This window comes from Toxorhynchites rutilus, chromosome 3 (genome assembly GCF_029784135.1).
Source record: "Toxorhynchites rutilus septentrionalis strain SRP chromosome 3, ASM2978413v1, whole genome shotgun sequence".
Classification (NCBI taxonomy): Eukaryota; Metazoa; Arthropoda; class Insecta; order Diptera; family Culicidae; genus Toxorhynchites; species Toxorhynchites rutilus.
Window position 1 is genome coordinate 327,843,062 of NC_073746.1, and position 1,147,699 is coordinate 328,990,760.

The 1,147,699-nt window shown below is 38.2% G+C and overlaps 25 protein-coding genes, 5 long non-coding RNA genes and 1 other non-coding gene across 70 annotated transcripts; 15 read left to right on the top strand and 16 right to left on the bottom strand.

The window, feature by feature from the left end:
- Positions 1–53,539: 53,539 nt before the first annotated feature.
- LOC129779420 (uncharacterized) lies at positions 53,540–54,931 on the top strand. The gene is made up of 4 exons (XR_008743642.1): positions 53,540–53,570; positions 53,625–53,665; positions 53,773–54,534; positions 54,598–54,931. It is a non-coding gene; the product is annotated as an uncharacterized LOC129779420 (long non-coding RNA).
- Positions 54,932–59,676: 4,745 nt separating this feature from the next.
- On the bottom strand, positions 59,677–62,322 carry LOC129775588 (nucleosome assembly protein 1-like 4). The gene is made up of 3 exons (XM_055780486.1): positions 62,007–62,322; positions 60,798–61,532; positions 59,677–60,738 (listed from the first exon to the last, which is right to left on the bottom strand). Exons 2-3 carry the CDS (start codon positions 61,489–61,491, stop codon positions 60,230–60,232), a joined length of 1,203 nt encoding a protein of 400 aa, XP_055636461.1. The 5' UTR covers positions 61,492–61,532; positions 62,007–62,322; the 3' UTR covers positions 59,677–60,229.
- A 4,281-nt stretch (positions 62,323–66,603) lies between these two features.
- On the top strand, positions 66,604–76,044 carry LOC129779151 (DNA polymerase alpha catalytic subunit). The gene is made up of 7 exons (XM_055786441.1): positions 66,604–66,753; positions 66,813–67,016; positions 67,079–68,268; positions 68,329–69,906; positions 74,332–75,429; positions 75,488–75,623; positions 75,691–76,044. Exons 1-7 carry the CDS (start codon positions 66,738–66,740, stop codon positions 75,945–75,947), a joined length of 4,479 nt encoding a protein of 1,492 aa, XP_055642416.1. The 5' UTR covers positions 66,604–66,737; the 3' UTR covers positions 75,948–76,044.
- A 7,864-nt stretch (positions 76,045–83,908) lies between these two features.
- On the top strand, positions 83,909–96,304 carry LOC129775205 (heterogeneous nuclear ribonucleoprotein 27C). The gene has a single exon (XM_055779598.1). It carries the CDS (start codon positions 84,364–84,366, stop codon positions 85,561–85,563), a length of 1,200 nt encoding a protein of 399 aa, XP_055635573.1. The 5' UTR covers positions 83,909–84,363; the 3' UTR covers positions 85,564–96,304.
- Positions 96,305–107,410: 11,106 nt separating this feature from the next.
- Positions 107,411–108,752, bottom strand: LOC129780027 (hatching enzyme 1.2-like). The gene is made up of 3 exons (XM_055787880.1): positions 108,638–108,752; positions 108,398–108,580; positions 107,411–108,339 (listed from the first exon to the last, which is right to left on the bottom strand). Exons 1-3 carry the CDS (start codon positions 108,750–108,752, stop codon positions 107,618–107,620), a joined length of 1,020 nt encoding a protein of 339 aa, XP_055643855.1. The 3' UTR covers positions 107,411–107,617.
- A 123-nt stretch (positions 108,753–108,875) lies between these two features.
- On the bottom strand, positions 108,876–110,116 carry LOC129780242 (astacin-like metalloprotease toxin 2). Of its 2 annotated transcripts, none has more exons than XM_055788294.1 (4): positions 110,003–110,116; positions 109,525–109,944; positions 109,311–109,468; positions 108,876–109,247 (listed from the first exon to the last, which is right to left on the bottom strand). In XM_055788294.1, exons 2-4 carry the CDS (start codon positions 109,751–109,753, stop codon positions 108,876–108,878), a joined length of 759 nt encoding a protein of 252 aa, XP_055644269.1. In that variant the 5' UTR covers positions 109,754–109,944; positions 110,003–110,116. The 2 variants fall into 2 exon arrangements, with proteins under 2 accessions (XP_055644269.1, XP_055644268.1); XM_055788293.1 differs by having other exon boundaries at positions 110,024–110,089.
- Positions 110,117–213,544: 103,428 nt separating this feature from the next.
- On the top strand, positions 213,545–803,266 carry LOC129778321 (uncharacterized protein CG43867). Of its 15 annotated transcripts, none has more exons than XM_055785172.1 (19): positions 213,545–214,683; positions 410,327–410,990; positions 411,060–411,152; positions 666,160–666,222; positions 738,510–739,301; positions 739,371–739,526; positions 739,596–739,845; positions 740,304–740,470; positions 740,531–740,953; positions 749,722–749,865; positions 749,927–750,071; positions 750,139–750,251; positions 750,318–750,527; positions 758,126–758,221; positions 758,629–758,741; positions 758,805–759,183; positions 759,250–759,424; positions 759,484–760,120; positions 803,041–803,266. In XM_055785172.1, exons 2-19 carry the CDS (start codon positions 410,385–410,387, stop codon positions 803,042–803,044), a joined length of 4,566 nt encoding a protein of 1,521 aa, XP_055641147.1. In that variant the 5' UTR covers positions 213,545–214,683; positions 410,327–410,384; the 3' UTR covers positions 803,045–803,266. The 15 variants fall into 15 exon arrangements, with proteins under 15 accessions (XP_055641147.1, XP_055641139.1, XP_055641141.1 ...); XM_055785164.1 differs by lacking the exon at positions 803,041–803,266 and adding an exon at positions 780,527–781,953 and having other exon boundaries at positions 213,546–214,683; XM_055785166.1 differs by lacking the exon at positions 803,041–803,266 and adding an exon at positions 780,527–781,953 and having other exon boundaries at positions 213,546–214,683; positions 750,318–750,497.
- LOC129774561 (uncharacterized) lies at positions 324,751–344,144 on the top strand. Its single transcript, XM_055778322.1, has 3 exons — positions 324,751–326,758; positions 332,889–334,791; positions 342,138–344,144. The coding sequence occupies exons 1-3, from the start codon at positions 324,813–324,815 to the stop codon at positions 344,142–344,144; spliced, it is 5,856 nt and encodes a 1,951-aa protein (XP_055634297.1). The 5' UTR covers positions 324,751–324,812.
- LOC129774562 (protein fem-1 homolog B-like) lies at positions 352,730–354,682 on the top strand. The gene has a single exon (XM_055778323.1). The coding sequence runs from the start codon at positions 352,730–352,732 to the stop codon at positions 354,680–354,682; it is 1,953 nt and encodes a 650-aa protein (XP_055634298.1).
- LOC129774563 (protein fem-1 homolog B-like) lies at positions 362,054–364,006 on the top strand. Its single transcript, XM_055778324.1, has one exon. The coding sequence runs from the start codon at positions 362,054–362,056 to the stop codon at positions 364,004–364,006; it is 1,953 nt and encodes a 650-aa protein (XP_055634299.1).
- LOC129774565 (protein fem-1 homolog C-like) lies at positions 371,293–373,245 on the top strand. Its single transcript, XM_055778325.1, has one exon. The coding sequence runs from the start codon at positions 371,293–371,295 to the stop codon at positions 373,243–373,245; it is 1,953 nt and encodes a 650-aa protein (XP_055634300.1).
- On the bottom strand, positions 421,063–421,169 carry LOC129781039 (U6 spliceosomal RNA). Its single transcript, XR_008744071.1, has one exon. It is a non-coding gene; the product is annotated as a U6 spliceosomal RNA (small nuclear RNA).
- LOC129778323 (protein arginine methyltransferase NDUFAF7, mitochondrial) lies at positions 791,203–792,590 on the bottom strand. Its single transcript, XM_055785180.1, has one exon. The coding sequence runs from the start codon at positions 792,499–792,501 to the stop codon at positions 791,227–791,229; it is 1,275 nt and encodes a 424-aa protein (XP_055641155.1). The 5' UTR covers positions 792,502–792,590; the 3' UTR covers positions 791,203–791,226.
- Positions 803,267–803,407: 141 nt separating the features above from the next.
- LOC129778324 (ATP-dependent Clp protease ATP-binding subunit clpX-like, mitochondrial) lies at positions 803,408–805,529 on the bottom strand. 4 transcript variants are annotated; one of them, XM_055785183.1, is made up of 5 exons: positions 805,395–805,529; positions 804,727–805,162; positions 804,304–804,664; positions 804,015–804,236; positions 803,408–803,954 (listed from the first exon to the last, which is right to left on the bottom strand). In XM_055785183.1, exons 2-5 carry the CDS (start codon positions 805,116–805,118, stop codon positions 803,751–803,753), a joined length of 1,179 nt encoding a protein of 392 aa, XP_055641158.1. In that variant the 5' UTR covers positions 805,119–805,162; positions 805,395–805,529; the 3' UTR covers positions 803,408–803,750. The 4 variants fall into 4 exon arrangements, with proteins under 4 accessions (XP_055641158.1, XP_055641159.1, XP_055641156.1 ...); XM_055785184.1 differs by having other exon boundaries at positions 804,727–805,191; XM_055785181.1 differs by having other exon boundaries at positions 804,727–805,220.
- Positions 805,530–811,359: 5,830 nt separating this feature from the next.
- Positions 811,360–939,469, top strand: LOC129779379 (1-phosphatidylinositol 4,5-bisphosphate phosphodiesterase). Of its 3 annotated transcripts, none has more exons than XM_055786812.1 (14): positions 811,360–812,308; positions 869,003–869,198; positions 869,282–869,341; positions 885,571–885,708; positions 903,726–903,805; positions 919,503–919,579; positions 919,642–919,801; positions 919,857–920,023; positions 920,094–920,398; positions 927,695–927,859; positions 927,920–929,331; positions 929,395–929,755; positions 929,815–929,904; positions 937,597–939,469. In XM_055786812.1, exons 2-14 carry the CDS (start codon positions 869,028–869,030, stop codon positions 937,663–937,665), a joined length of 3,255 nt encoding a protein of 1,084 aa, XP_055642787.1. In that variant the 5' UTR covers positions 811,360–812,308; positions 869,003–869,027; the 3' UTR covers positions 937,666–939,469. The 3 variants fall into 3 exon arrangements, with proteins under 3 accessions (XP_055642787.1, XP_055642786.1, XP_055642785.1); XM_055786811.1 differs by lacking the exons at positions 811,360–812,308; positions 903,726–903,805 and adding exons at positions 853,850–854,240; positions 896,652–896,731; XM_055786810.1 differs by lacking the exon at positions 811,360–812,308 and adding an exon at positions 853,851–854,240.
- On the bottom strand, positions 849,323–850,301 carry LOC129774566 (protein fem-1 homolog B-like). Its single transcript, XM_055778326.1, has 2 exons — positions 850,098–850,301; positions 849,323–850,048 (listed from the first exon to the last, which is right to left on the bottom strand). Exons 1-2 carry the CDS (start codon positions 850,299–850,301, stop codon positions 849,323–849,325), a joined length of 930 nt encoding a protein of 309 aa, XP_055634301.1.
- Positions 850,867–851,274, bottom strand: LOC129774567 (uncharacterized). Its single transcript, XM_055778327.1, has one exon. It carries the CDS (start codon positions 851,272–851,274, stop codon positions 850,867–850,869), a length of 408 nt encoding a protein of 135 aa, XP_055634302.1.
- Positions 939,470–947,119: 7,650 nt separating the features above from the next.
- LOC129779380 (39S ribosomal protein L33, mitochondrial) lies at positions 947,120–947,775 on the bottom strand. The gene is made up of 3 exons (XM_055786813.1): positions 947,627–947,775; positions 947,278–947,381; positions 947,120–947,222 (listed from the first exon to the last, which is right to left on the bottom strand). Exons 1-3 carry the CDS (start codon positions 947,665–947,667, stop codon positions 947,170–947,172), a joined length of 198 nt encoding a protein of 65 aa, XP_055642788.1. The 5' UTR covers positions 947,668–947,775; the 3' UTR covers positions 947,120–947,169.
- Positions 947,776–949,704: 1,929 nt separating this feature from the next.
- Positions 949,705–951,971, top strand: LOC129776509 (bifunctional lysine-specific demethylase and histidyl-hydroxylase NO66). The gene is made up of 2 exons (XM_055782193.1): positions 949,705–950,099; positions 950,156–951,971. The coding sequence occupies exons 1-2, from the start codon at positions 949,899–949,901 to the stop codon at positions 951,893–951,895; spliced, it is 1,941 nt and encodes a 646-aa protein (XP_055638168.1). The 5' UTR covers positions 949,705–949,898; the 3' UTR covers positions 951,896–951,971.
- Positions 951,972–952,655: 684 nt separating this feature from the next.
- On the bottom strand, positions 952,656–953,374 carry LOC129779238 (uncharacterized). 2 transcript variants are annotated; one of them, XR_008743598.1, is made up of 3 exons: positions 953,265–953,374; positions 952,928–953,199; positions 952,656–952,867 (listed from the first exon to the last, which is right to left on the bottom strand). It is a non-coding gene; the product is annotated as an uncharacterized LOC129779238 (long non-coding RNA). The 2 variants fall into 2 exon arrangements; XR_008743599.1 differs by having other exon boundaries at positions 953,261–953,317.
- Positions 953,375–953,737: 363 nt separating this feature from the next.
- LOC129778609 (uncharacterized) lies at positions 953,738–954,606 on the bottom strand. Its single transcript, XR_008743465.1, has 4 exons — positions 954,527–954,606; positions 954,322–954,465; positions 954,094–954,266; positions 953,738–954,032 (listed from the first exon to the last, which is right to left on the bottom strand). It is a non-coding gene; the product is annotated as an uncharacterized LOC129778609 (long non-coding RNA).
- A 685-nt stretch (positions 954,607–955,291) lies between these two features.
- On the top strand, positions 955,292–956,010 carry LOC129779242 (uncharacterized). 2 transcript variants are annotated; one of them, XR_008743603.1, is made up of 3 exons: positions 955,292–955,401; positions 955,467–955,738; positions 955,799–956,010. It is a non-coding gene; the product is annotated as an uncharacterized LOC129779242 (long non-coding RNA). The 2 variants fall into 2 exon arrangements; XR_008743604.1 differs by having other exon boundaries at positions 955,349–955,405.
- A 354-nt stretch (positions 956,011–956,364) lies between these two features.
- Positions 956,365–969,780, top strand: LOC129778808 (uncharacterized). Of its 2 annotated transcripts, XM_055785919.1 has the most exons (10): positions 956,365–957,244; positions 957,610–957,868; positions 967,066–967,913; positions 967,974–968,107; positions 968,175–968,250; positions 968,323–968,417; positions 968,478–968,639; positions 968,703–968,868; positions 968,927–969,028; positions 969,093–969,780. In XM_055785919.1, the coding sequence occupies exons 1-10, from the start codon at positions 957,130–957,132 to the stop codon at positions 969,515–969,517; spliced, it is 2,382 nt and encodes a 793-aa protein (XP_055641894.1). In that variant the 5' UTR covers positions 956,365–957,129; the 3' UTR covers positions 969,518–969,780. The 2 variants fall into 2 exon arrangements, with proteins under 2 accessions (XP_055641894.1, XP_055641893.1); XM_055785918.1 differs by having other exon boundaries at positions 968,175–968,417.
- A 1,703-nt stretch (positions 969,781–971,483) lies between these two features.
- On the bottom strand, positions 971,484–974,766 carry LOC129776418 (uncharacterized). Of its 5 annotated transcripts, XR_008743105.1 has the most exons (4): positions 974,149–974,766; positions 972,224–973,193; positions 971,927–972,026; positions 971,484–971,775 (listed from the first exon to the last, which is right to left on the bottom strand). XR_008743105.1 is itself a non-coding variant. In XM_055782050.1 (3 exons), the coding sequence occupies exons 1-3, from the start codon at positions 974,218–974,220 to the stop codon at positions 971,640–971,642; spliced, it is 303 nt and encodes a 100-aa protein (XP_055638025.1). In that variant the 5' UTR covers positions 974,221–974,766; the 3' UTR covers positions 971,484–971,639. The 5 variants fall into 5 exon arrangements, 4 of the variants coding, with proteins under 4 accessions (XP_055638025.1, XP_055638021.1, XP_055638022.1 ...); XM_055782050.1 differs by lacking the exon at positions 972,224–973,193 and having other exon boundaries at positions 971,484–971,770; XM_055782046.1 differs by having other exon boundaries at positions 971,484–971,770; positions 971,927–973,193.
- Positions 974,767–992,992: 18,226 nt separating this feature from the next.
- Positions 992,993–993,442, top strand: LOC129772844 (uncharacterized). Its single transcript, XR_008742657.1, has 3 exons — positions 992,993–993,126; positions 993,201–993,264; positions 993,331–993,442. It is a non-coding gene; the product is annotated as an uncharacterized LOC129772844 (long non-coding RNA).
- Positions 993,443–998,427: 4,985 nt separating this feature from the next.
- LOC129775446 (ras-related protein Rap1) lies at positions 998,428–1,046,907 on the bottom strand. Of its 8 annotated transcripts, none has more exons than XM_055780200.1 (6): positions 1,046,770–1,046,907; positions 1,038,136–1,038,487; positions 1,010,765–1,010,872; positions 1,010,576–1,010,704; positions 1,010,345–1,010,497; positions 998,428–1,000,758 (listed from the first exon to the last, which is right to left on the bottom strand). In XM_055780200.1, exons 2-6 carry the CDS (start codon positions 1,038,208–1,038,210, stop codon positions 1,000,669–1,000,671), a joined length of 555 nt encoding a protein of 184 aa, XP_055636175.1. In that variant the 5' UTR covers positions 1,038,211–1,038,487; positions 1,046,770–1,046,907; the 3' UTR covers positions 998,428–1,000,668. The 8 variants fall into 8 exon arrangements, with proteins under 8 accessions (XP_055636175.1, XP_055636177.1, XP_055636179.1 ...); XM_055780202.1 differs by having other exon boundaries at positions 1,046,779–1,046,904; XM_055780204.1 differs by having other exon boundaries at positions 1,038,136–1,038,371; positions 1,046,770–1,046,787.
- An 11,998-nt stretch (positions 1,046,908–1,058,905) lies between these two features.
- On the top strand, positions 1,058,906–1,060,251 carry LOC129774568 (uncharacterized). Its single transcript, XM_055778329.1, has 2 exons — positions 1,058,906–1,059,716; positions 1,059,773–1,060,251. The coding sequence occupies exons 1-2, from the start codon at positions 1,058,906–1,058,908 to the stop codon at positions 1,060,249–1,060,251; spliced, it is 1,290 nt and encodes a 429-aa protein (XP_055634304.1).
- A 1,720-nt stretch (positions 1,060,252–1,061,971) lies between these two features.
- Positions 1,061,972–1,109,828, bottom strand: LOC129775659 (uncharacterized). Of its 6 annotated transcripts, none has more exons than XM_055780649.1 (11): positions 1,109,706–1,109,828; positions 1,103,917–1,107,703; positions 1,094,990–1,095,156; positions 1,094,496–1,094,746; positions 1,070,805–1,071,097; positions 1,070,276–1,070,737; positions 1,070,040–1,070,213; positions 1,069,774–1,069,978; positions 1,069,438–1,069,711; positions 1,069,160–1,069,375; positions 1,061,972–1,063,945 (listed from the first exon to the last, which is right to left on the bottom strand). In XM_055780649.1, the coding sequence occupies exons 2-11, from the start codon at positions 1,107,504–1,107,506 to the stop codon at positions 1,063,539–1,063,541; spliced, it is 6,039 nt and encodes a 2,012-aa protein (XP_055636624.1). In that variant the 5' UTR covers positions 1,107,507–1,107,703; positions 1,109,706–1,109,828; the 3' UTR covers positions 1,061,972–1,063,538. The 6 variants fall into 6 exon arrangements, with proteins under 6 accessions (XP_055636624.1, XP_055636619.1, XP_055636620.1 ...); XM_055780644.1 differs by having other exon boundaries at positions 1,109,642–1,109,826; XM_055780645.1 differs by having other exon boundaries at positions 1,109,621–1,109,826.
- A 7,888-nt stretch (positions 1,109,829–1,117,716) lies between these two features.
- LOC129775727 (N-alpha-acetyltransferase 20) lies at positions 1,117,717–1,118,513 on the top strand. The gene is made up of 2 exons (XM_055780778.1): positions 1,117,717–1,117,884; positions 1,117,939–1,118,513. Exons 1-2 carry the CDS (start codon positions 1,117,832–1,117,834, stop codon positions 1,118,405–1,118,407), a joined length of 522 nt encoding a protein of 173 aa, XP_055636753.1. The 5' UTR covers positions 1,117,717–1,117,831; the 3' UTR covers positions 1,118,408–1,118,513.
- Positions 1,118,486–1,120,834, bottom strand: LOC129775726 (protein crooked neck). The gene is made up of 2 exons (XM_055780777.1): positions 1,120,699–1,120,834; positions 1,118,486–1,120,642 (listed from the first exon to the last, which is right to left on the bottom strand). The coding sequence occupies exons 1-2, from the start codon at positions 1,120,732–1,120,734 to the stop codon at positions 1,118,594–1,118,596; spliced, it is 2,085 nt and encodes a 694-aa protein (XP_055636752.1). The 5' UTR covers positions 1,120,735–1,120,834; the 3' UTR covers positions 1,118,486–1,118,593.
- Positions 1,120,835–1,137,771: 16,937 nt separating this feature from the next.
- Positions 1,137,772–1,139,977, bottom strand: LOC129778779 (protein giant). The gene is made up of 2 exons (XM_055785880.1): positions 1,139,310–1,139,977; positions 1,137,772–1,139,191 (listed from the first exon to the last, which is right to left on the bottom strand). Exons 1-2 carry the CDS (start codon positions 1,139,341–1,139,343, stop codon positions 1,138,014–1,138,016), a joined length of 1,212 nt encoding a protein of 403 aa, XP_055641855.1. The 5' UTR covers positions 1,139,344–1,139,977; the 3' UTR covers positions 1,137,772–1,138,013.
- Between the last annotated feature and the right edge of the window lie 7,722 nt (positions 1,139,978–1,147,699).

Below are 1,147,699 nucleotides of genomic sequence, written 5' to 3' on the forward strand. Positions count from 1 at the left end.
GTCGACCGCGAGTAATCGGTTTCCTATTTTATTAACCATAGAATTAAGGAAACATGTTAATATTTTATAGTAAAAATATATTTAAGAGCGTGGATCCTTTAAACCTATGTAACTGAGCCTGTAAAAATAAACGGATTAATAAAAAAAAAGGATGAAGCTAAACAAAAAGAAAAAATTACGACGAGGAAATCGTCAAAATTCGTGCTGTCTGAAAATAAGAACAAACCAAATCTTAACTTGGCTTCAGACAGTATTTTAATTAACACACTGCAATCTAAAAACTCTCAAACACAATCTATTGTCTTGCGGACTGAGTTCTTATGTCCTGTTCAATGCCATATTCAGTAAAAATTTCGAGATTATTCACAATTAAATGAAAAGCCAACGAAAACACGAAAAAATGGATGCATATGGTTCCGTTCAGTCAAGTCAATTCTGCAATTTTTACAGCAAATACACTCCTACCCAAACACTACAATGTAAGCACCCGTAAATGGGTGCTCTATCAAAACGTGTTTGCTTGCACTCAAACTACAATACCGTACCACTTCCGCTCAGTTGCGAACGTTTTCTCTCGTCTAAAAATGCCAGTCATATCCAAACCAAACATCCATCCACGGACTTCCGTTGATTTGGATCCGAACGAGGATTGCTGTAAAGTGAAGGGATAACGGAAAAAAAACGCACAAAAACAACAGAAAGTGGAAGTGGAATACTTGAAATGCACTCGGTGAGCAATCGAAATGTTGCAATGGCCAGAACAATGCTCGACTTCAACCCACGTGATGAAATGTTGGTTTGATTCCCTTCCTGGAAAATTTGCTCACATTGGTCTCTCAGATTATGTTATGTAACAAAATTGAATGATTTGGAAAATGGAATTCATTATTTATTTTTTTAACAAAATGACAACATCTGTTCGCTCCTTTGTTGCTGTTTCAGGCGGAGAAGAGAATTCACATCATCAAATTCAATTTCTACAAGTTTCTGCAAGTTTACACACAAAAAATCCGATGCTACCCAGCTGCCTGGTTGGGAGAAGTCATAAAGCTATCTTCTAAAATCGGAGGATGCTTCTACACAGCGTAAGCTATTCCATCGAGATGGAAATGAAAGAATGCTCATCTCGCTAAGTGTTCTCTTTATTGTCTTCCGTTGAGAGCAACAGCAGCGAAATGGAAATGATTGCACAAAACAGGTGCGAATCCGCCAGAAAGTCCTTCACGTTCGTAAAATTCTCGAGATTCTCGCTTGGCAAACGTCTGCGTTTGAAAGCCAATCAAGAAGACGGCAAACGAAAGAACGTCATTCCAAATTTCCTCAGCAGCCCAAGCAAACGTTCGGATTCGGCCATCCAGTCGAGAATTCCGTTCGTGACCGAACCACTAGGCACTATGGATGAAAATTTATGAACATACCTGACTTTTGCTGTTATCTTGCTCATGATTTTCTATGAATAAAATTCCATCACGTAGACGGAAGAATTCTTGTTGAAACCCAATTTACTTGGGTGCTGCAAATAGGTGATACAAGAATGCAATTATCAGAATTGTAATGCTTCGTAGAGCAATTCAAAGTAACGAATTTGTCAACCGAGAAATTCGAAATAAGTTTACTTCAATATCGCTGTATCGTGCGAACCACTCAACCGTATCCTGATTTTGTAACAAAGTTACAAGCGCAAAAAAATCTTATTGCCTCATGAGGGCAACAAAAAAATGGTACCTGTGACTGATTCCATATTCTCTGCAAGCTGCATTCCACCCACACAAAAAAAAGACGGGTGGGTAATGTCGGTGACATAACCGGAGTGACGTAGGACTATACAAAGGGGACAGCTTTTTTTTTTTATTAAATCGTTTATTTTTACAGGCTCAGTTACATAAGTTTAAAGGAGCCAAACTCCTATCTGTATTGATACAAGTATATAAAATCATTTTTCATTAATTCTAGTGTTAATGAAGTAGAGAACCGATTACTCGCGGTTTGCTCGAGTTTAGAAGGGTGACATTTTTTTCAGGAAAAGGAAGGGATATAAGGATATGTTGACAATGTTCACACTCACATTCGCACTCACATTCATCATACTCAATTCTTAAGCCTATCTTATATCTAATATGTATTTACATTTCACCTTATTCTATTGTTAGTAAGAAGGGATTTAATTTCTCGCGAAGGAAAAGGAAAAGGGGGACAGCTTTTGTTAAATATATATTTTAAATATATTGTTTCATTTTCTTCTCCTACGTGAATACCTACCTATCTACCTGAAAAATGGATTAGTTTACTGTTTACTCTTTATGAATATGTTGATGGTTCTGAAAAGATACTTTGGTGTTGTGTTTTTGTTATCACTCGATATTCCCATCTTGTTCGGCTAAACCTTCCTGTTTAGCGATTTGTTGCCACTCGCCACAGCTTTCACAGTTGGAAAATTTCTTCCCATCCAGCTTTGTGACATGTTGTACAGTAAATTACATTCAATGCGACGTGCCGAAGCGCCACTCAGTGTCGCATTGGAGGCGATTTTAACCTGTAATTGAACATTTGCGATGACAGTGGTACAGTGTCGACTTTCAATGTGGGGTCATAATTTGGATCTCTATGTTTACAAAAATGTCCAACTAAATAAGTTGCATTACATGTCCGTCCAATTAGCTAAATTTCGAACTAATTGTAAATTACTGTACTTTCAATCTGGAAACAATTTAAGAATTGGTGAAAATTGAATAATCAGGAAAGTCCCCAACTATCAATAAGCTCAGAACAACTGCCAAATTCACATACTCATCAGATCTTGGCAAACAAATTATGAAAAAATCAATGTGTTTTATTATTATTTTGGATATTATTTTAGAAAGCATTGAACTGTATTTCCTAAACTCTTTTTTGGAAGGTTTAATGGCCCTGAAAAGCGCCTTGTTTTATGGAATGGTTCTAATTTAGAAAACTTTAGTACTCGTGGTTTTGAAAAAAACCATTTCGAACGCCCTTGATGCCGCCTTGTTCTGGATTTGCCACCAAAGCAGTTTGTAGAAAGAACAAACTTTTTTCTTCTGCTACCTGGTGCCATTTTGCGATTGCGTTTGCCACTCGCCACTCGCTGCAACTGTCTGTTGTTGTCTTGATGTCCACCGAACCGAATGTGTTCTGTTCCGAATGCGGGTTTTCTTATCGTCGCGAGCAGCTTTGCCAGCTAACTCGATCACTTCGGCGGCCGAAACTATATAACACCGGCTAGGTGGACTGGTGCACTGGTACTAACGCGCTCGGCCTAGCTACCCTTGCGGGGAACTCCAGATCAACACGGTTCGAACGGGATTTTGCCTTTCCCTTCACTTTTCCTCCTTTACCATGTCCAGACATGGCTGCTTGGGTTGGTTTGTTGATGTGTTGTGATGCGAACCGATGTGGTGTACGGTTTGAATGAGAATGATCGTTACGGCAGCGGAGCGGGGATTTTTAAGCTGACTGGCTGGCTCGAGAATTACGCATGTGTGAGACTGCGACCAACGTTTCGTTCATTTTTTTCTTTTTCCTTTCCAATCGTGCTTCATTCTATTCTTCTTCTTTCTTTGTTTTTAAGAGGCTTTAAACTTTGCAGTTCATTCGCCTCTAGCTTCATTCTATTTCGCTGCTGCTCTGGTTGCCCGTTTTGGTCGGTCCGATTTGAGGAGCACAAAATGGACCAATCAAAAATGGGCACATAGTGCATTTTGACAATGCCTAATATTTCACAATTATTCAATTATTTATCTCAAGAAAAATGAAATGTTATTCGTTATGATAGATGCGTAGATATATTTCCTATCAATTGATGCAAAAACCTTTGCAACCTTTTAGAGAAACCTTTAGAGCTCGAGTTATAAGCGTTCCAAATCTTGCATTTTTTCCTACTTGTTCAGTGCCTAGATTTCCATTTCACCCCCTATATCTTCCGGTTAGACGTAGTCCTACGTCAAAAAACAAACACACCTTGTAACACAGTCCGGCGTTCCGTAAACCGATGGCTCGGACTCTACACGACCAATTCCCTCCTGGCAATATGGAACCAAGCAATAAATGCGTAAATACTGAACTCAACCAGGCAGAAAACGGTCCGATCAATATTCAGAACAGGTACGAGTTCCGAGGATGGGACAAGGATGTCGTAATAACACGGTCATCGTATGCACTTTTCGCTACCCCGTGAATGCATCGATGATAACTATGCAGGTCGCGGATACATAAAACCAACGTGTGGGAAGTATTTCGGTGTCACTGAGAGAACAAACGGCAATATTTCCGAGAGTTGAACCCCGCTCTCGGAAATATTGCCGTTTGTTTGACGAACGGAATCGTTTGCTCTATCTGAAATGTTTTCAATTCGTTTCGGGCTCAAATAAACAACGAGTAATCTTGAATTACTTATGACTACAAAATTCTTCAAAGATAGTTTAGCATTTCCAAAGTGAATGAAAATTTTTACAACTAACCCTTGCGATCGTATTAAATTTGGGCATGGGTGTCGTACTGGTCGGAATTATTTTTCTTTGAGAAAGCAGTGATACATGCAAAGTAATGAAAAATAAACTTTATTTTTTTATTTTTTTGTGAACCATATATACGTATTAACTTAACAATGTATTTCAATGTAAATGTGTAATTAATGCCAGCAATGTATATCCGAAAAGATCAGCACTTTTCACTTTTAACAAACAAATATTTTTTTACATGATATTATTCAAATGACATAAGACACTTATGCAAACCATCATTCTGTTCATTAAAAACAACTACTTCAACATAATTCAAACCAGTACTTACTCAAATAATGATTTCTGCGTATCCGAATTGATCAGAAGTTTTCATATGAGACGTACAAATATTTTGTCGCTTGAGACACTTTTACGATTATTCAAATAACATGAGACATTTATGCAAACAGTAGTTCGGATACTTATGAACAATCTTTTCCATCATACCAAGGTGTTAAAATGGCTAAAGTCTGTTGTAATGATTTTTGTCACACATTTCTATGCATTCAACGCACTGTGCGTTATTTTGTGTGAGTGACTACTTTGTTTGATATTGAGTACCGTTATCTATTACTTATAGGAGCACCGTATTGATTCGTGAACAGGTTCACTAGACACCGAGCTTCGTTTAGGAAAAACATAAACTGATACTCGGTTGAGTAAAATAGAAGATTAGCATGGTTTCTTGCTGTGGTGGCTGAGAGCAGACAAACAACCGGAACGGTAAAAAAAGGTATGGTGGCTGAGAGCAGACAAGCGACCACAAAGAGTTAACATTTGAAATATGTTCTAACTACCTTTATGCCCCAGACAGATTCAAACTTGCAAAGGAAAGTTCTAAACGACATTTACACAATATAATCTACCCTTCCCTCAATTTCACTAACACGTCCTTTCCACAAACACCGCTTCCGGAAAATTGACCTCGTTCGCTTAGCTATCTCTTCCTGACTGGAAGTAAGCATATAATCTGCCCGGTCGGAAAGTTTTTCACTGCAATCTATCAGTCGGGCGGGACGAAGGTGCAAGGGTTGTGTCAGTCATCTTCACCTGGATAATCGAAATTTTATCCTGCGACCCATTGATCGAAGTGAATAGATACTTTATCAACCAAGCGAAGTGTGTTGAACTTTGAATTGATACTGGAGACTCGAGAAGTGTGAATCGAAGTCTAAATCGATATGTTTCTCACAATTCTTCCGATAACAATCGGTGTAAGCTCATTGGGTTTCTGTGGTATAGTAAAGAAGACATATGAGCTTGAATTGCTAAAGGAAAAAGTTTTTCTCTTCCACTCAACAACGATTAGCAATTTGTTGACACTCCTATATTTCGTTTCGTCACCCCGTAGAACACATTCATCGAATGAACTTCCATGAATTTCGGTGCTGCTTACTCTAAAGCGCGCCTGGTTTTTAAATAATCTGATAATTTATTAAACTCAGTTCACGTGCATGATTCCCATCGATAGTTTATGTACCCCGGGCAACCTCTGTTCGGCTCGACCGCAAAAACCAATGAACCATTCAAGAAAGATCGCACTTCGGGGAGAAACTTTTCCTCGAGTCAAGCGCGGTTCCCAAATGCACAAGCGGGAAAACAAAGGGCAGGAAAAATGGTCTTCCGAGAACTTTTCCACTCAAAGAACTTCTCCTTACCAGCGTCCATTCATTCGCATTCTATTCCGCCCATCACGAGCAATGTATTAAATCAGGCGAGAAAATCTCTATTTATGCACTTCATTCATTCATTCAGTTTTAGATTGTCCCACTTACAGTACTGGACAATTGAAGTACGCACCCACTATTTTAATGTTGAACTCTCTATATCTTTTCTAATAGAAAGTATATGAACTCGATAAATTAAGATAATTTGAAGTATTTTGGATATACTAACGATTGGTGTGATAATTATGTCAAAGAATTGCTCATGTTATTCTCACTAAAGCATGATTGTATTTAAACTGTATTTTCGCTTGGTCAAAACAAAGTACGCATTTCTTATAACATAATCAGATTACTATCTGAGCAGTTTCAAATGAAATCGTCCTGAAAATGCAGATTTAAAAACCATGTGTTTTTGATTCGAATGAAAGTTTATATTCCGTTTGGGTTGGAGGAAATACAAGTTTTCCACAGTAATTGGGAATATTTTGACCCAAGTGTAACTTTTTCAATATTTGCCGACAACATTTGTGTTTGTGGCCAAGGTTACCACGACATCAAGCACGTTGTTTGGTCGTGCGAGGTGTATCTTGTCGCCAGATCGAATGTAGAAAACTCCCTACGGGCCCGAGGTTGGCAGCGCAAGGTGCCGGTGAGAGATCTGTTGGCTCGGTTAGACCTTGATTACATGTCCCAAATATATGTTTTCCTTGAATATATCGATCTTCGTTTGTGATTGTTTCTATATCCTATATCCTTTTCTTCCTCTGCGAATGGTAGGTCCCTTGCTATGAATAGTAGATTAAGTTAAAATGTAAATACACTATAAATATACGAATAGATTGAGGAATTAAGTCTGATCATCAACATTGTTACAATCCTTATATCTCATCCTTTTCCTGAAAAATATGTCACCCTTCTAAACTCGAGTAGACAGCGAGAAATCTACCCTACTAACCTTAGATTTAAGAAAATTCTTGATGTATAGTTTTAAAAATATAATAAGGAATTCGGCTCCTTAAAACTTATGTAACTGAGCTTGTTAAAATAAACGAATCAATAAAAAAAAATTCTATAGGGCGTATCTATTTTAGTAAGAGAAATCTTTGACGATTTATATCTCAAAAATGTTATCGTAACGAAATAGTATCTTAAGAAAGTTATAGAATATTATGTTTAAACGTAAAAAAATATACAATGAGAAAAAAAAATAGTACTCTTTTTTATTTACAAAAAAAACTTTAATTTGCAAATCTAAAATATGTATTTTTTATATAAAAAAATAATTTCATATACACACGACAAAAAAATTAGAGGAACAGATTGCAAAGTCGGAAATTTTAAGTGATTTTTGACATGCTGTACCTTCGTGAAAAATCAACGCATATCGATGGAAGACGCATTATTTTGAAGCTACAACTTTCAGATATTAGAATATTTTACGTACATATTTTTATATTGGTGTGTGTAGGTGTAGTGGGCAACAATATCGGGAAGAAATGAAAAATCGATTTATCTTTACTTTTTCAAGAATATTCTGGACTAACCCAATTTCTTACCAACCAACTCAACGGCAAATCCAATTAACCTTATCAATCAGTTTATTTCTTGGTTTCAACAACGTTTCTGTAGGACCTTCCCACACAGAGATATTTCAGTTTGAATGAAAAAACACCCCTTCGTCTTTGATGATGAATAATTCAATAAACAACTATCGCACCGCAAATCGAAAGGCAGTTTTGAAAACTCCAATAATTTCTGCATAAGGATAATTTATTACTTTGACGAAAAAAAAATAATTTAAATTTTTTGAATCGATTTAAAAAAAAGTGCCAAAAACAGGATTTTCATAGCGCTTTACAAAATTCACTGTAGTTCTGTAAATAACGCAGTAAGTTCTAATGTTTGCAGGCAAATTTTTAGCTTAGTGTATTCCCTAAACATCTGTGAACGTTTCATATTGATACGTTTAACCGTTTTTTCTAGCCGATTTTTCAAAGTTTGGAGTAAATTAGAGGAGCATTTGATCGTAATCGTATCAGAAGTACAAAATCCTACGCGACTCTCACAACGAACGATTCGTAACTTTCGTTTCATGCATTTGTAGGTACATACTCACACATATTCATACGCATTTCCACACATACACGCACTCTTCACCCACAAACTCATTGTTGCCGACATTGTTGCCCACTACACCTATACACACCAAGATAAAAAATATGTACGTAAAATATTCTAATACCTGAAAGTTGTAGCGTTGATCCATCGATATGCGTTGATTTTTCACGAAGATACAGCATGTCAAAAATCACTTAAAATTTCCGACTTCGCATTCTGTTCCTCTAACTCTTTTGTCGAGTGTAAAATAGAAGTCATGTAGAAAATATAAAAAATTAGTTCAAGATGGTAAAACAATTTTTACGAACTTTGTGGAACATCGAATTTTTATGAATGCTCGAAACCTACAATTTTTGCATATGAACATTCAATTTTAGCCACAAATTATGAATTCTGATGTGATTTAAAACAAAAAAAAGGTCATTATCAATCTCATCGAACCAAATATCAAATCTTTTTTTTTTATTTTAATACAAAATCATATTATTCGTGTTGCACAATCAAAACACGTACAGTAGAATTAAAATCCCAACAACAAAGTACAAAGTAGAATTAAAATCCCAACGACACAATGGGTAGAAAAATAATTAACTTGTTTACATAATGCTTAGATTGTACCTTAAGTCCAGTATCCCAATATAGTGGCTTTCGGATTTTCGTGAAAAGTAGTAGTTTTGTTACTTTTCGCAAAATATTAGACCCGTATTTTTTTATTTTTTCAACAGGGTGCCCACTTTAGGGTGCTCCGAAAAATCGACTTTTTCTCCTTTTGTCCAAAAATGACTTTTTTCAAAAATTCATTACTTGTGACTACTGAACCGATTTAGTTGGTCGACATATCAAACTAAAAAGAAATAATAGCTAATTACTATTATTTCTTGAAAAAATGTTACACTTGCATGCAAAAAACTTGGGTTTTGATTTTGTCATTATTGATTGCATTTGTTTTTCATAGTTTTCATGGTCTCGGGACCAAGGGCGCTATTATTTTATATTTTTTCTAGAAAACTGAGGATTTTCTACATAACATATAAAAAAAATCAGGAAAGCGTTATTTTTTGTTTTTAAGTTATGATTTTCCAAAGTTAACCGATGGTATAAAAAATATTTTTCCAATTTTTTTCGAGAATGACTTAAAAAAAATCATAACTTTTGAACTACTGGACCGATTTAGATGATCAATATATCAATTTGAAGCCAATGAGTTGGTTTTCTTTAAAAAATACCATACCAAAAAAAACCACACCATGAATTTTAATTGCATATGTGTGTGTATTCGCATAGGAATATTGAACGAAAAATGAAAACATGTTTACTTTGAAAAATCATAAAACGAAAAAAACACCTCTCTGATAATCGGATTATGTAAAAAAAAACTTTCAAGAAGAAATATAAAAAATATGGCGCCACTGGTCCCGAACCTATGTAAACTTTCAAACAATTACAATCAATAATTACGAAAACAAAGTCCGTTTTTTTCCAAGTGTAATATTTTTTCAAACAAGACTAGCTTTTCAAGAAAAAATATAAAAAAAATATAGCGCCCTTGGTCCCGAAACCATTTTTTTTTATTAATTAGTTTATTTTTACAGGCTCAGTTACTTAAGTTTAAAGGAGCCGAATTCTTAAATATAATTTCAAAACTATATATATAAACAATTTTTTTACATCTATGGTTAGAAAGGTGAGAAACCGATTACTCGCGGTGTTCTCGAGTTTAGAAGGGTGACATATTTTTAGAAAAAGGATGGGATATAAGGAAACCGTAACAATATTGATGAACACTCAATTCCTCAATCTGTTCGTATATCTATAGTGTATTTACGTTTCAACATATTCTATTGTTTATAGCAAATGGACGAATTACCCGCAAAGGAAGGAGAGGAGGGTGTAAGGATATAGGGACAATCACACACGGAAATCGATAGCTTTAAGGAAAACATATATATGGGACATGTTATCAAGGTCTAACCGAGCCAGCACATCTCTCACCGGCACATTGAGCTGTCTTCCTCGGGCCCGAAGGGAGTTTTCTAAATTCGATCTGGAGACCAGATACACCTCGCACGACCAAACAACGTGCTCGATGTCGCGATAACCTTGGGCACAAACGCAGAGATTGCTGCTGGCAAGATCGAAACGGTAGAGTAGTGCATCTAACAAACAGTGATTGGACATGAGTCGGGAGAAGGTGCGAATAAAGTCCCGACTCAATTCCAGACTTTTGAACCACGGTTTGAGGCTAACCTTAGGGATAATCGAGTGAAACCACCGGCCCAATTCATCTTCATTCCACTTGCGTTGCCAGTTAGCGATGGTATTTCTGCGGACTAAAGAATAAAATTCATTGAAGGCGATTTGACGCTGATAAATATCGCCTTCAATTGCACCTACCTTTGCTAATGAGTCAGCCCTCTCATTACCCGGAATGGATCAATGTGAAGGGACCCAGACAAAGGCAATGACATAACAGCGTCTGGATAAAGTACACAAAATTTCTCGTATTCTCTCAAGGAAGTACGGCGAGTGCTTTTCCGGCCTCACTGATCGGATAGCTTCGACAGAGCTCAGACTATCCGTTACAATGTAATAGTGTTCAACAGGTCGTGAGGAGACGCTGTCCAGCGCCCAGTGAATCGCTGCCAATTCAGCAATATACACTGAGCAAGGGAACTGAAGACTATGGGAGGTGCTGGAAATTTTGTTGAACACTCCAAATCCTGTGGATTCGTTTATAGTGGACCCATCAGTAAAGTACATATTATCACAATTGATACACCCATACATTGCATTGAAGATCGTAGGAACGATCCCCGATCGTTGATAATCTGATATTCATCTTGGATATCTTGCTTCATGGACAGATCAAAATGCACAGAGGAATTGATGTAGTCAGGAAAACAAACACAGTTGGGAATATACGAAGAAGGATCAACCTGCATGGAGATGAATATGAACTCATGAATCCGGAGTGAAAATTTAGCTCGATCAGCTGCTCAAAATTTCCGATCACCAATGGGTTCATGAACTTACACCGGATGAAGAACCGTTGAGATAATGAATTGAAGCGATCTTTTAGTGGGAGTACGCATGCCAAAACCTCGAGACTCATGGCATGTGTTGAGGGCATACATCCCAACGCAATACGGAGACAAAGACACTGAATTCGCTCGAGTTTAATGAGGTGTGTTTTGGCAGCTGATTGAAAACAGAAACTGCCATACTCCATTACTGAGAGAATAGTTGTTCGATACAACATTATGAGATCTTCTGGATGGGCTCCCCACCAGGTGCCGGTAATTGTACGGAGAAAGTTTATTCTTTGTTGTTTTTACTCAGATACCTAATATGGACCCCAAGTACATTTGGAGTCAAACCAGACTCCAAAATACTTGAATGACATAGCATGAGTGATCGGTTTACCCAAAAGCCCAATGGCCCAGGTTGAAAAATTGTTCAAAGTATCTTGTAAGGGTTCTTGCAGGTCGGATTCGTTTGATCCTACGACAGACACCACTCCATCATCTGCAAGTTGTCTTAGGCTGCAATTTTGTGTAAGGCAATTGTCGATGTCGCCTACATAGAAGTTGTACAAAAGGGGGCTTAAACAGGAGCCCTGAGGGAGTCCCATGTAAGAAACCCGACATACTGTCGAATCTTCGTGAGAAAAATTCAAATATTTTTCGCAAAGCAAGCTATATAACATGTTATTCAATAGAGGCGGAAGGCCCCGCGAGTGTAATTTGTCTGACAAAACCTCTATTGAACCAGAATCAAAGGCCCCCTTTATGTCCAAGAATACTGAAGCCATTTGTTTTTTTTTCGGCGTAAGCCATTTGAATTTCTGAAGAAAGCAACGCAAGACAATTATTTTTCCCCTTGCCCCTGCGGAACCCATATTGTGTATCTGAGAGTAAGCCATTCGTTTCAACCCAACGAGCAAGGCGAAACAAGATCATTTTCTCCAACAATTTCCGTATACAAGACAGCATTGCTATTGGGCGGTACGAATTGAAGTCGGACGCGGGTTTTCCGGGTTTTTGAAAAACTATAACTCATACTTGTCTCCAATCATCTGGAACAATATTATGCTCCAGAAACCGATTGAATGAATGCAACAAGCGATGTTTCGCCACATCAGGGAGGTTTTTCAACAAGTTGAACTTAATTCTATCCGATCCCGGAGCAGAATTGTTACATGAAAGGAGAGCAAGAGAGAATTCTACCATCGAAAACTCGGAATCAAGATCGCACCTATTTTGTGGTATATCTGGAACAATTTTTTGCACAGGAACGGAATCAGGACAAACCTTCCGTGCAAAATTGAAAATCCATCGATGTGAATATTTTTCGCTTTAATTCGTTAAAGCAATTATCCCGAAACCATGTAAGCTATAAATAATAAATACAATGAATAATTACGAAATAATTACGGTAAACTTTGAAAAATTATAACTTAAAAACAAAAAAAAACGCCTCTCTGGTTCCGAGATATGTTATGTAAAAAATTCTCAGCTTTCCAAAAAATATATGAAATAATATAGCGCAAAAGCGAGATCATGAAAACTATAAAAAGCAAATACAATCATCAATAACGAAATCAAAATTAAAATTTTGTGCAATTCTGGTATTTTTCCAAAAAAAGATCAGCTAATTGGCTTTAATTTGATTTGTCGATCATTTAAATCGGCTTAGTGGTTCAAAAGTTATGAATTTTTGAAAAAAGTGGAAAAATTTGATTTTTCGGACCCCTTTTAAATGGAAATGGTCTTCCTAACAAAAAAAAATTTAAAAAAAACGGGTCTAATGGTTTACGACAAAGAACAAAATTTCCACTTCCCACGAAAATCTGAGAACCACTCTATCGGTTTGACATGGAATGGCTGAATAATTAAAACAATTTTTGGATTTATACTACACAATACATAATTTTACGATAATGCTAACCTTATTGCCTTAGTGGTCGGTTACATAATGAATTTACACAACATAAGAGGTAACTAGTATCAAACATACAAACAATTGAGTCGATTGAAAAGAGATGCTCTCAAGAAGAATCTTTAGTTAATTCATTTGGCATACACAAGTCGATTGTTCCTCGTTTTTGGGTGACAAGGCAAGGAAGGCTAACCGTATAGACCTATGAAGAAAACCGCACCGATAATACATCGGTTAATCATACATAATTCCCAAAACGATTATTTTGCATCAGGATCCGAAATCAAGCGTAAATTAGGCTTAACAAAGATGAACTCGATAAAGTCAAACAGAATGGAGCCTACCTATTCATTCTGAAGGGAGGAATCTTAGGAACGGTCCGAAGGTAAAAACAAAAGCGGGAAGATTTTAGTGCTTCTATTTTACTGCGAATTCATTGAGTGTAATGAATGTGAGTGTGAATGTGAGAGTGAACATTGTCAACATATCCTTTTATCCCTTCCTTCTCCTGAAGAAAATATGTCACCCTTCTAAACTCGAGTAGACCGCGAGTAATCGGTTTTCTACACCATTAACATTAGAATTAAGGAAAAATGTTTATATATACTTGTAACAATACAGTCAGGAGTTTGGCTCCTTTAAACTTATGTAACTGAGCCTGTAAAAATAAACGATTTGATAAAAAAAAAGACGGGTGGGTAATGTCGGGGACATAACCGGAGTGACGTAGGACTATACAAAGGGGACAGCTTTTGTTAAATATATATTTAAAATATATTGTTTTATTTTCTTCTCCTATGTGAATACCTACCTATCTACCTGAAAAATGGATTAGTTTACTGTTTACTTTTTATGAACATGTTGATGGTTCTGAAAAGAACCTTTGGTGTTGTGTTTTTGTTATCACTCGATATTCCCATCTTGTTCGGTTAAACTTTCCTGTTTAGCTATTGCGTTTGCCACTCGCCACAGCTTTCACAGTTGGAAAATTTCTTCCCATTCAGCTTGTGACATGTTGTTCAGTAAATTACATTTAATGCGACGTGCCGGAGAAACACTTTGCCACTCACTGAAACTAATTGTTGCCTTGATGAGCGCCGAACCGAACCTGCTCTGTTCTTGATGCGGGTTTTCTAATTGTCGTGAGCAGCTTTGCAAGCCAACTCGAGCACTCCGACGGCCGAAACTCTATAATCGCTGTTAGGTATACTGGTGCTCCGGCACCAATCCGTTCGGCCTAGTTACCCTTGCGGAGCAATCAGTGAATGCGATCAACAGGGAACTGGAGACCTGCACGGTTCGAGTGAGACTTTGCCTTTCCCTCAACTTGTCCTCCTTTGTTACGCCCACGATACCGATGCCGTACAACCACACGGGTTTACGGTTTGAAAGAAAATAAGATATTTTTTTGGGGTCCGCGTGTTTTATACTCTAGCGGTACACACTCACAGCATAGAGACAAATCGGCAAACTCAGCCAGAGGGGCGAGTCCAACGAGACGAACGAATGAGCGTTAAAAGGGAGCGATGGCAAAAAATACATTCATTACGATTTGTTCGCTCGTTGGATTCACATGCAGGCTAAAAAGGGTCCTTTTCAGGATCACAAAATTATCTTCAATCTAAAGAGTTTATTGTTTTGTTATCACTCGATATCCCCATCTTGTTCGGCTAAACCTTCCTGTTTAGCGATTTGTTGCCACTCGCCACAGCTTTCACAGTTGGAAAATTTCTTCCCATCCAGCTTTGTGACATGTTGTACTATAAATTACATTCAATGCGACGTGCCGACGCGCCACTCAGTGTCGCATTGGAGGCGATTTTAACCTGTAATTGAACATTTGCGATGACAATAGTACAGTGTCGACTTTCAATGTGGGGTCATAATTTGGATCTCTATGTTTACAAAAATGTCCAACTAAATAAGTCGCATTACATGTCCGTCCAGTTAGCTAAATGTCGAACTAATTGTAAATTACTGTACTTTCAATCTGGAAACAATTTAAGAATGGGTGAAAATTGAATAATCAGGAAAGTCCCCAACTCAAGCTCAGAACAACTGCCAAATTCACATACTCATCAGATCCTGGAAAACAAATGATGAAAAAATCAATTTGTGTTTTATTATTATTTTGCATAATGTTTTAGAAAGCATTGAACTGTATTTCCTAAACTCTTTTTTGGAAGGTTTAATGGCCCTGAAAAGCGCCTTGTTTTATGGAATGGTTCCAATTTAGAAAACTTAGTACTCGTGGTTTTGAAAAAAACCATTTCGAACGCCCTTGATGCCGCCTTGTTCTGGATTTGCCACCAAAGCAGATTGTATAAAGAACAAATTTTTTTCTTCTGCTACCAGCTGCCGTTTTGCGATTGCGTTTGGCACTCGCTACTCGCTGCAACTGCCTGTTGTCTTGATGTCCACCGAACCGAATGTGTTCTGTTCCGAAAGCGGGTTTTCTTATCGTCACGAGTAGCTTTGCTAACTCGATCACTTCGGCGGCCGAAATTATATAACGCCGGCTAGGTGGACTGGTGCACTGGTACTAACGCGCTCGGCCTAGCTACCCTTGCGGGGAACTCCAGATCAACACGGTTCGAGCGGGATTTTGCCTTTCCCTTCACTTTTCCTCCTTTACCATGTCCAGACATGGCTGCTTGGGTTGGTTTGTTGATGTGTTGTGATGAGAACCGATGTGGTGTACGGTTTGAATGAGAATGATCGTTACGGCAGCGGAGCGGGGATTTTTAAGCTGACTGGCTGGCTCGAGAATTACGCATGTGTGAGACTGCGACCAATGTTTCGTTCATTTTTTTCTTTTTCCTTTCCAATCGTGCTTCATTATATTTCGCTGCTGCTCTGGTTGCCCGTTTTGGTCGGTACGATTTGAGGAGCACAAAATGGACCAATCAAAAATGGGCACATAGTGCATTTTGACAATGGTTGATAATTCACAATTATTCAATTATTTATCTCAAGAAAAATGAAATGTTATTCATTATGATAGATGCGTAGATATATTTCCTATCAATTGATGCAAAAACCTTTGCGATCTATTGAGAAATGCTCGAGTTTTAAGCGTTCCAAATCTTGCATTTTTTCCTACTTGTTCAGTGCCTAGATTTCCATTTCACCCCCTATATCTTCCGGTTAGACGTAGTCCTACGTCAAAATTTTTACTGCGAATAACGAAATCGCTTTCCAATACCAACAGTTAAATGGAAAACAATGCAATGCTATTTATTCATGAAGGGAAATTTTTCTACTTCTCCTTGGTGACAATCCAGCGAACGGAGAAGGAATTTCAATTTATATTCCCAACCATTCCACAGATCCGACTGGCCGTCCACTACATCTCATCCGAATTGCGTTCGGTTCAGACGCGCTTACAGGAAACTGAAAAATAATCCCAACAATCCAGGGCATATGCGGGTGTGACACATGTCAAATAAAGTTCTCAACCCAATGTTTGCCTTGCTCTTCCTTACTCTGAAAGGGTGCTGCGGAAGCCGGAAGAAAATGCTTGTGCTGGCGAAGGCGAAGCGAATGTTTCTTTCTAAGTCGTTCCGAGCAGCTGTGTTGCTTTCAAGTTTAATCAAAGTTTAATTGAAAATTTTCTTGCACAAACATCAGCCATATGCAACGTGTGTGCTTCAACAGAATAATCGTTCTGAAGTAATCAGAAGTCGAATGAAGCAATGAGTTGCACCGAAGACATCCCTCCTCCAAGGTGGCGTTGAATGTTATTACTTCTTTATCGTAACCGGTGCGATTGAACACATATGGAAGATTTGAAATAACAATCATGCCCTTGATGATGTCACTCGGAATAAGTGATACAGCAGATTGAAACATATTTCACGACCAGTTTATTGCATTACCTATCTGCTTCTGGTCAACAAACAAGTTCTTCGACCGAAACGATTACATCCACTTCATTTGATAGCATTACACGCAGAATCTGATTCCAATCACATCCATTCGAAGCTTGAGAAATTAATAATTGATCCATCTGTTCTCAGTTTACCAATGTTCCTTCCTTCTCCGAGTCATGTGCGGAAAACTTAGAATTCAATTTCCTGTACAAGTATACTCTGCATTTCTGCATATTGCTGCCAATCGATTGCTGTTCTGATCGAACTTTATCTTTTATGTGTGTGCAATAGGGAATATATACACACTCTCACAAATCTTTTATCTCTCTAGAATTACTGTAGATTTGTAGATTTGATTTTCAGTGCACTATAGACATAATGTCAACGGCCCTTTTCAGGAGCACCAAATTATTATCAATATGTTCAGCGATGCAATTATTCAAACATTTGCATCAGAATCAGCATCAAAAAAAAGTATGCAACAGATAGATTAACAGAATCTTACGTCAACTAGGCGGTTGTGTCTTGGACACAATCCTTATGTGACTTTTTGGGATTTCAAAAGTTTGCTTTCGAAGCACTTTTTAAGCTATTGAAACAAATTTTTGGATCGATGAGTAACAGTCATATAACTCTTAGATATCTTATCTTTCGAATGAAGTAAATGTCATACCACTTCGCTCAGCCGACAAAGAGATATTTTCGTACAAAGCCTTGTACCCCAAACGTGACGCTCTCGTTTTCGAAACTTTGACTTACATTCCGATATAGAGGGGCTGATTCTGATGCGCGAATGAGAAGTGACAGCTCGGAAAAATTGTCTCACTCAATTTCCGAAGGCGACTATGGTGAGATTTTTACCTTGAATGAACTCTCATGAACACTCACTCAATTCTCATGGGCGATTGCAGTCAAAAAACTTGTCATTTTGTGACTTTTGAAGTCGTATCCTCTTTTGTTATCGACTAGTACGAACAATGGAAGCCAAAAAATGAGTGCGATTTGCGTCTCCATTGATGATAGAATTATATATTTCAGGTTACGTGTGACAAATCGGAAGCAGTTTCAGGAGTTGATAAGGAGGATGGAGAAAAATCCTATTGTGACTAGGTACCACAAATTTTCTGAGATATAAAAAATGTCGAAGTCTACTTTTGCAGCCTAATTTTATTATCCTTATATTATTCTACTTTTACCGCTTTTTTTCTCTAGAACTGCAGCTTCAAATATGTAGGAATAATTACCCGACTCATATCAATATCACTTGTTGATTTTGGCCGAACAATGTACTCCTTACCCGAAGGCATGGGAACGCGAGCCCATTGTACCCATCCTTTGCTTCCGGATCATAATACACCCCTAAAAATGAACGAATTTGATTATAATAAAGAAGTTGCTTCCTATTATCATAATTCTTACTTATTAGCCTCGGTGAACAGTAAGCCCTTTTTGCTGGTACTGCTCTGACCCTGTGGGTCCGGCGAGGTTTTGCGTTTTTTGGACATCTGCTGCAAGTCTCGTTTCTGGCGTTCCTCACGTGATATCGCTTTGAAATCGGTGCTCAGGTTGAATATAGGTCGAGCCCATTCGGATATCAATTTTCCAGCGCGCTATCAGTTTAGTTTGGATTCTCGAGGGTGCTTGTAGAGGTACATCACGGCCTTTTCAATTCCTGGCTATTTGAGATAGGACTTTTCAATACAAGGAAACTGAAATCCAAACATTACATAATGGTAGTCTAAACACTGCAATCTCTCCGACAATCTAACATCGAAAAAAAGTTCCAGAACAGATTCTCGAATCTGCAAACAAGGCAACGATTTGTTCGGTAACGGAGCTTACTAATCCGTCAAAATGTATAGTACGTTATGCTCGATGAAGGCAGGCTGAAGATCATTCGTGATCAGCTGGGACATGGCGAACTTGAGATGGTAATTTTCTTGTCTGCTGGCTTATTCTCTTTGTTGAGTTGGCGATCTTCTTCAGCTGCATGTCATCATCTATCCAAAAGGCGAAACTGCTCATTATCTATGGATAAAATTTATCTTTTGGAATTTTATTAAATGCGATAATAAATATATCTTACCTGCATGGCTTTTATGTTAGGAGACTATAAAATTAAAAAGGAGGAGGAGAATCAGCCCCAGAAATAAAAGACTTGTTCCTACGACAAAATATTGAACACTTTATACATTTCATATTTAAACATTTGAGACACAAAAGAACACCACAAAAAACAATGCTGCACCTGAAACAAACTAATTAGTACATTTATATTTGTTTTGCACGACAAGTTGTGTGTTCGTCCAGTCGCAAATAAATCACCGATCAGTATAGATCAAGCATTTCTGACTATATTCGATCAATCTAGAGGTGTGCAGCCCAAGGCGCCTATATCGATGTATAACAGGTGAAGCAACATCATCATTTCAATAAGAAGGGGATTACGGTTTGTGGAGCGGGGGTTTTGACGTAGGACTACGTCTAACCGGAAGGTATAGGGGGTGAAATGGAAATCTAGGCACTGAACAAGTAGGAAAAAATGCAAGATTTGGAACGCTTATAACTCGAGCATTTCTCAATAGATCGCAAAGGTTTTTGCATCAATTGATAGGAAATATATCTACGCGTCTATCATAACGAATAACATTTCATTTTTCTTGAGATAAATAATTGAATAATTGTGAAATATCAAGCATTGTCCAAATGCATTATGTGCCCATTTTTGATTGGTCCATTTTGTGCTCCTCAAATCGTACCGACCGAAACGGGCAACCAGAGCAGCAGCGAAATAGAATGAAGCACGATTGGAAAGGAAAAAGAAAAAAAATTAACGAAACATTGGTCGCTGTCTAACACATGCGTAATTCTCGAGCCAGCCAGTCAGCTTAAAAATCCCCGCTCCGCTGCCGTAACGATCATTCTCATTCAAACCGTACACCACATCGGTTCGCATCACAACACATCAACAAACCAACCCAAGCAGCCATGTCTGGACATGGTAAAGGAGGAAAAGTGAAGGGAAAGGCAAAATCCCGCTCGAACCGTGTTGATCTGGAGTTCCCCGCAAGGGTAGCTAGGCCGAGCGCGTTAGTACCAGTGCACCAGTCCACCTAGCCGGCGTTATATAGTTTCGGCCGCCGAAGTGATCGAGTTAGCTGGCAAAGCTGCTCGCGACGATAAGAAAACCCGCATTCGGAACAGAACACATTCGGTTCGGTGGACATCAAGACAACAACAGACAGTTGCAGCGAGTGGCGAGTGGCAAACGCAATCGCTAAACGGCACCAGGTAGCAGAAGAAAAAAGTTTGTTCTTTCTACAAACTGCTTTGGTGGCAAATCCAGAACAAGGCGGCATCAAAGGCGTTCGAAATGATTTTTGACGTAGGACTACGTCTTTCATTTCTATACCGGGGTGTAAAATCAAAGTTTCGAAAACGAAAGCGTTACGCCGGAGACCGAGATTTTGAGCGTTAATAGCTCCTAAACAACTGAACGAAATGGTATGATAAACACTTCATTCGAAAGATAAAATGTCTACGCGTTATATACTTGTTACTTTTTGATCCAAAAACTTGTTTCAATAGTCTTAAAATTGCTTTCAAAACAGGCTATTGAAATCACCAATCGGTATATAAGCGAGCGGCGCTCGGAAATCCACTCAGTTCTAATTGAACAGCGATTGGAGCATGTTGTCGCTGTTGCGGTGAAGCTCTTTATTTATCATGAAAGCGCGGATGAACTGTGTCACCAAGAGCCTGTTTGTGCACCCTAGGCCAGAAGGGAATCTATCAGGAGGAGAGTGATGCCACAAACGGTTCCCTGGGAAGACATCGCTACACACACATACACGTGCGGCTATTAACAGGTGGTTATCGAGTTGGCATTAACCACTGGTGGGCTTCCAGTATCGAGGAAAATGTGGAAATATCTAATCGTTACTGAAAATAATCTGCCAGTTCCTTTGGGAATTTTCAAAATATATTCATGTTAAAGAGTTTATTTGAATGTTTTCTTTCCATGTAACACTGTGATCAAATACATTTGGTTTTGTGGTTTTTCAATCAATCGCAATTAACAGGATAGCTTCAGAAGATTATTCTTCCCTATCAGTAGGATATTTCCGTATCCAATATTGTATGCGCCCGCAATCGATTATTGCTCAGTCGCCGAAAGTTCCGAGCTCAGAGAGTTCATTCTCCTCTAGTTTGCCTTCCAAATTGCCATCGTAAACCACACCTTCTCTCGATTCAATCACACACAAAAAGCATACTTAAGCGATATTCTGGTGGTGAGACACATTCATTTTTCGTGAGGACATCGACAAGACATCATCTTTGCCTAACGTGCTGGAGGAGGTGGACGGCGAAGGATCGACACATACACGCGCAGAATTCTTTCCGTTTGGATGCCATTCAGCATCGAGAAAGTTCCGGAAAGATCTAATCATTGCTGGGAAATAATCAGCCAGAATGTTTTCTATTCATGTAACACTGTGACCAAATATTTTTCAATCAAGTACTATTAACAGGTGGTTATCGAGTTAGTATTAACCACTGGTGGGCTTCCAGTATCGAGGAAAATGTGGAAATATCTAATCGTTACTGAAAATAATCTGCTAGTTCCTCTGGGAATTTAAAATTACATTCATGTAAAAGAGTTTATTTTAATGTTTTCTATTCATAAAATATCCATATAATACATTTGGGTTTGTGATTTGTCAATCAAGTACAGTTAGCAGGTTAGCTTCTGAAGATTATTCTTCAGAACAAGGTTTTTCGTATCCTATATTGGATGCATAAAACCTTGTGCCTCCAACGTAACGCTCTCGTTTTCGAAGTCCCCCAAATATTCATATATTCATTCATTCAGAATGGATTTAGATTCAACTTCAAACAAATGATCTCTAAATCAACGATAGTCCTACGTCACCCTTGCGGTTATACCATAGATATAACCCACTTCCTGTTTTTTCAAAACCACGAGTACTAAGTTTTCTAAATTAGAACCATTCCATAAAACAAGGCGCTTTTCAGGGCCATTAAACCTTCCAAAAAAGAGTTTAGGAAATACAGTTCAATGCTTTCTAAAATAATATCCAAAATAATAATAAAACACATTGATTTTTTCATAATTTGTTTGCCAAGATCTGATGAGTATGTGAATTTGGCAGTTGTTCTGAGCTTATTGATAGTTGGGGACTTTCCTGATTATTCAATTTTCACCAATTCTTAAATTGTTTCCAGATTGAAAGTACAGTAATTTACAATTAGTTCGAAATTTAGCTAATTGGACGGACATGTAATGCAACTTATTTAGTTGGACATTTTTGTAAACATAGAGATCCAAATTATGACCCCACATTGAAAGTCGACACTGTACCACTGTCATCGCAAATGTTCAATTACAGGTTAAAATCGCCTCCCATGCGACACTGAGTGGCGCTTCGGCATGTCGCATTGAATGTAATTTACTGTACAACATGTCACAAAGCTGGATGGGAAGAAATTTTCCAACTGTGAAAGCTGTGGCGAGTGGCAAACGCAATCGCTAAACAGGAAGGTTTAGCCGAACAAGATGGGGATATCGAGTGATAACAAAACAATAAACTCTTTAGATTGAAGATAATCTCTATCCTGTGACCGTGTACCCCTGAAGTACAAAATGCGCGAATCCGCCGAGAAATATCTCATTCTCTTTCAAACCGTAAATCAGTGTGGTTGTATGGCATCGATTCACATCACATCGCATCAACGGATTGGTGCCGGAGCACCAGTATACCTAATAGCGGTTATAGAATTTCGGCCGCCGGAGTGCTCGAGTTGGCTTGCAAAGCTGCTAACGACAATAAGAAAACCCGCCTACAGAACAGAGCACATTCGGTTCGATGGCAACAACTAGTTTCAGCGAGTGGCAAACGCAATCGCAAAACGGCAGCAGGTAGAAGAAGGAATAAGTTTGTTTATACAGACTGTTTTGGTGGCAAAACCAGCCACCGTAAAACACGGCGCTTTTCAGGGCCATTAAACCTTTCAAAGAAGAGTTATTAAAAGTTTTTCACGATACCAATGCATTCTAAAGTGACATAATATGACATATAATATAAACTGATTTATTTTGTTTATGCTTGTTCTTGAATTTATTGGTTTGGGGTCTTTTAAATTGATCATTCAGTTTTCACAAACCGAATTAAAAGTGGCTTCAAATTACAACACATTGTATGTAGGATGGCATTAACGAATTTTCTCGGTAGCAAGAACTGCTTTCTTTGGTTGATAACTGATGTTGAAAATTGACTGACGTTACATCTGCATTGTATAGAAACATAACTAAGGAGCAACATGATGAGCTATGTATTTCCTGCTGCTCTGTTCTTATTTTAAAGGACTTTAATCCTGTGTTAATTTACTGTTGGTTTTTCAGAACGCGTATAGCTCGTTTAATTCTCGACAGATCGTAGTGTGCGTCTCCAAAACCTCAGTTCTTTTTCATTTCTATTTACTTTGTTTGCGGAGATACAAATCTTACAATTCATTCGTCTCCGAAACCACAGTTCAAGGTACGGTAATGTGCTCAATAGTGAAATATATGATAGTGAATGAGCTGATGACCACCTATGCATTCCCTATCACAGCCATCATTTTGATTGTACGATATGTGCATACGCCAAAAGATGTCCGGCGTTGAACATTTAATAAGTACAAAGCCTTCAGAAAAAAATCAAGGATCAACTATGAGATAGTGAGAAAAAATTGAGAAAGTTTGTAAAAAAAAGCAAAAACACAACACAAATGGTTCTTTTCAGAAACCCCAACATGTTCATAAAGAGTAAACAGTAAACTAATCCATTTTGCAGGTAGATAGGTGGGTATTCACGTAGGAGAAGAAAATAAAACAATATATTTCAAAAATATATTTAGCAAAAGCTGTTCCCTTTGTATAGTCCTACGTCACTCCGGTTATGTCCCCGACATTACCCACCCGTCTTTTTTGTTTTGTTATTGCTAGGATACGCCATTATTGCATTTGCACATGCGAGAGTAGTGGAAATGAGAATGAACCTCTATTGGCGATCTAACGTACAAATCTACACCTACGCGGCGCTGCGGTGAAAGTGATGATGGTTTTAAATTTTGCCATGGGATCTTATGGAAGGTTTGTAGTTCTTTCCATAAATTACAATGCTATAATCATAAAAGATTATTTGATTGCGATGAGTTTATAAGAAATTTAATTCTGCGCAATTTTATATATAACATATTATTTATTTACCTCTTTCAGTAGTGAAAATTATAAAAATGTTGACAATGGTTGAATTAAAGAAGGAAATTCGAGAGCACAATTAAACACAAGTAGAAAAATGCACGATTCCTGCATGTGAGAACTACCTTGGAAAGCCAGGAAGTAAAACATACGTGATTTGTTTTTCAATTTTAGGTTACCTTATCATCATTTTCTTAGTTCAAAAACAGAATCCAGATGTCTCACCGATCGTTTACGTTTTGCGTTAGATCGCCAATCAAATCATCCCTTCTTTTTCACATAAATTCGCGAAAGTCGAACATAGTAGGCATCGTTCGAAAAAGCGTCGTAGCAGTTTGTAGAGAGCCGCCGGCAGCGTTCTGATGCTGTTTGTAAACAATACCAACAGCAATTCCAATATGGCTGAAAGTGCATTTCATGATTGTTTCACCTGGTATATATAGAGGCGCCTTGGTGCAGCCCAGCTCATCATGATGAACAGCTCAGATCAGCTCAGATCAGCTCAGTTCATCTAAAAGAGCTGTTCTTTATGAGCAGCTCTTCAGCTCAGTTGTCAGAGTCGACGTCTGGTGGCGACTTTCAATTTGGGTCCCAAACGCGATAATGTAATCTCAGATTAGATTAGATCAGATTAGAAGACACGAAGCCAGTTTTAAAATGTTAGAATTTGAATGAAATTTTTCACACCACGTTATTTAATTGCTTGAAACACGTATTCCTGACTCTTATTTAACCATTTGTTTATACATTTCCGACATTTTTACTGAGACTTTCCATTATACATAATATGAAGTTGTTTTCAAAAACAATTTTCTCGTGAGATTATTTCACCGCCTACAAACAAAGTGTTTTTCATTTAAATAGAATACTAATTTGATACACAGAAGTTAATTTTCATTCATAATTTTAATTTTAAAAACGTGTTCATTTTGCCTGAAAATCAATTATTATCTTTGGCGTCCCCTAAACTGGTAAGCAAAGCTCAATGCCGTCAACGCGAATAAAACAGTTGAAAAGACGGGGAACAAATGAAACTGGACTGATGTCATAACACGAGGAACGAGAGGCGGTCAGTTCATTTGAATGTTACAGCTCACACACTCTCTGCAATTCTTGAGCTCTTTTCCCTCCTGCATCATTATCAAAGTGAGTTGAAGAGCTGTTTGTTTTTGACGTGGGACTACGTCTAACCGGAATATATGGAGGGTAAAATGAAAACCTAAACACAGAACATGCAGGAAAAAATGAAAGATTTCGAATGCTTATAGCTCGAACATTTCGTACTGGATAGGAGAGATGTTTGCATCACTTGATAGGGAATATTTCTACGCATCTATCGCAACTAACAAAATGTTGTTTTTCATTAGATGAACAATTGAATAACTGTAAAATATTAGGCGTTATCTAAACGCCCTAACTGCATCGTTTTGATTGGCCCGATTTACGGTTTCCCTAACACAGCCATCAAAACCAAGCAGCCTTGGGGAAATCGGCATTGCAAATACATGAAAGTAGGGGGACTTTTGTTCTCATCGAAAAATGTTCCCTAACACAGACTTTAAAACCAAGCAGCGAAATCGGCATTGCAAGCACACGAAAGAGCCTAGAGGCGAGTGAACTGAAAAGTTTAAACCCTCTTAAAGCCAAAAAGAAGAAAAAGAACACACGAAAGTAGGGGGAGCTTTTGTTCCCACCGAAATGTGTTCCCTAATAGAGATTTCTAAACCAAGGTGCCTGGAGAAATCGGTATTTCAAATTCATGCAAGTCGGGGGTATTTTTGTTCCGACTGGAATGTGTTTCCCTAACATAGACTTCAAATCCATGAAGCGTGGGGAAATCGGCATTGCGAATTCATACAAATCGGGGATATTTTTGTTCTGATTGAAATGTGTTTCCCTAACACAGACTTCAAAACCGAGGTTTCTGGGGAAATCGGCTCTGCAAATAAATGCAAACTGCGAGTACTTTTGTCCTCGCTTGCCTTTGTGCAGAGTGGAATATGTCTGTCCTAACATGATCTTCTAAACTTAGGAACCTGGGAAAATCGTGCAGCCACTAGAAGCGAATGAACTTCCCAGTTTCAAGCAAATTCGAGATTCGAGAAGTATGTACACTTTTGGGATGTAAACTTCAGAGGGAAATGTAAAATAAAATAATCGTTTGATAATTTTTTTTTGTCTTTATTGGAAAGATTTTCAGCCTTAGGCTGGTTCATCAAACGTTTGATAATTCTTCCGTACATATATTTTGTTCTAGTCATCATACCAAACGTAAAAGGTCCGCAATTAAATTTACTTGTAACGAAGAACAATCAATCACAATAAATGAATTGACTTTACACGGCATTTGTTCATTTTTTTCACTCACAGAGCAAATATATTGAACTCAATTGAATTTGGAAACTGTTTCATTCAATCAAGAATTTAATCAATACAAACGAATGATTGCTAAGCTAAGGTAGTTCCACGTGAACCTTGCGGTTATATCATAGATATAACCCACTATTTTTTTTCGCGAGCTTTTCCTTCTAAACTCACTTAAAAGAGTCGATTCTTCGGAACAGCTCATGAGCGGATGGCACATCTCTAGATCAATCTCTTCTGGAATTCTGCACAGAAACCTATCTGGGCGGAAACAGTAACGTCGTGGATGCCAGTAACAGATGAATTTAGCTGTATTGATATTTCATTATATTATTCGATAATGAATAATTTCTCGTATGATATTTACAGTTGATCGAGTTTGAGTTATTTGCTCAGAGTACCAAAGTGTGCATTAATCCGACTCATTCCAGAAGAATACAGATTAATATATTTAGGGATAAAAAGCGATTGTTTTGAGCTAAATTCTATGTAATTATTTTGTAATTGTCATCAGTTTCAGTTTTCATGATAACTAATTTGTAGCGAAGATACATTTACATAATGTTTTGTGATAAATTATGGTACATCCATGAACGTAATTCGGATGGCTGCTGCTAGTAGAAGCGGAGCTACTCAAAAGATCGTAAATATTCTAAAGAGAGATGTCTCATTTCAGATGTTACATATTTACCAAAAACATCAAACTGATCCTCGTTTTCATTCAACGTTTGTATCGCTTTTTTTCCGCAATCTTATATTGACTAAAGCGTCAATTGTTCTTCTCTTTTTGATGCTCTCAATTTTTTCGATGTTGGTGAGAATGAAATGAATGAAATGTTAAATAAGTGAAATACACAGGTGTGACGGGGAGACAGAGAGAACACCACAGCGGAATACAGCTTTCGGAATTCAGTACAGAAAATAATTACACACGCGAGAATACTCTAGGAAAACTATTTTATTGAACGCTGAAGAAAATGCATACGAACGAACTTGTTTCGTTAAATGCTTGGTTAGGAATGATTTTACTCTATCTACGAGGGGTGATATGTCAGGCATTAAAACATCAAGATTGAGCCAAGGTGTGTAAATGGTGAAGAGGTATTCGTTGGTTTCCGACAATGTGAACACTTAAATTTATGATAGATTATTCCTATTACTGATCTGTAGTCAAAAGATCCTTGCAGAAATAACAGCGAACTTTAGTACGGCCATTTTATAACGTACACTTCATCGGTTCCTTGGCTGGACCTTGTCGTTCCACTTTTCACAAAGTTCTGTATTGAACTTATTTCTCAAATTGTGAAGCTTCTACCGAACTGTGTCTACAGTTGTGTTAAATTCTTCCGCCATTTCATTGTAAGCAGTACAGTTTCTTTAAATCGATTTTTATAGTCAGCACATGTAACGTCCCACAATATTACTTACTTTAATATACACTGATGGGGGTCTCCGTAGCCACATTGGTTGCGCGTTCGCTTAGTAAGCGATCGATCGTGAGTTCAAAACTCAGGGCCCCCATTGACCATCTTTGTGTTGTTACAGAATGACTACGTCCACGCAACAATCATCAGCGATGGAGATCGATCCACGGTCGAAATAAGATCGATTCATCCATACAACTGCTCTGCTCTGCAGAAATATCGGGCTGCTGTTCTATAAATAACTCAACAATGGATCAACGACTGTCTCCGCTGTCCAGTCTTAACTGTGGATAATGGAAGAACAGATAGAAAACTCTTTCGCCTAAATGGCTACTGTGTAAATATGTACCATTTGCAATGGTATAGAAGGGAATACTCTAACGCCGGAAAATGGCAACTGTGTAATGTGCTAATTATAGATATGATAAATATGTGACATGTACACGATTAAAATTCGGCTCTGTTACAGCTAAAATGCTAATGAGCCTAAAATAAACAAAAGGGATAAAAAAAATATATATATACACTGATCAGTTCTTTTTAAATTTCTGCTTCCATTCAGCCATTACAACACAATCGATGAGAATATTACAACACGATCCGAGAAAAAATAATAAAAGAAACAGTAAAATTGCAATATTCAACAATATCCGAATCAACACGTGACATAGATAAAGACGAATCGTACCACACTATTTCTATTATTTTTTCCCCAAAAGTAGACAAGCCGTCATCTCGAATGTGGTGAATGAATCCTTTACGAATAAATTTATTTGATGTATCAATGTTTTGACGTGGGACTACGTCTAACCGGAATATATGGAGGGTAAAATGAAAACCTAAACACAGAACATGCAGGAAAAAATGAAAAAATGCTTATAGCTCGAACATTTCGTACTGGATAGGAGAGATGTTTGCATCACTTGATAGGGAATATTTCTACGCATCTATCGCAACTAACAAAATGTTGTTTTTCATTAGATAAACAATTGAATAACTGTAAAATATTAGGCGTTATCTAAACGCCCTAACTGCATCGTTTTGATTGGCCCGATTTACGGTTTCCCTAACACAGCCATCAAAACCAAGCAGCCTTGGGGAAATCGGCATTGCAAATACATGAAAGTAGGGGGACTTTTGTTCTCATCGAAAAATGTTGCAAGCACACGAAAGAGCCTAGAGGCGAGTGAACTGAAAAGTTTAAACCCTCTTAAAGCCAAAAAGAAGAAAAAGAACACACGAAAGTAGGGGGAGCTTTTGTTCCCACCGAAATGTGTTCCCTAATAGAGATTTCTAAACCAAGGTGCCTGGAGAAATCGGTATTTCAAATTCATGCAAGTCGGGGGTATTTTTGTTCCGACTGGAATGTGTTTCCCTAACACAGACTTCAAATCCATGAAGCGTGGGGAAATCGGCATTGCGAATTCATACAAATCGGGGGTATTTTTGTTCCGATTGAAATGTGTTTCCCTAACACAGACTTCAAAACCGAGGTTTCTGGGGAAATCGGCTCTGCAAATAAATGCAAACTGCGAGTACTTTTGTCCTCGCTTGCCTTTGTGCAGAGTGGAATATGTCTGTCCTAACATGATCTTCTAAACTTAGGAACCTGGGAAAATCGTGCAGCCACTAGAAGCGAATGAACTTCCCAGTTTCAAGCAAATTCGAGATTCGAGAAGTATGTACACTTTTGGGATGTAAACTTCAGAGGGAAATGTAAAATAAAATAATCGTTTGATAATTTTTTTTTTGTCTTTATTGGAAAGATTTTCAGCCTTAGGCTGGTTCATCAAACGTTTGATAATTCTTCCGTACATATATTTTGTTCTAGTCATCATACCAAACGTAAAAGGTCCGTCATTAAATTTACTTGTAACGAAGAACAATAAATCACAATAAATGAATTGACTTTACACGGCATTTGTTCATTTTTTCCACTCACAGAGCAAATATATTGAACTCAATTGAATTTGGAAACTGTTTCATTCAATCAAGAATTTAATCAATACAAACGAATGATTGCTAAGCTAAGGTAGTTCCACGTGAACCTTGCGGTTATATCATAGATATAACCCACAAATTTTTTTTTTTTATGTTTAAATTTATGAAATTGTGTTCATTCAAATAAAAATGGTCATTCTTCTAAAAAACCTATTTAACAGCTCATTGACAGTACATCAACGGTTCAATCCTTCAATAGAAATCATTCGTTTGGCAATGTCCAATTTACCAAAGTACAAATGAACGTGTTTTGAACCATCGTTTTACTGTATAATAATAACCGAATCACTAATCGTTTGAGCAAAACTTCAATTTGCGGTTTCGCTGTTTCCATTTTTCCAACATTTATCGGCTCTCTTCTGATAGAACTCTTCACATGCCATTGAAATGCCGAACAGGCAAATAACGAAAATGGATGAACTTGCATTTCCCAGGGGATAAGCGAATAACTTTTCCACCTAAAACTACTATCCCACAGCTTTTGCAGTAAGCGCAAATACAGACCCGTACCCGTACAGACCATGTCGTGTTTGTTGGTCGATCCTTTCATGCATGTCGAAAATTGTGGCCTTTTGCCATATCACTTTGTCGCCTTGGTAACACGGATGCCAAAAGCACGCTTGCATGGTGGGCCCGTGAACCGGAAATGGAGATCTTCCAGTACCGCTTAGATGCACGTTTCAACCGAATAGCCGTACACTACGTTGAGGGTGGTAGGGGAACCCGGGGCAAGAGTGCCACCGCGCTAATACGCGTTTTTGAATGCTCTTTTGTTATATTTTTTTTCATTCTTTTGCTGGTTTATTCATTTATACTCCTATTTAGGTGAAGCTATGCATCAAATTGTTCAAAAGTTATGTTTACTATGAAAATGTTTCATTTACAAAAATGAAGTTTTTGGCTTGTATACCAGTACGGGGCAAGAGTGCCAATCTTAGAAAAATATAATTTTTGATGAAAATAGACCTGTGAAATTCACGTTGGATCCAAAGAACGCAAACTCAAGTTCTGGCGGCGTTCACGAAAACCGGCAAGCCAATCTTCTCCGGCCAATTTGGATGTTTTGTCGAAAGAGTGATCTAAATTATTTCACTCTGCGATTTTATACCGTAGGTTCGGGATGTCGTGTGTTGTCAGCCCATAAAATAACTTCTGCATATTAAGGACGTGACTCACGAGTTACTCCTCTTGTTGTTTAGAAAACACAGTTTTAAAACGGCCTAACTTCTGCACATATTTGGCCAATGTTCTTCTGGGCAAACTATATTCCTCCGCAGCTCGTCTCCATGATTTACAGAACGTACGAGAACAACCATAGTTTCCATCTGCCACTGGTTTCGGAACGAAATCCGTTCATATTTACAAACCTTGACCACAACAAATACAACCAGGATTACATTATTTGCGTTTGACAGATCGAATTCGAGGTTACCACTATGGCATTTTTACCCCGGAGCCATTATTATACTTTTGTCCCGGAAGTTGAAAGATAACAAATTTATTTTTTATTGAATAAAAAGCGTACGATTTAAATTAGCTCATACAGCAAGTTGAAACAAAATGATTACACCCAGGTTTTTTTACGCGGTTTTTTTGCGCGGTTATTTTAGGAGTTTTTTTTTACGCGGATTCTCCAATTAACGTGGTTTTTTACGCGGATTTTCCAATTAAAGCGGTTTTTTTACGCGGTTTTTTTTACGAGGTACGTATCCCCCGCGTAAAAAAACCTGGGTGTATTCTATTTGTATTTATGGGTGGAGTCATGCAAACATATAGAAACTGAGGGTATTTCGTTAATTTGCACTTGTGAGTAATTCCAAATGAAATCGACAAATGACAAAACATGAGTATGTTTGATTCGAATGAAAGTGTGTATTCCGTTTGGGTTAGAGGAAATATGAGTTTTCCACAGCAATTGGGAATTTTTTGACTCAAGCGTAACTTTTGAAAAGGGCGTATCGATTTTAGTAAGAGAAATCTTTGATAATTTATACCTCAAAAACTATCAGTCGTACCGAAATAGTATCTTAGAAAGAATTATAGAATATTGATGGTTGAATATGAAAAAAATGTACACTGAGAATGTTTTTTTTTTATTTACAAAATAAAAATTCAGCTTGCAATATCCAAAATACATATTTTTTTATTTTTTTTTTAAATTTTCATACAAAATAGAAGTAATGCAGAAAATTTAAAAAATGGGCCCAAGATGGTAAAACTATTTTTGACAAAATTTGTGGAACATCGAATTTTTAGGAATTTTCGAAACTTCGAATTTCTGTATGTTAGCAATCATTCTTAACCACAAATTATAGATTCTGATGTGATTTAAAACAAAAAAGGTTATTATCAATCTCCTTCTAAATGTAGCCATTCTCGAACTATTTAAAAAAATATTTCTAATTTATTGTCTTTTTTATAGTAAATAATCCCTTTTAATATGTTTGTCGTGTTAATAACCTTTTTTGTTTCAAATAACATCAGGATTCATAATTTGTGATTAAAAATGACTGCTAACATACAAAAACTCGAAGTTTCGAAAATTCCTAAAAATTCGATGTTCCACAAAGTTCGTCAAAAATAGTTTTACCATCTTGGGCCCATTTTTTAAATTTTCTACATGACTTCTATTTTATATGAAAAATATAAAAAAATACATATTTTTTTATATAGCAGATTAAAATTTTATTTTGTAAATAAAAGAGTACTAATTTTTCTTCTCAGTGTATATTTTTTTCAAATTAAGTTAACAATACTCTATAACTCTTTCTAACACAATATTTCGGTACGACTCATATTTTTTGAGATATAAATTATCAAAGATCTCTCTTACTCAAATCGAGACGCCCTTTTCAAAAGTTACACTTGAGGCAAAAAATGAACCATGATGATGTATTTTGAAAAGTTGGTGGAAATTATAAGCAAATTCATAAAATTTCATGAACATAACGATAGAACACGACAAACATATTAAAAGGGATTATTTACTATAAAAAAGACAATAAATTAGAAATATTTTTTTAAATAGTTCGAGAATGGCTACATTTAGAAGGAGATTGATAATAACCTTTTTTGTTTTAAATCACATCAGGATTCATTATTTGTGGCTAAAAATGATTGTTAACATACAAAAATTCGAAGTTTCGAAAATTCCTAAAAATTCGATGTTCCACAAAGTTCGTCAAAAATAGTTTTACCATCTTGGGCCCATTTTAAAAATTTTCTGCATTACTTCTATTTTGTATGAAAATTTTTAAAAAAAAATAAAAAAATATGTATTTTGTATATTGCAAATTGAATTTTTATTTTGTAAATAAAAAAAAATTCTCAGTGTACATTTTTTTCATATTCAACCATCAATACTCTATAACTCTTTCTAAGACAATATTTCGGTAGTTTTTGAGATATAAATTATATTAACATATTTCTCTTACTAAAATCGATACGCCCTTTTAAAAAGTTACGCTTGGGTCAAAAAATTCCCAATTGCTGTGAAAAACTCATATTTCCTCCAACCCAAACGGAATACACACTTTCATTGGAATCAAAAATACAAGTTTTTAAAATCTGCATTTTTAGGACGATTTCATTTGGAATTGCGGCTGTGCGTTCTTATATAGATTGCAGTTGTAAGAAGCTCAATTAGTATTTAGATGTTTTCCAATAATAAATATTTAAGGTTCTGGCTGATAATATGTGAGATATATGCAGTATCTGTTCTGTAGTTAAATAATTGTAAAAAATGGAAATAGGCAAAATAATCAGATAGGCACTCTTGCCCCGTATGGCACTCTTGCCCCGGGTTCCCCTAACCGGTGGTGATATTACATTATGATGCTCATTTTTCCGAACGCCACACTACTAGAGATGTCTAAATTTTTCGTTTATTCGATTATCGATTAATCGTCGGATCATTTTCAAATATTCGATTCATTCAAATAATTGTCTTTCAGTATTCGATTAATCGAGCGAATATTTTTTTCTTGTAATAATTATGAACAGAAATCGCATAATAAAAAAAAATATGATATTATAATTTTAAAAGTTGCATTAGATATAATTGTAAAATAAACATGGAGTAGCATCATGATTTTTTAATGAAATGATATTTCAGTATATTGATAAATTTACCATTTCATGATTTTTTGTATCACGTTGTCTATCAGGTTGCCGATGTTAGATGGTCGCTGTTGAATAAAAAAACAGGAAGTGGGTTATATCTATGGTATAACCGCAAGGGTGACGTAGGACTATCGTTGATTTAGAGACCATTTGTTTGAAGTTGAATCTAAATCCATTCTGAATGAATGAATAAATGAATATTTGGAAGACTTCGAAAACGAGAGCGTTACGTTGGAGGCACAAGGTTTTATGCATCCAATATAGGATACGAAAAACCTTGTTCTGAAGAATAATCTTCAGAAGCTAACCTGCTAACTGTACTTGATTGACAAATCACAAACCCAAATGTATTATATGGATATTTTATGAATAGAAAACATTAAAATAAACTCTTTTACATGAATGTAATTTTAAATTCCCAGAGGAACTAGCAGATTATTTTCAGTAACGATTAGATATTTCCACATTTTCCTCGATACTGGAAGCCCACCAGTGGTTAATACTAACTCGATAACCACCTGTTAATAGTACTTGATTGAAAAATATTTGGTCACAGTGTTACATGAATAGAAAACATTCTGGCTGATTATTTCCCAGCAATGATTAGATCTTTCCGGAACTTTCTCGATGCTGAATGGCATCCAAACGGAAAGAATTCTGCGCGTGTATGTGTCGATCCTTCGCCGTCCACCTCCTCCAGCACGTTAGGCAACGATGTTGTCTTGTCGATGTCCTCACGAAAAATGAATGTGTCTCACCACCAGAATATCGCTTAAGTATGCTTTTTGTGTGTGATTGAATCGAGAGAAGGTGTGGTTTACGATGGCAATTTGGAAGGCAAACTAGAGGGGAATGAACTCTCTGAGCTCGGAACTTTCGGCGACAGAGCAAGAATCGATTGCAGGCGCATACAATATTGGATACGGAAATATCCTACTGATGGGGAAAAATAATCTTCAGAAGCTATCCTGTTAATTGCGATTGATTGAAAAATCACAAAAAAAAATGTATTTGGTCACAGTGTTACATGGATAGAAAACATTCAAATAAACTCTTTCACATGAATGTATTTTTAAATTCCCAGAGGTACTGGCAGATTATTTTCAGTAACGATTAGATATTTCCACATTTTCCTCGATACTGGAAGCCCACCAGTGGTTAATACTAATTCGATAATCACCTGTTAATAGCACTTGATTGAAACATATTTGGTCACAGTGTTACATGGATAGAAAACATTAAAATAAACTCTTACACATGAATGTAATTTTAAATTCCTAGAGGAACTGGCAGATTATTTTCCGGATATTTCTCGATGCTGAATGGCATCCAAACGGGAAGAATTCCGCGCGTGTATGTGTGTGTGTGTGTGTGTGTAGCGGCTGCTTCGAGATCTTCCCGGGGAACCGTTTGTGGCATCACTCTCCTCCTGATGGATTCATGTCTAGCCTAAGGTGCACAAACAGGCTCTTGGTGACACCGTTCATCAGCGCCTTCATGATAAACGAAGAGCTTCACCACAACAGCGACAACATGCTCCAATCGCTGTTCAATTAGAATTGAGTGGATTTCCGAGCGGCGCTCGCTTATATACCGATTGGTGATTTCAATAGCCTGTTTTGAAAGCAATTTTAAGACTATTGAAACAAGTTTTTGGATCAAAAAGTAACAAGTATAGAACGCGTAGACATTTTACCTTTCGAATGAAGTGTTTATCATACCATTTCGTTCAGTTGTTTAGGAGCTATTAACCCTTTCGTTTTCGAAACTTTGATTTTACACCCCGGTATAGAAATGAAAGACGTAGAAATGCAAAATCATAGCCTGACTCTTAACCTAAAAATGTATTAATCTTGAAATGGTTTCTTTGTCTATTAATCGCGATTACTGTGATAACTATTCGATGTATTCATATTTTGATTTTTAATTATTCGATACCAAATTACTCGATTATAATTGCAGATATTCGATTATTTGAATTAATCGAACGATTAACCGACGTCTCTACACACTACACACGTTCCGACACTGTCAAATGAGCCCTACACGTACCGTGTATGATATCGGGCTGCAAATATGGCCCCAAACCCACGAGAAAAGCAATAACAATCACAATAGCGATGATAACAGGTGGAAAATCATATGTACAAAAGTTTAGCCCAGTACGTCAGTCAGCCCCGAGAGATTTGCATCAACTCTGTTATTACTCGTGAAGCTACCCTGCAAAAGCATTTGATCTGGAAAATTCAGCTTCACTGTCGTACCGTGACCAAACAATGAGCGATGGGAAAGGCAGACACTTTTCTAATTTATATTCAACCTGGCTTCGTTCGAAATTCTCACAAAAAGTGAGTGGGTGTGTGTGTATGACCCACCCATTGCCGGGATAAATTCATCCCACTTCGAGCAGTATGGACACTTGGCGTCGTTTTCAGAGTTGTTATTGTTCTCGTCAGGGCTCCCTAACCTAACCCTAACCACCGGCGCGGTTAAATGAATAAATTTAATTAAAATTTGAGAATTGTGTTGTTTCTCAATTAAGGCCCGAATCCGGAAACCGCTTTTTGTTCCACTTATATGTACACGAAAGTTGCCTATTGACCACGGAAATTCTAATCCTTCGAAAATGGCCCGGTGTCCTGCATACTGGGAAGCGGTAATGCATGGAAATGTAATTAAATAATATACTTTCGAAGAATTTTGGATATTCGTTATTGTTCTTAGCCGTTAGTGTTTCGCAGCCATTAGGCGTCGTGCACGAATTACGTAACGCATGTACGGAGGAGGGGGGTCAATATTTTGTTACTTAATGTGACTTAATGTGAGGGGGGGGGGGGTAAGCGTGCTCGTTACGTAACAAAATTCAATTTTTATCCCTAAATAAATTCAGCGCCCCTATATGCTTGAGCAGATAGCTTCGATTCTGGGGCCGAATGTGGTGTGTTTCCTGAGTTAAGATGATAAAGCACGTGTTGTAATGGGCTAAACCGCGGTCAATAGGCAGGCACCGATTAATGCATCTCGAATATCGCGTTAGTGCTCCCGTGGCCGAGTGGTTAGCGTCATAACTAACATGCCGGGTGTTCGGGTTCGATTCCCGTTCTGGTCGGGGGAATTTTTCGTCAAAGAAATTTCCTCCGACTTGCACTGTGATCACGCGTATTCTAGAGGTTGCCACTCAGAATGCATTGAAGGCGTGTTATTTGGCATAGAAATCTCAACTAAGTACTAATAAAAAATGACGCAAGTAATACTACGTTGAGACGGCGAAGTTCCTCTAGGAACGTTAGTGCCATTGAAGAAAAAGAAGAAGATATCGCGTTAATCTTTCAGATCATTATTTACTACACATAAGGATATTCCATCGGTTATCACAGGTGCAGAAAGAAGCTAGGGCACTTTGGTCATTCTGAATCAGTTGGACACAGTGATCCAACGTACGTTGCAGTTTGTTCAGGAAGGCACTGTTCTTCAAATTCATGGGTTGGATTTGAAAAAAAGGTGGCGAGCTCCCTGAATTCGAAATTATTCGATATCGAACATTTATTAACCCAGTAATTATAATTAATGTAGATGGAGGACCAGACGAGAACCCTCGTTTTAAAAAGGTCATAGATATATAATTTCATCATTTTAATCAATTGAATCTTGATGCAATATTCTTTTTTTTACAAATGGTCCAGAACGCATGGCTTTCAACCGAGTTGAACGTCTGAAGGCTATTATTTTTAGAAGTTAGAAGGATTAATACATTCACATGATAATTATGGATCTCACTTGAATGAAAAACTCAAAACAATCCGAAACTGGAAGCGAAACATTTTGAGTATGCAGCGAAATCGTTAGATGATTTGTGGAATAACCTAGCAATCGATGGATATCCCGTTAAAGCCTAATATATTAAGCCCGAAAACTCCCAAATTGAGGAAGTGGAATTTGTAGGATATTTAGCCGAATTATTTTCCTCGTCACGTGAGAACATCCCAGTACTCTTTGCAAGTAGTCAAACAACAGAAACCGCTGCGTTGAAACAAGGAGTAGTCATTGTTGGAATTTATACAAAGTTGTTTAGTCCCGATGGAAACCAAATATGGCTCAATCTGACCATTCCCGATCATATCTGTTATTCTGTCCGCACACACACCCGCATACAAGATTAGGCATCTCAATGCGAATACAGCGCAGATGAATTGATCTGAAACAGGACCCAAATTTAGTCAAATATATAGGGGAAGATGGCCCTGATCAGACCCCTTAAATTGCAAATGCGTTCCGTTGATGTTAAACACATGAGGGAACGTGTTAAATAACTACGAAGCAAACACAGAGGGCTGGTTCAGGACCACCACAACTTTTTTCAATTAACGGTATGCCGTTTACTTCAAGCATCAGGTAAATTCAATCTATACAACTTGTCTTAAAGAGCAGACCATAAGCAATCGAAATAATTTAGTATTGTAATGTTTCATCGTCTGAAAGAACATTTAACTCATTCTCAGTACTGGTTAAAAATCTATCTTTCCATTAAAAATCTATCTTTTCAGTATTGAAAGCACGGAATGTCACCAAAACGCTGGTATAAAGGGTGCAAGAAAATGGTCATCGTACGTTAAAATCCTCAGTTTTATGACACCTTTCATTTGACTCTGCTAGAAGTTCGGTAGGTGGTGCCATTTCCGAGATCCAAGAAGAGGTCGGTTCTAGACCATCGGTCGGATTAGGACTATTTCCCTATATTCTTTAAATTCGAGAACGTATTTTTTAAATTCCTAAGAAAGCGACCCTTTTGTTGAGCAGTGACAGACCCCTGTTACGTAACGCAAAATCAAAGTTGTTTGAAAAATTTTCATAACATTTTATGAAAATTTTTCAAACAACTTTGATTTTGCGTTACGTAACATGAGGGGGAGGGGTTTGTCTTGCGTTACTTATTGTTACATAGGGGGGGAGGGGGTCCGAAAACCGCATTTTTAGCGTTACGTAATTTGTGCACGACGCCTTATGTAAAGAGTATTGATATAGCGGGAGACAATCGATTATTCTTTTTCGCATTCCCTCGTTTGTATTGATTCACCATGTTAAATCCGATATCCTAAAATCTTATCATAATGGATGTTTTAAAGAGGTAAAAATTGTGAGGGGTTGCATCTAGGACACGACCGCATATTTTCGACGTAGAACTACGCAATTATATTATGCAATCCACTTGTTTACCACTTCGAATATAATTTTAGAATGCATCGAAACTTTTGTAATAGATTATGTTCTACATTACAAATAAATTTAATGAACGCCCTTTTACGTTTGATATGATGCCTAGGACTACCAAAATATGTGAACAGAAGTTTAGTTTAGTTGGCAAACGATCAATGTATTTTACATTTCCATCTGAGATTGTTGCACATCTCATGTTTACTCTAGTATCTGAAATAACGATTTCCCCAAGTTTCTCAGTTTAAAAGTAGTTTTTAGGATAACGTATTCCGGTCTGCACAACGACAAGCGAGTACAAAAGTACTCAACACCAAAAAATAACCCCGACTTGCATGTATATTTGCTAAGCGGATTTCCATAGGTACGATTTTGAAGTCTGTGTTGGGGAAACTGTAAATCGGGCCAATCAAAACTTGACAGTGAGGGCGTTTAGATAACGCGTGACATTTTACAGTTATTCAATTGTTCATCTCATCATCATCTATCATCTATCAATTGTGATAGACGCGTAGAAATATTTCCTATCAATTGATGCAAACATTTTCCCGATCTGCTAAGAAATGTTTGAGTTATAAGCATTCGAAATACGGGTAGGGTTAGCACACAAATCGACAGAACAAACGTATGGGAAAAAAGGAAGTTCTTCCAGTTTTCATGAATTTAGACCGTTTAGACTATACATTACAATTCGCTAATCTATAGATTTGTAATGTATAGCATATCAAACAAATCTTAGAGAATGTCCGATTCGATTGGTATGCAAATCATGAGAATTCGTTCACAGTGAAACTAGTTATTAACGTTAACTTTATTTAATAAAAACGTGACCTGTTTTCTGATTTGGCACCCTTCCTGAAAGACGTAGTTCTACGTCAAAAACTGTAAGTCGACAATACTTGATATATGCACCATTTTGAAGCTTTCACGCGTTTTATGTTTAGTTTGATTTGCTATCTCATCATGTTTAATGGACGCGATTCGCAAAACAAGAAAGGTCTATTTGAGCAAATTGTTAAATTAACACTCAGCATCAACATGTACTGTTGATAGCTCGCTGTCTAGAGCGACAGTATTTTTTCAGAATCTCTTAGCAAAATTATATCTTCAATGGCGTTGTTCTGATTATTTTTAATACCTTTCAATGCAGCATTCGAACGCCAGCTTCACTACAACTCATACTTTGGTCCATACCAATTAAATTATAGATTGATTGAATGAATGATGAATAAAACTTATGTTTGATAGTATATAAATAATATTTAAATTTGGAACTTTTATGTTGGTTGCTTCGTGAAATTTCATAACAATGACCGATCATGCATTGTAAAACTTTCAGCACAAGTGTATGTGTAAAATTGTATATGGTAGCGGTTGTGTACGCACCATGTAAATGACTTGAAATATCAAACCATTTTTTTTCTCCCAAGAAAAGTTCATGCGACGAGAAAAATTAGAAAAATGAAGGAGTTCCGTGTTCCGTTGGGTTAAAAGCGAAAATGAAAATGGAATGAATGAACACTCAGAAAGTGAAAATTATAAATGAAATCGTTTTCCATTTCAAATATATTTTCTCTATAATAAAGTTTTTTCTGGCGAGAACAATTGATAATTTTGTTCGATAATAATAATTATCTTATATTACATTGATGAGTTTTTTTCTTCATTTCATTCATACTTCATCTTCGTCATCTCATTCAGGGTCACAAAGGGAGGCTTTCATCATATCTCATTCCACTGTGCCATCTTCTACCGTGATACGCACCAATCACCATCCTTCTATCATCATTACTCATCACGAGTGAACAAACAATACCTAACAACCAGACAAAACGGCCCTTTTCCGGGCCACCAAATCATTATCGAAGAGTTTAACAATCTAATTATTCAAACATATCCAAAACAACAGATAGTGTAACGGAATACTACGTCAACTATGCGGTCGTGTGTCGGACTCAACCCTCCTGTGACTTTTTTTACAAAGGAGATCATTTAACTTGCAATTATAACTCCGCCTGTGAATGACGAATCTCTACAGTAGCATGTCCGAAAAAGAACCAGAACTTATTGAGAACCAGAGCAGAGGGTCCAAATTCCCTAAGGAGGATGGCTGTAATAGCTGTTATCCATGGTTATTATGGAAAGAAAGAAATGGATGAACTCCCCAGCAAACATTAAGTCGTATGAATAGCTATAATTGGAGGCGATATACATACAACCAAGACACATTTGTATGATATATGATGCAGATAACTAGCATATACACACAAAAGTGGAGGCGATATACGTATATGCCATATTTTGTACGCATATAAAGCCGTATATAACGATATGCGATGCTTTTTGGACTGATATGCGATTTGATACGACAACGTTACCACTCAATCCATCGATGACATGGAAAATCGTGTTTTTGCATTTTATGCGATTTTAGATATATATGATCGATATTTTGATTGATATTTTATGCGATTGTGATTTGATACGAAATTATATGTGACTTATCATGTGCAAAGTTATACGATTTAATGTTTGCTGGGTCCTAATCATATCACTCACCACAGTGAATCCTGATTCTCAAACCAGTAAAGTTCTGTTCGCGCATATAGAAAAAGAACAATTTGATGCAGCGAAACTGTAAGTTTGATAACAATAAATGAAATGAATTGCATTTTAATTTTTGCATGTTTTGTGGGGTGACATGGGCACGTTTCTGTGGGGTTAATTGGTCCTACAGGATTGATGCTTTTCTGCGGTCTAATTGATTACATTGATTAAGTTGGAAGAAGGAGGAGCTTAAAAGAACAACACCGGCATCAAGGACAAATTTTCTTTGCCCAAGTATCGAAAGTGTTTGAAAATGCTCGAACAACAGTGAAAAGATCCATACAGAATCCGAGATGGTCTCAATCCAACTTTTCTGGTCTGGAATCTGGCTGAGACACCTGGTATCGATCCCAAAACACTTTACATAAACTTAACTATGTTTTTTTTCGATGAAACACACACTGGACCAAATCACCCCGCATCAAATTTTAATGTCCAAAAATCATCTCTTTTATTTTACGATATATTTGGTAATTTTTAGCTTGATATAATGATTAAACATTGATTGAAGGAAAACAACTGTAGCTCAGTATACAATGTGACATTTTTTATTTAGAGAGAAGAGAAGAGAAGCACGAAGCTCAATACTGTTAACCCATTAGTGCCCAGCGTATGAAATTTAATACGCAAAAATGCCCGTTTTTGAAAAACGGTTTTTGATGAAACTTAAGTGTTAAGCGCATTTTAAATGATACCACATGACAATTTTGTTTTTTGTGTCAGTGTCATTCTATCTGTCATTTTTGTTGTTTTGTTGTGCATTGAAGCTTGCAAAGTTCGAGTTTAATAGAGTCACAAAAGTAAACATAAATTTATCAAAGTTTTACCTCTTAAAGGATTCTAAATTGCTCAAATTTGTGACACAACACTACTAGACGAGTGTGAAAAATGATATTAGGCTGTCAAAAAAGTCCTGCGGTATTTTTTTTTTTAATTTTCATTTGTTCATAAAATTTGTTACAATCATCTGTTTTAAGTCAAATTTGCGCCGTTTTGTTCGATGACTTGTTCCCAACGAGATGCCAACTTCATAATACCCTTGTTATAGAAGCTCGCTTCCTTATAGGCAAAAAACTCGGATAGCCAATTTTCACAGGCCTCTTTTGTGGCTAACTTCTGACTACTTAGCTCGTTCGCCATGGACAAAAACAGGTGGTAGTCACTTGGTGCAAGGTCCGGACTATACGGCGGATGCAAAAGAACCTCCCATCCGAGCTCCCGGAGCTTCTGGCGCGTCACCAAAGAAGTGTGTGGCCTGGCGTTGTCCTGATGGAATACGATGCGGCCTCTGTTTATCAAAGATGACCTCTTCTTCATGAGTGCTACCTTCAAGCGGTCCAGTTGTTGGCAGTACAGGTCCGAATTGAGCGTTTGGCCATAGATAAGCAGCTCATAATAGATTATTCCTTGACAATCCCACCAAACACACAGCAGAACATTCCTGACCGTTAATGAGGGCTTGGCCACCGTCTGAACCGCTTCAGCGGGCTTCGACCACGACCGTTTGCGCTTCACGTTGTCGCAAGTGACCCAGTTTTCATCGCCAGTCAGCATCCGCTTCAGAAACGGGTCGATTTTGTTGCGATTCAGCAGCGATTCACATGCGTCGATACGGTCAAAGATGTTTTTTTGCGTCAACGTGTGTGGCACCCATACATCGAGCTTCTTTGTGAATCCAAGCTTCTTCAAATGGTTAATAACGGTTTGATGACTTATCCCCAGCTCTTGGCCGATGCTACGGCTGCTACTATGCCGGTCTTTCTCGGCTAATTCAGCGATTTTGTTGCAATTTTCGACGACAGGCCTTCCGGAGCGTGGCGCATCTTCGACGACCTCTACACCAGAACGAAAACGTTGAAACCATCGTTGTGCGGTGGAAATGGAAACTGTATCGGGTCCATAAACTGCACAAATTTTATTGGCAGCTTGAGATGCATTTTTGCCTTTGTCATAGTAGTACTGTAAAATATGTCGGATTTTCTCTTTATTTTGCTCCATATTTGCGACACTATAACTCACGAACGACTTAACCAAACAAAACACTGTCAAGGACTATATTATAGCGGAAAAATACCTTTCCAACAAGCTATAGTATGACTCGATACAATGAATATTGATATTATATTTATCAAAAAATGGGTTGGCTTGCGAACAGTTCGCATCGGTCGTTCTTTGTGTTTGATAGAATCCGCACCTTCCTGGTTCCTAATACTTTCCTGATTCGGGTCAGCGCGATGCTCCACTGGTTGGTCCCCACGCCCTTGAGACGTTTCCTCGGCTGAGGGTTCAACGGCACTTCTTGGTAATCTTCTAAGTTGTAGTCACATTTCGATGTAGAATCCGACCAGTTTCCATTGATCGCAAGCTTGCGTCCGATCCTTTTAGTTTAGTTATTTAAATTCTTCCGGTGAAAAGGTTGTGGATAGCTTGTTCACTTTTTGCATTCGTTTGACAACTACAACGTCCCCCTCTTTCAGATGAGTCTTTTCTGCATGACGGCGTAAATCGCAATACTCTGCGTCCTTTAGTTTCTTTTCCCAGTCCTTGTCACGCACTACCTCTTGATCTATACGTGCGCCTGATTCGCAAAAATTTGGAAGTTTATCACGGAGAATCCGTCCGAACATAAGCGATGAATGAGCTACTCCAGTTGTGCTGTGTGGTGTGGAGTTATACATAAGTAAAAATGATCGCAGGTCCCACATCCAATCTGAACCGCTAGATTCTTGGCTTATTTTCAGACGTTTAAGAATAGTTTTGTTGGCACGCTCTACCTCCCCGTTTGCTTGTGGCCAGTAAGGTGTAGTTCTACGTAGTACAATACCATACTCCTTGCAATACCTCTCGATTTCCTCACTGATGAATTGGGGCCCATTGTCAGATTTTACCGTTTCAGGGATTCCGAATCGACAGAACGTCTCATGTAACACCTGTACCGTGCGTTTTGCAGTGATCTGCTTCATGACTATTGCCTCAGTAAACCTGCTAAAATAGTCCACCAATACGAATAACGAGTGGCCAGAGGGAAGTGGCCCCATAAAATCTACAGCAATATCTGTCCATGGGCGTTCTGGCATTTGCGTACGCTTGAGTGGTTCTAGAGATCCTAATGCACGACTTGCAATTCTTCACACAAACCTCCACTTGTTTGTCAAGATACGGCCACCAAACCTTCTGACGTAAACGTCTTTTCATCGAAACAATCCCTGGGTGTGACTCATGCGCTAAATCAATTACACGTTCTCGTAAACTCGAAGGAATAACTAAACGACTTCCTCTTAACAGCACCCCGTTCGCACTGTATAACTCGTTCACGAACGGTTTGAATTCTTTCGGAAGTGTGTCCAATGATCCGGCTCGTAAAGACTCCAGGATTTCCTGGATTGTGCCATCCTTCAACGTTTCTTCTTTCACTTCATCAAATGTTACTGCAGTAGGGACTGCTGCCTGCACCACCGTGTGAATGTATCCTTCAATCACTTCGTCGACAGGTTCAGCCGTGCATTCGCTCATTCTGGAAAGGCTATCAGCAATATTTGCACTTCCTCGTATGTGTTCAATGTCAAATGCTTGCAGTCTGAGGACCCAGCGCTCAATGCGTGGACATGGCTTTGACCGCGGATTAAACAAAAATTTCAGGGCCTTGCAATCGGTTAATAAGGAGAATTTGCGTCCTTGGAGATAAAGTTGAAATTTTTCAACACCCCACACCAGTGACAGTGCCTCACGCTCTGTTTGAAAGTACTTCTTCTCCAATTCCGTCAGTGCCTTGCTTGCATACGAGATAACTCTACAGTTTCGTTGAGAATCTTCTTATAATAGTACTGCGCCTAGGCCCGTTGCGCTAGCATCAGTCATCAGCTTCGTGAGATCTTTCGGATTAAAGAAACCGAGGTGATGAATTTGACACATTTCGTTTTTGATCATCTGGAATGCTGCACTTTCTTTGGCTGTCCAGTTGAATCGACTGTCAGAACGAAGAAGTTGCCTGAGAGACTCGGTCTTTGCTGCGAGATTTGGCACGAATCTTCCGACATAGCAAACAAGTCTCAAAAAACTTCTGAGTTCGGAGACGTTCTGAGGCTCACGAAAGTTTCGAATAGCTCCTAGTCTGCTCTCAGTCGGTCGAATCCCGTGAACTGAAAGATGATGCCCCAAGAACTCCAAACTATCAACATCAAATACACACTTTTCTTCATTTAATAAGACGCCGTACTCCTTCAACCGACTCAATAGTGCTGTCAACCTGTGATCGTGTTCTTCTCTAGTCCTGCCATAAGCAACAATATCGTCAAAGTAAATAATCAACCCTTCAAGACCGGCAAGGATGGATTCCATAACCTTTTGGAATAACTCGGGCGCCGAGCTTACTCCAAACATCAATCGTTTATACCTATTAATTTAGAATAAAATTATAATAAACCAAACCAAAAACAAAATTCCTTACAAAAACAGGAAGTGGGTTATATCTATGGTATAACCGCAAGGGTGACGTAGGACTATCGTTGATTTAGAGATCATTTGTATGAAGTTGAATCTGAATTCATTCTGAATGAATGAATATTTGGAGAACTTCGAAAACGAGAGCGTTACGTTGGAGGCACAAGGTTTTATGCATCCAATATTGGATACGGAAATATCCTACTGATGGGGAAGAATAATCTTCAGAAGCTATCCTGTTGATTGCGATTGATTGAAAAATCACAAAACCTAATGTATTTAGTCACAGTGTAACATGGATAGAAAACATTAAAATAAACTCTTTCACATGAATATATTTTGAAAATTCCCAAAGGAACTGGCTGATTATTTTCCAGCAATGATTAGATCTTTCCGGAACTTTCTCGATGCTGAATGGCATCCTAACGGAAAGAGTTCTGCGCGTGTATGTGTCGATCCTTCGCCATCCACCTCCTCCAGCACGTTAGGCAACGATGTTGTCTTGTCGATGTCCTCACGAAAAATGAATGTGTCTCACCACCAGCATATCGCTTAAGTATGCTTTTTGTGTGTGATTGAATCGAGAGAAGGTGTGGTTTACGATGGCAATTTGGAAAGCAAACTAGAGGGGAATGAACTCTCTGAGCTCGGAACTTTCGGCGACTGAGCAATAATCGATTGCGGGCGCATACAATATTGGATACGGAAATATCCTACTGATGGGGAAGAATAATCTTCTGAAGCTATCCTGTTAATTGCGATTGATTGAAAAACCACAAAACCAAATGTATTTGGTCACAGTGTTACATGGATAGAAAACATTTAATTAAACTCTTTCACATGAATATATTTTGAAAATTCCCAAAGGAACTGGCAGATTATTTTCAGTAACGATTAGATATTTCCACATTTTCCTCGATACTGGAAGCCCACCAGTGGTTAATGCCAACTCGATAACCACCTGTTAATAGCAATTGATTGAAACATATTTGGTCACAGTGTAACATGGATAGAAAACATTCAATTAAACTCTTTCACATGAATATATTTTGAAAATTCCCAAAGGAACTGGCAGATTATTTTCAGTAACGATTAGATATTTCCACATTTTCCTCGATACTGGAAGCCCACCAGTGGTTAATGCCAACTCGATAACCACCTGTTAATAGCCGCGCGTGTATGTGTGTGTAGCGATGTCTTCCCAGGGAACCGTTTGTGGCATTACTCTCCTCCTGATAGATTCCCTTCTGGCCTAGGGTGCACAAACAGGCTCTTGGTGACACAGTTCATCCGCGCTTTCATGATAAATAAAGAGCTTCACCGCAACAGCGACAACATGCTCCAATCGCTGTTCAATTAGAACTGAGTGGATTTCCGAGCGCCGCTCGCTTATATACCGATTGGTGATTTCAATAGCCTGTTTTGAAAGCAATTTTAAGACTATTGAAACAAGTTTTTGGATCAAAAAGTAACAAGTATATAACGCGTAGACATTTTATCTTTCGAATGAAGTGTTTATCATACCATTTCGTTCAGTTGTTTAGGAGCTATTAACGCTCAAAATCTCGGTCTCCGGCGTAACGCTTTCGTTTTCGAAACTTTGATTTTACACCCCGGTATAGAAATGAAAGACGTAGTCCTACGTCAAAAACCGTTTATTCAAATGTTATCTACCTGAACAACCCGTATTTGGTTATAAACGTTGTGATCGGTCTGGAGCGCTCTGAAATTTCTACCTGATGGTATGCATTCTTGATATCAATTTTCGAAAATCTTATAGCGCCGTTGACTGATCCTAGTAGTTCTTCGACCAACGGCAGCGGATGTGTTTCACGCAAAATTGCTTGATTTGCTTGCCGCATGTCGAGGCACAGACGGATTTTACCTGAATCCTTGACCACTGGGACTACTGGAGAAACCCACGGAGAAGGTCCTGGTGACGGCTCAATTATATCCCGTTCCAAAAGCGATCGTAGTGACTCTTCGATTTTCGATTCCATAGCAATCGGTGGCCGCCTGTAGGATTGCTGAACTGGTTGCACGTCCGGATTGATAGGAATCTCCACCACAACATCTCGTATCTTCGGAAACGGAGTAACCTCATTCACTTCAATTGATCCTATGTCGAATCCCACCTTCAGCACGCGTAAATCTTTAGCTGTTTGGTCTCCCAGCAAACACCGTTGACCATCTTCCACTACATAAAACTTCGCAAAGGCTTTGTTGCCTGCAGTTTCAATCTCAGTACTGAACATTCCAACAATGTGCATAGGTTCATTTGAAGCATATGCGAGTAGTGAACGATCAGCCTCAGCGCTCATTTCCGACACCTCCACTTTTGCTTCCTTCATTTCATTCCACACAGTCTTTGTAATAATATTAGCATCGGCTCCAGAATCGATTATCATCGGTACATCTACTCCTCCAACTTTGAAAACAAACTCATTACGACCCATTGCATAAAAAATGTAATCTTTAGAGTTTCCTTTTTCGGATTCGTCGGATATAGCACGAATTCGCTTAGCTTCCGGTCCCGTTGATGGACTACCTGAGTGTCATTTCGTACCTCCGCCAGAAATGAAACAGCGTTTTGCCCAGTGTCCCATCTTCCCGCAGGTTGCACAATTCGTTTGTCTTGGTGGACACTCTATGTTGTTCTGCGTGTGGCCCCTACGCCCACAACCGTAACAGATGAACCTTCCAGTTTGCTGATTCCGAAACAAATTTGGAGCGGTAAATTTACCTGCATCTCGACCTGCATGTTGTGTATCATGTCGCGCATTTCGAAAAGTACGACGGAATGAACGGTTTACAGCGTTCACCTCATGTTGTGAAATCGGTTGTACACTCGATTTGCCAAATTTCTTCGATTGTTGAAGGGACTCAGCTAAACTTGTACCTAATGCAATCACTTCGCTCAAACTCCGATCCTTCTGCAGCAGTTTGGTACGTAAATCATCAGAAATACACCCTTGTGCAATGCGATCAGCAATCAACTCATCAACAACACATTGATCGTAGCTACATGTAGCGATTTGCTTCCGCAGCCGCATGACGAAATCGGTAAACCTTTCATCGGATTTTTGTACGATTTGATGGAAAAGATGCCTTTCGAATGTTTTGCGGCGAAATGGCTCGAAACAATCATCCAGACATTTTACTGCCACATCATAAAATGGCGGGTCTGAGGTAACATGCGGTACTTGATTAGCTCCTGGAAGATAACGAAGGAGATCCTGTAGACCAGGCCCACCCAGGTAGGCCAACTGAGCGCGTTTTTCTGATTGGGACTCAATGCGTTGTGCCAAAAAGAATGATTCCAAATCATTCTTCCATGAATCCCACTCGGATGGCAGGCGACTCGCTTCTAATGTCACATCAAACGGCTTAATTCGTGAAGAAGCCATCCTGTGAAATAACAATGGAATATTCTCTAGAATGTAGCTTATGTTAAACGCTCAGAATATGCCGCAATGTTGAGTGAAACATGAAAAGAATGCAAGAGGAATAATACACCAGAATTCTCAAATTAAATGATTTACTAATCAATAAAAACGCCAAAGTTAGTTTTTTTTTATCAGATTTCTTTTCCATTTTTTTTTTGTTTAGCCTCTCACTCTACCTCTCGTGATCCAATGTTGTTACCAATTTACCGTATTTGATCCCTTTTTTCCTTTTATTTTTTTTCTCAAATCTCTGAACATAAAACAAAAGATAACTTGCTACCATTCAAAAACTATAATACTGTTCGGTACAAAACCGTTAACCTCGAAGCTTATCGGGTACACAACCACAATTGTCCACTCTTGGTACAAAACCAGCTCATCAATCCAAAACTCAACCTAATCGGGTACACAACCACAATCTGTCGATTTTCCGTACCAAAAAAATCAGTGGGTTATATCTATGATATAACCGCAAGGTTCACGTGGAACTACCTTAGCTTAGCAATCATTCGTTTGTATTGATTTAATTCTTGATTGAATGAAACAGTTTCCAAATTAAATTGAGTTCAATATATTTGCTCTGTGAGTGAAAAAAATGAACAAATGCCGTGTAAAGTCAATTCATTTATTGTGATTGATTGTTCTTCGTTACAAGTAAATTTAATGACGGACCTTTTACGTTTGGTTTGATGACTAGAACAAAATATATGTACGGAAGAATTATCAAACGTTTGATGAACCAGCCTAAGGCTGAAAATCTTTCCAATAAAGACAAAAAAAAAATTATCAAACGATTATTTTATTTTACATTTACCTCTGAAGTTTACATCCCAAAAGTGTACATACTTCTCGAATCTCGAATTTGCTTGAAACTGGGAAGTTCATTCGCTTCTAGTGGCTGCACGATTTTCCCAGGTTCCTAAGTTTAGAAGATCATGTTAGGACAGACATATTCCACTCTGCACAAAGGCAAGCGAGGACAAAAGTACTCGCAGTTTGCATTTATTTGCAGAGCCGATTTCCCCAGAAACCTCGGTTTTGAAGTCTGTGTTAGGGACACACATTTCAATCAGAACAAAAATACCCCCGATTTGTATGAATTCGCAATGCCGATTTCCCCACGCTTCATGGATTAGAAGTCTATGTTAGGGAAACACATTCCAGTCGGAACAAAAATACCCCCGACTTGCATGAATTTGAAATACCGATTTCTCCAGGCACCTTGGTTTAGAAATCTCTATTAGGGAACACATTTCGGTGGGAACAAAAGCTCCCCCTACTTTCGTGTGTTCTTTTTCTTCTTTTTGGCTTTAAGAGGGTTTAAACTTTTCAGTTCACTCGCCTCTAGGCTCTTTCGTGTGCTTGCAATGCCGATTTCGCTGCTTGGTTTTAAAGTCTGTGTTAGGGAACATTTTTCGATGAGAACAAAAGTCCCCCTACTTTCATGTATTTGCAATGCCGATTTCCCCAAGGCTGCTTGGTTTTGATGGCTGTGTTAGGGAAACCGTAAATCGGGCCAATCAAAACGATGCAGTTAGGGCGTTTAGATAACGCCTAATATTTTACAGTTATTCAATTGTTTATCTAATGAAAAACAACATTTTGTTAGTTGCGATAGATGCGTAGAAATATTCCCTATCAAGTGATGCAAACATCTCTCCTATCCAGTACGAAATGTTCGAGCTATAAGCATTCGAAATCTTTCATTTTTTCCTGCATGTTCTGTGTTTAGGTTTTCATTTTACCCTCCATATATTCCGGTTAGACGTAGTCCCACGTCAAAAATCAAACCGTCACACCTTTAAAATTAAATCGGTACACAACCAGCCCAATCGATAGATTATCAACACTATTTGGTACACAACCAATTCTTATCTCACCGAGAAAACATTTGGTACACAACCAGCACTATTCAGGAGAAAATTATTTTGGTACACAACCAGCACTATTCATGAAAGAAAATGTTTTGGTACACAACCATTTCTATTTTGGTACTCAACCAATGCTTCACAAATTTTCGTCCATCTGCATCATCTCACTTGGATACTGCTCCTTCCGTAACTCACCGTTTGATCAATCGTTTAACTAATTCGCTTTTCATCCCCTCATTCCAAATACTTTATTCAACCGGAGTTGCCTTGAAAAAAACTTGTTCGGCCATAATATACGATTTGTAAACATCACCGAATACTATGTCGCTCTACAACTACTAGTGTATTCCTCTTGCATAGAAAAAAATACGAAGGGTAAACAAAACACTGGAGCTTGGCAGGATGACAAAATGTGTTTGTCTCTTTTTTCTCTATTATGCTATTTACTCACGTTTGTTTCCCAGACAATTCTAACCTCCAAGTATGCGCTGCTGTCTGTTGGCGCTCCGGATACTTCTGTAAGCTGGGCTTTTTCCTACTCTCAACACGCCACAGAATGCGACTATATATAAAGAAAAACTTGCAAAACAGTTCACTATAATAATTCATCCCAAGTCGCCAGTTTGTTGGATACTTACGGATTTATATGTATAAAAGAAAACAATCACAGTTCAACTTATAAAACACGCTTTATTTTCCCGACTTCTAAACACGTTCTTTCGCGTTGCTCACTAGCTTACTTCTACACTGGAGAAATATTTTAGTAAAAGCAGCTACCAAATCTTTAGTAGCCAAAACATTGGTAAAATATTCAAATGTTTTGTAAATATTACCAAAATTGCGTAAAAGCGATGTCAGACGCAATGAACGTTCCTACCAGAGATTCGTAGATTTTACTTCATACCATTAGTAACTTTGTTTTTTTGTCATACCTAACATCTGTGATGTGCGCACTTTGCAATTGCCATTTCTATTTTGGAGATGAAGCGATTCGGAGGTAAGCATTTTGTTGATGTTACGTTTCATTACATATATACATATTTAATATTATTAACATATGTATTTCTTTTCTTCATAGAGACACGAGAGAAGAAAATGCGGATGACACTCCCTAAATAATGTAAACTAGAGCGATGCAGCAAGAAGAGGAAAGGGAACTTTCCTCGTGTACGCTGCTCATAGAATAAGTTATATATTATTATTATAATGTATTCTAAGTATGTGGAGTTAAATGTAATCAAATAGAATTTTTTAAATTAAAAATAATTATTAAAAAACATTTTTATTATCCCTGGTGATTATCTCTCACAAATGAGAAGCAAAATTTTCACTGATATTGCACCAATGTTGGACCAACAAATCGTAGTTTGTTTGACGTTTGTGCCTACCATTTTTCTTTCGTAATATGTACCAATGATTAGTAGGGTAGAAAATGACTAGAGAATTGGTAACATGTACCAAAAAATTCGTCGTATTTACTGACTATTCCTCTCAGTGTACCCGTATTGTATCTCCAGCCGCCGTTCTTTATCAGCCGCCGTCGTTTGTTTGTCGCCGCTATTTAGAGAAGGGTTCCCAGTTCTACAGTGGTTACTCAATAGGGCCAATGATTCATCAGACACTACATGTGTAACCTTGATTATTTTCATTTCTGGCAACTGTGTGTATGCAACCGCCATTTCTCTAATGGAAGCGAAGCTGTACGGAGGTAAACATTTGGTTGTATTATGATTCATTTTATCTAAATATTTTCCTTTTTCAGCTTACAATCGTAGAAATCCATAGCACCGGTTTCACGCAGCCGTAAGTGTTCAGATACATCAGAGGCCAAAAACGGCGGATGTCGCCGTGCACAATTGATTGATGATCCGATTATTGTTTGATTTTTTCCTTTATTCTATTATCCACAGATCGCAACCAACAGCAGCAATGGATCGCCTCTCGATCGATTCGTTGTTCCAGGAAACGATGGACATCAGTTGGGCCAATCGTGCCGTCAGCAGCGAGGAAACCAACAACAACCGTTTTACATTGAGCAATCAACAGCTACCGATTCGGACAACATCGACTCGGATGGAAGCAGCAGCAACAGCGCAGATTGTCGGTGTTATTCCATATACTGTCTGCAGCAAAAACTCCACTAGCTGATGAACGATATGCTACGGCGAAAGTATCACAATTTCAAACACATCATCACGACAACATTAATTCTACAGCAGTACTTGACGACGGCACCCAGCAAAAACCATCATCATCACACAGAGATCCAAATCCATCGTCGACACGGCAGAAAAAAAAGCCTTGCGCCAAACCAAGTCAACTGCCCCTACTGGCATGTTCCCCTTGGACAACAACATCAGCATAGGATTGGAAAACAACAGTCCACTGGAAAAAAAAACTGTGATCTCTTCGAAGGTATTGCCCATGACAGATTCCACCGTGAAGAAGCATTTTTCTGACATCGAACTCTAGGGAGGAGGTATTGGAAAATCGAAAATAATCACATCTAATGTGCAGGGGTTCGAAGCTAACATGTGGCTGAGTGGAGAATTTCTTATCAAATTTAAAGAACAAGTTCTACCAATTTTGATCCACAATGATCAATCCGCATGTGACTGAACTGAATGATTTTTTCACTATGCAGCTTCCATTGGGATTTCCAGTAAAAATAGGTAAATGCTCAATTATTTTTAAAATATTTGGCACTATGATACGCAATTCGTTCTATTTTATAGAAATACCGCTGTTCCATGTGTTGAACGCGGTTATCATATTTGGCAACGTATTCGAATAAGAGACACCCGTGACCAGTGTAAGCCACATCAAAGAAAGCGAAGAGCGTACGGCATGCATTATCGAGGTTTACTGTTTCGATTTCCCGTTCGAGTACGTACGCCGCGGTGTCGATTTCCGGCGTTAAATCATCTTCGAAGATGTGAACGAATTGATGCAATTTGCGATCCAGCAAAATTTGGCAAGTGTCCGAAAAGCACATCTTTGAGTACTGTGATACCCAACTCACTCGCTAAAAGCATGCAGGAAAAACTTTTCAATATTTTATAAAAAATAGGAAAGGATTAAGAATATTAATAAAAATAAAAATATTTAAAATAAAAAAATTTTTTGAACCAATGGAGGACCAACAAATTAGCCATTACTAAAGCCGAAATTGAGCCAACATTGAACTTACAAACCATAGTTTGTTTGACATTTGTGTCTACCAATTTTTTTTCGTAGGATGTACCAATGACAAAATGACTAGAGAATTGGTAATATTTACCAAAAAATTGGTCATATATACTTCTTCTTCTTCTTCTTCTTTTAAACTTTGCAGTTCATTCGCCTCTAAATACATACTAAATTTTCCTCTCAGTGTATCGACGAAGCTATGGAGCCTATGGAGGAATTCAAGCAATTCATCCTAGGGAAGCCAATTCGTTTTGGCTACAAATTTTGGTGCCTTTATACTCATGAAGGTAAAACACATGTTTAGATTTGTATGAATTTTATAATGTTTTATTGATATATTGGGTTGGGGAAAAGAAATGTCCTATATTGTCAATATATGGCAACACTTAAACATATCTTGTGTTGTGCTTATCGCATCGGGTCATACTATACGGCTATTTAAAGACGACAATCTGTGCTACAAGTGTCGTTTTGACAGTGTTGTGATTGTCCTTTTCAATCTCAAGTTATAGCGCGTCAAAGATGGAGTCCACAAAGCAAGAAATTCGCCATATTTTACGTTTTTACTACCTGCGAGGTAAAACTGCAACGAAGGCGTCCGAAAAAAATCGTGTAGTTTATGGACTCGATACTGTAACGATTCGCACAGAACAGCGTTGGTTTGATCGATTTCGTTCTGGTGTAGTGGCTGTCGTGGAAAAACGTCGTGGTCGAAGCGCGGTGAGCTGGCTCAAACCATCGCCAAACCCAGATTGACGGCCAAGAAGGTTTTGCTGTGTGTATGGTGGGATTGGAAGGGAATCATCCACTATGAGCTGCTCAACTATGGCCAGACCCTCAACTCGGTTCTCTACTGTGAGCAGCTTGACCGTTTGAAGCAGGCGATTGACCAGAAGCGGCCAGAAATGATCAATAGGAATGGTGTTGTTTTCCACCAGGACAACGCTCAGCCTCACACATCTTTGATGACCCGCCAGAAGCTACGGGAGCTCGGATGGGATGTCCTATTGCACCCACCGTATAGTCCGGACCTGGCTCCAAGTGATTATCATCTCTTCGGTCCATGCAACACGCTCTTGGTGATACTAAGTTGGCCTCAAAAGAGGCTTGCGAAAACTGGCTGTCTGAGTTTTTTTGCAAATAAGGAGGGGGGGATAATGAAGTTGCCTTCTAAATGGCAACAAGTTCGCGAACAAAACGGCGCACATTTGACTTAAATTGGATAATTTTAAGTATGTTAAATAAAGCGTCAAATTTCGATCAGAAATACAACATTTCTTTTTCCCCAACCCTATACTTTGTAGGAAAAACTGATCGTGACCCTGGAGAACCATTAGGATCGAAGGTTGTGTCCAATTTGAGCAAAGATATTGTTTCTGGAGAAAGTTACGTGTACATAGATAATTTTTATACCTGTTTTGCTCTTCTTGAAGATTTTAGCAAGAGGGACATAAAAATCATTGGAACCATCCGTAACAACCACATTGAAAAGGCGCCGTTGGAATCCATGAAAAAGCAAGCTCGTGGATCATATGACATGAAACTGAAACAAACATCCCCATTGTTCGTTGGAATCAGGATATTGTTATACAGCGCAATTTATTAAACTTACTTTTAGGTTTTGAAGTTTATTTCAATTAATGTGAACATAGAATATATTGCGCAACTGCGAACTAAATTTTATGTGTTTAGAAATGATAATTGACTTGATAAACCGTTGATTGAGGTAATATAGACTCAGTTCTTCCACAAAAACGGAACTGTGATAACTCAATTTGTTTATTTTAGCTTTGAAGTTTTGATTGTAGCTCAAACCATATCCATAAACTAATTATTGAAACGGTATTCAGCCGGAGAACCTTCGATTTGTGAAGTGGTCGTTTGAAAGAAGGTTAATCTATTGTATGGCATAGGCCCAAAGTAAAAAAAAAAATACAATGTCACAATCATTCGAATTCTCGAGCGCAAATGAACTAATGTTTCTAAGAGCAATATGCATTCAGACCGCTGGAAGTTCTCTAGAATTTGAAGTAAAAGTCGCTTTGTTGTTTAATTCATTCTATATGCATGTGGATTTTCTGCTTGAAAAAGTTTGAAAAAAGCAAGTTAATCACCCCGAGACAAAAGTCTCCGTTGATTACTAAGAACAAAAGTGAACAAGTGACAATGATAAAAAAGCGAACAAAAGTCAAAAGCCCTACTTCTTTTGATGATATTTTCAGTCAATAATTATAATTTCATGGAAATAATATCACTCAATAACCCACATACGCTATCATACTGAAATGTCTTCACAAATCAAATGTCTTCACATTAGGTCAAATGTCCTCAAAATGAAGACATGTCTTCAAACCTGGCATCCCTGGTTGGAATGACAATAATGTTGTCAATATGGCTACAAATGTCAAAAACGACAACATTGTCCTACATGTTGGAGGTATGTGTAAAGGCTGATTTAGACGATGCCAGTCAGCGCTCCAGTTGAAGTATCCAGTGAATAGAGAACAGACACTCTGTTCAAGTTAGAGGCCAAATACTTGTTCGATACTGGTACAAGTAACTTGGACAGAGTGTCTGTTCTCTGTTCACTGGATACTTCAACTGGAGCGCTGACTGGCATCGTCTAAATCAGCCTTAAGAGATACATTAAGGCTGAGAAAAAATGAGGATCAATATTCCAACCCCATCTTTGCAAAATGTACAACAAAGGAATGGGTGGAGTTGATCTCTTCGATGCTCAACGAGGGCTATACCGCTGCGAGATGGAAAATGAAAGGTGGGAAGATTTTTTAAATCTGTGACGTCACAGATTTTGTTTATGTATGTTACTTTTCTTATAATAGCCCACTACATAGGAAAAATGTTGTTATTAGAAGTAAAAATTAGCAAATGAAATGAACGATCTATTTTTTTCCCTAAATCAATGCTAGCGTTCAAAATCATAAGGTCCCGACATTCTAACAGAAACTGAAATTTCAATATTTTTTAAGTGTTCTAAACTTAATTTCAATTCAATTTTACTTCTCGTTACGTAGACCAAAAACGTTAACGAACAAAGTCAGAGTTGTACAATCTTTTGTTCCTTTGACGGATAAACATTTGACAGAGCATGGGAAAAAGGTTGCAAGTTATTTCATGTAAAATGAACTTGAAAAATAAATTTAATTGACTCCGTATAACTTAGATTGAGACAAAAAGTTTTCCGCTTGCGTCTTAGCTTTAGACGACTGAAGTTTTCAGCACCCTAATTGTGAAAAAGTGATTACAATTGCTGACAAAAGTCAAACTTCCATGGAGTTACTCTTGAATCCATACACAGTAGACATTAGAATACTATTTCTGAAATAAAAAAAAAAAATTAAACATTTTAGTTCGTGATATGTTCTGATTTTTTCCATAATGCGAAAAATATGAATTGGAAATTTGTAATTAGCTTTTGTATATCCTCTTTCAACGTTATTCGATGACACATTCAATTTTGTACCATTTGAGTAACTGACTGGTATGCCTGGTATGTGAACTTCCTATCTTCCTGGCTACTAACACAATCAAAATTTAACACAACCAAAACCCGTGAATCTTCCCACCTTCTATTCTTCATCTCGATACCGCTGCACCATCCGTAACAAGAAGGGGTATTGGCCCTTATTCCGATTTGTGCTGAACGGTGGGGTTGTCAATCTTTGGCATATCTACAGAAAGAATCATGGAAATGGACCTTTGATTAATTTCGTCAGAGCTATCTGTGAAGGACTTCTAAGTGACATAAATCCAGCAAGGATCGAGTTCATACAGATCAAGCCTTAACACTCCGAAGTTAGGTTTGACGGAATAAATCATTACATTAATACGAATCCAACTGGTACCCAACGAAGGAGTGCGTATTGCAACCGATGTATGACGTATATTTGCTTGAAGTGTGATGTGGGTTTGCACCCTTCGGAGTGCTTTTACCGGTACCATACTCAGGGATACTAAATCCGATACACTGCCGTTCTACGCATAACTGTACTATGTTCTACGAATCCCTATGAACCGTGGGACAATTATGCGTAGAACGGCAGTACACTAATGCTAATAAACTAGTGCTAATAAACCATGAAAATAGTTGTTGAGGTTGAATTTTATGAAATAAAACCGTTTTCTTCGATATTCAAACGATTTCCATTTTTAATACTGTATCGGCTCAGCGTATGAAATTTCATACGTCAGATATCTCAACTTCCAAAGAACTCCAAACCACAGTATTGCGTTGCCCCCCGTTTCGGGACAAACCTAGATGGGCTAGAATGTTTCATCCCATTTGGATCAAGTTCTTGTATACCTGGGCAGTAATGGGTTAAAGTGAATGACAAAAATACCAAATGCAAACAATTTCTATCTTTGTATACAAGTTTGTATGCGATTCAGTGCATTGCAAGGATATTTGCGTTCAAATAATAACGGAACAAGAATGACACATTTTTAAAATATTTATTTCATTTATATTAGACCAATTATCGCAGTTTGTTTTCATTTTCGCTCAAATATGTCTGTTTTCAACAGCGAAACACGCTTCGTGCATTTTTTCATTTTCTAAAGGCCCCCACTAAATCAAATGGAAACAAAAAGGACACAAAAAGAACTGAATATCCGAGTTATAATTTTATTAGAAAATAATAATCCTACTAAATAAAGGAAACTACTTATTTCCTCTTTCCTGGAATTTGAAATAAGATGTCTGATTAGAAACCAACCGAGCGATAGCTTAATTTGTCACCATCATCATGCTTAAAGGTGTACGAATTTATCTTTTATGGGGAAGATTTCAATTTCCGTTAGTTACAAAAATAGAGTTAAAACACTGAACCAAAAAGACGCGTTAAACAACAAGTCCAGCTTCTCGTTTTGATCGGTTCTAGCAGAAACATCCAGATGCGTTTGTTGCAACAAATAGCTTAGGTTGGCTGCTGGAAGTTAGGCATCAACAGAAGATCGCTTATTAATTCTGCTAGGTTGACAGGATGGTTTCCGCGGTAGCAGTAATCCTCAAAGCAGTTCCGTATATATTAATGTAATGCATTTCGATATATAGATATGGTTGTGTGTGATTGAGTGCGTGGATATAGACGAAACAATTAAAAACATATTCTTCCATGTAAGCTGGCGAGGGCACAATAAGGACACACTTTGATCTCCCTATTGCTGCTGGCAGTCAGCTGGGGTCTGTCCTTCCTTCTTTTTGCTACCACCACCGCGTCCTCCAGTTTTCCGATTCTTCACTGGTGGTCGCTGCTCTTCCTCTTCCTCTTCCTCCTCATCCTCACCCTCACCCTCTTCCTCCTCTTCTTCACCTTCCTCCTCCTCCTCTTCCTCTTCTTCCTCCTCTTCGCCATCGTCGTCATCATCCATCACTTCGCCAGTGTAGTAAAGGATAGCCTTCGGAATGATGCGAGCGCGTAGGAAATGACCAATCTCAAAGTCCGCTGCCAGCAAAATCTGTGTCTCATCATCTACATTCTTCTCATCGTCCTGCACCTTGGGTGGGTTGAAAAAGTTGAAGAACGAATCGTTAGGAAGCGTTTTGGTTAAAGTGCGAATAATACCGCGCTGCTTGTGTTTCTGCTGTTTCTTAATGGTCTTGACCGTCACATTCTTGCTAGGATTCCACTGGATCGAGCAGCCGATGCACTTGTAAATTTCTGGACCTGGAAGATGAAAAGGATTAAATATACTGAGCCATGAACCTGTTGCCGGTGTGATTTACCTTCAAAACTGAAAGGCTCGTCTGAGTCAACCTGGCACCGCATAAAGTACTGCTTAGTCAGCACCGTATCCTTGAAGTATGGATTGGCCGAAAAGTGGAACTCAAGCACATAGCTCATCGGTTCCGTCTTGTACACGATATTCACGTTAGTCAAATGTGCCAGCACCGGTTCGTCATGAGGCTGAATCATATCGGCCATCGTCTGAGTGTTCCTGAAGACAGTCAACCAGAAAGCCGGAATGCCCTGCGAGTCCTTGACAATTTTTGCATGCTGATTTTTGTAGTTCAAAGCCATTCGCTTGAAACGTTCCGTTAGTGAAGCATCAATAGTCTCATCCTCTTTACTTTTATCCTCCCACTCTCCCTCGCCTTCCTCCAGCTCGGCTTCACCAGTTATAACGGCTTTCCTGCGATCGACCAGTGGCTGATACATCTCCTGGTATTTGCACTCGAGTGCATAAACCTCCTCGAAGAATTTAGTCTCCAACTTGAGATACTTTTGCTGCAGATGTTTCAAAGCGTTGATTCGGTGCTGCACCTTGTCTGGCAACGATTTGATGACCTCCTTCATCATCATCCGGCGCGAAGCCGAATTCATATAGGCCGGGTCATCCATAAAATCCACATCCATCTGATCTTCGCCATCGGAAGCGGATCCCACGGCCTTCACTGCGTTGTTCTCAGTTCCAGTCATGATGAACTTATTTGGCGGAACTCTAGTCGTTAGGAAAATATCTGACAGATGTAAAACAGAAAAAAAAATGAATGAGGACTGCAGTGATTTTTCAAGTAGCAAAATTGGTATCGATCTTTCCCTTTGACCGTGGCCTACTATTACTATTACGCGATAACAAAATATGGGAAAAAAAAAGTAATGACGCACTTTGTGCTCTCTGAGGAGATGCTTGCAAACCAACCCAATCAAATCAAGGTTATGTTCTAACTTCATTTCCAGCGCAGAGTAGTTCATTTACAGATGTTATTGAGCACAAATTTTTACTTGGCTACAGGCTTTTTGTATATTCAACCATACGCAAATCGCATGGATACGTTTGATATCGGAAGAATCACACCGAGCCTCGTGAACGCAGCGAGAAAACGTACGAGAAAAACGCAATTAAAACGTCAATCACGCGAGGACGAAATGAAAAACGTTTGAATCGAGAAAAAAAAGCACATGTAAAACGACTTCTCCATTTTGCTACCTACCCGAGGTCAAAAATTTCTTTCAGCGAATCGTCCTCACGCTACTGCGGACGGAATTTTCAGATCGAACACTTTTCCAGAGCGAGTTAAACTATCGACGGCAACGGCAGTGACAGTTGGGGAAAATTCATTCACTATCCGTCACTTCTTTTTCACTCGAAGAAAAACGAGACTCGCCTTGACCGGAGAAGTGAAAAACGCGTGTGTGCACACTTCCGAACGACGAGAACACAAAAGAAAACGAGCCAGAAGCGGCTGGCAGCAGACGATTCTTCCTATGCACAAACCGCGAGACGAGTAGCACTTTCCTTTACGCAAGTAGAAACGAGATGGCAAAATCCGTCGGCTCCCGGCGGCATGGAGAAAAAAAACTTTTTGATGACATACCGGTAGTGTTGTTCGCTGCAAAGGTCGACCGATTATACAACTGAGAAAAAACTGGTCGAAATACAGTGATGCCAACGTTTTAGCAACATCCCAAAAGTAACGTAAGCTTTTGATCAACTTTATTGACGTAGGACTACGTCTTACATTAAGGGTGCCAAATCAGGAAACAGGTCACGTTTTTTTGAAATAAAGTTAATGTTAATAACTATTTTTGCTGTGTACGGATTTCAACGATTTGCATACCAATTGAATCGAAAATTTTCTTAGATTTGTTTGATATGCTATACATTACAATCCCATAGTCTGCATATAGTTTAAATTGATGAAAATTGGAAGCATTCCCATTTCTCCATACATTTGTTCTGTCCATTTGTGTGCTTTCCAGAACAGAGCTGTCAATAACGAGTAACTTATGCAGCCACTAGAAATTCTCAGAATCTTTCTGTGCCCGAAACAACAAAGGTCGCTTGTTCTGCTCGTTTTGTGTTTTATGTTTCCTCTCGAACTGTGAACGCTTGCGAATATTTCACTTGAAGTTTATCGCTGCAACTGTGTACATCTGCTAGACACGTTTTTGATGCTTGTTGAATGTCGATGCACGGAAGATGCCTCTCGTTAAATCTCTCGTCAGTGCAATGCGTGCATTGATATAAAGAAACAAATTGCGACATATGACCAATTAGTGTATTGTTCTCGCGAAGGCAAGAAAGAATCGTTGCGTCTCTAAATGATTCTACAAACCACGCAAGCCATTAAACCTTTCCAGGGTCCCGGAACATTTTCCTAAGGAATTATTTATGTAATTTGAACGTATTCGTAAATTATATCCGAAATGATATACCAACAAATTTAAAAAAAAGATTGCGTAGTCCTACGTCTTAAGCGGTTGTGTCTCCGATACAACCCCTCGATTTTTGTTATCAAAAATAACAGTTTATTTTGTTTTATTAACATTCATTGTGTTTAGCAGAATCTGAAAAAGCAACTTAAATTCGGCCAACAGAGTTGCTGCAGGCAAAATTATCCGAGCCACAATAAACGCCACCAGATATATTCGCTTCATATCTAATTTCAGATGCATTTGTTAGTTAAAAATAGGATTCAAATGTTGCTCAAAGTTCGCTCAATGTTCATTTTAAATATGTCATTTGCGCTATTGTCCTTTATTTCTAAGAGTAAACTATTCGTAGTGTACAACGTGAAATGGAATTGACGATTGACGATAATAATAAGTAACTTGGACATTTTATCTTTTGTATGAAATGATTATCATACCATTCCGTTGATCCGAAACAGAATGATTAACGCTTCAAGAAGGAATGGATTCCTCCTTTGGATTACTCAGCAGAAATGCCCTTTCCCAACAATTAGAAACGACAAACGATTGCGGCATTCGTACACAAATAATTTTATAACGTTTTTCACTCCAAATACAGCCATTGGCACCCATCTGTATCGAGTTATCATCGATATCTCGGTTCTAGCTCCGTTCGACTCAACTGCAGAAAAGAAATGGAATTAAAAAGAAGAGCGTCTGAGTGCGGCCGTGCTCATCTCACATCGCCGCATCAACTGAATTGATTTCCAGAGAGTGTGCGAGTTTATATACGGTTTCAATAACCTGTTTTCAATGTAATTTTAAAGCTATTGAAACAAGTTTTCGGGTCAATAATTAACAATCATATAACTCGTGGATATTTTGTCTTCGAATGAAATGTTTATCATACCACTCCGTTCAGCCGGAAAAGAGGTATCAACGTTCAAAACCTTACAGTCCAGTGTCACTCTGTCGTTTTCGAAACATTGAACTTACACCCCGGTAAAGAAATGAAAGACGTGGTCCTACGTCAAAACGTCGTGATTGTGACTACGAATTGAAAAATTGCGTCAGTCGTGCGTTTGAACAATTGTTGACGGGTGACGCAAAGCGATGCATAACCTGGACCATGCGGAGTCAATGAAGCATTTTTTTTAAAGTGCGCTTTGCTTGAAAAAAAATTATCTTGGAACTTTTTCCCCCTCACACTATTTGTCAAATGTTTCTCCGATCAAAGAAACAAATATTTTCATGACTCGGACATATTTAATTTACGTTTGTGTCCGAAGCATAGTTTTACTCTAGAAAGTGGTCAGTTTGGTTAAAAATGTGTTGTTCATTGAAAATCTGTCCGAATACGGGTTAAAATATTCGCGTAAGCTTCATACAAATGCACTGGGTCGATTTTCGTTGAGACGACAAACTTATTCTGAACATCTCTGGGCCGATTACAGGTCGAAATCGCCTCTAATGCGGTATGTCCACTTAAAGACAAATCCCTGTGATTCATACCTGAGACCAGAAAACAGTGTCTGATCTCATCTTTATTTGAGGGTGAAATTTGACTCTGCTATGACTGAAATATAAATGATATATTTCAAAGCAAAACTTAACCGGGCAAACGTATGCCGTCCGACGCCTAACTAAAAGCCTAACTAAACCTAACCTAACTAAAAGATCGTCTCCTATGTTTCAAACTAACCGGGCAATCGATGGAACACAGGTTTGTGTGCGAAAGGCTGCCGCTTCCGACGGCGGGTCGGTGGCCGACTCGGATTGCGTCACCTCGGCGGCTTAGGGTGGCCTCTGTTCCTTAACCTCGATTGATGGGGACTATGTCCCCATTACGATGCTCTCAGAATAAATTTCATTACGAAAAAAAACATAATGAAAATTGCGCTCCGGTGGCGTTTATACTGAAATACCCCAAATCCCAAATATGCATTTTCGTAGCACTAAAAAATGACAAAACACTGCATACAACAAGGCAACAACAAAACAAATAATATATGAATGGCAGTGCGAACAATTATAATGCTATCTATTGTATTTCGGCTCCGGTGTCGCTAATATGAAAGTACCCTTATTTCTCTAGGCGCAAATGCACTGGATGGGAGAGTACCCCAGCAAACATTAAATCGTATAATTTTGCACGTGCCAAGTCTTACAAGAAATCCGAATAAATCATAATCGCATATAATATCAATCAAAGTATGTGTCGTGTATATTTGAAATCGCATAAAATGCAAAAACTCGATTTTATATACCATTATCAAATTAAGTCGCAATTCGGTATAACAAACATCAATTTTATGATGTACATTGTCGTAAAATATATTTAATCCGCATCATATGCGTATATTACGCTGATGCAGTTTGTGTGTCGTATAAGCGTATAATTTAAATCGATTCAGTACTGTAGTAAATCGTGTTGCATGCTGAAGAAAATCATGAAACAGTAAATCATATTAGATCCTAATAAAGAACATATTACATCATATTGAAATGTCAATGAAATTCTGATGCACTCGAAAGTTTCAACCGCTGTTGAATTAAATTTCAGATAGCCGCGCGAGATAGCTGGTGGATGATAATCCAGACGACCGGAGTTCAAACCCACATCGGAGCAGTTTTCACCAAACATTAATCTGTGCCATTTTAAACATTCATATTCCACGCCCAACACAAGTCAATCAAACAATTATTATTTCAACAAACATAAATACTCATATATAAAAATGGCGATTCGTGAGGCTATAATAAACATTTCACGAAAATATTTTGCGCCATTTGTTTTTTTCTATGTCTGTAATAATTCGTATATGAGTATTGCAAAAGTCGCTATTATAGCCGGTCAAAGTTGCATATTCATCCAAACAAATTCGGTAAGCATTTGCCATGTATGTATATGGCCTCCACTTTTGCATGCATATGCCAGTTAGGCGCATTATATGCCAACCAAATTTTAGGGCATATGATGTTGTATATACGCTTGTTATGCGATTTAATGTTTGCTGGGACAGATTGTTGTGCGAATCGACCAATCAAAACGTGGAATTTTCGTTTAGATAATACTTCACATTTTTCAATTGTTCGGTGGTTTCATAAAATATATAATTTTCTTAATTGTAATAAATTATTATGAAGTGCCCAAGTCGATTAATGCAAAAATCTCGTAAATCCATCAAGAACTGCCTAAGCAATAAGTGCTTGAAATTGAACAATTTTCGCGATGCGACCGATTTTCCGTGTTTCAATTTGCACCCCACAATGTTCCTGAAAAATGATTATAATTTTATACCATTCGGAGACCCACTGTTTCATTCCCAAACACAATTCGAACCAATTCTAACCCCCTTCAGAAGTAAACATTTGTGAGTGTGTGTTCGTTATCATTTGGCGCCAAACAAACAGAAGTGGACAGAGAGAGCATTCGTGAAATACCGTGTTTTGTTGAGGCGAATACAAATTTTTGCGTGATTTATCCCTAAATTAAATTGTGTGAATTGAGAGCATAACACATTGCCACCATGGCTGAATCTCCGGGTGAGTTATTTCATGATACCGGCGACGAACAATTTAAGCAGTAACTCTTCCTCCGACAGGTTCAGAACAGCGCAGCAAACGGCGACGGATTGATAAACATGGCCGTTTTGCGGCCCTGGAAAGACTCAAGAATCTGAAAACGGCCGGCACCAAAAATAAGTACGAAGTGGACGAGATCAAAAATGTGTACGACGAGGTGGATGAGTCCGAGTACGCGAAAATAGTGAACGATCGCGCGCGGGATGATTTTGTCGAGGACGATGGTAAGGTGCAAAATGCATCGCTTCCTGGGCAAGGTAATTTGATTGGATTAATTTGTTTTCAGACGGTACCGGGTATGGATATGTTGAAAATGGTCGCGAAATATTCGACGAAGATGAACTGGAAGAGCAGGGACCGAGTCGGAACAAGGAGAAATCCAAAAAGGGTAAAAAGCGGGGACGAGAAGAGTCGGCTCGGGTGCCCGGAAGGAAATCGCTTAAAAATTTCTTCAACAAGGAGCACGAATCGAACGTGAAAATTGCTGACGATAAAATTCTTGCGGATATTTTGAACGAGATCAAGTCTGAATCGGCAAGTGATACAACGACAGCGGGAGCGAATTCAAGGAAGGAGATTAAACCAATGCAAATGACACCGAAACCGAAACCGGTTGACACAGAAGAAGAGATGCGAAGATATATGGAAAACTTTAGCAAAAATATTAAGAAAACGGAAGAAGTGGTCGAAGAGAACGATAGCGATGAGGAAATGCTGAATCGAGTTCTCAAGCAAAGTTCAAGCACTAATAAATCGAAAGTTAATCAAATCAAGAAGGTGGCAGCTAAAAAGCAGGAAATTCCGGAAGTCAAACACATGCCTATTGAAACGATAACCAAAGTAGAAGTGAAAACGGAACCACCACCAGATGAGACTAGCTTTTCCGATCATTCTCCAATTTCAATCTCCGAATTCATGGACGATGACTTTGATCTGACCGCGGCAGAGGTTGAGTCTCAGGTGACTCAGAAACAACCGATGGATCCGGTAAAAGAAGAGATCACAACCGATTCCGCGAAACTTCTCAGTGGATGGGGAAACATTTGTGCGTCGGAGTTGGAGGATGACATGGATGCATCCGTCTTGGAAGGTGCGACTCCCCAGAACAGCGATGAGACTATCCGGTTCTGGTTTTGGGACGCTTGGACTGATCCGGCGAAGTGTCAGGGAGAAATCTACATTTTCGGAAAGGCGGCCACGGGCAAGAAACCGAACGAGTTTCAGTCGGTTTGTGTGCACGTGCAAAATGTGGATCGTTGCATGTATTTGTTGGCCAGAGAAAAGGAGTTGGATTTACCTAGTGGAACGGAAACGGATAAGGAAGTCAGTATGTTGGATGTATACAACGAGTTTTGCGATGATATCAGCTCGAAACTGGGGGTGACTAAATATCGGACCAAAGTGGTTACCAAAAATTTTGCCTATACCAGTGGAATGGGTGAGCTGCTGATACCCACTCAAAGCGAGTATTTGGAGGTGAGAGACGAGAGATGAAAATACGTGTCATTTATGATATTCGGCGGTTTTATATTTCAGGTTCGTTATAGCGCAAAGTTGTCAGCGCCAGCACCGGACGGTAAGTATCGCACCGTTTCCCACATCTTTGGTACGAATACCAACATCGTGGAGCAGTTTCTATTGGAGCGAAAAGTGAAGGGTCCATGTTGGATGGATCTGAAGAACTTCAAGAAAAATACAAGTCCCGCTAGTCACTGTAAGGTGGAATACATCGTCCCGGACATCAACTGCATAAGCGTGGCCCAAGATGCATCCACAGTGGCACCGCCCCCGTTGATTGCATGTGCGATTAACTTCAGAAGCATTCTGAACAAGGGAACCAACGAAATAGCCATGATTTCGGTTCTAGTCCACGATCGGTTCCCCTTGAACAAACCACCACCGAATCCTCCCTTCAATAGGCACTTTTGCGGAGTGGCCAGACCGACGGGCACTTCTTGGCCTCACGATTTCGACCCGAGCGACCCGAAAATCAACACAAAAGTGACCAAATGTGAAAACGAGCGAACCCTACTGAACTGGTTCCTCTCGATGTATGGCACCATTGATCCGGATTTGATAGTGACCCATGACGCGTATGATTTCCAGCTGGATTTAATTTGCCAGCGTTTGATGGCGATCAAAATTCCGCAGTGGGCCCGAATCGGACGGTTGAAGATGAAGACTCCTTCCAGCCGAAGGGTGGACGACTTTTTCGTTGGGCGGATGATTTGCGATGTAAAAACGTCGGCAGAGGAACTGATCAAATCACGCAGTTATGATTTGAAAACGCTTTGCGCGGAAGTGTTGAAAATTCAGGACGGAGAACGAAGGGATGTTCTGCTGGATGACATTCCGGGGATGTATGAGAAATCGGCGGATTTGAAACAGCTGATTGGCTTGACTATGCAGGATAATTTCTACACAATGCGGCTGATGTGCGAGTTGAATGTGTTGCCATTAGCGTTGCAGATCACTCAGATTGCGGGGAATTTGATGAATCGCACGTTACATGGCGGTCGTGCGGAGAGAAATGAGTTTCTGCTGCTCCACGCTTTCAACGAAAAAGATTACATAATGCCTGATAAGGCCCCGAAGGCTGGTCCAGGGTTCACCCAGGAAGGCGGTGAAGCAAACGATCGACGCAAACCTAAAAGCAAAGCCGCTTACGCCGGAGGCTTAGTGTTGGAACCGATAAAGGGTTTTTACGATAAATTTATCCTACTGATGGACTTCAATTCGCTGTATCCAAGCATCATCCAAGAGTACAACATCTGTTTCACGACGGTCTTGCCACCGGCAGACGGAGAGGACGAGAGCGGTGCCATCATTGTGCAAACCGATGAAATGGGAATTCTTCCACGGCAGATCCGCAAGCTGGTGGAGAGTCGTAAAGCGGTGAAGCAGCTGATGAAGGCATCCGGTCTGGAACCGGAGCTTAAAATGCAGTACAACATCCGCCAGATGGCGCTCAAACTCACGGCGAATTCGCTGTATGGATGTTTGGGATATACGCGATCACGATTCTACGCGCAGCATCTGGCAGCGTTAATCACCCAGAAAGGGCGAGAGATTCTGATGAACACCAAGAGCATTGTGGAGAAGATGAATTATCAGGTAAGGAGAATCTCAAAGTCATATTTGTTTGGGCATCTGTTTATATCTGTGCCAAAATAAAGCAGTCTTTTCTTTATATCCTATATCTGGATATATTGGGCCCTATTATTAAATCGAATCGAGAAGTATTGTATTGACTTCTGACACTATCACACCGAGTAAAATTTCGAGTCGAGATAAACTCTTACCGAGCTCGAACTTGATAATATATTTAAGGGTTTTTGAGCCGTTTCCCAAAGGAAAATATCAGGCAAAAAGTGAACCAAACAACTCGGAAAAGTATGACAGTCGCACCGACAGCTTTCACTCGGTCGATGCTATCGACTTGCTCGGTATCTCTTATAGTAAAATAGAACTAAAGAACAAAATTTTCATCGAATCAATTTCTATAATAGGGCCCATTTACTAGTGTTGGCTTAGTGGTTGATAGCTACAAGTTGTTTGATACTGACGGCTACAAACAACCGGTGTCAAGGAAGAACGTAGTGCGTAGTTTCTGATTCGTCCAGAGTGGATAATTGCCAGTTATTGGTTTACAATTTGCTTAAGCACCGAAAACAAGGGACGCCATGAGCTCATTCAACAGCATTTTGAATCATCTTCAAAAGAATTAAGCGATACGATAGTTTCTCTCTATAACAGTAATTGTCCGCTAGAGAGAGTTTTGTCGACAAGAAACATTCATTGTTGCAACAAAAGGTTTGAGCGGCTCGGCAAAACCAGAAATACATGAAAGCCCTAACCGAATATAGCAGAGAACTAAGACGATCTAACCGGAATCCTGGGCAAATAACTGCAAAAGTATTGAAAGTACCTCAATCGTTGCTAGACTCAGTAAGACTCTCACAAAAGACCACTCGAACGGGCTAGATTCTTTTTAAAGGGATCACGGTTCGTTCGTGGAAATAATTCTGATACCAGTTTTAGCTATAATTGTGACATAAAATGCCCTCGAAGGTGTCTCAGAACCTGAAAGTGCAAAGGAGGTCGCAAACACAGTTGCTATCTTGAGATCCTTTCAACCATACAAACCCGCAGGTGCCGACTGGATTTTTCCAGCTCTGATTCAAAAAGAAGAATCAAATCAAATTCCATCTCTAATCGATATTTTAAAGGCAAGCACATTTCATGCATGTCTTCATTCCAAAAGCCAAAAGCGTGATAAATCACTCTCAAAAGTATTCAGACCAATAAGTTTATCATCAATACTGTTGAAGACTACGAAGAAAGTATTACATGAGTATATAAAGTCGGCATTCATGTCCAAATGTCTTTCATCTAAATACCAGCGTTTCACATGCTTGCGACAAAAATTGAAAAATCTATTCCGTCAAAAGAAAAAGCATTATGTGCGTTTCTTGATATCGAAGGTGTTTTCGATAATGCTTCTTATCTACCAATGGCACAGACTATGAGAAGAAGACATTTCGATGGCTGTAGTCGAATGGATCCAAAGCATGCTTACAAATAGGCAAATCACCTCGGAACGACCCGCCCAGTTGATACGTGGGTCGTTCAAAAAATAAGTTTCTTAATCGCGGTTCTTAATCAGTCCAAAACTTCACAATAGTACGGTGATGAAACAGGCGTTCCGCGGTCAACGATTCGATAACACTGAAGAAATTCGTGACGCAGTTACATCGTACTTCAAAAAGTTGGACGCTACGCACTTCGCGCTCGGAACAGAAAAACTCGTGCCACGCTATGAAAAATGCCTCGAACATTACGGCGATTATGTAGAAAAATAGAAAATATAACGTATATTACGAAAATCACCTTGTTTTTCGTCCTAACTTTATTTTTTCGCGATTTCTGAGGCACTGAAACTTATTTTTGAACGACCCTCGTATGTGTGATTGCACCAAAAGAATGCCCACAAGGAGGGGGTTCTATCACCTCTCCTTTGTTCACTAGTACTCACTAAAGCTACTAGAAAGTTAACTAGTTACCTCTCTATCATATTCAGATTACCGAAAATGCATCGGTTTTCCGCTTGACATGCGGGGGATTTTTCCATCTACTTATATTTCTATCCTTCGCTCGTAGAGCTCGGCTATGCGTGTAGCGTGGGTCTCAATATAAATAAGTGCATTATTTTTTTTTCTGTATTGTAGTGATTTTCAACATTTTTGGCTAATTCGTCACTTTCGCTTCCATTTTTGGAAGAATATCGGGAGTGAGAATTGAACTCGTGATCTTGAGCGTGAGAGGTACGGATGTTACCACTACGCCAGATCGCCTCCAAGTGCATTATGCTTATACTTGAAATGCCCTAGTTAAGTGATATAGCTTGCTTGCGCTTTCCGTCAAGGTCATAAAATTATATTCTCATAAAAAAGCGAAGGAGAGAGAAGACACATGGTTTTCTTCAGATAATTTATGTTTACATCTTTTTATGTTTTGGTCCTGCTATGCGGGGTGATTGAACTTATGTTTTGATTTTCGGTCCCGCTTTGTGGGGTGATTGAACTAATTTTATCACGGCGGTAACAATGGGAGAAAATATTAGATGGGGACAAATCGGGCCACTTGAATATCCTGAATCTTTTACCCCTGAAATGAAATATCTTGGATATCTATCAATATTGAATGATACACAATGTGTCATGCAAGTAACCTCTCATGAATATATAACCAAACATGAGTGGATCATCCAGATACTTATAACGGTGGGTCACACCATTGAGGGTGAAGGCGGTTAGTCCACTCAGGCTAAGTCCCAAAAAGTCGATTTTCGGCCAAAATTTTTTTTTCGAGATAACACCAGATCTCGACGTTTTGTGCATGGCATCGTAAAAAAGGTGTAAGGCATCGAAAAAAAAGGTGCGATTTTCCAAATTTCCTTCCCCCCTTGGAAGATTTTCGTGGATCAAAAAATCAAAACTTTGAGAGCTTTGAGGCACCCCTAAATCATGTCCGATCGAGTTGAAACTTTGCACAGGTATTTCTTTTGGGCCAATAAACAAAATATACATGGTCGGTTTTTGTAATTTGACATGACCATTTTCGCTGCCACCCTAATGAACAGGTATGCCCATACAAAAGGATAATGAATAGGATGAATAGATGTGTGAATGTAATGTAGTATGTAGAAATATATCGTCTATTTATTGGGAACACAGCTTGTGATGAAGATGCTTCACTAGATTTTCCAATAAGACCAGAATTATTAACAGCATCAGGATCTAACGGATACAATCCACATCCCCGGAAACCGTTCATCAATTCGTAGGTACCTAAGTTCTAGGTAGGTAGGTTCGTCATTCTATCCACAGCTTTGAATGGAATTTTGTGGAAGACAAACCAGGATTATGTTTTTTTCGTGCATAGCAGCATCGTTTCATAAGAGACATGTGACTTATGTCCAAAATTTCAACACATTGGACAGCGCTTCTCCCTCGAAATACTTAGGGATTTCGTGCAACCAGCTCCTGATTTGACACTTCGAAACAGCTGCACGATGCTTTGACAATACGCTTGGCACCCGTTTTAATATTCCTGGATGCCGTTTAATGAACCAATTGATCCATTTACGAGCCGGTATCCCGTGTTTAAATGGATTGGAACGAGCAGATTTTTTCACTTAATGTGCTACAGTAATCTTTTTGTGTCCACGGGGAATCCAGCTTTTGCTTTGCCTAACAGCCATTCAACTATTCGTCCTTCATGCCACGGTCGCTTTTCCAGGACGTGGTCTGGATAACTTTCCCAAGACCATCCCACATAGTGTTGAATGCGGAATTCCGAGCATGTTGGCCGCCTTTCGAACGGGAAAACCGGTTCTCACTATTTCAACAGCGTCTGCTATTTTCGATCTATCCTATTGCATGCGTTTCTGACCGGCGTTTTTTATTCATCGCAATATAGCAAATGATATATGTTGGGTAGAATAAGAAGCAAGTAGAAATATGGGTATCCTTGTTCCAGCCATGTTTATTTTGGTGATTACTTATCGAATTTGCAATGAAAAGATATGAACAAACTAAAAATCAGAGCAGTGTACCTGTATTGTTCGGTTTTTATTGCTTTCTGAGATTTTCTATCGTTTGAACTTTTCTAAATTGATAACAGTGCACGAATCTATTAGCCACTTTACTAAGGAAAACAACAATATGGCGAATGATAGTGCGATGAATGATATTGGCTGAAATTCATACAGTTAAGCGTAACTAAAATTTTTCGAATAGTTATAGTTTTGCGAGTATACACAAAAATAATTTATCAGAAGAAATAAGACAGCTAGTGTTAAAAACAGTATTTTATGTTAAGTGAGCGGAATTATGCATTGGCTACTATATGAGAGCTTCACGGTAATTATTTATTGATTTCGAGAATGAGGCGAATGACAATATAGCGTTTATAATCAGATAAAAATGAAAAAATATATTAGTTTGAGAGAATTTAATAGGTATTCTTCCATCGAAGGTCATCTACGGCGACACGGACAGTATAATGATCAACACCAACAGCACCGATTACGAGCAGGTGTCCAAAATAGGTTCCAACATAAAACAGTTTGTTAACAAAACCTACAAATGTCTCGAGCTGGACGTCGACGGCATCTACAAATACCTCCTGCTGCTAAAGAAGAAAAAGTACGCGGCTGTCACAATCGCGAAAGTGGGCGAAGAATACAAATGCACACAAGAGCTCAAAGGTTTGGATATAGTGCGTCGCGATTGGTCCAAAATAGCGGTGATTGCCGGTAATTTCGTTCTCCATGAAATTCTGTCCGACAAACCGATGGACGAACGAATCGAAAATATCCACACGAAGCTGGAGAAGCTGAAGGATGACCTAATGAATGGCACAACATTCCCTTCGCTCCTGGAGATCACGAAACAGCTAACGAAACCACTGCACGAGTACTCGGATGCATCCCTACTGCCGCACGTGGCGGTAGCTTTGCGCATGAATAAGCAACGAAATCGTAACTTCAAACGGGGTGACGTCGTGGGATACATCATTTGCGAAGACGGAACTTCCGCTGCGGCGATGAAACGAGCTTATCACATAGACGAGCTTAAGGATCCAGCAAACAAGGACAAGCTGAAGCCAGACGTTGAGTACTATCTGTCACAACAGATCTTTCCGGTTGTCTTTCGCATCTGTGAACCGTTGGAGGGAACGGATGCGTGCCGTTTATCCGTGTGTTTGGGATTAGATCCGAAAAAGTTCCAAAACCTAGGAATGAAAGCCGGTGATAGGGAACATGCCGATGGGGATGCTGTTCAGAAGTCCATCTCCCAGAAATATCGCTTGTGTCATCGCTTTGATTTCACTTGTGTCACCTGTAGCACTAAGAATCCGGTTGCCAGTGGCTTCCGGAAGGATAGTGGAAAACATAAATCCGTGTTCGAGAAGTGCGCGAATGAAAGCTGCACTGTTCTTCCACAGCAGTACCTGCCAGCGATTGTAAACGAGCTGACGCTTGCAATTCGGGCGGATGTGAAGCGATTCTATCAACGATGGATGGTCTGCGATAATCCCATCTGCAATCAGAATACGAGGCTGTATTCACAGGTGAGTGTGCTATAGAGTCATTCAAAACACAACATTCTTTATTATTTATATCACTTAGGTTGCCACCAAAAATAACCCCCACTGCTTGCATTGTCTGAATGGTTTACTCGTGCAGCAGTATTCCGAGTCCGATCTCTACCTTCAACTGAACTATTACAATTTCATGTTCGACCTGAGCCATTATGACAGCAAAAGTATGTTACCCATCGAACATTATCCACCGTCACCATTGTAAATCCTATTCAATATTCGTTCTTTCAGTCACGAGGCTACTTCCGCCGGATCTGCGTAACATGTACACCGCGCTGAAAGCAATCGTGGATCGGTTCCTGTCGCGCTCGAAATATGCCACCGTCAAGCTGTCCACGTTGTACCTTAACTACGCGATTAATCCAAACTCTCGTCAGCCCAAAATTTACCCGGTGAAGGAACTGGCCGCCACAATCGGGACCAAAGAAAAGGTCTCACTGGCGGGAAGTGGGCAAATTAGATGGGAGCAATATCTTAACTACGACTAAAATGGAGCAGATGGCGTCTACTTCTATCATATTAATTATTTTCGATTCAAATCGTTAACAATAAACCCAATGCAAAGTAAAATTATCTATCGTCAAACTTTATTTCTTATTTTTTTGTGTAAATAATTATACAAACATGAAAGTTGCGACAGGTGGAATAAACAAAATCTTTTTCTATACATATAAAAATGGATTTCTGTCTGTCTGTCTGATTCTTATGGACTCGAAAACTACTGAACCGATATGTAGGGGTTTTTGGGACCGGGGAAGGTTCTTATGATACTTCGAGACCCCTCCCCCCTCTCTAAGGGTGAGCTGTCATACAAATACAACACAAATTTCTGCATTACTCGAGAATTAATCAAGCAAATGAAACTAAATTTGGCATGTGGAGAGGACTAAATTTGGCATACAAATGAAAGACAAATTTCTGCGTAACTCGAAAACGAAAAAAATGGAAAATTGGATTTTAATGTGATAAAACGCACTCCTATATCTTCTTCTATCTATATAAATAAAAATGGATCGCCGAATGTGTTGATAAGAGCAAAACTCGAGAAAGGAATTGTTCAATTTAGGGCTGTCTTTATTCTATAATATTTTCTGTATCAAACATTCATTCCATGTAACGGACATATCTTGCACGAGAATAGTGTCTGAAAATAATCTGATATTATAATGTCGAGTTTTGGTAGAAGTACTGAAATTTTATAGTGAAAAATAATTTTGAAGGGTAGATTATAAGGGTGGGTTTAGACTAGTGATATATTCATGTGAAGAAATATGATGAGATTTATAGAAATCGCATCAACCGTTGACACTAGCGTGAACTTCTATAATGAATATATTCATATTTTCGGTGAATTTATTCACCTCAAGTAGAACTGCATTCAACTTTAGTGATTTCTCACCAGTGAGAAATTCACAAGCGTTTACATATGCTGAATTTATTCAAGTTATATATACCTCGAATAAGTGTATCATATTTATTCTCACCCGTTTACACCTATTTTCACGTGAATAAATCCATCTATAGCTATAGATCTCCCTAGTGTAAACCCGCCATAAGATCAATCTATAAACAGTTTGAACGTGAATGTTTGAAGGTATTGATAACAAAAAATAAATTTTGGGCGGGACGAAGTTTGTCGCGTCAGCTAGTTTTAAATGAAAAATATGAATGGATCAACTTCCCGTATGAAAAATGTATGTAACAGTTCGTCTGAAATGTTTATAAGGTAACACAGTAAAACCATTTTTTTGCAAAACTCAATTTTATTATTCAACACAATTGCCTTCGAGGGCTATACAGCGATTATAGCGATCTTGCAACTTTTCGATACCATTTTTATAGTACATAGTAGTACTTTCGGTTTTTCCTCAAAATAGGCCTCAGTTTCGGTAATCACTTCATCGTCGGTCTTAAATTTCTTGCCAGCGAGCATTCTCTCCAGGTCTGCGAACAGAAAATAGTCGCTGGGAGCCAGATCTGGAGAATACGGTAGATGCGGAAGCAATTCGAAGCCCAATTCATGCAATTTTGCCATCATTTTCATTGATTTGTGACACCGTGCATTCTTTTGATGAAACAGCACTTTTTTCTTCGCCAAATTGGGGGCCGTTTCTGAGCGATTTCAACCTCCAAACGCTCCAACAACGCTATATAATACACTAAACATTCACTAACTGGGCGGAAAGCGAAGACCAGTTATCGACATTCGCGTTTCAACTGGTCCGGGAAGTAAAACGTAAAATAAAATCGAGGGGAATTCAATGAATTGTTTGATTCGCGTTGATCATGAAATTGGATAAACAAAAGGATTCCAATGGAAGTTTCGCATTGAGTGCGACAACAGGTATGATATATAATTTGAGGAAATTTTCAGTAAATTTAATCAATGTTTTTGTCATGCGAAAATAATGTCAATTATCATAACATTTCAAAATACATTCGAATGTCCCTCACAGCAAATCTTCCATTTGAATATGGCGTCGATTGTTTACGAAATTCTGCTTTTTAACTGGTCCACTGAATGTCGTCAGTATATTATAAGAAATTTGGAGTTATGTATATTTACGATGGTCTCAACACGCGATTTGACCAAAGTCATAGATAATCTTCGAAAATTTCAAGTTTGATAATGCATACCGGTTATTGATACTATGGATAATTGCGATGAAATCAATATCAAATCAAATTGGCTTATATAATTGATTATGTAGGGGCCGATACGAGAAGGATTTGCAGTATTTTTTGCGCAAAACACCCTATTCATCGTTTCCTTAGTTGAACAAAAATTAAAGTTCCAATACTTATAACAAGCCATTCCTTGTTATATACATAGCACATTGTAAAATGATGATTTTCTAACCTTTTCAGCGTGGAAAGAATACATGAAACCGGGAAATTTGAAGATAAATTCTGATTTTTCTAGAAAATTTGAACGAATTTCATACCATAAAAACAAAACATCATCATTTTACTCGCTCCGCCATCTGGTTGCAAATCTAACGTAAATTCGTCAATAGTGTGAGCTCACACACACAGTAAAATTTATGCTGGTAAAATTTCGCGCCACACATACACCAGTTGCACATTCTGAAATCCAGATGTCAGCGCATGTCAATGACGCCGTAGGATTTGTGTATTAACTTGGTGTAAGTGAATACACAAATCCAGTGATGAAATAAATCCCGTTTTATTCCTATCGGGTAATACTTACCCGATGAGCTACTTTCGCGAAGTTTATGACAACTTCTCACCGCCACTCACACGCATCAACCGGACACACGCACAACTTGTGTTGCCATGAATTTGATTTACAACTTTCTGTGTGCCCAGCTGTTCGCAGTCTGTAGGAATGAGCAAAATATTATGCGTGAAATTAATGTATGGTATATATATGATCTAGCTCTACTCATTTTTTTGGTAGAGACGAATGAACTCTCAGAGTTTAAAGTCTCTCTAATTCAATACCTTCCTTCCTTCATTTTTTTGGGTACAGGGTACATTTTCTTATATTTGTATTGGCGATCTAACGCAAAACGTAAACAATCGGTGAGACATCTGGATTTTGTTTTTGAACTAAGAAAATGATGCTAATGTAACCAAAAACTCAAAAACAAATCACGTATATTTTACTTCCGGGCTTTCCAAGGTAGTTCTCACATGCAGGAATCGTACATTTTTCTACTTGTGTTTGATTGTGTTCTCGAATTTCCTTCTTTAATTCAACCATTGTCAATATTTTTTTAGTTTTCACTACTGAAAGAGGTAAATAAATAACATGTTATATATAAAATTGCGCAGAATTAAATTTCTTACAAACTCATCGCAATCAAATAATCTGTTATGATTATAACATTGTAATTTATGGAAAGAACTACAAACCTCCCATAAACTCACATTGCAAAATTTTAAACCATCATCACTTTCACCGCAGCGCCACCTAGGTGTAGATTTGTACGTTAGATCGCCAATTGATTGTTAAACACAGACGGAATGTCAAGCAGATAACGAAAAACGGTGTTATTTGTCATTTGTCGGCCAATTGTATTGTTCAGGCGTATTACAGTACACGCTCGCTATTTGGGGGTTTTCTGGTTGGGTCGCTTTTTAGTCGAGAGCTCGCTAATAAGGGTGCGGTACAATTAAAAAGCAGAAATCCATCAGAATCTCAGCATGTCAGTTTTACTCTGGCGTTTCGATGTATCACTTAAACGAACAAAACCAAGAACCAAAACAAACAATCACACATGTCACTTATCACTTGTCGATATGAATGTATTTATTACTAGGTAGAAAATTAGATCTTTGATAATTTTTTTTCTGTTTTTGCACTTATTAATTTTTATTTAACATTTTAACATGCTATGCAATCGTTTGGTGGGGCGTTAAAGATTCGATTGTGGATTATACGAATTTGGAAATGAAATTATTTCAGACACTGCCTTTTTTATGAATGGGACTAACGGTTCTGGAAAATCGTAATGTAAGAGTTTTTCTTCTGTTCCTTAATTCATTACCATTGATCATTGTTGCGTTATTAATAGCATCAACAGCCCGATGTATTTTGTTGTAAGCAAAACCAAAAACAACGTTTCATTGAAGATAATTCGCTGCTAGTAATCCTCTCCAAAAATACGACCCACGGTTTAGCTTTGCTATGAAAGAACTTATAGTTCGTAATTTTCGCGTACTCTTGGGAGTTCTCTAAAGGTAAAAGAGATTCGGTTTTTACATCACGAGCAGAAACAGAATCGAAACCCGCACATAAGAAAACAATGTTTTTGCAGAATTTACTAATCAATATTCTTTTGTAGTTTCCTGATCCCGGCAAAATGAATAATCCTCTACTTCCAATGTAAATAAATCAATCACTGCCAGTTGAATTGATTTACATTTGGAGTAGATTTCAGTGAATTTGAACATGTTATGAGAAAAATAATTGATGTCATGAAAATCATAGATGTTCAAGTATCTCAAGCAACTCATCCATGCCTAACTTTTTTTTCGATTTGTTTGTCAAACCCGTTAGCACATGGTTATGTTACATTAGATATTTCATTCGAATATTTTTAATGTTCGATGTTAGACGTTGTTCACCACTGTTGATAATTGAAAGGTGGCAAACAAAATAGCGAACCGCCATCTGGAAGGGCCTTTCCGGAATTAAACTAATGGACCTCGATATCACACAAACCTTGCGCTAGATAATTGTTGTACGCAACTGAAGGATTTATGTTGTATAAAACGAAAACTTTGAATTTATTGTTCAAGTTGATTTAAAGCCACTCTTTACACTGAAGATCCTTTCATTTTTATACTAACCCTTTGCGGTCGGAGTTAATTTCCTTTGAAAAAGTTCCTCTTATCTTCCCACGCTGATAATATTTGGTTTATATCGAGTACCGTTACCGTACTCCGTATACATTCGTGAAAAAGTTCACTAGACATTGAATTTCGTTGAGGAAAAAGATTAACTATTACATCGTTGAATAAAATATTTAGTGTGATTCCTTGCTGTGGTGGCTGAGAGCAGACGAACGACCGCAATGGATTAAAGTAAAGAGAAAAAAGTTCAAGATAAATATTCAAAGTGTGAATAATAGTGAATAATAAAAAAATCCATTTTTATATTGTATTCCATGTAATTGAATTATATTTAACTTTTAGGGATTTTTAATCTACCAACGAATAGGCAAAGGCAAAGGTAAATTGGGTAAGTTCCTGTTTGATTACCTAACAAAACTTTATCTGTCAAGAAGTGTTGAATGTGCCTTTTTCATTTGATTTTCAAAAAAAAATGCTTTTAACTGAAACTTTTTTTTTATATTCGACGAAATAGCACATCTTGGTAACGTAAAACTATTAAACTATTTATTAATTGAAAAAATAAAGTGAAAAGCACATACAGTTTGCTGGATTATCATTCTCCAAAATTGTATTTGGCTGTATCATGTATCATCAAGATTATAAATTGTTTTCACAATGTGTCAAACAGGTTTCGAGGAGATGGTAATTTTATCAATCGAAGTGGTTTTCTGCAGTATCAAAACAATTTTTACATCGTTAATCGATAAATCAGTGCTTTATTTGAAGCAATTTGAATGATTATAACATCGTCAAAAATGCCCTTTTAGTTTCGCCTTAATATTTGGAAAATAAGAATAGTTAAATGGCACTCATTGATGATTAGATTACAGTGGATGTATTAAAGATCAGATTGAGATCAGCCGAGGAGTTTGACTTGAAGTAGGTATCCCTAAACAAGTTGAGCTTTTTGTGAGGAGAGTGTTGATCACTGGTACTGACAGATACGAAGTAAGAAAATAAAAAAAATATATGGTTTTGTTTTCGGATGTGTTACAAAATGTGACTACTTTCTAGTGGAATTTCCGACTATTTTTTATACAATACTAGCTGTACCCTGCCACGCTCTGCTGTGGCACATTGTGGTTGCATGATTGAGTTGAATTTTTCATTTTTTATGTTATAACAACAATCTTAGATGTGTTTGGTTGTTTTGTATATTGTATCATAGTTTGAGCTCAGTCGGTTCCGTACTTTTAGAGTTTTCAACGCGCACACAAACGAACAGAAAACTTTTATATATATTATATATATATATATATATATATATATATATATATATATATATATATATATATATATATATATATATATATATATATATATATATATATATATATATATATATATATATATATATATATATATATATATATATATATATATATATATATATATATATATATATATATAAAGATAGATGAGGAGAATCGATAAATTTTAAATCACTTCGAAACACAATTTCAGTTCATGAGTTTGCCAAACACGTGGAAAAAGATGTTTCCTTCACATAGAACACATATTCATTACTGAATAGTCGATTTTCATTAAAAGCTCAATTTCAGAAACGCATTTTTATGCCGTAACAACACTCCTTGCAGTGGATTGTATATCGTGTGCAACTTTGAGCTCAATCGGTTCCGCACTTTTCGAGTTTTTGACGCGTACACAAACGAACAGAACATTTTTATATATCGATACTGATATTGTACAAGTGTTCTTGATGCGGACTGAATGAAAAGCAAGAACATTTCGGGGCTCAACGTCTTAATGTGTATTACTCCTGAGTGTCTTTCTTCTTTGAGAAAAAAAAAGTTTATGCCACTTTTGTCTTAAAAAACATTCATCGCAGTACTTATTTTAGATCAATTCTCGCGTAACTTTTGAAAAGGTCCTATGTAACATTCACATCAACTCGAGAAAAACGGAGTTGAAGATCGGAATATTGTTCCGCGAATTGTTTCAAAAGGAATCGATCTTTATCACTACTTTTACCACTAGCAGTCAATAATAACTCTGAAAAACCAATCGTAACTGTTGTCATGTGATTTTAGTTAGAAATTCAAGCCTTCGAGCGAAAAATGTTACATTGGACGTTTTGACTGCCCGCTTTGTACATTGGACAAATAACGTTGCACGATGAGAATCTGAAAATAACTACTAAACAACGATCCAAATACTTGCACTTCGTGCTAAAAGCAGATCATTATTGTTATAACTCGTTGAATTGAACTAAAAACGATATCAACACCCGAAAATAACAAAAACTCAAAATGACCGAAGTGCGATTTCGTGTTGTACTGGTTGCTTTGTTACTTCGGATGTATCGAGCGTCAGAGGAAAGTGGTGTCCGAAGTAACAGTCGAGTGCTTAAAATTCGAATCTGTACATTGGTCATTTTTTGTATCGGCGATAAAAAGGTGAAAAGGATAGATACTTGAACGATTGTTTTCTCAATGCATTAAATGATTGATAACTAATAGTGTGAATCCATTAACTCGATTTGTTTACATTTGTTACTTAGGACGTTTTCAAAAGTTACGCGAGAATGTTTCTGATGCAATAAAATTTAATATCAGTTCTTTGTTCCTTGTTAAGGTTTCAACATTAGATAAAAACGATTTACGAGAACTCATCAGTTTTCTATCTGACAATCAAAAGAAACCAAATTTGACAGATGTTACACCTGATTGAATTATCAATAATTTATATTTCAATACATAATGCTTGTATATGAACATGCTGCTCAAACTACAATTCTTATATCTTCTTGAAATTGTAAAAAGGAAACGTATATTGAACATTAATCCTTTGTAAATCAACAATAATAAGTCAACGTTAAAATGATTCGATAATAATTCAATAAACCAAAAATAAGATATTCGCAGCAAGCTTTGTATTTTCAATTTCTTTCCCGGTTTTCAATATTTAGCCGTCTCCATAGAACGCACAACCCACTGGGCAGTTCAAATATAGCTGACGCGCACGGATTTTGCTGACGGAGGTAGAAAATTTCCCATTCACCGCGGTACGAAATCGGCAGCCATCTTGTGTTTTCGTGCACTTTTTCGTTCTAACCTAAAAATAAATGCCTACCCATGATATTCGCCTCACCACTCATCATAGCCTACCTACATGTTATTTAGATTTCTAAGAAGTTTAATCTTTTTTAGTTTTCTAATTAGTATTTAAGGCATTATTAAGGTTAAAGCAGAGATTTAAGTATAATAATTTTAATAATTGAAACGTAAAGAAGCAGATACCGATAAAATATAGACAGTAAGTAAGTTAGTTTTATCGTAAAAAGCAAAAATTTCGTGGCAAGTGTTCGGGCAGAGCCAGAAGAAATTTTTCGAAGAGAAAATTTTTCCCTGCGTGAAGTGATTTCGGTAAAGGGAAGAAGAAGAAGAAGCAGTAAGGGTAATAGGAAAGCAAGGCAAGAAGCTTGCTCGGAAATCCCCGCGCGTGTGGTGAAGAAGAAGCCAAGAAGTTTCGTTCGGGAGTGAGTGGATTATTGGTTCAGCCAAAATTAGTGCATTTAGGATGCATCCGTCGAAGAAGATGAACGCGGCGGAGTTAGACGATCACGAGAAGGGAAAGTTGTTTGTTGGTGGATTGTCCTGGGAGACAACGCAGGAAAATCTGCAGCACTATTTTGGCCGCTACGGCGAGGTCATTGACTGTGTGGTGATGAAGAACAACGAAACGGGCCGGTCTCGTGGGTTCGGATTTGTGACTTTCGCCAACCCGGATAACGTGGAGCGCGCGCTGGAAAATGGACCGCATACGTTGGATGGCCGGACGATCGACCCGAAGCCGTGTAATCCCAGGTCTCTGCATAAGCCGAAGCGCACCGGTGGCTATCCGAAGGTGTTTCTGGGAGGATTGCCGCCAAATATCACCGAGACGGATCTGCGCAGCTTCTTCAGTCGGTATGGTAATGTAATGGAAGTGGTTATTATGTACGATCAGGAGAAGAAGAAAAGCAGGGGTTTTGGTTTCCTCTCGTTTGAGAACGAAGCTGCTGTGGAGCGCGCAACGGCGGAACATTTTGTAAACATCAGTGGCAAGCAGGTGGAAATTAAGAAAGCTGAACCGAGAGATGGCAGTGGTAACAATAACAGCATGAATGCCGATTCCTATCAGTGGGGATCTCCGCAGGCTCCACCGATGGGCAATGGACAGATGGGAGGCCCGCCAATAAATATGCAGTCGAATATGATGCAGGGTTATCAGGGCTGGGGTGCCTCGCAACCTCAGCAGGGCTATGGAGGCTATGGAGCCTCGGCTGGAGCGGCCAACGCATACCAAGGTTGGGGAGCTCCTCCACCACAGCAATGGGGTAATTATAATGCTACCCCTCAGCAGACTCAAGGGTATGGTGGATATGACATGTACAACAGCTCCGGGGCTGGAAGTGCCGGTGGTTATGGATCCGGAAACTGGAACTCGTGGAATATGCCACCCAATACTGGCTCGACTGGTTCGGCGGATATGTACTCGAGGCCACAGTCTGGTCCGACGACAGGTCCTGCTGGATCGGCTGGCCCAACTGCGGGAGGCCCATCGAAGCCCGGATCGGAGTACGGCGGTGGTTCGGCGTATGGTTCCGGAGCGGCCGGTGGCTACGGAGGATACTATCAGAACGAGCAGAATACGGCGGCCGCTTACAACAACCGGCCTCGGTCAGCTTATGGCGGTGGTAACGATGCCACCTCGCAGCCACCTTATCCAGCATTTTGAGAGATGACGACGAGCAGGATGCAACCGCCGCAGCAGCCGCAGTCGATGCATTTTGCGCAGCCCCAAAACAACACAACCACGACGGCGGCGGCGGCGGCAGCAGCGGTCGCAGCCTCCTTCGATCGAAGTTTGATTGGAACGAAATCATAAGAAGAAGGAAACGATTGATTCTTATTTTTTAATATTGAAGAAAAGAAAACTAATTATACATATATATTAGAATGAAAAAGCACTATCTAAGGAAGGGAGAACAATTATACATATATTATTAAAAGAGAAGAAATAAAAAAACCGCAAAGAAGTTTAAATTAAATCATACACTCACACAATTGGAAAGAAGGCAAAGCATAAAAGCATAGACATAAATACACATCTATCTAATATATCTTTATTGATTAGTGTTAGGAGAGAGGCAGAAAGAAAAACAAAAACGAAGAAATTCAAAGGAGAAATTGTTTAAACTATTGATTACTTGATAAATAAAAAGAAAACTTGAAAATAAGATATAAACAGTTGTTCAGATGTTAATAAGATTCAACAAAGAGAGAGAAAAAACAGTACACTGATAAATGGAAGCAAACAAAACACAAACACACACACACAAACCCACACACTCACACAGTGACACATTTGAATTAGTAAAACAAATCTAGCACTCTCAGTAAAATACATAAATTCAATCGTATTTAGATGAAAGCAAATTTTTCGAGGGTAGCTCTCTCGTTGGAACTCGGCGGCTTGCTTCACAACACTTTCCAGGTGTGGAGAACCAGTTGAACAAGGTTCCATCGGGGCAGCTGCCCGAGGCTCACTCTTAAGCATTAGTCCCTCGTTATTGAAGTCGAAAATAAAGAGCTGACTGAGGAAAAATGAAAATGATGGCAAAAAAAAATTGTAAAAAGCGTCACTCAGAGAAAAAAAAACATGCAAAACTCTAGTAAATTTATTTCTTTTTCTAAAACAAACCATTTGCGACAACCCACTAAAATCCATTGCGCGTGGTGTAGGATGAGAAAACAAAACAAATAAAAAAAAACAGTAAAACCCCCAACACAACTTTTTTTTTCTAGAACGGAACGATAAGGATATACATTACTATACTTAATCAGGTACCCATAATAATAGCGAAAAAAAAGCGAGAAGAAAACACTATTCTTCCGAGGAGAGTGATGAGCGCGTCCTTTTTAAGTAATTGTGTAAAGAAAAAAGTGGCAGGTGATGATTGTTTCGCGTTTGATTTTACGACTTTTGTTTCTTTGTTATTAAGCTTACTCCCTAAGGAAACAATGAAGAGACTCAGAGCTAAAGCCTGTTTATTTTTTAATTTTTTAAGTTTTCGTCGTTCTTGTTAAGGACTTAATATTTATCCGGGATAGAATTAACAAAGTCCAGCGCCCGCCCCGCCCCCTCTTAATAGGACAAAAAAGCAGCAGACAAATGCAACACAACAGGCAAAGAAAGTTTTGTGCGCGCGAAAAACTCTTAGAGATATGTTTCATTTTTTAAATTTAGAACCCTCGCAAGCGAGTAAATCAACACAAAATCACACTCTTGTAATCTTAGAAGAAAACTGCAACAACGTAACATGAGGAATGGTAATGTGTTTTCAAAACATAAATATTAACGAAGAACTCTTTGATCACTCGTGTTCAAGCTTAACTTTAGAAGAAAAGGGATAATGTTTGTTTTTTTTAAAACTAACGATAACAAAATGATGAGATAATAGAGACAACCTGACGAGAAGAAAGAGAGTCTAGCGAATAATTATTATGGGTAAGTTTGATAAGACATAAGTAAACCTACAAAAATAAAAAAACTGAAACCAACAAATTAGTGATGCGAACGATAGGAAATAAAGTCTCTCCCCATTTTTTGTAAGGAATAAAACATGTAAACTACAAGTTTAAAATTAAAAAAAATTACAGCTGAGTCGAGTACACTTCAACTGATTAGTAATGCCAAGCAAATAGAACCGGAAACCGGAAGAGTTTTCTTGCGTTTTTGTTTTCCAAACGAAGAGAGATGCAAAGCTAGAACAAGAAATAAGTTACTTCTAATCCTAATCTAGAGTCTTTTGAAAATAGTGAAAGAAGAAGAAAATGAAAAAAATGAAGATAAAGAGGAAGACACACGATTACAAAACTGATTACACTAAGAGCATTCATTGATATACATTGATAATATAGAGCCAGATTAAGAAGACAGAAGAAGAAGAGCAGAGAGACGAGAGTGAAAATTCTATTGGAACAAAGTTAAACAACGTGAAGAGAAAAGCGGAAGAGCCTCCTTTTGTGTGTTTGATTTCTTCGTCGGGACTTGTACAAAGAGTGCGTTAAAGAAGAAGAAGAAGTGAAAAACAAAGTTCGATAAGTTGATGGATTAATGTCTTTAATTAGTTTTCTAACTTTCTGTTTCCTTTCTCGTTTACCTGTTTTGCTTTCCAAGCCGAAGGAGAAACATAACGATTAATTACAAGTAACTACAGCAGAAAATCATTAGTAATCATATTTAATAATATAAACTACAAGAAACAAAATAAGATTTAATCTATATTCACTATTTAGAAGAACAAGCTGGATGAGGGTGTGAGATTTTTTTCTCTTTATTTTATTTCTTTTTTTTTAACTGAATATACTACGTTTATCGTCACTTATCATTTCGTTTATTTTTTTTTGCTTTCTCTCGGTATTCCTGATATGATACATAGATATGAAAACATTATTTTTTGGTGTATTGAAGCAGTGGAGATAACCTAAATATTTTTGAAGATAATTATTCTGATTCTTTCCTTCTGTTCAATTATAACTAGAAGAAGGTTTAATAAAGTGAGAAAATGACAAAAATTCGGCTGCTTTTGTTTTTATTTTAGCAAAGAAATTCGTTTAGGTTTTTTTTTGGATCTTGATTTTTCTTTCTGTTTGGCTGGCGACAGCAGGCTTTGGTTTCGGATGGTGCGAAAAATTGGGCTGACCAAGATCATGGTGGGTAGAAGTGCGTACAGTAGCTGTTCAGTGATTAAGCTAGCAGTAGGCAGTGGACAGAAGAATTATAATGTGATTTAATAAGGTGAAATTGTTGGGAGTTCCGGTGAGCTGTACTAAGTAGTGTGAAAAAGTGCAGCTTCACAACATCGTCACAAATGTTTGTGGATATTGAAATCATTTTTTCGGCGAGTTTTTTCTTGAAATAACACAAAAACATATAATATAGTGATATTTTATTTTCTATGATAGCTTTTCCTAGCGAATAATTTGTTTTCTGCAATGTATATGAATCAGACATTCTTGTTCGAGGACGAACGACTCTATTGAGAGCTTTCTTTTCCAAATAAATATTCTTATTTGAACGCATTTGGCGTTAGGGAGTTAAATTTTTTCAACAATTATGCTTATGAATTGCGATAATAATATGTAACTGCTTAGTCGCGTTTGACTCGAGGTTATTATTTCAATGTGTTGTTTGTAATTATAATTTTGGTATCTCGCAATGCTCTGTGGCCGACACGGGATATTTTATTGAGATAAAGCTGACCATTAATCAGCAACGGACCCTATTTTGGAATTTTTTTTGGATGGTGGTTTAAAAATAAGACAGATAATTGAGTTTGATAAATTTCCCATGGAAAGTAATTATATTAGCTCACTTGCAAAAAAAATCTACGCCCTTGCAAGTGGCCTTCCGGCAGTTAGCCGGAACATTCGCCATGGCGGACGAAAACATGGATGTAGGCATGTTTTTGACTTATTTCTTTGTTTTATTAATCAATTCCTTCTCAGTGTTTGCGACAAAATTGTTGGAGTAGATCTTACGCTTCAGGTTTGCCTAGGAATTCTCGATGGGACGCAGCTGGGAGACGTTGGGCGAGTTCGCCGACTTGGGTAACACATCGATATTCAGCCGCTCCATCTTCTCTAATGATCGTTTCGAGTAGTGTGCCAACGTCAGATCCGGCCAGAACACTGCGTCTTCGCTCTTATGGTATTTCTCGATGAACGACGCAACTTCCGGCAGGCACTATAAATTTCCCCGTTCACGGCCAGTCCGGAGCTAAAGAAGAGCGGCTTTGACATCCGTTTCTCGCTGATTGTCAGCTACAGCAGCACCTTCTCAGGGACCTTGGTGTGTAAAATAAACTTCACTTCGGAGCTCACTTCCTTCGTGGGGGAAGTAAAATACGAAGTGCCATGCCAGTCGTTGCCACCCAGGGTGAGACAGGTCTCGTCGTCCATCACCACCGCCACGTTGCGATTCGCCGGGAAAATCAACTTGTTCAACTTGAGCTGCAGCTCCGATACCGGGCTTTCTTACGATGCTCTGATTGTTGCCCCGTAGTGCCAAGATGTTGTAGATGCCAGAACGGGCGTATCTGGCGTCCACAAAGTGCCACACGATGTCCGTTTTCGACGTGGCGGGGTACCGTTCTTTGAAGGCTCACACTTCTGAACGGAGTAGCTACACTGTTTTCTCCATCACAGTTAGAGTTCGATGGATAGAGCTGTCAATTTTTTTCTGCTGACACATGGGTTACTACAACTGATGCTGCATCGAGGGATCCAGGATAGAATGGTCACTGGCAATTTTGGTTTGCGTTGTTTGCGTCTGTAAAGAGTTGTGTATGTATTGACGTGACTAAGTAAATGTTTATCGATCGGATAGGAGGAATATGGGACAAGGATACAACGGATGAAACTTCATTAAGTGCGATTTACATATAACATCTACGTCGCGTTCACGCCACGTCACGTTACGTCAATTATTCTCCCAGGTAATTCTTATGAAAACATTCACAGACACTAGCAACGGCAAGTTAGCCGTCGGCAAAATAAGTCCAAGAGAATAGTTGATGGAACGGTGACAGGACGTTGTATGTGTAGCGCACATTAAACGTTGACATCGACGTTTCTGAGGAAAAGGTATAAATGTTTAGAGATATCACGTGAATGAAATCACGACCTACATTCATCCCTTGAACCATGCTCGACCGAACTCATTTTCACTCCACATGCGCTACCAATTTCGAATTCAGGCAGCTCACACTCCCTTTTAAAATCGAGCCCATGAGAAAAGGCGTTCGAAGGACAGTGGCTTCCCGACTAAACTTTAACACACATAGGATCACTGTATTCAACTGCTTTAGCATGACCAGGGTGCCCTAGCTTTAATTTGCATCCTGCGACAACAAACGAAATAAGCTTAGGTTTAGCAGCCATGACAAAATCATGATCCGATAGATTAGCGCGATATACGAGATGAATAAATAGGTGCCTGCTTAACGGCTGCTGTTAAGCTAATTACAACACGTGCTGTATCATCTTGGCTCAGGAAACATTGTATCAGATCTAACTTCACATTATTTCTCCAAATAGATCGTTGGAATTACATAAGAGCTTAAATGAATTGGGACTCCATTAATTTGTTGATGCACGGCTAGATAAAAAAATGACAGGAGAATTGTCCAAATACGGGAGATAAACTTGGTTGGAGATTCCTACTGAAGGGTGCACTTCTTGAGTAAAGTCCTTATAATATAAAGATTTGGAACTTGTCTGAGGAGTCAGTAGGAGTAGATTATCAAAGTTATCAATATCACTAATGAATTAATGATCTGACAACGGATGAGAAATCTGTAAGATAATTCTGTGAACCTCTGCGAAGCTCTGCCAATACTTCGAGACTCATCGTATGTGTCGAATGCAAAGATCCCATGGCTATACGTATGCAACGATATTGTATCTTCTCCAGCTTGAGCATATGCGATCTGGCAGCAGATTGGAAGCAAAAGCTCGTTGTTTTGTATAGCCTAATGGGTCTCCTGAATGGACACCCCAGCATGTCCCGGTTAGTGTTTGAAGAAAGTTGATTCTTTGCTGGCATATCTGTTTCAGATACACAATGTGTATTCCAGCAATCAATAGACAAACATAGAGAGCATGATTGTTTTGCTGGATAGGAGAAGCTGGAATCGGGCTGGATCGTGCTCTCTAGAAAAAAAACAAGAATTTCGGTTTTCTCCGTAGAGAACTCGATACCCAGTTTGAGAGCCCACGTCAACAGGTTGTTCAGAGTATCTTGGTCAGGAACCTTACGGTAGGCACCTAGAACTAATAGGAGTACCGGTAAGTTTCTTCATTTTTTATCAACAAATTATGCTTTATTCTGCAAAAATGGTTACAAATTTAATATTCAAAGTATTGCCCATCGGTAGTCACAACTTTTTCCCATCTTTCTGGCAATTCACGGATCCCTTTGCGGAAATAATCGGTCGGTTTGTCGGCTAACCACGAATCGATCCAATTTTTGACATCAACAAAATTGGAAATGCCGAACCAGGCAATGTTGCATCGATCGAAAAAGGTAGTAATCGGACGAAGCAATGTCTTGAGAATACGCCGGGCGGGATAGGGCCTCCCATTTCAGCGTTTCGAAGTATGTTTTGACCGGTTTCGCGACATACGGTCGCGTATTGTCGTACTGCAAAATAACTTTAACGTGTCTTTGCTCGTATTGTGGCCTCGTCGGTAGAGGTTCCCCGTAATGGTTTCGTTCGGTTTTAGCAGCATAGTACACCACACCCAGCTGGTCCCACCAAATAGACAGCATAACCTTTTCATCGCCAGTAACAATACGATGCAAAAACCCTTTCTTTTATGTGGTTGGAGCAGTTTTTCGCACGTGAAAAAACGGCGTTCGACGTCTCGTGGCTTCAATTCATACGGTACCCAATGTCCTATCTTTCGGATCATTCCCATAGCTTTTAAACGATAGGATTTGTGACGGATCTTGATCGAGTAGAGCCTCCAATTCTTCATCTTCAAACTTTTTTGGCGGTCCGGAAGGTTCTTCGTCTTCCAAGTCAAAATTACCACTTTTAAACTGTGTAAACCACGTCTGACACGTTCGCTCAGTTGGAGCATGGTCACCATAAACTTCCATCAATATGCGATGACTTTCCACAGATTTTTTCTTCATATTGATGTAATGAAGTAACACTCCCCGCAAAAACACACTACTTGAAGTGGCAAAAAACTATGTTGTTTACGCTTCAACTTTTTGACATATATGGAGATTTGATTCACTGGAATAATAATCATGTTACGCCATCTGTTGTAAAACCGAAGAAACTTACCGGAGCTGCCATCAGAGAAGATCATGTACTTTTCTGGCGTTAAAAACCTTTGCTGAAATCAAACTGCGTGGCTGACAGCAAATCGTTCGTTTTGATCCACTTGTCCAAACAAAGTAGAATTATTTTCTTTAACAACTTACGAATACAGGATGACATGGCCTATGGCCTAATCGACCTATACGAATTGTGATCGCAAGCCGGCTTGTTGGGGCTTCGTATGGATGTTACTCTTACTTGTCTCCAGTCGTTGGAATTCAAGTCGAACAAGTTCAGCAAATGCTGTTTCGCCAAGTTGGGAAAATTCTTCTACAAGTTCTATTTGCTTTTATCCGACCCCGGTACTGAATTGTTACATGAAAGGAGGGTAATTCAGAACTTCACCATCGAAAAATTCTTATTATCGTATCGCGACCTCCCTTGACAAACTATTGACGAACTTCCGTCAATATCTACGCTTTTTCGCCTCAATCAAACTATTTAGTTCTAGGATTCGGTACTTTCGAAACCACTCCACTATCCCATTTTTCCTGAATTTGAAAGCGGATAATTTCTCGAGCATTGTTTGTTCCACCAGAGTTAAAGGGGACGACGTTAAAAAATGGTAACAGGGACAGATCGATACTGTCTTATGATAATGATCGATGTTAAAAACGCTTTCAATAGCGCCATTTGGGAGGCTGAGTTGTCTCACCCAATGACGGTCTCTGGTCTGTGATCTCTGGAACCGATTTCTGATTTAAGAAACATCGCTAGGGCAGAGATCGATGGAGATCACGGAAAAAGTTTCACATGGCTTTTCATTCTTGGGCCTACGCTTCGGAACATACTGTTCGACGATGTGTTGACGCTGAAGATGCCCAGAAGTGTTGGTTTCGTGGATGACGTCGATTTAACAGTAGCCGGCATCATCTTTGCGAATGCTATAAACATAAAGACGTGGTATTTGTATGTGTATGTCGACCTATTAGCTTTAACAAAAAGTTATGTTAGTTTGAATTTTGGCGCTTGGAAATTGTTTCAAATCAACTGATTGACACATGGTCCACTCTGTCTGCACATGATATAGAGCCTTATCGCCATGGTTATTAGCACATGGTCTGCTCTGGCTGCATACTATGATAGGTTTTCGTTGATCAATCATAACGATTTCGATCCGTTTTTCGTGCTGTCTGCATGATTTTCCAAAATTGATGAATGTGGGGTGTAGTTTACGAAATGCTTATTCTAATGCAATCAATAACTCGATTTTTAAAATTTTGCGACTTGGTCCGCTCTGACTTAACACCAACCAATTGTGAATCATTTGAATCATCGAAAGGTGCATATCGAACATTCTATCAGGATTCTATTGTGGAGGATCAGACATTACCATTGATCAGGTCTATAAACTCGATCACCGTTGACTACTACGATTTAAACGAGGCTCATGTACCTGTACTGAAATAGTTGTCGCATGTTATGAGTGCGTTAATTAACTCCACTTGTCAGAGATAAGCAAAGGTACATCGGAGTAATAGTTTACAACCATCTGCAAAACAACAAAAGTACACATCTCTCCCAGTCTTTGTTGGAATGATTCACCGTAAAATCAATTGCACCGATTAGGTAGCTCTTTGAGGATTAAGTTTATCTTCCCTTCAATAGTTGTCGACCTGCTAAGGGACAAATTGTTTTTGTTTTTGTGCCCGTCGTCGCCATCCAAGCATATTGAGGGCGTCTCCAGTGCTCCGAGAGGTTGAATTAAACGATCTTGGAAAACTAACTAACCTACCTGTACCGTGAGTCGCCACCAGCCGGATAGAAACTCGTTGGGACAAAAACAATTCTTTCAGCTAATTGAAGCAAAAAAATATATTTCTAGACTTATTATATAAAAAAAAGATAATATTGCCACGGTTGAACACAATTCAGCGAAACATGAGGGTGAATGTAACAGATTCATGCCGATTATGGATTCGATTTTGTGTTCTGTAAAGCTACCCATCCATAAAAATTCATTTATTAAGTTAGCATATCCCAGATGGAACAGATTTAATGACAGAGGTAGTAGAAGCTAGCAGAACTAATACAAAAAACCCTACAAAATAATATTAAAAATGTACGCTAAGATTGAAGCTATAATCAAAATCAATAAAAAAAAAGAAGATGGAGTGTTTGTACAGACACGTTTTTGTTGTATTTTTTACAGGAAGCCAAACACAAGTGAGGTTGGAAAATACCTGAGACGATTTGGAATGAGGCGAACAAACAATTTAGTATGAAAATAGGGCAATTGAAAAGACTGGTTATTCTCAACATTTGAATTAAGAAATTGTACGAGACGGAGTAAAAAAACACTAGGGATAAAATAGCAGCATAAGGCAGTCAGTTTTAGGTTGATCTCCTGTTCCCCACAGATCTTTGAGTTTTGTTAGATAAAAATACTGTCAACGGAAGAAGTCAAGAGCAGATTGGCTAGATAACTAGAGCTAGGACAGTTTTTTGTGAATAAAGTTTGTTGTTTTTCTATCAGCAGGAGCCATTTCGTATCAAATAGGGAAATAGAATAACACATAATGCGAACGTGGAAGAACTCAACAGTGTTGCTTACGTTTTGCTTCACCGAACTTGTTTTTGGAAATCAATCTCCTGAACATATGAACTCTGATTGAAGATGTGATGTAAGTCTAACTTAAAGTATTTCAGAATCAAGCTAAATAAGAATCCAACTCAAGAAACATTAGCGATATCTAGGCAAGGTATGGATAAGACATTGTAGAATAAAAAACAACAACAACAATACAATGCAAATTTGCAAGTAAGTTCCGATAATGATATAAACAAGTAGTAAATCATACAGAAGACAAATTAGAGAATAACATAAAAAAGATTGCTGAAAGAATTGGTTTTTCCCTCGTCCGAGCGACTTTGACACTTCCAGATTTTGTTACCATCCCCTCAGACCAGAACCTTGACCGAATTCAAACAGAAAAACTTTGTAAATTGTTAAATTAGAATGTATAAGAGTTATATTGAACGAAAACTGTGAGATTAAATCTTGGTAAGATACATGAAAATTAACAAAATTAAGTGAAAGCTAAACATTTGAGCAAGAGGATTATTTTTTAATTTGACATTGCCTTATTAACTATAAAGAAACGAACTACAAGAAAGAGATATCGCGGAAACCTTATATATAATACACTGAGGATTACATTACACGTACACTGATGGACAGGCAGTGGCAAACGCACGCTCTTCAAAGGCGAAGGATATGCTAACAGAAAAATATAATATGGGGACAGAAATAATTATCATATTTTGATTAAGTATATCAATGTATTCTATATTCTGTATTAAATAAAAATTACGATATAATATATATGAAATATATGGGAGAATACTATTTTAAAAATAACTGCGTATAAATATGAATTAAAACTTGATGTAATAAAACAAAGCATATATATGAAGTATTCGAATGTGCAAACCAAGCAAAAAAAAAAACAATGAAGGATGTAAATGGTGTGTCTATATGCATTTTCAGTTTCAAGAATCTCTTCGTAACACTTCTCACAGGACAGTATAATGATAATTTAGTTCTAGTCGATTCATACCGAACTCAAGCAAATAAAATGGTGAAAATGCTCTACAAATATGTATAAAATGGACATGTAGGATTACGGATGGATGGAGCCAAAATCTTATACACACATCAATAAAATAGGATACAGCGAAAGCTGCGCTACCATTATAGAGGAGCGAGTGAAATAAATTTAAAAAAAACAGAGAAACGTAGTTTGAGGATCTGGGTTCATATACCTTTACGTCAACTTCTCATTCAATATTCATCTTCTTTGGTTATATCAATAAAAATACTGGTTGTTTGTATGAAACTTCATTGCACAAAAAGAACATCAGTTTGGCTGAGTATTTGTTGTCCGAACTTCAATTAATTGAAAGTTTTCCGTTTGTGAGCGTTATGAACGTTCGAAAATTTAAAAAGAAAACGTGGCATCCAATTTAATATCACCTATCAATTTGATTGTACACAGACTAGCATGCAAGAAGAATTAGATTTGTCGTCCTTGCACATAAGTACCGCATGCAAGTCATTCTTGGTTCGTCAGTTGAGAGAAAAATTTCGTTTACAGTATTAGCTGCAATATTTGTCACACAAATCTTTTTACGTGAATTTCTGGTTAAAAAAAATTTCACGTTTTGAGGAAATATCTGTTGCCAGCGGAATTTGATTATTTTGTTGTCAAACAATTTGTAAAAGATCGAAAAGCTGTTCGGCATTCGAAAAATAGTCACTTTTTAATAATTGAATATTTATCATTATTATAAATTGTTACGATGATGGAATCGAGAAACCTCCGAAGCGCTGGGAAAAATATGCAATGCTGCAGGAATAATAAGAAGTGTATTGAAAAGTAATGTTATGATTTTAAAAATTAAAAAAAATGCGAATAGGTTGTTTAATTTTTTAGAGTGAAGTAGAGTGAATAATTCACGTAGATCGATGATTTCTGTAGAATGATCATAAAGCTCATAAAGCCTTCGAGTCCTCGTTTTAGCACAATGTTGCTGATCCGGAGTTGTCAAAAAGAAGCCAATTTAATCTCTTCCTAATCAGTTGGATCATTCCGATTCCGATGTACCATATTTTTTGGCTATATCACGAACAGAGGCAAATCGATGCATATACTCTCAGAAAAAATTGTATATATGGCGAGTTTTTCGGTAAATACTATCAATTAAGAATCATTTCTTGCCGGACGAATTATTCGTACATATCTATACAGCCGTTCCATGCCAAACCGATATAGTGGTCCTCTGATTTCTATGAAAAGTGGTAGTTTTGTTCGTTATCGCAAAATATTAGACTCGTTTTTTTCTATTTTTTCGTTAGGGTAACCATTCTCATTTTAGGGTGGTCCGAAAAAACTACTTTTTCCAATTTTTCCCAAAAATGACCTTCTTTGAAAATTCATAACTTTTGAACCATTGAACCGATTTAGGTGATCGACATATCAAATTAAAGCTCTTTATTTAACTCAAGTGCATATTTAACTTGGATTTTATTTTTGTATTTATTGATTGTAACCTTTTTTATTATCTTCATGACTTTGGAATAGAGGGCGCTATATTTTTTAATATTTTTTCTTGCAAGCTAAGGATTTTTTACATAACATATCTCGATATCAGAGATGCTATTTTTTCGTTTTCAAGAAATGATAATGGAAAAATCGAAGATGGCGCTGATGATCATACCGCAAATCGAATACAGTCAACCAGAGATGCCAACCTTCCTGATTTTCAGGATTTCCCAGACTTTTTGGCTCGTATCCTGACATCCTGACAAACACTTGATTTTGCCTGATTTTTCTAAAGTGATCCTGAATTTTCCTGATTTTTTAGTTTGTTTATTTTATCACATTATAAAGGATCCTGGTTGGAAATGAGAACTGTCAGAATAGACTACATAAAAAGCTCTTTGGTTCTTCCTTGTATAGTGATTGCTCTTTCTTTCGTTTATTATTTATTATTACGTATTAATATTTATTTGAATGCTTAAAACACGTAGTGCGTTTATTCCACCTGAAAATCCATTATGTTTTTCGCTTCACAATGACAGAAAATGAAACCGTCAACGCCCATAGAATGAATGAACATTGAGGATAATTTTGCAAGATCTTTTTTCTCTCTCTCTCTCTCCCTCTCCCTCCAGAATCTTATGCCAAGGATTACAGAGTTATAGATATTTAGTAGTTTTTATTGTAAAGTATATAATTATAAATTATTCAAAAACTACAATAAATGTATTTGTTGATTTATTAACTAAACAAAAAGTTGATGAAGAGAAATCGATCAAGTCACTTACACCCCTTGCATTGTAAGCACCTCAATTCTTTTAAAGTGAATCGAAGGAGCCATGAAATCTATCGAATTAGGGAAAATATCGAGTTACAGAACATCGAGTTAGGGAGAGTTGACTGTATAATAAATGTTTCGAGGATTGGATCAAGCGCTGGCATAAGTGCGTTGCAGTCGATATGGAGTATGCTGAATTCATTTTCAGTAAGATGGCTCTAACTGGAATCCATCGTTGAAGGTTCATTGAACTGAAGCCACTCTTCAATTTCCAACAACGACTGAAAACAAACAGCGAAACAAATTTGAATCATTTGAATGACTCGATGACCAATCCTATTCTGTAGTTTTTGAACTACGTTATACCATTGATTGAAAAATAGAATAAAAAACCGAAATACTTGAATTAAGGGGGCATTCTAGTGTAGAGACACAAATTTCAGAAGTTTTTTCGAGTTCCGTATAAATAAAACAAATAATATTTTTACTATACATTATATCGTCATTTGTTCATCTATCGGTTAACAATAAAACCAAAATGGAACGGAGAAAAATATTCATAACTAGAATAGTTAAGAGCTGATGAAGTGAGAGGATTAAAAAAAGTTTTGCCATGGCGTATACGATTCCTGCCCTTCTGGTTATCTGAAACAAACAAATCGAACAGATTCTGAATCAGTAAAGATGCCGCTATCGCATGAACCTCGGATAAGTCGAAAACATCTTTTTTGACAAAATGCGGTTAAAAACGTTTCTTCTTGCGTTTCCCGATTTTTTTTTTAAATTGTAAAATTTAAAAAAATATTATTTTTTAAAGGTTCATGCGATAGAGAGATGTATGCAGATTGTATTCATATAAATTCGACATGAATCGGTTCAGTAGAACTTGAGATATCGTGTACGCCAGTTTGAAAGAACCAGTTACGGAAAAACGCGATTGAAGCTCATTGTTATGGCCGTAGCAGCATAGATACCGCATCACAAAAATGGCTCTAATTCGGTAAATAATAGGATTTTCGATACGTCCTTTCTAGGGTATATTCTTAAATGCCTAAACTACAGAAATATGAAGGATTTTTTTAATTTTTTTCAAAGTTCTAAACTAGAGTACTGCCTTAACTCAGATAGATTTGGGAACCAGAACACTTTATCTTGCTCTTGAGTGATAAATGACCAGAATAGTACATCAAATCTAACTTGTAGGGTAACACGGGGTGATTTGGTCATATGGGGCGATGTGGACCACCCCTTTATCTCAAAAATTACGGCTCAACTTGGATTTTTTAAAATGGCACCTCCTTCTATTGTTGAACCGTATGTACCTAAAGTAAAAAAAAACTTTGGTAAAACTTCACAAGTAGAGGGAAACGGTAGCATAAACACAGCAAGCAATACACAAATCAAAATGTGATCGTCAAAAAATGTGACTTTTCCGATAGTGGTTTTAAGGTTTTTCCCGCTAATTAAACAAACTTTTCGTGTATTGTGTAGTATAGTTCTGTTCGCCTACAGAAGAAGAACAATTTGATGGAGCGAAACTGTAAGTTTGATAACAATAAATGAAATTAATTGCATTTTAATTTTTGCATGTTGTGTGGGGTGACATGGACACGTTTTTGTGGGGTGAATTGGTCCTACAGATTTGAGGCTTTTCTTTGGTCTAATTGATTCCAGATGCCGCTGAATTACAAAAAGAGGATGGACAGACAACGTTGGAAGAAGGAGGAACTTGAAAGAGCAACGAAGGTCATCGAGAACGGATTTTCTTTGACCAAGCATCAAAAGTGTTTGAAAATGCTCGACCAACAGTGAAAAGATTCATGCAGAATTCGAGATGGTCTCAATCCAACTTTTCTGGTCTGGAATCTGGCCAAGACACCTGGGATCGATCCCAAAACATTGTTACTGATTGTAACATTATTCCAAAATACTTTACATAAACATAAGTATGTTTTTTTCGATGAAACACACACTGGACCAAATCACCCCGCATCAAATTTTAATGTCCAAAAATCATCTCTTTTATTTTATGATAAATTTGGTAGATTAAGGCTTTATATAATGATTAAACATTATTTATTGAGAGAAAACAAGTGTAGCTTAATATACAATGTGACATTTTTTATTCAGACCGTATTGGTTTAGAAATATTAGGCAATTCGCTTAGGTGGTCCAAATTCCCCCCTTTTCTCTTACCAATCGCTTGTTAAAAAACTGCTTCGAAAGCAAACTATTTAAATCATTATAAACAGCGATAGCTTCTTGAAATTTCATTTCAATCTTGATTGGTCTGCGATTGGTGCATGATGCATTATGCGTGAGCTGGCCAACCTCTGTCCGTTTCTCATTTGCTGCCGTGAAAAAGGGAAGGGGAAAAATATCCATTCATCCATTTAGTTAGAATTGATTTAGATGCAATTTCAAACAAATGATTACTAAGCCAATGGTAGCCTTGCGGTAATCTTGCGGTTATATCACAGATATAACCCACTCCTAGTTTTTTTTTCCTTTTGGGTTGGAAAAAATGCAGATTTTAATCACGAAATCTTTCAACAACTGTAAGGTCAGGGTTTAGTTTTTATGTCCGTCCATCCCATTCGCAGGCTATCGATCGCTCCAACCGTGTCAGGATCGAATGAAAGAGTTTCGGATTTGTTGAGAAAGCTAAACAAAAAATCCCTATCCATAGGGTTTGTAGACAATTCTTTGGGCTCATAAGGACAACATGATTTTGCTAAAAATCTGCGGTGTGTGACCTCCTCCCACCAGAAGTTTAAGATTTAATACTTCTGTGTTGTCTGTACCTCTGATGCATTGTACTACATGACTTAGATCTAGCGCAGAATATTTGCAAACCGAAAGACCATTTCTGAGTAGCGTTGTGGTCAGACTCAATGCACTAGTAATTTTTCTCGCTGTTGAAAGGAGCAGTCTAGACGAAATGGTCATTAAGGAGGTTTTATTGAAATACATCGGTAAAAAATTACTACTGAAAGGAGGATTTCTCATAAGATGAGTAATGTCATTAATGAGATTACATTGATTGTGTTACAGTTCATCACAAAGATTCGGTTCGGACTTCCAAGAATCGGTTCCAAATCGTACAGTGAAGCAGTTTCTAACCGTGTACGTTTCTGTGACATCTTGTGGAGAGGTTTATTGCTGCGCATTCCATTGAGCCCGCAACAAGAAAGCGAAAGCTTACTTAAAACGAAGATTTAGTTGAGTCACATTTCGGCATCCACAAATAAACCATTTTTTATTTATTTTCTTATTTTGTAACTGCTTGATTTTTCATTCGAAAACGAAAACTAAGTATTATAGAGGGGTGACACCCTAATAACTCGCCCCGGGTGTCACCCGGTCATGCAACGCCACTGCAGATAGCAATACAATATGTGAAAAACTAAGATGAAAAGATTTTCTCAGACCAAAAGCACAGGTTTTATTATGGCAACCGTGGTTGTTAGTCCACACAATGTTTGGGCTGACAAAATTGATCTTTGTTGGAAGGTGGAAATGGAATTTCAGGGGAAATAACGCACTCACTTATCTTCTATCTGTATAACTAAAAACGAAAGGCCAAATATGTTGCTAAGCGCAAAACCTGAAGAAGGAATGGTCCGATTTGAGTTGTCTTTATTTTGTTGTTTTCGTATGTTGTGTTCAAATGTATTCCATGTAACGGAGAAACATGTTATTTGCAAGTGAATCAAGAATCTTGAGCTGAAATTTATTTTAAAGGGTATTTCAATAGGGACGCTACAAAAGTAAACCGATAGGGACAGCAAACGACGCCATATTTTTTCCCGCTCTCTTGACATTTCCCTTCAGTAAGGTTTGCCATTTTATAATGAAAAAATATACGATCCAACAATGGGTCGAGATTATTAATATTTACTACCGAAATTCGGAGTCAATGGCCTCAGCTTTAAGAGCGCTACGTCCAATTTATAGTCATCATAATCGTCCTGCCAAATAAACAATTGAGCGTCTAGTGGGAAAATTTGAACCCACAGGCACAGTACAAAATGTTCCCGTGCCAGTGAGACAAAGAAGTGCCCGTAGTGTCGAGAATATTGCTACCGCTAGCGCATCAAATGAGGAAGGCCCAAATCAGTCCCTCACACGTCGTTCTCAAGCGTTGGGCATCTCTGTAACGCCGTCGTGGCGAATTTTGCGAAAAGATCTTGGCCTACACCCTTACAAGATCAAATTGACGGAAGAACTGAAGCCGCTTGAGTTGGGCTGAGCAACAACTTTAAAATGATCCGGATTTTCATCTTCAGCGATGAGGCTCATTTCTGGCTGAATGGCTTCGTCAATAAGCAAAATATGCGTTATTGATCCATGAGTCACCATTGCATCCCGAAAAAAAAACGGTTTGGTGTGGTTTATGGTCCGGCGGCGTCATTGGGCCGTACTTCTTCCGTGATGATCAAGATCGACACGTTACTGTGGATGGGAACCGCTACCGCTCAATGATAACCGAATATTTTTGGCCCGAATTGGATGCTATGGACTTGGACAATATGTGGTTTCAACAGGACAAGCCACTCAGCGAAGTTTACAATCGATTTATTGAAAATCAAGTTTGGTGGGCGTGTTTGACGCCATTAGACTATTTCCTGTGGGGCTACGTCAAGTCTATGTTCTATGCCAACAAGCCAGCGACGATTGATGAACTTCGGAGTGCTTAGTGCGCTACACCTTAGCTATTGAAGTCGAAGCTACTGTAAACGCACACCCATTGAGCCACTTTCAGATCCGGGGGCGTTAAAACCAACCGATCGTGAAGATGATAGATCTTGCTACTACAGTAGACAGCACTTTGGAAAATGATCCAGCACACCCTAGACCTCTTATGGAAACGATGGATTAAGGAGCTCAAAGAACAAGGTGGTTCGGAGAGACAGAGGAGGCAGAGATAATTTAGAACAATAAACAGGGCTCGGCAAAGCCATATTAAACTGAGGATAGTAAGGGGACTATGAAGCCATCGGCCTTCGTATTCAATTGGAAATGAGTTTTTGTTCCTTCAGCAGTTTCTCTGTCAACATGAATCAATAGTCCTTCGTGTTGGGAATGGATGGGTACCTGCCACCTTGGCTGAAGAGAGAAGGAAGTTTTTGTAAGCCGGCTGCACTGTAATCACTGCTGTTCATTCCACAATATATGTCATTCAGTAAAGACGCGTTGTTTTTGCTCTCCGAAAATATTCGTGGTTGTCAGTTTGCTCTCTGGTGTTTCCCTTTTGCTCGTTTCCCGGTATTCTTTGCGTCTATGTTGGTACCTCCAAGGTCAAAACTTCGGGCCCTCTCGTCGCTAACTGTACTAACGACGCTCCGTGCTCATTTCATTCCTCACCGTTAAATGGATTTCACAGCATATTTAAGTGACTCACGCCAGACTAAATTCGTTTCTCTCTCTCATGTATCATGTATGCATGTATCAACGTAAATAGAATACCAGGTATATTACATCGCCTCTCATAGCCACTCTCTAATACAAAGAAGCTAATTTTAAAAACACTGTACAACTGCCATGTTGAAATTATTTTTATATACCTGATATTATATTTACGTTGTACATGTATGGGTTCACGGTCTGTGAACAATGGAGCCGTCCATTAATGGTGTAACTACTTTTTGTTGTACGATAAAATAAAATTGTGTACGCCGACAACGAGGTCATCTCAGTGTGGAGTAGTAGTGGTGGATTGAAGTCAGGTTGAATGAAGAGACAGATTTGATTCATTCGTTACGTTAATTAATAGGAGTACTGGTAAGTTTCTTTTTTTCAAAAATTAATGCAAAAATGGTTACACATTTAAAATTCCAAGTATTGCCCATCACTAGTAACAACTTTTTTTCCATCTTCACTTAGTGTAAACTAAGTCTGTCACGTTCGCTCAGTTGGTGCATGGTCACCATAAACTCCCACCAAAATGCTATAACTTTCCGCAGCTCTTTTCTTTATATTGAAGTAATAAAGTAACATTCCCCGCAAAAACACTCTCGTTGGTATGAAATTCGACATATTCGTAATGGCAAAAAACTATGTTGTTTACGCTTCAACTTTTCGACTTATATGGAAATTTGATTCACTGGAATAATAATCAAGTTACGCCATCTGTTGTAAAACCGAAGAAACTTACCGGTACACCTAATATTAGGCTGTCAAAAAAGTCCTGCGGAATTTCCGCGAGGTGTCGTTGTAAGCGCGTAGTTCTAGTTGTATTCATTGTATCGAGTCATACTATAGCTTGTTGGAAAGGTATTTAATATAGTACTCGACAGTGTTTTGTTTGGTTAAGTCGTTCGTGAGTTATAGTGTCGCAAATATGGAGCAAAATAAAGAGAAAATCCGACATATTTTACAGTACTACTACGACAAAGGCAAAAATGAATCTCAAGCTGCCAATAAAATTTGTGCAGTTTATGGACCCGATACAGTTTCCATTTCCACCGCACAACGATGGTTTCAACGTTTTCGTTCTGGTGTAGAGGTCGTCGAAGATGCGCCACGCTCCGGAAGGCCTGTCGTCGAAAATTGCGACAAAATCGCTGAATTAGCCTAGAAAGACCGGCATATTAGCAGCCGTAGCATCGACCAAGAGCTGGGGATAAGTCATCAAACCGTTATTAACCATTTGAAGAAGCTTGGATTCACAAAGAAGCTCGATGTATGGGTGCCACACACGTTGACGCAAAAAAACATCTTTGACCGTATCGACGCATGTGAATCGCTGCTGAATCGCAACAAAACCGACCCGTTTTTGAAGCGTATGGTGACAGGCGATGAAAAGTGGGTCACTTACGACAACGTGAAGCGCAAACGGTCGTGGTCGAAGCCCGCTGAAGCGGCTCAGACGGTGATCAAGCCCTCATTAACGGCCAGGAAGGTTCTGCTGTGTGTTTGGTGAGATTGTCAAGGAATAATCTATTATGAGCTGTTTCCCTATGGCCAAACGCTCAATTCGGACCTGTACTGCCAACAACTGGATTGCTTGAAGGTAGGACTCATGAAGAAGAGGCCATCTTTGATAAACAGAGGCCGCATTGTCTTCCATCAGGACAACGCCAGGCCACACACTTCTTTGGTGACGCGCCAGAAGCTCCGGGAGCTCGGATGGGAGGTTCTTTTGCATCCGCCATATAGTCCGGACCTTGCACCAAGTGACTACCACCTGTTTTTGTCCATGGCGAACGAGCTAGGTAGTCAGAAGTTAGCCACAAAAGAGGCCTGTGAAAATTGGCTATCCGAGTTTTTTGCCAATAAGGAAGCGAGCTTCTATAACAGGCAGTGTTTGCCAAATGATCCACTCATTGAAAAAATCGCTTTCGTTCGTTCAAATATGATCTTTCAGGAAACATTTCCCCCAGCGGTATTCTTTTGTTGTTATGTGTTGCAAATCACGACACAATAGAGAACGAGACAACTCTGCATCGGCTCGCACTTTATTGCACACCAGCATGCAAGCAAAGCTATCATATACGCTTTTGGTCAGAAAGTTTATTTTCTTCTTTGCCTCTAACATATGCATATCGACCTCTCCATGCATCATGAAACAGCAGGATCGTACGGATCACGCAAAGCGAAAGATTCATATTCAGCTAATGTAGCAGGTCCTGATTTTTAAGTCTCAGAGAGTGCCAAACTATATGATTATTTAGCTCGATAGAGGCTAAGGGAGGGTAGTCAGATTATATTTTCCATTTTTAACGCCGCTATCCCTTGAAATATGTATATTCATATAGACCGCATAATTTTACTAGCAACACCGCTCCAGTGAGAAGCAAAAACTCTCGCGTTTCATCTCTTTTCCCATTCGCTGCTCTCCGCAAATTGTGACTGAATGATGACGTAATTTTTCTTGTATCATTTATTGCTTTGCACTTTTCTGTGCAGTGGGTTTCGCTATAGTGAAATGGGACGATATATGCGGTTCAAACTTGTATGCATGCTTCGAAAATGGTATGCGATGTTTGATACAGATCGGATATGCAATCAACAGTCTTTGTTCCTCTCTTAGTTTAATCACTAAATGTTACACAAGTGATTACTGACATTCATACAAGTATCTGAATGATCCTCTCATATTTGGTTATATGTTCGTGAGAGTTTACTTGCATGACACATTGTGTATCATTCGATTTTGATCGAAATCCAAACACTGATAACAGGGGTATTATGAAGTTGACATCTCGTTGGGAACAAGTCATCGAACAACACGGCGCATATTTGACTTAAAACAGATGATTGTAACTAATATTATGAGCAAATGAAAATTCAAAAAAAATACCGCAGGACTTTTTTGACAGCCTAATATAATAACCATTTGCTAGAATTAAATTGACTAGACTGCAATGCCTAGAATGCCGAAGAAGTCTTACTCGAATAATGGGTCTCATTATTTAAATCGAATCGAAAAGTCGATGCAATCGCTATCACTGTCACACCGAGCAAAATTTCGTATTTTGTAAATTGCGATAATCTCTTACCGATCTCGAACTTCATATGTTACAAATTGCATATATTTAAGCCTTTCTGAAACGTTTCCCATAGGAAAATATGAGGGACGCAAACCAAAACAAAATAATTCTTTGGAGATATGCGACAAGCAGACCAAACTACTCAAAAAGTTCTGATAGTTGCAGCGATAGCTTTCATTCGGTGGATGCTATCGACTTCATCGGTATCTATAATAGTAAAATAGAGCTAACGAGCAAAATTCTTACCGACTCGTTTTCCATATTAGGGTCTAATGTTTTAAAGGTGTGAACTTCTAAACCATATACCATACTCATGAAATAAATACATTGGAAATTAAAATCTTGTTTATTACAATTACTGTTTTATTACGATTTTTGGGTGTCCGTATTATTGCGGATACAGTCCATAACAGCCCATTTTGACAGACGAGTTTGGGCTATCATTAGAGCATAAGGCATGGTTCTAGACGATGACATATACGACTGGATGAAAACGACCAGGTACTAAATATGATTTTGGAAGGAGTTTTCGGTCAATACAATCATTTGTTTCTCACAATTTGCTGTTGATCACACCTTACTTTCTGCTACATTCTCCTCTTAGCTGTTGCTCCATTCTTTCTCTCGTTTCCTTAGTCATTTTACCGGACGTTGGTCTTCTTTTGATCACCTTTCTTAGCGTCGTCGATCGCTTCGGCCGAGCATTGTGCATCAGTGGTTCCGCCGGAGTCCATCTATCCGGCACCGGTAGCGGTTCCGTCGGCTCTGGCGTTCCACAGTACATGATGTTGATCAATAGTACATCGTATTTGGTAAATGTTTCACGCTGGCCCAGGTCACCATGCCAAGGAACTAGTGGAGCCAAAGTTTCGAGCTTGCCAGGTTTGGCGGAAAACGCATATTTCGTATAATGCATAATACTGCCTAAATCGTAGGGCACACTGAAGTTGGTCACGTCGCTATCTTCCTCCACCATGAAATTGAAGTAAATTGGAGGATCTGGATACATGTAATCGAATCGAACCTCAACGTAATCGTCGCGATCGGGTCGGTTATGTTCGTGGTAGAAGCCAAGCGAGTGCATCATCTCATGTATTGGAGTTACCAGTGCGTTGGCACATCCTGGCTGAAGATTGAGCACAGTTTTTCCCTCTCCGCGTCCCACATCGGCCCAGCAGCCATAGTCGGTGTTGCCTATCGATACATAGGCCTTTTCGTCCGTTCGCTCCCGGAAGCGGATGCATGTGTACTTTTCGAACTCACGCATCGCTCCGAATATGAAACCAAGCTCGGTTTTATCTGCGGATGAAAATCCATGATCAATTACGCTTGAAGACTGATACCATAATGAGCTCACTGAAATGTCCTTCGATTTGATATATCAACGTGGCGTTGGGCCAACGAACGAACGAGTTGCTTGAATTTGTTCTGAGGCCATTGCGGAGTTTGGGTAGTGGCAATCGCATATCACTTTCAACTAGGCTTCCAAGCTCCCATGGTTGAATACCGAGGGAATGGTCCAAATTCCTGATCAGTTTATCTACAATGACTTTTTGTTAGCGAAATATAGTGTTACACTAATTTGCCTCCACTTTACCAACGTTTGGATCAATCTTTCGGTACAACGAGGTGCCATAGTGGGACAGATCAACCGGAGGCAACTTTCCAACTGCGTAATGAATTAGAACCGCCAACACAATTGACACGTACATGATCGAAAAACTAATGGATCAGTACGCAATGAAACAACTGTTCTTAAATCATTTACAGAGCGGTGTGCTCAACGTTATGAATGAGATGATTGTTTTTTTGGCGAAAAATAATATGACGCAAATTCAAAGACAGTAAAGAAGGTTTATTGCGATAATATCAAACGCACTAAGATGATCACGTTGTCCTATCGGTTTTATTTTGGGTTCTCTAGGCACGATGGTTTGTAGTTTCTCCGGATCCCTGCTGAACATCGTCGCATTGTAGTGCATGATGCTGTCATAGTCGTACGGCAATGGGAACAATAATTCTGTCCACGGTTCAATTATTTCGAAATTGAACAGGATCTCAGGCCTCTGAATGACATTTTCATACAAGATCTCGATGTATTGATCCCGATCGGGGCGCGTGTGTTGGTGCAGGAAACCTAAGGTATGCATCAGCTCGTGGAGCGGTGTAGCAAGGGATGCTAAACAAGTCGGTCCAAAGTTTACTTGCTTGCGAAGGGGAATTACAACATTACAAGATATTGAACTAGTAGCGGTATATCACGGAATTACCGTCTTTTGAGACTGATAGCCTGTGTCTGCCCAGCACCCGCTGTCTTCTGATGTAATTTCTATGTGATGGGCTTGATTTGTTTTCTTCAGAAATAGAACGCAAGAATTCGCTGAAATTTGATCCATTGCTTGCTTAATAAAGTGTAACTCTTGGTGAGCTGAAATGAGAGAACCGCTTAAATTTGAACTCTTGCAATTTTGTTCATTCTCATACAAAAAACACCATCAAAATCGTAATATACTGTTGCGTTGGGCCATTTGTAATTTTCCGGAAGAAAATTGCTTATTTTGTTTCCATATTTTGATGACACCTGCCTGCTACCTAAATTATCACATTTCACTGAAAATTTTAAATCGTTGCAACTTTTCACATGTGGTCCTTCTGACGTATCTTTGTCGGTAGCAAAGCTAAAGAGCGAGATCACCGCAATAATAAACAACATATCAACGCTAGAATAGTTTAATACAACTTTTCTAAAGCCATCAACAGCCACATCGGTTGGTTACTGCTTACACCGATGGAACCAATCCAATTATTCCGTCGTGCCGAGTGAAAATAGTTTCATGACTGAAAGTTCACCGATGAACAATTTTCACAAACAACTCGAACTCGTAGGTCGAGGAAAGTTGCAATCTGAAATGAAAATATAACGGTCAGTGGAAACCCATTTCGTCAGCAGATAGGTATGTACCTATGTACCTGTTTCGCTTACCTTTCATTCACAATTGGAAAAATCCCCTAAGTACCGCAGAAAAATAGAACATGTATGACTGGACAGATTCGAAGCAACGAGGTAAAACTTTATTTGCTTCATATATGAATGAATAGATGATTGGATGGTTGGTTTAGTAGTTAATTTGGATCTGAGGTGGGAATAGCGTTGTTTTTGCTTTTCTGGGTATGAATCGTTCTCATTCTTCCAAAGCAGAACTTTGTGTTTTGGTGAATGTGTTTGTAGGTGTTTAATTTTGAATTTGCACTTCATGAAGAGTTTCATTTTTTACAATATTCATTTATGGAGTAGAAGTAGCAGTGTTTGTGCTGCTGACAGATTATTTACATAACGAGCGAAGCTTTCTGGTAATAGAACTTATACATCGTATGCGGTATAATTACTGCGCCATTTGGTAATGTAAATATTTTAGTATTGGACTTGAAACTAAGTTAATCGTCGATTTGGCTTCCGTTATCAGCAATAACCGTTTTTATACGCTTCCGGAACCATCGACATTAGCACAGACCTTAGTCTTCATGAAGCGCCATATGAAATAATTCAAACGATTGAGATCTGGACTGGAGGGGGGCCATATGCCTTTTGACCAAAATGGCAAATGCTTCTCCAACTATCTCTGTGAACGAATTGAGGTGTGGCAAGGAACCCCGTCCAGCTGAAAGACTACATTTGGCTTAGATCCATATTCGTTCCATCCTAGTCCCAAATCCTAGTCCTGTCCAATCAATCTAGTGTTAAATTTAGTTATTATTAAATTGTTTGTCTTAATTATATAGAAAATAAGTTTTATTTTAAGGTGAAATTCGACTATGTAAAAGTTAGATGATAAGTAATAGAGTCTGATAAATAAACATTTTTTTTAGAAAACCTCCGATATGCAGATAGCTTTTGCGAAGATAGTGGACGAACAACAGTTTTTCCATTGGTGCGCAGATTGCATCTCTGAAAACGTGTTCTTTACAGCGAAGTTCTTCTTCATTGAAGTGTGTTTTTTTTGGAATGCGCTTCCATTTTGCAAAAAATATGAAGAAGTACCATCGATGAAAACATTAATCACACCTTACTACAGATAAATTGTTTGAACTGGTTTAATTACAGATGCTGGATATTACCTAGATCAGTTTTATGTTTTGAAGAAGCGGGGATGTATCACCACCAGGGCCCGAAATCTTCGAAGGTGAAAAATGAGGACCGACTCTACTCTCACAGCTTCGCTTCGACTAGAACTGCTTCGACAGTCGCCGACAACAAAAAGTGACTTGACTAGAAAATGAATTGACTAGCGCTGACTAGCGAGGATGACTGGTGAACTAGTCCAGTCAGTGGTTATTTTAACTGACTCGACTAATGAATACAAATCTGCCTCTTCATTCAACTGACTTCAATCCACACTTCCATTTCCCCCTGACACTAATTCATACCCGCGTACACAATATTATTTTCATGTACATATAAAGAGGAACGAAAACATGATTTCTGATGCAAAAAAGAAGTTACCCCATCAATGGACGGTTTATTGTCTACCCATCGTGAACTCAAACCAACGAACTTAGACATTTATCAAGTATGCTATAAAGGTCCTCGCGTTAGTATTAGTTAGTATTAGGTGTGCAAAATAGTGCACACACACTGCACGTTATTTTATACGTGTAAGTATATTTCGTGTACGATACAAAAGAATCTAGCTCACCTGTAGCGTATGTCAAACCACGTTGAACTCAAACATCGTTGCACATGTACATGGGAGTGAGAAAGAGAGGAACGAATTCATTTTGGGGGAAGTCACTTCAAAATGCAATGAGGACAATTTGACTGGGATGAATAAAATGGTATAGTCGAGTCGGTAGATGAAGATAGCGACAAAACGCCCGACTGACTGTTCAGTCGTTTTGGCGGAGAAACTGCGTGAAGAAGCCAAAAGTCATTACTGACTATGGATATAGTCAGTCAGTTAGTCAGCTGACTATCCTCAGTTGACTATGACTATGCAGAGCCCTAATCACCACAGCTTATAAGAACTGTGGTTGGCTCGAGCAACTCGAAAAAAAATGTGTGCGTATGATTAGGGATTGTTAACCGGTTTTACCGGTAATACCAGTTCATTTTTCATTACCGAATTACCGGTAATTTTACAATCAATAACCGGTATTTGCGATTATTTTTTATTTTACACCATAAATAATATTTGCTTTTATGCCGCTTCAAAATAAGAACGGAACAGCACAACTGGCAGTGTTGCGTTGATTCTACGACCTCCGAACTTCAGTTCAAAAATCGCTGCTCGATCTGGAAACGAAACACTAGATAAGCCTCAGCGATGAAGAATTGACAGTGATGAAGGAATTGATTGATGCCCTCGAACCAGTTCTGATCACTGTTGAACTGCTATTGCGGAAGAATTGCACCCTCTATGAAGCTGACGTGGGATTGCAATTTATGCCAGAACCGCTAGAACAGCAACCATCAGAAATTTCGAAGCAGCTCCTTGGAGCCTTGGAAGCCTTGTAGGAATTGCAGAAAGACGTTTCGTATATGTGGATTTGTTCCCGTATATGAATAATCATTCTGCTCGTGGTCGTGACCCAATTAATGATGACTTTGGTGTCTTCTATCAAACGTCACGGACTGCATTGACCAAGCAGGCATTTGAAATCGTTCGTGACTTGATGATATTTGACGATTATTGATTCAGTAGCTAGACAACAGGAGGAAAAAAATCCACTGGATGATGCAGAATCTGCAGAACAGTTGAGCATCAATGAAAAACTTGAACGAAGATTGCAGCAATCAAAGGTATCAACGTCCAGCCCAAGCTCAACGTCTATAAACGGATTGATGAAAACATTCAGACAAGTGTTTTCATACAGAGGGCATCAGAGGCAAATACATGAGAATTGTTCGCGACCGACAGCGCGAAAAAGGAGCAAGTATCCCTACTTCCAAATTCCAATGTCCATCCCTATCCTTATTCCCATCCAACTCACTCCCTCCCATTCTAAATGCAGTGTGTGGTGTGGTGTCGTTCGCGAGATGATTGAATTAAAAGAACTATAATGTTGTACATAAAATACTCTAATAACTAAATGTATTCATCTTCATAAAAACGTGTATTGTACGGAAGACAATGATGAAGTGAACACATAGTGTGCTTCATCTACCCGGAAACGACAACGCTCCGCTCTATTGTTTCACTCGTGACGTCGATACAAGTGACAGTTGAATCTGTCACTGGCGAGCCCAAGTGGTAGATCCTCTGTGGTATTGCCTGTTGTCTCCAACAGAAAGTATTCCTATGTTTTAGTTCCAAAGTGTTAATTTTCCTGTGCCACATCCAATGGTCTTCCTGAAGTGCCATATTCCGTGTATTTCTGTGTATAATCCTGAGCTATCATCCAGGCCTCCTTCAGCCGAAGGAACCATAATTTTCCTCAGTGGTGTGATCCACCAATAATATTTTCAAAATAATCTCTTATTTACACTGAGTGGGGTTGAGAATAGGTCAAGCATAAAATTGAATTCTATGCCATACCAATTTTTTTAAATTTTTTTTTCTATCAGGGTGGCCATGTCCACTTTGACTTTTTTCAAAAATTCATAACTTTTGTACTACTGGACCGATTTAGATGATCGATATATCAAATTAAAGCCATAAGCTAGTTTTGTTTGGAAAACATGACACTTGGAGCATTTTTATTGATTGTTATATATTGTTATTATTGATTGTAATGGTTTTTCATAGTTTACTCTTGAAAGCTGAGGTTTTTTTTACATAACATATTCGAATATCAGAGAGGTGTTTTTTATCTTTTTCGAGTGATTTTTCAAAGTTAACATGTTTTCAACTTTCGTTCAATATTCCTATGCGACTGGACTACACCTATGCGACTAGAATCCAATTTTCATGCATATGTGGTATTTCATGTGGATTCAAATTAGTATATCGATCATCTGAATCGGCCCGGTAATTTAAAAGTTAAGTTTAAAAAATCATTTTTGGAAAAAAGGGGAAAATTATTTTTCGGACCATCAGTTAATTTTGAAAAATCATAACTCAAGAACAAAAAATAACATATCTCTGAATTTTGGATATGTTATCTAAAAAAATATTAGCTTTCAAGAAAAAATATAAAAAAATATAGCGCCCTTGGTTCCGAGACAATGTAAACTCTAAAACAATACGATCAATAATTACAAGACAATTTCTGCAAGTATAATATATTTCAAAAAGACTAGCTAATTGGCTTTAATTTGATATGTCGATCTTCTGAATCGGTGCAGTAGTTCAAAAGTTATGAGTTTTTAAAAAAAGTGATTTTTGGAAAAAATGAGGAAAAAAAAGATTTTTTGGACCACCCAAATGGAAATGGTCACCTATTGAATTTTATATGTAGACCATCCGAATCGGTACAGTAGTTCAAAAATTATGAATTTAGAAAAAAAATGGGAAAAATAATTTTTTGGGTAATCCTAAAATGGAAATGATCACCCTACTGATAAAAAAATACGGGTCTAATGTTTTGCGCTAAAGAACAAAACTACCACTTTTCACAAAAATCTGAGAACCACTACATCGGTTTGACATGGAATGACTGTATATAAACATTTCTGTCGCACTTCTAGGTGATTGACACTATTTTCGTAACTCAAATAATCATTCAAGACATTTATATGTTGTTAAATTATCTTGAAACTATTGAGAAATTGATTTCTAAACAAAATTCTTAATAGAAAATAATATTCACTACTTCGACCCATTGTCACCCCCTCTAAGAAGTGAGATTTGGTTTTTTTCTCTCTCATTCGCAAATTATAGATGAGTTCAAGGTGGGTAAACAATGGAGCCATCCATTAATGGTGGAACTGCTTTTTGCATCAGAAATCAAGTTTTCGTTTCACTTTATATGAACGTTAAAATAAGACTGTGTACGCTGGCAACGAAGTGCATGTCAGGGTGGAATAGTAGTGGTGAAGTCAGGTTGAATGAATAGGCAGATTTATATATTCATTTGTCATGTCAAGTAGTTCGAAGTAGTCTTACTCGAAGCGAAGCGAGTGAGAGGAAAGTCGATTTTCATGTTTCGTTTTCTAAAATGTTGGACCCTGCAAGCTATTATAGTTCACACTACCGAGGAAGGTGAATCGAAAACAGAGAGTGAGATGAACCAGCCTAACCAGTGATCAACGATTGGCCAATATTATCTGCCACATGTCAACGTGTCACAGTCAACATATGAAATGCGTCAACACATGCTATGCCACAGTCAATAACGTTTGCATTAAAAAATGAACTTTTTTCGGAGGGTGATAAAAAAACTAAGACAGATAATTGAGTTTGATAAATTTCCCATGGAAGGGCCCTTGCGAGCAGCCTCCCGGCAGTTAACCAAAACGTTCGCCATGGCGAACGAAAACATGCGTGTAGGCATGTTCTTGTGCTATTTCTTCGTTTTATTTATCGATTCCTTCTCAGTTTTCGCGACAAAATTGTTGGAGTAGATCTTACGTCTCAGGTTTGTCCAGATATTTTCGATGGGACGCAGTCGGGGGACATTGGGCGGGTTCGCCGGCTTGGGTACCACATCGATATGAATATCTCTATTGATCGCTTCGAGTAGTGGACGCCAGATCCGGTCTGAACACCGCGTCTTCCCTCTTATGGTATTTTTGATGAACGACGCAACTTCCGGTAGGCACTTCGTACTATGAATATCCCCGTTCACGGCCAGTCCGAAGCTCAAGAAGAGCGGCTTTGACATCCACTTCTCGCTGATTGTCAGCCACATCAGCACCTTCTTGAGGAACTCGGTGTGTGAAATAAACTTCACTTCGGAGCTCACTTTCTTCTTGGGGGAACTAAATACGAAATGCCCTTCCAGTTGTTGCCATCCTGGGTGAAATAGGTCTCGCCGTCAATCACCACTGCCACGTCGCGATTCGCCGGGAAAATTGACTTGACCATCTTATTCTGCCGCTACTTGCCTGCAGCTCCGAGACCAGTGGACGGGAATTCCGCTTCCTGACATGTTTGTCCATGTTCGCCAGATACTTTTTCACTGTTTGGCCGGTTGCACCGACCTCCCGACCAAGCGCACGCAGCTATGTAGCCACTTTTCCCTCGATTATCCTCTTCAGCATCCTTTGGAGATTCTTGATGCTCAGGGTCGTCGGCCGCCGAAAATTCTATCAGGATTACAATTTTCTTCCAATTTCCTTTTGCAACAATCGAGGCCGAGTAATGTTTACAAGAATCAATCGAACACAAACAGACTGAACAATAAAAAAATACAAAAAAATACTCTTAATTATCCGACTTACATAATTGGCTTGGAAACTGGTCGAGATAAACTTCAAGCTAATTACGGTAAATTACACAACATTACACCGAAAGAAAGAAGCCAATCATCCTTATCACCCGCCCTCTCGGATGGATCCCATTAGAGAACACTTTATATTCATTAAATTTTCCTCCGATTAGGAAGCGATATAATTTATTCCAATTTCCTTCAGCGGAGCATTAATTAGCCACTTTTTCCATCAAATGATTTAAAAACTTTCCCTCGCCGATACGCATTAATTGATTCTCCGATGTGGTAAATTCACTTGCCCTTCTAATATTAATTATCGCAAAGTTTGTCTCTGCCGCTCGTTCGATTTTCGGGCCGAAGATGGGCCCAGGACGAACCGGAGTCAGTCGAGCGGGGGATGAAAAAAGTAATGTGTTTTCCTATCGGACGAATTTGTCCGTTCGTTCGCCTGGTTGGTCAAAAACCGACCTCACAAGTTGCGCATGGATCGAGTTTTGTTTTCTTTGCGAAAGAACAACTTCTAAACTCTGCTCGAGGGGATCTCTGCAGTGTTTTTCGATTCGGGGGCGAGTTCACCCGCTTACGTGGGCCAGTAAAGTGGAAATTGGGCGACTGAAGGTAGGTTGCCTGCCCGAAGCATCCGAGAAATTTGCATAAATTATTCGGTGGAAGTGATATTTATAGAATTCTGTAATCAATTTGGATTGTTGGAAATGTGTGTGTGTGTGTGATATGACAAGCCTTCGAGAAACTAACCTCAAGACAAGAACATAAAAACTTTTGGGTACCGATTTCCAGCATAATAAGTTATCAAAAAGCAGTGGACTCTTCAAAACCAAAAGTTGTTCGCATAGAGTCGGCAAGCAAGAGCCACACACGAATTTCCCCGGGGGGACATTTTAGACGTTGAACCTGCACGAAATCGCACGCATGAACCATTCATCAAAATTTTCCCATAAATTATTGGGCTACGCATAAATGGCGCTAGTGTTTATGTGGGTACGAAAAGGAGGAAAAGTCAAGCGCAGACCGAAATAATTGAGATTTGGAACGCTTACAGCAATAGTGTTGGCGGGCGCTTGTTATCGAAAGTTTTCCCTGCCTTCTTCAGCTGTTGAGGTTGGAAACATGAACGATGTTTGGTTCGGAAGGGGAGAAGTTCTATTGTTTGCCAGACGCTTCAATATGCTATTTATCTTATTTGCGGCTCGTTGCGTTCGGTTTGGGAGTTGCGATGAGCGTGGCTGCACTGAAAATTATAAGTTTTGGATTCAAATTTAACAAATAAACCCACAGGCGAAGAATGATGGTTAAACTTAACTTGTAATATTACAACCTACAGTATTGTTTTACTGATTCAATCCCCGCTTTTCCTTTGCGGGATATAAGTATATATTCATGGATTAAGATTCGTATCTACCATGTGGTTAGGAAAACAACACAATACATATTCTGTAAGTATTCACGAATCAATCATAAGACAACATTTTTCAGCATTACATGTATTTCATCACGAATGTGTTATTCGTCACTTTTCCTCAAAGCGAGAATCATCATAAAATTCTGATCAAAACCTATTTCTAGACTTAGCTTTCAACTCAATATTTGCTCTCTAGCCGTATGCTAAAGGCATTAAAATGCCATTTCAGTTCCAATCAATGGCATTTTTAATATCGAAAATGGAGTTCATTTTATTCCTTTTCTGCAGAATAAGCCGAATATGATTGTCCAAGAAGCGACCTGATGGGTTTTTTCAGAGGCATAGAGCTTCAGGCTAGCTTTTTGGTATATGCTATAATTTGATCGTTGTCATTAGATTTGGGTTTAGTTTGATTTGCTATAATATATTGATGATATATTGATTGATGTCTCTGAGCAACCCCTGCAAATTGTGTAGAAAACAATGGTTCGGTTTGATAAACTCATCGCGCTCTTCGTCCATTTTATGGTCAACATAGTTGTCCATGGATCGTTTGTGTCCCATTTTTACTCTACAAGATAACACGCGTGTCATTATTGATTCATTGAAAGAAACTTTCAGCCAATGAATAATATCGCGTAATGGATTCGTCAATGACCTACAAGATCGTGGAAATTAACACCGTTGCTAGGCTAAGAATTGTCCATATGTGGCGACCAAACAAAATTTTCTTATATTTCACAAGGGCGTCATAACGCTCGCTCGTCTAACTAAATAAAAATTTTGAAAATAAAACTTGGATTAAGTCGATGGTTAGCGTGGTCAGCTCGGCAAAATTCAGCATTCTCTGGTTTTCTTACATTGATATCAACAAAAAAAAATCGTCAATCATTGGAAAATCCCCTGCCCACATACAGTCTTTTAAAGCACCCGGTACGTCAACAGACGAGAAACACCTCGAAAGAGAGAATGATGTTTACCTGCCCTTTGCGTTGAACGAGACTGGTGATTTGCCTTCTTATTCCATTTCTCCATCGTCGTTTTCTACTTTATTTTTGTCTTTTCGTATTACAGAGACTTCGATCTTTGAAGTTCAATGATCAATTAAAAGATCGGAACCATCTCTCTCATAACCTTTAAGGAGCCAATTTGGATATTTAAATGGAAAACTTTCAGTCTTAAGAAATACTGTTGACTGCTCGCTGGCTGGAGCGAGACTGGAATAGAAATCATCAATTACATCTCTTTATACTCTTGCTCCGGGAAATTTTTCTGCGAAGGTCACTTTCATGTTTCGAATGTTTCCCATCTACACAGTGTCATCATTGTTCAAAAAAATTATTGAACAATTGGAGATATGAGATATCGTGTTTTACAGTTTGAAAAAATCAAGTTTCGAGGAAAGCTCGTTTGAAGTTTTCAGTCAAGGTAGTAAGTACTAGATTAAATACCGCATCACTAAAAAGGCTATAATTCGGTAAATAATGGGAATCTCAAAAAATCCTTCCAAGGGCATATTCTTGAATGTTTGAGCTTCAAAAATATGCAGAAAAAAATACGATTTTTTCCAAATTTCTAGACTAGAACACACCCTTAACCAAATAAAAAAAGAGACCAGTATTATAAAAAATATACAGGAAGGCTGTGTCCGAGACATGACCGTATAGTTGACGTTAAATTACATGAAACTGTTTGTTGCACATTGCTTTTCCACGCCAAATCAGCCGGCCGCTGACCCAAAGCTTTCTGATTTTTTTGAAGCTGTTGTTGGGTTGCCACCATCATAAGTACCAATGATGGAAGTTACCCAACAACACAATTTTCATTATCATGTAACCAAATTAAATTACGATTGATTTTTTATTAGGACGTATTCAAAATCAAAATTTTTTTTAACAAAATCGTAACTAAGGATCCAGTTGTTTGATTAAAATATGATATTTAACAAAGTTATTTTGAAATTAACCTTCCTTAGGTGGGGACGAACAAAAGAAAATGAATGCTCAAATGAACCAATCCGTTCTCGCCAGGAAATCCGATCCGTTGTGAAAGGCAATAGTAACATTTTGCTGCTGCTGATATAATTTGTATGGTTGTCATTTTGTTTCTCTTTTTCTTGATTGACTGCGTAAACTGCCAACAAGACCGTCACTTTTATATATTTCTGGCTGGTTGATAAGTCTCTAAAGGATGAGGCTTGCGACGCTGTTTTCGTTTCTCTTCAGAAACTGAACACTTAACGATATACACAAAACCTAAACTTGAACTCACAAAAAATATATCGTCTTCAGACACAATATTATTATAAGACGGATTTCGCGTCAACTCGTCTATGGGATTGGAATGACCCTCTCAGAACTTTATTAAAAATTTTTTTTGCTGTTTTTTGGTTGTTCCATTTAGTTGTGAGTTACAGGGTGTTTACAATGGATGGCAAAAAAGTGAAAATTCGATACATTTTACACTTTTGCTTCATGATAAATACGAGAATGCAAGCTAGACCACTGAATTGCGATTTGTGTGTATGGTGTCGAAACTGTAAAATACGTGCAAAATAATATATTTATCAATTTTTTGACGTAGGACTACGTCTTACATAAAGGGTGCCAAATCAGAAAACAGGTCACGTTTTTATGAAATAAAGTAAACGTTAATAACTATTTTTGCTGCGAACGGATTTTCACGATTTGCATACCAATCGAATCGGAAATTTTCTAAGATTTGTATTATATGATATACATTACAATCCCATAGTCTGTATATGGTTTAAATTGATGAAAATTAGAAGCATTCCCATTTTCCCATACATTTGTTCTGTTCATTTGTGTGCTTTCCCGAACAGAGCTGTCAATAACGGGCAACTTATGCAGCCTCTAGAATAGAAACAACGAAAGGGAATAGCGAAAAGAGAATATTTGCAAACTAAACTCCACCGTTACTGGTAAGTAAGCTATCACTAGCGTATAAGTATTGCATCTCCTCTGGGGAAAATTCTCAAAATCTTTCTGTGTCTAAAACAACAAACGTTGCTTATTCTGCTCGTTTTGTGTTTAATGTTTCCTCTCAAGCGGTGAACGCTAGCGAATATTTCTCTTGAAGTGCACCTAGCATTGCAATTAACACAACCATCCGACTCAGTGCAATGAGTGTATTGATATAAAGAAACAAATTGCGACATATGACCAATTAGTCTTGTTCTCGCAAAGGCAAGAAAGAATCGTTGCTTCTCGAAATGATTCTACAGAAACACGCAAGTCATTAAACCGTAGTCCTACGTCCTAAGCGGTCGGATCTCAGATACAACCTCTCGTTTTTTTTCTAAATTGTTTTTAATTTTTTTTAAATTTTTGTTTTAGTGCAATATACTAAATTATGATATCTACTGTCAACAAAAGGACCGTTTGAAGCTAGCGATTGACCAGAAACGTTGAAAACTGGCTAACAGAAGAAGTTTTGTGTTCCATAAGGACAACGCAAGGCTACAGGTTTTCGAGAGCCAGAGTGATAAGAAATTGGGATGAAGAGAAGATTGTAAAAATATATTGCTAGAGTTTATCACCGATAAGAACCAAGGGCTCTATGAAAGAGATATTATGAAGCTACCTTTAGAATAGCAACAAATTTTGCAACAAAACGGTGCAAAGCTGACCAAAATCGGACAATCCGAAGCATATTACAAATAGTTTTGAATTTCACCCAAAAATAATGGAATTACTTTTTCCCCAACCTAACATGTTATATTATATACCATCAAATAGGAAATTCATTAAGCAATGCCATTCCATGCCAAACCAATATAGTGGTTCTCAGATTTTCGTGAAAAGTGGTTAGTTTGTTCTTTATCACAAAACGATATACCCGTTTTTTTTTTAATTTTTTCGTTAGGGTGACCATTTTTACCTATTTTAGGGTGATTCGAAAAATCAATTATTCCCACTATTTTCCTAAATATGCCTTTTTTTAAATTCATAACTTTTGAACCATTGAACCGTTTTAGATGATCGACATATCATAAATAACGAACTCTCACAAAAAAATGGATTTTGTTTTCGTTATTATTGATTGTAGTCGGTTTTTGTTGTTTTCATGGTTTTAGATTAGAGGGTGTCATATTTTTTTATATTTTTTCTTGAAAGCTGATTTTTTACATTACATATCTCGATATCAGAGATGTTATTTTTTTTTCGTTTTTAAAATTAGTTTTCCAAAATTAACCGATGGTTCGAAAAAACAATTTTTTCTCTTAATTCAAAAGCAATTGTCCTCAAAGACCTACGTAAAGTTTCCGTTCGTGCCTCTAGGCGCAGACCTTCCTACTTTTCGAATTTTCCTTAAGCTTGCGATCTTAGTGTTTTGCCGGTTCACAATCCGTCGCATCGCGAAAGTTGTCTTATTTCGAATGTTCATTGCTTAGCTATTTGCTGATGTATTTACGAGATTTTTGAATAAATTGATTTGGGCACTCCATAACAATTTATTGCAATGAAGAAATTATGTATTTTATGAAAATAACTATAGAACAATAGAAAAAGGTCAAGCATTATCTAAACGAAAATCCCGCGTTCTGGTTGGTCGATTGGCTCATTCAATACGAATACGGGCTTGTGCAAGCCTATGTGATTATTTTTCTTTTGATATGCCTTACACATATCATATGTTTGGAAGGCCTAGAGTTTAGTTTAAGGGGGTAGTACACTATGAACATCATTAAAAGTATGTGATTTTCGCGATATTTTTCAACGAGAAAATAAATTACTATGATCAATCTGATATCACAGTTTTATTAGGTATATTTTACTCAACAAACAAACAAAAATTGGTGTCAATTGGACTGTCTTCTGAATAGCCACACCCGGTTTGTTGAATCCTTGCAGCCAAAACCTTGTAAACTGGTGGGAGTTCTACAAGTTTTTCTAGTGAACCGATTTCAACCAGTGATTTTTTCTACGCAATGCCAAGGCAAAAACATTCACCAAGATTTCATTTTTCAAAATATCAAAAAAAAATCCTACGTATGATGACAGGAAATTTGGTGTAGAATCTGGGAAAAACTATTTCATCAAAATCAGATCTCGACCGTTTCGGAGGTAGAACTCCCACCAGTTTGCAAAACTTAGCTCCGAGAAAAACGCGTTTCAAATTTTGGATTCACGCTCTTCACGCAAATGCTTATGTCCGCTAATTAGCTTGTACGTTTGGAACGGAGCATCGGACAGAAACTACAGTAAAGTAGACCTCCCAGGGAACATTTCAGGCCAAAATTTTTTTTCAAGTTCCCATAGTGCCTTAAGTCGTTGTTTTGTTGTTGCTGGAAATTTCAAACGCGGAGAGTTCATTCCATTACAATATCGTGGAAAAAATATAGCACAGTTGTGAGATGTACGCAATGCTTAACATAGCATACTCTTCCCCTCAAGTAGTGGCATACGATGAAGTTGGGAACACTGCTTGATGCAATGTTGATTGACATTTTTTGTGTTGCCGCACAGTCTCGCCGGCAGAACAAAAGAGGTAAGACATATTGCGCCATCGCCACTTCCTGTGTAAATCGATCCATGTGCAATGCAAGAACGGAAACGCCTTACGCCTAACGATCAACGCTAACCGCTCAACACTTAACAATCAACGTTCAACGCCAAATGGTCAATACACAAACACAAACGCCCGTGTACGTGCACATGAACACAAACAGACGCAAATATATGCTTTAACACGTTCACGCTGCCGATGGCGGACGGGACTTCAAACGTCCAGATAGCACAATCCAATGCGTTCTCCTGGTAATGAGCATCGCCCGATGAGCCAGGTTTGTGTGAGCCATTGACGATAAGCGCCTGGGTGAACGTTTCAAATAATTACGAAGCAAAACAGGGGATCAATTTGAGACCATGTTATGGCAAAAACAGTACAGCACCTGCACTCCATGGCTTGTGCGTACTGGGAGCTCCATCCTGATGCGAAGAGTCCACTTTGAGTCCACCGGATACGCCCGTTACGGTATCTATTATATCCTTACACCTTTGGAGAAGAATGTAAGCATTGAACGGAAGCCTGGTTCCGGTCGTCCGACAGTGCAACGTGATCGTAAACTGCAGCAGAAGATGGAGGAAAAGGTGGGTGACATCATCCGAACGAGGATGTGGTGTTTTAGCCTAACCTAGAGATGAACCGCTTGAAGATAGATGTTGTTCCGAAGTCCGCCAACCCTTCGTACGTTCCACAGCTGCGTCGCATTAAGAATTTCTGGGCAACCTAAAGCGAAGGATCTACTCCAACAATTTCGTGGCCAAAGCGGTGGAGGAACTAATAAATAAAGCTAAGAAAAAAAACATACCAACAATGTTTTCGACAGAAATGGTTAAAGTTCAGACCAACTGCTGGAAGGCCGCCCAATCGATAGATACAAATATCTCCTAGATCTATTAAGGATCGTTCGAATGATGGGCGTTCGTAATCTTGTGACATTTCAAAGAAATTTTTCTGTTCATTGAAAAATCTCTACAATACCCTCTGAATTCCTGGGTAGTCCCTGGAAGATTTTTCCGTGCATTGATTAGCCACCCGATTTATCGGCTAGTTGTTTCGCTCTATTGGAATGTGTATCGTGAATACATGCCATCTACCGACGTTCGGTATGTCGGATAATATTCATGATGTACTATGCGGATATCAGAGGCATGCAATCGTTTTCTTCGACGCCAAATTCCTCCTCGCCCAGGACACACGATAGCGCCGCGCATTCGCTCCTCGTGGGTACGCAGCGTGCGGTGGATCCTTCCCTTCATCCTGAATAGTTGCACTGTCGCAGAAGCGCAATATCTAGCACTCTCTATCGCAGGCGTTGATTCGGAAGCAGGAGGACTACTCACTGGAGAGACATATATTACGTTTATGCAGAAATGTTACATATTATTGAGAATGTGTTTCAACCGGGGGGAAAGTGGGTACAATGGAATGACGTGTCATTTCGTATCTGGTGCCCGTGGCGCACATGTGTTGAAATGGTGGTTTTCCCTCAAACCACACCGTACGATACACATCCGACATTTTTCTCCCCTCGAGGGGGAACCGAAATGCGGCGCATTTTGAAGAAAAAGCAATTGCCGTTTTGGGAGAGTGAGAGTTTGGAGGAAATTAAATGTTTTTGTTGAAAACGGTTGATGAGCCGTTGAAAGGCGACAAAACTCGTCAAGGAATTTAAAAAAGAGGCCTAGAGGATAAAAAGGGGTTTCTACGCTTCAACGGTTCATTTCCATTTCGGGGAAAGCATGTGTCTCTCCCGGGTTTTTTTTGCGCACACGCCCCAGATAGTGGCAGAGGTAATAAAACGATATCCGTGATCACAGCCAAGGATTATCCACAATTACCGTTAGTCGGTGTGGAGGTAAGTTGAACATTCCAGGCAGCGTTGGGCTGAATGTACATAATTAGATCGGGGAAGGGATGATGACGTTTTACAACGGGGGAAAAAAGTCAACGTCAAATTAAATAATTTCACGTAATCTCATTAACTGGAATGGCACTGATGAGACTAAAAAAATGTACGACTATTCGGAAATTACGTTGTTTGCTGGTGTAGATCTTTTCTTCGCAATGATGATTTTATTGAGGGTGAACAATGTATGGATATTATTTGTATATTTGCCTTTATGGAATTTATATTAATAATATAAATGGGAAGCTACGAAAAAACATTTTTTGAATTTGCCTTTCACCTAGAAGATTATTTATTAATCGAAGTCATCCAAGTCAGAAAGTATTAAGTTGAGCAATAAGTTCATATCGTTTTTATATTTCTTTTTATTTTACAACGATTTGTTTGTTGTTTGGCAAAGTTTGGTCATTCGATAGAACTCTTCCTGCTCTACAAAACTATGTTAATTGTATTTTTGAGTAATTACATTTTTTATTAGTTTTCAGACTTAGAGATGAAATACCCAGGAGGAAAAAATCTACATTTACGTTACCTGCTCTTCTTTGCTTTTCATCGAGGTTAAAACGCTGCCGGAACAGCCCGGAACATTTGCGACGTGTATGGAGAAGGTACAGCACGGAAATGGTTTGCAAAGATCAAAAATGGCGACTTTGATGTTGATGGCACGTCTCTCCTGAATTCGATGAAGAACGTCTCAAATCACTTTTGAAGGATAAATGATTGATACAATTATTGTTCTTTGGTTAAATAAAAGCTACGCTACGAAATTATACTCCAACCCAATATAAAGAGCACATCTTCGCTACGCTAAATCGTTATCTGTATCTGCTGTTGTCCGAATCAGTATTGTCGTGATGAAACAATCTCCTAACTTTGTTGATAGTATTGACAGAGAATTCTAGAAATGCTTACAAATAATCGGCCATTCTTGCGATGTTTAATTTTTTTGGTCGCTGTACCAGCATATGGTTATGTATGCGAGCTATGTTGGACGCTTGTTTGGTGGGGCAACTTGTGCAGCTGGATAAAAATCTGTATCGAAAAATTTAGGGAAAAAAATGAAAATAAAAATTTATTTTCATTTTGAACATATTTTCTAATTTATATTCGCATCAATACAACAAAATAAATTATAAAAAAGTTTTCTCATAATGTTCTCGATTGAATAATGTTTTTACATAGTTTTGTTGAGCTTTGCCTTCAAATTTTTCGTCAATTTCATCCTTGAAGATACGCCGATACAAAGTTCTTCGCTTTCAGAATAGAGCCTATAATTGTGGGTGCCAAGCGATTTCCGGACTTTGTTTTGTTGGCAAAAAATCTTGTATCTTGTTATCTTGTAATGGTATTGAAGCAGTATTCTAGTCTAGAAATAAAAAAAAATCAAAATTTGTTTCCTTCATATTTCTGCAGTGTAGGTATTGAGTAATTCCAAATGAAATCAACAAATGACAAAACATGAGTATTTTTGATTCGAATGAAAGTGTGAATTCCGTTTGGGTTAGAGGAAATATGAGTTTTCCACAGTAATTGGGGATTTTTTGACTCAAGCGTAACTTTTGAAAAGGGCGTATCGATTTGAGTAAGAGAAATCTTTGATAATTTATATCTCAAAAACTATGAGTCGTACCGAAATAGTGTCTTAGAAAGAGTTATAGAGTATTGTAGGCTTAATTTGAAAAAAATATACACTGAGAAAAAAAAATTGTACTCTTTTTTTTTATTTACAAAATTAAAAATTAATTTGCAATATCCAAAATACATATTTTTCAATTTTTTTTTAATTTTTTCATACAAAATAGTAGTCATGCAGAAAATTTAAAAAATGGGCCCAAGATGGTAAAACTATTTTTGACGAACTTTGTGGAACATCGAATTTTTAGGAATTTTCGAAACTTCGAATTTTTGTATGTTAACAATCATTTTTAGCCACAAATTATGAATACTGATGTGATTTAAAACAAAAATAGACATTATCAATCTCCTTCTAAACGTAGCCATTCTCGAAATATTTAGAAAAATATTTCTAATTTATTGTCTTTTTTATAGTAAATAATCCCTTTTAATATGTTGGTCGTGTTATACCGTCATGTTCATGGAATTTTATGAATTTGCTTATAATTTCCAACAACTTTTCCAAACACATCATCATGGTTCATTTTTTGACTCAAGCGTAACTTTTGAAAAGGCGTATCGATTTGAGTGAGAGAAATCTTTGATAATTTATATATCAAAAAATATGAGTCGTACCGAAATAGTGTGTTAGAAAGAGTTATAGAGTATTGTTGGCTTAATTTGAAAAAAAATATACACTGAGAAGAAAAAATAGTACTTTTTTTTTATTTACAAAATAAACTTATAATTTGCGATATAAGATGTTCCACAAAGTTCGTCAAAGAATAGTTTTACCATCTTGGGCCCATTTTTTGAATTTTCTGCATGACTTCTATTTTGTATGAAAAATAAAAAAAAATAAAAAATATGTATTTCGGATATTGAAAATTTAATTTTTATTTTGTAAATAAAAAAAGAGTACTAATTTTTTTTCTCAGTGTACATTTTTTTCATATTCAATCATCAATACTCTTTAACTCTTTCTAAGACACTATTTCGGTACGACTCATAGTTTTTGAGGTATAAATTATCAAAGATTTCTCTTACTAAAATCGATACGACCTTTTCAAAAGTTACGCTTGAGTCAAAAAATTCCCAATTGCTGTGAAAAACTCATATTTCCTGCAACCCAAACGGAATACACACTTTCATTGGAATCAAAAATACAAGTTTTTAAAGTCTGCATTTTTAGGACGATTTCACTTGGAATTGCTGTATTCAAGAATATACACTAGAAAGGACTTATCGAAAATCCTATTATGTACCGAGTTAGAGCCATTTTAGTGATGTGGTATTCAACCTGGTACGGCCACAACAAAGGACTTCAAACGCGTTTTTCTCGAAACTAGTTTTTTCAAACTGGCGTACGTAAATCTCAAGTTCTACTGAACCGATTCATGTCAAATTTATATGAATACAATCTGCCGCCATTTTGTCAAACCACATGTTTTTGACTTGTCCAAGGTTCATGCGAAAGCTGATTCAGAATCTGTTCGATTTTTTTTTGTTTCAGATAACCAGAAGAGCTGGAATCGTGTACGCCATGATACAACTTTTTTTTTAACCCTCTCACTTCATCTGCTCTTAACTATTCAAGTTATGAATATTTTTTCTCCGTTAAATTTCTTAATATTCTCACATTCTTAACATGTGTCTTTACATCTTAACATTCTTAACATTCTTCTTGGGGGTCCGTTTTACCCCCACCTCCCCTATAGCTTGTATACATTTTATCTTTCGAATGGAGTAATAATGCCCAGAATAGCTTGCGAATCCCTGCTTTATATCTATCCAATGACCAATTGGAGCCACAGCTTCGTGAACTTAATTACAATTACACGTCAATACCGTGAAAAGTCACCTCCCAAAAATAGTCCGCCCACTCTGATCCTAATAACAAATCCCGTCCAAAAGATTTAGCCAATCGGCATGACCAATCTCTTGTATCTCCCCTCATCCATATCCTACTGGTCATCCCTTCAAAATGATTGATGGCTCGTTATTCGGAACATGCTACCCACTCCGTCGCTAACAGGAAAAAGTCCTTGTCCGTGAATCCAAAATCAACTTAAAAGCACATCACTGTCAGCAAGTTTTACCAGTCTAAGATTTTTCTGCTTCGCCACCGGCAGCCTGACAGCTTAATCCCCGCAACCGACGGCCAGCATCTAACCGTGATTGATTCGATGCCCTCTGTTCGAAGAAGCGGTTGCAGATAACGACTTACCCCACGCATTGTTTGTCGGTGTCAGGCTGGAAGATGACTTGTTAGGCGGTACAAAGAGAACGCGAAAATTCACCCAATTTCGAGGGTCGATCTGATTCTAGGACAGCACCACGAAGCAGATCTGAAGATACTAATAAACCAGTTTAAGTCGTGCCCGCCACAGCTCAGAATCAATTGGTAAAACAACGTAGAAGCTTCATGCAATCAAAACTGGCGCAGTCTATTCCGACCCGCAGACGAACAGACCATCATGGCCAATCACGGGCCAACGATGGTGACTGCAAGCTAACTGGAACACCCTCCTCCCACCCACCAGGAATGAAATGACATAAAGTGTAATGTATCGGAAATAATGGGATTGGATCATCATAACAGGCAAGTTACGATGGCAGGAGCATGAAAAGTTGAACAAAAGTGAACACTGACAGCAGACCATAACTGCCAGCGCCTCAGAGCACGGATGCGAAGTGAGTTTTGATGTCGAGGAGGAAACGAAATCTCGACTGAGCTACGGATTCTGTGGAAACTCAACCCACACACACACACACACTCGGCGGAATCAAGTGTGATAAGGTACGGTTCATTCCGCCTTATTTTTCACCGAAGGCATCAGCGAGAAAATATGCCCTCGGGTGTAGAAAATATCGCCATTCCCGGAATCAATGGCTGAGAGACCAGTGCTGCCGGCTACGATTTTTCCTTCGAATCAAATTGCCCGGTTAAATGCTGGCTCCAATGGCAACACTGTACCATCATAAGCTGCTTCCTTTGTCAATTATTGTTATCAGACCCACTTCCGGTCTGCTGGGCCCGTTCGGTTTGGTGGAAGAATTAGTCTATTTTCTCCTGAAACTAATCGAGAGCGGGTAGAGAAAGAAGAATTTCCAGTTGATTGGCTTCCAATGGCGACGAGATTCAACCACCGAACGAGCTAACAAGAATAAAAGGAAAAATAACGTACCATCCATATCCCCAGAAAATCCGCTTTCGGTTTGCTACCGAGCTGAGGGCATGATTTAGTTTAATTTTTATAATCCTCTCAAAGAGAACCACAGAACGAAGTGCCCGTATTCTTACGCTGCCGAAGAAATCCGGAACATGGCTATAAAAGTGCATCCACAAGCACCGATCATCGACAGATTAAATTTTACGGTCTCCGTCGTGCACTCCGGCCACTCCGAACATGGTGAAAATTTTATATCCTTTGCCGAAAAATTGGTTTGGCATGCTACTAGCTACCGCCGCCATCGTAGACGACAAGTACTTTCTCATTTATAGGTTCCAAGGATTACCGTTTTTATGGGCTAGACAACTATCGCTCTTGTAGAACTTGGCATCCCACCGGTGGATGCGGACCGTCCCAGTGCAAATAATTGCACTTTATACAAGTGTTTATGTACAATGTAGTGGATTTTGAGCAGTGATTTATTTGCCTGGTTGTCAACTTCAGGTTCGTTAAATGGGCTTCCGCTGGAATTGAGGGGTTTATCCGTCTGCAATAAAAAGAAAAATCGATCGCATCGTGTACCGGAACTTGGAAGCGGTAGAAGTATACGCTTTTTGGGAAAGGCGGGAAATAAATTGAGTTTCTCGTTCGTCTTTCAGTACCGCCGATGAAATATTGCTGGGAATGAAAACGCTTCATCCATCATTTGGTAAGCGGTAGTTGGTCATACCTGGAGCTCGGCAAATAAATGATACAAACTGTGATAGCTTAAATTGTTAGCGATGATACAAAGGTTAGCTAATCATTCGGAGTGCTTCCCTTTGATTAATTTGTAGATATCATCTCCGGGAAAGCTCAAAGAACACCATATTTCAGCTTTCGGTTCGATAAGTTTTTCTTTCCATGGGCAATTTTCTTGATGGCCAGCCGATTTCCCACGGAGTGGATTTTCGTAACTATAATGAAGGCTGATGGAAAGGTATCAGGAGAATGGATGTTTCTCAACTCTCAACCAGAAGTGGGGAAATCTGCCTCAAATAAAATCATTTCTCAACTGCCAGAAAGTTTTCCCTTTCATTTTGAACTTGGAGAAGGTGGAGACCAATATGAGAAGCAGATTGTGGGGACTGAGCCGAGTAGTCATTACAGTCTCGACGCGCAAATCCTTTCCTTCAAATGACCCATCTGAACGTGTTCTGAAATTGTCGCACGGAACAGGTAAGGGTATGTTCTCGTTTTAATCTGGAAAGAAATTTAATTAATTTCGTTCGCAGTCATTGAGAGAAGATAATACCGTTTCTTTGGTGGAAAGGTTCCAATTTGATAGAACGAAGGCAGAGCTATATGTGTTTGCTTTGCGAAAGAAATACAAGTACATTTGAAATGTTGAAGAAAACCAAATCTGTGAATAATCAAGAAAAAAAAGTATGGTCATTTATTTTTCTCCGGGTCGTCAAGGATTTGTGTGAATGAGAGAATTCGGCGAATTTTTGATTTTTGGATGTAATTGCTGGTACACTTTTTTGACAGTAATCACACTAAATAATAGCAAAAGTGTTGACTTTCTAAAAAAGTTTATTCTGTTCGGTAAGATGGTTCGGTGTTGCGTTGTGGTGACGCCGGCAAGTAGTTTGACTCACAGATCATTAAACCCTAATAATGTTTGACCGGAAGTCTTCGTAGCTCAGCTTTTAATAAGAAACATCGTGCTGTTGTACTATTAATAACAACACAATAATCTAACGATCTAACTGATAACAAAAAAATTGAACACGGAAAAATTCGGTTATTCATCAATGGGTTCTATGTTTATTGTAAGGTCATTCATTCGTTCGTTTGTTCGGGCCTTCCTCTTCAGTTTTTCCTTCACAATCGATTCGCATTTCTTAATCGGCTCTAGTTCTATGGTATTGACCGGATTCCACTTCTTGGGAACCACAGTGACGCAAATGTGGTTGTACCACTCTTTGGTGGAATTTCAAAAGTGAGAGCTTACCAAGTCGGTACAACTTGTACCTTTTCAAACCAGCCCTATTCTTTGTTGCGAAACTCCTGCAACTTTCGCCGAGTCTCAAGTTGACAACTTCTGGTTCAAATGCGTTTGCGTTTGCTTTTTAGTCTTTTTAGTTGCCATTTAGTTTTTTTCGATGGTTTATATGCATTTAAGTGCGAAAAAAGCATATTTGCGTCTCAATTATCCACTTCTGAAATCATTTCCCTGCTCCAATCAAATGCTCTAATTTTTCCTAAGTTTTTGCATGAGATGATATCTAAAGGTGCGTCCACATCATGCCGAATGATGCCGATCGGTCTGTTCCAGGCGGCATATTCGATTCGTTATGGAATGTGGACGCCCCATCGGGTGCACGAAGCCGAAGTCCCGTCCGATGCACGAAGTCGTCACGAGCACACAAAGCACAATGTCGTCAACGCTAATTTACTTCGTTTTGTTTTGGTTCGACTTTCTCGAACCGGACCCACTTGTTTCGGGTTGGGTTCGGTTTGATTCGAGTCTGTTTTCGGCACGTCGGCAAGCCCGGGCGGTACGTCCACATTTAGTCGGCTTTACCGGGCGGCCAAGGCCGATTGGCGTAATGTGGACGCGTCTTAAAGCATCACGTTTCGGCATGCAACTAAAAGCACAGAACAGCCGCGCGCAACCGAAAAGGCAAAGTGTCCCATCGCAAGGTAGGGAATAAAAGGAAATTGAACGATGAATGGCGTGGATTTAAGTTATTTTCTTGGGGGAAACTTTGTTTATGCGGTCCCTATCTACCGCACGAAAAAAGTTTTTTTTTCAAAATGTGTACCGAACACGGTTTTTAGAGCTACTGGTGAAGTTTTGCACGATTTGTTTTTATGCGATTTTTTATGCGTTCTCTATCCCTCGCACTAAAAAAGCTTTGCCTGTACTATGTAGTATGTACCAGCGTTTCGCTCTAACTACCGACCGAGAACTATAAGCCCCTTGGGCATAGCGTGACGGAGCGAAATGTAGGTTAACTTTGAAAAATCATTACATAAAATAGGAAAAGAACACATCTCTGATTTTTGTATATCTTGTGTATATGTATATGTTATGTCTCGAAATTCTCAGCTTTTAAGAAAAAAATATAGAAAATATAGCGTCCTTGGTTCCGAGGCCTTGTGAACTATAAAAAGCAAATACAATCAATAATTTCGAAAACAAAATTCATTTCAATTCATTCATTTAAAAAAAATAATAATATTTTTTTAAATTTGATATGTCGATCATCTGAATCGGCGAATCGGTAGTTTTTCGGACGATCGGTTTACTTTGAAAAAACATAGCTCGAAAACTTAAAAATGCCTTTCTGAATTTTGGATATGTTATGTAGAGAATCCTCAGCTTTCAAGACAAAATATAAAACAATATAGCGCCCTTGGTCCCGAGACCATGAAAACAATAAGAAACAAATACAATTAATAATAACAAAAATAATATTCAAATTTTCTGCAACTGTAGTATTTTTTCAAAAAAGACCAGTCAATTTGTCTTTAATTTGATATTTCGATTATCTGAATAGGTACCGTAGTTCAAAAGTTTTTGAAAAAAAATCATTGTTTGTGAAAAATTAGCAAAAAAATAATTTTTGGACCACCCTAAAATGGAAATGGTCACCCGAACGAAAAAAAAAAATACGCGTCTAATATTTTGCGATAACGAACAAATCTACCACTTTTCACAAAAATCTGAGAACCACTATATCGGTTTGGCATGGAATGGCTGTATACATACAAATAAAAAAATATATCTATGTATATAAAAATGGAGTGATGTCTGTCTGTCTTTCTGTCTGTCTGATTCTTATGGACTCGAAAACTACTGAACCGATCGACATGAAAATTGGCATGTATGTATGTTTTTGGGGTCGGGGAAGGTTCTTATGATAGTTTGAGACCCCTCCCCTCTCTCTAAGGGGAGGCTGCCATACAAATGAAACACAAATTTCTGAATAACTCGAAAACTAATCAAGCAAATGGAGCCGAATTCGGCATGTGAAGGTTTTAGGGGGCACGAAACGTTCCTATGGTAGATAGACACTCCTCCCCTCTCTCTGACGGAGAGGGAGCTGATAGTGTGATAAAACGCACTCTTATGTCTTCTTCTATCTAAATAAATAAAAATGGGTCGTCGAATATGTTGATAAGAGCAAAGCTCGAGGAAGGAATTGTCCGATTTCGGGCTGCCTTTATTCTATCATATTTTCTCTATCAAACATTTATTCCATGTAACGGAGAAACGTATTATTTGCAAGTGGTTGAAAAATCTTGCACGGGAATTGTGTCTGAAAATAATCTGATATTATAATGTCGAATTTTGGTAGAAGTACTGAAATTTTATAGTAAAACATAATTTTAAAGGGTAGATTAGAAGATCAATCAATGAACAGTTCTGCGATTGGACCCATGGACGAGCGCTTAGTATGAAAATGTGGATGTGATAACGAAGAATAAATTTTGGGCGGGACGAAGTTTGCCAGGTCAGCTAGTATACAAATAAAAATGGAACGCATATATAAATGAAAATGGTAAGCGCAAAACACAAGGAAGGAATGATCAGATTTATTTATTTTGTTTTTTTGTTTTTGTTTTGTTGATTCGTCTCTTCCCGTAAATCAATACTATGGAGAGAAAAATCGGAAATTTTCCGGAAAACTTTGAAGGAAGGACATACATTTCATGTAACGGAGAAACATGTTATTTACAAGTTAATCAAGAATCTTGAGAGAAAATTGCATCTGAAAATAAATTTATATTATAATGACGAGTTTTGGTAGAAGTACTAGAAAATTTATAGTGAAAGGAAAATGTGAATGCCCAACTAGAAGATCAATTAATGAAGAGTTCTGCGATTGAACTCACAAACGTTCACTTGGGAAGAAAACGAGAATGTTCCAAAGAGTTCATTTCAAAACATAAATTTTGGGCGGGACGAAGTTCACCGAGTCACCTAGTGTTTTCAAAATTTTCGTGCAATGAATTTCAGAATATTTGTATCTACCCTAAGAATGGTATTGAATTTGGATCTAAGGATATAAGGGAGGATAACCGAATATACGTTTGATAAAACATAATTGTAATCCCTTAACTACAATAAACATTACAGCTTTTAGCACTATTGCTGTCAAGATAGCACCGTGTTTGATTGCTCAAAAGAACATTTACTCCCGTTCCAACACAGTACTTTTCCCAGGAAAGCAACAGAAAATCCAAACCGAATAGATTGTGTGGCTGTCATGGCTGCGACAGCAACCGCAGCGAAACAATTTTTCATTTACAGTTTTCAACCGAAGAACAAAGCTCTCACCGCACAAAAATACCTTCTTCACATCCGGCTTAAACATGCTGCATTTTGGCACCACAATCGGAAGAAGTCATCAACAAGCCCGGAAACATTCCTGAATTCACACAAGTTTTCTATTTCGGTCGAAAATATAAATAATAATAATTAAATAAAAATCCATGTTAACTCTCAGTTTTCACATATGGTTTTCAAGAGAAAGACTTGAAAACGGTCGATTTTCGACGCAATCGCCACTGCCGTCGACTGGTTGCTAGCTGGATGATTGCCAAATCGTAATTACTGCTAAACATTTAAACCACAGAGCGAAACAATTTATATCACTTGCTGGTTGCTTTCGTTTAGATTCGTTTAGAAAAAGTATAAAACTGATACAGGGGAAACTTCAATATAACGTACATTTCAATTCCAAAATTGTACGTTATATCGAAACATAAAGAAAATTCAGAAATATAGCTCAGACTACTTCGTTTTGTTGCTGTTTGAGTATGGTTGGTGCAAGAAGATGATAAAATCCAACTAGGAGTTGAAGCCAACATTTTTGTCCGGGAACTTTTCAAATCAAGTAAATCAACTCATAAAAATGATGAATGGAACCATAATTTTGATGTTATCAGACTACATAATAAGTTTTTCTACATGCAGTGTTATTCAGGATGATTTTCCGTAGAGCACACTGAACAGCAAACTCTTCAAGGTACCGAACAAGAACATCGGCAGCATTCAGAGCAGAAATGTTAGATACGTTGAGATTTTCACCTTCAGGATCAACTGATGCCGAAATTCGGGGGATTTCCTCAGCATCTTGGTTCCAACTGCAAGAGTGAATATCAGCTGATGGGTGGAACACTTTCTCAACGATTTCGTTGTTGTCTTTTGGTACCTCAAACTATGCGTCTTCTTCATCATTTATATCCAGTTGTTAATTTTATTCGCTATGCTTGTCAGCTTTTTTGCAATACAGATAATTGCAACAATTTCCAGGATTTCTAGATGGCAGATTCCGGCACAGGTTCCTACACGTGTGCTATCCAGAACATAGTGTATTAAATATTGATGTGTTTCAAATTATGAAAAATTTTGCTTCATCTTAGAACTAATAAAAATAGTCATGATGTTTTTGTAATGAGCCTCCAGCATCTGTATCACATGCTAGTCCATCGGTTGGATCGCATTTTTCGATGTTTTGTCGTAAACTCGTAGCTCGTTAGGTTGAAATCCGATGATTGTTGAACTTTTCAATTAACATGAGAGGAAGCTTAGGACGTTCGTCCATGTTTGCGAAAGGCAACGTGAAGCGCTTCTCATTCACTTTTGTCTAAGGAGCACTTGACGAGTCTCTGTCGATGTACGTTATCAATGGAATCACTTTCCAGTATGAGCCCTCGCCTGCGCTGAATATTTGATATGGTGGCAAATTTCGGCTCTACATTTCCACAGAGAACTCTTTCATATTCTTCGCAATGGACCCAATACGATTGGGAAACTTGTTCCCGGTTATCATAAATAGGCGTATGTTATACCGTTTGATGACTTTGTCAACGTACCCACGACCATATTCACTCCCTCCAACCATTTGAGAATGAAACTTTTGAGCCCTTTCAATACCTACACGAAACCAGTTGTATAACGATTTGTCTACCTCTGGATGCTAGGTTCTTTGGAACGTTTCCAGTTTACTGCAAAACAATTAACAAACAAAACTTCTCTTACCTAGCCCGTTTAATGGTGGTGACTGTTGAACACAATCTGATGTTTTACTTTAGCATAATTAACCTAATTAACATTCCTTGATCCACATCCATGTGTACCACGTTTATGTTTTTTACAAAATCGAATAAAAAAAAACAGATCGCTTCCGTTTTCCCCCAGAATAGTCTTTATGAATTTGAAGCCATTTTCATTGAATACATTTCATATCAATCTTAAACTCAAATCAATATGTCATAAATAATGCAGTGCTACCAACATAAAACAATGGAACGAATCGACGTTGCATTTTGAAATAATCGTCGACGCAATTACGATGTCGGATCTTCCTTCGGCGGTTGGTACTTCCACTCTGATTGCGACGATGTCCCTTCGAATGAACTCTGTAATAGGAAAGCATTTAATGTTTGCATTTACTAAGACAGCAGCTCTTGGGGAGTCATGCTTGTCATCGTAGAACAACTTACATGAACCTGTTTGAATACCTAGTATTCTTCCTTTGTGAACCCAAGGCTCTTGGATAAGAGCTAGATCCACAGCGTCTTTTGTAAATCTCCTGAATAACACGCTCGATGCTGCTTTAGCGTGATGGAGGTTTATTTGCATAACTTTAGTGTTCTGCATTAGGTTGGGTTGACCGATCCGGGGTTTTTTTTTTGAAGAATCGGAGCCCCATCTGTTTTGTTGAAATTATGGTCAGGTTTTTTGCTTGTTCCAGTGTCCATGCTCGTTTTGGGTCTGGCGTGATGGGGGGTTTGAAGAAACTCACCTTTTTCACTTGACGTAGTTGAAGTTCCTACCCTTTTTGCGATTGCTTTGAAGTTTGAACCGCTTGGGCCAGGAACAGTCATATTGTCAAGTTCCTTATTTTTCGGGAAAACTTCTCGAGGAAACTTCGATTTACCAGAAACCCTGCTGATGACTTTTCGAGCATTTTGTGGTTCCTCAAGTATGGAGTCACTGGGCTCTGAAGACTTCAGATTACCTGGGTTTTTGGAGTTATGAAGTTTCTCGTTTCTTGACACCAAATCTCCTTCGAGCACACTGGAGTTTTTTTTGAGTTGTGGTTTGGCGCTGCTTTGGATTAGTTTTCCTCAGCTTAGTTTCGCCAAATCGGAAGTTTATTTTGAAGTGGTTGCTAACAAGTTGACGCATTGAAGCTTCGTCGACTGTTAGCGTCCAATCCGCGTGGATTTCATTGGGATTGGATCTCTTGAGTATTCGCCATTTATCGGTGGAGAGATTCTCGTTTTGGCTCTCAATGAGGCTTTTGAGACTCTCGCGTGAAGAATCTCTGGATACGGAATATTTTTTGCGTCTAGAGCAACCAGTTTTATGTTATATTATAGGGTTATCATGGGAACCACTTTCTTCAACCATTCCGAAGTTTGATGGTCTTTACAAGAAAGGATTAGATAACCCGACTTATATGAGCAGTTGAAAGACTTGGGTTTCACCGGTTTATTTCTTTGTTGCTCTATTGCAGTAAGTAGAGCAATCTGAATGGAATCTAGTTGAGCTGTAGTCAGTTCAGTGTTGGGATAGTTCTCCGGGAGAATACCAACTTTGATCTGCTCTAAGGCTTCTTTGAAGGACATTCCAGATTCGATAGTGGTTGTTGTGGTATTGTTTTGAAGAGTGTTTTGTGCAACTTTTTCTTCTGCTCATTCTGCCCGCTCTTTGTCGGTGGCAGATATTTTGCTTCGATTTTTTAGGAATCGGTTTTTCGTCACTACTAGGTAGCTCCGATCCTCGGGGGCGTTTTGTTGGCCCAGAGATATGCTGACTCAGTGCTTTCAGCCGAGCTTCCTTTGCAGGAATCCCAGCTGCGACCAAGTTCTTCAGTTTCCTTCTCTAACCCTTGGTGAGGTTCTTTTTCCACGAAGAGTGGACCTCGACTGAATCTACAACTTTAGATTCAGTTTTTATAGTGTTATAGTGACGCTACATTCGTCACTATTATCCTCTAGCGACTCACAACGAGTCGGTGTATTGAGGATGGAAGAGGAGCATGACTGAACATCCACAGGTGCGTCACTCAGTACTTCATCCTCTTCAACACACATAGAGTCGATCTCTATGGAGGTTTTTTCCGACAGAGAGAGGCTGCCGGAACCCGAAGTTTTATTATTGTTATCATTTGGATAATTCATAGAAGTCCCACGAGTCTCGCGGTAAAGAAGGTCCGCTGCATCAGTGACCGGCTTAATGCAGCAAGGGCAGGCGATACTGTGGAGGATGCCCTGGCCTGTGGCTCCGTTATCGGCAGGGTTTAGACCCCCCCCCCTAACATTCATCCCACGGCACGGTCGCTTTACAACTTGGATTAAGGGTGTATCCATTACTTTCTTTCCATAATAACCATGGATAACAGCTATTACAACCATACTGCTTTACTGGGGCTTTGAACCCACTGAACCCAATTTCAGGTTCTTATTCGAACATGCTATTATTGGGATCCGTCATTCGCAGGCGGATATCTCCCTCAAAGTTGCTTTTAGCGCTTTCTATCTAACTTACATTAGCGTAATCATGAAAAATGTTTTGTTTTTTATTCACTCTAACTTTCATATTTTAAATTCTACATCAAAACTGTCTTTGTACGACTTTTAAAGGGTGTGTCACATCAAATTGCATCACGGAAAAAACGCTGTAGAAATTTAATTTTTAGGAATTATATCTTCAGCTTTCGCTTATAATCAGATAAGAGTGTATAGATCACGTTGGCCATGCTTCACTGTCAATTTTTCGTAAATTTGGAAAAATGTCGTCGAACGAAAACGAGCGTCGTGAATTAATCTTGTGCACTCATTTCGAGAATCCGGAGTTGTCACATCGGGACATCGGTAAGATGCTGGGAATCGTCCAATCCACGGTCAGCAGAGTACTAAAACGATACTTCGAGAACCTAACCATCGACCGGAAGGTGAAGAACGGCAAAAATGGATGCTCCGTCAGTGAAAAAGATCACAAGCGCGTAGTTAAGCAGTTTAGACGTGATCTGAGAAGTTCGGTCCGGGATGTCGCCAATAAGCTGAATTTGTCAAGTTCATTCGTCCAGCGGACCAAGCAGCGGGAGGGCCTGTGTACATACAAGGTTCAGGAGGCTCCTAACCGCGACGAAAGGCAAAACATGGTGGGGAAGACGTGAGCCCGGAAGCTGTACACCGAAATGCTGAAGCAGCATTGCCTGTAATGGACGACGAAACCTACGTCAAAGCGGACTTTCGTCAGCTGCCGGGCCTGTTGTTCTTCTCCGCAGAGGACAAATTCAGCGTTCCGGAGGAGATTCGCAAGCAGAAACTATCCAAGTTTGCCAAAAAGTACATGGTGTGGCAAGCGATCTGCTCTCGCGGAAAGCGGAGCGCCCCCTTCGTGATGACCGGCACGGTAAACGGGCAGGTTTACCTTAAGGAGTGCCTACAGAAGCGCTTACTACCACTATTGAAGCAGCACGAGGGCCCGACCATCTTCTGGCCAGATCTCGCTTCGTGCCACTATTCACAGGACGTGTTGGAGTGGTACGAAGCCAACGGGGTCACCTTCGTGCCAAAGGAAATGAACCCGCCCAACGCGCCGGAGCTTCGCCCAATAGAGAAATATTGGGCGATTATGAAGCAGGCCCTCCGGAAGAACCCAAAAGTTGTCAAATCGGAGGCGGGCTTCAAGAGAAAATGGATTTCTGTTAAAAAAAAACTACAACCTGACGTTGTGCGAGCATACGGGCTTGGGCTCGAAGTATGAATAAAAAGAAAATGCCAAAAGTTGTTTAATAGTTTTTATTTTACTGTCTAAAATTTTCAAAAGGATCGGTCTATTGGGCGAATTTCTACAGCGTTTTTTCCGTGATGCAATTTGATGTGACACACCCTTTAGAGCTTATCAATACCAACATTTTGCGATGCAGAACTTGACAATATCTTAATCTTACTCAAAGTTATTCATGTTTTTCTACCCTAAAATTCATGATTTCAATTTTAATTTACTCAAACACGAAAAATAACATAGTTTTGAAAATCACACATCATGTAGAGTGAAATATGCTCTTTCAAATGCCGCCAATAAAATTTGTTTATGTTTGCCCCAGAAAGAATGACAAATAAATGAAGAGAGCGTATTTTTTGGGAAGAAATATCAATAACATTGAGTGAAGTTGAGATATTGAGAAGTTCTTTGTTCTACAAAGATGTCTCAAATAACTGGGACTATAACATTGTCGAACTATGTTTACCTCTATCTATAAAAATAAGAAAGTTATATTTTTTATTTCATCGACAATGAGCGCTCTATCACTTGTATCAACTTTGTCTAAGACAGTTTTTGTCTAGAGAATAACTGTCGAGCTCGAAATGCTAATTTCCACTTAAATGCATCTCCTGGACCATTGTGCAATGATCATATCAACTGTTTCCGCGGTCCGATCTGCCAATCAATGGATGAACAGAAGGAATACTCTTACGCCTGAATGGATACTACTGTGTAATTTACAATTTATAGAAACAATAAACATGTAACATGTACACGATTAAAATCCAGCTGTGTTACAACTAAAATGTTAATGAGTCTAAATAAATAAAGAAATGGGATTAAAAAAATAAATGAGTCTTATATTTTGGGAATGATATATATGCTTCAATAATCGATTTCATCGTAATACAAACAAAGTTACAGAGTCTAATTCTCAATGTTTCTGTAGATACAAGGTCAACAGCAAATAAAGTGTCAGTTACAGTACGATCGAATGACTAGACTATTACACACTCGTTTCCTTCTGATTCATGTGAATTAATAACATTTATCTGTGTTCCTTTTCAATTTATAATAATATGCCTCTAAAGCAGTCTGTATAAGAAAGGAAATATGGAGCTAGTGCAAGGTATACTGAACATCCATATTTAAAACTTCAAAATTATCAATATGAAATGCATGAACAAAATGACAGATCGGGAAGCACACTCTGGCGGAGTGAGTAAGTGCATCAAACAGTAAATAAAATCAAATAAACGCTCAAACAATTCTGAACGGAAACATTTCCTCCGCTCCGTACACAAAAAAAATCATCTCCGGTTGCTGCCAAGACCTTCCTACCGGAACGGTAGCACCAAACCTGATGACATCGCAATAAATAGCAACTCCTGAATACTCCAGGAGTGGAAGCAAAAAACACACACCGACTGGAGCGAAACTCAATAACTTCACTCGCAATATTTGCATCGCACACAGACTGCAAATATTGTGTCTTTCACTCCCCTCCCAGCATCGCGGAAAGAAATTCCAAACTCCAGCAGCAGCCATGCAGTCCCGGTACTCGCCCTCCAACTCCTCCCTCCAGATAGCAGGTTTGGGGAAATATTAATAAATTTCCAGTCAGCAGTTGGTGTCTGGCTCGCATCGATGTATGCACAGAGAATTTTTCCCGGATCAAAAGCTCGATAGCTTTCACATCGTCCGTATACCCGCTGAAATAATGCTTAATGTCAGCGCATTAAGGCAACAACTGTAAACAAGAAATGTCAATTTTTATGCAAATGTCCTTTTATCTCTGCCAACTGCTGCTTGTCTCGTGCAGAACGTGGATGGGAGGGGAGCGAGGTGAAGTAAAGTTGCACGACGGAGGAAACTTTTCTCCAAAGCATGCGATAACGATTTTCATTAAAAATTTACCCAGCAGAACTTGCGAGCTACTCAGCACAATAAATGCGGCAAACGACAAAGAAAAACTACAACCCAAGTAGCGGATGAAAATTGCGCTGGAAATTACACAAAGCTGTTTATTAATAACTACAGCAGCAGCACTGAGGGTGTAAAACGGTTATGCCACGGATGGGTGATGATGGTCGTGGGGATGAAAATTGTAGTAGCGGGCGAAGAGTGCACCCCCATTGAATGGATCGACGCTGATTATACCCCACAAAGCAAAGGATTTGGCGCACTTTGATGCACCTTGTCGAGGGTTACTGCTTGCAGCGATAACGGAGGGAAAATGTGAAGAAAAAAAAACCATTTAACTCGTCGCTAATGTGACGAGACACAATCTTGCAAGACCAGGGAGATCTGCGCTGCCTTGCAAATGTAGGGAAATTAGTCCGAACTTTGGCTTCTAGGACTCGGATGATGGTTCAAAGCAAGTGTTGACAAATACAACAAGATGTGTTTGAGTTGCTGTTGAATTAATGAACGGAACATGGAACAAACAAGCGTAACAAGTTGCTTCAAGAGTCAGTACTTCTTAAGTCAGTGGGACAAATTTTAATTGGATGCATAATTTATGTGTAACCCCGTTTCGTCCAGCATTCTCTACAGAAAATAAGCATTCATTAATTACGGAAAATAAATCGAATCTGTCAACCCCAAAGCCCAAACGTACACACTCATCAGCCGTTAATTTAGCGTCGCGACTGCTAATGTGAACTCATTGTAATGTCATAAATCAATATGCAACAAATGAGCATTAATTTTGCTGCAAATATGATGGCAAATATTTGTTTCACCGCACCATTAACCACTTCTCCCAAATGGACACCGACCGTCAACAATCAACAGCTTGTGTTCAGAGGGAAGCTGGAATAAAATAAATATTGCAGGGAAAGCAGCTCGCGGTTCGCGATCAAATAGGTGGTTGCAGCGTTGGTCGCCACTTTAATTATGCACCCGGGAAAAATCATAGAGCAAAACTCGCGATTGCAGGGCCATCGGTCCAGTAAAATCGATCCACTCACTCACTCTCTTTCTGGGGCCCTTAGGTGATAAGCGCCACACGTCCGGCACCGATGATGGTTCAAGTTCAATCGGTAGGAAATTTTATCACCATTATAAATTTTGGTGCCATTTTGAACGCTGTGGGGGACGACACTCGTGCAAAATCGATTCTCCGACAATCGCCGGAAAGCACTGAGAGTGGCTTTATTTAATTTGAATTCTAGAGTGCCAAAAGCCATAATTGATAGATTCAAACGGGCGCAGAGGGTAAAGGGGTAGGTTACTGCAGGGCGAGTTAGGAAAATGCAGTCGATAGTGGGTCCCATATGTTCATAGATTATCCCGACGATGTGACATTGTTCCACTTCTCACCCTCCCGGACCCTTCCGGGACTATCGTGTACATGTTAATTCGCTGGTGTATTCGGTTGCATCGTTTTCCCTTAGTGGTCCCCCGGGGCTGTTCTTATGCCTCATCAGGATGCGCCGGTCGGATATGTGCAGGACTGTGCACGCCAGTCGTGCGGTTTTAGCTTCACATCGTTGCACACTTGTTTATCTATAGCATTTCAATAAATCATGGTGAATAATGGGTGACCAAATGGATGCCATCCGGCGGCTGATTCTGTTATCCTTCAGCCGTAAATGATGCTATGACGAGGAAGACCTTGACTTTCGCTGCAGCAGCCGTATAGTTTAGCGATTTGCCGTGCCATCTGTGATAGTTTACATTTTCTATCATTTGTCTAACAATGCTACCGTCGGTGCCCCAGGATCAATATATCAATAGATTCGTCAGATGGCAAAAAATGTATTCATAATTCGTCCTCGACTCTCCATCAAAAATAAGCATCTATGCAATGTTAATACCTATATGAAATTCTCACTTTTTCATTGACTTGGAAATTACGAAAAAGTTTCACTTTATTTACTGTAGCTTATGAGCAATGCATCATTTTTGAACTGAATGTTGACTGTTACAGTAACTACTTAACCGATTAAACTAAGAAACATATTTTCTTACTAGCTGACCCGGCAAACGTTGTTCATATAATTTATTTCTAGTGAATATTTTGGTTGTCGATCAAAATATCACGAAGGTATCGTAAGTGTTTTTTGATGTTTCAATGATCTTTCAAATTAATCGAATGTGGTCGATAAAATATGAAATGAATCAAAAGATTTGAACGAAAGAGGGTTTGATGTTAATGATCCTAGAAATGACGATGCGCATTGTTATTCGATAGACAAACGTGAAACGTTCGTGACTCTTCTATTATATCCTCTCCTACTGTGTTCTATTAACCCTTTCCGGTACAACATCGAGTCTCACTCGTGGTGTACTTGGATAACATAGGCGCTAGAACACTTAGTAGAGTAGTGAAATCACTTGATGTGTGACGTATGAAATAATACGGGAAGGGGTTAATAAAAAAAATGTCGCCGCGTTATATCGTTGCGGGCAATCCAGAAACAGCAGAGCAATGAATTAATCCAATGTGTCGGTGAGAGATATGTTGGCTTACATGTCTCAAAAGAATGTGCGACCTTCGCGTGTGATTGTCCCTATATTTTTATAGACATTTTTTTCACGCAGGGAAACGTATCCCGTAAGAATACCGCGTAAATTGGAAAATCCGCGTTCCTTAATTAAATAGAAGTAGTAGTAGTAGTAGTAGTAGTAGTAGTAGTAGTAGTAGTAGTAGTAGTAGTAGTAGTAGTAGTAGTAGTAGTAGTAGTAGTAGTAGTAGTAGTAGTAGTAGTAGTAGTAGTAGTAGTAGTAGTAGTAGTAGTAGTAGTAGAAGAAGTAGTAGTAGTAGTAGTAGTAGTAGTAGTAGAAGAAGAAGTAGTAGTAGTAGTAGTAGTAGTAGTAGTAGTAGTAGTAGTAGTAGTAGTAGTAGTAGTAGTAGTAGTAGTAGTAGTAGTAGTAGTAGTAGTAGTAGTAGTAGTAGTAGTAGTAGTAGTAGTAGTAGTAGTAGTAGTAGTAGTAGTAGTAGTAGAAGTAGTAGTAGTAGTAGTAGTAGTAGTGGTAGTAGAAGAAGTAGTAGTAGTAGTAGTAGTAGTAGTAGTAGTAGTAGTAGTAGTAGTAGTAGTAGTAGTAGTAGTAGTAGTAGTAGTAGTAGTAGTAGTAGTAGTAGTAGTAGTAGTAGTAGTAGTAGTAGTAGTAGTAGTAGTAGTAGTAGTAGTAGTAGTAGTAGTAGTAGTAGTAGTAGTAGTAGTAGTAGTAGTAGTAGTAGTAGTAGTAGTACTTGTTGTTGTATTAGGTTGTAGTAGTGGTAGTTGTAGTAGTAGTTGTTGTTGTTGTTGTGGTTGTAGTAGTACTAGTAGGAGTAGTTGTTGTAGTAGTAGAGTAGAGAGTAGAGAGTAGAGAGTAGAGAGTAGAGAGTAGAGAGTAGAGAGTAGAGAGTAGAGAGTAGAGAGTAGAGAGTAGAGAGTAGAGAGTAGAGAGTAGAGAGTAGAGAGTAGAGAGTAGAGAGTAGAGAGTAGAGAGTAGAGAGTAGAGAGTAGAGAGTAGAGAGTAGAGAGTAGAGAGTAGAGAGTAGAGAGTAGAGAGTAGAGAGTAGAGAGTAGAGAGTAGAGAGTAGAGAGTAGAGAGTAGAGAGTAGAGAGTAGAGAGTAGAGAGTAGAGAGTAGAGAGTAGAGAGTAGAGAGTAGAGAGTAGAGAGTAGAGAGTAGAGAGTAGAGAGTAGAGAGTAGAGAGAGCAGAGAGATTTGAGAGTTGAGAGTAGAGAGTAGAGAGAGCAGAGAGTAGAGAGAGTAAAGAGAGTAGAGAACAGAGAGAGCAGAGAGTAGAGAGTAGAGAGAGCAGAGAGTAGAGAGAGTAGAGAGAGTAAAAAGCAGAGAATAGAGAGAGTAGATAGTAGAGAGTAGAGAGTAGAGAGTAGAGAGTAGAGAGAGTTACCCCCCGGTAACGGAAATTGGGTGACGGATAAAGTGGGAATGGCCGCCATCTAGGTTATGGGCCGATATCCCATTCAGGAGGTAGTCTCGAGGGCTCGCGAGGGTTTCGTGATCACAAAGATCAACGGAATTTTCATCTGCAGTTGCTACGCACCTCCCAGATGGACGATGGACCAGTTCCACTATATGCTGGATGTCCTCACCGAGGAGCTCGCCGAACTAAAACCAGTCGTTATAGGAGGGGATTTCAATACTTGGGCAGTAGATTGGGGAAGCAGATGCACCAATGCGAGAGGAACTTGCTTACTAGAAGCTCTGGCCAAGCTGGATGTTACCCTGTGCAACGAGGGTACCACTAGTACCTTCCGCCGAGATGGCCGAGAGTCCATCATCGACTTGACTTTCTGCAGTTCGTCGTTAATGACAAAAATGAGATGGAGGATATGCGAAGGATACACCCACAGTGATCATCAAGCCATCCGTTATACCATTGGCCAACGACACTCCGTGGCAGTACGGATAACTAGGACATGCCCACGCAGGTGGAAGACAAAAACCTTTGACAAGGATCTTTTCATCGAAGCACTACGCGTGGAGAGCGGCGTCTTGAACATGAACGCGGATGAACTGACGGAAACGCTAGCCAAAGCATGCGATATAACAATGCCAAGAAAAAGTGAACCCATGTATAAGCGACCTCCAGCCTATTGGTGGAGTGAGGCACTTGGCGTGCTTCGGGCCAACTGGCTTAGCGCCAGAAGACGTTTCCAACGGTCAAGCATAGACACCAGAGAAGAGCGGAGAGTGGAATTCAGAGAGGCTAGATCCACTCTTAAACGAGCGATTAAGCGGAGCAAATTTAATTGCTTCAGGGAGCTATGTCGGGACGTGGACGTCAATCCATGGGGCAATGCTTACCGAGTGGTGATGGCAAAGCTCAGTGGCCCAACGACTCCCTCCGAAATGTGTCCCGAAAAATTAAAAATTATCGTGGAAGGGTTATTTCCGCAGCACGACCCAACGACCTGGCCACCCACGCCATATGGAGAGGATGAGGATAGCACCGAACGCAGAGAGGTGACAAACGACGAGCTAGTTGCAGCTATGAAACGCCTCAAAACGAAGAAAGCGCCTGGCCCAGATGGAATCCCCAACGTAGCTTTAAAGGCGGCAGTCCTAGCATTCCCTGATATGTTCAGGACAGCAATGCAGAAGTGTCTAGACGAATGCTATTTTCCGGATCGATGGAAGGTACAAAAGCTAGTACTACTGCCCAAACCAGGGAAGACGCCGGGTGATCCACCATCGTATAGACCTATATGACTGTTGGACACTCTTGGGAAACTTTTGGTGAGAATCATCCTCAATAGGCTGACGGAATGCACGGAGGGAGTTCGTGGATTGTCCGATAGTCAATTCGGATTTCGGAAAGGGAGATCCACGGTAGATGCCATTCGCATAGTGGTCGAAAGAGCCAACAGAGCATCCAAACAGAAGCTCAGAAATCGATACTGCGCAGTGATAACGATCGACGTTAAGAATGCGTTCAATAGTGCCAGCTGGGAGGCCATCGCGACTGCGCTCCACACAATGAAAACCTAGACTACCTGTGTAGAATACTGAGAAGCTACTTCGAGAACTGTGTGCTGGTGTACGAGACAAACACGGGCTAGGCGCAGATTAAAACTACGGCGGGAGTTCTGCAGGGCTCTATCCTGGGCCCATCGCTCTGGAACAGTATGTACGATGGCGTACTAAAACTGAATTTGCCCAGAGGTGTGGATAGCATTGGCTTCGCGGATGACATCGTTATTTTCGTGACAGGGGAATCTTTGGAACGGGTCGAAATGCTCGCGACCGAGTCGATAGACATGATCGGAAGGTGGATGCAAAGTGTGAAACTGCAGATATCCCACCACAAGACGGAAATGCTGATTGTCAGCATCCGCAGGGCGGTGCAACGTGCAGAAATCACAATTGGAGAGCACTCGATAACCTCGAAGCGAGACCTAAAATACCTGGGGGTGCAGATCGATGATCGACTGAACTTCAACAGTCACGTCGACTACGCTTGTAAAAAAAGCAACGAAGGCAATCAATGCACTGACACGAATCATGCTCAACAACTTTGGCCCAAGCAGCAGCAAGAGGCACCTCTTGGCTAGTGTCTCCTCATCGACACTACGATAAGGTGGTCCAGCCTGGATCACGGCGTTAGAAACTCAGCGGAACACGAGGAGGCTGAATCGTACGTACCGGCTCATGGCGATGCGAGTCGCGAGTGCGTACAGAACCGTGTCAACAGAAGCGGTTTACGTCATAGCCAGGTTGGTCCCAATAGACATCATCTTGACGGAGGACAGCGAGTGCTATAGGAGGAGGGGAACCAGAGGAATCCGGAAGCTAATGAGGGCGGAGTCGGTGGCTAGGTGGCAGCAAGAGTGGAGTGCAGCGCAAAACGGCAGATGGACGCACATGCTCATACCGACACTAATGGGCTGGGTGAACAGGAAACACGGAGAGGTAAATTTCCACCTAACGCAGTTTTTGTCTGGTCATGGCTGCTTCAGGCAGTATCTGCACCGGTTCGGACACCCAAGATCGCTTCTTTGTCCGGAGTGTGGAGATGTGGAGGAAACACCGGAACGCATCGTATTCGTATGTCCCAGATTCACCACAGTGCGCGAGGGGCTGCCTACCCTTCAAAAAAAAAAAAAAAAAAAAAGAGAGTAGAGAGTAGAGAGTAGATAGTAGAGAGTAGAGAGTAGAGAGTAGAGAGTAGAGAGTAGAGAGTAGAGAGTAGAGAGTAGAGAGTAGAGAGTAGATAGAGTAGAGATTGATCGCAGAGAAAGAGTAGAAGTTTGAGGCCTAGAGACATTTGGACTAAAAAAAATTGAATAAAAGAAAAGAAAAAAAGTTGTGAGAGTCTATTCGAGTGCAACAGCAAAGCTATTCCAATGACTTTGCGGTAAACTTATTGAAACATAAAATTGGGCCGCTAGTCCGCGTACAAAAAACCGCGCAAAACAAAAACGCGTAAAAAACCTGGGTGTACCCTCCTTTTCTTCCGTTGCGAGTAATTGGTTCCCTTGCTATAAACAGTAGAATAAGTTGAAATGTAAGTACACAATAGATATACGAATAGATTTAAGAATTAATGTGATCATTAACATTTTTATAATCCCTCATCCCATCCTTGTCCTGAAAAAAATGTCACCCTTTTAAACTCGAGTCCACCGAGTCTTTCAAACTTATGTAATTGAGCCTGTAAAAATAAACGAATTAAAAAACTGCATTTCATGGCGTATCTTTCCAAGCATGATTATGGTCCATTCTTCGATCAAGATGAAACGATTCGATTTCCTCAGGGCGCATGTTGTCCAAAAAGGGTGCTCATACACTGTTTGACCGAAGCCAAATATTTGACTCTTTTTGACAGATAAAAATTTATCAACGTGTACTGATCAAATATATTCGACACAAAACACGACAAGCAAATATCCAGTGATTGGATGCCTAAAATATTTTCTCGGTCTATTCGTCAAACCTGTCCGTACATGGTTGGGTTACCTTAAATATTTCAGTCGATTTATTTCCATGTTCGATGTTTGACATTGATTGCCACTGTCTTTTGTGGTAAGTATTCATGACATCAAGCATTTCTTGACCAAGATTCAGTTGCAACTCAATCACGGATGGCGTAAGTACTGAATTTGACTCAGGAAGTGTTGAAGGCATGCGATGGTGAAAAATGTCTTCTTTATGCATAATTCAAACGAAATAGAATAAAAGATTATGTTCGATGTTCTTCAAAAATAAAACCCGGCAGTTGTCCAGGCTGAACAACTCAGATAATTCATCAATACAAACAATGTAGTGTGCAGTGGTTTCGACTCGTAAACTTTGTACAATAATCGTAAATTGAAATGAAAATGCTATGTCGGTTGTTCCACAATACATTAATCTGGTTTTTTCTTGAACCAATCAAAATGTCCTGGTGTTCGGTTGCCTCTTGGTGGGCAAACGACGAACTATGCCCGGTAAGTAGATGACAAGCTAATCGAAATTGGACGAAAATGTTTTATCGTTATACCGTTCCACGGGGTGGCGTAGTTTTTTATTGCAACAATTTGCGTGTCTGACATTGATGTGCCATCAATTGCATGTTTGGTTATAGAAGGTATTTGGGTGAAGCTAGGTCATATCGTAAGTATTAACGTGTTCTGACTCAATTTGTTTCAATTATCTAGTTGAATATGACGAATGATCGTTCAACTGTGGAACTGAATTTTCATTTTTTATCTGCGTCGCCTCGATTGATCATGGAAGTTTTGGAAGAGCAAAAAAATGTTTCAACGAGAGATCATTCATCGACGCAAAATCGCAAGCAGAGCTCAACAAGAAGTCAAATCTGCCAGAACGACCCGTCGTTAGAAATTCGCATCGCTAGCAAATGGTCATCATTTCTTTGCCGTAAAACTATCGCTCTTTCCCGGCAGACACCAACACCCCTCCTGAACAAACAAATCCTGCAACTTCTCGCCAAACTTTAACGATTTCACAAACAGCAAAGAAAAACCAATTTGAATAACATTTCCACCCAGCAGCATCCAAAGTTGCATTCTGGACCGAGCTGGTCGCGCGCATTTCTTTTGTCTCCTGCAGTTACTCGTTGGAGTCATTTCCGGGGTTTGTTTTTCGAAGCTCATGGATGTGGGGCGTGGATAAACTTAACCGGAAAACTTTTTTGCTTTTGGCGGGAGTTTGCAAAACCGTGCTTTATTGGCCCAACCGTCTTGCACGTTCCCATCTGCGCGGAATATCCGCGGCAGGAAATGAGAATAATGTTTTAAAAGCACAATAATCAGCGTAAAAGTTCCGGTCGTCCATTTATTTCCTGCCTGAATTGAAAATGGAATAAAAAAAGAGTGGAGGAATTTAATTTATAGGCCTCCGAACCATATTTGAATCAAAACGGAGATCATTTTATTATCGAGGCGGAAAGATGCGAACATAAACCAACATTCATCATTGACCAATGATGATTGCTTTGAGCCGAGATGCTCGTTGGGTGGGGGGATGGTGTTTTGGGGGTCGAGTTCAAGAAACACATCACAATCCGTTTCGTTTGCTTTGAGAACAGCTGAATGTGCGTCCAGACAAATTTTCCAGACTGTTAATCAGAGGAAATTTTCCGACTCCGACGGGGAAGCGGCAATCTGTTTTTGTTTTTCCAAAGTTTTCCGCTCATTCCGGAACAATAAACCAAATGAGAGCGAAATTGCAGCTAAGGATGCGGAGAACAAAAGCTATTGGAAGCGAAAACAAAAGAAAACGCTAAGGAAATGGAATCCGTTGTACGCAGTTTCGCTGTCCAGAGCAGAGCAGCAAAGGCAGCGGGATTTTAAAATTTATGGGATCGGATTGTAACGGTTGATTTCGTGCGAGAACGGATGAAATGAATGTTTTTCTATTGGCTTGGAATGAGGGAAGAAAAAGGGGCTTCCGAGAACGAAATGAAAAGGAAACAGCCCCTCGGCTCTGTTGTCCGATCGGAACCGTGAAACGGAATAATATTTTGTTGTTCTAAGTGGCGTTTTTGTTTTACTTGGAATGCTTCGAAAAAAAAGAGGCAATATATTCTGAGATTAGAAAACGCTTCCGCCAAAGCGGAGTCATTTGGTTCTGTTTTCTTTTGGAACGATATTAGGAATTATTTTAAAGTATTCGATTTAATTTTTCTTTGAGTTGAGTGTGTAACAGTAAAATTTAAATCGAACTACAAATAACCTATTCGGTGTATTAGTATGACTTCACGGATTTTCTTTAGAAATACTTTGTTCACTGGGACTGACAGTCACAAAATAAGGAAATATTGAAAAAAAAAATATGTTTTCGGATGTTTTACGATATGTGACTATTTTCTAGTCAAATTTCTGACTAAAAAGAAGATCAACAAATATCTTTGGGAGCGGGGACCGACAATGAAAATGGAAAACCACCGAAAAAAAAATTGTAAAGGGTTGTATCTAGGACACGACCGCATATTTTCGACGTAGAACAACGCAATTATATTATGCAATTCACTTGTTTACCATATCGAATATTATTTTAGAATGCATCGAACCTTTTGTAATAGATGATGTTTTTCGTTACAAATAAATTTGATGAACGACCTTTTACGTTTGATATGATGCCTATGACTACCAAAATATGTAAACCGAAGAATTGTCAAACGATCATTGTATTTTACATTTCCCTCTGAAATTATTGCACATCTCATGTTTACGTAGTTCTCGAGCCGCGAAAGTTCATTCACCTCTAGTATCTGAAATGATGATTTTTCCAGGCTTCTCAGTTTAAAAGTATTACGGTCTGCACAACGACAAGCGAGTACAAGAGTACTCAACACCAAAAAATTATAGGAGGTTGTTTTCAAGATACGACCGCATTGTTGACGTAGAACTACGCTGTTATTTTTCATAAGTCGCTTGTTTATACCTTCGGATATTATTTTATAATGCTGTGAAATATTAGAAACAACTGCTTAGAAGAATAATCTCTGAAATGGTTTTTTCATTGTAGAATCAGTTGACGATAATTGATTGATTATCCATTCTTGCCCTCGCAAAACAATACACTGTCGCAATTTATTTCATGTCAATGCATTGAAAATTTACATTAACACTTCTCATTATTTTGCGCTATTCTCAAAATAAACGCTTCTGTTAATATTACTGGCCTCGAAAAAAGTTGCATTACTTTCTCATGCTCGAGAGAAGCGCAGCTGTCATCTTTAGTGGAGGAAGTTTTCCTACTGGCAAACGAAACCTAATCACATACAAAATTCCAGAACGACATTTACTTTCTTGGTGACTAAACAAGCGAAATAAACTCTTTTTGTTGATATTAACAACCTCGAAAACAGTAGCAATGCTTCATTATGGTCAATATTAGCGCAAATGCAATCCTAGTTTGAAGGCAGTTTTGCGACTGGCACGCGAACCCAAATAACTTATAACATTTCAGTACGACATTCAAGATGCTTGGTATTCCCCAAATAATTTTTCGGCGCACAACCTTAACGCTTGCTTCGCCATAACGTCAGTTTAATGCATTGATGCATTCTCAAAGGCACCAACGAAGCCCTTATGATGACGGAAAACAAACTACGAAATACGTGTAGGGTTAGCACACAAATCAGCGGAACAAATGTATGGGATAAAAGGAAGTCCAGTTTTCATGATTTCAAACCGTTTTGAGATAAGCGAATTGTAATGTATAGCATATGAAACAAATCTTAGGGAATATCCGATTCGATTGGTATGCAAATCATAAGAATTCGTTCACAGTGAAAATAGTTATTAACGTTAACTTTATTTCATAAAAACGTGACCTGTTTTCTGATTTGGCACCCTTCCTGAAAGACGTAGTTCTACGTCAAAAACGAGACAAACAATTGGAAGCGCTTACCTTCTAAAATTATCACAGGTTAAAGATTCAGATAATAATTAATACATTTGAACGGAAGGCGAGCAGAATGAGTGAATAGACACGACAGTATTATTTTACAGCACATATTTACCAGACATTGCTTTATCCGATTACTATTTGTCCCGGTTCATGCTTGCTGCTTTGATAAAAGTTTTTTTTGATAAAAATAAAGTCGTACTTTTACAACTAATAATCGTAGGCGAATAATTTTATGAACTGCTAGGCGACCGAGCAAACGTTGTTCTGCCATATAGATTATTTCTGTGGAATATTTTGGATGTTAAATAAAAAATAACTACTGTATTGTAAGTGTGTTTCAATGGGTTTACGTTTAAAAAAATGTAAATTTTTTTTCGGATGTTAGGAATAAAATGATGTGTTCGGGTATTTTGGTTATTTTTTTTTGTTATATTTGAAGATGTATTTTCCATTTGTTGAGTGTTCGAATTAGGATTACTACGCTGTTAACAGATGGATGCGTAGATGCTGACTGAAAATTGGTATCTTGCTGGTGGTATAGGTTCTGGAGCAACGGGGTGTCAACGGCAGAACGAATTCCAATGAATATTTTGAAACTTTAGGACAATACCTAGAGCGTTAAATAGGGTTTTTTGAAAATTCAAAAAATTACGAAAAAGCTGGCCGGTTTTGTTTAAAATGAGTTATTATTCGTTATTTACTGAATCGTGAAATATCAAAAAACGGCTATGTAACACTTTAGATAAATTTCAGCCAAATCGGTAGAGTAGACCCTGAGATATTGATACCATCAGCTGAAAAAACATGGTTTCGAGAAAAATGCTGTATCACTTAAGGTGACCTCATACTTTTGGCTGTAACTTTCTAACAAAATCAAATATCGGAAAATCCTGTTAGGACTCTATTCCTGACGACATAAGCTTCCCAAAAATGCAACAACGAAAATACGATTTTTTTGACCTTCCAAACCGGAGTCCCTTCTTAATCCATTTTTTGATGAAGATCAAGCGAATATGGATCTATGACATTGAACGCTACAGACGATGACCGCCCACAACAATAAAAAAAAACATTCGAGGCATTATTTTTTATTTCATTTTAGTAACTGACATGCTTGATGTGAAGTGTTAATATGTTAAGTGAAAGAAAGTAATATATTTTTGTCTTAAAAAAAGAAAAATGTAATAAAGAAAATCAAGCGCCAACTAAACCGTATTCCGGAATCTGATTATTTTGAAAGTCGATCGGATTTCACGATTCGGTAGAAATCGACTTTTGCTTTCTGAAATCCTCAAATTTAATCGTTTTGTGCAAATGATACAACCTTGCCTTGATGAAAAATAAAATGTTAACAATGTTAACATTTGAACGTAAATTATTACTCGATGTGATTTCGTAATCCTGATCCTGATTTAACTTTAACAATTTTTTTACTTGGATTTCCGCCAAAACTTTATCCATAACTAGCTGACCCAGCAATTGTCCCGCCCAACATTTGTTTTTAGTTATCAATACCTTCAAACATTCACGTTTTCTTACTATGATCAAGTTCATGGGTCCAATCGCAGAACCGTTCATTGATTGATCTTCTAATCAACCCCGTTGAATTTACCTTTTACTATAAAATTCCTAGTTTTTTCAAACAAAACTCATCATTATAATATCAAATTATTTTCAGACACAATGCTCGTTCAAGATTTTTCAACCATTTGCAAATAACATGTTTCTCCGTTACATGGAATAAATGTTTTATACAGAAAATATGATAGAATAAAGACAGCCCTAGATCGGACAATTACTTCCTCGAGTTCTGTTCTTATCAACATTCGGCGATACTTTTTTATTGGTATATATAGAAGAAGGTATAGGAGGCGTTTCATCACATTAAAATCCATTTCCACTTTCGAACAAAAATCAATTTCGCTAGCGCAAACATCAAATGGACTAACAGCACTTGTCACTATGCAATTGTAGAACATATGGGAATTTAATTTTCCGAATTTTCCCTTTCTCCTTCAGAGTTTTCCGAAAATTTTCATTTGACAGACAGACAGACAGACAGACAGACAGACAGAAATCCATTTTTATAGATATAGATATAAAAACATTATCAGATACAATCTTCGTTTAAGATTTTTACCCACATGCAGGAAATGTGTTACTCTGTTACGTGGAATACATATTTGAAACGGTATAGCTAATTTTCATTTATATTTTTCGATTTTAAAATTTTATTCCACCCGAAAATCCGTTATCATTATTAGAGAAATGGAACATGAAACTCAATGTCGTCTATGTGATAACATCTCTATTAGACTTGAACCGAACGGATTACAGAATTAAAACATGCGATCCGTTCGGGTAACTCTGACTTGATCGTATTTCAGAGTACAGGTGAGACGGATTTGGAATTTCCGATCCAATTACACTAACGATATCCATGACAATGCATTGCGTTTTAGTCATGTATGCATGCGTTTTGGCCTGGCAGTAGCAAAGGCTGTGTCGATTTTGCTCATGATAGCGTCTCACAAGTGAATATATTCTTCTTCATGCCGCTTCTGTTGATTCTGTCGAATGAATCGCAGTCGTTCGCTCTCTTCTTTTGCATATACTTTGACCATGAATTGTTGACATAGCTCACGACATCGTAGAATGACGTTGTCCTTATCACGTCGAATCATCATACGATACATATATAATTGTTTGTTTCCTATCCCTTAACCATATCTTCATAAATGTTAATTCAAAATAAGTAATGATGTGTCTGTGGTGGGATCTCGTGACTTGCACTGTGGTCACACGTATTGTAGAGCTTGTAACCACGTTCAGACGGCAAACGTTAGAAACGTTAGTACTATCGCAGAAGAAAATAGAAATCATTGTATGAACGATGTGTGTCGATGATGAACTCCATATTATCGTTCCATCTTCGAATCATAATTTCTTGCGACGCTGTGTAGTCGCCAACAATGTCTTGAACAACATTCGCAGTGGATATACACACGTGCTCTTCTGCTGGTGTTTTATCAGGATTGATGATAATAGCATGATTTTCATTTTGCGATCCGAGGATGTGTGATTTGAAGAATTTCAATTAAGCATTGCGCACATTCAAAAATATCACCGGTGATCAGGGTTGCCATAATAAAATCTGTGTTTTTGATCTAAAAAAAATCTTTTTATCTTAGTTCTTTTTCAGAAAATCTGTATTGATATCTGTATTGAATTTATAAGTCCAATTTTCAATCATAATTTCAACTTTATTATTACTGTTTGGCATAGTTATTAGTAATATGACGCCAGCGAACATTTACACTATAATAGTTCGGCTGAAAAGTTCATAAGGTTGACGTCTAGATGGCGCCTCTTGCAAAAATCTACTTGACTATCACAAAGCACCATCTCTCAATGGATACGTGTCAAAATTTGACAGCAATCGGTCGATTGGTTCGTGAGTTACAGAATTGAGAGTGAAACTACTTTTGTTATTGTGAAAAAAATGGAAAATCACAAATCAATTAAAACGATGGCAAAATTGCATGAATTGGGCTTCGAATTGCTTCCGCATCTACCGTATTCTCCAGATATGGCCCCCAGCGACTATTTTCTGTTCGCAGACCTGAAGAGAATGCTCGCTGGCAAGAAATTTAACCCCTTCCCGTATTATTTAATACGTCACACATCAAGTGATTTCACTACTCTGCTGAGTGTTCTAACGCCTAAGTTGTCCACGTGTGTACGAGTAAGACTCGATGAAGTACGGGAAAGGGTTAAGACCGATGATGAAGTGATTACCGAAACTATGGCCTATTTTGGAAAAACCAAAAGAGTATGTACTATAAAAATGGTATCGAAAAGTTGCAAGATCGCTATAATCGCCCTCGAAGGCAATTATGTTGAATAATAAAATTGAATTTTGCCAAAAAAATAGTTTTACTGTGTTACCTTATAAACTTTTCGGCCGAACTGTTATATACTTTATTCAGGTGTAATGAAAGTTTAAATAGTTACCGGGGTTACTTTTTACATTGAGATGCGTGAATCTCTCATTATATCATATTCTGGAACATAGAAGGAAGATTTAAAAGGTAGTGTAATAAGGTAAAAATTCGAAATCTGGAAAACTGTCAACGAATGTGTCAATATTTAAATTCATATTTGAACTTTAGTTGTTCAACCGTCTGACGATTCATTCTAGTAGGTGGTTCTAAAAGTTATTCTCACCCAGTTCAATAGCTGTTTCTACAGTTTCAATTCGAACGAAAATATTATATGACTTCTTCAGATGTTGTTCAAAATCTTCAAAGTTTGATCCTGCGACTGTGATTTGACATATTGTTAAGTACCTATATTACTCATAACAGTAAGATAAACAGCTCTAGTTTCCAAATTGTTGTGTTTCAGTTTGAAATGTTTTGTTCAAAATATGAATCAATGGCAAAACTTAGTCAAAATAAAATAAAATAGGATTGGTCGAATAGGAGCCATCTTGTTGTAGGCGAAATCAGAATTATCAACGGTTTAAGCTTTTTTTGGTGTCCTTTGGGTTGTGCAAAGAATAACTATTCATCATATATATTTATAATATCTTCCAATAAATGTTCAATGTGGGGACGAATTTCAGCACAAGCGTATTCGGTGCACAGAGTGCACAAATGTGCACTTCACCACAAGTAAACTTGGAAATATTTTTGGAACAGGTGAAATTCAAACTCTCATTTCAATGCTATTTTAACATGTGACTATTGGAAGTTTTATAGTTTAATAATATATTGTAATGGATGAATGGGGTGTATCCAAATCGATTGCGACACTCATAAGTTCATCAAGAATGTATTGAGAAACAAGCGCTCAAAATGGACAATTTTCATAAAATGATAAATGTTCAGTTTATCAATTTATACTCCCAATATATTCCTGAAAGAAGTAATCCAAAGCGTATCGATGGTTCTTTCAGGTGTTCTCAATCCTTACAACAACAGTTTAGCAAAATGGAATTCAATGACAATATCAGCGCAAATTTAATTTACGCATTCACTATTCAATATGTTCTTTTTTATTCTATTATTTTTTAATACACGCTAAACGATTTATGTTCGACGCAGACTTTCGTATTTTTACATCATATGTCGAACGCGAGAAAACAGGACATCACGCTACATATGGATGTCAAAAAGAGATTGAGGCGAGCAATAAATTATTGACATCAAGCCATTAGTTATATTGGAACGTTATTTTAAAAAATCTGGAAATTATGTATGATATCCCAAAAATCTGTAATCTGTAACTACAGATTCTTGGTTTCAAAAAGTCTGAAAATCTGTATAAATACAGATTATTCTGTAGATATGGTAACCCTGCCGGTGATGTGCCTGGCTTTAAACGAATTGAGGTTACTGGTGCAAGTTCGATGAAGTGAACGTAGCGCCATCTGTCATTTAACAACGTAAATAAATTGGTTTATTGGAGAAACGAACGACGGTTTATTTCTTTGGATGTTGTTTATACAAAACTACTAAAGTCGAGATTAAAAACATATGTATTTAACGTGTTTTTTTGTATTTTAGAAGCCGAATTTGAGTAAAACGTAAAAAACATATTCAGAAAAAAATCGGGGTTCTCGAAAATTTTTTTTGATGCCAAATGTCTTAAAATTGCATGAAACGTCGAGATCTATTGTAATCTCGAGAAATTTTTTTTTGTCAAAAATCGACACTCTGGGACTTACGTTTTGTCTCGTATTCCGAAAAAAAGTTTTTTTGAAATAACACTAGATCTCGACGTTTCATGCAATTTTAAGACATTTCGCATCAATATTTTTTTTTTCGAAAACCCCGATTTCCTTTACTCCCCCTTCGGGTAATTTTTCAATTTTCAAAAAACTCAAACTTGGACCGCTTTGCGCCACTCTCCCTTAAGTCCGATTGAGCAGATATTTGGCATTCCCTCTTCAAAAGAGGGAAGTAAGTTTCATCGTCCGAAACAAAATACTTTCCGGAATAATTCATTGTCTACCAGCGGCATTCGTTTTTCAACGCGTCGAAATATGTTTCTCAGCGTATTTTGGGGCTCTTGTCTTTTTTCGGCATTTTAATTCTGACTCTTTTCTATGTACTGGTGAGAACAGTAGACCTTTATGCGGCATCTCGTGCGGCATACGCTCAGTGGATCCTTGTTGTTGAAGGCACGAGAAAAAGTACGAAGTCCTATCATTTTGGTTGGTCCTCCACTACCTTGCTTTCGAGTAGTTGTTGGGGATCTTAGGATATGGTCAACAGTCGAAGTCGCAACATTTTTGTTTTTAAAATATTGTACTGTATACATTTTGCCGAGATTTCTGCCCAATGCGAAATGCTTCATGTTTCGACGACATTTTGAGCAAGATGTTTTTGAGTTGAGATGTTAAGCTTAGGGGCCGCGAAAAAATTCCAAAATTTTAGTTGTCACCCATTATGTATCTTTATCAAGCTGCTAAAATCTTTTTTGTTTTGTAAAAGAATATTCCTATTTGTTGTCGTTCCAGTTTGATTCTGAGAACATTTTCACCTGCCCTCGTAAAAGTAATTTGAACTGAATTATAAACGCAAATATTATTAATCATAATATTCTTATTAACAACATCCAATCGACCAAAGACAAACCTCAAAATAAGCAGAAAACTGTTTGTTTTGCGAAGTAGAAATTTCCCCCCAATCCCAGAGACGAATCGTCATAAGCCAAGGAAAATTGGCGCAGGATGGATTACAGTGGACAACGTCTGGGAATTCTGCAGCTAGCCGGCAGCTATCGTTCTGCCGCTCTGAGGAACTCAACGAGGTAAAATAGTTTGAATAATTTATAAACCACTGCTCACCGGGCGACTGCACAGTTTCCAAAACTCCTGGGTCCCCGGGTGCAGATAAAACAGAGGAATTTTTCGTGTGCAAAGTAACTGCATGGGAAGCAGCGCGAGCGAGAAAAAGTGAGAAAAATCAAAGTCAATGAGCTGGAAAAATGTTTTATGCGGTTTTCCAACTGCCAATTTTCCCCCGTTGGCGTTAGCAACGCGGTTGAATAGTGGTGGGACGATCGGAGGAGGAGGATTCCACCCCACCACTTTATTATCTTGGAATAAAAATGTGGAAACTTGTTCCATTTCGCAATCTCGTGCATGTCAATTTCAAATCCATTTCGGTGTCGAGTCGCAGATAGACAGACACAGTCATGCGATCTGACGAAATACACTGCCCGGGACGATTGCGGAGGGTTCATGGCCTCTGACTGGTATTGTAGCGAAGTCGTGGGAACAAAACGAAATAAAAGTTTAAATTGATAGTTTTATGATGATTTGAGAGAACAGCAGACCGTACCAGACCCTATAAATCTTTTCCCTTTTATGATGCTCGACAATGTCTCGTCACTCAATCTGATTTACATTTACAAGCACTTTGACCTGTGCAATCGCTGAGAAGGTAACGAACTTACAATTGACTTCTTTCTCAAGAATTTTAGGTATTGTATGTTTCGCTCCCTTGGCCGATTGGTTAGCGTCATAACTAACATGCCGGGTGTTCGGGTTCGATTCCCGTTCTGGGGAAATTTTTCGTCAAAGAAATTTCCTCCGACTTGCACTGTGATCACGCGTATTCTAGAGCTTGCCACTCAGAATGCATTCAAGGCGTGTTATTTGGCATAGAAATCTCAACTAAGTACAAATAAAAATGACGCAAGTAATGCTACGTTGAGACGGCGAAGTTCCTCTAGGAACGTTAGCCATTGAAGAAGAAGAAGAGATGTTTCGCGTATTCAGACCGTTAGCGCAAATAGGTTTACGACACCTAAAAATATCCCACCTAAATAATATACGAATTGCTGCGCATTCTGTGCAAATAAAAAAAGTTCGGCGATGGAAATTCTGAAACCATTTTCAGGCAAAGCTAACGGCAAATTTAATTATTTTACGAATTCTAAATGAGCGTCCCTTACACATCCTGTTACAACTTTTCGGGACCGAAAAGCCAAACAATTCTCCTCGGAGTAAACATCCCGCCCAAGAAAAGGTCAAACTCACTCCGACTCACTGATTTTTCAAAAAAAGATAATATTTAGTACTAAATTATTCATTAAAAGCATGCTATTCCTCTTCCCACTGCCTGTGGAACGTAATATGAGAATTAGGCATTTTCTGGAAATGTAATCCATTTCAGGGTATGAACGCATACTGATGAGCAGACGGGAAGAACGATAAGTTGCTTTGAAATGGTAAATAGAACAACATTTCTCGCTGTTCTTGTCATTTATTAGCACCTCGTATATAGTGGCACTTTGTTCGCTGCCACGTGGCATCTAACCGACCCAACGTTTGCAAGTTTTTCTGCTTTGTCGTATGTATCCATATGGGGTGATAATGATGAATACTCTCAATTATGATAAAAGCATCTTCCCTCCGATGGGCGCATAAAATATTCAACGAACAATACAGTCACTTGCTCGTGTCGCTCCCTTTTTGCGCGAAGGAGATCTTTCCACGAGAGTCTATTTTTCTGCAATCACTCACTTGAAACTATCATCTTCATCTTACCCCCTTAGGCATGCGACGGTCGCCGAGCGATTTTTCCCCCTTGCACCCTTAGCTGTTTTCGGCTCGATTACGACTCAATTTGTTTCAATTTATCTGTCATATTCCTCAGACCCATTACTGCGTAACATAACGATAGTGGCGTTAATCAAATTTATTACTCGCTCAATTACAAACACTGTTCGTCTGTCGGTATGGCGGGGGAAATTAGAAAATTCTCTTAGAAAATTATCCCGGCCCTCGCGCACCCACTGCCACCGCTATTTAAAGGATGGTCGTATAGACACTGCCTGGGTAAATATTTGTCTAGCAACCACCGTCTCGCGCGCCCTGCGCTCTATCCCCGAATGGCAGGGACATCAGATTCATTCCGTGGCCCTGGCTGTGGTTTATCACCACAACAAACGATTTATGGCCTGATGAAGGTACGGCCGCAGGATGTAAATAACGAGCAGCCCCCGAATTCGCCTTTTGCCAATTCGTCCGCCATACATTCGGTTCAGGGTGGCGGTTGTTCGCTTCCGCTTTGCCGGCAAGAAAGGGAATTGAAAATGAAATTGACTGGAAGATTGATGGTAAGCGGGCGCAATTTATGACTCCTGGCGGGAAGATCCGACCAGGCCGAAGTGTGCTGGGAGTCCGGCCAGAGCAGTGGGGATATTTATCTTTGACACATTTTTTTCATTTTTGATGGGGTGATTTTATTTTTTTGGCGAACATTTGCAGAAGATTGGCCTAGGCGCAAAAAAATGCTGCATCATTTTAGTTAATAATCATTACAGAACATACAAAGACAAAGATGCTGCAGCAAATTCGGCGTATGGAATATGTCATGGAATAATGTTTCTGGCTTGATTGACCTTACAACGTGAGGTGAACTTGCGTTAGAGGTTAACGATCGGTTCTATGATGTGCATAAACTGGAGTGGCTTTTTTCGCGGGGATACGTGCCACGTAAACAAAAACCGCGTAAATTTCAAAATCCGCGTAAAAAAAACCGTGTAAATTCCAAAATCCGCATAAAAAATTCGCGCAAATTCCAAAATCCTCGTAAAAATAAACTGGGTAAATTTTTGCATAAAAATCTAACAAACAGTGAAATAGTTGAAAATTCAACCCATATTCAAACAAATGATTAACTGATTTTTTTTGCATGCTGTAATCATGATATCTGCATCTCCTTTTATTTCTCGGCTACTAATCGTTGATACGTGCTGTGTGAAAAAAACCGTGTAAATTTCGAAATCCGCGTAAAAAAACGCGTAAATTCCGAAATCTGCATAAAATAAACCGCGTAAAAAGAGGCGCGTAAAATAAAACCGCGCATAAAAAACCGCGTACAAAGCGACTTCAGTGTACTTGATTTGAACAAAAATTGGTGAGCAAGCTCCAAGCTCTTCTCGTAAAACCTTCGATTATGTATTTTTAAACATACACTCGACAAAAAAATTAGAGGAACAGAATGCGAAGTCGGACATTTAAAGTGATTTTTGACAAGCTATATCTTCGTGAAAAATCAACGCATATCGATGGGAGGCGCATAATTTTGAAGCTAGTTTGTGAAAGAGTTTTTGGGTGTGGAGTGCGTTTATGTGTGGAAATGCGTATGAATATTTGTGAGTATCATCACTCCTTACAATATTTGTACATACAAACGCATGAAAACGAAAGTTACGAATCGTTCGTTCAGAGAGTCGCGAAGGATTTTGTACTTCTGATACGATTGCGATTAAATGCTCCTCTAATTTACTCCAAACTTTGAAAAATCGGCTAAAAAAAACGGCTGAACGTATCAATATGAAACGTTCGCGGATATTTAGGGAATACACTAGGTTAAAAATTTGCCTGTAAACATTAGAACTAACTGCGATATTTGCAGAACTACAGTGGCTTATGTAAAACACTGTAAAAATCCTGTTTTTGGCACTTTCTTGAAATCGATGCAAAAAATTTAAATAATTTTTTTTCGTCAAAGTAATAAATTATCCTTGGGCAGACTTTATTGGAGTTTTCAAAACTGCTTTTCAATTTGCGGTGCGATGGTTGTTTATTGAATTATTCATCATTAAAGTCGAAGGGGTAATTTTTCATTCAAACTGAAATATCTCTGTGTGGGAAGGAACGTTCTTGGAACCAAATAAAAGCTGATTGTTAAGGTTAATTGGATTTGCTGTTGAGTTGGTTGGAAAAAAATTGGGTTAGTCCAGAATATTCTTTGAAAAATTAAGAAAAAACGATTTTTCATTTCTTCCCGATATTGATACCCACTACACCTACACACACCAAGATAGAAATATGTACGTAAAATATTATAACACTTGAAAGTTGTAGCTATAAAATGGTGCGCATCCCATCGATATGCGTGGATTTTTCACGAAGATACCGCTTGTCAAAAATCACTTGAAATTTCCGACTTCGCATTCTGTTCCTCTAATTCTTTTGTCGGGTGAATAATTTCCAAAACTCAAATGCAGTTTGTTGCAATTCAATCTACTGTTTCAAATAAATTGATTAAATATTTCACAAGAAACAGAATAGTTGAGCACTTTTGGTTAAGGAGATGTAATAATAATTTTTTTACACGACTGTGCTTGTTTTTTCTTGATACATTTTGATAAAATTGTCTATAGGACAATTATACTTCTAAACTGAATCCTTATTGGAAAGAAATGAACCAATCAAATCACATACTTTTCGCTATCCGCCTTATACAATGAATAAAACCAAAAAAAAAACGGGAATGGTTTCTCGTCGAGAAATTTGTTAAGGAACTTTTATCGTAGGACTATGTTTAACAGGAAGGCATAAGGTGTAAAAAGAAAATAAAAAAGATTTTAACACGATTTCAAATTACATTCTTCACAACATATCAGCCATCTAGCTAACGAACAGACTGCAGCGAGGCTTCCGAAATGAATTTTCTCAAGGCCTAGTGTTTAGTTTAGTTTTCCGAATTGGTCTTTTTCAGGGCTAGATGCGAACGAACTGATTAACTTTAAAGCCTCTATAATTCAAAACATCATCATCATCATTCAAGTCGTCTCGCTCCAGCTATCAGACAGCAGTCTTTTCCAAAGCTGATGTCACACACAGCGGTTTTTCTCGAGTCTAAGGAAGAATGAATGTTAGATATCGCCCAGTATGGTGCCATATAGGTTTGTAAGAGAAGCAGATCGAACGAAATTCAAAAACAACTCGAACGGAATACAGAATGGAATTTTATCAAGTTAATCGAAAAACTACGTAGATATTCAAGAAGTTCCGTATTTCAGTTCAGTGCTCTGGACAGCGAGCAATCAACAGTACATGTTAATGCTTAGAATTAATTTGACAATATACTCAAATTGCCTCGCGAAACATTCGCGCTCCTCACTTAGTCAAAGCATTATCTTATCAGCTCTTGTAACTGCTATCAAATGTCTGTATCGGAGAGGTTTATTATCAAATTTCTTTAGTGTCTGTTCTCGTAGTTTCGCAGTTCTATTTTCGTATCTTGGACATCACTCTAACACGTGTTTGTGGCCCCTATGAAAAAAAAGGATGAGTACCACTGGTGTAGATGGTTTATGTAGAACAATTGAAGAGTTGAACAGTAAACAGTATGCTAAATTGCTTGAGCATGGTAACACATGGTTTCTTTCTCTTGGATCTTTTATCGAGAGGAGTATTTTTGACGAATTGCGCTCCTAATTTCTTTCAAAGGAGAAATGTCCTGCGCGTTTAATTTGAAACCCCATGCCTCAAATGATGGTTGCTTTTTACCAGAGATCAGTTGGTGACATTTCAAACATTTATTGCCTCGTTGAAAAAGACGATGCATTTGCTCCTGAATTTTCTGTTATTTCTGATGATTTCATTAGTGTTCTTAATAGTATGGTTCTTTCAATCTAAATACTACATACTACCACATGGACTGCATCGAAAAATGGAAGACTAGCCTAAGAGCAACATTAATTTATAAATAGTAATTTATAAATAGGTTGTATTAAAGGCTTTTCAGATATTGTAAATTGTAAGCTTAGTGGATAATGATCAGAGGAATTATAATTAATGAGATAAAAAAGTTGGAACACAGCATCTGTGCTAGTTGCAAATCGTTGGGTGCAAATATTTTCAGAAATGGAAAACAAATTTCTAGAGCGTAAGGAGTTTGTGAAGCTTACTAATTATATTTCGTATCTGCCTGGTAGAAACGGACCAGTTGAAAGGAATTTTGTACGATGAACATTATGCGGGCAACGAAAAAGTTGCGACTGAATGTTGGATCCTTGATAGCTAAGATAACTGGGAAACAAAACTTCGATCTGGAATGTGACAATTTCTATGATAAAATTTAGAAAAATCTCGGTTGATCGCTGTCTAGAGTGACACTATCAGATAATGTCCCAATCACGTAATTTATATCTCTGTTCGATGCAACGTGACAAGTTGCATCATTATCGCTACATTACATGCTTTTTTGCAACACAACTGAGAGAGCTCAAATTACTCTGCCATTCGACTAATCAGAATGCAAGATTTTCATTAATATAATGCTTGACATTTCAGCTGTAAAATGTCAAGCATTATATTAATGAAAATCTTGCATTCTGATAGTTAGTTAGTTTTAAGGAATGTATAATTTTCCTTATTGTAATAGGTGCATAGAAACATTTCTTATCGATAGATACAAATATCTCTGCAATCTATCGAGAAATGGCAATATTTCTCATTGCCCGTAGAATGAACGCTGCATTTAATTCGTGTCATCACCGCCACCGTTTTTCGGGAGGCAGCTGAAATGCAAAAGATTGAGAAAAGATTATTCAATTCTCTGACATTAAATAATGCTCACTTGGCGGCAGTCAGTGCCGAAATTCGGACATAACAATCGTTTTGAGGAAATTCAGTAAATCCAGACGAAACGACATGAAAATCGATGCGCTGCTTCCACTGGACGAATTTGCACTGCAGTCTCGCAATATCTTCCATTCTTTTCATTCTTGTGTCGAGCTGTATGTGTATACGTGTGTGGTATCAGCATTAGAAATGAATGTTGTCTGCTCTCTAGCTAGATTGAGACTACGATTTCAAATCGCGAATGGAATATTTTTACCAAATAAGTTGAAAACGGACAGAAACGAATGTATTAATTGCCGTTATTAACGTTAAGAATAAGTAAATATGGAAAAAAAAGGAATGCTCCCAATTTTCTTTGATTTAAAACATTTACGGATTAGGGAATCGTTATTAACGCTAACTTTATTTCATTAAAACGAAACTTGTTTTCCGATTTGGAATCCTTAGTGAAACCCATAGTCCAAAAATACTAATTTATTTTATTTATTTATTTATTTTATTTATTGATACACAAATCATTGTAGCGTAAGGAATTCTCCTTTTCATGTACTACATTTAGTTTGAATTCATTGAGCTCTTCAATCTACTTTTAATTATCTATAATTTTAAATTTAACCAATTAACTTTGTTGATTCCTCCTGTTAAACCATTTAACGCATTCCCTATGAAATCCACTCACACTTTTTCTTTTTATCTTCGCTTATTTTTCGTCGGCCTATTTCCGCCACTTTAGTGCCAATCACCGACATCAGGGAGGCGACTCCACCTGTTCCTACCTATCAGACTCAACAACTCATGAGCCGGGCCAACTTCTTTTACTTCCGCTCCGAAGGAAGACGTAACCAGAGATTTTTCGCCTCAGAAAATCCCAACGACGCCAGCTGGGATTGAACCCAGGCCGATCGGATTGTGAGGCTGTTACGCTAACCATACAACCACTGGCGCCGTCATATCCACTCACACTATTAATACTCTTAATTTCGTTAGGTAACTGATCCCAAAAACCAATGCCCCTGACAAACAATGTATTTGCATAATGCGATGAATTATATCGTGGTATCACATAGTTCCTACTACGATTACTACGAAAGGCAGTCAGTTTTTCATATAAGTATGTAGTGGAACGAAAATGAATAATTTTGAACAAAGTTAGACATGCTCGCAACTTTACAAATTCATGGAAGGGAGTACCTTCCAGTAGAACATGATGCTTATGAGACACTCTAGAAAATCTACCTAAATTAAAAACATATCTAATACAACAGTTTAAAACAATTCTAAATCTGTCAATCGCTCGAGCAGATGCATTCAACAGAAAAACATCTCCATATATAAAATGAGGAAGAAGCAATGATTGAAACAGACGTAACTTTATAGGAGTTGGAAGCATGTAAGATGAAAGCCTCAAAAGTCGTAAACCAGCGAATATTTTGCTACATTGTTTATTAATGTGTTTGTCCCATTCTAGATTGTTTTGGATGATAAACCCTAGATTACAAGCCGTGTCAACGTAATCTAATTTCTCGGTGCCTAAGAACAAGGGTGGTAACTCGCTATTTTGATTATTTCTGACAATAAACATAGCTTTAGTTTTTGATGCATTCACTGGCAGCATGTTCCGAATCGACCATCGATAAATTCTACCCAAATCAAAATTTATGAAGTCAGATATCATAGGTACTGGTAAACCTTCTACGGCTAAGTAAAGTTGCACATCATCCGCGAACATGTGAATCTTGCAGTGCTTCAGAACAGATGGTAGATCGTTGATAAAGCATGAAAATAACAAGGGGCCCAAAATTGAACCCTGAGGGACACCAGACATAATTGGAATGTGTTTGGAATATTTTCCATTTGCAAAAACAGCTTGCGTTCGTTTCGATAGATACGAGTGAATCAAGCTAACAGCTGAACGAAATCTCAGAGGATAATTTTTTCAAAAGTTTAGTATGCGATACTTTATCGAAGGCTTTAGAAAAATCGATCAATATTACCTTTCCTATCAATAACCGAGTGAATATCATCGTGCACTTTCAAAAAGGCAGAAGTTGTGCTATGTCCACGGTGAAAACCTGATTGAAGATGGTGCATTAGATTATAACTATTAATATGGTTTTGAATTTGATTTTTTATCAATCGTTCAAAGACTTTTGACAGGGCGCACAGAATGCTTATCGGTCTTAAATTAGCCAAATTAACGCTTTTCCCTTTTTTTTGAATAGGAATTATTTTAGAAAATTTCCAAGCTTGCGGAAATTTAGAAGAAACAATAATAAGATTGAATATAAATCTCAATACAGGACAAACCGAAGGAAATAAAAGTTTGATGAATTTCAAAGGAATTTCATCAAAACCCACTGCATCAGATTTAATTGAGTTTAATGATATAAGAATATCGTTATCAGAAATTTCTGAAAATGCAAAACCATTCGTATTTACTGGAGGAATAGGGAATAATTCAGTGTCCGTAGAGAAATTGGAGCTAAAATATTCGTTAATTTCGTCGTTATTATTATCAAACTGTTCAACATGTTGTGAATTTTGACACACATTAATACTTTTCAGTTTTTTCCGCAAGTCCTTGCTCGAATGTGTCGAAATTAGCTGATTGGATGTATAATTAATTTTTGAAGTGTTTACTATGTGAGTGACTCTGTTTCGAAGACGCTTGAATTGATTTTGGTTATAAACAGATCTATCCGAGATCCATAAACGATACGTAATATTTCTTTCCAGAATAGCTTGCGCGATTTCATTAGTAAACCATGGATTCTTTTTAGCACGTGTTGTCCTTAATGGAGCAAAAGAATTGAACAGGTTTAATAGATTTACATTGAAAAAGCTCAAAGCCAAATCGACATCAGTTATGCTATAGAGATATGCCCAATTAATTCTCTCAAAAGCATCCATAAGAGACGACAAATTCAAATTCCGATAATCGCGGAAGGTATGGATAGAATCGACATGAGATCGACTTATTTTAATGGATGAAAATAAAACATCATGTCTTGAGAATGCTGGTGCAGAAACTTGGTTAAATTTAAAACAAAGTCTGCATTATTTGTTAAAAATAAATCAATTAACGAACTACCACTTGAGAAAAAATGAGTGTTCGTAGAATTTATGCATTTCAAACCATAAACATCAAGACAACTTTTCAATCTTTCTGATCTACTATCAGTTCTATTGAAGTTGGTATTAAAGTCACCCAAAAGTATAACATTTTGAAAATTTACAGATATATCACGCAGTTTGTCAAAAAGAAGTTCAGAACAATCCGTTCTAGGAGGGTTGTAACAAACCCCCAAAAGAAACTTCTCCGAATTATGCATTATTTCTAGAAACATATATTCAGTGCGAGACATGCTACCAACCCCGACAAGTATATCTGATGCGGAAAGTACTTTGCACTTCAAGAAGCTTCTGTAATAAACACAAACGCCCCCACCACGGCTGTAGTTGCGATCATTTCTAACGATGTTGTAACCATCAATTCCTATAAGAGAATCTGGGACATCAGCAGTCAGCCAAGTTTCGCTCAAACAAATTATATCGATTTTACTGTCATTACGAAAAATTACGTAGAAACTTCACATAAACCACTACAGTAGCCAGGTTACTCACTACTCTCGCTCATCCCTTTAGGAATTTTTATCTAACTTATCTAACAATAATTATATTGCCTATTCCAGTAGGGACTGCGACGCACCAATGCCATCGCGTGGATCCTCTTCTCTACTGGATCTGAGTTACGATGGAAAATTTGGAAAATTGTTGAAGAGCGACATTGGCCGGATGTTCTGTTTAGCGAACATTTCTACAAAGAAAATTGCGGCTAACACCACTAATATGAATCAGCCATTTCCAAGCATGTGAACTAGAAGGAATCATTTGAAAGCATGGGAATTGAGTGCGATGTGAACATAGCCCAAAAGTCGTCGAAATGTGATTTCGCATGTTTTATTTTTTATGTCGTTTTTGCATCGAAATGTAACTAGTGCCGAGAAAAGATTCATCTGTCAAACTGAAACACAAAAAAAAAACAGAAAGTAAAGCCCGATTCACCAGTAACATCAACGCCGAACATACAGAGTAATTTTCAGTATTAGTAATTAGTGAAATCTAAATTGGATTTCACAATACTCCTTGGGAATTATATATACAACAATTTATTCTTTAGAAGCATTGAAGACAATAGTCAGAATACGTGACTAGACATGAGGCTGTTATTTTTCATCATATCAAAGCACGACCACATGTCAAGAACAACTTTTTCCATACACGGATTGTAATACTTATACTACTAGTTTCGATTGATGCAGAGTGTTTTACTGAAATTATGATATTTCAGATAAAGGTGTTAACAGTTTTGATTTAACTGTTCAATCTTAAGCTTCACAAACACTTTTTCTATAAATCCATAAATTTCTTAATATACAATATATGTACATTGTACATAATAATGACATGCTCTTTTCAATTTTATCTAAATAAATCTTGTTGTTAAGAAATCCCACTGACAGCATGTTTGGAAGACTCTTATTAAAGCCCACAAAGGACAATTTTCATGCCAACTCGTCTTAGGAGTTGGCAGCACCATCTCAGATAGAGGTGAAACGTTGTGGGTGTAAAGACATAGGTTATTTAAGCAACTTTGCATTCTTGAAATATTCGAAAAATAATTAGACTACTTTTTGGAAAGAGCCAAATTTTTTTTCTTAATTTTTGACAAAAAAATTATAACTTAAAAACTACGATACCTACAACATTCTTGTCAAAGGAAGAAATGTAGGAAATTGTTCAAATTTTCACAAAAAATACCAAACATTTTTTAGAAAAAAAATTTTGCTGACAGAAAAATTATTTTAAAAATTAAAATTCATTTTTTCTCAAAAACGTATTTTTTAAATTCCCAAAAATATATATGAATAGCCCTTGCAATTTCCAGCAAGTCGTCTATACATCGGAAGATGGGCACTTTTACATGGAAAAAGTTTTTCGAACAACATCTTTTTCAAGTTCTTTTGCAAAAATACAACTTATACTAATTTTGTTTAAAGTCAAGATAGCGATATAGTGTATTCGACAAAGTTTTAGATCTTGTTAAAATATAAACTTTTGTGGAAGACATCAACTTTCTATATTATATAGTTTTTGGAATAGAAGTCATTTTTATTTATTTATTTATTTATTTATTCGACAAATCAACGGGTATACAGAACCCAAATGACGCTTACGTACTAAATTATAATTAAAAACTTAATAACTAGACGGAGTATTTGTGATCGAAGAGATGTATCTCTTTCTAAGTGATGTGCGTGATATCCCGAGGTCAAAATAAATACTGTGTCTATTGAACTCTCGACACATACTCGACATTTGCTCGTAGTATCCGTAATTCGTGCGTGTAAACGGTTTGTATGAAGACTCCTAAAAAAAAACAATGTTTTGCTCGTAACATTTTTGTGTGTAAATTCTCGCGTTTGACATGTTCTTGACATGTTTCTAAATAGAGAAAGGTTAACAGAGCATTTAAAATACGATTATTTTTGCATAAAAATGTAACGAATTGAACATTAATAGCATTTTTTCAAGAAAAACATGAAAAAGTTGTTGTTCGAAAAACTTTTTTCATGTAAATTTGTCCATCGTCAGATGTATGGAAAACTTGTTGGAAAGTTTAAGGGCTATTTACCTTTATTTTTTCCAGGATTTTAAAAGCATAAATTCGAGAAAAATGAATTTTAATTTTCAAAATAATTTTTTTTCAATGAAATTTTTGGTATTTTTTTTGTAAAAATCAAATTATCTACATTAGTGGAGGCGATCTGGCGTAGTGGTAACATCCATACCTCTCACGCAGAGATCACGAGTTCAATTCTCACTCCCGACATTCTTCCAAAAATGGAAGTAAAGGTGACGAACCAGCCGAAATGTGTTGAAAGTCACTATAAAAAAGAGAAAAAAAAATTATCTACATTTCATCCTTTGACATGAATTTTGTAGGTATCATAGTTTTTAAGTTATAATTTTTTGTAAAAAAATAAGAAAAAAAGTTTTGGCTTTTTCCAAAAAGTAGTCTTTTTATTTTTCGAATATTTCAAGAGTGCAAAGATGCCTAAATATCTTTACACCCACAACGTTTCACTGCTATGTGAGATGGTGCTGCAGTCGAGTTGGCATGAAAATCGTCAAAGGTAACAATAAAATAAACTTCAAAGTTGAAGCAAAATAGTTTTATAAATGGACATCGCTCAAGTGCACTTTTCATCCATCGCCATATATTTTTATGAGCATACCATTTTTTCTCCTTCGACTTACTAAATCGTAATAAAAATGATAAAAATCAAAGCATTGCAATAGAACATAATGCATAATACCGCATAGATATGCCACCTACCATTTCGAGCAGGGGAAGAAAGCGCCGGATGGGGACATTATTTCTCGCTTTCATTTGGCTTGGTGCATGCAAATTGGCTCAAATTGTGCGGTCTATGGCCTCCAGGGGGGGGGGGGGGGGTTTGTGGGTTGGTTGATGGGGACGGTCCGAAAGAAACTTGAGTGCCGCATAGCAGTCCGAGCAGATGAGACATTCGTTTCCTTTTCCCAGCTTTGCCAGCTGCGAGGCGATACATGTGTGTCAGCTTAGTCTAATGGTGTGTCCTCCGCTCCAAAGTTGGACTAAAGTGCAACGCTGTGTATGCAAAAGGTCCGCCCAAGTTGGAGGAAACGGTACGGTAATAATGGTTATCAGCAGCACATACAAAAAGCGCCATTATCTGGAGACTGGCGGGGTTCCGGTAATAAAGCGCAATAATAGAAAATAAACCGGAAATATGGGTATTACGTGGCGGACTGTAAATTCGATTGTTTTCACTTCCGCTCATCCCCTCCGGTCTCGTCGAATCGGTACGGTCTCCATTTTAAAATGGTACCAATCGTTTAGTTAATATTCGCCCGGATTGGCTTTGGGTTCCGAACAGATTAGAATCTATTTTTGTTTTGTTTCTGGTAATATATTTTTATTTCGACAATCACGTTTCAAGCGATGCCTTTTTGTTGTTTTTCCTCAGCCATGGCACAACACTTACGATGGCATACTCTCGTGCTATCGTTTCCGATCGGTAGTACAACTGCTCACTTGTTACCCCCAAGTGCCAATAATCGTTTCCTGATATGGGAATGAAATTTTCATTGTGTATATTGGCAATAAGGTGCACACAGGGCAAACTCTCCCGGCAATTCGAGGAAAACATTCAGCTTCGGAAGCGAAGGTACTCTAGAAAAAAACGCTTTTATTTGATCGAATTGCTCAGTTTGATTCGAAGGGATGAATAGCGCTATTAGGATCCAATTGAAATGCAATGACGGTCTCGCCGCAGACGCGAACCGATTGGAATTTGTTATGAATCTGTTGCATCAAATTCGAAACAGTCCAAGCAATTGAGTCTGAATGCAATATACAAAATGCAACATTTTTATTCAGCGACCGTCGACCACCACAAAGTCACAAGATGGTTCAATGTCTGTACGGTCCAATCACCCCAATCAATCAACCCAACGGTGACAATACTGTGAATGACACGGATGACCTGTTCATTTCCACAATTGCCATCAAGAAGAGTTCTCTGTTTGTTTGTTCTGTGGTTGGTGCAAATCAAACGCGTTCCAAAGGTATCGAATTTTCACCATACCCATTGTTGTCCAATCACCGCCCCCTGAAGGCATTGGTCATTTTGATTGGATGCACTGTCACTGCAAGGTTGGATTGGCTATCCATCCTGGATGTGTGTTTGTGTGGATGCAAAGTTCAAGATACGTTTGCCCTCCGGCTATGACGATGAAAGCTTCGCCCTCCTCTGTTTGGACTTTGTAATCGAATTGATGTGTATACCGACGTGATCAAAGGGGTTTCTAACGGAGTGAAATGTAGACTGCATTCATTTGTTGATGAAGGAAGGCTTTGCTGCGGTTTTGATTTGTGTAGAATCTCTCATGCAGACCGAGAATCGTAACCGAGAATGTTTGATACGTTTCATGCTTGCTTCCCAACAGAATAAATAAAACTTTTAACCTATTTTGAGAGTGGCTGTCCCACTGGAGAGTAAGAAAGCTTATTCGTACACCATCACGTTGTTCGTAAGTGGAAGGCATCGGAGCCTTCATGGCAAACAGGGAACGAGGGAAAAGTGGTTCAATTCCCCACTTGAGTGCGGCAACGGAACTTTTCCCATAACAAGACGAACTTTCTCCCCAGTTACATCACGGGCGGATTCAAACCGTAGAATGGGCCGAAGTCAGTCGTCAATAATTAATGCGGTGTTTAGAACTATCCTTCGAGCTGAACAAAAGTGACTTTGTAAAATACCGGGAGACTCCATCAAACTCGCAAACTTGGGACAGAGTTCAACCCTGACCCTGAATCCCACCGTTCCTAATCCCATTCGCTAGCTTCTTGTTTAAACATTGGAAAATTATATTGATTCTGTGGAAAACACGAAGTAAAACAAAAGCTCAAGCTCTACAAAACTTCTGATCGGAATGCTCGGCGCCACGTCATATATCGTGGTGTGTTCCACCTCCAAAGGAGGGCCGCTTCAACAGCTGCTGGAGCGTAGAGAAGAGGTACTTCTCATGCGAAACTGTTTCGTTTTACTTGTGCGCTAACGTTACCAGGAGAAATGTTACATTATCACTTGCCCCGAGGGGCTCAGCATCATCCGAGCCCGGGTGAACCTGGGAACAGGCTGCTCTCGAGCGGAGCTGATTGTTATCCTAGGTACAGGCGAGAGGTCCCTTGTCTGGCTCGGTTTGAAGATAAAAGAGGATTCTAGGTTTTTGACTTTTCCGAGAATGGTACAGTCTCCGGACGTATGTATGTGTCTTCCTCCGGATGTTGGCTGGGTTCAATTTTGGAAGGTAATTATCGGCATCACCTTATCGGTACACACTTTTGTTGGTTTGCTTCCAGTTGACTGACCAGAGCCCAGATCGATGAGGCGATACAAGTTTTGGTTGTGAAATGACTGCTCTTGATAATGAATGGAGTGCTGCTAATTGAACCGGGAGATTGTTTTTTTATTTTTTTTTAGTGCGAAACAAAAATTTTCAGATTTTGTTTTTTATTGGAAAAAGTACAACAAAACCCTTTCTAGATGACTTCGGGTTCAATTCCAGTTCTGGGTTCTAGGTATTATTAAGTATTAAAGTATAAAAAATTTAAAAATTAAAAATTTGAAAAAAAAGTTGGTGCATCCGGGACACAATCCCTTTATTGACGTAGGACTAAAAAAATTAATTCAATCAGTTCGTTTGTTTATCACTTTGGATATTTTACAATGTATTGAATTTTTGAATAATTCTTTAGTAGACAGTTTTGGTGGTCCCGAAAAGAGCCGATTGAGTGCGTGGATTTGTAATATCAGCTGAATATGGTTGATCCATGTTCATTCTTCCCTCATGAAAAATAATACGACGAACACGAGAATAATGAGCATGCATCACATGTGTTATTATTTTTCTTGATATCATAGCTACATATAACAGTTACCACGGAGGAAGTTTTTCACACGGTCACATACGGTTATACACTGTGTTTCACAACTATACAACCACTATTTTTTTCTGAGTTTCCAGAGATATATAAGAAGTCGGTTGAATTGAAGTATACAGTGTAGAATACAATAACTATCTTCATTTATAAGACTGGCCATTTGAACTTTATTGTTGTGTTCAGGCGAGAAATATTCAATAACTAAAATTCCAGTGTTTCATAACTATAGAACCAGATGGAAAAACTCTCACTCCTTTAAAAAATTAACGCCAATTTAACATGAATTACGATAAGTTTCTAATTCGTAGGTCATCCTTAGTTTTCAATCAGTTCAAATAACCCATTAGGGGTGGTTACGACCAAGCTGCGCCATGTTGTAGAGTGTATCTCGTTCTACGCAGCGGATATTGCTCGTTTAATCCCTGGCCTGGCCTGGTTTAGATAGCTTATCACCAACACGAATAAACAGTCAGAAGTGCAACGAAGTACTTCAGAATCAATTACTGCTGCTTTTGCATCAAAAACAATTTGATAATTGAGTAATTTGGCATCAATTCATAAAATCCAGAAGGTTATGGCATGGTTTAATGAATAGGTGCTTCAGACTCTGGACTGGTCAGCTTGTTTACTAAATCAAAACTTTGTCAGGAACTTATAAGGAGTGATCGAACGAATAGTAGATGCAGCTTACAAACAGTACGAGTGATTTGAAGGGATTAAACGAGCAATATCCGCTGCGTAGAACGAGATACACTCTACAACATGACGCAGCCTGGTCGTAACCACCCCCAATGGGTGATTTGAACTGATTGAGAACTAAGGATGACTTATGAATTAGAAACTTATCGTAATTCATGTTAAATTGGCGTTAATTTTGTGAAGGAGTGAGAGTTTTCCCATCTGGTTCTATAGTTATGAAACACTGGAATTTTAGTTATTGAATATTTCTCGCCTGAACACAACAATAAAGTTCAAATGGCCAGTCTTATAAATGAAGATAGTTATTGTATTCTACACTGTATACTTCAATTCAACCGACTTCTTATATATCTCTGGAAACTCAGAAAAAAATGAGTGGTTCTATAGTTGTGAAACGCAGTGTATGTTGGTTGGAAAAAGACTCATCTACTTCACTGCGGGACAGGTATTTGTATGTATTTCTGGCTGGCTTATGAATCACTAAAAAAAAGGTGAACCTTGTGATGCGGTATTATTTCATCGAGTTCCACATTGAATTGGAAATTGCAAAATTAAATCGCATCGTGTTTAATGCTGACTGTGTAATAGAAAATCTCTCTGCTTGTATGCTCTGATTGCCATCGGGCAGGGCTTAGATTGCAATATTTCCATCCTCCAAAGTGTCCGTTCACATGTGGTTGCCACATTTTAATCTGTACCAGAGGGGTGAAAAATCTTTCTCATCTGTACTTTTTCTTCCAAAAATTTGTACCAAAAATCTGTACCATCGAAAATATTTTTTATAGAAAAAATATATTTTATTAAAATGAAAGAGAAGCTCATTCATTTACTACAAATACAAGTAAACTACAAGTCATTCGTGTGTTTGATGATGCTTATACATAACCACCATGTTTAATCAAATCTTTTCATCTCAAAATAGCGTTCATCTTATCGATCCTGAGCCGATTTCGAAGCTTGCTAAGCGATACTGCAGCGTAAAAATCGTTAATGTTGATTTGTTCAAATTTAAGAAATTTCACGCGCGGAAAAGTTCTGTACTTTTTGATGAAAATCTGTACCCTGTACCGTACAGAATCTGTACCAAAAATAACGAAAAAATCTGTACATTTCCAGATAAATCTGTACGTGTGGCAACACTGGTGGGGGTGATTGTTTTCTGTGTATTCATTTCGAGCAATCAATTTATGTACGACTGATTCGCAGTTGTCCCTCAATGACGGTACGGACAGGTAAGCATACAAATGAGCAGAACAAATGCTAAAAATTCTTATTTCCATCAAATGAAACCATTCACCACACTCTCAAGTATTGTAATGTATATCATTTCAAACAAATCATAGATCACTTCCGTCGTGGAGCCGATCTGGCGTGGAGGTAACATCCATACTTCTTACGCTCAAGATCGGGAGTGAGAATTGAACTCGACATTCTTCCAAAATGGAAGGTAAAAGTGACGAACCAGCCAGAAGCGTTGAAAGTCACTCTAATACAGAAAAAAAAAGATCACTTCCGATTCTAGAAAGCAAAGATAGTCATTAACGTTAACATTATTTTAAAAAAACGTGATCTGTTATCTAATGTGAAACCCTTACTGGAAGGCATGGTCCTACGTCAACAAATTGATCAAAGCAATACTACGTTGAAAATCTTTTTTTATTTCTTTTTTAAGCCATAAGTGAAATACTGCAAAAAAGACTTTACTCAAAGATAAAAACAATCAATTTGTATTGAAAAACTGGTGGGTTATATCTATAATATAACCACGATGTTGACGTAGGACTACAATTTGCTCCGTAATAATTTGTTTATATTGATCATATTATTGATTGAGAGAGCGTTGTGTTCGTATCCAATTTTGAGTCCGTGTTAGGAAAACACATTCCGGAGTGCAAAAATGCATGCGAGTACGAAATTACCCGGACTTGCAACAATCAATAGCTTCAACTTTTTATACTACACAGGCTTTGACCCTTTGCGGTCGTTTGTCTGCTCTTGGCCACCACAGCAAGACATCATATTAAATTTATGCTTTATTCATCCTTGTATCAGTTTTTATTTTATCTTAACGAACACTTATGTCTAGCGGACCTATTGGAACGACTTGTATGTGATTCACGTGTGATTATATACAAAAAAGAATTATAAAATACAGTTTTATGTAAAACACATTGTTCAGTAAATACATATCTGAAGTTCACAAGAAATAAACAGATCCTATATTGCCGTTCTACGCATAGTTGTCCTATGTTACCTTTTGAAAATTTTCACTTTTCTTCTTAAAACGATGTTTTTATGCATAATCTATCGGAAAAAACACCAAAAAACTTATTGTTTGTTCCCAGCTTTTCAAAAAACTACATTAAGTTCAATTGTCCTATGTTGTTATTCCAGGCATTCCAGGCAGATTGATTCAATTGAGGGGAACTCTTCACATTTCACTAAACAATAGTTTACTGCTTATAAAAACCGGTATATTGCCAAACTGAAATACTTAAAGCTTCTGATAGACAAATATGCTAGAAAACTTTGATTGGGTTTTTCTCATTTGCTGATTTTGAAACATGGGACAACTATGCGTAGAACGGCAGTATATAGCTTATATATCTTATGTATCTTTACATTCCGACCAGTACGACAACAATAAAAATAAATTAATACGACCACAAAGGTTAAACATTGATAGTTCATTTGCCTCTAGTGTCTAGTATTTATGCCGATTTTCCCAGACTTATTGGTTTTGAAGTTCGTGTTGGGGAAACCATACTCCACTACTACTCAGGTTGCTCCTTTCGGTCGGTAGAATTTAAGGAGCACAAATCGTGCCAATAGAATTTAGGTAGGGAGTTATTGCGTTTAGATAATGCTTGAATTTTCACAATTGTTCAATTGTTTACATCAAGAAAAAAAATTTAATTCATTGCGATATATGCGTAAAAATATTTCCTATCAATTAATGCAAATATCTTTGCGATCTATGAGGAAATGCTCGAGTTATAAGCCTCCGAAATGTTTCATTTTTTCCTACATGTTCAGTGTATAGATTTTCATGTTCAGATTGTATACATTTCCTCTGTTAGACGCAGTCCTACGACAAAACACAGACAAAAAAGTGTGAATCGGTCACTTTGGCTCTAGAAAAGGTGAATTAAGAAAAAAGAAAAGCATTTTAATAATTAATGTGTCCTCTTTTGCCTTACAGGGCCTGCTGCAGATGCTTCGGAATGCTCCTTACCAGTTTTTAGGTGCTGTGCTCATTCGATAAACGGATGTTAATACACGAATCTACCGTCATTATCCCGTCGATTTTCACGAGGGAATTGCTATTGAAATCACTCCGGACTCCATTTTTCAACTGAATCAAATGTATCAATCGAGTGTACAAATGCACCAGGTCGAGCCGTTTGCTTCAAAACATGTCAAAATGTCAAAACATAAAAAATCGAGGAACCTTCCGATGGAAACTGATCAAAAACATGTCGCTTTTCGAAGTGAGCACCTTTTGACGTGGGACTATGTCTAACCGGAATATAACCGGAGTAGAACATGCAGGAAAAAATTAAAGATTCCAAATGCTTATAACTCGAACATTGCTTTCTGGATCGGAACGATGTTTTTGCATCAATTGATACGGAATATTTCTACGCTTCTATTACAATTAATAAAATGTTATGTTCCATTAGATAATCAATTGAATAACTGTAAAATGTTAAGCGTTATCTAAACGCCCTAACTAGCTCGTTTCGATTGGCTCGATTTACGGTTTCCCCAACACAGCCATCAAAACCAAGCTGCCTTGGGGAAATCGGCATTGCAAACACATGAAAGTATGGGGACTTATGTTCGCACCGAAATGTGTTCTCTAACACAGACTTCTAACCCAAGCAGTGTCAGATAAATCGGCATTGCAAAAACATGAAAGTCGGGAATATTTTTGTTCCGACTGAAATGTGTTTTCCTAACACAGACTTCAAATCCATGGAGCGTGGTGAAATTGGCATTGCAAATACATGCAAGTCGGGGGCATTTTTGTTCCGACTGAAATGTATTGCCCCACCAAAGACAAGGTGTCTGAGGAAATTGGCATTGTAAATTCATGCAGGTCAGGGGTATTTTTGCTCCGACTGAAATGTGTTTACCTAATAAAGACTTCTAAACCAAGGTGTCTGGGGAAATCGGCATTGCAAATACATGCAAATCGGGGGCATTTTTGTTCTGACTGAAATGTGTTTGCCTAACACAGACATCAAAACCAAGATGTTATCATACCAAACGTAAAAGGACTGTCATTAAATTTACTTGTAACGAAGAACATATTCAATTGCATGAATTGACCTTACATGGCATTATACAATCTTTTGACGTAGAACTACGTCTTTCAGGAAGGGTGCCAAATCAGAAAACAGGTCACGTTTTTTATGAAATAAAGTTAACGTTAATAACTATTTTCACTGTGAACGAACTCTCATGATTTGCATACCAATCGAATCGGAAATTCTCTAAGATTTGTTCTATACGCTATACACTACAATTCGCTAATCTCTAAACGGTTTAAGTTAATGAAAACTGGAAGAATTTCCTTTTTCCCATACATTTGTTCTGCCGATTTGTGTGCTAACCCTACTCATATTTCGAATGCTTATGTCTCGAACATTTCTAAACAGATCGGAAAGATGTTTGCATCAATTTATAGGAAATATTTTTACGCGTCTATCACAATTAATAAAATGATATTTCTCATGAGATAAACAATTGAATAACTGTAAAATGTAAAGCGTTATCTAAACGTCCTAACTGCCAAGTTTTGATTGGTCCGATTTACGGTTTCCCCAACACAAATTTCAAAATTGATATACCTGTGAAATTCCACTTTGCAAATATACATGCAAGTCGGGGTATTTTTTGGTGTTGAGTACTTTTGTACTCGCTTGTCGTTGTGCAGACCGGAATGTTTCCCTAAAACGTACTTTTAAACTGAAAAGCTGGTCATTTCAGATACTAGAGGTGGATGAACTTTCGCGGTTCGAGAACTACGTAAACATGAGATGTGCAATAATTTCAGAGGGCAATGTAAAATACAATGATCGTTTGACAATTTTCCCGTTCAAATATTTTGGTAGTCCTAGGCATCATAGCAAACGTAAAAGGACGTTCATCAAATTTATTTGTAACGAAGAACATAATTTATTACAAAAATTTCGATGCATTCTAAAATAATATTCAGAGTGGTAAACAAGTGGATTGCATGATATAATTGCGTAGTTCTACGTCGAAAAAATGCGGTCGTGTCCTAGATACAACTCCTTACAATTTTTTACTCATAAAGCAAATATATTGAATTCAATTGAATTCGGAAATCGTTTCATTCAATCAAAACTTTAATCAATACAAACAAATAATTGCTAAGCTAAGGTAGTCCAACGTCAACCTTGCGCTTACACTATGTAAAAAAATTATAGACACCCTCGTAATAGTATCAGCATTTTTGTTGAAAATATTGACACACTCCTATTATTCAATTTTTCTTTTAGCTGTAAGTGATGTTCCTTTTGAGTAAAGCAAAATGAGCAGAATAAATACATTTTCGTAATAGTATTTATTTACAGGCGCAGCAAATAAACATGGCCATCCCTACATATGATGCCAAAGAATTATGCACACCCCTTGAAAAATGACACTAGATGGTAGAGCTTTGATTTGATTTGTAAACATCCAACGATAAACAAGTTGAAAGTGGAAGTCTAGATCATTTTCTGTGATTTGCGAAGTTCCGTTGAATATCAAGCAATTGATAATTTCTCACCATGAATCTGAAAATGGTTACCAAACAATAAGTCAAATGGTCAATTTGAGCAAAAATACAATTGCGTCGATCATCCAAAAGTATAAACGATTGGGTACAATTGCTCGCCAGAAGGGACAAGGACGAAAACGTAAAACAACACCTAATATTGACAGATTCATCAAACGGAGGATTCAGGAAAACCGGCGACTATCTGCTCCAAAACTGGCAGCTAAGCCTCAAACCTTCTACAATGTTTCAGTACACCCTGAAACTGTCCGGAACAGAATAAAAGAGTTGGGTTTTGGAGGGCATGTAGCTGTAAAAAAGCCATGGTTGTCGAAGAAAAACATAAAACTTCGCTTGAAATGGGCTAAAGAACATGCAACTTGGACAATTGATGACTGGAAGTATGTGTTGTGGTCTGATGAGACAAAAATCACCTTGTTTGGCTCTGACGGAATCATTCGGACGTGGAGAAAATCAGGAGATCGCTTGAACTTGAAGTGTTTGCGACCTACCGTGAAGCACGGAGGAGGTATGACTATTTGAATAATATTTATTGAAGGAGTGAAGCTTTATTGATAGGTTATATTGTAGAACGAGTGATGGTGTTGGGTTCTATGTCCTGGAATGGTTGCGGAACGTTGGAATTCATTGACAAGATCATGACAAAGGAAGTTTACTTGGACATTCTGGAACGTAACCTCCACACCAGTGCCTGAAAGTTGAAGATGTCTCGGAATTTCATCTTTCAACATGATGGTGATCCTAAACAACCTCGAAACTAGTAATGCAATGACTTGAGAAAAATAAAATAAAGGTCCTGGATTGGGTTCCTCAATCTCCGGACCCTAACCCTATCGAACATCTATGGTCCATTCTCAAGATAAAAGTTCGAGAACAAATCCCAACGAAAATCGAGCCATCCGTTAAGGAGCTTGTGGAATCCATGCCGGATCGATGCCAGGCCGTAATCCAGGCAAAAGGACGCCACACACGATTTTAAATGCGCAAATATCTAAGGGTGTGTTTAATTTTTTGGTGTTGATTTCTCTTGTTATTTTTTCTAACATTTACCTTCTGAAGTATGAGAAAAGTTTGAAATGTTTTTATGTTACTGAATAAACGTCAAGTAATAAACGAGTAAGTTCATACTGTTTTTTGAGTTTTATTCATTGCCATTTAAAAGATGCCAGCTAGACTAAAACAGTCAAATATATCATACATATAACCCACCCATTTTTTAATTTTTCATTAAAAATTAATTTGTTGTTTCTTTAAGTAAAACTCTTTTGTTTTCAGTGTTTCATAAACCAAACTTCAAAATAAGAAAATATACAAAACATCTAAATAGTTATAGTGTGTTTACTGACAAATAAATGGAAGATTTTCGAAAAATGATGAGCCACTCTATTTTGCTCATCAGTGTAGAAGTAGCAGTAAAAGAAGTAAAAAAGCAAAAGAGGTGGAAGTAGTAAAAGAAGTAGAAGAAGTAGAAGAATTAGAAGAAGTAGAAGAAGTATTAGAAGTATAGGAAGTATAAGAAGTAGTAGAAGTAGAAGAAGTAGAAGAAGTAGAAAAAGTAGAAAAAGTAGAAGAAGTAGAAGAAGTAGAAGAAGTAGAAGAAGTAGAAGAAGTAGAAGAAGTAGAAGAAGTATAAGAAATAGTAGAAGTAGAAGAAGTAGAAGAAGTAAAAGAAGTAGAAGAAGTAGAAGAAGTAGAAGTAGAAAAAGAACTAGAATGTGGAAGACTTCATGAATGCTTAGTTCACTGTAGAGCTGCGTTCCATATCCTGACAATCAACCGGTGCATACATTGGATACATTTTGTTGGACCTCTCTCGAAGAGCTGCGAGGTCATCCCCATCAGTCGCTTTGTGATTTAATTAGTTATTGGCCTCCTTATCATCTCAAACTTCAGTTGACACTCGAATTGAATATTTTTCGAATAGTAGCATTGATTATTTTGTGAAACATTGATCTGAGGTGTATGTTCCCTTCATTTAATAATGCGTGTATTTTTGTTTATCTAATTCTTGTGATTGTTTTTTCTCTCCTTACGGTCGCGCAATAATAAAACGGACTCAGAAATATGAATTTGTTTTCAAATAAATATTCACGTGAGCTGAAGCAATAACAAAGTATTCTATCCATTATTGATAATTCCCCAATATGTTCACGATGAATGACCCAAATTGCCTCCGAATACGGCTAAAGCTCCCCGCCACCCCCGGTAGCATAGGCAGCGAACAACGCCAGATGGAGACTATGTGTTCCCCCATTGCCGGTTGGCGTTATCAACGATTTGAGTGGAATAAATTTCTGAGTCCGTATCCATATCCTCCCCCACGATACAAGTAACGAAACGTAAAAGAATAAGTGGACATTTGAAATGCACAAATGCGACCGGCTCCAATGCGGATGTGTGTGTGTGGTGCGGATTGTTTTGGCGCTCTGTTGTTTTGTGGACGAACTCAACAGCATAGCTGAAAATCGGGTCCCAAACCCCAAATCGCACAAGTGTCATAAATAATATTCTGCTTTTGTGCTCGATTCCGTCGCTGCTGTTGGCATGCGTGTAAACAAATTCAATGCTCTGTGTCACGAAACGTTTCAACACCAAGCGCGCGGCTATTTTGTTTTATGGGGTGGGTGAGCGAGTGGGCGGTGGGGTAATTCCACAGGGATCCTTCAAACAGGCGGGCGAATGATACCCCTGAATGGAATAGTTTGCTTTTGCAAATTGCAACGATCTTCTTGACACCGTGGAGCTGTTTGGATGTGGTCATGCTTGTCTAAACAATGCCCGCAAAAAAAAAACAAACAATGTCGAAGAAAAATGACACCTAATCAACGATGGTCGTAAATCATGGCCGCTGTGGTACCATCCCGGTGCAGCTGCAATCACATAAAGTTGGACGTCAGAGAAAAGCTTGGGGGAAAATTAAGCTGGAAAGATGTTGGATCGTTTATTTCTTATTAGTGGGGATATATCATCTGCGGATGGACTTGTTTGGAACGAACTAAAAACTGAGCTCCAATTCATCCGTTTCGCTGTGACTTACTTCACCAGATGTCGTATGCAAAATCCAGGACTACCAAATACCTTCGACTCTGCCTCCTATCTTCATCCGGCAGGCATTTAGCCTGACTCAGTCTGTGACTCACGAAGAAAACGAAAAAGGGAAGTCTGCAATTCGGAAAATTTCAAACAAAAGCACGAACGGTTGAAGAAGGAAAAAAAAGCGAACGAGTTGATTTATTACACTTTTCTTTAATCACAAGTGTTCATCTTTTCCACCCTCCTCTGTCTCTGATTTCCCTTCTAGGCTTATCAGTTTGCATCGGAGGCTCCGTCTAGATTCTTTTCCACTGTTGCGCTCTACACATCTGTGCGGAACTCGCATGGCATTGTGGCCAACACAACCCGCAGTAGGGGAGTAAATTCTGATGGGGAAAAAAAGCAAACATGTTTTATATATATCGTGCACATGAGGAGACAATGGAACGAAATCACAATCCTTCCTTCCTGCCTTCCCCCATATTGTGGTGGGTGAAGAGCCGATACGGGGGTGCCAAAGGATTGTGTAGATTTATCTGTCCTGGTTGAAAGATTGGGATTTTGCTAAGTGATTTGCAGAGTGATGGGCTGCGGAGAAAAGAAATTGCTGACAAGATGCAATTTTTTGTGTATCTCGGAAATGAACTCCATCTAATTTTATCCGTTGATCAATTTATTACACGTCTTGGCTCCAATCAATCAATTTAGAGTCCTAGTGGCGTGTGAAAGGATAAATGTTTCATTTGGTCCGATTGTGTATGGTATAAATGTATCACTAAAGCTGAACATCTTTTTAATTTATCACGTTATTCACGTTCAAATGAAATGTTTGTTTTAGATCCCACACACTCGTGTGGATCTTTTTAGAGAAGATAAAATAATTCGAAGTTTATTTGGTTTTGATTGCAAAAAAATGTTAAAATTACTAGTGTGAGGGTATTCAATACTCTCGCCAACAATCACCCATCCCAGTCCGAAAATTGTGCTTTGAAGTAGCACCAAAAGTCCATAATTCTCAAGAGGACTGTTGATGCGCTAATCGCTGAGTTGTGCAACCTACTCTCATCAACCCAAACATGTGTCGAGTTTCAAATCTAACCATCCTCTTTTATTGACTACAAGTATTCTTCTTCAAAATCACCCTAAGGCGTCGTGCACAAATTACGTAACGTGATAAGGGAGGGGAGGGGGGTCGTGGTTGCGTTACTTTCTGTGTATTGGAGATAGGAAATTGCGTTACGTACTTTGTGCACGACGCCTAACCTGCTTTTCATTGAAGTATATTTTTCGTAGAAAATCAAGAATTGTACTTGTACTCTGAGATATGTTGATGTAAATTACGGAAAAAAAAACTTTTCCATAATGTAATAGTGGCTCCGACTTCGAAATCAAACATTGTGTATTCACCACGAAGTTCTCGAGAATTTGAAGCAGGGTGACAACAAGGGTGATAATTTAGACTAAATTTTGTCAATTAACTTTTAAGTGATGCTAATCGATTATTTTGGTAATTAGAATACTTATCTTTATTCATCATGACTGATGCACTGACTGATGATATTTTCAGCTCAGATCGAACATGAAAATGCGAGACACAGAGATGTCAACTTTCCAAATTTTTCAGGATTTCCCAGACTTTTTGGCACGTTTTCTAATATCCTGACAAACACTCAAATTTCCCTGATTTTTCTGAAATGATCCTTATTTTTCCTGATTTTATGTACACTTCACAACTTTGTATATTTATTAAAAGTAGTTTTCATTCAGATAACTGAATGAAAACTATCTGTAATAAATATACAAAGTTTTCCTGGTTAGAAATGATGAATGTCATAATAGGCTTCATAAAAAAGCTGTCCGGTCCGAACTTAATAATATCTATTTTCCTATCCAATCTAAAGCAATTCCCGTTTTTGAAGATACACTGAAAGATGGATACTCCATCTGATTAGCACGCCCAGAGGCAGTTTCGAATCGTTATATTTTGAATTAAAATAATAATAATTTGTGATGCTTTTTGACGTAGAACTACGTCTTTCATTAAGGGTGTCAGATCAGAAAACAGGTCACGTTTTCATGAAATAAAGTTAACGTTAATAACTATTTTTGTCGTGAGCGAATTCTGGCGATTTACATACCAAACGAGTCGGAAATTCCCTAAGATTTGTTTGATATGCTATACATTACAATCTCATAGTCTGTATATGGTTTAAATTGAAGAAAATTTGAAGCATTCCCATTTCCTCATACATTTGTTCTTTCCATTTGTGTGCTTTCCCGAACAGAGCTGTCAATAACGAGCAACTTATCGACGAGGAACGAAGCGAAAATCGTAAGATGTAAAGTCTCCGTATCCGTAGAGTATAAACAGTGGATCTTGCTGAGGAAAACTTCATTCTTCGTGAGGACACCGTTGCTGAGCGAGCTGGAAGGCGAGGGATCGAATGGTTTTCGCATGACGAAGGGGGGGGGGGTGTATTAATATGAGGAAAGAGTAGAGTTTTCCAAGGACCTTTTTGAAGACTAGAGACGAATAAACTGAAGAAGTTTAAAGTCTCTTTAATTCAACAAGGAAAGGAAGGAAAAGCAAACTTTCAGTATCGTTCGAGATACGAAACAATAAACATCACTTGTTCTTCACTGTTTTGTGCCATCACATGTCTATGTTTCGGACTGAGCTGTGGACGCGACCAAATTACTCACTCGCTGGTGTCTCTGGCATTGCAATCATTGCATCAAACTGACACCATTGCATTAATGTTTCGAGCTACACAATTGTGTGGAGAATCATCAAGCTAGGCTATCGTCAGCTCACCAAGAAAATAAATGTTGTGGAATTTTGTCAGTGATTTGATTTCGCATGACGGTCGGAAAACTCTCTTCACAAAGGATGACAGCTGCGCCTATCTCGAGCATGTATTGTTCTGCGAGCACAAGAATGAATCATCAAACAATGATCGTCAAACAATTCTACAATAAAAAAAATCAGGGCGATCAAACTGGTAGAATGGTTATTTCAAAATTTTCGTAGCATTATAAAATAATATCCGCAGTTATAAACAAGCGACTTGAATTAGACTACAGCGTAGTTCTACTTCAACAATGCGGTCGTGTCTTGAACACAACTTCTCATAATTTTTTTTTATGCTTCAAACACATAGTCTTAACGTTTATATAACCACTTAACTTAACCACATACATTCTGATTTTTTCATAAAAACTCGTCATTATGATATAACATTATTATTATTATTATTACAGTTTTTGTTTAATATTTGTCACCATTTGCGAAAAAATGTGTTTCTCTATCAATTAGAATAAACATTCGATACAGAGAAGTACATTGTGATTTACAATTTTTATTCTAAAAGTGTACTTATTCCACTTGCAAATCTGATGAGATTTTCGTCTCTCAATATTGGAAATCTATATAACGTTTGCATTTAAAAAAATGAACAAAAATTGCCGATTTTTCATGGGTTTACCTTCACACGCACTGACGAAACTACCCAAGCAGCATCAATCATAGTAACCCATGAGTCAGCAGAAAAAATTCGACAGCTCTATCATTCGAACTCTAACCGTGATGGCGAAAACAGTGAAGCTACTCCGTTCAAAAGTGTGCGCGTTCAAAGAACCGCGTCGCCGCGTCGAAAACGGACATCGTGCAGCACTTTGTGGACGCCGGATACGCCCGTTCTACAACATATTGGCATTATTGGACCTTGGGCGACAAGAAGGATGCTGACTGGCCGGGCACTTCGTATTTTACTTCCCCCACGAAAGAAGTTAGCTCCGAAGTAAAGTTTATATCACACACCAAGTTCCGAAAGATGCTGCTGTGGCTGACAATTCGCGAGAAGGGGATGTCAAAGCCGCTCATCTTTAGCTCCGGACCACGGCCAGTCGGGGAAATTTATAGTACGAAGAGTCTGCCGGAAGTTGCGTCGTTCATCAAGAAATAACATGAGGGCGAGGATGCGGTGTTCTGGTTGGATCTGGCGTCAGCCCGCTATTCGAAGCGATAGTGAGAGGAGATGGAGCGATAGAATATCGATTTGGTAATCAAGTCGGCGAACTCGCCCAACGTCCTCCAGCTCCGTCCCATCAAACATTTCTGGGCAAACTTAAAGCGTCAGAACTACTCGAACAATTTTGTCGCGAAAACTGGGAAGGAATTGATAAATAAAACAAAGAAAGAACTAAAAAACATGCCTACACTCATGTTTTCGTCCACCATGGCGAATGTTCCGGTTAACTATCGGAAGGCCGCTCGCAAGGGCGTAGAATATTTTTGCAAGTTAGCTAATATATTTACCTTCCAAGGGAAATTTATAAAACTCAATTATCTGTCTTAGTTTTTGACGTAGGACTATGTCTTTCATTTCCATACCGAGGTGGAAAATCGAAGTTTCGAAAACGAAAGCGTTACGCCGGAGACCCAGATTTTGAGCGTTAATAGCTTCTAAACAACTGAACGAAATGGTATGATCAACACTTCATTCGGAAGATAAAATGTCCATGCGTTATATACTTGTTATTTTTTTGATCCAAAAACTTGTTTCAATAGCCTTAAAATTGCCTTAAAACAGGCTATTGAAATCACCAATCGGTATATAACCGAGCGCCGCTCAGTTATAATTGAACAGCGATTGGGGCATGTCGCTGTGTGGTGAAGCTAACTTCGTTCATCATGAAAGCGCTAATGAACGGTGTCATTAAGAGCCTGGAGAGTGATTCCACTGAAAAGGCGACCAAGAGAGTATCAGCATCGAAAAACGGTTCCGCTTGAGACATCGGAGCAGCCGCAACATACACACACATACACGCGAGGAACTCTTTTCGTTTGGTTGCCATTCAGCATCGAGAAGATTCCGGAAAGATTTTCTATACATATAATACTGCGACCAAATACATTTGGTTTTGTGATTTTTCGATCAAGTGCGATCAACGTAAGACCACGTCTTTCGGCAATTTATTAGAGGTGCAATGAATCTTAAGAAGGAATTCCCGCTCTACGCGCACTGGTGTTCTGAGAAAGGATGAGCGAACGCGAAAATTATGTATACTGATTTGATGCAACAGATATTTTGTCTCTTGGAAATGGAATACAAATCATATCACAATACAAGCGGTGCGTTATGTATCATACAACTTTTGATTGATTGCTTCTTTTGCTGAATATTGTGCATCAAACGTTCTCTCGTTCTCCAAATATTCATTTATTCATTCATTCAGAATTGATTCAGATGCAACTGAAAACAAATGATCACTAAATCAACGATAGTCCTACGTCACCCTTGCTATCATACCCGAGATATACCCACTTCCTATTCTTTTTTTCTCACCATCCGAAAAAAGTCCATTTTTTATGTAAACGTTATATAAAAATGAATTTCTGTCTTTCTGATTCTTATGGATTCGGAAATTACTAAACAGATTGACGTGAAAAATCGTAAGTAGGGGTTTTTGGGGTTGTAGAAAGTTCTTATGATAATTCGAGACCCCTCCCCCTCTCTAAGGGGTGGCTGCCATACAAATGAAACACAAATTTCTGCATAACTCGAAAATTAATCAAGCAAATGGAGCCAAATTTGACATGTGAAGGTTAAAGGGGACACGAAACGTTTCTATGGTGAATAGACACGCCTCCCTCTTCTCTAAGGGGTTGCTGCCGTACAAATGAAGCATGAATTTCTGCATGATTCGAGAACTAATCGAGCAAATTGAACCAAATTTGGCATATGGAGGTTTTAGAGAGCAACGAATGTTTCAATGGTGGTTCGACACACCTACCCCCTTTCTAAGGGGAAGGGAGCTGCCATACACATGAAACACAAACTTCTGGATAACTCAAGAACTAATCAAGCAAATGGAAACAAATTTGGGATGTGAGGGTTTTTGGGAATGTTTCTATGATGGTATGACACCCCTCGGAATAAAGAGGGGGTTCCGTAAAAATATTACACATATTTCAACCAAACATATTCTAACTAAACATGGCAATCGAAAATTTTCGGACAAACTCTGAAGGAAAGAGGAAAAATTCAGAAAAATCAATTCCCATATGTTCTACGATTACATAGTGACAAGCGTTGTGACAAGCGGTGTCCATTTGATTTTTGCGCTAACGAAATTGATGTTTGTTTGAAAGTGGAAAAGGATTTTAATGTGATAAAACGCACTTCCACTTCTATCTATATACTTCTATCTATATAAATAAAAATGGATCGTCTAATGTGTTGATAAGAGCAAAACTCGAGATATTGTCCGATTTAGGGTAATCTTTATTCTATCATATTTTCTGTATCATACATTTAAGGCTACATTTAAGGCCGAAAGCTACAAGATCTACGATATGATAAGTCAATTAGAGACATGGTTTGCAGCGAATCTCATGGACCTGCTCGACATGTTGATGTTTTTATGTCACATCAAGGTACACAAAACCCTAATGGATCGGGCTTTCATCTGTGGAGCCTTAATCAAACAGAACAGAATCTATTTCTTGAAAAGATGATGATTGGTGTTGACGAATGGGTTACATGCGATAGCATTGTGCGAAAATGATCGTGGTCAAATCGCGATGAAGAAGCTTAAGCTGTGTCCGAACCAGGTTCTGCTCATTTATTAGAAGCTATACAAGTATGGCCAAACACAAAATTTAGAACGGAGCATGAACTAGAAACGGCCAGAATTGTCAAACAGCAGAGGTTTTGTGTTCAATCAGGACAATGCCGGACCACACACGCCCATAGTGACTCGCCTGAACTCGGACCTATAACAAAGCGATTACCACGTTTTTTTTTCTCGCATTGGAAAACTTAATTTTTTTTAGAATGAAGAAATTATTGTAAAGTAAGCTGTTCCTTTTTTTTGCAAATAGGGGCGAGGAATAATGACATTACCTTTGAAATAGTAACGAGTCATCGTATAAATCGGTGCATATTTGACCTAAATCCGATCATTCTACTTATGCGAATGTATTAAAGTTTGAGTTCACCCCTACCTGGAACATAAATAAAGTAGTAATAATACGGTTTGTCAAAGTCTGGAAATAATGCTTCATTTATCTGATCAATGAAATGTTCAAAATTAACTGCAAGACCTTCAATAGCGCGAAATCGCTCTCGATGACGTATCGCTTCAACAATGTCTCCCATAAATTTCACCGGCCACTACTCGCCCACACTTCACACATCATCAGAGTCGTGACGGAAAAGAAGAAGAAAACTGCCCGTTTCCGGCAAACGAACAACTCCTACATTCGAGTACCCTTTGTGCAGAACCGGCGGACGTGACCCGAATCGGAAATGAGCGCATGATACAAGAAACAATTATATCCATTTCTTGCCATTTCCGCGGAGTCTGTGCGGGGTGCGGTTGCATTCTCTGTGGGTCAAAAGGATAAAACCACGCGTCAACGGAAGGAACGTGCGAACCCCGGGGCTTGGGCAGTCATCCTTGTCGTCGCCATCGCCGTCGTCACCGTCGTCGTCGGCCAGCCATTTGTGACTTATTTCACTTACCGCACCACCAATGTGTCTGCACCGCTTGAAAATCATGTGCTTCACTTTGCCCCATTGTGGAAGCTGGGGAAGCTCTGGGAAATTTCGAAACTCACACCCGCTCCCGACTTGCAGAGAAGTGAGCAAATTTACTGCGCTCCAGTGCTGGCTGCAAACTCTCGGGTTGGATGGTGGCTTCCTAATTGATTCAATTGTCTTTGATTTAATTTTTCGGAAAAAGTGGAAATTTTACGCTTACTCTAGCCGGAGACTGGTGTAATGTGAATGGGCGAAGAATGTTTCCATTGAACTCGAGAGAAAATTGGTTCACCGTCAATCATGGCACCTTTTGGAGAACACATTTCACTTCTTTCGGTTTCATTTCAGCCGGCGAAGCAATTTTGTTCCCTTTTTGATGTACCTGGGACTCATATTGCTTGGACAGAATAGTAAAGATCCGTTCGTTAGCTACAGGGAATTTTCATTTAGTTTAGCGAAAGATGAACAAGAAAGAATCGAGTCACTCTTGTCGCTGCTAATACTTTTATTTAATTAAACGGCTATTAAGTTATAAATTCACATTGTTCAACGACAGAAACAGAGCGCGCCGTTGTTTCATTAGTGCTCCTATTTTTTTTCTCCCAATCTCGAATGCGCACTCAGAAATATGTTCTAATGCTTTTATTCGCACCAAGTGTTGGACTTTATTCTTTCTAGTCGTAAAACTCACTGACGGAAAAGTGAATAAAAATAATTAACAGAGATGTCGCAGCATTGGAGCGGCAGGAAAAAGGGTGGTTGTAATTATTGAGCTTGCATACCCCAGGGGTTCATAGAAAAAAGTAGAGCTTTTTCTCCTCAATCGTCAGACACCACCGAATTGCTAACTTTTAAATCAAACTCAACCATCCGATGACCCCTGGGTTTGACAACTCTACCACTCCACTGTAATTAAAGTGAACTTTCGAAACCAGACGCTTTTCGACGAGTGACACAAATGCAACTCTCACCCCCGTCGTGTCCTGGAAGCATTCATCGTCAGCTCACCTAACATTACTTCTTCGTCACACTCTGGGACTGGGGGTGAAGGACGAAACCTAAGCTATTATCGCAAAATTATGTACCGTTTCTGGCAAAGTCGAAGGCATCAATCGGCGGTTGTGGCTCTTCGAGGGACTTCGAAGCTGGAATTCGCTAGAACGAGAATAGTGGTGAGTTAGTCGGTTTATAAATATGTAAATTGTTCTGCCACAAGTTCGTTCCCACATTCGGATCCGCACAAAGAAGAATGCTCCAACTGAAGTAATTTAAGTTGGAAATTCAATTTAAATAAAACAATAAAACGGGTTTACTGCGAAAGTTATGAAAGAACGAGGTGCGCTATTTGTATGACAAATAGCACCTTTATCCTTTGTGGTGTAAGCTGGGATTTTAATTTCAACGCAGTTATGTTGTGCGGGATTTATGTGCGAATGTCGGGAAGTTCTGGCTCGTATGCCTGGTTGACTGGGGGATAATGTCCGCTTTTAGAGCCTTTAATGAGAATTAAGTGGATCTCTTTTTCACTTAGTTCTAGTAACATTGTCAACTAGGAGTAACAACTCAACATGTTCGGATTTGATCATTTGTATGTAAAAAATAGGGTTTTTTCTCGTTTTGATTTATAAATCACACGATTTTCAAATAGTAAACGACGTCAAAGTGAAATTGAGAAAATTTCCTACAAGAATTTTCTGTTGGAGAATATGTCACAGTCGAATTCGCTTGTTGCCAGTCCAATACTTTTGTGACGAGACAGCACCTGTCTTTTTTGCGGTTTTCGGCTTTTGAACATTAATGTTGTATTTTCATTTCCGTTCAAAACAAACAAATAAACTTTGTTCTATGATTTGTCAACAAAAGATGAACGTGGATTCCTGTATATCCAGTTCTCAAAAAACTCACAAAATCTTCGCAAACATCGGCATGCATTTTGTGGCGTGACAACACGCTCTGTACCTTTCCCTTTCCCTTTCCCTTTCCCTTTCCCTTTCCCTTTCCCTTTCCCTTTCCCTTTCCCTTTCCCTTTCCCTTTCCCTTTCCCTTTCCCTTTCCCTTTCCCTTTCCCTTTCCCTTTCCCTTTCCTTTTCCCTTTCCCTTTCCCTTTCCCTTTCCCTTTCCCTTTCCCTTTCCCTTTCCCTTTCCCTTTCCCTTTGCCTTTTCGGGCGATTCACATAGAATGTTCCACTATTGAAAAAGAGGAATTTGCAGATAAGGAAACAATTTGCTATAAGACATCGTGAATTTTGAGACACCCTGTTCTTCAGTAGGGTTGTCACATGTCGTAATATAAATAAAAACAGAAATTGCTCTCTCGATAGCCATTCGGCCGTAGTTCTGTGCGCATGGTATCTAAGCAATTTCTCGAGAAATTTAGTTTATTCAATCTGATATGTTGGACAAAGCATCAGTTTGGACGACTGTTCACATATTCTAGGAGAGGTGAACATATATTTTGTTAAATCTCAGCGATTAATTAGCATAGAAATTACTTTGATGTTTGGTGGCAAAGTGATCATAGGTGCATAACGACTTACAATGTTCTGTTTACTAAAGCTAATATACCTCATCACATTCTGCTCTTGAAGAAGTTCCTTTTGTGGCCGGAAAAATATGCCACTCCAACTAAAGCAAGCCTTATTATGCGGAACGTTATGTGTTTCTTACAACGTTTTTGTATGCATGAGAATTGAGACTCTAGGTAAATAGGCCAAGCTTATTTCATACATGTACCTACTATATCAAATATGATTTGAGCAAATTTGGACGAACAAAACGCTTAAATCTATCCCATTTAGCTGGATATGTGCGAGTGACCATTTTACCTCCAAGCAAAAAAAAAGTGCGATTTTTGACTTTTTTTTCTCATGATGAAAAATGTACTTTTTTGAATTTTATAGTAAAAGCCGTATGCTACCTTGAACAACAATGAGTTGATCTATAATATTCTTAGAAAAACGGGAATTGTAGCGGTATGTGGACGCTGGAAATGGACATATTCCTTAGGGTGACCACTATGCCCCCACTTCCCCTATGTACAAAGCTAATTTGTTGCTTTGTCAAAAAAAAAATGAATTTTTTGCATCGTTTTTTCAAAAAGTGCCAAAACATGTTTTATAGTGTTTTAGAAAACCTTCTGTAATTTTGCAAATATTGCAATAATTTCTAATGTTAGCAGGAAAAATTTTAGCCTAGAGTAGCCCCTAAACTCCTATGAGCGTTTCATATTTATACGTTCAGTCGTTTTTTTCTAGACGATTTTTCAAAATATTAATTAAATCAGAGGAACACTTCATCGCAAACTGTACCAGAACTTCAAATGACCGATTCTTAACTTTCGTTTTTTGGATGGTACGCATAGGATTTTTTATTACAGAAGGTTGTTTTGTAAAACACTATAAAAACGCGTTTGTGGGACGTTTTTAAAATCGATGCAAAAAAATCAAATTATTTATACAAAATTTATTGGAGTTTTCAAAACTACCTTTCGGTTTGCGGTGAGATCATTACTTATTAAATTATTCATCATCGATTAATTTTGATTACTGTTTTTGCATTTCATAAATTAATAAGTTTCAATTTAGGTAATACATCCTTCCCAGACTATAAGGAGTCCCATAGCAATATCCACTTTGATTAGATTCGATATTTTGGTAGGACAAATCTTATTATTTTCGAACCACCTAAAAATAAAATGGGAAAAAATTAAAAAAAAATACGGGTGTAATATTTTGCTATCACGAGCGAAACTACCAATTTTCACTAAAATCACAAGGTGGGCTTGCGGAAATTTGAAACTTTTGAAAATGGTTTGATGACATCTCTCCTCGAATTTGTTCGATATCATTAAGTGGTACGCAAATGTTTGGCAAATTTTGAAGGATGCGGAAAAACTAAACGGACTTCGCACAAATCGAAGCTCTTCAATCGTGATAAGCGGAAAATGATACGAATTGTTTCAAACATCTCGAACTCTTTTATGCAAATTCGTTCAATAATAGATCTTCAAAGTTGAGCGTTTCTCGGGAGACAATTCGTCAAACATTGGTCGAAAATCTTTTTATAAAAATTACAAAAGCCTCTTCGCTGATGCTTGTCAATATTTTCATCTATCTATCTATCTATATATATATATATAAAAATGGAGTGATGTCTGTCTGTCTGTCTGATTCTTATAGACTCGGAAACTACTGAACCGATCGACATGAAAATTGGTATGTAGGGGTTTTTGGGGCCGGGGAAGGTTTTCGTGATATTTTGAGACCCCTCCCCCCTCTCTAAGGGGGGGCTGCCATACAAATGAAACACAAATTTCTGCATTACTCGGAAATTAACCAAGCAAACGAAACCAAAGTTGGCATGTGAAAGTTTTAGGGTGCAATAAATGTTTCTATGATGGTTAGACAGTCCTTCCCTCACTCAAAGGGGGGGCTGCCATATAAATAAAACACAAATTTCTGCATTACTCGAGAATTAATCAAGCAAATGAAACCAAATTTGGCATGTGGAGGTTTTAGGATGCAATAAATGTTTCTATGGTGATAAGATACTCCTTCCCCCTCTCTTAGAGGGGGCTTTCATACAAATGAAACACAATTTTTTGCATTACTCGGAAATTAATCAATCAAACGAAACCAAAGTTGGCATGTGAAAGTTTTAGGGTGCAATAAATGTTTCTATGATGGTTAGACAGTCCTTCCCCCACTCAAAGGGGGGGCTGCCATATAAATAAAACACAAATTTCTGCATTACTCGAGAATTAATCAAGTAAATGTGCGGGACGAAGTTTGCCGGGTTAGCTAGTAATAAATATAATTGTTATAATTTTGCTAGAGCCTGTCATTTGGATTGTGTATTCAATCCAGAAACATCAAAATTGGTCCTTCAAAATATGTGTACCCACCAGTTCCCATTGTTGATGAAATGAAATAGCGTTCGCCTGTACCGTTTTGAATTTTGCAAATATCAATTTGTGAAATAGCGCCCAAGTCCTTTGCAAGCAAACGAGCCGCACAACGAAACAAAACAATACATTCAAAAGATTTAATTACCTGAAATGTAATCATAACCATTCGACCACTACGTGCAGCTGCATACAAAATTCATCCGAGTAACCGAACAGCGTCAATCTGGAAAGCCTAACCTCCGACCCACACCGTCCAAATTCCACGCTGGAGCTCAGTTCCCAAACACCAGTAACCACTGACAAAACAAACCGCCGCGAGGGCTCACTTTATTAAATTAGCAAACTCCGCTTGTTGCATGATTTGATTAAGCCTCGCGTGGAGCCGCTTGCCAACAACTGAAATAAATTAAAATCAGCGAAACTCAATTTTGCAACCTCTTTTCAAACATTTTTTTTTCGTCTTGCTCATTCCCCACCCAATCGAGCCTACACCCCCCCAGCTAAACAATATTATCGTGCCATTATTTCCGGCAAACATGCGATGGAATGTGATGAAATCGATGTTATTATGGTCCGCGGCGATTACTGTCCGCACAAGATAAAACGCACTGATTAAATGATGAGTTGTGCAATTAATGTTGACACTGTTCGAAGCGCGATGAAAATCCATGGCTTTGATCGCTGGGAGTGACGGGTAATTGTGGCCCTTTTTAGAACAATAACAAATTACCGCTTCGATTGTTCCCCACAGAAGGTGTGAAAGCTTGAGAACGAAACGGAAACGCATCAATTTCCAAATCGGATTTCGTCGTAATCCGTTTTTATCCTGCTTATCTCCGGGATGCATTACGGAAGCGTGCACGGGAATCAATGGAAAATCGCACCTTTTTCATTTTTCGGGAGACTTTTTTTTATTATCCGCTGGACATCTCTTTTTTATATCGGTATTTACGAAATTTATTGCATCGGAGATAAAATTTCAATTTAAAAAAAGGGGGTCATCCAATCGGAAAGATTTCTCTTGCGATTTCCCGTCACACACACAGGGTATTGCACGTGCGACAGAGTGAGTGGGTGGAGTGGGGAAATGACTGCCCTTTTTATGGTTAATTGATATTGATGACACCCCAAATGGACGGAGGTTGAAGCTAAGAAGGTAATTTTGACCAATACGCGAGGGCAGGGGTTAAGTGTCGGGTAATTGCTCCATGGAGAGAAAAAAGGAAATCAGTTTGATTTGGGATTTGGGCTTTAATTTTCCTTGAAGGTGAAGCTTTGTCACTGATCAGATTGAAGTAGAACAAGCGTCAAACGAAACAAAATTGAAAGATATTCAAACTACTTGAACAAAAATAGGAAGTAACTACAAACTGATTTAGTTGAAATGTTCATCTCTAAATGCTGCGAACTAATCTACATCAGATAACCTAGTGTGTAAAGAATTCCAGTTAGCTACCCCTCGCACGAAAGATGAGTTCCGATTTCTTTGTGTGACTCATAATTTTCGTTTTTCGTCTTCGAGATTCTATGTAAGAATAAACAACAACCAAGCTGGCTGAAGTTTACTAAAGGGTATTCTATGAGGAAATATGGCACTTTCGTATTAGCGTCACCGGAGTCGAACATTGAAATATAAATGATATAGTCCAAAGCAAAGCTCGCTAACGCTCGGTCGGACCTAACTAAAGGACCGTCTCATATGTTTCAAACTAATCGGGCAATCGATGGAACACAGGTTTGTTTGCAAAAGGCCGCCGCTTCCTACGGCGGTTGGCAGATTGCGTCACCTCGGCGGCTTAGAGCCGCCTCTGTTCCTTATCCTTGATTGATAAGGAACGTTGCTCTCAGAATAAATTTCATGACGAAATATCACATAACCAAACAACATGCTCGCTATTATGACATCCTGGACCACAATTGAATAAATTGTTAGTAGCAAGACCTACACGATAAAAATGTGAATTGAGCACAAATTGGTTGGACAACATACAATATAATATAAAATTAATGCCTATTATCGGTAAATGGAGAATAATTCATTTTACGCATCAACTCACATTATGAGTTAACGCCCGAAAAGGCAAAAAGATTGCTCGTTGCGCCGGATAGTGCGAGTGGATAGTGCAATCGAAAGAAAACATACCCAATTAAATCGTCAAATTGTTTACTTTTTTACCATATTCACTGTTCATGTTTCAAGCAAAAATTCTGGATAAATTTCCTGTCTAATGATATATAACACAACATATGTCGCAATAACCATTTTGAGTAATATGCGTTTGAAAACCCTTAATAAATCGTTACATCTTTACTCTACGAAATACCCCCCTATATAGAAATCAAACACATAGTCCTATGTCAATAAATGTTTCTATGGTGGTTAAACACTCCTCCCGCTCTCTAAGGGGGGCTGCCATACAAACGAAACACAAATTTCTACATAATTCGAGAACTAATCAAGCACAATTTGGGATGTGAGGGTTTTCGGGTATGAGGAATGTCTATGATGGTATGACACCCCTCCCTCTTTATTATTTCAGGTAAGTCGTTAATGTACAAAAAAAAATAAAATTGGACTCAGAATAGAGCCTTAAGGAACCCGATTATACAAGAAGAAATAGGGATAAAGTTCCATCGCAACATACAGCCTGTGTTCGCCTCTTCAAAACAGATTTAATCAAATTTCAAGCACGAACGGGGAACCCAAAATTTGATCTTAGCTTCTGACAAAATCAGATTGGTTGAACGACTCATGTCGAGTAATAGTCCTATATCACAGCAGTGGAACTCCATACAATTCACTAACTAAATAGTGTCCACATTTTCATCGCTTGTTTACGTGAAGAATATAATTTTTTCAGGCACACTTGATTTGAGTGTGTATGGATTTCTAGCTGTCTTGACGCAAGGTCTTTAATGAAGAATGATAAGATGGGAAGGTTGATATAAACATGTTTATAATTAAATAAGTTTATTCAAATATTAATATTGCCCTTCTTTAATTATTCAGTGCAATTTTATCGAAATTTGATAGAGAAATTAAAAAATATTTTTCTGAGATGGTTATTAAAATTATTTATTAAATTAGTATTCAATTTCTGAGTTTGTTTGAATGACCGACTGAAGTTGATCCATAGAAGAATAAGATTTCATTTGATATGTCGATTTTTGAAATCGACTCAATGGTTGAAAAGTCATGACGTTTTGGAAGAAATCTTACTTACTTAATCATCAATAGGCCGCAGTGACAAGTGCTGTACACAAAAGCCGTCTCCATTCACATGAATTTTATATTTTTTTCCAATTCTCAACTTTCAAACTTTTTTTTAAGGATCAACATATCATATCTTTCTATTAATCCGCAAACATGCCTAGTAGTTACTTAAAAAAACCAAACTCATAAACAACAAAAAGAGTCTTCGATTGTATATTTTTTATATATTTTTTACAGTTTTACAGTACACATTCACTTATTGGCGCTTTTTTAGTTGGAGTGCTTTTTAATTGGCGGTTCTTTGCTAGTCTTTGAGTGTTAAACTCAAAAAATGAAGGCACAGTATAAAAGTTTTTAGTTTTGCAGTTTGTTTGACAAATATTTTAGTTTAAAAATATATAAACATATATATATACAAATATAAAGTGAATTATATCACATCCACTATTCAAGAAAGTTGATGATACTTTTATTTTCTAGCATCAATCCAAATGCAGTAATCCTAATCATTCAATTCAATCGGATACAGTGTACCATGAAGTAAAACTCGTAAACTTCTAAACGATAGTTTTTGACATTATGAGAGCTGTCTTTCTTGTGGACAGGAGCATGCCTCCAACTATCAGGAAAGATAACCTCACGCAGAGATTAGTTGTAAACCGTTGAAATCAGTACGACGAGCATCGTTGCACAGTTCTTGATAAAGACCGGAGAAATCCGGAATTTGGAAAGGAGATCCGGACCGGAGTTTGTCCGGAATCCGTGTCAAGTTCTTTCGGTAGGCACAGTTTAAAAGTTTTTAGTTTTGCAGTTTGTTTGACATATATTTTAGTTCAAAAATATATAGAAATATATATACAAATATAAAGTGAATTATATCATATCCACTATTCAAGAAAGTTGATGATACTTTTATTTTCTAGCATCAATCCAAATGCAGTAATCCCAATTATTATTATGGCCGCACTAAAAGACATGAAAAACAACAATAAAAACGCTAACTTTGAAATTTGTGAACTATTGCAGTATTACTTCAGTCATTCCATGCCAAACTGATATAGGGGTTTTCGTATTTTCGTGAAAATTGGTAGCTTGTTTTCGTTATGGTAAAACATTGTACCTGTATTTTTTTTTTGTGATTCGATTTTTTTTCACTTTTCTCAAAAATGACTTTTATCAAAAAGTCATAACATTCGAAACACTAAGCCGATTCAGATGATCGACACATCAAATTGAAGTTAATTAGCTAGTCTTTCATCAAACTTGCAAGAAATTTAATTTTGTTTTTCGTAATTATAAATTGTATTCATTTTTTATAGTTAACATGCTTTCGGCACCAACGGCGCTATAATTTTCTTTTTTTTTAAAAAAAAAACTGAGGATTTTTTACACATTTACATTTTTTACTCAGAATCAGATGTGTTCTTTTTTTCTTTTTTGAGTTATAATTTTAACCGAGAATCTGTTTTTTTGTAGTTTACATGGTTTAGGAACCAAGGGCGCTATATTTTTTATATTTTTTTCGTGAAACCTTAACACAGTAAAAAATCAGAGGTGTGTTCTTTTTCGTTTTTGAGTTATGATTTTTCAAAGTTAACATGTTTTTAAGCTTCGTTCGATCATCCCCCATTGCGTATAGAATCCCCCTTTTTGCAAGTGTGAAATTATTGACTTCATTTAACTATGTCGGTTATCTAAATCGGTTCAGTAGATCAGAAGTCATGAATTTTTGAAAAACGTAATTTTTGGAAAAAAGGAGAAAAATGATTTATTTCGGTTAAATTTGAAAAATCATAATTTAAAAACGAGGAAGAACACATTTCGGATGTTATATAAAAAATCCTCAGCTTTCGAGAAAAAATATAAAAAAATATTGCGCCCTTGGACAATGAAAAAACAATTATATAAAAAATAAATACCATCAATAATTAAGGAAACAAAATTATGTTTTCTCGCAAGTATAGTATTTTTTTAAAAAAGACTAGCTAACTGGCCAATTTGATATGTCGATCATCTGAATCGGTTTAGTTGTTCAAAAGATACGAGTTTTTGAAGAAAGTTATTTTTGAAAAAAGGGGAAAAACTAGATTTTTCGAACCACCCTAAAATGGAACGGGATTTAACATTTTGCGATAAGGAACAAAACTACTAATTTACACGAAAATCTGAGAATGGAATATATATAACACTAAAAAAATATAGTTTGGTGTTAATTTCCCCGGCAACTAAAAAGCTGATTATTAGAAACTAATTGATGTTAACTTTTCATTACCTTGTAAATTCTAGATACAATACCAACAGAGGGTATTGAAAAAAATCAATTTATTCAGAAATCATATTTTTATGTTGTTTTTTAAGCGTACATACGTTACCTAGTCATATAATTATTGTATCATTCAAATTATTTCGATGAGAATACTTTAAAATATTTCAACTGATGCTCTTGCCACATTTTAATTTTTTTTATTCAATGTCCAGTTTCTATGGCGAAGCTTCATTCGTAAATTACACATTTGTCATTATTGGTGGAATACGACCATAAAGGTTGTTATGAATAGCACAGCAAGTTATGATTACAATACATATGGGTTAATATTTGCATTATCAAAATAAACGACATTATACATAAATCGATAAAAATGCATTATAATATTTGTCCACAGGACTTTCAGCGTCTATATATATATATATTTTATTCAACTTTCATTTCGTAATTTCTATCCCATTCGCCGTGTTTATCATGATGATGCTAACATTAATAACATTATATACGAACCTATATATGACGTCTCCCACCGTTTTAGAAACATCTTAACATTATGTTCAATTTTTAGAGCGTAAACCATCTGTTTCTTGCCACAAATCGTTGCCACTTTTTTCTCTCATGTTCCACTTCTCTTCTCTGCCTATATCATCAACAATCTCAAACATAGTTGTTTTGGTAGTATACTTCATGCGATAACTAGAATTGAATTAATTTGATCGTAAAACGAAAATATAACAATTCGTTCGAGATCACACTCACCAAAGATGTGCCAGGTTACTGGTGGTGGTGTCTTTTAAGTATATCCAAGATCTATTTTCTATGCCCTCATACGACTAAAGGGTGTCCCACATCAAATCCTCAGATTTTACCTCCTTGGGATGCTCTGTAGTACCTACTTCATAATGGCCCAGTATTATTCGATAGGCCTTGGTTCCGGTGGGTTGGGGGGAGTGTTTTCATGTTTCTGGGTGACTCCGTTGGCTTTGTACCACTTCAGGACATCCTTTGAATAGTGGCACGAAGCAAGACCCGGTCAGAAGATCGTATGGCTCTCGTGTTGCTTCAACAGAGGAAGCAGTCATTGCTTGAGATAGATCTGTCCGTTTACAGTCCCGATAGTCACGAACAGTGCACTCCGTTTGCCACATGAGCAGATCGCTTCCCAAATCATGTATTTCTTGGCAAACTTTGAAAGTTTCTGCTTCCTCACTTCCTCCAGAACATCAAACTTGCGCTGAGCGGTGAAGAACAGTAGCCTCGGAAGCTGCCGGAAGTCCGCCTTGACGTAAGTCTCATCATCCATGATGAGACAATGAGGCTTCATCATCTTCTGGGCGTTCGTCACGATTAGGTACCTTCTGCACTTTGTACGTATGCAGTCCCTCCCTAGCTTTGACTCTGAAATCTGGAAGATTTGGACAGATTCAACTTTTTTGCCCACATCCCTGCTTCGGGCATTGGGATTCCGCTTAACCGCTTCCATGGCACACTTGTGATCCTGATCACTAATAGAACATCTATTCTGACCACATTTCTCCTTCCGTTCGATGCTCAAAGTTTCGTAGTAACGTTTTATCAAACGACTCACCGTTGACTGCACGATTCCGAGTTGTTTTCCGATGTCCCGATGAGAGAGTTGATAATCTTCCAGGTGCTTGCGCAAAATCAATTTGTGACGTTGCTTTTCGGATGACGCCATTTTTTTCCAACTTTCGAAAAACGAAAAAGCGATAAAAATACAGTGTAAACAATACACTCTAAAAAATACGCGTGATGCAATTTGATGTGGGCACCCTTCAGATGCCGCTATTGTATGAACCTCGGACAAGTCAAAAATATTTGTTATGGCAAAATGCACGTTTTTTGTTTTTCAAATAGAAAAATTAAAAACTTATATTTTTTATTGGTTCATGCGATAGAGAGATTAATGAAGATTTATTCACATCAAATTTGGAATAAATCGGTTTAAATAGGGTCTTACAAACGACCTTAGCAATGGATTCAAAAAATTCCATCACGCCATATGACATCCAGCAGCTAGCCTGAATTCGTTATCCAAACCTTGTCTATTACTTTTGAATTGAGGAAATTGGCATATCAAATCAATAAGGCTACCAAATCCAACAAATCGAATCAGCATCCTAGCTGAATTCAATACTTTTTCAGCTTTTTCTTCTCGATACCAACGTAAACATCCTCAGGCTTCAGACTTTCTGAAGTCTTCAAAATCTTTCACATCAAGGTCAACATCAGCGAATCGTTGCACATAGCTCTCAAAACATAAGTTACCCAACATGATCAACAATAACATACTTGTCTCATTATAAAGTTCGCAAAATTGGAAACTTTCTGATTGAAAAGTACAACTGACTTTATTGATGAACAAAGTAGAACAAAGTTTAGAAATAGTATAATCGGTTTAGTCATAGGATCGTTTAATTGAGTGATGAATAATAAAAAAAACACCTGTACTTATACTGGTTTTGTTTGTATGAGTCGTTGTATCATTGCTACCATGCAATGATGATGATACATCAAGTTAAGGGGTGTCTCGATCGACAATTTCGCTCACCAACCGATTTATTATGGTCATACTTAATTTGGAATGAAAAGAATAGTTTAAGCTCTTCAAACCGCTCAAGATTTCGTTTAACATCTGTTTCCGACGAAAACCATCTCGTTGCGTTGCGTTTTTATAAATCAATGCGTCGATGTATGCACTGTAATAAATTCAATATTTAGAATTTAATTCAAAAAAAATCTGCAAATTCTGTATTTTAGCTGAAAATCTGTAATTCTGTATATACAGATTCTGTATCTTAAATTTGGCGAAAAATCAGTAAAATACAGAATATTCTGTATATGTGGCAACCCTGGAAGTGAATATGCAAGACAATTGTAATCACTTTCTATTAGGGGAAAATCGGGAAAGACGGACACTCCTGTGTAATTGATAAATCACACTTTTATATTTAATTTCAAAGATGTACAAACTTGCAATACAGTGTATAAATACCTTCGACTCTTACGGTGTACACCCAGCTGGCTTTCTGTTAAAATTTTAAATAAAACAAAGAAGTAATCTACAGGGTGGGCCATTTAAAGTGGAAGCATCTGGCAACCCCATAACTTTTGACAGAGATGTCAGATTAACAAATGTCATACCGCGTTGGAAGCGTCATTTCAGTACAATTTTAACCATGGAACAATACACACCTAAACAACGCGCTGAAATTGTTCAGCTGTACATTCAAAATAACTTCTCAATTGTGTTAACTAAACGTGCGTGGAAAAATAAAAATAAAGTTAAAACATCGCCTGGAGACAACACTATACGTCGATTATATGCCAAATTTATATCGTCTGGTAGTGTTGGTAATGCCAGTCATCTGTCCAGACAACGACCAAGACGTTTCGACGAGAATATTGATGCCGTTCGAGCCAGTGTTGCAGAGACTCCATCGACATCAGGTCGCCATCGTTCGCAAGAGTTAGGCATCGCTCGAACCACTCTCCAACGCATAATTCGTGTTGATTTGAAAATGTTTCCGTATAAAATTCAAATGGCTCAACAACTTAACCCATCTGACTTACCACGTCGACTTGATTTTGCGAAATGGACCATCGAAATGGCCAAAAATGAACGTGGCTTTTGGCAAAAAATCATAATGTCTGATGAGGCGCATTTCAACTTGAATGGAGGAGTGAATAAACAAAATTGTCGGTTTTATGCTACTGAAAACCCTCAATTCATCGAAACGCAACCTCTTTACGACCAAAAAGTTACTGTGTGGTGTGGCATTTATGCTGATAAAGTCATCGGCCCGTACTTCTTTGAAAACGAAAATGGAGCAACGGTAACCGTGAATGGGGAGCGTTATCGGACAATGATAACCGATTTTTTATTGCCATTTGTTCGTGAAAGTGAATTGGACAATTACTGGTTCCAACAGGACGGCGCCACATGCCATACAGCGGCTGCCACGACTAAATTATTGCCCGAAATGTTCCCCGGAAGATTAATATCGAAAAACGGCGATTATGACTGGCCACCGAGATCACCTTATTTGACGCCTCCTGACTTTTTTTATGGGGATATTTAAAATCCAAGGTAAACCAAGGACCCTGGCTGCGCTGAAAGACAATATCCGACAAGAAATTGCTGCCATATCGGCCGAAACATTGGGCAAAGTGATGGAAAATGCCGAAAAAAGGGCACATTTTGCGGTCAAAGCCAGAGGCGGTCATTTACGAGATAATAATCAAAAAGTAGTTAGAACAAATCTCCTTGGACCAAAATAAATGAATTTAAAAAAAAAATAAAATTCCACTTCTTTACTTTGCTATTGCAAAAACAAATCCTTCCACTTTAAATGGCCCACCCTGTATAAAGAGCAGCTCGATGTAAGTTTTCGTCTGCAGAAAATAAGGTATTATTGATTATTGATATAGGGTTATTTTATTGGGGTATTTTTCGTTACGTGAATGTTTTACTTTTATTTGGTTATCTCCTCCTGCTCTTATTAACAGATGCCCACTAATTAGGTTTGGAAGTGCAACCACATATCATGGATGAAACAGCAGAGCGGTTTTTAAAACGTAATCCGAATTTGTCATTCCGAATGCCGGAAGCTATTCTAGAGATGAAAAAATGAGAAAAATTACAAGCCCTACTAGGGGATTTTAATCCAGCTTTTTTGTTGAATTATCTTTATGGCAAATTTGAATACCTCCAAAACTTATCGAGTACATAAACTTGAATAATAATAAACTTTCCCGACTTAATCTCATTTTTTCAAAGATGTCGGACACGTTCATTTTTTAAAATTTCTGCCAAATCAAAAAATTTTATTATAAAAAGAGACCTAGACTATCAATTTGTGGTGAGATAGCTATATTTTTTTTGTGAAATTCACGAGAAAAATCAACTTTTACTTAGGGTGTCCGCCTTTACCACCCTTCCCCTGATATGCAAATACTTTCTAGTAATAAAACTGGCGTATTTTTCATTCAAAAAGCGCATTTCGGTGATTGTTATAGTACAGGGGTTCTCAAACTATTTTGGACAAGAGACTCCTTTTCCAGAATGCAGTTGTATCTCAGACACCCATAGCTAAATTTCTTCGAAAACATTATCTTTAGTTTTTTCTTACTGAATAATTATCAATTTCAAAACATTGCAGTTAGTGAAATGAGTAAACTTAACATTATTTTCTGATGGAGGCGATCTGGCGTAGTGATAACATCCGTACCTCTCACGCAAAAGTCACGAGTTCAATTCACACTCCCGACATTATTCCAAAAAATTGGAAGTAATGTGACAAACCAGCCAAAAGTGTTGAAAGTAACTATAATACAGAAAAAAAAATTTTAGACATAAAATGTTGTATATATATAGTGTAATTAATAATTACTAATACAACTTACTGACAAATTATAATAACACTCAAATCGCAGACCAATCTATCCGCAACCACCAAAATATCAAAATACGGTTCAATATTGGTTAGTTAAAGCCTTAAATCTCCGTGTTCGTTGGTATTCAAATAGTTCCTCCGGTTTCGGGTTGTTTGTAACCACACTGAAGCCTTTATGGACAAAGTATGATGATGGAAAAACGAGAAGATATTTTTCAGCAATGTCCCACATCGCAGGATACTGTGTTTCAATGTTGCGTTGTAACCAAAACTTATGACAACCTTGGCTGTACTCCTGCTTGTGCTCCTCATCTGTGCTAATGATAATCAACTTTTCTTGCATTATCACAAAGACTCATTCCATGGCATTTGAATTTGAAAATTTTGAAAATCCCGAAACATCTTAATAAAATATTTGTGTAATGCGTCCAAGTGAGTGACATATGATAATATAACATGGTTTTGAAGCTCCCACTAAAAGATCGCTTCAATTTATTATCTCTTCGGTTCTTCATCCGGTGTAAGGTTATGAACCCATTGGTGATCGGAAATTTTGAGCAGCTGATCGAGCTAAATTTTCACTCCGGATTCATGAGTTCATATCATGAATTCATCTCCATGCAGGTTGATCCTTCTTCGTATATTCCCAACCGTGTTTGTTTTCCTGACTACATCAATTCCTCTGTACATTTTGATCTGTTCATGAAGGAGAAAATCCATGGAATTCCAGATTATCATCGATCGGGGATCGTTCCTACGATCTTCAATGCAAAGTATGGGCGTATCAATTGTGATAATATGTACTTTACTGATGGGTCCTCTATGAATGAGTTCACAGGATTTGGAGTGTTCAACGAATTTTCTAGCACCTCCCACAGTCTTCAGAATCCTTGCTCAGTGTATATTGCTGAATTGGAAAAGCACTCGCCGTACTTCCTTGAGAGAATACGAGAAATTTTGAGTGCTTTATCCAGACGCTGTTATGTCATTACCTTTATCTGGGTCCCTTCACATTGCTCAATTCCGGGTAATGAGAGGGCTGACTCATTAGCAAAGGTAGGTGCAATTGAAGGCGAAAATTATCAGCGTCAAATCGCCTTCAATGAATTTTATTCTTTAGTTCGTAAAAATACCATCGTTAACTGGCAACGCAAATGGAACGAAGATGAATTGGGCCGGTGGTTTCACTCAATTTCCCCTAAGGTTAGCCTCAAACCGTGGTTCAAAAGTCTGGACTTGAATCGGGACTTTATTCGCACCTTCTCCCGACTCATGTCCAATCACTGTTCTTTAGATGCGCTACTCTTTCATTTTAATCTTGTCGATAGCAATATCTGTGCTTGTGGCCAAGGTTACCACGACATCGAGCACGTTGTTTGGTCGTGCGAGGTGTATCTTGTTGCCAGATCGAATTTAGAAAACTCCCTTCGGACCCGAGGTAGACAGCCCAATGTACCGGTGAGAGATGTGTTGGCTCGGTTAGACCTCGATTACATGTCCCTAATATATGTTTTCCTTAAAACTATCGATCTTCGTGTGTGATTGTCCGTACACCCTTATCCTCTCCTTTCTTTTTCCTTCGCGAGCGACTGTTTCCCTTCTGACTAACTATAGAATAAGCTGAAATGTATATACATAATATATATAATAATAGATTTAAGAATTGAGTATGATGAGCGTGAGTGTGAATGCGAGTGTGAACATTGTACAATATCCTTATATCCCCTCCTTTTCCAAAGAAAAACTATGTCACCCTTCTAATCTCGAGTCGACCGCGAATAATCGGTTTCCTACTTTATTAACCCTAGATTTAAGGAAACATGTTGATATATACTAATAAAAGTATAGCTAAGAGTTCGGCTCCTTTAAACCTATGTTACTGAGCCTGTAAAAATAAATGACTTAAATTAAAAAAAAAAATGGTTTTGAAGTTTTTGTGATAATTTTGTCAAATGCGAAAACTGTGAGTATTCTTTATTAAATTTGTGTGATAAATAAAGTAAAACAAATCTACGCAGCTGTTAATTGAATCTTTTATCACTTAGTCTGAAGTCAAATCTAAGATCTTCCCGAGTTCGTCGACTGTTGAGCCAGAATCGCATCAGGAATACTCAAGTGATAAGGCGATCACGGTTTTATCGGGAACCTATCTTCAGTGTAAATCGAGGGATATTTTCACATTTCACATTTCTATTGAAACATCAAAGGAATTTAAAATTCTCAGAATGAAGGTCACAAAATAATTTGAAAGCCCAGAAAAACAGTACGTCCTAGGGCATTCATCTTGAATTGTCATGGAATTATTCAATTAAATAAATTAATTGAAAATTATTATCAGAAATTCAACAGCTAATATTCATCCAGAACTCCACTAACAATAATCTCATAAGATCCAACCGTGCCATATGTCCGGCATTTAGTCGAAATCTTGGTGGTAGTTCCAGTTTTAGAAAAGAACGCTTCGGCTCCAGCCCCTTGTCACCATCCAATTTCGTCACAATTCTCACTGTCAGAATGTGAATGTGTCTTCTGATGGTGTAAATATAACTTATGAACACTTGTTTTGTAATCACCAAATTTACCGATCTGCTTTTGTTAAATTTACGACCACTAATTTGACAACCTTGAAAGGGATCCAATGTTTATGAAATTCGCCAGGTTGTTGGGAGAGATTAAAATCAATGTTTTGTTGTGAAAAACGAAATTACAAAAATTTTCTACGATCAAATAGATAGGAAAGATCGAAAGGAAAAGATCGATTTTCGCGATTTTTTTAAGAACAAAGAATCGATCCAAAAAATCGGAAAGGAAAATATTGATCTATGAATATCTATCCAAGTTCGCCCAATGCACATGCACATAGGTAACCAAGCATTTTGTAAATTCTTTTTCAATCACATTATTTTTGTTCACTTTTCAGTTTTTTTACTTGTCGAATTTTTCATTTTGTACTTTTTGCATTCCTTTAATAATACTTTCTACTAAAATATTAGACATTCTAATAACAAAGTGGTTCACGTAACACAACTTGTGCAGCATCTTGAATATTTGAAACAAGAACTTGTGTTATTTTTAGGGGTCGATTTCCGGACCTCGTCGACCCCCAAGATCAATTTACGTTATTGTCGACCCTTGGGAAACCGGAATCGACCCCAGGAGATCGATATCGACCACTTTGAGAAACCCTGTTATAGCATCTGCAAGCAACAGTGACACATTCCTCGATTCACCGTGTCAGAAAACAGCAGCATTCAACGGATTTCCACCCATGTGGCACTTTTCATAGTCTCTCCAGCTGTATGACCGCTTCACTGCCGGAATGTCTCTCGAAGTCGTGGTCTCTCTACGCTCCCGTTTTGCTTCCTCGAAAAACCACTATGCATTCATCGGAATTTATTTACGCCACTCAGCTCAGGTGGTGGTGGCACCCAGCGCGGATTCAAAACAAAACGTCACTTGCCGTCGTCCCGAGCATCGTTTTGCTACGCTTTGCCTCTCAGCCAAAACAGAGAGCGCTCCGCTCTGCGCTTTCGCGAGTGGGATAAGAGCGTGAGATTCTGTTTTGGGAGGCTCGCCGATTCTTCAGTGCCTGTTTTCCAGTTGCGGGTAGTGGTTGTGTTTTGCGTGTTTTCAAGCGAACGCTATCTCGCTATCCCTGTGAAGCTGTCCAAAGTTTTTCAATGGGTGTTTCAATGTGGGGTCCGCTCTCACGTGCGTTTTTGGGAAGAAAGAGAGCCTGAGCGAACGTGAGTGAGACTAATGGATATGGTGCTTGGTTTGCTCTCACTCCTGGATTGGCTCGCGAAAGTGGTGTTGGTAGTGGTGTAGGAGTTGTGTGTTGATTACAATTGTCGATTGTCACACTCCAGTGACTCCAGTGAGGAATACTGCAGCTCCGTGTTTCGATCCAACGGGTCATCAAACCACTGTTGCATAGGGGGCGATATGCCGTTGTTTGGAAAAAGGAAGTAAATATTGACTCAAGTGTGGATGCGTAATGTCTAGCAGAAGGGCATTATCATAACGCAAACAAAAGTTTTATTCATGTAACGAAGATCTGTGGAGAGGAAAGTAAGATTTAACTGAGACTGATTTTTTATTACTGATGTGAGTGAAGAATCGCGAGAATTACCCCGTGGTGTCCGAAAGAGAGAAACAACGAGAGCGCGAGCAGCAGTGAACTGAGCAATAGATAGCTCTCTGGCGGGAGCGAAAGCAGCGCAAAAAAAGACCGATTCGTGTGTGTCGTGTTGTGTGTCGCCCAGCCTGGGTTTTAAACGGAAGGAATATCGGTCGGTCCGAGCGGTTCGCGATTGTTGAGTTTTTGTGTGATGTTTTTATTTGTTAAAACAGTGTTTATTTGATGTATTGTCTATTTGAGAAAAGTCTATTCTCCGATGGGGAGAAAGTAGTGTGAATTTCAGTGATTGTGATGGATATATCATGTGATTGGAGCCCCAAAGTGTCCCCTTTTCGGTGATTCGTCTGTTTTTTTCTCCTCTACGCATACACTGTAGAATGCTTGAATTCCCGTGGTTTGGAAAAGAATTATTGATCTGAGCCGCCTGAGGAGAGCGAGGCGGAGATTGTCGTGTGTTCGTGAAAAAAAAGAGTGCAGAGTTCGTGTCTTCTCGTCGAGCCACCGGGCGTTTTTGTGATTATCGATTTCAGGCGCCCAGGCCAAAGGGGCCATATGGATTAGAGAGGGGCACCTCGTTCACGTGGATTTCGGGAAAATGTGAGTACTGACAGTTATTGCAGTTTCGGTTCGTTGAAAATTGAATCGGAGGGGTTCCCACCTGCCGAGAGAATTGTGGCCCAAATTAATGAAAATGTGAACAGCCAAATTGACGAGGATGACGGAGGGAGGAATACTTGTTTGAGTCCGACAAAGTTGACTGGTTCCGTCCGAGTGACAGACCGGCCGGATTCAGCTCAGGAATGTCAGCCTATAATGGAATGAAATTCCTGTACATTCCATTCTGCATCTACCGTTCTGTTGTTGCTGCTGCTGCTGCTGCTGCTAAGTTTATTTCCCTTGACGACGACTCACCGCTAGTTGTAATCGATGTAGAAATCCGTATATACCTTCTCGCTCTCTTTTCTGCGGTCTCTCCCTCTCTACGTCTAGCGCAAGCTTCCGATTCAGTCATGCTTTTGCTGTTACCTTTCTGATTGTTTATTTCTGTGGACTCCTCTCGTCGGTAGTGGGTGCATGAAACCGATATGCGGATGTGTTAGTAGGCCTCCTGCTCACTGGCCTGTGAGAGACTTCAGTAGATTGGAAATGAGTCGAGGGTGGTATTCAATGGGAGCGGAATATGATTGGGATTATCAGACTTTGGAAAAAAACGTGAAGGTTGTAGACAATAATGGAAAATATTCTCATGAAGATTTGGTCCCTATTGATTGTATGATCGGAGGATCTTAACCAACGCACGATCAGGTGTACACTCACTGTAAAAATTATCAGTCTACCAGGCATATAAATATGAAACCGGAGCAAAAGTTCCGCTCTTGCACAAATGCTTTGGCTAGGTTGTAAATAGTGCATGTCCACTACGGTAAACTGTCAGTCTCGTTCAACACTGAAAGCAGTAATGATATTTCCTTCTACTTGTTACGTATCTTCATGAGGACTTCGTTTCTTCTCGAGTGTGATTTGGTTATGCAAATTGAACATATCAGTCGCAAAACTATCACTTTCACGGATGCCAAAGCCGTTTCCAACACCAAACAATCGGTGTTTTTCAAGTGCGGTAATATCTATGAAAATTATGATGAAACCTTTGATTGAATTCACAAAAAAATCGAGAAAGGTTTTTGCATAAAGGAATTCGTTCATTCTTGCAATGTTTCATTTCATTTAGTAAATACTAGAAACGACTCTCTTCAGTTACTTATCTGAATTTTACAAGAAACTACGTACATCTAGTTCATCTTTCATAATCTCACAAGTTATGCATATACCGCATATAATCTCAGAAAGTTATACATCACTGCTTTTTCAAGTCAAAATAATTCCGACCGCAAAGGGTTAATCCTTTCAATGTCACCATTGAAAGTCACGTCACGTCTAACATTCCAATATAGGGACCCATTTCAATATGTGTGAAAAAGTGTTCAGTTTTTGAACGCTAATACATCCTCAAATCATGAATGGATTTTGGTTCCAAATACACATATTGATAGGAAATATCCTCAGCAATTGTTTATATGCTACACAATACCGGTTTTCAGCTCATATAAAGTTTAAATTGATGAAAAATTGGAAGAAAGAATTCCCTACTTTCCCATACATTTTGTCTGCGCTCTCGCAGCAAACAGCTATTCATTACAAGCAACCACGGGTACGGACGAATCGTATGGACAAGGTGAAGGAGGGAGACTAGATTATAAATAAATATAGGCGGTCGTTACAACGTTAACTATATGGCTATATAAAGTGAGCGATGGTGTGGATAGGCCACATTCTATCATTGGACGCCAAGTAGTAAAGACGCTATCTTGCAATTGATTTTCAGCATAAGAGATATCGCTGCATTTGCCGGGGATGTATGCGGTGCGATACCGCAAGAGTGAGAGACAGGAGTTTCAATGGGATGTGGAGTAGGAGAGCCTATCGAAGTGTGTTAAAAGCGGCTGAAGCGTCGCGCCGAGTGAATTAGTGGCTAATCGCGCTAGATTTGATAGAATGCTGAAGTTTTGACGTAGGACTACGTCCTTCATTTCTATACCGGGGTTTAAAATCAAAGTTTCGAAACCGAAAGCGTTACGCCGGAGACCGAGATTTTGAGCGTTAATAGCTCCTAAACAACTGAACGAAATGGTATGATAAACACTTCATTCGAAAGATAAAATGTCTACGCGTTATATACTTGTTACTTTTTGATCCAAAAACTTGTTTCAATAGCCTTAAAATTGTTCTCAAAACAGGCTATTGAAATCACCAATCGGTATATAAGCGAGCGCCGCTCGGAAATCCACTCAGTTCTAATTGAACAGCGTTTGGAGCATGTTGTCGCTGTTGTGGTGAAGCTCTTCGTGTTTATCATGAAAGCGCGGATGAACGGTGTCACCAAGAGCTTGTTTGTGCACCTTAGGCCAGAAGGGAATCCATCAGAAGAAGAGTGATGCCACAAACGGTTCCCCGGGAAGACATCGCTACACACACACATACACGCGCGGAATTCTTTCCGTTTGGATGCCATTCAGCATCGAGAAAGTTCCGGAAAGATCCAATCATTTCTGGAATATAATCCGCCAGTTCCTCTGAGAATTTAAAAATACATTCATGTGAAAAAGTTTTTTTTAATGTTTTCTAACCAAATAACACAGCGACCAAATACATTTGATTTTGTAATTTTTCAACCAAGTGTAATTAGCAGGAAAGCTTCTGAAGATTGTTCTTCCCCATCAGTAGGATATTTCCGTATCCAATATTGTATGCGCACGCAATCGATTATTGCTCAGTCGCCGAAAGTTGTCTTCCAAATTGCCATCGTAAACCACACCTTCTCTCGATTCAATTACATACAAAAAACATACTTAAGCGATATTCTGGTGGTGAGACGCATTCATTTTTCGTGAGGACATCGACAAGACAACATCGTTGCCTAACGTGCTGGAGGAGGTGGATGGCTAAGGATCGACACATACACGCACAGAATTCTTTCCGTTTGGATGCCATTCAGCATCTAAAAAGTTCCGGAAAGATCTAATCATGTCTGGAAAATAATCTGCCAGTTCCTCTGGGAATTTAAAAATACATTCATGTGAAAGAGTTTATTTTAATGTTTTCTATCCATGTAACACTGTGACCAAATATTTTTCAATCAAGTGCTATTAACAGGTGATTATCGAGTTAGTATTAACTACTGGTGGGCTTCCAGTATCGAGGAAAATGTGGAAATATCTAATCGTTGCTGGAAAATAATCTGCCAGTTCCCCTTGGAATTGAAAATTACATTCAAGCGAGTTTATTTTTATGTTTTCTATCCATATAATACTGCGACCACATACATTTGGTTTTGTGATTTGTCAATCAAGTGCAGTTAGCAGGAAAGCTTCTGAAGACAATTCTTCAGCACAAGGTTTTTCGTATCCTATATTGGATGCATAAAACCTTGTGCCTCCAACGTAACGCTCTCGTTTTCGAAGTCCCCCAAATATTCATTCATTCAGAATGGATTTAGATTCAACTTCAAACAAATGATCTCTAAATCAACGATAGTCCTACGTCACCCTTGCGGTTATACCATAGATATAACCCACTTCCTGTTTTTACACGGTTTTATTTAGCTGTGACATATTTGTATGTTTGTATGTAACATGTTTGTCTATGGCGCTGTACCACAATTATTGAAATTTGACCCCTTTCCTGTTGATCGGTTGATCTGAAATTTAGAACACACCTTTATCTCTGCAGTCATTATAAATCTGGGTATTTCATGATCTTGAAAATTCAAGATAACGACCGCTACAAAATGGTGGATTACATATTTTCTCAAAGTCCCATCAATATGGGTATTAAATGTAAGGGATTGACTAGTAGAACCAGTGTCTTAGAATATCAACAAATATTCACGAGAAACGAATATGATTCTGTTCCAGTGTTAATGACTTTTTTTCAGCTTGAAACACACTGCCCTCATTATTTTGATGACAATAACAAACGAGTTCATTTTGTTCATATCCCTGTTGCATGAGCAAATTTGCTATAATGAATGAATGCGACATTGAGTGGGGATCATAACTTCGCTGTTATTTATACTTTGGATATCAAAAGCAACAAATTGATATTCATCACATCCGAAACGATATTCGTTCTGGCAGTGAATTTAAGTTCAAAATAAATTTTATTTGGCGAGACGGTAGCAACGGCATATACAGAATGGATACAACAAGTGGTTTTAGCTACCGTCAAGTCATTTGCGACATCGGGAATTTCATAAGGTATTTCCGATTGCGACATCCGGCAACTGCAAAACCCAACCGCACACAGCAGCCTCAGGTTAGAAGTTAACAACAGCTGATATTCATTTGGCTGAAATGAAATTCAGTTCTGACGTTTCCGATAATCAAAATGAAAATGACACTGGGTGGAAAGAATAAACATCAAAACATATTGAAGGACAAAAGTTCATTTGCTCATATTCAATGGTTGCCTGGATCTGTCATTTTATTTTCGTTTGGAATACTTAGGTTTTCGATGCAACCTTGCCCGAAAATCTATGCATTTGATCTTAGCGAAGATGATTTTTTCCAACACTGAGTAGAACACAGTTATTTATGAAAAATGCAAATCCAACATATAAAAGCCTGGCCCTTCTATTGAATCTCCACGCAGAGTTTCCATCCACAAAGGAAACATGCATCACAAGCTCCATCATTCCATCTTTCTTAGGCAAAGATATAAATACTTTGAGAAGCGATCGCTTCACCCATTTTTAAAGTAATTTTATGGGAAGAAACCCTAGTGATGAGTTGATGATAGAGAAGATGTCATGAATATACTGCTCTAACCAACAAGCAAACAATCACAACTCTCCGATACAGTTTCTAGTGTAGTTCAATCAACTCAATGAAATAACTGTAGTAGCCAGTGTTGGAAAAAATCATCTTCGCTAAGATCAAATGCATAGATTTTCGGCCTAGGTTGCATCGAAAACCTGTATATTCCAAACGAAAATTAAAATGACAGATCCAGGCAACCATTGAATATGAGCAAATGAACTTTTGTCCTTCAATATGTTTTGATGTTTATTTTTTCCACCCAGTGTGCTTTTCATCTTGATTATCGGAAACGTCAGAACTGAATTTCATTTCAGCCAAATGAATATCAGCTGTTGTTAACTTCTAACCTGAGGCTGCTGTGTGCGATTGGGTTTTGCAGTTGCCGGATGTCGCAATCGGAAATACCTTATGAAATCCCCAATGTCGCAAATGACTTGACGGTAGCTAAAACCACTTGTTGTATCCATTCTGCATATGCCGTTGCTACCGTCTCGCCAAATAAAATTTATTTTGAACTTAAATTCACTGCCAGAACGAATATCGTTTCGGATGTGATGAATATCAATTTGTTGTCTTTGATATCCAAAGTATAAATAACAGCGAAGTTATGAACCTCACTAAATGTCGCATTCATTCATTATGGCAAAATTGTTCATGCAACAGCGATATGAACAAAATGAACTCGTCTGTTATTGTCATCAATATAATGAGGGCAGTGTGTTTCAAGCTGAAAAAAAGTCATTGTTCCAGTGTACAAAAAAATATTCGTTTCTCGTGTATATTTGTTGATATTCTAAGACACTGGTAGTAACTAACAGAATACAGTACATCATGGGAGAAAATTGCAAGTCAAAAATGGCGTCCGAAACAATCTGGTAAATCGGTAAAGTTCATACAATTAGTACATTTGAACTGAAATCTAAATATCTAGTCAACTAAATGAAACTAAAATAGTTGCGGAATCGTGATTCAAGAATAAATTCCCACCTAATTCACCTAAGTGTTTTTCGTTAGGGTGGATGAAAATGGTGAAGTGTTGTGTTGATGTTGAAGTTTTCCCCTCAAAGCTTGAGCAAACCTTATTGTATAAAAGCCTGGCCCTTCTATTGAATCTCAACGCAGAGTTTCCATCCACAAAGGAAACATGCATCACAAGCTCCATCATCCCATCTCTCTTAGGCAAAGATATAAATACTTTGAGAAGCGATCAGCTTCACCCATTTTTAAAGTATTTTTATGGGAAGAAACCCTAGTGGTGAGTTGATGATAGAGAAGATGTCATGAATATACTGCTCTAACCAACAAGCAAACAATCACAACTCTCCGATACAGTTTTTAGTGTAGTTCAATTGTGAGATGTGATCGTTATCATTACGGTTCAAGAGGGGCGAGAGGTCACTTAACGGAGAATGTTCGCCCAATATTAGTGTAAATCCAGCGTGTTAAATCCAACGACTCTTCTCAACGGTCCAGAGCATTGATCAAACTAAAATAGAATAGTGGGGCTTGATCTTTTCAATTCATGTGTAATATTTATATACGTCTGTGGGGAAGCAAATTTAAAAAAAACTAGAAGTCGGTTATATCTGTGGTGTAACCGCAAGGTAGACGTAGGACTACCGTTGGCGTTGCAATCAATAAGTAACAAACATATAACTCTTAGACATTTTATCGTTCGAATAAAGTTATCATACCACTGCATTGAGCCGGAAAAGAATTATTAATGCTTAAAAGAGGAATTGATTCCTTCTCGGAAATGCCAAGTGCAAATCATATCTAGGTTGGGTCTTAGCAGAAAATATAAAAAATTGCGCAAATCAAATTATTACGACAGCGTTGTCGGGTGAGTAACATATATTCACATACAATTCACGATTTTTAAAGAACAAGCACCGTTTCTTTCCTCAGTAGAAAAATAATTAAATTCTATACAAGTTCTTGATGTATTAATACCGCAGAATGAAAGAGCGAAAGAATGGTTCAAATAAACTTGCTCACTTGGGTGAACGATTAGCGACTGAGCCGTTCATCAGAGTGTACTGCTTTGTTCACATTCACTCCATTGTCTGATTGGTTTCCTTATTCAATTCAAGAAAAGCAGAGAATGTCGAGTTTTTCGTGTTAAAGTAGAACATCTGTCTGATGGTCTCATCAATAATTTACTGTTGAATATAGAAAGTATTAATAATTAATGGTTCCGCATTCTTTCTATCACTACAATTCATACAACCCGTTTGAAGTTCAGTTCAGTTCATATAACTAACGGCTTTTCTAGGGTCACCATATATGGGATATTGCATGAGTTGAATTTACGGCTTTACAGTTACATTTACAGTTACAGTTACAGATTACAAACAATTCAAATGTCATTGTCCTCAAAGTCTTACGTCAAGTTTCCGTCCGTGTCTCTATGTACAGACCTTTCTACTGTTTTTTACTGCTCCTTCGATAATTATTCTCATACTCATCTGGTGCATATCACCCTTTTGTCGTCTGGTGGAAACCAACTGTAGTTCATGAACTGTTCGTCGTCTCTTTGTATTTGATATGTTTATTATGCTGTGCTGTCTGTTGCTGTTGCGTTTCTGCGTTCTCTTCACCGATGATATGCACTTCTTCCGTTTCGTGTATTGATTAGGGAGTGTTTCCCGCTACGGTCCAGGCTGGAAACCATACAACAAACAAAACATGAAAAAAACCAAGAGCAATCGCTCGAATGCCGACCACCGACGCGCAAACAGCGCAAATATCGCAGCTTTTCCAGCGTTCGAATCGCGTGGGTTGTCGACAGGCGGCGGGGAAATTACGGTTTCATGAAGCAGCTGATTTGTGTAACATCATGATTATCTGGCTGTGGTTGTCTGCTTAGTTGCTCTCTTTTGCGCCGTTTATCACCCTTCTCTCGTTCATTGTTTTATTCGTCGTAAATAAGCATGGGGAAGATACGGGAAACTGACCACGATTTTTTTTTGCCTCCCTCCCTTCCTCCGCCGATCGAGGAAGAATAATAAACTCGACATGTTTTTGGGGCTTCTGGTGCTGTAATTGCGTAATAGCGAGTCTGGGAATTGGATCAATGCGTGCCATTGTGTTTCCGCGAAAGGAGGATCGTCTTTGTGTCGGATAGCCTCGGAAAACAAACATCGGTTGTGGGTCGTTTATGGTGTCTAGTTTATAGTGTCAGATTTAGGAGGAGCGCGGCGCAATTTCACCGTTGATTTGATCAATTAACACTTGAAATACAACTGCGGCGATGTTGTTCGGGCATTCCATATGGCAGAATCATGGCGCGACCTCAGTTAAAGAGTGTGGGTTGAATGGGTTAGCGAAAAAGAAACCGGGTGTTAACATGAGAGAGCGCCACAAATGACTTTTACTTTGTGTTCTTTCAACCATTTGAGATACGCAACTAACACACGAGATGATGATGATGCTGATGCGGTATGTCATCGTTGGATAGTTTTTTTTTTCTATCGCCTCGCTATTGCCCTTTTATGACACTCGTCGCAAGTGTGTGAGGGAACAGAGATGATGCTGGAAATAAAATGAAATAAAAACACGCACAAACCAAGTTGAGCAATACGTTCCGAAGTGGCCACACCTTTGGTCACACGCGCCCTGGCTACTGTTTAGCTGTGTGTAGTTCATTACAAAGTAATATCAGTTTCACATCACGTTTTTGCGCTGTTCCATTCCTGGGAATTCTCCTGTTCAACATGAAAGGGTTGAAACGGTTTGGCGAGTCTTCTCGTGGCTATGATTATAACAAGTTCCAAGTCCCGCCTGAGGAATATCAACGTAATTGAAATTTACAAGCCAATAAACTAATTCAAGACTTCTGGGAGCTCGATTCACCCCTGACTCTTCTGCCCATTTTAGTAGTTGTTTAGTGATGATTAGGGCGAACCAGCTAGACAGGCCGAGGGTTCCATCTAAGGTTCTGTTGTAGGTGATGTTGTTATTTAAATTTAAATTTATTGATTTTCTGTCTAGTGCCTGCTGTGCGAGGTTTTCCTGCCGTCAGATTCGCTTACCTAGGAAGCCGGAAGGCGAAAACGTGCGGTGGAATCATTTTTCTTGTTACACAGGTTTTCCGTTTTTATTTTCCGCTCCGACAAGCTTTGATGGGAAAATTCCCGGGAAGCGACGAGCAAAATGATAATCAGGAATGCCCTCACCGGGGTGCAGCTGGGGAAGTGCTCCCACTGACCCAATTGACCTTTTGCGTTTCATTTGGGCTGACATTGACCGGAACTTTGGTCGCCACGTGTCAAAAAAAATCCAGTCTGACACTTGACCTAATTCTAATACAGCAAGATTGGGCAAAATGAGGGGAAAAGTTATTAAAAATTATGGAGCCCCTGATGCTTCCGTAAGCGAATTTAAATCCACACCGATGAAACTCCGCTGGAAACGGAAGATCCTATCATTGGCATGACCTTCTTCATTTCTGCGTTTTTTTTTGCATTTGATTACCATAAACCAGTTTCCAATCAACACAGCTGCCAAAAATAACAATATAAATCTCGCAAAATCAGGTTCTTCATACCGCTCATCTCGGCTTGTGCTTGTCTGCCTTCCATTTGTACTGTTTGGGAGACGTCAGCGGTAGACGGCAAGAGGCAGGCAAAAACGCGTCTTCAAAAACAAACCTTATCTCATCGCTGCTATTCCGGAACCCGTAACGACGCGAGGCGCCTTCCCAGTTATAACCCATAAACGCCGAGTTTCGTCCCATTCGTCAGCCCACCGTTGCGTTGCCTGCTCGCACGCTTTGTACAGGGTGAGAATGCCACGGATAAGATTGCAAAACCACCTTCCTCTGGGTCCTCAGCCTACCCCTCGCCCCCACCCAGCTGCGTCGGTGCGCCACGGTCGCGTTTTGGAATGGATTGCAATTCATCATTTCTTCAAACTCATAAATCATAACACCCTGGGCGGTGTGTTGCTTTGCTGCTCCCGCGTCGGGTTCTTGACTGCGACCAGTTTGTGTGTGTGCGTGTGTGCGCGCGTTCGCTCGCGTCAAAGAATGAAGTCTCACTGGATGCCATTTGGATGGAGAAGATAACCCTCCGACAGACAGATCTACGGCCAACAACCAACAACAACTGGTTTGCTCGAACACAATCAGCGTAAGCCTCGCGAGGGAATACTCTGTTGACAGACCACTGGAATAATTATTGAAATTGAGCGAAAAAAACATAACCGGGAGGCTAGTTCTGTTTGAATTTGATTATTTTTTTATTCCGTAACTTTGTGGCTGTATATCTCGTTAATTGGTGACAAACCAGAGATTTGAAAATCGTACAATATTCCAATGTGGTGGCTTTACCCAAATTTGAGGTTTCCTGAAATAGTTCAACATTTCTAAGCGTGTGTTTTTTTGGGAATTAGGAACAGTTACAATTTTAATTGTTGGCAAAGCGAAATTCAGTGATTAAAATACATCCGTTGAAAATCATAGTAGTCTTAAAAATTTAACTGATACAACACAAATTGAAAAGACAAAACGATCCATCGTTAACCATACCATATTGGGGGTTTTCGGAGCCACATTGGTTGCGCGTTCGCCTACTAAGCGATCGATCAGGAGTTCAAAACTCAGGTTCCTCATTGACCATCCTTGTGTTGTTACAGAATAACTACTTCCACGCAATAATTATCAGCCATAGAGATCGACACACGGTCGAATGGAGATCGATTCATCCATACAACGGTTCTGCTCTGCAAAAAATATCGGGCTGTTGTGCTATTAATAACACAAAAATGATCATATAAAATGGCTACTGTGTCATGTTAAATTTATGGATACAAAAAAACACTTAATATGTACACTATTAAAATCCAACTTTGTTACCACTTAAATGCTAAAATGAGCCTTAATGAATAAATAAATGGGATAGAAAAAACCATACCATATTATTATAGTGGTTCCTTGCATTCAGTATAAGCTGACGCCACTTTTACCCACGAAACGGCTTTCCTCAAGGCCGATAGTCTAATCTAGTTTTCCAAATTGACCTCTAGAGGCAAATAAACTGAGAAAGCTTCAAGCCTTGATGCCTCAATGTTTTGATTCATAATATCATCGTTATTATTACCAATGAGTCAAAATAGACGAATACCATTCCAACTCGACTTGTCAGCACCATCTCAGATTGCCGTGAAACGTTGTGGGTATTAAGACATTGATCATTTAGCGACTTTGCATACAAGAGAACCTCAGATAAATATTGGACAACTTTTTGAAAATGTCCAAAGTTTTTTTTCTTATTTTTTTACAAAGAATTCAAAATCAAAAACTATTAGACTCACACAATTTTGGTCAGAGAATAAAATAGAAGAAAAATGCTGATGAAAAAATACCAAAAATATTGCAAAGAAAAAATTGTACAGAAAAGAATTATTAAAAATATTGAAATCCATTTTTCTCCAAAACGTATTTTTTTAAATTCTCTAAAAGTCCATAAAATTGTCAATATGACATGTTGGCCATATATACAAAGGAATAGCATCTGTCTTGATTTTGAGAAAATTCTGGGGTGTTCTGATTTATATTTCATATTCTACCATTTTCATACGAAATTTAATTTTGTTAGCGAATCATATTTATTTTCAGTGTATTTCGTTTTTGAATACAATTTTGCGAGCGTAGAAATTTGAATATACAGTTGCATATTTCAGAAGATCTTTCATCCGTTTTCGTCCCGAGTTTTTGTTTCACCGGTCACGTTGTTGTTTTTGTGTTTGTCTCGATATTCCAAGTTGACTTGTAGGACTTAATGATTACTAGACTAAATGATGCATATGTGATTCATACGTGTCGGTTGTTAATAGCTGTAATGTAAATGTAATTTGTAAAAGCATTTCCAAGCATCGAAACATTGGAAGAATAATCAATTGCCATTAACTTACAAATCCATGCTTAAGTATGTAAGTATGTAGTACATAAATCAAACCCAGCCGTTTTTGGGCTGCAGAAGAAGCATCATAACAGCTTCAAATCCGTGGAGTACGGAGTACGCACTATTGCGCATGATGCTTAATAACTTGGAATCGCAAAAACATCTCATGTCCAAGAACAAAGACAGAATCCATCAACTCTGGAGTACTTCCACCGAATGACTAGTGCAATAAATATGTTAAATGAGTATTTTTTTAGTATTTTTGAGTATTTTGATCTTTTGGAATACAAATCATATACAGTATGTTTCTGTTCATTTATATCTCAAAGAATGATAATGGTTTGGTTATAATAGTGGCTGTGATTGGTGTCCTGATTTTCAACTTCGACCAAATGTTATCCTTATATATACATCGAAAGATGAGCACTTTTACAGGGAAAAAGTTTTTCCAATAACAACTTTTTAAGACTTTTTATTACAACTAATCCTAATTTAGTTTAAAGTCAAGATATTTATATCTTCCACCCATCTTGTTGACTCGTTGGTAATTGTATGGGCTATTCATATAATTTTTAAGAATTGTGAAAGAATACGTTTTTGAGAAAAATGAATTAAAATTTTTAAAACATTTTTTTAAAATTTTTTTAAAATTTTGTTTGGCATCTTCTGATGAAAATTTGAATAATTTCCTACATTTCTTTCATCTATCAACATTTTGTAGGTCTTATTATTTTTGAGTTAGTTTTTTTTTTGTAAAAAAAAATAGAAACACTTTGGCCCTTTCAAAAAGTAGTCTATTTTCATTGTTGCTTAACCTTCCTATAAGAGGCAAAGACCTCTGTATTGTCAGCTTGTATTGGCCTCCGAGAGCTGCGGTTAGCCGCAATCAACTTGTTGACATGTGCTCACTCCTTCCTGAGCCACGATTGATCTTGGGAGACTTCAACTCTCACGGAACTGCCTGGAGGGAACAGTACGACGACAATCGTTCATTGTTGATATATGACCTTTGTAACAGCTTCAATATGACCGTTTTGAACACTGGGGAAACAACACGTGTACCTAAACCTCCTGCTAACCCAAGTGCTCTTGACCTCTCGCTTTGCTCGAATTCACTATCGTTAGATTGCAAGTGGAATGTAATCCAGGACCCCAACGGCAGTGACCACTTGCCAATCAAAATTTCCATCACCATTGGTTCGAATTCTTCTGAATCTATAAACATGGCATATGACCTCACAAGACACATTGACTGGAAAAAATATGCGGACGCAATTGCTCTAGCCATCAATTCCAGAGATGGTTTGCCTCCATTGGAGGAGTATAACTTCCTTTCTCGTTTGATATATGACAGCGCGGTTCGCGCTCAAACGAAACCCATCCCAGGCTCCACTTTTCGTCAACGGCCTCCCAATCCATGGTGGGATAGCCAATGTTCCAAGCTTTATCAGGATAAATCGAACGCGTTTAAAGCTTTTCGGAAACGTGGAACCATTGAGAATTTTCAAACGTATTTGCACCTTGAAAATCAGTTCAAAAATTTGATCGAAGGGAAAAAACGTGCTTATTGGCGAAATTTCGTGGGAGGTTTGTCACGAGAAACGTCAATGAAAAAATTATGGAAAGTGGCTCGAAACATGAGAAATCGCTCTTCAACGAATAAAAGCGAAGAATATTCACATCGATGGATTTTTAATTTTGCACGGAAGGTTTGTCCCGATTCCGCTCCCGTGCAGAAAATTGTTCGAGATATACCACAAGACAGGTGCGATCTTGATTCTGAGTTTTCGATGGTAGAATTCTCTCTTGCTCTCCTTTCATGTAACAATTCTGCTCCAGGAACGGATAGAATTAAGTTCAACTTGTTAAAAAACCTCCCTGATGTGGCGAAACATCGCTTGTTGAATTTTTTCAATCGGTTTCTGGAGCATAATATTGTTCCAGATGATTGGAGACAAGTGCGAATTATAGCTATTCAAAAACCCGGAAAACCCGCGTCCGACTTCAATTCGTACCGCCCAATAGCAATGCTGTCTTGTATACGGAAATTGTTGGAGAAAATGATCTTGTTTCGCCTTGATCATTGGGTTGAAACGAATGGCTTACTCTCAGATACACAATATGGGTTCCGCAGGGGCAAGGGGACGAATGATTGTCTTGCGTTGCTTTCTTCAGAAATTCAAATGGCTTACGCCGAAAAAAAACAAATGGCTTCAGTATTCTTGGACATAAAGGGGGCCTTTGATTCTGTTTCAATAGAGGTTTTGTCAGACAAATTACACCCTCGGGGTCTGCCGCCTCTGTTGAATAATATGTTATATAACTTGCTTTGTGAGAAACAGTTGAATTTTTCTCACGGGGATTCGACAGTAAATCGGGTCTCCTACATGGGCCTCCCCCAGGGCTCATGTTTAAGCCCCCTTTTGTACAACTTCTATGTAAGCGACATCGACAATTGTCTTACACAAAATTGCAGCCTAAGACAACTTGCAGATGACGGAGTGGTGTCTGTCGTAGGATCAAACGAATCCGACCTGCAAGGACCCTTACAAGATACTTTGAACAATTTTTCAACCTGGGCCATTGGGCTAGGGATCGAATTCTCCACGGAGAAAACAGAGATGGTGGTTTTTTCTAGGAAGCATAGACCAGCAAAACCAAAGCTGCAACTTTTGGGTAAACCGATCACTCATGCTATGTCATTCAAGTATCTTGGGGTCTGGTTCGACTCCAAATGTACTTGGGGGGCCCATATTAGGTATCTGAGTAAAAAATGCCAACAAAGAATAAACTTTCTCCGTACAATTACCGGCACATGGTGGGGAGCCCATCCCGAAGATCTTATAATGTTGTATCGAACAACTATTCTCTCAGTGATGGAGTATGGCAGTTTCTGTTTTCAATCAGCTGCCAAAACACATCTCATTAAACTCGAGCGAATTCAGTATCTTTGTCTCCGTATTGCGTTGGGATGTATGCCCTCAACGCATACCATGAGTCTCGAGGTTTTGGCAGGCGTACTCCCACTAAAAGATCGCTTCAATTTATTATCTCTTCGGTTCCTCATCCGGTGTAAGGTTATGAACCCATTGGTGATCGGAAATTTTGAGCAGCTTATCGAGCTAAATTTTCATTCAGGATTCATGAGCTCATATCATGAATTCATCTCCATGCAGGTTGATCCTTCTTCGTATACTCCCAACCGTGTTTGTTTTCCTGACTACATCAATTCCTCTGTACATTTTGATCTGTTCATGAAGGAGAAAATCCATGAAAATCCAGATTATCATCGATCGGGGATCATTCCTACGATCTTCAATGCAAAGTAAGGGCGTGTCAATTGTGATAATATGTACTTTACTGATGGGTCCTCTATGAATGAGTCCACAGGATTTGGAGTGTTCAACGAAATTTTTAGCACCTCCCACAGTCTTCAGAATCCTTGCTCTGTGTATATTGCTGAATTGGCAGCAATACATTGGGCGCTGGACAGCGTCGCCTCACGACCTGTTGAACACTATTACATTGTAACGGATAGTCTTAGCTCTGTCGAAGCTATCCGTTCAGTGAGGCCGGAAAAGCACTCGCCGTACTTCCTTGAGAGAATACGAGAAATTTTGAGTGCTTTATCCAGACGCTGTTATGTCATTACCTTTGTCTGGGTACCTTTACATTGCTCAATTCCGGGTAACGAGAGGGCTGACTCATTGGCAAAGGTAGGTGCAATTGAAGGCGATATTTATCAGCGTCAAATCGCTTTCAATGAATTTTATTCTTTAGTCCGTAAAAATACCATCGCTAACTGGCAACGTAAATGGAACGAAGATGAATTGGGCCGGTGGTTTCACTCGATTATCCCTAAGGTTAGCCTCAAACCATGGTTCAAAAGTCTGGACTTAAGTCGGGACTTTATTCGCACCTTCTCTCGACTCATGTCCAATCACTGTTCGTTAGACGCGCTACTCTTTCGTTTTAATCTTGCCGATGGCAATATCTGTGCTTGTGGCCAAGGTTACCACGACATCGAACACGTTGTTTGGTCGTGTGAGGTGTATCTTGTTGCCAGATCGAATTTAGAAAACTCTCTTCGGGCTAGAGGAAGGCAGCCCAATGTGCCGGTGAGAGATGTGTTAACTGGTTTAGACCTTGATTACATGTCCCAAATATATGTCTTCCTAAAAGCTATCAATCTTCGTGTGTGATTGTCCTTATATCCTTACATTCTCCTTTTCCTTTCCCTTCGCGAGAAATCAAATCCCTTTTTACTAACAATAGAGTAAGGTGAAATGTAAATACATGTTAGATATAAGATAGGCTTAAGAATTGAGTATGATGAATGTGAGTGCGAATGTGAGTGTGAACATTGTCAACATATCCTTATATCCCATCCTTTTCCTGAAACAAAATGTCACCCTTCTAAACTCGAGCAAGCCGCGAGTAATCGGTTCTCTACTTCATTAACATTAGAATTAATAAAAAATGTGTATATATACTTGTAACTATACAAATAGGAGTTTGGCTCCTTTAAACTTATGTAACTGAGCCTGTAAAAATAAACGATTTAATAAAAAAAAATAACCTTCCTATACTCTCGCATACGGTCTGAAAGACCGAGAATCAATGAGGTGGCTGAACTATTAAAACTAAATAAAATTGAAGAAAAATTATTTTCTGATGTTTTTTCATTCAATTATATCTTTTTCATTAAATAAATACCACTAACGCCTAAAAATACACAATAGCGATATTACAGACACGCACAATCTGTGACCAATGTCTTTACACCCGCAACGTTTCAATGCAATCTGAGATCTGCAATCGTCTCTTGAGACGAGTTGCCACTTAAATTCATACAAGTTCTCTTCTGGCAAACAAAAATTGTAAAAATCAATTCGGTTTTTATACCTTAGGATTTTGGAATGCATCGATTTTTTCAAAAATAACTTATTAGTAGAAAGTTTTGGTGACCCTGAAAACGATGAGTTTGCGTGGTTTTGTAGAAGTAGCTGAGGACGATTGATCCATGATTTATTCTTGTTCTTACGAGAAATATGCACGAGATTTGTGTCCTTGTTGCCTTACGTACGTAGCACACTTACACACAGCCTCTCTTTTTCTAACGTTTGCATTTTAAAAAAAATGAACTAATTTCGGATGGCGATGAAAAAAACTGCAAAAAATAATTCAATGGACCAACATTTCTTTGAATGCTACATTCTTTGGGTATTCAAAATAATGATTCGATGTCCTGCCGGGCAGCCTTGCGGTATTTTTGACGTGGGACTACGTCTAACCGGAATATATGGAGGGTAAAATGAAAACCTAAACACAGAACATGCAGGAAAAAATGAAAGATTTCGAATGCTTATAGCTCGAACATTTCGTACTGGATAGGAGAGATGTTTGCATCACTTGAAAGGGAATATTTCTACGCATCTATCGCAACTAACAAAATGTTGTTTTTCATTAGATAAACAATTGAATAACTGTAAAATATTAGGCGTTATCTAAACGCCCTAACTGCATCGTTTTGATTGGCCCGATTTACGGTTTCCCTAACACAGCCATCAAAACCAAGCAGCCTTGGGGAAATCGGCATTGCAAATACATGAAAGTAGGGGGACTTTTGTTCTCATCGTAAAATGTTCCCTAACACAGACTTTAAAACCAAGCAGCGAAATCGGCATTGCAAACACACGAAAGAGCCTAGAGGCGAGTGAACTGAAAAGTTTAAACCCTCTTAAAGCCAAAAAAAAGAAGAAGAACACACGAAAGTAGGGGGAACTTTTGTTCCCACTGAAATGTGTTCCCTAATAGAGATTTTTAAACCAAGGTGCCTGGAGAAATCGGTATTTCAAATTCATGCAAGTCGGGGGTATTTTTGTTCCGACTGGAATGTGTTTCCCTAACACAGACTTCAAATCCATGGAGCGTGGGGAAATCGGCATTGCGAATTCATACAAATCAGGGATATTTTTGTTCCGATTGAAATGTGTTTCCCTAACACAGACTTCAAAACCGAGGTTTCTGGGGAAATCGGCTCTGCAAATAAATGCAAACTGCGAGTACTTTTGTCCTCGCTTGCCTTTGTGCAGAGTGGAATATGTCTGTCCTAACATGATCTTCTAAACTTAGGAACCTGGGAAAATCGTGCAGACACTAGAAGCGAATGAACTTCCCAGTTTCAAGCAAATTCGAGATTCGAGATGTATGTACACTTTTGGGATGTAAACTTCAGAGGGAAATGTAAAATAAAATAATCGTTTGATAATATTTTTTTGTCTTTATTGGAAAGATTTTCAGCCTTAGGCTGGTTCATCAAACGTTTGATAATTCTTCCGTACATATATTTTGTTCTAGTCATCATACCAAACGTAAAAGGTCCGTCATTCAATTTACTTGTAACGAAGAACAATCAATCACAATAAATGAATTGACTTTACACGGCATTTGTTAATTTTTTTCACTCACAGAGCAAATATATTGAACTCAATTGAATTTGGAAACTGTTTCATTCAATCAAGAATTTAATCAATACAAACGAATGATTGCTAAGCTAAGGTAGTTCCACTCAACCTTGCGGTTATATCATAGATATAACCCACTCATTTTTTTGACTGGGAACCTAGTTATTATCGATGAAAAGATGAATGTCAGTATGTTTTCCAGTTCTTTGGTGGCTTTGGCGATCATCTGCTTTTCTGTTTGACCATAACATTATTGAAGAAGATCCTTCGTTTGTGGTTCGCCCATTAATTTTGTATCGGGCGCAGCTAGAGGACTTTGAGAGAGTTGGCGAACTTTGGTACAATATATATTTTCAGTCGCTCATTCTGGTCGAAGCTTCTGCATAAAAATGCCCATTTTTGCCATATATTTGTTCAAAGTTTGGTCGGTTGTCCCACCTCCATGCCCAAGGCGCGAGACGATGAGGCTACCTTGCTCGCGGTCTCCCTCTTCAGTTTGTGTTGCGCTCTACGGTTGCGCAGCACCGTCGGACGATCAGTGCCAGGCTTCCTTATGAAGCTCTCGCCACTCTCCTGAAAAAAGAGAATGTTGTAAATGCCGGATCGGCTGTATCCGGTGGAAACGAAGTTCCTCACGATATCCAACTTCTTCGTGCTCTCGCGCGAAACTGGCACTACGAACAAAGCATCGGACGTAGTTATTTCACAATTTTCGCTAAGGCTGCCGCAAATCAACTTAATGCATTTTTGTAGGAGGCCAAATTAACACAGGATTAAATAATACATCAATTGAATTATATTTTGTAGTTTTTTTCACCGCCAACCAAAATTAGTTCATTTTTTTTCAATGCACACGTTGAATATACAGCTGACACAAACTGTACAATGCCACAGGCGTTTCTATATTTGTTCCAGCAAAAATGTTCAAAAATGCTTACGTTGCATTCAATCATACACAACCACTCTCAGACAACTCAGATTAACGGTATAAAAACCGACGCGGTATATCCTATATAATACTTCTCTTCTGCTTTACTTCTGTGCGTCAGTGCAAGATCCGCACTATGTTTGCTTCGTGCATATTCTGAGAATGAAGTTTGCAGGTCCGCTCAATACGGTAGCAAAATAGAAACTGTGGTTGGTCATAAAGAGAACAATAGCTCACGACATGTATCAATCGCTGGATAAACGTTAGTAGGAAGGATTGTTAAGCAATATTTATAGATTTTTGTGATCTTAACAGTTTGATGTTTTTGGGTCAATAAGAAACAGAAAGCTCTCGTTTTCGAAATTTTGAACTCAACCCCCAGAAAGACAAAGTCCTAAGATACCCTTGCTTTTTATTTTAAGAAAACTGAGACGATTATATAAAATATCAAAAAATCAGAAAATACTTATTTTTAAATGGTTTTATTTAGCTCGACCTGTTCGTATATACAGTGACTCAAACTTCAAATCGTACCCCACCATGCTAGGTTTTTATACTACTTTTGAAGGTCAAAAACAAACTTTCGAAACCTTCTACAGGGAAACTTGATATAAACTAAGCATTTTAATACTAAAACATGTTTTGTACCTTTAACCAATCCCGAAGTACAACTGGTTTTGTGATTCCGGATTCTAAATCAATCAAGCTTCAGCTAGTTCTAGTGTTAATAACGCTGTAAACAGACTGAATGACAGATCGCGTTCAAAAGTGACATTAAGACCACAGATAGTAGTACCATACAAATTGAAAAATGTTCAGCGGGAAGATTTAAAATTACGAATTCGCGGTATATATTTGATCGAATGTAGGGAAAGATGGGGTAAGACCACCCGGCGAGGTAAGACGGACCACACACTAATTTTGTAAGAAATCCTCTGTATTTTGGCAAATATGCTACGCAAGAAGCATTAATAGCATATTATTGCACCACTAGAGCGCACGAAATATCAAAATTGTAAACAAAACAAAGTTTTCGTCCATTGCGGTTGCAAGCGATCTCATTTTCAAGGTAACCAAAATAGGGATTTCTCCAGCAAAAACTGTATATTCCGTTAATTGCAAGTGTCCCAGTCCTTCAATAGATTGTTCCGGTTCTGCCTGCGTGAAAAGCTATGTAAAATATAATATAAAATGAGTGTAAAGTGCAAAAATAATGCAAAAGGTGCTCTGGGGGGGAAGACGGACCATTTTCGACGGGGTAAAAGCGCCACACGTTGTGATATTGAATGATTTTCATATCAAATAAAATACCATCTTTTTGCTCGTCTACTCACACACAAATGCCTCGAAAGTACATAAGGAAGTCGTCGCGGACGCAATGGACGTTGGACAAGCTGAATATGGCTATAACGGCAGTGGATAACAGCATGTTCATCAGGACAGCATCAGTCAATTTTGGAATTCCTAGAACCACAAACAAATCAAAGGCAATAAATCACCGACGATGAAGCTCGGATTCATTGATGCAGTTTTCACCACAACTCAGGAACAAGAACTGGTGGAGCATTTGCTGCAGCTGGAGAATCGATTTTACGCCATCACAATGAAAGTTGTCAAGGAACTGGCATTCGAGCTAGCTGAACGGAACTACATATCGAATCGGAACAGGAAATACCTACTTCCGGGTCATTCAGACTTCACGTGAACTGTTTTGAGAGATTTTACACCCACGTAGATAATCGCCCTTATAGATTCCGAAAATTTGGTAAATATTTCACGAATATTTTCAAAACTCTGTACGTGGAATATGGATGGCCTTTTCAGAAGTTTTTGTGTAGTTTAGGAACAACCCTAAACATTTAGTACCTTAGACAACACTGTTCCTGTTATTTTTACTAGACTAAACTGTTTGAAAAAAAGCATCGCATTAGTATTCAAAAAAGGTTGTAAATTAGTTTAAAAAAAATCCAAGAATTTCACCGGCCTTAACCACAGATGCCACAGATTTACGACACCAAGTAATTTGAAATAAAATCTTTTTACTTTTTTTTTTTTTTTACGACTGAGAAATGAGAAATGTGAAATGTGCTTTGAGGGGATTTTAGATTCAAAGGCTGAACAGAATAGTCGACCGAGCTTGGAGCTCGAGTTATAGGCAGCATCTGCGGAAAAGAATGTTCAGTTGAAAAGTTTTGCTTTAACTCAACTTGATTGTTTCTTGGGATCAACAAAGGTATGACGCATCACACTCTTGTTCCCGAGTTGCCACAGGCCATTATTTTGCAGGAAAATGAAAGACTAAACATTGGTGGTAAATGGTAAATATATGTGACAAAATCATGCCAGAATAAAAATATCTCACACTAAATACTGGCAAGGATAAATTATTTTAGAAAAATCAATTTCTATTTAACAACATGCGTTCAATACACCAAATTTCAATCAAAGCACGATACCTAATATAGAAGATGCCAGATAACAGTTTTTCGCCCAACCATCAGTACCATCAAGATGGCACATTATTTCAGGAACGGTATTCCCACACCATCTGATGTTGGCAAATCGATTCAATCGAAGGTAAATGAAAATGTGCAGAATATGGTCAGCGTTTTCACTTTCAGCCGTCGCCAACAAACATCAGCTGCTCGGTGGCTCCGCTCCCAATAGTCGAGAAGCTGAAATATTTATATTCTGTTTGGTTGGCTTCGACCCATTCCAATTCCCCAAGGGACGAACTTCAATACGAGACAAGCCACCGGCGACATTACTGCACTCCATCTTCCAACGGAGCGCAACTGCAAATCGACTCTATCGACTGTTGCAATTCCCCAAATACATGGGTTCTCTCACGTGTTCACATGATTGAGGAAAAAAACGCTCACTTTATGGTGGTATACTTCTGCAGAAAGGCGGGACAAAATCTACAGTCGTTTCCAATCGTCTCGATGGGGAAATTTACACTGCACTCATCCGTCGCGGTGCGCTCGAGTGAAAGCAACATTGAATCACAACTTTGCAGTTTTCGAATGCTGCGCGTGTGAGCGACAGCGGAGAAGTCATCGATTTCGACGACTAATGGTCTCAATGAAGAAAAAAAATGTCACTCTACCCAACAAACCTGATTGACGTCTAATTGATTGCTCGAAAAAAAGTTGGAGTAATATTCACCACGATAACTCTGGAATTCTCGCGTTCGACAATCATTAGCATTACTCAATCGTTTGCACTTTGACTCGAATCATTTGCAAAAAAAACTGTAACACAATAACATTCTTCTAGGTGATAAGAAAACAGTGAAACTTATTTGCTTTCACTGATTCAATGAACTCAGGGAACCAATACTCTTTGTGTGAATGTTTTCCGCTCCGCGTATTATGTAAACTATCACCAATTTCCGAGTTGGAGCGCGCACAACAGTCCACAAAAGCGAATACATACTTTGGCTTCGATTCCGCCATTCTAAACATCTCTGACAACAGTCACACCACAGTTTTCATACTCGGAGAATTAACCTTGTCTGTTTACGTTTATTTGTACGACTCAAATCGTACAAACAAACATGAGAGCAGAGGCTGCGCGAGATGAATGCATGCTGCCAACGTCCATTATTTAGTGCACGAGCGGCGGAGGAAGACACACTAACGTCAGATGACGAAATCACCGCCGCTTAGTGGATTTTGAGTTAGGCTACATCGACAGGATAGGAATCTTTAGGAAGTTTTTGAAAATGCTACCATGCTATCAGTTGCTTCCAGGTGAATCATTTTTCAGAAACGTTATATCGTATTTAATAAGCCAGTTGCCGTACATAAGTATATCCATACAGAAATAAATATTCTCTAGAAAGGCACCGGAGATTGGCTCAGCTGGAAAGTGTCATATTCCAAAGCTTGTTGATTAGTTTGTATGTCAAGCTCTTATATCCATGTCTCACAAATATTTACAATGCGCTTTATTAGCGTGGAATCGGAATTGACTTGAGCATGTTTTAGCGATATTAGCGATATTACCGTGCTGACCAAATATTCCGGGACGAGAAGCACCCCGTTTCTTTTTTAAACAATCGTATTACGAACTGATACATGAGACGCTGAGAGTTCAACTAAATCTCTTCCAAGCTTAGATGACGATTTTTGGTCTCTATTACCTTCATTTTATCGACGGTAGCCTCAGCGTTGATAACAGACCTCTTCCACCATTTCTCGATGGCTATTTAGGGCAGGATAATATTCACAAACACGTGTTCTTGATGAAGTAGATGCATCATAAGCCTTCTGCAGCAATACTAAATATACAAAGTATAAGGGAAATTGTATGTTCAAATTTTTATTCCAATGTTGGAAAAATCATAACTTTTAAAAAGTAATACAAAATAAGGAAATCATATGTAATATTTTAGATTACTTCATGAAGAATAGGTGTTGTAAGTTTCAACAAAAAAATAATCAAGTAGCATTTTTTTATTTATTTTATTTTCTGATTTCTTTTCACTGTATATAATCGAATCCTGTATATAATCGAGTCTAAAAAAATGTTTTTCATTCGTTTTTTTTTGGCATGTTTTTTCTCGTTTCTCGTCAGAAAACACTTTTCTCACATGAAAAAAATCATTTATCCAGATTCTCTCAGGAGGTGATATACGATCATATTTGATGAAAAAAACCCTTCTATGCATATGTTCGAATTTCAACAATAACAGAGTTATAGAAGTTTTTCTTTTGTTTCAGATTCTCAGTTGCCCCAAACTGAGTTTACATTAAAAAGTACGCTACGGAAGACGATTCTATTGCTTTCATTTGAAAGATAAGAAAATTTAGTATATGATATAGTAGTGGAACATCTAAATTAGTGTATTTTAATAACATTTTGGAAGTGAAATACTTAAAAGTTTATAATTTTTAATGTATTATTAATTTCAACCTAAAAAGAAATTAAAACTAGATTGGTTCTATCAATCAACTTAAAGTTCTCAAACCACTGTACAATTTGTTCTTTGACATCAAACTTCTATCTTTCTTACTTCGGCTGCAATATCGATATAAACAATTCCTGGTGGAAGTTCAAGCAAAATAATCAAAAATCATGATTTTTACACCACTGTGCATGTAATAGCCGCTTAAAATTCATTTTAACGTTGAAAGGTTATATTTCTTCTTGAAATAAGTCATATTTGAAATTAAAAAAAATTAAAAAATTCCAATATAATCGAGTCCAAAATTGTATATAATCGAGTCCGATCTGTATATTATTATCTGTATAGGTTTACAGCCATTCCATGTCAAACCGATATAGTGGTGGCAGATCGCAAACAAATTGATCCGTATTTAATTTTTTATTTTTTCGTTAGGGTGACCATTTCCATTTCCGAAAAATCACTTTTTTTTACTTTTTTCAAAACTTTTAAACTACTACTAAACCGATTCTAATGATTGACATATCAAATTGAAGCCAATCACCTCTTTTTGGGAAAAATTCCTCCGCTCTTAGACGTGGCTTTTTTCGGACCTATGAAGAGGAATTGGAGGCAAATTCTTCGCACGTATAAGGAGAGAAACGTTTCCTTAGCGACAACTTTGCAGAAGCCACATTTCCCAGAATTGCTGAAGCCGCTAATTGAAAGCCTTAATGACAATCAAAAGAGCAACTTGGGACATTTATCAAATTACTATGAAGTCGCTACTAAAGAGCATCTCACATGTTCCAAGTTCACCAGAAAAAAAAATTAGGACAGTTTTGAAGAATTTCTCAATTAGAAACAAGAAATAGTCAATGATAGCGGCACACGGAAATGACTATTTATTTATTTTGGCTTAAAGTTTTTACATAATGGCCTGATTCATAATGTCTTGTTGCTTGGCATTGCTTGGTGTTTTTGTGGTGCTGCTTGCAAGGCCTGGCCTGCGACCAACCCCACTATCTCGCAGAAGGATAATCGTGATACTGCTGTTTTACGTCCCGAGTACCACATGGACTAGGCAAATGCACTTATAGCGGCGTCAATTCTCTGTTTCCGGGTTTTTGCAGCTTTTCTTGGTAACTGGCAATGGCCGTTTGCTCTTCCCATGCCACCCTAGACAGTGTTCACCTTAACCAGTACAAGCCAGAAAAACGGCCTTCGTCGATAGAATTTCTGACCCGAACGGGAATCGACTCGATGTCCCTATCTTGGCCAGCACCACGCCAACCCCTAGGCCACGGGGACGTCACCTCATGAGCGAGACGAAAGTAACTAAAGAAGTTTGATATCTTACCAGGAACCAGCATCACGGCAGAAGACATAGTCGACGGCAGATTTAAGAAAAATCGTTATATATAAACATTTCCATCGCACTTCTGGGTTGATTTACACTATTTTCGTAACTCAAATAATCATTCAAGACACTTACATGATGACAAATTATCTTGAAATTATCTAGTAATTGATTTCTAAACATAATTATTAATAGAAACTAATATTCACTAGTTTGAACCATTGTCACCCCCTCTAAGGGGTGAGATTGGGTCAAGTTCAGTGCAGTGCGCAGTTCAGTGAAAAAAAATAATATTACTCAACAATTCCACTCATAAGTTCATCATTAGAGAACATATTTATGTAATCAGAATTGCGTTTTACTCCAATTTAGGATAGTTATTCAACAAAAAGTTCTAAAACAACCTCATTCTCACCCTTATCGACGGTACTCGATTATACACAATTTTGGACGTAATTATATATAGCATGAAACTTTTTTTTTACATCAATGTCTCATTTCTGTGGTGACATTTGAACAAGACGTTAACATAGCAGAATCGTAATAATGACGTGATACCATCTGTCTTAGAATTATTTTATTATTAGTTTTTTTTTCTTAAGAACTTCCGAAAATATAGCTAATATCCTCATTTAGATTTACTTAAGCAGCCAAAAAACACACAACACAATAATACACATATTATACTAGCACAAAAACTAGGTGCATGTTATTAGTAATTACTCGACTATTTGATAAACAATATTGACTTCTGGCGAATAACCGCAACGGTTCAAACCACCCAATAATTATGAAAAGACAATAATAAAATAACACAAATTAATCATAATTTACTTTACAGTACACTTCCAAAGTACAAAGATTCGAGGCTTCTCAATGCAAAATGAATAGACGACTTGACGTCTAAAATCAGGCCAATTTTTTATGCGCAAAATTTTAACACGTTAGTCACCCAGCGCGAAAGTATATCTGGATCTAGATCTTAACCGAAGACGTCCGCAAATACATACCAATACAAATTTCATATCATTAGCAGATTCGTCAATCATCCGAAATATAAATGAGTAGAAACTTTAGTATAGAATTTATGTTTCTATGATTGTTATTTTATGATTATTCTATATACTCTATATTTATTTTGAAATGCCTATTTAATCAAATTCCTATTCAACTTGAAAGAAAAAAATGTCACGTTCGATTCGCTCCCCCCAGAAAATATACAAAATCAAAGTAACAAAAGTTCAATGAACAACTATGAAAGCATTCGAATGAATAGAAATTAAAGATAGGCGTATATCATGAAGAAAATGTTACCTTACAATTTCATAGCAAAGACACACACAAAACAATGTTTTAGATGAATTTCGCCAATTTCTCCATATTGTTTGTTCACCAATTTGTCAACAACCTTCCATCATCTTCAGCGTAATCTTGTACTAAATGGATTTAAATGCGTCCAAAAAAATATCACAAATTATTACAGGATCAGAAATTTTGTTGTTTCAAATTTAGCTTTATAAAGTTGAATAAGCTGGTTTCACAATAGGTTGATGCTGGAACGTTTTACTCAAACAACAGCATTAGGATACTTTCGAACGAACATGAAATACCCAAAAAATTTACATTGCATTGACCTGAATATAAAGAGACGAATATCGCCAAATCGAGCGGAATAAGCTGTGTAACATTTGTACATACGACAGCCATTAGGGTCACATCCTCTCTAATTTATGCAAACGCTCCGTACCACCACTACCACACCTTGCGTTGCGCTTCTGAGTCGACGAGTCAGGCAGTCTATTCACATATATTCCACGCCCGGCTTCCCCATCTCCGTCAACCAACTACCCGAGCAACGACATCGCCATTACCACACTTCCACACTACTGCTGCCAATCGATACTTGAACCTGCGGGTCTCTCTCGTCACAACCCACGCACCAACGCAACGCTCCAACAACGATTCATAAATCCGACCGACCCTCGGCAAGCGCTTGGGAAGCAACACAAGAAGTAACCTGCCGTCAAACCTACGCCGGGAAGCTGAATGAATGTGGTTAGACTACCACCACCGTTCAAGCAAAACCTTTGGGGGGAAAGACTGACTGACGGAGTGACCCAAAAATACATCAATTTTTGCATTACACCCTTGCTCCTACCACCTATCCGAAGGTAAAGCAAGAATGTTTGGGTGCCTTACCGGTGGTGGTTTCTCTCTATCCCTAATGCCGGTCGCGTACATGCGAGCGAAAGAGCGCGAATGCGTATTAATTATCATTTTGTTCACATAAAATGCGAAATTTATTATAATAGTTCGGTAACATGGAATCGTTTGAGTTTATAAATAATTTATTAAGCGGCTGAGCAAGGCGAACAACAACCTTCGGTGGCAAACAGGGATCCGAATGGGAGATAGCGAACCGCGAAAGGTTGTCATGAGCCTTCTTAGAGCCTCAGTTGGAGAAGACATCTAGAGTTCTGAATGTTTGAGATTTGAACGCCATCCAAAGGGGTTTCCCCCGCTGGCAAAGATTCAGATGTCGCGAACTAACAGCTGTTTGAATTACCAAAAACCACTGCCGGCGCGTGCACTTATGGGTAACTGTTTGCAACCCTCGTTTCTTCGCGTCGATGCTTCATCGGAACATGACGAGAGGGCAAACATTGGCGCGCTAGAATCCACAGCACGAGTGAGTGGAAGCTATTTGCAATTGGCAATTTATGCGCTGAATATGTAATATCACCTCCACCATCGACATCATCCGGCCCCAAGACCCCACATACCCTCCGGTCAGTTCCGTTTCGTTCCGTTCCGATGTCGACGGGTATATGTCAACGCGGTTCTCCCCAACAGTTTTGGAAGAGTTGAGCTCGTTCACTCGTTGGAATGGACGGTAAGATTGAATATGAATTATGGAGAAACACGAGAGCGCACTCCTCTTCTGGCTTCTGGTTCTCTCGAGGGATGGGTGATTTTCTGTTGGTTTGCCCATTTTTTCCATACAAGTAGTTTTGCGTTCGTGGTGCTTAATGTGATGGGGGGAAAATGAGGAGAGGAAAGGGTGACTGTCGGAAGTGTAGGAATTTGATTTAATCTAATCGTGTTTCGTGATGTACGCTGTGTTGCAAGAATTGGGACAGTACAAGAATTCGAAATGACAGCCGTGACAGGGCTAGCCACTATAGCGGGGAGATCGGAACCGTCCGGCAATTTATTCAATTATGTGGATGCCCTGCGAGGTGAAAGACTGCATATAAATCACACAAGATATTTTCCATCAAAAGTGGGGTTAATAGGGATTTTTATTTCTATTTAAAGCTCTTTTCGAGCATAAAAGCAGAAAATTAAAATCTTATCGTCAGGTACAATCCGGCTGATAGAAGTGTAAAACATTGAAATCAAACAAAAACTTCCGGCGCGCCCCACACACTGCGATAAAAATCCTAAAGTTTAAGACAGCAAAAGTTATCAAAATCTAATCAACTCTTACCGATAAATATCTACACTTTCTTGCCTCGCTTCACTGTTATTCTCCTCCAATAGCGCGGTAGAGTATCTTCATAAAAATCAGCGGCAAGCACGAGTTCAGTTTCCGCCGGCAGACGACAGGCGAGGAAAGCCACTCCGCTTTGATCAAACGGTGAAAAAAGCACTCGCTATCATGAATATACAGACTCTTCACTTCTTCGGAGTCGACGACGGCAGCGGCGGCCGGCAGTTCGATTCAACCACTCGCAAACACTGACAGAAAAACATCCCACAACATCACCGTCATCATAATCATCATCATGATCATCATCATCATCGTCGTCGTCCTCCAAATTCAAAGTCGAAACCGCGAAAGGTGCAAAAAGGCTATATCTTTTACTCATCACGTTTTCGATATTAAACTTTTACTTTCAATTTCGTGAACATCTCTCACAAAAACGCCGAACCCTCGCGCCCTGATTCGCCCCGGCAAAGGTGTGAAGGGTGGTTTTTTTTTGCTTTTTGCACCCATCTTCAAGAGGCCCGAGAAATTCGTGTTGAGTGAGAATGGGGGGAGAGAGGCAAATCGATTTTTGTTTTCTCCACCACCGATCAGAACTTTTTGGTGTGTTATATTGTCTGTGGAACGGAGTTGTTGGTTGATTGTAGGCCTTTTTGGATAGTGCCACAGAAGACCTCTTCCCGATGAGCTGCTGCTGACAGCGGCGGTACACTTCCTCCACGCCAGGATGCGAGCCTATTCATGTATATGGACTGGAAACAATCTCGATTTGTTATTTACCTGCTAGAATTGGAATGATTATTTGGTTCGCAACCGTTCCGAAAGGGATGGAAAATAGTATATTTGCAATCGGAGATTTATTACGGAGGCCGGTGCGTGATTTTATGCGAGCTGTCTTGTAGTTCTTTTATTTTCTAGGAATTTTGGGCAACTGATGGGAGAACTTTGTTAATAAGAAAAGTAAGTTAAAATTAAATGTGTCGGTGATTTGAATATTTTCGGGGTTGATGCAAACAACTGATGTTATTAGCGAATTCGTTCAATTGTTAGTGAAACTATCTCTGAAAGAGGTTCGAATGTAACAAAGACTTGAATGTTTACCCGAAAGTAAAATTTTCCCAAATAAAGGAGAAAAATACAAAAAAAAAAGGATTGAGAGTTTTCAGATAAATGTAAGCCCTATTGGAAAAAAGGAAATAATGGAAAAAATTGCTAGGAATAAGTATACATTTTAATAAATTATTATACTATTTTCGTTGTTTTTTCTGAACACTAATATGGTTGCCTTTATTACAAACCCGGCAAACTTCGTCCCGCCCAAAATTTATTTTTCGTTATCACATCCACGTTTTCTTACTAAGCGCACTGTTCATTGATTGATCTTCTAATCTTCCCTTCAAAATTAACTTTCACTATGAAATTGCTAGTACTTCTACCAAAACTTGTCATTATAATATCAGATTATTAGATAGATTTTTCAACCACTTGCAAATAACATGTTTCTCCGTTACATGGTATAAATGTTTGATACAGAAAATATGATAGAATAAAGACAGCACTAAATCGGACAATAACTCGAATACTAATCAAGCAAATAGAGCCAAATTTGGCATATGAAAGTTTTATAGGGCAAGAAACGATTCTATGGTGGTTCGACATTCATCCCCCTCTCTAAGAGGAGGCTGTCACACAAATGAAACACAAATTTCTGCATAACTCGAGAACTAATCAAGCAAACGAAACCAAATTTGGCATGTAGAGGTTTTGGGGTACAATAAATACAGGTCGGACTCGATTATCCGGGATTCGATTATCCGGAATTTTAGACTCGATTATCCGGAGTGTTTTATTTTTGATTTTCGGAAATTTTGGATAATTTGTATAATAATTCTATATTGAATAGCTAATATGGGTATCAAAAGAAAGGGCTTGACTAGTAGAATGCAGTTATTAATGAAAAATGCAAATCCAAGATGGCGGCCACTACAAAATGGAGGATTTCATATTTTCTCAGAACCCCATCAATTTGGGTTTCAAACGAAAGGGCTTGAAAAAAAAGTTCTGTAACTCTGTCATTGTTGAAATTCGAACATATGCGTAGGAGGATTTTTTTCATCAAATATGATCGTCTATCACCTCCTGAGAGAATCTGGATAATTTTTTTTTTCATGTGAGAAAGGTGTTTTCTGACTTTAAGGGGATGAATCAAAAATCAAATTCCTCTTTTATTTTCAAAAAACGAAAAATACATGCAAAAAAAAAACAAATAAAGAAAAAAAATGTTTTGACTCGATTATCCGGAGGATTCGATTATCCGGAGTGAAAAAAAATCAATACTCCGGATAATCGAGTCCGACCTGTATTTCTATGATTGTTAGACACTCCTTCCCCCTCTCTAAGGAGGAGCTGCCATGCGAATGAAACACAAATTTCTGCATACCCCGAATTCCAATCAAGGAAATAAAGCCAAATTTGGCATGTGAAGGTTTTAGGGGGCAAGAAACGTTTCTATGGTGAGTAGACACTCCTCCCCCTCTCTCTAAGGGGGAGGGGGTGCTGCTGTCATATAAATGAAGCATAAATTTCTGCATAACTCAAAAACTAATCAAGAAAATGGAATCAAACTTGGCATATGGAGGTTTTAGGGATCGAAGAACGATTCTATGGTGGTTCGACACTCCTCCCCCTCTTTAAAGGGAGGCTGCCATACAAAAGAAAAACACAAATTTCTGCATAACTCGAGAACTAATCAAGCAAATCGAGCCAAATTTGGCATGTGGAAGTTTCTATCGTGAATCAACACTCCTCCCCTCACTCTAAGGGGGCTACCATACAGATGGAGCATAAGTTTCTACATAACTCAAGAACTAATCAAGTAAATTGAACCTATTTCGGTATATGGAGATTGTAGGGGTAATACACGCTGCATCACTCGAGAATCAATCACGCAAACGGAACCAAATTTGGAATGTGAGGTTTTATGGGTACGATAAATGTTTCTATGATGGTATGACCCTCCTCCCTACTCTGGAATGGAGAGGGGGTTCCATAAAAATAATACACATATTCCAATTTTTAATGTGTTATTATTAATTTTATCCTAAAAATTTATATTACACTGAGTGTCCATCAATTAAAGTGAAGTTCTTTAACCGCTCCACATTTTGTTCTTTGACGCACAACTTCTGTCTTCCTTAATTTGATTGCAATATTGATATAAACAATTCCTGGTGAAAATTCAAGCAAAATCTTCAAAAATCACGATTTTTACCCCACTGTACATGTAATAGCCGCTTAAACTTCACCTTAACGTTGTAAGGTTCCATTTCTTCATGAAAAAAGTCATATTTGAAATACAGTCAACTCTCCCTAACTCGATGTTCTGTATCTCGATATTTTCCCTAACTCGATGGATTTCATGGCACTTTCGATTTTACAAGCATTCTTCTCTCCATAACACGATACCTCCCTAACTCGATGCCTCTCTTACTCGATGTTTTTTGATTCATTTTTCCATGGATTTTCAGCTCCCTAACTCGATTGATTTTCGCGTACATGTTTTTGTGCGTTATTACCTCAGACTTCAATTGCCCTTGAAAGTGAAGACGGAGTGTTCGTGTCATCAAACAATTTCTTTTCAAGTATGGAAAACCACGAGAAACCTTTCAAGCGAACAATCAAAACGCTAACCATTGCGCAAGGTTTGAGCATCATCGAGCAGGTCGAAAAATATGGACGGAAGGGGTCTGAAGCTGCAAATAATTTCAGTATTGCACAAAGTGCGGTAACAACACTACTCAAACTAAAGTAAAAATGGAATCGTAATGGAAAATTGTATCTAGACCAAAAGCATATAAGGTTGGTCAGAATCGAGAAGCTGGAGCGGTCAATGAATTTTTGTCTTGTCAAGCTAGACAGAATAATTTACCCCTCTTGTATTCTTCGGGATATGGCTTGAGAATTTGTCCAAAAACTGGGAATTCCTAACTTCAAAGCACAACCAACATGGACGGGAGTGATATTCCGCTGGTATAATTAATGCGTCGTGAGCTTGCTGATGTCGACGGTACAATACCGTTCGATTGGTCAAAAAGTCAAAACGTGATTTGCTGTGATCTGATGCCAGATACCGATATACTGGAAAGTGTTGAAAAACCTGAGAAAAACGCTGAAGATAGTAGTTCTATTGAGATGTTAATTCGAACGTTTAATCAAACCTGAAGAATATGTCCGGAATATGGAAATCAACTGAAAATGTTCCTGTGAAACTATTCGAACATTTTTTTGTGATTGAACAGTTCCTGCGTGATCCCTACAATTCAGTTTGAGTAACATACTTAATCAATATTTTCTTTGTTAACCTAGTGCCTCATGCAAGTTGGACTCGATTATATACAAACTCGATTATATATGATTCGATTATGTAAAATTTAGGACTCGATTGTATACAGTTTGAAAAAAAAAGTTTTTTTTAATAATTCAAATATGAATAATTTCAAGAAAAAAAAATAACCTTTCAGCATTAAGGTAAAATTTAAGTGGCTTTTATAAGTACAGTGGGTTAAAAATCGCGATTTTTGAAGATTTTGATTGAATCTTCATCAGGAATTGTTTATATCGATATTGCAGCGAAATTAAGAGAGATAGAAGTTGGGCGTCAAAGAACAAATTGTAGAGAGGTTAGAGAGCTTTAATTTAATTGATAGAAACAATCAAGTTTAGTATGAATTTTTAGGATAAAATTAATAATTACAAATAAAAAAAAAATTTAAATTTTCCACTTCAAAAATGTTTAATCCACTAATTTAGATGTTCCACTACTATATCCTGTACTAAATTTTCTCATCTTTCAAATGAAAGCAACAAAATCGGATTACGTAGCATACTTTTCAATGTAGAGTCAGTTTGAGCCAACAGAATCCGAAACAAAGAAAAAGTTCTATAAGTCTGTCATCGTTGAAATTCTAACATATGCGTAGAAGGATTTTTTTCGTGAAATATAACCGTCTATCACCTCCTGAAAGATCCTGGAAAAAATATTTTTTCTATATGAGAAAAGTGTTTTTTCACTTTAAGGGAATGAATCAAAAATTCAAATTCATACCATAATTGGGACACTTACCCTAATATATGACAATTTGAGACATAAAAAAAATTGGGAAAAAATGTTCTGTATCTCGATACCTCCCTAACTCGATGGTCCCTTTGGATATCGAGTTAAGGAGAGTTGACTGTATAAAAAAATATTTTTTTCCAAACTGAATATAATCGAGTCCAAAATTGTATATAATCGAATCACATTTCATTGAGTCTGTATATAATCGAATCCGACCTGTACTGTATTCTATTAGTTAAAATATTTCATTTGATACCAATATTGAGGGGATTGCAAAAAATACATAGTCGACCATTTTGTGGCGGCGACCTTTTCGAATTTATGTTGTTCATAGTGTAGTGTATTCTTCAAATGAAGCCATTCCGCCATTTTTTTGCGGCTGCCAAATTGGATTTTTCAAGATCATGGAATACGCAGTTTTATAATGACAGTAGAATTAAATGTATGTTCCAAATTTCAGATCAATTATTCAACAGGAACGGGTCAATTTTCTATTAATGTGGGACAACCCAACAAACATTCAAACATACATAGAAACAGGTTAAGCTGAATGAAACCATTCAAAAAGTAATTAGTTGTTTGGGGACTGCGGCCATCTTCTACTAGTCGAGAACTTACTTTTGATACATTTTTGGGCATTTTTCATAAATAACTGTGTTCTACTAGTCAAGCCTTTTTTTTCAATCCGCCTTTTTGTAGCGAACGCCATCTTAGATTTGCATTTTTCATAAATAACTGTATTCTACTAGTCGAGCCCTTCCATTACATACCCATATTGATGGGGTTGTGAAAAAAATATATATGGCACCATCTTGCGGTGGCGATCATTTTGGATTTGCATTTTTCATAAATAATTGTGTTCTACTAGTCAAGCCATTTGATTTCATACCCATATTGATGGGGTTCTGAGAAAATATGAAATCCGCCATTTTGTAGTGGCCGCCATCTGGGATTTGCATTTTTCATAAATAACTGTGTTCTACCAGTCAAGCCCTTTCGTTTGATACCCATATTGATGGGGTTCTGAGATAATATGTAATCCGGCATTTTGTAGTGGCCGCCATCTTGAATTTGCATTTTTCATAAATAACTGCATTCTACTAGTCAAGCCCTTTCTTTTGATACCCATATTAGCTATTCAATATAGAATTATTATACAAATTATTCAAAATTTCCGAAAATCCAAAAATAAAATACTCCGGATAATCGAGTCTCCGGATAATCGAGTCCGACCTGTATTTAATACCAGTGTTATTTAAATGTATTTTTTTCTAAATAGCTAATTTATTTTGCAGCAATTTTATCGGACATTATATTTTAATCAGACATCTAGATTTTGAGTTACGTTTTTTTTTTTAAAGAAAGATCAATAATTTTTAAAACGCCCTTTTCAAAAACCAGTCATAATTTATATTGCTCATATTATAATGAATATTGTGATTTTAGGTAGTTTCCATCATAAGTACCAAATTTCAAAAAATCGGAGAGGGTCGGGTCAGCGGCCGAACGATTTGGCGTGGAATTGCTTTATAGTAAAAACAGAGGAATTTTCTCTGACATAAACTTGGAAAAAAATTTAATATAATCGATGTCTGCTGATGAAATAATAGTACTTGCTATGTCCAAATAAATGCCCTGAATACGATCGACTATCTTAATTTGCCAAATCCACAATAAACTTCTTCTGCAATTCCATTATGTAAATCAGCACACATTTACGCTTCCCTCAGATGTTTTTTTTCCTCCAGCCGTATAATTCTGTTCCCCCGCGCCAAAATGCGCCACATTCCACCAGTTCATCATTAGATAAATAGCAAATTCATTATCCCGAGAGAGCTAATTATTTCCTCCGATACGAAGGGAAAGCCTCCCATTAGTCACAAAATAGTTCCTCTTCCGCAGCTCCTGAAAAGAAGATCGCCTTACAAGGGCGGTCTAATTCGTGTGTACTCACGGTAGTCATCCATTTAACATGAGCGCTCCACCAGTAGATAACCGTTTGGCAGCAATCGATGGCGCCGGGACTAGAGAGTGTGGAAAAGATCTTTTCATGCTCCTTCGACGCTTTCGCTGCCCTCTTGGTGTTCGCCTTCCCTGATTGCCATAATACCGTCTGCCGATTTTGTTGTTTCATCGAGATTTTCCAAAGAAAAACCCTCCGCCACTCCGCCCACGTTCGCAACGGTTGGGGGATGTCCTTTTTCCAGTTAGACTCACTTGGGTGCCATTGAAAGCGACCGAGGCAAAAAGGAACAGCTCGTTTGGCTGAATTATTTATCGGAAAACGGCTTTCCGTTTTCATTAGAGACCAATAGTGAAACCGAGAAGACAAGGATGTGCGAGGGCCTCGAGGCCTCGAGAGGACCGAAAAAAGGAGGGAAATGTAAGCTAATTCGAAAAAGGTTCCTGCCTTCCTTTCTACAAGGTTAAGGACGTTTGGGTGCGTTTCTCTTCTTTGTAAGGAATTATCAAAGCGATTTCTCTGTTACATTTTCAATAGATGGAGGCATCACATTTTTTTCATGGAAAAATGTTCATTCGTCGATGGGCATTTAAGGCGGAAAATCGATTTTCTTCCAACCTCGAAACAAATCACGATCCAAGTGGGGGAGGGAGCAAACAAAACGAGACAAAAAATCCCATGTCACCGATAAAAATTATCTCAAGTATGAAGGAAGCTCGTAAAAATCCGGACGACTCGGAAAATTAAACTGCCAGCCGTTCACGCGCACTTTGAACCATCGTCAGCTCATATCGGCGAAATATTCACACGCACTTTGGACTCTGTCGCACAGACGCCGGGAACCTTTTTCATTCGTCTTGCAGCAACGGAAGAGAAGAAAACCCATAAAACCTCTGCCCGTCGGCTGGTGTAGAGATTCCCTGAAAGCGCAAAAAAACACGCTATATTCGTGTCGTACCTTTGAAAGAGACGGAACAAGCGAGCGAGCAAAGCGACAAGCGCCAGCGAATACTTTTATTATCCTCGCAAGTCATAAGCTTTCATGCTTTGTAATAAAGTTCCATGAAAAAATTATGTAAATATTATCGAGTCTACAGAAGGAATCCCTTCTTCAGCTGGAGTGTTTCGGCGCTGGTGACTGCCCGGTATGCGTTCCATCGCTTCCGTCTTTCGAGTCGAAATGCACGATGAGATGCTACCAGCATCACATGTGGATGTCTTTACCGACGTCGTCCCGTGAAAGTAAGAGGAGAAAAATATGTATAACAACGGCAAACTCAAAAGGTGCGAAAAGCCTGCGTGCAGCTGGCAAGAAAATAGCGACTCGAGCCATCGCCGCCTCCGGAAAGTTTTGGGAACATGGTTTGGATTGGGATAATGTGGATAAGCTCTCGAGCATTTCCGGCGAGGTGTGAATACTAGGACTTCATATTATTTTGAGAAAATTTTATTTAGAAATCGGATTCAAATAATTAGCATATTATTAATAGAGTGTCGTCAATTTGCAGTCCCATTGACGGCATTCTATTTCTAGTAATACCAGATGAATCTAGAATTCAGAAAATTGGACATAATCATAGTTGATGTAGCACGATCTCCGAATCCGATGTTTTTAGACCAAGTTTTTCATTCGCAATGCGATGAAACACCCACGAAATAACGTTCTTCATCGATGTTTTGCTCGGCAATCACACTTGATGGATAGCCTGTATGTTATCGTCATCCTCAACTTCTCGGCCTTTCATGGATTAAGCTCGGAAACATTTAAACACTTGTGTTATGGATAAAAAACTCTCACTAACACACTCAGGAAATCGAACATTTCAGTAACATTTTTACCAATGTTGGAACTAAATCCATTTTTATATATTTTTCGAACGATACACTAAAACTGCTGTCACTCATTTTACTGTATTCCGGATTCCACTGTACAAAATTTCATCAAACCTTGACAGTTGGTTAAGGATAGTTCACACTACATAAAACAATCACTAACCGAGAGATGGCATCAACGATACCATCTGTAGAAAATTTTAAATAGGAATTATCTCGATATAGCGTACATTATTGGGTTTTTCGATCCGATGAGGGTTATAAATACGGAAATGCATCAGTCAATTTTTTTTCCATTTTTGGTGATGAAATCCTATCCTTTGCCACTGATCACCGATTGCTCACCATTGAAGACCGTGAAGATCGCCATATGAACTACTGGAATGGTTCGTTCTTTTTTCGCTTATTGAAACATCAATTTCTACAATTTTCAATAATTTTCAACAAACTTCAATTTTCAATAAATTTTATTGACCTTATTTTCTAAATTATCGGCTCGATTTTATAAAAATCTGGATTTTAACTATCAAATTTCTTCACGAAGCAATCTTATAAGTAAACCAAAAATTTTGTACGAATATATAACTCATCATCACAAGAGAACGGATGGTCAGTTTTGAGCTGTCTTTATTTTTCTGTGTACGTCTTCACTCACTCACTAAATGATAGAATAACTCATAATTCAAAAACAATAAAAATCATATGTCTGATTTTTGGATTTGAAAACCATGTGAACTATCACAAACAAATACAATCAATTATTACGAAAGCAATAATACGATAAGTAGCAAAACTACCACTTTAACGAAAATCTGAGAATCACCTTAATCACTATTTGTATAGAATGGCTGTGTATGAACAGGTCTGGGCCTAAAAATTTGTGTCAATGTTAGAAAAGTATTAACATTTGAATGAATGCACTTATTGAGTAGCAACAACCTAGATATAACCGTTTCCTCCTTATTGTATGTATCTCTGGAACGGATACTTTGAGAATATCATTGGATTTTTTTATACACAATTGAGTATTAAATCCATTTTTTGTATTGAAATTACTTAAACTTTTTATTAATTTTTTTTATAGTTTAACAACTTTTCCACTGATTTTTATTTGCATATACAGCAATTCCATGCACAATTTGCCCAGGGCTCGCATATTTATTACGGTTCGAAAAAAAATTAAACGTGTTTTTTTTCATTTCGTCCTTGAAGTGCATCATCCCGAATTAGAGTTGTCCAAAAATTCGGATTTTTGCCGTTTTTGCCCAATGCACCCACTTTTAAAAACTTTATTTTGAACCGCTGAACCTATTTCTGATTTCTTGCCAGCAAAAAAAAGACATTCAAGTAAATTTTCTATAGAAATGCTTAACTGCACTCCAAATGTGTGCTTTTGGGCGAAACCTCCAAAAAATCTATTTTGAGGAGGTTTCGAGGTGTTAAGACCGAAGAGCAGTTAACATATAATTTTTGGAAAGCTGAGATCTTCTTACATAACATCAATTTTTGCTGTTTCTTCGATTGTTCCATCCAGTTGTGAGTTACGGGGTGTTAACAATGGAAGTCTACAGAGAGAAAATTCGGTACATTTACACTTTTTCTTTTATAAAGGTGAAAATGCAATTTTCGTGTGCTGAAGGGTGAAATGAACAAATAAAAGCACCTTTTTCAAAAGTATTAAAGTGTTTGTATGTATGGGAGCAGACATCTCTTTCTCTCAGACGTCAACTTGGGATTGTACCAAAAAAAAAAAGTCCGTATGTTGTCAACGGGGATCGAACCAAGGCTGGCTGGAATGTAAGGCTATTTTACACGACCACGACATCCACATAGCTACTGGTGCTGTTGCATAAAAGCGTGATAATATTACAGTTCATTATAAAATTAAGTTGAAAAGTGTTTTGTAAGAGTAAAAAGGAGAGCATATTCAATATCGCTTAGGTTGATCCTATGCAAAAAAAAAGTTCTGAATCAATTTGTTTTTTGTATTTTTTGCATAATTGGCTTGAAAAAATACATATAATCATACATAAACAATTTTCACATCTATTTTAATCGCGATATTTCTATTTTTATATGAACAATACCAAATAATTGATCTATCGTTCGTTTTTCAAACAGGACGTTGTTAAATATCAGATGTCACATCCTCCTTTTCATCGAACTTTTACAACACACACACGCAAGCAACCTCAATTCGACTAAAGCTATGCGCATCGCCGGCTGGGAGCTTTTTTGGATGAGAAAAATCAATTTTTGAAATTATTCTAATCACACACATGCTCGAAATGCAGATTATCAATCACGCTATTGTTGTCAATCTTGATAAAAAAAAAACGGCTGAAGAGCCGTATAGATCCAATGCGCCACAGTTATTTCATTCATTGAGAACATCATTACTCATTTCGAATGATATTTTGTAAACATGTGGTTGGAGGAGTCGGAACAAACTAGAGAGTATGCTCGATGGATTCTAATGTGTGTCGTTTGATGAATCGACACGGTCAGGACAACGTCATTCTACGATGTCTTGAGCTGTGCCAACCACCCATGGTTAACATACACGCAAAGGTAGAGAGCGAACGACAGCGATACCTATGATGCAATCAACAGAAGCGGTTTTGTTGTCAGTCCAAAACGTTTGCATTGCCATGACAGCACGTGTGTGTTCAAACAAAAAAAAAGTCTTTAATTAGCTCCATCACAAAATTACACGTATTCCGTCCAACATGTTGCTGGATTTATTCAGTTGAATGACAAAAGCGAGCATTGCCTTATACGCACATTTTTAGTTTGGTTTGTCGACAAAATACGTTCTGAACAAAACGATAGAGTAATTTCCTCGGAATTCTTGATCCATCTACTGATCAACTTCTCTCCTGTACACTGAAATCCGATCGAATCAGAATTACCCGAACGAAACTCAAGTTTAATCGAGTTGTGCAAATGCGACAGCCTCGCCATGCAATGCGACATTGAGCTTCGTGTTCCATTTCTGTGAAGCGAAAAGTGGTAAGGAATTTTCGGGTGGAATGAACTAGCTTTTAGAACAAACATTATAAATGAAAAAAGGACTCTACCGAAAAAAATTAAAATAGTCTCTAATATGTACAAAAGTAAAAGTAAAAAAATCTTTTTAAGTTAAACCTTCATTAATCTAGGGCAATTTTTTTTCCAAAATATATATTTTATTAGGGCACATATGGTGTTAGCTTGACGGGCCGGGAGTTCAATATTTTGACAATTTTTGTCTCACGACTAGGGCAACGATGAGACTAAAATAAAATCATGGGGCACGTTGGATTTCCATTATCCACAGTTAGTTGTTCCATCATATGCCCCACGATTATATTTTAGTCTTATCATTGCCCTAGATTAATGAAGAAAGGGATGTGATAACTACTAACTGCTACTTGTCTAATTATTTTCTAGCTTTTAGTACATTAAATCGTTTTATTTTTTTTCTTTATGAAAATCAAACAACACGCATGTATTTGAACCTGCGGCTCAAATTACACCCGAGGCGTGCTATTTTTCAACAGAATCGACCAAGCACTAACATAAATGAAAAGGCGCAAATCACAGCAGTGGAACTCCATACAATTCATTGACTAAAAAGTGTCCAGATTTTCTATCCTTGTTTACATGAAGAATAATTTTTTTCAGGCATACTTGATTCGAGAGTGTATCGATTTCTAGCTGTCTTGACTCAAGGTCTTTAATGAAGAATGATAAGACGGGAAGACAACATGTTCATAATTATTAAATTTATTCAAATATTAATATTGCTCTTATATTAACTATTCAGTGCAATTTTATCAAAATTTGAAAGAGAAATTGAAAAAGGAATGTGTTTTTTCAATTATCATTTGCCCTCCCTTATTTGTCAATTTTTCCTGCTTTTCGTTCTTTGACCTATCAGTTCAATTTGAAAGGTTCGAAATTGCAAGAAATTGCGACAAGATAGAAATTAATTTTGAAAGAACGAAATGTGAAAAAAAAGTGGAAAATTTTCTTAGCTTTATAATTTAAGTTTTCCTGTAGTGCTAAATTTCTGTGTTTGCTGAATGCCAGATTGATGTTGATTCATAGAAGAATAAGATTTCATTTGATATGTCGATTTTTGAAATCGGCTCAATGGTTGAAAAGTTATGAATTTTTGGAAGAAATCATGAGTTTCATGTGTTTTTTTTTAAATTATTTCAAAGATCGACATATCAACTGGAATCTTATCTTTCTATGAATCTGCAAACATGCCTGGTAGTAATTTACAAAACCTAACTTAAAACGACAAAAAGTGTCTTCGATATAATGATTGAAAAATATAATATGATAAAATTTAATTATATATAAAAAATATTACACTTGCGATGGTGATATCCGAAAAAATATAAATATGCATACAGTACACATTCGATTATTGGTATTTTTTTTTTAGTTGGAGTGCTTTTTAATTGGCAGTTCGCTAGTTAGAGTGGAGCACGCGTCAATCAAATGATTTCCAGGACCACCAGTTAACTTTGGAAAATCATATCCCAAAAAACGAAAGAAGCCTTTCTGATATCTAGACATGTTAGGTAAAAAATCCTCAGCTATATGAAAAAATATGAAAAAAACGCGCCCTCCAGTCAAAGCCATGAAAACAATAAAAAACGACTACAATCAATAATTACGAAAATGAGATCAATCTTTCTGCAGGTTTAATATTTTTAAATGAAAGACTAGCTAACTGGCTTCAATTTGATATGTCGATTATCTTAATCGGTTCAGTTGTTCGAAAGTTATGAGTTTGTAAAAAAAGTCATTGGGAAAAAGTGGAAAACATGATTTTTCAAACCACCCTACAATAGAAATGGGCATCCTAATAAAAAAATAAAGAGATACGAATCAAATATTTTGCGATAAAGAACAAAATTACCCCTTTTGACGAAAATTGGAGAGCTACTATATCGGTTTGGTGTGGAATGACTGATTACCTATATATACTTATAAATCCTTATTCTACAGAATTCAAGCCACTGAGAACAAAATTGACTAGGGCTATAAATAAATCAATGCGGTTTATCGTGTTTACATTCGATTGAAATTAAAGTTTTCCATCTTGCTATGTTATAAAATAAAACGTCTCTTGAAATAAAACCATTGAAACTTTCACAGTTTTCAACAGAACATATTTTCTTTTCCATTTTTGTGATTTAATGAATCTTTTTCGACAAACCTGGAAAACTACTACATACCAATTGTAATGTTTCCATTTTCAACAATATGTGATGATATCTGAACACAAAAAAATATAGATTGGTATCAATTTCACCGGCAACTAAGAAACTGATTACTAGAAACTAATTTATGCTAATGTTTCATTACCTTGTAAATTCTGGATACACGACCAACAGAGGATATTTTCAGAAATAAAAATGGTTTTTTTACGGAGTGTGTTCGAAATTTACTCAGAAATCATCTTTTTTTATTGTACTAGCTGACCCGACGAACTTCGTCCCGCCCGAAATAGATTTTTTGATTTGAATACTTTCAAACATCCACGTTTTCTTACTAAGTGAACATTAGTGAGTCCAATCACTGAACTCTTCATTGATTGATTACCCTTTTACCCTTTAACATTTCCTTTTACTATAAATTTTCTAGTACTTCTACAAAAATTCGTCCTTATAATATAAAATTATTTTCAGACACAATTCTCGTTCAGGATTCTTCAAGCATTTGGAAATGACATGTTTCTCCGTTGCATGGAATACATGTTTGATACAGAAAACATTACAAAATAAAGACAGCTCAAATCGGACCATTCCTTCCTCGGGTTTAGGGCACACCAACACATTTGGCCTTCCATTTTTGTTTATAAAGATAGAAGATGTAGGGATACGTAATTCCGTCTGAAAATCCTTTTCCACTTTCGAACAAAAATCAATTTCGTTAGCGCCAACATCAATTTTTTTTCTCTCCACAATATTGATCTACGGGAAGAGACGAATACTACAAAATACAGGAGGCTAGAATCGGACCATCCCTTCTTCAGGTTTTCCGGTTACCAACAGATTTTGCCTTACATTTTTATTTATATAGATTTTAAGCGTACATACATTGTTCAGTCGTATAATTATTTAAGCATTCGATTTATTCCGATGGAAATGCTTTAAAATATTTTTTTCACAACTGGTGCTCTTACCACGTTTTGATTATTTTATTCAATGTCCAGTTTCTATGGTGAAGCTTGATTTGTAAATTACGACACATTTGTCATCATTGGTGAAATACAACCATAAATGTTGTTATGAATAGCACAACGAGTTAAGATTAAACTACAGATGTGTTGATTTTGATAATGCAAATATTAACTACATTATACATAAATCCATAAAAATGCGTTATAATATTTGTCCATAACTCTTTCAGCGTCCGTATATATTTTATTCAATGTTCAGTTCGTAAATTATATCCCATTCGCCGTGTTTATCATGATTATGCTAACATTTATATGCGAACCTCCCCCCTTATATATGATGTCTCCCACCGTTTTAGAAACATCTCAACATTCTGTGAAATTTTTAGAGCGTAAACCATCTGTCCATTTTTTTCACTGTTTACAATTTCTTACCGCAAATCGTTGCCACTTTTTTCTCTCGAGTTCCATTTCTCTTCTCTGCTCAAATCTTCTATTGGGCGCAGTGTCATTGAAGAAAACAACAACAAGAGGGAACGCATTGAATGTGCTTCTGGAATAATTTAATAATGATAATGCATCATCCCATCCGCATCATCTCCCTGGGTCATCAGATTCCCACAAGTGCGGAACTAATTCGACATCTTGATGACAATGGTGCACACCGAAACCGAAACATACATCTAATCGGACATCCGGTCAGTGAGTGTATTCTGTCCATCGTGCAGTTCTCTCCCATCCCGAAGCATGGGATCAGCCGTTCGTTCTGGCAAGATATTGTGCAAAAAGCGACGACACCAATCTGCAACCCCTCTTCTCGTTCCCGCTCTCTCACTCACTCATTGGTCTCCTCCCACTTCCGCTGGCACACAGGTTCACAGTCGAGTCGAAGTGCACTCTTGCGCCTTTTCAACTGTATTGTCGCACCGGAAATATGATTATCATTCCTTTCGACACCACATTTGAAATGAGACGTTCCGTCGGGGCGAAGTGTACTCTCCTGCTTTTCGAGCCAACCCAAGCAGCCAGGCAGATTCGATCGGCGTCCGAAGCGCACATCATTGAGAATTTGCATAATAATGGCTGAGGCATGGTTTCCGGCGGAGCTTGGGAAAACGGGAGACCGAACAAATGGTACACCGGACACTTTTTTGAATTAATATTTATTGCCTCGATTTTGCGCGCCACTGCCAGAGATGTCACTCTCCTGATAAGACGTCGCGCCGTCGAACTGGATCCCCTTTCCTCGGGATGGTGGGGACTACGAGTTTTAATTGTCCGAAAAAGTGGAGAGCTGGACGCAAAAGGCGGATTGATATGAATTCTAAATGGGGTACGACGGAGACATTATGGAAATGAATTTTGATTCTGCGTCTTTTTGACTTTGTTGTGATCCCTCCCTGATTGACGTCAAACGGTATTAGGCGGTGGTGGGGTCGGGTGGAAATATTCCCCATCGAGTATATGGTTCCTTACCGTGCAATCTGTGACGCCGATAATCGTAACTTATGGGGCCTTTTGGGAAGCTCGTTTTACTGCACTGAATCCCGTCACATAAATAATTCAAAGCACTGGAAATTGGCCTCTTTCGCGGATTAGTTGAATCTGTCCCATCTGAAAGCGTGAAAATGCACTTGCAGAAGGCAACGAAAGGGGTCGGAAAAACGCCAGGGTGGCATTGGATTTTCTGTAGAAGTGGAGATGAAACGGAAGAGAGAGAGATGGAGGTTGTAAAGGCGCAAATATACAACCAAGATAATCCGTACCAAAAACACAGCTAAAATGTCATCGCAATAAAATAAATCGTACAAAATGGCAGGGAAGAAAGTGTCTCTGTCGAGTGGGTTTTTTTCTTCACTCTCCTCTGTGAGATCGTGAGCGACGAAGCACAAGGCAAACCAGAGCACTTGACGACGGAAAAAATTACCTAATAATTTTCCTCTGTCCCGCCTCAGCTGATGAAAATTGGCTGCAAGTGGGCTCAGTGGAGTATGGAGAGCACGGTAGAAACAGGGAAATTTATGTCGCTTTTTTTCCTGCTTGTTAGCAGAATCCAGCTTCCTGGAATTTTGATCTGGGAATTCTGATGGGAATAAGGACAACAATACGTTTGCGGAAATTGCACCCGAATCTCGATAACATCTTGAATGGATTGTTTTAATAGCTGCTGGTAATCTCTGCATCGGGAGAATTATTCTACCGTGTTTTTCGGTGTCGGGTAATACCCTTCCCACAAAAACTTGAAGTACTTATATATGCTAATTCCAAACATATGCCAGCATTCGCCGAACTTCAAATGGTCTGTTCAAGAGAAACACAACGGCGGTGTCACAAATCCCATGCATTCGTAAGCTCTCTCTTCATCTACCATTTCTCATTAAAACTTCCTAACGAGTATTATCACGAACAACATTTGAAGAAACACGACGTCGGAATTTGGCAACTGACAAATTTTGAGAAATGAAAACAGAAACACTTGTTCCCTCTAGAAGCTGGTAATGAGGCTCCGAACGATACCACCGGTGAGAGCAGATGCCCTCGGGGTTGAAGACGAGGCATTCACACACACTCCGCACACAAACCCACCCATATTCCAATTAGCACTATCACAAATAACACCTCGTCCGCCGTGGCTTCGTTTCGGAGAACTCTTCCCAGCCTTCCGGTACGAAATTTAACTTTTAGCTAATAAACTAACCGCCCGCCCGTCCGTCTCCTGCTTCCTTTTTTCCCAAAATGCCTTGGGTGAACTTCTGCCTGACTTTTCGCTCGGATTATTGCATTCATACGTGCCATATGACACGTTTCTTGCCGAAGGGCACCGAGAGGCTGAAGATGTGTATAATTCTTAGCCAAACAGTTTGAGCGTCGCTTCCCACCGTGAATTTAACAGCTTGTTATTCCAGACCACCGTTCCCGTTGTGATGAGTGGATTTTTCGTAGACGTTTGAACAAGTCATCACCCGGAAAAGGTCGGAACTTTTGCGTTAACCTTCGGCTGTCCGGACACTGCTGAAAACTACTACTTTAGAGGGTTTCTTTCCCCGAAGATAAGCCGTTTATTCTAAGTGTCAGGAAGGGTTCCTTCGGAACAGTTTCTCAGCTTTCCGTGCCCGTAAAAGTAGAACTCCGGGTGGGGGTCTTTTGCAGGGTCAAAAAGTTTGCGCAAAGTTTAGGCTTCGTTGGGGAAGAGGATGAGGATGAGGCGCTTTTGTTTCATGAATGATGTAGTTTTCATCTATCGATTTGCTTTTCGGTAACCAATGCCGACACACACACACAAACGCAAACTGTTATCTAAGCTGGTGTGTGTTGGGAGATAAGTCTGGGGATGAAAATCGATTGAAAACTTTGTACTTTAAACAGTTTTGGTTTTTGGTTTATTCATTCAAATGTGCTTTGATCAGGAAAAGCAAAAAGCTGGTGCGCCTCAAAACAAGCTGACAAACTTCGTTCGTTACAGTTCAATCGACAGCTGGTTTAATTGGTGATCATATTTTCTCTCCTCAGTCCGTTCTGACTGGCCAATCGACCCTTGGTGTCAAACATCCAATAAAGTATCCCCCGCTTGCCTTCTCCGGCCAACCATCGCTTTCTGTCTGCGCCAATGGCATTGAAGAACTATTATTGCTTCTCTCTTCTGGCTCGGTACGGATGTATGGTGCTGGGCAAGTGGTTTAATTTCATAAACGTAGTTACACACCCTCACTCTCTCCCTGGAAAAGATTGCTCCGTACGAAGTCGAGTGGAACGAGAGCAAGAATGCCAGATCGTTGCTAGGTTTGGGAACGCAAAAAAAGTTTCATTGGATTGCAAATTTAAGAAAAAATACAAAAAAAATCGTCCAATGAGGTTTTTATTAAATTCAATTTGTTTTAAAATACCTATGCATCGGTTTTGAGGTACTCTGTTAACGACAATCGTGTACTAAGATGTCTTGGTCTTTACATCATCTGGAGTCATATTGGCATTCCAATAACTTTCATTGCAGTTGACGTTTCCAAAGGCAGAATTCCACGGAGATATTATTTAGGTAACATGTAGCGTGAGCTTGAGCTTGAGCTTGAGTAGACTGTACACTTCGTAATTGTTCTCAGTGTCGACCTTGAACCAGCGAAATTCACAAAGAATGGACTGAACTGTTCAAGTTTCAATTATTCGAGCTTCACTAGTCAATAAGGACGCCGGCCAAGTCCTTACAGTCACCAGGAGAAAGGAAGGAATGTTAGTATGATATTTGCAGCCAGAAGAGTCGCCTCTATAGCGTTGTTCCCTTACGATTGTCATGGAAGGAAAAATTGTTAGTGGAAATGGGTAAGAAAAATCAGGATTTACTGTGGTGAGTGATGTGATTTTCTGACCTGATAAGGTCACTGAGAATACTTCTTTAAATACTCTCGAACTAATACAGGTTGGACTCGATTATCCGAAGTATAATCGAATTCTCCGAATAATCGAATCATAAAAAAACGAATTTTCTCTCGGTAAACTTAATATAATTATGGTTTGCACTTATTTATTAAACGGTTTCATCTAGCATGACCCGTTTGTATGTTTGTGGCATTGTAACTTTGTAACTTTATAGCTTTGTCTGTTGCGCTGTACCACATTAATAGAAATTTAACCCCCTTCCTGTTGACAGATTTATCTGAAATTTGGAACACATCTTTATTTCTGGTGTCATCATAAAACTGCGTATTCCATCTTGAAAATTCAAGATGGCGCCCGCTACAAAATGGCGGATTATGTACATATTTTCTCAAAATCCCATCAATATGGGGGGTTTTCCCAAAAACCCCATCAATATGGGTATCAAATGAAAGGGCTTGATTAGTAGAACACAGTTATTCATGAAAAATGCAAATCCAAAATGGCCGCCAACACAAAATTTTACCATATATATATATATATATTGTTTCAAAATCTCATCAAAATGGGTATCAAATGGAAGGGAACACAGTCACAAGAAAACCGTTCAGTAGAATTTGTTAAATAGTATGCCAACGCGAATTCTCCAGGTTATTAGCCGAAATAGCAATGTTGCCAATTGTTGACATGTAAATCAGCCAATCGTTTTGAAAGTTTCATTGATAATACTTACGAATTTTGAAATGGTTTTATAGAAACTGAACAGCTGAAATTATCATAATTAAGCGCAATAAATAAGCAAACAACATTTTTGAACGAAATTGACGTTAAATATACTTCATTCTAATCATTCTACAATGTATGAATGTATCTTGTTGGAATTCTAACTGTTTGTGTTGCAACGAACTATGATCAGGGTGGTTCTATAGGAGTTGGACTGAGTGTATTACAGTTCTTCGATCCTTCCGAATAATAGCTTTTCCGTTAACGGAAATGTTTAAGGGCACTACAAATGGTAGATTTAGACAAACTCAATAATTACGCATTTTACCCGAACATTTTTATCGTGATTACCCGAAAGATTGATGGGCGATTACCGAACCCTATTTACCCGAATGTGACATTCAACGAAATGGAACATTTACTCGAAATCAACATTAACCCGAATGTCATGCTTACCCGGATGTACACCCAAAATTGTTTTCTAGCTCATGTGTTGTCATCTCGATTTATGACATTAAATGAGTCATAACATAGCAGAAAATGTCATGACTCACAAATACTGGTAAGCATCTGTATAATATACGTGGTGCAGCAATATAAGATGAATACGAGCGAGCAAAACAAAAAACAAATAAGCTTTCCGCATACTTTGCCACATACACGGCCCAGACCGAGATAGCTATTGTTCTCCTTCATGCGCTCCTTTTTTACTCTTAGAAAACAATTCCCAACTTCACTTTATAATCGGGTGCAATATTATCACGTATTTGCTGAACAACTGCTGAAGTATCATTAACCATGTGGATAACGTGATCGTGTAAACTAGTTTTGCGTTCCAGTCGTCCTTGGTTCGATCCTCTTTGATGTCGTATGGACTTTTTTTTTTTGCACAATCCCAAATGAAATAAGAAAATAAAACAGAAAGAGATGTCTGCACGCATACATACAAACCATTTTTAAGCTTTTCAAACAGCTCATTATTTGCGCATTTGACTCTCCAGCACACTAAATAGCATCATTTCTGCCAAAAATGACATATTTTCTGCCAACGTTAGTTTGGGTGTAGGATTGGGTATTTTTGGTGCTCCCGTGACCGAGTGGTTAGCGTCATAACTAACATGCCGGGTGTTCGGGTTCGATTCCCGTTCTGGTCGGGGGAATTTTTCGTCAAATAAATTTCCTCCGACTTGCACTGTGATCACGCGTATTCTAGAGCTTGCCACTCAGAATGCATTCAAGGCGTGTTATTTGGCATAGAAATCTCAACTAATTACTAATAAAAATGACGCAAGTAATACTACGTTGAGACGGCGAAGTTCCTCTAGGAACGTTAGTGCCATTGAAGAAGAAGAAGGATTGGACGATCTCGGATCGATTCTTAGAAGATCGATCATTCCCATTCCGATTTCCGATTTTTTGGATCGATTTTTTGTACTTGGGAAAATCGGAAAAATCGATTTTTTTATTTCGATCTTTTCGATCTTAGAAAAACTTTTTGTAGATTTGTTTTTCAGTATACATCGATTTTTTATCTCACCAAAGGCCACCTAGCAGTTCTAAACATAACGTCTATATTTGAATCGTTTCTTCTACGATTTACTTCTGTACAAATGGTGACAGAGAAAGAAATGTAGCCAGTTGCGCATAGAATCACTGAACCTGATGTTGACATCAATTACAGGCGAAAGGTTGTTTTTTTAGAACTGACGCCAAAATCAAGAATCGGCTTCAACTAATGATGATGATGTATGGGACGATTGGCTTTTATGGAATCATTGTCAGCTGAGTTCTGGACGGTTGTTGAATTTCTAATAATACTTTTTCAATTAATTTATTCAACAAAACGAGTGCCTGACGGCACAAGATAAGTGCCCTGTGACTGAGGCTGAGACTGAGGCTGAGGAACAAATCAAAATTCTTTATGTTTGTATGATCTGTTTACAGAAAAGACGACCTTCATATAGAATAAGCAAATAAATCGAAAAAAGCTTTACATTTTTCAAAGATCGATTTAAGAAATATCGATTCTTTGGTACCAATTTAATCTGTAATCGATACCTACGCCGTTTGTAAAATCGATTTGACAAGATCGACCTTTTTATAAAGATCGCCCAATCCTACTAGGTTGTCGCAAAAACTCGAATATTTTATTATTTAGAAATATATTTCTAGATGTATTTCTAGTATACTTCTTGAAAGTTGAAGTAAAATAACGTATATGTAATGCTATAGAAAAAAATAGCGGCTTTGCTCACTGAATCATTCACCCACTACATCTTTGATTCTCTACTTCAGAGTACATAATTTGTTCAATTATTACAACTCAATCAATTAAAGATAGAAGAAAAATATAGCTTCCCGATATTGCAGAACATTTATAAGGACCTCATTCAATCGCACACCATTTATTCAAATGTCGCATGAATTCTAATGTAATATTTTCTCGAATTAGAAAGAACAAAAATACCCAAAACATTGATTACGATTTCTGCCAATTTTCTGGATGCCAAATAAAGTCTTCTCAATACAGCGTAAAAGCGTAAAGCTCATTTTTAAAAGAAATGAAATTATTGAATTTTCATACTTACCAAATTTCCAGTTCAAATATAATATCTAACGAAACAAGTGAACATAAAAGAACAGCTCATATTTAAAAGACAGAAAATTAGTAGAAAATATTAAGTTTTCTTGTCTATTCTCCTGATATTTCTAAGTCGCTTTTGATTTTATTATGTTAAAATCACATCTCATCATACAAACGTTCCGAAGTCCGTGGAGATGTATAAATGGTTTATCAATCTAAGCAAAGGGAATAAGGATGCGTATACATCATATTAGAACTCCCGCATTACCTTTCACATTTTTTTTCCATTTTAATGTTTGTTGCTCTTAAATGAATCCATTCAACAAAACGTTAATATAATTTTTTTAAGGCTGCGATGTTGTTTTTGAACAAAAAAATATCTACCAAACAACGATAAGGTAGCACTTTCGTGATGCAAAAACCATGAATAGTTTTTTCCTCCAAATTTCGAAGGTTTTTTGACGCAGGATTACGTCTTTTAATAAAGATGCCAGAAAACCAAAAAACATATGGAAAAAAAAAATCAAAAGTTGATAACTATTTTCGCTGCGAACGGGTTTTGATGATTTGCATACCAATAGAATAGAAAATTCTCTAAGATTCGTTCGACATGTTATAGATTGCGATTTTCTAGTCCGTAAACGATTTGAATTGACGCAACTTGGATGCATTTGGTGAATCGGTCGCTCGAAATGCAAATGCAGTGTTTGTCCTTCGGACACTGTGGAGAGAGGAAATATTGCACCTGGAATTTTGACGATTCTTTATATCGATTGAAAAAAAAATGGAAACTGGAAAAGTAGATATCAGACAAACCATGGCCTTCTTGTTCTTTTGACGTAGGATTGCTTTTTGAGTGAGGGTACCAAATCATAAAACATTTCACGTTTTCATGGAAAAGTTTTAATGTTACCAATCATTTTTGCCGCGAACGGATTTTGATGGTTTGATATTACTCGAATCGGGCATATTCTAAGATTTGTTTGATATGCTATATACAGGATGGACTCGATTATATACGAGGCCTACAAAAAAAACCCAAAATTTTGAAAAAGTGTCGGTTTATTTCTCAACATAGTCTCCTTTTAGCCCTGGAATTGAATTCTTGTATTATATTCAAAAAACGAAAAAAATATATATATAAAAATCGATAAATTAGTTTTTTTTGACGTGATTATATACAGGATTCGATTATTACAGTGAAAATAAATCCGAAGCCGTATATAATCGAGTCCGCCATGTACTACAATTCTCGAATCTGTAAATGGTAACTAATGCATCAGGGAGGTACATTCGCGAAAATCGATAGCTCGAAATGCAAATGCAGTGAATAAGCACTGCAACAGGTTAGCGGACACTGTGGAGAGAGGTAAAATTTCAATTTGAATGTTAAATTGCAATTTCAAATACACACTCTATGGCAGGAAGACAAAAGTATGTTCAGTGCTGATAGGGTTCGCAACAGGGTCCGAAATCATCGAAGGTGAAAAATCGCTTCGCTCTCAGTCGCTTCGCTTCGACTAGCACTACTTCGGCATGCGCCGTCAACATGATTTGACTTGACTAGCAAACGAATTGACGAGTGTTGAGAGCGAGGATGACTGATGAATTATTCTAGTCAATGATTATTCTCATTGACGTGACTAATGAATACAAATCTGCCTCTTCATTCAACTGACTTTAATCCACACTTCTACTTCCCCCTCGCACGAAGCTCTATAACCGCGTACACAATCTTATTTTTACGTCCATATAAAGTGAAACGAAAACTTGATTTCTGATGCAAAGAGTAGTCACCAACCAACGAATTTAGGCAGTCATCAGGAATGCTATAAGGGTTCTCGCGTTAGTATTAGTGAATAGCGTACAGTTTGGGAGGAATTCTAAAAAAAAATTTAGTTCACTTTGTCAATTCTGTGAAAAAAAAACATGCAGAAAAACGGGTTTATATCAACAAAATTCACATATTTGTCAGTGGTTCCGAACACAACACTGCACGTTATTTTATACGTGTGAGTAATTTTCGTGTACGATACAAAAAATCTAGCTCACCTGTAGTATATGTCAAACCACGTTGAACTCAAACCGCAATTAACAATCTACGATCGTTAAAAACAATCTTGCTATTAGGGTATTACATGAACTGAAAGAAATTCATTCAATAAAACGTATCGAAGTTTGCGGTATGCATCTCAAACGCAATGAATTCGATCCATTTTTGAAGCGAATATTTACTGACGATGAAAAACGAATTGTTTACAATAATGTCAATCGAAAACGATCATGGTTCAAGCATGATGGACCACCACAAACCACCTCGAAAGCTGATATTCACCAAAAGAAGATTTTGCTTTCAAAAAGTTCTATGATCGTGGAGTTATTAAGTTGCCAGAAAGATTGCAAAAGGTAATCGAACTAGAAGGAAATTAAACAATTGATTGAAGATCATTCTATTCAATCCGGTTTCCAATGGAGTTAGTATAGCTTGAACACTCCGTGGTTGCTCTCCTTTATTGACCTAAACCAGCAAAACTACAAAAAAAAAACACTAGATGACGCCTAGAAGATAAAAATCCATTCTCATTGTGCATGTTACGGTGATTATAACTTTAAATGGACGCCGACCACGTCCTTTCAGTCACCAGGGGAGGGAAGGAATGTTAGTATGAGATGATCGTGTCTATAAAATGGTTTAATTAGCATGGATGGAATAATCGTTAGTAGGAATGGATACGAATCAGCATTCACTACGGTAAGCGATGTAATTCTGGAAACAAAAAAAAGTTGTTGTTAGAAAAACTTTTTTCCTGTTGAAATGTCGATTACGGTTGATGTATGGTTAAATTGTTGATTATAATCTGTTCATATTTTTCAGAAATTTGGTACGTTTTTGAGAAAGTGATTTTCAATTTTTTAATTTAATTTAATTTTTTAATTGATCATAACTTTTGAGTTGTAGTTTTTAAAATTCTTTTTTTGTAATTTTGGACTTTGTTCTAATTTTTTGTTTTTTTTAATGGTTTTTATATGGGCTATTCAATTGTTTTTTGATAATTTAAAAAAACCTTTTGATACAAGATGAATTTCTGTTTTGAAAATATTTTTTCAATATCAATTTTTTTAATTGTTTTTCAATTACATATTCAACAATTTTCTACATTTCCTTCTTAGTCCGTAATTTCGTAGGTTTTATGGCTTCTGAATTGGAAATTTTTGTAGAATTTGAAGAAAGAAACTGGCCCTATCCAAAATGTAGTCTAATTTTTTGGAGATTTCAAGCATGCAAAGTTGTTTAAATCAGGGTGGCCACCCATTCGGGAAAAGCAGGAAATGAGGGAAAAAGTCGGGAATCAAATTCCATCGGGAAAGTCGAAAGTCGAATTTTTTTCCATTAAGTCGGGATTTTTTTGCTCAGTGTTTTTTTTTTCGGCGCTCTAAAATGTTAATATATGCTTTAGCTTTCTCTTTTTGATCGACATGTAAAAAGATGAAGGACGTCTTGAGAGGCGTTGCCTAGCGGTCTAGGCAACTGGATTTCTTTATGTTCTATTACGAGGGACAACGACCGTCCTCTTTCGCGTCTAACTACCGACTCTCTTTTATTTTTCTGCTTCATCTTAACGAAACCTACTTTGTTTATAATGAACAAAACGAACTTACGATAAGCTCCCCGCTATCGTAACACCAAAACATAAACAAAAATTCCTATCTTAAAACTAGACCTATGAATCACACGATCCACAAACAAGAATCGTGCGGGAGGGATGTATGTATTTAGGCCCGGCATCGACCGGCCTTATCATAAAACTGACTCACACGATCCTCAATAAGGATCGTGCGATAAAGATGTTTTTTTGTTTATTCAGGATTAACCAGACCTATCTATTTATGACTAACACAATCCTCAATATGGATCGTGCAAGAGAGATCTATTTATTTAGGCTCGAGCCTATTGATAATTTTGGGTATACAAAACCCGTCTGGTTTTTGGTTGCTGCAGTCTTGTTTTCATCTAAATTTGGTTCTGTCTTACTCGCACTGCTTTTGTTCAATGTCAATGTTAATGTCATGTCAATAGTGTCTAAAAAAGTTTTGTGATACGGCAGCATCGACAGTTGAATTGTTCTTGCGTGAATATCAGGACAGATGCACCGATTTTTTTTATTAAATCGTTTATTTTTACAGGCTCAGTTACATAAGTTTAAAGGAGCCAAACTCCTATCTGTATTGTTACAAGTATATATAAACATTTTTCATTAATTCTAGTGTTAATGAAGTAGAGAACCGATTACTCGCGGTTTGCTCGAGTTTAGAAGGGTGACATTTTGTTTCAGGAAAAGGAAGGGATGTAAGGATATGTTGACAATGTTCACACTCACATTCGCACTCACATTCATCATACTCAATTCTTAAGCCTATCTTATATCTAATATGTATTTACATTTTACCTTATTCTATTGTTAGTAAGAAGGGAATTAATTTCTCGCGAAAGAAAAGGAAAAGGAGAATATAAGGATATAAGGACAATCACACACGAAGATCGATAACTTTTAAGAAGACATATATTTGGGACATGTAATCAAGGTCTAACCGAGCCAACACATCTCTCACCGGCACATTGGGCTGTCTTCCTCTGGCCCGAAGAGAGTTTTCTAAATTCGATCTGGCAACAAGATACACCTCGCACGACCAAACAACGTGTTCGATGTCGTGGTAACCTTGGCCACAAGCACAGATATTGCCATCGGCAAGATTAAAACGAAAGAGTTGCGCGTCTAATGAACAGTGATTGGACATGAGTCGAGAGAAGGTGCGAATAAAGTCCCGACTCAAGTCCAGACTTTTGAACCATGGTTTGAGGCTAACCTTAGGGATAATCGAATGAAGCCACCGACCCAATTCATCTTCGTTCCACTTACGTTGCCAGTTAGCGATGGTATTTTTACGGACTAAAGAATAAAATTCATGGAAGGCGATTTGACGCTGATAAATATCGCCTTCAATCGCACCCACCTTTGCTAATGAGTCAGCCCTCTCATTACCCGGAATTGAGCAATGTGAAGGGACCCAGACAAAGGTGATGACATAACAGCGTCTGGAAAAAGCACTCAAAATTTCTCGTATTCTCTCAAGGAAGTACGGCGAGTGCTTTTCCGGCCTCACTGAACGGATATCTTCGACAGAGCTAAGACTATCCGTTACAATGTAATAGTGTTCAACAGGTCGTGAGGCGACGCTGTCCAGCGCCCAGTGAATCGCTGCCAATTCAGCAATATACACTGAGCAAGGGAACTGAAGACTATGGGAGGTGCTGGAAATTTTGTTGAACACTCCAAATCCTGTGGATTCGTTTATAGTGGACCCATCAGTAAAGTACATATTATCACAATTGATACACCCATACATTGAATTGAAGATCGTAGGAACGATCCCCGATCGATGATAATCTGGAATTCCATGGATTTTCTCCTTCATGAACAGATCAAAATGTACAGAGGAATTGATGTAGTCAGGAAAACAAACACGGTTGGGAATATACGAAGAAGGAACAACCTGCATAGAGGTGAATTCATGATATGAATTCATGAATCCAGAATGAAAATTGCTCAAAATTTCCGATCACCAATGGATTCATAACCTTACACCGGATGAGGAACCGAAGAGATAATAAATTGAAGCGATCTTTTAGTGGGAGTACGCCTGCCAAAACCTCGAGACTCATGGTATGCGTTGAGGGCATACATCCCAACGTAATACGGAGACAAAGATACTGAATTCGCTCGAGTTTAATGAGGTGTGTTTTGGCAGCTGATTGAAAACAGAAACTGCCATACTCCATCACTGAGAGAATAGTTGTTCGATACAACATTATAAGATCTTCGGGATGGGCTCCCCACCAGGTGGCGGTAATTGTACGGAGAAAGTTTATTCTTTGTTGGCATTTTTTACTCAGATACCTAATATGGGCCCCCCAAGTACATTTGGAGTCGAACCAGACCCCAAGATACTTGAATGACATAGCATGAGTGATCGGTTTACCCAAAAGTTTAAGCTTTGGTTTTGCTGGTCTATGCTTCCTAGAAAAAACCACCATCTCTGTTTTCTCCGTGGAGAATTCGATCCCTAGCCCAATGGCCCAGGTTGAAAAATTGTTCAAAGTATCTTGTAAGGGTCCTTGCAGGTCGGATTCGTTTGATCCTACGACAGACACCACTGCATCATCTGCAAGTTGTCTTAGGCTGCAATTTTGTGTAAGGCAATTATCGATGTCGCTTACATAGAAGTTGTACAAAAGGGGGCTTAAACATGAGCCCTGGGGGAGGCCCATGTAAGAGACCCGACTTACTGCCGAATCTCGGTGAGAAAAGTTCAAATGTTTCTCACAAAGCAAATTATATAACATATTATTCAATAGAGGCGGCAGACCCCGAGAGTGTAATTTGTCCGACAAAACCTCTATTGAAACAGAATCGAAGGCCCCCTTTATGTCCAAGAATACTGAAGCCATTTGAATTTCTGAAGAAAGCAACGCAAGACAATCATTCGTCCCCTTGCCCCTGCGGAACCCATATTGTGTATCTGAAAGTAAGCCGTTCGTTTCAACCCAACGATCAAGGCGAAACAAGATCATTTTCTCCAACAATTTCCGTATACAAGACAGCATTGCTATTGGGCGGTACGAATTGAAGTCAGACGCGGGTTTTCCGGGTTTTTGAATAGCTATAATTCGCACTTGTCTCCAATCATCTGGAACAATATTATGCTCCAGAAACCGATTGAATAAATTCAACAAGCGATGTTTCGCCACATTAGGGAGGTGTTTCAACAAATTGAACTTAATTCTATCTGTTCCTGGAGCCGAATTGTTACAAGAAAGGGGAGCAAGAGAGAATTCTACCATCGAAAACTCGGAATCAAGATCGCACCTATCTTGTGGTATATCTCGAGCAATTTTTTGCACAGGAACGGAATCGGGACAAACTTTCCGTGCAAAATTAAAAATCCATCGATGTGAATATTCTTCGCTTTCATTCGATGAAGAGCGATTTCTCATGTTTCGAGCCACTTTCCATAATTTTTTCATTGACGTTTCTCGTGACAAACCTCCTACGAAAGTTCGCCAATAAGCACGTTTTTTCCCTTTGATTAAGTTTTTAAATTGATTTTCAAGGTCCAAATAAGTTTGAAAATTCTCAATGGTTCCACGTTTCCGAAAAGCTTTAAATGCGTTCGATTTATCCTGATAAAGCTTGGAACATTGGCTATCCCACCATGGATTGGGAGGCCTTCGACGAATAGTGGAGCCTGGGATGGGTTTCGTTTGAGCGCGAACCGCGCTGTCATATATCAAACGAGAAATGAAGTTATACTCCTCCAATGGAGGCAAACCATCTCTGGAATTGATGGCTAGAGCAATCGCGTCCGCATATTTTTTCCAGTCAATGTGTCTTGTGAGGTCATATGCCATGTTTATAGATTTAGAAGAATTCGACCCAATGGTGATGGAAATTTTGATTGGCAAGTGATTACTACCGTTGGGGTCCTGGATTACATTCCACTTGCAATCTAACGATAGTGAATTCGAGCAAAGCGAGAGGTCAAGAGCACTTGGGTTAGCAGAAGGTTTAGGTACACGTGTTGTTTCCCCAGTATTCAAAACGGTCATATTGAAGCTGTTACAAAGGTCATATATCAAAGATGAACGATTGTCGTCGTACTGTTCCCCCCAGGCAGTTCCGTGAGAGTTGAAGTCTCCCAAGATCAATCGTGGCTCAGGAAGGAGTGAGCGCATGTCAACAAGTTGCTTGCGGCTAACCGCAGCTTCCGAAGGCCAATACAAGCTGACAATACAGAGGTCTTTGCCTCTGATGTTTGCATGACAAGCAACAGCTTCGATCCCTCCAATAGGTGGAAGTTCAATTCTAAAAAATGGGTGGCACTTTTTAATCCCCAATAGTACCCCTCCGTATCTGTCATCGCGGTCCAAGCGTATTATATTAAAATCGTGGAAAGAGAGATCATTTTGAGAAGAGAGCCAGGTTTCGGATAGAGCAAAAACATCACAATTGAATTTATGAATTAGAAATTTGAAAGTATCCAATTTAGGGATAAGACTACGACAATTCCACTGTAAAACAGTGATATCTCCGACCTCTCTATTTAAATTAGACATCAAGAGAGATAATCATTGCAAGGAGGGACCATGTTTGCATCAATTGCTGCAAAATTGTCTTTAACACTGGAAGCATTGAGATGACAATGGTTCTGATGGAGTCGGAAACGTTAAAACACGTGAAGATTTGATCCACAAGGTCAGTCAACTTTATAAATCCTGATTGGGAAGTTGAACTGGACGGAAAAACAGGGACAGTTGGGGTTTTTGATGTCCCCTCGAGTGCTGGGCCGTTCAAAGGTGAACCATTCCCACGGAAACCAGGAGGAACCTGATTTTGCTTGTCCGCTGCACTCGATTTTTTAGACATGCTAACAGGGGGTATAACCGGTGGGGCTTGTTCTTGAACTTTGGGAGTGGTCACATTTTTGCGCCGGGGATTCCCTTGGAAAATGAACGGTGTGCCCCCGTTAAACACTTATGTTCAGTCGCACTGCAGGATTCCCCCACATGTTGCTCTCCGCAAGTTGCACAGCGCTCCTTGTTGGCACAATAATCTGAAGTGTGACCAACTGACTTGCATTTGTTGCAAGTCATGGGCTTTGGCACGAAGAGTCGCACAGGCAGTCTCAATTTGTCCACCATGACGTAGTCAGGGAGGGCCGAACCAGCAAAAGTTACTCGAAACGAGTCTGACGGCGTGAATTTCGTTTTTCCCTCTTCTTGGGATACTTTACCTAGTTGGCGACTGTCCAAAATTTTAACGCCCAACAAAGGGAGTCTTTTGAATTCACCAACTCCTTCTTTTATCAATTGGCACGTCAGACCCGTTTCAGTTACCACCCCCGAGATTTCTACGCCATGGGAGGGCACGTAGACACGATACTCTAGGGTGAACCTCTCGTCGATCACAATTGCATTTGCGTGTTTCCGATCACTCACGACAACACGCAGTTTGTTCGGCCTAACCTTAGAGATTTCGACCACGGAGGAATAAAATCTTGCCAGATCTTTCGAAACCTGAATGACATTAATAGATTTTCCTTTAGGTTTGGGCCGGAAAAAAACAACCCATGGACCAGCTCCAGATGCGCCGTCTGGATAGACCTTGACACGAGGAGAGGAAACAACTGAGGGGGAGGACGAGGTCGATTGTTGAGCGGGAGCGGGATCAGTAGGACTGGGTGGCAAGTTCGGGAGTTGAGCGGAAGCGGGAGATTGAGGGGGCGAAGAGGAAAAGTTTGCCAATTCTTCCACTTCCGACTTCCCAGCCCCCGTTGTAGCTAGTGAGGAGGAAACAGTAGTTTCAATCTCCATTTCAACCATTACGACAGATATGAAAAAATATAATTTTGAATTCTTCTATCTTCCTAAACCTAATATATATATTATACCTAAATCGCACACCAATGCGAATGAAATGAAACGGTGTCCCAATCGAACCGCGTGGCAATCGCTCGGTACAGCTGCAACGGTAAATCGCACCACCACACGATGATGGAATCGATGACGATGATAAAGCACACACAGCGATAATACGGCACACGCACCGCGCCCGCGGTGGAGAACTTCCTCATGCTGGTTGTGATTGCTGCTCTTCTCACTCGCGCAATAAAGAGAACCCCGTTAGGGCGAAATAACTTCACCAGCCACTGATAACGGTATAATCTCCACTATATGATAGACGCGAACAAATTTGCGACCGATGTCTTCGGATTGCGCGAGCTGAATGAGATGCACCGATGGTTACTTTCATTTTCGCTGACCTAACGAAATTTGTGAGAGCTGTTGCCCGAACCCGAATCACTGAAGTGAAATCCAAATCTCTTGTTTAACTTGAACTTATAGAAACCAATTTACCGTTACTGCTGAAATCGGATTTTTATAACGAAATCTGTCATAAAAACAGGAAGGGATTCCGCCATAACTTCCGATAAAGATGTCCTAATATTTCGTACCAGCTGTCGTGAGTTCTACTGCGGATTTTCAAAGAAATTGTTCATAATCACCTTTGACATATCCCAGGAAGCAAAAAAAGAAGCGAAGGAACTTGAGCCTAACAAAATGAAGCTACTGGCTGACGCCCAAAGAGATGCACTCTGGATGGACGAGAAAACTAAAATGATCGGAAAGTGTTGAAAGTTGAACTGGATTAATAATGCTTAAAAAACATAATACGTTTAATTCACATTCTTTTCTCTTATGTTTTTTAATGGCATTCATAAATCAAGCCTCTGTAGTGAAAATGGGACGCATTTTAAAGATAAATATTCAGATTCAGAGTCATTGAGAAGTGCTGCGTATTTCATGTTATTTACTTCATCTCGTTTCATTTGCTCCTATTCTTGATAAGCATTTTAGAACAGCGTCATTTTAGCAAGATAGGTTTTCTGTGTAATTTTATTTGCGATATTTAATGAAATAACTACGCACTGGTTATTACTTTAAATAAAAACCTGAACAAATCCACATAACTTGCTGAATTACACAATGAACTTTAAAAACATGATTGCTTAATTTATTTTTTGATTCTGACTGTTCAGGCATGCGGATGAGATTTGATTCAAGTTACTTAATTACTTAATTTGAATCAATTTGACTTTAACTTACACAAATTAATTGTAGAATTTCGAATGCATAGAAGAGTCGCATTATGGGTTTTTGATTCAACTCAGTAACTGGTCCTCGAGAACATCCAAACATACTCGAAATATGTCTGGATTGTGATAAATGAGGTTCTGATCAGTTATTCTAAATTAAAAATGTTGCATTTCGAGTTTCAAGAATCAATTTCAACTAACGACACAATATTATTAACATTTAATTTTTTGAGAGACAGGAAAATTCGGGAAAAAAGCGGAAATTCAAAAGTTGAAATTGAGTGACCAGTCTGTTAAACGACCAATTTCTTTACACCAAAAATGCTTCACTACATTCTAACATTTATTCTATCTGATGTGTCCTAGGTGGAATCCTGGCCATCGTTCGCGGTATGTGTACCTGGTTTCGTGATCCTAGTTATATAAACTCCTCTCAAAGAAGCTAGTTTCAGAAGCTCGCAATAATAAAATGATTTGTCAATCACTTCATTAATGGGTCCTATTCTCAAAAGAGAGAATGGCACAAGGGCTCTTTTAAGGTATGTTTTTATATAGCTGATTTTATGAATCTTCCGACTCTTCCCTAACACATGATAGATAAATGAAGATAATGAATTTTGAATTTACTTTTCCGTGTTCTGTTTCCTCTCTGATGCTTTCCCCTTATCTTTCTGTCTGTTGCTCCTTCCATTCATTCTATTCATTGATCAATATCCATACGCATCACAATTTCCGTTTTATCCAACTTACCTCCATTTATGTTAGCATACTTGTGATTTTCATGTATTTATATTTATATATTTTCACACATAATTTCACACATAAATGTTAAACATTATAAAGTAACAAATTAACAATTAACGAATTATCGATCACCACCAGTAATTTCGTGCACAGAATAATACCTGGCAACTCGGGCCCAGAGCACCACTTGCGAGGCGCTTTTGTTTCCTATGGGCCCATACCGACTGTGTAATAATAATTCACGTGTTACACATATCGTGCCGTGCACGCCGCTCGGAACAACCAACCGATCAACGCGCAGCGGTTCACGCCTGAGTGTGTATAGTACACGCTTATAATTGCTAGGTTAAAACCGAAGAAAAATTGCATTATTACATGTTTCTGTTTTCGCCGCTACGTCGTCGTCTCGTTACGGAAAGGGACAAAATGACACCGCTTCTCGGCGGCTGCTGCTGCTGCTGGCACTACTGCCCCTGCCGAGATCGTGAATCACCTTGCCGTGTGGCGCAATGCTGGGGACTTCTCTAGCTAAGGTCCCCAGGAATATGACCATTGGCCGAACAGAGAGAGAGCGTGATTTTATCGAGACGATCGCGCGCCGTCGATATAAATTGTCCGTGAATTAATGGCGTTCCCGGTGCCGGTTCCTCGCAGCCAACATTGTGTGGATGCGGCGTCCAGATGCGGCAGCTGTAAATGACCACCGATAAATCATCCAAATTGGAAGTCGGTTATGTTCGTATGTATGTTTCGGTGGGTTCTAAAAGCGCGCTGTGCATCGCGGGGATTTCGTGCCGTGTTCCAGTTTTATTGAGTGCGCTATAAATGTGAGCAATTTCCCCTGTCCCGTTTCTTCCAGCAATCGACATCGCGAAAACATGTAATTTGTGGCGCAAGGCTCCCCCGCACCCGTTCGAGTGAACCTCGAGCCTAACAGATGCGAGTTTAGCGTGATTGAAAGGTGTGGCAGTTAGAGCCATAAATCAGTGGTTATCGATTCCTGGACAGCACTGTGTAGAGGAGATGAAGGAGGAAGGTTCAATTGGGCGTGAAAAGTGAAACGATTTCATTAAGTCATTATAAGAGCTTTCGGATGGTGCGGAGGTTTCGAAGGAACTTGGGTGGGACTCTGATTTTGCGATTGTAATCGATGATGTAATGATGATGAATGATCGGACAGGTGCGGGAAACAGGCAATTACCAGTTTTAAATTATTGCTTTGAAAACAACTTTATTTACAAGACGTGGGCCTGTTTCAAGTTTGTTGGCTTATTTCAAATGAGAGAAGACGTTTGATTCATTCATTCATTCGATCAACGGTCATTCATTTATTCGGTTATCATGCGATAAGCCCGAAAGCATTTGCTTGAATTAACAATCAAATTATTTTCGTTATCAAACTTTCCAATCTTAAGTGCTCTCAATCTGGCGGCATGCTAATCACCCGGCCATTAGAGCATTCAATTAGCGGCTCCCATCCTCAACACAACAATCGAAGGGTCTAAGCCTCTCAAATCTGCATGTATCTCGAAACAAAGCTAATCATCATCTCAACGCATAGCACTTCCGGATGAGACCGATAGAGAGGAAAAAAGTCCGTGAAAATCAGTCTGGTAATCCGATAATCCCCCTCAAAGCTGTTCCAGCCAGGCGCTTGAGAATAGGCACCGGGTTTGACATAAAAACGCACTGGACAGTTTTCGTAACTTTCCATTAGACGCAGCCAGCATTCTTCGACACGACGTCCGTTCGTCCGTACGTTCGTTCGATGTTTGCCTGGGTGTAATTTCAATACACTTTTAGCGATGTGATAATGGCTGCTGCTGTTGCTGATTACTTTTCTTCTCATCAGTGAAGGTCTGAGTCATCTTTGCGACGACACGAAGAAACCGAATCCCCCTGGCTGATGATGGGCTCAGGCCAGAGGTAGAGACGGGGGTGACAGATGAAGGTGGTCTCCCCCGCTGGCTCTCGTCATTCGATGGGGATAGCAGCGCTGGGAAGCAACAAAAAATAAACGGGTCATCGAGACGTCTTAGTTTTATGGATAGGAGACGATATTAATACCGAACGGGCGTCGTTGAGATGAGAAGTTAATTGAATAGTTTGTCGGGATAAGAAAGTGTTTGATGATAATGAATGCGATAAAAATTTGCTGTATATCTTCCACTTATGAGGGCGCTCATATATGGGTGTCCACCTAAAATGATCCCACTTTTACGATATGTTGATTGGGGCATTACTTGGTTCTACTGGCCTACATTTGATAGGTGCTGATTGTTTTGACTATTCGTGTGTAACTATTCCAGAATTTTTCAGTGTGATATACACATTAAAATTGTTGAATTCCAGGAATGTAGCTAATAAATCAAATACTTTTTTTTTGTTTAAAAGTTTGCTTCTTTTGAACTGAATAATTTATTTGTAAAAGAAATCTTCGCCGATAGCTATAACCTTCGTTCATCTTCAGGCAATTAAGGAAATCTTTCCTTGAAGAAGTCTTTAGTTTTTAGGGAACCCTGATAACACTAGATGCATATATAAGAGAAGAGCGGAAGATACAACATTCAGTCAAACCCCGACCAGCTGGATGTGTTGACGTTGAGAGTTTATTTGGGAATGTTGTTGCTATGTCCATTTTCGCGCCGCTCAAACTCGCAACATTCATCATGCTGGTCGGGGTGTGAATGAATGTTGCATCTCCGCCCTTCTCTTATATATGTATCGCGCTTCGATGCAACATGATTCTCTAAGCGGCGCGAAAATGGGTACAGCAATTACATTCCCAGAAGCCATGCCATGTAAGCTTACTCTCGAATTGAATGGAATGGAGGAAAATGGAAATGGGCACCCCAATGAAAAAAAAAAAAAAAAAAAAAAATGCGAGTCTGATAATTTGTGATAAGGAACAATAATTCTCAGATTATTATTTATATATTCTATATCGATTTGGCATAGAATGATTTGGAAAATGCTAGAACATTTAGCATACACAATGAAATATTGTACCTTGTGTGACTGAGCTCTATGAATATTTTGGGACATGTTCTGTTCCTTATTGTCCTTTTTTCGGTCTTTGTTTAGGTTTCTGGGCTTGTGTTTTTATACAAATCTGAAATCTTCATAAAATTTTGAATTTCTAGGATCGAATCCTTTTAGATTCTCATTTGTTGTCAACTTATGGGAGGATCAACATAAAAATGTATTCTAATCAAGTCACATTCAACTTTTTCTTTTCATTATTTTGAATAAAATAATCTGTGGAATTCTGAACGTCAAAAATTTTGAAATATATGCCAATACATGATTGAGCTAGGTTAGCGTGAACTTCAAATTTCATGTCGCTTGAATTTTCCGAGTGGAAGCCCATCCAAAGTATCGGTGAAAAAAACCATGAAAATTTAAAATTTTTAAAATTGTGACTCAAATTATTTTGTTAAAGTTATTGTTAAAGACATTATTCAAATTTTCACATTGATTAAATATTCGACAAAATTTGAACAATGGATCCATCAAACAAAATGATTTGAGCTATTTTAGCAAATGAGGCAAAATCAAAATTCACATAAATAAAATAGTTATAAAATTAAATCAGGCAATGACTTCAGCAAAAAAAATAATCGGAGTTAACAATAAATCAGTGAGCTTATAAGCTCCGGCTTAACCTATTCCGGAAGAATTGTAATGAAACCAAAATCGTTAGAGATCCACTTCAGGGAAAAATAGCTAATATTTAAATATTATGAATCTTAGTCCGCATTGAATAAAATTCCCCAATAAAAATTACGCTACATTTCATTCAAATTCTAGCTCGGTTTAGAAATTTCTGCCTGAAGGTGAAGTTCGTAAGGGGTGAAACGACAAAAATTTGGTCTAATTGAATTCCATGTATGTTTTAAGTGTGCATTTGAACACTTAAAATTGTATATACAGGTCGGACTCGATTATATACAGGCTCTATTATATACTGACTCGATTATATACAATTTTGGACTCGATTATATACAGTTTGAAATAAAAATATTTTTTTTTCATATTTCAAATAAGATTTGTTTCATGAAAAAATGTAATATTCGAACGTAAAGATGAAATTTAATAGGATATTTTAAGTATAGTGAAGTAAAAATCGTGATTTGTGAAGACTTTGTTTGAATTCTCACCAGGAATTTTTTATATAGTCAACTCTCCCTTACTCGATGTTCTGTATGTATGGCGCCTTTGATTTATTTTACAAGCATTTCTCTCTCCCTAACTCGATACCTCCCTAACCCGATGGTCCCTTGGATATCGAGTTAGGTAACGATATTGCATCGGATATTAGGTTGACTGTAACGATATTGCATCGGAATTGATAAAAGTAGAAGTTGGATGTCAGAACAAATTGTAGAGCGGTTTGAGATCTTTAATTTGGTTTATAGAAACAATCATGTGTATTATTTTGGGTTAGAATTGATAATAACACCTTCAAAACCACTGAAGTTTTTCACTTTCAAAATGTAATTTAAATCTACTAATTTAGATGTTTTACAATCATATCCTGTATTAAATTTTATCATTATTCAAATGGAAGCAATGGAATCGTCCTACGTAGCATATTTTTCGAAGAAGAACCAGTTTAGGGCAAACAGATTCCGGATCAATAAAGAATTTTAATAACTCCCCAGGATACCAGTAAGCACTAAAAAGTTGTCTTAAATCAGCACTGTAGCCACATATAGAAAACTGAATAAATGCTCATTACACTCTATAAACCAATATAGGTCGGACTCGATTATATACAGTTCGAAAAAAAATATTTTTTCTTATAATTCAAATATGGTTTATTTCAAGAGAAAATGAAATCGGTCAGTGTTCAAGTGAATGTGAATTGTCTATTACGAGTACAGTGAAGTGAAAATCGAGATTTTGGTAGATTTTAGTTGAAAATTTACCAGTAATTGTTGAAAACGATATTGCGGCGAAATAAAAAAAAAGATAGAAGTTAGGTGTCAAGGAACAAATTGTAGAGCGATTAGAGAACTTCAATTTGGTTGATAGAAATATTCATGTTTATTATGTTTTTTTTGCGTAAAATTAAGAATAACATATTTAAGAACACAAACATTGAAGTTTTTAAATTCTAAAATGTTAATTAAATCCACTTATTTGTAAATTTTATAACTGTATCCAGTATAAAATTTCCTTATCTTTCAAATGGAAGCAACAGATTTGTTCTACGTAACGTAGTGTTTGAATTAGAGCCAGTTTAAAGCAAACAAGGCCCGAAACAAAGAAAAAATTCAACAACTCTGTCTTTGTTGGAATTCGAACATTTGCGTAGAAAGATTTTTATCATCAAATTTGATCCTCTATCACATTCTGAAGTAATTAGTATTTTTTATATGAGAAAGGTATTTTATGACTTTAAGGGGGGACCCCGGTCTGGAAAATCGAAAAAATCGAATTTTCTTTTTTTGCATTTTTGGGAAGCTTATGCCCTCAGAAATGTTGTCCTAAAAGGATTTTTCGATATTTGATTTCGTTGGAAAATTACAGCCAAAAGTATGAGGTGACCTCAAGAAAAGTAGCAGTAGCCGTTTTGCTAGCTTTTTGGTTGCTCTCATACTCTCTCGAACACATACATACATACGCACACATACACAAACATACACACACATACAAATACACACATACACATACACATGCAGACTTATACACATACACATACACATACAGAAACACACATACACAGTTATAAATAATGGAGGATGTAGAAGGGTGAAGTATCAGCTGTTTTGCCGATTAGTGAAAGATGGTAATTTTAGTTTTTTCTGTACATACATATATTTATTTTGTTGGAATTGTATTTGTATTTGTGTAGGGAGCTTTCTAAATTGGTGTTGGTTATGCTGTTTGTTGTTGTTCAGTTGTTCACTCGCTTGTGTTTGACAGGTATAAAAATAGACAGTTTTACAAATTTTGCCTAAACATGAGTCCGAAAAGTGTGTATCGCGATACGAAAGGCTCAAGAATTGCGAGACCACACCGTGTATCCTTAAAGCGAAAAAATTATCCAATAAACAGATATGGAGGAAGAATCGAGAATACAAGTCGATCGGCGAAGAAGCTAAAAGCACCAAAGTTGTCTGACATTGCTGTGAATGATTCTTTCGGGTATCGCATAATCAATTTTTTGACAGTTTTTTCTGTCGTTTCGAAAGTTACGAAATGTAAAAAATGTGATGGAAATGTAACATTTTCCGAGGAAAGTTGCCGCGGACTTGGATTTAAACTGGTGATCAACTGTCCGTCTTGTAAACCAACATATGTTTTTTCGAGTCCTTTAATCCGTGGAAAAGCATATGAAATCAACCGCCGAATCACCTTCGTATTTAAGTTACTGGGACTTGGCTATGCTGCGCTGGAAAAGTTTTGTGGACTAATGGATCTCCCAAAGCAAGTCGCGGAGAGCACGTACGACAATATCAGTTCCTACATTTTCAAAGCAGCAGAAGTTATCGGTGAAAGTTCTATGGAAAATGCAGTCGCTGATGAAACAAAAATGAGTGGAGGAAGCAGAGACATCACGGTTTCTGGAGACGGCACTTGGAAGAAACGTGGGTATTCTTCACTATTTGGAGTGTCGTCCTTGATTGGGTATAACAGTGGAAAAGTGGTTGATATAAATGTAAAATCATCGTACTGTAAAGAATGCGAGACCTGGAAGAAATTGATGGGAAGCCCGGAATACGATTCGTGGTTAGAAGATCACGCGAACCACTGCAGCAACAACCACGAGGGATCAGCTGGAAGAATGGAAGTTGACGCGATTCGGGAGATGTTTCTGCGCTCCGAGGAAAAGTACTCCGTTCGATATACTAATTACGTTGGTGATGGTGACAGCAAGACTTACAAGGGAATTGTCGACAGCAATCCGTATAAAGGCGTCAACATTGTAAAGAAGGAATGCATAGGACATGTACAGAAGCGAATGGGAACTCGACTGCGAAGTGTTAAAAAGAACAACAAAGGCCTGGGAGGAAGAGGAAAGCTGACCGATAAACTAATCAATGAATTGACAGTTTACTACGGTCTAGAAATTCGACGCAATTCTGACAGTAAAGAGGAGATGAAGAAGGCGATTTGGGCGACATTTCTTCACAAAGTTTCGAACAACAGGCATCCACAACATGACTTATGTGATAGTGCCTGGTGCTCATATCTGAAAGCAAACGAATTGAACAGGATTATGATCACCACGAACCTTTGCCGAAAGATGTGCAGGACGCAATTCGACCAGTCTATGAGGACCTTTCGGCAGACAATTTATTGCAACGATGCGAAGGGGGGTTTACGCAGAACAATAATGAAAGCCTCAATTCAGTTATTTGGTCAATCGCTCCAAAATCCAAGCATAGTGGCAAACACACTGTTGACTTCGCTAGTTATACAGCAGTTAGTTTGTTTAACGATGGCTATATTTCTGTTTTGAAAATGATGCAATTAATGGGAATGCTGATTGGACCGAGCTGCCATGCGTTATATTTGCAACTGAACAAAAAAAGAATTTCCAAGGCAGAAGTGAAGAAATACGAGAGCAGTAAGATTGCTCGACAAATGATTGCTGCGGCCAGAAAAAGTGCTGCGGACAGCTTCCTGGAGGCCGAAGGCGAAGTGTATGGAGCCGGAATAGCTAACTAAAAGTTGATCATTTCTAAAAGTGTATTATTTTGTGTTACAAATACATTAATATTCCTCAAACATATGTTTTCCGTTTCTGATCCGCCATTTTTCATTCGCCATTTTGCATCCGCCATTTTGTTTTTTTTTCATAAATTTGTAACGGACAGGTATTCAGCTACTTAAAGAAAAAAAGAAACTCATTTCAATATAATCTACTTCATTTATTGCAACGCATTGCTGACCGAAAACTTGAAAAAAACTTTAAACGCGTTTTTCTCGAAACCATGTTTTTTCAACTGGTGGTATCGATATCTCAGGATCTACTCGACCGATTTGGCTGAAATTGGCATCTAAAAATGTAGAAATGAATTATCTAAAGTGTTACATAGCCGTTTTTTGATATTTCATTTTTTCGATTTTTTATGAATTTTTAAACAGCGATTTTTTATGAAAAATGACGTATTTTTAACAAAAATGGCCGCCATTTTGGAAATTTTTCGAATTTTAAAAAACCTCTATGTAACACTTTAGGTATTGTCCTAAGGATTCAAAATATTCATTGGAATTCGTTCTACGACCCCCCGTTTCTTCAGAACCGATACCACCAGTAAGGTATCTTTTTCAGACAACATCTACGCATCCAGCTCTAAACAGCGTAATAATCATTATTCGTGCACTCAAAAAATGGAAAAAACATCTTCAAATATACCTTCAACAATAACCAAAATACCCGAACACTTCACTTTATTCCTAACATCCGAAAAAAAATCACGAAGATTCATCATTTTTCGACCTTCCAGACAGGGGTCCCCCCTTAAGGCGATGAATCAGAAATTAAATTCTTCTTTTATAATCAAAAAACGAAAAATAATCCGGTCCGCGCTGTATAGGGTGGATATAATGCTAGAAAGGCGAATATTTAGGACTCTTTAAATGCTTCAGTTACAGACTTAAATAAGCATTACTAAAGCTTACTTAGGGCTAACTGAAAACGTCACCTGTGATGGCGGCCTTTACTGAGAAGTTGTTTTTTTTCTAGGAAAAAGTCTACGAACCTATCGGGACTCGACAGAAAATAAAAAATAAATAATCATGTATTTAATTGACCCACACAGATTTATTGCAGCCATTTTTTGGATGATATTGATACATCAATTATTTAGATTTACGGCGCACTGTTTGGAATGAGAAATAATTGTTATATTAAAATTACCTTACGAGATTCGAACCGAGGTACTTCTGCAACCAAGGTTGTCAACTATAATTTGAAAACATCAGGAAGAATGAAAATAAAAATCAGGTTAAACAAGGATAGCTCATATTGGGTTGTCCGAAATATTAATGTCATTTTTGGGAAAACAAGAACAGCATTTTCAAAGCATTATAATTTAATTTTATATCCATGGTTCTGTTTCACAATCTTTCGCCATCTTTCTAATAGCTTAAATATTCTATCATCCCAGAACATGTTTGCTCCCTCGTCAAAAACTGCTGCGAGCCATACATGTTGGAACAGGTTGCTTGGTAGTAGCTCATAATACAGAATCCATTCCAAATCCCAACAAAAACAGAGTATATCTTCCTTCAGTCGAAGACCGGATATGTAAAAGAATTAATGATCATGGTATAAATCCTCGCATAAACGGAAATGCTAGTGCTTCGCCTGACTTTTTGATCGTTTATATTTTTTCAGAAAAAACTACAGTCAATTGCAGAGAAATCAATATTCAAACTTACACTGAATTCATCACCCATGCTTTTGAATAAATCTTTACTCAACATATGAGGAAAGCATATCAGCAGTGGAAGACTTGTTGAATTTTTCTTAATTTTTATGATATTTAGTATGATTATAGATATATCTAGCATAGTCCCACCATTAAAGTTTATTCTACTTTGAATCAGACGAACAAATTACATATAAAATAATTTTATTGACTGTGGATTCAAACATTTTCTCTGGAATAATTTTACACTCTGAAACGTATTCCTACATTAATAACTCTGGGGATGCACATTATCCTTAATAAAGCAATGTTGTTCCTCAAACTTAATCTCGTTGTAATTTCATTAACTCGTCAGACAATCTGGTTTCATGAAATTTTCTAGCACTGTTTTGAGAAGCCACGAAACAATTGAGGGTAAAGATAAAAAAAGTTTATTTTCATGAAATTTTCTAGCACTGTTTTTAGTAGCCACGAAACATTTGAGGGTAGAGATAAAAAAAGTTAAGTACAAAGATTAACTTAATGTAAGATAGATACAAGTGCGAACCGGAGAACTATCATGACAGAAAACTTTGGCATGAAAGCCACTATATTTATTACGAATAATGTAAAGAGTACAAAAATCTGGGAAAATCAGGATCAATTCAGAAAAATCAGGATAAATTGAGTGTTCGTTAGGATATCAGGGAGCGTGCTAAAAAGTCTGGGAAATCCTGAAAAATCAGGAAGGTTGGCATCTCTGTCTGCAACATGTATATTTCTCTGTTGTGTCTTTGTTATCAGGACCACTGTTGATACATATAAATGAATGGAAAATAGTCCTATTTCAATAACCGAGCTCAGATACCTGCTCAAAAAGACCATGTATGTGTGGGTCTGGAAAAAAATGGTAGCATTAAATGCGCATATAGGGCTTTCATTAATGTTTACATGCACTAATAATGTTGATATAAGGCCTATAAGCATAAAAAAATCAGATATACTGCCATTTGGTATTAGAGATGCTGAATTAGTACTATAATAGAGCTATACGTTAATGCTTATGGTTACTTATTTAGGTCTGTCATTGTTGAAATTCTATCATATGCGTAGAAGGTTTTTTTGTCCACAAAATATGATCATCTATACAACTTTTTTTCATTTGAAAAACGTGTTTTCTGACTTTATGGGGATGAATATAAAATTAAATTCTTCTTTTCTATTCTATTCCAGGAACCAAAAATATTTGTCCAAAAATCAAATAAAAAAAATTGATTCGATTATATACAGTGAAAAGAAATCGGAGACTGGATATAATCGAGTCCGCCTTGTATATAATCATTTTATGCAGTTTATAAGCGTGTTCGTGTATAATAATTTCTCTATTTTGATTTTGATGTTTTTTCTTCATCGCCCAAATAAGAATTCCGATAGTCCGAAAAAATAATTTTTTTGGCTTCAATTCGATATGTCGATTATCTGAATCGGCCCAGTAATCTAAAGTTATGAATTTGTGAATAAAGAGGAAAACATGAATTTTTGGACCATCGGTAAAAAATTAAAAAATACGATGCGTGATGCGTGATGATAGTGCCCTACAGAGAAACAAAAGACATAAAGATGTCATTTTCAAAATTGTCAAGTTTTGCTCTTCTCGCTTGGGTACCATTCTGAGAACCGAAAAGAAAACGTCAGAATAAAAAAAAATCAAAATCAAAATTAAGTTGACCAACTTTTTATCGTTTCACTCCTAAGAAATTTGATCCATACTAAAGCCGAATTCCAGTCACATTTGGCGAAATGTTTAGCAATATTGGACTCTATTTTGACACAGATTTTATTTAGGTTTGTATAAATTTTTTCACCAAAACTAATAAAATAATAAAAAACTAATACAATCTATATATATAAAAATGGTTTTCTGTCTGTCTGTCTGATTCTTATGAACTCGAAAACTACTGAACCGATCAACATGAAAATTGGTAAGTAGGGGTTTTTGGGGTCGGGGAAGGTTCTTACGATAGATCGAGACCCCTCTCTAAGGGGGGGCTGCCATAGAAATGAAACACAAATTTCAGCATTACTCGAGAATTAATCAGGCAAATGAAACCAAATTAGGCAGATGGAGGTTTTATGGTGCAATAAATATTTCTATGGTGGTTAGACACTCCTCCCCCTCTCTAAGGAGGAGCTGTCATACAAATGAAAAACAATGAAATGTTTTTGAAAAACACATTACTCGAGAATTAATCAAGGAAATGAAACCAAATTTTACATATGGAAGTATTGGGGTGCATGAAATGTTTTTTACGGTGGTTAGATACAATGAAAGACAAATTTCTGCATAACTCGAAAACTAATCAAGCAATTGGAGCCAAATTTGGCATGTAAAAGTTTTAGAGGGCAACAAACATTTCTAAGGTAGTTAAACACTCCTCCCACCTTCCTAAGAGGGAGCTGCTATAGAAATGAAACTCAAATTTCTGCATTACTCGAGAACTAATCAAGCAAATGGAACCAAATTTGAAATATGGTGGTTTTAGGAAGCAATAAATGTTATTATAGTGGTTTGACACTCCTCCCTCTCTAAAGGGAGGCTCCCATATAAATGAAACACAAATTTCTGCATAACTTGAGAACTAATCAAGCAAATGGAGCCAAATTTGTGATGTGAGGGTTTCTGGGTATGAGAAATGTTTCTATGATTGAATGTTTCCTTTGGAAAGGAGAGGGGATCCCATAAAAATAATGCACATATTTCATCCAAACATTCCAATTGAAAATTTTCGGAAAACTCTGAAGAAAAAACAAGTTTTCTGTATCAAACATTTATTCCATGTAACGGATAAACATGTTATTTGCAAGTGAATGAGAAATCTTGCACGAGAATTGTGTCTGAAAATAATCTGATATTATAATGTCGAGTTTTGGTAGAAGTACTGAAATTTTATAGTTAAAATAATTTTAAATGGTAGATTAGAAGTTCAATCAATGAACAGTTCTGTGATTGGACCTATGAACGTGCGCTTAGTAAGACAACATGGATGTGATAACGAAAAATAAATTTTGGGCGGGACGAAGTTTGCCAAGTCAGCTAGTAATAAATATTATTCACAATTATCTAGCCTTTTTCAAGGCTAGCGTTAAATTATCTTGAGAATTCAAAATCCTTTAACACAAGAGATGAAAAAGATTTTTTGTTCGATGTATTGTGAAAAGTGAACGTTCTTATCGAAATTGTTGGAGAATTCTATCGAACAGGCGATCCACTCGCAACAATCCGTGCAATGATTGGCTCAATGTGTGTCATGTTGCGAATGAAATCATGGTGCGGTTTTTGTTCCCAACTTCGAACCGAAGGTGGTAATCGATGAAATGATACAGATCATCGGTTTCCATGCCGCTTGGTGCAGAGTGCTTGTGTATCCCTACATCACAGGTACACATTGTTAGTTTTGATGCATTACCAAATGTAGATTCAAACGGTTACCATCAATTGATTTTAATTTTTGGTTATACTACAACACGTTGTCTGTCACAAGCATTTTCCATGGTTTGTCCAAGACGCCAACGTGAATTTTGCATTACCTCAACAAGTCGAACGGGTGCTTTGTTCCGAAAGGGAGAAAAAATAACTCTCAACTCACTCATGGATCGTTGGGATGTTTGAAACACTCATAGATGGGTAAAATTGTGTTGTAATTTATATTTTGTAAAAAAAAGTTGAACAGCTGTGTCCGAGTCATGATCGAGTAGCTGACGTAGATTTATATTCCGACATTTGTTGCATGTCGATTTTGATTTTTTTTAACAAGATACGCTGTAGTCGCAGTCCACCATCTGTTTGGGAAACGTCTTGCAATCTACACAAATATATGAAAAACTAGAAGCTCTTATTTCAATCTTATTTTAATTTTTATAATTGTTAGAAAGTCTCCAAATCGATTGATAAAAAGGTCTCATAAATCCATCAAGAAATTATTGGGCAATGAGCGCTAAAAGTTGGACAGTTTTCGAGAAGCAACCGTTAGTTAGCAACCTCCAATATGTTTCTGGAAGACGTAATCCTACATCAAATAAAATTGACCAATCATTATTACTATTGCTGTCGTCATGAGATCGAATATTACGCGAAAACAGCATTAAAGATCTAGAAAAAAAAACAATGACATGGGCCACAACAAATTGAATCTTGCGGTTATTTTTGGCGGTTTTGCGGTTTAGGTATAACATTACAATTAAAGCCGACGGTTTCGCTGTGGTTAAGATGATATTCACTGTGGCAGTAACAAATTTCCGATATTGTTTTAGGAGTTCCGCATAGTGTTTCCACCTTGTGAAGGATGAGCCGTACCTCACTCCTATACTAAAGGGTGTGTCACATCAAATTGCATCACGGAAAAAACTCTGTAGAAATTTAATTTTTAGGAATTATATCTTCAGCTTTTGCTTATAATCAGATAAGAGTGTATAGATCACGTTGGCCATGCTTCACTGTCAATTGTCGACCGGAAGGTGAAGAACGGCAAAAATGGATGCTCCGTCAGTGAAAAAGATCACAAGCGCGTAGTTAAGCAGTTTAGACGTGATCCGAGAAGTTCGGTCCGGGATGTCGCCAATAAACTGAATTTGTCAAGTTCATTCGTCCAGCGGACCAAGCAGCGGGAGGGCTTGCGTACATACAAGGTTCAGAAGGCTCCTAACCGCGACGAAAGGCAAAACATGGTGGGGATGACGCGAGCCCGGAAGCTGTACACCGAAATGCTGACGAAGCCGCATTGCCTGGTAATAGACGACGAAACCTACGTCAAAGCGGACTTTCGTCAGCTGCCGGGCCTGTTGTTCTTCTCCGCAGAGGACAAATTCAGCGTTCCGGAGGAGATTTGAAAGCATAAACTATCCAAGTTTGCCAAAAAGTACATGGTGTGGCAAGCGATCTGCTCTTGCGGAAAGCGGAGCGCCCCCTTCGTGATGACCGGCACGGTAAACGGGCAGGTTTACCTTAAGGAGTGCCTACAGAAGCGCTTACTACCACTATTGAAGCAGCACGAGGGCCCGACCATCTTCTGGCCGGATCTCGCTTCGTGCCACTATTCAAAGGACGTGTTGGAGTGGTACGAAGCCAACGGGGTCACCTTCGTGCCAAAGGAAATGAACCCGCCCAATGCGCCGGAGCTTCGCCCAATAGAGAAATATTGGGCGATTATGAAGACGGCCCTCCGGAAGAACCCAAAAGTTGTCAAATCGGAGGCGGACTTCAAGAGAAAATGGATTTCTGTTCAAAAAAAACTACAACCTGACGTTATACAGAACCTTATGGACGGGGTAAAGAGGAAGGTGCGAGCATACGGGCTTGGGATCGAAGTATGAATAAAAAGAAAATGCCAAAAGTTGTTTAATAGTTTTTATTTTACTGTCTAAAATTTTCAAAAGGATTGGTCTACTGGGCGAATTTCTACAGCGTTTTTTCCGTGATGCAATTTGATGTGACACACCCTTTAATGCTATGTCACAAAACAAAGAAAAACAATCTTTTGCAAAATAATATTTATTTTCTTGAATAAACCACAATGTGTATAGTAATTGAAATATTTTTCCTTCTCTCTCTTTGTTTTAGGTAAGTTGTGAAAAACGAAATCGTACAGCCCAAAGCCAGCAGGTAATCCGCAGAAAATCTGCCCAATCTTCGTCACCGAGAGCATCTTCCGCTAAAGCACTGAACTCAATTTTATCCCAGCGGTCAAATCTTTGAGTACTGATGCTGATGCGATCAGGCGGCACCAAATCCGTCCCGATAGTGGAGGGATTCCCATCAGCAGTCGAGCGTGTTAAAGTTGGATTAAAACGCGTCTGTATGTATATCGTTCTCGCTCGAAGTCCGGATCGAGCAACTTTTGGTGGGATAAATTTCGTCTCGCCTCACCAAGGTTATGGCCGGCCGAATAGTAGTGTAGAGACGACGGAGCTTGATGGGCAGAACTCGAGAACACTTGAAAGTCACAACATTCTTGTTCTCTGCTACCCAAGTGCTTTCGCTTCAACGGAGAAGTAATCAAAATATTTTCATTCGAAGAAATTGCTTTCCCCGAGCAGATGAGCAGCGGAATGGCGACGCTGCAGCTGCTCGAAGATGTGAGCGAGGAGAGAATATTATTATCACAACGCAAGCCAGCAGTTAGTCCTTCCTTTAGGAGTCATAAAACGGAGGGTCCTTTCCCGCAGTATCGGTCCCACCGTTAGTGCGAGGGAACTTGTCCTCTGGACCGGAACTGTTGTGGCAGAAGATGCGCTCCATCTCGGAGGAGCGAGTCAAAGTCTCATTAAATTTTATTGCATTTAGATGAGTTTTAAAATACCATGAAATCTATCCTTCGCCGCTTAGCGGGAAAGTTCACTTGCTCTGGGGCTGGCGCTGCAAAACGATACTGTGGGGTTGATGGGCCGGCTAAGAAATCGGATATGGTTGCATCTGATGGAAAGGATGAAGAGGTACCGGCGGATCCGGTTACGCAATTTTCTAAATGAACTTTCATGCTGTAATGGGAACGCGGCACTTTGCAGCAATAAACTTCAATTATCGTCATATTTTGTGCTCATCAAGTGATTTACATTATTGCGCAAATTTAACAGAAATGGAAACATGTGAAAGGCGATAGCCATTGCCAGCTGTGTCCATTAGGTTGGAAAAGACATCTTTGCAGTTTTTCGCAGTGCAGCATTCAGATGCAATCGACTGGAAATCCAAACAAAACCGACACCGAGACTAACATTGTTGCTTGGTCTGCTTGCCCAAGGTTGTCATCTTAAATCTCTTTATCAGGTTCAATTATGGAATACTCCAAAGCTTCACAAGGTACGTGCTATTTGTGAAAGCTTCTCATTGATACATGTTGCATATGGTGTATTCGCCCGTCGTCCACCCACAATCGATTGTTGCTGCCGGGGAAGGACCGGTGAAAAAGTGGATCAATTCTGATTAATTTTTGAGCACACATCGAATGATCGTGCCAAAGTGGTCGGAGCGGAGCGGATTCGAAAATTCCGAGATTCGATCAAATCTAAATCACAAAAACGGACAGTCCGAGAGAGGGAGGAAAAAAAAAGAACCGGTTGGCACGTTTTCATAATTTTTTCCTTCATCCCTCGCACTCGTTCCCCCCGACCACACTGCCATAGCACGAAGGAGGAGCACCGGGATCCTCTTTCTAGTCATGCATTAATTCAATCCAATTTTTTTCCTGACGCCACTCTTTTGTTTATATCATTCAATCCAAATCAGTGCTTCTCACACGCACCGGGGTGGTGAGTTACGTTGCGTGTTTACGAGGTTTTTTTGATGTTATTGTTGTTGCAGAGGTGGTCAATTTGTTTGCCTCAAAATATTTGCATTCCTATATGAGATTTGAACTTGATTTCCAATTAAGGAAGAATGAGGTTGGCGGAAGAATGATATATAGATGAATTGGAAAATGTGTATTGTTATTTCAAATGGAAAAGAGTTGTCTGAAGCTGACGGAACTAAAATATTTCGCAGAAAGTTTTTCGAAATACGTTTCAACATTCTGTCAAATATATGGGAATTTGCAATTTTAAACCTTCTCGCTGAACATTTTCCATATTTTTTTTTTTGAGTTGGTACTACAGTCAGTGGTGAGCGCGATCTGTTATTTAGTTTGTTTACAGCGTAATTAACAACAAATTAACTTTAACTGCTTTTTTTTGCTCGGTAATTTTTATATGATGCTGTCCATTCGGAATTCCTTCCAAAGGGCCAAACGGTCATAGAAGAATATTACCTTAGCGTTATGAGGTGTTTGAGAGAGAAAATTTGTCACAAAATGTCAGATTTGTTGAAGTATAACACTTGGATTTTGCACCACGATAATGCAACAACTCATCGATCGATCATTGCGAACGAATTTTTTACCAAAAATGGTACGAATGTGATTGAACACGCACCGTACTCTCCAGATGTGGGCCCGTGTAACTTTTTTTCTATTTCTGAAACTTAAATTACCGCTTCGTGTAACCCGTTTTGATAGCATTGAAGACAGACAAACGAATCCGCTGCGTGAACTGAAGGCAATTCCGGAACATAGCTGTAAAAAGTGTTTCAGTGACAGAACTATTCGTTGGGAAAATTGTATTGCCTCACTGCCCGTTTTTGCATAGGTGACATAATCACCAAGACCATTAGTGTTGGGAAAACGCATATTTGCTGTTTTTTGGTCCAAAAAATAACCATGCACATTTCCAATGAAATAATCGGTGTCTGAAACACTTTGACAATGATAATGAATGCTAAACGAAACAGAAAGATATATTTTTAGTATTGAAAAAAAACTGATTTCACGATAGTCAACGATATCGCGTAATTAGAATGGCGACATTTCACAATTGAAAAAATGCTGTTTTGTTTTTGTATATTCAGTTGTGTATTACAGGATATTGATGTGGAAATCAATAAAGAAAAATCGGTCAATTAAAAAACTTATCTCTAACAAACGCGGAAATACAAGCCAGGTTGCAGAAATTGTGTACGGTATTTTTGGTACTGTCACAGCCAATAACGTGAAAATTTGGTTTGGAATGCCGTGAACCATTCCAAAAAAATCAAGCAGAATTGACTGTTTGTCAGGATATCACCAACCTTCCTGATTTTTCAGGATTTCTCAGACTTTTTGGGACGTTTCCTGATATACTGACAAAAACTGATATAAAACAAAAACAAACAATTCTGCCTGATTTTTCTGGAATGATCCTAATTTCTCCTGATTTTTGTACTTTTTACTTTATCAGAATGAAAATTATCCGTGAAAATATACTGGAATCCCTTTCAAAGTTTTCTTGTTTGTCCGGTCCGCACATGTATAATGCTTACATTAAATTAAATTTTGTTGATACCGGGGCATACTGGGGGCAAATTGATCACCGAGGAAAAAATTATCAAATGCGCTACTGAAAACTAACTGAAATTTTTGAAGGTATTATTTGGATAAATTTGAAACATTTTTATATGAGACGTTCAATCTGTAGATTCTTTTCGTCAGTGGTTCTCATCGAATCGCATATTGAATTGCATAAAATTGCACAAAAATCTTTTTCTGTACAGTACTTTTCCATTTCCATCAGAAACATTTTTTTAAACATATCAAAACGATATTAATAGACAATAAACATATTGATTCACACCCTGCCGATTCTTTACGAGTTGAAACAGTAATAAAATAATTTCAATTTCTATTGAAACAAATGAGCAAAATAACTTTTGTAAAAATTAAAAAAAATGAAAGACAACTTTTTTTTATTAGTTGTCTAACCAATGTTGCGGTTCAGTTTCCTGGGAAATGGCTGAACCGAACTTAACACGACAAGTTTCATTTGAAACAACACTTGAAAGTATTATCGGAATCGCTCCACGGATTTAAGAGATATGGGCCACAAATTCCAGAACTCAAAACTACATCAAACCCGAAATTTGGGGTATCAAACGTAATGATTTTTCAGAACTAGCCTTTTTGCAATGAATTCATTGACCTCACAACCTCATTGATGTGACCTGGATATGTTCCTGGTTAGAAGACACCTCTTTGATCGGAGCCTATTCCCATCATGCGACAAATCGAATTTCATGGTTCGATAGCTTATTGGTGATCATTTCAAGGATGTTTGGCCAAATTAGGATAACGCAGATGGTCGGTGTTAAGTCAGACCGGACCATGTGATAGTTTTATGATTTCGCGAAGAACGAATTTGAAGTTTGGGGTTATAAAGGGTTTTCGTTGATCATTCAAAACAATTTCGATACCTTATTGGTGCTGTACGCGTGATATTCCGAATCTGATAAATGTGGTACCGTTCTGAATCATATTTCGGACGCTTAAGGCATATGATGCAGAAAACAGATCTCAACTTTATGCAAAGGTAATTGTTTGGTTGATATTTTTAATAAATTAGTTCAATATGCTTTTACGCTTTCTACTTTGGTACCTATTTGATTGAAAACATAAAAAAAATCATCGAATAAAATGCTTTTCAAATCAAGCGAAAAAGAATCAAGCTTCGGACACTATTTATAAAAAAAATCAAATTCGGACAGATTGAATTAAAATTTTGGACACTTTATTTTGTAATTTTTTGAACGAAAATTACATTACACTTGATTGTATTTTATAGTCAACTGCGAAACACTTACCAAGCAATCACAGTAATCTAATCACGATGATGAGAAATGATGAAACACGAGAGAAATTTAAGTATTAATGAAGGGGTAAATTTAACGTGCTCAGGATAAGCAAACGTCAAACACAAACGATAATGAGTGGATTTTGGATGGATTTTTTCCTACTATGTAATAATTCAAATGTAATTCTCAAATGAAGTGATAGTGAAACCAAGGGATTACTCTAAAGAAGCAATTGTGATATTAGTGTTATAGTTATATCGTCAGCGCATTAAGCATTTCAAGATATTAGAACAAAGAGTCCGAAATATGATATTGTCCGAAAAATATTCAGAACGGTATATAGCTTACGAAATGCTCAACCTAATGTAAGTAACTCGATTTTTTTTAAAAACCGACCAGATGGGCTCCGTATGACCTGAAGATCGAACTTTAGATCGAGATATGAGAAAGGCATGATTACAACTTTAGGTGGAATCAATCAGGTTTTGTATCCTCGTATCCCTCATTACTCAAATGACCGTAAGTAAAGGAATAAGTGATTTTCTACAATTTTTCGTGCATACTACACAAGAGAATGATGAAAAATAGATTGATCAATTTCACCCCGAACCTATGTAATATATTCCGCTAATAAATTTCCATGTTTAAGGAATTTTTTTTACAAAACAAAATCATAGCGTTTTGTGACCTCAACACCAGTACTGGTTTCAAAAATAATAGTATATCTGGTGAACTGAACCAAAAAAGTTCGAAAATATTCACATTTTTTTAAAAATATTGATCAATTTGCCCCGGTTTACGGTACTTCACCTTCACTTAACTTTTTTATCAATATGTATGATCGTTACGAATTGACTGAATAAGCTTTTCCAGAGTGAAAATCCCGAATAATTTTCAATACGCACAGATGTTTCGAGGTTTTTCAAAACAGTACTAGGTAATTGCATGAAACCAGAACATCTGACGAATTTAAGAAATAATAACGAGATTAAATTTGAGGAATAACATTAACTCGTATGATGTTCATGTACAAGTAACCGCAAACTTATTGATGAATATACTTACTTTTTTTATTCATAGTAAATATAATAAGATTTTATATGACATTTGATCCTCAGATTGAAAGTAGAATCAACTTTAATGGTGAAGTTATAGTAAATATATCTTGAATCGAATCAAATAACATCGAAATCATCCTCACTCAACTCTTCATCCACTGCTCAACAATTCATCCACTGCTGATATTTGGAGATTTTTAAATTTTTTTTTCGATGGCGAAAACCTCAACTTTATGACCAGCGTAAAAAATACGGGAAAACAAACATGTTCTGGGAGAATAGAATTTTTGAGCAGCCTGAAGTTGCGAAAGATGGGAAGAGATTGTGGAATAAAACGATAAGATTGTAGAATGCAGAGTAAAATTGAATATATGTAAGTCGGCCTAAAAAAATTAGGCCGTTTCCCAAAAATCGGCGCTAAATTTCCGGACAACCCAATATGAGCTATCCTGATTTTTTCTTGATTTTAATTTTCATTATTCATGATTTTTGAAAATTATAGTTGGCAACCCTGGCCACAACAGTTAACAATTTAAGCCCAGCATCGGTCCGTAGGGACACAATCAACAAGTGAAACAAGTGAGGGGCTCAGAATGAAAGGGGTGTAAGTGACTTGATCGATTTTCTCTTCATCAACTTTTTCTTTCGTGAATAACTCAGCTGCAAAAACGTTCCAATTTGATTTTGCTATAGAAACTGACAATTGAGGTTCTGACCTGTCGTCCACTTAAATAAACTGGGAATGTGTTTGCAGTTATGATTAAAAGAGAAAGTTGATGAAGAGAAAATCGAACATGTCACTTACACCCCTTTCATTTTGAGCCCCTCAAGTAGTATAGGATAAATAAAATATGCGATTGAAGGTGGATTTTTTTTTTCGGATTGGAAAAAATTAAGAATACAAAATTCTATATTTTAAAACAAAGGTAAATGCAGTCAGCTAGAAGCCAGTAAATTTCTTCGACCAGTGCTTTTCTCGAGCTCAAACTGGTTACCGCAAACTGTTTCTAATTTTAAAAGTACAGTACCCAGGACGATTTTGTTAATTTTATTTAAAAGATGACGAAATTTGATATAGGTTGAAGTTGTAAAACATTTCAACTAGAGGAATGAAGAACCATTTAAGAAGAAAAATACTTAAAAGTTAGTGTTTTGGAGGTTTTAATTTTTTTCTTCCTAAAAATGTGATTGTTTTTATCAACCAAACTCAAGATGCCTAACTCTGTCTTACTTTCGCTGAAATTTTATTTTTATTTATTTTCAAAATATCTATAACGGTTTTTTTTATCAAATATGAGCCTCTATCACACCATCAGATAGTTGCACCGAGTAAAGTAACTCCCTGTAGGAATGAAGTTACTGATTTTGATGAAGATGAAGAATAAGAAGAAGTATGGATCCATTTGTTAACCGGAAATAGTAATATCTGAAGTATGTGATTTAATAGCATAGCAGAAGGAGATCACACACAGAACGATAGTTGAGTTATACGATTGAATGGGAAGAACCACTTTTATTTAGCTCATATATTGTTTTTCATTAGAAAAAAAAATGTTTCGAATATATCAAGCGAATTTTTTTTTTGAGCGTGATTCATTCGAGACGTTACCGTATCAGTTTTTTAAAATGGTTTCACAGATAATTTGAAAACAAAGTTTAAAATTTTGTGAAATTTTTAAGAAATCCATATCTTTACTTTGCTATTTGGCTTTATTATGTTGAATCCGACCCGGCACCACTATACGGTAAACGTTGTTGGATTGAAAGAGTTTTTTTTCCATAAAATTATTTAAAAAATATCGAATGGGGTACTTTTTAATTACACGTTATGTGACAAAACTGCGGGAAGCGTAGGATTTCGTCTTTCGGAATATTGGGGGCACAAATTGAAAAAAAAATCTATATTCTATCACATATTGCTCGTCCATTTTTCGATGAATTTTGCACCCATCCACCAGTCCACATAAACATAACCAAACTCATCCGCATTTTTTGCATATGCTCACAAAATTTGCTCCGCGCTATACAAATGAAACACAAATTTCTGCATTACTCGATAATTAATCAAGCAAATGAAACAAAATTTGGCATGTGGAGGTTTTAGGGTGCAATAAATGTTTCTATGGTGATAAGACATTCCAAACCAAAAACCCCCCCCCCCCCTTAAATGGGGAGGGGGGCTGCTTCCATACAAATGAAACTCTAATTTCTGCATTACTCTGCATTACTCGAGAATTAAACAAGCAAATGAAAGCAAATTTGGCATGCGAATGTTTTAGGGGACATGAAACGTTTCTATGGTGAATATACACTGGGGGTTACTGAACAACTCGAGAACTAATCAAACAAATGAAATCAAAGTTAAATATAGAGGTTTTAGATATCGATAAACGTTTCTATGGTAGTTCGACACTCCTCCCCCTCTCTTAAGGGGGGCTCCCATACAAATGAAGCACAAATTTTTGCATAAGTCGAGAACTAATCAATTGAGCCATATTTGGCATGTGGAGGTTTTAGGGGACACGAAACGTTTCTATGATGGTTCGACAAACCTACCCCCTTTCTAAGGGCATGGGGGCTACTGGGCCATGACGTGCGTAAGAAACAGTGGATGTGCTAACGGAACATAAATTTTGGGCGAGACGAAGTTTACCGGGTCAGCTAGAAAATGAATAAATAAATGAAATTAGAATTAAAAGTAAAATAGTGTTGGTATTCATGTGTTTGTTCGGGGAGAAAGTGAAAAACAATCATGTTTCCGTTCAACATATGATTTGATATTTTTAAGGTAATTTTCAATCACTTTCCAAATGTTGCGAACATTCCATTGCACTATGGCTGATTTCCATACAAGCTAGTCTATAGTTGGTGGGATCGAGATGTGTTGTTAAAAATAATTCTACGATCAAATTTTTAAAAGGGTTTTTTTGGCGATATAACATGTCACGATTTCATTCCTTTTGGTTATATGAAACAAAACAATCCAACGGATCCGAATTATTAAAGATGCCGCTCTGGTATGAACCTCGAACATGTAACAAAAAGTTTGTTTGTAAGAAAGGTGGCTGTTGATAAAACAAATTTTGAGTACGTTTTTTTGACGATTCCAATTTCTGAAATACTAGAATTTAGAAAAATATAATTCTTTTCAGTTCACGCGGAAGAAAAATGCATTAAGATGTATTCATATCAAATTTGATTTCGTGAATATTAGGGTACCAATGAAAATGGTCATCTCGAATTTCAAAAAGTTACCCCATAAAAAATGTTCACCACCTCGAAAAAACACCCTATGCAAAATATCAGCTTAAACTAACTTCCAGAGTGTCGATTTTTACAAAAAAAAATCAAGATGACAGTAGATCTCGACGTTTCATGCAATTTAAAGGCATTTGGCGTCATTTTTTTTAAATCCCCGATTTATTTTACTCCCCCCATGGGTGATTTTTCGATTTTCAAAAAACCCAAACTTTGACCGGTTTGCGCCACTCTCTCTTAAGTCCGATTGGACTAAAATTCAGCATAGAAAATAAAAAATTGAAAAAAAATAATAAAAAATTGAAAAAAACATAAAAAATTAATTGGACTTATTTTGCTCTTACAGTATCGACACCAACACCATTCACAATTTCAGCGGCCAGGCTGGATTTTCGCCTTTATAAAAAAGTGTAAAATGTACGAAATTTTCGCTTTGTTCACTTCCATTGTTAACACCTTGTACCTCATAACTTTTTAGCGTGAAATGTTACAACGAGTCTAAACTTGAAATTGTATGATCGATATTATGCGAGATATTGATCACTAAATTTAACTACCCAGAAAATAAAGGATTATTTTTTTCTCAACCTATTATAAAATATCTATTAGAATTGACCTATGGAATTATTGTCCACTTGATGGAATGGGACGCAATGGTGCAATGTTTGCAAAACTCAGTAAAGATCCACTATGCTAATGCTATATTGGAGAACATACCAATAATATGATGCTAATATAAACTATACGAAGAAAGTATACACGTATACACGTATACAAGTATTCACTTCAGACAGTGAATAGATATAAAGTTCATTTATGAATAACTTTGTAATGTTATTTAAATAAGAATTGTACACTGACTGTTTGCAAAACTTAACAATTTGAGTGAGTGAGTGAGTGAGTGAACGAGAACGAGCTCAGTATGCCAGCAGCAGCAGCCCCCCCACGAAAACAGGAATGAATTCAAATTGAGAATTTAATTCTATACGGTCATAGAATTTTGGTGCAGTAATAAATTTTACCAAACTCTTCTTCCCGTTCGTGTTCATGTTTTTTTAGTCTTCCGTTCTTTCGAGCCTCACCGAAAAATTCCACCGCTTTCGCTTTTTATTCCCCGAACCTCGGCCGTGTCCTGCTCTAACCCGCGTCCCATCCTGTGTCTCGACGGGCATGTTTCACCACTGCAAATCCGCCTCTAGGCCAGTAGTGGTGGTGGCATTTGGCACTTTTGGAATTCCATGCGCTCAATCCGCGCGCTGTCCTCCCCGTCCCACGGCGCACACATGTGAAGTGTTCCACTTTTAATCCTGCAGCAAGAATAAAAAAAGAAGGACCGAACAACTATTTTCACTGCTGCAGTTTGTACGTTCAATGTTGTATGTATGTGTATGCTCTCGTAGTCTCCGGTAGCAGCAGCAGTGGCAGTTGGCGTTGTTGATTTCCGCACCGGAACGTCTATCTGCTTCCGGTAGGCAGACACCACGTCGTCATTCCCAACGTCCACAACTTTGATTCGGGAATCGGGTTGAAGTGACGTGTGTCTATGGGACTCTCGCTCTGAGGTTCAGTTTTACATTTTGCTTCGACTCGATGATATCCGGTTTCCTCCAGTGGTGGTGCTGCCGGCCGCCATCCAAAACGGCAATGCCACTCATTGACTGTATCGGGTTGTGGTTGTACAACGGAACTCCAATAGGCGGGTGTCTGCGACTGTCAGAATGACTTCGTTTTACTAGGTGCACTCCGGTCGTTGCCCCGGCGGGAATTTGCTGTTGAAAGTTTCCGCCAGGTTTGGTTTGAGGATGATTTTCATGAGGCTGTGGTGTGGTGAGCCGTAGAGAAATTGACGAAATCTGTAAAGTTTATCGATGCACGTGGTTTCACAAATTAGTCGTTTGAATTGGAACAATTCTAAAAATCTCTAGAAAATACATGCCAGCGCATTCTTCTGAACAGTTATCGGCGATTAGAATGTACCTATTCAACCAGCGATTATGTGTAAAGGTGGTATCTTGATCGGTATTATTAATTAAGACGATATTCGTTCGTGTTTGCTTGGTTGCGTGCGCACGGATAATTAATTTTCCCCACCCTCACAGTCCGCAAGATGTTTACATTATTAGAACGCTTTGATATACTCTCCTCTAGTGTTTCGGATTGCGTGCTTAATTTCTAATAATTGAATTGTTATGCGAAATGGAAAATTGATTTTCTATCCAATAAGTGAGTAGGCTGTTTATTGAAGTCATTAGGACGAACATCAGAGCAAAGCACCGGTTGAAGAAGTTAAGTTTAATGATTTGATGTTATTTCATGTTGTAACCGAATTTTGCAACTGCATTTACAAGCTCCATTCCTTAGATTTTTACTGTTCAATATTCATTATATAACGAAACAAGATGATGAGGAATGAAAAATTTACCACAATTCTGAAGAGTTTTAGATATTAATGTGGACAAAACATGAAAATGAAACAATCAGTCCCGTTTTTCACGCCGTCCGACTCGTTTCGAGTCACCTTGCTAGTGCCGCTCTCCCTGATTACGTTATGGTGGACAAATTGAGGCTACCGGTGCGACTCTTCGTGCCAAAGCCCATGACTTACCAAAAATACAAGTCAGTTTGTCACACAGCAATTTATTGCACCAACAAAGAGCGCTGTGCCACTTACGAAGAACAGCATGTGGGCTAATCCTGCAGTGCGATTGAGTATAAGTGTCCATATTGCGGGGAACCCCACACGTGCTCTCAGCTTGTGAAACCTACACGAGTCGCTGAGAGAAACAGAAGCGCATCAGAAGCGCACATCAAAAACCCCAACTGTCCCTGTTTTTTCCGTTAAGTTTAAATTCCCAAACCGAATTTATAAAGTTGTCTGACATTGTGGATCAAATCTTCATGTGCTGTAATGTTTCCGACTGCATCATAACCATTGCACAATGGTCCAGGAAATACATTTAAGTGGAAATTAGCATTTAGAGCTCGACAGTTATTCTCTAGACAAAAACTGTCTTAGACAAAGTTGTTACTCATGATAGAGCGCTCGTTTTTATGTTGTCAAAAATAGGGTGACCAAAATTGTCGATGAAATAAAAAATCTAACTTTCTTATCTTTATAGATAGAGGTAAACATAGTTGTAGCTCCAATTATTTGAGACATCTTTGTAGAACAAAGTTTTTCTCTATCTCTTGAAATAACCGATATAGCGCCTTTTTTCTATGTTACGTCAGGGTCACCATGAAAAAAACTGTTTTTTTTTGCTCAAACTTTTATATTTCAAATTTTACATGCAAACTGTCTTCGAAAGACTTTTAGTGCTTACTTATACAAACATTTTGCGATGCAGAACTTGTCAATATCTCAACTTCACCCAAATGTATTGATATTTCTTCCCAAAAAATACACTCTTTTCATTTGTTTGTCATTATTTCTGGGGCAAACATAAAAAATGTTTGTTGACGGAATTTGAAAGAACAGATTTCACTCTATATGATATGTGATTTTCAAAACTATGTTATCTTTTGTGTTTGAGTAAATTAAAATCGAAATAATGAGTTTTTGGATGAAAACCTATCAATAACTTTGAGCAAGATTAAGATATTGACATGTTCTGCATCGCAAAATGTTGGTATTGATAAGCTCTAAAAGTCGTAAGAAGACAATTTTGATGTAGAATTTTCAATATAAAAGTTAGAGTAAAAAAACCCGTTTATCCATAGTTACCCTAATGCAATTCAGAAAGAAGGCACTAAAAACAACTTTGTGGGAGATATTTATTGTTGAGACAAAACTGTCTTAGACTAAGTTGATACATATGACTAACTTTCTTACCTTTATAGATAGAGATAAATATAGTTCAACAATGTTGTAGCCCCAGTTATTTTAAATAACTTTGTAGAACAAAGCTTTTTTCTATCTTTTAAAATAATCGATTTAACGCTTTTTTTTCTATGTTGCATTAGGGTGACTATGAAAAAACGTGTTTTTTCTGCTTTAACTTTTATATTTCAAATTCTACATCAAAACTGTCTTCGTACGACTTTTATAGCTAATCGATACCTATTTTGCGGTGCAGAACTTGTCTGTATCTTAATCCTACTCAAAGTTATTGATGGTTTTTTAACCAAAAACTCATGATTTCAATTTTCATTTACTCAAACACAAAAAATAACATAGTTTTGAAAATCACACATCATGTAGAGTGAAATATGCTCTTTCAAATGACGCCAATAAACTTTGTTTACGTTTGCCCCAGAAAGAATGACAAACAAATGAAAAGAGCATGTTTTTTGGGAAAAAATATCAAGAACTTTGAGTAAAGTTGAGATATTGACATGTTCTGCATCGAAAAATATTTGTATTAGTAAGCTCTAAAAGTCTTTCGAAGACAGTTTGCATGTAAAATTTGAAATATAAAAGTTTGAGCAAAAAAACAGTCTTTTTCATGGCGACCCTAACGTAACTTATAAAACAGGCGCTATATCGGTTATTTCAAAAGATAGAAAAAAAACTTTGTTCTACAAAGATGTCTGAAATAATTGGAGCTACAACATTGTCGAACTATGTTTACCTCTATCTATAAAGATAAGAAAGTTAGATTTTTTATTTCATCGACAATTTTGGTCACCCTATTTTTGACAACATAAAAACGAGCGCTCTACCATGAGTAAAAACTTTGTCTAAGGCAATTTTTGTCTAGAGAATAACTGATTGCATTGATTGTCTCCCTTGATGGCTAATTGAAATAGAGAGGTCGGAGATATCATTGTTTTACAGTGGAATTGTTGTAGCCTTATCCCTAAAATGGATACGTTCAAATTTTTGTCTTTGTCCGAAACGTAGCTTTACTCGCGAAATTATCTCTCCTCCGCCGCTATTCCAATATCATACTCTTGGACCGTGATAACAGATACGGAGGGGTGCTATTGGGGATCAATAAGTACCACTTATTTTTTTCGAATTGACCTGAAGGGATCGAAGATGTTGCTCATCATGTCAGAGGCAAAGACCTCTGTATTGTCAGCATGTATTGGCCTCTGAGAACTGTGGTTAGCCGCAAGAAACTTGTTGACATGTGCTCATTGACAGTTGCCTTACACAAAATTGCAACCTGAGACAACTTGCAGCTGATGGAGTGGTGTTTGTCGTAGGATCAAACGAATCCGACCTGCAAGTACCCTTACAAGATACTTTGAACAATTTTTCAACCTGGGTCATTGGACTAGAGTTGGGGTTGAGTTCTTTAATTTATTACTCGCCGTACTTCCTTGAGAGAATACGAGAAATTTTGAGTGCTTTATCCAGACGCTGTTATGTCATCACCTTTGTCTTGGTCCCTTCTCATTGCTTAATTCCGGGTAATAAGAGGACTGACTCATTAGTATAGGTGGGTGCGATTGAAGGCGATATTTATAAACGTCAAATCGCCTTTAACGAATTTTATCTTTAGTCCGTAAAAATACAATCGCTAACTGCCAACGCAAATGGAACGAAGATGAATTGGGCCGGTGGCTTTATCCCTAAGGTTAGTCTCAAACCGTGGTTCAAAAGTCTGGACTTGAGTCGGGACTTTAATCGCATCTTCTCCCGACTCATTTTCCATGACTGTTCGTTATACGCGCTGTTATTTCGTATAAATCTTGTCAGCAACAATCTCTACGTTAGTGGTCAAGGTTATCACGACATCGAGCATGTTGTTTGGTCGTGCGAGATGTATCTTGTAGCCATAATCTAATTAAACTTTCTTCGGGCCGGAGGAAACCAACCCAACCTGCCGGTGCGGGATGTGTTGGCTCGGTTAGACCTTGATTACATGTCCCAAATCTATCTTTTCCTCAAAACTATCGATCTCCGTCTTTAATCGTGTTTAATAATGATTTTTCAGTTAAGTCCGACTAAGACTCGATATTTATCTCAATATCACTTTTATTCGCACTGGAATATGATATATTCATATTCAAAACGTTTCAAAATCTATCAGACAAATTGAAAAACTACTTACGACAGCCGCTTCACATTAAAAACTATAACACTATAACATGTTGTAACACATGTGGTCTCTGCGGCACTCCGTAATGCGTGAGAAGTTCTCTCGTAATCAAATATTTATTATGCCTAGCGAGACGATGTACAGCCAAGTCGCTAAGCACGGGCACAGCATTATCCGAAGCACAGCTTCCGAAATGACAGTTTGAAAATTACCTTTTCCCTGTTTAACGTTGCTGTGTTCTGTGTCCTCTTCTGTTTGGTTTCGGGTAGGATAATTGCTCTCCCTTCCACCTACGAACGCGCACAGTTGAACGGAGGTAAAACTTCATCCACAATTCATCAGAGATTTTCGGGCGGGAAAAGTTAGGTGCCACTTTTCGTCGAGGTCGATGGGACACGTCCCGGGACTTAATGTGACGTATTGACGCGAATTTTCTGCCACCGCCGATGTCGATGGAAGGATTTGTTAGGAATAGTTGCGAGCGAACAGCCGTGGCGACAATTAATCTTAACGACAGACGGATGGCGAATCGAAGTTTGTGCCTGTGTAATTTTGACTGTGCGCTTCTTTCATGGATCTACATCTACCTAAGAGTGGTTTGATGGTGGGACAGTCTGCGGAAGAATTAATTGCCGCTCGTTTATCTTCGCCGAAGGAAGTTTGGTCGTTCTATTCGAAACCATCGAGCACGGATGTTACAGATTTGAACACTGCAAATAACAAATTAAGGCTCATCTGAAACAGAATAACTTCGATTGGATTGGACCCTCCCCTCTGCGTTCCGAGGATGAAAATACCTCGGATTTGTCAGTTTCACCACAACTGTCAGGCATCCCGAAATCTCGTCCCAAAGAAATCAGAGGCTGCTTTTCTCGGATTTTCGGCTCGAACCCATATTCCGGGCACGATTCCACACCTGCAGTGGGTTTATCGCAGCTCATATATTCTGAACCTACCTGAAGCGGCACTTGGTTAGTATCCTCCGTCTGTGAGCTCACGATTTCAATTTCAAACCACGTACCTTTCATTATTTCCACCTTTAATTTCATTAAATTTATCATCAATTTATTTCCCTACAAAACGAAACACTCCTTTTCCCCCTTTTCTTCAGTGGACCCTTTTTTCCCTCACTCAGAATGATCCAAACATACGGAGAAATGCCCGGTTTCGCGTAACAAAACGTGATTCACACCTCACGTCTCCTTTAGCCGCCGCCGCCCTCACCTCGTATCACCAGTATTGTTATTTACGAAAAAAAGAGCTCTTCAAATTCCATCTGACAGACGCGCTTTTCACTGAATTCAATTTAAACATCGAGCGCTCAAGAGGAAAAAAAAGAGATTCCATCGCGCGTACTCAATGAAGGAGGACGAAAAAGAACTCAAAGTGAGATAAAATAATTTATTCATTTAACAGGTGTTCCCTCCTCAAAATTTGCGCACCCTTCCTACTGCACCGTGGTTATGAACGAAACGAACGAAAAGAGTCTCGTAAATTGTCCCCTTTACTTTTTGTAAGTGGGTGTGTGCGTATATGTGTGGCTGTATGTGTGCAGCATTGGTGGACGTATTCGTGCGAGACGACGTAAACGATATGCACCAGCTGTAAGGACGCGTCGCAATGTCTCTCAGTCACTTGGCATTCAGCTCAGTCTGGCGCGATCGTCGTGTTTATGTATGACTGTGTGCCTACCAACCAACTCCACGCCCTTATCATTGGACATTTTTATGCTGCAGTGCTGCTATTGCTGCTGTTGCTGCTGTTGCTGCTGTTGCTGCTGTTGCTACTATCTCCGTTGCTCATTCATGCATTTTTCATTCGCTGGGTATATCTTGGTCTCGCGCGCGATTCACCTTTCCCGAACCGGTCTCGAGAAAGCGCCGCGCCCCTGCGAAGTGGCCTTTTCAATGTAGTTATTTAAACTTATCGATGATGATGGGCTTGTAATGCGTGTGGTGATTTGTGCATAACTATTTTGTGTCTACACTGTGGGAGTATTTCTGAACCGATGAATAATTTCGTTAGTTTTATGCTGCTCATGGGTTAGATATACTATAGTCTGATCAGACTGCAGAAAATGCATATCCAGTGATAACGCACAATCTTGGTAGAAAAAAACTATGGATGGGTTATACCTATGATATAACCGCAAGGTTGACGTAGAACTGCCGTTGGCTTAGTAATCATTTGTGTTTCTTCAATTATCTTTAATCGCACCTCGGATGTTACTCATTGGGTACGATATGCTGCGCAGAGTTATCTTTTGTGTGTATTGATTAAATTATTGATTAAACTAGTGGATGAATGAAACAATTTACGAATTCAGTTGCAAACAAATCCCAATTCAGGTCAATTCATGCATTATGGTAGTAGTTATCGCAGCAAATAGTTATCAACATTTTGCCTAATCGTCGAACGGTATGTGTAAAACGTCAGTGAGCTGGCAACATGAAGGGATATCTTCCAATGCAGTCTTGAATAACCGAGCCAAAGCTTGGCATTTGTACCCGCTTTTGTAGACCGTGTTAGCAAAATGAATTCCGGAGTGTAAAAATGCATGGGGGTATATAAGTACGTCTGACTTGCATGTATCTGCAATTTTCAGATTTTCCCAACTTCTTGGTTTCGGAGTCGAGTTTAAAAGTACCCGCAATTTGCATCTATTCTGTAATGCCGATTTCACTAGGCTCCATGGTTTTGAAGTCTGTATTAGGGAAACATCCATTCATTCCAGCGATCGTGCCTCAATCGTTGCGCAATCACAACTGAGTGGATTTCCGAGCGGCATTTGCTTATATACCGATTGGTGTGATTTCAATAGCCTGTTTTGAAAGCAATTTTAGGGCTATTGAAACAAGTTTTTGGATCAAAAAGTAGCAAGCATATAACGCGTAGAAATTTTATCATTCAAATGAAGTGTTTATCATACCATTTCGTTCAGTTATTTAGGAGCTATTAGTGCTCAGAATCTCGTTCTCCGGCGTAACGCTTTCGTTTTCGAAACTTTGAACTTACACCCCAGTATAGAAATGAAAGACGTAATCCTACGTCAAAAATTCAGTTGACTCATGCACTGAAAACACAAATTACGTAGGATCGGTTTGGTGTCTAAAATATGAAACATCCCAAAACGTGGTGAATGTAGCAGTGTTGTAGTCGAATAAAAATACGTTTCTTTTCTATGAAGATGGGTCAGACAACAATAGAAAAAAAAAACACTTTCTTTGCAGATACCTTTTTTTTGAATAACATAACAATAATAATGCCTGTGGAAATTCGCTTTGCAAATAAATGCATGTTGGGGGTATTTTTGTTCCCACCGAACTGTGTTTCCCTAACACAGACTTCATAATCAATGTGCCTGGGGAATCCACTTCGCAAATACATGCAAGTACAATACAATAATCGTTTGATAATTCTTCCGTTCACAAATTTTGGTAGTCTTAGGAATCATATCAAACGTAGAAGGACGGTCATCGAATTTACTTGTAACGAAGAACATAATCTAATACAATGCACGAATTGATCTTTCATGACAACTGTTCCAACGTTTTACTTACAAAGCAACCTTGAAAAAAAAATCCTATGCCAAATATTAGCTCAATCGGACTTAAGAGCGTTCAAAGCGTTCAAAGTTTGAGGAAAACGGGGTTTTCGAAAAAAATTGTGATGTCAAATGTCTTAAAATTGTATGAAACGTCGAGATCTAGTGTCATCTCGAATTTTTTTTTCTCAAAAATCGACACTCTGGGACTATTTTTTTCGGAGTACGAGACGCAACATATGGTTTTAAGTGCCAATAAAAAAAAAGTTATCTCGATTTTTCATTTGGAACTTGTTGCGAAATGTTGATTTGAACGATAATATGCCCTATGCAAAATATTAGCTCATACGAACTTCATTTATTAGTGTTTGCAGTCGTTAAATTTGAGTTTTTTGAAAACCGAATAATCACCGGAAATCGGAGTTGTGTCTTAGAATTGCATGACACGTTGAGATTTACAGTTATCTCAAAAAAGATTGTGAAGGTGAACATTTTTTATGGGGTAACTTTTTGAAATTAGAGATGACAATATTCAGTGGCACCCTAGTGTCCATTTATATGATTGACTCGTTAGTTATAGTATGGGCTATTGACGTTAAAGAATAATTGAGAAAAACTTTTTTTGAGATAAATGAATCATAATTTGGATTTTTTTGGGTAAATTTTTTTTTTGACATGTTTTAATGAAAATTTAAACAGTTATCTACATTTCCTTCTTTGACGAGATGCTGAAAAAAGTTGGTCTTATATTTTTTGAATTAGAATTTTTTGTAAAAATTTCAGAAAAAAAAACAATTTATCTCTATTCAGAAAGTTTTATTTTTTTGGAGGCTGTTCAAATGACCAACGTACACCCACAATATTTCACTGCAATTTGAGATGGTACTAGCAATGATCATTCGAGTTGGCGTGAAAAGGCCTGGCCGGGTAAGAGAGTAAAAAATGTTCCCAAATCACTAGCTGTATGGCAAATATTGTATAGGATATTAAACAAGGAATTTTGACGGTTTATTTGAACCCCTATGTGGTTTAACATAGGATCTATAGTGAAAAACGTACTTTTTCGTTTATTTCACGCCATTCTCAAAAGCTTCGAGATATAAATTTGATAAAATACTGAATGTGCATCTTATTACGGTGTATCAAGAAAAATTATAAAAAAAAAAATTCATCAAAAATTTTAGTACTAAAAAATATTGAAATTTTGAAAAAAAAAATTTTTCGGATTTATAAATTTAGTAATTCATATTTATTATATATATTCATATTAATATTTCATATTTTTAGGTATATGTGATTTTTTTTCAGAATTTTTAGAGTGTTTTTCGCGGTACAAAAAAAAATTATATATATTTTCAGGCATTTCGACCTTTTGAAAAAAAAAATACTCTGAGACCCAATTTTACTCTAATTTTTATTTAAATGCGTTCGTATGTGTTGTTTTTTCCCACATGTAGCGTAATTTTTTTTTGAATTTTCAAGAGGATTGCGCAAAAAATAAATTTTTTTGGCCTTTGCGCATTTTAAATTTATTTTGAATTTAGAGACCCAGAACTGCTCTAATATTTTTTAAATTTCGTTTTTCATATGTTTAAATTCTGTCGGTGTACAATTGTTTTTTTCGTATCTTAAAATATATGAGATTATCTTCACATTGAATTTAGATGGTTTACCAAATTCATAGGAGTCAGCAGTACGATAGAGCTCTGTGAGAAAAAAAAATAAAATCCTTGTCGGAAGATCATTCAGATTAATGAGAAGAACACTTGAAAAAATCCGAATTCTTTTTATTTTTTTAAATTTTAATCTTACAATTAAAAACCACGAATACAATAAAATAATCGATTTCAAGAAAATAAAAATAATAATGCAGACGATGAAGAAAATTATTTTTGTGTTTTTGTGGCTCTTAAAAATTCAGGAAAAATTCAGGAAACGCCAAATGTAGAAAAAGACACATACGAACGCATTTAGATAAAAATCAGAGCAGAAGTGGGCCTTAAAGTTATATTTTTTTTTTCAAAATTTCGAAATGCCAGAAAATATATAAAATTATTTTGTACTGCGAATTTAAGTTTTTTTTTAATTATTAGATTTTTTGATGAAAATTAGTTTGAAGATATTTATCGACATCATAGTAAGATGTACTTTCAGTATTTTTTCATATTTTTGTCCCAAAGCTATTGAGAATGGCGTGAAAAAAAAAACGAAAAAGTGCATTTTTCACCATAGATTCTATGGTGTACCATATAAATACTCAAATATATGGTACTACTGCCAAAATGTTTTATTTAGTACCCTAAACAATATTTTCCATACAGCTGGTGATTTGGTTTGGGGGACTTTTCACTCCCTTACCCAGCCAGACTCTTTGGAAATATAAAAAAAATATTTTTTTGAACCGCGCAACACTGAAAAAGTGTGCACCCGTGACCGAGTGGTTAGCGACTCACATTATCATGCCGGGTGTTCGGGTTCGATTTCCATTCTGGCTGGGGGATTTTTCGTCAGAGAAATTTCCTTCGACTTGCACTGTGGTCACGCGTATTCTAGAGCTTGCCCCTCGGAATACATTCAAGGCATGTTATTTGGCTTAAGAAATCTCAACTAAGTATAAATAAAAGATGCTAGTTAATGCATACGTTGAGACGGCAAAAGTTCCACAGGGAACGTTAACGCCATTCAAGAAGAACATTGAAAAAAATCACACATATAGAAAAGCCGTAGGAACACATTTAAATATGAATCAGAGTAGTACTGAATCTCTAAATCGCAAAAGAAAACAAAATTTCAATATTTTTTTAGTACTTCAATTTTTGATGAGAAATTTTTTTTTTGGATAATTTTTCTTGATACACCGTAGTAAGATGCACATTCAGTATTTTATCAAATTTTTATCTCGAAGCTTTTGAGAATGACGTGAAATAAACGAAAAAGTACGTTTTTCACTAAAGATCCTATGTTAAAACAAATAGAGGTTCAAATAAACCGCCAAAATTTCTTACACCCATACCTCGCTTTACGGCCTAGATACGTTCCACAAAATTCGGCCGCAAAGCGGAAAGCCGTATAAGGAATCAATTATTCTTATACATATTCATACAAATTCAATCAAATCGGTTCCAAATTTGTTAAATATGTAACATTGTTTAACATTCAAAATGCATTTATCTTTTTTATTTCATTTTAATAAAAAATACATACATAACATAAACAAAAAACATACAATACTTACAACATACATACATAAAAACCAACAATAATCTTTAACGAAAATGAAACAACTTCATGTTACATGGAATATGTGTATGTATACATACCTGATTTGTATGTTGCATAAGTTATTGTCTCGCAAATATTTTTTCACTTCTGTACGAAAGTAATGTTTGAATCAATCCTCGATTTTTTTGCCGTTATAACGAAACATTTTAAATCGAAAATGTGCCTGAATTGAAGAGGGCCGTTATGGCGAAATGCCGTATAAAGAGCGGCCGTATAGCGAGGTATGGGTGTATTTAATATGCTATACAATATTTGCCATACAGCTGGTGATTTGGTTTGGGGGCACTTTTTACTCCCTTACCCGGCCAGGCCCTTTGTCATTTTGCTTTATACATATATGATTCTAGTAATATAAAAGATAAGCGTATACACGAGTTAGCGAATTCTAGTTTTCTCTTTTCCGTGATTATTTTAACACATAAACTTGTCATTATACACTCAATGAATCAAAACACATTCCGTTAAAGTTGTTATTTCCCTCGTTTTCCACTGTTTTCGGAACTTGCATATTCCAAGTGGTCGTCTGCCAGCGTTGTTATCCGATCCACAATTTTACTAAATTATCGAGTTATTTCCTCCGCTTGCTGCACCATTGCCTGTTAAGCATAATGCTCTAAGGAGCGCTTAATGAAACGCCATAGGGGGTAGGTAAGAGCCGATATTCGCAACAGCCAGCAGCTCTTCGGGACATGAAACCGCAATCGCCATTTCCAATATTCACCTTTAATAACGTCAACTGCGAGAAGGGCTTCTTTGCATCGAAGCCGAAGCGTGCGTCGCAACTCAAGTACAAATAGCCGATTCGTTTAACGACCAAATTAATGGCTGATAATAACAATCATCGTCGTACTCACGTGACTATGATCTCTGGTGGTGTGATGCTGCTGCTGCTGCTGCTGCCGTTGATGCGATTCGTTGTCGTTGTCGTCGTTCTTGTTATAATTACGAATAAAAGATAATAATTATAAATGCATACTCTGGCAATAAACATAAATGAGAGGGAACGCAGCGCCCTTCTCGTCGTTTTTGGAGGGGACGGTGGCGGTTGCGCATCGGACAGAGGAAGGGTTTAGCAAATATTTATGTGCAGTGCTATATCATAAACACGCTTCGGTTGGGGATTGCTGCCGCCCCGGAAGATGCCGCCACAAACACGTACCACTGGACTACTTCAGCTCGGTGGCGGCCCGGTGTAGTAACGGCAATAATCCCAATGGCGATTATCGACATAGTTATACAAAATAGATAATAACGACTGGCAATAACTGTCGCCCCGAAGCATGCACACGGAGGTGACGGGGACACGAAAAAGGGACAGGAAGCGCTCGGAGTGTATTTTATGGCGCTACTTGCTCTCCATCGTGTGGCTCACGGATTGGACAATAAATTGGACAAGTTGTAATTGTAACCTTCACCGCTTCTCCGTGACTCGATATGGGCTCGTTATCCATCGAGCTGGCCGTGTATGCATTAATGGCCGATCATGTACATTAGTTTTTGCGCAAATTAAAATGTTTGCTAATTCGAATAATAATTAATGGGAAGCTATTGCAGCTGAACAGATCAAAGGAATGCGCGCCGTTGTATGTAAATATGAAATAGTAAATATTCATTCAATGTAAACGTTATTCATGTGGTCAATATACACGAACCCGTGAGTTAGTTGCCGGAATAATTGGTGCACTGTTCGTGTTGGCAAATATATTTTTCCGTATTCAGCCAATTATCTCCCCAATACGATCAATCGAGTAAAACAACAACCGTAATGTGTTGTAATCTATCCCCTGAGATATCCTTCCCAGCATTCATTTTGCCGGCGGTTGTTCCTGAAGAAAGGTAGAATATCTCTTTCATCACATCTCTATAAATATTACATTCGTTCAGTAATCTACAAATTCATATTTCTATGTTCTTGTGCCGCCTGTAGCCAACGTTAAGAATCGGATATATCTTCTCCACCGATGCCTCCTGAACCATCTCTCATATCTTGGCACGAAACTCTCCGACATACTCGTTATATGGTGCCTGCAGGGCACCAGTAAATCCAGATGATGATGTATATACCTACATCTGAAATCTGGCGGAAACTGCCATTTCGCAGGTCCAATCTCTGCTGACTCAGTCAGTCGTATGTGACTAGTGTCTGGCTGGAAGGCTCGACTTAGATTTCATGGTGCTGTGTCTGAAGCAGATCGTAAAAATGCTGCCTTAATCCTTACTGTTCGTTCAACTCTTTGCCACCACCACCCGTTCGTGGATGGATGGATCAACTCAACTGGAAAAAGCTTCCAGCTCGCAAAGCTCACAGCAGCTCTCGCATCGGATCCGGGCGGCAAACGATGCCACTCTGGCGAAGCACCTGAATATTTAAATAATTTAGTGGCTTTCGTCGTGAAATCTCGGATGCTGTCAGCGTTTACCGTAGGCCGTCTACACTGGCGGCGGACAGAGCTCAGCTCTCGTCCCCAAAAAGGTGAATTTAACGAGCGATTAGTGTAGAGTTTATACGTCACGTTTGACACATCAGCAGCGGAAAGTAGCAATCTTACCTCGAAGCTCACACGGGCGGCAAACTAAGTTTACTCGCACTCGCAGCAGTGGCGCTACAAACTAAGTTAATTAATTAAATATTCATAGGAAAGTTGGAACAGTTTCTGTGAAAGACGTGATTGAAGTTTAAATTGTGCGTAACAAAAAGGGGAGAGGAATTTTCAAACTATCCGCAGCAATTAGGTCAGCCACTGGTCCGTACTCAATAAAAATGTCAATCATGTCAACGATAACCCCCAAAATCCCTCTGTAGAAGTAGTCCAACACGACTAGGGATATGTAACACACATACACATCGATCAAATTCGCATTTGGGCCAACACAGATGACTTCCAACACTCATCCAACTCCAGTTCGTGACTCGGAAACTCGTCCAGCTGACAATGGGAATTAAAAGGATATCACTGTTTTCGTGCTAAACGCGCGGATCCTTTCCAGTTCCCTAACTTGGTGACATATTTTAGCTTCGTTTTTTTTCGTTTTCGCAAACAACATCACTTCCTTCCGCCTATTTCTGACCTCCCTCCAAAACTGCTCCAAATCATACGCATTCACTGATTTATTGGATAATGAATTTTCCTCTCACTTCTGATAGCTGTCACTTGTTCCGGGAGTCCCTCGTCCTTTTGCCGCCTCCGCCTCGGCCCACCCTTATGATGATGCTGTGGGAAAGTTATTCCATCGAAAGAAATCTCAGCAACCGGATTCCGGTGTGGAACTTCCGCATTTCGGGTTTTTTTTCTATTTCTTTTCTTCCCAAACAGTTGTACTTCGCGAAGAATTCCTTCTGCTCTGTGTGTGTGTGCATGTCGCCGCCATCGCCGCTAAGGAGAGGCTCATTTTGCGTTTGATTTATGTTTATAGAGCAGATGTTTCGATAACTTTTCCTATAAATCAAATTGATAAAAGTTGAACAGAATCAAATTTGTGTTAATGGATTTATTCGACGTTGGTGATGTGTTTCTGAGTCCTCTGCGAAGTCGCCACCGTTATTCGATGGCGGCGATGGTTAGGTTAGACCCGATTTTGACGTAGTCAAAAACTTTGATGGATTGAAGTTCGTTGATAGCGCGGCTGTGGTGTGGAAGGTGGAAGGAGAGGGTACAACACAAAGAAGAAGGTGGGTTGATTTGACTTTGACGACAGTTTCAGGGCGGGCGGCGATTATCAAAGTTACAATGTATTGCCCTTGGTCTCTCCGCAGTCTGGTGATGGCATTCTTATGGTACCTTCTGAATATATGACCGACGTTTTGAGAGGTAATGATGGCAATAGATTTCCGCAGTTTGAATCCGATCGAAGCCGTTGAAATATGGCTGCAGTTGCGAAACAATTCATAGAAGTTGTTCAGTAAAAAGGAGCACTTTTAACTCAGACGTAACGCTTAGTTAGAATTTTTTTTCTGGATCTCAAATCTAGACAGTAAAAAAATCTAGTAATCTAGAGATCTAAAAATTTAGGAATATAGAAATCTCGTAATCTAAAAATCTGGAAGCGGATGGATGGATTCTGGAAATTTAGAAACCAAGAAATCTAGGAATCTAGAAACCTAAAAATTTTGAGGTCTAGAAAACTAGAAATCTAGAAACCTTGAAATCTAGAAGTACAGAGCTTGAGCTTGGGTAGATTGTACACTTCATAGTCGCTCTCCGTGATTAACCTGAATCAGCGAAATTGCAAAAAAAAACACACTTGCTTGATATTCCCAGTTTCGATAATTCGAATGATTCTATTTAAGTAAAAACGACGCCGACCACGTCCTTACAGTCACCAGGAGAAGGAGAGGAAGTTAGTATGTTAGTTAGTTTGTTAGTATGATATTCGCGGTCAGAGGGGTCGCCTCTATAACTTGGTTCCCTTGCGATTATCATGGAAAGAAAAATTGTTAGAGGAAATGGTTAAAAAGAATCAGGATTCATTGTGGTGAGTGATATGGTTCTGAAGACCGAACTCTCAACTATTCGGCGATACGAGATTTCTAAAATAATATCCATTCTGATCTGAGAAGGCCACTGAGAAAACTCATTTGAAAATTCTCGAGCGATATATTTTTATTCATCACATTTCAAAAGACTTTCGATTGTCTCCACCGATGTTGTTTTTGACAACCTAAGAAGGTCGCCGAGAAGCTCCCTTTATATTTCTCGACTAGACGATATATTTTTCAACATGAGAAGGTCACAGAGGAAATTCCTGACATAGGGGTATATCTATTTCTTTCTTCGCATAATAACCATGAATAACTGCTATTACAACCATCCTCCTTAAAGGGGGACCTCGGTCTGGAAAATCGAAAGAATCAAATTTTGGTTTTTTGCATTTTTGGAAAGCTTATGCCCTTAGAAATATTGTCCTAAAAGATTTTTTTTTTGATATTTGATTTCATAGGAAAGTTACAGCCAAAACAATGAAGTCACCTCAAGGTATATGGTATTGCTGTACGAATTTTGAAACAATTTTCCCTCGAAACCATATTATTTCAACTGGTAGTATCGATATCTCTGGATCTACTCAACCGATTTGACTGAAATTTTTTATCAGCATGTAAAAATGAATTATCTAAAGCGTTACATAGCCGTTTTTGATGTCTCATTTTTTCGATTTTTTATGAGCTTCTAAACAGCGATTTTTCATGAAAAAATTACTCATTTTTAACAACCATTTTGGCAATTTTAAAAAAAAATTAAAAACCCTTATGTAACGCTTCAGGTGTTGTCCTAAATTTTTAAAAAGTTAATTGAAATTTGTTCTACGACTTCGTTGCTTCAGAGCCGATACCACCAGCAAGATACCGATTTTCAGACAGCATCTACACATCCAGCTGTCAACAGCGTAATAATCATTGTTCGTGCACTCGAAAAAATACATCTTCAAACATACCTTAAACAATAGCCAAAATACGCGAACACTTTACTTTATTCGTAACATCCGAAAAAATCCACGAAAATTCATTATTTTTCGACCTTCCAGACAGGGGTCCCGCCTTAACACATTAAGGACCGCTCGTTTTGGGGAAAACTTGAACGCTTCATTTGTTCGGATTCCACGAATGAGATCGTTTCCTTCGATGTGGATGAGACGAAGACGAGGCATCGGTAGGCCTTGTTAGATTCTTGGGAAACCAAGGATTTAACCTTCAAGTGTAGAAAACACTGATTATTTCGTGATCCATCCGTAACAGACGGAACGCGAGCGGTCCGCAATATGTTAAGGGCCATGGATCCTTTGTTTTAGTTCTATTAGGTTCTTTTTCGGACATGATCCTGGAATCAATTCAATCGAGTTCGAAAAGTATTTATGGCAACACTTCGAAGGGAAAGGATCCTCCTAGCGAGGAAACTTTTTATATTTTATCGCATATTTTATATATTTTTTTAAATCACTAAGGGGTAGGACTTGCGATGCAATATTTCACTTCTCTTCAGGAACTGCGCAGTGTGTGTTATGTTCTCCATTGTGTCTAGCTAAATGTGATATCAGCATTAGAGAAGACTGTTGTCTACTCGCTAGCTGGTCCGAGGCTGCGTTTGTCTAGAATGAGCCCAATATTCATATGACGGTTTCATTTTCTTATTTCTCTTGAATAAAATGCCATGTGGATAGCTAGATTTGTTTTAGCATGAACATGGATATATTTAATTGTATTTCGTTACTACTTTAGTCGCTCCTTTTGATCGGTACAATTTGAGGAGCACAAATTGAACTGATCAAAACGTGGGATTTGGCGCGTTTAGAAACAAAATTCAATGTGATATATGCGTAGAAATATTTCCAATCAAGTGATGCAAACATCTTTGCGACCTATCAAGAAATATTCGAGTTATAAGCATTCGAAATCTTTCATTATTTTGTACATGTTCAGGTTTTTGATTTTTATTTTACACCCCACTGGAAATCTTCCTGTCAGACGTAGTCCTACATCCTTGGCATCAGGGTTGCCAATTATAATTTTCAAAAATTAGGAAGAATGAGAATGACAATCAGGAGAAATCAGGATAGTTCATATTGGGTTGTCCGGAAAGTTAATTTTATATCCATAATAAGAATATGAGAAAGAATTAACTTAAGAATGATTGAACCACGGAATAGGTTCGCAGCTTAAATATTCTATCCTCCTAGAACATGTTTGCTTCCTCGTCGAAAACTGTTGCGAGCCTCACTTGTTGTATTACAGGTTTCTTAGTAGTAGCTCATAATACAGAACTTATTCCAAATACCACTAAAAACAGAGTATGACTTTCTTCGGGCGAAGACCGAATTTTGGACTCAATTTGCTTACATCAAGTTTTTGCCACTCACCGTTGTTGTGAATGATCTGTTTTCATCACAAGTCACGATTTTCTTCAAAAGGACATCTTCGTCACGTTGAGAAAACTTTGGTATGAAAAACAGTATATTTATCACGGATAATTTTATTTTGATAAAGTAAAAAGTACAAAAACCTGGAAACATTAGAATCATTTCAGAAAAATCAGGCAAAACTGAGTGTTTGTCAGAATATCAGGGAACGTGCTTAAAAGTCTTGGATATCCTGAAAAATTAGGAAAGTTGGCATCTCTGCTTGGCATTGCAAAGCAAAAGTCCAAATTGATTTGCGAAAAGAAAGACTGTTGACTGTTCATTGAATGCGAGACTAGAATGGCATTGTCTCGTCGCTACGTCAGGTGCTCGTTATCGACGGCTCTGTTTGGGAAGCACATATTATGTTTTGCTGTGATTATTGTTCTGTTTCTATATGAAAAAAATAGCACATAACTTTCTTTGTAACTATTCAGATGCTCTCTGTTGGATGAATTTGTTTAATTTATGATGTATGACTCCGTCCTTCAGTAAAGGTATCAAATCAGTGAACTGGTGACGTTTTTATGAAATCATTTTAACGTTAATAACTATTTCTGCTGTGATAACTGGAAGCATTTCCATGTTCCCATAAATTTGTTCTGTTCATTTGTGTCCTTTACCTACCCATATCGTCAATAACGAGCAACTTATGTATCGGTGCGGAACTATTTTTATTTACACTGAGAATCATTCACACGTAAATCGGTCGCTCGAAATGCAAATGCAGAGAACGAACAAGTTATCGCAATTTAAGCTCCGCCCGATGACAACCTATTGAAACGGCCGGAGCGTAAGAGCAGGGCATTCAAATTTTCCATTACACAGCCTTGCTGCTGCCAACGAGCAGTTAACATCAAATCCCGGTGCTATTTTGTTCGCAACTTCAATTCCAAGCAACTCGATGAAATGATACAGAGTGTTGGTTCTCATGCCGCCTGGTTTATTTTTACATCACACGCATACATTGTTGTTGTTTTTTTATGTGTTGGCTAATGTTAATTGAGCGGTTACCATTAACCGAAGTTATTGTTTTTTTTTTTAATGTGGAATTACGGTGGTGGTAGAAAAACCTAAATAATCCCCCGTGACCGTGTGTATGTCAACCTCAAAAGAAAGCCAAGATAACTATTACAGGGCGCACTCGATCATTTCAGTCTCCGATTTCTTTCACTGTATATAATCGAGTCAGAAAAAAAAATTATTTGTTTTTCATGCATATATTTTTCGTTTTATTAATATCAAAGATGAAATTAATTTTTGATTCATCCCCTTAAAGTCATAAAATACCATTCTCACATAAAAAATTCGAATTATTTCAGGAGGTGATAGAGGATCATATTTGATGGAAAAACTCCTTCTACGAATATGTTCGAATTTCAACAATGACAGAGTTATAGAACTTTTTGTTTGTTTCGGACTCTGTTGCCTCAAACTGGCGCTACATTAATAAGTACGCTACAAAAGACGATTATGTTGCTTTCATTTGAAAGATGAGGAAATTTAGTACAGGATATACTAGTGGAACATCTAAATTAGTGGATTTTAATAACATTTTGGAAGTGAAAAACTTAAAAGTTAATAATTTTTAATGTATTCTACACTTGCAGTTTAATATATTAATATCATCCTAAAAATTTATATTAAACTAGATTGTTTCTATCAATTAAATTAAACTCTCTAATCGCTCTACAATTTGTTCTTTGACACCCAACTTCTATCTTAATTAATTTGGCCGCAATATCAATATAAACAATTCCTGGTGAAAATTCAAGCAAAATCTTCAAAAATCACGATTTTTAACCCACTGTACATGTTATAGCCACTTAAATTGCACCTTAACGTTGAAAGGTTACATTTCTTCTTGAAATAAGTCGTATTTGAAATATAAAAAAAAGTTTTCCAAACTATATATAATCGAGTCCGAGCTGTACAGGCTTAAATCCTCAGGCCTTGGAAAAGGCCTGTCAGAAGATCAATCAATAAAGAGTCCTGGGATTGAACACGCGATCGTTCGCCTAATAAGGAGAAACATAACCATTGTGGCTACGGAAACCACCTTAAGTAGAATATTGACATAGGAATTCGTACCCACTTCTAGAAATTTTCCATAGAAAAACAAATCAATATATTGAAGAGCCTAATCTTCAAAACTGATTATCACATTTTACAAGACTCATCACATATTTCAGTACACAATTCAGATCCTGCAATAGATTTGCATTTCTGGATTCTATTTTTAACACTTTCTGAGAGAATCTAGATAAATTTATTTTTTTCGTGTGAGAAAGGTATTTTCTGACTTTAAGGGGATGAATCAAAATTCAAATTCCTCCTACACGCAATACACGCAAAAAAAACGAATAAAAAAAATTTGTTTTGGACTCGATTATATACAGTGAAAAGAAATCAGAAACTGTATATAACCGAGCCCTCGCTGTATAGTAGAAAAAAATAGAAAAAAAAACTTAAAAACTCGACCAGTAGTCGATTGAAACAGAGCTAGAAAGTGTTCCCTCAAGTAAAGGAAACAATATCGCTCTTTTGTTCATTTGTTTCATGGAAATAACACCTTTATCACATTTTAACACATACCATATCTTCTTCTTCTTCTTCAATGGCACTAACGTTCCTAGAGGAACTTCGCCGTCTCAACGTAGTATTACTTGCGTCATTTTTATTAGTACTTAGTTGAGATTTCTATGCCAAATAACACGCCTTGAATGCATTTTGAGTGGCAAGCTCTAGAATACGCGTGATCACAGTGCAAGTCGGAGGAAATTTCTTTGACGAAAAATTCCCCCGACCAGAACGGGAATCGAACCCGAACACCCGGCATGTTAGTTATGACGCTAACCACTCGGCCAAGGGAGCACATACACATACCATATACATTTTATAAAATACCAAGCCTTAAGTAGCATATAATAATTATATTGTTGTATTGCAAAGTTCAGCGTTCTACGATTAAATAGCTCAGGGAAACATGACTTTATTTTGAGAACGATTCGCTTAATTCAGTTTCAGATCACGTGATAACACACCTCTAGACATTTCCATCAGTAGTTGAGTTCGAAATCTATGGATGACCCAACTTTTGAACGACTGAAGACCACAATTTTCGAACCGTTCGAAAGCGTCAAATTGAGTATTCAGAATAAGTCATGTTCAACAAACTAAATCTGAAGATTCTATTCAGCCTCCTTAGCAAAGTTCAAGCCTAATCGCTCTTCGGAATCCACATCGGAAATCAGTGAGAGGGTACCTGCATGTTTTTCTGTTGACAGTGCCATTATGGATACAATTTAGCACAGTTAGGTAGTTATTTAATTCAAAAAGCTACCCCAGTTCATCGCAGGTAACAGTTCTAGATACTGCAGGTAGGTGTATATGTGTATAAATAGACAGCATTTCAACAAGTTTGTTACAGTTTATTTGAACTACTTGATAACACAAGTCCGAAAGCAAGCCTTTCAGTCATTCCGACTTAAATCTATTACTTAACTCAATCATGAATCCCATCAACCAAAATCAACTGATCGACGAAGAATTTGAGCATATTCGCTATGATGTATTCCGAGAAGTCAGCTCACAGGACGGACCGCTGTCCAAAAATCTCCGGACTCGGCTCAATAGTTTGCCCCGGCATATCCGCAAGCAGCTTGTGGAAGCAGAATATAACGGCTGTTCATCCCTGTTCACTGCCTGTTGCAAAGGAAACGTTGAAATCGCCGAGTATCTGATAACAAAGTGTGACGCCAACATCGAACAGCGGGGTATACTATTTGACTATGCGGATCGGAAGGATGAGGAGTTCGAGGATTATACGGTACACAACGTGACTCCACTGTGTGCTGCCTGTGGCGCAGGTCATCTTCATCTCGTGAAATGTCTTGTCAGACTGGGGTGTAATGTGAATGCTGTCTCCGGGATCGGCTCTTCAGCTCTTGAGGTTGCCTGCACTAACAAAGATCTCGAAATCGTTCAATATTTGGTAGAGAACGGAGCGAACATTCGAAAGCCAAGCTTCGATGGTGCAACTTACCTCATCGATTCGATCGAATCAGCGCCTATATGTAGTTATCTCATCAGAAAAGGGGCTGACGTTAATGCACGCGATGTGTACGACAAAACCGCTCTACATTATGCAGTTGAGAGTCTAAGTTACGGAACAATTCGATTGTTACTGGATCATGGAGCCGATCCGTTCGCCAGAAGTCGTTATGGGGATGACCCTCTTCAGCTAGCATGTATAACAGGGTCACTAGAGGTAGTGGAATATCTTCTGAGCAGAATAAACTACCCTCGAGAAAGATGGATCGAAGCTATCGAGCTGATGGGATCAACATTAATTCATTTCCATTACGATACACAAGACGTTCTTCTTCACTGGCGATTGGCTTATGATACGAGGACGAATAAAAACAATAACATCCAAGAGAGACCGCAAATCCCACCACGACCCGCTTATGGAAACATGGTCGAGTTCGCCACAATCGACGAACTGAACGCATCCGCTTGGGATGTGGATGCATTGCGGATGCAGGGTTTATTGATACAGGAGAGGTTATTGGGGATCGATCACAAGGTTACTTTACATCGATTAATGGAACGAGGAGATTTCTACAAAGTAACCAGACGCTACCAGGTTTGTATAGATCTATGGATGCTGGCATTGCGAGTGAGAGTTCAAAAGCATACCATATTGCACAGTGATACCTGCGACACAGTGAGGGCCATCGTGAAATTGATGGTGAATTTAATGGATGATAATGACCCAATGGTACCACAATTTAAGGATGCCTACACCATGTTCCAACTATTGACATCCAACATTTCTGAGATTCAGCAGCTACTTAGTATTCAACCGGTCAATAGGTCACAGCAAAAAAACTACGATTGTATACTCCGTTGTCTGCTGCACCTGATGTGCATCTTGCTCTCCGTAGCTAAAACCAAGGATGACCACAAATTGATCGAAAGCTCCGTCCTTGGTCTTGTCCTGAACAATATTCGAAGTGTACAAACCAACGAAACGCTACTGCATATGTCCGTTTCGAACATGGGTTTGATGAAAAGCGATTATTTCACGGATGAAGTAGACACAAAAAGATTCTTCCCCAATCTACCTGTTACAAAGTTGCTGTTGGACTGTGGCGCACCAGTCAATGCGAGGGACAATACCAGATCCACGCCATTGCTTCTTGCCGCCTACCCTTTCAATTATGAGAAAGATGTGATCCACACTTTGATCGAACACGGTGCCCATCTGGATCTACCGAATTTATTGGGTGACCGGCCATCGTCCATGCTCAGGAGAATCTCGATGAATGATATTTGTCTGGGCCAACAAATTTCGCTCAAATGTCTCAGCGCTAATGTAATTGTTAAGTCAGGGGTGTCCTATCGGAATGAGGTGCCTCGCATGCTGGAGGATTTTATTCGAGCGCATGAAATGTTTTAGTTTTATAATATCAATATATCTTATCGCTTTAATAAAAAAAAAATCATGTAATATACAACTGTTTGAATTTACTCTCCACATAATTTTATGACATTTTTATCTTCGTTAAAAGCTCCGAAACTCTCCGTCGTTTAAAAAATCATCCCTGGATGTTCGTTTCAATGGAAAACCCCAATGTTCAAGAATTATTATTTCCGGGAAATGACTGTCCAAAAATCTAACATTGGCCAAAACCTGCATATATTTCTGTAGGACGTCCATTCGAATGGTTTATGTCCTACATCACTTTCTCTATTGTTTTGGGATTTTTTTGCCTTTAACTGTCTAATTCAAAATACGCTACATACAACGATTCTGTTGCTTCCATTTGGGAATATTGAGAACATGAGAAATTGAAAATAATGATAATGAGTAAATTTGGTACATTTATGTAGCTGTGAAATATCTAAATTAGTGGATACGAGTAATTTTAAAAGTAAAGAACTTAAAATTTAGTGGCTTATAAATTTTCTCAAAAAAAAAAAATGCATAATAAACTTGATTATTTCTATCAACCTCTAAAGCTCTCTAACCGCTCTACAATTAGTTCTTTAACACCCAACTCCTATCCATTTTAATTTCGTTGCAATATTTTAAACAATTTCTGGTGAGTCTCATATTAGTCTCATATAAAATCACGATCTTTACTCTACTGTATTTAAAATAACCAGTTAACGAGTTTAATTTGTTTTAGTTTTTGATTTTGTTTGAGTTTTTGAATTTTATTTGAGTTGAGTTTGATTATTTTTAAATTTTTGATATATTATTGAGTTTTAAGTTTAGGTTTTTTTTTAAAGTCTTCATTTTTCGTGTTTTTTTAACTCCGCGTGCGAATGATGGATCTCTATAGTAGCATGTCCGAAAAAGAACCTAGAATCAGAGCAGAAGATCCAAAGCTCATAAGAAGGATGTTTGTAATAGCTGTTATCCATGGTTATTATGCAAAGACCAAAGAAAGAAATGGATGGAACTTTAGGACAGGAATTCCCCCTATGACCTTCTCTTTTAGAGTATATAGAAAGAGTTTCTCAGCGATCTTCTCCAGTTGCCGAACACATTTAAACATGATACGAGTATTGAAATCTAGAAACTAGAAACCTAGAAACCTTGAAATCTAGAAGTACAGAGCTTGAGCTTGGGTAGATTGTACACTTCATAGTCGCTCTCCGTGATTAACCTGAATCAGCGAAATTGCAAAAAAACACACTTGCTTGATATTCCCAGTTTCGATAATTCGAATGATTCTATTTAAGTAAAAACGACGCCGACCACGTCCTTACAGTCACCAGAAGAAGGAGAGGAAGTTAGTATGTTAGTTAGTTTGTTAGTATGATATTCGCGGTCAGAAGGGTCGCCTCTATAACTTGGTTCCCTTGCGATTATCATGGAAAGAAAAATTGTTAGAGGAAATGGGTAAAAAGAATCAGGATTCACTGTGGTGAGTGATATGGTTCTGAAGACCGAACTCTCAACTATTCGGCGATACGAGATTTCTAAAATAATATCCATTCTGATCTGAGGCCACTGAGAAAACTCATTTGAAAATTCTCGAGCGATATATTTTTATTCATCACATTTCAAAAGACTTTCGATTGTCTCCACCGATGTTGTTTTTGGCAACCTAAGAAAGTCGCCGAGAAGCTCCCTTTATATTTCTCGACTAGACGATATATTTTTCAACATGAGAAGGTCGCAGAGGAAATTCCTGACATAGGGGTATATCTATTTCTTTCTTCGCATAATAACCATGAATAACTGCTATTACAACCATCCTCCTTAAAGGGGGACCTCGGTCTGGAAAATCGAAAGAATCAAATTTTGGTTTTTTGCATTTTTGGAAAGCTTATGCCCTTAGAAATATTGTCCTAAAAGATTTTTTTTTGATATTTGATTTCATAGGAAAGTTACAGCCAAAACTATGAAGTCACCTCAAGGTATATGGTATTGCTGTACGAATTTTGAAACAATTTTCCCTCGAAACCATATTATTTCAACTGGTAGTATCGATATCTCTGGATCTACTCAACCGATTTGACTGAAATTTTTTATCAGCATGTAAAAATGAATTATCTAAAGCGTTACATAGCCGTTTTTGATGTCTCGTTTTTTCGATTTTTTATGAGCTTCTAAACAGCGATTTTTCATGAAAAAATTATTCATTTTTAACAACCATTTTGGCAATTTTGAAAAAAAATTTAAAAACCCCTATGTAACGCTTCAGGTGTTGTCCTAAATTTTTAAAAAGTTAATTGAAATTTGTTCTACGACACCCCGTTGCTTCAGAGCCGATACCACCAGCAAGATACCGATTTTCAGACAGCATCTACACATCCAGCTGTCAACAGCGTAATAATCATTGTTCGTGCACTCGAAAAAATACATCTTCAAACATACCTTAAACAATAGCCAAAATACGCGAACACTTTACTTTATTCGTAACATCCGAAAAAATCCACGAAAATTCATTATTTTTCGACCTTCCAGACAGGGGTCCCGCCTTAACACATTAAGGACCGCTCGTTTTGGGGAAAACTTGAACGCTTCATTTGTTCGTATTCCACGAATGAGATCGTTTCCTTCGATGTGGATGAGACGAAGACGAGGCATCGGTGGGCCTTGTTAGATTCTTGGGAAACCAAGGATTTAACCTTCAAGTGTAGAAAACACTGATTATTTCGTGATCCATCCGTAACAGACGGAACGCGAGCGGTCCGCAATATGTTAAGGGCCATGGATCCTTTGTTTTAGTTCTATTAGGTTCTTTTTCGGACATGATCCTGGAATCAATTCAATCGAGTTCGAAAAGTATTTATGGCAACACTTCGAAGGGAAAGGATCCTCCTAGCGAGGGAACTTTTTATATTTTATCGCATATTTTATATATTATTTTAAATCACTAAGGGGTAGGACTTGGGATGCAATATTTCACTTCTCTTCAGGAACTGCGCAGTGTGTGTTATGTTCTCCATTGTGTCTAGCTAAATGTGATATCAGCATTAGAGAAGACTGTTGTCTACTCGCTAGCTGGTCCGAGGCTGCGTTTGTCTAGAATGAGCCCAATATTCATATGACGGTTTCATTTTCTTATTTCTCTTGAATAAAATGCCATGTGGATAGCTAGATTTGTTTTAGCATGAACATGGATATATTTAATTGTATTTCGTTACTACTTTAGTCGCTCCTTTTGATCGGTACAATTTGAGGAGCACAAATTGAACTGATCAAAACGTGGGATTTGGCTCGTTTAGAAACAAAATTCAATGTGATATATGCGTAGAAATATTTCCAATCAAGTGATGCAAACATCTTTGCGACCTATCAAGAAATATTCGAGTTATAAGCATTCGAAATCTTTCATTATTTTGTACATGTTCAGGTTTTTGATTTTTATTTTACACCCCACTGGAAATCTTCCTGTTAGACGTAGTCCTACATCCTTGGCATCAGGGTTGCCAATTATAATTTTCAAAAATTAGGAAGAATGAGAATGACAATCAGGAGAAATCAGGATAGTTCATATTGGGTTGTCCGGAAAGTTAATTTTATATCCATAATAAGAATATGAGAAAGAATTAACTTAAGAATGATTGAACCACGGAATAGGTTCGCAGCTTAAATATTCTATCCTCCTAGAACATGTTTGCTTCCTCGTCGAAAACTGTTGCGAGCCTCACTTGTTGTATTACAGGTTTCTTAGTAGTAGCTCATAATACAGAACTTATTCCAAATACCACTAAAAACAGAGTATGACTTTCTTCGGGCGAAGACCGAATTTTGGACTCAATTTGCTTACATCAAGTTTTTGCCACTCACCGTTGTTGTGAATGATCTGTTTTCATCACAAGTCACGATTTTCTTCAAAAGGACATCTTCGTCACGTTGAGAAAACTTTGGTATGAAAAACAGTATATTTATCACGGATAATTTTATTTTGATAAAGTAAAAAGTACAAAAACCTGGAAACATTAGAATCATTTCAGAAAAATCAGGCAAAACTGAGTGTTTGTCAGAATATCAGGGAACGTGCTTAAAAGTCTTGGATATCCTGAAAAATTAGGAAAGTTGGCATCTCTGCTTGGCATTGCAAAGCAAAAGTCCAAATTGATTTGCGAAAAGAAAGACTGTTGACTGTTCATTGAATGCGAGACTAGAGACTAAATTAGTGGATTTTAATAACATTTTGGAAGTGAAAAACTTAAAAGTTAATAATTTTTAATGTATTATTATTAATATCATCCTAAAAATTTATATTAAACTAGATTGTTTCTATCAATTAAATTGAAACTCTCTAATCGCTCTACAATTTGTTCTTTGACACCCAACTTCTATCTTAATTAATTTGGCCGCAATATCAATATAAACAATTCCTGGTGAAAATTCAAGCAAAATCTTCAAAAATCACGATTTTTAACCCACTGTACATGTTATAGCCACTTAAATTGCACCTTAACGTTGAAAGGTTACATTTCTTCTTGAAATAAGTCGTATTTGAAATATAAAAAAAAGTTTTCCAAACTATATATAATCGAGTCCGAGCTGTACAGGCTTAAATCCTCAGGCCTTGGAAAAGGCCTGTCAGAAGATCAATCAATAAAGAGTCCTGGGATTGAACACGCGATCGTTCGCTTAATAAGGAGAAACATAACCATTGTGGCTACGGAAACCACCTTAAGTAGAATATTGACATAGGAATTCGTACCCACTTCTAGAAATTTTCCATAGAAAAACAAATCAATATATTGAAGAGCCTAATCTTCAAAACTGATTATCACATTTTACAAGACTCATCACATATTTCGGTACACAATTCAGATCCTGCAATAGATTTGCATTTCTGGATTCTATTTTTAACACTTTCTGAGAGAATCTAGATAATTTTTTTTTTTCGTGTGAGAAAGGTATTTTCTGACTTTAAGGGGATGAATCAAAATTCAAATTCCTCCTACATGCAATACACGCAAAAAAAACGAATAAAAAAAATTTGTTTTTGACTCGATTATATACAGTGAAAAGAAATCAGAAACTGTATATAACCGAGCCCTCGCTGTATAGTAGAAAAAAATAGAAAACAAAACTTAAAAACTCGACCAGTAGTCGATTGAAACAGAGCTAGAAAGTGTTCCCTCAAGTAAAGGAAACAATATCGCTCTTTTGTTCATTTGTTTCATGGAAATAACACCTTTATCACATTTTAACACATACCATATCTTCTTCTTCTTCTTCAATGGCACTAACGTTCCTAGAGGAACTTCGCCGTCTCAACGTAGTATTACTTGCGTCATTTTTATTAGTACTTAGTTGAGATTTCTATGCCAAATAACACGCCTTGAATGCATTTTGAGTGGCAAGCTCTAGAATACGCGTGATCACAGTGCAAGTCGGAGGAAATTTCTTTGACGAAAAATTCCCCCGACCAGAACGGGAATCGAACCCGAACACCCGGCATGTTAGTTATGACGCTAACCACTCGGCCAAGGGAGCACATACACATACCATATACATTTTATAAAATACCAAGCCTTAAGTAGCATAAAATAATTATATTGTTGTATTGCAAAGTTCAGCGTTCTACGATTAAATAGCTCAGGGAAACATGACTTTATTTTGAGAACGATTCGCTTAATTCAGTTTCAGATCACGTGATAACACACCTCTAGACATTTCCATCAGTAGTTGAGTTCGAAATCTATGGATGACCCAACTTTTGAACGACTGAAGACCACAATTTTCGAACCGTTCGAAAGCGTCAAATTGAGTATTCAGAATAAGTCATGTTCAACAAACTAAATCTGAAGATTCTATTCAGCCTCCTTAGCAAAGTTCAAGCCTAATCGCTCTTCGGAATCCACATCGGAAATCAGTGAGAGGGTGCCTGCATGTTTTTCTGTTGACAGTGCCATTATGGATACAATTTAGCACAGTTAGGTAGTTATTTAATTCAAAAAGCTACCCCAGTTCATCGCAGGTAACAGTTCTAGATACTGCAGGTAGGTGTATATGTGTATAAATAGACAGCATTTCAACAAGTTTGTTACAGTTTATTTGAACTACTTGATAACACAAGTCCGAAAGCAAGCCTTTCAGTCATTCCGACTTAAATCTATTACTTAACTCAATCATGAATCCCATCAACCAAAATCAACTGATCGACGAAGAATTTGAGCATATTCGCTATGATGTATTCCGAGAAGTCAGCTCACAGGACGGACCGCTGTCCAAAAATCTCCGGACTCGGCTCAATAGTTTGCCCCGGCATATCCGCAAGCAGCTTGTGGAAGCAGAATATAACGGCTGTTCATCCCTGTTCACTGCCTGTTGCAAAGGAAACGTTGAAATCGCCGAGTATCTGATAACAAAGTGTGACGCCAACATCGAACAGCGGGGTATACTATTTGACTATGCGGATCGGAAGGATGAGGAGTTCGAGGATTATACGGTACACAACGTGACTCCACTGTGTGCTGCCTGTGGCGCAGGTCATCTTCATCTCGTGAAATGTCTTGTCAGACTGGGGTGTAATGTGAATGCTGTCTCCGGGATCGGCTCTTCAGCTCTTGAGGTTGCCTGCACTAACAAAGATCTCGAAATCGTTCAATATTTGGTAGAGAACGGAGCGAACATTCGAAAGCCAAGCTTCGATGGTGCAACTTACCTCATCGATTCGATCGAATCAGCGCCTATATGTAGTTATCTCATCAGAAAAGGGGCTGACGTTAATGCACGCGATGTGTACGACAAAACCGCTCTACATTATGCAGTTGAGAGTCTAAGTTACGGAACAATTCGATTGTTACTGGATCATGGAGCCGATCCGTTCGCCAGAAGTCGTTATGGGGATGACCCTCTTCAGCTAGCATGTATAACAGGGTCACTAGAGGTAGTGGAATATCTTCTGAGCAGAATAAACTACCCTCGAGAAAGATGGATCGAAGCTATCGAGCTGATGGGATCAACATTAATTCATTTCCATTACGATACACAAGACGTTCTTCTTCACTGGCGATTGGCTTATGATGCGAGGACGAATAAAAACAATAACATCCAAGAGAAATCGCAAATCCCACCACGACCTGCTTATGGAAACATGGTCGAGTTCGCCACAATCGACGAACTGAACGCATCCGCTTGGGATGTGGATGCATTGCGGATGCAGGGTTTATTGATACAGGAGAGGTTATTGGGGATCGATCACAAGGTTACTTTACATCGATTAATGGAACGAGGAGATTTCTACAAAGTAACCAGACGCTACCAGGTTTGTATAGATCTATGGATGCTGGCATTGCGAGTGAGAGTTCAAAAGCATACCATATTGCACAGTGATACCTGCGACACAGTGAGGGCCATCGTGAAATTGATGGTGAATTTAATGGATGATAATGACCCAATGGTACCACAATTTAAGGATGCCTACACCATGTTCCAACTATTGACATCCAACATTTCTGAGATTCAGCAGCTACTTAGTATTCAACCGGTCGATAGGTCACAGCAAAAAAACTACGATTGTATACTCCGTTGTCTGCTGCACCTGATGTGCATCTTGCTCTCCGTAGCTAAAACCAAGGATGACCACAAATTGATCGAAAGCTCCGTCCTTGGTCTTGTCCTGAACAATATTCGAAGTGTACAAACCAACGAAACGCTACTGCATATGTCCGTTTCGAACATGGGTTTGATGAAAAGTGATTATTTCACGGATGAAGTAGACACAAAAAGATTCTTCCCCAATCTACCTGTTACAAAGTTGCTGTTGGACTGTGGCGCACCAGTCAATGCGAGGGACAATACCAGATCCACGCCATTGCTTCTTGCCGCCTACCCTTTCAATTATGAGAAAGATGTGATCCACACTTTGATCGAACACGGTGCCCATCTGGATCTACCGAATTTATTGGGTGACCGGCCATCGTCCATGCTCAGGAGAATCTCGATGAATGATATTTGTCTGGGCCAACAAATTTCGCTCAAATGTCTCAGCGCTAATGTAATTGTTAAGTCAGGGGTGTCCTATCGGAATGAGGTGCCTCGCATGCTGGAGGATTTTATTCGAGCGCATGAAATGTTTTAGTTTTATAATATCAATATATCTTATCGCTTTAATAAAAAAAAATCATGTAATATACAACTGTTTGAATTTACTCTCCACATAATTTTATGACATTTTTATCTTCGTTAAAAGCTCCGAATCTCTCCGTCGTTTAAAAAATCATCCCTGGATGTTCGTTTCAATGGAAAACCCCAATGTTCAAGAATTATTATTTCCGGGAAATGACTGTCCAAAAATCTAACATTGGCCAAAACCTGCATATATTTCTGTAGGACGTCCATTCGAATGGTTTATGTCCTACATCACTTTCTCTATTGTTTTGGGATTTTTTTGCCTTTAACTGTCTAATTCAAAATACGCTACATACAACGATTCTGTTGCTTCCATTTGGGAATATTGAGAACATGAGAAATTGAAAATAATGATAATGAGTAAATTTGGTACATTTATGTAGCTGTGAAATATCTAAATTAGTGGATCTCAAAAAAAAAAAGCATAATAAACTTGATTATTTCTATCAACCTCTAAAGCTCTCTAACCGCTCTACAATTAGTTCTTTAACACCCAACTCCTATCCATTTTAATTTCGTTGCAATATTTTAAACAATTTCTGGTGAGTCTCATATTAGTCTCATATAAAATCACGATTTTTACTCTACTGTATTTAAAATAACCAGTTAACGAGTTTAATTTGTTTTAGTTTTTGATTTTGTTTGAGTTTTTGAATTTTATTTGAGTTGAGTTTGATTATTTTGAAAATTTTTTGATATATTATTGAGTTTTAAATTTAGGTTTTTTTAAAGTCTTCATTTTTCGTGTTTTTTTAACTCCGGGTGCGAATGATGGATCTCTATAGTAGCATGTCCGAAAAAGAACCTAGAATCAGAGCAGAAGCTCCAAAGCTCATAAGAAGGATGTTTGTAATAGCTGTTATCCATGGTTATTATGCAAAGAACAAAGAAAGAAATGGATGGAACTTTAGGACAGGAATTCCCCCTATGACCTTCTCTTTTAGAGTATATAGAAAGAGTTTCTCAGCGATCTTCTCCAGTTGCCAAACACATTTTAACAGCATACGAGTATTGAAATCTAGAAACTAGAAACCTAGAAACCTTGAAATCTAGAAGTACAGAGCTTGAGCTTGGATAGATTGTACACTTCATAGTCGCTCTCCGTGATTAACCTGAATCAGCGAAATTGCAAAAAAAACACTTGCTTGATATTCCCAGTTTCGATAATTCGAATGATTCTATTTAAGTAAAAACGACGCCGACCACGTCCTTACAGTCACCAGAAGAAGGAGAGGAAGTTAGTATGTTAGTTAGTTTGTTAGTATGATATTCGCGGTCAGAAGGGTCGCCTCTATAACTTGGTTCCCTTGCGATTATCATGGAAAGAAAAATTGTTAGAGGAAATGGGTAAAAAGAATCAGGATTCACTGTGGTGAGTGATATGGTTCTGAAGACCGAACTCTCAACTATTCGGCGATACGAGATTTCTTAAATAATATCCATTCTGATCTGAGAAGGCCACTGAGAAAACTCATTTGAAAATTCTCGAGCGATATATTTTTATTCATCACATTTCAAAAGACTTTCGATTGTCTCCACCGATGTTGTTTTTGGCAACCTAAGAAAGTCGCCGAGAAGCTCCCTTTATATTTCTCGACTAGACGATATATTTTTCAACATGAGAAGGTCACAGAGGAAATTCCTGACATAGGGGTATATCTATTTCTTTCTTCGCATAATAACCATGAATAACTGCTATTACAACCATCCTCCTTAAAGGGGGTCCTCGGTCTGGAAAATCGAAAATTTTTGATTTTTTGCATTTTTGGAAAGCTTATGCCCTTAGAAATATTGTCCTAAAAGATTTTTTTTTTGATATTTGATTTCATAGGAAAGTTACAGCCAAAAGTATGAAGTCACCTCAAGGTATATGGTATTGCTGTACGAATTTTGAAACAATTTTCCCTCGAAACCATATTATTTCAACTGGTAGTATCGATATCTCTGGATCTACTCAACCGATTTGACTGAAATTTTTTATCAGCATGTAAAAATGAATTATCTAAAGCGTTACATAGCCGTTTTTGATGTCTCGTTTTTTCGATTTTTTATGAGCTTCTAAACAGCGATTTTTCATGAAAAAATTATTCATTTTTAACAACCATTTTGGCAATTTTGAAAAAAAATTTAAAAACCCCTATGTAACGCTTCAGGTGTTGTCCTAAATTTTTAAAAAGTTAATTGAAATTTGTTCTACGACACCCCGTTGCTTCAGAGCCGATACCACCAGCAAGATACCGATTTTCAGACAGCATCTACACATCCAGCTGTCAACAGCGTAATAATCATTGTTCGTGCACTCGAAAAAATACATCTTCAAACATACCTTAAACAATAGCCAAAATACGCGAACACTTTACTTTATTCGTAACATCCGAAAAAATCCACGAAAATTCATTATTTTTCGACCTTCCAGACAGGGGTCCCGCCTTAACACATTAATGACCGCTCGTTTTGGGGAAAACTTGAACGCTTCATTTGTTCGTATTCCACGAATGAGATCGTTTCCTTCGATGTGGATGAGACGAAGACGAGGCATCGGTGGGCCTTGTTAGATTCTTGGGAAACCAAGGATTTAACCTTCAAGTGTAGAAAACACTGATTATTTCGTGATCCATCCGTAACAGACGGAACGCGAGCGGTCCGCAATATGTTAAGGGCCATGGATCCTTTGTTTTAGTTCTATTAGGTTCTTTTTCGGACATGATCCTGGAATCAATTCAATCGAGTTCGAAAAGTATTTATGGCAACACTTCGAAGGGAAAGGATCCTCCTAGCGAGGGAACTTTTTATATTTTATCGCATATTTTATATATTATTTTAAATCACTAAGGGGTAGGACTTGGGATGCAATATTTCACTTCTCTTCAGGAACTGCGCAGTGTGTGTTATGTTCTCCATTGTGTCTAGCTAAATGTGATATCAGCATTAGAGAAGACTGTTGTCTACTCGCTAGCTGGTCCGAGGCTGCGTTTGTCTAGAATGAGCCCAATATTCATATGACGGTTTCATTTTCTTATTTCTCTTGAATAAAATGCCATGTGGATAGCTAGATTTGTTTTAGCATGAACATGGATATATTTAATTGTATTTCGTTACTACTTTAGTCGCTCCTTTTGATCGGTACAATTTGAGGAGCACAAATTGAACTGATCAAAACGTGGGATTTGGCGCGTTTAGAAACAAAATTCAATGTGATATATGCGTAGAAATATTTCCAATCAAGTGATGCAAACATCTTTGCGACCTATCAAGAAATATTCGAGTTATAAGCATTCGAAATCTTTCATTATTTTGTACATGGTTTTTGATTTTCATTTTACACCCCACTGGAAATCTTCCTGTTAGACATCCTTGGCATCAGGGTTGCCAATTATAATTTTCAAAAATTAGGAAGAATGAGAATGACAATCAGGAGAAATCAGGATAGTTCATATTGGGTTGTCCGGAAAGTTAATTTTATATCCATAATAAGAATATGAGAAAGAATTAACTTAAGAATGATTGAACCACGGAATAGGTTCGCAGCTTAAATATTCTATCCTCCTAGAACATGTTTGCTTCCTCGTCGAAAACTGTTGCGAGCCTCACTTGTTGTATTACAGGTTTCTTAGTAGTAGCTCATAATACAGAACTTATTCCAAATACCACTAAAAACAGAGTATGACTTTCTTCGGGCGAAGACCGAATTTTGGACTCAATTTGCTTACATCAAGTTTTTGCCACTCACCGTTGTTGTGAATGATCTGTTTTCATCACAAGTCACGATTTTCTTCAAAAGGACATCTTCGTCACGTTGAGAAAACTTTGGTATGAAAAACAGTATATTTATCACGGATAATTTTATTTTGATAAAGTAAAAAGTACAAAAACCTGGAAACATTAGAATCATTTCAGAAAAATCAGGCAAAACTGAGTGTTTGTCAGAATATCAGGGAACGTGCTTAAAAGTCTTGGATATCCTGAAAAATTAGGAAAGTTGGCATCTCTGCTTGGCATTGCAAAGCAAAAGTCCAAATTGATTTGCGAAAAGAAAGACTGTTGACTGTTCATTGAATGCGAGACTAGAATGGCATTGTCTCGTCGCTACGTCAGGTGCTCGTTATCGACGGCTCTGTTTGGGAAGCACATATTATGTTTTGCTGTGATTATTGTTCTGTTTCTATATGAAAAAAATAGCACATAACTTTCTTTGTAACTATTCAGATGCTCTCTGTTGGATGAATTTGTTTAATTTATGATGTATGACTCCGTCCTTCAGTAAAGGTATCAAATCAGTGAACTGGTGACGTTTTTATGAAATCATTTTAACGTTAATAACTATTTCTGCTGTGATAACTGGAAGCATTTCCATGTTCCCATAAATTTGTTCTGTTCATTTGTGTCCTTTACCTACCCATATCGTCAATAACGAGCAACTTATGTATCGGTGCGGAACTATTTTTATTTACACTGAGAATCATTCACACGTAAATCGGTCGCTCGAAATGCAAATGCAGAGAACGAACAAGTTATCGCAATTTAAGCTCCGCCCGATGACAACCTATTGAAACGGCCGGAGCGTAAGAGCAGGGCATTCAAATTTTCCATTACACAGCCTTGCTGCTGCCAACGAGCAGTTAACATCAAATCCCGGTGCTATTTTGTTCGCAACTTCAATTCCAAGCAACTCGATGAAATGATACAGAGTGTTGGTTCTCATGCCGCCTGGTTTATTTTTACATCACACGCATACATTGTTGTTGTTTTTTTATGTGTTGGCTAATGTTAATTGAGCGGTTACCATTAACCGAAGTTATTGTTTTTTTTTTAAATGTGGAATTACGGTGGTGGTAGAAAAACCTAAATAATCCCCCGTGACCGTGTGTATGTCAACCTCAAAAGAAAGCCAAGATAACTATTACAGGGCGCACTCGATCATTTCAGTCTCCGATTTCTTTCACTGTATATAATCGAGTCAGAAAAAAAAAATTATTTGTTTTTCATACATATATTTTTCGTTTTATTAATATCAAAGATGAAATTAATTTTTGATTCATCCCCTTAAAGTCATAAAATACCATTCTCACATAAAAAATTCGAATTATTTCAGGAGGTGATAGAGGATCATATTTGATGGAAAAACTCCTTCTAAGAATATGTTCGAATTTCAACAATGACAGAGTTATAGAACTTTTTGTTTGTTTCGGACTTTGTTACCTCAAACTGGCGCTACATTAATAAGTACGCTACAAAAGACGATTATGTTGCTTTCATTTGAAAGATGAGGAAATTTAGTACAGGATATACTAGTGGAACATCTAAATTAGTGGATTTTAATAACATTTTGGAAGTGAAAAACTTAAAAGTTAATAATTTTTAATGTATTATTATTAATATCATCCTAAAAATTTATATTAAACTAGATTGTTTCTATCAATTAAATTGAAACTCTCTAATCGCTCTACAATTTGTTCTTTGACACCCAACTTCTATCTTAATTAATTTGGCCGCAATATCAATATAAACAATTCCTGGTGAAAATTCAAGCAAAATCTTCAAAAATCACGATTTTTAACCCACTGTACATGTTATAGCCACTTAAATTGCACCTTAACGTTGAAAGGTTACATTTCTTCTTGAAATAAGTCGTATTTGAAATATAAAAAAAAGTTTTCCAAACTATATATAATCGAGTCCGAGCTGTACAGGCTTAAATCCTCAGGCCTTGGAAAAGGCCTGTCAGAAGATCAATCAATAAAGAGTCCTGGGATTGAACACGCGATCGTTCGCCTAATAAGGAGAAACATAACCATTGTGGCTACGGAAACCACCTTAAGTAGAATATTGACATAGGAATTCGTACCCACTTCTAGAAATTTTCCATAGAAAAACAAATCAATATATTGAAGAGCCTAATCTTCAAAACTGATTATCACATTTTACAAGACTCATCACATATTTCAGTACACAATTCAGATCCTGCAATAGATTTGCATTTCTGGATTCTATTTTTAACACTTTCTGAGAGAATCTAGATAAATTTATTTTTTTTCGTGTGAGAAAGGTATTTTCTGACTTTAAGGGGATGAATCAAAATTCAAATTCCTCCTACATGCAATACACGCAAAAAAAACGAATAAAAAAAATTTGTTTTTGACTCGATTATATACAGTGAAAAGAAATCAGAAACTGTATATAACCGAGCCCTCGCTGTATAGTAGAAAAAAATAGAAAAAAAAACTTAAAAACTCGACCAGTAGTCGATTGAAACAGAGCTAGAAAATGTTCCCTCAAGTAAAGGAAACAATATCGCTCTTTTGTTCATTTGTTTCATGGAAATAACACCTTTATCACATTTTAACACATACCATATCTTCTTCTTCTTCTTCAATGGCACTAACGTTCCTAGAGGAACTTCGCCGTCTCAACGTAGTATTACTTGCGTCATTTTTATTAGTACTTAGTTGAGATTTCTATGCCAAATAACACGCCTTGAATGCATTTTGAGTGGCAAGCTCTAGAATACGCGTGATCACAGTGCAAGTCGGAGGAAATTTCTTTGACGAAAAATTCCCCCGACCAGAACGGGAATCGAACCCGAACACCCGGCATGTTAGTTATGACGCTAACCACTCGGCCAAGGGAGCACATACACATACCATATACATTTTATAAAATACCAAGCCTTAAGTAGCATATAATAATTATATTGTTGTATTGCAAAGTTCAGCGTTCTACGATTAATTAGCTCAGGGAAACATGACTTTATTTTGAGAACGATTCGCTTAATTCTGTTTCAGATCACGTGATAACACACCTCTAGACATTTCCATCAGTAGTTGAGTTCGAAATCTATGGATGACCCAACTTTTGAACGACTGAAGACCACAATTTTCGAACCGTTCGAAAGCGTCAAATTGAGTATTCAGAATAAGTCATGTTCAACAAACTAAATCTGAAGATTCTATTCAGCCTCCTTAGCAAAGTTCAAGCCTAATCGCTCTTCGGAATCCACATCGGAAATCAGTGAGAGGGTGCCTGCATGTTTTTCTGTTGACAGTGCCATTATGGATACAATTTAGCACAGTTAGGTAGTTATTTAATTCAAAAAGCTACCCCAGTTCATCGCAGGTAACAGTTCTAGATACTGCAGGTAGGTGTATATGTGTATAAATAGACAGCATTTCAACAAGTTTGTTACAGTTTATTTGAACTACTTGATAACACAAGTCCGAAAGCAAGCCTTTCAGTCATTCCGACTTAAATCTATTACTTAACTCAATCATGAATCCCATCAACCAAAATCAACTGATCGACGAAGAATTTGAGCATATTCGCTATGATGTATTCCGAGAAGTCAGCTCACAGGACGGACCGCTGTCCAAAAATCTCCGGACTCGGCTCAATAGTTTGCCCCGGCATATCCGCAAGCAGCTTGTGGAAGCAGAATATAACGGCTGTTCATCCCTGTTCACTGCCTGTTGCAAAGGAAACGTTGAAATCGCCGAGTATCTGATAACAAAGTGTGACGCCAACATCGAACAGCGGGGTATACTATTTGACTATGCGGATCGGAAGGATGAGGAGTTCGAGGATTATACGGTACACAACGTGACTCCACTGTGTGCTGCCTGTGGCGCAGGTCATCTTCATCTCGTGAAATGTCTTGTCAGACTGGGGTGTAATGTGAATGCTGTCTCCGGGATCGGCTCTTCAGCTCTTGAGGTTGCCTGCACTAACAAAGATCTCGAAATCGTTCAATATTTGGTAGAGAACGGAGCGAACATTCGAAAGCCAAGCTTCGATGGTGCAACTTACCTCATCGATTCGATCGAATCAGCGCCTATATGTAGTTATCTCATCAGAAAAGGGGCTGACGTTAATGCACGCGATGTGTACGACAAAACCGCTCTACATTATGCAGTTGAGAGTCTAAGTTACGGAACAATTCGATTGTTACTGGATCATGGAGCCGATCCGTTCGCCAGAAGTCGTTATGGGGATGACCCTCTTCAGCTAGCATGTATAACAGGGTCACTAGAGGTAGTGGAATATCTTCTGAGCAGAATAAACTACCCTCGAGAAAGATGGATCGAAGCTATCGAGCTGATGGGATCAACATTAATTCATTTCCATTACGATACACAAGACGTTCTTCTTCACTGGCGATTGGCTTATGATGCGAGGACGAATAAAAACAATAACATCCAAGAGAGATCGCAAATCCCACCACGACCCGCTTATGGAAACATGGTCGAGTTCGCCACAATCGACGAACTGAACGCATCCGCTTGGGATGTGGATGCATTGCGGATGCAGGGTTTATTGATACAGGAGAGGTTATTGGGGATCGATCACAAGGTTACTTTACATCGATTAATGGAACGAGGAGATTTCTACAAAGTAACCAGACGCTACCAGGTTTGTATAGATCTATGGATGCTGGCATTGCGAGTGAGAGTTCAAAAGCATACCATATTGCACAGTGATACCTGCGACACAGTGAGGGCCATCGTGAAATTGATGGTGAATTTAATGGATGATAATGACCCAATGGTACCACAATTTAAGGATGCCTACACCATGTTCCAACTATTGACATCCAACATTTCTGAGATTCAGCAGCTACTTAGTATTCAACCGGTCAATAGGTCACAGCAAAAAAACTACGATTGTATACTCCGTTGTCTGCTGCACCTGATGTGCATCTTGCTCTCCGTAGCTAAAACCAAGGATGACCACAAATTGATCGAAAGCTCCGTCCTTGGTCTTGTCCTGAACAACATTCGAAGTGTACAAACCAACGAAACGCTACTGCATATGTCCGTTTCGAACATGGGTTTGATGAAAAGCGATTATTTCACGGATGAAGTAGACACAAAAAGATTCTTCCCCAATCTACCTGTTACAAAGTTGCTGTTGGACTGTGGCGCACCAGTCAATGCGAGGGACAATACCAGATCCACGCCATTGCTTCTTGCCGCCTACCCTTTCAATTATGAGAAAGATGTGATCCACACTTTGATCGAACACGGTGCCCATCTGGATCTACCGAATTTATTGGGTGACCGGCCATCGTCCATGCTCAGGAGAATCTCGATGAATGATATTTGTCTGGGCCAACAAATTTCGCTCAAATGTCTCAGCGCTAATGTAATTGTTAAGTCAGGGGTGTCCTATCGGAATGAGGTGCCTCGCATGCTGGAGGATTTTATTCGAGCGCATGAAATGTTTTAGTTTTATAATATCAATATATCTTATCGCTTTAATAAAAAAAAAATCATGTAATATACAACTGTTTGAATTTACTCTCCACATAATTTTATGACATTTTTATCTTCGTTAAAAGCTCCGAAACTCTCCGTCGTTTAAAAAATCATCCCTGGATGTTCGTTTCAATGGAAAACCCCAATGTTCAAGAATTATTATTTCCGGGAAATGACTGTCCAAAAATCTAACATTGGCCAAAACCTGCATATATTTCTGTAGGACGTCCATTCGAATGGTTTATGTCCTACATCACTTTCTCTATTGTTTTGGGATTTTTTTGCCTTTAACTGTCTAATTCAAAATACGCTACATACAACGATTCTGTTGCTTCCATTTGGGAATATTGAGAACATGAGAAATTGAAAATAATGATAATGAGTAAATTTGGTACATTTATGTAGCTGTGAAATATCTAAATTAGTGGATACGAGTAATTTTAAAAGTAAAGAACTTAAAATTTAGTGGCTTATAAATTTTCTCAAAAAAAAAATGCATAATAAACTTGATTATTTCTATCAACCTCTAAAGCTCTCTAACCGCTCTACAATTAGTTCTTTAACACCCAACTCCTATCCATTTTAATTTCGTTGCAATATTTTAAACAATTTCTGGTGAGTCTCATATTAGTCTCATATAAAATCACGATCTTTACTCTACTGTATTTAAAATAACCAGTTAACGAGTTTAATTTGTTTTAGTTTTTGATTTTGTTTGAGTTTTTGAATTTTATTTGAGTTGAGTTTGATTATTTTTAAATTTTTGATATATTATTGAGTTTTAAGTTTAGGTTTTTTTTTAAAGTCTTCATTTTTCGTGTTTTTTTAACTCCGCGTGCGAATGATGGATCTCTATAGTAGCATGTCCGAAAAAGAACCTAGAATCAGAGCAGAAGATCCAAAGCTCATAAGAAGGATGTTTGTAATAGCTGTTATCCATGGTTATTATGCAAAGACCAAAGAAAGAAATGGATGGAACTTTAGGACAGGAATTCCCCCTATGACCTTCTCTTTTAGAGTATATAGAAAGAGTTTCTCAGCGATCTTCTCCAGTTGCCGAACACATTTAAACATGATACGAGTATTGAAATCTAGAAACTAGAAACCTAGAAACCTTGAAATCTAGAAGTACAGAGCTTGAGCTTGGGTAGATTGTACACTTCATAGTCGCTCTCCGTGATTAACCTGAATCAGCGAAATTGCAAAAAAACACACTTGCTTGATATTCCCAGTTTCGATAATTCGAATGATTCTATTTAAGTAAAAACGACGCCGACCACGTCCTTACAGTCACCAGGAGAAGGAGAGGAAGTTAGTATGTTAGTTAGTTTGTTAGTATGATATTCGCGGTCAGAAGGGTCGCCTCTATAACTTGGTTCCCTTGCGATTATCATGGAAAGAAAAATTGTTAGAGGAAATGGGTAAAAAGAATCAGGATTCACTGTGGTGAGTGATATGGTTCTGAAGACCGAACTCTCAACTATTCGGCGATACGAGATTTCTAAAATAATATCCATTCTGATCTGAGGCCACTGAGAAAACTCATTTGAAAATTCTCGAGCGATATATTTTTATTCATCACATTTCAAAAGACTTTCGATTGTCTCCACCGATGTTGTTTTTGGCAACCTAAGAAAGTCGCCGAGAAGCTCCCTTTATATTTCTCGACTAGACGATATATTTTTCAACATGAGAAGGTCACAGAGGAAATTCCTGACATAGGGGTATATCTATTTCTTTCTTCGCATAATAACCATGAATAACTGCTATTACAACCATCCTCCTTAAAGGGGGACCTCGGTCTGGAAAATCGAAAGAATCAAATTTTGGTTTTTTGCATTTTTGGAAAGCTTATGCCCTTAGAAATATTGTCCTAAAAGATTTTTTTTTGATATTTGATTTCATAGGAAAGTTACAGCCAAAACTATGAAGTCACCTCAAGGTATATGGTATTGCTGTACGAATTTTGAAACAATTTTCCCTCGAAACCATATTATTTCAACTGGTAGTATCGATATCTCTGGATCTACTCAACCGATTTGACTGAAATTTTTTATCAGCATGTAAAAATGAATTATCTAAAGCGTTACATAGCCGTTTTTGATGTCTCGTTTTTTCGATTTTTTATGAGCTTCTAAACAGCGATTTTTCATGAAAAAACTATTCATTTTTAACAACCATTTTGGCAATTTTGAAAAAAAATTTAAAAACCCCTATGTAACGCTTCAGGTGTTGTCCTAAATTTTTAAAAAGTTAATTGAAATTTGTTCTACGACACCCCGTTGCTTCAGAGCCGATACCACCAGCAAGATACCGATTTTCAGACAGCATCTACACATCCAGCTGTCAACAGCGTAATAATCATTGTTCGTGCACTCGAAAAAATACATCTTCAAACTTACCTTAAACAATAGCCAAAATACGCGAACACTTTACTTTATTCGTAACATCCGAAAAAATCCACGAAAATTCATTATTTTTCGATCTTCCAGACAGGGGTCCCGCCTTAACACATTAAGGACCGCTCGTTTTGGGGAAAACTTGAACGCTTCATTTGTTCGTATTCCACGAATGAGATCGTTTCCTTCGATGTGGATGAGACGAAGACGAGGCATCGGTGGGCCTTGTTAGATTCTTGGGAAACCAAGGATTTAACCTTCAAGTGTAGAAAACACTGATTATTTCGTGATCCATCCGTAACAGACGGAACGCGAGCGGTCCGCAATATGTTAAGGGCCATGGATCCTTTGTTTTAGTTCTATTAGGTTCTTTTTCGGACATGATCCTGGAATCAATTCAATCGAGTTCGAAAAGTATTTATGGCAACACTTCGAAGGGAAAGGATCCTCCTAGCGAGGGAACTTTTTATATTTTATCGCATATTTTATATATTATTTTAAATCACTAAGGGGTAGGACTTGGGATGCAATATTTCACTTCTCTTCAGGAACTGCGCAGTGTGTGTTATGTTCTCCATTGTGTCTAGCTAAATGTGATATCAGCATTAGAGAAGACTGTTGTCTACTCGCTAGCTGGTCCGAGGCTGCGTTTGTCTAGAATGAGCCCAATATTCATATGACGGTTTCATTTTCTTATTTCTCTTGAATAAAATGCCATGTGGATAGCTAGATTTGTTTTAGCATGAACATGGATATATTTAATTGTATTTCGTTACTACTTTAGTCGCTCCTTTTGATCGGTACAATTTGAGGAGCACAAATTGAACTGATCAAAACGTGGGATTTGGCGCGTTTAGAAACAAAATTCAATGTGATATATGCGTAGAAATATTTCCAATCAAGTGATGCAAACATCTTTGCGACCTATCAAGAAATATTCGAGTTATAAGCATTCGAAATCTTTCATTATTTTGTACATGGTTTTTGATTTTCATTTTACACCCCACTGGAAATCTTCCTGTTAGACATCCTTGGCATCAGGGTTGCCAATTATAATTTTCAAAAATTAGGAAGAATGAGAATGACAATCAGGAGAAATCAGGATAGTTCATATTGGGTTGTCCGGAAAGTTAATTTTATATCCATAATAAGAATATGAGAAAGAATTAACTTAAGAATGATTGAACCACGGAATAGGTTCGCAGCTTAAATATTCTATCCTCCTAGAACATGTTTGCTTCCTCGTCGAAAACTGTTGCGAGCCTCACTTGTTGTATTACAGGTTTCTTAGTAGTAGCTCATAATACAGAACTTATTCCAAATACCACTAAAAACAGAGTATGACTTTCTTCGGGCGAAGACCGAATTTTGGACTCAATTTGCTTACATCAAGTTTTTGCCACTCACCGTTGTTGTGAATGATCTGTTTTCATCACAAGTCACGATTTTCTTCAAAAGGACATCTTCGTCACGTTGAGAAAACTTTGGTATGAAAAACAGTATATTTATCACGGATAATTTTATTTTGATAAAGTAAAAAGTACAAAAACCTGGAAACATTAGAATCATTTCAGAAAAATCAGGCAAAACTGAGTGTTTGTCAGAATATCAGGGAACGTGCTTAAAAGTCTTGGATATCCTGAAAAATTAGGAAAGTTGGCATCTCTGCTTGGCATTGCAAAGCAAAAGTCCAAATTGATTTGCGAAAAGAAAGACTGTTGACTGTTCATTGAATGCGAGACTAGAATGGCATTGTCTCGTCGCTACGTCAGGTGCTCGTTATCGACGGCTCTGTTTGGGAAGCACATATTATGTTTTGCTGTGATTATTGTTCTGTTTCTATATGAAAAAAATAGCACATAACTTTCTTTGTAACTATTCAGATGCTCTCTGTTGGATGAATTTGTTTAATTTATGATGTATGACTCCGTCCTTCAGTAAAGGTATCAAATCAGTGAACTGGTGACGTTTTTATGAAATCATTTTAACGTTAATAACTATTTCTGCTGTGATAACTGGAAGCATTTCCATGTTCCCATAAATTTGTTCTGTTCATTTGTGTCCTTTACCTACCCATATCGTCAATAACGAGCAACTTATGTATCGGTGCGGAACTATTTTTATTTACACTGAGAATCATTCACACGTAAATCGGTCGCTCGAAATGCAAATGCAGAGAACGAACAAGTTATCGCAATTTAAGCTCCGCCCGATGACAACCTATTGAAACGGCCGGAGCGTAAGAGCAGGGCATTCAAATTTTCCATTACACAGCCTTGCTGCTGCCAACGAGCAGTTAACATCAAATCCCGGTGCTATTTTGTTCGCAACTTCAATTCCAAGCAACTCGATGAAATGATACAGAGTGTTGGTTCTCATGCCGCCTGGTTTATTTTTACATCACACGCATACATTGTTGTTGTTTTTTTATGTGTTGGCTAATGTTAATTGAGCGGTTACCATTAACCGAAGTTATTGTTTTTTTTTTAAATGTGGAATTACGGTGGTGGTAGAAAAACCTAAATAATCCCCCGTGACCGTGTGTATGTCAACCTCAAAAGAAAGCCAAGATAACTATTACAGGGCGCACTCGATCATTTCAGTCTCCGATTTCTTTCACTGTATATAATCGAGTCAGAAAAAAAAAATTATTTGTTTTTCATACATATATTTTTCGTTTTATTAATATCAAAGATGAAATTAATTTTTGATTCATCCCCTTAAAGTCATAAAATACCATTCTCACATAAAAAATTCGAATTATTTCAGGAGGTGATAGAGGATCATATTTGATGGAAAAACTCCTTCTAAGAATATGTTCGAATTTCAACAATGACAGAGTTATAGAACTTTTTGTTTGTTTCGGACTTTGTTACCTCAAACTGGCGCTACATTAATAAGTACGCTACAAAAGACGATTATGTTGCTTTCATTTGAAAGATGAGGAAATTTAGTACAGGATATACTAGTGGAACATCTAAATTAGTGGATTTTAATAACATTTTGGAAGTGAAAAACTTAAAAGTTAATAATTTTTAATGTATTATTATTAATATCATCCTAAAAATTTATATTAAACTAGATTGTTTCTATCAATTAAATTGAAACTCTCTAATCGCTCTACAATTTGTTCTTTGACACCCAACTTCTATCTTAATTAATTTGGCCGCAATATCAATATAAACAATTCCTGGTGAAAATTCAAGCAAAATCTTCAAAAATCACGATTTTTAACCCACTGTACATGTTATAGCCACTTAAATTGCACCTTAACGTTGAAAGGTTACATTTCTTCTTGAAATAAGTCGTATTTGAAATATAAAAAAAAGTTTTCCAAACTATATATAATCGAGTCCGAGCTGTACAGGCTTAAATCCTCAGGCCTTGGAAAAGGCCTGTCAGAAGATCAATCAATAAAGAGTCCTGGGATTGAACACGCGATCGTTCGCCTAATAAGGAGAAACATAACCATTGTGGCTACGGAAACCACCTTAAGTAGAATATTGACATAGGAATTCGTACCCACTTCTAGAAATTTTCCATAGAAAAACAAATCAATATATTGAAGAGCCTAATCTTCAAAACTGATTATCACATTTTACAAGACTCATCACATATTTCAGTACACAATTCAGATCCTGCAATAGATTTGCATTTCTGGATTCTATTTTTAACACTTTCTGAGAGAATCTAGATAAATTTATTTTTTTTCGTGTGAGAAAGGTATTTTCTGACTTTAAGGGGATGAATCAAAATTCAAATTCCTCCTACATGCAATACACGCAAAAAAAACGAATAAAAAAAATTTGTTTTTGACTCGATTATATACAGTGAAAAGAAATCAGAAACTGTATATAACCGAGCCCTCGCTGTATAGTAGAAAAAAATAGAAAAAAAAACTTAAAAACTCGACCAGTAGTCGATTGAAACAGAGCTAGAAAGTGTTCCCTCAAGTAAAGGAAACAATATCGCTCTTTTGTTCATTTGTTTCATGGAAATAACACCTTTATCACATTTTAACACATACCATATCTTCTTCTTCTTCTTCAATGGCACTAACGTTCCTAGAGGAACTTCGCCGTCTCAACGTAGTATTACTTGCGTCATTTTTATTAGTACTTAGTTGAGATTTCTATGCCAAATAACACGCCTTGAATGCATTTTGAGTGGCAAGCTCTAGAATACGCGTGATCACAGTGCAAGTCGGAGGAAATTTCTTTGACGAAAAATTCCCCCGACCAGAACGGGAATCGAACCCGAACACCCGGCATGTTAGTTATGACGCTAACCACTCGGCCAAGGGAGCACATACACATACCATATACATTTTATAAAATACCAAGCCTTAAGTAGCATATAATAATTATATTGTTGTATTGCAAAGTTCAGCGTTCTACGATTAATTAGCTCAGGGAAACATGACTTTATTTTGAGAACGATTCGCTTAATTCTGTTTCAGATCACGTGATAACACACCTCTAGACATTTCCATCAGTAGTTGAGTTCGAAATCTATGGATGACCCAACTTTTGAACGACTGAAGACCACAATTTTCGAACCGTTCGAAAGCGTCAAATTGAGTATTCAGAATAAGTCATGTTCAACAAACTAAATCTGAAGATTCTATTCAGCCTCCTTAGCAAAGTTCAAGCCTAATCGCTCTTCGGAATCCACATCGGAAATCAGTGAGAGGGTGCCTGCATGTTTTTCTGTTGACAGTGCCATTATGGATACAATTTAGCACAGTTAGGTAGTTATTTAGGGGTATATCTATTTCTTTCTTCGCATAATAACCATGAATAACTGCTATTACAACCATCCTCCTTAAAGGGGGACCTCGGTCTGGAAAATCGAAAGAATCAAATTTTGGTTTTTTGCATTTTTGGAAAGCTTATGCCCTTAGAAATATTGTCCTAAAAGATTTTTTTTTGATATTTGATTTCATAGGAAAGTTACAGCCAAAACTATGAAGTCACCTCAAGGTATATGGTATTGCTGTACGAATTTTGAAACAATTTTCCCTCGAAACCATATTATTTCAACTGGTAGTATCGATATCTCTGGATCTACTCAACCGATTTGACTGAAATTTTTTATCAGCATGTAAAAATGAATTATCTAAAGCGTTACATAGCCGTTTTTGATGTCTCGTTTTTTCGATTTTTTATGAGCTTCTAAACAGCGATTTTTCATGAAAAAACTATTCATTTTTAACAACCATTTTGGCAATTTTGAAAAAAAATTTAAAAACCCCTATGTAACGCTTCAGGTGTTGTCCTAAATTTTTAAAAAGTTAATTGAAATTTGTTCTACGACACCCCGTTGCTTCAGAGCCGATACCACCAGCAAGATACCGATTTTCAGACAGCATCTACACATCCAGCTGTCAACAGCGTAATAATCATTGTTCGTGCACTCGAAAAAATACATCTTCAAACTTACCTTAAACAATAGCCAAAATACGCGAACACTTTACTTTATTCGTAACATCCGAAAAAATCCACGAAAATTCATTATTTTTCGATCTTCCAGACAGGGGTCCCGCCTTAACACATTAAGGACCGCTCGTTTTGGGGAAAACTTGAACGCTTCATTTGTTCGTATTCCACGAATGAGATCGTTTCCTTCGATGTGGATGAGACGAAGACGAGGCATCGGTGGGCCTTGTTAGATTCTTGGGAAACCAAGGATTTAACCTTCAAGTGTAGAAAACACTGATTATTTCGTGATCCATCCGTAACAGACGGAACGCGAGCGGTCCGCAATATGTTAAGGGCCATGGATCCTTTGTTTTAGTTCTATTAGGTTCTTTTTCGGACATGATCCTGGAATCAATTCAATCGAGTTCGAAAAGTATTTATGGCAACACTTCGAAGGGAAAGGATCCTCCTAGCGAGGGAACTTTTTATATTTTATCGCATATTTTATATATTATTTTAAATCACTAAGGGGTAGGACAGTTAGGTAGTTATTTAATTCAAAAAGCTACCCCAGTTCATCGCAGGTAACAGTTCTAGATACTGCAGGTAGGTGTATATGTGTATAAATAGACAGCATTTCAACAAGTTTGTTACAGTTTATTTGAACTACTTGATAACACAAGTCCGAAAGCAAGCCTTTCAGTCATTCCGACTTAAATCTATTACTTAACTCAATCATGAATCCCATCAACCAAAATCAACTGATCGACGAAGAATTTGAGCATATTCGCTATGATGTATTCCGAGAAGTCAGCTCACAGGACGGACCGCTGTCCAAAAATCTCCGGACTCGGCTCAATAGTTTGCCCCGGCATATCCGCAAGCAGCTTGTGGAAGCAGAATATAACGGCTGTTCATCCCTGTTCACTGCCTGTTGCAAAGGAAACGTTGAAATCGCCGAGTATCTGATAACAAAGTGTGACGCCAACATCGAACAGCGGGGTATACTATTTGACTATGCGGATCGGAAGGATGAGGAGTTCGAGGATTATACGGTACACAACGTGACTCCACTGTGTGCTGCCTGTGGCGCAGGTCATCTTCATCTCGTGAAATGTCTTGTCAGACTGGGGTGTAATGTGAATGCTGTCTCCGGGATCGGCTCTTCAGCTCTTGAGGTTGCCTGCACTAACAAAGATCTCGAAATCGTTCAATATTTGGTAGAGAACGGAGCGAACATTCGAAAGCCAAGCTTCGATGGTGCAACTTACCTCATCGATTCGATCGAATCAGCGCCTATATGTAGTTATCTCATCAGAAAAGGGGCTGACGTTAATGCACGCGATGTGTACGACAAAACCGCTCTACATTATGCAGTTGAGAGTCTAAGTTACGGAACAATTCGATTGTTACTGGATCATGGAGCCGATCCGTTCGCCAGAAGTCGTTATGGGGATGACCCTCTTCAGCTAGCATGTATAACAGGGTCACTAGAGGTAGTGGAATATCTTCTGAGCAGAATAAACTACCCTCGAGAAAGATGGATCGAAGCTATCGAGCTGATGGGATCAACATTAATTCATTTCCATTACGATACACAAGACGTTCTTCTTCACTGGCGATTGGCTTATGATGCGAGGACGAATAAAAACAATAACATCCAAGAGAGATCGCAAATCCCACCACGACCCGCTTATGGAAACATGGTCGAGTTCGCCACAATCGACGAACTGAACGCATCCGCTTGGGATGTGGATGCATTGCGGATGCAGGGTTTATTGATACAGGAGAGGTTATTGGGGATCGATCACAAGGTTACTTTACATCGATTAATGGAACGAGGAGATTTCTACAAAGTAACCAGACGCTACCAGGTTTGTATAGATCTATGGATGCTGGCATTGCGAGTGAGAGTTCAAAAGCATACCATATTGCACAGTGATACCTGCGACACAGTGAGGGCCATCGTGAAATTGATGGTGAATTTAATGGATGATAATGACCCAATGGTACCACAATTTAAGGATGCCTACACCATGTTCCAACTATTGACATCCAACATTTCTGAGATTCAGCAGCTACTTAGTATTCAACCGGTCAATAGATCACAGCAAAAAAACTACGATTGTATACTCCGTTGTCTGCTGCACCTGATGTGCATCTTGCTCTCCGTAGCTAAAACCAAGGATGACCACAAATTGATCGAAAGCTCCGTCCTTGGTCTTGTCCTGAACAACATTCGAAGTGTACAAACCAACGAAACGCTACTGCATATGTCCGTTTCGAACATGGGTTTGATGAAAAGCGATTATTTCACGGATGAAGTAGACACAAAAAGATTCTTCCCCAATCTACCTGTTACAAAGTTGCTGTTGGACTGTGGCGCACCAGTCAATGCGAGGGACAATACCAGATCCACGCCATTGCTTCTTGCCGCCTACCCTTTCAATTATGAGAAAGATGTGATCCACACTTTGATCGAACACGGTGCCCATCTGGATCTACCGAATTTATTGGGTGACCGGCCATCGTCCATGCTCAGGAGAATCTCGATGAATGATATTTGTCTGGGCCAACAAATTTCGCTCAAATGTCTCAGCGCTAATGTAATTGTTAAGTCAGGGGTGTCCTATCGGAATGAGGTGCCTCGCATGCTGGAGGATTTTATTCGAGCGCATGAAATGTTTTAGTTTTATAATATCAATATATCTTATCGCTTTAATAAAAAAAAAATCATGTAATATACAACTGTTTGAATTTACTCTCCACATAATTTTATGACATTTTTATCTTCGTTAAAAGCTCCGAAACTCTCCGTCGTTTAAAAAATCATCCCTGGATGTTCGTTTCAATGGAAAACCCCAATGTTCAAGAATTATTATTTCCGGGAAATGACTGTCCAAAAATCTAACATTGGCCAAAACCTGCATATATTTCTGTAGGACGTCCATTCGAATGGTTTATGTCCTACATCACTTTCTCTATTGTTTTGGGATTTTTTTGCCTTTAACTGTCTAATTCAAAATACGCTACATACAACGATTCTGTTGCTTCCATTTGGGAATATTGAGAACATGAGAAATTGAAAATAATGATAATGAGTAAATTTGGTACATTTATGTAGCTGTGAAATATCTAAATTAGTGGATACGAGTAATTTTAAAAGTAAAGAACTTAAAATTTAGTGGCTTATAAATTTTCTCAAAAAAAAAATGCATAATAAACTTGATTATTTCTATCAACCTCTAAAGCTCTCTAACCGCTCTACAATTAGTTCTTTAACACCCAACTCCTATCCATTTTAATTTCGTTGCAATATTTTAAACAATTTCTGGTGAGTCTCATATTAGTCTCATATAAAATCACGATCTTTACTCTACTGTATTTAAAATAACCAGTTAACGAGTTTAATTTGTTTTAGTTTTTGATTTTGTTTGAGTTTTTGAATTTTATTTGAGTTGAGTTTGATTATTTTTAAATTTTTGATATATTATTGAGTTTTAAGTTTAGGTTTTTTTTTAAAGTCTTCATTTTTCGTGTTTTTTTAACTCCGCGTGCGAATGATGGATCTCTATAGTAGCATGTCCGAAAAAGAACCTAGAATCAGAGCAGAAGATCCAAAGCTCATAAGAAGGATGTTTGTAATAGCTGTTATCCATGGTTATTATGCAAAGACCAAAGAAAGAAATGGATGGAACTTTAGGACAGGAATTCCCCCTATGACCTTCTCTTTTAGAGTATATAGAAAGAGTTTCTCAGCGATCTTCTCCAGTTGCCGAACACATTTAAACATGATACGAGTATTGAAATCTAGAAACTAGAAACCTAGAAACCTTGAAATCTAGAAGTACAGAGCTTGAGCTTGGGTAGATTGTACACTTCATAGTCGCTCTCCGTGATTAACCTGAATCAGCGAAATTGCAAAAAAACACACTTGCTTGATATTCCCAGTTTCGATAATTCGAATGATTCTATTTAAGTAAAAACGACGCCGACCACGTCCTTACAGTCACCAGGAGAAGGAGAGGAAGTTAGTATGTTAGTTAGTTTGTTAGTATGATATTCGCGGTCAGAAGGGTCGCCTCTATAACTTGGTTCCCTTGCGATTATCATGGAAAGAAAAATTGTTAGAGGAAATGGGTAAAAAGAATCAGGATTCACTGTGGTGAGTGATATGGTTCTGAAGACCGAACTCTCAACTATTCGGCGATACGAGATTTCTAAAATAATATCCATTCTGATCTGAGGCCACTGAGAAAACTCATTTGAAAATTCTCGAGCGATATATTTTTATTCATCACATTTCAAAAGACTTTCGATTGTCTCCACCGATGTTGTTTTTGGCAACCTAAGAAAGTCGCCGAGAAGCTCCCTTTATATTTCTCGACTAGACGATATATTTTTCAACATGAGAAGGTCACAGAGGAAATTCCTGACATAGGGGTATATCTATTTCTTTCTTCGCATAATAACCATGAATAACTGCTATTACAACCATCCTCCTTAAAGGGGGACCTCGGTCTGGAAAATCGAAAGAATCAAATTTTGGTTTTTTGCATTTTTGGAAAGCTTATGCCCTTAGAAATATTGTCCTAAAAGATTTTTTTTTGATATTTGATTTCATAGGAAAGTTACAGCCAAAACTATGAAGTCACCTCAAGGTATATGGTATTGCTGTACGAATTTTGAAACAATTTTCCCTCGAAACCATATTATTTCAACTGGTAGTATCGATATCTCTGGATCTACTCAACCGATTTGACTGAAATTTTTTATCAGCATGTAAAAATGAATTATCTAAAGCGTTACATAGCCGTTTTTGATGTCTCGTTTTTTCGATTTTTTATGAGCTTCTAAACAGCGATTTTTCATGAAAAAACTATTCATTTTTAACAACCATTTTGGCAATTTTGAAAAAAAATTTAAAAACCCCTATGTAACGCTTCAGGTGTTGTCCTAAATTTTTAAAAAGTTAATTGAAATTTGTTCTACGACACCCCGTTGCTTCAGAGCCGATACCACCAGCAAGATACCGATTTTCAGACAGCATCTACACATCCAGCTGTCAACAGCGTAATAATCATTGTTCGTGCACTCGAAAAAATACATCTTCAAACTTACCTTAAACAATAGCCAAAATACGCGAACACTTTACTTTATTCGTAACATCCGAAAAAATCCACGAAAATTCATTATTTTTCGATCTTCCAGACAGGGGTCCCGCCTTAACACATTAAGGACCGCTCGTTTTGGGGAAAACTTGAACGCTTCATTTGTTCGTATTCCACGAATGAGATCGTTTCCTTCGATGTGGATGAGACGAAGACGAGGCATCGGTGGGCCTTGTTAGATTCTTGGGAAACCAAGGATTTAACCTTCAAGTGTAGAAAACACTGATTATTTCGTGATCCATCCGTAACAGACGGAACGCGAGCGGTCCGCAATATGTTAAGGGCCATGGATCCTTTGTTTTAGTTCTATTAGGTTCTTTTTCGGACATGATCCTGGAATCAATTCAATCGAGTTCGAAAAGTATTTATGGCAACACTTCGAAGGGAAAGGATCCTCCTAGCGAGGGAACTTTTTATATTTTATCGCATATTTTATATATTATTTTAAATCACTAAGGGGTAGGACTTGGGATGCAATATTTCACTTCTCTTCAGGAACTGCGCAGTGTGTGTTATGTTCTCCATTGTGTCTAGCTAAATGTGATATCAGCATTAGAGAAGACTGTTGTCTACTCGCTAGCTGGTCCGAGGCTGCGTTTGTCTAGAATGAGCCCAATATTCATATGACGGTTTCATTTTCTTATTTCTCTTGAATAAAATGCCATGTGGATAGCTAGATTTGTTTTAGCATGAACATGGATATATTTAATTGTATTTCGTTACTACTTTAGTCGCTCCTTTTGATCGGTACAATTTGAGGAGCACAAATTGAACTGATCAAAACGTGGGATTTGGCGCGTTTAGAAACAAAATTCAATGTGATATATGCGTAGAAATATTTCCAATCAAGTGATGCAAACATCTTTGCGACCTATCAAGAAATATTCGAGTTATAAGCATTCGAAATCTTTCATTATTTTGTACATGGTTTTTGATTTTCATTTTACACCCCACTGGAAATCTTCCTGTTAGACATCCTTGGCATCAGGGTTGCCAATTATAATTTTCAAAAATTAGGAAGAATGAGAATGACAATCAGGAGAAATCAGGATAGTTCATATTGGGTTGTCCGGAAAGTTAATTTTATATCCATAATAAGAATATGAGAAAGAATTAACTTAAGAATGATTGAACCACGGAATAGGTTCGCAGCTTAAATATTCTATCCTCCTAGAACATGTTTGCTTCCTCGTCGAAAACTGTTGCGAGCCTCACTTGTTGTATTACAGGTTTCTTAGTAGTAGCTCATAATACAGAACTTATTCCAAATACCACTAAAAACAGAGTATGACTTTCTTCGGGCGAAGACCGAATTTTGGACTCAATTTGCTTACATCAAGTTTTTGCCACTCACCGTTGTTGTGAATGATCTGTTTTCATCACAAGTCACGATTTTCTTCAAAAGGACATCTTCGTCACGTTGAGAAAACTTTGGTATGAAAAACAGTATATTTATCACGGATAATTTTATTTTGATAAAGTAAAAAGTACAAAAACCTGGAAACATTAGAATCATTTCAGAAAAATCAGGCAAAACTGAGTGTTTGTCAGAATATCAGGGAACGTGCTTAAAAGTCTTGGATATCCTGAAAAATTAGGAAAGTTGGCATCTCTGCTTGGCATTGCAAAGCAAAAGTCCAAATTGATTTGCGAAAAGAAAGACTGTTGACTGTTCATTGAATGCGAGACTAGAATGGCATTGTCTCGTCGCTACGTCAGGTGCTCGTTATCGACGGCTCTGTTTGGGAAGCACATATTATGTTTTGCTGTGATTATTGTTCTGTTTCTATATGAAAAAAATAGCACATAACTTTCTTTGTAACTATTCAGATGCTCTCTGTTGGATGAATTTGTTTAATTTATGATGTATGACTCCGTCCTTCAGTAAAGGTATCAAATCAGTGAACTGGTGACGTTTTTATGAAATCATTTTAACGTTAATAACTATTTCTGCTGTGATAACTGGAAGCATTTCCATGTTCCCATAAATTTGTTCTGTTCATTTGTGTCCTTTACCTACCCATATCGTCAATAACGAGCAACTTATGTATCGGTGCGGAACTATTTTTATTTACACTGAGAATCATTCACACGTAAATCGGTCGCTCGAAATGCAAATGCAGAGAACGAACAAGTTATCGCAATTTAAGCTCCGCCCGATGACAACCTATTGAAACGGCCGGAGCGTAAGAGCAGGGCATTCAAATTTTCCATTACACAGCCTTGCTGCTGCCAACGAGCAGTTAACATCAAATCCCGGTGCTATTTTGTTCGCAACTTCAATTCCAAGCAACTCGATGAAATGATACAGAGTGTTGGTTCTCATGCCGCCTGGTTTATTTTTACATCACACGCATACATTGTTGTTGTTTTTTTATGTGTTGGCTAATGTTAATTGAGCGGTTACCATTAACCGAAGTTATTGTTTTTTTTTTAAATGTGGAATTACGGTGGTGGTAGAAAAACCTAAATAATCCCCCGTGACCGTGTGTATGTCAACCTCAAAAGAAAGCCAAGATAACTATTACAGGGCGCACTCGATCATTTCAGTCTCCGATTTCTTTCACTGTATATAATCGAGTCAGAAAAAAAAAATTATTTGTTTTTCATACATATATTTTTCGTTTTATTAATATCAAAGATGAAATTAATTTTTGATTCATCCCCTTAAAGTCATAAAATACCATTCTCACATAAAAAATTCGAATTATTTCAGGAGGTGATAGAGGATCATATTTGATGGAAAAACTCCTTCTAAGAATATGTTCGAATTTCAACAATGACAGAGTTATAGAACTTTTTGTTTGTTTCGGACTTTGTTACCTCAAACTGGCGCTACATTAATAAGTACGCTACAAAAGACGATTATGTTGCTTTCATTTGAAAGATGAGGAAATTTAGTACAGGATATACTAGTGGAACATCTAAATTAGTGGATTTTAATAACATTTTGGAAGTGAAAAACTTAAAAGTTAATAATTTTTAATGTATTATTATTAATATCATCCTAAAAATTTATATTAAACTAGATTGTTTCTATCAATTAAATTGAAACTCTCTAATCGCTCTACAATTTGTTCTTTGACACCCAACTTCTATCTTAATTAATTTGGCCGCAATATCAATATAAACAATTCCTGGTGAAAATTCAAGCAAAATCTTCAAAAATCACGATTTTTAACCCACTGTACATGTTATAGCCACTTAAATTGCACCTTAACGTTGAAAGGTTACATTTCTTCTTGAAATAAGTCGTATTTGAAATATAAAAAAAAGTTTTCCAAACTATATATAATCGAGTCCGAGCTGTACAGGCTTAAATCCTCAGGCCTTGGAAAAGGCCTGTCAGAAGATCAATCAATAAAGAGTCCTGGGATTGAACACGCGATCGTTCGCCTAATAAGGAGAAACATAACCATTGTGGCTACGGAAACCACCTTAAGTAGAATATTGACATAGGAATTCGTACCCACTTCTAGAAATTTTCCATAGAAAAACAAATCAATATATTGAAGAGCCTAATCTTCAAAACTGATTATCACATTTTACAAGACTCATCACATATTTCAGTACACAATTCAGATCCTGCAATAGATTTGCATTTCTGGATTCTATTTTTAACACTTTCTGAGAGAATCTAGATAAATTTATTTTTTTTCGTGTGAGAAAGGTATTTTCTGACTTTAAGGGGATGAATCAAAATTCAAATTCCTCCTACATGCAATACACGCAAAAAAAACGAATAAAAAAAATTTGTTTTTGACTCGATTATATACAGTGAAAAGAAATCAGAAACTGTATATAACCGAGCCCTCGCTGTATAGTAGAAAAAAATAGAAAAAAAAACTTAAAAACTCGACCAGTAGTCGATTGAAACAGAGCTAGAAAGTGTTCCCTCAAGTAAAGGAAACAATATCGCTCTTTTGTTCATTTGTTTCATGGAAATAACACCTTTATCACATTTTAACACATACCATATCTTCTTCTTCTTCTTCAATGGCACTAACGTTCCTAGAGGAACTTCGCCGTCTCAACGTAGTATTACTTGCGTCATTTTTATTAGTACTTAGTTGAGATTTCTATGCCAAATAACACGCCTTGAATGCATTTTGAGTGGCAAGCTCTAGAATACGCGTGATCACAGTGCAAGTCGGAGGAAATTTCTTTGACGAAAAATTCCCCCGACCAGAACGGGAATCGAACCCGAACACCCGGCATGTTAGTTATGACGCTAACCACTCGGCCAAGGGAGCACATACACATACCATATACATTTTATAAAATACCAAGCCTTAAGTAGCATATAATAATTATATTGTTGTATTGCAAAGTTCAGCGTTCTACGATTAATTAGCTCAGGGAAACATGACTTTATTTTGAGAACGATTCGCTTAATTCTGTTTCAGATCACGTGATAACACACCTCTAGACATTTCCATCAGTAGTTGAGTTCGAAATCTATGGATGACCCAACTTTTGAACGACTGAAGACCACAATTTTCGAACCGTTCGAAAGCGTCAAATTGAGTATTCAGAATAAGTCATGTTCAACAAACTAAATCTGAAGATTCTATTCAGCCTCCTTAGCAAAGTTCAAGCCTAATCGCTCTTCGGAATCCACATCGGAAATCAGTGAGAGGGTGCCTGCATGTTTTTCTGTTGACAGTGCCATTATGGATACAATTTAGCACAGTTAGGTAGTTATTTAATTCAAAAAGCTACCCCAGTTCATCGCAGGTAACAGTTCTAGATACTGCAGGTAGGTGTATATGTGTATAAATAGACAGCATTTCAACAAGTTTGTTACAGTTTATTTGAACTACTTGATAACACAAGTCCGAAAGCAAGCCTTTCAGTCATTCCGACTTAAATCTATTACTTAACTCAATCATGAATCCCATCAACCAAAATCAACTGATCGACGAAGAATTTGAGCATATTCGCTATGATGTATTCCGAGAAGTCAGCTCACAGGACGGACCGCTGTCCAAAAATCTCCGGACTCGGCTCAATAGTTTGCCCCGGCATATCCGCAAGCAGCTTGTGGAAGCAGAATATAACGGCTGTTCATCCCTGTTCACTGCCTGTTGCAAAGGAAACGTTGAAATCGCCGAGTATCTGATAACAAAGTGTGACGCCAACATCGAACAGCGGGGTATACTATTTGACTATGCGGATCGGAAGGATGAGGAGTTCGAGGATTATACGGTACACAACGTGACTCCACTGTGTGCTGCCTGTGGCGCAGGTCATCTTCATCTCGTGAAATGTCTTGTCAGACTGGGGTGTAATGTGAATGCTGTCTCCGGGATCGGCTCTTCAGCTCTTGAGGTTGCCTGCACTAACAAAGATCTCGAAATCGTTCAATATTTGGTAGAGAACGGAGCGAACATTCGAAAGCCAAGCTTCGATGGTGCAACTTACCTCATCGATTCGATCGAATCAGCGCCTATATGTAGTTATCTCATCAGAAAAGGGGCTGACGTTAATGCACGCGATGTGTACGACAAAACCGCTCTACATTATGCAGTTGAGAGTCTAAGTTACGGAACAATTCGATTGTTACTGGATCATGGAGCCGATCCGTTCGCCAGAAGTCGTTATGGGGATGACCCTCTTCAGCTAGCATGTATAACAGGGTCACTAGAGGTAGTGGAATATCTTCTGAGCAGAATAAACTACCCTCGAGAAAGATGGATCGAAGCTATCGAGCTGATGGGATCAACATTAATTCATTTCCATTACGATACACAAGACGTTCTTCTTCACTGGCGATTGGCTTATGATGCGAGGACGAATAAAAACAATAACATCCAAGAGAGATCGCAAATCCCACCACGACCCGCTTATGGAAACATGGTCGAGTTCGCCACAATCGACGAACTGAACGCATCCGCTTGGGATGTGGATGCATTGCGGATGCAGGGTTTATTGATACAGGAGAGGTTATTGGGGATCGATCACAAGGTTACTTTACATCGATTAATGGAACGAGGAGATTTCTACAAAGTAACCAGACGCTACCAGGTTTGTATAGATCTATGGATGCTGGCATTGCGAGTGAGAGTTCAAAAGCATACCATATTGCACAGTGATACCTGCGACACAGTGAGGGCCATCGTGAAATTGATGGTGAATTTAATGGATGATAATGACCCAATGGTACCACAATTTAAGGATGCCTACACCATGTTCCAACTATTGACATCCAACATTTCTGAGATTCAGCAGCTACTTAGTATTCAACCGGTCAATAGGTCACAGCAAAAAAACTACGATTGTATACTCCGTTGTCTGCTGCACCTGATGTGCATCTTGCTCTCCGTAGCTAAAACCAAGGATGACCACAAATTGATCGAAAGCTCCGTCCTTGGTCTTGTCCTGAACAACATTCGAAGTGTACAAACCAACGAAACGCTACTGCATATGTCCGTTTCGAACATGGGTTTGATGAAAAGCGATTATTTCACGGATGAAGTAGACACAAAAAGATTCTTCCCCAATCTACCTGTTACAAAGTTGCTGTTGGACTGTGGCGCACCAGTCAATGCGAGGGACAATACCAGATCCACGCCATTGCTTCTTGCCGCCTACCCTTTCAATTATGAGAAAGATGTGATCCACACTTTGATCGAACACGGTGCCCATCTGGATCTACCGAATTTATTGGGTGACCGGCCATCGTCCATGCTCAGGAGAATCTCGATGAATGATATTTGTCTGGGCCAACAAATTTCGCTCAAATGTCTCAGCGCTAATGTAATTGTTAAGTCAGGGGTGTCCTATCGGAATGAGGTGCCTCGCATGCTGGAGGATTTTATTCGAGCGCATGAAATGTTTTAGTTTTATAATATCAATATATCTTATCGCTTTAATAAAAAAAAAATCATGTAATATACAACTGTTTGAATTTACTCTCCACATAATTTTATGACATTTTTATCTTCGTTAAAAGCTCCGAAACTCTCCGTCGTTTAAAAAATCATCCCTGGATGTTCGTTTCAATGGAAAACCCCAATGTTCAAGAATTATTATTTCCGGGAAATGACTGTCCAAAAATCTAACATTGGCCAAAACCTGCATATATTTCTGTAGGACGTCCATTCGAATGGTTTATGTCCTACATCACTTTCTCTATTGTTTTGGGATTTTTTTGCCTTTAACTGTCTAATTCAAAATACGCTACATACAACGATTCTGTTGCTTCCATTTGGGAATATTGAGAACATGAGAAATTGAAAATAATGATAATGAGTAAATTTGGTACATTTATGTAGCTGTGAAATATCTAAATTAGTGGATACGAGTAATTTTAAAAGTAAAGAACTTAAAATTTAGTGGCTTATAAATTTTCTCAAAAAAAAAAATGCATAATAAACTTGATTATTTCTATCAACCTCTAAAGCTCTCTAACCGCTCTACAATTAGTTCTTTAACACCCAACTCCTATCCATTTTAATTTCGTTGCAATATTTTAAACAATTTCTGGTGAGTCTCATATTAGTCTCATATAAAATCACGATCTTTACTCTACTGTATTTAAAATAACCAGTTAACGAGTTTAATTTGTTTTAGTTTTTGATTTTGTTTGAGTTTTTGAATTTTATTTGAGTTGAGTTTGATTATTTTTAAATTTTTGATATATTATTGAGTTTTAAGTTTAGGTTTTTTTTTAAAGTCTTCATTTTTCGTGTTTTTTTAACTCCGCGTGCGAATGATGGATCTCTATAGTAGCATGTCCGAAAAAGAACCTAGAATCAGAGCAGAAGATCCAAAGCTCATAAGAAGGATGTTTGTAATAGCTGTTATCCATGGTTATTATGCAAAGACCAAAGAAAGAAATGGATGGAACTTTAGGACAGGAATTCCCCCTATGACCTTCTCTTTTAGAGTATATAGAAAGAGTTTCTCAGCGATCTTCTCCAGTTGCCGAACACATTTAAACATGATACGAGTATTGAAATCTAGAAACTAGAAACCTAGAAACCTTGAAATCTAGAAGTACAGAGCTTGAGCTTGGGTAGATTGTACACTTCATAGTCGCTCTCCGTGATTAACCTGAATCAGCGAAATTGCAAAAAAACACACTTGCTTGATATTCCCAGTTTCGATAATTCGAATGATTCTATTTAAGTAAAAACGACGCCGACCACGTCCTTACAGTCACCAGGAGAAGGAGAGGAAGTTAGTATGTTAGTTAGTTTGTTAGTATGATATTCGCGGTCAGAAGGGTCGCCTCTATAACTTGGTTCCCTTGCGATTATCATGGAAAGAAAAATTGTTAGAGGAAATGGGTAAAAAGAATCAGGATTCACTGTGGTGAGTGATATGGTTCTGAAGACCGAACTCTCAACTATTCGGCGATACGAGATTTCTAAAATAATATCCATTCTGATCTGAGGCCACTGAGAAAACTCATTTGAAAATTCTCGAGCGATATATTTTTATTCATCACATTTCAAAAGACTTTCGATTGTCTCCACCGATGTTGTTTTTGGCAACCTAAGAAAGTCGCCGAGAAGCTCCCTTTATATTTCTCGACTAGACGATATATTTTTCAACATGAGAAGGTCACAGAGGAAATTCCTGACATAGGGGTATATCTATTTCTTTCTTCGCATAATAACCATGAATAACTGCTATTACAACCATCCTCCTTAAAGGGGGACCTCGGTCTGGAAAATCGAAAGAATCAAATTTTGGTTTTTTGCATTTTTGGAAAGCTTATGCCCTTAGAAATATTGTCCTAAAAGATTTTTTTTTGATATTTGATTTCATAGGAAAGTTACAGCCAAAACTATGAAGTCACCTCAAGGTATATGGTATTGCTGTACGAATTTTGAAACAATTTTCCCTCGAAACCATATTATTTCAACTGGTAGTATCGATATCTCTGGATCTACTCAACCGATTTGACTGAAATTTTTTATCAGCATGTAAAAATGAATTATCTAAAGCGTTACATAGCCGTTTTTGATGTCTCGTTTTTTCGATTTTTTATGAGCTTCTAAACAGCGATTTTTCATGAAAAAACTATTCATTTTTAACAACCATTTTGGCAATTTTGAAAAAAAATTTAAAAACCCCTATGTAACGCTTCAGGTGTTGTCCTAAATTTTTAAAAAGTTAATTGAAATTTGTTCTACGACACCCCGTTGCTTCAGAGCCGATACCACCAGCAAGATACCGATTTTCAGACAGCATCTACACATCCAGCTGTCAACAGCGTAATAATCATTGTTCGTGCACTCGAAAAAATACATCTTCAAACTTACCTTAAACAATAGCCAAAATACGCGAACACTTTACTTTATTCGTAACATCCGAAAAAATCCACGAAAATTCATTATTTTTCGATCTTCCAGACAGGGGTCCCGCCTTAACACATTAAGGACCGCTCGTTTTGGGGAAAACTTGAACGCTTCATTTGTTCGTATTCCACGAATGAGATCGTTTCCTTCGATGTGGATGAGACGAAGACGAGGCATCGGTGGGCCTTGTTAGATTCTTGGGAAACCAAGGATTTAACCTTCAAGTGTAGAAAACACTGATTATTTCGTGATCCATCCGTAACAGACGGAACGCGAGCGGTCCGCAATATGTTAAGGGCCATGGATCCTTTGTTTTAGTTCTATTAGGTTCTTTTTCGGACATGATCCTGGAATCAATTCAATCGAGTTCGAAAAGTATTTATGGCAACACTTCGAAGGGAAAGGATCCTCCTAGCGAGGGAACTTTTTATATTTTATCGCATATTTTATATATTATTTTAAATCACTAAGGGGTAGGACTTGGGATGCAATATTTCACTTCTCTTCAGGAACTGCGCAGTGTGTGTTATGTTCTCCATTGTGTCTAGCTAAATGTGATATCAGCATTAGAGAAGACTGTTGTCTACTCGCTAGCTGGTCCGAGGCTGCGTTTGTCTAGAATGAGCCCAATATTCATATGACGGTTTCATTTTCTTATTTCTCTTGAATAAAATGCCATGTGGATAGCTAGATTTGTTTTAGCATGAACATGGATATATTTAATTGTATTTCGTTACTACTTTAGTCGCTCCTTTTGATCGGTACAATTTGAGGAGCACAAATTGAACTGATCAAAACGTGGGATTTGGCTCGTTTAGAAACAAAATTCAATGTGATATATGCGTAGAAATATTTCCAATCAAGTGATGCAAACATCTTTGCGACCTATCAAGAAATATTCGAGTTATAAGCATTCGAAATCTTTCATTATTTTGTACATGTTCAGGTTTTTGATTTTTATTTTACACCCCACTGGAAATCTTCCTGTTAGACGTAGTCCTACATCCTTGGCATCAGGGTTGCCAATTATAATTTTCAAAAATTAGGAAGAATGAGAATGACAATCAGGAGAAATCAGGATAGTTCATATTGGGTTGTCCGGAAAGTTAATTTTATATCCATAATAAGAATATGAGAAAGAATTAACTTAAGAATGATTGAACCACGGAATAGGTTCGCAGCTTAAATATTCTATCCTCCTAGAACATGTTTGCTTCCTCGTCGAAAACTGTTGCGAGCCTCACTTGTTGTATTACAGGTTTCTTAGTAGTAGCTCATAATACAGAACTTATTCCAAATACCACTAAAAACAGAGTATGACTTTCTTCGGGCGAAGACCGAATTTTGGACTCAATTTGCTTACATCAAGTTTTTGCCACTCACCGTTGTTGTGAATGATCTGTTTTCATCACAAGTCACGATTTTCTTCAAAAGGACATCTTCGTCACGTTGAGAAAACTTTGGTATGAAAAACAGTATATTTATCACGGATAATTTTATTTTGATAAAGTAAAAAGTACAAAAACCTGGAAACATTAGAATCATTTCAGAAAAATCAGGCAAAACTGAGTGTTTGTCAGAATATCAGGGAACGTGCTTAAAAGTCTTGGATATCCTGAAAAATTAGGAAAGTTGGCATCTCTGCTTGGCATTGCAAAGCAAAAGTCCAAATTGATTTGCGAAAAGAAAGACTGTTGACTGTTCATTGAATGCGAGACTAGAATGGCATTGTCTCGTCGCTACGTCAGGTGCTCGTTATCGACGGCTCTGTTTTGGAAGCACATATTATGTTTTGCTGTGATTATTGTTCTGTTTCTATATGAAAAAAATAGCACATAACTTTCTTTGTAACTATTCAGATGCTCTCTGTTGGATGAATTTGTTTAATTTATGATGTATGACTCCGTCCTTCAGTAAGGGTATCAAATCAGTGAACTGGTGACGTTTTTATGAAATCATTTTAACGTTAATAACTATTTCTGCTGTGATAACTGGAAGCATTTCCATGTTCCCATAAATTTGTTCTGTTCATTTGTGTCCTTTACCTACCCATATCGTCAATAACGAGCAACTTATGTATCGGTGCGGAACTATTTTTATTTACACTGAGAATCATTCACACGTAAATCGGTCGCTCGAAATGCAAATGCAGAGAACGAACAAGTTATCGCAATTTAAGCTCCGCCCGATGACAACCTATTGAAACGGCCGGAGCGTAAGAGCAGGGCATTCAAATTTTCCATTACACAGCCTTGCTGCTGCCAACGAGCAGTTAATATCAAATCCCGGTGCTATTTTGTTCGCAACTTCAATTCCAAGCAACTCGATGAAATGATACAGAGTGTTGGTTCTCATGCCGCCTGGTTTATTTTTACATCACACGCATACATTGTTGTTGTTTTTTTATGTGTTGGCTAATGTTAATTGAGCGGTTACCATTAACCGAAGTTATTGTTTTTTTTTTAAATGTGGAATTACGGTGGTGGTAGAAAAACCTAAATAATCCCCCGTGACCGTGTGTATGTCAACCTCAAAAGAAAGCCAAGATAACTATTACAGGGCGCACTCGATCATTTCAGTCTCCGATTTCTTTCACTGTATATAATCGAGTCAGAAAAAAAAAATTATTTGTTTTTCATACATATATTTTTCGTTTTATTAATATCAAAGATGAAATTAATTTTTGATTCATCCCCTTAAAGTCATAAAATACCATTCTCACATAAAAAATTCGAATTATTTCAGGAGGTGATAGAGGATCATATTTGATGGAAAAACTCCTTCTAAGAATATGTTCGAATTTCAACAATGACAGAGTTATAGAACTTTTTGTTTGTTTCGGACTTTGTTACCTCAAACTGGCGCTACATTAATAAGTACGCTACAAAAGACGATTATGTTGCTTTCATTTGAAAGATGAGGAAATTTAGTACAGGATATACTAGTGGAACATCTAAATTAGTGGATTTTAATAACATTTTGGAAGTGAAAAACTTAAAAGTTAATAATTTTTAATGTATTATTATTAATATCATCCTAAAAATTTATATTAAACTAGATTGTTTCTATCAATTAAATTGAAACTCTCTAATCGCTCTACAATTTGTTCTTTGACACCCAACTTCTATCTTAATTAATTTGGCCGCAATATCAATATAAACAATTCCTGGTGAAAATTCAAGCAAAATCTTCAAAAATCACGATTTTTAACCCACTGTACATGTTATAGCCACTTAAATTGCACCTTAACGTTGAAAGGTTACATTTCTTCTTGAAATAAGTCGTATTTGAAATATAAAAAAAAGTTTTCCAAACTATATATAATCGAGTCCGAGCTGTACAGGCTTAAATCCTCAGGCCTTGGAAAAGGCCTGTCAGAAGATCAATCAATAAAGAGTCCTGGGAAATTTTCCATAGAAAAACAAATCAATATATTGAAGAGCCTAATCTTCAAAACTGATTATCACATTTTACAAGACTCATCACATATTTCAGTACACAATTCAGATCCTGCAATAGATTTGCATTTCTGGATTCTATTTTTAACACTTTCTGAGAGAATCTAGATAAATTTATTTTTTTTCGTGTGAGAAAGGTATTTTCTGACTTTAAGGGGATGAATCAAAATTCAAATTCCTCCTACATGCAATACACACAAAAAAAACGAATAAAAAAAATTTGTTTTTGACTCGATTATATACAGTGAAAAGAAATCAGAAACTGTATATAACCGAGCCCTCGCTGTATAGTAGAAAAAAATAGAAAAAAAAACTTAAAAACTCGACCAGTAGTCGATTGAAACAGAGCTAGAAAGTGTTCCCTCAAGTAAAGGAAACAATATCGCTCTTTTGTTCATTTGTTTCATGGAAATAACACCTTTATCACATTTTAACACATACCATATCTTCTTCTTCTTCTTCTTCAATGGCACTAACGTTCCTAGAGGAACTTCGCCGTCTCAACGTAGTATTACTTGCGTCATTTTTATTAGTACTTAGTTGAGATTTCTATGCCAAATAACACGCCTTGAATGCATTTTGAGTGGCAAGCTCTAGAATACGCGTGATCACAGTGCAAGTCGGAGGAAATTTCTTTGACGAAAAATTCCCCCGACCAGAACGGGAATCGAACCCGAACACCCGGCATGTTAGTTATGACGCTAACCACTCGGCCAAGGGAGCACATACACATACCATATACATTTTATAAAATACCAAGCCTTAAGTAGCATATAATAATTATATTGTTGTATTGCAAAGTTCAGCGTTCTACGATTAAATAGCTCAGGGAAACATGACTTTATTTTGAGAACGATTCGCTTAATTCAGTTTCAGATCACGTGATAACACACCTCTAGACATTTCCATCAGTAGTTGAGTTCGAAATCTATGGATGACCCAACTTTTGAACGACTGAAGACCACAATTTTCGAACCGTTCGAAAGCGTCAAATTGAGTATTCAGAATAAGTCATGTTCAACAAACTAAATCTGAAGATTCTATTCAGCCTCCTTAGCAAAGTTCAAGCCTAATCGCTCTTCGGAATCCACATCGGAAATCAGTGAGAGGGTGCCTGCATGTTTTTCTGTTGACAGTGCCATTATGGATACAATTTAGCACAGTTAGGTAGTTATTTAATTCAAAAAGCTACCCCAGTTCATCGCAGGTAACAGTTCTAGATACTGCAGGTAGGTGTATATGTGTATAAATAGACAGCATTTCAACAAGTTTGTTACAGTTTATTTGAACTACTTGATAACACAAGTCCGAAAGCAAGCCTTTCAGTCATTCCGACTTAAATCTATTACTTAACTCAATCATGAATCCCATCAACCAAAATCAACTGATCGACGAAGAATTTGAGCATATTCGCTATGATGTATTCCGAGAAGTCAGCTCACAGGACGGACCGCTGTCCAAAAATCTCCGGACTCGGCTCAATAGTTTGCCCCGGCATATCCGCAAGCAGCTTGTGGAAGCAGAATATAACGGCTGTTCATCCCTGTTCACTGCCTGTTGCAAAGGAAACGTTGAAATCGCCGAGTATCTGATAACAAAGTGTGACGCCAACATCGAACAGCGGGGTATACTATTTGACTATGCGGATCGGAAGGATGAGGAGTTCGAGGATTATACGGTACACAACGTGACTCCACTGTGTGCTGCCTGTGGCGCAGGTCATCTTCATCTCGTGAAATGTCTTGTCAGACTGGGGTGTAATGTGAATGCTGTCTCCGGGATCGGCTCTTCAGCTCTTGAGGTTGCCTGCACTAACAAAGATCTCGAAATCGTTCAATATTTGGTAGAGAACGGAGCGAACATTCGAAAGCCAAGCTTCGATGGTGCAACTTACCTCATCGATTCGATCGAATCAGCGCCTATATGTAGTTATCTCATCAGAAAAGGGGCTGACGTTAATGCACGCGATGTGTACGACAAAACCGCTCTACATTATGCAGTTGAGAGTCTAAGTTACGGAACAATTCGATTGTTACTGGATCATGGAGCCGATCCGTTCGCCAGAAGTCGTTATGGGGATGACCCTCTTCAGCTAGCATGTATAACAGGGTCACTAGAGGTAGTGGAATATCTTCTGAGCAGAATAAACTACCCTCGAGAAAGATGGATCGAAGCTATCGAGCTGATGGGATCAACATTAATTCATTTCCATTACGATACACAAGACGTTCTTCTTCACTGGCGATTGGCTTATGATGCGAGGACGAATAAAAACAATAACATCCAAGAGAGATCGCAAATCCCACCACGACCCGCTTATGGAAACATGGTCGAGTTCGCCACAATCGACGAACTGAACGCATCCGCTTGGGATGTGGATGCATTGCGGATGCAGGGTTTATTGATACAGGAGAGGTTATTGGGGATCGATCACAAGGTTACTTTACATCGATTAATGGAACGAGGAGATTTCTACAAAGTAACCAGACGCTACCAGGTTTGTATAGATCTATGGATGCTGGCATTGCGAGTGAGAGTTCAAAAGCATACCATATTGCACAGTGATACCTGCGACACAGTGAGGGCCATCGTGAAATTGATGGTGAATTTAATGGATGATAATGACCCAATGGTACCACAATTTAAGGATGCCTACACCATGTTCCAACTATTGACATCCAACATTCATGAGATTCAGCAGCTACTTAGTATTCAACCGGTCGATAGGTCACAGCAAAAAAACTACGATTGTATACTCCGTTGTCTGCTGCACCTGATGTGCATCTTGCTCTCCGTAGCTAAAACCAAGGATGACCACAAATTGATCGAAAGCTCCGTCCTTGGTCTTGTCCTGAACAATATTCGAAGTGTACAAACCAACGAAACGCTACTGCATATGTCCGTTTCGAACATGGGTTTGATGAAAAGCGATTATTTCACGGATGAAGTAGACACAAAAAGATTCTTCCCCAATCTACCTGTTACAAAGTTGCTGTTGGACTGTGGCGCACCAGTCAATGCGAGGGACAATACCAGATCCACGCCATTGCTTCTTGCCGCCTACCCTTTCAATTATGAGAAAGATGTGATCCACACTTTGATCGAACACGGTGCCCATCTGGATCTACCGAATTTATTGGGTGACCGGCCATCGTCCATGCTCAGGAGAATCTCGATGAATGATATTTGTCTGGGCCAACAAATTTCGCTCAAATGTCTCAGCGCTAATGTAATTGTTAAGTCAGGGGTGTCCTATCGGAATGAGGTGCCTCGCATGCTGGAGGATTTTATTCGAGCGCATGAAATGTTTTAGTTTTATAATATCAATATATCTTATCGCTTTAATAAAAAAAATATCATGTAATATACAACTGTTTGAATTTACTCTCCACATAATTTTATGACATTTTTATCTTCGTTAAAAGCTCCGAATCTCTCCGTCGTTTAAAAAATCATCCCTGGATGTTCGTTTCAATGGAAAACCCCAATGTTCAAGAATTATTATTTCCGGGAAATGACTGTCCAAAAATCTAACATTGGCCAAAACCTGCATATATTTCTGTAGGACGTCCATTCGAATGGTTTATGTCCTACATCACTTTCTCTATTGTTTTGGGATTTTTTTGCCTTTAACTGTCTAATTCAAAATACGCTACATACAACGATTCTGTTGCTTCCATTTGGGAATATTGAAAACATGAGAAATTGAAAATAATGATAATGAGTAAATTTGGTACATTTATGTAGCTGTGAAATATCTAAATTAGTGGATACGAGTAATTTTAAAAGTAAAGAACTTAAAATTTAGTGGCTTATGAATTTTCTCAAAAAAAAAAGCATAATAAACTTGATTATTTCTATCAACCTCTAAAGCTCTCTAACCGCTCTACAATTAGTTCTTTAACACCCAACTCCTATCCATTTTAATTTCGTTGCAATATTTTAAACAATTTCTGGTGAGTCTCATATTAGTCTCATATAAAATCACGATTTTTACTCTACTGTATTTAAAATAACCAGTTAACGAGTTTTATTTGTTTACTTATCTCACTTCTTAACTAGGCGACCCTAGCCAGAATTTTCACCTGCCCCCGGGCTTCTGAATGCCAAAGGGGGACTAGGCTCTGCGGAATGCACGTATCTGCATGCTCGTGCTGTTTTAGTCCTGACCGAGGAATTGTCGGACAATCGCGCAGGTGCTAAGGATGACCGACTTTTGGATGCCGGCCAATTCCTTCTCGATGTTCAACACCTTTAGCGCTTCCAGAAGTGTCTTCGGGATAATTCCAGTTCCAGAGAGAACGACTGGAACAATTCTTGGGACCTCCCTTAGCCCCCACAGTTCCTTGAGCTCCACGGCCAATGGTCGGTACTTGCAGATTTTGCGACCGTGGGTCTCCTCCAGATTCTGATTCAGTGGAATAGCGGCATCGATGATGGTAACTTTGCGGTCGCTCTTGTCGTAAACCATTATATCTGGACGGTTGTGGTGGATCGAGAGGTCGGTCTGAACAGTACGATCCCAGTACAGCTTGAAACGGTCATTTTCCAGGACAGGTGCAGGCAGGTACCGGTAGTTTGGTACGTTGTCTTCCAGCAGAGCACATTGGAGCGCCAGTTGTCGATGAACAATACGGGCCACGTTGTTGTGGCGCTCGGTGTAGGCTGCGTTGGCCAATTTAATTTTTTAATATTTTTTTTGGCAGACTTATCTCACTTCTTAACTAGGCGAACCTAGCCAGAATTTTCACCTGCCCCCGGGCTTCTGAATGCCAAAGGGGGACTAGGCTCTGCGGAATGCACGTATCTGCATGCTCGTGCTGTTTTAGTCCTGACCGAGGAATTGTCGGACAATCGCGCAGGTGCTAAGGATGACCGACTTTTGGATGCCGGCCAATTCCTTCTCGATGTTCAACACCTTTAGCGCTTCCAGAAGTGTCTTCGGGATAATTCCAGTTCCAGAGAGAACGACTGGAACAATTCTTGGGACCTCCCTTAGCCCCCACAGTTCCTTGAGCTCCACGGCCAATGGTCGGTACTTGCAGATTTTGCGACCGTGGGTCTCCTCCAGATTCTGGTTCAGTGGAATAGCGACATCGATGATGGTGACTTTGCGGTCGCTCTTGTCGTAAACCATTATATCTGGGCGGTTGTGGTGGATCGAGAGGTCGGTCAGAACAGTGCGATCCCAGTACAGCTTGAAACGGTCATTTTCCAGGACAGGTGCAGGCAGGTACCGGTAGTTTGGTACGTTGTCTTCCAGTAGAGCACATTGGAGCGCCAGTTGTCGATGAACAATACGGGCCACGTTGTTGTGGCGCTCGGTGTAGGCTGCGTTGGCCAAAACGGGACAGCCTCCCATAATGTGCTCTATGTTTTCACCTGGTTGATGGCACATCCGGCAAATGTCATCAACGTCTTGATGCCAGACGTACCGCCTGCAGTTTCTCGTCGGCATTATCCTGTCCTGGATGGCTATCATGTCGGCTTCTACTACTGAAGAGAGTTCACCACGCGTTAGCCACAGATTAGATGCGGCCTTGTCGACGTGTGGCCGGTCCAGTTGATGGGGGTGGGCACCATGCACTGCCTTCTGCTTCCAAGCTGCAATCTTCTCCTCCACTGTCTGCAGATTGCAGTTGAGTTGGTACTCCGCTTGCGCCAAGTGCAGAGCGCTGTATCCTCTGTCGGCGGCGCAGACAGCCCGGTATAGCGCGTTTTGGTTGGCGCGTTCTGCGAAGTACTCGCGCAGTTGTCGTACCTGGGCAACACACAGTGCAGAAATGTCGACGATTCCAAGTCCCCCTTCTTTGCGTGGTAGTGAAACTCTCTCCAGTGCCGATTGAGGATGGTGCATTCCGGCCTCTTTGAATGCTTTCCTCATCCTCCTCTCAAGGTCCTCTAGGTTAGTTTTGCTCCATTTGACTACACCAAAACTGAAGGTCAGCAGGGGAACCGCGAATGTGTTGATCGCGCGTACCTTGTTCCCCGCGTTGAGGAAAGTCCTCAGGACACAGTTCACTCGACTCAAGAACTTGTCTCGCAGCTCCGTCTTGATGTCGGAGTGGCGAATCCCGGTGAGCTGTCGGAATCCAAGATATTTATAGGATTCGCCACGAACCATGTCTCTTATAAACTCGCCGTCATAGACCTCGTAGCCTCCGGATTCGGTAAGTTGTCCTTTCAGCAGGTGGACACAGCGACACTTGTCGAGGCCGAACTCCATACAGATGTCCCTGCTTATGTCTTCGACAACCCGGATAGCTACACCTAGACGCTGACGTGAATCAGCGTAGACCTTGAGATCGTCCATGTAAAAGGTATGGGTCACTTCTTCGTGGGCGCCGTCGCCATACCTTATTTTATAGCCATGACCGTTTCTATTGAGCGTCCTACTGAGGGGGTTCAGTGCCAGACAAAACCAAAGCGGGCTGAAAGAGTCGCCTTGGAATATCCCCCTCTTTATCTGCAGCGTTCTAGACTGCAACACATTTTCCCCATCACTGAGGTGCAGAGACGTACTCCACTGCCTCATCGCATGCTGCAGGAACCTAACGACGACGGGATCAATTTTGTAGAGCTCCAATACCCGGACGAGAAACGAGTGAGGTATGGAGTCATAAGCCTTCCTGTAATCGATGTAGGCCATACTTAGGTTCCGCTGGTTATATACCGCCTGGCCGACTATGGCTGCGTCGATGATGGCCTGGTCTTTGCAGCCATGCGTATTTTTCCTGCATCCTTTCTGCTCTTCTGCGATGATGTGATGCTGTTCGCAGTGAGCAGAAACTTTGGCGGTAATTATGCTGCTCAGTATTTTGTACAGACTCGATAGGCACGTTATCGGTCTGTACTTTGATGGGTTCAATGTGTTGCTGTCTTTCGGGAGGAGGAAGGTGACGCCACGGGTGGCGAATTCAGGAAGGTTGTGTGGGTCACGTAGCACCTTGTTGAAGCACTCAGCTATCTTTGGATGTGCGACGGTCAGCTTCTTGTGCCAAAAGTTCTGGACACCATCGGGGCCCGGTGCTGCCCAGTTCCTCAGGTACCGCGAGGCTTCGCGGACATCGTTCTCTCCGACGATGATAGCTGGCATCTCTCCAATTTCACCACAACTCTCCTCCTCCCGTCTTAACCACATTTGCCCGTCGCGATGTTCTACTGGGGTCTCCCAAATACCAGCCCAGAAGTTCGTCACATCGCTAATATCTGGCAAACCTTCGCGGTAGTCGGGCTTCTCGTCGCTAATGTGGTCGTAGAACGCTTTCTCGTTATCTCTGAACATCCGATTTTGTTCCTGGCGCTTTGCAGAGTCAGAGTAACGTTTCAGCCGTTTTGTAAGGACGCTCAATTGCTGTACCAGTGTGTCGAGTTTTTCCGTCAGCTGGTGAGCTCCCGCTGGCGAAGTTCAGTAGGCCGCACGATCACAGCAACTTGGCGACATAATTTCGCCGATCTGCTGCCTCTTTTGTACGCCATCAGTCTTCCAATTGCGGCGCGCTTGTTTAGGATCCGTTGCTCCAATCTCCTTCGCCATGGAGGCTCACGCCTTTCACGGAGATGTTGGAGCAGTCCGCCTCTTGGCCTAATACGGTATCCTAAACTTTTGGCGGTCGCCACAGCAGCACAGTAAACTTTCAGTTGCAGCTCCTCCATGTTCTCAGCATCAACCAAGTGCAGCGGAAGAACGTGCTCGTTCATGAGCTTTACTGCACTTGTCAGCCTGCGGGAATGCTGCAACTTCGGGATCCTGGGGCGCGACAAAGGGTCCGTGTCGCGGAACTGTGAGATCGCCTCGTCGTAATGGAAGACCAGATCGCGTAGTAGTTGTTGATCTGGCTGTGGATCTTCCGGCTCAGGGGGTTGTTGTACTGTGGCCTCCACTGGTGCTGATTCGCGTGCCCCACTCGCGAATGAATTGCTCAGCCGTACTGAACTTCGTCTCGACACATCGCTTGCTCTGCTTGTTCTGGAGCTTAGTTCTCTCTGCACCTGCTGCTTGATCTCGTCGACTTGCGTTTGGGAGAGCATATTGTTGCGTACAATCGCTCTACGCCTCGCGTTCATCGCGTTTTGGTCAAGCCTCCCGACGAACTCTGGATACGCTTCCTCGAACATTGCGAGTATTCGAGGGCGACCGCTCATGTCCGTCTCCAAAGCAGTGCAGATGTAATAGGCGCGGATCACGAATTCATTCATTTCATGTGTCCACATGATCCGTCGCCTAGTAGTACCCACAAGTGTGGACGACTGTCGTCTGACAGTCGCAACACGCCTCGTAGGCGCAGCGTTTCGTTGGTGATGTCGATGGCTGCTGTTTCCGTGTGGCGGTAGCTCTTCGGGTTGAACCCGGCTGGTGGCCCGCTCTTGCACATCGCCCTCCAGCCGCTGGCCGCTCGCTCTTACGCCCGTTCCAGGACCAGCTCCAGTTCGGGGACCCTCCTCGGGCGATCGCATTCTGAGTATTCTTCGTGAACGTAGCTCCATTTTCTGGGTGTATCTCCTTTGCCCGGGAGACAGCGGGTTGGCAAGGCCTCCATGACCCGGGAGGCCTTCCCCGGGAGAGATATAGCGCTCTGACTCGCTCGCACCCCCTCACTTAGCCACTTTCGACACCCGTTCTCGGAGCCAAGACCAGGTGTGTGTTTCCAGTTCACGCCCGATCTAAAAATGTCGTCATATGATCTTCGTGGAGGCGTGAGATAGGAACATTTGAGACCAACAGGTAGGCTCCTACCCTAGTGTTGATCCCCATTTGAGAACCAAATATATTTAATTTTTAATTTTGTTTTTGACTTTTTAATTTTTGTTTTTTAATTTTTGTTAATTTGAAATTGAAATTATCAATTTTTAATTTTTTTAGAATTTTCAGTTTTTGATTTTGAAATGTTTTTTTTTATCCCATTCATTTATTAGGCTCATTAGCATTTTAGCTGTAACAGAGCCGGGTTTAATCGTGTACATGTACATATGTTTATGTTTCTATGAATTGTGAATTACACAGTAGTTAGTAGTAGCCATTTAGGCGTTAAGTTTTCTGTTCCATTACATTATGGTAAATTACACAGTAGTAGCCATTTAGGTGTATGGGTATTCTTTCTGTTCATCCATTGTTCAACAGACCGGACAGCGGAGACAGTTGATATTGATCATTGTTGAGTTATTTATAGAACAGCAGCCCGATGTTTCTTGCAGAGCAGAGCAGTTGTATGGATGTATCGATCTTTGTTCCACCGTGGATCGATTTCCATCGCTGATGATGGTTGCGTGGACGTAGTTATTCTATAACAACACAAAGATGGTCAATTGAGGGCCCTGAGTTTGATCTCACGATCGATCGCTTGGTAAGCGAACGCGTAACCAAGTGGCTACGAAGACCCCCGATTTTGAAATGTTAATTTTTATCAATTTTCAATTTTATAAATATATTATTTTTTGCGTATGATTTTTTATTTTTCAATTTCAATTTCTAATTTTTTTTAGCAGACTTATTATTATTATTATTATTTAGAGTTATGGCACTTCTCAGCATTGAGCTGGAATATTCACCTACCCCCGGGCTTCTTAAATGCCAAAGGGGGATTAGGCTCTGTGGTATCTTTTTTTTTCTGTTTTTCTCTTTATAATAGTGTCTGCACAATCATCGTGTTCTAATTATGGTGATTCAGGAACCGTCGCACTATGTTACACGTTCCAAGAATCACCGCTTTCTGCATAACCGCAAGCTGCTCTGTTACATGCAGCTCCTCCAATGACTGCGTGAGAGAGTGTGGAACTAAACCAGTAGCAGAGATCACTACTGGTATAATACGGATGCCTTTCAAATGCCACATTTGTTTTAGTTCTTCTGCCAAGTCGTGATACTTGGTTATCTTGGCAGCAAACGTAGATTGTAGATTGTGGTCTAACGGTATTGCAATGTCTATTATCAGCACTTCTTTCTTATTTTTATCGTAGACCACAATATCAGGGCGATTAGCTGGTATTCGGACATCCGTAATAATCTCGCGATCCCAGTACAACTTGTAGCAGCTATTTTCCAAAACCGGATCCGGAATATACTTGTAGCAGGGTACCAACTGATTTACCAAGTTGCGTTTTGATGCTAGCTGTTGATGAACAATCTTGGCAACCGAGTTGTGACGATTGAGATAAGCTGATTCGGCTAGCGCTCCACAGCCGGCTATGACGTGTTCTATCGTCTCTCCTACTTTATTGCACTTTCTGCAACAGTCAACAACGTTTTCGTGCAAGATGTACTTCCGGTAGTTTTTGGTCGCTATTATCCGGTCCTGGATGGCTACCATAAACCCTTCTGTTTCAGAAAAGAGTTCACCTCGCACCAGCCACGTGTTCGATAATACTTTGTCGATATGCGTTTGCTCTTAACGATGGGGGTGTGTCCCATGAAGTTCCTTATGCTTCCATGATGTTATTTTTTCTTCTATGGTCTACAAATTGCAGTTAAGTTCGTACTGCTCCTGCGCCAGATGCAGGGCACTGAATCCACGGTCCGTTTCACAGACAGCGCGATAGATATCGTGACGGGTCTGACTTTCCACGAAGTAACTCCGCAACTGCTGGATCTGGGAACTGCAAAGCGCTCTAATATCAGTGACACCTCTTCCTCCTTCAACACGTGGCAAGGTGAATCTTTCTATGGACGACTTTGGATGGTGCATACGGTGCTTTGTGAACGTCACTCTCATTGCTCTTTCTATTGTTTCTAAATCGGTTTTCGTCCACTTCAGCACCCCGAAACTGTACGTGAGTAAAGGAACGGCAAACGTATTGACGGCTTTGATTTTTTTGCCGCCGCAGAGGTTTGTTTTCAAAACCTGGTTGATTCTGATCAAGAATTGTTCCTGGAGTTCCTTCTTGATTTTTGTCTGACAAATCCCTTTCAATTGCAGAAATCCCAGGTACTTATAGGATTCGCCTTTCACCAAATCTTGAATCACTTCACTCTCGTTAATGCGGAATCCTTCAGTCTCCACCAATCGTCCACGGTGGAGCTGTACTGCCTTACACTTTTCGATTCCGAGTTCCATCCGCACATCGGAACTAAAGTCGCTAACACACTGTAGAAGACTATGTAGCGCTTCTGTTGATTCCGCAAACAGTTTCAAGTCGTCCATATAGAAGGTATGGTTTATTGTCGTTGTTCTGTTGATATGGTAGCCATGGCTGCTTCGGTTGAGTGCTCTGCTCAAGGGGTTCATCGCAAGGCAAAACCACAAAGGACTGAATGTGTCACCTTGGAATATTCCCCTGCGAATATTGAGAGTTCTGGATCTCAACATAGTTGTTCCGTCGGTGATACTAAGCGAGGTGCTCCAGTTTACCATTGCGTGTTCCATAAACCTGATGACGCCATCATGTATCTTGTACATTTTTAGTACCTTTATCAGGTACTGAGTCGTATGCTTTTTTATAGTCAATGTACGCCATACTCAGGTTCCTTCTGTTTCGGCTTGCTTGTCCGACGATGACTGATTATTATTATTATTATTATTATTATTAGACAGACTATTTTTTTTTTTGTTTTGTTTTTGATTTGTTTAATTTTTTTAAATATTTCAATTTCTCAATTTTCTCGATGTAAATGATTTTGAAAGTAAATAATTTTTTAAAATTTAAAAGTTTTTTAATTTTAATTTTTGTTTTAAATTTTAATTTTCAATTTTTTCAAATTTTTCAAATTTTGAATTTTTCATATTTATTTTTTTTTTAATTTAAGTTTTTGAAATTTTTCATTTTTCAATTTCAATTCAAATATTTCAATTTTAATTTTGGTTTTTGTTTTTATTTCTGTTTTTTATGTTTTCTATGTTTATGTTTTGTTTTCTATGATTTTTGAGTTTTTGAAAATCTTTTATTTTTTTAAAATTTTTCAATTTTTTCTTAACTTGAATTTCTGAATTCATATCCATATCCGAAATATTCTAAAAACAAATATTCCGTTCCAAAGGTAATGTACAGAATTGTCATGCTGTTCAGTGAATTCTAAAACCATATACAAATTGATCGTGCTCTGAGTGATTAGTTTGACTAGTGAAACAAGAAAAACTTATGGATAAAGCAACATTTTTGCTACCCAAACTCGTTATTGGATGTTAAAAGGCGATTGAATTTTAGAATTTTTGAATCTTTGAATTATTGAATCTTTAAATCATTGAATCTTCGAATCTTTGAATCATTGAATCTCTGAATCTTTTTAAAAAAAATGAATTCATTGTTTTTGAAAATCATAGAATACTCCTGGAAAGCTACGAAATTTAACTTTGAGAAATCATACCTCAAAACAGGAAAACTCGACTTTCAAGAAAAAAATTAAAAATATACAGCAAACGTTGTTTCTAAGTAAGGTAAACAACAGAAAACGAATACCATCAAGAATTACGAAAACAAAATCCGTATTTTTTTCCAAGTGTAACATTTTTTTCAAAGAAGGCTGACTTTCATTTGATATGTCGATCATCTTGATCGGTTCAGTAGTTCAAAAGTGATGAATTTAAAAAAAAAAGTCATTTTTGGAAAAAGGTGAAAAAGTTGATTTTGATGGGCATACTTATGAAAAAATGGGTCTGATATTTTTCGATATGGAACAAAACGATGTGGAACAAAACTACCACGAAAATTTGAGAATCACTATATCGGTCTGGCATGGAATAGCCGGATAAGTAGATCGACCAGAACTTGTTGATGTGTTCAATACAATGTTATTATCACATTGATATTCTGATTATAAAGCGCCAGATCTATCGAGTCAGTTTTTATTGCCTTGTACCTTATGTCTCGTACCATATTTCGAAGATCGTTTACATCTGCTAGGCTATCCTTTCAATAAAAAAAAAACATAGGTCACACATAAAACTACAAGTTTCCATCCCTCTTCTAATTTTCTAGCTCCAATTTCGGTTCCCTAACGATAATGAAACCTCAGACCATTTAACACCTACCATACCGCGTCCGTAATCAGTCGCTTTTCATGTTGGAAAACCCCAAAAAAGTAATTATTTCGACAGGAATACTCACTCGGCTCTCGATTTTCCCTGCCTCGCCCGATTGAACCCATATTGATCGAAATACTCTCCAATTCGGGTTGAACAGGGACGGAAAGCAAAAAACCACATCCGCACCAAAGTAAAACAATAAAACGACAACTCCTCCCGAAAGCTCTCCTAGCAGCTCCCTGAGAAGATCGTTAATTATTTCTAATTGTCAACCGTTACAACTGCCGCAGTGCAATCGGGTCGGGGTATTACCCGCTCGGAGCCACAATTAGGTTTGACTCCTTTTATCCCGAAAAAGGGCATTCTCCTCGGTTTATTTCAAAATCGATACTCGGTCTCGGTCTCAGTCTCAGAACCAGAAAGCAATTCCATTCGCATTGGTTCATTAAACGTGGAAATACGCAGAAATAGATATGGGCGCTCTACACAAACGCCCATTTCCCCCTTTTGTGCTACCGCTGCTGCTTTCGTTCCCCGGGCAGAAGTCGGGAAAAACCTGTAACAGTGGAAAAAGGACATTCTGCGTGTTTGCTTGCTGGTGGTGGAGTTCTTGGGGCGACAAAGAGTGTGGAGGTGGGTTTCGCAGAGATTAAATCCTGCGGTAGGATTATGGCTGCTGAACACGCACTAATTGGGAGCAGGTTTTTGTGTCTGGCTGCGACACATGGCAATAAATTTCTAAACGAATTCAACTGCGTATCAAAGTACGAAACCGAGGAAAGATGGGTCCAATGGAAACGGAGCGGATTTCATCGTTCGCTTTTGCCCAAAAATAGCTGTCAATTAAACTCAATAAATGGGAAGGCAAATTTCTTTATCTCGTTTCAAGTTCAACAATTCCACTTCACGCTCGTAACCATTTCATAACACGTACCATCCAAAGATCAAGATGATTGATATTCAGCGTGACTAGCGGTTGAGTGTCGATGGTACCTATCCGCAATCTCGATGTGGCTGAACTGCCAAAATCGGCACAGATTAATAGTGTTATCGGTGTTATCGTATGTTGTCGCTTGCTATCTCCGCCTCCTTCCGTTTTCTGTCAAACACACAATCACCAGATCACCCGTATCGATCGACTCCGAGACCCATCCCTCCCGCCAAAAGTGTCGATTTAAATCATTACAACCATTGTAGTCGAACCAACGCCCCCTCACTTGCGCTCTTCCGGATTCGGGGGGCGCGCGCGCTTATCATACGAGCGTCAGGAATATTTGTTTGTTTACAATCAACGCCTGTATGAATGCGTGATCAGCCCCAGCAGGTTGTTATCGGATTTCGGATATCTGCAACAGCCACTGGCGCCCTCTCTCTTGTGTGTTCCTAGGCCTAGAATTTGGTACGCCTTGTGCCTTCCTGCCATACATTACCGTTGATCACCAGCACCGCGTGAGGCTGCTATGCGTGTCGTATGTAAATGCTTCCGAGCAAGTTGATTGTCGCACAGATGTGGCGCCTCCAGCCACCCACCCACCTACAGCCCCCCTACGATGGGGGTGGCAAAGAGGATTTTGATGACGGTTACAAATGATGATGGAAGAGGCACTTGAAGCGGCAGTATTGAGAAGACAGTCGAAGAAAGGGGAAAAAAGCTTAAAGAGGAAACGGCTGCACGAATGGCGGTTTCGGTGGAGTGTACTTGTTGTGGTTTTGGTGACAGGTTCATTTTCGGAAATACAAGAAATCTAGCGGGAAGAGGCGTTGGCAATTTTGTTTGCTCTCCCTGATATCTGCGTCTGAAAACAAGTCGTTGCTCAATTCTTGGCACGCTGCGCGTGCTGTATGTCTTATTTCTACTGCTGGAAGACAACGAAACCGTTCGAGGGGGAGGAGGGCATGGCGTTTTGAGGTGACGGTATTGCGGCTGAGGCGAATTAAGATGTACTGCGTGTGTTGGGTGGAATGATAAGAGATTATGTGTCAGCGTTGGCATTTTGGAGATCATGTGGATGTCTTTTTGTTTTGGAGCTGCCATTTTGCAGTTGTGCGAATCGCAAAATGTTAAGTGACACTTGTTGTTGTTATCTAGTGATCTTGGGTTGCTTGTGTTTTCGATGCTCACACTGTTTTTTTCTTCAACCAAACAAATTTGTCTGTTGTGCATAGGCGGTAATATGAAGCGTAAGTGGATACTGACATTGAAATGAGTGTGGGAATAACATGTTTTGAGAAGTTTGCAATTCAAAGCCAGTTGAATTAATAATTAACTTGACTTGGGGTTCTGGTCACAGTTTTGCATGAAAACATCCTCAATTATTCAGGTATCGGCTGTGTTTCTGCATTTGTAACTAAGCTGGTAATCATCAGAATACTTCGCAGACAGAAACGAGTTTCGATTGAATAATGTTGGCTAGAAGGAAAGATGTTTCATTAATATGTCGTTCATTTAATTTGCAGATAAAACCTTTATGCAAAATAATTTAAATCTAGTGAAGTGGATTAAATAAAATACTGTTATTCCCATAACATGTTATATAGCGATAGATCTACCTTTACTGTTAAATACTCACCTAGCTATTACATAATTCAATCATTCATTCTTTGGTTAAATGTTCGAAAAAAAGGGGATAATAATTTTGTTTTTTCCGCCTTTCAAAAAATATTTGAAAAAGTTTTCAATGACTGTAGAACATTTCAAGCCAGAAAGGCCATATCTATATATATATATATATATATATATATATATATATATATATATATATATATATATATATATATATATATATATATATATATATATATATATATATATATATATATATATATATATATATATATATATATATATATATATATATATATATACGAAAACGACTATTTTTTATTTGAATGGAACATTGCACACGCAATTGCTTCAGAGAAGCGAGTATTTTCCGAGTATTTTTTTGCAATTTTCATCTGTAAATTAGCTGTCTCGACGAATATCGTCCCGCCCAAAATATTTTGTTCCGGAAATTCACGTTTTCTTATCAAGCGAACATTCGTGGGTTCAATCGAAGAACTCCCCATTTATTGATCTTCTAATTGGCCCTTTACAATTTCCTTTTACTATGAATTTCCTATTACTTCTACCAAAACTCGTCATTATAATGTAAATTCATTTTCAGACACAATTTTCGTTCAGGATTCTTTATTCACTTGCAAATAACATTTCTCCGTTACATGGAATACATACAGATACATTTTATTTATTTATTTATAATGATACTACATCCCATTGAGAGATTAGATCTTCTTCACAATTTTTCGCCAATAGTCCCGATCCATGACTGCAGTTCTCCAACTCCCGGCTGCACCGATTCTTGCCAAGTCCTGCTCCACCTGGTCCAACCACCTCGCTCGCTGGGCTCCTCTCCTTCTTGTTCCTACCGGATTCGATGCGAACACCATCTTTGCAGGGTTGCTGTCCGGCAATCTTGCAACATGCCCTGCCCATCGCACTCGTCCAGCCTTGGCGACTTTCTGAATGCTGGGTTCGCCGTAGAGTTGCGCCAGCTCGTGGTTCATTCTCCTTCTCCATACTCCGCTTTCCTGTACACCACCGTATATTGTTCTGAGCACTCGGCGTTCGAAAACTCCAAGCGCTTATGAGTCCTCTTCAAGCATCGTCCATGCTTCGTGCCCATAGAGAACAACCGGTCGAATTAGGGATTTGTACATGGTACACTTCGTACGGGGTCGGAGTTTGTTGGACCTCAAGGATTTGCGGAGCCCATAGTAGGCACGACTTCCATTGACAATGCGTCTTCGAATTTCACGGCTGTTGTTGTTGTCAGTTGTTATCAACGAGCCAAGGTAGACAAATTCCTCTACCACCTCGAGCTCGTCGCCGTCGATCACAACACTACTACCAAGAAAAACTCTGTTGCGATCAGTCCCTCCAGCTAGCATGTATTTAGACTTAGACGCATTGATCCCAAGCCCAATCAGCCCTGCTTCGTGTTTCAGTCGGGTATACAAGTCGGCTACCGTCGCATGTGTTCTTCCGATTATGTCCACGTCGTCGGCGAAGCAGATAAACTGACTAGACTTGTTGAAAATCGTGCCCCGCATGTTGAAGCCCGCTCTCCGCATAACACCTTCCAGCGCCACGTTGAAGAGCAGACAGGAGATTCCATCGCCTTGTCGAAGTCCCCTGTGAGTCTCAAATGATTCCGACAGCTCACCTGAGATCCGCACACTGCACCGCACACCGTTCATCGTTGCCTGAATCAGTCTTGTCAGCTTTCGGGGAAAGCCGTGTTCGTCCATGATCCTCCATAGCTGTCGTCGGTCGATTGTATCATATGCGGCCTTGAAGTCGACGAAGATGTGGTGTGTAGGGACCTGATACTCGCGGCACTTTTGGAGGATCTGCCGCAGTGTAAAAATCTGGTCCGTCGTCGAGCAACCGGGCATGAATCCGGCCTGATAACTTCCCACAAATCTACTTACTATTGGCGATAGGCGGCGGAAGAGGATCTGAGACAAAATTTTGTAGGCACCATTCAGGATTGTGATGGCACGATAGTTCCCACAATCCAACTTGTCGCCTTTTTTATAGATGGGGCAGATTACCCCGTCCTTCCACTCCTCCGGTAGCTGTTCTGTGTCCCAGATCCTGACTATCAACCGGTGCATACACTCTACAAGTTTTCTCGGACCTCCCTTGAAGAGCTCCGCTACGAGGCCATCCTTACCAGCTGCTTTGTGGTTCTTGAGCTGATTAATGGCCTCCTTAACTTCACCCATCGTCGGGGGTGGTACGTCGTCGTTGTTCATTGCACCGGTGTAGTCCTCCTCAACGCCGTCTAGGTCTCCTGTCTGCGCGCTGTTCAGGTGTTCATCGTAGTGCTGCCTCCACCTTTCGATCACCTCGCGTTCGTTCGTTCCTTGTTTCTGCACATTTCGGCCCGCGGCACAAAGCCTTTGTGCGAGGCGTTTAGTTTCTTGAAGAACTTCCGCGATTCTCGAGAACGATAAAGCAACTCCATCTCCTCACACTCTTTCTCTTCCAGGCGGCGACATACAGATACATACAGAAAGTAAATTTTCATTCATAATTTTTATTTTCAAAACGCGCTATTACAGCTGATAATCTGTTGCCATTTCTCTTCACACCAACGGAACACGAAGCCTAATAGCGCAAACGCGAAATGTCATTGTAGTAGAATGTATGAGAATTGATTATTTTCGAGATTTTTTTTTTCCTTATAATAACATCGATCACATTCTTCGCCGATTGCCCGAAGTAACCAGACGAAGGAAAGTCGCGTCCAAGTTCCGTTATCGGTTACCGCGTGATTGTTGTTTTTTTTTGCCGCTGAAGAGTTCATTTCGCTATCTGGATAGTGAGTGAAGTGCCCTGCCTGCAAGTGGATAGAGGCTTTCATCCTCGGAAAGCCAAGCATTGGTTTTTGTTTTGTCGCTGCTTCGCCGACATTGGAGATTTCGCCGAGTCATCGTGCCAACAGGGACAGTGCGGGTAAGCTTTCACCGACGACTGTGTGTAGTGGTGTCGTAGGCACATTCCCACCACCAACGAGCTTTCAGCACGCTCCCGTTCATCTGCACTGGAGTGCGTTCATAGGTGAATAAGATTGAATATAGTGAGAGAAAATATTTATTAATTATAAGTTTTTTTTTTGTTTGTTTTTGTGAATTATTATTATTGTGAAATATTATTTTAAAAAAAATACTTAGAATATAAGTGCCAATTTCAAAATGGCAGAGGGTGGGGGACCTTCGGATATGGAGGTCTCTGACTCTAGTTCCCTCCTAAGTGATAAAAAAAAGTCACTCAAACGCGTACCAAATACGGAAGATAATTCTTCTGGGGACGAGTCAGCTAACCCTACCAAGCCTCCCTCCAAAAAACTAGCAAATCTCCCATCTGCCCTTAACGATCCCACTCTACCTTCAACCTCGTCTTCTCCCTCTGTTCTTCCCGCTCCTTCTCAACCTTCGTCTTCCCACTCTCAATCCCCGTCCACGCCTTCCCCCCCTGTTATTCCCACTCCCCGTGTAAAGGTCTATCCAGAAGATGCGCCCGGAACTGGTCCCTGGGTTGTTTTCTTCAGGCCTAAGCCAAATGGAAAGGCGTTGAGAGTCATGCAGATCGCGAAAGATCTGGCAAGGTATACCTCCGTTTCGGAAATTTCGAAGGTTAGACCAAACAAATTGCGAGTTGTCGTGAATGATCGAAAAGACGCAAACAAGATTGTTGTCGATCAGCATTTTACAATTGAGTATCGGGTCTACATTCCCTCTCACATAGTCGAAATTGAGGGTGTGATAACCGAAACGGGCTTGACGTGCGAATACATTACGAGTGAAGGTACCGGCCGTTTTAAAAAACTGCCCTCGACGACTGTTAAGATCTTGGGTTGCCGCCAGCTCGGAACAGTCTCCCATGAAGGAGAAGAAAAGAAATTTACGCCGTCCAACTCGTTTCGAGTCACCTTCGCTGGTTCAGCTCTCCCTGACTACGTGATGGTAGATAAATTGAGGTTAGCCGTGCGACTTTTTATTCCAAAGCCAATGACTTGTCTAAAGTGCAAGTCAGTTGGTCACACGGCTGCTTATTGTGCCAATAAAGAACGATGTGCCACTTGCGGAGAACAACATGAGAGGAAATCCTGCAGTGCGACTGAGCATAAGTGTCCATATTGCGGGGGATCCCCACACGTGCTCTCAGCTTGTGAAACATACAAGGCTCGCTGGGAGAAACAGAAGCGCTCTTTGTGGGAACGCTCTAAACGCACTTTCGCAGAAATTTTGAAGGGCGCTTCTCCACTGGCTCAAGAACAACAACCAATCAATACACACAATGTCTTCGCTACGTTTCCAGTTGACGAAATGGAAGCGGATACAGCTAACGGGGGCACCCGTTTATTTCTCAAGGGAATCCCCGGCGCAAAAATGTAACCACTCCCAAAGTTCAAGGACAAGTCCCTCCGGTGATACTCCCTGTTAGCTTGCCCAAAAAATCGAGTGCAGCGGATAAGCAAAATCAGGTCCCTCCTGGCCTCCGTGGTAATAGTTCACCTTCGAACGACCCAGCACTCGAGGGGACATCAAAAACCCCAACTGTCCCTGTTTTTCCGTCAAGTTCAACTTCCCAATCGGGATTTATAAAGTTGTCTGACCTTGTGGATCAAATCTTCACGTGTTTTAACGTTTCCGACTCCATCAGAACCATTGTCACCGCAATGCTTCCAGTACTAAAGACAATTTTGCAGCAATTGATGCAAACATGGCCCCTCCTTGCAATGATTATCTCCCTTGATGTCTAATTTAAATAGAGAGGTCGGAGATATCACTGTTTTACAGTGGAATTGTCGTAGTCTTATCCCTAAATTGGATACATTCAAATTTCTAATTCATAAACTCAATTGTGATGTTTTTGCTCTATCCGAAACCTGGCTCTCTTCTCAAAATGATCTCTCTTTCCACGATTTTAATATAATACGCTTGGACCGCGATGACAGATACGGAGGGGTACTATTGGGGATCAATAAGTGTCACTCATTTTTTCGAATTGACCTTCCACCTATTGGAGGGATCGAAGCTGTTGCTTGTCATGCAAACATCAGAGGCAAAGACCTCTGTATAGTCAGCTTGTATTGGCCTCCGAGAGCTGCGGTTAGCCGCAAGCAACTTGTTGACATGTGCTCACTCCTTCCTGAGCCACGATTGATCTTGGGAGACTTCAACTCTCACGGAACTGCCTGGGGGGAACCGTACGACGATAATCGTTCATCGTTGATATATGACCTTTGTAACAGCTTCAATATGACCGTTTTGAACACTGGGGAAACAACACGTGTACCTAAACCTCCTGTTAAACCAAGTGCTCTTGACCTCTCGCTTTGCTCGAATTCACTATCGTTAGATTGCAAGTGGAATGTAATCCAGGATCCCAACGGTAGTGACCACTTGCCAATCAAAATTTCTATCACCAATGGGTTGAATTCTTCTGAATCAATAAACATGGCATACGACCTCACAAGACACATTGACTGGAAAAAATATGCGGACGCGATTGCTCTAGCCATCAATTCCAGAGATGGTTTGCCTCCATTGGAGGAGTATAACTTCATTTCTCGTTTGATCTATGACAGCGCGGTTCGCGCTCAAACGAAACCCATCCCAGGTTCCACTATTCGTCGAAGGCCTCCCAATCCATGGTGGGATGGCCAGTGTTCCAAGCTTTATGGAGATAAATCGAATGCATTTAAAGCTTTTCGGAAACGTGGAACCATTGAGAATTTTCAAACGTATTTGGACCTTGAAAATCAATTTAAAAACTTGATCAAAGGGAAAAACGTGCTTATTGGCGAAATTTCGTGGGAGGTTTATCACGAGAAACGTCAATGAAAAAATTATGGAAAGTGGCTCGAAACATGAGAAATCGCTCTTCATCCAATAAAAGCGAGGAATATTCACATCGATGGATTTTTAATTTTGCACGAAAGGTTTGTCCCGATTCCGCTCCAGTGCAAAGAATTATTCGAGATATACCACAAGATAGGTGCGATCTTGATTCCGAGTTTTCGATGGTAGAATTCTCTCTTGCTCTCCTTTCATGTAACAATTCTGCTCCGGGATCGGATAGAATTAAGTTCAACTTGCAGAAAAATCTCCCTGATGTGGCGAAACATCGCTTGTTGAACTTATTCAATCGGTTTCTGGAGCATAATATTGTTCCAGATGATTGTAGACAAGTACGAGTTATAGCTATTCAAAAACCCGGAAAACCCGCGTCCGACTTCAATTCGTACCGCCCAATAGCAATGCTGTCTTGTATACGGAAATTGTTGGAGAAAATTATCTTGTTTCGCCTTGATCGATGGGTTGAAACGAATGGCCTACTCTCAGATACACAATATGGGTTCCGCAGGGGCAAGGGGACGAATGATTGTCTTGCGTTGCTTTCTTCAGAAATTCAAATGGCTTACGCCGAAAAAAAACAAATGGCTTCAGTATTCTTGGACATAAAGGGGGCCTTTGATTCTGTTTCAATAGAGGTTTTGTCAGACAAATTACAATCTCGGGGTCTGCCGCCTCTATTGAATAATATGTTATACAACTTGCTTTGTGAGAAACATTTGAACTTTTCTCACGGAGATTCGGCAGTAAGTCGGGTCTCTTACATGGGACTCCCCCAGGGCTCATGTTTAAGCCCCCTTTTGTACAACTTCTACGTAAGCGACATTGACAATTGCCTTACACAAAATTGCAGCCTAAGACAATTTGCAGATGATGGAGTGGTGTCTGTCGTAGGATCAAACGAATCCGACCTGCAAGAATCCTTACAAGATACTTTGAACAATTTTTCAACCTGGGCCATTGGGCTAGGGATCGAATTCTCCACGGAGAAAACAGAGATGGTGGTTTTTTCTAGGAAGCATAAACCAGCAAAACCAAAGCTTCAACTTTTGGGTAAACCGATCACTCATGCTATGTCATTCAAGTATCTTGGGGTCTGGTTCGACTCTAAATGTACTTGGGGGGCCCATATTAGGTATCTGAGTAAAAAATGTCAACAAAGAATAAACTTTCTCCGTACAATTACCGGCACCTGGTGGGGAGCCCATCCCGAAGATCTTCTAATGTTGTATCGAACAACTATTCTCTCAGTGATGGAGTATGGCAGTTTCTGTTTTCAATCAGCTGCCAAAACACACCTCATTAAACTCGAGCGAATTCAGTATCTTTGTCTCCGTATTGCGTTGGGATGTATGCCCTCAACGCATACCATGAGTCTCGAGGTTTTGGCAGGCCTACTCCCACTAAAAGATCGCTTCAATTTATTATCTCTTCGGTTCCTCATCCGGTGTAAGGTTATGAACCCATTGGTGATCGGAAATTTTGAGCAGCTGATCGAGCTAAATTTTCATTCTGGATTCATGAGCTCATATCATGAATTCGTCTCCATGCAGGTTAATCCTTCTTCGTATATTCCCAACCGTGTTTGTTTTCCTGACTACATCAATTCCTCTGTGCATTTTGATCTGTCCATGAAGCAGGATATCCATGGAACATCAGACTATCTTCGATCGAGGATCGTTCCAACGATCTTCGATGCAAAGTATGGGGATATCAATTGTGATAGTATGTACTTTACTGATGGGTCCTCTATAAATGAGTCCACAGGATTTGGAGTGTTCAACGAATTTTTTAGCACCTCACACAGTCTTCAGAATCCTTGTTCAGTGTATATTGCTGAATTGGCAGCGATACACTGGGCGCTGGACAGCGTCGCCTCACGACCTGTTGAACACTATTACATTGTAACGGATAGTCTTAGCTCTGTCGAAGCTATCCGTTCAGTGAGGCCGGAAAAGCACTTACCGTACTTCCTTGAGAGAATACGAGAAATTTTGAGTGCTTTATCCAGACGCTGTTATGTCATTACCTTTGTCTGGGTCCCTTCACATTGCTCAATTCCGGGTAATGAGAGGGCTGACTCATTAGCAAAGGTAGGTGTAATTGAAGGCGATATTTATCAGCGTCAAATCGCCTTCAATGAATTTTATTCTTTAGTCCGCAAAAATACCATAGTTACCTGGCAACGCAAATGGAACGAAGATGAATTGGGCCGGTGGCTCCACTCGATTATCCCTAAGGTTAGCCTCAAACCATGGTTCAAAAGTCTGGACTTGAGTCGGGACTTTATTCGCACCTTCTCCCGACTCATGTCCAATCACTGTTCGTTAGATGCGCTACTCTTTCGTATTAATCTTGCCGACAACAATCTTTGTGTTTGTGGCCAAGGTTACCACGACATCGAGCACGTTGTTTGGTCGTGCGAGCTGTATCTTGTCGCCAGATCGAATTTAGTAGTCACCCTTCGGGCCCGAGGAAGGCAGCCCATGATGCCGGTGAGAGACGTGTTGGCTCGGTTAGACCTTGATTACATGTCCCAAATATATGTATTCCTTAAAGCTATCGATCTTCGTGTGTGATTGTCCTTACACCCTTAGTTTTTCTTTTCCTTTTCCTTTGTGAGAGATCGGATCCCTTCTTAAGAATAAGATGAAATGTAAATACATATTAGATATAAGATAGGTTTAAGAATTGAGTGTGATGAGTGTGATTGAGAGTGTGAGTGTGATCATTGTCAATATATCCTCATATCCCCTCCTTTTCCTGAAGAAAATATGTCACCCTTCTAAACTCGAGTCGACCGCGAGTAATCGGTTTCCTATATTATTAACATTAGAATTAAGGAAAAATGTTTATATACTAGTAACAATACAGTAAGGAGTTCGGCTCCTTTAAACCTATGTAACTGAGCCTGTAAAAATAAACGATTTAAATAAAAAAAATAAAAAATAAAAATAACATCGAAAATAGTATTACGAAAACAAAATCTATTTTTTGCAAGTGTATTATTTGAATAAAGACTTGCATTTAATTTGAAATTAATTCGAATTGATCCAGTAGTTCAAAAGTTATGAATTTAAAAAAAAGTCATTTCTGGAAAAAATTAAAAAAAATTTTTTCTCGGATCACCTTAAAACAAAAATGAGCACATTAATGAAAAAAATAAAAAAATTACAAAATAGTATTTAAAATAATATATAGTCTAATATTTTGCGCTAAGGAACAAAACTACAAATTTTCAATGGCATGAAAGGGCTGTATATAAAAACACTAAAAAACATATTGAAATTAAAGTTAAAACAGCACTATGTCTAGAAATTGAAAAAATATATACAGGTCGGACTCGTTTATCCGGAGACTCGATTATGCGGGATTCGATTATCCGGAATTTTAAACTCGATTATCCGGAGTATTTTATTTTTGATTTTCGGAAATTTTGAATAATTTGTATTATAATTCCATATTGAATAGCTAATATGGGTATCAAATGAAAGGGCTTGACAAGCAGAATACAGTTATTTATGAAAAATGCAAATCCAAGATGGCGGATTACATATTTTTTTTACAATCCCATCAATATAGGTATCAAATGAAAGGGCTTGACTAGTAGAATACAGTTATTTATGAAAAATCCAAATCCAAGATGGCGGCCACTATAAAATGGCGGATTACATATTTTTTCAGAACCCCATCAATATGGGTATCACATGAAAGGGCTTGATTAGTTAGTTACAGTTATTTATGAAAAATGAAAATCCAAAATGGCCACCACCACAAAAAGGCGCCATATTTTTTTTTCAAAGCCCCATCAATATGGGTATCAAATGAAAGTGTTCGACTGGTAGAACACAGTAGATCATGAAAAATCAAAGTCAAAGATGGCCGCAGTTCCCAAATAAACAATTACTTTTTAATGGTTTCATTCAGCTTGCCCCGTTTGATTTTGAAAAATTCAATTTGGCCGCTGCTAAAAAATGGCTGAATGGCTTGACTTGGAGAATACACTACATTATGAACAACATAAATTCGAAAAGGTTGCCGCCACAAAATGGTCGACTATGTATTTTTTGCAATCCCCTCAATATCGGTATCGAATTAAATTATTTGACTAATAGAATACAGTACATCATCAAAATATTCCGAAGAAAGTTAGATAAGAAATAAAAATTTTGAAAAAAAAGTTGAATGATTTTATTGTAGGGAAGTATACTAATTTCCTTCTGAATATTTTCATGATGTATTGTATCCTTAGCGGCGGCCAAAGAATTAAAGTAGAATTATAGATATGTTCCAAATTTCAGTTCAATCAGTGATCAGGAACGGGGTCAATCAGTTAATGTGGAACAATCCTACAAACACTCAAATATACATACAAACAGGGCAAGCTGAATGAAACTATTAAAAAGTAATCAGTTATTTGGGAACTGCGGCCATCTTGCTCCCGTGGCCGAGTGGTTAGCGTCCCACACTATCATGCCGGGGGTTCGGGTTCGATTCCCGTTCTGGCCGGGGGATATTTCGTCAAAGGAATTTTTTCCGGCTTGCACTGCGGTCACGCGTATTCTAGAGCTTGCCACTCCAGAGTACATTTAAGGCGTGTTATTCGGCATAGAAATCTCAAACAAGTATTACTAATAAAAATGACGCAAGTAATGCTACGTTGAGAAGGCAAAAGTTCCACTAGAACGTTAGAGCCATCCAAGAAGAAGAAGGCCATCTTAGAGTTTGATTTTTCATGATCTACTGTGTTCTACCAGTCGAGCACTTTCATTTGATACCCATATTGATGAGGCTTTGAAAAAAAAATGGTGCCATTTTGTGGTGGTGGTCATTTTGAATTCACATTTTTCATAAATAACTGTGTTCTTCTAATCAAGCCCTTTCATTTGTTACCCATATTGATGGGGTTGTGAAAAAAAAATATATGGCGCCATCTTGTGGTGGCGGCCATTTTGGATTTGCATTTTTCATAAATAATTGTATTCTACCAGTCAAGCCGTTTCATTTGATACCTATATTGACGGGCTTTTGGGAAAACCCATATTGACGAGATTTTGAGAAAATATGTACATAATCCGCCATTTTGTAGCGGCCGCCATCTTGGATTCACACTATCATGAAATATGTAGTTTTAAAATGACACCAGAGATAAAGATGTGTTCCAAATTTCAGATCAAACGGTCAACAGGAAGGGGGTTAAATTTCTATTAATGCGCTACAGTCAAAGTTACAAAGTTACAAAGTTACAAAGTCACAAACATACATACGGGTCAACCTAGATAAAACCGTTCAATTATTTTTCAATTCAATTATAATTATATTACGTTTACCGAGAGAAACTTCGTTTTATTTTTATGACTCGATTATCCGGAGGATTCGATTATCCGGAGTGAAAATAAAATCAATACTCCGGATAATCGAGTCCGAGCTGTATATATCAAAGTTACATAAAATACTTGAAATAAAAAAAAAATATTAAAAAATACCATTCCCAAAAACCCAAAAACTAAAAACCATACCTACACATTGAAATTAAAATTGAAGTAGTACTGGGTTTCCAAATAGAAAAAGTAACAAAATTTCGACAATGATACATTTCTCAAAAAAATATGATAATGAATCAGACATATCATAAAATACGAACGAACACATTTGAGTTCAAAATTAGAGCAAAAACATTCTGCTTTTTTAGATCTTACTCGGTGCTGATGCTAAAAAAAAGAAAATAGTCAACACCAATTATTGTACTATTTTGCTCCATCACTAGGGGGTGGAGAGCTGTCATATACAAAGTGCAAACTACCATGCGTCTCTTGGTATAGTTGTTTAATCAGAAATGCGTTTTTTTGTGTCGTGATTTGTTTCGGTATGGATAGAAAATGAATGTTTTTGTTGTGTATCTGACGAATTTCATTCCAACTCGACTGGCCATTGGCAGCAAAATCTCAGATTATAGTGAAACGTGAAAGTGAAAATGTAATATACAGCAAAATTATCGCAAGATAAAAATGTACACAAATAAATTCAGCTCTGTTACAGCTGAATTGCTAAATGAGCCTAATAAAATAAATAGATTGGTTAAAAAAAACTTTCAATATTTAAATTTTCAAAAACGAATTAGACCACAAAGAGCCAAAGTTTTTTTTTCTTAATTTCTTACAAAAAAATCAATAAAACCTTCAAATCTATGGTCGAAGCATGAAACGTAGGCAATTGTTTAAATTTTCATAAAAAAATTCAATCTTTTTAATTACACAAACAAATGTTTTTAAGATCGAAATGCAAATCAATGCGAAATCAAAAACCTTTTTTTTTATTTTGAAGAGCCCTTATACACTAAAATGTGATGAGTTAAACATTAATAGTAATTTTCCAAAAAAAAAAACATGAAAAGCTGTTGCTAGGATAACTCTTTCCCTGTAGCAGTGTCCTGCTTCCGGTGTATGGGTCACATATTGAAAAATTGTAGGGACTATTCATATATTTGTTTTTGAGAATTTTAACTCTTCTTTGCATTATGGTGGAATCGTAACATTGACTGCACAAGAATTATTTAAAAAAAAACAAGTTCACATTAAGTTGATCGTGTCTGGACCTTGATTTATTTACTAATGAAGAAAAAAAATCATGCAAATTTCAATATAAAATATTAGGCTGTCAAAAAAGTCCTGCGGTATTTTTTTTGAATTTTCATTTGTTCATAAAATTAGTTACAATCATCTGTTTTAAGTCAAATATGCGCCGTTTTGTTCGATGACTTGTTCCCAACGAGATGCCAACTTCATAATACCCCTGTTATAAAAGCTCGCTTCCTTATTGGCAAAAAACTCGGATAGCCAATTTTCACAGGCCTCTTTTGTGGCTAACTTCTGACTACTTAGCTCGTTCGCCATGGACAAAAACAGGTGGTAGTCACTTGGTGCAAGGTCCGGAATATACGGCGGATGCAAAAGAACCTCCCATCCGAGCTCCCGGAGCTTCTGGCGCGTCACCAAAGAAGTGTGTGGCCTGGCGTTGTCCTGATGGAAGACAATGCGGCCTCTGTTTATCAAAGATGGCCTCTTCTTCATGAGTGCTACCTTCAAGCGGTCCAGTTGTTGGCAGTACAGGTCCGAATTGAGCGTTTGGTCATAGAGAAGCAGCTCATAATAGATTATTCCTTGACAATCCCACCAAACACACAGCATAACCTTCCTGGCCGTTAATGAGGGCTTGGCCACCGTCTGAGCCGCTTCAGCGGGCTTCGACCACGACCGTTTGCGCTTCACGTTGTCGCAAGTGACCCAGTTTTCATCGCCAGTCAGCATCCGCTTCAGAAACGGGTCGATTTTGTTGCGATTCAGCAGCGATTCACATGCGTCGATACGGTCAAAGATGTTTTTTTGCGTCAACGTGTGTGGCACCCATACATCGAGCTTCTTTGTGAATCCAAGCTTCTTCAAATGGTTAATAACGGTTTGATGACTTATCCCCAGCTCTTGGTCGATGCTACAGCTGCTACTATGCCGGTCTTTCTCGGCTAATTCAGCGATTTTGTCGCAATTTTCGACGACAGGCCTTCCGGAGCGTGGTGCATCTTCGACGACCTCTACACCAGAACGAAAACGTTGAAACCATCGTTGTGCGGTGGAAATGGAAACTGTATCGGGTCCATAAACTGCACAAATTTTATTGGCAGCTTGAGATGCATTTTTGCCTTTGTCATAGTAGTACTGTAAAATATGTCGGATTTTATCTTTATTTTGCTCCATATTTGCGACACTATAACACACGAACGACTTAACCAAACAAAACACTGTCAAGGACTATATTATTGCGCCCAAAAATACCTTTCCAACAAGCTATAGTATGAATCGATACAATGAATACAACTAGAACTACGCGCTTACAACGACACCTCGCGGAAATACCGCAGGACTTTTTTGACAGCCTAATTTATTTTTTAAGAAATTTTTTTTTTAATTTGTTGAAGTTTTATGAAAATATGAACTGTTTCCTACATTTCATTATTGGAGTAATATTTTTTAGGTCTTATTTATAGAATTTTGTTATGAGATGTACATAAAATTAAAAATAAACAGTTCGTTATTATAATAATAGACCCGTATGTTTTTATTATTTATTAGGGTGCCCATTTCCATTTCATAGTGCATCCGTGGCCGAGTGGTTAGCGTCTCATATTATCATGCCGGTTGTTCGGGTTTCCGGGGGATGTTTCGTCAAAGAAATTTTCCTTCGACTTGTACTGTGGTTACGCGTATTCTAGAGCTTGCCCCTCGCAATACATTCGAGGCGTGTTATTTGGCTTAAGAACTCTCAACTAAGTATTAATAAATGACGCTAGTTAATGCATACGTTGAGACGGCAAAAGTTCCACAGGGAACGTTAACGCCATTCAAGAAGAAGATTTCCATTTCAGGGTAGTCTGAAAAATCCGTTTTTCCCTTTTTCCAAAAATGATTTTTTTTTAAACAAAAATTCATAACTTTTGAACTACTGGACCGATTGAGATGATCGACATTATAACTTACGAAGACTTTCCCTCGTTTCCGATGCGGACGTCTTTTTAAGCCAGCCAAGCTAACTCACTCTATTATTCTCAGGGTCGACTGAAACGCGCTAGTGGAAACTCACCTGTCCCTTCTTTATACTGGAGCTAATCAAGCTGAAATCGTTTTCACAATAAAATATAGCAAGCAAAATTTATAGAAACGAATCAAAACACTTTATTCAATGATCCAACTACGTTTTTATTCGTAGTAAAGTTCTAAACGGGCTCACTCGCTCTGCTCGAATCTGCTTCCGCTGCTGCTGTGATACCGTCACCACGTGGTTATTACCTGCGGCTGTGCCGGCTTTCCGAGATCTGTTGCGTTGCGTTTTCCGGTTTCCAACCGGCAAGATAGGCGCCTTCGGCTGCTACGGTTACAATTGGTCGGAGGATTTGATGATGTTAGCTGGTCGTATGTTGATGGACGACCTTCAGCGGCCTGGATAGCGGTATGTGCACTCCGTGAGGAATTATCCCGGGTTTGTTCACTCGCGACACCTTGCATTCACGGTCGGATAATAACTTTTTTTTTTTTTCAGTATTATAGTGATTTTCAACTCATTTGGCTGGTTCGTCACTTTTTACTTCCATTTTTGGAAGAATGTCGGGAGTGAGAATTGAACTCGTGACCTTTAGCGTGAAAGGCATGGATGTTACCACTACGCCAGATCGACTCCACGGATAATAACTTAAATGTGTCGACTAACTAACTCTTCGACCGGATGTGACCTCTTCACCTATTAGCTGGCCTCAATGTTGGCTTTTAGGAGAACCAGGGCTATGTGAAAATAGCCTTACCAGCTACGCTCACTATCTTTGCGCACTGTAAATGTTTCATTGAACAAAACCACTGTTGCAAAAGCAATTAACTTTCTGTCAATAGTAGATTCACTGAAACTATATGAACAACATCAAGTTCGATTGTCCCATGTTGGTATTCTAGGCATTATTATCACACCATGATTTTTTAAGCCCGTAACGAATCTTGATTGATTCAAGTAGGGGGAACTCTCCACATTTCATTAGACAATAGATAACTGCTTATAAAAAACCCGGTGTATTGTTAAACTGAAATGCTTAAAGCTTCTGGTAGAAAACTTTGATTGCATTTTTCTCAGGAACATGGAGAAAATATGCGTAGAACGGCAACGTAGATGTCGAAATCGTACATACGGCATCGCGTATTATAGATTGATTGATTTTTATTTTTATTTCTTAGAAAGTTTAGACTTCAGAATTCATTCGACTCTAGCCATGAAAAATGCCAATTAAAATATCAATAAATTTTTTGTTCTGGTATTGAACCGGGAATGTTCCCTCAGTGAAAATACGCGAATGTTCGAAAGTATTCATATCAAAAAATCAATTTTGAGAGGACAAAGTCCACAGGGTCAGCTAGTTTTCAATAAAAGAACAATCATAGATTATAGATTCTTAATTAAACGTGTATTCCCCATTGGCAGCAATCCATTTGTCCGATATTCGTCGTAAAATTTTTGTATTTTCATGAATAAAAACCAAATTTTCTCTCAGATCTAAAGCAATTCTGCATTAAACACACACTAAACGAGTTTGTAAGTACTTTTTAAAATTTCCAACAACAACCTGAAGCTCTGATTCCTAGAGTCTATTCTTAATTCAACAGCCCAAATACTCAAATCTGTTATTCCATACTGCATGCAGGCATGTCCACAATGAAACTGCACTGAAACTTTGTGAACACTTTTACCGGCCCAGGTTCCGAATGCACATGAGAGGTATCATGTTTCATTGAAATAATTTAAACAAATTTAATGAAGTTTCTATAATTTATGCCATGTGCACTATCATTACGATTCCATCGGTGAAGCACCACCGCCGAGAGGGTAGGGCGCCTGGGCAGGCGGCCAATCCCCACCGGAGTCGTGCGCGTGTGAACAGTTGCATTGCAGGAATCTGATATTTATCGATGTACATTATGTTAATGCCACGCCATGACAGCGAAACGGTAGATAGCGCCATATTACCGTTCGCCATGCGACGACCTGTGAACCGATGCCGAGGAGGCACTGCACTGTACTTTGGAATGATGCATTTCTCGAATCGGGCTCCCCATCAGCAGTGGTGCATTTGACATTTATTTGTGTGTTAGGTCAGCCCGAAGAAATTGACCGCATTAAAAGCGTTTATGCAAATGATGGTTGTTCGTGCTTCCACTACATCAAGGGCAATTGAATTAACCTGCAGTGAACAAAACAAATTTACGGAGCATATTTTTTTCCCCCTTCCACACAATGTTGCTGTTTGTCCGATGACCCGGATTCACCTTTCCTTGTCATCCTCTCTCAACATTGGCAACGGCAAAAAGCCGACAAACATCGCCGCAAAATTTTAATCTCATTATTTCCACTTGTCAAGACGATAATGGACGTTCGCCGGGATCCCGAATATTTCCTGCAGTCGAGCGCCACTTCACTGTATTGCATAATTACGGCCACTTTTTGCGATCTATTTTCTCCATGGCGTGCGGCGTGGAAAACCTGCCAGCTGCTTGCCCGGCTGTAACCTAATTATTTATCACTTAACTTGATTTCGAGCAGCTCATCCATCCATTCACTCCCGACAGCTCCAGGAGGGAGCGAATATTTCAAGGAGCCGCCCAAAATTCATCAACTCGAAATTCAGCCGACGTCAGCTTTATGAAAACCATCAATATGTCATCAACAGAGCAACAGCAGCAGCTTTCGGATGGATTGGGAGCGCCGTTCTCTCATTTCGAGGATATTCATCAATTGTGCTGTGTTGGGATCTACACTTAGCGAGGCTTTCGTAACGGACTAAACGGACCAAACGAGCTAAAAAATGAAGTGGAAAGAGGCGCAGAAATCCAAATAATGGCCCACTTGTCCGGCTCCTATCTTTCGCTTCGGAGCCGGGGAAACAATACGCTTTTTTTGTTGCTGGCGGAAATTTGGTTCAGTGGTGCGGAAATGGGAACAGTGCCAGATAGCGCGGAAAATAAACAGGATAATAGCAAACAATGATGGAGTGGCCGGGCGTTGAACGAGATGAACGCGTAGCACAACAGAACAAAAAACAGCTCCTCAACTTTTGCACTCCAAGCATTGTTGGTCATTATCCTGAAGGGGGGGAAATTTGGTTTGGGGCGAGTTGATAAATTAAGTTGGCAGAGTTTTCAGCCGTAGCGCTGAGACTGGATTTATTGTACGGTTTTTTGTGTAAATTTAATTCTCAGCGACTTTAGCTTGAGAATATCGTTATCGTGTATTTCTCATCGAATCATCCCCTTACATATTACAAATACAGAATCAATATCAATATGCGTTGAACAACGATAGAACAATTTAACCCCTCGGATGTGTGATGTCGAATAAATCTACCTCTCAAATAGAAATTTATATCCTGCACCCTTATACATAACCTAGCATCTGTGCTCCACACGGGAAGCGATTACGCTTACCGTTTCACGCACGGATTAGTATCACACCGGAACAAAACGAGGAGACCTCTCCGCCGACGCAGACAAATGTCTCAAATATTTGTCATAAATCGCAATCCCATTCAACTCCACTCAAGTGGTTGGTACAATCATCCACTGCGGTGGGAGAGATATCCACCTTTTGTCCACACATCGAAATCCAATTCCGTGCGGAAGGCACCCGCCACTAAATTATATATTTATCGTCTTAGAATTCAAATAAAGCAATTCCGATTCCTTCGGGTGGGATTTTTTTTTGCATCCTGCGACAACGACATCGACGGCTCGTTCGTTTCGCCGTTCTCACGTATGTGTGTAGCGGTCATGTGTGGAACAGCCATTTCATACATATTTTAGCCCCACATACGCGCCACTGTGGTGAAACGTTTCGATAAAAGCGGGATATCGGGAAGCATATGCTCGCGATAGGCGTTGGGGGTGTCGAAAGCAAAAAAAAAATGAAATTGTGTGACACAAACCCCTACTACAACAAACGCTTTTGCTTATGTCGACCAAAATTAATAAAAACTCTTATAGATTTTTATAAATAATGATGATGTTCAGCGTTTTCCAATTTTTAAAATCGTTCCTCATCAGTATGGCGAGTCATTTCCAGTAAGAGCGATTATTTTATATTGAATTTAGACTATTTATTAATTTATCATTAATATATGACTCCATTTTATGTATATTCTCACTTTTTCCCTTAAAAACAAACTTTTCACAAGTTATTCAACAATGATTTCTATGAACCTTCATTTTCCTGATTGGTGGGTATTAAAATGGAACTGAGCTTGTTTCTTTCATTGTTATTTATTCATTGTGGTGTCTTTTTGTTATCTCTATATCCCAAACTATAATCTCATTCTTCGCTTTTATAGTATTCTTTGTGTCAATGTATCCTTACTCTACAATTATATTTTATACTGGTACACTAATGTGAAGCATTTTTGTAGCATCCACACGATCAAAAGGAAATTTAAATATCGCTCTATGGAATAAATCACTAGTTCAGTTTCCTCCCGAAATAAAACATTTAAAATTTATGTTATATGTACTATCACGATTTTTTTTCTTTCAGTTCGCTCGTTTATTCCTTCGATTTAAATATCTTAACTTCGTATACCTTCGATTTAACTCTTCTGTGTAAAATTTTGGTAGGTTCAGACTTGAAAAAAAGCTGATATCTTCCTGGCTAGAGCGAAAATAGAAAATAAATCTGAAATATCATCTTTTATGCCATTTTCCGGTGCAATTTTTGTGAAAAGGCGAATGTCACGAAACGCGGAATTATCATTTTAACGTTTTTGACGAATTTCTTCCCAACACGACTAGCTAGTTTTTCTTAAAACATGTTACCAGTAGAACATTAAATTTGACGTTGGACTACATCTAACAGGAAGATGTTGGGATAAAACGAAAATCTAAACACTGAATAGGTAAGAAATAATGAAAGATTTCGAACGCTTGTAATTCGATCATTTCTTGATAGATCGCAGAGATGTTATCATCAATTATCATTTTTTTCCGCATTCATCACAATAAAGAATATTTTTTGATAAAAACTTTCGAATAATTTTAAAATATAATAATTTCAAATGCATTATCTTGCATTTCTTCAATTAATTTCATTATGTGTCAGGAAAGTCAGTAGTCTTCTCTGTAGTCACGTCTACTGATAAATTTGCTGGTAAATGTTTGCAGTGTTTTCAATTTTCCACACTGTTTTTTAACCCTTTCAGGACCATAAGGTTACGGTACATTATTAAATCAATTTACCTAGATGTAATGAATTAATAGGCACCCTAAAAACATAATTTATACTAAAAATTCCAAAAACTTTTACATTTTTTTTGGAAATTTATGGGACAAATATGTCCCTATGGTCGCTAAGGGTTACTTTCTACTGAAACATCTAAATTTTGGTTTACTTGTTGGTAAGAGTGTTTTGTTATAAATAATGTACATTTGTTACTCAGTATACTTTTATTTACTTATTTATAGATAATATAAATATAATAGGGCAAGTTATTTGTGGTACTCGGCGAAAAAATTCCTGTTGTTAGTGTAGCAAAGGTGCACTTTACACAAAATACAAGTATTATTTGTGCGGTTTTCTTTTTTGTACTTGGCACAATGTACGCACCTCTTTCTGGCATTCGACTTTTCCATTGGGTGCGATGGTAATTGTCGTTTCACTGCTTTGCGTACTACACTACTTCTTGCAGTTGGAAGGCCTCTTTGTCTGTTGGTAAAACCATTTATCAAACTCCGAGCAACAACTTGTCTGAATTGCAAGGTCGACAACAGAGATCCTTCAATTTTTTTTTGTTCATGAAGCTTAGTGTAGACGGTATGTGCATTATTGATCGATATATCTAACAGATCAAAGAATAGGCGAAGATAATACTTTATTTTTGATCTCCGATCTATTTCATAGCACACTTTTAGTTGGTCCATTAGGTCCACTCCACCCATATTTTTGTTATAGTGTGACACAATTTTAGGACATCTCACGTCAATTTTATCTGCTGAGCCAGCCTGTCGCCGTTTCACGGTATCAGTTTCTACAGGTGACAGAAAGTTGGTCAAGAAATGTACCGCTTTATTATCCATCCATTTCACATACGATATGCCTTGAAAACTTGTGGTGTAAATGTCCCCACGCTTCATTTTTTTATCCACTGGTGCAGTTTTCGGAAGATGTTTTCGGTTAATTCGAACAGTCCCACATGCCTTGATATTCTGGTCAATCAGTCTGTACTGCAACAAAGGTGAGTTGAAGAAATTGTCAATGTAAATTTCACATCCCAAGCCGTCCAGCTTTGTCGTAAGTTTCAGCACTAATTCACCTAATCCATACTCAGTCCCTGAAGTTCGTTTACCGGTATATAAATCAAATTCAAATAAGTAACCCGTTTCTGCATCACATCTGCACCATAATTTGAAACCCCATCTTACTGGTTTATTTTTTATGTATTGCTTCATTACGTTGTGACCCTTGAATTTGATCATATGCTCGTCGATGGATTGTTTTTTCGTGTTATTGAGAGCGTTTTGAAATGAAGTATTCAAGTGATCCATAACTGGCCGGATTTTGTATGCTCGATCATAGTTAGGGCTGTTTATGTCTCTTACATCGTCATTGTTACAGAAATGTAGATTTCTGCGTATTTCTTCGAATCGCGTTCTTGGCATAACATTTGAAATGAATGGTACCGCCATGTCTGGTTCTGTAGACCAGTAATCTCTCAATGATGGCAAGATATGATAGCCCATAACCAGATTCACACCAAGAAATGCTTTCATTTCATCGATTTTGATAGTGAACTCCCGTCCATTTTGGTGAGCGTATTGTACTGACTCGGATACTATACGTTCAACTAAAATGTCGAAATTAGTTACTAAACGGAAAATGTCAAAAGGAGTCAATGTATCGGCTTCAACTTCTTGACAGATTTTCACCTTTCCGAATTCATATTCCACGTCAGGAAAAACATTTGGGTGGTATGTTCTCGGATTCCAATTGAAAACCGGTTGAAGGTTGGAATGTGCTTCAGTGACGATTTCCTGTCGAGATGTTGAAGGTTCAGGTGATTCTTGCCGTTGAAGAGTCGTCGTTCCTTCAATCTCGACATCAAATACCCCTTGGTCATCATCCTGTGTTAGAAGTCTTTGGTCTTCTTCATCAAGCACTAAGTCATCTTCCTCATCGCTATTGTCACCCATCAAAATTTGATGAATTTCATTTTCTCGAAGCTCAAAAACTCCACGTCCCTTACGAAACATATTCTGCAACAATATGAATAAGAAAATGATAGCATTTTGGTATAAATCACCAGGCCAAAAAGTTATGAAATTCCGTATAAAAAGTATTCCTTTACGCCGACAGGGACATCCGTGTCCCATAATCTCTATAACGATTTATCACAGAATACAACACAAATACATTACTACTGAATATTTAGAATAACAATTTACTTACCAGGTAACGATAATTTGACACTGTAAAAACTTGAAAAGCACTGCTACAATATCAATTATTTATTCCAAACAGCTGATCATTCGCGCCAAAAGAACTCTGACGTTCCGGTGACCATAGACAATAAACGGTGTTAGATATTATGTATTGCCAGTAAAAAATAATAAAAAGGTACATTCCGAAATATTAAAATAAAAAAGTAATTTACAATGGTTACGTAAATATTGAATTAATTCATGATTTTTGCTTGGGACATCGGCGTCCCCGTGGTCGTGAAAGGGTTAAATGCACTTTAAAAAAAATATTTTTTTTAATCACAATTCATTTTTGTCAAAGACATATTTCTTAAATTCTCTAAAATTTTACGTGAATAGGCCATACGTCATACATGCATCGGAAGATGGGCACTATAATGCAATTCCAAATGAAATCGAGCAAGAAATGCAGATTATATATGTTTAGGAGTTACGTTGAAAAACATTTGAAGACATGTGGGTTAATACAAAACGTAGCGATAATGTTTTCAACGTAACTCCTAAACATATAGTTTCACCATAGTGATGTGTTTGGAAAAGTTGTTGAGAATTATACGCAAATTCATAAAATTTCATGAACATGGCGGTATAACACGACATACAAAACTAAGACAATAAATTAGAAATGTTTTTTCAAATATCTCGAAAATGGCTGCTAAATGCAGAGGAGGAGGTGGATAAAGAGCTTTTTTGTTTTAAAACACATCAGAATTCATACTTCGTAGCTAAAAATGATTGTTAACATACAAAAATTCGAAATTTCGAAAATTCATTGAAATTCGAGGTTTTCCACAAAGTTCGCCAAAAATAGTTACCATCTTGGACTGATTTTTCAAATTTTCTACATGACCTCTTTTTTAAATGAACAAAAAGCTAAAAAAGTAATGAAAAACATATTTTAGATATTGCAAATTAAAGTTTGTTTTTGTAAATAAAAGAAGAGTACTATTTTTTTTTCTTTGTATATTTTTTTCACGTTTAAACATCAATGCTAGATAACTCTTTCTAAGACACTATTTCGGTACGACTCATAGTTTTTGAGATATGAGTTATCAAAGATTTCTTTTACAACAATCGATACACCCTTTTCGAAAGCTACACTTAAGTCAAAAACCTTCCAAATACTGTGCTGCCGTTCTACGTATAGTTGTCCTATGTTACTTTTTGACGATGTTCATTTTTCTTCATAAAACGTTGTTTTTAGGCACAATCTAACGAAAAAAACAGAAGAACTTATAGTTTGTTCCCAGCTTTAAAAAACCACATCAAGCTCACTTGTCCCATGTTGATATTCTATTCATAACTGTCTCACCACGTATTTTTTGTAGATCCATATAGAATAAATCGGTTCTAGTACAAGAATTTCAAGTCACACTTTCAGCAGGGCTAATGCACTCATTTCTGGTTTGGAAGAACGAACTAATTCTCAAACAAATAAGAAAAAAATAAACAGAACACGTGTACACCTTGTTAGCGAATGCCTAATAACAATGAGATTCATATTCTGCGGAGGTGTTGCAGATCATAAAACGATGTTTTATGCATATTCCTTCGGAAAAACACAAAAATACTTATTGTTTGTTCCCAGTATATTAAAAAAACAACATCAAGTTCAATTGTCCCATGTTGATATTATAGGCATAACTGTCCCATAATGAACTTTTACACCCGGAATCAAGCTTGATTGATTCAGTGAGAGGATCTCGTCACATTTCATTAAACAATAGTTTAGTGCTCATAAAAACCCGGTGAATTGCTTAATTGAAACGCTTGAAGCTTTCGGTTGACAAAAATGCTAGAAAACTTTGAATGCGTTTTTCTCAGTTGCTGATTTTGGAACATGGGACAACTATGCGTAGAACGGCAGTGTGAAAACTCATATAAAACTCCCCAAACGGAATAAAAGCTTTCATTCGAATCAAAAATACTCATGTTTGACCATTTGTCGATTTCATTTTGAATTGCTCAATTACATCGTGATAAGCGTTGTTAGCCCGTTTGATGTTTGGTGCCTATATGGATCGTCGAATGTGTTGGTAAGCGCAAGAATCTTGAACGAAAATTGGGATAATATTATACGAGAATATTAGAATGACGAGTTTTGGAGAGGTACTCTTCGTTATAGTAGAAGGAAATTGTAGAGGGTCAATTAGAACGTTGAACGTTCGTTTATTAAGAAAACGTGAATGTTTGAAAGTATTCATAACAAAAGACCCATCCTGGGCGGGACAAAGTTTGTCGGGTCAACTAGTATTTTATGGAAATTCGATGAATATTTTATAAATTATACTCATACGACACATTTATGTAAGAGTTGCTGGAACTTTCGTCCTTTCCAGAGGCTAGCCTAGGCTAATTTTGGAGAAATCGAATACGCAGAAATGCTTGATTAATTAATATATCCACACGCAAGTAGAATGAATGAATTCGAGGAAGGTGTTACCAACTCCGAGACGAGTTTATAATAAAATTTCGTAACTTGATCATGTCAGATTTCCGATGTCAAAAATCAATTTTCATCTTTTGACTTCCATTCGCTTCAACTTTTTTTTAAATAAATGAATCGTTACAATACTTTCAACACTAAAAAAGATAATTTTTCATTCAATCCAACTAATGCAATCAAAACACTCCGATTCAAATCACTAGGATTGCCAGTGCGTGTAGATTGTATGTGAACCGAGGTTTATTAATAAAATCAAAAGCATCTACTGATTCGCCTTCCAATGTAAAATTGCAATTCAATCATTTGGAATCTCGTTCCATTCGTTTGAGAATGTAGATTTATCTAGCGAATATTTCAATCTCCTCTTTATCGATTGAAGTATTTCGAATATGTGATATATCGATGATATAACGTTTTCCGATTCGCGAAATCCCATCTATTCGTTTCGCAAGATAACCTCATAATAACGAGTGATGAGTATTGCCTAATGCTGATTTTCATATTTACATATTTCAGAAATGTTACTTCCACCGTAATCCGCCCTCTACCGCTAGGAGAAGGTAGAGTCCAAGCAATGACCGATGAAAGTCCTCCCCGCCGTTTGTCCCAGATCTTCGACCCGTTGATGAGTTTGAGCGATGTCGAGCAAATTCAGCAGCAAATCCAGCACCTACAGCAGCAACAAAATCATCACAAGTATGGCCAGGGAGGACCCTCCAATTCCTCCTCCTCAGCAACACTGCTCCAGTTGCAGCAGCAGCAGCAGCAGCAACAGCATGCGTCGGGTGCTGGCGGCGGCGGAGGTGGTGGGTACAACTACAACACGGCTTCCTCGTCAACGTCACTATCATCGGCCTCGAATCAAAGTGCAAAAATGAGCTCTAGCAGCTCCACCAGCAGTTACATCGGGGGGCCACCCCCCGGCCTAAGCCGGATCGTGATGGGATCGAGATCGACACCCAACAGCCCTCGGCTGATGGCCCGCCGGGGTGCTGGTGGCTCCGGTGGGCCCGGCAGCAGCAGACCACCAATGATTCCTCCACGGGGACCGAACGCGTCGATGATTGCGAATCCCTCGATGCTAGCGCTCGATTCGGATGCTCCGTGGCCGGCATTCTCCAGCCTTACCGACAATTTGGACGTGCATCAGGTGAACAACTACCACCAGGGTCTACCGGAGGTGAGCGCGGATTCGGCAGTTGGCGCGTAGCTCTCGTAATACTAACATTTTTGGTGTTTCCGGTTGCAGATTAATTGGCAGGAACGCTGTTTGGAACTGCAGCTTGAGTTACATCGTTCGCGCAACCAGGCTGGACGGGTTCGGGACATGCTGCGGGAAAAGGTGAGTGATTCGTTGTGCATGAGAGGATAATTATGGCAGGCCGGAAAGGCTCTCATTTCAATCTAAAATTTTCGGATGTACAAAACAGTAGCTTGAAAAATGACTCACGTTAAGGTTTCCAACGAGGGGCAATATTGTGGAAACACTGTCTCAAAAACCAATCCTCTCTATCTAGTCGCCACAAATAGTAACCACTTTTTGCGAGTGTCACAACACTCAACGTGAAATGCATTCGCCACCCGATGGAAGCCGTGACATCCATCGAACAAAAGCTCAATTACAGTAAACACAATCCTCCTCGACCATTTGGTCTAACAATGCCGATGACAACTCCTGCTCCAATCCCAAATACCCCTTCCCCGGTTGGTGGTGGTGGTGAAAGCGGGGAAATAGGCAGCGAGGATGCAATATAATGGATCAATTTGTGGGTGGGTGGCTTCTGTGACCGGAAGGGTTCGCTGCGTTCCAAAGCACTCAAAATGGGAAACGGTTGCCAGGATTTACTACGACAGGATAAAGTATGTACAGTCCATTAGGAAGTAAATCGATTGCGGCAGCTTCAGTTCAATTGGGGTCCGGGTCTGACCATCTCAAATCGCAGGTTGGCTTCCATGTTTGCTTGGGCAAATACCCTTTCGGCTACAGGCCTGCTTGTCGAAACACAGGGGTTTGTGGTAAACTAATAAAGCATCCTCCCATTTTCGACCTCGGCATCGCTGTTGTTCCGAAAGCTCTTCCATCGAGTCTCACTTCCTCATGGGCCTGTCCTTTATTATGTTTGTTACGACGAGGACTATGATGATGATGATGATGCTGATACGCAAAAGGACCAGAGCAAAAAAGTAAACATTCGGCGTCTATAGAATTTCTCCTCATATTTCCAACCCACGAAGGTTTTGTGTATTCCGGGTTCTGCCTGCTCCCCCCAAAGATGCATCTGGAATCTGATTTCAGGTATGGCAGGCAGGCAGAGAGATGATGGTGGGGTGAGAGATGAATCGCAAGTCGAAAGCAGACCGACTCGATGGCTTCGGTGGCTTCACATGCTGCTTCTTCAGCACAAAACAGACACAGCGCTACAAGTTATTGATTTTCGTTCCGCTTCGACCCACTCCGGAAAGCAGTCTTCTTCACCTTAAGGCTGCACGTGGGGAGAAACATGTTCAACCAAAAGCGCCCCAAGCGTGCAAAATATATTGTCATCAAGTTTGCTCTACATCCTGAAGATTGGTGTGTGAGTGTTGATGTGCGAGCGCGGATGGTGGCGGAAGTTAAATGTCATAAAGTCAAATTTCGCCCCATTCACCGTCGCAAAATATCATAGTTATACGACTCGTCGATTTGGATTAATCTTTTATTGTTTCCAAAAATAGCAGCGAACGATGAATTCAAAGCACCCACAAAATCCAAAGGCACTAACAATTACTCAATCTCAGCATAGTGTTAGCTTGAATGCCAGACCTTTGAGTAGAGCGCTTTCGAAGCGGAAATTAAGCTCCCGCTTTTCCACGGTAAAATTTTAATTAAAGAGATGTGCATTCATTCGCATTTCGCACAGGTCAGAGGCAAGAGTGCGAAGCAAATTATCACAATCGGGGCTAATTAGAGGGAACCGAGGACCCGGGTGAGTTCTTGTGTTTCACTCCCCTTCTTGAATTTCTGCCCGTGCTTCTCGCTCACAACAGAGGCGCTGTAATTTGACGTGGCGCTGAAAACAAGGCGTTTTCCGTAATCAGTTTTCAATTAGCTGGTGCTGCTGCCGGCTACCTCCTCTGTTCCGTTCGGAGTACGATTCATTCCAGAAGGTTCGAGAGAAGGGGTGGTTTCAGAATGTTTACCACACTAGGGCTAAGCTTTAATCCAACGGGAACAAGGCGCGAGAGGTGGAATAGGTAATTTTTTGAATGGACCGTTATTTCACAGAAAAGTTTTAGAATGGGATAATTAATTACACAGAGCAGTACTGATTCCGTCGAGCTATTCGATAAAATTGGACAATAATCGACTGCGTAATAGGAGGTAATCAGAGGGTAATTGAGTGCAGGAACGAGATTTGGCTAAACGGTGGCCTGTAATTTTCAAATACCAATTACGTTGGGGATTGGATGAAATGCCACTGAAATAAATTTCAACATCAATTTCAATTAGATTCCCCAGGATTAGACTTCATTAACTGAGTGACAACTCATGCTATCTGTTGTGAAACTGTGAGACATTTTAATGTGTTTCTATGTCAACAGGAAATGAAAATTTGACTGTGATGATTTTTTTCATTCGAATATCTGCCACTGATAGCTATTTCTTATTTTATTTTTACTAGCTGACCCGGCAAATTTCGTCCCGCACAAAATAGATTTGTTGTCATCAATACATTCAAACATTCACGTTTTCTTACCGAGCGTTCATTGGGCCAATGGCAGAAATGTTCATTGATTGATCTTCTTATCGACCCTTTACAATTTCCTTTTACCATAAATTTCCTAATACTTCATCCAAAACTCGTCATTATACTATCAAATTATTTTCAGAAACAATTCTCGTTCAAGATTTTCAAGGGGGAAGAGTGTCGAATTACCATAGAAACGTTTCATGCTCCCTAATACCTCCAGATGCCAAGTTTGGTTCCATTTGCTTGATTAGTTCCCGAGTTATGCAGTAATTTGTGTTTCATCTGTATGGCAGTCCCTCCTTAGAGAGGGGGAAGGGGTCTTGAACCATCATAAGAACCTTCCCCGGCCCCAAGAACCTATACATATAAATTTTCACGTCGATCGGTTCAGCAATCCATGTTTATACATCGAGATTTATTTCCTAGTGGTTCCAAGTGAAGTATTAACTTTTTTTTCCATTCGACATTTCTTATATTTGATGAAGTTCTTCAACTCTCCACAAAAGAGGTTCTAGCATAGCAGCATAAAAAAACACGTTCTGCGATCAGTTTTGATTTTTGAATGAAATTGTTTAGCTAAATCTCAGTTCTCAGAGTGGTTCAAACATTCGAATACCCCCTAAATTAGAAATCTGGAGAAGTCTAGTATAGAGATTTGAAAAAAAAAACTTTTTTTTTCACATTTCAGAAGTTTAGAAGTTTAAGAATTTAAGAATACCCTTGAAAGGATTTTCTGCAATTCCAGTTATTTACCGAGTGATAGTCATTTTTGTGTGCGATATCGATCCTAATAGACCTTGACGTAAAATTTCAAACACCGCTTTCTCGAAACTAGTTTTTTCAAGCTTGCGTACATGATATCTCAAGCTCTTCTGAAACGTCATGGCCCATAATTAGAGTGATATTTCAAATTTGATGTGAATTAATCGTTGTACATCACATGAATCAAAACAAAATATTTTTTTTGTGTTGCTCTTTTTAAAATTGTAATTGTCATAAAAACAGCAATTTATTCTCCTCAAACGGCCGCCATTTTGTCTAAAAAATGTATTTTTTGTTTTTCCGAGATTCACATATCTTTACTGATTAGGAATCTATTTGTTTTTTTTAATTCGGATAACTAGAAGGGAAAAAATCGTGTACGCCATGTTATTTTTTTGATGTTTTTTTTATTCAAGATGCTTCAAACTACGAACTGCATTCGCCTCTAGATGTTTGGCTCGTTGTTATTGTTGTCTGGAATTATAGAGGTTCTATTTTTTCAGTTCATTCGTGTCTAGCCTTGAATAAGAACGTTTTTGAAAACTAAACCTAAATTTTAATTTCCCGGTCTTGGGAAAGACCATTTGGACGCCCTCACCGCCATTGACTGGTTGCTACTTGTGTGGCTGTTGAATGTGAATATTTTGGGGGGAGAGAAAGAGAGAGATAGAGAAAGTTGAATTTCGGAAGAATTAAACTTTTGAATTTGAAATTTAAACTTGTTAAACGACCAAATTCGATCTTGAAAGTAGTCATTTTGGACTCTCTGCCCGCCGCCGACGATTGCTTGCTAGTTGTATTATTGCAGAGTAGTAATGGGGAGATGAGGGTAAGGCGGACAGTTTAAGGAAAACCTCAATTGTATCTTTGGAAACTTTTCCAAAACATAAAAGCAGTTTCTTACAGTTCAATATACTGGTTTTCGAAATAATTGGCCAATTGTTTTGTAAAAATGTATTTTTTCATTATTTTTACTGAAATTAAAACAAGCCGAAAAGTAGAACATTTTTATCGATACGGGTATAATGGAAATGTAGTGGAGGGGGAATATGGACAGGTCAATAATATACGAAGCGTAAAAGTTTATCGCTCGCGAGAGGAATAATTTCGCTCTCTTTCAGTGTTTGTGCGTCCAGTAACTGAAAGAGGACAAAAAGAGAAAGGAATAAAAAAAGAGTTCAATATTCATCACTTCACTTTCCATCATGCATTGGATGTGATTATGAATATGACTGTCAACTTCGACCCCACCAGGGCTATTATTTCAATTATTTAAATTTACCACTCAAGAATGAATTTACTTTTATGTACATGCCTAATATAGCTTCTCTGTCAACTCACAAACCGAAATATAACCATCAGCGAATTCATCTTTGCAATTAAACCACTCAAAATGCTTAATATCGAAGCCGCAAAAATTACATCCACACGCGGAATCATGTTTGATTTTCTGCTTTTGTCTCCCTATTTCACTTTTGATCGGTATTCATTGTCATAGGATGGTTTAAATATTCTAAAATAGCATGTAGAAGGGGTTCCCATCAACAGAAATTTGAAATTCTTAATGCAACCATACATATCAACCACCTGTCCGTCTTACCCGCAGTTCCCCTACCTCGTACTCGATGGAAAGAATCGTTTCACTGATCGATCCGAGCAATCAGGACAACAGCAATATTCCCAAACTAACTCGCAGCTTCAACATATCGTGTTGGCTGATCTCTGTCTAGAGTAAAACTAAAAATCGAAACCATAATTTATAACTCTCGCTGAAACTTAAAAGCCATTTCTACCAAATATTTCACCATACAGCAATTCCAAATGAAATCGTCCTAAAAATGCAGATTTTAAAAACTTGTATTTTTGATTCCAATGAAAGTGTGTATTCCGTTTGGGTTGGAGGAAATATGAGTTTTTCACAACAATTGGGATTTTTTTTACTCAAGCGTAACTTTTGAAAAGGGCGTATCGATTTTAGTAAGAGAAAAAAGACAATAAATTCGAAATATTTTTTTAAATATTTCGAGAATGGCTACATTTAGAAGGAGATTGATAATAACCTTTATTGTTTTAAATCACATCAGGATTCATAATTTGTGGCTAAAAATAATTGTTAACATACAAAAATTCTAAGTTTCGAAAATTCCAAAAAAATCGATGTTCCACAAAGTTCGTCAAAAATAGTTTTACCATCTTGGGCCCATTTTTTAAATTTTCTGCATGACTTCTATTTTGTATGAAAAAATAAAAAAAAAATAAAAAATATGTTTTTTGGATATTGCAAATTGAATTTTTATTTTGTAAATGAAAAAAGAGTACTTTTTTTTCTCTGTACATTTTTTTCATATTCAACCATCAATACTCTATAACTCTTTCTAAAATACTATTCGGTACGACTCATAGTTTTTGAGATATAAATTATCAAAGAATTCTCTTACTCAAATCGATACGCCCTTTTCAAAAGTTACGCTTGAGTCAAAAAATTCCCAATTGCTGTGGAAAACTCATATTTCCTCTAACCCAAACGAAATACACACTTTCATTCGAATCAAAAATACTCATGTTTTGTCATTTGTCGATTTCATTTGGAATTACTCCATAGAATTCAGACTTGCGATGAATAATGGATTTATTTCTAGAATCCTAAGCGTAAGAGATAGATTGGTCCATCAATAATCAAACATATAAGACAATTTTCTACAACAAATTGATGGGCTCAGAAGGTTGCAACCAGTGTTGCCACACGTACAGATTCATCTGAAAATGTACAGATTTTTTCGTTATTTATTAAATTATTAAATTTCTCAGAGACCACTGTGCACCCGTACTCTAGCTACTCATTATTTTGACCGCACAGAAGTTGCACTGAACAAATGTATAGTAAAGTGAGGAAGCGTCCGATCTTTTCCAATTTGAATAATTCACGGACTATAGGATTCTAATTTATGTCATGTATATCAAACAATTCTTAGAAAATACGGGTATCTTTTTTTTCTGCATAACAATATTCTTTTTGTGAGAAATGGATCCCGAGATCATGAAACGACTGAAGTATCCCGAGCGATTTGATGTAGAATGAATTTTTTGGGGATTCTTACTCCTAATATTACAAGGCCATCATGTTATTTTTTATTTGTTTTTTTTTTATCTACAGCTGGAAATTCCTTATTAGACAGACCAAAAGTTTCCCGGTGAATTTATTTATATTATATATTATGCTAGAATGCTCACAGAAAATCTTAAAATCTTAAAAAGTTCCATCGTCCATATGGTCGATGTTAAGTCAGACCGTACCATGTGACATTTTTATGATTTCGAGAAAAACGAGTTTGAAGTTTGGTGCTATAAGGGGACGCGTGATTTCCCACATCTGATAAATGTGGTATGTAGCTTACGAAATTATTAACCTGATGCAATCAATAACTCAAAAATTTTAATTTTGCTACTTGGTCCTTTCTGACTTAACACCGACCATATGTGAACAAAATTGATACCTCGATGGACACTTGCTGTACTACTCCTGAACGTCTGTTCTGGCTACTGGATTCTGCCTCAATAACCTGTTTGGTTGTTTGCTGACACGTTGTTGCAAATTCGATGGTACGTTGGTACCTTGAGGAAAATTCAACGATATTGCAATTTTCGAACAATGAGAATGTCGGTTTTCTGACGTGGGTGTCAAAATCTTTTCGTATCCTTTTTCGGTTTTCATATGTCACTTCGTTTTAAAAACTAAATTCATACCGGAACGAGAAAAACTTCCTGAACATTTCTACTGTCAGAAGATTCTAGAATCGAATTCTGATTTTGTTTACTGGCTAGAGCTTTATTCTGAGTGTATAATTTGGTTTTTAATACAACTCATCTTACGCTAGTTCATATTTGAAGGTAAATATTACTTGTTAAACTTTTAAATTTTGATAACATCGTTATTATTATACAGAATCCATCAATCTTTCGAGGATAAATATCAATATATAAAACTTCTGAGTTCAAGTTGGAAATAAATAAACGAGATTTATGATGATTACGTGAAGTAGTTTTTGTAACAGGAAAAAAAACCCATTGATCCTTCATAATGGATCTGTTGCCGACAATCACTAACAGGTATTATGACTAATACCTTATACCCAAACATAGCAGCCAGTGGTTGACTACGCCATCACTTTCACGCACTGCATCGAACCGTTTAATTTGGGGATTTCCTCCGATACCACGAATGTTCCAAAACAAGTGTGAAATGATTCATCACCACCAAACATCACGTCCAACAGTCTGTTCCGTACGACACCAACCCTATCTACCCAGGCTCATCCGTGAGCATGAATTAATTTCACCGATTTGAATAGTACCTCCCTCTCATCGAGAGCTGGGCGTAAGCGTAAGTAATTTCGTCCTCACCACCGTAAGGAGAGGCGAGGCGATGATGGAAAATGTGTATTTCATTAGAACCCAAATTTGTGCACCCCCTTCCCATCAGAGCAGCATAAACGGCAGCCAGCAATATTTTCGGGAAACCTCAGCACGTTCGGGAGTGCAAAATTTGGCTGACCGTGTCAACCTTCGCTTCCACCCTCTGCATTCGTTCATGAGGATAAGGACGGAGAAAGGACGAAGAAAGGCTTATTGCAACTCGGAATGGGGCAGTAAATTAAATCTAATATCGAGATAAGGCACATACGGAAGTTTAACGCCTGTGCTAAAATATTTCATCTTCCACGACTGACTGTGGCGTTCTCGTTGATGAGACCGAAGGAGATCGGAACCGATGGGATTCGTCCCGAATGACAGAGCTCGGAAGTTTAGCTGTTCGGACGGCCAGGGCGGAAGTTACTGGTTGATATTAATGGGTGGATCCAATGGTGAGAAACTTGTGTGCATATGAATAATCATAAAATAATGAGGTTTATGGTCAATAAAAAAGATAATGAACTTCGGCTGAACATCTAATACTGGACTGGCTGAAGAAGGTTTTATTCGATGTCCGCATGTTGTAACATTAATTCAATTAAACAGAAGCAACCCAACGCGTAGTCATAAACAATTTCCACAAAATTGCACCGCGAACCGATTCCGCCGTCAAAACATAGCAGTTAACGATTTATGTTCCGCAATGCTTGTAATGTTATCATTGTTTACGTGCTAACACCAAAACATACTAGTCTACCAGCCGAAGAACCACCGGATTCATGTCGGAATGTCGCGTTTTTATTGATGACATTGTTCCAGTGGTCATAAATTTTCCGAACCAACAGCCACCAGACAATCTCATCGGGGTAATAAGCGCCTAACCAGTTTCGGTGGGCGTAGATTAATTCACCCGTTTTATTGTCACCCTTCGGCGGATGGCAGTAATTCCCTTCACTGGTTTTTATTAATTGTCGCCGACTTCTAAACGTGTTTATTGAAGAGATGTGTTCTGTTTTATGTAAATGTTTTGCTCTTCCCCACATGCTGCCAGCAGCAGCAGCAGCCCATTAAATCAATTCTCCCCTTTTTGCGCCCATCGTGACTTCCGCCCAGGAACCAGTTTGGATCGTAAAAAATGAACCCATCAACGGGACCATTTCCAATGGCCAGGAATGAGACGTAAATCGCCGTTTTTTCGAAAGCGACGAAAGACCGGGAGGGCGCTGCTGGTCGAATCTGCCCAAGGGCCATAGGTTTTCCAGGACCACCAGGAGGAGAGGGCGCCCGGCTCTGGAAGACATAAATTTAGCATATTTTTCTAGTTTTCCATTATTTTTTATGACGGCGACAGAGGTATAAAAAACGCATAAAAGAATATATACAAATCATTCCTGAAAAGTTCAGATATGGTGGAAGGTGGAATATACAAGGGCCTTGATTGTGTCGTATTTGGGTTGGAACTTCTTTATTTTACTTATATCTCAGTTCCATATGTGTGGCCGCGTGCAGGCAAAAGGGGGTCAACACCGTTGCAGAAGAAACTTTTTGGTTGAAAATAGAATGGATCAATAAAGCTATCAGCAGTTCCGCTTAACGGTAACATTTCCAAAAGGGATTTACTTGTCGGTTTGATGGTTGATAGTTTTGGTCGAGATTTCATCGATCTTTGAGTTTTATACTAGAAGCAAATAATCCTGGTCGTTTAGGTCGGATTAGGTTCCGTTTTTTTCATGATTACATGTATCCGATTGACTTTGGCTAGCATCATTCATTTCTGACGGTTTTTAGTGGTATTGGAGCAACGATCGGATTTGATGAAACTAAAGAGTTTTCTGTACACTTGTGTGATTGAAAAAATGTAGAAGATAATTTAGAAAAACAATTTTTTTTTTGTTTTTTTGTAATTTGGATTGCTTAATCTGTGATTTCATAAGTGCAAATGAAAGGTATTTTAGTAGACTTAAAAAAAGATTATATGGAACCACAAATATCTTCTTTAGGCAAAGGGTTTAAACATGTCGAAACATAAGATACCCTAGCTTCTCATATCATATAGAAAGTTGGAGTTTTTTACATAAAATATCAAAATATCAGGAACACCTATTTCACATTTTTATGCTAATTTTGAAAAATACATACACTCATTTTTCAAAATTTCCAACCTTCGAACCATCCTATCAATGTTAGATATTTTTACTCCAAATAAAAGAAATTTGAATGGGTTTTCTAAAACTGCGTCTCAAAAGTCTATTTTAAGACGGATATTTTGAAAAAAAGAAAAGAGTTTTTATGATTTTTGTGTCGAGATAAAAAAAAAGACCCTGGCTTATTATATTTTTTTTATTAATGAAAAATGTGGAACGCTTCACGATTTTGCGTGTCATCCTTGCGCAGGGGCCATGCTAATCTTCTCTGTATCGTTCCAATTTTAGTATATGTCCAGCCGAAGCTAGGACGGCTTATTATATGATTTTTGGGAAGCTGCTACCTTCCTGAATTGTCGATATGTTCTGTAAAAAAATCCGATCTCTTCGAATTTGGGAGAGTTGTATACATATTAGATTCGTGGAATTAAATAACATTTAATCATGTTTGTGTTTTCTTATGCGTTTCATTGATTTTATCCTAAAAATGCCAGATAAACATGTTTCTTTTACCCAAATTAAAGCCCTATAGCAGCTCTAAATTACGTTCTTCAATACCCGTCTCTCATCTTTTTATAATTTCGTTGCCATGTTATTTCAAACACTTTCTGATGAGAATCTTGAAAACTCCGTTTTACACAATTAATTTTCACCTTGTTGTTGAAATTTTTAATTTGTATAAGCTATGTTTAAAAGATGAATAATATTTACTGTATAGAATTTAGTCTGAGATTTTATACAATCGAGTTCATTAGAGTGCCAATGAAAATGGTCATCTCAAATTTTCAAACGGGACTTTCTCAAAAACGTTGAATCCCACGAAAAACTACCCTATGCAAAATATCAGCTCAATCGAACTTCCTTTACTAGTGTCGCACAGCTGTCAAAGTTTGAGTTTTTTTTGGAAACCGCTATGTCTTAAAATTGGATGCAACGTCGAGATTTACTGTTATCTAAAGAATTTTTTATGTCCAAAATCGACTTTTCAGACGGAGAAAAGACCAAGAGTCAAGAACTCAATTTTTTCGATATAACAGTAAATTTCGACGGCATCAAATTTGTTTTTTGAAAATCCCGATTTCATGTACTCCCCCTTTGGGTGATTTTTCGGTTTTAAAAAAACTTAAATTCTGACATCTGCGACACTAATAAATGAAGACCGAATGAGCTAATATTTTGCTTAGGGTATATTTAAGAATTCTTATGCATACTTCAGAGTCTAAACTGTATTTCTGAGCTCATGTAACTTATGCACATTATAGATATAGATTTTAGGCACAGTTTTCTATTCTGATACACTTTATTCCGAACAAAGACTCTCGTATACAAATAAGGATGTTATTGTAACTCTAGACTGTTACTTTCAATTTCCACATTTCAGATTACCCAAATTTTCATTATCACATAAGAAACCCTGTGAATATTAATTTTTACAGTCTCTCGTCACTTTTCACCGCGTTCGTATCCAAGTTTTCAAATCAATCAATTGTTTCAAGAAATTGATAGTTTATATGTAAAGTATATATGATTTTCTAATGCATCATGTATAGGAATCTTCGAAAACAATCGTGTATTTTGAATATTAGCTATTCAATCAAGTGGAAGGTGCCCCAGAACCTAACGCTATGGAAAATATAGGCTATCAGAATAAAAAATTAGATATTTTATGTTTTTGAATCTTTGTATGGTGCACCATAAGGACTATGGTGAAAAAGCGATTTTTCCTTTTTTTCTCGCCATTGAAGCTTTGACATAAAAATAATGGCGTGCCATGACATATCGTTAAAAAAACTCTAAAATTTAGTTTTATATTTTAAAATAATGTTTTTTTTTTAATTTGAAATTTTTTACTAAAATGTGTAAATGTGCATGTGTTTTTTATGTGTAAATGTGCATGTTTCAAATTATTTGAAATTTTCAGAGCATTGTGTGGTACAAAAAATGATTATATTTTCTTATTATTTAAAAACTTTGAATTTTGAAAAAAAAACCAAATAAAATATTTTTTTATCGTTAAATACTCGAAAAATTATGGAATAAAAACACGTATCACACATTCATATAAAATTAGAAAAGTGCCTGTTCTCAAAACTTTAAAAAAAATAGATTTCAAAATACAACTCTGACAAAAAGGAATTACGAGTCCGAACTCGATTATATGTGATTCGATTATATAGAATTTTGGACTCGATTATATACAGTTTGAATTTTTTTTATATTTCAAATATGGCTTACTTCAAGAAGAATTGTAACCTTTCAACGTTAAGGTGAGGTTTTTAAGTGGCTTTTATATGTACAATGGAGTAAAAATCGTGATTTATGAAGATTTTGCTTGAATTTTCACCAGGAATTGTTCATATCGATATTGCAGCCAAATTAAGAAAGATAGAAGTTGTGCGTCGCGGTGCTCAACATGTTGAATAACAATACGGCGAGATGGCGAGATATTCGTTGAATTTGGAGGCTCCAAAAAGGCTTTTCTTCTCAATTTTTTGAAAGGGAAAAAATTAGTTAAGCTCTGCAAAGTCACGAGAATTTTGTTCAAAAAATCAATTGAAGTATCTCAGAACGAAAATAAGAGTCACACATAACGATTGTACTTGATGAAAGTTCACGAGCAAAAACACTTTGGAGGGTCGATAGTGTTGTGAATGGAATATATCACACACAGCGGTGTAATTTTGTTCGCAATTGAAATATAGTATAAGACATGAATTGTTTTGTGATTGAAGGCGATGAAAAAAAAATTACAACAATTTCAGTGTTGATTAGTCTTCTAATAGTCTTCCTCAAGGTTAGAGGCGAAGAGAGCACTTTGTAGTTTAAAGCCTCTACAATAGAAAAAAAACGTTTAGAAATAAGTTTAGATTATTTTGCACATTTTGTTAACTAAGTTCTTTGGAAATATTTTTAATATTTTGGCATGGTAAAAACAAATTACCCGAAAGATGAAAACAGAAATATCGAGGAAGAAAAACGATAATTTTTTTTATTGTTTTTGCAAAGTTTTTTGTAGATTAAGACTCTATTTTTGTAACCGAACCAATAACTAATCCAATTAGCCGAATCATTCTCTTATTTAATGAATTTAAAATCAAAAATCACTATTTCTTCATTGATTATCAATATTTAAAAAAACGATCGCATAGAGAATCGATAGATAGATTTGGAAACATTACTGATTTCTCTATAACATCGAATTATTTCTTTGGTGAAAACAAAACGTTTTTTTTACCAATTTTAAAGGATGCCAAAAATGTGAATTTTTCTGTTTTTTCAATGTACAGTATTTTTTCCAAATTTCAAATATTCAAATTCAATGAATGTATGGGAAAAACTTGACCTTAAAATTTCAAAAGGTTGCTCCACACAAAATGTTCAAATTTTTGGGTGATTTTTCGATTTAAAAAAATCGCAAACTTTGACCACTTTTCGCCACTGTACCTTAAATTCGATTGATCGTAGGGTGTTTTTTCGAGGTGGTGAACATTTTTTATTGGGTATTTTTTTGAAACTCGAGATGACCATTTGCATAAGCACCCTAGGGAACACACATTGGTATTTATTTATGAAATCGTTTCATATTTGAAGTCATTTTTAACATAACCGCTACCGTATATAGTTTTACACTTTCACTTGTGCCAAACGTGATTGGTCATTGCTATGAATTTTCATGAAGCAACACTATAGCTCCAAATTTATTTTATTTGTTAGAATTAACCGTATCACTCGTCTTACTTGCAATATAAAAATTCCCCCGACTTGCATATACAATTTCGATTACCCCAGCCTCATTGGTTTTGAAATCTCTGTTAGGGAACACATTTCGGTGAGAACAAAAGCTCCCCCCTGCTTTCATGTATTTGCAATGCCGATTTTCCCAAGTACCTTGATTTTGGTTATTATTGCGAACGTGTGCTTTCCATTGAGATAATGTTTGAGGTTTTTATATTGTTTGATAGTTAGTTTCATGAAATATATTATTTTATTCATTTTCGCTGTAATAAATTGTTATGAAGTGCCAGAATCGATTAATGCAAAACTCTCGTAAATCTGTCAGGAAATGACTGAGCAATAATTGTGCGTACAAGAGGAAGCTTGTTTCTTCGATTTTGACCAATCAGACGCGGTATTTCCGTTTGGATGATGGTTGAGATTTTTCAATTGTTTGAAGGTTAGTTTCATGGATTACATTATTATTTCATTCAATGTAAAACATTGTTATGGAATGACGAAATCGATTGAAAAATGAAAATCTCATCAATTAATCAAGAGATGACTGAGCAAAAAGCGTTTGAAATTGGACATTTTTAACGATGCGATCGATTCTCGTTTTTCAATTTGTACTCCTAATATGTTCCCGAAAGACGTGATCCTACGTCAAAATTATACACAATATCATACTTGTACTTTTGAACTTGCCATTTAGAATATAATCAAGGTGTGTTGTTTGGCATGGACATCTCAACCAAATATTGCGAGTAATATAATTGTGATACGGCGTTACTTTAGGGAAGCACTTAATTCTACTTTCTTTCTGAGTAACTTTCGTTAGCGAATGTTCGAGCCCTAACACGGGAGGTGTTTTCAAAATTACTGACCAAGACTTACCAATATGATGCTCTGGGAATGGGAAAAAAACAGAATGAAACACCAAATCCTCGAAACCACCATCAGATTAATTTAAGTTTTAAATTGGACTTCGGGATGAACATTAAATCCAACGATCAAAACATGGATATTCGTGGAATAAACAGTTGCAGTTTTCAATCCATGAAAAAAACATAGATTTTGTAATTACATTCAGTAAGCTTGCGATGTAAGTCATTTTCGAGTCTTTATCAAGTTTCTTTGCATATATACTAGGGTGCCAATGAATGTATGGGAAAAAATCGACCCTAAAATTTCAAAAAGTTACCCTATACAAAATACTCACCACCTCGAAAAAACACCCTATACAAAATTCCAGGTCAATCGGACTTAAGGGAGAGTGGAGCAAAGCGGTCAAAGTTTGAGTTTTTTCAAAATCGAAAAATCACCCAAGGCTTTCGTTTCGTATTCCGAAAAAAACTCCAGTTCCAGAGTGCTGTTTTTTGACCAAAAAAAATCGAGATGACACTATATCTCGACGTTTCATGTCATTCTAAGACATTTGGCATCAAAACAAAATTTTCGAAAACCCCGATTTCCTTTACAAAACTTTACGAAACGAAATCGGGGTTTCCGAAAATTTTGTTTTGATGCCAAATGTTTTAGAATGACATGAAACGTCGAGATATAGTGTCATCTCGATTTTTTTTTTTTTTGTTAAAAAACAGCACTCTGGGACTGGAGTTTTTTTTCGGAATACGTAACGAAAGTATGGTTTACGGTGCCAATGGAAATAGTTATCTCGATTTTTCATTCGGAACATGCTACGAAATGTCGATTTGCACGATAATACCCTATGCAAAATTTACTGGTGTCACAAACGTTAAAAGTTGAGTTTTTTAAAAACCAAAAAATCACCGGAAATCGGGGTTTAAAAAAAAATTTGATGCCAAATGTCTTAAAATTGCATGACACGTCGAGATTTACAGTGTCAAAAAACTCAAACTTTGACCGCTTTGCGCTGCTCTCCCTTAAGTCCGATTGTAACTAACTAAGTTTTTGAAATTCAAGATAACTATTTTCATTGGCATTTTCATATATAATTGGCATTTTCATATATAATTTTGGAAGTTTTTTTTTGCTAAATGATTTGTGTTCATATAAACAATATACAGGAAACCCTTTTTTGTGCGGGGGATAGGGACCGCATAAAAAAAATCGTGCAAAACTTCACCAGTAGCTTTAAAAATTCGTAATCGGTACACATTTTGAAAAAAACTTTTTTTGTGCGGTAGATAGGGACCGCATAAAAAAAGTTTGCCCCAAGAAAATAACTCAAATCCATTCCATTCACCGTTCAATTTCCTTTTGTTTCACTGCTTTGCGATGGAACAGTTTGCTTTTTCGGTTGCGCGTGGCTGTTTTGTGCTTTTAGCTGCATGTCGAAACGTGTTGCTGTTAGAAGTCATGCGAAAACATAGAAAAACTTGGAACATTTGATGGGAGGAGGAGAATGATTTCAGAAGTGGATAATTGAGACGTAAATATGCTTTTTTCGCACTGAAATGCATATAAACCATCGAAAAAATACTAAATGGACGATAACTTCGTCAAATATGCTTCTTTTCATATACCGCACAAAAAAAATCGCACAAGAACAGAAAATCGCACAAAAAAAAAATCGCGCAAAAAAACCGCCAAAAAACAGGTTTTACTGTATATTCAGCCATCTCATGCTAAACCAATATAGTGGTTCTCAGATTTTCGTGAAAATTTGCAGTCTTGCTTCTTATTGCAAAATATTAAACGCTTTTTTTTATTTTTTCATTAGGGTTACCATTTTGATTTTAGGGTGGTCCGGAAAATCAATTTTTTTCCACTTTTTCCAAAACTGACCTTTTTCAAAATTTCATAACTTTTGGACTACTGAACCGATTCAGATGATCAACATATCAAATTGAAGGTCTTTTTTACAAAAATACTATACTTGCAGAAAATTTGTTTTCGTTATAATTGATTGTATTTGTTTTTTTATAATTTACATGGTCTCAATACTAAGGGCGCTATATTTTTTATAGTTTTTCTTGAAAGCTGTTGATTGTTTGCTTAACATATCCAAAAGACAGAGATGTGTTCTTTTTCTTTTTAAAGTTGTGATTCGAATGTTCCGAAAATTAATTTTTTTCTCCTTTTTCTCCAAAAATGACTTTTTTTTAAAATTCATGACTTTTGAACTACTACACCGATTTGAAAAAACATTACACTCGCTAAAAAACGGATTTTGTTTTCGTGTTTATTGAATGCATTAGCTTTTTATAGTTTACATGGTCTCGGGACCGAGGACGCTATATTTTGTTTATATTTTTTTCTTGAAAGCTGAGGTTTTTAACTTAACATATCCAATTGTGAATATTTGAAGAAAATGAAACAACATTTTTTATCGGACCACCCGAAAATCGAAATGGGAACCCTAACGAAAAATTTAAAAGAACAAGGGTCTAATTTTTTGACATATGAAACTAAACTGCCAACTTTCACAATAATCTGAGAACCACTATATCGATTTGGCATGGACTAGCTGGACTACGACCCAACATTCACCCTCCGATACCTAATTGGTCTGGATTCACGAAATCCGCCAGCTCTAAATTTTGAATTCACGTGCGGCATACACTCCCGGGACCTTTTCATAAATCCTATTAAGAACCCATCATCGGCAGAAAGAGCAAAGAACCGATGGCTTATGCCGTCAAGTGTGCCGGGACCATTCACTCTTCCACCCTCGCTTGTGGCAAAAGTACATTGTCTCTCCGTTTTCTGCCAAATGCTTCGAAAGTCAGGGGTATGTCGTACATTCGTTGTTGTTTGTTTTGCGCCGAAAAGCACAGTAAAAGTGAGTCAAATCCAATAAAATCTGATTCCAAACTGCCGCTGTTGCTGCTCGTTTGAGGTTGAGGGTGGGAGAATCTAACAGCGGATTTTTTTCTCTCTCTCTCAAACCATGCACAACCAGATAAGAACTGGAAAAGCGACCATGGAGATGTATTTAATTAAATATTAATCTTTCATCATCTCGCTCCGGTGTGCTCTGGATTTTTTTTTGTATTTTGGCTCACTTCCTTTCCGCATCGAATTGCAACAGCTCACGAAGGGAAGCGAGTAGAATATTAATGCTATGTGTTTTCGGAAGGGCTCAGAACGAAATAAGGATTATCACAGGATAAGTAATATGATGCGATACATTGGCTATGATTCATGGCGTGGCGAACCCATGTTGGGGGTAAGGACTCGTATCAGCGAAGGGATTTGAGGTGTTTGTGGAATTTCCACGGTTGTAAGCGAAGTTGAGTATTGGCGATTTATGCCACTTAATGAACAATTTTTGGCAATCGTTAGAGATCAACATGAATGGGTTATTTTCTTCACGGCAGACAGCACGTGAGCCCCGCATGCTATTAAAATATCGCTTGTGGGCGTAAATGAGCCAATTACATTCAATTGGCTTCGAGTGAACCACCGTTCCGTTCGGAGATTCGATTTGGATTTGACAGAGAACTGTAAACAAACTGGTCCCAGTTGCGACTAGCATTACGACGAGCAAAGGGAGAAGTGGAATGTGAAACGAAACAGGCGACTGTAATTTCCTTTCCTCGGACGATTTGTCCTCGGGGCACTCTGAAACGAGCGACGTCCGCGCTTTTTAACGCCAGGACCCTTCATTTCCGGCAGTAAATGAAACGGCGGGCACTGATAGTGGCAGGGTAAAAGGTTGATGGCCCATTTCTGCCCGATTGAAGTTCGATTAGGATTGGGTTGGATATTTTACGATTTGATTACAGTTCATGTTGCTCACCGAGATTGGTCGGGGAGACTAATGTATCGAATTATGGCCCTCCCGTTGTGGTGTCGAATTGGCCGTAAATAATTCACTGGATTCCGAAATGGTTTATAATTTTCCACCGCTTCGATATGAGTGGAGCGTATATGGCTGTATATTCGAGAATGTAATGGACTGTATTTTAACGGTAGAATGTTTTTTTTCGAATATGAGGATAATCTCATGATCTCGATTTTGTATTCATTGGAGCCAAAGCAGACGGTGTGTTGAGTTTGAAGTTCTCATTGTGGAATGTCAGAAAATATAAAACAAAAAACATTCTCTGTGGCACACCTCTTAATGAGTCTTGCTGCATTTGTTGTAAGCGACGATTACATTTAAATTGCCAACCATTCCGTTGACGACCGCAGTTTAGTCAAACATTGATTGTGAAGAACTGACATTCGCCTACCATAGGTCGTAGTGTTGCTCGAGAGTTAGCTCAGTATATGCAGTTTTACCATGAAGCTGTTTGGTATTTTGTACTTGACACTCGCCAGCATACAGTCATTCCAATCCGTTGTCCAAAGTACGATTTCCGATCAGATTCTCTCCGTCAAGCAACTGATTTGCCCAGAGAAATCGAACGTTATTCTTTATCTAAATAACGTCACCGCTCCGCCATTGATAGATATAATGATGAATCTGTTATCGAATGCACTGTTCTCAGTGGAAATCTCTACACATATCGATCTAGAAACGGAGGCTTCGTTTTCCTGTGCATTGATGTTCATTGAAAATACAGAAAAAGAGGTGAGATACTACCGTCCAAAAGTGCCCTCGCCATCTTAGTACACTCGTATTATTTCAGATACGAAACATCCCGCAATCCTTGCTTCGCACCATAATCGTCACATCCGAAGTGGGGTTCGATCACTTGAAAACATTCTACATTGGAAATGAATCAGCCAACACAGTTTACGTGATATACGATGCTCACAAAAATACCATTTATCACTTCGATCGATTTGCCGACAAGCTTAACGAGTACTCACAACTGAGCGTGGATCCGCTGCTGGAATCCGTCCAGGATTTCCACAACAACGAGATAGCCTGGATTGGTGCGCAATCAGTAGATTTGGAGCTGAAAGATTTGATTATCGGTCACACAAATGCCACTCAAGAATTTAGTTATTTCTCCGACATCATGATAATCTTCGAAGATCACCTGAGTTTTATCGAGGCCTCAGATATCTTCATGTACATATTCCACAACTATGCGTATCATGTTCTAGTGCCCAGAAGTAAGCAAAAGCCAGCCGTTTTCGTTCTGTCCGACGCTTTTGATCGGTACATTTGGATAATCGTCGTGGTCACGGCACTCGGGATATCAACCATCCACACCCTTCCCTGGAATCATCGATTGCCCCACGACATCGTAACTCATTTTGGAAGAATGTTTGCCTATGTTTTCATGGGCACTCCCGTATTGTCTCAGCGGAATGTCGAGCGCGCAATTATCGGATTGTATCTGCTGCTGAATGTGGTCCTGTTATCTGCATTTAAATCGCTTGTTATTTCATCCCTTCTCAGCCCGAGATACTATCCCGAGTTGGATACGGTAGAGCAGCTTAATGAATCATGTTGCTGGTCTATGGATCAACTGATTGAGAACGAGAACTTTCGTCACTACGGTGAATGTGCCCAGACTGATGAAGCTAGAATGGTTCAGTATGGCAAATTTCATCGAGCCGCATTTGAAAAATCTATGTGTTTTGTGTACGACACTGAGTTCAGCATGAAGTTCATAGAAAACCAGCATCCGTTGAATGAATTGTACCGATGGTCCAAGGGGTTGTCACGCTCGTACCCAATGCTAGCCTACGTGCAGGGTGGGCCGCTGGTCACTGTTCGTATTCAACACTTTGTTCAGACGTTCTTCGGCGAAGCAGCTCTCTATCGGCGCTTCACCTCTAGGATCCATGGACTGCCGGCTCGGGTCGAAAAAAAACGACAGCCTTTCAATTACGTAGACATCGGGGTTCATGATCTGTCCTCTGATTGGTGGACGCTAGTAGTGGGGTTGTTCATTAGCTTTGTTGTTTTCGTTGGAGAAATAATGTTTCATAAAGAGATGAACTGGAGGCATCGATTTCAGATCATAGCGACTTTTAGAGCTTACTAATACAAACATTTTGCGATGCAGAACTTGTCAATATCTCAACTCTACTCAAAGTTATTGATGTTTCTTTCCAAAAAATACGCTCTCTTCGATTGTTTGTCTTTATTTCTGGGGCAAACATAAACAAAGTTTATAGTGGCATTTGAAAGACCATATTTCATTCTACATGATGTGTGATTTTCAACATTATGTAATTTTTTGTTTTTGAGTAAATTAAAATTGAAATCATGAGTTTTTGGAAAAAAAAACATCAGTAACTTTATGTATGATTAAGATATTGATAAGTTCTCATCGCAAAATGTTGGAATTGATAAGCTCTAAAGGTCATACGAAGACAGATTGGATGTAGAATTTGAAATATAAAAGTGAAAGCTAAAAAACCCGTTTTTTCATGGTCACCCTAATGCACTAATGCAACTTATAAAAAAAAGCGCTAAATCGATTATATTAAAAGATAGAAAAAAGCTTTGTTCTACAAAGTTGTTTAAAACAACTGGGGCTACAACATTGTCGAACTATGTTTATCTCTATCTATGAAGATAAGAAAGTTAGATTTTTTATTTCATCGAAAATTTTGGTTACCCTATTTTTGATAACATAAAAATGAGCGCTCTATCATATGTAACAACTTCGTTGAAGATAGTTTTCAACTTAGAAAAAAAGCGCTATATCAGTTATTTCAGGAGATAGAAAAAAAAACCATTGTTGTTACAAAGATGTCTCAAATAACTGGGACTACAACATTGTCGAACTATATTTATCTCTATCTATAAAGATAAGAAAGTTAGTTTTTTTTATTTCATCGTCAATTTTGGTCACCCTATTTTTTGATGACATAAAAATGAGGGCCCTATCGTATGTAACAACTTTGTCGAAGATAGTTTTTGTCTAGAGAATAACTGTCGACCTCAAAATGCTAATTTCCACTTAAATGCATCTCCTGGACCATTGTGCACTGGTTAATGGGACAGGTTATAATTAATACGTTTGAAAAGAGCGTTGAAGGAAAAACGACCAGACGTGACGAGAAAATTTAACAGCATGACAACGCCGTACAACATGTCCATAGATCTGTCAAGAACTATCCAGATAAATTGAACTGACAGGTTCTATATCTCCTGGCATATGCTCCATACATCACAGATTCTTATTCGTTCTGGTCCATGGCATCGACTCTTTTTAAAAAAGCTGTTCAGATCTCATGAAGAATTCAACAATTACGTTGATAACTGAATCGTTCAAAACAACAAGACTTTCACCAGTTTTTTGCAATCGGTGCATCTGTCTGAAGGATGGGGCAAGACTGTGGCTTCAGATGAAGCATGCTTTGATTAAGTAGCAGTAAAACTTATATTTCAAACGAATGCCTTTGTTGATAAAAAATCTGTTAAGTCATTTTTACATAGATAATGTAGTAATATGTGGTATATGGTATATGTGGAAAAAAAAACTCTGGAGTGTATTTTTTTGTGTATTTTCTTTTAACTCACATTAGCGTTAAAAAAATACTTAAATACAATAGATTACAACTTTGGTCAAATCAAATAATTGATAAATGAAACCTATTTTAGTATACTTTTCAGAAAAATTGTGTGGTTCCTTATATGTCTATTTTTCTTGTACATAAATAGATAATAATAGTTTTTGGTAGTTTCAAAAAATCATCAAGAACAAAAAAAGAATTCCCGCATTTCCTTGGATTTGCCTTTTGTTCGAAACTGTTGTTTCGTTCGAGTTCTAGTTTTGTATTCCCTATTCCGAACAGTTTTGCGCATTTCTATCGATTTATTTTAAACTGATCGTAGGAAATTCGACCAAAAGTAGAAATGTCAAATTAACTAAAACAAACCTAAATAAAAGTTAACCCCTTTGTTCCGTCTTCACGGACGGAACACCCTTTGCCTATGATTTAATTCGGTCACACATCGAGTGATTGCACTACTCTGCTGAGCGTCCTAGTGCCCTAGGATATGCAAGTGCACCACGAGTTAGACTCGATGTTGTAGATGAAGGGATGAACACCATACCGGATGCTGAAATTTAAGTCTATTAAAATTGTTTCCGATTGAGATAGATTTGTTTCTGGGAAAAATTCGACAACAAACTGTCACTCGAACGAATACTATAATGGGTTTGATATTGGAGTAGAGTTGAACGGAATACATAGAGTAATTCCATGGCGACTTTGCTGAAAAACGGCCGATTTTGACGCAACCCTTTTCGATTTTTTTTATACTTTGTACATATGGCGGGAGCTACATGAAGTCACAATTTTCATTATCAGATGACCAATTTTAGTTACGGCCAGAGATGCCAACCTTTCTGATTTTGCAGGATTCCCCAGACTTTTTGACACGTTCCTTGATATCTTGACATAAACTCAATTTTGCCTGATTTTATAGAAATGATCCTGATTTCTCCTGATTTTCGTACCTTCCACTTTATCAGAATGAAAATCAACCGTAAAAAATATACCGGGATCTCTCTCAATGTTTTCCTGGTTGGATATGAGAACCGTTCGTAATAGTCGTAATAGAATTCTCCTGACACAAAGTTGTGATTGTTGCATATTCGAAAATCCCGATTTATTCGCACCACGCCCAAATATTTCGATGCTTATCATATAGTGCTAGATAATTTCATGGGCCCAAAATATTCGTCAGATTTAAAAAATAACTTGTTATGATGTGTCTGTCCGAGTAGCCACGAAGTCATTGATATAGAGATACGTTTTTGAGTGTAATGTTACTCAAGAGAAACATTTTGAATTCAACGCTAGAGGTGAATGAACTCCCAGAGTTTAAAGCCTCTTTAATCCAACACAATTCAATTCAATTGAATCAAAAGTCAATATAAGAAGATGTTCTATAATATTTACTCGTCAGATTCGAAGTAGAAACAGCTTTGATATGGTGAAACAAAAGTAAATATATCTAGAATCGAATCAAATAACATAAAAATTAAGAAAAAAAATTTCAAAAATTCATCCGCTGCTAATATGCTTTCCTCATTTGATGAATAAATGGACGATGAATTCGAATACCGTAGGTTTTGTGAAAAATATATAAACGATCAAAAGATCCCTACGAAATTCTCTCAATTCCAACTCTATGGCCAGCATAAACAATACGAGAATAAAAAAAATGTTCTGGGAGGATAGAATTTTTAGGCTACGCGGAAGATGACTTTGTAGATCAAAATAATCAAAATGTATAAAACTGTGTGTAAATCAACCTATAAAAGTGATGCTTTTGTATTCCCAAAAATCGGTTGGCAGCTTTAAAAAATCGTATTCGTTACACAATTCGAATGAAGCTTTTTTTGTGCGCTCGATAGGGATCGCATGAAAAAAGGTCTCCCAAGAAAATAGCTCGAATCCTCATCGTTCTCGTTCGATTTCCTTTTGTTTTCCTGCTGTGTGTTTTAATTGCATGTCAAAACTTGGTGTTATTAGAAATCATGTCATGCGTAACATAGTGCATTTGATGAAGGATGGAAATGATTTGAGAAATGGATAATGCTATGCTCTATTCACAATGTCAATTGCGAACAATTTATGCTTTGAAATAAATCTTGAACGTGGACGGCAATTTTTATTAGAATTGATTTTTTCGCCTTAATATGTGGTCTACTCACGTGCGTTGATCAGAAAATCAACCCTTCAATTCATTTAATAATAAAGTGACCAGATGGTCAGAGGTCTACCGTGGGACACCGAAAAAAAAACGTTATGCATATACGTTGTGTGAACATAAGACATAGCTTAGCGAGTCTCATTTATTCGTGAAAATTCTAACATGTGTTCTTGCAATTAAGTCAGATTGCAATAATGGTTTGAAAATTCCATTCCATCTTTAAACGATTTTATTGTTAACGCACGCTCTGGAAATGGCTAATTTCGGATGGCGATGGAAAAAACTACAAAAGATAATTCAATGGAACAAATTTTCCTCCAATCTTACGTTTATTAAGCCTTAAAAAATGATTCAGCGCTGTTGATTCGCAGCAGCAGCACAGTCGGGCAACTTGATGATTTTTTCATAATGCCAGCTCCACCCCACAACGAAGGAGTTGAACATCCTCAGGCACTTCGTGTCCACTGGATATAGCCGATCCGGTATTTATAACAGCCTTTACTTACAGCTCCTTAAGCCGGGAGATCGAAACAATCCCCAGCTGCGACTGATAGAAAATTTCTGGGGAACCTCATACGGCAGACTTCTTCCACTAATTTCATAGCCGAAACGGAGAGACAGCTGACCGCCAAAGCCATGAAAAGCTTAGAGAACATGCCGACATCCATCTTTCCTTCGGCCATGGTTAATGTTTCGGCCAACTTCCGTGAGGCCGCCCGGCACTTCAATTACGATACTTCATCAGCCAACTCTGCCTCTTCCTGTCCAGCATACACTAGTTCTTCCGGCTTATTTAACACGTTGAGCTCCGACCGAGCTAGGGGACGAAAAATGAACTTTTCGTCTGACACACGTCGGTCCCTGCGGATCAATAAAGGACTTTTATAGAAATCATTTTTCCAATTTTGTTGCTGTCGTTCCCAGTTGACACTCTCTTAACAAAAAGTCCACTGCCGATGCGATGAAACCAGCTCAACGTGTTAAACTTCGGATGCATTGGAAGCGCTCTTAAACGTCTGCCAAATAAAAGGTTTTGTGAGGTTCATCCATTTAAGACAATCAACATGATAAAATTGTAATATTGAAATATATTGATATCGTGGGACATTTTTGCTTCTTTTGCCAAATGTGGGACGTTTCGCAGGACGTTTTATAACGCGGGACGTCTTGTCAGTTTATTTTATAAGCTCCTACTTATGCAAACAACAAACAAAACAAACCATAATCCTGATGATTAGCAGACACAATATCTATGTACAGTGAGTATATCAAACATCGAAAAAAAAAACAAAATGGACGATAATTTTGCCATATATACTTCTTTCCATATAGTGCACAGAAAAAAATAGCACCAAAATAAAATTTTGCACAAAAAGGGTTTGCCTGTACATAACGTTTTGTCTTAGGACTAACCGTTCTTGAGATATAACCAAATAGCCCAATCTTTTTTTCTCATTATCCAAGTTATGGTACTTTAAATTGGCTTTTTGTAGAAAGTTTGTAATTTACAGACCGCATAATCAAAAATTGAAAAAACTGAAATATTTTCAGAAGATTTTACCATCAAACATATTCAATTGCACCTTGAATGTAATCTTTAGGCGGAACCTTAAAAAATTGTTCATTTATGGTCGGAAATATATTGTTTAATATTTGTGTCGAAAAGAATCGCTTTCTATCCGAAAGTCAACATATCGACGCGCTTCACCGTGCAACGGAATATCGGCTCTAGCCTTGACAAATGCTGTTGTTTGCTTGCTTGCTTGAGCGAGACTGATACGAAGATCTTAATACCTGGGTGCCCGATGCGAAAGCGGATCCTAAATGAAAATTATCTTCTGCCTTGCTTCGGTGCGTCAGTGCAAGCTCTGAATGCATGCATTTTGAAGCATGTTACTTAGAGGCGAATGAACTGCAAAGTTTAAAGCCTCTTAAAAACAAAGAAAGAAAGAAAGAAGCATGTTACTTAGCACGCCCGTTCAGAACAGTAGCAGCATAGAAACTAATAGTTTGTCACATTCATCACAGTTTGTCACATGTATTCTCAAATTGTGCCTCGTGTTCTAATTGTGCTACGTTAATTGCTTGTTTTGGTCGGCACAGATTGGACCTATCAGAACATCAAATTTTCGTTCAGATAATACACTACATTTTTTACTTGCTCAGTAGTTTGGATAGAAACGTACATATAATTTCCATCGATTGATGCAAACATCTCTGCGATCCACACTGAACATTAGGGTGGCAGCGAAAATGGTCATGTCAAATTTCAAAAACCGACCATGTACATTTTGTTTATTAACCCAAAAAAATTACCTGTGCAAGGTTTCAGCTAAATTAGACATGATTTAGGGGTGCCTCAAAACGCTCAAAGTTTTGATTTTTTTACCCTCGAAAATCTTCCAGGGAGAAGTACAAATTGGGGTTTTTAAAAAAATATTTGGATGCCTAATGTATTGAAACGTCGAGATCTCGGAGCCTTTTGGGACCTAGCCTGAGTGGCCAAAAATTTAAATTTTGAGTGCTTTGAGGCACCCCTAAATCATGTCCGATTGAGCTGAAATTACATGGTCGGTTTTTGAAAATCGATGATGATTTGTTAGATTTTGAATGTCAAATTTGTTAATGAGAACACCTTCTACATGTTATTCTATAATATTTAAGCCACCCTATGGCAATGAATATTGATCAAAAGTGGAAAAGGGAAACAAAAACCGAAAATCATACATGATTCCTCGTGTGGATGTAATTTTAGCTACTTCGATATTAGGCATTTTGAGCGGTTAAATATCAAAATTCATTTCGCTGATGGCTATATTTCTATTTGTGAGTTAACAGAGATTCGATATTAGGTATGTACGGAAAAGTAAATTCATTCTTGAGTGGAAAATTTAAATTATTGAAATAATTGTACTGGAGAGGTGAAATGGACAGTTGCCAGTGGGAGTGAGATGGACTGTGAAAAGTCTGTTTAATCTATTTCTAAGGAATGCCCTGCGTCTATAAATGGAAATCAAATCGCTAAATGTGGACTGTTTAGAAGCTGACTGGAACCAAAAGCAAAATAGTTGAGGATCTGTTCGTTTATACTGCCGAAAAGCACGATATCACTTCAAGGTGGATTAATTAGATTTTTTCATCATTTAACGGACATTCGTGATTAGTTCAGACCTTGGTTGAATAAAATTATTCCTATAGCGATCGATAAACCTCTACGCTTCATATATTACAAACTTGTCCATATTACCCCCACTGTATGTTCATTAGGGTGGCAATGGATGTATGGAAAAACTTTCATCAGCGAATCGATCATGTTTGTGTATTGGCTCAAAAAAATGACCTGTGCAAAGTTTCAGCTCAATCGGACAAGATTTAGGGCTGCCTCAAAGCACTCAAAGTTTTGATTTTTGGCCACTCAGGTTAAGTCCCAGAAGGTCGATTTTTGGCCAAATTTTTTTTTTCGAGTCAACACCAGATCTCGACGTTTCATGCATTTCTAAGTAATTTGGCATCGAAAAAAAATTTCGATTTTTCAAAATTCCTTAGATTTTCGAGAATCGAAAAATCAAAACTTTGAGCGCTTTGAGGCACCCCTTAAACATGTCCGATTGAGCTGAAACTTTCCACAAGTATTTTTTTGGACTAATAAACAAAATGTACATGGTCGGTTTTTGAAATTTGACATAGCCATTCTCGCTGCCACCCTAATGTACCTATCTTTGAAATATACTCACCTTGTCAAATTTCTACCCGGGGAAATGCTAATATGATAGATTCGTCGTTTGGCATAAAAAATATTCAACGTTCTTTATGTACATATGACCACAGCAACAACAAAAAGCAATCTTTATCAAAGTTTGACTATAATAGTCATGTGATATAGTGAAGAAAAAATATTTTTGTTGAAAATACCGAACTGGTTAAAGTGGACAGAAAGAATAGAGTCATTTATTTTCGATGATTAGCGAAACATGCGTTGCGCTACTGGCCGTTTCCAAGCCGTTGAAAGCTCAATGCAAAGAATGGGACTGAAAAAGTTACGTTTTGATTGCAGCGTTGGTGTTGGAATGACCGTAATTCACCGTCATTTTATTTGAATTGTTTATTTTTGATAAATCTGATATGAGTAAATTGCAATAATTGTCAGACATTTCTAGAACAAACGGTAGCTTACCATTCGCTCAAACGTTATTTTAAGAATAACAGCGCATTTGTGCTTCCACCATGAATCTGTTCGGAATTCTGTTCTTGATAAGCGTCACATTCGTCAGCATACAATCCATCGAATCCGTTAGCCAAACTATGATTGTTGATCAGATTCTCTCCATCAAGCAACTGATTTGTCCGGAAAAATCCAACGTTTATTTTTATCAGGATAACGCCACCTCTCCGCAGCTGGAAGATATTATGGTTCATGTGCTTTCGAGGGCACTGTTCTCGGTGGAAATATTAACCCATGTAGATCTCAGAATGGAGCCCTCGTTTTCGTGTGCGTTGATGTTCGTTGAAAATGCCGAACCTAAGGTATGACTGACTATGTGGACCATCGTAGCTTTTATAACACGCACCTGTTTTAATTTAGGTCCAACGCATTCCTTTTTCCTGGGCTCGCACCATCCTCGTCACATCCGAAACTGCGTTCGATCGCTTGAAGACATTCTACATTGGATCTCAATCAACCAACACAATTTACGTGATATACGACGCTCGCCAGAATACCATTTATCATTTCAATCAATTTTCCGGAAATCTCGCCGAGTACCCCCAGTTAAGCGACGACCCGCTGATAGAGTCTGTGCAAGATCTTCAAGGCTATGGACTTTTTTGGAGTGCAGTACAATTCATCGATGTGGTGCTGAAAGATTTGATAATTGCTCGTACGAATGCCACTGATGAACCTGAAGACCTGACAAACAGTATTGTCGTCTTCGAAGCATTCATTGAGCTGATGGTGGAGATGAATGACTGTTTGTACATGTACCACAATTATGCGTTCCACATTTTGGTACCAAGGAGCCAGCGAAAATCGATCGTTTTCGTCCTGACCGATCCGTTCGATGGTTACGTTTGGATCAGTATCGTGGCCACGGCTCTTGTGGTTTCAGTTGCTAGAACTTACCTCTGGAATCATCGAATTCCTCATGATATCGTCGATCACTTTCGCTGTATGTTTAATCATGTTTTCTTCGGATCCCCCATATTGTTCTGCCGAGATCTTGAACGTGAAATTGTGGGTTTGTTCCTGCTGTTGAATGTGGTTTTGTTGTCCGCATATCAATCGTTGGTAATATCATTCATTCTTAGCCCTAGAAATTATCCTGAGATCGATACGGTGGAACAGTTGAATGAATCATGTTGCTGGTCTATAGATATGTTGATTGAGGAAGAGAACTTCCGTCACTATGGGGAATGCGCTCAGGCTAATGCTGTAGAAACGATTAATCATGAGCAGAACTATTTGGCGGCGTTCGAAAAATCTATGTGTTTTGTGTTCGGCAATACATTTGAGGTGGAGATGATTGACAACTATCACGCTCTGAAGGAGTTCTACCGGTGGTCCAAGGTCACAGTCTACTCATTCCCGATGCTAGCTTACGTGCATGGTGGCCCACTGGTGCTGGATCGTATCCGAGGTGTTATTCAGGTGTTCTTTGGTGAGGGGGCACTCTATCGGCGCTACTCAACCGAGATTCACGATGTGCTGAGGCCAAGAGAGAAGAAACAGCCGAGTTTTAATGGTAGAACCATCCAAATGCAGGATCTGGTCCTGGTTTGGTGGGTGCTGCCGGTGGGTTTGACCATTAGCTTCGTTGTCTTTGTTGGGGAAATATTGATTTTCAAAGAGATTAAGAGTGGCGATTTCGAACCAACAAGCGAGAACTGCATATAGCGATGAAGGAAGTCCATCGAAATCGAAAGAAAATACAGTGTATTTGTTCGGTCAATAAGAAACTAAAAAAAATAATTTATCAACACGAAAACGTTCGTTTCCATGTCCATGTTATCTGCACCCTGCAGAAATTGTATTTTATGTCTTTGCACAGAAGCAAAGTAACAATATACCAATTTGAATTTTTTGAATGAACTCTCAGTCTTACCGTACAATGTTGTCAGCTCGCTGTCTAGAGCGAAACTGGGTTAGAAATCTTCTTCATACTATTGCAATATGCAGATACTTATACGGATCTCAGATTTTTACAAAAATTGGTAGTCTTGTTCCTGATCGGAAGATTATTTTACTAGTATTTTTTATTTCTTATTATTAGGGTGGACTACTTTCGGACCACTAGACCGATTCAGATGATCGACGTATCAAATTGAAACGAATGAACTAGTCTTCTTTGAAAAAATATTAAACTTGCGAAACAATTGTATTTAGTATCCTTCATTATTGATTGTATTTGTTTTTATATAGTTTACATGGTTACTGGACGAAGGTCGCTATATATATTTTTTCTTGTAAGGCGAGGTTTGGCATGGAATGGCTGTATAGGTGTAATAGGTGCATAGCGACCTATCAAAAAATGCTAAAATAAACTCGTTTCTATTGAACTTAGTCAAATTGAAAATAATCATCGAAAGTAATTTAAAAAAAATGAAGTCATTAAAATCGATTTCACCATTCATTGCATGTTCTGGACGATGATTTCATTTAAATTAGCAATCATTTCGTGATGACCGTTCTGTTAGTCAAGGGTCAAAGGTTAGACACAAGGGTTAGTCAAACATTCGCTCATCGTTCGGTCATAATTTTGTCCGACAATCAGTTCTGTATTGTGATTTTCACCATGAAACTTCCCGGAGTTCTGTTTCTGACAACCTCCGCGTTTGCCAGTATACAACCATTCCAATTCGCTGACCAAATTGGTACGATTCCCGATAAAATTCTCTCTATCAAAAAACTGGTTTGCCCGGAACAATCTAACGTTCTCGTTTACCGTAATAATGTCACCACTCCGCAATTGGTGCATATAATGATGAATGTGCTTTCAAGTGCATTGTTTTCAGTGGAAATCTCCACAAAGACAGATTTCCACATAAAGTCTTCATTTTCGTGTGCGTTAATGTTCATTGAAGATACCGAAACTGACGTAAGACAAGACCGTCGAAAACCGATCTTGCTTTTGTTGTCATAGATGCTATTCTGTTTTAGCTCCAAAACATCCCACATTCCTGGATTCGCAATATAATCGTCACATCCGCAGATGGATTCGATCGCTTGAGATCGTTTTACGTTGGAAATGAATCACTCAACACGATTTATGTGATATACGACGCTCAAACCAATCGTATCTACCACTACGATCGATTCCTCGGAGCACTGAACAAGTACCCACAACTACAAGTGAACCCACTGCAAGAAGCCGTCCAAGATTTCCACGGCTCTTGGATCTCCTGGATCGGTATACAGTCCATCGATTTGAGGCTGAAAGATTTGGTCCTCGCTCGTACGAACGCCACAATCAATTTGTCTGACGTTGCCATAGTTTTCGAAGAATTCATTGAGTTTATCAACGAGATGGATATCGTTCTGTACATGTACCACGACTATGCATACCACATTCTAGTGCCACGAAGCAAACAAAAGCCAGCCGTTTTCATTCTGACCAATGCTTTCGATTGATACATTTGGATCGGCATCCTGGTTGCGGCACTCGTGGTATCAACCGTTCAAACCCATCTCTGCGGTCATCGAATGCCCCAGGATATCGTAATTCATTTTGGAAGAATGGTTGCCTATGCTTCCTTTGACACTCCCGTATTGCTTCAGCGAAATGTTGAGCGCCAAATCATCGGATTATATCTGCTGTTGAATGTGGTTCTGTTTTCCGCTTATCAATCGTTGTTTATTTCATTTCTTCTCAGTCCAAGGTATTATCCCGAGCTGGATACGGTAGAGCAGCTGAACGAATCATGTTGCTGGTCTATAAGTGAGTTGATCGAGAAAGAAAACTTTCTCCGCTATGGCGAATGTGTCCAAAATAATGCAGCCAAAAAATTTCTGCACGAAAGTTTTTATCTGGCTGCGTTCGAAAAATCTATGTGTTCTGCGTACAACAATGAATTCGACATGAGGGTTATTGAAAACCATCACCCTGTGGGCGAATTCTATCGGTGGTCCAAAGAGTCGGGCCACTCATACCCAACACTAGCTACCGTTCGTGGTGGTCCACTGATTTTCGATCGTATTCAACGTATTACACAGGCTTTCTTCGGCGAAGCAGCCCTCTATCAACGCTACTCCCCTAGGGTCCACGGGATGCCGAGGCCGGCCGAAGGGAAACGGCACGCTTCAAGCTACAAAATTATTAGAGTCCAGGATCTGTCCTCTGTTTGGTGGACGCTGGTGGCGGGATTCTCCACTAGCTTTATTGTTTTTGTAGGGGAAATATTGTTCTACAAGGAGAGGAATTAAAGGCAGCGAATCTATGTAAATAAAAATGATTTGGTGTCCGTTCCTCACGATTTAACTCGAGAACGGAACAACGAATTTGAACAGTTAATATCAGGATTGATGTGTCTTAGTCTGCGTCAGGTTTATATGTCAAAAAAGAAATGATGTACCACGAATATAAATCGCGTACAGAAAAATAATTTTCGGGGAACGTGAGTGTTCGAAATAATTTGAATCAAAAATAGTAATTGTGGGCGGGATGAAGTTTGCCGGAGAGAAATAAAACACGTATAGTAATCTTTTGAGTCCATTGGATTGATCATAAACCTTGATTGTCCCATTTCATATTATTTCCAGAGCTGTCATTTTTTCGCACGCTACCTTCTGTTTTAAATCTTACTTTTTTCAATTGTGTATCTTATTTATCATAACCCTTCTACTTTTTCTTTTTTTTTATACTTGTGGATCGGTACAACTTCCAACTTTATTAATGTATTGAGATCTAAGTTCTTGTTGATGATGTTCTTCTTTCGTAAAAATGACTGTTGTTGTTGGGTGAGCAAACAGAAAGTTTTCCAATTTTCTAAACCTTTATTCTTTATTCGTTGGAAGATTAATAAAATTCTAAAAGTAATTATATATATATTATATAGAATCTTCACTTATAACAATACTTTAAAAAAATTAATTGTAGAATTGATTTTGACAAAACCTTAGGCTTTCTTCTAATAATTTTGATACGCAACTGAAAGGAGTCTTAAGGACTACCTCATGTTACGGCCTAGACGCGGATATCGGAAGGAAAACACTTTTTTTCAGTAGACAATTTATTGCACGCAGCATAACAACATAACACAAAAAAATACACTAAGAACACTATAAAAACACAGCATCCGGTATCCGCTTCTGTAAAACGAAAACAATTAGAGTAGATATACATGCGAATTTTATTCACTTATCTTTTTCATCTAGCTACAATTACCTACAAAAGCATTAAACATTATATCAATCACAATACAGAACACACAGTACTTACCACTCCCAAAACACAACACAACAGCACAATAAAACAATATATAGACAATCATAACAATAACAAGAGAACTGTCACAAGCTAGGAACGGATGGAAACGAACCCGCTATACAATGCGCAATTGTATTATAGCGAATATTCCAGACGCAATCCAAACAAACGCTATTCAAATTATTATGCTGCCGTTCTACGCACAGTTGTCCCATGTTCCGAAATCAGCAACTGAGAAAAACGCATTTGTCCATCGAAAGCTTTGAGCATTTCGGTTTAGCAATACACTGGGTTTTTCATAAGCAGAAAACTATTCTTTAATGAAATGTGAAAATATCCTCTCATTTGAATCAATCAATGTTGGTTACGGGCTTAAAAATTCATGTTGGGACAGTTATGCCTAGAATATCAACATGGGACAATTGAACTTGATGTTGTTTATTGAAACACTGGGAACAAACAATAAGTTTTCTCGTGTTTCTCCCAAAGATAATGCATAAAATCACGGGAGTGATCTGCAATGTTTTGCAGAATATAAATCTCTTTGTTATTAGACATTCGCTAACAAGTGTACACGTGTTCTGTTAAACTTTTTTTTTATTTGTTTGAGAATAAGTTCGTTCTTTCAAACCAGAAATGAGTGCATTAGCCCTGCTAAAAGCGTGACATAGAATTGTTGTACTTCAACCAATTTATTTCATATGGATCTACAGAAAATACATGGTGGGACAGTTATGAATAGAATATCATCATGGGACTTGATGTTTTTTTAAAAGCTTGGAACAAACTATAACTTTTTTTTGTGTTTTTCCGGAAGATTAGGTATAAAACATCTTATTGTGAAGAAAAGTGAAAATTGTCAAAAAGTAACATGGGACAACTATGCGTAGAACGGCAGTATGGGCCAATAGTATAAATAGGGCACGGAATGTTCAGAGCAGTAAGCAGTTCAGAGTCGTAATAAACTCATCGATCAGTATACATCAAGCGACTGGATTATATTCGATCTCATCTCTCTACATGATCATCGGTTAGCCACTCTACTCTCATCTCATCACTCTGGAACTCGGCTCAGATACCTCTCTGCGCGGAGACACCTCATTCAAATCGAATTGAACAATCAATTCAAACTTTTTATTCTATACAATTCTTGAGGTTACGTACAACAATTTTTCTGGCAGGTTCATGTATGTACCATGTGGTAAGGGCAATATCTGGTGAATACTAAACGTACTGTAGAACTTTCCCATTGAAGCGTTCCATAAAAAAAAATCATTTACAATATCTGAACGAGTATTGTCGTGTTGTAAAATCACTTTGCAGTTGAATGCCATAAAACCTTTTTTTCGGACTTGCCGGAAACAACATACAGAGATTGATTTACACTCTATGGTGCACCGAATCAGTAAAGCACCTCTCAGCTGAGTATTGAAGTCGCTTTTGGAGCAAATAAGTAGTTTTTTGACATGGGACTGCGTCTAACCGAAGTATATAGGGGTGGTATGAAAACCTAAACACAGAACATGCAGGAAAAAATGAAAAATTTCGAATGCTTATAACTCGAAAATTTCCTAATAGATTGGATAGATGTTCGCATTAATTGATAGGAAATATTGCTACGCATCTATCACAATGAATAAATTTGAATTTTTCATGAAAATTAACAATTGAATAACTGTGAAATGTCAAGCGTTATCTACACGCTCTTACTGTCACTTTTTTATAGGCCCGATTTACGGTTTCCCCAACACAGACTTCAAAATCAATGTACTGCTTTGCAAATACATGCAAGTTGGGGGTATTTTGTTATGTGTGTTTCCCTAACACGGACTTCGAAATCAATGTGCCTGGAGGAATCCGCTTCGCAAATACTAGAGGCGAATGAGCTTTTATATTTAACACTAGGTTTACGCGTCATTTTGACGCATTTCGATTTTTATAAGGAAAATTACAAAAATCGGCTGCATTTATATTCCACTAGCTGACCCGGCAAACTTCGTCCCGCCCAAAATTTGTTTTTGACGTAGAACTACGTCTTTCATTAAGGGTGCCAAATCAGAAAACAGGTCACGTTTTTATGAAATAAAGTTAACGTTAATAACTATTTTTGCCGCGAACGGATTTTGACGATTTACATACTAAACGAATCAGAAATTCCCTAAGATTTTTTTTATATGTTATAGATTAGAATCCCCCAGTTTGCAAATGGTTACAATTCTTGAAAACTTTGAGCGTTTCCATTTTCCCACACATTTGTTCTGACCATTTGTGTGCTTTCCCGAACAGAGCTGTTAACAACGAGCAACTTATTGACGACCAACGAAGGGGAAATCGTAGGATTTAAAGTCTCCGTGGACAAAGGAAAAGTGGAAGAATGAAGGGGAATACTTGTCTAGAGTATAAACAGTGGATCTCGGTGAGGCAAACTTTCATTCGGCATCGGACTGTTGAGCAATACAGTTCACTTTGCTTCGTTGCGCTTCGATCTAAGATTGAACCCCACCAGTGGTACTCCAACTTGGATATCGTCGTTTGGGTTTTCTGTTCGTTTTTCGCGTTATTAGTATCGTGTGTTTTTCTTTCCGCGTCGTAAATTGGACGCTTCGCGTAGTGTATGATAAGCAAGAAGAAGAGGAAGGCAGGCTCGAGCCCTGCAAAAAACGAACGCATTGCCAGGGGCAATAAAATTTCGAGGCAAGCGTCATCTAATGATGCACGCGATGTTGGTGCAGTGAAAAGCGCTCGCACTGAACCGAGCCTTCGTGAGTGTGACACCGCATCGAACAACAGCGAAGTAGCTACTGTTTTCGAGGTTGTTAATATAAACAAAAAGAGTTTATTTCGCTTGTTTAGTCGCCAAGAAAGCAAATGTCGTTCTGGAATTTCGTATGTGATTAGGTTTCGCTTGCCAGTAGGAAAACTTCCTCCACTAAAGATGACAGCTGCGCTTCTCTCGAGCATGAGAAAGTAATGCAACTTTTTTCGAGGCCAGTAATATCGACAGAAGCGTTACTTATGAGAATAGCGCAAAATAATGGGAAGTGTTAATGTAAATTTTCAATGCAGTGACATGAAATAAATTGCGACAGTGTATTGTTTTGCGAGGACAAGAATGAATCATCAATCAATTATTGTCAACTAATTCTACAATGAAAAAACCATTTCAGAGATTATTCTACTAAGCAGTTGTTTCTAAAATTTCACAGCACTATAAAATAATATCCGAAGGTATAAACAAGCGACTTATAAAAAATAACAGCGTAGTTCTACGTCAACAATGCGGTCGTATCTTGGACACAACCTCCTATAATTTTTTTGTGATCAATACCTTCAAACATTCACGTTTTCTTCACGTTGAATGTACCTTTTGCTATAAAATTCCTAGTATTTCTAACAAAACTCATCATTATAATATCAGATTATTTTCAGACACAATACTCGTTCAAGATTTTTCAACCACTTGCGAATAACATGTTTCTCCGTTACCCGTTACCCGTGTCCCCTAAAATCTTCACATGCCAAATTTGGCTCCATTTGCTTGAATAGTTTTCGAGTTATGCAGAAATTTGTGTTTCATTTGTATGGCAGCCCCCCCTTAGAGAGGGAGTGGAAAGTATAACCATCATAGAAACATTTATTGCACCCTTAAACCTCAATATGCCTAATTTGATTTCATTTGCTCCAATGCTCCAAAATGCAATTTGGGGGTATTTTTGTTCCCACCGAAATGTGTTGTTCTAACACGGTCTACAAAAGCGGGTATGAACACAACGCTTTGGCTCGGTTATTCAAGACTGCATTCGAAATGTGCCTGCGCATTGAATTTCTACGCATTCCGTTTGATGATAAGGCACAATGCTGATAACCATTTGCTGCGATAATGTCGATGGATTCAACGTTGGACGTGCATGTCAAAATCGAAACTGAGTGCCTGAAGAGAGATGCAATTATTTCAGAGGGAAATGTAAAATACAATGATCGGTTGACAATTCTTCCGTTCATATATTCCTCGGCATCATATCAAACTTAAAAGGACGGTCACGTCAGTCCCGCGTCAACTTTGCGGTTACATCATAGATATAATCCACTCCTTTTTTAACAAAGAATTTATTTTGATAAACAATTCATCGCAAATAAAAGGTTGAAAACAAAACTTGTTCAGTGTTTACTCCTCTCTTGTTATTTTGTTTTACTGAGATATCTATGTGATCTGCCCTAACTACAGCAACGGGTCATTTGACCCGTGCAAACATTCATATGATGTCAAAAATATGTGTATGTGTGATCGCGATACAAAACCATTACACATTTTTGGTATTGCTTTATACATTTTGTTATATTCTTGAATAAATAATGAATGATTAGAATTAATTAAAAAAAACTATCCAAGCTAGTTAACAGTAACCATTCCAAGCTACAGTGCTACTTTTCGTTTCAAGAATTGTAATTTCATTATTTTGCTAATAATTGTTATCATAAAAATGTCGAAATATAAAGGAGAAATATGGTATGCCACGTTTCTCAAAAAAACTATATAAATCGAGTAATTTTTCACTAACTATTCATAAAGGGTCACTTGACCCGCTGTGGTAGGGATAGGTATACATGAAACATCGGTAGGTTTAGTGTTAAAAAAAAAGTAACTAATAAAAAAGACGTAAAAGTAATGTCGGGGACATAACCGGAGAGACGTCAATTCAAATAACTTATATCATGTCTATGTTGTTTTTCTAGTATCTTTTAGAAAAATTACATATCCAACATACTACCAACATAACTATGAAGAAAATTTGAATATTTTATTTTTTTCATTTTCGAGTAGCACAAATGTTAATTTCCCCGAAAACTTAAACTAACTTATATAAAGTAATAATTTGCTACATTCATTGCAACGCATCATAGTATAAGAGTGATTAAAACGCTTTTTCTCGAAACTTTTCCTCGAATGCTTTTCTATAGCATTGAATATAAAAAGGAAACAAAAAGCAGTGACACGAATATGCAATGAATGTCTTCGTTTGTTTGTTTCTCTTGGATAGAGTATACGATGCGATGCGATACGATACGATACAACCACACTGCTGCAAAGTTTTAACGAGAATGATTGCTTCCGAATCATTCGAAGGAGAAATACCTGAGGTGTGGCTTACGACATAATTTTTCCCTTCTCTTTTCTTCTCATTTACTTTGGAAGAACGATATGTGTGGTGCTACGATTGTTTTCGCAGTGGTATTGATCAATTTAAACTATATTTTGCTGTTGCTCTAGTTGCTTCTTTTAGTCGGAACAATTTGAGGAGCATAAATTGTATCAATCAAAACGAGTGGACTTGAGTCGGGACTTTATCCACACCTTCTCCCGACTCATGTCCAACCACTGTTCGTTAGACGCGCTACTCTTTCGTATTAATCTTGCCGACAACAATTTTTGTGTTTGTGGCCAAGGTTACCACGACATCGAGCACGTTGTTTGGTCGTGCGAGTTGTATCTTGTCGCCAGATCGAATTTAGAAAACTTCCTTAGGGCTAGAGGAAGACAGCCCAATGTGCCGGTGAGAGATGTGTTGGCTCAGTTAGACCTTGATTACATGTCCCAAATCTTATATTTTCCTTAAAGCTATCGATGTTCGTGTGTGATTATCCTTATATCCTTATATCCTTTGCGAGCAATTGGTCCCCTTGCTACAAACAGTAGAATAAGTTGAAATGTAAATATACAATAGATATACGAATAGATTTGAGAATTGAGTGTGTGAGATTATCATTATTGTAACAATTTCCTTATATACCATCCTTTTCCTGAAGAAATATGTCACCATTCTAAACTCAAGTAGACCTCGAGTAATCGGTTTTCTACCTTACTTACCATAGATTTAAAAAAATGTTTATGTATAGTAATAAAAATATAATTAAGAATTCGGCTCCTTTAAACTTATGTAACTGAGCCTGTAAAAATAAACGAATTGAATAAAAAAAAATAATCAAAACGAAGCACATAGCGCGTTTGAATAATGCTTGACATTTCACAATTATTCAATTGTTTATCTCAAGAAAAATAAAATGTGATAGATGCGTAGAAATATTTCCTAACATCGCAAACATCTTTGCGATCTATTAAGAAATGCCCGAGTTATAAGCGTTCGAAATCTTTCTCTTTTGCTACTTATTCGATGCTTAGATTTTCGTTTTACCTCCTATGTCTTCCGGTTAGTCGTAGTCCTACATCAATAAAAAATATATATTTGAGTTTTCATGAAAACATTTATTGATATATTTACATATTGAATGAAAAATGTAATATATATATATATATATATATATATATATATATATATATATATATATAAATGTTCTGTTCGTTTGTGAACGCGTCAAAAATTCGAAAAGTACGGAACCAATTGAGCTCAAAGTTGGACACAACATACGACCCACTTCAAAGAGTGTTGTTACGGCATAAAAAAATGGAAAATTGGAAGAATAAAGGTATTATATACGACCAGAGTGCGTTTCTGAAATTGAGCTTCTAATGAAAATCGACTATTCAGTAATGAATTTGTGTTCTATGTGAAGGAAACATCTTTTTTCCACATGTTTGACAAAATCATAAACTGAAATTATGTTTCGAAGTGATTTAAAATTCATCGATTTCCCTCATCTATCTATATATATATATATATATATATATATATATATATATATATATATATATATATATATATATATATATATATATATATATATATATAACATTTTCTGTTCGTTTGTGTGCGCGTTAAAAACTCGAAAAGTACGGAACCAATTGAGCTCAAACTATGATATAATACAACATAAAAAAATGAAAAATTCCACTAAACCATGCAACCACAATGTACCACAGCAAAGCGAGGCAGGGTACAGCTAGTTCATAATAAATGATTTCAATCGAGTCCACCAAGTACACAGTAGAGCCTTCCTGGCCATTAGTCAACTTCGATTTTTTTTTGCAAAAAAAAAACAAACAAAAAAGCAAACGAGCAGAGCTTAGGTTGCAATATTGCTTTTCTTATCAGTGTCCGTAGAGCATGTGCATTTCAAACGAACTATTTACGCCGGACTCGCAGTTATATACAACAGTTTCGTCCTCGTCGCTACATTACTTGTACGGTATTGAAGGCACGAATAGAATGAGAATGCTTAAAAATTTCGTCAATTGGCACCATTTATCTAAAGAGATGGACCAGCCTACGGCTGAAAGTCTCTATAATAAAGAATAAAAAAACCATTTATGGACTAGGAATAGCGCATATCAAACAAATCTTAGAGAATTTAAAGCATGGTTTCATGCTGGATATCCAATTCAAAGTTCAATACAAATGGGATTTTTTTTTTCAACCTTCAAATCTACCGACCTAAGCGTGAATTGAACGCGAAGCGAGGAAAATTTTGGAATAATTTGCAATTATAAACAAAAAACAGTTGAATGGTCCCAATTCTTTTCTTCGAATGATTTTCCTAAAGATTGTGGAAGGAGCAGCTTTCATGTTTTCTAGTGTCAAAACTATTAATTTTCAATGGGTTTGTTGATGATCGTTTTGTTTGGTCAATTCAAATCCGATAAAGATTGTATACTTTGCCCGCTGATATTTGTCGCGCTTCTAATGTATCTAATGTTCTCGTTGAGGTGTTGAGTTTATTATAATTCACTGTAATTTACTGGATGCCATAATGACTGACATTTTTATGGTTCCGATAAAAGTGATAATGTTAGTGGTGGGCAAAGTTTCCATCTAAATTGCTAACAATTCTTTTGACGACTGTAGCTTAGAAGAATATTTATCTGCGAGAAGCATTGCCTACCATTCGGTACGTGAAAACAACTTCGTGTTCATGATTCCACCATGAAGATGTTCGGAATTCTGTTATTCGCAAACTTCGCACTCGCCAGTATACAGTCATTTAAATCACCTGTCCAAAGAACGATCTCCTATCAGATTCTCTTCGCCAAGCAACTGATTTGCCCGGAGTAAATCGAGTTTTCAAAGTGATCCGAAATGGAGGTGGACATACTAAATATTAGCTACCGATTGGACTCGAAATTTGCCGCACAAATTTTCTTCTATTGAAATTTTAGGATGCGGCTAAACGAATGTCCACCCTGATTCCACATATTCAAATTACTTAGGAAACAAAAAGTTTTATATAATATATAAATATATAATTTATACTTTTTTTAATGAATTCGAAGAAAATAAACAATAATAGTCTTTTATGAACAAAACTGTACAAAGAATTGACTTAGTTTTAAAAATATTGAGGAAAAATAGGGTGCGGCTAAACGAATGTCTACCACTGTAGACACAATTTCATGCAAAATAAATTATATTGTTATATTTTGCATGTTTTATTCGTCGAGAACAATGACACACTGAAATTGTGTAATGAACATAGGGAGCGAAAATGCATTCCTGTATGATGTGAAAATATTGTGAAATTTTTATTCCAAAATCATAGATTTTTTAAAGTTTCGAGCTCAAAAAAGGCTAAACCTGACTTCTATGCAGGCTTTTGTAGCGATCTACTAATAATGCAATGTAGCATCATGAAAAAAGATACATACAGGTAAACTTCGATATAACGTACATTTCACTTTCAAAATTGTACGTTGTATCGAATTGTACGTTATATCGAAGCATAATAAAGTACTCACAAACGTAGTCTATAATACATTATTCTGTTGCTGTTTTAGTAAATTTAATGAATAACTTCAATCAGAAGACGAAGCCAGCCTGTCTCATGATGTTTCCCTTCGTACTGTTGATTAAAGCCTGATTCATTTAGAATCCGGAATCACAAAACCAGCTGTATTTCGAGATTGATTGAAGGTACAAAACTTGTTTTAGCATCACAATACAGATAATTCATTGTTTTATCAGAAAAAAAAATTGAACAAAAATGTCCTTTACACTTTGGAAATGTGTACGTTATATCGAGTGACGTTATATCGAAGTTTCCCTGTATTATAAAAAACTTTAAAGTTACACCCCCGGTCCAAAGATTCAATACCAGCCGAACTCCACAGTTCATGACAACGAACCCGTCGTTCTTAAATTTCCATTAAGTCGCCCTTCTCTTCTTATCCGAAATCCCGGCTATGGAAAATTGCCACTATCGCCTAAGGGCACTCCGAATTACCCCTTTTTCGTCGTGGGCATCGTGTGTCACAACAACAACATCAACACAACATCGGAAGTACCGCCGAAAATCCATAAAACGTGTTTTCTAAAATTAGTCTCGCCTTTTAGATCGGACAATAAACAAAAAAGGGCTATGTGTGTGACTCCGTGTCCTGTGTCGGCTGTGGCGTTGCGTTGCATTGGCGGTGCTGAATAGAAAGGAAAGAGGGGAGAGACGCCCGACCAAACCGGAAAACATCAAAAACATGTTCCACATTATTAGATATCACTCTCCAGAGGCTGTGGGGGAAGCCGACCGGAACTGTGCGAGTCCTGTGTCTGAAGAGTGGAGGCTCGGGGATGGCCGTTTATCATCCGCACGAAACGCATATTCGTGTTCCGACGGCTGCTGGCCGGGGGAGGGCGCACTACCGGTAATTGAAGGCCACGTTCTTTTCTCTTGGTTTGTGTGCTGTGGAGTCATATTTGGAAATTTGAATATGGTCAACTTGGGACGTTTCGGAGTGGTAGGATATATTTTGGTAAAGTACTAAAATTGGTGGTTATGGCTAGACAATTTCCGGATTAACGGGGGAGGAAAACCCCGGCTTGTCTGGAAGAATGTTTTAGGATAAGTTTCGGTCATTAGGATACGCGGTGCTTTAATGTTTCAAATGTTTGGGCCCATATTAAAGTCCATTATTTCTTGAGCAAAACTCCCGGAAAACGCTTTTTAACTGGACTTCTTTTGAACTGTGTAGAACTCATTTAAGCTCATTTCCGGCGTCTGCCAGCTGTCGGTATCGATAAAGAGCACATGAAAGTGAGAGAAAAAAAGGATCAACAAAAAGAAAAACCAGAGCCAACAAACAGCATGGATCGACCGCAGCGTTGCGGAGAAAAGAGGCAATAACGGCATCGCTTAATTGATATTTTAATTAAAACTCTGCGGTTGCTAACGGCATGGTTCCCGGATGTCGAGCATTTTCCAATTAAATTCTTTGTCATTTTATCACTGCTGGAGGTGAGAAGACACAATTTCTGCGTTTTACCCTTCAGGAAGAATCGCAATTGATAGCAGCTGTCGAGGCGGGATGCGGATAGGGTTGATAAACGATATGTACGGATTGTAGAAACTAAATGAGCAAAGACGTCATACAAAGCAATACATGTGCAGAGCATTGTTTTACGAAAAAAAATGTAACATCTCGCAAAATTTTAAAACAAATCAATCGTCGATGATTGTGTTACACCATTCAGAAAATGTGGGAAGAGCCTTCCAGATAAACGTTTCTTTCTAAAGATGTTATTACCCGAGTCATTTTACACGACATATGCCGGAAGCCGGCTCAACAGAATAGTTCCCCAGAAAATGGATCTGAACTACAATCACAATGTGAGAGATTAGGCGATAATCACTCTACTGCAAAAGCTACGTGTAATATTCCTATGAAAAATCAAGTAAAAATGATAATTAATAACTATAAACACACAATCGACCTGCCATACAAATGAAATTACAAATTAAATACAAATGAATTTCTGAACTATCGGATGTGTTGATAGGAGCAGAACTCGAGGAAGGAATTATCCGATTTAGGGCTGTCTTTATTTATTATATTTTCTGTATAAAACATTTATTCCATGTAACGGAGAAACATGTTATTTGCAAGTGGTTGAATAATCTTGAACGAGATTTGTGTCTGAAAATAATCTGATATTATAATGATGAGTTTTGTTCGAAATACTAGGAATTTTATAGTGAAAGGTCAATTCAGCGGGGTCGAATAGTAGATCAATCATTGGAGAGTTCTGCGATTGGACCCATGAACTTGCTCATAGTAAGAAAACGTGAATGCTTGAAGGTATTGATAACAAAAAACAAATTTTGGGCGAGACGAAGTTTGCCGGGTCAGCTAGTTACAAATAAAAGACTAATTTTTTGTACATAAAATGAACGCATAAATGTACATCATTTTAAAGCTTAAACTCTCATGTTTTGGAATATTTTAAGAACATTTTTTTATATTTTTTTTTATGTGTGTAGATGTACAGGGAAACTTCGATATAACGTACCCTCGTTATAACGTACCCTCGATATAACGTCACTCGATATAACGTACATTTTACCTCGATTTTTCCTTTACACATTTCCAAAGTGTAAAGGAAAATTTTTTTCAATATTTTTTTTCTGATAGAACAATGAATTATCTGTATTGTGATGCTAAAACAAGTTTTGTACCTTCAATCAATCCCGAAATGCAGCTGGTTTTGTGATTCCTTATTCTAAATGAATCAGACTTTAATCAACAGTACGAAGGAAAACATCATGAGAAAGGCTGGCTTCGTCTTCTGATTGAAATTATTCATTAACTGTACTAAAACAGCAACAGAATAATGTATTATAGACTACGTTTGTGAGTACTTTATTATGCTTCGATATAACGTACAATTCGATACAACGTACAATTTTGAAAGTGAAATGTACGTTATATCGAAGTTTACCTGTAGTGGGCAAAAATATCGGAAAGAAATAAACATCGAGATCTTCCTGTTTTTCAAAGATTTTGTGGACTGACACAATGTTTTACCAACAAACTGAATGGCAAATCAAATAAGTCTAATCAGTCAGCTTTCATTTCATTTTCATTTTAACACTCCTTTGGGATATTTTTATTTGAATGAAAAATTTCCCCTTTGTCTGTGATGATTAATTGTTCGATAAATAATGATTGCATCGCAAATCGAGAGGCAGTTCAAATAAAAAGGAATGTTATTAGCGATGAAAAACATCGGCAATTATTCTTCGAGCAACCCAATAGAATCGCGAATTATATTGGAGAAAGCGAAAGAAATAGGGAGAAAAAAACGCCAAATTAGCCAGCCGCCTCTCCGAACCTTTTCGATTTTTTTTTTTTGAAACATTCTACATGTGGTGATAACTACTCAAAATCACAACTTTCATTATCATATGACCAATTTTGATTACGACTGATTTTTCATAACGGCCTATACAGATCAATAATCTTTTTTTTTTGTTGAAAAATCATGACTCGAAATCCAGATGTTCATTTAATACACGTTGAAACTTTATCATTTTTAATACATTGTTATAAAATTTACTCAAAGATTGAATTTAATATTGAAAATATTACTATCTCAAAACATGTCCGCTTCATGTTTTGAATATTGAATGTAATGTTTGAGCCATAATGTTCAACGCTGTGTTTGAAATGTTATTTTTTCTAAATAGTTAATTGATTTTCCAAAAACTTTTCCGTGCATCATCTTACAAATTTACAATTTGTGTAAAAAAGGTATTGATTCTGTATACGTCCTTACAAATAAAATGAATAAAGAAAACTTTGTAAGTCAAACGCTTTCATTGTGATTGAACATAATGATAAAATAGATAATGTACTGAAAGCTAAAAAATAATTAGGCAAGTAGCAGTTAGCAGAGAGTGTCGCGTTAAAATCGGTTGATTTGGCGAGGAATTGCTCGGAGAGAGAAATAGAGAGAGGAAAAAATGGAGAAAGAGGAAGAAAGAAAAAGAGAGAGAGAGAGAAATCTCTATTTCAAAAGCTTTAAAATGTTTGCATGTATGGGAACAAACATCTCTTTCTCACAGACTGGACCAAAACAAAAGACCAAACGATGTCAACGGAGATCGAACCAAGGACGACCGGAATGTAAGACTGTTTTACACGACCACGCTTTCCACATAGCTACTGGTGACCATTATAATATGAAGATGGAAAGTGTTTTCTAAGAGTAAAAAGGAGAATGTAAACGAGAATTTATATCCTTCTCGGTCTGAGCCGTGCATCTGGCAAACTATGCGAAAAGCTTCATTGCGTGTTGATTTCCAATGTGTCCCTTGTTTCGCTCGCTCATATTGCCTTGTATTGCTATAGCATATATATTATACAAATGATATATGCATGTCTTTTTTGACGCAGCATTATTAGTCGCAACAAAAAACTGCATTGAAGTCAGCTCTAGCCTTTTTTAGACGGCAAAATCTTAATCTGGAGACTAGATTTGGATTCGGAATATGAATTAAAAACTAGAATCTCGAAGAATATAAAAAATGTGACTTAAATGAGGAATCTGCAAGTTGAATAACAAAACAATAGAATTAAAACTTTTCGCAAGCTGGAATTTATAATATGACTCAGAAAGTGAAAGCTAAAAAAAGGGATCTGGAATTCGGAATAGAAATTTCAGAAATTGAATTCAAAGTCACACAATATTTTAATATCGAACAGGAATCAGGCTTTCCTAATATTCAATGAACAATTCCAGTTTGTCATGGTTCTCGACGAATAATATATACAAAATATAAGAAATCGATTTATTTTGCATGAAGTTGTGTCTTCGCATTAAAATCTAAAAATCGCTGCTTCCAATTCATTTCTCTATGAATCAATATTTCCCCTACAAAAACAATGAAACTCATGGAAAACCCCGCTACCAGCACCCACCACAAAAGGGACAGATCCTGTACCCGGATGGTTTTACCATCGGAAAACTGCCGCTTCTCCCATCTTGGCCTCCACACATCATTGATCCCGGAAGAAAAGCGCCGATAGAGCGCTCCTTCACCGAAAAAAGCCTGGACAATGCGTTGAATGCGCTTGAAGACCAGTGGGCCATCATGCACGTAAGCTAGCATTGGGTACGAGTAGACTGACACCTTGGACCACCGGTAAAAGTCGCTCAGAGCATGATGATTTTCAATTATTTCCACTTCAATGGCGGTGGCGAACACAAAACACATAGAATTTTCGAACGCTGCTAGATAAAATTTTTCATTCCGACCAATTGCTGCCGCATCAGCTCGAACACATTCGCCGTAGTGACGAAAGTTTTCTTCCAGAATCAACGTGTTCTCGTACCAGCAACAAGATTCATTCAACTGCTCCACCGTATCGATCTCGGAATAATATCTTGGGCTGAGAATGAATGAAATTACCAGCGATTGATATGCGGACAACAGAACCACGTTCAGCAGCAGGTATAATCCGACAATCTGACGTTCAAGTTCCCGACAGAACACTATGGGGGAACCCAGAAAAACGTGATGCAACATCCTAGTTAAATGCGTTACGATATCATGAGGCACCCGATGATTCCAGAGATGGGTTTGAACGATTGATACCACGAGTGTCGTGATCACGATGCTCATCCAAACGTAGCAATCGAAAGGGTCGGTCAGAATGAAACCCACTGGCATCTGCCGACTTCTGGGTACAAGAAATTGGTATTCGTAATTGTGATACATGTATAGGAAGCTATCGGCTTGCACGAAAAACTCAATAACACTTTCGAAGATGATGATACTTTCGGAGAGATCGTGGTATTCTTCAGTGCCATTCAAACGAGTTACTACCAAATCTTTCAGGTTCAAATCGGTGGGTTGTACTGCGTTCCATAAAATTCTGTAGCCGTTAATATCTCGCACGGATTCTGCCAGTGGGTCCAAGCTCAGTTGTGCGTATTCGGTGAGCTTTCCCATAAAGCGGTTGAAATGATAGATGACAATCTCGGAAGTGTCATATATTAGGTAAATTGTGTTGGCTGATTTTTCTCCGATGTAAAATGATTTCAAACGTTCGAACGCGTCTTCGGATGTGACGATTATAGTGCGGATCCAGGAATGTGGGATGTTTTGGAGCTTAATCAGTAAGGGTGTGTTACAAAAAAAGCAGAAATAGTAGTTGATTGTATCATCTCACCTCTGTTTCTGTATTTTCAATAAACATCAACGCACACGCAAATGAAGACTTTACGTCAGGATCTATTCGTGTAGATATTTCTACTGAGAGCAATGCATTTGAAAACACATTCACCATTATATCCACCAACCGCGGGGTGAAGACCTTATTCAGGTAGACAAAAACGTTAGATTCCTCCGGGCAAATCAGTTGCTTGACGGAGAGAATTTGATCGGAGACCGAATCTCGAGTAGCGAATTGAAATGACTGTATGCTGACGAGTGCGGAGCTTGTCAAGAACAGAGCTCCGAACAGCTTCATGGTGGAATCATGAATACGGAGCTGTTTTCACGTATCGAACGGTAGGCAATGTTTTTCGCAGATAAATATTCGATTAAATTCACGGTCATCAAAAGAATAGTTGGTGATCTAGATGTAATCGTTGCACACAATAAATATTATCACTATTATCGGAGCAATAAAAAAAAATGTGTTACTGTGGCATTCAGTAAATCACTGTGAAATTACAGTGAATTATGATAAGTTCAACAGCTCAATGTGAAAATTAGATTCATTAGTAGAGCGATCAATATCGGCGGGAAAAGCAAACAATTTACCCGACAGAACAATTTACATTCATCTGCACTGTAAGGGATAAAATCATTTTCATATGTAATTTTTCTTCAGAAATCTGTACCATAAAAATTGATGTTGATTTTTAGGCCTTATACGTTGAAAGATGATGAAACTGTATTTGACGAACAATAGTGTAGTATTCAGCAGCAGTACGCAGCCAAGTTCGTTGTTGCCCAAAAAATGATGCATCGACTGATTACTTTAGCCAACCAGTAACATTGTAACATTAGACTATAGCTACATTGTATCCGATAATTTAGTTCAGTACCAATAGAAAGCTTCACCGGTTTGGATGAAAGTTTTATTCAAATAAAATTACCCATAAAATTTACAAATTTAGCTTTTTGGTTAAAGAAGTTTCGTCTGGTGAGTGGGTATTGTGGATCATCGCGAATTTAAGTTAGACACAACGTAGAGATTTCTGGTTAGCGTTAACAGTATTATCCTCAAAGTTTCGTAAATTTTGGTTTAAAGGTATAAACGTTGATTGATATTTTATTTGAATGATGTTCAGGTTGTTATCCGATTATTATATGTTCATTTCACTTCTCTATGTATTATCCCCAGTACACAACAATATTTCATGGCTAAAGGCGAATGAACCGAGAAATTTGAAAGCCTCTATAACCCAAGACTCACTCACTCATTGATGATGCAAGCAAGTCGGTACACTGTTGTACCCGCATACATTTCTGGACTTCGGAATATTTTTCCCCAACACGCATTACGAAATAAAACTAGCTGACGAAATCGTCATTGCCGATACAATTACGATTAGGCAGTCATCCCGCTTTTTGACGTTTCACAAGGCCGAGAGTTAAAGTTGAGTTTTATAAATTGGACTTTTTCAACGCTAGAAGCAAATGAGTTGGAAAAGTTTAAATTCTCTATTGTTTACCTTAAAACTATTCTCTATTCTTTACCTTAAAACAATCTGTTAACGAAGCCACTAGAATATCTAAATATAGTAGAACTCTAATAGATCACGTGTATTCTAATTTTGCCACTGTCCATTCTTCTACACAGGCCAAATTAAAAATAACTGATCATGAGACAATTTTTGTTTACATTGAGAATGGACAGGATGACCGTGACGGAAATAGAATAAAAATTAAAAACTGGAATAGATATTCCAAAGAAGCCATGTCTCAGCTTGTTTCGACAAGCCTGGATTTTGAAGCAATGACGGGACACCTGAATGATAAAGCAGCTGTTCTGACCGATATTCTGAGAGAGTGTACCAATAAATTAGTGGTTGAAAAATATATTGAATTAAACAATTCGAACAGCTGGTACTCTTTTGATCTGCTGCGTCTCAAACGCAAAAGAGATAAAAAGTACAAAAAGTTTATAAAGACTAATTTAGAAAATGATTGGAATAGGTACACCTTCGCGCGGAATATATATTCACAGGTCTTGAAAAGGACTAGAAGTGAATATATACAGAGGAAAATCGATGAACATCAAAATAATAGCAAAGAACTATGGAAATTATTAAAAAAGTTATTAAATTCTAAAAATAGTACACCGCGATCCATAGTTTTCGAAGGGTCAGAAGAACAGTCAGACCAAACTATTGCCGATAAATTCAACAGTTATTTCGTCAATAGTGTTCTGCTGATCAACCAAAGTATTGACTTGGTCAGCGAACCTGACGAAATAATACAGCCGATTAATATCAATTGTAGACTAGATTGTTTTTCACCCATCACTTTTGCTGAGTTAAGAGATATTTGTTTTTCATTGCAAAAATCGGCTGGTATCGATAATGTCAACGCAAAAGTGATACAAGATTGCTTTCATGTCATTGGACACGATCTACTGGACCTAATTAATGAATCTTTACTAACTGGGCACGTGCCAACGGTTTGGAAGGGATCCCTTGTGATTCCGATCCCCAAAGTTAATGGGACGGATAAAGCCGAAGAGTACCGCCCTATTAACATGTTGCACACATTAGAAAAAATACTAGAACTTGTTGTGAAAGTCCAGCTGATGCATTTTGTAGATAACAACAATTTGCTAATACCGAAACAGTCGGGATATCGAGAGAGACACTCTTGTGAAACCGCTCTGAATCTGGTGTTAGCAAAATGGAAAGAGAATATCGAAGCGAAAGAGACTATATTTGCGGTATTTCTGGATCTTAAACGCGCTTTTGAAACAATTTCTAGGCCCTTATTGTTACAAACATTGGAGCGCAATGGAATTGTAGGAATGTCGTACAAATGGTTCGAAAGCTATTTGTGCGACAGAACTCAAAAGACTCGTTTTAATGATTCTATTTCCGATCCCATCGGCAACTCACTCGGGGTGCCGCAGGGAAGTGTCTTAGGGCCCATTTTGTTTATTTTATATATAAATGATCTGCGACGGGTTTTACGATATTGTGATATTAATTTGTTCGCGGATGATACTGTCCTGTTCATCGCAGCTAAGGATATAAAAGAAACCGAGGATCACATAAACGAAGATTTGCGTTCTCTGGCTCAGTGGCTTAAATTTAAACAATTGAAATTAAATGTTGGCAAAACAAAATACATGCTGATTTCTTCAGTGAACTCCAGTATTGACGTAAATTTTGAAATAGATGGTGAGACATTAGAACGCGTGAATGAAATCAAATACCTAGGAGTTATCATTGATGACAATTTAACCTTCAAGTCTCACATTAATAATGTCATCAAGAAGATTGCCAAGAAATACGGCGTTTTGTGTCGTTTGAAAAAAGAACTGACGGTGAACAGTAAAATTAAATTGTATAAATCATTGATCTCACCGCACATAGACTTTTGCTCGTCGATCCTATTCCTTGCAAACAATACACAATTAACGAGATTGCAGCGTTTACAAAATAAGATTATGCGTTTGATTTTAAGATGTAGTAGATACACTTCCTCTAATTTGATGTTGGACGCGCTACAGTGGCTATCTGTGTTCGTCTTCAAAATTTTAAACGGTATGCTGCCTCGATACTTGTGTGATCGAATTGAAAGAGGAAGTGATGTTCATAGATACAATACTAGAAACGCGGATGATGCAAGAACACCTAACTTTATATTCAGTAGGTCGCAGAACTCGTTGTTATACAAAGGAATACATTTTTTCAATTCGATGCCCAGAGAAATAAAACGTGCGGCAACAATGGCAGAGTTTAAGAGAATGTGTATTTCCCACGTAAAATCTGTTTTGTAAACAGGTTCTCGTAATTTTTAAAACTGACACATAATGAAATTTTTATATAGGGTCTGGAGTGGAAACTGGAATTGGGATAGCTCATTCGGAATTGTCGTAAACTATCTTTCATCAGATGGTTATATCGATTATTTCTGATTGTAGCAGATCTCTTTCATGTTCTAAGTAGAAACTTTTAGATATTGGGTTCAATTCCCAATCAGTCAAGGATCTTCCCGGGTTGGAAATTTTCTTGACATGCCTCAGAAAAAACATTGGGCCTGAAGTTGAGACTATGACTATGGCAATGTCAATATGGATAGGAACATTGTTTGTTTTTTCGCAGTTTGTGCCTATTTTTACTGTTCTATTAATAGATATTTATGCCTGCAACAGATCCAGTTCGCTTCGTTTTTTTTTATAATACTGGTCTCTTGATATTTTTAAACTTAATTATTATCTATAAGATAAATCGTCCTGCTCAAACCTTTGTAGGGGTATGAGGTGGGCCATCATCATCTTTAACACATTTTTTCTCTCTCTCTCTCTCTTTCTTGTATCCGAGTGAGAGAATGTAAAAAATCTCGCCACGGATAAGGTGAAGTAAGTAGTGACAAGGCCATTGTTGTTGGTGGTCGATTGTAGCGATTGTAACGTATCTTCTTCAACGGGTTTCTAAAACAGCATGCCACAAACATTGTAACATAATCCTGTCTCAACTACGCGGTCGTGTCTCGGACGCAATCTTTCAACATTTTTTAACAGTTGACTGTTAAAAATAGACAACTTTATAAAAGACTGAATCCCTCTACATCTTTAACTCTGACTAACCGTTTGAAAAATACCAGTAATCCCACAAACGGCTCTTATATGGGCCACTATTTTAAATATTCAAACGAAAAATTATTACAGATTTCTTTTTTTTTCACGGAATTCACGGGACAGTTAAAGGAACCCAACTGAAAAGCAGTTGTTCCCAATAAACGTTTTTATCGAAGTTCCATATTAAAAATAGGAAGCCGTAGTCGGCATCTACATAGAAAGATCTTGGTTGAAGATAAGTTCCAGTGATAAATAGTGGACGTTGCAGCAGATTGAATAACACATTTGATTACGCAAAATGCACAGAAGAGGTTGGTGATCCGACAAGTGCTCCGAATCCTGAAGAACACGAATTCTTTGAAGGAATCCTTATTTGTGTCTTGAAGGGTGAAATGAGCAAATAAAAGCATCTGTTTCAAAGGCTTTGAAATGTTTCTTTACTCTTTTTCATCTCTTTTGGGGTTGTATCCAAAAAATTCAAACGATGTCAACGGGGATCGAATTAAGGCCGGCTGGAATGCATTGTCACTGGTGCTGTTGTATAAATACGTAATAATATTACACCTCATTGTAAAATGAAATTGGAAAGTTATTTTATAAGAGTAAAATGGAGAGCATAAACGTGAATATACATCTTTCTTGGGTCGTGTATATAACAAAGTATGCGAAAAATTTTATCATATTGATCATTTATTACTATACCAGATCTAAATAGTGGTATAGCTTTACAAAAGCTATACCAGTATTTGAGAATCATGACATTTTCTGTTATCTTTTGGCTCATTTAATGTAATAAATCGGAGTAACATGTGCTAAAAATTAATTTTTGGTGTAGAAAAGGGTGCCAATGAAAATGATCATCTCGAATTTTTAAAAAGTTACCCCCACAATGTTCACCACCTCAAAAAACAAACACCTTATGCAACATATCAGCTCAATCGTACGTACAGTCAATCACAAAATTAAGTGTACAAATGCTACTTGACGATACTTTCCATTTATTTGGTATAAAATATTTTGAATACATTGATTCTTTTGATGCATATTAATTACTCACACATTTAACTAGCTGTACGTGCAATGAAATTCCGCGAAAAGTTTTCTGCTAATTGTTTATTCCTAAAAATTGAAAACAATCTCTATTCTAGGCATCGCAAATTTAAGTGCACCTTAAATTCCTCCGAACAAATTAGCCTTGCAAGTAAGATCTTTGCAAATACCGTACTTATTTTCGTCGGTGATTGGTATCAACACTTAACCACTGCTTGGGCAGTGTTGGTTTTATTTTTGATTGATGTTTGAAAAAGTTTTTATCAGAATGGCAAGTTAGAGAAAAGAAATAGATATTGCTACACGTACAATTATAATAAGTATGAATTGTCGTGGAAAGACATTGCAGTAAATAGCTGCTGTACTTGGAAGAACTCACTATACAGCAAAGAAAATCATAAACAAGTGGAAATACGAATGAATCATGAGAAATCTCCCGGGTAGCGAACGCAAACGGATCCTGTCTTCTGATTATGAACGAGAAATTGTGCGAACATTGCGCAAGAACACTAAAACAAACATTTCTAAATTGACTACCGAAGCAGCCGGCATGATTGGAAAACCTGTCAGCACAGACACTTTACGGAGAGTAGCATACAGGAATAATCTGAGAGGTCGTGTTGGCAGTGAAAAGTATTTTATCTCAAAGGTGAATATGAAAGAACGACTACAATTTGCTAAGGCATGTGTTAACAGACCTGAGGAGTTCTGGAACAAGGTCCTTTATACGGATGAGATGAAAACCAATCTGGCGAATCCTTCGGCTGAAGGAGGCCTCAACGTTGATAGCTCAGGAATTGGACTAATCTTGCACTTTGGGTTTTAGGGAGACCATTGGATACCGCTTGCAATGGAGAAATCGAACACTAAGGAAAATAAAAACAATGCAATACTTCTAAACACAAATGAAATGATTCAAGGGCTTGGAATAGAATATAGATAATCGATATGCTGGATTCAATTTATTCTACATATTCTCAACTAGTTATATTTTCTCTTATTCTTCTTTTTCTTGAACTCAAACGGTCATTCGCCGGGAATGTTTTGGTGACGATGACCATACGCGTTGAACTTTTGCATTTTATTCACCTCAAGCGTTGAAAAAGATCAATTTGGGAAATAAAAACTTCAATCCTCCGGCCTTGAAAAAGACCATTTGGACACCATCGTTAGCGCTGACTGGTTGTGTTTAGAATCGTGGATGGCGTTTTGGAGAGAGAGAAAAAAAGAGAGACAGAAAGAGAGAGAGAGAGAGAGACAGAAAAAGAGAGGGAGAGAGAGAGAAACAGAGAAAGAGAGAGAAAAGAGAGAGAGAGAGAGAGAGAGAGAGAGAAAGAGAGAGTGAAAGAAAGAAAGAAAGATAGAGAGAGAGAAAGAAAGAAAGATAGTGAGAGAGAAAGAGAAAGAAAGTGAGAGAGAGAAAGAGAGAGAAAGAGAGAAAGAAATAGAGAGAGACAGAAAGAGAGAGAGAAAGAGAGAGAGAGAGAAAAAGTGAGAAAAGAAGAAGAAAGAGAGAGAGAGAGAGAGAAAGAGTGAGAAAGGAAGAGAAAGAGAGAGAGAAGGCAAGGAAAAAGGAGAGCGAGAAGGATCAATTAGATGTTAACCTTCTGCAGTACATTCGCCTCTTGCAACTCCTCCTCCAATTGACGGATCTCTATATGTAGTAGCATGTCAGAAAAAGAACTTGAAACTTGGTATTGTGGGAGAATAGGAGAGAGGAAAAGGGTGACTAAAATTGAAAAAATCTACCTACTGGATTCGTTACGTTGTTTTATAAACACGTCTTAGGCAAAAAAATATTCTGCACACATTTTCTATTAATTTGTGTATTTGAAATAAAAATCCACCCATTTATTGATAGAATACTAACGGTCAAAATCTACACATTTCTTTCACTTGGAACATTGACTATATTGTAAAATTGCACGTAATCCTACGCCAAAAAAGTTCCTTAGTAAGCCACCAATAATTTTTCCTTTTCTTTTATTTTCAGGTAAGCGAATGAGCTACGTCTTGCGAGGTAAATCTCTCATCTTTTGCATTTGAAGTGCACAGAACGCCTCCACACAAGTGTTGGAACAGTATCTTCATTTGTGACCAGCTTAAACATCCACTACAATTTAGTTGTCGACATAAAATATGTACCGCTTATGCGAACCTAATCGGATTTACTCTTAGCAACATTCTAAAACAAGTACAGTAACGAGCACGGCAAAAATCTATTGCTCTCACGGCTGAATAATTGAACCCTGATCGCTGTTCGTGTTCGGTTGACCAGATGATGGGCTTCGTCGATGGATACCGCACCGTGTTCCGCCCCCACTAGTTGAATACACACAGACACCCACGAACACGATCTGATTAATATTGCAAAGCTCGTTTCAATTTGCTCCGAGAGAGAGTGTGCTGATGATTTCCACTGATTTTAAGCTATTCTTCCCCCTCTAGAGAGAGAGAAAGAAAAGGACCCAATGAAACGGAATGAAAGTGCTGGAAAATGGTCCGTGAAAGCCTGAATCCCGAGAGATACGACGAGACGAAGCGAGTCTTCCTCGACGATTTACTGACAAATTATTACTTGAAGCATTTATTACCGTACTGTTTTATAGTGTTTGTCGTTATGTGATACCAGGAATTTACGGGCTCCTTTATCTTCACCGGGCATGAACCGAGAGGACCTACCCAGTCTTTCTTATTAAATGGAATGCACTTCCTGAAGACGATTTCCTGCGGATTTGGAGGACGGGAGTATGCATCTTTGTATCCCCGTATCCCCAGTATGCGGGAGCTTGATTCCGGAATCTCTGACTGGTAGTGGTGCCCACGAGAGGATACATTTGTCGAACAGCAGCGAGAAGAATCGCAGTGGGATAGCAGCTATAATGGGAGAACAAATAAAAATAATTGTGGATAAAGTGAAGTGAGTGGAAATGATGACGTGAGAGGGTTGAGGGTGGAGAGGGTAAAATGTGTCCCCAGGACTTGCTGCAGATTACTGCCAAGAGTTATGGGTGTAGCAGTAAAAGCAAACCGGTACCAACCCACAATTCCGTGGGGCACTCAGGAAAATAATCTGAAATGCTTTGTCGGAAATCAACATAATAAAAATCTCGTATTTTCATAACAAAACATTTCTTTTGCGAGAATGCTAAGACAAAAATGTTAAAGTGTGAAAATCATGAACATCCCAAAAATTTTCTTCAGTGTTTTGATCCACAGTAAAAATCTAATATGTGACAGAACATGCTTCCGGACAGTTTTATTCCACCCTCTTTTCCGCATATTTTTATTTCTCAAATCTCGTATCTTTTACTTTACAATTTTTCGCTTGCGGTTTTTCCCGGAGACAAACGAAAGAGAGTGGAAAAATGACTGCAATTCGAAGTTAGAGGAAACCATTATCGTTGGCCAGAGTCCCCGAAGCATAATGCCCATGCAATTTATGCCGTATCTTTCACGCCCCGCTGAGCTTCTTCTGTTACAGACAGAGTGATGTCCTCGGAATGTCTTGTGTCTCAACATCTCTGGACATTTTTCGCTTCTCCCGGACCGGCGCTCGTCACTTACAGTCAACGCTTTCAACTTTGAAGCCTGAGTTGCAATCTTTAAGTAAGGTAGGAACAGGAACCAATCAGAAGTTACGTAGATGATGACAATTATATACAAATTCAGTCTAATAAACGTTCTTTTATGATGCCGCTGAATGCCGCTATTATGCATCGCAATAAATCAAATTAAATTAAATTCATAATAATGAAAGCAGCGTTAATAACTGAAAATCGCATTAACGAAAGCGGAGAGCGAATTGAATCAAAAGCCGAACCCGCACAAAAAAAATCGGAATCAAACGTGAAAAAAAACGATCCAAAAGTCATAACGCGAATCGGGCATTTCAGCCATTAGCAGCTCTCCAAAAAAGCGTGAAATCAAATTGAACAACAGCGAAATGAGAAAAACGCAGCAAATTAGCGTGATCGAAAAGTGTCTCTTCCGACACCCGTGACTTCCACTCCCATTCCTGTGGGTTTGTGTTTCGAGTGGCGTTCGGTGGTAACTACGCCCCCACCCCGAATTTCGCGATTAAATTGTAATTATTCATTTCAACTTTTGCTACACAGCGAATCGCATCGGAAAAAGCAGTATTGGTATACTGAGCGCGGGGGAAGCGGGAGAAGAAAGTTTTGCGATATGAATCGATATGACGACGCTAAGTGGTTGGTTAGTGGTGGCGGCATTATGCGATTGAAACGAGCATAACTAATTAACGAAGTCATTAGCTTGGGAAACGGGGAGATTCATCAATCAATAATGGCACACGAAGCGCAGGAATCGGTTACGAATGCCCAGCAATGTTTCCGTAAATTAGACGATTGCTGATATTTGAATAGATGGAGCAATTAATTTGGTACAAAGGTAACTTTATGTAACATAAAATTGATTGGTTGGAAAAATCATGAAAGCAAACTTCAACTTTATGGATGAAGATTGGTTGTTTCGATCCACTGTATCAAACCGAAGCTCCAAATAAGTTTGTATCTCTGATTAATTCCAATAAAAAAATTACATTTAAGGCTCTTCGAATTGAGAAAAATGGTAACTAGTTACTTCCATTTGTCGTCAAAGAGTTGACAAAATATAAAAAGTGACTTCGTTGACATGGTGAATTTTCAATTTTATATTTTGGTATAAATCTAACTTAATTCAATTACACATCAGTAATTTTCTTGGCAACTGTATATATTAAAAACAATCTTCTCATTTTCGTTGAAGTACAAATTGACACCCTGTGCTCATTCACCTTTGACAGCATACAGGATGTTAAGTAGCCTAATGAGAAACTCTCAGGGGTCTACAGATCTACCGAAAAATGCCCCTATGTGAATCAAAGTTTGTATTTTTTTACATTGGAAATTTTAAGAATTTTGTCGTAGGATTACGTCTTTTGGGAACATATTGGGATATATTTTTGAAAATCGAGAATCGAGCACATCGTGCAAATTGTCCAATTTCAAACGCTTATTGATCAATCATTTCATGAAAGATTGATGAGTTTTTTGCGACAATCGATTTCGGCACTCCAAAACTATTTTTTACATTGAATAAAATAATATTTGTCATGAAACTAACTATCGAACAATTGAAACATCTCAACCCCTATCCTAGCAAAAATACAAACTTCTGATTGGTCGAAATTGACGACACATGCGGCGGCTCATATACTTACAATTATTGGTCAGTTATTTCCTGATGGATTTACGAGATATTTGTACCAATCGATCTGAGTACAATGAATGAAATAATGTATTATATGAAACTAACTATCAAACAATCGAAAAATCCCGATTTATTTCAATTTTCATAAATAAAAAAAATTGTGAGGGGTTGTATCTAGGACATGACCGCATATTTTCGACGTAGAACTACGCAATTATATTATGCAATCCAACTGTTTACTACTTCGAATATTATGTTAGAATGCACCGGAATTTTTGCTATATATTATGTTCTTCGTTACAAATAAATTGGATGAACGTCCTTTTACGTTTGATATGATGCCTAGGACTACCAAAATATGTGAACGGAAGAATTTTCAAACGATCATTGTATTTTACATTTCCCTCTGAAATTATTGCACATCTCGTGTTTACGTAGTTCTCGAACCACGAAGGTTCATTCACCTCTATTATCTGGAATGACGATTTTCCCAGGTTTCCCAGTTTAAAAGTACTTTTTAGGGAAACATATTCCGGTATGCACAACGACAACTGAGTAAAAAAGCACTCAAAACCAAAAAATACCCCCGACTTGCATGTATTTGCAAAGCGGATTCCCCCAGGCACATTAATTTTGAAGTCCGTGTTAGAGAAACACAGCTCAGTAGGAAAAAAATACCCCCGACTTGCATGTATATTTGCAAAGCGGATTTCCACAGGTACATCGATTTTGAAGTCTGTGTTGGGGAAACCGTAAATCTGGCCAATCAATACTTGGCCGTTAGGGCGTTTAGATAACGCTAGACATTTTACAGTTATTCAATTGTTCATCTCATCAAAAATAACATTTTATAAATTGTGCTAGACGCGTAGAAATATTTCCTATCAATTGATGCAAACATCTTTCCGATCTTGTTCGAGTTATAAGCATTCGAAATACGGGTAGGGTTAGCACACAAATCGGCAGAACAAATGTATGGGAGAAACGGAAGTTCTTCCAGTTTTCATAAATTTATACCGTTTAGAGATTATTGAATTGTAGTGTATAGCATATCAAACAAATTTTAGAGAATTTCCGATTCGATTGGTATGCAAATCATGAAAATTCGTTCACAGTAAAAATAGCTATTATCGTTAACTTTATTTCATAAAAACGTGACCAGTTTTCTTATTTGGCACCCTTCCTGAAAGACGTAGTTCTACGTTAAAACCACTATGTGTTCCCGCTCGAGAACTGTCTGTTTTGTTGTGTTCTTTTTATCCAAGGAAAGTTAATACGGCGAGAAATATTAGAAAAATGAAGGAATATTCGAAGAAGTGATTTCCCATATGCTCTACATATCGTATTAATGCTGTTAGTCCAATTAAAATTCACATTGGGACATATAGCATCGTGTTACGTTGAATTTGAAGCGGAAATGGAAATCAACATTCAGAAAGAAAAAATTATAAAAGAAAAATATCTTTTCCATTTCAAATATATTTTCTATTGTAGAGAGTAACCCATTTTCACTGATGAGAAAAATTTATAATTGTGTTCGATATTGATAATTATCTTATATTACATTGGAGTGTATCATTTTTACGACATAATTGGTCTTGTTGAGCGATGTTGGCCTTATCCAATGGCTTGCGGATTGGTGCGGCGGGTGACATGTTCGACAATATTGGGGCAACTACGTCATTTATTGACGATTGTCATAATTCATCAGAATAATGGAGTAACAAAATATAAAAACAATAACATCAAGACATATGTTGGAACAGTGCGCGATCGCATGCTACTGTGTAGTGGCTGAGGTGGAAACAAAAATTAAAAAAACGCGCAAGTATCATATCAATTGTTGTTTACATTTATTTTGTAGCATGCATCATGTTGAATAGGTCGAACCCAGCCTTAACAGAATCGTACGTCAACTGTGCGGTTGAATCTCGGACACAACCCTCTTGTGACATTTTCTTACTTATTTTTTATAGTTCAAGGCTTTTATATTTCAAGTTCTCCTATTCGCCTATAGTTGAGATCGCCACCATTTTGAACTTGTGACAACTCGATTTTTAGCCGGGTATGATGATTTGGGAAAATTTATAATTTTTTATCATCATTAGGTGACTTTATTTTAATCACTTTTGGACCGATGTTCAATCTTTAAACAGTAAATGGAAGATATTCAGACGAACTTTCTATGAAAAATACTGTGCAACACCTCAAACTTTTACTTCCAGTCAGTGTTTGCCAAATGATCCACTCATTGAAAAAATCGCTTTCGTTCGTTCAAATATGATCTTTCAGGAAACATTTCCCCCAGCGGTATTCTATTGTTGTTATGTGCTGCAAATCACGACACAAAAGAGAACGAGACAACTCTGCATCGGCTCGCACTTCATTGCACACCAGCATGCAAGCAAAGCTATCAAAGCAAAGCTTTCGGTGCAGAAAGCTTATTTTCTTCTTTGCATCTAACATATGCATACCGACCTCTCCATGCATCATGAAACAGCAGGATCGTACGGACAACGCAAAGCGAAAGATTCATATTCAGCTAATGTAGCAGATCCTGATTTTTAAGTCTCAGAGAGTGCAAACTATATGATTATTTAGCTTGATAGAGGCTAAGGGAAGGGTAGTCAGATTATATTTTCCATTTTTAACACCTCTATCCCTTGAAATGTGTATATTCATATAGACCGCATAGTTTTACTAGCAACATCGCTCTCTTTCCCCATTTGTTGCTCTCCGCAAATGGTGACCGAATGATGACGTAATTTTTCTTGTATCATTTATTGCTTTGCACTTGGCTGTGCAGTGGGTTTCGCTATAGTAGAGCGGGACGATATATGCGGTTCAAACTTGTATGCAGGCTTCGAAAATGGTATGCGATGTTTGATACAGATCGGATATGCAATCAACAGTCTTCGTTCCTCTCTCAGTTTAATCACTAAATATTACACAAGTGATTACTGACATCCATACAAGTATCTGAATGATCCTCTCATATTTGGTTATATGTTCGTGAGAGTTTACTTGCATGACACATTGTGTATCATTCGATTTTGATCGAAATCCAAACACTGTTTCCAGTTAAAAGTCTCGTGATTTAAAAAGCACTCGTTCTTTATGGTTTCTAGACTTTCAAGGCGGTTTCCGACCCTTCAAAATGGAGACATTAGTTTTTCAAATAACATTAACACCTTATTCTAGGACTAACCGTTCTCGAGATTTAATCTATTTTATATAATGAAAATAATGTTTGTTAAATAATAAAAAAAAATGCATTCCGCTGCTGTAAATTACGACTAAGTTTCCGACAAATAAAATATTAATAAAAAACAGGAAGTGGGTTATATCTATGGTATAACCGCAAGGGTGACGTAGGACTATCGTTGATTTAGAGATCATTTGTTTGAAGTTGAATCTAAATCCATCCTGAATGAATGAATAAATAAATATTTGGGTGACTTCAAAAACGAGAGTGTTACTTTGAAGACTCAAGGTTTTATGCATCCAATATTGGATACAAAAAACCTTGTTCTGAAGAATAATCTTCAGAAGCTTTCCTGTTAACTGCACTTGATTGACAAATCACAAAACCAAATGTATGTGGTCGCAGTATTATATGGATAGAAAACATTAAAATAAACTCGCTTGAATGTAATTTTCAATTCCAAGGGGAACTGGCAGATTATTTTTCAGCAACGATCATTTCTTTCCAGGTTTCCTCTCGATAACCAGCAAACGAAAAGAGTTGCGCGCGTGTATGTGTGTGTGTGGCGGCTGCTTCTATGTCTTCCCGAGGAACCGTATTTCGATGCTGATACTCTCTTGGTCATCTTCTCTTCTCCTTCTGATCGATCGGCTTTTCTGCGCTCCCTCACAGTTAAAACAAACTGATTGCATTTCAGGTCAGGTCAAGCCAGGTAATGAATACCTCGATCCCTCGCCGTTCAGCTCGTTCAGTAACGATGTTGTCTTGTCGATGTCCTCAGGCGTCGTGCACAAATTACGTAACGCAAAAATCCGGATTTTGAACCTCCCCCCCCTTTCGTAACGCAATTTCCTATCTCTAATAAACAGAAAGTAACGCAACATCTAACCCCTCCCCCCTTATCGCGTTACGTAATTTGTGCACGACGCCTCACGAAAAATGAATGGGTTTCACCACCAGAATATCATTTCAGTATGCTTTTCGTGCGTGATTGAATCGAGAGAAGGTGTGGTTTACGATGGCAATTTGGAAGGCAAACTAGAGGAGAATGAACTCTCTGAGTATGAAAATTTCGGCAACTGAGCAATAATCGATTGAAAATTATATAATTTTGGCGATACGAAACATTTTCCGTTTTTCATGTTATGCATCCATTATTGGATACAAAAATATCCTGGGAAAGAATAATCTTCAGAAGCTTTCCAGCTAATTACACTTGATTGAAAAATTACGAAATCAAATGTATTTGGTCGCTGTGTTCGCCATATAATTAGAAAACATTAAAATAAACTCTTTCGCATGGATGTATTCTTCAATTCCCAGGGAACTGGCAGATTATTTTTCAGCAACGATTAGATCTTTCCGGAATTTTCTCGATGCTGTATGGCATCCAAACGAAAATTCTCGTTTCAGTTTGGCCTGCAAAAAACTTTTCTAAACTCTAATCCATCAAATTTGGAGCCCTGAAAAGGGCCGTTGATTATATGCTAAGCTAATATAGCACCCTCTCCTTGGATTCGACGGGCCAGCTGAATGTCCTTGGGCATGATGTGACGCGTTTTACGTGGATAGCACACAAATTTGTATCTTCGAATAAGCCTCCTGCAGCGTCATAACCGCGGAACTTTGGAAGCGCAAGTCGGTTTTGAAGTCCTGAGCAATTCCACGAACCAAAAGCTGCAAAGGTAGCTTGCGGATCAGCAATTCGGCCGACTTCCGATAGCGATGAATTTCACGCAAAGTTCCCGGTCGATAGCGATGTGGCTTCTTCACCTATCCTGCGGCTGGTGCGCTTCGTGTGCCTTACCACTGAAAGACTAACCTGCTATCTGCTTGGTCCCAAACAAACGAGTCGTCACGGTGCGAGAGTAGAGTAAGAAATGAACGAAAGCAAAGGAAGCGTCATTTTATAAACTGTTTTCGAAGCTATCATTAAGCTATTGAAACAATTTTCCGACTCAATAAATAGGAATCATATAACTCTTGGACATTTTATCTTTTGTATGAAATGATTATCACTGTTCCGTTGATCCGAAGCAGAATGAATCACGCTTAAAGAAGGAATGGATTTTTTCTTGGAATTTACTCAGCAAAAATAATGCCCTTTCCCAACACTAAAAAACGACAAACGGTAAACAAACTAAGCAGACAGCTCGTTAGTCATTCGGTGGTAAGGCACACGAAGTCAGCTCGGATAAGCGCACCAGTAGCAGGATAGGTGGAGAAGCCACATCGTTATCGACCGGGAACTTTGCGTGAAATTCATCGCTATTAGAAGTCGACCGAATTGCTGATCCGCAGCTACCTTTGCAGCATTTGGTTCGTGGAATGGTTCAGGACTTCAAAACCGACTTGCGCTTCCAAAGTTCCGCGGCTATGACGCTGCAGGAGGCTTATTCGAAGATACAAATTTGTGTGCTATCCATGCAAAACGCGTCACATCATGCCCAAGGACATCCAGCTGGCCCATCGTATCCGAGGAGAGCGTGCTATATTAGCTTAGCATATAATCAACGGCCCTTTTCAGGGCTCCAAATTTGATGGATTAGAGTACAGAAAAGTTTTTTACAGGCCGAACTGAAAGGAGCATTTAGCGAAAATCGTGGTTTCGATAATAATTCGTTACCGATAGGTGCCATGGATATGGATTTCTTAATGAAGGATATGAAATACATGACATGATGTAGTGAATATATCCGAAGAAATCACTTTGGTGAAACTGCATTATAAAATTATTTGTGTACGAATGCCGCAATCGATAGTCGACTCTAATTTGCGCTGGGTAATTTCCGCGGAGGACTCGATTCCTCCTTTGAACATTAATAATCTCTTTCTGGCAAAACGATGTGGTATGAATCACATTATTTGAATCATAGAATGAAGAAGTTTTCTGCCAATTTCCTTCAACCTCCAAACGTATCTTTCTCCCGTTTGTCGTTTTCGCGTTCGCTAATCCTTTCTCACAACACCCATTTCTCGTTTGAGAAATTGTTGAGTAAACATTGTTTGCCAGTGCGCGTAGAGCGGGAATTCCTAAAGATTCATTGCACCTCTAATAAATTGCCGAAAGACATTCGCATTCTTACGTTCATTACATTCTTACATTCTTACGTAGATCGCACTTGATTGAAAAAATCCAAAACGAAATGTATTTGGTCGCAGCATTATATGAGTAGAAAGCAAATAATCGCTCGAAAATTACTTGATTTTCGCGATGTGAAACATTTTCCGTTTTTCATGTTATGCATCCAATATTGGATACGAAAATTTCCACTGATGGGGAAAAAAAATATTCAGAAGCTTTCCTGTTAATTGCGATTGATTGAAAAATAACAAAACCAAATGTATTTGGTTGCAGTGTTATATGGATAGAAAACATTGAAATAAACTCTTTCGCATGAATGTATTTTTCAATTCCAAGGGGAACTGGCAGATTATTTTTCAGCAACGATGATAGCAACGAGAATTCCGCGCGTGTATGTGTGTATGTGTGTGTGTGTGTGTGTGGCGGCTGCTCCGATGTTTCAAGCGGAACCGTGGCATCACTCTCCTCCTGATGGATCCCCTTTTGGCCTTAGGTGCACAAACAGGCTCTTGGTGACACCGTTCATCAGCGTTTTCATGATAAAGGAAATTAGCTTCACAACAACAGCGACAACATGCTCCAATCGCTGTTCAATCATAACTGAGTGGGTTTACGAGCGGCGCTCGCTTATATACCGATTGGTGATTTCAATAGCCTGTTTTGAAAGCAATTTTAAGACTATTGAAACAAGTTTTTGGATCAAAAAGTAACAAGTATATGACGCGTAGACATTTTATCTTTCAAATGAAGTGTTTATCATACCATTTCGTTCAGTTGTTTAAGAGCTATTAACGCTCAAAATCTCGGTCTCCAGCGTAACGCTTTCGTTCTCGAAACTTTGGTTTTACACCCCGGTATAGAAATGAAAGACGTCCTACGTCAATATATGGAAAATAATGAATATGGAAACGAAAGAATCCGGACAGTGCAATAAATGAACAAACGAAAAAAAAACAGACGCAAAAAAATCGTTCAAACGAGAAATAAATCCGGACACAAGAAAATCCGGTCCACACGGGATACAAATATGCACCCAACAAAAATAGATCCGGTCACACAAAAAATTCCGGACACACGATCAGAATGAAAAAATGCCACGTGGATCAATTTCACGCCAAATCAGCCGGTCGCTGGCTCGACCCTCTCCGATTTTTTTTTAACTTGGTACTTATGGTGGAAACTACCGAAATTCAAAATTTTCATTTAAAAAAAAAATTAATTACGACTGATTTTTTTAATAGAGCGCATTAAAATTTATTGATTTTGCTTTTGAAAAAATGTAACTCAAACTCCAGAGGTCTGATCAAAATGTGATGTTTGTTACATGCGAAAGAGCATCATGTCAAAAATGGGGGACCAAAATCTGCAATGAAATAAAAAAATCTAACTTTTTTTATCTTTAGAGATAGAGATAAACATAGTTCGACAATCTTGTAGCCCAGGTTATTTTAAGCAGTTTTGTATAGACTGTAGCAGTCGTGCTACAAGTTAGGAATATTTTCGGAGGGTAGCAGTCCAAATAAAACGGACTGCTATCTAGCACATCTTGCACACAACGATGTGCATAAGTTGTACGCAATCGTTGTGTGGTTGGACGCAAGCGCAGCAATCATGTTCCGTCACACATACACCTTTCAAGGTTGAGTGGACGAAGTGCCTCGCAATTGGGTCACTTATGCGCGGCTTAGCGAGAGTTCCGAGTCAGGTTTCGAGAGGCGATTCTGAAACTCGCGAGAAGGCTGACTCAACCTGACTCATGAGAGCGGACAATCGTTTCTTTGCTCTGTTTCGAACCGTGGGCTGGGGGAAGTTCGCGGATTTGAAAAGAACATTATTTGCTTTAGCAAATATTGTTCTCCCGGGGGCAAAGATCGGGCACTAATTGTGTTCTGAGGAACTGGGGAATCTTTGCTCGTCCATTCCGATCTGATTCGTGGAAGAGGCAGCAGTGCGAGTATTTTTCGTTTGTCACGTCGCGGTGTGCTTTCTAATGTAAGACTTGTGCTGTGAAAGGTTTTTCTTTAAACGTAATTGGATTGTTCTTTCTTTTGATTTTCGTAGAATTATAAGGAATATTAGAAATTATAGAGATTCGTGTTCGTTAATAGTGAGTGCTCAGTAAAACAATAAAAGGTAATATTTTGAGGATTGAGTTAGCGAATTTTTTTTTTTCTAAATGCGTCGAACAGCCGTTCGACGGCTTTTTTTGTTAGATTTAAAATCTGCAGGATTGAGGCTGACCGGAAGTACAATTCCCAGTCCGTGCTCGGCGCACCGCAACTTCACCTCGTCATCGACCGCACTTCTGACCCCACGTGTTGGGTTGGAATATCCCGACGCAACGCCAACACTGTTGGAAGGGAGCTGCTCTGACAACACAGCGCTCCGGGCAGAGCCAGTCAGCAAAGCGTAAGTACCCTAACCCTTAAATACATGGCCATGTGGGTGGGTACTTTTTTGTAAAGGATTATACTAGTAATGAAGTGATCCCACGTTGTTGTGAATGAAACTGAAACAGTGCGGGAATGAAGGCCGGTTCGACGAATAGTTAGGATATTACATTAGGGAAATATATGTATAGAGTAGGTAAAGAATAAATGTTTTGAGTTGAGAAAATGTGTTAGTTGATTTTTGTAGTTATAATTTTGTGTTTGGAGTGAGTGGCCCTCTTACGATGTGGCGCTTAAGCCACTCACTTTGAATCCCGTGTGACGGAACCAGTAGCTGCGCTTCCAAGCTACAAGACCGACTAAGCGCTTTTTATTCTAAGTTGTGTAAGGGTCACCATAAAAAACGGTTTTTTGCAAATTTCAAATTTTTTTTTGCAAAAAAATGCAAATTTCAAGTTTTATATGAAAATTCGCTTCAGACGACTTTTTGAGTTTACCAAAATAAATATTTTACAATGCAGAACTTGTCAGGCTCAGGTTCGACGTTATGATAATGTTATTTGTTCGAAAACAGTAAGAAAGTTCCCAATAATATACCAGGTGCGCATGTTGAAATTCTCCGGTTGGTTTTAAGCAGTTGCTAGCAGGGTTGTATGCATTCCTTCGATTCAACATATGCCATTATTTTAATTTTTGAATCGCTTCTCCGATTTTTTTGTTTGTTTTATTTTGATTGTCTTTCGTTTATCCGGATTTATTTTTCATATGTCTGGATCAGTGTTGTAAACGGTCAACATTTCTCTCAACCATCACATACTGTTGCACGAGAGTCACGGCTCAATTTGTATTGAGAATGTGACCAAGAATGCATTGCTCGGTTCCAACCAGAGACGTTGGTTAATCGTTCGATTAATTCGAATAATCGAATATCTGAAATCATAATCGAGTAATTTTGTGTCGAATAATTTAAAATCAAAATATGAATACATCGAATAATTGTCACTGTAATCGCGATTAATGAAGAAAGGAATCTTTCTCAAGGTTAATGCATTTTTAGGTTAAGAATTAGGCTGTATTTTTTTTATCCGACCATGTAACATCGACATCCCGATAGACCACGTGACCAGAAGGACAAGGTGATACGTGATAATTACAAAAAATAAATATTTGCTCGATTAATCGAATATTGAAAGATAATTATTCGAATGAATCGAATATCTAAAAATGACCCAATGATTAATCGGTGATCGAAATGAAATATTTAGACATCACTAAATCTAACAGTCACCTCAGAAATAAACGCACAGCCGCAAACGCGACAATCAATTGCACGTTTATATATTCTCTCTTTCTGCCGAACGTACCCAGAAGAGTGGTGAAAATATGATATTTCCATCCTACCATTCGTGCTCATAACCATCCTTCAATTTCGGCTAATATGACTGTAGTTTTAATGTCATTTGACATTAACACTGTTGTTTAATTACGGGACGATGAATAGCTAATGAATAAGACGAAAAAAAACGAAATGTCATATGACATTTTTATTCGACGCTACTTTGACTGTTCATGTTATGATGTTGATTAATGACACAGCAGATACGGCTCCATATATAGTCACGATGGTAACCATTAGCAACACTGGTCTGGATATGTCCATTTTTTCGTTGATAAAAACTTCTTTTTCGTATGCTTTTTCGTTTGGTTTTTTTTTTCGTTTAGTCGGATTATTATTTATGTCATCAAATTAATTTTATTTTTCGGAATATTTTTCATGTGCGCAGATTTTTTTTCCGGGTGTTCGGATTTTTTTTCGTGTGCTCTAATTTCACTCAATTTATTAATTATTTTGTCAAATTTTGTTCTGCACGCTTCTGGTTTTTTTTCACTTGCTGGGATTTATTTTTGTTTGTCCGGATTTTTTTCGCTTGTTAGAAATTTTTATGTTTAATCTTTAGGGTACTTTCGAATAATGATATTGCCAGAAAATACAATACCAACAAAACTACAAAAGTATTTCAGAAGATCTGTGTGCGAGAAGGTTATTGCTATTTCCGCACCAATATTTCTTTTTACTAGTTTCTCTAACCATCTTCTACAATCAATTGGATTTTATTTTTTACATTCATCGACGAAAATATTCGTTTGTTTTTCATTACTTCATTAAATCATTTTGAATAGCCGGAACCATACTTATGTTATTTTTTACGAATTTCTGAGTTTATAATTTAATCTTTCTTTCCACCTTCATCATTTTTATTTATTCTCCTTTCGCTTTTTCTTTTCATTGTTGAATTCTCTGTATCTCTATTTTGGATTTTTTTTTATTTTTAAGCTTTGAAAGCAAATTTGCAAATTTACGTTGCCTTTGATATTTTAGTTTTTCATTTTCACCTTTCCTGGTTTTTTTTTCCATTTTCCTAATTTTTCACTTTTTCATCTTATATTTTTCGTCCTTCATATTTTCAAATTTATTTTTTTAGTTTTTATATGTTTTAAAAAATGTAAACTTATCTTGTTTACATTTTTTTAAATTTACATTTTTCACGTTTCTATTTCTTTATTTTTCAATTTTTGTATTTCTCAATTTCCAATTTTTAAAATTTTGTGCTTACGATTTTTATTTTTTTTAGTATTTCATTTTTCATTTCTTAAAATAAAGAACAGTGGAATTTTCAGCAAGTTCATTGAAACCTCGGGCCCACATGACAAAGCCAGTAAAACGTGCAGATTAAAGAGTTTCCGCCATGGATTGGCTGAGTCTGCAAGTAGTATCAGTAATCCATTCCAATACATCGGATACAGTCTACTCTACAGTGCTCAACATATGGAACAGATATACTGCCCACTCCGGGTAAGAATGACAAAAAATGCGCCAATAGGAAATCTTTCCTAATGCGATTCGATTAGCATAAAATTCCACGACATAATCATTACTTTTCACTAACATTGAAAACAAATTACTTTCAGAATAATCCAACAGCAGTATAATCTGATCTAATTTCGCAGAAGTAGAAACTGAACTCGAACCACCTCTGAAACGGAAATCTAAATCTTAGGCAGATATTTTACCTAAACTCCACTCGAGACGGGATTTGGAAAGGGATATCAAACATAGAATGCGCATGAAATTGTCCCCACAAGTGCAGCATTACGTTTCCCCAAGCTAAGGGGCGAAAGATTGTGTCTAACTTTTCACCTGACGAACTGAAACCTTCTTCGCATTTTCTCTGTCTCTACCTCTCTCATTCTCCATCTTCCGAAACAACGCCATTTTCCATTAGCACAAATCAAAAGATTACAGTGCAAAACGGTTCCACATTATAGTTTCCAACAATGCGAAAACTTGCGTGCTTCCGTTCGCCGTCCTCAGTTCTCTGCTACCGTGCAGGTAAGAACATCCTAACCAAGAAATGATGAGTCCTCGGAAGAAGCAGTGAATTAATCCCTGCCATAAAGCTGCAATATTACGGCCACTCCTTACTCGCCTGATACACGGTCGAGCACTTGGCTCCGGGCGTTTTATTGTCTACTTGCAATATCTGGTTGTCTCATTCCGACGATTTCTTATAGTTATGGTGTAAGGAAGGTAACTATCCATAGTTCTGCCAGTTCTCTTCCCGATGGGAGTCCTTTGCCGAATGCTGAGGAAGATTATGATGCTGTTGATGATATCGCCTATAGTCATCATTTATTCAAGCGAATCGTGTTCGCTTTTTACGCCGTTGCAGATTAACTCACATCTGAAAGCGAAATGCGAGATTGAGAACGGATTCCGGCTGGTTCGGAAAGTTTTTGGCAAGGTTCTCTCGCTTGAGTGAACCGTGGCGGCGCATACGACGGTTGATTCGCCGCTCGAAGTGACGTGTTAATGGTAGGGTAAAGAGCGTTCGTTTTCATTACCGTTGGCTCGGATGGTCTTTCGGAACGGCTTTTCATGGCGCTCGTGTATTTGTGTGTGTGTTTTGCTCTTGGTCAGTCATGTTTCTGACAAGGGTTACTGAAAATGATTTCTAATGGGTGAAAATTTCCGGTACACCGCATTTAAGCACTGAATGGCCTATGTTGAAGCTAATGTTCAGTGGGCAATATGTGGGGCAAGCGATTCACATTCGAATGCACTGTCTATGGAAGAATGTGGGCGGAACGATTTCCCAACAACACGTGAAGGATCATTTCATGCTACCTGATGATGGTTTACTTTTTCATTTCCGTGTTCTTTGTATCGAGTTTCCCTGGTTTTTACCACATTACACGAGCTTGTAAATCCCACCAGTACAAAGCATTATCCTCACTCGCGGCACTACTGTTCACTGAGCTGAATGGATGACTGGATCTTTACACAAAACTTGAGAGCTTCCACTTGATGTGAAAACTGTTTCCAGGATGATGCGCGCTTCAAAATTTGCTCCTGTAACCTGATTCCCGTCGTACTGTTCGGCACTAAAACTTTAAAGTTCGTGCACACAAAAAGAACTTTGAAACACAAGAAAACAAGGCTGAAATATTCCGGACAAGATGAAAAGAAACCTGAAAGAACCGCGTTGGAATATATTGCACCTCTTTATGAAGTGCTTCATTTTTCCCCTTCCACCTGAAAGAGAGACGCTGTGGAAAGCAGCCTTCAGTGCCAGAAATCATCGCCCTCGCAACCTGGATATGCTCGTCGCAAATGCAATCCGGACCAGACATGGAATGTTACTATCATCATCATATAAATTTCACGAACTTTCTTCCGCAGCACCCTTTCGCTTTTCTTCCGTGCTTTGGTTGGCGATGGAGAATGGACATGAGATGCAAAAAAAAAAGATCAGAAAAAAAACATAAACGGGAGAAAACTGCCAACTATCCTCCCATCATCGCCATCGGTCTGGAGTACTCATTTCCGTCAGTTTCCGCAGCAGACAGTTGCCTTGAATGAGTGAGCCGTTGAGAGATTGGAATGGGGAAGCTAGCGACAGGAAATGAAAGTAAGCTAACTACGCTTGAAGTTAACGATAAAAGCTTCCAACCTGATGGTCGCTGGCTGGTTGGATGGTTGCCAGCTGCGAATGGATTTTTAGGGCATGTTGGCTCGGGATATGATGATTATATCGCACGCCAGCAAATCGAGCGAATGGAGATGTTGAAGCTTCATCAGAACTCGGGACGAGTGTGAAAAGAATCTCACTCTCTCACTGGTCGGTGACGACGGAAAGAAGGACTGGAAAAATCACCTAGAAAAGGGGTTTGCAGGCTGCAAGATAGAAGGACGGCGAGTGAAAAACGAGAATTACCTGGTTGATAGTTCCTTTTTCTGTGCTGCCTGTGCGGCGCCCATATCGGGCGATAATTTCTTATTAAAAGACTGCGATAAGGATTTCGATCGACGTTATCGTAAATAAGAATGGATCAATTGATTACCGGGAACTTGAGACCATACGGTTTTAGTGTTATGAACTATTTTATAGACTATCTTATGGGTTTCCTTCGTTTAACTAAAAGACAGAGACGTTTGTTAGATTACCGGGTTTGTAATTACACGACCTATTATGGGTTGTGTTTAGAATGATTCTGATAAAAAGGAAATCGCAACAGAGAGCCAGTTTCATGGATGCTTTTTGAACTTTATTCATGAAAGGAATCGTTTTAGGAACCAAACAAGAGTATCTTTTTTTGCACCAAATTATACATGTTACATGAAGAATTTGAATGATCCTTACAGGCAAAAAATCAATTCCTTGCTGAGATATTGTATTTCATATTTGCACCTAATTTCTATTCATTTATTGTGTTATTATCCTTGATTTTCAGTATCCCTGGTGATCTTGCCACTCAATTCCGTGGATAAACGGAGCTTTGCTTTAGCTTCATGTCATACCCATTTTTCGAAACCCTTCTCCCTATTCATGCCTCAATCCCATTCATAGCTTTTGATTAATGATAGGCCGACTTATTTTGATACCTTCAACTACATTGTATTCAATTCAAATATATTTTCAATCACTTGAAGTTCTACGAAGGTTTGCCTTCATGAAGACCCAAAATTTCTCCAAAGGGGAAATGTTCCGGAATGTTTGAAAGATTGACCTCGACACCATTCAGAGACGAACAGCGTCCTACTACTATTCTGATTTACATGACTAACAATTTCTTCTTCCTAAATATGTTCGTTGATGGTCTCGGATAAATCCTGACCTCTTCTGCCATGCCTTCAGATCACTTTCCAGGCAAGGATTCTTCCGGTGAACGAATATCCTCTTTTCAGAGATAAACCAGCCTTCTGCTGGTAATCTCTTTAATAAAGAAAGAAAAAAAATATCCTCTTTGTTCCAAAAACGTTTATTAATCAGACTCAATTGCTTATTATCTAACGTTTACAAAGCCGAATTTAAGCTTAAAATATAACTTATTTTCTATATAATTAAGACAAACAATTTAATAATAACTAAATCAAATACTAGATTGGTTGGACAGAATTGCGATTTAGGACTAGAATGGAGCGGATGGGGTAGTTTGGTTTGATGAGGAGGGAAGGAATCAAACAGTGATATCATTTCTTTTAAAAAATTGGTAAGAAGAAAGCATAAGGTTGAGGTCGCGACTAGCTAAGATGTCTCTAACCGGTAAGTCAGATTGCCTTCCTAGTACCCTGAGTGAATCCGATAGATGAGCCCTGGCAAAATGAAAGTTTATACAAGACCAGACCACATGCTCGATGTCATGATAACCATCACTACAATCGCAAATATTACTATCAACGATCCCAATGCGATGCAGATGTGCATCTAACAAGAAATGATTGGACATAAGGCGGAACATCACGCGAATAAAGTTCCGACCTACATTCAATTCTTTGAACCATGCGTTTGTCGATACCTTGGAAATAATTTTATGTAACCAGCGACCCATGTTATCTTCACTCCAATTGTGTTGCCAATTGGAAAGTACGTAACTACGAGGAGTACAAAAAAAATCATGATAGGTTATTTGTCGTTCGAAAATGGTGCCTTCCAAGGCCCCGAGCTTAGCTAACGAGTCCGGGCCCAAAATATCCTCTATAGACCCTTGTTTCTCTCGCCCTGTCATCATTTAATTTTCACATGAGAAAAAAAAAACGATCGTTTAATCTATCTTCAGCATCAAAATCAATATTTTTGAAATGTTTCAAAATGTAAGTCGCGACATAAATCTGTATGAACTCAACTTGTTCGGATAAGTTTTCAGGCAGACGAAAAGACGATTTGATAGCAGCCTTTTCACAGCTTCAAAGCTGTAAATAGATTTGTTTACACTTACACAGCAATAAATTTAATCACTTACTTTTTAATGTTCCTTCTTTAGAATTTCTACCTGAAATGCTTCAATTCAATTCAAGACCTGTATGCTTCAATTCTAGCCAGAAATCACTACGACAAATCCTGTCGAAATTCAAATTCGCTTTAACTTGCTTACGATTTAAACAGAACGAACAGAATATATATATATATATATATATATATATATATATATATATATATATATATATATATATATATATATATATATATATATATATATATATATATATATATATATATATGTATATAACTCGATGGATTTCACGGCACCTTCGATTTTACAAGCATTCTTCTCTCCATAACACGATACCTCCCTAACTCGATGCCTCTCTTACTCGATGTGTTTTGATTCATTTTTCCATGGATTTTCACCTCCCTACTCGATTGATTTTCGCGTACATGTTTTTGTGCGTTATTACCTCAGATTTCAATTGCCCTTGAAAGTGAAGACGGAGTGTTCGTGTCATCAAACAATTTCTTTTCAAGTATGGAAAACCACGAGAAACCTTTCAAGCGAACAATCAAAACGCTAACCATTGCGCAAGGTTTGAGCATCATCGAGCAGGTCGAAAAATATGGACGGAAGGGGTCTGAAGCTGCAAATAATTCCAGTATTGCACAAAGTGCGGTATCAACACTACTCAAACTAAAGTAAAAATGGAATCGGAATGGAAAATTGTATCTAGACCAAAAGCATATAAGGTTGGTCAGAATCGAGAAGCTGGAGCGGTCAATGAATTTTTGTCTTGTCAAGCTAGACAAAATAATTTACCCCTCTTCTATTCTTCGAGATATGGCTTGAGAATTTGTCCAGAAACTGGGAATTCCTAACTTCAAAGCACAACCAACATGGACGGGAGTGATATTCCGTTGGCATAATTAATGTGTCGTGAGCGATGTCGACGGTACAATACCGTTCGATTGCTCAATGTCTTTTAATAATTAGTGCAAAAAGGACCAAAACGTGATTTGCTGTGATCTGATGCCAGATACCGATATACTGGAAAGTGTTGAAAAACCTGAGAAAAACGCTGAAGATAGTAGTTCTATTGAGATGTTAATTCGAACGTTTAATCAAACCTGAAGAATATGTCCGGAATATTGAAATCAACTGAAAATGTTCCTGTGAAACTATTCGAACATTTCTTTGTGATTGAACAGTTCCTGCGTGATCGTTACAATTCAGTTTGAGTAACATACTTAATCAATATTTTCTTTGTTAACCTAGTGCCTCATGCAAGTTGGACTCGATTATATACAAACTCGATTATATATGATTCGATTATGTAAAATTTAGGACTCGATTGTATACAGTTTGAAATACAAATACAAATACAAATGAAACACAAATTTCTGCATTACTGCGTTTGCGGTAACGAAATTGATCTTCGTTCGAAAGTGGAAATGAATTTTAATGTGATAACACGCACTCCTATATCGTCTTCTATCTATATAAATAAAAATGGATCGTCGAATGTGTTAATAAGAGTAAAACTCGCATTTGCTGTACGGTTGTACGGAATTCACTCAAGTGTACAGATTGAGCTCATATTTTGCATCGGATATTTTATCGTTTAAATGAACATTTCGCCCGAAGTTCCATATGAAAAATCGAGATAACTATTTTTATTGGCACCCAAAATTATACGTTTAGATTCGTATTGCGAAAAAAAAACAAAGTCCATAGTGTCGATTTTTCTCAAAAAAAAAATAAAAAATGAGAGATGACAGTAGATCTCGACGTTAATTTTTTTTTTCGAAAACCCCAATTTTCTTTACTGGGTGACCTTTCGATTTTCAAAAAACTTAAACTTTGACCGCTTTGCGCCACTCTCCCTTAAGTCCGATTGAGCTGATAATTTGCATAGGGTGGTTTTTTCGAGGTGGCGAACATTTTGTATGGGGTAACTTTTTGAAATTTTAGGGCCGATTTTTTCCCATCCATTCATTGGCACTCAAATATATACTATAGCAATACAAGAGCAATACGAGCGAGCGAAACAAGAGACATATTGCAAACGCATTATAGTATGGAACGAAGATGTTAAATGTTTCAATTAGAGGAACTAAGTACCATTTAAGAAGTTAAAAATCTTAATAGTGGTTTTCTAGGTTACGATCAACCAAAGGCTCTCTATCTGCGTTAGGGTCACCATTAAAAAAAAACTGTTTTTTGCTCTAACTTTTATATTTTAAATTCTACATACAAACATACAAGGACCGCATAAAAGAAATCGAATAAAAATCGTGCAAAACCAGTAGCTTTAAAAAATCGTTCGGTACACATTTTGAAAAAAAACTTTGTGCGGTAGATAGGGACCGCATAAAAAAAGTTTCCCCCAAGAAAATAACTCAAATCCACGCCGCTCACCGTTCAATTTATTTTTGTTTCCCTACTTTGCGATGGGACAGTTTGCCTCTTGCGCGTGGCTGTTTTGTGTTTTTAATTGCATGCCGAAACGTGATGCTGTTAGATATCACGTCATGCAAAAACTTAGCAAAACTTAGAGTATTTGATGGGAGGAGGGGAATGATTTCAGAAGTGGATAATTGAGACGCAATTATGCTTTTTTCGCACTGAAATGCATTTAAACCATCAAAAAAAAAAAAACTAAATGGACGATAATTTTGTCAAATATGCTTCTTTTCATATACCGCACAAAAAAACCGCACAAGAACAGAAAATCGCACAAAAAATCGCACAAACAAAATTCGCACAAAAAAAACCGCACAAAAACAGGTTTTACTGTACAAACATTTAGCGATGCAGAACTTGCCAATATCTCAACTTCACTCAAAGTTATTGATATTTCTTCCCAAAAAATACGCTCTCTTCAATCGCTCGTCATTCTATCTGGGGCAAACATAAACATAGTTTATTGGCGGCATTTGAAAGAATAGAGTTTACATAATGTGGGATTTTCAAAACTATGTTATTTTCCGTGTTTGAGTAAATTAAAATTGAAATCATGTGTTTTTGGGTGAAAAACCATCAATAGCTTTAAGTAGGAGTAAGAGTTGTCAATGTTCTGCACTGCAAAATATTGGTCTTGGTAAGCTCTAAAAGTCGTACGAAGACAGATTTGATGTACAATTTGAAATATAAAAATTAGAGCAAAAAAACGCTTTTTCATGGTCACCCTAATGCTACGTAGGAAAAAAAGCGCTCAATCGATTAATTTAAAAGATAGAAAAAAGCTTTGTTCTTCAAAGTTAATTAAAATAATTGGGGCTACATTATTGTCGAACTATATTCTTCTCTATCTATAAAGATAAGAAAGTTAGATTTTTTATTTCATCGACAATTTTGGTCACCCCATTTTTGATAACATAAAAATGAGCGCTCTATCATATGTAACAACTTTGTCGAAGACAGTTTTTGTCTAAAGTATAAATATCTCCCACAAAGTTGTTTTTTTATCTAAGCTGCATTAGGGTAACCATGAAAAAACCGGTTATTTTACTCAAAATTTTATTTATAAAAAATTTTATATCAAAATTGTCTTCGTACGACTTTTGGAGCTATCTTAATCCTACTCAAAGTTATTGATGGGTTTTCACCTGAAAACTCATGATTTAAATTTTAAATTACTCGAATACAAAAAACAACATATCTTTGAAAATCACATATTATATAGAGTGAAATTTGTTCTTTCAAATTCCGTTAGCAAACATTTTTTAAGTTTGCCCCAGAAAGAATGGCAAGCAATTGAAGGGAGCGTATTTTATGGGAAGAAATATCAATAACTTTGAGTGAAGTTGAGGTATTGACAAGTTCTGCATCGCAAAATGTTTGTATCAGTATGTTCTAAAAGTCTTTCGAAGACAGTTTGTATGTAGAATTTGAGCAAAAAACTGTTTTTTTTAATGGTGACCTCAACGCAAATTAGGTAAAAGGCGCTATATCGGTTATTTCAAGAAAAAAAAAACAATGTTTAGAGTTAATTTGCCTGTTTGCCTAATTTTTTATTGCTTTGCGAGTCATTCGTGCATTCCAGTGCAAGTATCCAATGAATAAACTAGTTATTTGATTGACGTGCAAAATTTGTATACGAAGTTTGTCAAATACGGCGAGCATTACTGTGATATCAGTTTTGCTGTATCTACTAAGAGGAGAGGGCTGTAATATGTAAATATTATCATGGCTTAATCATGGTTTATGTTCGTGTGCCCGGTATTAAATAAAAAAAATATTGATCTTATCATCGTGAAAATATGTATGCTAAGGTTTTCTGGTACGGCGAGCATGATTGTGTTATCAGTAATGCTTGTATTGAGCTAGGAGAGGACATTGGTTTGTCATTTACCGCATGCGTCATATTCCATTGAACGATATCAAAATTAAAAAAAAACTCAATAAAACATGTTTTTTTATTTAAAATGTGGTGTTTCTGAGAATCTTAAACTTTGTCAATCAGCTTTCATTTGTTGCAATTACGGCCTCCACACGCTTTCGGGTCGCATGGCAGGTCCTAATGTCGAATGCCTGGAAATTTGATTCACTGGAATAATGATCAAGTTACTGTTGTAAAACCGAAGAAAATTACCGGTGCACCTAATATTTGCAAAAACTATCGTGTTTGGATAAATCAATTGAGAATGAAGGTACTCACATGGGTTTTTTATTAGGTACAGTGGCTAATTAACGAACTTTCAATTTTTTATACCTAACATATCACACTGAATTTAATATCGGATATTTCCATTAAGGTACGTTTAGTTTTCATTCATCCTCATACAACGAAAGCGAAAGTTACATCCAACAGATAACACCTTCCTCTCATTATGAGTCCTGGCTCTAACCCATAGACAAGTCTCTGCTTATTCGTTTTCCCCACATCAAACACAATCAGAGATCCCCGAAGTCTAATTTCCACTTCTCTCACAATCAGGTTTTATTTTGCATAATTTGTCAAATGAATCTCTCCTGCACTTACCACCAAACAACAATGGTGACAGCAAAACGAGAGGAAGCAGGAAAAAAACCCAAAACAAATGCTCGCCTATTGAATGTGACAGAATCACCCTGAAGGGGAAAATCAAATATCTTTTCTCTCAATAGACAACCGGAAAATTTGCCATGTGGCCGCCGTTATCCTTCTTTTCGTTATCGTTATCGTTACCGATATGTCGATACTTTCCAGGGTCTGTGGCTCGCATTTATCTCTGACACACCGCTAATCAAGGCACTATTTTCTGGTTGAAGAATCAGTATTGAAATGGGCAGAATAAAATCTGAACAAGAAATACTTTGGGGAGATTAATTCTAAAATGTGTCATACCGTCCAACATTCCCCACTCCATCATTCGAACTGCACAACGGATTAAAACCCTGCAAACCGCTCAAATCAAACTTGTTATTTCCAAATTGCGATCTTATCGGAGCACCCCTTCCCCCTCCCCCTCCGGGGAATGCGAAAATCCGACCGGATTCAAATCCGTCTTTGCTGCCCGTTTGTCGCCCAAAAAAAATGTTCCGAAATATCCGGGCCAGTATTTCAAACGGCACAAGCAGACGGAGCGTAAGATTGCGACCCGATATTTCCATAGTGATGGGCTGCCGATAATCGGCTGCTACTTGGCCGGATATTGGCAGCCGGCAGAAGTAGCCAGGCCTCGACAAACCAGAAATAAATAATATCCTCTTTGCATCGCTTCCGACCATTCGCATGATCTCCGGTGGGGGATAGGTGGGGACGGGACTTCATATGATTCAACAATGCCAGCAGCAAAAAAAAAACGCTGTGATATAAAGCGTCCAAAAGGAAAGGGGTTGCCGCCGCCAGGAGATAAAGGCGACGAAGGCGAAGAATCATCGGGAGATACGATTGGAACACATTATTATCCTTTCATTTTTCATGTTACTTGATTATTTGTGGATCGTGTCGAAAGGGAGGAAAAATGCGTAGACCTAAACCGGTGGATGGAGTTCAAGGGTTAGAAAGAGAAGCAGCGAGAGACTGCCTACTGCCGGAAAAGGGTTTATTTGACTTTTGACGCAATTTCTCGGAAACGGGTTCTGTGTTCCGGCGAAGAAGGTCCATAGCCACGCGCGAAGCAAAGAGAAGTCACTGCCTCCGAACGTAAATGATGAGCCCGGCGCTAGCGATAGGATCTGGGGCCGGATCTCTGAAGGAATGTGCTCAGTCTATCGAACACGATTTGATTTGTGCTTTGGGGCGAAAATTTGGGTTGTAATCGGGAGGATTGAATGTGCGTTTATTTTGCATTTCCGAAACGATGCAAGTTTCGGGGGTTACTAGGACCGAACCGGGATATTGAGCCATTCTGGACAATTTTTCGGGTGAATCAATCGGATTTAGAATTTGCCTTTGGGTGGCATCTCTCGAGCAAATCTAAATTATGCTTTCGGGAAGAGAATGACCGGAACGTGAAACGAATCATCGACATACAGGGGTTGCCCAATCACCGGTTAATGGAGACGGAATATTGAGCAGCTCTAAGCTAAACGACTTCAATTCAGATGGAATTGTTTTCAGTGTGAGTTACTAAGTATTTTTCACGAGTAGGAACACTATTGATTTTTGAAACGAATAATAGCATAAACCTACCAAAAAAGCTCCTTTTCTCGGATTTCTGCTGTTGATTAAGAAGGAACCGAAAAACAACAAATCTTTACAAATTTGTGATCCCTTCTACATCACCCACTCCAACATTTGAAAATAATCTTCAAATGTGTCAACGAAAGAACTGCAGTCAATCGAACAGTGTTGAATTGCCAATTTCAGCCTCCGAGATTTTCATCTCCGAGTCTTTAAACAACCGACCGGTCGCAGGCGCATCTCATGCAATTCGTTGCAAAAAAAATGTATATAAATCAGATTAACCAAAAGCTCATTTTTATGTGCACTCGAGCATTCCTCTTTTGTCGTTATCCGCAGTGCCATAGCCAAGTACGAAAGAGGATAGTCATACCGGCACCTCCAAAAAAAAAAAAAAAAAAAATACGTCCCTTCTGTGGGAGGTGGATTATGGCTTAAGCCATATCTCACATCAATATGATTTTTATTTCGTGCGACTCTTCTGGTAGCCAGCCGGACAGTGAGCGAAAATTGGCCATAAAATAAATTTAACGATCACGAGCAGTCGACGGAGCAAACTTTCGGGACATGACAGAAAGTCGTTCAGAAAAACTGAACTCCGTTCGACGGGTTCCCCAACTATTTGCGAGTAATCTCACCTTCGGAAGCAATTTCATGTTCCTCCACAGGCGCACTTCTCAAACCAAAGATGAAGCGAATATGTAATTGTTTTTATCCTATCATTTTTCATCCCAACCGCCGCCTGTTCGTGAGCGCATATCCCATCGCCGTTTTTGCGTTTGTGTTGAATTATGGCAAGCAATAAAAGTTGAACCTAAAGCACTTGCGAGAGCCGCTCGATATCATCCCCGGCAAGACTGTCCTCTTCGCTCTCTGGTCCGGACGGGAGGTGTATTTATGGAAACCCTTAATAGCCCTGGGCGAAGCGATTTATGGCTAACATATGTGCTTCTAATGCACGAGCTTCCGTGCGTTTTTTTTTGTGGCATTTAGCAAAAAAAAAACCGGATATAAACCTCGACAGGCGAAAATCGGCCGAAAATTAGATATGCTTTTATTTTCTCCCGCCCCGCCGCGAGGTAAATAAAAACACCAACCCCAGGATGATAAATCGCGCTGGGAGAAGGAAATGTGTTGCGTTATTGTGCAAATGGGATCGAACGAAACACATATGTCTTGTGTTTGGAGGCGATGATTGATAAATCAACGTTCGATGTCTCGCTTGGAGGTTAGTTTTTGTTGTTGTTTTGGCAACAGGATGAACAACCAGGAGTCCCCTCGAAGAAAAAAAACCGTCAGTTTGGTCGCTTCTTCAGGAGAAAAACAGCCGATCAGATTTGGCGAGTTATCTATCGGAAGAAGTTCGGTTGAATGACATCTCTCTTTCTTGGACAATTCACGAATCGGAAACGAAATTTGCAATACCGGTCGTAGAAATATGAAATGTTTTTTACTGTTCAATTAGGATGTGAAAAAACTTTATTCAAAATATGAGCCATTGTTAGTTGCACTTTCTTCCATTTTTAAGGCAATTGTACACTTCGGAAGTAAAAATTTCGCATCGATCTAGTTTTTTTTACATAGTCGTTCGAACCAAAACGCTGCTTAGCAAGTACGTGATCCATCTTTACACTGGAAAAATCCAATTCTTTCGAGGAAGCTACATTGGATAGAACATGTGTATAATGTGGCAGATGTATTGCAGAATACCTCGGAGAAAGTCCCAAGTGAACTCCGGGTTGGAAATATGATGGAAATGCCCTGAGTTTGTATTTTTTTTTCCAGTTTTCGTCCACTGTTGCATTTTTATTGATCGCATGATTGAGGTAAATTTTCTTTAACTAAAAGACAATCGTTATGTTGAAACATTATCGTCATTGAATGAACCGGTTTCGCCGTATGCTAAAATATTTTTATTAAGTAAATAGTTTTTTTTTCTGTTTTGTATTTTATCTTTGTTTTATTTGGATCGTTGATTCTGATTTGTATAGACGGTAAATCGATAAATTATGGTTGATAAAGTATATTTTTAACTGTTTTACCAGGCTTCAACAGTCTTTAATGTACTACACAGATCATCTTGAATGGAGTTTACCCAAAATTTTTTGAACTAGGGATTCTCGTAATATAAAATAAAAATTGTCTTTCGACTAAATTTGCGCCTCTCCATCATTTAACTCATGTGGTGGCTCATCTGTCGATTTTTTTTAGATATTTATAACTCATTTTTTTTGTTCATTTTTTTTTCTTCTATTTATTTAAAATGATTGAAGTTTCTAATTTATTCGCCTCAATGAGTAAGCTTCCGTGTTTATGAATCATATTCGTCAAACAACGCTTATAACATTTTCCCGATACGCATTACATGTATACTAGAAGAAAGAGGTATATTCATTGGTCCAATGAGAATGACACATGTTCAGTCCCTGAAGAGAGAGCAAGTTTCACTCCACCTCCTTTTTGTGATTCTCTTGCCAGATAGCATAGCGACCTAGCAGCGATAAGAAAACGAGCAATGTTTCAACCACGAAGCCAACCACGATAGTGCCCGTGTGTTTTAATGCATGATTCTTGTCGCATCCTGTTTTTTTTTCGTTTTATCAATTAAACGATTCCCAAGAGTGGTTTCGCTGTGAACTTTATGTTCAAGCGTACATAGACACATTTCCACCGGTGAAACGTGTACCGTCCGACCAGAGCCTCCGCTCTCGAGACTATCGAAGTAACAATACACGAAAGCAATATGTTTCTTTCCTTTCTCTCTTCCATTATATTTCGGTCTCGCTCTATCTCTCTCTTTCTTCCTACCTCTTTCTCTCTCTTCCTTCCTCTCTCTTTCTCTCTCTTCCTTCCACTTTCTCCCTCTCTCTGTATCTCTCTCTATATCCCTATGTTTCTTTGACTATCTCTCGCTCAGGGTTTCTCTCCCTTTTTCTCTCTGTTCCTCTATTTCTTTATGTTTTTCTCTGTATCTCTCTTTATCTCTTTCTCATTCTCTTTCTGTCTCACTCTTTCTATCTCTCTCTGTCTCTCTCTGTCCCTCTCTCTATTTCTCACTACCTCTCTTCTTCCGTCTATTCCCTTTTTTCTCTATCTCTCTGTCTCTCTGTCTGTCTTTCTCTCTCTCCCTCTCTCCCTCTCTGTCCTTCTTTCTTTCTTTCTGTCCTTCTCTCTCGGTCGCCCTCTCTCTCTCCCTTTCTCTCCCTTTCTCTCCCTTTCTCTCCCTTTCTCTTCCTCTCTTTCCCCCTCTCCTTTCCCCCTCTTTATCCCTCTTTCCCTCTCTTTTTCTCTCTCACTCTTTTCCTCTCTCCCTCTTTTTCTCTTTCTATCTCCCTCTATTTCCTTCTGTTTCCCTCTCTCTCACTCTCTCTCACTTTCTCTTTTTCCTTCCCTCTCTCTCTCCTTCCGCCTTTCTCCCTCTCTTCTTTCTCATCTCTCCCTCTCTACCTCTCTCTCTATCTCTCTATCTTTCTCTCTCTCTCTCTCTCCTTTTTTTTCTCTTCTTATCGGTCTCCCACTCTCTATTTCTTTCCCTCTCTCTCTCCATCTCCCTCCCCACTTCTCTCTTCGTCTCACTTTCTCTCTCTCTCTCCCCCTCACTTTCTCTCTATGTTTTTCATTCTCTCTCTCACTCGCTCTTGCTTTCTATCTGTCTTCCTTTATTTCACTCTAACTTCTACTCTCTATTTCTCTCTTAATCTCTCTTCTTGCGTTACTCTTCCTCTCACGGATTTTTTTTTCTCTCCCTTTCTTTCCTTCTTGGGATGAAACAAAACTAATATACAGTACAGTAATGCTCGTTGTACTTGAAAATCTTTATATACAAAATTGCACGTTGATCGATTCAGTAGTTTTCGAGGCTATACAAGCCATACAGACAGACAGAAAAAACATTCGTTTCTATATCTAAGTCCGATAGCCGAGAAAATCGGTATACAGAGGTTATCGAATTACAACGTGCAAGAGAAACCACTTACCAGGTTCAGAGTGGGGAGTAGGGCTGTCATTGCCCTTCACAAATCAATAAGTTAATTTACAAAGTAAAAGGTTTAGATTTATAACAAAACATAACAATGAATAGAATTTCAAATGTTTCAATTTGAATAAGTTTATAATTACAGTGAAGCAGTAGAGCAGCTGATCTATTATTGAAGCAGAACAATCTAAGATCAGATCTTGTGTCTTATTTGTGTCCTTTTTGTATACGAAAAAATATTATATATTTCGATCATAAGTTTTTATTCTCACAGATACAATTCAGATACGAAAATTAGAATGAGGCTATGACGCTATGAGAATGAGAATGAGAATGAGAATGAGAATGAGAATGGAATATATTTATTGAAAATCATATTTTGATCCGACAGTTAGAATGCGAATTAGGATTTTTTCAAAAAAAAAAAAAAAGAAGATTGTGTTTACACACCTTTAGAAAATCAGTCGAAAACCAAATGGGTTATGAAGCCATTCGATGTCAAATCAGTCGTCAGTTTTCATTATTATATGATAACTCCCTCCGGGCCCGAGGAAGACAACCCAATGTGCCGGTGAGAGATGCATTGGCTCGGTTAGACCTTGATTACATGTCTCAAATATATGTTTTCCTTAAGGCTATCGATATTCGTGTGTGAATGTCCCTATATCCTTATACCCTCCTTTTCTTCCTTTGCGAGTAAAAGGTTCCCTTGTTATAAATAGCAGAATAAATTGAAATGAAAAAAAAAAACGCTATAGATATACGAATAGATTTATGAATTGGGTTTGATCTCCAACATGTTTATAATCTCCTAATATCCCACCCTTGTCCTGAAAAAAATGTCACCCTTTCAAACTCGAGTCAACCGCGAGTAACCGGTTTCCTACCTTACTAACCGTAGAATAAGGGAATTGATTATGTATAGTTATAAAAATATATTTAAGAATTCGGCTCCTTAAAACTTATGTAACTGAGCCTGTAAATATATACGAATTAATAAAAAATAATCATATGATCTTTTCAAATTACGACTGACAAGGATGTACCCAAAATTATCGACCTTTTTCCAAAAAATCGTAGTAATTTTCTTTTTAATTTTTAAATTCAGGTGCCAAATTGAAATATTATGAACTATTTTTTTAATACCCCGTAAAAAAATCATAATAGAAAATAGAATTTAATATAAAATATATTATATGTTCCATTCAAAATATCCTTTTTTGATATATTTTTTTATTAAAACACTTTTTAAGTGAGATTGAAAATGACAAAAAGGATGAAGAAATGAAAAAATTAGAAAATAAAAAAATAAGAATATAAAAAATTATTAGAGAACGAAAGGACGAAAGAACGAGAGAACGAGAAAACGAGAGAACGAAAGAACGAATGAACGAAAGAACGAAAGAACGAAAGAACGAAAGAACGAAAGAACGAAAGAACGAAAGAACGAAAGAACGAGAGGATGAGAGGATGAGACGACGAGAGAATGAAAGAATCAGAGAATGAGAGAATGAAAGAAATAGAGAATGAGAAAACGAGTACGGAAATAGAAATGAGTATAGAAATGATTCCGAATGGAACATTGAACATGTAGTATTGGGCATGGAATATGTGGTATATAATATGGAATCTGGAGTGTAATGTAAGTGAGATTGTAGTGGAAAAAATTAAAATAAATTGAGTGAGTTATACCTATGTTATACCTATGATATAACCGCAAGGTTAACGTAGGACTACCATTGGCTTAGTAATCATTTGAGTGTATTGAATCAACCAGTGATTTAATGAAACATTTTCCGAATTCACTTGCAAACAAATCACATGAGGAAACATCGTATGTCTCTGCGAACCCCACAACAGCGCAACGAAGCCACATCGCACCAAGGCAATTCGTTGGAATCTTCAGGACCGAAATGCAAGATGAGAAAGAAAAATAAACAATTGCTTAAAAAAAATTTCAATGAATTTCGAATGAACAATGCTTTTATTTTCACCATGCATTCAATTCAACACCGGCTATGTTTCGTTTACATCAAGAGTGAAGGTTACTATGTATTTATAAACTTGATCTATTAATAAAAAGAATTTTGTTTAAAATGCTGGAAATATTCAGATAACTCATATTTCAGTCTCTTCCTTTTTTAAAAATTTCCACGTGGTATGTGGATGGCCCGTTATCATATTTCTAGGCGCCAAGAATCAATCAGCACATAACAAAATCAAGTGCGACCTTAACAACCACCCTTTTCCACCCATAAAACATCATACAACATCCCCCTCCTCCCCACTGGATGGTGCCTACACACTCTAGGTATGATGCTTCTCTCGCTGGTAATGATAAAGCATTTGGCCCATTATGGGGCAAAAGTACGCATTTGTCATTTTGTATTAAAATAGGTTTTTGTCGAACTACAAACAAAACTCTACAAATTCTTGTACTACGTTTCGAAGGACATATATATAGTAACAATTTGGTAAGCAAACTGAATTTTATTTGCATTTATTTCAAGAGTTATTGGGCGACAACAGTTAGGTGCGCACCTTTGACTCTACACGCTCTCAAAAATCGTTCATTACGATTTTCTGTGGATTGAAATTTGTACAATTTTTCATTCTGTCGCAAAAATAAATGTGAATGAACATTTCCAGTTCATTTGAGGACCCCTTTTTTCAAAATAGACTTATTTGGAGCAACATAGCAACCGACAAGATTAAAAAATGGAAATAAATTGAAAGAAAATGAACGAGAGATGGAAAAAAAAATAGAAATAGAAAAAAAATTATAAGAATTATGAATGATCATTGATGATCATGACAAGTAATTTTATGAATGCTATGAGATTTTAAAACACATTTTGGGAAATACCATTTTCTCTATACACAATATTTCCAATGTATGAATCGCCAATAAATACATGGTATTACATTGTATGTTTATCGAATAATAACGACATGATTTTACCAAAATACCACATGCCATCGGCCATTCCTTTCTCCGAAACCGAATTCACCAATAAACAACCAGCGAACTAATGAAAGAAGTAAACCGGAAAAATATGACAACAATAACCCAGTGGACAGAACCACCCAAATGTCAACACACACACCCCCTTCCTCGAAGCGGCAATCGGGATCAGACGGGAAAAATGAAACTGTTATTACCCCTCGCTGTTAGCAATAATTTGATGTGATGTGTGCTCGAGCTTCTTCTGGCTTCCCACTTGCTCTGTCCCCCTCCGAGGAAGCCCGGAAGGAGACGTGTGTCGGCAAGATGGACAGTTTATCATGTCAAGTGTTTATGGCGATGAAGGAAATGGTTATCCCCGGTCATTGTGGGACTTTTATGGAACGCGCACCCGAATATGTGGCCCAATTGAGAGTCTGTTGAGTGACCGACCGGCTGTGTGCGATGATTTACAATACTTTTACCAGAGAGAGGAGATTCGGATGAAAACGAAGCAGACGAGAAAACATTTCCCGTGGAAGATAAACAGGCATTAAAAATATTGCTTCAACGGTTGGCGGCGTCAGAGTGGGTAATGAATTCAAAATGTACACAAAACTTTTGCCCTGTGGAGTTTTCTCAACCGTAACGTTCGCATTGATCGTTTACTTTTCATCATCGTTTCGCAAACGAAAACCAACATTTCATTCAGTATTCAAAACAAAAATTATGTATTTCAAAACTTCAACTATAAATATGTAATCGCACTCCTCGGGTGATCGATTGCCGTATGATTCGAGAAAATCTCTCCTGCTTGGAGGCAGCCAACGATGAAGAGAAAAAAGGCAACATACCACCGTCTCCTGGGTGACAACCCGAAGAGGCTTACGTCTCAAGTTTTCTTTTTCCCAAGCAGCCAATTTTCGATTGATTTTCCGGAAAAAAATCGAGGCGCTGGCAGATGATATTTCTTTCTCGGGAGAAAGTTGATAAGACATATTACTCGAAGCATCGCATCGAAGGTATCGTCTTTCCGAGGGCCACGAGCTATCGAGCTGAGCTGGGTTGAGATGAACTGAACTGGCACGATGATGATGGCAATGATATTACGACAACGACGACGTCCGAGGAAATATTAGCTACTGAACCGGTTGCAATTGAAAGGTCGAATTTCTGCGCTTTTCTCGAGCACTTTCAATATGTTTCATCCCGAGGAAGAGATGTTATGTAAGATTGAATAGAAATAAAATTGGTTGGGATTGTTAAATTTTCCGATGCTTCGAACGGAAAAATCATTTCGCACAAAAGCAATATTTATTTTCGAAATGGAACTCTTTCGACTTATTAATTTTAGCTCCAAACAATTAATTTAAAACTCGATCAGTTCGGATTGAATTCAATTACCGAACCGTCTATTGTCTGCAAATTTGTTCCCAAACCAATCATGTTCGTTTGGAAATATCAAATCACTCGCTACCCTCGTCCACAGGCAACTCATCTCACATTGTGATTCACATAAATCACAATCAGAGAACCAATCCGCTCCGGAATCAAAGCTGCTGCAGCCCTTGGTGCCGAAATGCATTTTGCAAAACACACATTCACACTAATTGGTGAAACAGCCCAATGAAAGGAACGGTTCGCCGCATGGCGATGCTCTCTATTGTCACATATCAAATCATATCGAATCAACACCGGCGGACAAAGTGCAACACCAATTCGCTCCCCGTGAGCCATTTCGGAATCGTTCTTCCATCAATAATTAATCATAATTACCGCGCTCACGAATATAGATGATGGTGATGATGTTGTGTTGCTTTGCTGTTCCGCCGAGGACTGACTCCAGCAGGATGAGCACTGATTTCGCGTGTCCCAATCAAGGACGACGTGTGACGACGGGGGGGGGGGGGGTTTCGTTTTCCCGCCAGGCACCCAGGTTGCTCACGTTGCAAGAGATGATGATGACGACAGTCGCATTGAGTTGAAGTTTTGCTTGTTCACGAGCAGCGATTTTCCACCGGTGGAGACGGGTGCGAATTTCACCACAAAGATGCTGACGAGGAGTTGAAATTTATAACAATTGTTAATGTTCTGTTCTGTGGATTATAATTAGAGGGATTCTGCTACTGGATTTTTATTCATGCGATCGACCACTAACATGCACTGGTTATTGAGCCGTTGGTATGTTTGATTAGCTACAAATACAACATTTAAAACAACTTACTACATACCTTCGTAGAAGGTCATACAGTTTATTCTCTTTCATGAATGATACAATTTTTTCATATGATTTGTATCAATTTAAATCACCCGAATATTAGTTATTGAATGTCTATCTCTTTGATCAAATCATTCTTGACATTTCTCAGAATTATTGCTAATGGTTGCTTCCAATCAATGGTCATAATTTGGAGGAAAATCACATCTAACGAGGTGTCAAAATAGTGTGACAAAGATTACTACAGTCATACCTCGATATAAGGCAACCTCAATATAAAGCAACTTTGATATAACGTAGCTTTTTAAAATGTCTTAGAATTAAGAATAAACAAAACAGAAATAGGTCTTAGAAGAGACATTATTTCGAATGAATGTTTATAGTAAGTTTTCAAACAAATAAGTACCGTAGAGTGGGGTAGCATTGGATTTTTTCTCAATATTTTGTGAATATGTCCTATCTAAACCCAATAATATCATGTTTCATATTTTCAAAACAAGAAAAAAGAAATAAAGCTCACATTTTTTAAACATTTAAACTTATTAAAATAAATGTTTAAAATTCAGTTTTCATTTGGGATCTCAATCTGGATAACGGAATTATTCAATAAAGTTGAATTAATATAGCTCTGGAGACTTCCGCTGCATATCGATACATGGTTGAATTAGTACTGAATGGAAATTTCACAAACGTAAACAATGACGCCGATCGGTACTTTGAGCCGATTGAAACATTTCAAGATATATGAGGGCCTTAGAATGCGAGGGGTGTAAGTGACTTGATCGATTTCTATTCATCAACTTTTTCTTTAGTTAATAACTCAACTGCAGTTCGCATATTGTCAAATACAACTGGGAATGTATTTGCAGCTAAGTTATGACCAGAAGAGAGAGTCGATGTAGAGAAATCAATCAAATCATTTACACCCCTTTCATTCTAAGCCCCTAATATGTTTATCGATTCGTGTTACTTTAGGCTGAATTTATTTCATTATTTATTAATAAAAAGGAATTTGTGGAAAAGCAATGCTTGCAACAATTTCTCTTATGAAATACGCATGCCTTCAACCTTATATTTTTGGACAATCTTATGATGGAATTTATATGGCATAACTTTGAACATGTTTCAAGAACAAAATTCAGAGGAATTTCCATTTGCAGATAAAGTAAGTCTAACATAGAAACTATAAAATAAACATAAATACTAGAGATAAAACGGATATCCGGCCTTTCCGGTCAATGTTTGCTAATCGACCGGAATTCGGATTTCGGAAAAAATCAACAATTACTCATTAACACAACATAAATCATAACAACATTGCTCATTAGCTAGCTAGCATAACAAAATCATTTATCCATAATTAAAAATAAGGTTTGGTAACTGAAATGCCAGATCGTTTCATAATTAAATTAATATTGACATTAACATTAATTTATGAACTGTACTCAAAATTACGCAGTGGTAAATTATGATGAATGTATATATACATATATGAAAATGGATTTCTGTTTGTCTGTCTGTATGTCTGTCTGATTGTTATGGACTCGGAAACTACTGAACCGATCAACATGAAAATTGGTATTAGGGGTTTTTGGGACCAGGGAAGGTTTTCGTGATAGTTTGAGACCCCTCCCCCTTCTCTAAGGGGGGGGGGCTGCCATACAAATGAAACACAAATTTCTACATTACTCGGGAATTAATCAAGCAAATGAAACGAAATTTGGCATGTGGAGGTTTTAGGGTGCAATAAATGTTTGTATGATGGTTAGACTCTCCAATACCTCCCCCCCCCCTCTGTAAGGGGGGCTGGCATACAAATGAAACACAAATTTCAGCATTACTCGAAAATTAATCAAGCAAATGCAACCAAATTTGGCATGTGAAGGTTAACTGTTTCTATGATGATTAGACTCTCCACCCCCCTCTTTAAGGAAGGGGGGTGGGGGGCTGCCTGCCATACAAATGAAACACAAATTTCAGCATTACTCGAAAATTAATCAAGCAAATGCAACCAAATTAGGTATATGGAGGTTTTAGGGTGCAAAAAAAGTTTTTATGGTGATTAGATACTCCTTCCCCTTCTCTTAGGGGGGGGGGGGGCTGCCATACAAATTAAAAACAAATTTCTGCATAACTCGAAAACTAATCAAACAAATGGAGCCAAATTTTGCATGTGAAGATTTTAGGGGGCACGAAACTATGGTGAATCTATGGTAAATTTACACTCCTCCCCCCACCCCCCCTCTCTATAGGAAGAAGAGAGGAGGGGTCTGTCTTTATTCTAACATAATTTCTGTATTAAACATTTATTCCACGTAACGAAGAATTTGAATTTGTGGTTGAAAAATCTTGAACGAGAATTGTGTCTGGAAATAATCTGATATTGTAATGTTGAGTTTTGGTAGAAGTACTAGGATTTTTTTAAGAGAAAGGTAAATTCAACGGGGTCGATTAGAAGATCATTCAATGGGCAGTTCTGCGATAGGACTCATGAACTTGTGCTTAGTAACAAAACGTGAATGTTTGAAGGTATTGATAACGAAAAACGAATTTTGGGCGAGACGAAGTTTGCCGGGTCAGCTAGTAAATAATAAATTTTCAGAAGTTGATGATAACAACCGATTACGCTTTGCTTCGTACACCAGGTTAACTTCAGAGAACTGTCTTCGCTAAAAGGAACTGAAAGATAGATTCTAGCAATCCTAGCCCTCGATTGACTGCTTAGATTTTAATGACCACCAAATGTAAGGATCGTGATCGATTCTAAATATTCCCACATTTCGTTAGCAACGGGATGTTTTCCTGAACGCGACGCTAAGTATTATTTTCATTTGTCACTTCGCTGAAACAGTCCCAAAAGGTGTGCCCTGAGTTTCGTGTATTAGGTTTGATTCAGTTTGGTCTCTTTTGTTTCATTTACAGGTCTTGAAGTCGACGATGAGCTGTTACTCTCAGAAGATTCATCGGAAGATATTTTATATACTCCAATAACATTGCCCGCAATTCTGTTTACGTTTCAAGAACTCAAGAAGAGTCTGACTTGGTCCTCGGGTTTAAAAAGTTTGCAATTAAGTTTTTCTGACCTTCTCATAAGTACTTGAATCCTTATTAGAAAAAAAAACCCCTGTTGAAGGTTCCTTGCAGAAAACTTAATACTCTGCTAAAGGATATCCATTCGAAACGGAAAAATTATTAATAGTTCATTATTTTTATGTAAAAATGTGTTTATTTCTTCTAAAATGTAATCCTTTATTCGCTTCATGCACACATGCAGGGTCTTCATGTTTCGTTATAAAAAGCCGAATATCCGTGTATCCAGTCTTGAAGTTTGCCGGATATCTGGTATCCGGTATCCAGCCAAAATACTATCCATTTCATTACTAATTGATACCAATTTCACTTCAATTTCTCTCTCAAAACCTCTACTTAAAACTGATCATGTTTGTCTACGAAAATTATTTCAAATGGGCATAAGAAAGGTTCATAAATACTGCTGGGTGATAGAAAATTAGATTTTACGCATTTTTGAGTAACCATAAACAGTTTTGTATCAATAAATTTTTTTTGCTTCGATATAACGTAACGAGAAAAAAAAATAAAGTTGCCTTATATCGTGGTATAACTGTATATTGTTCCGTCGTTACAACACTGATGCCCTTTTAATGTTTTATCTATATGTCTTATTTATTTATATCTGTTTTTTATATAAGTCAAATTTCGTTTTCATGATAGCTCAAATTTATAATTTATATAATTTCAATTGCGTATCCTTGGATTAGTAATGAAATATATAAGGCCTGGTTCTACAAGTTAGGTATAATTTTTTACTTTTGATTTGGTTTCAGTATTGCGCTTGTCTTCAAAATTTCCTTCAAACTTTATGGTTCTGATAGTTCATTTTGCCAAAAATGGTCTAGACTGTCTTCTGAATGTTGATACTTTTTTTAATTAATAAAGCAATATAACTAAAGAATGGATGAACGATTTTTTACATTACATTAAATATCATATCTAATTATCTAAATTTTCGTTACAAACACCGCCGTTCATTTAGGTTATTCAATATGTTGTTTCTAAAACTCAAAAAACTACAGCAATGAAGAACAAAAAACCAACATCAAAGTGTAATCAAATATTGAATACGATAGTGCATTAAAAAGGGAAGACTAGTCTACGGGAAACACAACAGTATAAAGAAGCATCAGTTAAAAAACTTTCATTAAAAAGATAAATGAAAACATTTTGTTTTAAGGGCGAAAAGATGGAAAAAATCATTTCATCCCAACTGGTGAGAAACGAATTTCTAGAATGCGAAAATTCGCGAAGCTTACTGGTTATATTTTATGTTTGCCAGGTAATATCTCGCTTGAAAGGATTTTTCTACGATAAAAAATATGGAAATTATGAGTATTGTCAAACAGAATTTTCATTTCAATTATAGCATGAAATGCATCACGTTTAAACTTATTTTATGATAAAATTTCCAAAAATCATAACTAATTGTCTCTTCATCATCCAAATATTCGTTGTAGAGTACAAAGAACGTATGTCTAAGAATGATTGATTGTTTGGTTTAATTCTTGATATTATCCTCCCAACAAAATTCTTCAAAAAATGCCTTGTCTTTTTGTTCCTTTTTTGCTTGCTTGTCCCGTTTCTATCCTAAACTATTTGGTATGTCTAGTTAACATAACACTCGGGGCGGGAGTGAAAGCCTCTTTAGCTTAGTTCCACTGTGGTTATAATGGACTAGATCGTTATTGTGGGATAATAATCAGCATTCATTGCTGTAAACTACGCGAACTCTCAACCAATTGACGAAACCAAATCCCGATAATGGTATTCAATACTCAATACGCGGCGAAGGAGATTATGTCAAAGGATGATCTAAAAGGAGAGCAGGGAAAGCTTCTCTGCAATAGATTGGTTTTAAAATTTTCGATATACTTTGTTCGAATTTGAATGAACTTTCAAGGAAAAACTGTAAACTGCGTCTCAAACGTCTACTTTAAGATCTAAAAATTCTATGTGAATTTTCAAACCGGACTTCGTGCAAAATGTAGATTTCAAAAAAAAACCCTATGTAAAATTTCAGCTCAATCGGACATCATTCAGGGAAAGGGTGGTAAAGATGGACATCTTAAGTAAACGTTGATTTCTTTCGTGAATTTCACAAAAAATATATAGCTACCTCACCACAATTTGATAGTCTGGGTCTCTTTTTATAATAAAATTTGTTTTGAGGCAGATATTTAGCAAAATGAATATGTCCGGCATTTTTGAAAAAAATGAAATGAGTCGGGAACGGCGGACTCTTGGCAGAAAGGATGGACATTTGGGGTGCGAAAGATGGACACCAACTGAAAATTCAAGTTTGTTTACTCAATAATTTTTGGAGGTCTTCAAATGGGCCTCAAAAATGATCGCACAAAAAAGCTAGAATGAAATCTAGAAGAAGCTTTTAAGAAGGGCTTGTAATTCTTCTCATTTTTCAATGTTTAAAATACGTTTTTAAATCCGCTCTGCTGATTCGTCCATGATATCTGGTTGCACTTGCAAACGTAGTTAGTGTTAAAAAAGAAGGGGATAATTCAAATTGTTCTCAAAACAAAATAACGTTCCCTTCGGTGGAGGGTCCGTCTTACCCGACATGATTAGTATTTGTTTTTTCATCAACATTTCTGGAGTCAAAATGAGGAAACTTCACCACTGATTCGATAAACTGGTAGAGAAGTGATAATAAAACACTTACGTAACGAAAAATGCCCAAAAAAACTCACTCGATAACAATGAGAATCCTTTTTTCTGCAGACCAAAATTTACATCAAGCTGCTCTTGGTAGATTACTTTTTTGTTTTTATTTACAATTTTAACAGAAGGCCAGCTAGGTGTACACAGTAAGTGTCAAAGGTATTGATACACTGTATTGCAAGTTTGTACATGATTAAAATATAAAATAAAAATGTAATTTATCAATCATACATAGGTGCCCGTCTGTCATATCCTATCCGTTTTTCCTGGCTTTCCCCTAATTCTATTTTTTTTATTCTTTACCATAACCACTGGACGATTTTTCAATCTCTTACGACCTCTTTAAGGTATTCGAGTGAACTTTCTAATAAAATATTAAACTGCGCTCCAAATATCTACTTTAAAACGAAATATTGATAAATTCTAATTTTTTGGTGGTTAATATTAGTTTTCTCTTTACATAAAGTATCGAAATTGAAGGAACAGTTATTTTTTTCGGGTATCCAGCATGATTGTTTCCCTCTATTCTCTGAATTCGACGATTTTCAATTTTGAATGAAATATATTTCTTGAATCGCACCAAAGAAAGATAATTCAATAAATTCTTAGAAAAAAAGAGTTGGTTATCGAGATGAGATTTTCGATGAATATATCAGCCATTCCATGCCAAACCGATATAGTGGTTCTCAGATTTTCATAAAAATTAGTAGTTTTGTTCTTCATCGCCGAAAAATCAGTTTTTTCCCATTTTTTTCCTAAAATGACTTAATAATATAACCAGACCAATTGAGATGGTCGACATATCAAATTTAAGCAAATTACCTGGTCGTTTAAAAAAAATACTCCTCTAAAAAAAATGATTTTTTAGTATTTTTTTAGTTTATTATTTGTAGTTTTTTTTATAGCTTCCATGGTCTCGGGACCAAGGTCACATTTTTTTTCATATTTTTCCTTGAAGGCTGAGGTATTTCTACATAACATAGCTAAAAACTATGGATGGATTATACATATGATATAACCCCAATGTTGAAGTAGGACTGCCCTTGGCTTAGTAATCATTTGTGTTTTTTTCAATTAGCAATAATCGCACTTCGAATGTTCCTCATTGGGTCCGATATCACCGCTGCGCAGAACTATTGATTAAATTAAAGATTAAACTAGTGAATGAATGAAACAATTTACGAATTCAATTGCAAACAAATCCTAATTTAGGTCAATTCATCCATTATGGTAGCGGTTATCACAGCAAACAGTTATCAACATTTTGCCTAATCATCAAACGGTATGCGTAGAAGTTCAGTGAGCTGGCGACATGCAGTCTTGCAGTCTTGAATAACCGAGCCAAATTGTTGCATTTGTACCCGCTTTTGTAGACCGTGTTAGCAAAACGCATTCCGGTGTGTAAAAATGCATGGGGGTATAAAAAGTACTGCCGAGATCTGGAATGCCGATTTTCCCAACTTATTGGTTTCGGAAACTGTGTTGGGAAAACACATTCTGGTTTGCAAAAACGCAAACGAGTACAAAAAGTACCCGCTGCTTGCATCTATTTTGCCATGCCGATTTCCCCAGGCTCCATGGTTTTGAAGTCTGTGTTAGAGAAACATTCCGATTTGCAAAAGCGCAAACGAGTACGAAAGTATCCGCTGCTTGCATCTACTTTGTAATGCCAGTTTCCCCTGGCCCCATGGTTTTGAAACCTGTGATAGGGAAACATTCCGGTTTGCAGAAACGTCTGCTCTTTTCTGTCTGTTTGTATCTATTTTGCAATACCGGTTTCCCCAGGCTCCATGGCTTTGAAGTCTGTGTTAGGGAAACATCCTTTCATTCCTGCGATGGTACCTCAATCCCTGTACAATTATAGCTGAGTGGATTTCAGGTTCAGGTTTTGGTTTTAAGGGACTTTAACCCGATGGTCATTCGTCCCTGACTGAGTGGATTTCCGAGCGGCGCTCCCTTATATACCGATAGCCGGTATCCGGTTCAATAGCCGGTTTTGTAAGCAATTTCAAGGCTATTGAAACAAATTTTTGGATCAAAAAGTAACAAGCATATAACGCGTAGACATTTTATCTTTCATACCATTTCGTTCAGTTGTTTTGGAGCTATTAACGCTCAAAATCTCGGTCTTCGCTTTCGTTTTCGAAACTTTGATTTTACACCCCAGTATAGAAATGAAAGACGTAGTCCAACGTCAAAATCAAACAGGCGTTATTTTTTGTTCTTGAGTTATGATTCCTCAAAATTAACCGATAGTCCGAAAAACGGTTTTTTTCTGTTGTGGAAAAATTGTAATGGGTAATCCATAACGAAAAAAAATCATAACTTTTTAACTATTGGACCAATTCAAAATATCGATATATCAAGTTAAAGGGAATGAGCTAGTTTTGTTAGAAAAAAATATTACACCACTTGGGAAGAAATCGGATTTTGTTCTCGTAATTATTGATTGTAATTGTTTTTTCACAATTCACATGGTTTCGGGACCAAGAGCAACTTACTTTTTTATATTTTTTCTTAAAAGCTGAGGTTTTTCACATAAGATATCCGAATATCACAGGGGTGTTGTTTTTCGTTTTTGAGTTATGATTTTTCAAAGTGAACATCGTGGAGGCGATCTGGCATAGTGGAAACATCCATGCCTTTGACTCTAAAGGTCACGAGTTCAATTCTCACTCCCGACATTCTTCCAAAAATGGAAGTAAAAGTGACGAACCAGCCAAATGAGTTGAAAATCACTATAATACAGATATAAAAAAAAAAGTGAACATGTTTGCAGTTTTCATTCAATATTCCTATGCGACGAGAACCAAAGTGTGATATTTTTTCAAAGAAGACCAAGACCTCATTATCTTCAACGGTATTATAGCTAATATTGTAAATTATTATAGTTTTTTTTTTCGTTTACAGTTGTATCTTGATGTATCTTGAAAATCAAATAAATTTTTGAAGCTTTGAAATTTTAGGAACGTTCTTCATTCGCTTTACGAAAACTGAATGGAGCTATTATGATTGGATAGTGATTGCCATGAGATCCCCATAAAACATATTATGGGCATTCAAGTTACCAACAAAGAATGACAATCCCCAAAATTCAAAAAAATGCCAATCCCAAAAACATATTTCTCGTGATGCGTGATGATTTCGTTAACTAAATTTATGGAAACGTCAATATGTTTCTTGGGATAAACAAATTTTGCAAACCTCAAACTTGACGTAAATGTCGTACCTATGGAATATTTATTTCAACTGAAGATTCACTGTGGAGGGGCAAGATTTTGAATGAGACTCTTTTATGTTTCGATAGGAATTTATAAAGGATGATTTTCTGTCGAAACATAAACGACAGAAAATCATCCTTTATAAATTCGCCAGGCTCCATGGTTTTGAAGTCTGTGTTAGGTTTAGAAGTCTGTGGAGGGGTAAGATTTTGAATGAGACTCTTTTATGTTTCGATAGGAATTTATAAAGGATGATTTTCTGTCGAAACATAAACGAATGAGATACGAGTATATCACATAATAGGTATATCCTCGCCCTTCGATAGTCGGCCTTACTGCGAACGAATCGATAAAATCTACCGAACCATCTCACGCGGACATGGATCCCATCATCCAGGATCCAAGAACAAAAGAAAGAAAAAAACAACGTTTTACGACTCGCTCTCGTTTTAGCGGAAACTTGTATTCTCTCACCATGATGTGCTGCTGCCGTCATAAAGGCATAAAATTCAAATTCTTCATTAAGTTACGGAGCGGGCACACCATCTCTCGACACAGGGTTTGCCCCGTGATTGGGAGGGACACGTACCCTTCAGTACGTGTCCCTCCCAATCGTGTTGGTGCTACCGGACGACGAAAGGGAGAGTCGATAAAACTAGACTTTTTATGGGCAAGAGCCGGAGTTCTTCCGGGTCGGAATTGGGTCAGGATGCCATGTGCGTATGGAACAGCACTTCTATTTAATCATATATCCAACACAAGGTTCGTTCCGTCACCAGAGGAACTGGCCGGAGCGAAGTTGATGATCTTAATCCGGGAATTTATTCGCGTTGAGTCATATAATTTAAAGCGCTCTATCGTTGTTCAGGGCGCAACGGGCGAATGGCTGCGGGAATTCACAGTATTCTACGTTGGAATGTTACACCACAAACGCACAGATTATTGTTAGTCCGATGCTAATGGTTGGAATGGAAATGCCAATAAATTTGTAACCATAGGCGGGACAACGACAATAAAATGTAATATTTATTGGATGTTTCTCCCCTCTTTGGGAATGTTACACAACCTGAAATTCAAAGGGACTCCATTGCATGACATAAGTTTCTTTCTGATTACACAAAACCCGAAAAATATGCTGTTCTCATAAGGTTCTTTTTTATCCAGGGCAACTAGTTAATTAAAAATTGTTCAAAAATGTATAACCTCCATTTTCTTTCCAGATAATGTACCGAATCGATAGCATTGAGACCCGCCCACGTTGCATTCGCTATTGAAATTGCGGCCTTAAACATCACTCCGCCGAAAGGGTTTCCTTAGGGTGAGCCCAGCTGAAGTAAAACAGAGCAAACAAAGGTCTGTCATTCCTGCGCCTTCCGAATCCACAATCCCTCCCGTCAGCGTGAACTTGTTAGTGAAATTATATTGTTGCAAAATATATACAACCGGCAAAGGAGAATGGAGGGAAGCACGACACGAGGGCACTTTCGGTCGCGCTTTTCATTTTCGTTTTCCCATAATTGCCGCAAGAGTTTTTGGCACCGGCTCGCGTCTCTATTCATGCCCGAGATGCATGAATGAGTGGGTGGTGACGACCTGCAGCTTGCTTTGTGTCTGCGCTCTCTTAGAATATCATGCACAAGGGTTCAATAGCGGGTTGTTCGCCGTCTGATGTTGGAAACACGATGCGATGCTGATGAGGATGACGGATCCGTTGCCCTTGCCAACGGTTCTCTTCTCGTCACCGTCGTTATCAGAAAATTAGGAAAATTAGCTCTGCGCGCTCTTGCTGTTGCGTTGATTGCCGCCGTCAGTACGCGGAATGTCACCGCGACCGAGTTCGTGTCCTTGCTGAAGTTCCATGGAATGTACCAAATACTCCGTTATTCATCGCAACCACCGCCCGATTCAGAGGAAAAAGGTGGTGTTGAAACTGAAATTGTGGAGTTTGATTACAAGGTTTCGGGGAAATTTTTATTTTTCGAGGAAAATACTGGCGTTCAAAGTGTTTTCGATTCACGACCGTAAAATGAGCCAAGTTTTTGAATTTTTAATTATATTTCTGTTAATTTATGTGGTTTTCTTAGTATTGCGTTAAACCATTCTGTAGAAAGGTTGTTTCAGTGCAAGAAATTGTTTACCTTATGTACCCTTATCTTGAAGCCGAGGAAAGAACCCGTATCGACTGGGAAGAGGAACTCGCAATCGGCGCACTGGGGTATAAGGATTATACACAACAGATTTGTAAACATCGATAAACTTTGATGGTAGTGGAATACATGTCTCTTTCCGCAGATAAACCTGTCATCATCGAATTAATACGAAGATTTCTTTTTTTGTCAGCAAAGCCTCAGCGAGACTTATGCAACTTCTGGACGAATGGCGTGAATGTATCGAAAATTATTTTATTTTATTTCCATATTCGAAATTCTTCGGGAACAGCAAATTGGTCTATAGGCAGCATAATGCTAGAAAGAAGTGGAATGTAATTACGACTAACATAAAAAAGTGATATAGAAATTAATACAATATCTGATCGTGTCTGATCTGTTTGTCCGGAGATCAAGTATTTGACATTTTTTGACAGATGAAGTATGGTTTGAATTTGTACAAAACTATTTTTTTGCAACTCTTCAATTATCAACAGCGACAAATAATGTCAAAAATCGAACATGGAAATTTTTTTACAGAAATATTTAAGGTAAGCATGTACCGACAGGTTTGCCGAACAGACCGAAAAAATATTTTAGGCATCCAATAATTGAATGCGGGCTTGTCGTGTTCTGTGTTGAATACATTTGATCAGTTGATCAAATTTTATCTGTCAAAAAGAGTCAAATATTTTGATCAAACATTGTATGATCCATTCTCCTCCCATTGTTGGTCTTGAAAAGGCTAAAAAACTTTTATTTACCCAATGTGGTTATTATTACTAACACGAAATATAATTACTAGAGATGAAGCGGATATCTGGCAACTATCCGGTATCCGGTCGGTCTATATTTGCTATCCGGCCGGATACCGGATATTAGAAAAAAAATCAATAATTTTTCATTAACACAAGATAAATCTTATTTTTTTCCAACATTAATTCCAACATTAATTCATTAACACTATTACTTTTATTATATTTTTTCTTAACCGATCGATTTCGCTTTGCTTCTTACATCAGACCATCTTCAGAGAACAGCCTTTTTTTTTCAATACTGTAAGGAGCTGAAAGATAAACTTTAGCAAACCTTGCCAATTGGGGTACTGCTTGAAATTTAATGACTATTAAACATTAGAAACGTGATTGCGATTCATTCGAAATGTTTTCGCATAACAGTCGATTTCGTTAGCAATGCGATTTTTTTGCTGACTAACATTTTTATATGCCACTTCGTAGAAACTGTCCCAAAAGGTGTCGTGAGCTTCGCGACAGTTTCGTCTCTTTTGCTTCGTTTAATTTGATTCGTGTCGAAATAAGTGTACCCTCTCTCAGATTTATTATCCCTGAAGACAGCTCCATGTTTTTTAATCTTCAATGAACATAATTGTTTGATGTTATTTGCTTATTGAACTCGTATTACTTACTCTAACTCGACTAGTATTAAATTATTTCAATATATCCACAAAAATTTCCTCATTGTAATAGAAAATCCTTGGCAGGGAACAAAAAATATTCATTCATTAAAAAATATCATTATTCATATACGGAAAGTTTAATCATAATTCATTATTTTTATTTAAAGATGTGTTTATTACTCCCTAAAATGTAGTCTTTTATTAGCTTCATGCACACATGCTGTTTCCCAGTTTCGTATTCGCAAGAAAAGAGCCGAACATCCGGCCGCCGGATATCCGGCTATCCGGCCTCGAAGCTTGTCGGATATCCGGTATACGGTATCCTGCCAAACTATTATCCTAACTAATTACTGTATCCGCAGCCTCTTAACAATCAATCTTTTTCATCGTTTCTCAGTTTACGAGGTGTTCGGATGAACTATTTATTTTGCAGCAAACTTTCGATTTACAGATTTTTATACTCACTCAAATAGTCTCTTCCTTCCTAACGATATTAACCCTTTGCGGTTTTAATAATTTTTTATATGAGTGTCATACTGGTCGGAATTTATTTCCGCATGTAACATGTAAGATTATGAAAGCCAAATAAGATCTGTTTATTTCTTGTGAATTTTAAATATGCATTTACTGAACAATGTGTTTTATTGTGATTTGATATAACAATTATATTTTATAATTCTCCTTCGTGTATATCAAACGAGAATAAACTACAAGTCTGACGAACCGATGAAGTTCTCTCGAATAAAGGCAACCTAAGTCATTCCACAGACTTTCGTACAAGTGTTTGTACTCATCCCGTAGCCTAATATAAAATTTGGATTACTAACATAGACGGTGCCGCCTCGTTTCATCCTTTTTACTATAACTGTTATGTCCAATGTATCGTACTTATTCAGCATCGTGACTATCCTTTTATGTTTCCACGATAATAATCATTTATTTATACTGAGTACCGTTATCCAATATTCAAAGAAGCACAATATTAACTCGTGAGCAGGTTCACCAGACATTAATATTCGTTAAGAAAATGTCTAAATTGATACATGGGTGAATAAAGTATAAGATTAGTATGATTCCTTGCGTTGGTGGTTGAGAGCAAACAAGCGACCGCAAAGAGTTAATCTTTCCTTGTCCTTTCCTAATTTCTCCGAATCCCTTCCCAGTGTATTTTCCTGCATACAATCATTTTTTTATTAATTATTTTAATGATTTTTTTTTTGCAATTGAACTAAACATTTTTTATTGTTTCGATTGTATAAACTGTGTCGAATTTGAATAAATTGTATCGATTTGAATGAACTTCAATAAAATTCTTATAAATTGAATTGCTCAAAAGTCTACTGATTTTCTTTTTCTGTTTATGTTTATTATTTTGCATCTCCTGTCACTGTAATCGGTTTTCGCCCATAACACCGACATTGTGAAATTAATGCCCAGCGGTGTGAACACGAGAATCTATAAATCTTGAACCCAATTTAATTCTCATTTTAAACAACATATTTGTCAATTAATTATTCTTGAAACTTTTCTTTTACTGTCGTTACAGGTAACATTTCTTGACATGCTGTTGGATGTAGAATTGTAGTAAGTAGACATCATCAGGAAAAGTAGTCTTCAATAACAAATTATCTGTGCTCATTTGAAGAATATTGTAATATGTAATCACAATAATTTCACATAAAATACCTATGAAACCTATGAAAGCTTCTATTTAATATTATATTTTTTGGCTGAAACATCCCTTCCGAGATACATATCAATACAAAAATTATAAGGGGTGGTGTCAAGAACACGACCACATTTTCGTCGTAGGACTACGCGGTTGTATTATTCAATTCGCTTGTTTATCACTTCGGATATTATTTTAGAAAAAAATATCTAAATATTCGAAATAATCTTTATATATAAAAAAGAGTTTTTCCCACGTACGTATAACTCATCATCGCGGGAGAACGGCTGATCAAATCTTCGTCGTCCATATATTTTGTGAGTTTGTCTTCACCCAAATTAGAATGATAGAGTACTTCGGAAAATATTTGAGATGTTTTGAAAAATTCGAAAAAAATTACTATGTACATCTTTATATATAAAAGAGAGTTTTTCCCACGTACGTATAACTCATCATCACGGGAGAACGGCTGATCAGATCTACGTCGACCATGTATTTTGTGAGTTTATCTTCATCCAAATCAGAATGATATAGTACTTTGGAAAATATTTGAGATGATTGGAAAAATTTGAGAAAATTGACTATGCATATTTTTATATATAAGAAGGATATTTAAAATAAAAAGGGAAAATTCGAAAATAAGAGGTTCGCATATATATGTTTCGCTGTGGAAATCATCATTTTGATCAATTTTACAGATCTGAACGATAACATACGAACTCTCTTGGAATATATTCGTTATTTTTACCAACCAATATATTCTCTAGAGATACATTATATGGCAGAACAACGTTTGCCGGGTCAGCTAGTTTTTTATATTTAAATGATATGAAAAGAGTCGTAGTTTTGTAGAATCAGTTGAGTCAATTCATTCCTTCTTTCGCGAAATTAATGTTTAATGCTGTTAAATGATCACTTTTTTGATTTTTAGTAGTCTTGCAGTCAAAATGGAAATTCTGTGGCTGGCGATGAGAAGCGACCCTATTCCGACAATCTCCGACCTAAAGTAGCAAAAAACATGAGTTCTTCACGATTTATAATGTCATTTGATATTTATTCAAGCATCTAAATCTCTTGAGGCGAGTTCTCCCGCCAAGCATTTTAAGTAAGTTCACATCGATACGATGTTAGGAATACACCAAATAGGTAAATTCAATTGTTAGTGAAAATGATAAAAAAATCTTACAGGTGAAGTGGAATAAAAAGCTTCTAGTGTGGGTGATGTAAAGAACATCCAACTTTCGCTCTCTTTCTCTCTCTCTCTCTCTCTCTCTCTCTCTCTTTCTTTATATCTGTATGTTTTCATTTCAGTCAGACAGAAAAACGATGAAGAGAGAAAGTAAATGAAATAATTCCTCTCGCGAGGGGTCGACCACCTTTGCGTATTACATTAGCTGTCCGTCTTGTAACCACTATTTATCCGTGCTACCGTACCACAAACAGTGTTCAACTTGTAGTAAGATTGGGCGATCTTTATGAAAAGATCGATCTCGTCGAATCAATTCTCCAAACGGCGTAGGGATCGATCTACTGATTAAACTGATACCAAAGAATCAATATTTGTCGAATCGATCTTTAAAAAATAATGAGCTTGTTTTCAATTAATCAGCTTATTCTAAATATAGGAGTGTCGTCTTTTCTCTAAATTCGTGTTTCTATTTGAACATCAAAAGCATTTTGTTCCTCAGCATGAAGCCGACAAAAAATTTCAAAGTCCAGGAAAAAAATGTCTCCAGGGCATTCATCTTGTGCCGTCAATCGGTGTTAAATAAATTAATTGAAAAAGCCTTATTAGCTTTTCAACAACTGGTATCTGCCCAGGACAACGATCCCATGAATACCAATCGTACCATACGCCTGTCATTTAATCGAAGCCGATTCTTGATTTTGGCGCCAGTTCTGAAAGAAGCCTTTAGCCTGGAGTTGATGTCGATATTTAGTTCAGTGAACCTATTAGCCACTGGTTTCAGGGTTGTGTCCCATTCACCCGAATACCATTCACCCGAAACCCGAAGTTTACCCGAAGCACATTTACCCGGATGACATTCACCCGAATGCGACAAATACCCGAACATTTATCCGAATGTAACAAATACCCGAATGCGACATTTACCCTGATGGAATGTTTATCCGAATGAAGAAAGAAAAATTCCGACAAATCGAGTTTTATCGAATCTCTTGTTACGAAGTAAAATGAGAAATTGTAATGAGGAAATTCTGACAGTATAAACTATGATGCAAAAGGTAGAAATTTATTTTTTTGCAGAAATTTTACTGCTTTCGAGCAGAAATACCTCCTTACGATAAGAAACGATGACCCAAATACGTTCAAAAATTTACATCGAGTAAATTCTAATTTTCCAGTATTGCACTTCGCATTGCTGTACTACGATATCAGCGCATGGCCTGACAGGAAAGTCGCTATAAAACCGCGTGGAACTCAACGTGTTAAATAAATAGGCTGCGTCACCCATATGAATGACTAAACTTCATAATATGTTATAAAACTGTATTATTTCACATTTCATTATTTTGAAAAGGATTTTATTCAACGCCACTATTCGTGATATTGCGTCCAAATTAGGGATTTGAGTATTTGAATATTATAGTAAGACAGGAAAAATATTACGAAACAGCTGAGGCAATTTTGATGTTTTGCCTGATGACCTGCGATTCCCCACTGTGCAGGGTTTCAACAATGTTTCAGGTTTGGTAATGAGAATGAATTTTAGAAAAAAATATTACAATACTTGTAGATTAAATTTTTCAAAGTTGTTACCTTTCCTCACGAAATACTTGTGGATAGAACAAGGGTTACGGTTTGTAATAGAAACTAGTTCAAAATCGGCATAAAAATAATACACCCAGTCAACCGACAATCATTAAAATTAGCATGTGATCACTTCCTTGTGAGAATACGAGAAATTTTGAGTGCTTTAACCAGATGCTCTTATGTCATTAACTTTGTCTGGGTCCCTTCACATTGCTCAATTCCGGGTAATGAGAGGGCTGACTCATTAGCAAAGGTGGGTGCCATTGAAGGCGAAATTTATCAGCGTCAAATCGCCTTCAATGAATTTTATTCTTTAGTTCGTAAAAATACCATCGTTAACTGGCAACGTAAGTGGAACGAAGATGAATTGGGTCGGTGGCTTCACTCGATTATCCCTAAGGTTAGCCTCAAACCATGGTTCAAAAGTTTGGACTTGAGTCGGGACTTTATTCGCACCTTCTCCCGACTCATGTCCAATCACTGTCCGTTAGACGCGCTACTCTTTCATTTTAATCTTGTCGATAGCAATATCTGTGCTTGTGGCCAAGGTTACCACGACATCGAACACGTTGTTTGGTCGTGCAAGGAGTATCTTGTTGCCAGATCGAATTTAGAAAACTCTCTTCGGGCTAGAGGAAGGCAGCCAAATGTGCCGGTGAGAGATGTGTTGGCTAGGTTAGACCTTGATTACATGTCCCAAATATATGTCTTCCTAAAAGTTATCGATCTTCGTGTCTGATTGTCCTTGTATCCTTATATCCTCCTTTTTCTTTTCCTTCTCGCTAACAATAGAATAAGGTGAAATGTAAATACATATTAGATGTAAGATAGGTTTAAGAATTGAGTGTGATGAATGTGAGTGTGAACATTGTCAACATATCCTTATATCCCTTCCTTTTCCTGTAGAAAATATGTCACCCTTCTAAACTCGAGTAGACCGCGAGTAATCGGTTTTCTACATCACTAACATTAGAATTAAGGAAAAATGTTTATATATACTTGTAACAATACAGTGAGGAGTTTGGCTCCTTTAAACTTATGTAACTGAGCCTGTAAAAATAAACGATAAAATAAAAAAAGAATGTAATCAGTAACAGTGTTATATACTATTTGAAACCACCCGCTTTTAATAAAATGTATGACGATTCTGCTGCTAACTGCAGATTTAAAGGGGGATCCCGGTTTGGAAAATTGTTTTTTTTTGCATTTTTGGGAAGCTTATGTCTTCAGAAATGTTGTCTTAAAAGGGTTTTTCGATATTTGATTTTGTTGGAAAGTTACAGATAAAAGTATGAAGTCACCTCAAGGGATATAGTATTGCTATACGATTTTTAAAACGCGTTTTTCTCGAAACCATGTTATTTCAACTGGTGGTATCGATATGTCAGGATCTACCCGAACGATTTGGCTGAATTTTTTTACTAGCATGTAAAAATGAATTACCTAAGGTGTTACATAGCCGTTATTGGATATTTTATTTTTTCGATTTTTTAAAAATCGCTATTTAGACATTTTTCATGAAAAATATTTAATTTTTAACAAAAAAGTCAGCCGTTTTGGCAATTTTACGAATTTTCAAAAACCCCTATGTAACGCTTTAGGTATTGTCCTAAAGTTTCACAATATTTATTGGAATTTGTTCAACGACACCCCGTTGCTTCAGAACCGATACCGCCAGCAAGGTACCGATTTTCATACAGTATCTACGCATCCAGCTGTCAACAACGTAATAATCATTATTCGTGCACTCAAAAAATGGAATATACATCTTCAAACATACCTTAAACAATAACCGAAATACCCGAATACTTCACTTTATCCGTAACATCCGAATGAATCCAAGAAAATTCATTATTTTTCGTCCTTCCAGACAGGGGTCCCCCCTTAAAGAATTCTAAATAAAGGGTGTGTCACATCAAATTGCATCACGGAAAAAACGCTGTAGAAATTCGCCCAGTAGACCGATCCTTTTGAAAATTTTAGAAAGTAAAATAAAAACTATTAAACAACTTTTGGCATTTTCTTTTTATTCATACTTCGAGCCCAAGCCCGTATGCTCGCACCTTCCTCTTTACCCCGTCCATAAGGTTCTGTACAACGTCAGGTTGTAGTTTTTTTTTAACTGAAATCCATTTTCTCTTGAAGTCCGCCTCCGATTTGACAACTTTTGGGTTCTTCCGGAGGGCCTGCTTCATAAACGCCCAATATTTCTCTATTGGGCGAAGCTCCGGCGCGTTGGGCGGGTTCATTTCCTCTGGCACGAAGGTGACCCCGTTGGCTTCGTACAACTCCAACACGTCCTTTGAATAGTGGCACGAAGCGAGATCCGGCCAGAAGATGGTCGGGCCCTCGTGCTGCTTCAATAGTGGTAGTAAGCGCTTCTGTAGGCACTCCTTAAGGTAAACCTACCCGCTTACCGTGCCGGTCATCACGAAGGGGGCGCTCCGCTTTCCGCAAGAGCAGATCGCTTGCCACACCATGTACTTTTTGGCAAACTTGGATAGTTTCTGCTTGCGAATCTCCTCCGGAACGCTGAATTTGTCCTCTGCGGAGAAGAACAACAGGCCCGGCAGCTGATGAAAGTCCGCTTTGACGTAGGTTTCGTCGTCCATTACCAGGCAATGCGGTGTCAGCATTTCGGTGTACAGCTTCCGGGCTCGCGTCTTCTTCACCATGTTTTGCCTTTCGTCGCGGTTAGAAGCCTTCTGAACCTTGTATGTACGCAGGCCCTCCCGCTGCTTGGTCCGCTGGACGAATGAACTTGACAAATTCAGCTTATTGGCGACATCCCGGACCGAACTTCTCGGATCACGTCTAAACTGCTTAACTACGCACTTGTGATCTTTTTCACTGACGGAGCATCCATTTTTGCCGTTCTTCACCTTCCGGTCGATGGTTAGGTTCTCGAAGTATCGTTTCGGTACTCTGCTGACCGTGGATTGGACGATTCCCAGCATCTTACCGATGTCCCGATGTGACAACTCCGGATTCTAGAAATGAGTGCACAGGATTAATTCACGACGCTCTTTTTCGTTCGACGACATTTTTCCAAATTTACGAGAAATTGACAGTGAAGCATGGCCAACGTGATCTATACACTCTTATCTGATTGTCTGATTATAAGCTGAAGATATAATTCCTAAAAATTAAATTTCTACAGCGTTTTTTCCGTGATGCAATTTGATGTGACACACCCTTTATATGCAATATGAATGCTGATTGCAGACAACAACACTGAACACCGGTACAAACATCGATAAAATGCCGAGAAATAACATAATAACACTATGATTCCAGATTGTATTATTACATGGGAACATTGATGACCATGTTCTTAGATTCAATTGATTGACCCATTTGAATGGCCTAGTAAATTCCCATTGCTACATTCAACAACGACTGATGATAACACTCATGGTTCCCTGCTAAAAATCACACTGATGATACCATCATAAAATCAAAAGTAGGCACCGGCAAACTCTTGTCTATGCATAAAGCATTTTCCACCATTAGCATTTTTGTGTTCATTGTGTTCTAATATTTCAGTTAGTGATGATCCTCAAAATGAAAAACTTCTGGGTCTTGGAATCTGGATTTCTCCTCAAAACTCTTCTATGTGTCCATATTGACTGAATTCGTAGTATTTTGACTAGAGCATGTTCTACACAGCATCGACGAAACACGAAATTAAAATAAAACAAATTCCAGGTGCCGAAACGTTAAATAATTTTCCGTAGAAAAACATAGAAAAGTAGATTCGCGTGAATACCACAATCTTTTCCTATTTTCCACTACCATCTCGCTCGACCTCTCTCCTTCGAAACCCAAACAGAAAATGAAAACCTGCTGATTCTCTAAGTGATGGTGGAGCGAAATTTCCCTTTTTGTCTAGCCGACACCGCTGAGAATTTCCCTTTTGCCATTCGCCAAAGCATTCCGACGGAGGATAATTTTATCCATTCTCATACTCCCAAAAAGTGAGAGAGCACGAGGAAAAAGTAGAAAAGTGCGTGTGGGTGAGAGAGCACAGCTTTGTTTATGTTTCGTTCGATCCCGATCCCGGGGAAGCAAATGACAATGCTGAGTGTGGGAGGTGAGCGAGAGAGCGCGAGAGTATCACCCCGCGTTATCCTGGAACAGGCAGGAGCATAAACGGAACGGAGCATACGTTTGCGTTAGGGTGGCTTTCCGCAAGGATATTTGCGATCCGTAGCTTGGCAATTTTTGGCAGCTGTGGGCCAGTTATGGGTTAGCCTTCGAACGTGGCAGATGAGTTTGTACTATTTATCGTCCCCCGTGGGGAAATCGAAGGATTGAGGATCGGAACGCTCGGAAAAGTTTCCTATTTCGGACAGTCAAATTCCCGGGAGTCAGTGCGAGTTTCAAACAAGAGAGAAAGCGTTTGGATATATACAAACGGACGGTGTCGCTGTTTTTTTTCTCCGGCTTTGCCTTTTTAGTTCGCTTTTTGGCTTTTCGAAGTGGACAGATTGCATCACCAAAGTTGTGTTTTTTTTGCTTTTCGCTTCTTTCGTATTACTTTGCCATCGAATCTGTTTGGCTGCCTGCTTATCTCGTATCGTTCGGACGCCAAGCATTCCGGTAACAGTGTGCACCGGGAAGAAGAAAATCCTGTGTTCTCGATTAAAAATCGAAAAAAGTCTGTCGTGTGATAGCTATTCAAATTGCAACTGAAGCGTCACTTGTAAAAGCTGACAAAAAGTGTGATTGTTTGTGAGACGTGTTCCAATATTAGCGAGTGAAAATTACACAGCAAGAAAAATATACGCAAAGTGTCGGTTCAATTTTAACGTTATCAATCACTCGAAGACGGTGCCAAAGTGTACAAACCAACCGAAGCCAGCTACTGCTGGGTGTGCTAAAACAAGCCAACAAAAGTCAAAAGATTAATCTTGATGAAATAGAATATTTGAGTTTCGCTGTTTCCTCGCTAGGGTTTAATGTGTAACCCAGTGTTACCCGTTGCAAATCGCTTCGCTTCAATAGTTTTTGTTCCGCCACCGCTTGCTCGCATTTTGCCACTATAATGGACCTGTCGACGATTCTGCTTGTGCTGGAGACGCCACCACCGAAAGGAGGCCACTCGCTACTAGTGAATCATCTGCACAATTCCGCCCGCAATACGCCAATTGCCGGCCGGAAGGTGTACCACCACAACCACCAAAATCAGCACCAGCATCAGGTGCTGCAACTCGAGCGGAAACAGCAGCAGCTGCTCAAGTCCAAGCAGTACTACTGCTCCAATCCCATGCTGAACAATAACAATCTCTACTGCAATCTCGACATGGAATCGCTGGAGGATATGCTGAATAAGGTGAGTTGCATGCATTCGCTCGTCGGTGACCCAGTTCTTCCGGTAGCGCGGCGCTGTGATCGCATCGAAGGTCTAAGGGGATGTGATAGTGACCTTGAGTGGGGATGCGGTTGGTTTTCTGAGAAATACTGTGAAGATGAAGTGTGGTGAAGCAAGAACAGGAACAAATCTTTTCTGGATTTAGAGTGAGTGTATAGACATAAAAATAAGAAAAGATATAAAAATTATTTGAAGATGTGAAAATTTTTGGTAAATATCCGTCCTAAGTACGAAGTGCTGCGATGAACTAGTATATAGAATACCATTTCTCATTAATACTTATAATGTTATTTTGTTTAAAGTGGAGGTATCTTCATTATCCATGACTATCGAAACGATTGGTGGTTACATATCGATAAACAGTACAAGTAAAATTGAAAATTTGTTCGTGCGATAAATCGTCTAATTGCAGTGTATTTTTAGTGAATTTTGGGAACACGAGCTCAAATCAGAAATTCATAAGAATCGCAACAAAATATTAATGCTGATCAGGGATGATATTAAAACACTCCCAACAATCAACAACCAACAATTTATGACAATGTGTCATCCCCATTGAATTTTCTTCAAAAACGGCTCCATGTGGAAGAATTACGAATGATTACTATAATTAACATTTTAACTATTATTAGAATGAAGTAGCAGTAACTATTTATACTCATTAACTATTTATACTATTTATACTCATATACTCATTGTTTTTACCATTTTCATTGACATAGTCAGTGTGTTCATTAAAGACAAATCATGAATGAAAAATAACGTTCAGTTGTAGTAACTGAATCGTGATGAGTGAAATCACACTCCATTACAAACTTTTTTTGAGGGTACTTCATCAGGCCTGGTCTGTCGAGAGTCGCTCTGCTTCAATTGGATCGATCTCTTCTTTTTCACTAGGAGAACTATTTTGTCTCTATTTCTAGCAGAAGCTTTTTCGTGGTTTTAATGGTCAAGTTGTCAGTGACAATTACATGAGTGGTTATAATAACTTACAAATTTCGTACGTATCAAAAAGCTGTGTGTCTTTGAAAGTTTTACACAAATACTTAGCTGTCGTTTCATGCTCAATTAATTTGTCCAATTTGATAATTTGTTCGTACACAGTGTGTCAATAAAGTTTCAGGACTGGCAGTAAAATAAACTTTGAAACAAGTTTTGAAAAATGTTCGTTGATTTTAATACTCAGAGTAGTCTTCTCCAGCTTCAATGCACTATTCACATTCACAACAACCCGAATTCCACTCACCCGAATGTAACAAATACCCGAATGCGACAGCTACCCGACTGTAACATCTACCCGAATTGACACTTACCCGAATGCAACGAATACCCGAATGTAACAGTTACCCGAATGTAACATTTACCCGAATGCGACAGTTACCCGAATGTTACAATTACCCGAATGCGAGAATTACCAGAAAAAAAAATTCGAAAAATACGCAAATTTTAGTATCAGGAAGTATTTGTATATTTATTTCTGATTTCTGATGAGTGATCATATTTGTCTTGTACGTACCATTCTTAGGATTTAAGAACAATAATGGCAAATAAATTAAAAATATTCATTTATTATTATTATATAGCTTTTCAAGCATACTATTGAACTCAACTTAGGGATTTTGTCAATTATATCACTTGAAGAAACAATTGAATAAAAAGGTTAAAATGTTACCTGCTTAATTTTCGAAATATTCCATAACCCATACTCATTTTTTAATGATCTTAGGGCCTTAAAGATCAATACGGAAAGGAAAGAAGACGGCATGTAAATTGTGCTCACACTAATTTTTAAAAATGACACCGCGAAGTCTTCAAAATCATTTTCAAATTTCTTCATTACAATTTTTCATTTCACTTCGTATTTTTGTTACTTTTTCATGTTGTTTTGATTTAATCTTATTTATCAACAAGAGATTCGACGGAACTTATAATCTGATTTGTCGGAATCTTTCCTTCTCACTCGTGTAAACATTCCATTCGGGTAAATGTTGCATTCGGGTATTTGTTGCATTCGGGTAAGCGTCCATTCGGGTATTTGTCGCATTCGAGTAAATGTCCATTCGGGTAAATGTGTTCCGGGTGAATGGGACACAACCTTCCTAGAAACCGTTTTTCAAAGTGAAACACACTCCGTATAGACAATTTTTTAATTCAATGAAATTTAATAACTGTTCTTTGTTTCACTTTGAGATTTAGACATCGAACGAGCATTTCTGATTGCTAGATATAGGTTGTGTCCTGGGATTTAACTGACACGCTGTGTGTATGCCGTAGAACCCCACAAATATTAATATTGCCGTTTTGCATTACCGTATACCTCTGAAAATCCATGTCAATTGGGAAAATATTTCACATTTAGAATATGTATCCAAATTCTCAGATAGCTCAAAAGTTGTGTATCAATTATACTTAGAAACATTGTGAAATGTCAAGTTCGACTAAACTTTAAAAAAATATTTATGGTAACATAAACAAAGCAATCTCAGAAATGAACCAGCCTTCTTCTGGAAATCTCTTTAATAAAGAAAAAACGAAAGTTCAATTTATGTTTGAAATTGTATGAAGGTTTATTTCCCAAATGCGGACACATTATTTCTTAGTTGACATTCGTGTGAGCTCATTCCTTAAAAACATAATAATAGTGAAGCAAGGTTTTTAGTTTTTGGATGATTTAAATATTTTTGCCTCGATGTATTTATGTTTAATAGACGAAAATACAAGAGATGCACAACACCGCGGCATCAATCGTGTTTTTCATGTAGAATCGCATGTAGATACCATTTGTCGTTGTTGTTGTTGTTTTTTTTTTCTTTATTATAGTGATTTTCAACACATTTCGGCTGGTTCGTCACTTTTACTTCCATTTTTGGAAGAATGTCGGGAGTGAGAATTGAACTCGTGATCTCTGCGTGAGAGGCATGGATGTTACCACTACGCCAGATCGCCTCCTTCCGTTGTTGTTGTTTTTCTTAAATTGTTAGGATTTCACAAAGTATTAAAATTTCAAAAATTTTTAAAAATTCATATCTCCATTTTGGTGAGTTTACCACAGCACCACTGTACGTCCAACTTTGTTAAATTGGAAGGGCCTTCCAAGAAAAGCATACAAAAAAATATCGAAGGGGGGGGGGTGTTTTGAGATATAAAAGGTTTTAATATTAAATTCAATTTTTGAGTAAGATTTTTTAACAGTAAATTAAAATGTTATTTTTCTTAAATGGTTTATTTATTTTTCAACGACTTTGTCATACATCAAATCAGTCGTAATTGAAACATATGATAATGAAAATTGTAATTTTAGGTAGTTTCCATCATACAGTACAGCTTACTCAAAACTTACCGTTAAACCAGTCTCATTGATAATGAAAACTTTGATTTTCGGATAGCTGTACATATCCGAAAATCAAAGTTTTCATTATCAATGAGACTGGTTTAACGGTGAGTTTTGAGTAAGTTTTTTAACGGTGTATATGGATTGTCATTTCTCCTAGAAAGTTCATCGACTTTTTGAAAAAAAGTGTCATTATTTCGCATACACATGCCACCTTATGTACAAAGTTTGAGAAATCGGAGAGTATTGGATCAGTGGCTAGCTCATTTTGCGTGGAATGGCTGTATATCAAAATTGTATCAAAATATGAAGTTGTATTGAACACTAAGCCTACCAACATTTTGTATATGTCCATCTCTACCGATGGCTTTCAAATAAACGCTACTTTTATTAGGTTGATCATAAGCAATACAAAAATTAGCATAGAAAATGATACACAAAATGATTATCTGGTGATAATTATAAAACATTTATTTATTTATTTTTATTTTTTCTAATATAATTGTCTAAATTTATTTTGATTACACTTCATCTGCGATATTTAACGCTCAATTAAAAAAAATTGATGGGCTGACGGTTCACTTATTTCCGAACGAAAATAACACAAATGAGAAAACACCAGAGAATCCAGAATAAAAGTGATAGTGAGTCTATGCATTAGGGCTAAGAATAAAACGATTTAAAAAGAGAAATTTTGGGTACCAATTTTGCCAATTTACCATAATTCCATTCACCCGATCAATATTAACCGAAATGTTTGTTTTTATACATTTTTTTATAATAGAAGGAACACAAAATCCAGATATCATATTGAAATATGATGTTTGACAAAGTTGTTGAAAAATAGATAAACCATTTAGGAAAAAATCACATTTTAAATTTACTATTAAAAAAATCTTGCTTAAAAATTTAATTTCATAATAAAAACTTTTATATCTCACAAGTAACATAAAAAATGGAATCTACATGCGTTCCTGCATTCTTCACGTAAAACACGACTTGTACTGCGCACGGAAAGTTTCATTCCGTTTTCATTCCGAATCTTATTTTGAGCGCCGAACGCGTTCGCGAACGGCATGGATGAAACTGGGTCTTTTGGATTATCATCTATACCAGCAGCAGTACGTACGGAACACGAATCGTTCATTGCGGTTTGAGCAGCTCGTGGATCTTTTCACCATATTTCCCCGCTTAAGTAACGCGACAGTTGCCACCCACTTCCTGTACAGACCTTCATCGTTGCTAGGGAACCGAGCTCGGCAGTGTCACCACCTTTTTCAGTTTTGAATTTCTTTACTTTCAGCAGTCTCAATTTCACTGACAGTACTTATGGCTATACTAGGTGGCGTTGTGAACATTTTGGAATGGCCCAAAAATCCCTGAGCGATCTTATTTTGAGTATTTCTTATTGGATTATCTGACAAATTGGAGTTTTGCTAAGCTAAGAATATGTTTCATATATTCATTTTATTTTACTAAACGAAATTGGAGTTTTGCTAAGCTAAGAATATGTTTCATATATTCATTTTATTTTATTAAACGAAAAATCTTGAAATCAGAACATATAATAACAACGGAAACGGATTTCTCATCTGGCAGCTGGTCTCGGTAGACTAGAATCTATACTTTCTGGAACTTGAATCTACAATTCACTGGAATCCGATATTAAAACACATTCGCACATCTTCTAACAGCATTCTAGACTGTTACTAGCATTTGAACAGTGTTTTGATATCTGTCAATATTGAATGATACCCAATGGATGAATAATTCAAATATTGACCGAATGACAGTATTCTCTTTTGTTGCACCAAATGAATATACGAAGCGAGGAACAAAGCCTGTTGATTGCATATCCAAGCTGTACCTAATATCACACACCTCTTTTCAACCCTGCATACAAGTTTGAACAGCATCTATCGTCCCGCGAATAACCACTGCACATACAGGTGAAGAGCGATAAATGATATATGGAGAATTACGTCATCATTTTGGAATAGCAGTGAAGGGGAAAAAAGCTAAAACGAGAGAGTTTTTGTTTTTTACTGGAGCGGTGCTGCTAGTAAAACTTTGTGGTCTATATGAATATGTATATTAGGGTGCCAATGAATGTATGGGAAAAAAACGACCCTAAAATTTCAAAAAGTTACCCCACAGAAAAATGTTTACCACCTCGAAAAAACACCCTATGCCGAATATCAGCTCAATCGGACTTACGGGAGAGTGGTCAGAGTTTGAGTTTTTTAAGAATCGAAAAATCACCCACAAGGAGAGTAAAGGAAATCGGAGTTTTCGAAAAAAAAATTGATGCCAAATGTCTTAAAATTGCATGAAACGTCGAGATCTAGTGTCATCTCGATTTTTTTTTGTCAAAAATCGATACTCTGGGACTTTTTTTCACATTTTTGACCAAAAAAAATTTCGAGATGACACTAAATCTCAACGTTTTATGCAATTTTAAGACATTTGGCATCAATTTTTTTTTCGAAATATAAAATATAAAAAAACAAACAACTAAATATAAATATAAATCATTTTATTTGCGTGGTCCTGCTGCTTCATAATACATGGAGAGGCTCGATATGTAATAAGTTAGAGGCAAAGAAGAATATGAACTTTATGCACCGAAATCGATCATGACGGTTTTGGGTTGCTGGCTCGTGCATCATTAAGAGCGAACCGAAGCAGCGTTGTCTCGTTCTCTTTTGTGTCATGATTTCTAGCACGTAAGAGCAAAACAATGCCACTGGTGAAATGATTTCTGTACGATCATATTTGAACAAACGAAAGCGAATTATTCAGTGAAAGGGTCAATCGGCAAACACTGCATTTGAAACAGAAACGTAAAATATGTTGTTCGAAGTTTCAATTTGAAATTTACATTTCAGATTTAACCCCGAAGCAGGAATCTGGAATTCGAATTTTAATACTGAAGTATGGAAATCGGAAACTAAGCACTGATCACAGTATCGGTGAAATTGTTTCTCTTCATTTCTGAGATAAGTGTGCTCATTTCTTGTGATACTTATTGTGGTCATCCGTTCAGTGTCCCGAGCCTTTTCACCAGATGCTTTATAATTGTCCAATATTTTTCGTTCGTGCGAAACTATTTACGTTCTTTCGATGAAGTCTTATCCATTGTCACGATACCACTGAATCTGGAGGTAGATGCAAATACTTTGCCAAATTATAAACTTCCAAGCACATGTTTCCATGAACGCAAACTCAAATCTGTTTTGGCTTCTTAAAAGTGTTGATCAGGAAGCTAACCTAAATAATTTCTCACAGAGGTTCCATCGTCAATGATCAGGCATTGTTGGAACCGTAAACCGGGGGCAAATTGATCACTAATTTCAGAAAAATGTGAATATTTCTAATTTTTTTTTGTTAGATTTATACCCAATTATTTTTAAAATCAGTACTGGTGCTAATATCACAAAACGTTATGGTAAGTTTTGTTCAAAAAAATCCTTAAACGTTAATTTGGAAAATTTTTAGCGGAAAATTTTGAAATGTAACTTCGGGGTGAAAATAATCAATCTATATTTTTCAGGATTTTCTAGTATCATATGCACAAAAATGTATAGAAAATCAATTATTAATTAAGTTACGGTCATTTTAAAGATATTTCAAGGGTTTGAGGTTACAATAACCTGATTTAATCCACCTAAAGGTGTGGTTACGCCTTTCCATAGCTCGATTTGAACACTGATCTGCAAGTCATCCGGAGACCATTCGGGTTATCCTTATGTGGTCAAAGACCCTTAAAATGGTCACCAATGAGCTAGTTTTGACAAACCAAGATGTTCGATATGTCGCATGATGGGATTCGGTTCTGGTCATTCGTAGTGCTTTTTTGTAAAATAGTTTTCTCTCACTTTTTTGAATAGTAACAACATGTATTACATTACTTATTCAACTCATCAAGTATCGGCTAGAAGTGAATTAACATGTTTAGCGTCTATTAATATTGTTTTGATGTGTTGAAAATATGTTTTTTACCATAGTAAAAAATGGAAACGAAAAAGCTATTCAGAAAAATGTTAATGTGCATGCATTCAATAAGTGATTCGTCGGGAACCATTAACAAAAAGAACCTTCATGTGATTATTGAACATGTCAGATTAAGAAAGTTTAAAACCAAATTGCATAATACCTCTGAAAATTTATGTTTGTTTTCAGTAAAGTCTGTCCACGTTAAATTTATTTCAGTGTAGTTTATGAAATATTTCAATAATCAATGAAATATTTCACTTACATGACAGCTGAAACCCTCCTCTTTATTTCGACATCCAACATGTTTACATTCTTCTTCAGTTTGGTAAAATGGCGTCGAATCAAGTGGAAGTACGCAAACGCATTTTGCGCGAACGGCAGCAAAATCCAACACTGTCGGTACGCCATCTCGCCAAAAAGCTAAAACTGCCGAAGAGTACCGTGTGTAGTGTGTGCAAATCGTTTGACCAGCGCCTAACTGTGGATCGGAAGGTTGGAAGCGGAACAAATCGAAAATTATGCGAAATTCATGCACCATAATGGGCGATGAAACTTATGTTCGCGAAGACTTCAAACAGCTTCCGGGTCTCGCTTTTTATACTGCAATGCGAAGGAATGCCGTAGCCGAGTGTTTCCGGACCAAGAAGCAGTCTATATTCCCAAAAAGTACTTGGTTTGGCAGGCCATATGCAGTTGTGGCCGAAAACCCAAATCTTTCGTCTCTACCGGCACTATCAACAAAGATGTCTACGAGAAGGAATGTCTCCAGAAGCGGTTGCTACCATTCATAAGAAGCCACGGCTCTCCAGCGTTGTTTTGGCCAGATAGGCCTTTTGTCACTATGCAAAATCCATCCTGGAATGGTATAATGCACATGAGGTCAAATATGTGCCAAAAACAGCAAATCCACCGACCAGTCCAGAACTTCGCCCAGTGGAAAAGTACTGGGCTCTGATTAAGCGAAAACTATTCGAAACTGAGAAGAAAGCGAATGGCATTAATGATTTCTAGAGGAGATGGGAAAGCGCCGCCGTCAGCATATCTGAGGATATTGTACGGTACCTAATGGCAGATGTTCCCAAGAAAGTACGTGAAGTTTACAGACAACGCAATTAACATCGAAGTAAGCTTTCCTTGTTTTAGATATAAGTCTATTTTACTGAAATAAACAATCGGTTTTGTTGTATTACGTAAATTTTTGTTTTATTGGCATTATCTTGGTGTCCGAAATTTAACGTGGACAGACTTTAATACGTTTGATCAATTTCATCCCGGTGATCAATTCGTCCCCGAATGACGGTACTCGTAACTCGAAATTCGGACGTTTTATTTGGATATGGTATACAACAAAGTCGTTGGGAAATCAATGAACTATTTAGTTATCACAATATTTTAAGTACAACGTCATCTCGCTCAAAAATAGAATTCAATTTCTAAAACCTTTATATTTCAAAGCACCCTCTTTTGATATTTTCAAAATGCAATGTTTTCATTATAAAACTCTTGCAATTTACCAACTTTTGACGTATAGTGGTGCAATAGGACTTATCAAAATGGAGATATGATTTTTTTTCTAAATTCAATAAGTTTCAATACTCTACGAAATTGTAACCATTTAAGAAAAAAAATAATCTATATGCGAATTCATATGAAAAACTATGTATTATGTTTTGTCGAGAATGTCAAAAAATATGTATTTCAAAATATATAATTCAAAACTATGCAGTTTATGCAGTTGAAACATTTATTCAAAGTAACCAAAAATGGAACTTCCTCCAGTCAGGGACAAAACCATTTTCAAGTTCAAGTTCAGCTTCGTTGCATCCCGTAAACTATCGATCGAAGAGGATGGAATGCTCAAATATGTCTCTTGATTTGCATGTTTTTTTCTCCTGCCACTTCTTTTATTTTTCCTCTGGACAAGCGTATTCGAAAAGTTTCGTTGCTACTTACGAAACGTGCAACAGCAATCCGTTGCAGGCAGTGTCGGCCAGAGGGCGGCACCGGGCGAACTCTCGTTTTAACAGTTTCGGTGGTTTCGGTACAATAAAAATTTCATTTTTATTACAAGGCTCCCGAGCCCAGACCTCGTTCACGCCATTTTGGGTACAGTGTGTTCCTGTGCGAAAGAAGCAGGAGAAAGTATCAGAGCCTGCGGCAATGGGGTGCATATACTGTCGCTGTGGTGGAATATAGTCAGCGCAACAGTAACAGAGCCACCGCCACGCCACGGATTCTGCTAACGGTCACGCGGGAGAGAAAACAATTTATCACAACGTTGCACTGCATTTTTATGCGACCCAAGAAAAGCGGTTCAGCGGGCTGGAAAAGTGGTTGTTGGTTTCGGGAATGTTTGTTATGGCGTTATTTTATTTTTGTTTTATGGGTCGGAAATAGTTGTTTTTGCGAGTTTACATAGCCGGAAAAATTCTTGGGGCATGCAAGGTATATTTTTTTTTTCTTGTTAAAAAAGATATTTCATATTTTTATCAGCTGTTCCCGAACAATCTATCTTCATTATCCTGTATCACAGGATCGATTTTGCACACACTGTAGCAGTTCAATGGCATGAACGAGGAAAATTGTTGGAAGCCGAGCTCATTTCCCATTAAAATTTATTATTTACGATGTTTTTAATTTCCTATTTTTCATGCGCCGGTTACAGACGAAGCATTCGGCATGTCCAGTTCCGGTTAGGCTGTGTAACACGATCAAACAAAACAACAACAAAAATCCAAAGCTTAATGAAAGTTTATTGGCGAAATGTTATTGTTCACAGGATATGGCTGCTGCTGGAAATAATGATGATGGATACGATAAGGCTGGTGCTATGGTTCCACAAAGTTTTTGCACTGTGCTTGTCCATTCATTTATTTTTTTTGTGGGATTTCGTTTAATTTTCAACTCATGAAAAATGGATATTCCATCAGGTAAGCGTCAGGTGGAAAGGCGGGTTTCGATACACAAGAAATTATCTGGGAATGGGAGACGGGGCCCAATTCGAGAGAGGCCAGAGCTCAGTGGCCCGAATATTCCGGGAAGGATAGCACAGCAGAAATTCACAACAACGCACAGCTTTTGTATGGTAATTGAACTCGACATTTTGCTCCGTAATGGGAAAACAAGTGACACACAAAACTCGGGCCCTGTTTGTTCGCTGGATTATTATTACCAGCGTTTACAAGGGGGTAATTAATGATATGCAATTTAAAATAACATTCCGAGTTTAACGCAAAGTTTTTTGGTTCTGTTAATTTCCGATATCATTTATCATACCCGTTGATTCATTGAAACGGTAATAGAGATTTTAATGATTTCAAACAAATAATTAAATACAGTTATAATTTAGGAGCAATAAGCTCATAATAATCACATAGTTTTATTAGTTTAAAATCGATGTTCACCAGCTTCAATTTCTCCGGGTTAAAACAAAAAAAAGCTAAAGCACGGAAAAAGTATTGGATATAATACAAAAAGACACAATATTCAAAAGGTGGCATTTTATATTAAACGTAGTTCTCAGATAGTTTTGTGTTTACTTGACTCAGTGTCGATAATGATAAAATGAGCCATAATTTACAATTTCACTTCAATAACGTCGAAAATGCAAACCAGACTGCAGAAATTGTGAATAGTGTTTATGGTCCTCATACTGTAACAGACAATCACGTGCAATTTAGCTCTCGTCGATTTTGATAGGCCAATAGAAAAATAATTGTGTTCCATTATGACAACGCTTGGCCACACACATTGATAGTACCTCGCAGGGATCCGGGCGCTTTGTCAGGAGGTTCTCATGCACTCACCAAGCGATTACCGCATGTTGTGAATATTTGGTTGGCGAAAATTTTGCCTCGGCTGAAGCTTATGAATTTTCTATTTAGACTGCCCGAGTTTTTGTTTTGCAAATAGGAACAAAGGATTACTTTTAGAGGGGCATCATAAAGGAACCTTCAAAGTGGCAACAAGTTATTGAACAACGCGATGATTTTACCTGAATCGGAACTTTCAAACTTTGCTAAATGAAGCCTTCGATTTCATGCCAAAATAATAATTTTAAATTTTTTATTTTTATATACTATTTCTATTTAAGTAAAATGTCAAAAATAAAATAAAATCAAATTGAAATTTTTTAAAAATCATGCCTTAACTGAACCATCATTAATCGTTATTTTCAATAAAAAAAAATACAGGGTAGGAAAAAATACGATCGCACTGAGGGAAAAGAATTGATATTAGATGTGGAAGACATGGAGCTGAGTTTACGTTTCGAGAACAACTTATTGATAGAAACACTATCGACTAGAAAACATAAAAAAATATGAAATACATAAAAATTCAAAAAATACATTTTCCAGGAGTTGTCACACTAAAATGTGAGTGGAGAAAATTTAATAGAAGAAAATTGGGACCACAAAACTGCATTCTTGAATTTGATATTTTCTTCGAACTAAGTCCACTAAAAATCGGAGGATACACAGCATACGTTATTTTTAATTTATCATGTTTTGGTCGTTCTTCTTAGTGCAGCCCTGTTTCGTCTTTATTACGCTCAAACTAGTGTTCGCAGAAATATATCATTGAAAAAAAAAATTGTTATGGGTTGTATCTAGGACACGACCGCAGTTTTCGACGTAGAACTACGGAATTATATTATTCAAAAACGAAATGACACTAGATCTCGACGTTTCATGCCATTTCAAGACATTTGGCATCAATTTCGAAAACCCCGATTTCACCCAAGGGGGGAGATTTTCGATTTTCAAAAAACTCAAACTTTGACCGCTTTGCGCCACTCTCCCTTAAGTCCTATTGAGCTGGAATTCGGCATAGGGTGTTTTTTCGAGGTGTTCAACATTTTTTATGAGGAAACTGTTTTGAAATTAGGAATGACCATTTTCATTGGCACCCTAATGTACATATTTTGAACCCTATAAATTATTTTTCCCATATTTTCGTAGGAATGAGGATGAAACACGGTATTTTCTTTACATTTTTGGAATTACTGCTATTCGTATCTTCCACAGTTCTGCGTTTATCCTGCCAATCCTTACAATAGCATGGAGTAGAAATGGAGAATATGGCAATGGCAATTTATTGTCTTTTGAATAGTTCCATACATAGTCATAGTTATTGATGAAATTGTATTTGGAATGTTTTTAATTTTTTTCAACTATTGGCCATAGTACCTGGTATATTGATGAATTTTTATCTCTTTTACACAGTATTCACCAACACGACAACTATTCCATGTTCATGGACATGGACTAAGTTAAATAAACGATGAAATAATGAAATATTGAGTGGAATTCATCATATAAATGATTATTTCCTGAAGTATTTAGGGGGAATCCTGTTTGGGTTCGGACAGAAACGATCTAAATCCATAATATATGGTCCTTCTTGTTTTACAGAGTGAAGCTCTTAAATTTGTGAAAGTCATACGTATAGATTTATTGACCTTATGTCATGTTATCTGTGCGAATTCATCCTCTTTTTGTTAATGATTGAATTATCCAGAATTAACATTGAACATAATTACGATAATAATCAGCCATTCCACGTCAAACCGATATAGCGATATAGTGGTTCTCAGATTTTCGCAGTTTTGTTTCTTAACGCAAAATATTAGACCCGTATTTTTTTATTAGAGTGCCCATTTTCATTTTAGGTCCGGAAAATGATTTTTCCCCTTTTTCCAAAAATGATTTTTTTGTTAAATTAATAACTAGTTTTCATGGTCTCGAGACCTAGGGCGCTAAACTTTTTTTTTTCTTGAAAGCTGAGGATTTTAAAATAACATAACATATCCAAAAATCAGAGAGGTGTTATTTCTTGTTCTTGAGTTATGAATCGAACTAATCGACGAAACCAAATGCAAAAAAATGTATATCAGACAAATGAAGTTCATGAGTCACATAAATGTATGATTCAAATCAATGCACCACTGCAAAAAAATCGTCTTGCATGCTGTGGAAAATCATATAACAGTGAATCATATTGGATCGTAAATGAAGACATACCTAATATTGTGAAAGCTTACATAACATATCCAAAATTCGGCGAGACGTTATTTTTTGTGCTTGAGTTATGATTTTATGACGTAGGATTACGTCTTTCGGGAACATATCGCACATCGCACATCGTGAAAATTGTCCAACTTCAAACGCTTATTGCTCAGTCATTTCATGATGGGTTGATGAAATTTTTGCGTCGATCGATTTCGATATTCCATAACAATTTTTTATATTGAAGAAAATAATATAGGTAATGAAACTAACTATCGAACAATTGAAAAATCTCAACCCCTATCCTAACGGAAATACCCACTTCTGATTGGTCGAAATTGACGCCACATGCAGCGGGTCTCTAACAGAGACATCTAAACCAAGCTACCTGGGGGAAATCGGCATTGCAAATACATGAAAGTAGGGAGAACTTATGCCCTTTTTCATTTCAAATATGTTTTATCTTTAGTTCATCCATACATAACACAGGAGGCGTCTCGTCTAGGATCATGAAGGACGGTTTTCATCATATCTCGTCCCACTTCGGTATTTTTTATCTGATACGCACCATCCAATGACTGTTCACCATCCTTCTGTCATCATCACTCGGTAAACACTGGTGGAAAGAACAAACAATACCCAACAACCAAACAAAACGGCCCTTTTCATTATGAAAGAGTTTAACGATATAATTCTTCAAACATATCCAAAATCAACAGATAGTTTAACGGAATCCTACGTCAACTATGCGGTCGTGTCTCGGACACAACCCTCCTGTGGGTTTTTTATGCGATTGTCCGAAAAATCAATTTTTATCCCTTTTTTCCACCACAAAGATTCAAACTTTTGTACTACTGGACCAATTCAGATGATCGACATATCAAATGAAAGCCAATGAGTTTCTCTAGGGAACACTTGGGAAAAATTGGATTTTGTTTTCGTGATTATTGATTGTAATTGAATTTCATAGTTTACACGGTTTCGTGACCAAGGGCACCATCATTTTTTATATTTTTTTTTTGAAAGCTGAGGTTTTTTACATAACATATCCGAATATCAGAGAGATGTTTTTTTCGTTTTTTAGTTATGATTTTTTAAATTTAACATGTTTTGCTATGCGACTAGAATCCAGTTTTTATGCAAGTGCGGTATACAGGAAAACTTCGATATAACGTACCCTCGATATAACGTCACTCGATATAACGCACATTTTACCTCGATATAACGTACACATGATCACAGTGTGAAGGAATAAATTTTTGAATATTTTTTTCTGAAGGAAAAATAAAGCATTTGTATTTTGATACTAAAACATGTTTTGTACCTTCAACCAATCTCGCAATATATCTGGTTTTCTGATTCAAGATTCTAAATGAATCAGGCTTCAATCAACAGTACTAAGGGAAACATCATGAGAAAGGCTGACTTCGTTTTCTAGTTGAATTTATTCATTAACCTTACCCAAACAGTTACACAATAAAGTAATATAAGCAACGTTTCTGAGTTCTTTGGATATAACGTACAATTCGATACAGCGTACAATTTTGAAGGTGAAATGTACGTTATATCGAAGTTTCCCTGTATTTTTTTACCAACTCATTAGCTTCAAACTGATATATTGACCATCTAAATTGGTGTAGTAGTTCAAAAGTTATGATTTTTTTAAAAGTAATTTTGGAAAAAAAAAAATGGGAAAATGATTTTTCGGACCATCGGTTAGTTTTGAAAAATCATAATTCGAGCACAAAACAGGATTTTTTTTTTTATTTCTGTATTATAGTGATTTTCAACACATTTGGCTGGTTCGTCACTTTTACCTTCCATTTCGGAAGAATGTCGGGAGTGAGAATTGAACTCGTGACCCTTAGCGTGAGAGGTATGGATGTTACCGCTACGCCAGATCGCCTCCTCAAAAAAAAAAAAAAACAGGATATGTTATGTAAGCTTTCACAATATGAGGTATGTTCTCATTTACGATCCAATATGATTCACTGTTATATGATTTTTCTCAGCATGCAATACGATTTTTTGCAGTGGTGCACTGATTTGAATCATACATTTATGTGACTCATGAACTTCATTTGTCTGATATGCATATCGTCGATTAGCTCGATTTTGCGACAGTGTATATCAGAAACCGATGTTTGTTATACCGAATTACGACTTATCCTGTCGTTATGAATGAAATCAGAGTTTTCGCACGACTTTAGAAAAACGCGATGTGTACTTTGATCAACATTATATACGATTGTGATTCGACCCCACTTTATATACGACTGAGAATATGCAAGTTATACGATTCAATGTTTACTTGGTGCTGTTTATTTGTTTATATGTTTGTATGTTTGTAACATATTTGTCTGTAGCGCTGACCCACATTAATAGAAATTTGACCCTCTTCCTGTTGACCGATTGATCTGAAATTTGGAACACACCTTTATCTCTGTAGCCATTATAAAACTGCGTATTTCGTGACCTTGAAAATCAAAGATGGCGGCCGCTACAAAATGGCGGATCACATATTTTCTCAAAACCTCATCAATATGGGTATCAAATGAAAGGGCTTGACTAGCAGAATACGGTTATTTAAGAAAAAATTCAAATCCAAGATGGCTGCCACTACAAAATGGCGAACTACATATTTTCTCAAAACTTCATTAAAATAGGTATCAAATGAAAGGGCTTGACTAGTAGAATTGTTATTTATGAAAAATGCAAATCCATCAAAATCCTTCCAAATGATGAACTACATATTATGTCGAAACCCCATTAATATGGGTATCAAATGAAAGGGCCTGACTAGTAGAACACAGTTATTTATGAAAAATGTAAATCTATTATGGCGGGCGGGCTGCATATTTTCTCAAAACCCGGTTAATATGGGTATCATATGAAAGGGCTTGAATAGTAGATCACAGTAGATCATGAAAAATCCAAATCCAAGATGGCCGCAAACACAAAATAGCAAATTACCTAATTAAACGGTTTTATTTAGCTTGAACTGTTCGTATGTATATTTGTATGTCTGTAGGGTTGTCCCACATTAATAGAAATTTGACCAATAGGAACTGACCGAATTTATAAAATACCTTTATCTCTGCTGTCATTTTAAAACTGCTTATCTTGAAAAATCCAATTTGGCCGCCGGTCCAAAATAGCTGATTCCATATAATCTAAAAAGATAGGTTGATTGAGATATGTGTATCAAACGAACGAACTTGACTTGGAGAACACACTATGTATTTTCTGCAATACACTCAATATCGGTATCAAATGAAATTTTTTAACTGATAGGATACAGTACAATGGTTTTATTGTAGAGAAATATTCTAATGAAACAGATAATGCACTAAAAACTAGAAAATAAAATAAGTAAAAAAAACTTTGTAAGTTAAACGGTTTAATTGTGATTAAACATAATAATGTACTAAAAGCTAGAACATAATTGGGTAAGTAGCAGTTAGCAGTTGTCACACATCTCCTTCATTAGTCTAGGGCATTTTTTTTTTTTTTATAAATTCGTTTATTTTTACAGGCTCAGTTACATAAGTTTAAAGGAGCCGAAATCTTAAATATATTTTTAAAACTATATATATGAACAATTTTCTTAAATCTATGGTTAGTAATGTGGGAAACCAATTACTCGCGGTGGACTCGAGATTAGAAGGGTGACATATTTTTCTCAGGAAAAGGATGGGGTATAAGGAAATTATTACAATGTTGATAATCACACACACTCAATTCTTAAATCTATTCGTACATCTATTGTGAATTTACATTTCATTCTCCTGTTTATAGCAAGCGGACCAATTACTCACAAAGGAAGAAATGGAGGGTATAAGGATATAAGGATAATCACACACGAACATCGATAGATTTAAGGAAAACATATATTTGGGACATGTAATCAAGGTCTAACCGAGCCAACACATCTCTCACCGGCACATTGGGCTGCCTTCCTCTGGCAACAAGATACACCTAACACGACCAAACAACGTGTTCGATGTCGTGGTAACCTCGGCCACAAACGCAGATATTGCTGTCGGCCAGATTGAAACGAAAGAGTAGCGCGTCTAACGAACAGTGATTGGACATGAGTCGGGAGAAGATGCGAATAAAGTCCCGACTCAAGTCCAGACTTTTGAACCATGGTTTGAGGCTAACCTTAGGGATAATCGAGTGAAACCACCGGCCCAATTCATCTTCGTTCCATTTGCGTTGCCAGTTAGCGATGGTATTTTTACGGACTAAAGAGTAAAATTCATTGAAGGCGATTTGACGCTGATAAATATCGCCTTCAATCGCACCTACCTTTGCTAATGAGTCAGCCCTCTCATTACCCGGAATTGAGCAATGAGAAGGGACCCACACAAAGGTAATGACATAACAGCGTCTGGATAAAGCACTCAAAATTTCTCGTATTCTCTCAAGGAAGTACGGCGAGTGCTTTTCCGGCCTCACTGAACGGATAGCTTCGACGGAGCTAAGACTATCCGTTACAATGTAATAGTGTTCAACAGGTTGTGAGGCGACGCTGTCCAGCGCCCAGTGTATCGCTGCCAATTCAGCAATATACCCTGAGCAAGGAAACTGAAGACTATGGGAGGTGCTGAAAATTTTGTTGAACACTCCAAATCCTGTGAACTCGTTTATAGTGGACCCATCAGTAAAGTACATATTATCACAACTGATGCCTCCATACTTTGCATCGAAGATCGTTGGAGCGATCCTCGATCGTTGATAATCTGAATATTCATGGATATCTTGCTTCATGGACAGATCAAAATGTACAGAGGAATTGATGTAGTAAGGAAAACAAACACGGTTGGGAATATACGAAGAAGGATCAACCTGCATGGAGATGAATTCATGATATGAGCTCATGAATCCTGAATGAAAATTTAGCTCGATCAGCTGCTCAAAATTTCCGATCACCAATGGGTTCATAACCTTACACCGGATGAGGAACCGAAGAGATAATAAATTGAAGCGATCTTTTAGTGGGAGTACGCCTGCCAAAACCTCGAGGCTCATGGTATGCGTTGAGGGCATACATCCCAACGCAATACGGAGACAAAGATACTGAATTCGCTCGAGTTTAATTAAGTGTGTTTTGGCAGCTGATTGAAAACAGAAACTGCCATACTCCATCACTGAGAGAATAGTTGTTCGATACAACATTATAAGATCTTCGGGATGGGCTCCCCACCAGGTGCCGGTAATTGTACGGAGAAAGTTTATTCTTTGTTGGCATTTTTTACTCAGATACCTAATATGGGCCCCCCAAGTACATTTGGAGTCGAACCAAACCCCAAGATACTTGAATGACATAGCGTGAGTGATCGGTTTACCCAAAAGTTGAAGCTTTGGTTTTGCTGGTCTATGCTTCCTAGAAAAAACCACCATCTCTGTTTTCTCCGTGGAGAATTCGATCCCTAGCCCAATGGCCCAGGTTGAAAAATTGTTCAAAGTATCTTGTAAGGGTTCTTGTAGGTCGGATTCTGTTGATCCTACGACAGAGACCACTCCATCATCTGCAAGTTGTCTTAGGCTGCAATTTTGTGTAAGGCAATTGTCAATGTCGCTTACGTAGAAGTTGTACAAAAGGGGGCTTAAACATGAGCCCTGGGGGAGGCCCATGTAAGAGACCCGACTTACTGCCGAATCTCCGTGAGAAAAGTTCAAATGCTTCTCACAAAGCAAGTTATATAACATATTATTCAATAGAGGCGGCAGACCCCGAGAGTGTAATTTGTCTGACAAAACCTCTATTAAAACAGAATCAAAGGCCCCCTTTATGTCCAAGAATACTGAAGCCATCTGTTTTTTTTCCGGCGTAAGCCATTTGAATTTCTGAAGAAAGCAAAGCAAAACAATCATTCGTCCCCTTGCCCCTGCGGAACCCATATTGTGTATCTGAGAGTAGGCCATTCGTTTCAACCCATCGATCAAGGCGAAACAAGATCATTTTCTCCAACAATTTCCGTATACAAGACAGCATTGCTATTGGGCGGTACGAATTGAAGTCGGACGCGGGTTTTCCGGGTTTTTGAATAGCTATAACTCGTACTTGTCTCCAATCATCTGGAACAATATTATGCTCCAGAAACCGATTGAATAAATTCAACAAGCGATGTTTCGCCACATCAGGAAGGTTTTTCAGCAAGTTGAACTTAATTCTATCCGATCCCGGAGCAGAATTGTTACATGAAAGGAGAGCAAGAGAGAATTCTACCATCGAAAACTCGGAATCAAGATCGCACCTATCTTGTGGTATATCTCGAACAATTTTTTGCACAGGAGCGGAATCAGGACAAACCTTCCGTGCAAAATTAAAAATCCATCGATGTGAATATTCTTCGCTTTCATTTGTTGAAGGGCGATTTCTCATGTTTCGAGCCACTTTCCATAATTTTTTCATTGACGTTTCTCGTGACAAACCTCCCACGAAATTTCGCCAATACGCACGTTTTTTCCCTTTGGTCAAATTTTTGAACTGATTCTCAAGGGTTAAATACGTTTGAAAATTTTCAGGGGTTCCACGTTTCCGAAAAGCTTTAAATGCATTCGATTTTTCTACATAAAGCTTTGAACATTGGCTATCCCACCATGGATTGGGAGGCCTTCGGCGAATGTGTCTAGGGCATTGATAAGACTAAAATAAAATTGTGGGGCACGTTGGATTTCCATTATCCACAATTAGCGACTTCATCATATGTCCCACGATTTTATTTTAGTCTTATCAATGACCTATGCTAATGAAGGAGAGGTGTGATAACTGCTTACTGCTACTTGCCTAATTATGTTCTAGCTTTTAGTACAATATTATGTTTAATCACAATTGAACTGTTTAACTTGCAAAGTTTTTTTTACTGATTTTATTTCCAATGTAATGGGAGAGTATGCCAATAGCTTCGTTTATATGTTCCGAAAAGCTGGCACTGTTTCAAGTTTCGTAAAAGTAATTCGGAGAACGTTTGGAACAGGTACACCTTCACGCGGAATATGCATTGACAAGTCTTGAAAAATCCTGGATTTGAATATATTCAGAGGACAATTGATCAACATCAGAACAATAGCACGAAATATTGAAAAGCTTACTTAACACTTAAAAATAATTTATCACGGTCCACAACTTTCGAAAGAACATGAGAATGTCAACTCAAAAGTGATTGCTTGAAAATATTGGCCACGATCTGAAGAATCTGATAACTGAATCATTGCAAACTGTACCTGAAGTTTGAAAGGAAGCGCTCTCATCCCCAAAATTGAAGGGACAGATAAAGCTAAAGATTAGCGTCGTATTGATATATTGCACCCATTAAAAAAAAAATGTTACTTGATGTGAAAGTGAAAGGCAAGTTTGTGCAATTTATTGATAGCAAAAAAACTAATACCAGGAGCAGTGAGGATATCGGTAGCGACACTCTTGTGAGACTGCCCTGAACCTGGTTTTAGCAAAGTTGAGAAAAATATCCAGGCTAAAGAAAGTATTTTTGTGATATTCTTGGATTTGAAACAATTTCCGGGCTTTACTGTTGCAAACTTTGAAGGGCATTGGAATTATAGAAACTTCATACAAATGGTTTGAAACCTATATGTTTAGTTGTATATGCTATTGAATTAATTTTCACTACCAGTCTCAAAACTTGAATGTTACACTGTATATTTCGCAGAAAAAAAAACGCAAGGTTCATTGTTAGAAGGATGTGTCTATTTATCACCAGTAAATGTTTTCAAAATGATCACATTTGTCTTGTACTCATTTCCATAAAAAAAATCGTATCCTTGTTGTATTCTTGTAACTTGTGAGTGAAAAAAATTATTTTTCTAACGTTGAACTTACTCAAATTTTTGTTTCTTCAAGTTCAGCTAACACATCTAAATTTTTACTAGACGTTATCTACGATCCTCCACGTAATGATTATTCCGAAATTTTATATAATCAGCTAAATGATTTATCACTGTATTATACAGATATTCTCGTGGCCAATACTCCAATACTGACTTACGAAACTCTACAACTCATTCGGTTGGGTTAGATAACACTTTGAATGCTTTAGGTTTAAATTGTGTTAGTTATGAACCAACACTCTTTTTATCTGGAGGATCCTCACTGATTGACCTGATGTTAACCCTCTACCCCACGAGTTTTTTATTTATCTAAAAAAAACCTACTCCACTTTTATCTCGAATTTCCGACTTTCAACATAAAATACTTCTAGCAGAAAGCTGCCAGCATAAAAACAATGTATATGTGTGATAGATGAAAATATTCTAAAGACGTTCAAGTGGGGGTGAACATTGAAAATAATGTCTGAATAAGTTGAAAAGAGAATCCGCGAAGCCCGTCTAAAGGCGGGCTTGGGCTGTAGAGGGTTAACCAATAATACTGATTTCATCTTAAATTTTAACCAGGTATCTGCACCTGAGTTCACAAAACATGACATTATTTTTTCGTCGATAAATATCTCTCGTAGTGGTACTGCCAACCAGTTGAAGTATTATAGAGATTAAAATAATATTGACTGGAAAGGACTACGTCATGCTTTTGAATCCATCACTTGGTCTTTATTATATTCTGTTTCCGACCCCAAAGTAGCACTCGATTTTCTCAATCAACGGCTTATTGAACTGTATGATTCATATGTGCCTTTCAAAGTGTTCAAACCAAAGAAAAATTCTTGGTTTAATAATGAGATTCAAATTGCCATGATTGAACGAAATGATGCTTATGGATTATGGATTTCTACCAGAAATCCTTCAAATTACAATCATTATAAACGTTTGCGTAATAAAGTAACTCAATTGATCAACACTCGAATAAACGCCTCGAACTCAAGTAAAGAGCTTTGGGAAAAACTAAAACATTTGAATGATGTAAAATCTGCTTCTAATAATGAACAGTTGGGATACTCAAGTGATGTAATCAATGATTACTTTGGATCAAACTTAATTACAGATAATGATCGCATTCATGTGATTTCTGCTCATGATAATGAATTCAAATTTTGTGATATAGCAGAACACGATGTTGTATCTGCCATAAGGTCAATTAAATCTAATTCGATTGGTATGGATAGAATTGCTCTTCGTTTCGTTAAACTTATTTTGCCGCTAGTTGCTTCGAAAATTAATTTTGTTTTTAATTTATGCCTGAGATCTTCTAAGTTTCCACGAGCATGGCAAGCTGCTAAGGTGTTACCAATAAGAAAGAAGCAGCGTAATTCACATTTGTCTAATTTGCGAACAATTTGCATTTTATGTGGATTATCGAAAGCTTTTGAAAAAATTCTCAAAAATCAAGTTCAAAGTTTCATACACACGTACCAGCTGCTCAATGAATTTCAATCATGTTTTCGACCTGGACAGATGTTTTTTAAGTAAAGCAGTAGTTGTACAACTACTGCTTTACTTAAAAAAACATGATGATGTCATTAAGATAATTGATAAAAAATGGTGTAGCACTTCTTTTATTGATAGACTTCTCAAAAGCATTTGATCGTGTATCATACTGTAAATTGTTACGAAAATTGTCAGAACAGTTTTTTTCTCTAACTGTTCGTTTCGCCTTATACAACCATATTTGTCTAACTGATCACGAGTTGTTTCAGTAGATGGAATTAATTCTCAACCTATCAATATAGTATGAGGAGTTCCACAGGGTTCCATCCTGGGCCCGTTACTGTTTTCTTTATACATTAACGATATACCTTCAATACTGAAATTCTGCGAAATTCACATGTTCGCTGATGATGTACAAATATATATAGCTTCTATTAATATCTCTATTGAAGAGATGACAAACCTTTTGAATAATGACTTGAAGAGAGTTTATAGTTGGCTTCTCCAAAACCTGTTGCCTATAAACGTAGATAAAACTAAGGTGATGTTTATTTCAAGGACTAGAAATCGTACCTTGTTACCCGATGTTATCCTTGGTCAAAACATTGTTTAATATGTTGATAAGTAACCCAACCTCGGTTTCATTTTAACTTCCAATCTTAATTGGGACTGTCAACTATTTACTATGTGTTCGAAGGTATACAATGTTCTTCGGCATCTACGACAAACGTCCAGTATGGTTAAAATCGAAGGAAAATTAAAGTTATTCAAATCTTTAATTCTACCTCATTTCCTGTATGGCGCAGAGTTCGTCTTGAATGCTTCAGCTAGAGCTTTAAATAAACTACGTATTGCTTTGAACAGCTTTGTTCGTTATGTATTCAATCTTAATAGATATTCTCATGTTAGTCACCTTCAAAAGCAATTACTCGGGTGTCCATTTAATGAATTTATTAAGCTACGTGTATGTTTGACTATATTTAAAGTAATCCATGTCCCATCTCCTAAATATTTGAAAGATAACCTACAACCGTTTAGAAGTTCTTGGATGAGAAATTTCGTAATCGCATAGTACAGTACATCACATTACGGCAATACTTTATTTGTGCGGGGATTGCTCTTTGGAATCTACTGTATTTCGACGAGATTGTGTGGCTTGGTTCAGCAGAGGAAATCAGCAAAACTTTTGATTTTTTTTAGTGGTTAAGTTGAGATTAGTTAATAGTAAATGTAGCTCTTTGATTATGAATTTCAATTGAAATGAAATAGGATGTGGTTATGGTAAATTAAAAGGTTTCACCTTACTCAACAACAATTACCATAAATAAATAAATTAATTAATTAATTAAAATTATTATCCATTCATTTAGAGAACACCTAAATTTATGTTCGTACCATGAAATACGAACTTTAGGACCTCACCCAATAACGCTTACTTGAAGCACTAAGTCCCATCTTTCCCGAAAGAAGGGTCTCTCGCTTAGTTTAATACTTTAAACATATAATTAAAGCAGTGCAACGGCTCGATGGGTGACGGCTGCTTACGCTTGCCTGCGAGAATCGCTGAAAAATCAATTTGACCTGATTTAAATCCCCCAAACGACGAGCATACGGATGAACAACTGGGATATCAGGACACGCTCCGATTCAGCTACTTGGATTCTCCTTTTTTTTCATTTTCTTTTTCTCATATTGATTTCAATTCGTGCAAGATGCGAGCAAAGTTTTAGCGTTCCAATCGCAGATAGTTGCGGGGAGAAGTTCACCCCGCGAGAAGAGCAGAGCAGATACAACTATATAAGTATTTTCACTTGCTGTAGATTTATATAGTTTGATCGAAAAAGTACGGTCGGGTGTTCTGTTTCGTCACAATGAGTTTCTTACTCTCTTCGATTTTTGGTAATCAGATAATTTATTTATGTCACTTTATGAAATCGGCACGAATCCTAACAAATGTCACTCAAAATTTGTATTCAAAACAATCAACTTCAGAGAGTGACTTATAGCCGGGAAACCCCTTGCGCTTTGTGGTGATTGCCAATGATACTCGAAAACCACCAAATATCACGTATAAAATCAATTTCATAGCTTATCAACGCCGGAAAGAAACTTTCTGCCATCCACCGATGCCTCCTTCCCCCTCGTTTTTTTTTCTTCTTCGCAACAGCTCATCCATCACCCACTGTATATTTTCCGGACGGGCACATTCTTCTTACGTAACGAACGAGTGATTTAAACTTTTTGATGAAATAATCCTCTTCAAAAGAAGTAGTGCACAGCAACAGGAACCGAAGCCGGGGTAGAAAAAATAAATAAATAAAAGAAACCACTTGCTCTCTCCCACAAACAATTGAGCGCTCACAATGAACAACGAGAAGAGGAAGCCAGGGCCAGGAATTCGTCGGTCTGAAATTTATTTCCCTGTCCGTTTTTTCCCCCGAATCAACTCGAACATAGGCTTAACGGTTGAGGCGCTCCGGTCACAAACTTCGAACGAGACGGAAAGAAAAATCATGGGAAACCCACGGAACGAAGAAAAGCGTGAAAATAGACAGCGTAACAAGCGCACACAAGAAGCAACAAAAAAGTTTATCCACAGCGACGCTTTTTTCCTTTTTTCTGTATTTCTCCCCTCCGTTTCGAAAGCTCGATCTTTTGCCACACAGAAATCCAGGGTAGAAAAGAAGCATTTTCTATTCGCTGCATGTATTCCAAGACTATACATTTATTGGGATAGTGTCGTGGCAAAGTGGGCGGCTGGCGTTGGCGCGTGAAGCGAAACTTATCCCTGGTTTTTTTTTCTTGTTACTAACCACGGCACTAGTTCATTCCGGAGTTCAAATTGATCGCAACGATACACCGGCTCCCGGCAGTTTCTCCTCCTGCTGAACGACGAATCCAAATGAAACACCTTCAGTTCCCTCGTTCGCTACAATCGATCGGTATTATGTCCGTATTTTTCTCGAGCGCTTCAATTTGATTTTAAAATGAAATAGAACAATTTCAATGCATCGCGCAGAGCTTCGTGGGATTTAAAATGGATCGAGCTCGAGCGGGAAGAAAGGGATTCGTTAAGTTGTACTCTTTTCGGAAACATTTCGTTTCAGAGCGAGAAACCGGGAGTTTGTAACATCTTGGATTAAGTTTTGCTATATGAGTAAAACATGAGTGAGTGACCGAAATTGGGCAGAGATATCCTTCCTCTATTAAAATGATATTCATTCGGAAAGTATCGACCGCCGCAATGGTTAAACCCAAGGTTGGACTATTTTTTCACTCGAACGCTGCCATCCGCGCTGAAATTGATTCCGTCATCTGCCACATTCGCTCGGCTTCCAAAACACTCGCAGCTACTGGAAAGATTAATTGATTTTATACAAAAAACGTTTATTCATTCATGAGCCCAACCCCCAATAGAAGCCTTCTCGTGACGCGCCAGATTTTGACACCGGCACCCATCATCAAAACGTCTAAAACTGGGACAAACAAAAAGCGCCAAATCCGCCGATTTTGCCCACCTCCTCCTCCACCGGATATAATGGCGCAAATTGAAAAATTATCTCTTCCGCTAAAGCAGCCGACAGTTTGCCGGGCTACATCCAACGACAGAGGAGTGATTTTCAGAGGGGGTAAACTTGAATAATTCCCCATTTACTACGAAACCGTGGAGCCGTGAAAATTCGATCCGAGCGAAGAAGAATAGAATATATCACCTTCCCCCACCCACATCCAATCCCCTCTCGGGGGCCAATCAATTTCGAAACGCAAACAAAAAGCGGAAGCGGAGATAAAGATGATCGGGGGAGGAAAAAAAGTTCTCAGTCGCGCGAGAAGCGATATTCATGAGATTCAATCAATCATAAAAGCGGCAGCCCATTTATACCCCACGCCACGCCTGACACGGCACAATCGGATAGATTTATCCCGATTCCGCCGAGTCTAAATTCCGAAGAAATTTCCAAATGGAGAGGAAAATCCCTCTTCACTTCAACCGATGCTGCTTCAACGAGGACAATCATGAAATCGTCAGGGAAAAAAAGGAAAAGAGCAGCCATTGTGTCTTGGATTCGATGGTGGCCACTTGTCGGAATGAGTTGTTACGTTGGGAATCGGCCATCGAACAAATGGGAGATGTGCAAAATTATCACCAGCGCGCGATATACGAGGATACACTTTTCTCCCCTTTATTTGATTTGCCTCTTGACTTCTCATTTGGATGGTGCATTACCACAAAAATCCAACAATTTCAACAATATTCAAATATCAGATGAGAATTTCAATCGGATAAATAGCATGGCTTCTGATACCAATGCAGTAGACACCTTAATAAAAAGAGTACTGCAAACTGTCCATCAAAATCCTTTACGTATCCTATCGAGCTAGATTTGAATAACGTATCTGTTCACAAAATTGCCTATTGTTTACATAATAAGCAAAAAAAAATAGTTTGATACCAGTTCTATTTACTATCGAAACAAAAAAAAAACAACATCTTCACTCAGTATCAGGGATCTGAAGCTGGGCTTGCCGTTATCGCAAAAAAAATGGTTCCATTCACTAGTTTGCTGGAGTCATTTTCACCCAAACTAGCGTTGGCAGAAAAAATGTCATCTTTGGCAGAAAAGATGCCATTCCGTGTGCTAGAGAGTCAAATGCGCAAATAATGAGCTATTTTAAAAGCTTAAAAATGGTTTGTATGTATGCGAGCAGACATCTCTTTCTGTTTTGTTTTCTCATTTCATTTGGAATTTTGCCAAAAAAAAAGTCCATACGACGTCAATGTGGATCGAACCAAGGCCTGCTAGAATGCAAAGCTATTTAACACGACCACGCTATCCACATGGCTAATGATGCTTCGGCAGTTGTTCTGCAAATACATGATAATATTGCACCTGATTATATGTATAATGAAGTTGGAAAGTGTTTTCTAAGAGTAAAACAGGAGCGCATGAAGGAGAACAATATCTATCTCGGTCTGAGCCGTGTATGTGGCAAGGTATGCGGAAAGCTTATTGTCTTTTGTTTCGCTCGCTCGTATTAATCTCATATTTCTGTACCATTTATATTATACAAATGCTTACCAGTATTTGAGAGTCATGACATTTTCTGTTGTGCTATGTCTTATTTAATGTTATAAATCGGAATGACAAAACATGAGCTAGAAATCTAAAAATTTTGGGTGTAGTAACGCTTACTACAGCACCGCTGTCTGATTACTCATGTTAACCTACTGCACAACTATCCACCTCACCTGTGTCATACTCCTCATTAGTGTCTGTGTATCTCGAATTTGATATTTGAAAAATGAAGCTCTGCAAGATTTAGAATTTAATTAAAAACTATTTTAGAATTTATTATAATATTATAATTTTTTTTTGTCCCGCGAAAAACACTCTAAAAATTCTTAAAAAGATCACATATACCTAAAATAGACGTAGGAAGAAATTTGAATACAAAGAAGAGTAGTACTGAATGTCAAAATAAAAAAAATTATTTTTTTTTAATTCGTTTATTTTTACAGGCTCAGTTAAAAAAATTATTTAAAATAAAAATAAAAATTAATTTCAAGTTTTTTTTTTAGTATTTTATTTTTTGATGAAAAAATTGTTTGAAAATATTGATGGATACACCTTAGCAAGATGTACTTTTTCACCATAGATCCTATGGTGTACCATATAAGAACTCAAATATATGGTACTACTGTCAAAATTTCATATTTAGTACCCTATACAATATTTTCCATACAGCTGGTGATTTGGTTTGGGGCCCTTTTTACTCCCTTACCAGGCCAGGCCCTTTGGCTCAATTTGCTTGATTAGTTCTTGAGGTCTGCAGAAATTTATGCTTCGTTTGTATGGCAGCCATGATTTTTCAAAGTTAAACGATGGTTCGAAAAATATTTTTTTTCAGCTTTTCAGAAAAAAATATAAAAATATATAGCGCCCTTGGTCCCGAAGCTATGAAAACAATAAAAAGCGAATACAATCAATAATACGAGAAAAAAGAGGAAAAAGTTGATTTTTCGGACAACCCTAGAATGGAAATGGAGCTCAATCGGTTCCGTACTTTTCGAGTTTTTGACGCGTACACAAACGAACAGAATCATTAGAAGCTCAATTTCAGAAACGCACTCTGGTCATATATAAAATCATTTTTCTTCCAATTTTCCAATTTTTTGTATGCCGTAACAACACTCCTTGAAGTGGATTGTATGTTGTGTACAATTTTGAGCTCAATCGATTCCGTACTTTTCGAGTTTTTGACGCGTACACAAACGAACAGAACATTTTTATATATATAGAGATAGAGATAGATGGAGGAAATCGATAAATTTTAAATCCCTTCGAAACACAATTTCAGTTCATGATTTTGTCAAACACGTGGAAAAAAGATGTTTCCTTCACATAGAACACATATTCATCACTAAATAGTCGATTTTCATTAGAAGCTCACTTTCAGAAACGCTCTCTGGTCATATATGAGGGGCTTAGAATGCAAGGGGTGTAAGTGACTTGATCGCTTTCTCTTCGTCAACTTTTTCTTTGATTAATAACTCAACTGCAAAGACGTTCCAATTTGAGTTTCCTATATAGTCGGAAAGATGAGGTTCTGACCTACCTTCCACATTGTCAAATACAGCTGGGAATGAGTTTACAGCTAAGTTATAACCGAAAGAGAGAGTCGATGTAGAGAAATCGATCAAATCACTTACACCCCTTTCATTCTAAGCCCCTCATATAAAATAATTTTTCTTCCAATTTTCCCTTTTTTTTATGCCGTAACAACACTCCTTGAAGTGGATTTTATATTTAGCTTTTTTACAAGGCTAAACGTATCTATTAAAGTACTTTCTTGGAATCTGCTAACTCTAGTAAAGAGATGTGGAAAAAAGTAAGTTGTTACTAATTCTAATAACAGCATCAAGTTTAACAGTTCTTCTGATGAAGTAAATGCATTTTTTGGTGAAAACTTCACTATAGACTGCGATACCACATGTGAACGCTGACGGTTTCAATTTTTCTCCTTGGAAAATTTGTCGGCTATTTTATTCATTACTTCCAATGCAATTGGCTTAGATGGAATTCCCTTAAAATGTATTAAGTAAATCCTGCCCTTCGTTATAGTCCCAATTTTGATTTTATCAACTGTTAAATTTCCTCGGACGTGGAAGATCTCAAAAGTAATTCCGTTCGAAAAAAGCAACAGGCACAAATTTGAATGATCATCGTACCATTAGCATCCTTTGCACTTTGTCTAAAGCTTTCGAAAAGATCCTTAAAAACCAGGTTCAAGAGTTATATACTCTCGATTTGAACGTTCAGTCCCTGCCAATCAGGCTTCCGATCAGGGCACAGTACAGGCAAACCTTTTTTTGTGCGGGGGATAGGGATCGCATCAAAAAAGGCGCATAAAAAATCGTGCAAAACTTCACCAGCAGCTTTATAAAATCGTGTTCGGTACACATTTTGAAAAAAAAAATTTTGTGCAGTAGATAGGGACCGCATAAAAAAAAAGTTTCCCCAAGAAAATAAATCAAATCCACCCCGTTTACCGTTCAATTTCATTTTGTTTCCCTGCTTTGCGATGGGACACTTTGCCTTTTCGATTGCGCGTGGCTGTTTTGTGCTTTTAGTTGCATGTCGAAACGTGTTGGTGTTAGAAATCATGTCATGTAAAAACTTAGAGCATTTGATGAGAGGAGGTGAATGATTTCAGAAGTGGATAATTGAGACGCAAATATGCTTTTTTCGCACTGAATTCCATATAAAACATCGAAAAAAACTAAATGGACGATAACTTCGTCAAATATACTTCTTTTCATACACCGCACAAAAAAAATCGTACAAAAAAAACCGCACAAGAACAGACAATTGCACAAAAAAAATCGCACGAAAAAACCGCACAAAAACAGGTTTTACTGTACAACCTCTTCATTGCTTAAAGTTCACGATGATATACACAAATTTATTGATTGAAGGGAAGTCGCTTTTTTACTAATGATTGACTTTGCCAAAGCCTTTGACAGGGTTTCTCACGTCAAACTACTGAAAAAATTATCCCACCAGTTCGGATTCTCTCGTAAGGCTGTACATTCGATTAATTCGTATTTAAGTGCTCGTTCTCAGGTGGTTAATATAGATGGTAAACTCTCTGCACCCATCAGTATATTATCAGGTGTACCTCAAGGATCAGTGTTGGGTTAAAATTTTTTTCTCTATTCATCAATGACCTTCCCTTAGTGCTACAAACCTGCAGGATTCACATGTTTGCAGATGATGATCAATCATATCATTGCTCAATTGATGCATCTGTCGACTAAATTATCTGCTTAATCAACAATGATTTGAGAAATGTTTCGCTATGGTCATTAAGGAATCTTCTTCCAATAAATTCTTCCGAAACGAAAGCCATGTTCATTTCCAAACGGCATTTACGTATTGAATTACCAAGCCTAAGGACCGTATCGTTATTTATGGGTACGCCTTAGAGTCTCCGTCTGAAAAAGACTATAGCTTGTTTTGACAGCTGTTTATTTTTCTCCTGTTGTTGACACAGTTAGCGTTCAGTTAGCATTGTTAAAAGATCGTTTTTTCCTAAAAGTGCAATCATGAGAGGGCTAACAGAAGAAAAACGAAAATCCATTGTGACCAGATACTGCTCCGAAACAGGAATATCAATGAGAAAATTGGCGAAGGCGGAAGGAGTAAGCGTCCATGCGGTCCAAAACGCTATCAAGCGATTTGGTATGTATAATACATTGAAGGATCTACCCGGTCGCGGCAGAAAACCTGGGCCATCCAAGCCAAACTTGGATAAAAAGATTTGCAGGCAATTTGAAAGAAAAAAGGAATTATCGATACGGGATTGCGCAAAAAAGTGTGGAACATCAATCGGTATGGTTCAACGTGCCAAAGAACGTAACTCACTGAAGGCATATAGAAAGCAAAAATGTCCCAAACGCAGCCAAATTCAGGCAAGTTCCGTGAAAACCCGTGCCCGTAAGCTTTACGATGGGATTTTAAGCAAACGCGAACTGTGCATCGTCATGGATGATGAAACCTACGTCAAACTGGACTACAAAACTCTTCCTGGGGCACAGTTTTACACTGTAAAGCAAGGAACAGATGTCCCGAACGCGGAGAAGTCAATTTTTTGCGAAAAATTCGGTAAGAAAGTGCTGGTTTGGCAAGCTGTTTGTCAATGTGGCATGAAATCATCTCCTTTCTTCACTCTCGGGAATATGAATGGTGAAATTTACCGGAAAGAATGTCTCCAAAAGCGTGTGTTACCGCTCATCCGAAAGCACACTGGTCCGACACTATTTTGGCCTGATTTGGCATCATGCCACTATGCACGTTTGACCTTGGATTGGTATCGCGAGAATAATGTCGATTTTGTGGAAAAGGAGATGAATCCTCCAAATTGTCCGCAAATAAGACCTATTGAAAAATTTTGGGCTTTGATGAAGGGACGACTGCGGAAGAAGGACAAGGCAGCCGATGACCTTGAGCAGTTCAAAAAGGATTGGATAAATGTGAGCAAAGAAGTCGATGAGACGGTTGTCCAGAACCTAATGAGGGACATCAAGAAGCAGGTGCGATCATTGGCGCGAAAATCAGAATCTTGATTATTTTTTACTGTTACTCCTTTCTTTCATTCATAAGATACAATATTTTGATATCAGAACTGAAAAATAAATGCAATATTTGAAATAAAGCTGTGTTTTGAGCGTACCCATAATTAACGATACGGTCCTTAGTAATTAATAGTGATATTATTGAATATGTTTATAAAGTTTCTAATATCGGTATAATTTTTCAGCATGGTTTAGAGTGGCATTCCCAAGTTAACTCCCATTGCTCGAAAATCTATGCCGGACTGAGACATTTGAGGTGTACAGGCTGTGTGTTATCCATTTCAACTAAAGTGAAGCTTTTCAGTTCATTTTTGAAGCCACCCTTTTTTTACGGGTTAATTTTGAATGCCTCTGCTAGTGCCTTAAATCGCTTAAGAGCTGCCTTGAATCATTGCGTGCGTTGGGTTTTTCACTTGTCACTATATGACAGTGTAAGTCACTTACAACAGCAGCTCCTGGGCTGCTCTTTATTTAAATTCATTAAAGTTAGAAGTGGTGTTACATTATTCAAAATTACCCATCAAGGTCCATACAACCTCTCTGAAAAGTTGCAACCATTCAGAAGCTCTTGAGTAAAACACTACATCGTACCGCAGCATAACTCCTCTCACTACAGCAGTACCTTCTTCGTTCGTGCAATTACTTTGTGGTGGAATCAGCTTCCAACCAACATTGAAACTATACAATCAGCTGCAAAATCCTATCCTGAGTGTATGGAATGGATAGGCAGAAGGAATTAGGCGAAATGGAATGGGCATCCATGATATATTTAATTGTTTGATTGTTTATATGTGTATTGAATTGTAATCAGTTTAGATTCAAATAATGTGGTGAGAACAACATGGACATCGATTGTAGAAATTTACAACATAAAAAAACTTACTCCACAATTATAGCAATGAATAAATGAAATGAATGATACTCTCCCAACGATACATTTTATTCTGAATACAAAATATTGAGTTTATGATTTATGTAGTTGAAGTTAGTTAAACTTAAATTATCCATCTTGCCTGGTGAACCTTAGGAAGGAATTTAACTTCATCGTTTTGAATCAACAAACACATGTCATAAAAAAAATATTGCACTGATCCAAACACGATGACAATGTTTTCAGAACTGCAAATTCATGGGCAGATAGACGCTCTTCCCAACACAACATGATCCCTGGTCAGCATTATTAACTTCATTCGCATTCAAAGCAAAACTATGCGAGGTATGTTCAGAAAGTGTCGCGAATTTAGAATTTTCGCGGGTTACGTATATTCGAATTTCGATTATTTAGTGGCGTTATGTTGGTACTCATGTCCTTCGTCTTCGATTTCTACCTTTTCAAAAAAACGGATCAAAGAACCTGTATCAAATTTTGTGTGAAAAACGAAATAAAGTGCGCGGATGCATTCCGAATGTTGACTGTGGCATACGGAGAAGCTACCTTGGACCGAAGCCCCGTTTAACGGTGCTACAAAATGTACTCAGAAGGCCGACAAGATGTGATCGACCGGACCCCCGAGCACTTCAATTCGATTTTTATCAATGATTTGGGCATGAGACGCGAAATTCGTCCCAAAATTGCTTGTTGCTTGTGCGCGACTTTTTGGCTAAATACAACTCACTAATGATGCCGCAGCCACCGTATTCCCCAGATCTGGCCCCTGTGACTTTTTCTTGACGACATAAAGACGACATCGAAGGAGGAGCTGAACAAAATAAAAAAAGGGATTTTATTATACACCGTTGGCACAAGTGTATAATATCTCATGGGGATTACTTTGAAGGGGACAAAATAGATATTCATGAATAAATAAATATTTTTTTGAAAAACACAAAATTCGCGATGCTTTTTGAACACACCTCGTATTGTTGGGACATTCGAGCCTCTATTGGAGCTTTTTCTATTGGTTCTGACGCAACGGAATATTGCGAAATAAAGGACATACTTTGCACGAACGATATCCGATAAAAGGGAGAACAGGTTTCTCCCTGTCAGCCAACGAGTTCACTCGGGAAAGGGAACAATTTTGTCAGAAACAAACAAGACACAGCTTCTTCCTTTCCCTTTTTTGTGTTTTCCTAGGATATAAACATATGGTTTCTCGTGCTCCCCGAACCAAAGCCGGTGGAAGTACGACTTTTTGACCAACGTTTTGTATTTCACGGCAGTAAAAAAAAAGAAACGAAAACAGCATCTCGATAAACATGGAACTTGAATTTTCATTTTCTTCCATTTCTTCCCTACGTTTAATGCCGGTCCGGTCTCCGACACTTTTAATTTTGTTTGTCTCGCGGGCTTCATTGCTGTTAGCGAGAATTACTAGTGCCGAGGGTTCATTTGCTCTCGGGTAATGCTGCTTTCATCTCCGTGCCAATATCCCGCGGGAAAAGTGGGAACAGTCGGAACAGGTTCTGGTCGTTTCTAAATCTGCTTTTTTTTGGAAAAGTTTTAATTCGCTTTTTCTCGTTAAGTGGAAAGTTTGTTTTGTTTCGTCGGTGGGACGAATTTCGAAAATTTTCAGCGCTGGAGAAACATTATTAAAATACTTTGCTTCGACAGAATGCAATTTGGATTGTGAAAGTTATTCATTTGAATCAGAAAACTATTTCACTCATTTTGCACACTCACCTTTATCCTCCCCTCCGCGGTCCACAGGGACTCAGCATCCAATCATGGAATCAATTTACGTCAAATCGTTCCATAATCCCCGAACGGTTCAATGAACCGATGTGCAATTTAAGGACGCTTCAATCAGCTTGTCATCGTGCTGAAAATGGGTTATTCGGAGTCGATTTCGAGACGGCAACGGCAAAGAAAAGAATCGTAGATTAGCATATGATGGTGGTGAACCATTGAGAAACATTTGGTTGACTAGGTATCGTACCACAGATGGCGATAGTGTTGCTACCGCTACTACTTTCCCACACGGTTATCTCCTGCTATTGATTCGCTGTCGAGGAAAATGTCGTTCGTCAAAATCACAAAATGTAGGAATATGCGAAAGAGACGACGCCAACGACGACGACGACGACGACTACGAAGACCCCGAAACGAGGGGCCTTATTCTCTATTCCGAAGGGAGGTGTGAAGCTCGCTCGAGCGAATCGACTCCTGTCGGGAGGATGCTTGAGAATCTCGCTTCTAAGCTGAAGTGTGTAATACTATTCGAGTTTCTCGGTACGATTGAAGAAAGCGAGAAAGCTGACAAAAAAAATACTTCTGTTGGTTTACATCGAAATCAAAATTCCTTCTCCCCCAAACGAAAAGGAAATTCGAGCAGCTTGAGACGACGACGACGAAATAAATCGAATATTTGTTCATCAATCTTATTGTTGGGGAAAAATTTTGTTTTTTACTCAGCGAAACCAGAGACAAAGGTATCGTCACTGACTGTGTCGGTATCAAATGCTGTGTTTCGACTGCAATCACAAATCAAACGAATTGCGCTCTGAGCTGTTGTTCGAGCGAAATGATTTAGTATTGTCTTCCAGGGCAAAATAATGATCTGAAAAGATGCAGTGGGAAGATGAGAGTCAACTTGATTATGATGAAATGATAAATGATCCTCCGGAAATGAAGCGTTGTCTCCAGGGAGCCAACCATTGTTATTTGGAAGATCAATTTCCTTGGTATGTTCTCAGGCCAAATTTGTGAAGACGTCAACCTATTGCTTTCTAAAAACTCAAACTATAGCGTGTTATTGTATTTTTTTATAATGATTCATTCTACCCAAATATACGATTGAGAATAATGGAATTCGAAAAATAATATTTTATTTTGATTGATAAATTTCAAATTTAGATTTTATCTTTCATTTATTTGACAAAAATATTTTTATGGTTGATGAGGTTCATATTTTACGGAAGCTTAGGAATTGTTGGATAGCTCATGTTAGTTCATGCATTAGATGTTCATGTGATAAATAAATAATCAGGATTTTTTTTGTCACAATATTTGTTTTCTAATTTACCTAAGTATTGTGAGTACAATGTGTCTCCATTAGTTCAGTTCAATAACAATCAACTCATGGAGATGCATGGTATATTGGTTTTCTGATATATATTTTTTTTTTCAAAAATATATATGGTTTTATATGAAACTGCCATGCGTCTCCATTGGTCCAGTCAAATTATATCCTGATGATGATACATGGTAGCTTTGTGTTTATGCCTAGAAGTAAACATTTGCGTTGCGGTTCAATATTGTTTCTAGGTTTTTATTTATTTAAATCCATTGTATAGATTCACTTGAAAAAATCGAAAATTGGTTAAGCGGTTCAAAATGTAAATCCTGAATAGTAATGAATAGTATTTTCGCCGAAATAGGTTTTTTTTAAATTTTTTTAGTTTAATCTTATTCACGATGGTACAGCCTTTAGACGGAATGAAAAAAAACGAGTATATAAGTTACCGTCAATTCCAAACGGCAACACCAGCCATGCACCAGCTCGAACAACCTAAACAGCGGCATCATCACTTTTGGCCAAACGTCCCATCTTCACTGAAATAACATATTCAACGTAGACACCACAACACGAATCAGCATAACAGGCAACGGTACGCAACTCGAGAATGTAGGTATCAAATTCCCTTCGGCTCATTGAGTAGGCATAAATCATAAGTCATGTAAACTGGAAGCGATAATAAAGTTAGTCTTAATCTTACAGTGAACAAGTGTAGTTCTTTTTTAAAAACGCTCTCCTTTAATTTAAAAACGTAAGTGGCGCAGTCGTGCGGATTGCGGTTTTAGTTAGAAGTTCGCGTGTGTGACCGAATCGACGGCTTATCGATTGTAGTGGCACCCCAAGGACAACTAACAAAACCAAGCGATCAGAACCAGCGAAGGAATATCGCAAAAATTAAGGTAAGCAAAAAGAGACTAGGTATAGTGATTTAATATTTAGTGATTTAATAACGAATAAAAAGGTGATTTTTTTTATAACCGGTACCAAGTGAAAAACTTTATAAAAAGATATTTTAATTTCCTAGAGACTAGGTGTAGTGATTTAATATTTAGTGATTTAATAACGAATAAAAAGGTGAATTTTTATAACCGGTACCAAGTAAAATACTTTTTTTAAATAAGGAAATTTTAATTTCCAAAATTAAGCGATTTAGGAATTTCAATCGAGGCCGAGACATGGCAGAGAACCAGCTCGAACTTCTCCAAGCGAGTTTGGAACAACTGGCCAGCCGTCTGGCCGAGAAGGATGAGCAGATCGCTCAATTACAAATCCAAGCAGCGCAAGGTGAGCGAAATGCTCAATCACTTGCCGCCCAACTGGCTGCCAACAGGCAAGCGAACCCCGTGCAGGTGATTCAAGTGCCGGAGCAAAGAACGGAATCGATACTAAAATCGTTACAGACGCCCCAAATTATTCGGGATCTTCCGTGTTTCGACGGAAACCCGTTAAAATTAAACTCATTTTTAAAGGGGATTGATAATATAATCCCTCTGCTGAATGAGGCACAGAATACTAACGTCTATAGAGTGTGGATTCAAGCGATCCGCACAAAAGTAATTGGGGACGCTGACAACGTACTCGAACTATACGGCACCAACCTAACGTGGGCCGAGATAAAACAAACCCTAATCACACATTACAGCGACAGGCGTGACGAGGTCTCCCTCACCAGAGACCTCTTCAAATTGAACCAAATCGGAAACGTGGAAGAATTTTACTCCAAGGTATCGCACATCGTTTCACTGCTCACAAATAATCTGAGCATAACAGAACAAAATGCAGCCGTGAAACAAGCAAAGAAAGAATTTTTCCAGGACATAGGGCTAAAAGTTTTCCTCGCTGGCTTAAGAGAGCCGCTAGGACCAATCATTAGAGCCCAATGCCCCACTACAATGAAAGACGCTCTCCGACTTTGTATGGAGGAGCAAAACTATAATTATGTAAAATCATATAAACCAATGCTACCACCGAAACCATTTAATCATCCAAGAGCTCCTATTCCTCCAAACATACCTACCCGGCCAGTGAATCCTTTTAAATTTTCAGCACCATACAATGGTCCTGTGAACGTACCCCGTTTTCCACCGAACCCCAAACCAATCAATTGGCAACCTAATTTCTCTCCAAACCCAATTCAGAGACCCCCAATTTTCAGAAATAATTTCACCCAGCAACCAAATCCTAATTTTCCCCGCAATCAGTTTGGACAAAACCATCAAAATAATTTTCCCAAACCAGTCCCTATGGAGGTGGATCACTCGATCCGAAGTAGGAACGTAAATTACATGAATAGAAACAATAATAACCATTTTAAACCACGCCAGAATTTAAATCCTTTTCACCCAAGTCCCAACTATCATTTCGAACATTGTGAAGAAACATATTTGCCCGATTATGGACATGCTGAAAATGACAATTATGCCTTAGCGAAGGTTGAGGGAAATTACCCAGACTATGACCCCCATAACAACATCTATTCAGAAAATGATCCAAACATTTTCGGAGGAAACATCGAAACCAATGAGACATCTGAGAACACAGAAGGAAATGTAGATGATTTAAATTTTCAACCGGATTCAGACAGTTCAAACGGGAGATAACAAATTTTATCCCATATGTAAAATTAAACACGAAAATAGGAGAGATGAAATTTTTGATAGACAGTGGCGCTAACAAAAATTACATCAATCCTGCGAAAATTGCAAATCTAAAAATTTCCAAACTAAATCATTCTTTCGTCAGAAATATCAACGGCACCCATTCCATTAGCGAATCCGTTGAATTTTCTCCCTTCGATGGAAAACCTCCCATCACATTCTTTTTGTTCAAATTTCATCCCTACTTTGACGGACTTATTGGCTATCAAACATTGACTGAACTTGAAGCCGACATAATCACTTCTTCTAACACACTTAAATTTCCAGACTATACCATCCAGATGAGTAGGAAATATCCTAATTCCTACGACATCAACTTGAATGCAAATGAAGAGGTTCCTATAAAACTTCCAATAGACATACAGAACGGTGACTTCTATATTCCAGAACTTTACTCCTTAACAAACGACGTGAATATCCTTCCAGGACTCTATCGATCAACCGATAATAAAGCTACTGTCATGATTAGAAATACTAGCCATTGTCCGGTGAAAGTTAATTCAAACAGACCTATTTTTTCCGAATTAAACAATTTTGACGAAGTCTCACCTCCTGATTCAATGAATAATAACCCTCAAGAACTGCTGAAACAAATCCGCTCAGACCACCTAAACTCAGAAGAACGCCAAAATCTGTTCAAAATAATAAAGAAATACAGCGATATATTTCATCAAGAAGGACTAAACTTGACCTTCACAAGTGCTATTAAACACGAAATTAACACCAAAGATGAAATACCGGTACACTCGAAATCCTATAGATACCCTTATTGCCATAAAGCTGAAGTGCAACAGCAAATAAGCAAAATGCTCGATCAGGGTATTATTCGTCACTCGAGCAGCCCTTGGTCTTCCCCGGTGTGGATTGTCCCCAAGAAAGAGGACGCATCAGGGAAGCGAAAATGGCGTCTAGTGATAGACTATAGAAAATTGAACCAAAAGACTATCGAAGACAAGTACCCTATACCCAATATAAATGAAATATTGGACAAACTGGGACGTTGTCACTATTTCTCTACATTGGACTTAGCTAGTGGGTTTCACCAAATTGAAATTCAAGATCGGGACATACCAAAAACCGCCTTCAGCGTGGAGCATGGGCACTATGAATTCCTTAGGATGCCATTTGGTCTTCGGAATGCTCCATCCACGTTTCAACGCGTGATGGATAATGTCCTTAGAGATTATATTGGCACCATATGCCTTGTGTATATGGATGACATTATAATTTTCTCCACCAGTCTTCAAGAACACATTGAAAGCCTTTGTAAAATTTTCGATAGACTTAAAAGATTTAACATGAAACTTCAGTTGGACAAAAGCGAATTCTTGAAAAAAGAAGTTGCTTTCCTGGGTCATATTGTGACTCCAGAGGGCGTTAAGCCTAATCCCAATAAAATACAAACAATAAAAGAGTGGCCTTTACCTAAGAATGAGAAACAACTCCGTGGGTTCCTCGGCGTGTTAGGATATTATAGGAAGTTCATTAGAGACTTTGCGAAAATCGCAAAGCCCCTAACAAACTGTTTGAGGAAAGGTGAGGAAGTCCATCATTCAGAGGAATTTATTGAAGCTTTTCACAAATGTAAAAATATATTAACAAGTAGCGACATACTGCAATACCCCGACTTTACACGAGACTTCATCTTAACCACAGACGCCTCTAACCACGCGATTGGAGCCGTATTATCCCAAGGCATAATAGGTCGAGACAAACCAGTAGCGTTCGCCTCGAGAACTCTAACCAAATCCGAAGAAAATCTCTCAACGATCGAAAAGGAATTACTAGCCATTTGGTGGGGCTGTAAATACTTTCGACCATATTTATTTGGCCGCAAATTCACACTATACACTGACCACCAGCCCTTGACTTACGGTTTAAATTTGAAAACCCCCAACAGTAAATTGATCCGCTGGAGATTAGATCTTGAAGAATACGACTATGACATTAAATACCGACCAGGCAAACAAAACACTGTTGCCGACTCCCTATCTCGGATTCCCCTAGAGATCAATCTCAACGAAGACACAGATAATAACGAAGACGAAAACGATACCGACGACGCAACCGTTCATTCGGCAGACACGGATGACTCGGAATTCATACCTATGACACTAAAACCACTGAATGCATTTTCAAATCAAATAGTTTTAAAAATTGGACAGACAGACAGTGAAGAAGTCGAAGAGATTTTTCCACGCGTGTTCAGAAAAACGATAACAAAATTACATTTCGGAGTTCCGACCCTTCTAAGAATACTACGTGATTACACAAATCCAAAAAAATTAAATTGCATCAATTGTCCAGAGACCGTCCTACCTTCTCTTCAAATAGTCTACAAAAACTATTTTAGCCGAAATAAAACTTTTAGAATGAGAATATCCCAAATCACCTTAGAAGACGTCACTACCGAAGAACGCCAGAACGAAATCATACGAGGACAACACGATTTCGCCCACAGAGGTATTCAGGAAAATCTTCAGCAAATCTCTCGAACATACTATTTCCCTAGCATGAAAAGAAAAATCAGAACGTACATAAGATTATGCGATCAATGCAATAAAGCCAAATATGATAGAGCACCTTACAAAATCAAACTAGGACAGACCCCCATCCCAAAACGGCCACTAGAGATTATCCATGTGGACATATTCATATCTCAACCGGATATGTTCTTATCCATTGTAGATAAATTCTCTAGGTTCGGAGTTTTAGTAAGTATCAAGTCCAGAACAATACAAGATATAAGAAGAGCCCTTCTGAAGTTCTTTAGCACTCATGGGAAACCTCAACTTATTGTATGCGATAACGAGCCATCCATGAGATCTATTGAGGTTCGAGGACTCCTCGATGACCTAGGCATACAAATATATTTTACACCGACAAATCATAGCGAGACCAACGGAATAGTGGAAAGATTCCACAGTACACTCGCCGAGATTTATCGTTGTAATAGGCATAAGTATGAATCACTATCCAACAAAGAATTATACAGAATTTCTTGCACTTTATATAATGAAACCATACATTCTGCAACTAACATGAAACCCCGAGAAATCTTTTTAGGTATCAAGGACCAAGATGAAAGACCTCTGGACGCCGAAGAAATATTGGCAAAAAGAGATAAATTATATGACGAAGTCGTATTAACACTGACCAAAACACAAAGGAACACACATAAACAACACAACCGGCATCTGGAAGACGAACCAAAATTGGTCCCAGATCAGCAAGTGTTACATAAAGTGCAGGGAATTCGGAATAAAACGAGAAAACGATATTCAACGGTTCAAGTTGTCGAAGACAGATTGAAAAGCTTTATTGACGACTCGAATCGTAGATTACACAAAAATAATATAAAAAGAATAAATAATAACTAATAATATTTTTTCTTTCAGATGGCACTTTGTCTGTTGATCCTTCTTGTTCTGCAAATGCAACTTTATTTTGGACAAATCATTCAAATTCAAGACATTTCAACAAACCCCGGACTATTGACCATACGAATGGAATCAACATTCATCAAAAACGGACATATTCACGTTTATCACGAAGTAGACCTCGACCTATACCAACCTATACTTAACCAACTCAACACCATAATCACCGGATTAGAAACCTTTCCTAACATCAGAGAAATCACAAGAATGTTGCGTAGTAAAATGCATGAAATTACAAACTTATACAGAATCCTTTCCCCTAAGGAGAGACACAGAAGAGGAGCCTTCAATTTTTTAGGGTCTACAATAAAATTAATTACAGGAAACCTAGACCAAGAAGATTTAGACAGAATTAACACGGAGATTGAACATCTCAAGGCAGGAAATCGACAGTTAATTAATGAAAACAATTTACAAGCAACAATCAATGAAAAACTACAAAATAGAATAAATAAAATAATCCAATCCATTAATGACCAACAAAGTAAGTTGGTAAAACAAATTATTTCAAATAGACAAGCTATATTAGATCCCAACAATGTAAACCAAAATTTCACGGCCCTCAGCAAAGTAATCAGAGTTTCATTTCACCTAGACCAAATACGAAACCACCTAGACACCGTATTCGAAACCATTCAATTAGCTCGCGTAAATGTGATTTCGAGGAACTTCCTAGAACCGGAGGAATTAAAAGTCATAGTGCATCAGTTAGAAAAACAGAACATTACATTGCTTAATTCAGAACAGGCTTATGAATTTATAAGTATAAAAATAGTCTTTAAGAACAGCAAATTATATTTTGTTATCTCAGTGCCATTTGTTAAAACGGAAATATTTAACGAGTTGCTGCTGGAACCATTACCAATCAACGGAACATCTCTAAAACTACCATCAAGGACAGCAATAGTAGGAAGCCAATCAACTTATCTTCTCAACGGGCGATGCCAACCTGTGGGACAAAATACCATGTGCGATCAGAACAATCTGATTTCCATATCGTGCTGAAGGACGTTCAAAAAGTATTCATACAAACGGATTGCAAACTGACAAACAGAACACTATCAGGTAGTTTTCTAATATACTTCTCAAACTGTGCAGTAATCATCAATGGCACAAAGTTTGACAATCGAGAAAGACACAACAAACAAACACCACTGGCAATATCGCTAGATGGTCTACAAATAGAAAAAGGCGCTCTCGAGGAGAATATAACTATAGAAAAACTACAAGAATTAAACATCCGCAACCGTGAACGAATGGATTCAATAGAAGAATCATTTGCAATCCATATCTCAACAAATATCGGAATATTTTCGATAATTATAATTTCTGGAATAGTAATAGCCATAACGAAAATCAACAAACGCACTAGTAACGTATTTAAAATTGGCCAGCATCCATTCCCAGAACCCCGCAGAACATTACCAGAGAAGAAGGAAAATTCAGAGAAACCAACATCCGCTAAAATCGAACCGGGACGGTTCGAACTTCATGAGGGAGCAGTTACCGTCAATTCCAAACGGCAACACCAGCCATGCACCAGCTCGAACAACCTAAACAGCGGCATCATCACTTTTGGCCAAACGTCCCATCTTCACTGAAATAACATATTCAACGTAGACACCACAACACGAATCAGCATAACAGGCAACGGTACGCAACTCGAGAATGTAGGTATCAAATTCCCTTCGGCTCATTGAGTAGGCATAAATCATAAGTCATGTAAACTGGAAGCGATAATAAAGTTAGTCTTAATCTTACAGTGAACAAGTGTAGTTCTTTTTTAAAAACGCTCTCCTTTAATTTAAAAACGTAAGTTATATGTTCTTAGTTTGAAAATACAAGGTTCATTAATATTGGGACTATTTTTTTTGTAGAACTTTTTTTCGCTGATAATTGTATGGTGCTTTTACGTTCCTTCAAATTCCTTCTAACTGAGAGTACGATATTCTTCTTAGAAGAACAAACCGCAAATTCCATTATATGCATATTTCTATATTTGCAAATTGTTTTAATACTCCCTATTTTTCGTTTCAGGTATTATGACGTTTTGACCTTTTTTCGTAAGTACTTGAATTTGGCATAAATTTAATAATTTGACAGATTCACTGGTTGTAATCACATTTTAAGAGTGAGGACAAACAATTTCGAGTGAATTAATTTGATACCCTGCTGTCATATTTGATCTTGAATCTGATGTAAAAGCAGCTTAAAGTTCTCGGATGAGAAAAAACATCATTATGAAATCCCGAAAACAGAAGCTTTTAAATGAATCCCTATTTGAATTCAATGCCAAATCTACAAGTAGCCGAAACTGAAATTCCACAAAAACAAACCAGAAAAACACAATAAAACCAGGAGTAAAAAAAAACTGGAAACCCCAGAATGAAGATCCAGGAAAAACCAGGAGAAAACAGGAAAACCAGAAGACTCAGAAAAACAAAAAAAACACAGGAACACCAGAAACACCACAAAAACTAGAAAATTCAGGAAAAACAAAACTAGCGCAAACAACAGAAAAAACAAAAAACCAAAAAAAAATCAGATAAACCACAAAATCCAGACAACGATAGGGGAATCCGAAAACTCATAACACACCATAAAAAAAAAGCAAAAAATTCCGAACAGGTAACAAAGAAAAAACTGAAAAATCAAAACCTTGGAATTTGGCATCTGTAATCTGAAGTCTAAAACTTCAAATCGAAAAAACATAAAACGAATCTGAATTCGTAGTTCATATCCTAATTATGAAGTTCTAGATTCCAGAATCCTCAACTAGAAATCAAAACATTCGCATAAGAAATTTTATTGAAGAAATTATTTGTCAAAAATTCATGATTACAGATTTTTCAATTCAATGTTCTATATTTAATGTCTCGGACTCGGATGTCTGCATATGGGGTCCCGAATTCTATCATATATTCCAATTCCAAAGACAGATTTATGTTTCCAATTTTTAATACAGGTTTCCATTTTTGTATTTCTTTTTTCTCATATTGAATTAGATTTGAAATTATAGTATATATATATTTCGATTTCAAATTAGAACAGTTGATTGGAGTTTACCGAGTCTGAAATCGAGAATCTTATTAAGGGAATCTAAAATTTCAAAATGTGCAATACATATTGGGAATCTGGAATTTAGAAATTTGAAATCTACACACAAAAATATGAACAGTAATCAAATTTAATTGAAATTTCATACTTGGGATTTAAAATCCGTGAAGTTCCAAACCGTCTGTATCCGAAATTCGAGTGGGAAGATATAGATATCGGAGTTCCGGAATATGAAATATGGAATCTGAATATGAAAATGATAACATTCGCAACCTGAAATTTGGATTTTGGAATCGACGATTCGCTATAGTAGTCGAAATAACTATCCCCTCTGGAATAAGAATATGCAGTTGGAAGGTGTCTAGAATCCAAATTCCCAGATTTGTTTATTTTTTCATCTATCTATATTCAAGACCTATGATTCCAAACTCGCAATGCGGGTTATGGGGGCTAGAAGAATCGAAATTTAAATGTTATTTGATTATATATTCAGATTCAAAAAATTGATTTAAAGTTCATATTCAAAATACAGGTTGTCGGTTATAAAATTCCGTTTTCTCTTATTAAATTTAAGATTCCTAATCACTCCAGACTATAGATTTCAGATTCTCGATCGCAATTCAGATTAGGTTATATGTTCAGGAAATAAGAATCTTAAATAAGAAAATTTAAAAATGAATTTAAAAAATCTAATCATGACTCTAAGAATTCGAAATCTTCAATCAAAAATCTGAACAAAAATAATGAAATTCGCAGCCTGACATATGGGATTTGGAATCCGTGAACTGGATACGAAGTTCGAATCTGTCTCTGCAATATGAATCCAGATTCTGAATCAGGTGTCTAGATCTCAAATTTGTGTACATATCTGTTATTTGAAATGGAGTTTTTGAAGCTCAGAGTCATAAATTGAATTTGAAGATTACAATGTTAAAACTAATATATGAAACTAGTAACTCCAAAAACTGAAATCTCTCTTTGAATTTTGAAACTGGAAACATTATCTGGAATCCAAACGCAGCGTGGAATTCAAAACTTCGAAAATTTGTAATCTATTTGAATAATCTGAAACTCTTAAATCTGGCATCTGAAATCAATAATCTGAATGTAGGACTGTGGGCTTTATCTGGAATCTATGCATTTCAGCTGAAAATCAGACCTCCGGTCAGAATTCGAAATCTGATTGCAGATTCAGTGTTTTGTAAATATGGAATTCATAATGAGGAAAGGCTACCCTAACCCGAACGATGGTCCTTGACCAATCAAAATTTGTACTCCTAATGAAAAATCTGGAATTCATTGCTTCGGAGTCTGAAGAAGAATCAATAATTCGAATACGAGATTTGCGGTATGAGCTGCTCTGGAAGCCGAATTGATCCTCCAGTCTGGGTATTCGACATTCGAAACTGGAATCAGAGATCGGAAATAAGGAATCTAGAATACGGATAATAAATCTGGTTTCGTTTTCCACATCTAAAATATGGATTTCTAGAGTCAAGGACCTAGAATCTAGAATCTGATACTTGAAATTTAGAATCTAATATTTATTTATTTTTTTCATAACTAATCTGGATTTCTGAATTCAGACATTCGAAATGAAGAATCAGAATTCTGAATCTTTGGCCTGAAATGCTGGAATAATTATTCAAAACTAGAAGCTTTCTGAAATCTCTAGAACAATCAGCTAGAATCGAACTTTCGGTCTGGATTCTACATCCAAATCAAGAATAATATAGCGAGAATATGGATAACAAATCTGAGTTCCATAAAATCTTAAATATGAAATTCTAGAATCAGGAATTTGGAGTCTAGAGATTCTAGTATTTTAAATATGGAATCCGAAGCATACATCTGGTTTTGGAATACGAATAATAATCTCCTGAAAATCCGATTCTGGAAGCAAAAGTGATAAATATAGAATCTTAATTTTCAAAATGTAACCCCTTATGAAAAAAATTGAAATTCGGACCATCGGATCCGAACAAAAATCAATAATTTAAATAAAAGATCGATTTCTGTTTCGAATTCTGGAATCTGTTTGGGAATCGAATCTCCGGTTTGGATTTGAGATCCCAATTTAGAATCAAATAGCATATATGGAATTTAAAATATGGATAAGAAATCTGAATACGTAATCATATCCGAAAAAAAAGGAATTCTAGAGTCAAGGATCTGAAGTCTATAATCTAGAATCTTATATTTGAAATCTGAATCCTATATTCGGAATCCGAAACATATTCAGCGCAAATCTCAAATATTCCAGTCCGAACCCAAAATCCGATTCTGCATCCGAATCAGATGTTATATGCATCGAACCTAAAATTGGAAAATTAAATTATTATTATATTATTATCTGGAATTCGGAATTTAGAATTTCATAATCGAAAATTAATGCTAGATTTATTTGGTTTTCAACTACAAAGTTAACTCAAATCGAAGAGAAGGTATGGAATTCTGGAATCTGTATACGAAACTGAGAACATTCTCTGGAATACCAATGCACAATCAGCTAGAGTCAAACTACCAGTCTGGATTCGACATTCGAATCTGGACTCAGAGATCGGCGATATGAAATATGGATAAGTTAAATTGGGAACATATATTTTTAACCCGAATCTGTCATAAGAATCAGAATACATAATCAGCTGAAATTCGAATTTCAAATCTACTTTTCGGACCCGACACCCGACTCTGGAATCACGAATTATAAATAACGAATCTAAGATTAAAAAAAAAACTATGAAAATTGTGGAATTCTGTTTTTCAGAATTCGAAATAAAAAATCTGAATTCGAGAAATTCTGGAATCTGAAGTCAGTGATCTGTAATCCGAAAATCTGAGGTTTGAAACTCTGAAATCTGGAATCAGTGACGTGCAGTCCAAAAATGGAATCCAAAACTACAACTGATGGATCGATTTCGTCAATTTAAACTATTTAGAGACCTGGGAATCATAATCCGTACCTGACATGGAATCTGAAGTTGCAAGCTGAAATCCAGATCGAAATTCTAAATCTGTAATTTGAAATCAATAATCTGGTATCACGATTTGGAACCGGAAATTCAGAATTGAATTTAGTATTTGTGTAAGTATAACTAATAAAATTCTGATTCTTGATATAAAGCAGGAATTCGGAATCTGATTTTGCGACTTGCCTCAGAAATCCTAAATTACAACTACTTATAAGAGACACTTTCTAAATTTCACAGTAAGTGGAATTTTTCAAAATCTCAATGGATTTTTCTATTTAAAATTTGGATTACATATCTCTATCTGTTGTATCTGTTCTATAGAATTTTAGTTTTAGAATCTGTAAATTCAAGCTAGAATGTAAAATCAGTAGTCCAAATAACGGCCTCTCATTTTCAAATCGAACAATTCATTCGTTTCATTCTTCATGTTGAAGCAAAGTTTTCAATCGTCATTTTCAGCGTGAATTGACGCTTGCATTTATTGGAGCAGTTCGTATTCGAATGAAAGTTTCGTTGTTGTTTTCAGAAAGTTTTTACTGAAACAAATGAGTACGATGAGATAAGAGGCTTTGAAGTAGGCCAGTATGAGTGATAATTTGCTGGAGCCGATGATGTAGTGGTAAGCGTGACTGCTGTGTTACCCTATGCATCTTTTGATACACTTTTTTTGGAAGATGGTCCGGGACAACCGATCGACATGCAAATTGGCATGTAGGGATTTTTGAGGCCTGGGAAGGTTTTCATGATAGTTTGAGACCCCTCCCCCCTTTCTAAGGGATGGGGGGGTTGCCATACAAATGAAACAAAAATTTCTGCATTACTCGAGAATTAATTAAGCAAATGAAACCAAATTTGGCATGTGGAGGTTTAAGGGTGCAATAAATGATTCTATGGTGGTTAGATACTCCTCCCCCTCTCTTAAGGGGAGCTGCCATACAAATGAAACACAAATTTCTGCATTACTCAAGAATTAATTAAGCAAACAAAACCAAATTAGGTATATGGAGGTTTTAGGGCGCAATAAATGTTTTCACGGTGGTTAGACACTCCACCTCCCTCTCTAAATGGGGGCTGCCATGCAAATGAAACACAAATTTCTGCATTACTCGAGGATTAATTAAGCAAACGTAACCAAATTAGGTATATAGAGGTTTTAAACCGCAATAAATGTTTTCATGGTGGTTAGATACTCCTCCCCCTCTCTTAGGGGGGACTGCCATACAAATGAAACACAAATTTCTACATTACTCGAGAACTAATCAAGCAAACGAAACCAAGTTAGGTATATGGAGGTTTTAGGGCGCAATAAATATTTTCACGGTGGTTGGACACTCCACCCTCCTCTCTATTAAATGTTTTTATGGTGGTTTGACACTCCTTTCTCCTCTCTAAAGAGGGGGATGGTGCTGAACAACTCGAGAACTAATCAAACAAATGGAATTAAACTTAGACTATAGAGGTTTTAGGGATCGATAAACGTTTCTATGGTGGTTCGACACTCCTCCCCCTCTCTAAGGGGTGAATAGGGGAGGGTTCTGACTTAATTTTATCATATTTTCTGTATCAAACATTTATTCCATGTAACGGAGAAACATTTTATTTGCGGTTGAAAAATCTTGAACGAGAATTGTGTCTGAAAATAACCTGATATTATAATGATGAGCTTTGGTAGAAGAGCTAGAAATGTTATAGTAAAAGGTAAATTCAACGGGGTCGATTAGAATATCAGTCAATGAACAGTTCTGCGATTGGACTCATGAACTTGGGCTTAGTAAGAAAATGTGAATGTTTGAAGGTATTGATAACAAAAAATAAATTTTGGGCGGTACGAAGTTTGCCGGGTCCGCTAGTTATCATTATAAATCATTTTCAAAAAAAAACGGTTTCAATGATAAGCCGTTGTCTAAATACCGTAATCTAATCTTGAAGTGGCATTTGAATTCTGAAAATGAAAAATATCAAAAACGTCATATTTGAGATTTCAGCAGTTTGAGATCTGATCTTGAATTTGCGTTCGATTAGGGCTCTGAATATGGAATCTGGAATGCAAATGAAAATAAAACACTGAAATATGTTCCTCATAAAAATGATATCGTTTGAACAAAAATTTCGTAATTTCAATTCTCATTCATTAAATCTCGAACTAATATTATTCCCTTTTTTAGGTGCTTGCTTTACTCAGATATCACATGCCAACTTTAAAATATCATTTACTAGGATTTCTCCGTTTAAACGGGATACACTAGAAACCAAACGTGATATGCAAAAACATATCTCACGAAAGTCACACGGAATAAAGTGGAAAAGTTTAATTCAATTTGTTGCCATACGTTCGGAATAAGTCAAACGATACTCTTCGCCCCCCCATTCTAGCAGCAGCAGCAGCAGCAGGTAAACTGTGCTCTAGCCCCATAAACACACCGTTCGGTGGATTTAACGAATTCACACAGCCATTTTTTGTCGTTGGTGTTCCTTCTCCCGAAAAGTTGCTCAACGCGGCGGGACCAAATGCTTAGCTTAGGATCCAAGTGACTCTTTTCCTTCCGCTCCAGTTAAGCTCAAAGCTAATTCATAACACCTGGTATCATGGTTTCAGCCGAACAGCTTAACAATATAGATCACTGCGAGTCTCTACTTTCCGCTTGCCAGACAAACTTCATATACATAAACTTTTTACTCTTTTTTGCTCCCTCCACTAGCTCCCGAAGCGGGAGGAAGAAAGGGACGCGCGCCGTTGGCGATGGAGGGATAAACCGGCACAAAAAGGCTGGCGGTATTATTAAAACACAATTTATTTACGAGAGCAGGAAGAAATTAATGTTTCCCGGCCAACCACAGACATGCAGACCTCCTCCCTGCTCTGTCCTACCAACCCACCAAAACACGCCGTCGGATCGTTCCCATGCAAAAGAATCAGCCTCACCGTGGAAACTTCGGGTGCCGCTTGGTAACGGGGAAATTAAAGAGGAAAATTCAACATTATCCAACTTTTCAGCACCGTTCGCATAACCACGCACTTCTGCACCAGGAGAGAGTGCCAGATGCTAACAGATTCCAGAGTATCTATCATTTCCCGTGTGGGTAAGAATCGAATCTGCTAATTCAAATTGCACATTGATTCGACAGTTTGTCATTTGTGCTTTTAGGTAAATTACTCCTTACACAGAATGTTTTCACTTCTGAAGTCATCATCGATCTGAGGTCGTCCTGAGTTGTTTTTCCTTCTCGGTCGATCCTAGACGCCTTGCGTCAACGAGACTCGCGTACTTTTGGTTCACAAAAGTCGGTGTTTACATTGTATCCAGAGCATGACGAGGAAAAAATGAAAGAAAAATATTTGCTCGCTGATTCCGCCATCCCCGGGTGGGGGCACCTTTCGAGGATCAGAGCTTCGTTCCACCTGGCCGAAGTTATATTTACCAGTGCCGAGCGTAAGTCACACAATGCTACGATTTCCCTCCGCCCGAGGTTTTTTCTCTCTCTCAAAATCGAGCCTGGGATGGCGGTTTGTTTGGAGCCTTTTCTCGGTTGCAACTTTCGCACATCCCCGCAGACAAAGTTAACTGCCAGCAATCGACATAATTTGCTTATACCGTTATTAATTTTTCATGCTGAAGCAGCACCAGGACAAACTCATTGGTAACTGGCGGCTCCAAAAGAAAAAAAAAATCCAGAGTCCCTGAGATGTAACGATGGTGATGATGATGATGCAATGATAATGACGACGGTTACGGTGATGATATTCGCCCTCATTATTTTATTTTTGTTCAAAACAACTTCAACGACCTTTAGGGCTGCTGAGCTTTGTGTTCTCACGGTTACTTATGGTCTGACCGAAAACACACAGGATGAGTAGTTGAAATCACAACAACCATAAAATGCATTCAAAATTCAAGGAACGGAGATTTGTTCCATATTGATTTTTTTTCATTTGTTTTAACTTCAAAAATACTTTTCAACTTTTTGTATTTTATACGTTTGTAAGAGAACCGTGAAAATCATCAATAGAGCTGATATTTGGCCTTAATGGTAGTAATCATCTTTCATTAAAAGTTTCCATGGGTCGCTATTTGATGGTGTCCATCAAACTACTCATTACAGTTAAGTGTCATCAATCCTGATGCTTTTGAAATTATTTCTTCACAGCCGGGCCGAAGTTCCTCTATCTAAATCATCTCTTCATTCATTTGATTGATTGCATCTTCCGCAGCACAGAATGAACCGATGCCAGATCGTCAATTTTCTCATAAAATGCAACGTAAAATAATCGTTAGAATGATTGTGTGTATCCTTCGGGTCTGCATTTCGAATTTAGCTTTGCACGTTGATTTTGCCACAGATGGATAATCACTTTCTACTCTACCCTGTCGACACGACACGGCGATCGATAAAACTCTGCATCTACCCCCCCTCAACGAACCTAACAATCCGAGGCGGCGCGTGGTGGAGGGTGGGTGATTTTAATAAAAATAAAATTTCTTCCATGGATAACAACCGCAGTGCCAGTGACAGCAGTCGTCGCCATCGTCGTAGTCGCAATGACTGATGACATTTGGGTTAAGTCGTAAAGCTGTGTCGCAGCTTTGTGCGAAACCTGGTAAACAATTACGCGTCTCCATCAGAAAAGCTCCCCCGTAGAAGGAGTTGATTTTCCGCTCTAATTCCGACATAGAACAAAAAAAAAGCAGGAAGCGATAATAAGAAGTGTGAATAAGAGAAAGAGAGAAAAAAAAATTCTAGAATTAATGCATGGAGTACGATAAAAAAAAGCACAAGGAACAACGCGAGATTAGAGGGGCTATCGACGTTTCGCGTAATAACGGTTGGGAAGTGGAGGTCAATAAAAATCATCGCTCCCGGATTGCGCTGATATTACAAATGAAGTGAAATTGAAACATTTGCATACTGATTCCGGATAATAAAAGTGGGGAAGAAATGGCGGAAAGCAATTAGGGTTCCCCTCCCTCTGAAGGAGGAACGTTTTGTCTTTTCCGCGCTTTTCGCCCACCAAAACGACGAGATGCTCCCGGTGATTAGCTTTTGCCACTTTCTGGGGGTGGGCGCGGAACCTCACGCGAATATGGAGAGCAAAAACGATTGGTCTGATGATAATGATGGTATTTTACCTCGCACACTCTCTCGTGCAGGAAAATGTGTCTCCATTCCGCTTGGACGTAACTACTGCAAAGGTCGATTAAATGGAGCCATCTGTATTTTTTATGTTGTGTGAAGCTGCTCAGATTTGAATATTCTATTGGACATTTTCAGTGATTTCTTGGGGGCCTTTTTGCGTAGGAAGCAATAGGGGTGTTCGTTTGAAAAAAATCGGTTATATAGTTTCGACGCAAACGAATTGGTTTTATTTTCATTATGATTAAAAATAATTACATATATTCCCTTTTAATCTGTTAATAGTTAATTTTCAGTTGTAATTGTATAAACAATAGCTCAAAACCAATAAGCAATGAATAGACAAAGAATGACTGATTTAAAAAAAATATTAAAGGGTGTGTCACATCAAATTGCATCACGGAAAAAACGCTGTAGAAATTCACCCAGTAGACCGATCCTTTTGAAAATTTTAGACAGTAAAATAAAAACTATTAAACAACCTTTGGCATTTTCTTTTTATTCATACTTCGAGCCCAAGCCCGTATGCTCGCACCTTCCTCTTTACCCCGTCCATAAGGTTCTGTACAACGTCAGGTTGTAGTTTTTTTTTAACAGAAATCCATTTTCTGTTGAAATCCGCCTCCGATTTGACAACTTTTGGGTTCTTCCGGAGGGCCTGCTTCATAATCGCCCAATATTTCTCTATTGGGCGAAGCTCCGGCGCGTTGGGCGGGTTCATTTCCTTTGGCACGAAGGTGACCCCGTTGGCTTCGTACCACTCCAACACGTCCTTTGAATAGTGGCACGAAGCGAGATCCGGCCAGAAGATGGTCGGGCCCTCGTGCTGCTTCAATAGTGGTAGTAAGCGCTTCTGTAGGCACTCCTTAAGGTAAACCTGCCCGTTTACCGTGCCGGTCATCACGAAGGGAGCGCTCCGCTTTCCGCAAGAGCAGATCGCTTGCCACACCATGTACTTTTTGGCAAACTTGGATAGTTTCTGCTTGCGAATCTCCTCCGGAACGCTGAATTTGTCCTCTGCGGAGAAGAACAACAGGCCCGGCAGCTGACGAAAGTCCGCTTTGACGTAGGTTTCGTCGTCCATTACCAGGCAATGCGGCTTCGTCAGCATTTCGGTGTACAGCTTCCGGGCTCGCGTCTTCCCCACCATGTTTTGCCTTTCGTCGCGGTTAGGAGCCTTCTGAACCTTGTATGTACGCAGGCCCTCCCGCTGATTGGTCCGCTGGACGAATGAACTTGACAAATTCAGCTTATTGGCGACATCCCGGACCGAACTTCTCGGATCACGTCTAAACTGCTTAACTACGCACTTGTGATCTTTTTCACTGACGGAGCATCCATTTTTGCCGTTCATCACCTTCCGGTCGATGGTTAGGTTCTCGAAGTATCGTTTCGGTACTCTGCTGACCGTGGATTGGACGATTCCCAGCATCTTACCGATGTCCCGATGTGACAACTCCGGATTCTCGAAATGAGTGCACAGGATTAATTCACGACGCTCTTTTTCGTTCGACAACTTTTTTCCAAATTTACGAAAAATTGACAGTGAAGCATGGCCAACGTGATCTATACACTCTTATCTGATTATAAGCGAAAGCTGAAGATATAATTCCTAAAAATTAAATTTCTACAGCGTTTTTTCCGTGATGCAATTTGATGTGACACACCCTTTAATAGACAAGCAGTTCAAACACTAAATCGTAGCTCAAACGAGAGAAGAACTCTGTTAATATGTAAGAACCACGATGAAATCGCGAACCCGACCGATGTCGATGAAAATTCCTAGAATTGTTGATCATGATAGTCACACATATATATATTTGTAATAGTGCTAAATATACATTTCATATCATCACCTGATGTTTATGCTCGAATCTTCTACTACTGATGGGATGATCGTAATAAACCCATTTAAAATTTATAGTATCGAGTAGTTTACCAATCATGATTATGAATGCCACAATTCAAATCTGATTTCTTTATTCTACACACTGGATTCAAAGCTCTAAATGAAAAATGAAATGAAATGCATCTGTTACGATATTATTAACCAATCTAGTTCTATGTATTCGGGAAGCGAATCTAGCATCTCAAACGGAATCTATAATATATATGCCGATGAATGCCGAGAAACCGAGAAATTTTAGTATCAATGTGTATTCTGCATATGGAATTAGAACTTGAAATCCGAAGTCTGGAAGTTTAATTTATGCATGAAATCTATAATCATAAAACTATCTCAGCAAGTTGATCCCATGATCAAGATTCAAAATATTAAATCAGAAAACCTGAACCAAATTCTACTGTTCAAGGCAGGAATTTGCATTTTGCATCCAACTTTTTTGAACTTGGAACCCGACATTTGGATATGCCACCGGCAACTGAATCAGGATTTACAATGTTTGTCTGGAATCTATTCTCCAATGTTCAAATTGGGTATTCAAATCTGATGTCTCTACAATCTGAAGTATAGATTCTGTAATCCAAGACCGAGTCCAACAATCCAAAACATGAATCTGAGTGTGAATGTACGTTCTGCATCCAGATTTTTTGTTTAACTTGATGACCCTCGAGGATCCGGAATATGAATTCGGTATCTAAATTTACAAATTGGAATATTCTGGAATTCTGAGCCGAGTCCAAGAATGCGGGAATAAAATCTGAGTGTTTTGGAATCAGAGTTTGTGCTTTGAATGTACTACCGCAATTTGAAATCGTTTTTTGAACTAGGGATTTCAATTTGCAGCTGAAATCTATGATCTGAAGTCTGGATTGGGGATCTAAATTAGGAACTTGAATATCACGTCTGCATCTGCAATATTAGGAATTTGATATCGCAATTTACAATCTGCAGTTTAGATTCTGGAATTCTGAACCGAGTCCAAAAGTGCAGAGCGGATCTGAATTTGGATGTGTATTCTACATTCAGAATATGATCTTAGAATCTGAAATATTGATTCGCTTCCGCTATTTGAAATAGATACCTGAGTTAGGACTTTAATTTGTGTTTGGAATCTATGATCTAAAGTCTGTATATGAAACCTGAATAAGTATGTTGTCATGTCATATTGTATCTGCATTTTGACCCTGAAGTCAGGATTCTGAAAACGAATTTGGTGTCTCAATTTTCAATCTTGAATAAATTGATTTTGGAATCCTGACCGAGTCCAGGAGTTCGGAACGGGAATCTGAGTATTCCGCTTTCAGAATTTGTGCCTGGAATCCGGAATTTGAATTTACTACCGCAATTTAAAATGGTTATCTGAATTAGGAATGTTAATTTGTGTCAGTAATTTATGATCTGAATTGGACCAAACAACATGCTTCGATTGAATTTAGTGTGGTAAATTCACAAGTGCAAGACGGAAATAATTTCTTTAGAGAAAAAATCTCCGATCTTGGCGGAAATCGCACCCGAATCTCTCACAACGACATGTGTGTCGCGATTTGTAATCTAAAATCTATAGTCCGAACACAAATCTGAATTAAGGACTACTTTCGGATGTGTTCCGGGATTCTGAATCTGAAATTTGGAATATATCTGGAATCTGAATCTAAAATCCGTAACTCGGATTTCGTAAAATGTCTACAATTTTAATTTTTGAAACTCATATTTTCTCAAATAACCCGAATCTGAAGTCTGGGTTCTTAAATACAGATATGGATGCTGGAATTCGAAATCTGGAACTTTTTTTCAGTCCTAGATCTAGAGTCTGAATTCAAAATACGAATCCAGTGTTCCCATCTTAAATTTTAAATCTGCAAACCGAAATATATAACTAACAGCGGAATTGAGAATTGAGAACTCCTAATGTATAAGTCTGGAATCTATAATTCAGAAATCGAATGCGGTAACTCATTATAAAATGTGAATCCTCAAAATGGATCATAAATGAGATTAATTTAATGATAATGATCTTGTTCTTGGACCCTGATAGAGACTCTGAATCAGTGATTCATATCTTGAAATAAGTTCCCAAAACTCTATTTGGCTGTAACTGAAACCAGTGTTTGCATCTTCTATTCAAAATTCGCTAACCGATATATATATATACTTAGAAGCGGTTTCTAACTATATTTTACTATTGGGCGCGAATAGATTCTGAATCGGGGATGTTAATCTTAAGGTTGTGCCAGTCATATGAAATCACTTTTTTTTATTCTATTTATTTCGATCTAAAATCAGTAATCTGGACGTTAGAGTTCCAAATCTAGCACTTTTGATCAATCATAAATTTAAAATATGTATTAATAATTGGAAGCAAGCGTTTCCATATTATATTAAGAATTTGCGATCCGTAATCTATATTTATACTCGTATATGAACCTAAATTATTCAGTCATTGGAATCTGGAGATCAGGAATCGATTGCGGTATCTCATTATAGAATCTATAGAATCTAGATTGCAGATCTATGTATATATATATATATATATATATATATATATATATATATATATATATATATATATATATATATATATATATATATATATATATATATGAAACCAACCTAGGCATATTGAGGTTTTAGGGTGCAACAAATGTTTCTATGATGGTTAGACTCTCCACCCCCCTCTCTAACGAGGTGCTGCCATACAAATGAAATACAAATTTCTGCATAGCTCGAGAACTAATCAATGGTGGTTCAACACTCCTCTCCTCTCTCTAAGGGGAGGGAGGCTACAATACAGATGAAGCATAAGTTTCTGCATAACTCAAGAACTAATCAAGCAAATGATACCAATTTCGGTATATGGAGGTTGTAGGGGGCAATGCACGTTTCTATGGTGGTTTGACACTCCTCCTCCCTCGCTAAGGGGGGGCTGCATTACTCGATAATCAATCACGCAAACGGAACCAAATGTGGGATGTGAGGGTTTTAGGGTACGAGAAATGTTTCTATGATGGCATGACACCGCTCCCTCCTCTGGAATGGAGGGGGAGGGTTCAGTCAAACATAATCCAACCAAACATGACAATTGAAAATTTTCGGAAAACTCTGAAGGAAATGGGAAAATTTGTGAAAATTCAATTCCCATATGTTTTACAATTTCATAGTGACAAGGGTTGTTAGTCCGTTCGATGTTTGCGCTAACGAAATTGATTTTTGTTCGAAAGTGGAAATTGATTTTAACGTGATAAAACTCACTCCTATAGCTTCTTCTATCTATATAAATAAAAATGGATCGCCAAATGTGTTGACAAGAGCAAAACTCGAGAAAGAAATTGTCCGATTTAGGGTTGTTTTTGTTCTATCATATTTTCTGTATTGCACATTTCTTCCATGTAACAGAGAAACATGTTATTTGCAAGTGGTTGGAAAATCTTGAACAAGAATTGTGTCTGAAAATAATCCCGTAATAATAATATTATAATGAGGAGTTTTGGTAGAACTACTAGGAATTTTACATGAAAGGTAAGTTTAAAGGGTAGATCAGAAGATCAATCAATGAACAGTTCTGCGATTGGACCCATGAACGTGCGCTTAGTTAGAAAACGTGAATGTGATAACGAAAAATAAATTTCGGGCGGGACGAAGTTTGCCGGGTCAGCTAGTAAAATATAAAAGATTCAAGACTCAAATGGAGAATCCGTACTGGAAATCAGATGAACCTTAAACAAAAAAATAAATTAAACATTGGACAGAATCAAATATCGAACTTAGATCTACGACTGAGATGGATTTCAAACTCCATTTATAAGATTTCGGCTACATATTTGATATTTTGAATTCCAAACTCTGATAGCTTTTACTTTCAAAGATTGAGTCCGCAATTTTCAGATTTGGAATCTAGGTTTGATCAAGAGCTCGTATGTTCATATTTAACATTCTAGTCTTTTTATTCCAGTCCAGAACTCCCGATTCCAACTCAAATCTCGGGTTACAGATTAAGGATTCAATACTCAAATTTAGATTCTGTAATGAAATTGAACAAATTGATCAAAATCATCGCTCTGATTCCCATTTGAGAGATATTCTAAACTCCATTTCCAATATTCCGTCTACATATACGACAATATAAAATTCAAATTCTCCGTTTCCAGGTTTCTTATTTCAAACTTTGGGATCTCAATTCTCAGATCCTAGATTTAGGATCGATCGATAGATGCCAAGTTCCAGGTTCCAGATTCTTGAATTAGATAAAGTCTAATATAGGAATTCAAGTTATAAATCATCGATTCTGATTCTATATCAGAAGTTCAATACCGTTCTGTTTAAAATTCCGATTACTTATGTTTTTACTCAAATTCCGAACACTTCATTATAAAAACTAACTTTACTGAACAATGTTATAAATAATTGAATAATGGAAACCCCCATATTCTGTAGGGTATACTCTTCCTTATAGGTATCAAAACAACATCACCATCAAAACAACATTGATGCTCAGTAAATTTAGTTTTGGAAATGAAGGGTTCGGAATTTGAGTCAAAAATTAGGTGTTCGGAATTTGAGACAGAACTGTATCTTAATATGGTTCTTAAATGGTATCTATTTAATGATAATGGTCTTTCACTTCTGATATAGAATCAGAATCGATGAGGTTTATAACTTAAATTCAGAGTCAGAATTTACATTTGACTTTATCTAATTCAGAAATTTGAATGCTAAAACCAGGAATATATCGATCGATCCTAGATCTAGAATCTTGAAATAGGGATCCCAAAGTTTGAAAATAGAAGCTAGGAAGCTTGGAGGATATGAATTTGATAGTGTCAAATATGTAGACGGAATATAAGAAATGTAGTTTATAATCTCTCTCAATTGTGAATCAGAATGTGTTATCTGAATTGGTTCAATCTGTTCACAGTTCACATCTGATTTTCTGTACAACATTTGTATCTGACTCTTGATTTGATGTGCTAATCTAATATTGAATAGTGTGTGGGATATAAGAACTGGGAAAGGAAATTTGTATTTTGATTTTTGGAACAATGCATTTTTATCTGGATTCGAAGTTTGAATCTGGAAGCAAATTTCTCAATGGTGTTATGTTCTTCAACCTTTAACGGAGCACTGCGCCGAAAAGTATGCACATCACGCTGGTGTGATCGATGTGCAGTATCACTCTCATGTCGTCTAAAGACGACGCTCGTACCCACAGCTCATAGCGCAGATGTCGTCTATAGACGACACTCGTAGCGAAAGGGTTAACTTTGTTTAGGGTGTCCATTGGAACATTCGATCTGTTGATTTATCCCAAAATGGAATATGAAAATTTAAAATTCAGTGCTAGGAATTCCAAACATCGAATCTTAGGAATCTTAGAGTCATAGAATTTTGTTCCTAATTATAAATAAGAGTGTGATATCTAAATCATTTCAATATGTTCAATGTAAACAGTACAGATCTGTATCTGAGTCGAATCTTTTATCTGTAACCCGAAATCTCAGATTAGAGTTTGAAATGTGGAGTTTGAATGTGCGGTTCGAGTCATAAAAACTGTATATCACAGTATATTTTCTAGTATTTCCACGACGAAAGCGGAAATGAAGCCAGTCGACTGGAAATATGATTTGTATTTAGGGTCATCATTCTGCAAAAGCTAATTTCCCAACATTGTTATGTTGTGGTTCTAGATTTCCAGGAATATTTTCATTCATTGCTAATGTGAAGAACAATGAATAAATTTTCTTATAACGCATATGTATGATCGTGATCATAAAAAGGTGAAATATTCGCGAATGTTTTCAAGCTGGACATAAAATAAAATCTCTCTCCTAAGAATGACAAGTTGCGTTTAACCTACCTGAACTTGTTATTTTTAGTGGAAACATACTTCATTCACCACTCTTCCTAATCTTACTATCGGAACGCACCGTAAGATGCATTTTTTGTTGTTGTTACACATTTTTAGTGTTCGCACATAAGCGGATTCCACCCCCTCTATCGAAAAAGAAGAGCATTTTCTTCGATAGGCGTTGTTCGTTTTTTTTTGTCTTCTTCTGCTGAATTCACATAAAGTTCAACTCGCTGAATAATAACTCTAATGGATTTTAAATCTTCTCAGGCATCAGTGCGCTGCTGCTGCTGCTGTGTGCCTAACCAACTTTTCCTTGTCGCACGGGAAAAGCGGAAAGCGGTGGCGGATGGGTGACCCTTTTACGAAACTTCTCCACCGGAAAACAAAGAAATCGCTCGGGTTGACAGGAAACGGAATCATATATGTGCTACGGCATCTTCATCGTTCCCAGGATGGGCGATGGCGAAGGCTGGCTGGGAAGTGAAATTATAAAACGCGCTGCCAGATGCTGACATCTGTTGAAGTGTGGGAAGGGAGGGAGTGGGAAGGCGAAGGAGGTTGAGTGGAGGGTAGCTGAGGCAGTTTGTGAAGTGTGCTTTTCCGAAAGGGGATACAAGGAGGGATCGTCGGATTGGGAAGCCAAACGAATTTATAATGTATGCACACTTTGCTTGTCGAGTTGAGAAAAAGTCATCAAACAGAAATAAAAGAATCGGAAGGAGGATACATTGAGCGTGTCGAGTGCTTGAGGAAATCTTGGCGACAATTCGGGTTGAGTGGGTGAGGTTTATCCAAGGGAGGATTCTTAGGATGTTTCCAAACAAGGATTAGAAGATCAATCCGGTTTTTAATATGGTTTAAGTAGGCTTGGAAAGTTTTTAATGAAGTGCTTTCAGGATTTAGCACAAATTGGATTAAACTTTTAGACAACATACAAGTTTATCCTCGTACGAAAAAAATTATGGATTCTGAATCTTTGTTCACATGCAATCCTGTATTAGTTACGAACACAATTCAACGAAACAACTTGTCTTTTAAGAGCACACACTATCTCAGATATAGCTGCCGTGGGAAATACCACAAAACCGAAAGCATTCACGTGTCTCATACGCACGTTGTGGCAAAAGTACATACAAACGCACAACACCAGTATCAGTTTTTTTTGAGAAAGCAACCCAGACATGAATGATAATCACGTCTAGCACTTCCCAAAGCCTTCGCCGGGGCTATAAAAAGGCGAAAGATGAACTATCGCCGCCACCGACGACATGACATTGTTTTATTCCAACAATTTCGAATCTTTTGATAAAGTACCGTAAATACCAGCCCCGGGATTTATGACACCCGAAGCTCGCGTCGTTTGTGGGCTCCTCTGCGCTTCACCTGCAAAACTTCTGCACAAGGATATAAATAATAGCCCGATGGTACAAAAACAACGACGGCGCAGCAAAAACAGGCACCTATTGCTGCGGGGAGCGTGTTTTCAGCGTGATTATCCTCCTTAGGCTGGATATGGTGGATGGCAAGTTGGTTTGGGGCAGCAAGAAAAGCAGCCAACGGCAAAAGTTCGTAGAAACATAACTTACAACTTAACCTAAATTTAAACAGACAAATATTTATTGTGCATTAACGCGCCACTAGCCTGCAAACTACTACCAGCCATTTGTGTAGTGTTTATCCGTACAGGAGGAAGCCGAACGTGTTTGGCCACTGTTCCGATAGTATGGGTCACGCCAACCGAATATGTTTTCCCTCTCCCCAAAACGTTGCTAAGTGGCGTCGAAGGGCATAGTGCAACGACGGAAAGCTTTGGAAGGTTTTACTTTCTGTAAGTTTTCACATAAGCGACACGAAGGTGCTGAACGGGGAACGCCGAATGTGGAATTTGGTGTGACTCTCGGGAAGTAATATTCGATTGAATGGAATAATATTCGATAATCGTCAGTATTTTTCCTAGATGAAGATGGTAGGTAAAAAAATTCAATTAAATTCTGGGCGCACTGTTAATTTCACGATAGCTCCTCTGGTGGTCGTTTTTTGAATGTTTTGACAGTGGATTGTTTCAAAAGTTTTTTTTTTAATATAGTGCGATTCCAAATGAAAACGAGCTAAAAATATAGATTTTAAAACTTGTATTCTTGATTTCGACGAAAGTTTGTAATTCATTTGGGTAAGAGGAAATATCAGTTTTCCACAGCATTTTGGATTTTCTTGACTCAAGTGTAACTTTTGAAATCGATTATAGTATGTAAATAGATTTTTTTTATTTACAAAAAAAACTTCAATTTGCAATTTCTAAAATATATATTTTTTATTATTTTTTTTTTTCATATAAAATAGAGGTCATGTAGGAAATTAAAAAAATGAGTACAAGATGGTAAACAATTTTTGACGAACTTTGTGGAACATCGAATTTTTATGAATTTTCTAAACTTTTTGTATGTTAACAATCATTTTTAGCCAGAAATTATGAATCCTGATGTGTTTTAAAATAAAAAAAGCCCCTCTGATCAATCCTCTTCTAAATGCAGCCATTTTCGAGATATTTGAAAAAAAATTATAATTTATAGTCTTTTTGATTTTTTTTATTTATTCTTTTATATAAAATCGAAGTCATATGGAAAATTTAAAAAATGGGGACAAAATGGTAAAACTATTTTTGACGAACTTTGTGGAACATTGAATTTTTACGAATTTTTGAAACTACGAACTTTTGTATGCGAACAATTATTTTTAGCCACATATTATGAATCCTGATGTGATTTGAAACAAAAAAGCTCATTATCAATCTCCTTCTGAATGCAGCCATTCTCGAGATATTCGAAAAAATATTTCTAATTTTTTGTCTTTTTTAAAGTAAATTTAATTCTCCTAGATTGAAGTATATTGTTGCTCTCACATATTGCGCATAACGATTGTAGCTAAATAGATAAAATTCATCAATTTAATTTTATCTATTTAGTTACAATCGTTATGCACAATATTTGAGAACAACAATATACTTCAATCTAGGATATTTTTCTTTTGTTCAAGATGAGTATGATTTTATGCATTTGAATATTTGCCGAGACTTATAAACAGAGTTTTAAGTACATAATTTGTTGTTCAAGTAGTAAAACAAAATTGCTGTTACAAATGTAGCACTGCTCGAGGATCGACTGTTTTTGATTAAAATATTTGTATTTCATTACGGAACTTGTTGTTATGTTGAAATTTGCTGTCCCTGCTCGTTCATTCTATGCCATCAGAACAGATAAAAATATCACATCGCATCACAATCAAATTACGTTACATCATAAAGGAATTGGCGCTTGCGCCACATCACAGTGGAAATGGCGTTTACGCCATTCCGTTTTCAAGCTTTTGCGTGGTCATTTTTTCACATTTCTGTAAAACTTTGCAGTCGTTTGAAAGGATATGGTATTCTTTATCGATCTATAACATAAAAAGCAAAAGGTCAATTTTGACGCTTGCGTCAGTTTGCGAGATCACGGCAGTATGCGACTGTAATCCAATCTTCCCGCAGGTGTGATTGTTTTTCAAAGAATGAAAGCTTATTGGTTTCAATTTAATATGTCGATCATCTAAACCGGTTCAGTAGTTCAAATGTTATGAATTTTTGCGAAAAGTCATTTTTGGATAACGAGGGAAAATTAATGATCTTTCGAACCACCGGTTAACTTTGAAAAATCATATCTCAAAAACGAAAAACAAGCAAAAAATCGAGATATGTTATGTAAAAAATCCTCAGCTTTCAAGAAAAAATATTGTTGGAATCAATCTTCGAATCGTGGAAATTTAGCTGTCGTAAGCGAAATGCGGGTAAATAATGAAAAACGCGTGTTTTATCTTCAAGATATAATTTCAGACAATATAACTTTATTGAATCGTTCCATACAATTTGGTTGTGAGTATGTATATATGACCATTAGATTTGCGGGAGAAAGTACCTCATCACGCTTTGTGTGCGTTTAGTACTGCTGCGAGTAATCGGTGGAAGTTCACGATTTCCACTCCGACAAATATAAAACAATATAGCGCTATTCCAAAGCCATGAAAACAATAAAAAAACGAATACAATCAGTAATTACGAAAATTGCTTTTGTAAGTTCAATATTTTTCCATAAAAGGCTGACTTATAATCTATAAATCTATAAATGATTGAAAACAGTCATTTTTTGAGAAAAGTGGAAAAAATTGATTGTTCGGCCCACCCTCAAATGGAAATACGCACCCTAACGAAAAAATAAAAAATACGGGTCTAATGTCTAAAAAATAATGGGTCTAACTACAACTTTTCATGAAAATGGTTGTATTAATTTAAAAAAAAAATTGAAAAAGACAATAAATTAGAAATGTTTTTTCAAATATCTCGAGAATGGCTGCATTTAGAAGGTGATTTATACAGAACTTTTTTATTTTAAATCACATCAGGATTCATAATTTGTTGCTAAAAATGATTGTTAACACACAAAAATTCGAAGTAACGAAAATTCATAAAAATTCGATGTTTCACAAAGATCGTCAAAAATAGCTTTTCCATCTTGTATCCATTTTTTAAATTTTCTGCATGATTTCCATTTTATATGAAAAAAGAAATAAAAATTAAAAATATATATTTTAGATATTGCAAATAGAATTTTTTTTTGTAAACAAAAAAAAGTCCTTTTTTTCTCAGTGTATATTCTTCCAAGTTTGGACATGAATACTTTATAACTCTTTCTAAGACACTATTTCGGTACGACTCTGTGAAAAACTCATATTTCCTCCAACCCAAACGGAATACAAATTCTCATTCGAATCAAAAAATCTCATGTTTTGTCATTTGTCGATTTCATTTGGAATTGCTCTTAGGAACCGAGAAAAGAAAATTAATTTTGGAGTAAATAATTTCAGTTTCGAATATGCGGAATCGTTCAGCGTAGAAATTGAATTTAATAATAGGCACACAACTATCTTGTGATGCTTTGGTTTTCATCAAGAACTTCAAGAAGACAATTGCTATTTCTTATTCAATTTTGAATTTCTATCTGAGGAAACTTAAATTAAAAAAACAGATACCATTTCTAAACCCCATCCTATGAACAGAGTAAATGTCACTTCGATGATAATAAACATTGTGCTCTCCCAGTATCCAAATGTTAACCAAGCTCTTGTCAGGATATTGATCACCAATTATCGACACTCTCGATGTCCACGATGCCGATCAGTTCCTCCTCCTACCTTGGCAGTGGCAAATCTAGTTCTCGGAGGATCGAAACAACAGCCTGCTAGCTCCCAATAATTAATTGATTGAATCCAACAGCTTCCCTTCGCCGCACGTCCCGCTCCGGAACGGAAGTGCCTGCGCTTCCCGAACTCTTCAGCCGGTAATTGAATTAGAAATCTATTTACTTATCTTTCCACTCATTAATTCGTCTGTTGCCACTCGCATCCGATGTGCTAGACGGGACCGAGTGACGGCACCGGAACCGGCTAAACCTATCGGATCCGTTGAAACGAATCGGCACTGGGAAAATGAGAGGGTGGCCGATTTCTCGGTGCTGTAAAACAGAGAAAATTTTCTCCGTTGCGTCGCGCGACGGCTCTTCAAAGCGAAAACTTTTCCAATTTTAATCAGAGTTTTTATTTCACAAACAAGTCGCATGAGCGGAGAGCGCCGCCGCATCCTTTCAGGAATGTTTCGCTTCGTGTGTCCGACGAGTAGCGAAGGCGTTGGTAACATCAAACGAGTTGCTCCGGAATGGATGATTCTTGTTTGCTCAACGGGGGGAATGTCTTTTCAGCATCAATCCACAATCAGTCTTGGCACTGGAATAAACACTATCTTTTTGGCTACTGGTACTCCAAGGAGAAGGTGATTAATTCTATTTACTATTACTGTTTACTTTCCATTGAATGCAAACGCATGGTTGCTTGTGAAAGTGAAATACCAAACGCTCTAGAAGTAATTCTTGTTTCAACAGCAGATAAATACCAGCTGCCACAATGCAATAAAATTAACCAGTGAAAGAGAAACATTGGATCGTAAAAGGAACAGCTGTGTACGAAAAACCGAACCGAATACGAGTCACCAAATCCAGCGATCGACTTTCGTCAGCTCGAGCAAAAGCTCCCTTCGATACAACTATAATTGAATCTAAATTGGATAATAAATAACAGAACTACTGCGAGTCCGCCCGAGCGAAGGAAGAAGCTTCGCTCCTTCACAATGATCCTTGTGTGGGATGAAAAGAAATTCAAGACAGACACACTCCCTTCCCCTGTTTCCCTTCATGGGAATCTCTTCCCATTTCGAGATCGAAGAATCCATCTTTTGCTGGAAATTGATTTCCCTTGTTATTTCCCATCGAGATGCTAGGGAACGATAGTCCCAGAATGAATCCTTCAAAACTAGTCTAGTGCACTCGTGCACAGTGCAGTAAATCATTTTAATAATCCAAACACTAATTTAAGCATCATGTATTAGCGATAAATCTCATCCCAACCTTACGAAATCGGTTGGCTGATAACATTAAATAGTCTTTATCGAGGGGGGATTTCTCACAGCTCAGCCCCAACACTCGTCTCGTTCTCGGGCAGGGAACGGTGATTTGACTTTCCGACTTCCCAGAAAGACGTAGTTCGCTTTCACTTTTTGTGTGTGTGGAATCCGGAACCGATTAGGGCGCCGGGTGATGTAAGCAGAAAGCTGATTCTTGCATCTTTGTCGGTCAGTTTTTTTGCTACATTGTTGCGGATCGAAACGGATCGATACGGATCCGGAGCTATTGCCGGGATGAAATGCAGAAAGGAGCCATTTTCGTAGAGCGTCTTGAGGATGATGGCTCGGGATGACTTTGCAAGACATTGCCAGAATCAATTTGTTATATATTTATTTCCAGAGTCAGATTTTTCAGGTTTAATTTGTTCCACTGACTGAAGCGCCTTTTTTTGTTCCTTTTCAGGTATGTGCGCACCTTCCATGGGATGTTGATAGGTTGGATCGAACGGATGTGAGTAAGAAAAGATGGTGGAATTTGATTTTTTTGTGGAGCAGTGAAGAAACCGTATTCTAATAAGTTTTAGGGCTGAAAGTGAATATTTAAATGCCCTTGAACAGGGCCGTTTGTTGTATAAACTAGATCCGGCAAACGTGTTGTAAGAGGTGAAATGTTAGGAATAATCCGGAAACATTTGCCATGAATGCGGTCTGTTTTCAATAGTCCACCACTGGTAACAACGCGAACGTTGTCGAGAACGGAAATAGGAGAGAATTACTCTCGCTCGGACAAAAAAAAATCATCCACTTTTGGAAGATTTCTATTTTTCTATCTCTACGGAAATGTCAACCGATCGAATCATTGTATCAAGGAAACATGTGAGAACGATAAAGTCTTTTTACTATACTTAAACAGTTGACTCATTAACGACCAGCTGTTCGAAAAATCGAACAGCAATTTTTATTTCTTTTTTTTTCATGTATTTGGATAACAATCTTATGATAATGTTTTTGCACCAAATAATAGCTTAATTTATTAGCTACCACTTACCATCAACTTCATTTAATTTTGTATAACTTTATTGGGCAATAAATTCGATATAACGAAACTATGCTCGGAAAGTGTTTCAATAAAATAACCTAACCAGTAACAAATACAGAAATATGTGAACTTTCTTTACAGTATAACTCTAACAAAAACACACAGTGTGATGAAGGAAAAAAATATTAGATTGAACCTCCTACAGGACAAAATGCAGGTTTTGGTCAATGTTAGTTTTTTTTTAATTTTTCGTCTTTTTCCGGAAAATTTAAAATTGGAAGAAAATCATTCTTGAACACCTCTTCAATAATCAAAATTACACCAAAGGCTCTCGTCATAAAATATTGTTGACATCTTGGTCATTAATGAGTTACATAGTTTAGTTGGTGATATGTTGTCACTTTTTCTACAAACGCTAAAAATGCTGGATAAATTTCTAAGGTTTTATTACATAACATCAGAATAACGATTTTACGTAGTGTGCGTCTCCCGTTTTTTGTTACATGTCTCATTTTGAATTTCATTGAGTTACCCCCCGTAGTGAAATCAAAGACATAGTCCTACGTCAAGTCAGAATTCCAAACACGCATATTGACCATTATCTGTTGATTGCTTCTATGGCGAAACTTTGCATTTATAATCATTTTTTTACAAACTGACGGTTGGTTGGCACAATAATGTTACGCGAGTAACATCTTGTTTCAGCTCACATTTCACCAGAAACATGAACATGTTGGTATGTTAGTGTCGAATTTATGGAATGTATGGTGGTGTTTTACTGCCAGACCGTGCATAAAAACTTCCAAATATCGTTTGCTTAAACACGCCGTGAAGAACTGTTGCCGTGAGTTTCGCTAGAACCGCTTAAATCCTGAAGCCTTATATTCGGATATGGAATTCAATTTTTGAGTGGCTGGAATCTGGAGAATGGAGATTCGAAAACTGTAACCTGAATCTAAAATTTACATACCGAACCTAAAAACCGAATCACTTTCTTCGAATTGAACAGTCTAAAATTTAAGTATTTAATTTGAAGCTGAAATCTATTTGTCGAATTTAGAATCTATAGTCGAGACCAAAATCTGAATATAAAGTAGATTCTCCATCATTTTCCATTATTTTGAACTATTGTGGTATGTCCCATTTTTTCTACTACGCTTCAGGCTTATCTACTGCTTATTGATGAAGAAGTAGACTGAATCCACATTTAGAAAATGAAATTCCAGCCTAAGTAATATTTATCTGCGATGTTGAATCTGCAAACTAAATCTTTAAAATCGGGAATCTACATCCAACCTGGCGTTGGCATAAAAAATGATATTATTGATTTTATTAGTTTTTCATAGTTTTCATGGTTTCGGGAACAGGGGCGCTAGGATTACCCAAATCTATCGCCTTTCACCAAAATCTGAGAAACACCATATCGGTTTGACATGGAATAGCTACATAACCATTGGTGTTATCTCATAAATGCGTGTTTATATTATACTACATTATGAAATGAAGTTGAAAAGTGTAATCTATGAGTAAAAAGGACATCATAAACGTGAACCTATACCCTTTTCGGTCTGGAATTGGAAAAGTATACGAAAAGGTAGAATGCGTGCTTATGTACAATGTGTATTTTGTTTCACTATGGCATTGCTATTGTTTACTATGGCATGTATTCACAAATGCTGTACCAGGAGAGTAGCACATTTTCTGTTATTTTTAAGCTCATGTAATGTGATAAACGGGGATGCCAAAACGTTTGCTAAACATAATTTTAGGTGTAGAGTCTGAATCTACAACTATGAAACTGAGCTCAGGATTCTGAATCTAACATTTGGAATATAAAATTCAATGGGCAGAAAAGTTGCCTTCAAATTTTGTTGGCTTCTTTTAATTTTATTAATCTAAGTAATCCCCTTCAGCTCTAAAATTTCTATCCAGAGATATTCCAACATGTCTATACCCTTCTTCTACACTGATGTGTTGTGGAACGTTTAGGTTCTTGATAAATTTTATTCTCAGAAGGGTATTGTTATTAGAAAACAATAAGAAGAATATGAACATACCTTTAATACATCATCGTTTGTTCCCTGAATTATCTTGCGGCAGAATCTTTAGAATTTGTTTAAAATTCGTGAAGAATTTATTGCTGAAATACCAATCTTTGATATAGATTTGAAATCTATATGATTTTAAATCGATAATACAGAACTCTAAATCCTCGGAATGTACATACTAAGTTGAAATGAAATCCTTATGAATTTAATATTTTTAATTGGAGTAAAAGTAAGGAATCCTAATTTAAGATTTGAAATCATCATTCAGAAATTCAAATTTATTTGTGTTTAGTCAACAGGTCAAATAATCACTCCAATGGCAAAAATACGAAACTTTGCTTTGGAATCTAGGACCGATGGTATACAAGGAGTTAATTCTCAAATTAAGGTTTAAAATAGTGTCTGAAAATGAATAAACGAAATAGCTTCGTAGTTCAACGTCAAAAATCTGGTTTTGTATCTATATATACTCTTTATACACTTGAAAAAAATTTGAATTGGAGCTTAAATCGAAATTTTGTTTCTTGGAATCTGACACTTAATCAAGAATCTGAGACCTCGATCCATGACCGTAACTTGTGCATGAAATTACATTCTGTGGAATAATGTCCATTCGGATTTCCTTTCGGAGGGTTAAAAGGTCAATAAAGAGAACTACCTTGGCGTTATGAGGCGTTTGAGAGAGAAAATTTGTCGCAAACCACCAGATTTTTGAATTTTGTACCACGATAATGCACCAGCTCATCGATCAATCATTGTGAACGCTATCAGAAATGAAAACGTTTTCTAGAATCTGATGATTAGAATCTACCATCTGAAACTGAAATCGGACATTCCAAACTTAAATTCTAAATCAATAATCTGAAATGATAAACTGAAAAAGTTTAAGAATAGGAAACCTATACTAGAGTTCATGTGTCGAGTTTTGATCAGAATTTGAAATTGATATTTGTTTCGATAACTTGATTTAGAATATTGCATTTAGGAAAATTAGTAAAAATGAACTATAATTGATCTAGAATCAGTAATCACAATCCTAAACTTGAAACTGAACCAGAATCTGTCTCTGAAATCCGTGTTTGAAATCTAAATTTGCTTCTGAAATTAGATTTTGGGATCTACATCTGGAATACACCCATACCTCGCTTTACGGCTTAGATACGTTCCACGAAACATTGCCGCAAAGCGAAAAGCCGTATAATGAATCAATTATTCTAATACAAATTCAAACAAATTCAATCGGATCGGTCCTAAATACGCAAAATATGTAACATGGTTTATCATTCAAAATACATATTATATTTTCATTTTATTTGTACATAAAATAATAACAGACTCCCAAAACCAACAATAATCTATAAACAAAAATGAAACAACTTCATGTTCCATTAATTATGTATTAATATCGACATCGAAAAAAAATTGTTTGCCGTTATTGCGAAACATTTTAGGCCGTAAATCGAAAACGTGCCTTAATTGAAGAGGGCCGTTATGGCAGAATGCCGTATAAAGAGCGGCCCTATAGCGAGGTATGGGTGTATTAAATTTATATGAGCATTCAAATAATACTTAATCTAGCATCATTCAACTCGACTATAACTGTTTACTGTAACTTTAGTTTGGAATTCAGAATATTAAATGTGGAATATGCACTTAGATACTGAAATACTTTTTATTCCTAGAATCTGATCATCTATAAACCTGAAATTTGAAGCAACAATTTGGGAATGATACGGAAATTCTGTGTATAAATTTTAAATTTGTATGCTGGAGTTCATGTATCGAATTTTGTTCCGAAATTAACAAATGATAATAGGAATCAGAAATCTCAATCTAAGACTATGCATCTGAAATTCGAGATTGAAATCTGAATTGATTTCTTAAAGTATTCTTTGGAATCTTCATCTAGAATATGAAATTTATATGAGCAGTTTGGCATCAAAAATTAATTATGGAATCGGAAATCTGGATTTGAATTATTATCTGGCATCCATATATGAAATCTGAATCTACAATCTGGCATCTGGAGTTTGGATGCAGGAATCTCTAAACTCAATCTAACATTTAGAACATAAATCCACAATCTGAATCTAGAATCCGTGATTTGAAATAAGTATACGAAATCAGAAATAACATCTATATCCAAAAATTGTATAATAAATACAGATTTATTAAATCCTAATACATCGAGCTTAATCTGCAATCTGGAATCATAAATCATAATCCGGAACAGGTACAAAAAACACTATTTTTTTTTTTTAATTCTGTATCAAGAGCACGTATTTTTTTATATTTAAAATCATAAACTGAAATTTTGATCCGAATCTGTGATATGGAATATGTAAACTGAAATTACTATTCGAACCTTTAAAATTTTTGAAATCTGCAACTGCATTCTTAACTAAAGATTTGGAAATCACATCTAGAATTTGGAATCTACTTGTTTAAACTGAAATCTGTATGGCATATTTAACATTGGAAAACTAAAATCTAAAAACTAGATCTAATAATCAAAGTTGGAGTCGTAGACCTGGAATCTTAATCCAAAGATTTAAATATGGCAAGAATACGTATCCTGGTGGACCTCATAGTGAGTGTCACTTCACGGAGCAAACGAATAGAAGTAAGCTCGAAACCTTATCACGAATGTCACCGTGGTGGTAAAATATTGAAGAGTTAATCGAGAGTGACAGTTTTATTCAACACCATAATAGTTATGGATACCACGTCGGTGAAAAAAAAAACACCGTGCTGTGTTTTTATTTTCCTCTTGTACTTACTTTCAAATCTATATAAAATAATAAAAACGGAAGGCCTAATGTAAAACCCGAAGAAGGAATGGTCCGATTCGAGCCGTCTTTATTTTGTTGTATTTGTCTCTGCTTATAGATCAATATAGGGAAGAGAAAAGTCGGAAAATTTTCGGAAAACTCTGAAGGAAGGTCGGAAAATTCGTCCGTCCGATGTTTGCGCAAACGAAATTGAAGGTGGAAATGGATTTTCAGGCGAAATAACGCACTCCTATATCTTCTATCTATATAAATAAAAATGGAAGGCCAAATGCGTTGCTAAGCGCAAAACCCAAAGAAGATATTGTCCGATTTGAGCGGTCTTTATTTAGTTATATTCGTTTCTGCCCATAGATCAATCTTATGGTGAGCAGAAATTTAAAATTTAAAGCTTAGTATTCCGTTAGTGTGAAGTTAAAATGATTCTCAGGTGAAAAATAAAAATTATGAATGAAAATTTACTTTTCTATATCAAACATGTATTCTATGTAACGGAGAAACATGTTATTTGCAAGTGAATCAAGAATCTTGAGCAAAAATTATCTCTGAAAACAAATGTCTATTGTAGTGGTGAATTTTGGTAGAAATAATAGGAAATATACAGTAAATGAAAATTGTAAAGATCAATCAATGGAGAGTTCTGCGATTGAACCCAATGTTCGTTCGGAGAAAACGCGAATGTTCGAAAGAATTCATATCAAAAAAGTTCTTTTTGGCCGTACGAAGTTTGCCGGGTAAGCTAGTGAGAGAATAAATTTGCATAAACGATGGAGCCAATTCAAATTTGTATTTATTTTGCTTTTTGCTAATATTGAAAATCCTGTCATACTTTTTGGGACCAAATAGATGATTTGTGGTTTGTGCATGTCAATGGCTGTATGACCCTGTAGAAGAAAAAATATAGAAACGAAAACATGTTTTAGAGATGAGATGGGCTAATGGAAAAATGCCGAAGGAGAAGGACATTGATGAATGGTTTATTTTCTAATTTCACGAAATACGAAATACGAAGGAGAGTCCAAAGGAATTCATTTCCGGAAGCAAGGTGAGAATACAAATTTCGATTTTAGAGACAAAATCTGCTTCATTTTCAAATTTTAAAATACGATTCCTAATGCTTCTACCAGTGCGCCTTTAGCCATTGAAGTACTTCTCTAGAACTAGCTCTTCGAAATCATATTATATTCCTCCAGGGAATTCATCTATGAGTTGTTCACGAACGAAACGAAAAATTCACGTTATGTTCACGAAAAGTCGTCGTTCCAGTGTTTTTTTTTGTTATACGGGAACATAGAGCTACGAATATGCCATCATCAAATGCAACGGTATTATTTTTTGCAAGAATTCGCCAAAATATCGTGGAGTGAGATAGAGCTCGATTCATTCAATTTGGTAATAAATCCTATATGTAATTGATTTTGATGGAATCACGAATATCCTTTCGAATACCCTCCATTCTTTCTTCTGCTGGTCAGCCGCTCCCGCTTGCAATTATCCAATATTACTCAATTGGGCGAAATTTTGAGAAAATTTGCTACAAGGTGTTTAGCTTTATAATGCGTTATTTTTTTACTAATTTTGAAATTTACCACAATCTTTACAGTGTTATTCAAAAATACAAAAAAAAATGGTAATTTGAATATTTTGTATTAAATTTTGCGTGGCTTCTGGGTTTGAGATAAATATTTGCCGAATTTCTTCCCTGTTGGTGGATTCCCGGTAAGATTCTCAACGCGCAGTAATCTCCCCACATCTATCGAATTCATCCCTCCCTTCTCGGGCGTGTGCTTTCTGGACGTAAGCACTGCCCGAGCACACCCCTTTTCTCCTTGCCTAACGTTCGCGCCCCAACTCATCTCAAGTACTTAACGGCTAATTGTTCGCCCTAAATGGACCGACCCATCAGAAGCACAAGCCCTGTTGAGTGCTGATGTGGCGGGGGAGGGGAAAAAAATACAAACGACGACCATGATTTCGCACTGATAGTGCACACAGCTAATCGACCGGCAACGTGAAACACGAGAAGAAGGGAAAAATCGCCGCCGCCACCACCATGACGACCAAACCGTCGACGGGTTTTTCTTCAGACGAGGTAAATTCATGATTTTTTGATTATGCACTAAATGTTTCAGAACCTCGTAAAACCTGCGACTGAGGTTTCCTGTAGCGCTTCTACGCGACCGACCGACTGAGTGGGAGAAATGACTCAGAGGCGTCTGGATAGAGTGCTGGTACCCAAGTACACCGTTTGTGGCAGAGATCGCAGTTGCGAAACGGTGTAGTTTATGACCTGTTATTAGCAGAGTTATTACAGACTGCTGAGGGCGGCGGCGGCGAGAGAAACTCTCGCGATTCGTTCGGAATTTCGGGCAATTACCAATGTGCGATTTCGACGGTTCAGCAGTGAAGAGTTATAGCCTGGAATTACTGTTTTGAACGTAGTCAGTCACCCGAAAATGGCAAATGGCAGCGATTCCGTTCGGAAGGAAGTGCTGTACTGATTTTCCGCTTATTCCCGCGTTCCTCTTTTCCGCTGGCTTGCTTGACACAAGATTGACGTGTGTAATTCGAGTTGTGTAAGGACCGTATCGTTAATTATGGGTACGCTCAAAACACAGCTTTATTTCAAATATTGCATTTATTTTTCAGTTCTGATATCAAAATATTGTATCTTATGAATGAAAGAAAGGAGTAACAGTAAAAAATAATCAAGATTCTGATTTTCGCGCCAATGATCGCACCTGCTTCTTGATGTCCCTCATTAGGTTCTGGACAACCGTCTCATCGACTTGTTTGCTCACATTTATCCAATCCTTTTTGAACTGCTCAAGGTCATCGGCTGCCTTGTCCTTCTTCCGCAGTCGTCCCTTCATCAAAGCCCAAAATTTTTCAATAGGTCTTATTTGCGGACAATTTGGAGGATTCATCTCCTTTTCCACAAAATCGACATTATTCTCGCGATACCAATCCAAGGTCAAACGTGCATAGTGGCATGATGCCAAATCAGGCCAAAATAGTGTCGGACCAGTGTGCTTTCGGATGAGCGGTAACACACGCTTTTGGAGACATTCTTTCCGGTAAATTTCACCATTCATATTCCCGAGAGTGAAGAAAGGAGATGATTTCATGCCACATTGACAAACAGCTTGCCAAACCAGCACTTTCTTACCGAATTTTTCGCAAAAAATTGACTTCTCCGCGTTCGGGACATCTGTTCCTTGCTTTACAGTGTAAAACTGTGCCCCAGGAAGAGTTTTGTAGTCCAGTTTGACGTAGGTTTCATCATCCATGACGATGCACAGTTCGCGTTTGCTTAAAATCCCATCGTAAAGCTTACGGGCACGGGTTTTCACGGAACTTGCCTGAATTTGGCTGCGTTTGGGACATTTTTGCTTTCTATATGCCTTCAGTGAGTTACGTTCTTTGGCACGTTGAACCATACCGATTGATGTTCCACACTTTTTTGCGCAATCCCGTATCGATAATTCCTTTTTTCTTTCAAATTGCCTGCAAATCTTTTTATCCAAGTTTGGCTTGGATGGCCCAGGTTTTCTGCCGCGACCGGGTAGATCCTTCAATGTATTATACATACCAAATCGCTTGATAGCGTTTTGGACCGCATGGACGCTTACTCCTTCCGCCTTCGCCAATTTTCTCATTGATATTCCTGTTTCGGAGCAGTATCTGGTCACAATGGATTTTCGTTTTTCTTCTGTTAGCCCTCTCATGATTGCACTTTTAGGAAAAAACGATCTTTTAACAATGCTAACTGAACGCTAACTGTGTCAACAACAGGAGAAAAATAAACAGCTGTCAAAACAAGCTATAGTCTTTTTCAGACGGAGACTCTAAGGCGTACCCATAAATAACGATACGGTCCTTAAAGCACATCAACCTGTCCCGGGAAACGCTGTTGCTGGCTTAGGTCTTCCACTTCGCGCTTTGATGTGGAATGTGTTAGACATGGATAATTATTTTCAGCAGTTTGTTATTTTTAGAATTTCAAACATATGTTGTCAGAAAGAACAATGGTTGCGATTGGTTGTTGCTTTTCAGCGCTTTGTAACTCTCTACGTAACAAATTGCTAAATTAATTGAATTTTGCAAAGTACAAATTGTGATCGGAATTTAATTTATTTCATATAAAAGCCAAAAACGTGCAAAAAAAACCAAAACTCGTACACGAATAATATCAAATATAATTCCGACTGTACCTGAAAGGTTGCAATAGCCGCAACATTCGATGCTCGTCTGTGCACAACATGATATTCTCCCGCAACAATTATGCAACGGACACTCAACTATTGACCGAAGCCGTTAACCCAGAACGCTCCGACAACCATTTCCATTATCAGTTCCGGAATTTTCCTCCCACATTTCGGTTATCTATTCTATTTAAATTTATTTATAATGTATATACCGACAGTTTCGATTTAAACTACTCCCTCGCCGGTGGGTGGTGGGAAGAGGATTTGTCATAACCAAACACCCACCACCCACAAATTGACTCGCAATCAGAATATGAAACCGGCGAAAATTACAACATCCGCAATAACAACACGGATGAACCGAACGGAGATAGAAGCCAGTGTTTGTCCAGTTGCGCTGGAAAGAGGCCAACGTGTGCAAATTCCCGAATCGTACATTTTTTCCCGCGATAAAAAACAGATTGTTTGCTTTGCTTGTTTCCATTCCGCATGTTTACTGCAAAGTAATGTATGTTTGTTCGCTTTCTACCCCCTGGTTACATGCCGCCCAGCGAACGCCATCGAAAAACGCCCTTTAAAGGGGCTGCTTTAACGCAAGAACAAAAGAAACCTTTTTCGGATGCTGTGTGTATTTTTAATTTGCTGCTGTCAAAACTGATGACTGCCGACGTGCGATAGGGATACATATCCTAGACGCAGTGACGCACGGCATCCGTTTTCCTCCTGTTTGTGAGAGGTGTCATCCACAGGAGCGTCGGCAACGGAGTGGGCGACAAAAAGAAATGAAAGCCGTCGCGACTGACGGAAACATATGTGACCAGACAGACAAAAGATATGGCTGGAACATCGTCGTCATAAACATATCAGCAGAAGGAAGAAGGAGTCCCGCTTTGCTTCAGTAACTCGGTCAAGTTTGATGGTGTGAAGGGGGAGAAGAGAGTGGATGGATGGATTACCGGGAATAAACCCTTGTCTGGGGATAGACGAGGCCTAGGAAGCTCCTAATGCGATGAGAAAAATATGTCATAATGTCACGGCAAGCACGCACACACACACCTGCCTATACGTGTCAATTTCGTTCCCTTAAACTTGAAAGTTTATAGATGATTTCACTATTGTTTACAACAACATTTTAAAGAAGATGTCTCCTTTATTGCATGCCTTTTCATATATCTGTATGGTTTCTTTCTAGCTCAAATCTTGAAGTGAAACGGAGGGTGTTAAATTGCTAGGCGGGAAAAAATTCGTCCTAAAAACAAATTCCACATACTTAGTTTACTAAAAAGCATACTTACTGATATAAGAAAAAGTTAGACTTAAAAAAAACCTCGCAAACTTCGCTTCCAAATATGAGCAGAATCCGAGACCTATATCTAAGAATACAAATGCTCGAAAGGAACTCCCTCTGAAATTTGTACTTTGGAATACGATATGAGGCATTAGTAATTAACAATTAGAAATCAAGAACCATTTCTTAGAAGTTTGGAAATTGAACTTCAGATCCTGAACTTTTGAATGTATTGTAATATCATTTATTTGAAGTTGAGAAGTTGTAATCAAATGTTTTTAATCTGGATTCTACTTCAGTTTCAAAACCTCTGTGTGAATCTCAAATCAGGATCGCAATATGAATCTAAGGTCTGAATATAATATAAAACCGGAAACTGGAATATGAATTCTGGAACCTCGAATTTGAAATCTGGAATCTGCGTTCTGAATTCTGGATCTTGGATCCTGAAGTCAGAATTCTGAATATAAATTCTGAATCTGAATTCGGAATCTGGATTCCGAATCTGAATATGGACTCTGAAACTGTACCATGAATCTGGATTCTGATTCGAATTCGAATTTGAATCTAAATTCTGAATCTGGATTGTGACCTTGAATTCTGTATTCTGTATTCTGTCTTCTGTATTCTGTCTTCTGTATTCTGTATTCTGTATTCTGTATTCTGTATTCTGAATTCTGTATTCTGTATTCTGTATTCTGTATTCTGTATTCTGTATTCTGTATTCTGTATTCTGTATTCTGTATTCTGTATTCTGTATTCTGTATTCTGTATTCTGTATTCTGTATTCTGTATTCTGTATTCTGTGTTCTGTATTGTGTATTCTGTATTCTGTATTCTGTATTCTGTATTCTGTATTCTGTATTTTGTATTTTGTATTCTGTATCCTGTATTCTGTATTCTGTATGCTGTACTCTGTATTCTGTATCCTGAATCTGAATCCTGAATGTGGATTCTGAATCTAGATTTCGATTCTGGATTCCAAATTAGAAACAGAATTTGAATAAGAATTCTGAATATATATATTGAATCTGTATTGCGAATTCTGAATCTGCATCTGATTTTATATCTGGATCTGAATCTGAGTTCTGAATCGGAATGTAAATTCTGAATCTATACCTTGAGTCTGGATTCTGGATTCTGCCTATGAAACAGAACCTTATTATGAATATGAATTCTGAATATGGATTCTGAATCTGGATTTTCAATCTAGATCCTGAATTTTGATTATAAATCTGGATTCTGAATGCGGAATCTGAATCCGGATTCTGAATCTGAATTTTGCACCTGGATTCTGAATTTTGATTTCGAATCTGGATATTTATTATGAATCTATTCTTTCATTTGTGTTCTGAATCTGAATCTGAATTTGAATCTGTATTCTAAATCTGGATTTTGAATTTGGATTCCGAATTTGAATTCTGAAACTGGATATAGTTTCTGAATCTGGGTTCTGATTCTGGATTTTGAATCTAGATTCTGAATTTTAATTTCAAATCCAAATTCTAAACCTGAATTCTAAATCCGGAATCTAAATCTGGATTCGGATGAAAATACTGAATCTACATTTTGAACCAGGGTTTTGAACCTGTATTACGAATCCGGATTCTGATTCTGGATTCTGGATATCTTTTGTTTGGGTTCTGAATCTGAATTTGAATCTGTATTTTTGATCTGAATTCTGAATCTGGATTTTGAATTTGGATTCCGAATCTGAATTCTGAATCTGAATATGGATTCTAATTATATATTTTGAATCTGGATTCTGAATTTAGATTCTGTATTTGAATTCAGAATCCAAATTTAAAATCCAGATACAGAATCTAAATTCACGATCGATATTCAGAATTCAATTCAGACTCAGAATCTGGATTCTGAACTATATCTTGAATTTGGAATTTTGTTTCTGGATTCTGAATTCTGAATTTGTATTTTTATTCTGAATTTGAATTCTGAATATGGATTTAGAATCTGGACTTCCAATCCGGATTCTTATTCTACATCTGGATTCTGAATTTGGTCTCTGAATTTAGATTTTGAATTTACATACCAGAATTTTAAATCTGGATTCTGAACATAAATTATGAGTCTGAATTTCGAATATGAATTTTGAATCTGAGTTCTAAATTTGCGTTACGATTCTGGATTCCGAACTAGATTCAGAATTTGAATATGGATTCTAAACCTATATCTTAAATTTGTATTGCGAATTCTGAATCTGATTATCAATCAGGATCTGGATCTGAATCTGAATCGGAATATAAATTCTGAATCTATATCTTGATTCTGGATTCTGGATTATGAGTCTTAATCAGAATCTTATTATCTGAATTATAAACTTATGATCTGAATTCTGAATATGAATTCTTAATCTGGGTTCTGAATATGGATTTTGAATCTAGATTCTGAATTTTTATTCTAAATCTAAATTCGGAATATGGATTCTGAATGCGAAATCTGAATCTAAATACTGAATCTAAATTTTGAACCTAGATTCTGAATCTTTTCCAAATTTTGAATTTGGTTTTCGAATCTGAATTCTGAATTCGGATATGGCTTCTGAATATGGGTTCTGAATTCTGGATTTTGATTCTAGATTCTGAATTAAAATATAAATTGTGAATTCTAAATTCGAAATCTGAATCTGAATTCTGAATCTGAATTCTGAATCTAAATACTGAATCTGAATTTTTGACCTGGATTCTGAATCTATATTACAAATCTGGATATGTATTCTGAGCGTATATTTCTCTTATTTGGGTTCTGAATGTGAATTTGTACCTGTATTTTGAATCTGTACTCTGAGCCTGGAAAAGGATTTTGAATCCGGATTCTTATTCCGGATTCTTAATCCGGGTTCTGAATCTACATCTGAATTCTGATCAGAATTTTGAATCTGGATTCTGAACCAGAATTCTGAAATTCCATTGAGGTTATCTTGAAGTAGCCTTTCTAAAAATCAATTTATTTTTTTTGTTTTCAAAAAAATATAAAAGTCTTGATAATTCAACTTTATTTGAAATGGAAAGTCTTGCAATTTCACGTGTAAATAAGGATTTCTTAATTTATTTCTTAATCCGGATTCTTAATCCGGGTTCTGAATCTACATCTGAATTCTGATCAGAATTTTAAATCTGGATTCTGAACTAGAATTCTGAATATTTCGTTAATTTTCCATATGAAATCCCACTCCCAAAATTCCATTGAGGTTATCTATTATCAAGTCAAAACCTAATTCAATAATAATTTCACATGGTTTCATATACAATATGATGTAAATTCAAGACCAATTTGCTAGGAAGTTGCACTCTATAAATAAATATACCGAAAATAGTTACAACTTCGACTTAAAATTCGAAGTTAAAGCTACGCTCTATTCTCTAATTCATCAGAATGCCCTTTAAAAATTTATTCTATCAGTCGAAGCATTGAAAAAGTATATTCAAACAAGCTTTTATTTTTAAATTTGAAGGAGAGTGTTTGATCCCCAAAGCCCGCCCAGGATCATGTCAAGGGTCCGCTGTTTTACATAGTAATTTCCCGAGCTTTCCATGTTACTTAATTTACCCCGTAGAAGAGAGACTGGCAGGCAGACAACTGAAATCGCTGACTGAAAGATTTTCCCGGGAAAAAGCTTTCGTCCCTTCGATAGGAATCTTCCACTTGTGTACGAGGGAATGGTCCGAGGTATGCATGTTCAAAGCGGCATCATCATACCAGAACCGGGGCAAAATTGTGTTTTCTTCCTCTGCTTGTTGTGCCATTACATCGGGTGGTGCCGCCACTCCTCTCGGACACGGCAGCACACGTGCGGCGGGGCCATTTCCACGAATGGCAACAGCAGCAGCAGCAGTAGCTCCGCAACATTTACTGCAAATGTCAGTAAAGTAGCAAATTTATTTGTCGAGATTAAAAATGATTTTAGCTTTTATTCCGGCTTTATCATTAACTTTTCCCTCCTCTCTGGCTGATGTTGTTGTTTTTTTTCTCCTCATGTTTTTCACTGTTTTGCTATGGAGCAGCAATTTTTGTTCTTTGCATCGTTGAGGTCAACCGATTCCGCCCATCAACCTCTCTCTCCCCCTCGCGAGGATCGTTTCCGTATGATTACACAACTGGTTCACAGCTCGGTTCAGCAAGGCAACGAATGCTAATTAGTCGTGCAAAGCAGAAGTTATGAAAGGATTATGAAAATAAACATTCTATCATCATTAGGGTGCTCTGTCTAATGCAGCTCATATAATCACGTTGGGCAAACGGTCGAATTTGCTCTTCCATCAGATTTTAATGTTTACTTTTCAATGGTAATTGAAAAAGGTTTGATCAGACTCTTGTTAACCCTTTTCGACATACTAATACGTTGCAAAACATATGCAATCCAATTGCCAAACAATTATCCGAACAATATTTTCCGGAAAGGATTTCCTCGCTGAGTATTTCCTTTCCAACCAGCTTTTCACAATTCTAAAATAGTCCCCGAAACGGTTCTGACATATGGCTTGGACTCAATCTTGAAACCCTCTCATCATAAGAGGCATTTCGTTTCCCTTTTTTATTTCACTTCAAAGTAGATGTTACGGAAGGATTTTAAAAATTAACATTCTCTCTTATCATAGCTTAGCCTCGCTTTTTTTCTGCTCCAACCAAACTCCGAGTTCGCAGCCTTCCAAAATAAACTGTTTTTGACATATGGTTAGGGTTTCATTTCGCATGGGATTCCGCTCGCTTGTTTTGCTTCCGCCGGATCGCAGGCAGATTCCCTCGAGCTTCCGAGGGTTGCAAATTGAATTTTCAAGAACCTGTGCGACGACCAGTGGACAGCGGAGGATTGTTTGGACAAAAAACAAAGGCAAATATCCCTGTTCTCTGGCCGGGAAGGATTTCGGCCTCCCGTTTTCTGTTGATGCTATGGGCCTTGGACAAATAGCGTGCACTTACCTACCCCGGCTATTGTAGTAGACCTTTTGTGGCACTATGCTCTGGCGGGTTTTGAAAAATTTTACCACTCTCGCAAGCCAAGCACCGAAAATCCATCAAGTTGGGGGTGGTTGTCACGGTTGATCATTTGGCTCGTGATGGAAGCCTATTAATCTGTGCGTTCGGCTCCATTGTTTGGTTGTTTCCGTGTGAGTGTTTGATGTTTCTTTTCGGTAATAGATGAGCGTTTCTTCTGTTTGATTTGGTATTGTTTATCTTGCACGGCTTCGGCGGAAGGACCTCTGAGCTCAGATCCCTAGCAATGGATTGTAGGTCAAAATAATGACAAACTGGAGCGCACATTCGTCTTTGGAATGGGTAATTATGTTATTCTTATCCGAACGAACGAACAAATAACTCATTTCAGAAAGGACACTGAAGCCAACCCGAGTTCTACATTATCCCCTGTCATGTTTCAATAAAATATTCCCATTAAACTAACATTGCGTTCCAAATAACCATTAAACAACATTTTAATTAATCCCATTCACGGTTCGAACAAAAGAAGTCCTTTACGTGCGCCCTCGCCTCTCGTGTTCCCCTTCGGGCTGAGCTGGTCCATGGTCCATGGTGCGTGCGCGTAAACGTGTCCCTTCCCAGCCGCCTTCGCGCTGCTGCCCATGTTGTTGTTCACTGCGGAAATGTTCCCTTCGTTCTTCATTTGCCTCTTGATGTTTTTTTCTTTCCTCCTGCCTCCTGCCACTGGCAGCGGTAATTTTACTTTCGCGTGAGAGCAAAGCATCTCTGATTTTTTTTCTTTTTATCGTGGAGATGTTACTTCACTTTCTTATAATGATATTGATTCCGGAAGTAGGATGTCTGTGCTATACTGATGTCCATACGCGTTTCCACTTTGAAGATACATTTAGCATCAATGGAGATAGAATTCATTTCCCGAAATTAACAAGCTTTTCTAACTTCAATTACAGATATTACTTAAAATAAATTTACTAAATTTGTTAATTTGCCTCTCGTTTGTGTACTTTTTCCCATAAAGATTTGTATTTTTGTATGTATGTAATTCTTCAAAAAAAAATTCAAACTTTATTCACTCAAAATCTCGTGGTCGAACTCCTCCGAAACGGCTCAGCCGATTTTAGTGAAATTATACACAAAACGTAAACGTTTTTAGGTAAACTATATTACATACCGCTAGACTACCGATTACCATATATTTATTAACGGTTAGGGTGACACTATGCAATCATTTTTCTGAATAAATTGAATTTTTTTTGTTTTTTTTTTAGAAAAAAACTGAGCACCCAAATTTTCATCCTTTTAACCCCGTCCCACTTTTTATTTTTTTATTTCGCTATTTTAGTAGTTATGTAAACACTATATCAAAATAAAAAAATTAACCGCCGCTAAATTTTCCAACAGGACGGATTTATTTACGTTGTTGAATGATAAAAATGCGCTACGTACGCTTCATCGAACTTTCAGCTACGCGTGCGGAAGTAACCCCAATTCGTCTAAAGCTAGAGGCATCGATCAGGTACTGGAACCCTTATCGAATAAGCACAATTAATTATTGAAATCCTTCAGATCACACATACTCGGATAGTAACATCTTAATCACAATGCACAATGGTCCAGGAGATGCATTTAAGAGGAAATTAACATTTAGAGCTCGACAGTTATTCTGTAGGCATTTTTCAAAACTGTCTTCGACAAAGTTGTTACATATGATAGAGCGCTCATTTTCATGTTGCCAAAAATAGGGAGACCAACATTTTCGATGAAATAAAAATTCTAACTTTCTTATCGTTATAGATAGAGGTAAACATAGTTCTACAATATTATAGCCCCAGTTATTTGAGAAAACTTTTTAGAACAAATTTTTGTTCTATCTCTTGAAATAACCGATATAGCGCTTTTTTCTAAGTTGCTTTAGGGTCACCATAAAAAACGTTTTTTTAAATTTAGCTTCTATATTGCAAATTTTACATGTAAACTGTCTTCATAAGACTGTTAGAGTTTACTAAGACAAATATTTCGCGATGCTGAACTTGTCAATATCGCAACTCTACTCAATGTTATTGATAGTTCTTCCCAAAAAACACGCTCTCTTCATTCGCTTGTCATTCATTTTAGGCAAACATAAAAAATGTTCGTTGACGGCATTTGAAAGAGCATACTTGATTCTACATAATGTGGGTTTTCCAAAACTATGTTATTTTTGTATTTGAGTAAACTAAAACTCAACTCATGAGTTTTTGGGTGAAAAAGCATCGATAACATTGAGTAGTATTAAGATATTGATATAAGTTCTGCATCACAAAATGTTGGTCATAATAAGTTCTAAAAGTCGCCCAAGACAATTTTGATGTAGAAGTTGAAATTTGAAAATTAGAGCAAAAACACGTTATTGCTCTAATGCAACTTAGATAGAAAGCGCTATAAACAACTTTGTGGGAGATATTTATTTTTCAGACAAAAACTATTTTCGACAAAGTTGTTACGTATGATAGAGCGCTCATTTTCATGTCATCAAAAATAGGGAGACAAAAATTTTCGATGAATAAAAATTCTAACTTTCTTATCTTTATAGATAGAGGCAATGTTGTAGCCACAATTATTTTAAGCAGTTTTGTAGAACGAAGTTTTATTATATATCTTGAAATATCCGATAAAGCGCTTTTTATTCTAAGTTTCATAAGGGTGACCATGAAAGAACGGGTTTTTTTCTCTAATTTTTATATTTCAAATCCTACATCAAAATTGACTTGGGACGACTTTTAGAGCTTATCAGGACAAATATTTTGCGATGCAGAAGTTGTCAATATATTAATTTTACTTAAAGTTATTGATGCTTTTTCACCCAAAAACTCATGATTTCAATTTTAGCTTACTCAAATATAAAAAATAACATAGTTTTGATAATCCCACATTATGTAGAGTCAAGTGTGCTCTCTCAAATGCAGTCAATGAACATTTTTTATGTTTGCCCCGAAAAGAATGACAAGCGAATGAAGAGAGCGTGTTTTTTGGGAAGAACTATCAATAACATTGAGTAGAGTTGCGTTATTGACAAGTTCTGCATCGCAAAATGTTTGTCTTAGTAAGATCTAGAAGTCTTCTGAAGACAGTTTACATGTAAAATTTGCAATATAAAAGTCAAACCAAAAACCGTTTTTTTTCGGTTATTTCAAGAGATAGAAGATAAACTTTGTGCTACAAGATTGCTTGAATTAATTGTGGCTAAAACATTGTCGAACCATATCTACCTCTATCTATAAAGATCGAAAATTTTGGTAACCCTATTTTTGACAACAACAGAATGAGCGCTTTACCATATTTTATAACTTTGTCGAAGACAGTTTTTGTCTAGCACTTCCTGGACCATTGCGCAATGTTGTCATCAATCGAGATATATTATCAGCTGGAGAACACGTGTATTGATTCAATGACTCGAATTAATATTTATGAATATGTAACTACAAGAGACGAAACAAACAAGAGGACTCGATGGATTCAACGCAGCTACAACGTCGTGAACTGTGCCAACAATTCTTGGTCGGCATGTACGCGAAGGTAGTGGGCGAACGACTGCGATTCCTACGACACAATCGACCGAAGCAGCATGGGGACGAATAAATTCACCTGCGAGAAGCTATTAAAAGCAACGCCGACACATCCTTTGCTACTGCCAGGCTAAAACGCAATGAATTGTTAAGAAAATCGATAGTGTAATTACCTCGGAAATTCCCGATTCGTCTACTGATCAACGTATTCTGAAATACGATCGAGTCAGAATAAATCGATAACGGATCGCATTTTTCATTCTGTAATCCGTTCGACTCAAGTCCATTCAAGTTGTGATAATGTGATAACGCATGAGAATTTGACAAAGACGACATTGAACTTCGCGTTCTGTTTCTGCCTATAGCCTATAGCCTGCCTATAGTTTCTAGCTATAGCCTTTCAAATATGTTTTGTGTGTAACACAGCAACACGTTTTCTGTAAATAGGTAAATTGTGTCTGATAATGTTTTATATTATGGATAAAGTTTTAGCGGAAATGTTGTTGAAAAATATAGAAAAAAAAAGCTGAGTTAGGGTCAGGACTATGTTATCCTATTGAATACTTAACATGAAATAATAACCTTCATTCAGATGTTAACAAGGTAAAATTGCTTTCGGTCTGCTAATGGGAATAAATTGCTCCACAACTTCCATTTTCCATCAAGGCAAGGTTGCCACATTTCCATAGATCAATTAAATTTGAATCGAACAGATATCAGAATGCAAAAGCCGATTTCGTTTATAGCCCCAGTTATTTAAGACAACTTTTTAGAACAAAGTTTTGTTCTATCTCTTAAAATAACCTATATAGTGCTTTTTTCTAAGTTGCTTTAGTGGCTTTTATGGCTTTGAACCTTGAAAAATATTCCACTCCAGCTAAAACAAGCATCATTATGCGGAACGATATGTGTTTCTTACTACGTTTTTGTATGCATGAGAAAAACGGGAATTGAAGCAGCTGGAAATGTTCATATTAATATATAATACTAGCTGACCCGGCAAATTTCGTCCCGCCCAAAATTTGTTTTTTTTTATCAATACCTTCAAACATTCACGTTTTCTTACTAAGCGCAAGTTCATGATTCCGATCGCAGAACTGTCCATTGATTGATCTTTTTCTGGGGGGAGGGGTCTCAAACTATCTTGAAAACCTTCCCCAACCCCAAAAACCCCTACATACCAATTTTCATGTCGATCGGTTCAGTAGTTTCGGAGTCCATAAGAATCAGACCAAATTTTGGCACTCCTCTCTAAAGAGGGGGGCAGGTTTCTGAACAATTCAAAAACTAATCAAACAAAAGGAATCAAACTAAGCATATAGAGGTTTTAGGGATCGATAAACGTTTCTTTGGTAGCTCGACACTCCTCCCCCCTCTCTAAAGGGCTCCTATACAGCTCCTATACAATCCTATACAAATTAAACACAAATTTCTGCACAACTTGAGAATTAATCAAGCAAATGAAACCAAATTTGGCATGTGGAGGTTTAAGGGTACAATAAATGTTTCTATGGTGGTTAGACACTCCTCTCCCCTCTTTTAGGGGGGGGGGGTCTGTCATACAAATGAAACACAAATTTCTGCATAACTCGAAAACTAATGAAGCAAATGGAGCCAATTTTAGGATGTGAGGGTTTTTTTGACACCATTCTCTTCTCTGGAATAGAGAGGGGGTTCCATGAAAATAATACACATATTCTAACCAAACATGAAAATTGAAATTTTTCGGAAAACTCTGAAGGAAAATAGGAAAATTCGAAAAATTCAATTCGCATGTGTTCTACAATTACATACTGGCAAGCGTTTGTTAGTCCATTTGATGTTTGCGCTAACGAAATTGATCTTCGTTCGAAAGTGGAAATTATGTGATAAAACAAACTCCTATATCGTCTTCTATCTATAAATCGCCGAATGTGTTGATAAGAGCAAAACTCGAGAAAGGAATTGTCCGATTTAGGGCTGTCTTCATTCTATCATATTTTCAGTATCAAACATTTATTCCATGTAACAGAGAAACATATTATTTACAAGTGGATGAAAAATCGTGAACAAGAATTGTATCTGAAAATAATCGATATTATAATGTCGAGTTTTGGTAGAAGTGCTGAAATTTTATAGTTAAAAAAATTATTTTAAAGAGTAAATTAGACGATCAATCAATGAACAGTTCTGCGATTGGACCAAAGAACGTGCGCTTAGGAAGAAAACGTGGATGTGTGAACGAAAAATAAATTTTGGGGGGGAATGAATAAATTTGCTCAAATGTTCATAACTTGCACCTGTGGAACAAAAATCAAGGTTTTTGTCACTGAAAATGCGATGAATTGGAAGTTGTACAAAAAAGAAAGCATCAGGAAATAAATTTTCACAAGTTTCTAACACTAATAAAACGACTCAAAACATTACACAAATGACCAGAATGTGGGACATACATTCAAAAAAGGCTGATACCACAGGTGTAAAACGCTATTGTATGAGAAATTGAAAAAAAGTTTCATTGCTATTTTTCTTTGAAAATGCACTAAAAACTTTGTTTTGATGGGTTACCTTATTCATAGGTCATTCCATTCCCGAAATACAGTAATTCCTTTGTTACGTATTCTAAATGGACATTGGCTTTAAATAACGCTATGGATTGCAAATAACAAGATTTGTACCTTTGATACTGACAGAGAATGTGGCATGGCCGTTAACGTTCGTTCGTGCCATAGGACAACTGTTGTACCAGCAAAATTCAAAGTGTTAATAAGCAGTAAAATAAGAATATGGGAGGATGAGATTCGAATGAAAACTGTACCATAAAAAGTAGCCATTTCGAAAGCCGTTAATCCGACACCGCTCCAAACTCCTCGTCTATATTGGTTTAACTTTCCGTTCTGAACACGGCAGCAAAATTTGAAAACATTAGTACCATGTCGAGCCCCATAACGGAGGCTACTTGTGAAAACGCTTCCGCTATACAAATGTTTGCTTTTATTAAATTTAGCACCTCATATTCACACAGTTGATCATCGATCCCAGGCGCGTGTGGAATACAGTTCGTACCTCTCCTTCCTGCTCTCAAACGCCATTGTCGGAACGGAAAAACTTTTCCTGCCATCGCACCTCCAATTTCGGTATCGTTACAAATTGTTTGTGAACGCGCTCTCTGCCACCATCCTCGTTCGTTTGTTCCTGTGGCACGAGAGTCTAGGAAAAAAAACAAACTTGGCGACTTGCTGTGCTCTCTCAAGTCGGTGTTGTAACCCATTCCTTACAGCTGTTTCCCCGAGTCCTGCGCACCGCCCACCATCCCATCCCCACACTTGGAGGATACCGAAGCTCAGAAATAATAAATGAATTACCATTTCGTGATTGTTGCTCAGCTTCCGGAAAACAGTGAGCCGGCTTCTTGCCGTTTGCTCCCCGCCAAAGTGCAGCTGCAGCACATGATTTCTCATGGGTAAATAGGAATGGAATCCAGATATTGGTGTGGCGGTGGCGGAGCGGATGAAAAAGTGAATGATGCAGGATAATATTTCTTTCCTGGCTCATGACTAGTTGGCTGCCGTTCGAGAAAACCAAAGAAACACTTCTGCCAAAGCCCAAAACGCTGACGCCAAACGCCATGTCGAAGCATGTGCGCTTCGGGGATAATGAATTACTTGCCTTTTGTGTGTTCGTTTGGTTGTGTGTGTGTCAGCTTGCATATTGTGTGTGTGCTGCAAAGATTTGCACTTTTCCGTGGTTCTCTCGTAATTGCCCTTTGTCACGTCAGGATCCCTTCTGGCCGTGAAGCACGTGCGTGTTTTCGGGAACCGCCTGGTTTTCGTGTCGCCACCGCTGTTTCTGGTCATCAATTTTCACCGAGTGGTCATTTTTCATTGCCTCTTATTGCTCGTTCTCTCGTTCTAAGCTTTGAAATCTTTTATCTTCGTCACAATCCCTATCGAACAGGAAGGATTCACACGAAGGGGAGCCGCTGGCCAGTGGAAATTTTGCGATGGAGATAAAGCACTGCCCGCAGTTTGTTAGCGAAATTCTTAAAGTAATTCAATACAAATTTAGTGGAATGTTTTCAAGGGCTCACCCTGTGATCTTCAAAGCATAAAACACATCCTCATTGCGCTAACGAGCGGTGGCAGATAAAATAACATGATTCTTACTTCGCTAAATGTGCCACGCTCAAGTGCATCGGAAGAATTGTGGTACACGAGTAAAGAAAAATATCTAACAAGCAATATTTATCACATGAAACACCACAGCGACATATATACCATTCTCACGGAGAAGAGAACCGTTTGAACACGGCACCGAGCACCGAGCCAAGGTCCCACATAAATCGTGTTTCGGTTGCTTTTACTGCCCTCGAACAGCAGCAGCATAACGACCGAAGGAGCGGCAACCATTTCGTCTTATTTTCCACCCGTGAGCGTGGAAGCGAAGGAAGCAGATCTTCCGGATTCCATCGAGTGTTGTGCTCAGTTTTGTGTTTCGATCAGAGTCACGCCAAGCCAAGAAGGGGGGAGGCGTGTGGAAATCGTCGTCGTTTCCGTTTGCCGTTGATGGTTAGTTATTGCTTGTGAAACAATCGAGACGAACTCGTGCACCGATAGGGACGAACAGTCGTCCAGGACAGGATTCCCAGGAGCTTCCTCCCGGAGATGCATTCTCAGTTTTATTCGATAAAATATGCATGAGTTTCACATCGTTTACTGCTTGGGGAGGAAGTTCCACGCGCGCTGCCGCCATCTCTTAGTTAGAGCTTTGCTTCTGCAACCGTGTTTGAGTCGTTTTCGCAGTTGACTAAAAGCTGAAACAAATTCGTACGGAGCTGTCTGTTTCAATTGAAGCGTACATCTTGCCCCGCGCCGCGGTGCGCCCATGAGAGGAGAAAGTTACACTTGCAAAGGAAACAAAATAAGGGATTCGCATGGCAGAGTCCAAAATCATTTTATTACTTTCACAATCATCATGTTAACCTTGTTTTGGGTTTGTGATGCGAGAAAGAGAGAAATAAATAGGAGATGGCGGGGTAAAGAAGTCGGTGAGGAGGACTGTGGCGAGTTAGTTCCGACCGGAAAGGAAAACAGTTGTTCCTGATGTTGTGGGTTCAGCTGTGCTGCGCTACGACCAAGAAAAGCATCCGGCAGCAGTAGCAGATTATTCATGTTTCTTTCGACTTAGAACGCCATGATAAGGTGGGGGTGGTGACGGTGCATTAGGCGGGAAGATGAGAGAGAGAGGCCACCTTGTGAGTGACGAGAAACGATACGAAATTAAAGGCTGCTTGCTGCTTTACATGCTTTACATCCCAAATGACTCGATGGAATTTATTAGTGCAGCTTATTCAATTAAGAAAGGAACCATTCTGAATGGGGACTAAATGATGATTAATAGTTGTGAATGGTGGGGGCGGAGTCCGTCTGATGGCAGCATAACAACGGCTAATGAGAATGAGATGGTTATTTCCACGATATTGATCAATAATGTTCGGGTTTATTTTTTGTGGTGAAACTCCTTCAGATGTAAACGTCAAAGTAATGATTACTTGCGTCTTTTAATAAGCACTGAATTAGGATTTATATGACAAATTACATACTTTGATTGTATCTTAAGGCGTCAGAGCAATCTCAGTTTCTTGGAATGGGATTTTTCACCTTCGAAAATGCTCTTTAATATGAATCGGATCAGAAAAACGTTTTTTCCTATGCATACTCTGTAATACTCATATTAGATTTCGATTACTTGTTAATTTATTCATTCCTGTAATGAGTAAAACAAGATCTGCAATCAGAGTTGTCATATCCACAGATCCAGATGCTGTAGACGTGCTGATTTTTCAGACTTTTTAAGCCAAAAATCTGAATTAGTAGATTACAGATTTTTCGAAAATTATTTTTCAGTATTCATTATGACCTAACAATGGCTTCTCATATATTTTATTCGTCTCTTATTGGAATTGAATACTCCATCTGATTGATTTATCATTCAATTTGTTTCAATGTGTTCAGACAAGTAAGATGTTTTTTTTTTGAGAATCTCTTCTTACCTCTTTTCATACGTTGACAGTTATCCAATTTTTGAATTGTTAGTTCATTATGCTACCTTTTAATTTATCACATTGTTTTTAAGATTTTGTATATATCAGAAACATATCCCAATAAGGGCATACGTGTAGTGCAGCTTGAACAAACATAACTTGTGCTACGTGATTTTTGTTTTTGCTAAATCTATGGTTACAAATCGGACTCATCCATTTGAAAAACAAAACTAAAATTAAAATTAGAAATCAGAATTTTTTAAATCGAAAACACAGATTTTATTATGGTAATCCATAATAACTTTTAAATTTTGCATTTAACAATTGTAAGGTATAGCAAGAGCACGTGAAAAAAATTAAAGGGTGATAATAATTTATTAACAAATTTTACGGGAAAATTATGGTAAAAAAACAATTCAAACAAAAACAAAGGTCTGACTCGATTTTCCGGAATTTTAGACTCGATTATCCGGAGTATTTAATTTTTGATTTTCGGAAATTTTTAATAATTTGTATAATAATTCTATATTGAATAGGTAATATGGGTATCAAATGAAAGGGCTTGACTAGTAGAATGCAGTTATTTATGAGAAATGCAAATTCAAGATGGCGGCCGCTACAAAATGGCGGATTACATATTTTCTCAGAATTCCATCAATATGTATATCAAATGAAAGGGATTGATTAGTAGAACACAGTTATTTCTGAAAAATGCAAATCCAAAATGACCGCCACTACAAAATGGCGCCATATATATTTTTTTTCAAAACCTCATCAATATGGGTATCAAAAGAAAGTTCTCGACTAGTAGAACATAGCGGATAATTAAAAATACAATGCCAAGATTGCCGCAGTCCCCAAACAACTAATTACTTTTTAAATGATTTCATTCAGCTTGACCTGTTTCTATGTATGTTTGAATGTTTGTAGGGTTGTCCCACATTAGAAGAAAATTGAACCCGTTCCTTCCACAGTAGAATTAAATGATTATCCGGAGTGAAAAAAAAAACTATTCTCCGGATAATCGAGTCCGACCTGTATTAGATTTATTAGTATTAGATTAGTATTACATTTGAGATATCTTTATTTCGTTGTGTTCGTCTTCACTCAAATTAGAATGATAGAAAGGAATGGCAAATATCGGATGAAAATAGTGAATTTCGAGGAAAACAGGAAGTGGGATTTCATCTCAGTCATGATTGTTATGCGAGTGATGCAAAACACACCTGGCAAAGATTGTTGTTCGTTTTGTGCACAAAGTCGTCGAATAGTTTGTATGTAGCGAAGCCAAATATTCAGCAGAAGGACTAATCACGCGAACTGGTGCAAAATTTATTCTCCGTGTTCTCATGTTTCTCACAATTTCTCAAACAACAACAACCAGTTCGAGAAATTGTTGAGTAAATCGTTTGCCGATGAGCATAGAGCGGGAATTGTCTTTCTTAAGATTCACTCTACCCCTTATAAATTGCTGAAAGACGTGATCTTACGTTGATCGCACTTGATTGAAAAAATTACAAAACAAAATGTATTTGATCACAGTAATAAACAAAATAAACTCTTTCGCTCCAAAGTAATTCAAAGTTCTAAGCAGAACTGAATTTGATTTGTTGGAAACTAAGCGCCTCTTACAGCGATCAGAACCGCTCAGCTCCTTTCTGTGGCTTCGGTGATTTTGGCTTCCGTTCAACGACTTTCGATGATTTAGTTGGTTTTTTCTTTGCTGCAGCCGTACCGACCGTACCGAAATTTGTTTTTTTATGACTTGATTATCCGGAGGATTCGATTATCCGGAGTGAAAAAAAAACTATTCTCCGGATAATCGAGTCCGACCTGTAACGGGTGTTAAATAAAAAATGAGAATTCTTTCAATACCTTTCAGTAACTCAAATAAAGAGCGTAAAATTTTCTTTCTCCAAGAAAATTGCTCTTTGGGCTCCCTAGAAACAGTAGGCGTGTTTGGTTTTGCTAGTTTGAATTTAGTCAAAGCAAAGGTGGCGTCGAAACAGCACGTGCTCCGCGAACGCATTGTACGGTTCTACGAAACGCATTTCCAGCAAGGAAAAAAGTTCACGGTGGCTCATTTTAAGGAAGATAATGTACCTGTCAGTACGGTATATCGTATCCTGGGTTCCCTGAACGTAGAGCGGAAGGTCGGAAGTGGTCGTCCGGTTACGATAATGACGAAGCAGAGGAAGACATCGTTAAAGAAGCTGTTTGACAACAAGGACGCAACCAGCCTGCGTGACGCCGGTCGGAAATATGGCAGCTCCCACGTATTGATCCATCGGACCCTCAAGATCGGAAGGAATCGTCTGCAGGAAGAAGACGAGGTCGCCGGAGTACACGGAGGAGCAGATTGAGACGGTTAAATCACAGTGTCGGTGGATGACCAAAAAATACCGCGGGACGTCTTTCGTTCTGGACGACGAAAGCTATTCCAGGAAATGATAATTACTACTCCAGCGACAAGTCATCCACACAGCCTGAAGTGAAATACAAGTTCAAGCACAAGTTTGAAAAAAAGGTTATGTTGTACATCGCCATTTCCGACCGGGGCATTTCAAAGCCTTGGTTTAAGCCGAGCGGTCTGGCAATCAACCAACAAATCTATCGAGAAGAGTGCCTCGATAAAATCCTGCTGCCGTTCCTGAACGAGCATCACGCGGATGGGAAGTACGTCTCTTGGCCGGACAAGGCGTCTTCCCATTACGCCAAGAAGACACTGGCGTATCTTGAGGAGAAAAAGATACCGTTCGTGCCGAAAGATCGTAACCCAACAAACTTGCCCCAGTGCCGCCCAATAGAGGATTTCTTTGGCTCACTCAGTGCCCTAGTGTATAAAAACAAATGGAGGGCCAAGGACACGAAGCAACTGACTACAAGAATCCGGAATTGTATACGGAAAATGGACGTAAGTGCCGTACAACGTTCTTGTGAGAGCATCGCGACAAAGTTGCGTCGAACAGCAGACCACGGCCCTTACTCAAACATTCACTGACATTTTTTTGAAGAAAATACATTATGTTATTAATAAAAAATACTGAAATCGATGAAAAAAAAAATTTTTTTTATATGTGATTGAAAAAATTTTCATTTTTTATTTAACACCCGTTATTAGATTTATTAGTATTAGATTAGTATTAGATTTGAGATGTCTTTATTTCGTTGTGTTCGTCTTCACTCAAATTAGAATGATAGAATGGAATGGCAAATGTCGGATGAAAATAGTGAAATTCGAGGAAAACAGGAAGTGAGATTAGCAGGAGCTTTTTTTCTTGTTGCTCACTTTCTCCACAGTTGTAAATTTGAGTTTTTCGGCAGCGGTAGCTGTTTTCTTTTCCTTTGTCAGCAACGTTGACATCTTTTCGGTTTCTTTCCCTCGACGCTCGCCGGCAATCAATACTGACTCGATGACCACCAAAGGAAAAGAGTTGAGCGCGTATGTATGTGTGTGTGTGGCGGTTGTCTCCAATGCCTCTCCAATGCCTCAAGTTTTTGCTGGTGCTTTCTTGGTGTCTTTCGTTCGATGGATTCCCTTTTGGCCTTAGGGGGATTGTTCAATGAACTCGACACCGTTCATCTGCCCTTTCATGGTGAACGAAGTTAGCTTCGCCACAACAGCGATAACATGCTCCATTCGCTGTACATTTATAACTGAACGGATTTCCGTGTCGATTATCTCTCTAGGCTCATTGGTTTTGAAGTCTTTGTTAGGGAAACACCCAGATTCCAGCGATCGTAATTCAACCGCTGCGCAATCATAACTGAGAGGACCGAGCAGACACTCGTTTATTTACAGATTTGTGTGATTCCAATAGACTGTTTTCAAACCAATTTTAAAGCTATTGAAACAAAATATCTTTCGAATAAAGTATTTATCATACAATTTCGTCCAGTTATTGAGGATGTATTAACACTCATAATCTTGTTGCTCTGGCGTATCTCTCTCGTTTTTGAACCTTTGAACTTACACCCCAGTATAGAAAAGACGCAGTCCTACGTCAAAATCGAATCGATTACCCCTATGCAAAATAGTTAGACACTCACTATAGGTGTGCTTGATTTTTTGAATCATTTGTATATTTTTTTTGGTTCGTTTCATTGCAGAGTTATATTTTACAGGAATACAAAAACGGAAAAACGTTTTCAAATTGAAGGGCTTAGAATGCAAGGAGTGTAAGTGACTTGATCGATATCTCTTCATCAACTTTTTCTTCAGTTAATAACTCAACTGCAAAAACGTTCCAATTTGAGTTTGCTATAGAATCCGATAGATGAGGCTCTGACCTGTCTTCCGCATTGTCAAATACAGCTGGGAATGCATTTGCAGCTAAGTTATGATCAAAAGAGAAAGTCGATGTAGAGAAATCGATGAAATCACTTACACCCCTTTCATTCTAAGCCCCTCAATTTTAAAAATTCACAACGTTGTGTCAAGCTCAGAAAAAAAAAACCTGATTCTGCACACCACGTTATCTGTGACAGTAATTTCGTGTATGACAAATTTAATTCTTAAAAGTCAGTATTGAATCATATAAACGATAGAAACAAAAAAAGGGATCAAAATACTCCCAGTTTCATGATATGCTCAAAATCAAAGAATGATTTCATTTTCAATAGAGGAACTGGTACAAATTCGGTACCCCGTGGGTAATTTGCTACCCACCCGGATCTCCGGCGGTAATGAGCGGTGAATGGTGGTGGTGAATAAAAAAAAGTGTTCTAGTAATGTAGTGACATACGTCAGATGCCAAAAACCCAAAATATATGTTTTTTAAAAAAAATTTTTTTTTGAAATCTCGATTTTTTTTCATGTGCGTCTTTTGAAAAATCATTAAAAATCCAAAAGTGAGCCGATTTTAAATATTAAAGCTGATTTGGATCAAGAAATTGATGTTCTTTAACGAATTCGAGTAAGTGTATCGAGATTTTAATCACGATTTTTTTAGATTTCATTCCAAAGTGAAAATGCGGGTTATTTGGCATCCCAATGTAAACATAGTGTTGATGATACACTATACAAAGTATTTTGCATGCATGCGTTTAACTTTTTTAGTTAGGAATAAATCGAGATGAAATTAGTTCACTTTTTCTTGAAAAAATCTTTTTTTTTTTTGTTCCTCTTTGTTTTGTAAAATTGCATGCTTTTTCGTCAAAGTTGAATTAATTTACGTAAGATAGTGTACTTCACTTCACTTCACTTTGTATGTAAATGTCAGAAAATACATTTTTCAGTGGTTTCAGGATGATTCTTTTAATTTGAAAAAAATAAAAAATGGGGTGCCAAATTTATACCCAGGTATCCGCAAATGTCCGCGAAAGATCCCTTCATAAACTGACGTAATATAAAGAAATTCCGAGCATTGGCCAAGAGCTAAGTCCAAAAAAACAAAATGGGGTACCGAATTTGTACCAGTTCCTCTAGATGAAAGCTGTTTTGTGACTTATTTTCATTATTGAAAATGACCAATTTTTTCCTGTCACATACACTGACATTGAGAGCCTTGAAAATATCATTATGATATCAGTGAAATAAGGAAAATCTGTGATAATAGCACACAAAAATACAATTTTTGCTCACGATTTTTCATCACCCGCAAAAAAAAACGTGTTATTCTTTTATGTCGAATACATATTTCTTACGAGAGAGTTAATTTTCATTCATAATATTTTTTTTATGAATGAAACCTTCCATGTTTCTTTCAAGTGGTGAACAATCATGAACGAAAATTATGACTGACAATACATTATAATGATAAGTTTTGGTGTAAATATTAGGTTATTTATAGAAACATGATTAGGCAAAGGTGTCTTAAGGCGTCTTAAGTAACATCAAGTAGCAATTTACCAAACAGGTAGTTGAACATTAATTCACGCATTCGTAAAGCACGAAGTATGACGTACAAATCAATTCGTTGCACCAAATGAACAATTACAGGAACGTTTGGGGCGAATTAGGGCACTCTTCATTTCACTGCCACTTATCAGAATCGACACATTTGTTGTTTTCAAATGACATCATGCGGACTCTTGAAGAATGTGAATTTAATCCGACTTTGAACGTAATTTCTTCTTAAATAAGTCTATACTAGGATTTACTCACCAACTTTGATATTACAGACAACTCTACAGATTCGAAAGAAAATTCTGAATTGTTGTTGCCGCCAGTGAATAGAAAAGGGAAATTCCTTCGAATTTATTTCGTTGGAAAGATAGAAACCGAAATAATTTATCAAGATACAACTAACCATGATCTGATTTTAATACGCTGTTAGTACCGTTTTGAATCATATTTCGGACACTTTGTTCTAATATCTTGAAATGCTTAACTGATGATATAACTATAAAATTAATATCACAATTGCTTCTTTAGAGTAATCCCTTGGTTTCACTATCATTTCATATGAGAACTACATTTGAATTGTAACAAAATCGGCAAAAATCTATCAACACTACTCACTATCGCCTGTGTTTGACATTTCCTTAGCATGAGCACATAGAATTTACCCGTTCATCAATAGTTAAATTTCTCCCGTGTTTCAGCAGTTCTCATCATCGTTAACAGTTTACTGTGATTGCTTGGTAAGTGTTTCGCAGTTGACTATAAAATATAATCAAGTGTAATGTAATTTTCGTTCAAAAAACTACAGAATAAAGTGTCCGAAATTTGATTTAGTGTCCGAAGTTTGATTTTTCTTCGCGTTTGCTTCGCGTTTGTTAAAATGCGTTTTCATTTTATTCGCTGATTTTTTTATGTTTTCAATCAAATAGGCACCAAAGTAGAAAGCTTAAAAGCATATTGAACTAATTTATTAAAAATATCAACCAAATAATACCAGAGCATAAAATTTTGACCTGTTTTCTGCATCATATGCCTTAAGCGTCCGAAATATGATTCCGAACGGTAAATTTATAATAGGAATTTGAGGCATTGGGTATACACATGATGTTTTTCCGGCGCCACGATATTTCTAGCTTACTACAAGTGGATGTTTCTGATGCAGTTGTTTACTGCGGTGATTTGGTGATTTATTCCGGTCACGGAGGTTTTATATTGCGATGACCCTAAAAGGTGAATATTTCCTGTGACCAATTATATTCCGGAGTGGGCAAAGAACAACACTCGACAAAAAAATAAAGGAGCAAAATGCGACATCGAAAATGCTGAGTGATTTTTAAAACTCTGTTATAAAATAATGCATTCGTCATCACTATTCCATGAAATAATCTGAATTCAAAATAAAATTTAGATAGAGAATACCTCTGCAGTAAAAGGTTCTACTGGAACTTTCTGTGAATCAAATGGAAGCGAAATAATCGAGATAAAATTGGGAATATATTTTCATAGCCTATAGAAACATTGAAGGCAAACCAAAAACGATTTTTTTTCTCTTGCGACGGGTTTTATCTACAACGCATGCACGCATCAAAGTAAAATATGTATGTACGATATCCCTAAACTAGAAATTTGTAGTTTGAAAATACTGTATTGTTCATCTTCATGTCATCAATTCAATATAAGCAACAGCGTTCCGAATTAACTTAAAAATTTCGATGTTCACTATTACTCCTCCTTTGTCCTTTGTCAAGTGTAAATCTATAGATGCTTCCTACTTTATCTTTTGTTCCCTTGAAATTCTTTCTTATCAATAACATTATTGGGGGTCTTCGTAGCCACTTGGTTACACGTTCGCTTCCTCAGCGATCGATCGTGAGTTCAAACTCAGGGCCCTCAATTACGTCCACGCAACCATCATCATCGATGGAAATCGATCCACGGTGGAACATCCATTCAACTGCTCTGCTCTGCAATTAACATCGGGCTGCTGTTCTATAAATAACCCAACAATGATCAATATCAACTGTCTTCGCTGTCCGGTCTGCTGAACAATGGAAGAACAGAAAGAAAAAAAATAACATTATTAACATTTTTATTAAAAACAAAAAACCTAATGGAATTAAATTTAGTCTCAATTCTGTTATTATATTTCAATTATTTTAATAAAAAAAAAGAAATTAGAAACTAGATTTTTTGTTTTGAAAAACACTAAATTTCGATTCTGATTACGAACTAGCTGCCATAATAATCCAATTGATAAACAAAAACCGCAATGTTATAAGTATTTTCGTTATCTTGCGAAAATTACAAGATGTTTATACTAGATTAAATTTCTCCGTAGAACGCTGAACCAAAGGGCCTGGCCGGGTAAAGGAGTAAAAAGTGCCCCAAACCAAATCACTAGCTGTATGATAAATATTGTATAGCATATTAAAGAAGAAATTTTGGCGGTTTTCGTTTATTTCACGCCATCCTCAAAATCTCCGAGATAAAAATTTGAAAAAAAAAATACTGAATGTGCATCTCACTACCGTGTATCAAGAAACATTATCAAAAAAAAAATTCATCAAAAATTAGAGTACTAAAAAAATATTTGAATTTTGAAATTTTTTTTTGGGATTTGGAGATTCAGTACTACTCTAATTCAAATTTAAATGTGTTCCTACGGCTTTTCTAGATATTGATATGTTTTTTCAGATTTTTTCAGATTTTTTCCAGCGTTGCGGGGAACAAACGAATATTAGTAAAAAAAATAGGGAGTAAAAAGTGCTGATTTTCAACAGCATACACCATATAAAATGCTGTTTTACAGTAATAAGCAGCTGAAGTGCGAAAAAATATTGTTCATGCGAATGCAGTTCCTGTGATTATGTGCAAAACTTTTTATGGAGCCCAACACTCATTTTGTTTTATTTGCGATTGAATTGTAGTGCTCTGATCACTGACCATTTTTCATTTTTTTTCAGCTTGATTTCAAATTTTCACGAAATTTTTTTGTCGTCCGTATATACAAGTAATCCGCACGAAATGAAAACAAGAGGGCTTCAAGCGATTCCAAAAGTATCTATCATCGGATAGGAGAGACTATTTTGAAAATGAACTATTTGATCACAATTTGGTTGATCTATCAGTTCAAATAAATTAAGCCAATTCAAAAGTCTGAGTTCAACTCGAATTGTTTGTAGTTTGGAGAATTATGAAGGAATATCAATGCGATCAAATGCTTTATGAAAGTCAGCGTAAAAAGCTTCTCATGTTTGCCATTTTTTTGGTCCATGAAAAGTCATACTGTTTACACGTTATTTTACTTACTTTTGCTTCTACAATTAGTTCGAATAATTTTGGAATATAGAAAAATAACGTAGGCAAATCTTTGAACCAAAATTTCATTTTCGAGTTTGTGTTGATATGCTGAAGATGGAAATTTTGTCTATTTATTTTATCTATTTTGTATTTTTATGTGTTCTGAGCTTTGCTTTGGTTCCTTACGTAGTAGTGATTTCATCCAACAACAACAAAATATCACAGCAATTAGGGTTCTGTATTCTACAACTTATTTTCGTTTTTATTAAACAACCCGTTAAACTTCAAATTGTTATATACGCATTAATTGTGTACATTGCTAATACATGAAATTCTGGTGCGCCCATAGGAAACGGTCAGTGTGTATGGCATTTGGCATCATGTTTTGCATATTTTCTATTACGTAGAGTTTATGTTGTAAATACTGCAAAACCTTGTAACGACTGAAAACGATTCCTTCAAACCGGAACCATTTGCGTGATTCTACAAACGATTATTACGAAATTATCAGCGTAAATTCTATTCGACAGGTCGCACCCAACGGCCCCTTATCAATTTCAATCATCCTAATTGCGGCAACAAATCTCCGAACAATGAAATACACGAAAACCGTCTTGAAATAATTCGGTTTCGAATACAACATGCGAATCCACTCTCAATTTCCCACCCCTTCAAAAGATGCGTTCATCCTGAACATCTTCTCAAATTTGCGTTCTGTTCTCCAGTTTCAAGCACCGCGTAACAACCGTCGAGGAAATCAACCGAATGTAACAATTCAACTTAAATTCAATTCTCTGCTCAGCGCTGTCGAATTTCACTCCTCGGGAGAGAAACCAAACGTTTCGTCAAAAGCCGCCCTTCAGCAAAACAGTAATCAAATTGTGAACTGAGTTTCCTCTAAGTACCAAAACTACGCCTCCCTCCCCCTCTTCTATTATTGCCACCACCCCCCGAGCACCCCCTCGGAGCGGTTAGACGAAACAGGTGAAACGTGGAATCGTCTGCGAAGGACTGCTCACGCTTTCGTACGCACGGAACGTTTCCATCGCGACACCTTTCGCCGCCAATAGAGCAGGCAGAAGCCGACAGCCGAGATATATAATACACATAAACGATTTGTTTTTCTGTCTCCTCGCGTTACCGCCCCGTTTCCACGGGTTACTTCATCGCCTGGGGGAGAAATTCGGGTTTGTGTGCGAGGGAAAAATCGAATTTTATCTCCTTTGATGGTCGTTTGCAAATGCGGGAACTTTCTCTCTTTGGTTGGCATTGACAGTGGTGGAAAAGCGGTGATTTTTTCTCGGTGTATGGCTCCAATAAAAGTAACTTTTACGCTATGAAAAGCGTAACGAAGGGAAGCTTTCCTGGCACCACCAAGGGTCACCTGGTGGAAAGTTATAAATAGATCAGGACGAAACATTTTGACAGCGGGGGAGTACATTCGGGGCAAGTGAATAGCAACGAGCGAAAGTTTCGCGGGGCTGCTGCTGGTGAAAGAAGTTTTCTTCTCCTTTCCTGATTGACACTGGAAAAGTTTTTCCTGCTGTGGAGGGTTTCTCCTTCAATCAATGTGGAATGTGTTGTTATGGGCTTGAAGTGTGTACGGAACGGTTTTATTGATTTCAATGTTTTGCACATATTTTTGATCGATTTGTCAGATTTTTCAATTAAATCATAAAACTAGTATGTTCATGGGGGTTCAAACGTGGATGGTGTGTATATTCATTTCTTCAGTTATTCTCACTGCAAATTTGAAGATTTTTCATGATCCAATCAGATTTACATGCTAATTTTGCTCTTCAAGTGCCACGAGAAATTTTTATTGTTGACAAAATACGTATCCGAAAGATCTGTCATTGATCGTGACTTTTGAAGATTTTGCTTGAATTTTCACCAGGAATTGTTTATATCGATATTGTAGCCAACATTAAGAAGTATAGAAGTTGGGTGCTAAAGAGCAAACTGTAGAGCGGTTAGTGAGCTTCAATTTAATTGATAGAACAATCAAGTTTATTTTTAGAATAAAATCAAAAAAATTACAGATAAAAGATCATTAATTTTTAAGTTTTTTCACTTCCAAAAAGTTATTAAAATTCACTAATTTAGATGTTCCTCTGTTGTATCCTATACTAAATTTTCTCAAATCCGAATGGAAGCAACAGAATCGTCTTCCGTAGTGTACTTCTTAATGTAGAGCCAGTTTGAGGCGACAGAGTCCGAAACACAAAAAGTTCTGTAACTGTGTCATTCTTCAAATTCTAACATATGCGTAAAAAGATTTTTTCTTCAAATATGATCGTCTATCACATTCTGAGAGATTTTAGATAAATTTTTTTTTCATGTGAGAAAGGTGTTTTCTGACTTTAAGGCAAATTCATTTATATTCAAAAATCGTAAAATTCATGCATAAAAAACGAATAAAAAATATTTTTTTACTGGATTATATACAGGATTCGATTATATACAGCGAAATGAAATCAGAGACTGTATATAATCGAGTCCGCCCTGTATTAGAACTGTATTATAGTTTTTTGGTTCTAGGTTTTTAGATTTTTGATTTTTTTGGTATTAATTTCTGGATTTTAAATTCTAGATTTTGAGATTTCAGTATTTTGGATTCAGAATATTAAAATTCAAATTCATATGTTTGGACTTCTGATTCTTGAATTTCAGAATCTGGATTTTGAAATCTCAACGTTTTGTTCCAGAGAATTTTAAATTTCAGGCTCCGAACTTTTAGATTTGTGAATAGAGTTTTTTGCATTCTGTAGGTATGTTCGGATTTTAGATTTAAGCTATTGAGACTTGGTTTTTTTTTCATTTAATATTTTAGGCATTTTTTAGTTGAGATTCAGATTATCAAGACTTTATTTTTTAGATTTTGGGACTCCATATTTTTCGTTTCTAGCTTTCTCAATTTAGATTTTCGATTTTTAGATTTCGGTTTTTTATATTTTTGGTTTTTAGAATTTTCGAAATTTGAAATTTAGATTCTGGATGAGTTTTTTTTATTTTATTCAAGCTTTTAATATTTTGATATATGAGATGAGATTCTAGATTTTGAGATTTTAGTATTTTGGATTCAAAATATTAAATTCCAAATTTAGTTTTGTTTCAGAAAATTTTAAAATTTAGACTCTGGTTTTTGAATTTAGATTTTTGGATTTTAGATGGATTTTTGAATTTTAGATTTTGGCTATTGAGACTTGGATTTCTAGATTTAAAATTCTAGGTTTTTTACAGTTGATTTTTGGAATCTACGGAATATCAGGATTCTATATTTTAGATTTTGGGATTCCAGATTATTGAATTCTAAATTTTTCAATTAAGATTTCCGATTTCTGTTTTTTTAATTTAGGATTCTAGATTTTGAGATTGAGCATTTTGCATTCGGGATTTTAAAATTTCAGACTCTGGATTTTCGAATTTTGAAATTTAGATTCTAGATGTGTTTTTGGATTCTAGATTTAATATTTTAATATTTTGATTAATGAGATACAATTTTTAAGATATTTGATTTTTGGGATTTAGATTCTGAATATTTTTTTTTTTTTTTTTTTTATCTTCGCTTATTTTTCGTCGGCCTATTTCCGCCACTTTAGTGCCAATCACCGACATCAGGGAGGCGACTCCACCTGTTCCTACCTATCAGACTCAACAACTCATGAGCCGGGCCAACTTCTTTTACTTCCGCTCCGAAGGAAGACGTAACCAGAGATTTTTCGCCTCAGAAAATCCCAACGACGCCAGCTGGGATTGAACCCAGGCCGATCGGATTGTGAGGCTGTTACGCTAACCATACAACCACTGGCGCCGTCATTCTGAATATTGGAATTCTAGATTTTTGAATGCTAGATTTTGGAATTTTAGATTCCAGAATCTTAGATTTCTTAGATTCTGGATATAAAGATTTTGGATGCATGATTTTAGTAATTCAGATTTTTGGGTTCCATGAATTTTAATTTAGATTTTTTTATTGTTTCGATTTCGTTTTTTTGAATTTCAGATCTAAAATTTTTGTTTTTTTTTCTATTTCTTTTATTTTGAATTTTAGATCCTAGATTTTGGGATTCCAGATTTTTTAAATTTATGATTTCTGGATTTCAAACCCTATATTTGAATTATAGGTTTTTGGTATTCAGTTTTGAGAATTTTGTAATTTCCAATTCTAGGTTTTTGGACTTCAGTTTGTAGACTTTTGGATTTAATAATTTTAATTTTTTAGAATTTAGGATTTTAGATTCTAGATTTTTTTGGATTATTTGTTTTCAGAGTTTTTGGTATATAGATTTTAGATATATTTTTTTAATTTCTTCGGAGACTTGGATTCAGAATTTTAGACTTAAGAAAGAAAAAGGAGCTTGAGCTTGAGCTTGAGCTTGAGCTTGGGCAGACTGTACAATTCGTAGTTGCTCTCTGTGATTGACCTGAACCTACCAAATAGCACAAAGAACACACAGAATGACGCTTGGGACTAGCAAATCATTCTCGTTGTGCAATTTACGGTGATTCGAGCTTTAAATGGTCAATAACGACGCCGGCCACGTCCTTACAGTCACCAGGGGAAGGGAAGGAATGTTAGTATGATATTCGCCGCCCGGAGGCCAGAAGGGACGCCTCTATAGCGTGGTTCCCTAGCGAATATCATGGGAGGGATAATTGTTGGTGGGAAGAGGTATGAATCAGGATTCACTGTGGTAAGTGATGTGATTATGTATACCTAAATTATTGACCGCTTGACGAAACGAAAATCAGAAAATCCTATAAAACATAACACGCGGGAAATATTATCTTTAAGTATCTTGAGAAAGAAAACCTGTGGTATTAAGTGGACCGGCTATATAGTCTATTATTCACCGCACGCATTTTTATCGAAGTCCAATCGCGATAGTGGAGAGTTAACTTTGGGAAACCTGAGAAGGTAACCGAGAGAATTCCGGTAATCGTCGGGCGTACTGTTATAGCCTTTCGTTATAGAGACATATTGTGAAAACACGCACCTTTGTGAAGGCATTCCGAAATATGTGACAAAATTATGGACCAACTAAAACTGTGTGGAAAACAACTAGAAGTAAAAAATCGCCTGGCATCCATGAATACCACAGAATATCAAACCCACGTACACATAAACATCTATGGAGGAGAAACAAACTATAAACAAAACACACAGACCTATTTTGCATTCCTAAAAATAATGCTACCATCCGTTTGATGTACCGTCGATGGGGGCGAGACCAGGCCAAAACGGAGAAAGCCACTACTAACAATATCCCTACAAATACCGCGAATACTTCCGAAAGCTGCGAACCGCCTAGTAGGAGACATATCCTCAACACTCCCAACGCACAGCACTCAACTGCAGTACAAATAGTTACCGTTGAATAACTCACCAAAGTTTGATGTATTTACACATCAAACCCTGATGAATCACCAAACAACAAGCACCCGCACCACAGCTAAGCTCTATGCATCGAAAGTAATGAAAACATGTCTCCCACCAAACGGCTCACAGCCCTCAAAAATACCCGCAATACCCGCCAAGACAATACCAACAGCCACCTCATTCGTTCCGGCCAAATCCCACCCCCGTCGACGGTATGTGAGAATGAAGGGAAAATTAATGAACTTAATTTAGACTTAAGAAAGAAAAAGAAAAGACTTATTGGAATTTTTTGAATTGTTGAATTTTGTATTTCGTTAAAATTCTATAAATTATATAATCCTATAAAATTCTATAAAAATTCTATAGTTTTATTTTCGTTATTATTGATTGCATTTGGTTTTGTTATAGTTTTCATGGTCTCGGGGCCAAAGATGCTATATTGTTTTGTATTTTTTCTGGAAAGCTGAAAATTTTTCACATAACATATCTCGAAATCGAAACCATTCTTGTGTTATAATTCTGAAAAATCAGTTTTTCTTCACCTTTTTTCCACCACAAAAACTCATAACTTTTGAACTACTTTGCCTAAATTCAAAAGTTAGGAGTCTTAAATCTTGGATTCGGATGGATAGAAGATATAAGGATAAGGATTTTAGATGTATAATTTAGGGATTTAAGTTTTTTTGGATTCTATGAATTTTAATTTAGACTTTTTTACTGTTTCGATTTCGGTTTTTCTAATTTCAGATTCGAGATTTCGAGATTTCAGAATTTTGGATTATGGGTTCAGGATGACGTGTAATTGTGACGCGCAACTGAAATAGAGTTGTTCCCAGTTAAATATCGTCAATGTGAAAAGGTTTCGTTTCATTGAATAAAAAATCCAGATGCTCCGTCAAATACTTTTGCTATAAAAAGTGCAACGTCATCAAAAAAAATCTGAAAACCCCTGTTCTATACTTTTGAATTTAATATTTCAAATTCTAGATAGATTTAAAATTTTGAATTTGGAGATTTAGATTCCCAGGATTTTAGATTTAGAGATTTCAGAGTTTGGATTAATTTTTTTCAAATTTCAATTTTATTTTCTGCTTCTTTTTTGTACTAGAGAGGCCTTAAACTTCGCACTTCATCCGCTTATGTTGAACTTCTAATTCTGCAATTTAAATTCCAGATTTTCAAATTCCAGAGTTTTGGATCTGAGATTTTGAAATTCTAGATTCAGCACTTTTGGATTCTTGAATCAAGGATTTTAGATTCTAGGTGGATTTATGGATTTTAAATATTAGCTTCTGAGACTATAGATTTTTGGATTATAGATTCTATGCTTCTGATTTCAGGATTCTCGATTTTCTACGAGGATTTTATATTTTTTGATTTTGGTATTTCAGATTTTCTGAATCTTTCTGAATCTGAATTTTAGATTCCCGAATTCTAAATTTTAGAATTTCGTATTAAGGATTTTGAAATTTTAGGCTTCAAGTTTCTGGATTTTTTAATTGATAATTTGAGATTCTGAATGGATTTTTGGATTTTAGATATTAGTTTGTGAAATTATTAAAATTTTTGGTTCGGAACAATATCAGGTGAATACTGTGGTTGTTAGATGATATTTTTTGAGTTTTCACTCAGAAAATCGATCAGAATGACAAAATCGAGCACAACAAACAGTTGTGCCAACTAAGCAAAAACAAAAACAGGGTTGTCATGCGGACTTTTTTAATGATAAATTTCTGGTTGTCTTTTGATAAAATGAATCATAGATTAAACTTATATATACTATTCCGAAAAATAATCATATCTTTGTTAAATACCCAAAGGTATCACGATATAGAGGCAAGTTACATTTAAAAATACTATCTCATGCAAACTGTTCAGTCTTAGGGCATCATTGGCGTCGGGATTGAATCATTGAAATTTTCATAATACAAATGCAAATTAATAATCAGAAACTTATTCATAATTTTATTTGTTTTCATATTCAAATTTCACACTAACGATGTCAGTGTCAAAGCTCATAAAATATAGAAACTATGCATGAACAATAGTATTGCTTCGATTTCCATAAAATTGATTTCTTTTGAAACAGAAGTTGTTCATTTTCGGGCAATAATATACATTTTTATACTTGATATCAGCACATTTGAAGATTATCGGTCATATACGGTGTCAATTTGAAAAATTCACACCTCTTCTGATCTCCTCATATTTTTATTCCGACATGTTTCGGTCTTACATCACGGAAAAGAAGTTCGTTATCGGATACAAGGAATACAATCGGATACAAGTTTTATTTTCTGACTTCTGCTCTCGGTGGACCTCCTACCAGCCAACCGACGAAGATAGAAAAAAAAAACTTTACCGGGAAATCCTTCCTTTCATGGCTCACAGCCCATTTTGCATCTCATCATCATACCCATAATGGGTTAGCTGCTTGCCATCTTTGCCCCTGTCTTCTGGTACCTGCCATATTCGGAATTCCCCAGCATCCTTCAAGTTTCTCCCTCGTTTTTGTTGTGTTTGTTTTTTTTTTCTTTTTGCGGATGCTTGGCTTGTTTGTTTGCTTAAAGAAAATTGGATCCTACTCGTCGCTTGTTCCCAGGATTTGTATTTTTTTGTATTCCTCAGCAGCACACACATACATGCCAACTTCATCCATCATCGTCAGCTCGAGACTGTTTCGAAAACGCTGTTATGTTGTTATGAACGATGACGGCAGAGCTTCCGGCCGATCCTCCACCACCACCCCCTGCCCATCAGAGCAGAGTTACAATTCCCTCAGGGCTCACCCTGTTCCCCTCGTCTTTCGTATTTGTTGGAATGTATGTGTGCGCGTGTGTGTGTCTATATTTTTCAACCCGACACGCCAAAAACATTCACAATAATAGATTTCCAGTTTCGCCGGCTTTCCCGACAGTAACAAGAAGCTGCGTGGCGATGGATTTTGGGCACAAATAAACAATTTTGGGGAAATTTTTAACGCTTATACAGCTCTGGAAAACACAATTTCAACTCATGCTCAACCATGTGGAAAATGACCCTTGCTTGGGTCGCACACAGAATCTTGCAGCCATAAATTGCAGACGACGGATTCCCCCTCATTCATTTGCCAACGAAAGAGAGAATCACAAAAAAAAATTAAGACCAAAACATTCTCTGCAATTTAGTTTCGATCCTGCGGAGGGAAAATCTTTAAACCATCATCTTTTCAGATTCAATTTGGTTTGATTGTGGTGGCGATCGACGATACGTTTGGATTATAACTTATTGAATCAACTTAAATGGTGATTTTTCGTGTTTGAGAGGGAAATAAAGTGGCGTGTTTTTTCTCAGCGTTGTAACGACCTGCATATAAGGGACTTATGTTAAATACTGTAATAAAAGCGTTAAATACTCATTAAATATGAAACTACGCTTAATACGAAGTACGCATGCATCGAAGGCTAGCAACCGTTTGTTGTTTAGCATGAATGCTTTTTAGCTCTTCCAAACCCTGTATCTCCTGCTTTTGTAAACAGAACCCGTTCAGTCCCAATTGCGAAACTTCATGTGAATGTTAGAAAACTTGCCACTGAAATTCACATTTATTGAAAACAATTTTTGGTTTGCTTCCGATCGCGGTTACCTTTTGCTTTGTCTAACTAAATTGAACTGAGGATTTGAACTAATTTATTGAGAAAGAATCCGGACTATATACAGACGTTGCGCTACAAATTTGAATTTTTTTATTCCATTTATTTATTCATTCAGGCTCATGAGTATTTTTAGCTGTAACAAAGTCGGATTTTAATCGTCTACATGTCACTTGTCGTACAAATAAATAGCACATTACACAGTTGCAATTTTAGGCGCAAGAGTATTCCTTCTATTCTTCCATTGTTCAGCAGACTAGACAGCGGAGACACTTGATATGATAATTGTTGTGTTATTAATAGAACAACAAGCCCGATATTTCTTGCAGAGCAGAGTAGTTGTAGGGATGAATCGATCTTATTTCGACCGTGGATCGATCTCCATCCTTCATTGTTGCGTGGACGTAGTCATTATGTAACAACACTAATATGGTCAATTGAGGGGTCTTAGTTTTGAACTCACGATCGATCGCTCACTAAGCGAACGCGCAACCAATGTGGCTTCGAAGACCCCCAAAAAACTCTGGTATCTATGCTGGATCCATAAAATTAGAAGAAGGATAATTGGCCATTGAAAGGTACGCATCACGAAAAAACTAAACCGAAGTAAACTGAGATATACAGAAAAACGTCCTCTGTGACCCTGGTGCTTCTGCGTTCTTCCCTACCGTATGAAGGCTGAATGAATAGTTTCTTTTGTGATTTCATTATGTAGTTATAACGTAGCTATATTTGATTTCGATTTCTTCCCGCAATATGTTCCCAAAAGACGTAATCCTACGTCAAAAGACGGTAAAAAGTAATCAAAATCATCTTTCTTTTTATGATGCATCCGGATATGTTGCGGTCCTAAAAAGAATCGTTTCGTCAAGTGTGTTTCTATCAGACAATGTTATGAAGCATCTGACTTCATCCTAACCGTGGCAATCTCTCTTATATCAGCAATTTCACAAAACAATATTTACTTAAACTAAATTTGTTCTGATTTTGCTCAAATCTCGTATATTTAATTTCTTTCGAAAAAAAACTGACCCGCATTTTGCTTATACGACTGTTCGTGAAAAAATGAACTATTGAACCGCTTAACCAATTTATGGGTGCAAATGAATTGTATTTTTATAAACTTTCCAAGAAAATATTCAATTACACCTCAAATGGTAGGCACATTTTAGGCGATAAATTCTAAAATATATGTTTTTTACGTAGGCCTACGTCTTTAAGTAAGGGTGCCAAATCAGAAAACTTTTTTCTATAATAGTTCTATCGATAATAATTTTTTTTTTGGCTGCGAACAGATAATTTGCATACCATCGATTGGAATTTAGGAATCAATCAAGAATTCTCACTTGCAACTTCTATTACACAACATTCACGATCCATTAGTCAACTAGCGAACAGGAGGAAAAACCGAGAGTTGTTTACAGTTTCCCTACTTGGCCTTTTTCAAGGCTAGAGGTGAAATCGCTGAATTCACACTTGCAATTTGTATTACACAACATTCAAGATCAATCAGTCATCAAACTAGCGAACAGGAGGAAAAACCGAAAGTTGTTTACAGTTTTCCAACTTGGCCTTTTTCAAGGCTAAAGGTGAAATCACCGAATTCGCTTCCATTACACAGTCTCGTTTCCCGCAGTCAACACAATTGCATTCTGATGCAGTTGTCACACACACAGCGTTTTTGATTGATAGGATGTGCAATATCACGTCGATTTTGGGTGCATCGGCAGCTTGTGTATTATTCTCGCGAGGGAAAAAATTAATCATGTGCCAATAGACTTCTGTCGATACCATAGTTAGGTACTACGTAAACAATGGGGCCGGGTCCTGGACGCAATAGACTGATTTTTTGACATAGGACTACGTCTTTGATTTCTCTATAGGGGGGTCACTCTACGAAAAATGTAACGAAAAATTAAGAGTTTTCAAATGCATATAACTCAAAATCGTTATAGCCATATATGTTATATTATTTACCATTAGATTGGAGTTTTTTTCAGCAATTTTTCATGTTCGCTTCACAATTTGAAAAACAAAAAAACATAAGAAAATAACTCAAATCCTAATGATTCCGTTCGTGAGCACCGCTCGATTTCATTTCGTTTTCCTGCTATACGTTATGACATGTTCCGTTTTGGTTTGCGCGTGGCTGTAGGTGTATTCAATGCGATATACTTTCAGTTGCATCTGAGAAGTTTTTGGTATTAAAAATCATGTCATGGCTAACATACTACCTTAAACGGAAGGATGAGAATGAGAATTGGAGTGGGAAATTTTGATGCAAACAAACATCAATTTATGCTTGGAAATAAATCTTATCGTAATGGTCCAGGATCGTGGAAGAGTGAAACAAGGACGGCAATTATTATAGAATTCAAAAATTGAAACATACATTATGTTCTTTTTTCACTTTAATAAGCAACCTGCACACTTGTGTGATTCATAAATATTTTTCAACTGTTTGCCCCCTTCAATAAACTCATACCTACGCGCTAAAACAAACAAAATATTAATATTTCTATAGGATTGGTTTTATTATTAAGGATTTTATGTACATTCATGAACATCTATAAGAAAAACCAGAGAATGTTTCCGTGTTGATGTTGGAATATCCATCTGATTTGTTATTCAACAGTTTGCTATTGAAAATGGATAGTATCAATGATTAACGCATTCTTTCAAGCACTGCAAGTCTTGCCCGTTTCAAGTTCAGTTCAATGCATAGGGGAAGTGGGGGCATAGTGGTCACCCTAAGGAATATGCCCATTTCCAGCGCCCACATACCGATTTAATTCCCGTTTCTCGAAGAATATTATAGTTCAACTCATTGTTCTTCAAGATAACAAACGACTTTTACTATAAAAATTCAAAATAGTACACTTTTCATCATTTGAAAAAAAGGTGGGGGCAAAGTGGTCACCCGCCCATATAAAGCTAAATGGGATAGATTTATGCGTTTTTTCGTCCAAAATTGTTCAAATCATATTTTTTATACTAGGTACATGCATGAAATAAGCTTGGCCTATTCACCTAGAGCCCCAATTTAAATTTTCTCTTGCATACGAAAGCGTAGTAAGAAACACATAACGTTTCGCATAATGAGGCTTGGTTTAGTTGGAGTGGCATATTTATCCAGGGTCAAAGCCACAAAAGGCTCTTCTACAAGAGCAGAATGTGATGAGGTAGATCAGCTTTAGTAAACAGAATATTGTAAGTTGTTATTCACCTATGACCACTTTGCTCCCAAACATGAAAATAATGTCTATACTAATTAATCGTTGAGATTAAACAAAATATCTGTTCACCTCTCCTAGAACATGTGAACAGTGGTCCAAACTGATGATTTGTCCAACATATCAGATTGAATAAACTAAATTTTACGAGGAATTCCTTAGATACCATGCGCACAGAACTACGGCCGAATGGCTATCAAGAGAGTAATTTCTGTTTTTATTTGTATTTTGACATACGACAGCTCTACCGAAGTACAGGGTGACTCAAAAGTCATTAAATTCTTCAAACATAAGGTGCCTATCAATACGGCATCTACAGTCAATAGTTAAACTACTAAACAAGCAGGTGACCAATTTGCCCCCACTACCCCTATGTCAAACGATATTTGGTGCATTGAATGAGTTTATTCTACAGTTTTCTGAACAGTTACAAACAATTCAATTAAAAAACAATTGTCCTACCGTCAAAATTCAATTGTCCTACGTCAAATTTTGCTTCCATGCCTCATGGCTCGAGTCAAATGACATATATTTTATTTATATTTTTTCGTAAGGTTCAGATATTTTTACATTCAGAAATTCACATTGAAAATTTCAGGTACACAATTTTTTCGTTGTTTCGGAAACGTTAATTTTTAAAAACAAAAAAAACTCCCCGTAATGGCCCTTCCAATGTATTGAATCAATGGAGACTTCTTCTTCTTCTTAAATAACGTTCCTAGAGGAACTTCGTCATCTCAACGTAGTATTACTTACGTCATTTTTAATAGTACTTAGTTGAGATTTCTATGCCAAATAACACACCTTGAATGCATTCTGAGTGGCAAAAGCTCTAGAATACGCGTGACCACAGTGCAAGTCGGAGGAAATTTCTTTGACGAAAAATTTCCCCGACCAGAACGGGAATCAAACCCGAACCCCCGGCATGTTCGGTGTGACGCTAACCACTCGGCTACGGGAACACAACTGGCCTCCTAAATCGTGCGAATTAACACGTTAACACGAATTAACAGTTCCACGTCTGTGCGGATAAACCTGCATCGATTGAAGCCTTTCGGACCTTCGGGCTTTCGCATGGACCGGACCACTTTGAAAGTAATTGTGGCCATTATTTGTATGAAACTGTTTTCAGAGTTTTATTGGATAACACCAAATGATTTAAAATCAATTTTTCATGCATTTTTATCCTTTTTTTGCGAATTTTTTATGTGTGTCAACTCATAGTATTGGAATGAAAAATAAAACTTATAACAAATCATCCATTATAAATAAAATGAATATAAATGAATACAGGTCGGTCTCGATTATCCGGAGTATTTTATTTTTGATTTTCGGAAATTTTGAATAATTTGTATAATAATCCCATATTAAATAGCTGATATGGGTATCAAATGAAACGGCTTGACTAGTAGAATACAGTTAACTATGAAAAATGCAAATCCAAGATGGCGGCCACTACAAAATGGCGGATTACATATTTTCTCAGAACCCCATCAATATGGGTATCAAATGAAAGGGTTTGACTATTAGAATACAGTTATTTATGAAAAATGCAAATCCAAGATGGCGGTCACTACAAAATGGCGGATTTCATATTTTCTCAGAACCCCATCAATATGAGTATCAATTGAAACGGCTTGACTAGTAGAATACAGGTATCTATGAAAAATGGAAATCCAAAATGGCCGCCACCACAAGATGGCGCCGTATATATTTTTTTCACAACCCCATCAATATGGGTATCTAATGAAAGGGCTTGACTAGTAGAATACAGTTATTTATGAAAAATGCACATCTAAGGCCACTACAAAATGGCGGATTTCATATTTTCTCAGAACCCCATCAATATGGGTATCAAATGAATAGGGCTTGACTTGTGAAACATTAAGAAAAATGCAAATCCAAAATGGCCGCCATCATAAAATGGTACCATTTTATTTTTCAAAGCCCCATCTATATGGGTATCGAATGAAAATGCTCGACTGATAGAACACAGTAGATCATAAAACATTCAAATCCAAGATGACCGTAGTGCCCAAATGAACAATTACTTTTTAATGGTTCCATTCAGCTTGCCCTGTTTATATGTATGTTTGAGTGTTTGTAGGGTTGTCCCACACTAATAGAAAATTGACCCCGTTCCTGTTGACTGATTGATCTGAAATTAGGAATATACTTTTAATTCTACTGTCATTAAAAGACTGCATATTCCATGTTTTTGAAAAATTTAATTTGGCCACCGCTAAAAAATGGCTGAATGGCTTGACTTGGAGAATACACTACACTATGAACAACATAAATTCGAAAAGGTCGCCCCCATAAAATGGTCGACTATGCTTTTTTTTGCAACCTCCTCAATATTGGTATCAAAATTATTTGACTAATCGAATACAGTACATTATCGAGATATTCCGAAGAAAGTAAGGTAAGAAACAAAAATTGAAAAAAACATAAATTTTTTGAATGGTTTTAATGTAGGGAAGTATACTAATGATACAGATAATTTTTTTTAAAAAACTAGAAAATAGAATAACTTTTTAAGTTAAACGGTTTAAAGTACTAAGAACTTGAAAATAATTTGGCAAGTAGCAGTTAGTAGTTATCACATCCGTTCCTTCATTAATATAGGGCAATGATTCTTCTTCTTCTGGAATGGCGTTAACGTTCCCTTGTGGAACTTTTGCCGTCTCAACGTATGCATTAACTAGCGAAATTTATTAATACTTGGTCGAGATTTTTTAAGCCAAATAACACGCCTTGAATGTATTCCGAGGGGCAAGCTCTTGAATACGCATGACCACAGTGCAAGTCGAAGGAAATTTCTTTGACGAAAAATCCCCCAGCCAGAACGGGAATCGAACCCGAACACCCGGCATGATAATGTGAGACGCTAACCACTCGGCCACGGGTGCACTTCTAGGGCAATGATGAGACTAAAATAAAATCGTGGGGTATATGATGAAACAACTAACTAACTTGGAAATCCAACGTTTATTTCTTACCTAATTTTCTTCGGAATATTTTCATGATGAGTATTCTTTATTCTATTAGTCAAGTCGTTTCATTCATGATAATCATCAATTCCTTGCCAACATGAGTGTTCATAAAGTTAATTGTCATAAAAAATACATCCATAATCTATTGCGCGCTGTATTCTCAATATCTCTGAGGCAATGGGACCATACATCGTTACAGAATCTTTTTCATTTCATTGTTGGATTTGTTTCCTTACAATGCATAAAAAAACATATATCGCTTCTTTAAGTACGTATGATATCCGCAGACCATTGCATCATCCGCAAGAAAATCTTAACGGACCCCATCATCAATCAAGAGAAAAATATTCCACCCATAACGCAACCGGTCGATTGTTTCCCCTCTCCGCTCAGTTCCACTCATCGCAGGTAATCCAACTCATAAAAGAAAGCGTCCCTTCCATTTCTCCCGCTCTTTATTGTCGCATTACATCATTACCTGAATGGGTGCGCTCAATGATGTTATCCTATTTTCCGCCCCCCGTTCCAAAGGAGCATCAATTTCCTATTTCCTTTCCCCCACCGACTTCCCTCCCACTCACCTCTCAGCACGTGTACCACTTTGGTGGAAACATCAGATGTTGTTGGCTCGGTTTTCTTCTGATGGGTTGTTCATTATATACGACCCGAATATCAACAACCCACGGAGATCCAGACCATCGTCTACTACTACTCTCGACGATGACGATAGGAATGAGTACACCTCCGGCAATGTTTATCTTTTGACATCCAAAGTGCCGAAGCGGCAAAGATGTCTATGTGCATCCTCGGAACACGCCCTATTTCAATAACAGAATGCTGCCGGCGGCGGCGGCAGAGAAAATGGTTCAATGGCGAACATATTCCAAAATATTTGTCTTTTGCTTGAGTGATATGATCACAAAATCTAGCGATCGTACAACACATTCAGGAATTCAACCCTCTCTTCGCAGAGTCATCTTCAAAGTTATCCACAGGATGCATGATTTTGTGCGCAGTTAGCATCGTTAAAACATTTTAGCATAATTTCACAAAAGCTTACCTCCGGGCGGTTCGTTTCCGGAAAAGTGCCTCTCCCACGCGCAAACAGAGGGAAAATATTACTTTTCCCGGGGAAGCGGGTTCCGTCAAAAATAAATTATTTCATTTTGTCGAAAATTTTGTGTTTTCTATCCGCCCTTCTTCATAATCTGGGCTCCATTGTGAAGAACGCGGGGAGTTGAACCCCAACAAGAACCGAAATTTACTGCTCATGAATATATGCATTGTTATCTCGTTTATTTATCTGAAGAAAAAGAGAAATGTATGCCAATGTATTCAGTGAATTAAATTGACAGATGACAGAGTGCAAGCTCAGCAAATTGGTACTAAGGAAGATACATTCGTCACTTTGCTTAATATTCTGTTAATTCGGCAACCGGGCAAAATTGCTGCTTCACAAGAGGTAACGTAACCTACATTACCCAAAACTACCCTCCCAAAAGAATTCTTTTTCCACACACAAAGGAACTGTCATCATGGCATTTTCCCCTCTATGGTCGCACCCAATAAAATAATCCATCGGGACAAATACCACCACCGGTTCTCTCCGTCGGAAAAAAGCCTTCGCGAAAATGAATAATTTTTCAATTCACAATTCACCCGGACCCGCTGCGTTTTCCTTTCTCCCATGTGGGCGGTTTCTCCTTTGCCCAGCTAGAAGATGATGGAAAACGTTGTCATCGTCATCGTCGTCCAACTTTCCCAATTGTCAATAGAAGTGCACATAGAAAAGCGGCAGCTTCAGGTGAAGACATCCAACCGTTCGCGTATATGTCGGAGGACCCCAGCAGCAAAAGAAGAGTAAGAAAGCAAAGCCCTTCTGATTAATAATGGAGTAATTTTTCCTCCCGCCTTTTTTTGTTCTTTGTTTTGTTCCTCGGAGGCTCCCCAATAAACGACTGCGGCTTTGCTTTCCTACCGTTCGAATGGCGGTTGTGAAAGAGAGCAAGCGACAGCATTTGTTTATTTATTCCCTATCATATATTAAGTCAAAGCATACAATTTCGTAGATTGCGGAATTGTTTGTTTGGGGGGAGGCACTCAAAAAAAAAAACAATCCGATGACTGCTAAAAATTCTCCATTTTTTCCGTCTCTTAACTTTCTTTCGTGCCACAATGAAACGAAAACGCGTTGACTTCTGCAGATCGTGCTGCTTTTGGAAATGTGTTTTTTTGTTTTATTTCGAGTAAAGTGCCCCCAACTGGCAATTGAATTGAATGGGCTGTCGAGGGAGCATTTGAGATTGAAGCCGTGCGTTTTGCGTTTACACCGACTGTATTACTGCGAGCCGTTTTAGGCTGATCATCGTTGGTTAGGCCACCGAATTGGCATCACAAACTTCGCCCGAAATGAATCGAAATGAGTTCCGTTTATCCCTTGATGGCAAAAGTTTTTTTCCGGTATAATTCCACGGCAGAAAATGTGAAGGGAGATACTCCGAGATGATCTTCGCTTGGAATGCTTCTTGATGAGACTTAGTAAGAGAACCTCTGTCTACTCAAACACTAATTGAAAGATTCCAGCTCAAAAGATAAAAGCATTATCAACCGAATCGATTAATAAAAGACTTGTGAGATTCTATAGAATATTTTGGTTGATAAATATAACGAATATATTTCAAGTTTGTGTGTTATCGTGATAATCTGTAAAATTGATCTAAATGATGGTTTTCACTACGAAACAAACATATGCGTACCTCTTATTTTCGAATTTCCCTTTTTATTTTAAACTTGGTGACCCGGCTAACTTCGTCCCGCCCAAAATTTATATGTATGGGAGCCCATTTTTAGAGAAGGGGAGGAGTGTCGAACTACCATAGAAACGTTTATCGATCCCTAAAACCTCTATATGCTAAGTTTGATTCCATTTGTTTGATTAGTTCTCGATTTATTTAGCATTCTCACCTCCCCCCCCCCCCTCTTGAGAGAGGGGAGAGGAGTGTCAAACCACTATAAAAACTATTCTATTCTATTGTTCTATTTTGGGTGAAGACAAACTCTACGATGTATGAACGACGCAGATCTGATCAGCCGTTCTCCTGTGATGATATTTTACACGTACGTGGGAAAATCCCTCTTTTATATATAAAGATTATTTAGCTTAAAAATATACATATAACCCCAAATTTTAACCCTCTTACTCCCATTCCCTATTTTTCAATCTATATTTTAACATATAGGTATAAACAACATTCATATAATTTAACCGTCATTCAGTTTTCAAACAGAGCGAATTTGTTTACGTTGTTGAATGACAAATGACACTTCGTTCGCTTCATCGAACTTTCATCCACACATGATCAAGTAATCTCAATTCGCTTAAAGCCAGACGCATCGCCGGTGAGCAAGAAGCTTTATTGAAAGAGCACAACGAATTATGGAAATCCTACAAATCACACATGTTCGGGTTGCAAAATGACGCTATCGTCATCAATCCTTATAAATCACCAGCCGATGAGCATGCAGATTCTGGAATCATGGTAGGTGACTGCACAGTGACGCGAGAAATTGTGATTCGAAGAAAAAAACACTAATCTGGATTTCATCGTCGACACACATCGTTCATACGACGCTCTCCATCTTCTTCAACGGCGCCAACGTTCTTAACGTTCGTCGTATCAACGTAGTATCACTTGTGTCATCTTTATTAGTACTTAGTTGAGATTTCTATGCCAATTAATATTTATGAACATGAGGTTAGTCCTTTAACGAAATAAATAAGAAAGTGCACTTGATGGATTTTTATGTGTATCGTATGATGATTCGACGCGGTTAGGACAGCGTCGAAGGTAGAGCGAGAAAGCGGCGTGATGTAGAATACATTCATTTGCGAGACGCTATCATGAGCAACGTCGACACAGTCTTTGCCATTGCCAGACCAAAACGCAATGCATTGTTTTGAAATTACCGCACGTTTGTTCAAACAAAAAAAAATGAGTCTATAATGAGCTTTCATTACAACATTCTACGTATCGCATCAGCATTAGGATTGGGCGATCTAGGATCAATTTTTAGAAGATCGATCGTTTCCATTCCAATTTTCTATTTTTTGGATCGATCTTTTGTACTCGAGAAAATCGAGAAAATCGATTTTTTGCTTTCGATTTTTTTCTATTTTAGGAAAAGTTTTTGTAGATTTGTTTTTCAGTATACATCGCTTTTAATCTCGCCAGAAACCACTTAACACATTTTTTGAACATAATGTCAGCATTTGAATCTGTTACCGTCTTAATATGGAACAATTTAATGTTAACCTTGTAGAATTTTGTGCTTGTTTTTTTTGTAGAAAATTTGTTTTTTTTGTGATTGGTCTAAATGATGATTGTCGTTAAATGTAATTTTTTTTGCCAATAAAAATTGTACCCACTAACTCAAGCCCACTGTGCCGCAATAACGGGGTAACGCTAGGGTGAATTATCAATCTAAGCTGTCAATGTCACTGCCTCTGACAGTAACCAGAAACAGGAAGGATGGAAGGAACAGAGAGAAAGGAGGAGGAGAACGGGGACGAGGAGGGAAAAGGAAGTTTTAAAAGGTCCAAGATAGAAAGCGAGATAGACGTGAGTTGAGAAAAAAAAAAAAAGGTTTGGAGACAGTGAGCAGCAGTGAAGCCAAAGTACGCAAGGAGTGCAAGAACGGATACCAGAGGGTATCAGGGCCATCACCTGACGACACGAGTTCTGCCTACGATTAACGGGGAAAAGCTATGAAGGTAACACCATTGGATCGACCTTCCCGAGGCAAAGTAAATTCCGCCGTTCGGGAACCCGACGCACCCACGAGGCAGCATCACCCCGCGTTTTAAAGCAGTCTTCGATCGCTGAGACCAAGCAAAAGGGACGGTATTGGCCGTGAGACGCAGCTGGAAGTGGAATCAATCCGACACCCCGGTATTACCGAGAACAACAGAAGGTACGCTATTCCTCCTCCTCCTTCCCAACCCCAACGACCGCCGACAACGGAGCACCTGGGCACTACTAACCCGAAAATAAAACTTATTACAGTAAATCCAGTCTTAAGTTAATTCACAATAAGACCAGTCCTTCTACTTCGGTGGCGTTCAATTGTCTTTCTTGATTACGCGTGTTAGTGTGAGTCCTCCCGAGATCGGAAGCCGACCCTGAGAAACGGTACAGGTGAGCTAGCTTGGCAAAGTTCCGAGAAAAAGGATTACTTTCAAATCACTTCTTCTACGATTTACTTCCATACAAATGCTGACAGACAGAACTAGCGGCAGCTACTGATGGGATGTACTGTAACCAGTGGCTCACAGGATAGCTGAACTAAATGTTGACATCAATTTCAGACAAAAGGTTTTTTTTTGGAACTGGCACCAAAATTAAGAATCGGCTTCGTCTAAATGACAAGCGTATGGCACCATTGGCTTTTATGGGATCATTGTCAGCTGAGTTCTGGACAGATACCAGTTGTTGAATTACTAATAATGCTTTTATTCAATAAAACGACTCCATGACGGCACAAGATGAATGATCTGGATTTTTTTTAAAGGACATCTGGAATTTTCTTGCGTTTTTAATGTTTCGAAACAAAACAAAATGCTTTTGATGTTTAAAAAGTAATAATCGTATTCCCCATTAAAAAAAAAGACTGCACTGCTATAGAATAAGCAGAAAAAATTGAAAAAAAAGCTTCTGATTTTTCGAAAATCGATTCGACAATATCGATCTTTTTTATAAAGTTCGCCCAATCCTAATCAGCATCCCAAGATGCTGGATGTATCCGATTGAATGTCGAAAGCAAGGATTACCTTATACACACATTTTTAACTTTTTTACTGTCGACAAAATGAGGGAAAATCTTGAACGAAAATAATATCTGATAATTATTTTATGTTATCGATAAAGTTTTGGCGAAAACACAAGGAAATTTGTAGAAAAACAGTTAAGTTAGGGTTAGGAATATGTCTTATAAGTATTCAAATAACATGGAGTAATAATTGTTTTAAAATACATTTGCAAGTCCGTTAATAAGGGGAGCAATGAGGTTTGTCTTAAATCCATAACACCGATGTGAATACTTCTCGATTGAATGACAACGACGTAATAATGCGCTATCAAATCCGCCGGCATATCAGCTCCAATGAAGTTGTCTGAAGGTTTCCTTAGTCTTGTGCGAACCCAAAAGTCATAAATTTAGCCAAAATGTTCTCTAAAAATAGTATATTCACTAGAAATAATGTATATGGCAAAACAACGTCTGTCGGGTCAGCTAGTAGCCTAATAAAAAACAAAAATACGTGGTAGTGAAAATCGTTTCCAAAAAATATGAGTAATATCTACTCTCTTCAAATATCAAAGAAATAGCCATACAAATGAAACACAAATTTCTACATAACTTGAAAAATAATGAAGTAAATGGAGCCAAATGGCATATGGAGGTTTAAGGGGGCAATAAAAGTTTCTACGGTGATTGGACACTCCTCCCCCTCTCAAAGGGGCGGAAACACAAGTCAATAATTAATTTGATGTGTGTTTCTTACATTAATTGAATGTAAGCTTAACTATATCAATTGGCAAGGTTTATTTAGAAGTGTGAAAAACATTGAAGTAACAGTGATGACTTTTTACTCGATAATCAATGAAATTATAAAGCAGGAGATACCAAAAAGACGGAAAAGAAAAAAAAATACACACGAAATATCCAGTTTGGTTTAATCAAAACATCAAAAATCTAAAAAACAAAAAAACCATAGGCACATAAAATTTATGAGAAATACAAATCTGGCGCTAATCTCGAAAATTATCTGAACATTTGCAAACAGCTCAACTCAACTGTTAAAGACATCTTTGGAGACTAAAATTCAAAAACAAAGTCCAGCATAAAGTCTGACCCAAAAAAAATCATTCAATTAAATGAAAACAAAATTAAAAAGCAATAATTTTCCATCACGCATCCACCTTGATGAAGCAGTGGGGAATAAAACAGGAAAAAAATCGCATTCTCTTTGCAACATTTCTTCAAGAAGTTTATATTGAAACATCTGATCGTGATCTCTTTGCATTTCTTCCAGAGTTTCCAAATGATGTTGGCGTCAGACAACAAACTTACAGTGAAATTTTGACGCATTAAATAGGCATTAATAGGCATTAATAGGCTTAATGTTTTTCCAATAGTTCATTGGGATCGGAAAGGTTCCCAAAAATATGAAAAAACTCCAATTTTTTTTTTGTACCAATCTTTAAACCCGGCAATAGATCGGATATAAGAAATCATCGCGGAGTAGCAATTACCACTTTTGTTCATTTTCTTTGTTAACGATGTTTGCTTTTTTTTGCAAGTGTCAAGGCACTTATCCACACAGATGATATGAAGCTGTATATGGAATAATGAAAGTAAAAGACTCCCAAGCATTCAAAAATGAAGTTCCCTTTTTTATACTTCTTGCACTAAGAATTTATTACAGCTAAACGTTAGAAAATACACTGTCTTTTACAAGAATAAGAACATCATTGAACAATGATATTAAGATGGGAAATCAACCCATAAATAGATGTCAACGAGTAAGAGGCTTAGGTGTGGTCTTAGATTCGAAACTAACTAAGAGCGAAACTAACATAGAGCAAATGATATGTTGAGCTTCATTAAACGTTTTAGCAACCATTTCCAGGATTCCATTTTCTCTTGAAGTCCGCCTCCGATTTGACAACTTTTGGGTTCTTCCGGAGGGCCTGCTTCATAATCGCCCAATATTTCTCTATTGGGCGAAGCTCTGGCTCGTTGGGCGGGTTCATTTCCTTTGGCACGAAGGTGACCCCGTTGGCTTCATACCACTCCAACACGTCCTTTGAATAGTGGCACGAAGCGAGATCCGGCCAGAAGATGGTCGGGCCCTTGTGCTGCTTCAATAGTAGTAGTAAGCGCTTCTGTAGGCACTCCTTAAGGTAAACCTGCCCGTTTACCGTGCCGGTAATCACGAAGGGGGCGCTCCGCTTTCCGCAAGAGCAGATCGCTTGCCACACCATGTACTTTTTGGCAAACTTGGATAGTTTCTGCTTGCGAATCTCCTCCGGAACGCTGAATTTGTCTTCTGCGGAGAAGAACAACAGGACCGGCAGCTGACGAAAGTCCGCTTTGACGTAGGTTTCGTCGTCCATTACCAGGCAATGCGGCTTCGTCAGCATTTCGGTGTACAGCTTCCGGGCTCGCGTCTTCCCCACCATGTTTTGCCTTTCGTCGCGGTTAGGAGCCTTCTGAACGCAGGCCCTCCCGCTGCTTGGTCCGCTGGACGAATGAACTTGACAAATTCAGCTTATTGGCGACATCCCGGACCGAACTTCTCGGATCACGTCTAAACTGCTTAACTACGCGCTTGTGATCTTTTTCACTGACGGAGCATCCATTTTTGCCGTTCTTCATCTTCCTGTCGATGGTTAGGTTCTCGAAGTATCGTTTTAGTACTCTGCTGACCGTGGATTGGACGATTCCCAGCATCTTACCGATGTCCCGATGTGACAACTCCGGATTCTCGAAATAAGTGCGCAGGATTAATTCACGACGCTCTTTTTCTGAATCGATGGATGCGAAAATCTCGTGAATTCGTCATGAAATTACTGAGCAATATGTGTTCGAAATTGGGCAGTTTTTGCAACGCAACCAATCATTCTCGTTGTGTATAAATTTTGATGATTTTCATTCCAATCGAATTTGAAATTTTCAAAGATTTGTTTGATATACAATTCCCTAGTCCGTATACGGTTTAAGTTAACGAAAATTGGAAGCCGGATTACCGTTTTTGTTCTCCTCGTTTGTGTGCTTTCCTACCCGTACCGTCGATTAAGAACAACTAATGTATGAACAAAGTACAATATACAGGGCGGACTCGATTATATACAATCTGTATATAATCTGTATATAATCAAATCCTGTAAATAATCGAGCTAAAAAATATTTCTTTAATTTGTGTTATGTATATATTTTTAGTTTTTCGAGTATAAAAAAAGAATTTAGTTTTCGAAAGTTTTCGTTGTTTCAGAAAACGAATTTCAATATTTCACCAATGATAGAGTTTATGAACTTTTTGATTGTTTGGGGATCTGTTTGCCTTAAACTGGCTTTGCTTCAAAAATTACGCTACGTAAGACGATTCTGTTACTTCCATTTGAAAGATGAGAAAATTCAGTACAGGATATAGTTGTGGAACATTCAAATTAGTGGATTGAAATTACATTTTGAAAATGATTAACTTAAAAATAATGGTTTTGAAAGCATTATTATTAATTTTAATCCAAAAATTCATGATAAACTTGATTGTTTCTATCAACCAAATTAAAGCTCTCAAATCGCTCTACTATTTGTTTTTTGACACCCAACTTATATCTTTCCTAATTTCGCTGCGATTACGTTATACACAATTCCTGATGAGAATTCAATCAAAATCTTCAAATATCATGATTTTTGCTCTACTGTATTTATAATAACGAATTAAATTTACCCTTAACGTTGAACTATTACGTTTTTTCTCGAAATGAGTCATATTTTTTTCAAACTGTGTTTAATCGATTCCGACCTGTACATATACCACTGGGAATCAGACGCACGTTAAACGCTCGAAACACACAGACGGTGTTCGTTCTACGTAGTATTCAGTTGAGGCCGGGCGTAGCATAAATCGCAATATTCCCTGATTTGGGTATAAATAAGCCATTCGCGATTTCAAATAAATGGGGAGTGGTGCTATTATTATTATTATAGAATTATAGTTATCATTATTATATTATAGAACAGTCAGGATCTTTCGACTTTAGCCTTGAAAAAGGCCTTTTAGAATAATGTCAATGGAGGTTTCCGGAACCAAGAATCAAGCCGAGTGCAATGTCATTTTTTGTTTTCTCCCCGACAACCCCGAACAGATTTCGAGTATTCCAACCTTTCAGAGCTTCTGAAACGTAGAGAAGGGAACCGTAATCAGAGGGTCAGAGGGTTGACAGCAAACCCCGGATCAACGAACATGTTAGCACGAAGATCAAAAAAGCCTTCAGGGCCCTTGAATTTATCCGACGCAATACATTCATCCCATAGACCAAGATTCAGTCTGTGAAATTCTTATAAAAATTTGACACGAAATATAAAATGCATAAGGAATAATGTGACAATCTTAAGAAGGAGAACAATTTATGTGATAATGCAGTCATTCGAATCGAAAGAAGTTTCTTTTACTCACCCGGAAGAGGTGAAAGAATTGAATGATTTGTCCTGAAAAAAATCCGATATTACAAGAAAATTCTTGCTGGACTTATCAACTCCTTACTAGAAAACAACATTATACCGTCTGTATTTCGCGACATTCTCCAGAAACAGTTATGTGGGTCTGCCCCAACGCTCATGCCTCAACCCTCATCACTTTATCACTTTATGTGAAAGATATTGATTCATGTTTGGTAGAAAAATGAACCTATTGTACGGTATCTTCTTCGCAGCGTATTATTAATCTACTAACTTAAAGTTTCGTACAGGCCGCAAGCAGGCAACACTCTAACGCTCACTACTCTGCTGCTGTATTAGAAATCCCAGCTTGTTTGTAAACAGCTCCCGTTAGTGGTCAACATGCTGAAAACTTGCAAAAGCCTTCGCAAGATTCCTTCAATAACTCGTCTTCTTGGAAGGAATTTAGGCATCGAATTATGGCCGCAGAAAGTTGAAAGCAGTTTCTAGCTCTTTTTTTGTTAGATAAACAAGAATAATTTAAAAACGCGGAGAGTAAACTATTATTTAGTAAATGCAAATCGATTTTTCTTCATGAAAATCACACATAATCGATACGAGTTTGGGTTTGTTGAAAAGCCCCAAGTCTCTAGTTGCTAATACTACCATAAGGTGTTGAAATTATTAAAAATTTTATGTTTTTTAACGATTTTCCTCGAAGAAGAAGTATGATCATGGTTTGACCACCTCTGATCATGGTTTGCCCAAAAAAATTATCATGGATTGTCCGGTTATAAAAATCTCCATTTTTGAATGAAAACATTCGAATTCACAATTAGATGTTGCATTTATCATTGCTTGAGTTTACTGTCATCATATTGATTCATTCATAATTTAGGCTTTCTTCAGAATATTGCCTTTTCTTGGGCATTTTCTGTGTTGATTGTGTTGGGTGTTCACCTCAACACAATCAACACAGAAAAACCATACTTCTGCTATGCGCGAAGTACACCATAAACAAACATAAACAAACTGCAGCGCGCCAAGCGGTTGCCATAGAAATCATGTGGACAAAACAACATTATTGAATTGGACAACTCATGATCAGATTTGAGTTCATCGAAATGCGTCATTTTAATGGTTTAGCTATGTAAATCTGACACAAATGGTGTGCAAGCATGATGTTTACAATATTTATAAGTGTTGTAATGCAGAAAAGGTCTGAATACGTGCCAAATAAACATCTGGTGATCGATTAAAAGTTAGCTCGAATTAGGGGCGCATTGACACAAATAGAAGGTGTATTTTATAATCCTTTAAAACATGTGATTTCGTGAAAATATACTATCAAACTACTATAAATCATGTAAAAGACAATTTCATTTATATGTTTCGAAACATTCGAAGGCCTTATTTGACACAGGAGCGCTGAATTAGAGCATTCAAAAAAGACGGGTGGGTAATGTCGGTGACATAACCGGAGTGACGTAGGACTATACAAAGGGGACAGCTTTTGCTAAATATTTATTTTAAATATATTGTTTTATTTTCTTCTCCTACGTGAATACCTACTTATCTACCAGAAAAATGGATTAGTTTACTGTTTGCTCTTTATGAACATGTTGGGGGTTCTGAAAAGAACCTTTGGTGTTGTGTTTTTGCGTTTTTTTTTTTACAAACTTGATTCTTGATTTTTTTCTGAAGGCTTTGTACTTATTAAATGTTCAACGTCGGGCATCTTTCGGCGTATACACATATCGTACAATCAAAATGATGGCTGTGATAGGGAATGCATAGGTGGTCATCAGCTCGTTCACTATCATATATTTCACTATTGAGCACATTACTGTACCTTAAGCTGTGGTTTCGGAGACGAATGAATTGTAAGATTTGTAGTCTCCGCAAACAAAGTAAATAAAAATGAAAAAGAACTGAGGTTTTGGAGACGAACTCTACGATCTGTCGAGAAATAAACGAGCTATAAGCGTTCTGAAAAACCAACAGTAAATACAGGAACGGATGACCTTCGGATTAAAGTCCTTTAAAATAAGAACAGAGCAGCAGGAAATACATAGCTCATCATGTTGCTCCTTAGTTATTTCTCTATCAATGCAGATGTAACATCAGTCAAAGAAAGCAGTTCTTGCTACCGAGAAAATTCGTTAATGCCATCCTGCATACAATGTTTTGTAATTTGAAGCCACTTTTAATTCGGAAACCATACATGGGTTTGTGAAAACTGAATGATCAATTTAAAGGACCCCAACCACCAAAAAGTTCAAGAACAAGCATAAACAAAAAAAATCAGTTTATATTATATGTCATATTATGTCACTTTTGAATGCATTGGTATTGTGAAAAACTTTTAATAACTCTTCTTTGAAAGTTTTAATGGCCCTGAAAAGCGACGTGTTTTACGGTGGCTGGTTTTGCCACCAAAGCAGTCTGTATAAACAAACTTTTTCTTTCTTCTACCTGCTTCCGTTTTGCGAATGCGTTTGCCACTCGCTGCAACTGCCTGTTGTTGTCTTGATGTCCACCGAACCGAATGTGTTCTGTTCTGAATGCGGGTTTTCTTATCGTCGCGAGCAGCTTTACCAGCCAACTCGATCACTTCGGCGGCCGAAACTATATAACGCCGGCTAGGTGGACTGGTGCACTGGTACTAACGCGCTCGGCCTAGCTACCCTTGCGGGGAACTCCAGACCAACACGGTCGGGATTTTGCCAACACGAGCGGGATTTTGCACTTTTCCTCCTTTGCCTCCTTTGTCCAGACATGGCTGCTTGGATTGGTTTGTTGATGTGTTGTGATGCGAAGGTAAGGTAAGGTATTGTATTATAGAGACTTTAAACTTTTGCAGTTCATTCGTCTCTAGCCTTGAGAAAGGCCCTTTGAAAACTCTACTTTACTCCAGCGCTACCACCTCCACCCTCTTGCCTTGAGAAAGGCACTCGATTCCTCGCCGTCCAGCTCGTCCAGCAACGATGTTGTCCAGTCGGTGTCCACACAAAGAATGCCTGGTAGCAGAAGAAAAAAGTTTGTTCTTTATACAATCTGCTTTGGTGGCAAATCCAGAACAAGGCGTTGTCCAGTCGGTGTCCACGCAAGATGATGTTGTGATGTGAACTGATGTGGTGTACGGTTTGAATGAGAATGATCGTTACGGCAGCGGAGCGGGGATTTTTGAGCTGACTGGCTGGCTCGAGCATTACGCATGTGTGAGACTGCGACCAATGTTTCGTTCATTTTTTTTCTTTTTCCTTTCCAATCGTGCTTCATTTTATTTCGCTGCTGCTCTGGTTGCCCGTTTTGGTCGGTACGGTTTGAGGAGCACAAAATGGACCAATTAAAAATGGGCACATAGTGCATTTGGAAAATGCTTGATATTTCACAATTATTCAATTATTTATCTCAAGAAAAATTAAATGTTATTCGTTATGATAGATGCGTAGATATATTTCCTATCAATTGATGCAAAAACCTTTGCGATCTATTGAGAAATGCTCGAGCTATAAGCGTTCCAAATCTTGCATTTTTTCCTACTTGTTCAGTGCCTAGATTTCCATTTCACCCCCTATATCTTCCGGTTAGACGTAGTCCTACGTCAAAAGTGGGCAAACCATGATCATATTTTCGACTGGACAAACCAAGATCATTTACCCTAATTTAAAAATTTATAACAATAAAAAAAAATTTGAAAAAAAATCAGAATGTATTCATTTACGTTCCTGATTATATGATGTTTCAGCTTAAGTTTGAAAACATTGTTATTGGTTATTGATTTCAAATCATTGGGAAGTAAACTGAATTTTAATGGACCGTAGCTCATAATGCGCGTGAAACCCAAGTTTGTGTATGCTCTACTTCTTGTTAACTCATTTGCATTTCCCGTATTCGGAAGGTTCACTCGAGTTGAAAAATTTATGTTATGATGGAAATTACGATTATGCAATGTATTATGTACAAACATAATCGTTTGAGTATCACACAACCCTAAAATAGCAATAATTCTGTGGTGTAAACTAGTGTAGATCGGAATTGTCGGATATCGGAACGGTAGATTAAAGATTACTTTCACACATCTGTTCTGAAGGGTTTGGTTTTTTTTAGTTTTGATTTGGCAGCATGACCCCACACAACGATTAAATATTGGAGTATGGATTGAATACATGCGAAATAAAAACGCAGCAGCGCTTCTTTAGGCACAAAACAACGTACTCTTTTCATGAGACCACATAGAGTTGAAACTTTTCTCGATACATGATTTATATGAGTGTCCCATGAAAGACAAGAATCTAATGTAGCCCTAAATATTTCAAAGATGTGACCTTCTCAATTGACAAGTTCCTGACAGACGGATCGAGATGTTGACAGATTTTCTTGCGTGGCGAATGAAAAACCATATATTCTCTTTTAGTAAGGTTTAGTGTGAGATGATTACCACTAAAATATTCCATGAGAGCCGCCAGATCTGATTCCATATCAATAACAATGGATTCAACATTAGGACGAGGGTAAAATAAAGCTCGGTATACCATGAAGTTTTAAATTTCCTAAATCATTGATGAACATCAAAAAGAGTAAAGGACCTATGTTACTTCCTTGAGGAACTCCCATGCCAATTGGGCATAAGTCACTGCGAACACCATCAAACATAACGAATTGTTTTCGATCAGATAGGTAGCTTTTCATCAAATCATTAGCAACTCCTCTTATACCATATCTTTCAAGTTTTTTCAGCAAAATTTCATGATCTAAAGTGTCAAAAGCTTTTTTAAGATCGATAAATAAGCCACCTACGATCTTTTTTTTTTTGATCAATTTCACAGATCAGTTCATCAACGAGCTCGATAACAGCGGTCATTGTTCCACAGCCTTCTCGAAAACCATATTGATATTCGTACATAGCATTGTTTATACGCAAGAAGCTTACAAGCCGTGAAGTTAACAGCTTTTCCAAAATTTTGTTGAGAACAGGTAATGTTGAAATCGGTCGATAATTCGAAGGATCGCAGAAGTCTCCGGATTTAAACACTGGTGTAACTTTGGCGAGTTTCAAAGCATTTGGATAAATTCCAGTTACGATTATTTTATTTAAAAAATTTTAAATAATCTCAGAAAACTGATCTGTGCTTGTTTTTATCAGTTTAGCTGATTTGCAAGGTTTTGGGCAGGAACATTACCCAGTCCTTCAAGTACCTTAGAGTATGATTTGATTCAGTACATTGTGCAAGTGCATTGGCATATCCATTCATAAAAAAAATACCAAAAGTGGGTCAACTGTCTTCAGCACATGGCGGGGAGCTCATCCGAGAGATCTTATAACGCTTTATAAAACAACTATTCTGTCTATTCTAGGGTACGGCTCGTTCTGCTTTCTATCGACAGTTAAAAGTTGTGTTCTTGATTTGGAACGAACTCAATATTATTGCCTGAGTGTGGTTCTCGGCTTTATCAACTCCACACAAAACATGAGTCTCGAGGTTCTGGCAGGAGTAACACCTGTTCTGGATCGATTCTGGAAACGCCGCGGAACCGAAAACTTGTTTTTTTTTTCAAAAGTCATAAAATCAGGCTAATAGTTATGTAAATAGTAATACAAAAATATAAAAAAGATAATCGATTTTTTGGATAGATAATAACCAGCGATGGATAGTAATAACCAGCGATGGAGAAAGATTCACGGTCGGAATCCTGGCCTCTCTCCATCCATACAAGCTCTGCTTGCTGACCAAACTGCAATGTTCAACATGCCAAAAACAAATTTGAACTATGAATGACTCAAAAGGAACTAATTGCTTCCTTCTCTGTAATCCCCTCCGATCGAGAGATGAGATACAGAGATCCAGCCTCGCCACTAATTTGTCTCCAACCCGTAATAAACCAGCTGCCTCCATCGCAATTGAAACAGTATCGCTCTGTGCTTACTCGGTGTTTCGTCTTCTGCTATGCCGCTGAACTCACCCGTTTGTCACCGGTTTTAAGCTTTAACAGCAGCCAACCCAACGTTCGCTGGAGCCGACTTCATTAAATCATTTCCACTAATCTAGGGTCCTTACGCTCTCAGATTACCGGAACTAAATTCACTTTCCGCTCAGGCTCAAGTTCACAACACTAGCGACAAATACCCGAGGCTCCCTATGCAGAGAAGTTGAACTGCTGCCATCTAATCTCGTCTGGCGACGAGAGTGGATCGTGCGACTTTACTCTCGTCCCTATCTTTCTTCGTTTTTCTATACGACAAAAGCTAATGAGAACGAAATTTTAATTAGCACTAATTGCAGTCATCACCATTTGTTGGGCTTTCCATTTTTATCATAAATAATCCTCCTAGCAGAGAGAATCTCATCCGCTCACTCTCCATGGGAGGACTGAATCCATTATTTGATGCATTAGCTTGAGCGAATTTCTTCCAACGCAACCCTTGAGTCGTGTCATACCATTGCCCTACGACACATCGCTCGAGGAAAAATCTCCAGTCTGGTCTTCGGAAAACTCCCCCCACAAAACGGCACATCTTCACGGGTTCCATCACAATCCACAAACAAACAAAAAATCAAGAAAGCAAAAGCATCACCCTTTCGAACGACAAACTTCTGATGACAATGATGCCATTCAGTGTTCGTTCCTCGTTTTATCGCCTCTAAAATAGACCATATCTATAAATTTGACTAGCTCTTTGTCGCATTCCGTGTCTCCGCTTCGTGCAATGCATTTTATATGACGATGATGGCGGTGGTGGGAAGGATGGAGAAAAATCCGGTCAAAATCTAATCCTACGAATTGCACAAACATCGTCAAACACATCACAGAGCAGCAGCAGCACCCTGCGGCTCACCACCACCCACTTGTGATCACGTCCCATCAATCCATTCGAAATTTATGTTTATATCCTCGTTTGAGTCATTCGAGAGAGCACTCACTGGTTGTGTGACGATTGCTGGCTGTTTTATGGGACGGAATTTGTTTCCGTTGGTTCCGCCTTTTGGACTGCGACGATGAATAGCGGGAAAATATGGAAAAGCTCCTAGGACTACCACCGAGCGGAGAATGGCGAAACTAAAATCGATGGTTCGAGACCTGAATAAAACATAGAATCGGCTCTATCTGGTAGGGATGTTCCAAAAGTAAGTTGCATAGTAATATAATATTATCACGGAAAATTTTCACTCAGAATTTCGTTCGAAACACGTTTTATTGTGAACTAGCTGACCCGAATTAAATCGTGAGGAACGGACACCAAACCATTTTTATTTATATATATATACTAGCTGACCCGGCGAACTTCTTCCCACCCAAAATCGATTTTCTGATATGAATCGCAGAACGTTTCATTGATTAATCTTCTATAGAAATATAAATAATATGTTTCTCCATTAAATGGAGTACATGATATCCATACAGAAAAGTAAATTTTCGTTCATATTTCTTTATTTTCAAAGTGCGTTATTCCACCTGAGAATCCAAAGCCATTTTCGCTTCACACTTATGGAACACGAAGCTTTACTCCACAAACGAAAAATCCAATTCGACTAACAACGACGTCTTTGTGGAACAATGAGATCGTTTAATTTTCCAAATTTTCTCTCCATAACATTGATCCATGGGTAGACACGAATAAAACAAAATAAAGACGGCTCAATTCCGACGATTCCTCCCTCGGGTTTCGCGCTTAGCAACACACGAGGCGACCCATTTTCATTTATATATACATAACGATTTTTAAAGAAATACTGCGATAGCGAGGATTTTATTATTTTGAAACATTTCATAGATTCGACACAGTTTAATTTTTTTTTAAATAATTTGCCCGAAGTAGCTGTTCACATACCTCGAGGACAGAAAAAAGTTTTTTTTTCTTTCAAAATTCGCATCGACCATTTTGCATTTAGTGTCCGGATAACTTGAAAAGTGCTCGTGAGGTAAAAATACATCAGACAACACTCGACTCATTGAAGTTATCGTACATCATTGGGCTATAGTGGGTTCTTCAAGACAACAAAAATGTTTTGCTTAAATAAACAATTCTTCAATTTTCCTGCCAAGTTTGCCTGAGAAGTTATTTGTAACGCTCCTTAGTTTCTACCAATTTCCATTCATGTTATCTTAACTTCCCCCATTAAATTCCGTACTAAAACATCGCTTAACACTTACTTTGCCCAGAGCGATTCGGTCGAGATTCTTGCGGGGCCCAAATTCAACTGTCGATGCGCTAGTGAAATAAGCGGGCAACGATAATAATGAATTCGCGTTCAATTCATGACTACTTTTCTGTTGAATCCGAAAAACTTATGAAAATAAGTTTTCAGTTTTTCAGTTTTTTAAGTTTTTTATACAGTGTTGGAAATAATAATCAAAAATGAAATTCGACCGAACGTACTTGCTTTATATACTATATTCGATGGCGATGAATAACTACAAATTTATTGGATAATATGGAATATTCTGTTCAATCGATTGCGAAGATTCTGTGAATATATCATTCTGAGAACATATGTCACATTGGTGGGAAAATAATCGTCATAAACTACATCACATTTGACAACTTCGATTTACGCTTGGTTTTTTTCGTCCTTAAAATGTTCACCGGACGTCGTAATAGTAAATCTGAAAGCGAGGAAAGCAGTAACGACGAAACAGTGCGAAGCGTTAGATCAAAAGTTTCCAGTATTATCTCATCGAGTTCCGATTAGGATTCTGAGGAACTACACGCAAGAGAAGACCTGGACGATATGTTATAAGATCTTACTATAGTCGACATAAAGATATTGATTTTTCAACAGTACATTTAAAGTGTGATTTTTCATAAATGAGTATTTTCTACTAATTTCTATTGATGTGGGACAACCCTGCAGATAAACATACAAACATATTTACAGTAAGTAATGCTAAATAAAACCGTTTAAAAGTATAGTATAAAAACTATATTTTTATGTTTTCGATTTTTTTATTATTCTTCATAACCCATAATTACATTTAAGTGCCCATTCTATCAAATTCCGTTTAAAAATCCTATTCAAATTGAACGAGAAAAGTGTCACCCACACCTGGGTGACGGGGCCTCCCAGGAAATACACCCGTCACCCAGATTTGGGTGACGGGGCGATCAAGGTGTTAAAAGATTCGTACCGTTTATTTTACAGTAATTCTACCCCATCATGTTTTTGGCATTTTTTACACAATTTTGAAAACTAAGTTATTATGCACAGAAATGTCCATTTTGTATTATTCATCTCAAAATAACAAATCGACATACGACAGAGCTGTAAGGGATTCATTCCGTTCTACATGCACATGTTCATGCTCTACAATTTTGGTAGGTTGGCTTTTTTCTTGAGGGCTGTCTACATACCACGTGGCCAGAAAAAGCACGATTTTAAACTTCTCCCCTTGAACTTCCGTGGACATTTTTTCATTTTTCAATAAAAAAAAATCGAGAAAATAATTGTATTATTCAGATTTGTTTTATTTTATATTTTAGGTTTTTTTTATCAATAAAAACAAAAAAACAAATTCAAGTAGATAAATTCAGTGGAAAATTCTATTTCTAAAGGTAACGCAAAATTGCTTTGCTTTTTGGGCCTCTAATGTAAATCTGGCGTAATCTTTTTATAATCTTAAACAAATTATCTTTATGAGCTTTAGCATGATCGGTAGTCGCGGTTGTTTGCTATTCTTCATTTTTTCATGAACATAGTAGCATTTTGTATCGCTATTCCGTTTTAGTTTGCTTTGCCCCGCAAAAATTTGCATTATAATACTACCTTGGCGTTTATTTTACTATTGGGCAATTCCACGTCATTGCCTCGATCCTCTACAATATTTCGTACATACGAAATGAAAGTGGTCTAAAGTGTATTCAAAATACGATATTTGGCGATGTCATAATCAATTGTATTGTCATCGAACTTTTACAGCATGTCTGGAACACGTTCGAAAGCAAAAAGTATGCCTATCTCTCATTATCCTGTTTGTAAAATAGATAACGCATCAGAAGCAAAAAATTTAAATTAGTGGCTTTTATACAGTTTTCATTATTTTTTCCTCAAAAATGCATAAAAAACTTTAATGTGTCCATTACCCTAATCAATCTTCTCAAATTGATTCGGTTTTTGACACCGAACTTATATTTATTTAACTTTATCTGCACGCAGTTCTAAGCATTTACAAAAACGACGAAAGCTGCTCCTTTTATCAAAGTTCAAATTCAAAGCACAACGCATGTCATTTTTAGCCTTTTATCGTATTATCCGCGATTTACCGTATGGGCTGTTGCCTTGCCACTCTATTCCGCGGATAATCGGGGTTCTACTGTAGATCAATTTTCAAATGGAAACCTATTCAGAACAAAGGGCCTGGCCGGGTAAGGGAGTAAAAAGTGCCCCCAAACCAAATCACTAGCTGTATGGCAAATATAGTAAAGGATATTAAATAAGAAATTTTGGTGGTTTATTTGAACCCCTATGTGGTTTGACGTAGGATCTATAGTGAAAAACGTACTTTTCGTTAATTTCACGCCATCCTCAAAAGATCCGAGATAAAAATTTGAAAAAAAATACTGAATGTGCATCTTACTACGATGTATCAAAAAAAATTATCAAAAAAAAATTTCATCAAAAATTTTAGTACTAAAAAAAATAATGAAATCTTGAAAATTTTTTTTTTGGGATTTAGAGATTCAGTACTACTCTAATTCATATTTTAATGTGTTTCTACGGCTTTTCTAGATATGTGTGATTTTTTTCAGATTTTTTTCAGTGTTGCGCGGTATCAAAAAATTTTTTTTTTATGTTTCCAAAGAGTGGTTAGGTAAGGGAGTAAAAAGTGCCCCCAAACCAAATCACTAGCTGTATGGCAAATATTGTAAAGGATATTAAATAAGAAATTTTGGCGGTTTATTTGAACCCCTATGTGGTTTGACGTAGGATCTATAGTGACAAACGTACTTTTTCGTGCATTTCACGCCATCCTCAATAGATCCGAGATAAAAATTTGAAAAAAATACTGAATGTGCATCTTACCACGGTGTATCAAGAAAAATTATCAAAAAAATAATTCATCAAAAATTTTAGTATTAAAAAAAAATTATGAAAATTTGAAAATTTTTTTTTGGGATTTAGAGATTCAATACTACTCTAATTCATATTTAAATGTGCTCTTACGGCTTTTCTAGATTGATAAATATCGTCAAGCTGTTTTTTTTTAAATATCTAATAATAAAAATAAAATAATAAAAAAGAAAAATACACAGTACAAAAAAATGTTATAGATTTTCTGGCATTTCGAAATTTTGAAAAAAAATATAACTTTGAGACCACAAATTCGATTTGTTTTTTTATTTTAATCTTTCAATTGAAAACCACGAATACAATAAAATAATCGATTTCAAAAAAATAAAAATAATAATGCAGACGATGAAGAAAATTATTTTGTGTCACACAATGCTCTTAAAAATTCAGGAAAAATTACGCCACATGTAGAAAAAAGACACATACGAACGCATTTAAATAAAAATTTGAGCAGGAGTGGGTCTCAAAGTTATATTTTTTTTTTCAAAATTTCGAAATGCCAGAAAATCTATAACATTTTTTTGTACTGTGTATTTTTTTTCATTTTATTTTTAGTATTAGATATTTGAAAAAAAAAACAGTTTGAAGATATTTATAAATCTAGAAAAGCCGTAAGAGTACATTTGAATATGAATTAGAGTAGTACTGAATCTCTAAATCCAAAAAAAAAATTTTCAAAATTTTAATATTTTTTTAGTACAAAAATTTTTGATGAAATTTTTTTTGATAATTTTTCTTGATACACCATGGTAGGATGTACATTCAGTATTTTTTTCAAATTTTTATCTCAGATCTATTGAGGATGGCGTGAAATAAACGAAAAAGTACGTTTGTCACTATAGATCCTACGTCAAACCACATAGGGGTTCAAATAAACCGCCAAAATTTCTTATTTAATATCCTTTACAATATTTGCCATACAGCTAGTGATTTGGTTTGGGGGCACTTTTTACTCCCTTACCTAACCACTCTTTGGAAACATAAAAAAAAAATTTTTTGATACCGCGCAACACTGAAAAAAATCTGAAAAAAATCACACATATCTAGAAAAGCCGTAGAAACACATTAAAATATGAATTAGAGTAGTACTGAATCTCTAAATCCCAAAAAAAAAATTTTCAAGATTTCATTATTTTTTTTAGTACTAAAATTTTTGATGAAATTTTTTTTTGATAATTTTTTTTGATACATCGTAGTAAGATGCACATTCAGTATTTTTTTCAAATTTTTATCTCGGATCTTTTGAGGATGGCGTGAAATTAACGAAAAGTACGTTTTTCACTATAGATCCTACGTCAAACCAGATAGGGGTTCAAATAAACCGCCAAAATTTCTTATTTAATATCCTTTACAATATTTGCCATACGGCTAGTGATTTGGTTTGGGGGCACTTTTTACTTCCTTACCCGGCCAGGCCCTTTCAAATGTGCATAGTTTGAAACTATAAATTGTTTTAATTTTGTAACAGTTGATTTCATGATACGCGTAGAATTTCCACTCTAAGAGATCCTTGATAGGTTATCTAATATCCCATATTTAGTGCTAGGGAAACTTGTAATGGAATAAATTTAAGAATGTCGACTTGGCTACGGTTACACATTAGATAGGAAAACATAGAAAAATTTTATTGCACGATAACTAAGAAAAAAAACAAATTATTTTGTTCGATCGAAGCGAGGGGAAGCAATGTAACCTCATCAAAACAATTCCATGTAGTTGCATACGATTGCATACGATTTATACGGCCACATTTTGCACAAAATCGTACCCAATGAAACTGTTACAATACGTAAACTAAGTTTTAGCATACCTAGATGAAGAAACTGCCAATCAGCGGGTTGTACAAAAGAACAATTCTACGCCAAATTAACCAACCATTTTATAAAACGTTGGAACCATCAATTTTACAATATCCTCTACTATCAATGGAAAAAAGCTCGATCGTTAACAACTGCTTTAAAAATACACTACATTCAATGAAAATGAAATCAATTATATGAGAAAAAATGGATGTTCGACCGCTATCAGACACCTAAACCCTTTTATTGATAAATACAAAGTACGGCAAGTGTGAACGGAAATGGTCAAAATGGAAAGAAGATTCAATTTAATTCAGAATTTAGATGGGAATACATTGTATTCGAATATTTATGTAACGTGTCCTCGTGGACATTTTTCTACCCCTACTCTCCCTCACCGTGGACAAACGTGGACAATCTCGTAATACGTAATGCTACAATTATGAATGCTACGATTATGGGTTGCGTTGCAGAGAACGTATTGAAATAATAAAATTCGAATTATATACGACATACCGATGACATCCCTACTGCAAACGGCAATCCAAGACACGCACCTATTTTCGCATTCGATGTTTTCCACCCTTCGCCAGGCGTCGTCTTCCAATCATATTTTCTATGCTGCGGCAATGTATAGCATAATAACAATTTCAAATAATCACCGTTCTTACCAAGTCCCCCTTCTCACTTCACTTGCAGCTTTCCGAGCTCGAGCAGAGGGTCATCGAAGCCGAGGAACGGGCCGAAGAAGCCGAAGATAAGGTAAGCATTGTATATCGCAAGCAAAAAAAATCACAAAAGAATCCCGTGGGAAGGGGGAAGCCAACCCAAAATGCTGAGTAGGGAAATCAAACATCGGAAACAGATCACAGATTGATTGAATGCTGGGAAAAGTTTCCCTCCGCTTCAGTGGCGGTTGAAATGCGTTGAAAAGAGACGATTTTTTCTTCGGGAAAGAGGGAACACAAGTAAATCGCTGTTTGTAAAAATCAATAATAAAATATCAAATCAACGTGAGTGAAATCTGGCGATAAGGTAAATGCTATTCGCGAAGGGTGATTGAAATGACTCTTTTTCGGCATTGAAGTATTTCCTTTCCCTTCGCGCTGGGTCGAATTGGGATAATTTACTGCAATTAATGATTCCGTGGAGCGGTGATGTAAAGCACGCAATAATAAAATGCATCTCGTCCCGTTTCGCCATTGTTAGATACACCCCTATCGGCAAAATGACTAGGGTTGATTTGGTCGACAGCATAGCTAAGTTTGTTCTTCCTTTTATTTTCACATGCTTTCTCATCCTAGCTTAACAAATGGATCTTCCCACAAGGTCTCGTGCTATCTTCGTTTGAGGATTTTAGAAGAGAATCCTGCGTCAGGCAGATGATGACAATAGATGAATATCAGGTTCAGTGGAAAATTTTGAATAATTAAAGAAGAAATCGGAGTCACTATTCTGTTGTTATTTGATGACAATATATTCGCGCATATTGATTCACGATATGTGATATTGGTGGCTAAGAATAGAGCTTTTGATTCACTTCACAGTATTTATTTTTCATAGAATGAATCTCTGACTGATTTGAATAACAATTTTTCTTACTGCGTTTTAGAAAAAAATAGTCGAAGAAAACAAATGCATTCTATTCATATAAAAAAAACCATTTCGATATCTCTATAAATAAAAATGATTTGGTATCCGTTCCTCACGATTCAACTCAAGAACGGAGCAACGGATTTAACAACCAGTATCAGGATTGATGCATCTTAGTCTGCGTTAGGTTTATATGGTAAAAAAGTTATGAAAACCATTCGAAAAGTTGGAAAAATTGAAAGTCATTTTTTAGCAAATTTGATAACTTTATTTGAACGGTCAGTATCAGGTTTAAAGTTATAAAAACCATTCGGAAAGATGGAAAATTGAAAAATAATTTTTTAGCAAATTTCGTATATCTATATAAATAAAAATGAATTGGTGTCCGTTCCTTACGATGTAACTCGAGAACCTAGCAACGGTTCTTACAACATTTAACACCATATTGCTCAAAGAAATTATAATTGTTTGTTTGGAGCAATTTTTTTTAAGTACGTTCACCCTGAGTACTCTGTATTCATCAATAAACAGACTGTGTTGCCTGAGAGTTCTGCCCGGTCAAACATCCATAATTTTTCTTTTGGCTGAACTTGTATATTCTTCTTCTTCTTCAATGGCACTAACGTTCCTAGAGGAACTTCGCCGTCTCAACGTAGTATTACTTGCGTCATTTTTATTAGTACTTAGTTAAGATTTCTATGCCAAATAACACGCTTTGAATGCATTCTGAGTGGCAAGCTCTAGAATACGCGTGATCACAGTGCAAGTCGGAGGAAATTTCTTTGACGAAAAATTCCCCCGACCAGAACGGGAATCGAACCCGAACACCCGGCATGTTAGTTATGACGCTAACCACTCGGCCACGGGTGCACCTGAACTTGTATATGTATATTCTGAAAAAATCGTACATGAACTGAGATCGATCAATTTATTCCAATCGGTAATGGAGGACCATGAATTCTGTCAGGATAAAGACACGAGGAATGTTGTAATTTTTGTAGTATTAAAAACCATTACGTATGTACGGGTTTCGATTCAGGGGGGTCCCAAGGTTTTCCGAAAATTTAAATGAACAACAAATTGTTCCATGGGTGCAAGGGCGGTATCTCTGGAGATCTGTTTCTTTCAATGATGTTTTTCCTTATTGATATCTGATAATTTTTGTAATACGCTTCTTGTGGGTTGTCTGGAAAGTTCATGCTGTTACTGATGGCAATTAAATTACGGCACTTATCAAGATTAATCCTCGGCACACGACACAATAATTAGTAGATTCGCTACAGATGTCTAAAATCGCTAATGAGCACCTGGGTAAGGATGGGCACGAAAAACGTTACAATGTATGGACTATATATCATCCCACATTTCCGATCGGATTTGACATATCGCATACCGAACGAGATCAAATTTTGCATCCTGCAATCCGAGTTATTACTTGCATTATATTTTTTAGTAGTACTTAGTTGAAATTTCTATGCCTACGCCTTGAATGCATTCTGAAGTGGCAAGCTCTAGAATACGCGTGACCTCAGTGCAAATCGAAAGAAATTTCTTTGACGAAAACCCCCCCGGCCAGAACGAGAATTGAACTCGAACGCCCGATATGATAATGTGTGACGCTAACCACTCGGCCACGGAAGAACGAAAATACGAATTATGAAGGGTAAATCATTAACAACTCGATGAATTTCAAAAAGTACTGCTCCCAGCTGAACATGTTAAAAGCAACGATCTAGATGGCATCAAGGGCTTCGAATAAATGTATGTCTATAAAAATTATGTTTTCGATTTTTTCCTTAGAATCGGCACGAATTATTCCAGACAATATTCAGCATGATTTAAGAATTAGGGCTTATAATTAGGTTAACGGAATCATCGATTACGATGATACTACAGATGCTAGATTTTGACTAGGTTCATTACAGACACCATCCATTACCGAACCTGTAAAAGCGAATATCATTGATGAGAAAATATTTCGCAATGTCGCGACATCCGTATATTGAGACATATTACTTTTTATTTCAATATATTGGCAGGCTTGAAGCAAATTAACATTTAAAAAAAATGAATAAAAAAGGTGACTTGGTGTTACTTGATTACATGAAACACGTAATGCTGACTCCAACTTAACTACTATGATCTTTGATCATTATAATATAAAATCATGATTGAATATAATTTTCCTTTAAGACTTTTCACCAGTCGAAAACTATTATAATTTACATTTACATAGAATACACATTTGATACGGAAAAGTAAATTTTAATTAATAATTTTTATTTTCAAAGTGTGTTTTATTCACCAATCTATTGTCATTATCCCTTCCCAAAAAGGGAGCACAAAATTTGATGCAGTCAACGCGAATAGTAAACTAATGTTACTAAGTTTTTCGAAAAGTCATAACTTTTGAACTGCTGTACCGATTCAGATGATTGACATACCAAATTAAAGCACTTTAGCTAGACTTCTTTGCAAAAATACCAGAGTATCGAATAAAATGGATCTAGTTGCATAGATTCAGTATAGTCACATAGAAATATTGAACGAAAACTAAAAACATGTTCCCAGCAAACATTAAATCGTATAATTTTGCACGTGCCAAGTCCTACAAGAAATCCGAATAAATCATAATCGCATATAATATCAATCAAAGTATGTATCGTGTATATTTGAATCGCATAAAATGTAAAAAGTCGATTTTATATACCATTATCAAATTAAGTCGCAATTCGGTATTATAAACATCATTTTTATGATGTACATTGTCGTAAAATATATTCAATACGCATCATATGCGTATATTACGCTGATGCAGTTTGTGAGAACATATTGCATCATATTGAATGGTAATGAAATGCTGATGCACTCGAAAGTTTTAACCGCTGTTGAATTAAATTTCAGATAGCCGCGCGAGATAGCTGGTGGATGATAATCCAGACGACCGGAGTTCGAACCCACATCGGAGCAATTTCCACCAAACATCAATATGTGCCATTTTAAACATTCATATTCCGCTCCCAACACAAGTCAATCAAACAATTATTATTTCTATAAACATAAATACTCATATATAAAAATGGCGATTCGCGAGGTTATAATAAACATTCCACGAACATATTTTGCGCCATTTGTTTTTTTTTCTATGTCTGTAATAAATCGTATATGAGTATGGCGAAAGTCGTATTTGGTGCTTTGACAATTCATGAATATATTCATATTAGATCGCAATTAAATTTCAACATAATCGCTATTATAGCCGTTCAAAGTTACATATTCATCCAAACAAAATCGGTAAGCATTTGCCGTGTATGTATATGGCCTCCACTTTTGCATGCATATGCCAATTAGGCGCATTATATGCCAACCAAATTTTAGGGCATATGATGTTATATATACGCTTGATATGCGATGTAATGTTTGCTGGGTTATGTTTGAAAAATCACTTAAAATCACTTAAAAACGAAAAAGAACACATTACTGATTTTGGGATATGTCATGTAAAAAAGCTCAGCTCTCAAATAAATATATAGAAAAATACAGCGCCTTCGGACCCGTGAACCATTTAAACTATAAAAAGCAGATACAATCAATAATCACGAATCAGTTCAGTTAACTCTAAAAAACAATAACTAAAAAAAAAACAAACAGAAAACAACTCTGATTTTGAGATATTTTATGTAAAAAAAAATATAAAAAATATAGCGCCTTTGGTCCCGAGACCATGAAAACCATAAAAAACGAATACAATCAATAATGACGCAAACAAAATTAAAATTTTCTGCAACTGGAGGCTTTAATTTGATATGTCGATCATTAGAATCGGTCCAGTAGTTCAAAAGTTATGAATTTTTGAAAATAATCATTTCAGGAAAAAAGTGAAAAAAAATATTTTTCGGACCACCCTAAAACGGAAATGTTCATCCTAACGAAAAAATTTAAAAAAATACGGGTCTAATTGTTTGCGATAAAGAACAAATCTACCACTCTTCACAAAAATCTGAGAACCACTATATCGGTTTGGCATGGAATGGCTGATATGCCAATGACTGTTTCAAACAAAGTGCTTGATTTCATTGTCTATTTCTTTAAAAACCTAAATAGTTAACCGGCTTTAATGAAAATATTCGAGAGTAGATTCACAAGTGATATTTTGATATGATCAGTTTAAAGTCAGAGGGGACCAAAAAAGTTTTAAAAATTTCGAGTTATTGATGGCATTTTGGTCAAGCATTACGTGAGCTACATATCACCCATATCATATTTGGAAAATCACGCGTACAGCAGGCGTAACAGCAGGTAACACCAAACTTCAAGCTCGTTTTTCCTGAAATCAGAAAAATGTCACATAGTCCGGTCTGACTTAAAACCGACCATATGGATATGGAGATAATGAGCTTACCGGACAATGTTGAAAAAAATCGAAGAATATGAAACAAACCGTTACTATGAATAAGGATATTATTTTTATCAATAAAAACATCTAATGGGAAACAAAAACAAGCTTGAAATGAAATTATATTAATCGAAAAGCATAATTTTTTTAATTTTTTTTCCAAAAGCTGGGTAAATGTCAACTTGCACAACAAAGGGAGGGGTATAAGGAATGTCCACGCTTGTCCACGGAGGGGGAGGGGGGTATCTGAAACCATGATTTTTCTGTCCACTTGGTATGTGGACAGTCCCTAATTGAATAATGTCTCTAAAACATTATCACAGAAACGTTTTTGTCAATAATTCCAAATTGAAACTCATCCCTATTTTCGCATCCCTGTGAGAATGCAGGACGAAATCCAACCCTAACGATTACACCGCCAGGTAGTCATTGGCTTCGTCGTGCCAGCCCTTAAACAGAACAACAACAAAAAATCGATTCCTCCTCACTTCACTGCGCTACCTTCTCTTTCCGAGCCTTGATTATGGAAACTCGCTCAGACGCCAATTTTCCTCTGCCCGACGGCTGTCGCCTGCCTTCTGCTCACCAAACGTCGTGTACGAGTTCGGTGGACTCACACACTTATTCTCCCACAAACAGTCACCACCACCCCCTCTTGCCATCCAGCAGTCAGCAGACGCATGAGCAATGGGAAAACACCACCGACTATCAAAAACGGGAGATCCTTTCTGCTGTCAAAATCCGCCATATTGGGAAAATGCTTTCCTTCGACACTCTGGCAATTGACTGTATGGGTTGCATCTCGTCCTCGCTGTTAGGATGTGTTGGTGAAACCAATGCAAATCGTCTTAAAAGTCGTCCACCACATGAACAAAAAATAACGCGTTTCCGAGCGAGAGTGTGTTACGCGAACTGTGCACAATTTCCCTTTTGTTGTTTGTAGATCCGTGATTTGTGTGTCGACGAGCGAGTAAATTATCGAATTACTATCCTCCCCCACCTTTGACTGGAAAGTCTTGACATTCGAAGGCTCGCTCCTCGCCTCCGGAAATAGTTTTCACGTGTTTCGTGTCGGCTCGATGAAGTTTCTCGTCCGCTGTGAAGTGTAGTGCTAGGGTTCGCGAAAGCCAGCTTCATCCCATCTCGATATCGTCGCAATCGTCGTCCCCTTCTGCGAACGAAAATAATAGCGAGCAGCCTCGACGGCGAAGGGTGTTTGTGTGGCAAGGAGTAACACGACACGGGAAAGTAAATTTTGGCAAGAATTGTGTGAAATATAGGTATCCAGCTTGTGCCCATTGTGATTGTGATGTGTTCAAAGGTTAATTCGATGGAATTTAATTCTATCGATTGGTGACGTGAGAAATGAATGAATCCTTGTCATCAGCCAGCTGATGGTGTTCCGATTCCGGAGGACTGTTGTGCATTGATGGAAAATCAACTACTTTCAGCTATGACCATCGATCGATAAGACGTTAAGGTATTTATTGAACATGAGAACCATATTTGCACAACGCTCGGGTTATCAATAAATCTTCATTAACCTTGACCTAAAAAAATGAACTCTATCGTGTTGCAGTGTGTGCTCTGATGACGACTGTCATCAGCCGAGCAGTAAACTCGACAACAAAATCGATATTACTCGCAAACCTCTTGCAGAGGACTCAAAATTTGACACTTCCCAAAGCGCATAAACCGTCGCAAAAGTTTTCCGACGGAAAACAATAACAATAACAGTAACCGTATTCTATTCCCACACATTAACCCTGTGGAAATGTCTTCCACATCATCAAACAAGAGTGCTTACATAACCTCAAAACACCACAGAAGCGAGACACATTACAGAACAACGGCCTCGTGAGACTGTCGACCTCAGAACAGGATCATCGGTCTGTTTTCAATGGGTTCCCTTAGCGTTCGTCCGAAATGGGAAAAAGAAGGGAAGGAAATCGACGTTATCAACAGAGCTGCCCGACAAATCTCAACCTAATGAGATACAAGCGCGCGAGGCTCTTCCGCCGCTGGCAGAACACGCGCCTAATCTTTGCCAAATCTTTCTGTCTGTTGTGCACCAGAACCCAGAAGCCAGAAACACTCCCTCCGGCAGGGAAAGTCCTTTTCGAAGTCCAATTAGTTAGCTCCTCCAATGGCAGGCAGGCAGCGGGCAGTGGAAATATCGATTTTCTGTCACAGAAAGCGGTTCCTTGTTCTTGCTTACTCTGCTTACTGCTGCGGACGGCTCTGTTGTTCCAGCAGCTGCACAGAAGGGATCGAAACACCCACCCCCGCGCGCGTCATAGGGCAACCCGACTTTTGTTGTTGTTGGGAATGAATGGAGGAGTTGCATTTGGACGGCAACGGCAACGGGATGATTGGGGTAGAAGTAGTACGAGAATAAAAAGACGTCGTGAACACGTGACAGGAAGAGATATTGGGTTTTCATTTTTCTCATTTGCTTCAAAATCATGGAAAACAGTTTTCTTTTGCCAGTGAAACATTTCAACATTGGATTATATTGATAAAAAAGATTTAACAACTGAAGTTAATTCAAAACTCTAAATATAAAATAGACAACTGAAGCTGTACAGGAAAATTTCGATATAACCGATTACTTTATTTTGTTGCAATTTGAGTATGGGTAGGTAGAAACCAACCTTTCTCATCATTTTTTTCCATACAGGGTGAATAGATAAATATCAAAAAATGAAAAAAATATATTGACAACAAAATCGATTTCATTTATCAAATCCAAGAAAAGTAAACAATTTTTCTCTGAGATTTTTTCACATCAAACAAACCAATTCATAGAAATGATAAACGGAAACATAACCCATTAATGACGTTATTAGACCACTTCTCAAATTTTTCCAACAGGAGGCGATCTGGCGTAATGGTAACATCCATACCTCTCACGCTAAAGATCACAAGTTCAATTCTTACTCCCGACATTCTTCCAGAAATGGAAGCAAAAGTGACGAACCAGCCAAAAGTGTTGAAAGTCACTATTATACAGAAAAATAAAAAGTTTTACCAAACGCAATGTCGCAAATGTATATCCAGTTTGTTAATTTCTTTCGCAACACTCTGCAGCCTTCCTTGAAAACTTATAAAATAAGACTCCATCTGTCGTTCGTAGTTCCTCTGCACTGTAATGTGGCGAGAATTTTTCGAGAACAAGAACGGCTTTAAGGATAACTGAATCGGGCTTCGAAAAAATGTATCATACGAGAAACGTTGTTCGATCGAAAAACCAGCTCTTGAAAAAATCTCGCATGGATTTTTGGATGCTTTGTCAAAGCAAGCAGATCGTTAAGGCTATCGAATCCTGATAATAGCTGAACTTTTCAATTAACATGAGCGCAAGCAAGTGCAAGAACCTATACTGAGAACACTTTAAACGACCTCTGTGAACCTGTGAGATTGACCGGATAGTTTAAATAATTGTTCATGAAAATGAATTCTGAACTGTATGTTCACACATTGAAAATGTGTACGTTATATCGAGATGAAATTTACGTTATATCGAAGTTCCCCTGATTAAGGTAAGACGGACAAGTTGAAAAGAACATCGACTGTATCTTTGGAAAAATTATATTTTTCAAAACCCAAATACGCTGTTTTAGCTCAATATACTGTTGAACAAGTTTTCAACAATTTATAGATGGTGGTGCGGATGAAACGGACATATGGTGAGGGTAAGGCGGGCAGGAGTGCTCCCTTGGCCGAGTGGTTAGCGTCATAACTAACATGCCGGGTGTTCGGGTTCGATTCCCGTTCTGGTCGGGGGAATTTTTCGTCAAAGAAATTTCCTCCGACTTGCACTGTGATCACGCGTATTCTAGAACTTGCCACTCAGAATGCATTCAAGGCGTGTTATTTGGCATAGAAATCTCAACTAAGTACTAATAAAAATGACGCAAGTAATACTACGTTGAGACGGCGAAGTTCCTCTAGGAACGTTAGTGCCATTGAAGAAGAAAGAAGAAGGCGGGCAGGAATTGTAATATGCAAACAAAAAAAACTGTTTACTGCTTTCTACGAGCATCGCGGTGTGATTCAGTAGAAGTTTCTTTCTAAAGACAAGATGCGTGGTGATCTCTCTCAATAACGTCATGTACAATAGCCTCTAATTCTTCGAGGTGTTCTTCTATGTATTTTCCCGCACAAAAAGCGAACTGTCTTGGATCTAGCAGCTTATTCGGCTCTAGGAAGGCCTTTAAGCGTCGATTCACTATCCTTTCTAGAACTATTCAGACAAAACTCAAATAGGTCGGAAATTATTTAGAATATTGATAGTTGTTGATGTTGATTTTTGTCTACATCCCATTAACTTATGTTTCTCAATCATCGACACGGTTAAGAAACGTTTTTCAGATGAACATTTCTTACCGTTTTTCGGAAATGCTCTACAACACGATAAAATTTGGTTGCAGTCTACAGTGGTATACTGTTATTCACTCTATAAGGAAGATTGTTCGACTGATAAACGATGTTTGAATCTGAGTAACTTTATATACATATACAAAGGTACCTTGAAGATACCTGACTTCATGTACAATCTAGGCATAACTTAAACAAGTTAATTATTTTTGTACCCATAACATCCAGTTGAATCAACGAGGTGCATTTGTGTTGTTGTGATTTCAATTCAACTTTGAAAACTGTTTATGTTTCGATTGTGCAACACGAATAATATGTTCAAAGTTTGTATTAAGATGTTTTTTTTTAATATCGCTACGTTTTGTATTAAGGCAGTATTCTAGTCTAGAAATGTGAAAAAAAATCATGTTTTTCCTTAATATTTCTGTTGTTTATGCATTCAAGAATACACCTTAGAAAGGACTTATCGAAAACCCTAATATTTACCGAGTTAGAGCCATTTTAGTGATGCGGTATCTAACCTGGTACGGCCATAACAATGAACTTCAAACGCGTTTTACTCGAAACTAGTTTTTTCAAACTTGCGTACACGACATCTCAAGTTCTACTGAACCCATTCATGTCGTATTTATATGGATACAATCTGCAGGCGTCTCGCTATCGCATGAACTTCTAAAATATGATATTTTTTAAGTTTCTCTATAAAAAAAAATCGGGAAACGTAAGAAAAAACCTTTTTGTACCGCATTTTTTTTCAAACGGCCGCCATTCTGTCAAAAAAGACTTGTCCGAGGTTCATGTGATAATGGCATCTTTACTGATTCAGAATCTGTTCGATTTTTTTGTTTCAGATAACCAGAAGAGCTGGAATTGTGTACGCCATGACACAACTTTTTTTTGTACCCTCTTACTCCGTTCAATTTTTGTTTTATTGTTAAAAGATAGATGAACAAGTAATGATATAATGGATCGTAAAAACATTCTTTGTTTTATTTTACGGAGCCCGAAAAAACGTCCGAAATTCGGGTCTCTACACTAGAATACCTCCTTAATCCACATGTCTTCAAACATATATTTTTACTATGTTGGAAATCATAAGCAAATTCATAAAGTTTCATGAACATGGCGGTATAACATGACAAACATATTAAGAGAGCCTATTTACTATAAAAAAGACAATAGGTTATAAATATTTTTTCAAATATCTCGAGAATGGCTGCATTTAGAAGAAGATTGATATTGATCTTTTTTGATTTAAATCACATCAGGATTCATATTTTGTGCCTAAATATGATAGTTAACATTCAAAAATTCGAAGTTTTGAAAATTCGTAAAAATCTATGTTCCACAAAATGCGTCGAAAATAGTTTTACCATCATGGACTTATTTTTTTAAATTTTCTACATGACTTCTATTTTATATGAAAAAATAAAAAAATAAAAAAATACATGTTTTTTTATATTGCAAATTAAAGTTTTTTCTGTGAATATAAAAAGAGTACCGTTTTGTCTCATATTCCGAACAGTCTCAAATTCCGAACACTTCATTGTTATATGTAAATTTACTACACTTCAATGTTATAAATAATTGAATAATGAAAGCCCTGACATTCTTTGAGGTATAGGCTACATTTTAACATCATTTACAGGCATTGGTTTAGCCTATAATTTAAAATATTAAACATTTGCAAAAAAAAAGTGACAGTCAAAACCAAAAATAAAACGCTTGCGTTAGCAAAGTGCGTAAAAACAAGCATCCTTATTTTTTTAGTTTTTGTAGTTCTTTCAATTTCTTTGTTTGCTTTTTTCCATGTTAAGTGCTAGAAAAGGTGAGAATCTACAATAAATGGATGAAAAAATGATATTTTATGCAGAAATATTCATTAAAATTAATATTGAAGTAGTGTTCGGAATTTGAATCAGGTTTCTTTGCATGATTCAAATTCCGAACACTTCATTTTAAATATAAATTTACCAAACTTTAATGTTATAAATAGTTGAATAATGAGAGCCGTGACATTCTTTGGGTTATAGGCTTCATTTTAACACCATTTACAGGTATCGATACAGCCTATAATTTATAATATTAGGCATTTGCAAAAAAAGTGACAGTTAAAACCAGTGATAAAATGTTTGCATTAGCAAATTCCGTCGAAAACAAGCATCGTGAAAATTTTGGATTTTTTTATTTTAATTGCTATTTATATGTTCGTTCGGTAAGAATCTCGTTACGAATCTACTATGAATTGTTAAAGAAAATCTTTTATGAAGAAATCTTATTAAAATTAACTTTAAAGTAGTGTTCGTTATTTGAATCAAGTTTCGACCCATGAATCGAATTAGGGTACAAGAACAATCCAATTCTGGTGCAACAGTATAAAAAGAACATTTGTTAACAAATGTTTGCGTGCTCTTTCCTTGCAAAACGCAGGTCGCAAACCAACGAGAGTAAAATAGATTTTCTTGGCCAGGTCTTCAACTAAAACCACAATAACAAAACCGGGGTCCTGAAGTAACAGAGCGAACTCGATTAATTTATTAAAATTTTTATATAACATATCCAAAAATCAGAAATGTGTTGTTTTTTGTTTTTGAATTATAATTTTTCAAAGTTAATCGTTGGACTAAAAGTCATGTTTCCCTTTTTTTTCCAAAAATTCATAACTTTTGAACTACCTAACAGATTTGGATAATCGACATACTAAATTTAAGGCAATGAGCTAGTGTTTTTGGAAAAAAATATTAAATTAGCCAAAAAAATGGAATCCTTCTCGCATAGAACTCGTCAAGTCGCATAGGAATATCGAACGAAGACTAAATCATGTTGACTTTGAAAAATAATAACTCAAAAATGATAAAAAAAACGTTGATTCTGATTGCTCTGATTTTTGGATATGTTATGTAAAAACTCCTCGCTTTCAAGAAAAAATATAAAAATATATAACGCCCTTGGTCCCGAAACCATGTAAACTAGAAAAAACGAACACAATCTATAATTACGAAAACCAAATCAAATTTTCTTGCGAATAGAATATTTTTCCACAGAAGACTAGCTTGTTCGCTTTAATTTGATATATCGATCATCTGAATCGGTCCAGAAGTTCAGAAGTTATGAATTTTCTAAACAAATGCATTTTGGCTGTTCGGAATTTGAGACAAAAGTGTTCGGAATATGAATCAGTGACATAAATGGTAGTCGGAATTTGAGACAAATGTGATTAATACAAAATACAAAATTTTCATTCGAATCAAAAATACTCATGTTTTGTCATTTGTCGATTTCATTTGGAATTGCTCTATTGAGAAGTCAGAAGTAGATAGAGTCCACCTGACGATGTCCATCCGTTGTCTTCATGTGTGACGTTGTGCAGCACCTCTCCTTTACAAACTCATGTTGGATATCTGATATGTGCAGGCGGACTGTGTTATACAAAACACTTTTGCAATACGGTGATTTTGAAATTCCACGGTAATTTTTGATAAAATGAGTGCCGACAGATTTATGCACGGGGGTAAGCCAAGCCGTCATCCGGGAAACGACCATTCTATCAAGGTTATAAAATACGACTGCACCTTTGGAAGCGCCAAGCTTCTTCAGGGCGCAAAATACATCGTGGTAAACAACGGTTGAAGACTTAAGACTTACTTAGATTTGTTATATTGAATACTCGTGGCCACACTTAGTGCAATAAAAATAACCACATAAAACGAATTATGATCCAATACTTATCCAATGTCCCAACGCCGACAAGTCCCATATTCAAATGTGATTCACGTCGTATTTTACTCTGGAAATTGCCATCGCCCACTGCACGTGAAACAGCTTACACCCTCGGAGGAGACACCGCCGCCGTCGTTTCTGGCGACGAACGACGTGTGTAACGTAATAAAGCCGCATAATCCGTCCAGTCTGGCTGGCGGCCAGGATCTGCCTACTCTCGCATCCGGCCACAGTGCTGTCGAATTCACCCGTTTTTCCCGCCACGACCCCGCCAGCAGCAAGAGGTGGCAAACAAGATCACGCTGGCAGCACTCTTTGCGTCGTTTGCAAGTCGGCTTTTCTTCAATTTTCTCTAATGATGCGCTCCCCACTGAGAGTGGCGGTGAGCTGGCGAGACCGAAACAGAGGGACGGATGGACGCGCGGAGGGGTTGGGAAAATCCGATGTGTCATCCAACTGCCGCCAGTCGGCTGCTTTGGTTTGCCGTTTTGGCTGTCTTCACGCAGTCGGAACTGCGAATCTCTTTCAGCAAGGGCCATAAGAACACCCGAAAAGTCCTCGTAAAAAAATGTGGAAAACTTTTGAACTGTTTCCATGCGATCTCTCCCTTCTCTTTCGGGAAATTGGAAATCGCTGTTTGGCGCGCTTGAACGTAAAAGTGGTGTAGAGATAAAAAGCAGAACAGAAGCTGTCGTTTGCTGCACCATGGCAAAAGGAGAGGAAATGCGTTATTGCTCTGAAATGTATCCAATAGAGCGAAATAGAACGCGCAAATATTTGTTCCGTTTTATGTCAATAATGCATTTTTGAGATCTATTCCAAGGAAGCTTTTGAGAGATATATTTGCTTCTGATTCACCCGACCACGACTCCAGGTGGACAAAATGAATAAGGAAACATAAACATATGCCAATTAACCCGCCCACATGTGGCACAGGCAACATTGGACTCCCGCTGAGATTTCACCTTTTACGAGGATACGCTGCCACGCTGTGAATGGATCCAATTGCGTCCAATCAACTTGACACTCGCAAAACGACAAATGCGAGCAGTGCCAACGACGGCTCCGACAAGAACGCGAATGGATAGCTGCCAAATGGAAGGTACCTTCATCGTCTGTTTTCTGTCACAAAACGTGTGAAGTCTTTGATCAGCCAAACTCTCGTTAGAAAACCTTTTTTTTTCTCAACGCCATCGTGAAAAACTGCCTCGTGTCATAAATTTTGTCGCATTTCCACTGGCGGCCTGTCTGTCTGTCTGTCCTGCGGACCGTCTCGACGTAACTCGGCCGGCGCGATCTTTGCGCGAGACTGTGTTTTCGTTTTGAAGGTGGAAAACGATAGTTAATTGATATTTATTGAGCCGACTTCCGGGAAGCGTGCGGTTTTGTCGAGTGTTATTAATTTATGGTGGATTAAGATGGGGCTTTTAATGTGGGACTACGTCTCTTAGTAAGGGTGTCAGTTGAAAAAACATTGAACGTTTCTATGAAATAGTATTAACGGGAAGCATTCCCATTTTCCCATACATTTGTTCTGTGCATTTTTGTACTTGCCTATCCGTGCTGTCTATAACGAGCAACTAATACAGCAGCGATGCTCACTTCTTATATACCACTGCGAATCAATCACTTGCTCGAAATGCAAATGCAGCGTTCGTTTTACAGATACTCTGTGAAGAGGGGATATATTGCAATTGATGCTACGCCCGTTTTTTTTTTTTTTTTTTTTTTGCATAAATTCATTTATATTTCTTATACGTTTTTGGTTAATACAAAGTTCTATACATTTTAATTGGCCAGCTAACGCTTCACATCTTTGTTCATCTTAATTTGCATAATAGAATGCTAGTATGCTACGCCCGTTTTCATCTTCTCTCCTTTCATCGTCGCTTGCTTATGCCGAAATAAGCCAATCGTGATTTAAAACTATCACTCTAGCGAGACCATCGTCATGCTGATATCACGCACAGTGATATTGCTCGATACATAGTAAAATCACTCCGGTGAATGCACCGCGGTGATTTTTAATCCGTCTGGCGAAGAGTGTTGCCATTTGTTTACATCACACCCTCACATTGTTGTTGTTTCTATGCGTTGCCAAAGGTAGATTGAAGTAGTCAAGGAACGCGAAATGGTGCTGATATAGCAAATGCGAAAAATGTAGATAGCATTCGCGATGAAACTTTGAGGAACGCGTGCGAACAAATTGTGACATATAGTCAGCTTCTTTATTGTTTCCGTGAGGGCAAGATTAATTATCAGTCAATCGTCTTAAACTGCTTCTACACAATCACATAAACCATCGGACCTTCCAGCACCAGAAATAATTCTATCAAAGAGTTATTACTAGAGGATTTTTTGCGGAATAATATCCGAAGTGAAATACGATAAAATGATGCACATTGGTTATTAAATTGAAATAAACATTGTTCGATTCACAAATATTAGACGTAGTTTAAGCAAACGGTATAAACTAAAGTGACCATATGACCAGAGGTCTAACGCGGGACACCAACAAAAAAAAACAACGTTGTGTATATAAGTTATGTAAACATGTACTGTAATGACATGAGCTGTAAAAATATACAAAAATAATTTAATCAGTCTCGTTTATTCGTGAAATTTTTGGCATGACAGATAATGCGATAAGCTCCAAAAAAACCTTCAGTATACATATATTTTTCCCCAAGAACTTTCAGTTCATTTTGTACATTTAATGGTACAAACTGATTACTTACGCTTTCACGGTGCTTAAACCAGAGATCGTCAATTTCAGACGCAACTTACAATTGATTGTAATATTGCCACTCTCCATCAGTATGGAAAACTGCACCCTAACAACCACATTTCAGATCATTTATCTTCGAAAAAGTCTCAAAGAACTCTTGGGCTGTTATCAATAGACAAAACATTGGATTTCAATGGTTAAAATATTTTGAAAACTCGGTTACTCAGAATTTTCATATACTCCACCTCTATTTCCTCATGAAAATCTTTCAGCGTCGACGGTATAACTGTTGAAATGACTCTAAAACTTGATAATTATCCCTTCAACATCTACGGGAAGTTGATCCGCAGCCGCCTGAATTGTGTTGCTGAAGATATAAGCAACGCGTCCTACAACTATTGTCGGTATTTAAGTTGATCCTTAAGCTTGTCATAGACGTCTTGGCCTTCCCTAAGAGGGCCGCCAAAGTTCGTGTTCATATTATCTGCCGAATATGAAGGGCAATGTGCATATAATATTTGATAAAAAATTCAAAAATAAATGTCGCGATGATTTCAGACGTTTCAGATGTTTTATTAAAGGGTTGTAGTCAAAAACAGAGGAAGAAGTTTTTTGTCTTGATGAAAGCATCGGAAAAAAATACGAGACGAGAAATATACGAGATACGAGAAATAGCCCAACAGAACACTGAATCAGAACATTCGTTTCAATCGGTAACGATTCCCAGATTCACAGATCACGAAAAAAATTTGGCTAATAGAGAAAACGATCTAGAACTAGCGACTAACTAAGTTTTGACAAACGCGGGACGTTTCGCGGGACGTAAACTGACGCGGGACACTTTGCTGAAACGCGGGACTGTCCCGCGAAAAGCGGGACGTCTGGTCAGTTTAGTATAAACATAATCAGCAATTTAAAAATATACTCGTCTTACACAATTTAGCAAAAAAGTAGCATTTTACCCTTTCATCTTCAACCGAAGCGCAAAAATCATATATTAAGTCAACAAGTAACACCAATGACCAAGGTTTCATGACTACTGATTCCCAATCAACAAATGATTTTCAGACCAGAACAGCCAACCCGAGTCGAGACGGTAATAGTTCAGCATGACAACGCTCTACCTCAATTTTATTTTAAAATTTTATTTTTTCACCGTATTTTTTCAATTTGTTTTTAGTTTAGTTTAGTTTAGAGTTCTTCATTTAAATCTAAACAATTTCCTACATTACATTCTTGGACCACATTTTTTGAATTCTGATAGTTTTTGAGTTAAAGTTTTGTAAAAAAGTTTAAAGAAACTCAAAGTTACCAAAAAAAATCTAACTCAAAATCTATAACTTTTAAAAAATGTACACTAAAAAGATTTCAAAAATTTAAATAAATTTGTCTCGAAAACGTATTTTCACAATTCTGAAAATTTTGAGAAACGTGTCATCAATACATCAGAAAAATGATGGCGAAGGATCGGTTAGTTCGGGAAAAGACGAGTGGGTGATATCGGGGCCATAACCGGAAAGAAGTAGGACTACACCTCGGGCTGTCAGTTTAAATATATAGTGCAATTCCAAATGAAATCGAACTAAAAATGCAGATTTTAAAAACTTGTATTTTCGATTCGAACGAAAGTTTGTATTCCGTTTGGGTTGGAGGAAATATAAGTTTTCTACAGCATTTGGGAATTTTTTGACTCAAGTGTAACTTTTGAAAAGGGCGTATCGATTTTAGTAAGAGAAATCTTCGATAATTTATATCTCAAAAACTATGAGTCCTACTCAAATTGTGTCTTAGAAAGCGTTATAGAGTATTGATGTTTAAACGTGAAAAAAATATACAACGAGAAAAAAAATCCTTTTTTTATTAACAAAAAAAAGTTTTAATTTGCAATATCTAAAATATATATTTTTTATTTTTTTTTTGTATTTTTTAATGATGTGATGTACATGCAAACCTTTTTTTGTGTGGGGGATAGGGACCGCACAAAAAAGTCGCATAAAAAGAAATCGTGCATAACTACACCAGCAGCTTTAAAAAATCGTGTTCGGTACACATTTTGAAAAAAAGTTTTTTTTTTTGTGCGATAGATAGGGACCGCATATAAAAAGTTTCCCCCAAGACAATAACTCAAATCCACGCCATTCACCGTTCAATTTCCTTTTGTTTCCCTGCTTTGCGATGGGACACTTTGCCTCTTCGGTTGCGCGTGGCTGTTTTGTGCTTTTAGTTGCATGTCGAAACGTGTTGCTGTTAGAAATCATGTCATGCAAAAACTTAGAAAAACTTAGAGCATTTGATGAGAGGAGGGGAATGATTTCAGAAGTGGATAATTGAGACGCAAATATGCTTTCTTCGCACTGAAATGCATATAAATCATAAAAAAAACTGAATGGACGATAACTTCGTCAAATATGCTTCTTTTCATACACCGCACAAATATAACCGCAAAAGAACAGAAAATTGCACAAAAAATTCGATGTTTGACAAGGTTCGTCAAAAATAGTTTTACCATCTTGTACCCATTTCTAAAATTTTCTGCATGACATATATTTTATATGAAAAAATACAGAAAAAAAATTCGCACAATAAAAACCGCAAAAAAACAGGTTTTACTGTATTTGGAAAAGTTCTTGACAATTATATGCAAATTCATAAAATTTCATGAACATGGCAGTATAACACGACAAACATATTAAAAGAACCTATTTACTATAAAAAAGACAATAAATTAGAAATATTTTTTTCAATATCTCGAGAATGGCTACTAAAAGCTCTTTATCAATCACCTTCTAAGATTGATAAAGAGCTTTTTTCTTTAAAATCGCATCAAAATTCTTAATTTGTGGCTAAAAATGATTGTTAACATACAAAAATTCGAAGTTTTGAAAATTCAATAAAAAATCAATGTTCCACAAAGTTCGTCAAAAATAATTTTACCATCTTGTACCCATTTCTAAAATTTTCTGCATGACTTATATTTTATATGAAAAAATACAGAAAAAAATATAATGTGTTATGTAATGTTATATGTTATATAATGTTATAAGATGTAATGTTATGAGACAAGTGAATATGCTGAAGCCTTTCTTATTAAGACTCAGCAGGATATTACCTTGTAATGGATCGAACTATTTGAAATAATTCTCGTAGCATAGCTAGCCTAGTTTTATAGAAGCAGCTGAAGATGATCGGTTCATGATTCTTTCTTGTTCTCGCGAGAACAATACACAAACAACCAGAAGACAAATAAAAATTTGTTTTGTTATTGACACTGCCCATGATGCGTCTCTTCTTCTAGGTACAGACATTACAACCACATGCTATTCTATTTCATTACCATTCTATATCTTCACCATAAAATTTTCATAAAATCAAAATGCTTCCGTGTGATTCAATCAGATACAAACACTCTCCTCTAAACCGTATGAAAACCGACCCGTATTTCAGAACAAAATTCAAAAAATTATCAGAATTGCAACACTGTGTGACATCTTTCATTCACTATACCTCATTCGAAAGCGATCCCGCGTCGAAACCTATGCTGACTGAAGAATGAATTTCTCGCAAACGTGATTTATAATAATTCCACACTGTCAAATATCGATTATGGAAAAAATTTAACTGAATTATTTTAGGTAACCTAACCATGCACCGACAGGTTCTGTTTCAAATATTTGGCTTCGGTCAAACAGTGCACCCGTGGCCGAGTGGTTAGCGTCTCACATTATCATGCCGGGTGTTCGGGTTCGATTCCCGTTCTGGCCGGGGGATTTTTCGTCAAAGAAATTTCCTTCGACTTGCACTGTGGTCATGCGTATTCAAGAGCTTGCCCCTCGGAATACATTCAAGGCGTGTTATTTGGCTTAAGAAATCTCGACCAAGTATTAATAAATGACGCTAGTTAATGCATACGTTGAGACGGCAAAAGTTCCACAAGGGAACGTTAACGCCATTCAAGAAGAAGAAGACAAACAGTGTATGATCATCCTAAGTTTTTTATCTTGAATTAAGATAATTGATTGATGTTCCTTGTTTATTTAAATTCGTGGTACTTATTTTTACCCGACCAGTACTAAAATTATTTCAAAATATCCAAAACAAACATTACATTGTAATAGAAAATCCTTGTCCAAAAAAAGATTTTTTGCGAAAATTCATTCTATACGGAAAATTTATTCATCGTTCATTATTTTTAAGTAAAAATGTGTTAATGTGTCTCTAAAATGTATTCCTTTATTTGCCTCATGCACACATGTAGTTTCTCCCCGTTTCCTATTCGCAAATATAGAGCTGAATATCCCGCTATACGGCCTCGAATCTTGCCGGATATCCGGCCAAACTGCTATCCGTTTCATCGCTAATTTTAAGTACACATTGTTGCCTAAATGATTAATGAAGTCTTTACACCTATAATGTTTCACTGCAATCTGAGATGGTACTACCAATGGCCAGTCGAACTAAAGAAAGCTTCAAAATTGGACTTGTAATGATAATACAGATTTTCTGAGAAAAAACTAAGATTAAAGGATTTTTTTTGGAACAAAAACACAGATTTAATCACAGAATATAATCAAAGAACTAAGCCGAGTGGAGATTGCTAAAAAATCATTGAAGGTTGTTAATGGTGACGGAATTAAGATTTATAGATATGATAATTAAATAAGATTCTGGTAGCCAGAGTATACAATCGTCTGAACAGTTCAGATCCGGAAGACGTCGAAAACATTTGGGACAGTAAATTGTCACCCTCATGTCTTCCGAAGTTTGTCGAACATCCTGCGATTTATATGTCTTCCGCCATACAAAAAAAAACGAAGAAATAACAAAGCGTGAAATTTGTTGGCATTCATGCTGGTCGAACAAAACGATGGCAGAGTACAAATCTCCGGTGCAATGGATTGCCCAACCAAGGTTGAATTGGTGTTTTCCCCAGTAGCCACCGCCTCCTCAATGGGGTAAGAGAACGCGAACTATTCGAGATTCGAGATTTTCGAGATCCTCGAGAGCATCGCAGAGGCATAAATTCAAACATCAAGTGGCTCCCCCCGGTGGATTTGCCTCTGCTGTGATTTCGGTTTTCATGAGCACTCGATGAGATGCTCTTCACAAACACCGAAAACACCGTTTGATGTGCTGCTGTTCGAATCGGTTTTCTGTTTTTTGGTTTTTGGCCAGAATTTGATCGTTTCGAATGGGGAATAACAAAACTTCCGAAATTTATTATTCACGATATCCCGTCGTTTTGAACACAGAGATGTGCTACCCTCGTGTCATGCGCGGAGCAGCGGGGAAACACTTGATCGGATCGGATTTTATACATCCGTCATGCAAAGTGCGCCCGCCCCAGGAGAGAGGACGGTTGCGGAAAGCAATGATGGCTGAAAAATTATGCCCTGCTAAACGCATATGTGTATCGCTAATCGCACTTTCGAGTGGTGACTCAAGTGAAATGAATAAATGGGGGAAGCATAATGACGTGAACTCATCTGGAATAACCGGGATTTCTGCGTTTAACGAATGTATTTATTTTTTTGTTGTTTTGACACGGTTTTTTCGCATGGTGTTAAGCATAGCAATTACAAAACAGAGCGTGTGGCGATTAAAAGTGAAATTATTATTGGGAGTGATTTCACACCTGCATTGTCATGTTTACGCTGATAGAACATGACTTTAATAATCGGTTAAGGCTTCAACTGGCTAATGTGGTATTCAATCTTTCTCTCACTTATATCCGAGCAGTTTCAAATCATTATAATTTGAATGAAAATAGTTTCTTGATGTGTTTCTAATGCTTGAAACTCTTAGTCTTAACTCTTACTAACCATTTGTCTGTACATTTTCTCATCAATTGCATTGAAAAATATCTGGAGTCCCTGCATAATCCTCCGCAATTGATCTGATGATCCATTCATTATTCTCCTCATTCATAAAATCTTCCAAATTAGTCGCTTTCGGAAAAAAAAAGTTGATTCTGATGAAGAATGAAGCGGAAGGAATCAAAGATTTTGGCAGTGCCACACAATTTGACCGAAAAACCTTAAATGGATTGCATCATCATAAACGTAACGAAAATTTGTGGAGTCTGGCTGAGATGTGCAAACCGGAAATTGCACCTACGATTATCACAGGTTCAGGTCCCTGTAAAATTCACTCAATGGCAAGAACTTGGGCTCTATGGACAGCATAAAAATACCTCTAACAGTTTTCGGCGAGACAGTTAACATATCCTGAGAGGATAGAGTTTCTAGGCTGCGTAAAATATGGTGAAAAACTGAAACAAACTGTGCATATAGAATTAAATAAGTGTATGTCTGCATATAAAAATGATGCTCTTGTTTTTCCAAATATCGCCCCGAGCTTTCCAGACAACCCAATATGAGCTATCCTGATTTTTTAAAATTATAGTTGGCAACCCTGGTGATGACTGTAATAATCTGTTATACAAATTGACTAATATTAATAAAGAAAGATATATTATGTTCTATTGTTCAAATAAATGTCCATCTCAAAGGGTTTGGAGAGGGTATTGTAGTCTTTTCCAAAATATTTTTCATGCATTGAATCTCAATCTTTATTCAAGATTTGAATCTTTGTTGGCGATTAGTTACTTAGACTATTTTTATTAATTATTACATCACATCGATCCATGAATCTTATACTTTGCCGTATAAGTGCTTCAAATGATTACTTCTATGCGTAAATTTTTTTAATGTTCGTTTTTTCTGTAGAAAACTGGGCTTTCATGAAACATCAAAATCTCGGGAACACTTATTTTTTCGCTTTTGAGATACATAATTTTCCCTCATTTTAATGAAGATTTTGAAAAACATATACTCATTTAAAAAAAAATTAACCTTCAAACCGTTTGAGCAATTTACGTTCTGCTCGCTCCAATTAAAATAAAATAAAATTTAAATGAACTTTACGCAAAAGTTATACTTTACTATTTCTTGATAGAACACAGAGATCAAAGAGATCGCATCAACCGATTGCATATATTTATTCGCATCAACACCCAAACGAGCATTGGCAGAAAAGATATCATCTTTGGTTGAAACGGCTTTTTCTTGTGTTAAAGGGTAAAAAGCACAAATAAAAGCATGTTTTTTTTTTCAAGAGTATTAACCCTTTGCGATCGTATTAAATTTGGGCATGGGTATCGTACTGGTCGGAATTATTTTTCCTTGAAAAAGCAGTGATACATGCAAGATTATGAAAAATAAACATTTTTCAATTAATTTGTGAACTATATATATATATATATATATATATATATATATATATATATATATATATATATATATATATATATATATATATATATATATATATATATGTATGTATTAACTTAACAATGTATTTTAATGTGATGTTTTTGTATAAAAATTATGTTTTATAATTCGTCTTCATGCGAAATCTTTCGAAACAGTCTCTAAGAGTAAATCATATGAAGTTATCCGTTGAATCATTTTTATTATCCGTTGAATATGAGACACTTTTGCAATCAATGCAATAAATGTATACAGGTCGGACTCGATTATATATAATCGCAATTTCACTTTCAACGTTAATTTTCGAATCCAATACATAATCGGATCACGAAAAAGCTATTTTTCTATTAATGTTTGACATTCATACATTAATGAAAAAATTGTTTTCTTGAGATTCGATTATGGATTTGAAAATAATTGTTGAAAAAAAATGGTCGACTATATATAATCGAGTCCGACCTGTAATTAATGCCAGCAATGTGTATCAAACAATTGATCTGCTCTTCAAAAACAACTACTTCGATATAATTCAAACCAGTAGTTACTCAAATAATGATTTCAGCGTATCCGAAATGATCAGAACTTTTCACTTTAGATGAACAAAGATTTTGTCGCTTGAGACACTTATACGATTATTCAAATAACATGATTCATGCAAACAGTAGCTCTGATATTCATGAACAATCTTTTCCATCACACCAAAGTATTACAATGGCTAAATTCTGCTATTATGATTTTTTGTCCCACATTCTTATGCAATCGACGCATTGTGCGTTGTTTTGTGTGAGTGACCACTTTATTTGATACTGAGTACCGTTATCTATTACTCATAAGAGCACCGGTTCAGGTTCATTAGACATCAAGCTTCGTTTAGGAGACGCATAATCTGATACTCGGTTGAGTAAAATATAAGATTAGCATGGTTTCTTACTGGTGGCTGAGAGCAAACAAACGACCACAAAGAGTTAAAATATTTGTATGTATGGAGCATACCAGACAAAATGTCAGCTTGGAATTGTACCTCAAAAAAGGTCCCAAACGATGCCAAGTAGGAAATGAACCAAGACCGGGTGGGTTGTGAAACTGTTCCACACAACCACGCTATCTACATAACCACTGGTGTTCTTATACCAATGCACGAGATTATTACACCACATTATAAAATGAAACTGTATCTTATAAGTGTACACGGATGAGAGCTTTTTTAAACGGTCTGTAACATGTTTGTATGTTTGTTTGTAACGTGTTTATCTGTAGCGCTGTCCCACATTAGTAGAAATTTGACCTCCTTCCTGTTGACCGATTGATCTGAAATTTGGAACACAACTTTATATCTGCAGTCATTATAAAGGGTGTGTCACATCAAATTGCATCACGGAAAAAACGCTGTAGAAATTCGCCCAGTAGACCGATCCTTTTGAAAATTTTAGACAGTAAAATAAAAACTATTAAACAACTTTTGGCATTTTCTTTTTATTCATACTTCGAGCCCAAGCCCGTATGCTCGCACCTTCCTCTTTACCCCGTCCATAAGGTTCTGTACAACGTCAGGTTGTAGTTTTTTTTGAACAGAAATCCATTTTCTCTTGAAGTCCGTCTCCGATTTGACAACTTTTGGGTTCTTCCGGAGGGCCTGCTTCATAATCGCCCAATATTTCTCTATTGGGCGAAGCTCCGGCGCGTTGGGCGGGTTCATTTTCTTTGGCACGAGGTCACCTTCGTGGCTTCGTACCACTCCAACACGTCCTTTGAATAGTGGCACGAAGCGAGATCCGGCCAGAAGATGGTCGGGCCCTCGTGCTGCTTCAATAGTGGTAGTAAGCGCTTCTGTAGGCACTCCTTAAGGTAAACCTGCCCGTTTACCGTGCCGGTCATCACGAAGGGGGCGCTCCGCTTTCCGCAAGAGCAGATCGCTTGCCACACCATGTACTTTTTAGCAAACTTGGATAGTTTCTGCTTGCGAATCTCCTCCGGAACGCTGAATTTGTCCTCTGCGGAGAAGAATAACAGGCTCGGCAGCTGACGAAAGTCCGCTTTGACGTAGGTTTCGTCGTCCATTACCAGGCAATGCGGCTTCGTCAGCATTTCGGTGTACAGCTTCCGGTCTCGCGTCTTCCCCACCATGTTTTGCCTTTCGTCGCGGTTAGGAGCCTTCTGAACCTTGTATGTATGCAGACCCTCCCGCTGCTTGGTCCGCTGGACGAATGAACTTGACAAATTCAGCTTATTGGCGACATCCCGGACCGAACTTCTCGGATCACGTCAGTTTAGACGTGTAGACAGTTTTTAACTACGCGCTTGTGATCTTTTTCACTGACGGAGCATCCATTTTTGCCTTTCTTCACCTTCCGGTCGATGGTTAGGTTCTCGAAGTATCGTTTTAGTACTCTGCTGACCGTGGATTGGACGATTCCCAGCATCTTACCGATGTCCCGATGAGACAACTCCGGATTCTCGAAATGAGTGCACAGGATTAATTCACGACGCTCTTTTTCGTTCGACGACATTTTTCCAAATTTACGAAAAATTGACAGTGAAGCATGGCCAACGTGATCTATACACTCTTATCTGATTATAAGCGAAAGCTGAAGATATAATTCCTAAAAATTAAATTTCTACAGCGTTTTTTCCGTGATGCAATTTGATGTTACACACCCTTTAAAACTACGTATTCCATAATCTTAAAAATCAAAGATTGTGGCCGCTAAAAAATGGCGGATTACATATTTTCTCAAAACCCCATCAATATGGGTATCCAATGAAAGGACTTGACTAGTAGAACACAGTTATTCACGAGGAATGCAAATCCAAATGGTCGCCGGAACAAAATTCGATTTTCTGGAATTTTAGACTCGATTATCCGGAGTATTTTATTTTTGATTTTCGGAAATTTTGAATAATTTGTATAATAATTCCATATTGAATAGCTAATATGGGTATCAAATGAAAGGGTTTAACTAGTAGAATGCAGTTATTTATTAAAAATTGCAAATCCAAAATGGCTGCCACCACAAGATGGAGCCATATGTATTTTTTTCACAACCCCATCATAATGGGTATCAAATGAAATAGCTTGACGAGTAGAACACAGTTATTTATGAAAAATGCAAATCCAAAATGGTGCCATATTTTTTTTCAAAGCCCCTACAATAAGGGTATCGAATGAAGGTGCTTGACTGGTAGAACACAGTAGATCATGAAAAATCCAAATCCAAGATGACCGCAGTTCCCAAATAAACAATTACTTTTTAATGGTTCCATTCAGCTTGCCCTGTTTGTATGTATGTTTGAGTGTTTTTGAGTTAAACGGTTTTATTGTGAAAAAACATGATAATAATACAGATAACGTACTAAAAGCTAAAAAATAATTAGGCAATTATCAGTTAGTTATAACGGGATAACGTTATCACACCCTTTCCTTTCATCTATTCGCCTATGATAAATATTAATTTTGGGTGTATGATAATCATAAGAAAATTATATATATTTTTCAACAAACTATTGGATAATTGTATTATCTGCTAAGCATTACCTAAACGAAAATCCCACGTTATAATTGATTCAATCTGTGTTCCAGAAATTGTGCCGGTCAGAGCGAGCAGCTAACACACAAAGCCAACCCGGTGCAGAACTTGCACTGACACAGAGGCAAAACAGAAGAGAAATGTAACATTACAGTATCCCATTATGATCTTTTTGAAATTTTTGTTCTAAAATCCGAGGTGAGGCTCGATGAAAAGATTTCATACTCTCAGCTGGAAAGTGTTTGTGTATGATTGAAACACGCGTACACATTGTTGATTGCAGTGATGCATGTGATACATACTGAATGCACTGCGTGCATTGGCACAACTTTCGGCCTATCGGCCACCGTGTGTATTGTTGTATTGAATTATGAACCAACCATCTTCAGACGCTTACTCGAAACCAAGCAAACCATCGGTCATGACTAGTGACTGACGATCATGATATAAGTGCCTCAATATGTTGTTTTTCATGTTTACGATATTTCATTCGGTAGCAGTCGAGAAAAACTACTGCCGCTGAACACGCTGCAGTCATCAGCGTTATTCCGGCTCAAGCCATCTCGATAAGGCTTAAGATTTGCCGGGCCCCAAGAAATAGGTCATCATCGTGCTCTTCCGCTGTGAATACCCGCTACTAGCGAATTTATCACCCACGGCGAACGAGATAAGTTATGGCACCACGAAAGTAGTATGAGGAAAGTTTTTCCCCCTCCTCCTGCAGAAGACGCTGGATTATCTCCAACCACGATGCGCCATCAGAGAGCTCGGGGGGAGAGATAGAGAGGAGCAAACACAACGGAAGTGGAAATATAAGAACCGATTGTATCGTAAAACAGTTTTATCGCCCTTCACGACACGACAAAACGTATCGATTACGACCCGCCGCTTGGCTCAGTGTACTCTCCGCCATAATTCAGTTTTTTTGCTTGCTTGCTTGCTTGCTTGTCACCCACCAAGCCATAACTCGAGAAGCGGAGAAACGCTTAGCGAGCTTCGTTACTGCATTCACAGCTCTCATCGAAGCACAACTTTCAAAGGATGCAAAATCTAAACGCGAGTAGAGGGAGGGAGCAGAGAAACTTTATGAAGTGACTTACATGGAAGAAAATACTCCGAACCAGATGAAACTTTTTTTTTCAAAAAAGTTTCACACTAATCTACTGGAAGACAGTGACATTTTCTGTCGAACGGTGGGGATTTTTGTTCTATTTTTTTGTGCCTTCAAAGGTTTTCCTTGTCGGTTGAACGAACGGACCTTTGTAATCTTATCGTTTTTATTACACACGTGAACGATAGTTACCATTTTGAACCCATTTTATTCTTCGGTCGATAGCGCTATCGAGGGAAAATGACAGGGTTAGTGAAGTTTTCGTCGAGACAAGTTAATAGGGGCTTCCGGTGTGGCCCTTCGACATCGCTTCCCGTGCGTGACGGTAAGTCACGAATGAGCCTTTTCGATGAATACACATGGCCGTCGGAAGAAAAAAAAACACCAATCAGTCGTTTATGATATGTGAAATCAGTAAACTCGTTAAGGAACCAAGGTTCATATAATGAGTTCCGTTCGCGAAAATAGCAAAAATGGGAGCGTCGTAATCAGTTGGACTCGGGAGCTTTTCCAGCTTCGGAGACATCGCACGCTATTCACGTTGAGTCAACAACTCGGATTCAATTAGTCCGTATTGCACAACGTGAGCAAATTAGAACAGCCGAACAAGTCACGCACATTAACCGGTAGACGCTCATTTCACGTTCGAAATCATCAACTGACAGTCGAGGTGTAGCTAAACTGAGCGCAAATTTAGCAATCTCATCCTTCGCATCACGCACCCACCCCCCCATCCTCCCCCCGGCAAATATCTTCTTCTCCAGAAACTTCCACCAAAAACTCCTAAATTATAACAGTCACACGTAATTTGGCTGTTGGTCTGTCCGTTTCCTCTGGAGGAAGCTTGGCAGGAGAAAAAACAAGAAACTTGACCCAACCAGCAACATTGGAAGACGCCTCGCTAATATCCCGTTTTGGACCACAACCAACGGAGCGCGTTGGAACCGTTCGGCTTTGGTGTGGAGTCAGGCCAGGAGTCGCCACCAGACAGCAGAGGATTTATGAATGGGTGAACGCGTCTCGGCTGCCCCAACATCACGGGCTATGGAACCGTAACCGCTCAGAATGGCAGAGGTGTGGCCGGCCGGTGATGTACGAGTATACCTTCGGTTGCGTTCAGACGACGTACGTCTACTATTCAATTAATAAATGTCAATCTTATTTGGCGTGTTGCAGAGAGACCAATTGTGCGGTGGTGGTGAGGATGGGTATTGGTAAAATGGTGTCATATCGTTTGACATGTACTTTTCATGACATTTCATGTGACAGTTTCATACTTCATCTATTATGGAATATGAGAAACGGTGGACTTCACGTCCATCATTGGAAATGCTGTGTGTCCGACCTTTTCCCGGCTTTAATTAAACGAAAATGTTATTTCATGACTACAACGTATGCTATGAAACGGATAGTGGTTTGGCCGGTACCGGATAACTGATATCCGACCATCTTTGAGGTTTTCCATTATAACAATGATTTTTTCTTGTGGATGTATTTAAATAATTTTACACCCTATATTAATTTTAGCACATGTTTTGTCATCTCGATTTATTGCACTAAATGAGCCTCAAAATAACAGAAAATGTCATGACTCTCAAATACTGCATTTGTAATAGGAGTACCAGTAAGTTTCTTGTTTTTTTTTAAAAATTAATGCTTTTTTTTAAAATGGTTGCAAATTTAATATTCAAAGTATTGCCCATCGCTAGTCACAACTTTTTCCCATCTTTCTGGCAATTCACGGATCCCTTTGCGGAAATAATCGGCCGGTTTGTCGGCTAGCCACGAATCGATCCACATTTTGACTCCATCAAAATTGGAGAAGTGCTGGTCAACCAAGCCATGTTGCATCGATCGAAAAAGGTAGCAATCGGACGAAACAATATCTGGAGAATACGGTGAGATATGACCTTCCATTTCAGCGTTTCCAAGTATGTTTTGACCGGTTTCGCGACATGCGGCCGAGCATAACTTTATCGTGTCTTTGCTCGTATTGTGGCCGTTTTTCCTTCAGTGCACGACTCAAACGCATCAATTGTCGTCGGTAGAAGTCCCCCGTAATGGTTTCACTCGGTATTAGCAGCTCATAGTACATCACACCGAGCTGGTCCCACCAAATAGACAGCATAACCTTCTGGCCGTGAATATTCCGCGCGGCCGTCGATGTTGATGCATGGCCGGGGTATCCATACGTTGCCCGACGTTTCGGATTGTCGTAATTTGTAAATTTGTAATTGTCGAAACCATAAACCATAAACTTCCACCAAAATTCCCGCAGCTTTTTTTCTTCATATTGAAGTAATGAAGTAACACTCCCCTCAAAAACACTCTCGTTGGTACGAAATTCGACGTATTCGAAGTGGCAAAAAACTATGTTGTTTACGCTTCAACTTTTTGACATATACTGAAAAAGACGCGCAATGACAGTGACTTTCCAACGAATGTCTGGAGATTTGATTCACTAGAATAATAATCAAATTACGCCATCTGTTATTAAACTGAAGAAACGCTTCAGGACACGAAAAAGCATTTTTTCTGCCGAAAATTAAATGTTTTCTGCCAACGCTAGTTTGGGTGTAATACTGGTCGAGTAAGAGTAAGAATTACGTGATTTAAGAAGAGCAACCAATTATTTTCATTGAGATTTAAAAAAAGACTTACTTCACTACAAATCAAAATTATTATGACCGGCGACACATTCAATAATTAGCAAACTCAACAACAGTTATGCTTGATGGACTAGTGCATTGGGCTTTTAAAAATCGGAGGTAATTTCGCATGTTGCTGCATCAAAATGTGTTTGGGCAAGGACGAAACTGCACAAATAACACCGAACACACTTCGTATGAAAGCATTTTGAAACGCTGGAGAGCCTAGCATTTTGAAACCTAGGAGAATATCAAAATTATCGGATTGCGATCTTATTACACCCGAGGTTCAAATCCATTTAGGAGTTCTCGAAGCGAATACAACCAGACAAAATAAACAAAATCATCTTGAGACGAATCTTCTGAGAGTGACAGCTCATTGCCTTCTTCAACACCTGGTAAACGAATCAAAAGTGACGAAACTGAGTGAAACATTACACGCTTAGCTTACGGCACCTTTTTGGACGTGTGAATGATGTTCATGTGCTATTGTGTTATGATTGATTCTATGTTAATAATTTTTTTTTGTTTTTCTAATATGCGGTATCCGGCGGGATATTAGAAAGCAGCCAGTGTTGCTACATATACAGATATTTCTGTAATGATACAGAATTTCAGCATTTTTTTACCAAGAATCTGTATATATAGATCACAGATTGTTGGAAACATATGCAGATTTTATACAGACTTAGTAACAAGAGCAATTGAAACTAATTTTTAAATATTTGATCATTTTACACAACAATTAAAAATCTCAATCATTTGTTAAAATTCGAGGGGGAAGTTCCTCAGTATAGTTGTCAAAAAACCATCAATGCTAAGCTCTGCAAGATCGTGTATAAACACCACGAGGAAAGTGAGAATTATTTATAACGCGAAACGAAATACTCTATAATATTAGGTTGGGGAAAAGTATTCCCTTATTTTCTCGGTAGCTGGCTTTAGTGATCAATATCTCGCGTAATATCGATCTTACAATTTCAAGTTTAGGCTCGTTGGTGACATTTGACATTTCACACCAAGAAAAATCTTTAGCTGTTTTTTGTTTGTTCCATTCAGTTTTGAGTTACAGGGTGTTGACAATGGAAGTCAACAAAAGAAAATTCGGTACATTTTACACTTTTCTCTTATAAAGGCGAGAATACAAACCAGACCGCTGATATTGTGAATCGTGTTAATGATGCCGATACTGTAACAGTAAAATACGTGCAATCACTTTTTTCAAATTTTTATTTTTTTTAAACTTAAAAAAAATAATTTTGCAGTGCAATACACTAAATTCAAACTTTTACAGTTTGCGATTGACCAGAAACGTCCAGAATCGACCAACAGAGGAGGTGTTGTGTTCCATCGGGTCAACGCAAGGCCACACAACTCCGGGAGCTTAACTGGAATGTTTTAATGCATCCACCATATAGTCAGCGGTTGTGTCCCATTCACCCGAATACCATTTACCCGAAACACCCGAAGCACATTTACCCGAATGTAACACATACCCGAATGACATTCACCCGAGTGCAACGTTTGCCCGAATGAAGAAGGAAAAAATCCGGCAAATCAGATTATGAGTTTTGTCGAATCTCCTGTTACGAAGTTACAACGTAAAATGAGAAATTGTAATGAGGAAGTTCGAAAGAGATGTTGAAGACTTCGCTGTGTCATTTTAAGAAATTAGTGTAGGCACAATTGACATGCCGTCTTCTTTGCGTTTGTGTATTACTCTTTAAGGCCAAGAGATCATTCAGAAATGAGCATGGGTTATGGAATATTCTGAAAATTAATCAGATAACTTTAACATAAAAAATAAATGAAAATGTGAAAATGTGTATTTACCACCGCAGCGCAGTTTTTATCATGAATTTATTATTTCGTGATGAAATTTATTCCCAGATCAATTTAATGGGGTGAAGTCCCCATTTAACGAAGATAAGAAACCGAGGAGGCACCAAGACGCTAAGGTGACGCAATCCGAGTTGGCCGCCGACCCGCCGTTGGAAGCGGTGGCCTCTCGCAAATTAACCTGTGTTCCACCAATTGCCCGGTTTGTTTGAAACATAGGAGACTATCCTTTAGTCAGGTCCCTGCGTTAGCGAGCGTCGGATGACATTAATTAGCCGTACTTGTCAGCATAAGTGAGAAACATGGGTACCAACATAATACCACAAAAAAAATCTAGAATCGAATATACGTAACCCGCGTGAATTCGAAAGTCGCGATACTTTTTGAACAGACCTCGTACATCTTGAAGGAGAGAAAATAAACTGCAGCGTTTCAGTGAAATATCTTGGCGTAATCCTAGATCCTAAACTGAACTGAACGCACACTTAGGTTCAATCACCAGCAAGGCCAGCATTGCCCTATGGACATGTTCTAAAATGATAGGAAGAACATAGGGCCTTAAACCAAAAATGATTATGTGTGTCTACACTGCCATTGTGCGGCCTAAGATAACCTATGCCTCATTGTTATAGTGGCCGAAGACTAAGGAGACAATGGCTACTAAAAAGCTAAACAAACTCTGGCATGCTATAGCAACGCACACCATCAAAGCCATTGGAGGCTATCCTTCACCTGTTACCTCTGAACCAACATGTTCAACTAGAGGCTATGGAAAGCGCTTTAATGTTCAAAAGATGGAAAAAAAACTAGACGGGGACAAAATTGGTCACTTGAGTATCCTGAATCTCTTACCCGTTGGACCAGCCTCAGAGATGAACAGTGATTGGATGGAGCCTAGGACCAATTATGACATTCCATACAGAGGGATCCAACTTTCTCGTTCAGTATGGGATGAGGGTGGTCCCAATGTTCGAAATGGTTCAATCCTGTTCTATACCGATCGGTCGAAAATGGGTAACAGAACGGGTGCTGGAGTGTATGGTCCCAGAATAAGTTTTGTTGTAGCTATGGTGAACTGGCTAAAAGTTTTCCAGGCAGAAGTAGCTGCAATAATATAACGTATAAATGTCTGCCTTAAAAGAAATCATAGATATGCTAACATTTGCATCTTCTCAGACAGTCGAGACGCACTTAGAGCCCTCAATGCTTTCAAGTACTTCTCAAAAATTGTCTGGGAATGCATTTGCCTTTTACGGCAATTAATTCAGATAAGTTCGGTACAGCTGTACTGGATTCCTGGCCATTGTAGTATAAGCAGATGAACCCGCAAGACGCGGCCCAAATTCACCCTTCACTGGCCCTGAATTGTTCTGTGGAATTGCTGAATGTGTGTTGAAGAGTGAGCTGAAGAAATGGATGGACCGGGAAGTGACGGCCAACTGAATGGCTGTACAACTTACCCAGTCAAAAAAAAATTATCATGCCGAGTAAAGGGTGTGTCACATCAAATTGCATCACGGAAAAAACGCTGTAGAAATTCGCCCAGTAGACCGATCTTTTTGAAAATTTTAGACAGTAAAATAAAAACTATTAAACAACTTTTGGCATTTTCTTTTTATTCATACTTCGAGCCCAAGCCCGTATGCTCGCACCTTCCTCTTTACCCCGTCCATAAGGTTCTGTACAACGTCAGGTTGTAGTTTTTTTGAAAAGAAATCCATTTTCTCTTGAAGTCCGCCTCCGATTTGACAACTTTTGGGTTCTTCCGGAGGGCCTGCTTCATAATCGCCCAATATTTCTCTATTGGGCGAAGCTCCGGCGCGTTGGGCGGGTTCATTTCCTTTGGCACGAAGGTGACCCCGTTGGCTTCGTACCACTCCAACACGTCCTGTGAATAGTGGCACGAAGCGAGATCCGGCCAGAAGATGGTCGGGCCCTCGTGCTGCTTCAATAGTGGTAGTAAGCGCTTCTGTAGGCACTCCTTAAGGTAAACCTGCCCGTTTACCGTGTCGGTCATCACGAAGGGGGCGCTCCGCTTTCCGCAAGAGCAGATCGCTTGCCACACCATGTACTTTTTGGCAAACTTGGATAGTTTCTGCTTGCGAATCTCCTCCGGAACGCTGAATTTGTCCTCTGCGGAGAAGAACAACAGGACCGGCAGCTGACGAAAGTCCGCTTTGACGTAGGTTTCGTCGTCCATTACCAGGCAATGCGGCTTCGTCAGCATTTCGGTGTACAGCTTCCGGGCTCGCGTCTTCCCCACCATGTTTTGTCTTTCGTCGCGGTTAGGAGCCTTCTGAACCTTGTATGTACGCAGGCCCTCCCGCTGCTTGGTCCGCTGGACGAATGAACTTGACAAATTCAGCTTATTGGCGACATCCCGGACCGAACTTCTCGGATCACGTCTAAACTGCTTAACTACGAGCTTGTGATCTTTTTCACTGACGGAGCATCCATTTTTGCCGTTCTTCACCTTCCGGTCGATGGTTAGGTTCTCGAAGTATCGTTTTAGTACTCTGCTGACCGTGGATTGGACGATTCCCAGCATCTTACCGATGTCCCGATGTGACAACTCCGGATTCTCGAAATGAGTGCACAGGATTAATTCACGACGATCTTTTTCGTTCGACGACATTTTTCCAAATTTACGAAAAATTGACAGTGAAGCATGGCCAACGTGATCTATACACTCTTATCTGATTATAATCGAAAGCTGAAGATATTATTCCTAAAAATTAAATTTCTACAGCGTTTTTTCCGTGATGCACCCATGTGTGACACACCCTTTATTAAATGTGACACACCCTTTATTAAAGTTACTCAACAATTGCTGAGTCTTAATAAGAAAGACTTCAGCACATTCACTGATCTTATAACAGGACACTGTCCGAGTAAATACAATCTCAAAAACGTAGGCTTAGTGCAAGATGATATTAGTCGCCTTTGTAATGCCGAAAGTGAAACCTCGGAACATTTGCTCTGCAGTTGCGGACACTAACAAGACGCAGATTTCGACACCTTGATAAGGCTATTCTGGAGCCCAAGGAAGTTTGCTTTCAGTAGCTTTCAGTCTACTTATTCATCAATAAGCAGTAGATAAGCTTGAAGCGTATTGGAAAAAATGGGACATACCACAATAATTCAAAATAATGGACGAAGTGGTTCACACCCAACAAGGGAAAAAAATGGATATGAAGAAAATGCAACGAATAGGAGCTGAAACAAAATACGAAAAACTGCCAAATTGACGTCTCCGTGCACTGATTCATGCAGCGATCTATGTGTTAGAATTCTGGAATATTTTTTCATTAGATCCCATAGTATTATAGTGCACCCATGGCCGAGTGGTTAGCGTCTCACATTAACATGCCGAGTGTTCGGGTTCGATTCCCGTTCTGGCCGGGGGATTTTTCGTCAGAGAAATTTCCTTCCACGTGCACTGTGGTCACGCGTATTCTAGAGCTTGCCCCTCGGAATACATTCAAGGCGTGTTATTTGGCTTAAGAAATCTCAACTTAATTAATTAATGACGCTAGTTGATGCATACGTTGAGACGGCAAAAGTTCCACAGGGAACGTTAACGCCATTCAAGAAGAAGAAGTATTATTCCGATACTAAAATGTGTTAACTCATTGGCCCTATGATCTATTGAATTTTAGAATGATATAACATGTTTATATGAACTCAAAACCATAATAGCACGTATGCTCTATGAATCATTTTGGGTAAGATTCCTAAAGCTTTTCAAAAAAATCTTTTTTTTTCAACATAAGATCTACGGGCAGAGACGAATACAACAAAATAAAGATGGCTCAAATCGGACGACTCCTTCTTCGGGTTTCACTCTTAGCAACACAATTGGTCGGGGTTCTGCCAGAACGAACCAAGCGCCAAAAACATTATTTTGAGATATTTCAATTTGTTTGGGCTCCCTCTAATTGACCGTAGTTGATCAAATCTATTATTTTATCGCTCAAGTGTTACAAGCAGGATGTCTACAAAGCACTATGAATGTCTGTAAAATAATGCATAATTATTAAAAAAATTACTTTCAGTATTGTACGCATGCACTCAGAATAAAAGTTAAAGAATATGGGTTTCAGTTCAGTGTGATTGGATGTATTTTTAGTCTAATTCAGACTAAAATAATACTATTAAAATGGTTGAGAAAAACTTAACATTCTTAGTCGCTGATCAGGTCGTAATCAATATCAACATTGTTTTGATAATCGGAAGTCACCTTCATGAAGAATTCATGGTTTACAGGAGATAAATATATATGTAAATGTAGATGTAAAAGATACATTTTGGCTTGACTAGAAAATGTGAAGGGCCTCCTAATCTCTTCCTCAAGTCTAACCCAAAGAATGGATCACTTGGGCCGTGACTATACTTAAACATATGTATACCGGGTTTCGATTTTACCACAAAAAATACTTTCATACTTAGACAGTTCACATTGCCTTTGTTCTTATCCTTTTTTCTATTGATAAATAACTTTAGCAACGCTTCAGTGGAGAAAAAAATCGTTGCTTATTATTTTATTAAAACTTTTTCTTGTTTTGCTTACAAGATGAGACAACTTCTCCCACTGATCTGGATAGGAAACGTTCCTCCGTTGAACTATTGAAACATGAGTTGATTTGGCAATAAATGCTGTTTGTGTTCCTCACGATGCTTTTTCGTAAAACTCTTTGAAATTTCACAGACGTTGCTCAAAAGTCATTTTGTTATAAACAATTTTTGGACCACAATAGAAGTAATTGGCATGAATCTTCTCAGCCGCAACTACCACCCCTCATATGTTGATGTATGATTTGCCTGCATTTATATTACGCTTACGTGATTTTTTCTTCCAAAATTGAGAATCAGCATGCTTTTGAGACACGGCCTCGAATCTACGTTCTCCTGATGAATATCCGAGATTTGTTCAATTGTTTTATTTCTTGCTTAATCTAAAGTGTTATGATCGGAGAAATTAAAAAAAATGTACAGCCAGAGTGAACCAAGTCGAAAAATGTCACCTAGAATATTGTTGTCTCTTAAATTTCTATCCTCCATAACCAAGTCTTTCTCAATAACATCCTCCCTTCCATGCTGTGAGTCCACATCGTTGTTAATTTTGGATCGAGAATCTTTAATAAAGTGAAAAACAAAATTATGTAGCTGCTGGATACGCAATACTTCTTTATCTATGCAGCCAGAGCGAACCAACTACATGCTACCTATTAATATAATATTATCACACAATATATTAGTATTTTGTAACGGCTCTTGAGTAATTTGATAAATAGTACATCTATTGACTCACTTTTGCTCTTTTTGATAAAATAATATCTCAATAAATGAAAATAAATTAAATTGAAAATGTATTATACTAGATTCATTATGGCTGAACGCAATTTTGAAAAATGCAGATCAGCCCTCTTGACACGATTTTACACTTCAGGGCAGCCCTCAGATTATCTCACTTGCCAGATCCCGACGACAACTGTTCCCATGAGCTGTCAGAAACAGAAAAAATTGATAGAGATTCGGACAAATAGGAAAAACTGCCTTTTTGGAGAAAACGATCACTATTGCCGATGCCATGATGTTGGTTTATAGTTCACTCTGGTTGAATGCAATTTCGTTTTTTTCACAGTCTGCTACACAGAATTTTTGTTTTGTAGCTGTTGTCAACTGTCCGAATGACACGGTCATTTTATAGTCGACAGATTATTTTTTTCTGCATCCAGCGGTGTTCATATCTCAGTTTCGAAAAAATTGGCGCTTGGTTCGCTTTGGCAGAACCCCGACCATTTGATCTTCCATTTTTATTTAGATGGATAAAATTGAAGCACACATAAAAAAACTGGAAAAACTGGATCATATTGCAAAAGACTGGAATATTTTAGGATTTATGTGTTTGACTGGATCGAGAAAAAAAACTGGAAGAATCCAGTTTGAACTGGAACATTGGCAACGCTGCCGGGGCGACACGACCACGCTTATTCGGCAGAATGATGCCGATTGGCGTAATGTGGAGGCGTCTTAAGAGATAAAAGTTCCGGAATTTGACTGGGTCGAGGCAGCTTTTAGACAAGCTCAGACCACGGAGATATCCCGCCCTGACGAATTTTGAGCTGTGTAACAGATTTCAAGACTACGTGAATATTACTCACAATATTGGATCAATGTAGAATATAATTCATTAATATAGAACGAAACACATACAATCATACCGCCGTAATTTCGCAAAGTGACGCAAGCGCCAGAGGGAAGATTTTTCAGTACGAGACTTCTCGCAAAATTGCATGTATAACCAGCATACGCGTACATTACGAAAATTTGATCTGTACAAATTGTGTACAATTGATGGAAAAACATTGCCATCGGCTTGATTTTTGAAAAAATGCAGTTTTATTTAAGCTATGTCACCAACGCCAGTTTGTTGTGGAAACATCAAATTTGGTCGCTGTTTCCACAACCGATTGGCGTTCATCCATCAAAGTATGCGAGAATCTGTTTCCAATTATTTTCTCCAAAATGCCGTCGTTGAGCGGAACATGAGAAAGCATCAGGGAGAAAAGTTCAACAGATTTTCCGACTTTGTAGCATGCGTCGAGCTTGAGAACGTACCGTTCTGAATCATATTTCGGACGCTTAAGGCATATGGTGCAGCAAACAGATCTCAACTATATGCATAGGTGTTTTTTGGTTGATATTTTTAATAAATTAGTTCAATATGCTTCTAAGGGTGGGTTTAGACTAGTGATATATTCATGTGAAGAATATGATGAGATTTATAGAAATCGCATCAACCGTTTACACTAGCGTGAACTTCTATAATGAATATATGCATATTTTCGGTGAATTTATTCACCTGAAGTAGAACTGCATCCAACTTCAGTGATTTCTCACCAGTGAGAAATTCACAAGCGTTTACATATGCTCAATTTATTCAAGTTATATATACCTCGAATAAGTGTATCATATTTATTCTCACCCGTTTACACATATTTTCACGTGAATAAATCCATCTATAGCTATAGATCTCCCTAATGTAAACCCGCCATAAGCTTTCTACTTTGGTACCTATTTGATTGAACACATAAAAAAATAATCGAATAAAATGCTTTTCAAATCAAGCGAATAAAAATCAAACTTCGGACACTATTTATAAAAAAATCAAATTTCGGACAGATTGAATTCAAATTTCGGACACTTTATTTTGTAATTTTTTGAACGAATTACATTATACTTGATTATATTTTATAGTCACCTGTGAAACACTTACCAAGCAATCAAAGTAACCTGATAACGATGATGAAAACTGATGGAAAACTAGAGAAATTTTAATATTGATGAAGGGGTAAATTCTACGCTAAGCAAACGTCAAACGCAAACGATAATGAGTAGTGCTGTTGGATTTTTTCCTACTATGCATTGATTCAAATGTAATTCTCAAATGAAGTGATAGTGAAACCAAGGGATTACTCTAAAAAAGCAATTTTGATATTGATTTTATAGTTACATCATCAGTGCATTAAGCATTTCAAGAACAAAGTGTCCGAAATATGATTCAGAGCGGTAGTTGAGAACCCGATTGTAACAATTGTGGACAGCATAATTTTTTTCCAATCCAAAATGCGATTGAAAACATCCGTGTTAAATAAGATAATGTCGTCCGAAGTTATCCGATGTAAAGTAAATACAGTTCACGCTAGGATGTTTTGAATTTTGTTATAAGATGCGTTTCGATGAAGAATTTAGAAGAGTGCAGCTGTGCACCAAATCCGACATTTACCATTCAATCAACACTCAGCTTTAATTAATCCGAAAGAGAAAATTGAGCAGGTGAGGTGAGTAAACATCGTCAAGAAGCTTTGTCCCTTTATTCCTGAAGATAAAGGACACTATTGGGAAATCCTTGTAATCAAGAACTAAATTGATGAGTTTTAACTATTTAGTTACAATCGTTACAATACACTTCAATCTAGGATATATTTTTTCTTTCAAGATGAGTTTGATTTTATGAATTTAAATATTTGAGACTATTAAACAGAGCTTCTAAGTACATGATTTGAAATTGTAAAACAAAATTGCTGTTATAAATGTAGCACTGCACGGGGATCGACTGTTTTTGATTAAAGTATTTGGCATTATGAGCTTTTCGGAAAAGTGTTTTTTTCACAAGAAAGAAGGTATGTGACTCTCATTATGCTAAAAGTCAATTACGGAACATGTTGTTATGTGAAATTTGTTGTCCCTGCTCGTTCATTCTGTGTCATTAGAACAGATCAAAAAATCACATCGTATCACAATCAAATTACGTTACATCATAAAGAAAATGGCGCTTGCGCCACATCACAGTGGAAATGGCGCTTACGCCATTCCATTTTCAAGCTTCTACGGGGTCATTTTTTCACATTTCTGTAAAACTTTGCAGTCGTTTGAAATGATTTGGTATTCTTTATCGATCTATAACAAAAAAAAAAGTAAAATATCAATTTTGGCGCTTGCGTCACTTTGCGAGATCACGGCAGTATAGCAACCTGTATGAGCTCATCAAACTTCTCTTCCTTTCACAATACTTTGGAAGCATTCTCGTGAACAATTGAATCCTGAAATGTAAATGTTAGCTCCTACTGGTGTATTCCCCCGTCAAAATTGTGCATCTAATTTTCCAGCAACGCATTGAAGAATACATTCGCACAACACCACCGAAACAAAAAATCATGCCCTGGACCCTCGGAAAACTACACTTAGCATCGGTAAAGGCGCCCCTCTACAGTTCGGATTGTGGAAAAACTATCGCCAACTGCAGCCGCAACAGCAGCAGCAAACGAAGTGTTGTGCACCACCCATCCGAACGACCAACCACGCGACCGACCCGATCGACGAAACGACGAACAGAACCGAGAACAGAACACTTGGTGTTCGGCGGCTGTGGGTTTTCAGGGTTTCCCTCCCGAGTTCGGAGCCAGTACTAGTTCTGTCTTCGTATCGTTCGGTTCGGTTTTACTCGCGCGCGGACATCATTGTCACGGCGCGTTGCATTCAGTCGGTCGGGCGGCGGTCCGTGTTGGTGCATCTCTCTTCCAGAGGGAGGAGGGTTGCTTGGAAAAGGGGTGCCATTAGGATACAACAACAGCAGAAGACACGAAGTGCAGATAGCATCAGGAAGAAAGAAGCAATACTGCAATTCGCACTGTGTACTCACTCTCCCACTCCCCTCCAGGGAACTGCCGTGAATTAAAAGTGGAAATTGTGAAGCTAATATGATGAAGATGTTGTAATTTTATCTTGGGTCGGCAAATCGCGGTGGAGTCGTACCCAAAGCAACAAAACGACCCATTTGGGAATATATACTTGATAATTGATGCACGCAACGTTGGGAAATCCGGGAAAAATGTGAGTGTTCTTTTCCAGGTGTGGTGTGTGTGCGCGAGGGAGTGAGGAGAAAATTAAATGTCGCTTCGATTTCTACCGTAATGATACTCGCTTCCCAACTGCGTGATGTGTGGAGGGGGCTGGGTTTGTGGGAAGTGGATAGAAGGAAGTTGAATTTAATGCCGTATGTTGCGGCATATTGTGGACACAGTGTGGATGGGTGAAATAGTAGCAGCAGCAGCAGCGGAAGGAAAACCCTCAGACTAGAGTTTCAGCAGCATTCGGCTGTGGATGTTCAACACTGGCAAACGCAGCTGTTTGATTAAAATTTAATTGAATAATCGCTGTCGTTATTGTCATCGACTTTCAGTTGTTGGGATATCGAGATTAATTTTATCGTGTATTGTGATCCAATGAATGCGGGAGAGAGCGGATGAAAACGATTCCGATATCGATAACAATATATGAAGCGGTACCTAAATACGAGAAACTCGGCTGTTTTAGTCATGAAACTTCCAAATCAGAAACACCACTTTGTTTCGGTTGGAAAAAAACAGGAAGTGGGTTATATCTATGGTATAACCGCAAGGGTGACGTAGGACTATCGTTGATTTAGAGATCATTTATATGAAGTTGAATCTGAATTCATTCTGAATGAATGAATATTTGGAGAACTTCGAAAACGAGAGCGTTACGTTGGAGGCACAAGGTTTTATGCATCCAATATTGGATACGGAAATATCCTACTGATGGGGAAGAATAATCTTCAGAAGCTATCCTGTTGATTGCGATTGATTGAAAAATCACAAAACCTAATGTATTTCGTAACAGTGTTACATGGATAGAAAACATTAAAGTAAACTCTTTCATATGAATGTAATTTTAAATTCCCAGAGGAACTGGCTGATTATTTTCAGTAACGATTAGATATTTCCACATTTTCCTCGATACTGGAAGCCAACCAGTGGTTAATGCTAACTCGATAACCATCTGTTAATAGCACTTGATTGAAACATATTTGGTCACAGTGTTACATGGATAGAAAACATTCAAATAAACTCTTTCACATGAATGTATTTTTAAATTCCTAGAGGAACTGGCAGATTATTTTCCGGATCTTTCTCGATCCAAACGGAAAGAATTCCGTGCGTGTATGTGTGTGTGTGTGTAGCGGCTGCTTCGAGATCTTCCCGGGGAACCGTTTGTGGCATCACTCTCCTCCTGATGGATTCCCTTCTGGCCTAAGGTGCACAAACAGGCTCTTGGTGACACCGTTCATCCGCGCTTTCATGGTAAACGAAGAGCTTCACCACAACAGCGACAACATGCTCCAATCGCTGTTCAATTAGAACTGAGTGGATTTCCGAGCGGCGCTCGCTTATATACCGATTGGTGATTTCAATAGCCTATTTTGAAAGCAAATTTAAGACTATTGAAACAAGTTTTTGGATCAGAAAGTAACAAGTATAGAACGCGTAGACATTTTATCTTTCGAATGAAGTGTTTATCATACCATTTCGTTCAGTTGTTTAGGAGCTATTAACACTCAAAATCTCGGTCTTCGGCGTAACGCTTTCGTTTTCGAAACTTTGATTTTACACCACGGTATAGAAATGAAAGACGTAGTCCTACGTCAAAATGTTCCCCTTTTCATTTCACCCACCGAGGAGCGAAGCAAACCAAACGGACAGAGGGAAACTTCGATATGGGAAGTGCGTGGCTGTGTGCGAAGAAGTGTATCAAATTGCTGTGCGGTTCGCTCCTGCATTCATTACGATAAAACACTGAATAATGGGACGGAAAGGAATGGAAAACAGCGAAGGAAAAAGAAAGAGAGAGAGAACAGGACAGGACAGAAGTGCACGAAAAGTTACAGTCAGTCGACTGACAATGTTCTAATTTATTCGAACGCACAGTCAGTTATATGGTAGTCGCGACAATCGGATCTCGGCGTAGAAAACAAGAGGGAAAACATATAAAAATAAATGATCACTCCATCAGTCCGTTTTATGTTGTGGTGTAGTGGAGCTTTATTTATGCTGCGAGAGTTGTGTTCACTGTTTTCGGCGTTGACACGTTTTCGAGTTCACTCGGTCGAAAAAAAAAAGGGATAAAGTTGCCAAATTTACGGTCACCGATTTGCATAGAATTAGAACGGGATTTATGGGAAAATGAACCACCGGCGGCGTTGGTTTCGGCTTCGGGCTGGTAAATTACCATTCGCTATGTTTATGGACAGCGAGAGTCTATCCTTGCTCCGTAATGAATACAATGGCAACGAAAGGATTAATTTGAGCGGGGGCTCAATGTGTTCCAGCCGTACAATTATGTCGTTTTGTAATTCAAAAGAGGGATTTTGCCGCAAAATACACAACTCTTCCAGACTTGATCAGATATCGGAACCGAAACTGCCACGAGTTGTTATTAGCACCGATGTCGCCGTGTTCTGAGTCATGAAAGCTTGAAGTTTGTCTCAATTCTATTTTGAGTAGCTATTCGAGACCTAATGCGAACTTTGAGCTTAGCACTAACTAACCGCTAAGCATAAAATCTACTAATGAGATGGCCTTTAGACACTTATTATTCAAATAGATTGTCAAAGAATATCTTACGACATCGAAAGAAGAAGCAAAAAAATACTTCGAATGTGGCACAAGAAAAGAAAACCGAAAACAAACTTCGTGCGGCCCAAAATTGTTTTTTTTTTGTTATCAATACCTTCAAACATTCACGTTTTCTCACTAAGCGCAAATGCATGAGTCCAATCGCAGAACTGTTCATTGATTGATCTTCTAATCGACCTCGTTGAATTTACCTTTCACTATAAAATTCTTAGTACTTCTACCAAAACTCATCATTATAATATCAGATTTATTTCAAACACAATTCTCGTTCAAGATTTTTTAACCACTTGCAAATAACATGTTTCTCCGTTGCATGGAATAAATGTTTGATACAGAAAATATGATAGAATAAAGACAGACCCTTCCCCTCTTCTCCCCTTAGAGAGGTGGGAGGAGTGTCTTCACCACAGAAACGTTCCGTGTCCCCTAAATTCTTCACATGCCAAATTTGGCTCCATTTGCTTGATTGGTTTTCGAGTTATACAGAAATTTGTTTTTCGTTTGTATGACAGCCCACCCTAAGAGGGGGGGAGGAGTGTTGAACCGCCATAAAAACATTAATTGCACCCCAAAACCTCCACATGCCAAATTTGGCTTCGTTTGCTTGATTAGTTCTCGAGTTATGCAGAAATTTGTGTTTCATATGTATGGCAGACAACCGTTTTTTTTTCAAATAACGTTCCGATTTTATTAATGAATTAGCTGACCCGACGAACTTCGTCCCGCCCAAAATAGATTTTTTGATTTGAACACTTTCAAACATCCACGTTTTCTTACTAAGTGAACGTTAGTGTGTCCAATCACTGAACTCTTCATTGATTGATTTCCCTTTGACCCTTTACAATTTCCTTTTACGATAAATTGTCCAGTACTTCTACAAAAATTCGTCCTTATAATATAAAATTATTTTCAGACACAATTCTCGTTCAAGATTCTTCAAGCATTTGGAAATAACATATTTCTCCGTTGCATGGAATACATGTTTGATACAGAGAATATTACAAAACAAAGACAACTCAAATCGGACCATTCCTTCGTCAGGTTTAGGGCACACAAACACATTTGGCCTTCCATTTTTTTTTTATATAGATAGAAGATATAGGAATGCGTTATTCCGTCTGAAAATCCTTTTCCACTTTCTAACAAAAATCAATTTCGTTAACGCCAACATCAAATGGACTAACAACGCTTAGCTATTTGTAGAACATATGGGAATTCAATTTTCCGAATTTTCCGAATTTCCGACGAATACAACGAAATATAGATAACTCAAATTGAACTATTCCCTCTTCGGGTTTTGCGCTTACCAACACATTTGACCTTCCATTTTTATTTATAGATATAAGATATGGAAATGCGTTATTTCGCCTGAAAATCCATTTCCACTTACGAACAACGATCAATTTCGATAGCGCAAACATCGAATGGACTAACAACACTTATTATGATGTAATTTTCGAACATGTGCGAATTCAATTTTCCAAGTTTTCCGACCTTCCTTCAGGATTTTCCGATTTTTCTCTCCACTATATTTATCTACGGGAAGAGACGAATACAACAAAATAAAGAAGGCTAAAATCGGACCATCCCTTCTTCGGGTTTTCCGCTCACCAACAGATTTTGCCTTACATTTTTATTTATATAGATAATACAGGTAAACTTCGATATAACGTACATTTCACTTTCAAAATTGTACGTTGTATCGAATTGTACGTTATATCGAAGCATAATAAAGTACTCACAAATGTAGTCTATAATACATTATTGTGTTGCTGTTTTATTAAAGTTAATGAATAACTTCAATCAGAAGACGAAACCAGCCTTTCTCATGATGTTACCCTTCGTACTGTTGATTAAAGTTTGATTCATTTAGAATCCGGAATTACAAAACCAGCTGTATTTCGGGATTGATTGAAGGTACAGAACTTGTTTTAGCATCACAATACAGATAATTCATTGTTCTATCAGAAAAAATATTGATTTTTTTTCCTTTACTCTTTGGAAATGTGTACGTTATATCGAGGTAAAATGTACGTTATATCGAGTGACGTTATATCGAGGATACGTTATAACGAGGGTACGTTATATCGAAGTTTCCCTGTATATGATTTTTTCCCCACCTCACCTGTTTCATGAAATTACGTCTTTAGGGAATAAATTGGGAGTACAAATTGAAAAACTGAACTGATCTGAACTGATCACTCCACGGAAAATGTCCATTTTGAGCGCTTATTTCTCAATGAATTCTTGATGAATTCATGAGATTTCGCAATCAATTTGGAGAGTGGAGAGATTTGAATATTACAATATAGATGATTATAAAATTCCCAATAGTTTACATATTAAAATAGCGTTGAAATGAGAGCTTCTATATTCTTATACTGTTGTGTAACTTGTTTCTCTAAAACGACCAGGGAATCAATATATAGTGCGTGTTATGAAAACGCATTTTATAGATCTCGAGTCGATCGAGTCGATCGATGTGAATCACAAATTAACTTAATTTACGATTATAAACTACTAGCTGACGCGTCAAACTTCGTCCCGCTTAAAATTATTTTTCGTTATCACATTCACGTTTTCTTGCTAAGCGCACGTTCATGGGTCCAATCGCAGAACTGTTCATTGATTGATCTTCTAATCTACCCTTCGAAATTACCTTTTACTATAAAATTTTAGCTCGACTCGACATTATAATATCAAATTATTTTCAGATACAATTCTTGTTCACGATTTTTCATCCACTTGTAAATAACATGTTTCTCCGTTCTTATCAACACATTTGGCGATCCATTTTTATTTATATAGATAGAAGAAGCTATCGGAGTGAGTTTTATCTCATTAAAATCAATTTCCACTTTTGAACAAAGATCAATTTCGTTAGCGCAAACATCAAATGGACTAACACACTTATGTCACTATGAAATTGTAGAACATATGGGAATTGATTTTTTGCAAATTTTCCCATTTTCTTAAAATTTTTCCGAAAATTTGTCATGTTTGGTTGAAATATGTTTGATTGAAATATGTGTTTTAATTTTTTGAAACCACCCCTCTATTCCAGAGGACGGAGGGGTGTCATACCATCATAGAAACATTTCTCGTACCCAAAAACCCTCACATCCCAAATTTGGTTCCGTTTGCGTGATTGATTCTCGAGAAATGCAGTCCCTCCTTAGGGAAGGGGGAGGAGTGTCAAACCACCATAGAAACGTGTATTGCCCCCTATAACCTCCATATACCGAAATTGGTTCCATTTGCTTCATTAGTTCTTGAGTTATGCAGAAACTTATGCTTCATCTGTATGGTAGCCCCCCTCTGCCTTAGAGAGAGGGGAGTGTTGATTCACGATAGACACCTCCACATGCCAAATTTGGATCGATTTGCTTGATTAGTTCTCGAGTTATGCAGAAATTTGTGTTTCATTTGTATGGCAGCCTCCCCTTAAAGAGGGGGGAGGAGTGTCGAACCACCATAGAATCGTGGCACTAACGTTCCAGTGAAACTTTTGCCTTCTCAACGTAGCATTACTTGCGTCATTTTGGTTGGTTGAGGTTTCTATGCCGAATAACACGCATTGAATGTACTCGGGAGTGTCAAGCTCTAGAATACGCGTGACCACAGTGCAAACAGGAATAATTTTCTTTCACGGAAAATCCCCCGGCCAGAACGAGATTCGAACCCGAACTCCCGGCATGATAGTGTGCTGACGCTGACCACTCGGCCACGGAAGCAAACTATTACTACATATATCCTAATATTAGAATTGTAAGATTAGTGCATCGAACTAAACTTAACCGGTAAAAAATGAGGGAAAACGAATTCGTAACGAATGATTTTCTAGGAAACACACGAAAATAGCCTCTCGAGGATATTTTACATTCTGTCAAATATATACTGGGAATTTGTAATTTTAAATACTCCGGTTGAATATTTTCGATTTTTTTCAAGTTGGTTTGGTAATATGGGTCTATCGTCAAAGATATCGTGTAAAATTCTGTGTTGCAAACGAAATTTCTTTTGCAGAAACGTTGAAAATACTACAGAATACGTTTGGTGACTCAACTATATCGAAAACACGGGTGTATGAATGGTTATGAGGCGTTCAAAAACGGGCGAGAAGAGATGAACGATTTGCAACGTTAAGGACGACGATCCACCTCTTCTACTGATGAGAACATCGGCCAAATAAAAGAAATGGTGCTCGGAAATCGTCATTTAGGTTTGAGAGAGCTAGCTCATAAATTAGTGCCTGAAGACATATTTGATATTAAAAACATTAGAATAGATCCGAATATATCAAATTCATACTTGACAAATACTACACTTGACCAAAAAAAATGAGTGGAACAGAGTGCGAAATCGAATCTTTGGGTGATTTTTGAAATGCTGTAACTTCGTGAAACATCGATGCACCAATCATGGGATATACATTATTTTGAAGCTTTAACTTTCAAGTTTTCGAATATTTAACGAACATATTTTTTTCTGGGTATGTATGTATAGATGAAGTGGACAAAAATAGCGGGAATAAATAAAAAAAACGATTTCTTTCTGTTTATTCATAAATTATTCTAGAGGATTTGCACTTAATTTCGTTTACTACAGTAGTAATTTTTTTTCTCGATATTCCTTATCGAGAAACAATGAACTTTAGAGCGTTTATTCCTTTTTTCCTTTTTTCAATCAGCCTTGTCTCCGTCATGAGTTCACTGTCTAATTGAAGAGAATAATGAGTTATCTTATTATTGGGATATTCTAAAATTGCAGTTTGAATATCTCTCGTTTGATTCGCATTAAATTTTATATCTAGTTATTTTTTACCCCAAACGATGGTAATGTGCAATCCGATATCTCTAGAGATCGTCATGAATGGCTGCCGGCTGCGCATTTGCCATATACACCGATAAAACGCTATCTTTTTAATGTTCATCGAACGAGATTAAGCGCCAAATTAGCGTAGCATCACAATGAAATCATCGTCATAAAAAATCGACGCCAGATGTGCTTATTTTTCGTGGAGATCCATAATCATCATTTTGAATTTCCCATATCGGGGCACATCATGGGGCAAAAATTCTGATATAAGAATGAACAACCATAAAATCCTTCCATTTGTATGATTACTTCGACGTCACAAGAACCACCATTACGGAAGCAAGGCAAAGTCATACTACCTCGGATCTTCGGAAGCCGTGGGAAATAATTATGTTATCCGAAGCTTCATAAAATTCAGAGCCTTGGCGTTCATATCAAGTGCCATCGAAAAACCAATATTGATAATATTAATCATTCTGAGCGTATCCCAGGAACAGAAAAAAAATACAAATTTAATTTGGCAACCTCATCCCCGCGCAACAACAAATCACTTTGGAAGCTGGAAACGATCCGTGTTTCACTCGATTATGGGACGCGAGACCCGCTCAACTTACACACAACATAAAATTCTCTCTCCCCCGTCCCATTCGCGCACTTGTCCACGTACATACGCGATGATGCAATTTCGCACCGAAATGCACTTTTCCTGTTCTTTTCGGGCGCGCAATAACGCGCGCCGTAATTGAACCTACAGGACTTCGTTGACATGGCAACCGGGAGACATAACTAAAAAAAAATACGAACACCCGAGTATAAAAGGGAATAATCATAAATTTCATGCGACCCTTCCTCGTCCTTCTGTTGCTGCTGCTGTGTTGTTGCACTGTGGGTGCTCCGGTTCGGTGTATTTTGATTAAAAGGGGAACGACTGTCACTGCCGACGCCGTATCAATGTGATATTATGTTTATGCTTAATTCTAGCCCGTTTGTGCCAGCAACATATTCGTCTTGTGTGTTTCGATGTGAAGAGGGCAAAGTTTGCAAGTGATAAGTGACAGTGGCAAGGTGACCAAACCAAACCAACGAATGAAATGAACAATAGTGACAGCGAAAGCAACACTGCTGCAGTTGAAGGAAAACCGCCATCATCCTACTCTCCCAGTACCCGTTCGTAACCGTTAGTGGCAGCGCAACAACAAACATGGACGAGATTAACGAGAAACGCGCCATTTGCAGCTACCGTGACAGCATCATGGCCCATAATGAAGACAAAGTGCAGCGAGAACAGGATGTGTATGTATCCGACAGGAAAAAAATAATGCTTTGTATTAAAATGAATTGTGTGTCGGAGAGAACTAAGAATGGTTATGTGTAAAGAACATTATCTCGCTCATCGGATTCTATTTTGTTATTTGTTATACATGTCATGTCATTTGCAGATCCAATAGAAAGTGGAAACTTTGAACTTTCTGTACTGTTTTTTAAAGAATGATGTTCGACCGAAGCAGCTATACTCAACCTGTGGAACACCGGGTTCTTTTGGTTGGTCCGTCTGACTCGTTACTATTTTGTATGTGTAACAATCATAAACAATCAAGAAATCATCTAGGAAAAATGAGATGAGAATAAGAGAACATGAGAAGAATAAAACATTACACATTATTACACATTACACATTTACACATTAGTTAGTTGTCTAGTTAAGTGGAATTAGTAGATTAAATATTTATTAACTCTTTGCGGTCGGATTTAATTTGTTTTGAAAGGAATCCTCTTATTTATTCATGCTAATAATATTTTGTTTATACCGAGTACCGTTTCCTATTATTCATAGAAACTTCGTATACATTCGTGAAAAAATTCACTAGACATTAAAATTCGCTTAGAAAAAATTTAAACTATTACATCGTTGAATAGTGTATTTACTATGATTCCTTGCTGTGGTGTCTGAGAACAGACAAACGACCGCAAAGGGTTAAATATATTTATTCCGATCTGAAAAGCCTTTAACCACTCTTCTTCAATTTTCGATACGGAAAAAACTCGCGACTAACGTTTTGGAAGTTAGCGGATTCGCTCGACCACGAATATTTGTTTAGATTTGTTTGGGAACTCGATTTTAGCCTTTAGAAAGGCTTTTTTTTTTGGGAAAATGCTGCTACACAAAAACGATGGTATGTCAATCAATTCATTTACTTTGGTTACTTGTTTCGATAGCTCAAAACTGCTTCGGAATCAAACTATAGAAATCACAAAAACCTTTAACGCTTTGCGGTCGGAATTAATTTTCCATGAAACAGTTCCTCTTATCTTTCCACGTAAATAATCTTTTGTTTACACCGAGTCCCGTTATCTAATATCCATAGAAACTGCGAACTAATTCGTAAACAAGTTCACTAGAACTTCAATCATTAGGTGAACCGGCAAGTTTCTTCGGTTTTACAACAAATGGCGTAGCTTGATTATTATTCCAGTGGATCAAATTTCCAGACATTCGTTGGAAAGCTACTGTCATTGCGCGTCTTTTTCAGTATATGTCAAAAAGTTGAAGCGTAAACAACACAGTTTTTGGCCACCTCGAATAGTTTATGGTGACCATGCTCCAACTGAGCGAACGTGTCAGACGTGGTTTGCACGGTTTAAAAGTGGTAATTTTTACTTGGAAGAAGAACGTTTCGAACCGCCAAAAAAGTTTGAAGATGAAGAATTGGAGGCTACACTCCATCAAGATCAGTCACAAACGCAACAAGAACTTGCAGATATACTTGGAGTAGCTCAGCAAACCATATACGATTGTTTAAAAGCAATAGGAATGATCCGAAAGATAGGACATTGGGTGCCGTATGAATTGAAGCCACGAGACGTCGAACGCCATTTTTCACGTGTGAACAACTGCTCCAACGGCATACAAGAAAGGGTTTTTTGCATCGAATCGTTACTGGCAATGCCACTTTTTACCCATTCCTAAACGTCGGGCAACGAATGGATACCCCGGCCTTGCATCACCATCGACGGCCGCGCGAAATATTCGCGGCCAGAAGGTTATGCTGTCTATTTGGTGGGACCAGCTGAGTGTGGTGTACTACGAGTTGCTAAAACCGAATGAAGCCATTATGGGGGATCTCTACCGACCACAATTGATGCGTTTGAGCCGTGCACTGAAGGAAAAACGGCCACAATACGAGCAAAGACACAATAAAGCTATTTTGCGGCACGACAATGCTCGACCGCATGTCGCGAAACCGGTCAAAACATACTTGGAAAAGCTGAAATGGGAGGTCCTATCCCACCCGCCGTATTCTCCAGACATTGCTCCGTCCGATTGCTACCTTTTTCGATCGATGCAACAAGGCCTGGTTGACCAGCACTTCTACAATTTTGAAGAAGCCAAAAATTGTATCGATTCGTGGTTAGCCGACAAACCGGCCGATTATTTCCGCAAAGGGATCCGTGAGTTGTCAGAAAGATGGGGAAAAGTTGTGACTAGCGATGAGCGATACTTTGAATATTAAATTTGTAATCATTTTTGCAGAATAAAGCATTAATTTTTGAAAAAAACGAAGAAACTTGTCGGTTCTCCTATTATATCTTTGGAAACATATGCTTTCCATAACTTTTACGTATTAATCGGCCAGTTTTCCTACACAAAAAGTGTTTTTCAATGTTTTTTACTGAAATTAAAACAGACCGCAAAGTAAAACATTTTTGTCGATGCGGGCAATATGGACATATAGTGGGGGGAATATGGACAGCTTTGTAATATGTGTAGCGTAGAGGTTTATCGCCCGCGAGAGGAATAATTTCGCTCTCTCTCATCGTTTGTTTGTCCAACAACTGATATAGAACAAACAGAGAAAGTGAGCGAAAAAAGAGTTGAATACTCTTTCCGGTTTTCATACCGTGGGGATTGTATAAATTGTTGATTTTGTGCGTTGTAAAATAGATAACGTTAGATAACGTAACAAATCGCCTGACGCCGTGTAGTACGAGAAGAATGTCGCGATGCATACTGAATCCATTGCGTATGTCATTCTGAGTGCGTGTGTCGAACAAGCGAGAACAAGAATGAATCATGAATCAACCATCTTCAACTGCGTCTACAAAACAACGCAAACGGCCACTGCCTTTTTCGATGCATTCTAAAAATCTATTTTATATTTATTTTTGGCCGAAGAAAGCTTCTGTGAATTTAGGAGTGTGTTTGAATTTATTGGTGCAATGATGTTGTTTTGAACCACAGAGGCTTTAAGCTTTCTCAGTTCATTCGCCTCTAGCATTGTAAACAAAACCAATTTGAAAAACTGAACTAAACAACTTGGCCTTGAAAAATACCATTTGGAAAGCCTTGCTACCGTCCGGTCGCTAGCTGGATGGCTGATAAATCATTTATTTTTAAGTTTTCTTAAATCGATCATTCTATTTTCGTGATTTTAATCATTGTTTCCAGGTTTAAAGGAAGGTATTTCTCAGAATTGAGAGTTGTGTTCTTCGGTGAAAACAACAGATTCGGTTCGGATTTTCTGTTGCCGTTCTGCGCCTTCTGAGGTGTTTCGTTCTGCGTTAGAGATGTAATTTTGCCAAGAGATATTGAAAAGCTACTAGAATATTCAAGAGGATCAGTTTTTCAGTTTCTGTGCTCTAGACAGCGAGGAAAAGGTAGGGGACAGTAGGGGAAAGTCGGAAAAGACGGACAGGACGGGTAAGATGGACACTTATGTATTATTGACAAATTTCATTTTAGTTTTGATTGAATGATGTACAAACTTGCAATACAGTCTATCAATAATTTTGACACTTATTGTGTGCACCTATCTGGTCTTCTGTCAAAATTGTGAATAAAAACAAAAAAATTATCTGCAAAGAACAGTTCGATGTAAATTTCCGTCTGCAGAAAATAAGGTTCCTATTGTTAACAAGTATTTTTTGTGTATTTTTCATTGCGTGTGTGTTTTACCATCACTTTCCTTCCTTTTTATCGAATCAGCGGTATTTTTTTCTCGTTTTTACTCCAGAAAAATTGATGTTAAAAATAGTAATCAAGTAACCAATGTTATTTTGAAAACAATTTGATCATCCCCTCCTTTTTTAACAGTTGCTCACTAACTACGTTTGCAAGAGCAACCGGAAGTCATGGACAAATCAGCGTATGGAAGAAACTTTTAAGGGAGTTTTCAGTTAGCAGCAGGAACAAGAATATTCAAATGGAAGTGACGAAATCGTTGTAAGTATCGACATCTTCTTGACCTAGAATGGAGATTCTTTGGAAATTCCATAACGGACTGAAGCATTCGTTCAATAAACCTGCTAGCTTAACGGATATTAAAGCGTGATCCGAGTCTGTCATTCCGGATGCCGAAAGCTGTTTGAGACACGAACAAAATAAGGAAAATTACAAGGCCCTTCTAGCTGATTTTAGTGAAGCCTTTTTGTTCAATCATTTGTTAGGCCTATTTGAAGACTTCAAAAACCTGTTGAATGTATCAACTTGAATTTCAAAAAAAGATTTTTCAGTTAGTGTCCATCTTTCCCTTCGAGCGTCCGTCTTTCCCGACTCTTTCTTACTTTTTCAAAGACGTCGCACACATCAATTTTGCTAAATTTCGGGCTCAGAAAAAGTTTTTATTATGAACAGAGACTTAGACTATCGATTCATGGTGAGATAGCTATATTTTTTTGTGAAATTCAAGAATAAAAAATCAACTTTTACTATGGGTGTCCGTCTCTACCGCCCTTCCTCTACATGTTAATGCTTAGAATTAATTTGACAATCTACTCAAAGAGCTTCATTATTAAATTTCTCCAATGTTTCTCTACATGTTAATGCTTAGAATTAATTTGACAATCAACTCAAAGAGCTTCGTTATTAAATTTCTGCAATGTTCGTTTTCGTCGGCAATAATTTTGTAATTCTATGTTAACAATGCGGTCGTGTCTTGCACATCACCCTTCTTTATTTGGTTGAGTCCCGCTGGATAAAGTGGAAAGACGGACAGGTTAGGTAGATCATCGACTTTATTTTAAAAGGTTATATTTTCCGAAAGTTCGATGCAGTTGTTCCAATGTTTTAACTAGAATGAAAACAGGCCGACAAGTTGACCCTTTTTTTTGGTAAGGGTGAAACGGACATACGGCGGGGGTACGACTGACAGGTAATGTAATACGAAAGGCGTAGAATCATCGCTCACGGGGAGAATAATTTTATTTTCTGCAACAATTGAAATATGAACAAATAGAGAGATAAAAAGATGGCATATCTCTCGTCGTTTGGGGTTTTGAGATTGAAAGATCGAATAAGTAGCTTTATTCCTGATCTAGTATATCTAGTGGTAAAAACCTCGGGTTTGTTTATTGTTCACGTTTTTTAGTAGCGAAAATAATCCTGATTAGCACGTGAACAGGCCATCCGAAATACAGCAAGCGCGTAATACTAGACATTGCAATTTCAAATAAATATAAATAAACTAAGACCACATCGAGAAACCAAAGTTTCACTAGGGAACGTCAGTGTCATTTGAGAATGACTGAACCGTTAACAATTTGATGGACAGAATTTCAATCTACAGCTCACTTCATTTGAACACCAATTCCAACGTCACGATACGATTGGAAACGGTTGAGAATATGCTCAATTTCCAACAACAATTGCTCCATTTCCGAAAACTATAATTCAAAGTGTTATGAACTGACAAAATTTCCATCGCATTGTTTCTGTTCCCTGGACAAAACGCACATCATCACCATCAAGCTCTGCACCACGATAAACCCTGTGTCCGGGGCAGTATTAATAAAGCATCGCTTCCTTCTTCCTGAGGGTCTAATCTGTCCATCGTTCAGATGCGATATTCTGCGCCATAAGCGTGTGAGATGAGCGGCATGGGAGCGAAACAGAGGCATGCATCGATTGTGGTTTCCGCAATCCACAATTCCATTGTCCGGGGAACTCCCGACGGGGACTGCGATAGGAAACACTTTCATTGGAATACACCACGATACGATCATCGTGCTTCTGGCTTTGTCTACTATTTCCCTGCCAGCTTCCCTTCTTCTATGCACGCACGCATCCTTATCGCGCTCCAAGTTGACCATTTTGTTTCGAGATGCAGTCGGGGCGATAGCGAGATGAGCAGTATCATACCAAGCGGATGTATTCATTTTGTAGCGCATAACATGAAAGAAGCCGGTAGAGAGTGCTGATAAAAGTGACTATTTATGCGTGAATAGCCATAATCGTCACGCTGGGATGGTCGATCAACTGGACAATGGAAACTTGCCGTTGCGCTTCCATCAACGTAGATAATCACTCACTTTAAGCTTATCTTCCCAAGCCGTTAGAAATCAGAACAATCCACTCAATCCCCTAATTAAATTAAAAATTCAGTAGCCTCTCATTATCTCCGAGCATCGGCGATGAAACAAAAACTACCACAACCAATTCCAATTAAATCCAAACAAGAACGAATGTAACAAAAAAAAAACCATAATAAAAAGCTCGTCAAGAAAAGAAATCTGAATCGTACCTTTCCGACGACAATACTCTCGAATAAATGGCTGCCAATGACTTTTCTTTCGAGTTGAGAAAGCTTCACGAATGAAATAGTGATAGGCGGCAAGGTAAGTGGCGACAGGGAGGATTACCTCCCATCACCATTTCCAGTATCTGTCGAGGTCCTGAGCTTCGCTTTATGCTGCTGCTGCTCCATGTCTATGCTAGACGACGACGACGACGACGCCGCGACTATGACACGCAGGAGACTGGCGCCGTGGGAAAGTGAAGACGCCAACACACGATGACAACGGGTGATGCTCTCTCTCATGAAATATTTAATTGAATCAGATGTAATTTTCATTGTGCGGGAACTCTTCGCACACATTTTAAATGGCACAAACGGCGCGCGAACGCCTTCCTTTCGCAGTGTGACTTCCTTTGTTCGCGCGTTTGGTTTTTGCTCTCGGGCCAAAGGCAAAGGGCGATGGTTTGTCTCGGGCAGCTTTTGGAATTGGGAGGAAAATTTAGTTATTGTTCCGGATGGTGGGAGAAAATATGGAGGAATGATCTCGAGCATGATTCGACAGAAAAGCGTGGAATTGGTATGCTTTAGTCACAATAACAGACAAATGTCACTTAAATTAATCAGAGCGTTTTTTGAAGGAATTTACAGTTCGGGGTGGAAGCTTTGTAATTCTTTTAAAAGAACTTTTCTGTTGGTTCGATGTATATTTGTGCCTTGTAAATATTTTTTTAAGATTAGAGCTCAATTCCAGCTTCTGGCTTTATATCTGTCATCCACAATGAATAACAAATGGGAGTGCTACTTGAAAACCGACATTGTATGCTTATGCATTGACGTATATTAATGACATATATACATGAAAAATACATCTTCCTTTTTCATTTTCTGATTTAGTGTTGTCGATTTCAGCCAAAAGAGTATGATTTGTTTAAATGTTGATAATTATTTTTGCAAGAAGTAAAATTTTGGAAATTGGCAAAAATTGTATTTTGATATTTCAAAAATATTTTTATATACAAATATTCTCGATTACGGACCATTTTCAAATTTTTATATTTTTTTTCAACAATGGACAGTGCATCTTTATTTGCGATAAATCAGATCTTCTTCAAGTACGTTTATCTTTCAAGCTATCATTCGAGAAAAAAATTCCTAAATTATAGTTGCCACCAGTAAGCATAATTAATTATGTTGCTTCCTATTCATATGAAGTTATAATGCAAGCAAACTGAATACTTGCAATGAGCGACGCAAAGCATTATCAAAGCAGCGAAGTAGTATTTTTTTCAATTCAACTCTCAGTCCCAGTATTAATTTGTACTGTTTATTGTTCGCTATCTAGAGCGATGCAAAGCCACTCAATTCATTGATTTCTCCATGCAGTTTTTCAGCAAAAGTTTCTCTCGCTCCAATGCCTCCAAGAACATCATTCTCAAAAAATAATTATAATATGCTGCACCATTCGCAGAACGGAAACAAAACATCCGAAAACGATTGGGTTGTGACGGCGAAGGTGATAGCAACCGCAGTGGAACGAAATTTCTCCTTTAGTTTTCAACCGAAGAACACAACAATAGAAACATTTTTTCTTAAATATCTCGAGAATGGCTGCAATAAGAGGGATGTTAATCATGAGGATTTTTGTTTTCAATTACTTAAATTATCTCACAAAAATGTAGTGAAATGGTAAGATGACTACTTATTTCAATGAAAGTATTTCCCATTTCGTTACATCAGGCGTGCAAGATGAAATCCGGCCATTCCATCTATATTTCAGGTTTGATTGCTATTTTTTAAAATAATTCTTGAAGAAATTGGCCGCCGTTAGTCACGACCTTTTCCCATCAGTCTGCCAGCATACGGATTTTTCGTCTGAAGTGATCCCCGAATATACCCAATCTCCAATTTTTTCATTAGAATAGAAGTGTTACCTGGGTAAGAGGTCCAATTCGAGTGTTTCCAGATTTTTTTAACGACTTGAGCAGCATACGGCAATGCGTTGTTGTGCAGCAATGCTACTTCATCGTGTCATTGCTTATATCGCGGCTGTTTTTCCTTCAATACTCGACTCAAATGCATAATTTACGTTCGGTAACAAGCTACTGTCATAGTTTCACCTATTCCAAACATGTGGTTTAACACTAAACCTACCGATGTTTCATGTATACCTATCCCTACCACAGCGGGTCAAGTAACCCTTTATGAATAGTTAGTGAACAATGACTCGATTTATATAGTTTTGTTAAAAACGTGACATAGCATTTTTCTCCTGTATATTTCGACATTTTGGGATAACAATTATCAGCAAAATAATGAAATTACAATTTTTGACACGAAAAATATCACAAATATCAGCTTGGAATGGTTACTGTGAGCTCGCTTGGATAGTCAGCAATATAATTAATTCTAATCGTTCACAAATTCATTCACAAATACAACATAATATTATATATGAAACAATAGCAAAAATGTATAATGCAATGGTTTTGTATCACAACCATACATACAAATCTTTCTGATATCATATGAATGTTGGCACGGTTCAAATGACCCATTGCGGTAGTTAGGGCAGATTACATATTTTTTTCAGTAAAAAAAAATAACAAGAGAGGAGTAAACACTGAAAAATTCATTCGATGTATGTTTTGAGAAAAGTAGTCTCAGCAAATGAGATTGTGACAACATAATTTGCCAGAAATTTTCGACAAAAAGTTTAAAATGGCTCCCTTGTGGTAGGTTTAGTGTTAAATTATATAACGCTGAACTGGTCTCTACAAATACATAGCTTGAACTTCGAGCCTTTTAGAACGAAGTTCTGACGTATGTAAAGTACGTAAATTTGTTTATTTGTATTCGGTAAATGTGCAATGGGAAGTAATTTAGGGCCAAAAATGTAGCTCCCGTATGATCTTTGTTTTCGTTTCTATTCTTAGGCTAACAGAGAGTTACAACACCATAAAATGATAATGGAAATCACTTAATAATCTCTTATTAGAAAAAACGATCATTGTTCAATCAATCGATTCATTATTATGATTATGTATAATATTAATTTGTTGATATTTCGAGTAGAAAATAATAACTGTAAAGTTTTTCCAACATTGCAGAGCTGGTTTTTGTAATTGAAACATTCGCAATTGGTGGACAAGACCCGAATCAGGAAGATAGTTATAACGAATAAGGCCATTGTTTTTTTTTTTACGTAATATATATTTTCAACGATATTGTTTTGAAGGCTAACTGAATGAAAGAATGTTAAAAAAGTGACGATAAATTTCAAGTAAAGAATAAATGAGTCTATCATTGCAAAGCATTCACAAGATACTGTTTTTAAATTCTTCTCTAGTTATTTTTCCATAATTTCAATATCCGTCTAAAGAAAATCTGAATCACTTTCTGCTTTTTGCAAATTCCTTGAAACCCATCAGATGTTTTATATGAAGATTATGCTTCTGACCAACGCTGCTGACCAATTTCTGTTTAAATAATCGAATCAAACTTCATGCCCCGTATATCAAATTACACGAGAATAGGAAGGGTAAAAGGATTGGAATTCAGAATCCCATATGATCTATACTAAATGCTTCTAACTATTCAAACGAGGAAGACAGAACTAAGAAAAAGAATATGCGAGATGTTCATTATTATACATAATAGTAATGTTTTACCTCTAGAGTAATTTATAGAAGGGAGAATAAAATTACATTCCCATATGTTCCACAACTACATTATTCACGAGCAACCAAGTATTCCTCCTCATCTTTGAACCAGCGTTTGATTCAGCAAACTAACGCACTAAAAAATTAATCATGGGATGAGCCCGAATAGTTGGCATTGAAATACCGAATCATCGAGGTATAATTGCAAACTTGTCATTCTAAAACATATTATGGAATATTATCTCATACACTGTATTAATTTGACCTACATAACGTTCAAATGTCCGAAATGATGCAACCGACATAACGTTCAAATGCCCAGAATTATGCGACCGACATGTCTGTTATAAATGGGAATGAACTCTTTCACCTCACGGAGTTTATTTTTACACGCAACTGTCCCGTGACAATGGTGATAGACACAAAAAGATTAAGTGAAGTGTAAGTGACGTGAAAGCGTACGTGGCAGTGATGTTCGTGATCAGGCCCCATATCATTTTTGTTTGATACAAACTTTTCAACACATTAAGTGATCAGCTATAGCGGCGGTGTTCCTTGTCTCCGATACTGAAATTTCCACTCCTAAAGCTTTGAAACCATTTGCGAGGTTTTTTCTACTATTTGTGGTCTCACTATGGATATCAATAATTATTCGATACACTTCAGCCGCAAATTTCTTCGAATTAAACACGAACAGCAAAACTTCCCGCAAATGACGCTTTGTTGGCTCGTGTGACTCCATTTTCTCGCACAAAATACAGCTGACACCTATGAAATCTCTTAATCGTTATGCTGGTGAATTATACCTCACATTGTAACGTTTTTGGTGGGACCTTTTTGACCTAATGAAACCTAATGAAAACCGACGAAACCCACCTTATAAAGCACTTGATACAACATATTTCCATTTCCATCGGAGACAGCAGCTTCTGTAACTCCTAGTTCATTTCCAAGTATCCAAGTTCTCATAACGTTCGAACAGAGTTTTCACGGAATAATGCTTGCAATTCATCGTCTTCGATTTTTTTTCCGCTGTCCGGTTTTCGCGAAATATCAAAACTGATGGAAAAAAAACTAGAAAAAAAGATGGTGAATCTTATAATTGCGAGCGGAAGATTGAGGTTTCACAGCCATTCCATGCCAAACCGATATAGTGGTTCTCAGATTTTCGTGAAAAGTGGTAGTTTCGCAAAATATTAGACCCATATTTTATTATTTTTTCAACAGGGTGTCCATTTCCATTTTAGGGTGGTCCGAATAATCGACTTTTTCCCCTTTTTTCCAAAAATGCCTTTTTTTGCAAATTCATAACTTGCGAACTACTGAACCGATTTAGATGGTCCACATATCAAATTAAAGCTAATTGCTAATTAACTAGTCTTCCTTGAAAAAATGTTACACTTGTAAAAACTTGGTTTTGATTTTGTCATTATTGGTTGTGTTTGTTTTTCATAGTTTTTATTGCCTTTAATTTGATATGTTGAGCATCGGAATCCGTCCAGTACTTCAAAAGTTATGAATTTTCGAAAAAAAGTCATCTTTGGAAAAAAGGGAAAAAATTGATTTTGCGGACCACCCTAAAATGGAAATGGTCACCCCAATGAAAAAATAGAAAAATACGGGTCTAATGTTTTGCGATAAAGAACAAAATTACCACTTTTCACGAAAATCTGAGAACCGGTATATCGGTTTAGCATGGAATGGCTGTATACAAGTATGCAAAAATGCGGACGATGCCACGTTGAGGAAATTTAACAAAAAAATACACTAAAATTCAAAACTTTTCCTTAATCACTTTTCTGCGATTTCTTCTGTTCCCAGTACACACCCCACTCAATCTTTCTCTATCTCTGATTTAAGCGCGTTCTTTCAAAGATAAACGCACAGGAACGCCATTATTACACCCTGGCTGGCTGGCCAGCTACCAAACCCCATAGCATCCAGAAGGATCTGCAGTAAATTTTCCCCGGTAGCTAAATCGTGCATCGCTGGCTGGTTCGCTGCATCGTAAAACGATCGGAAGGAACAGCATGCGGAGGAAATTAACTGCAGCTATCTTCGCGTATCCTTCAAGACATCGGCGCTCCCTAAAGCGAAGGAACGAACAGTGCAATTTGTTTTATTGTCGAGTGTCCTCGATTGTTACATCGACCGATGGGGGGAACCAGCCGGAAAACCATTACGAATGCTGTTGTTCGCCATAATGCATGCCCGGAATTAGATAAATTTTCGGCTCGGTTGCGATTTATTTGTACATTCAGACATATTTATTACTCAATTGTTGGGATAGCCAGATTAAAATTTTCAAACTTGCAAACGTGTTTTATGTATAGGCCTCCAAGGTTTGACTTCGCGTGCGCCGCATAAATTATATTTGCCACACAAAAAAAACCCCGTCCGTAAATAGACCTGACAGATCTCATTTTTCAAATGCACGTCTGCAAGGATGATATCGTGTTTGTGTTTTTCTCTACTTCTTTTCTTTGCAATACTTCCCCAGTCTCCAGTCATGCACAAAATAGACATCCGTCAAATTGGGGCGCCCCAACTGCTCGCTACTCCCAACAGCGCGAGTGGCGGTGTTATTTGTCCCCAAAAAAGAGGAGATAAAAATGAGTTATAGATGGGACAGGCAAACGCGTGCGACTCTTCGTGAAAAAGCGGCGCGTAGTGCTTCCCGAAAGGGCATCATGTTTAGACAGTTGGGTCGGAGAAGGAAAAAGCAATAAAGACATTATTGCTCTTATTACTGCCGTTATTAAGTGCATCTCGGATCTATTTGCGTAATGTATCTCAACGTTCCGCCTGTGCTTCGACAGATTTTGTGTACTACTTCGGATTTCGTTTCGTCTCCAGGGACAATTAACCAGAGTCGTTGGCCACATTTGCGTCGAACAACCATATTATGATGAATGTTAGTAACGTGTACCAACTCCAATTTAGATCAGTTTCACTCTCATCCATCATTCCTACAATCGCCACGGATTGTGACTCATCGAACGTGGAAGTATAATTAGCGAAAGTTTCGAGTGGTAAATTGAACACGATAAACTACTCCGCGTTGTTCGTGAGATTCTAGCATCTCTTGAACACCTAGGGGGAGGTGTAGCGAAAAAACTTATGTTTTCCTAGCAGATTGGTCCTGGTTTTTTCTTTTCTATGCTTTGTTTGGCCGAAAAAACGGCGTGGACGGAATAATTTGGCAAAATATAAGCCCAATCTAGATATAGCGTGCAGCTGCAATTCAGCAAAAATTGAACGATCCCAGTTTGGGTGCGGGAAAATGGCGAAGAAAAACTAGAAACATGTTTGGAGAAGCGGAAAAAACACCCACAAACAGCGTTGGTCGAACGTTATTTTATGTAAATTGGTTTTTGTATTACTATTGACGGGTGGATATTGTTGTGCTCTTTTATTTTGAATGACTAATAAAAACCAAAGGTCACGGAGGAAAATCAGTATGTATGCCAGGGATGGAAATTCCAACGAAAAATCTATCATTATGGCGAAGGTCACAAACCTGATCGAGGTCGTAGGCCATTTACAGTATTTTCTTCGTTTTGGAATGGATTTTCGCTGGGAACAGTAATAAAAATTCTCCCCATAAGATATAGGCAATGAGAACGTTTCGGAGTTTTTTCATCAATGTACAATTTACAGAAAAATTTGACTTCACTCTGATTATAAAAAATACTTCATTGATCGAGAGTAAGGATATATTAATGCCTGTGATATAAACGATTAATTGTAAACCCTGAATTGTATTTGTAAACAGCGTACGACGGAGTACTTTTACGGAGGCAGCTACTCAGGAGCTCAGGGTTCAATTAGGTCCAACTAGGCACATAGGACACTCCGAAGAAAGAGTGGCGGACACACTTTTCGGTGAAGAGAGAAACTCAGTTTCGTATGCTTCTGCTTTGTTATATTCTGAATGACTGACTGATATAATTGCTTTATATTTGAAAATTCTTCTATACAGACGTATATGTGCAAGTAATGCGGAAATAGACAACCGTGAACTACGATCTCGTTTTTAACACTTGGTTTACGGGACGCGTCATTTTGAAGCATTTCGAATTAAAGAAGGAAAATTACAAAAATGGTTGCATTTTTAAGTTATTTCTTGTAATGATTCTTATCCATTGATCGAGGTAAATATATATTGAAATCTATTTTTTTCGAAAGTGTTGAAATATAGAAATTTGCTATGCTATCGCTACGGATATGCGTCAATTTGACGCAATCGTAGTGTAGACAAAATGTTGTGTAAATATACAAACACCAATAATATATGAATAATATTAGGCTGTCAAAAAAGTCCTGCGGTATTTCCGCGAGGTGTCGTTGTAAGCGCGTAGTTCTAGTTGTATTCATTGTATCGAGTCATACTATAGCTTGTTGGAAAGGTATTTTTGCGCGCTATAATATAGTCCTTGACAGTGTTTTGTTTGGTTAAGTCGTTTGTGAGTTATAGTGTCGAAAATATGGATCAAAATAAAGAGAAAAACCGATATGTCGGTCAATAAAATTTGTGCAGTTTATGGATCCGATACAGTTTCTATTTCCACCGCACAACGATGGTTTCAACGTTTTCGTTCTGGTGTAGAGGTCGTCGAAGATGCGCCACGCTCCGGAAGGCCTGTCGTCGAAAATTGCGACAAAATCGCTGAATTAGCCGAGAAAGACCGGCATAGTAACAGCCGTAGCATCGGCCAAGAGCTGGGGATAAGTCATCAAACCGTTATTAACCATTTGAAGAAGCTTGGATTCACAAAGAAGCTCGATGTATGGGTGCCACACACGTTGACGCAAAAAAACATCTTTGACCGTATCGACGCATGTGAATCGCTGCTGAATCGCAACAAAATCGACCCGTTTCTGAAGCGGGTGGTGACTGGCGATGAAAAGTGGGTCACTTACGACAACGTGAAGCGCAAACGGTCGTGATCGAAGCCCGCTGAAACGGCTCAGACGGTGGCCAAGCCCTCATTAACGACCAGGAAGGTTCTGCTGTTTGTTTGGTGGGATTGTCAAGGAATAATCTATTTTGAGCTGCTTCCCTATGGCCAAACGCTCAATTCGGACCTGTACTGCCAACAACTGGACCGCTTGAAGGTAGCACTCATGAAGAAGAGGCCATCTTTTATAAACAATGGCCGCATTGTCTTCCATCAGGACAACGCCAGGCCACACACTACTTTGGTGACGCGCCAGAAGCTCCGGGAGCTCGTATGGGAGGTTCTTTTGCATCCGCCGTATAGTCCGGACCATGCACCAAATGACTACCACCTGTTTTTGTCCATGGCGAACGAGCTAGGTAGTCAGAAGTTAGCCACAAAAGAGGCCTGTGAAAATTGGCTATCCGAGTTTTTTGCCAATAAGGAAGCGAGCTTCTATAACAGGGGTATTATGAAGTTGGCATCTCGTTGGGAACAAGTCATCGAACAAAACGGCGCATATTTGACTTAAAACAGATGATTGTAACTAATTTTATGAACGAATGAAAATTCAAAAAAAATACCGCAGGACTTTTTTGACAGCCTAATATATAGGACTGTACCTACACTTCGATCCGCTATCTCCGTTATCCGATATAGTTATCTCAAATGAACCTTAATTTTACATATTTTCATTTTTTACCTATACTGCCGTTCTATGCATAGTTGTCCGATGTTACAAAATCAGCAACTGAGAAAAACGCATTCAAAGTTTTTTAGCATATTTGTCCACCAGAAGCTTTAAACATTTCGGTTTACTGGGTTTTTTAGAAGCAAAGAACTATTGTTCAATAAAATGTGAAAAGATCCCGTCATTTGAATCAATCAATCTTGGTAACAGGCTTGGAAATTCATGATAGGACAGTTATGTCTAGAATATCAACATGGGACAATTGAACTTGAATTGAAACAACAAATTTTTTGTGTAATTCCGGAAGACTAGGCATAAGAACATCGTTTTATGAAGAAGAGAGTGATCTGCAATACTTTGCAGAATATAAATCTCGTTGTTATTAGGTATTCGCTATCAAGGTGCACACATGTTCTGTTAAACTTTTTTTTTATTTATTTGGGAATTAGTTCGTTCTTCCAAACTTTTCAACAACTTCAACTTCTACTTTTTATACTATAGAGGCTTTAAACTTGAAAGTTCATTCGCCTCTAGTGTCTGCACGATTTTCCCAGATTCCTAAATTTAGAAAACCATGTTAGGGAAACATGCAGTCTGTGTTAGACGAACACATTTCAGTCACAACAAAAATGCCCCCGACTTGCATGTATTCGCAATGCCAATTTCCCCACGCTCGATGAATATAAAGTCTGTGTTAGGGAAACACATTTCAGTCGGAACAAAAATACCCCAGACTTGCATGTATTTGCAATGCCAATATCTCCACGCTCCATGGATTCGAAGTTTGTGTTAGGGAAACACATACCAGCCGGAACAAAAATGCCCCCGACTTGCATGTATTTGCAATGTCGATTTCCCCATGCTGCTTCCTTCATGTATTTGAAATGCCGATTTCCCCTGCTTGGTTTAGACGGCTGTGTTGGGGATATCGTAAATCGGGCCAATCAAAACGAAACAGTTATGGCGTTTAGATAACGCCTAACATTTTACATTTATTTATTTGTTTATCTAATGAAAATTAACATTTTATTAATTGCGATGGATGCGTAGAAATATTACCTATCAATTGATGCAAACATCTTTCCGATCTAGTAAGAAATGTTCGAATTATAAGCAATCGGAATCTTTCATTTTTTCCTGCATGTTCTGTGTTTAGGTTTTCATTTTACCCCTCATATATTCAGGTTAGACGTAGTCCCACGTCAATATCTTGTCCTATAAACTCGATAATAAATCTATGAATTTCAGATAGTTGCAGTTAAAATTGCATCAGCTAGATAAAACACTAACCGTGAGTCCACTCCATCAGGAATTCTAAATTTATAAAAAAAAATGTTAAAAGAATGAGCAAAATTTATTTTAATTTATTGATTGTCATGTTGTATGGTGCTCCTGTATATTTGTTACTTTTATGCGCGTGTGCTTTAGCTTCCGGGATCGTATTTTGGCCGTCTCGTTATATCTATCGTGGCGATTTGGAGTCACTACCTTCTTGTAAGTCGATAGTTGCGTATTATTTAGCTCAAAGCACAGTTGTAAACGACACTACGTCTACGTCTGTTCAAAAAGTAACGCGACTTTCGAATTGGCGCGGGTTACGTATATTAGATTCTAGATTTTTTGTGGCATTATGTTGGTACTCATGTCTCTCACTTATGCTGACAAGTAAGGCTGTTTTGAATGTTCAGTTAATTTTTTTCTGCTTTTCTTACACGTGTTTTGGTTCTTCATCGATTGGCAAACCTAATGCAAAAATGGATCAAAGAATCTGTATCAAATCTTGTGTGAAAAAAAAATAAGTGCGTGAACACATTCCGAATGTCGATTGTGACATCTGGTGAACCTACCTTGGAGCGAAACAACGTTTATCGTAGTTCGAAAAAATGTTCTCGGATGGTCGAAAAGATGTAAACGACGCATAGCGTGCCGGAAGCCCGAGCACGACAACAACTGAAATCGAATATAAGTAATCCGTGAGTATACAAAAATCGTGATACTTTCAGAACAGCTCGTGTAGATAGATGTAGGTTTTTTTTATGTTAAAAATAATTTGAAGTGCCGATTTTCCTTCAGCACTACGAAAGGATTTCTCTAGAGATAGGCAATTGGCAAAAATCGATGATGATCTAAAAACACGTGTAAAAAAGCAGTTGTCAAAAATAAACTGAACATTCAAAACAACCTTACTTGTCAGCATAAGTGACAGACATAAGTACCAACATAATGCCACAAAAAAAACTAGAATCGAATAAACGTAACCCGCGATAATTTCGAAAGTCGTAATACTTTTTGAACAGACCTCGTACGAGCTTGCTTACGATATATCGAACGGAGAGGTTTGGGTTCAACTTGAAAACGCTGGCCACATTTTCAGTCTTTCCGCTTTCGGATTTCTTTTTCCTCTCGATGCGTTGCTCCTCTAACTTTGACACCACTTTTGTAACTGGAGATCAAATGTAAAAATCAAAATAAAGACATTATCCTGCACGCTGCCAAGCCTACACTTCCGGCCTTTCATTATCGAGGTATGAATATGGCCATTGGAACACGCAATCAGATCTGCAACAACTCACTATAAGTAATATAGTTAGAGAACTATAATATAATATAGTTAGGGAACAGACAAGTTTTAAGCCTTCCTTTTTGGCTACTTCCATCATTGTTTCTGTGTTTACTTTAGACCCGCAAAATGATGTTTACCTCATTCGAAAACCTACACTACAGTCCCTTGCATAATGTTCTTTTAATGAACAATTTATGAGTACAACAAAGATAGTCAGCTCAAACCTTTGTGAGGTTTTTTTTCACCTAGGCATCGTAAATATGAACAAAAAAATTCTGTGTGAACACAAGTTAACCCTTTGCGGTCGTATTAAATTTGAGCATGGTTGTCGTACTGATCGGAATTTTTTTCCCTTGAAAGAACAGTGATACATGCAAGGTTACGAAAGATAAACATTTTTTTATTTTTTTTGTGAATGTATTAACTTAACAATGTGTTTCAATGTGATGTTTTTATATAAAAATTATATTTTATAATTCGTCTTCGTGTGAAATCTTTCGAAACAGTCTCCAAGAGTAAATCATATGAAATATAATCAATAAAAAATTTATTTTTATTATCCGTTGAATATGAGACACTTTTGCCATTGATGCAATAAATGTGTAATTAATGTCAGCAATGTGTATCCGAAGAGATCAGCACATTTCACTTTTAACAAAGATTTTTTGTACATGAGATTATTCAGACGACATAACACACTCATGCAACAATTATTCTGCTTTTAAAAAACAACTACTTCAACATAATTTAAACCAGTAGTTATTCAAATAATGATTTTTGCGTTTCCGAAATGATAAGAACTTTGCCCTTTAGATAAACAAAGATTTTGTCACTTGAGACACTTATGCGATTATTCAAATAAAATGAGACATTTATGCAAACAGCAGTTCTAATACTTATGAACATGTTACACTCCAAAGTGTTACAATGGCTAAATTCTGCTGTTATGATTTTTGCCCCACATTTCTATGCATCCAAAGCACTGTGCGTTGTCTTGTGTGGGTGACTGTTTTGTTTGATGCTGAGTACCGTTATCCATTACCTATAGGAGCACCGTATTGATTCGTGAACAGGTTCACTAGACATCACTCTTCGTTTAGGAAAAGCTTAAACTGATACTTGGTTGAGTAAAATATAAGATAAGCATGTGGTTGTGCTGTGGTTGCTGAGAGCAGACAGACGACCACAAAGAGTTAAAAGACCATTTCTCAACGGAAATTCTTGTTTTTTACGCGAAAATGAAACATCGAGCAATGGCGCATTAGTTTCTGTCTATGGGAACATGGATTTTTTTCCAAACTACAACTCATTGATAAGAATGTACGTTCACCCATTCATCCAAAATCTATATATGCGTTCCATTCGTCCATTTAGAAACATTATAAAATCAAATAGTATACCATTCTTTGAACACAACCTCAACGCAAATCTAAAAATGTGTTGATTTCAACCTCCATATATTTGTATTACTCGTAGGGGAGGTGGGGGCAATACGGACATGTTAAGAAGAACTTGAATTCTATCTTTCGAAACTCATGGTTCCCAAAACTTTAATGCAGTTTCTTGCAATTCAATATACTGTTTTTTGACTTAATCGGCCAAATGTTTTTCAATGTGTTTTACTGAAATTGAAACAGACCGAAAAGTATAACATTTTTTTCAATGCAGGTAATATGGACATATAGTGGGGGGAATACGGACAGGTTTGTAATATACGAAGCGTAGAGGTTTATCGTTCGTGAGAGGAATAGTTTTATTCAACCAAGGTCTGAACTTATCTCGAATGTCCGTTAAATGATGAGAAAATCGAATAAATCCACCTAGAAATGGTATTGTGCTCGTCTGCAGTATAAACGAACAGACCCTCAACTATTTTGTTTTTGGTTCCAGTAAGCTTCTAGACAGTCCATCTTTGGCGGTTTAAGTTCCGTTTACAGACGCGGGGCATTCTGTAGGAATGGATTAAACCAAATTTCCTCAGTCCAGCTCACTCCCACTGGCAACTGTCCGTTTCACCCCACCAGTACAATTATTTCAATAATTAAAATTTTCCACCCACAAATTAATTTACTTTTCCGCACAAACCTAATATCGTTAACTCAAAAACTTAAATATAACCATTAGCGAATTGAATTTTGATAATAAAATCACTCAAAATGCTTAATATCGAAGCCGCCAATATTAAATCCACACGCGGAATAATTTACAATTTTTTGTTTTTGTTTCCCTTTTCCACTTTTGAACAGTATTCATTGCCATAGGGTGGTTTTAATATTATAGAATAACATGTAGAAGGGGTTCTCATTACCAGAAATCTGAATTTGAAAATGTAACTATACAAATTACCCACTTGTCCATTTTCCCCCAACTGTTAAAAATGTAAAATTACCCGCATTTCCCCTACATAGCCATTCAAACGCAAACGAGAAGATTTTTATACGGAAAATGATGTGCTTGTGCAATACTCATCCGATGACATTATAGAAGTATAGAAACGCTTCAATCAACTATTCTATTTTTGGTATCATATCCACTCATATGGAAAAAGCTTAAATCTGATCCAATTTCATTTTGCAATTTGAGATCCGCTGATTTCACGTTGGTATGGCTTAATATCGGGTCGCACCAGTCGTGTCCAGAGCATCCACCTGATTACGAGCAATCGAAACGAGTAAAAACTGCTCACCATAGCGCGACAAACAAAAGAATTCAATTATTTCAGTTTGTGTATTATTCCGACACGGCGGAAAACAGTCATCCGTGATGGAGATGGGTTTTACTGTACCGCCCGGGTGTGCTTCTCCCCCTTCCCCCTCCCACAACACGATGTTATGTGTTTGCATTCTTCAATTTTTCATCCTCCCGTGTGCGGCAGGCAAGACGCATGCCGCGAACCGTTTGGCTGTTGTTTTTTTTTCTGTTATTTTCCCTCCGAACCAAGCTGACTTCTTCTGGTAGGCTATAAACTACTCCACATATATATCGTTCCATCACTTTGACATTGGTCTCGGCAGAACTGGGATGGGAAAATGCAGCGCATGATTTTCTGAACACTCGCGGGATGACACGAGTCACCCACCTTCCCCATTCCTTCGCCCCGGTCCATAAGAAGGGAAAAAACACTACTCTCTGGAGCTCGAGGAGATTCGGATTCAGCACAAATATTGTTCTTTGTTCAGCAGAAACGATATTTTACGAGCAAGAAAACACAGCTTAAGAAAAATAACGGCGAGTTTTGATGGAAACTTTAGTGCAGCCGCTTGAAATAATTTGCGGTTGTTGGTTTTTCGGTTTCAAACCCATTGCTACTACGGTATCCATTTGAAACAATGCGGAAATAACGCCCGAAACTTGTTTCTATTAACTGCTTTGTGCGCTAGCATAACACGGGGGAGCACGCACCGCTCATAATTGAAAAACTTCTGAGACTAATCAATAACACCGAGAGATACATGCTCAGCTTCCCCGTACATATAGTGGTTGCGGTGGTGGTCTACGGAACAGACTACGGAGGACGGGTTTCTTAGCCTCTGCTCATGTGTATCGATCCTGGGATAAGTTCGCCGTAACAAAGTTTTAATTGCACTGTGAAACAAGTTTTCCATGGATAACATGTATTTTGTAGATTCTCACACTCGATCTTCTTTCCGCTCTTTCCTAGGTCCGGGCCATGGAGCAGCGACTGTGTGACTGGCCCAAGTCACAAAGCATAACTGGGCCAGCCGGAAGCAGTAATAGCGCAGCAGGCAGTAGCAACGCAAAACCTTCGGGAAATTCTCCGGCCGTTCCGGTGAAAATTTCACAGCTCGAATCTGCCGTCGAGGAACAGAAACAGCTAAGGCTACAGGACGCTCGCCAGGTCGGAGCCAAAGCAGCCAAAATCAAGGAGTGGGTCACGAACAAACTCCGAGAGCTCGAGGAGCAGAATCAGCTACTGCGCGAGCAAAACATCAAGTGCAATCAACAGTTAGAGTTGTTAAGGAATCACATCGCCACCCAAAGCAGTAGACATAGTATACAGCAGCCAGTTAGATCTAGTTTAAGTTTAGACGTACAGGATTACAAACGGCGCAGCGGTCGTCGAAGGAGTGAATCGCTCGATCCGCCGGAACATCGCTCCCTTTTAACATCCGCAACCGTACATCACCACCGGCGGAACCTCTCGATGGAACCTCAGGAATTAGCTAGAGACTTAGCGGCCGCTGTCGATGGCCTTAACTTATTACCCCTCAATCCAGGACAGCAGCCGAGTCCCAACTCAGACGTAGATGCCGCGCATGATTACGCTGAGATCTACACGCCATCGCGGGAAAAGGCCCCCATATGGCTGAAAGCTCTTCCAAGCGGAGGCTCCAGCACAACCACTTCCGATTCGGTGGCTGACCTGGGGACTCCGCGGCCACCAACTCCTCCGCTTCACAGGTTTCCTAGCTGGGAGGCCAAAATCTACCAGGTATGTTAGCTTACTTTATCCACCTTTTCTCGATCTCTTGCGATAGTCGTATTTTTGAACTTCCCAAAGGTGGCCAATGATGGTTTGGCGGGGGATGAGAACGAATCTCAGGACCAAGAGTCTGGGTCCGGTATGACGTCCAGCATCGGGTTGAACTCACGCTCTCAGACTGTGTCCGGTGGATATTGTGATATTAGCGTACCGGTTTACGCCACCGTTAAAGGGGTAAGTCCCCGGTTCGCTTCGTTCCAGCGAAATTTCCACAAAAACTAACACTCGACATTGGTCTTTTAGCGTGCCTCCCAAATCCGATCGATGCCATTTACCGGCGATTCCAGTGATGACAGCAGTGACGGCGAGGAACACGGTGCCATCATGACTTGTGCGACGTCAACCCACAACTCGCACAACTCGACCAGTACAGACAATACCGAAACGAGCACTTCGGGCAGTGCATCTAGTCCTTCAAAAAGCCTGAAAACCTCTTCTAGTCTAAGCCCAGCCAAACGCAGCGGGTCCGAAAGTCCAAAGAACAAAACACGAGGTAAGTGAAAGATCTTCCGCTGACAACTATCCTCTGAAGCTTTTTTCGGCTTACACCATTGGCTTTCGTACACTGTTTTGATCCAACACTAATATTCCCCAACGACTCACAATCCCCACTGCAGGTAATTAGGTTCTTCCGCTTGAGCTTACCACTAATATTGCTGCTTCCAGATTTGAGACTTTGTTTTCTGTGTGCCCTAACAACCTGCGTTGCTTTGCAGTGTGTAAATCGACTTAATCCGCAGCACAAACCAATAAATAATAATGATTTTAATTTCTGTTTTTTCTTTATTTTCATCCCCCACAAAATTATCTGTCATTCGATCTCAAATAAAACCTCCCCATCCTTTGAAAACGACACAAAATCATTCCCCCCGATCCATCACCCGATTCGATCCGTGTAAATATTCGCACACGTGCAACACATTTTCGACGCCATCACCACCACCATCAAAGTAGTAATTTCAGAAATGTCCTTTGAATCAGGGCTGTCCGACGATTACGCGATACCACCGGATGCTGTGTCCGCGGTGGACACTACCTGCATGGACGCCTCGATGCCCTCACTTCTGATGCGCACCTCTTACGCCGATTCACCCAAAAAGATGGAAACACTCGAGAAGGTAAGCTTGGATCGCGATCTGACCCAACTCGAAGAAATTTACGAGAAACCCCTCTCCTAGGTTGGTCACCTGGCAAAGCTCGGTGGCAAACTGAAAACATGGCGCAAGCGATGGTTCGTGCTAAAGAACGGTCAGCTGACGTACTGGAAAAGTCAACAGGACGTGAACCGGAAGCCCCAGGGAACCATTGCGTTGGACGAAGCGTGTCGAATCAATCGGGCCGAGGGTGCGTCCACGTTCGAAATCGATACCGGCAAGAAGGTGTACTACCTGACGGCCGACTCGCACGCCACGATGGACGATTGGATCCGGGTTCTGCAGAACGTTCAGCGGAGAAACGCTACCAAATTGCTGCTTAGCAGAGACGATCAGAAGCCAACGGTGCAGGGGTGGGTTACCAAAGTGAAGAATGGCCACGCGAAGAAGTGCTGGTGTGTGCTGCTGGGGAAAATGTTCCTGTATTTCAAGGCTCCCGGGGAGACGGTGAGTACGCAATTATAGGACAGCAAAAGTTATAGGGACTTGTATCCGAAACGCGACCGCGTAAGACTACAAAATCAGTAGCACCGTAAGGACTACACAATGATTTTGTTTAAATTGCTGGTGTTATACACAGTGTCCAACTTGTATAAGACCACCCTGATTCTATTTGTTTGCAACACAAACAGTTAGAATTTCAACAAGATACATTCATATATTGTTGAATGCTTAGAATAAAGTATATTTAACGTCAATTTTGCTCAAAAGAGTTGTTTTTTTATTTATTGTGCTTAAATATGATAATTTCAGCTGTCCAGTTTCTATAAGACCAATCTAAAATTCATAAGTATTATCAATGAAACGATCAAACGATCGGTTGATTTACATGTCAATAATTGGTTACCTTGCCATTTCGACTAATAACCTTGAAAATTCGTGTTGGAATACTATTTACCAAATTCTGCTGAACGGATTTCTCGTTATTTTTTCCGAAAAGAACATATGTGTTATCCTTGAATTATGTTAAAGCTATCTTGAGCTTTCCGGTTGCACAGAATCCCGCCCAAACCATGCACGAGCCTCCACCAAAAATCCTGGTTGAAAAAAACCGTTCCTTCTTCCGTAAATCACGCCAGTACCCGTTGAAATCATGAGGACCATCCAAATTGAACTTTTTTTCATCAGTGAAGATACCCTATGCATTGAAGAATTTGACGAATTGTCACCCGAGCAGTTGAGTAGTTGAAATATTGCCTTATTTGCCCTGGTCAGAGGTCAACATTTTCTTGGTGAAATGCATCGATTTGTCTTTCTTCTCTCTCCGTGAGAACTTTTCCCTTCGGCATTTTCCAGTTTCAATTGATCAAAACAACTAAAACAACGGAAAATGTAACTGGTCTTATAGGCACTTGACAGTTGAAAATACGAAAACATTCGTTTACGCTCAGCACTTGCACACACACAAATGAAAATCATCCAGTGTATGGTAGTCACCAATACCTACACACTAGAACATAAATTGAATAATTGTTTATTTACAAGGTTGGACAGAGTGTATATTTGTTCCATCAGCACCGTCATTTCACATTCCTTAATTTCTTCAATATATTATTGGTACAGCGCGGATTGATTATATACAGTCCTCGATTTCTTTTCACTATATATTAGGCTGTCAAAAAAGTCCTGCGGTATTTCCGCGAGGTGTCGTTGTAAGCGCGTAGTTCTAGTTGTATTCATTGTATCGAGTCATACTATAGCTTGTTGGAAAGGTATTTTTGCGCGCTATAATATAGTCCTTGACAGTGTTTTGTTTGGTTAAATCGTTCGTGAGTTATAGTATCGCAAATATGGAGCAAAATAAAGAGAAAATCCGACATATTTTACAGTACTAATATGACAAAGGCAAAAATGCATCTCAAGCTGCCAATAAAATTTGTGCAGTTTATGGACCCGATACAGTTTCCATTTCCACCGCACAACGATGGTTTCAACGTTTTCGTTCTGGTGTAGAGGTCGTCGAAGATGCGCCACGCTCCGGAAGGCCTGTCGTCGAAAATTGCGACAAAATCGCTGAATTAGCCGAGAAAGACCGGCATAGTAACAGCCGTAGCATCGGCCAAGAGCTGGGGATAAGTCATCAAACCGTTATTAACCATTTGAAGAAGCTTGGATTCACAAAAAAGCTCGATGTATGGGTGCCACACACGTTGACGCAAAAAAACATCTTTGACCGTATCGACGCATGTGAATCGCTGCTGAATCGCAACAAAATCGACCCGTTTCTGAAGCGGGTGGTGACTGGCGATGAAAAGTGGGTCACTTACGACAACGTGAAGCGCAAACGGTCGTGATCGAAGCCCGCTGAAGCGGCTCAGACGGTGGCCAAGCCCTCATTAACGACCAGGAAGGTTCTGCTGTTTGTTTGGTGGGATTGTCAAGGAATAATCTATTTTGAGCTGCTTCCCTATGGCCAAACGCTCAATTCGGACCTGTACTGCCAACAACTGGACCGCTTGAAGGTAGCACTCATGAAGAAGAGGCCATCTTTTATAAACAATGGCCGCATTGTCTTCCATCAGGACAACGCCAGGCCACACACTTCTTTGGTGACGCGCCAGAAGCTCCGGGAGCTCGGATGGGAGGTTCTTTTGCATCCGCCGTATAGTCCGGACCTTGCACCGAGTGACTACCACCTGTTTTTGTCCATGGCGAACGAGCTAGGTAGTCAGAAATTAGCCACAAAAGAGGCCTGTGAAAATTGGCTATCCGAGTTTTTTGCCAATAAGGAAGCGAGCTTCTATAACAGGGGTATTATGAAGTTGGCATCTCGTTGGGAACAAGTCATCGAACAAAACGGCGCATATTTGACCTAAAACAGATAATTGTAACTAATTTTATGAACAAATAAACATTTAAAAAAATACCGCAGGACTTTTTTGACAGCCTAATATAATCGAATCCTGTATATAATCGAGTCAAAAAAAATTCTTTCTCATATAAAGAATTCTAATTACTTCAAAATGTGATAAAGGATCATATTTGATGATGAAAATCCGTCAACGCATATGTTCGAATTTCAACAATGACAGAGTTATTGAACTTTTTCTCTGTTTCGGGCCCTGTTTGCCTTAAACTGGCTCTTATTCAAAAGTTACGCTACGTAGGACAATTCTGTTGCTTCCATTTGAAAGATAAGAAAAATTTATACAGGATACAGTTGCGAAACTTCAAAATAAGCGGATTTAATTAACATTTTAGAATTGAAAAACTTCAATGTTTGTATTTTTTAATATATCATTCTTAATTTTATCCAAAAAATACATAATATACATGAATATTTCCATGAACCAAATCGAAGCTCTCTAACCACTCCACAATTTGTGGACACCCAACTTCTATCTTTTTTAATTTCGCCGCAATACCATTTTCAATAATTCCTGGTGAATCTTCAACTAAAATCTACCAAAAACACGATTTTTACTTCACTGTACTCTTAATAGCCAATTTACTTTCACTTTAGCACTGACCGATTTCATTTTCTCTTGAAATAAGATGGGTTAATCACAGATGTGTCTGCATATTTTCGTTTAGAGTGTATTCAAATGTCAACATCCCTTGCAAGTTTGGTTTTAATTTTCATTCGTTTAAGAGTCGTGGTAACCATGGACGCGAAAAGGGAGCTTGTGATAAGTCTGTTCTTGAAAAGTTTTCGACCGTGTGATATCTTAAAGAAGCTGAAACCACTCGGAATCAACGATTTTCATCTTTCGTACCATCAAGCGATACAAGGAGACTGGTTCTTGGAAAATACTTCCCAAGCCTGGTCGTAAACGCACTGTGAGGAGTTCGGAAGCCATCAAACGAGTAAGAGAGCGAGTTCGATGGAATCCTGCTCAGTCTGGACGTAAGATGGCCAAGGAGCTGTTGATATCGCAGTCAACCATGAAGACTATTTTGAAAGATGATCTTCGATTGATTCCATACAAAAAACAACGGGTGCACGGTTTGACTGAAAAGCAGAAGGCTGGAAGAGTCCAAAAATGTCGGCAGCTGCTCAAGCGGCACGGTGGTCGTGAAATTCTGTTTTCGGACGAAAAATTGTTCCTGTTACAAGATCACCACAATCAACAAAATGATCGAATATATGCAGCACATCTTTCTGATATTCCTCGGGACAAGCTGGCTGTTCAAAGATGTCAAAATGTTTCCAGGGTGATGGTATGGGGATGTTTCTCCAAAAATTTGAAGGTTCCCTTGCTGTTCATCGAACCTGATGTTAAAATCAACACTAAATACTACATCGACAATGTTTTGAAGAACCATTTGCTTCCCATTGTCAGAGAACACTACAAGAATACGCCATACTGCTTCCAACAAGATTCTGCACCGTCTCATCAGGCAAAAGCTACACAGGCTTGGTGTGAGGACAATTTTCCGGATTTTATTTCTTCGAAAGAGTGGCCTGCCTCTTCGCCTGATTTGAATCCTCTCGACTTCTCTGCAAGGGGTCACATGCTTGGCAAACTAGGGAGTACCAAAGGATTGACAGTGGACACTTTCAAGCAACGTTTGGAGAAGGTTTGGAATGAAATGCCTCAGGATATCGTGCGTGCCAGCTGTAACGCTTTCCAACAACGATTGCGACTGGTAGTCAAAGCAAAGGGAGGAAGATTCGAATTGGACTAATTTAAGAGAAATGTTATGGATGTACTTAAAATGAAATACACTCTAAATTAAAATTTATTCAAGCGTTTAATTTTTGTGACCATTTGCTTTACTGACAGTTATTACTACTCACCCTGTATATAATCGAATCATATATAATCGAGTCCAACCAGTAATCCAAATATATATACAACAAAAATGGCAATAGTTACAAGTATCATGTATCATGCTTCAATTATGTTCAGTGTTGCCTCAGTAGTATCGCACTCCCAGGCATCTTCCGTGCATCGTCATTCAATCAACACCAAACAAGCCTCCAACAGAGAAAGAGCACTGTAACACACGGGTGCAGCGATAAAAATGAAACATCGCGAGAATTATCGTTTATAAGAAATCGTTTTTCGATTTCTCTGTCAAAAGCGGCAACAAAGCTAAGGGTGCTCACAATGAGGTACATGTCGAAGTGGAGCAGTAGACGAAGCATATTTGTATTGGCAACCAAAATATGGAGTCGTCAATATTTGCATTCTATATAAAGTATATATGAGAGAAACTAAATAATGTTCAAAATACTCACGGCTTCATGATGATTTGAGCCAAATTCTTCATGAAATCTCGCAACTGTTTGTTTTTAAACAGATGACAATTGTATTGTGACTCATTTGCATTATTTATGTGGTATAAAACGTCCAGAGAACTGTCATATTCTAACTCCTCGAAAGCAGTAACATTTTCGGTGGAGTGCTGCTTAATCGAAGACTTTTTCCCACATTACACACACCGACTCTAGCAGCCTTAGAAATATCAATATGGTATCGTGAAAATAATGGAAGTTCGTTTGTTTCTATGGCCGTGAGGCAGTGGAAATGTAGAACCGCAAATCGGGGGCAAATTGATCACGATGTTCAGAAAAATGCGAATATTTTCGAAATTATTTGTTAAATTTCTACCCAATTATTTTTAAAACCAGTACTGGTGCTAAGGCCCCAAAACGTTATGGAAAATTTTGTTGAAAAAAATCCTTAGGCGTTAATTTGGAAAAATTTCAAAACGTAGCTTCGGACTGAAATTGATCAATCTATGTTTTTCATGATTTTCCAGTGTGATGTGCAGATAAATGTTTAGAATTTTTTTGATTTCTTCACCTACGGTCATTTAAATGATAATTCAAGGGTTTAGGATCAAAAAACTTGGTTTAATCCACCTAAAAGTGTGGCCTTGCCTTCCCATACATCGATTTAAAAACTGATCTGTAAGTCATCCGGGGACCATTCGGGTTAGCCTAATGAGGCTAAAAACCCTTGAAATGATCAACAATGAGCTAGTTTTGACAAACCAAGAAGTTCGATATGGCGCATGATGGGATTCGGTTCTGGTCATTCGCGGTGCTTTTCATAAAATAGTTTCACTTGTTTCAATAGTAATTACAAGTGTTTGATTACTATTTCAACTCATAAAGTATCGGCAAGGAGTGAATTAATATGTTTAGCGTCTATAAATAATGTTTTGATGTGTTGAAAACATGTTTCTTCACCATAGTTGACTGTCATATTTTGAGGAGGAAGCAGCTTTGGGGTGTTCTTGTGGGAAAACAATATGACTTGTGTTTTAACCGAATTTTATCTGATATCTGACGTGTATTGAAGTATGCAGTATGAAATATTAGTCCCAATATGGATCCTCGAGGAACACTTTTAGTTTTTTTTTGGCTCAACGTCTTTACAACATAGCCTGAATCACAATTCTTCTCCAATTAACTCGGTTTGTGGCTATATCTCTCCAATTCCACGGGCACCCAGTGCTCACCATGTCCTGTCTCAACTGGTCTAACCACCTTTCTCGCTGCGTTCCTCGTCGTCTCGTACCAGACGGATTCCCCATGAATAGTAGATACGACTCTCATTAACAATGCGTCTCCGGATCTCGCGGCTGGTGTTGTTGTTAGACGTTGCCATTGAGCCATGGTAAACAAATTGGTCCACTACCTCGAACTCATCGCCGTCGATCGTTACACTACTACCTAATCGAGCCCTGTCGTGCTCGGATCCGGACTCTGCTCCGTACTTAGTCTGTTGTAATATTCAGCTACCGTCATAAATGTTCTGCCGACAATATCTAAGTCACCAGCGAAGCAGATGAATTGGCTGGATCTATTGAAAATCGTACTACGCAAGTTAAATGCCGCTCGTCTCATTACACCCTCAAGCGCAATGTTCAACAGCAGGCAACCTTGTCGAAGCCTCCTGCGGGACTCGAATGATTCAGCTAATCCAGCTGATATTCGCACACAACACTGTATTCTATCCATCGTAGCCTTAATCAGTCTTGTCAGCTCCCTGGGGTAGCCGTTTCCGTCCATGATTATCCATAGCTCTTTTCGTGTTATCGAATCATATGCGGTTTTGAAGTCGATGAATAGATGGTGCGTTGGGACTCTGCACTCACGACATTTCTGAAGGATCTGCCGCAAGGTGAAGATTGGTCTACTATTGACCGACCTTCGATGAAGCCGACCTCACACGAATCTGTTTTTGTAAGTGGCGATAGACGACGGAATATGATTTGGGAAAGCACTTCGTAGGCGGCATTCAGGATGGTGATTGTACGAAGTTTGTCGTCTTTCTTGAAGATAGAGAAAATAACCCCATCTTTCCACTCCTCCGGTAGCTGTTCTGTTCCCCAAATTCTGATAATCAGTCGATGCAGACAATTAAACAACTTTTTCCGGGCCCAGTTTGATAAGTTCTGCTCCGATGCCATATTTTCCAATTGATTTGTTGTTGTTAAGCTGTTTGATGGCATTCTTCACCTATCGTTGGGGGTGGTACATCTTCATTAGTTATCTTGGTCCTCTGCCTGTATGCCATTCAAGAACGGTGCAGCTGTTCAAGTTCTTCACACTCCTCCTTCTCCTGGCGACGCTTCTTTTCCCTGAAGAGTTGGGTTTGCTGTCTTCGCTTCTGTCTATATTGTTCCTCGTTTTGACGGGTAGCTTGCCCAGCAATAGCTCCCGCGCAGCGTTCTTCTCATGTAATACTTGCTAACACTCATCATCGAACCACTCGTACCGTCGTCTGCGTTCCAGAAGTCCTAGTCGGTTCGCCGCTACGCTGTTTGTGGCTATTTCAATCATGCTCCAACAGTCCTCAGAAGGAGCTTCGGTAATTTGGCCCTCTTCAGGCAGCGCAGCTTCAAGCGACTGCGCGTAGTTTTCGGCGAAATCTGCTTGTTTCAGTCGCGTAAAATTGTATCGTCGTGAGCATCGGTACCGAATGATGTTCACAAGGGAGAGTACTGGACGCATCTTAACCATCACCAGGTAGTGGTCCGTATCGATGCTAGCGCTAGTTATGTCCGAGAAATGCCAACCGTCTGTCAGAATATGGTCGATCTGATCTGATTTGGTGACCTCAAGGTGTATTGGTGGAGGAATTTGTGTTGAAATAAGGTACTGCGTATGGCCATATTTATAGAGGTGGCGAAATCGATGAGTCTTAGGCCGTTTTCATTTGTTAACCGATGTGTGCTGTACTTACTAATTACAGGTTTGAACTCCTCCTCTTTACCGATCTGAGCATTGAAATCTCCGATGATGATCTTGATGGCATGTTTTGGACAGCGTTTGTATTTACGTTCCAATCACACACTTCTGCATATTACCCATCACAATGAAAGCAGTACCTAGCTCGTTTGTATTGTCGCAGCTCTGGTAGATGGTATGATCATCGCAAAACGTACGTACTGTAGATCCTCTCCAACACACTTCCTGCAGCGCTACGATGTCAAACTTGCGGTTCTACAATAGTTCGGAAAGCACACGGGTACCTCCGATGAAATTTAGAGATCGACAGTTCCACGTCCCGAGTTTCCAATCGTTAGTCCGTTTTTGTCGCCTGGGTCTATGTCGTTTAGTCCGGTTCAAATCTTCTTGTGTATCGTTCGTTGCTTGGTGTTTTAGTGGTGCGACTTGCAAGGCCTGCGACCAACCCCACTATCTCGCAGGAGTCCCATCGTGATACTGCTGTTTTACGTCCCTAGTACCACCAAAACTGGGCAAAGACGCCTACAGCGGCATCAATTCGCTTAGAGGAGGATTTCCGGGTTTTTGTGGCTTTTCTTGGGGACCACCACACCCTAGACAGTTCCCCTGAACCAGTGCAAGCCATAAAAACGATCTATGACGATGGAATTTCTGACCCGAACGGGAATCGAACCCGATGCCCCAATCTTGGCAAGCACAACACTTACCACTAGGCCATGGGGACCACCTGCATTCACAATTGATTTCTCTGAAGAGATATTGTTTACAGAAACATCGAACGTTCTACGAGAAAGACAATTTTTGATCATTTTTATCAAGTATGTGGGAAACCCAAAGCTTGAAGTTTGTAAATAAAACAATTATGCCAAACATTATCGAATGCTTTTTCTATATCAAGAAGTGACATGGCAGATGATTTTTAAACTGACTTGTCGATTGATATTTAAATCGCCAAAATCCATTCGCAGCAAAAATAGTTATTAATGTTAACATTATTTTTAAAAAATGTAGTTCTACGTCAAAACTGTTGTCCAAATCCATCTACATTGATCGATTCACTTTTCAGAATCCCTTGGGGCAGATAAATATGCGAGACGCTCGTGTAGAGGAAGTCGAGCATGTATCCGATTCCGATTCCGAAGAGCGTGAAGATCCAGCCCAAAGCCAAGCGCGGCTCACGGTGGCCATCTATCCCCAACAGCAAGGAGTGGTAAACTTATTAATGTACACATGCTCGGATAACACATTCAAATGAATAATCCTTTTAACAGGGTCCGACGTATCTTATACTCCCAGCGAAACAAGAGAGGGACAATTGGTTGTACCATTTGACGGTTGTTTCCGGGGGAGGACCAACGGCCGGTACCCAATACGAACAGCTTATCCAAAAGCTTATGGAAACCGATGGCGATCCAAGTGAGTTTTCTGCGTTGTGAACTAAGGATTTCAACAACTAAATATGACCTTTTCATGCAATTCACAGACTGCGTCTTGTGGCGACATCCGATTCTCCTGCATACCAAGGATAACATAACCTCCCCTCTAACTTCTTTACATTCCGAAACGCTGCAGGCGGAAGCCATCAAACTGTTCAAGGTAAGTTCAGCCCCCATTTTTCTAAACCATTAATCATCTTAGCGTAACTTCGTTCTATCGTCACAGAGCTGCCAACTTTTCATGTCGGTGGCGGTGAACCAGCCCGGTATCGATTACCACGTGGTGCTAGCCCAGAATGCCCTCCAGCAGTGTCTAGACATGACGGAGCTTCAGTCCGAACTGATCTGTACACTCATCAAGCAAACGTCCCGCCATGTCGGACAGAAACTGGGTGTAGGTGTCCAGGTAAACAAGAAACTGGGCATACCGGCTCGTGTAAGTTGTAGCACAGGAAAGAAGAGGGGAACGCGTGCTTCTTTTTTACCGTTGTTCTACGTGTTATTTAGTTCTAGTTTTTAGAATGTCTAGTCCATTGCATCGTTTAACAATGCTCTTCCAGAAGCAGGATTACGTAGAATAGCGATTTTAGTTTACTAATGTTTTCTAGAGTTTTAGTTAATTCCCCTTATCCTTGAAACCAAACCGTTACAGGTGATTGGCTGTGAAACCACATTGGCATGATTGGATATAGTTCTGTAGTTTTAGCCGACACTTAGTCTCAAATTCATACCACCTATGAAGAACGGAAAATGTTTGATATTTTAAACAATCCTTTTAACCAAGGTATCAAACCATTTCCACATACACATCAAAATTTAAATTGAAATTGAAATCCCCCTTAACCACCTCTCCCGTTATATCATTTGCAAGTCATTTTCTACCGCACGATGCAAACGAAACAAAATTAGCGATTCCCCTCCTTGAGTCCGAACAAATAATAGAGGAAAGAAACTAATAGTGCTAACGATAAACACCACTACACGAGTAGGTGTCCAAAAAGTTCAACCATCATTATATCGTATAACTAATCGACCATAATCATAACTTCATCACATGCTGCACATGCATGACATAGTTTAAACTTGTTTCGCTTAACAGTGCATTATACATTACAGTAACACTCTTTTCTATCACGCTTTCAATGCTTTGAACTTTCTGTTTTTTTCCGTTTCCAAATTTTCGTTTCCTTCTAAACAGAATTTATTTTCAAATTACTTTTTTTTTCGTTTCCAATATACACTCAAAAGAGTAGAGACAATGATCGAGAAGCGATCTTTTTAATCTGTTCTTCTTCTTCTTCTTTTTGGCTTTAAGAGGGTTTAAACTTTTCAGTTCATTCGCCTCTATTTTTAATCTGTTCTCGCCAACCAAAGGGCCGCTATTAAACATCAAAGCACTGAACTTTCATCGCCCCCAAAAGTTTTCCAAACACCCAACAACAACACACACTCAACAAACGAAAGGAAAACGCGCATTGCATTCGCGAGACATCCGCGCGAGAGAGATAGCGTAGGAAAAGGAGGATTGTTAATGCATTCCTAATCCGCTAATGGTGTTTTGGATGTGTTCACGTCGATTTATGTTGTGTGCGCTTAGTTTTCAGCGTGCGTTCGAATGAATCTTTCGCCGCCATTCATCTCCACACTAGAATTAGAAGTTTACGCGCTGCTTGAGGGGTGATGACTGATTGTCGCAACTCTCAATGCCATTTCCATCGGTGGTTGTAAACTAAGCGAAGATATAAATTTTGTTGGAAATGAAGCACTTTTGCATCTCAACGATCGGCGCAAAAAATACAATACTACCGTTGAGAGTTTGTTTAGTGATTTGTTCAGCGTTCAAAATAATCACCCCGATTTATTTTTACTCAAATATTTCGATCGACTTGGCATATCCCATTCGCTGTTTCATTAGAGTTGTTTTTAAATTCGAATATCTTTCGTTCGAACTGTTTTATTTTCAAACATCTTACGAGCAAAACATTCGAAATAGGAAACGGCAAATTTCAACCCGATCGAAATATCATTTCCGAACAGAATGTAAATCCGTCGGAATACAGAATATGGGTGAATACCAGCATTTGAAGGTTGTTTTTCTAAGTTTTTGTCATTTTTCGACCTTGAAAATTTGAGTAAGTCAACAATCGGTTCTGAAATATATGAAATATGAATTCCGCCTTTTCTGAAAGCCTTTTGAAATATTTTCTCTACCTATGGTTTCTTGGGTCATTTCTCTAGAACTCGCATGAAATTCCGATGTTCAATAACATACTGCCAACATGCCACTGGTTTCGATGTCCTCCGCTATATGCGCTACGCTTAACCAAGCTTCAAATAGAATACGACATGTACTCTCACAGAGTGTAATGAGCCATCTTTTTGACGTAGGAATCAGTCGCGTCACGATAATTGTCCAATGATGAGCGCTTATTGCTAAGTACTTCCTCGATGAACTTACGAGTTTTTTAGATTAATTTATTTATTATCTATTTGAATACGATTGAATTGTTTGAAGGTAATCAAAATCAACAAATATCATAACGCAGTTTTACGTCAAGTGTGCGGTCATGTCTCGGACACAACTATTAAACCTTTTTTGTCAGTGTCAGAAGAGACACGAAACATGGGAAACTATCGTTATTTATCGATTGTATTTATCTAAATTGCGTCCTCAAAGCGCTTTCGGAATATGCAACAGATTTTAATAATAAAATCTGCTTTAATTTGTCAGCGTTGTGTAGTGCACTGTATCTTACCATCGGATCCTTTTATAGACGAATTTCATGCCAACTCGTCTTTGGAATTGGCAGCACCATCTCAGATAACAGTGAAACGTTATGGGTGTAAACACATGAGTCTTTCAAGCAACTTTGCATACCTGAAAAACAGGAAGTGGGCTATATCTATGGTATAACCGCAAGGGTGACGTAGGACTATCGTTGATTTGGAGATCATTTGTTCGAAGTTGAATCAAAATCCATTCTGAATGAATGAATAAATGAATATTTGGGGGACTTCGAAAACGAGAGCGTTACGTTGGAGGCACAAGGTTTTATGCATCCAATATAGGATACGAAAAACCTTGTTCTGAAGAATAATCTTCAGAAGCTTTCCTGCTAAAAGCACTTGATTGACAAATCACAAAATCAAATGTATTATATGGATATTTTATGGATAGAAAACATTAAAATAAACTCTTTCGCTTGAATGTAATTTTCAATTCCAAAGGGAACTGGCAGATTATTTTCCAGCAACGATTAGATATTTCCACATTTTCCTCGATACTGGAAGCCCACCAGTGGTTAATACTAACTCGATAACCACCTGTTAATAGCACTTGATTGAAAAATATTTGGTCACAGTGTTACATGGATAGAAAACATTAAAATAAACTCTTTCACATGAATGTGTTTTTAAATTCCCAGAGGAACTGGCAGATTATTTTCCAGCAATGATTAGATCTTTCCGGAACTTTCTCGATGCTGAATGGCATCCAAACGGAAAGAATTCTGCGCGTGTATGTGTCGATCCTCCGCCGTCTACCTCCTCCAGCACGCTAGGCAACGATGTTGTCTTGTCGATGTCCTCACGAAAAATGAATGCGTCTCACCACCAGAATATCGCTTAAGTATGCTTTTTGTGCGAGATTGAATCGAGAGAAGGTGTGGTTTACGATGGCAATTTGGAAGGCAAACTAGAGGGGAATGAACTCTATGAGCTCGAAACTTTCGGCGACTGAGCAATAATCGAATTCGTGCGCATACAATATTGGATACGGAAATATCCTACTGATGGGGAAGAATAATCTTCAGAAGCTTTCCTGCTAATTACACTTGGTTGAAAAATTACAAAATGAAATGAATTTGATCGCTGTGTTACATGGTTAGAAAACATTAAAATAAACTCTTTCACATGAATGTATTTTTAAATTCCCAGAAGAACTGGCAGATTATTTTCCAGAAATGATTAGATCTTTCCGGAACTTTCTCGATGCTGAATGCCATCCAAACGAAAAGAATTCCGCGCGTGTATGTGTGTGTGTAGCGATGTCTTCCCGGGGAATCGTTTGTGGCATCACTCTCCTCCTGATGGATTCCCTTCTGGCCTAAGGTGCACAAACAGGCTCTGACACCGTTCATCCGCGCTTTCATGATAAACGAAGAGCTTCATCACAACAGCGACAACATGCTCCAATCGCTGTTCAATTATAACTGAGTGGGATTTCCGAGCGGCGCTCGCTTATATACCGATTGGTGATTTCAATAGCCTGTTTCGAGAACAATTTTAAGGCTATTGAAACAAGTTTTTGGATCAAAAAGTAACAAGTATATAACGCGTAGACATTTTATCTTTCGAATGAAGTGTTTATCATACCATTTCGTTCAGTTGTTTAGGAGCTATTAACGCTCAAAATCTCGGTCTCCGGCGTAACGCTTTCGGTTTCGAAACTTTGATTTTACACCCCGGTATAGAAATGAAAGACGTAGTCCTACGTCAATATTCAAAAAGAATTAGACAACATTTTGAAAAAGGCAATTTTTTTCATAAATTTTGACAAAAAATTTTAACTTAAAAACTATGATACCTACGAAATTCATGGCAAAGGATAAAATATAGGAAATTATTTAAATTTTAAGTTTAAAAAAATTTAAAAATACCAAAAAATTTTTGGAAAAAAAAGTTATTTTAAAAATTAAAATTCATTTTTCTCAAAAACGTATTTTTTTTAAATTCCCAAAAATATATATATATATGAAGAGCCCTTATAATATCCAACAAGTCGTCCATACATCGGAAGAACTCGCAAGAACTTTTTTATATTTTCTCTGAAAAAATTTTTTGGAATATAAGTCATTTTTGTATGAAGACTCCTGAAAAATTGCTCGTAACATTTTTGTGTGTAAATTCTCACGTTTGACATGTTCTTGACATGTTTCCAAATAGAGAAAAGTTAGCAGAGCATGTAAATTGCGATAATTTATACATAAAAATGTTACGAATTAAACATTAATAGTATTTTTTCAAAGAAAAAAATAGAAAGTTGTTGTTCGAAAAACTTTTTCCATGTAAATGTGCCCATCATCCGATGTATGGAAAACTTGTTGGAAAATCTAAGGGCTATTTATCTCTATTTTTTCAGAATTTTAAAAGCATATGTTTTCGAGAAAAATGAATTTTAATTTTCAAAATATTTCAGTGAAATTTTTTTCCAAAAAATTCTTTGATAATTTTTTATGAAACTATTTAGGCAGATTCTCGCAAAGCAAAGCGAGAGTATACTTTTCCATATGTGCCTCGCAGCGCCAACTGATATAGCGTACTTTATGGTAATTTTCCGGTAAGTTCACTCTGTTTTCGAACGCTAATCGCGAAAATTCTCATTTCAAGTGAAATCTCCATTCAACCTGACTTCACTCCACCACTACTACTACTCCTCGACATGTACCTCGTTGCCCACATACACAATCTTAGTTTAACGTTCATATAAAGTGAAACTAAAAATTAATTTCTGATGCAAAATAATAGTTACATCATCAATGGATGGCTCCATTGTTTACCCACCGTGAACTAATCCACGTTTTGCGAATGAGAAAGAGAAACTCGTCAGTCTGGGAGGGGTTCATTTCAATATGTTCATTTGACGGTGAAAGCTTAAAGGAACACGGACCGTCATAGAGCAGGTAGCGACGAAAGGGCCAGAATTTTGATTCATGTTGAAGAGAAACCGCTGGAAGAAGCAGAAACTCAAAGTCCCCTGACGATCCTCAGTTGAATATGACTTTACTGAGCCTTGGTCACGATACTTCTTACAACTAGTTACATCTTTCGCAATCTTGCCAAAGCTTCACAGGTTATACATGTGCTTTAATGTATGGAAGTACCCTTTTACAGGCACTCTTCGCATTCCATAGATCCGTTCTTATCGTAAAACTCGGCAACCTTCGACGGTAATTAAAAATTCAATGTCATCTTCTGGAACATTTTCTCGAGCCGTTGTCTTATAGAGCATTCGGTCTGGAAGCTGTTCAAAGGCCTTCTTCGCGTACAAATCCTAGTTGCTTCATCAGGATATTACTTTACAAGTTCCAATCGTGTGCTGTTGCTTAGTTGTTTACAGGCAAAACGATTCTTCGAACAGTGGATTGGTTCGAGTCGTATTTTCGGCGATATCACCATCCAAGAGCTTTGTGGGTAAACCTCCAATCGGCCTCAACATCTTCAAATCGATCGTATGTTTTATAACGAAGAGTACTTTGATCTAGTCTAAGGACAGTTTCAGTTTCTGTTTTCTGGATTTTAGTAGTTTTTTCATAGAGACCAGTAATATTCTTACGCCACCCTACACAATTTCCCCGAACCAGTGTAAGCCAGAAAACGATCTTTGGCGATAAATATTCTCACCCGAACGGGAATCGACACCGAAGCCCCCATCTTGGAAAATGCCACGATAAACACTAAGCCATGCCAGCCATTCTATTAAAAGTGAAAATTGTCTGTTCTGACGTGGGACTACTTCTGACTTTCGATATACGGATGGATTTTGATTCCGAATACACAGATTAAGAGAACAGATCCCCATGGATGTTTTGTCCGCGACATATAAAGTGGAAATAGTAAAACAAGTGAACAATGTAACGATGAAAGAAGCCGATTTTGCTTGTACATGCTTTCTAATGTAACAAGCAGCATTCCTACATTCCATTCAATTCGAGAGTAAGCTTACATCGCATGGCTTCTGGGAATGTAGTTGCTATGCCCATTTTCGCGCCACTCAGAGAACCATGTTGCATCGAAGCACGATGCATATATAAGAGAAGGGCGGAAGATACAATATCCACTTCTCGTTTGGTAGTCATCGGAGCGCAACATCGTTACCGGTGAGCGTCGAACGGGAATGAATTGTCTTTCTTAAGACAGGTGAAGAAGAAGAAATGGAGTAGTTTTCTATCCACAAGGGCCCTTTCAGGGCTAGAGACGAATGAGCTGCAAAAGTTTAATTTCTCTATAAACCAAACAAGGAAGGAAGGAAGGATACAACATTCAGTCAAAATGGACATAGCAACAACATTCCCAAATTCCCAAATTCAAAGTTTAAACATCTATTTTTTCATACGATACATTGATGAAGCCCTACCCTAACTGAACATACAGAGCAATGCACCGAGAACCATAACGTATGCTTGAAAAAAAAGCTAATATCGAATGGCGATGAAAAAAAATTACAAAAATAATGTAATGGACCAAATTTTTTCCACAAAATTTTTGGTGTTAAAAATTGATGGAAAAATTTCAAGAATCCAAAGTACAAAAGACCACAACAACCGCAAGGTCAAATCACTTTAAAAAATTCAATGTTATGTGTTTTTTGGGACCAGCGAGATGTAATCCCGTTGTGTTTTCAATGAAGAAAACCGGTTACTTGTGCTGCCACCTGGTTACTTGAAACCGGTAAAGTTTTGCACTCACCTTGTATAGCGAATCTCGATGCTGAAGACCTCAATATTGTTACTCAATGTCTACACTTCTGAAAGCAAACAAATGTTTTTAAATCTGCATTAGAATAATGCTAATTCTTCGGAAAAAATGAGCTCAAAGCGAAAAAGTTTTAGTTTATTACTTGTACAACTACTCAAATCCAACAGCATGACGATATAGAAATCGATTCTATTATTTTAGTGCCTATCTTCTCTTAGTTTCCTTTTTATACATAACATTCAGTTGTAGATGCCGTGTATCAAGCTAGTTTCCATTTTTCTTACGAATATACATGTCAGAATACTACAACTTACCACTAGTCTAGCCTGTCGATAGTCTGCGTTCAAACATCAAACACAGCATACGGAAATAGCCCAGAGTTTGAATCATAGAGATAGTCACAAACCGACCGAATTCGAGTTCAGCATTGCATTATTAATGAGATCCATTTTTTGTCGCCATTTTTTTCTTTCTCTCTTCCATTAACCGCTTCCAAAAACAATAAATCACAATTACCCGAACCAAACGAATATAAAAAAAAACTCAAATAAACAATAGCAATTGCTGTTATGTGCAACCCAGAGTTTGTTCACTTGCGATACACAACAAGGCAATGCAACTCAGACGAATGGGAGCTCTCCAACTTCCATTCAGGTAGGATGGTACTCTTGTTTTTTATCGATTTTATATTTGTTTTTCTCTTTTTTTTCTTTTTCCATGTGTTTTGTTTTGAACAATTATTTTTTTTAATTCTGTTCATTTTCTTTTGGGTTGAGGCGGCCGCTGCTAACAAAATTTCCCGTATTTATATATAAAACTCACAACATATCGATTGTAGCTAAAAGTGCGTAACTAACTTCCAATCAGTAGTTCTTATATTCACTAACACATTTTGTTCGTTTTATTGGGCAAACGCAGAAATTCTGATGTGTAATATTTGTTGCGCCCTTTCACTTTTAAGAAATTTCGTTTCCACCTTTATTGAAAAAGAGCAATATATATGCTTCTGTGATACTAATCGAAAATGTTGTAATCCTTCTGGACAAACCATACGTTCATAGGCACCGTCGGTTCCTCCGATTGACTGCAAATCGAATCCACCAGCCTATACCTTCATCCAGGGTTGGCAACTGTTGGCACTCGCCGTATCGCTGTTTGTGCCAAAAAATAACCGGTAAGTGCAAAGCCCCCCAGCTGGCCGTAATTCGTAACTGACCCGAACACGTGTTTTCTACAGCCTTCTGTGGTATCTCAAGTTGTACCTACTGAGGAATGCCGATTCCAAAACGGATTGTGGAAAATACGCGGCCTACTGTGAGCGTGCGTTGGAGCGAACCATGCAAAATGGCGGTCGCGAGACGAAACCTTCCCGGATGGAGGTGTTGTCTATTCTGCTTAAAAATCCGTACCACCATTCATTGCCACACGCGATACCGGTGCACATGATGAATGGCACCTATCAGGTGGTGTCGTTCGACGGGTCATCGACGATCGAGGAGTTCCATACAGCACTGGCACAGGAGATTGGTTGCCGGGACGGCTCGAACGGGTTCACCCTGTTCAGCGACGATCCGATCGAAAAGGATCTGGAGCACTACTTGGACCCGCAGGCGAAAGTAGGCTCTCTTTTAGGCTTTGATTTCAAATAATGTACTGATTATTGATGTATACATCCATTTCAGTTGTGCGACGTGATTTCCAAGTGGGAAACGGCTTTACGAGAGAAAGGATCCGGCAAATTCGAAAACTCCCGCGTCATCCAACTAACATACAAGAACCGACTCTACTGGAAGCACGCTGCCAAATTGGAAACCGAAAAGGAACGTCTTCTTTTCTGTTATCAAATAAACCAACAAGGTAATGAATTGAAGTTTTGTTCTACTGTAGAGAATCACCCAACTTATTTTCGTTCACAGTGGTGCAGGGTCGTTTCCCACTCTCCCGAGATCTGGCTTTGGAGCTATCCTCCCTGATGGCCCAGATCGACATGGGCGATTATGCAGCGGATAAGTCCAAGACCACCTCGCTGCAAGCTTTGGACAAATTCTACCCATACCGTTACCGGGACGCTTTGACACCAAACGGCCTAAAGGAACTACAGGAGCTGCTCGCGGGCAAGTGGTCCCTTCTGAAGGGTCGATCGATCGTCGATTGCGTCCGAATCTACCTAACCTGCGCTCGAAAGTGGCCCTTCTTTGGGGCAGCTCTGTTTCAAGCAAAACCTCGTCATTCCGACCAAGCGATGGCATGGCTGGCCGTTTCCGAAGACGCGCTCAGTGTCTTAGAACTTTCCTCGATGGGATCGATCGCCCGATATCCCTACAGTTCAGTCATGACTTTCGGGGGCTGTCAGGACGATTTCATGTTGGTGGTTAGCGCCGAAGACACGCTAGCAGGAAGTCCCGAACAAAAGTTACTGTTCGCTATGAGCAAACCGAAGATTCTCGAAATCACTCTGCTCATTGCGGACTATATGAATGCACTGGGCCATACACTGCCCGGAACTCCCCAAATGAACACCCTCACCCGGAATGGAAGCCATCGAAGTATTAGGTAATGACTAGGCCAATTAGAATAACTTTACGTCATTTGATTGCAACCCCTTGCTTGGTTCAATGACTTATTTTGACAAGACCCTCTCTCATCGGGCAGAGAGAACATGTCCCGAATTTTCAAACGGAACTTTCTTAAAAATGTCCATTTCCACGAAAAATTGCCCTATGCAAAATTTCAGCTCAGTCGGACTTTATTCACAAGTGTCACACAGTCGTCAAAGTTTAAGTTTTTGAACCGAAAAATCACCCAAGCGCTCAGTTAACGGAAACCCTTAAATCGAGGGAAACATAATAACTCCAATGAGATGCTTTCTTGAAATATGGTGTCCTCAGCAAAGTTAATCTCAGGATTCTGGCCATCATGGGAAGACAACGGTTTAGTTCAAAATATCACCGCTAGGGCGCGCATTGGTTAGAAAACAAAAACTCATAACGGGGAAAAATTGATATATGTGGAGGGGTTCCCGGAATAAATCGCCACAGAAAACGACTGCAACAGAAACCACCGCTTATAAAATGTGTAGTAGGCTATAAATATTGTGGCGCGGTATTGTATTTCAAAACAAGAATTAACCGGGCAAACGTATCGCCCCAGGCAAACGTAACGCCCCGGGCAGACGTATACCGTCCGACGCTCGCTAGAGCTCGGTCGGACATTGCTAAAGGATCGTATCCTATGTTTCAAACTAACCGGGCAATCAGTGGATCCCAGGTTTGCGTGCGAGACACCGCCGCTTCCGACGGCGGGTCGGCGGTGGACTCGGATTGCGTCATCTTGGCGGCATGGGCCGCCTCGATTCCTTATCCTCGCCAAATGGGGACTTCGTCCCCATTACATTGTCCTCAGAATAAATTTCGAAAAACGAGAACAAGAGAATAAATTTATAATAGAAATGTGAGGCACATGATGTTTTTCCCGCGCCAAATATTTCTAGCCTACTACACTTTTTCTAAGCGGTTGTTTCTGTTGCAGTTGTTTACTGTGGCGATTTATTCCGGTCACCATGTGGAGGCGATCTGGCGTAGTGGTAACATCCATATCTCTCACGCAGAGATCATGAGTTCAATTCTTACTCCCGACATTCTTCCAAAAATGGAAGTAAAAGTGACGAACCAACCGAAATGTGTTGAAAGTCACTATAATAGAGAAAAAAAAATTGATATCTGCTCAGGAATGCTTTCTAGAAACATGTTGTCTTCAGCAAAGTAGATTCTATGATCCCTGGCTAAAACGGAATAACAATGGTTTAGTTCACTAGGGCGCACAGTGGTCAGGAAAAACCAAACGGAAAAAAACCATAACTTCTCAGGAATGCTTCCTAGAAATATTGTATCTCATCCAAAGATGATCCTATGATCCCTGACCATAAAGGAATGACAATTTTGATAATCCCTCAGGAATACTTATTCGAAACATGTTATCTTCTGAATAGTTGGTCTCATGATCCCTGGCTAAAACGGGGTGACCAAAGCTTAGTTCATAATATCACCGCTAGTTCGCACAGTGGTCCGAAAAAAATAACTCCTCAGGAATGCTTTCTAGAAATCTTCTGCGAAGTAAATTCTATGATTCCTGGCCATAAAGGGTTAACAATAGCTCAGTTCAAAAAATCACCTTAACACATTAAGGACCGCGCGTTTTGGGGCAAACTTGTACGCTTCATGTGTTCGGATTCCACGAATGAGATCGTTTCCTTCGGTGTGGATGAGACGAAGGCGAATCATCGCTAGACCTTGTTAGGTTCTTGGCAGACCAAGGATTTAACCATCAAGTGTAGAAAACACGGGTTATTTCGTGATCCATCCGTAATAGACGGAACGCGAAACACGGGAAAACTCGGAGCGGTCCGCAATGTGTTAAGAGAAGCGGTGATGTACATTTAAAAAAACTAAAAAAAGTAAAAAATAAAGGGGAGTTTGTACGGAATGGTTTTTATACATGCAAATACAATTTGAAATCCGTAATTTGAGTCAATCTATTTGCATTAAAATTGCGATGAAAAAGAAATATAAAAAGTAATAGGAGGAATAATTTTTGAGCTATTTTATTTTTATTTACTTTATCAGTATAGAAGTGATAAAAAAAACCCACAAAAGACTACTTCAAAACCTTCAATGCTGATTCAGGAACTTCCTCGGAATTCTTCGGCATAATTACTCTGTTTGTAGAGAAATCCACATCTCCGATTAGCAACAATCTATTGCGTGCCTCCATTGTTTCTTCTGAATATATCCCCAAGAGTAGTTTCAGCGATTAAATTACGTCTGCTCCATGAATCAGAAAAAAATGTAGTGAAACAGGAATTTAAAACCATGGATACTTGGTTTCGAATATTTTCGCCGTATCTATTGCATACGATTTAAACTTTGCGAGATCTATCTCACAGCTAGATGCCAGTTCACTAAGAATTACTGAAAACCACTCAATTCACTCCCGGTCGAATCCTGTGATTGACAATACAGTTTCGGCATTTTTAGAAAACTTTCTCACTTTATTACCGTCATTTGTACAGTCTGAACCCTGTTTAACGACATCCACCAAAGGTCCTGGTCCTAGTTCCATCCGATGTTCATTTTGAATTCGTGTTTTCCTTCACTTACACGCCATTTTATTAGCACTCCACTTCTTTATATCCAACTTGTAAGACACTTTCAAGGAATCAAATGCGGGCGTGAAGAACGGATATCTTCTTAAATGGAACTCACGTTTCTAGAGGAACTTCGCTGTCTCAACGTAGTATTACTCGCGTCACTTTTATTAGTACTTAGTTGAAATTTCTATGCCAAATAACAAGCCTTGAATAAATTCTGAGTGGTAAGCTCTAGAATACGCATGACCACAGTGCAAGTCTCCCCGACCAGAACGGGAATCGAACCCGAACCCCCGGCATGTTAGGTGTGACGCTAACCATTCGGCCACGGGAGCATGAAGAACGGATTTGCCATATTTGAAAAATTCCGTATCAAGTGATCGCTCTATCATTAAAATGGTAGGCATGCATTTTGGGGTGACTTCACATTAGGATTGGGCGATCTCGGATCGATTCTTGAAAGATCGATCTTTTACATTCCGATTTCCGATTTTTTGGATCGATCTTTTGTACTCGAGAAAATCGATTTTTTTTTGCTTTCGATCTTTTCGATCTCATTGTAGATTTGTTTTTCAGTATACATCGATGTTTTATCTCACCGAAGGTCACCCAACATCTTTTGAAACATAATATCAACAAATGCTGACAGTACACATGCAGACAGAGACAAAACTAGCGAATAAGGAATGATCTGTAGCCGGCTGCGCATAGGATCACTAAACCAGATGTTGACATCAATTACAGGCGAGAGGTTGTTTTCTAGATCTGGCGCCAAAACCAAAAATCGGCTTTAACCCTCTACCACCCAAGTTTTTTATTTATCTAAAAAACCTACTCCACTTTTATCTCGAATTTCCGACTTTCAACATAAAATGCTCATAGCAGAAAGCTGCCAGCATGAAAACAATGTGTATGTGTGATAGATGAAAATATTCTAGAGACGTTCTAGTGGGGGTGATCATTGAAAATAATGTGTGAATAATTTGAAAAGAGAATCCGCGAAGCCCGTCTAAAGGCGGACTTGGGCTGTAGAGGGTTAACAAAATGACAGATGAATGACACGATTGGCTTTGATGGGTTTCTTGTCAGAGTTCTGGGCGGTTGTTGAATTTTTAATAATGCTTTTTCAATCAATTTATTTAATACAACGACTACCTGACGGCACAAGAAAAACGCCCTGTGGCTATGGCCTATATGCTGAGAAACGAAACAAAATGCTTCTGATATTTGAATAGAAATATGAAAATTTGTGTTCCCTGTTCAACGAAAAGGCGGCATTCATATAGGAGCAGATACATCGGAAATCGTTTTTTTCAAAAATCGATTCGGCAAAGATCGATTTTTTGGTACCGATTTAATCAGAGGATCGATTCCTACGCCGTTTGGAAAACCGATTCGATAAGATCGATCTTTTTATAAAGATCGCCGAATCCTACTTCACATGCCCAGCATGTTACTATTGAAGAAGTGTCAGTTAGAAAGTTCCGGGCTTTGCCATCTATCATAGTCAGTGATGTGATGTGAAGTGATGTTGCATTCTCAATGATTTTCTATTTTTTAGGTCAACACTGTAAACTTTAATGACTTTATTTGATCTTCTTAATATGCCTCTTGCTTTTTGAATGTCTCATTCGTCTCCATCAATCTTTGTAGCTTTACTTCCGCAATCATTTCAGTAACTATGATGGAATCCGGAGACAGATATGCTTTTTCTTTAGCCTCAAAAATTGTGTGATAAGACGGAAAAATGTCAGCATGACATTATTCTTCACTAGGTATTCCTTTTCCATACGTTTATTAATCATAATTACCTGATTTGGTCACCAAATAAATGCTTCCGATTAACAAACTTCAAACACCACGTCTTGTACTAAACGTGAAAAAAGCAAATAATACAGCTGTTTGACTTGAGTCAAACAGCGGTGCGCGGCTCGGGACATAGACGGTAGAGCGTCGCTGTCTACCATATTTTATGGTTGTCACCCTTAGGGCATCCATACACTGATACACAGCATTTGACAGCGTCAAACACTGTCACTCGCGAGAACTGCCAAACTCTCAAGCTGGTGTAAATCAAGGCGCTTAACATATTGCCGTGCACCCGTGGCCGAGTGGTTAGCGTCTCACATTATCATGCCGGGTGTTCGGGTTCGATTCCCGTTCTGGTCGGAGGGATTTTTCGTCAAAGAAATTTCCTTCGACTTGCACTGTGGTCACGCGTATTCTAGAGCTTGCCCCTCGGAATACATTCAAGGCGTGTTATTTGGCTGAAGAAATCTCAACTTAGTATTACTAAATGACGCTAGTTAATGCATACGTTGAGACGGCAAAAGTTCCACAGGGAACGTGAACGCCATTCAAGAAGAACATATTGCCAGGTGGGTCAAAATGTGAAAACCACTCTGCAGTAATCTGATACTTCACTACATATTTATCACTACATTTATTACTTTCATTACGTTTTACGCTGCAAGCGTTTCATCTATTGTATTTGTGTTGATGGCACTGCCATTTGCAATTACGATTTGGGCCATTTGGTGAACATTCCATTTTCAGGATGAAATTAACACACTTAAAATAAATTAAAATAAAATAAAAAAAATTAAAATAAAAAATTATGAATGAAAATTTACTTTCCTGTATAGAATATGTATTCTATGTAATAGAGTCAAACGTTTTCTCGCAAATTTTGAAATAATATTAAACTTCAATTCTTTCCTTAGTTAGCGAATGGGAGCACCTTGTTCCATAGATCTGTCTTGAGCTCACCGAGTAGTTTGAGAGGATTGGCAATGACAGCTAAAATTGCAGCACATCTTGACTCGCGGATCATATACTCTTGGCCGGGGCGTGATGGTTGTACGATGCAAATGTAAACGAACCATGTATTTTCCAACTGTACTTTGAGTTCCGTTTCTTCTCTAATTCCATTGAAGTTTATAAAAAAAAAACGAATACGTAGTGGTAGAGTACAAGCTGTTTTCACTTCAGGAACGGTTTTTTTCATATCGCTAATATATAATACAAAATCGAATAAATGTACTCTCTCTCTCAGATAGACATGCTTGAAGGCAGTTTCAAATTATCAAAGTTTGAATGAAAATTAGTTTTAAATGTTATTTGCTTTCTCAGATCACGTGAAGTTGAAAATATCTGCCACAGACCCACAAATACATTGCAGGTTGCATTTTCTTCCAATAATGGCTCCTCAAAAAACACGAAAAAAATCATTATCAGACACTATGGGTACTATTCTCGTTTCGTCTCGGCTCCAATCACTGATGAGAAGAGCAAAATATCCCATTCCAGTACACGAGTGTCATTGTTTTATTTAGAAGACTGGAAAGACTTCTGTCATTTTTTCTCGGTATGATCAGTAGTGTCAGATGTGAAGATATGTTTTTATTTCAAGAAAAACAACAGACATAGAATAATCATTTCTAAAATTGATCAATTGAGATTTTTTGCAATTGAGGTGCATCTGTGGTGCTTGTACGGCCCATTTCAAATTCACTAATCCACCGATGTTGTTCTCGAAGGAGCATAAGTGAAGTAACATTTCGTCAACCACTGCATTGATTGTTCAGGAGTTCTTCCCATCAAAAAACAATGCTCAGAATGGTCTGTTGAAAAATTCCAGGACAGCCCCTGTAGTACTTTAGTTTTTTTTTTACATTTATGGCAATAAAATTCGAAGCAACATGTACATGAAATGAAAATATATTTTTATCAGTGTAACGCGTTCATTTTGCTTGTCGATGCATCTGTCATTCATTCGACGGCAAACAAATTTACAACTGTGTTCATTCATATTCATTCTGTGCTATCTGATCTTTCTTTAAAGCTCGAGTCATGAGAATTCATTCACATTTATTCATTGCCATTGAATTGTCAGGAATGTTGTGACTGTTCATTTTCAATATCACGATAAGTGTGTGATTTTCTCATTAAGTCAATGCCTTGCTTATTCAGTTATTTTTGAAGTTACTCCGAAAGGATAACGCAAATCGGTGGCGCAAGCGGAAATGCCAACGAAAGAGCAAGATCTGCATGCACACTCACAGCTAAGGAATGCATAGGCTTGGACAGCGGGGAAGCATTCTGCAGAACCGATCCGAGTAGCGAATGCAAAATTCGTCAGCCAAAGCTGGATGTTGGCAATTTCACCCGCTAATGCTATAGCACAGTTTGATGCGTTTGCAAAAGGAAGCTCGAAAAGTTCCCGTTGCGGTCGTGTCTTGGACACCACCATTTTATGTTTGTGTGTTCGGAATTTGAGTCAAAAATTAAATGTTTGAAATTTGAGTCAAGACGGTATTTTTTACATCGAAATTGGAGTCTTTTGAATCAGTTCTGACAAGTGAAATTGGAATCGCATATTCACTATGTAAAATGAAAGCATTTTAACTTGCATGCTTGAAAAATTTAATTTCTTGTCATTATTATGAGCATTCTGTACTTCGTTATCTTCCTCAACGAATTTCTCCGTTCGGTCGGTGTCCGAGAACGATGCTGATAGTGAATGAATTGGTGCATTAATATCAATGAATGACAAAACTAGGGATATTTTCTTTTGCTCAAATTCCGTGAACGCAGAACAGGACGAAAAAGAGAATGAACAAAATTGGATGAATCAACTGTGAGGGGCTTTCTGTGATTGTGATGCCGATCGGTCTGTACCAGGCGGCATATTCGATTCGTTATGTAATGTGGACGCCCCATCGGGTGCACGAAGCCGAAGTCCCGTCCGATGCACGAAGTCGTCACGAACACACAAAGCACAATGTCGTCAACGCTAATTTACTTCGTTTTGTTTGGTTCGACTTTCTCGAACCGGACCCACTTGTTTCGGGTTGAGTTCGGTTTGATTCGAGTCGGTTTTCGGCACGTCGGCTTTACCGGGCAGCCAAGGCCGATTGGCGTAATGTGGACGCATCTTGAGGTTCGGCGTTGGTTCATTTTCGGTATCTCGAATGCAATGATCGAATGTGATCGAAAATTCAGCTGAAAAGATTGATGTGATACAGATATTTCCTAGCACTGGTCTTAACATATATTCAAAACAGTCATCTTGCATCCCCGGATATTTGTTTACATTTGATTGTGTTTTTTTTTTTTTGGAAAATGCCCATTTGAAAACCAGTAAAAATGTTCCAATTACTGAATAGAATTTGATGGTTGAAGTTGAAAACATACATTGCTTATGTAATTCTAGTTTAGCCGTGAAACAATTTCTGAAGATAGAAGCGGAACAAAAAAATACGAGGGGTTGTATCCGAGACACACGACCGCATTGTTTTTTTTATCTAATTTATTGGTTTATCATTTCGGATATTATTTGCGAATACGTTGAAATTTCATAAATAACTCTTTAGTAAAAAGTTACGGGGGCCCTGAAAAGGTTTAATGGCCTGCGTGGTTTTTAGAATCATTTCGAGAAGCAACGATTCTTTCTTGCCTTTGCGAGAACAATGATCTAATTGGTCATATGTCGCAATTTGTTTCTTTATATCATTACACGCATTGCACTGAGTATCAATCGAGAGGCACACAAAGCCAAACACTGATGCCTATACTCGCTAGCGTTTACAGCTCGAGGGGAAACATAAATCACAAAACGAGCAGAATAAACGACCTTTGTTGTTCCGGGCACAGAAAGATTCTGAGAATTTTCCTCAGAGCAGATGCAATACTTATACGCTAGCGACAGTTTAATTACGATGCATGGGTGGAGTTTACTTCGCAAATATTCTGTTTTCGCTATCCCCCTTCGTTGTTTGTATTCTAGCGGCTGCATAAGTTACCCGTTATTGACAGTTCTGTTGGGGAAAGCACACAAATGGACAAAACAAATGTATGGGGAAATGGGACTGCTTCCAATTTTCATCAATTTAAACCATATACAGACTTTTGGATTGTAATGTATAGCGTATCAAACAAATCTTAGAAAATTTTGGATTCTATTGGTATGCAAATCGTTTAAATTCCGTTCGCAGCAAAAATACAGGGTGGGCCATTTAAAGTGGAAGCATCTGGCAACCCCATAACTTTTGACAGAGATGTCAGATTAACAAATATCATACCGGGTTGGAAGCGTCATTTCAGTACAATTTTAACCATGGAACAATACACACCTAAACAACGCGCTGAAATTGTTCAGCTGTACATTCAGAATAACTTCTCAATTGTGTTAACTAAACGTGCGTGGAAAAATAAAAATAAAGTTCAAACATCGCGTGGAGACAACACTATACGTCGATTATATGCCAAATTTATATCGTCTGGTAGTGTTGGTAATGCCAGTCATCTGTCCAGACAACGACCAAGACGTTTCGACGAGAATATTGATGCCGTACGAGCCAGTGTTGCAGAAACTCCATCGAAATCAGGTCGCCATCGTTCGCAAGAGTTAGGCATCCACTCTCGAACCACTCTCCAACGCATAATTCGTGTTGATTTGAAAATGTTTCCGTATAAAATTCAAATGGCTCAACAACTTAACCCATCTGACTTACCACGTCGACTTGATTTTGCGAAATGGACCATCGAAATGGCCAAAAATGAACGTGGCTTTTGGCAAAAAATCATAATGTCTGATGAGGCGCATTTCAACTTGAATGGAGGAGTGAACAAACAAAATTGTCGGTTTTATGCTACTGAAAACCCTCAATTCATCGAAACGCAACCTCTTTACGACCAAAAAGTTACTGTGTGGTGTGGCATTTATGCCGATAAAGTCATCGGCCCGTACTTCTTTGAAAACGAAAATGGAGCAACGGTAACCGTGAATGGGGAGCGTTATCGGACAATGATAACCGATTTTTTATTGCCATTTATTCGTGAAAATGAATTGGACAATTACTGGTTCCAACAGGACGGCGCTACATGCCATACAGCGGCTGCCACGACCAAATTATTGCGCGAAATGTTCCCCGGAAGATTAATATCGAAAAACGGCGATTATGACTGGCCACCGAGATCACCTGATTTGACGCCTCCTGACTTTTTTTTATGGGGATATTTAAAATCCAAGGTATACACTGGTAAACCAAGGACCCTGGCTGCGCTGAAAGACAATATCCGACAAGAAATTGCTGCCATATCGGCCGAAACATTGGGCAAAGTGATGGAAAATGCCGAAAAAAGGGCACATTTTGCGGTCAAGGCCAGAGGCGGTCATTTACGGGATATCATAATCAACAAGTAGTTAGAACAAATCTCCTTGGACCAAAATAAATGAATTTCAAAAAAAAAATTTAAAATTCCACTTCTTTACTTTGCTATTGCAAAAACAAATCCTTCCACTTTAAATGGCCCACCCTGTAGTTATTAACGTTAACTTTATTTCATAAAAACGTGACCTGTTTTGACGTAGTCCTACGTCACGTCTGGTAGAAGGGGTGGTAGGCTGCCGTACAAATGAAACACAAATTTCTGCATAACTCGAAAACTAATCAAGCAAATGAAACCAAATTTGGCAGTAACGAAACATTTCTATGGTGAATAGACTTGAGTGTATCTTGGCGTTGTATTTGTGGAGCAATTAAATCCAACAGTTTTTCCACTTGTTCAGGTGTTATTCTCAACACTGCTCTGTAATCTCGGGGATCCTCATCGTAGAGTTCCTTCAATATTGTATTTGTTGCTCCTTTTCTTTGCATCCAATTCCTGGTCCGAATCCTTTTTTCTTTCTGCTTTTTCGGATAGTACCTTTACTTCAAAGAAATTCAGCACAAAGTATGTATTTTTAAACACGATCAGCGTGTGTTTCGCTATAAAATTGTGTAATGATACATTCAACTGAAAACCTAAGATGAAAACTGCCAATAAAGAAGTCGATTTCGGACCAATCATTTGACAAATTCGGACCTGATTGCTGTTTCTGACTATTTGGTGGACATTTGAAAAATCGCCTGGCATCCCTGGTAAACCCGTGCCATAGTATCTAGTTTCTCGCCAGCAACTCACACTGTGTTAACGGACAAGGCGAGTCAACCAATTGTCAAGCGAGTCCACCGGGTCAGTAGCTGCTCATTATCAAGTCAGCTACTAGCAACGTATAAATGGGCCTTTAGTGTTCAGTCCCTGAACAGAAGAGAGGAATATTGCGTCGCAAGTTCATCCCCTCCACCCTTTGTGATTCCCTGTCAGCGAGCATAGCGGCCCAGCAGCGAGAAGCAGGGCGATATTTTTCCATCCGTCAAAGAGTGTGCAACAAATGGAGCCAAGAGAGAAGCAAAGCCACAGCAGATTCAAACTGACTTATTCAAACCAAACGTGTTCAAACGTGTTTTCCTCCATAATATGTAAGTGATCGATTTAGAATCCCGTCGCAACGTGAAATAAAGAACATCGGATGTTTTTATGCTGCAAACCTGTCGCGTAGTGTTATTCTTTGTGCTCAAGCTGATTCTCAAGAGTGTTTCCGTTGTGGATTTCATGGTCAAGCGACCACTGGCACGTTTCACCCAGTGAAACGGTGCACCATCCGACCAGAACCTCCGCTCTAGAGCTTATCGAATTAACACATATAGAGGTTTTCTGGATCGATAAACGATTCTACTATAGTGGTTCGATACTCCTCCCCCTTTTAATGTATATAATCGAGTCCGACCTGTATTATTCTGGTGACACGACCAATATTTGATTTTTCAATTTGTCTTCTCGATATGTTACCGAAATATGTGGTCTTACGCCAGAAAGTATCGATTATTCTTTTAGATATTTTCAATCTTTACAACCTTACAGAAACATGGGCTTCAAGTTACATATAAATGTGAAAAATGACTTCAGGCCGATTCAAATGTTATGTTATTGAAATTCGTGATTTGGTAAAAATATTACACATCCAACCATAAATACACAAAAAAAACATTTTTTGACATCCTCATGCATTACATCGAATGAGCTTAAAAGTTTCGTTAGATGAGCCACCCTAGGATTGGGCGATTTTTAGAAAAAATATCGATCTTTGCTGAATATATCTTTGAAAAATCAAATGCCTTTTTTCCATTTTTTACTACTCATTCTATATGAGTGTCGTCTTTACATGGACATGGAATAAACATTTCACATTTCTATTCAAACATCAAAGACGTTTTATTTCCACTCTCAGCATGAAGGTCAAAAACAAATTTCGAAACCAAAAAAACAATTTATTTTCCAAGGCATTTATCTTGTTCCGTCATGAAACCATTTATTTAAATAAATTAATTGAAAATTATTATTGAAAATTCAACAACTGATATTTTTCCAGAATTCCGCTGATAATAATCCCATAAAACCCAACTGTCCCGTGTCTGGCGTTTAGTCTGAGTCTTGGTAGAAATCCCAGTTCCGGGAAAAGACGTTTCGACTGGACCTTATGTCACCATCCAATTTTGTCACAATTTTCACTGTCAGCCTAGTGAATGTGATGGTGCAAATATAATATGAGGCGCTTAAAATGCAAGGGGTGTAAGTGACTTGATCGATTTCTCTTCATCAACTTTTTCTTTGAATAATGACTCAACTGCAAAGACGTTCCAATTTGAGTTTGCTATAGAATCCGATAGATGAGGTTCTGACCTACCTTTCACATTGTAAAATACAGCTGGGAATGAGTTTGCGGCTGAGTTATGACCAAAAGAGAGACTCGATGTAGAGAAATCGATCAAATCACTTACACCCCTTTCATTTTAAGCCCCTCATATGTGATTACTTGATGGAACTTACAAAACTGCTTCCCCTAATTTACGAGCACTTATTTAACAACCTTGAAAGGGGTCCAATGTTTATGAAATTTTGTGGTTTTTGGTGTGATTAAAATCAATATTCACTGAAACACACATTAACAATAAAAAATTCTACGATCGGAAAGATCGAAAAGAAAAAAAATATTTTCTCGATTTTTTGGCGTACAAAGAAACGATCTGAACGATCGAAAATCGGAGAAGAAAATCCCTCAATCCTAATCCACCCATACTGGTATAGCATTTACTCAAATATTCGCATATAATATAAACGCCATAACAAAACACGAGCAAAATAAGAGATACTTTGCAAATGAGCACGCATCAAAGGTAACACAAATTGTTTACGCTCTAAGTTTTACTCTCAGCAGAAAAAGCTCTCTTACATGTATACTAGGGTGCTAATGAATGTATAGGAAGGAATCGACCCTAAAATTTCAAAAAGTTACCCTATATAAAATGTTCAACACCTCGAAAAAACATCCTATGTCAAATATCAGCTCAATCGGACTTAAGGGAGAGTGATGCAAAGCGATCAAAGTTTGAGTTTGTTGAAAATTGAAAAATCGCCCAAGGTTTTCGAAAAAAAAAGACGGGTGGGTAATGTCGGGGACATAACCGGAGTGACGTAGGACTATACAAAGGGGACAGCTTTTGTTAAATATATATTTTAAATATATTGTTTTATTTTCTTCTCCTACGTGAATACCTACCTATCTACCTGAAAAATGGATTAGTTTACTGTTTACTCTTTATGAATATGTTGATGGTTCTGAAAAGAACCTTTGGTGTTATGTTTTTGTTATCACTCGATATTCCCATCTTGTTCGGTTAAACCTTCCTGTTAAGCTATTGCGTTTGCCACTCGCCACAGCTTTCACAGTTGGAAAATTTCTTTCCATCCAGCTTGGGACAAGTGGTTCAGTAAATTACATTTAATGCGACGTGCCGGAGAAACACTTTGCCACTCACTGAAACTAATTGTTGCCTTGATGAGCGCCGAACCGAAGTTGCTCTGTTCTTGATGCGGGTTTTCTGATTGTCGTGAGCAGCTTTGCAAGCCAACTCGAGCACTCCGACGGCCGAAACTCTATAATCGCTGTTAGGTATACTGGTGCTCCGGCACCAATTCGTTCGGCCTAGTTACCCTTGCGGAGCAGTCAGTGAATGCGACCAACAGGGAACTGGAGACCTGCACGGTTCGAGTGAGACTTTGCCTTTCCCTTAACTTTTCCTCCTTTGTTACGTCCACGATGCCGATGCCATACAACCACACGGGTTTACGGTTTGAAAGAAAATAAGATAATTTTTGGGGTCCGCGTGTTTTATACTCTAGCGGTACACACTCACAGGATAGAGACAAATCGGCAGACTCAGCCAAAGAGGCGAGTCCAACGAGACGAACGAATGAGCGTTAAAAGGGAGAGATGGCAATAAAATACATTCATTACGATTTGTTCGCTCGTTCACATGCAGGCTAAAAAGGGTCCTTTTCAGGTTCACAAAATTATCTTCAATCTAAAGAGTTTATTGTTTTGTTATCACTCGATATCCCCATCTTGTTCGGCTAAACCTTTCTGTTTAGCGATTGCATTTGCCACAGCTTTCACAGTTGGAAAATTTCTTCCCATCCAGCTTGTGACATATTTTACAGTAAATTACATTCAATAGCACGTCGCATTACCACCACTCAGTATCGGATTGGAGGTAATTTTAACCTGTAATTGAACATTTGCGATGACAGTGGTACAGTGTCAACTTTCAATGTGGGGTCATAATTTGGACCCGAACTCTATGTTTACAAAAATGTCCAAATAAATATGTCGCATTACAGGTCCGTCCAATTAGCTAAATGTAGAGATAAGTGTAAATTACTGTACTTTCAATCTAGAAGCAATTTAAGAATTGGTGAAAATCAATAAGCTCAGAACAACTGCCAAATTCACATACTCATCATATCCTGGCAAACAAATTATGAAAAAATCAATTTGTGTTTTATTATTATTTTGGATATTGTTTTAGAAAGCATTGAACTGTATTTCCTAAACTCTTTTTTGGAAGGTTTAATGGCCCTGAAAAGCGCCTTGTTTTATGGAATGGTTCCAATTTAGGAAACTTAGTACTCGTGGTTTTGAAAAAAAACCATTTCGAACGCCCTCGATGCCGCCTTGTTCTGGATTTGCCACCAAAGCAGTTTGTATAAAGAACAAACTTTTTTCTTCTGCTACCTGATGCCGTTTTGCGATTGCGTTTGCCATTCGCCACTCGCTGCAACTGCCTGTTGTCTTGATGTCCACTGCCTGTTGTCTTGATGAACCGAATGTGTTCTGTTCCGAATGCGGGTTTTCTTATCGTCGCGAGCAGCTTTGCCAGCTAACTCGATCACTTCGGCGGTCGAAACTATATATCGCCGGCTAGGTGGACTGGTGCACTGGTACTAACGCGCTCGGCCTAGCTACCCTTGCGGGGAACTCCAGATCAACACGGTTTGAGCGGGATTTTGCCTTTCCCTTCACTTTTCCTCCTTTACCATGTCCAGACATGGCTGCTTGGGTTGATTTGTTGATGTGTTGTGATGCGAACCGATGTGGTGTACGGTTTGAATGAGAATGATCGTTACGGCAGCGGAGCGGGGATTTTTAAGCTGACTGGCTGGCTCGAGAATTACGCATGTGTGAGACTGCGACCAATGTTTCGTTCATTTTTTTCTTTTTCCTTTCCAATCGTGCTTCATTCTATTTCGCTGCTGCTCTGGTTACCCGTTTTGGTCGGTACGATTTGAGGAGCACAAAATGGACCAATCAAAAATGGGCACATAGTGCATTTGGACAATGCTTGATATTTCACAATTATTCAATTATTTATCTCAAGAAAAATGAAATGTTATTCGTTATGATAGATGCGTAGATATATTTCCTATCAATTGATGCAAAAACCTTTGCGATCTATTGAGAAATTCTCGAGTTATAAGCGTTCCAAATCTTGCATTTTTTCCTACTTGTTCAGTGCCTAGATTTCCATTTCACCCCCTATATCTTCCGGTTAGACGTAGTCCTACGTCAAAATTTGATGCCAAGTGTCTTAAAATTACATGACACGTGGCGATTTACAGTTATTAAAAAAAAAAATGTCACAAATCGACTAAGCGCCAAAAAATTTTTTTTGACAATTTCTCGACGAGAAATGCAATTTTAAGACATTTGCCATCTACTATTCATTCACGAGACGCGACACGGAACTAGGACACAACACTTACAATCCTTACAAACATTCAAAGGGTTAAAATTACCTTTTTCGTCGACCGGTTTCGAATTTTTACGTTAGTACATTTTTTACGTTAGCACAACCAAAATTAAGTGATTTGTCATCTACAATGTTTTTTTTGAAAACTCCGATTTTCGGTGATCTCTCGTTTTAAAAAAAAAACTCAAATTTTAACGTCTGTGACACTAATAAATGAAGTTCGAATGAGCTAATATTTTGCATAGCGTATATTATCGTGTGAATCAACATTTCACAGCAAGTTCCGAATAAAAAATCGAGATATCTATTTTAATTGGTACCCAAAACCATACGTTTCGTCTCGTGTTCCGCAAAAAAAGTCTCAGAGCGTCGATATTTGACAAAAAAAAATTCGAGATGACACTAGATCTCGACGTTTCATGCAATTTCAAGACATTTGACATAAAAAAAAATGTTCGGAAACCCCGATTTCTTTTACTCCCCCCCCTAGGGTGATTTTTGGATTTTCAAAAAAATCGAACTTTGACTGCTTTGCGCCACTCTCCCTCAAGTCCGATTAAGCTGATATTTTGCATAGGTGTTTTTCCGAGGTGGTGAACATTTTTTATGGGGTAACTTTTTGAAATTAGAGATGACCATTTTCATTGGCACCCTGATGTGTACTTATGAGATCTAATTTCATTTTATAATTTGGTGTAATATGATCGTGCATTTGTATTACAGTACCAGGGGTTATCTCCGATTTTGGAAATTAATCGTTCATCAACTAATCGAATATTTTTCAGCTGTTCGTTATTCGATACGATCAATCACTGAGAGAAATAATTAGTTACACTAATTTTACTATTAGCTAGATTTTTTTTGCAGTTATAATTGACTGTACAACAAACAACAAACTCTACCCGAAACAATGTTAAAATTATTGAAATTAATATATATATGAATTGAAGTTAACTTTACCGCATTCAACAGTCTTTCTATGTGATAGGATAACACGATTCTTTGCATTTGGTGAAAAAGTCATGAATACCACAAAATTTATAGGAAAATGGTTATGTCTTGTTTTTTTTTTGTGGTGCAAATTTTTTCATTGATAAAAGAGGTATTTTTTAAATTTAAATTTTGAAAACAGAATCAATTTTATTCTGCATACTATTTTATTCTGTATATTATTTATATTTATGATATACATCGCACAGCTCCGCATGAGTGTACGAAAACGCTTTAAAACTTCCACGAAAGTTCATATTTTAATAATATCTAAAACTTTGTCGAATACACTATATTGCTATCTTGACTTCAAACAAAATTAGGATTAGTTGTAATTCTTTCAAAGAAAACATGAAAAAGTTGTTGTAAGAAAAACTTTTCCCTGTAAAAGTGCTCATCTTCCGATGTATGGACGACTTGTTGGAAATTGCAAGGGCTATTCATATTTCTTTTTAAGAATTTAAAAAAATATGTTTTTGAGAAAATTGAATTTTAAGTTTTAAAATAATTTTTAGCAAAATTTTTTTTCAAAAAAAATGTGCTTTTTTTGAAAATTTAAATAACTTCCTACATTTCATCCTTTGATCCAAATTTGGTAGGTATTATAGTTTTTGAGTTCTAATTTTTTGTAAAAACTCAAGAAAAATTTTTGGCTCTTTCAAAAAGTAGTCTTTTTTGAATATTTCAAGTATGCAAAGTTGGTCAAAAGACCCTCTTGTTTACACCCACAACGTTTCGCTGCTATCTGAAATGGTGCGGCCAACTGCTACCACGAGTTGGCATGAAATTCGTCTATAGATAATAAAAGATCATTCATTCCACTAGGATGAAGAAATCGCCGAAATATTATAATCAATGGATGATATAGTAATTTCATGCCAAATGGACGGTCGCTTAACATAATTTCGAAACTTCTGCCGTAATGTCCAGCTGCAATATATATTTTCTATCATTTATTGTGAAATAAAAAAACGGATCATCTTTCGACACCAAATCAAAGTTTATCCACCAATATGAATGGAATTTTTGGCTTTCATTCCAACTAATAATGTGTTTGACAATAATTATTACTCATTACAAAATTTCGCATTCGGATCTGAAATAAATAACCTATTTGGATGAAACTCAGAGGCCTCGTAAAATTGCATCAAACCTCAATGTAATTTCAGACCAGATTTGTTAACATTGTTTGGTTGTTAAATTCAATTAGTACTGTTTCCTTTCTCAACTTGTTGTATCAATATCACACACGGATATGCTTCCAGTGGGATTCACAAAACACAGCCCGCACTGATGTCTCTCGAGACCAGCTTGTCAAGCAAGGGAAAACTGCTGTAAATATAGTTCTTAATGGGAGAATAATTCTTATTCGAAGTGTACTGATTCAGTAATGCGGAAAAGCTTTTCATGTTTGGCTCCCCAGTAAACAAATACATAGAAGGATGAGAGGACACTATAGCTGGAAACTATCAGCAATTTATTTTCATTAAAGTCTTTCATCTCCCAGCTCGTGTGTAGCACTCTGGGATTGTGTAGTGTGTGAGAGTTTATAGGATTGTCTGCTTGGATGAAGAGGTAAGTGGAGTTCAAGGAGGATGGGAAGCATAGTTCTCTTCCCACTTGAAATATTAAGCATCTTTTTGTGTTGATGCGTTCATTTCCTAGATATTTACAATATCTTTCTTATTTTCTGTACTATCTGATACTGGTATGGTAAAAAAAGCTGCTAATCTGTTTTATTATTTGTATACTGGATGTCAGGTACAATATTGAACATGCTTTGATTGATTTTTGCTCAACATTCAACGGTAGTCAAAATATATATTCGAGTCTTTCTTATTTGTTGTAGAAAACGTTGTAAATAAAATTGACACTTAACAGTCAGAGCGGTAGAATGGAAAAAAATATCGGATCAAATAGCTCTAATCATTTTTTTTAATTCTAATATCCTGACTGTCTAGTGTAATGTGATCCATCACTGGAGGCAGAGTCATGCTGCCACGTTGGAAAAGTATCTTAACTTGAAATCGTTCACAAGTGGAACGAAAATTTTCCAACTCAACGAGGATCTCATTCCAATCGATTGGCTTCGTGTTAGTCAATAGCTAGATTATGCAGTAAATGCAAATTCGCCTTTCTTCGTACAAATGGTACACTTGTACCATTGGACCAATTGCGCCCACACAGACAAACAATGCTCACACAATCTGAAACTTAATTCCATCGCTAACGAAATTAAAGATAATCTGCAAATTTACTCTGCTTCAAACTATGTTAATCCTTTAGTCTATTTAACCTTGAAATGAGTTTGCGCCCCCTTTTACCGGAGAACCATCGCTTTCGAAGCGAACAGTTTGTAGGGGCAATCAGTATGTCCTGACAGTGATGGGGGATGGGGAAGCTTGTTGCTCGCTGGCCTCGTAACACCCACACAGTAAATAAGCTTGGATGGTTATGGAAATCGTAACCGACACAACGCAAACGCTGCCATACAAATGAAGCACGCATTTCTACATAACTCGAGAACTATTCAAGCAAATAGAGCCAAAATTGGGATGTGAGGGTTTTTGGGTGCGATTAATATTTCTATGCTGGTATGACCCCCCCCCCCCTCCACTGGAATGGAGAGGGGGTTCCATGAAAATATTACACATATTTCAACCAAACAAGACAATTGAAAATTTTCGGATAACTCTGACGGAAAATGGAAAAATTCGGAAAATCCAATTCGCATATGTTCTACAATTACATATTGACAAGCGTTGTTAGTACATTCAATGTTTGCGCTAACGAAATTGATCTTTGTTCGAAAGTGGAAATGGATTTTAATGTGATAAAACGCACTCCTATATCGTTTTCTATCTATATAAATAAAAATGGATCGCCGATTGTGTTGATAAGAGCAAAACTCGAGAAAGGAATTGTCCGATTTAGGGCTGTCTTTATTCTATCATATTTTCTTTTATATCAAATTCCATGTAACAGAGTAACATGTTATTTGCAAGTGGATAAAAAATCTTGCACGAGAATTGTATCTGAAAATAATTTGACATTATAATGTCGAGTATTGGTAGAAGTACTGGACTTTTATAGTAAAATATAATTAGTTGATCAATCAATGAGCAGTTCTACGATTGAACCCATGAACGTGCACTTAGTAAGAAAACGTGGATGTGATAACGAAAAATAAATTTTGGGCGGGACGAAGTTGTCGGGTCAGATAGTAAAAAATAAATTCATTACTCGCGCAAAACTACTTGTTCAAATCAATCACTTTTTGTTTTGCGTTTCGTTTATATTTGCTTCATTTAAACTCGCTGTTAAACTCAGCTTCGATTTCGCGAACGCTTTGCCTTGAACGGTGTAGCAGGATGTAAAAAATGGCCGATGCGGTAGCGCGACAAAGCATTATTTTCTTCTTTTTGATTGTATCATCGTTTAGGCGAAAATTGCCCAGAATTTTTCCCAGACTCTATTAATACGTTCTCGCCGTTCCACCAGAGACCAGCACCAGACTGCCACATCGTTATTGTGACATTGTGTGATGATTCATAACATGTAACAACAAACGAATATCACTGGGGGAAACGACTTCTGCGAAATCATATTTGAACAAAAGAAAGTGAATTATTTAGAAAAAAAAAAACATTCAATCGGCAAACACTACCTTGAAAAGGTTCCATTCGATAGAACGAAAAGCATTAAGTAGGGTATTTTTTCATTGGAATCAACATTTTTAAGAAAGTCCCGTTCGAGAGTTCGGAGGTCCATTTTTTCCCATACATCCAGTGGCACTCTAATGCTCACCTATCGAGCCATTTGTTATATTGCTTCCGCCGCTCTTTCTAGGTCCCGAGCCCTGCCGGGTTCATGCACGGGAACGCCTGCGCATAACACGCTCAACTCATCGCACGCCAACACAACGCACGCTCACAACACGCTAACGTCCCATTCGCATACGCTCAATTCGCACGTTAGCCACACGCTCAGCTCGCACGGCCAGCCGGACATCCTCAAGAGCACTCCGGACCATCAGCGACGCTAAATCACCACCGCCGCGCCGAGTGTCTCCCGATAGACGACAGCATTCGACAACAACGGAGGTTAAACGCACAACAACTAGACATCACTATCATTACAATTACGAGTGTTGAAATTTTTGTTGTTTTGTGTAATTCTTGGGAGTCTATTATGATATTATTTCCGGAATGCTGGATTTTTAGCAATTACGTTTAGACCGCGAAAGTGATTTGGGAAACTACTTCCGCCTCACTCACTAGCATTAGCCGTTATGATATTAAGTTAACAAAAGCTAACCAAACTGATTTTAAATTGATTTCTAAGACGTTCTCTGTAAATAGTACCTATTCTTCATTCTAACCCTCCCCCAATAGTCGTGTGGATACGTCAAAACGCTAAGTCAAAAACTTTGTACTCAAGTGTAAAAATTACTGATAGTTTCTAACGAGTGCTAATCATCATTTGTTTGTAGTTTCCTGGTTTATTTCGTAACAGGAAGCATCTAACCAAAACTAAAACAAACCAACAAACGTGTAAATATGAAAAGAAAAACAAACGGATTATAACACATACTTCTTCCTGAAAGAGAGAGAGAGAGAGAGAGAGAGAGAGAGAGAGAGAGAGAAAGGCACAATTAAGTGAGGAAATGAGATGGATGCATGATAAGCTCCATACGCCAGGAACAAGCAAAGAAAGCAAAAATAAGACGAGCAACTATTGTGATTTTTATGACAAAAACACGTCTAAACGCAAGGGAATACAGGCAGTTAAAAATTACGTGATTGAATGCGAGAAAAAAACTAAGTCCATGCAATGAAATTACGCAGAAACTGTGAACGAACCAGTGAAGTGGTGAGAAAATAACATATAAGAAACAACTTGAGCTAAAACGAAATACATTTAAACAATGACGAAAACATATATACTGATTTAGGCGCTACTATAAATAGAAAATGATAGGGTCTGCATAATTTCCAAGCAAAAAAAAAACAGACAAATACTGGAGAGGAGAATGTATTCAACCAATCGTTTTATTTTTGTTCTCTGAAACCTCTATGTAATCGAAATAGAAGCAACTAGAATCGCATCTCTAGATGAAAGTGAATCGGTGTATTCTTGGCTTGTATAATAGCCTCTCTTGTAGTTGTGTTGACCGCAAATGGAAGGTAACTAAAAAAAAACACAAATATTGGACAGTGTTGTAACCAGGGTGAGGAAACGAGAATCAAACCAGAATGAGATGGAAAATAAAATCATCGATGATTGTTTACTAAGTTCTTTCCATCGTTATTTCGAAAGAACTCCCAAATATTTGTTGCAAACGTGTAGTGAAGAACTCATTCTTTGAGATGTAGGAAAAAGATCTCCTTCTGACGTAGGACTACGTCTAACCGGAAGATATAGGGGGTGAAATGGAAATCTAGGCACTGAACAAGTAGGAAAAAATGCAAGATTTGGAACGCTTATAACTCGAGCATTTCTCAATAGATCGCAAAGGTTTTTGCATCAATTGATAGGAAATATATCTACGCATCTATCATAACGAATAACATTTCATTTTCCTTGAGATAAATAATTGAATAATTGTGAAATATCAAGCATTGTCAAAATGCACTATGTGCTCATTTTTGATTGGTCCATTTTGTGCTCCTCAAATCGTACCGACCAAAACGGGCAACCAGAGCAGCAGCGAAATAGAATGAAGCACGATTGGAAAGGAAAAAGAAGAAAATGAACGAAACATTGGTCGCAGTCAGTCATGCGTAATTCCCGAGCCAGCCAGTCAGCTTAAAAATCCCCGCTCCGCTGCCGTAACGATCATTCTCATTCAAACCGTACACCACATCGGTTCGCATCACAACACATCAACAAACCAACCCAAGCAGCCATGTCTGGACATGGTAAAGGAGGAAAAGTGAAGGGAAAGGCAAAATCCCGCCCGAACCGTGTTGATCTGGAGTTCCCCGCAAGGGTAGCTAGGCCGAGCGCGTTAGTACCAGTGCACCAGTCCACCTAGCCGGCGTTATATAGTTTCGGCCGCCGAAGTGATCGAGTTAGCTGGCAAAGCTGCTCGCGACGATAAGAAAACCCGCATTCGGAACAGAACACATTCGGTTCGGTGGACATCAAGACAACAGGCAGTTGCAGCGAGTGGCGAGTGGCAAACGCAATCGCAAAACGGCATCAGGTAGCAGAAGAAAAAAGTTTGTTCTTTATACAAACTGCTTTGATGGCAAATCCAGAACAAGGCGGCATCGAGGGCGTTCGAAATGGTTTTTTTCAAAACCACGAGTACTAAGTTTTCTAAATTGGAACCATTCCATAAAACAAGGCGCTTTTCAGGGCCATTAAACCTTCCAAAAAAGAGTTTAGGAAATACAGTTCAATGCTTTCTAAAACAATATCCAAAATAATAATAAAACACAAATTGATTTTTTCATAATTTGTTTGTCATATGATGAGTATGTGAATTTGGCAGTTCTGAGCTTACTGATTTTCACCAATTCTTAAATTGCTTCTAGATTGAAAGTACAGTAATTTACACTTATCTCGACATTTAGCTAATTGGACGGACATGTTATGCGACATATTTAGTTGGACATTTTTGTAAACATAGAGATCCAAATTATGACCCCACATTGAAAGTCGACACTGTACCACTGTCATCGCAAATGTTCAATTACAGGTTAAAATTACCTCCAATCCGATACTGAGTGGTGGTAATGCGACGTGCCATTGAATGTAATTTATTGTAAAATATGTCACAAGCTGGATGGGAAGAAATTTTCCAACTGTGAAAGCTGTGGCGAGTGGCAAACGCAATAGCTAAACAGGAAGGTTTAACCGAACAAGATGGGAATATCGAGTGATAACAAAAACACAACACCAAAAGTTCTTTTCAGAACCATCAACATATTCATAACGAGTAAACAGTAAACTAATCAATTTTTCAAGTAGATAGGTAGGTATTCACGTAGGAGAAGAAAATAAAGAATATATTTAAAATATATATTTAACAAAAGCTGTCCCCTTTGTATAGTCCTACGTCACTCCGGTTATGTCCCCGACATTACCCACCCGTCTTTTTTTCCTTTCCCAATTTTTGCAGTTGCAGTTGCAAAGTGGCAGTTATGTCGTCGTGCCTCACGCAAGCTTGCCCATTCTTTCTCTCGAATCAGAACAAACCTTCGGTTTTTTGTCCGATTTCATATCAAGTCGAAGCTTATTTGACATAGGATTACGTCTTTCGGGAACATATAGGGGGTACAAATTGAAAAACGAAAATCGATCGCATCGCAAAAATTGTCCAAATTCAAACGTTTATTGCTCAATCATTTTAGGATGGATTTACGAAATTGTTGCATCAATCGAATTGGTCACTTCACAACAATTCATCACAATGAATAAAATGAATCTAACCATCCAACAATTTGAAAATCTAAACCATTATCCAATAGAAAATTCCTTGTTCTGATTGATCGATTCGCGGGGAAATCGGGGTTTTCAAAAAAAAATATTCCAAATGTTTTCAAAATTCATGAAAGGTCTACTGTAATCTCGAAGAAAAATTGCAAAAAAAAAAAAGACTGGGATTTTAGCTCAATCGGACTTCATTTACTAAAGCCGCAGACATCAAAATCAAAATGTTTCTTGAAAACCGAAAAGTCAAAAATATGTTTGGCGTATCGAACGAGCTTTTGGATCCGAAAAAAATTAAGCATTTCCGTCTCAACAAATTGTTGGTCGGAAAACGATGAAAAGTTATCCGGTATCGTGGGACGTGGCACTTCGACATTTTGTAAGAAGTAAAGAAAAACTGTTTTGTATGAAATCGATAAAATATCATATAAAATTTTACCTGCAGTGAAAATGCGGTACACTAGCATGATTATCGTCGGCTCGACATGCAATTTTGTCACTTTTTATGATTTTTAGAACTTTTAAAATCAAGAAACTTCAGAACTTCGAACAAATTGAGGATTTTTGATTATTAACTTCTTTGTGTGTGTAACACATGCGCTCTCCGTGTGTATATACAGGAAATATCCCTTACCTTCTATTCTACGTACTTTGGACCGCAAGGACGCATTGTTGGTGATCGGCTATATTGTTGAAGCTTAGAGGTGAGCGCGCAGGCCTAATAGGGTAGGCCAACACATTAGTTGATGATGATGATGTTGGATTAAAGAGGCTTTAAACTTTTCAGTTCATTCGTCTCTAACATTAGTTGACTAATGGTGTTTGGTTTTTAAATTGTTGCTCCAGAATTGGACTGTACTTGTGCCCCAATTTATGAGCTAGTGCTGTATTTGCTTGACAATAGGGTGTTCAAACTTCTGCTGTTCAACGTTCGAATCATGTGTCGAAACATGATTAAAATTCCGAACACTATTTAAATACTAATTTCAATGATGATTTCCGCCCAAATTTTTTTTTTCGTTAATTAATAGTATATTACTACGTTTCCTAGCACTTAACATTAAAACTACTACAAAAATATAAAAATTAACTATGCTTATTATTTACGGAATCTGCTAATGCAAACATTTTATTACTGGTTTTGACAGCCACTTTTTTGCAAATACTTAGTATTATAAATTATAGGGTATATCGATACCTGCTAATGATGTTAAAATGTTACTGTGGCTGCAGCTCAGGCGAATTTGCAACCCGGAGGAGAGATCCTCTCTGGGGCCACCAAATGTGGCTCTAGGTTGCGCTAACGCGAAGGTTTTCTGTATTAGCCACCGAATGTGGCTACCAACGAGCGCTGATTGTTCAATCGACCCAAAAGGGGAGAAGGAAGGCCCTTTATCGGACGCTTTCTGGTAGGCCAGATCACGTAGAGCACATAACAAGTATGCGCCTACTGATGCGATCCGGTGGTACCACGTCACTTAGGAATTTCTTGGCCGGGCGGAGCCAGAGTGGGAGGGAAAGGGAATAGGGAGGATGGATGGCAGAATTTCGGATTCTTTTGCCGAAGCTGTTCGGCACGTGATACTTACCAACGCCCGATGCGTTGGGTTGGTTCCTGTTTCCACAGCGTCCTTCCTGGTCTCGTCGATGCCGGTGTCCTTCCTGCCTACCCTATAGGCGTGTTGTGGATGTGATATTTGCTCGGTTTAGAAGAACGCGACTTCTTAACGCCACGATGCGTTGGCATCCGTGGTCTGATTTAGAGACAAGGAAAGTGCCACACGGCTAGGTTGGAAGCAGTGTTTGGATTTCGATTAAAATCAAATGATACACAATGTGTCATGCAAGTAAACTCTCACGAACATATAACCAAATATGAGAGGATCATTCAGATACTTGTATGAATGTCAGCAATCACTTTTGTAACATTTAGTGATTAAACTAAGAGAGGAACGAAGACTGTTGTTTGCATATTCGATCTGTATCAAACATGGCACACTATTTTCGAAGCCTGCATACAAGTTTGAACCGCATATATCGTCCCATTTTACTATAGCGAAACCCACTGCACAGACAAGTGCAAAGCAATAAATGATACAAGAAAAATTACGTCATCATTCAGTCACCATTTGCGGAGAGCAGCGAATGGGAAAAGAGATGAAACGCGAGAGTTTTTGCTTGTCACTGGAGCGGTGTTGCTAGTAAAATTATGCGGTCTATATGAATATACATATTTCAAGGGATAGCGGCGTTAAAAATGGAAAATATAATCTGACTACCCTTCCCTTAGCCTCTATCGAGCTAAATAATCATATAGTTTGCACTCTCTGAGACTTAAAAATCAGGATCTGCTACATTAGCTGAATATGAATCTTTCGCTTTGCGTTGTCCGTACGATCCTGCTGTTTCATGATGCATGGAGAGGTCGGTATGGATATGTTAGAGCCAAAGAAGAAAATAAGCTTTCTGCACCGAAAGCGTATATGATAGCTTTGCTTGCATCCTGGTGTGCAATGAAGTGGGAGCCGATGCAGAGTTGTCTCGTTCTCTTTTGTGTCGTGATTTGCAGCACATAACAACAATAGAATACCGCTGGGGGAAATGTTTCCTGAAAGATCATATTTGAACGAACGAAAGCGATTTTTTCAATGAGTGGATCATTTGGCAAACACTGGTTGAAAGAGAGTTTTTTTCAGGGTAAGCTCGCTTTTATATACAAAACATTGCCTCCTTGTGAGGTCTTATCTACCCCAGAAGGGCATAGAAGGAAGGAAGGAAGGTATTGTATTATAGAGACTTTAAACTTTTGCAGTTCATTCGTCTCTAGCCTTGAGAAAGGCCCTTTGAAAACTCTACTCTACTTTACTCCAGCGCTACCACCTCCGCCCTCTTGCCTTGAGAAAGGCACTCGATCCCTCGCCGTCCAGCCCGTCCAGCAACGATGTTGTCCAGTCGGTGTCCACACAAAGAATGGGGCGTAGAATAACAGATGGAAAACACAAATCTTTGTTCTATCTATACCAGACGGGAGAGCGAGGGCTGATTATTTACACGCACACAGGCGTGTTATCTTTTCCTTTTCAAACATTTATCGCGTAACTTTTGAAAAGGTCCTATGTAACATTCACATCAAATCGAGAAAAACGAAGTTAAAGACCGTAACATTGTTCCGCGATTTGTTTCAAAATGAATCGATCTTTATCACTACTTTTACCACTAGCAGCCAATAATAACTTTGAAAAACCAATCGTGACTGTTGTCATGTGATTTTAGTTTAAAATAGAGGCCTCCGAGCGAAAAATGGTACATTGGACGTTTTGACTGACGGCTTTGTATATTGGACGAATTACGTTGCACAATGAAAATTTGAAAATAACTACTGAACAACGATTCAAACACTTGCACTTCGTGCTAAAAGCAGATCTTTATTGTTATCACTCGTAGAACTGCATTAAAAACGATATCTACACCCGAAAATAACACAAACCCAAAATGTCCAAAGTGCGACTTCGTTTTGTTTTCATTGCTTTGTTACTTCGGACGTATCGAGCGTCAGAGGAGAGTGGCGTCCGAAGTAACAGTTGAGTGCTTAAAATTAGAATCTGTACATTGGACATATTTTGTATCGGTGATAAAAAGGTGAAAAGGATAGATACTTGAACGGTTGTTTTCGCAATGCGTTCAATGATTGAGAGCTAATCGTGTGCATCCATTAACTCGATTTGTTTACATTTGTTACTTAGGACCTTTTCAAAAGTTACGCGAGATTTGTTTATTATTCTTAGCGAGCTCTCTTCGAGATTCTCGCCGCCTACGCAATTGTTTTATTGCCCTAACTCGGAGATAGGCTCCGTTAATCGCACTCATTGTGCTCTCTCTGGGATTTCTCCCGTCCTTCGGTATTCTACGATCGGAGATAGGCTCCGACTGTAAACTCATTGCATCTATTTGTTCGTTTACCCGGCGGGTTATCGCTAGGCGGAGGGTTTTTATGCTATTTTCTGTGTATTTAGGATAGAGCGTGATCTAATCATCTACTCTAGGATTGGGCGATCTCGGATCGATTCTTAGAAGATCGATCTTTTCCATTCCGATTTCCGATTTTTAGGATCGATCTTTTGTACTCAATAAAATCGAGAAAATCGATTTTTCTTGCTTTCGATCTTTTCGATCTTTCTGTAAATTTGTTTTTCAGTATACATCGATTTTTTATCTCATAAAATGTCACCTAACATTTTTTTGAACATAATATCAACATTTGGATTGCTTCTTCTACGATTTACTTCTGTTCAAATGCTGACAGAGACGGAACTAGTGGCAGCTACTGAGGGGATGAACTGTAAACGATTGCGTATAGGATCACTGAACCTGATGTTGGCATCAATTACAGGCGAAAGATTGTTTTCTGGATCCGGCGCCAAAATCAAGAATCGGCATCGACTAAATGACAAATGTATGACACGATTGGCTCTTATTGTCAGCTGAGTTTTGGGCGGTTGTTGAATTCCTAATAATGTTATGCTTTTCCAATTATTTTTTATTTAATGAAACGACTACCTGACAGCACAATATGAAAGCCTTGTGGCTATGGCCTTCATGCTGAGAAACAAAACAAAATGCTTTTGATATTAAAATATGAAATTTGTATTCCCTGTTCAAAGAAAAGACGACATTCATATAGAACAAGCATATTCGAAAAAAAGCTTTAAATTTTTCGAAAATCGATTCGGTAAAGATCGATTCAGCAAAGATCGATTCTTTAGTACCGATTAAATCAGTGGATCGATCCTTAAGCCGTTTGGAAAATCGATTCGATAAGATCGATCTTTTTATGAAGATCGCCCAATCCTAATCTACTCTATCATTCTGCGTCGAATCATGCTCTAAAAGCGTGATCCGTGCGGCGACAGTTACCATAAAGAATGTCAGGATTTTCATTATTGAATTATTTATAACATTAAAATTCAGTAAATTTACATTGAAAAACTAGCTGACCCGGCGAACTTCGTCCCGCCGAAAATTATTTCTTTGATATGAATTCTTTCGAGCATACACATTTTCTAACCGAGCGTATGTTTGTGGGTTCAATCGCAAAACTCTCCATTGATCTTTACAATTTCCATTTACCATAAATTTCCTATCACTTCTAACAAAACTCACCTCTATACAGCTATTCCTTGTTAAACCGATATAGTGGTTCCCAGATCTTCGTCAAAAGTGGTAATTCTGTTCAAAGATCAATTTCGATAGCGCAATCATCGAATGGACTAACGATGCTTATTATGATGTAAATTTCGAACATATAAGAATTAAATTTTCCGAAAATTTTCCGATTTTGCTCTCCACTATATTGATCTATGGGCAGAGACAAATACAACAAAATGAAGACGACTCAAATCGAACCATTGTTTCTTCGGGGTTTGCGCTTAGCAACACGTTTGGCCTTCTAGTTTTATTTATATAGATGGGGTGTTCGGAATTTGAGACAAAACGGTAATAAGTTTCCTTTCGACTGAATAGTAAGAAGATATCTTAGAACTAGCAACAGAGTTCAGAAAACAAACGCAGCGCTGCGCTTGAGTTTAATTTTTATCAGTGCGCGCTCAAAGAAAACTCGTATTCTATCTTGGTGCGAAGAGTCCAAAATTCATAAGCACGACAGCGCAAAATGTACCCGGCGCAGAACTCAGATACTGAACATTTCTCGCGAAACTTTTGAAAAGGTCCAATGTAACATTTTCGTCAACTCGAGAAAAACGAAGTTGAAGACCCAAACATTATTCCGCGAATTGTCTTAAAAGCTTTCGATCTTTATCGCTACTTTCACCACTAGCAGTCAAGAATAACTCTGAAAAACCAATCGCAACTGTTGTTCCGTGATTTGAGATTAAAGTTGAAGACTAGGAGCGAAAAATGTTACATTGGACGTTTTGACTACCCGCATTTGCACATTGGACATATTACGTTGCACGATAAGGATTTGAAACTAACTACTAAACAACAATCCAAATAACAGCATTTCATTCTAAAGGCAGATTATTATTGTTATCACTCGTTGAATTGCACTGAAATCGGTAACAACACCTGTAAGAAACAAAAACTCGAAACGACCGAAGTACGACTTCGTATTGTTTTGACTGCTTTGTTACTTCGGACGTTTCGGGCGTCGGAGGAAGGAAGCGTCCGAAGTAACAACCAGGCGCTTAAAATCCGAATCTGTACATTGGATATTTTTGTATCGGCGATAAAATGATGAAGAAGATAAATACGTGAACGATTGTTTTTGTAATACATTCAATGATTGAAAACTAATAGCGTGCATCCATTAACTCGATTTGTTTACATTTGTTACATAGGACCTTTTCAAAAGTTACGCGAGATTTGTTTATTATTCTTAGCGAGCTCTCTTCGAGATTCTCGCCGAGATTTCTTCTCACTTGTGTGATGCGCGTCTCATTCTATACACACACACATACACATCAAATTCTAGCGCCCGCTTTGTCTTCGTTCGTTCTAAGCAAAGCATAAAAACAACAGCGCGCCCCCATTTGAACCGTATACGATTGTGTGAAGAAAAATATCTCAACAGAGAGAGCAATCCAGTTTCAAGCGCGCAGTATAGAAATAGGGTGCAAATTTCAGCATAAAACTCAGCTTAACACTGGGCGCAAATCTCTGCGTAAGAAAGGCGCTGACAACCAAACATTTCATCTGTGTTTCGGAGCGTACTCATTCGCCAGAGCGCATGTGTGCACAAGGAGTGGGAGCTCAACTGGGTACAACAATCTTGTTGCGCATCAACACATAACTTACGCATAACTTACCGATATAATGTCCTTGTATACTGATTTGAAATTATAATCGTCACTAATTTGACCCTCAAATCTCGCGAATGCACAAAAAGATGACATATTATCTAATGTCTTCAAACATGGGAGCTTTTGCTGGATACAACTATGGCCTACTAAGCAAATTTAAATGCATTGTGGATAATATTGTGCGGCGAATTAGAAATAAGTGCGGAAAAAAGTATAGATGGAAGTCAACTACCATGCGGTGAAATAAATCATAGAGGATGTTGGGTCAAATATTTTTATTCATAAAAATTTTCATCTTTTGCATTTTATGAACGTTTCTAGCTCCTTCGGAAACAGTGCGAAAAACTTGAATCTCTCCCCCATCTGCTCTGGGTCGGTTAACATTTTAAATCCATCCACCAATCGATATTTTTCTTCCTCACTTCCAGCACTCTTGAGTAAAACCCGCAGGCGTTCCTTCGCTCCGACCAACTCCATAAATGACCGTTGGCTGGTCGGTCCGACAATGGCAATTTGCGACGTGTTCCCACAAAAGTGGCTCAGAATCGAAAAGTCAACATCAGCGGTTAAATCGGCGTTGCCTGGCTCATCAAGCGGATCATGCAGTTGGTGGTTTTTGAAGGCACGGAACGTGTCACCTTTCTCTCCTGAATGACCATAGTCCACTACAAGCGCAAAGCCTCCGTTGGTGTGAAACCGCTGGCCAATCTGTCGCACGATGGTTTCCGAATCGAAGGAAACTTCAATGTGTTCCCTTTCTTTCACTAGCGTCGGGTAGTGATTCAGAAACAAGCGAAGCATTGGCGTCTCCGATTTTGACAAAATGAATCGAAATTTTTCACCATTTTTGGGATCGATATCGATTAGGACTTCCTTCCAGCCGTCTTCCTGCTTCGAGAACTTATGAATCGGTAACGCATCGAAGAATTCATGTGCTAAAATAATGGAAAAACACTGTGGGACATCATTAAGTTGTCGATACCAGTAAATTTTCATTCCACTGGGGGTGATACCAGACCGGTAGAATGGTTTATCTGAATATTCGGTGCTGCTACGGCATAACAATTCAGCCTGTGTTTTACTCAAGTGTTCGCTCATTTCAACCAAATGAACCGAAAGCCCGTCGCATGCTTTGAACTGATCGAACACTCTTAGAATATCACGCATCATAGTTCCTTTCCCAGGCCCAAGTTCGATCAATTGACAAGGCGTAACGCTGCCAAACTTTGACAACTCGTTCAGACACCAAACCGCAACCATTTCTCCGAATATCTGTCCAATTTCTGGAGAGGTCACAAAATCTCCTCTACTGCCAAATACATTCTCACTGGTCATGTAATAACCAGCCACGGGATTGGTTAGTACCTGCTTCATGTACGTAGCTATCGAAATAGGCCCAGTTGCAAAGATTCGAGATTTTAGCTCATTTTTGAGTGACGGAACATTGCTGTTTCTGTCCAATTTCAATACTGATGAACCTGCTGGGGGAAACTTCACTCGTTTCACCGGTTTATAGCTGTAGTTGCGGGTTTGCTGAACTATTATCCTTCGTATTTGCACGTTCATCTGAAATATCTTATACAACAAATTGTAAATCACTTTATTTCAGAAGCAGATGAAAGTTTATTTTGAACCTCATCAGGAGAACTGTCAAAGGTTTTGTTTGTAAACATTTTGGCTAGGGATGCAGCAAATTCAGATGTGGTGTTTGAGGGAAGTGTTGCCAAGTTTGAAGCCCATAATATATCATCACATTCATTAAATTTTTATTTCCAAGTCATGTTTCAATAATCGCGGCTGGTATGTCCAATTACAGGTCACAATCGCCCCTAATGTGACACTTAGTGGAGCCTCGGTAGGTCCAATTAGAGGCTTGCATTTGCGACCAGAACATGTTTGACGCTGTCAAATGTTGTGTATTGGTATTGGCGATCTAACGTACAAATCTACACCTAGGCGGCGCTGCGGTGAAAGTGATGATGGTTTTAAATTTTGCCATGCGAGCTTATAGAAGGTTTTTAGTTCTTTCCATAAATTACAATGTTATAAACATAAAAGATTATTTGATTGCGATGAGTTTATAAGAAATTTAATTCTGCGCAATTTTATATATAACATGTTATTTATTTACCTCTTTCAGCAGTGAAAACTATAAAAATGTTGACAATGGTTGAATTAAAGAAGGAAATTCGAGAGCACAATCAAACACAAGTAGAAAAATGCACGATTCCTGCATGTGAGAACTACCTTGGAACTAAGTGGTGCGGACTCAATCCACTTCATTTTCAAGCAAATTCATGCATTTTTTCAAGCGATTTCTTGCAATAAATTCTCAGACCACCAGAGATGCTAGATTTACAGATATGTTTGCAAATTTACAGACATATCTGTAAAATGTTTTTTAATGTTGTTGTAGACTTTTTGTATATAACAACATTTCACAGGTTTTTGAAAAATGAGAGGCTCTATTCATCACATCAAAGATATTTTTATATTTAGTTTATATCAATACACATGAAGTTAGACCTATTTTTTAAATCATTCATTAAAACTTTGTTGTCCGGCGTAACCATAATGGTTACATGCGCAAACTAACGCCTGACTGCCGGTGTCCCCACAGTGGTTACGTGCGCAAAATAGGTCGCACCGTAGGGATGTCGTGAGCATAGTATCCACTCGGTGGCCGACGACAGTACTTCAGAATCTTTTGCATTCTGTTGGTGTTTTGTTTGGTAACAATAACTTGTACACGTCAACGTTTTTTGTGATTGCATAAGTACTTTTGCCCTGACATAATTGCAGACGAAAGAGCCGATACGATTCTCCCCGATGAATGAAAAATTGCATTCATTTACTATACATACTATACATTTACTATACTATACTTCGAAGTTTCATGACAGTGAGGGAACAGAGTCGAGAACCTATGAAAACTATCGATGAGATTGGTAAAACTTAACAGATTGTAATTTCCCGATAATGTCAAGAACGGCCGGCAACAATACATGTTACGACCCCTCGGTCGGCGCGACTCACCTCACAATTTGAGGTAGCCTTGCAGACAGCACGAAAGAAACGTCACGGTGACGCAACGGGCTCTTGGTAGGTTAAACGTCATTTTGAGCAGCTACGTGGTAATTTGCGATAGCAGAAAAAAGAATTGTTCTTACAACGCGAGCACGTGAAGTGGGAAACTACAAGTTCATTATTTAGTCAAATTGAGGATAACCTAAAATACGAATTGCACATTGAAAACTATCGCGGATTGAGTCCATATGTTACCGTTTCGTCACTAACAGAACCAGAAAGAGAAAGTAGAAACCTGAAACGAGAAAAGATATAAAATTAGTATAAAAAATTCAATATTTACAGGAGAAATAATTTAGCAGAAGTTTAGCAACAGGCGGATAGTAAAGAAGAAATAGAAGAAAAAGAGAAAGAGTACTAAACGTAAGTTCACGGTTATGTCAATGTATGTATTCATTACTTACCATGATTGTATGCCTTTCTAGGAAGCTTTTAATACTCGTATCAATACATATTAAAACTCGGAAACCAGCTTACTCATTTTCTTCTTGTTGGGCTATCTCCAACAATTTAAAAGCTTCGTTTATCCACGTTTGGATAACGATGTCGAAAGGAAGCGGTGATGCGGGAAGTAATCTCTCTGATTCCCACAACGGTGCCAAGGATGCATGCAAAGCGTGTGGCAAAGCAGGTAACTTTCCGATGGTCCAATGCGATAATTGTGACTACTGGTACGACTTCGACTGTGTGGGGGTGAATCAAGACGTCGAGAACCACGATTGGCTTTGCCCAGCTTGTCAGAAATCGACGGTACCCCTTTCCCCAGCAGTACCAACTATCCAGTGCACAATTTCTCCGCCAGTACCGCCCGTAAGTGCTATTATAACAAACCAAGGACGCAACAATGTTATGTTACCCTTGAGTACAACGTTTGAAGCTGGAACTAGATTTCCCGCCACATCAGCAATGGTACCGCCAATGACTTTCTGTCCTCCGATGGGATCCAATGTACCAATGTCTATCATGCCACCCCACTCGTTAATGCAACCCTATTCGTGTATATCGCCTTACTATTTAATGCCACCTTTTCAATCGACGCAAATAAATAGTTATATGCCGCCAATATCCTCATACAGTCTGTCAAATCCTTACGTTTCGGTGCCAGTAATGAGAAATTATGATCCATGTTATACAGTACCGTCCAATGCCGGCCAGTCTATTCCGTCGTTACTGAACCCAGTTCCACCGAAGTCAGTTTCATTTGTATCAATCGCTGATGCTGAGGGAGGACCAAGAAAACAGATTTCGGAGTCACTACATTCAAATCATCTTCTAAGAAGCAAGCAACGAGTTTTGAAGGATAACCTGAGCCAGCATTCCGAAAGATGTTTAAAGGAGCCTTCCAAGCAGAAACAGCTGCAGCTGGAACTGCAAATCCTCGACGATGAGAGGAAACTTCAGGAAGCAGAAGAATCTAATCGACGTGAGTACCTGCGAAAACGACACGCACTGATGAAGGAGATGAGCAACAAGTGTGATTTTACGAGTGATTCGGAAGAAAATCGATCAAATGCGAGGGTTTTCGATTGGTTAGATGAGCATGTATGTATGGATCCACATGATGCGTCGACACACAGTACACCTGAGGCTCCACCGATGCCACACTCGTCCGGGAATCAGTGTCCGAATCTGCCAGTTTCTGTACGACAATCTGCAACCCGCGTGACTTCGGGAACTAGACAGCCGATATCCAACCAGCAACAGGGAAATCCAATGTCCGAAGTCGATCTGAGAGATCGCTTCACGCTGAGACCGACTCCAATTGAAGATGAAAACGACAATATCTTGACGCGTAACCAAGTCGCTGCTCGCCAGGCGATTTCGCGGGAGCTTCCGTTATTCAGCGGTACTCCAGAAGAATGGCCGTTGTTTTTCTCAACGTTCTCGACGACGACCAACATGTGTGGATATACACCGGAGGAGAACTTGATTCGTTTGCAAAAGTGTTTGAAAGGAAAGGCGTATGAAGCAGTGAAGTGCAGATTGATGCATCCGGCCAATGTTCCGGGGATTCTGTCTACATTGAAAATGCTGTATGGGAACCCTGAGGTCATTGTTCAAAATTTGATACACAAAATCCACTCAACGCCAGCTCCGAAGGCAGACAAATTGGACACGATTGTTGAATATGCGCTTGTTGTGCAGAATCTCTGTGCGACTATCGAAGCCTGTCAGCTAGAAGAGTATTCTTACAACGTTGCCCTTCTGCATGAGCTTGTGGATAAGCTTCCGTCTGGATTCAAGGTAGAATGGGCGAAACACCGTCACACTTTACCACGAGTACATCTAGCCGAGTTCTCAAAGTGGCTGTATGAGCTAGCCGAAATAGTGTGTCCGATTGCAAGACTGCAGTTGAGCGAAACGAAACCAGTCCGTGGTAGCCAAAAGAATTCCGCATTTCTCAACGCTCACAGCAACGATATGTTCAGCGATTTGGTAAATGAGTCACATACACAAGTGCTTGAACAATCCAGTTCGGAATCAAAATCATGCGTGGTATGCAAGGGAAGTTGTCATAATCTGGAGAAATGTAAACGATTCGAAGGATTGGGCTACAATGCTAGGTGGGCAACAGTGAAGGAGTTCAAATTATGCCGAAAGTGTCTTCGGAAGCACAACGGGGCTTGTAAATCCAAGCAAATATGCGGAAAAAGTGGGTGTACATTCAAACACCATCAACTTCTCCACAACAATCAGCGGGATGACGCGTCAACAAGTGGTTCCAATGCATCGGTAACAGTGGCTCAGAATACCTCCGTACGTGAATGTAATGCCCATCATAAGTCCACTAATAAAGGATTGTTCCGAGTTGCTCCGGTTATTATTCATGGTCCGGGTAAATCCATCAAGACATTCGCATTCTTCGACGACGGATCATCACTCACGTTAGTCGACTCCTCCCTAGTACGAGAGTTGAAGCTACAAGGAAAGCCAGAACCATTGTGCCTCAAGTGGACCGGCAACAAACGACGAACAGAGAGTGAATCACTGAGATTGGATATCGAAATTTCCGGAACAGGAGAAATTCAAAAGAAATATCGCCTCGCGGGAGCTCATACGGTTGCCAGTTTGGATCTGTTCCATCAGACAGTAGACATGCGAAAATTGTGCGAACAATATCCCCATTTGCAAGGAATTCCAATCGAGTCTTATAGAAATGTACAGCCCAGGATCTTGATTGGGATCGATAATGCTAATCTTACGTTTCCTCTGAAGGGAAAAGAAGGGAAAATGCACGAGCCAATTGCAACGAAGACTCGTCTTGGTTGGATTGTTCATGGAGGAGCAGAAACTGAACACGCGTTAGTTGGACATCACAGCCACAGCGTTCACCCTTGCACATGCAGTGAGCAATCCGACGAAATGTTGCAGCAAGCCGTGAGAGACTACTTCTCCCTAGATGGACTCGGGATCTACAAAACTGAGATGCTTTTGGTTTCCAGCGAAGAACAGCGCGCTCAGCAACTTCTGCAATCGGTAATTCAAACGAAGAGTGGTCGATACGAGGTACGGCTTTTATGGAAATACAACGAGTTTCGCTTACCCAACAGTAAACCTGTAGCGTTGCGGCGTTTCCACTGCTTGGAGGCTAGAATGAAGAAACAGCCAGTGCTAGCAGAAGCATTACGCGCAAAAATCGACGACTACCGACAGAAAGGGTACATCAGGAAGCTTTCCGACGAGGAGCTGCGTGCTTCACAAGAGCGAGTGTGGTACCTACCGTTATTTTCAGTATTTAACCCGAATAAGCCGGGGAAGATGAGACTTGTCTGGGACGCGGCAGCAAAAACCAACGGTGTATCTCTCAACTCTATGCTCTTGACAGGCCCGGATTTGCTTACACCTCTGGACTACGTGCTCTACCGTTTTCGAGAATTCAGGGTTGGACTTAGTGGCGACATAAGAGAGATGTACCTGCAGTTGCTCATGAACGAGACAGATCAGCATTGCCTCAGGGTGCTATGGTGTGATGACTCTTCCGGTAGCCCAAGTACCTATGTAACTCAAGTAATGCCTTTTGGTACCAGCTGTTCGCCAAGCTGTGCGCAGTTCGTAAAGAACCTCAATGCACAGAAGTACGAAAAGGAATATTCCGCAGCCGTTCAAACAATTACCAAGCAACATTATGTGGACGATATGTTGGCAAGTGTAGAAACGGAAGACGAGGCTATTAAGCTTGCCAAAGATGTGAAATTCATTCACGCCCAAGCTGGTTTCGACATGCGGAACTGGATTTCAAATTCGCCGGTAGTCATGGGAGTGATGAAGGAAGAGAAGACTGATGGAAAGTGTATGAATATTGCCATGGAGCTGGGAACAGAGAAAGTCTTGGGCATGTGGTGGTGCACATGTACCGATACATTCACTTATAAGCTCTCACCCAAGCATGATCGGGAGCTCATCGAAGGGCGGCGCAAACCAACGAAGCGAGAGGTGCTACGAACGTTAATGGCTGTCTTCGATCCGCTAGGATTGATCTCGAATTTCCTCATTTATCTGAAGGTGTTATTCCAAGAAATATGGCGATGCGGTATCGGATGGGACGACGAAATACCTGAAGGTCTACGCGTTAAGTGGGAGAAATGGTTAGATATTCTACCAAAGGTTCAAGACATCAGTATACCTCGCTGTTATCGTTCTCGAACGAAACTATCATCTGAAACCGACATACAACTGCACACTTTTGTGGACGCAAGCCTGTCGGGATACGCAGCGGTAGTCTATCTACGCTTTGAACAAGGTAGCACTGTGGAGTGTAACATAGTCGGCGCAAAGACGCGAGTGGCTCCCCTCAAATTTGTATCAGTGCCGAGGCTGGAGTTACAGGCCGCAGTCATTGGAGTAAGGTTAGCCGATAGAATCACAAAGTCTTTGTCGGTCAAGGCTCATCAACGCTTTTTTTGGAGCGATTCGCGGGACGTTTTATGTTGGATCCGGTCAGACCATCGGCGGTATTCACAATTCGTTGCGTTCCGTATTAGCGAGATTCTGGAAACGACGCATGTAGTGGACTGGGGTTATAAGCAGTCAAGAGAAAATGTCGCGGACGATGCTACTAAGTGGCAAGGTGATCCAGATCTCACCAAGAATAGCAGATGGTTCAAAGGACCTGAATTCTTATGGCAATGTCAGGACACTTGGCCACCCAATCCATACCGAGATGGAGAAACGAATGAGGAACTTAAAGCGCATCAGTTCTATCACCAAGTGGAACCTGCACCCGTTATGAACGTACTTGGTTTTTCCAGTTGGCAGCGTTTATTGCGGGTAACAGCTACGATTTATAGAGCCGCACATAACTTCAAAAGTCACCCAAATGGAACTGAACGCATGACTGGTCCACTCTCAGATAAGGAACTTCAGCAAGCAACCATTTATCTGTACCGTTTGGCTCAAGCGGATTCTTTCTCGGACGAGATAGCTGTCCTAAGCATGGAAACAGACACCAAGATGCTGCCAAAGTCTAGCTCAATCTACACATTAAACCCGTTTCTGGATGAACGAAAGATTCTGCGGATGCACGGTCGAATAAATGCTTCGGAATACGCCTCCATGGACGCTAAGAACCCGATAATTCTCCCGAAGGATCATCACGTTACATGGCTGATAGTACGGAACCATCACGAGAGATATCATCATCAAAATCACGTTACCGTTGTGAACGAACTGCGGCAGACATTTAGGATTCCCAAGATCAGGCAACTGTTTCAGCGTGTTAAAACGAGTTGTCAAAGATGTAAAAACGAAAAGGCAATACCGCGTCAACCTCCGATGGGCGATCTTCCAGAGGCAAGGTTGGCAGCTTTCACAAGGCCATTCTCATTTATTGGCATTGATTACTTCGGTCCGCTAGTAGTGGTTATAGGGCGTCGCACTGAGAAACGGTGGGGTGTGCTGATAACTTGTTTGACTACACGGGCGGTACATATCGAAATTGCACATTCGCTCAATGCGAGTTCGTGCATAATGGCATTGAGAAATTTCATGGCACGGCGGGGTGTACCAAGGAAAATCTACAGCGATAGGGGTACAAATTTTACCGCAGCGAGCAAGGAGATTATAGCAGCGAACAAGGAGCTTAAAGAGGCGCTTAAGAAGATGGATCAAGAGGAAGTCATGCAAAACATCATTAGTACCGAGACGGAATGGACATTCCTACCCCCAGCTTCACCACATATGGGAGGAGCATGGGAGAGGCTGATACAGTCGGTGAAGAAAAACCTCGCTGCGATGAAACCAGGGCGTAATCCCACCGACGAAACACTCCGGAACACGTTAACGGAAATTGAGAATATAATCAACTCTCGTCCGCTGACACACGTACCCGTGGAAGATCCTGATGCTCCGGTTCTGACTCCCAACCACTTTCTGTTGGGTTCTTCAAGTGGACTCAAACCGGCCACAGCCTGGGACGATAGTGCACTGGTTCTTCGACGGTCATGGTGTGCGTCACAGGTCGAGGCTAACATTTTTTGGCGACGATGGATGCGGGATTACCTGCCAGATCTAACCAAACGTACGCGGTGGTACAATGAGGTTAAGCCGATTCAGGTGGGCGATGTCGTAGTGGTAGTCGATCCCGGATTACCAAGAAATTGTTGGCCGATGGGACGGATAATCTCGGTTAATCGAAGTAAAGACGATCAGGTAAGATCAGCAGCGGTGCAGACTCTAGCAGGCATCTACGAGCGTCCGGCGACAAAGCTAGCCGTAATGGAGGTTCGACGCGATGAAGAGGTAAGCCACAGACTGGGCGTACCCGGGGGGGAGTGTTACGACCCCTCGGTCGGCGCGACTCACCTCACAATTTGAGGTAGCCTTGCAGACAGCACGAAAGAAACGTCACGGTGACGCAACGGGCTCTTGGTAGGTTAAACGTCATTTTGAGCAGCTACGTGGTAATTTGCGATAGCAGAAAAAAGAATTGTTCTTACAACGCGAGCACGTGAAGTGGGAAACTACAAGTTCATTATTTAGTCAAATTGAGGATAACCTAAAATACGAATTGCACATTGAAAACTATCGCGGATTGAGTCCATATGTTACCGTTTCGTCACTAACAGAACCAGAAAGAGAAAGTAGAAACCTGAAACGAGAAAAGATATAAAATTAGTATAAAAAATTCAATATTTACAGGAGAAATAATTTAGCAGAAGTTTAGCAACAGGCGGATAGTAAAGAAGAAATAGAATAAAAAGAGAAAGAGTACTAAACGTAAGTTCACGGTTATGTCAATGTATGTATTCATTACTTACCATGATTGTATGCCTTTCAAGGAAGCTTTTAATACTCGTATCAATACATATTAAAACTCGGAAACCAGCTTACTCATTTTCTTCATGTTGGGCTATCTCCAACAATACAAGTAAACCGAATTAGCGCTGCGGACGCCAGGCAAATCATGCGGACGGCAACATGTGCCTCACTAATTCCCTTAAAAATGACTCTCCTAGAGGGGTATCGACAAACGACAATGAGTTGATTCTCAAAGCCCTAACTGACCATCTTAGAGTAATACACCCATGCCTCGCTATACGGCCGCGCTTTATACGGCATTTCGCTATAACGGCCCTCTTCAATTATGGCACGTTTTCGATTTACGGACTAAATTGTCTCTTTATAACGGCAAAAAAAAACTTTTGAGGATTGGTTCAAAAATTCCTTTTGCACAGAAGTGAAAAAATATTCGCGAGACAATAACTTTATTGTAAATATGTATGTTTGTTGTATTATATGTTATGTATGTTTTATGTTTATGTTACGTATGCATTTTTGATTTGAATGAAATAAATTAAAATGAATTTAATTTTTAATTCAAATTAAATAAAACTAAAAAGATAAAATGCATTTTGAATGATAAACCATGTTACAAATTTAACAAATTTGGAACTGATCTGATTGAATTTGCATGAATTTGTATTAGAATAATTGATTCCTTATACGGCTTTTCGTTTTGCGGCCAAATTTCATTGAACGTAACTAGGCCGTGAAGCGAGGTATGGGTGTATTGAGATTGACTACATCCAAGCAATAACGGAGACCGTTTCATCACAGTCCTTGAGCATCCCTCCAACATCGCACTGTTAGCCTATGGGCCTGATTCTCGAATACACTTCACGGTGGAAACGAAATAAACGGCACGCCATTGAACTACGTTTTACGAGTTAGTGAAGTGTCGAAGATAATGATGAGTTTTCAGGCAGAATGAGCACTTTTCAAATGAAAAACCATTAATGAAAATTAACTTCTTCGTATGAAACTGGTATTCAATGTGAGTGGAAAACTTTGTTTTCTTCATGTGATATAATAATCTCACACAAAAATTTCATCTGAAGATAATTTGATATTATAATGATAAATTTAGTGGGAAACTAATCTCGCATCCAGATGTCGACACCGTACCGTTGTCATCGCGAATGCGTTTCATTCCGTTTCCACCGTGAAGTGTATTCGTAGTGTATTCGAGAATCAGGCCCATTGTGATTTATGGAAAGAACTACAAATAGAGAACCTTTTTCGAGATAACACCAGAGGGCCTGATTATCTCGACGTTTCATTTTTAAGTCATTTCGATTTTTCAAATTTACTCCCCCCTTGGAAGATTTTCGAAGACCAAAAAATCAAAACTTTGAGCGCTTTGAGGCACCCCTAAATCATGTCCGATTCAGCTGAATCTCTGCACAGATAATTTTTTTGGGCCAATGAACAAAATGTACATGGTCGGTTTTTGACATTTTGAAACCATTTTCGCTGCAACCCTAATGTATATAACGAAATAAAGCTAACGAGCAAAATTTTCTTCAACTCGATTTCTATAACACCCACGCAGTCAATTTGGTTACAAAAAGATTAACTTTATAAGAGCTTCAAATGAATGAAATAAAAATAAAGAGTATAAAACAAGAATTCCTTGGGGGGTCTCCGTAGCCATATTGGTTAAGCGAACGCGCAATCGTGATCGATCGTGAGTTCAAAACTCAGGGCCCTCATTTGATGACCATCTTTGTGTTATTACAGATAAACTACGTCCACGCAACAATCATCAGTGATGGAGATCGATTAATCCATACAACTGCTCTGCTCTGCAAGACACATCGGGCTGCTGTTCTATAAATAACTCAACAATGATCAATCAACTGTCTCCGCTGTTCGGTCTAACTGGATAATGGAAGAACAGATAGAAAACTCTTACGCCTAAATAGGCTACTGTGTAAATGTGTACCATATGCAATGGCATAGAAGGGAATACTGGCAAATGGCATCTGTGTAATGTACTAATTATAGATATGATAAACATGTGACATGTACACGATTAAAATTCGGCTCTGTTACAGATAAAATGCTAATTAGCCTAAAATAAACAAAAGAATTCCTTATTTGATAAATTCCATCTATTTCCAAATTAGCGTTTCACAATTACAAAACGCAGAAATTACGTAAAAAGTAGAATTCGGTATAACATAGTGTCATATCCATTCATTACAATTTTTCAAAGTTAGGTCAAGAATGTAAGGCAAACGAAAGGGATATTTATGACTATCAAAAGGCACATCACTCCAGATATACAACATTTTCTACACTTTACCCGATATTCGCAACTTTTCAATACGAATACACTTCTCGGTCATTCGGTACTCTGAGATCTCATTTTAAGTCAATGTCATTTTCAATCTCCATCAATAATAGAAAATAAACAAAAGTGATCACACATTATTAGAAGTTATCTTCTAAAAGTTCCTAGCATCTTCCTCGTTAGGCGGTTGGGACGTCTCGTTGCTGTTCGGTGTATCCGATTCACAGCCGGCTGAATTGAGCTTATTTCGACGGATGTATGTTGGCTTAGCCTGACCTTTAACGCAGTCCTCCGTAATGTGTACGGTCTGAATATCCGATCCGGGCATCTCGAACATTGGCTCCAGCAGGAGAGTTTCCTGAAAACAGCAAGACATGTATTGTGAAAAGTCTGATTAGTTCCAATCGGTAACATTTACCATTATGGATCTCAGCCCACGAGCACCAGTCTGCCTTTCCATCGCCAACTGAGCAATCTTTCTAAGCGCATCATCGGTGAAGGTTAATTCCACTCGATCCATGGAAAGTAAAGCTTTGTACTGTGATACCAGAGCATTCCGAGGTTCTGTTAGAATGCTAACCAACATCTCAAGATTAAGGCTATGAAACGGCACAAGTACTGGGAATCGTCCTACAAATTCCTGGAATGTTCGTTTAAAAAAGAATTTAAAAAACCTGCGATCGATCGTACTCATAATAAACACATACAGGAATCATTCCGAATTGTACTAAATCTTTTGCATGAACTTTCCGCAAATTGACATCATGTTCAGCTTGATCATCGTTCCCCTGCTCTGCAGATGTTTGACTTAATCTCGTCGCAATCAACCCATCCAAACCAGTATAAGCGCCGGACGCAACAAACAGAATGTTAGTTGTATCGACTTGTACAATGTCCCGTAACTTCTCTGTTTTCTGATCTCGTACATTTACGATTGTACCTTCCAACATTTTCAGCATACCGCGTTGAACTCCTTCGCCACCGACATCTGGACCGCATCCTCTTCGAACCGCGCTGATTTTATCCACTTCATCGAGGAACACAATTCCAGTTTGGGCACGATCAACGCTGAAAAGTGAAAGTTTTTTCCTTAATTTACACAAAAAAAAAAGAACACAACGCTTTCCTACCTATAATTGGCTTCTTGAAGTAATGTTGTGAGAACACTATCTATATCCTCTCCCACGTAACCAGACTGCGTTAATGTAGTACAGTCGCAAATAGCAAATGGAACATCCAAATAGCGTGCAATCATTTCTACAAGCAGTGTTTTACCCGATCCTGTCGGACCCAACATTAGAACATTACTTTTCTCCAGTTTAAGCTCATGTATTTTATTATCCAACAGTTCCAATCCCATATGATGATCTTGCGAGGCATTCGAAGGGGACCATTGATGTGTCCCATCGTCAGATGACGGAACAAGTTTGTGATAAATACGTTTGTAATGATTGTAAACAGCCACTGATAACACTTTCTTGGCCAGTTCTTGGCCAATTACATGCTCATCCAGATATTCCATTATTTTCTTCGGTGGTGGAGGAGGCTTACGATCATCCTTCGTACCTTTTGTGTTTGTATTACGATCGGAAAGGCTCATCATTTTCACGAAAGAATAAAATTACTTTCCAAGCAAATTAGTAGTTTGTTATTAACGCGTTATTAGTCTAAGTTGTATAACAAATAGGTTATATTTCAATTTGGATTGTAGGTTAAATAGTTATTATAAAGGTTATATTCAAATGGGGCTTTAGCTTTATATAAATGGCAACAAAATATGTTTGAAATTATTACTTACATGTGTTTATCTAATTTTAGTGCCTGTTCCAAAAGCAATCACGTGTGAGCATAAATATACGGATAAGTTTCAGAGTTTCTTGTTTCACTTCTTGTAACTTCAACGCATCAGAATATGTTATTCGAACCGTACCAATTTCGCTATGGTGTCGCGAATCAAATGATCTTTCACGCGTAGAAGACGCTCTCATTTTGAAACTCGTTTATCAAGCTCACAAACACAACGAATATATATTTTAGATGAAGGTGAAGATGAAGAAAAGTGTTGTAATCCGCGTTGACGGCATCGAGTTTCGAATAACAAGTTGGGGGACCTTGCATGGCAATATGGGCTTGCAGAAGGAATGAACACACTTAAAAAAAAATTCTGAATGAAAATTATTTTCCTCAAATCAAATTAGTACTCTATGAAAATCAATTTTACCTACAAGTGGCGAGAAAATGTCATACAATAATTGTGGCTAGAAAAAAATTATATTATAATGGTAAGTTTTGGTGAGAATATCTAAAAATTTAGAGAAAATAGTTTAAATTAGAGTCAGGAAAACGTAGTTCACGTAATTAAATAACGCCAAGAAAAAAATTTCATACAAATTTTAGCAATTTAAAACTGCTTTTGGGTCGGCTAATCTGATAGAGAATAGTTTGCCTCATACAGATTTCGACACCGTTCTGCCGTCATAGCGAATTAAGTGCGATTCACATACAACATCCATGTCACGTTTACGTCACGTCGCGTCACGTTACGTCAATTATTCTTCCATGGAATTCTTATGGAAGCACTCACATACACCAGCAACGGCAAGTCGAAGTTTCCGTTCCCGATGTATGTGAATGTTTTCATAAGAATTGCATGGAACAATAATTGACGCAACGTGAACGTGACGTGGATGTTGTATGTGAATCGCACTTTAGGCTGTTGTGTCTATGACATGCAACGAGCTTTAAGGCCCATTTATACGTTGCTAGTAGCTGACTTGACAATGAGCAGCTACTGACCCGGTGGACTCGCTTGACAATTGGTTGACTCGCCTTGTCCGTTCACACAGTGTGAGCTGCTGGCGAGAAACTAGATACTACGGCACGGGTTTACCAGGGATGCCAGGCGACTTTTCAAATGTCCATCAAATAGTCAGAAACAGCAATCAGGTCCGAATTTGTCAAATGATTGGTCCAAAATCGACTTCTTTATTGGCAGTTTTCATCTTAGGTTTTCAGTTGAATGTATCATCACACAATTTTATAGCAAAACAAACGCTGATCGTGTTTAAAAATACATACTTTGTGCTGAATTTCTTTGAACTGAAGGTACTATCCGAAAAAGCAGAAAGAGAAAAGGACTCGGACCAGGAATTAGATGCAAAGAAAAGGAGCAACAAATACAATATTGAAGGAACTCTACGATGAGGATCCCCGAGATTACAGAGCAGTGTTGATAATAACACCTGAACAAGTGAAAAAACTGTTGGATTTAATTGCTCCACGAATACAACGCCAAGATACAGTCATGAGGGATGCTGTACCTGCAAGAGTTAAATTAGAAATGACATTGATGTGCCTTTGTTTTGGAATATCGTTGGGATTGTTGTCGATATTTTTTAGAATCTCGAAAACATCCATAGCTCAGATAATTCCGAAAGGATGTGATGTTATAAATGGTAGTCTAAAAGATTTTTTTTTTTAATTTTATTTATTTTGTGAAATGAAAATGATAGTCGATTTGCAGGTGCAATAAATACGCTTCAAAAATTTTAATAATGAATGAAAATGTACTTTTTTAAATCGAATATGTATTCTGTTTCTTAGAACAATACTTTTTTTTGTAAGTTGTGATCTGATAATGATTCTATATTAGAGATTCTCAAGAAAACTATCTCAAAAAGAAAGCGTGCCCCGCCAGCGTGCAAAACGAAATAACAATTATTTCGTTTAGAAACTATGAGGGTTTTATTTGTTTTTCCAATAATTTTCAAGTCTATAAATATCTTCACATATTTTCAAATATCTTAAAAATAGAGACATTTCATTACATTTGGCATCACTGATTCGAACGCTAAATTCTGTTTTTGACGTTGTGAAGCATGCAAGTGCGAGTAAATTCAAAAAACTTTGAAGTAGCTCGCACGCCGGATCACACATGACAATAACTGGCATGATGTGTTCACACGGTGTGAGTAGCTGCACTGCAGTAACTGACTAGACCGACTCGTATGCTTACTCGCACCGTCTGAACCCGGCTTTAGGCCGAGGAAATAGTGAACGCGATGCGATGCGGGTGCGGATGCGGGCTCAGGCTCGTTTGCGGGGAAGTGCTTTCGTTCACGAATGCGGAGATCAAATGCAAACCGCCAGGACCTGACATAGTAAAGCTGATGTCACATAAGGCGGATTCGCCGCCGCGGATTCCGCGAGTAAAACCGCAGCGGAGGATCTACAGTGTATTGTGAATGAGCCATGTCACACAGAGCGGGGCGGTTTTGAAAGCGAATTCATATCGAGAAAAAAACCGTCGCGATATCCGCGGCGGCGAATCCGCCTAATGTGACATCAGCCTAAACGCGATGCGATGCGGATTTCAATGCGGCGAAACTGTTTGTGGAGTGTTTTGCCGCGAGTGAACGCAAGTGATGGTTGCCAGACAATTTATCTATAAATATCTTCACAACCGAACTCATCGAACGAAATTAAAAATTGAGTTGTTGAGAGGAAAGGTAACTAATTGCCACTGAGAAAAATGTTTCATTTGCTGTACAGTGGAACCCCAATTGTCTGCGAGCAGATGATCCGTGGTGCTGATTATTCGCGGCAGCTAGTTCCATAGTAAATCTATGAGCCTTCCCGGAATTCGTCATTGAGAGGAGGGCTCATACTCATTTGTGTTGGTCATAGTTTTCACATCATCTGACCACTGATGTACACGACCTCGTAGATAGATAGTTTAATGATTTCTGTATTGATAAAACACAGTCTTCATGGTGGAATATCTTATTCTCGTATTTGGACTTCATTTTGAACCTTTATGCGTTATCCGCGATTTTCGTTATTCGCGGTTACCTTACCAGACTATTCCGCGGGTAATCGAGGTTCTACTGTACTTTCAATTTAGATTTTCGGTTGAAGCTTGTTTTCGGACCAGCTGCTGTTTGGTCAATTTCGAAGGGTTGTCAATAATATTTGGAAATACACTTCTACATAATGTACTCATGGTATGTACTCTCACACTAGTTTTCATGATTAAACATAAGAGAAAAATACAATTTTTTGTGAAATACGTTAACAATTTTGCTTTACATCATCCAAATGTTGATTATTCATAGAATATATGATATGAAAACATATGTTAGGGACGTGAAAAAATAGTCTAGATAGAAACTTTATCTCATTTGGAGACCTGACATCTCGAGTGGATCGACATCTCTATTGCTCGCACTTGGTCGAAAAGTAAGATTAAGAAGCCAGTTGTCACGTCTTATCTTAGGTTTACATGTGGAATGGAGTGGAATGAAACATCAAAAAACGCGCGGTCTATAGCGATCAGTATGTCATAGCACGCGATGAACTCCAATTCATCGCTCCGCATTGTATCGTACCGCACCGCGTTTACTATGTCCTCGGCCTTAGGCTATGTTCTCATTGCAGCGGGGCGTCAGCGTGGATTGGGCTGGGTGTATGACGCTTACGATTAACACTATACTCTGGCGAAAAATCGTAACTCGTGTACTCACAAACTGTGCGCGTCTCTGTACTACTGCTATTGTATATTTTATTTTTAGGCGATATTGGTATTTATTCAAAGAAAAAGATATAATTGAATGAAAAAACTCCACAAAATATTTTTTCTATAACTTCATTCAGTTTTAATAGTCATTTTATTCAGCCACCCCACTCATTATCGGTCTGTCAGACCTATGTGCGAATATCGGAAGGTTAATCGTGTGTGTTCGTACCGATGTGTTCACATCAGGCTGACGTACCGTGAGCGAGGCTTTGGCGTGCGGCTGGCTTGCAAACGAAAACACTTCACGCCGGCGATATTTGTACTTCTCCGCTTTTCTCTAGCACACGTTTGTATGTAGTAGTAGCATTTTCAATAAATTCATCCTTATTTATCGATAAAGAGTTGAGCTGTTTGATATGGCTGCTCGGTTGAACTTCTATATTTTCTTTATATCATTGTACTTCTTTGCTGAGATTTGTATTCTTACGTACATAACGTACATGAACTTGATTGTACATGTACTTGATTTTGAAGGATCAGGTATTCCGGCAGGATAAAGACGCCAGCGAAGCATATTGGAATTTCGTAATTTCCTGTTTTTCAAGAACTTCCAAGGTTTTGGGAGAAAAAAAAACTACGAACAACAAATTATCTGAAAACTTTTTCCTTTTCCATGAAGTTCATGCCACCAGTGATGAAAATCAAATCGAGACGCCGATCAAGCATAATTCTCAGTCACGCCACATCACTTAGCAGGTTCATTGCGAATATCTATGTTCATGAGCACCTGGTGAAACTTGGTTAGGTAAAACACTACAATGTATGGGTTCTACAATATTTGACCCTAAAACATGTAGTGGATCGCATCTCACTAGCTCTATGAACGCAATGAAAACTCGCAGTTTTGAAGCAGATCGTGCCCGGCGATTAAAAAGTTGATCAACAATGTTGAGCGAAAGAAACATCTTTAGGAAAGCGAAATGGATCATCATTAGCTAATCCCGCTTCTTCAAATGGTTAATAACGGTTTGATGTCTTATCCCCAGCTGTTGGACGATGCTACGGCTGCTACTATGCCGGTCTTTCTCGGCTAATTCAGCGATTTTGTCGCAATTTTCGACGACAGGCCTTCCGGAGCGTGGCGCATCTTCGACGACCTCTACACCAGAACGAAAACGTTGAAACCATCGTTGTGCGGTGGAAATGGAAACTGTATCGGGTCCATAAACTGCACAAATTTTATTGGCAGCTTGAGATGCATTTTTGCCTTTGTCATAGTAGTACTGTAAAATATGTCGGATTTTCTCTTTATTTTGCTCCATATTTGCGACACTATAACTCACGAACGACTTAACCAAACAAAACACTGTCAAGGACTATATTATAGCGCGCAAAAATACCTTTCCAACAAGCTGACTCGATACAATGAATACAACTAGAACTACGCGCTTACAACGACACCTCGCGGAAATACCGCAGGACTTTTTTGACAGCCTAATATATAAAATTTATAATTTACAAATTTGCAATGTAGAACAAATTAAAAATATTCGACATACATTCGGATTAATATGTGGAAGAGGAGTTGAATTACTAAAAGTAAGTATATTATAATTGAAATGATTTATTAAAAAACACATTGTAATGACCCTTCCATTGGAATTTGTAACATAGTATTTACTCTCGGTAATAGAGTTAATGAATTCGGGTATTTCTGGCTACTTTCGCGACTTCCAACAGGTCTATGTATTGATAGAACATAGTTTTTATGCTAAAATATATTTTTCCTCTATTTTGCACCTCATTTTTAGTCGTTTATTGCATTATCCGTGATGACCTTGCCACTTTATTCCGCAGATAATCGGGGTTCTACTGTATCATACATTGTAATCATTTAAAGTTGTAAAAAGGTGGTCAAACAACGGCGATAGATGAATTACTCGCCGCACTCAATTTGGCGTTGCTCCAAACGATACTCTCCAAGTTTTTTTCTCGAATCTCCCGGAGAGTATGCTCCACTCTCCCACCGGGGAATGCGAGGCTGATATCACTGCCACCGAACCAAATATCAAATTAAATAGAATTTATTCCTACTAGACGCGCGACAAATTGGTGTGAGTTGTGTTCTCTTCCAACTCTCTCTCTCACTTCGTCTGAGGCCAATGTTCTTACGCTCTCAGTGAAACGCGGATACTTGACAGATGTTTTCGGGCCAGTCGCCGTAGTCGTCGTCGTTTGAGAGTTTAGTGTATCTACTTGAGCCTCGAAAGTTGCGGTGTTTGTCCGTAGTGGTCCCTCGTCGCTGAGCTGAATCAATCTGGGCTGCTACCGAATTCAGAGGAAAAGGCCCTGGCCACACAGTCTGAAATCTGGAATTATCGCACAGCAAAAAGTTCCAACAGGAAAAGTTGCTTCTCAGAATCCGTGAATGTGATCGCTGGGTGAGAATATTTCGTGGACATTCAAATCTGAGGTTAGTTTCGCTGGAACCAAATAAGCAAAAATGTTTGTGCAGCAAAGCAATCGCAATTTTGTGGCTACCAGTGTCATAAAATCAAAGGTTGCTGCGTTTGTGTTTTAAGCCTGGAAGTTGTGTTATGCATTTAGTGGTTTCTTTTTTTCTGAAGAAGCTGCCTATGCAGCGTAAAAGCCAAATTTAAGCATCATTCGGAGGAAGCAAATTTGCAAATCTGACAAGTGCGAAAGAAAGGGTGTATTTTCCAAATCGCATATTTTTTTCGGGGAGTGTGAGTTTTCCTTCGTTAATCAACGTGCAGAAGAAGAAGAGCTTCAAGCTTGCCCAAATAGCGCCCAAACGAGTCGACCGTGCGGCTGTGTTTGTGCAATATTGTATTGAGTGCGTGCGGGAAAATCGGAGAAGAAAGCTGAGAAATAGGAAGGAAAACTCGAGTTGAAGAAGTGCTTTCTGGGTGTTCGTTTCCCACCACATAACAGTGTATGCAAGTGGGAGTGATAATTCGCCAGTTCACCACTGAGAGCGAACGGGGAGAGTGCACATTTCGGGAAGAACTTAATTGAAAAGTGATTCATTATTATTATTGTGAGTTCAAGTTAGAGCAATTCACCGCCATCCAGCACCACCCACTCCTAGTGCAGCAGCAGGTTACTTCCTCCAGACTATTTGTGGTGGCTATTAGGAAATCTCTCTCGCCCGCGCGGTATTTAGTTATTTCAAGGTAAGTTTACAAATATTTACTGCCGCTCGTTCTGTCCGTTGCTTTCGGCAGTTGGCCACCTCTTGGGTAGAGGAGTGGCCTCACCAAAAAAAACAAGAGCGTAAACAAATGTACCGGTGGTTTCCTCTGCGTTTCCTCATCTCTCCAACGTATAAACACTATTCGCGCAATGTACTAAAAGAGGGACAGAGGAGAGTAAACAAAAGTGCGAATGCTGCACGTTTTTTACGGGCAACGATAGTGAAATGTGTTGAAGTTGATTAGCAGCAGCGGCTTGGGAATTTCAATTCTTGATATCGTTTAAATTTCCGCCACAATGTTGGTGACCCAAAATAATGAGAAAATCTATGTTTCTTTCCCTGCATTAGGTAATCTCGATAATTAAAAAAAAAAATGTTAAATGTCGCGTGGATAACGTTAGGGGTTACGAAAATTTCCACGGTGAGGCGGCAGGGGGTTTAGATAATGTCCACGTGGACACGTTAAATGAATGTTAAAAAAACAATCACTTCTGTAGTTAACAATACGTGAAACCTATTCTGAATTTCCAAGAAAAGCCATATTTATCAATCAAAGGGTTGAACTTTCTGATAGTCGAACATCCATAGTTTTTTCATGTCGTTGAACTTCTTTCCTGAATGTGTATTCTGAGAATAACGTTCATGAACTGAGAGCGATCGATTTACATTCATTTGTTTCAGAGAGAAAAATGAAAAATGAAGATACCAGGAAAGTAAAAACTACTTCGTTTCTGTTTTTTAGACCACCCAAGTTTTGCGAAAATGGAGCACGAACAAAAAAAAAGGGTACACAGACCGTATCTGTGAATAAGCGTCCCTAGTAACGAAGACAATTCTAGTTGAAATTGATTATTTTCTGGAATACACTTTTATTGGGCTGTACAGTACACGACACGTGAAATAGCAGATTCATTACAAATACAGGGAAACTTCGATATAACGTACCCTCGTTATAACGTACCCTCGATATAACATCACTCGATACAACGTACATTTTACCTCAGAACATCGGTTCTGTACACATTTTCAAAGTGTAAAGGAAAAAAAAATCATTTTTTTTCTGATAGAACAATGAATTATCTGTATTGTGATGCTAAAACAAGTTTTGTACCTTCAATCAATCCCGAAATACAGCTGGTTTTGTGATTCCGGATTCTAAATGAATCAAGCTTTAATCAACAGTACGAAGGGAAACATTATGAGAAAGGCTGGCTTCGTCTTCTGATTGAAGTTAATCATTAACTTTACTAAAACAGCAACACAATAATGTATTATAGGCTACGTTTGTGAGCACTCTATTATGCTTCGATATAACGTACAATTCGATACAACGTACAATTCTGAAAGTGAAATGTACGTTATATCGAAGTTTACCTGTACAGTGGAACCCCTATTATCCGTGAAAGCGAGTTCCATAGTAATTCTATATAGCTTCCCAAAATTTGTCAGTGTTGCGTAAAGACGGGCTCTTTTGTTTTGGTTATGGCTTTGATATTATTTGACCACTGGTGCACACAAACTTACAGATGGATAATTTAATGATTCCTATATTGATAAAACCTAGTTTTCAGGCTGAAATGTCCTTAATTCGTGTTTACACCTCGTATATCGCATTATCCGCGATTTTCGTTATCCGCGATGACCTGGCTCGACTATGTCGCGGATAATCGGGGTTCTACTGTATTTATATTCATGCGTGAACCTGGAATCTGGTAAACCTTGGTTGCGTAGAATGCTGCAATATACAATTTGACCGAAACATTAAATGAATGGAACGTGTCTCCATCAACGAATCGCTTTATAAACGCAACGAAAACTCGCAGTTTTCAAGCAAATCGTGCTGGGCGATGAAAAGTTTAATCATTTATAACAATGTTTTTTTTTTTATTAAATCGTTTATTTTTACAGGCTCAGTTACATAAGTTTAAAGGAGCCAAACTCCTATCTGTATAGATAACAATGTTAATCGAAAAAAATCTTTGGGACAAGCGAAATAAACCTTTTTTAGTTATTTTGTAAGCCGATCTTCACTTGGAGGCAGTCGTTCTTTGAGTCTGGTGGGATTGGGAATTCCGTTCTATGAATTTAGAAAATATCGACAGCATGTGGAGATGGTAATTCTGAATCTGGAGAAGACGTACAACCGAATTTGAATTACACTAGTTCTGAAGACACTGACAGACTGGGGGATAGACGGCAGTCTACTGCACTTTGTGAAAAAGCTCGCTTTCTTAGTTCCATTCAGTTGTTGGTTACAGGGTGTTAACAATTGAGGTCAAAAAAGAGAAAATTCGGTACATTTCACACTTTTTTCTTTTATAAAGGCGGAAATGCAAGCTAGGTCGATGAAATTGTGTTAATAGTGTCGATACTGTGACAAAATACGTGCAATTATTTTTTTTAATTTTATTTATTTTTTGTTAATTTTTAATTACTTTTGACGTAGGACTATGTCTTTCATTTCTATACTGGGGTGTAAGTTCAAAGTTTCGAAAACGAAAGCGTTACGCTCGAGAACGAGATATTGAGCGTTAATAGCTCCTAAACAACTGAACGAAATGGTATGATAAACATTTCATTCGAAAGATAAAATGTCTACGCGTTATATGCTCGTTACTTTTCGATCCAAAAACTTGTTCCAATAGCCCTAAAATTGCTTTCAAAACAGACTATTGAGATCACACCAATCGGTATATAAGCGAGTGTCGCTCGGAAATCCACTCAGTTACGATTGCGCAACGATTCAGTACGATCGCTGGAATGGATGGATGTTTCCCTAACACAGACTTCAAAACCATGGAGCCTGTAGAAATCAGCATAGGAAATTAGATGTAAGCTACGGGTGCTTTTCTACTCGCTTGCGTTTCTGGAAATTGGAATGCTTCCCTAACACAGATTTCAAAACCATGGAGCCTGAGGAAATCAACATTGCAAAATTGATGCAAGCTGCGGGTACTTTTGTACCCGCTTGCATTTCTGGAAATCGGAATGTTTCTCTAACACAGACTTCAAAACCATGAAACCTGTGGAAATCGGCATAGAAATTTAGATGCAAGCAGTGGGAACTTTCGTACTCAATTGCGTTTTTGCAAATTGGAATGTTTCCCTAACACAGACTTCTAAACCAAAAATACTCCTTCAAGGCTATATCCATATTATTATCTTCTTTGACACACGGGCAGATATGAAAGCTATGATAACCACTATAGTCAGAGTTGTACGCACCGGATTCTATTTCACAAAGTCCATATATTATCCAGCCAAGTCTTGGATACCATTGGCTCATTCTCACCTGCTTCTACACTTTTCAAGGCATAACCTAAACGGCAGTTGTTCATGCCTATAAGGATCCGTGGAGAAACATTCTCGTATGATTCCAGCGGCAGCCCTGTAAGGTGGCTGTACTTAGCAGTCATTTGCGAAACTGACATCGTCTGCTTCGGGAGAGAAAGATCTCGTAACGTGTGGACCTCTGGGAGCTCGAACACTTCACTGGCTTCATTTACCCCGTATATCTTCATGACCAGCATGACCGACTCGTTTTCCTGACGTTGTTGGCCACCCGTCCAATCGAGGCATAGCGGATAAGGAGTTCCTTTTAGTCCAAGTTCTCTCAGCAGTCTGTGCTCCATTAAGGTTGCCGACGACCCATCGTCGAGGAAAGCGTAAGTTGTCATTTGTTTCCCCTTACCATAGATGGTCACGGGTACGTAGCGAAATAAAACCTTTTTCATCGGTTTCGTATGCGTGTTGCAGCTCTGTGTTGCCGTACCTTCGTTCGCTGGCTTCGCAGATTCGGGTGTCGCAGGCTTACTGTACCGCTTGTCGTGCAGCAATTTACTATGCATAAACGTGCAACCATTCCTTCCGCATGGGGTTTTGACATGACATGCACCGAAGTGCCTACGAAGACACTTCCTGCACAGCTTCTGTTCTCTAACAACTGTCCAACGGGATCCAACATCCATGTCGAGGAACTTCCGACACTTCTCTGGACCGCTGCATTCGCCCATGCACAAAGAGCAACCTTTCGGAGCAGTGACTGGACGCTCTTCCGATGGAATTTCGATGCTAGATTCGCATTCAGAATGAACATTGATGAAGTTGTCCTTCTTTACTGACTGTTCTTTACTGACAGCCTGACGTGCCGAGAGCTGGCTTTGGCTCAGCGAAGGAATGCCGAGAAAACCACTAACACTCGGCTGGAACATTGTCGCTTGAGGATTCAATCCGGCACCACTACCTGTTACAACTCCGTCTACCTTCACTTGTCGCTGCAAAAGTAGATTTCGCTCTTCCAAATGCTTTCTTTCTAATGCGTGCACCTCCTCTAGCATTCTCAGCTCCTGTGCTAGAGCTTCATCGCCCTGACTCACATCGCGCACGTTGATTTGAGACAACGGATTGATCGTCGAGCTTGCCGTCGGTCCGAAACCAGACGTCCATTGTGTTGGACATTGATTTCTTATCAAACCCGCCGTTGACCCACCGGTTGCCATCTGCATCTGGATATTAGTGGAACTCGCCGCTAATCTGCTACCATACATCATTTGCGGGATTTGATGGTCAATCGAACACTCTGTAAGACCGCCGCCAGGCATCATTTGCCCAGGCTGATTCTCAGTTGAGTTCGTCACTAATCTGCTTCCGCCTGAGTTTTGGTGTCGCTGTTCCACTTGTTCTAGCACACGTCGCTCCGTGTCTTTTAAATCCTGTTCGTATTTCTTCCGTTGATCCTCGAGCTCCTTCATTCGCTGGTCATCCTTCTCCTTCAACAATCGTTCGAACTTTTTCTGCATCGCCGCTAGCTGCTTCTGTACATATTCCTCCAGATTTGAGTCCATTGGCTTGCTGATCCCCGACTTTGGTATCTTTCCAGTATTGGTATTAGGGGTAGATGTACTGGCTGGAAGAAGATTCGCCGCCTCGAGACATTTCTTGCAGCTCCAATCCCGATCCTGTACACTCGAGTCCTCACTAACACACGTGAAATGAAACCACAGTTCGCATGAATCACACGCTACCATATGATCATCATCCGGCTTCTGACATATCTCACAGCTCCCTACCGGCGATGGATTGTTCATTGGAAAAGTTCCCCGCTTCTGGTTGTCACCTTTCTTCGACATACTGACCAACACAAGCCCCCGATCGTAAACGGATTTTATAAATTGTTGCGTTAGCAATCGGACAGACAGAAAAGACGTTTTCCAGTTTCGTAACTCGTATATTTATAAAAAGGAGTTATAAAATCCCTTCGGGAAGAAAACACAGAATAAGGAAATATATAAAGTTATAAATTCACAATTTGTCAGGAGGATAATTTGTTTGCATAACTACGTAATTTTGGATACACGAGAAAATGATTTTTAAATACAAAATGTTGGCACTCACGTTTAGTGTCTTCTCCGTACTATTTTTTGTCCGTGCTAGTTGCAAAATTACGGTCCGTGCTATTCTCGTACTGAAAATTTATGTGGTTGTATAATAATAATTCAATATTTAAGATTTAAGTAGAATAAATAATCCAATTTATAGAATAAAAAATGATTTTGAATATACATACTTTTAAGTTAGATCTAAGTAGAATAATAAATTCAACGCAAATGGCTTTCTAATTCTTAACAATTCTTTTTCACCAACTCACTTAATCAATAAACTTTGTCTCTATATGCTTTTTTTTCTCTACACATAAACAAACATGTTGACAATAAATAGCCCAGGGTGGCATTTGGGAGTTGCTCAAATAAGTTGACGTAAGGTGCGTCGCACCCCGAAGGGTTGTGACACCTGGAATGTGTTTTCCCAATACAGATTCCGAAACCAAGAAGTTGGGAGAATCGGCATTGCAGATACATTCAAGTCGGCAATACTTTTCTACCCCCAAACATTTTTACACTCCAGAATTCGTTTTGCTATCACGGTCTACAAAAGCGGGTACAAATGCAACGCTTTGGCTCGATTATTCAAGACTGCATTGGAAGATATCCCTTCATGTCGCCAGCTCACTGAACTTCTACGCATACCGTTTGATGATTAGACGAAATGTTGATAACTATTTGCTGTGATAACTACTACCATAATGCATGAATTGACTTGAATTGACATTTGTTTGCAATTGAATTCGTAAATAGTTTCATTCATTCACTATTTTAATCAATAATTTAATCAATACACAAAAGATAGCACTGCGCAGCGGCGATATCGTACCCAATGAGGATCACCCGAGGTGGGATTATTGCTAATTGAAGAAATACAATTGATTACTAAGCCAACGGCAGTCCTACGTCAACCTTGCGGTTATATCATAGGTATAACCCATCCATAGTTTAAAAAAAAATTAAGTGCAATACACTAAGTTCAGATCCCTGCAGTCAAGAAATGGACCGTTTGAAGCTAGCGATTGACCAGTAACATCCAGAAATGACCAACAGAGGAGGGTTTCGTTCCATCAGGGCAACGCAAGGCCACACTACTCCTGGAGCTTGATTGGGATGTTCTAATGCATCCACCATATAGTCCGGACCTGGCACCAAACGATTACCACCTTTTTCTCGCATTGTAAAACTTCCTGGGTGATAAGAAATTGGGATCGAGAGAAGATTGTGAAAATCTATTGTTAGATTTTTCTCTAATAAGGACCAAGACTTCGATGAGAGAAGAACCATGAAGCTATCGTTAGAATGACAACAAATTTTACAACGAAACGGTGCGTATTTGACCCAAATTGGACAATACGAAGCATACTAAAAAAATATTTCGAATTTCACCCAAAAATAATGGATTACTTTTTCCCCAACCTAATATACAGTGTCGGACAAAACATTAAGACCACTGCTCGAGCAAAAAAAAAAATAAAGTGACAAAAGTTGGAGAAAAAATAGTCCAATCCAGTGCTTCAATTCATTTATAATAATTTATTTGCATTGTTCGAAGAAATTTATAACATCTGTAGTTAAAACAATAGTCATTAGGGTGGCAGCGAAAATGGTCATGTCAAATTTCAAAAACCGATCTTGTACATTTTGTTTATTGGCCCAAAAAATGATCTGTGCAAAGTTTCAGCACCATCGGACATGATTTAGGAGTGCCTCAAAGCGCTCAAAGTTTTGATTTTTTGATCCTCGAAAATCTTCCAAGGGGGGGAGTAAAGGAAATTTGGAAAATCGAAATATTTTTTCGATGCCAAATGACTTAAAAAGGCATAAAACGTCGAGATCTGGTGTTATCACAAAATAAAATTTTCCGAAAATCGACTTTTTGGGACTTAGCCTGAGTGGCCAAAAAATCAAAACTTTGAGTGCTTTGAGGCACCCTGAAATCATGTCCGATTGAGCTGAAATTTCGCACAGGTCATTTTTCTGGACCAATAAACAAAATGTACATGGTCGGTTCTTTAAATACGATAATTATTTTTTTGGCCATACCTTCATTGCCTCTCATGGCTAAGTCCCAAAAGGTTTTTCAGATTTTCGACCAAATTTTTTTTTCGAGATGATACCAGATCTCGACGTTTCATGCATTTTGGCATTGAAAAAAAAATCGATTTTTCAAATTTCCTTTCTCCCCCCTTGGAAGATTTTCGAGGATCAAATAATCTAAACTTTAAGCGCTTTGAGGCACCCCTAAATCATGTCCGATCGAGCTAAGTCTTTGCACAGATCATTTTCTTGCGCCAATAAACAAAAATAACATGGTCGGTTTTTGAATTTGATGATGCCGACAAAAATTAAGACAGGTTTTGAAATTCATGGTACAAAAAAAATTAAAAACAAGAAAATTCATTCCGTGAAATACTTCTAGTGTTAGTGCTTGGTCGTGTAACCTTTGTTACGCATCACTTCATGCACCTGGTTTTGCATGGATTCCACCAGCCTTTGGCACGTGGTGACCGGGATGGCGTACCAATAAGCTTGGATACTTAAACTATCCATACTTTCCCACAGTTGTTGCTTATTCTCCGACTTCTTCGTGTACATCGACCTTTTCACGATCTTCGATAGAGAACAGGGAGAACGGGGTCAGATCCGGTGACTGCGTTGGCCTCTCCATGACGTCGAGTTTGTTATCCTGGAACCACTTTTTGACGGTCTTGGCGGTGTGCTACGGATTGTTATCCTGCATGAACTGCCATTTCAGAAGCATCTCCTACTCGGCGTGTGGTAGCATAACATTGCTAAGGGTTTGGGGATTTCGCGTTGGCTGCTGCCTGCCTTTGACATTTTTCGGATGACCATCAGCTGTATTTCCGTGCAATTATGCGCGCGACCCATTTTTCGCTGACTGCAACTAGAATTCGAGAGTTAAAACCATACATAATTCTTGTTTACATGATGAATACCTACCAGGATCCGAAAATACAAAGTACCAACGAGAAACAATTGATTTTCTTCAGGAATCGGTCGAAACGACACTCGAAACAGCCGAAACGAGGAATTGGTCCTAAATTTTGTCTCGTCATTTTAGGTGGTCAGTAAGCCTAAAACGCATTTTTAATGAATGACTATTGTTTTAACTACAGATGTCACAAATTTCTTCGAACAATGCAAATAAATTATTATAAAGGGATTGAAGCACTGGATTGGATATTTTTTTCTCAAAATTTTGTCACTTTTTTTTTGGCTTGAGCAGTGGTCTCAATGTTTTGTCCGACACTGTATATAACCAATTATATTTTACCTTAACCTTAAAATATTACATTTTTCCTCGAAATAAGTCATTTAGAATATAAAAATAAATATTTTTTTTTCAAACTGCATATAATCAAGTCAAAAATTGTATATAATCAAATCATATTCAATCGAATCTGTATATAATCGAGTCCGACCTGCAACCCTGTTCCTGGGTGAATTTCATCAAACGCACTTTTTTGGAATCAAATCACTCATTCGATTCCATTGAACATATTGCAAACAGCAAATCTAGCCATTAATTCATTATTTGTCGCCGCTGAAATTACATTACCCTAATACAGCAATGCCGATCACGTTATAATACCCAGTTGCTACACATACTCATTATGAGCGACAACAAATAGTCATGCATTCCTACCGGCGAGTAATTAAATCACATTTCTATCCGTACATATTCCAATTGTTTACATTAACTTCCCCTCGGACGGAGGACCGGTGGTAGTGGTGGTGGCGGAGCAGTTTTTCCATCTAATTCACCGCCGCGCGGATCGTTGAGTCACTTTACACTCTTTGGCTGCTGCATAAGTGAGTAAAGCTGGGCAGAATTGGGAGCGTAAATTCACGGCGTGATATGCGATCGGGCACGGTTCGAGAAAGGGAAGCGAGGCGGAACACTAAACACGCTCGTTAACGCTGGCCAGAAAAGTGAGGATTATTAGAATAACAGTTTTCTGTGCGCTCGGAAGGGGCGCCTTGCGGGGGTAGAGGTGAAGAGAAATGTTAAAGCAACGCCCGCGAAATCGCCGAAAGGTTAAACCGGGAGCAAGTGCAAAGGGGGTGGGAGTGATGGTAAACGGGTGAAATATGATGAGCGCGAACGTGTTTTTGCGGTTCCGCTCGCTAATAGAAGGAGCAATAAAACCCGAACTCGAATGAGAGTGATGTTGAAATCTATCATCGTTGATTCCGGATTGGTTTTCGAAACTCGCATTAAAAATTGAAACATTTGGTATTACTTTTTCTCCAAAGCAATGAATTCATCGATCCCAGCAGTTTTGTGAGAAGCCCTTGAGCACGTTCCGAAATCGTAGTCGATAGGATTTCGCTGTTACGTTTCGAGGGAAGATGTTCTGCCTTGCGTCGACCTTGCTTGCTCGTCTCGTGTTTTATTGATGGCGGGCTTAATTATTGAGCAGATAGGAGAACTCTCAATGTGCTAGTTGTGTTAGAATCGCGTATCACGCACTTTTTCTCTGCTTTTCTTTCTCACCATCGTTTATTTCTCTCACGTCGTGAATAAACAATGCCTACATCAGTAGATAGTCTGAAATGGGAAAATATGACATTCAACAGAGGCTGACTTTTTGGCCGCCGGTGAAACGTTACAGAACCAAATGGAATGATTTATACATGTTGTGTTCAATTCCATCGGAAAATAAATGGCCCCAAGTTACAACTTCGGAAAGGTATTTTGTTCAGCCGCTAGCTCTGCTTACCGCCGTTTATATGATTTATTCATTTGGCTGGAAAGGTCTGGTTGACTTCGCCGAAAAAAATGTTCATATGCTTTTCAGATGCTTCTGTTGATGGGGAAATCTTGGTGGTATGTTTTGATGTGTTATTTGGAAACATAATTTATCTAAACTTTTGAGAATGTTTGCACTGATCGAATCATGCCTAACATATAATGCTTGTAACATATATCGTCGTATGATAACTATCCCAGGAGTGCAATTCCAAATGAAATCGTCCAAAAAATGCAGATTTTAAAAATATGTACTTTGATTCGAATGAAAGTTTGTATTCCGTTTGGGTGGGAGGAAACATGAGTTTTCCACAGCAATTAGGATTTTTTTGACTCAAGCGTAACTTTTGAAAAGGGCGTATTGATTTTAGTAGGAGAAATCTTTGATAATTTATATCTAAATAACTATGAGTCGTACCGAAATAGTGTCTTAGAAAGAGTTATAGCGTATTGATGTCTAAACACGAAAAAAATATACACTGAGAAAAAAAAAATTAGTACTCTTTTTTATTTACAAAACTTTAATTTGCTGTATATAATACATATTTTTTTATTTTTTTATATAAAATAGAAGTCATGTAGAAAATTTAAAAAATGGGTCCAAGATGGTAAAGCTATTTTGAATTTTTATGAATTTCCGAAATTTCTAATTTTTGTATGTGAACAATCATTTTTAGCCACAAATTATGAAAGAAAATAATGAGAAAATTAAATTATACACAACAAAATTGTTAGTTGATAAAAATAAATGTTGATAAAAAATAAATGCTAAAAATTCTAGTATTATTATTAGTATCTCTTAAACTCCGATAAATATCGGAATTGTAGAGAATTATATTTTTTCTGTTGGTGCAACATGTATAACATGTTAAAAGTTTGTATTAAGATAAAAAGACATTTTTTAATATCGCTACGTTTTATATTAACCCACATGTGTTCAAGTGATTTTCAACGTAACTCCTAAACATATATTTTTACCATCATAATGTATTTGGGAAAGTTGTTGGAAATTATAAGCAAATTCATAAAATTTCATGAGCATGACGGTATAACACGACAAACATATTAAAAGGGAATATTTACTATAAAAAAGACAATAAATTAGAAATATGTTCCAAAATATCTCGAGAATTCTGCATTTAGAAGGAGATTTATAATGAGCTTTTTGTTTTAAATCACATCAGGAATCATAATTTGTGGCTAAAAATGATTGTTAACATACAAAGCTCTACAAAGTTCGTCAAAAATAGTTTTACCATCTTAGACCAATTTTTTAAATTTTCTACGAGTAACTCGTTTCGAGTAAATTTGAACTCAAATCGAAATGGCTTTAGTATTATGTATATTTTTCAAGTTCATACTTTCGGTATGCTAGATTTAGAGCAAAATTTGTCTCGTAGAGAAATATAAAATTTCTGGGTTCGTAAAAAAAGCTGGTCCAAGGCATGTCAAAATTGTCGAAACGAACAAAAATCACTCGTTTCGAAATACGCAATGTCACCCCTGGTTTGTTAGTTACAATTTTTCGAAAGAAAGATCAATCATTTAAATTACGCCCTTTAAAAAAATAGTCGTAATTAAAATTGATCATATAATAATGAAAATTGTAATTTAGGTAGTTTTGTACCAAGTTTCAAAAAAATCATAGAGAGTCGGGTCAGCAGCTTTGGGGTGGAATTGCTCTGCTCTGTAGTTGTATGAATAAAAGTAATTGAACATTTTGGATTTTGATTTTTCATGAACTAATGTGTTCTACTAGTCAAGCCTTTTTCATTTGATACCCATATTGATGAATTGAAAAAAAAATTTTTCCCAAATTTCGGTACAATAGGTCATGCTAAATAAAACCGTTTAAAAGTATAGTATTAGAACTATATTTTTTATGTTTTTGATTATTCTACATATCCCATATTTACATTTAAGTGCCTATTCTATCAAAATTGAACAGAAATGTGTCACCCACATCTGGGTGGCGGGGCCTCCCAGGAAATACACCCGTCACCCAGATCTGGGTGACGGGGCGATCAAATTGTTAACACGTCGGTTCATGCGGACCGATAGTGGACTTTTCAAGACTTTCTAGATTTGTAACTGTTGTTCCCAGTGCTGTCGCTTTTTGAAACGAAAAATCCCTTGTCGGTTCAAAGAGATTGGGGAGGAACATACCAATAAAAAACTCTTCGTCCCCATAGACAACGAGGACGCGAGGCTTAGGTGCGCAACTTATTCGCGCTGTTTATCAATAGATGGCTGCAGCATTAAGCTATATTTCGAATGATTTATTCATAACCACTTTCTACAATGAACTACATTTTCATAAAAATTCAATAAAAATTATAGAGGGTTATGTCCAAGACACTACTGCATTGTCGACGTAGGACTACGACATTATTTTATTTATATCGCTCGTGTATCACTTCGGACTTAGTTTTAGAATGCATCGAAATTTTAGAAATAACTCTTCAGTAAAGTTGTGGTTGTGTTTTGCGGAAGCAGTTGAAGATGGTCGATTGACGATTCATTCTTGTTGACACACTCGGTCGTAGGTGATTATATTTTGTTTCATCACCACATGTCTATCTTTGGCAACGCTTGAACAGAACAACAATGTTATTTATACAAAACACTCCACCAAGCGGTACAAAAATCAACGCGGTGTCCCTCCTAGGATTGGGCGATCTCGGATCGATTCTTAGAAGATTTTCATTCCGATTTTCGATTTTTTGGATCGATCTTTAATACTGAAGAAAGTCGAGAAAATCGATATTTTTGTTTTCGATCTTTTCGATCTTAGAAAAGCTTTTTGTAGTTTCGTTTTCAGTATACATCGATTTTTTATCTCACCAAAGGCCACCTAACATTTTTAAAAATAAAATGTCAACATTTGGATCGCTTCTTCTACGATTTACTTCTGTACGAATACTGACAAAGACAGAACTAGCGGCAGCTAATGAGTGGATGTACTGTAATCAGTTACGCATAGAATCTGAACCTGATGTTGACATCAATTACAGGCGAAAGGTTGTTTTTCAGAACTGGCGCCAAAATTTAAAATCGGCTACGACTAAATGACAGATGTATGGCACGATTGGCTTTTATTGGATCATTGCACAATGGTCCAGGAGATGCATTTAGGTGGAAATTAACATTTAAACCTCGACAGTTATTCTCTAGACAAAAACTGTCTTAGACAAAGTTGTTACATACGATAGAGCGCTCATTTTGATGTTATCAAAAATAGGGTGACCAAAATTGTCGATGAAAAAAATCTAACTTTCTTATCTTTATAGATAGAGATAAACATTGTTCGACAATGTTGTAGCTTAGATTATTTGAAACATCTTTGTAGACCAAAGTTTTTCTCTGTCTCGTGAAATAACCGATAAAGCGCCTTTTTTCTAAGTTACGTTAGGGTCACCATGAAAAAAAAACTGTTTTTTGCTCTAACTTTTATGTTTCAAATTTTACATGCAAACGGTCTTCGAAAGACTTTTAGAGCTTACTAATACAAACAATTTTCGATGCAGAACTTGTCAATATCTCAACTTTACTCAAAGTTATTGATATTTCTTCCCAAATAACATTTTTTTTTTATTTGTTTGTCATTCTTTCTGGGGCGAACGTAAACAATGTTTATTGGCGGCATTTGAAAGAGCATATTTCTCTCTACATGATGTGTGATTTTCAAAACTATGTTATTTTTTGTGTTTGAGTAAATTAAAATTGAAATCATGAGTTTTCGGGCAAAAAAAGCCATCAATAACTTTGAGTAGGATTAAGATATAGACAAGTTCTGCATCGCAAATCGTTGGTATCAATAACCTCTAAAAATCGTACGAAGACAGTTTTTATGTAGAATTTGAAATATAAATGTTAAAGCAGAAAAAAAAAGTTTTTTCATGGTCACCCTAATGCAACTTAGAAAAAAAGCGTTAAATCGATTATTTTATAAGATAGAAAAAAACTTTGTTCTACAAAGTCGTTTAAAATAACTGGGGCTACAACATAGTTGAACTATGTTTATCTATAACTATAAAGATAAGAAAGTTAGATTTTTCATTTCATCGACAATTTTGGTCGCCCTATTTTTGATAACATAAAAATGAGCGGTCTATCATATGTAACAACTTTGTCTAAGACAGTTTTTGTCTAACCAATGAATATCTCCCACAAAGTTGTTTTTAGTGCCTTCTATTTGAGTTGCATTAAGGTAACTATGACATGTGCACCAGTGGCCGAGTGGTTAGCGTCTCACATTATCATGCCGGGTGTTCGGGTTCGATTCCCGTTCTGGCCGGAGGATTTTTCGTCAAAGAAATTTCCTTCGACATGTACTGTGGTCCCGGCGTGTTATTTGGCTTAAGAAATCTCAACTAAGTATTAATAAATGACGCTAGTTAATGCATACGTTGAGACGGCAAAAGTTCCACAGGGAACGTTAACGCCATTCTAGAAGTAGGATAACTATGAAAAAAACGGGTTTTTTTACTCTTTTTTTTTGGAGCTATAACATTGTCGAACTATGTTTACCTCTATCTATAAAGATAAGAAAGTTATATTTTTTTATTTCATCGACAATTTTGGTCACCCTATTTTTGATAACATAAAAATGAGCGCTCTATCATGAGTAACAACTTTGTCTAAGACAGTTTTTGTCTAGAGAATAACTGTCAAGCTCTAAATGCTAATTTCCACTTAAATGCATCTCCTGGACCATTGTGCATTGTCAGCTGAATTCTGGGCGATTGTTGAATGACCAATAATGCTTTTTCAATTAATTTATTTAATCAAACGACTGTGGTACAAGGTGAATGGCCTGTGGCTGTGTTTGAATAGAAATATGAAAATAGTATTCTCTGTTTAAAGAAAAGATGATATTCGCAAATTAGACGGCTTTACATTCGCACTGTTTTACTGGCATTTGGCATCAGTATCTGCAGTTCGGCTTCAACCAATTCCCTTCTTTTTCTTTTTCGAAAGCTGTCGATAAATTCATGTTTGAAAATCATAATTTCAAAGCTCCTGTGGTGCCTGGAAACAGTTATGTATCACAAATCACGCCACACTGCTGATAAAGACATGGTTGTATTGAGAAGAATGTTTCATGACAGCCAGAAAGCCGAGAAGGAAATGAGCTTTACGATGATGTTTGGCTCGATGAAACTTTGTAAGCTATACATTGTCGTTGGTTTCGACGAGTCTTTGAAGAACAAGACTACAAACAGGCTACAGGTGGATCTGAATGTCAGATTTTGGGATGAAGTAGGGAAGGAGTTGGTAAATCGTTACTCGTCCTTTTCGTCGTTACTCGTCAATGTTCTTGGGACGTTCTCAAGCATCAGAGATCAACTTGCAGCTTTTAAAGAAGGCCTGGGATTTATATATTTGAAAAAACTTCTTCTTGTGTCGGTGAACGGTGTAAATTGGGAATTCTGGCGTTGCGGATGATGGACTCGGCTGGTTGGGTTCGGCTGGATAGAATCGGCTGACTTGATCCTGATAGTTAACTTGATTTTGAGAAATAAATACGTCCTGGTTTACTTCCGAAATTGAACGGTTTGTTTCCTTGCTATCATGAAGCTTTTGGTTTGTCTAACAACCGCTTCGGTTATCTGCCCGCCTATTTGCTACATAAAATTCATCCCATCCTTCGCTATCGCTAAAGGGGCTTAATTTAGTGAAGTTTTACGACTTAACTATTTGCTGATTATCAGCATAGGAATTCCTATCTATATTTTCCTGTTCTCATTCTCCACAACGCCACCCGCTTGAGATCCTAAATAAATATTTTTGTTTCTTTGTCCGTGGCCGAGTGGTTAGCGTCTTACATTATCATGCCGGGTGTTCGGGTTCAATTCCCGTTCTGACCGGGGGGGATTTTTCGTCAGAGAAATTTCCTTCGACTTGCACTGTGGTCACGCGTATTGTAGAGCTTGCCCCTCGGAATACATTCAAGGCATACGTTGACACGGCAAAAGTTCCACAGGGAACGTTAACGCCATTCAAAAAGTTTCTTTGCCCTATTCCTTCTCTGCCCTTTGCGCTCATTCCATGCGCGATAAAGGACGAGACCTAAACAAAACAATTTGCATCACCTCTAGAGAGGCCCATACAGCGCTCTCGCCTTGGGTCTTATAAAAAAATGCTTCCCACGAAAAAGGGTTAATGTGGCACCATTTGCAAGTGTAACATTTTTCAAAAAAAACTGGCCAATTAGCTTTGATTTGATATGTCACCATCTGAATCGTTTCAGTAGTTCACAAGTTGATTTTTTGAAAAAAGTCTTTTTTGGAAAAAGTCGATATTTCGAACCAACCTGAAAAGAAAATGGACACCCTATTGAAACAATAAAAAATACGGGCCCAATATTTTGCGAAAAGGGGCAAAATTATCGCTTTTGATAATTTTCTGAGAACCACTATATCGGTTTAGCATGGAATGGTTGTATATAAAGTTGTGGTTCCGAATGCCGTATAACAAGTCTTGATTAAATTTACTAGAGATACGTGTACGAGACTGCTTTGTAAATCCTCTTCCCTCTTCAGGGCAGCAAACAGAACTCGACACTCACAACTTGTGTGATAAGCACTGCTGCCGCCGCTAACCACTCGGCCTCGCGATACACAGTTTTTCTAATTATATTCAGTGTCAAATCCAATCGGAGAAATCTATTTTCATTAATTGATCATACATTACATACATACATACATTAATTGATCAATACATTCGATGTGTCCCACAACTGCAATGCCATAACCTTTAAGCGTGGAATTTTCTTTGATTGCAGCCTCGACGGCAGAATTAGAAATGGTTCTGCATTCAATGATGCTAGCAATAAATAATAAAATTAATTATTTTTCCCTTCCAAACTGTCGAGAAAATGAATCATATCCGAACACGTTTCCGAACGCCACGACCAGCAGCAAACGGACGCTTTTCTTGTTATTTTCTTGCAACGGATCGAAGCAAGGACGCCTCATTCTGTGATGATTTACCTGTTGCTGCCGCAGGAGGGAATAACTTTTTAAAAGCTCAATTTAGCGTTTCCCATCAATAGATGGGGGACATCGATACGACGAAAATAGGTTGAAAGTGTTTTTTCCTTATTAAGAGAGGTGAGGCGGAGCAGAAATCACTTAACACTTTTGCTGTGTTGGTGTTGTTCCGTTCTGCGCAATTATGGGCTCTACTGGGTTGTAAACGGGTCCAGTCAGTTAACAACAACACGCCTTTGAGCAAAAATAGTTCCGCCTGAATCTTTTCATTGACCAATTTGAGTTCAGCTTAATGAAGGGAAAAAAAATTGGTAATAACACCTACCCATCACACAGACATCGGCTTTCAATCGATCGCAGCTATCAACAGGGATGTGTTTGAAAATAGATAAATTGGGCTCTCGTCCAACCGCCTATGTGAAGTGCTGGATGTGCTGGAACACCCAATAGCAACTTGTAGCATCTGAGATGACAAATTGTTTAATGAAGTTTCTCTGCCACCTGAATCGACAAGCCTCAATCTGACCAGTTTGTAAGATTGACCTCACATATTCTCCATCCCCATTCAACTTCTTGTGGTGGCTTCTGTTTGTATTCCTCTATATGAACTGGAGAAGGTGCTATTTTTAAAATCTAATCGTACTCCTGTGTGACTCTCCTCAACCCACCTCTCTGATGTGTTGCTATTCGTTTTTCATTATCTGACAAATAGATAGTAAAGAAATGCTAGCTCCAATGATCCCTGCGAAGAAAGTGAGCGCAAATAGCGACGTGCGATGTTTTGCATATATTTCATCGACGGGGAGGTTTGCATGACGTGTATCTTCCCGTCGTTTGGTGATTTACTTCGAAGAAGATTGGCGTTTTTTTGTGCTCTCGTTTCCTATTAAGGCTCCCCGTAATCTCTCGTTGAGAAGAAGATACCTCACGATGTTGATGATAGTATTTGTGTCTGAAACTCGTCTGATGAGGACGCGATTTCCTACTCAAGGACGAGCTCATGGCAAGAATCGGGTTATGGAATAATGTTCCGAATAATGTTGTCACAATGTAAATAAATATGCAAAAATATACATCAAATGACGTAGGCCACTCGTGTGTCATTGAAAAAAAAGGAACGTGTCGATTCAATTATTATGAGTTTAGAATTTGATAAGGGATTTTATTACTTGTCACGTTTTTGATCTAGTGTTCCTCCTCTGGTAGCTTGTGTTTATGGTTTTCATCAGCAGTTTTTCACATCATCCAAAAACCAATTTTCACCATTTTTTTATCACTTACCTGTTCTGAAAATTTATCCGTTTTACAATATTTTTCTGTGTCATTTGTCAAGATTTATATTTCATACATTGTTTCTACCTCTAAATTGAAAAATACCTGACCGTGTTTTCGCTGTTAGGAACGGCCATCCACGATAGAACCAGTTCTGATGATAGGATTACGGAGTCTACCTTTTGCCGTTCTTCTCAAATTATCTGTCCTGGTTTTGAAAGATATCAGTATCAGGATATCAAAATATCAAAAAGGGAGGCGATCTGACGTAGTGGTTACATCCGTATCTCTCACGCTAAAAGTCATGAGTTCAATTCTCACATCCGAGATTGTTCCAAAAATGGAAGTAAACTGACGAAACAGCCAAAACTGTTGATAGTCACTATAATACAGAGAAAAAGCTATCAGTATTCAGATCTGGACTCTTTATATTCCCTCCTACAACTTTTCAGAATCGTAGCTAGTTCGTCTTTCATTATTTAAATTTTTATTTCTTTTTAATCATATGAATAGGGTACACGGTTTTATTTTTCTGTAAATATTCCCACATAGCTAATTTAACCGAATAAATGTGATTTGCATTTTTTTAAATTTAATACGATGAGTAGAGATAGAACCTCAGACAACGCAAACGAACAGGTGACCAGTCACGAACCTCGGCCCATCTTTCAGCCAATACACGGATCCCACGCTGGTAGAAGTCTGGTTGTTTCGAAAGAATTCATTTAGCAAGCCATTTTATGATTTCTTCGTGAAATTGGAACAGCTCTTCAGACCGGACCATGACTCCCAGTTCACTCTTCCAAGATGATTCTTGACAGATTCTTGAACATGTGGTCTTGCGTTATCATGCTGTAGATTTATCTTGTTCTGCTCAAACGTATTAATTGCAATTGGTATCGTTCACAAGTGATAGGTTCAGATGATAGGTGCTTCCAATTGTGTCTTGAAAAAAAAAAATCATTCGATTTATATGTTATTTCTCATCCAAACCATTGTTTCTGAATCGTTCAAACCTCTTTTAAGACATCTTTACCGATGATGTTCCATTTCTTTGTAAGTTTTGCCAAGTAAACGATGACTATCAGCAGCACTTTTTCTAAAAAATTCATCCCGCAAATGGCGTTTATTCCAATACAAAATTGAACATAAGAAACAAAATTGAACATAAGAAAAAAAAAATATAAAATACATGCTTTTCAAAGAAATGTTTTGCAAACTTCAACATAATGCCAACGGCCACATGTTGTAAATCGAATAACAAAGCGAACAAAACATATATTTCTAACTAATAAATTCTTCTTTTGACGTAGGACTATGTCTTTCATTTCTATACCGGGGTGTAAAATCATAGTTTCGAAAACGAAAGCGTTACGCCGGAGACCGAGATTTTGAGCGTCAATAGCTCTTAAACAACTGACCGAAATGGTATGATAAACACTTCATTCGAAAGATAGAATGTCTACGCGGTATATACTTGTTACTTTTTCATCCAAAAACTTGTTTCAATTGCCTTAAAATTGCTTTCAAAACAGGCTATTGAAATCACCAATCGGTATATAAGCGAGTGCCGCTCGGAAATCCACTCAGTTATAATTGAACAGCGATTGGAGCATGTTGTCGCTGTTCTGGTGAAGCTGACTTCGTTCATCATGAAAGCGCTGGTGCGCTTATTACCTGACCTGACCTGACCTTATGTTTTCTAACCATATAACACTGCGACCAAATACATTTGCTTTTGTGATTTTTAAATCAAGTGCAATGAACAGGTGGTTATCGAGTTAGCATTAACCACTGGTGGGCTTCGAGTATCGAGGAGAATCTGGGAGGACGTTATCGTTGTTGAAAAATAATCTGCCAGTTCCCCTGGGAATTGAAAAAAAAAAACATTCAAGCGAAAGAGTTTATTTTGATGTTTTCTATCCATATAACACTGCGACCAAATACATTTGGTTTTGTGATTTTTCAATCAAGTGCGATCAACGTAAGACCACTCTTTCGGGATGTTTACCCAACAATTTCTCAAAAGAGAAATGGGTGTTCTGAGAAAGGATGAGCGAACGCAAAAATAATGTAGACTAATTTGATGCAACAGATATTTTGTCTATTGGAAATGTAATACAAATCATATCACAATACAAGCAATGTATTATGCATTATACAACTTTCGTGTGATTGCTTTTTTTGCCAAATATTGTGCCTTCAACGTAACGCTCTCGTTTTGGAAGTCCCCCAAATATTCATTTATTCATTCATTCAGAATTGATACAGATGCAACTAAAAACAAATGATCACTAAATCAACGATAGTCCTACGTCACCCTTGCGGTTATACCACAGATATAACTTACTTCCTGTTTTTGTATACAAGAAACGTTTGGAACCGCTTAAATAAGGCTGGGTACAAAAAAAAGTTCGAGTGCCATACAGATTAACGCAAGTGGTGAAGAAAAGTAGGTAACTTACGACAATGTCAAGCGATTTCCGGATTTTTCCAGATTGAATGTTTTTTCGTGGCCGAGTTTTTACGTATGATTTTGGTTGTATCGGAAATGATTATTTTGTGTATTATTTTTTGTTTGTCCGAATTTCATTTACTTTTCCTGGATTTTCTGTGTTTTCTTTTTTTTAATTCCATATTTCTTTTGTTTCTGTATTTTTGACATCCGGATATTTTTGTGTCTGATTTATTTCTGTGTTTTAGGATTTTTTTTTGAGTTTCCGAATTGATTTTTTTGTCCTCTCTGCGTTAGATGTTTTTTGTTTAGCCATATTAACAGAGTGGCCAGCGAACCGGGAAAACCTGGAAAACCGGGAAAAACCGGGAATTTGAAAATGACCCGGGAAAACCGGGAATTTCATAAGCAAACCGGGAATTTTATAATGTTGGAATCAAACACTCGCGTCTATATTTAAAACCAGTATTGTACTGTGTTTTTCGTTTGCTCTGTACATGGAATCAGTTGTATTAGTTCAAGGCGTTATACGCTTTCTCTCATCTCACAAATACTTGAAGCGACGGAGCAGATAATGGTGTCAACTCATTGAAATGAATGGATGTTTTGTTTTTCTCTCATTTGACCTTTCCATTCATTCGCATCGCGCTACGCAGCTGATTCATTGTGAGCGCCAATCTAACGTCAAAACATTCATACCAACTCACTTCACAAGGTTGGCATTTGATGTAATCTTGTCTGTGTGCGTTTTATAGTGATGTACTGGATTGGCGTAATATACTGATGCATTGACTAGCATCGATTTGCGGCCATTTTGATTTTCCATTCATTTCAAGAGGTTCGTTCAGTGATTCAGTTGTGTTAAGTTTGCTCGAGATAATTTTTGGAAATTTTTGAGAAAATGTCAACCAAATTTTCTACACGCTATAACGAACAGTTTCCGTGGTCCGCAGCGGATCCGAAAGACCCGAAATGTGCTCGTTGCACATGGTGCAATAAATCTTTAAAAATTGATTCCATGGGCCGTGGGGCATTGCTCAGCCATGAGAAGTCGAAAACCCACCAGCAGCAGATTGTGATTCACAGAACTAATTTGCCTATTAATTTTTCTGGCAAAAAAGGTATAATTAATGTATAATCAATAAATATGTATGTTTAATAATTAATTGAAATTTATTTCTAGATAACAAACGGAAGGAATCTATTGAAAAAGACGGACGTGCCATACTTCATCCTGAGCCTAGCATTTCCTCCAGTGCGCCGGCTCCGATTGCTGAGCAGTCATCCCGGACTACTGAAGCCGTTATGTCTAAATTCTTAGTCTCGGAACAAGTAACGTCAGCTGAGATACTGTGGACTATGGCATGCGTTTACAAGCACATTTCATTACGCGGTGCCGGAGAGTGCGCTGCGCTATTCAAATTAATGTTTCCGGACAGCGCTATTGCGGAAAAGGTAACCCTCGGAAGAACCAAGGTAGACTATCTAGTGAACTATGGATTGGCACCATATTTCACCAAGAAGTTGCTGAAAACTCTACTAGATGTCGAAGAAATAGTACTCGGGTTTGATGAAACGTTGAATAAAGTCTCACAGAAGCAGCAGATGGACATTTGTGTTCGGTTTTGGAACAAGGAATCCAATCAGGTGGACACGCGATACGTTGGTTCAGCTTTCTTGTCTTCTACAAGAGCGGTGGATCTCCTCAGTGCACTGAAAAGTTGATTCAAAACTGAGCCATCCATACTGCTGAAAACAACCCAAATGTCCATGGACGGCCCACATGTTAATTGGAAGTTGTTCCATGATCTTTCAGCTGATATTCAGCAGCAAAATTCTAAGCAAATTTTGAATCTTGGAAGTTGTGGCTTGCACGTAGTGCACAACTCGTTCAAGGCCGGAATGAAAGATACTAAGTGGAACATTCAGGGCTTTCTGATATCACTCTACTGTGTTCTGAAGGACATTCCGTTGCGGCGAGCAGATTTTGCAGCGGTAGCAAAGACAAGCATCCTACCCCTAAAATTCTGCGGTGTGCGGTGGGTGGAAAATCGGAGTGTGGCTGAACGTGCCTTGAAAATGCTGCCCGGCTTACGTAGATACATTAAAGCTGTGAAAACTTAGCAGGAAAAACGTATGAAAGAATCGGATCCGAACTACAAACGAAGCTTTCCAGCTGTTTACGAATCTAAGCATTTTTCTGTATTGACAAATGCATTAAACGATCGTTTGTTTGAAACTAAGCTGAGCTTTTTCATTCAAGCAGCATCAGCTATTGAACCCTTCTTAACCGTTTTCCAATCGGACAAACCAATGGCACCGCTTTTGTTCGAAGAACTCATTAGTTTGATTAAACCTGTCATGCAAAAATGTCTAAAAGCCGAATGCCTCAACGTAAAAACTAAGTCGCTGATTAAAGTTCCACTGACTGAAGACAACTTGTTACCTGCGGCAAAAATGGATCTAGGATTTGCTGCCAAGGCTGCTATTAAGAACGAGTTTGCGAAAGGAAAAATTTCTGACACGGATCTTCTGTTTTTGCGCATGGAATGTCGTTCTTACTACGTTGGATTTCTCAAGAAGATGTTCAATCGTTCACCATTATCGTACCCACTGACCAGATATGTTTCGTGCCTCAGTCCCAGTGTTGTATTGAGTTCAATGGATGTTTCCAAAAAGCGACTAGAATATTGCCTTGATGCCTTCGTCCAGAAAAACCATTTGACTGGATTTACTGCTGAGAAGATAAAAAATGAGTTTGATGTCCTCTCCGAAACAAAATCTTTTAAGCCGTTGCTATCTGCATGGCGGGTAGATGACCGACTAGATAACTTTTGGTGGCATGTGATTTCAAGCTGCGGCAAAGATTTACCAAATCTGGAAACTTTCATCAAAAAAGTTTTAATTTTGCGGCACTCGAAAGAGGCTTCTCTATTAATAAAGAATGCCTAGTGGAAAACTTATTAGATGAAAGCTTAGTAGCACAGAGGACCGTGTATGATGTAGTCAGCGTGGCTGGCGGTGTAACCAAAGTATGCATCGACAAAAGCCTTACTTTGAGTGCCCGTAACGCCTATGCACGATACAAAGACGCGTTGGAAGCGAAGCGTCGGGAAGTAGCAGACGAAGACACGAAAAAGGCGAAGAAGCGAGAAATGGATGACCGAGTTAAAGAGCTAACTGCGAAAAAAGCAAGGTTGCTGGCCGATACTGAAAAGGAGGCAGCGATTATTGACGAACAGATTAAAGATTTGGCAGGATAAGTTAATAAGGTAAAGTTTTATATATCGCAGTTCATTTACATTTTTTTTTACTATTTTGCATTTTATTTTTGTAATACCCTGCATTTTGTTTCAGGTCCGGTTCTCATTTAATGATTCTACATTTGTGCAGAGGAAAAATCATGGAAAGTTTTCATACCATTGGCATACAGACAAAACCACAACAAAAATGTATTTTTTTTTGTAAATAAACAATGTTGAACTTATTTATCACTACGTTTTAAAACCGGGAATATCATCTATTTTTAACCGGGAAAACCGGGAAAAAACCGGGAATTTGATTTAAGAAATTCGCTGGCCACCCTGTATTAATTGTGTACTTAGATTCTTTTTTATGTTGTCGATTCTTGTTTTGTGTTTCCGAATATTTTTTTTTCTATGTACGATTTTGTCTGGCTGGATTCATTGTGCTCGGATATTTTTTTCGCTTTTTTATGTTTCCGAATGTTCAAGGAGTTTGTATTTTCGGTTATGATTTTTTTGTTAGTTCGTATTTATTCTGGCTCGGATTCTTTTTTGTGTTTCCGAATGTTTTTTTGTGGTTTGATTTGTTGGTCCGGATTTTTTTTTTATCCAGATTTAATGCATTCTCGATTTTATCCGGATTTTTAGTTGATTTTCGGGATTTATTGTGTGCCCGCATTTATTTTTGTTTTCGATTATTTGGTCTTCGATTTTTTTATGTCTACAGTTTTTTTGTTCTTTTATTGGTTATGGGATTTTTTTGCAATTCTATTTAAATTCTGTTTAAATGCCTGTGGAATATCGATGATTCGATCAATTAATGAATTCTAAGCAAACACCAAGAAGCACCTGTTCTTTTCCCATTAATAAAAGAAAAATAAACTCCATTCAAATTAGATAACGTTCTATGTATGTAATCAATAACAGGACATGCGATATATTTATTACGACTCACTACAGGCAATGTTTCAGACAATATCGCCGAGGCAAGAAAGCTATTGAAACTTAAGTTTAAAAATGCACTGTGAGATAATGGATTACTATCCTGTTCAGTCAAATCGAAAAACAAAAGGAAAAAGGTAAACGATCGATTAGTATTTCTGTAGGGGCGGTTTGGGACATCGATACAAGAAAACCAGAGAATGCCGAGTTTTTCCTGTTAATGATGGAATCTATTGATATTTTTCATCAGTTTACTATAGAAAATAGAAAGCATTAATAATTAATGGTTCCGGATTCTTTCTATCACTACAGTTCTTACAACCCGTTTGAAGTTCAGTACAGTTCATATGACAAATGGGTTTTCTAGGGCGAGTATTGAATATGTAAAATTGTCCTCAAAGTCCTACGTCAAGTGTCCGTCCGTGCCTCTAGGGACAGACCCTTCTACTTTTTTGCATCGAATACCAGGGACGAAAAATGGATTCACTATGATAATTTAAAACGAAAAAGATCGTATGTAAAACCCAGCCAACCAGAAACATGCTCTGTATTTGGTGGGATCATAAGAGTGTGATCCACTCGGAGCTGCTAAAACCTGGTCAAACGATCAATGGATTCTACAGGCAACTTATGATACGTTTAAACGAGCTATGTGCCGAAAACCCGTGCAGATTATGCGACCAGGCACAAGTCGATGGTATTCCATCATTACAACGCTCGGCCACATGTTGCTGTTCGTGTTAAAAATTATTTGAAAAATAGCGGATGGGATATTATGGTTCACCCGCCTTATAGCTAGACCTTACCCCTTCAGAAAAGGGTTTCCAAAATTGATTGGATTAATTCTTGGCTTGAGAAGATGAACGCATCTTTCGCAACGGAATCTGTAAATTGTCAGAAAGATGGGTGCTAATGATGGCCAACACTTAGAATAATGTATTAATTAATTTTTTTATTCAAATAAATGTGTTTTTAATGCAAAAAAAACAGGATTAATTAAGTTGCACACCCAATAAATCGTTTATAAACTATGGTATTCTAATGTATAGCATATCAAACAAATCTTAGAGAATCTTCGTTTCGATTGGTTTTCGTATAATCAAAATATGTTCGCAGCAAAAATAGTTATTATGTTTACTTTATTTCATAAAAACGTTACCTGTATTCTGAGTCCATCCATTCTCAGCCAATAGTGAAACAACATGTTAATTCTGTCACTTAGTCGACGGTAACAGCGTTTACAGTTGACACGTGTTAGGGTGAGTTATTAGGAGATTTCATTATTCGTCATGATGAAACACTATCTCACACCGTATCAACCGTAGGAATTTGAGTTACCTACAAAGATACTAATCACAAAAAACATACAGATCACATTCGGGTAGGCCAGAAACACATCACATCACCAGAAAAGACTTGAAAACGATGAAAAGATAGTTAGAAGATGTGTCTGAATTCCAAAAAATAAAGGGTGTGTCACATCAAATTGCATCACGGAAAAAACGTTGTAGAAATTAAATTTTCAGGAATTATATCTTCAGCTTTCGCTTATAATCAGATAAGAGTGTATAGATCACGTTGGCCATGCTTCACTGTCAATTTTTCGTAAATTTGGAAAAATGTCGTCGAACGAAAAAGAGCGTCGTGAATTAATCCTGTACACTCATTTCGAGAATCCGGAGTTGTCACTTCGGGACATCGGTAAGATGCTGGGAATCGTCCAATCCACGGTCAGCAGAGTACTAAAACGATACTTCGAGAACCTAACCATCGACCGGAAGGTGAAGAACGGCAAAAATGGATGCTCCGTCAGTGAAAAAGATCACAAGCGCGTAGTTAAGCAGTTTAGACGTGATCCGAGAAGTTCGGTCCGGGATGTCGCCAATAAGCTGAATTTGTCAAGTTCATTCGTCCAGCGGATCAAGCAGCGGGAGGGCCTGCGTACATACAAGGTTCAGAAGGCTCCTAACCGCGACGAAAGGCAAAACATGGTGGGGAAGACGCGAGCCCGGAAGCTGTACACCGAAATGCTGACGAAGCCGCATTGCCTGGTAATGGACGACGAAACCTACGTCAAAGCGGACTTTCGTCAGCTGCCGGGCCTGTTGTTCTTCTCCGCAGAGGACAAATTCAGCGTTCCGGAGGAGATTCGCAAGCAGAAACTATCCAAGTTTGCCAAAAAGTACATTGTGTGGCAAGCGATCTGCTATTGCGGAAAGCGGAGCGCCCCCTTCGTGATGACCGGCACGGTAAACGGGCAGGTTTACCTTAAGGAGTGCCTACAGAAGCGCTTACTACCACTATTGAAGCAGCACGAGGGCCCGACCATCTTCTGGCCGGATCTCGCTTCGTGCCACTATTCAAAGGACGTGTTGGAGTGGTACGAAGCCAACGGGGTCACCTTCGTGCCAAAGGAAATGAACCCGCCCAACGCGCCGGAGCTTCGCCCAATAGAGAAATATTGGGCGATTATGAAGCAGGCCCTCCGGAAGAACCCAAAAGTTGTCAAATAGGAGGCGAACTTCAAGAGAAAATGGATTTCTGTTCAAAAAAAACTACAACCTGACGTTGTACAGAACCTTATGGACGGGGTAAAGAGGAAGGTGCGAGCATATGGGCTTGGGCTCGAAGTATGAATAAAAAGAAAATGCCAAAAGTTGTTTAATAGTCTTTATTTTACTGTCTAAAAATTTCAAAAGGATCGGTCTACTGGGCGAATTTCTACAGCGTTTTTTCCGTGATGCAATTTGATGTGACACACCCTTTATTCGCATTTAAATTAACTTCAAGCAGTTTCATGGCTTCATCGTCGGACATTGTGTTCATCCTTTGGTGGTCTTCGTAACCAAATTGGATGCGCGTTCGCTTACTGAGCGATCGATCGTGAGTTCAAAAGGAAAATGGCTCCTGTTTGTGTAATTTACAATTTAAAGAAACGATAAAACATGTAACATGTACACGATTAAATCCGGCTCTATTATAGCTAAAATGCTATAATAGTCTAAATAACTAAACAAATGGGATAAAAAAAAATATTTTCATCCAATCACCACATGTAAGGATTTCTTTGGGGCGCCATCTATTAATAAGTTCATTATTATATGGGTAGATGATACAACTTACTGTAGAATATCAGGCGGACCAAGATCTGAAAACAGACCAACCCAACCCTTTCTATTAATTTAATTTTGAAAACTTAATATTTAATTTTTTTAAATTTTATTTTTATTTTTAGTAACGAAAATCTTTTTTTATTTATTATTTATTACTTATTATAGAAAAAAAAGAAATTGTTTTTGTCCGCCTGTTTGCATGGAAATATTTTTCCTTTTTTTATTTTCCTCAGTTAAAACGAATAGGAATTTCCGACAGAAAGATTGGTGACAATCAATTTTTTATGAGAGTGTGTTTAAATTTTCGTATGTGAAGTAGGATATTTCCCCTTGGAATGTTAATGCCATTTTGTATTGGAGCGAAACATTCATAGTGAATATCTTAAAAACCAATTGTTCACAGTATCAGCTCAAACTTAAATATTTTTTTTATTATCAGTCCAATTTCTCAATACAAATTGTATAATATTAATTCATTTTACTCTCAAAGTATTTCATTTTTTCCAATTCTTCAATTTTTGAAATACTTTGTGATCAAAATAAAAATTAATATTACAGAATTTATCTCAAGGGGGGACCCCGGTCTGAAAAATCTAAAAAAAATTTTTTTTTTTGCATTTTTGAGAAGCTTATGCCCTCAGAAATGTTGTCTTAAAAGGATTTTTCGATCTTTGATTTCGTTAGAAAGTTACAGCCAAAAGTATTCAGTCACCTCAAGGGATATAGTACAGGTCGGACTCGATTGTCTGGAGACTCGATTATCCGGAGTATTTTGTTTTTGATTTTCGGAAATTTTGAAAAATTTGTATAATAATTCTATATTGAATAGCTTATATGGGTATCAAAAGAAAGGGTTTGACTAGTAGAATGCAGTTATTTATGAAAAATGCAAATCCAAGATGGCGTCCACTACAAAATGGCGGATTACATATTTTCTCAGAATCCCATCAATATGGGTATCAAACGAAAGGGCTTGACTAGTAGAATAACTGTGTTCTGCAAATCCAAAATGGCGGATTTCATATTTGCTCAAAACTCCATCAATATGGGTATCAAATGAAAGGGCTTGACCAGTAGAACACACTCATTTATGAAAAATGCAAATTCAAGATGGCGGCCACTACAAAATAGCGGATTTCATATTTTCTCAGAACCCCATCAATATGGGTATCAAATGAAAGGGCTTGACAAGTAAAACACTGCAAATCCAAAATGGCCGCCACCGCAAGATGGCGCCATATATATCTTTTTCACAATCCCATCAATATGACAATTTCAACGTTAAGGTGTACTTTAAGTGGCTATTATATGTACAGTGGGGTAAAAATCGTGATTTTTGAAGATTTTGCTTGAATTTTTACCAGGAATTGTTTATATCGATATTGCAGCCAAATTAAGAAAGATAGAAGTTGTGCGTCAAAGAACAAATTGTGGAGCGGTTGAAGAACTTCATTTTAATTGATAGAAACAATCTAGTTTAATTTAAATTTTTAGGATAAAATTAATAATAACACATTAAAGTTACAAACATTTAAGTATTTCATTTCCAAAATGTTATGAAAATTCACTAATTTAATTGTTCCACTACTATATCCTGTACTAAATTTTCTCATCTTTCAAATGAAAGCATCAAAATCGTCTTCCGTAGCGTACTTTTTAATGTAGAGCCAGTTTGAGGCAACAGAGTCCGGAACAAAAACAAAGCTCTGTAACTTCTTCATTGTTGAAATTCGAACATATGCGTAGGAGGATTTTTCTCATCAAATATGATCGTCTATCACCTCCTGAGAGAATCTGGATAAATTAATTTTTTCCATGTGAGAAAGATGTTTTCTGATCTTAACACTAGAACTACCGACGTTTAATATATACCTAGTTTAGTTCTACCACATCCGTCAAATTGACGGATTTCTTATTAGCGCGTTTGTTGTATTTTTTTACTTAGTTTATGTTAATGAAAGAATGTGATTTGACAAAAACAACATTTAATATAGTACTTCTGGTTATGTTCTCATCACAAGTCTCTTTGTATAAAATCCACAAATTGATTGCTGCCAAGTCCTAAATATAGTAGAACACTTGCAATGGCCATCTACTAGACCCTGCTTTTACGTAATATTTGTTTGCCATCTGGTCAACTACATCTACTCCAAACTTGGTTTTATTGTAAAACGATACAATTTTAGGTATTTCTATTTCTACAATCTAAATTTCGTAACTACTCCAAACTCTAATCATATCGGACAACTATTGTGCGTAAACTGCACGAAATTGCATGTCTAATTGAATGCAAATATTTATTGATACATAGATTGTTATACACTTTGAAATTGTTAATTCCTGATAATGATTGTCTAATAAGTTGTTATATTTAGCCTCAAGGGGGAAAATGGGGACGCATTGTAAGCCATCACTACAAATTTACTCCGCGTCTTCATTGTCAAAAACAAAGGGCCGTCGACACAGGTGGAAGAGTTAACTCCAGGTCTGTTGGCTACCAATTCTATGAGCCACAATTTTCAATTTAATGTTTATGTTGAAATGCATAAATCTTTTCTCTTGTAGAAATCATTCAATTTCAAAAGTCAAATGCGTGCTCAAATCGGAGCCATACGAATCTGTCCAATTTGGCGTGGAAATGCTTACTAAACTATCGGCCGACAAAAAGTCTACAGTCTGCGGGGGCTTTTTCGTATGAGAATTGCAGAAAAATCAAACAGAAATAAAATTATTGTTCTGTGATTTAATATTAATGGTTTTATCTCATCGCTCTAATTACTTAATTTTGATTTTTTCCGAAGTAGTTATTCATCAGGCTGAATCTGCGATGTGTTCGTTGCTCTTTTTGAACAACCGCTTCTGCGTAGCAACATCAAATTTTGCACAATATAACTGATGTCTACGTTTTGTCACTCACAGAATTTGAACAGCGGTTATCCTGCTCCTGGTACTACAACGGGTGGTCCGAACAAATAGTCACTCTGGAAGAACCCATCAGCGAATAACAAAGCGCCTCCTTAAGCCAGCTTCCGTCTGTGGCTTATCTGTGCACATTTGCATACAGCTGCTGATATATCAGATGAGCCAAAACGATAACCATAGCGACTGACGCTTTGGATATATATATTTCTGTACCAGCAAACCAAACCGCTGCAGGGCTAGTCAGTCTATTCACGCTTCTGTAGAAAAGCGAACGAAAAGAGCACATACATATTTCATGCGCTCTTCCCGCTTTCGTTTGTCAAAAGAAGAGCCTGTTTTGAATGAAATCCGGAAGTTGAAATGAAGCAGCGACGAACTGCCTCCAGGCGATGCTCCAGATTCCAAGTGGGGTTTCACATGCGGAGAAAACAGATTAATTTTAAATGTAACTCACAGCGAAATGATAAATACTCAAAGAAGTTGTTGAATGGTATTAAATAGCTGTGTAGCTCGGAAGAGGGATACTTTCCCAATTTATGAAGTCGATTGGAAATAATTTCAGTAACCGAATCAACCGCATCCGAGGGAAAACTAGAACTGAATGTCGAATAAATCGTCCGATATATGAACGATGAGCATGAACCATTCATTTCATGTTACGGCGAGTTCCCTCGAGAAATCATGAATTATTTCTGATTAGGTGTTGCATAATCTTGCCAACAACAACAACAAAAACTTTTGTTACATCAGGCGCATTTTGAGAAAAGAAAAAAATCAATGCTCGTAACAACTCATCCCTATTGCCATTAGCAACGTTCACCAATTAGAAAACATCAAACATTGGGAATCAAAACATGTGAGCCATGTCTCCGGTGGAAAGTGGTGGCGTTCATTCGCTCCTGGTTTGCCAGGTGGTGACCTGGAAGTTGAACCACACGGGTCTTCACACAACGAACAACGGGATTGTATCCAAGAAGGAAACCTTTCAAGAAAACATGAATTACAAAGGTATACACATGTATGTAACAAACACATCGCCACACCTGTGACGATGGCTTTGTAACAAACTCTGTGCATACTCTAGAGAAAAAATAACACACAGAGGAAACGGTCGACTCTCGAATCGGAACGACGGGTGAGCAATTCCAAATGAAATCGACAAATGACAAAACATGAGTTTTTTGATTCGAATGAAAGTTTGTATTCCGATTGGATTGGAGGAAATATGAGTTTTCCACAGCATTTAGGAATTTTTTGATTCAAGTGTAACTTTTGAAAAGGGCATATCGATTTTAGTTAATTTTGATAATATATATCTCAAAAACTATGAGTCCTATCGAAAAAGTGTCTTAGAAAGAGAAAATAATTTGCAATATCTAAAATACACATACAGTCAACTCTCCCTAACTCGATATCCAAAGGGACCATCGAGTTAGGGAGGTATCGAGATACAGAACATTTTTTCCTAATTTTTTTTATGTCTTAAATTGTCATATATTAGGGTAAGTGTCCCAATTATGGTATGAATTTGAATTTTTGATTCATTCCCTTAAAGTGAAAAACACCTTTCTCATATAAAAAATTTTTTTCCAGAATCTTTCAGGAGGTGATAGACGGTTATATTTCACGAAAAAAATCCTTCTACGCATTTGTTAGAATTTCAACGATGACAGACTTATAGAACTTTTTCTTTGTTTCGGATTCTGTTGGCTCAAACTGACTCTACATTGAAAAGTATGCTACGTAATCCGATTTTGTTGCTTTCATTTGAAAGATGAGAAAATTTAGTACAGGATATAGTAGTGGAACATCTAAATTAGTGGATTAAAATAACATTTTTGAAGTGGAAAATTTAAAACTTTTTTTTTTTATTTGTAATTATTAATTTTATCCTAATAATTCATACTAAACTTGATTGTTTCTATCAATTAAATTAAAGCTCTCTAACATCTCTACAATTTGTTCTTTGACGCCCAACTTCTATCTCTCTTAATTTCGCTGCAATATCGATATAAACAATTCCTGATGAAGATTCAATCAAAATCTTCAAAAATCGCGATTTTTAATCCACTGTACTTATAAAAGCCACTTAAATTTCACCTTAATGCTGAAAGGTTAATTTTTTTTCTTGAAATTATTCATATTTGAATTATAAAAAAAACTTTTTTTTCAAACTGTATACAATCGAGTCCTAAATTTTACATAATCGAATCATATATAATCGAGTCCGACTTGCACGAGGCACTAGGTTAACAAAGAAAATGTTGATTAAGTATGTTACTCAAACTGAATTGTAACGATCACGCAGGAACTGTTCAATCACAAAGAAATGTTCGAATAGTTTCACAGGAACATTTTCAGTTGATTTCAATATTCCGGACATATTCTTCAGGTTTGATTTAACGTTCGAATTAACATCTCAATAGAACTACTATCTTCAGCGTTTTTCTCAGGGTTTTCAACACTTTCTAGTATATCGGTATCTGGCATCAGATCACAGCAAATCACGTTTTGGTCCTTTTTGCACTAATTATTAAAAGACATTGAGCAATCGAACGGTATTGTACCGTCGACATCGCTCACGACACATTAATTATGCCAGCGGAATATCACTCCCGTCCATGTTGGTTGTGCTTTGAAGTTAGGATTTCCCAGTTTCTGGACAAATTCTTAAGCCATATCCCGAAGAATAGAATAGGGGTAAATTATTTTGTCTAGCTTGACAAGACAAAAATTCATTGACCGCTCCAGCTTCTCGATTCTGACCAACCTTATATGCTTTTGGTCTAGATACAATTTTCCATTCCGATTCCATTTTTACTTTAGTTTGAGTAGTGTTGATACCGCACTTTGTGCAATACTGAAATTATTTGCAGCTTCAGACCCCTTCCGTCCATATTTTTCGACCTGCTCGATAATGCTCAAACCTTGCGCAATGGTTAGCGTTTTGATTGTTCGCTTGAAAGGTTTCTCGTGGTTTTCCATAATTGAAAAGAAATTGTTTGATGACACGAACACTCCGTCTTCACTTTCAAGGGCAATTGAAATCTGAGGTAATAACGCACAAAAACATGTACGCGAAAATCAATCGAGTTAGGGAGGTGAAAATCCATGGAAAAATGAATCAAAACACATCGAGTAAGAGAGGCATCGAGTTAGGGAGGTATCGTGTTATGGAGAGAAGAATGCTTGTAAAATCGAAAGTGCCATGAAATCCATCGAGTTAGGGAAAATATCGAGATACAGAACATCGAGTTAGGGAGAGTTGACTGTATTTCAATTTATTTCAATATTTTTTCATATAAAATAGAAGTCATGTAGAACATCGATCCTCTGTAGGGGAGGGTGGCGGGACCATCATCATCATCAATAATGATGTATTTGGAAAAGTTGTTGAAAATTATAAGCACATTCATAAAATTCATGAACACGACAAACATATTGAAAGAGCCTATCTAAAAAAGACAATAAATTAGAAATATTTTTTTAAAAATCTCGAAAATTGCTGCATTTAGTAGAGATTGATAAAGAGCTTTTTTTTCTGTATTATAGTGATTTTCAACTCATTTGGCTGGTTCGTCACTTGTACTTCCATTTTTGGAAGAATATCGGGAGTGAGAATTGAACTCGTGACCTTCAGCGTGAGAGGCATGGATGTTACCACTACGCCAGATCGCCTCCTCGATGATAAAGAGCTTTTTTGTTTGAAATCACATCAGGATTCTTAATTGTTATTGTTAACATCCAAAAACTCGAAGTTTCGGACATTCATAAAAAAAATGATGTTTCACAAAGTTCGTCAAAAAAAGTTCTACCATCTTGGGCTCATTTTTTAAATTTTCCACCATATACAAAATTTTTTTTTTCTTGGTTTCTAATTGAAGCACACGCTCGTAAGTTGGCAGCGCATGTGGAGCGAAGATGAGTTCGGTCGTTGGTTACACACGATTATCCCTAAGGTCTCGACGAGTGCATGGTTCAAGGGATTGAATGTAGGTCGTGATTTCATTCGCGTGATATCTCGGCTTATGTCCTAAACGCGCATCTTTATCGCATTGGGCTCGCAGCAAGCAATCTATGTGATTGTGGCGATGGCTACCACGACATCGAGCATGTTGTCTGGTCGTGTATCCGGTTCCATGCTGCCCGCTCTCAGCTCTCCAGAGCATTGAGGGCACAAGGCAGACAACCGGATATCCCCGTCCGGGATATCTTAGGTAGCCGTGATGATCTTCTGCTCCATCTATACCTGTTCCTCAGAAACGCCGATGTCAACGTTTAATGATGTTTCCTTCGTGTTGTCCCTGTTTCATATCCCTCCTATCCAATCTATAAACTTTTACTTAGTCGCGGCAATACATACACACACTCTTTACAGATACACGGGCCGAAGGTTGTGCAGTCCACTGATGATTCAACAAGAGCCAAAGGTTGTATCGCTCATGACAACTCTACACGAGCTGATGATTGTGCCGGCTAGTGATCATTCTATCCTGGATTCCTCGAGTCGAGAAAGACGCACCACGCTAGATATGGGGTGCAGACTAGGGGGCGTTGCTGAATAACGGTCAGCTGCATCCCAATAGGAAGTATCTCATGTCGGGCACACGTACAGAGCACTGAAGACTGCAACATCCCAATTATGAGAACACCTGTAATACTAACCTCGAGCCAACCGCGAGTAATCGGTTACATATTACTAACATAGTTGTAAGCAAACATTGTCAAAATATTGAACTCCCGGCCCCGTTAGGCTGACGCCATATGAGCCTTAATAAAAATATAAATTTTGAATTAAAAAAAAACTCTTTCTAAGACACTACTACATACGACTCATAGTTTTTGAGATATAAAGTATCAAAGATTTCTCTTACTAAAATCGATACGCCCTTTTCAAAAGTTACACTTGAGTCAAAAAAATTCCAAAATGCTGTGCAAAACTCAAATTTCCTCCAACCCAAACGGAATACAAACTTTCGTTCGAATCAAAAATACAAGTTTTTAAAATCGGCATTTTTAGTTCGATTTCATTTGGAATTGCACGGGTACGAAAGTACACAAAAGTTTGTCCACACGCTTCAGCCAGTTACACACAGTCAAAGCAAAGCAGGAGGAACACCGAAGGGCGTGCGAAGTACTGAAAATAGCGCTACCGAAGCGAAGCCTTTCTAAGCAGGCTTAAGAATTGGGGAATGGTTTTAGGAAAAGATTTGTCGTATAGTCTAAATTGTAGATGTATGCCGTTTGATTGTTGTTTCGTAGGTTATAAAAAGTTTTTCAACAATATTTACTCCCTCATCAATATGTCTGAAAAATATATGAGGAAATAGCATTTTATTAATAATCGAGGAATGTAAAAATCTATCTTGACATTGTCGCGAGTGACCCACTTCTCAGCACCATTCGTTTCAGAAATCTCCATATTTTCGAAATAAATTTTTAATTTCTGTACCACAAACAACAAATGCTTCAAATCCAAAGAGAAACAAACAGATCCTGAATCAAAAGAGTAATCAATATATGAACTTGATTGCACAACGATGTTTAAAGAATATCACATCTTGCATTCGAAGAGATGAATTATTACGAAATGGGCTTCGAATAACAATGAAATAACAGAACTCTTCGCATAACATTGGTTATTGAATGTACAACATTAACACATCAAAAAATTCACCTTCTTTTTGATAAGTGTGTGATAAGTTTTTAAAGAGGAACCAATCTTTCAAACTCAGTCCGGAAAAAGTGAAATATTTTAGAGCCCTGGTCCTGGATCAACATATGAACAAATAATAAGGAGAACAATTTCAAACAGTAGTATATCAGATGATATTTTTTTTATTAAAGCGATGAAACATATGGATATCAGACCTAATTACATTTATTACAAAACTAGAACATTTCATGCGCCCGAATAAATTCCTCCAGCCTACGAGGCACTTCATTCCGATATGGAATACTGGACGCAACAATTACATTAGCACTAAGACATTTCAGCGAAATGTGCTGACCTAGATGAGTATTATTCATCGGATTTCTTCTGAGCATGGACGAAGGCCGATCACCCAACATATTCGGCAAATCCAAATGGGCACCGTGTTCGATCAAAGTGTGAATCACATCTGTCTCATAATTGTGTGGAAAGACGGCGAGAAGCAATGGCGTGGATCTGGTATTGTCCCTCGCATTGACGTGTGCACCACATTCCAACAGTAACCTCGTGACAGGTAGATTGGGGAAATATCTTTTTGCTTCTTCTTCATCCGTGAAAAAATTACTTTTCATCAAACCTATGTTCGAAACAGCCATATGCAGTAGCGTTTCGTTGGTTTGTACACTTTGTGCATTGTTCAGAACAAGCTCACAAACGGAGCTTTCGATCAATTTGAGGTCATCCTTGGTTTTAGCTACGTAGAACAAAATGTGCATCAGATGCAATAGACATCGGAGCACACAATCGTAGTTTAGTTGCTGGGTCCGATCGACCGGTTGGATACTGAGTAGCTGTTGAATCCCCGCGATGTTGGATGTCAAAAGCTGGAATATGGCGTAGACATCCTTGAATTGCGGCATCATTGGGTCATTATCGTCCAACAAATTCATCATCAATTGCTCTTGCTGTATCGCAAGTATCTCTATGCAGTATGGTATGCTTTTGAATTCTCACTTGCAGTGCCAGTATCCATGGATCCAAACAATCCTGGAAACGTCTGGTTTCTTTGTAGAAATCGCCGCGTTCCATTAATCTATGTAAAGTAACCTTGTGATCGATTCCCAATACCCTCTCTTGGATCAGTAAACCCTGCCTTCGTAATGCATCCACATCCCAGGCGGATGCGTTCAGTTCGTCAATGGTGCTAAACTCGATCATGTTTCCGTAAGCGGGCCGCGGTGGTACCTGTGGTCTCTCTTGGATGTTATTGCTTTTATCCGTCCTTGCATCATGAGCCAATCACCAGTGGAGGAGTACATCTTGTGTATCGTAATAGAAATGAATAAGGGTTGATCCCATCAGCTCGATAGCTTCGATCCATCTTTCTCGAGGGTAATTTATTCTGCTCAAAAGATAATCCACTAATTCCAGTGACCCTGTTGTACACGATAGCTGAAGAGGGTCATCCCCGAAACGGCTCCTGACGAACGGATCGGCTCCATGATTCAGTAGCAGTTGAATTGTTTCGTAACTTAGACTCTCAACCGCGTAATGTAGAGCGGTTTTGTCGAACACGTCACGCGCGTTCACGTCAGCCCCTTTTCTAATGAGATAACTGCATATAGGCGCCGATTCTATCGAATCGATGAGGTATGTTGCCCCATCGAAGCTTGGCTTCCGAAAGTCTCCTCCGTTCTCTACCAAACATTGAACAATTTCGAGGTCTTTGTTAATGCAGGCAACCTCAAGAGCCGTTGATCCGATCCCGGAGACGGCGTTCACATCACATCCTAGTCTGACAAGACACTTCACGAGCTGAAGATGGCCTCCTCCACAGGCAGCACACAGTGGCAGCACAGCACAGGCAGCACACCGTATAATCCTCGAACTCCTCATCCTTGCGATGAGCATAGTCAAATAGTATACCCCGTTGTTCGATGTTGGCGCCACACTTTGTTATCAGATACTCGGCGATTTCAAAGTTTCCTCTGCAACAAGCAGTGAACAGAGATGAACAGCCGTTATTTTCCGTTTCCACAAGATGCTTGCGGATATTTCGAGGTAAACGATTGAGCCGAGTTTGAAGGTCTTTGGACAGGGGTCCATTATATGAACTAACTTCCTGGAAGAGGTCATAACGGACCTGGTCCAATTCATCAATGTTCAGTTGATTATGATTGTTGGGATTCATTTTTAAATTTATTGATGATTAATACCCGGAGAACTTAAAAAACGGTATCGGATCGTGTGTTCTACTTCACATTTAACACACTATCCGGTCGTTAAAGAGTCCAGCATGCCAACGAAGATCCGGTCGGTGTTCGATGGATCTGCCAAGATGATTAGGAATTATTCCCCCAACAACGCAATATTGACTGATCAGGTTATCTGGAATTAGTTACTCAAACTGGTCTGACGTTTCCGTGAGCACGGTCAGAAGATTGTAAATTTGATCCCCCTTCACGCTGGCTTACGTATGACGCTCGCACAAAACTGCTAGGAATATTGGCCTCTGAATGGTATGTATCTGGAAAGTTTTATTTACCGTGATTGGTCACGCTGTTTCCGAAGCAACCCTGTCCCTGTAACCGGACTGCTACCTCGTCCTCAAACCCTTCCCGTTACACTCAAACAACAGCTTCCATTTCAATGGCCGCTGTCAAATCCACAAAGTTTCATTGGTTCAATGTTGCTTTCGAGTAATATTGGCTTCACTCTATTGAATCTCAGACTCACACCAGCTAGCGAGCAGACAACAGTCTTTCCAAACGGTTTACAGTTCAGTTCCGGGCGAGAAGTGAAACATTGCGTCGCATGCCCCACTTTTGTGTGATTCTGTTGAATTTTGTGTGAAGCTTTCCTTTCCTTTTCTAACCAGGAAGTAATTAATATCATTAACCTGAAAGAAGGACCTGAAAAGAAGCAGAGTAATCAAATCCAACATCGTCAGCAGGAGCGGTTGCATAGCATCAACATCAACAGAAACAACATCAGCAACAACATCGTCAGTAGCGGCAGCAAACGAGTTTCAATTTTCCTGTCACAATTTGAACGAAAATACATCACGTGTTTTTTAACTCCGCTCCTGATGCAACGTGGTTATCTACCGTTCACGTAGAAGTGGTTAATTTATCAGTTCTCTTCAGAACTGTTTTTTGTAAAAAGAACAATGGGTGGGTTTTACCTAATATAAGGTTGGCGTAGGACTAGTGTTGGCTTAGTGATCATTTAACCCTCCTGTACTCGCGTGCAAAAGCATAACACGTATACTCGTCACAGACCGTGTCACAGACCGAAAATTGAACTTCTCTGTTGCCATTGTATATTTTTCAGGCTTTATTGGCATTTATTTGAAGAAGAGGGTATTATTAAATGAAAAAAACTCCAAAAAATATGTTTTCTTCGTCTTTATTATATTTTAATAGTCATATAATTCAACCTCCTCAAAACATAGTAATTTTTGATACTCCAACACAAATAACGAAATGTATAACGACCTTCTAGATAATCACCAGATGACAAAGGTTCTGGAATATAATGTTTGCATATTTCTAATATTCTTTGTCTCTGTATTCTTGGTAAACTAAGAGTTAATGCCTTTTTTAAGATGGGGCATAAAAAGATGATATAAAAGGATTTCTAGGAACTTCCTTATCTTTTTCTTGTTTTCTTGTCGATATTGTTCATTATAAAAAAAATATTCCCGAAACTGTAACTGTTAAAAATTACCATAAGCCACCGATTAGTTTATAGTTTACTGTTTACCATTCTTCCACAAGTGAAATTATTTCACAAGTGTGTATATGTATGACCTTAAATTTAGCGAATAACTATACGAAAGTCAAACATTTATATTTCGTTTTTGAACGTATGAATCTAACGACGAATAGTTAATATATGGATCCGTTCAATCCAGTTACAAAAGGGACTGAAATCAAATAAGAATAGTCCGGTAATGATCTTATGCATTATATTCAATAAAAATTCCACGCCACTTACATTTTATTCAACAATATTCTAGAATATGAAAAAAGGCACTTGTCCAAAAAAGTTGCTCCTATACTCGCGTCGGTGTGTCAGTTACACCCTCTCAGCACACACACACCCCCACCCCAAGTGATCGATGATGCTTCTTCAGTACATCAGAATCACCAAAATGGAATCGCAAAACCCCAAATTGCACGTTTTTAGCTGTTACAGTATCCTGATCATAAACACTATTCACATTTTAGCTTGCTCTGGCTTGCGTTTTCGCCATTATCGAAGTACAACGGTACATTATGGGGTTTTTTTTGTTGGTGTCCATCTTTACAAAAACACAAAATACAATGTCAAGCAATCTCAAAATTTATTGTGTTTCTTTTTATTTTCCCTTTTTTAGTTTTATCTTATATATAATGTATTTTGTCGAGTGTCAAAACTGATACAATGGTGTATTGCACACCAAATTATACATTTATTTCACTAAGACACTTCTAGGGAAAAATTAAATAATTATGAACTACAAATGATTGGTTATCTGTGTGGCATGTACCTGCTCGATTGATTCGTCACAACGTCAATTCAAACAATTCAAACAGGCAAATCGAGCCGGTGACGAAAAAATGATATACAAACTAAACATGCTAAGCAACGACGAATTCTGGTATGTTGACGATGTTGTTTTTTTTCATGTTCGTCCTTCCCACAGGCGACAACACAGTTCACTGAATGGTATAAAAAGAAAGAAGCCTCTCAAAAAAAAAAAGGGAAAACACATGGGTCCGCGGACAAAAGCAACCGATATTCGTCCGTACCATCGCAGACGGCTTCCTGCCTTTGACGCAGTAAAGTCCATTCAGTGGTTCCGGTGGTCTTCACGGGGAGATCAGGTCGTTTGCGTTCATTACTGTTATTGAATCGGTAGCTAAACCAATCCGGTGGTGGCCCTTTGGCTTACACTGTACCGCATACTTGTATCTCGGGGCTTTTTGGTGGTCCGGTCTGCTGCGTGGTTCCGAGTGCTAGGGCGAAGGGAAAAAAGTACAAGTGTTTGACCAGTAACTGAATTGTGTGGGTGGATTTGCTAGCGGTACTCGTAGCGGAGGAGTGGCCGAGGCGCGGAGGGTCATAAATTCCCAACAGGACTGTGAGCTGTTTTATTAGCCCGAACGGAAGGTACTTACGATTGTGTTCAATATTACGCCATTTGAAATTGATGAATAATATATGAACCAACGTTTTGTGTGTTGTGTGTGCGTCTTGATGGTAGTCGTTTTAAAGTTGAATATGTGAAATTAAAATTAGAGCAAAGCAAACAAATCACCAAACGAGAAGAGTATTTTCCGCTCCAGTGTATAACAGCGATAAGAAGTGGTGTTGAATAATAAATTCTCTTCGCCCTACTGACACCGACCTTTTCCCGTGTGATATCATCTGAGCCCATGTGAGGAAATTCATGCCGTCGAACTCTATACGCTTCAACTGCTGACCCAAATTGGTTGGAATATCTGTGCTTGAACGGCACAACTCTCTAGCCAAATAAGCGACACGAATCGATCATTTACGTTTATGACATCCTGCTGGAGACGACCATCGAAAAGTTGTCCAGTGGAAAGACAGCAGCAAGCGCCATTAATGACGTCTGGGATTTTCGCAATAACGTCTAAAAGCTTACACAACCTTCCCAGTTCCCAGAGCTCCATTGATGCGAGAACGGAGGCGACAGAAGCTCTCGGGGGAAATCTGATAGTTTCATAATATTGTAATACGGAACGCAACGAGGGTGTCTGTCGACCCTAGTGGAGTCAATGTTCAGGAATCGAAATGTTATTACAATTGCATGATTATAAGTGATCAATTGCTTGTATTGAACGCCTAAATTGTATTGTCTGAGACCACCATTGAAAGACACAATGCCTTTACATAATTTCCCAATTCTTCAATTCATCTAATCCACGGTTCTGAATAGAACCATCGCCGCCTCTGTCATAAAGTACAGTACCAAAAACTCCTCCCTCCAACCCTCAATGTCGCTTAGTGCCTCAGTGAAGGAAGCTGGCAACGAAAGTAATGTGATGGAAGTACATTTCACCAGCGGGATGTTTTCGCGGAGATGTTTATTTTGCTTTATGCGTTTCACTGCCGTGGAACGATTCGCGCCTGTTTATGTTTTCTATGCCCGATTGTGTGCTTTTGTATGTCAAAATTATACATACGATTGTTTCGCGGCGCTGTGATCTATACAAACAAGCATTAGGGATGATGATTTAAGAGAGGGGCGGTGACAGGTAACTCGCTGGCTTTTGATTGATGCGCTATTCGGCTGTGATTATTTTGATAATTTGTGCCTGGAGATTTTCACCAAATTGCCAAATCATATGCAATATGCACATAAATATGAGACAACAATATTTTAAACTGGTAGGCCATGCATATTTATAATATGACCTGTTCAGAAACGAGTTGTCTGGAAAGTAGATTGATTTTTCTCTTATAAAGGGTGTGTCACATCAAATTGCATCACGGAAAAAACGCTGTAGAAATTTAATTTTTAGGAATTATATCTTCAGCTTTCGCTTATAATCAGATAAGAGTGTATAGATCACGTTGGCCATGCTTCACTGTCAATTTTTCGTAAATTTGGAAAAATGTCGTCGAACGAAAAAGAGCGTCGTGAATTAATCCTGTGCACTCATTTCGAGAATCCGGAGTTGTCACATCGGGACATCGGTAAGATGCTGGGAATCGTCCAATCCACGGTCAGCAGAGTACTAAAACGATACTTCGAGAACCTAACCATCGACCGGAAGGTGAAGAACGGCAAAAATGGATGCTCCGTCAGTGAAAAAGATCACAAGTGCGTAGTTAAGCAGTTTAGACGTGATCCGAGAAGTTCGGTCCGGGATGTCGCCAATAAGCTGAAATTGTCAAGTTCACTCGTCCAGCGGACTAAGCAGCGGGAAGGCCTGCGTACATGCAAGGTTCAGAAGGCTCCTAACCGCGACGAAAGGCAAAACATGGTGGGGAAGACGCGAGCCCGGAAGCTGTACACCGAAATGCTGACGAAGCCGCATTGCCTGGTAATGGACGACGAAACCTACGTCAAAGCGGACTCTCGTCAGCTGCCGGGCCTGTTGTTCTTCTCCGCAGAGGACAAATTCAGCGTTCCGGAGGAGATTCGCAAGCAGAAACTATCCAAGTTTGCCAAAAAGTACATGGTGTGGCAAGCGATCTGCTCTTGCGGAAAGCGGAGCGCCCCCTTCGTGATGACCGGCACGGTAAACGGGCAGGTTTACCTTAAGGAGTGCCTACAGAAGCGCTTACTACCACTATTGAAGCAGCACGAGGGCCCGACCATCTTCTGGACGGATCTCGCTTCGTGCCACTATTCAAAGGACGTGTTGGAGTGATACGAAGCCAACGGGGTCACCTTCGTGCCAAAAGAAATGAACCCGCCCAACGCGCCGGAGCTTCGCCCAATAAAGAAATATTGGGCGATTATGAAGCAGGCCCTCCGGAAGAACCCAAAAGTTGTCAAATCGGAAGCGGACTTCAAGAGAAAATGGATTTCTGTTCAAAAAAAACTACAACCTGACGTTGTACAGAACCTTATGGACGGGGTAAAGAGGAAGGTGCGAGCATACGGGCTTGGGCTCGAAGTATGAATAAAAAGAAAATGCCAAAAGTTGTTTAATAGTTTTTATTTTACTGTCTAAAATTTTCAAAAGGATCGGTCTACTGGGCGAATTTCTACAGGGTTTTTTCCGTGATGCAATTTGATGTCACACACCCTTTAAAACTGTTAAACTAGTCCGTTGGCCTCTAGCCTTGAGATAGTCCTATGATTGAACATACAATCGTCCGCGTGACCATTTGGCAGCGGAGACTGTCCAATTTTCAGTGAATTTCTGACAAATAACGATTTGCGAGGATAAAAGTATTCCGCTGATGGATTACGACTCTTGCGATAAAGTCAGAAAGCTAAATGCTAATGCTAAACTTTCGCGAAGTATTCGTATTCGAGATATTCCAAATTTAGTTTTATCAAGTTTAAATAAGTTGTAAGTTGTGTAGTTGTATGTTTTTCGCTCTTTGTCGACAAACAATTCATATTATTCTCTCAATTCATCATATTTATCTTTAAAATGTTTAAAGCTATCCGTTATTTTATCATAAACCAGCTGACCCGGCAAACTTCGTCCCGCCCACTTTTTCGTACTAAGCGCTGTTCATGGGTCCAATCGCAGAATTATTCATTGATTGATCTTCTAATCTACCCTTTAAAATTACCTTTTACTTTAAAATTCCTAGTACTACTACCAAAACTCGTCATTATGATATCAGATTATTTTCAGACACAATTCTCGTTCAAGATTTTTCAACCACTTGCAAATAACATGTTTCTCCGTTACATGGAATAAATGTTTGACACAGAAAATATTATAGAATAAAGACAGCCCTAAATCGGACAATCCCTTTCTCGAGTTTTGCCCTTATCAACACATTCGGTGATCCATTTTTATTTATATAGATAGAAGAAGATATAGGAGTGCGTTTTATCACATTAAAATCCATTTCCAGTTTCGAACGAAGATCAATCTCGTTAGCGCAAACGTCAAATGAACTAAAAACGCTTGTCAATATGTAATTGTAGAACATATGCGAATTGATTTTTTCCTATTTTCATTCAGAGTTTTCCGAAAATTTACAATTGTCATGTTTGGTTGACATATGTGTATTATTTCTATGGGACCCCCACTCCATTCCAGAGGAGGGAGGGGAGTCATACCATCATAGAAAAATTTCTCGTACATAAAAACCCTCAAAAATAAAAAAATCACTGCATTATCAGTTCTCGAGTTATGCAGAAGTTTGTGTTTCATTTGTATGGCAGTCCCCTTGCCCTTAGAGAGGAGGTAGGTGTGTCAAATCAACATAGAAACATTTATTGCACTCTAAAACCTCAATATACCCAATTTGGTTTCATTTGCTTGATTAATTCTCATGTAATGAAGACATTTGTGTTTCATTTGTATGGCAGCCCCCCTAAGAGAGTGGGGTGGAGAGTCTAACCACCATAGAAATATTTATTGCACCCTAAAATCTCAATATGCATAATTTGGTTTCATGTGCTCGATTAATTCCCGAGTAATGTAGACATTTGTGTTTAATTTGTAACGCAGAGCCCCCCTCCCCCCATAAAGAGGGGGGAGCGGTCTCAAACTATCACTCAAACTATAGAGATTTCATGACATTTCATTTCATATTGTTGGGCTATCCAACTCTTGACGAGGAAAGTTCAGTCTCGGTATTGTGCGTTGCCACTTTTGCTATTGTGCTACTGGTACGAGTGAATAGTGTACGAGTGAAGGTCATTGCTGTCCGCTTTCGACCTGACCTTTTGTGAAGTGGAACGAAGGAACAAAGGAAGCAGCGCTCTTGCAGCGAGCCGGATTGCGGCTGTTGAACTGAGTTGGCATAACGGGATCGCCATCGCGTGACTGCCGCAAACGGGATTCATAATCACGTGGCTGCGTAAGCTATTCTTGCGCTATTGTGTTGTCTCCGTAGCGCGTAGCCTCTGTCTCTCCCTGATTAGGGCAGTAGAGCGCATTATTGGAACAACTTATATATTAAGGTACACATATTTATTATTAATATTATTATTCAATTCATTTGTTCATTGTTTAATATTATTATCATAATTTTTTTTTTGACATTTTAACAATAATGTCAATCAATAATAAATTAGAAATAAGACAGAATTTTTTGTAAAATGGGGAATAGTGGAGGATCTCCAGAGATGGAGATCTCCGATAATGAATCTCATACAAGATCTGGGAAAAAACATAAACGAGTCCCTCATAAGGAAGATAATTCTTCTGGGGACGAATCCGCTCATCCTACCAAGCCCCTCTCTAAGAAAATTGCAAGCCTCCCTTCTCAACCCACTGTTACTTCCACTCCCCCTCTCCCATCATCGCTTCCCCCTTCTGATGCTTCCGATAAACCCAATCCTCGTCCTCATCCTCATCCTCGTCATCGTCCTCGTCCTCGTCTTCCCCCTCTGTTGTCTCCGCTCCACGTGTCAGAGTTTATCCAGAAGATGCACCTGGAACTGGCCCGTGGGTTGTTTTCCTCCGGCCAAAACCGAAAGGAAAAAACCTTAACGTGATTCAGATCATGAAAGATCTGGCCAGATAAACTTCTGTATCTGAAATTCGCAGGGTTAGACCGAACAAATTGCGAGTTGTCGTGAATGACCGGAAACACGCAAACGAGATTGTTGCTGATCAACATTTCACTCTCGAATATCGAACATTTATACCCTCCCATAACGTAGAAATTGAGGGGGTGGTAACTGAAACGGGTCTGACGAGCGAACAAATAAAAACAGAAGGAAAAGGCAAGTTCAAGAAGCTCCCCTCAATGGAAGTGAAAATCTTGGACTGTCGCCAACTCGGGAAACTTTCCCATGATGGGGACCAAACTAAATTTACGCCGTCCGACTCGTTTCGAGTCACCTTTGCTGGTGCCGCCCTCCCTGACTACATTATGGTGGACAAATTGAGACTACCTGTGCGACTCTTCGTGCCAAAGCCCATGACTTGCAACAAATGCAAGTCAGTTGGTCACACCTCGGATTATTGTGCCAACAAGAAGCGCTGTGCCACTTGCGGAGAGCAACATGAGGGGAAATCCTGCAGTACTACTGAGCATAAATGTCCATATTGCGGGGGATCCCCAAACGAGCTCTCAGTTTGTGATACTTACAAGAGTCGCTGGAAGAAACAGAAGCGCTCTTTAAAGGAACGCTCGAAGCGCACATTTGCGGAATTTTTAAAGGGCGCTTCGCCACTGATCCAACAACAAGAACAACCAATCTCAACACACAATACCTTTTCCACGTTACCAGTTGATGAAATGGAAGCGGACACAGCTAGCGGGGGCACACCGTTTATTTTAGGGAATCCCCGGCGCAAAAATGTGACCACTTCCAAAGAACAAGTCCCCACGGTTATATCCTCTGTTAGCTTGCCTAAAAAATCGAGTGCAGCGGACAAGCAAAATCAGGTTCCTCCTGGCTTCCGTGGGAATATTTCATCTTCGAACGACCCAGCAATCGAGGGGACATCAAAAACTCCAAATTTCCCTATTTTTCCGTCCAGTTCAACTTCCCAATCGGGGTTTATAAAGTTGTCTGACCTTTTGGATCAAATCTTCAAGTGTTTTAATGTTTCCAACTCCATCAGAACCATTGTCATCTCAATGCTTCCAGTATTAAAGACAATTTTGCAACAATTGATGCAAACATGGCCCCTCCTTGCAATGATTATCTCTCTTGATGTCTAATTCAAATAGAGAGGTCGGAGATATCACTGTTTTACAGTGGAATTGCCGTAGTCTTATCCCTAAATTGGATACATTCAAATTTTTAATTCATAACTTCAATTGTGATGTTTTTGCTCTGTCCGAAACTTGGCTTTCTTCGCGAGATGATATCTCTTTCCACGATTTTAATATTATACGCTTGGACCGCGATGACAGATACGGAGGGGTACTATTGGGGATTAATAAGAGCCACTCATTTTTTCGAATTGACCTTCCACCTATTGGAGGGATCGAAGCTGTTGCTTGTCATGCAAACATCAGCGGCAAAGACCTCTGTATTGTCAGTTTGTATTGGCCTCCGAGAGCTGCGGTTAGCCGCAAACAACTTGATGTCATGTGCTCTCTCCTTCCTGAGCCGCGATTGATCTTGGGAGACTTCAACTCTCACGGAACTGCCTGGGGGGGACAATCTATGGTGGGATAGCCAGTGTTCCAAGTTTTATCAGAATAAATCGAATGCATTTAAAGCTTTTAGGAAACGTGGAACCATTGAAAATTTTCAGTCGTATTTGAACCTTGAAAATCAATTTAAAAACTTGATCAAAGGAGAAAAACGTGCTTATTGGCGAAATTTTGTGGGAGGTTTGTCACGAGAAACGTCAATGAAAAAATTATGGAAAGTGGCTCGAAACATGAGAAATCGCTCTTCAACGAATGAAAGCGAAGAATATTCACATCGATGGATTTTTAATTTTGCGCGGAAGGTTTGTCCCGATTCCGCTCCCGTGCAAATAATTGTTCGAGATATACCACAAGGTAGGTGCGATCTTGATTCCGGGTTTTCGATGGTAGAATTCTCTCTTGCTCTCCTTTCATCGGCTCCAGGAACGGATAGAATTAAGTTCAACTTGTTGAAAAACCTCCCTGATGTGGCGAAACATCGCTTGTTGAATTTATTCAATCGGTTTCTGGAGAATAATATTGTTCCAGATGATTGGAGACAAGTACGAGTTATAGCTATTCAAAAACCCGGAAAACCCGTGTCCGACTTCAATTCGTACCGCCCAATAGCAATGCTGTCTTGTATACGGAAATTGATACACAATATGGGTTCCGCAGGGGCAAGGGGACGAATGATTGTCTTGCGTTGCTTTCTTCAGAAATTCAATTGGCTTACGCCGAAAAAAAACAAATGGCTTCAGTATTCTTGGACATTGATTCTGTTTCAATAGAGGTTTTGTCAGACAAATTACACTCTCGGGGTCTGCCGCCTCTATTGAATAATATGTTATATAACTTGCTTTGTGAGAAGCATTTGAACTTTTCTCACGGAGATTCGGCAGTAAGTCGGTTCTCTTACATGTGCCTCTCCCAGGGCTCATGTTTAAGCCCCCTTTTGTACAACTTCTATGTAAGCGACATCGACAATTGCCTTACACAAAATTGCAGCCTAAGACAACTTGCAGATGATGGAGTGGTGTCTGTCGTAGGATCAAACGAATCCGACCTGCAAGAACCCTTACAAGATACTGTAGCGTCTTAAATGCAGTGGACTGTAAACTGCTGGCTTAAACCCGCTGCGCGATTCCAAAGCTGCCTCAACGCAGCTTGCCCAGTGAGAGAACCAAATTCCCCCCCGTGGGCGCGATGCAAACTGCTTTCATTGCAGTGATGCAGCGGGGATTTTCCATTCGCATGGAAACTCCGCCACAGTGAGATTGAGGGACACGTTGTTTTGGAGACAAAACACAACACACACTTAAACTTAAACTATGTACATTGTATTTAACTTAACTTTACTATACATAATATAATACAGCTTAAATTACTTAAAATGTCTTCTGCCGTTTTCCTTCAGTTTCTGACTTCAATTCGTTGCTGTTGCTTACGCTCTGCTGTCTTAATTCGAACTGTGTGCCGTCCTTGTACAGCACAAAACTATCCTCCAGTTAGTTGGCGGAGCATGTTTAATCCTGTTTGCGGGAGAGTAGTGGATTGCGCTTTAGGGTGTGGCGTCGGGGGATCGCGTCGCATGCATCTATTCTCTCTTCAGTGCGCTTGCGACTGAGCAATACTTTGAACAATTTTTCAATCTGGGCCATTGGGCTAGGGATCGAATTCTTCTCCACGGAGAAAACAGAGATGGTGGTTTTTTCTAGGAAGCATAGACCAGCAAAACCAAAGCTTCAACTTTTGGGTAAACCGATCACTCATGTTATGTCATTCAAGTATCTTGGGGTCTGGTTCGACTCCAAATGTACTTGGGGGCCCATATTAGGTATCTGAGTAAAAAATGCCAAAACACACCTCATTAAACTCGAGCGAATTCAGTATCTTTGTCTCCGTATTGCGTTGGGATGTATGCCCTCAACGCATACCATGAGTCTCGAGGTTTTGGCAGGCGTACTCCCACTAATAGATCGCTTCAATTTATTATCTCTTCGGTTCTTTATCCGGTGTAAGGTCATGAACCCATTGGTGATCGGAAATTTTGAGCAGCTGATCGAGTTAAATTTTCACTCTGGATTCATGAGTTCATATCATGAATTCATCTGCATGCAGGTTGATCCTTCTTTGTATATTCCCAACCGTGTTTGTTTTCCTGACTACATCAATTCCTCTGTGCATTTTGATCTGTCCATGAAGCAAGATATCCATGGATATTCAGATTATCAACGATCGAGGATCGCTCCAACGATCTTCGATGCAAAGTATGGGGGTATCAATTGTGATAATATGTACTTTATTGATGGGTCAACTATAAACGAGTCCACAGGATTTGGAGTGTTCAACAAAATTTCCAGCACCTCCCATAGTCTTCAGTTCCTCACGACCTGTTGAACACTATTACATTGTAACGGATAGTCTTAGCTCTGTCGAAGCTATCCGTTCAGTGAGGCCGGAAAGGAACTCGCCGTACTTCCTTGAGAGAATACGAGAAATTTTGAGTGCTTTATCCAGACGCTGTTATGTCATTACCTTTGTCTGGATCCCTTCACATTGCTCCATTCCTCCATTCCAAATCATTAGCAAAGGTAGGTGCAATTGAAGGCGATATTTAACAGCGTCAAATCGCCTTCAATGAATTTTATTCTTTAGTTCGCAAAAATACCATCGCTAACTGGCAACGCAAGTGGAATGAAGATGAATTGGGCCGGTGGTTTCACTCGATTATCCCTAAGGTTAGCCTCAAACCGTGGTTCAAAAGTCTGGAATTGAGTCGGGACTTTATTCGCACCTTCTCATGACTCATGTCCAATCACTGTTCGTTAGATGCACTACTCTTCCGTTTCAATCTTGCCAGCAGCAATCTCTGCGTTTGTGGCCAAGGTTATCACGACATCGAGCACGTTGTTCGGTCGTGCGATGTGTATCTGGTCGCCAGATCGAATTTAGAAAACTCCCTTCGGGTCCGAGGAAAACAGCCCAATGTGCCGGTGAGTGATGTGCCGGCTCGGTTAGACCTTGATTACATGTCCCATATATATGTTTTCCTTAAAGCTATCGATCTTCGTGTGTGATTGTCCCTATATCCTTATACCCTTCCTCCATTCCTTTGCGGGTAATTCGTCTCCTTGCTATAAATACTAGAATAAGTTGAAATGTAAATACACTATAGATATGCGAATAGATTTAAGAATTGAGTGTTCATCAACATTGTTACAATTTCCTTATATTCCATCCTTCTCCTAAAAATATGTCACCCTTTTTATCTTGAATACACCGCGAGTAATCGGTTTTCCACCTTACTAACCATAGATGTAAGAAAATTGTTTATATATATAGTTTTAAAATTATATTTAAGAATTCGGCTCCTTTAAACTTAAGTAACTGAGCCTGTAAAAATAAACGAATTAATAAAAAAAAATTCATATTGAAACCACTTGACGACATTGAGCACATGATCAGATTTAAAACCAACAGATTATTATAATGAAAATTACACAAACGATGTTTAAAAAATAACAACAAACAACTAACATTAAAGTCCAACCAGTTAGAGTACTACATATACAACACATAGCACAAATCGATTTGTTTTGGCCGTAAACTGTCCGACGAACAGGAAAGCGATCGGAATTTGTGGATCGAAGAGCTCTCGAATTCATGTTTACGTTCAACTTAGCTAGAATACTGGGATCATCAATACTTTCACAGGTTCGTTCAGGGCAGGTTCCGAAGCTCAGACTCAGTGAACTTTCTCTCCACAGATCCGATCCGCGTGGACCAATTGTCAGTGAAAAGCCCCCACACAACTCCAGCCGCTGTTTCAGGGTTGAACTTGTAATAGAAATCTCTTAAACGCTGGGTCTCCAAACTCCTTTGTCACTCTAAATAAATAATAGATAAATGAAGATAAATCCGAAATTTTCAATTTGCTTCGGTAATGATGTGAGTGTAGGAACCTTGAAATGAGACCTGTATTCAAAAATATTCCAAAATCAGAGCCTTATGGAACCCCTCAGTGAGCTCAGAAAATCACGAGACTCAACGCATCTTAATTTAACCGCTAGTGAGCGGTGAGTAAGATAGAACTCCTTCTGGTTTACAAATAAATCGGAAGCCCCATTCCGGTCAACAGAATTAAATAGTCAATCCGTTTAAAAGTGTCTACAATCTACCTAACTGAAATCTACGATCCTATATTATTCCAATTGACTCTAATTCAATCTATCCAGAAGTTGAACATTCCCAACATGTGTGGCTCAAGCGAGCTGTTCCATAGTTTCGGGGAAACCAATACGACTTTTATTTACAATATGATTTTTTGTTGACCATTTGCGATAACACAATAAAAACTGCCATCAAGAGACGAAAAAGACAAAATATCTCTGAAAACTAGCTTTTTTTTGTTGGAAACACTATCGCAATTTACATTGCCATACATTTCGTAAAATGAATGATATTGTTTCGTCCTATTAACCCTTGCTAGGGTTATTCATGTGGCATATAACAAAATGATACTTTTGCCAAATAATCATTTCTTCCTAAATACTTATGATGTAACTCGCTTAAATCACGTGGATGAATCGTCGCTTCAACACAGTGCCTAGAACTACTTTAAGGAATATTGTGAAGAACAAATGAAAAATCCTTAGGGTATTCACAAATTATTTGATTGTCCCGAAAGGTTATAGTTTTCATAGATCGACTGATACTATGCCGAACCGATATAGCGATTCTCAGATTTTCGTGAAAATAGATAGTTTTGTTTTTCATCGTAAAATATTAGACCCGTATTTTTTATTTTTCCACTAGGGTGGTCCGAAAATGATCTTTCCCCTTTTTTCCAAAAATGACTTTTTTTTTCAATTTAAAACTGTTGAACTACTGGACCGATTCAGATGATCGACATATCAAATTGTTATATATTAATATTATATATTATATTAATATTATTAAATATTAAATTAGATTTTGTTTTCGTAATTATTGATTGTATGTGTTTTACAGCTTACATCGTTTAAGTACAAAAACCGCTATATATTTTTTCTATTTTTTCTTGAAAGCTAAGGTTTTTCTCACATAACATATCCAAAAATTAGAGAGGCGTTTTTTCGTTTTTGAGTTATGAATTTTCAAATTTAACTCATTATAATTTAGAATCCTCGACTGCCATGTTATACGTATTGACGAACATTATTTATTCACGCAAGGGAACTGTGGGTAAGATATACAAATAGAGAACTTTTGTTATCTATTCGACATTCGGTGCATGTTGTTTTCGAGTATCTTTGAAGGAGCATACGGCCTTGCCTTATGTTATATAGCATTACTTCTAATTATTATTTTTGTATAGTGTAGTTGCCATTCAAGCACACTGAATGCCTGGGATAACAACATAATATCAAAATACCAATTAGAAAATTTTCAATTTGACTCTCAGCTTTACCATACATTTGTTACCACTATCTGGAGCCAATTTGGTACAGACTTTAAACTTTGGCAGTTCATCCAAGGCCAATTAGAAAAACTAAAACTTATTCTCGGCCTTGAGAACGCCCATTTGGAAAGCCTCGAAGATCGCTGCTGTCTGGTCGTTTGCCGGGTGACTGATGAATCGTGAATGTTAAACAGAAATTTTGAGATCGAATCTCAGCACGGATACGGCGCAACCTGACATGTTTGCCAACGAACCACAAATGTATAGAAAATTAGAAGCCCTTTTAAACCTTATGTAAACATTTTAGCTTCTGAAAAGTTTTATTGTTTGAAGCAAAATATCTCTAATCCATAAAAAATAACTGAACAATATGCGCTCATCAATGGAAATTTTTCGTTACGCGACCGATATTTTGCAATGATGAAATCAGTTCGATTGTAAATTCTTCGATGATTGTTTCGATCCGTCATAACGACAGTTTCTCGTTCACGAAAACATTCGAGAGTACATGAACGTTCCTGGTGCTTCTTTCGGCTTCCATCATTCACTTAATTCCTGAATCGATCTCAGCTCCGGGGATTTGGCCGGATTCCACACAGCGACGTCATTGTTTAGTCGAATTGCAATCATCCTCATGATGCTCCAGAAAAGACAGCAGTCTCTTTTGGAAGCACTCATTTTAATAAATCTTCTTGGTACTTGGTATGGTATGGTTCAAGAATTGACGGAAGTTACTTTAAGTCCACATATACAGATCACTTGCCAAACGAGAAACGTTTTCCTGAGCTTCGACCTCTTTTCCGGGTTTCCGTTCTCCAAATCGTTTCAGTACATCATACACCGTGGATTTTGGATAATTCAACAGTTTAGCAGGATCGTATTTCAATAAAATTTGGAAAATGTTTGTTTACGAATAAATTGATTGCCATCTTTTTGTTTCTTCAGATTTTTTTTTGTGTTCAATCGTTAAATACGCACATTTACCTTTGAAAAAATAGCGTTTATAGAAATAATCATACAATATTGGTTTCGGATAAAATCTTTCATTATAATATCGATAGCGATACGAACGAAAATAAAGAATTATTAGTCGTTCAAATATGTTGTAGCCCCGGCAATATCCTAATCGATAAATCAAGAATCTCCCGCCACGGCGTAAATTGAGCACAAGGACGAACCAACTCTTCCCACCAATTGCAAACAAAAAACCACCAACGCGTAACATCTGTCAGGCTGCGTGATAAAGGTTACTCCTAAAAGTTTTATTATTTTCCGCTGCGGCCGCTACCGCTGCTGCCGCTCATGATCTCGTGCCAGGCATTCACTGTTCTGACTTTAGTGGTGGCTTTCAAACAATTATTAGCGCCACATCCACAACAAATCCGTTGCCTTTATCACATAAATAAAGTGTTCACGCTAGTTGCTACCCAAAATGGGGAAATGATTAAATGCGTTTTTTCCGTCCATCGGTTGGTCGCCGCTGGACATTGGTAGTTTCGGTGACAGTAGAGCATTTATTTCGCTCAGCGCAACTGTATAATTCAATTCGAGCATCACTTCTCGCGTAATTTCATTACCAACCGAAGCGATCCAAATAAATCCCTTTCCCATTAAATAATGGAAACCTGTGTTTGATGCTATAAAACAAGCTCTCTCAACTGACGGGGCACACACTTTCCTTCCTTTCCTCTTGCTGCCTGTCCGTCTCGTCCCATTTTGGGTAGCTCCTTTTCCGCTTCGAATTGCAGCTCGCGTTTCTGCGACTCAATCAATCGATCATACATGGCATGACGGCACATACCTCTACTCGGTACACGTTTGGAGTCGCTCGTACTATCGCAATAATTAGTCGGTGCCACCTTTTAAGCGCCGAAAACTAGTTCTCGTTCCAAGGAAAAGGAAAGCCGAGCGGTGGAGGTAACGGGGAGGATTGGAGACGCGCGCGCTCATGTTAACTAATTGGGTACGCCAATAATACTTGAGAATGCCATATTTTGCACTCGTTTGTCATGCTTCTGCATGTGGTCTGTGACGGAATACAAAACGTTATGCACTTTCTGGATGGGCAGCAATGTGTTGCACACAGTGAATTCATTTTGTTCGAGTTTTTGAAGAATAGGTACAATTAATTACCGTGAAATTTTCGCGCCTGTTCAATGTTCATTCTGCCTCCTTGCGAATACCTCTCCTGATTGAGCAAATTGGGGGGGAGCGATGCATTGGCAGCTAAATCGATAAATCGTTTCCCCATTGGGACGAATCACACGCCTGCTTCGGACACATGCCCAACACATGTTAGCGTTTATGCCCACCATCCCCACATGCCGAAGTCAAACGTGACAAACGGCAAATGTAATATTTAATTTAATATGCTCACTGTTTGATTTATTTAATTATCACCAATGTGGACGGGGAGCACTTGTAGGAGCTCACCTGATTGAGGGTTGGCCTTGCCCCTCGCACCCCTCTATTTTTCTTCTTGTTCGCTGTTCGACCGTAGGCGAAACGATGTAAAATAAATGCTCGATAATTTGCTCGGAAATGTGATGGAGCAGGGAAATGAAGCTGGAAAAACTGCACTCGGCGCACGTGTGCCCCCAGATCACGTTCATCTCCCAAGGTGAACTGGTTTACATTTCTGCTGCTAGCAGTATTGAACCAAGCGCAAATTATGCATCACCATTTAGATGTTTCAACTAATTCTATCCTTCTCCATTCGCAGATCTCATCTATAGTATTCATAAGCAATGACCAAGAAGTTTGAATTCAACTGGCAACTCCCGGTCCCGGAGGAGCTCCAGAAGGGGTGTGTCTTCGACCGATGGACCGAGGAGAAGGACAACAACGAGTTCGAACCGGGCTGTATGTTCAAAGTGGACGAGTATGGATTCTTCGTTTACTGGAAGAGCGAAGGGCGGGTATGTACTGGACTGCGCTCGAGAGTCTCGAGAGCTTCTCCCGCCTCAACAATTAAATAAATTCGTTTCCGATTTCCCTGCAGGAAGGTGATGTGATAGAGCTATGCCAAGTCAGTGATATCCGAGCGGGAGGAATGCCAAAGGTAAGATTCTGCAGATAGAACAGGAGTTAATTGTCCGAAGTATGGTAATATAAGAACAGTTTCAGTGTTGTTCAAGTTTCTATATCAGCTTGCTTTTCATAAATCATGGATGGGATAGAAATACCGATCACTCTATATATTACATTTGAAAATGGATAGAATAGAAATACCGATCACTCTATATATTACATTTGAAAATATTTTTCGACAGTTTTTCAATGAATCTTCAACGTACATATTCTTGCAAAGCATTTGCAAGTTTTTACAGATTTTAAACTGAAAAGCGTTCGAAAATAACTAAAGCTACGAAGAGCGACGGGATGTTCAAAAATATTGAAAATATATAGTGTAGAATACAATAACTATCTTCATTCATAAGACTGGCCATTTCAACTTTATTGTTGAGTTTATGCGCGAAACATTAAAAAAAACTAAAATTCCAGTGTTTCATAACTATAGAACCAGTTGGAAAAACTCTCACCCCTTTCCAAAATTAACGTCAATTTAACATGAATTACGATAAGCATCTTTAGTTCTCAATCAGTTCAAATAACCCATTCGGGGTGGTTACGAGCAAGTTGCTCGTGTTGTAGTGTGTACCTCGTTGTGCGCAGATTATACTGCTCGTTTAAGCTCTTCTAATCACTCATACTGCTTGTAAGCTACAACTACTATTCATCCGATGTGAAATGTGAAATTGAATTCAAATTAAAAAAATATTATATCTCAAAACAGTATCTCTTTGATAAATTTCAAAAATATTTTTAATTTCTCATTGAAGACATTGAAGAGAAAGAATAGTCAGAATAGTTACTAAAATATATAAATATTCCTAAAATTTGATGGCTAGACGTGCTGTGTCGGAAAATGTTGATTATTTATTCATAGAGACTGCCTAATTTTGACTATTTTTTGAAACCCTATGAGGTTCAACATAGGATCTATGGTAAAAAACGTATTTTTCTATGTTTTTCACGCCATTCTCGATAGTTTCGAGATATTAATTTGAAAAAAAAATACTGAAACTGCATCTTACTATGGTTTACCGAGAAATATTATTGACAAAAAATTCATCAAAAATTTAAGTACCGCCGTCCGGGGGCAAATTCATCACCGGGGTGAAATTGATCAAACGTACTAATGGAAACAAACTGAAATTTTTGAAGGTATTATTTAATTGAATTCAAAACTTTTTCATATTGCAATCATCTGTATGTTCTCTTCGTCAGTGGCTTTCATCGAATCGCTTATTGAATTGCATAAAAATTTATCATTTTGTGAGCAGTATTTACGTTTCCATTTTTAGGCAAGGTGAAGAAATATATTTTCAACACATTAAAACGATATTAACACTTTGCGGACCGCTCACGAGATTTCTCGTTTTCGCACTCCTTCTTTACGGACTTGTGTGAAATTAGCGGATAAAAGTTTCTGTTGCGTGCAAGTTTCTGTTCAACGTCTTGCTGGATTTAATGAATAACGAATTATTTCAATTGAAATAAATTGATTGTTTATCAAGTAACAACCTCCAAAATCATGCTCATTAGATAGAGAATTGAATGAATTTATTTTTTTGTTGATCGTGACAGAGAAAAGATATTGACTGAAACGTGAGCATGGGTCAATATAGGAAAATTTACAGAATTTTGAAAATCAAAAAAAGTTGTTCGTATACAGATATCGAAGCTATTTGACCTATCTTCCAGCCACAATTTTATTAACCGAAAAACGGTATGCGAAAAGTTATAAGCCAAGTTGTATGGAAGAAATTAATTATGTTAAAGAAAATTGAAAAAAGTTATTTGAAAGGACCCAAAATACATTCTCGAGATAGTACTTATTCGATATAGAATATATTTATCTATTTTTAGCAAAATTTTCATTGGTCGGAAAAGGGTCTAAGAAAAGTTATAGCCCAAAACCTATACAACTTGTATGGGGGAAATAAATAAATTTGAAGAAATTTGAAAAAAGGTATTTGAACACTCCCAAAACAATTTTTTGGAGATAATACTCATTGGATAGAGAATACTTTTGCCATCTTCAGCCAAATTTTCGTTGAAAAGGTGTGGGCCAAAATGTATACAAGTTGTAGGAGGGTAATTAATAAATTTATCGAAAATGGAAATAGAACTTTTTCACACTCGAAAAAAATTAAGGAACAGAGTGTGAAGTCGTAATTTTTAGGCGATATTTGAAATGCTTTAAAATTGTGAAATATCAACGCATGAAGATGGGGTATAAATCTCTTTAAAGCATAATTTACATGGATTTACACGGAATATTTAACAGAGAAATTTGTATTTCGATGTATGTAGATGTAATGGATAAAAACATCCGGAAGAAATGAGAAATCGATTTCTTTCTGTTTTTTCAAAGATAACAAATCCAATTAACGTTATCAACTATCTTTCATTTGATTCCTATAACGTTATTGTGGACCATTCAGTACTGAGATTATTGTATGAACGATAAATTTCGAATTCGTATTTGATAATAAATAGTTCAATAAATAATCATCGGAAAACAGTTTTGAAAACTCTAATAAATTCTATACACCCAGGATTTTTTCACGCAGGGGATAGAATTTTGTTAGAATAAGTCGCGGTACACCATAGTAGATGTACTTTGAGTATTTTCTCAAATTTTCATTTCCAAGCCTGCTGAGAATGGGGAAAAAAATGAAAAACTCATTTTTTCACTATAGCTCTTATAGTGAACCATATAGAAGAATAATCTTATTATCTGGAAAAAAAATCACACATATCTATAAAAGGCGTAGGAACACATTTAAATACGAATTATAGTAGCACTGAATCTCTAAACACTAACAAAAAATCAATATTTCAAGATTTTTTTTAGGAATTTTATACTAGATTTTTCGATATATCACTTTCACTTTCAGTATTTTTTTCAATTCTTTATTTCAAAGCTATTGAGAACGGCGTGCTAAAAATTGAAAGGTATGTTTTCACCATAGATCCTATGGACAGGGATTCGAAAAATAGTCAAAATTTCTATACAATAAAAATCTATCTAATGAGCATGATTTTGAAGGTTGTTACTTGATAAACAATCAATTTATTTCAACTGAAATAATGCATTATTCATTAACCCTCTACCGCCCAAGTTTTTTATTTATCTAAAAAAAAACCACTCCACTTTATCTCGAATTTCCGACTTTCAACATAAAATACTCCTAGCAGAAAGCTGCCAGCATAAAAACAATGTGTGTGTGTGTGTGTGTGATTGGTGAAAATATTCTAAAGACGTTCTAGTGGGGGTGAACATTGAAAATAATGTCCGAATAATCTGAAAAGAGAATCCGCGAGGCCCGTCTAAAGGAGGGCTTGGGCTGTAGAGGGTTAAATCCAGCAAGACGTTGAACAGAAACTTGCACGCAACAAAAACTTTTATCCGCTGAGCTTTCATCCGCTAACTTCACACATGGAGGCAAATGAACTGCAAAGTTTAAAAGCCTCTTAAAAACTTGCAAGCAACTTCACACAAGTCAAAACGTGCGGTCCCAGGCGTATGTCTTACATATTTCTTCCCGGTCCTTAAAGTGTTAATAGACGCTAAACATATCAATTCACACTGAGCTGATTTTCTACGAGTTGAAATAGTAATCAGATAGTTACAGTTACTATTAAACATGTGATAAAAATAAATTTTGCCAAACGAAATCATGAATAAAATTTTTTTCTTAACCAGAAAACTAATGTTGCGGCTCAGTTTTCTCGGAAACGGCTGAACCGAATTGGACGCGACAAGTTTCATCCGAAACCTTATTTTTTCATTTGATAGCCCTTCAAAGTTTTATTGGAATCGGTCCACGGGTTCCAGAAATATGGCGGGAACAAGTTCAGGGACTATAGATTCCAGAACCAGATCAACACAAAATCCAGCATTTGGAATGTCAAACTTCATGATTTTTCAAAACTAGCTCCTTTGGTGATGAGTTTAAATCTATATGACCTCATTGGTGTAACCCGGATATGTTCCGGATGAATTTCCGAGTGACCACTTTATGACCGGAACCAAATCCCATCATGCGACATATCGAACTTCATTATATGTTAAAACAAGTTCATTTGTGTTTTTTCGAGGGTTTTTAGCCGCATTGAAATGACCTAGACGGCCTCCGGATGACATATTGCTCAAACTTTATCGAGGTATGAGAAGGGAGCTACGATTTGGTATCTTCAAGCCCTTGAATTTGAACAGTGTTGCGCGGTACAAAAAAATACTTATAAAATTTTGATATTTTTAGAATATTTAGACTTAGTACTGGTTTAATTTCTATTTAAATTTGTTCGTCTGGGAATTTTAATATTTGTGATTTTTTTTCAGAAAATTCCGAGAACTGCGCAGCTCGAAAATATCTAGTAATTCAAAAAAAAACTGTTTTGTTCATTTTCTAATATTTTATTACTATTCCAAAATCTATAATTGTATTGTATTGATGTGTAAAAGTGCCTCCAAATCTTATCACCAGCGCTATGGAAAATGTTGTACAAGGTATCAAATTAGAAAAATAAAGTACTTTGTTTTCAATGCCTATATGGTTCGCTATAAGAGCTGTAGTCAAAAACGTAGTTTTTCTTTTTTTCACGCCATACTCAATAACCTTGAACATGAAAATTCGGGAAAATACTCAAAGTATCTCTATTATGGTGTACCACGACAAATTATAAAAAAAATTATAGCAAATAAAATTTTTAAAATAAAAGATTTTTTTTGGTATTTCCAGATTTTGGATTTTTTAAATTCTTAGATCCATTAAATCATAATTTTCATTGAAATGTACCTGTTTTCCAGAATTTTAGAGGGTTTTGAGGCACAATTTTTCGAAAATTTGAAATTTTGGAATTATTAAATTAAGTTTTGACATACATTACTGCTGTGTGTTCTTATCCGTTTTCATGACTTTTTCGTAATTTATTGAGTATTGAACGTACTATTTTAAGGCAATTCTTGAAACCAGCTATAAAAAATCGATTTTGCGTTGGAAAAAGTATATTGATTCAGAAGGGACATATTTTGAAGGCGATAATATAAATTTAGATGATAAATAAAGTATTTTCTTTAAAAACACAAGTTTCCGGTATACATTTGACAGAATGTATTACATATTTAGTGAACATATGACATTTAATCCAAATGTGATAAAACACCCAAACACGGACGAATGTAACAAAATTTGTAGAAAAGAAATACTCAATTATTTTCCACAATCTGACCAAAAAAAGTCACTGATAGGGTGTATCCACTTGAAGTCAGGTCCGAACTGCATGAGCATTAGGGTGCCAATGAATGTATGGGGAAAAAAATCGACCCTAAAAATTTAAAAAGTTACGCTATACAAAATGTTCACCACCTCGAATAAACACCCTATGCTAAATTTCAGTCCCAGAGTGCCGATTTTTGACAAAAAAAAATTTTCGAGATGACACTCGACGTTTCATAATTAATTTTAAGACTTTCGGCATCAGAAAACATTTTTCGAAAACCCCGATTTCCTTTACTCTCCCCCCTTGGGTGATTATTCGATTTTCAAAAAACTCAAAATTTTAACTGCTTTGCGCCACTCTCCGGGAAGTCCGATTGAGTTGATACAGAATATATGGTATTTTTAGAGGTGGTAAGCATTTTTATGGGGTAACTTTTTGAAATTCGAGATGACCATTTTCATTGACACCCTGCTGTATATAGATGAGATACCAGCGAAAGAAAGCATGTTGACCTAGTCGAAGATGTTCGCATTTCACTTGTCGATAAGTTGTTAAATGAAGGTCAAACTTTGTTTGTAGACAACTTTCATACGAACTATGAGCTGGCATTTTTTTTAAATTTGTGAACGCACGAAATTGACAAAAAAAACAAATGCCATTGTCATGTAACATGGGTTTCGTAAGAAACAGTGGGTGAAACCGCCCGAAAAATAAATAAATTAAATTATGGTATAAAAATCATATTTTTTATGTTTTTTATGATTATTCTATATGACTAATTTCACGCCAACTAAAGTGGCTGAAACGTTGTGGGTGTAAATACATTGGTCATTCAAGCAGCTCTGCATACTTGAAATCTCCAAAAAAGACTACTTATTTGAAAGGGGCCAAAGTTTTTTTTCTCATTTTTTACAAAAATTTCTAACTCAAAAACCATGAGACATAAAATTTTGTTAAAAAAATGTTGAATTGTTAATAGTATCCTTAAATTTTTTTTTCACTTTTCACTGAAAATTAAATTTGAAAATTAAAACTAAAATTCATTTTTATCAAAAACGTATTGTTTTTAATTCTCATAATAATATGGAAAGAATAGAATAGAAAAACAGTAAGAATAAAATAATAACCAAAAAATCATTCATATATGGAATATGCATTGGAAGATGAGCACGTGTTCAGGGAAAAAGTTTTTCCAACAACAACTTTTTCATGTTTTCTTTGAAAAAATTACAGCTAATCCTAATTTTTCTTAAAATCAAGATAGCGGAATAGTATATTCAGCAAAGTCACACATTGGTCGCATTGGTCTGTCAGACCGAGAAATCAATAATTCATTAATTTCTCAGAAAATATCAACACTACGACTTTGCGATTCTCTCTAGCTTCGTTATTCGTCGTTCGTCATCGTTTAGCGTATCGCATGTGTTGGTACAAAGGGGACGTGTGTCACTTTTTTAACACTTTCGGTCTGACACACCGACGCGAGTATAGGAGTAATTTTTTCGGACAAGTGCCTTTTTCATATTCTTTTTTTTTTTATTAATTCGTTTATTTTTACAGGCTCAGTTACTTAAGTTTAAAGGAGCCGAATTCTTAAATATAATTTTAAAACTATATATATAAACAATTTTCTTACATCTATGGTTAGTAAGGAGGAAAACCGATTACTCGCCGTGTACTCGAGTTTAGGAGGGTGACATATTTTTAGGAGAAGGATGGGATATAAGGAAATTGTAACAATGTTGATGAACACTCATTTCATAAATCTTTTCGTATATCTATAGTGTATTTACATTTCAACTTATTCTACTATTTATAGCAAGGGGACGAATTACCCGCAAAGGAAGGAAAGGAGGGTATAAGGATGTAGGGACAATCACACACGAAGATCTATAGCTTTAAGGAAAACATATATATGGGACATGTAATCAAGGTCTAACCGAGCCAACACATCTCTCACCGGCACATTGGGCTGTCTTCCTCGGGCCCGAAGGGAGTTTTTTAAATTCGATCTGGCGACCAGATACACCTCACACGACCAAACAATGTGCTCGATGTCGTGATAACCTTGGCCACAAACGCAGAGTTTGCTGCTGGCAAAATTGAAACGAAAGAGTAGTGCATCCAACGAACAGTGATTGGACATGAGTCGGGAGAAGGTGCGAATAAAGTCCCGACTTAAGTCTAGACTTTTGAACCACGGTTTGAGGCTAACCTTAGGGATAATCGAGTGAAACCACCGGCCCAATTCATCTTCATTCCACTTGCGTTGCCAGTTAGCGATGGTATTTTTGCGGACTAAAGAATAAAATTCATTGAAGGCCTTCGCCTTCAATTGCACCTACCTTTGCTCTCATTACCCGGAATGGAGCAATGTGAAGGGACCCAGATAAAGGTAATGACATAACAGCGTCTGGATAAAGCACTCAAAATTTCTCGTATTCTCTCAAGGAAGTACGGCGAGTGTTTTTCCGGCCTCACTGAACGTATAGCTTCGACAGAGCTAAGACTATCCGTTACAATGTATTAGTGTTCAACAGGTCGTGAGGCGACGCTGTCCAGCGCCCAGTGTATTGCTGCCAATTCAGCAATATACACTGAGCAAGGATTCTGAAGACTGTGTGAGGTGCTAAAAAATTCGTTGAACACTCCAAATCCTGTGGACTCGTTTATAGTGGACCCATCAGTAAAGTACATATTATCACAATTGATACCCCCATACTTTTCATCGAAGATCGTTGGAGCGATCCTTGATCGTTGGTAATCTGAATATCCATGGATATCTTGCTTCATGGACAGATCAAAATGCACAGAGGAATTGATGTAGTCAGGGAAACAAACACGGTTGGGAATATACGAAGAAGGATCAACCTGCATGGAGATGAATTCATGATATGAACTCATGAATCCGGAGTGAAAATTTAGCTCGATCAGCTGCTCAAAACTTCCGATCACCAATGGGTTCATGACCTTACACCGGATGAAGAGCCGAAGAGATAATAAATTGAAGCGATCTTTTAGTCGGAGTAGGCCTGCCGAAACCTCGAGACTCATGGTATGCGTTGAGGGCATACATCCCAACGCAATACGGAGACAAAGATACTGAATTCGCTCGAGTTTAATGAGGTGTGTTATGGCAGCTGATTGAAAACAGAAACTGCCATACTCCATCACTGAGAGAATAGTTGTTCGATACAACATTATAAGATCTTCGGGATGGGCTCCCCACCAGGTGCCGGTAATTGTACGGAGAAAGTTTATTCTTTGTTGGCATTTTTTACTCAGATACCTAATATGGGCCCCCAAGTACATTTGGAGTCGAACCAGACCCCAAGATACTTGAATGACATAGCATGAGTGATCGGTTTACCCAAAAGTTGAAGCTTTGGTTTTGCTGGTCTATGCTTCCTAGAAAAAACCACCATCTCTGTTTTCTCCGTGGAGAATTCGATCCCTAGCCCAATGGCCCAGGTTGAAAAATTGTTCAAAGTATCTTGTAAGGGTCCTTGCAGGTCGGATTCGTTTGATCCTACGACAGACACCACTCCATCATCTGCAAGTTGTCTTAAGCTGCAATTTTGTGTAAGGCAATGTCGCTTACATAGAAGTTGAACAAAAGGGGGCTTAAACATGAGCCCTGGGGGAGGCCCATGCAAGAGACCCGACTTACTGCCGAATCTCCGTGAGAAAAGTTCAAATGTTTCTCACAAAGCAAATTATATAACATATTATTCAATAGAGGCGGCAGACCCCGAGAGTGTAATTTGTCCGACAAAACCTCTATTGAAACAGAATCGAAGGCCCCCTTTATGTCCAAGAATACTGAAGCCATTTGTTTTTTTTCGGCGTAAGCCAATTGAATTTCTGAAGAAAGCAACGCAAGACAATCATTCGTCCCCTTGCCCCTGCGGAACCCATATTGTGTATCAATTTCCGTATACAAGACAGCATTGCTATTGGGCGGTACGAATTGAAGTCGGACACGGGTTTTCCGGGTTTTTGAATAGCTATAACTCGTACTTGTCTCCAATCATCTGGAACAATATTATTCTCCAGAAACCGATTGAATAAATTCAACAAGCGATGTTTCGCCACATCAGGGAGGTTTTTCAGCAAGTTGAACTTAATTCTATCCGATCCCGGAGCAGAATTGTTACATGAAAGCAGAACAAGAGAGAATTCTACTATCGAAAACTCGGAATCAAGATCGCATCTACCTTGTGGTATATCTCGAACAATTTTTTGCACAGGAGCGGAATCAGGACAAACCTTCCGTGCAAAATTAAAAATTCATCGATGTGAATATTCTTCGCTTTCATTCGTTGAAGAGCGATTTCTCATGTTTCGAGCCACTTTCCATAATTTTTTCATTGACGTTTCTCGTGACAAACCTCCCACGAAATTTCGCCAATAAGCATGTTTTTTCCCTTTGATTAAGTTTTTAAATTGATCTTCAAGGGCTAAATACGTTTGAAAATTTTCAGGGGTTCCACGTCTCCGAAAAGCTTTAAATGCATTCGATTTTTCTACATAAAGCTTGGAACACTGGCTATCCCACCATAGATTGAGAGGCCTTCGACGAATAGTGGAACCTGGAATGGGTTTCGTTTGAGCGCGAACTGCGCTGTCATAGATCAATCGAGAAAGGAAGTTATACTCCTCCAATGGAGGTAAACCATCTCTGGAATTGATGGCTAGAGTAATCGCGTCCGCATATTTTTTCCAGTCAATGTGTCTTGTGAGGTCATATGCCATGTTTATAGATTCAGGAGAATTCCAATGGTGATGGAAATTTTGATTGGCAAGTGATCACGACCGTTGGGGTCCTGGATTACATTCCACTTGCAATCTAACGATAGTGAATTCGAGCAAAGCGAGAGGTCAAGCGCACTTGGTTTAGCAGGAGGTTTAGGTACACGTGTTGTTTCCCCAGTGTTCAAAACGGTCATATTGAAGCTGTTACAAAGGTCATATATCAACAATGAACGATTGTCGTCGTACTGTTCCCCCCAGGCAGTTCCGTGAGAGTTGAAGTCTCCCAAGATCAATCGTGGCTCAGGAAGGAGTGAGCACATGTCAACAAGTTGCTTGCGGCTAACCGCAGCTCTCGGATGCCAATACAAGCTGACAATACAGAGGTCTTTGCCTCTGATGTTTGCATGACAAGCAACAGCTTCGATCCCTCCAATAGGTGGAAGTTCAATTCTAAAAAATGAGTGGCACTTATTGATCTCCAAAAGCACCCCTCCGTATCTATCATCACAGTCCAAGCGTATAATATTAAAATCGTGGAAAGAGATATCATCTCGTGAAGAAAGCCATGTTTCGGACAGAGCAAAAACATCACAATTGAAGTTATGAATTAAAAATTTGAATGTATCCAATTTAGGGATAAGACTACGACAATTCCACTGTAAAACAGTGATATCTCCGACCTCTCTATTTGAATTAGACATCAAGAGAGATAATCATTGCAAGGAGGGGCCATGTTTGCATCAATTGTTGCAAAATTGTCTTTAATACTGGAAGCATTGAGATGACAATGGTTCTGATGGAGTCGGAAACATTAAAACACTTGAAGATTTGATCCAAAAGCTCAGACAACTTTATAAACCCCGATTGGGAAGTTGAACTGGACGGAAAAATAAGGACAGTTGGGGTTTTGATGTCCCCTCGAGTGCTGGGTCGTTCGAAGATGAAATATTCCCACGGAAGCCAGGAGGAACCTGATTTTGCTTGTCCGCTGCACTCGATTTTTTAGGCAAGCTAACAGTGGATATAACCGTGGGAACTTGTTCTTGAACTTTGGGAGTGGTCACATTTTTGCGCCGGGGATTCCCTTTGAAAATAAACGGTGTGCCCCCGCTATCTGTGTCCGCTTCCATTCCATCAACTGGCAACGTGGAAAAGGTATTGTGTGTTGAGATTGGTTGTTCTTGTTGTTGGGTCAGTGGCGAATCGCCCTTCAAAGTTTCCGCAAATGTGCGCTTCGAGCGTTCCTTTAAAGAGCGCTTCTGTTTCTCCCAGCGACTCTTGTAAGTTTCACAAACTGAGAGCTCGTATGGGCCCATGACTTGCATTTGTTGCAAGTCATGGGCTTTGGCACGAAGAGTCGCACAGGTAGTCTCAATTTGTCCACCATAATGTAGTCAGGGAGGGCGGCACCAGCAAAGGTGACTCGAAACGAGTCGGACGGCGTAAATTTAGTTTGGTCCCCATCATGGGAAAGTTTCCCGAGTTGGCGACAGTCCAAGATTTTCACTTCCATTGAGGGGAGCTTCTTGAACTTGCCTTTTCCTTGTGCTTTTATTTTTCGCTCGTCAAACCCGTTTCAGTTATCACCCCCTCAATTTATACGTTATGGGAGGGTATAAATGTTCGATATTCGAGAGTGAAATGTTGATCAGCAACAATCTCGTTTGCGTGTTTCCGGTCATTCACGACAACTCGCTATTTGTTCGGTCTAACCCTGCGAATTTCAGATACAGAAGTGTATCTGGCCAGATCTTTCATGATCTGAATCACGTTAAGGTTTTTTCCTTTCGGTTTTGGCCGGAGGAAAACAACCCACGGGCCAGTTCCAGGTGCATCTTCTGGATAAACTCTGACACGTGGAGCGGAGACAACAGAGGGGGAAGACGAGGACGAGTACGAGGATGAGGATGAGGACGAGGACGAGGATTGGGTTGGATCGGAAACATCAGAAGGGGGAAGCGAAATCGATTATGGGAGAGGGGGAGTGGAAGTAACAGTGGGTTGAGAAGGGAGGCTTGCAATTTTCTTAGAGGGGGGCTTGGTAGGATGAGCGGATTCGTCCCCAGAAGAATTATCTTCCTTATGAGGGACTCGTTTATGTTTTTTCCCAGATCTTGTATGAGATTCATTATCGGAGATCTCCATCTCTGGAGATCCTCCACTATTCTCCATTTCACAAAAATTTCTATCTTATTTTTAATTTTTTATTGATTTTAACAATAATCTCAAAAATAAATAGCAAAAAAAAATATGATAATAATATTAAACAATGAACAAATGAATTGAATAATAATATTAATAATAAATATGTGTACCTTAATATATAAGTTGTTCCAATAATGCGCTCTACTGCCCTAATCAGGGAGAGACAGAGGCTACGCGCTACAGAGACAACACAATAGCGCAAGAATAGCTTACGCAGCCACGTGATGATGAATTCCGTTTGCGACAGTCACGCGATGGCGATCCCGTTATGCCGAATCAGTTCAACAGCCGCAATCCGGCTCGCTGCAAGAGCGCTGCTTCCTTTGTTCCTTCGCTCCACTTCACAAAAGGTCAGGTCGAAAGCGGACAGCAATGACCTTCACTCGTACCAATAGCACAATAGCAAAAGTGGCAACGCACAATACCGACACTGAACTTTACTCGTCAAGAGTTGGATAGCGAATGTTTCATATTCTAGAATATTATCAAATGAAATATATAAATTAATGTTAGTGGCGTGGAATATTTATAGAATATAATGCATGAGACCATTACCGGACTATTCTTATTTGATTTCAGTCCCATTTGTAACTGGATTGAATGGATCCATATATTAGCTATTCGTCATTAGATTCATACGTTCAAAAGCAAAATATAGATGTTTGACTTTCGTATAGTTATTCGCTAAATATAATGGTCATACATATACACACTTGTGAAAGAATTTCAGTCGTGGAAGAATTGTAAACAGTAAACTATAAACTGATCGGTGGCTTCTGGTAATTTTTAACAATTACAGTTTCGGGGATATTTTTTTTTATAATGAACAATATAGACAAGAAAACAAGGAAAAGAAAAGGGAGTTACTAGAAATCCTTTTATATCATCTTTTTATGCCCCATTTAAAAAAAGGTATTAATTCTTAGTTTTCCAATAATACAGAGACGAAGAATATTAGAAATATGTAAACTTTATATTCCAGAACCTTTATCATCTGGTTTTTATCTAGAAGGTCGTTATACATTCTTCTCTTCGATAAAAGGCCCGAAAAATACGCAACAACTGCATGAAATGTAAAAAATATGTTTGTTTCGAGCATGCAGTTATGCTATGTTCTGATTCTTACTCCAATGAAACCACAATCGATTAATACGTTTTTATGTTATTTTATAGCTCTTTATACTTTCATGAATTATATTCAGTTGCTTACTTTTTAATAACAATGAAAAATTCGAACTTCGATATTTGTGTTGGAGTATCAAAAATTACTCTGTTTTGAGGATGCTGAATTAGATGACTAATAAAACATCATAAAGAGGAAGAAAACATATTTTTTGGAGTTTTTTCATTCAATCATACCCTCTTCTTCAAATAAATGCCAATAAAGCCTGAAAAATACACAATGGCAACATTACAGAGAAGTTCAATTTTCGGTCTGTTACACCGTGCGCGAGTATACGTGTTATGATTTTGCACGCGAGTACAGGAGGGTTAAATGCATTGCAAAAAGGTAGTGTAACAAATACAGCCACTCCATGCCAAACCGATAAAGTGGTTCTCAAATTTTCGTGCAAAGTGGTAATTTTGTTACTTATCGCAAAATGTAAGACGTGTTTTTTTTTTAATTTTTTCTTTAGGATTGTGCCCATTTCAATTTTTGGGTGATCCAAAAAATCATGTTTTCCCTTTTTTTCTAAAAAAAAACCTTTTTCATACCTTTTGAACTACAGGACCGATTCAGATGATCGACATATCAAATTGAAGCCAATTCGCATTTTTTTTGTCCGAAATTTCAAAAGTTTTTTTTTTCTTCTCTATGTTCAGAATTTAGTTGTCGTCCAAAAAGAACACAACTGTTCAACATATTGGTTGTGAAACTTTATTCGTTCCGTTTCCACAAGATGACTGAAGATGCTATAAATAGTCGACGGTGACAGCTGAATTTTGCTAAATCTTGAATTGTTGACATCTGTCAATCAAATATTGGTTGACAGATGGATAAAAGTTTCTGAATTTTGCACAACAAGTTCAATTTTTACTTCATTTGCAGGAAGTTTTGATTCCCTGTTCCCATTGGATGAAGTGCAACTGAAGTGCGAGTGCTTGGAAGTTTAGTATGACTAATTTATGGTGAATATGCACCCTCGGATAGATGGGCTTGGGGGATTTAAAAGTGATGATTTTAGTGAAAATACAAAAAAAAACTAGAGGCGAATGAACTGAAAAGTTTAAACCCTCTTAAAGCCAAAAAGAAGGGTACCCCAGGATACACCAAAAAGCAAGAACGTACGTTCCATACGAATTGAAAGCGAGTGATGTTGAACAATGATTTTGCATGTCCGAAATGTTGCTCGAACGGCACATGGAAAATCTTTTTTGTATCGAATCGTTACCTGGGACGAGGAATTGATTCACTATGATAATCGAAAAGGCAAAAGATCGTATGTGAAGCCCGGCAAACCAGGAACATCGACCGAATATCCACGGTGCCAATGTAATGCTCCGTATTTGGTGAGATCAAAAGGGTGTGATCCACTATGAGCCGCTAAAACATGATCAAACGATCAAACTTCTGCAAGCAAAAAATGATCCATTTGAAGCGAGCTATTGCCTATAACGTCCAGATTATGCGACCATACACGACTCAATAATGTTCCATCATGACAACGCATGGCCTCAAGTTGCTGTTCGAGTTAGAAACTATTTGGAAAATAGCGGATGGGAAAGTCTGATTCACCCGTTTTACAGTCAGTTCTTGCCCCTTCCTACTAGCATTTGTTTCAATCGACGCAGAACGATTTGAGTGGAATACGCTTTGCTTCCGCACAGACTTTAAAAGATGAACACTTCCTTCGCGATGGAATGTTTAAATTTCCAGGAAGATGCATAAATGGCCAATACTTTGAATAATGTATTAATTCGTTTTCTCATTTAAATAAATGTGTTTTCTATACACGAAACCGGAACGAGTTAATTTGCACACAATATTTTCTTTATATTCACGCTACATGATAACGTGACTTTTTGTTAGAATCATAGTTGCAGAAATGTTATAACTTTTTTGAAACATTCGTTTGCATATCTCAAAAAACCACTTAAAAACTGGATGATTTTTTTAACGATTAATAAAATTTCTGTTCCATGAAGATTGGTACCCTTACCATACATTTATGTGGATTTCAACAGGCTTCATTATGATTTGTCTACACTTTATTCCGCCTGTCCAAGTTGATATCATTTTTCCGGCAAACAAAGCGTCATTCGAGACTGGGTGCGTCATCACGCATATACATGCCGATTCCAAGTTCGATTACGCGAAGATAACCATGATTGCCGTTGACAGCATTCCCCCCTTTACTTCTGACTTAAAGCGTATTCATCGCCTTTCAGAAGCAGATGGGCAGTTACGGAGAAAAAAAAACACGCATACACAAACCAAATAATTCGCGCCAGAAGTTCATTTATGCTGTCCATACACACATGGGCACGATAACCTATGATGAGTAAATAATGCTTGAAAGTGCGCACTCGTTATGCCGATGATAACATGGATGACTATGTTTATGTCCAATATTTCCTTTCTTCATTTTTTTATTCGAACAATTCAGACGAAATCAATTTGCGGAGACAAAAGTTCTTTCACTCCGACAGATAAAGGATTCTCCGCGCGAACCCAAGCAATATCCGTTTTGCTGTCATCCACCGACTACCGGTTGACTGTGGATGCTTCTGGTTTTGCAATGATGGACGCTGAATATCCTCAGCGGCGCCTCGGAGAAACAAAGCCGGAGGGGTTGGGGTGGCGGTTGCATTTATCAACATAAAATACTTTGAACAGCACTGCAAAATCTGCTAGGGCGGTTGTGTACCAAACGAAGGCAATTTGTTTGCTCCATTCCTTTGCTTCATTTTAAATGATATCGAACAAGCTCAACTTCCCCATTGGTAAATGCAACATGAATGTTAGAAGATTTTTCAACCAGATTGATCAGAATAGTATTAATTTTCTCTTTTCTCTTGTTGGAAAACCAATAGGATGTGAAACTGTGCAACCAGCTGTGCAATAAACACGGTGAAAACGTGGAGGAGAAATCATTAACGATCTGCTCGGGAACAGATTACATCAACATCAACATGCAACACGTTGTTTGTCCTGATGCAGCCACAGCAAAGGTAAGGTCAAGTTTTCTCATATTATAAGGGTGGGTTTAGACTAGTGATATATTCATGTGAAGAAATATGATGAGATTTATAGAAATCGCATCAACCGTTTAAACTAGCGTGAACTTCTATAATGAATATATTCATATTTTCGATGAATTTATTCACCTGAAGTAGAACTGCATCCAACTTTAGTGATTTCTCACCAGTGAGAAATTCACAAGCGTTTACATATGCTGAATTTATTCAAGTTATATATACCTCGAATAAGTGTATATACCCGTTTACACCTATTTTCACGTGAATAAATCCATCTATAGCTATAGATTTCCCTAATGTAAACCCGCCATAAGAATCAAAAGTTTTCCCAATAGAACGGGTTACTCGGAGGGTTACACAGTAAAACAATACGCAAAAGACGCACGGCAAATCCTCGAATGCTATAAAAAACGCAACAGTATCAAAATTGATTAATTCATCATCAGTTCATTGCCAATACCTTCGATGGAAACATTGGCTTAAAACATATTGGACTCACCATCATCATCGTAATCTATTTTCGTACAGTTCCGTATAAAAATACAGCAAATTTTCCATCATACAGTTAATAACGTCAATGGATGCTTATAATTTCTGTTATATGACAAAAAAAACTGAAACCTTTACCGTGGAACAAAGTAATGTAACCTTCTATAAATATTGTATAACGTATGAAATGACGGATGATAAGCCATCATCGTTCGCTGGATGAAAATTACAAGCTCCAATGGCAACGTTTGCATACGCTCTCGTCCCTGTCAACGCCGCCATCGCCATCCGGGCGTACGTGTGTGTATCCATCGATATTACGAGTCATTAAGCTCCTCCCGGTCGGTAGTGGTTTCTTCACTTTCAACGTTACTCGCGTGTCATCATTATCACCTCACACTGGCGGATTAGCGTAGAACCCGTCGAAGGTGTCACTGTTGTGTATGGTTTGTTTTTGAACGTAGAATTCTAAACTGATAAAGTAACAATTATTAGCATTATTTTTTAAGTAGATGATTCTCATGTGTTGAAGACTACGATATAATCAAGCATGTGAACAAAGGTAGTTCCCTATGGTTTGAGATGAACAAGTAATCTGTTTTCACTGCTTCGTACGAAGTGAAATGCTGCTCGGCCAATAAAATAATTATCGATCGCAATAAGTGGTATTGGAAAGAAGCAATGTCTGGTGAATATGCCGTGTGGAGTAGGACTTCCCATTGAAGCACCTCCAGAGTTTTTTAACGTATTCTACAATTTCTGACTAAGCGTTGGATTGCAGAATCAATTGGCATTTCTTTTGGAAAGTACAAGCTTTTATCGACGATTGAAACTATTTATTCATTATCATGGTAGATGTGCTCCACTTGACATGTAAAATAAGACTAACAGCTGAATAGTTTAATGTATATAGCACAGCTAAAAAATCAAAGGTTCATACTTTTCATTGCATTACAATATGATCTCCCGGACCGTTTTCCAAAAATTAGAAGAGTAGTATCCAATACACCGCATTGTTAACGTATTACGAAATAACTACATTCAATTTGCCAGTTTTATTTCTTCCGATATTGTCTTAGGATGGAACTGAATTTAATAATTAACTCTTCAGTAGAATTCTTTGGTATTCCTAATTCGGGTTTTTACGTAATTCTGATGATTTTCACATTAAGTCTCAGTTTCAACATATGATGTTAGCTGCTCGTTGTCTACGATTAAACAAAAAATAAAAGCGCAAAGTAAAATAATTTATACCTCTCGCTCTCTCGAATACTTTGTTCTCCACAACGAAGGAATGTTTAGATGCTGAAGAGACTTTGCGAAGAAGGTTGTATTTTTTTTATTTTTTTTTTTTAATTATAATTCCTATGATGTGAACTTTTCACCTTTTCAATCTTTTCAATCTACAACGTCGAACCACACTAGGGGTGATTGAACTGTACCAAAACCTACGACATTGAACCCGACGCTCGCTCAGCATAGTGAAACGATTCAATATGCTCATGTTCGGTCCGTGCTATACAATTGGTAGGGCAAGTGGTTAATATTATATAATACTGTTATGTTTATCCTAGACTAGCCTTCCATTTTCAATGTACTCCAAGGCAATATCGTAAAAATTTTCCATAGTTTTAGAAAATTTTGCTTCCTGTATTTTACCTAATATCAACTCGTTGACGTAGAACCAAATCAGAAAACATGTCAAAAAAATGTTCCTAAGAATTCTTTAAATAAATAAAAAATGTAAGCACACTCATTTCCCCATACATTTGTTCTGTGCATTTCTGTCATTATCTACCCGTAGTTTCTACTCCAAGAAATGGGTGTAGTCGTGAGGTATAATTTTGATATACCACTGCTAGTGAGGCGCGCGTAAATCGCTCGCTTGAAATTTACATTCGCGTTCGCGTTAGTACGGACACTATGGAGAGAGAGGAGATATTGCTAATTAACCCCGTCCGTTTATAACTTATTGGGTAGAAACAAGCCATTCGTGATTTCTAATACACATTCTCGCTCCAACTAGCGAGCAGTCAGCCGTCTCACCTAATGCTGATGTCACACACAACGGTTTTGCTCGACACAAACTTCAAATGCGAAATCGTTCCACACGTTAAATCGGTCTCAGATGCTTGAACGATTCAAAATTTAAATACTGTAAGCTTTGGAGGGTAAATATAGTACATTGCGTATCCTTCGACTGACAGCCACACAAAACAGAAAGTAGGGGGGGTCTTCGTAGCCACTTGGTTACGCGTTCGCTTACTAAGCGATCGGTCGTGAGTTCAAACTCAGGGCCCTCAATTGGCCATCTTTGTGTTGTTATAGAATAACTACGTCCACGCAAACATCATCAGCGATGGAGATCGATCCACGGTCGAAATTAGATCGATTCATCCATACAACTACTCTGCTTTGCAAGAAACATCAGGCTGCTGTTCTATAAATAACCCAACAATGATCAATATCAACTGTCTCCGCTGTCCGGTCTGCTGAACAATGGAAGAACAGAAAGAATACCCTTACGCCGAAATGGCTACTACTGTGTGATTTACCATAAGGTAATGGAACAGAAAACTTAACGCCTAAATGGCTACTACTAACTACTGTGTAATTTACAGTTTATAGAAACATAAACATATGTACATGTACACGATTAAAACCCGGCTCTGTTACAGCTAAAATGCTAATGAGCCTAATAAATAAATAAATGGGATAAAAAAACAGAAAGTTCTGATCGTTTTTATATAAGACGGGTATGACGAAACCCTGATGTTCACTCGATCAAACTATTATAGTGAATGAAATACGAAATCTCAAGACGGCATGGCACCGGTCTTTCTATCTCATCTCCAGCCGATTTGGGTAACAAGCGAATTGAATAAAATAATTCCGTAGTCCTGCGTCAACAACGGTCTTTTCTTGAATACGACCCTCTATATTTTCTAAGAACCTTTTTGCACCTCACTTGTCAAGAATACTTGAAGGATTGTACTAAAATCATCAGAATTAACAGCAACTTTAATGGCAGGTACATCATCTCTTTCAACGAGGCAAATGTTCGAAAGGTCAGTAAATAATCTCTGGTGAGAAGCAATTCAAGGCATGGCTTTCCAAACAAATCGTAGTACAAATTACTACAAATATTTTTTATACTCGAAATACGGTACTGTCCCGTTCAAAACGGTACGTTTGGTCAGCCTACCTAAAACATTATCAGTTCTCTTGCCTCTTGCCTCTAGCCTTGAAAAAGGCTAATTTACTTAACCTCAACTCTCATTCGTGAGAAAACCGTCGAGCATTTTGGTCTATTGGATATAGTACACAAATTATATCACACGCAAAGCGGAGAAGGAGGTTGAGAGTTACTGACAAGCAATGTGTTAGATGTAAGATGAGGAAAAATTTTCGACACTGCGTTGCAATACATTCTATATTGGAAGGCTAGCCTAGAAGAAAAACAATGTATGGATTGTATTAAAGTTCATTCCTGAAAGGTCAGATATTCAAAGCAGTATTAGTGAAAAAAAAACTTCCTGTTCAAATAGGTGAACATATTTTGTTTGATAAGTGGGCAATGAGTGAGGTAATTATAATTTATGAGATAAAAATGTGAAACAAAGAATCCGTGCCAGTTGCAAATCGGAAAGTTCAGATGTTTACAGAGATGAAAAACGATTTTTTAGAATGTGAGCATGAATTATACAGTTTATAGGGCAATTCCATGCCAAAACAACCGGCAGTTGTCTCGACACTCCCCAACTTTTTTGACATCATTGTACGTATGGTGACATTTTAATTACGACTGATTTTTTTTAAGAAGGTGTATCTTGAATCATTGACCCTTCTTTGCGTAAAATCATAACTCGGAACATAGATGTCTGATTAAAATATGATGTATGGAAAAGTTGTTGGAATATTTTGGTAAAATAACATTTTAAATAGAAAATTTTATTCAAAAAATATTACTATATTAAATATAATTTTAACTCAAAACATTCGCCCTTCGATATTTTATTAACCCCTTTCAATTCAACAATGATTGGTGGTAGAATAGTGCAGTGCGGACTCATCAAAACGAAAATATATATTGTTTTTCAGTTAAATCTTCATTTTGGCACCCCTTTGGAAAATTTTGTTAAATTGAAAGGATTTCATAATTAAAAAATATCGAGGGGGAAATGTTTCGAATTATCAAAATTTTCAATATTGAATTCAATTTTCGAGTAAGATTTTTGAGCGATGTATTTAAAATGTTATTTTTTCTTAAAAGTTCATTGTTTTTCCAACAATTTCGAAGAATGATTTTACCTAACAAAGGACGATTATATTGGAATAGCCCGCAAACAATGTTCAAATTCACGAAAATTGAATGAACAATCGGTAAAAGTCACCAATAAGTTCGAAAACATCCATGAACTTACAAAATATTTATTTCTTTACATATATTATTTATACTTAGTTAAAAACAGGCGGAGCTTACATTGCAATATTTCCTCTCTACACGATGCCCATAGAACGAACACTGCATTTGATTCGCAGTGGTATATTGTATTTCCCATATGCATAAGTTGTGCCATATTGAGTGCCAGGTAGGTAAGCACATAACAACAACAAAAGAACAAATGTATGGGAAAATGGGAATGCTTCCATTTTTCGTTAACTCAAACCGTTTGCGGATTAGAGAATCGCAATGTATAGCACAGCAAACAAATTATAGAACATTTCCGATTCGATTGGTGTGCAAATCATTGAAATAGCGAATGTAGCTATTAACGTTAACTGAATTTCATAAAATCTCGACCTGTTTTGTCAAAATCGACTATTTTGGCGTGGAATTGCTCTATATTTTGTGTCTACCTGGTAGTACCGCAACTGTTAGAGTGGGATTTCTGATATGGACAATATGTGATCAAAGGAAAAACCACGAAAGGAAAAACTTCGATCTGGGATGTAATAAATTATATGATAAAACTTTCAAAAATCATAATCTCCTTCGCAGCGTAGGTATCTCTGAGAATGTTCGATTATTTTGTATTATGCTCGGTTTTATTCACTCAATACAATTCATCGAAAATTATCAAAATATAAAATTCTTTGGCTTACGTGTCCCGTTTTTATTCCTGTACTATTTGGTCAGCCTATACATATCACGGTAAAAGATGCCGAAGTGGAATGAGCTATACTGAAAACTGGCCTCTGTGACCCTACCCCTACACAGAGGCCAGTACGAAGTTTTTTCTTAAAATTACATGTATAAGCGGAATAAGCATATACCACAAAAATCGGATCTGTACAAAATATGAGCACTTGCCAAAACATTGCCAACGGCTTGACTTGAAAAAAAAACAGTTTTATTTGAACTATGCTACCAAAGTCAGTTCGTTGTGGAAACAGTAAATCTTAATCGCTGTTTGCACAACCGATTGACGTACATGCATCAAAGTATGCGAGAATCTGTCTCCAACTCCAACCGCTCAACGAGAAACATAAATAAAGGAAAAAAAGGGGTGGGTTATATCTATGATATAACCGCAAGGTTGAAGTGAGACTACCGTTGGCTTAGTAATCATTTGCTTGTATTGATTAAATTACTGATTGAATGAAACAATTTTCGAATTCAATTGAATTCAACATATTTTCTGGGTAAGTAAAGAATTTGAACAAACGCCATGTATTGTAAGAAACCTCGGTTTTGATGACTGTTTTTTTTATTTTTTTTATTCATTTATTTTTACAGGCTCTTTGATGACTGTGTTAAGGAACACTTTTCGGTTGGAACAAAAGTTCCCCAAATTTACATGTATTTGCAATGCCAATTTCCCCAGGCACCTTGGTTTTGATGGCTGTGTTAGGGAACACATTTCGATGGGAACAAAAGTTCCCCCAAATTGCATGTATTTGAAAAGCGGATTCCCCCAGGTACCTGGAATTTATAAGTACGTGTTGGGAAAACCGTGAATCGGGTCAATCAAAACGAGACAGTTAGGGCGTTTAGATAACGCTTGACATTTTACAGTTATTTAATTGTTTATCTCATGAAAAATAAAATTTTATTAATTATGATACATGCGTAGAAATATTTCCTATCAATTGATGCAAACATCTTTCGGATCTATTAAGAAATGTTCAAGTTATAAGCATTCGAAACTTTTCATTTTTTCTTGCATGTTCTGTGTTTAGGTTTTCATTTCACCCCCATATACCCAATACAATCCCAAATACAGTGAAAGTCATCCGTGTTAAATAAGATGATGCCGAGTCCTCGATGAAGACCTTGTGAGCAACAATAGAATAGATGAGTTTTAATAATAAAGTTACTATTTTTATGTGCAATGTGTGATAACAGAAGTAGACTCCAATCTAAGATAATTTATTACTTTAATCTGAGATTAATTTTATGAATTTAAATATTTGACGAGATTTTTAAACAGAGACAGGGTTTGTAGTTCTTAAACAACATTGTTCTTATGATTAAAGCAATGCATGAGGCTGGATTGTTTTTCATTAAAACATTTGGCATGACGAGCTATACGGAAAAGTGGTTTCTTACAACTGCCCAGCTCGTTCATCCTATGCTATCAGATCAGATCAAAAATCACATCGCATCACAGTCAAGTCTTACGTCACATCGCAATTGGAAATGGCGCTTACGTCGCTCTGTTTTCATGTTTTTATTAGGTCATTTTATCAAATTTCTGTAAAAGTTAGCAGTTTTCGCATATTTGGTATTTCTTATCGATGTATAACAAAAAATTAAAAAGTCCATTTTGTCGCTTATGTCATTTCGCATAACTTGCATATTTTGAGTCCTATATAAAGTTGGATCGAGTCACAATCGTATATAATCTCGATCAAAGTATACATCGTGTATATCCAAAATGGAATGAAATGTGAAATTTTATGTCGTAATTCGATATAGAAAGCATCGGTCCTATGATGTACCCTATCGTAAAGCCTAACTAATCGACATCAATTATGCACATCTGGTAGATGCATCATATTGAATCGTAAATGAGGACATATTACATCATACTGTGAATGTGATACAACAAGATTCGCAATGATGCATGTAAGGTCATGAAAGTTCATCGTTCGCGAATAAAAAATAAATAAAAATAATAATTATGGAAAAGCACAATAGATTAACCGGTTATTACTTTTTTGCTGATGTGTTTATAATGAAGAAAACAATTTCTACCCAGTTTTGCTCTTGACAGCGTACAATTCTTTTTCACAAAGTGCTCTCAGCAAATCTAAGTAATTTGTTGTTAGCTCCGAATATCTCTCTAATGGTCAGAATGTTATTTCCGATCAATTTTCATCGATTTTCGATTTCCATTCTCAACATCGATGGCTTCTAGGACGAGCCATAGACTCATGCCCTCTTTTGAAATACACCATTTTTTAACTATTTTTTTGTGTTAGTTTGTAGGACTCGATTCTGAGATCAAAAGAGGTGTATTTCCTGAGCCAAGATCTTCTTCTTCTGTAGGAGCATTGTATTGCGACCATTAATTTGATCTACTGTAGTGGCTGAGCCAAGATAATAAAGCACGTGTTGTAATGGGCAGTAGGCAGGCACCGCTGAATGCATCTCGAATATCGCTTTAATCTACCGAACCTTGATTTTGTCATGGCTGGAAAACATAAGCTTATTCCGTCTGTTATCGCAGGATGCAAAATAAAACTAGGGCACCTCGATCATGCTGAAGTAGTTCTATGCAGTGTTCTAAAATACGTTGTAGTTTGTTCAGGAAGGCACTGTTCTTTGAACGCTCATGGGCTCGATTTTCAAAGTATGTGCGAGCTGCCTGAATTCGAGATTATTCGAAACCAAAGAATAATCAAGCCAGTAACCATAATTAATGTGAATGGAGGACCAGACGAGTACCCTCGTTTTAAAAAAATCATAGATATTTTCGATCTATCATTTCAATCAATTGAATATTGATGCAATTTTAGTTGCTACAAATTCTCCAGCACGCATTGCGTTCAACTGAGTTGAAAGTCGGATTGTCCCACTTTCCCGGTAGGTTAAATACTTCCTCGTGATCATGAAGGATCTCACATGGATTAAAAACTCAAAACAATGGACCGGAATTGGAAACAAAACATTTTTAGTATGCAGGGAAATCGTTACCTGATTTGTGGAATAACCTAGCGATCGATCGATATCCCGTCAAAGCAGACTATATTAAGTTCGCAAACTTCCAAATCGACGAAGCAGTATTAGTACGATATTAAGCCGATTAAGCCGGGTTGCTCGTCACGTAAGGATATCCCAAGACCTTTTGCAAGTAGTGAAATGTAACGGAACTGCTGCATTGAACGAAGGAGTAGTTTCTTTTGTTTAAATCAACATCAATTCATAACAGTCCGTGTTCTTATCAGCCAAACGCCAGACGGTTTGAAAGCACCAACAGATGAGGGCATTAATCTTCCGTCTCGGTTTGTTCGAAATTCTATGAACTTGTCAAAAGTTCTTCTGAAGTTTCTACTTCCATATAAAGAACTTCCGTCTGTACATTTGATTTCGACCTGGGCTGATATTCTCATTACTTAAAAAAAGCTAAAAATTTCTCAAACGACTTTGACTTTGTGTACAGATTAGCGTTACGTAACATAAGAGGGAGGGGGGTTCGTCTTGCGTTACTTTTTGTTACATAGGAGGGAGGGGGTCCAAAAAACTCATTTGTAGCGTTACGTAATTTGTGCACGACGCCTTACTAAGCCAACGGCAGTCCTACGTCAACCTTGCGGTTCATAACCCATCCATAGTTTTTACATATTTTTTTTACGCGATTTTTTGATTTTTGATTTTGTTCGTTATATGAGAAGTATTTTGTAAAAAGAACAAGATATGATGCGATGTGTCAAACCATAACCCCACAATATGTGTACTTTTTACAATCGGTCAGACCAGCGGATTATGATTATTGATATCTGAGATCAATTTGCAATCCAAAATTAGATCTGAACCGGTAGTCAGGTGGGAATGACTATGAGACCTCGACAATTTTAGAATCGTATTGACCAGCGGAAGTTGAATATCGTTCTCTGAGGTCATTTTGGGATCCAAAATGCCGACTTACAGTTAGCTAAACAACAGAAATGACCATGGGCATTGAGGAATCCAACAAGACGACTCCTAGGTAACTGACACAAACCGGAAGTCAATTGGAAATGACCGTGAGATCCCACAATATAAAATATCGAATGACTACCTCCGGATAACTTAACTGATTCGTATGTTAGTAGTAAATGGCTGTGTAATCTTGCAAAATGCGTTTTTCGGAAATGACTCTACCGGTAAAAGTTAAATATAGGTTTTGGAATCAGAAATGATAACACTTCCGGTTCACTGATTCATCTTTTTCGTGTATTTCCGTGCTTTCTTTAAATTTCATCGTAACCTCGACCATTGAATGGAAAAAAATTATAATTTTTGTGACGGTATTTTGAATATGATCCCTTTTATAATTGAACAATGGCAACAGTACCCAATCGCATATGTTTTTTACTTGGACTTCATACTTGTATTTTGTGTTCATACCTTTTCAAAAAATTCAGCTTCAAATACTACGACACTCTCAAAAAATAGGGTGAGTGTCAGACTCACCAATACCTTCCTGCGTCTGAATAAGCGGGACTCACATTTGCAGGAATATTTCTATATTCAGCCAAATTTAAGTATTAAAATATTACAAATACACTTTCTACCTTTTCACGATGCATAATATTTGCATGCATAAATATTTCTCCCATACTAATTGAACCTCGCCCATGGCAACAGCAGCAATAAATTATCAACCCTTTAAAGGTGCAGCCACCCATTCAGGTTGAATTGATTCTGTGCGCCCCTCTCGACATAGTTGAACGCGCTCAGTCCATCGAAGACATAGCACTCATCAAAACGGTGATGCCACATGGCAAAGTACCCCTTTATATTGGAACACTTGAGTATCAAACGGTGATTGACGTTTAACCTGTGTGCGATAAAGATCCTAATTAGTTACCAACGCGATGTACCGATTACGATGATGATGATGATGATGATGGTGGTGGTGATTATAATGATGATGAGAGATTCACGTTAACAGGTCATGTGATTCTGCAGTTCTGCGTTGAATATTTATCTCGTGTTTTCAACGTGACATTTTGCTTCAACGGGAGCACAAGAAGATACAGTTATTTACAGAAAATGAGTCCATTCTATAAAATCATTTTCCTTCCCGGAAGCTCGCTCCCGAAGAGAATGGTTTCATGAATTATTGTGAAACTGCCGTGCGTCTCCATTAAGGATGAAAACAGCCTCCGGTAGTTATCGATTCCAGGAGAAATGAAGCTCAACCATTTCTAATTTTTTTTTCAACGTTACTTCTCTCTCTCTCTCTCTCTGTTCTCTATGCATTTTTTTCTACTAGATCTGGTTAGACGGGCTAAGGAAAATCACACACAACGGCAAAGCGAACAACATTTGCCCAATGACTGCACTCAGAAAGCAGTAAGTTTTTGTTCCTTCGTCATTCTTGTCTCTTTCGTGAATGTTACGTGGTGGTGGAAATGTGTTCCTAACGTTTTATGTCTTATGATTTCACAAATGCACCGCACATTGTATATACATTCGCATGCCTTTAATTTTTGTGACTTGTTTTGCATGCGGTTTTGTTTTCCCAATTTGGTTTGCAAGCAGGACAATCAAAACAATCTCAATCGAATAGCAACAGACCCGTGGATGCCAAAGGGGTTTTCCCGGTAACCGGACCTGAAAGGATGCGATCCAGGAAAACTTTTCAAAGCCGAACTAATTTCAATACATTTTTTCCTGGATGCAAGCGACTAACTAACAAAGAGTGGGATGATACGTTCATCATTTTCCACGTGGCCCACTGAGGACCCATCCCAGCTGAGCTGACCGGTTTGGAAGGTCGCTTCGGTTGCCATGGCTTATTGTGACGTTGTATCGGCGTGCCATGATCAAGTTGGTCTGGGGTTTTTTTTTCCTTTTTTTTTCTCCTACCATTCTCCTTTCCCCCACTCGAAGGGACATTCCAATCTTGTCGGGTGGACCACCGTCGTGATTGGTTAGCATTGACGTGTTTATATATAGATTTTAGCATTTTTCCAGTCCTCGTTTACATCTGCGAACGTACGTGCCTTGATAGAGAGGCTGACGAACGTGAGAGGAGAGGGAATGGGGTATTTTATGAGGTGGAAAAATTGATTTTCAAGCAAGATCAACGATTTAACAAGCGACCTTCAGGGATGGGTGGTGGAATTTTTGTTCGTTCTGTGATACGGAATAGCGTTGGACCAGAAACTTATCAAACGACACTCGGAGAGAAAAAGAGAGTTGGATGAAGCCGAGAGGCCAACAAAACATGGGTACAGGGGTAGCAAACATGTATAAATGATGACAAATGATCAATAATCGGATTGCAATATCCGCACGGAAGGATAATTGTGTAGCTAACAAATTGGATTAAACGTATGCTATGTTTGAGCAACATTGCACTTTGTCTGTTTACAGTTGAAATTTGCTCGAAATGAATGACCGCGAAGCGCTTCCTGTTTTTTTTTGCTTGGGATTTTCACAGACTCTGAGCTCAAATTAATCCCAGGAGTTTCGAATATAGATTTATGGAAGTCAATCAACAAAATTATATTTTTACAAGCCCCAGTATATAGATGGAAACTATCAACAAACGTTTTAATTTTATCGGGAATCTCTTGATATCAATAGATCTTGTATAACACATTAACATAATTTATTTGTGTATAGTATAACAACAATTAAGATAGATATTTTCAGAAAAAAGCATATGAACTCCAAATTGGAAAATTTACTCCTTTTGATCAAGATTAATCCGTGTTTTTTATCTCATTCATAACAAATGAAATGATCATGTTAGTCATCAGCTGTAATAATTTGTTGTAGAAAAACGAAGAAAATCAGACTCGCACCCATGGAAATGTTGAAATTAAATGTAATTAGTCCACACAATAACCATTATAATGTAGGCTAAAGATGATAAACAGGACAAAAATAAGCTGTGATGCAAAATCATATATTTATATAGGGAATTTTGAATAAAATCGCCAAAAAACGCAGTGGTGCTGTTTTAATTTCGCTCAGTGCTTTGATGAAGTTTTGAAGAAAAAAAAAAAAAAATATATATATATATATATATTTATATATATATATATATATATATATATATGACACCAGAGATAAATATGTGTTCCAAATTTCAAATCAATCGGTGAACAGAAAGGTGGTTAAATTTCTATTAATGTGATACAACGCTACAGACAAAGTTACAAAGTTAGAAAGTCACAAACATACAAACGGGTCAAGCTAGATAAAACCGTTTAATAAATAAGTACAAATCTTAATTATTTTACCTTTACCGAGAGAAAAGAGAGAGATAGAGAGTTTTTTTATGATTCGATTATCCGGAGTGAAAAAAATCAATACTCTGGATAATCGAGTCCGACCTGTATAATATTTCAAAACTAGAAAGTTTAAGCTGAAAAAAATTGTGCATCCCATCTTCATGTGTTGATTTTTCACAAAGTTACAGCATTTGAAAAACCGCCCAAAAAGTTCGACTTCTCATACTGTTCCTATTTTTTTTGTCGAGTGTATATTAGAGTACCAATGAAAATGGTCATCTCGAATTTCAAAAAGTTTCCCCATAAAAAATGTTCACCACCTCGAAAAAACACCTTATGCAATTTATCAGCTCAATCAGATTTAAGGGAGAGTGGTGCAAAGCAGTCAAAGCTTGAGTTTTTTGAAAATCAAAAAATCACCCAAGGGGGGAGTAAAAGAAATCGGAGTTTTCGAAAAAAAAATTGATGCCAAATGTCTTAAAATTGCCTGAAACGTCGAGATCTAGTGTCATCTCGAAAAAAATTTTTTGTCAAAAATTGGAATTCTGGGACTTTTTTTTCGGAGTACGAAACAAAAAGTATAGTTTTGGGTGCCAATAAAAATAGTTATCCCAATTTTTCATTCGGAACTTGCTACAACATGTTGATTTGCACGATAATACATCATATGCAAAATATTAGCTCATTAGGACTTCATTTACTGCTGTCACAAAAGTTAAAAATTTAGTTTTTTTTTGAAAAACGAAAAATCATCGAAAATCGAGGTTTTCAAAAAAAAAAAAAGGTTGATGCCAAATGTCTTAAAATTGCATTAATCGTCGAGATTTACAGTTATCTCGATATTTTTTTTGTGAAAAAAAATGTTTTTTGGCACGTTTTGTCTTTTTCTGCCTGAAAAATTGATTTTCGACAAAAAAAAGTTTTCGGTTTTCAAAAAACTCAAATTATAACGTCTGCGACACCAATAAATGAACCCCGAATGAGCTAATATTTTACATAGGGTAAATAATCCGAATGAAAAATCTAGATAACTATTTTTATTGGTACCCAAAACCATACTTTTCGTTTCGTACTCCGAAGTCTCGGAATGCTGATTTTTGACAAAAAAAAATTCGAGATGACACTAGATCTCGACGTTTTATGCAATTTTAAGACATTTGGCATCAACAAAAAAATTTCGAAACCCCCGAGGTGGTGAACTTTTTTTATGGGGTAACTTTTTGAAATTCGAGATGACCATTTTCATTGGCACCCTAATATACAATCAGATCGTGTTTTCTTCATTGACATGGTACAATCTTACCCAATCACCCAAATCGATTGACGTGAAAATATCATGAATCCATCATTAAATGACCAAGTAATAAGTGTTTGAAATTGGGCAATTTTCACGATGCGATCTATTTTCGTTTCTCAATTTGAGCCCCCAATATGTTACCGAAAGACGTAATCCTACGTCAAAAGTATGCACGAAAGTGGGCAAATATTTTCTTTATTGTGCACGAAAAGAAAGCAACAATATAATAAGACAGCTAGAATAATCTGCAATTTGGAATGAAGTAGATTCATTATTTAAAGACAATTTGTCAATGAAAGTGAATTTACAAGGCTCTGTTTTTGAAGTTGAGCGTTATCCTCGAGCGATATCCATGTGATTTTTTTCATATAACTGGCCTTCAACTTGAATTTCTCTCTCAAACGCTGCATATCGCACAGATAAATATACTTTATTCTTATTTTCGAATACATAACACCGCGAACAGTCAATATCACTTCAATTGCTGATTGACTTCGACGTGTTTTATTTTACTCTCTCTATGTTCCAACGCGCATTTGAAAGTTTGCTAGCAGATTTGATTCGTTAGATACGTATATCCAAATCTCATCAAAAGTTATAATGCATTCTATGAATGTGGGGTCGGAATTGACCCGTTTAAGCATTTCCCCAGCGACCTAAACACAATTAGGTTTTTGAAAAAGATTCAGATCTCTTAAAAAACAGATGAGCGGCGTTTCATGCCAAAAAATCGTGTAAAATGCCATCAAATGGTTCGAGTGACATTGAGCGTTCAGAGGCAATTTCTCTTTAACTTCAAAGTCGATTTTCAGCAATCATATTCTTCACATTATCGATGGAAACTTCGGTTAAAGCGGTGGCAAGTGTTCCAACACTGTGTGTGTTGGTGGGATTGAAAGTGAATCATCCACTATGAGCTGCTCAACTATGAGCAGACCCTCAAGTCGGTTCTCTACTATGAGCAGCTTTTGACCGTTTTAAGCAGGCGATTGACCAGAAGCGGCCAGAAATTATCAATAGGAATGATGTTGTTTTCCACCAGGACAACGCTCGGTCTCACACATCTTTGATGACCCGCCAGAAGCTACGGGAGCTCGGATGGGATATCCTATTGCACCCACCGTATAGTCCGGACCTGGCTCCAAGTGATTATCATCTCTTCCGGTCCATGCAAAACGCTCTTGGTGATAATAAGTTGGCCTCAAAAGAGGCTTGCGAAAACTGGCTGTCTGAGTTTTTCGCAAATAAGAAGGGGGGTTTTATAAGGGGGGGATAATGAAGTTGCCTTCTAAATGGCAACAAGTTTGCGAACAAAACGGCGCATATTTGACATAAATTGGATAATTTTGAGTATGTGAAATAAAGCGTCGAATTTGGATCAGAAATACGATATTTCTTTTTCCCAATCCTATATAAAGGGTGTGTCACATTAAATTGCATCACGGAAAAAACGCTGTAGAAATTTAATTTTTAGGAATTATATCTTCAGCTTTCGCTTATAATCAGATAAGAGTGTATAGACCACGTTAGCCATGCTTCACTGTCAATTTTTCGTAAATTTGGAAAAATGTCGTCGAACGAAAAAGAGCGTCGTGAATTAATCCTGTGCACTCATTTCGAGAATCCGGAGTTGTCACATCGGGACAGCGGTAAGATGCTGGGAATCGTCCAATCCACGGTCAGCAGTGTACTAAAACTATACTTCGAGAACCTAACCATCGACCGGAAGGTGAAGAACGGCAAAAATGGATGCTTCGTCAGTGAAAAAGATCACAAGCGCGTAGTTAAGCAGTTTAGACGTGATCCGAGAAGTTCGGTCCGGGATGTCGCCAATAAGCTGAATTTGTCAAGTTCATTCGTCCAGCGGACCAAGCAGCAGGAGGGCCTGCGTACATACAAGGTTCAGAAGGCTTCTAACCGCGACGAATAGCAAAACATGGTGGGGAAGACGCGAGCTCGGAAATTGTACACCGAAATGCTGACGAAGCCGCATTGCCTGGTAATGGACGACGAAACCTACGTCAAAGCGGACTTTCGTCAGCTGCCGGGCCTGTTGTTCTTTTCCGCAGAGGACAAATTCAGCGTTCCGGAGGAGATTCGCAAACAGAAACTATCCAAGTTTGCCTAAAAGTACATGGTGTGGCAAGCGATCTGCTCTTGCGGAAAGCGGAGCGCCCCCTTCGTGATGACCGGCACGGTAAACGGGCAGGTTTACCTTAAGGAGTGCCTACAGAAGCGCTTACTACCACTATTGAAGCAGCACGAGGGCCCGACCATCTTCTGGCCGGATCTCGCTTCGTGCCACTATTCAAAGGACGTGTTGGAGTGGTACGAAGCCAACGGGGTCACCTTCGTGCCAAAGGAAATGAACCCGCCCAACGCGCCGGAGCTTCGCCCAATAGAGAAATATTGGGCGAATATGAAGCAGGCCCTCCGGAAGAACCCAAAAGTTGTCAAATCGGAGGCGGACTTCAAGAGAAAATGGATTTCTGTTCGAAAAAAACTACAACCTGACGTTGTACAGAACCTAATGGACGGGCTAAAGAGGAAGGTGCGAGCATACGGGCTTGGGCTCGAAGTATGAATAAAAAGAAAATGCCAAAAGTTGTTTAATAGTTTTTATTTTACTGTCTAAAATTTTCAAAAGGATCGGTCTACTGGGCGAATTTCTACAGCGTTTTTTCCGTGATGCAATTTGATGTGACACACCCTTTATTCAAATTTAAGACTATAATATTAAAACTGATTGACAGAGAGCAGCTTTTTACTCCCCGGAACTGTAGAATTATTTGTTATCATTCTCAATTATTCAATTATTGTATCTTGATACTTCTCTTGTTTGAATTAAATATATACTAGACAAGTATGCACTACTGAAATTGACAAAAAGATTCGAGTACATCACGACCGTTTGCTACGGATGTTATGAACTGATCGCTCAAACGAAAGATTTTATCTTGCAAGATAAATGAAGATGGCACATGAATGAGCGTGAGAAAATTTCAACTTTCTGCGCGAGTTCCAATGTGTACAGAGAACATAATTTTCAAGATGTTCAAGATGAATTCACTATCTGAGAGTAATGTTTTATTATCGGATGCCGCATTCTTCATTGAAGCGACAGATTTCTTTTTTTCTGTGAGCTTGGAACATGAGGTTATTACATTGTCGGATGGAACAATCCTGCCATTGTTGGATGAAATTGAGAATTCGTTATCAACATTATTAGACACACAGACTACGATCAGAAAGCAGGTGTAGCTCACAGCAATACCACATGCAAGACTTTCGCAATCCCAGCATCAGACGGCGTTCCCCGTTATTTGCATCATACAGAACTTGTTCCAATCTGGGTACCACCAACGCTATGCCAGAGACCGCTCATTCCATTATCGTTGGGAACGCGGCACTAATCCTCCTCTTCGTCCTCCGCCTTGCGATGGAGAGGGAAGGTAGAATGCATCTCAATTCATGGACTATTTATCACTTCGTTTCCCTTAACGTGCCTCAGGGTGCACTTTTTGTTCATCCATCCTGGTACACGACGATTCCGCTCTATCGTTTCCTGTGCTCGTGCGTCGAAGTAAATTTTAAATGAAATTCAAATTAAATAACAACAGCCTGGTGGTAGCTCTCGTATATACCTAACTGACTGTCAATTGTCGGGAACAGGAGAAGCCTTGGAATGATTTAATTCGGCGTTTCAGAGAACCACAGTTGTGAGGAATGGGGAAATCTAAAAATCTCTCCCTTCAAATTTAAATGTTCGAAATTACATTATCTACGTTTCGTTCTTCTGCGTCAGCTGTGGCAACAGGGACTCCGCTACATCACCCACAACAGCAAGCTGAATAACGTTTGTCCACGGACTAACCTGATGAAGCAGTAAGTTTGAGACAATTAATAAGCTATGGGTTGAATGGTGCAAAACAAATGTTTTAGATACGCTAGTTGTAGTTTGTGGTCACATTTCGCAAGTTTATTGTAGTCAAGATCGCGTCTCTAGTTTTGACAAACTCCTTTTCACCTTTTCCCTGCCAAGTGATATCATTACATTGCAAGTTCAAACCAACGGCATCAAAGGTCGCACGTAATTCACTCGGGTCCCTCCCTCCTATCTCCCGGGACATCTTTGACGTGTCATTTCCGGGTCACATGAGCTCCGAGGGTTAGACACGTGCTTAACGGACCACATCATCATCGATCGTTTAAATTATTGTCGCGAATATAAACCCACGCACACACATCCTCACACTTTGGGGCATCTTTTGCCGGTCCCGCTTCAGCTGCTATTATTAATCCATAAGTGTGGGTGGGAAGGGATGGCGGAAAAAGCGACAATCAGAACAAATCGACGCAACGACGCGTTGTGGGGTAATAATCATCTCGTGACCACCGATCTCTCGAAGCTGTAACGCTACATGGCATGCGGAAAATATTGCACGAATGTGACGATAGAAATGAAGATGTAAATATATCGCCGGAATCAATCCCAGAATAGAACATCTCGTGATGTGAATTATAACAGGCCCGGACCGGTCCGTCGAGAGTCTCCAACGAACGACTCGTACTCGTATTTCGAACATATACCGTATGCCAATTACTTTGCTTGGTTTGGGATATCCATGTGAGTGAGGGGTCAGAGGGAGAAGCTGACAATTTATTTACCGTCAAGTCAAGTGCATAAAGTTCTGCGGACATTGATAGTGTCAACCGTACCGTGTTTTATTGCCCGATTGTTATCTGGGGCAGAGCACACAAACGGAGAAGCGAATAGTAAGTAATTGAACTATGAAACATTTCCGTTTCTTCTCGGGAACCTATACCTAGCATACGCTGATCATATACGCTTCTCGCAAAAATCAGATTCTCCTCACACTAATGATGGGTGAGCGGATTGTAAATATGGGTCCGATTTTGAAGCCTGTCATACAAATCAAACTATCGGGAATGTATTTCCAATTGATGGATTTTATCTTTTCTATTATAACGGCTTTACAATGGTCAATCAATCATTGGAGAGTCCTGGGATTGAACTCGAGATCGTTTGTTCAGTAAGCAGCCATTTATGCTACGGAGGACCCCGGTTTTACTTTCAGTTTTTCGTAAATGATTCCAAAATATAAGTACACGGAGGAAAAACAAATTATTGAACAAGGAAAAAGTCAGTCGCGAAAATTTTGTACCAACAGTTTCTCCACTTCTAGTAGCTTGCTGTTCCACCCTTCTTCTTCAATTTGTCCTTCACAATCAATGTTTCTTAAAATGCCTTAGCTCCGGAACAAAAGGCCGGATTCCACTCCTTGGGAAAGACTTGTACCTTGAAATTTATCTAGCTAGCCCTCTTGTTTGCTTTTTAGGTATGAAATTGCAAAACATTTGCAAACAAAAACAAGTTTCCTCTAGTTTTCATGTATAAATCACACGATTCCCAAAAAGTAAACGATGTTAAAGTAAAATTTAGAAAAATTCCTACAAGAATCATCAGTTGGAGAATATTTTACAGTTGAATTCGCCTGTTCCCAGTCCAATACTTTTGTGACCAGACAACTTCTGTGGTTTCCGACTTAAGAACATTAATGTAGTATTTTCAGTTCCGTTTCAAAGCATAAAGATAAACTTCGTTCTATGATTTGTCAACAAAAGATGAACGTGGATTCCTGTATATTCAGTTTTTTAACCCTTTCACGTACAACATCGAGTCTCACTCGATGTGAAATGATTGTGCCAAAACGTACAACATCGAGTGTCTCTCGTGGTGCTCTTGCATATTACAAGGCGCTAAGACGCTCAACAGAGTAGTGAAATTACTCGATGCGTGACCCACCGAAGCGTTTAAATTTAATCCGCTCTTTTGAAAATTAAATCGTACGCGAAAGGGTTAGAGAACTCGCAAGATCTTTGCAAAAATCGGCATGCATTTTGTGACGTGATAACACGCTCTGTGCGAAAAAAGTCTCCACAAAGCGTCACAAAACCAATAAGATATATTGAATATGAATTTCACCGTATTGTAGCAAGCTATATACTATTTGTCATGTCTTTCATTACTTTGAATACTTCTCAATTTCTTCTGAGATCTCCCCATCCCCTTCCAATGGTCCATCATATAGGGTAAGGTGGTCCTAACCCAACCGATGGTACTGTATCTACCCCCTTTTGTATCTTAGGAACGATGATTCCTATCGAATTTTTAGTAGTGTCAAATGAAAGGTGTCACAACCCTGACAATTTGATAATATTGTGTCGTTTTTCTTAGTCGTTTCATTCATTTTATCGTTTGAGCGCCATTTTGCATTCTCATTGCTTAAAGCAAAGGAATGAAATATCTTTAACCTATATGGAAAATGAGTTCAATGTTCTTTTAGATTGCGAAACATAACAAAACAGGGCAATTTTATTTGCTGATGGTATGTTCATCAAAATTAGCCATATAAATTAAATTTACCTGTTACCAGTAGTACATGGCCGGTGATTATTCAACACGTGGTTATTTAACACGTTCACGCTTGTTAAGATGGCTCGACAAACCTGGCTTATCGAGCAGCGCTCACTACTGGGGGAACGCATTTGATTTTGCTGTTAGAAACTTTTGATTAACTCTTTGTATGCATCTGTGTGTATTGTGGGATTTCTTGCCATTTCTGGTCTTTTAGATCCGTTTTTAACGAGCCGAAAGTCTCCATTCTCGATTCCAAAATGGCATCGGAATACGATATTCGTCTTCTGCTGGACATCTATACCCAATGCCCATATCGTACGGATTTTCTACATTTGAACAAAGTTCATTTGTATGTTTTGAAACAGAACTGTTATTAATTAAATTAATCATTAATGTTTAACAGTCCGAAACAGCAAAAAGTCAGGTGTTGTTACGCTATTCGCGTGTGCGCTCCTTAGTCCCAGATTCAATGCTGAATGGCAAGGTATGGGTCCCTCGTCAAAGATAAGAGTTAAACGAAACGGCAACAACAACAAAGTTTGAATGGTTGTGCTCTTGAAAAGAAAAAAAAAACAGAATTTAATTAGATTTCTGTTTATTAGTAAATGAGTTGGAGGTATTAGTTACAAAAATTACTATGGGCCTGATTCTTGAATACACTTCTCGGTGGAAACGAAATAAACGGCACGCCATTGAACTACGTTTTACGAGTGAGTGAAGTGCCGTAGATAATAATGCGTTTTCAGGCAGAATGAACACATTTCAAATAAAAATCATTAATGAAAATTAACTTCTTCGTATCAAACTGGTGTTCATGAAAATGGAAAACTTTGTTTTCTTCATGTGATGTAATAATCTCATACAAAAATTTTATCTGAAGATAATTTGATATTATAATGATGAGTTTTAGTGGGAAACTAATTTCGAAGCCAGATGTCGATACCGTACCGTTGTCATCGCGGATACATTTCATTTCGTTTCCACCGCGAAGTGTATTCGAAAATTAGGCTTTATATAGATCAATTCGAAGTTGTAGGCAATTAGAAATTGTTAATTGGAGTATTTAAGAGAAAAAGATTTATTGCCCAAATTCAGAGAATGTCACTAAACATGAGTGAAATCTATTGTATAATTCTAAGGATTCAACAATGTATTTATTTTACTTTAAAATTGAAAATTACTTCTTCGAGAAGTGGAGGCGATCTGGCGTAGTGGTAACATCCATACCTCTCACGCTAAAGGTCACGAGTTCAATTCTCACTCACGACATTCTTCCAAAAATTGAAGTAAAAGTGACGAACCAGCCAAAATCGTTGAAAGTCACTATAATACAGATAAAAAAAAACTTCGAGAAAAAAGGTGTTTTTTAGTTTTCAAGGAATTGATAATTTGGAAATCGTTTCCTGAGCTCCTAAATAGAAAATCCAACAGGTGTTGGCACGTCACAAAAGTATTTGATGGATAATAAGAGAAACACAAATATTCTACAACTAATGATTCTTGTAGGAAATTTTCTCAATTTTACTATAACATCGTTTAATTTTGTGTGATTTATACATGAAAACACAAAAAAAAAGTGTAGTGATTGAAAACGTTGTCACATCACACTAGAATGGATCGTATACTTTGCGTGACGTGACAACAACTTCCTGAGATAGTTCATACTCCTCTATTTGCGGACCAATCTTAACCTTAATCTTAATCTTAACAAAATTAACTCTAAAAATCTTAACAAATTAACTCTTAACTTCTTGTTTGCAAGTATAAAAATGTTTGAATTTAAGTTCATCTGATAAACTAAAAAATGCTCTATTTCGGTGACGTTACAATGCATCAAAATTCCTGTTTTTCAAATGTTTGTTTTTAATAAATTACAAAATGAAACCAAGGTCTACCCACGGCATTTCAAACAAGTTTTTAATTATGCATTCAATGGTATATAGACACTGAAGTTTAATTAACAAGTGCAGAGATATCTCAAGGAATATGAAAATAGTGAAAATCTAAATTATTTTAAATATAATTAAGGTAAATGATTTTGGTTTGTCCAGTCGAAAATATGATCATGGTTTGTCCACTTTTTTGAATCCTCCAATTCAACTCATCTTTGTCAAATCAGGTACTCGTATGTTTCAAAACATATAAATAAAATTGTCTTTTTCATGATTTACAGTAGTTTTATAGTATATTTTTACGGAATCACATGTTTTAAGGATTATAAAACACATCATCTATTGGTGTCAATGCGCCCCTCATTCAAGCTAACTTTTAATCGATCACCAGATGATTATTCCGCACGTATTCAGACCTTTTCTGGATTATAACACTTACAAATATTGTAAACATCATGCTTGCACACCATTTGTATCAGATTTACATAGCTAAACCATTAAAATGACGCATTTCGATGAACTCAAATCTGATCATGAGTTGTCCAATTCAATAATGTTGTTCTGTCCACATGATTACCATGGCAACAGCTTGGCGCGCTGCAGTTTGTTTACTGTTTCCTTCGCACATAGCAGAAATAAAGTTTCTGTATGTTAGTGTGTTGAGGTGAACACTTTTGAAATGCCCAAGAAAATGGAATATTCTGAAGAAAACTTAAATTATGAATGGATTAATACGATGACAGTAAACTCAAGCAATGATAAATGCAACATCTTCTTGAGAATTCGAATGTTTTCATTCAAAAATGGTGATTTCTAAAACCGGACAAACCATGATCATTGTTTGGACAAACTATGATCAGAGGTGGTCAAACCATGCTCATAATTTCTATTTGAGGAAAATAGTTAAAAAACATAAAATATTTAATAATTTCAACTGTTTATGGTAGTACAGTGAAACCCCGACTATCCACGAGCGGATGATCCGCAGTACGGATTATCCGCGCAAGCGAGCTCCATAGTAATTCTATAGAGCTTCCCAAAATTTGTCAATGAGACGTAGGCGCTTGCTCTTTTTTTTGGTCATAGCTTTCATATTACCTGACCACTGATGCAGACGACCCTGCAGGAGGATAGTTTAATGTTTTCTGTACTGATAAAACATAGTCTTCATGCGGAAATGTCTTTATTTCGTGTTTACACCTCATTTTTAGTCGTATATCGCGTTATCCGCGATTTTCGTTATCCACGGTGAGCTAGCCTGACTATGTCGCGGATAATCGGGGTTCTACTGTATTGGCAACTTGAAATGGGGGTTTTTCAACAAACCCAAACTCTTATCGATTATATATGATTTTCATGAAGAAAAATCGATTTGCATTTACTAGTTGCGTAAAACACCCCTAATCGGACAAACCAAGATCATTTACCCTATGTAGTTTTTCAAACTCGGCCCTCTCAAAGGTTGGTGCATAAAAATCAAATTCGTTTCAAAGAATTGATGTTATAATTAGTGCTTATTTGAATAGTGTTCAATGTTCTCCTAAAATTCGATTTGAAATTTGGCTCTTTTGTGCATAACCTCATGGAATGGGTCTTCAGGATCAGCTGCCCTTGCTGTTCCACCACCTCCGGGTTTCCCATCGATTGTCAGACGTAGTTTTAGTACAGCATACTCCGTAGGTTTGGAATAATTTCACAGTTCAGCCAATTCACGAGCGTATCGTATCGAATTTACGTATCGAAAAATTGGTTGTGTTCCAATCACCCGAATACAATTCACCCGAAACACGTTTACCCGAATGTAACACATACCCGAATGTAGCAAATACCCGAATGCGACATATACCCGAATAGACATTTATCCGAATGTAACATTTACCCGAATGCAACGTTTACCCGAATATAACAAATACCCGAAAGCGACATTTACCCGATCATGATCATGAATTTATTATTTCGTGATGAATTTTATTTTGAGGTCAATGTAATAGAGGCGAAGTCCTGATTTAACGAAGATGATGAACCGAAGCGGCGGCCTCTCGCAAGCAAACCTGGGTTCGACCGATTGCCCGGTTTGTTTGAAACATAGGAGACGATCCTTTAGTTATGCCCGACCGAGGGTTAGCAAGCGTCGGACGGCATACATTTACGTGGTGCAATACGTTTGCCCGGTTAATAATGCATTTTGATTGCCTGATTACGAACTTGACGCACCAGATAAACTTATGGCTTCCGACGACGGGTCTGTGGCCGACTAAGGTTGCGTCACCTCGGCGGCTTGAGGCCGCCTCGGTTCCTTATCCTCCTTAGATGGAGACTTCGCCCCCATTACAATGATTTTTTTTTCCAAAATATATACAGGTAAACTTCGATATAACGTACATTTCACTTTCAAAATTGTGCGTTGTATCGAATTGTACGTTATATCGAAGCATAATAAAGTACTCACAAACGTAGTCCATAATACATTATTGTGTTGCTGTTTTAGTAAAGTTAATGAATAACTTCAATCAGAAGACGAACCCAGCCTTTCTCATGATGTTTCCCTTCGTACTGTTGATTAAATCTTGATTCATTTAGAATCCGGAATCACAAAACCAGCTGTATTTCGGAATTGATTGAAGGCACAAAACTTGTTTTAGCATCACAATATAGATAATTCACTGTTCTATCAACTTGCCCCAGTGCCGCCCAATGGAGGATTTCTTTGGCTCACTCAGTGCCCTAGTGTATAAAAACAATTGCAGGGCCAAGGACACGAGGCAACTGACTACAAGAATCCGGAATTGTATCCGGAAAATGGACGTAAGTGCCGTACAACGTTCTTGTGAGAGCGTCGCGACAAAGTTGCGTCGAACAGCAGACCACGGCCCTTACTCAAACATTCACTGACATTTTTTTGAAGAAAATACATTATTTTTTTTTTTTTTTTTATTAAATCGTTTATTTTTACAGGCTCAGTTACATAAGTTTAAAGGAGCCAAACTCCTATCTGTATAGTTACAAGTATACATAAACATTTTTTATTAATTCTAATGTTAATGAGGTAGAGAACCGATTACTCGCGGCTTACTCGAGTTTAGAAGGGTGACATTTTGTTTCAGGAAAAGGATGGGATATAAGGATATGTTGACAATGTTCACACTCACATTCGCACTCACATTCATCATACTCAATTCTTAAGCCTATCTTATATCTAACATGTATTTACATTTCACCTTATTCTATTGTTAGTAAGAAGGGATTTGATTTCTCGCGAAGGAAAAGGAAAAGGAGAATATAAGGATATAAGGACAATCACACACGAAGATCGATAGCTTTTAGGAAGACATATATTTGGGACATGTAATCAAGGTCTAACCGAGCCAACACATCTCTCACCGGCATATTGGGCTGCCTTCCTCTAGCCCGAAGAGAGTTTTCTAAATTCGATCTGGCAACAAGATACTCCTCGCACGACCAAACAACGTGTTCGATGTCGTGGTAACCTTGGCCACAAGCACAGATATTGCCATCGGCAAGATTAAAACGAAAGAGTAGCGCGTCTAACGAACAGTGATTGGACATGAGTCGAGAGAAGGTGCGAATAAAGTCCCGACTTAAGTCCAGACTTTTGAACCATGGTTTGAGGCTAACCTTAGGGATAATCGAGTGAAGCCACCGACCCAATTCATCTTCGTTCCACTTACGTTGCCAGTTAACGATGGTATTTTTACGGACTAAAGAATAAAATTCATTGAAGGCGATTTGACGCTGATAAATATCGCCTTCAATTGCACCTACCTTTGCCAATGAGTCAGCCCTCTCGTTACCCGGAATTGAGCAATGTGAAGGGACCCAGACAAAGGTAATGACATAACAGCGTCTGGTTAAAGCACTCAAATTTTCTCGTATTCTCTCAAGGAAGTACGGCGAGTGCTTTTCCGGCCTCACTGAACGGATAGCTTCGACAGAGCTAAGACTATCCGTTACAATGTAATAGTGTTCAACAGGTCGTGAGGCGACGCTGTCCAGCGCCCAATGTATTGCTGCCAATTCAGCAATATACACAGAGCAAGGATTCTGAAGACTGTGGGAGGTGCTAAAAATTTCGTTGAACACTCCAAATCCTGTGGACTCATTCATAGAGGACCCATCAGTAAAGTACATATTATCACAATTGACACGCCCATACTTTGCATTGAAGATCGTAGGAACGATCCCCGATCGATGATAATCTGGAATTCCATGGATTTTCTCCTTCATGAACAGATCAAAATGTACAGAGGAATTGATGTAGTCAGGAAAACAAACACGGTTGGGAGTATACGAAGAAGGATCAACCTGCATGGAGATGAATTCATGATATGAGCTCATGAATCCTGAATGAAAATTTAGCTCGATAAGCTGCTCAAAATTTCCGATCACCAATGGGTTCATAACCTTACACCGGATGAGGAACCGAAGCGATAATAAATTGAAGCGATCTTTTAGTGGGAGTAGGCCTGCCAAAACCTCGAGACTCATGGTATGCGTTGAGGGCATACATCCCAACGCAATACGGAGACAAAGATACTGAATTCGCTCGAGTTTAATGAGATGTGTTTTGGCAGCTGATTGAAAACAGAAACTGCCATACTCCATCACTGAGAGAATAGTTGTTCGATACAACATTATAAGATCTTCGGGATGGGCTCCCCACCAGGTGCCGGTAATTGTACGGAGAAAGTTTATTCTTTGTTGGCATTTTTTACTCAGATACCTAATATGGGCCCCCCAAGTACATTTGGAGTCGAACCAGACCCCAAGATACTTGAATGACATAGCATGAGTGATCGGTTTACCCAAAAGTTGAAGCTTTGGTTTTGCTGGTCTATGCTTCCTAGAAAAAACCACCATCTCTGTTTTCTCCGTGGAGAATTCGATCCCTAGCCCAATGGCCCAGGTTGAAAAATTGTTCAAAGTATCTTGTAAGGGTCCTTGCAGGTCGGATTCGTTTGATCCTACGACAGACACCACTCCGTCATCTGCAAGTTGTCTTAGGCTGCAATTTTGTGTAAGACAATTGTCGATGTCGCTTACATAGAAGTTGTACAAAAGGGGGCTTAAACATGAGCCCTGGGGGAGGCCCATGTAGGAGACCCGATTTACTGTCGAATCCCCGTGAGAAAAGTTCAACTGTTTCTCACAAAGCAAGTTATATAACATATTATTCAACAGAGGCGGCAGACCCCGAGAGTGTAATTTGTCTGACAAAACCTCTATTGAAACAGAATCAAAGGCCCCCTTTATGTCCAAGAATACTGAAGCCATTTGTTTTTTTTCGGCGTAAGCCATTTGAATTTCTGAAGAAAGCAACGCAAGACAATCATTCGTCCCCTTGCCCCTGCGGAACCCATATTGTGTATCTGAGAGTAGGCCAATCGTTTCAACCCATCGATCAAGGCGAAACGAGATCATTTTCTCCAACAATTTCCGTATACAAGACAGCATTGCTATTGGACGGTACGAATTGAAGTCGGATGCGGGTTTTCCGGGTTTTTGAATAGCTATAATTCGCACTTGTCTCCAATCATCTGGAACAATATTATGCTCCAGAAACCGATTGAATAAATTCAACAAGCGATGTTTCGCCACATCAGGGAGGTTTTTTAACAAGTTGAACTTAATTCTATCCGTTCCTGGAGCCGAATTGTTACAAGAAAGGAGAGCAAGAGAGAATTCTACCATCGAAAACTCGGAATCAAGATCGCACCTATCTTGTGGTATATCTCGAACAATTTTTTGCACAGGAACGGAATCGGGACAAACCTTCCGTGCAAAATTAAAAATCCATCGATGTGAATATTCTTCGCTTTCATTCGATGAAGAGCGATTTCTCATGTTTCGAGCCACTTTCCATAATTTTTTCATTGACGTTTCTCGTGACAAACCTCCCACGAAATTTCGCCAATAAGCACGTTTTTTCCCTTTGATCAAGTTTTTAAATTGATTTTCAAGGTCCAAATACGTTTGAAAATTCTCAATGGTTCCACGTTTCCGAAAAGCTTTAAATGCGTTCGATTTATCCTGATAAAGCTTGGAACATTGGCTATCCCACCATGGATTGGGAGGCCTTTGATGTAAAGTGGAGCCTGGGATGGGTTTCGTTTGAGCGCGAACCGCGCTGTCGTATATCAAACGAGAAAGGAAGTTATACTCCTCCAATGGAGGCAAACCATCTCTGGAATTGATGGCTAGAGCAATTGCGTCCGCATATTTTTTCCAGTCAATGTGTCTTGTGAGGTCATATGCCATGTTTATAGATTCAGAAGAATTCGAACCAATGGTGATGGAAATTTTGATTGGCAAGTGATCACTACCGTTGGGGTCCTGGATTACATTCCACTTGCAATCTAACGATAGTGAATTCGAGCAAAGCGAGAGGTCAAGAGCACTTGGGTTAGCAGGAGGTTTAGGAACACGTGTTGTTTCCCCAGTATTCAAAACGGTCATATTGAAGCTGTTACAAAGGTCATATATCATCGATGAACGATTGTCGTCGTACTGTTCCCCCCAGGCAGTTCCGTGAGAGTTGAAGTCTCCCAAGATCAATCGTGGCTCAGGAAGGAGTGAGCACATGTCAACAAGTTGCTTGCGGCTAACCGCAGCTCTCGGAGGCCAATACAAGCTGACAATACAAAGGTCTTTGCCTCTGATGTTTGCATGACAAGCAACAGCTTCGATCCCCCCAATAAGTGGAAGGTCAATTCTAAAAAATGAGTGGCACTTATTGATCCCCAATAGCACCCCTCCGTATCTGTCAACACGGTCCAAGCGTATAATATTAAAATCGTGGAAAGAGATATCATCTCGCGAAGAAAGCCAAGTTTCGGACAGAGCAAAAACGTCACAATTGAAGTTATGAATTAAAAATTTGAATGTATCCAATTTAGGGATAAGACTACGACAATTCCACTGTAAAACAGTGATATCTCCGACCTCTCTATTTGAATTAGACATCAAGAGAGATAATCATTGCAAGGAGGGGCCATGTTTGCATCAATTGTTGCAAAATTGTCTTTAATACTGGAAGCATTGAAATGACAATGGTTCTGATGGAGTCGGAAACATTAAAACACTTGAAGATTTGGTCCAAAAGGTCAGACAACTTTATAAATCCCGATTGGGGAGTTGAGCTGGACGGAAAAATAGGGACATTTGGGGTTTTTGATGTCCCCTCGAGTGCTGGGTCGTTCGAAGGTGAACTATTCCCACGGAAGCCAGGAGGAACCTGATTTTGCTTGTCCGCTGCACTCGATTTTTTAGGCATGCTAACAGGAGGTATAACCGGAGGGGCTTGTCCTTGAACTTTGGGAGTGGTCACATTTTTGCGCCGGGGATTCCCTTGGAAAATGAACGGTGTGCCCCCGTTAGCTGTGTCCGCTTCCATTTCGTCAACGGGCAACGTGGCGAAGACATTTTGTGTGTTGATTGGTTGTTGTTGTTGGGCCAGTGGAGAAGCGCCCTTTAAAATATCCGCAAATGTGCGTTTCGAGCGTTCCTTCAAAGAGCGCTTCTGTTTCTCCCAGCGACTCTTGTAAGTTTCACAAACTGAGAGCTCGTGTGGGGATCCCCCGCAATATGGACATTTATGCTCAGTCGCACTGCAGAATTTCCCCTCATGTTGCTCTCCGCAAGTGGCACAGCGCTCCTTGTTGGCACAATAATCTGAAGTGTGACCAACTGACTTGCATTTTTGGCAAGTCATGGGCTTTGGCACGAAGAGTCGCACAGGCAGTCTTAATTTGCCCACCATGACGTAGTCAGGGAGAGCGGAACCAGCAAAAGTTACTCGAAACGAGTCTGACGGCGTGAATTTAGTTTTTCCCTTTTCTTGGGATACTTTCCCTAGTTGGCGGCTGTCCAAAATTTTAACGCCCACCAACGGGAGTCTTTTAAATTTACCAACTCCTTCCTTTATCATTTCACACGTCAGACCCGTTTCAGTTATCACCCCCGAGATTTCTACGTCATGGGACGGCACGTAGACACGATACTCTAGGGAGAATCTCTCGTCGATCACAACTGCATTTGCGTGTTTCCGATCACTCACGACAACACGCAGTTTGTTCGGTCTAACCTTAGAGATTTCGACCACGGAGGAATAATATCTTGCCAGATCTTTAGAAACCTGAATGACATTGATGGATTTTCCGTTCGGTTTGGGCCGGAAAAAAACAACCCATGGGCCAGCTCCAGGTGAATCTTCTGGATAGACCTTGACACGAGGAGAGGAAGCAACTGAGGGGGAGGTCGAGGTCGATTGTTGAGCGGGAGCGGGATCAGTAGGGCTGGGAGGCAAGTTCGGGAGTTGAGCGGAAACGGAAGCGGGAGAATGAGGGGGTGAAGAGGAAAGGTTTGCAAATTTTCTTGAGGGAGGCTTGTTGAGGTGAGTTAACTCTTCCTGTGAAGAGACATCTTCTGAGGGGGGAACGCGTTTAAGCGACTTCCCAGCACCCGTAGCTGGGGAGGGGGAGACAGTGGATTCGATATCCATGTCAACGCTTTCTTCCCCTTCTGCCATTTAAAATGGCAGATGTACACTTTCTTATAATTTTTGCAATTTTTTTTTATAATTCCTTAACCTAATAACCTTAACCTATTAATTTGAGTATACTTATTATGCACACCAGTGCGGATTATTTATAACGGTGCTGCGTGTTGATCGTTCGGTACAGCTGAACCCGTGTATCGCACCACGCGGTGATGATGTCGAAGACGGTGCTACGGCGATAACACACCAGCACTCAGCGCTCGCGTGCAGCGTTTCTTCCTCTCGCTTGTTGTGTCTGCTTCAATGAATTCACAGGGAATCCCGTTAGTGTCCAACACTCACTTCACCAGCCACGAAAATAACGGTATCACTTCAACGATGGACGATAACGATATAAAACCGTCCGGCGGCTTCGAGCTTAGGAAGACGAATCAAAAATACATTATGTTATCAATAAAAAATACTGGAATAGATGGAAAAAAAATTAAAAATTTTTATATGTGATTGAAAACCAACCAAATCAACCAAATACTACTATAAAAATGAAACAAGTAGTCAATGTTGCTTCAGGAGGTACCAACAGAATCTGCAAAGGAACTTCAAGCGAAATCCGAAGTCTTTTTAGAAGTATATTAGAAATCAACGCGCATGAGTCGGATAACCGGCTACGATGTTATTCGGCGCCGAAATGAGCTCGAAAAAGGACAATAATTGTGAGCTGTTCGCTAATTCAAGTGTGTTTTTCGATCGTAAATTGTCACCTGAGCAGGTTGCTGCAGTTACTAGCAACAATCCTACTTTCGAATTTCCGATGACCTTGTTCGACATTATTGCGGAACGGATCACGGCTGCTATTTCTGAAAGCATGAAAGCATCCGCTAATCTGAATCCAGACGGGATACCATCGTTTTTTTTGAAAAATGCGTTTCTAGTTTGTCGAAACCGCTGTAACACGTCTTCCACCTTTCTTCAGTTTATTGGTAGTTTCTCGAAGCTATGGAAGTCCCCCACGATGTTCCCGATCCACAAAAAAAGGTGATAAGCCTCAAATTGCTATATTGCGCCCTGGTTCGACCAGGAGTATGAACGCGTCATCTGGAATCCGTTTTTTCAGGGCGACGGGAATCGAATCAGTGCAATGTTGGTTTGTAAGATCCGCAACAATTGGTGTGATGCATATCGGCCTCCAAGTTACGGGAACCGCAGCTTGCTCATCCCTCTGGACTCCTTGCATACCTGATGAAGGTTATTGGTTATTGGGAAATCTGAACTTCAATGTTTCCTCCACGACGGTTGATAAGTACGTCGTTCTTAGGAATTTTACTCCGGCGATCGAACTATTTTCAGAATGCATATCCTGCAATAATGTGATTACAACGCGCCTTCACTGCGAGTGCCCCGGCACTTGACTTGAACTTCTCCAGAAACACACTGAAGCAACGATGATTGATATTGAAAAATGTAAACTAGTGTTTTTTTCGGATATATTAAGGACCTACAGTTTCCGTACCATAGCGCTGCAGGTGGTGTGCTAGATTACTATCTTCCCGCGCCATCCAGAGGTTCGATAACCTACTCAAGCGGAAAGCTGCTTTCATCAGGATAGAGTGAGGAAACGAGTGATTGTTGGAACTTGTTTTTGTGATTATTTTCTATTCAAACTATAAAGGTCATTCGCGTCTATCCTTGAAAAAGGCCAATTAGAAAATGACCGATGATAGGTTACCCACACTATCGGCTGACATCTGATGGAACGATGGTTTCTTTCCACGACTTTCAAGCCAATTTGACGCGTAGAGAGTGTCGGTAGTTAGCGAGTGATTATAATAATATGGAATAGAAAATATTTGCGCTTGAAATTCCACACAAAATCAAAGAAGTGTGGAAAAGAGAAGATATAGTTATGTCCAGAGCCGGCCACTAAAGGCGCTACCATAAAATTAACAGTGCATCCAAATTGCGAATGAATCAGTCGCAATCACAATCTTGTGCACCTGCATCTGGTCATTTCCTCCTGATAATCACCAAATTATCAATCCACCTCTCGTGTGCGTTCGCCAATTTTTTCGCCGATTTCGTCCATCCATCCAATTAGCATAACCAATCATCCTGCGGTGAGCTGTCGCGCTCTCAATTGAATAAATTTTGCATTCAACGAGTACCAACCGTCTAACAAACTGGCAAGTACCACGATTACCATATCAAAGATACACTTTGATTGAATAATTTGTTCTATTACGACCGGAGCATTCTGCTGCAACAGGCAACTCATATTCATCGAACATCGACACATCTATGCTATGAGCCACTTCTAAATTAAGTTTAATTAAGTGTGTATGGCATGTCGCGATACCATTTGCCAGAATAGATTAAGGTAGGTACAATCAAATCAAATTCAATTAGGACTTTGTGTGTCACCATTATATTTGATGGTAATTATACAGTGTTTTCCGAATCTCATTTACATCATGTTGTCGTTGCTTCTATCCAAGTCTGACCCCACTCCACCATAAAGATCGATCGACGGTTGAAACTCACGTTGCCATTATTTTTTTAATCCATTTGGAACTAACCATATCGATTACGTTGTTGACACCTCATTCTCGCTTCATTTGCATTTATGCTTTTTGTCTCCTGTTGCGCTTCGATGGATTTCACTTATTTCGTGCTTTGAATATGCAAGGACAATCGGATTAATATTGTTGTTTTTTTTTCCTTCATTCTGTGCTCTAGTTGGATGAGGTTAGGCTTTCTGGTTGAAAAAGGAGGAAAAGTACCCGTCAAAGTTGTAGCCAGAACGTTCGCTTCAGGTGAGAGAAACTGATAAATTTAACATATAACACTTTAATGTGCTTTGTTTACTACTGAACAGGCAAAACCGAAAAGCTAGTCTACCAAATTCTTTCCGATCTGGGTTTACCAAGTGGCAAAAATGATGCCATTGAACGGGCAGACTTCACATTCGACAAATTCTATGAACTGTACCACAAGATTTGTCCTAGGAATGATATCGAAGAGTTGTTCCGATCAATGTGAGTATAATTGAACATTTTGAATTGAAACCAACCATTGAATCTTGAATTTTAGCACCCAAGGTAAAGCGAATTCCATCAATCTAGATCAGTTCATCAATTTCCTGAACGAGAAACAGCGTGATCCTCGCTTGAACGAAATCCTCTATCCGTTGTACGACGAGAAACGTGCACTCGAGATTATTAACACCTACGAGCAAGATGAACAGGCTCGAGAAGCAAGTGAGTTCAACAATACAAATCATAGGGCGAAAAACATTGAGTTGAAATTATATTTTCACGAACGTTACAGAAACCCTCACCAAGGATGGCCTCATTCGGTACCTGATGTCGGACGAGAATGCACCAGTATTCCTGGATCGATTGGACATCTACATGGACATGGATCAACCTCTCTCGCATTACTACATCAACTCATCCCACAACACGTACCTGTCGGGTCGTCAGTTCGGTGGCAAAAGCTCGGTCGAAATGTACCGGCAGACACTGCTGGCAGGGTGTCGCTGTGTCGAACTCGACTGTTGGGACGGCAAAGGTGAAGACGAGGAACCCATCATTACCCACGGAATGGCTATGTGTACCGATATTTTGTTCAAGGTGAGTCGCAGCTTTTGTGAATTTCTTTCAGGAAGTCTATAGTACATTTTCAGAAGGCAATTGAGACAATTGATTGCTCTTAAGTGTCTATCAGACTTTAAGGAATAGGATACGACTGAACGATTCATCCCTCCCTCATAGCCCTCTTTAGCATCTCATTAAACCTAAAATATTCCTTAAAAAACCGACACAATCTTTTCGGTGCTCAATTTCAAATCAGGCACAGAATCTGACCCAGTCAACACTGATATTGGTAGCGAGTAGGTATTGTTTTCTCTTCCGCTGCGAATATTCACTGTTTACACGTCGTTTTCCGTGTTTTATTGTGCGTGTAAACTTTACGGGACACCGCGCGAATCGTAGACGTAAGTTTTCACTATCTTAAACCATGTGCGATCCGTTTATTTGTCCATTTGTCCGTTACGAATATTGTTGTGTACCGGAGCAACGCTAACTTTGGTGTGGTACAGTATCTTTTGACCGGCATTCGGACTTTCGTTTTGTAAATTAGCTTCGTGAACAATTTGTGTAAATTTTTATACGTGAAACATAACAAAATTTTAATGGATTTAGAAGCAGTGACGTGAAGTGTACAGTCTACCCAACCTCAAGCGCCAGACCAAGAAGTGAATGAGAAGGTTCAATGAACCGAATCGACAAATTTACCAGCGTCGTAACGACCATGAAATATGGAACATTTACTCTTCAACAGAAGGAGCTACAGAAAACCAGGCTCCTTCTGTGCAAATCATTTAGTGCCGAATCGCCTGAAGCAACTGTATACGCGCACCCCAGCTCCTCTCCTTTGACGAGCACACATTCTCTCGACCGGTCAGATCACCCACACTTTTCCACAAAACTCCAGCTTGGTGATCTTGTCCAGTCCGACATAGACATAGTGTGAACGTTTTAACCTCACCGGAACCGGCGGGAGCTCGCCGTGAGACCTGTAGCAGTAATCGGGACGCACAGGGATCTGTTCCTCGAAGGACTGCGTGGGAACAACATCAGATCTCGGGACGCACAAGGATGGAAACACTCGTTCCCCGAGTGATCCAGCTGGAGTTTCTTCTGCTGACATTGTTCGACTCCTGCTGCCCTGTATCGCCATCCCCAAAGTATCTGCCACCAAGCCGCAAAGTAGCACAGAGGATTGCAGTGACGCCACACCGTATTTTTCCGCCGTAGGGTTGAGTGAGCGAACGCTGGTTGAGATTATTACACCCAACTGCCGTACACCACTGCCCAGTTCGACAACACTGCCCATCGTTGTCACTGCGATCCTGCAAGCCGCCGACATAGCACCGTTCAAAGTTGATGCTACAATCCGCTGGAGATTCACTCGTCTCGCCGCCAGCGCCACTTCACTGTAAGTACATACCAGGCCTGATTCGTCTATGCCAATCGCAGCACGGCCTAACGCCGTTATCTACGACGCATGAAGACGCAACCGAGAAGGTTTTACGCAAGCGATGGCTATGGCAAACTATGGGAGTTCCAACTCCTCACCACGTTTCCTCGGCTCCCTTCACAAGGCCACCCAACCTGTTATCTTCGGTGGAGTTCCACCGGGAATCGTCGCACCCAATAACGCTACACCTCCAATTCCCTGCCACACCACCCACCAACAACGAAGTTTGCCCCCAACTTCCCTCTGACCTTCCAATAATAGCAGTCCGAATCGATGCCCCGATTCCGGTTATCGTCATTATACTTGCCATGTGACACAATCCCGGAACTAAGACGGAAGCTGATGAGGCGTTAGAAGGCTTGGAGAATTTCAAAATCATCCTGGGAGCTTCAACACTCATCACCGCAGTTGGGGAATGTAAGACGTCAGGAGGAATATCATCGTCGATCTCTTGAAGGTGCAGGAGCTCTTGGTCTTAAACGACAGCACACATCGAATTTCTGAGGTCAAATTGGTAACATCAGTTCCCGAGTTTTTTTCGAGGAGACTTCAAGGCTATGGATAGCCTGTTCCAGGTCCTGCCTAGGAGAGTCTTCATGTTCGTCTACGCAGATGATGATATTCATCTGATGGCAGTGGGTGACATACACAGGATTCCACGCACCAGGCAGCTACCAAGGCCATCGGCCAGTGTGCGCCCGAGAGTGAATTCAAACTTTTCATATGGTGATATGCGGCCACAGACATAGAGGTTACACTTCCAGGATCCAGCTATACAAAGAAATTATCCATTGTCGAAAAACATTGAAGATCCTCGGAGTATTGGTTTACCACAAACTTGGCCTTCTTTGCCATTTCGAACAAGTTAACCCCCCCCCCCCTCACGTATAACGTCGAGCGACACTTGTGGCGATTAAACTGTGCCAGAACGTACAACATCGAACCTCACTCGTCGTCTATCGATGTGAAATGGATACGTGTGATGATGCGGGACTGCTATGATCGCAAGTAAGATACACACATTCAGCAGAGTAGCGAAACGATTCAATGTGCTCGTGTTTGGAAATTGAATCGTACGGCAAGGGGTTAACAAGAGCTGTGTGGAGCAACAACAGGAAGATCCGGTTACGGCTGGCCAAAGCTCTCATCAGTCGCCTTCTCACCTATGGCCTCGAGCTGGCTATTTTCTCACATCTCATGCACCGACATTGAGAGTCTTAGAATAATGAATGTGGTATCGTAGAACTAATGGAAGTTAGGCCATTGACGTGGGGGAGTGAAAATACCATACTACAATATCAAATTTGAAAAAAAATACTCCTATCCGTATATTTCGACGAGATATTACAAATATCCACCGCACGCTGCCACATTATACTCATAATTATAAATTCAACAAAATTTATATTTTTCATTGATAAAACACTAACTGGTAATATATATTATTTTTATATAGATGTGGTAGGCAATCAAATATGAAAACAAAAAATGACGTCAGGATGTGAAAAATAATTATGACAGCGCATGCTATGTCGCTCGTTGCTCCAGTTCAGTTCAGTTCTTTATTTTTAAGAGGCTCTAAATTATTTAGTTCATTCGCCTCTAATGTTGCTTCACCATCTTCATTTCATTAATTTCCAGGACATTGGGTTCTACCGAGATGGAAAATGTAAGGTGGGAAGATTTTCAACATAAAAAAATCTGTGACGTCACAGATTTCGATTTTGTTATATTACTTTTTTATAATAATCCATCAAAAAAGAAAAGTATTGTTGTTAAAGTTAAAAATAATCGAATAAAAATGAAAGAACTATATTTTTCCAAAAAATAATGCTGGCGTTCAAAATCACAAGGGTCCAACTGAAATTCAGGTGGTGCTGAGGTGTTCTAAACTTAATTACAAGTCAATTTTACTTCTCGTCAAATGTTCAGTTTAAGATTTACCAACGCTAGAATTTTATTATTTGAACTTTTTTTCTCATTAAAACCAAAGTGCAAAAAGCACAAATTTATGTAAATTTTTCATGTAAAATGCACTTGAAAAATAAATTTGATTGACTCCGTATGACCTATATTGAAACGGAAAGTTTTCTTATGCGTTCAAGTTTTAGAAGAATAAAATGTTCAGCACCCTGATTGTATTAACTTTTATTTACAACTGCGGACAATAGATAAACTTTCAAAAAGCTTCTCTAAAATCCAAGAATAATAGTCCCTAGAATACTAATTCTGATATAAGAAGATATCAAAGAAAAGATAAAACATTCGAGTTCGTGGCATGCTCTATTTTTTTCAAATGTAATGTAATGCGAAAAATATTTTTTGCAAATATGTGATTGGTTTCTGTATATCCTCTTTCAACGTTATTTGTTGACACATTAAATGTTGTACCATTTGAGTAACTGACTGTCACTCGTCACTCACTGTCACTCGCGAGAACTGCCAAAATCTCAAACTGTGTGAATCGAGACTCCCAAAAATATGCTACAAGGTAGGGCAATATATAGAAATCCTCTGCAGCCATCTTCAAAATATAGTATTTTTAACTTTAATCCAGATATCTACTCAATATTTTGTATAACTGACCCTTGGCATGAACGACAACATTGATTCAACAAGCTTAGCTGGTGCGACTACCTACAACCAACCTACAACAATTAGCTTCAGTTTTTACGAACTTGCTGGAAGCTTCCACTGCAATATGTCCTGATAAGTCTCTTTTGTCATTATTGCGTCAATGAATCCGAGTTCCCAACGTCATATCGAACTCCAAACCATGACTCTACCTGACGAAACCATAACTCTACGTACCGATCATCTAAATCGGTTCAGTGGTTCAAAAAAAAATCATTTTTGGTTTAGTGTTTGGTGTAGTTTAGCGTAACTGTCAAATCAGGTATTCAAATGTTTGCAAACATATAAAAAACTGTCTACTGTAAATCATTAGTTTTATATGATACTTTTAAGGATTCACATGTTTCAAAGGTTTATAAAGTCCACCTTCTATTGTTGTCAACGCGCCCCACATTTGGCGTAACTTTGAATCAACCACCAGATGATTTGTCTGCGCGAAACAGAAAAAAAGTTTCTGTGTTGACCTATTGACCTGTATGTCACGTTTAAAATGCCCAAAAAAGGCTATATTCTGAACAAAGCCTAAAATCGAGCAATGAGAAATGCAACATCTACTTGAACAAAATCCCAAAAGTAGACAAAACAAAATAATTTACCCTATTTATTCTCTGAAACAGTTTTCGCTCAATATTCTTGATCATTTCCAAATAACATGTTTCTCCGTTACATGAAATAGATGTTTGATACAGAAAAGTTAATTTTCATTCATAATTTTTATTTTCAAAGCGCCTTCACACCAACGGAACTCGAAGTCTAATTTCGCAAACGCGAAATTCAACTGGACTAACAACGATGTAATTGTAGAAGACATGGGATTTTTTTCGAACTTTCTCTCAGAGCTAAAGGGTGTGTCACATCAAATTGCATCACGGAAAAAACGCTGTAGAAAGTCGCCCAGTAGACCGATCCTTTTGAAAATTTTAGACAGTAAAATAAAAACTATTAAACAACTTTTGGCATTTTCTTTTTATTCATACTTCGAGCCCAAGCCCGTATGCTCGCACTTTCCTCTTTACCCCGTCCATAAGGTTCTGTACAACGTCAGGTTGTAGTTTTTTTTTAACAGAAATCCATTTTCTCTTGAAGTCCGCCTCCGATTTGACAACTTTTGGGTTCTTCCGGAGGGCCTACTTCATAATCGCCCAATATTTCTCTATTGGGCGAAGCTCCGGCGCGTTGGGCGGGTTCATTTCCTTTGGCACGAAGGTGACCCCGTTGGCTTCGTACCACTCCAACACGTCCTTTGAATAGTGGCACGAAGCGAGATCCGGTCAGAAGATGGTCGGGCCCTCGTGCTGCTTCAATAGTGGTAGTAAGCGCTTCTGTAGGCACTCCTTAAGGTAAACCTGCCCGTTTACCATGCCGGTCATCACGAAGGGGGCGCTCCGCTTTCCGCAAAAGCAGATCGCTTGCCACACCATGTACTTTTTGGCAAACTTGGATAGTTTCTGCTTGCGAATATCCTCCGGAACGCTGAATTTGTCCTCTGCGGAGAAGAACAACAGGCCCGGCAGCTGACGAAAGTCCGCTTTGACGTAGGTTTCGTCGTCCATTACCAGGCAATGCGGCTTCGTCAGCATTTCGGTGTACAGCTTCCGGGCTCGCGTCTTCCCCACCATGTTTTGCCTTTCGTCGCGGTTAGGAGCCTTCTGAACCTTGTATGTACGCATCTACGGAAAGAGACGGATAAAATAAAATAAAGACGGCTCTTACGGGACCATCCCTTCCTCGGGTTTTGCGCTTACCAATGAATACTCCAAACGTGCTTTCAACCGAGTTGAACGTCGGATGGCTCCTCTTTCGAGGGATTTATCAGGCTCAATATAGGCTCCTCATGATCATAAGGGATCTCACATGAGTGAAAAACTCAAAACAAGGAACCAATTTTTTTCAAACATTTTGAGTAGGCAAGGGAATCATTAGCTGATGTGTGGAATAACCTAGCGATCGATGGATATCCCGTCAATGCCGAATATATTGAGTTCGCAAACTCCCGAATTGATGAAGCGGAATTAGTAGATTATGTTAGCGTTACGTAACCTAATGGGAATAGGGGTTTGTCTTGCGTTATTTTGTTGCATAGGGGGGAAGTCCAAAAACCGCATTTTCAGCGTTACGTAATCTGTGTACCACGCCTTGGCAATATGTTGTTGCAATAATTCACCTCCTCCATGTTTGACTGTTGGTTTCAAACACTCCCTTTATAGGCTCTCGCTGGTTCATCGCCATTTGCGTGTGATATCGTCAGACCTAAATAACATTCTTTTAGTCTCACTTGACTAAATTACCTTCTTCCAATCATCAATCGTCCAATTAATGTGATTTTATGTCCTGTTTCATCCGTATTTTAATGTTTTTCTCTGATATCCATGTTTATGAAGTTCGCAAAGTTTGAGATGTCACGTGGATGGGAAACTGGCTCTCTAATTGTTTTGCACATTTGGAAACTGATAAATTTCAATACTGATTACCTTTTGATGCGAAAACCCAGTAAATATAAGTAGTTATCCTCGATTGACTTCCTGGTCGCGTTGATGATATTAAAGAATTCACTCTTTTTGAACATTTGAATTATTTCTATTTGAACATAATTCCTTAACGTATGGATAATTTTGATCAGATTTTTTTTTTTGTCCCTTTTATTTATTTTAGGCTCATTGGCATTTTAGCTGTAACAGAGCCGAATTTTAATCGTGTACATGTCACATATTTATCATATCTATAATTAGCACATTACACAGTTGCCATTTTTCGGCGTTAGAGTATTCCCTTCTATACCATTCCATATAGTACACATTCACACAGTAGCAGTCATTTAGGCGTAAGAGTTTTCTATCTGTTCTTCCATCATCCGGTTAGACCGGGCAGCGGAGACAGTTGATTGATCATTGTTGAGTTATTTATAGAACAGCAGCCCGATGTGTCTTGCAGAGCAGAGCGGTTGTATGGATGAATCGATCATATTTCGACCGTGGATCGATCTCCATCGCTGATGATTGTTGCGTGGACGTAGTTATTCTGTAACAACACAAAGATGGTCAATGAGGGCCCTGAGTTTCGAACTTGATCAGAAAATGATACGTAAATATAAAACAAATACAAACAGCCGAATAATTATCCCAGTTTCCAAACGAAATACATGATATGTTCAAATTAAGAGCGGGATGAAAAAACTTCTCACATACGAAAATCGAAATCCGTGTCAAATTCGTGTCAAAATAAATAATTCCATAATTTCAAAATCTTTTCAGGACGTTATCTATGCCCTCCGCGATACAGCCTTCGTCACCTCTGATTATCCTGTGATACTATCATTCGAGAACCACTGTTGCCGGGTGCAGCAGTACAAGCTAGCTAAATACTGTGATGAAATTCTTGGCGATCTACTGCTAAAAGAGGCACTGCCTGACTATCCGGTGAGTATTTCATAGTTCCCGAGCATTGACTACTTCAACTATTGCCTTCCCAAATTTCAGCTCGAACCTGGTGCTGCACTTCCGCCACCTTCTGCACTGAAACGCAAAATTATGATAAAGAACAAGCGGCTGAAATCGGAGGTGGAGAAACGCGAACTGGAACTGTTCCTGCAGGGAGAATTTGTGGTGGAAGATGAAGTCAAAGAGGACGCCAGCGCAGTTCGTAAACCAGAGCCAACCGAGGAGGCAGCACCTGCGGCAGCGGCTGCCGCAGCGACCCAGGAAGGGGCCGAAGGTGGTGAAGTTCCTATACAGTACACCGGTTCCACAACTAACGTCCATCCGTGGCTATCATCGATGGTGAACTACGCCCAGCCGATTAAGTTCCAATCGTTCGAATCCGCCGAAAAGAAAAACATCCATCACAATATGTCTTCGTTCGCCGAAACGACCGGCATGAATCTGCTAAAACAGCAGGCCATCGATTTTGTGAACTACAACAAGCGTCAAATGTCTCGCATCTATCCGAAGGGAACGCGCGCTGATTCGTCCAATTACATGCCACAGGTGTTCTGGAACGCTGGCTGCCAAATGGTGTCTCTCAACTTTCAAACATCCGATCTCCCGATGCAGCTAAACCAAGGTAAATTCGAATACAACGGCAACTGTGGCTATCTGTTGAAGCCCGATTTCATGCGCCGAGGCGATCGAAGTTTCGATCCTTTCGCCGATGCTCCAGTGGACGGTGTGATTGCTGCATCGTGCGCGGTACAAGTAATCGCTGGTCAGTTCTTGTCGGATAAAAAAGTCGGTACTTACGTCGAAGTCGATATGTACGGCCTCCCCTCGGATACAGTTAGGAAGGAATTCCGAACCCGTTTGGTACCTGCGAACGGTCTTAACCCAGTGTACAACGAGGAACCGTTTCTCTTCCGTAAAGTCGTATTGCCTGATCTAGCTGTGCTTCGGTTCGGAGTTTATGATGAAAACGGAAAGCTTCTCGGACAACGAATCTTGCCCCTGGATGGTCTTCAGGGCGGCTATCGGCACATTTCTCTGCGTACCGAAGCCAACTTCCCAATGTCGCTTCCAATGTTGTTCTGTAATATTGAGCTTAAAATCTACGTTCCCGATGGTTTTGAAGATTTTATGGATGCGCTTTCGGATCCGCGTGCTTTCATGGGAGCAGCAAAAGAACGATCCGACAACATGAAGGCTATGGGAATCGAAGAGTCCAGCTCTGGGGCAGCCGCTGATGCCAGCAAAGCTGCCAAACCAGAAGAACCCAAAGAACCTCCCCTGGTGTTCGACCCAATCACGGTTGAATCACTCCGCCAGGAGAAGGGATTCCAGAAGACTGCCAAAAAACAACAGAAAGAGCTGGATAGCGTCAAGAAGAAGCACGCCAAAGAGCGAATGGCAGTTCAGAAGCAACAAAACGCTGCCATTGAGCGACTAATCAAAGGAAAGAGGTTTGAAATTGACGAAAAAATTTCACATGAGAATATATTTGATGCACTTTTTTAATGTTACAGCAAAGAGGAAATCAAGGCTAATTCGGAGATTCGTAAGGTAATCCAAGAGCAAAACTCGCAGTGGACTGAAATGATTGAGCGCCACAAGAAGGAGGAATGGGATCTGCTCAAGCAGCAGCTGGATGATCAGAAGGACATACTGCGAAAGCTGATGGAGTTGACCCAGGCATCGCAGATGAAGCAACTCGAGGCAAAGCACGAACGAGAGGTCAAGGAGCTTAACAGTCGCCAGGCAAAGATCTCGGTCGAGACGTCCAAAGAGGTGGCAAACGATAAGACCCTCAAGACCAAGGGTGAGAAAGATCGACGACTGCGTGAGAAGAAACAAAACAACATCAAACGATTCATGGATGAGAAAAAGGTATTCTTCATTCTGAGGTAAACTCACGTAAATGTGACGATTCCTTTTTATTTCGGCAGACGGCGGGTATAAAACAAAACCGCGAGAAAGAGAAGTTGAAGGTAACCCACGATAAGCAACTGGAGGAATTGGACAGCGATGTGCAAAAGGTACAAAATGCTTATAGAGAGATTGTGACCTTAGAAACAGTGGTGTAACCGCAGTCAGACTTAGTTTTTGTTTTTACACCAAGACCAAAACAACCCACCCTCGAAACAATGCACTGCTTGTTTTGGCACGCTAGGATCGTATACAGACTCCGAAGTTAGTTATCCATTGTGCTTCGGAGCAGCAGTGTTTTAGCCAAGTTGATCTGTGTTATGTAGTATTCTCGTTTAATTTCAATTAGGACTTGAGTTAGTTAAGTTTCGTTCGCCTGTAGTTCTCCAGCCAAAGCGATCTTGTTTAGTTTTCGTGACTATTGTTTTAGTGATAAGTTATCATGCGTACCTTATACCTTCCGCTGTTAGTTCCTGTATGTTACATTGAAGCCGAATGGATTCTTTTGCGTTTTCGACCACGTAAGCTATTGTTTTAATTGATTTATGTTTTACTATGCTTTAACCAAGTTTTTACTAACTGACTATGTTATTTCCATTCTTTACAACTGCATATACTAATTGCTTTGAAACAATCATAACAGGGTGTCGACTGAATAATGGAAAAAAAACTCATATACTCTGACTTTTACTCGTTTTTCAGGAAGATTACAGATACGAAAGCAAATATTTTTCAGTTCACAAGATTAATGAAGGTCCGTAGTACATAATTTCAAATGGCCACAAATGCATTATGTGTGAGTTTTCCAACGAAAAATACGTTTAGGTACGAATAATTTCGAAGCTTCATAATCCTCGTACAAGCTCATGAATGAACGTTGCTGAAGTTGATAGCACGAAATTTTTGTTCTTAATGTTCCTATTCGAATACATGTTCAGAAATTATTATAATACATAATCCGGCGTTTTTATCACATTAAAATCTATTTCCATTTTCAAACAAAGATCAATTTCGTTAGTGCAAACATCAAATGAACTAACAACGCTTGTCACTATGTATGTGGGGGAGTTGTGGGCCTTCTTTCGATATGCCGGTGGCGTCTTCCTCACATAGATGGGGATTGATAACAGGACACGCATTTTTACTGATTCACACACTTTTTATTACATTCACAATAGTGCGTATAATTCACAATTTATATTTGTTTCTACAATTAACATTCAATATTACATTTAACATTAAGCACAAATTTACAACGAAGAATAATTATTAAAAAAAACTAACTGACCCGGCAAACGTTGTTCTGCCATATAAATTATTTTTAGTCTATATTTTAGTTGTTGAATAAAAAATAACTAATGTATTGTAAGTTTGAATGTTTTATCGATCTATAAAATAATTCGAATGTGATCGACGAAGGATAGATTCGACGTGGATATTGAGATATTGAAGGTTTGACCGTGTATGTCAATGCACCTTGAGAAAATTATTTTCCCATACTCGAGGTATGTTGACGGTCCATTCTTGATGAAGATCAAACGGATATGTGAGGATGGGATCTATGACATACAGAAAAATGGAGCACTATAGAAGATGACTGTTGACATTGATATGAGCATTGAATGTTCGCTCAGCTAAGGTGAATATGGTACTACCCAATGATTTTGAATGTCAGTGCAGTGTTGTAAACGGTCGACATTTCTCTCAACCATCACATACTGCCCTTGCTCAAGAGTTACGGCTCAATATGTATTGCGAATGTAACCAAGAATGCATTGCTCGGTTCTAACAGTCACATCAGAAATAAACGCACAGCCGCAAACACGACTATCAATTGAACGTTTATATGTTTTCTCTTTCTGTCGACCGTACCCAGAAGAGTGATGAAAATATGCTATTTCCATTCTACCATTCGTGCTCATAACCATCCCTCAATTCCGGCTAATATGACTGTAGTTTTAATGTCATTTGACATTAAAACTGCAGTGGTGTGCATTCTTTTTCTCCCTTTATGTGCGATTCACATAGCACGTTACGGAGAAGAACGTCTACGTTCCGTCAACGTCTCCACCAATTCACACATGCAGTCAATGCTTCCACCAGCACCGTCACGTCAAATGCCAAACGAATGATTTATTTAATTTTATTCATGGTGTCGCCATCTACAACAATTTTAAATTGCAATGTCCTCTTTCAAATCAGTATGCCTAGAATCAGTTCTAAATTTTGAAAAATTCAATGAGAATCATTGAATTCAATTATTCAAATGCTTAAACCCCGTAGTCCGACCCTTATGCAATAATAATAATAAATAGAATAATTCTTTCAACTAGTCGCGAATGATTTTCACTCCGAAATTTGGAGCTATGAGATATGTTGGCATAAAAAGTACAGTAAGTTACTTATAAAGCGATATGCTGAGGTACCACTCAGTGTCGCATTGGAGTCGGTTTTGACCAGTAATTGGACATTTGCGACTGGTGGCGACTATCAATGTGGGGCCATAATTTGGGCCCCGAACTCAATGTTTACAGAAATGTCTAGACTAGAGGTAAAAATGTCTAATTAAACGTGTTGCATCACAGATCTGTTCAATTAGCTTAATGTCGATGTAGATGTAAATTACTGTATAACCAAATCAAAACAAAAGCCGAGACACAAAGCCCAGACAAAAACCAAACGAGCCGTCCGTCTCCGTCAATTATTCTTTTCTACAAACCCTGCCGGTCGTTTTCGTTGAACGTATGCTGACGGGTCGTTACGTTGCTGGTGTATGTGAATGTTTTCATGAGAATTGCATGGTAGAATCATTGACGTATCGTGACGTGACGGGACGTGAACGTGACGTGTATGTTGTATGTGAATCGCACTTTATTCTGCATTCAAGCGTAGCTGCACATATACATCCACCTGCTCACTCACACATCCATACACGATGGATGGTATTCAGACGGATTGCTATATCAAAGCAACCGTCGAACTTTCCCCTATCAAGTGCGAATGTGTTGAATGAACGTTTTCAGCGGTAGCGTTCCCCGTGAACACTGTTGTTTAATTACGGGGCGATGGATATCTAATGTATAGAACGAAAAAAAGCCGAAATGTCATATGACATTTTTAGTTCGACGGTTGTTTGACTGTTCATTTTATGATGTTCATTAATGACACAGAACATCCCTCTCCATGAACAGTCATACGATGGTGACCATTAGCAACACTGTGTCAGTGTCTGATATCTGTGAATGATAAATCTTATCGAAAACGCGTTATACATTTTTCATCTACTATGCAATGTTTTAGTTCCCACATGAACCATGTACCATGTTTGGGATAACAATATCGAACAGTCACTCATATTCCGAAATCCGATTGATTTGAATCTCGATCGTGGTTCGATTGAAACCCCGACCGGAATAAATCACAGCAGTAAACAAATGAAACAGAAACAAGCACATAGAAAAAGTGTAGTAGGCTAGAAATATTGTGGCGCGGGAAAAGCATCATGTGTATAAGATTAGAAATTTTTTCTCTCATTTTCGTTTTTCGAAATTTATTCTGAGGTCAATGTAATGGGACGAAGTCCCCATTTAGCGAGGATAAAGAATCGAAGCGGCCCAAGCCGCCAAGATGACGCGATGCGAGTCCACCGCCGACCCGCTGTCGGAAGCGGCGGTGTCTCTCACGCAAACCTAAGATCCACTGATTGCCCGGTTAGTTTGAAACATAGGATACGATCCTTTAGCAATGTCCGACCGAGCTTTAGCAAGCGTCGGATGGCATACGTCTACCCGGGGCGTTGCGTTTGCTCGGTTAGTTTTTGTTTTGAAATACAATACCGCGCCACAATATTTCTAGACTACTACACTTTTTCTGAGTGGTAGTTTCTGTTGCAGTCATTTTCTGCAGCGTTTTATTCCAATTGAACCCGACTTTTGCATTCTGAAATCTAACATCAGTCGTGCCATGAAATGTGGCAATCTTGTCAATCCTGCGCGAAATAAACAAGAAAATAATTCATCCGTATTCGTGTAGCAATTCACTCTCTATTAGATCAGCAGACACGAAAGCAATTTTAAACTGTTGAAATTTGAATGAAAATTTTTACTCGATGTTGTTTAAATACATAGAAGACATATTCATTACCTAACTATTTGTCTATAAATCTCCTTGAATATCTAAAAAAAAAACTACGTCAAAACGCAACGAAGATTATTTCAGATATTATCAATCCTTGAAACAGGAACTATCAACGTAAAATGGAGTTACAAGACAGTATGAGCGTATGGAACATAAAAAAATCTGCAATCTGTATCTACAGATTCTTGGTTTGAAAAAGTCTGAAAAATCTGTATAAATACAGATCATTCTGTAGATATGGTAACCCTGACCTCATTTGAATCATGAATAGATTTTCGGAGAAAACTATCATCGACAAGTTCCGATAGGTTACACTATCAGCAACCAATGTTGGTGATTGACGAGAGAATCGACGAAAGCATCCAACTTTTTTCAGCATGTGAAAACATCTTCAATCAATGTGTTCGTCTCGCGTCATACGATACCACTCAGTGAGTGAGCGAATCCAAACATGTGGTAGACAAGTTCATTCTGTCTCGTAAGTAGAAAGAACAGAAGCTCTGTCGGCCAATGATTCACTCTCCGTCGATCGGATTTGTGTGCGGATGAGACAGAGAAGGATCGCCAAGCGATAATTTTCCCGTGATTGTACTCATTTGAACAATTATCATACCGACAGCAAGGGACAATGCAGCAAATGTCTGTATATTGTGATGCATACCGTACAAATATTTATAAGCAGGGAACAAAGCGGCGATTTTTATTCGATCAGTTGTTTTTGAATGTCCCCTACTTATTCTTTAAATTTATCAGGTGCAATACATATTTTAGATTAATGTGGGGTAATTGTATATGCGATAAAAGATGTTATGATTTGTAAATGCTTGTGGTACAATAGTTTGCTTCCGAAGAATAGCAGCATAAAGGACATTGGAAAACCGCCAGCAAGTAACTTTTAACAACAAAAAAAACAGGATCACCGGTAACGTAAAGAAGAAAACATCGAATAAAAAAGTCTGGTGCATGAGAATATACACACAGATATGATATGAAATTGATAGCAAGAATTTTTATGTTATCCGGATGGTCAATATTTACCAGTTTTCGCATGGAGTATAGCGTTTCACCAATCGATGGAAAATAAATACGATACAGTAATCTTCCGAATATACATATTTCAGTTTTTGCGGAATGTTTCATAATTTTGTTTTAAAGAGGATGAATTAAATCACTTCAAAAACTGAGTTAAGGCGAAGAACACATATTAATAGATTATCACGTATTCTGCAAGGAATATTGAACAGCTTTTCTTCTGTTAAGAACTTAATAACAGAAAAGGTTACAATTATGATTTTTGGGGATATATTGAAATAATTTTAATATAAGTTAAGAAAGAGTAAGTACAGGTTTACCCGGAGGCTCGATTATACGGAATTTTAGACTCGATCATCCAGAGTATTTTGGTTTTGATTTTTTTTTATCGAAAGTTTTGAACAATTTGTTAATATACTTTATAAATATGGTTATTTGAACAAATTTGTACGAAGCTAGATAGAGGAGAGAGCTGGAAAAGGGGTTGGTCTATACAACTAGTTTCGATTATCTGCAGTAAATTTATATACGTTGGCAATTCCAAATTTAAATGAATACATCGATTTAATATTTAAACATACCTAATTTGATAATTTAATGAAACATGGATGTAGTTAGGATGAGCAGTGTCTGTTTAGTATGTTTTAATTCGGTCGTTGGGGTAGGAGTGTTGAGATTGTTGCAAAGAATACAAAATAAGTGATTAATCTTTGAATCCGCTTGGATAGTCCTTTGATTTATTGGATTCTCAAAAGATGTCTATTTCGCATCTTCATATGTTACGATATTATCGCAGAATAGATTTAATTTAATTTAATTTTTTTCTTGCAAATTATTATTTATTTTGGTTTAAAAATAAATTCATGAGTAACGATGTGCATTAGAGTGCCAATGAGAATCGTCATCTCAAATTTACGAATGGGACTTCCTGAAAAAAAATGATTACCTCGAAAAAATACACTATACAACATTTTAGCTCATTCAGACTTTACTTACTGTTGTCGTAAAGACGCCAAAGTTTGAGTCTTCCGAAAACCATAGAATCACCGTTCATGCGTTCATGCGTTCTTTTACAGCCGACAACGGGATCAATGGAATCATTCGGTACCTCAAAGGAGATCCAAGGATCCAAGGAGAATCGGTATCTTTCAACCGTCGTGGATCGGTTTACTCTTGGCCAGAAGCCATAGCTTCACCTGATATGACCACACCGACAGTTGCTAGATTTTTTCCATTCTGTTATTGAAGAACAGCAGTCATGAAATGGGTTTATTAGCAATTTTTTGTTGATAGAGCAGATTTATTTATTTTTTATTTATCATGACTCTACATCCCATTGAGATTAGATCTGATTCACTACTTTTCTCCAATAAACCCGGACCATGGCTGCAGTTCTTCAACAACAGAATGGAAAAAATCTAGCAACTGTCGGTGTGGTCATATCAGGTGAAGCTATGGCTTCTGGCCAAGAGTAAACCGATCCACGACGGTTGAAAGATACCGATTCTCCTTTGATGGTGGCAAAGGACCAACAAGGTCCACATTAATATGTATTTCGGAGGCAGTGGCGCCTTTTTTATAGATGGGGCAGATTACCCCGTCCTTCCACTCCTCCGGTAGCTGTTCTGTTTCCCAGATCCTGACTATCAATCAGTGCATACACTCTACAAGTCCTCCCTTGAAGAGCTCCGCTACGAGGCCATCCTTACCAGATGCTTTGTGGTTCTTGAGCTGATTAATGGTCTCCTTAACTTCACCCATCGTCGGGGGTGGTACGAGGTCGTTGTTCATTGCACCGGTGTAGTCCTCCTCAACGCCGTCTTGGTCTCTTGTCTGCGCGCTGTTCTGGCGTTCATCGTAGTGCTGCCTCCACCTTTCGATCACTTCGCGTTCGTTCGTCAAGATGCCTCCTTCCTTGTTTCTGCACATTTCGGCCCGCGGCACAAAGCACAAAGTTTCTTGAAGAACTTCCGCCATTCTCGAGAACGATAAATCAGCTCCATCTCCTTACACTCTCTTCCAGGCAGCGCTTTTTTTTCCGAAAGAGATGTGTTTGCTGCCTTCGCTTCAGTCTGTATCGTTCCACGTTTTGTTGAGTCGCTCAGAAGCGCTCGGCACTCGTCGTCAAACTATTCGTTCAGATAGAGCAGAACTTACATCTGAATTTTGTGGTCAGATTCATCAAAAAGTAGTTGTGGCTGCTCTCGCGTAACATGACAACTCGGGATCACGATTGGATTTTTTTCCTATGATTCGAACTAAACTTGCCTTAACCCCTTCACGTATAACGTCGAACCACACTCGTGGCGATTAAACTGTCCCAGAACGTACAACATCGAACCTCACTCGTCGTCTATCGATGTGAAATGGATACATGCTTCAGGCGTGTGATGATGCGGGATTGCTACGGTCGTATGTAAGATACACACACTCAACAGAGTATCAAAACGACCCACTGCGCTCGTCTTTGAGCCCTGTTGTTGGAAATTAAATCGTACGGCAAGGGGTTAATTCTTTTATATTGCGTGTTTTTTTTGTACAGGTAGTCGACACCCTGTGTATTGCTATAATTCATTCTAACAAGATTATGTCTGTTTCCAAATTTACACAAACTTTATTTTCCACTCCCGCAGCTAATGGACATGTATAAGATCGACGAGGAGGAGTACAAAATGGTCAGCAAAATGGAGTTTTACGCTTAAGCAGGAATCCCTTTCGAATCTACTCCACCAACACTAATAAAGCCAGAAACTGAACTGAACTTTACCTTTAGATGTGAATCAAAAAAAAAAATAAGAACAATGTGAAATGATGAGTAAACGTAAAAAGTATATGAAATACGAAGAAACCCCATATATTAGGAACATATTAAGCTATGCTCTATTATCAGTAAAAAAAAGATTGTGTCATTTTTGAGCAAGTGAGAAAGCAGAGCAAACACTACTGCTAGTATTAGTGAAGAAAAGAAACAAACTACATTTATCAAACTTAGAAAACAAGAAAACAGTGAGATTAGTATTTTTAGTACTATTATTTTCATTAAAAAAGTTGGAACATGATTTATGCGCTGATGTGAGCGAACTGAAGAAATTTCAATATATTCGTACTGATTGAACGACTATATTGGCTATATTGAGTCATCATCCAGTTAGAATGGACGGGAACAAATGATGTTGAAGCATATGGATATGATAAAAAGTTTAACTTAAAGATCAACAATCATGAATTAACAATTTTTTTCAGAGAATATTGTTGTTTTGTATTCGCTATTATGGATAGCATTTTTTGCCATTTTCGTTGCTTCTAAGCTAGCTTACTTTGCTAGTTTCTAATTGATGTTGCACCATTCAAATAGAGAGTCAATTAGAAAGATTTAATATTGGTAAAAACGAGCACATTGTTATTTCCAATCAGAAACCCAACCAAAATTTAAAAATGTCCTGTTGAACTTATTTCGTGTTTTAGTTTAAATTCAGCGGCCGAGCAAATTCTAAGCATGGACAAGAAAACCCCAGAAATAATTTTAAAATCAAATAAAAGTGTATATCACAGTAATACTGAAATTTACTGTCAGAAAATCATATTAGAGTTAGAAACTGACGAAACCAAATTTTAATGCAAGTCACAGAGCGTGTGGAAGGAGAATAAAAAAATAACAAGTATTACACTATTCTACCGAAGCATGATCTGGGTATCATTCGTCCCTCCCTGAAAATCCTCTCACGATCGTCTATCGATCATTCCTTCGCCAACCCAACACACAGACAGTTGTGGAATTAAACTACTGTTATCAACTCGAAATAACTAGAACAAAAAAATCGTGAGTGCCTATAACACAAAACATCACCCCTGTACTTTTAACCCGAATAATGTTACTCCATCATCCCCATTTTGCTTTTGTTTCTGGAATGTCTAATAAACCAGGAATCGACATACACACACATGGATAAAATTTGGACACAGTGATAGAGAGACATTCAACAAACAAAGTTTATACTTCTGGCTGGGAGTAAGATAAAACATGCGAACAGTTTTCAAGTGAGAAGCACGTTTTCTAGTCATTAGCTTATAAGTGATGTTACCCCCTGGGCGAATCATCCAGGTCCTGTATACCAATCAGTTCCCACATGTACCAAAAAAACACTTATTCGAAAAAAGAGAAGAAAAAAACAAGCATTAAGAGAGCCGCAATGAAGTATTATTATTGCCAGTGGAAATTTTCTCGAAACAGGAAACCAAATCAAATACATACCGTTTTAAGGTTAGGACGAAAGGATTACAAGAAAAAAAATCGAATGAAACATTGGACGTTAATATTCGGTAACTGAGAGAAAGAGATAGAAAGAGAGAGAGCAAATCAGAAAATAGCGAAAGATGAGCATGGATAGAGATTATCTTTTTTGAACAGAGTAATTTATGTAGGTGAATAGGTGAAAGAAAGATGATCGAATCGTAATGGGTAAATTTTAAAGAATTTAGAGAAGAAATAACATAGGGCATCCATTATCAACTAGTGTTTTTTTATATATCACATTTTGCCTTTCATCTCATTGTAGAAACTATCATAAGAAAAAGTTGCATCACTTAGCAAGGAACATTGACGATGAACTGTCTGTAAGTAAACCGGTCTATGTATTCCATTATACAATACTTGAACATGAAATGATATCTGAACATCGGTCAAAGTACCTGACAATTGTTGATTTTTGAACGATGTATGAAATCTGTTTGGAACTACGGATCCTATTATATAAATCGAATCGAGAATTCGATACAGTCACTATCACTATCACACCGAGTAAGATCTGGAATTATGAAAATCGAGGAAAACAGCTCGATTCGTTACTCTTGCTCTAATGTCAGCGGTGACGTTGAAATATTTTGAAACGAGTTTGAAATGTTTCACAAAGCACTATAGAAAGGAAGCCAAATCTTTTTTTTAAGACATCTGCTATGAGAATTTCAAATATCTGTATTTCCAAAATTGTAAATATGACTATGTCTTGGAGCTTCCCACTGAATTTCTCGCACTTTTCCTTAATCGGGATTCTTTTCTAACTGCCTCCACAAAAGCCTCGAGCAATTTCTACGTTCGCCTTCATTGATTCAACGATATGTTTTTCCTCCTGTCCACTCATTTTCAGCCATTGAAATATGCACTGGAAGTAAGTTCTGCATTGTAAATTTGAGCATGATGAGTATAAATGATTCTGGATTGAACACATACCTTGTTTAAACTTTCTGGCAGCACCGTAAAACAAATACTGATGAAAACAAACGAACGAATCAAAACATACAACAAAAACAACAATCAAACCAAAACAAACTGCTCGAAAAATTATGACAGTTATACCGATAGCAATCACTTGGTCGATGCTATCGACTTGCTCGGTTTCTATAAAAGCAACCCAGATTCCTATATTTTCGAGCGGTTATAAGCACAGTGTCGATCGAGTGACGAAAAATGCTACAAAAGTGCCGGAATTTTACCCCGCCTTGCCACCCGCAGACAGCACTGCCCTAAGCTTCTGCTATAATCACAATAAAACTACACGAATTGAGCGAATCGCTATCACAGCAGCCTTTTTTTTCCTCATTGAACTGTCAAAACACAACACAACAGTTTTTGGAAAGAGAAACGATTTTTGTAAGTATCAAAAATTGCTTTTATTTTCAGTTTAAACTCAATTTAATTCGTTTCAGATTGGCTTGATCACGCTCCCGAACTGCAGAGTAGACAGATAGGACAGGTGAGTAAGTTTATTTCACTGTTCTATCAGAAAAATCTGTTGTATTGGTCGGCAGAGACATAGAGACAGTTGAATTATTAAAATAATTGTGCCGGATAATTTTCCCGTATCCAGGGATGTGACCGGAATAAATATTTGTTATCTGATAACGAATATTTATTCCGGTAATATAATGAAAATAATATCGTTTCTATAGGCTATAATATTTTATATACATGTATACTATTTATTATTTTTATTTCAGGTTAATTTCACATTGCCTTTTATTGCTCCAGCTTCAACAGGCATCATAGTAAATACAGGTGAGTACAATGATTTATTTTTGTTGCATAGTTTTCATGTTTTTTGTTATGAACGGAATCGACCTAATAGTAAAAACGGTTCCTTGTTTCTGGTTTTTTCTAGACCAAGGAATCGTTTTTGTTATCGTTCCTATTATCTCTAACGTATAATGTACTTTCGTATTAATTATTTTATTTATTTTCAGGTTAATCCCGCATTGCCTTCCACCGCTCCACCGACAGCAGGCATTCACATCAATATTATTATATACTACACATACTTTTAACATGAATATATATTTAGATGTACATTATAAAACTAAGTGAATAACCGATAAGTTGATGATTGTATTTCAAGTTGCAATTGTATTTAAGTGTAAATTGCTTTTTCTAGAAATAAAATACATATTTTTTATCAACAGTATTTCTTTCATTACATTTTATTTTCATTTCCTTGAAAAGAAACAGAGCCATAATAAGGGTCGAGCAGTTTTGCGTGTGGTCGACGCGGTGCCAGATTGGCCCAATGTTGGCTCATAAGTGGTTGTCAAATACGAAGGGTAGGTCGACAGAATCATTGCAAAATGGCACGATATCGGTACCGTTGTCGACATCATTTGTTGGAACCAATTTTGCACAACAAAGTAGACTGGGAAAATAGGGCTAACGAGCAAAAATCCTATCGCCTCGATTTCTACAATAGGGCCCTACGTCTGTTATGCGGACAAACAGTGATTTTTCGTGACGTGACGTTTTTTTCAAAATTGCTCAAATGTTTTCGAACAAAAATTTTTTTTTGCATGTTGAGCAAACGTATTACATTGCGTAGAATGCATTATGGCGAAAAAGTAGATTTTGTTCATTTCTCCTATACAAACATGGGCAGTATAGAACGGATGCCAAATCTTTTTTGAGACATCTGCTATGAAAATATCAAATATCTGAATTTCCAAAAGTGTTAATATGGTTATGCTTTGGAGAAAACTGATATTCCCTCGACAAATGAAGCCTAATAGGCGTAAGGCATGCATTGTTTCATGTGTAACGACAGTCACGTGTGAATTTCACTTTTTTAGCAAAACAATTTTTTGTATGTAGTCTTTTAATGCATTCTAGCATGAAATAACGAGTGGTTAGAGGTTGAAGCTGGTTGAAACTGGTAGCAAAATTCTCATTGCCTCGATTTTTATAATAGAGCCCAATAATGTGTCAATTGAAATGAAATTGTAAGGCCCTGGTCCTGGTTTTGAACGACGAGAAGATGATGCGGCGCTGCATTTATTCTGTATATCAAGCAGCCTCCGTCTCCATATTCGATTGATGCAGATGCGGTCAATCTGGTTCTCGGTGTAGCCATCGCGGGAGATCCACGTGACGTTGCCTGGTCATTAAGGAAAGAGCAATCCCCCAATTACCATTTTGTTGCCAAAAAATTCGTCATTTTCGCTCATCTCTCCTAGCGGTTCATGACACGCTCATAGCTCGTTTTTGTCAGAGTCATCCTGGAAATCTATGGAAATTTCTTCTTCTTCTCTCTGGTTGTTATTTGGTTCTCTATTTTGTTGTTCACTGCTTTGCGGTTGAAAAATACTCACCTCTATTCTGTATTTCGATCGATTCGAAATATTTCGAACGATTTGAAAAAAAAATACATTCTGTAGTCCGTTCGAGTTGTTTTTGCATTTCGTTCGATCTTTTCTCTTGAAACATTGGATGGGCAAAACGTTCGAAATAGGGAATATAAAATTATAACTCAAACGAAATAACGATTTCGAACGAAATGTAAATCCGTCGGAATACAGAATAGGGATGACTGACTCGCCTCGTTGCTAGTCTGCTATTAGTGATCCCCGATAATCGTTCGATTAATCGATTAATCGAATACTTCATACAGAAATCGATTATTAATCGAACGAATACTGAACAACCAATAATCGAAGCGAACGAATAGTTTACGTCGATTAATCGATCCAAGCCCAGAGCAAAAACAGGAAGTGGGTTATATCTATGGTATAACCGCAAGGGTGACGTTGGACTATCGTTGATTTAGAGATCATTTGTTTGAAGTTGAATCTAAATCCATTCTGAATGAATCAATAAATGAATATTTGGGGGACGAGAAAACGAGAGCGTTACGTTGGAGGCACAAGGTGTTATGCATCCAATATAGGATACGAAAAACCTTGTTCTGAAGAATAATCTTTACCAGCTTTCCTGCTAACTGTACTTGATTAACAAATCACAAACCCAAATGTATTATATGGATATTTTATGGATAGAAAACATTAAAATAAACTCTTTCGCTTGAATGTAATTTTCAATTCCAAGGGGAACTGGCAGATTATTTTCCAGCAACGATTAGATATTTCCAAATTTTCCTCGATACTGGAAGCCCACCAGTGGTTAATGCTAATTCGATAACCACCTGTTAATAGCACTTGGTTGAAACATATTTGGTCACAGTGTTACATGGATAGAAAACATTCAAATGAATGTATTTTTAAATTCCCAGAGGAACTGATCGATTATTTTCCGGATCTTTCTCGATGCTGAATGGCATCCAAACGGAAAGAATTCCGTGCGTGTATGTGTGTGTGTAGCGGCTGCTTCGATGGTCATCTTCTCTTCTCCTGAAGGATCGGCTTCTCTGTGCTCCCTCACAGTTTCAAACAAACTGTTTGCGTTTCAGGGCAGATCTCGATCCTTCGCTGTCCAGCACCCTCAGCAACAATGTTGTCTTGTCGATGTCCTCACGAAAAATGAATGCGTCTCACCACCAGAATATCGCTTAAGTATGCTTTTTGTGCGTGATTGAATCGAGAGAAGGCGTGGTTTACGATGGCAATTTGGAAGGCAAACTAGAGGGGAATGAACTCTCTGAGCTCGAAACTTTCGGCGACTGAGCAATAATCGATTGCGTACGCATACAATATTGGATACGGAAATATCCTACTGATGGGGAAGAATAATCTTCAGAAGCTTTCCTGCGAATTACACTTGGTTGAAAAATTACAAAATCAAATGTATTTGATCGCTGTGTTATATGGTTAGAAAACATTAAAATAAACTCTTTCACATGAATGTATTTTTAAATTCCCAGAGGAACTGGCAGATTCTTTTCCAGAAATGATTAGATCTTTCTGGAACTTTCTCGATGCTGAATGGCATCCAAACGGAAAGAATTCTGCGCGTGTATGTGTGTGTAGCGATGTCTTCCCGGGGAACCGTTTGTGGCATCACTCTCCTCCTGATGGATTCCCTTCTGGCCTAGGGTGCACAAACAGGCTCTTGGTGACACCGTTCATCCGCGCTTTCATGATAAACGAAGAGTTTCACCACAACAGCTCCAATCGCTGTTCAATTAGAACTGAGTGGATTTCCGAGTGGCGCTCGCTTATATACCGATTGGTGATTTCAATAGCCTGTTTTGAAAGCAATTTTAAGACTATTGAAACAAGTTTTTGGATCAAAAAGTAACAAGTATAGAACGCGTAGACATTTTATCTTTCGAATGAAGTGTTTATCATACCATTTCGTTCAGTTGTTTAGGAGCTATTAACGCTCAAAATCTCGGTCTCCGGCGTAACGCTTTCGTTTTCGAAACTTTGATTTTACACCCCGGTATAGAAATGAAAGATGTAGTCCTACGTCAAAAAAAGTACGGCCACTGCAGTTTTATCCTGAAAATCAACCAATGACGGCGCTCCCCTTAACTCGTAAACGAAGCTCAATGCCGTCAACGCGAATTGACCTTCCTTTACGAGTTTAGGGGAGCGTAAAAGATAATAATTGTTTTTGATTCCAGATGGCTTTCTAACAAATTTAAAATATTAGTCTAACTTATTATTGCTTTCAGTATGACGATTAATCGATTATTTGGGGCGATTAATCGTATCGAATAACAAACTGCTGAAAAGTATTCGATTAGTTGATGAACGATTAATTTCAAAAATCGGGGATCACTATCTGCTATGTCTGCTGGCAGGAGAATCACAATCTTTTTTTCTGTAGCTCGGCAGTGTTGGTCGTCGTGTAACTTTGGACGATAGTAAAATTGCACAACCGTGTCATAAATCTGGCAACGTTTACCCTCTTGTTTGCAGATTCCCACTTCAGCAATGCAGCGTGAACTGGGCCGGTGGTTTCACTCGATTATCCCTAAGGTTAGCCTCAAACCGTGGTTTAAAAGTCTGAACTTGAGCCGGGACTTTATTCGCACCTTCTCCCGACTTATGTCTAATCACTGTTCGTTAGATGCGCTACTTTTTCGTTTTAATTTTGCCGACTGTGTTGTGACGGTTACGAGCACATACGTTAGACCTCTCGTTGCCACAGTTGACCCCAACAATACCGTTACTGGCGAGATAGCTAGAATCTGATCGGCCATCATTCATAAACCAAATTGAACGCAAGGTACACCAGTTTCCAGTTTCTATTATATTTATGCACAATTGTTGAAGTTTATAGTTTCGTAACAATTTCTTGTAGTCGTAAGTGGCACTGAATTTAATAATGAATTCGATTACATTTATGCCTTACTGAATTGATAGGTTCTAGGAACATCTACAATTACACATTTGTTGGATAGGAGAAAAATTGGAGGTTAAACTAGATGTAAGTAATCATTGTAACTAATGGTAGTTAAATTTAGGCTGAATAAATGTTTTCAGCTTTTAGCATTTTCCATCTCGAACAAAGGTGGATTCGCTCAGGAGAAATCCGAAATTTACTCTTCCAACAGACTGCAATCTCTGCGTTTGTGGTCATGGTTACCACGACATCGAACACGTTGTTTGGTCGTGCGAGTTGTATCTTGTCGCCAGAACTAATTTAGAAAACTCCCTTCGGGCTCGAGGAAAGCAGCCCGATTTGCTGGTGAGAGATGTGTTGGCTCGGATAGATCTTGATTACATGTCCCAAATATATATGTTTTCCTTAAAGCTATCGATCTTCGTGTGTGATTGTATGTATACCCTTATCCCCTCCTTTTCGCCCTTCACGAGCTATCGGTTCCCTTCCTACTAACATTAGAATAAGTTCAATTGTAAATACATATTAGATGTAAGGATAGTTTTAAGAACTGAGTATGAAGTGTCAGTGTGAATGAGAATGTGAATATGAACGTGAGCGTGAGTGTGAACACACATCTCCTTACATTCCATCCTTTTCCTAATGAAAATGTGTCACCCTTCTAAACTCGAGTCGACCGCGAGTAATCGGTTTCCTATTTTATAAACCATAGAATTAAGGAAACATGTTAATATATGGTAGTAAAAATATAGTTAAAAATTTGGCTCCTTCAAACTTATGTGACTGAGCCTGTAAAAATAAACGGATGAATAAAAAAATGCAGCATGAGCTTGCACACTGAGTAGAAAGCGGACTCCATGGTAGTATTGCCCGTTATTTCCTAGTTCCGAAATTTGGCTAACAGACTTCTCTTAAGGCTGATTTAGACGATGCCAGTCAGCGCTCTAGTTGAAGTATCCAGTGAACAGAGAACAGACACTCTGTTCAAGATACTTGTACCAGTATCGAACAAGTAATTGGCCTCTAACTTGAACAGAGTGTCTGTTCTCTATTCACTGGATACTTCAACTAGAGCGCTGACTGGCATCGTCTAAATCAGCCTTTAGCCTCAGAATTTTAAGTATATGCTGCGCAAACATTCCATGTCACATTTCGTGTACGATCTTTCATTCTAAATGTCGTTGCCGTGATTCCAGTTCATAGCGTTTCTACCTCGGTTACCGTAATAAATGTTTTCAGGATGGATAATTTATCAGCCTAAGGAAGTGATGAGGGTATCATCTTGGGTATATCGTAAGTGGAAAAGCATTTCAGTTATTAAATATCTTTCAGACACTGTTTGAGTCGGACCTCCAAGGTACACATAATGCAAGTTGGAAGAAATACTTCCTATTCCCCCGTTCGTTTACGAACCGCTTCATGAAAATATATATTCTTTACTGTTCAGACGTATGTTCTATTGAAACAACAACCATACTTTCTTCTGTAGGAGCATTGTACCACTGTGACCATTAGTTTGATCTATTGTAGTGAACAATCATACTTACAAGACACCAAGAATGATGTTCGGATTTCACATTTATCATTTGGAGTCATTGTTTGGTATAACATTATTATTTATTAATCAAGCTCAACAAGCTATTGCCTAGTTCAAGCTGCGAACCCGTCTACGCTCCCTGTATAGACTGTTACGTTGTACTAAAAGAAAAAAAGACCATTATATAATGAGACTTCAAGGCTTAATCAGACTTACTGTACGGATCGAATCGAATCATCTCAATCTTATCGGCCAAACGTTCCCGAATCCATGTAAACTGGTGACCGCTCACGGCACTTTCCATCAGCACGAGGATGTTTCTTAAGGCAAGCAAATGAACATGTTAGTGAATCATTCTGAGTACTCGATGTTTGTTCTTGAAATTCTCGAATCTATATTCTAAGTACACAGCGTTGGTCAAATTCGCGTAACAAGAATCTGGGACATCTCGAACAAAGCTAAGAGTTCAGATGATTTATACCCTTATTTTTGAGATGAGAAGTTAGCCAGTGTCTATCCCCAAGAATTTGTCTCCCGCAAATAATTTATTTGCTACAATACTTACTTGCTCTTAACCTTTTTAAGTAAAATATTGGTAAGAAACATTTTTGCGTAAGGTTTTCTTGCGGGTTTATAACAATCACTATTCACTCAGCTCTAGTTTAGTTAATTTCAATCTACCGCTTGTTTACATTCGGGAAGACACAGTGTTGAACCAATTGTCAAATCAACAAACCTGTTCCGTACCAGGGATGCCAAATGATTTTTTTAAGATATCTTCATATAGTACGAATAATGTCTTCACAATCATATTGACGAAAACTAAAATTCATAACTTAATTTTGAGCATTATTTGATAGATTAATTTGGAAATGGTAATTGACTGTTGGTTGAGTGAATGTCGCCCCAAATTCCCACAAAAACTGATAATATGATAATGTTTTATAAAGGAGGGTACGGTATGTAGATTTGAATGCTAAAAAATAGAATGGATGACTATCACTTCCATAAAAAAATTATAAACAACTTAATTTGTTTATTTTAGCTTTAAAAGTTTGGTTGCAACTGAAACCATATCCAAAAACTAATAACTGAAATGGTATGTAACTGGAAAATCTTTGATTTGTGAAGTGGTCGTGAAAATAGCGAGTGAATGACAACGAGACAAAAAATCTATTTATTGCTAAAGACAAAAGTAAACGAGTCACACTGATAAAAAGGCAAGCGAATACACTGAGACAAAAGCCTCATTTCTTTTGACGATATGTTCGGCCAATAGTAGGAATTTCATTATAATATAACTCCCAAAAATTCACACACATTATCGTACCGAAATGTCTTCACATAATGTCCTCAAAATGCCTTCACAAAATCGAATGTCTTCACAGTAAGTCAAATGTCTTCAAAATGAAGTCATTTCATCAAACCTGGCATCTCTGCACCGTGCTCTAAAATTGACAGTTGACCTAATTGAGAGGCGAAACCCTCTCACCAGAGAAGAGAAGTGGAACATGAGATAAAAAAGTGGCAACGATTTGTGGCAAGAAAATGTAAACAGTGAAAAAGCTGACAGATGGTTTAGGTTTACTCTCTAAAAATTGAACATAATGTTAAGATGTCTCTAAAACGGAGGGAGACGTCATAATATATATATATATATATATATATATATATATATATATATATATATATATATATATATATATATATATATATATATATATATATATATATATATATATATATATTCCACGCCAAACCGATATAGTGGTTCTCAGATTTTCGTGTAAATTGGTAGTTTTGTTTCTCTAGCTAAATATTAGATCCCATTCTATTTTAGGGTGGTTCGAAAAATCTAGTTTTTCCCCTTTTTCCTAAAAAATAACTAATTATTGATCGTATTTGTTCTTTTTAGTTTTCATTGTCCAAGGGCGCTATATTTTTTATATTTTTTCTCGACAGCTGATGATTTTTTAAAGAACATATCCAAAAATGTGTTCTTCTTCGTTTTTCAATTATAATTTTTCAAATTTAACCGATGGTTCAAAAAATCATTTTCCTGCTTTTTTCCAAAAATTACGTTTTTCGAAAATTCATAACTTTTGATTGAAAATCGACATATCAAATGAAATCTTATTCTTCTATGAATCAAATTCAATCGGTCATTCAAACAAACGCAGAAATTAAATACTACAGAAAAACTTTAATTATAAAGCTTAGAAAATTTCCCACAATTCGCTCTTTCACACCAAATTTCTATCTAGTCGCAATTTTAAACCTCTGAAATTGATATGTCAAAATGATCAAAAACGAAAAGCAGGAAAAATTAACAAATAATGGGGAGTAAATAATAAAGCAAAGGTATTCATGGATTTTTAATAACCATCTCAAAAAAATATTGAAAAAAAAACATTTCTTTTTTGATTATTCTTTCACATTTTGATAAAATTGCACTGAATAGTTAAAAAAGGGCAATATTAATATTTGAATAAACTTATGTAATTATAAACATGTTTATATAAACCTTCCCATCTTATCATTCTTCATTAAAAACCTTGCGTCAAGACAGCTAGAAATCCATACACGCTCAAATCAAGTGTACCTGAAAAAAATATATTCTTCACGTAAACAAGCGATGAGAATGTGGACACTTTTTTGTCAGTGAATTGTATGGAGTTCCACTGCTGTGCTCTCACGTTGTTTGAGTTCAGCATGGTGCTGTTGTTTACTATAACCCCTTTAAAAATTGTTAATTTTTAGTATATTTTACACTTATTTAGTTCGTTTCAAAGCTATAAACTATCTTCCGCGGACAAATCTCATCTCTTATTATAAGCATGAGTGGAGTTATGTCTATTTTTGATACACCGCGGGCTCCAACGGAACATTTGCAGGTGGACAATAACCAGACCAAGAAAAAGAAGCCCTTGTCGAACAAAAAGAAAATGATTGATCAATTGCTTCAGGAACAATTGAAGGAATTTAGCAAAGAGGAACAAAATCTGCTAGAAGAACCATCAATGAAGAAACGCAAGAAGGTAGTTTGGTTCAATATCGCTCTGCCATCGATAATTTAGTTTTTGTTCCGTTTTAGGGAGCCCAGAAAGATACTTCTGCATCGGAGAACAAAAAAATAACTAAGAACGGCAAAAATGCAAGTCTGAACGGAAGCAAGAAAAAACAAAACGTCGGTTTGAAAATTGTACTCAAAAACACGATGAAGCATAAGCAAAAATTGCGCAAAAGTTTAGATGCCGTCAATCATTCCAAGCGAGGACGGGAGGAAACGTTTTCAGATGAATTACTCGAAGCTTCGTTTAATGGGTCCACTTTGAAAGATGGTTCCAATCATTCAACTCCTGTGCTTAAGAAAACTAAATCTAAGGAGAAAAAAGGAACGAAAAACAAAAGTCGGATAATTCCGTTGCCAATGGATTTCACACCTTCGAAAATTGTTGTAAAGAAGGAACCTATTACACCCAAAAACGTTGAAAGACCTGTGAAGGAGCAGCTGGGCGACAGTTTGGATGTGGGTCGCGAAAAATTGGCTTGGGTCATCCATCCAATAACCGTAGAGGACTTCATGAATAATTACTGGGAGAAGAAACCTTTGCTGATTCAACGCAACAACTCGACCTATTACAAAAATTTACTGTCGCGTGGTAAAATCGATGAAATGCTCCGGAGACACAACATTGAATACACGAAAAACATTGATGTCACTTCATACAAGGAAGGTAAACGGGAAACACACAACCCAGATGGAAGAGTCCTGCCGCCAGATATGTGGCAATTTTACGAAGAAGGATGCAGCATTCGTATGTTGAATCCCCAAACCTACCTTAATGGGGTGTATGAAATGAATGTAAAACTACAAGAATTTTTCCACTGCATGACCGGTGCCAATTTTTACCTGACTCCCCCTAATAGTCAAGGTTTCGCTCCGCACTATGATGATATCGAAGCATTTGTCCTCCAAGTAGAGGGGCGCAAACACTGGAAACTGTACAGTCCACGTGACGCTTCCGAAGTTCTAGCTCGTGTATCGTCCCCAAATTTCAACCAGGAGGAAATCGGTCTGCCAATACTTGAAGTGACCCTGGAACCGGGCGATTTGCTCTACTTTCCCCGAGGGATAATTCATCAGGCATGCACTGTCTCTGGCCACCATTCGCTGCATGTAACAATGAGTGTTTATCAGAAGAACAGTTGGGCTGATTTGATGGAAATTTTCCTACCGCATGCCCTTGCTCAAGCGGCCGAATCTTATTTGGAACTCCGTCAGGGCATCCCTCGAGATTTACACGACCATTTTGGAATTGTTCATTCCGACAACGAGACGACAGCTCGGGCGGATCTCGTCAGAAAAGTAAAATCCCTGGTTGATAAGGTTTTCAGTGTGGATGCCATCGATTTTGCCGTTGATCAGCTAGGGAAACGTTTTCAGCACGATGCCTTACCACCCCAAATAGCCGATAGTGAGCTTCCAGGCACCGTTTACGGCGCAAATTTTGCACATAATGCAGATGGCACAGTTACACTTCGAACACCGTTCACACTGAATACGACAGTGCGACTGCTCCGTCGGAATATTCTCCGTCTGGTGAACGAGGACAGCAAACTGCACGTGTACTACCATACGGACAACTCGCGTGAATACCACGAGTTCGAGCCAAATTTCCTGGAAGTGGACAACGATGCGGCTCTCGGGGTAGAGTTGCTCATAAAAATGTATCCGAAGCCGGTGCCAATTGCGGATCTCCCGCTTGAGGATAAGGTGGAATTCGCTAAGAGTTTATGGGAGAAGGGACTTATATTGGTGAATGGAAAGTAATCTTGAAATGCATTTGAGTTAATAGTTTTTTATGTGTCATTGTGTTGAAAAATAAAGTATTTTCTAAAATTATAAATTGATTATCAATGGTGACAATATTGAAGCCTCTAGGCGAACAATTATATTGCACCAACCAAAAAATTCAATATTAATGATCAATGATATTGAACGTCTATGGGCCGCTTAATGTAAGCTTTTTGACGTAACATATTTTCGATCGTTTTCGTGACTATTTCCAATTCTTTTAACGATCAAAGAATGAGAATGAAGAGCCAACAGCTAAGCTATATTCGAAGCATTGAAAGCCCCAGATTCATATATTTTCGAGCGGTTGTGTACACCATGTCGACCGAACGACGAAAAGTGCTAGATTCTAACCCCGCCTTGCCCCCCGCAGCCCACTCTACATTGTTGTGTCGAATCGGTCCCAACAAATGGTGTCGACAACGATGCCGATATCGTGCCATTTTGCAATAATTTTGTCGACCTACCCTTCGTATTCGACAACCAATTACGAGCCAAACCTCCCACTCTACATTGTTGTGTCGAATTGGTCCCAACAAACGGTGTCGACAACGATACCGATATCGTGCCATTTTGCAACGATTTTGTCGACCTACCCTTCGTATTCGACAACCAATTTCGAGCCAAACCTGTGCCAATCTGGCACCGCGTCGATTGCAGTACTGCTCAACCGTTTTTATGGCTGTGTGTTTTCCAAAAGTTTAATGTTAAGCAAAAAAAAAACAAAAAATTGCGTTGTTTACAAATATTTATTTATAATAAATTCATACAATTGTGCACTATTGCTATTCGCAGCGATTATACCGTCATCAGTAAACTCCCGTCAGCTACAAATTTCTTCATCGGAATCGCAGTCGGCTCAATTATTTTTGTCCCTTTCGTTCCCTCTAGCAGACACACCTAAATGCGTGGGCAATCATGACTGTTGAGATGGATGAGTTTTTTATTCTGAAATGAAATTAAGAGATCAAAATTCATATCATAAGTAAAAATTAAAACCAGTTATACTTTCGGGTATTCAAATTGGTTACGTTCGTGTTGAAGTTGTTGTTGGTGATTATGGTGAGATGAGCGCTTTGGTCTGATCCCAAAAACAATACTTTACCGAAGCTGCAAACTCCGTTTTCATTCCATCCAGATCACCGCTATTCCTTCATTTTCATTTATACATTTCTGCTGTTGCTGCTGCTTTCCTTCCTTTGGCGCGATATATTAACAAAGACTAGCTGCGTTCACCACAAATTCGCCTGTATTTTGTCTCCGTGTTGTTGATTTTGTTACTGAAATTAATCAAGGAAACATCATTTATATTTTATAATTAAATATCAAAATTATCCTTACTTACAAAATTTATTTCTCGAGTCATTCTCTGTTATGTTTTAAATGACAATTCAGAGAGAAAGAGAAAAAGCAATCTCTACAGTGATGCCGTTTCGCTCAGTACCAAAAAATTGCATACAATTATAGTTCAACTATAGACAGTGCTGCCTGCGGGGGGTAAGGCGGAGGTAGATTCCAGCACTTTTGTAGCATGTTACTTCGTTTCGGTCGACATCGGGCCAATGACTGCTCGATTATGTTTGGAACTGGGCAGTCTACTTTGTTGTGTAAGATTGGTCCCAACAAATGGTGTCGACAACGGTGCCGACATCGTGCCATTTTGCAATGATTTTGTCGACCTACTCTTCGTATTCGACAACCAATTTCGAGCCAAACCTGTGCCAATCTGGCACCACGTCGACCGATTGAAAAACTGCTCGACCCTCATTATGGCGGTATTTGTTTGCATTAAAGTTGAAACAAACATTAAAAAACACCTTCGATGGAAATGATTTAATTTATTTACAATACATATTGTATACTATTAACTGACACAGTGCTGTACTACATTTATAACATTAGAGCTATACTACACTATATAATGAACGAATAATTTCCTTGAAACAAAGTATAATACGCTACATCATTCAAAGGGAACATTTCCAGCATTGCCGTCCGATGATTATGCTTTCTGTAGAAACATTTGATACGAGTAAAGCTTAATTTCAAACGACAGTGTGTCACGACACCATCCGATGCAATGGTTCACCGGTGTGAACGAATCAAATTTTCACTGAAAAGTACATGTAGACATAAATATTTTGATTGTATTAAATTGTACAAGTGAGTTTTACCTTAATAATCCTATCCAACGGAATTCCGGGAAGTTGATAGCATCATCGATGGGTGTTTGATGAAATCGTCCTATACCAGCTGCCAACGAAGTTGCAAATTTGAGGATCGGTAACTGTAGCGATGGGCCTTTGAATCCATGATATCCGACGTTTTTTCACAACTGCGAAGTACTCTGAAATAAAATGCATTTCATCTAACAATTTATTACATATATTATATTGATATACCATCTAGCTGCTATTGACTCACGCTTTATTGCCGGTTTTAAACACACGGAGACATAACTGGAACTTCCTCCTTAGAGCGTTGCAGCACCCATTGGTTATCCACAAATTCTGCCCATTATTTCTCATCCATCACATCACTGTCGGCTGAAATTCAAAGAAAATACGTTAAAATATAACATATCATTGTCAATTGATGAAAAATTACTTGCCCAAGCAAATTCTTTACTCCGTTCGCTCCTTTCGTTTTTGTTTATATGAGTGACAGTTCAGTGTGAGAGAGAATGTAATCGCTGCAGTGATGCCGTTTCACTCAGTACACGTTATCGCGAATATTTATAGCCGGCTGTAGGCAGTGCTGCTTGCGGGGGGCAAAGCGGGGTTAGATTACGGCATTTTTGTAGCACTTTATGGCGCTCGGTCGACATCGGACCGATAACCGCTCGAAAATATTTTAAAGCGGGTACAATCAAGACGGGTCTATGGTACTAGGTGAGGCCGTTTCGTCACTAAGTTGGTTAGGGGAGCGGTATATGAAAACAGTACGGAAGAAAGCAGAAGGGGAATTATTTCCTTGAAGCGTGAAAGAGACAGACTGATCAGGAGCGAGCTTCGGCACTAGCGTATTGTGTTTTGTTTACAAACAAAACACAGTAGACTTCCAAGATGGCTGAAGAGTGGTTTTAGCAAGTTGGCCCACCTTAGGATATACTTCTACGCGCCTTGGGTAAAATGTGGACCCAGTTTCCTATATTTTCGAGCGGTTATAGGTACAAACCCAGTTCCAAACATAATCGAGCAGTCATTGGCCCGATGTCGACCGAAACGAAGTAACATCCCAGTTCCAAACATAATCGAGCAGTCATTGGCCCGATGTCGACCGAAACGAAGTAACATGCTACAAAAGTGCTGGAATCTACCTCCGCCTTACCCCCCGCAGGCAGCACTGTCTATAGTTGAACTATAATTGTATGCAATTTTTTGGTACTGAGCGAAACGGCATCACTGTAGAGATTGCTTTTTCTCTTTCTCTCTGAATTGTCATTTAAAACATAACAGAGAATGACTCGAGAAATAAATTTTGTAAGTAAGGATAATTTTGATATTTAATTATAAAATATAAATGATGTTTCCTTGATTAATTTCAGTAACAAAATCAACAACACGGAGACAAAATACAGGCGAATTTGTGGTGAACGCAGCTAGTCTTTGTTAATATATCGCGCCAAAGGAAGGAAAGCAGCAGCAACAGCAGAAATGTATAAATGAAAATGAAGGAATAGCGGTGATCTGGATGGAATGAAAACGGAGTTTGCAGCTTCGGTAAAGTATTGTTTTTGGGATCAGACCAAAGCGCTCATCTCACCATAATCACCAACAACAACTTCAACACGAACGTAACCAATTTGAATACCCGAAAGTATAACTGGTTTTAATTTTTACTTATGATATGAATTTTGATCTCTTAATTTCATTTCAGAATAAAAAACTCATCCATCTCAACAGTCATGATTGCCCACGCATTTAGGTGTGTCTGCTAGAGGGAACGAAAGGGACAAAAATAATTGAGCCGACTGCGATTCCGATGAAGAAATTTGTAGCTGACGGGAGTTTACTGATGACGGTATAATCGCTGCGAATAGCAATAGTGCACAATTGTATGAATTTATTATAAATAAATATTTGTAAACAACGCAATTTTTTGTTTTTTTTTTTGCTTAACATTAAACTTTTGGAAAACACACAGCCATAAAAACGGTTGAGCAGTACTGCAATCGACGCGGTGCCAGATTGGCACAGGTTTGGCTCGAAATTGGTTGTCGAATACGAAGGGTAGGTCGACAAAATCGTTGCAAAATGGCACGATATCGGTATCGTTGTCGACACCGTTTGTTGGGACCAATTCGACACAACAATGTAGAGTGGGTGGGTAGTGTCACAACTTGCCTCACAAACACGAGAGTCGCCACCAGATGTCGCGGGTAGAAGGAATACATGCTCACCGTGCTCAAGACACCATGGCTTGTACCATCACTTGGACATCTGTCAAACATTGTGCAAAAACATCCTTTTTCTTAATCTGTGCAGCATAAAGTAAAAAAAATGTCTTCTTGAGTATTATGGTAACAGGTGTGATGGAAGTTTAACACACGGATATTCCCGATTCCGCTTGTACAATTCGCTCTCTATGTGAGTTGTACCGCAATGCCAAAGCTGTATTTGACTTAGTAATTCTCCAAAACGAACAATAATAACGGTGGACTAGAAGCAGAAAGACAATAATGCACCAGTTCAATAAACATCTGGCAAATGCACGTTTCGTCGAGATTGTTTGCGAGCGATAACGCTTATCAAGCGCCACTCTTCGCCATCTCATCTCCGAGCGATTGTGAATCAGGAAAGTGTAATCTATTGCGACAAATACATTGTCCAACTTGCAACTGTCGCTGCAGCATCATTTGATAGAGATTCATTTCCCAGACAGGGAGGGAAGACAAGTGAAGGTCGTTTGGTTGAAGGCAGCAGCGTAGAAGATATAAAAAAATTGGGTTAACGAAAACAGCTGCTGAAGAAGTGATTGCGTTTGTAGAAGAAACCCCTCATGTCGTCGGAGAGATGGAGAAGCAAACCGTAGAAATGCTGCTGCTGGCCATCGGCGACTAGTATCGTTTTAGTTATCCAAATTTGGTGTTCCTTTATCTTGTTAAATCTTTGATTGTCGATTATAGTTGTTAGCTTTTGCTTTGATTTATTTGTTAAGTATAAGAGAGGAAGTGTCACACCGACTGTAGAACATAGGTAAAGCCGAAAATGCGGGTCGTGGCGTTAGTAAGCGGTGGCAAGGACAGCACCTATAACATGATGCAGGTTACTGCGGAAGGCCATCAGGTGATTGCCCTGGCGAATCTTCACCCCCAGGATAAAGGTGAGCTTGGAGTTAGATTTCACGAAACTTTCATAGTACTTCCAAAGCGCAAATACAAATATATTAATTCGTCGTGCAAATAAAACAGCAAATATTTATTGTTGTCGTTATATATTGCACAAGAGTGTTCCAAACATTCCGTTCGCGAATGGTATAAAATTGATTGGTCCATATAATGTCATTTTCAGTCAAGATACGGTTGTTGATTTTTCTGTTTAGTGAGTCAATTCGAGACTCCAAAATAACCTGATAAAATTGCGATGCTGGGAAATGCTGGTTTCGTCAAATGAGTTTGAGTCGCAATCATTAGAAAGTAACACGAAAATATTACGTTATATTTCACAGTCACTTTTTTTCGTTTCCAGACGAGCTGGATAGCTATATGTATCAAACGGTGGGTCATCAAGGGATCGAGAAGTTGGCCCAAGCGATGGAGCTTCCACTGTACCGCAAAATAACGATAGGAAACTCAATCAACAAGAAGAAAAACTACGAACCCACCGAAGACGATGAAGTGGAGGATTTGTACGAGCTCCTTCATCAAATTAAGGAGGAACAGAACGTGGAAGCCGTGGCGGTGGGAGCAATTCTCTCCGACTATCAGCGAGTACGAGTGGAAAATGTGTAAGACAAAACATTTCTTTTTGACATCTAGAAGGCAATAAGGTCGGGCGAACTTAGTTCTAACCATGTATTGCGTTTTGTACAGATACGCGTATTTATCTGTGATTTAAGACTATCACTGTTTTTGGTAAATATAGCTCATGTATAAATAGTATACAATTGATTACGCTCGGCCTACCCATATTCTAAATGTGTGAGCTTTTGTTCGTAAACGTGAAAGATTAAGACACAACCACTATTCGTGTGAGTCACACTCGTTGAATATGCATTTCAAGCATAGATTATGCTGGTGTGCAATGTTCCATCCTGAGCAGACAATGATTCGATTCAAGATCCACTGAGTTTACGATGAACACAGCAGTAGAGACAAATTACATTCTTATTTCATTCGACCTATAACCCGAAAGAGTTCTCTCAAGACATTTTTTTTCTCAAAATTGAGCATACGGAAACCTCATAACATTTTTATAAAGCTGGATTTTTTATCAGTTCAGTTGAAAGGATTTTAGTGGATTAAGGAAACTACATACAGTAGAACCTCGATTATCCGCTAGCGGATGAGTTCCCTAGCATTTCTATCACGTCCGCATTAGATAACCACTAGAACCAATTTTATCTATAGAGTGTAATGTTCGCCACTTTAACCCTTTGCACTCGGATGTCTTCTCTCCTGGGACTAGGGCCCGAAATCCTCAAAGGTGAAAAATGAAGACCGACTCTACTCTCAGTAACTTCGCTTCGACTAGAACTGCTTCGGCAGTCACCGTAAACAAAAGAATGAATTGACTAGAAAATGAATTGATTAGCGTTGACTAGCGAGAATGACTGATGAACTCGTCCAGTCAGTGGTTATTCTAACTGACGCCCACTAATGAATACAAATCTGCCTCTTCATTCAACTGACTTCAATCCACATTTCTACCACCCTAGGAACTAGAGATGGGCAAACCGTTCACGAACGGTACGAAAGAACTAGTTCGCCGAAAAAAGTGAACGAACGGTCGTTCTTTTTCAAAGAACGGTAGTTCTCCCCACGAACTGATTGCGAGCGAACGGTTTGTGAACGAACTGAATCCGAAAGAACGGTTTGCGAGTGAACTGTTTGTGAACGAACTGGTTCAGAACGAACTGTTTACGAGTGAACTGTACGGGAAAGAACTGATTGAGAGTGAACTGTTTGGGAACGAACTGTTTGAGAACGAAGTGTTGGCGGGCGAACTGTTTGCGAACGAACTAGTGCAGCTGAACTGATTTGCGCTGGACGGAATGGATAAATATAACGAGAACGCTTGTAAGGAAAATAAAACGATATTGTCATTTATGAGCAAAACGCATCTAACGCAGGGTTTATTTTGTTGATGTATACTCAATTTTGGGTTAAAAATTAAATTAGATTTCCGTAGTTTTAAAAGCAAAACTATATATTTTCAATTTCATATATTCTTTCAATTCCGCGTAACATTCATATATTTCCTGATTATCAGAAAAAAATCTTGGCGAAGCTGGGGCGATTGATGGATTAGGTAAACATAAAATCTTATAGTGAGGGCAAAGTTTTTTTGTTGCTTTCAATTAATTGTTTGGCCTATTGCGTGTACGTGTTATCGTGATTGTTTGTATGATTGATTATTAGTGAAAATCGCTGCTGATTTTTTCCCCTGAATGAACATTATGAAATATGATCTTACATGGAACCTGTGTGTTGTCCAAAAAGAGAATATGAAAAATTGCACATATTTTGTGCGCATCAGATTATTACATAAACTTTTGTCGACCGATAAAAATATTTTCACATACAGTTTGCGACTTTTAAAGAAGAAGCAGCTTATCTTCCCCCACTAAATTCCAAAAATATAATCCAATCCAACGATATCAATTGATAGCTGTCTATTGATGTTGGGTGCCGGCTAACATTCTATGTTGTTCTTAATACCGCAGAACGAAAGAGCGAAAGAACGGTTCAAAAGAACTGATTCACTTAGATGAACGGTTAATGAGTGAACCGTTCATCAAAATGAACTGTTTTGCCCATCTCTGCTAGGGACGAAATTGTTACCGGCGTACGCAATCTTATTTTTACGTCCATATCAATAAGGTACATATAGAGTTGGAGCAGTAGGCGAAGTGTATCTGTATTGGCAAGCCAAATATCATGTCGTAATTATTTGCATTCAGTATGGAATGTATATGGAAGAAACGAAACAATTTTGAAAGTACTCACGGTTGTATGATAATTTGAGCCAAAATTCTCATGAAATCATTCAACTGGTTGTTTTTTAACAGATGACAATGATATCGTGGCTTATTTCGATTATTCATGTGGTAAAAAGGTCCAGAGAGCAGTCGTATGCTTAGTTCTCGAAAGTAGTAACATTTTCGGTGAAATTTTGATTAATTGGCGATTATTCTCTAACAACATACACTCCAACACTGAGAGTCTTCGGAACATCAACTTCATAACGTTGAAATAATGAAACTCCGGTAGTTTCTATGAACGTGGTGGAGTGAAAATGGCACATGGAAATATCACATTTATCCGTGTTTTTCGACGTGATTTCACAAATATTCACTCCACGCTATCACATTAGCCTCATATTCTGAGGGAGCTCTACAAAAATGTACGTTTTTAATTGATAAATTAATTCCTGAAAATAGCATTTCCGCATGGAGGCGGGGGGCAATCAAAGATAAACACAACGAATGACGTCACTATTTTCGAAATAGCTATGGCAGCGCATGCTATGTCGCTCGAAATTCGATTTGCCGGTATCGGTCACACCAGACCGTTTTTCACTCGGGAGGTGCCGCTTGACGACACGAAGTTGTGGATCACCAATTCTTTCCGCTCCTTTTGGTCTGAAAGGTGGCTGGCAGAGAGAGGGCTGTTCCTCAGAAAGGTAAAGGGTTCGATTGCAGGGTTCGAGGACGTAGAAAGGATGCTAGAAAAACGCATCCTGTCTAGACTGAGGACCGGTCATTGCTCGGTTTCGCACGGCTTCAAAGGAGGACCTTTCCGACTACTCTGCGATCACTGCCAAATCCACAACTCTGTCGAACATTTCTTGTGTGGTTGCCCAAAATACGACGATCTGCGAAATCTTTATGGAATCAGCGGGAGCGTGCGAGATATCTTAAGCGACGAACCAGCGAAAGTAGCAGCGCTTTTCTGCTACTTAAAAGATGCCGAACTATTCTTCAGAATCTAACGCGTGAACAATGGATCAGCCACGAAGATCCTTGTTCCTTCCCCTCCACGATGAAGGCCTGGCCTGGCCTGGCCTGGAGCCATGGTCCGAGGACATCCGTACCAGCTGTTCCAGAAAGCAAGCAGCAATTGGAGAAAAACTAGTATTTTTTATTCAATTTATTTAAAAAAAAAATTTATGGATGGAGAAGAGTGGGTGTTATGATCGAACATACCCGGTGGAAATTTTTGGGAGGGAGGAGACTGACAATATAAGATATCCGATTAATAATTATTTTTATTAACAAACTAGCTGACCCGGCGAACTTCGTCCCACCCACAATTGATATATTGATATAAATCATTTCGAACACTCAAGTTGCTACAGCAATTATTTTTATGTACGTAATCGCGGTATATAATTTCTTTTTTGACATATAAACCTGATGCAGACTAAGACGCATAAGTTCTGATACTGACTGTTTGAATCCGTTTCTCCGTTCTTGAGTTAAATCGTGAGGAACGAAAACCAAATCATTTTTATTTATATAGATCAAGTTTATAAATACATAGTTACCTTCACTTGATTTATTTGAAACTCATTGTTGAAAAAAAAAAAACAATATTGATTTGTTTATATAATATAATAAGTTTATTGTGAAAACAAAAACATAAACGAAACATAACCGTTATTGAATTGAATGCATGGTGAAAATAGAAACATTTTTCATTTGAAATTCATTTTGAATTATTTTGAAGCAATTGTTTATTTTTATTCCTCATCTTGGATTTAGGTTCTGAGGATTCCGACGCTTTGCCTCGGAGCGCTGATGCTTCGTTGTGCTGTTGTGGGGTTCGAAGAGACAGACGATGGTTTCTCGTGAAACTAGAATCCCTTCATGCCAGTTTTGCAACTTGATTGAATTCGTGCTGGAGGTTGTTGGCTTCCGCCAGACGCCGTAAATCTTTGGGAGTCATACCATAGAAAGCATTGTCCAGTGCCCTGCAGTGGTCCGCCAGATCCTCAGACTGCTCACTCGTAAATACCTATCTGAACCGCCCTAGGTGCTCGCTGACACATCCCAGAAGGAGTAGAAATGTCAAAAAAAAAAGAAGATTCAAATCGTAAATCGCTTTCTGATATGAGCCTCTTCCTCAGAGCTGATTCATAAATACCAAGGTCTGCCGCAATCCGACGCTTCGATACTCCCTCCCGCAGCCTCTGTCGGACCATTTGAGCATTTCTTCAAATCAGCTTTCTTCTTGTGGGTCCCGTTAAAAACTTTGTTGAAAACATTTTACAATTTTTTTTTTCAGAGCAAAACGCTAGTGCGAACTTTTACAATTCAATTAAACAGTTTTCATTTTTGCGGCACCCCTTTGGCTCAGTAAATCCTTGTTTTCAAAGGCAGAGAAAGGAGAAGAGAATGAAGTCCTTTGGGGTCCATAATTTTGGCTGGTCTTCCACAACCATACTCGTGAGTAGTTGTTGGGGATTCTAGGATATGGCAAACAGTCAAAGCAGCAATATTTTAAAATATTGTACCGTTACCTTCCCAGCAAACATTAAATCGCATAACAAGCGTATATATAACATCATATGCCCTAACATTTGGTTGGCATATAATGCGCCTAACTGGCATATGCATGCAAAAGTGGAGGCCATATACATACATGGAAAATGCTTACCGAATTTGTTTGGATGAATATGCAACTTTGACCGGCTATAATAGCGATTATGTTGGAATTGAATTGCGATCTAATATGAATATATTCATGAATTGTCAAAGCACCAAATACGACTTTGGCCATACTCATATACGATTTATTACAGACATTGAAAAAAAAAAAAAGGCGCAAAATATTTTCGTGAAATGTTTATTATAACCTCACGAATCGCCATTTTTATATATGAGTATTTATGTTCGTAGAAATAATAATTGATTGATTGACTTATGTTGGGAGTGGAATATGAATGTTTAAAATGACACAGATTGATGTATGGTGGAAACTGCTCCGATGTGGGTTCGAACTCCGGTCGTCTGGATTATCATCCACCAGCTATCTCGCGCGGCTATCTGAAATTTAATTCAACAGCGGTTAAAACTTTCGAGTGCATCAGCATTTCATTGACATTTCAATATGATGTAATATGTTCTTTATTAGGATCTAATTTGATTTACTGTTTCATGATTTTCTTCAGCATGCAACACGATTTACTACAGTACTGAATCGATTTAAATTATACGCTTATACGACACATAAACTGCATCAGCGTAATATACGCATATGATGCGGATTAAATATATTTTACGACAATGTACATCATAAAATTGATGTTTATTATACCGAATTGCGACTTAATTTGATAATGGTATATAAAATCGAGTTTTTACATTTTATGCGATTTCCAATACACACGCCCAGCAAACATTAAGTCGTATGAATAGCTATAATTGGAGGCGATATACATACAACCAAGACACATTTGTATGATATATGATGCAGATAACTAGTATATACACACAAAAGTGGAGGCGATATACGTATATGCCATATTTTGTACGCATATAAAGCCGTATATAACGATATGCGATGCTTTTTGGACTGATATGCGATTTGATACGACAACGTTACCACTCAATCCATCGATGACATGGAAAATCGTGTTTTTGCATTTTATGCGATTTTAGATATATATGATCGATATTTTGATTGATATTCTCTTATTTTTGGTTGTGCTAACGTAAGGACATTACCACTATTCACTCGCGAGACGCGACACGGAACTAGGACACAACACTTATAATCCTTACAAACATTAAAATGGTTAAAATTACCTTTTTCGTCGACCGGTTTCGGGCTCGATGTTGCCCATCTACTGGACGGTGTCCGACTGGTTACGATGGAGCACTAATACATATTCATACGGTGATCAGTACTTGTCGAAGATATATTTTGCTGAGTTATCAGCTTCGTCAGATGGAAGAGTTGAGATGATATTGGTGCATCTTCTTCATTCATAAGTGGGGAATCGCTGGTTGAGATGTACATTGATTCCCATGCATTCAACTGTGAGGCTTTTCGTACATTTCTAATAATTTTTGCCTTCTCCCAGTCTACGCAGTGGGCTTGAGTTAAAGCATGTGCTGCCACACTTGATTCGCTGGCTCGTTCATTATCCACCGCATTCTTATGTTCACGTAGGCGGATTTTGAATTTCCGACGAGTTTGACCGATGTATACACTAGTACAGTCTTTGCAGGGAATCTGATAGATCCCTGATTTTTCATCCGGTGGAATTCTATCTTTCAGGTTGCACAAAAGGTCTTTCAGGGTGCTCTCACTTTTGTACACCACATGAAATCCGTGTTTGCGGAGTGTAGACTGGACTGTGTTGGTTATTTTGGGATAGTACGGTAGGCTGATCCATTTGTGTTGTTCCTTCTCAGGCTCTAATGTGGTGTTTTTTTTTCTCCATTTCTTCTTCTCGTGTTTCCGAAGGATTTTCTCCACAAAACATCTCTTGTACCCATTCAGCTCTGCAGCATGGTAGATTCTATTTTTCTCCGCTATGTAATCATCTCTCTCCATTGGTATGTTGAGGAGACGATCCACCATGGAGTGGAAGGCTGCTTGTTTTTGTGCGCCGAAGTGATTAGAGTCGGAAGTTATATATCTATCCGTAGACGTTGGTTTACGGTATATCCCAAACTTTAGCCGATTATCTTCCTTCCGGGTAATGTACAGGTCCAGAAAAGGAAGTGTACCGTCTTTTTCTTTTTCGACGGTAAACTTAATCGTCCTATGTTGGGAATTCAACAACTCCAACGTCTGCTTCAAGTAACGTTCTTTCACAACTGCGAAGATGTCATCTACATAGCGTCTCCACATTCGAGGGAAGAATTTTTCTTTCGCCAACTCTGTTTCAAAATCTTTCATGAAAACCTCCGCTAAGAGTGGCGATAGCTTGCTACCCATACTGAGACCGAACGATTTCGTCTAACATCTGCACTCCAACTGAAAAAATGGCTGCTTGGTTGGTTGAAGAATTAAAAAAATATCCCATAACTCACGGTAAAAATGTCAACAATTCGTTTGAGTTGGTAGACCATTTGAAAGGCTTCGAGGTTAGGCGAGGGGAAATTCTGGTGTCGTTCGATGTTACAGCTCTTTTTCCGAACGTGCCAGTAACAGAGGCGGTAAATAGTTTGCGCAGACATCTGGAACGGAAACGCGTACCACCCAATCAGATCGACGCATATCTTTTGGTAACGAAAACCTGTATGAATCAGAACTTCTTTTCGTTCAGGGGAAAGTTCTACAAGCAAACGTTCGGTCTCAGTATGGGTAGCAAGCTATCGCCACTCTTAGCGGAGGTTTTCATGAAAGATTTTGAAACAGAGATGGCGAAAGAAAAATTCTTCCCTCGAATGTGGAGACGCTATGTAGATGACATCTTCGCAGTCGTGAAAGAACGTTACTTGAAGCAGACGTTGGAGTTGTTGAATTCCCAACATAGGACGATTAAGTTTACCGTCGAAAAAGAAAAAGACGGTACACTTCCTTTTCTGGACCTGTACATTACCCGGAAGGAAGATAATCGGCTAAAGTTTGGGAAACCAACGTCTACGGATAGATATATAACTTCCGACTCTAATCACTTCGGCGCACAAAAACAAGCAGCCTTCCACTCCATGGTGGATCGTCTCCTCAACATACCAATGGAGAGAGATGATTACATAGCGGAGAAAAATAGAATCTACCATGCTGCAGAGCTGAATGGGTACAAGAGATGTTTTGGGGAGAAAATCCTTCGGAAACACGAGAAGAAGAAATGGAGAAAAAACAACACCACATTAGAGCCTGAGAAGGAACAACACAAATGGATCAGCCTACCGTACTATCCCAAAATAACCAACACAGTCCAGTCTACACTCCGGAAACACGGATTTCATGTGGTGTACAAAAGTGAGAGCACCCTGAAAGACCTTTTGTGCAACCTGAAAGATAGAATTCCACCGGATGAAAAATCAGGGATCTATCAGATTCCCTGCAAAGACTGTACTAGTGTATACATCGGTCAAACTCGTCGGAAATTCAAAATCCGCCTACGTGAACATAAGAATGCGGTGGATAATGAACGAGCCAGCGAATCAAGTGTGGCAGCACATGCTTTAACTCAAGCCCACTGCGTAGACTGGGAGAAGGCAAAAATTATTAGAAATGTACGAAAAGCCTCACAGTTGAATGCATAGGAATCAATGTACATCTCAACCAGCGATTCCCCACTTATGAATGAAGAAGATGCACCAATATCATCTCAACTCTTCCATCTGACGAAGCTGGTAACTCAGCAAAATATATCTTCGACAAGTACTGATAACCGTATGAATATGTGTTAGTGCTCCATCGTAACCAGTCGGACACCGTCCAGTAGATGGGCAACATCGAGCCCGAAACCGGTCGACGAAAAAGGTAATTTTAACCATTTTAATGTTTGTAAGGATTATAAGTGTTGTGTCCTAGTTCCGTGTCGCGTCTCGCGAGTGAATAGTTGATTGATATTATATGTGATTATGATTTATTCGGATTTCTTGTGAGACTTGGCACGTGCAAAATTATACGATTTAATGTTTGCTGGGTTAGGATCAACTGTGTACCGAGTACCGATTCCAGTACACAGTCTTGCAGCGTGATGGGGAATCCTTCCGTGGAAAATGCGAGGTGGTGATAATGAGTATTCCTTATGTTATGGGGCCAGACACATCGATATTCAACTTAAGCAATTCAGTGTACAGATTATTGAAGTTTCTGAAGAAATCTGACAACACATTCCCACATGATTTGTTTTACACGTGAATACCTCGGCACTTTGTGCACCATAGGATATGAAAAATGTTGAAAACAGACGGGTATGGGTGTGTTCGCTAAGAGAAACATTTTGCCCAAATTCACTAAGTTTTCAAAACTAAATGCATGGATCTGATGTGTAATTTTTGTTTCGTTTCAGCTGCCACCGGTTGAATCTCATCTCGCTAGCTTACTTGTGGCAGCGGGACCAAACCGAGCTACTGCAGGAGATGATTGACTGCCAGGTCCACGCAATCATTATCAAGGTCGCTGCGCTGGGTCTGATTCCTGATCGGCACCTGGGGAAATCACTCAAGGAAATGCAACCACATCTGCTCAATATGAAGGAAAAGTATGGGCTGAACGTTTGCGGCGAGGGAGGAGAGTACGAAACGTTCACGCTGGATTGTCCCCTATTCAAGAGGCGTATTGTGGTGGAGGATGTGCAGACGGTAATAAGTTCCGCCGATCCGGTGTGTCCCGTGGGGTATCTCAATTTGACCAAACTCCGTCTGGTGCCCAAGGAACGAGTTGAGGCTGTAGTGATCAAAAATTCGCTCGATTTCATCTCGGACCTGAACGAGAGCAGTTACAGTGATTTAAGTGATCCGGACCTGAGCGAAACGGAGCTGGAAATAATTGAAAAAGAGAACCACGCTAGGTCTGTAGTCATGCGAAACTCCTTCAGCAAGGACGATCTCAGTGGAATGGAAGGAGGAGTGTCCCGCAGCAACAGTATTTCCAAAGACTTCACCATGGAAATAGTGTTACCAAAGTCACCGGTAAAAATACTCACGAAGCGACTTAGCATCGACGGAAGTGGTGGAAAAAGTGGGAATAGTAATAATTCGCTTACAACAAATCTAGTTTTTGAGCGTGAGCAACAACCACTTACCAATCATCCGAGAGCAATAGTCAACTCAAAGGGATGGATGTGGGTGGCCGGTGTTCAAGGCGTTGCCGAATCGTCTAGTCAAGCGATGGAAATCGCACTTCAAACTTTAGAAGGTAAATGTTTTGATTCTCTTCAAACACCCATTAGAGCATGACCAATGCAATCTTTTCTAGAACTGATAACCTCAAACTCGTTTACGCTTCAACAAATATGCTATATGACATTGTACGTTCGTGATATGGCCGAATACTCCTACTTAAACGAGATCTACTCGAAGAAGTTTAATTTTACCAATCCACCGACAAGGGTAGATTGATCTTCTATCGATTTCTTAGGATAAATTGATCTATATTGTGTCGCTTTTCCCCACACAGGTTTGTGTAGAATGTCCCCTTCCAGACAATTGCCAGGTCGTGCTCGAGGCGGTGGCGTTCAATTCGGAGAAATCAAGTAGGTCACCTTGTAGGCGAATTCGATTGATGAAGCAACGTGTAACGAGCTCTCTTTCTCACATATCCACAGTTTCCGAACTAGAACACAAAAGACACACCATGCACGTACAAGGTATTTCCCATTGGGCTCCCGCAAACATTGGAACATACAGTCAATCGACTAAAGTAACCAAAAACCAATGGATTCATACCAACAGAGCATTCATATTATTGTAATTCCTTCAGGTCGGCCATATAACCTACATATCGGGTCAGATTGCGTTGGTTCCGGGTAGCATGACTATCATCGAAGGCGGCATCAAACAGCAGTGCAAACTTACATTGCGCCATCTGAGCCGAATAGCTAAAGCAATGCACGCCCACGGTTTATTGCGTGATGTTGTTCAGGTATGGTTGTTAGTTTCGGATCTGAATGATGGTGCATTAATCGAACAATACCGTTTGTCACAGGGAATTTGTTTCGTAACCCATCCCAACTATATCAGCGAAGCCCGTCGTCAATGGGAGCGTCGATCGGCGAATGCAATCATTGACTATATTGTGGTACCGGCCTTACCCCGAGGAGCTCTTGTGGAGTGGCAAGTTTGGGCACACACGCACAACGACAAGTTTGACTGTATAGCGCTTTTCCCCACACAATTGAACTAGCTATTGACTCACACTTCGCATTACAGATGAAGAGACGGGTTGCTCGATAGGTGACTACACGATTTCCATTCGCCGGAGATGGAACTATGAGAACAATTGTGCGTCTGTTGTTTGTTACGTTTCTACCGGTGAGATTCAATATGTGTGTTGGATGGTTGCTCCAGAAGAATAACGGTTGAATATATTCAATAGGCCTAGCCACGTCAACGACAAAGCTGACTGAACTCAGCGAGGACATAATGCAACACCACAACGAACAAGCCCAGGCAATTAGTCGCGACCAGGTACATGACACAATCGCGTACGTGTTGCGCAAGTTACTTCAAGATTATCCACTGGGGAACAGCCCCTCTAACGAGTCCTGCACGTCATCGTCGGCAGATCAAACAAATTGTGAAAATCAGCCTAAAGTCGAGAACCCCAAACCAACCGTACATCTGCGCTTCTTCTATCAGGTTTCGACAATTGGCTCCGTTCAGTCGCTTGTGGAAGCGATCGAAAGCTTCCTCCGCTCACCGTCCAACGTGGCTCGAATCGCCTATACGGTCGTACCGGCCTGTCATCTACAGAACTTTAGCACATTCATCTCTATATGCGGTCTGCGGCATCACGAATAAAACTATTGCACTTTTTACATGCTATCGAAGGATCTTGCTTGAAAGCTTAAGATAAAACCGAGGAAACAAACTTTGAAAGAAGGAGGCTTATCTACTGCTGCTGCTATCCTCCAAGGAGAGTTTGCAGCTATTTTTGACTACTCGACTTATTTACTATCTAAGCGGGCGCAGAATGTTAAAATTGCTACTCTTGATGAACTCGGTTAAATTATAATATATTGAATGTTGACAAATGAAATCGAACGCCACAAAGACAGGATGAATATGTTCATATCGCTTACTATCTTTGATCCGAAATAATTTTCCGACGCTACAATAATTTATCGGTGCATTAGTTCCCCAACTCTAAATAATCTTCTGTTGTCTTCTAAAATTGAACTGGTAAGGGTATGTATTCACTCTTCATATGCCTTACTGTATCACATTTAATTTTTTTTAAATGATTTAGTAGCGATAACTAAGATTTCTCGGAACACAGTTGATGTTTCTAATGATTGAGCTTGAGTGGATTATAGGGGAGGTGGGATAATACGGATATGTTAAGAAGAACTTCGATTGTATCTTTGGATTCACATGTTTCCCAAAACTTAAATACAGTTTCTTGTAATTCAATGTACTGTTTTTTGTATTAGTCGGCAAAATATTTCACAAATCGATACAGACAGAGAAAGTGATAGAAAATAAAAGTGAATACTCTTTCCATCATGCATTGGATGTGATCTCAAAACTTTACTGTCGATTTCGCCCCACCAGTACAATTATTTCAATATTTTCAATTTTCCACTCTGAAATGATTTATTTTGAAAAATTTACAAATTCAAAATCTATATTTATATATAAAAAAGAATTTCTGTCTGTCTCTCTGCCATACAAAAGAAACACAAATTTCTGCATAACTCAAGAACTAAGCAAGCAAACGGAACCAAATTTCGCATGTTGAAGTTTTGGGGGGCAATGTTTTTTTTGTGGTACGACACTCCTCCCCCTCGCTAAGGGGGGGGGGGGGGGTTTGGTGCGACTGTCATACAAATTATGATATCAATAAAATTATTATATTCTACTTTTAATGGGTCTAATAATGTAAGTTTTACCAACTTTAACATTGGTTAAGAAAATTGTATTGCAGAGCTCGGAACGCTGCCACTGCTGTCAAAAAAAAAGGTAAACGGAAAAGTATTACATTCAATCAAAATGCCACGGCCAACGAAGAGAAAGGTTGAAGCTCTCCAACGTGGATGTGTGAAAAAAATACGACCAACGAAAGAAAATATTGAGGAATTATCAACATCGAGTTACTGTGCGGAAGAACTTGTTAATACCAAGAGAGCCACGATTCGCATGTGTTAAAAATTTGCTCATGTTACGCTCGCGTATAATCACAATTTTACTTCATATGCAAACACACTCTCTATATATATTTATATTTGCAAATGTTCATCGGGACACATCGTTTATTCATTTTGCTTTAATATTGAAGTGTTATTTTTTTCAAAGGTATTCTAAGACTCGTGTCAGTGAAGCGCCACACCAGAGAAGAGAAGTGGAACATGAGAGAAAAAAGTGGCAACGATTTGTGGCAAGAAAATGTAAACAGTGAAAAAATTGACAGATGGTTTACGCTCTAAAAATTGAACATAATGTTAAGATGTTTCTAAAACGGTGGGAGACGTCATATATAAGGTGGGAGGTTTGTATATAATGTTATTAATGTTAGCATCATCATGATAAATACGGCGAATGGGATAGAAATTACGAACTGAAAATTTAATTATATATATATATATATATATATATATATATATATATATATATATAAATTACGTCCCGAGGGTTTTCGAAGGGTTTTTAAAAAAAAAGAACACGCGATGTAATCACTACTTGGTCGGAACAAGAACTGACTCTAATTTATTTTTCACACGTTTATATATGGGTAGCTAATCTTAATGGAACTTATTGATAAAGCACTTTCTGGGATTCCTAGGTGTTATGTTCGGCTCGCCGTCGCTCGTGTATGTCGAGTCTGCATTCTTGGTGCCGGTGCTGGTTCTGGCGTCGGGTTACGGAGTGCAGAATTGTGTGTCTGTTGACTTGTTGCCTGATTCTAACGATGCCAATGATGTCGCTATCTGTTGTTGTTGTTGTTGTATTTGCTCGAGCCTTTGCGATATGTGTTGTTCCTGGGATTTAGGGTTGAAGTCGGTTGCTTCGGTAACTGGTCTCTCCCTAAGTGAGGATCGTCCCGATCCGTTTGCTCTATTCTTGAAGTAAATTTTGATGATCATGAGAACAATGAAAAGAGAAGTAATGTTAATGAGAATCCGCCGAATAAGGTCCAAACTTTCAGATTCAAGCTATGTTGTTGTAAGTAGACATGTTCCAATTCCTTCCGGTTTTTTGATGTTTCATTACCAATTGTTGATATGTCGAAATAGTGATGTTTGTTCCAGGTCGTTCTGACGTTATGGAGTGCCCCGTGGATGACGTCCATTTCGTGTACTACTTCGTTGTTCTGGAATGATTGGTTGTTCAAGTTGATAGTACAATTTGAAAATGTTATTAAGAAATTTCCAACTAAAGTGCGATCATCTGGTCCGCAGTTGCTTCGTAGGAGGTTGTCTTTTGCGTTTTGAATCAAGAGCGTACCTTCGGTGATTAACTCTTGAGTTGTTCTGTCATAAAACGTAGAGTTGCACTCGGATTTCTTACCAAAAATCAGTGGGTAAATGCAAGCGTCGTTTATTGCTTTCAAATATGCTGCTTTCTGAACGAACTGCTGCGGATTGCTAGTAGCGTAAAGGGTGTTTCCGATTTTGACGACATGCTCCGGATAGTTGTTGATGATTTGGTTCCTGTGTACTAAGGGGTGCAGCTGAATAACGGAGGATGTCTTGTTGTCCAGTCGGGGAACATGAAGGATGTACAGAAGGGTCCCTTGGCTTACTGCAAATTTGGGAATTACATGTTGAAAGGCGTCGTCTGGGAGGTCTATTGTCACGCCTTGATTTTGTAATAATGACTTTATAAAAGAGATTTCTTGAATCGAAAGTATTTTATTTGTTGATATTGACGTCTTAGATAGGATGATGGCCTCTTGAATGGCTTCTAATAGTTTATTGATGATATCGATATTAATTATCGTGATTATTGATGTGATCTCGTTGGTTAATAATTCATTCGTTTTCATGTTCTCGATGATTCTGTTGATGGTCCCCGTCAGGTTTGAAATCCTTTCGTTGATATGATTGTTTACTTCAAACTGTTGGTTGTTCTGTGTGATTAACTCATTGAGCGTGGAGTTTATAATGCGGAGGTCCTGCGCGTCCGGCGACCCTGCGATCCATTTCCATGTTGCACCCAGCGTATCCCATCTTCTAAGTCGGTGATGTTGGAGTGGTTTTATTTGGAGGAAATTGTTATAAAGTTTCTTCACTTTTAGTTTAACTACATCTCCTAATGGATTTCTAATATCTACTTTATCATAAAAGGAAGTGGTTAGGTAGTCTATAGACTCCTGAATGTGGGTCAGATTTATGGGATGTATGATTTTTAAGGTTCCTGTTTGGATTTTACAATTTCCTACGTTTAGTAGTAACAAGGGGTCTTCGTTGAGATTTCTCATCGAAAGAAAGGATGCTGTTGTCGGAATAGGGATCGTAGTGAATATCAGGAAAAGGATCTGGAAAAGGGGTTTACAATGTTAGGTGCTTCTATGCTGGCGTAAAACTAGTGATATATAATAGAATATATATATTTTTTTTATAATGGTCATTCATGTTTCCTTTTCCTTTTGATTTTTGATTTGTGTAGTTTTATGTCTCTGTAATCTACAAAGGTTTTTCTTCTATTGCGTTTTACTGTTTGGGACTTATATCTCGGTTTTTTCTTGTTTCTTATACCCTGAATTCTGTTGTAAATAACTTCTCCTCTTGAGAAATTCGGTTCGTTTTCTCTATTTTTATTTCTGGTTTCCAATGTTTTTTCCTGATTTGTTTTAGTTTTTGTGATTATCTCGTCAAAGATTTTGTTCCTGTTTTCGAGGATTGTTTCCAAATTCAAGGGTCTTTCTTCCCCTTCTTTAATACCGAAAAATATTTCGATGGGTTTCATTTTCGTAACGCTGTGTATGGTCGAATTGTATAGACTTGTTGCAATTTTGTAAATTTCTTTATGCGAAAGGTCGTTATATTTAGCCTTTATACAGAGAAATATTTCCGACAGGGTTGAGTGAAAACGCTCTACCATGCCGTTAGTTTCGCTATGGTTAGAGGGGGTAAAATACATTTCTGCTCCTACTCTTTGGAGCAGTCCTCTAATTTCTATAGAACGGAATGCCACTTCATTATCGCAAACGAGTAGGTTTGGAGTTCCATAAGTCGAAATCAATTTCACTATGCCTCGCTTGACATCGGGAATTGACCTGGACTTAATTGGAATAAGCATTGCGTATTTCGATAGTTTATCTATCGCCGAAATAAAGAGATTTGGGGAAGATATAAAAATATCTACATGAAGAATGTCAAGTGGCTTTTCTGGGATAGGAGTCTCTGCAAATTTAATTTTATAGGGACTCCTTTCGTATTTGTTCTGAAGACAGGTATCGCATAAGTTGATAAAAAGTTGAATTTTCTTACGCATTTGGGGGAAATAGTGTCTCCTGATGACTTCAGCATGATTTTCCTCTGCGCCTCGGTGAGCTCTTCCATGGACCTCTTCGATCAGGGCGTTCTGTTCCTCAAGTGTTCTGACGTCCTGCAGAAGAGTTTGCGTTAGTTTAATTTTAAAAGATTTGTTGCGGGAAAAATGATTTTTGTATGTGATCTGTAAAGTATTAATCCATCTCTCGGGACAGAGTATACAGTTGATCTTACTGGGGTGCATGTAATCTCTCAGTATCCTTATCGCCAGTGGTACTCCAAATGCGAACCTGGTTATTGTACGACGTGTGACACCTGGAAAGATCTCATCAAACTCTTCAGAATTTTCGTCTCCTATTTTAATTATTATTTGGTTCTTGAAAAAATTTAGTGGGTGCTCTGTCATTTGTATAAGTTCCTCGGCATCCGAGTCTGCCGAATGGGCGGCTTCAGTATCAGAAGATGATTCCTGTTCATTATTGTTAATTTCGGGTAAAATTCTTGACAAACCGTCGGCAACAACGTTTTGTTTGCCGGGTCGATATTTGATATCATAGTCAAACTCTTCCAATCTCAATTTCCATCGGATTAGGCGGTCATTCGGAGTTTTTAAACTCAAAGTGTAAGTTAACGGCTTATGATCCGTAAACAGAGTAAATTTTCGGCCATACAAATATGGATGGAAATATTTACAACCCCAATCGATAGCAAGGAGTTCCTTTTCTATCGTGGAGTATTTCTCCTCTGTTTTGGTCAGCGTTCGGGATGCATAGGCAATGGGTTTATCATGTCCGATAGGGCCCTGTGATAAAACCGCGCCTAATGCGAAATTGGATGCATCAGTAGTAAGGACGAATCGCTTATCAAAGTCTGGGTACTGCAGTATTTGACTGCTGCTCAGTATACTCTTGCATTTTTCAAAGACCGAAATGAATTCCTTTGTATGCTTTTTAGTTTCTTCCTTCCGTAGCTGTTGAGTTAGGGGTTTGGCAATTTTTGCAAAGTCCTTAATGAACTTCCTGTAGTAGCCAATAACTCCCAAAAACCCTCTTAGCTCTTTCTCATTTTTAGGCAATGGCCATTTTCTTATAGCATCTATCTTTTCCGGGTTAGGTTTTACTTCTTCGGGTGTAACTACATGCCCTAGGAACGCAACTTCCTTCCGGAGAAACTCACACTTGTCGAGTTGTACCTTCATATTATAATTTTTTAACGTTTCTAAAATCAATTTTAAATTAATTATATGCTCTTGAAGGCTAGTCGAAAAGATGATAATATCATCCATATAGACTAGACATCTCACTCCAATATGTTCCCTGAGAATGTTATCCATTACTCTCTGGAACGTGGCTGGAGCATTCTTGAGGCCGAAAGGCATTCTGATGAACTCGTAGTGTCCCCCGTCGACACTGAACGCAGTTTTCTGGATGTCTTTCTTTTGGACCTCTATCTGGTGAAACCCTGAAGCAAGGTCAAGGGTTGAAAAATATTGGCATTTTCCTAATTTATCGAGTATATCCGTTATATTAGGAATAGGGTATCGATCATCTGCGGTCTTATGATTTAATTTGCGATAATCAATAACGAGCCGCCATTTCTTCGTGCCGGAAGCATCAATCTTCTTCGGTACGATCCAGATTGGTGATGACCAAGGACTCTGGGACGGTCGAATAATGCCTTGGTTGAGCATTTTAGTTATTTGTCGCTGGACCTCTTCTCTATGACAGAAGGGGTAGCGGTAATTTTTGGAGTAAATAGGTACATCGTCCTTTGTATTAATTTTGTGTCTCACAGCATTTGTGAATGTTAATTCTTCATCGTCGCTATAAAAAGCTTCCGGAAATAGTTTTAAAACACTAAGAAGTTTCTCTTTTTCTTCCGTGTTTAGGTGATCGGTTCTAATGCACCGTCCTAGTTCAATTTTGGCTTTATCCCGTTTCTCATTTGTGAGAAAAGATTCGGGAGAAACCTCTTCAAAATTATGAAGCTCTGTAAATAAGGCTTCTTTGTCTATGCAGACCGTTACTGGTTTATCGCCAGTGTTTATTAAAAGAAAAGTGGTCACACCATCTCGAGCACTGTATACCCCGCTAGGTATGACGACATCTTGTCCGATCACAATATCGTGTTCTATTAGGAAGTCTCCCTCCTGAAGCCGTACTGGAAACTGCTTCACAAGGGTTTCATTTTGGTGGAAATTCAATTGCTCCTTATCGGGGAATTTTTTCTTCAGCGGTATTCTAGTACCATTGATGGTGATTGTGTTGAATACCGTATCAATTATGGCCCCTATAGATCTCAATGATTCAAAACCAATGAGTCCATCAAAGTAATCATGAAATCGGAATAGAAAGAATTTTTGACTTGGCACACCTTTGGTAGTATTAAGGAAAGGATTCAAATACGTGAATTGATTAATAAAATGGGCGCCACTCACATTTTTTATTTTATGTTGTGGCCCTGATGCAATGCCTTTTGTGGGGACTAACTCAGGGGTTATATAATTTTTGTTGGCCCCCGTGTCTATTAAAAATTTCAATGGTCTACCTGATTTTCTCGGGACCTCTAAATACGGGAGGAAATTGTTCCCTACTCCATTATTTGTTGGTCTGGGACCATACAAAAATTTAACTCTTCGTGAGTTTCTTCTACTACGGGTGGCAATATTATTTCTTCATGATTTTGTTCCGGGGCACAGGCGTCCTGTGTTTGCTCCCAAAACTGTTCATAATTTTCGTCTGATGTTGCCTCACAATTATTCACTTGTGCTTCTCGTCTCTGGAAAGGCACCATTTGTTTCAAATGACCTGAGGGGTCGGGTTTAATGTAGGGTGCTGTCGGTTTTTGGAATTGGGGGTTTTGTTGGAGAGGTTTTTGGTAATAGGTGCTTTGGAAAGGTGGTCTTTGGTATGGGGGATTTTGTGCAGGTTGTCTTAGGAGTGGAGGATTTTGCGGCTGAATAGGCCTAGGGTAGGGGAACGATGGTTTGAAACTTGTGTGCACAATTGGTTTTTGTGGAGGCGTTAAAATTTTTGGGAATTTTTCCCGTCTACGCTGGGTAGCGTTATACTGATCCAATGCCCATTGAAATGCCATCAAAAGCGTATTTGGGCGAGATGTCCTTGTTAAAGTGGAGTAAGGCTCATTTAGCCCATCCACAAAAGAGTTCAATATCATGTCCTCGTAACTCTTAGAGAACTTTTAAACATGATTTAGTTTCATCGTCCAATAATAATTTTGCCACGATATCGGACAGTAGTTCCCTACACTCATTGTAGAAATCTGCTATACTTTTCGTACCCTGTCGTAGGTACGATATTCGAGTGACGAGAGTGCCTAAGTCTCTCTTGTCACCAAAGTATTCTATTAATACTAGTTTCATTTCTTCCCATGTCGTGGGATTGTTTCTTGAGGCCAATGCGTCACTAGCCTCATCAATAATTTTATCTCGGATTATGCCCACCCATAGTGCCATAATCTGAGCAACGTCCGCTTCTGCGGGCAGTAAATTTTTCGCGAAACCTATTATATATATATATATATATATATATATATATATATATATATATATATATATATATTACCGAGGCAACCGACTTCAACCCTAAATCCCAGGAACAACACATATCGCAAAGGCTCGAGCAAATACAATAACTTAGTATAACGCTACCCAGCGTAGACGGGAAAAATTCCCAAAAATTTTAACGCCTCCACAAAAACCAATTGTGCACACAAGTTTCAAACCATCGTTCCCCTACCCTAGGCCTATTCAGCCGCAAAATCCTCCACTCCTAAGACAACCTGCACAAAATCCCCCATACCAAAGACCACCTTTCCAAAGCACCTATTACCAAAAACCTCTCCAACAAAACCCCCAATTCCAAAAACCGACAGCACCCTACATTAAACCCGACCCCTCAGGTCATTTGAAACAAATGGTGCCTTTCCAGAGACGAGAAGCACAAGTGAATAATTGTGAGGCAACATCAGACGAAAATTATGAACAGTTTTGGGAGCAAACACAGGACGCCTGTGCCCCGGAACAAAATCATGAAGAAATAATATTGCCACCCGTAGTAGAAGAAACTCACGAAGAGTTAAATTTTTGTATGGTCCCAGACCAACAAATAATGGAGTAGGGAACAATTTCCTCCCGTATTTAGAGGTCCCGAGAAAATCAGGTAGACCATTGAAATTTTTAATAGACACGGGGGCCAACAAAAATTATATAACCCCTGAGTTAGTCCCCACAAAAGGCATTGCATCAGGGCCACAACATAAAATAAAAAATGTGAGTGGCGCCCATTTTATTAATCAATTCACGTATTTGAATCCTTTCCTTAATACTACCAAAGGTGTGCCAAGTCAAAAATTCTTTCTATTCCGATTTCATGATTACTTTGATGGACTCATTGGTTTTGAATCATTGAGATCTATAGGGGCCATAATTGATACGGTATTCAACACAATCACCATCAATGGTACTAGAATACCGCTGAAGAAAAAATTCCCCGATAAGGAGCAATTGAATTTCCACCAAAATGAAACCCTTGTGAAGCAGTTTCCAGTACGGCTTCAGGAGGGAGACTTCCTAATAGAACACGATATTGTGATCGGACAAGATGTCGTCATACCTAGCGGGGTATACAGTGCTCGAGATGGTGTGACCACTTTTCTTTTAATAAACACTGGCGATAAACCAGTAACGGTCTGCATAGACAAAGAAGCCTTATTTACAGAGCTTCATAATTTTGAAGAGGTTTCTCCCGAATCTTTTCTCACAAATGAGAAACGGGATAAAGCCAAAATTGAACTAGGACGGTGCATTAGAACCGATCACCTAAACACGGAAGAAAAAGAGAAACTTCTTAGTGTTTTAAAACTATTTCCGGAAGCTTTTTATAGCGACGATGAAGAATTAACATTCACAAATGCTGTGAGACACAAAATTAATACAAAGGACGATGTACCTATTTACTCCAAAAATTACCGCTACCCCTTCTGTCATAGAGAAGAGGTCCAGCGACAAATAACTAAAATGCTCAACCAAGGCATTATTCGACCGTCCCAGAGTCCTTGGTCATCACCAATCTGGATCGTACCGAAGAAGATTGATGCTTCCGGCACGAAGAAATGGCGGCTCGTTATTGATTATCGCAAATTAAATCATAAGACCGCAGATGATCGATACCCTATTCCTAATATAACGGATATACTCGATAAATTAGGAAAATGCCAATATTTTTCAACCCTTGACCTTGCTTCAGGGTTTCACCAGATAGAGGTCCAAAAGAAAGACATCCAGAAAACTGCGTTCAGTGTCGACGGGGGACACTACGAGTTCATCAGAATGCCTTTCGGCCTCAAGAATGCTCCAGCCACGTTCCAGAGAGTAATGGATAACATTCTCAGGGAACATATTGGAGTGAGATGTCTAGTCTATATGGATGATATTATCATCTTTTCGACTAGCCTTCAAGAGCATATAATTAATTTAAAATTGATTTTAGAAACGTTAAAAAATTATAATATGAAGGTACAACTCGACAAGTGTGAGTTTCTCCGGAAGGAAGTTGCGTTCCTAGGGCATGTAGTTACACCCGAAGAAGTAAAACCTAACCCGGAAAAGATAGATGCTATAAGAAAATGGCCATTGCCTAAAAATGAGAAAGAGCTAAGAGGGTTTTTGGGAGTTATTGGCTACTACAGGAAGTTCATTAAGGACTTTGCAAAAATTGCCAAACCCCTAACTCAACAGCTACGGAAGGAAGAAACTAAAAAGCATACAAAGGAATTCATTTCGGTCTTTGAAAAATGCAAGAGTATACTGAGCAGCAGTCAAATACTGCAGTACCCAGACTTTGATAAGCGATTCGTCCTTACTACTGATGCATCCAATTTCGCATTAGGCGCGGTTTTATCACAGGGCCCTATCGGACATGATAAACCCATTGCCTATGCATCCCGAACGCTGACCAAAACAGAGGAGAAATACTCCACGATAGAAAAGGAACTCCTTGCTATCGATTGGGGTTGTAAATATTTCCATCCATATTTGTATGGCCGAAAATTTACTCTGTTTACGGATCATAAGCCGTTAACTTACACTTTGAGTTTAAAAACTCCGAATGACCGCCTAATCCGATGGAAATTGAGATTGGAAGAGTTTGACTATGATATCAAATATCGACCCGGCAAACAAAACGTTGTTGCCGACGGTTTGTCAAGAATTTTACCCGAAATTAACAATAATGAACAGGAATCATCTTCTGATACTGAAGCCGCCCATTCGGCAGACTCGGATGCCGAGGAACTTATACAAATGACAGAGCACCCACTAAATTTTTTCAAGAACCAAATAATAATTAAAATAGGAGACGAAAATTCTGAAGAGTTTGATGAGATCTTTCCAGGTGTCACACGTCGTACAATAACCAGGTTCGCATTTGGAGTACCACTGGCGATAAGGATACTGAGAGATTACATGCACCCCAGTAAGATCAACTGTATACTCTGTCCCGAGAGATGGATTAATACTTTACAGATCACATACAAAAATCATTTTTCCCGCAACAAATCTTTTAAAATTAAACTAACGCAAACTCTTCTGCAGGACGTCAGAACACTTGAGGAACAGAACGCCCTGATCGAAGAGGTCCATGGAAGAGCTCACCGAGGCGCAGAGGAAAATCATGCTGAAGTCATCAGGAGACACTATTTCCCCCAAATGCGTAAGAAAATTCAACTTTTTATCAACTTATGCGATACCTGTCTTCAGAACAAATACGAAAGGAGTCCCTATAAAATTAAATTTGCAGAGACTCCTATCCCAGAAAAGCCACTTGACATTCTTCATGTAGATATTTTTATATCTTCCCCAAATCTCTTTATTTCGGCGATAGATAAACTATCGAAATACGCAATGCTTATTCCAATTAAGTTGCCTGATTCTAACGATGCCAATGATGTCGCTATCTGTTGTTGTTGTTGTTGTATTTGCTCGAGCCTTTGCGATATGTGTTGTTCCTGGGATTTAGGGTTGAAGTCGGTTGCCTCGGTAACTTATATATATATATATATATATATATATATATATATATATATATATATATATATATATATATATATATATATATAGACGCTGAAAGTCCTGTGGACAAATATTATAATGCATTTTTATCGGTTCATGTATAATGTCGTTAATATTTGCATTATCAAAATAAACCCATATGTATTGTAATAATAACTTCCTGTGCTATTCATAACAACCTTTATGGTCGTATTCCACCAATAATGACAAATGTGTAATTTACGAATGAAGCTTCACCATAGAAACTGGACATTGAATAAAAAAAAATTAAAATGTGGCAGAGCATCAGTTGAAATATTTTAAAATATTCTCAGCGAAATAAATTGAATGATACAATAATTATACGACTAGGTAACGTATGTACGCTTAAAAAACAACATAAATATATGATTTCTGAATAAATTTATTTTTTTTCAATACCCTCTGTTGGTATTGTATCTAGAATTTACAAGGTAATGAAAAGTTAACATCAATTAGTTTCTAATAATCAGCTTTTTAGTTGCCGGGAAAATTAACACCAAACTATATTTTTTTAGTGTTATATATATTCCATTCTCAGATTTTCGTGTAAATGAGTAGTTTTGTTCCTTATCGCAAAATGTTAGATCCCATTCCATTTTAGGGTGGTTCGAAAAATCTAGTTTTTCCCCTTTTTTCAAAAACTCATATCTTTCGAACTACTAAACCGATTCAGATGATCGACATATCAAATTGGCCAGTTAGCTATTCTTTTTAAAAAAATACCATACTTGCAAGAAAAAATAATTTTGTTTCCTTAATTATTGATCGTATTTGTTTTTTATATAATTGTTTTTTCATTGTCCAAGGGCGCAATATTTTTTTATATTTTTTCTCGAAAGCTGAGGATTTTTTATATAACAATATGTTCTTCTTCGTTTTTAAATTATGATTTTTCAAATTTAACCGAAATAAATAATTTTTCTCCTTTTTTCCAAAAATTACGTTTTTCAAAAATTCATGACTTCTGGTCTACTGAACCGATTCAGATAATCGACATAGTTAAATGAAGTCAATAATTTCACACTTGCAAAAAGGGGAATTCTATACGCATATAAATAGTCTTATCGCATAGGATGATCGAACGAAGCTTAAAAACATGTTAACTTTGAAAAATCATAACTCAAAAACGAAAAAGAACACACCTCTGATTTTTTACTGTGTTAAGTGAAAGTTTCACGAAAAAAATATAAAAAATATAGCGCCCTTGGTCCCTAAACCATGTAAACCATAAAAAAAAACCGATACAATTATTAATCACGAAAACATAATTAATTTTTTTCGCAAGTGCATCATTTTTCCTAAAAATTCTAGCTTTAATTTGATAAATCGATTATCTCGGTTAAAATTATAACTCAAAAAAGAAAAAAAGAACACATCTGATTCTGAGTAAAAAATGTAAATGTGTAAAAAATCCTCAGTTTTCAAAAAAAAAAAGAAAATTATAGCGCCGCTGGTGCCGAAACGAAAATTTAAATTTCTTGCAAGTTTGATAAAAGACTAGCTAATTAACTTCAATTTGATGCGTCGATCATCTGAATCGGCTTAGTGGTTCGAATGTTATGACTTTTTGATAAAAGTCATTTTTGGGAAAAGTGAAAAAAATCGAATCACCAAAAAAAAAAATACAGGTACAATGTTTTACCATAACGAAAACAAGCTACCAATTTTCACGAAAATACGAAAACCTCTATATCAGTTTGGCATGGAATGGCTGAAGTAATACTGCAATAGTTCACAAATTTCAAAGTTGGCGTTGTTCTTGTTGTTTTTCATGTCTTTTAGTGCGGCCATGATAATAATTAGTATTACTGCATTTGGATTGATGCTAGAAAATAAAAGTATCATCAACTTTCTTGAATAGTGGATGTGATATAATTCACTTTATATTTGTATATATATTTCTATATATTTTTAAACTAAAATATTTGTCAAACAAACAGCAAAACTAAAAACTTTTATACTGTGCCTTCATTTTTTGAGTTTAACACTCAAAGACTAGCAAAGAACCGCCAATTAAAAAGCACTCCAACTAAAAAAGCACCAATAAGTGAATGTGTACTGTAAAACTGTAAAAAATATATAAAAAATATACAATCGAAGACTCTTTTTGTCGTTTATGAGTTTGGTTTTTTAAGTAATTACTAGGCATGTTTGCGGATTAATAGAAAGATATGATATGTTGATCCTTAAAAAAAGTTTGAAAGTTGAGAATTGGAAAAAATATAAAATTCATGTGAATGGAGACGACTTTTGTGTACAGCACTTGCCACTGGGGCCTATTGATGATTAAGTAAGTAAGATTTCTTCCAAAACTTTTCAACCATTGAGTCGATTTAAAAAATCGACATATCAAATGAAATCTTATTCTTCTATGGATCAAATTCAGTCGGTCATTCAAACAAATTCAGAAATTAAATACTAATTTAATAAATAATTTTAATAATCATCTCAGAAAAATATTGAAAAAAACATTCCTTTTTTAATTTCTCTATCAAATTTCGATAAAATTGCACTGAATAATTAAAGAAGGGCAATATTAATATTTGAATAAACTAATTTAATTATAAACATGTTTATATCAACCTTCCCATCTTATCATTCTTCATTAAACACCTTGCGTCAAGACAGCTAGAAATCCATACACACTCAAATCAAGTGTGCCTGAAAAAGTTATATTCTTCACGTAAACAAGTGATAAAAATGTGGACACTTTTTAGTTAGTGAATTGTATGGAGTTCCACTGCTGTGGCCACACCGTCTGATAATTGAATTGATCTATTTACGTACAAGAATCAAAACAAACTGTGTGATTTGCTCTTCTCTCACAAACGCTATTACCCCATGAGAACACGTACTTTTACCTATACTACTACAATGGCTTCCTTCTACCTTCACCTAAACATGATTTCACATTTAAGAGCAGCCCTTTTACTATCTTACTTACCAGATCCTGACGACAACTGTTTCCAAGAGCTGGGGTGATATTGGGCAGATAATTAAAACTCGAATAGAATTGATTTTAGTATTATGTATATTTTTCGAGTTAAAATTTTCAGTGCACCAGGGGTGGCAAGTCGCATTTCGAAACGAGTGATTTTTGTTCGTTTCGACCACTTTAGCCATTATGAATCTCGAAGCGTGCTCGAAACGAGCGAAATGAATAAGGCAGTAGTAGAGGTCCGAGCAAGGTTTCACATTATGTAACATTGCAAAATTTGTCTCGAAGAGAAATGTCAAATTTTTGGATTTGTAAACAAAGCAAACTTCGAGGCTATTGCAAATATCAATGCCGAAAAACAAATTTAATTTGATATTATATTGGAAGTGTGATTAAAAAAAAGTCACAGGAGGGTTGTGTCCAAGACACGACCGCATAGTTGACGTAGGATTCCGTTAGGCTATCTGCTGCACGCTGATTTTGGATATGTTTGAAGAATTACATTGTTAAACTCTCCGATAATGATTTGGGTCCGTTTTGTCTGGTTGTTAGGTATTGTTTGTTCACTCCACCAGTGTCCATAACCAAGTGATAATGATAGAAGAATGGTGATTAGTAATTAGATGGTGCGTATCACGTACCAAAACCGCCCTCTGTGCTCCTGGACGAGATGGCGCCTGTGTTATGTATGGATGAAATAAAGAAAAAAAGCTCATCAAAGCAATATAAGTTGGGGGTCTCCGTAGCCACATTGGTTGCGCGTTCGCTTAGTAAGCGATCGATCGTGAGTTCAAAACTCAGGACCCTCATTGACCATCTTTGTGTTGTTACAGAATAGCTTCGTCCACGCAACAATCATCAGCGATGGAGATCGATCCACGGTCGAAATAAGATCGATTCATCCATACAACTGCTCTGCTCTGCAAGATAGGATTGGGCGATCTCGAATCGATTCTTAGAAGATCGATCTTTTCCATTCCGATTTCCGATTTTTTGGATCTATCTTTCGTACTCGAGAAAATCGAGATAATCGATTTTTTTGCTTTCGATCTTTTCGATCTTTTTGTATATTTGTTTTTCAGTATATATCGATGTTTTATCTTACCAAAGGCCACCAAACATTTTTTTAAACATAATGTCAACATTTGGATCACTTCTACGATTTACTTCTGTAAAAATGCTTACAGAGACTGAACTAGCGGCAGCTACTGAGGGGGTGAACTGTAACCGGTTGCGGATAGGATCACTGAATCTGATGTTGACATCAATTACAGGCGAAAGGTTGTTTTCTAGAACTGGTGCCAACATCAAGAATCGGCTTCGACTAAATGACAGATGTATGGCACGATTGGCTTTTATGAGATCATTGTCGGCTGAATGCTGGGCGATTGTTCAATTTCTAAGAATGCTATTTTCAATTACTTTATTTAATAAAAACGACTACCTGACGGCACAAGGTGAATGTCCTGTGGCTGTGGTCTTCATGCTGAGAAACAAAACAAAATGCTTTTGATGTTTGAATAGAAAAATGAATTTTGTATTCCCTGTTTAAAGAAAAGACGGCATTCATATAGAATACAAAGATAAATCGAAAAAAAGTTTTCAATTTTTCAAAAATCGATTCGGCCAAGATCGATTCAGCAAAGATCGATTCTTTGGTACCGATTTAATCAGTGGATCGATCCCAACGCCGTTTGGGAAAGCGATTCGATAAGATCGATCTTTTTATAAAGATCGCCCAATCCTACTGCAAGACACATCGGGCTGCTGTTCTATAAATAACTCAACAATGATCAATCAACTGTCTCCGCTGTCCGGTGGTCCAACTGGATAATGGAAGAACAGACAGAATACTCTTACGCCTAAATGGCTACTGTGTGAATGTACCATATGTAATGGTATAGAAGGAATACTGGCAAACGGCAACTGTGTAATGTGCTAATTATAGATATGATAACCATGTGACATGTACACGATTAAAATTCGGCTCTGTTACAGCTGAAATGCTAATGAGCCTAAAATAAATAAATGGGATAAAAAAAAAAGCAATATAAGATAATTGTCATTATCGAACCCAATTTTTCTCACCAGAAAAAAAGTGTTACTTTAGTATAGAGAAAATATATTTGAAATGGAAAAGTAATTTCATTCATAATTTTTTATTTTCTGAGTGTTTATTCAATCCATTTCCTTTTCGCTTTAAACCCAACGGAACACGATGCTACATGCCTCAATGCGAATTTCAATTGAGCTAACAACACCCAATAAGATATGTAGAGCATATGTGAAATCACTTTTTCGAATATTCCTTCATTTTTCCAATTTTGCTCGTCGCATGAACTTTCCTGGGGAGAAAAAAAAATCGTTTCATATTTCAAGTCATTTTAACACAATAGCTCCCAACTTATTCGCCAGCACGTATGCAATCAGCAATGTCCATCTCTCTCTCTCTCTCTCTCTCTCTCTCTCTCTCTCTCTCTCTCTTTTTTTTTTTTTTTTATAGAGGTGAGGAACGCTCTACCAGCCTTATCTGGGAAGTTTAACCCAGACGTCGAGTGGGGATCGCACCCACAAAAACCAAGCCCTCTACTCGTTGCCTTATTCCCCCTGGGACCACATCTAGGCGACTACTTCAGGGGGCGGCTGTGCTCATGCACTCTTCGAGTTTTCAACGCTGACTATCGTTGTCCTTCCCTTTTTCTCAACATTTTTTCTCTCTATTCGCTTTTCATTCCACTGCGCTTATGTCCTCTTCGCAGGCATCCATTTACCCGTCGAGACGTGTACCGATTAGGAATTGCCCTCCAACTTGACGCGCAACCCGTCACAGTCACCCTCGCGGGATTTCTCACCTGTCGAGACGTGCACCGATTAGGAAGCGCCCTCCAACTTGACGCGCGCCCCGTCACAGTCACCCTCGCAGGATTTCTCTCCCAGCGGAGCGCCGATTAGGTAGTGCCCTCCAACATGACGCGCACTCCGTCACAGCTACTCTCGTGGGGTATGCACCATTTTGATCATGGTTTCATCCTTGATGCTCGCTCCTTCGAGCGTTCGCGGTGTTCTTCCATCCAGGCCACGATCAGGCGTTGTCAGGCAAGCATTTTTCAGTCATTCGCGGCAGTATCCGATTACCTGTCGAGACGTGCACCGATTAGGAAGCGCCCTCCAACTTGACGCGCGCCCCGTCACAGTCACCCTCGCAGGATTTCTCTTCCCAGCGGAGCGCCGATTAGGTAGTGCCCTCCAACATGACGCGCACTCCGTCATGGCGGCTCTCGGGGGGGACTATCCGGTACTACAGCCGTCTCGATTATTCATCTCTTATGGTCAGGCGTTATCCGCATGCTGGTCGGTCCTCCACTTCCGCTGTAGCACGGACATGATATGTACGATTGCACTGTTTACTGCGTTCCAGGTGCCCTCGTCACGACACATTTCCTCCACGATGTTCCCAGCATGAAGGGTAGGCAGCCCCTCGCGCACTGTGGTGAATCTGGGACATTCGAATACGATGCGTTCCGGTGTTTCCTCCACATCTCCACACTCCGGACAAAGAAGCGATCTTGCGTGTCCGAACCGGTGCAGATACTGCCTGAAGCAGCCATGACCAGACAAAAACTGCGTTAGATGGAAATTTACCTCTCCGTGTTTCCTGTTCACCCATCCCATTAGTGTCGGTATGAGCCTGTGCGTCCACCTGCCGTTTTGCGCCGCACTCCACTCTTGTTGCCACCTAGCCATCGACTCCGCCCTCATTAGCTTCCGGATTCCTCTAGTTCCCCTCCTCCTATAGCACTCGCTGTCCTCCGCCAAGATGATGTCTATGGGGACCAACCTGGCTATGACGTAGACCGCTTCTGTTGACACGGTTCTGTACGCACTCGCGACTCGCATCGCCATGAGCCGGTACGTACTATTCAGCCTCTTCGTGTTCCGCTGAGTTTCTAACGCCGCGATCCAGGCTGGACCACCGTAACGTAGTGTCGATGAGGAGACACTAGCCAAGAGGTGCCTCTTGCTGCTGCTTGGGCCAAAGTTGTTGGGCATGATTCGTGTCAGTGCATTGATTGCCTTCGTTGCTTTTTTACAAGCGTAGTCGACGTGACTGTTGAAGTTCAGTCGATCGTCGATCTGCACCCCCAGGTATTTTAGGTCTCGCTTCGAGGTTATCGAGTGCTCTCCAATTGTGATTTCTGCACGTTGCACCGCCCTGCGGTTGCTGACAATCAGCATTTCCGTCTTGTGGTGGACTATCTGCAGTTTCACACTTTGCATCCACCTTCCGATCATGTCTATCGACTCGGTCGCGAGCATTTCGACCCGTTCCAAAGATTCCCCTGTCGCGAGAATAACGATGTCATCCGCGAAGCCATCGTACATACTGTTCCAGAGCGATGGGCCCAGGATAGAGCCCTGCGGAACTCCCGCCGTAGTTTTAATCTGCGCCTGGCCCGTGTTTGTATCGTACACCAGCACACGGTTCTCGAAGTAGCTTCTCAGTATTCTACACAGGTAGTCTGGGACTTTCATCGTGTGGAGCGCAGTCGCGATGGCCTCCCAGCTGGCACTATTGAACGCGTTCTTAACGTAGATCGTTATCACTGCGCAGTATCGATTTCCTCTGAGCTTCTGTTTGGATGCTCTGTTGGCTCTTTCGACCACTATGCGAATGGCATCTACCGTGGATCTCCCTTTCCGAAATCCGAATTGATTATCGGACAGTCCACGAACTCCCTCCGTGCATTCCGTCAGCCTATTAAGGATGATTCTCTCCAAAAGTTTCCCAAGAGTGTCCAACAGGCATATGGGTCTATACGATGCTGGACCACCCGGCGTCTTTCCTGGCTTGGGCAGTAGTACTAGCTGTTGTACCTTCAATCGATCCGGAAAGTAGCATTCGTCTAGACACTTCTGCATGGCTGTCCTGAACATATCAGGGAATGCTAAGACTGCCGCTTTCAAGGCTACGTTGGGGATTCCATCTGGGCCAGGCGCTTTCTTCGTTTTTAGGCGTTTGATAGCTGCAACTAGCTCATCGTTCGTCACATCTCTGCGTTCGATGCTATCCTCATCCTCTCCATATGGCGTGGGTGGCCAGGTCGTTGGGTCGTGCTGCGGAAATAACCTTTCCACGATAATTTTTAATTTTTCGGGACACATTTCGGAAGGTGTCGTTGGGCCCCTGAGCTTCGCCATCACCATTCGGTAAGCATTGCCCCATGGATTGACGTCCACGTCCCGACATAACTCCCTGAAGCAATTAGATTTGCTCCGCTTAATCGCTTTCCACGCGTAGTGCTTCGATGAAAAGGTCCTTGTCAAAGGTTTTTGTCTTCCACCTGCGCGGGCATGTCCTATTTATCCGTACTGCCACGGAGTTTCGTTGGCCAATGGTATAACGGATGGCTTGATGATCACTGTGGGTGTATCCTTCACATACCCTCCACCTCATTTTCGTCATTAACGACGGACTGCAGAAAGTCAAGTCGATGATGGACTCTCGACCCTCTCGGCGGAAGGTACTAGTGGTACCCTCGTTGCACAGGGTAACATCCAACTTGGCTAGAGCTTCTAGTAAACTAGTCCCTCTCGCGTTGGTGCATCTGCTTCCCCACTCTACTGCCCAAGCATTGAAATCCCCTCCTATAACGACTGGTTTTCGTTCGGCGAGCTCCTCGGTGAGGACATCCAGCATATAGTGGAACTGGTCCAACGTCCATCTGGGAGGTGCGTAGCAACTGCAGATATAAATTCCGTTGATCTTTGTGATCACGAAACCTTCGCGAGATCTCGAGACTTCCTCCTGAATGGGATATCGGCCCATGACCTGGATGGCGGCCATTCGCACTTCATCCGTCACCCAATTGCCGTTACCGGGGGGAACGCGATACGGCTCCGCGATAATTGCGACATCACATTTTGTTTCTGTTGTTGACTGCCACAACAGTTGCTGTGCGATGTCACAATGGTTTAGATTAATTTGGGTTATCTCCATCACTGTTGGCTTGCCCTCGCCTGTTTGTACACAGGGCAATTGAAGCCTCCCGTCATATGGTCATTACTGTCCTCTTTTTCGCAGAGCATACACCTTGGTTTTCCCTTGCAGTCGCTGGCAAAGTGTCCCTCTATTCCGCATTTCCTGCACAGTTTGGATCTATCTGGCCCCAAGCAGCCTTTCGCCAGGTGGCCGAAGTTTAAACACTTGAAACATCGCTCCAGTTGCTTGGGAACAGGCGGAATGATTCTAAAACGACCCACAGCCCAGCAGATGTTTATACTCTCTAACTTCAGCAACTTGTTCGCTGCGTCCGTTGAGAGACGAATCGTTGCGGTCTGCGTCCCGCGATACGCCTTTCGTAGTCGGATTTTCATCGGAACTTTGCCCAGGATGTTTTCCTCCTCCAACTTCTGACGTAGGTCTATCTCGGTGGTGAACAGACTGAGGTTCCTGCATTCTATCGATGCCTCGGAGGATAAGGCCCTTACGTTCGCTCCATCGCCGAGAACCCTTTCTACAAGATCCTTGAATGCTGAGCTCCTGATTTCTGGGTCTCTCTTCAGCTCGAACAGCATTTCGCCGTTCTGGGTGCGCCTGGACTTCACCACGCTCTCCTCCAGTTTCTTGAGGCCAGGGTCCTCTCGCATTTTTTTAAAGAGATCAGCGTATGATACGTTGCCCTTCGCTTCGACGAGGAGTGCAACGCCTTTATCTCTCGCCCGCCGAGGATTAGGCTTCTTGTCTGTTGGCCCCTGCCACTTTTCATTCTCTTTCTTATTTTTTTTCACTATTTTCACTTTTCTCTCCCTCTCTTTTTCTTCGTTCCTTTGTTTTTTCTTGTTTCTTTTCGTAACCTCTCTCTCTCTCTGTTCTATATTACTTTGATGCGCCCCTCTCTTGTACTAAACACCTCCCTCTTTGTACTACACACACACTTACACATATTCTCTAGCGCCATTGTATTTTGAGATCTCGCGCGGTACAGAACGCCAAATGTAGTTATCTGAAATAAACGTTGATTCTTTAATTAAATAGTTGTTTTATAACGAAGAATACAACACTCTTTCTCTCTCTCTATCTATCTCTCTCTCTATCTATCTCTCTTTCTCTCTATCTCTCTTTCGCTCTCTCTATCTCTCTTTCTCTCTCCTATTTTTTGAGCGTTTTCCCGGTTTTCGTCTAGTTCCTAGCTTGTCATCCGTTCCTGGAACCAATGGAAGCAATCTCCGTCAGGAAATCCAATGTTAATGCTGTTGTTCACAATCCATTTGAATACGACCCAGTTGACAGAATGAGTTCCGCCGGTGACGAGTCGACAATAGGAACATTCGTGAAATGTGGGAAGTGTGGTAATTATCTTAAAAGCCTCACTAGCCAATGATTCTTAACGAGTGGGGTTCAGTGGCGAAGAGGAAATCAACACAATTGGCTCGGAAGCTACATGCTACGAAGACAAAATCAAAAATCTGAACTCGTTGGAATGGCTTCACCGTTGGATTGCTTAGTAAGCGTGATCAAATTCATCAGATCAGCTTGTCGGACTTTTCCGAAGAATAAAAATGCAAATTCCCGTAGATAAGCCGATGAATCAGTAGCTCCGTCGTTTACCGTTACATATGTTGGGAAAAGTAGGTTAGAAGCTCAATGATTTATCACCCAAAAACATCGAGAGAGCGTTTGGACCGAGCCGTTGGGTATTATCGATGGTAATTGAGGGGCTCAGAATGCAAAGGGGTATAAGTGACTTGATCGTTTTCTCTTCAACTTTTTATTTAGTTAATAACTCAACTTCCAAAACTTTCCAATTTAAGTTTGCTATAGAATCCGATAGATGAGGTTCTGACCTATTTTCCACGTTGGTAAATACAGCTGGGAATGTATTTGCAGCTAAGTTATGACCCAAAGAGAGAGTCGATGTAGCGAAATCGATCAAATCACTTACACCCCTTTCATTCTAAGCCCCTCAATTGTGGTCGAAGCCAGTGGAAATATTATCGACATGCGGCAGCGAAATAAAGCTGCACTCCGTGAAACACATCCGTTTAGAGATGGTCAAGCGCTCACGAGCCGCTCATTTGAGCGTACGATCCACGGTTCTTCGAAAATGAGCCGAACCGAAAAAAACGAACCGTGGTCTGCGGTAGCACGGAAGAAATATATGTTTCCCATTCTAAAATTCCCAACAAAATATATTTCTATGTTTGAGACATGCTGCCTTTTGAACGGTTTTATTTAGTTGTTTATATGTTTGTAAATTTCAGCGGGCTACATATTTTCTCGAAGCCCCATCAATATGGGTATCAAATGAAAGGACTTGACTAGTAGAGCACAGTTATTTATGATAAATTCAACTTCAAGATGACCAATTACTTTTTCCATACAACTTCCGCATATAGGTATCAAATGAAATGATTTGACTAATACAATTTAGTACACCATGAAAATATTCTGAAAAAAATTAAGTAAGAAATTTAAAAAATTAAACTATGTTTGGGATATAAGAACTGGGAGAAAACCGTGTCGTTATCGAAAACTGCTATGCTCTCCCGACTGATAATTTGACATGTTCAACATTATGTGGATCAAGAGTTCTAGTGATTATAAAAAAGCTCTGTAATGAATTGATTTCGGAGCTGGTAAAGGATTTACAGATCCTGAGTCCGACAAATTAGTAGTGTTACGACCCCTCGGTCGGCGCATCTCTATAACGCGAGCGGAGCGACAGAAAACTCGCCCGACAACGAGAAATGTCAAACGCCAGAACAACAAAAAGTTATATCACTGTTAAACACAATAGAGTTGAACAATATTAACCATATGAATAAGAGTTTTTGAGGTGATACGAGGATACACTTACGTGCAACGTTACATTTACTTTTCAACCTAGTTATAAACTAATTACGCTACTTACGGCCTACATACTTGGTAAATACCACTAAAGTTGCACTGTTTGTTTCTTAATTGCTATGTATCTATGCTAATTTGAGTACATTTATTAGGGTTAGAATTCGCCACTATTGTATTGAATTTTAAAGCTATTCGAATTCTAAATCTTAGTTAAAGGTAAGGAAACGAAATTAAACATGTACAACTAAATTTCGCTAAGGAAAACTCTTCCACTTTGTACAGGAGCATTTCCATCCAGTGTAAATTACACGTTAACAGATTATAAGTGAATAGAACCATCAGGGATAAAAGAAACACTAAACGTAGGTTGTCGATGGATTATAATCAACACCCAATTGTAACGTTTGTAAATTACAGGAAGTTTTTAATATACGTTTCTACGTTATTCAAAAACTCGGACTTTTTCTCATCCCTGCTGTCGTTGACCTCACGTCAACAAGTAGCCTAATCAATATTGCTAGATCCTCGCTTCAAGCAACAAGGTTTTGGGGATAACAGAAAGTACAAAAATGCAAAAAATTTGACAAGGACGCTAAAAATGACATCCATAGGATACACGCCTACAAAACCACCACAAATCGTTGGTGATGAACAAGTATGGAAAAGTTCATTCGCTCATTTCTCCACACCTGATTATAAATCACTTTTGTATCTGCTTGAAATAATCATGGCGAAAAGAATGCAGCAAACAATCGTGAGATTGCACGATGAATCATTTTACACTCCCCGACAATCTTCATTCGGGACTGATAGTGAACATAACAAAACACAGAGTGGAGAACAACATTCAATGAATGAATATTCCTTTGGAAGGATCGCACGAAACAAAATAACAAGTGAGTCAAAATAGATTGAATCAGCGTGTATGTATGAGTTTATTTTCCCTTGTACTCTTTTACTTGACAGCATTCAAGTGCACACGAAATCCACCTTCCCGCTCATCAATAACTTGCGTTAATATGGTCTCTTGCGTTGGCTTAGATCGTTTCATACTAGAAACAAAAAAAATGTCATTGCAATAGTGCACAGGAAACAAATCGATTTCAACTCTCTACCTATATTTTACTGCCGCGATCGAGGCTCAATGATTGCTATTTGAGTGAAAAACGAATGATTTTACAGACACTCGCTGGCTCAAGCAAATGAGGCAAATGAGGGAATGCAAAAAATTCTGTGAATAGAAGAGCGGAATCGACAGTATTTTTCCGTTCTAATCGAGAATGAACTTTTCGAATAGGATAGGTGAATGTTTTCTGTCAAATAAAGTGTGGCATAAACGGAGAATAGAGGGGTGAGTTTTATCTGTGAATGAGTGTTGTTGAACGAATTCCGATGCGATTTTGCCCATACCTGGTGATGAAGCGCGATCATCTGTATGGGAGGAGTTTTATGCATTGGTTGGCAATCTTCAATCCTAACATAATCCAGAAGCTGCTGCAATAGCTATTGTAGATACATATTTAGCGGAGCCACATTTGCTGAGAATAAGCGACTCTTTGCTTTGGTGGAAAGAAAGGACAAGGACAAGTTTGCAGTGAAAGACGTAGTAGACTTTGATCAGATAACATTGAAAAGATGATATTTTTAAATCAAAATATGTAATGAAGATTATTGTGATGGGAATATATCAGAGAAAATATTCAGTAAAGTACCGTTTTGTCTTGAATTCCGAACACTTGAGCTTTGTTGGCTATTAAACTGTGGCTCATTACTCAAAATGGTATTTTTTTGCGAAATTAATGTAATTTTTGGATACAATATAGCCCTTTCTTTTATTTGTCCATCATAAAATTGATTTACAAATACAAAATTCACGATGAAAAACTAAAAAAATATGTTTGATTACATTTGTCTTAAATTCCGAACAGTAAAATTGCATATCTTACTATAAATAAAATAGCTAGAAAATAAAGCGCGGTCGTCGTGAACAGTCGTAAACGGTCGTAAATGGTCGTATTCTTGACGCAAACACAAACAGAGTGAGAGAGTGAGCAGTGGGCAGCTGCGTTGCGTTTTTTGTGTGTGAGAATGTGCGCGTCTGCGTGTGTGCATGAGTTCGTTTGTGCGTGTATGTGTTTGTGTGTGCGTTTTTTTTTAGAATAGCGAGTAGAGCAGGGGTTAGACATCAATTGAATATAGGCTACCCAAAATCAAAATCAATATGGCGTCATTTGTTTACCAACATATCATTTTCGAGGATTGAAATCGTTGAAATCACGGATATAGTATGCTTTATTCCTAACTGCATGAGCGATTTTCATATTTCGGTTTCACATGGAGCTGTTTACATTTAACATGGAGTTTAAAGTTAGCCACTATTCGACTATATAACCGGACCGAGTTGTAAACAACAGTAATTGATGGAACCAAAATGTCAGCGAACCGCAGCAATATTGGGTACACTAGCAATATAAGGGATTTGACGTTTTAGTCATACCCCTGGAGTAGAGAGTAGAGAGAGTAGAGAGAGTACAGTGTAGAGAATAGAGGTAGTAGAGAGTAGGGAGAGTAGAGAGTAGGAAGAGTAGAGAGTAGGAAGAGTAGAGAGAGTAGAGAGTACAGAGAGTAGAGAGTAGGGAGAGTAGGTAGAGTAGAGAGTAAAGAGTATGAAGAGTAGAGAGTACAGAGAGTAGAGAGTAGGGAGAGTAGGTACAGTAGAGCGAGTAGAGAGTAGAGAGAGCAGAGAGTAGAGAGAGTAGAGAGTACAGAGAGTAGAGAGTAGGGTGAGTAGGTAGAGTAGAGAGTAAAGAGTATGAAGAGTAGAGAGTACAGAGAGTAGAGAGTAGGGAGAGTAGGTACAGTAGAGCGAGTAGAGAATAGAGAGAGCAGAGAGTAGAGAGAGTAGAGAGTAGGGAGAGTACAGAGTAGGGAGAGTACAGAGTAGAGAGAGTAGAGAGTAGGGAGAGTACAGAGAGTGCAGAATAGAGAGAGCACAGAGTAGAGAGTAGAGATATTAGAGAGTAGAGAGAGTAAAGAGAGTAGAGAGAGTAGAGAGTAGGGAGAGTAGAGTGGATAGAGAGTAGAGTGTAGAGAGAGTAGGGAGAGTAGAGAGAGTAGAGAGTAGAGAAAGTAGAGAGAGTAGAGAGTAGAGAGAGTAGGGAGAGTAGAGAGTAGTACTGAGAGAGAGAACTGTACGCACAGTTCAACCAGCGGTCAGTTCGTTCTGAACTGTATACACAGTTCCGCCAGCGGTCATCGTATACAGTTCGTTCTGAACTGAACTGTATACACAGTTCAGCCAGCGGTCTTCGTACACAGTTCGTTCTGAACAGGGTAAGCAGTTCATGTGAACTTTTGCCCAGTAAAAAAGAACGACCGTTCGTTCACTCTTTTTGGTGAACTAGTTCTTTTGAACAGTTCATGAACGGTTTGCCCATCTCTAGTATATAGTAGAGGCAGTAGAGAGTAGAGAGATTAGAGAGTAGAGAAAGTGGAGAGTAGAGAGTAGAAAGCAAAGGGGGAAGAGTAGAGAGTTTAAAATAAACAGCAGAGAATAGAGAGAAGAGAGAACAAAGTATAGAGTAGATAGTAGGAAATGAAGAGTAGAGAGTTGAATATCAAAATCAAAATTGAAAGAGCAACAATTGATCGCAGAGAAAGAGTAGAAGTTTGAGACATAGAGACATTTGGACTAAAACAGAAACATTGAATAACAGAAAAATAAGGTGCGAGAGTCTGTTTGAGTGCAACAGCAAAGCTATTCCAATGACTTTGCGGTAAACTTATTAAAGCATAGAATTGGGCCGCTAGTTTCAAAAAAAAATCTAAAAGTATCTTTAAAAAGATACTATACTCCCAAAAATTTGGATTTTGTGCTTCGAAACTTGATTCAAATTTCGAATTTGCTAACACAAACATTTTATCGCTGGTTTTGACAGTCACTTATTTGCAAATGTTTAGTATTATAAGTTATAGGCAGTATAGATACCTGTAAATGATGTTAAAATGAAGCCTATACAACAAAGAATGTCAGGGATTTTGTTATTCAATTATTCATAACATTAAAGTTCAGTAAATTTACATTTAAAAATGAAGAGTTCAGAATTTGAGACTGTTCGGAATTTGAGACAAAACGGTAATATTTGTACTTTTCTCTGCACTAGTGCCGAAAATATTCACGTTCTCGACATTCAAATACGTCGAATTTCAGCCTACCTTGTTTTGATAACCTACTGCTCAAGCGAGAATCGATAAGTATGAAACATCTCTATCGATGAACACGAGTGGGATGAACATCAACATCAACATGCCATGAAGTTCGTTTTTCATTTGCATCTTCATTCCCGTCATGATATTCGATAAAATTTAACGTCAACCAATTGAGAGTGAAATCGATTAACGCTAAGGGAAGGTCATTCATCGAATAATTTTTTTATTTTTGATGACTTAGGTACTGAAATGTATAGTATAAATTATTGACTGTGTATTATGAATTTAATCCGACATACACCCCCAATCATATGGGCAATGGGTGCAAAAAATAGACGAACGAAAAATGAACCTAATCTTACTTTGATTTCCGGTTTAATAATACTGGCTCTAAATGACCAGCAATTATAGAAAAACCCTACAACACGAGTATTGGGTGAAAGGGCTTCAAAAGCAGAAGAATCGCAATCGGAATACGAATATCGTATTCCGATGCTATGTTGGTCGCTCAACCGTTCACCGCCGCACAACGGTCCACGCTCAGCGAAACCCATAATGTTGCCTTTTCCGGATACCTGGTCCTTTCTTTTTTTTTCTAAATATGGAAATAAAACATGTTCTCAATAAATATTCATTGCAAGCGATGAAGATCAATTTGGCCTACGTGATCCTACGTGATTCATTTAAAACTATTGACAGTAAGGAAAGAGTCTGAATGTAGGCTTTTCGAAACTCATTCGTGCTGTTTTCGTTCATTATACTAGGCGAAGTTCACGGTCTCGACTATTGTGTTATACTCATTATGAGAGATACGACGTTGAGTTTCAACAGAAGAAAATTCATCCGACACTGGGAAAAAGGTAATTCCTCCATTCGGGAATGAATTCCGATAATTTGTGACACTGCTTTGCATTAGCTATTGTTTTACACCTTATTTTTACGTCTTCCATTCTTCACATATCCAAATGAATGGCTTCTGAGCCGCTCACTGAAATGAACTGTTTTGCCCATCTCTACATCCGTTGCCGACGATCGAGGAGATACGTTCGAGAAAGAAGAATCTACTATTTTTTTTTAACTAATTATGATTCAGTAAGACACAAACAAGCCTGAACATAGAATAGAACAACAAGTATTTCGGTATGTTAATCGAAGAAACCCACGTTCCACTGTCATTGTATATATATATACTTTTTATTCATTAGAAAATAGATTGTTTTGCTTGGTTACACAGTTATATCTTGTTTTCGTCCTTTTCTTCTTAATCAGTATAGGAGAAGAGCGTGTGTGTTTGTGTATGTGTGGCTGTGTATGTACGTGTACATGTCCGCGTGAATGATATATCGTTTTTTTCGCTACAATTTGTTTTGTGGCGATTTGTTGTGTTCACGTTGCAGATTCGAGATGCGTCAGTTTGTTTTCCTATTGTGTAAATTATTTTACTGGTTCGAATTCCCCCTGCAACCTGGAAGAATGAATGATGCAGTGTGATAACGAGGCTTCATTCATTAGCGTAGTATCGCCTATTTTTTTTTTTGAAATTCGCTATTCAAGTTGTCATTTTTCTTAATCGTGTACTGTTTGTGTGTTTTCTTGAACGATATCTTGATATATGCTAAGTCTGTTCCGTGTGGAAGTCTAGACACATTCACATCAGATTGTATTGATTTACACTAATTTTCTTTTGGAGTTTGGGTCACTTTGATAACACTTTTTTGTATCTGTTCATTTGTTTCATGAGGTGGTGGATTGGAATCTACCCGGTACTACCTGGAAAGGGGAACGATGCAAGGAAGAAAGACTATGATGGTTTGTGGAGCTATCAAATCTTTCTTCGCGAATTATCACTGTAGCATGATCTATTTTCACGTGTTCTGGTGGAAGTTTTTTTTCTTCTTCATGACGACAACAACGACGATGACGATCTTATGTTTGATTACGTTTGGCTTACCGCTATACTATTTAAAACTCGAACAAAGGCGAACTTCTGTGTTACAATGTTGACTTGTAGATTATTGAATTTATATTTCGTTTGCATTTCTCTAAAACATTTTTGAACAGCGTTAAAAGTGACACTTTGGAATGAGTGTAAATACTAGCAGAAAAACTTGATGTAAACTTAGACAAAGAGGAGTAGGAAAGGGCAAGATTGGAAAGATGAAATGAATCATTCGGCCTCACTCCCAAACCGGGTCTGTCTCTACGATCTGAGTGTATGTTTTGGTTTTGGCACTCAAAAATGCAACCTTTGGATTCAAATTTATTTCACGTGAAACTCGTGAAAGAGCGAAGAGTGCAGCAGCAATACGACACCACTCTCTACTGCGAGTCACACGCTGGAGTGCACCTTGAATCACAGTATCAATACTTTTCACTCAGTAAAATTGTGTAAGACAGTAGAAAATTTGATATCATTGCGTTTAAAAATGGTATAAAATCTAGTTGTTCTTTTTTCCATTCTCCATATGATAATCTTATACGAATCCTAAACTATAGTCTGTGTTCATTGACTGCAAAAATTCCTCTATAATACTTTTCAATTACGCTGTATTTTTTTCGTCTGAACGAATGTCAACTTTTTACTGATTTTATTTGCTGTGAATGTGTATAAATTATTAAACAACAATTTTCTGCAAGTCTCTCGAGTCTTAAAGTTTTACTTTTTTGATAGTTGTGAAGCAATAAGTATGCCTAACTGGAAGTTTTTTTTTCTAATTTGTTGTATAGTTTCTTTTCTCAAGTCGCTAGAGATCAAACACCATTTATATTTATGTGTATGTATATGATAGCGCGCTCATGGGTCAATGTGTCGGTGAAAAATGGAAGCCAAAAATCACGATTAGAAAAAGAGTAGCCACACGTGTTCGAAGAAAATGTTTTTATTGTGTCTGAACTCAATAATCTAGCGAAAGTGCAAGAGCCATTTTTTATGTCTATGAGAGGGAAATAATAATGATGTGATCGTGTGAAGTAAATAGAAACAATCACAATAACAATAATGGCGATGATGACAACGTACGATTTGTTCTCTTTAATTCCATAGTGAATGTTGCATTTTCCGTTTGTGTGCACTCTTGCGTCGAGGAGAATAATCTGGCTAGTTCAAAACTTGTTTTTTAAATTATCAAGTAAGTAGTGTTCTTGTTATGTCCACTGTTGTTAATCTGTTTCTGTTCCTATTTGTTGCCCTTTTGTTCGATCGTGGGACCTCGCAGCCACACGCTTCTCGTCAAGTTCCTTACGGCGATTGTTGGTTTTAATTTTGTTTCCTCTTTTTGTTTTCTTTTAATTAATATAATGTTTATAACTTTTTTTTCTTAGTTATTACTTCTGAACGTTTTTTTTCTCTTTTTATTACCTCTGTTACAGTTTTCCTCTTTATTATAACTTTGTTAATTAGTTGTAGCTTACTTAGAGCAACACACATAGCGATTTCTTCTTTTTGTTGGGCTTTCTCTCGGGTGATTTTTTGTTAATTTGTTGCACTAAGTCGTAGAAAATCTGAAACGAAAATAGCGTTACCAAGCGTTTAATATTTTATGCAATGAAAATAGTAGTAGGAGAGAGGAGGCAATATACTTCGAAACATTTAGGTACGATGAATGAGCTTGAGCTTGGGTAGATTGTATAATTCATAGTTGCTCTCTGTGATTGACCTCAACCAGCGAAATTGTAGAAGAATAAAAGCGACTGGCAACCCCAGCCATGACTATCTGTCAATGTATGGATTTAAATAAAATCAGTAATATTCCAACCGACAAACTAGTCGGTTTATTTCAGCCGGGTGCTATGATTGATCCTAGGATCGTTAGCAAAATCTCAAGCAGAACTGTCAGTGGGATACCAATTCATATGAAAACAAAGGGAAAATGTCAGTGGGATACCCGATATGTTGGCTCCTGTCAGTTCAATGGGGGTTCTCTAAAGACGTCACCCGGCTGGTTTATTTATTTGTCGGTTCGACCTACGGCTCACATCCATAGGTTATGGGTCCAGGTGAAGAAAATTCTAGAAGATTACATCATCTTTTCAATCAAGATTTTTAAGTCCCCGATATGGACGGAAACAAATTCGGTTTGGAGAAGCTGAAGAGCGGCGGATACGACTGTTGGCAATTCAAGATGGAAATGCTATTGGTTCGCGAGAATATCTGGAAGTACGTTACGGAGGCCGCCCCAGAACCTCCGATGGAAGCGTGGACGGAAGGAGATGCTAAAGCACGGGCCACCATCGTTTTGCTCGTCGACGGCAGTCAACACCCGTTAATCCGGAACTGCAGGACCGCCAAGGAGACCTGGAACGAGCTGAAAAAATTTCATCAAAAAACGACGATGTCCACCCGCGTATCGTATTTGAAAAAGCTGTGCAAAGTCGAGTACAATGACGATGGGGACATGGAAGTCCATCTTTTCAATATTCCGATCGTCACAAAGCATTCCGGTTCATCGATAAAACAACCAAGAAGGTCACAATCAGCCGTGACGTTCGCTTCATAGAGATGGAAGATTTTGAGAACGAGGTTCAAACACCATCGCCATCGCCATCTATCGTGGAATATGAGTCCGTGTTATCGCCGCACCATGAAGCAGCTGCCGAGAACGAAGAACCTGATGATGACGTGACGGTTAAGGAGGAGTATGACACCTACAGTTCATACGATTCAACCTGTGACATCGAAGACGACAACGATCAAGAAAGCGATATCGAAGCTGGAGTAACGCCAATCCGGCGTTCGACTCGAAGCACCAAGGGACAGGTGCCAGCTCGTTACCTGGAAACCACTGGGATGGCACGCAAGTTCGCGGCGTACCCGAGAACGTTTGATGAAGCAATCAACGGGCCAGAGGCGGAACAGTGGCGTGCGGCAATGGACGAAGAAATACGATCGTTGACGGAGCATGGTACTTGGAAACTAGCAAAACTGTCCACAGGCCGCAAAGTAGTTGGAAGTAAACGGACATTCACGCGTAAACTCGGTGAGGATGGCAATGTCGTGCGGTATAAGACGCGTCTAGTTGCGCAAGGCTTTTCCCAGAAGTACGGTACGGATTTCGACGAGGTGTGCGCTCCGGTGGTGCGACAAACTACATTCCGATCATTTCTAACGATAGCCAGCGCACGGGGTATGCTGGTGAAACACGCTGATGTGAAAACGGCGTACTTCTCGGTGATCTAAACGAGACGATTTTTATGCGGCAACCGCCGGGTTATGAAACTGGTGGTGCGAATGCAGTATGTTTGCTGCAGAAAAGCATATATGGCCTCAAACAAGCAGGACACGTATGGAACAAGAAACTGGATGGAGTGTTGAAGCATCTCAGTTTCACGCATTCGGAGAACGATCCATGCCAGTACGTGAGACGATGCGGCAAACAGTTCATGTATTTGGTTATCTACGTGGACGAAATGATCATCGCTTGCAACACAGAGGAGGAGTACAGCTGGCTAATCACTGCTCTGAACCATTACTTCACGGTGACATCGCTGGGAGATATTCGCCATTTTCTGGGCATCCAAGTGCGACGCGACGAAGAAAGGTTTTCTCTCAACCAACAAGCATACATTCAGAAATAGTTAGAGCGTTTCGGGTTGAACGAAACGAAATCAGCAAAGATTTCCTTGGGGCCTGGCCACCTTCAACAAAAGGAGGAGAAGCGACTAACGAACAATCATCAATATTCGAGTTTGATTGGTGGTTTGTTGTATGTGGCAGTAAACATTCGACCGTATATTGCAGTCAGCGTATCAATTCTTGGCCGTTCCGTCAGCAATCCATTGCAAGAAGATTGGATCAAGGCGAAACGAATTCTTCGGTAACTTAAGTTTACCCAGGACCACGAGCTTTCCTTGGGATCAGGACAAACAGCAATGGAATTTTTCGTCGATGCTGATCGGGCTGGCGATGTGAAGACGCGAAAATCCAATTCCGGATTTTTGGTCATGTTCGGTGGGGGTCCGATCCACTGGGCATCTCGGAAGCAGACATGTGTTGCTTTGAGCAGTACCGAAGCTGAGTTTGTGGCGCTTGTGGAGTGCTGCAAGGAAATCCAATAGATTGACCGGTTGCTAGAAGATTTCTCCGTTGTCCTATCTAAGCCGATTCGAATTCACGAGGACAACCAATTGTGCATTAAACAGCTGGAAGCGGGTAAAATCAACAACCGATCAAAGCACATCGACACGAAATACCATTTTGTTCGCCAGATGAACGAGGAAGGCAAGATTTCTTTGAAGTATTGCCCTAACGACAGCATGGTGGCGGATATGCTGACAAAACCGTTGGCAAACACTAAACTTACGAGGTTCCGAGAGTTAGCTGGGGTTCACCCGTTGAGGAGGAGTGTAGAAGAATAAAAGCGACAGGCAACCCCAGCCTGTCAATGTATGAATTTAAATAAAATCAGTTATATTCCAACCGACAAACTAGTCAGTTTATTTATTTGTCGGTTCGACCTACGGCCACCTCCCATAGAAATTGCACAGTGAACACACCGTAATGACGCATTTAGGTACGACGAACGAGACGCATTAATGTAAAATGTAAATCAGTAGAAAAAAACATCATCAAAAATGCACAGAATTGAATTTTAAATTATTCATTTTCGATCAATATGATGTGAAGAGACTTTTCATGCCGTGTTAATAAAAAAACAGTCATCTGGCATCCCTGGATATGAGTTTAATGTTTACATTTGATTGTGTTGGTTGGGGAAAAGCCCATTTGAAAATCTGTAAAAATTGGCGATTACTGAATTGATTTTGATGGTTGCAGTTGAAAATATACATTGCTTATGCAATACTAGTTTAGCCGTTAGACAATTTCTGAAGATAAAGGCGGAACAGAAGAGTACCGATGCTTTGAATCAACAACGAGAACAAACACATCAAATAAACTAGGCGACTCGACAGATTCATCGGCGAGCGCGGCCGAACGGTCGTCGAGCCAGACGAGCTACTCGTCTGTTTTTAGTCGTGTTCGGCTTCTGGATTATGAAAACAAACAAGACGAGGGCTCGTCTGCTTGCAGCGTGCATATGTATTATGCGGGCGCTACACGATTCGTCCAACGTTTCACTCGAATGTTGGACTCATACATTTGACTCGATGAATCGACAAATGTTGTGACGAATGTGCTGCTACACGGTGAAGTGAATGTTCGATTCAATGCAATCGGTCCAAACAATCGGCGAGCATTTGGATCGAATGTTTATTGTTTTTATTTACCATCAAAAACGTTAGGAAACTGGATGCCGATGCGAGTATTGAAATTGCTGCCGTAGCAATTGTACTGATATCGGACTGTAAATTAAAAATGCTTGAACTCAACATTATTAAACTGCAATATTTTGCCGAATATTTTGAATTTTATGAACCAATTTCATAGTTCCTTCATCTAAAACTTGTAAACAAACCAATCTGTCAAAGATAGATTTAGACGAATCGTGTAGTGGCAAGCCCCGGGCAAGGGGATATGATCCGCGAGTCAAGATGTGCTACAAATTTAGCTGTCATTGCCAAACCTATCAAATTACTCGGCGAACTCAAGGCAAATCTATGGAACAAGGTGCGCTCATTCGCTAACTAAAAAAAGAATTGTTTTTTGAAAAAAAAATTACATAGAATACATATTGAATACAGAAAAGTAAATTTTCATTCATTATTTTTTGTTCTAGAAGTGTGTTAATTTCGTCCTTAATTTCGTTTTCCAAATGGCGCAAATCATTATGGTGCCTTCAACGCAAAGACAATAAATGAAACGCTTGCAGCGTAAAACGTAATGAATATAATGAATATAGCAATGAGTATTTCATAAAGTATCAGTATATTCCACAAATTGTGCTCAATCGTCTTAATTTACTTTTGTGTATTTTTTAAATGGCTGCAGAAAACCACTTCACGTTTTGACCCACCTGGTAGTATGTTAAGTGCCTTGTTTTACACCAGCTTGAGAGTTTGGCAGTTCTCGCGAGTGACAGTGGTCGCAAATTGCATTTGCGACCCGGACATGTTTGACGCTGTCAAATCCTATGTGCTAGTATACGGATGCCCTCAGGCTGTGTAGTGGTGTATCGAATGTCATCGAGTGTCGAATCAACGAATGACAAAAATTCTTTGACTCGTGCCACTCGCGTTGGAAGGTAATCCACAACGAACGGATTACCTTCCAACGCGAATATTCGACGCTCGACATTGGAGGCTCATAGCTCGTCAGTCGACTACACGATGCGTCGAATCATCGAGCGTCCAGCATTCGAGGGTGTTCGTAGGGAGTATTCGAACGTGAGCTCGAGACTTTGTGTGTTAAATCTAGGTTCTAACATACTGATAATTCTTTCCTGTTATTTTTTCGATTCAAATCTAGTGGGAAAGTCGCTCAATGAACATCGCGAAATAGGTGCTAGAAAGTTAAGCAATATGCGTCACACAAAAGCTCTTGTTCGGTAAATAGCTTGCCGAACTGTTTCACAAAGCTCATGTTAGTTCTATGAAATATTTCGCGCTAATAGAAAGATCGCAACTATATCTGCAAGAACGTCGATTGATAATGAATCCGCTTCTGCTGCATAGAAGATAAGAATGTAAACAAATTATGTTTGCCCAACAGATGCTCTGCATGTATGTGTAGCAAGAGCCCTATAGGGCCCTATATTATAGTGTGTAGGTATTGGTGACTACACTGCATCATTTTCATATGGGTGTGTGTTCAAGCACTGAGCGTAAACGAATGTTTTTGTGTTTTTCAAGTGTCAAGTTTGTATAAAACCAATAACAATTTCCGTTGTTTTAGTTGTTTTAATCGATAAATCTGGAAAATACAGAAGAGAAAAGTGCTCACGGAAAAAGAAGAAAGACAAATCGATGCATTTCACCAATAAAATAAATGTTGGCATCAGTGAAATTGCTCGTCGGATTAGACGATCCCATCAAGTAGTGCTCAAATATTTGGCGAAGGAGAGAGCACCACGTAAATCGAAGCTCTCTGACCGCGATAAGCGGAAAATAGTTAGAACAGCTTCAAATATCTCAAATCGCTTATGCAAATTAAGCAATATTTAAATTTAAATGTTTCACGGGTGACAATTCGTCAAGTTTTGGTAAAAAGTCCTTACATAAATAGAACTTAGAAGGTTAAAGCTCCTAATATTACACAATTTCACATCGGAAGACTTCTGAGTTTTGCTAAAGCTCACATTAACTGACAGTGGGGCATGGTATGTTATGACAAATAATGTTTCCAAAAGAATACATTTTGCTATATACCACAACGAAAAGTTCTTTAATGTATACGTTACATTCACTGACGAAAAAAAGTTCGAGTTGGATGGTCCTGATGGTTTCAACGGATACTGACATGATTTACGGAAGGAGGAACAGTTTTTTCAACCAGGAATTTTGATGGAGGCTCGTGCATGGTTTGGACGGGATTCTGTGCAACCGGAAAGCTTAAGATAGCTCTCACATTTCTGGAATCCTCTCTTCTATCGATTTTGCATGGTTTTTGCGCCACAAAGAAAAATCATATTCCAGCAAAACAATGCTACTATTCATACCAGCACGGAAACTTAGCAATGGATTATGGACCAAAAACTTAATTTTTTGGAACAGCCGGCTCGCTCTCCAGACTTGATCTTGCTAAATATCTTTGGGAGATACTTGTACGCAGAATACACTCTGAGGGAAAGTGGTACACGACGATTGAAGAGCCAAAGGTCCCAATCTTGGAAACATGGAAGAATATCTAGAAATCCGTTCAGTAGAATTTGGTAAATAGAACACGAATTTTCCAGGTTATTAGCCGAAATGGCAAGGTTGTCAATTATTGACATGTAAATCTTATGAATACTTATGAATTTTGAAATGGTCTTATAGAAACTGGACAGCTGGAATTGTCATATTTAAGCACAATAAATAAACAAACAACTCTTTTGAACGAAATTGACGTTAAATATACTTAATCTGAGCATTCTACAATGTATGAATGAATCTTGTTGAAATTCTAACTGTTTGTGCTGCAACGATATATAATCAGGGTGGTCTTATAGAAGTTGGACAGAGTGTAGCAAATAATTTAGAATATTGTTTCGGTGCAACGTCTGCTGGAACTCCATTGATACACCCGAAGTCCGTCCATATACCCAAAAAAAATGGAATCGTTTTCCAACCAACTTTTCATCGGAATCAATGATAACAGAGTCATCAGAGGTTGCGGCGATTAGAAGCCTTCTACTTTCGCGCTGCTTGCTCTTCTGGGCCTAATTCCCCTTATAGGAAAAGCAACAACATGCACTGAAGTAAATGTATACAGAAAACCTGGCTAGGGGGCTGTCCACATACCACGTGGACAACTTTAGGGGAGGTAGGGGTTACGGAAATGTCCACGCTTGTCCACGGTGAGGGGGGAGGGAGTATAGACAATGTCCACGTGGACACGTTAAATACTTAATTTGAAAAAAAAATCACATCTGTATTTAACAATGAATAAAATTTATTCTGCATTTCCGAGGAATTTATCGGTGTTTATCAAGGTTTATCAAAATATGGGTCTGAAAAAACCCATATTTTTTCATAGCCCATTTATTTTTATTAGTTTGAGAAGACAATGCTGAAATGACAGGATGAAGACATCGTCAAAGCATGCTAGAATGTTGTAATATTAAAAATATACGACATTGTTTTACTAGATGGGGTTTTTGGTTCAACTTCCTCTCTTGATGTAAAAACCGTTTCGCTTTCATCTTTTGAAAACTTCCAAGGTCTCGCGAAAATGAAACACAAACAACAAATTCTTTTATGGATACACGCACTGTATCTCTCGAAAGTGTTCTTAACATATTTTCTTCGTTCTGGAATACGCTTCTATTGGGTTGCCCAGAAAGTTCATACCGTCACTAATGATAATCAAATCGAGACGCTGATGAAGAATAATCCTCAGTACACGATATATGAATTAGCAGCTCCATTACAAATACAGTAGGACCCCGATTATCCGTGAAATAGTTTGGGAAGGTCACCGCGAATAACGAAAATCGCTGATAAAGCGTTAAATGAACTAAAAATGAGGTGCAAACTAGGGTTGGGCGATCTTTACAAAGAGATAGATCTTGTCGAATCGATTTTCTAAACGGTGTAGGGATCGATCCACTGATTATATCCGTACCAACGAATCGTTCTTCGAAAAATCAATAGCTTTTTCCCCAATTTATTCTATAGGAGTGTTGCTGTCCTTTAAACAGGGAATACAAATTTAATATTTCTACTCAAACATCAAAAACATTTTGTTTTGATCCTCAGCATTAAGGACACAACAAATTTTAAAGTCCAGAAAAAAAATATTTTCAGCGGTATTCATCTTGTAACGTCAGGGAGTCGTTGTATCATATAAATTAATTGAAGGAGCATTATAAGAAATTCAACAATTGGGTAGATACCCCAGAACTCGGCTAACAACGATCCCATAAAAGCCAAACGTGCCATACGTCTGTCATGCAGTCGTAGCCGATTCTTGATTTTGTCACCAGTTCTAAAAACCAACCTTTCACATGGAATTGATGTCAACATCTAGTTCAGTAATCCTATGAGTCACTGGTTGAGCCAACTAGCTGCCGCTAGTTCTGTCTCTATCAGCATTTGTACGAAATTAAATCGTAGAGGAAGTGATCTAAATGTTGACATTATGTTGAAAAAAATTGTTAGGTGGTTTTTGGTGAGATTAAAATCGATGTATACTGAAAATAAATCCCAGTGCAAACACGAAATAAAAATATTTTAGCAGAAAACATTTAATGGATCGTATTTCGTATTTTCGATCGTGACTGGTGATGCAAAATCGAAGCATTCACAACAATGTTGAGTGAAAAAAAAAATTTTCATGTTTAGCCCTTTATTGCTTTATCCACGATTTTCGTTATACGTGGGGAGCTAGCCTGACTATTCCGCGGATAATCGGGGTTCTACTGTATTGCATCTTTAGATTACCATTTGTTCAGGCCGGTGGAAAAAATAACTAAAGGACAATCATAAAAAATCCCAGCTGGCGTCGTTGGGATTTTCTGAGGCGAAAAATCTCTGGTTAAGTCTTCCTTCGAAGCGGAAATAAAAGAAGTTGGCCCGGCTCATGAGTTGTTGAGTCTGATAGGTAGGAACAGGTGGAGTCGCCTCCCTGATGTCGGTGATTGGCACTAAAGTGGCGGAAATAGGCCGACGAAAAATAAGCGAAGATAAAAAAAAAATCATAAAAAGCACGTTGCGCAGTCTTTCGAAAAAAAACAAAGAAGTTCTGCGATGATGGAATTTTAAAGTTGCGTGAAGGATGACGAAAGATTTCATTATTTTAGACACTGACTAACGTCTATTAGTTTAAGCAATATATGTATTGATCAAATCAAAACTACATAACATCGCAAAACATTTTAATATTTTGAATAGCGTGATGACATCAATTTTTTTATACCACTGAGGCCTTTTTTCATTGTGTGATTTTCTCCAAAACTTAAGCAGCTCAGCCAGTTTACGTCAGTTTATGCTACAAAATCTAAGCTAAGATTCACAAGGGATGATTTGATATAAAGTAAAAATAACGTAATATAGAGTAATAATAACGTAAATGGAATTTGGATGGAATAAGGAGTTATACAAATAACTTCACGGATAATGTTGGGAAACGAATCAAAGAATTGAGTACAAACCGCTGCTATGAATCAACTATTTATAAACTTTTATATCAATGTTTAAACATAGCATAGCATCCTGATTTTTATTCTAAAAAAAATCGACAAATGTCCACGTGGACAACAGAGGGAGGGGTATAGGAAATGTCCACGCTTGTCCACGAAGGGGGAGGGAGGTGTCTAAAATCGTGCTTTCTCTGTCCACGTGGTATGTGGGCAGCCCCTATTCAAATGCATCTTTTGCATCGTAATAATTGAAATTCTAATTGAATTATATACAGCAGCAATCAGAAGTTTTCAAAAATTAGGTTTTTCCCTGATTGCAGTCGAAATTCCCTAATATACCTTTTGAAGGTTTTTCCAGGTTGTCGACACCCTGCCGACACGCATATCAATCGAAGAAAGGAGACAATACTTACGTCGTTAACATTAATTTTGGCTTTGGCTGACGTTTCCATGAATGCACAGTTGAACTGGTTGGCAAGACTTTTGCCCAACTCCTTGCCGACCACTCGCTCATCCTCCAGATCGCATTTGTTGCCGACCAACACCATCGGAACGTCGTCAGTGTCCTAAAAGCAGAAACGTTGCGTGAGAAAGTGCTGAATGAAATCAATGCAAGCTGAGCACATCATCAATACAATACCCACCTTAACCCTTAGAATCTGCTCTCGCAGGTCTTGCAGGTCGTTAAACGTCGATTGTGCGGTAATGGAATACACCAGCACGAAGCCCTGGCCATTTTTCATGTAAAGATCTCGCATCGCCGTGAATTGTTCCTGTAGCAAACGGAAATATGGTTAAAATCTGAAAAGCATTGTAGCCAAATTGCTATTTACCGTTCCAGCTGTGTCCAGAATTTCCAACATGCATTGCTGTCCGTCTACTTCAACCTGTTTTCGGTAGCTGTCTTCTATCGTAGGATCGTACTTTTCCACGAATATACCCTGTAAATGTGAAAATAGGAAAAAAAAAAAAGAATTAATAATCGTGTCTAACGAGGTTTTGAAAAGCATATTTATATGCCCACACAGGAACGATGCGGACTATTTTCCAAATTGATATTTTGTTGTGTGATGGTGAATAGGAGGTAATTCCTCATGCACAATGTGAGCCCACACAAACGTAAAAAAATAGCTAAAATTTCATCGAAAGTTAGCGTTGTTTTCGTGTGGGTGGATGAATCTGTCTCAATTAACACGGCAGTGATACAGGAGCAATAGATTAGTACAGATTCTCATGTTATCATGAAGGTGTATACCACGGTTTTGGTTTTTTCATGGAATAGAGATGTTCAGACAGCAGCCGTAGACACGTTGGCGTGTATAGATCGGTGATATTTCGCACTTTGCGATGCGTTCAAAAAATGTGGACAATGAAGGCCGGTCTTAAGAATGAAGTTTTACTACTATTTCTTCGTCGACCGATTCTCAAGAATTCTCTGAGATACAGAAAACGAGAATCACCGTTAGGTTTAAATGTTTCTTCTAATGAGGGCATTGTTTTCATACGTAAGGATGAAGTCGAATTTCTCCGAAAATGTTGTGTAGTTTAGCTTATTTTGTTGTGGTTCAGTGTGAGTAAAATTAGCGATAGTATTTTTTTCATTGAACATTCTCAACAGTTTTCCTGTTCATATCCAAAGTATATTTTCTCATAAACGATATATAAATGGCATTTTCCCCAAACGCAGTATACTGGGGATGAGGAACCTATATCACTTATCACCCTTTCCCAACACGGACGCGTGACCAACTTCCCCGCCCAAAAAACGTCATCGAAGTGCGAGCAAATAAAGTAGATTAAATTTATTCAATTTATCACCCTAATAAGGGGGTTGTTGGATGGTGCGGTGGATTCGCCTCTAGCATGTGCGATAAAAACGAAACCTCCTATTATGTGTGTCGTAAGCCGACAGGGTTCGGCCTCGGGAAAGCCATGATTACTATTACTCACGTGAAACCAGAGAAAGGCTCCAAACAGTCATGTCTTTCCGAGATGTATGCGAACACATTGCGAAACCGCACATCATGTGCCAAGAGTAACTGGGACAAATAGGCGCCGGATGGGTCACCAAATCGTTCTGTTTATACTAATTATTAATGCAAACACAGAAAGCATTCCTAAGGGCCGATTCATGTGCTGGAATAAATTTATTATCATGCAATCTGCAATGTCTCCTGTCGACAGATTTTCCCCATGCCATCATGCTGGGCTGCCTCTGATGTTGACAGCAAAGGCTGCTGCTGTAACCAAAGTGCAACATTGTGGTGAAATCCATTCTTCGCTCTGCTCTTCATTCGCAGATATCGGTGATACAGCTATTAATAAATCAATGTTTCGTGTGCGATGAACGTTTGAACCTTCCGAATAAGGAAATTGAAGAGGCAGTTGGAAACACCCCTCTAACGTCGGAAATGATTATGGTTGTAAAAGCTTCTCTCAGAGTAAATTACCACCGGGTTTCACTCCTGTCACATGGATGGAGCCCCTTCATCACCACCGCCTTCAGAAGAGGAGAAATGAATGAATGAGAGAAGAAAGGTGTTCCGTTCGAATGTTGGAAAAGCTAATAATCACTTAATTTGTGATTTCTGCTATAAAGCTTCAGTGGTGGTTCACCTGGAAGAGACCCCATTTGTGTACTTCTGTCATTCATTATTTGCGCTTTCTCGTCTGAGGGGTGGTGGTGGTGGCATTGGGCGCTTTCGCTTTTCATATTACACAAAGACTGGAGAATTCAAATCAATATTTTCATTAGTGTTGAAATTATGAACTCGATCTAGAACATATTTGATTTCGGTTTTAAAATGTTGGAAATACACAAAGAGAGTATAATTTTGAACGTAAAAATTCAACCATTTCCTAACTAAATTTTCATCAACATCGTTCAATTTAAAGTTTCATCAAGTAGATTCATATACAAGGCAACTAGAGCGATAGTGGGCCAAACATATCTGCCTGAGAAATTAAGAACGACTACACGACTACGCGTAGAACGACAACGCATAGTTGTCCCATGTTCCAAAATCAGCAACTGAGAAAAACGCATTCAAAGTTTTCTTGCATATTTGTCTACCAGAAGCTTTAATCATTTCGGTTTAGCAATACACTGGGTTTTTTTTTATAAGCAGAGAACTTTTGTTTAATGAAATGTGAAAAAATACCCTCATTTGAATCAATCAATCTTGGTTACAGGCTTAAAATTCATGGTTGGACAGTTATGCCTAGAATATCATGGGAGAATTGAACTTGATGTTGTTTTCTTGAAATACTGGGAACACACAATATTTTTTTGTGTTTTTCCGAAAGATTATGCATAAAAAAATCGTTTTATGAATGAGGGAGTGTTCTGCAAAACTTTGCAGAATATAAATCTTGTTGTTCTGAGGCATTCGCTAACAAGGTGTACACGTGTTCTGTTAAACTTTTTTTTATTTGTTTAAGAATTAGTTCCGTTCTTCCAAACCAGAAATGAGTACATTAGCCCTACTGAAAGCGTGTCATAAGATTCTTGTGCTTGAACCGATTTGTTTAATATGGATTTACAAAAAATATATGGTGGGACATTTATGCCTAAAGGGTGTGTCACATCAAATTGCATCACGGAAAAAACGCTGTAGAAATTCGCCCAGTAGACCGATCCTTTTGAAAATTTTAGACAGTAAAATAAAAACTATTAAACAACTTTTGGCATTTTCTTTTTATACATACTTCGAGCCCAAGCCGGTATGCTCGCACCTTCCTCTTTACCCCGTCCATTAGGTTCTGTACAACGTCAGGTTGTAGTTTTTTTTGAACAGAAATCCATTTTCTCTTGAAGTCCGCCTCCGATTTGACAACTTTTGGGTTCTTCCGGAAGGCCTGCTTCATAATCGCCCAATATTTCTCTATTGGGCGAAGCTCCGGCGCGTTGGGCGGGTTCATTTCCTTTGGCACGAAGGTGACCCCGTTGGCTTCGTACCACTCCAACACGTCCTTTGAATAGTGGCACGAAGCGAGATCCGGCCAGAAGATGGTCGGGCCCTCGTGCTGCTTCAATAGTGGTAGTAAGCGCTTCTGTAGGCACTCCTTAAGGTAAACCTGCCCGTTTACCGTGCCGGTCATCACGAAGGGGGCGCTCCACTTTCCGCAAGAGCAGATCGCTTGCCACACCATGTACTTTTGACGTGGGACTACGTCTAACCGGAATATATGGAGGGTAAAATGAAAACCTAAACACAGAACATGCAAGAAAAAATGAAAGATTTCGAATGCTTATAGCTCGAACATTTCGTACTGGATAGGAGAGATGTTTGCATCACTTGATAGGGAATATTTCTACGCATATATCGCAACATACAAAATGTTGTTTTTTCATTAGATAAACAATTGAATAACTATAAAATATTAGGCGTTATCTAAACGCCCTAACTGCATCGTTTTGATTGGCCCGATTTACGGTTTCCCTAACACAGCCATCAAAACCAAACAGCCTTGGGGAAATCGGCATTGCAAATACATGAAAGTAGGGGGACTTTTGTTCTCATCGAAAAATGTTCCCTAACACAGACTTTAAAACCAAGCAGCGAAATCGGCATTGCAAGCACACGAAAGAGCCTAGAGGCGAGTGAACTGAAAAGTTTAAACCCTCTTAAAGCCAAAAAGAAGAAAAAGAACACACGAAAGTAGGGGGAGCTTTTGTTCCCACCGAAATGTGTTCCCTAATAGAGATTTCTAAACCAAGGTGCCTGGAGAAATCGGTATTTCAAATTCATGCAAGTCGGGGGTATTTTTGTTCCGACTGGAATGTGTTTCCCTAACACAGACTTCAAATCCATGAAGCGTGGGGAAATCGGCATTGAGAATTCATACAAATCGGGGGTGTTTTTGTTCCGATTGAAATGTGTTTCCCTAACACAGACTTCAACACCGAGGTTTCTGGGGAAATCGGCTCTGCAAATAAATGCAAACTGCGAGTACTTTTGTCCTCGCTTGCCTTTGTGCAGAGTGGAATATGTCTGTCCTAACATGATCTTCTAAACTTAGGAACCTGGGAAAATCGTGCAGCCACTAGAAGCGAATGAACTTCCCAGTTTCAAGCAAATTCGAGATTCGAGAAGTATGTACACTTTTGGGATGTAAACTTCAGAGGGAAATGTAAAATAAAATAATCGTTTGATAATTTTTTTTTTGTCTTTATTGGAAAGATTTTCAGCCTTAGGCTGGTTCATCAAACGTTTGATAATTCTTCCGTACATATATTTTGTTCTAGTCATCATACCAAACGTAAAAAGTCCGTCATTATATTTACTTGTAACGAAGAACAATCAATCACAATAAATGAATTGACTTTACACGGCATTTGTTCATTTTTTTTACTCACAGAGCAAATATATTGAACTCAATTGAATTTGGAAACTGTTTCATTCAATCAAGAATTTAATCAATACAAACGAATGATTGCTCAGCTAAGGTAGTTCCACGTGAACCTTGCGGTTATATCATAGATATAACCCACTAATTTTTTTGGCAAACTTGGATAGATTCTGTTTGCGAATCTCCTCCGGAACGCTGAATTTGTCCTCTGCGGAGAAGAACAACAGGCCCGGCAGCTGACGAAAGTCCGCTTTGACGTAGGTTTCGTCGTCCATTACCAGGCAATGCGGCTTCGTCAGCATTTCGGTGTACAGCTTCCGGGCTCGCGTCTTCCCTACCATGTTTTGCCTTTTGTCGCGGTTAGGAGCCTTCTGAACCTTGTATGTACGCAGGCCCTCCCGCTGCTTGGTCCGCTGGACGAATGAACTTGACAAATTCAGCTTATTGGCTTATTGACATCCCGGACCGAACTTCTCGGATCACGTCTTAACTGCTTAACTACGCGCTTGTGATCTTTTTCACTGACGGAGCATCCATTTTTGCCGTTCTTCACCTTCCGGTCGATGGTTAGGTTCTCGAAGTATCGTTTTAGTACTCTGCTGACCGTGGATTGGACGATTCCCAGCATCTTACCGATGTCCCAATGTGACAACTCCGGATTCTCGAAATGAGTGCGCAGGATTAATTCACGACACTCTTTTTCGTTCGACGACATTTTTCCAAATTTACGAAAAATTGACAGTGAAACATGGCCAACGTGATCTATACACTCTTATCTGATTATAAGTGAAAGCTGAAGATATAATTCCTAAAAATTAAATTTCTACAGCGTTTTTTCCGTGATGCAATTTGATGTGACACATCCTTTAGAATATCAACATGGGACAATTGGGTTTGATGTTGTTTTTTAAAAGCTGGGAACAAACTATAACTTTTTTTGTACTTTTCCGGAAGACTAGGCATAAAAACATCGTTTTATGAAGAAAAGTGAGAATTGTCAAAACGTAACATGAGAGAACTATGCGTAGAACGGCAGTACAGTGCTGTTCGAAATAATACACCTAAAATTGAATTTTAGCTCATGTTTTGTCATCCCGATTTATGGCATTAAATGAGACATAACATAACAGAAAATGTCATGACTCACAAATACTGATAAACATTTGTATAATATACATGGTACAGCAATATAAGATTAATACGAGCGAGCGAAACAAAACACAAATAAACTTTCCGCATACCATGCCATATACACGGCCTAGACCGAGATAGATATTGTTCTCCTTCATGCGCTTCTTTTTTACTCTTAGAAAACACTTCCCAACTTCATTTTATAATCAGGTGCAATATTAACACGTATTTGCTGAACAACTGCTGAAGCATCATTAGCCACGTGGATAGCGTGGTCGTGTAAAATAACTCTGCATTCCAGCCGGCCTTGGTTCGATACCCATTGACGTCGAATGGACTTTTTTTTGACACAATCCCAAATGAAATGAGAAAAGAGAACAGAAAGAGATGTCTGCACGCATACATACAAACCATTTTGAAGCTTTTAAAACAGCTCATTATTTGCGCATTTGACTCTCCAGCACACGGAATGGCATCATTTCTGCCAAAGATGAAATGTGTTCTGCCAACGCTAGTTTGGGTGTAGTAGTGTCTAGAAAACACTAAAAAGAAATTCATATCCTCTGATTACATAATGTAGCGTACATTTACAGGGTGAGGAAATATTATTCGAAACCAATTTAGTGTACAGAGATTTAGTAGCAAATGGTGAGATGAGCACAACTGTGTATATGCAGACCTTGGTTCATAAGGAATATGCACAACAATACTTGGATTAGTGGATTGTCAGCATCTTTCAAATTTGCCTATATGTTCTAATAATTAATACCGATAACGAAAGTTCATTGTATATGTATTGTCTTAAATATATGTGTTGTTGACATTCATACATTGCTTTGAAAATGGAATTAAAAAACAATAAATGAACTCTTTCTTCTCGAGATCCTTTTCGTTCGGATGAAGCAGTAACACGATAAGATTTCGATCAAATTAGAAAAACAGATGGTGGTGATTGAGGTAGTTGAAACGCCGAACCGAAGCGATTAGCAAGAAACCAGTGCAAAAACAAGAGCACGAAAGATGTTTGTTATGATGCATGGTGATAAAATCAACGTCATAGCTGACTTCAATCAGCTCCGTGGCCTTCAACTTAACACCGCATTAGAAAGTAGCAAGGCCAGTAATCGTTTTATGTTCTCTTGAAGTTCTTTGAAAATATATGGAACAAATCCGCGTCAAATCAGTCGACTACTGCCTTCTTGGTCCAAAATCAGAATTATCATATGATCAATTTGAATTACGAATAATTTTTCAACAGGGTGTATCCAACATCATTGATCTTCCTTTCAAAAAATCGTAACTCGAAATCCGATTGAAATATGGTGTTTGACTAAGCTGTAAAAGTAGTAAGCTGAAACTTCTTCATTTGATGAAAAATTCTTTCCACGTAGATATCTTTGAGTGTTCTGAACAGATGAATGTCAGAGGGAGCTGGGTCTTGCGAATGGAGAAGATGTTCCAAGCATGCGTACCTTAGTACGATCAATTGTGCCTTCAAAAATGGGATTTTGGATGGCGATGAAGAAGCACTACAAAGAATCCGGCATTTACAATGGAATTTACATTGGACCGCTGAAAAAAATATCAAAAAATTCCCCATTTCACTGTGGGCCAGTATAGTTTGAATATTGTGAGAGAGATGCTATGGTATGATATAAGAAGATTGGTAATTTGTAGGATTATTCAGAAAGAGGCAGAAGAAGAATTGCCAGAACCAATCAGATGGTCAATCCCGAAAAACTGCGAAATCATTAAAGACTGACCTAAACTCAGTACGACCCAGTATATGTAACGATTCAGAATTGCGTTCTTATGAGTATTCAAAGAACCATCACCTAAATGATTAGATGGAGCAATCTGACAAATCCGTTCATCGATGAGAGAATTTTCACTGCTAAGCATGAACTGACCGCATCTCGCTCTTCATGTTATGACATCAGTTCAGTTTCATTTGTTCCTTGTGTTTTCAACTGTTATATTCGCGTTGACGGCTTTGAGTTTTGTTTACCAGTTTAGGGGGCGCCAAAAATAATAATTGACTTTCAGGTAGAATGAACACGTTTTTTTCAAATTAAAAATATGAATGAGAATTAACTTCTGTGTGTCAAATTAGTATTCTATTTCAATGAAAAAAACTTTGTTTGCAGGCGGTGAAAAAGTCTCATAAGAAAATTGTTTTTAAGACACTTTTATATTATAATAAAAAGTCTCAATAGAAATTTCGGAAATCTATAGACAATTGAATAAAAAAAGAGTCAGGAATACGTATTTCAAGTAGTTGAATAACATGGTGTGAAAAATTTCATTTAAATTTTAACATTTAAAAACTGGCTTCGTGTCTTCTAATCTGCTAAAGATTACACTATCGAATTTGGGAACCAAATTGAAAGTCGCCACCAGACGTCGACACTGACAACTGAGCTGAAGACCTGTTCATAACGAACAGCTCTTTTAGATGAGCTATGCTGATCTAAGCTGTTCAATATGATGAACTGGATTGCACGCCTCTACACTGGATTCTTGTTTTACGCGATTTTTCTCCGTAATATTTCACGCGTTTCACTCGAAATTACGCGATTTGCTCGAAATTTTGCGTTAAGAATTCAGTGTATGTAAAAAAAGTTTGTTCATTCCTGGTAAATTTTCAATTTTCATTTTAATCTACCAAAATAATGCAATATACTTAATTAAAATGACGTTTATTTTTCAATCGGTAAAGATAAATTTAGATCATAGTCATGTGATACGAAAGTAGTATTGGTAAATTTTTGAGATCAAATTATTGAAACAACAGTAAAATATATCCACTTAATATTTGTGTGACCACTCCTTCAATAGAAACATTACTTCATCTGAAATTTTTTTACAACCACTTTTCTCCTTTTCAAAATAAGTGTGATTGACTATATTATGATTAGTATTTTCTAGACTATTTTTACGAGTGAAATGTTCTTGAGCATATTTAATTATTTTATTACTCTCCTCTTGAGCCTCTTCGGCCAATCTTTCTACAGGTAATATTGTGGTTTGAATAATTCTATAGCCATGAAGTAAAATTCTGTGCATAGCAGTAGTCATTTGGTATCAAGAGTACAGATCAACGTAACGTTTTGCTGTGTCGATTCAGTTGTCGTTATTTTTTTCAGGATCTATGTGCTCGAAGCATGAATTCTATAAGAATGTTTCGAAGTTATTTAATCAATTTTAAATCAACGCCAGTTATTTCAGAACTTATTTCGGGATTCGCAAAAAAAATTACGGGCGGTTTTACCATCATTGCTGTAGCCAAAACCTCCAGGCTTTGATTTGTCAATGATAAGACCAATTTTAGTTTTGAAGCTTTACTAAATATGAAAATTCCATTGATTAGTATTGCTGGGCTGAGATACCGTTTTTACCTGATTTTTTTTGGTGGCATGGCATGTGTTACGAATCTAGATATTCGCCAACGCTTGAATCCCAGCCGATATGCATTAAAAACAGCGTATCCAGCCATGTTAAACTCCGATATTGTAACTTTACAAGCATGGCAGCGTTGCGCAGAAGTCGTATTTGTTAATGAATTGATGCATTTTCTATAATTTTTTGTGAGGAATAATAAAAATGAAACAATACCTATACTGACTTTGATCATTGTCCCCAACGGCTTTGACTTTTTAATTTCATTTTCTTTTTTATAACTTTTTAATGATAAACTTTGCAATGTTTAGTCCAAATTTATATTTTATCCTCTACAGATTACTGTGATACGAAAATTTTCATCAATGGATTATTATGGTTTTGGTTCAATTAAGTCCTAGACGAAATTTAAATATTAAAAAAATATATACTGCTATCGCTTTTTTCACTGAAACGACAATTTGCGCAGTTCTGTGCAGAGCTGCATTTTTAAATCAATATCACTGACAACTGACGAGCCACGTTAGTCACTTCCTACTGACAAAAATCTTGGTCAAGTGGCGACTGACGGAGTACGATGCAACATTTTGCCTGTTACTGAGCTTCGTCAATACGCTTTGACCGATCAAGTAGGCGGTAAAATTGTCCGTAACGAAGGGCCTGATCACGAACTTCACGGTGAAAACGAAATGAATTGTATACAATTTGTATGGACTTTATATCGTTTTCACCGTGATGTGACGTTCGTGATCAGGCCCGAATTGATGATTGTCGCAGATTGCGATTTATTTTCATTGATCAAAGATTCAATTTTCATTCCGGTTGTTGTTTCGTGTATTTACTGAAGTAAATACTATGTCGAACACGCAATAACGTGTGAGCGATTGCAAATCATTTAGGCAACGGAATATATAATTGACCAAAGCCTTAAAAATCACTACTTGCTGAAATAATTCAAAAATTTATCTCTTCGTTGAAATTTCTGCCCGATAGCGAAATTCACGTATTTGAAAGTCCGTTTGGACTCATTTATATCCTCTGTTCTCTCATTCTTCATAGACTCATTCTCATCAAAGAGTGAAGAATTTGTTTTGTCGGTTTACGTTTTGTTGCACGTCGTTTTGGTGGTAAATGTTGCAATGGTCGTCATAGTAGCCCAAATATACGCAGTGACAGTGAAAACTTGAAAAACTTTTAAGCAGGTTTTCTACAAAAAATCCCTTTTATTATTAATTTCTATTTTGTCAACCGTTAAATGATAAAATTTTACAATATCTATGAAAGAGATATGTTTTGTATAGTTTTTCAAACAATTTTTCCCTTGGCGTCAAAAAAAATCCAAGCTATCATTGAAGCTGCAGAGCATGTCAAAGTAATTTGATTTCTTTCAAAAAAATTGTCAAGCTTTGAAAAATCATAAAAAATTAGATTTGATGATATTGCGTACAAATTTGGGACTTGAATATTATAGCAAGAAGGAAAAAATATTACGAAACAGAACCTGAACTTTAAAAGCAGATCACAAACTTTCTATTGGGTAAGGACAGGAGATTGTACTGGCCACTCCAAAACGTTTATATTCGTTTCAGCAAACCAATTTAATACAAGCTTCGAGATAAGCTTTGGATCTCGATCTTGCTGTATCGACGATCGAACTTCAGTTTTGGCGAACTTACTGGAGTCTTTCGTTTCGCACTGTTTGTAGTGTCACGTGGATGGAAAATTCACTCTCTATTTATTTTGAGATTTAAGAAGCTGATGAACCTTCATTTTGAATCGCCTTTGAGTTCCCAGGGGATTTTTCGGACTGATACTGATTGTTTGATTTTGTTTTCCTATTATAGAGGTTTTAAGCTACAAATTTCATTCGCGTCTAGCCTCGAAAAAGGCCAATCAATCCAATGGAAGGTCCTGAGATTGAACCCACGATTGTTCGCTTAGTAAGCGAGCCATTAAGAAACCACCAACGATATACTGAACAATTCGTGCCCTATTTATACGGTCTGTATGTTTATACAGCCATTCTATGCCAAACCGTGGATCTCAGATTTTTGTGAAAATTGATAGTTTTGTTCTTCATCGCAAAATATTAGACCCGCATTTTTTTATTTTTTCATTACGGTGTCAATTTAAAAAAAAAATAAAAAAATATTACAATTGTAAAAAAATGGATTTGTTTTTGTAATTATTGATTGTATTTGTTTTTTATAGTTAGTTTCGGGACGCGCTATATATTTTCATATTTTTTTCTTGAAATCGACCTTCTGCCTTCTGCCTTCGAGCCTAAGTGGCAATGAAGATATGAAAAAAAATCACCGAATACAAAAACCGATCATGTACATTTTGTTTATTGACCTAAAAAAATGACCTGTGCAATGTTTCAGCTCTATCGGACATGATTTAGGGGTACCTCAAAGCGCTCAAAGTTTTGATTTTTTGATCCTCGAAAATCTTCCAATGGGGAAGTATATGAAATCAGGAAAATCGAAAAAAATGTTCTCGATACCAAATGGCTTCAGAATGTACAAAGCATCGAAATCCGGTGTTATCTCGATTAAAATTTTTTGGCTGGAACCTGGAATGGCCAAAAATGAAAATTTTGAGCGTTTTGAGGTACCTATATATCATGTCCGATTGAGCTGAAACATTGCACAGGTCATTTTTTTAGGTCAATGAACAAAATGTACATGGTCGGTTCTTTATATTCTATGATTATTTTTTCTCCACACCTCCATTGCCACTCAATCCCACAAAGTCGATTTCCGGCCAAACATTTTTTTCGAGATGACAACAGATCTCAATGTTTTATGCATTTTAAAGTCATTCAGCATCGATTTTTTTTTTCAATATTCCAAGTTTCATGTTAGAAGGAACGGCCTTTCACAAGCAAACCTGTGTTCCACCGATTGCCTGGTTAGTTTGAAACATAGGAGACGATACTTTAGTTAGGTCCTACAGAGCGTTAGCGAGGAGAAATAACTACATGAAATTGTGCTGGTGTGGTTACAGTGCTTCCCCTCCCTTTGCACAAACTCGCTTGTTTCGGACGAACAAAAAAATTTGTTTATCGTATAACTAAATTTTCGTATGAACCGCAATTTCAAACAAAATTCTGTGCGAAACTGAAAAAACAGCTAAAGAGACGTTTAGTATGATGGACTGAATATAGCCTGTCAAGCATCCCAAATATTTTTTTAATTCAATGTAACAACACTGACGTATCCACCATACAGCCCCGATTTAGTTCCCAGCATATTTTTTTATACCTGGCAGGCTCCAGTGCGAAGAGTTCTAGGAATCCTGTTCAATATATTGAAATGTACAATAAATATTTTGTTTTGAAAGCATGAAATATTATGAACACACAATGTATTCCGATTATAAAAAATAATTACATGCCAAACTCCACAGCAGCTACAACCAATCTGAGACTGAGACTCACTACTTGAATCCGACCGGCTGTCAGCGCACACACCATACACAGGCACTTCCTGTACGTTAATTCCTACAGGATTTGCCATGTATGCTAAATAATCGTCAGCGTTGACGATGACGACGACAGCGGTATCATCCGTGCCGCCCTCGCCTCTCCGCCTATAGACGGGAACCGGAACAACCCACTTTGCTACTGAATTTTATCGTTCCCGCCTCTGTCAATCATTTAGTTTCTCTGTTCCCTCATGCGAACCGTTGTTGAAGTAAACTAGTGTGAAATATTCACATTATGTGGGTGTTTCCTTTAAAGTTCGCCATTGACTGATTGCTTCGTAGTTCAGAAAGTTCCGTGACACGTGCCACTGGGGTGGTCCTCGTTCGAATGAGATTTTATCGTTGAGCACGAACGAGTACGAGCACGTTGAGTACGAAGTCGAATCGTAACACCATTTTCCGGATATGGATTGTAGAATGATCTTCATTCAGATCCACCCTAATCCTGTATCTAACAAAATGTTGGAAGGCACGACGGGTGTGTACACTGGCAGCTGATGATTTCCCGTATAACAGAATTGAAATTCATGTCATGCTCACCACAGTGTGCCAAACACGGAACCCGTGTACACTATTGCTGTGGCCACTTTCCCGTTCAATGAGGTTCGCTGTGCTCATCTCATTGACAGAATAGACTTCACAATATGGTTATAGCATAATAATCACTAGTTTCGGCAATGGATTGATCCATGGTCATCGGGCGACGATGCCGACGACCTGGTGTCATATTCAGTTATCGAAAGCATCCGTGGAAACAGATCCGATTTATCGCAACTCGTGCACGAATTTGCGTAACAATATTAGATTCACCTCCTCCTGAAGGCATTTCGAATGGTTGTTATTTCTAATCCGTTCCACACGTGTGCACAACATCTGAACCCAGAAAAGCTGGAAATACATCAGTTTTGTTGGGATAAACGCATCACGGTCGGAAGCCGCACATGTACGGATTGCGCAGTAAACCGGATCTTCATTTTCGCGGAAGCTCTCTCACGGCAGTATTCATCGTCCTTTCATCATTCCGTCTGTTGCTAAGGCTGTGTTGAGTTAGTTGACATAACGTTGCAAAAATCACGTATGCTGGTTGAGTCTTTCGTGTTACCCTGTCCCTCATTGAGTCGGACCAACGTACCATAAGAACGAATTATGTGTGTGTTGCTGCCGCACTGGATTTTTAATTGTATTAAGAACATCTAAAGCTGTTGTAAACTTTGCTTCAAAGTTAAATGATGGTGTGGATTAAACTCCTAATTTGTTCCACTCACGGATCTCTCCTAGAACAATTGCAGTTTTTACAAATTTGTCGCTCAAATTAATTTGTCGGAGCAATATTCTGTTTCGAGATGTATTGTTAATTTTTCTATCGACTTCGTCGATTTCTTTTTTTTTTTTTGCTGAAACCATTGCTGCATCTAACCTCACTTCAAGTTTCCGATGCTGTATCTCACAAAGGAAACTATTTTCAATCAAACTACATGTAAACTACAAATCAATAAAAGCTTATATTTTATACGCAACAGTCATTCTTCTTCATGGAACACTTTATGTGAGATTATATATGTCGGCTATTTTATAATAGAGAAAATTATCAATGAGTGTCGCACGAGTTGGTCAGATGCTCGAAGCAATCTAATCTTTTTTGCTATTTGGAACGAAATGGGCCACTAACTTTTTCCATACCAGATGAAAAGTATGACCTTTCAACATGCAACTGTTTTCGTGATTACATCCACCACGCTTCTGTTGGGTCTGTTCAACTGTTTGGCAATGGTTATACACCTTTTTTTTTCCTTCCATGGAACCTGATTGTAGAATATCTAACTCACCATCATGAATTGAATGTAGGAGGACACATTAAACTTATACAACAAGCAAACGACATGTAGCAAACACTGTTGACGAGCACTGAGTGGATGAAAGCAAAAGGGAAACCGAATACACTTTTGCCAATGAGTATGTGTGGAGACGATGAGATTGTCGCCCCGGGGGCTACCGTTTCCTAAACTATGATTGCTTCCCCGTTCGAATACAGAACATTCGCCTCGTTCTCCTTGGGAAATCTGTTCGAACAAATGTTTAATGTCGATTTTCCTGGAGTAAACTATCGACTCGTTGAAATTGTGGACCATGCTCATAGATACCATATTACTTAATTAAATTTATCTTAAATTGATTTTGTATTTTTCATCACTTGTATGGATGAGCTATTGTGTTATCGAGACAACATCCAGAATTATCAACTACGAAAAAATCGTATCATTTTATGATCACATCAAAAAAGTATTACCGTTTGTGGACACTCGACTATACGAATGCTTTATACAAATACTAGCTGACCCGGCAAACTTCGTCCCGACCAAAATTTGTTTTTTGTTATCAATACCTTCAAACATTCAGGTTTTCTTACTAAGCGCAAGTTCATAAGTCCAATCGCAGAACTGTTCATTGATTGATCTTCTAATCGACCCCGTTGAATATACCTTTTATTAAAAAAATCCTATTACTTCTACCAAAACTCATCATTATAATATCAGATTATTTTCGGTCACAGACCCCTCTCTCTTCTCCTCTTTAGAGAGGGGGGAGGAGTGTCTATTGACAATAGAAACGTTTCGTGCCCCCTAAAATCATGCCATGCCAAATTTGGCTCCATTTGCTTGATTAGTTTTCGAGTTATGCAGAAATTTGTTTTTAATTTGTATGACAGCCCACCCTAAGAGAGGGAGGAGAAGTATCTAACCACCATAGAATGATTTATTGCACCCTAAAACCTCCACATGCCAAATTTGGTTTCGTCCGCTTGATTAATTCTCGAGTAATGCAGAAATTTGTGTTTCATTTGTATGGCAGCCCCCCCTTTGAGTGGGGGAAGGACTGTCTAACCATCATAGAAATATTTATTGCACCCTAAAACTTTCACATGCCAACTTTGGTTTCGTTTGCTTGGTTAATTTCCGAGTAATGCAGAAATTTGCGGTTCAGTAGTGTCCGAGTCCATAAGAATCAGACAGACAGACAGACAGAAATTTTATATATATACTAGCTAACCCGGCAAACTTCGTCCCGCCCATTTACTTGATTAATTCTCGAGTAATGCAGAAATTTGTGTTTTATTTGTATGGCAGCCACCCCTAAGAGAGGGGGGAGGGGTATCTAACCACCATAGAAGCATTCATTGCACCCTAAAGTTTCCATATGCCTAATTTGGTTTAATTTGCTTGATTAATTCTCGGGTAATGCAAAAATTTGTGTTTCATTAGTACGGCAGCCCCCTCTAAGAGAGGGGGAAGGAGTATCTTAACACCATAGAAACATTTATTGCATCCTAAAACCTCCACATGCCAAATTTGGTTTCATTTGCTTGATTAATTCTCGAGTAATGCAAAAAATTGTGTTTCATTTGTATGGCAGCCCCCTCTAAGAGAGGGGGAAGGAGTATCTTATCACCATAGAAACATTTATTGCATCCTAAAACCTCCACATGCCAAATTTGGTTTCATTTGCTTGATTAATTCTCGAGTAATGCAGAAATTTGTGTTTCATTTGTATGGCAGCCCCCCCTTTGAGTGGGGGAAGGACTGTCTAACCATCATAGAAATATTTATTGCACCCTAAAACTTTCACATGCCAACTTTGGTTTCGTTTGATTGATTAATTTCCGAGTAATGCAAAAAATTGTGTTTCATTTGTATGACAGCCCCCTCTAAGAGAGGGGGAAGGAGTATCTTATCACCATAGAAACATTTATTGCATCCTAAAACCTCCACATGCCAAATTTGGTTTCATTTGCTTGATCAATTCTCGAGTAATGCAGAAATTTGTGTTTCATTTGTATGGCAGCCCCCCCTTTGAGTGGGGGAAGGACTGTCTAACCATCATAGAAATATTTATTGCACCCTAAAACTTTCACATGCCAACTTTGGTTTCGTTTGATTGATTAATTTCCGAGTAATGCAAAAAATTGTGTTTCATTTGTATGACAGCCCCCTCTAAGAGAGGGGGAAGGAGTATCTTATCACCATAGAAACATTTATTGCATCCTAAAACCTCCACATGCCAAATTTGGTTTCATTTGCTTGATCAATTCTCGAGTAATGCAGAAATTTGTGTTTCATTTGTATGGCAGCCCCCCCTTTGAGTGGGGGAAGGACTGTCTAACCATCATAGAAATATTTATTGCACCCTAAAACTTTCACATGCCAACTTTGGTTTCGTTTGATTGATTAATTTCCGAGTAATGCAAAAAATTGTGTTTCATTTGTATGGCAGCCCCCTCTAAGAGAGGGGGAAGGAGTATCTTATCACCATAGAAACATTTATTGCATCCTAAAACCTCCACATGCCAAATTTGGTTTCATTTGCTTGATCAATTCTCGAGTAATGCAGAAATTTGTGTTTCATTTGTATGGCAGCCCCCCCTTTGAGTGGGGGAAGGACTGTCTAACCATCATAGAAATATTTATTGCACCCTAAAACTTTCACATGCCAACTTTGGTTTCGTTTGATTGATTAATTTCCGAGTAATGCAAAAAATTGTGTTTCATTTGTATGACAGCCCCCTCTAAGAGAGGGGGAAGGAGTATCTTATCACCATAGAAACATTTATTGCATCCTAAAACCTCCACATGCCAAATTTGGTTTCATTTGCTTGATCAATTCTCGAGTAATGCAGAAATTTGTGTTTCATTTGTATGGCAGCCCCCCCTTTGAGTGGGGGAAGGACTGTCTAACCATCATAGAAATATTTATTGCACCCTAAAACTTTCACATGCCAACTTTGGTTTCGTTTGATTGATTAATTTCCGAGTAATGCAAAAAATTGTGTTTCATTTGTATGACAGCCCCCTCTAAGAGAGGGGGAAGGAGTATCTTATCACCATAGAAACATTTATTGCATCCTAAAACCTCCACATGCCAAATTTGGTTTCATTTGCTTGATCAATTCTCGAGTAATGCAGAAATTTGTGTTTCATTTGTATGGCAGCCCCCCCTTTGAGTGGGGGAAGGACTGTCTAACCATCATAGAAATATTTATTGCACCCTAAAACTTTCACATGCCAACTTTGGTTTCGTTTGATTGATTAATTTCCGAGTAATGCAAAAAATTGTGTTTCATTTGTATGACAGCCCCCTCTAAGAGAGGGGGAAGGAGTATCTTATCACCATAGAAACATTTATTGCATCCTAAAACCTCCACATGCCAAATTTGGTTTCATTTGCTTGATCAATTCTCGAGTAATGCAGAAATTTGTGTTTCATTTGTATGGCAGCCCCCCCTTTGAGTGGGGGAAGGACTGTCTAACCATCATAGAAATATTTATTGCACCCTAAAACTTTCACATGCCAACTTTGGTTTCGTTTGATTGATTAATTTCCGAGTAATGCAAAAAATTGTGTTTCATTTGTATGACAGCCCCCTCTAAGAGAGGGGGAAGGAGTATCTTATCACCATAGAAACATTTATTGCATCCTAAAACCTCCACATGCCAAATTTGGTTTCATTTGCTTGATCAATTCTCGAGTAATGCAGAAATTTGTGTTTCATTTGTATGGCAGCCCCCCCTTTGAGTGGGGGAAGGACTGTCTAACCATCATAGAAATATTTATTGCACCCTAAAACTTTCACATGCCAACTTTGGTTTCGTTTGATTGATTAATTTCCGAGTAATGCAAAAAATTGTGTTTCATTTGTATGGCAGCCCCCTCTAAGAGAGGGGGAAGGAGTATCTTATCACCATAGAAACATTTATTGCATCCTAAAACCTCCACATGCCAAATTTGGTTTCATTTGCTTGATCAATTCTCGAGTAATGCAGAAATTTGTGTTTCATTTGTATGGCAGCCCCCCCTTTGAGTGGGGGAAGGACTGTCTAACCATCATAGAAATATTTATTGCACCCTAAAACTTTCACATGCCAACTTTGGTTTCGTTTGATTGATTAATTTCCGAGTAATGCAAAAAATTGTGTTTCATTTGTATGACAGCCCCCTCTAAGAGAGGGGGAAGGAGTATCTTATCACCATAGAAACATTTATTGCATCCTAAAACCTCCACATGCCAAATTTGGTTTCATTTGCTTGATCAATTCTCGAGTAATGCAGAAATTTGTGTTTCATTTGTATGGCAGCCCCCCCTTTGAGTGGGGGAAGGACTGTCTAACCATCATAGAAATATTTATTGCACCCTAAAACTTTCACATGCCAACTTTGGTTTCGTTTGATTGATTAATTTCCGAGTAATGCAAAAAATTGTGTTTCATTTGTATGACAGCCCCCTCTAAGAGAGGGGGAAGGAGTATCTTATCACCATAGAAACATTTATTGCATCCTAAAACCTCCACATGCCAAATTTGGTTTCATTTGCTTGATCAATTCTCGAGTAATGCAGAAATTTGTGTTTCATTTGTATGGCAGCCCCCCCTTTGAGTGGGGGAAGGACTGTCTAACCATCATAGAAATATTTATTGCACCCTAAAACTTTCACATGCCAACTTTGGTTTCGTTTGATTGATTAATTTCCGAGTAATGCAAAAAATTGTGTTTCATTTGTATGGCAGCCCCCTCTAAGAGAGGGGGAAGGAGTATCTTATCACCATAGAAACATTTATTGCATCCTAAAACCTCCACATGCCAAATTTGGTTTCATTTGCTTGATCAATTCTCGAGTAATGCAGAAATTTGTGTTTCATTTGTATGGCAGCCCCCCCTTTGAGTGGGGGAAGGACTGTCTAACCATCATAGAAATATTTATTGCACCCTAAAACTTTCACATGCCAACTTTGGTTTCGTTTGATTGATTAATTTCCGAGTAATGCAAAAAATTGTGTTTCATTTGTATGGCAGCCCCCTCTAAGAGAGGGGGAAGGAGTATCTTATCACCATAGAAACATTTATTGCATCCTAAAACCTCCACATGCCAAATTTGGTTTCATTTGCTTGATCAATTCTCGAGTAATGCAGAAATTTGTGTTTCATTTGTATGGCAGCCCCCCCTTTGAGTGGGGGAAGGACTGTCTAACCATCATAGAAATATTTATTGCACCCTAAAACTTTCACATGCCAACTTTGGTTTCGTTTGATTGATTAATTCTCGGGTAATGCAAAAATTTGTGTTTCATTAGTACGGCAGCCCCCTCTAAGAGAGGGGGAAGGAGTATCTTAACACCATAGAAACATTTATTGCATCCTAAAACCTCCACATGCCAAATTTGGTTTCATTTGCTTGATTAATTCTCGAGTAATGCAAAAAATTGTGTTTCATTTGTATAGCAGCCCCCTCTAAGAGAGGGGGAAGGAGTATCTTATCACCATAGAAACATTTATTGCATCCTAAAACCTCCACATGCCAAATTTGGTTTCATTTGCTTGATTAATTCTCGAGTAATGCAGAAATTTGTGTTTCATTTGTATGGCAGCCCCCCCTTTGAGTGGGGGAAGGACTGTCTAACCATCATAGAAATATTTATTGCACCCTAAAACTTTCACATGCCAACTTTGGTTTCGTTTGATTGATTAATTTCCGAGTAATGCAAAAAATTGTGTTTCATTTGTATGACAGCCCCCTCTAAGAGAGGGGGAAGGAGTATCTTATCACCATAGAAACATTTATTGCATCCTAAAACCTCCACATGCCAAATTTGGTTTCATTTGCTTGATTAATTCTCGAGTAATGCAGAAATTTGTGTTTCATTTGTATGGCAGCCCCCCCTTTGAGTGGGGGAAGGACTGTCTAACCATCATAGAAACATTTATTGCACCCTAAAACTTTCACATGCCAACTTTGGTTTCGTTTGATTGATTAATTTCCGAGTAATGCAAAAAATTGTGTTTCATTTGTATGGCAGCCCCCTCTAAGAGAGGGGGAAGGAGTATCTTATCACCATAGAAACATTTATTGCATCCTAAAACCTCCACATGCCAAATTTGGTTTCATTTGCTTGATTAATTCTTGAGTAATGCAGAAATTTGTGTTTCATTTGTATGGCAGCCCCCCCCCCCCCTTTGAGTGGGGGGAGGGGTCTCAAAATATCACGAAAACCTTCCCCGGCCCCAAAAACCCCTACATACCAATTTTCATGTCGATCGGTTCAGTAGTTTCCGAGTCTATAAGAATCAGACAGACAGACATCACTCCATTTTTATATATATAGATATAGATGTATTAATATTTTGTATTCTTCGCATTATTGTGTTCACTGATTGGTTGGTAGCACAAAACCAAAATGAATTTCCCATGATCATCTGCCGCTTTTCACAATCGCAATCTGCCATGGACATTTCGACAGAACGCGCCCTTAGGCTGGACCGTGCCAAAGGAAAGAAGAGAGAAAAAAAGCTATGGTTGATACAAATACTATGTATCAAATGCAGAAGACTACCCGCATGTTCTGGGAAGGACGCTCTTTTTTAATCATCCATAATGCGGTGACCGATATACGGAAATAATTCTCCTGTAAAGAAGTACGCTGTGGCATGAAGAAGCATCGTCATACGAAAGAGATAATATAGAAATAATAATGCACAACATGCAACGCAACATGCAGGTATAGTTCCCCTCTCTCTCTCCCCGATGAATACAATCAGTGCAGGCCATCACTAAGCTGAGCGCTCGTTTTTCATCTGTTGATAACCGATATCATGGCTCCCAACAACAGATAAGGATAATCGATTTTGAGCCTCGTACGTCGATGACGGATAATAGTTGGTCCCATTCATTTCATCGCAATCAGGAGATGAATCAATCTGATCCATATGTAAGTTATAATCCATTGCAGCCGCGAGTTGAAGATAAAAATAAACGACAACAAAGAGTTTTTTTTGTGCGAATAATATCAACAGTAAACAACTCCTCACCCAGATGTATTTTTATTTTTAATTCTCTTTGCCGCTGCGTGTGATATTCACGTTCGAAAAAAGAACTTTTGAATGTCGTCGTCACGACGCTTTTTTGTTACTTTTCATAAAATAATCATGCACTGTTTGACAAAAACTAAATATTTGAAACTTTTTGACACATAAAATTTGATCAACGTGAATAGACCGAGCTTATTTCATGCATTTATTTGTTATTTCAACGCATAAATCTATCCCTTTTGGCATGACAGAGTGAAAGCTCTCTATAGCGACATCGCAAGGGACCGTCGTTATAGAGAATTGTCGCTATAGTGAATTCGGATGTCGTTCTAAAGAGAGAAACGCTCAATACACGAAACAATTAAATTATAATATTGAACAAAAATTTAGAGAAAAACTGAAAAAAAAAAAAGTAAAACAAACTAAAAATTCAGAGTAGAACGAACGTAACTTCAAATTGTTGCACGAATTCGAAATTAAAAGCTTACCATGTAACAAGCTCGATGCAAATAATTTATTTTCGGGATTCTTATATAGAACAATTCAACGCCAAATCAGCTGAAAACAGCAAATTTTGTAGCGACCTTCTTCGATTTTTTTTGTAACTTGGTACATATGACCAATTTAACACCTCTATACTCGCGCGTAATTTGTGTACTCTGTACTATGAACGTCTCTGTGATATTGCTATTGTGTATTTTCAGGCGTTATTGGTATTTAACCAAAGAAAAAAATATAATTGAGTGAAGAAACTCCAGAAAATATATTTTTTTTTGACTTCATTTAGTTTTAATAGCCATTTAATTCAACCACCTCATTGATGCTCAAATCGATACGCGAGTATAGGATGGTTATGTTACGACACATTATTTAAAAGTGTGCGTTCAAAATCAGTTCTTTCTTTCAAAAAATCGTAACAACACAAAATCCAGATGTCTGATACAAATACGATGTTTGTAGATAAATTAATGAACTATTCAGGGAAAATAATATTTTAAATGCACTGTAAAAATCTTACTCAAAAACTTTTTAGATTTTTAGACAATTTTAGAGTAGAATTTTTCAACAGTACATTTAAAATGTTATTTCTCCTAAATAGTTTAGCTTTTCAACAACTTTTTCAAACATCATATTATATTTTAATCAGACATCTGGATCTTGCGTTACGATTTTTTGAAATAAAGATCAACTGTCGATGATGGGCTTTTAAAAAACCAGTCGTAATTTAAATTGTTTTGGCGGAATGGATTTTGTTTGCGCCAGAATCATTTTGAGTATCTTGAGAAAAGGTGATCCAAAACAGCTAATCTGTATTGTGTTCCTTTTCAACCAAACAGTATCGCTTAATCTTATTCCCACTGCGCATCACGAGAGCTTCAGACCGACCGCATCATTTTCGAGAGTTTGTTTTTGGATTGCTCTTTCGCTATACGAAATGGTACAACTGATTAGGTGCAGCAGAATTTTAAACAGAATTTTTAAATAAAGTGTGTGTCACATCAAATTGCATCACGGAAAAAAACGCTGTAGAAATTTAATTTTTAGGAATTATATCTTCAGCTTTCGCTTATAATCAGATAAGAGTGTATAGATTACGTTGGCCATGCTTCACTGTCAATTTTTCGTAAATTTGGAAAAATGTCGTCGAACGAAAAAGAGCGTCGTGAATTAATCCTGCGCACTCATTTCGAGAATCCGGAGTTGTCACATCGGGACATCGGTAAGATGCTGGGAATCGTCCAATCCACGGTCAGCAGAGTACTAAAACGATACTTCGAGATGGATGGATGCTCCTTCAGTGAAAAGGATCACAAGCGCGTAGTTAAGCAGTTTAGACGTGATCCGAGAAGTTCGGTCCGGGATGTCGCCAATGAGCTGAGTTTTTCAAGTTCATTCGTCCAGCGGACCAAGCAGCGGGAGGGCCTGCGTACATACAAGGTTCAGAAGGTTCCTAACCGCGACGAAAGGCAAAACATGGTGGGGAAGACGGGAGCCCGGAAGCTGTACACCGAAATGCTGACTGACAAGATTGCCTGGTAATGGACGACGAAACCTACGTCAAAGCGGACTTTCGTCAGCTGCCGGGCCTGTTGTTCTTCTCCGCAGAGGACAAATTCAGCGTTCCGGAGGAGATTCGCAAGCAGAAACTATCCAAGTTTGCCAAAAAGTACATGGTGTGGCAAGCGATCTGCTCTTGCGGAAAGCGGAGCGCCCCCTTCGTGATGACCGGCACGGTAAACGGGCAGGTTTACCTTAAGGAGTGCCTACAGAAGCGCTTACTACCACTATTGAAGCAGCACGAGGGCCCGACCATCTTCTGACCGGATCTCGCTTCGTGCCACTATTCAAAGGACGTGTTGGAGTGGTACGAAGCCAACGGGGTCACCTTCGTGCCAAAGGAAATGAACCCGCCCAACGCGCCGGAGCTTCGCCCAATAGAGAAATATTGGGCGATTATGAAGCAGGCCCTCCGGAAGAACCCAAATCGGAGGCGGACTTCAAGAGAAAATGGATTTCTGTTCAAAAAAAACAACAACCTGACGTTGTACAGAACCTTATGGACGGGGTAAAGAGGAAGGTGCGAGCATACGGGCTTGGGCTCGAAGTATGAATAAAAAGAAAATGCCAAAAGTTGTTTAATAGTTGTTATTTTACTGTCCAAAATTTTCAAAAGGATCGGTCTACTGGGCAAATTTCTACAGCGTTTTATCCGTTTTATCAATTCAGCTAATTATTATAGCACGTTATAGAGAGATTTGTCGCTATAGAGAGCTTTGACTGTAATCAGAACAAGAATAAGCTTCGAAATCGTCTCGGCAACGACACGATGAACGCAATTTCAAGATCAAAAGATTTGATTGAACATCGTGGGAACAGATGGAAAATTTTATTGAATGATATATTTCTGACACTATTTGAAGAAATTCCGTACCACTTTCTCATATAGACAAATTTTTGTTACGATCGAGCGATTAGAAAACTTTTGATCACTGAATATTATTTTCCGCCCCTCTTCCGTCAATAGAATGCCTTTCGCAATTCCTTTAAATTCTGACCAACTTCTTACGTTGCACATCTAATATTTATCTTGTAAATTGAACATTCCCAAGTATTTTTTCAAAAAACACAGATAAAGGCTTATTGATTATGAGAAAACTCGATTTTTCTGCCCTGCGGCTAAACGTATATCTCGGGAAAAAACGACGTTTGAATGTTTATATCCACCGATACCGCCTTGTGTGTGTGATTGTGACGCACGTCCTTTCAATAAAAGTGACTTAAATATACTATCACTACAGCAAATAAGTATCCCGATAAAAGGAACATTCCTAGTTGTTTTGTAAGTGTTTCAAGTTTTTTTTTCAAGTGCGGCTAGACGAAAGTCTATCACTGTACTTGATCAGTACACGTTGCTCAAATTTTATCTGTCAAAAAGAATCAAATATTTCGCTTCGGTCAAGCTTCGACTTCCGTCGGTCTCGTGCGTCGCATAAAAAGCTTTATTCTGTCACACTTTCATAGTGCTGTTGTAAATGTAGTAGTAATTAGATGTAGGTAGTTGCAAGATTTATGTTCATTAGGGCATTAGGGCCTGTTGACATTTGTAAATAAGCGAATAAAATTTCAAGTTTAATAATGTTGAAAAAGAGAAAAATTTAAATCTTCATTATTGAAACTTATTTTGAATTGAACAGAATTTTTATCTAATTGAAAGTTTCGGAAAGATATGATTTTAAAGTAAAATGAATCGATAAAACAAAATTGCTTATTTCGATTTCATTTCAGTGTCTTGCCGCATAAACAGAGCGTAGTTTTTTCATCGACACAAATTTTGGTTTGTTTTGATGATGCTCCATTCACCGATTGTTGGCGGGTGAGGGAAGTGGGGTAAATATGGGCCTGTTAGGAAGAATTTCGATTGCATCGTTGGAAACTCTTGTTTCCCAAAATTGAAATGCAGTTTCTTGCAGTTCAATATACAGTTTTCCGAAAGAATCGGTCGAATTTTACGCAAATGGTATTTTGCAAATGTGGAATTAAAAAAGGCCGAGAAAAAGAATATTTGTTGTGATGCGGGTGAAACGGACATATGGTGTGGGTAAGACGGACAGACAGACTCTACACTGCCAGCCTTACTACCACTAGCAACTGTCCGTCTTCGCCCTACAACAACTACTTCACTGCCGTGATCTCGTAAAGTGACGCAAGCGCCAAAATTGACATTTTACTTTTTATGTTATAAATCGATAAAGAATACCAAATCCTTTCAAACGACTGCGAAGTTTTCTAGAAATGTGGAAAAATGACCCCGTAAAAGCTTCGAAACGGAATGGCGTAAGCGCCATTTCCACTGTGATGTGGCGCAAGCGCCATTTCGCTTATAATGTGACGTAATTTGGAATCTGATGCGATATGATTTTTAATCCGTTCTGATGGCATAGAATGAACGAGAAGGGACAAAACATTTCAAATAACAACATCAATCAAGGGACGAAGCATCTTAACGATGTTCACTTACCTCACTTGCTCAATGTCTTTTTCGGATGAATTGAAGCTGAGAGTTGATCGAAGGGTAATGTCTAAAATCTCCATCGAAACGCAACTTATAACAAAACTCAGAACGTCCTCGCGTAAACTGTATTTGCTTTACATCGGATAATTTCGGACGGTATTATCTTATTCAACACGGATGTTTTCAATTGCATTTGGATTGGAATAGAAGATGCTGTCAATAGTTATTACAATCGGGTTCTCAGCTACGTTGGCCCGCTCGACACACGCTACAAAGACGGAAAATGTGCAGAACTCTTCTCTCTGATGCTACCTCTTGCTTCACTCAACGATGGTATGTTGTAGAAAATATTTGGAAACAGATTCTCCCATACGGATGAACGCCAATCGGTTGTGGAAACAGCGATTAAAATGTGCTGTTTCCACAACAAACTGGCGTTGGTAACATAGCTTAAATAAAACTGCATTTTTCTCAAAAATCGAGCCGATGGCAATGTTTTTTCATCAATTGTGCACAGTTTGTACAGATCAGATTTTTGTAATGTACTCCCTCTGGCGCTTGCGTCACTTTGCGAGATTACGGCAGTTCAGGACAACTACTTCAATAAATTCAAATTTTCGACTAGCAAATAAATTTACTTTTTGGTTTATGCCTATCATCACTTTGAACTTACATATTGGAATATACCCATTAGTGAAGTAAATTTTGAAATTTAACCACTCAAAATGCATATTGAAGCCGCAAACGTTACATCCGCGCGTGGAATCATTTGGTTCCTTTTTCCACTCTTGACCAGTCATCATTGTTTTGGGTGGTTCAAATATATATAGATGTAGAAAAGCGATGTTAAATACTTCAATGGAATAACTTCTACAAACTTATTTGTAACCAATTCTTTGTGTTAGTCGTATTCAGGCGAAAACTAAGTTAGGCCTCTAATATATTAGAATTTACTTCAAACTGCGGCTCGCAGAAAAATGCATTTTTATATAGCAAACATTGTTGAAAACAAAATGCACGAAACAAGTTGAAAGTCTTACAGAAGATTTTAATAAGAAGGCGAGTTGAAACACAAAATGCGACCACTAATGACGCTTTCTTATCTTGCCATCTGCTTCTGACAGGATCCATACATACTCTGTCGTATCGTGCACAAACCAGAAACACGCAATATATGGTTTCTTCCCGCATGTAGCTACGCGTACTCTTATGTATACGGGCTTATGCAAGCAGAAAATAAAACGATGAAACAACAACGTGAGAATGCAGATGACAAGAACCCTAAAAGCACTGTCAGTATCTGTGATGGCTTTGACCCAGAAGGTCAGTCATTCTCCAATCTTGTTAACATGTGTTCCCATTTGTTCCTGGGGTTATGAGAATTTATTCCAACGCTTCCATGAATATGATATAACAAGAGTTCATCAGAAAAATAATTGAATGAATATGATTCTAAAATTAACTCACCTGAACAAACTGTACTGTTAAAGCAGATTTGCCGACACCTCCGCTGCCGAGCACAACAATTTTGTATTCACGCATTATGAATCTGTGCTGTTCGTGTTTGTTATGTAGTTTCCTTCCGCTGATTCAGCCCGAATGGTTGTCCTCTGAAGGCGTTCTTCTTCCCCTTCTAGTTCGACTGGTTTTAGAATCGTAGCAACCGATTTTCTTGTAGGATTCTCCTACAGCACAAACTTCACCTTCGGACGAAATAAACACTCATCAGACACTCGCGAATTGGAAGAATCGACATCGAAAGTTTATTTTTATGTCGCGTCTCGTAATGTTTCTTTTGTTTGGCTCCTCTAAAAACACTCTTAACATGTGTGGAAAGAACAACGGTTGTTATCACAACAGTTTCACACAACGTGAAAAAAAACGCCGCTCACCATCCGACATTAGAAAGGAGGAAACCGAACACGCTGGGCTACTGCGATTTTTATGGCTATTTTATTCCTTTCTAATTACGGATAGTGTGCGTCGTTAGTTAGACATATCTTAATGCGTGAAAGGTTTTACACTTTTAAATAATTTTCATTCAATCCTAATTAATGTTGATCTCACTAATTGGGAAAATAAGAATCAACTGTCAACAAATCACTTCATCAATTGTACTCAGGATTGTACCTAACCGTTACCAATTTTCGAAAAAAAAAACAGACAAAAATAGAGTGAAAAAGCACAAAACGTTAATCATATGTTGAACCGCAACGAACCATTTTAGCCTACTGTTATTGTACAGCATCATGTGTTGGGGGCGTGGAGAGACGAAAACGAAGCAGAAAAACAATAATCGGAGGTCTCGACGATTTTGCGGGGGTGCAACGAATGACCTTGGCTAGGTTGAGTAGCTGAGAGGAAGGCGTCTGTGTGCTACCCCCATTTGCACGAGCGACTGGGGCGAATTCCAATATCAACTCCGCAAATCACAGTGCTAGTGGGAAATGTTGGCCATTATCAACGTGACTGAAGTGAAATGAATACGGTTCGATGTGTTCTTTCCCATGCTCGCGCCCCGCAACACTGGTGGCGCCGGAGGTGATTCATCGTTTATGAATGTTTACGGTTTCAAATGTGTGGAACACGTGGAACATAACTTTCCATCGATTTTATTCTTGTGTTGCAACAGTGTGTCTTGCAATAGAATTGGATGCGGTGCGATTCATATTAAAATAATTGGAATTAAAAGTTATTTTTTTCTTATTATGTCAGTTTTGACCAAAATAAACTCATCCCTTCTTTTGTGAACTTTTGGAAGACTCTCAATGGTTTAATACAATTAATCATTTGAATGGTCCGATTGCAATGATCGATGACAATATGTCTTCTCACATTTTCCCGATGTTGTATTCGATGTAAAGTTGGACCAGTCTGTGTCTAGTGCTGGTCAGCCTTCTGAGCATCCTACATGCTTCGTGTCCGTAGAAGACTACCGCCTTCCAGAAATAGGAGTCTGTTGACTAACGGCGAAAATTCTCTAGGCTTGCTACAATCAATCGCAAGCCGGGCAAGAAACGGAACGTTGGGAATAGATCTTAAGAATTCCGCTAAGCCGTTAAGGAAGTCCAACATGACTCTCGTGTAAAGATCATTTATGAATGAATTTGTTGCTTTCATGTATATGAAGTATTGTTAATTGGCGAAAATTGTTTCGATTTACTCGGAAAAAATTATGGTTTTAGAAAAGTGATTGAAGATTGTCAAAAACAATGAATCATTTTCGTCATTCCCATTCCTCGATGAATTTAGGTCCTATTCTTCATTTTTGATGCATGCAGATAAACTTTATAAATATGTAAAAATTGAAATACATCTCATCCATCTACTATGGCAGTAATATTTGTTCAAGTTAAAAAAAGCACGATGGTACTTCATTCTTATCCTTATAATTTTTTTCTCTCCGTTTTCTATACTGTAATGCAATTTAGCTTTATCATTTTAAGAAAATCATCTTCGAAGAAAAATCAGATAAGATTCTATGATAACAGCGATGTTCACTTCAATATAACCCAAGTCAATTATGCTTTTCCCTCACCATTAGAAGTATCTATCTCTGTCTCTTCCGAGAGCTTCCTGCGGCTGCTGCTGCCAAACCCACCACTTGAACGAGAGAATGTTATGCGTCTATGTGGTTGGGCCTGAATAGAATACTTAATTGCTTCGTTCATTCGAACTTCTTGAAAAAATGGGCATCACTTGCCCCTTCCCGTTTCCTTCCGCGAGTGTTCTACGGAACATACAAATCACAGAGAGAGAAGCAAGCGAAATGAAAGAAAACAAAAACGGGACACAAACTCAACAACAGCTCACCCGGTTAGCATTGGGATTGCGCCCGGTATATCGCTTAGTTTCAGGTGTTTTGGGTGCGATTTGTCTTGTTTCGTTTTTTTTCCTCTCTATTATATACGCACCTTCCATCCATAGCTAGTCGGGTTGAGTTGTTCGCCCTTAACCTCGATGGCAGTGGAAAAGATAGAAAAATGACTCATAAATGTTAAATCTATATAATTTCAAACATACTTGTATTGTTATCCGTGGTTCATGTCATATTGCCATATTCACAGTGGAAACATTTCAGTTAAAAAATAATCATGAAGAATTTTTTCATGATAAAAACATCACCTGTTTGCTAGGAAATTAAGGAAATTGATTTGTGTATAGAACACAGGTTATTTGTATAAACACCCCCTTCAAAAAATTCTAACTCATACGAGAGTCACTATTTATATTTTATAGTCTTGGCAACACTGGATTTTTTTAGTTGTCATCTGTCGGTGAATTTAAGATTTTTCACCAAACCCTATAAAACCAAGATTAGCTATTCGAGCTCGGTGTTTGTGTTATTAACAGTGGCCCAAAAATTGTTTACTAAATTTTGTATGACGAATGGTCATACAAAGTCACAAGTCGACTCATCTCAATGTAGAATCGAACAAAATATGGTCGGCTTTATTCCCGTTTCCACTTCAAGGCGAAAACGAAATGAAGTGTATCCGCGATAACACCGGTACGGTATCGACATCTGGATACAAAATTATTTCTCCAATAAAACTTATCATTATAATATAAAATAATCTTCAGATACAATTTTTGTAAGAAATTATTTTACCACATGAAGCTATTTTGAAGCATTGTTTTCTATTCACATTGAACACTAGTTTGATACGGAAAAGTTGATTTTCATTCATAATTTCTATTTGAAAGGTGTTCATCCTGCCTGAAAACCCACTATTATCTTTGACGCTTCACTAAATCATAGAACAAAGTTCAATGGCGTGCCGTTCATTTCGTTTTCACCGTGAAGTGGAAACGGGAATAAAACCGGGCATTCAAAAAAATGACCTTCATTAAAATGTTTCATCGAGTAATATTTCGAAGACTGGGAAGACTTCTGTCATTGTTATAAATATGAACAGAGATGACAGATGTGAAGACATATCTTAATTTTTATGAAACGATTTTTTTTCTCAAGTTCCTAAAGTCATAGTAAGAGGTAGGTACAAATTTTACATGGACCCTGTTATGTAAATCGAGTCGAGAGATAGATACGATCCCTATCGCTATCACACCGAAAAGAAAATCGTATTTTGTAAATCGAGAGAATCTTATCTTTGAAGCGTTTCTGTGGTGTTTCCCAAAGCAATCTCTAAAATGACACAGCCTGTCAGAAAATTCTGGCTGAGCCGAATAAAACATTCGAGGAATACTAATTCCGACCAGTACGATACCCATATCAACATTTAATATGACCGCAAAGAGTTAAAAATTATCGTTATAAGTCATTGATCAGGTGAACAAACATTGGCACGATTTTTTTTCTCAATACCGAAACGTCTAAGTGATGGAACCATATTGTGAAGTAAAAATATTGTTTTTGATTATAAAACATTATAAAATATTATAAAACTATTATAAAACATTATAAAAATTATCCCTTTTGCTATTTTTAGGATTTTGACACTGATTGATTATTTTTAGAGATGTTGGTCTGTTTGTTTTGATTTCTCTCAAAACAAAAACATTTCTCCACATCTGACAACCGTGTTCATAGCCAATGAAGCACATGGGACTTATCGAGCACCGATGTTATTGTTCACCAAATTATGGACCCTATTTTATAAACCGAGACAAGCAACTCGTGTCGACTCGTCTCGACTCAGCAGACTGTCGAATTATACGGTATCCATAGCAAGCAAATCTCTATGAGGGCCAAATGTTCGTGCAATATTGAATGTATTGCTAATCCCCGGGAATACCTCATTCCCACGATAGTTCAGTAGCTGTTTCGGACTTTAAATTAATAATATATAGTAATGGTATTTTACGGCATACTGATCATAAAATTGCTTTTTTTAACGGTTGATATATGTACCGGGTTTTTGATAGTTGACCCGAAATCTTTCAGGAGGTGATAGAAGAACATGTTTGATGAAAAAATCCTACTACGCACATGGTCAAATATCAACTACCACAAAGTTACTGAACGTTTCTTATTTTGAGCTCTGTTTGCCTATTTTTGCTGTTCAGCGGATGTTATAGAGATAGCAGTTATTGCCTAAGAACGAATTGTAGAACGGCCAGGGAACATTTATTTGATCAATAGAAACATCAAGTTTATGGTGCATTTTTGGGAAAACGCTAGAAAACCCGTTAAAGAATACACTAACTTGCATGTGTTTTACTTCTAAAATGTTTTAATTCCAACAATATGAATGTTGGATGGAACATCTGGATGGATGGATGGATGGACATCTTAGCTAGTCGTGACTTCAACCTTATGCTTCCTCTTTACCAATTTATCAAAAGAAATGATATCTCTGTTTGATTCCTTCCCTCCTCATCAAACCAAACTACCCCACTCGCTCCATCCTAGTCCTAAATCCTAATCCTGTCCAATTAATCTAGTGTTAGATTTAGTTTTTATTAAATTGTTAGTCTTAATTATATAGAAAATAAGTGATATTTTAAGGTGAAATTTGACTCTGTAAACGTTAGATAATAAGTAATTGAGTCTGATAATAAACGTTTTTGAAAAAAAAGGAATATCAAATAACACTGTCACAGTTTAAATTTGACCACAATTTATAACCCTGATCGACGATACAAACCAAACCTGCTTGGGCTCTAGAGTAGACTTTCGAAGATAATATTCGCTCGAACAGTGTCCTGTCGTAATACCTGAAAATGTGCTGAGATCTGAGGTCTTTCTTATTAAGACTCAGCAAATGTAGAGTAACTTTAATACTCGGTGTAATTTTTTTTTCAGTTGGTTAAGTTGTATAGCCATCCAATCGGCCATCACCTCCCAATCCCCATTTCTTCAGTTTACTCTTCAACACATAATCAGAACTTCTAAAGAATGATTCTGGACCAGTGAGTCGCTGGAGTCCAGTTCGTTTCCCTTTACGATCGCAATGGTTGAAAATTCAGTACAGTTTTTCCGAACTTATCTGACTTAGTTGTCTTAAGAGGCAAATACATTGCCAGACAATTTCTGAAGAACACTTAAAAGCTTTAAGGGCTTTAAGTGTCGCTTGACTGTCTAAGAAAATACGGATTTTAGCATGTCCGTTTTGTTTTGAGGCAGACATTTATACTTTCTTTTATTGGAGGTATTTCTGCCTGAGAAAATGTCTGTTTTCCATAGCTACAGAAATTTTCATTCTTTGACCATACACTCGAGCACCTGTTTTGATATCTATTTTCAACCCATCAATATAGAACATGATTGATCTATTACGAACGATGGGACCGCCTTCTTCCCATACTGAACGAGAAGGTTCGATCACTCTGTATAATTACTGATAATTTTATCTAGGTATGCGTTCCAGTTTAGTTTAGCATCTAGGATTACGTCTACATATTGCACTAAGGAATTGCGTTCTATTTTCTCTCCCCCAAGGAGTAAAGGCTGCAGAAACTGTTTCTTCTTTTTGGCGAAGAGAACAATTTTTTTTTGAGGGGTTTATCTTCAAACCTTCGTTGTTACACCATGATTGTGTATGGTTCAAGGTCATATGCAAGCTGCTCGATATCCATCGTCAATCTTTCCACGTACCAATATGATTAGATCGTCAGCAAATCCCATGATTTCGAAACATTTTGCTTCTAAGCATCTCACCACTAGTGACCAAAGAAGAAGTGGAAGAACCCCTCCTTGTGGGCAACCTTTTGTTACAATTACATAAATCGACGACTTTCTTAGCTCCGAGGTGATTTACCTATGTGTGAACATGCCATGGATCCATTAGTCGATCCATAGAGTCACCGAAATGATAAATGAGAGTGAAATGACATAAAAATAATTATCGAAGATTAGACTATTTTAGTAGAAGAATTTAACCATCAAATATGATTCTCAATCACTTCCAGAAATGTTGTGAGTTAAATCATTGTACATTTTCAATGTCTTCTAACAAACGCCAATCAGAGTAATCATTCGACCATCCTTGTGCCTCTTACTTCACACACGGTCCACTGCATCGGTAATTGGCGCTATTCATAACACAACAATCGAAGCCTCATATCAACTGTCCCTCTGTGAACAACTGGAATAGCAATAGGAATACTCTAAAAATGCGACGTTGTGTAATTTACAACATGTTAATCGATAAGATAGGAATGCTCTCACGCTTAAATTGCTACTGTGTAATTTACAAACATGTTATAAGATAGCAATACTCTCACGCTTAAATGGCTTCTGTGTAATCTATATAAACGAAAATGGAAGGCGAAATGTGTTGTTAAACGTAAAAACCGAAGAAGTGGTCCGATTTTGAGCCCTCTTTATTTTGTTGTATTCGTCTCTGCGCATAAATCAATGTTATGATGAGAAAACAGTTTTGAAATTTTCGAAAAACTCCGAAAGATCGAAAAAAAAAATTCTTATATGTTCCACAATGACGTTGTAAAAATTATGAATGAAAATTTGCTTTTCAGTATCAAACATGTATTCCATGAAACGGAGAAACATGTTATCTGCAAATGAATTAACAATCTCGAGCGGATTTTTTTTTTCTGAAAATAAATTTATATTATAATGCCGAATTTTGGTAGAAACAATAGAAAATTTATAGTAAATGGAAATTGTAAAGTTCCAAATGAAAATTGTAAAGATCAATCGATGTAGAGTTCTGCGATTGAACCCCCGAACGTTCGCTCGGTAAGAAAACATGAATGTTCGAAAAAAAAAATCTTGGGAGAGACAAAGTTTGCCGGGTCAGATAGTATAGGACATACAGTGGAATCCGTTCGTGACATCGAAGGGAGGTCATAAAAAGCGGACGCCAAATAAAGCGTTTTGTGAAAATAAAACCTTTTTTATGTAAATATGTACTAAGGCATGGTCATTATATCCGACTTTTTTTTAATAAAAAAATTATATAAAAATCAAATTTCGTTGTGTAATATCGAAATAATAGGCAGTAGGTCAATATAAGAGGAGTCATGATAAACGGATTCTACTGTAATTAACTATTAGATGAAAAATCCACGCAAATAAATTTGGTGCTGTTACAGCTGAAATGCTAAATAAGCCTAAGAAAATAAACAGACGAGATAAAAAAAACAAACGCTAATAAATCTAAATCCTCTGGCAGCACTTCCATTTGTTATTTAAACGGCTCTCTGCGAGACACGAGAAATGTTATTTCGCCACCCAACACTTCACAGCAGTGTCTCTCTTTCTCTCACACACTCTCTTGTTTGGGACTCAGCCCCGGCCCACATCATAATCATAAATGACAGCAACACTTTGACGTTTGCTTCTTCGTGGTCTTCTTCATCATCATCGTCATGACTAATCCATCGATCGCGTCCGTGATCTATCCTATTTTCACCATCGTTGCTTCCGGTCAAATAAACTCCGAGCCCAACGTCTTCTTCCACACTTCATTTCGGTCTTACATCCTGTGTGGGCTGCTCCGAGTCTTCTTATTCTTTTTCCGCACAACCATCACCCGAGTGTATCAACACATTCTTGCATAAAATAACGCATATTTCCAGCAACTCTTTGCTCACCTTCGCCACTGCCTTCTTCGTTTTCTTTCCGGCGCGTGACTTACATAAAAAAAAAGAACTGGACAAAAACTGAATCTTCCAAGGAAGCTCTAAATCCTCGAACGGCTCCGCTTCTTTATCTCGGTGAAACCCACCGCACTCAAGCGTACAAGAGCAGGGCAGCAACGAAAATCACATAACTTTGAAACAACACATTGCACGAGAAAACTTATCTGGAGGGCGAAAAACTTTCGTGTTATCGCGAAGGAAAAAGATTTTCCCGTTCCACACACACGCACACACGTTTGCAATGACAAAATTACAAACAAGATCCTTTCGCTTCGTCCGAAATTCCGGAGTTTCTGAATCGCGTCTTTCACTGCTTCACTCGAATTTGGACAAAGCAGTCAGCAGGAACAGACAGTATTCTAGCGAATTGAACGCTCATATGTGTGTTGGTTCGAACTTTACGCCAAAGAATGGATAATGTTAGCTCCTCTCGCTCGCTATTCACAACTATGGGTTCCAGTGCGGAAAAAGTTGACTTTTCGCCGCGGTGACGATGACTCGATCGCAAGCAGCGTATAAACGCATACATACACAACCTACACGGCAATCCTGAGAATCGCTGTCTCGTTCTCACTCACTCATATGTGCACAAAATTTTGTCTGGAACCGACGGTTTCTGTAGTTATGTACACACTGCTAGCTCAAAAACCGTCTGTTGCTTCTTCCTGACTTGGATTCCGCTTCAACCATACGTAGAATCGAATGTATGTGAGTGTATTCGTGAGTTCAACCAGTCCATTCCACAATGTATGCTTCTTGACTCTTGTATGAAATGTATCGCTTTCCGACAACATTAGACCACATTGTATGCAAGTCTTCCGAACGAGGGTGTTTTGTCGGACTGAATCAATTGCCAGGAAATTTCCTTGACCCAGAAAATGGGTTACTAAAATAAGTTACCAAAAGTTTGGTAATGCAAACATTAGCAGAATGTACATATTTTCTGTAAATGTTGGCAACCGTATGTAAAATGAATGTCAGATGCAATACACATCCCTACCAACGAATGGTACATTTTACTACGCGGTATTGGTAACTTTAACGTTTGTCATTACTGACAACCGCGGAGAAAATGTAAATACAACATGATTAGCCTAATTGCGGAGCTGTTAATTGAGTTGAACGGTACTACTTTCCGATATTGGTTTCTCCACAGAAGAAGGTCGAATCTACTCAGATTCAGGACAGATAAGTAACATCCTTGAAAATCGATTCGTTTTATGTTCTTTAATCGGGTAATCTAGTGTAGAGACACGAATCTCGGACGTTTTTTCGAGATCCGTAAAAATAAAAAAAATAATATTTTTACTATCCATTATATCATTATTTGATCATCTATCTTTTAACAATAAAACAAAAATTAAACGGAGAAAAAATATTGATAACTTTAATAGTTAAGAGCTGATGAAGTGAGAGGGTTCAAACAAAAGTTGTCCCATGGCGTACACGATTCCAGCCCTTCTGGTTATCTGAAAGAACAAAATCGAACAGATTCTGAATCACTAAAGATGTCGCTATCGCATGAACTCGGACAAGTCAAAAACATGTTTTTTTTTGGAAAAATGACGACCGTTTCAAAAAAAAAGCGGTATAAAACGTTTTTTCTTACGTTTCACGATTTTTTGAAAATTTAAAATTTAAAAAATTTCATTTTTAGAGGTTCATGCTATAGAGAGATGCAGATTGTATCCATATAATTCCGACATTAATAGAACTTAGTAGAATTTGAGATATCGTGTACGCCAGTTTGAAAAAACTAGTGCCGAGAAAAACGCGTTGGAAGTTCATTGTTATGACCAAACCAGGTTAGATACCGCATCACTGAAATGGCTCTTACTGGGTAAATAATAGGTTTTGCGATAAGTCCTTTCTAGAGTATATTCTTGAATGCCTAAACTAAAGAAATTTGAAGGATTTTTTTTTCAAATTTCTAGACTAGAATACTCCCTTAATCAATATTGATACATATTGGACAGCCAATGATCCGTGTTCGTCTTCTTCGGGAGAATGCGAGAACACTACTTCAATAATATGGAATCTTGGTATTTCGAGACATAAAAACGAGCTCCGCTGATGTCGAACCAGAACTACTGACATTCAATTTATAAATTTTATTAATATCGTATTTTGGATAGTTTAGATCAGGGGTTCTCAAACTGTTTTGGGCAAGAGACCCCTTTTCCTGAATTAAGTTTTAGATCCCCCTAGCCAAATTTCTATGAAAATCGTATCTTTAGTTTTTTTTCTTACTGAATAATTACCAATTTGAAAACATTGCAATTGGTTAAATTAATAAACTTGAAATTATTTTCTCACGGAGGCGATCTGGCGTAGTGGTAACATTAGCACCTCCCACGTAAAAGGTCACGAGTTCAATTCACACTCCCGACATTCTTCCAAAAAATGGAAGTAATGTGACAAACCAGCCAAAGTGTTGAAATTCACTATAATACAGAAAAAAAAATTTCTCATCATATTCAATAAAATAAATAGAGATAATATTTAGTAAATAAAAATAAATAATTACTAATAGAAATTACTCACAAACTATAGAAACAGAAACTATAGAGAATCGCAAACCAATCTACACAGTGCATTCAAAAAGTTCCGGGACACCGCGCGCTGAAATCGGGAAGTGGCGCTATCTCTGCTCCAACGCGCTAACTACTTTCCGCCAACTTCTGGCCAGCTACCGTTTCTACCGTGAACCGCTATCTCGATTCAGTAGCTAGTTTTGGCTGATAAGAGTAACGCAGTGATTTTTAGTCACGTCACAATTTTAATTATGGAACAGAGAGCCGCCTACAAATTTTGTGCCTCCAGTGCAAACAGTGAATGCGGTCTTCTACAAAAGTGTCCTGGAACGATTATTGGCACGAATACGGCGCGTGCGCCCGACCAGTACCGATCTGGAGAATGGTTTTTGCTTCATGATAATGCGCCCGCGCACGCTCCGGTTTGGTAGCGCAGTTTCTAGCAAAACGAAAGCTGACTGTCATCACCCATCCCGCCTATTCTCCGAACCTCGTCCCGGCAGACTTTTTCTTGTTTCCCAAGCTGCAAAACGCTATGAAAGGGGACCGTTTTGACGATGTTCCAGGTCCTCAACGAAATGTGACGCGTATTATGAACTCCATACCGGCTGAGCATTCCATTGATTTGATATAGTACTGATTTATTATCCATTGAGGAGATTGAAAATTTTGAAGATCTAAAAACATTTTAGTAAAATCCTTGTGTAATGCGTCCAAGTGAGTGACACATGATAATAGAACATGGTCTTGAAACTTTCGTGATAATTTTGACAAATGCTAGTTTCCTCAAAACTTAACAATCTCGAAACATGTGAAAAAAAATCCAAAAATGTGGTATTTTTGTGACGCCATTTCCATAGCTTTCCGGGGGCGCTGTCTACCCTCTGCCGCTGCTAATAGTGAATGTAACCTCCCATAACCTCAATTACAGCTGTTTTGGCATGCTTCCGACGAGGTTTCGTGAATGATGTGGGTTCAAATCGTCCCAAGCCTTTTGCAGAGCTACACGGGTGTTTGTCACACCCGTTCTGTACTCCTTGTTGCCGAGGACCGCCCAATAATTTTCAATTGAGTGCAAATCGGGGTTCTGAAGTGGTCATTCCATGGGGTTTAATGGAGGTCGATCGGAAGAATGTTTGTGTTTCTTCGCCAAGATGTAACGATCTTCCAGTCCCATCGACACTTCCAGGTATTCCCAAGAACGTCGATATACCTAACGCCAAACCATGAGAAAAAGTCACAGGAGGTTGACGTAGTATTCCGTTAGGCTATCTGTTGATTTTGGATATGTTTGAAGAATTACATCGTGAAACTCTTTGATAATGATTTGGTGGTCCTGAAAAGGGTCATTTTGTTTGATTGTTGGGTATTGTTTGTTAACTCCACCAGTGTTTACCGAATGATGATGACAGAAGGATGGTAAACAGTCGTTGGATGGTGCGTATCAGATAAAAGATACCGAAGTGGAACGAAATATGATGAAAACTGCCCTCTGTGATCCTAGACGAGATGGCTCCTGTGTTATGCATGGATGAAATAAATAAAAAAAAACTCACCAATGTAATATAAGATAATTATCAATACCGAACACAATTATAATTTTTTCTTTAATATAGAGAAAACATATTTGAAATGGAAAAGGTAATTTTTGTTTATATGTTTTACTTTCTGAGTGTTTATTCAACCCAATGCGAATTTTAATTGGACAATAACAATTAATACTATATGTAGAGCATATGGGAAATCACTTTTTCTAATATTTCTTCACTTTTCCAGGTTTTCTGCCGTATTAACTTTCCTTGGGTGAAAATGAACACAACAAGCTTAAACCTAACGCCCCGTTCTCGAGCGGGAACAAACCTTGATTTTTATTTATGAAAATTGAAATAGATTGTTTCATATATCAAGTCATTTTCAACACAACTGCTACCATATACAATTTTATACTCACACTTGTGCTAAATTTTTCACAATGAACGATTGAAATTGTAATGTAATTGTAAAATGTAATTCACGAAGCAACCAGTATTCAAGTTCCAAATTAAAATTTTATTCGCTAGAATTTATCGAATCACTCACCTTACTTGCAATATAAAAATGCCCCCTACTTTCATGTGTTTGCAACGTCGATTTCCCCCAGGCAGCTTGGTTTTGATGTTTCTGTTAGGGAATACATTTCGGTAGGAACAAAAGCTCCCCCTACTTTCATGTATTTGCAATGTCGATTTCCCCCAGGCAGCTTGGTGTTGATGTCTCTGTTAAGGTGGGACCAGAATGCCGCGCTATGCGTCCCGTTGCGACAATTGTGCTTTGACACTTCATTTTAAATATGTGTGTTTCCATTTAGTCGAACACAATAATGCGTTGCGTCATTAGCATCGTTGTACTAAACGTTAACATTTGTTCTAAACTGCCTGCGCCGAATTCGCGATGACAGTGGCATGGTGTCGACGTCTGGTGACAACTTCAAATTAGGGCCATAATTTGGGTCCCAGACTCATTAGTGTAATCTCTATCAGATTAGAAGACACGAAGCCGGTTTTTAAATTCTAAAATTTGAATGAAAATTTTCATATCATGTTATTTGATTACTTGAAACACGTGTTTCATTCATTCAACCATATGGCTAAACAATTCCAACATTTCAACAGACTTTTTCACCACCTGCAAACAAAAATGTTTTTCATTTAAATAGAATACTAGTTTGATATAGAAAAGCTAATTTTCATTCATAATTTAGTTTTTGAAAACGTGTTCATTCCGACTGAAAATCAGCTATTCTTTCACTCTTCCCTTAACTAGTAAACGAAGCTCAATGCCGCCAGCGCGGATATGTCAATGTGTTGTTTTTAAAAACATTCAACTGATCCGTGGACACAACAAGAATAAGATTTTCATACGAACTTTATTTTGTTTTTGTTTACATGAAAAGTGGTGACGCGAATGCTAGATTGTGACTGCAAATCAACAGACTGCGTCGGGCGAATGTTTTAGTACAAAACGCAAGCAATAACTGCTGATGAGAAGCAACGCACAACGCGGCATTCTGTTTCCACCTTTAGGGACCCGCCGCATGTGTCGTCAATTTCGACCAATCAGAAGTGGGTATTTCCGTTAGGATAGGGGTTGAGATTTTTCAATTGTTCGATAGTTAGTTTCATGACAAATATTATTTTCTTCAATATAAAAAATTGTTATCGAGTGCCGAAATCGATTGACGCAAAAATATCATCAATCCATCATGAAATGACTGAGCAATTAGCGTTTGAAATTGGACAATTTTCACGATGTGCTCGATTTTTGATTTTCAATTTGTACCCTAATATGTTCCCGAAAGACGTAATCCTACGTCAAAAGCTCTAAGCCATAGTATTGACGAATTTACGTTGGATTTACAACCAGATGGCGCAGCGAGTGAAATGAGGATGTTTTGTTTTTTTGGTATGAACTTCGCTCAAATTTTTTTGAAAAATCAGAATTTATCTTAAAATTTTCCGGTTTCATGTATACTTTCCACGCTGAAAAGGTTAGAAAATCATCATTTTACAATTTGCTACGTATATTACGAGGAATGGCTTGTTATAAGTATTGTAACTTTATTTTTTTTCAACTAAGTAAACGACGAATAGGGTGTTTTGTGCTAAAAATACTGCAAATCCTTCTCGTATCGGCCCCTACATAATCAATGATATCAGCCAATTTGATATGATATCGATTCCATCGCAATTATCCATAGTATCAATAACAGGTATGCATCATCAAACCTAAAATTTCCGAAGATTATCTACGACTTTGGTAAAATCGCTTGTTGAAACCATCGGCAATATACAAAAAAATAATTTTCTAACCATATACTGACGACATTTAGTGGCTGAAATGAATCTAAATAAAAATAAAATTAATAATTACGACCGAATCACACTTTTCAGTGCGTAAAATAAACAAACACCCTCACTTTTGTAGTTCTGAGCTCTAATGTAGGTGTCGCATGAGCTGATTCAGCTTTGCGTAAATTCGTCAATTTCCATAGCTCGTTGAGTTAGCACGTTCGAAATGTCTATTAATGCTATCGTTTCAGCGTGAAACATAGCATCATACTTTTGTCGCTTAGCTACAATCGATTCCTCACGGATGTTCTCATTAAACGTTATAGGAAACCCCCTCTCAACGTTGGCGTTTCCATGCGAGACAGCAGATTATTCATGTGATGGTAAAAACCTCCGCAAACTATAACCCGATAGCAATCCCTACCAAAAATGATCCAGTGGTTCATTTTTCTAATCATAGTGAACAAATTTGTTGCTTTTGTTGCTAATTTAGAATATTGGCTTGCCAACTAATTTTTGATCGGAATCAATTGACGAATTTACGCAAAGCTGAATCAGCTCATGCGACATCTACATTAGAGCTCAGAACCACAAAAGTGAGGGTGTATGTTTATTTTACGCACTGAAAAGCAAGATTCGGTGGTGATTATTTATTTTATTTCAATTTAGATTCATTTCAGCCATTGAATGTCGTCAGTATATGGTAAGAAAGTTGGAGTTTTGTATATTTACGATGGTTTCAACACGCGATTTGACCAAAGTCATAGATAATTTTGGAAAATTTTAAGTTTGACAATGCATACCGGTTATTGATACTATGGATAATTGCGATGAAATCGATATCATATCAAATTGGCTGATATCATTGATTATGTAGGGGCCGATACGAGATGAATTTGCAGTATTTTTAGCACAAAACACCCTATTCATCGTTTACTTAGTTGAAAAAAATTAAAGTTACCGTACTTATAACAAGCCATTCCTCGTAATATACATAGCACATTGTAAAATGATGATTTTCTAATCTTTTCAGCGAGGAAAGAATACATGAAACCGGGAAATTTGAACATAAATTCTGATTTTTCTAGAAAATTTGAACGAATTTCATACCGAAAAAACAAAATATCCTCATTTTACTCGCTGCGCCATCTTGTTGTAAATCCAACGTAAATTCGTCAATAGGTTATCAGAAGTTACGACGATCAGAAGACTTCTACTTTTGCGCTGTATGCCCATCTGGGACCTAACTCCATCAACAACATGGAGAAGTGGTAAAATTCCGTGTATTGACGAGTATACTCGTCATGCATATAAATAATTGACCATTAGCTATTTCAATTGCAATTTTTGAGAAAAACAAAACATATTCTCAAATTTCAAGATGTTTAGAATATTTTGAGGCTGTGCCGGAATAAAACAAACAAATACAAACTATAAACAGTTCGAGATGATGTCATGCGTCCCCGTATGCACTGGTTGAAAAAGTTCACCAATTCGCATAATGAATTTATTTATGTGCGATGATAATGGGCCTGATTCTCGAATACACTACGAATAGGGGCTGTCCACATACCACGTGGGCAACTTTAGGGGGGGGGGGGGGTAAGGGTTACGGAAATGCCCACGCTTGTCAACGGCCAGGAGGGAGGGGGTTTAGATAATGTCCATAAAACATTCATGTTTATAGTCAAAATTGAATGAGGTCTGTTCTGTATTTTCAAGATTGTTAAAACTATACGCCCACCCTGAGAATTCAGTATTCATCAATAAAAATACTAAGTTGCCTGAGAGTGCTGCCTGGTCAAACATCAATATTTTTTCATAATACTGAACTTCTTCCCTGAAATGTATATTCTGAAAGAAACGCACATGAACTTGGATCGAATAATTTATTCCAATCGGTAATAGAGGCCCATGGGTTCCGTCAGAACAAATACTCCCAAAGACACGAAAAATGTTGGAATATTTGTAGTATTGAAAATCACGACTTAAGTGCGGGTTTCTATTCAGCTTCCGCTCTTGATGACAAAACTGCTTCGTTTCTATTTTTCGAAATCTCTACAGGTTTTCCGAAAATTGGAACGTACAAAAAAATCTTCCATATTTACAGTGGTGTATTGTAGATTGAAAGAACATATCCGATGTCAAATATCGCAAATATATCAAATATCGCAAATATCAAATATCGCAAGTATCTAATCTCTCTCTAGAGATGCAAAACGAGTTCATTGAAATACTGATGGGTCATGTAAAGTAGGAAATAGTTATGTATAATACATAGATCATCGAAACAATATGGGATTATGTTCGACAGTACTCCTGGTTGCATCGCACAATTATCGAATATTTGAAATTGTCCCACACGTCAATATTGAAAATGGTATGGTCTATGTAAAACAATTTTTGTTTAGATGGAAAATTAGACTGCTGATTTGGGTAACGACCTCCTTCATCAACTGTCGTTTTCCGCGTCTTCTTTAAGATCCACTTGACGAGAACTCACTATCTCTCTATGGGGCTCTGAGGTTTTGTTACGATTGTAATCTTCGAGCACCACAATCACGTTCCTTAGGCATACAATTCGATCGCCTTCAATTCACGATTCAGCCGAAAAGACCATTCAATAATAACGAGTTCGCTGCTGAAAGGAAAAATCGTCATCAGATAAACAAGCTAGACGGAAGAACTAGACTAAAAATGGCTAAAAAAAATTAGGCGTGAATGCTGGAGTACTTCGTCGTTTCATCGGAAATGCAGGAGCGGTCAAAATCGTCCAAAGAAGTAGCCGGAATTTTTGAAGCCATTCAAGCTCGGCGCCTGTTATTAACATCTGATAGTGAACTAAAAACGTCGATTCTGCAACTGGAAAATTAATACGACGAAGTTTCAGAAAGTGAGTTTTTGTTAGAGATACCAATATTCCGTAGGTATTTGAATGCCCCTGAAATCACGTGGACGATACCAATCATTGGACTAGTGAAAATCATAATGAAATCTTCCAAGAAACGTTACCTACAGTGTTAAAAACACACAAAAAACTTGATAACAAGGGTTGATTGGAGGGATGACAACCAAGACATCCGTCTCAGGTCATGTGTCACCCGGTCACGCTACGCCACTGCACGGACCGTATCTCTGGAGATCTATTTCATGCAATGATGTTTTTTTTATTGATATCTGGCAATTTTTATAATATAATTCTATTAGGTTGTATGAAAAGTTCATGATGCTACGGATGACAATCAAATCGAGACACTTATCAAGATTGAACCTCGGTACACGCCACATGTATTAGTAGATTAGCTATAGTTCTCTAAAACCATCGTTCATGAGCACCAGATGAAGCATGGGTATGAAAAGCGCTTCAATGTATGGACTACCTACTAACCCATATTCCGGATCCCGATCGGATTTAACATATCGCAATCCGAACGAGATCAACTTTCGCATTCTGCAATCCAAGGTTGCAACATTCGTACAACCCGATGGAATTTGACTCAATCAGATTAAAGAATGCGACATTGTGCTAATTTCAAATCTATTCGGATCCCGAAACGCATCTCAATGTGCAATTCGTTTCCTAAACGCAACGAAAATACATATTTGTAGTGAACTGTGAAGGGCAAATCAATCACAATTATGTTGAATTAAAGAAATCTTAGGCATGTGAATTGAATCCCAAAACAGGTTTTCGCCTGAAGGAAGTCGTGATCTGGGTCTGGTGGGCCTGGAAGCAAATCTGTGTTATGAGCTTTTAACAAACCAATAATCTCGATGAATTCCAACTAGGATTGGGCGCTCTTGGATCTATGTTCAGAATATCGATATTTTTCTCTCTGATTTCCGATTTTTTGGGTTAATTATTTGTACTCCAAAAATCATGGAAATCGATCTTTTTTTTCGATATTTCCGATCTTTTTAAGTGCAGATATTTTTTTTTGTAAATTTGTTTTTGATTGGACATTGATTTTAACCTCATCCAAAACCACCTGACAAATTTCATAAATATTTCAAATTTCAAAGTCGTAGATTTAGGATATGGCTGTTTTGTAAGATTGGTCATTACAAAACAAGTGATCGCAAATTATATTAACACCATCACATTAACACATTGCGGACCACTCACGAGTTTTCTCGTGTTTCGCGTTCTGTCTGCTACGGATGGATCACGAAATAACCCGTGTTTTCTACACTTGAAGGTTAAATCCTTGGTTTGCCAAGAATCTAACAAGGCCTACCGATGACTCGCCTTCGTCTCATCCACATCGAAGGAAACGATCTCATTCGTTGAATCTGAACAAATGAAGCGTTCAAGTTTGCCTCAAAACGCGCGGTCCTAAATGTGCTAACCAGGCTGGCAGTAAAAATTGTGAAAAAATTGGATTACATCGGGGTTAGCTGAAGCGTTCTTTTCTAGACCTGAGACTTATACAGTAAACATTCATTAACTATGCGAAAAAGGAAGACCAGTTATCGACATTCGCGTTTTAACTGGTCCGACATGTTAAATGTCAAATAAAATCGAGTGGAACTTCAATAAATTGTTTGATTCGCGTTGATCATGAAATTGGATGAACAAAAAGATTCCAATGGAAGTTTCGCACTGAGTGCGACAACTGGTATGAAATTTAATTTGAAGAAATTATTTCTCTGTAATTTAATCAATATTTTGTCATGCGAAAATAATCTCAATTTTCATAACATTTTAAATTACATTGAATTTCCCCCACAGCAATCCTTCCATTTGAATATGGCGTCGATTGTTTACGAAATTCTGCTTTTTAACTGGTCTAGGGCCAGCGAATCCATATATAATATGGATTATATGAATAAAACATGGATTAGAAAGTAGAATCAAACTTGAAATAAAATTTAAGCGAAAAAATAGAATTTTCTTGATTTTTTTTCCAAAAACTATAGGAATGTCCACGTGGACAACAGGGGGAGGGGTATAAGAAATGTCCACGCTTGTCCACAGAAGGGGAGGGGGGTGTCTAAAATCATGCTTTTTCTGTCCACGTGGTATGTGGACAGCCCCATACACTTCACGGTGGAAACGGTATGAAACGCATTCGCGATGACAACGGTATGGTGTCGACATCTGGATGCGAGATTAGTTTCCCACTAAATTTATCATTATAATATCAAATTATCTTCAGATGAAATTTTTGTGTGAGATTATTATATCACATGAAGAAAACAAAGTTTTCCACTCACATTGAATACCAGTTTGATACGAAGAAGTTAATTTTCATTAATGATTTTTCATTTGAAAAGTGCTCATTCTGCCTGAAAACTCATCATTATCTTCGACACTTCACAAACTCGTAAAACGTAGTTCAATGGCGTGCCGTTTGTTTCGTTTCCACCGTGAAGTGTATTCGAGAATCAGGCCCAATGTTTTATAGATGTTCATATTGCCAAAAACTTAAGGTCAGTGAATCGCGTTACTGGTGTTCGATTTGCAGAGTCCCAATACCCTATTTCGCAAAATATCAGTCCACAGCAAGATTTGAATTCTTACTTTTATATGTATAGGGTTGGGGGAAAAAAATGTATTTCTGATCGAAATTTGACGCTTTATTTAACATACTTAAAATTATCCAATTTAAGTCAAATATGCGCCGTTTTGCTCGCAAACTTGTTGCCATTTAGAAAGCAACTTCATTATCCCCCCTTATAAAACCCCACCCCCTTATTTGCAAAAAAACTCAGACAGCCAGTTTTCGCAAGCCTCTTTTGAGGCCAACTTAGTATCACCTAGAGCGTTTTGCATGGACCGGAAGAGATGATAATCACTTGGGGCCAGGTTCGGACTATACGGTGGGTGCAATAGGACATCCCATCCGGGCTCCCGTAGCTTCTGGCGGGTCATCAAAGATGTGTGAGGCCGAGCGTTGTCCTGGTGGAAAACAACATCATTCCTATTGATTATTTCTGGCCGCTTCTGGTCAATCGCCTGCTTCAAACGGTCAAGCTGCTCACAGTAGAGAACCGAGTTGAGGGTCTGGCCATAGTTGAGCAGCTCATAGTGGATGATTCCCTTCCAATCCCATCAAACGCACAGCAAAACCTTCCTGGCCGTCAATCCGGGTGTGACGACTGTAGGCATCGCACCCTACATATGTAGTCGAAACACAAAGTAACCGTGTACCGCGAAAAAGCACTTTTTTTTGTTTTGTGAATCCGCGAAAAACGATATCTGCAGAATCTCTGCCATTCACGCCGAAGTGAAAATGACAGAGCCAGTCGACCAGACCCGAGACGGAGACAACGGATAGCCATGTGAAACCGGAGCCGCGAGAGATGAATGCCGCCATTGTCGCGAAAATAAATTATCCTCCGTTCGACGCCGAAGATGTCGACACTTGGTTCATCTGTATGGAAGCAGCCTTCAGCGTGAACCAAATTAAGCAGGGCAAACATAAATTCAACGCACTAATCGTTGCACTTGGTTCACGTGCCAAATTTGTGTACTCCACCATTGCGAAATGTAACCTGTCGCGGGATGAGAACCGCTATCAGACGCTGAAGGACGCCATTGTTGCTCATTTTCGTCCGTCGGAGATGCAACGGTTAACGAGCTTGCCTTCTGGAATGACGCTGGGTGACCAGAAGCCTAGTGTATTGCTGTCCGAGATGCGCCGGCTTGGTGGAACAGGATGTACCGACAGTGTGCTGTCTAATCTTTGGCTGCGCGCTCTACCCACCACCGCACGTTCCATCATCACAGCGATGCCATCTTCATCACTCGACGAGCAAGCCAAAGTTGCTGACCAAATCCTGGAAGCACCCAGCAACACCGTCGCCACTATTCGTACGAACCAGGAATCGACCATTGCCAAGTTGGAAAGCCGTATTGATGCCCTAACGAGACGTCTCGAAGATGCTTTTTCCGGTGAATTTCGCAGAAGAGAACGTTCTCGCACCCGTTTTGGAAATCGTTCTGCAGAACGACGTAGTTCTACTCCGAGCCAATCAAAGGGTATTCGTCGATGGATTTGCTGGTTTCATTACCGACACGGAGCCAAAGCAACCAAGTGCGAGAAGCACAAAGGGGACAACCCAAACGTCCCGTGCATTTTCTACGACGGCAACGTCGAAACTTACACTCGTCGTGAAAAAAACTAGCTAGTTCGCAGCACACCTGCACCCAAGCTCCTTCCACCGCAGACGAACCAGCAAAAATAACCAGCACCGTTTTGAACCGTACTCGCATCTGGCGAATCCACGTGCGCGATCAGAACACACACCAGAATTTTCTGATCGACACTGGAGCCGACATGTCGGTCATTCCTCCCACGCCACGTGAACAACTCAACCCTGTGAAAATGAACCAGCTTTTCGCTGCAAATGGCAGCCCCATCAACACGTACGGAACCAAACGCTTGAACATCGACATTGGACTCCGTCGGCCATTCGTCTGGGTTTTCACCATTGCAGATGTGAAATCCCCCATCATCGGCTCCGATTTCCTGAGACAGCATGACCTCCTCGTGGATCTACGACGCAATAAGCTCATCGACAACCGAACCAACCTAGAAGTGAACAACATCAACGCAGTTTCAGAGCCGATGATCACCACCTTTCGACGGACCATACCGTGTTATCCGCAGGAAGAAGAAAGTATACATCATCGATATCAACGGTAAACCATCTCCGATTTCCATCGACCGACTGAAGGCAGCGTTCGTCCAGGCCGATGAACCATCACCGTCACAGCCGGAGCCCGTACCAGAACCCGAACAATACAAAACCAGATCCGGTCGTCGTGTAAAAATCCCTCGACGCTATTGGCAAAACTAAGGGGGAAGTATTGTGGCGACTGTAGGCATCGCACCCTACATGACCACATCCATCGTCAACCGAACACACTGACCACGCGATCGCACAATAGACATTGTGCACACATTATATTGGACAGTGTCCCATACAATTAGTCTTACACGCTTCGCCCATCGGGCCTTTGTACATAAATATTCTTTAGTAATAAACTGACTATCGTTCTGAACAGAAGCCTACATTTACTCATCGAGAGGTCCCCCAAACGGGCTTGGCGATGGTTTGAGCCGGCTCACCGCGCTTCGACCATGACTTTTTTCGCTTTAGGTTGTCGTACGTGATCCACTTTTCATCACCAGTCACCATCTTCTTCAAAAATGGGTCGAGTTCGTTCCGTTTCAGTAGTGCATCGCAGGCGTTGATTCGGTCTAAAAGAATTTTTTGTGTCAACTCGTGTGGCACCCATACATCCAGCTTTTTTTGGAATCCAATCTTCTGCAAATGGTTCCAAACGGTTTTATGGTCTATACCCAGTTCCTGGCCAATCGAGCGAGTGCTCACATACCGGTCTACTTGGATGATTTCAACGATTTTATCGGTTTCCACGACGTTTGGCCTACCAGTGCGGGGTGTACCTTGGACAGCCACTACACCAGAACAAAATCGATCATATCAACGCTGTGCTGTGCGAATCGTTACAGTATCGGGTCCATAAACTACACGATTTTTTTCGGCCACCTTCGTTGCAGTTTTACCTCGTAGGTAGGAAAAACATAAAGAATGGCGAATTTCTTGCTTGGTGGACTCCATCTTTGACGTGCTATAACTTGAGACTGAAAAGGACAATCAAAACACTGTCAAAACGACACTTGTAGCACAGATTGTCGTCTTTAAATAGCCGTATAGTATGACCCGATGCGATAAGTACAACACAAGATATGTTTAAGTGTTGCCATATATTGACAATATACGACATTTCTTTTTCCCCAACCCAATATAATATTTAATTGAATTTATTGCATTTTTAGATTAATATGTATGTAATATATGTTTATGTTAACCAGAGAAGTAAATATTAGTGATAAAATTTTCAATTTTATAAAAAAAACTCCTCTTTTTCATCCAATATCTTATCAGCGCTCTGTAATTGACGAATATACTCGCCATGGCTCGATATATTTTTTTTGAATCCCCGTTCTTTTTTACATTTGGGTAATTTTTCGATTTTCAAAAAACTCAACTTTTGACCGCTTTGTGCCATTCCTTCCTTTAAGTCCGATTGAGCTGAAATTTTGCATAGGTTGTTTTTTCGAGGTGGTAAACATTTTACACGGGGTAACTTTTTGGTAAATTTTAGGGTCGATTTTTTCCCACACATTCATTGGCATTCTAGCCAACATAGATCGTTTTGCGGTTGCCTAATGTACAGAATCTGTCTATTCGGCTGTACAAAACACGCTGGAATCCGTACCGAAGTCGTACCGAATAACTGTCATATCGAGCCAAATTTCAAGAGTGTATTTCTTTCTAATCAACGTTATTACGATGGTGTTATTTAAAAAAATGTATTTGTTAAAAGTATAGTCAATTTAATAAATTACAAGCTAATGCTTATTACTCAATTTTTAAATCTTTTTTTATTCTCTCTACTACTTCAGTGTTACTGTTGCGCTCTACTTTTACAATTAAAATAGTAAAAAAGTGGAAAATACCAACCGAAAGGAAAAAAAAATGTCACTTTCAATGAATCACGTTTCGCCCTCGGTGCTACAATTTTTCCACCCGAGGCGTCAGTTCATCGCAAAAACTTTAATGCTCTAGTGATAAGTAGTGTGAGTTGTTGTCTTGTAATTGCTGATTATAATTCATCAAATCATAACACGCGATGCGATCCCGAACAACTATATATCCAATGCTTTACTTGTTGAAAATGCTCTTTTGTTCGCTGTTTTTTTCCCTCTTCTAAAGTTTCCTCCAATCACTATCTCTTTCACCAAATTATTTTAATACTTATTTTGTCAGGAGTGGCATCATTCTCTCATTACTCATACTCATCATTTGCTCATTCTTGCAGGATATTTTGTTAATAGCCTAATATTGATCTTATCAGCGACATAATATTTACATTACTTAGGGATAATTTACTTACACAGTACGCTATCGTTCCATTATTAACAATATATTTCAGAATAGTACTTCTTTTTTCGCTATTTTACATTTGAAGAGAAATTAGACCGGCTTTCACTTCTACTCTCATAAAATTCATACCCAAGAATTATGAAAGACTCTTTCTCCTTTTCATTTTCGCATACAATCAGCCCTTTTAAAAAAAAAACTAAGCTTCGTCAGTTTGAATTAATTTCTCCCTTTCTATGTATATATTTTCTTAGTTTCTCTTTTTTTTTATTTGCTTTCAATTAAAAATTAAATAACTAAACTGTAGTTTCACTTACCCACAAAAGCGCAGATTCGATGAGATTGATTCCTTTTTCTACACCAGGTTTTATTAAGCAGGTTCTTGCTCTATACATACGGTTCGCTTCGCATATCCACCCACGCCTCTCATTTGTTGAGGATAGGAAGCAGATATTTCTTATCCTACTGTAACTGTACATCAGTTTTTTTCGCTTGTGTCTATGATTTTTTAGATCTCCGTTTTTTAGTGCTAAACTATATTGGATTTACACATCTTGTGAAATGAATTGCGGACATTTTTGTATGGTCTAAGCATCGCAAAATTGACCAATGGGTGCGCGTTAGTTAGGATCGTGATTGAACAATTGCAGCCAATTATGTCCGTGTGGATTGTGTGTTAGTGAGTGGGTAGGGAAACCTGCCCGGGACCTGAAAGCAATGACACACTCGACGCATATAATAATTGATCCAACCCTCAGTGAGCAACCAAACTGAATTGGTCACATCCGCAACCAGATAAAATGAGAAAATATTTAACAGAGAAAAAAAATGCTTTAACTACACATGAAAATGACGAACGACGATAACGATTGCTCTTACTTTAACTTTTGTTTGTACAAAATTATTCGGTTTAAACTTTACACGTAACGAATTTGCAGCACTACAAAAATGGAAACAAATCTCCAAATATCCTAACTGATTTGTTTGTTCATTATAATAAAACTTGAGTATGAGATTTCTCTCACCCTTTTGACGCCGTTGAAGTGGGAGGCGGCGGCATGCTGCTGCTTTTCGCAGATGTTTCCGGTGTCACTTTTCTTACCGCGGTCACGGTACTTTTTGTGTTGTTATTGCTACTGCTACTATCCACTATCTGCTTCCCACTGCCACTTGTTGCAGATTCCCACTGCTGCAAACGCTGTTGTCTTTCCTCTTCCTGTTGCTTCCGCAACCTCACACAGGGCACGCAAAGCGTTGCCACGTGCTCGCGTATCAGCGTCATCTCATTTGTGCTATACTCGTGTGACCATCTGGCAACCATTGCCAAATTTTCCTTCTGCTGAGGTGTGAGATATGGGTTCGGATGTCCTTCCGGATTCCGCGCACCGCATTTGTTACAAATTGAACACACCGTACAATGCCATCGACCTGCAAGATTAATTTTAGCGGTTAATAAATGACCCTCTTAAAAGCATAGTTCAGGGCGGACTCGATTATATACAGTTTTTGATTTCTTTTCACAGTATATAATCGAATCAAAAAAAAATATTTTTTTATTGTTTTTTTTACATGTTTTTTTTTTCGTTTTTTGCATATGAAAGAGAAATTTGATTTTTAATTCATCCCCTTAAAGCCAGAAAACACCTTTCTCATATGAAAAAACATATTTATCCAGATTTTCTCAGGAGGTGATAGACGATCATATTCGATGAAAAAAATCCTTCTATGCATATGAACGAATTTCAACAATGACCGATTTATAGACCTTTTTTTCTAATTCGAACTCTGTTGCCTCAAACTGGCTCTACATTAAAAAGTACGCTACGGAAAGCGATTATGTTGCTTTCTTTTCAAAGATGAGGAAATTTAGTACAGGATACAGTAGTGGAACACATGAATTAGTGGATTTTAATAACATTTTCGAACTGAAGAACTTAAAAGTTTATAATTTTTAAAGTGTTATTATTAATTTTATCCTTAAAATTTTTCTTAAACTAGATTGTTTCTATCAATTAAATTGAAGCTCTCTAAGCGTTCTACAATTTGTTCTTTGACACCCACATTTTTGAAAGAAAAATGTGGTTTTTTAGCAGCGTTCATTTGCCTCGATGCCTGATTGAGTGCAAGATATCAAGGATTTGGCAAGTTCCACTGTAATACAGTTGAACTGCAGAAGCATCATCCCTAAACTAGATCAATTTAAATTGTTAGTTCATAGCTCTAAATGTGATGTATTTTCTCTCTATGAAACATGGCTTTCTTCAGCCGACGAGCTGAACTTCCAAGATTTGAACATTATTCGCCTCGATCGGAATGACTCGTTTGGTGGCGTACCATTGGGGATTAATAAATGTCACTCCTTCTATGGAGTCACTCTCCCATCGATGACAGGCATTGAAGTTGACGCTTGCCAGACACAAATCAATGGCAAAGACCTCTGCTTTTGCTCGATATATATTCCTCCCCGAACGATGGTAGGCCGCCACCAGTTTTAAGGTGACTCCAGCTCCTATGGAACAGCATGGGGATCACTCTACGATGACAACCGTGCCACTTTGATTTATGATCTGTGCGAAAACTTCAAAATGACAATTTTGAATACTGGGGAAGCTACTAGGACACCAACCCTCCTGCACGGGCAAGCATGCTAGACATATCTCTTTGTTCTTTTTCGTTATCCCTGAAGAGACGAATGAACTCTCTGAGTTTAAAGTCTCTTTAATTCAATACCGTTACCGTTATCCCTGGATTGCATGTGGAAGGTAAACCAAGATCCCCACGGTAGTAATCACCTTCCAATAATTTTATCGATCGCTGATGAATCAAGTTCTCGTGAGTCAGTCAATATTGCGTATGACCTCACGAAAAATATTGACTGGGGAAAATTTGCAGAAATTATATCTGAAGCAATTGTTTCAATGCATGAACTTCCTCCACTCGAAGAGTATAACTTTGCATCAGGTTTGATCTACGAAAGCGCACTTCAAGCTCAAAAGAAACGTGTACCTGCTACCACTTTCCGACGTCGTCCTCCATCACTTTGGTGGGACAAGGAGTGCTCAAAGGTCTATCTTGAAAAATCATCCGCTTTCAAAACATTCAGAAAAACTAGATTAGTTCCAGAAACCAAACTAAGAGACCTGATTAAAGCAAAAAAGCGTGGATATTGGCGGAAATTCATCAATGTTTTTTCAAGGGAGATCGCTATGAGCACTCTTTGGAATACGACTAGGAAAATGCGTGGCTGGAACCATACAAATGACAGTGAGGAATACTCTGACCGTTGGATTTTTAACTTTGCAAAGGAAGGTTTGCCCCGACTCCGTTCATGCACAAAACGTCGTACGCGACATTTCGCTTCAAAGCGGTTATGAGAATTTTTCAATGGTGGAATTTGCCCTTCTCTCATGTAACATTTCAGCTCCGGGGGGTCGGACAAGATTAAATTCAACTTGTTGAAGAATATTCCCGACTTGGCAAAACAGCGTTAGCTGAACTTGTTCAACAAGTTTCTGGAGCTGTCCCGCAGACAAGTGAGAGTGATAGCCTTACGAAAACCCAACAAGCCGGCTTGCGATCACAATTCGTATAGGCCGATTGCAATGTTATCCTGTATTCGTAAATTGTTAGAGAAAATGATTCTACTTCGTTTGAAACAGGGGTATGACTAAAACGTCAAATCCCTCATATTGCCAGTGTACCCAATATTGCTGCGGTTCACTGACATTTTGGTTCTGTCAATTACTGTTGTTTACAACTCGGTCCGGTTATATAGTCGAATAGTGGCTAGCTTTAAACTCCATGTTAAATGTGAACACCTCCATGTGAAACCGAAATATGAAAATCGCTCATGCTGTTAGAAATAAAGCATACTATCTCCGTGATTTCAACGATTTCAATCCTCGCAAATGATATGTTGGTAAACAAATGACGCCATATTGATTTTGTTTTTGGGTAGCCTACATTCAATTGATGTCTCACCCCTGGTTTGAAACAAACAATTTGCCAAACAATCAAAATCGCAGTTTGGATTCCGGCGGGGTAAAGGGACGAATGATCGTCTCGCGCTGTCATCTCCTGAATTTCAAATTGCATTTGCTCGCAAAGAACAAATGGCGATTCAGTTTCCATGGAAATTCTCTCAGAGAAGCTTCATAATCGTGGACGTTCACCAATTCTGAATAATTTCCTCTACAATTTACTGTCAGAAAAGCACATAATTTTCTCTCATGGCAGCTCGAAATCTTCTCATTACAGTTTTGCCTAAGCTCCCTCTTGTACAGTTTTTACATCAATGATATGGACGATTGTCTAACACGCTGAGAAAATGGTGGATCACACCATTGAGGATATGGCGGATCCTTCAGCTGAAGGAGGCCTGGATGTTGATAGCTCAGATAATCAGAATTTGGCACTTTGGTCTTGTGGAAGACCAAACCGTTTGGATGTGAACTTGTATGAAGATTGGAAAATTACACTTTGGAAATTGAACACTTGGCAAACTTCTTAACACACATGAATTTATTTCGCTATCTACCACGGGTAAGGGTTGGATTTGGAATGAAAATATTGGTAGGGATTTTCTAAATACACGTATTTGTTTGTATGCGGTCGGTTCTTATGTTCGGCATCGGGATGTGCTGCTGCTGCTCGGGTTGTAGTTGTTTCAAGCACCACACATTGCTTTACCATGGGTGGGGAGTGGATTGGATGGGAATAGGGATAGGGATGGACATGGACATCAATTTCATGGGACACTTGCTCTACATTCGCGCTGTCGGTCGCGAACAGACAACTTGCAGACAATGCAGTTATTTCCATCACGGATACTAATCCCGTCGTTCTGCAAATTCTCTACGGAGAAAATTGAAATGGTCGTTTTTTCTAGGAAACACGAAACCGCCCAATTCCAGCTTTACCTATCCGGAAAACGATCATGCAATCTAAGTTTTCCAAATACCTAGGTGTATGTTTTGATTCTAAATGTACCTGGGGAAGACACATTGCGTATCTGAAACAGAAATGCCAGCAAAGAATTAATTTTCTCAAAAGCTGTACAAAACAACGATATTTTCAGTGTTAGAATATGGCAATTTTTGCTTCCGACCAGCTGCCAGGATGTATATTCTCCAGCTGGAGAGAATATCGTTGCTTGCGTATAGCCATAGGGTGTTGCATTACACACATACGATGAGACTTGAAGTCTTGGCAGGAGTATCTCCGCTTACTCTTTGGTTCACAGAATTATCTTGCAAATTTCTCATCCGTTGCAAGATCATGAAGGTGGTTAAGTTGATCTTCATCGCTTGCAGTGATTTTTTATTGTAAAAGTTTTTGATTTCCCTATTTGGAAAAAAGAGAGAACCAAGAATCCGGAAAAGGCAACATTAGTTTTCGTTGAGCGTTGACCGTTGTGCGGTGTTGAACGTTCTGTATCCGCTTTCTGTGCTATGCCATTTCGCTTTAACACGATCTTAGTTTCTAACACTTTCTTTGTCTAACTCCACCTCACTAACTCCTTTTTCGGCCTTCCAGGGCCCGTTCCAATGAACCGGAAGTCACTATCTTCTTTTCCAAAATAGTGTCGGAATACGATATTCGACTTCTGCTGTTGAAGCCTTTTCATCCAATACCAATATCGTAATTGGGGGTGTTTGGAATTTCCAACCAATCGGGTGTAGATTAACCCCTTCCCGTACAATTTAATTTTCCAAAAGCCGGACCAAATGCAAACGCTTCAATGGGTCACACATCGATTGATTCCATTACTCTGCTGAGCGTCTTAGCGTCTTGTGATATGCAAACGCACCACGAGAGAGACTGGATGTTGTAGGTTATGGCACAATCACATCATATCGAGTGAGACTCGATGTTGTACGTGAAAGGGTTAATAAAATATAGCAAGAGTTATACTATACATTCCATTGCCGAGGTCGCCAAAACACAAGAATTTTGTGTGATGAATGTCCATCCTTTACTATTAATCTATTTCACTCTCAATTGGTTGATGCTGAATTTTATACTTTGATTTTCACTAACACACAATGATCTTCAATTTCGACGTTACGGATATCATGACCAAAATAATGATTCAAATGAAAAATGAACTTCATGGCAAGCTGATGCTGGTGTTCATTCCACTGGTGTTCATTGATAGCAAGATTTCATATTTATCGACTCTCGCTTGAGCAGTAGGTTATCAATATGTACAAGGCAGACTGAAATTCGCCGTATTTGAATGTCAAGAATGTGAATATTTTCGGCACTGCTCCATAGCATTAAGGGCACAAGGCAGACAATCGGATATCCCCGTCCGGGATATCTTAGGTAGCCGTGATCCTGATCTTCTGCTCCATCTATACCTGTTCCTCAGAAACGTCGATGTCGATGTCCTGTATCATATCCCTCCAATCCGATCGATAAACTTTTACTTAGCCGCGGCAATACATACACATACTCTTTACAGATACAAACGACACGGATCGAAGGTTGTAAAACCCACTGATCATTCACCATTGCCGAAATATTGAACTCCCGACCTCGTCAGGCTGGCGCCATGTGAGCCTTAATAAATATATATATATATATATTTTGGACAAAAAAAACTTTCCGGAGATTGTTTCACGTGAGAGTGGGCCTTACCTTCCGGAAGATTACGCAAGGAAATGCATCCTAGATGGAATCCCCGGTCACACTGGTCGCAGAACACCATTCGCCTGCTTGCCGCAGTCATGTCCTCGATTGGTGCGTTTTGTCTTCGGTGGCACTTTTGGCAGGATTTGCATTCGTAACACTGCCATGGATATTCCAGAGCGCGTTTGAACATTTTCGCAGACATATTGACACAAGTTGGGTGCGCTACGGTAGAAATGGGAAACATATAGAAGCGATTCGTTCTGAGGAAGGATGTCGATGTGTACCTCTTCGCAAGCAAACCGTACAGCGAATAAACCTGTCCGGTTTGTTCAGTTGATTTTTGTTTTGTGGTCCACGACAAACCACACACAGATGTGGGTTTGATTCGTTTTTATTGCATTCGTCCGTCACTGCTGTTGTTGCTGCTGTCGAAGTAGGTTGTACCATCGTGGGTGGAGGGCGTCTCAATCTGCTGCTGCTACCGCCACTACTACTACTCCTACTGCTGCTCACAGGCAACCTTCTATCCAAGGTTTGTTTCACGTGTGCTTCTGAATCCTACATTAGAATAACATTTTTACAATATTGCATCAAATTGTATGACATGGCGGGATACGTACATCGGAATTTTCGGATTCACTGCTGGAGTCACTATCCGAGGAAGATGAATCGTCGCTATCGTCACTGTCACTACTGGAATCGTCACTACTGTTAACACCTTCACTTTCCGATGCAATTTCTGCTAGTAACTGACGATACCGATCCGAACGAAGAATCTCTCCCAGTTGTTGCGTATCCAAAAGAGCGGTGTTGATAGGATAGCATCTGAAAAGATGGTAAATAAGTATACTTATTTTTAAAAGCTTCCACTTCACACGAAACTTACGCCAACTCCTCGGGTGTGTATTCGTGGTAATGCTCGGAAAATTGCCCCGGGACCAGCGCAATGGGATAGTGACTCGCCTGTGTTGCAGAGTCTGTCCGTAATCGGTACTGCGGCCTAGGAACCTGCACGACATACGTTTGAAGATCCATACATGCCCGGCGAGTCTCCTTCCGTCTGAAATTACAATGAATTTGTGTGTTAAAATTGTTCAAGAAATAATAATATGAACCACGTACTCCTTATTTAACATTGAATTCCAGCTAGAAGCCGACTGGACGGCCCTTTCTTTTTGCATTTGGCTTCGATCTATACCCTCCGCGGCAGCGGCTGCGGCTGCTGTTCGCAGGTACTTTTGTCGATCCCGGTAATGTTTCTCCCGTTGGTACCGCTTGTACTCTTCATATTTTTCAGGATAGTCGTTGCACATGATATCTAGTATTTCCGAAGCATAAACCGCTGTCAACCCAAGATCACACATTTTCTCCGACGCTAGGCCTTGTTCCATGATGTAGTTCCGTTCCTCCATGTCGACTGGCCGTCGCATTAAATCGGGATACTTTCGCTTGAAACTTTTTACGCCAAGATATTCAGCTATCTGCTCCTGGATCATAAATGAATCTCCAGCGGTTCGTGCATTTGCTGCCGTCGGCCGGGGCCATTCGTACTCTGCAAGTTGCTCCACCGAGAACTCCGTTCGTCTGCAAACAGAAGGGTGTAAAAAAATTAATCACACCGAGAGATGATTTCACTCCCTGTGCAACATACCCATTCACATCCACAACTTCCATTTTCGCTTTGGGCTTTCGGGTGCTTCCCATCGTGGACGAAAGGATCGTTTGTGCCGTCGTGCTGTTATCCATCGTCACGCTAGCGCTGCTCAGAAACGAACTCTGGGATTCTTCGTTGTTTACGCCTCCGGTGCTAATCAGTCGGGTTGGGGTGGTGAAATTGAAGTCTCCACTCATCCGGGTATCCTCCTCGAACACCTGCAACGCACTAGATGAGTTGGTCAGAGGTGTAAGGGGGTCCCGCATCATCAGCTTCCGCCGGTGAATATCCTGCAATTTAGCGAACAGATGGTTTTGGTTGAGTTTTTAATAAGAAAAGTTCAATCAACGATTTCAGTTCAATCGATTGCCGTAAAATAAATAAATTTTCTCTTCTCACGCGGATATTATAAATAAGAAAAAAGTTTTCTACAAGAACTCCGTTATGCATCTTCATATGTATCACGCAAGTGAATTCTCTTTTTTCGTTCAAATAAATCGTTCTATCATTTTTAGGAAAATACAGCGCAGACTCGATTATATACAGTCTCCGATTTCTTTTCACTGTATATAATCGAATGCTGTATATAATCTAGTCAAATTAAATAATTTTTTATTTATTTTTTATACACATTTTCCGGTTTCAAATTATAAAAGAATTTATTTTTTTATTGATCCCCTTAAAGTCATAAAATGCCTTTCTCACATAAAATATTCTAGTTATTCCAGAATATATGATGATAAAAATCCTTCTACGCATATGTTCGAATTCCAGCAATGACAGAGTGATTAACCCATTAACGACCAAGCTGTAAAAATTATTTTTTTGCCGAAGCCCTTGGTGTATTTTCGATTATTGACGCTAAAAGAACTCCAATGTTCAAGAATTATTTTTTCCCATCTTCCATTTTCCGGGAAATGACTGTTCGAAAAATCGAACATTGGCCGAAACCCGCACTTTTTTTTCATAAATGCATCAATTTTGGATTTCGGGAAGAACAAGAACAGGAGAAGAGAGGTCTCTAAGTATAAACCCAGATTAATCCACCTAAGGTGATATGTGGCATTTCTTATTTCATGTAATTTTAACTTATTACTGGCAGGCTTTTTCTTCCAAACGAATACATATGTTGTCATTTTTATAGTTAACTGTGGAGAAATGTCAATGCTTCAAATTAGTCTCCCCAATTATTCATTTCCCGAAAAAATCGAGAATTTTCCGAAACCTGCGAAAGTAGAGTACTGCGAAAAAACAATGGCATGGATGGTTGGGAGGTTATTAGTCGGTCCGGCGGAAGAATATTCACACAAACAATCTCATTAGAATCCTCGTTACACGTACTGATCATTTCCTCCAACTCCTCCACAAAATAAATTCTACGGGCCGCCATCACCTAAGATTATTATGGACAAAAAATCACACAGATTTTCAACAATATTTGCTAAATTAATCGATATTTGCAAACATTCACAATTAAAAAAGCAAGAATAAATGAAAAACCTTACGTCTTCTAAAGTAAACAAACCAAAATGCGCAGCGGAGGTTAGATGTGTTTGTGTTGACTCAGCAGAAAAAAAAAGTTCGTTATGGCCAACGTTCGATTTTTCGAACACTCAATTTCCTCGGCTGTTATTTTCCTGTATGTGGCTCAATCGAATGACTTTCGCTCTATATCACAATGTATGTCCTTTCATCAAAGCAATAGAATAGTTCACATATTTTTGTATTTTATTAGGTTTTTTAATTGAAACTGAAAACACATTCCAAACATACTTGCTTGAAATCGAATTTATTATCCAATAAAGTTACTCAAAATTGAATGAAATCGATATAAGTGGTAGCTAATAAATTAAGGTATCTTTTGGTGCAAAAACATTACCATATGGTTCCTTTCCAAATACATGACAAATTATCAAAGTTGCTAGACGGCGCCAGTGGTTGTATGGTTAGCGTAACAGCCTCACAATCCGATCGGCCTGGGTTCAATCCCAGCTGGCGTCGTTGGGATTTTCTGAGGCGAAAAATCTCTGGTTACGTCTTCCTTCGGAGCGGAAGTAAAAGAAGTTGGCCCGGCTCATGAGTTGTTGAGTCTGATAGGTAGGAACAGGTGGAGTCGCCTCCCTGATGTCGGTGATTGGCACTAAAGTGGCGGAAATAGGCCGACGAAAAATAAGCGAAGATAAAAAAAAAAAAAAAAAAAAATCAAAGTTGCTGTTCGATTTTTCGAAAGCTTGGCCTAAAATGGGTTAAACCTTTTCTCTGTTTCGGGTCCTGTTTGCCTTAACTGGCTCTGATTCAAAAATTACGCTACATAGGACAAAATTTTATACAAGATACAGTAGTGAAACCTCCAAATTAGTGGATTTAAGTAACATTTTAGAAATGAAAAACATAAATATTTGTGGTTTATAATGCGTAATTGTTAATTTTATCCAAAAATATAAAATAAACATGAATATTTCCATCAACCATATTGAAGCTGTCTAACCGCTCTATAATTTGTTCCTTGACACCCAACTTCTATCTTTTTTAATTTCGCTGCAATATCATTTTAAACAATTCCTGGTGAATCTTTAACTGAAGTCTACCAAAATCGCGAATTTTACTTCACTGTACTCGTAATAGCCAATTAACTTTCACTTCAATGTTGACCCACTTCATTATCTCTTGAAATAAGTCATATTTGAAATAAAGAAAAAAACCTAACTGTATATAATCGAGTCCGACCTGTAATATTTTAATAAGTTTAGTCTAAAGCGCCGCCGTGCACAACTTACGTAATGCTAAAAATATGGATTTTGGAACTTCTCCCGTGGAACATGCCGGGTGTTCGGGTTCGATTCCCGTTCTGGTCGGGGGAATTTTTCGTCAAAGAAATTTCCTCCGACTTGCACTGTGATCACGCGTATTCTAGAACTTGCCACTCAGAATGCATTCAAGGCGTGTTATTTGGCATAGAAATCTCAACTAAGTACTAATAAAAATGACGCAAGTAATACTACGTTGAGACGGCGAAGTTCCTCTAGGAACGTTAGTGCCATTAAAGAAGAAGTATGGAGCAGACCTCTCATTCTATCAGACTAAATGTCAGCTTGGAATTGTACACAGAAAAAAACTCTAAACGATGTCAAGCAGAGATTGAGCCAAGATCGTTTGGATTGTCAGGCTGTTGTCATACCAATGCACGAGAATATTATAATAAAATGTAGAATCCTAAAAGTATACACGGAAAGGGTTTTCTGAGACCAAAATGGAGAGTGTAAACAATGTGAACCTTTAACCCTTTCGCGATGGGTGTTGTGCTTGTGGCAAAGTATGCGAAAGATATGGCACAAAGACATCGTCGTGAAAAGATGCGTTTAAATTTTGCGTTTAAATTTTCGTTTAAATGCGTTTAAATTTTCAAACTCGCTTCTCACTTGAGTAAATGATTTACCAGTATTAGGGTGTCAGCGAAAAGGGTCATGTCAAATTTTGTTTATCGGCTCAAAAATGCCCTTTGCAAAATTCTAAATCCATCGGATATCATTCAGGGGTGCCATTTAGCGATCAAAATTTTGATTTTTCAAAATGTCGATTTTCGGCCATATTTTTTTCGAGATGGCACTAGATCGCGTTGTTTTATGCATTTTTAAGTCATTTGACATCGAATAAATTTTTCAATTTTCAAAAATTTTCAAAATTTCAAGAAGTAGACCCCATATCTCGATTGTTAGAAAACTAATACCATTGCTCGATGATAAGCCCGCGCATAGAGTGCGGGAGACGTTAGCGATAGCTCAGGAATTAGCTTTTGAGGTGTCAGGTGTAAGCCCAAAAGATTATCGCTTTGATCAGATCTATGCACAATCGAATGTGGAATAGGGAATTCAGATCTAAGCAAGAGGCAATGGACTTTCTTACGGATTACTTCAGCTGCTTGTTAGATTTATTTCTTGCAAGAAGTATAGACCAATTCAAGACTAGGTGGAATTACGTTGTAGCATGTGATGGGAAATACGTGTCGTGAAAACAGTAGTAAAAATGTAGGATGATAGGAATAGAACACGATAAGAAAGAAACAACAAAATCTTCTAAGTAAACAAATGAACGTGGCTTTTCTTATTTCAATACAGTAGAACCCCGGATAATCCGTATAATCGAGGTTCCACAGGAATTCATTCTGCGCCATAATGTATGTAGCATTACACCCGTGACTATTGTTAAAGCTATTGAAGCCCTCTTCTTCTTTTCTCCATTGGATTCGATGCAAACATCTTTTTTGCGGGTCTGCTGCCCGGCAATCTTGTAACATTCAATACCCATCGCTCTCGCACACTTATGGCCAGTTCGTTGCTCCTCCTCCTTCACCATACTTCGTTTTCCTGTATACCGTGGTAAAGTTTGCATTAAAAAATGGACTTTTTTCGGATGGTGATAAAAAAACTATGACAGATAATTGAGTTTGATAAATTTTCCATGGAACGTAATTATATTAGCTTACTTGCAAAAAAAATTTAGGCTCTTGCGAGCGACCTTCCGGCAGTTAACCGAAACATTCGTCATGGCGGACGAAAACATGCGTGAAGGCATGTTTTGGAGTTCTTTCTTCGTTTTATTTATCAATTCCTTCTCAGTTTTCGCGACACAATTGTTGGAGTAGATCTTACGTTTCAGGTTTGCTCAGAAATTCTCGATGGGACGCAACTGGGGGACGTTTGGCGGGTTTATCGACTCGGGTACCACATCGATATTCAACCGTTCCATCTCCTCTAACGATCGCTTCGAGTAGTGGGCCGACGCCAGATCCGGCCAGAGCACCGCGTTTTCGTCCTATTGGTATTTCTTGATGAACGACGCAACTTCCGGCAGGCGCTTCGTACTATAAATTTCCCCGTTCACGATAAGGCCGGAGCTAAAGAAGAGCGGCTTTGACATCCCCTTCTCGCTGATTGTCAGCCACAGCAGCACCTTCTTGGGGAACTTGGTGTGTGATAAACTTCACTTCGGAGCTCACCTTCTGCGTGGGTGAAGTAAAATACGAAGTGCCCTGCCAGTTGTTGCCATCCAGGGTGAGATAGATCTCGTCATCCATCACACCGCCACGTCGCGATTCGCCGGGAAAATCGACTTGACCATCTTATTCAGCCGCTGCCGCTCCGTCATTGGCTGCAGCTCCGAGACCAGTGGACGGAACTTTCGCTTCCTGACATGTATGTCCATGTTCATCAGGTACCTTTTCACTGTTTGACTGGTTGCACCTACCTCCTGGCCAAGCGCATGCAGCCATGTAGTCACTTTTCCCTCGATCTTCCTCTTCAGCATCCTTTGAAGCTTTTTGCCGCTCAGGGTCGTCGGCCGTCCGGAACCGGGATTTCTTTCGATGCTTTGATTGGTGTCCAATAGTGCCAAGATATTGTAGATGCCGGAACGGGCGTATACGGCGTCCACAAAGTGCCACACGATACCCGTTTTCGACGCGACGAGATACCATTCTTTGAACGAGCACACTTCTGAACGGAGTAGCTTCAATTTTTTTCTGCTAACTCGTGGGTTACTATGATTGATGCTGCATGGGTAGTTTCGTCAGTGCGTGTGAAGGTAAACCCATGAAAAATCGGCAATTTCTGTCCATTTTTTAATGCAAACGTTAAGAGGGAATGTCCTGTTCGTTTTTCCGGGGCTTGCGGTAAACGGGAAAATATACAGTAAAAGTGTATGCGGGAAGTTGCCGCGTTTATCAAGAGATATCCCTCGAAGCAGGAACTGCTCTTTCGATCGGACCTGGGGGAAATGGATCGGCTGAAGATAAACGTTGCACCAAATAACGTCGACCCATCCAACGTCCCCAACTGCGACTGATGAAAAACAAAATTTGGACGAACCGTCAAAGCATTTTTGTAGAAAGTTTAATGAACGGATTTGAGGATTTGTCCCATTCTTTTGTATTTTATTTTTCATCGTCATCCGAACATATAAATATGAAAATCAATTCGTCAAAAAATCGAGATTGGGGATTAATAAATGTCACTCATTCTTGATGTAGGACTACATCTTTCAGTAGGGATGCCATACCAGAAAACAGGCAATGTTTCTATGAAATAATGTTAACGTTAATAATTATTTTTGCTGCGACCTGATTTTGATGATTTGCATACTAATTGAATCGTAAAATCTCTAAAATTTGTTTGATATTCTATACATCACACTTGGGAATTTACGATTTTACGAGGTGTTACGAAAATGTCCATGCTTGTCCACGGTGAAGGAGGAGGGGGTCTAGATAATTTTCACGTGAACAAATAAAATGATATTTTTTTAAACGCATTTACAATACATTACAATACATTTTGAAGTAAATAGCTAGAATGCAATTTTTAGAAACGATTTGCACTGTGATGAAAAGTCAAATAATTTGCAACAATTTTGAACGATAGACTCTTGGGACAATCAAAATAAACCATTACCTATTCCCAAAGGCGATCTTCCCCCGAGAAAGTCATGTTATGTGTCTGGTGGTATTGGAAAGGTATTCTGTGCTATGAACTTCTATCAAGCAACCAGTCGATAAATTCCAACAAATACAGCTCGCAACTGGATGAATTAAGGACAGAGACCCGTGAGAATTAGTTAATATGATGGAAGTTGTGTTACCAGTGTTTGGAATTCGATAAATATCGAATAATACACAACTGCACAGCAATTAATCATACAAAAAAATTACGTCATCATTGGGTCACCATTTACGGAGAGCAACGAGTGGGAAAAGAGCTGAAACGAGAGAGTTTTTGTTTCTCACTGGAGCGACGTTGCTAGTAAAACTATGCGGTCTATAAGAAGCGTTAAAAATGGAAAATATGACCTGACAACCCTTCCTATAGCCTCTATCGAGGTAAATAATCATGTAGTTTGCACTCTCTGAGACTTAAAAATTAGCATCTACTTCTTCTTCTTCTTCAATGGCACTAACGTTCCTAGAGGAACTTCGCCGTCTCAACGTAGTATTACTTGCGTCATTTTTATTAGTACTTAGTTGAGATTTCTATGCCAAATAACACGCCTTGAATGCATTCTGAGTGGCAAGCTCTAGAATACGCGTGATCACAGTGCAAGTCGGAGGAAATTTCTTTGACGAAAAATTCCCCCGACCAGAACGGGAATTGAACCCGAACCCCCGGCATGTTAGTTATGACGCTAACCACTCGGCCACGGGAGCACACTATTAGCATCTGCTACATTAGCTGAATATGAATCATTCGCTTTGCGTAGTCCGTATGATCCTGCTGTTTGAAGATGCATGGAGAGGTTCGATATGCACATGTTAGAGGCAAAGAAGAAAATAAACTTTCTGACCGAAAGCGTACATGACAGTTTTGCTTGCGCGCTGGTGTATCATGAAGTGCGAGCCGATGCAGAGTTGTCTCGTTCTCTTTTGTGTCTTGATTTGTAGCACGTAACAACAAAAGTGCTCTCGTGGCCGAGTGGTTAGCGTCATAACTAACATGCCGGGTGTTCGGGTTCGATTCCCATCCGGTCGGGGGAATTTTTCGTCAAAGAAATTTCCTCCGACTTGCACTGTGATCACGCGTATTCTCTAGAGCTTGCCACTCAGAATGCATTCAAGGCGTGTTATTTGGCATAGAAATCTCAACTAAGTACTAATAAAAATGACGCAAGTAATACTACGTTGAGACGGCGAAGTTCCTCTAGGAACGTTAGTGCCATTGAAGAAGAAGAAGAACAACAAAAGAATGCCGCTAGGGGGAATGATTTCTATAAGATCATATTTAAACGAACGAAAGCGATATTTTCAGTGAATGTGAAATCAATTGAATCAACTGGCAAACACTGCGTGTTACCTCAGAGTAACGTGAGACCTCATGTTTCTTTGACAATCCGGTAAACGACAGTTTTGACGAAAAATTCTGGAATAAACCGGTATAAATTATACTTTTAAATTTTTCCTTAAAAACGGCACGAACTTCCCGGCTATATTTCTGTACGACTAAGAAAGATCAATGGAAGATGAACGTATTACAATCACTAAACTGCTGCCAGGTTTATGTTTTGACAACGTTCCTTGTAGCCACCAGACACTAGTTTGAGGGAATACAAAATTTTCCTCGCAAGAAAACGAAATAACAAGTTCGAAAATGATGGTACAAAAATATGAATAAATCTATTTAATTCGAGCTTTCCTACAGCTTTTATACATTACACAAGCAAATAGGCTACGAATGCTCCGGGTTTAATATGAACTATTGTGTAAACAGTATGCTGAAAGTAGCTTTTCCTGAAGCAATACTGCATAGTTTGTGAGTTTGTGAAATATTACTCCAACTTGTAACCACATCAATTGTCTCTAAATTACTCCATACACAGTCGTCGTCATCGTCGTCGTACAGAAAGCGGTATCATTAAATCATTCACATTGGAATTATTCAACCCTTGTAACCACCCGTGCTCTCCTATCTATCTCTCCTCCTATGAGAAATATTCTGTACAATTGTATGAACCCCACAATTACTGAACGAGGAGAGAATGAATGGAATCAACCACAAGCAGAAGTGCTGTAGAAGTATTCTGATAATATGAACACACATGCATGTCTACCATATGTTTGCTTTCTCAGGGCTTTCGTTCACTCGATAGAAGTGAGAGAGCAAACCTCATTGCGTGTCGTGAGTTCGTCCGATAACTAGCGATTGGTCACTCCAACCTGCAAGCTGCAGCAGTAGGGCCAAATTATTAATAATTTTTACTACATAAACATATAGGAGAAAATTATTGATGATAAAATAAACCGTTCGAAAAATAAGTGAAATAAAATTTCGAAACTTTTATTCAAATACTTCTAATTTTGAACATTTTTTCCATCGTGATGTGAGCGCAACCTCGCTTTTAAGATTCATCAAGCTAGAAGTTAATGGAATTAGACTTCCATTCGGACAGAGTGGAGTCTAGTTACGCCCCGATTGCCCGCGATGCACAAGTAAATGTGTAGAACGTGGGTCAGAGGAGTGTGAGACGTGTCGGGGCGAAGTCATATCATGTTGTATGTACAGCAGATCGACCCTTCATTTTATTTTTGTTGAATTGTGGTCGTCTGCATGTTCACCCATTTTTTTATCGCAATCATTTGACGAGAGGATATTGTGCACCTGAAACGTTCTTGTGTGTTAATTTTCGTTTTTTTTGGGCACGAAAATTGATGAAAACTTATCAAAGTATTTAGAATAGCGTGTCGATATAACAGCTAAACGTTATTCCTGTGGTCACATTTGGGCTTCTACATTCAAACTCAAACACACATTGAAGTGATTCATCTCAAAGCAATGCAATAAAAATCAATAGTCATGAAACTTAAAAAACTCTTCGAGCAAAAAAAACGTTCGCTTCGGATTCGCTCGACTTGTCTTCTCCGAATCGGGGAAACATCAGAATTCATAACAGTTCATTTATAATAGCCGACCGCTCCGAATTAATCTACATTCCCGTTTCGCAGAAGCGAGCCAAGTGCGGATTTGCGAGATTCTCCTTCGCTCGTCGTCGCTCAGCTCACGTCGATAGGATACGTATATATATTTAAGAAAACCTGTTCTCAGTTCGGCTGAAAAGGCCAATTGTGGGAGTGTGGCGGAAGAAACCGATCGGTTGTTGTTAGTTATGCTCGCTGCGAAAGTAGCAGCATAATCGATTGGAACAGACGACGACTTTGCATCGCCGGGAGAAAATCGACTGGGAAATAAATCAACAAATGTGGCGTACAATTTTGCTCCAAGCTCTGAGGAGATTTGGAAATAGAGACAAGAATCAAAGATGCTTGAAAGATGTAGAGATGGATGGATGGATGGAAAGTTACTGGTAGTAACGTTTACACATGTTACTGCGGTTGTGCGCAGAGTTTCCTTGATTCAATGCTTTTCTCTCATAAGAGCAAAGGCCATCATCCTGGGGAAGTAATTCCCGGTGACAGACAGCCAGAGAAATGTGGTGGAGAGAAATGAAACATCGCCCCATCAATGAATGATGTGTAAGTGCACCCCAAAAAGTGCTGTTGCCCCAAAGATTATGTGTGGCTTGGAGAGAAATGATTCCTGCAAAAGGAAATTAAACATCATGAGAGTTTTGTTGTATTTGTCTCTTTCTCGTTCGAAACCAGCCAATAATGAAAGTTGCAAAAATGAACACAAAGGAACTGCTGGTTTCAGGTTTCCCATTTTAGGAGGCTTTCCTCTGTTTTTTTTCATATGTAATAAAAAAGGTTGCCCGGGGGAATATTCCACGAAGATATGTTTTATGGCAGCCGTTCATAAGGCTATCAATATTCTTTGAGGCTGCTGTGTAATCCTGTTTGATTTGCTCTACTTCCTCGTGTATCATTCTATGAACCAATGTTTAAACTGCGACTTTTGAAATGTAAAACAAGTAGTACCATCGATTGAGGCACAACATAATAGCTTCAAGTTTTCGAACACAAGTTATTACATTTTTATTTTCTCTCGCATCTGTTTATCCAAGCAGTTCTCTGCTGTTTCTTTCTTCATCGTTGTATCTCTCGACTCCGGCTGAATGAATTGTGAAGAGATGTAGACATCATTTTACAAAAAAGTTTATCGCGAAGTTGTGGCAAGAACTATGAGCCCAACTAGAATTATCCGTTATGACGAACATTAAACATGATCAACTTCTACAAATATGAGTTCAGTACTGTAATCATTCGATAACTGAACCTGGTTTAACTGGAGTGCTCCTTAACTGGGCGAACGTTTGGCCCAGTTAAAAAGCAGAATTTACCAAAAAAAATAACGCTATATTCAATTTGAAAATTTGCTGTGAGGGGTATTCGATTGTAATTTGAAATGTTATAAAAATTGGCATCATTTTCGCATGACAAAAACGTTGATTAAATTATAGAGAAATAATTTCCTTGAATTATATGTCATATACATATATGAAACATTTTGTTTGTCTAATTTCACAATCAACGCGAATAAAACAATTCATTGAAGTTCCCCTAGAATCTATTTGATGTTCTATACCGGCAGTTAGAAAGCGAATGTCGAAAACTGGGCTTCCTTTCTGGTTCAGTTACCGAATGATTATTGTTTGAATTTGTTATCATAACAGATGCTCATTTTTAGTATGCTCTAGCAGGATTATTTGTCATCATTATCAAATTATCTACAAGCAGACCCAATTGATTAGGCTCTTCAATGGCGATTAGGGATTCCATCCGTCCCGCTTTAGCAGGACATGTTTTGATGTTGAGATCATTTTGGGGCATTCAGATTCATTTTTCGTATTCTAGCATTTGTCCTGATGTCAATTAGAATCTTGACAACATATTTTTCCCAGAAAATCACGATTTTTCCATCTCAAAATGTTTTGTCTCGATATACCAGGTTTTTTTTAAATATTTAATATATTAACCGACAAATTGCGCCGGAAGTACCCTTGTTTCACAGAAAGACGTGATGATTATGAGGCTATATGTGATTTATACGTGTCGGTGGCTAATAGCGATATGTATATTTTGTCATTTTGTTAAAACAGAATTTTGAAATCAACAATGAACCATTACAAGTAAATCTGATTTGGAAAAGCACATCCAAATACAGTAACGTTTCGATTATATCACTGTGCGTTTATATCACGTCTCGTTTTTATCACTTTCGAATTTATCACTGAAAATGTTTCGCTTTTATCAAGTTTTTCAAAAAATGAGAAATGATATCAAAATTGATTTTTGAGCATTCATCCCGCCTGATCAGCCGTAAAGCCGAAAAAAAATCTTACTTTGGGATTTGTAAGCATATTATTTTCATGAGCTCAGAATCAAAAACTATGAATAATTCTGAGCAACTTTATCTTCGATTGTGTGAAATGAGATGCACGACCTATGCCGTTTCCCAGTTTGAGCCGTGGAAGAGACAGTCAGTAAAGACAGTAAAATATATTATTTAGTCAATTGTTGAACTTCCTTTTCGAGATAGTCGATAATACAGTCAAAGCGTTCTATAGCGACAAATCTTTCTATAACGACATATCCAGAAGTCCCTTTAAAATCGCATAGAAATTCATTTCTTAATTGCGACATTTTCTATAATGACGATTCCCTTTAGCGACACATTACCGCTCTTACATATCATTCTCTGTAGCGACAATTTTCAATGCCACTCCATCCACAGTTCTATAATAATTAGCTAAATTGAACTTATGATATGACTATGAACGGAAAAAAGGTTATGTTTTGTTTTGTGAACATTAATCATCTGTTCGTGTTCAACTAATAAGAATTTTAGGATAATTTACAAACAAAAATTTTAAATTGAAACATAATACTTGACCTGAACACATATTCAGATGCGATTCTGCTGATGATACATTTAAAAATGCTGTTCAAAATTGTGCTGCACACGCTGCAACATTTCGTATAGCGAATAAAGCCCGTCCTCGATAAATTAAAATATTTGTATTGAACTTAAAACAATATTTTCCTCTGTGCTTCAACCACTTCATATTGGAATAATTAAAGTATTGAAACTGCACTTCCGCAACAAATTAGTTAACACGAGTAGTCCCGATTTTTTCTTGCTGCACTTTCCATTCAGCTCGCATCAAGAGCGTTTGCACAATATCAGTGTCGGTCCCAGTTCCCGAAGATACTTATTGTATAAATAGAAAAATGTCAGCAATTCGGCTAGAAAGTAGTCACATTTAGTAAAACATCCGTAAACAAACCGTAAAATCTTAACGTGTTAAGGACCAACTGAAAGCGATAGAAAAAGATAGAAAAAGGTTGAATGACAACCTTCTACAGTATATTTGTATACTAGCTTATGCGTGGCACAATCATCTATCCACTATTGTTAATTGCTTCGTCAAAGCGTCAATTTGATATGCATCAATGAGAACAGCGTTGATGACGACCCGTTAGAGGAAAATGTATTCCAATCGAATTTTGAAGCGCTCGCTGATCAAGGGGTTCTGATTCTTTTGAAGGTTTGGTTATAAATGGTTAATACTTTCAAATATCATATATGATTTTATCGAAATTTGAATTTTCCAAATTACGTCACTTTTGACGACAACTTATGCAAAGGAGCAATATTGTCCGACAATGATAGTGCAAGAGTAATCATCTATAGATAACTCATTCAGTGCCTGACGAAGTACTTGACAGTGGAACTATAAGCTCACCCTCTCAAAACCAGCTAGAAGATACTATTTTAGCAGGTTCAACAACTAAAACAAATTAACCAAAGGGCAGTTTTTCTTTTTTTTTATTTAAAGAAAAATGTGTTAGAGGACAAATGAGTTGAATTTTGTATACATTGTTTAATGCAGTGTTTCAAGATTGTTAGAATTAATCTACTTTGTTCATAATATAATTTTATTGTTTCGTGCGAACTTGATCTTTTCCCTTATTATAACGACATTTAAATTCTCTATAGTGACAGTTCTTTATAGTGACAATTCTCTATAACGACGGCCCCTTGCGATGTCGCTATAGAGAGCTTTCACTGTACTTTTTGTAATAGATTTATTCTTAGTTGTGACAACTAGGCGATATAAGCTAATGAAAAAAAATCCAAATCACAAATCGCTCAACAATTACGTACGACAATCACAAGAATGCTAAAAGAGAGGGACTAATTTGTGAAAATGACTGTTATGCAATCATCGAGCATTATAAGACAAATTAAATGTGCTGCTGAAGGTAGAATTGTTTTAATGTTTAAATTAATTGATAGTAGATATTCTAAATTTACTTGAAGGGAAAATATAGCAAGTTAGAAACGGCTGTGGTTTTTCAAGCAACGAGAACTTAACAACAGCATTTCTTTTGAAATGATTTACTAAACTAATCGATAATTTCAAAGAATAATTTTCAATTACTTGAAGACTTGTGTTTGCAGGTATATAACTTTTACCAGATAAACGTTAACTTATACAGAGGAAAAAAGGCGTCGCATGAACCAAAACTGACAAAAACTGTTCAAGTTCCAATGCTTCTGGTACTCATAAACATCCATTGAAAAATCGAAAAACCCTCGATTTTTCGAAGCGGAAACTATTACTGAGGTGCTTCTAAAACCAGTTTGTTCTGGAAGTTCCTGAAAAAGACTACAACCTAAGGGCGTTTGCGCACTACAATAGATCAAACTAATGGTCGCAGTGGTACAATGCTCCTACAGAAGAAGGGCGTTTCGATAATAGATAATTGCATTGCGTACCTTTGTGGGGATGGAATTTCCTGTGGTGATGGACTGTCCGACGCCAATAGGGCTCTTGCTACACATACATGCAGAGTATCTGTTGGGCAAACATCATTTGTTTACATTCGTAGCTTCTATGCAGCAGAAGCGGATTGATTATCAATTGACGTTCTTGTAGATGATTTCAATATAGTTGCGATCTTCATTAGCGCGAAATATTTCATAGAACTAACATGAACTTTGTGAAACAGTTAGACAAGCTATTTACCGAACAAGAGCTTTTGTGTGACGCATATTGTTTAACTTACTAGCACCTATTTTACGATGTTCATTGAGCGACTTTCCCACTAGATTTGAATCGAAAAAATAACAGGAAAGAATTATCAGCATGTTCGGACCTAGATTCAAGACATAGAGGCTCGAGCTCATGTTCGAATGCTTCCTTGTATTTTCCATGAATCAGCCAGTTGATGGATTTTCTTCGTTTCCGATCAATTTTCTTATAACCATATTTCTCTCCTCCGCAGAGCATTCAGGTACCCGGAAATCATATCTGAGGGTTGGATAATCTTTCTGGCTGAATATGTTCTTAATTTAAACATAATCATCTGCTTCTTTGGCGAAACCAACCACCGATTAAGGATTGCTGTACCGTGTATATTATACAAATGCTTACCAGTATTTGTGAGTCATGACATTTTCTGTTATGTCTCATGTAATGTCATAAATCGGGATGACAAAACATGAGCTAAAAATCAATTTTGGGTGTACTTTCAAGTATCATATATGATTTTATCGAAATTTGTATTTTCCAAATTACGTCACTTTTGACTACTCACACGAATATTCATTATAGTTTACTTCTTCACGAGAACAACATTTCAGGGAAAAAAGCACAAAGCCTTAATGGGAGCACACTTCACCTAATCCGACTATACAATCGCAATGTGCAATTTGCATTGTTTCTGTGAAACTTTCCGAATAATCAATCTGCTTCCATTGATATGGATCCTAGCCATAACAGAAATTTCTATTTTTCACCGTGTATATGGCTTTGACGCTAAAAGTAAATATTTTTATGTAAAGAGACTTATATTCCTATGTTATTAATATAGTGTAGCGCGTAATTTCTACAACTATTTCGCTAAAATAATTATTTAAACAAAGCTCAATCTTGTCGATCCATATAAATCCTTTGAAGCGATCTCTTTTGCCTGCCCAACAGATCACTAATACATATGCACGCTGCAAGCGCCCTATAGATAATTTAAAACATAAAAGTAATATATCGAGAAAAATTAGAAATGTCAATTATGCTAAATTCAGAAATACTGGACAAGGCATTGAAAAAAAAACATTGAAAGATCCATTTGAATATTGGCAGCACGTCAACAATAATCACAAAAGCATGTAGATGTGGAAGGGTAGGAAGGTAGGAAGCTTATATCACACACAACATTCCGACAGCCAAATTATCAGTATAGTGAATGATCCATCAGAAAAGGATGAAGATTCCGAAGTGGGAAAAATAGATGATTAGTAACAGTAATCAACCGGAAATAGCAGCTCTGAAATATGCGATCCGATAACGCAAACAGAACAGCGTGTTTTTCTTTATCTATAGCTCGTAGAAAGGAAATGGTTTAGTTATAATCGGAGCTATGAAAGGTGTCCTGATTTTTAACTTCGAATATCCTCAATCGCAATACAATATCATAATTCAACCGCTGCCAGAAATATCGAGAAAAACAAACATTATAAACAACTGATAGTAATGAAGGGTGGATACTTTCACCATAGCCTTTCCCAACCGAACCTAATTTCAAAGAAATGAAAGATAAAATTTTAATGGATATTCTCGAATGCCACGAGAAATAGGAGAAATATAAAATCTCACAAATGTCAATCTTCACATTGGAAACTCCTATTGGAAACGCGTTACAACCGTCTGGATTCTAGTAGAAAACACATCGTTTATAATAACTCTACATTCGTTGACGCTTATATGAATGATGATGTACCTTTATGTTGAATAATGAACCAGTCAAGATGATTCAGATATAGTTATTTTGAATGTAACATCATATCGTTCGATGAATATACAGATGAAAACGGATGAAAAACAACATGCATCATGCATCAATAGAAGAGGATAGTCTGAGCGGTTTCGTAATTTTTTCCGAAGGTCAACTATTCAATGTCATTCACCAAAAGTGAGCTCCCCACAAAGTAGCTCTTTGCATTTTTCACTCTTATCATTTTGCATAATCATTGACAAAATCAACACGAGCGGCGTTGTGAGCGAGTACCCCCCGTGAGCGACGTCATTCCGAGACCGTGGACCGGGTTCATCGCGCCGCAAAAACACACACATTTCTCCACGCCGTCGACGAAGAGGAAGGAAGGAAGAAAGGAATGGATGGATATTGTGTGTGAGTTTGCAGCAGGCAGTTGACTCACATTCGTCTCTCGAAATAATTCCCCGGAAAGGTCCCTCTGCCTACAAATCAACACCTTCGTCGGCCGTCGTCATGTTTTTGCGGAACAAACGCGTCGGGGTCTGCGAGCCTGGTAGAGCAAAAACGAACCACATACGAGGTGTAGTCTCGTGAGCGTGTAGAACACGATGTTCATTTCTATCGGGAAATAAACGTTTAATTTATAATTCAGCGGATCATTTATTGGCGGATAGTAATGTTCTTGACGTTCATTGCACATAAATAGTAGTATGCCATTCAATGGATATCAAATTACTAATGAATGCATATCAATCCCTTCATCGTATATGTTTTTTAAAACACAAATGAGGTATGAGGACTGTTTTCACCTGGATTGTAATTATTGGTTTAAATGGACAATAAATAATGTGTCCTTATGGTAAAAAATACATAAATAACTGGAAGTTTTCCAAAATAAATTTCTTTCTGATTCCATTCTATCCAATCTATGAAAAAGGGTTATATTTTCCGGGATTCACCAACATCACACCCACTACCGATTTAAGGGGTATTCGGCCATAACAATTAACTTCAAACGCGTTTTTCTCGAAACTGTTTTTTTTCAAACTGGCGTACACGATATCTCAAGTTCTACTGATTTTTGTCGCATTTATATGAATAGAGTCTGTGTGCACCTCTCTATCGAATGAAACAATAAAGAATCATATATTTTTTATTTTATTATTTTTTAAAAATCGGTAAGCGTAAAAGAAGCCTTTCAAACAGCTTTTTATCTTCATACCAACGCCATATTGTCAGAAAAAATTTGTTTGACTTGTCCGAGGTTCATGCGATTGCGACAAATCCTTACTGATTCAGATTCTGTTCGATTTTTTTGTTTCAGATAACCAAAAGGGCTGGGGAATCGTGAACGCCATGACACAACTTTTTTTTGAACCCCCTCACTTCATCTTGTAAAGCTTGTAACTAAAGTTTGCATTAAAAAATATACAAAAATTGCCGATTTTTCATGGGTTTACCTTCACACGCACTGACGAAACTACCCATGCAGCATCAATCATAGTAACCCATGAGTCAGCAGAAAAAAATTGACAGCTCTATCAGTCAAACTCTAATCGTGATGGCGAAGAGCATCGAAAGAAAGCCCGGTTCCGGACGGCCGACGACCCTGAGCAACAAAAAGTTCCAAAGGATGCTGAAGAGAAAGATCGAGGAAAAAGTGGCTACGTCGCTGCGTGCGCTTGGCCGGGAGGTCGGTGCAACCTGCCTAACAGTGAAAAAGTACCAGGCGAACATGGACATACATGTCAGGAAGCGGAAGTCCCGTCCACTGGTCTCGGAACTGCAGACAATGACTCGAAGCGATCGTTAGGGAAGATGGAGCGGTTGAATATCGATGTGGTACCCAAGTCGGTGGTCCCGCCCAACGTCCCCCAGCTGCGTTCCATCGAGAATTTCTGGATAAACCTGAAGCGTAAAATCTACTCCAACAATTGTGTCGCGTAGACGGCGCCAGTGGTTGTATGGTTAGCGTAACAGCCTCACAATCCGATCGGCCTGGGTTCAATCCCAGCTGGCGTCGTTGGGATTTTCTGAGGCGAAAAATCTCTGGTTACGTCTTCCTTCGGAGCGGAAGTAAAAGAAGTTGGCCCGGCTCATGAGTTGTTGAGTCTGATAGGTAGGAACAGGTGGAGTCGCCTCCCTGATGTCGGTGATTGGCACTAAAGTGGCGGAAATAGGCCGACGAAAAATAAGCGAAGATAAAAAAAAAAAAATTGTGTCGCGAAAACTGAAAAGGAATTGATAAATAAAATGAAGAAAGAACTCAAAAACATGCCTACATGCATATTTTTGTCCGCCATGACGAAAGTTCCGGTTAACTGCCGGAATGCCGCTCGTAGAATTTTTTTGCAAGTGAGCTAATATAATTACCTTCCATGGGAAATTTATCAAACTGAATTATCCGTGTTATTTTTTGTTACACCATCCGAAAAAAGTCCACTTTTTTAATGCAAACGTTTTTCTAATTATGAATATTTTTTTCCGTTTAATTTTTGTGTTATTGTTTATATTTTAAGGACTCCACTCTGACGTCAAATATTAAAAACAAATTTATGTAAAATTAACTAAAATTTTTTTTTCTATATTTTGAAACACCAATAAAAACATGTGAAAATTTTGAAACGATCGCATTTCATTTTCTTGTTGAAAAAAAATTATGAAAAAACGTCGAAACTTCGGTCGTCACACCGGGCTACTACCTTAAATAGTGTGGATCCCATTGCATTCAGAGTAACAGCGGAATACAATTTAAATACATTATCAATTCCACTGCGACAACAATCGTAGCTAGCCATCGTGCGTCTATCCTTTTCTATCCTAATGTTGATGTATATACGAAGAATTTGCTCGATACAATGGAAGCCTAAAGAAAAGCGAAACATTGCATCGCAAGCCCCATCCGTGTGTGATTCTCCAATCAACCAAATCGTTTAAATTTCACTCGCCCCGTCCCGAACCGATAATTCATTTTCTACCCCGGAAGCAAAACGGAACTGAAGGAGCGAGAGCATGGCCGCAGCGTCACTTCTTGTTTGCTGGTCATCGAGTCAACGTCGTTAACCGGCGGGGACAAGTGGGAGTGAAATCTGTCTCTCTCAAGGCATGGAGAAGAGTTTAGTTTAAACTGGTTTTAGTCTCTACAATTCAACATGACAACAGAAGAGTCAGCAAACGAGTTTAAATTTTCCTGAGATCCGGAGGAGAACCTTCAATTTTGATGACACAGATGAAAATCCTCGGTCGCGAGAACAAAAATAAATCTGTCTAAAAAATATGGCGCTTTCTAGGGAACCTTTGACTAAAGAGTTATTTCTATACAATTCAATGCAACAGTTCGATGCATTATAAGTGATATCCGAAATAATAAAAATCAATTTGACTTTTTTTTATAATTTGTTTTCCGAGAGAGAGCTTGTGCGAGTTTAGGAGTGTTTTTGAGCTTTTTAGAGATTGGTGACGATTGATCATTAACTTTTCGCGAATTCGTACATTGTTTTTGAGCCAAAGGTACATCAAAGGCATCAAAGTACACCACTTTGCCAACCAGATGAGTATAAGAATTTTTTCAACAGAAAAGCTATGTTCATCGGTTGAAAACTAAAGTTAAAGTTCGTTCCACTGCGATTGCTAGAATTGCCATCAACATCAATTTGGGGTTTTCTGTTGCCGTTCTGCGAAAGGTCGGCATAATATAATTTGTGAATCATTTCTTTGGGAATGATGTTTTTGGGAACATTGGAGATGTAAAAGATACAGGAAAACAACTTGGATATTGGAGAAGTTATTCGAATTAACAGTTCTTGGTGTAGTACTACGTGTCTCCGGTTATATCCCTGATATTGAAGTGGTCGGAACCATTTGAGAAGCACAAATTGGATCAATCAAAACGAGGCATATAGGGCGTTTAGACAATGCTTGACATTTCATAATAATTCAATTGTTTGTCCCAAGAAAAATAAAATGCTATTCATTCCAGTAGGTGCATTTAAGTGGAAATCAGCATTTAGAGCTCGACAGTTATTCTCTAGACAAAAACTGTTGTTGAAGATTCATCAGGAGTTGTTCAAAATGATATTGCAGCGAAATTAAAAACGATAGAAGTTGGGTGTAAAAGAACGAATTGTAGAACTATTAAAGAGCTTTAATTGGGTTGATAGAAACAATAAAGTTTACTATGTATTTTTTGGATAAAATTAAGACACCTTAAAACCTTAAAAACTACTAACTTTTGAATTTTTCACTTCTAAAATGATACTTAAGCAGGTAGTACACTATGAACATCATAAAAAGTATGTGATTTTCGCGATTTTTTTCAACGAGGAAATAAATGACTATGATTAATCTGAGATCATAGTTTTATTTAATATATATTACTTAACAAACAAAAAATATATTGGTGTCAATTGGACTGTCCCCTGAATAGCCGCAACCGGTTTGTTGAACCCTTGCAGCCAAAACCTTGTAAACTGGTGGGAGCAAATTTATTTTTAGTGAACCGAATTCAACCAATGATTTTTTTACGTAATCTTGGATATATTTCCTGTCATCGTACGTAGGATTTTTTCAAAATATTGATTTCTGACAAAATGGCGACATTTTTTATGAATTAATTTTTGCCAATTTTCGCCTCATTAATCGAGACGAAATTTTTCACCAAAAATTTATTTCCAAAAATCCTACGTACTCTGACAGGTAGTTTAGTGGAGAATCTGGGAAAAACTATTTCACCAAAATCGGATGGATAGTCCCGGAGACTGAACTCCCACCAGTTGGCAAAACTTAGTTTCAAGAAAAACGCGTTTTAAATTTTGGATCCGCGCAAAGAGGCAAAGACTTAAGGCTGATTTAGACGATGCCAGTCAGCGCTCTAGTTGAGGTATCCAGTGAATAGAGAACAGACACTCTGTCCAAGTTACTTGTACCAGTATCGAACAAGTAATTGGCCTCTATCTTGAACAGAGTGTCTGTTCTCTATTCACTGGATACTTCAACTAGAGCGCTGACTGGCATCGTCTAAATCAGCCTTTAGGTCCACTAATTGGCTTGTAACTTCGAAACGGAACATCGGACAAACTTGGGACAGAAGTATTTTTTTTCATTTTTTCAATTTCACTTAAATCCACTAATTAGAAAGTTTCACAACTGTATCCTTCATAAAATTCTCTCATTTTTCAAATGGAAGCAACAGTATAGTGCTACGTAACGTAATTTTTGAAATAGAACCAGTTAAAGACAAACAGAACCCGAAACAGAGAAAAAGTTCAATAACTCTGTCATTGTTGAAATTCGAACATATGCGTAGAAGGATTTTTTCATCAAATATGATTCTTCATCACCTTTTGAAAAAAAAATTTTATATTCAAAAAACGAAAAATTCTGTTCTTGCTCGATTATACACAGAATTCGATTATATACAGTGAAAAAATCGAAGCCTGTATATAAACGAATCCGCCCTGTACTACCAGAATAGTGTTCAGCGAATTGAATCGATTTAGTGGAAATCCGTTCGATTTGCTTTGAGAAATCTGCCTGTCCAGGTATATGCACTGTTGACTTATTAGATATGACTAATTCACTCGCGAAGAGATGATGCCAAGGTACTGTTTGCATCGGATTTGATTTCTGCAAATATCTAAGTTGCTGCAGTTACTTCATTTCAACTCGTATCGTCGGAATTTACGTACACTCAACTTCTTCTACCGCCCTACATCTCGTACAAATAATCGTTAAAATGAACGTGCGATCAGTATATGAGGTGTGTTCAACCTGTCGACGTTTGTCAATTTGTAAATGGTTTTGTGAAGAGTAGGGTAACACGGGGTGATTTGGACCACCCCTAACGGGGAAAAGATTCACGCAGAATTCGAAATGATCTCAATGCTATTTTTCTGGTCTGGAATCTGGCCAAGACACCTGGTATCGATTCCAAAACACTGTTGCTGGTTGTAACATTATCCCAAAATACTTTACATAAACATAAGTATGTTTTTTTCGATAAAACACACTGGACCAAATCATCCCGCATCAAATTTTAATGTCCAAAAATCATCTCTTTTATTTTATGATATATTTTGTAATTTGAAGCTTGATATAATGATTAAACATTATTGAGAGAAAACAAGTGTAGCTCAGTGTACAATGTGACATTTTTTATTTAGACCGTATTGGTTTGGAAATATTAGGCGATTTGCTTAGGGGGTCCAACTTCCCCCCATTTTCCCATGAGAAAGCTAGAATGCAGAAGTTGTGCAATGTACAGTTGTTTGATAAAATAATAAAATGCCGATTGCAATAATGATAAAATTGGTAGTTTTCGATGATGTTCATCTTCCCAAAGGCAATCCACTGCCAACTGGCAGAGAAATTTAGAAAAGTTGGACCCAATCATATCAAATTTTATTCACCAGCTGTGTAATGTACACCTCAGTGGTCTGTAAAACACATTTTAGTACATCGATACAGATTCAATCAACGTTAACCATAATACCAGTGCGTCTTTGGAAATTAAATGCGAAATCCCACAGTTTTTGTCAATAATATGTTAATATAATTAATAAATCAATGGAACCTTAAATTCTTTTTTCCTGTGCCCGAGTTCATGCAGAAAGGAATTTATTTGTAAAAGCATCCAACAAAACCCCCTCTGCCGACACACTGGTAATAAGATGTGACGCATCCTCCGGTCTATGACCCGCGTTATTCGGGGAGGCACACACACGTGGGGTAAACTATTACAGATTATCGTCAGCTGTGCCGCCGATCGACCCAACACAACAACAACAATGCAAATTCGAAATCAGCGCCAATAGAGCGGTAGTAGCGCAGCAAGGATTTCCGTACCAGCACTAATGGGGAGTCTGCAGCCGTAGCTGTGGACGACACCACGAGTGAGCGCCCTAGCGACGCAGAGAGGTGGAAAATCCGGAGCAAAACAAAAAGTGCAATGACGGATCCAAAACAAGAAAAAAAAATCTACACGTCTCGTTTCGCATCGCCCCACCACCACTTGCGCCGGCCACCGATTGGGTGATATGGGCGGCCTAAAAGTGATGAGCTCGGCGGGACGAGAATCGAGCAGTTTGTGTGTTTGAGGTGAGGGACCATGATCCACCCGAAGAGCGAGCGAGAATGGGTGGGTGGAAATAATATGTGGAGAGAAAAAGTAGTGCCGGTGTGCACGAGCGAGAGAGGGCTGCGGGGGACACAGTCTAGGACACGGGATGAATGAAACATTTGAGTTAATGTTTGAGAGAAGTGCCGCAGTTGGTGGTGATTACATTCTCTGTTTACTAATAGTAGTATCGAATACTCGCGTTAGTATTATAGTACACATCGCGTGGAAGTTTAGCACAAATCGAGCCATTATCAACTAGGTCAATGAACATCATGTTCGCCGAACCGAGGAAAAGGCGATTAGAAGTGAACTGCAATCAACAAAGCAGCGCAACCACAAGATTGTCACTTACCGTTCCATCCGGCGTCATGAATGCGTTGAATTCTGGTCCAACGCTTTTTTCAGGACTTGCATTTTTAATTGGACTTCCTCGTCTACTGCCACGACCTCCTCGACTTCCCCGGCCACCTCGACTTCCTCGGCCACGACGGCCTCGCGAACCTCCACGACCTCGTCGCACCGGTGAGGTGGAAAACACGTCTGCAAATGTCGTTGGGGATAGCATAGCTCCCAGCAAGGGGATGGGGGTTTCTCCATCTGGAACTGAGTTTGAGAAAAACGTTTAGATCATATGAGTGTTCAACATTATTATAACGATCATCAGCTGTTCGAAATTATCAATGGATTCGTTCTATTTTTCGAACAGTCACTAAAAGATTTATGTATTCTGCAGTGACTGTATGTCGGATATATGACAGCTCTAATGTGTTGAAGAATTTCTCCGAATAAATGCCAATATCATTGACATCACTTCCGGCGAATGAATTCTAAATTAAAACGACTTACCGGGTTCGATTGAGATTATTTTTCCACCTCTAGACCCTCGTCCTCGACCTCGCCCCCGTCCACGTGCTCGTCCTAGACCTCCTCCACGACTTCCTCTTCCACGTCCACCGCGACTTCCTCTACCACCTCGACTGCCTCGACCACCACGACTTCCTCGCCCACGGGCTCTGGAAAAGGAAATACAAAACCGTTGTATGATTAGACGTTCGATGCACAAAATAGAGAAGCAATACGAATGAGACACGTTTTTGGCGCGAAAATTTTCCTACGTTCCGTTGCTGTGATCCGTGCTGCTGGGTGCTACGGTGGCTTCAACGGTTGTATTTACAGAGTTTACCGTCCTTCGCATCCACTACCACACTATCATTCCACAAGGTACGAGAGAGTGAATCGCAGAGTGGCTACGATGAAGTGTGACATCAGCATTGGATAAAAATCAGCTGATTTCATGAGTGTGGAAGAACTTTGCTGTTGTATATCAGCTAAACGACATATGAATGCAAATGTTCATGCTTCAAAGAATGTTTAAAATTTGATAAGAAAAACTGCGTAAGTGTTGCCATCGAGCTATTTTGTCTTCCCATTTGATCAACGGTTCAAATTGAAACCGTTAAACTGCAATATTAGAAGCGATGGTTTGAATACTGTATACATAGAACGGTAGAACAATGAGACGGCGAACGTTTACTTACGTAAAAAACTGAAAAGATGGCTCCACAGATGGTAAATTTTGTAAAATGATCCAGCATCTTTCAAGTAACAAAATAAGACTCCATCTCTCGACGGATCGTCACGCAGGACTTCTGGTACACTCTGCCTGAACCCAAACATGTTTCTCAGATTTTCTCATTTCGGACAGATACACGAGAAATCGCTGCTCCCTCATTTCCTTGACATTTTCGATCCTCGTGATGAAACCTTTTACTTTCCGCAGAAATTGATCCCTCTCTGCGAGCTACCTTTCGGCCCAAAAGGTGTGAAAGGAGTTGGTGATCCACAATTTCACATCGTTCAGCGAAACCTCCGTGTGCCGAATTTCAACAAAATGATCGACCGTTTCGTTACCAGGAATCCACATGAGAACAATGCAATGGGTGTTTCTCCCTGACCGCTTGTTGTTCCTTATACCATTACCGTTACGCTTGCACAGCTGGAAATCTTCAAACATTCGCCCAAAACCAGATTTTTTTGTCAACGTGACATCCGCCACAAGATGGTGTTACCAAGCACAGACAAGTATATTACGTCGCCACCGCTGATTTTTGCAAGAGTCTGCTGTAGGATTGCGCGATCTTTAGAAAAAGTTCGATCTTGATGAATCGATTCTCCAAGCGGCGTAAAGATCGATTCACTGATTAAATCGGTACCAAAGAATCGATCTTTGCTGAATTTTTACTTGTTCCATGTAATTGTTGTCTTTTCACATTTCTATTCAAACATCAAAGACATTCTATTTTGAATCTCAGATTAAAGATCACAAAAAACTTGAAAGTTCTTTAATTAAATAAACTAGTTGAAAATTATCATTAGAAATCAACAACTGATATTCATCCAGAACTACGCTGACAATAATCCCACAAAATTCAACCGTGACATACGTCTGGCATTTAGTCGAAATCTTGGTAGCAGTCCTAGTTCTAGAACGCTTCATATATATATATATGTCACCATCAAATTTTGTCAGAATTTTCACTGTCAGTCTAATGAATGTGATGGTGTAAATATAACTTGTGACCACTTGTTTTGTAATGACCAATCTTACAAATCTACTTCTCCTAAATTTACAACCACTAATTTGACAACCTTGTTTGGGATGTTTATGAATTTTGTCAGATAATTTTTGATGAGAATTAAATTAATGTTCACTGAAAAACAAACTAACAAAAAAAATTCTGCGATTAAAAAGATTAGAAAGATCGAAAAGAAAAGATCGATTTTTGGAGTACAAAGAATCGATCAAAAAAAATCGGAAATCGGAGAGGAAAAGGTCGATATTCTAAATATCGATCCAAGATCGCCCAATCCTAATCTGCTGGCGTAGATAGTAGTAGACCGGTGCCAGTATTTTTAGGTGCTTGTCTCAGGCCAAACACGGCAGTTCAAGGTCATAGGTGAGGCGGCTGTGGATAATCGCTTTGGCCACCCGTGAGTATACCTTCCTGTTGTTGCTCCGATGGTGTTTAGAAATTGTTTTGAGCAAGCCTAAGTATCCCAGTTTCCTGGTGGATATTTCCGGAGCTGGTGTTTCCTAATTTGACCTCGAATGTTCAACTTGTGGCGATGTTCTTGCTAAAGTATAGTAACTTGCCGACTACACCCCAATCTGCCAACGTTTCCAGAACTAGTGGGATCCACGCATATGCCTTTCCCAGGTCTACCATCGCAACGTGATGATTTCTTTTGGCTTCAACTATCACCTCCTCAAGGGTCGTAAAATATGAGTTATTGCCCATACCCGATCGGAGGGCGGTCTGCCGATAATCTAGTTTTCTGTTTTCGGACAGAAAGGTGATCATACAAGAGGTCAATGGAACTAACCGGTAGCTTTTAACAGTATTGCTGCTCGACTGATCTTGGGTGTTAGTATTACGATCCTTTGTCTCCGACCAGAGGTCGTTGAAGATATTTAGGAGGGTGGTTTGCCCTAGCAGAGAAAGCTGTTTGAGCACCTTGTAGTCAACGCTGTCGGAGTGGGCCCTCTGTTGGCGGAACGCATTGCGACGGAAAGTTAATCGATGGATAGGTTTGAGTTGTAGTGTTTATCAGGATGACCCACCGGGGCCACGAAGCTATTGACAGAACTGGTGTACACTCTCTGTCGCCGAATAAACTTGGGATCATATCCGCAGGACAATCCCGCAAAATCTTTCCCGAGCGTGTTTGAGGGTAGTACCTTACACTTGTAAAATGGAGTTGTGAAGTCTCCTCTTCTCATTTATTGCGTTGAACCAGCCCCAAAGATCGACAGAGGAGTGGATCTTACTTCTGGATTCTAATAAACCAGTCCAACTGTCCAACTTATGTGCTGCGCCCGGTATTTGTTTATTGCCGCTTCCTTCCCCAAGCCATTAATCGGTATTCACTTAATCCCCTTTTTGATGTCCTCGAACCACCAGTACAGCGTTCTATCATCCGGGTAAGTTTCAGTTTTAGAACCGTAAACTCCGCCGCTTCCATTATGACCTCATTTAATTTTGCCTTGTTTCACCTTTGCCCACCCAACATCGACACATCGGCTTTTCTGGTGGTATCTCGACAGAAGATGTCCGTGCTGGGGTTAAGGTTAACTCCAAGAGTTCGGCGATGATATTCACCCTAACGTCTGGTGTTTACATTCCCCATGTGCGGTTTTGAACGTAGAAGTACCCCAGATTCATTTTCGGGTCCTTCAAGCCCAAAAAATTTACCTCCAAAGATTTTCTGGACATTCCATTGATGTTCCTTAATTTACCTCTTGGAATGCGATGATCGACGGACACAGGTTTCGGTGAAAAATCTTCAAATCTCTCAGTGTACTATAGTGTGTATATGCTCCACTGGTTGGGGGCGGACTACGCTCTTGGAGGGCTCGCCAGAGGAGACGTGGTGGAATTGGTTGGGGAATTGAAATTCCCGGTAGCTGATGCAAAACTATCTCTACGCGGTTTGTCGGGGGACAGGCGATTCCGCTCTAAAAAACATATGAGCTTGGACTACCTTTCCTAAGCAAGACACAACCAGAAAATCATTTGGAAAATCCTAACAGCATCAGGTGGAATTGAACCCAGGCCTGTTAGGATGTGATGTTACGCTGATCGGTCTCAAGAAACGACGCTATAATGCCATCGGCCAGGCCATAATGGCTACCGCCAATTGGTAGAAAGCCCTCGTTGCTTCTCACCAATTATCCAACGACTTGCTCATGATGAGAAATCCGCTTTTTTTGTGATATACGAATGAGTGATGGGATAGAGATAAAAACAAAACAAGGGATAAAAGTGCTTGACAATTTATATAAAGTAATTATTTATGTAAAGTGATTGTAGATTTAAATTTCCCAAAAATTTTAAGTCTCTATGACAGAATTAGAAATATTGAATAACACTATACGGTTCACAAGGTTAGTCGACATAACTTTTAGTTATAATCGCGTTTCTAATTGTTATATTTAGTCAACAGAGAATATAAAAATTAACTATTTGAAAGGACAAAAGAGTGAATGTGAAACGACAAATGTACGATATTAAACGTAAGGAATTCAAATTCAATTTAAAAGAAAGAATAATTATTGTACTAACCCCCTTTTGATAGGAATTTTTAATTGTAATAAACGAAACTTTTAATCAATCGGAAAAGTCTCTTCGTCGTTGAGATCGCAACAGTGGCAGTATCAGATCATTGATCGCTTACCAAGCGAATAATCGTGAGTTCAAGAACTTGAAAGAACAGGACCCTCCATTGAGCATCTTCTAAATGCCTCCTTTCGAGGTGAATAAAATAATATACTGTGTGCAACTTAATTCGTTTCGCTTTTTTGAATAAAAACAAATACCACTCAAAGAATCACATTACCTTGAAGCACGATGCATACATAAGAGAAGGGTAAAAAACTAAAAAAAAATCAAGAACGTCGTTTGAAATAGTTAAAGGCAGACACGGTTTGCTGAGGAACATCGAACGAAACTAACCCACTACAATCTAACCAAGCCTTTAGACGGGCTTCACGGATTTTTTTCTAAATTATTCTGACATTATTTTCAATGTTCACTCACACTAGTAAGTCTTCAAAATACTTTCATCTATCATACAGACACATTGGTTTCATGTTGGCTGGATTCTGCTAGGAGTATTTTATGTCGAAAGTCAGAAATTCGAGATAAAAGAGGAAAAAAAATATTTCGATTTTGGTCGCGCCCTCCAAACGAAAAACAAACACACTTTTTGAGAATTTCATTGGTGGAAAAAAAAATTGACTCCTGCTGAAGTGTAACCTAATGAAAATCAGGATACAGCTGTTTTGCAGAAATTGAGTATATTTTTGTGTTTTTATAGGTTTGTTTTCCAGCACGGTATGGGGACATGACGAAGTAGATCCTGAAAACGACTTCCTGAGCAATGATGAATACTACAATGACCAGGAAATTGAAGAACAAACAAAAAAAAAACCACTAAAAATATGAGATTGGAGAACAGTCAAATGTGTCAGGCCTACTTGTACGACCCGGAAAGTTCACTGGATCCGCTGACAAAATTGATCCGATGTCTACTGAATTTAAAAACATAAAAAAATCAGATTTTTTGGAATCCTCATTTAAATATTAATTTACAGAACTTTCGGACTGAGGTTACGAAATCCTATCAAGCCCAGATGTTTTGCAAAACTCCCGGTCGCCCACGTATGATTACCACAAAGAAACCATCCACTTCGAAGCGAGCGAATATTCCACCTTCTGATGTCAGGCATCAAAGATGGATCATTTTCCAGATACTCCGGAAAAAGGTCTTGCAAAAACCCGAGATACAAATCGGAAACGCAAGTCATATACCTGAATTGTCTTAAAAGGTATCGATATTTATCACTACTTTCACCACTAGCAGTCAATAATAACTATGAAAAACCAACCGTAACTGTTGTTTCGTGATTTTTTTGATACCTACTTGAACGATTGTTTTTGTAATGTATGTATTCAATGATTTAAAACTAATTAACTCATTAACTCGATTTGTTTACATTTGTTACATAGGACCTTTTCAGAAGTTACGAGAGAATTGCTTTTAAACTTTCCAACATAAGAAATAACTATTATGAGCAGTTCAAAAGAAAAATGATTTTTTTCGACCAGGTACTCAACTCCGCCTTAAGGTGGATTACTGGTTTTATGGTATAAATAAAAAAATCGTGACTTTAAAAAATTGCCATAATGTCTTTTTCGATTTTCTCATCAAAAATATGATCTAATCTTTAAAGGGTTATGTGTATTTTTCAAAGCAGTTGAAGGAGTTTGGAGTAGAGTTTCTTTCTACAAGGGCACTTTTCAGGGCATGAGATGAATGAACTGCAGAAGTTTGAAGTCTCTATAATAAAAAGGAATGGAATGGATACAAAATTCAGGTGTTAGAGACAAATGAACTGTAAAGTTTAAAGCCTCCTTAAAACAAAGTACGGAACGAAACAAAATTCAGTCACACTTCAGCCAGTATGATGTGTCAACAATGAGAGTTTATTTGGGAATGTTGCTCCCGTGTCCATTGCTCGGCCCGCTCAGTGAAAGCGTTCTGTACAATGAAGGATGCGTTGATTAAATAGAATAAGTTGCATTAAGAGTAATAATTGCATACATTGTCCGTTCTGTGGTTTAATTTTTCAGTACCAATTACAATTCGACAGTCAGTCGTCGGCGGCGGCAATGGTGTCCATCATCATCAGCATCAAGATATTTCCGCCGAATGAAAAGTTTATGCGCTTTAAGTTTAAGTTTCAGTCTCAATAAAACTCAATATAAAAATAACTACGTTCACACAATAAACATCAGGAAACATCAGAAGGAATACTCTTACGCCTAAATGGCTAATGTGTAATTTTCAACTTATTGTACACGATTAAATCCGGCTCTGTTACAGCTAAAATGCTAATGAGCCTAAATAAGTAAACAAGTGGGATAAAGATAAATCGTCTAGACCAGCCAAGTGTATCGATCACAAAAGAAAATACTTTTGTTTATTTGTTTCAGATATCAACAGGCACATCACTGCCTTAATGATATTAGTGGAAATTGTTAATAAGTACAATAAAATTTTGCCGAACTGCATTTCGTGAATTATGATAGTCGAAGCCCGAAGCTACTTTGTTGAACAGACGTTGTAGTCCTTGAATGGCTGAGTTGCATCCATAATTAGTACGGCGGAAAGGTACTCGAAGGAAGGCATGGTTCCGTAGATTTGGAGGTTGAATTTGGAGATTGGTGTTTTCTAGTATCACTGGGCATTCCGTTCTAGCCGTCAAGACGTCGTATATCAGTAAGGCACGGATGAGATCACTCCGTACGTGTAATGTTTCGATACTGATTAGTTGGCATTGTCTCTCATAATTTGGTAGCTGATGAGGGTTATTCCATTGCAAACGCCGTAAAGCGAATCGAATGAACCGCTTCTGCACGGCTTCGATTCTGTTGACTCCATTCTGATAAAACGAATTCCAAATCGCTGAACAGTATTCCAACGTAGAGCGAACCAAAGCACAGAATAACGATTGCAAGCAATGGACATCTGTGAAATCTCTCGCAATTCGCATAATGAAACCGAGGTTACGGGAGGCTTTCCCAACGGTGTAGTTGACATGAGCTTTGAAATTAAGCTTGTAGTCCTAATAAACGACTAGATCCTTTATACAGTCGATTTGGCTAGCTGAACACCATCAAGATGATAGCCGAAATTAATTGAGTCTTTCCTTATTGAGAAAGTGATCGTGGAGCACTTGCTTGGATTCAGTGTCATACGATTGTCCACACACCATTTTTGGAAAATTTCCAATTGCCGCTGGAGAAATAATGCGTCACTCTCAGACCTCACGTGGAAAAACAACAAATCGTCGGCGAAGGAAAGTCGGGGTCCTTTTAATACAAGATTTACATCGTTGAAGTATATCAAGAATATCAAAGGGCCTAGATGACTTCCATGAGGTATTCCTGATGTTGCTGAGAATTCATCAGAAAGACAATCACCAATTTTCACCGTGAGAGAGCGTTCGATCAGATAAGATTTCAGCCAATGCAAAATATTTCCGCTGAAACCAAGCTTATCTAACTTTTGCACTGCAATATTGTGGTTGATTTTGTCGAAGGCAGCTGACAGGTCTGTGTAGACCTCATCCGTTTGGGTCAAACCATTGGACATTCCATCAAAAACGTATGTCGTGAACGGAAGAAGATTCGTTGTGGTAGATCCCTTCGGCATGAACCCATGTTGATCGATGGAAATGTAATGCTTACAGTGGGAAAATATCGGTCCCATAACCAAAAGTTCAAAAAGTTTCGACACGGCGTTCAGAGCAGAGATTCCTCGATAATTATTAACGTTCCCTTTGTCCCCTTTTTTGTGAATCGGAAAAGTGTATGCCTAAGCGAAGGGAAGATACTCGCTGACAACGAAAGACTGAATGAATTTCGTATTGGAGACAGCACATTTTTTTCGAATTATTGCTGGGATTCCATCCGGTCCAACGGAGGTTGAGGATTTCAGTCTGTTGAAAGCTGATTGTAGCATTGCATCATCGACAGCTATCCGGAAAAAATCAGTTGATCTGAAGTGAAACGCTTCTTGTGGCTGCAGAGAGTTGATCTTGTGAAAAACACTCATGTGAGAAAACACTCGAAAACTTAACTGAGAAAAGGTTGCAAATCCCTTGAACCCCACGTATGTATATCGCATGACTTTGTACTGATAGTTTAGTTGCAAATAATATTACTTGAAGGGCGGGAGACGGTTTTTCGAAAATTTCCTGAAAAACAATTTTAATCTTAATCACAAATTATTGATTTTAGTTGTTGAATATTGAACCTTATATTATCACGCAAAATACCAGCAAAAATGCAACGAACTTCATTTCCCATGTGGCATCGATTATCGGAAAGAATGGTCTTTCGGGGGAAGAACTGGGCTTCGCGTTGATTTGTATACCGATCGAACCTACAATGTATCTAGCGTAAACTGCATAATTTAAACTGCATAATTACGCAGTATTTGTGCCATCAAATATCTGGGAACACATCAAACGAATAAATGGTGGATCAAAGTTGAGAGTTTTGGAAAATCAACGATGAAAATATTGATAGTAGATACTATTGGGTCTAGGTCAATTTGAAGCAAAACGTGAATCAACTTATCGACGAATACTCGTTATTATCTAGAAAAATAATAAACATACATGGTTATATCAAATCATCACTCACCTTGGTACCACCTGCTGGTCCAAACTGTCGTTAATCTTCGTTTCGGCCCCAGCTAGTGGATCCACCTTGGACGAGGAAGATGATGAATTTTCGCCATCGACAGTCCCAACAACCGGTGTTACTTCAGGTGTCGCTTCTTGAACCTGGACCGGCTGAGGTTGTTCTGGTTCGACCGGTGGCAGCATAGATTTTTTCTTAAACCGGGATGGAGTTAATGGTTTCAGAACCACCCGTGGTGAAGCGCGAATATCTTTGGAAAGTAACGTCATATCCATTGGAGGTAACTCGCTGGAACTTGTGCCGCCGTTGGCTTCCACCACGATCGACGACGATCTAGCAGACACGTCGTCCACAGCAGTTTCATCCGAATCTTTGCGAGCTCCCAGGAAGCTTTTCTTGGGCCGCCCCCGAGGTCGCTTCGCTGGCAATGGTGAGTCTTCCGATTCGAGTTTGCCCTCGTCCAAGCCGGAATCTTTGTCCGGGGCCTTGTGCGTGCTAGCATCTTTCGATTGGGGAAGACCAGCACCACTTCGGGTACTCATTCTTACCTTTGGCGGTAAGATAATTACTGTTGTGGGTGTTGCTGGGGTCAACGGAGCAGGCGTAACAGTTGTAGCGCTTGAGGGGGCGCTAATACTGCTGCTGCTACTGCTACTACAGGATGTTCCATTCCGTTCGGCTAGCGTTAGCGGATCGTCGATGATCATACAATCCGAGCTGGAACCTTCGTCATTTTCGATCAGCAATACGCTGGTAATTCCTGCGGCAACAGTTGGTTCCGGTTGGACGACCTGGGCCGGTGGTGCTACAGCAGGGTGTCTTCGCAAAAGCAACGACGCAGGGATCGCTTGTAAAGCAGCTGCCCGTCGGGGACGAGACTCAGTTTCTACATGTGGCGATTGGACGACTATTCGTTGTCGTTTGGTTTTAGTTAAAATCTCTTTTAGCTTACTTTCCACCTCGGGTTTCACTTCGGAAGGTTTCAGCCCAATGGAGCTAACAGCGTTCACCTTAGATATCTGTATCAGTAGAGGAGGTGGTTTTACTGCGTGTTTTTGTTCTACTGGAGGACGTGGCGGTTCTTCGATCGCGTCGGACTTGCTGTCATCGTCTATCACGATAACATCACTCCCTTGAGGTGGCTTCTTTTGAACGATGCACGTGCTCAATTGATGATTGAAACTGAACTTTAATTTTTTGGGCTCCGTGACATCAGCGGAATTTTTGGGGGACTCCGTAATCGGCCGTTTTAGGTCGTTCGTGTTGGTTTCTTCTATTTTGTTAGCGGGTTCTTCACTCTCAGATGCCGCTGCCACCGTAGGAGTGGTCGTCGTACATGAACTCCCTTTATTGATTTTTAGAATTATTCTTGGCGAATCGCATCCCGAATCCAAAGACTTGAAGTTAGTCGTGGTCACCTCAAGCGGTTGCGGTTGCTGTTGTTGTTGGCTGGTGATAATATTGCATGCGCTGCCGCTATTGGACGGTTCTGATATCGCTTCAGGCTTTGGAATTGGTTTCAGCGTAACTTTTGGCGTCGAAAGGATTTCAATTTCCTGACTTCGGGGATTTGCAATAGTCTTTATGGTGACCTTCGGGATGACTATCGATTCCCGTTCATCCAGATGATGATTTACCGGGGCGGAGTCTCCGGGAGCCTTCTGTTCTTTCGGTTGTAAAGGAATCGATTTAATGTTCAACTTGGTCACCACCGGAATCGTAGAAGCAGCCGTTACCGCATTTGCAACGGTTGTTGTGCTGGAACCGGACGTGAGTTGGGGTAAGGATGTCACAACGGAGTCGTTTTCTTTTGGGACTTTAATTGTCAGCTTTGGAACCACAGAAGGAGAATGCATGACGGAACTAGGAGCCGACGAAGACGATGAAACGGGTGACGATTCTAGCGAATTAATACTGGTTTCACTCGAGCAGCTGTCCTCCGATGGGATTGGTGGTTTAGGTGGCATCGGTTTGATGGTAAGCTTGGGGATCGGAACATCCGAAGGATCCCGAGGAATGGCCGGTGGTGGCTTGGGGATTGGTTTTATGGTGAGCTTCGGAATCGTGGACGATATGCTCGAATGCTGATCGCTTGGAGATGCTAAGGGCGGTGTGACTAGCTTCGGCGAAAAGCTGCTGCTAGTTGATGAAACAACAGAAACATCGCTAGTGTCCAGTGAGCTCGTCTTGATGGTCAATTTCGGTAGCGGTGGTTCCGGAATCGGTTTGATTGTTAATTTAACTCCTTCCGAGCTGGTTAAAACTGGAACACCAGAATTAGTGCTGGTACCGCTGGAACCTGGTGTAGGGATTAGTTCCGGTATTGCTTTGATGTGTAATTTTGGAACCGTGGGCGAGCTTAACGATGTTTCGTCTTCTTTCACCAACCGGTTATTGTGGTGCGAATGATGATGATGGTGGTGGTGGTGACTACTGTGGTGATGATGATTATCTTTCTTTATTGTTAGCTTAGGAACCATCGGAGGCGAGTTAGACGTGGACACTGTTGAGGAATTCTGCGTCGTTGGACTCGATGTGTCATTGCAATTGGTTCCCACGCTCGAGATGCTATGATTGACACCGCGTATTGTAAGCTTAGGCACAATGTGTGGTTCAGCTCCATCTGCGCCGGAACCGTCCTGGGAAGAGTTTTTGATAAGCAGCTTAGGAATGATCTGCATTTGTTCGGTGTTTGCCGAAACGCTACCACCGGACTCCTCATGATGTACTACCGGTTTGATCGTAAGCTTTGGAATGCTATTGATGGGAGTGGATTCCACGTCCTGTGGAGGCTTCAACGGCTTTATCGTAATCTTTGGAGAGCTAGGCGGTTGATCCGTTGCAGATCCCGAGCTCGGTGGCAGTTTTATTATTGTCCGGATCGGTTCCCGATTCAGGTTGATCTTCAATGGTTCAACCTTACGATTTTCTTCAGAAAGTCCCATTGGTTCCTGTCTGGGATTGTTGCGGTTATCCTCCTTGGGGGATTCCTGTGAAGTCGGTCGAATAACACAGTTCTGCAGAACGATGTTGTTATTGGCAGTTTTCCCATCCAAAACCCCAACAAATTTGTGCTTGTTGTGTACAGCGTTGTTATCGTTGTTATTCACGAACTTATGATTGACCTCGTCTCCTTCAGTTGTTGCGACTCCACTTTGCTTCGTGTCTTCTTCCGGTGGTGGACTTGATGAAATTTCTATTATTTCAAAATTGTCGCCTGCCCTGTTTTCATCTTCTTCTTGGTCTTTCTTGTTCAGTATCTGTGCCTTACCCTGGCAATTAGTTAGAACCGTTTCCTGCTCATGCTTCGAAGATCCCCCCACGATAATCGAACTGTTCCCGTTCTTCGCTCGATCACCATTCTCTTGCTCTTCGTCCTCCTCCGATACAATTATTACTTCGTCCTGCTGTTGACCCTTCTCTAAGGCCTCTTCTATTACTTCCGGTGACGAAACTCCAGCGTCCAGCGCATCTGCACTGTTCATCTTTAGCACTTCCAGCTGCTTTTTCTGGTCGACGCTGCTGAGGTTGCCGTTGATTCTTCTATGATGGACATTCTCAGCGACGGCCAACGGACAAGAATCGACCATTATTATTCACCTGTTGTGGTCGCATCTCGCGTCTCGTCTATTCACTGTTTGTCTTCCTTTTGCTTGCTTTTGTTTACCTCTTCTGTTGTCACTTTTCTACAATTATTCACACAACACTTTACTTTCGCTCGCGAGCAGCGCTTTTCTTCTTGCACATTCCAGATTCGGGGAAAAAATTCACGTTTTCCTTAAATTCACTGTAAAAGCGTTTGGTTTCAGTAAAGATGAAAAATATGGTCGTAAAGTTGTAATAATATTGATTTGCTTCTTTTCGAGCCATTGTACGAACATCATCATCAATCGGAGGGTAGATATAAACACACACAACATATCATATAATAAGTGATGTCCACAGTTCAAAGAAGCCCGACCCACAGGGAGGAGGAATGGAAACAAGCGCGCGCGAGAGAAATAAAAAATAGTAGCGGTGTTGAGACGTCAGTCACGGCGAAATCGGCAGCAGCAGAAAAGCGGTAATCGTGGAACTTGAATCAGTCGTCAAAGTACGAGCAGCAGGCCAAGCAAGAAAACAGCAGCTCTCATAGCTTATATGACATTGTATGGCCTCACCAATACTGCTGCTGTGAAAGCAAACACAACTACAAGGACAGGCTTTTTTTTTCTACGAGGGACGGAAATATTCGAGCAATCTTCGTCCGGCTGCGGTTCACTTGCCTTCTTGCATTGTGGGATTTTTTAATACTTGTGGCTACAAAAAGGCTACAAGAGATTGTTTTACAGAACCCACTGAAACAACATGAGAATTATTCTATTTTAAAATTAAAATGATTGAAAATGAATTTCATGTTTAAATATTTCAAAACCGTGAATGCAATCGGATATGTACAATCTAATAAAAATATTTTTTTGAATTATATGGGCAGTCTTTTCGAAGGACAGTTTGTAATAACAGAACATTGAAAATGATTTAAAATTTGAAATCATATTCCAATGCAAAGAAATTATTTCTTTATGAGATCGAACGAACGATTTCAATATTGCCAGAACAGCAAATGTTATGAAAAAAGCCCTTTTTTGTTTGCTTCATTAAAAAATCCCTAAATTGCGTACTCAAACCCGCAGTCCACAAACTACCGTTTCCGTCGTCGTTACGTAAGTGTTGGTGTGCTCGCTGCTTTGTTTACATTAGTAGTCGTCGTCATAAGCGGATTCAACTTCAAACGCACACATCCACACATATAACGATCGAAGTGTGTATGAGAGCTAGATTGGCCCGCTTTTTCCACGCATCGTACACCCATACTATCAGTAAGCGTCCCTTTTGGTATTGTTTGCGGGTCGTTTCATTAGCTGCTGCTGCTGTTGCTGCTGGTTTCGATGCGACTGACTTCTTTCGGGGGTTCGAGTCGTTCGCTCGCGCTGTCGACAACTGCTCGAATGGGGGCAATGAAATTTTTCCTCGCTTTTCGTTTCTCTCTCTCACTGCTGGGCTCTCTTCTTTCGTACACTTTGTTCTTTTTACACTTTGTGCGCTTTCGGTTGCTGCTTTGATCGTTTAGCCTACTGCGGCTGCTGCTGCTGATGCATGTTCGATGGGGAGAAATGCCAAAATGCTGTTGCTGTTCATAATCAAAACAATTCGCGGGTGGACATAGCGGCATATGAACCACTGAAGCAAAGTACGTTTCGGTTGATAAAAAAGCGCCCGAACTACTTTTTTCAACCTAATTTGAGCTCACGCACGTCTTCGCTTCCATTTTATGCAACCGTCACACACTCGAGAGAGGAAAAAGTAACACCTAACCTCTTCCCATTCAACTTCACTGTTTCACGTAGCTTTTTAGCTGTGTACTCCACACGATTACATATATTCTTCATTCACTGAACTGATTCACGAACCATTTTCAACCGGTAATCCTTCGTAATCTCATAGAAAAACTATTTCGGACGAGGAAACAGCACTCTTTCTATCAGATCAACGAGAAGCCAGCAGCGGCACTTTGCTTCTACTTTTTTTTCACACTCAACGCAGCTCTCCCGCTCCCACCCATACAGAAAGCGATCAGCGACAATGTTTCCTCTCTCGTTCACTCGCGCTCTAGCAGCACTGTTGTATATATGTGAAATCCATCAGAAAAATGGAAATCACCTACTTTTCCAGACACGATTTTCACCTTCCAAAGCACGTCGAATGCACGCGATAACAGCCATAAATGGCACCACGACGTCGGAACGTACTTTTAACGGCGATTGACCGACCCGATAACACCGCAGTGGCCAAAAGATTTCTAGAAACTTGAGCAAGCTGCTCCACACAATCGTTAAACTTCAGTCTAGCGCACACACAAAACACTGCTAGTGCTCGAACACGGCGACTCACGAAGTCTGCTCGAATGGCAACCGCACCAGGGAAGCCATTTTCGGGCTACAGCCGTGTGCTACTGGTGGGATTTTGACATGTCGTATTCGACTACATGGCCAAGACCGCTATTTTTTGTACTTTGCACACCTTAGGCCGCGGTGACACTGCTTGCAGCTTCTTACGAAAATGTGGCTGCACGAGACGCATGCAATCATGAGAAGTAAACAACTACATAGAATTGTATTGGTGTGGTTACATTTCTTCCCTTGCTTCGTTCGAAATCTTCTGCTTTGAGCAATCAAAATAGTTTGTTTCCGCTGGCTTAATACAAATGACAGAAAATTGACGGAAATATTGATGGTTAAAGCACGGCAGTGGAACTTCATACAAATCACTCGTCGAAAAGTGTCTCCTTCTTCACCGCTTGTTTACATCGACGGATATATTTTTTTCCACTATGTTTCGTAGGAGAGTGTCAAGACGGGTCTATGGTACTAGGTGAGGCCGTTTCGTCACTAAGTTGGTTAGGGGAGCGGTATATGAAAACAGTACGGAAGAAAGCAGAAGGGGAATTATTTGCTTGAAGCGTGAAAGAGACAGACTGATCATGAGTGAGCTTGGGCTCAAGCGTATTGTGCTTTGTTTACCAACAAAACACAGTAGACTCCCAAGATGGCTGAAGAGTGATTTTAGCAAGTTGGCCCACTTTAGGATATACTTCTAGGCGAGAGAGTGTATGCATCCTCGGTCGAAAACTACTTAGAAAAATCCTCGGTCGAAAACTACTAAATACATTTGGTAATGCTAAATTAGTAGAATGTACAGATTTTTTGTACATAATGTCAACAAACCCGCATCCCTACCAGAGATTAGTATATTTTACTCGATAACATTAGTAAGCTTGGATATTGTCTTATCTGAAAATTGGTGAGAAAAGCGCGTATTAACCATTTTCATTGTTCCCATAAGGCAATACGGAGGTATAATAAGGATATAATTCTGATACGTGCATTTTCGGCGAGAAAATGTAGCCGATATTGGGCTTCCGAATCATGGTTCTGCTTGACATATGTGTTTATTAGTACGGTCGAAAATGACTATAGATTGGTAGTATTTACCAAAATATTCGTTATATTTACTAATTATTTCTCTCAGTGTACTGACAGATTTCTACTACGAGGTGTTTAATGATGGATGAAAGGTGGGAATGTTCATGTTGATATATGATTTATCGTACGATTTAATTGAATGCATAAAAGTTGTCAACAATACTGGAGTTAAGCAAATTTTTAAATTTGAACAAATACTGATGAGAGATTCCCCGCAATTCTTGATGTTTATTGCGTGATTTGGTTACTGTATAAGTTGTTTGAAACGAAGGTTTAGTGTAATGATTTATTTTGAGGATTATATTCTCAAACATACAAGTATGATTAATATAAATTGCATGTATATGATGCGCCTAGTCAGCCCATACATGCAAACGTGGAGGCGATATACATACATCCTAGAAAAAATTAAATCGTATAATTATCGTTTATATTACATCATATACTCCATATACATGTATATGGCCTCCAATTTCATATGCATATGCCAGTTATACATATCATATAAGTAATGTGTCTTGGATGTATGTATATCGTCTTCAATTTTAGATTTTTGACATAGGACTACGTCTTACATGAGGGGGGCCAAATCAGAAAACAGGTCACGTTTTTTTGAAATAAAGTTAACGCTAATAACTTTTTTTGCTACGAACGGATTTAATCGATTTACAGACCATTTGAATTGGAAATTTTCTATGATTTTTTTTTGTTTGATATGCTATACATTATAATCCCATAGTCTGTATATGGTTTAAATTGATGAAAATTGGAAGCATTCCCATTTTCCCATACATTTGTTCTGTCCATTTGTGTGCTTTCCCGAACAGAGCTGTCAATAACGGGTAACTTATGCAGCCACTAGAATAGAAACAACGAAGGGGATAGCGAAAAGAGAAAATTTACGAAGTAAACTCCACCCTTGCATAGTAAGTAAGCTGTCGCTAGCGTATAAGTATTGCATCTCCTCTGAGGAAAATTCTCAGAATCTTTCTGTGCCCGAAACAACAAAGGTCGCTTATTCTGCTCGTTTTGTGTTTAATGTTTCCCCTCGAGCTGTGAACGCTAGCGAATACTTCACTTGAACTGCATCTGGCATTGCAATTAACACAACCATCCGAGTCATGGCAAAGCAGGCGAAAAAAGAGAAGAGTGCAAATGATTATAGGTCGCTTCTAAACATCAGTGTTTCGTTTTTTGTGTGTTGCTTGTTTTCGTTGCGCGAAACTTAGAAACTTTGATGGCGGTTTTGACCGAGAGTCGAGAAACGATTTTCATAAACGATCATTCTCGCGATGTTTCATTTTTAGCACTGCAACTGTGTGCATCTGTTAGACGCGTGTTTGATGCTTGTTAAATGGCGATGCACTTCTTCTTCTTCTTTTGAATTATAGATACTTGAAACTCAGAGAGTTCATTTGTTTTTGATGGCGATGCACGGAAGATACCTCTCGTTAATATTCAGTGCAATGCGTGCATTGATATAAAGAAACAAATTGCGATTTAGTGTATTGTTCTCGCAAAGGCAAAAAATGATCGTTGCTTCTCGAAATGATTCTACAAAACTACGCAAGTCGTTAAACCTTTTCAGGGTCCCCGGAACTTTTTACTAAAGAGTTATTTATGAAATTTCGACGTATTCGCAAAATAAAATTCTAAATGATAAACCATCAAATTTCAACAGAAAAAAGATTACGTAGTCCTACGTTCTAAGCGGTCGTGTCTCGGATACAACCCCTCGAAATTTTTTACGATTTAATGTTTGCTGGGCAGGCCCGAAGGCAGTTTTAAATTGTTAAAATGTGAATTAAATTTTTTACTTCATGTTATTTGATTACTTGAAACATGTATTACTGAACTTTATTTAACCATTTCTATATAAATTTTACGATATTCCACTAAGGCACAATAAACAATCAGGAATGACGTATCCGATTGCAACTCTTTCATATCATATGTAAGAGCTTTAATTGCTCTAAAATCATATTTCAGATAGCCGTACGAGATAGCTGCGGCTTGATAATCCAAACAACCGGAGTTCAAATCCCATCGGAGCAATTTTATAACCGTCGCCACCACTCATATCAAACATTTATATTCCTAAAAGTCAATTGATTAATTTCTATTTGTACAAACATAAATGCTTATAAAGGTTCTATATACATACAAAAATGGTGATTCCCCGGGCCGAACATTTTACTTTAATATTTTCCGCCATTTTTTTATGGCAGTGATGAATCGTATATTTGTATGACAACAGACTTATTATGTTATTAGGTATTGCCTAATAACCTTGCATGTAATTCTAATTCGACATATAGTTAACTGGACAGACCTGTAATGGGACACAAATAATTGGACATTTTCATCTCAAATAGGATATTTTGTAAACATCGAGTTTGGTACCCAAAGTATGGCCCCAGATTGAAAGTCGCCACCAGACGACGACATTGTACCACTATCATCGTGAATGTCGAATTACAAGCCAATCACCTCTAATGCGACACTGAGTAGTGCCTCGGTATGTCGAGGATTAGAGATATCTTCCTGTATATGCTATTTGGGCGCATCATATACCACCCAAAATATCAGATATTCGATGCTTTATATACGATAGTTATACGATTTAATGTTTGCTGGGTTGGTATACTTGGCAGCTTGGTTCGTCAAGTTCATAATCTCATGTTTACAGTTTTGAGTTAAGTGCAATTGAATGACGAAGTTGAACTAATTAAAAATAGTTTTCATCGTAGTATTCCAAACATACATGTATTTACAAAAATCAAAAATAATAATTATTATAATTATCGAGAACGTTTTCCGCCATTCGTTTTTTGGTTGTCTGTAGTAAATAGTATATACGCATGACAATAGTCGTACTAGATGCATGTATGAGTCGTATATTCATCCATCCAATCGTCGTGAATACTGTTGCATGTGGAAAATAAATGTGTGTTGCTTATGATGCGAACATAAATAACAATATAATACAGTAATTTAAATTTAATACGACATGCCAAGGCACCACTCAGTGTCGCTTTGGAGGCGATTTTGGCCTGTAATTGAACATTGGCGATGTGAGTTGTACAGTGTCGACGTCTGGTGGCAATTTTAATGTGGCGCCATAATTTGGGCCCCGAGCTCGATGTTTACAAAAAAATCCAATTAAACGTGTCACATTACAGGTCTGTCCAATAATCTGAACGTTGCATTAAATGTAACTTACTGTATGCATAAACAATATTTATTCCCAGCTGTTTTGAGGCATCTCGCACTAAATGACAATATCATTCACTTGTCAGTGCAAGTCAGTGCAATTTTTACAGTGTAAAAAAGTTCACTGTTTACATAAAAGCAATCTCGAATCGGTCCCACTTTTTTGATTGATGTTACTATCCCGTGTTTAAAGTGTAGATTAAATTGAATGTCTATGATGGAAATCCCAAGGGATTGCTAAGATGGCCGCCTTTTAGTAGCCAGCATAGAAAATCATGAGCATAGAAATCATAACCTAAAATTAAAAATGAAGTGCTCCGCGCGATTCTTCAGCTGTGATTTTAATTGTAAATCGTCAAGAATGCTTCCGGATGAGTAACCAAACATCGCTTGCCAAAGGAAACTATCTAACGTAATCAAATATTAACATATATGACTCCAAACATCAAACAATACGTGAGCCCGCTAAGCGCGAGCCCTGTTCTATGCTGCCTACGCTCAATTTGCATTGGATGGGATAGGGTTGCCAGAGCCCCGGGAAATCCAGATTTGCTGATTTTGAAGGGTATGGTGGCGAAGGTGTCTCTAGTCAGGATGTTACGAAAATGTCCATCATCAGGGTTATCTTCGAATCAACGAAGCTTGATGTACTTGTTCGTCAACGAAAAAGTAGAACACCGAAGCAATTTTATGATGTATATTGTCGTAAAATATATTTAACCCGCAACATATGCGTATATTACGCTGATGCAGTTTGTGTGTCGTATAAGCGTATAATTTAAATCGAATCAGTACTGTAGTAAATCGTGTTGCATGCTGAAGAAAATCATTAAACAGTACATCATATTAGATCCTAATAAAGAACATATTACATCATATTGAAATGTCAATGAAATGCTGATGCACTCGAAAATAATGAAATATATCATATCGAATCATATGTATGAGTTTTAACCGCTGTTGAATTAAATTTCAGATAGCCGCGAGAGATAGCTGGTGGATGATAATCCAGACGACCGGAGTTCGAACCCACATCGGAGCAGTTTTCACCAAACATCAATCTGTGCCATTTTAAACATATATATCCCACTCCCAACACAGGTCAATTAAATAATTATTATTTCTACAAACATAAATACTCATATATAAAAATGGCGATTCGTGAGACTATAATACACATTTCACGAAAATATTTTACGCCATTTCTTTTTTTTTTCCTATGTCTGTAATAAATTGTATATGAGTATGGCAAAAGTCGTATTGGGTGCTTTGACAATTTATGAATATATTCATATTAGATCGCAATTCAATTTCAACATAATCGCTATTATAGCCGGTCAAAGTTCCATATTCATCCAAACAAATTCGGTAAGCATTTGCCATGTATGTATATGGCCTCCACTTTTGCATGCATATGTCAGTTAGGCGCATTATATGCCAACCAAATTTTAGGGCATATGATGTTATATATACGCTTGTCATTGACATTTCAATATGATGTAATATGTTCTTTATTAGGATCTAATATGATTTACTGTTTCATGATTTTCTTCAGCATGCAACACGATTTACTACAGTACTGAATCGATTTAAATTATACGCTTATACGACACACAAACTGCATCAGCGTAATATACGCATATGATGCGGATTAAATATATTTTACGACAATGTACATCATAAAATTGATGTTTGTTATACCGAATTGCGACTTAATTTGATAATGGTATATAAAATCGAGTTTTTACATTTTATGCGATTTCAAATATACACGACACATACTTTGATTGATATTATATGCGATTCTGATTTATTCGGATTTCTTGTAAGACTTGGCACGCGCAAAATTATACGATTTAATGTTTGCTGGGTATATGGCCTCCACTTTTGCATGCATATGCCAGTTAGGCGCATTATATACCAACCAAATTTTAGGGCTTATGATGTTATATATATATACGCTTGTTATGCGATTTAATGTTTGCTGGGTAGCCACAAAACAGGCGTTATATCGCGCCAAGTTACTCGCGATATACGCGTCTCAATTTGCGCCTGGCCTAAGGCGGCGGTGACACTGAATGCAGAGAAGTGATCGTACAAATGGTATGCAATAGTGAAAGTAAACAACCACATTGAGTTGTATTGGTGTGGTTACATTGCTTCCCCCTTGCTTCTTTCGAATTCGTCTGTTTCTATCGAACAAAATTGTTTGTTTCTATTCGTACAATCAAATTTTCGTGCGTACTCCTATCCAAAGTAACCTTAGCCTAATACCATGGACAGACATACAACTGTACTAGCGCTGTACGTGTACAGCGTTGTACAGGTACCACCAAGACGGGTCTATGGTACTAGGAGAGGCCGTTTCGTCACTAAGTTGGTTAGGGGAGCGGTATATGAAAACAGCACGGAAGAAAGTAGAAGGGGAATTATTTGCTTGTAGCGTGAAAGAGACAGACTGATCATCAGCGAGCTTGGGCAATAGCGTATTGTGTTTTGTTTACAAGCAAAACACAGTAGACTTCCAAGATGGCTGAAGAGTAGTTTTAGCAAGTTGGTCCACCTTAGGACATACTTCTACGCGCCTTGGGTACCACGATCCGCGTTGACGGCATTGAGCTTCGTATTACGAAATGGGGGAGCAGGCATGACAATATGGGTTTGCAAAAGAAATGAACGTGCTTTTAAAATAAAAATTATGAATGAAAATTATTTTTACCAAACCAAATTAGTACTCTAGGTAAACTAAAATCACTTTTGCTTGCAAGTAGTGAAAAAATATCATACACAAATTGTGTTTAAAGATAATTTTGTATTATAATGGCAAGTTTTGGTGAGAATATCTGAAAATTGATAGAAAATAGTTTAAATTGGGGTCAGAACAGCGTACTTATAGGAGGCAAATAACGCAAAGAAAAAAATTTCATTCAAATTTTAGCAATTTATAACTGCCTTAGGGTCGACTAATCTGATATAGAATAGTTGACCTCATACAAACTAATATCGTATCCAGATGTCGACACCATTCCGCCGTCAACGCGAATAGCATGACACACATACTTTGGTTGTACATTGTACCGCATGTCAGACTGACAATCTGAAGTTTGAATTTATTGCATTGTATTTTCACCAATATTTCAATGAAAAAGGTTTTTATTTAGCGTCTAAACTATCGAACACAAAAAATATCTTTCAATCTGAGTTATTAACTCAAGAGAAAGTCAATGAAAAGAATGTATACCAAATGTTTTGATTCGTTTTGTTCATGCTACCCACCACTAACCGTCTATGGCGCTGCGCACAGTACAACTGTAGTCATGTACAGCGGAAAAATAGGTCGGTACAGGTACAGCGATTGTACCGAGTTGCTTGCATGGTTCTAGCGCTGTACATGGTGACAGACATACAATTTTCGAAGTACAACGCAAGTACAGCTGTATGTCTGTCATAAGTATAAGCCTATTCAGGATACGACTACTGAAGAATTTGTAGCATCGATTATGGATTTTTTCTCTAGTGTAGTAACTAACAATTTATCTTGAAATGAGTAAAATCTATTATTTGTGTAGACTTTGACAGTACTAAACGTAGTTTGTTTTGCTTCATTCTACTCACCAAATAATTCCTTGTTATTCCTTTTCGAGCACGTTAGAAAAATATCATTTGAGAATTGAAATAAAATGACCACTCTTCGGCCTTTCACTTGTAACGATATGTTCAAATTTAACAAAGTGTAAGTGATAGAATCCGTTGCTTACAACCTGTAATGATTATTGTCCATTTTTAGCAACCTCGACCCACTGACGGAAACGTATTGCCTCTCTTTCTACATGCAATACTTAGCCCACTGGCCGGAATACTTTCAGGTGGCGGAATCACCCAGTGGTGAAATAATGGGCTACATTATGGGCAAAGCGGCAGGTCAGGGCGATTACTGGCACGGCCATGTGACTGCATTGACAGTCTCGCCCGACTACCGGCGACTTGGACTGGCAGCAACACTAATGAACTTCCTGGAGGATGTCTCGGAAAAAAAGCGCTGTTACTTTGTCGATTTGTTCGTCCGCGTTAGCAACAAGGTGGCAATCGATATGTACACCAAGCTGGGTTACATAGTGTACCGGACCGTGATCGAGTACTATGTGGGTGACCCGGACGAGGATGCGTACGACATGAGGAAGGCATGCTCGAGGGATGTGCACCGGAAGTCTGTGATACCATTGACGCATCCCGTTCGGCCCGACGAAGTAGACTGAGCGGCCCATTTGTTAGGGAAAGAGAACAAACAAACCATAAGGATAAGGACAATTCATTAACGAAAAGAATTGATGTGATTTAGTTGGAACAAAACGTTTGCTTCATTATTATTTGATCCGAAATTATAAGAGGAAATGGATTGAATCTTGCTTTGATGGGAAACTCATGTTCATTCCATTCCAATATTAACTTTCTGCTGCATTCCCCGCTCCTTCATTGTTCTCTGTATGTTCCGTCGCTGCTGAAACTCCAGCGGCTGCCGGCGGAATTTCCTTCTGTTTCTTCCAGTTCTTTGCCGCGGCGAGCAGTTTCAAATTAGGCTTAGCCATTTCGTCTTCGGGGAAAATGAAATCGAAAATCTCTTCCCAGCCTTCCTCCACGCCACTCTCGGAAATGATTTTCTGTCGTTTCTTGACTTTCCGTGGCATCTTTGAAAGAACACTTTGCAAGCTTTCCTCGTCTCCGTTCTCTTTCTCAAAGTCTCTCCACGATTCGAGAATAAGAACGCGTGTTTCCTTTTCAGCGGCATTTTTCAAACAATTATTGGCCCGCTCATAAACTCGTCGTGCCAGTTGGACGTTATTTATGTTATCCTCATTTTCAGCAGCAATTTCGAACTTAGCATAAGACATCCACACTTTAACATGTGTCGTTCTTTCGAGCAGACGTTCGTACAACTGTCGAGCAAGTTCGAATTCGCCCTGTTGCACCTCAAAATCGATGTAACTCTTCCAGAGTAGTTCTGGCATATCCAAGCGAGGTTGCTGAATGGCCAGTTCGTAGATAGCTCTGGCACGATCCGTATCCCCGAGAAGTGATTCCAGTTCTGCAAACTTCATCCAGGTAATGCAATTCTCAGGTCCAAACTCCAAGAATTTCTCATACAATATTCGACAGCGGTCGAATTCTCGCAGCTGAATTTCCAAATCAATGTAACCACGGAATAGCTTATCACGTGGACACATCCCGATTGCCATGCCAAGGGTTTTACGGGCGATTTGCAAATTTTTGCAGCGAATTTCAAACTGAGCGTAAAGTAACCAAATTTTACTGAATGTGAACACTTTATGTGGAATCAATTCCAGACATGTTTTGTAGATTTGTCGAGTTCTCTCCATGTCCTCTGATTCCAGCTCCTCATACAGAGCGTAATTAATCCACAGATAGATATATCGTCTCCAAAGATTTTTGTCCTTCGCAGGCGGCACATTGGCAATGGCCCTTTCGTACGTTTCTCGAATGAGTTCCAGGTTCGATTCATTTTCAACCAGTCGCAGATAATCGAACCATGCGTCATAATTCGTTGGATTCTCGGCAACCTCTTGCTCGTACTGAAATTTTCGCTTGGAAACAATAACATCTTCGATTCCGGACCGATCTCCGTATTTCTTTTCGTGAATTGTGTACGCTTTGTACAGTTCAGGAGTTCTATCTTTGGGTAAGTGTTCCAAAGCATACTTATAGATGACGCGAACTCGATCATGTTCTTTCTGACCTTCTTCAAACCTCGCGAAGGCAATGAAAAGCCGTTCATCGGCGTTATCATCTCCGAAGAACTCAATCGCCCTCTCATAAACCGATCGTGCACCGTTGATAAATCCGTGAGACTCTTCAAACCGAGAGTATTTAATCCAATTTTTTATCTCCGGATGAACCATCACGAATCGCTCGTAAATCTGTCGCGCTCTGTCAATCTCTTTGTACCGCAACTCAAAGTTGATATAAGTTTGCCACGCTTGTTCCTCCGGCTGCCACTCCATCCAACGCTCGAAAACCTGCCTAGCTCCGGCCACATTCTCAAGCATCTCCTCCATGTACGTGTACTTATACCAGAACTGGTTAACCCTTGGCATCACGGTGACCGCCCGGTCCCACAAATTCCGGGCGTGATTCACCTGCCGGTTCTTCATCTCCATTTCGGCGTACTTTAACCAGATGGTAATATTGCGATGCTCGTTATCGATCGCCCGTTCCCAGATCGAGCGCGCCCGCTGGATCTCCTTCTGCGATTCTTCCCACTGTGCATACTTGATCCAGTTGCTGACCACCATTCGGTTTTTGCGCAAATTGTCCTCGAACGTTTTGCGCTTCCGCTGCTGGTAGTCGGCCAGTTCGGCGGCATCGGAGATTTTCTGCTTCGGTGGTGGTGGTAAAATTTCCAAATCACGTTCTTTCGCCTCACGGAGCAGCTGCTCGGCGGTGATCTGGATCTCCGCTGGAGCTTTGTTTTTAACCTGAAATGTGGCATAAGCTGTTAGTACAAACAATTTGGATTAAAAATATCATATACCTTCGCCACTTTGGGCATTTTCTGTGGCTTTTCCATTGTTTTTTTCGGGATTAATCTGGTCGAGAAACGATTTAAAACTACGAACACAATGCGAATGGAATACTATCAAAACAAACACGACTCACTGTTTTTGAGCAGCTGTCAAATGGAGTTATCCATTGGCGGCGGTCCTATTCCACGAAGAAACCAAGATAACTATATATTGAGTTTGGTGGGAATGTTCAAATGCAACCAAGTGGAGCCGCATATGAAGACCTGAGAGAGAGGAGCCAGCTCGCGTTTGTTGTGATCACCCTTATGTCAGCGCGAACCAGTCACGGTGAACCAAGGGGAAGTATTGAAATATGTAGAAAATTTCAACATGACATTTTTTTGCAAGACGTTTTATGTGAAAATAATGTTGACGTCGGACTACATCTTTCATTTCTATACTGGGGTGTAAGTTCAAAGCTTCGAAAACGAGAGTGTTACATTGGAGAAACAGGATTTTGAGCAATAAACCCTCTTCGCCGGTTGAAAGAAATGGTATGATAACCGCTTCATTCGAAAGATAAAATGTCTACGCGTTATATGTGTGTTACTTATTGATCCAAAAACTTGTTTCAATAGCTCAAAAATTGTTTTGAAAGCAAGCTATTGAAATCACAAAAATCTGTATATAAGTAGGTGCCAGCTCCACTCAATTATAATTGTACAGCGGTTAGATCATTTTGGAACAGTTACTGCTGCAAAAAAAAACAAACTTGCTGCTGTGAAGAAGGCGACCAGCAAGAAGAAAGCTGCTGCTACTGCTGGTGTGGCTGCCCGAAAGCAAAAGTCAAACAAATCCTCAAAAATCGTTGCATGCAAGCCGAAAACGCCGAACTCATAGCAATCAGTAGCAGCTTCGAAAAAACCTACCATCGCCACACATAACGCACAACTAGAGAGAAAACAAGATAGTGTTTTCAGCAAATCAAATCCAGTTCTTTTCAGAAAGAGTTTATCAAATACTGCGGTCAAATACATTCTTTTTTAATTTCTTCGATCAAGTGCGATCAACGTAAGATTACATCTTTCGAGCACTTATTAGGGGTACAGTGAATCTTGAGAAAGACAATTCATTCCTGCTCGACACTCGCACAAAAAATGTTCACTCATCAATGTCACAAACGGGAAGTGGGTGTTGTGAGGGAGGGCGGAGTGAGCGCAACATTTATGCAGACTGATTAGAAGCGACAGATATGTTGTATATGGGAAATGGTATACAAATTATATCACACATAAAGGGGAGAAAGAATCTTGACCCTTTTAGTTTTTTGGAAAAGACTATTGGTTCACCTTCACTATCGGTCAATTCGATTGGATCTTCAGTGATACTAGTGCCTTGATTAAACCTACATGTCAAATTTGAATATTGCATATGAATGTGAATATCATGGCAAAGATGACGAGAGACTGGTAGTATAATTCTCATCTTCATCCGAATGCCTGTTAAAAATGCAGACACAGCATCCTTTTTAGTCAACCTAGTATTATTTCCATCGGACACAAACAAAATTCCCTCAAAATACACCTGAGAGAAATCAATGTTGGCTATTTTCATTGGAAGATTAGCTCTTATTTTATGTATTCCACATACACACAGGTTTTTTTACGCGGGGGATACGTATCTCGTAAAAAAAACCGCGTTAATTGGAAAATCCGCGTAAAAAATTCAAATTGCATCGGAGATAGACAATCATCGCCCACATTGCAAAAATCGATTCGTCGAGCTTGCAGTAATAGATCAACCTGGAACCAGTGAAAGAATACAAGAATTCGCGAAAACTGAATGTACGATCGGAAAAAGTCACAAATGGGCCCAAAACACCCATAAATTCACACAAGATCTCCACCGACAAACAAATCATAAAAGTCAGTTTGCTTCTAATTTTGGATTTTGTTTTAGAAATCATCGAAATAATTCTTTAGGACAACTATATCGAAATTATCAAAAGTAAAAAATGTTTGAATGGGCCGATGCCGCTAGAAGCCATGATGTGGGCTGACCTGGTACATCTTTTATTATTTCCTACGTGATCAGTGTTCAAATTTTTACCCCCATATATTCCTGTTAGACGCAGTCCTATGTCAAAAATCAAATCGGGAATAAAACGCACAAATGTACTCACTAACAAAGGTTCACGTCAAGTTTGAACACTTTTCTCATAAATGAATGACAACAACTTGCTTGATTGAAATTGTCAGTTTGGAATTTTCTTGATGAGAATGCTTAAAAAGAATAAGAAGAAAACGAACTATCTGTCATTCAGCTGGCTTCTCTCTCTCAGATGAAGACCTGAGAGAGAGGAGCCAGCTCGCGTTTGTTGTGATCACCCTTATGTCAACGCGAACCAGTCACGGTGAACCAAGGGGAAGTATTTAAATATGTAGAAAATTTTGACATGACATTTTTTGCAAGACACTTTCTGTGAAAATAATTTTGACGTTGAACCACATCTTTCATTTCTATACTGGGGTGTAAGTTCAAAGCTTCGAGAACGAGAGTGTTACATCCGCGTTGATGGAATTGAGCTTCGTTTACTAGTTTAGGGGAGCGTCAAAGAATAACTAAATTTCAGGCGGAATGAACATTGAAATTATGAATGAAAATTAACCTTCACGTATCAAATTAGTTATCTATTTGAATGAAAACCACTTTTGTTTGCAGGTGATGAGAAAATGTCATGCCAAAATTGTTTTTGAAAACAACTTTATATTATAATGAAAAAAGATTGAGTAGTAATGATGAAAATGTATAGCCATATGATTACATAAAAGTCAGAAATACGTGTTTCAAGTAATTGAAAAACATTATGTGAAAATTTTCATTCAAATTTTAACATTTGAAAACTGGCTTCATGTTTTTTAATCTGATAGAGATTATACTAACGAATTTGGGACTCAATTGATGGCCCCTAATTGGAAATCGCCACCAGACGTCGACATCGTACCACTGTCATCGCGAATTGGAGAAACAGGATTTTAAGCAATACCTCTTTGGCGGTTGAAAGAAATGGCCGCTTCATTCGAAAGATAAAATGGCTATGCGTTATATGTGTGTTACTTATTGATCCAAAAACTTGTTTCCATAGCTCAAAAATTGATTTGAAAGCAAGCTATTGAAATCACAAAAATCTGTATATAAGCAGGTGTCAGCTCGGAAATCCACTCAATTAAAATTGTACAGAGGTTGCAGCATGTTATCGCTGCTCAAGATTGATGTGGCGAAGCTAACTTCGTCCATCAAGAAAAATCTGATGGATAGAGTCACCACCAAGAGCCTGTTTGCGCAAACGGAACGCACTGCTGCGGGGGGTTCGTTCAAGCTTCTCCCTAAAGCCAAAAAAGAGTCCACCGAGAGAAGAATGGTACCGCAAAGAAGGCGACCAAGATTGCGCCAGCATCGAAATAAGAGAAATAAGGGCAGGGCATAGGAGACATCCGCCGAGAAGAATCCGAAAAATGTCATCGCCGCTGGCAAATAATCTGCCACTGCTACCGGGGAGAAGAAAACAATAACAGATAGCTTTTGTTGTGTTTTCAGCAAATCAAATCCAGTTCTTTTCAGAACTCTAAATTGCTTTGAAGCGAAAGAGTTTGTCAAATACTGCGATCGAATACATTGTTTTTGTAATTTTTTCGATCATGTGCGATCAACGTAAGATTACATCTTTCGAGTACTTATTAGGGGTACAATGAATCTTGAGAAAGACAATTCATTCCTGCTCGACAGTCGAACAAACGATGTTCACTCAACAGTTTCTCAAACGGGAAGTGGGTGTTGTAAGGAAGGGCAGAGTGATCGCAACGTTTATGTAGACTGATTGTAAGCGACATATATTTTGTCTATTGGAAATGGTATACAAATTATATCACGATGGCCAAGAATATAGCGGCAAAGACGTCGAGAGACTGTATAACTCTCATATTCACCCAAATCGTTATCACTATCTATTGAAATGCAGACACATTTGGCGCTGCATCTTTTTTAGTCAACGTTTTATTATTTCCATCGAACACAAAAACATTCTCCTCAACATGCACCTGCGAAAAATAAATGTTGACTCTTTTCATTGGGATATTAGTACTCATTTTATGTACTCCACACACGCTGCATTCACATTGCATCGGAGAGTATCAAATCATCGCCCACATTGCAAAAATCGATTCACTAAGCTTGCAGCAACGAATCAACCTGCAACCAGTGAAAATATATATTAGGGTGAGATTTTTTGCTCAAGCCACATCGCCTCACCTGGGACCTCATTTTCGCTATACCGAATCAAATGAAATTGCACCGGATCGCAAAAGGCAAACACTAATCGGAACTGCCCAATCGAAATACGAAAAGATGGGTAATGTCGGGGACATAACCGAAGGGACGTTGGACTACGCCAAAAATATAAATATAAAAAAATATATGTTCAGTGCAGATGTGATGTAGACAAACTAAATGCACAAACCATTATAGAAGCAGCGCAAAATAAAACTTCTGAATTAACTTTCAGCCCCAACATTAGCTTGTTGACTGTTTGGTGTCTAGAGCAACTCTGAAAAACTGAACTCATTGGATGTCAAATTAGATTTTCAGTATGATCACAGCAAAACTTCATCTCAAATGCATTAAAAACATCATCCCTAAATAAATAATCCACACATTTGGCTATACACCACCTTTCGCTGAACGGCAACAGTAATCTGAACGGAACCAGTTATTTTTTGGCAGCTTTGTGATAGGAACCGCAGAGAAACGAACCTTCACCTTTTGTTTTCGATGAAAGAAAACAGTTCTCGCCGCTGGAAAAGGCTTTCTTCGCGGCCAGCTTGACTTTTAACTCTGAAAAAATCAACAAATTCGCGAGAATTGAAAAGCAAATGAAAAGCACCGGAAAGCAAATCATAAAAATCAGTTGCTTGTTATTTCGGATATTGTTTATATTGTTTTCGTTTTACCCCCATATATTCCTGTTAGACGTAATACTACGTCAAAAATCTAATCGGAGATAAAAACGTACAAAAGTACTCACAAACAAATATTCACTTCAAGTTTGAACACTTTTCTCAAAAATGAATGACAACAACTTGCTTGATTGAAATTGTCCGAAATTGTCTGTCATTCAGCTGGCTCCTCTCTCTCAGATGAAGACATGTGTTTGTTTTAAAATATATTTCACGAAGCTCTCTCATAATATGTGAAGATATTTACAAGATTATTTTCTGTGAGAAATAACTAATGCTTCAATTGTTTCTGAACTTTTTATCATGATAATTCGTACCACCCAGCAAACATTAAATCGTATAATCGTATTTCTGTCAGAAAACAGAATGAAGTTGCGTTCGAACATGCTGATCTGGTAGAGATGGAGAGTAACTGATTAATAGAGATATGCTATAGGAAATATCTAGGGCATATAGGAAAGATATAGGAAACGGGTAAATAACTCATGTTTCATGCCGGATATAAAAATGTGGAACTATATGAAATAAATCAGTTTTAGTCTAGAGCTCAAACCTCTAACATATTCCCAGTTAACACAGAACCTTTAAGTCCTTAAGTTTTATACAGTAGGTTACATTTGATGCGTCATTTAGTTGATTGGATAGACTTGTAATGCGGCACGTTTAATTGGATATTTTTACCTCTAATTGGACATTTTTGTAAACTTTTGCGTGTATATGTCAGAAAATACAGTGTCGCCTTCTATAAGATTTTTTTTTGTATAAATTATGTAAATGTAACCAAATTGTGTGATTTCCAACAGCACTTTGAGTGCCGTTTTCTCATAAATTCTATTACAGATTATGAAAGAAACGAATACCTGAAATTCACTGAAGCCGTTTTCATTTCATGAACTGCTGTTTTTTGATCCAGATTTAGAATTAGAATATCCCCTTTAAAATTAGCATGCTCGAAGGCAGTTATAAATTTTCAAATATTGAATGAAAAATATTTTGAAATGTTGTTTGCATGTTCAGGTCACATAACTCGTGAATAATCATTACTGAAATAACTTCTAAATATTTTCACCAGAACCTAAGGAAAATTGAAAGAATTGCCTTAACAATAAGGAGATTGATTATGTTAGTGATACTGAAAGATATGAGCATAACGCTGAGCCCAACTGTAGCTAGATTTGCAGTTCCTGATTGTAAATTCAGCCATTCCATGCCAAACCGATATAGTGGTTTACAGATTTTCGTGAAAAGAGGATAATATTGGAAAAAAAATTTAGACCCGTATTTTCTATTTTTTCATTAGGGTGCCCATTTCCATTTTAGGGTGGCCCAAAAAATGGCCTTTTTCTGATCCGGAAGATCGACATATCAAATTTAAACCATTTTTTGGACCATCCTAAAATGAAAATGGTCATCCTAATAAAAAAAAATTCAAAAATACGGGTCTAATATTTTGCGGTATGGAACTAAACTACCACTTTTCTCGAAAATCTGAGAACCACTATATCGGTTTGGCATGGAAAGGTTGAATGAAGATATTGGCCAGGAATATCGTAACTTCATCACTTAACCTACTACGAACCCCTTGAGGGAAGACAATTTGCCAGTTTTAGCCAGATGTTTTCGTGAAACCAACGGTAGTAAAGAAAACATACTGCCAAGTTTTTAATATGATGAGAAGTGCACAAAACATAAACGAAATTCATTCCGTTAGTATAAAATACAAAAAAATATTCAGTTTTTGTTAAAATCCCGCCATCAGATTCTGTACTTTGTTCGGGCGCTAGTTTGCCTTACACTATTTCCCGCTTCCTACAGTTTTTTGGGTCTTCTTCAGGTTACGCTTGACGATGACCTAATATTTCTCGATTTGAGCATCTGTACATTGATGGTGGTATATTACTTCATGGTCTTTGTCTCGTAACGACAACATGAAAATTCCGGACAAAACAACACGGAACAATCGTGTCGCTTCAGGGAAGATAATGCTCGGGTGCATGTCACGAAACTGGTCAAAACATACTTGGAAACGCTGAAATGGGAGGTCCTATCCCACTCGCCGTATTCTCCAGTCATTGCTCCGTCCTTTTTTTTTTACTACCTTTTTCGATCGATGCAACATGGTCTGGTTGAACAGCACTCCAATTTTGATGTAGTCAAAAATTGTATCGATTCGTGGTTAGCCGATTATTTCCGTAAAGGGATCCGTGAATTGCCAGAAAGATTGGAAAAAGTTGTGACTAGCGATGGGCAATACTTTGAATATTAAATAATATAAAATATATTAAAAAAAAGCATCAGTTTTTGGAAAAAAAATAAGTGTTCGGATATTCGTTAAAAACTTAATTCTCGTAGCAGTTCGTGGTTGTACAGCTCAAACTGCAATAAGTATTTTTATTATGAGCAAATTTCCAATAAACAACTTAATTCTACTTACAAATTATAGTTTTTCTAATACGATAGAACTTGTTTCGATTTTCAGCTGTGGCGTCTATACAAAGTCCTAATAAAGCATGACAATGTGCTACTCAAATAATAATGCGCGTTTTTCGTCTGCGCGTTTGACAGTTGTCACTTCGTTGACAGCTTTGGCTGCATGGGCATCGGACCTTGTGCCCAGCGGTTTTAACAAGAAGAAACTTACCGGTACCCCAATAAAGTTTGGTGAAAGTGTTATTTCGAGAAATGGACTTGTCGATTGGCAATTTGACGCAATTGTATTTCTTTTATGGGACTATGTCAAGTCTTTGGTCAATTTTAATGTCAATGTCAATCCAACGAGAGTTCGCAACATTTCAGTCGAAATGTGTGGCCGAGTAGAGGAAAATTGGATTCAACGGATTGATCGCTCTAAACGGGTCCGTGGTGCAGGGTTGACATAATTAAATCTGTGTTTTTGGTCTCAAAAAATCTTTTCATCTGTGTTTCTCAGAAAATCTGTATCGAAATCTGTATTAACCATTTGCGGTCATTTGTCTGCTCTCAGCCACCACAGCAAAGAAGTATACTAATATTAAAATTTATGCAACAATGTATCAGTTCACACTTTTTTAACCGACTTTTTATGTTTGTGAACTTATTCACGAACCAAAACGGTGCTACCATGAATAATGTATAGCGGTACTCAGTATAAACAAAAGATGTCATCCGTGTTCGAGGAAAGGATTAATCGAAAACTCCATGTATTGCGGCACTGTATAGATGTAAAGAGCATTGTTTTGTATTTTCAAACAGAAAGATAAAAGGCGAAAGGCTACAAACTAATTATTTCGGTGATACATGCGACAGATATCACGCGAAAAAAATTATACCAAATATTTTTTAAACTAAACATAAAAACATTGTTTAGTAAACACTTATCGGAAGTTTACAAAAAAAACAAAAGAAATCTTGTTCATCTTACAAATTTATACATCACATCAAGTTAAAATAATTGCGATCAGTCCGACATACATGTCGAAATTTAAGACCACCGCTCTGCCGTTCTATGTATAGATGTCCCATGTTACTTTTTAACGATTTTCACTTTTTTTTCATAAAATGTTGTTTTTATGCATACTCTTAGGGAAAAACACAAAAAAACATATAGTTTATTCCCAACTTTTAAAAAAATAACATCAAGTACAATTATCTTATGTTGATAATCTATTCATAACTGTCCCACCATGTATTTTTTGTAGATCCATATCGAATAAGTCGGTTCAAGTACAAGAATTTCATGTCACACTTTCAGCAAGCCTAATGCACTCTTTTCTGGTTTGGAAGAACGAATTAATTCTCAAACAAAGAAGAAAAAGTTTAACAGAACACGTGTACATCTTGTTAGCGAATGCCTAATAACAATGAGATTTATATTCATGTTGTCTGGTCGTGTATCCGGTTCCATACTGCTCGCTCTCAGCTCTCTAGAGCACTGAGAGCACAAGGCTGACAATCGGAGATCCCCGTCCGGGATATCTTAGGTAGCCGTGATTCTGATCTTCTGCTTCATCTATACCAGTTCCTCAGAAACGCCGATGTCAACGTTTAATGATGTTTCCTTCGTTGTGTCCCCGTTTCATATCCCTCCTATCCGATCGATAAACTTTTACTTAGTCGCGGCAATACATACACATACTCTCTACAGATACACGGGCCAAAGGTTGTGCAGTCCACTGATCATTCAACAAGAGCCAAAGGTTGTACCGCTCATGACAACTCTACACGAACTGATGATTGCGCCGGCTAGTGACCATTCTATTCTGGATTCCTCGAGTCGAGAAAGACGCACCACGCTAGATATGGGGTGCAGACTAGGGGGCGTTGCTGATTAATGGTCAGCTGCATCCCAATAGGAAGTATCCCGTGTCGGGCACAAGGACAGAGCATTGGAGACAGCAACATCCCAATTACGAAAACACTTGTAATACTAACCTCGAGTAATCGGTTACATATTACTAACATAGATAATAAGAAAAATTGTTAAAGTATTGAACTCCCGGCCCCGTGAGGCTAACGCCATATGAGCCTTGATAAAAATATATATTTTGGAAAAAAAAAATGAGATTTATATTCTGCGAAGGTGTTGCAGATCATTCATTTCTCCATAAAACGATGTTTCTATGCATAATCTTTCGGAAAAACCCATAAAAAGATTGTTTGTTCCCAGTATATCAAGAAACAACATCAAGTTCAATTGTCCCATGTTGATATTCTAGGCAAAACAGTCCCACCATGAATCAGTGAGGGGATATCATCACATTTCATTAAACAATAGTATAGTGCTTATAAGAACCCCGGTGTATTGCTAAATTAAAATGCTTAAAGCTTTTGGTAGACAAATATGCGGGAAAACTTTGATTGCGTTTTTCTCAGTTGCTGATTTTGGAACATGGGACAACTATGCGTAGAACGGCAGCGCAAAGGGTTAAATTTATAAGTTCATTTAGCTGACCCGGCTAACTTTGTCTTGCCCAAAATTGATTTTTTGATATGAATACTTCTGAGCATTCACGTTCACGTTCGAATGCTTGTGGCTTGCCGAAAATTAATTAATCAATCTTTCAATTGGCATGTGTTACTGCTAGACACAAATGAATTTTAAAGCCTGAAACTCTAATATTTATTCATTTGCCAACAGATACAATAGTTATCCCAATGACATGAAAATTACGACACTACACATATCAATTGAAAACTCTACGGAAACAACTCATATTTCTACAACGTGAAACATTAAAGTCAAACACATCGTAGTATCTGTTGAAGACACGGCACATCCTTCGTATGGGCTCGTTAAATCCATAATTTGTTCGCGAGGGATGGACGCATAAGAAAACATGAGAGCGTAAATTACGGCGGCGGATGTTTATGTTAAGACAGCTTAACAGCGAAGTACAGTCGATGTTACCTTGAAGCAGGTCACCAATGAAGCTATAATAGAAAAATAAATATCTTTCCATAATTTGCAATTAGCTCTATTAGATTACCAAGCTCGAGAGCAGTTGACATCTTTTCGCCTTGGATTAAACATGAGAAAGCAGTATTAAACGGTACACATTTATGCCAAAATAACTCTCATTCAGACTGATTCGAATGCTATAGGAATAAAATTGGTGAGTTGGGAAAAATATTATTGTGATCAATAATGTGATAACTCATATTGGATCGTTATTTTGAAAAATCTGTAAATCTGTATGGAAACCTAAAAAATGTGTAATATCAATGCACAGATTCTTGGTTCCAAAAAGTCTGAAAAATCTGTATAAATACAGATTATTCTATAGATATGGTAACCCTGCCGTGGTGGTCATATGACCGAAATCGAATTTCATTTTTAAAATGTAAGAGTTGAACAACAACCAGAAAAAAATTGAACTCAATATCTCAAAATAGTTGACAAGTCCTTAATAATAGACCTGTTATCACAAAAAAGAGTTGGAATCGCTAGGTTTTGGAAACAACACCTAAAGACTTCCCATCACGATAAAGTATCATGATGATGAACGTAACTCCAACCAAAAACTCAAGATCGGTCAACCATCATAATTTGTTTTATAGAGCTCCGACTGACTTTCGGTTCATTAAAATCAAATTACAAACTCATGTTACCCGTTGTTTTTAGTTGGTAGAAGACACGAAAGATAATTCGCGGAGAAAGTAGATTTTCGAAAATGTTTTTCAACAAATTTTCTGTTGATTGCACTATTTGTATGCATGGACATTTGAATAGAATTAATATCTTGTTCACTTGCCAAAAACAAAAACGAATATTTTCGCAATAACATCTTCTATCGAACACATCAAATGAGTGCCGTTGACTGCGCTTCCCCTTCAACATTATTCCAAACACACCATGGTTGGCTTTAATTACGTTCCAACGGCTAATGCTTGTATCACATTGCCAGCAGTGAAGACAAACTTCCAAAAATGCGGAAGTGTTATCTCAGTCCGTTCGTCACATATCTTCCATTCGCCCCGAGCAATTGAGGCTGCATTTCGCTTAATTTAGACATGACAGACCCTACATCCATCTATTTTGATCCATAGTGCACGCCATCACTTATGGCAAGCATCCAGTCCCAACCCTTTCAATTTCCCGGCAGCCAGACGAGAGGGACTCTAATCCTCCCACATGAAACAAATTTTTGCGTGCCATTCGCTTCCTCAATCGAACTTTTCGTTTCGAATTTGGCTTCCACGGGACATAATAAGAGCGCATCGGGAAATAAAAATAGGGTTACTGCTGATGCTGCATGACGTGTCAGCATTCAGCATATTTGTTTAGAAATGCGGAACTTTTCATCACGTTATTGCTTTATTTTGTGGCTATTGCATCTGCCGGCTCGTGCTGGTTTTCTGGGAGCTGGGAGTTGGAACCCGTTAATTGATGGGTTTGGTTCGGTGATACTAACGGTGGATGCTCTTGGTGCTATGGTGAGTTTTATTGCTTCTGTTAACTTTTTCGTTCAATCTAGATTTATGGAATTAAATCTACCTGTGACAATTGACCATATTTATACGATTTAGCAGTGGAGAGGTATGTTCGCAACGAACAGAGGCTGAACGATCAAGGTGAGCTCAATTACATCACACCCCACCCCTGCCTAAAGGGTTTTATAATGTTTCAAACGATGGTCACTTTTATGACTGTCTTCTAATGCTCGGATTTACAAAGGACGAAATAAAGGGAAAATAATCTTTTCACAAATAGAAAAGATAAAGATTTGCATATAGCGTAACAAATGAGCCCTGAGAAGCTTACAGCAAAATGGGTTACAAATAAGAAGATTCAAGCTACATCCATTGAAAAGATTCAGATTCAGATTCTAATTTGGTTCAACAATATTACGATTTAATCATCATTACGTATGAACCGTCCGATTGTGCCCGTTTGGGGCACATTTTCAATCATTTCTTCGAACAATGAAAACATTAGTTTCACACGCAGTGTTCCGGTGTAAAGAATTATTTTCCCATTCTCCACACGAAGCATGTAATCATGTCCATTTTACGTTCGACCGTTATCGGTATGTCGCAAAACCATCTAAAAACTATATTCCTGACAATGGGTAAAATCTTCTTGCTAAAAGGACATTGCCTATAAACAGTAATAAACAGACACCCTTTCGGACTTTAGCATTTTATTGGCCAATATACTGGACAGCATGGACAGCAGAACGAAACAACCGGTCTCTCTCTCCGTATTTGCATACTGGACTTAACTCTTTTACGTCCCCAGGAAACCCTTTTTCATTAATCATTAACTTTACTTTTGCTGTTTCCCAATCGGTCTTTTGTTGTTTTACTGCCCAGCGTGGGTGCTCTAGCTTCTCCCTGTTGCGTACGCATCTGAGATCCGAATCTTTGTGAGTTTATTGCGGACATTTGCAGGAATTTGCGAAGATTGTGTCAAACACATCAGGCAAATCTCAAAGGACAAAAACCGTTATGTCCATACCGAATGCGTTACAGCTTTCCCTTTTGTTCTCCGGTTTCTACCATTTTGGGTAGGTAAAGGATTGAAACAGAGCTCTGCTTTTTGCTTAAAATAATGTTTATACAAGGATTTAATTTCTCACCGATTTTTGTTCCGGCGTCAAAATGTTTTTTGTTGGTTTCCCTGCTGGTGTTTTGGGTTTGGGGATGTCCTCTGTTGGTTTTGGCTCGCTCGAGTACCGAACTGGCGAGACAAACAGTTATGCGAACAGGATTAAACCACTCGAGGACTAGACTTGCTGATAAGTAGTTGGCTGGCAAGCGAAATGCTCGAAAATTATAAGCCTGGAAGTTACCAAAGAGCAGTGCAATGTTAGCGGCTGATAGAAAAATCACGCTCATCAACATATGAACGTCATGCAATACTTTTACCAAATTATTTTTCGAGAATTAAGCCCATTTAGGAATGAGACCACATCAAATGTGTCTTTTTGTTCATGGGTTTCAATGAATCGGAAAACTTTTATAGGTTGACATGTATTTTAACGGAAAAATATAAAACAAATCATTCATTCTTATCATCCGATTCCACCATATGACATTTCATGACGTATGGTCCTGGATCTGATTGATGGTGGCGATGAACATATTCTGACCGCAAGTGCAAATGGACTGCTTAGCCATTTAGGGAGTTTTTGGGGGAATTCGGATAATTTCATGGTCTTGAAGATGTCTGCCACTTTTGCTCTTCCCGTCGCCTTGTGAATTTTCTGTCTCGGCAGCTGCTTGAAGTCCTATTTTACGTACGTCAATCGAACTTCGTGAGCAGCTTCGTATACAGCTTCCGGGACCGTTGTTAGGTCATAGTGTTCTGCCTGTCGTCGTGATTCGAAGTTTCCATCTTCTTCTAGGACGACAGCCTGGTTTCTTGATTTGTTGCACTGTTGTGTGCTACACTCCCAATTCGTATCAGATGTCTCGGATTGTGAGATTGGGGTTCCGTGTGGAAGAGCTGTCAACAATTAGAAATTTCCGATGCTTTGCATGATTTCTACGAGTTCTCGGAGGCGCTACGGGTCCAAATTCTCTTTTGCAGAGCTTGTTGTTTGTCACACCTGTTTTGTTCATCTTGTTATCGAGGGTAGTCCATAGATTTTCAATTGGGTTCAAATCGGAACTCTGGGGTGACCATTCCATGGGTTTGGTGAGGGTCGATCGGAAAAGAGCGTAAATATTTTCCAGTCGCATTTTCAGCATGGACACTTCCTGGTTTTTGCATAGAATGTCAGAGGGGTATCCTCTGACGTCATAATCCCATTGATTTGGATCAAATTTCACACGGCAAACCGTGAGAAAAGTTCAAAACCATAATACTTCCACCCCCATTATATCATGATTGGTTGGAAATGTCTGTCCTCGTCTTCTTCTTCTTCTTCAATGGCACTAACGTTCCTAGAGGAACTTCGCCGTCTCAACGTAGTATTACTTGCGTCATTTTTATTAGTACTTAGTTGAGATTTCTATGCCAAATAACACGCCTTGAATGCATTCTGAGTGGCAAGCTCTAGAATACGCGTGATCACAGTGCAAGTCGGAGGAAATTTCTTTGACGAAAAATTCCCCCGACCAGAACGGGAATCGAACCCGAACACCCGGCATGTTAGTTATGACGCTAACCACTCGGCCACGGGAGCACTGTCCTCATCACTCCTTCGTAAAATTCTTAGTCGCCGTTTCTTATTGACCAGCTCGAGCTTCAACTTATCCGTCCAGATGACACGCTGCCAGAATTCGAGCGGCGATTCCTTGTGAAGAAAAGTCGTTTTTTGTTAACCTTGCCGTTCATCGGTCGCGGCCTAGCAAATTAGCTCTTCATATCACGTTCTCGAATGTCGTCGTCGAATGGTTTGATCTGAATTCGACAGATCCAGCCTTTCTTTTATTTCACTTTTTTTTATAATCCGTTTATTTTCAATAGGCTCAGTTACATAGGTTTAGGGATATATTATATTTTTTACTATATAGAAGCATTTTTCCTTAGTTCTATGTTTAATAAGGTAGGAAACTCAGACGGCGCCAGTGGTTGTATGGTTAGCGTAACAGCCTCACAATCCGATCGGCCTGGGTTCAATCCCAGCTGGCGTCGTTGGGATTTTCTGAGGCGAAAAATCTCTGGTTACGTCTTCCTTCGGAGCGGAAGTAAAAGAAGTTGGCCCGGCTCATGAGTTGTTGAGTCTGATAGGTAGGAACAGGTGGAGTCGCCTCCCTGATGTCGGTGATTGGCACTAAAGTGGCGGAAATAGGCCGACGAAAAATAAGCGAAGATAAAAAAAAAAAATAAAAGGTAGGAAACTGATCACTCGCGGTCGACTCGAGTTTAGAAGGGTGCCATATTTTCCAAGTCTGCTTGAGTTCTGATACTGATACGCTCAAAATCCGTCCATATAGTCAAAAGATTTTCGAATGATTTTCTATCCAATTTTTGAATGGAATCACTGAAGAAATGGTCAATGATAAAAAGCCTTCTACACCCAAACTAGTGTTGAAAGAAAAAATATCATCCTTTTCAGAAAAAACGGGTTTTGCGCGTGCATTTAATGTCATAAATCGGGATGACAAAACATGAGCTGAAAATCAATTTTGGGTGTAGCGACCGGAAAGCTCCCAAACGGCCTTCGTCAAGGTCCCGTGAAAGAATAATATTGGCCTTTCTCAAGGCTAGACATCGATCTTCTAATTATCAACCTTAGATTTTATTTTGCTACCGTGTCGAACGGACGTGCTTTTATTCGCTTCAGAATGCATTCTCAGAATATGTAAGAAGCAAGCATAGTGCAAAGCTTGCACTGACGCGCAGAAGCAATGCAGAAGGAAATTATTATAAATTGAATTTGCGAAAAACATAGCATCTTCAGTCAGCAAGCAGAGGATTTTCTCAACGCGGAATTGTTCTAAAGTTCTAAAACGAATTAATTTCAATGATCCTTTGATCGCCAACACGACGATAATTGATCCAATTAATGGCATGTCATAAGGAATAATAATTTCGCTTGTCCCAAATTGAGAAAATATATAGTCCGACATTTTTGATTCTACCGTATTCTTCAGTAACCATTGAAAGATTGTTTCAGAATACAATTCAAACAAAACAAAACTAAGAAATGGAACAGAAACAAAATTGTGCGAGGAAATCTAGCTTCCAAAAATAATGTAGGAATGCCTGAAGAACAGTCAGAATTATTTAGAATGACACAACATGTAAAACAAAAGTATTATGTTAGAATGTATGATCATAAACAGGATGAGAAAAATCTCCATCTAAAGAGTATAAGGAACCGAGGCGGCCCTGACATTGGCTTCAGAATGAATTTCATTACGAAAAAAATAATTCGTAATGAAAATCACGCTCCGGTCGCGTTAATACGTAAGTACCAATGCCACGTACTGACACTGTCACTATATATCCTAATTTTTACCAGCAAAACCGTAAAAAAAAATCAATTATTCCAGTTTTTTTTTAATTTTACCAGCTTTTTCCAGTTTTTTTTTTCAAATTTTTTCAGCTTTTTCAAAAAATTGGTTGGCATCTCTGGCTCCCTTACATCGATTGAGTATTTCCCAGAGTTCAAGATTCTTTCTCGAAGAAACTTTCGTAGCTAATTTTGATCACGAACACATTTTATAACTAGTGATATTTACATTTATATAAAACATGTGCTACCATTGAATGCCAATTCAAAAGTGAAAAGTTTGGCCGTATTCATTGTAACCAAATGTTCGCAGGTATTGGACTGCTGCGATGATTTCTGAAATGTTCGAATTTCTGCTAAAGGAACTAATGAAAGTGTGTAATTTAGTATATTAGCTGGGATGTTAGATATTCGTCAACAGTTAGTTCCAAATTGATTTAATGTTATATGTATATTCACACTCACAAGTCTATTGCGCTCATGAATCGATAAAAATTCAGTTTTTCATTTAGAGATATAAAGCACTGATAAACATTTTCGATCCTCTGTCAAAAGACACAAATATACAATATCTATATGGATGCTGCGGAATATTGACTTCAGTGTTAAAATGACAAAATAGTTGATAAAATAATTTAACAAATGTCATCCTTCTTTCAAAAATTTCGGTTGTTTTGTTTTGTTTCCGAAAGAGATCAATCTCTGTTTCATCTCAATTTTATTAAAGAAATAAAGTACTTTCGAATTATTAAACATTACTTTACAATCGGATCAGTCTTCTCGGTCTCAGTCTCAAATGTACAATCATACTCAGTATTATCGCTTAACCCGTATCATAATATTTAAATATCTCTAAAAATAGTTTGCTCAAATGAAGGAACTTTACACCTATTTACACTGGAATGCGACTTTCGCTCTCGAAAACCCCCCCGTCAATACTACCCCCACTCAGGACGACGCCGTGGCGACTCCGTACAGTGCCAGTTGCTTCCGGGCGGCGGCCAGCTCAAACTTAAGCTCAATATTTTCCCGCTCCAAGAAGGCGGCACGAATGGCGATCTCGTCTTCCTTGATGCGGCGGCGATCGCGTGATTTCTTTGCCGCTGCGTTATTTTTCTTCCGCCGTTCGTAGTAGGCGGAGTCTCGCACCATTCCTGTTGCGCCATTGCTGTTACATTCATCGCTGTTTACCGCTTCGCTCGGGTTGCTGCATTCGAGGGGCGTGGCGATTGTTTTTTGGTGTTGTTGCTGCTGGTGGTGCTGTGGTCGTTCGCTTGCATCCGACATTTTTTCCGACACGCTCTCGGTTTCCGATGCATCGCTTAGGGATTTGTTGAGGCGGCGCATTTTGGGATTGGAAACCGTTGGTTGGCCCCCGTTAGCGGCGTGGATTTGATTAAGCATTCGTTTGCGGAAGAGGCTGTATTTTTCGGCGGAATTGTTATCCAGAATGGAGTCGGTGGTCATAAAACCGGACGCCAAGCTCAGAGGATCACGGGGGTATGCTTTGAACGGACGAGCAAGCTTTCCATCGCGGCCGATAACCATTGGATAGGGGCCGTTATTTGATTCGTTTGATTGTTTCATTGGAACTTGTTTCATGTTCGAAGCAGCGCTGTGGCCTTCGGAACCGGACTCTGAAAGAGAATCGACTTCACGGTTTCGAGTAGGTGGACTTCGATGGAACTGTTGATGTTGCAAAGCTCCAGATTGGAGTAGATAGGAAGCGAGTTCCGGACGCTGTTGAATGTGTTCCTGTTTCGGGATGATTGGGTGCGCCATATGGAACGCTTGCGTGGGATGAAACTCAGCCGGCGCAGAATGTCTGAGTTCTAAGTGGCTCGATGGCTCATAAGGTAAAGTAACTTTTGCTGGAAATGCTTGGTGTTGATGTTGCATGGCGTGGTAGTTCAATAGGAGACCGCTGGAAGGATTAATTGGAGAGCTGTGAAGCGGTGGAGATCCTCCTTCGCTGAAACTGTTGTACGGAGATGGAGTCTTGCGAGTTTCCATCGAATCGCGTCGTTTGGATAAATCCAATACACCCGAATCGGTTGAATTGGGACGGTAGCTTTCGTGCATTTTTGGAGAGTTTGGATGATATAAAGAAGGGCTGGTTCGAGGATCTGAAATTAAAAAATTAAAACGTCCAATAAACACACTGAATACCACAAAGTCAATATAAATAAAACATGGGATTTCACATTTTCACGAAAAATACAGGAAAATAAAAGCAATATTTACCTGTTTTCAAATCCATCATGAATTGGGCCATCATTTTGTTCGATTTATTATTATTCGGTGGGCTCCTTGCAGTATCCAAATTGTAACAGCTCACTTAAATCACGATTGTATCAACAACGTCTATTTGTATTGATATAACACGAATCACACATCGAATGTCACTATTTTGCTCACAACAATTTTTTTCCGATTTTAACTCGTCTCTTAGATTGAACGCCTGTCTAGTTCGAAACACTTTTCCTCAATGACCGCGAACTGACCACCAGTGTGCCTTTATATACCGGGGAACCCTTTTCACCCACGCCAGAGTATGCAAAATTTTTGCAAAAATTTTCATATATTCATTCCCGCATGCTATTTCACTTCCTCTAACGGCATTTCTATGCGGAGAAAGTATGCAACGAAAGCAGAAGTATAGAGGCAAAAGGTCACAACACGCACTTGCCTGCTTTCATTTTGGCCATTCTCCTTCTCTTTCATTCGTTCTAATCCTCTGCGGTCTATGGGACACTTGTGACTTTTTGTAGCCCCTTTTCGATTCGTGGTTCGGTTCGGTTTCCGAGCTGAATACGGACTGCGAAACAGAAAATTTACCAATTTCCCGAGCAGTGAACTATCGTAGAGTTCCTCTAATCGAAACCAAAATTATGTATTTTGGTATGACTGAATGAAAAGCCTTAAAATGGTCCCAACTTGTTACACATTTCCACACAGGCTTCCACAAGTACCGTAAGCCTTTCGCGACACATACCATCTCATTTTCGAAAAACCGATATTTCACAAAAAGCAGAAGAGGGGTAGTGTTTGACCAGAAGCGGAAACCCGTTAGGGTGAAAGAAAGGACCAACTAGGAAGAGCAAACAGAACCCCTTTCCTAATAAGGTGGGGGTGGACCCGGCATCGATTGTGCCTTCGAGGGTCACACGCGCTCCGGATTCGAGTTCTTCCGTGAGAATTTTTTTGTGCGCTGTGTGCTGCGTGAAAGGAAAGGGATCGGCAAGGGGTTTATTGATTTTGTGTTTCTTCTTGGTTCTGGTTCTGCGCATTGTATGCGAATTGATTAGAACGCGGCAATGCAGGGCCACAATTTGCGAAAGGTTTAATGAAGGCTTCATTATGCTAGGGCATCTCACCTTCTGGCTGTTCTCAGGGTCTCGAACATACCGTTTTTTGTTGATGGTCAGTTATTTGGGCGGCGAGAAGCGCTTGCTTCAAGGCTGATGGTGAGAAAATAAATTATGAAAACTATCAGGTATGATGATGGCTAGCTGCTGATGAAATTAAGATCGTGTGAAAGTGTGAATTTGTGCTTGATTCAAAAATACACATGATCTGTTAAATTGATTCTGTGAGTTCGATTTATTTCTCGAACAATCGACAAAATTATTGCATTACAGAGCGAGTTTTATCAAATTTCATTGATCGAGAAAATAAAATATTTGTTGTCGAAAAACATATTCTTTCTAATTGAATTTAATTTTTCTTCGTATTAGCACTCGAGGTTGAACTTTATCCTATGTATTATTTAGACTTTCATTGATTTTTTTACGTGATTTTCTCAAATGGACGCGATTTGGCACTGCCTACCGTTGCTTCGTTAGGAAGAGAAGGAAATTCTGCGAGAGCATGTGCGACTGTGGTCGTGACGAGCGCGCGCTGTTGATGAGGCAATTTTTTTACGCGATTTGCTTGAAATTACGCGGTTTTTTTGCGCGCGCACCAGTCAATTATCTGAATCGGTCCAGTACTTCATAAGTTATGAATTTTTGGAAAAAAAGTGAAAAAATTGATTTTTCAAACCACCCTAAAACGAAAATGGGTACACCAATGAAAAAAAAAAATTGCGGGTCTTTGCGATGAGGAACAAAACTACCAATTTTAACGAAAATGTAAGAATCACTATATTGATTTGGCATGGAATGGCTGAATTTATAATTGACTGGTTGGATCTTGAAGAAATCGGATATTAATGTACAAATCAACATTTAATTTCTTTGCCGGTTCTCAGGAGACTTGAACCACTACGCATTGATCCAGTTTGCTATATATACACTGTCAGTTCGTTCAACCACTAAGAATATAAGTAATAGTCGTTCTAGGAATCTCTCACCAAAAAGGCATGACTTCCTTTATGAAATTCCTTACTTTTCATAATTCAGCTGACCATATCTCGTTAGGTGTAAGAATACCCTTCCGAATAATCCGCAATCTTCGGAGAAGTTTTCCAAAGTTTCAGTTTCAGAATTACAGAAACAACTTTTATCATCTGTCAGTCTTTCTTATATTTTGGTGTGATATCCAAGGCAATGAAGTAGAAGGTAAAACGATGTATCAAAATCGCTGATCGGGCATTGCTCGCGCAACGAACAAATTTATTTATAAAACAGTTCGCATTCAAGCCACCCTGAAAGCATTCGTTGATAGAACAGCGTGCTTCACATTTGTGAGGTACTATTTTGCATAATTTTGGAGTTATTCGAAGGTAATTTTGATCGATAATTTATTGATGTAGGACTACGTCTTTGATTTCTATATAGGGGGATCACTCTACGAAAAATGTAACGAAAAATTAAAAGAATTCAAATGCATATTACGCAAAATTGTTTTTACGATATATGTTATAATATATACCATTAGACGGCAAATTTATTCAGGTTTTTTTTCACCTGAGATATCAAAAGTGGAAATAGTTAAACAAGTGAGCAATTTAACGATTAAAAGAGGTATGTTTTGCGAGCGAAATCAGAGGTAAATCATGTATTATGTATTTTTTTCTTTTAGCTTGGGTCCCCTGAATGTTGTGATGTTCTATCAGACAAATTAGACATCCAGTCAATGTGTAGGAAAAAGAGTGATGTAGATGGTGGAGTGAGTAAGATGTCTGTAATTCCATAGAAAATTATTACTTTGGAAAATCATTATTTCAGCGATATTGTTATGAACCACAGTGTCAGTGTGTGTGACGTGAAATATTGTCTGCAAACAAACATTATTTCACCGAAAAAGCTACTATTCCCGATGACTTAAAATAAGACTAATAATAAGAATAAGACAAACATGGGCCTCCACCAGGGCTCATGTTTAAGCCCCCTTTTGTACAACTTCTATGTGAGCGACATCGACAATTGCCTTAAGACAACTTGCAGATGATGGAGTGGTGTCTGTCGTAGGATCCAACGAATCCAACCTGCTAGAACCCTTACAAGATACTTTGAACAATTTTTCAACCTGGACCATTGGGCTAGGGATCCAATTTTCCACGGAGAAAACAGAGATGGTGGTTTTTTTCTAGAAAGCATAAACAAGCAAAACCAAAGCATCAACTTTTGGGTAAATCGATCACTCATGCTATGTCATTCAAGTATCTTGGGGTCTGGTTCGACTCCAAATGTACTTGGGGGGCCATATTAGGTATCTGAGTAAAAAATGCCAACAAAGAATAAACTTTCTCCGTACAATTACCGGCACCTGGTGGAGAGCCCACTCCGAAGATCTTATTCTCTCAGTGATGGAGTATGGCAGTTTCTGTTTTCGCATACCATGAGTCTCAAGGTTTTGGCAGGAGTGCTCCCACTTGAAGATCGCTTTAATTTATTTTCTCTTCGGTTCCTCACCGGTGTAAGGTTATGAACCCATTGGTGAACGTAAATTTTGAGCAACTGGTTGAGCTAAATTTTCACTCTGGATTCATGAGTTCATATCATGAATTCATCTCCATGCAGGTTGATCCTTCTTCGTATATTCCCAATCGTGTTTGTTTTCCTGACGACATCAATTCTTCTGTACATTTTGATCTGTCCATGAAGCAGGATATCCATGAAATATCAGATTATTTTCGATCGAGGATCGTTCCAACGATCTTCGATGCAAATTATGGGGGTACCAATTGTGGTAATATGTACTTTACTGATGGGTCCACTATAAACGAGCCCACAGGATTTGGAGTGTTCAATGAATTTTTTAGCACCTCCCACAGTCTTCAGTATCCTTGCTCAGTATTTATTGCTGAATTGGCAGCTGGGCGCCAATACTGGGCGCTGAACAGCGTGGCCTCACGACCTGTTGAACACTATTACATTGTAACGGATAGTCTTAACTCTGTCGAAGCTATCCGTTCAGTGAGGCCGGAAAAGCACTCGCCGTACATCCTTGAGAGAATACGAGAAATTTTGAGTGCTTTATCCAGACGCTATTATGTCATTACCTTTGTCTGGGTCCCTTCACATTGCTCAATTCCGGGCTGACTCATTAGAAAAGGTAGGTGCAATTGAAGGCGATATTTATCAGCGTCAAATCGCCTCCAATGAATTATATTCTTTAGTCCGTAAAAATACCATCGCTAACTGGCAGCGCAAGTGGAACGAAGATGAATTGGGCCGGTGGTTTCACTCGATTATCCCTAAGCTATCAGCCTCAAACCGTGGGTCTGGAATTGAGTTGGGACTTTATTCGCACCTTCTCCCGACTTATTTCCAATCACTGTTCGTTAGATGCACTACTCTTCCGTTTCCATCTTGCCAGCAGCAATTTCTGCGTTTGTGGCCAAGGTTATCGCGACATCGAGCACGTTGTTCGGTCGTGCGAAGTGCCAGATCGAATTAAGAAAACTCCCTTCGGGCCCGAGGAAGGCAACCCAATGTGCCGGTGAGAGATGTATTGGCTCGGTTAGACCTTGATTACATGTCCCAAATATATGTTTTCCTTAAAACTTCCTTAAAGTAATTGGACCCCTTGCTAAAAATAGTAGAATAAGTTGAAATGTAAATACACTATAGATATACGAATAAATTCAAACATTGTTATTATCTCCTTATATCCCATCCTTTTCCTGAAAAAAAAACCTTCACCAGTCACCCTTCTAAACTCGAGTCAACCTCGAGTAATCGGTTTTCTACCTTACTAACCATAGAATTAGGAAATTGTTTATATATAGTTACAAAAATATAGTATATATAATATATCCTTAAAACTTATGTAACTGAACCTGTAAAAATAAAAGAGTTAATAAAAAAAAGAATAAGACAATAGAAAGAACGCACAATACTACAGCTATCCATTAAAAATAAATGAACTTTATGATTTCATGTGTACTCAAAATATCACGAAATCGTAAGCATTTTCAACATTTCTATGTTTCTTCCCCTAAAACATCATATTCAATGTAATCAATGACGACATTTTTTTTTGTTTTGCGATCCAATATACTTCGTCTACTATTGACGAAACTACGCAAAACTGCACTAGTTCATGTGACACCTACATTAGAGCTCAGAACCACAAAAGTGATGATGTTTGTGTTTCTACGTGCTTAAAAGCGTGATTCGGTCGTGATTATTTTTTATTAATACCTGTTTAAATTCATTTTAATCATTAAATATCGTCAGTAAATGGTAAGAAAGATAGATTTTTTTTGTGTATTTATAATGGCTTCAATACGCGATTCTACCAAAGTCATAGTTAATCTTCAAAATTTTTAAGTTGAATAATGCATTTGAGTTATGCGTACTAACTTCCGGACCCTTTCAGAAGCTCATGCTGTGGATAATGGCGATGCAATCAATATAATTTTAAGTTGGTTGATGTAACTGTTTATGCAGGGGATTCCGTTCAGCCGATACAAGAAGGATTTGCAGTATTTGAAGCGCAACATATGCCACCCAACGTTCGCTGTGTAAAAAAAGTAAAAAAAGGAAAAATTCATAAAATTTGAATTAAATAACGTACTCCCAACCTTATATCAAACTTGCGGCAAGATTGTATTTTAGTCGCATAGGTCTAGACTAATCACATAGGAATACTGAACGAGACTTAAAGACTTAAAACATGTTAAATTTGCAAAATAATAACTTAAAAACGAAAAATAACACCTCTCTGGTTTTCGAATATATTTTGTAAACAAACCTCAGCTTTCCAGAAAAAATATTAAAAAATATAGCGCCCTCTATCTTTAACCGGGAAAACTATGAAAAACTAACTCAATTAATATTTACAAAAACGATAATTCAAATTTCTCGCAATATATTATATATATTGAGAGAAAACTAATATATAATGTAATATATTTTGAAAGAAAAATAACCCATAAGCTTCAATTTGATATGTCGATCATCTGAATCGGTTCAGTGGTTCAAATGTTATGAATATTTGATTTTTCGGACCACCCTAAAATGAAAATGGGCACCCTAATAAAAAAAAAAAAAATAAATAAAGTACAAGTCTAATGTTTTGCGATAAGGAGCAAAATTACCACTTTTGACGAAAATCTGAGAACCACTATATTGGTTTGGCGTGGAATGACTGTATGTCAAGCCATTATTCATATGTTATGAATGAAACAATGTAAAATGATGGTTTCCTAATCTTTTCAGCGGAGAAAGAATACTAGAAACAGGGAAATTTTAAGAAAAAATTCGATTTTTCTAAAAAATGGCAAGCGAATATCAAACCAAAAAAAATAGAACTTTATCATTTTATTCGCTGCATCATCTGGTTGTAAATTTAACGTAAATTCGTCAATTCTACCCTGTTACATGTCACACTGTTATTCATTAATCATTTCCAGTTAGACAATTGAACCTCCTGCCAGAAGCTAAGTTTTGTTTTTTGTTCGTTGCAACCCGTTTGGCGGTTCTGAATACATATAACAAACGCCTCTTATAATGGTCACCATTTGGAGGTCCAAAAGAGTTAAGAAAACAGAGTTTTGAAATTTGAAAAGAATTACATTTAAAAAAACAATTGTTCCGAGCAATCATAGTCCTACGTCAAACTTACGTCCTTGCCCTTAGTCTAAGACCCTTCTTTATTTTCTATACTTCTTCCAGTATCGATGGATTTTCACAGTTTTAACTGAAACGCATTAAAACATAAAGTTGCAATCAGAGGGTGTGCAAACATTTAATTCGTTTATTTTTACAGGCTCAGTTACTTAAGTTTAAAGGAGCCGAATTCTTAAATATAATTTTAAAACTATATATAAACAATTTTCTTAAATCTATGGTTAGTAAGGTGGGAAACCGATTACTCGCGATGTACTCGAGTTTAAAAGGGTGACATATTTTTAGGAGAAGGATGGGATATAAGGTAATCGTAACAATGTTGATGAACACTCAATTCTTAAATCTATTCGTATATCTAAAGTGTATTTACGTTTCAACTTGTTCTACTGTTTAAGCAAGGGAACGAATTACCCGCAAAGGAAGGGAAGGAGGGTATAGGGATATAGGGACAATCACACACGAAGATCTATAGTTTTAAGGAAAACATATATAGTTTTAAGGAAAACATATATTTAAGGAAAACATATATATATATATATATATATATATATATATATATATATATATATATATATATATATATATATATATGGGACATGTAATCAAGGTCTAACCGAGCCAACACATCTCTCACCGGCACATTGGGCTGTCTTCCTCGGGCCCGAAGGGAGTATGTGAAAACAATGTTAGTAAACAAATCTAAGCCCTATCGTCCCGCAACCTCAAACAGTGTCATGCAAATAGACCGGTGAACGTGCTAAGATTTGCTTTATTCAAGCCAAGGAGGCTGCGTTTTATTCTTTTACAAGGAGTAATGATTAGTTTGGATTACCTAAGTGAATCCTCAGTTGGCTTCAAGCAACGATAATTCCGAGTTTTCGACGTTTGATTTCAGACAGGATATATGAGGTGTGTTCTGAAAAAAACTGGCAATTTGAAATTTCACGGGTTGATGTGATCTATGAAAATATTATATACAGGGTGCGTGACGAATTGTTCGGGAAATCGGGTGTTTGGTTTTCTCAATCCGGCGAGCAATTGGCAAAAACCTTGGCCATAGGTCGTATCCGCTACGCAGGGGTCAATTCAAGAATGCTGCGATCAAATCACGGCGATTGGAAAAAGCTAAAAACTCCTGAGTCGGTTGAAGCTTCTCATCATATTATTTCTGTAATATTTTCCTCTGATGAAAATCGAAATTGGAAGAATAATAGGTGGCTTGCACCAAATCAAAGTCAGATTCCTATCGTCAGGTCAACGATGTTTCCGACCCATGTGATGATTCTAGGTGTAATCTCCAGCGAGGGGGATGTAATGCCCCGTTATTTTTATCAAGGACTAAATGTAACAGCCGATGTATTATATGTTCTGCAGAATGTTGTTGTCCTGTGAATGAAAAAGGTTGCTGCTGCCCGTAATTTCATCTTCCAACAAGGCGGAGAACCTGCTCATAATGCCAATAAAACACAAAAATGGCCTAGTAGTCCCGATATTATCCTTCAGATTGTTTTGTATGTGGCGTCGTCGAGCAGGATATCAATAGAACGCCTCACACCACACTTAGTTCGCTCAAAGCTATGATCTTGGAGGGTATGACATCTATGAATCGAA

Coding starts and splice junctions, on each gene's coding strand:
- LOC129775588 (XM_055780486.1), bottom strand. CDS start 61,491: ATGACTGGAACTGAGAACAACGCAGTGAAGGCCGTGGGATCCGCTTCC. Junction 60,739..60,797: donor CGAGCCTTTCAGTTTTGAAG/GTAAATCACACC, acceptor TTCATCTTCCAG/GTCCAGAAATTTACAAGTGC.
- LOC129779151 (XM_055786441.1), top strand. Junction 67,017..67,078: donor TGATTTTGTCGAGGACGATG/GTAAGGTGCAAA, acceptor ATTTGTTTTCAG/ACGGTACCGGGTATGGATAT. Junction 75,624..75,690: donor GAGCCATTATGACAGCAAAA/GTATGTTACCCA, acceptor TCGTTCTTTCAG/TCACGAGGCTACTTCCGCCG.
- LOC129775205 (XM_055779598.1), top strand. CDS start 84,364: ATGCATCCGTCGAAGAAGATGAACGCGGCGGAGTTAGACGATCACGAG.
- LOC129780027 (XM_055787880.1), bottom strand. CDS start 108,752: ATGTACGTGTCAATTGTGTTGGCGGTTCTAATTCATTACGCAGTTGGA. Junction 108,581..108,637: donor AAAGATTGATCCAAACGTTG/GTAAAGTGGAGG, acceptor AAGTCATTGTAG/ATAAACTGATCAGGAATTTG. Junction 108,340..108,397: donor TCAAATCGAAGGACATTTCA/GTGAGCTCATTA, acceptor TTTCATCCGCAG/ATAAAACCGAGCTTGGTTTC.
- LOC129780242 (XM_055788294.1), bottom strand. CDS start 109,753: ATGTTGTTTATTATTGCGGTGATCTCGCTCTTTAGCTTTGCTACCGAC. Junction 109,469..109,524: donor CGATTTTGATGGTGTTTTTT/GTATGAGAATGA, acceptor CTCTCATTTCAG/CTCACCAAGAGTTACACTTT. Junction 109,248..109,310: donor GCTATCAGTCTCAAAAGACG/GTAATTCCGTGA, acceptor CCCCTTCGCAAG/CAAGTAAACTTTGGACCGAC.
- LOC129774561 (XM_055778322.1), top strand. CDS start 324,813: ATGAATCCCATCAACCAAAATCAACTGATCGACGAAGAATTTGAGCAT. Junction 326,759..332,888: donor TTTATTCGAGCGCATGAAAT/GTTTTAGTTTTA, acceptor CAAGCCTTTCAG/TCATTCCGACTTAAATCTAT. Junction 334,792..342,137: donor TCAAATGTCTCAGCGCTAAT/GTAATTGTTAAG, acceptor TGATAACACAAG/TCCGAAAGCAAGCCTTTCAG.
- LOC129774562 (XM_055778323.1), top strand. CDS start 352,730: ATGAATCCCATCAACCAAAATCAACTGATCGACGAAGAATTTGAGCAT.
- LOC129774563 (XM_055778324.1), top strand. CDS start 362,054: ATGAATCCCATCAACCAAAATCAACTGATCGACGAAGAATTTGAGCAT.
- LOC129774565 (XM_055778325.1), top strand. CDS start 371,293: ATGAATCCCATCAACCAAAATCAACTGATCGACGAAGAATTTGAGCAT.
- LOC129778321 (XM_055785164.1), top strand. CDS start 410,385: ATGACCGATGAAAGTCCTCCCCGCCGTTTGTCCCAGATCTTCGACCCG. Junction 749,866..749,926: donor ATCCCCAACAGCAAGGAGTG/GTAAACTTATTA, acceptor TCCTTTTAACAG/GGTCCGACGTATCTTATACT. Junction 750,072..750,138: donor GGAAACCGATGGCGATCCAA/GTGAGTTTTCTG, acceptor TGCAATTCACAG/ACTGCGTCTTGTGGCGACAT.
- LOC129778323 (XM_055785180.1), bottom strand. CDS start 792,501: ATGAACGTGCAAATACGAAGGATAATAGTTCAGCAAACCCGCAACTAC.
- LOC129778324 (XM_055785181.1), bottom strand. CDS start 805,199: ATGATGAGCCTTTCCGATCGTAATACAAACACAAAAGGTACGAAGGAT. Junction 804,665..804,726: donor CTTCAAGAAGCCAATTATAG/GTAGGAAAGCGT, acceptor TTCACTTTTCAG/CGTTGATCGTGCCCAAACTG. Junction 803,955..804,014: donor GTGGGCTGAGATCCATAATG/GTAAATGTTACC, acceptor TGCTGTTTTCAG/GAAACTCTCCTGCTGGAGCC.
- LOC129774566 (XM_055778326.1), bottom strand. CDS start 850,301: ATGATCGAGTTTAGCACCATTGACGAACTGAACGCATCCGCCTGGGAT. Junction 850,049..850,097: donor CATGGATACTGGCACTGCAA/GTGAGAATTCAA, acceptor CTTGCGATACAG/CAAGAGCAATTGATGATGAA.
- LOC129774567 (XM_055778327.1), bottom strand. CDS start 851,274: ATGAATCCCAACAATCATAATCAACTGAACATTGATGAATTGGACCAG.
- LOC129779379 (XM_055786812.1), top strand. CDS start 869,028: ATGACCAAGAAGTTTGAATTCAACTGGCAACTCCCGGTCCCGGAGGAG. Junction 885,709..903,725: donor CTGATGCAGCCACAGCAAAG/GTAAGGTCAAGT, acceptor CTTCTGCGTCAG/CTGTGGCAACAGGGACTCCG. Junction 929,756..929,814: donor GATTCATGGATGAGAAAAAG/GTATTCTTCATT, acceptor TTATTTCGGCAG/ACGGCGGGTATAAAACAAAA.
- LOC129779380 (XM_055786813.1), bottom strand. CDS start 947,667: ATGTTTCTTACCAATATTTTACTTAAAAAGGTTAAGAGCAA. Junction 947,382..947,626: donor CTTAAAAAGGTTAAGAGCAA/GTAAGTATTGTA, acceptor GCTTGCCTTAAG/AAACATCCTCGTGCTGATGG. Junction 947,223..947,277: donor GATTCGATTCGATCCGTACA/GTAAGTCTGATT, acceptor TTTTTCTTTTAG/TACAACGTAACAGTCTATAC.
- LOC129776509 (XM_055782193.1), top strand. CDS start 949,899: ATGAGTGGAGTTATGTCTATTTTTGATACACCGCGGGCTCCAACGGAA. Junction 950,100..950,155: donor CAATGAAGAAACGCAAGAAG/GTAGTTTGGTTC, acceptor GTTCCGTTTTAG/GGAGCCCAGAAAGATACTTC.
- LOC129778808 (XM_055785918.1), top strand. CDS start 957,130: ATGCGGGTCGTGGCGTTAGTAAGCGGTGGCAAGGACAGCACCTATAAC. Junction 968,418..968,477: donor CATACAGTCAATCGACTAAA/GTAACCAAAAAC, acceptor TAATTCCTTCAG/GTCGGCCATATAACCTACAT. Junction 968,869..968,926: donor GCACAACGACAAGTTTGACT/GTATAGCGCTTT, acceptor TTCGCATTACAG/ATGAAGAGACGGGTTGCTCG.
- LOC129776418 (XM_055782046.1), bottom strand. CDS start 974,220: ATGGAAGAGCTCACCGAGGCGCAGAGGAAAATCATGCTGAAGTCATCA. Junction 973,194..974,148: donor ACACTATTTCCCCCAAATGC/GTAAGAAAATTC, acceptor CCCCTTTTCCAG/ATCCTTTTCCTGATATTCAC. Junction 971,771..971,926: donor TTTCGACATATCAACAATTG/GTAATGAAACAT, acceptor CTTCAAGAATAG/AGCAAACGGATCGGGACGAT.
- LOC129775446 (XM_055780200.1), bottom strand. CDS start 1,038,210: ATGCGTGAATACAAAATTGTTGTGCTCGGCAGCGGAGGTGTCGGCAAA. Junction 1,010,873..1,038,135: donor TAACAGTACAGTTTGTTCAG/GTGAGTTAATTT, acceptor TCACATTTACAG/GGTATATTCGTGGAAAAGTA. Junction 1,000,759..1,010,344: donor CCAAAATTAATGTTAACGAC/GTAAGTATTGTC, acceptor TTTTCGTTTCAG/ATTTTCTACGACTTAGTGCA.
- LOC129774568 (XM_055778329.1), top strand. CDS start 1,058,906: ATGAATGCCGCCATTGTCGCGAAAATAAATTATCCTCCGTTCGACGCC. Junction 1,059,717..1,059,772: donor CGTCGAAACTTACACTCGTC/GTGAAAAAAACT, acceptor CTTCCACCGCAG/ACGAACCAGCAAAAATAACC.
- LOC129775659 (XM_055780649.1), bottom strand. CDS start 1,107,506: ATGGTCGATTCTTGTCCGTTGGCCGTCGCTGAGAATGTCCATCATAGA. Junction 1,071,098..1,094,495: donor TCATGACGCCGGATGGAACG/GTAAGTGACAAT, acceptor GCTAAATTGCAG/GATATTCACCGGCGGAAGCT. Junction 1,069,376..1,069,437: donor TACGGTTTGCTTGCGAAGAG/GTACACATCGAC, acceptor TTTCTACCGTAG/CGCACCCAACTTGTGTCAAT.
- LOC129775727 (XM_055780778.1), top strand. CDS start 1,117,832: ATGACCACTCTTCGGCCTTTCACTTGTAACGATATGTTCAAATTTAAC. Junction 1,117,885..1,117,938: donor ATGTTCAAATTTAACAAAGT/GTAAGTGATAGA, acceptor GTCCATTTTTAG/CAACCTCGACCCACTGACGG.
- LOC129775726 (XM_055780777.1), bottom strand. CDS start 1,120,734: ATGGAAAAGCCACAGAAAATGCCCAAAGTGGCGAAG. Junction 1,120,643..1,120,698: donor AAATGCCCAAAGTGGCGAAG/GTATATGATATT, acceptor GCCACATTTCAG/GTTAAAAACAAAGCTCCAGC.
- LOC129778779 (XM_055785880.1), bottom strand. CDS start 1,139,343: ATGATGGCCCAATTCATGATGGATTTGAAAACAG. Junction 1,139,192..1,139,309: donor CATGATGGATTTGAAAACAG/GTAAATATTGCT, acceptor TTTTAATTTCAG/ATCCTCGAACCAGCCCTTCT.